The sequence below is a fragment of the Podarcis gaigeae genome, assembly GCF_964106915.1.
Source record: "Podarcis gaigeae genome assembly, chromosome: 17".
Lineage (NCBI taxonomy): Eukaryota > Metazoa > Chordata > Lepidosauria > Squamata > Lacertidae > Podarcis > Podarcis gaigeae.
Window position 1 is genome coordinate 7762823 of NC_139694.1, and position 823608 is coordinate 8586430.

The 823608-nt window shown below is 44.4% G+C and overlaps 21 protein-coding genes, 10 long non-coding RNA genes and 1 pseudogene across 52 annotated transcripts in view; 18 read left to right on the forward strand and 14 right to left on the reverse strand.

Moving 5' to 3' along the window:
* Positions 1 to 35138: 35138 nt before the first annotated feature.
* Positions 35139 to 49447, forward strand: XPA (XPA, DNA damage recognition and repair factor). 4 transcript variants are annotated; one of them, XM_083719685.1, is made up of 7 exons: positions 35139 to 35157; positions 41745 to 41905; positions 43301 to 43411; positions 44258 to 44363; positions 46490 to 46655; positions 48224 to 48341; positions 49079 to 49447. In XM_083719685.1, coding segments are annotated over exons 1-7 (813 nt in total). In that variant the 5' UTR covers positions 35139 to 35155; the 3' UTR covers positions 49228 to 49447. The 4 variants fall into 4 exon arrangements, with proteins under 4 accessions (XP_083575811.1, XP_083575810.1, XP_083575808.1 ...); XM_083719684.1 differs by lacking the exon at positions 35139 to 35157 and adding an exon at positions 39487 to 39553; XM_083719682.1 differs by lacking the exon at positions 35139 to 35157 and adding an exon at positions 39491 to 39614.
* A 2210-nt stretch (positions 49448 to 51657) lies between these two features.
* On the reverse strand, positions 51658 to 86728 carry NCBP1 (nuclear cap binding protein subunit 1). Of its 3 annotated transcripts, none has more exons than XM_083718817.1 (23): positions 86447 to 86728; positions 76497 to 76585; positions 76281 to 76381; positions 74954 to 75110; positions 74073 to 74180; positions 72656 to 72777; positions 71911 to 71980; positions 71079 to 71294; positions 68157 to 68254; positions 66573 to 66636; positions 65455 to 65565; positions 64679 to 64743; positions 63148 to 63210; positions 62672 to 62746; positions 61934 to 62037; positions 60680 to 60802; positions 60002 to 60104; positions 59214 to 59307; positions 57601 to 57704; positions 55969 to 56083; positions 54636 to 54779; positions 53476 to 53589; positions 51658 to 52350 (listed from the first exon to the last, which is right to left on the reverse strand). In XM_083718817.1, exons 1-23 carry the CDS (start codon positions 86478 to 86480, stop codon positions 52237 to 52239), a joined length of 2388 nt encoding a protein of 795 aa, XP_083574943.1. In that variant the 5' UTR covers positions 86481 to 86728; the 3' UTR covers positions 51658 to 52236. The 3 variants fall into 3 exon arrangements, with proteins under 3 accessions (XP_083574943.1, XP_083574944.1, XP_083574945.1); XM_083718818.1 differs by having other exon boundaries at positions 76252 to 76381; positions 86447 to 86687; XM_083718819.1 differs by lacking the exons at positions 76281 to 76381; positions 76497 to 76585; positions 86447 to 86728 and having other exon boundaries at positions 74073 to 74562; positions 74610 to 75110.
* A 4703-nt stretch (positions 86729 to 91431) lies between these two features.
* Positions 91432 to 108105, forward strand: TSTD2 (thiosulfate sulfurtransferase like domain containing 2). The gene is made up of 10 exons (XM_083719309.1): positions 91432 to 91574; positions 92956 to 93164; positions 94216 to 94547; positions 95638 to 95752; positions 98941 to 99066; positions 99907 to 100012; positions 101065 to 101183; positions 102243 to 102401; positions 104797 to 104935; positions 107511 to 108105. Exons 2-10 carry the CDS (start codon positions 92973 to 92975, stop codon positions 107738 to 107740), a joined length of 1518 nt encoding a protein of 505 aa, XP_083575435.1. The 5' UTR covers positions 91432 to 91574; positions 92956 to 92972; the 3' UTR covers positions 107741 to 108105.
* Positions 108106 to 110664: 2559 nt separating this feature from the next.
* TMOD1 (tropomodulin 1) lies at positions 110665 to 144568 on the reverse strand. Of its 7 annotated transcripts, none has more exons than XM_083719586.1 (11): positions 144259 to 144568; positions 135390 to 135563; positions 132630 to 132786; positions 125835 to 125954; positions 121361 to 121450; positions 119708 to 119835; positions 119001 to 119108; positions 118474 to 118617; positions 116541 to 116685; positions 114934 to 114992; positions 110665 to 111520 (listed from the first exon to the last, which is right to left on the reverse strand). In XM_083719586.1, the coding sequence occupies exons 2-11, from the start codon at positions 135507 to 135509 to the stop codon at positions 111518 to 111520; spliced, it is 1074 nt and encodes a 357-aa protein (XP_083575712.1). In that variant the 5' UTR covers positions 135510 to 135563; positions 144259 to 144568; the 3' UTR covers positions 110665 to 111517. The 7 variants fall into 7 exon arrangements, with proteins under 7 accessions (XP_083575712.1, XP_083575711.1, XP_083575713.1 ...); XM_083719585.1 differs by having other exon boundaries at positions 114928 to 114992; XM_083719587.1 differs by lacking the exon at positions 144259 to 144568 and adding an exon at positions 143809 to 144016.
* An 8207-nt stretch (positions 144569 to 152775) lies between these two features.
* Positions 152776 to 161011, forward strand: LOC310835156 (cystatin-F-like). Its single transcript, XM_083719950.1, has 4 exons — positions 152776 to 153217; positions 157002 to 157174; positions 157936 to 158058; positions 160847 to 161011. Exons 1-4 carry the CDS (start codon positions 153028 to 153030, stop codon positions 160922 to 160924), a joined length of 564 nt encoding a protein of 187 aa, XP_083576076.1. The 5' UTR covers positions 152776 to 153027; the 3' UTR covers positions 160925 to 161011.
* A 2360-nt stretch (positions 161012 to 163371) lies between these two features.
* Positions 163372 to 185353, forward strand: GSR (glutathione-disulfide reductase). Its single transcript, XM_083719305.1, has 13 exons — positions 163372 to 163753; positions 167127 to 167153; positions 170585 to 170673; positions 171208 to 171277; positions 172120 to 172267; positions 173559 to 173613; positions 176106 to 176205; positions 178927 to 179013; positions 180925 to 181086; positions 181669 to 181780; positions 183477 to 183608; positions 184627 to 184760; positions 185018 to 185353. Exons 1-13 carry the CDS (start codon positions 163523 to 163525, stop codon positions 185165 to 185167), a joined length of 1497 nt encoding a protein of 498 aa, XP_083575431.1. The 5' UTR covers positions 163372 to 163522; the 3' UTR covers positions 185168 to 185353.
* Positions 185354 to 185909: 556 nt separating this feature from the next.
* Positions 185910 to 196650, reverse strand: PPP2CB (protein phosphatase 2 catalytic subunit beta). The gene is made up of 7 exons (XM_083719680.1): positions 196215 to 196650; positions 193600 to 193809; positions 193277 to 193450; positions 191905 to 191994; positions 188817 to 188978; positions 187660 to 187778; positions 185910 to 186568 (listed from the first exon to the last, which is right to left on the reverse strand). The coding sequence occupies exons 1-7, from the start codon at positions 196314 to 196316 to the stop codon at positions 186496 to 186498; spliced, it is 930 nt and encodes a 309-aa protein (XP_083575806.1). The 5' UTR covers positions 196317 to 196650; the 3' UTR covers positions 185910 to 186495.
* Positions 196651 to 199393: 2743 nt separating this feature from the next.
* On the reverse strand, positions 199394 to 231640 carry TEX15 (testis expressed 15, meiosis and synapsis associated). The gene is made up of 9 exons (XM_083718107.1): positions 231430 to 231640; positions 224447 to 224582; positions 220670 to 220835; positions 219524 to 219770; positions 218527 to 218673; positions 214243 to 214405; positions 206765 to 212355; positions 203704 to 203768; positions 199394 to 200519 (listed from the first exon to the last, which is right to left on the reverse strand). The coding sequence occupies exons 1-9, from the start codon at positions 231601 to 231603 to the stop codon at positions 199403 to 199405; spliced, it is 7806 nt and encodes a 2601-aa protein (XP_083574233.1). The 5' UTR covers positions 231604 to 231640; the 3' UTR covers positions 199394 to 199402.
* Positions 231641 to 231791: 151 nt separating this feature from the next.
* On the forward strand, positions 231792 to 233188 carry LOC310835315. Its single transcript, XR_014559542.1, has 2 exons — positions 231792 to 231890; positions 232830 to 233188. It is a non-coding gene; the product is annotated as an uncharacterized lncRNA (long non-coding RNA).
* A 9499-nt stretch (positions 233189 to 242687) lies between these two features.
* Positions 242688 to 265582, reverse strand: PURG (purine rich element binding protein G). 2 transcript variants are annotated; one of them, XM_083719626.1, is made up of 3 exons: positions 265193 to 265582; positions 251523 to 263840; positions 242688 to 251485 (listed from the first exon to the last, which is right to left on the reverse strand). In XM_083719626.1, exon 2 carries the CDS (start codon positions 263825 to 263827, stop codon positions 262814 to 262816), a length of 1014 nt encoding a protein of 337 aa, XP_083575752.1. In that variant the 5' UTR covers positions 263828 to 263840; positions 265193 to 265582; the 3' UTR covers positions 242688 to 251485; positions 251523 to 262813. The 2 variants fall into 2 exon arrangements, with proteins under 2 accessions (XP_083575752.1, XP_083575753.1); XM_083719627.1 differs by having other exon boundaries at positions 251523 to 263713; positions 265193 to 265579.
* A 104-nt stretch (positions 265583 to 265686) lies between these two features.
* Positions 265687 to 330821, forward strand: WRN (WRN RecQ like helicase). Its single transcript, XM_083718369.1, has 35 exons — positions 265687 to 265811; positions 268094 to 268190; positions 268785 to 268900; positions 269343 to 269488; positions 271492 to 271640; positions 274023 to 274172; positions 275318 to 275390; positions 277939 to 278053; positions 278746 to 279139; positions 280577 to 280657; positions 283216 to 283348; positions 284143 to 284218; positions 285274 to 285341; positions 286844 to 286952; positions 288909 to 288977; positions 289923 to 290005; positions 294524 to 294630; positions 296038 to 296225; positions 296562 to 296736; positions 298177 to 298358; positions 300451 to 300552; positions 300853 to 300945; positions 304071 to 304212; positions 308250 to 308420; positions 308507 to 308601; positions 309602 to 309674; positions 311304 to 311377; positions 312985 to 313057; positions 313845 to 313957; positions 314568 to 314682; positions 316336 to 316467; positions 321463 to 321625; positions 323846 to 324069; positions 328110 to 328250; positions 330021 to 330821. The coding sequence occupies exons 2-35, from the start codon at positions 268128 to 268130 to the stop codon at positions 330138 to 330140; spliced, it is 4308 nt and encodes a 1435-aa protein (XP_083574495.1). The 5' UTR covers positions 265687 to 265811; positions 268094 to 268127; the 3' UTR covers positions 330141 to 330821.
* A 1994-nt stretch (positions 330822 to 332815) lies between these two features.
* On the forward strand, positions 332816 to 363784 carry GTF2E2 (general transcription factor IIE subunit 2). The gene is made up of 8 exons (XM_083719742.1): positions 332816 to 333045; positions 335626 to 335792; positions 349260 to 349351; positions 350930 to 351037; positions 352637 to 352819; positions 354591 to 354684; positions 362048 to 362163; positions 363258 to 363784. Exons 2-8 carry the CDS (start codon positions 335630 to 335632, stop codon positions 363372 to 363374), a joined length of 873 nt encoding a protein of 290 aa, XP_083575868.1. The 5' UTR covers positions 332816 to 333045; positions 335626 to 335629; the 3' UTR covers positions 363375 to 363784.
* On the reverse strand, positions 340727 to 346384 carry SMIM18 (small integral membrane protein 18). Its single transcript, XM_083719985.1, has 2 exons — positions 345554 to 346384; positions 340727 to 341349 (listed from the first exon to the last, which is right to left on the reverse strand). Exons 1-2 carry the CDS (start codon positions 345711 to 345713, stop codon positions 341018 to 341020), a joined length of 492 nt encoding a protein of 163 aa, XP_083576111.1. The 5' UTR covers positions 345714 to 346384; the 3' UTR covers positions 340727 to 341017.
* Positions 363785 to 364674: 890 nt separating the features above from the next.
* On the forward strand, positions 364675 to 366587 carry LOC310835403. Its single transcript, XR_014559641.1, has 2 exons — positions 364675 to 364789; positions 366416 to 366587. It is a non-coding gene; the product is annotated as an uncharacterized lncRNA (long non-coding RNA).
* Positions 366588 to 367151: 564 nt separating this feature from the next.
* RBPMS (RNA binding protein, mRNA processing factor) lies at positions 367152 to 442018 on the reverse strand (the record flags this gene model as incomplete). Its single annotated transcript, XM_083719809.1, is given in 10 exon segments — positions 367152 to 369595; positions 371368 to 371474; positions 376341 to 376410; positions 389591 to 389721; positions 395679 to 395832; positions 404720 to 404782; positions 405324 to 405362; positions 407677 to 407754; positions 441769 to 441892; positions 441894 to 442018. Coding segments are annotated over 8 exon segments (777 nt in total). The 3' UTR covers positions 367152 to 369595; positions 371368 to 371474; positions 376341 to 376347.
* On the forward strand, positions 406180 to 441887 carry LOC310835254. Its single transcript, XR_014559457.1, has 3 exons — positions 406180 to 406532; positions 406886 to 407750; positions 441765 to 441887. It is a non-coding gene; the product is annotated as an uncharacterized lncRNA (long non-coding RNA).
* Positions 442019 to 458213: 16195 nt separating the features above from the next.
* LOC310835130 (STING ER exit protein pseudogene) lies at positions 458214 to 459832 on the forward strand (annotated as a pseudogene). Its single transcript has one exon. The product of its transcript is annotated as an STING ER exit protein pseudogene (transcript).
* Positions 459833 to 466887: 7055 nt separating this feature from the next.
* Positions 466888 to 475900, reverse strand: DCTN6 (dynactin subunit 6). Its single transcript, XM_083719946.1, has 7 exons — positions 475624 to 475900; positions 474502 to 474566; positions 473108 to 473213; positions 471036 to 471124; positions 469696 to 469743; positions 468747 to 468889; positions 466888 to 467129 (listed from the first exon to the last, which is right to left on the reverse strand). The coding sequence occupies exons 1-7, from the start codon at positions 475665 to 475667 to the stop codon at positions 467031 to 467033; spliced, it is 594 nt and encodes a 197-aa protein (XP_083576072.1). The 5' UTR covers positions 475668 to 475900; the 3' UTR covers positions 466888 to 467030.
* A 2287-nt stretch (positions 475901 to 478187) lies between these two features.
* MBOAT4 (membrane bound ghrelin O-acyltransferase MBOAT4) lies at positions 478188 to 483410 on the forward strand (the record flags this gene model as incomplete). The annotated part of the gene is made up of 3 exons (XM_083720079.1): positions 478188 to 478315; positions 480591 to 480815; positions 482311 to 483410. The coding sequence occupies 3 exons, from the start codon at positions 478188 to 478190 to the stop codon at positions 483263 to 483265; spliced, it is 1308 nt and encodes a 435-aa protein (XP_083576205.1). The 3' UTR covers positions 483266 to 483410.
* A 6857-nt stretch (positions 483411 to 490267) lies between these two features.
* Positions 490268 to 609832, reverse strand: PRAG1 (PEAK1 related, kinase-activating pseudokinase 1). Of its 7 annotated transcripts, none has more exons than XM_083718379.1 (6): positions 609734 to 609832; positions 530596 to 531012; positions 522479 to 524301; positions 506449 to 506606; positions 500458 to 501197; positions 490268 to 491715 (listed from the first exon to the last, which is right to left on the reverse strand). In XM_083718379.1, the coding sequence occupies exons 2-6, from the start codon at positions 530929 to 530931 to the stop codon at positions 490708 to 490710; spliced, it is 4065 nt and encodes a 1354-aa protein (XP_083574505.1). In that variant the 5' UTR covers positions 530932 to 531012; positions 609734 to 609832; the 3' UTR covers positions 490268 to 490707. The 7 variants fall into 7 exon arrangements, with proteins under 7 accessions (XP_083574505.1, XP_083574502.1, XP_083574501.1 ...); XM_083718376.1 differs by lacking the exon at positions 609734 to 609832 and adding an exon at positions 572176 to 572444; XM_083718375.1 differs by lacking the exon at positions 609734 to 609832 and adding an exon at positions 543781 to 544044.
* Positions 605037 to 608138, forward strand: CLDN23 (claudin 23). The gene is made up of 2 exons (XM_083719829.1): positions 605037 to 605270; positions 606696 to 608138. Exon 2 carries the CDS (start codon positions 606697 to 606699, stop codon positions 607465 to 607467), a length of 771 nt encoding a protein of 256 aa, XP_083575955.1. The 5' UTR covers positions 605037 to 605270; position 606696; the 3' UTR covers positions 607468 to 608138.
* Positions 609833 to 611248: 1416 nt separating the features above from the next.
* LOC310834552 (low-density lipoprotein receptor-related protein 2-like) lies at positions 611249 to 659864 on the reverse strand. The gene is made up of 33 exons (XM_083718127.1): positions 659124 to 659864; positions 657951 to 658064; positions 656638 to 656757; positions 654514 to 654738; positions 652409 to 652522; positions 652190 to 652309; positions 650957 to 651082; positions 649837 to 650043; positions 647142 to 647310; positions 645157 to 645322; positions 643320 to 643542; positions 641605 to 641730; positions 640677 to 640904; positions 638272 to 638583; positions 637506 to 637715; positions 635051 to 635527; positions 634269 to 634484; positions 633159 to 633400; positions 632614 to 632740; positions 631404 to 631579; positions 629122 to 629308; positions 628105 to 628323; positions 626824 to 627004; positions 625229 to 625427; positions 623718 to 623882; positions 622372 to 622572; positions 619342 to 619885; positions 618321 to 618449; positions 616690 to 616797; positions 615229 to 615462; positions 613044 to 613551; positions 611704 to 611818; positions 611249 to 611325 (listed from the first exon to the last, which is right to left on the reverse strand). Exons 1-33 carry the CDS (start codon positions 659500 to 659502, stop codon positions 611281 to 611283), a joined length of 6912 nt encoding a protein of 2303 aa, XP_083574253.1. The 5' UTR covers positions 659503 to 659864; the 3' UTR covers positions 611249 to 611280.
* LOC310835258 lies at positions 655207 to 662844 on the forward strand. The gene is made up of 3 exons (XR_014559464.1): positions 655207 to 655317; positions 660328 to 660432; positions 662698 to 662844. It is a non-coding gene; the product is annotated as an uncharacterized lncRNA (long non-coding RNA).
* Positions 662845 to 689165: 26321 nt separating this feature from the next.
* LOC310834515 lies at positions 689166 to 691401 on the forward strand. The gene is made up of 2 exons (XR_014559272.1): positions 689166 to 689201; positions 690971 to 691401. It is a non-coding gene; the product is annotated as an uncharacterized lncRNA (long non-coding RNA).
* Positions 691402 to 694118: 2717 nt separating this feature from the next.
* MFHAS1 (multifunctional ROCO family signaling regulator 1) lies at positions 694119 to 748387 on the forward strand. Its single transcript, XM_083718548.1, has 4 exons — positions 694119 to 697766; positions 737412 to 737694; positions 739467 to 739873; positions 745308 to 748387. Exons 1-2 carry the CDS (start codon positions 694442 to 694444, stop codon positions 737540 to 737542), a joined length of 3456 nt encoding a protein of 1151 aa, XP_083574674.1. The 5' UTR covers positions 694119 to 694441; the 3' UTR covers positions 737543 to 737694; positions 739467 to 739873; positions 745308 to 748387.
* Positions 708696 to 711445, reverse strand: LOC310835261. The gene is made up of 2 exons (XR_014559468.1): positions 711010 to 711445; positions 708696 to 710892 (listed from the first exon to the last, which is right to left on the reverse strand). It is a non-coding gene; the product is annotated as an uncharacterized lncRNA (long non-coding RNA).
* Positions 712577 to 713922, reverse strand: LOC310835286. The gene is made up of 2 exons (XR_014559508.1): positions 713138 to 713922; positions 712577 to 713021 (listed from the first exon to the last, which is right to left on the reverse strand). It is a non-coding gene; the product is annotated as an uncharacterized lncRNA (long non-coding RNA).
* On the reverse strand, positions 714245 to 714935 carry LOC310835259. Its single transcript, XR_014559465.1, has 2 exons — positions 714797 to 714935; positions 714245 to 714680 (listed from the first exon to the last, which is right to left on the reverse strand). It is a non-coding gene; the product is annotated as an uncharacterized lncRNA (long non-coding RNA).
* A 4299-nt stretch (positions 748388 to 752686) lies between the features above and the next one.
* On the forward strand, positions 752687 to 756784 carry LOC310834541. Its single transcript, XR_014559299.1, has 3 exons — positions 752687 to 753320; positions 754039 to 754093; positions 756302 to 756784. It is a non-coding gene; the product is annotated as an uncharacterized lncRNA (long non-coding RNA).
* Positions 756785 to 757673: 889 nt separating this feature from the next.
* On the forward strand, positions 757674 to 768420 carry ERI1 (exoribonuclease 1). 3 transcript variants are annotated; one of them, XM_083717993.1, is made up of 7 exons: positions 757674 to 757989; positions 759952 to 760122; positions 761657 to 761867; positions 763316 to 763399; positions 764349 to 764458; positions 765417 to 765531; positions 767192 to 768420. In XM_083717993.1, exons 2-7 carry the CDS (start codon positions 759998 to 760000, stop codon positions 767429 to 767431), a joined length of 885 nt encoding a protein of 294 aa, XP_083574119.1. In that variant the 5' UTR covers positions 757674 to 757989; positions 759952 to 759997; the 3' UTR covers positions 767432 to 768420. The 3 variants fall into 3 exon arrangements, with proteins under 3 accessions (XP_083574119.1, XP_083574121.1, XP_083574120.1); XM_083717995.1 differs by lacking the exon at positions 757674 to 757989 and adding an exon at positions 758077 to 758211; XM_083717994.1 differs by lacking the exon at positions 757674 to 757989 and adding an exon at positions 759437 to 759567.
* A 24832-nt stretch (positions 768421 to 793252) lies between these two features.
* Positions 793253 to 795601, forward strand: LOC310834501. The gene is made up of 3 exons (XR_014559264.1): positions 793253 to 794380; positions 794725 to 794790; positions 795341 to 795601. It is a non-coding gene; the product is annotated as an uncharacterized lncRNA (long non-coding RNA).
* A 13517-nt stretch (positions 795602 to 809118) lies between these two features.
* The window catches only part of PPP1R3B (protein phosphatase 1 regulatory subunit 3B), a 15193-nt gene continuing 703 nt past the window's right edge, over positions 809119 to 823608 (reverse strand). Inside the window, exons 2-3 of the mRNA XM_083719719.1 lie at positions 822900 to 823000; positions 809119 to 813373 (exon numbers count right to left, since the gene is read on the reverse strand). Coding sequence (XP_083575845.1) covers positions 812482 to 813373; positions 822900 to 822904 — 897 coding nt within the window. The 5' untranslated portion in view covers positions 822905 to 823000 and the 3' untranslated portion in view covers positions 809119 to 812481. The remainder of the gene's footprint in view (positions 813374 to 822899; positions 823001 to 823608) is intronic.

Below are 823608 nucleotides of genomic sequence, written 5' to 3' on the forward strand. Positions count from 1 at the left end.
AGAAAGCAACCTAAACATGCTTTTGCAGTTCATGAAAACTATCCAGCAATATCAAGTTATAGGAAAACTGGCAATATTAACAGTAATCCTTCTAGTTGGTTAATTGGTTTGGCTAATCAGAGGCAGCTACAGGAGAGCTATGAGATTCAGGTGAGGGTCAGATGCCTTGTCAATCCCACCAGGTATATAAGAGGACGACCCGGCCTGCCCAGGCCTCCACATGAATAGGAGTTCACTTTTTGAATAATAAGAATTGTATGTCATGGTGGGGGGGGGGTGCATCAGGATTTTAGAGATGCTTAGGTGGGCAGGGCCAAAAAAGCCTAGGACATGCTGATCAGAAGGTCGGCGGTTTGAATCCCCGCGATGGGGTGAGCTCCCTTTGCTCGGTCCCTGCTCCTGCCAACCTAGCAGTTTGAAAGCACATCAAAGTGCAAGTAGTTAAATAGGCGGGAAGGTAAACGGGGTTTCCGTGCGCTGCTCTGGTTCGCCAGAAGCGGCTTAGTCAAGCTGGCCACATGACCCGGAAGCTGTACGCCGGCTCCCTCGGCCAGTAAAGCAAGATGAGTGCCGCAACCCCAGAGTCGGTCACAACTGGACCTAATGGTGAGGGGTCCCTTTACCTTTACCTTTATGGCAGGATGGCAGCAAGGACAGAATGGTGCGGACACACCAGCAGGAAAGGTGGCTTAGGTAACACCGTGACCTATGACATCCCTGGCAACTTTCAGTGCTGCCGCTGCCAGGAGGCTGTTTCTGGGGCGGTACCGCACCCCGCCAGCTTGCCTAGAAAGGAGGGCAAATGACCAGTCCATCTGGCCACAATGCTGGCCTAAAAGGGCCAATAACTATTTGACTGATGTCCTTTCTTACATCCTTGCAATATTTCTCTTTTCTTGCGCTATATTTTTTGACTTAGAGAGTTCGTGTCCCTGAGTGATCCCTGTCTCCCAGTGCAAAGTCAGGTTAAGTCATGGGCTTGAGACCTCACGAGATTTCAGTCACTGCAGAGAGACAGAACTTCTCAAGCGTGTTTACAACTGTCTCTGTCGCAACCGAGCACTCTGCTTTCTTAGCAGAGGCATTGCCTTCATCCTTTGAGGCTTACTGATTTTGCAAGAGACCAAAAGCTTCCTTCTTTCCATTCACCATCTCACCCACTGGGAATTTAGCATTCTTTTCTGGATGCCTTGCCTTTTGGAGAATGGAGTGCTGAAGTGGATTTGTTGGAGATGACTCATTTATTTATTTTATTCACAGCCCATGGCAAGTTTGGAAATGCTATCGTTTCCCAAATGGCAGATGCGTGGGGGTTGCTGGCCAGTTCCTTCTCTTCAAAAACCTGGCTTTTGCCACTTTGTCTTACGAAGGTTTGCCACGTGTACTTATATTGCACAGAACCTGCATATTCCAAAATACATTGATTTTGCTTCTGCGCAATGCTCATAAAGTTTGAAAATGGCTCGCCGTATGGATTCCATAGGGCGTGTTCATTCTGATAGTGCACAGCTGTGATTCCTGCTCCTGTTATTGCAGGTGAGATCAGTGGGGGAGGAAGGGGGACGCGGGACATGCGGTGCGCCCCGGGTGTCATCACTGGGGTGTGTGTGACAAAATGAGTTAAAAATAAAATAAAATTGGGCTCACGAAACTTTTTAGGAGTGACGCGGTGGCTTAGGCGCCTGCAGGTTCCACGCTGCCTAAAACGGCAGCGCCTGCCTACTGCCTCTCCCTCAGCCGCCCTATAACTGAGGGGGAGGCAACGGAGAGGCTCCAAGCTTTGGAGAGGCTCGCCCCGCCCCCACAGGCAGCTCACCCCACCCCCACGGGTGGATCGCCCCCCCCCCCAGCTGCAGGACAAGCCCCCACACCAGGCACCCGAGCGGCTAGCTACACCGCTGGGTGAGATTAAGTCTTAAAATTGTAGAGCTACAAGGGACTCCAATGGTCTAGTCCAGGGTAGGCAAACTAAAGCCCGGAGGCCGGATCTGGCCCAATCGCCTTCTCAATCCGGCCCGTGGATGGTCTGGGAATCAGCGTGTTTTTACACGAGTAGAATGTGTCCTTTTATTTAAAATGCATCTCTGGGTTATTTGTGAGGCATAGGAATTTGTTCATTTATATATTTTTTTCAAAATATAGTCTGGCCCCCGACAAGGTCTGAGGGACAGTGGACCGGCCCCCTGCTGAAAAAGTTTGCTGACCCCTGGTCTAGTCCAAACCCTTTGCAATGCAGGATTCTTTTGTAAACCCACAACCCAGAGATTAAGAGTTATATCTGGCTGCTTTTGCATTTCAGTTTTTGCAAAACAAACAAACAAGCGTCAACTTACGTAGTTTTTATTAAACGTGCTAGCCACATTGAACACCTGAAGAAAGTCTTTTAAGCATAGATTTTTATGCCTGCCAGCATCTATTCATAGAATTTGAAGTTGTTTTTATATATGGAACTGTTTTACATGTGTGGTTTTTTTTAATAAAAAATTGATGCTTTTAATTTTTTAATTTATAAAAATATTTGTCTATGCACTGTCGCACTGTGTCATAAAAATATATCAAAGCAGTTTACAACAGAGGTCAGCAACTATCCATGGCCGGTTCCATGGGGATTCCATGGTGTTTTTTTCGCGGTGCGGGCATCTTTTTTCCCCGCTGACATCCCCCCCACTGGGGCGGAACCTCCACCCTCCATCTTCCTCGTGCAGCCAATCGCCGGCCAATCGCCTGCTAAGGTTTGAGGCCCTGGCTAATGGGCGAGCAGCGGCTGCACGTGGCCAAGAGGAGGAAGGGGGCTGGGCTGAACTGGCCGAGAACATTTCCAGCAGCACCCTAGGTAGGCAGGGGGACAGGATGGGCTGCGGGAGAAAGAAGCCCCCTCTACCGTGTGTGCATGTGCATGCACTCCAGCCCACCAGGAGGTTTGTGGTGCGGAGAACTGGCCCACCCCCAAAACAGCTTGCCGACCCCTGGTTCAAGAAGAAGAAGAAAAAGAAGAAGAAGAAGAAGAAGAAGAAGAAGAAGAAGAAGAGGAGGAGGAGGAGGAGGAGGAGGAGGAGGAGGAGGAGGAGGAGGAGGAGTTTGGACTTGATATCCCACCTTTCACTCCCCTTAAGGAGTCTCAAAGTGGCTAACAATCTCCTTTCCCTTCCTCCCCATGTGTCCCCCCCTCCTCTTGGGAGCAGGGGGAGAGGAGGGGGGGGGACAGAGACTGTGATAAAACAAATACTTTTTTCTATTCTGCTATCTAATAAGGCAAAGCAGGTTGGTTACTGTTCTCTTACTTCAGGTAGTTTTCAACCTGGGACAAGATGCGGTAAATCTCAGCATCCTTCTTCTCATACAACTCCTTCCCCACCCAAGGTAAGGATGAGAGAAAAGCATACACATACCAGTCACAGCGTACCTGTGGCAAACAGAAATGATGATAGTGTTCAGGCGCATAAAAGGAACAAGCGCAAAGGGCTTGTATTCTGATATAATGCTTCAAGCACAAATCATCATCATCAAGAAGAAGAGGAGGAGGAGGAGGAGGGGTTTGGACTTGATATCCCGCCTTTCACTCCCCTTAAGGAGTCTCAAAGCAGCTAACAATCTCCTTTCCCTTCCTCCCCCACAGCAAACACTCTGTGAGGTGAGTGGGGCTGAGAGACTTCAGAGAAGTGTGACTAGCCCAAAGTCACCCAGCAGCTGCATGCGGATTAGCGGGGAAGCGAACCCGGTTCACCAGATTATGAGTCTACCGTTCTTAACCACTACACCATGCTGGCTTTATTATTTATTATTATTTACAACAATAAAAGTCACAAAATGATACAATCAAAACCAATCAAGAAAAGTTAAAAACAGACATTGATTAATAATGTGGAAGGACGTGTACTTAACTGCCTGCATATAGGTCTGGCAGAATAAACAAGTTTTCAGCAGGCATTCAAAAGTTGGCACAGAAGGTGCCAGTGATTTCTCAGTAAATTGCTTTGAGGTGTTTCATAGGCATACATTTAATAAATGGAAATAAATAAATTAAACAACTTAAAATCGAGATAAATATGTAAAACATTACCGAAATCTGCAATGCAATCTGCAGTGTTTCCTTATAATTGAAATTTTTATGCTGCAACATTGGGGGATACAGACAGCTGAACTTGGCGATCTGAGACATATTAAAATGCCCCATGGTTAAATGGCATTCTCCAGTATCTACAGAGGTTTTACAGAAAGGCTTTCCTTTTACAATAAATTGAAGTGAACATGCACGACATTCTCTCCCCTTTTCCTCAAAGGGCAGCGATATTTTATATTTTACAAAATAAAATTGCTTTCTGATCAAAGAAAAGAAAGGGTGGTTTATAAAATGGAGCTGTGTGCATTATTAATGGCAAACGTCCTTGCTTCAGGGTGAATGCCGGAAATGGAATATTGCGACTGCATCTGAAGAGCGCCACCTAATGGTACATAAAGTATAAACAATTGCGTGTGCTTTTAAAAATATATACCAGTAGATCAGGGGTCAGCAATCTTTTTCAGCCGTGGGCAGGTCCCTCAGACCATGTGGTGGGCTGGACTATATTTTTTGGGGGAAATAATGAACGAATTCCTATGCCCCACAAACAACCCAGAGATGCATTTTAAATAAAAGGACACATTCTACTCATGTAAAAACATGCCAATTCCTGGACCATCCATGGGCCGGATTGAGAAGGCGATTGGGCCGCATCCAGCCCCTGCGCCTTAGGTTGCCTACCCCTAATATAGATTATTCACTGGCTCCCAGTATGTTTCCAAGCACAATTCAAAGTGTTGGTGCTGACCTTTTTTTAAAAAAAAATATGTTTATTAGGTTTTTGCAAAAGAAAAGACACATAACAACCACAAATATAAAAAGAAACAAAACATACTCAAAAATACATATAAAACAGATCAGAACGACAGAATACAGAAAAATAAGATTCCACCCAACAAAATAAAAAACATAAAAACTCCAACTTTTAAAATCATACTTGATTAACTTTCTTTCTTGACAAAAAAAATCCTTCCAGTAGCACCTTAAAGACCAACTAAGTTTCTTTCTTGACTTCCTCATGCCTCCCTTTTTTGTGTTCCTCTTTACCCAATCAGATACAGCAAATCCTTACCCTCTTTCAAAACTCATTTCTAATTATTAGATTCATTCTATTTATGTCTCCAATCTTTCCTCCTTATACTTAAACACCTTTAAAATATTGTTTACTTTCGACATAATATACCTTTGGTCTTTCATTCTTTTCTGTTACATTTTAGCATACTTTTTTACACTATATCACTAATGCCATATTATTTTCATATCTAACATCATTTTAACATTCATAAACTTTGCAGTGTTTCTGCAGATAATCTTTAAACTTCTTCCAGTCTTCTTCCACTAACTCTTCTCCCAGGTCTCGGTGCTGACCTTGAAAGCCCTAAACGGCCTCGGTCCTGTATACCTGAAGGAGCGTCTCTTCCCCCATTATTCAGCCCAGACACTGAGGTCTAGCTCTGAGGGCCTTCTGCTGGTTCCCTCCCTGCAAGAAGTGAGGTTATAGGGAACCAGGCAAAGGGCCTTCTCGGTAGTGGCGCCCGCCCTGTGGAACACCCTCCCATCAGATGTCAAAGAGATAAACAACTGCATGAATTTTAGAAGACATCTGAAGGCAGTCCTGTATCGGGAAGTTTTTGCTGTTTGACATTTTATTATTTTTTATATTTTGCTGGAAGCTGCCCAGAGATGGACAGGGTATAAATACAACAACAACAACAACAACAACAACGTATTCTCACAAAGCAAAACATTTTATCAGTGGTGAGTGCATAAGAGCAACACACCTTGAAAGTGTTTGCATAATCGGCTTGTCTGTCAGACTGTCAAGTTGTAGCGTAGCAATGATGAGAGAAAGAATGACATCAACTGTTCATAATCAGTATGTTCATTTAAGTCATTGAGGGAGTGGCCTATATATGCAATTGGATGGGGTGGCAATGAGGTGCCCGGTTCCTGAGGTGCTAGGGCTGTATCATTTTAAAGTGGGGAGGGGTGTCATGAATGAATGGCCCCATACCCTCCAACATTTCTCCATTGAAAACAGGGACATTCTATTCAACAACAGCAACAACAACAACAACAATAATAATACCCCACCCATCTGACTGGGTTGCCCAAGCGACTCTGGATGGCATCCAACATATATAACCACATAATAAAACATTAAACATTTTTTTAAAAAGCCTTCCCTATACAGGGCTGCCTTCAGATGTCTTCTGAATGTTTTATAGATACAGTGGTTACCTTGGGTTAAGAACTTAATTCGTTCCGGAGGTCCGTTCTTAACCTGAAACTGTTCTTAACCTGAGGTACCACTTTAGCTAATGGGGCCTCCTGCCGCCGCCGCACGATTTCTGTTCTCATCCTGAGGTAAAGTTCTTAACTCGAGGTACTATTTGTGGGTTAGCGGAGTCTGTAACCTGAAGCGTCTGTAACCTGAGGTACCACTGTACTTATCTCCTTGGCTTGGGGGCTGCATAACTCCATACCCTCCAACATTTCTCAAATGAAAAGAGGGATGTCCTAAGGAAAAGTGGGATATTCCAGGATCAAATCTGAAACTGGGACAGCAAGGGCATTCTCCTGTCACGCAGAGTGTAAAATCGCCTGAACTGCACCAGTGTGCTGGTAGGTGGCATGAGAGGATGGTTAATCTGTGTGCCTTTTTCTCTTGCAGGTTCATGAGGGCTCACCGAGGATACATTGTTGGAGGACACCCCCCCCAAAAAAAAATTCTTAAATAGTTCCCACCCTGGTTCATTGTTTGGAGACAGCCTGGAGAGCTCAGTTGGTTAGAGCAGGTTTCCTCAGCCTTGGCCCTCCAGATGCTTTTGGCCTACAACTCCCATGATCCCCAGCTAGCAGAACCAGTGGTCAGGGATGCTGGGAATTGTAGTCTCAAAACATCTGGAGGGTCGAGGTTGAGGAAGACTGGGTTAGAGCATGGTGCTGATAATGCCAAGGTTGCTGGTTCGATCCCAGTATGGGACAACGGCATATTCCTGCATTGCAGGGGGTTGGACGAGAGTCCTTTCCAACACTACAATTCTATGGGTCTATGATTCCCTGAATTATGGTGCTGGAGGAGACTCTTGAGAGTCCCGTGGACTGCAAGAAGATCAACCCTATCCATTCTGAAGGAAATCAGCCCTGAGTGCTCACTGGAAGGACAGATCGTGAAGCTAAGGCTCCAATACTTTGGCCATCTCATGAGAAGAGAAGACTCCCTGGAAAAGACCCTGATGTTGGGAAAGATGGAGGGCACAAGGAGAAGGGGACAACAGAGGACGAGATGGTGGGATAGTGTTCTTGAAGCTACCAACATGAGTTTGACCAAACTGCGGGAGGCAGTGGGAGACAGGCGTGCCTGGGGGTCCATGGGGTCACAAAGAGTCGGACACGACTAAACAACAACAACATGATTCCCTGGGCTCCAACATCCCACTTTCTGTTGGCCCCATTGAGATTGGATGGATCTGGCTTCACACTAGGTTGCTGGCTACCTCACAACTGGGTCTTTCAAACACCTCAAACTTGTTTGTGAATCATCAAATTCACTGCAATGCACCTTGCTTTTTCACGGCTGCCCAACCTTGAATAGTCTGCCGCGTAATACGCTGGTTACTTCCTCCTCCCAATGCGCCCGGTGTCAAAGGAATCAAGAAAATATTTTTTAGTTGTCAAGGCATTTTGGAAGAAAGTAAAAAAAGCTCTTGGTAAACTGTAAATTCATTGGAGGATTATCCCCTCATAGATCAGAATATTGCCAGCGTTACTGAAAGATTCTTGGTAGGTTATGTGTAAAAATGGATCGACATCTGAGAGTTGTTTGCTGTGTGTGAGTCACATGTCATTTCTTTGACATCAATGAACAATGGAAGGAAATGTAGAAGAAGGGAGCCACCCACACAATAATGGCTCGTCTGGTCCACTGTAAGATTTCAAAGCATTCAAACATCATATTGGGTTTCCTTTGCATTTTGTGTCACACATGCTTGAAGACTAAGTGACTTTTCTGGTCTTCCATTTGCGTTATGAAGTCATTGGTATCAAAGGCGTTTATGTTGACAGCATATTTGGGCGCGATATTCCACACTTTAATTCTACCTTTTTTATTTTAGATTGTAGGCAGACCGTGTGCAATACATGAATCCCTCCATTTATTTGTATGTAATCTGGCTAAGCTAAAATGTGCAGAAGGCTGCTCCTTGATGTTTTCACTCTCTGTTAAAAGAATGTTCCCCTCCTATCAGCTTTTCAGGATAGGGTGGTGGCTACGGGCAGTAGCAAACAGATTTGCTGGGCACTTTTCTCCTCAACGCCCATTCAGAGTGAAGGCAATACTTGTTGCCCTCACTCTGAACTGGCTTCATGGTGTGAACATTGCTAAATGTGATTGGCTGTGTGGTGCCATGATGCTGGTTCTGTCATCCCTGACAGGCTGAGATCATGTTGCTAACAATGTTCTTCTCTCAGAGTGAAAAGCTGTGAGAAGAAAGGAAAAATACCAGACAAGAGCTGGGAGGGGCTGCTACCTTCTGTGAGTGGTAATGGGTTAAGAACTACCTTTAAGAGAGGACTCTGTATTCTACTTACTCTGTTCTTTTTTTTGTTTGTAGTTTTTGTTAATTTGCATTAGTTTTGCATATCTTATTGTAGCATGGAAAACCTTAATAAAAAGCCGACATGAACATTCTCCCAAGGCCTGCAGCCACGACAGTCAAAGGATGCAAACATTTTGAAGAACCTGTCTCCTGAAATGAGAGGCTGCTTGAGTTTGCTGGTTTCCTGCCTCTTCTTGTTATTCTTTGCATCCTCACCTGTCCTTCAAAGCCCTTACCTGTAACAACACTGCCATGGTCTGCCACACTCGGCACTCTGGGGCATTAAGTGCTTTTAAGTTGTAAGAAACGGTGGCATTGTACTTTCTGCTTCTCTTCAGTCAATCTCTACATGGCTGGGCTGAGACCTTCGCAGCCCTTAGGCAGCTAAGTGCCTTTCGTCTGCCTAGTCTGAGCACTTCAGGAGCAAAAGGATGTCATTAGATACACTGAGTGGTGAAGCTCTGAGAGTTCCCGGCTTTTTCAGCAGAGTTGCTTGTACAACAGAGCATGGAGTGCTTACTCTGCCTTTTGTCTCTACCTGTTTCTTAGGCCAAATTTTATGCTGTCTACCCATTTTGCTTTGCTGCAGCAGTCAAGGAGTCAATTTCATGCATGGCTCCCCATTTTCCCAACTAGTAGGAAGAACTATCAGCAAGTGCTTATCATGTTTCTGTTTTGTTGGCTGCATGGACACCATACATTTAAAGTACTCCCTCCCCCAAAATAAATAAATCCTGGGAGTTGATGATGATGATTTTGAGTTGTGGGGGGCAGACCCCCCCCCATCTCTACATTCAGCAAAGGGTCAGATTTTGAACAAACTCATAAGTTCATGAATTTAGCAAGGGCTCAAAATAACTCCCTTCCTTGTAAGGCCAGCTTGGTGATACCTTCTGGGGGCAGGAGTCAATGAAGACACAAAAAGCTTATAATGGTTGGTTGTTGGTTTTCCCCAATAAATTTTATTGCTTTTCATGTAAATCCAAGAACAATGGTTTGCTTGATAATGGGAGCCACCAACCAGGCAGAAGACCTGTGCATGGAGGGGGAGGTTGTCAGGGTAATGGAGGGAAGTGATGTCACCGCAGGAAAAAGGTGTCCCTTTGAATTGAGGGGCTTGGAGCAAGGGTTTTGGGGAAGGAGAAAGGAGGGGCCAGAACTTCGTTTGTGCTGGCTAGGAGAGGCTGCACCAACAGACCAGGAAAGATGGCTGGCTCCAGCTGCTCAGAACGCAAGCTTGCTGAAGCTATAGGAGGAAACTATAGGGTGCTATAGGAGCTATAGGAGGAAGCTATAGGGTGCAATGTTCTGCACTCTCTATCAAAGCCCAGGTTGCAAATACGTGTAAGATAAACCATATTTCTTGAATACACTAATCTCCACTGTGCCTCCTTCCAAAGGAACACAAACCCTAGTTAAGTGCCAAGACCTGGAATCTTGTTACTGCTCAGCGAAGATGGGGGTGACCTGTAGCAATATTTATTTGCGTTACAGAAACCTTCCCGCTAAATAAATTCACACTTGACTCAAAATTTTGGTTTGGTTTTTGGCAGAATTTAGGCCACAACTTTATTGATTACAGAAGGTGACTGGTTGCATAGGCTCTGGTTCGACTAGCTCCCTGCCATGGAGGGAGCGCTGACCCAGGGCACCAGCATAGGTCAGCCAAGGGTGAACACCTGGATAAGCGGAAAGCCAGGAACGTGCTAACTCCGCCACACAAATATCCCCCTGGACTCAGGAATGGGCACAACCCCCTCACAGGGTTTGACCAAACCATCGAGTCCCTGGATTCCTCTAACGGAATACCCTTCACATAGGGATGGTGAGAGCGTTCTCCCATTCCTATCACCTGAACCAGAGCCTATCCGCAACCTTACAAGTTGTGACGATTTGCTATGCAGCAGGCAAAACCCAGATGGCATCAGCCAATCAGCCAAGTGGGGGAAATTCCTGCTGTGCCCTGTCCCAATGACAGATGACACACGAGGGCATAGCAAGGTCAATTGCAAAATGCCCTAAATATAGGGAGAGGTGGGCGGGTGTTCCGAATGCACAAGCCGAAAGAGGAAGCTGTGGGTCATGTGCATGGGCATAAATAGGTCCAATGGACTGCGTTCCATTGGCCAGATTGTACCCAGCTTCAAGGGACCTACCAATCGGGTGTTGTGGCTGACCAATTGTACCCACCCACAACACAGTGTGTCGGTTTTCCAGGTCTCACCGCAATATGTGCCCTCTTTAAGGGAGGACCTGATATCCCACCTTGTCCCCAGATCGGGACTGAAGGCAGCTTACAGATAAAATAGTGCAGACCTTTGTAAAAGCCTCCTCCAGATGACCTATTTATTGAGCATTCATGTGTTCTCATGTTTGTGAGGCATTTGTATGTTTTCCTGTTGGTCAATTTCTTGTCCCACACTTTTTAAAACCACAAGGAAAGTTTCTTTTTAAAAGTGGATGTTTGGTGCTAAGGCCCTGGGATGCTTTAATCTCCTTTCATTGTGCAAACTTACATTTATGATATGCACTTGAATCCCAATAGGCCCAAGGAATTTGAGCTTTTCCTCTTTCCTTCTAGCCCTGAAGGAAAACCCCTTCTCTGAAGCTGGAGTTTGCACTGGGAGGAAATCCCCCATTGACCCACATTCTTGAGGCATCACAGCTTTCTCGCTGGCAAAGCATCTCTTCCTTGCACTGCCTGTACATGCCGGTCTGTGACTCCCCCTTCCCCTCTTTCGCTTACTTTCTCCCGGGTCTGTCTAAACAAGCATGGTGGGGAAGTCAATGTTGCTGATTTCTATGGGGAAAGCAATGGCTTCTCAGTTATGAGGAATTCGGCCGATGATTCATATTTGTTTTTGCAGGATTCTTCAAGCATTTTCTAGGAAAGGACGTGGACCTCAAAAAGCGACATTCTGCTCGTGTTCCAACCCAGAGTGTTTATTTACTTAGCTGAAGGCGGCTTTTCCCCTTAAAGGAAAGCCATGCCTCAATGCCAGCTCTTTCAAACGTGCAAAAACCACCTGCAATCAGAGAGAAAGTGTGAGAGAGGAGGTTTTCCATTCAGACAAAACCTGGACCTTTTACTGGGGCAACTGTTGTTGATGTTAAGACTGGGAAGGGGGTTGTTGCATCTTGGAGCTTGTCTGATCTTCAGAAGCCCCATTCAAAGTGTAGGGCGAGTGGGTGCTTTAAGAGGAATGCCAGCTGACTGGCAGTGCCAGAAGCCTTTCAGCCAAGCCCTGCCCTTCCCTGCCCCACACCTGACAACAGGTGTAGAACAGGTGGGTGTGGCTCAGCCAAAATGGCTTCACGGGCCAAATGGGAAATTCTGGCAGACCTAATTAGCCGTGTGGGCCAGAGACTCCTCGCCCCTATTCTATACCTGCGGTGCATTCCTAGAATCATAGATCACAGAATTGTTGGAAGGGACCACGAGGGTCATCTAGCCCAACCCTTCAATGCAGGAATCTTTTGCCCAAATTGGGGCTCAAACCCATGACCATGAGATGATTAATAATAATAATAATAATAATAATAATAATAATAATTTTTTATTTAAATACCGTCCTCCCCAGCTGAAGCCGGGCTCAGAGCAGCTAACAACAATAAAAGTAACACAGCATTCTAAAATCAATTCATTCTAAAATCAATTCAAAATCAAATTAATGGCAACCATTGGGCTAGCGTTCTGTGAAGAATTACCAAAGGAGGGAGTCAGGCTGTGCCTTGGCCAAAGGCCTGGTGGAACAGCTCTGTCTTGCAGGCCCTGCAGAAAGATGTCAAGTCCCACAGGGCCCTAATCTCTTGTGACAGAGTGTTCCACCAGATCGGGGCCACAGCTGAAAAAGCCCTGGCTCTGGTTGAGGCCAGCCTAACCTCCCTGTGGCCTGGGACCTTCAAGATGTTTTTGTTTGAAGACCGTAAGGTCCTCCGTGGGACATACCAGGAGAGACGGTCCCGTAGGTACAGGGGTCCTAGGAATCTCATGCTCTACCTACTGAACTATCCGGATTTTGTCGTACTAAAACTCCCATCATCCTTTGCCATTGGCTGTAGCGTCATGATTCCCTCTGAGAACTCTGGCCAGCAGTTGGAGGTGACTGAATGAGAGGAAGTGGGGGGGGGGATGAGACAACAGAGCAGCTAGATCTAGTGAGGCCGTGGGAGCCCCAAAGGCTGCTTTTTCTCTGTGGAGAACAAAGAGGGCTTTACCACTGAGCTCCAGCACTTCCCCTAAGTCAAGTTTCTTCGAGCCTTAAAAGCCTGGCTCCTCTGTTCCTGAACTTGTCCGTGACATGCCCGGCGTGACACATGACAAGGAAAACCACGTGCTTCTTTCTCAAACCTCCCTTCCAAAGGAAGAAAAAGGTATGTGAGCTCTGCGGAGAAATCCACTCCATTGTATCCCTGGGAGTCAGAAAGTTCATGCATTGTGGATCAGAGAAAGGGCGGGTGCACCTTGCAGGAAATGCACTGACAATGGTTAGTAAACACGGCTCTGTCCGTCAGAAAAGGGGAGCTCTAATGCTCCCATTATGCCAGGACAAAGAGGAGATGGCACAGAGGACTAGGACTGGCGCTCTCAGACTCCAAGAGTAAAACAATCTGACTCTCTCGGTTGCCTGGGTGTTCCTGTTCCATGACATCAGGACAAAGCACTTCGGTGAATAATCCTCCTAAAATACCTGTGGCGGACGGCATAGCCAATGAAGCACCCTCCTTCCCATCACTCTGAATGGGCTGGATAGGTTTCAAGACCTTGCCTTAATCCTTAGATACTGAACAGCCTCTCCTTGCCTGGCTGCTGCCAGGGAGATGAGAGTGAGGTGTGGCTCTGTTCACCGCCCACAGGTCCTCCTCATTGCCGTGGCTCGTGCAAAAGCCCCGTGGACACTTGGAGGGCACGCAGAGTTCACCCCACAGCAATCCAAGCAGTTCGAGGGATGGAAAATGTCTTCTCTCTCTCTTTTTCTTCAAATTTTTTAATTGATTTTCCAAAAAACGTTCAAACAAACAAAAATAAATCTCAGCTGTATTTAAACCAAACTTAGTAACATTGTTAAGTGACTTCCTCGTATCCCCCTGGTTGAATTTCGGTGTATATCATTTTAACAGTTTTCAAAACCAATATTCTTATAAAATTAACTTAATCACTTAACATCTTTTTTTCCCCTTTCCAGTTCAGCATTAAACATATTAATTCATCACATTACATATTTAAATCCTAAGCCTATCTGGTATTTGCAAGCTTCTCCAATTAATTTAACTTAACATATTTAACTAAGAAGTCCTTAAATTTCGTCCATTCTTCCTGGTAATCCTCCTCCTTCTGGTCACAGACTCTTCCAGTCAGGTCGGCTGGCTCCAAAAAAATCCATCATCTTTATCTGCCAATCTTCCATTGTTGGTACTTCTTGTGTTTTCCAATTCTTAGCTAATAAAATTCGAGCAGCAGTTGCGGCATACAAAAATAATTTAACATCTTTCTTGGGCAATTCCAAACCTATTATTCAAAGAAGAAAGGCTTCTGGTTTCTTGATAAAAGGGATGGAAAGTGTCTTCTCTACCATGCAAAAGTCCACCTAGGTCAGCCTTTGCCCAACCTGCCGCCCTCGAGATGTTTGGGACTACAACTCCCATCAGCGCCGGCACATCCTGCTCTCTGGGACTGATGGGAGTTGTAGTCCAACATGTCTGGAGGGCACCAGGCTGATCTAGATATTTAATCCAGTGGCATTTTATCCTTCCCAACATCTCTGCAGATCCTGGCCAGGTTCACCCCTCTCAGGGCTTTTTTCCAGCCGGAACTATCCGGAACTCTCAGATGGGCACTATTGCCATTATAAGAGAACAAGGGAGGCATTCATGGTGAGATCCAGCACCTCTTTTTCTAGAAAAATAGCACTGACCCCTCTCAGACGCCTTGTTTTGGGCTCTCTCTCTTCTCCTTATTTCTCTTCCTCAACCTGGGTACTTTTCAGACGTTTTGGACCACAACTCCCATTGCCCCAGTCAGCATGGCCCTGTTGCCTGGGGTTGTAGGAGTTATAGTCCAAAACACCTGGAAGGCCCCAGAATGGAGGAAACTTTCTTCCAGCCTCCCTTTCCTAGGCCTCTGATTCTTTTGCTTTTATTTCCCTAGGACCTTCTGTCTGCCCTTTACTTCTCTAAAGTCCGACCAGTTCATCCAGTGGCAGCTGTTGAGATGACAAGAGTTTAGCCAATAGCAATCGGAGATCTAAAGAAAGAACTCAGCCAATTGGTGTCAAAGGCATTCCTGATTGCTACCCCCTTTGTGACAGCTAGGCAGCTCAGCCAATCACTGTTACAGACCACATTGCCACCACAAAATCCAATAGTTAGTTATATTACGGCATCTCTTCCTTGAATCCTTTTGAAGTGATTTACACATTTTATTAATGCACAAAATTCATATAGGACCTGCCTCTTCCTGCACAAACTTCCAATTAACCAACAGCTGTTTAACTGAAAGAGTCCTTTATTGGTGACTATAGTGAACAACAACAACTTAGCACTTATTAAGTGCTCTTTCAATAGTCAGAGAGAACAACTTGCCTGGTGATTTCAGCTGTTAGGTTTGAGGCATGGACTATATAAGCTAAATTTTACTCTAAGTGCATATTTGAATTCCATACTTGGCAGGTGCTGGCTGGAGCTGATGGGAGTTATAGTGCAAAACACCTGGGCAACACCAGGTTGAGGAAAACAGCTCAAGGATCACAGGAGGTGGCAGCCAGAAGGATGGGGAAATCCAAGGGAGAAGGCCACCCAGAGGCTTACAGATGGGGCATGGCAACTAGCCTTCTCCAAATGCATCAACACTATCCCCCTTAGTTACTAGATAAGAGTCGGATTGGCTGTGCCCCAGGCGAATGAGCCATCAAGGGCATGGAAGTAAGAGGTACCATTATTCCCTGCCAGGCTCAGTCTTGGTGGAAAATGAATTTTATTCACTTGGGACTACAGTAGTATCCTCTGTAAAGACTGTGCACACACACAACACAACACAACACAACACAACACAACACAACACAACACAACACAACACAACACAACACAACACACACACATGGCTATACTCTTTAGATGCATTTATGCTGCAGATGTTATTTTGGAATATTACTTGTTTCTTTTTGAAAAGAGGCTGCATCCACATCATACATTTAAAGCATCTCCCCCCCAACCCTTGGGAACTGCAGTTTCTTAAGGGTGCTGGGAACTGTAGCTCTGTGATAGGTAAACTATAGTCCCTAGGATTCTGTTTGGCATGGAGTGCTTTAAATGTATCTTCTTCTTTGGCGATCACTTGTAGCTGAGTAAGATTGTCTTCCATGAACACAGTCTTAACAGTGAGTCCGTAAGTGACTGTGGAGGCCAGTTCTGGATCCACACGTCCTTCCACAGTGGGGACATCATAGTTTTCAGGTGGGAGTTGATCATGCTGAAGGTTTGCCAAATGTGCCTTCCTCTAAGCACATTCCTCCCTTTTGTCCTGAGTTTTAGCATCTTCAAAGTCCAGCCTTTGGTAAAGGCTGTTCTCCAATTGGAACGCTTGCAGGCCAGTGTTTCCCATTTACGCTACATTTTTTAAGATTGGCCTTGAGAGAGTCTTTAAACCTCTTTTAATGACCTCCAGCATTACACTTTCAGAATAGAGTAGTTGCTTTGGAAGACGATACACTGGTCAACAACAAATTTGTTGTCTGGGTTTTTTCAGTTAATTTAGGACGAATCTGATGCGCTGAATCCAAAAATCACATTGGTTTTGCTCAATCAGGTCAGGTTTTTGAGCTATGGCCACATGTCATTTTGTTACGTTTTTGTTCACATGTACGCTTATGTGGAGCATTTTAGAAGAAGTTGGTGGGAGTAAAATGCCATGTCGAATAATTGCTTTGATTGGAAATGATTATTTTAATGACAAGAAGTATTCAGGTCTGATAGTTCTGGGTGATTATGTCGAAAAGGTATCAGTTTGAAGTCATAAAACCTTGAAGTCTTCCATAAATTGGTGCGGCAAAGCATAAAGTTGCTTACCATGCTTATTTTGGTATTAAACTTGGTGACCAGGATAAAGCTTGGGTGCTACACATGGTGTGCAAGGCATGCACCGAGACTCTATGTGGGTGGACCAATGGTAAGAGGAGTCTGAACTTTGGAATTCCCATGGTTTGGAGGGAGCCGACAAACCATGTCACTGACTGCTACTTCTGCACTGTTGATGTGACTGGGATCAACAGAAAGAACTGGAGCAGCCTCAAGTATCCTGCTCTTCAATCAGCACATCGTCCTGTAGCTCATTGTGATGAAATTCCAGTGCCTATCTTCGGAGAACTTCCTGACATTAGTGACGAAGATGCCTCCAGTGTTGAAGGACATGAAGAAGAAGAAGTGGTTCTTGAAGATGAAGCTCCACATCCATTTTCCCAAAAGGAGTTGAATGATCTAGTTCGCGACCTCAGCTTGTCAAAGGACTCTGCCAAACTGTTGGCATCCAGATTGAAGGGAAAAGACCTCCTCTCTGACAGTGCTCACATCAGCTTCTTCTGCAACAGGCATCAAGAGTACCTCCGTTTTTTCTCGGAAGAGAAGGACTTGGTTTACTATGCAGATATTGCGCAGCTTCTGCTCAAGCTTGGAGTGCCACAGTACAAACCCAAAGATTGAAGACTGTTCATTGACAGCAGCAAGCAATCCCTGAAATGTGTTCTGCTACACAACGGCAACCAGTTTGCCTCTATACTCCTGGCTCACTCGACTACACTGAAGGAGAACTATGAAGCGGTGAAGTATGTGCTGGAGAAAATTGGTTATGATCAGCATAAGTGGTTTATTTGTGCTGACCTGAAGATGGTGAACTTTTTGTTGGGACAACAGTCTGGCTTCACCAAGTACCCATGTTTTCTGTGCATGTGGGATAGTAGGGACCGTGCTCAGCATTACACGAAGAAGGACTGGCCTGTGTGGGAGGAATTGGTGCCTTGCAAATAAAGAAACGTCATCAACGACTCTCTGGTGGACAGAGACAGAATACTCTTCCCACTGCTGCACATCAAGCTCGGCTTAATCAAGCAGTTCACCAAGGCTCTGGACAAGAATGGTGACTGCTTCACTTACTTGTGCCAGGCTTTTCCAGGATTGACCATGGAGAAGTTGAAAGCTGGCATCTTTGACGGTCCTCAGATCCGTCAGCTCAGCAGAGATCCAGAGTTCGGAAACTCAATGAACGAAGTGGAACTGGAAGCGTGGAAGGCATTTGTTCTGGTAGTGAAGAACTTTCTTGGCAACAATAAGGCCAGAAGCTACGCAGAACTTGTCAACAACATGCTGACTGCTTTCAGAAACCTGGGCTGCAACATGAGTGTCAAGATGCACTACCTATTTTCACATATGGACCGGTTTCCTGAGAACCTGGGTTCAATGAGTGACGAGCAGGGGGAGAGATTCCATCAGGACATGAAAGAGATGGAGACCAGGTATCAGGGTTGCTGGGACGCAGTCATGATGGCTGACTACTGTTGGACTCTGAAGCGAGACCTCCCTGCCGCTGAGCATTCCAGGAGTTCCAAGAAACGGAAGTTCAAGCCCTGAAGTTTGAAAAATGGTGAAGCAACATGCAATTTACGTGTACTTACCTTTATCAATGCCCACCATTCAGGTTACAGTAATCAATGTTTCTATCAGGTAATCAATATATATTGTTGGAAAAACATTTTTTTCTCTTAAAAACATATTTAGGATGATATGTATTGACAAAAAACAGCTGATAATGCCACAAAAATGTAATCGATTTTGTCACAAGTTCTGATTTTTTTCAAATCAACATAGCACAAAAACCTGACCTGATGGAGAGAAACAGATGCCATTTCCTGATTCAGCAGTGCAAAAATACCCTAAATCAATTGTAGAAATCTAGACAACATTCAAAAAGTAAAAAATTGTTGCCCAGTGATCAGGCATCTGAGCAACATGGCCAGTCCAACGAAGTTGATGTCGAAGAATCATTGCTTCGACACTGGCGATCTTTGCTTCTTCCAGTACACTGGCATTAGTTCGCCTGTCTTCCCAAGTGATGTGTCAATTTTTTCAGAGACATCGTTTATGGAATATTTCAAGGAGTTGGAGATGGCGTTTATAACTGGTCCATGTTTCACAAGCATACAGTAAGGCTGGCAGTACAATAGCTTTGTAAACAAGCATTTTGGTTTCCCTGCAAATGTCCTGGTCTTCAAACACTCTGCACTTCAATCTGGAGAGAGCTGCGCTTGCAGAGCTCAGGCAATGCTGGATTTCGGCATCAGTGTGTGGTATGTATACAGCCTCTGTTACTCAGAGTCAAAACTGTAGTGACAGAATAACTTGAGAGTGACAACCCAAACTTCCAGTAAATTCTAAAAGGTGTGCCGTATTTTTCGCCCTATAGGACGCACTTTCCCCCCTCCAAAAATGAAGGGGAAATGTGTGTGCGTCCTGTGGGGCGAGTGCAGGCTTTCGCTGAAGCCTGGAGAGCGAGAGGCATCGGTGCACACCGACCCCTCTCGCTCTCCAGGCTTCAGGAAGCTATCCGCAAGTCTTGCAAGCCCGGTGGGAGTTCCCGCGGGCTCGCAAGGCTTGCAGACAGCAGCCTGCAGCCTGAAGCACGGGGTGCCCTCCGGAGGGCGCCCCATGCTTCGCACAGGTGTCCGTAAGCCTTGCGAATAGCAGCCTGTTCTGGGGGCTGGGGTCGGCGGAAGCTCGGGCTTCCCCCACCCCAGCCCCGCGGCTGGGGGGGGGAATATATATTTTTTATTCATTCCCCCCCAAAAAAATGGTCCTAACAGAGGTGCGTCCTATCAGTCAGTGCGCCCAATAGGGTGAAAAATACGGTATTTTGCTATGATTCCTCATGGGTGTAAACTGACATCGCTCTAGACCAGGGGTCTGCAACCCGTGGCTCCGGAGCCGCATGTGGCTCTTTTACACCTTTGCCGCGGCTCCGGGGCGGATACTAGCGAGGGGAGGAGGCGCATTGTGCGCCCCGACACTCCCCACTGTGGCGGGCGCTGTACTGGCTGTGACGTCGCATGGGGGCGGTGCATGCGTTAGTCACGCACCGTCCCAACGTCACCTTCCCACCCGCCCGCTACATTATAAGGGGCATGTATGCTGGTCACTGCATTGAAAGGAGGCATGTACACTGGTCACTGTTTTGAAGGGGAGTGAAGAACACACACACACACAAAAAGGTAACTTGTTAATTTAACGTTTATTTCTATGAGGAGGAGTAATTCTGAGGGGTCAAACAAAGAAATAATAAAAAAGTGACAAAAAAGTTATTTTTATAATGACGAGTTTTGCGGCTCCCAGTTGTTGTTTTTCCTTTGGAAACGGGTCCAAGTGGCTCTTTTTGTCTTAAAGGTTGCAGACCCCTGCTCTAGACCTTTCTCTATAGGGAAAAGCCTATATACTTTGCATTGGAAATTAGTTCAGCTTTAAACTGGAAGTGCTCAATAAAGTCTGCAGTGGGTTTTGCCTCTATTTCTTTCTATATCTTTGTGCACAGCCTTTTTAGCGGGTGCCGTAACTCAGGATATATGAAATATACTCAGAGTCGAGAGTGGATTTCATGCTCTTCATTCAGCTCATAGTGGTGAGGAGGAATGGAAGTTCCCCCAGAATGTCTGCTTTATATACATTATTTACACAATGGGCCCCATGTGATTGGCTAATTCCGGGATTCACCTGTAGGCCAATCAGGTTGCGGATTCACTTCCACCTGGAGCTGGATTGGGTGGCTCCTGTGGACCAATCAGACTGCTGCATTCTGGACCCTATTGTTCTAGGACCAATCAGACTGCTGCATTCTGAATCCTACTGTTCTAGGACCAATCAGACTGCTGCATTCTGAATCCTACTGTTCTAGGACCAATCAGACTGCTGCATTCTGAATCCTATTCAACTCAGTACATAACACCATAACATCTCTTTTAAACCAGCAACAAAACTTCAAACATCTTAAGTGAGCTATTAACAGTTTCGTGCATGAATCAAGGTCTGAAAAACTGAGTAACCCAAAACATGTCCTGATCGTGTGACGGTTGTCTGGGGAACACTCCCTCCCGCTTGCTCGAAGAGAGGTTTTTGCAGTGACGCAAGTTTGTTGTGATTTCTGACTTTCAGTGCTGTATAAGCTATTCTGAATAGAATGGAATAGTCCTTTCAAATGCACATTAAGGGCTGTGGATTTTAACAGCCTTAAATTGTATTAAGTACAAATACAGGTATAAAGAACCCAAATACTCAACAAAGCCCACCGTAGTGAAATAGCACACTTTCAAAGAATAGCACTATAAACACAGTGGCTGTCTAAGAGCCTAGCAGCATATTACCATACCCTCCAACATGTTCCCATTAAAAATAGGAATGTCCTATTCAACAACAACAACAACAACAACAACTTTATTATTTATACCCTGCCCTATGACTTGGTTGACCCAGCCACTCTGGGTGACTTCCAACGTATATAAATACATTAGAAAACATTAAGCATTAAACAACTTTCCTATACAGGGCTGCCTCCAGGTGGCTTGGGGGTCAGATAACTCCATTTCTCTAATGGAAATAGGGGCATTCTAAGGAAAAGCAGGACATTCCATACCAAATCAGAAACTGGGGTGTCTTCTGTAAATCCAAGGCTATCCCTGGAATATAGGGACTGAAAATAGGGCTTGAAAACAAATTTCTTCCATCTGCTATGGAACAGCTGACTCCACTACCTAGTATTTTATCTAGAATTTCCGATTGGCCAAAGTGATTTACATTTACAAAGCAGGAGCGTGTTTTCTCAAGTTCCTTTAACTAGTGGCTAAGGGTGCAGCGATTCGCAAACCTGCACCCACGTGCTTCATTTTAGGCCATGTTTGCGGCGCAGTTGCCTGGTGTGCTCTGCAAGCTGAAATTACATTCCAAGGATTAAAAAATAAAATAAAACCAGTTTGATCAAATGCTTGTGAGAGAAGGCACTGTTCCGAACCACTGCACTTATTTGGAGTCAGTCAGACTTCACTAAGTACACAGAAATGTGTATCCTACATTTCAACAGCTGAAACAAGAGGGCTACAGAAAAATGTAGGCGCAGCCATTTCCCCCACAGTCCTCTCTAATTAGATCCTTCTCTCCCCCCGCCCCCCTCAGCCAAAAAAAGTCTCAGAGACAAGCCTATGTCTAATCTCTCTCCAACCAGTCAGTACATGCACTTATCAGGAACCTTGGATCTGGTGAGTTGCCACTTTCACACTTTTCCTTCTCTGGGTGTGCGATTAAATTAAACCTGCATTTGAATTTAGCAGCTATAGTTTTTTTATTAAACAACCCCGTCACTTCAAGCTTTTGCACTTAAGAAGACGGGCTTCATTAAAGGCATTAAAGGCAGCGGCAACTAAGGCCTTCGGGGTGGCTTATGAAATAAAAAAATTAAGGTCTCATATAATAAATGTTCATAAATGTACCCGTCAAACACGTACATAAATATATAAACCACCTGTTTGAAGCAGCACAGGAAAATAGCCCTGAAAACCATTTTGACTCCCAAACTGACCAAATGATTTCTCTGCAAAGTCAAGGAAAATTGAAAAGCCCCATTGTCTTTTCATTCCCAAATCCTTGTCTTCAGGGTATGTCTGTGTATGAATAGGGTGAGCATGTGAGCTGGCTCAGGAACTAAGTATTTATCATTACAAAAGACTGGCCAGGCTTCCCAGGGTATCCAATCAAGTAAGCATTAACAGGTAACCTGCCAGACAGGAGGTAAACAACGCACTCAGATTTCTGTTGTAGACCGCGCTTTCTGTGATGTAGGTATGATGTTTCTGGGGGTAGTCTTGGACTCCAGGGTGGGCAATTTAGAATGTCTATATAAGGGCAGGCACACCTTCGTTCAGGGTCCTCCTCCTTCTCCTGTATGTGAAGGGGGCACCCTGTTGCAACAGTTCAATAAAGATCAGGCTTACTAGCTGCTTTGCTTCTCAATATTCTCTGGTTGGCCTCTGTTCTTTTCTCTGACCGATGGAGTACCTGCAAAGGGGTCTTGTGTCCCCCATAAGGGAATAAGGGCAGATTTTCGTTTATTACACCTATGAAAAAGTGTATATCAAATCATAACTGGAAGCAAGTTAGACGAAGTTTGAGTGACCAAAGAATACCCTGTACCATATTTACACCAACCCTGCAAAGTTGATCAGTATTATTATCCCCACATCGTGCTTGGGGCTGGGGAGGTTAAGGATGAGAATGAATGACTTACTTAAGCCCCCTGGTGAGTTAATGGCAGAGACAAGCGTCAAAGGAAGGGGTCAGTGTCTTGCACTGTTTACTCAGACCTAAGTTCCACAGGTTAAACGACAGAGCCTAGGACTTGCCGATCAGAAGGTTAGCGGTTCGAATCCCCGTGACGGGGTGAGCTCCCATTGCTCGGTCCCTGCTCCTGCCAACCTAGCAGTTCGAAAGTACGTCAAAGTGTAACTAGATAAATAGGTACCGCTCTGGCGGGAAGGTAAACGGCGTTTCCATGTGCTGCTCTGGTTCGCCAGAAGCGGCTTAGTCATGCTGACCACATGACCCGGAAGCTGTACGCCGGCTCCCTCGGCCAATAAAGCGAGATGAGCGCCGCAACCCCAGAGTCGGCCATGACTGGACCTAATGGTCAGGGCTCCCTTTACCTGTAAGTTCCACTGAGGGAGCTTATCTCCAGGTAAGTGTGCATATGATATGTAGACACGATGGCATACCAGCTCTTTGCACCCCCTGGTTGCTAAGAAAATATTATTCTCTCTCATCCCTAAAGGCAGTGGCTTTCAAGCAGTGCGCCGTGGCACCCTGGGGTACCTTGAATGATGGCCGGGGGTGCCGCGGGAGGACAGGAGGAGAGAGGCCAAGAAGAAGAGGCGAGCATAGGAGCCAAATCCAGGGGGCCATGGGTGCTTGGGCACCCACAATCCTGAGAGTGAGTTGGCACCCATGGAGATGAGTCTGGCTGGTGAAGCATCACAGGTGTCTCCCCCTCCCCGTTGTCTCCCAGAACTGATGTGAACAGGGCGGAGGAGAGATTAGCGACACCCAGGAGCAGTCTCCAATTGTTGGGGGGAAGAAACCCTGGAGAGGAGTGGACTTAGACAGCTGTGGAGAGGTGGAGATCTCCAGTCTCTTTTTATATACAGTGGTACCTCAGGTTAATAACTTAATTCGTTCTGGAGGTCTGTTCTTAACCTGAAACTGTTCTTGTTCTTGTGTTTTAGTGTTTTGTTGGAAGCTGCACAGAGTGGCTGGGGAAACCCAGTCAAATGGGCAGGGTATAAATAATAAATTATTATTATTATTATTATTATTATTAATCTTAACCTGAAGCACCACTTTAGCTAATTGGGCCTCCTGCTGCCGCTGCGCCAATGTTGCACAATTTCTGTTCTCATCCTGAAGCAAAGTTCTTAACCCGAGATACTATTTCTGGGTTAGCGGAGTCTGTAACCTGAAGCATATGTAACCTGAAGCGTATGTAACCCGAGGTACCACTGTATATATATGTTTATTAGTTTTTTTAACATAACATTTTCAACATTAAACATACTTTTATACAATTTTTTTGATTTCCACCAATCACATCTGAAAATTTTCCAATCTTTTCACTTAATTTACATTTCTTACTTTCACTATTACATTTAAATATCATAACTAATGTCTCTCTTCTTTCTGTCCTTTGCAATATTCCATATATTTCTCCTTACAAAACTTCCTGTAGTCCTACTAGCGTAATTTGTTCATTATAGTTGCTCTTCAAATAGTTCATATATTTCTTCCAATCTTCTGTAAATCTCTGGTCCTGCAGGTTTCGAATCCTTCCTGTCATTTTTACTTGATATTATAAGTGAGGATATTGATAGGTAAAGGTAAAGGTACCCCTGCCCGTACGGGCCAGTCTTGGCAGACTCTGGGGTTGTGCGCCCATCTCACTTAAGAGGCCAGGGGCCAGCGCTGTCCGGAGACACTTCCGGGTCACGTGGCCAGCGTGACATCGCTGCTCTGGCGAGCCAGAGCCGCACACGGAAACGCCGTTTACCTTCCCGCTGGTAAGCGGTCCCTATTTATCTACTTGCACCCGGAGGTGCTTTCGAACTGCTAGGTTGGCAGGCGCTGGGACCGAGCAGCGGGAGCGCACCCCGCCGCAGGGATTCGAACCGCCGACCTTTCGATCGGCAAGTCCTAGGCGCTGAGGCTTTAACCCACAGCGCCACCTGCGTCCCAGCGGATATTAATAGACAGGATGTTAAATTGTTTTTATATGCAACAACAGCAGCAAGAGTATTGTTGGCCCAGAAATGGAAGCAAGAAGAAATACCGACGAAAGAAGGATGGCAGACAAAATGAATGGACTACGCAGAAAAGGATAAAGTGACAGGGAGATCTCCAGTCTCAGCATCCGCTTCATGGGGGAAAGACCTGCCAGAGATGAGCTACTGGGCTCATTAGGCCTAACACTCCTGTGCCGATTGTGTTTTGGCTAATAAAGAGTTAATTCCAACTTGCACCCTGGGATTTACTGCTGGCCATAGCTGCCAACTTACAGATTTGAAAATCAGGAACCAGCAGCCTCGAAAATAAGGGATCAGCAGCCAAAATAAGGGATTTTCCAAGCACAGGTATGTTCAACTTCTGAGCCAAAGGCAGAAAGCCCAGCCAGAAGCCAAACGAAACCTCAAGCGGTGGTTCCCACAGCGCAGCAACCCGGCAAAGGGGATGCAGCAAGGGAAACCACTGTCACCTCTCCGCTGGGAAGCGCTGAGCAATGGCGAGTCCCCAGGCAACACAGCCAATTTGATCGGCACAAGGCATGCAAGCTCCATCCCCCAGTCGTTCTTAGACTCCTTATTGGGTGAGCAACGCAGCCAAGCAACACAGTTGGAGCCGGCAGGGAGGGAGGGAGAGGAGCTGCTTCCTTTGAAACCCGGGAAATTTAAGGGACATCATCAATAAGGGACAGCAGCGGGACACGATGCTGGGATAAGGGACTTTCCCGCCAAATAAGGGACGGTTGACAGCTATGCTGCTGGCTCACTCCTGACACTGCGGCATCAGGGGCTGGTGCTGGGTGCATGTGTAGTCTTCTTTTGCGGTTGCCAAGTTGCACACCCCACCCCACCCTTTTGTCACCTGCTTTGCCGCAGTCACCAACCCAGTACCCTCCAGATGTTTCGGATAAACAGCTCCCATCAGTCTCCTGCCAGCCCTGGTTGGCAAAGGCTGCTTTACAGACTGATCAGATGATGAAGAGATGAGAGGGGGTGATTGTATTCCCATCGTTCGCCAGCCTTAAAGCCTCTCAGCTCACAAGCAGCAGAAGCCGTGGGCCCGATCAGCGCCACCTGCTGCTTTGCAGCAGCAACAACAACAACATTAAAATAAAAACGCCCCTTTGACTTGCTTCCACTTGGGGGTTGCTTGTGACTTATATGACCAATCTCATGGCTGGCACATTCCCACTAAATAGGAGTTTATTTGGCAACATTTGTGATTGTCTGGTGCGTTTGGTACCGACTTTAACCTTGCATTGCACTATGGAATGTATTTTCTACCACTCATTATGTTTTAAGCTTTCTGTGATTAGGATGGCTATTATTTTTCTAGCATGCAATTTTATTCTTCCTGCTTTTGTGGCTGTGATTGCTTCTAGCTTGATGTTTTGTTTGTGGGGGGGGGGGAGGGCGGAATTGTGTGGGGGGGGGTCAAAATAAAATAAAGATACCCAGACACAGCAGCCAATTGTGTGTAAGGAATAGAGGCTTCTAAAAATGACTTTGGAGGCCAGATATGGAATATGTGCCACTCCTGCTTTAAAACTATAATTCAGTCACCTTTGGAATAGTGGGTCCAGATGTGGCTACCCACCTAAAAAAGCTGGAAAAGGCACCAGAAAGGTAAATTATAACTATAAAGGCACTGGAATACATCTCTCTCTCTCTCTCTCTCTCTCTCTCTCTCTCTCTCTCTCTCTCTCACACACACACACACACACACACACGAGGATGCCTAAAACACTTGGAACACTTTAATTTAGAAAAACAGTTGATTAACGTGGCAATCCTATACCAGCCCCATTGAACTCAATGAAGTTTGCTTTTGATAAGATTTCTCTGTCTATATCTATACAGTGGCACCTTGGTTCTCAAACTTAATCTGTTCCGGAAGTCCGTTCCAAAACCAAAGCGTTCCAAAACCAAGGTGCGCTTTCCCACAGAAAGTAATGCAAAACGGATTAATCCAGACTTTTAAAAACAACCCCCAAAACAGCAATTTAACATGAATTTTACTCTCTAACAAGACCATTGATCCATAAAATGAAAGCAATAAACAATGTACTGCAGTCACACAATCAGTCAGTAGCTGAACTGGGTTCCACACAATCACAAAAACAAAACAAAAAGAGCCATAAAAACAAAAACGCAAAATAAATAGCAAAAACAGACAGACCTCAGCGTAACACTCAAAACGGAGCATGTTCAGCTTCTGAAAAAAGTTCGCAAACTGGAACACTTACTTCTGGTTTTGCAGTGTTTGAGTTTCAAGTTGTTTGAGTACCAAGGTGTTTGAGAAACAAGGTGCCACTGTACCTAAGATTGCACAGTAAGGGGGGAAATGTAGGGCAATGTTCAAAATCTTGAATGATGTAGAAAGAGCAGACACATTTCTCCCTTACCCATAGTACACAGAGTTGGGACCACCTAATTAAATGTGTCAGCACTAGGTTCAGATAAAAGAGAGCAAAAAGAAAGCCGTTCTCCACACAACTCATAATTACAGATTTCACGGCCACAAGGGATAGATAGCATTAGATAGCATCAAAACTGAATCGGACCAATTCATGGAGGCTTGGAGAGCCAAATGGAGGTCCCATATTCAAGGGCAGTATACCTTGAAGTAACAGCGGATGTTTCCATCCGGCCTGGTGTTTAAGCTTTGCAAAAATATCCAGCGGGCCCACAACTGGGAAAAGAATCGTGGATTTGATGGGTCTCTGGGCCAAGCCAACAGAGGGCTTGTTATGTCTCATTCACATCAATACATTTTCACCGTGTAACACAAAAGGAAACTTTTAATTTTCTTTTGGCCAAAGGATGTGCACTTCACTTTGCCTAACGTCCTGGGTGGTATAACACTGGCTTCTAGAGTTATGACTCATTGCGTTCTGGGCTCTGAAGATCAGGAAGGTTGCCTCCCTTTGCATGTTAAATTATGCTGGAGGACTCCCTGGTCCTGAATGGGGTAACTGTGCCTCTGAAGGACCAGGTGCACAGCCTGGGAGTCATTTTGGAGGCACAGGTCAATTCTGTGTCCAGGGCAGCTGTCTACCAGCTCCATCTGGTACACAGGCTGAGACCCTACCTGCCCGCAGACTGTCTTGCCAGAGTGGTGCATGCTCTGGTTATCTCCCTCTTGGACTACTGCAATGCGCACTATATGGGATTACCTTTGAAGGTGACCTGGAAACTGCAATTAATCCAGAATGCAGCAGCTAGACTGGTGACTGGGAGCGGCTGCCGAGACCACATAACACCGATCTTGAAAGATCTATACTGGCTCCCAGTATGTTTCCAAGCACAATTCAAAGTGTTGGTGCTGACCTTTAAAGCCCTAAACAGCCTCAGTCCAGTATACCTGAAGGAGCATCTCCACCCACATTGTTCTGCCCGGACACTGAGATCCAGCGCCGAGGGCCTTCTGGCGGTGCCCTCTCTGCAAGAAGCCAAGTTACAGGGAACCAGGCAGAGGGCCTTCTCGGTAGTGGCGCCCGCCCTGTGGAATGCCCTCCCGCCAGTTGTCAAAGAAATAAACAACTATCGGACTTTTAGAAGACATCTGAAGGCAGCCCTGTTTAGGGAAGCTTTTAACGTTTAATAAACTATTGTATTTTAATATTTTGTTGGAAGCTGCCCAGAGTGACTGGGGAAACCTAACCAGATGGGTGGGGTATAAATAATAAATTAGTAGTAGTAGTAGTAGTAGTATGCTAATTTTTAATATATTTATTTTTATGTATTCTCCTCCATTGTAACCTGGAAAAATGAATGAAAACAATCCAACACAACCATTGTCGTTAGGATGCACAGCACCTGAGGCAAAGCCAAAATGGTACCCTTTCCTTTGTTATTGACCTTCAGTTCCCGTAAGCCTCAGCTGGCATGGGAACATTGACCATCTCTGGAGAAGAGAGTCACAAAACCCTCAAGCTGCTGTTATTTTCACTTAGTAGTTCAGCAAAATCTTATAACAATTTGTGAATCCAGGGTGTATGGTGGACATACCACAAAAATGGGCACCATTTGGCATAAGATGCTTCTTTTGCAGAGAGGAGAAACTGAACTCTCTTCTCTGTACATATTCCCGGAAACCAAAGAGATAAGTAACTATACAACCTTTAGAAGACAGCCCTGTATAGGAAAGGTGGTTTTTGTTAAATGTTTATTATGTTTTTACATATGTTGGAAGCCACCCAGAGCAGCTGGGGTAATGGAGCAACACAGTCAGATGGGTGAGGCACCATTCTTCTTCTTCTTCTTCTTCTTCTTCTTCTTCTTCTTCTTCTTCTTCTTCTTCTTCTTCTTCTTCTTGCCGTCCTTATTTTCAACAGAAAAATGTTGGAGGGAATGAGGTAGTGATTGAAACAGGAATGCCTGACAACAGTAACACAATAGTAATAGACCATATTTTCTATTCAAGTCCTCCATAAAAGGTTGGCACTGAACTTCTAGGGTTGCTTTTCCTTGCCTCTGGTTTGAAAGCCACACAGAGGGGAACAGGAAAAGCTTCTGTTGTCATTAGCAGTCAATTCAGAATACATCATGTCCTCTGATCTGGCTTTAGTCAGCTCTATCCTTCTATTTGGTTATTAAGATAAAGCTCCGCATGACATAAATAGATAGACAGGTTCCTTTACTCCTCCTCCTGGTTGTTGGGTTTTTTTATTGTAGGTTCTAGCATTCCTTATTCTTTCACTGAAAGAGTCATGTTGGATCAGGGTCTGAGCCTTCTGAGATGGGTTAGGGATACATTATCAAAATTAGGCTGGCTCCAAGCGCAGCTCTTGCTTTACAAACGAGGCAAGCGGCTTATTATTTCTGGGCTTTCACTTGATCCAGCTGCAAAGACTCACAAATGACTTGAAGCAGACAGGCAGATTAATGTCACACAGTGATTCCCAAACTTTGCTCTGGGGCACATCAGTCGACTGTGAGAAGCACTGAAGTGGGCCTTGAAAAACGGAATCCTTGTTTTGAATGCGGCCACAGTGAACTTGCCCATCAGAATGGAGAGGCCTTGTGCAGCAGGTTGCTTATTATTATTATTATTATTATTATTATTATTATTATTATTATTTCATTTTATAAGGTAGATAAAAAACAGAGATCTCAATTATAACAATGGGCAAATTTTAAAAGATGAAAAACAAAACTATAAAATAGGCACGTAGAATGAGCAGTTGCACATGCATTAAAATAACAAAGTCCAAGTAAAGACTATCACATAAGTGTCCTTATTTTCCAGGGACAGCCCCAGATTTACAGAAGCCATCCCAGTTTCTGATTTGATCCCAGAATGTCCTGGTTTTCCTTAGGACATCCCTATTTTTATCAGAAAAAAATGTTGGGGCTATGGAATTATGCGACCCCCGAGCCAAGGAGATAAGTAACTATGCAACCTTTAGAAGACATCTGAAGGCAGCCCTGTATAGGGATTTTTTAAATGTTTAATGTTTTATTATGCTTTTATAGATGTTGGAAGCTGCCCAGAGTGACGGGGGTATAAATGAGGTATAAATAATACGTTGTTGTTGTTGTTGTTAAAAAGGATGTCCCTGTTTTCACCAGAGAAATGTTGGAGGTTATGCCAACTTTTTCAGATCCTCAGGTGCAGCATCAATCTCTTTCCCTCTGCTAATAGGTTAAAAAAAAAGTAAAGGATCCCTGGACAGTTAAGTCCAGTCAAAGGCGACTATGGAGTTGCGATGCTCATCTCACTTTCAGGCCGAGGGAGCTGGTGTTTGCCCACAGACAGCTTTCTGGGTCATGTGGCCAGCATGACTAAACTGCTTCTGGCATGACAGAACACCATGACGGAAACCAGAGCGCACGGAAACGCTGTTTACCTTCCCGCCACAGTGGCACCTACTTATCTCCTTGCACTGGTGTGCTTTCAAATTGCTAGGTTGGCAGGAGCTGGGACAAAGCAACAGGCTCTCACCCCATCGCAGGGGTTCGAACCGCCAACCTTCTGATCGCCAAGCTCAAAAGGCTCAGTGGTTTAGACCACAATGCCACCCGCGCCCCTTTTCCTCTGCTAATACTGGGGCAGTGATGTCATTCCACAGGAGAGAGGGAAGAAGTGTAGCTCATGGTACAGCAGATGGACACTAAAAAAATCTGAGGCGACACTCACAAAAGCGGAGTCCCTAACCACGCTGTTTTGTTATCGATGGGAAGGCTTGAGGAAATTAAGATTGTTCACAGACTTGGTGTTGTATCTTCTCGTGGCAGCAGCATGCTCAAGTTTTCTTGGCATGGCTGGTTTGAGATACCGGTAATATGGGATGCAGACTCTGTAGCAATACAACAGAGTCCTAAAAGACAGGGCCGGATGCGACAGTTTTGCTGTTTTTGAAGCACCTGTATGTTAACAAGAACTGTCTCCAGCATCTCATGTCAAGCTATGGAGAGTACTGATTCAAAGTAACACCTAAAATGTCCTTCCTAAAGAGAAAGGAACCAAGAAAATGTAGCAAAATCTGTAATTTAAATAACTTCATTTTGAATGGTCCACAGTCATAATTGTACTCTGTGTTTTTAATTTGAATTTTTTTATGTTACAGAAATATAAAATAAAAGCATGAGTGTTCTTGTTTTAAAAAAGAAAAGCACACTCCCATCTGTAATCCCCTTGACTATCAAGCAAAGGGAAGAGCAAGACACTGAGAGACTATAGGAATTGGACTACAATGGTACCTTGGCTTTCGAAAGTCTCCATTAATGAACATTTTGGTTTTCGAACGCTATAAACCCAGAACTAAATGCTTTGGTATTCAAACACGCCTCGGAAGTCGAACAATGCCAGGCAGTTTCTGTTGAGTGCAAGCCTAGCTGTTGGCTATTGAGTTTTCAGTTTTTGAACATTTCAGAACTTGAATGGTCTTCCGGAATGGATTACGGTAAAAAACTGAGGTACCTCTGTATTTCTCTTGCATAGAGGGTAGCATTTTGCTGTGAGATTTGGAAAATACATGCACGGATCTCTTTTGGTGTCAGAGTAAACTGAAGTAAATCCAGAAAAGAAGTGATGCTTCTGTCATTTGGGGAAAATGCTTTAAAATTGTTGTTGTTTATATTGTATCATAAGTAGCGTTTAAGCAAAAGGGGGGGAGAGAAATTATCTGCCCCCAGAAGCTTGCATTCTACATTTCAATAATGGAGGACAAAAAAGGGGTAGAGGAAGGAAGGAAAAGATAATAGTGACAAATTACTGAGCAGTATAGGATTGGAAGAGTTAAGTATAACAAGGGATGAGCAAATGCCAGGACCAACAGGGTAAAGTAAACACAGCCTGTCAAGTTATTAGTCACTTCACTGATATAATTATTGCGATCGTGCTCTTTTGTTTTCCACATGTGCTGAATTGATTTTGTTTAAAATAAAAGTTCTGCAATCAAATGCATACAACTTGCAGACCAATCATGTAGTCAATAACCTAGCTTTTCAAAGTCATGTAATTAAATGTTTCTCCTTTTGTACACACATGCTGCACCCTCTTTTGTGATGAAGTGCGTTGAAATCATGGCAGTCTCTGAGAGGACCACCCAGAGTCAAATGGAGGAATGCTTTCACACAACTGACAGCCTCTGGGCTGCTGTTTTTTCATGTTCCTTTCAATCTGTCATTCATAAAACAATAGATTCCTGTACTGGTGGCAAAGTTCAGTTTTCTGCTTATTCATGCTGTTGACAAAAAAAAAAAAAAAAACCCACCAAAACCCTACATCAAGATTAGGGGAGGGGCATTTTTCCAAGGAGTACATGAATGGGGTAAGATTAGCCAGCTACTAATTTATTTTCTGAAGTTAGCCCACAGCTGTACTCTTCAGAATTGCAAACAAAGGCCACACTTCAGCAAATCCACAAACTGCTAGTCAGTGTTTTGCACATGACGGTGTTGATATGTTGGAGAGGCCCAAAAGATGTTAGCAGATAATATGGCCTGTCGCTTTTCTCAGTTTCTGTAAGACCTCCCTCCTGGTCTTATTGGCTTAGCCCATACATTATCAGCGTGGTTCTGTTGATCCGCTGTTCTGTTGATACCACTGCATTGCTATCCCCTAATTTTATGTTTATATTAATTAAAGAAGTTAAGTGTATTCTTGTCTGCTAAGAGCAAGGGTGCTGAAATCTCTTTTTTTAATATAATATTTTTTTATTAATTTTGACATATAAATTATAAAATGTATCACAAAGCTTATCACTTATACAATCTTTTTGGACTTCCATCAGCACCTCTGATGATCCACCATTTTAACCACTTCTTATGCATTTCTTAACTTTATATTGCCTTTACATCTCTTAACTAATCATCCTCCCCCTTGTCCATTTTTATAATACTTCTAATAATACTCCTCACAAAACTTCTTGCAACCCTACAAACGTCATCTGTTCTTCACCATTACTTTTCAAATAGTCCGTAAATTTACTCCAGTCTTCCGTGAATTTCTGGTCTCGCCGGTTTTGAATCCTTCCTGTTAGTTTATATAATTCTGCATAGTCCATTAACTTCATCCTCCATTCTTCAATCGACGGTAACTCTTCTTGCTTCCAAGGGGTGTGGAAATCTCTGGTCCTCCAGTTGTAGTACAGCAACATCTGGAGCAGCAGAAATTCCTCATCCCTTGCAAAGAGCAGCAAGATAGTTCTGTGCTGATGGATAGCTGAGTTGGTTAGAACGTGGTCTGATGCCAAGGTTGTAGCTTCAATCCAACTGCATATTCCTGCATTGCAGGGGTTTGGACTAGATGATGTTCAGGGTTCCTTCCACCATTCCAACTATGATTCTATGAATAGTCTTTAGCTTATTCAGACTTGGGGCTTGTCTTTTATCAAAACTTGTACATAGTACCCACTTTTAAGATTTTTGCCACTGCATTTGCTTGTCTCTCCCCAACTTTTCTTTCTTTAAGAACACCGTAAAGAAAAGGAATGGGAGGTGATGCAGTTGACATACTTCACTGTAGACCACATCCCAACTCACAAACTGAAAACTTGTGTTCCAACTTGATCAGTTCCTCAGGAAAGGAGGAAGGAAGGAAGGAAGGAAGGAAGGAAGGAAGGAAGGAAGGAAGGAAGGAAGAAGGAAAGCTTCTGCTCAACTCAGAGCTACCTTCCAAAAGTTTCCTTTTGGAATATGGGATGTAATCCACTGGGAGCAGTCAAATACAACATTCCTTGTTTTGCTAGAGTGGACATGCAAAGGAATGTTTGGTCCAGCCAGTTAAAACTTCCTGTTCCTCCTGGTCTGGAGCATCCTTGCTTGCATGTGACTAGTGGGCGGGCCAGGAAAGTATTAGAACCCATTTCAATCTGGACAAGCCAGACTGAATTGCATTTGTCTTAAGACACTCACACGAATTTGCAACTAGTTTTCTGCTGTGTAAAGGGGAATGCACTCTGCTAAGTAAAGGAAGTTAGGAAGGATATTAATAAACAATATATCCTCTCCTGCCACCCTGAACATTCCCACATGGAACTGCCATTGTGGTATACATATGTGATTTCCGAAAGAAATGAGCTTAAAGTATAAGCTCATTTGGAAATCTAAAGATTTCATTCATACAGAATACTCTGAGAAATAAAGCCTGGAATTGATTAGAAGCCGCAGCATTCATTATGATGTTTGATGCCACTAAAAACAGAGAGAAATGGCTTATGCCCTTGGTCCTGATCTTGCGAAGAGTTGCTGTGTTCCATCGGTCTGGGTGTCTCTGCTGGACTGTACCATGGCCAACTGCAAGAGGGGACCAAATGTCTAAATGATCTCTCTTGCTAAAAATCAATAACACAAAACCTCCCACTGCGGATGTGTGCCTGGTCTACTCATACATCATGTCAGGGAGAAGGCCAAGATCCTGTGGATGTCAGCTCCTAGACCTTGGGATATAGATAAAGCGTGGAGTGGAGTTGCTGTTTTTTTTTAGCAGTTCAAATGCTGGAATGCCTGCATCTCAGTATCTGTGTGGCATTTTGTCACAATGCCCAAAGAGTTTTGGTCTAGGGAGACTGAAAGGCAATCTTTGGCAGCAGTGATTCGACTAGAAAATCACAGCTTTCTTACTTCCCGGATTACCAGCTGACAACGAGAGCGTGCTGAGTACTTTGGTGGCAGAACAGCAAGCACTGACGAGAGGGTTCATGTGTGTGATGGAGAGGGAGGGACCGGTACAAGTGAATCCCAGCTTTTACCTGACTCAACCTCCTGCCACTTTCTTGTCCAGAGATGTCGAAGCACCTCCCCTGATCTACTGGAAAGTGATTACGCTGGGATGTAAAACCCTGTTGAATAACAGTAATAATAATGACAAGCCACACAGTGGTGTTTTTTTCTTTAAAAAAAAAAGACACAAGGCATGTTCACATCCTGCCATGTCCTCCTGTCGTCTCCTGTGATAATAACAAAAATAACAAACTTGCATTAAGGTTGCCTGTCAGGGAAGAGTGCCAGTTTTTTTGCCCTTGAATATTTACACTTCAGTTTTACTCACATACCTCAGCTTTTCAGTTCTGGGGCAGGAGCTTTCAACACTTGACGTGCTTCCTTAATTGCCCATCTATCAGCCAAGTTCACAGACAATAGGTGGGAGATGATAAATGAAGCAGAAAGACAGCAGAAAGACTACAAAATGAGCCTTCCCACCAGGTGGCAAGCAAAACCAAAATATATTGGAATAGGCACCGTTTATTTATCTTATTAATTCAATTTCTAAGCCATCCTTCATCAACTGTGATCACAGGGCAGCCTTAAAACAATAACTTTCCATAAAATAACATGAAAGCAATAACTAAAAGTAAGTCATCTTAGCAATACCAGAAAACAGACCTCTATCAATCTATAGCTGGCCAGGTCAAATCAACTTCTTCCAAAATCCCAGGTGAAAAGGTACGGCTTCAACTGGCACCAAATTGACAGTGGTCCCAATTGTACCTCCAAAGGAAAGGAGTTCGATAAATTAGGTGCCACCACAGAGAAAGCCCTATCTCATGTCTTCACACACTGGCAGGACATCAAGAAGGGCTTCCCCTGCAGATCTTTATATATGTGGGCAGGCTGCTATAGGAAGAGATGCTATTTCAAGTATTTGGTTCCTAAGTCACTTAGGGCTTTGTAAGTTAACAATGAATTGGGCTCAAGTGCATACAAGGTGTGACCAGAATGTTCGGTGAATGGTCACAGAAATCGGACAGCGAGAAATATTTGAACACACATATCTTACAGGTCTTCAAAGTAGGCCACCTCTGATACAATGCAGCATTGACAATGTTCATAGAACTGTTGAAAACTTCTGGAGAAGTCCTCTTTTTGTACTGCTTTCAGTTCCCTCATCACAGCAGCAGCTTGGATGTGTGAAATGTTGGAAAATCTGTGCCCTTTCAGTGCATATTTCAGTTTTGGAAAAGAAAGAAATCCGGTGGGGCCAGATTGGGAGAATATGGAGGGTGGGACAACTCAGTAACCTTAGGAACAATTTCATGTGGAATATGCAATTCTTTCGCCATCCTTCAGATGGACAAACACCAATCCCGCATCAATAACTCACGAACTCTGTCGTCATTTGCCGCCGTTCTGCTCGTCAATGGTCTGCCAGACTGAGGGTCATCTTCAGTGGTTTGCCCCCCTTCACGGAAACACTTAAAACACTCATACACTGTCCTTCGAGTTACAACTTCATCTCTATACACAATTGTGAGCATTTCGTGGGTTTCTGATGTTGATTGTATGTTCGGAAATTCCTCGCTGTCCAATTTCTGTGACCATTCACCAAACTTTCTGCTAATATCTTGTAAAATGATCAGTACAGATCCTGCAGAATCCATGCTATATAACTCTGATGAGTAGAACCACTCAAAATTCTGCCAGATGCCAATTCTGAACTGCTGTTGTTATTAATTTAATTTTTTTTACCTCCCCTCCACACTTTCACAGAAATTTTAAAATGTTTTCTCTGTGCAAATGGCACATAAAATCTGACTAATAATTACTGAAACCCTGTATGGCAGGCCAAGTTATTATTATTAGTAGTAGTAATAGTACGAGGAGGAGTAGTAGTAGTACCTTGCCCATCTGACCAGGTTGCCCCAGCCACTCTGGGTGGCTTCCAATGTATATAAAAACATGACACATTATGTAATTACATAATTAATTCCAAAATAACTTAATCCACATATTGGTGATGCTGGGACTTTTAAGGCAATTTGCACTCTGAACCCAAAAACTGTAGTTGAAAACATGTTCCATTGACATCAATTAGACTAATTTCCAAATTACCTTTCTGGAAGCCAGAAAGCAATGCCATTATGTTGAATGGGGATAAATGAGTTTTCATTAAAAATCTGGATTATTTCAGTTCACACTGAACTGCTTGTTAGTATATGATCACCATTAAGGTCCATGAGTAACATTGTCTGATTACAAGCATTCATGTATTAGAATACTGTACTGATCTTATGACCCATTGCATTTGAATCCCTCTGTTTGGACCTTTTGAATTCAGTACTCTCAACTTCCAGTTTAGTCAAACAGTGTGTTTCCTCTCTCCTCACGTCAGGTCAAACAAGAACTCAGTGAAACTTACTCCCAACTAAATGGGCACAGGGTTGCAGTTTAAGGCTATTATACCATCAATTCTACATTTGTATGAAAACTGATGTACAAATCCACAATGCTTTTAGCGCACTCTGCTGTCAGTTGTCATGAGTGCCACACATTTGTTTTACCTTCCTTGCTCTAAGCTACTGAAGGTAAGGGGACCCTTTATATGTCCAGCTGTCCTTTGTCAACAACAAATTGTCGCTGTTTTTTGTGTTGAATATATGCTATATGATAATTTATGGACCTAATAGGTATCTAACACCATTTGCACACACAGAATGTAGGCATCCTATACAGTGGTACCTCGGGTTAAGAACTTAATTCGTTCTGGAGGTCCATTCTTAACCTGAAACTGTTCTTAACCTGAGGTACCACTTTAGCTAATGGGGCCTCCTGCTGCCGCCGCGCGATTTCTGTTCTCATCCAGAAGCAAAGTTCTTAACCCGAGGTACTATTTCTGGGTTAGCAGAGTCTGTAACCTGAAGCGTCTGTAACCCGAGGTACCACTGTGTATAGAAATGAGCAAACCAGTGATATTTTAGGGAGCAGGCTAGCAGGTGGGGCCCATTATTTACATCACGGGAGCCTAAACAACGCAAAATGCCGTTGCTGTATGTAGGTTTTATTTTATTTGGGTTTTTTTATCTTATATTTTGGAAATGTACATCCAGGTTTTTTTCCTTTAACTTTTTTTGGGGGCCCCCAAGAGAGTGGGGCCCTAAGCTATAGCTTGTTTAGCATATACATAAATCCAGCACTGTAAGGTGGCCATCCAACCTATGGACCATGTTGCATAGAATCATAGCATTGTTGACTTGGAAGGGATCCCAAGGGAAGGATCATCTAGTCCAGACATAGGCAAACTCGGCCCTCCAGATGTTTTGGGACTACAATTCCCATCATTCCTAGCTAACAGGACCAGTGGTCATGGATGATGGGAATTGTAGTCTCAAAACATCTGGAGGGCCGAGTTTGCCTATGCTTGATCTAGTCCGACCCCTCCATCCAATCTGAAACCATGCTTTGCAAAAAGTGCTAGTAGTTTTTACTGCCGCACCACCTTTTATTGGAGGCGGAGCCACAGTCTGCTCTTGATTGATACGGCTCTCATTTCTGCCTCAAAGTGTTGTTGTTTAGTCGTTTAGTCGTGTCCGACTCTTCATGACCCCATGGACCAGAGCACGCCAGGCACTCCTGTCTTCCACTGCCTCCCGCAGTTTGGTCAAACTCATGCTGGTAGCTTCAAGAACACTGTCCAGCCATCTCGTCCTCTGTCGTCCCCTTCTCCTTGTGCCCTCCATCTTTCCCAACATCAGGGTCTTTTCCAGGGAGTCTTCTCTTCTCATGAGGTGGCCAGAGTATTGGAGCCTCAGCTTCAGGATCTGTCCTTCCAGTGAGCACTCAGGGCTGATTTCCTTAAGAACGGAGAGGTTTGATCGTCTTGCAGTCCATGGGACTCTCAAGAGTCTCCTCCAGCACCAGAATTCAAAAGCATCAATTCTTCGGCGATCAGCCTTCTTTATGGTCCAGCTCTCACTTTCATACATCACTACTGGGAAAACCATAGCTTTTACTATACGGACCTTTGTTGGCAAAGTGGTGTCTCTGCTTTTTAAGATGCTGTCTAGGTTTGTCATTGCTTTTCTCCCAAGAAGCAGGCGTCTTTTGCATTAAAAAAAAAAAAAAAAACCACACACAAAACAGGCCTCTGAGTAGGAACGAGGAAGTGTCGTCTCTATGGGCGGCCGCCTCTATACTTTCGTACTTCTATAGTCACGGAAGTAGCCGAGCGCTTCTAAAGGAACGGCTTCCCTCCAGGAGCATGCGCACACGGCTTCAAGAAGCCAAGCCTTGTGTGGGCAGGTAAGGTTCCTTTTTCCGGGTCCTGTCGATGTCTTGGGCGCCTCTCACTTTTGCAGAAGGGCTGAAAGCGGCTGGCAGAGGCAAGTCCGCCTTTCCCCTGGAGCTTGATCGGGGCTGGAGTATTGTTTGTTGGGTTTTGTGGTTGTTTCTGCTGCTATTCATATTTTGCATCTTTTTTAAAAAAAAAATTAAAAATCTCATGCTTTTATTTTATTTTATTTTTTAACTCATTCTTTTATTTGATATTAATATTTTGTGCCTTTATTTCTTTTAACTACTTATTACGTGGCAGTTGCTCCATTTTGTGGACTTTTCGATGCGTTCTGCTTATTGTTTGTGACTGCTTTGCTTTTGTAATTGAGTAATTTTTTTCCCCCGTGCCGAAAGCTGCTTTGAGCATGGCCTGAATTATACGAATAAAATGATGATCTACCGGTTTGGTAAGCGCAAAACAAGCATTTGCTTTCAGATCTGCCTGTTAGAACAAATGCTAGGAAAGGTCTCGTTTCAAGGTGCAATCTCACACCCACTTCTACCTGAAAGTCCCACAGAATCAGGGTGGATTTGATTTAAAGCAAATCGATTTAAATGACGATTTAAATCACTAGTCAGTAAGACTTGATTTGAAATCATTTTATTTTTTTACAGAAAGGCATTCCTGCCGGTATAATCTTAATATTTACAACCAGATGAAGGCTTCATTTTTGGAACAATAACTTTTCAGAGTAGTTTTTACAGTTATAACAAAAACGACTGATTTGGTTATACTGTTAGAAATACATAGACAGATAATTATGAAATTATTGTGAGGTATAGTAAGTTAACTGCTTATATATGGACAACTTTTCTGCTGTACTTTATTGGAAGGAGAAAAATAATCATTTCCTTAATAACAATTTAAACAATTTATTTCACTAATACAATAACGTTCTAGCATATGTATCCATGTTTGTTAACTGATGTGGTTAAACATTAAAAAAAAAAACTTAGACTGATTTTCAGCAAACCTGAAAAACTTAAAACAAATCCTTATTTCCTGTACTATAATGTAACTTAAATAGAAAGCTATCTTTAGAAAAATATTTTCCACCAAAAGCATTTTATTTTTAAAATCCAATTTCAATTTTAAAAAATCAGTTTTTAAAAAATCATTGGTTTTTATCTACCCTGCACTGAATTCAGTTTCAGAAGTACGTAGCTATGCATAGAACTGTATTGTTGGTGACTAGGAAATTTTTTAGGGACGCGGGTGGCGCTGTAGGTTAAACCACAGAGCCTAGGACTTGCCGATCAGAAGGTCGGCGGTTCGAATCCCCGCAACGGGGTGAGCTCCTGTTGTTCGGTCCCTGCTCCTGCCAACCTAGCAGTTCGAAAGCACACCGGTGCAAGTAGATAAATAGGTACCGCTCCTGTGGGAAGGTAAACGGCATTTCCATGCGCTGCTCTGGTTCGCCAGAAGCGGCTTAGTCATGCTGGCCACATGACCCGGAAGCTGTACGCCGGCTCCCTCGGCCAATAAAGCGAGATGAGCGCCACAACCCCAGAGTCGGCCACGACTGGACTTAATGGTCAGGGGTCCCTTTACTTTACTTACTTAGGAAATTTATTGGTGCATGAGGCATTGAGGACTTTACCAGACACATGAAGTTGGCAGATGGTCCAGAATTATGGGACCAACACCTGCTGCCTATTCCCCTGGTTGGTAGCTAGCAATCCTTTTAGCTACTTTTATGATTCCACCTCCTTCCTTATCATTATTATCATCGGGGCTGTTTTTACAGCTGGAACTTGCTGCAATTCTGTTCCTGCACCTCTCAAGTGGGCGCCATTGCCATTATAAGAGAAGAAGGGAATGGATACAAAAGCTTATGGGTTATGCAGAAATGGCGAAACTTACTGAACAAATAAGAAATCAAGATAATGAACCTTTTATAAAAGAATGGAAATAGTTTATTGAATATTTACAGATAAATTGTAAACACAGAAAATTAGCAGGATTAATATAATAACTTTCAGTTTTATAAGAGTATATATTTACTTTAGATTATTAAACGAGCAAGCTAAATGGATATGGAGAAGATATTTAAAAAATGGTTTTAAGGAACTGCAGAAAGAGGAGGAAGTCAAATTTTGAAATGTTAAATTGACTGTAAAACTAATGAAATGTAGAAATTGAAAAAAAATAAAAATTAAAAAGAGACGAAGTTCATGGTGAGTTCCAGCACCACTTTTGATAGAAAAATCATTCTTATTTCAATTTAACCTTTCTAGGTTTCCGTCTCTGAATCCGGCCATGGAATCTTCTACTCCTGAAGGGGAGAAACCCGCACTCTCTGCCGCAATGAGGGCAAAGATAGAGCGGAATCGCCAGCGGGCACTGATGCTGAGGCAAGCAAGGCTGGCGACCAGGCCCTACCCTCCTACCGGCGAAGGTTTGCTTGGCACTGCAATGTAATACACGATGGACAGGTCCAGGTAGCTTGTGCAGGTTAGCCTCCAGCTGGTAAGAGAGGCATGTGGATAGGGAAGAGGGAAATCTTAGAATTTTGGAATGGGAAGGGACTCCCAAAGCTCATCTAGTCAAACCCCACCCCACCCGCAGTGGAGGGTTGATGTTGTGACCAAAGAGCAAATTCTCATGCTTTTCGATGTTGGGCTTGCCTCTGAAGCTTCTGTAGTCTGAGCCAGTTGTGCAATTTAGGGCAGTTCGTAAAAAACTTTAAGTAAAAAAAAAAGCCTGCTCCAAAGGTCTTATCTTACTACACTAGGGATTATATAGCTAGATCTGAAATTTCATGCATATCAGTTAATATCTTGACTCTGCTCCACTGAATTGAAATTTCAGCCTTCACGACATAGGAAAACGGCCAAGTAAACAGCTATTTTATTTAAATTTCAGGCCTTTGGAGCAGGCATTTAAAAAAAAAAAGTTTTTTATGAACCGCCCTGTCGTGCATATGGCTAGCAAAAGTATACAGGAAAGTAAAAGGCACATTACGATGGGAAGTTGTGGGTTTCCTTTGTGGCTATGTGGTGCTGAAGTCTGTGAGCTCCTGAAGGAGGCTAATATAGTGTTCCTTAAAAACATTCAGGCAAGAAGGGAAAGCCTTCAATCTGTAATTCTACAAAGCAGAAATCTTAGGTGGTTGCCACCAGCTTTGGAGTTATGGTCCAGGGATAGAAAATACCTGGGGTGATCCTTGATGTCGACGACCCAAATCCACTTAAAAGGAGACCTTTCAGAGACCTCTGGCCCATCTTCCTCGTTAGTTCTAGCAATCTGATCCTCCGCCTTCTTAAAAGTGAATGGGGATCTCTTAAATGTATAGAGAGCCAGTGTGGTATTGTCAGACTAGGATCTAGGATAGGTCTTTGGACTACAATTCCCATCATCCCTGACTACTGGTCCTGCTAGCTATGGATGATGGGAGCTGTAGTCCAAAAAAACCAACAACCTGTTGAATACCCAAGTTTGGGAAATCCTGATCCAGGAGACCAGGATTCAAACCCCAAATGACCTTGAAGCTTGGCCTTGGGTCAGTGACCAACCCTCAGCCTGACCTACCTCACAGGGTTGTTGTCAGGATAATATGGACAGAGGGAGAACCAAGTATGCCACCTTGGATGAAATATAGGATATAATAGGATATTAAAGCAATGCAATAATAATGTATTGGATTTCAATAGATACTCCTTTTTTTTGGCTTGTGGGCTGCTTCTTACCATTTGAGCAAGGTTAGACATGGCTGCCTCACCTACCAATATACTTTATTACATTAGTGTCAGGTACTGATTGCAAAGTTTATTTTTGTTGTTTGTCTCTGCAGGCAGTTCCAAAGTGAAAGCACCTCCAAAGATAATCGATACCGGGGGAGGATTCTTTCTTGAAGAGGAGGAGGAAGAGGAAAACAAAGCAGAGAAAGTTGTGCATCTCCCTGGTAAATATGGCAGTGAGGAAACGGCTGCTGTTGGTTATGCTTAGTTAGTGGAAGGTGCCATGGTAGGGGAAAATGGGAACTGAACCAAAAGAGAAATTCCTTGCTTGCAGAGACATAAAAATATTTGTCTGAAAGGCTGGTACAAACACACATTGCAATGTGTTCTTCTAAAAGACCTGATGAACATTACAGTGGTACCTTGGGTTACAGACGCTTCAGGTTACAGACGCCTCAGGTTACAGACTCTGTTAACCCAGAAGTAGTACCTTGGGTTAAGATCTTTGCTTCAGGTTGAGAACAGAAATCGTGCGGCGGCAGCGGGAGGCCCCATTACCTAAAGTGGTACCTCGGGTTAAGAACAGTTTCAGTTTAAGAACGGACCTCCAGAACAAATTAAGTACTTAACCCGAGGTACCACTGTATTGTGCATCAGTTCATAATTATCTAACAGTCTGGTCTCACAGGGCTGGGAATGTAAAGAATGTTAAAAGGAATATGAAGGCTGCATGCATAAATACTATATTTAGCTGCAGGACAGAGAGTCAGAAGCCCTTTTATTCTTCTTTCTTTCTTTCTCTCTCTCTCTCTCTCTCTCTCTCTCTCTCTCTCTCTCTCTTCAGGTTTTCCTTTTTCTTGTCTTTTCTCCTTTCTGCCTTTGTTCTTTTTTAGACTAAGTAGCTGTTTTGTATCAGTACATTATGAAAAGATGCTTTGTAATGGGTATTTTTTGTGTAGCTCTGAATAAATATCAATAAATAAATTTAAAATTAAAAAATATATTTTTGCTATCTTGAATGCACTTTAACAGCTTATGCCCTGTTGTTGTTTATTCTTTTTTTTAAACAGGGCCTGTGTTAGAATTTGATTACATTATTTGTGAAGAATGTGGTAAAGAATTCATGGATTCCTACCTCATGAACCACTTTGATCTAGCAACATGCGATAATTGCAGGTATATAGCAAATAAGGAAAGGGGGAAATAATGGTTTGTATGCAATGCTGTGGCCAGCAGGATTCTACTGACCTTTAGCACCCTGAATGGCTTTAGCCCTGTGTACCTGAAGGAGCATCTCCACCCCCATCATTCAGCCCGGACACTGAGATCCAGTACTGAGATCCATCTGGTGGTTCCCTAATTGCGAGGAGCAAAGCTACAGGGAACCAGGCAGAGGGCCTTCTTGGTGGTGGCGCCCGCCCTGTGGAACACCCTTCAGGTGTCAAGGAGATAAGTTACTATGCAACCTTTAGAAGACATCTGAAGGCAGCCTTGTATTGGAAAGCTTCTAATGTCTGATGTTTCACTGTGTTGTTTTGTATTCTGTTGTAAGCTACCCAGCGTGGCTGGGGAACCCAGTCAGATGGGCAGGGTGCAAGTATTATTATTATTATTATTACTGGCAAAGCGGCACTCACCTTTTCTCTCATTCTCCCCACAAAACTGCTCTAGAGCAGGTTTTCCCAAACTTGAGTCTCCAGCTGTCTTTGGACTACAACTCCCATCATCCCTAGCTAGCAGGGCCAGTGGTCAAGGATGATGGGAAGTGTAGTCCCCTAAAAGCTGGAGACCTGCTGGATCCTCCAACTCTCTGGAGCTGATTTGGAGAGTGCACAGAACAGCTAGAGGGGACAGAAAGTGGAAACTCCATTGCGCACATGGAAATATTTTGTGCCCGTGGAGCCACAGCTTGGGCAGTGGCTCAATGCCCTCAATATTTCATATTTTCTGTGCGTAGTTTTGTGTTGTAAAAATTATTCTTGTTTCAATATAAATGTTCTTTGATAAACTTCATTTCAGCAAAGTATGATGAAGTTTGTTAAAGGTCGTATGTTTCAGCTGAGCAAAAGGGCACCTGAATTTTCACGCTAACATGAGCTGTCTGTTGTAAAGGCGTGTACAGGATAGCCCTGTGAAGCACATGCTCAAGTCTTGCGTGGAATGAAATGGTATTTGAATGTAGCCCAATATTATGTATGTTTACTTGGATGGAATACACGCTATGCCCAGTGAAGACCATAATAATAATAATACAGTGGTACCTTGGTTTATGAACGTAATCTGTTCCGGAAGTCCGTTCTTAAACCAAAACATTCTTAAACCAAGGCATGCTTTCCCATAGCAGCGGGGGAATCCATTTACAAATCGAACACACTCAACAGGAAGCAGAACATGTTCTTATTCCAAGGCACCGTTCACAAACCAAAACACCTACTTCCGGATTTGCGGCGTTCTTAATCCATGTTGTTCACAAACTAAGCTGTTCTTAAACCAAAGTACCACTGTAATTAATAATAATAATAATAATAATAATAATAATAATAATAATAATTTATTACTTATACCCCGCCCATACCCTAATAAGTGGGATTAGGATTGTGTCCAAAATTGCTGAACTTTGCCTGGATCATTGCTGCTTCGGTGCAGTTACTGAGCAACTAGAACCGGGAATGCCTTTTAACCATGAGATGCAATTCATGGCTGGCTTAAGTTTTGTGGGCTGCAATTCTAGGCACACTTAAGACAATGAGCCACATTAAAACACAGTGGTACCTCGGGTTAAGTACTTAATTCGTTCCGGAGGTCCGTACTTAACCTGAAACTGTTCTTAACCTGAAGCACCACTTTAGCTACTGGGGCCTCCTGCTGCTGCCGCGCCGCCGGAGCACGATTTCTGTTCTCATCCTGAAGCAAAGTTCTTAACCTGAAGCAATATTTCTGGGTTAGTGGAGTCTGTAACCTGAAGCGTATGTAACCTGAAGTGTATGTAACCCGAGGTACCACTGTAGTAGGATTTACTTGCATGTGTTTATGCATAGGACCGATGGGAGAGGGCCATGGCTCAGTGAGAGAGACCACTTTTTGCTCTCAGAAGGTCTTGGGTTCCTGCCCCACCATTTCCTGGCTGAGCAGGGGAACCGCTTCTAGTCAATGTAAGCAATAAAGATCTCGTGGACCGGGGGACTAACTCTGTGTAACGCACCTTCCCATATGAGATTGCTGACGGACTGCTTTACAGCTCAGAAAATAGCAACTCATACATAATAACGGTCTTAGTTTCACTGAATGGGACCTTGTTTCAGAGATGTTGAAGAAAAGCATAAACTCATAACAAGGAGTGAAGCCAAGCAAGAATATCTTCTGAAAGACTGCGATTTAGACAAGAGAGAACCGGTGCTAAGATTTATCCTGAAGAAAAACCCTCATAATCCGCGATGGGGTGACATGAAACTTTACTTAAAGCTACAGGTACTGAGCTTTCTTCAATGATGTGTGATCTCTCTCTATAAAAAAACACCCAGTTTTTATTTGCAGTAGTGAAGACAAAAGTTAATTGGGTACCTGGCGGTGACAGAGCAGTGGTGGTTTCACCCACAACACACCGCCAGGTGAGTCTGCCCTCACGCTCTGGTCCTCAAACTGAGGGAAGAACAAGCTGTGAGGCGCTGGAGCTAATTCAGCTTGTTTTTCCCTTAGTGCCCAGGCACTGGGGGCAGAGGGAGTGTGGAGGAACAAAATGCATTGGCTCACTGGAGTGAAATTGCCAATTCTCCTGCCAAGGAGCTGAGGCAGTTTCACCCCAGCGCCTTGCGGGACTGGGCCCAACACAGCTCGTTCCTCACTTCACTTTTCAACATCACAGTGTTTGGCTGGTGATACATCACGATGTTGAAAAGCTGCTATCGCCAAGCCCTATTCTGAACACTGTGGGTTAAACCACAGAGCCTTGGGCTTGCCGATCAGAAGGTCGGCGGTTCGAATCCCCGCGACGGGGTGAGCTCCCGTTGCTCGTCCCTGCTCCTGCCCACCTAGCAGTTCGAAAGCACCTCAAAGTGCAAGTAGATAAATAGGTACCACTCCGGCGGGAAGGTAAATGGCGTTTCCATGCGCTGCTCTGGTTCACCAGAAGTGGCTTAGTCATGCTGGCCACATGACACGGAAGCTGTATGCCAGCTCCCTCGGCCAGTAAAGCAAGATGAGCGCTGGAACCCGAGTCGTCCACGACTGGACCTAATGGTCTCTGGTCCCTTTACCTATTCTGAACACTTATGTACATTCCTCAACATCCCTCCCTTTACATGCAGGAATCCCTTCTATACGTTAATTCAGAAGGGCAGCATTGTTATAAATGCCTTTGCTGGATACAGGTTATGTATCTAGTTTATTAAATCTCACACTACTTCTGTACCAACATGAATAAAATGAATGAGGTGGGTATCTGCATAGTTTTGTGTCCCATTTTTATAGTGAACTAGAGGAATTCCCTTGGAACAGATCCATGCAGGCTTGAGGCCTACACTTGAGGCCTCTGGGCGTAGACCACAGTGTGCTGCAAATGGAGATAAAACTCCGAGACCGGTTTTTTGTTTGTTCAAATGTCTTATTCTTATACGCAGAATTAGACAAGCTAACGGGGAGAACTCGGAACCGGCGAGACCAGAGATTTACCAAGGACTGGAATAAATTTACAGAGTATATTAAGAATATTTGTGAAGGTCAATTAACGTTTGTAGGTTTTCAAGAAGCTCTGTGATAATAATGGAAAGAAATATTGTTTTATAATAATTGTTAAGATTAATTTGGTTAAAAAAAACAAACAATATAGATGTAAGAAATGTGAATAACTGTGAAAACATGAAAATTTCCAGATAGACTGAAGGAAGTCTGAAAGTGGAAAGATTAGAATTGGATGTATAATTCAAATGGAATGTGTTTTTTTTTATTGTTAAATTTGAAAATTTTATAAATAATTTTTTTTTAAAAAAACAACAACTCTGAGACCGGTTTTTTGTTTGTTCAAATATCTTATTCTGCAGGTGATCAAGCGCTCTCTTGAAATCTGGGGTAGCGAAGAAGCGTTAGAAGAAGCGAAGGAAAGCAGACAAGACAACAGAGAGAAGATGAAACAAAAGAAGTTTGATAAGAAAGTTAAAGGTGAGTGTGAATTGAGCGTTCTCTTGACTACCCCAGCCCACAAACCTACCAGTTAAACAACAGGTGTCTTCATCTTCTAGCACACTGAACGGCTTACTGGGTACTTGTACAACGCGGGTGGCGCTGTCATCTAATCCACTGAGCCTCTTGGGCTTGCTGATCAGAAGGTCGGCAGTTTGAATCCCCGCAACGAAGTGAGCTCCCATTGCCCTGTCCCAGCTCCTGCCAACCTAGCAGTTTGAAAGCACACCAGTGGAAGTAGATAAATAGGTACCGCTGTGGCGGAAAGGTAAACAGCGTTTCCGTGCGCTCTGGTTCCCATCACAGTGTCCCGTTGAGCCAGAAGCTGTTTAGTCCTGCTGGCCATATGATCCGGAAAGCTATCTGTGGACAAATGCCAGCTCCCTCGGCCTGAAAGCAAGATGAGACCATACCCCAGCCACTTTAAGTCCAGGGGTCCTTTACCTTTTTACCTATGGTGGGGGGAGGGAGTTAGTCCCATCTATGGGATAGTTTCTCTGTAGTTTGGTCCTCTGAAATATTTCAGTTTGGTATAATTGTTTTGGAACTTCCAATGTTGGGAAGACTTCTGCAGTTTTCCTGCTCTTACAAATCCTGGACTACAATATACAAATCAGGGATCGTGGTTGAAAGCTGGAGCCATCTCCAGGACACCAAAGAAAAACGTGGGGGCTTCTGGTCTGCCTTGAATAATTTTCTTCTTTGTTTTGTATTAGAACTGCGCCGAGCTGTAAGGAGTAGCGTATGGAAAAAAGATACAAGCGTTCATCAACATGACTACGGAGATGAAGAAATGATAGATGAAGACCTATTCAAGAAAACCTGCACGACGTGTGGTCATGAATTAACATATGAAAAAATGTAGTATGTTCTTAGTGTTACATTAAAATGTACCTTTTGTAATATTTTTTAATCCAACGAACTAAGTGCTCAGCGACTTTTTTTACACGCAGCCTTCCTCATCCACAATTGAAATGCAATGTTAAAAATCTGAATTCATGGGAGAACTGTGCAGCCTGCTGAATCATGTGAGTATTGAATTGTATTGTGTATCACTGCTAATAAAATAAAATAAATGAAAACAATGGTATTCTCATCCCTTTTTTATCTTTCATTGCACCACATTATCTTCAGTAATTCCTGCTGGATATTTTAATAGTGTGATACAAAGTGTTAAGACTTCCACTGGGTGTATATCCCAATAGCATTTTGTTCACTTAGGACAAAAGATGCTATTGAAGTAATTTACTAGGGCTTGGTAATGCTCTACAAAAGTTGGAAGTACAGGAAGTGGCCCTCCTTAAATTATGCACGTGTATGGTTTCTAGTTTTGCTGGGTAGAGGAAAAGCCAGCGGACCTTAACCACGAGATCTTATTTAGCCAGCAGTCCTTAGCACACTTAAGTACATGTACCTTTCGTTAGTTAAAATGAAAGCTGAGAAGCAGCAGCTCAAGTGTGAATCCAGTGGCATCTCACATATGTACACAAAGCAGTGATTTTATGTCCACCACAGCAAGGGCTTTTAAGCCAAGACTATCTCAAGGCTTTTCAGTAAGAAACAACTGAAATGGTGAAGGCATTCAGTAACGAGGTGTGTAGAGAAACTGGATGCAAGTTAAGTGCTTGGGGAAATTAATCAGAGAAAAATGGTTCTGTGCAACAAGGAAAGGTAGGAACACCTAGCAACACTTGGGACTGCAGATACTGATGTACACTCCTGTGAGAATGCCTCAGGAGGCAAACCTCAGAGACAAGTTACATAATTTTGTTAGAAGATGACAAATTCATTCTGAATCCTTGTAAGATACCATCCGGATCCGGCAATCTTTTAGCTTTTTAATGCAGCCTAATACTTTGTTTCTTGTCTTAATTTGTCCGACTCCATTCCTGAGTTAGTCAAAGATTAGGGAAAAGCTAATTTAGACCCGTAATTTAGGACTGCTAAAATACTCTTTTCTAATATGAGATAGTAGCCTGTCCAGTCTTTACCATCACTCCCAAGTTTTGCCCATCCTTTATAGTTGTTCATGGCCAAGATGATATAGGTGAGAAATACAACAGTATCACTGAATTGCAGAATGTGAGGTCTTCGGAAAAACCACCAAGTCTTCACACAGTCCTTGGGCAGAGAAACAGGTTCATGGCATGTGGGAATACAGTTAAGCCCTATGGTGGATCTGGATAGGATGTTTCTCCCAGACCTAATGTGATGGCCTGGGATTCCGATTCAGAGGCTGAACCAGAGGAATCCCAGCCTGCACAGGAGTCCCCGCCTCCAGGGCCGGCTGAATTGGGGCAGGGCTTGGATTCTGAAGCACCTGCACCTGTGTTAGATCCTCAGGAGCAGGCACCAGGTGAATCCACTCTGGCTCCAGGAGTGGTTGAGGACTCAGTGCCTGCAGGTGAGTCTCCCCCGGGGCCCAGTAACCCTTTAGCCTCTCCTGATCTGCAGAGACTCAGGGCAGAGAGGCGAAGGGAACTGGTTGCTCCCAGGAGGAGTGCTCACCTTAAGGCCAAGAGAGTCGGGTCTCCTGGGGGCCGGGACCGCCCCTAGCCTCAGAATAGATAAAGGCTAGTCGGCCCGGTCCCAGGTTGTGGGAGCAACATCGTTGTTGAGTTCCTGTTCCTGCCCGGACCCAGACCTGACTCTCCAGTGCTGTTCCCCGCCTGGCTTCCTGTTTCGGACCTCGCCCCGCTCCTTGTGGACTGATTTCCAGGCTAGTGACTCAGGACTGGACTTTGACTACGCCTACGCTAACCTGCACCCCGGGATCAGCACACCTAAGAAGGGTGTGACCAAGATGTCTTGCGAAGCCATTTCTAACTCAGCACTTCACCCTGGCCAAATTCCTGAGCAAGCATGAGCATTTAGGACGATGCACAACATGCATCAATGCTTTATTATTATTATTATTTATTTTACAGCAGACCAGGCTGCTTTCTTCTTAACAAAGTGAGATGGTCTGGAGACAAGGTTCTTTCCTATCCAGCTCACAGTCAATTTGCTTTTTTTCAGAAAGTTACCCTGTAATGATGGCTGGAGCAGAACACATTCTGGAGCCTGGGCTGCCAACTTCTGCTAAGTAGGTGAACGCCACACCTTCCACTGTTACAAAGTCATAGGAGTCTTAGGCAAGTAACTGTCACTCAAACCCCATCCCACCCTCCATCAAGAACATATGTGAAACACTTAAGAAATCGTTATGTATTGTAGTTATTTCTTACAGGATGTTCGCGACCCAAATATAAGTTTCACCTATTCGTTGTGACCCAAAATAAGTACAATAGGCAGATTTAAAAAACATATTCTGATTGTATTTCAACCATGTTTCATACAACCATGAAAATTAATTTTGATAACAAACATATACTCTAGGCTACTCTGGAGGCTTGACCTGTTTAGCATTTCACGTGTCCTATGCTCCTGTCCCTCAGAGAGTTTAATCTTACTCATTGGGAAGCTGCTCTTCAGATTCACAAGCCTTGATGCTTGCTTCACATTATTAATAATGAGGGAATTCATTCTTATGTCAGGGCCAAGCAAAGGTAACCAATCCTATTTATTCCCTATTTTTATTTTTATACAAACAACAGAAGGGGACAAAACAAATGCCACGATGAAGCCAGCATTCAAACCATTTCAAAATTAGAAATCCACACATTATTCCATCCCAGTCACCTAGCAGTCGTAAAACAGAGTTAGGCCTCTACTGCTAAAAGAACTGCCCCGTTTGAGTGCCGAGTAGCTTATCTACGACAGCACGGCAAGCTTGTTTTCCAATTAAAAGCTTTCCTCCTCTTCCCTCATCAATTTTCCCATTTTCGTTTTAAAAAGGTGAAGTCAATTGAGTCCTGTACAAAAACGAAGTCTCTCAGGCCTGCAATGCACAGAACTGCTGAAATACAGCCAATATATGATGATCCAATTCTGCTGTGAAGAGAAGGTTCTCCAACGTCACCATGTACTGATGGATGATCTGGTGATGCTGCAGACAGAAAAGAGCCGTCTCAGTTATTCATTACTGGTCTCGGCAGGACATAGTGAGAGAAAGCACATTCCCCCCGCATTCACTCGGCAGCTGAGGAACACCAGAAACTTATTGTGAATGGATAAAATACACCGAGAATGTCGCCTGCAATTCCGGTCATTCCACTTAAAAAAAAAAAAAAAGAACCTGAGAAGAGCAGCCAGAGACAGGGAGAAGAATAGTATAAAAATGGTTGAAGGGCTGAACAGTCTTAATCATGGGTAGGCAAACTAAGACCCAGGTACTGGATCTGGCCCAATTACCTTCTAAATCTGGCCCGCGGACAGCGTGTTTTTACATGAGTAGAATGTGTCCTTTTATTTAAAATGCATCTCTGGGTTATTTGGTTTTTTATAATATTTTTTATTAATTTTAACATATAAATTATAAAATGTACCACCAAACTTATCACTTATACAATCTTTTTGGACTTCCATCAATCAGCCCTTCTGATGAGCCACCGTTTTAACCACTTCTTATGCATTTCTTAACTTTATATTGCCTTTACATCTCTTAACAAATCATCCTCCCCCTTGTCCATTTTTACAATACTTCTAATAATACTCCTCACAAAACTTCTTGCAACCCTACAAATCTCTGGGTTATTTGTGGGGCCTGCCTGGTGTTTTTACATGAGTAGAATGTGTGCTTTTATTTAAAATGCATCTCTGGGTTATTTGTGGGACATAGGAATTTGTTCATTCCCGCCCACCCTTCAAAATATAGTCCGGCCCCCCACCAAGGTCTGAGGGACAGTGTACTGGCCCCCTGCTGAAAAGGTTTGCTGACCCCTGGTCTTAATCATAAACGAAAGTGACAGGAACAATCAGTCGGTTTAAGACAAGCAAGATGTGCTTCTGTATAGAAAGAGTAAGTGAAACCTGCCTCAGGTTTATATTGGCCTCTAGCATCAACGATTTTGAAAAAGCCCATTTATATGGACTATCAGCCGAATATAGCCTCCTCCTGAACATTTACCTCAAGCAAGTCCTTGCGAATGCAGAATTATCATTTCTGTGAGACCACATTTCTATGCAATTTCTAGTTACCACATTCGTGACTTTGGTAAGGAATGAGACCTACCTGTAAGAAGATCTGCTGCAGCCTCTCTATACAGTTCTTGTACCAAGGTGTAATCACATCAATGCCTCCTGTTTCACATCGCACTAAGTGCTCCGTGAGGATCATAATGAAGCGCTGGAAAGGGCAATATTAGCAACATCTTTCAAATACAGGGAAGTCAACGTCCACAGACAAGACAAGAGAATGAGGACACATGAGAAATAGTATTTCTGAATTAAGGAATGGAAATTTCATGACAGAACAGCGCCACTTAGCACAGAATTCATTGCTAATTTCAAGAGATCTTTTCCCGGGTTCAACGAGCGTGAGAGCAGGCCAGCACAATAGTTTCACTTCTTGAAGCTGGTTGTGCAACAGCATCAGGGCTACAGCAATCTGTTGCTTAACCACAGCTATGAGACTATGCTGCCTTTCAGAGCTTATCCAGCACAAGCCATTCTGCTAGCACATGGGTAGGCAAACTAAGGTCCGGGGGCCGGATCCAGCCAAATCGCCTTCTCAATCTGGCCCGTGGACAGTCCAGGAATCAGCGCGTTTTTACATGAGTAGAATGTGCCTTTTTATTTAAAATGCATCTCTGGGTTATTTGTGGGGCATAGGAATATGTTCATTTTTATTTTTTCCCCAAAATATAGTCCGGCCCCCCGCAAGGTCTGAGGGACAGTGGACCGGCCCCCTGCTGAAAACGTTTGCTGACTCCTATGCTAGTACAACTAGCAGTACAGTTCAGGGACTTTAACTTAGCACTGCAATGAATTCCCCCTCAAGTTCCCAAATACTTGGAATTGCTTCCTCTACTTGAAACTTTTCATATCATTTATTTGGTTCCATTTATGAATCACTTCTCATAAAATACCTCAAGCAATTTCACACCAAAAACACCCACAGTAAAACTGGTTAACTTAAAGGGTTAAAATACACATTATAAAGTTTTGCAAAGATGAGGTTCATAGCTTCCCCAACACTCAACAGCCCATCTTCTATTACTGTACTTTTCCATCTATAAGACTAGGTTTTCTTTACTCTAAAATAAATTTTTAAAATGGGGGTCGTCTTCCCACATTTTCATAAATTTCAGTCCCCCAAAACAGGGGTCATGTTATACACGGAAAAATAGGGTAACTCATTTTCTAAAAGCCAATGAATATTTCTGCATTTACCTGGAATATTACAAGGAAGAGGTTTTTTTGTTCACTTTGAGCCGATTCAACTTTTTCTTGCAGGCGTTCTATCTGCTCTTCGAGGGGTCCATCTTCCCTGTCGCTACTTCGATCGTCGTCATCATCATCATCATCACTGTCTCGCTGGGGAGGAATAGTTAACATTTAACAGGGGGATCATAAGTGCTCCAAGACCAAAAGGTTAGCTAGGGCACACTCTGTTTCATTCCCTCTTTTAATTTATAGGGCCCTGTCCCACCAAAGTGCCGAAGGCTTCTCTCTTCCAGCTTGAAGTGAGCTACAGTCATGATTTTAGCATGCATCTATAGCATTCACTAAAAGAATAAATGCAACATGTAAGATATAGCAAAATAAAAAGGTGCTGCTGCATGTGTTGCCTGAAGCCATGAAATATTGTTCTACAGTAAAGATAAGTTGCCCCAGCCCAGGAAACCACTTGGGATTCCCAATATAAGCTGCTCTGGGGTTCTCAGGGAAAGAAGGGAGGTTGTCACAGTGGTACACAATACAATGAGAAACTCAACTCACTGCAAGCATTTCTGATCTCTGCATGTCCTATTAGATTCCCAGCATAATTTAGGCCAGTATTCACTGCACACTTATAACTATTGCACTGATGGAACAAGTGGTTTGGCTACTGCCGAATGCTGCAGCTGCAGAGGTGGCCAATGTCATCAGGAACATCGTGTGCAAGGCAGGGGGGGTCTGAGTCTTAACAAAAACAAAAGCTTGCACTGGCATCAATGGGAACTTCTCATGTAAGCCTCATAGCTAGACTAGGGTACAGCAATTTTAGTCAGGATTGCTGCTAGGAAGGAATGGGGTAAACCTCTTCTCCTTGTATGTGTTCCTGATGACAATCAGTCAATTGTGCCCGGGATTAAATAAAGAAAAAGCTCAGATGTAGCTGCTTGCTACACAATGAAAGTAACAGCCTAATTTGGTCCTTTGGTCTGCCAGACATAACACTCATAATCAACATATTACCTCAAGATGTGGCGATTGCTATTTGCTCGATGGCTTTTTAAAAAAGGGAATGGGCACATCCATGGAAGATAGGTCTACCAATGGCTATTTGCCAGGCTATCCCCCATTTTTCAGAGGCAATGTATCAGATGATGGAGACAAACACAGGATGACGTTTACAGAAGCCTCTGGCTGGCTGCTGCTGAAAACAGAGTGTTGGACTTTTACACAGTACAGCAATTCTTTCATTTTTATTGTTGGTGGAAAAGAGTTACAATACTGCTGTTTATACACATCTTTACGTCAAGTAACGTTTTTTCCACAGCCCTGGAAAATGGTTACCTACACGTTTGTGCTGTTTGGCTAATCTCGCTTTGGCCTCCTCTAGCTCCTTTTGGATCATCACCACGTGCTTGTTCATCTTACGGATTGTTGAGTGTAAGATTTCCCAGATATAAAACCTAGCAGAGAAAGAAACAGACGCTCTAGTTCATACAATATGCTTTGGCTCGTTTCAGTCATAATGCTAATGGACACATCGTATATGCTCTCGTGTAAGGCTGGCTATTAACTGCAGGATACAGGAGGCTGTGGATTAGGAATAAACAACCCGTACCATCAATGGATCTTCCCTACAATTCATTTTAAGGGGCATTTCATAAATGATGTCTTAGACGTGCAGTAAAACCTCGGTTGTCGAACATAATCTGTTCCGGAAGCCTGTTCGGCTTCCGAAATGTTCAACAACTGAAGTGCGGCTTCCGATTGGTTTCAGGAGCTTCCTGCACTCAAGCGGAAGCCGTGTTGGACGTCCAGCTTCCGAAAAATGGCTGAAAACTGGAGCATTTACTTCTGGGTTTTCGGCGTTTGGGATATGAGGTTTGACTGTACTGTAAACCACATCTCTTGAAGTATCAAGCATGAATGGAACAATTCTGTTTGCAACCTGGAGTGCATTGTACATGTACAGTGGTGCCCCGCAAGACGAACGCCTCGCAAGACGGAAAACCCGCTAGACGAAAGGGTTTTCCGTTTCGGAGGCGCCTCGCATAAGGAATTTCCCTATGGGGTTGCTTTGCAAGACGAAAAAATTTTGCGTCCCCCCGCGGGGTTTTTTCCGCTTTTTCCGCCCTTTTCTTAAGCCACTAAGTCGCTTATCAGCTGTTCCGCTGATAAGCCGCTTAACAGCTGATCGCTGGAAGCCGCTTGACAGCTGTAGCGCTAATCCGCTAAGCTGTCAATGGGCTTGCTTCGCAAGACGAAAAAACCGCTAGACGAAGAGAATTGCGGAATGAATTCTTTTTGTCTAGCGAGGCACCACTGTACATGAGAAAGAACCGGCACTGGCTGTGGCCTATTGTCATTCACACACTCTGGCAAATCCAGGTTTGTTGCAGCATAATGTGTGTGCATTGGGCCCAACGCACCAGGATTTTGCTCCCTGCCATAAACAGAAATGGTTGAATTACAAAAAAATCTGTAATTTCTTCGTGTGAGTTTTGAAAAGCTGAGTGAAAGACTGTTTACCCAACGCGAGTATTTTGAGAAAGTTAAAAGGTGATCTGCTGCCAGCATCATTCAAATCACAACCCAAACAATTAAAAAAGGGGGAGGGGTGGAAGAGGGCGATTTACATCTAGTTACCTAGTGCAGTGTTTTTCAACCACTGTTCCGCGGCACACTAGTGTGCCACGAGATGCTGCCTGGTGTGCCGTGGGAAAAATTGAAAAATTCGAAAGATTTAAAAATAAAGTATTTTATAATTTTTCACATTTCTGTTTACTTACTATTTCATAATAAAGTAATTATAAAATACTTTCTTTGTGTTCATTTGATTCCTATTCAAGAGAATTACTTTATATATAATCAATATAGGCACAGAGTTAAATTTTTTAACATTTTCTAATGGTGGTGTGCCTCGTGATTTTTTTCATGAAACAAGTGTGCCTTTGCCCAAAAAAGGTTGAAAAACACTGACCTAATGAAATCATGAGCCAGCTCTGGAGAGAAAATCCAGTTTGCTACTGCAGCACAATCCACAATCTGGGTGCGAATCATCTTATCCACCAGCACAGCAATCATCTGCGTGAAAAGGGAAGCAAAGGGTTTCTGGATCAGCTTATCAAAAGCAGGTGCTCATTTGCTACTGAGAAGAACAGATTAGGCAAAAGAAGGGCACACCCCTGTCTCTCCTGCTCAACCATCTTATAGTGGTGACAACTCAGGAAGCATAATCTCATGCTGCTCCCTAAATTTTTGAAAGCTATGGTACACTTTTTATTTCTGAAATTTAATTCAGAATAAAAAAAAAGGTTGCAAAACCAAAACCATGAGATGAGCTTACTCCCCTGTGCTTTGGTGCGAGTCAGAAAAGAGAGTTCAAGGTGCGTCACTTAAGAGAGAAGTCTCTGCATTGGGAGGCAATATATTAGCTGTGTTATCCCTGCTGCCTGCAATTTAAACCTAAAGGAAACTACACTCCAAGTAACAAAATAGTACCTTTAATTGTTAAATCTGCATGCAGGGTTTATTCCAGCTTAATTGCTATACAGAAACAGGAGTCTAGGGCACTTTGTCTAATTATTCAAAGACTGGGAATCATTGCTGCATGGGGTGATAATGAGCTATCATGAAGATTACAGGGAAAATACATGTGGAATGTTGTTTAATACTACAAAAAAGGTACAGTGGTACCTCTGGATGCGAATGGGATCCGTTCCAGAGTCCCGTTCACATCCTGAAGCGAAAGCAACCCACCTCTGCACATGGTGTCATTTTGACCGTCTGCGCATGTGCGAGCGGCGAAACCACATTCCGTTACTTCTGGGTCGCCGCAGAGCGCAACCCGAAAATACTCATCCCGAAGCTACTTCAACCCAAGGTATGACTGTATTACCGTACTGACCCGGCTATAAGCCGCATCCGCAAATAAGCAGCACCTTTAAAATTCATGGCATATTTGCGGGTGCGGCCTGCCTCCTGGCACTACCGCGCTGAATGGGGGACGGCCGGCGCTTTGTGCACTGCTCCCCAAGCCAGTGCTGGCGCTCGGCTCTGAATATAAGCCACACTAATTTTATACGTCATATACCTTATCTCAAACGCATCATCAATACATTCTAATGTACAATCAGTGCAGAGCCTGCAAGAGAAAGTGAACTGCAAAATGGGCAGCGGAAAGCGAAAGGCAACACTGAAATAATCTCCCACGGATTTAGGGCAGGCTTTCTCAAACTCGGCCCTCCAGAAGTTCTGATACTACAATTCCCATCATCCCTGACCACTGGGTCCTGCTAGCTAGGGATCAGAGGAGTTGTAGGCCAAAAACATCTGGAGGGCAGTGGCGGAGCTTGATGCTCCAGCACCGGGGGGGTGGGGGTGGAGAGCAGGTGGGGGCGGGGCGTGCTGCCTGCGGGGGCAGCCGCGCACTCCTCTTCCTCCGTGAGTGCTGGAGGGCCAAGGTTGAGGAAGCCTGATTTAGGGCCTGGTGTGCAGCAGACAAAATTTACACCAAAATCAATCGATGGAACTTAAAGGTACTTTTTGGATGAGTGGAAAAAGGAGGAAACCTATAAGTCCATTCACTCTCACCTGTGGATGATTCTTCCACACTTCATACGTAACTCTGAGCACATGCAACTTCCCTTCATCGCTTTCCGCCAGCGCTTTGAAGACTTCGCGGAATCTTATCAGAACAGGGAAAGATAGCAATGAAAGGCCGTTAAGGGGTAAAGTATATTGCCTGCTCTTTCACTGGCTGTGACCTGACATTCAAAAGCTGATTGCTGAACAAGGGCTACAGCTCACTTTGGACCTACAGCTGTTGAGTGGCAAGGCTGAGAGGGTGAGAAGAAAGCTAGATGATTCTGTGCCCTCCTTTTCGAGTCATATAGAGCAGAGTCTCTTTCAGAATGGGAGGAGGCAAGGACTCTGAGCTCTGACAGTCTCCCACAGGGATCCAACATGTGCTTGCTGTTGTCAACCAACAAGGTGATTTGGGGAAAACTCCATCTCATCTCAAGCATCTCCTCCGCAGCCCACCTGCTGGTTACAAGTAAAATAAGATAGGGCAGCAGTGATAGCTTGTCTGTAACCCGGAGTACCACACAAGGGCAGATAGTCCTGCTAACCAAGGGGCCCATAGGTTCAGCTGACTGATAGTATGATAAAAAAAGCAATATGCATCTCATCTCTCCCTACAAGTAAACAATAATGATAAATACTTTAATCGAAGGTTTTTGCAAAACTGTCTTGCAGTTTCTGCCTTGTGAATCAATTCCAGGCAGGCTCTTCTTAAAGTAAGAAACAATTCAAACTGGTTATATGAGCCAGTAGCAGTGTGTTATTGATAGCACTGGCAACTTTGTGGTTATACTTACCTTCCCAGAGCACTGAAGGAGTGACTGAATGACTTTGCGGCCAAATGCAGCAGTGTCTGCACAAACACCTCAATTTTTAAAGGATTAAAAGAGAAGCCTTCATCTGGGGGGAAAAGTTACATTTGAGTCAGTACTTCCAGTACAGTCTTTGATTCAGCACCCACATTTTTCTGCCTTTTTTTAATAAAAAAATTCTATGCCTATGTAACCAAAGGCAAGTACGATTGCTCTCTGTGTGTAACTAAGCCTAAGTGTGTGCACATGAAACCAAAGAGTAGCCATTTTCTTCCCCAATTTTTCTCTGCTTCTGTTTTCGTCTCTTGTGCCATTCTTTGTAAAGCACCAAATACAGATGTTGCTATATAAACAACAGCCATTGCGCAAAGCTAAACTGTTGTGTGTATGAGGCAGAGAGCGGATGACTGGTGGGGTCAGCTGTCCAATGAAAGGCAAAAATTCCATGGGAGGGTCATTCCATATCAAGTGATCCATCTTTTTTACCTCATGTCATCCAGTTTCCTTAATATTTTGTACACTTGTTGAACGATGGAAACTAAGTTTAAATCTATGCATTCAGAGAAGACGACGTTGCAAAGTAGCACTTCTACAGAACAAGGAAATAACCTTAAATACGGAAAGAACTAGGAGCACCTGACTACAGCTATCAGAAATTCTTACCATCATCATCATCCTGATTAGGGTTGGGCACATCCTTCAAAATAGTGAAAATCTCATCGTTGCTTGCTTTGTTTTTAATGGCGATGTTTAAGCAGAGCGCAACGTTGTATCCTGGAAGAGACTCTACAAATAAACAAAGAAGCAAAGTTACCTTTACATTTTTTTTAAAAAAAGCCCTATTTCCTCATAAAAGCCAAGACAGCAGAAACGCCATTCTTTGGAAGTCATCATCTTGCAGACTTCAAGGTCATGTAATGAGTAGAATGAACAACCAAGTCAAACTTCACCCTCCTTCTTTCTTTCTTCCACCAGCCTAGATGTTAAGTTTTAAAACTTGTTAAGAATGAACACACTGTTCATTCCAGAGTTGCCTGCACACTAATAGGCTGGCCTGGTTTTCTGCATGCCAGGCTCCTTGAACTCTTTTGAGGAGCTCCAAATATAAAAACTGGACTGCCATGCAGGAAACTGACAAATACAGTAGCACCTTGGGTTCACAAAAAGACCTTGGTAACTTCCAAATGCCGAAAACCTGGAAGTGTTTTCAAAAGTTTTTCGGAAGCTGAACGTCCGACGCGGCTTCTGCTTGCGTGCAAGAAGCTCCTGCAGCCAATTGGAAGCTGCGCCTTGGTTTTTGGACATTTGGAAGTCGAATGGACTTCTGGAATGGATTCAGTTTAAGAACCAAGGTACGACTGTACATCTTTAGGGGCACCTTCTGCTATCATATTGTTGAAGAAAAGCAGATGTGGACCTGGATTATAGATTAGGAGCTGCTTGTAGGCTGTTCTGGACCTTTTAGAGCAGCGGTTCTCAACCTGTGGGTCCCCAGATGTTGTTGGACTACAACTCCCATCATCCCTGAGATCTGGCTTTGCTAGCTGGGGGTGATGGGAGTTGTAGTTCAACAACATCTGGGGACCCACAGGTTGAGAAAGGCTGTTTTAGAGGAAGCTCAGGCTATTAGTATAACAAAACAAACAGGGCTAAAAAATTTCCTAGTTCTCTTGTAGCCCTTACAACATTCCATCCTTATTCTCATACTGCAGATGGAGGTTGTAGTTGCTTGCTCAAGAATGCCTGTTGAGTCTATGGCAGGGGCCAAATTTGAACCAGGACCCCTCCTCAATCCACAGCTCAGCCTCTTACCCACTAGACTACACCAGTTCCCCAAAGACAGATTCAGCAAGACTAGTCCAACTATTAAAAAATAGAAAGAAAACACTGCAGCAAGTGCATAACCCATATACATACTGTTGCTTTCATCTCCGTATTTGTAAATACATGCTGGATTTGCAGGAGTTAGGACTGAAAACGTAGCAGGAACAATATCCACTATTCGTTGGTGGTAGGAAAGCCTAGAAAAAAAAGATTTTGCATAAGATGAAGAAGTGATACTCTTATCATGATACAGGTCTATGGACAAAACCCAGCCAAGCATGAACCCTTACTCAGCCTCAGTGAATGCAGATTATAAATCTAGATATGGCAAAATCAAAGTCTATGCTTTACACTGAAACAGGAAAGGAATAGTCCAAAGTACAATTATGCCCCTTACACAGAAGTCAGCTCCACTGATCTGAATAGAAGTTACTTCCCAGTAACTATTTAGGATCATTTATTTGTACGCTCAATTGTTTTCCATTTAGTCAATTTTGTTTTTGTTGTTTGATCATTAGACATTACAAAACAAGGAATTAAACTGAGGAATCTAAACTTGGAGAGAGAATTAAAAAAATTAATTCAAAAGCACTATTTTTATTTACTGAATTTTCTCTCAGCAGAATACTTCCAATCATTCAGGTGATGTCTTAACTCATAATGAGTAAGTGCCCTATTCCTGGACAAACATACAAAGACTAAGCAAATACTATTGGTTTGAAGTGGGAGCTGATATTATTTCTTCCTCACTTTAGCAACTGCATTAAGTTGGAAAAATAGGCTATATCTATTAGAATACTACCCCTTCTGCAGTTCCGATGCCTCACTCACCTCATACATTTTTCCAAAACTTCTCTTACGAATTTAGGTCTGGGTTTGTCAAGGTCCTCAGAAAGACAATCTGACCTATCATTGGAACAAAATTGTGCAATTGCCATTACCCAGAGAAGCATATAAAGGCTTATTTGTCTAATATGCACTGATTTAGGAAGCTTCAATCTTCAATGTTGTGCTTCTTTGGCTGTCTGCATTGTCAGAGCCACTAGGAAGCAAATTCATACAGTACTGGGGGTTACAGTTTAAGGCAGCAAAGCTTACATAATTACACATAATGACATTTTAAACCACAGATACCTGTGGGCTATCTAGTCTTGCACAGAAATCATTGAAAATATATCACGTTTGTAATTTGACATTTGCAGAATTTAGCACCATTTGGATATTTCATAAGGAGATAATAAGAATCACTGAAAAATTACAAAAGTATATGTGAAAGCAATTGAGAAACTAACAAGAAATAAACTTACCAGTCTTCCCAGCTCCAACGGAATTGAAAATTATTCAAATGTTGCGAAAACCAATTAATGAACCTTCATGAAAAAAGAAGGAAACTTTCACTCCCAGAAGACCAAACCACAGCCATTCACAGTGACATTATTCACACTATATCCTAGCCATTACAAAGAATGCCACAACCCATTTTGTTGAAATGGATTCCTGGAAATACTGGTTATGAAGCGCAAGTAAATACAGAACTCTTAAAAAATTAAGATTAAGGTGCAGAATACCCAAAGCTGTCAGATAACTGGATCTTCTGCAAGTTCTAATTATCTTTGAAGTTAGTAAAACAAGCTAATTGTATAGTCATACCTCTTGTTGTGTTTGCTTCACATTGCGGTTTTTCAGGTTGTGAGCGCGGCAAACCCGGAAGTGTATACTTCCGAGTTTCGCCACGCGCGCATGGGCAGAAGCGCTCTAACGCGCTCAACGCTTGCGCAGAAGCACCGCTCTGCTTGCAGACTTTTTGGGGTGCGAACGGCACCCTGGAATGGATCTTGTCTACAACTAGAGGCACCACTGTAGTTCAGATATGGAAGCTTCAGATAATAGTTTTGTATGTAATACTCAAAGTGTATTTTCAGATGCTCCTGGCTCCTCTTCCAAGCCAAGATGTACTTGGCTATCCCCTCTCAACTAAGAAATGCTCTTTGATAATTACTGTGACCAGGAAACAACAGCTATACATTTATTCAGTTCAAATAAGCTGATGCCACAGAAACCCACCTGTAAGTAATCACACAGCTCAAAAATGGAGTTAACTTTTTATTAGTACAAAAACACGATCTGCACAGACTTTGTTGAGTTTCAGGCCTAGTGAGCAGAGCGGCTTGTTCCCTGCGGCCTTCCTCCATGAAAATTGCCAAGACTGAAAGTCCCTGCCTTCTCACAGCTATCTTAAGTCCCCTGCTCTCCAGTGCTTTCCCGAAGCAATCGGAGACGGCATCAGCATGCAGCCAATTTCTCCTCTGCCCTTCCATGCCTCTTCTGGTTCTGGGAGTTGGGGAGAGGGCAGCAGTGGCGTAGCATGGGTTGTCAGCACCCGGGGCAAGGCAAGTAATTTGCGCCCCCCTAACCCGTGGATTTGCGCCCCTAACCCCCAGATGTTGTGCCCGGTGCGGCCGGCCCCCCTGCACCCCCCACGCTACGCCACTGGAGGGCAGGCACCTATAACTCTTCACCAGCCTGACTCATCTCTGCCTCTTGGCCTCCCTCTTTCCACTCTCCTCCTCCTTCAGTTTCTGCCTGATTCTGGACTTCCCCCTGCCAGACTCTCCCAGCTCACTAAGCCCTGTTACCTCTTCAGCTTCCAACACCTCTTCCTCCCGGTCTTCTCCCTCTGACCACTCACCATTGTCCCCCCACCCCACCCCAGGTTCTGAGCCTTCTTCCCTTGCTTGATTCCTCCCACCATTCCTCTGCATCCAACCGCTCCATGACCTCTGATGAAACCTGCTTCACAAACTTCTTAGAAATCTAAAGGTAAGTGCACTTACTTACCTGTCTATGCAAGTAGTGTTCATTGTATCCAAGCGCATGTACAGCATTTCTGTGGCTTGTGCAAGCTGCAAGATTCCATTTAAGGAATAATATGGATGAACCTTCAACTCTCCCTTTGTTAAGAGAGAAACTGTGTGTGCCCAAACCTAGAGTTCTAGGCTACTGAATCAGACTCAAATCAAGTACAGTGGAACCTCAGTTCTCAAACGTCTCAGTTGACGAATATTTGGGAACCCAAACGCCGAAAACCTGAAGTAAACACTTCCGTTTTCGAACGCACCTTGGAAGTTGAATGACTTCCGCTACGTGTTTTTCAATTTTCTCAACTGAATTTGCTGACAGCCCTTTGCGCCTCAGTTGTTGAACGTTTTGGAAGTTGAGCGGTCTGCTGGATCAGATTACGTTCGACAACCGAGATTCCACTGTATCTTGGATTTAGACACTTTAAGAGGCAGGGCAATATTTTATTAGCCATGTAGAATTATTATAAATGTTATTTTAATTCATTCCCTGCCCTTCACCCATAGGCCTCAGGGCAGGCTACAACCATTACACTTCTGAGCAGCCTTCCTATTTTTGCCTGATGAATAAGATTGGCTACCAATGAAAACATTTTTAATCACAACTTTCATTTCAGCGATTACTCAAAATAACCTGCATCTGCAACCAACCGACTTCTAATACAACTGTGAACAGTAATACATAATGCATTAACATTTTTTCCTACAAAAAAAAATGTGCTAACTGATATCAGAGTTGTTGAGAAGAAAGGATACAACTTGGGGTAAGGAGCCGGGGTGAAGTTTGCAAAGTTCAATAAGGAGTGTTGTGTACATGACCTCAGTGTGTGGTGGAATAGGAAGCTGAAACAGCTCGGCAAAGATTACCTGGGGGGAAAACATGACACAGATACAATGAACTGTATACCTGTCTTATCTGAACTGATATCAGAAGGCATTATTAGTATTAAGTCTGGCAAGTGTTGGGGTATAGTGGTGAAATGACCCTTCTTATGCTCTAAGAACCACAACAGCAGCAATAACAATTCATTGATACGCTGCCCATCTGACTGGCTTGCCCCAGCCACTCGGGGAGGTTTCCAGCAAATTAAAACATCAAACACAGGAAAACATCAAACATTAAAAACTTCCCAACACAAGGCTGCCTTCAGATAGCTTCTAAAAGCCAGATAGTTGTTTATTTCCTTAACATCTGATGGTAGGATGCCACTACCGAGAAGGCCCTCTGCCTGGTTCCCAGTAGCCTCACTTCTCGCAGTGAGGGACCTGCCAGAAGGCCCTCGGAGCTGGACCTCTGTGTGTGGGCTGAACAATGGGGGTGGAGACGCTCCTTCAGGTATACTGGGCCGAGGCTATTTAGGGCTTTAAAGGTCAGCACCAACACTTTGCACAAATAAGCACAAACTTGCATATTTATTAAATTTATTTCCTGCCTTTCCTCCAAGGTCTAATGCCCCCATTTTATCCTCACCACTGCCCCGTGAGGCAAGTTTGGCTGAGTGAGAGGGACTGACCCCAAGGGCACCCAAATAAACTGGATGGCTGAGTTGGGGCTTGAAATTAGCCTTAGGTCAATTGCTCTAACCACTATCCTCAGCATTTATATATTCTATAAAATGCCCAACGTGGCTGGGGAAACCCAGCCAGATGGACAGGGTGTAAATAAAAGAACAACAATTTAGCCAGATATAGTTAATCAGTATTTAACATATTTATTTATAGATGAGGTTTGACGCAGATTCAACCTCCTTTTCTGCATAGTTGGGTGTGTTTTTTTGCAAATGAGTCTGGGTAAATTATAATAGCGTTTACAGCATAAGAAGTAAAGGCATTTTGAAAGAGGAAAGAGATAAATATGGTAAAGAGATGCATACCTCAACTATGTGGTAGTTCAGGGGGATCTTGTTATTTCCTGGGTAGCTCAGTAACTGAGCAGCACTAGAGGAAAAGGCAGACTCAGTGATTCAAAGAATGCAAATACATAAAAAGGTCAGTTAGGAAGCAAACTGAAGCCTTGCTAAAAAACAGACTGTCAGTTAAGTGCATGTGTATCAATTCACATGCAGCTGGCACTAAAGTGACAGTAAGACTCATAAGCATAGCCAAAGGACTATGCAAACTGAAGATGACTCCAAGTATCTGTATATATCTCCTCAAAACCCACCATAAGCTCTTGGTTGACTAGAATGAGAGATCCATGTGCCATTATAACAGAAACTGCAAGAATAGAGGTCTGGATGTTGAAAGCATTATTTTGTGAACTTCTTGTCAAGACACAATTTGATAAAGAGCATTTCGCGCCCAAGTAGACAGCAGCAATTCTCTAGGATGCTAAGTGTGTTCCTTTGCAGCTACCCAACTCTAAACTCATATCCCTCCTGGATACATCAGTGACTCACGCCATTTTTAAAGGTAAAGGTACCCCTGCCCATACGGGCCAGTCGTGTCCGACTCTGGGGTTGTGCGCCCATCTCACTTAAGAGGCGAGGGGCCAGCGTTGTCCGAAGACACTTCCGGGTCACGTGGCCAGTGTGACAAGCTGCATCTGGCGAGCCAGCGCAGCACACGGAAACGCCGTTTACCTTCCCACTGGTAAGCGGTCCCTATTTATCTACTTGCACCCGGGGGTGCTTTCGAACTGCTAGGTTGGCAGGCGCTGGGACTGAAAGATGGGAGCTCACCCCGCCACGGGGATTCGAACCGCCGAGCATGCGATCGGCAAGCCCTAGGTGCTGAGGTTTTACCCACAGCGCCACCCGCGTCCCTCACACCATTTTTACAGTTCCTCAATTCTACCTTTGCATTTGAAAGCAGTCAAAATTAGAGGGGCAGTTCTCCTTCCAGCCTAAATCTGAGGTGGCTCAAACAGGAGTAACCCCAAAAGTGTTTTGTCCTTCCAGGGGACTGTATCCCAGGAGGCCCTCTCTTCTCAGTTTGTTTTCTACAACCCACTTGGCAACTGGAAATTATATTTCAGGAGATATTTTATCCTGATCACTTTTCATTATGAAGAATTCCTTATAGGGTTTCATTTCAAAGTTTAAGACATTTGGGTTTTTGGTAGGTCACTGTTTGCCAGACAGGAAAGATACCTTTTCCCCCTTTATCAGATAATAGATCTTATTTTTATCAAAGGTTTTAATATACTGCACTTGTGAAAGGGCTGGCTTAGGCGGTGGCAAGAAGTTGTGTGGAGACACTGTGAAATATAACTTTTCCAGATCAGTGCAATTTGCAGAAATTTGATGCACATGTAGCTGAAGAGTTTGAGGTTTTCACAGCAGAAATTGGATGAAGAGGCAAGCTGCTTTTTAAATGAATTGGTGAATTGCAGCCACCCTTATCTCACGAGCAAATATGCTCTTTAGCCACACTCAGAAAACAGTGCTGTCGGGTAGGTAGAAAACAAAGGTCTTTTGATCTCCTAATGGTTGCCCTGCATGAAAAGTAACTCCTACCATGTCTTCCTTTCTTTCCAGTGTGATTTAATGATGCAGTGAAGATTTTCCTCTATCACAAATCTTTCAGCGGAATGACTGCCAGGCATAACAGGACCCTGTTGAAGGAATTAAGAAATGGCAGAAGTGATATAACATAAAAGTCCATTTTAAACAAAATAAATGACAAAGTTTGGCTGCATTACTGGCACTATAGCTTTGACAATAGTTATAATCCAATACAATTTATTCTTTCTAGGGGCTTTAACATTCGCAAGCAATTTCAAAATGCTAAAAACTATTTTTCCCCATAATAAATTTTGCTGCTGTTAAAAACAGGTCAGGATTCAAAGAACTGTGAAACAAGTTCCATGACCTCAAGGAAACTTTAGATCCTTTATTCTTTTTTGAGTAGCCCCCTATGGCCTACGAAAAGCAACTTTTGAAACAAATATATTTGTTTGTCATGAGCAGGTTGGGACAGGTTATGCCCTGAAGAAATCACTTGACTACCGGAAGCCTCTAGTGTTGGTCTACTACACAACTCTTTGTCTAAAACTGTCCAAGACAATACTTTGTACCCCCATTATAAAGTCTCTCTCTTAAAATCAGGGACTGCAATGAATTAAATGAACACACACACACACCCCGGATTTAAACTGTAGGCACACTTCATGCTTGCAAATAATTACCGTATTTTTTCCCTATATAACACGCAGATTTTTTCTCCTAAAAATTAAGGGGAAATGTCTATGCGTGTTATGGAGCGAATGTGTGGTCCCTGGAGCCAACTGGCCCGAGTGCATCACACATTTTCTTCGAGGGTCATCTTCGTTGCGGTCAGCAGAAGCCAGGAAAGTGCTTGCTAGGAGGTTTGGCCACTCTGCAGCCCGACTGCGTGTTTGCTAGTGTGTGTGCTTTGTGAGTGTGTGGTTGCCTGTGTGTTTGTTCGCTAGCGTGGGTGCTTGGAGGGAGTGAGAGAGTGACGGACTGCTGCATCTTCTCCTGCAATTTGCCTTTTAAAAAATTGGAAGCAGCGGGGCAGTAAAAACCACCTCCGAAGCCCCATTTTTCCCTTCTAAGGCTGCAGCTCGGCTTTGGGAGCCCTGAACCCCTGCCTTGTTCTTGAGGGATCTTTGAGGTTTTCCCTTTAGCTTTAACCCAGCCCCCTTATTTTACCAGTTTATCTTCATTCTCCGTCTGCTAAACTGATTGCAGGCAGCAAGAGAGAAAGCTGTTGCTTTCCTGCATTCTGCCTCAGGGTCTTACTGCCCACCCTCTTCTCTTTCGTTACGAGGGGAAAGCAGAGCGTCCTTCCTTCTAACTCCTCTCCGTGCTCCTGTGCTGCTGATGCTGCGTCTAGAGACTCGCAGGCAACATGCAGATTGGGGGGCGGGGGAGAGAGAGAGAGAGCGCGCGCGCTGGCTGGCTGGCTTGGGGAACTTTTGCCTTTCTTTCCTCCCTCCGGTAAAACCCCTCTCCTGCATTCTTAGCCAGCTGCTTCTCCGCACACCCCTCTCAGTGCTCCTTGTCCCTTCTATGTTTTTCCTTCCCTCCCCACTTAAAATGTGGTTACAAAGCACGGATCCACATGGATCCTCAGGATTTTTGCATTGGGTCACCCCAAATTCAACATCAGATCACATAGCAATGATCTGATGCAAAAACAGGTCTGCAATGGTGCAAAAACGTGGTTACAAAACACGGATCCACATGGATCCTCAGGATCTTTGCATTGGGTCACCCCAAATTCAACATCAGATCACATAGCAATGATCTGATGCAAAAACAGGGCTGCAATGGTGCAAAAACGTGGTTACAAAGCATGGATCCTCAGGATCTTTGCATTGGGTCACCCCAAATTCAACATCAGATCACATAGCATGTCCATGGCTACAGCCTGCACCAAAAAAATCACGCACCCACTGTTGCCTGGGGCTGCAATGGTGCAAAAACGTGGTTACAAAGCACAGATCCACATGGATTCTCAGGATTTTTGCATTGAGCTACCCCAAACTCACCGTCAAATCACATGTCTGTGGCCACAGCATGAAGCACAAAAATGATACATCCACTGTTTCATTCAGAATTTCTTTTCTTGCTTTCCTCCTCTAAAAACTATGTGCGTGTTATGGTCAGGTGCGTGTTATCGAGCGAAAAATACGGTAGTAATAATTTACTTGTACCCTGTCCAACTGAATGGGTTGCCGCAACCACTCTAGTTGGCTTCCAGCAGAATATAAAAGAACACAGCAAAACATCAGACATTAAAAGCTTCCCGATACAGGGCTACCTTCAGATGTCTACGGAAAGTTGATCTCTTTGACATCTGCTGGAAGGGCATTCCACAGGGCGGGCACAACTACCAAGAAGGCCCTCTGCCTGGTTCCCTGTAACTCCACTTCTCGAAATGAGGGAACCACTAGGCAGCCCTCAGGGAGCTGAATGATGGGGATGGAGATGTTCCGTCAGATATTCAGGGCTGAAGCCATTAAGGGCTTTAAAGATCAACACCAACACTCTGAATTGTGCTGGGAAATGCACTGGGAGCCAATGTAGACCCTTTAAGACCGGTTTCATATGGTCTCAGCGGCCACTCCCAGTCACCAGTCTAGTTGCCACGTTAGTTGTAGTTTCCGAGTCACCTTCAAAGGTAGCCCCACGTAGAGCACATTGCAGTAATCCAAGCAGGATTAATCTGGGGCAGGTAGGATCTCAACTGGCATACCAGAGGGAGCTGGACACAGAATTGACCTGCGCCTTCCATGGACAGCTGTGAGTCCAGAATGACCCCAAGGTTGTTCGCCTGGTTCTTTATTTACCCCATTCAGGACCAGGGAGCCCCCCACACCTGTCTGCCCCGTCCCCCAGAAACAGTGCTTCTGTCTTGTCGTGATTCAGCCTCAATCCGTTAACCACCATCCGTACGTACACGCAACTCACCTCGGGATCATCAGTGTAGTCAAACATTCTGAAGATAACTCTTGGCATTGGGTAAACGGAGTCTTCGGTGTGAGGTGGCGGAGTGAAGGGAGGCAGATTGTGCTGCAGTGCCTCGCAGAGGACGTTGTCAAAAGCGAGGTATGGCCTTGGGATGTGCCTTTCTTGCCAGCGGTCTTTCTTCAACTTCTGAACCTGAGCCCACAGGCAATCCAAATACTGGAAAACAAAAGTGCCCATCATGCAGGGAGACGCCCGCTGCCAACAGAATGGCATTTCTTCTTCCATCCACTCCACTGCCCGACTTGGAAGCCAACTCTCCATCCATCCCCGCAAACGTCCTTTTGCCCTCTGCTGCTGTTAGCGCCTCAGGAAGGAAAGCAGAGGTGGCTAGCCTGTGGGGCTTCAGAACTGGTTCGACTGTAACTCCCATCAGGCTCAGCCAACACAGGGGTGATGGGACTTGTAGTCTGGCAACATCTGGAGTGCCACGGTTTAGCCCCCACCCCCTTGATCTAAAGAACCACATAAGTAAGATGACTTGGATTTGAAAACAGCAGCCCACAGTGTCGCATGACAGTTTTCTTTTTTTAAAAAAACCGAGGACTTTATTTGAGGCCTACTGGGTGCCAACATTTCTTCTCGTTGCCAGATAAAAACATCTTTTTTATTTTTCCAGGGTTTATAATGTATTGATTTTTAAAATGCGCTCAATTGGTATCTTATCTTGAACTTGTAAACCACACTGCAAGCTCTACAAAGGACAATATATTTTAAATAAAATTATTCAGATATATGTGGCGACATGTACTCAAGACTCCTTGCCACGGTTTACCTCTTCTTGTGGATGTGGTTTATCAGCAGACCAAACTTGCAGCATTGGCACGTGAATCTTTTGACGCCGTCTGAAATAGAGTGAGAGGAGATATAAAAGTTACTCAGATAAGCAAGCATGAGGGGTGGGCTTGTTGCCAGAGTATGGTTAGGTATGCATTTTCAATTATCCAATTCCCAGCTCAGTTTTTTCCCCCCTTTTTCTTTTCTGTGTGAGTTTATGGGGCTTTTGAAAAGAAGGTCAAGTCAAGACCTACGAGCACACACTTTTAAAGTTACATGATAAGCATGACGACTTCAGCACAATTCAAAAAACAAAATCTAATAAAGTTCTAGGGCCTGGGTTCCCAAAGTGTGGTCCGTGAGCTTCATTCAGGTGGCCTATGACGCTTCTGTGGATTTGTTTTTGGGGACATGGTGGCATGGTACTGAACCCAGTTCCTAACCATCTGGGTTGCTTGTTACTGTTTTAAGTGTTTTGTCTGGGGTTCAGGAAGCAGAGATCCTGCTTCTTAGCTCTTTCGTCCTCTGAATCTTGGTGCAGTCTGATAATCTTCTGTCCCAGACTGGTTGGACATAAGGAGTGATGACAGTTGTAGTACTTTGCACAGTAATGTGTCCTGTGTTCCCCCCCCCCCCTTAGGGGCAGGGGGAGAGGAGGGCGGGGACAGAGACTGTGATAAAACAAATACTTTTTCTACTCTGCTATCTAATAAGGCAAAGCAGGTTGGTTACTGTTCTCTTACTTCAGGTAGTTTTCAACCTGGGACAAGATGCGGTCCATCTCAGCATCCTTCTTCTCATACAACTCCTTCCCCACCCAAGGTAACGATGAGAGAAAAGCATACACATACCAGTCACAGCGTACCTGTGGCAAACAAGTGATGATAATGTTCAGGCGCATAAAAGGAACAAGGGCAAGGGGCTTGTATTCCGATATAATGCTTCAAGCACAAATCATCATCAAGAAGAGGAGGAGGAGGAGTTTGGATTTGATATCCCGCCTTTAACTCCCCTTAAGGAGTCTCAAAGCAGCTAACAATCTCCTTTCCCTTCCTCCCCCACAACAAACACTCTGTGAGGTGAGTGAGGCTGAGAGACTTCAGAGAAGTGTGACTAGCCCAAGGTCACCCAGCAGCTGCATGTGGAGGAGCTGGGAAGTGAATCCGGTTCACCAGATTACGAGTCCGACGCTCTTAACCGCTACACCACGCAGGCTCTCTCAAACACAACAGGCCAATTTCCATAAACAGCTGTCTAAATATCTGTAACTAGACTACTAAACAAAGAGGGCAAATTCTCAAAAGTTGTTCATGCATCATACTGGTTGCATAAGCATTTATTTAAGTTCTACTTTAATTGGCCACATCTTTCCTCCAATTTTATTTAGGATGTACCCTCACTTTCCCTAGATCACCTAAGATCTTGCCAGTAGTTGGCAGAGATCACCCCACAAATCTAGATATTTTAAACACTGATTCTAAAACTATAACAATATGAAAACAGCTGCAGAAAAAACGCAGAAGATGAACAAGCCAAAGAACGGAAAGGCCATATAGCTCAGTGACAGAGCACATACCATAATGCTGTAGAGATGTCAGTGGGTGTGCGCAAGATGATCTAGCCTAGAAGTAAGCAATTGGTGGCCCCCCAACCCAAACCCAATTATTTGGTCTCCTAAGGCAAAGTTTAATATGAATAAACAGAGTTTCTGGTAAAGGCACTAGCAGGATGTTCTGGTGATAAGTGATGGGTTCTCTGATCACGTGTTTGTGTCCAGGCTTCCTAAAGGGTAAATTCCTATCCCTGACAATTTGACATTTCAGTGTCTGTTTTATTCAAGGAACTTCAAATCCCAAACCTGAATTAGGGTTGGCTCTAGCAGTTTAGAATTATAGATCCATCAAGAATCCTGATGGAAAGTTTCTGACTGTGTTGCAGCATTCTTTTTCTCAGGCTTCCTCAACCTCGGCCCTCCAGGTGTTTTGAGACTACAATTCCCAGCATCCCTGACCACTGGTTCTGCTAGCTAGGGATCATGGAAGTTGTAGGCCAAAAAGACATCAGGAGGGCCAAGGTTGAGGAAGCCTGCTTTTTCTTCTTCCAAAGGCAGGTATCTTAAAAGCAAAATCATCAATGGAACAAAAGAATGTCTTTGCTTACCTGAGGTACATCCTCCTCCTGAGTCACAGCAACGAAATTTTCAAACATGGCCACCATTGATGGGGCAGCTATTACATGACAATTCACAAGATCAGACAGAAAACGGATCTAGAGAAAGAGAAGGGGGAGCTGGGAGTTTACTTGTGGTGAGAATGGAATCTGCTTTGGGATCCTCCCTCAGCCGATAGAGAAAAGCAGGCTCTCCAAAAATCAGAGTCCCACTGTGACTGCACTACCACCTGCCCTAGGTGAGAGAGCAGGAGAGGAAGCACACGAGACCAAGGCCCAACCTTATCATCGGCTGGAATCCCTTAAAAAGGCAGCAGCAAGACAGAAAACGAAAAAGCTTCACCTGTGAGTTGTAAATTACAGTTGTACCTTGGATCCCAAACGCCTTGTGAGTCAAACGTTTTGGCTCCTGAACGCTGCAAACCCAGAAGGGAGTGTTCCGGTTTGTGAACGTTCTTTGGAAGCCAAATGTCTGACGTGGCTTCCGATTGGCTGCAGGAAGCTCCTGCAGCCAATCAGAAGCCGCGCCTTGGTTGTTGAACGTTTTCGGAAGTCGAACAGACTTCTGGAACAGATTCCGTTCGACAACCAAGGTACGACTGTATTAAAAAGACGCAGTGAATAAGAAAAAAATCTACCTGCTGGATCTTAATCCTTTGTGTGCCATCAGCGTAATGAGGATGCTCTCTGAACAAGCACTAAAATCACACAACATGCCATGCCACTAGCACTGCAGTAAAGCTACAAATAGATGGGCAAGCGTGGGTTCGGATGGGTGCATTGGGGAGAAAATGAGACTGAATTTTCCACAACTGCACCCTGCAAGATGAAAGGAAACTAAATAAAGGCTGTAAGATGCAAAAGGAACTTACTAATACCACAGCTTCATTATACATGTTGACTTTGAAACACTCTTTGAGTTGACGTATCATGGCTTCTACAAATTCTCCGCCAAAGTTGTAGTTCCTTGCGTTCAGCAGGCCGACTAAAGTAGTGTAAACCGTCAGCTTTACGGGTAACAAACGTGCACTGATTTTGTTTTTCCCATTAAGGAGGAGACACAAACACCAGGCATTAATTCAGATTGCAAACATTGGGTTATCATTCTTCGACATGGCAAATTCAAACCGTTAGGTGGGATACAGATATTTTTTGAACTCAAGAATCTATATCCTAGAACAAAGTGAGAAAAGGCTCTGCTTGGATTTGACTTATTTTTCAAACTCTCCTTGGAAAACTAGAATAAAATACATATAAATTATGCAACATGATCTACTGTGTTTTTTCCTCCTAGGGTGAAATTCAACATAGAACTAAGGAGATTATACCACAGCGCAAGTATTTCTGATTGCCCAGTGGAATGATCTCCCCACTCCTCTCCCTGAATATTATTTGGGGGGGGGGATCTCCCGACCCTCCAGAGCAGATTTGGGGGGAGGATGCTCCTTTGCAATATCAGGAGTCCTCGTGCCGTCTTCCGCTAGCAGAATGGGGCAGCTGAGTCCGGCCTTTAGTTCAGCTCCACTGTAGAGTAGCAGTGTCTCTCCTTGTACTGCAGGGCACTGGTTGAAAAGAACAGAAGAAACAGGAGGAAGAGCAGGAGGCAGAACTGAGGCAAAGTTCTTATACTTTCCTGGAGCGCCCTGAAATATCTCCCAGCAATCTGGAACTACAAAACATGCTTCAGTTGATTGCTGCAGTCAACAGACCAACTGTGGCATTTGAATTGTAGTGTATGTGGCTAAATGATCAGCAATAGCACTCCAGAAAGCACACACACACAAGGCAATACAGTGGAAAAAACACATACCAACACACTACTGCTCACCTCATCATTGCCACCCATTGCCAACAACCACCTCAAAATATTTGGCAAGTGGCGCACTTTTAATAAAAACCTGAGGTCCTTTTTCCCATTTCTGACCATGAACCGTACGCACATTTACTCAGAAAGGCTAGTCAATGATTATCAGCTCAAAAACTTTCTGCCTAAGGTAAACAGACTATTGGTTTTACTCAGTTTGTTCATTTCCTCCCTGAGATTTCCTCTCAGTTTCAACATCTAAGACAGAAAACATCTAGGACAGAAAATTAATGACAAACACACACACACAAATATACAATGTAACCTTATGTTTAAAAGCATTTAGTGTAGATAATACATTATCACCTGGATCCATAAATCTTTTGCATACATACACTGTACAAAGGATTCTTAGTATCTTGCTTTTGTAGTTTGGTAAATCTGCCTCCAAGACCCCAGCCAGGCCTTCCAAGTTACTCTCCAAAGAAGAAGTACTCTGAGAGGATTAGAAGAACAACAACTCTGTGTAAAGGTATTTGCACTGCAATACACAATTTAAAAGCTTCTGAAACCACACATGCAAAACAGTATAAAGCTGCAGCCCCTCATACCTTTTCTCCTACTCTGCATATTAAGGATTCCAGCCGCTCTTCAATTTCAGATGGCTCAGATGTTCTCCTCCTCTTGTGTGGCTGCCCTCCTGTATCAATGAGATAAAGCAGAGAAGAACTCAGCCCACAAGATTGTCCATGCTGATGATTCACTCTCAAAGGTGGCAACAGCCAGAGGCCATCAGTTAGGCGGTGAGCTGTTCATCTGGCCTTCCTCCATCTCTTGAGAAAGCCAGTCTTTTTGCACCTTTGGTCAGCAGAGAGAAGTCTGCTCAATCTACCAGGGCGGTGGCGGGGGGCGGGGGGGCTATATCAAGACCTGGGCCAATAGCGGTGGCACCCCTCCAGAGGCGAGCGACCTTAGGGAAAGGCAAGGGCCATAATATCATTTTCTCTGGGGATAGCCTTGCTCTAATTGTTTCAATCCTGTTTTAACGTGTGTTTTTAAATTTGGGGTTCTTGATGTTGTTTTTTAAATTAAAGGATGTAAAATCTGGCTGGGATGAGTGGAGCTGGGGGGAACCCAATCCTGGACGAGGGGAGGTATGGTGTGGGGTGGGCTAGGCCTGGTAAGGAGGAAAAGGACAGGCAGTTAGTGATTGTGCTGTGTGCCAACCCTCCCTCCAACCTGGGGAATTGTGATTGTCCTATCATCCAACCGTTGAGTCTGTGCCTGCTGCTGTTGAATGCCAGATTGGCTTTGAAGAAGGCCTCTCTCATCCATGATCTGATTGTGGATGAGGAGGCCGATTTCGTTTGCATCACTGAGACCTAAGTGAGCAGGCTGGAGTTGGTCTTACCCAGCTGTGCCCACCTGGGTATCAGGACACCATCAGGGCAGACTTGAGGGTCAGGGAGGGGGAGTTGCAATAGCCCAGATATTCCAACTCTCTGTTCAGACTCTCTGTCCAGTTGTGGGAGGGCCCAGAGTGCCTGTCCCTGATGTTGGCCAATTCTGGTTTACTGGCTGCCTTGATGCCCAACAGCCCCGCTGCCTGAGCTGACAGAGTTGGTCTCGGAGGCAGTGTTGAGGACTCCCAGACTGCTGTTGCTGGGGGTCATCCATGCCAAAACAGTTACGTCTGGGGTGGCTCAGGATTTCATGCCAGCCATGACAATCATGAAGCTGTCCCAATATGCCTTTGGCTCAACACATTTGGTAGGTCACACTATGGACTTTGTTTTCTCAAATAAGAAGGGAAAGGGTGATCCGAGAGTGGGGGATATTGACACCAGTCCTTTGTCATCATCATCAACCTTTTATTCGACCGTCAGTCAGAAAAAAGTACATTTGTCAATACACAGTTAAACATCCAGGAAGATTTTTGAGCTTAGCCAACACTAAAATGGGCTAAACAGATAGCCCCATATCAATACAGTCAATTATAGTCTTGTGACGCTTAAAAGCTAAAAAAAGAAATTTGGCCACCAAGGAAGGTATAGCTCTAGTGACATTATTCAGCAAGTGTAAAACCTGGTTTTCTCCGGATAGGAAGCTAAATTGACCAGATCACTTCTTGTTGAGATTTAGGCTCTCAGTGTCTTTACAGCTTGGAGACCTATAAGGATGGATGGATAAGGATGGCTGGACCTATGAGGCTGATGGATCCAACTGGATTCCAGATGGCCCTGGGGGATTTGCCAGCTGGTATGACTGGTGCTCCTGTTGAAGCCCTGGATGACTTGGGGGAAATCTGGATGGCTTGAGTCATTGAATTGACACACTCACCCGAGCGCTCTCTCCTGTTTTGTGGAGCCTACTTGGCTCCCCTGGTATACTCCAGAGCTTAAGGTGAGGAAACAAGCTGGGAGACAGCTAGAACGTGAGCGGGGGAAAAACTCTGGTCAAATGCAATCAAAGCTGGGTAAGGGCTTGTCCTTGAGCAGTGAAGGGAGCAAAGCGGCATACTTTGCTCCCTTCATTACAAAGCTTTTGCAAGCTGTGCAGGGCCTCTTACAGTCTGGCCTGAAGGAAGTGGCAAAACTGATGGTATCTCACTGTGACATGTTTGCTAAGCATTTTGAGAATAAAATCGCTTGCATCCACTGGAATACTGAATCCACTCAAGGAGTATCCAGAGCAGTGTTAGAAACTCAGATATGGAAGCTAGGTACCAAACTGCACCTTAAACCTAAGTTACTATCGCCACAACAGAATGTCTATTCGCCAGGGGGTTGGACCAGATGGGATCCTTTCCGGTGCTACAATTCTATGATCTCAGCTACATTGCTTTACTGCAGCTTGTTCTTACAACAATTCAATTGTCCCAGTATGCAAGAAAGAGAAACACACACAGTGGAAATGGAATCAACTATGGACCAAGCAGACGTTTTTAAACTGTGGCCTGTGACATTCATTTGGGTGGCCTGTGGACAGGCTGCAGCACAGTCAAATATATCTGTACTCAGCCCTGCACTTACTTTCCTTGCTGTGATGATAGAGAACTGCGTGTGAGTCAGCTGGCTCAATGGAGATGTCAGCTGCCAACCTGGCACCCAAAAATCTCCATGTAGTCGCACTCACACCAGTAGCAAAGACACACCTGGCGAATTTCAAACTTGGTCCATAGCACTGTCTGGTCCTGTTGTGTTGGATGAGTTTCAGTCAGTACAGCTTGAGGGCATGGACAAGGTACTTGGATCAGTCAAGGCAACTACTTGAACTCTGGACCCTTGGCTGATAAAACTACCAAAGAGGGGACAGCTGGCTGGGCCAAGGAGGTGATTAATGCCTCCTCCACAATGCCACTGAAAAGTCGCTTTCCTCCCTCCCCACTGTTCTGAGTGTCCCATGAGTGGAACTCCACCCACATGATGTTCCTGCTGGCAGAAAGAAATGAAGGATCCAAGCCATTATTTATAGAGCACCTGGAATTTTCTAGTTGCTGTCCTAAGATGAAAAGCATCCAACACGCTGCCCACAGGCTTACAACTTAATAGACACGATACAAAAGGAGGAAGATCAAACAGAACAAGCCAATTCAGACAAAAACTCTTTGCAGATATAAAATGTTTAATGCCTACGTGGAAAAGTTCAGGGAGAGGAGCAGCCAAAACAGCAGTTGTAGCTAAGCTGATGTGAGTGAGCCATGCTGCCTCTGACCCAGCCAGGAGGAAAGCAAGGCCAAAAAAAACCCCACCTCCTATTGAGAATATAGCAGGGCTCATTTTAAAGACTTGAAGGAAAGGAGAGTAAGCAATCAACCTTTTATTTCCAAAGGTAAAGGAGCTAAACAAGGCATGCAAAACAGAAATGCATGTATATGAACCAATCATTTTCCATCGCCAATCGGAAGTGAAAATGTTAGCTGTCAACATAGTTTTAGACTACCCCTCATTGTACTTGCATGTTGTTGTTTAGTCGTTTAGTTGTGTCCGACTCTTCGTGACCCCATGGACCAGAGCACGCCAGGCACTCCTGTCTTCCACTGCCTCCCGCAGTTTGGTCAAACTCATGTTCGTAGCTTCGAGAAGTACTATGTACTTGCATAGTAGTATTCAAATGACTTAATAGGTGTTGTTGTTGTTGTTTAGTCGTTTAGTCGTGTCCGACTCTTCGTGACCCCATGGACCAGAGAACGCCAGGCACCTCTGTCCTCCACTGCCTCCCGCAGTTTGCTCAAACTCATGCTGGTAACCTCGAAAACACTATCCAACCATCTCGTCCTCTGCCGTCCCCTTCTCCTTGTGCCCTCCATCTTTCCCAACATCAGGGTCTTCTCCAGGGAGTCTTCTCTTCTCATGAGGTGGCCAAAGTACTGGAGCCTCAGCTTCACAATCTGTCCTTCCAGTGAGCACTCAGGGTTGATTTCCTTCAGTATGGAGAGGTTTGATCTTCTTGCAGTCCATGGGACTCTCAAGAGTCTCCTCCAGCACCATAATTCAAAAGCATCAATTCTTCGGCGATCAGCCTTCTTTATGGTCCAGCTCTCACTTCCATACATCACTACTGGGAAAACCATAGCTTTAACTATACGAACCTTTGTTGGCAAGGTGATGTCTCTACTTCTCAAGATGCTGTCTAGGCCTGTCATTGCCCTTCTCCCAAGAAGCAGGCGTCTTTTAATTTCGTGGCTGCTGTCACCATCTGCAGTGATCATTGAGCCCAAGAAAGTAAAATCTCTCACTACCTCCATTTCTTCCCCTTCTATTTGCCAGGAGGTGATGGGACCAGTGGCCATGATCTTCGTTTTTTTGATGTTGAGCTTCAGGCCATATTTTGCGCTCTCCTCTTTCACCCTCATTAAAAGGTTCTTTAATTCCTCCTCACTTTCTGCCATCAAGGTTGTGTCATCTGCATATCTGAGGTTGTTGATATTTCTTCCGGCAATCTTAATTCCGGCTAGGGATTCATCCAGCCCAGCCTTTCGCATGATGAATTCTGCATATAAGTTAAATAAGCAGGGAGACAAAATACAGCCTTGTCGTACTCCTTTCCCAATTTTGAACCAATCAGTTGTTCCATATCCAGTTCTAACTGTAGCTTCTTGTCCCACATAGAGATTTCTCAGGAGACAGATGAGGTGATCTGGCACTCCCATTTCTTTAAGAACTTGCCATAGTTTGCCGTGGTCGACACAGTCAAAAGCTTTTGCATAGTCAATGAAGCAGAAGTAGATGTCTTTCTGGAACTCTCTAGCTTTCTCCATAATCCAGCGCATGTTTGCAATTTGGTCTCTGGTTCCTCTGCCTCTTCTAAATCCAGCTTGCACTTCTGGGAGTTCTCGGTCCACATACTGCTTGAGCCTTCCTTGTAGAATTTTAAGCATAACCTTGCTAGCGTGTGAAATGAGTGCAATTGTGCGGTAGTTGGAGCATTCTTTGGCACTGCCCTTCTTTGGGATTGGGATGTAGACTGATCTTCTCCAATCCTCTGGCCACTGCTGAGTTTTCCAAACTTGCTGGCATATTGAGTGTAGCACCTTAACAGCATCATCTTTTAAAATTTTAAATAGTTCAGCTGGAATGCCATCACTTCCACTGGCCTTGTTATTTGCAGTGCTTTCTAAGGCCCATTTGACTTCACTTTCCAGGATGTCTGGCTCAAGGTCAGCAACCACACTACCTGGGGTATACGAGACATCCATTTCTTTCTGGTATAATTCCTCTGTGTATTCTTGCCACCTCTTCTTGATGTCTTCTGCTTCTGTTAGGTCCTTTCCACTTTTGTCCTTTATTGTGGAAATCTTTGTACGAAATGTTCCTTTCATATCTCCAATTTTCTTGAACAGATCTCTGGTTCTTCCCATTCTATTGCTTTCCTCTATTTCTTTGCATTGCTCGTTTAAGAAGGTCTTCTTGTCTCTCCTTGCTATTCTTTGGAAATCTGCATTCAATTTCCTGTATCTTTCACCATCTCCCTCGCATTTTGCTTGCCTTCTCTCCCCCGCTATTTGTAAGGCCTCATTGGACAGCCACTTTGCTTTCTTGCATTTCCTTTTCATTGGGATGGTTTTCGTTGCTGCCTCCTGTATAATGTTACGAGCCTCCATCCATAGTTCTTCAGGCATTCTGTCCACCAAATCTAAATCCTTAAACCTGTTCCTCACTTCCACTGTGTATTCATAAGGGATTTGACTTAGATTGTATCTTACCGGCCCAGTGGTTTTTCCTACTTTCTTCAGTTTAAGCTTGAATTTTGCTATAAGAAGCTGATGATCTGAGCCACAGTCAGCTCCAGGTCTTGTTTTTGCTGACTGTATAGAGCTTCTCCATCTTTGGCTGCAGAGAATATAATCAATCTGATTTCGATGCTGCCCATCTGGTGATGTCCATGTGTAGAGTCGTCTCTTGTGTTGCTGGAAAAGCGTGTTTGTGATGACCAGCTTGTTCTCTTGACAGAACTCTATTAGCCTTTGCCCTGCTTCGTTTTGATCTCCAAGGCCAAACTTGCCAGTTGTTCCTTTTATCTCTTGACTCCCTACTTTAGCATTCCAATCCCCTATAATGAGAAGAACATCCTTATTTGGTGTCACTTCTATAAGGTCTTGTAAGTCTTCATAGAATTGGTCAATTTCAGTTTCTTCAGCACAAGTAGTTGGTGCATAAACTTGGATTACTGTGATGTTAAAAGGTCTGCCTTGGATTCGTATCGAGATCATTCTATCATTTTTGAGATTGCATCCCAGTACAGCTTTCACCACTCTTTTGTTGACTATGAGGGCCACTCCATTTCTTTTATGGGTTTCTTGCCCACAGTAGTAGATATGATGGTCATCCGAACTGAATTCACCCATTCCCGTCCATTTTAGTTCACTGATGCCCAGGATGTCAATATTTATTCTTGCCATCTCATTTTTGACCACCTCCAACTTACCCAGGTTCATGGTTCTTACATTCCAGGTTCCTATGCAATATTTTTCTTTACAGCATTGGACTTTCCTTTCGCTTCCAGGCATATCCGCAACTGAGCGTCCTTTCGGCTTTGGCCCAGCCGCTTCATCAGCTCTGGATCTACTTGTACTTGCCCTCCGCTCTTCCCCAGTAGCATGTTGGACGCCTTCCGACCTGAGGGGCTCATCTTCCAGCGTCATATCTTTTATATGCCTGTTGTCTTTGTCCATGGAGTTTTCTTGGCAGGGATACTGGAGTGGCTTGCCGGTTCCTCCTCCAGGTGGATCACGTTTGGTCAAAACTCTCCACTATGACCTGTTCATCTTGGGTGCCCTGCTCGGCATAGTTCATAGCTTCTCTGAGTTCTTCAAGCCCCTTCGCCACGGCAAGGCAGTGATCCATGAAGGGGCTTGATCCATGAAGGGGCAGTGATCACAATCCTAACCATGTCCTAATTAATTCAATGGCGCTTACTCCTAGACAAGCAAGGTTTGGATTTCAGTCTAGGTTTAAAGGTAAAGGTACCCCTGCCTGTACAGGCCAGTCGTGTCCGACTCTAGGGTTGTGCGCCCATCTCACTTAAGAGGCCGGGGGCCAGCGCTGTCCGGAGACACTTCCGGGTCACGTGGCCAGTGTGACGAAGCTGCTCTGGCGAGCCGGCACCAGCACAGCACACGGAAAGGGCGTTTACCTTCCCGCTATAAAGCAGTACCTATTTATCTACTTGCTCTTAAGGGTGCTTTCAAACTGCTAGGTGGGTAGGAGCTGGGACCGAAAGACGGGAGCTCACCCCGCCGCTGGGATTCGAACCGCCGACCATGCGATCGGCAAGCCCTAGGCGCTGAGGTTTTACCCACAGCGCCACCCGCGTCCCTGTTGTCTAGGTTTAAGTGACTCTTAAAGTGAATAGCAACAATCTTAACGGGTGACGCCGAAGAACAGCAAGAAACTGTTCCAGGAACAAAGCTTACCAGCATCTTTTAACAAGAAGATTAGTTAAGGGAAGGAAAGCTATCCAACAGACAGAGAAACATAATATTCTTATTTTGCTAACAAATTCTGAATCTAAAGGAAAAAACATTGAACAACACCAGAATAACCCTACATTAGGATGAAAGCCTCTAGAGCAGTTTCCCACCCAATTACCTTCCATAAATCCTTCCGTATTGACCTATCTATCATGGAGCCCCTGAGTATAGGAAATGTCTCTGGAGCACCTTCTAGGATATAGTTCAGCTTGAACTGGCCCTGAGGGAGGCCTGTTCCATACAACTACTGCATCCGTGCAGACTAACTGGGCCCAACACTGCAAGCAGCTTTGCACTTAGAGGGAAAAATAATAATGTAAAAGTTTGTTTGCCCTAATATTTTTGTGCAGGAAATGACGATAGGCTGTCTCCACAGACCAGGTTGAAATAATTTGTTCTAGACCAGGGGTCAGCAACCTTTTTCAGCAGTGGGCCGGTCCACAGTCCCTCAGGCCATGTGGTAGGCCGGACTACATTTTGGGGGGGGGGGGGAATTAAAAAATGAATGAATTCCTATGCCCCACAAATAACCCAGAGATGCATTTTAAACAAAAGGACACATTCTACTCATATAAAAACACGCTGATTCCCAGACCATCCGTGGGCCAGATTTAGAAAGCGATTGGGCTGGATCTGGCCCCCGGGCCTTAGTTTGCCTATCCATGAACTGAAGAATGCCTGACAAGTCTGACATATTGCAAAGGTGTTTTGAGCACCTCAGTTATTTTGCCAAATACCTTCTGCTTTCAGCTCTCAAAATTAAGAGTAAGACAAGAAAATAAGACACTCGTTTCAAAGCTCAACATTAAACTCCATTTCTTCCTTCTATGGAAACCCCACCACCAAATCCTATACTCATACAAAACTTCACAGCATTCCTTATACCACTCCTTCCTGCTCACACTGAATGAGGACAAGCCAAAGCTTATTGAACTGCTAATGGATTATCTTATTACTTAACAATGGTACCTTCTATGATATCTATGTTCCCACGACACAGAAGAGGAGGGAGCTGCTACTACACAATATGTGACATAGTGCTAGGACACCAATGAAACACAAATGGTAATTACAGTTAGTTTTCTTTTCTTCATAATACAACTTGATTAATCTTTACAGTGGTGCCTCGCAAGACGAAAAGAATCCGTTCAGCGATTCTCTTCGTCTAGCGGTTTTTTCGTCTTGAGAAGCAAGCCCATTGACAGCTTAGCGGATTAGCGCTATTAGCGGTTTAGCGGCTTTTAGCGATCAGCTGTTAAGCGGCTTAGCAGCTTAGGAAAAGGGGGGGGGGAACAGAAAAAAACCCACTGCGTCTTGCGAAGCAACCCCATAGGGAAATTCGTTTTGCGAAGCGCCTCCAAAACGGAAAACCCTTTCGTCTAGCGGGTTTTCCGTCTTGCGGGGCACCACTGTACTTGGTTGCCACTAAATTGTGCAAACTCTCTGCATAAAAAAGTACTTCGTTTAAGTCAGCAACCGATGGCATGGAAATCGTCTGTGAAGATAGTTTATTCATATTTGAAAATGGTCACTTTATTCTACAATCAGCAAACGATGAAAATGCACATGACCTGGGACAATGGGGTCTTGGCCCAGGGCTGGTACTGGGCAGCCACAACACTCCCAGCAATAGCCTAAATAGCATTTCCACCCATTAAACAAACCACACATCTACTGCACATCTACTGTCCTCCGAATCCCTTTTCGTCAAATATATCCATTAGTCTTCTTTCTTTGGCTGGAATTGTTCATCTGATAGAGCACAAGGCTCTTAATCTCAGGGTCCTGGGTTTCGAGACCCATGTTGGGCAAAATATTGCAGGCGCTTGGATCAGAGACCCTAGCCGTCTCTTCCAACTCTATGATTCTATGCTGCAACTATCTTTAGGGCTAACAACACATACTCATACCTTGGCTGGGGGGGCTCAGTCACAGTCTCCCCTAAATAAAATAAATCTACACCAGGGTTTCCCAAACTTGTGTCTCATGCTGTTTTTAGACTACAACTCCCATCATCCCTAACTAACAGGACCAGCGGTCAGGGATGATAAGTGTGGTCCAAAAGCAGTGGGACACCAAAGTTTGGGAAAACCCAGATCTCCACACCTCAGACATAACTGGGCTGGCCAAGTGCTGCTAACCAAAGCAGACATAATTGGGCTGATAAAGTGCTGCCTACCAGAGAAGACACAACTGGGCTGGCCAAGTGCTGCCAACCAGAGCAGACACAACTGGCCTGGCCAAGTGCTGCCAACCAGAACAGACATAACTGGGCTGGCCAAGTGCTGCCAGCCAGAGCAGACACAACTGGGCTTGGCATTGAGTACTGACAGAACTCAGTCTGTGGCGCCTTCCTGTGCAAGTTCAATTTAATAAAATAAATAAATTTAATGCGCACGGTGTTGTTGTTTTTTAAAAAAAGTTGGCGTGCAGGAAGGCGCGCGCCGAGGCTGCCGTTGTTCCCCGAAGCACGTGCCCCTGGGAGGGGGGTTGGGTGGGTCGCTCTCCCCCCTCCCCGGCGGGCCACCTGTGGGGCCAGGCGGAGGGAAGAAGCGGCCACCCCCGGACTCTCCCCGCCCGCCTTCTCACCATCGTTCTCGTCGCTGTGCCGCCTGCGCGACATGGCCCGGCTCCCGCCTCGCCAGCGGCGTCCAGGCGCGGGGAAGGCTCTCCCGAGGGCGTCCCGCGAGCTCGAAACCGCCGCTCTCTCGCCGGAGGCCTCGGCCGCCGCCGCCTCACAACGCCCGCCGAGAAACCGCGCGCGGAGAGCTCCGTCCTCCTCGCCTCCCTCCCTTCCGGTAGCCGCTCGCAGGCTTCTTCCGGTAGCCGCAGACTGTGGGCGAACCAGCTCAGCTCGGAGGTGAAGGGGGCGAGACAGGAAGCGAGCAGGAGCTCTTCCGGGGCAGCCAGGAGTAAGGGAAGGTCTGCAAAGTGAACGAACGAACGAAACGCGCAGAACCGGTTTTTTTATTTTTTATGCCAGCCTTCTTTGGACTCAAGTTCCATGTTTTCCTTCATATTGCAGTTTTCATTATTATTTTTATTTGGAGTCGTGTTTCATTTTTTTAATTCATATTGCAATTTTAATTAATTTTCTTTCGAATCGTTCAATTTTTTAATTCATATTGCAATTTAATTTTTCTTGGGAATCATGTTTGCTTTTTTAATTCATGTTGCAATTTTAATTATTATTTTTCTTGGGAATCGTGTTTCGTTTTTTTAAATTCGTACTGCAATTTTAATTATTATCTTTCTTTGGAATAATGTTTCATTTTTTAAATGCATATTTCAATTTGAATTATTATCTTTCTTTGGAATCGTATTTCATTTCTTAATTCATATTGCAATTTGAATTGTTATTTTCATGTGCAATCAGGTTTTATATTTTAATTCATATTACAATTTTAAGTATAATTTTTCTTGGAATCATGTTTCATTTAAAAACTATTATTTATAAATAATCCTTCACCCTGTGATGCAGCGGGTGGCGTTTTGCTGCTATTTGCTTTTTAAAGAAGGCAAACATTTCGGTGTAGGCTGCAAAATCAGAGCATACCTGCGAGGTGGAAACAGGCTCTAAATTCAGCAGCAGCTGTCTCCAGGTTTGGTCTTGAACTCAGACCAAGGCTGCACTCTTATCATGGAATCATGGAATTGGAAAGGACCCCGAGGGTCATCTAGTCCAACGCGCTGCAATGCAGAAATCTTTGGCCCAACATGGACCTCTAACCCACAACCCTGAGATGAAGAGTCTCATGCTTTACCAACTGAGGTATCTCTCACACAGTTACCTGGGAGCATCTCATTGAACTTTATAGGAAATGACACATTACTGTTCAAAAATTTTAAAAATCCCAGTGTGCTGTGGTCAAGGATCCGGGTCCAGGGTATGACTATGCAAATAAGAGTAGACTTGAGTGTCCCCATGTTTATGCCACTACAAATCATATACACACATCTCCAGGAAAATATCCTTTATGACGTGGCAGCGCCTGCTTTCACTTGTTTAATTTTTCCTTACTTTGTGTAATACCCAGCCCAATGAAGCTCGCTCACTATATTGTGGACATTTTGTTTGGGTCTAATACTGGTATTACTCAAGTGTGGATTTCAGAATTTTCTTTGGATTATGCACATTCAGTTTATAAAAAAGTAGACATGGTTAAGATATTGTGTAATATTGTGTCTGCTCTTTGTGTATTTTTTCTCTTGATTTGACACCATGTTACACACACTGCTTTTTTTCTATAAAAATAGGTGCCAGTATTCACCATGAAATTGTTACAGTAAGTGTCATACTTTTTAACAACAAAAAAGAGGTGCCAGTACTGTGTACCATTGAGTATCCCCTAAAAAAGGACACTCTCTCTCTCTCTCTCTCTCTCTCTCTCTCTCTGTATATATAACAAATTACCGAATGTTGAGAGTTTTTTGTTTTTTTTTTAAAGATAGACTATATTTTCACTTGTCACCTTTCTTGGGTTTGGTGAACTATTTCAAATATATTTGCTAATTAAAGATTTTAAAATCAAAACAATTTTAAAATAAATATATATTTATTCTTAAAGAGACAAGCAGAACAAAATTTAGTATTCAGGTGTTGACAAATTTAGCTTAAAATACACAGAAGATGACACCTGGAAAAAAAAAATCCATCAGGATTCTTTCATCCATTCATCTATACAAAATTTAAAGACGATATATGTGAACTGATAACCTCAAAATAACAATTAATGAAGACTCCACAATTGGTTTTTAAAAAGTCATTTGAAATACACTTTCTTTCATTTTCTATTAAACCATAACATTACAAAATAAACCATTTATTACACATTGGAAGCATAATTTGTTATTTGAAGTCTGTGGTTTGTTTCTCTAACATTTTGCTGCAGGTTCTGCTTAACGATATCAATATGGAAATACTCAGTAAAACTGGCCAAATCTATTATCAAATCTATTATCAGGCAAAATCCATCTCATAGGAAACTGGGAAAATATTCTTTTGAGGTGGAGTTTGCTCGATAACGAGCAAATTGCATTTCTCTGACCGGCTTCACACTACTCTGCTGTTAATTGAAAGTTTTACTGAGTTTCTGCGCATTGCAAAATGTCTGCATCATTTTAACAAGTGAGACCTGCAGCATTCCGATTGTTCCTATCTAATGGACAATCCTGATGTGTTTCTGTATTGTCTGTGATTGAGTGGAGACTGGCCAGTATTACCCACTCCCAAGAGGCCGGCAGCTGCAGCTACATGAGTTAAGCCTCTGCTCTGGGCTTCTCTCCTTCCAAGCAGACACCCCCAAGAACAGTAATTCATGCAGAATCATAGAATTGTAGATTTGGAAGGAACCCAAGGATCATCTAGTCCAACCCCCTGCTATGCAAGAGTATGCAGCTCAGGGCCAGATTTAGGTTTGATGAGGCCCTAAGCTACTGAAGGTAATGGGGCCCTTTATATGTCCAGCTGTCCTTTGTCAACAACAAATTGTTGCTGTTTTTTGTGTTGAATATATGCTATATGGTAATTTATGGACCTAATAGGTATCTAAAGCCATTTGCAGAAATCAAAAATACGTATTTTATCAAGGTAATTGATATAGAAATGAGCAAACAAGTGAAATTTTAGGGAGCAGGCGGGGCCCATTACTTACATCATAGGAGCCTACACAACACAAAACACTGTTGCTGTATGTAGGTTTTTTTTTTATCTTATATTTTGGAAATTTACATCCAGGTGTTTCCCCCCCCCCTTTAAATTTTTTGGGGGCCCCCAAGAGAGTGGGGCCCTAAGCTATATAGCTTGTTTGGGCTTTTCTGGCCAATGTAGGACCAGTCTGGATAGTTGGCCTTGGTGAAGATTTCACGTTTTCTTTCCCTCCAAACAGTTTTTGATCTGGGCTTCCACTGAAATGAGGCTGCATTTTAAGTAGTATTTTAATTTTGTTTTGAAGTTGTATTTTAATCAATTGTTTTTATACCTGATGTTAGCCGCCCTGCACCCGGTCTTGGCCGGGGAGGGAGGGGTGTAAATAAATAAATAAATAAATAAATAAAAATCTGGCACTGTCTGTCCCATACAGGGATCGAACCTGCAACCTTGGCATGATCAGCACCACACTCTAACCAACTGACAAGCACAGAGAGTGGGCACCTCTTACACATAAAACCTATTTTGGAGGAAGAGTGAAGGATGGCACTGCCTCCAATTTTCATTCAGTTTTGTTGTTGTTTTAAAGGAAAGGCTGCTTCTGCTATCAGAAATTTTGGAAATACTGGTTTCAGGTTCCAGAGATTTGCCTGTTAGGATGTCCTTACAGGCTGCTAGCCTTTTCCCCTTGCAGAGAGCGCGCCACCCCCACCCAGCTTTTGTCTCCTTTCCTCTTGCCATTGCAGGCTTGTTGTTGTTTAGTTGTGTCCGACTCTTTGTGACCCCATGGACCAGAGCATGCCAGGCACTCCTGTCTTCCACTGCCTCCCGCAGTTTGGTCAAACTCATGCTGGTAGCTTCGAGAACACTGTCCCACCATCTCATCCTCTGTCGTCCCCTTCTCCTTGTGCCCTCCATCTTTCCCAACATCAGGGTCTTTTCCAGGGAGTCTTCTCTTCTCATGAGGTGGCCAAAGTCTTGGAGTCTCAGCTTCAGGATTTGTCCTTCCAGTGAGCACTCAGGGCTGATTTCCTTACTCAGAAGGAATCCCCACTGATTTCTGTAGGGCTTATTCGCAGATAGGTCTTGAAAGACATTGTGTGTTTTAGAGGGTGCAATTTGCTTACCAAGCCCCAAAGTTGTTGTTGTTGTTGTTTAGTCGTTTACTCATATCCGACTCTTCATGACCCCATGGACCAGAGCACACCAGGCACTCCTGTCTTCCACTGCTTCCCGCAGTTAGTTTGTTTTTCCCCAAAAAGTTTTTATTGGTTTTCACAAACAAACACATAAAGCAAACAAACATAAATCACAACCTTATTAAAAATCACACTTATTAACATTGTTAAGTGACTTCCTCGCTTCCCCTTGGTTGGATTTCATCGCATGTCCTTCTAACGGTTTTCCAAATCACAGTTCTTAAAGTAATTTAACTTAAACATTAACCTCCTTAGATCTTTACATTATGAAATTAAACATATTAATTCATCACTTAAATACTGTAAAAGCCTAAGCCAATTAATCATCTGCAAGCTGTTTTCAGTTAGTTTAACTTAACATATTTAACTAAGTAATCATTAAATTTGATCCAATCTTCCTGATATTCCTCCTTCTGGTCGTGGACTCTTCTGGTTAGGTCGGCTAGCTCCGAAAAATCTGTCCTTCCAGCACTCAGGGCTGATTTCCTTCAGAATGGATCGGTTGGATCTTCTTGCAGTCCATGGGACTCTCAAGAGTCTCCTCCAGCACCATAATTCAAAAGCATCAATTCTTTGGCAATCAGCCTTCTTTATGGTCCAGCTCTCACTTCCATACATCACTACTGGGAAAAGCATAGCTTTAACTATACGGACCTTTCTTGCAAAAGGCTGTGAATTGCAAGGAGTCCCTCAAGTGCAGCTTTCCCAGGGAGGAGCCGGGGTGGAGGGTTGGGTGGGAGGGGAAAAAGACATGCTTTCCCTTAGCAGAGAGAGTCAGCAAATTCAGCTGCCTGCTCGGGAGGGGAAGGAGCCGCTTCAAAGAACAGCTGGATCAGAGATCTCCTGGGAACACAGGGAGCTTTGCAAGGTAAAAAGGGGCGATGGAGCAATAGCAGGAAGGAGGAGAGGAGCGCTGGGATGCAGCAAACAACAAGGCAGAAAGAGAATCCGGAAAGGAGTGGCTCATGATCGCTCCCATTGAATTCTGTGGGACACCATGTCAATGGGTTGCAGCAGTCTGGAGAGGGGGCAAAGCCTATTTAGCCAAGAAACGGGAGTCCAGCATCTGGCACAGATGATTTCTTTGAACTACTCGCTTTTGCTTCCTCTCATTCACACGACTGTGGAAAGAGCAAAGCACAAGTTTTGGAAGCAGCCGAACTTTTGGGGGGCAAATTCTGGCAGCCGACAAGCTCTCCCCCTTGCTTGCCGTAAACATGGGTATTTATCGCTCGCGGAATGATGCTTTAAAGCACTTCGATCTCGTGACACCTTTACAACAACCCTGTAAGGCAGTCTGGTATTCTTATGTGCTTATTGCAGGCGGGGGGAGGGCCGGATTCTGGGGGGTAGTGTCCTGCCACAGACGCCCACCCACCTCTGGAGAGATGGGCAAGCTGCTTCACAACACTAACTGTGGAACTGGCTCTCAACAAGAGGCAGGGATGGCCAGCAATTGGGATGGTTTTTAAAAAACAGAGAAATCCATGGCAAGTATAGCTATCAAAGTCTACTTGCCACAATGGCTATTTTGTACCTCCACCGTCATTTGGAATCACACTGTCCACAGAGCTTAAAAGGAAAGAGAGATCGCAGCATATTCCTCAGCTGCAAGGTGAAGTCTTGCCCCCTTCCCCCACGCTTCAGGTGGACTTTCTCTACCTTTTTATTTTATTTTTTTAAGTGCCACATGTTGCTTCCATCGTGAGCAAGGAGGCTATTTCAGACATTAGCCTGGAAAGGAATAGGAACGGGCTTGAAATGATTTGGACTGATCACAATGAGGATGCTTCCAGACTTAGACCCACTGCCCTAAAATATCATTACTGCCTTTGCTCTTTGCTTTCCACATTTTCATATCTTTTGCTCCACCTCTGCTTATATATAAAGTAAAGGTAAAGGGACCCCTGACCATTAGGTCCAGTCGTGGCCGACTCTGGGGTTGCGGCGCTCATTTCGCTTTACTGGCCAAGGGAGCCGGCGTACAGCTTCCGGGTCATGTGGCCAGCATGACTAAGCTGCTTCTGGCGAACCAGAGCAGTGCACGGAAACGCCGTTTACCTTCCCGCTGGAGCAGTACCTATTTATCTACTTGCATTTTGCTTTTGAACTGCTAGGTTGGCAGGAGCAGGGACCGAGCAACGGGAGCTCACCCCGTCGCGGGGATTTGAACTGCCGACCTTCTGATCAGCAAGTCCTAGGCTCTGTGGTTTAACTATATATTCCTCTTTTGGAATGATCTCTCTTAGGTCCTAGAGAAGAACTTATGCCCAGCTGCTGTGACGTAGCAATGACCTCTTCTTTGTCGCTACCTGATGGAGACAGTACCGCGGAATTTTGCATTTTAACATTTGCAGACCTGGAGCTGAAAGATCACGGACCTTCCCCACCCGAGGGCCACCTGAAAGCCGAATTAGATGCCAGGGCCCGAAAGAAGTATGCGTCCGCAAAGAAAAAGGTATTTGGTGTCTGGTTCACAGAGTTAGAACGTATGCAACCGCCTAGTGATGTGAACATTGTTGTGCAGATGGCAGCTTCTTGGTATTGGGCTTGAATGGGGTAACTGTGCCCCTGAAGGACCAGGTGCGCAGCCTGGGAGTCATTTTGGACTCACAACTGTCCATGGAGGTGCAGGTCAGTTCTGTGTCCAGGGCAGCTACTACCAGCTCCATCTGGTACGCAGGCTGAGACCCTACCTGCCCACAGACTGCCTTGCCGGAGTGGTGCATGCTCTGGTTATCTCCCTCTTGGACTACTACAATGCACTCTATGCGGGCTACCTTTGAAGGTGACTCGGAAACTGCAATTAATCCAGAATGTGGCAGCTAGACTGGCGACTGGCCACCGAGACAATAGAACACCGGTTCTGAAAGACCTACATTGGCTCCCAGGACGTTTCCGGTCACAATTCCAAGTGTTGGTGCTGACCTTTAAAGCCCTAAATGGCTTCAGCCCAGTATGCCTGAAGGAGCGTCTCCACCGCTCAGCCCAGACACTGAGGTCCAGCTCCGAGGGTCTTCTGGAGGTTCCCTTGCTGCGAGAAGCCAAGTTACAGGGAACCAGGCAGAGTGCCTTCTTGGTGGTGACGCCCACCCTATGGAATGCCCTCCCATCAGTTGTCAAGGAAATAAACAACTATCTGACTTTTAGAAGACATCTGAATGCAGACCTGTTTAGGGCAGTTTTTAATGTTTGATGTTTTATCGTGTTTTTAATATTCTGTTGAGAGCTGCCCAGTGTAGCTGGGGAAACCCAGCCAGATGGGCGGAGTATAAAGAATAAATTATTATTATTTAACCCCCCCCAACTTTCCCCGTATCAAATCTATTCTGAAGAGCGTTAGAGACCTAGGAGGAAGATTAAAGTAGGGTGCCAGCATGTTCAGAGAGTCAGTGCTGTTTGAGCGGGGGGGAAATGTGGTTCAAATGTGCATAGTGTGACCACAGTCTTTGCCTTCTCCAGTGGAAAGGTGGTCTGTGCCCAAAATTCTCCTTTTGTCTTTTTCGCAGGCTTTTGCTCTATTCGTCAAAGCCAAGGAAGTGGTCGCTGACACTTGCTGCCCTATGTCGACTTGCCAAAGGGCGATTTCCTGGAGGTGCTGCCAAGAAACTTTCAAAGACCTGACTGGCATTCACAGACATGTAGCGGCTCAGCATTTGGGCGATGTGGGGCAGCAGACATCCGTGATCCTGAAACAGATGGCAGGCAGTGTCAGTGTCACAAGTAGCCCTGTTTCGTCGGCAGATGAAACATCCAGGCCTAGCAGGCCCCTGTACAGAAGCCAAGAGATGTTCCAGAAGCTTCCAGACACAAGCCATATCGATATCAATGAAATGACAAGGTAAGAGGTTTTTTTGGGTTTTGTTGTTGTTGTTTTTTAACAGACACAAACAGCACCTGGGAATGCACAGTTCAGCAAATTTCAGTTTATCCTCTCCCCCACATCTTCAATTCAAATTTCCACCTTTCTACATCAGTTTGCAGTTTTTTAAAAATAAGGTCATCCGAATAATAATCATATTATTATTTATCCACCTGGCTGGGCTCCCCCAAATTTGTCAGCATTGTTAGTGTGCATTTCTCCTAATATGCTGTGCAATTTTGCCTAAAAATAGATGGCCCTGTGTCATGTATGATTGAGCTGAGATACCTGGATAGCAAGGGTTGCACTAATAATAATAATAATAATAATAATAATTTATTATTTATACCCCGCCCATCTGGCTGGGCTTCCCCAGCCACTCTGGGCGGTTCCCAACAAAATATTAAAATACCGTTATACATCAAACATTAAAAGCTTCCCTAAACAGGGCTGCCTTCAGATGTCTGAAGACACTAGACGACTTGCAGGGTCCCTACAATTCTATGATTCTACGGACACTTCTGCAAGCAATTTCCCCATATATAATCCATTTTTGTATGCTGTTTTCACTGACATATGTGAGTGTTTCCCTCGTTTTTGGTTGGCAAAATACACAGGAAAATTCAGTGAAATACAGAAGTCAAAGGACAGCTGCATGTTGGGTCATGTATTGGACGGAATCTAACGTTGAGCTGACGCAATTGTTCCGTCAGTGCAAGCGTTTCTGCTTCCGGGGGGACTGATCTCCCTTCCTCCCCCTGCCTACTGTTCCACGGGTTCTCCCGACACTCTAACATGGATTTGGGGGAGGCGTGGGGGGCCGCACAGTGGGGAGGTGATGGGAGAAAGCCCCATCCCACTAGCAGGGGTCTGGCCCTCTGTTTCGGGAAGTGCAAACGAAACCAGTTTTCTCCCCCAAGCCTTACTACTGACCCCGCACAGTTTCCATGTCTTTGTGCTGCAAAGCGGTTTATATATTTGGATAATAACTTTTCAGGTGTTATATGGCCATTGAGGAAGATGTAGTTTTTCTTACGTAAGCTTCCCCCTGCTCCCCCTTTGTTGTCAGTGACGGTGAGCCTGGCCAAGTTTTGCTGTACTATTGTTACTGTGAGGTGGCAGATCCCCAGGGACTCTGTGACTGGCAGAGGGCTTTGTGCCAACACCTGCATCTCACGGGCAAGGTAAGGAATTCAGCGCACTACATGGCGAAGAGTTGCAGCAGATTGGCTGTCCAGAGCTATCCCCACCAGCAGACCTGGCAGGCTAGGGGTGCCTCCCATATCAGGAATCTCCTATCTGTTATGGTCTAAACCACTGAGCCTCTTGGGCTTACTGATCAGAAGGTCGGTGGTTTAAATCCCCATAACAGGATGAGCTCCCTTTGCTCTGCCCCAGCTCCTGCCAACCTAGCGATTCGAAAGCACGCCAGTGCAAGTAGATAAATAGGTATCGCTGTGGCAGGAAGGTAAATGGCATTTCCATGCACTCTGGCTTCCGTCACAGTGTTCCAGAAGCGGTTTGAGAGCCAGTGTGGTGTAGTGGTTAAGAGCGGTAGACTCGTAATCTGGTGAACCGGGTTCAATTCCCCGCTCCTCCACCTGCAGCTGCTGGGTAACCTTGGGCTAATCACACTTCTCTGAAGTCTCTCAGCCCCACTCACCTCACAGAGTGTTTGTTGTGGGGGAGGAAGGGAAAGGAGAATGTTAGCCGCTTTGAGACTCCTTCACGTAGTGATAAAGCGGGATATCAAATCCAAACTCTTTAGTCATGCTGGCCACATGACCCGGAAAGCTGTCTGTGGACAAACGCTGGCTCCTTCGGCCTGAAAGCGAGATGAACCCCATAGTCGTCTTTGGGTGTAACCATCCAGAGGTCCTTTACCTTTACTGTTTACCTAGTGTAGGGCTGGGTGCAAATCATGATGCATTTGCAATGCAAAAATCATACTGCGAAGCCAGCTAATGCCTCTACATAGCTCCAACCTGATTTCAGACATTGTGATACACCAGTATATTGTGATGTTTAGCTGGTGATACTTCACGAAGCTGAAAACCAGCTCCATCCTTATTTCAGACATTGTGATATATCAGTATATTGCAATGTTTTGCGGGTGATACATCACAAAGTTGAAACCCAGATATCGCCCAATCCTGCTGTTCCCTTCTACATAAAAAAGTAAAGGGACCCCTGACCACTAGGTCCAGTCGTGACGAACTCTGGGGTTGTGGCGCTCATCTCGCTTTATTGGCCGAAGGAGCCGGCGTACAGCTTCCAGGTCATGTGGCCAGCATGACTAAGCCGCTTCTGACGAACCAGAGCAGCGCACGGAAACGCCGTTTACCTTCCCGCTGGAGCGGTACCTATTTATCTACTTGCACTTTGACGTGCTTTCGAACTGTTAAGTTGGCAGGAGCAGGGACTGAGCAATGGGAGCTCACCCCGTCGCAGGGATTCAAACCGCCGACCTTCTGATCGGCAAGTCCTAGGCTCTGTGGTTTAACCCACAGCGCCACCCGAGTCCCTCTTCCCTTCTACAGAGTTCCATCCTTATTTCAGACATCGTGATGTATTGGTGCAGCGCGACGCTTAGCTGGTGATATGTCTCAACACTGAAAACCAGATATCGCCCAGCGTCAGGCTTTGAGCACTCTGTTCCTTTAAAGCACCGTTGAAGCTCCTTCCCTTGCCCCTCAATGAATTCTGGGCACCGTAGTTTATTAAGGGTTGCTGGGAATTGTATCTCTTTGAGAGGGGAACTGTAATGCCCATAATTCTTTGAGGGGAAATAATGTGCTTTGAATGTGCATAGCTTGTCAGACTTCCTTCTTCTTCTTTGGCGATCACTCATTATAATAATAATAAATAATAAATTTTATTTATATCCCGCCCTCCCCAGCCGAAGCCGGGCTCAGGGCGGCTAACAACACTAAAGTAGTGCAACATTATAAAAACATTATAAAAATTAATTAAAATCAAAATCGATGGCAACCATAAACTAAAGTTTTGTAAAGATTGCCAAGGAGGGAGTCAGGCTGTGCCTTGGCCAAAGGCCTGGTGGAACAGCTCTGTCTTGCAGGCCCTGCAGAAAGATGTCAAATCTTGCAGGGCCCTGGTCTCTTGTGACAGAGCGTTCCACCAGGTTGGAGCCGCAGCCGAAAAAGCCCTGGCTCTGGTTGAGACCTTAATCATTGCTGAGTAAGATTGCCGTCCATGAACACAGTGAGTCCATAAGTGACTGTGGAGGCCAATTCTGGATCCACACACCCTTCCACAGTGGGGACATAGGTTTCTGGGTGGGAGTTGATCACGGTGAGGGTTTGCCAAGCGTGCCTTCCTCTTAACACGTTTCTCCCTCTCCTCCTGAGTTTGTGCGTCTTCAAAGCCCATGACACCTTTGGTAAAGTCTGTTCTCCAATTGGAGCACTCGCAGCAGCCAGTGTTTCCCAGTTGTCGGTGTTTATACTACATTTTTAAAAGATTTGCCTTGAGAGAGCCTTTAAACCTCTTATGGGACTAGGACCTGGTAGGACCTAGGGTTCAAATCCCCACTCAGCCACAAAGCTCACTGGTCTCTTAGCCTAACCTACCTCACAGGGTTGTTGTGAGGATAAAATTGGGAGGGAGGAGCCACACATGCCACCTTGAGCTCCTTGGAGGGATTGTGGGCTATAGATGCAATCATAAATAAATCACATTAGTTCCAATGATGAACTAATTTTCCTGAAATCCAATCCTTTGGAGAGTAAGTCCACCAAAGGCATTATACAACCTATAGTGGGTGGACATAGCAGACGACACAGAGATTTCTCCAAGTAGTTCTTTATAAGTAAGCTGGAACTGAACTGAACAGCAAACAGCTCAGCCGGCCTGCTTTTATAGGCAGCCGGCTGTCAACATTGTAACAACAACCGCCCAGGGTGTCCCGCCTAAGTTAACTTATGTGGACCTGAGTGAAAACTATATACACAATACCCCCTGGTGGCCAGGGTGAAAACATCAATACTGTACAAAACACAACCTGCGCTAGCTTTTTCCTTGCATTCCTTACATGCAGCTGTGTGCAATGTGTCGTTTGGGCTGGAAGGCCAAAATCCAACGCAGTGGCGTAGCGTGGGGGGTTCAGGGGGGCCGGCCGCACCGGGCGCAACATCTGGGGGGGGGCTCGCACTCGCAGCTCTCTGCCCCTACCTGGCTCCACGGGTTAGGGGGCGCAAATTACTTGCCTTGCCCCAGGTGCTGACAACCCACGCTACGCCACTGATCCAACGCATCCTTTCTTGGATGTAAGCCAATCAGTTGCACTTTACTCCTGGGTAGGCCTGAGTTTCGCATCTCGTCTCCTGTCCTTTCCTCCTTGGTTGGTTTCCAGGTGCGAATAGCTTCTGAAGGAATCAACGGAACCGTTGGTGGGAGCAAGATGGCTGCTATCCTTTACGTGGAGGCGATGCTGTCTCATCCCCTCTTTAAAGGCATTTTGACAAGGGAGGATTTCAAGGTGAGAGACCTGATCTGGTTGGCATGATGCGGAAACGCCCATTCTTGGTCCTATAGTCAGCATTTCTCGAAGTGCCCTTTCCTCTCCACTTCTAGGGTGGAAGGCAGAGAAGCCAGCAGTAGGCAGAGCTAGAGCAACCCCGAGTTGAATGCACTTCGGGTTGAGCACGTTCGAGTTGCGCTCCGCAGCAACCTGGAAGTAACGGAGTGTGTTACTTCCGGGGTTTGCTGCTTGCGCATGCGCAGATGCTCAAAATGACGTCATGTGCAGAAGCGGCGAAAAGCGACGCACGCAGACGTGCCATCGCTAGATACGTTTGCTTCTGGATGCGAACGGGGCTCCGGAACAGATCCCGTTCGTATCCAGAGGTACCACTGTAGCTGTTTATCTCTTTGACATCTGATGGGAGTGCGTTCCATAGGGCTACTGAGAAGGCCCTGCCTGGTTCCCTGTGGCTTTGCTTCTCACAATGAGGGAACCACCAGAAGGCCCTGGGCGCTTGACCTCAGCGTCCGGGCAGAACGATGATGCTACCTTCCCAGGTTGACAAGCCTCATCTCCTCATTTCCCTCTTCAGCAAGCACATAAACCACCTTATAGTAACAGTCTGGCAATAGCCTTCAGCTCCAGGGGGCAATAGAGAAACAATGCAGCCTGTTATCTAGGGATGGGGAACCTCAGGTGCTGCTGGACTACAACTCCCATCATCCCTGACCATGGAGCATATTGGCTGGGGCTGATGGGAGTTGGAGTCCAACGACGTCCCTGTCTCCACTTGACCTGCCTCCAACGTAGATCTCTTGGTACCTGTTTCTTGTTGGTTTTCTCCCTGCTCCTCAGACCAGCGCAGGAGGAGCCCACTGTTTCACAGACCTTCGGGTTGGCGTCTTTGAAGAAATTGTACCCATGGGAATCAACCCGCAGAAAGTCTCTTACAAAGAAACAGGTGTGGAGAATAATGATATAATAATAATTTATTATTTATACCCCGCCCATCTGGCTGAGTTCCCCCAGTGGCTCTGGGCAGCTCCCAACAGAATATTAAAAACACAATAAAAAAAATCAAACATTGATTTGATCTGGGTTCCCTAATCTGGGTTGCCTTCAGATGTCTAATCTGGGTTGCCTTCAGATGTCTTCTAAAAGTCAAATAGTTGTTTTATTTCTTTGACATCTGATGGGAGGGCGTTTCACAGGGTGGGCGCCACTACCAAGAAGGCTCTCTGCCTGGTTCCCTGCAACCTCACTTCTTGCAAAGAGGGAACCACCAGAAGGCCCTCAGAGCTGGACCTCAGTGTCTGGGCTGAACGATGGGGGTGGAGACACTCCTTCAGGTATACTGGGCTGAGGCCAACATCTCTTGGCTTTTAGAAGGACTGGGAATTCATGGGTAGGGGGCACCAAACACGGCGGGGAGGGGGGGGTTGGTGGGGCAGAGGACAGGGAGTCCAAATCAATGAAAGGCGGAGCCATAGCTAGGGATGGGCGGAGCCGACTGATTCTAATTTTGCCTTTATCCTCCTTCCTGCTGAGTTCTACTAAGACTAAGGTGGAAGTAGCTGACACCCCAGACCGGTTGTAAAAGCTAGAAGGCAGGTATGGGGCAGGCTCAGGTTGGTGGAGCCGAGCCCCATTTTCCTTAATGGACCAGCTGCATTGACTGAACACTGTAAAAGGAAATGGCCGCTGAATTGATGCCACAGCCTCTGTTTGCTTCCCCTTGCTCTGCCCTTGGAGAACCTGTTCTTCAGGACCTCTTCACCCAATTGCTACTGCAAAGGGAGACTTCAGGCAGTCCCAGTTCACGCACCCAAATTGTTGCTGCCGTATGGATTTGAAACACTTTAATGTTATACCGAAAGATGTCTCATCGGAAGGGGTTTCCTGTTTTGACACAGGGTTCCCCACACCCTTCCAAAGGGAGGAGAGGAATGCTGTTGGAGTCCGAATTCAAGTTTGTTTTGTATACCTTTGTAAGCCACTTTCAATTGTTTGTAGGGATCCGTCTGACTCCGAAGGAGTTTCATCTAGAAGTGGAGAAGTATCTCTCTCAGGGTAACAAAGGGCAGGCAGGCACCATTTTGCTGGACTGCAGGAACTTCTACGAAAGTAAAATAGTAGGTGGCTTTTGAGTTGGCTTTTATTTTCTTTCTTGGGGATTCGAAAGTCTGAAGCAGATTTTGCCTTTCTTTAATTTATATCCCACCCAGGGCAGCAAACAACATGTGATAAAACAGTAGAAAAGCATATTAAAAACAATTCCAAAACAGATGCAGCCTGGGGAAGGATTTCAGCTTAAAGCTTTGTTGACAGAGGAAGGTCATCATCAGGAGCTGCCAAAAAGACAACACTTCCTCCTTTCTTTTCCATCTGCTTTCTGCCATGTTTTAAAAATGATTTCATTTATAAGATTTATAGCCTGCCTGTGGGACACGGGTGGCGCTGTGGGTTAAACCACGGAGCCTAGGACTTGCCGATCAGAAGGTTGGCAGTTCGAATCCCCGCGACGGGGTGAGCTCCCGTTGCTCGGTCCCTGCTCCTGCCCACCTAGCAGTTCGAAAGCACGTCAAAGTGCAAGTAGATAAATAGGTACCGCTCCGGCGGGAAGGTAAACGGCGTTTCCGTGTGCTGCTCTGGTTCGCCAGAAGCGGCTTAGTCATGCTGGCCACATGACCCAGAAGCTGTACACCGGCTCCCTCGGCCAATAAAGCAAGATGGGCACCCCAACCCCAGAGGCGGCCACGACTGGACCTAATGGTCAGGGGTCCCTTTACCTTTACCTTAGCCTGCCTGTGGCACTTTCAGATAACCTGTTTATTGAGCATTCTTCATGCTTGCTTTGTAGGGTGGTTAGATGATGTGGCGTCAAGGCAAGTGCTACCCCACACTTCCCATTGCATTTCCCTGTCACTTTCCTTACCGCAAACATTCCGATCTTGGGGGGAAGGAGGTTTATTGTGCAATCCTTCCCAACTGCGTAGCCTGAATTTGCCTGTATGTGATTGAATCCCCACCCCGGAAATAGTGGCAGTCTGGAAGTGCCTCTTAATTCTCAATAGCAATAGGACACTGATGCAGAAACCCCACACGAGACTTCCTACTCTCCAGAAGTGTTTCAGTGGCCCCACTTTGCAAAACACTCAAGTTAAGCTGTATGCCTTTCTTGTGGCCCCCAGGGACATTTCCAAGGCTCTTTGGCTCCAGACATCAGGAAATTCAGCTACTTCCCCACCTATGTGGATGAGAACCTGGATCTTTTCAGGGGCAAGAGGATCCTGATGTATTGCACGGGAGGAATCCGTTGTGAGCGGGGCTCAGCCTACCTCAGGTCCAAGGTAAGCAGCTGCCTCAGGGGAAAGCACTCGGCCAAGAGAAGTTGTGTGTTTCAGAGGACGACTGGAGCAGTCAAATGTTCATAGCTTTGCTGGTTTGACATATAGGTCCACAAATTTAAGAAGGAAAAATGATGACAGCAGAACGATGACAGCACTGGGTAAACTTGAGTTCAGCACTTGAAATAATTATTAAGAAGGAATGGAAAGGGCATAGAGTTCATCTATTCTAAATGCTCTGATTAGAGCTAGATCATCTGTAGCAGCACCCTTAGCTGATGAGCCAATACAGTGGTACCTCGGGTTACATACGCTTCAGGTTCCATACGCTTCAGGTTACAGACTCCACTAACCCAGAAATATTACCTTGGGTTAAAAACTTTGCTTTGGGATGAGAACAGAAATTGTGCTCTGGCAGCACGGCAGCAGGAGGCCCCATTAGCTAAAGTGGTGCTTCTGGTTAAGAACAGTTTCAGGTTAAGAACAGACCCATAGCTGTCAAGCGTCCCTTATTTGGCGGGACAGTCCCTTATCCCAGCGCCATGTCCCACTGCTGTCCCTTATTGGTGAGGCTTCGTTTGGCTGCTGGCTGGGCTTTCTGCCTTTGGCTCAGAGGGGCTCAGAAGTTGAACATACCTGTGCCCGGAAAATCCCCTTATTTTGGAAGCTGATCGCTTATTTTCGAGGCTGCTGGTCCCTTATTTTAAAATCTGTAAGTTGGCAGATATGAACAGACCTCCAGAACAAATTAAGTTCTTAACCTGAGGTACCACTGTATAACTTAGAGGAGGCAAAGAATCTGCTGCAACATCTCTTCAAAACATTTAATTTCTTTCCTTATAGAAACAACCTCTTTCGAGTGCCACCAGAGGTAACTGCTGAAGCCATTAGCAGACATGAGAAGCCATCCTGTTATTTCCTGTGCTGTCTGTGTTTTGGCAAACCTTTCCCTAGAGACAAGGTCCTTTAAGGTTCAGAGATTAACGCTTGTCCTTTCAAGGCAGTTCACTGAGCTTAGAGGCAACAGATATTACACTTGAGGCACTGCCCTGATAACCGAAGCAAATGGTCTCCTGTCATTTCACAGTTACCTGGCACAGAATCCCATCTCGCTTGGCTTTTGCTTTAAAGAAACGCAAAGCTGGTTTCTCGCCCTCCTGTTTGGTGGAAATGCATTTCAAAATGGGCAGGGAGTGCCTGTAAAAAGCCTTTTCAGTCAAGGAACAGAGCTTCTGGGTTTTGGCTGGCAATTTCCTGGTTCCTCCCTCAGGAACATGGGTCATGTTTCCCTCAGTTTCCTATGTTGCAGCCCTGCTCCCTACATGACCAGCATTCTGAGTCGCTCAGGGCGTCTTCTTATGCATGTATAGAGCAGACTCCCCTGCACAGGGACACGGGTGGTGCTGTGGGTTAAACCACAGAGCCTAGGACTTGCCAATCAGAAGGTCGGCAGTTCAAATCCCGGCAATGGGGTGATCTCCCGTTGCTCGGTCCCTGCTCCTGCCAACCTAGCAGTTCAAAAGCATGTCAAAGTGCAAGTAGATAAATAGGTACCACTCCGGCAGGAAGGTAAACGGTGTTTCCGTGCGCTGCTCTGGTTCGCCAGAAGCGGCTTAGTCATGCTAGCCACATGACCTGGAAGCTCCCTCGGCCAATAAAGCAACGCAACCCCAGAGTTGGTCACGACTGGACCTAATTGTGAGGGGTCCCTTTACCTTTTACCCCATGCACAAGTTGTGAATGCGACAGCAGCAACAGTGGGAGCAGACACAGCAGGGGCACTTTGCTTATTATATACTCAGCACCGAGCAACACGTGAAGAGGGCTTAGGTGGAGGGCAAGGTAAGGTAAGGAGAGGGTGGCTCTGCGGTCTAAACCACTGAGCCTCTTGGGCTTGCCGATTGGAAGGTCAACGGTTCTAATCCCCGTGACAGGGTGAGCTCCCGTTGCTCTGTCCCAGCTCCTGCCAACCTAGCAGTTTGAAAGCACACCAGTGCAAGTAGATAAATAGGTACCGCTGCGGCGGGAAGGTAAATGGTGTTTCCTTGCGTTCTGGTTTCCGTCACCGTATTTCGTTCTGCCAGAAGCGGTTTAGTCATGCTGGCCACATGACCCGGAAAGCTGCCTGCGGACAAACACCAACTCCCTTGGACTAAAAGCAAGATGAGCGCCGCAACCCCATAGTCGCCTTTGACTGGACTTAACCGTCCAGGGGTCCTTTACCTTAACTACAGGGAGGGCCAGGACATTCAGTACAAGGATGTTCCCTCCCACTTCAGAAAATTAGCAGGTAGTGCAGGTAACAATAACCAAGTCAATTGTAGACTGGAGAGATGTCTTTGCCTGTGTGTCAGAAATTAATAATGACTCTTGGTGGTTTGGGGCTGTTCTGAAACAGGGTGTGTGCAAAGGCGTGTACCACCTCAAGGGTGGCATCCACAAGTACCTGGAAGAATTCCCAGATGGGTTCTACCGAGGGAAGCTCTTCGTCTTCGATGAACGTTATAGCATCTCCTCCAACGGCGATGTGATTTCAGGTAAGTGAGCCTCCTCTCCTGAGGGGCTTTTCTGACATTCAACCCTTTTTTCCTTTCCTAGGCTTATTTGTAAACTTTAGTCCAGGGATGGGAGTGTATGGGGTGTTAGGGGAGGGGTAGTAGCTCTGGTGGGGGACACACCATGCTCCTTCTGGGGTAGTTTGTCCACCTTTGGTTCCCACCCTGCACTCCACTCTTTTCTGTGGCTCCTGGAAGCTGTCAGAATGCAACAGCGTCCACACTCTGGGAATGGCTTTGACTGGGCGCCTAAACCTGGCGAGGGTTGTCAATGGGTCTCAAACCCTTGGTGAGTTAGGGACTTGTCCTATATGCGAAGACTGGCTCTGGCAGATTGAGCGGATGAGACCAATAGAGGTTACAACGGTCACGAAGGTAGTTTCTGCACATGCCGCAGAGGGAAGCAGAGTAGTTGTGGTTGGGGTTATTTTCATTGGGGTAAAACTGTAAATTATTATTATTATTATTATTATTATTATTATTATTATTATTATGTTTGTTTGTTTGTTTGTTTATTGGTTTATTGGTTTATTGGTTTATTTGTAGTCTGTATAAGATACAGTGGTACCTTGGGTTACAGACGCTTCAGGTTACAGACTCTGCTAAACCAGAAATAGTACCTCAGGTTAAGAACTTTGCTTCAGGATGAGAACAGAAATCGCACAGCAGCGGGAGGCCCCATTAGCCAAAGTGGTGCTTCAGGTTAAGAACAGTTTCAGGTTAAGAACGTACCTCCAGAACGAATTAAGTTCTTAACCCGAGGTACCGCTGTATTGTTTTTTAATGTTTGATGTTTTATTATGTTTATATATATCCTGTAAGCCGCCCACAGTGGCTGGGGAAATAATAATATTAATAATAATAATCCCTGTCTTGCTTTCTTAGATCCCCTGCCTCATTCCCTTGTACCCCCATCTCACCTCCTATCTTCCCTGGGCCCTTTTGCCTTTATCTGTCAGGGACTGGCAGGGCTCTGAGGAGGGGTGGAAGGGGTAGCGGTGCCAGAGGCTGATCTAGGGGAAGGGGACAGTGATTTATGGGGTTCTGTGCCCCCTGCAAGGCAGGAGCCAGAGCTGGAGGATGGGGAGGGGGTCTGAACAGTCAGAAATGGTGGAGGGAGGACAGGGCACACCAGGAGCTGAGGGAGAGATGGTGCCCGAAGCAAGGGTGCTGGCAGCATCCTCCCCTCTGCTGTTGCCCCCCAGGACCAGGAGGGGGCTTGAAAAAGCAGGTGCAGTAACATCTTCCATGTAGGAGAAGTCACAGGTTGCTTGTGCTGCGCCGTCAGACAAGAAAACTTAATTTTTGGGGGGTAGGCAGGGCCACCCGTTGCTCGGAGCACAGGCCCAGAGAGGGGAACCAGCTCGCTAAACACCAGAAGTGTATTGTGCGTGTTTGGTGCACCTCAAGAACTACTGTATGTTTGTGCTTTGTCAAGAAAGACTCAAACCACCTGCCATTCATCCTCCTTGGGCCAGATGCGCTTAGGACTCCATCTTGGATCTGAGCACCTCAGCCAATGGCTGCCCGAGATCTTGCTTCTCTGCGATATTAGGCAGGCCTAACCATGAATTTTTGGGATGTGCTGTGGGTTAAACCACAGAACTTGCCGATCAGAAGGTCGGCGGTTCGAATCCCCTCAACGGGGTGAGCTCCCGTTACTCGGTCCCTGCTCCTGCCCACCTAGCAGTTCGAAAGCACGTCAAAGTGCAAGTAGATAAATAGGTACCGCTCCGGTGGGAAGGTAATTGGTGTTTCCGTGCACTGCTCTGGTTCGCCAGAAGCGGCTTAGTCATGCTGGCCACATGACCCGGAATCTGTACGCCGGCTCCCTCGGCCAGTAAAGTGAGATGAGCGCCCCAACCCCAGAGTCGGCCACGACTGGACCTAATGCTCAGGGGTCCCTTTACCTTTACCTAACCATGAATTTAATGGTGCGTAAGGTTTAAGTGGGATTAGGATGGCAGCCTTGTCAATTTCTGCTGCAGAATAGAGCGGGGGGGAGAATTAAGGAGCACCTTTCCTTTTTGCATTGAGAGGCAGCTTTTGTTGAACGCAGTGCTTTTTTTCCTGGGGGGACGCAGGGCTACGCATACCCCTAAACATTTTGTGAATTGAATGGGAGAAGAAATGAATTTTTTATGAATCATCAGTTCCGTTGCTCTCCCCAATGGCAGCCTCATTTCCTTTCACGGTGTTTCCTGAGTCTCAGACGGGTGCGAGAGTACCCCTAAACATTTTTAAAGAAAAAAAAGCATTGTTTGAATGTTTATTGAGCAGAAGTTACAATGAAGGCAGGATAGAAAATTCATCTAGAGCAGGCTTCCTCAACCTCGGCCCCTCAGATGTTTTGAGACTACAATTCCCATCATCCCTGACCACTGGTCCTACTCGCTAGGGATCATGGGAGTTGTAGTCCAAAAACAGTGTAGGCCGAGGTTGAGGAAGCCTGATCTGAAGGGTCTGCCAGAGGACTTGGGGAGGGTGGGGTCAGCAGCAACCACAAATGACGGCTATTGGCCAGAGATTTAACCCCCTCTTCCCTCTCTTCCTCCAGCCTGCCGTTACTGCGGGATGCTCTGGGACCAGTATCGACTTTGCTCCACCCAGCCCTGCCGCCAGCTTGTCCTGGCATGCCCGCAGTGCCAGCTGAAAGGGTTCACAGCCTGCTGCCCCCTCTGCCAGAAGAAAGGCCTGGCGCTGGCTTCAGCTCCTTCCGGACTCTCCTTCAAGGAGGAGTGTGAGTGCACCGGCACACGGCGGCAGGTGCCGGTGGAGCGCATCTAACCAAGGACCCCACGTCCTTGGACATCTGCTTGGGGTGCCCGAATCCCAGCTCTCTCTTCAGGGGATTTGAGGCAAGCAGCTTTGCTGACCTCCGGTTTCAGGCAGTTAATCAGGGCTTCATGGCAACGCTATCGCAAGTCTCCAAACTAAATTAATGGTGCAAGCATGTACACACAACAGAACTCCCATGGTGCTACACAACCGTTTCCTTGTGTGAGATGATCGCCCCTTCCCTTCCAGCGGGATGCAGAGCGCTGACAGAAAGCATCACTGCTCTGCTTCTCTGAACCAGGGCAAGACGACAGAGCGACAAGGCACAGTGAGGTGTAAAGAGGATTTCCATTAAAGGAAAAGCACACCACCGACAGGTAGACTCTCATGTGCATGTGCATTGGGAGGCTACAGTGTGCTCTGGCTTCCAGCAAATGTGGGCCACCAGTGTGGCCAGTGTGCCCAGTAGAGAACCAGTGTGGTGTAGTGGTTAAGAGCGGTAGACTCGTAATCTGGTGAACTGGGTTCGCTTCCCTGCTCCTCCACATGCAGCTGCTGGGTGACCTTGAGCCAGTCACACTTCTCTGAAGTCTCTCATGCTCACTCACCTCACAGAGTGTTTGTTGGGGGGGGAGGAAGGGAAAGGAGAATGTTAGCCGCTTTGAGAGTCCTGAAGGGGAGTGATAAAGTGGGATATCAAATCCAAACTCTTTTTCTTCTTCTTCTTCTTCACCACCTATACATGCAGTGAGTTATGCGCTTGTAGGTATAGGCTGTGATCGGCTTGCAAGTTTCCCAGTCTTCCCTCCCAAAAGGTGAATTTTGGGTAGGAAACTGCGCTGGTTCCCAGTTTTTGTGGAATCTCCACTCCTGCCCAGGTAAGAGAACTGCATGGGCATCTGAAGAATCAAAATAATCAGAATTGTAGAGTTTGAAGGGATCTTAAGGACCTTCTAGTTCAACCCCCTACAATGCAAGAATCTCAACTAAAGCATCCATGACAAGATGGCCGCCCATCCTCGTCTTAGAAACTTCCAAGAAAGGAGAGTCCACCGTCTTCTGAGGGACTCCCTCCCACTGTCCAACGGCTCTCACTATCAGAAACTTTTTCCTGATGTTCAGTTGGAAACTCCTTTCTTGTAACTTGAAGCCACTGGTTCAAGTCCTGCCCTCCGGTGCAGGAGGAAAAAAAGCTTGCTGCATCTACCCTTTAGTTATTTGAATATGGCTATTTCACATCTCTCAAGTCTCCTCTTATTCTGGCTAAACAGACCCAACTCCCTCCTACAGTTCCTTGGAAGGCTTGGTTTCCAGATCCTTGATCATCTTTTAGATCAGTGATGGCCAAACTTGGCCCTCCAGCTGTTTTGCAACTACAACTCCCATCATCCCTAGCTCACAGGAACGGTGGCCAGGGATGATGGGAACTGTGGTTCCAAAACAGCTGGAGGGCCAAGTTTGGCCATCACTGTTTTAGATAGTAAAAGACATCAGAGACCACAGGTTTGCAAGAGGACTCAGAAAGGCGACTTAAAAGTTCCTTAAAATGCACATATAGAGGAGTAAAGGTGGTTAGCAGGTTCCAAAACAGGGGAGGCAAAACCTCTGTGAAGCAATTTGACATACTCCCCCAAATTCCGCCACTTCACTCTTATTTTCTGCGTTAATGGGTTGCAAACAGATTTTTTTTTCTCAGTAAGCAATTTACATGGAAATGAGCATGGAACTTCCACTATACAGTCGTTCCTTGAAAGTCGAACAGCCTAGTTCTCGAACGTTTTGGCTCCCAAACGATCGAAACCCGGAAGTGACTGTTCAGGAAGTGAGCTTCCTGCAGCCAATAAGAAGCCACGCTTTGGTTTTCAAACGTTTTGGAAATCGAACGGACTTCCAGAACTGATTCCGTTCGACTTCCAAGGTACGACTGTATTCCACTACGTTCTGGAAGTGGCTTTTACTTCATGTGAAAGCTCAAACATAATGTGGAAATTAACAGCTAAGGAAATAAGATAAACTCCTGTGTGGATACAGCTTAGGAGATGCAGAATTATGCAAGGGAACAGAAGTTATTATATTTGCATAACATGCACAGGTTGTAGAAATCGGCCTTTCTTGGAGTTTTTATTTGCTGGTGGAGCAAAATTCACACAACCTCGGCTTAAAAGCGGAGGCTGTTCGGAAATGCAGCAAAACTGACCCGTAGTTTGGTGCCCAGTGGCTTCCAGGAAGGGCAGTCTTAATCAAGATGCATCTCTGGCAACTGCCCAAAGTATAGACAGAACTGGTGGGAATATTGCAAATATACGTTTCTGCACAGTGCCTGTGCATCTAGTTGCAATTAGCACCTTCTTGCAAAAGGAGGCAGACCCCTCTGGACTCCTGGATCTGCAAGCAGGAGGAAAGAATTGAGATTTGTGATGCAGGGTTTAAAGAGCCTAACAAGTCGCTAATCAGATTCTTGATTCTTCTAGCAGGAATGGTCCAGTATCTATTTTCAACCGAGGTTGTTGTTATGAGTAATGGTTTATTAAGGGAAAATTTACAAGCAGTGGAACATTACAAGGCTGGCTGCAACGGACCAGGCAGTGCTGCAATGAACCTGCCATTCATTTTATTAAGTTCCACAGAGGGTGCTGTGCCATGTTTGAAAGGGCCCTGAGCCAATCTCTGCTCCTCAGAGCCTGATAGTGCCCTGAGCTTTTAAGGGCAGCATCAACCTCTGCCCCTCTTTCCTATTGATTTTTGGGGAATTCTTTGATGGGGCATATTGTGACACCGCCAAGGAGATTTTGCACCCAGGCAGGCAGCACCCTTCTCCTTTGGCAGAAGACCCATTTGATCCAAGGCAACAATAGCGAGGGCAGTTCTTGAAACAGAAGTGTGACAAATGAACAAAGCAGCCATTCAGAAGAATAAAGAGTCCAGACACTTCCTTGTGCTTATTAGAAGACATTTTTAAGAGAACAACATGTGCAATTTCACTGTTTTAAGGTCTTGGAGTCTTCAGCAAGAGAGAAACAACCAACACCCCAGTCGGCAGCTGTCTTCTTGTGACTATTGCTTGGGGGGGGGGGGAAAGAGTGGCCTTACATTCTTTCTGTTGGGTGGGTGTGTAGAGACTTATTAACAGATGCTTTATAAACGTAGGTTGCAATGCAGGGCTGTGGATATTAGGCGACTGCAATTCACAAGTCCTTAAAAAAATAACAATGCAAACTGGGTTGATAGAAATGCTGTCAAACTAGTAGCTTCTTTCTAATTCTTGGAGATTGTCAAAATAAAAATAAAAGTATTTTTTTAACCTTTCTGCTACATTTGCAGAGTAGCATTGCATCCTTTTGTTGTTGTGAACTACTCATGCATATCACACCACACACAAAAATTCCATACCAAAATTAAGCTACGGTCTCTATCAGCTGAAGCCATCTTTGTGCTATGATGTTATTTTGTCAGAATCCAAAATTAGCACCTTACTGTAAACAGGCTCAAACTGGGATTACTGAAACAAACAAACAAGAAGATGTCATTCTCCACACAATGCTAACACGGGTCTTTGCCTACAATCACTATTTCGTTTAAACCTTCAGTGCGCAAGGATGTCATATGAAGAAGAAGAAAAAAGCAGGCACCACAAATTCTCTGCACTGTTTGCTCCACACCAAAGCGTTGCAATCCAGTGCGAACATGAGACTTCGCAATCCAGTGCCATCGGCACAGCCAAGAGCTACACTCCGGTCCGGCACTTGGGAAAAATGGGCCCGTTCAGGTCCTCAAGCCGCCTCTTCCTCACTGGAAAAAAAGAAAGAAATACAGTTGAGGTAAAAGAGCTGCTATGTGCCTGTCCGGTTTGGGGACAGGGCGTTTCCAGAGATACTCTAAATCAGGCTTCCTCAGCCTCGGCCCTCCAGATGTTTTGAGACCACAATTCCCATCATCCCTGACCACTGGTCCTGCTAGCTAGGGATCATGGGAGCTGTAGGCCAAAAACATCTGGAGGGCCGAGGCTGAGGAAGCCTGTTCTAAATTCTCAAATATTTCTTTCACACAGAAGAATGTTTTGTGTGTAAAATCTGTGGTAATAAGCCCGCTAATCTCCTCTGGAAACAATCTAAACCAGGACGGCCATTTCGTAGTGACATCCATGCGAAGCCCTTTCTACACCACAAATTTATTTTGGCTCGAGACTGCCTTTCTCCATCGCTCAAGAATCCTAGGAATCTTAATTTGAGGAATTCTATTCGATACCCCACCACTGCCCCTTGTATTACAGTTCCAAGGAATGACCGCAAAGCCACATTCACTGTGCAATCCCATAAATCAGGGGTGGCCAGCTCCCAAGAGACTGCTCAGAGAGTTAAAAACAACCCCATTTTGGGGGGTTCAGGTCAAAGTTGTTCAGCTTTTTTTTAGGAAGGCTAGCCCTGTTGAACTTCTTTGGGGGGAGCCAGTGATCTGCCAGTGATCTACCACAGACATCCAGTGATCTACCTGTTGGACGTGCCTGCCATAAATGTTTAGTCAGGAATCTCTATGATAAACTTTGATGGCGGTTGTTCCCAGTTAAGTGTGGAGAAGATGGCAGCATAGTCTGGGTATGCCTCAACTGTTTTGCCTCCCAGCTGAGAAACCCTGGAAAGTTGTTCTATTCCGTGAAAGGACCAGGGGCTGGGGTCCAACACAGAACAGGCCTTGGGAGTCTTTGAGATGAAGTCTTGCTAGTTAAGCCATGTGCTATTACTGAATGCAAAAGGCACAGAAGACAGATATGTTGGTCTGAAAATGTAATGGGACAGCAGGAGTTTCTTTTGTTGCGTTGAGGCCTAAATCTGCACGCTTCCATTGCTGAGGGACATCTGAAGGAAGAACCAGTCACACGTATATCGCAGAGGGGTCAAAGCAGGTCTCTGCAAATACCTGTTAGCAGTTTTGTGTGACACGACAAGAGTTGGGGACTGTCAGGTGATACAGAACAAACGACAAAAATGAAGGCGGTCCTTTCTCAGGAACAGCCACAGAGTCCTCTTGTTGCCTAGGCTGGTGAACAAGCCTGACCTGGAAACTTTTTTGGCGGGTGCAGTGATCTGCTCTGGCCAACGACCAGTGTTGAGAGGCTTCCTTACTGGTTGGCCTATTCTCCCCGCAGATCCACACTTTGGCCAGAGCTAAACGGTGCTGCACAAGAATGAATTCTCACGTCAGGTCTTCAGGACCTGCTGCAAGTCCTGACCCTCCAGGACCTGGTTTTCTAACCAACTCCGTGCTTGCAACAGGGCAGAACTGTATTGCCAGAATTGGCTCTAAGGTGCATGGGCTTGAAGAGCTAGTTTCGGTATATCTAAGGCTGTGTAAGGATGACTGATTTTCCAAGGTTTGAAAACTGTATGGTGAAGCTATTTGGTACATGCACACATTCTCTCCCCTCTTCTCTGTTTTGCTCTGGTCATTGGCCAAACAGGCCTTCCTGTTTTATTTCCTTTAAAAAACACACCTCCCAAAGCTGTTAGAAAAGGGATGCTTGCAGGGTGAAAAATGCATTATTATTATTATTATTATTATTATTATTATTATTATTATTACCCCACCCATCTGGCTGGGTTTCCCTAGTCACTCTGCGTGGCTCCCAACAGAATTAATGATGGTAATAATGATACTAATAAACTGATAAAACATCAGACATTAAAAGCTTCCCTAAATAGGGCAGTCTTCATATGTCTTATAAAAGTCAGACAGTTTATTTCCTTGACATCTGATGGAAGGGCAGGTGCCACTACCGAGAAGGCCCTCTGCCTGGTTCCCTGTAACCTCACTTCTTGCAGTGAAGGAACCACCAGAAGACCCTCGGAGCTGGACCTCAATGGCCGGGCTGAACGATGGGGGTGGAGACACTCCTTCAAGTATACTGGGCCAAGGCCGTTTAAGGCTTTAAAGATCAGCACCAACACTTTGAATCATGCCCAGAAACATACTGGGAGCCAATGTAGGTCTTTCAGGACTGGTGTTATATGGTCTCGGCGGTCACTCTCAGTCACCAGTCTAGCTGTAGACGGTAATGTCTCCTCCTATCACTCTCAAGGCCCCTGAAAACATAATCTGTTCACTAGCATTCCAGTCCCCAGCAAATGTTGGCTCAATTGAATCTAGAACTGCTCTAAAGAAGGGAATCAGCGATACAGCTGCTTTTTAGTGGCTGAGATGGGTTGCTCTTAAAATAAGCACACTCATCTGTGGTGACATTTGTGTGTGTGGAGTTTCTTGCCCTTTTGGGCAGCATGTTTCCCATTGTTCTGCTGTGGGGAGTGCCAACGGAAATTGTATGGGCATACCCTTATTCATTAATCAATTGTTTGGGCATACCTTTATTCAGTAAGGGATGCAGGTGGTGCTGTGGGTTAAACCACAGAGCCTAGGACTTGCCAATCTGAAGATCAGCAGTTTGAATCCTCACGACGGGGTGAGCTCCTGTTGCTCAGTCCCTGCTCCTGCCAACCTAGCAGTTCAAAAGCACGTCAAAGTGCAAGTAGATAAATAGGTACCGCTCCGGCGGGAAGGAAAACGGCGTTTCCATGCACTGCTCTGGTTCGCCAGAAGTGGCTTAGTCGTGCTGGCCATATGACTCGGAAGCTGTATGCCGGCTCCCTCGGCCAATAAAGCGAGATGAGCGCCGCAACCCCAGAGTTGGCCACGACTGGACCTAATAGTCAGGGGTCCCTTTACCTTTATTCAATCCTTTGAACGTTTACTGCTTCTTTATATAAAAAGAGGAAGATATAAGCGTCTCTCACCTCATGAATGAATCCCTGTAAAAACACACACACTAAAAGTTCTCCCCCCCCCCAAAAAAAAATCACAGGCTACCCTTTGTTGATGTTCTACCTCTTAAACGTATTTGCTTCCAAAAGAGTTAGTTTTTAGTCATTCTGATAAATAAGACCGGGAAGAAGAAAAAGTTGAAAGAACAGGTCACATTCATGTTACAATGAAGGCAAGAGGCGGCTCTCTCCCCACACCCCACTCCCTGCAACAGGGCAGATGACGGTATTTCGAAAGAATAAAACATATCCATAGCAAAGCCATGACAGAAGCTGAAAAGAGACAGTAAAATCCAAATGGAGTCGCAGGAAGGCACTGCGAGTTGAAGCCCACGAACGAAAAAGAGTGATTGCCAAGAGGAAAGTGGGTGAGGGAAAAATCTATACTTATACATCTTCCAGTTCCGGGGCTGAGGTGTTATGCCAAAGGCCATCACATCGATGTATACGAGCTGCAAATAAGAACTGAGTCAGATATCTTTTGCACAGCTCCTGCCACCACGGAAGCAAACTCTGAGCGGTTCCAGGCCAAACTGACAACTGCTCTTCCCACAAATACTGGACTACAAAGCTTAGATTAGTAACAACTTTGTCCCACGTGAAGTTGGACTAATCTGTGCAATTGCACCAACTCAGCCAATGGTAACCATCTACCTGAAGCGCAATATAAAATGAATATTGCAATAGACAAGCTAACTTTTGCACAGCAGCTGCTTAACAAGGTTTGATCACCCACAATCACTGCTGAGGCCCTATGCTAGTCTTCAGGACCTCAAGACATCCCATTGTTCATAGAACAGAGATACGGAGGGCTTGTGAGCCCAGCATATGAAGTGTACATGCTTCGGGTGCAGATTCAGTTCCTGGCATCTTCCATTAAATGATCCCAGAGAACCAAGGAAGATTTCTGCTTGACACCCTGAAGAGCAGCTGTCACTCAAAGTAGACAATGCTGGGGCAGATGAATCAATGTTCTGCCTCAATATATGGCAGCCTGATATATGCATACAGGGCTGACCCCAATGTTTAGGGTGTGTTTTTCAATACTTTTGGCAACATCCTCCTCCCTCTTTCAAAATAATTCAGCAGTGCTTCAAGGGAGTCTGTTTATTCAGGATATGTGTTCCCCATTGGCTGGGATCAACCATGAGCAAGGAAAGAGGGGGGGAGGGTTAGAAAAATGGCACTGAAGCACCAGGAACTACGGGAAATGAGGGCGCCAAACAGAATTTGGAGCTCCCCTCTCCCCCAAAGAGAAGTTTGGAGGATGGTGATATGGGAGATGGTAATTTTGGTTGTGGACTCTCCAGTGGCGTAGCGTGCATTGTCAGCACCCGGGGCAAGGCAAGTAATTTGCGCCCCTAACCCCTAACCTGCCGCCGCTGCCAGCTTCTTGCTGCTGCCTGGGCTGGGCTGGTGTGGTTCTCTCCTGCGCTTAGCGCTGCGCTGGGCGGCCGCTGCACTGTCCCTCCCCCAGATAGTCCCTCTCTCTCTCTCTCTCCGCACCGCACGCCTGGCACCCACCCCCTCCACAGTGGGCGGCGACCCGGCGGCTCGGATCGGATTCGCACAGCCAGCACTGCAGTGAGAGAGAGTGAGTGAGCCAGGTAGGGGCAGAGAGCTGCGAGTGCGAGCGCGCCCCCCCAGATGTTGCGCCCGGTGCGGCCCGCCCCCCTGCACCCCCCACGCTACGCCACTGGGACTCCCCGGTGTTGACTTTGGTATATTCCTTTACTTCCAGGCATTCAACGGCATCTGAGGGGTTGAATATTAATTCTTGATCAGCACTTGTTGATTGTTATTGTGTTGGGATTACATGTTTTAGTACTGCTACAGATACGAGGAAAGCAACCTCTTCTGTCTGCTAAAGAGACAATATATCAGCGCTGCATTGGCCGGGGCAGAGGCCGGAATTTGTGCCACCTCTGGGCGCAACTGCTTTTACAGACCCAAGAAAATAAGACAAATGGGAGCCCCATCACTTGGGGAAAGCAACTCACCAAGGTCATTGTTGTTCATCATGGCATTGGATGCGCGAAGCCTGGGGCCTTGCTGAGTGAAATGATACCCAAACTTCAAGAGAGACTCATTCTTTTCTAACATACTCGCAATCTCCATTTCTACCTTGTTGCCCAGGGGCTGGCTCTTTATTTTAAAAAGGGAAAGGGAAAAGAGTTAGTACAGCAACCCACTTAGTTTTTACTTCCCCATCCACTCGATCTTGACTTTAGATCTGACTTCAGCTCCACAGGGGTGGCCAGTCCCATTTCTCTGCCTGAGGCAAAATGGGAAGGGGCTGTTTTTTGCAAGATACATGCCTCCCCCTGCCCATCACCTCGCTCACCGGGGTTCAGCAGCTGTGGCTTCCAGGTTCTGGCAATCTCATGGGGCTCTTGTGAGGTCTCGCCAGAACCCAGAAGCTGCTGCCACTGCTTTTCCACCCCTTGGGTTCTGTCAACTGAGGCAGGCTGCCTCAGTCTGCTTCTATTAAAGGTCACAGTCCATCACACTTTCACTGCGTGAGTATACTCATGTGTAGGCCCCTTGTTAGAAGCATTTATTCATTTAGCAGACAGGTCAGCCCTGCAGTTCTATGATTCTATCCTTGGAGGGGGGAACCTCTCATTGAAACCAGAACACTGAGCAAAACTACTTTTTTTTTTTAGACCTGCAGAACAGTGAAGACTTTTTTGCTGATGCAGCCAAAATGGACTTTGAATATATGGAGAACCCCAAGCATACTGAAATTAAGCCCAGCTCAGATTTCAAACTATGCCTGAAGAATAATTTCCTTAATAGGCCAACCAATTGCTATCTTTGTGGTTCAGAAGACAACGTGTGCTATATCCTGTATTGCTGTTTATACAGGTCACCTAGCAAATTCTTTTTAGAAGATCAGCCAGATGATTTCAAAATTAGGTGATTGCTGGTTGATATAGTGATGTTTTTCCCCTTATATCCACTAGCTGCAAGAAAGTCAGGGGCTACTTGCTTTGACCCAAAACAAGGTTGATGGTCAAAAGGATTTTAAATGATTCGTGGAATTACAGAATTTTAAGTTTTAATGATTTGCAGTTCTGAAAATTGATAAATGTATTGACTCACTCATGGATTGCCTTGTTTGTTTTCTGTGATTTATACTGCAACGGCCACTGGCTACAAATAATAAACATTTAACTGGCTGAATGGATCTACGCTCTCAGGCTGCATTTTATAACAGTAATAATTCAAGAAGTAAACTGCTTTGGTGAAGCATGAGAGAAGGCACAAGACAGACAGCTGAGCCAGTGCTTCAGTTACTGGAATGAAATGAATGCAAGTCATTTCAGTTGTAAAGCTGGGAGTTATTCTGGACTCTCATTTTACATTGGTGTGGCTCGCATTTATTGCTAAGTGATTCTTTAGCCTAACAATGGTATGTTTGAACTCAGCCTACCAGACTAACCATGGTTTGTTTCCTGCCAACAAACCAGAATGTGAAGCCATGGCTTATTGTTTGCTTACAAACCATGGTTTGTTCTAACCACGGTTTGGTGTCATATTTGAAGCCAAAAACCTTACTTAACCATGGTTTGCTCAGTCATACAACCCAGACACTTCAAAGGCACGAAGCAAGAGCATCTGAAAAGCAAACCAAAGCTTAGGAGAAATAAAACATGGTTTCTTTGCCGAGATGTGAGGTGGTTCGTGGTTTGTTGAACCAACCATGGTTAAAACAAACCATGGCTCAGCATTAAGTGCAAATGCAGCCATTAGGCCTGTCTTCACTGGATGAATTTGCCTCATCCCTCACCTGTGCATACAATCTACAAAATATGTGTCACTTATTTAATTCTCCCCATGCAACATTTCTGTTTCTCTTCTGAGCATAAAGCAGAACTTTTTATTTTGCGCTTCCTTGTATAACAGAACGGACACGGGTTTTTATATTACCTGGTTGTCAATTTTGAGCTCAATTAGCGTCGTGTTTTCCTGCAGTGCTTCTGCGAGCGCCAAAATTCCTGATCCAGAAATGAAATTTGATTCCACATTTAAGCTCTTCAATACACCGTTGACTTTTAGCATTTCTGCCAATGCCTTCCATAAATAATAATAAACAAAAGAAGTAATAAGATCATCCTCAATAACTAGAAAGCTTATTTTATTGTTGTAAGAACTTAAGATTCCTGCTGTTGTATCAGACCAAAGCAATAGCTTGTCAGGCCAGTGAAACAGGTATTCTGTGGTGCCTGGGATAGTTTCTGAGATTTTTCAATATTTGAGTGCAGACCCAAAAAGGCCAGGGCTTTGTACTTAACTCCATTTGCTGCCATAACCTTATTTCCAGTTTATGAAAGACATCTTTGACACAGGACTTGCATGTTGACACGTCTTCATCCAGCAGGCCGTCTTTAAATGAGACAGTCCCATTAAACACGTCCCCGAGAAGATTAGCTGAAAGTAATCTGCCTAATACTTACATAAGCGACAGGGTCATTGCTCCTGGTTCCTACTATGCTGAACTTTTTCACGTACGAGTTGTTCTTCAGAGCATCAGCATAGGCTTTTAAAGTTGGTATGGGAATGTCCTTCGAAAGAGAAACAAGCAGCCAATGGCAGTGTGTTCTGTTTTGTTGGGGGGGCATCATAACTACACACACTGAGGAAAACACAACATGATCAGTCCATTCTACTGTCTGTGTAGACCAGGCCTAAGCCAGTGATATGATCTGTAGGTATTTCTCCTACACAGGCTTCACTGTAATGCTCTTGCGGGTGGCACTGTGGTCTAAACCACTGAGCCTATTCAAATCCCTGCGATGGAGTGAGCTCCCATTGCTCTATCCCAGTTCCTGCCAACCTAGCAGTTCAAGAGCACACCAGTGCAATTAGATAAATAGGTACTGCTGCGGCGGGAAGGTAAACAGCATTTCCATACACTCTGGTTTCCGTCACAGTGTCCCATTGCACCAGAAGCGGTTTAGTCATGCTGGCCACATGACCCGGAAAGCTGTCTGTGGACAAACACCAGCTCCCTCGGCTTGAAAACGAGATGAGCGCCACAACCCCATAGTCGCCTTTGACTGGACTTAACTGACCAGGGGTCCTTTACTTTTTTACCTTTACCATAATGCTCTTGCAGAGCTTACATTCATTCCGCTATTTGATGAATGGAAGGAATTCCTACCTTTATATTATTGAGATTAACTTCTTCAAGGTCCGGGTCGTTGTTTTTCACTCTTTGCAAGGTTTCTTCTACGTCGGTTGCATTGGGCTCATCAGGAACCGGTTTATATTGCGTGGGCTTGATTATGCCTGCATGGGAAGGGGTAGTGTGACAAGGATAACAAATAAACAAAGAAAAGGCTTACAATCTCTCTTCCTCTGACCAGTTCCCCTAGTGTGACAAAGAAGCTAGTGCCCATCTCTCAGGACTCCAAATCTGAGCCCTGCAGCTTCTGATTCTGGGTAACCATACTGGTTTCGCCAGCTTTCATTTCATTTGGCGAATAAAAGAGGAAATCTGATTCCCTGATATTGGATCTACACAGAAATGGCACGGGATAGTTTTAGCACATAAACAGTGTAATGTGCTCACAGCAAGCTTCACTAAATGACCACGAAAGCATACTAAGTGCAGTTGGGGAGAAATGTTTTTCGATTCTGTCTTTGGTTATGCACAAGCAGGTATTTCTGAAAAGCTTTCAACTTTCCTCCTAAATCAAGGGTGGCTATCCTGCGCCGCTCCCAATATTGCTGCCTGTACTAGAATTTCTGCCATTCATGACTGCTGGCTGAGTCCACCACTGCCTTACATTACACTGCAGCACTAGCCTAGTACCTCCTTCAGTACCTCTTAGGGACGCGGGTGGCGCTGGGGGTTAAACCACACAGCCTAGGACTTGCTGATCAGAAGGTCGGCGGTTCGAATCCCCGCAATGACGGGGTAAGCTCCCGTTGCTCGGTCCCTGCTCCTGCCAACCTAGCAGTTCAAAAGCACGTCAAAGTGCAAGTAGATAAATAGGTACCGCTCCGGCGGGAAGGTAAACAGTGTTTCCGTGCGCTGCTCTGGTTCGCCAGAAGCAGCTTAGTCATGCTTGCCACATGATCTGGAAGCTGTACGCTGGCTCCCTCGGCCAATAAAGCGAGATGAGCGCCACAACCCCAGAGTCGGTCACGACTGGACCTAATGGTCAGGGGTCCCTTTCCCTTTACCTCTTCCTGTGCATTTTCACCCTGATTCGAATTCCAGCTGGGTCCCATACCCCCCGATACTGGTGAATGGTGGTGCCACCTTTATACCACTTAAAAGACAAATGGAACTAAGCAGCAAAGAAAGAAAGAAAAATCAAAACCTCAGAAGATGGGTCTTCCCTAAATGGAAAGAGAAGAATGTTTACTCAGCGTTAGACCTGCTGAAAGGGCAGGTGTGGGGAAACTTTGGCCCAGCAGATTTTGCTGAGCTACAACTCCCATTATCCCCAACCATTCACATACTCACTGGGGCTGATGGGAGTTGTAGTTCAGCAATACCTGAAGGGCCTAAGGGTCCCCACACTTGTGATAATAAGTCCTTCCCAGCCAGCAGACCTGATGATCCTTGGGCCACCCATTCTTTAGAGAGGAATTTGCTCTCTCATAAAAAAAAGCCTAGAAGTGGAACACTAGACAACGAATCCTCCTAGAAAGCCATGGAGAAGAACTTCCAAGGACAACGCCAAGAAAATACATTGGTGATGATTCACCTTAAGGATATACACTCATTCAACAAGTACCGGAAACATTATACCTATTGGCTTGGGTGTCCAGAATATGTCATGTGGCTGCAAATCTTACTTACTATCCAAACCTTCCTTGTTGACTATAGTCGTGCTTCCAAGTGCTTCGTAATATTGTTGGTTACTCATCAGGGTATGCATGCCAAGAATAGCTACATGAGAGAAGAGAGAAATAAAACAAAACAAGTTAAGCAAAACTCCTTTCTTGGGAAAGTGAGAATCTGGCCAAAATACATAGAAGGCAAGGGGGGAAATCACGAAACAGCAGAATTCAAGTCGATTATGTTGTTCACATTTTGGGTGGACTCGGAGGACAATGCAAGAAGATCCAATGCGCTGGGTGGGACTCAACATAATTTACATAAAAATTGTGAGAGGATACGATTCCATGTTTCTCAATAGTCACTTTGGTTGACCACAGATGATCTTTTACCATGCAGCAACTTACTGGTTCGCCTGTAATGCTAAACTGTGGTTTAGTGCTACATGCATGAGCTGGGACGAGTACAGTTGTGCCTTGGTTTTCAAACAGCTTTGTTCTCGAACGTTTCGGCTCCCGAATGCCGAAAACCCAGAAGTGTGTATTCCGGTTTGCAAACTATTTTTGGAAGCCGAACGTCTGATGGGGCTTCCGATTGGCTGCAGGAGCAATCAGAAGCTGCACTTTTGTTTTCAAACATTTTGGAAGTCAAACGGACTTCCAGAACGGATTCCGTTGGACTTCCAAGGTACGACTGTACAAGCAAAGTCTCAGGCTTGTATGCTTCCCCCTCTACTCCGCTTGCACAACTGGTTTCTGTAGCGTTTTACTCCTCTTTCCATGAATCCTGGTTTATCGCTTTCCATGAATCCTGGTTTATCCCTACATACAAACCAGAAATTGTGATTTAAAACAAAACTCTGGTCAGTTATGTTTATCCTGTTTGTTTATCCAGTTTTGTTTTACGTAGGGATAAACCAGGATTCATGGAAAGTGAAACTAAACTCTGCATTAGTCTTTTCCCCAGTCATGCAGAAGGTGCTGTGAGCCTGTGGCTTTGCTTGGGCTCATTCCAGCTTGTGCAAGTTGCACTAAACCTTAAGTGTTATACACAAATCAGCAAGTTGCTACTCGGTGAACAGTCGATCCTGCCAAGTGTTAAGGAGAGTTTTACTGCAATGGTTCAGAAATCGAGGGGAATTCGGGGGGAATCTGGGGGAAGCAGCAAAGGAAGGAGCAAAATTATCCCCCCCATTTGGCAAAATGTCATAAATGACTAGTCTGCCAAGCGGGTTGCATGCACACTGCAACAAATTACTGTTAGAGTAGCGACCCTTTGACTCTAGTTTGTCTGGGAGGTGTTCCACCTATAGAACTTGAAAAGGCCTGAAAAAAAATGTGTGTGAAGTTTTCCTGTTACTGTCAGAACAAAGAAGACTTGGACTTGGCTTGATTTCAGAGTTTGTCCATGTACAGTGGTACCCCGCAAGACGAATGCCTCGCAAGACAAAAAACCCGCTAGACGAAAGGGTTTTCCGTTTTGGAGGTGCTTCGCAAAACGAATTTCCTATGGGCTTGCTTCGCAAGACGAAAATGTCTTGCGAGTTTTTCCGACTTTTTTTCCCTCCCCCCCCTTTTCCTAAGCCGCTAAGCCGCTTATCCGATAAGCCGATAAGCCACTAAAAGCTGCTAAGCCGCTAATAGCGCTAATCCGCTAAGCCGTCAATGGGCTTGCTTCGCAAGACGAAAAAACTGCTAGACGAAGAGAATCGCGGAACGGATTCTTTTTGTCTTGCGAGGCACCACTGTAATTCACTCTATGACATGCACTCAGCAGCAGGCAGAAATACATTCAGTAACAGCTGGATCTCTCCTCCGGCAAATGATCTGGCAACATGCAACATCCTGTGTAGCCTTAAACCTGAGAGCAGCTTAGAATTTATCATTACCATGTCTGCAATCTGATCTCAACTGATTCATTCTATGAGTATTACATGTCAGTTAGTTGCATCTCCTCCTATACTGAAGACTTTGCTTCAGGAGAAAAAGGGAAAGGTCTCTTCAACAATAGGGCCTGCAACCTTCTCTCTTTTTTAAAACATTCATTTTAAAAAATATATGCTCAATTAGGGGAAGTTTCAAATGGCTGAAATAATTTTAAATAAACTAATCTGATAAGCCTGACTAAGGATACAATCCTAATTAGGCTTCCTAGGGAAATAAGCCCACTTGGCCTTAACTTCCAGATAAACATGCGCTGGAAATGTTAAACTTTATTGTAAGACATCCAGTTAGTAAGGTTCAGCCAAATTCATTTTCTTACCCACAGCCATCATTATTCAAGTACAGAAATTAAAAAGAAAGGAACACAGGCTTTAGCCCACAACTGTACAATCTTATCCGTGATATATATGCTACTCAAAGGCAGGAGGAAGCCAGCGTTATTTGCCCCCAAATGGATCGTGTACACATTTGCAGACATGTGGGACTGCCTTTTAGCAGATGATTACATAGGGCTTTTACAATGCACCATTCCCATCCTGCTTGCCGGAGTGTCAGTCACATGACAACAGGAGTGTCTTTGCCAAGTTTAAGCTGGTCCACCGACTGCTCCTAATCCTGAGGAGCCAAGAACAGGCCACAGGGACACACGCCTGAATTATTACAAGGCGCCCTGAACCTCTTGAGTCTTTGCAAGCTTCAAGCTGATTACCGTATTTTTCGCTCTATAAGACGCACCAGACCACAAGACGCACCTAGTTTTTGGAGGAGGAAAACAAGAAAAAAAATATTCTGAAATCTCAGAAGCCAGAACAGCAAGAGGGATTGCTACACAGTGAAAGCAGCAATCCCTCTTGCTGTTCTGGCTTCTGGGATAGCTGCGCAGCCTGCATTCGCTCCATAAGACGCACACACATTTCCCCTTACTTTTTAGGAGGGGAAAAGTGAGTCTTATAGAGCAAAAAATACAGTAGCTTGTCAATCTGCACCTGTGATTAAGAGAGCACCTAAGCAAATGGTAAGCTGTCTTATTATGGTAGTAGCCCTAACTGACAGTGTGGACAGGCAGCTTTTTGCAAATACAAAATGACCAAGCAGCAAAACCATTTTGGACAGCAGGGCAGAGCAGCAGGACCAAAGCATTCCTAAGCAGGGCCACGAGGCCACCAGCAAGGTTCTCTTACAGTCCCTCTGCGGCTTCTAGTGAGATGGATGATGTCATGGGAATATGGGAAGGAACAGACAGCAGGCTGGAAAAAACAAGACACAGTTTAAGGAGGAAGGAACGGGTTGGATTCAGTAAAAGAGCATGAAAATGAGATGAACAGAGGGGGAAAGAGGATTTTAGTTGAAACGAGCGAGTCGGGTGTTAATACGAACTCTAGGGAAATAAGCCAAGACAGTCTGCGCTAGGCAAGTGCTTTTCAGATACTGCTGGGCTCCAATTCCCATGAGAAACTGGGAAGGCCAATGAGAAACTGGGAAGGCCAATGAGAAACTGGGAAGGCCAATGAGAAACTGGGAAGGCCAATGAGAAATTGAAAGGCCAATGAGAAACTGGGTGTTGTAGTCCATCAACATTTGGAGAGCAAACAGGGTTAGAGGGTAAGACTGCATTAGCGCCTCAGCTTAGGTCCAAACTTGTCAAGGTTTCGGGAAAGCTATTCCTCCCCCGGCTGCAACAAGAGCAGAGAAAACAAGGGAGAGTCCTGTTTAATGAGTTTTATTCAATTCTAATAGCGAGAGCAAAAAGAACCCAACAAGGCTTAACAATGGTGTTGCTCCAAACGGGGCTCCACCTCCCTCCTTCCTAGCAGCATCGTTTTCCCTTACGGTGGCCACCCAGGGTCAAATGTCTCTGATTCCATTGTTCCTGAACGCCGAGTTCTGGGGGAAGGGGAATCAGAAATACTCTCCAGTGACAAAGTGTCAGCTGGCTGCCCTGCCACGGTCCCCCCCCTTCTTCTAACACTTCCCAATTCTTCTGTTCTCCTGTCTCTGAGCTGTGACTTCCCTCAAACCCCTGCTGTAAACCAATGGCCCCACCGGATTCCCACCCCCAAACTGAAATATGCACCGAAAGGGCACAGATTTTCCAACATTTCACACGTCCAAGCAGCTGCTGTGATGAGGGAACTGAAAGCAGTACGAAAAAGGACTTCTCCAGGAATTACCAAAGTTTCTATGTACGTTGTCAATGGTCCATTGTATCAGAGGGGGCCTACTTTGAAGGCCTGTAAAGTATGTATGTTCGAATATTTCTCGCTGTCTGATTCCTGTGACCATTCACCAAACTTTCCGGTCACACCTTGTATTTAAAAAACAAGTTCAAAATTGCCCTGTGGATGGGGAGAGATAACCTGTGAGATCGCATGAGTTGGTCATTCTGTGCTGTCCAGAGGCAGCTTTTGCTGGAAACTTACAGAACAGTCCCCCCAAAAAAACTCAAAACTGGAGGATGAAGCAGCACATACAGACTGTACGTAGTGAGGTGGCTTCCAAACCAGTAAGGATAATTACAAAGAAAGTCAAATGTAGGCAGTCTCGTGTCTTACCAGCAATATCACAGAGCTCAGCATCTGAGGCGTTGGCTAGTGCTTCCTCCAGTTCTGGCTCCAGAGTTACGCTTTCCAAAACAGGATCTATAGCTTTCTGCTTGGGGACCCAAATTTTTCCTGTAAATACAAAAAGGGCCATCAGCTTCGTGGCAATTACTTTAACGACAGGGATTTAAGTTTCCTCATCACAAACCCCTAGTAAACAGAATATGTAGCACCAAGAACAACAGCTACTGTGTCCCAACCCAAAGGTTAAAATTTGATCCTACCGACACGGATGCATGTATGTTTTGATTAAGCAAAAGTACATAAATTGACAGGATTTATAATCAGTGGATAGCAAAGGGTAGCAAGCAGTGCAGTATTTTCAGAGGGTGCTGTGGTCTAAGCCACTGAGCCTCTTGGGCTTGCTGATCAGAAGGTCGGCGGTTCGAATCCCCATGACCGGGTGAGCTCCTGTTGCTCTGTCCCAGCTCCTGCCAACCAAGCACTTTGAAAGTACGCCAGTGCAAGTAGATAAATAAGTACCGCTGTGGCAGGAAGGTAAATGGCATTTCCGTGTGCTCTGACTTCCATTACCATGTCCCGTTGCGCCAGAAGCAGTTTAGTCATGCTGGCCACATGACCCAAAAAGCTGTCTGTGGACAAACGCCAGCTCCCTCGGCCTGAAAGCGAGATGAGTGCCGCAACCCCATAGTTGCCTTTGACTGGTCTTAACCATCCAGGGGTCCTTGACTTTTTACCTATTTTCAGAGCAGAAGGTCTACTCTGGAAACACCCTCCTTGCATTCAGCCCCATTCTCCGAAAATACCTTTCCTCAAGGCTGAAGCGGAAAAGTCGGTCGTGCATGACTGGCTGCCCACCTCCTAGTGACGGCATTAAGGAACCTCTCTTACCTTCTGAGCAGTTTTGCGCTGAAAAATCTGTAAGGTGAACAAACTCATGAACTTTATGTGTTGCTTAAAAAAATTAAGGTACTCAACGCTGCGAGGAGGCAAAGTCTGACAGCTGTGCCAGCATTGGATTTGCTGGTATGCACATCTCTTGTTTCAGTTGCAAAGCTGAGAAGGAGCCAGGCTCATCCCCCAGGGATGTCTCAAGACATTTTGGTGCCTGAGGCAACGGACAGGACGGCGCTCCCTGGCTCCTGACCATTTCGTGTACGGAGCCTGACTAGGCTGACAGCTGAATCTTACTTCAACACTGGCAACAGGCTCTTCCACCAGACAGCAGGCTAGCTTATGGGGCGCAAGGCAAGCTTGTTAAGGGGGCTTTTGTTGTGTGAAGGCCGGCAGGGTAGGTACTGTTACTGCCACCCAACCACCTTCATCTGCCAAATAATCTGAGCACATCGCTCAGCCTTTCTCTCCCTGCTCACCCCACAAGCGAGGGACACTTTGTGTTTTCGCCAGATCTTCACTCAAACTCCAGAACCCTGGTTTTATCCTCTTCCCGTTTTGCTTATTATGTTTTTTTTTTTTTAAATTAATCATCTTTTTCAATACAAACAGCAACCACAAAAAACACAATAACACTAATAACACAATTTAACAATTCAGATGTGAGTACTGATATACCTATAACTACACCTTTTTAACAATATTTCCCCACCTCTCCTCCCCCTACTTCCCACCACTTTCCACCTTATCGCTTAAGTGTTCCTTCCAGATCTCTTCATATTTATCCATTCTTAATTTGCGTTGAAATGCAATTCGTTCGTATGTAACTAGTCTGTCCATATTGTCAATCCACGTGCTCAATGGGATCTCTTTGCAGCTCTTCCAATTCATCAAAACAAGTTTTTTTGCTTCTAATATGGCACGGTACATCCATTTTTTTTTATCTCTTGAAATCTCCCATGTTTCTGGTATATAATTTAGAATTAAATTCAAATCCCCTAAATAACAATTTCTTTTTATTACTCTTGATATGTATATCCTTACCTCGCACCAAAATGATCTTATTTTTGCTTATTATGCTAGCAGCCCATGGCTTTTCTCGCCTCACTTTCAAAACTTTAAACCTCCTACACTTGTAAAAAGTATCTGAAACTGGGGACGACTAAATCCCAATTAAGTCATTTGGAAAAAAGAAAGAAAGAGATGTTTGATAACTAATTTAATGTTAAAGAAAGTGGGTTAGCCAATACAGTGGTACCTCAGTTTTTGAACGTAATCCATTCCGGAAGACCATTTGAGTTCCGAAATGTTCAAAAACCAAGGCGCAAAGGGCGTTCGCAAATTTAATAGAGAAAATTGAGAAAGATAACATATACACTCAGCGGAAGCCGTTCGACTTCCAAGGCATGTTCGAAAATGGAAGCATTTACTTTCAGGTTTATGGCATTCGAGTTCTGAAATGTTCGTCAACAGAGGCGTTCAAAAACCGAGGTACCACTGTACTGTTTAGTAGGGCTTTTGGTAGTAACGATGGCATTCTGATATCAGATAGACAGGAGATATGTAATATTGTATATCTATTTTATTTATAAAAATAATTGTACACTGCAATTTTGTTTTGTTTTTTACAAAAACGAACAACAATACGATTTAAAAAATGACAAACCAATTATTAAAAAATTAAAAGGTCAGCAGCTGACTTTTACAAAGAATGTTTTTCTTAATTGTCTGCATAAGCCTGGCAGCACAGAATAGTTTTCAGCAAATGTTTGAAAGTTCGTTCAGAAGGCTCCTGCTTAATCTCTATCGGAAGAGCATTCCACAAGAGGGGGCCCATTATACCGAAGGCTCGGTTTCCTACTTATGTCAAATGAGCCTCACCAGTTCTGGGTCCAACTAGTGACCTCCTACAGATGTCCTTTCAGCAAAATCTTCAAAGTAAACACACACACAGGAGCAGGGACAAAGGGTTGAAAATAGTATAGAACAATCAACCACTACCATATTTTTTGCTCTATAAGACTCACTTTTTCCCTCCTAAAAAGTAAGGGGAAATGTGTGTGCGTCTTATGGAGCAAATGCAGGCTGCGCAGCTATCCCAGAAACCAGAACAGCAAGAGGGATCGCTGCTTTCGCTGTGCAGCGATCCCTCTTGCTGTTCTGGCTTCTGGGATTCAGAATATTTTTTTTCTTGTTTTCCTCCTCCAAAAACTAGGTGTGTCTTATGGTCTGGTCTGGTGCGTCTTATAGAGCGAACAATACAGTAAATTGTAAGGAAAAATACATAGATTACAAGGTGGTTTTGGTCAGAGGGGAAAAGTTTATCTATTTTTAATACCTGTTTAGTTATTTTTCCACTAAAAGGGGGGGAGAGAAGTTCAATAAACGTTCTATAAAAGCTGGATTTTGAAAGATCCACACCAAAATTTTAATAGTGAAAACACGAGCAGCCTGAAGAAAGGAAAAAAAACCAGGCACTTTTAAAGAAAACAATCTGGGAGACGCCTGTAAATGAGATAGCATACTCATTGCTCCAGGCATGGAATGTGACACTGGGGCTATTTTTGTCCTTGCTGCCCCTGCGACGCAGAATGGAGAGGAGAACAAAGACCACGCTATCCCAAAAGCCGCTCGAAGGCTGAGCGTGGCTAAATTTAGGCCTCACAAAAGAACCAACTGCTCCCTGGTTGCCCCTCGAGATCAAGAAAAAATAATTTTTGAAATCCTTTATGGTACTGCCCTGTCTAGTCACTTTAGATTTTAAAAAGCATATACAGTGGTACCTTGGGTGAAGTACTTAATTCGTTCCGGAGGTTCGTTCTTAACCTGAAACTGTTCTTAACCTCAGTGGCGTAGCGTGGGTTGTCAGCACCCGGGGCAAGGCAAGTAATTTGCGCCCCCTAACCCGTGGATTTGCGCCCCCTAACCCGTGGATTTGCGCCCCCTAACCCGCGGATTTGCGCCCCCAAACCCTAACCCCCAGATGTTGCGCCCGGTGCGACCGGCCCCCCCTGCACCCCCCACGCTACGCCACTGCTTAACCTGAAGCACCACTTTAGCTAATGGGGCCTCCCACTGCTGCCGCGCCGCCAGAGCATGATTTCTGTTCTTATCCTGAAGCAAAGTTCTTAACCTGAAGCACTATTTCTGGGTTAGTGGAGTCTGTAACCTGAAGCGTATGTAACCTGAAGCGTATGTAACCTGAGGTACCACTGTACTGAAGAAGAGAAAGGGTGGACTTTTACAGAGGCAAAGATCCGCATGCTCACTAACATCAGGCAATAGGAATTTTGACTTAAAATGTAACTTGGGGGGAAAATGCCACTGGTACAATCATTCCACTCCACTCCCCGGTCTCCATTTTATTGATCTTAGATATATTGCTAAGAAAATTTCCAAAGACTGATTTTGTGGTTCTGTGTTGTTCAGAGTGTAACCCCCCTTTTTTCTTTTGATATGTGTATTCCTGTTGTTTCATTGGTTATCGGATTTCCAACGTTTACCTGGGTTTAGTGCTCCCAAATGGCAGGTGACAGGCTGGCTGGGCTTCCAAGAGGAAATGAAGGAGGGGAGGAGAGATTATGGAGCGGGTTTAAAATTGAGAAAATGCTCGGTTTCCAGTAACGTTCAATGTGTGTCACTATATATTCCAAAATAAAAGGGCTGATGGGACAAACAGTGTGTGTTTGGCAACCACATACAGTGGTACCTCGGGTTACAGACACTTCAGGTTACATACGCTTCAGGTTACAGATTCCGCTAACCCAGAAATAGTACCTCGGGTTAAGAACTTTGCTTCAGGATGAGAACAGAAATCGCGCAGCGGCAGCGGGAGGCCCCATTAGATAAAGTGGTGCTTCAGGTTAAGAACAGTTTTAGGTTAAGAACGGACCTCCGGAACGAATTAAGTTCTTAACCCGGGGTACCACTGTAAAGGAAGAGTTGTCTTACTGGATCAAAACAAAAGCCCACCTAGTCCAGAGTTCAGGGAAGCTTGAAATATGGAATTTTGCTACCATGCATGTCTAATTAAAACATAAGAGCATTGCTGGATCAGACACAAGTTTCATCCTCTCCACCATCCCATTTACCACAATAGCCAAGGAGATGCCCTTGTATGAAGGCAGCTGTGCCTTCCCTGGACTCAGCCGTAACATGGACGTGTAATTCAGCTTATCCTGGCTACTCAACATTTATGGGATGCTGCCTTTTCACAGGAGTAGGGACTCCGACTAAAGAAAAATAAAAAGGTAAAGGACCCCTAGATGGTTAAGTCCAGTCAAAGGCAACTATGGGGTGTGGCTCTCATAGACAGCTTTCCGGGTCATGTGGCCAGCATGACTAAACCGCTTCTGGCGCAACGTGACAGAAACCAGAGCACATGGAAACGCCGTTTCCCTTCCCGCCGCAGCGGTACCTATTTATCTACTTGCACTGGTGTGCTTTCGAACTGCTAGGTTGGCAGGAGCTGGGATAAAGCAACGGGAGCTCACACTGTCGCGGGGATTAGAACCGCCAACCTTGTGATCAGCAAGCCCAAGAGGCTCTGTGGTTTAGACCACAGCGCCACCTGCACCCCCATGACTCCGACTACTGTGGGCCCATGTACATTTTATAATCCCTTCCTAGCAGCAGCGATCTGCAGCAAGTGATTGGCCAATTGTTTGTGAAGTGGAAATGCCAGCGGTGGCGTTGCCAGCGATGTGCCAAACAGGGCAAGGCCCTTTGAAATGCGACTCACCCCACACAGACCAGCCCCGTAGGGAAGGGCTTTCGACAGTCTCCACATGGAGAGCACAACATCTAAATCACCCCTCTGCCTCATGGCTTTCTCTCTCTCTCTCTCTCTCTCTCTCTCTCTCTCTCTCTCTCCCTTTCTCCCCGAGTGCAAGCAGAAGAATGGCTACATTCAGTGCTTTTTTTCTAAAAAGATATTTAGATGTACTCTCATTTTCCTACTCATATTGAAATACTGCCCCCCAATGAGGCCAAACTTAGATTCACAAAATGTTTAGGGGTATGCCTACCCCTGCGTTCCCCCCAGAAAAAAAAGCACTGGCCACATTCAAATGAAGGAAAGCTACTGCATATCAACTTAAGCAAGTTGTGCTTCCTTTTTTCTGGTTATTTGGCTATAACTTTTAATAGAATGCAGATAATTGAACAAACTTTGTTGCGTTACATTCTCCATTAAATTATCTTCCCACTGATATATAATTTTATGGTATTACTCCAAAAAGAAAGAGTGCTATGAGCCATCAAACCTCGGAAATACATTTCCCCCAAAAGGTTTCCACAGTTTTGGCCACTAGTGGATATAATCTTGGAGACGGGTTATGAATTTTCTGCATTCCTAAACCCAATACGAACGTCAATCTACATGCATCTCTCATGACACAGTGGCCTAAAACACACTTACGATTTAATGTGAGTGAGCAGCATGTGAGCAAGTCAAGAGTCTGGCTTGTCGTGCCGTTAGTGGCAACTAAGGTTTGTCCGTGGCTTAGCACTCGGGGTTTATTGGGTGGAAAGAAACCAGAAGCCAACATCTGGATAACATGGCATGCTGCACTCTGCTAACTTTTGTCCACAGTATGGCAGGAGCAGGGGAGGAGCGCTGCGAGAACTTTTGAGTAGTGTTCCCCAGCAGGCTGCACACTCACATGAAACCATGGTTTGCTTTAAGAACTATGGTTTAATGTGATGTGCGAACCAGGCCAAGTCAATGGGAAGTTGGCCTGAGCAACCATTAATGAAATGAATGGTATATGAAAAAGGAGATTTAACCTTCAACATCACCTTGATTCATTCAGTGGGGCTAACTGAAAATCCAGAGAAGACCTACCCCAAACTTGAGAAACACCCGGGCATAGTTACTTGACTGTCTCATACCTCTTTTCTCCCCTGTAAAAGGAACCAGATCTTCTCGGTCTTTAATCTCATTTGCCTGCTTCTCCAGATGGGCGAGTAGGTCATCTCTTTTAAAGGGGCCAGTGGGTGTTTTCTTCGTTTGATCTCTCTGTCTCATTCCTGCAGGCAATAATGCATTCTAGATTTCGGAGAAGGGGAGCGAAAACACACCATCACTTTTCAGACCATATTCTTAAATATAAGATACCGCTGAAACACCGCACACTGACTGTGCCCATCTGACTGTATCCACAGTGTGTAGGGAAGATGACCAGGTAAGTTCTTTTTAAAGAGGTAAGTGGAATCTGCAACAAAATGTTGCAGCGTGGAGTGATCCTCTCCAGGGTTCCAAACAGCCAGCCATGACCCTTTTCCAGAACATATCATTCCATTTCCCCCCCATCTTTACTGGTTTTGCATCTCCCACCATGAATGCCAGGCAGTTTCAGCCAGGGAGCCACACCATGGCTCCCAAAAACATAAAAATAAATATCTGTGAGTAAATCTGTTGCCACTGTTCTGACCTCTCAGTACAGAGGAACTGGAAGAAATGTCTGCGTGGCAAATACACCTCTTTGCACCTGCTGACTGGAACAGAGAGGGAGCCATCTTGCAGTGCTCCGTGTGTGTTTGTATGCAAATAAAGTAGATTAGCCAAAATGCTGAGTTGCTGAGGTCTGTTACGCAACTGCGCAAACTCTGCGGATCCCTAAATGTGCCGGTGTCTGTTGGTCGCTGTGATGTTCGGGCTGAAGAAAGCTTTTGAAGCTCCTGAACGATCGACCAGGAGGAGGAGAACATGGCAGTCGGGCATGTGTCTCTGCCAGGGTCCTACTCGAGTGTAGGCTGAGCTCCTGACATGTTTGCAGGTGGAAGGCTGATCCGTTTGGGGGGCCCTCAATATTGGAGGCGTTCAGCCGCCCGCCCACAGATATTGAGGGGGCTGAAGCCCCCTATGGACGGCACTCCTGCTGTCAGCAGAAGCCCTATAGAAGGGCTTCTGCAATGGGTCTCTGTCCCCCCTCTCATTCTGTCAGGTCCCCCGAACACTGGCTTGGGGGTGGGTGTGAGAACTCTCTGAAAAGTGTGTGAGGGGGAGGATCATTCCATCTCACAAGCCAAAACGCTTACATCGATGGAATGCTGAATTCCACCCACTGTGCATAATTTTGGGTTATCCCATCACGAATGTAGGAGGTCTACATTTCAACCCTACCGGAGAAATGGCTGTCTCTGGCACAAAAATCACTAATTCCTCTTCACAAATTTGGCTTCCGTGTGCGGCGAAAACAGCATGGAGACAGTGGACATTTTTGTGGTATTTACATATAGGCAAATATTCTTACTGTACGTGGGGAAGAAGGCGAGTGGAAACACGCAAAAGTAGCAACAGACTCCCCCTACCCAAAGAAAACAGCACACCTTTGCAGCTTAGTATGAAAGGTGTCTCTAAGAGAGAGTTTAGCACATGGGTAGGCAAACTAAGGCCCGGGGGCTGGATCCAGCCCAATCGCCTTCTAAATCCGGCCTGCAGACTGTCCGGGAATCAGCATGTTTTTATATGAGTGGAATGTATCCTTTTATTTAAAATGCATCTCTGGGTTATTTGTGGGGCATAGGAATTCGTTCATTTTTTCCCTTCAAAATATAGTCCAGCCCCCCACAAGGTCTGAGGGACAGTGGACTGGCCCCCTGATGAAAAAGTCTGCTGACCCCTGGTTTAGCAAAATACAAAAGAACCTTAGAGCCCCTCCAGATGTTCTTTTTCTTGTGCATTTCTGATGTTTTGTGCCAACAATGGCATTGGGCCAGTTATATGCGATCCCCCTTTCAATACTGTCTGCACCTCCAAATGTTTCGGAGTCAACATACAACTTTGCCCTGAAGCTTCCTGCTTAAATCTTGTAACTTTTTAATAGCACAAACATTTCAGTTTTTTTGTGTGCTGTGCTTCTCCAGATGGCAATGACGTAGTCACATTGGGGAAGCATCACAGAACAAACTACAGCCGTACCTTGGTTGTCAAACGCTTTGGTACTCGTCTGTTTTGGCTCCTGAACGCAGTTCCGGTTTGCGAAAGTTTTTTGGAAGCCAAACGTCCGAAGCGGCTCATGCAGCCAATCAGAAGCCACACCTTGGTTGTTGAACAGTTTCGGAAGTCGAAAAGACTTCTGGAACGCATTCTGTTCAACAGCCAAGGTACGACTGTACTGTACTTCCAATCTTCTCCTCGCAGGTGTACTGGAGGGAAAGAGGGAAAGGGGAGGCCAAGGCTCGTTCACGTAACATTTAAACCATGTCTCAGTTTCCCAGTAGCAATAGCAGATCATCAAAAGGAATTAAAGCAGCATCTTTTTAATCAGGAGTGACAGCCAAGGAAAAATCTAAACAAGATTCTATGACTCTATGATCTGAACCAAGGGGGCAATTCTAGTATTCCTGACACCACCAAACAGAGCGTGGCGCCGACATTTGCAGGCAAGAGTCTGCTTCAAATTAAGCAGACAGCGAAGGTGTAAGATTCCAAAATAGACTGTGTATCAAACCTGGCTCACGTCCAAGGAGAGTCGGGAGGGAAAGAGGGCGAAGGAAAGCCCAAGCAGATCCAAAGATGGTCTACCACTGCAAAGAGTAGCAGAAGGGTCCCCTATTTATTTATATTTCATTGCTTAGGATGCCCGACGTATATGTTTTCACACAATTCAATAAGTATCACATGACCTGTTCTTTAAAATCACTTACATCAGGGTCTAGGTCCACCAGTTCATCCTCTAACATCTTGATCTCTTCTTCTGTCAGCGCTCCAAGGATCTGATCTTCATCCAGATCTCGGTATTTCTCTAGTTCTTTTCGGTACGACATCCTGCAGAATTCTTGCTCTCAAGAGCTTCTCTCTAATATACAATCTGTATGTTTCTAATAGAGAAAGTACAAAATATAAGATGGAATTTAAACATTGTGCTACCATGTTCGTTCTATGACTGCAAGCCTTGAGTGGCCAATGGAACCATCTTACACCCACCCAAACACACCCACCCTGTCCCGAATTGTTCTAGTGGGTCTCCTTCCCCCCTTCCTCAGAGCCAATTTGGGGGGAAGTGTGGGGAGAGAAGGACTTGTTGCATTGACTCCCGCTAGCATAACTATTTAGCTGAATCCGGCCCATTTTTGGTTTCACAGTTGGTTCAGTTGCCAGAGCTCAACTCTACTAAAGAATTGAATCAAGAACAGATTGATGAACTTACAGTTATTAGTCCTGCACTGCAATTTTCAGTAGAGTTTGTTGTCGTTTGGCAATTTGTGGGGGAGGCAAAGATACCCCCAATGACTCTGGGATGGATGGGCAAAGTTTCCTGAAATTTAGGGATGTAGATGACTTTCTGTGCACTTAAATGAGAGTCTGAGAGTCTCTGTTGCTTTTCAGCTGCATCACACATCTTGGAATGCTCACAGAAATTATGTCCTACAATGTGGATTGCATGGGTACTCAAGGAAAACATGGTGCTGTTGGTAAACCACAGGACTACAACACTTTTTTAAGTGCAGAGAAACAGGGGAACCCTCACACCCACCTTGTAAAATTCTTTTTGTGCAGGTATTTTATTTTCAGTATAAACAGGACTCTGTTTTTGCACCTATCCACACACACCACTTTTAATTGTTCTCCAAGAGATGGAGGGGAGGAAAAAGGGAAACCGGGATATTCTGGGATCAAATAAAACCCTGGGATGGCTTCTGTGACTCTGGGGTTGCGGCGCTCATCTCGCTTTATTGGCCGAGGGAGCCGGCATACAGCTTCCGGGTCATGTGGCCAGCATGACTAAGCCGCTTCTGGTGAACCAGAGCAGCGCACGGAAACGCCGTTTACCTTCCCGCCGGAGCGGTACCTGTTTATCTACTTGCACTTTGACGTGCTTTCAAACTGCTAGGTTGGCAGGAGCAGGGACTGAGCAACGGGAGCTCACCCCGTCGCGGGGATTCGAACCGCCGACCTTCTGATCGGCAAGCCCTAGACTCTGTGGTTTAACCCACAACACCACCTGCATCCCATTAAAGGCCATAGATTGCTTCAATTAGCCAAAGGCCTGGGAGAAGAGAAATGTTTTTGCCTGGTGCTTAAAGATCTGTAATGAAGGTGCAAAGCAGGTCTCTCTAGCAGTGCAGGATCAACGTATAAGCTAAACAAGCTATAGCTTAGGGCCCCACTCTCTTGGGGGCCCCCAAAAAGTTTAAATGAATAAAACCTGGATGTACATTTCCAAAATACTGTATAAGATAAAAAACAAATAAAATAAAACCTACATACAGCAACAATGTTTTGTGTTGTGTAGGCTCCTATTTGTTCTGTGCAAATGGCTTTAGATACCTATTAGGTCCATAAATTACTATATAGTGTATATTCAACACAAAAAACAGTGACAGTTTGTTGTTGACAAAGGACAGCTGGCCATATAAAGGGCCCTATTACCTTCAGCAGCTTAGGGCCTCATCAAACCTAAATCCAGCCCTGCTCTCTAGGGACAATATTGCACAAGTGGAAAGCCAGTGACGGAAAGGCCTGGTCTCATGTTGCTATTCTCTAGACCTCTTGCAGAGGAGGCACATGAAGAAGCCATCTAAACTCAATTGGTGGTATTCAATTAAGTCATGGGTAGGCAAGCTAAGGCCCAGGGGCCGGATCCAGCCCAATTGCCTTCTGAATCCGGCCCGTCGACGGTCTGGGAATCTGTGTGTTTTTACTTGAGTAGAATGTGTGCTTTTATTTAAAATGCATCTCTGGGTTATTTGTGGGGCATAGGAATTCATTTCCCCCCCTCCAAAATATAGTCCGGCCCCCCACAAGGTCTGAGGGACAGTGGACTGGCCCACGGCTGAAAAAGGTTGCTGACCCCTGAATTAAGTGTTACTCAGAGTAGACCCATTGAAATAAATTAATATGACTAAGGTCGGTCCAGTAATTTCAAAAGGTCTACCTGGAGTAAAAATGAGCTTAATAAACGGTTCAGGACTGCAATACCTCAAGGACCGCCTCTTTCCATATGAACCTGCCCAGACCCTGAGATCATCTTCTGAGGCCCTCCTTCATGTGCCTTCTCCTTTAGAGGTCCGGAGGGTGGCAACACGAGAAGGGGCCTTCTCTGCAGTGGCCCCCTGCCTGTGGAATGCTCTCCCCAGGGAAGTTCGCTTGGTGCCTTCATTATACACTTTTAGACACCAGGCAAAAATGTTCCTTTTAAACCAGGCCTTTGGTTGATCCGATTTACATCCTATGCCCTTTTAAAATGTGGTTTTTTTGGGGGGGGGGGCTATTGGGTTGTTGTTTCTATTTTTTAGGTATTTTGTGGTTTTATATCTTGATTATATTCTGTGAACCACCCTGAGACCGCTGGGTATAGGGCAGTATATAAATTCAAAATATAATAATAAATAAATAGTAATAATAATACCACCCAATGTCATCATCACTAATCTAACTTAGCACTCATCTATCACTTGAGCGCTTGGTTGTATTGCTGAACTGTTCACATTCTTAAACATTCATTTATTCGAAACGTTTCTATCCTGCTTCTAAACCAGACGGAAAGGGGACACAATACTGCCAAAAATGCCAAGAATTTATTATTATCTGTTTTCAAAGACATTAATGCAGAATCCAAAGAATTCATAACATTTACACTGGTTGCAACCAGGCTGAATATTTTGCAACAGGGAAAAGCTACTGCTGACCTAAGTTTAGACCTCTGGTATAAAATATTATTGGTATAAAAATATACACTGCAGAAAAGTTAACTCTAATTCATTTCTTTAACGGTCAATCAAAACCAAACATCTTCCTTAGCATGGCATGACTTAATTTTTTTATATGCAGATAAAAGTGACTCTGTAAGAGGGAGGGTAGATAAAAATCAATGATTTTTTTAAAAAATCAAAAAATCATTTTTTAAAAATTATATCGGATTATTTTTTATTTAAATCAGATTTTTAATGTAAAATGCTTTTGGAAGAAAAATCTTTCTAAAGATAGTTTCTATTTCAGTTACATTATAGTCCAAAGGCTTTTCATCAGGAAACAAGGATTTGTTTTAGGTCTTCCATGTGTGCTAAAACTCAGTCTAAGGTTTTGGGTTGTTGTTTTTTTAAATTGTTTAACCACATCAGTTAACAAACATGGATACATATGCTATAATGTTATTGTTTTAGTTCAATAAATAGTTATTAAGGAAATGGTTATTTTTCTCCTTCCAATAAAGTACACCAGAAAAGCTTTCCAAATATAAACAGTTAATTTATTAATCATCGGTCTATGTATTTCTAATACTAGAACCAAATCAGTAATTTTTGATATAACTGTAAAAACTACTCTGAAAATTTATTATTCCAAAAAGGAAACCTTCATCGGGTTGTAAATATTAAGATGATACCAGCAAGAATGAGTCTTTCTGTAAAAAAATTTAAAAAATAAATCAAGTATTACTGACTAGTGAATTAAATCAAGTGTTACTGACTAGTGATTTAAATCGTGATTTAAATCGATTTGATTTAAATCAAATCCACCCTGGCTGCATCAGCCCAGCTTGTTCCTCCCTCTGCTTTTCAACATCGTGATCTATCACTACATCACGATGTTTGGCTGCTGATACGTCACAATTTTGAAAGGTTGGTTAAGGCCGATATCGCCCAGCCTTAATCCTAAACCTCTGCTGCCTTGCAGGTTATCTTCAGGAGAAGAAAAGGCTAATTTGGAATGGAGCCCCTACGATGGTTGGATGGCGCCTTGAAGGCCTGCTTCCAGCAACTCCTGCAGCCAAGCTGGTGCCAAAGGTTTTGCTCTGCTTTCTTTTGGACCACATCAGTGAGGCTGAGATGGAGGTCTTGTAATCTAGGCAGCCCAGGATCTCTAGACACGCTGCCCAAGCTTGCGCCCCAAGAAGGTCTTAGTTGACCAAAACGCCTTATATGTAGAAATGTAACACTCCATTGATTGAGGGCAGAAGCTTTCGAGCTTAAATGAGAAGAAAATAAAAGCATCCCAACAAATCCAAGAGGGCTGCTTTTAAACTGCCGGAATGTATGAAAAAAGAAAAGAAAAGAAAAGAAACAATTCCTTCTACTACTCAATTGTCCAAACCCCAGCATTGCCATTCCATAACACTGTGTAGCAAGTTTGATTTACAGGGCACTACACCGGCACATAAGTTCAGCAAAAACAAGTTGTAAGTTACAGAGCAATGATTTTTAAATGGTGCAAATATCTCATAAATCATCTGAGTCGCAGCTGTTTCAAATGCTTTCCCCCTTTCTCCCGGTTGGAACAAAACTGTACGACAAGCCAAAGAAAGGCTGAGACAAATAATGGCTTTGGAGAGAGCAGGAGGTGATTTGCCCAGAATATAAAAATAATAATAATAATTTATTATTTATACCCCGCCCATCTGGCTGAGTCTCCCCAGCCACTCTGGGCGGCTCCCAATCAAGTGTTAAAAACAATACAGCATTAAATATTAAAAACTTCCCTAAACAGGGCTGCCTTCAGATGTCTTTTAAAGATAAGATAGCTGCTTATTTCCTTGACATCTGATGGGAGGGCATTCCACAGAGCGGGTGCCACTACCGAGAAGGCCCTCTGTCTGGTTCCCTGTAACCTCACTTCTCGCAATGAGGGAACTGCCAGAAGGCCCTCGGCACTGGATCTCAGTGTCTGGGCTGAACGATGGGGGTGGAGACACTCCTTCAGGTATACAGGACCGAGGCCGAACTAGAAACACTGCTGTTCCTTGGGCACACACATGCAGTTATTTTGCCCCACCATTATCTCTGAGATCAAAGAGATTTGGTAAGATTTTAAACCCTGCCAAGACCTGATTGCCAGATGAGCACACACCAATGGTAACAATTGCTCCAAACCATTGTTCTGCATGTTCCAGTAACCTCCTATCAGGGCTACTGTAATGTGCTTTATATAGGGCTACTCTTGAAGATGGTTCTAGGCCAGGACTTTGTGAGCCTTGGCCAAAACAACCTCAATCTCCACCATCGGAATAGGTAGATAGGAAAGCTAGAAAACTTTTCTGCCAATACCTGAATGGACCATCATTGGGCCGCAGACCAGTTTGAAAATCTCTGCTCCAGGAAGCTCAGTGTTATCCTAAAAGGATCTTTTGTCTCTTACCCTGAACACCTTTCTTTATTATTATTTATTAATAGATGAAGGGAACCAACCAACCAGGGGGAAGGGGGAGCTTAAGTCTTGCCTGAAGCAAAAAAGAAAAGAAAACAAACTCTATAGTATCACCCACCCACGCAAGCAGGGATGGGGCAACCTGTAGCTTTCCAGAATAGAGTGGTGCCCCGCAAGACGAACGCCTCGCAAGACGGAAAACCCGCTAGACGAAAGGGTTTTCCATTTTGGAGGCGCTTCGCAAAACAAATTTCCCTATGGGCTTGCTTCGCAAGACGAAAATGTCTTGCGAGTTCCTGCGGTTTTTTCCTCCTTCCCCCCCCCTTTTCCTAAGCCGCTAAGCCGCTTATCAGCTGATCCGCTGATAAGCCGCTTAACAGCTGATCGCTAAAAGCCGCTAAACCGCTAATAGCGCTAATCCGCTAAGCTGTCAATGGGCTTGCTTCGCAAGACGAAAAAACCGCTATACGAAGAGCCTCACGGAACGGATTAATTTCGTCTTGCGAGGCACCACTGTATTGCTGGGCTCCCAACAGCATGGCTGGTACTCAAGGGGCTGGTGGGAGTTGTGGTCTAGCAACAATTGCATCTCGAGGTCTCCAAGCCACCCTCAAATAAAACACAATTCAGACAGAATTTTTGTTTAAGGATTTTGGCATAATTTTTTGGCCACAACTTTCTTGATTACAGAATGTGAGTGGTTGCTTAGGCATTGGTTCGCGACTATCTGTTCCCACCTAGAGGTAGGAACAGAACTGACATCTGCAAGCCTGCGAAAGTGAGTAAGGGAAAACATTTTGGGGAGACAATAGAGCTGGGCGCCAGGCCCTCACCTCTCCCCAAATGCTCCCAGGGGCTCTTGCTTGGCCCTAGCCCAGGACAGGGGTTCGGACAAGAGCATGGCAAGCCCCTGGATTCCTTTAACGGAATACCCTTGCAGCAGCAGCATTGGAGGGGCAGCCAACCATACCCCCTCCACCAACCAAATTTAACCAATGCCTAACCGCAACCTGGGACACAGGTGGCGCTGTGGGTTAAACCACAGAGCCTAGGGCTTGCCGATCAGAAGGTCGGCAGTTCGAATCCCCGCGACAGGATGAGCTCCCGATGCTCGGTCCCTGCTCCTGCCAACCTAGCAGTTCAAAAGCACGTCAAAGTGCAAGTAGATAAATAGGTACCACTCCAGCGGGAAGGTAAACGGTGTTTCATGCGCTGCTCTGGTTCACCAGAAGCGGCTTAGTCATGCTGGCCACATGACCCGGAAACACTATTGCAGAAGTGTTTTTTGGGACGTGGGTGGCGCTGTGGGTTAAACCACAGAGCCTAGGACTTGCTGATCAGAAGGTCGGCAGTTCGAATCCCCGCGACAGGGTGAGCTCCCGTTGCTCGGTCCCAGCTCCTGCCAACCTAGCAGTTCAAAAGCATGTCAAAGTGCAAGTAGATAAATAGGTACCGCTCCGGCGGAAAGGTAAACGGCATTTCCATGTGCTGCTCTGGTTCGCCAGAAGCGGCTTAGTCATGCTGGCCACATGACCCGGAAGCTGTACGCCGGCTCCCTCGGCCAATAAAGCGAGGTGAGCGCCGCAACCCCAGAGTTGGTCACGCCTGGACCTAATGGTCAGGGGTCCCTTTACCTTTACCTATTGCAAAAGTAACAAATTAGGCTGTTTTCTTCTGGTCAGCTGGCAGCTCTGGTTGTTACTGTCAACGAACAGGAGCACATCTGAGAAAACTGGCAACACTGGCCTGCCAACCATTTCACTGCGTAACATTCCCTCTTGCAGCATGGCAACCCACCCACTTCATGACTCACTGTCTTAGGTTATTGGGGAGTGCATAAATTAAAAAAAGGCAAAGAGAAACTGTCTCCAATCCTGGCATAAAGAACAGGAGGTTCTTCTCTTCCTGGGTCAGGAAAAATAAGATGAAAGTCCATCAAACAGCACAGTTTCCAAAACCAAGGATTGGCTGTCGCATCCAGAGGTGGTCAAAGCAACATATTTAACAGTACCAATGTAGCTGTATGGGCCCCAAGATGTGTACCTCACATGCATCACAAAGCCACATGGTTTCTGGGCACAACTAGCCTACTGCGCATAAACAAGATTTAAAAGCCTGAAACATGCTTCAAGACAAGTTGCTGGAAATTCAGCATGGTCCGTTGCTCATTTTGGGATGCCAAGCAGTTACAGGGTCCCCTCGCCCAAGTTCTCAAGCATGTTGTTACTGTACGTTAACAGACTATTATTGGCCAGCTTATTGTCAGGACGCTGAGATTTATTTAGAAGCGTCCCTTCTACACACACACACACACACACACACAGAGAGAGAGAAACTTTGCACTGAGTTGGGCAGAGGCACCAAAAGGGTTGCCAACAACTTTCCTCCTGGCCCTGCCTGCTCGTCTCTTGCAATGCCCAAAGCTTTTAAGGTGGCAAGGTCCACTGCCCATCCGCCCCACTTATCTCCCTGTCAGAAGAGGAATTGGGGAGGGGGGAAGAGAGTCACCTGCCTAGTTCTTTGGCACCAGGTTGCTTCCTGAAGAGGTCCAGGAAGAGTTTGGATAAAATGTCTGAAAGGAGACCATTCCAGACCCTCCAAGTGTCCCTATTTTCCAGGGACAGCCCCGGATTTACAGAATCTGATTTGATCCCAGAACGTCCCTATTTTCATGAGAGAAATGTCAGAGGGTATGGGGTTATGGGACCCCCAGACCAAGGAGATAAGAAATTATACTGGCTGGGGCAACCTACTAAGATAGGCAGGCAATTATTATTATTATTATTATTATTATTATTATTATTATTATTATTTGCCTGCCCATCTTACTAGGTTGCCTTAATAAGTTTTTATAAGTGCTGTAAGCTGTCCAGAGTGGCTGGGGGAACCCTGCCAGATGGGTGGACATAAATATAATAATAATAATAATAATAATAATAATAATAATAATAATAATATTGAATAGGACGTTCCTATTTTTACCGGAGAAATGTTGAAGGGTATTGTCATTCCAGGGTCCCACTTTCAGGCAGGCTTCCTCCGGGTGCGCGTCTCGCCCTGCCACACTCCAGCCAAACCTAGCCTACCCTGGTCTTGCCATTGCCATACACGCGTCAGTGGCCCCACTGCTTTCGCACGAGCCAAGGGGCTCCCGAATTCGAGGCGTTGGGGGGCGTCGCCTCCTCCCTCCCTCCCTCCCTCCCTCCACGCAACAGCGGCAGGGAGGGAGGGAGGACGACGACTCGGCTATTTATAGGCGCTCTGCTGCTGCGCCCGGCCGGTCCCCGGTGGTGACCGCGGCATGTTTTGGCCACATATGGCTTGGCGGGCTGCCGCCGGGTTTCTCGGACATAGGTGGGGTTCGGGGGGGTGTCCCAAGCCGGAGGAGACCCCCCCAGGCCTCCCCACACCCCACCCCGCCCGCTTCTGTACCTGCTGCCGCCTCCCAGGCCGTGGCCCTGCCGAGCGGTGCGCCAGGAAGACGCGCGCCGACTGCCGCCGAGACGCGCGCCGGGGACAGGCGCGCTCTTAAAGTTGCGCAGGAAAGGAGAGCCGGGGGGGGGGGCTCCTCCCGCCGCCTCTGTCAGTCATGCGGCCCAGAGGATGGCGGAAGGGGAAGGCCGCCCACCCCCACCGGCTGGCTGGCTGGCAGGCAAGATCCACCGAGGAAAGAAGGGTGGATCTTCTTCCCAGCCACCGGGGGTGGGAAAAGAGGCAAGGAGAGCCTGGAGAGGGCGATTCCACTGTGGATCGCTAGCGGGGAGGCGAGATCCGCCTCTTATACTGTTACCTGGGAGCATGGGCGTAGCTAGGATTTATGTCGGGGGGGGGGTGCAGGACACCCACCTGTCGTCATCCTCTGTCTAGCAGATTCGGAATAAAATGTCTCCACAAGTTGTTTTAAATATTCTTTTGACTCCAACGGCGCAGAAAAATCTGTCCAAACCACTCTACGGTTTCTGCTTTTAGTTAAGTGTTTTTATTTATTTGCTTGATTTAGATTTGCCCCCCCCCCACCTGTCATCATCCTCTGTCTAGCAGATTCGGAATGAACTGTCTCCACAAGTAGTTATTTAAAATGTTGTTTTGCCTCCAACGGCGCAGAAAAATCTGTCCAAACCACTCTACCATTTCTGCTTTTAGTTAAGTGCTTTGATTTGCTTGATTTAGATTTGCCGCCCTGCCTACGCCCATGCCTGAGGAGCTCCTAGGGGGCGATGTCCCCTTGCCCCCCCTAACTTATTTGAGGGAGGCAGCCCCCCCCCCCCATTGATGGACATTAGCATTCAAAAAGTGTGTGTATGCTGCGTCATGTGCTTAATTACGCGGGGATTACCTGCCCCACCCCCAAATGGCCCCCCTGCTGGGGAGGGTATACCCACCCACCCATCGAAGCTACAAATCGCCCCGGGTGCAACAGACCTCTATCTCTCTTCCCCGCCACTTTTAGGTGTGCACAGAATGGCAACCGCGTGGTCGAGCCTATCTATGCCGCAAACCGTAAGTGTGCAAAGGGGCGTTTAGAAAAACCGGGAGAAACGCACGTGGTTCCCGGAAGACAATAAAAACACCGAAGTGGCTATTTAACTCCTTGAAGGGAAAAAAAAACACAGCCGCGGAGTTTGTCGTTATCCGTGTAACCTCTAGGGGCGCCATTCCCCCCTTTTCCTTTATTTTTCTGCTCCTGCGGCTTTTAACTACATAAACATAAACTACATTAACTGAATAAACTACATAAACTACATTAACTGAATAAAATACTGTACAGTAAAGGGCTTCTGTAAAAGTGCAATCTGTTAGAACAACAACTCCTGTCGTTTGCAGACTGTCAGCACTTAGTCCCAATCTGCCACCCATCAAAACTTCACCAATTTTAATCAACCATTTGTTCTTCCTTACATCTGGGGTGTTGTTGATCCCATTGATCTGAGTGTATATATTTTTACTGGAAAAGGAAAATTATCAGTGAAGGCATGATTTTTAATCTGCAAATGAGTTATGTTTAATATCTGGTGGAAATATATAAGACTTTTTGTGGTGCAGTTGATCCCAGGTTTAGATTTATTTATTTATTCAACAGAGGGTTAAAGAAGTTTTGATAGTTACAGTATATTCCTAACATAGGGGAGCGGGTGCTGCTGTGGTCTAAACCACCGAGCCTCTTGGGCTTGCTGATCGGAAGGTAGCCGGTTCGAATCCCTGTGATGGAGTGAGCTCCTGTTGCTCTGTCCCAGCTCCTGCCAACCTAGCAATTCGAAAGCACACCAGTGCAAGTAGATAAATAGATACCGCTGTGGTGGGAAGGTAAACGGCGTTTCCATGCGCTCTGGTTTCCATCACGGTGTCCCGTTGCGCCAGTAGTGGTTTAGCAATGCTGGCCACATGACCTGGAAAGCTGTCTGTGGACAAACACCGGCTTCCTTAGTCTCATTAGACTTGAATGTCCAGGGGTCCTTTACCTTTTTTTAAACCTTATTCTTAACATACCCTCCAATGAATTATTTTCTCTAATCTCCCATCTTGTCTTCACAATCAGCCTATAATGTAAACTAAGTTGAGAGCAATTGGCCTAAGGTTACCTAGTGAGCTTCATGATTGAGCAGGGATTGAAGATGGGTTCCTCCCAGATCTCATCGACTTTACCACACGGATTCTCAAGAACAAAAATTAAAAAGCAAGCCGTGTCTAATATTTGCAACTGTTATTTAAATGCTACCTGCTTTGCTTGCTCCATGCAATTAAAATGTTAGAATTTCCAGAAAGATTATGATCACACTCTTCTTCTCCTTCTCCTTCTCCTTCTCCTTCTCCATCTCCTTCTCTTCTTCACTGGTGATCACTCGTAGCTGAGTAAGATTGTCTTCCAATTAACAACACCATCTAATAATAAATCAGGTTTTAAAATCCTGAGTCCTAGTGTGATCTTCCCAGAGCATCCCTGTGATCCATCATTGGCTCCAAGCAGAGGACAATTGACCTTTCGAGAGATGAAGAGATGAGGCAATCAGGGATGACTATGACAGGAGCGCAGGAAACGGAATCTGAAGCAGAAAATTGCTCTCACCGTATTACTAACACATCTAATTTGAGGACATCCTAGCACAATCAAATTCACACAGAGAGACATGCAGGAAAGGGATAGAAAACTGAGGAAGATCTGGTTGTTTGTGGGAAGACTTCCTGGGGCTCTGTGTGTGTGTGAGAGAGAGAAATGGACCCACAGGTCTGGCGAGGGGCCAGACCTGGTGATTAAGGCTTTGGTATTTTATAGTGCCCCAAACTGCACCCTGGGAGCCAGCAAGGCAGTGGCACTGGTGGAGGAAGGGGGGTGTTGAGTGCAGCATGCCCCGGGCGTCATCCCTGGGGAGGGGGGTGACATCACTGTTAGTTTCTGTTTGCCACTGAGCAGCTGCTTAAGAGTCACAGGACTCTGTTTACACTCCAGACACATTCTATACTGTTGGAAGTCTCATGGGAGACGGGACACGACGTTAGTGGTTTTCCTGTTCCTTTGTTGTGCAGTTGCTCTCTGCTCTCACAGAGAGAGGATGTAGTTTTCTTTGCTCTCTGCGGAGAAGATAATAAAACTCTTTAGCCATGTAGCTCATTTTACTCCGGAATCGCCCCCGACGATAATTTAATGACCTGAGCCTCTGATAAGGCTCCAAGGCATGTTCCCCCATTCAGCAGAGATTCCAGCAGCACGTGGAAGGATGAGATAATATGAGCTACATGGCTAAAGAGTTTTATTATCTTCTACGCAGGGAACGAAGAAAACTACATCCTCTCCCCACCCCCCTGAGATGCTCGCCGAGGGTGGCACCCCCCCGAGCCACGGGCAGCTAACCCCGCCCCCGGGTGCACAGCATGTGTGCCGCTCTGGGTGCTAGAGCAGATAGCTCTACCTCTGGACACTGGTCATTGAGAGAGAAGGATCCTTAGAGCGACAGAAACATGAGGAACATGATCCAGGATTTTTTACTGGCTATGGTGACTGGGGCTAGTGGGCTAGTGGGAGTCCAACAACATCTGGAGAGCCACAGGTTCCCTAGCTCTGCTATCACTGGTGGGGGAGACAGCACTGGTGGTCAAGGTGCTTAATCCAGACATGTAGCTATGCTTCTTGCGCATGCAGGCTTTTCACAGCATCCACACAGCATTGCTGGAATCAAAATGCCAGCCACTATCCTTCCCCCACCCCCAGCCATATACTGTATTTTTCGCTCTATAAGACGCACCAGACCACAAGACACACCTAGTTTTTGGAGGAGGGAAACAAGAAAAAAAATATTCTGAATCTCAGAAGTCAAATCAGTAAGAGGGATCGCTGTGCAGTGAAAGCAGCAATCCCTCTTGATGTTCTGGCTTCTGGGATAGCTGCACAGCCTGCATTCGCTCCATAAGACGCACACACATTTCCCCTTACCTTTTAGGAGGGAAAAAGTGAGTCTTATAGAGCAAAAAAACGGTAATCCAGATTTACATTTTGGGTGGGAAATTCGAAAAGTTACCAAAAATTGTGTCACCTGCCAATGATCATTTTGCAATATTCAGCCCCCACCTGGGAGAACCCCGAGACTGAGAGGTAGCAGAACCAGGTGCCTGCTCAGTGTCAACATGCTCATCATTAACAAAGGGCAGTCTGCATTGGCATTAGGATGTGGTTTAGGCATGTGGCTGTGAGAAAGTGTTTGCTTAGGAAGTGGCAACCACCTACTCAGTTAGAAAGGTGGGGCTGCAAAGGATTTCAGAGAAGTAAGAAGATATGATCTTCTGTTAGCCGAGGATTAGCCACAACTACTCATGCACTTAGTTCACTCCCTGTGCTGTTATTTAGCTTAGGCCGCAGTGTTTCCCAACCTTGGGTCTCCAGCTGCTTTTGGACTACAACTCCCATCATCCCTAGCTAGCAGTACCAGTGGTCAGGGATGGTGGGAAATGTAGTCTGAAAACAGCTAGAGACCAAAGGTTGGGAAACACTGACTTAGGGGTTATCTCCACTGTTCCCCGCCCCCCCCCGGTGCTAAAACCCGCTTTTCAGCAAGAATGCAAAAAGCATTTCTAAATCAATTACATGCCACTGTGCTGTGTAACGTGCGCTTGTAATTTCGAGGTTTTGGGGTTATCCCATTTCCCCCTGTCTCTTAACTCCTCCTCTGCGCCACTTCCATTCTCCACCAGGTCCCTGCATGCTAGACGCAAGGTAGCAAGCGTTTATATATATACTGGTACTTTTCAAATTTATACATTTCATTAATTTTACAATCATTTTAACATTTCAGAGTTTGACTTCCTTCCCCCTCTTTTACTGCAGTTCCTTCAATTAGTTTTTTAATATCTTCTGCATATCCAAATTCACTTAATTTGCTCAATTAATTATCGACTTTGAATCTAGGTAAAGGTAAAGGATCCCTGGACGGTTAAATACAGTCAAAAATGACTATAGGGTTGCAGCGCACATCTCGCTTTCAGGCTGAGGGAGCCGGCGTTTGTCCACAGACAGCTTTCCGGGTCATGTGGCCAGCATGACTGAACCACGTCTGGCGCAACGGAACACCGTGACGGAAACCAGAGAGCATGGAAACCGTGTTTACCCATCACAGCAGTACCTATTTATCTACTGGCACTGGCGTGCTTTTGAACTGCTAGGTTGGCAGGAGCTGGGACAGAGCAGCAGGAGCTCACCTCGTTGCAGGGATTCGAACCGCCAATCTTCTGGTCGGCAAGCCCAAGAAGCTCAGTGGTTTAGACCACAGCGCCACCTGCGTCTTAAATATATACTCTTATGAAACTGCAGGTTATTACAATAATCCTGCCAATGTTTTTATCTGTTTTCAATTTATCTGTAAATATTCAATAAACCATTTCCATTCTTTTATAAGAAATTTGTTATCTTGATTTCTTATTCTTCTGGTAAGTTTTGCCATTCCTGCATATTCCATAAGTTTTTATATCCATTCTCCCTTTTCTGCTTCTTTCCACTTTGGAGCAAGTAGCATTCTTGCTTCTGTAGTCGCATACATAAATAAATTTCTATACCGTTTAGGTAGTTCTGTACCTATAATTCCCAAAAGAAAAGCTTCGGGGTTCCTCCCCCCCAAAGGTTATTTTAAACATCCTTTTCAATTCATTATATATCATTTCCCAGTAAGCTTTAACCTTACTACATATGCAAGGTAGCAAGTGGTGCAGGCAGGAAGGAACACATTTACCTGAGAGGAAGCCCCTTTGACCTGCTTCTGAGTAGGCCGAGTTGTTGGCTGTGTTAGTCAGTAAGGACCACAGGGCAGATTTTCCTTTACTCACCTGAGAGGGGAGGAATGTTGTAAGAGAATGACAGACCCACCAGAAAAGTCACATAAGGTGCTATTGTCCCTTCTGAGACCGGTTCTCACAAGCTGGCAAAAGCTTCACCACTAGAAAGCAACCGGCACAGATCCACTGCTTCCCCAGAAGTGCATCTCCCTCCTCCTTTAGAGCAGCAATGGACAATGAGCGTACCACCTGCATGGGTTATAGAGCTGAGGCAGGATTGATGATCGCTGAATCGTATTGTTAGCTAGACATGGAAATGAAGTTTAGTCCAAATAGTAGCAGTCTTACAATGCCCCCAAAATATAGGGAAGAGGGAAGCAAGCAGAGCCCAGGTGTTTTCCTTATTTATTCTGGAAAGAGGGAGTGGGCTTCATGAAGGGTCCATGGGCAAGTTTTTTTAAAAATGAGCAACACAACTGTTGATCCGAAATACAATGGAATGCAAGAACAGCAAACAACTCCCATAGGTTTGGAACCACAGAGGGCCACAACACACAAAACAGATTTGGAAAATGTGGCTTTGGGGGAGCGTTGCAGAAGAGCCCAGAGCAAGAGTCAAGGATGGCCCTGAATCAAGTTTCTTAGAAAGGGTAATAGTGCCCCCTGGTGAATTGTGATTGCCTCAACTGAGCAAATAATGTTTTGGTTCACTTGTCCTGTAGGAGAGCCAGTGCAGCTTCAGAAAAATTGCCTGTATTCTTTGTAGAGGAGAGAGAGAAATGTAATAATAAGATAGATCATGGGAGTCACTCCACTCTTTCAAGATCAGCAGGAGAGCCTCTAGTAATATATGCATATTCATGCACAACTCACCATATTATTTGCATTTTTTGAACACATTACTTGGCTGGAGAATTTGGGGGGAAATGTGCACAGTAAAAGAAATTCACACAAAAATACTAATCATTTTTTTCAAGATGACTTTTTTAGAGAGAGAAAAAACAATTTGCAAAATGATGTGGAAATGTGGAGAACTTAAGAACATGAAAATGAGAGAGTGAGAGAAACAGAAATTGACAGATTTGCCCACCGCTAGTAGTGGTCTTATAGGAAAATTTACAATTGCTGAGTGGTATGTGAAAGCTGTGTCGTCTAGCAGTTCGAAAGCACCCTCGGGTGCAAGTAGATAAATAGGGACCGCTTTCTAGCGGGAAGGTAAACAGCGTTTCCGTGTGCAGCTCTGGCTCGCCAGAGCAGCGATGTCACACTGGCCCCGTGACCCGGAAGTGTCTTCGGACAGCGCTGGCCCCTGGCCTCTTGAGTGAGATGGGCGCACAACCCCAGAGTCTGGCAAGACTGGCCCGTACGGGCAGGGGTACCTTTACCTTTACCTTTTTATGTGATTATAATTCATGCTCAAAGCATGCACGGCTGTTGTTGTTGTTGTTTAGTCGTGTCTGACTCTTCGTGATCCCATGGACCAGAGCACGCCAGGCACTCCTGTCTTCCAGGAGAGCACGCCAGGCACAATGCAAACATTTGTAGGGACATTCCTCCAGACATTTGCCATGTGTCCATGAATGCCAGGAGGGGGGTCACTTAGCATGCACAGTATATGGGGGGGATATACACTCTTGTTGTTGTTTAGTCATTTAGTTGTGTCCGACTCTTTGTGACCCCATGGACCAGAGCACGCCAGGCACTCCTGTCTTCCACTGCCTCCCGCAGTTTGGTCAAACTCATGTTAGGAGCTTTGAGAGCACTGTCCAACCATCTCGTCCTCTGCTGTCCCCTTCTCCTTGTGCCCTCCATCTTTCCCAACATCAGGGTCTTTTCCAGGGAGTCTTCTCTTCTCATGAGGTGGCCAAAGTATTGGAGCCATGCACGGCTACAATGCACCTATGCCTTTTCTGGATGTGTGCATAATCCTTTCTTGGTGAGTGTCAAATCCCATGGCCTTTAGAAATCGACGCAAAGTGGGAGGAGCTCCTCAGGACTGGGATTTTGAGAAAAGAGGGATCTTGGGAGAGTTGAGTGTTATGTACTTAAGTTCTCACCCTGGGCCAGCAGGGGGATACTGTAGATAGTTTTCACTCAGGTCCGCATATGCAAATAATAAATTGAAAGTGACGGTCAGTGATTGGATAGTTACAGAAAGTTGTTACTGTTGCTTTGTAGTGGAGCTCTATATAAGCAGGTTGGCTGAACCGTTCAGTCAGTTCTGTTCTGGCCTGTGAATAAACAAGAGGTATTTGAAGAATCGCTGTGTCGTCTGATATGCTCACCCACAACTTAACATTGAGAACTCATAATTCCTTTGTATCTTTTGTGGCTGCCTCTCATTACAGTGAGGAACCTAGACAGAAGAATTCTCTGTTTCGAAACTGCTTTAATAATTTTGTGCATTTGGGACACAAATATTTCACATCCATGTTGACTCCAGTAAGGTCCGTGTTATGAATGCCATCTTGGATATTTCTGGCTTCCCACCCTTATCACAACACCACAGGACTAGAACCATGTTCTAGAACTATCTCCTTCGTTCTAGAAGCATTGGTGAATACCCGGAGCAGTGGAGTCTGCAGGGAGGGTTGTTGGCAGGGCAAAAGAGAAATGGGTATACTTGATCAGGGTCTGGCCTACACCCTTTTCTATTATCTAACACAGCACAACTTTTTGCATGACTTGAATGATTGAACTCCTCCTGATGTTCTTTCTGAATAGCCTCTTACTCCTTCTACCTGCTCATTTTGGATCTGAATTCCCTTTTAAAAACAGACAAACAAACAAACAAACAAACAAACAAACAAACCCTATTCTGCACTAAGTGCTAACATCACCCAGAGTTCTTCAAAAAGAAACTTGCTAATAGATTTTGCAAGGGCCAATGAGCGGGACAGGAGATAGTGATCGAGGCTTTTTTATACAGTATGCTCTTCTTGACCAATGAGAGTTCCTGAACAGACAGTGGAAAGCCCACTTCCTCTGCTAGGTGCAAAAAAGCAAGTGTTCGAGTCAAGCAGCCTTCGTCTCTTTGCTGATTACTCTAGGAAGGTAGAAATGGTGTCCATTGGGTGGAGGAAAATGTCTCTTCTTTGCTGCCTTCTTCTCTGCAATGTGGCCAGGACTTCAGCTGGTAAGATCAGAAAATAGCTTTAGTATTCTCCCATGGCATTTGCATTTGTGTGTGTGTACAATATTGGGTGTTTACACTCAATGCACTTAAAGCACATTTAAAATGCTGTACATGGCTTTCCCCTCAATAATCACAGGAACTTTAGTTTCTTAAGGGTGCTGGGAATTGCATCTCTGTGGTGGATAAGCTACAGTTCCCATGATTCCTTAGGGGAAGCCATGCACTTTAAATGTATGTTGTGTACGCAGCCATTATCAGTTGAGACCACTACTTTTTATTTAAGTCTAAGAAACAGGGTTGCACTGGGTGGAGAGTGTGTGAGATTGAATCAAGGACTGTAACACCCTTGTGAAAGAGAGGCTGTTGCAAGGTTTCCTAGTAGCAGTTACTGGTAGGCCAACTTTAGATTTTCCAGTGTTTTATTTGAAAACGGGATTACAGACGCCACCTGTTGCTTCTTTGCAAACCCTCTGAGACAGAGGTTCAGCACGCAGAACTCCCTTCCCAAGCCCATGACATCTCCATGCATGGAAAACTTCTCTTGCTAAATAGCTGGATGCCAGGTTCAAGATCTGAGCTGAAAACTTTAAGTGGGAGGGGGGCTATTGGTTTTTATTATGCATTTTGTGTTCTCTTTTTTTCATTTTTATGTTGTGAATTGCCCTGTGATCTTTGGATGAAGAGCAGCATACAAATTTTAATATTATTAATAATAATAATAATTAATGTTGAGGTTCTCTCTTTATTCAGACATTAATGCACAGAAAAAAACAGAGTCTCACAAAATGCCTGCTGTTAGATAAACTGAAATCTCTCTTTTTCCATTGTGGTTTATATTCTGAGTAGCGTAGAAGCTAAGGGTGTTTTTCCCCCCTCCCAATATTTGTTTAACACTGGTGTGTGTGGGGGTGTGTGTGTTGTTTTAGGTGTTTCTCAAGGCTATTTACTGTAAAATGAATATGCAGCTGTTTTCAACATTTCTGGAAGGAGCGGCACTGATGTATATGGAGCTGCATTTTTAATACTAGCAGTGGGATGCCAGCCAAAGGGTGGGAATATTTGAGAATTTGCTCAGCTTGGCGTTCAGAGTGAAAAAGAAAAGGGGGACAGAAAGAGAAGAGCATGGAAGAAGATGAACCTATTAACTAACTGCTGCTATCACAGTGACCACTGTGAATGAACACATCATTCATGTGCCATTCTCAGTTCCCCATAGGCATCCAGTTATCCAGTTGGCTTCAGTATGTTGTGAATGTGTGTGAAATTTCAAACCACTTCCCCTCTCACTCTTTACAATGTGCGTATAGCCTTCTCTGTTGGGAATGTGTGTGGAATTCGGAACCACTTCCTCTTTTGCTCTTCCTCTATTGCATTTCTGTCTATCCCTAACAGAGCTATACACACATTCTGAAGTGCGGTAGATTATTTATTTCATTCCATTTATGAAATGCTTTCTACAAGCAAATCTCAAATCAACGCAACAATAAAAGCATCAAGAATTTTAAAAAATTCAAGTCCAATGCACATACAGACTGGGATAAATGTCTCCACTTTGAGTGATTTGGACATACATTCACAGTGTGCAACATTCAGACACACTTGCTGAGTGAATAGCACAATGTAATTCTTAAGGAAACCAGCCCTGAGTGCTCACTGGAAGGACACCTCATGAGAAGAGAAGACTCCCTGGAAAAGACCCTGATGTTGGGAAAGATGGAGGGCACAAGGAGAAGGGGACAGCAGAGGACGAGATGGTTGGACAGTGTTCTCAAAGCTCCTAACATGAGTTTGACCAAACTGCAGGAGGCAGTGGAAGACAGGAGTGCCTGGCGTGCTCTGGTCCATGGGGTCACAAAGAGTCGGACACAACTAAATGACTAAACAACAACAAGAGTGTATATCCCCCCCATATACTGTGCATGCTAAGTGACCCCCCTCCTGGCATTCATGGACACATGGCAAATGTCTGGAGGAATGTCCCTACAAATGTTTGCATTGTGCACACAGATGCCAAGGGAGGGGCTGCTCAGCATGTGTGGTGTCATGTTTGAGGCTACTCAGTGTGTCCCTGCTTTTGTGTGCAGCTAGTTCACAGAACCTAGGACTTGCCGATCAGAAGGTCGGCGGTTCGAATCCCCGCTACAGGGTGAGCTCCCGTTGCTCAGTCCTAGCTCCTGTCCACCTAGCAGCTCAAAAGCACATCAAAGTGCAAGCAGATAAATAGGTACCGCTCTGGCGGAAGGTAAACGGCGTTTCCGTGCGCTGCTCTATTTCTCCAGAAGCGGCTTAGTCATGCTGGCCACATGACCCGGAAGCTGTACACCGGTTCCCTCGGCCTATAGAGTGAGATGAGCGCCGCAACTCCAGAGTCGTCCATGACTGGACCTAACGGGTCCCTTTACCTTTAATGCATGTATCACCTGATTTCTCTAGCCATGATAAATCTGTACTTGTAGTGATCACGTGGTTAATATGAACATATGAACCGGCCCGTACTGTTCAAGGGAGAGAAACTGCACAATTTTTACCATGCATTAATCCAGACAATTGCTTTTTTTCATCACACAGTTGCAAAACCAGGACTTTGTGGGTTGCACCCTGTGTCCATAAGCTACACACAGTCCTGCCAGAAACTTGACCTATTGTTTAAATGCACTGCCATATCAAGCTTTCCTTTGGGGGAAGTTTGCAGTTTTGACGCTCTCTTGTCGTGTCCTGTGAGTCAACTGCTGATTGCAGAGTAACGATAAACCACAGAGTGGGTTTCAACTGTGAGAGAAAGGAAGAAGCTGCTGGTGTCCCCTCATACGACATCAGCTTTGAAAGCTGTCGGTTTTTCAGTCTGAGTTCGCCAAACAGCAAGCTTCTTCAATAAAGTTGGAGGCACCAATAGGTAGATCTTGGTGTGTTGGGACTACAGATGGTGGCCATTTTCCAAGAGAGTTGTGTTTGAGACCCCTGCGAGCATCAGCAGAGAGCACTCTACCCCTGCTCTGACTCCTTTTCTGTCCACTTGTGGGGTCGGTGCAATGCACATGCGCACAGGCGCACATCAAACCAGCCATTGCCTGCACAGAGATACCTTGGGTTAAGAACTTAATTTGTTCTGGAGGTCCGTTCTTAACCTGAAACTGTTCTTAACCTGAGGTACCACTTTAGCTAATGGGGCCTCCTGCTGCTGCCGTGCCACCAGAGCACGATTTCTCTTCTCATCCTGAAGCAAAGTTCTTAACCCGAGGTACTATTTCTGGGTTAGTGGAGTCTGTCAACTGAAGGATCTGTAACCTGAAGCATCTGTAACCCGAGGGATCACTGTATTTCAAATGAATGGCAAGCTAACACCTTGGGCAAACCCACAAAGCCCTGTGTAGTTAAAAACAAAACAAGCAGCTCTGGGCCACATTTCTCTCACAAAACTATTTGCCTGGTTCCCAGGGGCTGACTCCAATTGTAATTTGTGTTGTGGTCAAATTTGCCATCTCTTTCATTCAAATGATGAATCATTATTATTAATTGTTATTAAATAGAGAAATCTGAAGCTGACAGATCTGTCCATTCCCGGTAGCCTCTCTAGCTTTTGGAGCCATCGGCCATTCTCCCAACTTGTGTGTCTTCTCTCTGCACAAATGACCAGTCTGACATGGAACTGCGACAAAAAAACAGTTCCTCTGCCGTGCCATCAATTGGCCTTGAGAACTTAGCTGATACGTCACAAGCTTATTTCCATGTGTCCGCTGGACAAAATTTCTAAATAACTATTCATTTGTGAATTTTTATTGTACAGGTAGCAAGAGGCATTTGCCTCATTCAGCCATAAAACCGGGATCTCCTATCGCTGTCAAGACCAACGACCCAGGAGTTCAGAGAGCTGCTAGGTTTGGTGTTTACAGATACAACAACAGTTCAAATGACATCTTTCTATTCAGAGAATTTCGCATAAACAAAGCCATGAGGCAGGTAAGGAAACTCCGGTTGTTATGGCAACAAATTCAGCAATGAAACAAAACCTGTCATTTTCTGGTGCCAATGCAATATTCCCGTAAGTCACCTCACACTCAGGTGGAAATATCACTGTAGTGCATCTGAAAGTCACACTGTTGAAGTGAGATATTACGACTTGCATCTTGGTTCAGCTGCTGCTCTTCTGATGGCTAAATAAGCCCTTCTGGAAGGTCTACATTTATCCTGCAGCCACAAAGAACACCATCTGGGCTGCCACCACCCTGAGCTTCTGTGGGCCCTCTTCTGTTGATCTTGACACCAGAGAAAGTTGATAGGGAAGGAGATGGTCTTTCAGGTATTTGTGGCCTGAGTTGTTAAGGGCTTTAATCACTAACATGGACCTCTTGAATTAGGCGCAGAAAAGAACTGGCTGCAACCAATGCAGCTGTTTTAAGAGGTTATATATGATCCAAATTGAACCCCAGCTAGTAACCTCACTGTTTCATTACCTTCTCCCAATGTTGTCTCTGGTCAAACAGGTTAAACAGGTTTTCGTCCTTCAAAACCAATAATCAGAGATAACAGTGGGATGAATAGAAAAGCAACAGGCACCGACATGCCATAGCAATATGCCTCCCACTCGAGTGGGGTGGAAATATAAGGCTTTTGAAAAAACGATTATCTTCCTTTCCTGCTCCCCCGGTATATAAGAAGTTCCCTCTGTCTCTCCAATTTGTCCTTGCTATGTGTGGTTTAGTGAAAATTGTTTTCTCTAGGTTGTGAGAGGGGTGAAATACAAAATTGATGTCGATATCTGCCGGACAGTATGCAGCAAAAGGATACATCCAGAGCCCGACTTGGACAGATGTGATTTCCAGATGAAAAAGACATTGAGACAAGTAAGATGGTTTCCTAATGGACTAATGTGGAACTTTACGGGGGACTGAGCTACATTAGTAAAGAAAAATCGTTTTAAATGTGTTAGAACGCTGTGACACCAGATGGCGCTGTGGAGTTCTGCCTTTTGGCAACGTGATTTCACATTACGAGGTTTACAACACATTTTCCTGAAATCCCCCCCTCATGTGTCTTGATTCAGCCAGGATCTGATGTGCTATCCATATTGCAGGGAGGCCAACTTGAATAAAATGGGGGGCGGGGAGGTAGGCCCTGCCCCACATAACTGAACACATGATGTGGCGCACCACATCATTTGAATGGCACTGCCCATCAACTTTGAGGGGCCTGGCCTCCTCAAATATTTTATTAGGGGAGCCAAAGGGACCTTGGCCCCTAGGAATGGACTCCTATGCATATTGGTATCTCTTCACTGGTGACGTAGCTAAGTCCATGAGTCTAGAAGTGCAAACATTATATTTAGAACTTAAATGTAGGTAAAATAAGCACGGTGACCAATATAAAATGAAAAAAAAAAAAACCCTGAAGGGCAGAAAGCTGGGGAAGGCTGGCTTATGTCATAACCAAATTTGCTGGTTTTTCAGATGCCCCGATAATTTGTTGTTTTTGCTGCTGCAATAAACTGACATACCTACTCCTGGGAGTGATAAATGGGGCAGTGGGGAGAACCTATTGTTCTCCAGATGTTGATGGACACAGATTCCCCATCCCAGTTATAATTCAATAAGTTGATAAGGGAAGCCACGTGTAAAAAAACCACTGTAGATTTCAAATTCTCTCTTCAGGAAACACTTTTCACATTGACTGGTCTGCTGCAGAACTCATACACATGGCAAAGAGGGCCAGAGAACATGCTTGGTTCATGCAGCACACGAGCCAAGGCGGTTGGATGTGTTTCATTGCATAAATGTATAGCATGCAAAATTCACGTTGGGGAGACAGCTGCGATTCTTACAAATTTTGTTACATATTGGGAGCCTTAATGTCCGAGAGCTTCGACATTACCTTCCACCTTCAAATCTGGGAGCTTTTTAAAAAATACAGTGGTACTTCGGAATTCGAACGGAATCCTTTCTGGAAGTCCGTTCAACTTCCAAACATTTGGAAACCAAGGCGCGGCTTCCAATTGGCTGCAGCCCATCAGAAGCCGTGCAGGCCACACCAGATGTTCAGGTTCCAAAGAATGTTTGCAAACCAGAATTCTCACTTCCAGGTTTGTAGCGTTTGGGGATCAAAATGTTCGACTCGCACGGCATTCACAAACCAAGATACGACTGTATCTTTCACACAATACCTTCGGTAATGTAAGAAGCACTGGGCAATGTGAGAGGAACCTATACTATGGCTCCTTCCCAGTGCTATTTTTTCCTAGAAAAAAGAGGTGCCAGAACTCTCTGGTTATTATAATGGCAATGGTGCCACTTGAGAGGTGCCAGAACTGAGTTCCAGCAAGTTCTGGCTTTAAAAAACCCTGCTCCGTCCTGTTTCTGCATTAGTTATTGTGATGGCCTGGGAATCCGATTCAGAGGCTGAACCGGAGGAATCCCAGCCTGCACAGGAGTCCCCGCCTCCAGGGCCGGCTGAGCTGGGGCAGGGCCTTGATTCTGAAGCGCCTACACCTGTGCCAGATCCTCAGGAGCAGGCACCAGGTGAATCCACTCTGGCTCTGGAGGTGGTTGAGGACTCAAGTGTCTACAGGTGAGTCTCCTCCTGGGTCCAGTAACCCTTCAGCCTCTCCTGAACTGCAGAGGCAAAGAGCAGAGGGGCGAAGGGAACTGGTTTCTCCCAGGAGGAGTGCTCGCCTTAAGGCCAGGAGAGGCGGGTCTCCTGGGGGCCGGGACCGTCCCTGGCCTCAGAGAGGATAAAGGCCAGTCAGCCCGGTCCCAGGTTGCGGGAGCAACGTCGTTGAAGAGCTGTTTTGGCCAGCATCCAGTCCTGTTCCCCCAGAGTTCCTGTCCTTGCCCGGCTTCTCGCTGTGGACCCTGCTTTGCCCGTGGAGGACTGTCTGCTGACCCTCAGCTCAGGTCCTGGACCTTGCCCCATGGTAACCTCCCCCCTGGACCAGCACAGTTATGTTGCGCCCAGGCCTGATATCAACACTAGACACCTTCTGGCACCTGCCCTGAGCCTCTACCCCCACCCACCAAGCAGTGAGCGGCTGCAAATGGCCATGATGAATTTCCCACAATGCTCTGGGGTGACTGTGTAGGAGAAAGTTGTACAAGGGCACTGTGGAAAATTTGAAATGGTTGCTGCTGGTGGTCAATCAGGGGCAGGCCCTACTGATGTAGGAGAACGAAGCCACAGAAGGCACTTTGTCAAAGGAGTGTGGCCTTCGTTGCTCCTGTGGCCTGGGACCTCTCCCTGTGCAACATGAGAAGTCGTGCAGTAGTGGCAACATCATGAGAGCAGGGAGAGACTCTTCCTTTGCTGACTCTTCCTTTCCCCACTAATATATGGAGCTTATCAGATAGCGAAAGCACTTCAAGAAAGACTGCCGTTTCATAAGCCAGAGCATTGCAAGAGGCCTCTGTCCGTTATCACGTTGGGCATGAGGCCAGAGTAGGGAGTTGCGCATGAATGTTGCAGGAGCTGCGGCCACATCTCCTTGCCTTGGGGTTGTCAAAGAGGAAGGTGGAATAACTGTGAGTTCCTTTTTGAAATACCTGGTCAGGATATTGAACAAGCCATCAGATACAGGTCAGCTTTCTAGATTTCGACATTGGGCTGATTTTAATATTCATTTTTCCCCTTTTCCCCCCTTCTCAGACATTCAGCTGCTATTTTGAAGTTTGGATCACCCCCTGGCTGCATCAAGTTGAAGTCCCAGTCTCCCTCTGTCAATAACCTCCCCCTTATACAGGCAATGGACTCTGTTTTTGTAAATGTTGTTCTGTGACAAAATCGTCAGTAAAGATGCTGGTCTGTAAAGAATTGTATGCGGTTTTATTGGGTTGTTGCTAATTAATTCTGCACCCCAGAGGTGAAGTGGGGCAAATGTTGGGGTGGGAGAGAAACTGCAAAATGGGTGGCATAACTGGAGGAAGTAGGTTCAGTGCGGCTAAAAGCAAATACACCAAAGAGGGCAGGGGTCAAGCAAAGGAATAAACAGGCAGCACACCAAGGAGATATAAGCAAGTGCTGTTAACCTTCCTGCCAGCGGCCTCTTCCTATTACAAGGGCTAATAGAAGACTGAAGGTTACATCACACACAAAATCTATTATACATGTGACGGGAGAAGACTTGTGTTTTTAAATGTGGTTCTGCCTCGTAACTCAATAAAAAAGATTTATATATAAAAAGAAAAAGAAATGTTGCAGGCAGGGCCAGATTGAGGTTTGATGAGACCCTAAGCTACTGAAGGTAATGGGGCTCTTTATATATCCTTTGTCAACAACAAATTGTCGCTGTTTTTTGAGTTGAATATATGCTATATGGTCATTTATGGACCCAATAGGTATCTCAAGCCATTTGCACATGTTGCCGTGCAACCAGTCCATGCAGAATGTAGGCACCCTATATGTAGAAATGAGCAAACCAGGGATATTTTAGGGAGTGTTGTAAACAAAAATTGCCCTTTATGGGGTATTCAAGAGCCCATATAGAGTCCTTACATAGGTTCCCTATTGGTAGAAGATAACAGAGGCCAACCAGAGAATATTGAGAAGCAAAGCAGCTAGTAAGCCTGATCTTTCTTGATCTGTTGCAACAGGGTGCTCCCCTCACCCGCAGGAGAGGAAGACGAACCCAGAAAAATGGTGCACAAGGCCTTATACTTTTGAAATTGCCATTTTGTAGATCAAGACCACCCCCAGAAACATCATACATACATCACAGAAGGGGTGTAACCTAAGACCACCCCCCAGATACATCATACCTACATCACAGAAAAGGCGGTCTAAAACAGAAATCTGAATGTTGTTTTTCTCTGTCGTTATCTCCTGTCTGGCAGGTTACTTGATTGGATTTCCTGGGGAGCCTGGCCAATCTTTTGTAACGATAAATACTTACCGGTAGTTCCTGGGCCAGGTCACAGGCTCACACCCTATTCATATCTTAAATGTGCCCTTAAGACAGGATTTGTGAGGAAAGAGACAATGGAAGGTTTCCCACTTTGACCTTGCAGAGAAAACATCTGCTCAGTTTAGGAATCAAAATGGTTCCAGGTCGGTCTTCCTGTGCTGATCTATGTACGTGCTTGGTTGGTACGCTTATGAACATTACCATATATCTAAGACCTCAAAGGGGACGCAGGTGGCGCTGTGGGTTAAAGCCTCAGTGCTTAGGACTTGCCGATCGAAAGGTCGGCGGTTCGAATCCCTGCGGCGGGGTGCGCTCCCGCTGCTCGGTCCCAGCGCCTGCCAACCTAGCAGTTCGAAAGCACCCCCAGGTGCAAGTAGATAAATAGGGACCGCTTACCAGCGGGAAGGTAAACGGCGTTTCTGTGTGCGGCTCTGGCTCACCAGAGCAGCGATGTCACGTTGGCCACGTGACCCGGAAGTGTCTCTGGACAGCGCTGGCCCCTGGCCTCTTGAGTGAGATGGGCGCACAACCCCAGAGTCTGTCAAGACTGGCCCGTACGGGCAGGGGTACCTTTACCTTTACCTTTTTAAGACCTCAAAATTCCTATCACAGAATATATGCTATATGGTCATTTATGGACCCAATAGGTATCTCAAGCCATTTGCACATGTTGCCGTGCAACCAGTCCATGCAGAATGTAGGCACCCTATATGTAAGGTAAAGGGACCCCTGACCATTAGGTCCAGTCGTGGCCGACTCTGGGGTTGCGGCGCTCACCTCGCTTTATTGGCCGAGGGAGCCGGCATACAGCTTCCGGGTCATGTGGCCGGCATGACTAAGCCGCTTCTGGCGAACCAGACCAGCGCACGGAAACGCCGTTTACCTTCCCGCCGGAGCGGTACCTATTTATCTACTTGCACTTTGACATGCTTTCGAACTGCTAGGTCGGTCGGCAGGAGCAGGGACCGAGCAACGGGAGCTCACCCCGTCACGGGAATTCGAACCACCGACCTTCTGATCGGCAAGCCGTAGGCTCTGTGGGTTAACCCACAGCGCCACCCACATCCCACCCTATATGTAGAAATGAGCAAACCAGTGATATTTTAGGGAGCAGGCTGGCTCAATGGAAACTACACAACACAAAACCCTGTTTTTTATCTTATATTTTGGAAATGTACATCCAGGTTTTTCCCCTTTAAATTTTTTTGGGGGAAGTGAGTGCGGCCCTAAGCTATAGCTTGTGTAGTTTATACGTAAATCCGTCAGGGCCCGCTTTCTCCCTCAGGGGCTCCTTCCCTGCCTGAGGCGGCCTAACCGAGGCGCTGCGACGCGTCTTGGCGCCTTCCAGCGCCGCGGCCTGGCCTGCCTGGCCCGCCTTCCCCGCCTGCCTCGCCTCGGTTAGGGGCAGGACAGGAGGCGGGATGCGGTGGCCGCGCCCGCGTTCTCCCCTGGCCGTGGCGGCCTTCCTCCTTCCTGCTAGTCGCGCTGCCGCCGCCGCCGCCGCCATGGCCCAGCTCCGCGCCTCCTCTTCGACGGCCTTCGACTACCTGGTGCTGGGAGGCGGCTCGGGCGGCCTGGCCAGCGCTCGACGGGCGGCGGAGCTCGGCGCTCGGGTGGCCGTGGTGGAGAGAGGGCGGCTCGGCGGCACCTGCGTGAGTCCCGGAGCGCTTAGGAAACTTGGCCGGGAGGAAACACGGCGCCCGGGGAGGTTGGGCGGCCCTCTGTGGCTTATGGTGGACTTGGGAGGCCTGCCTTGCAGCGGGTTGGACTAGATGACCCGGGGCCTCGGGGGGGGGGGTCCCTTCCAGCTCTGTGATTCCGTGAAACGCACTGCAAAGGGAGGCTGGGCGGCCGTCTGCCGTGTATAATCCAGCTGAAATTCTTGCATTGAAGCGGGTTGGACTAGATGACCCTTGGAGCCCCTTCCAATTTTATTATTCTGTGAAACGCACTGCAAAGGGAGGTTGGATGGCGGCCTGTTGTGTATGATCCAGCTGAGATGCTTGCATTGTAGTAGGGGGTTGGGCTAGATGACCCTTGGAGCCCCTTCCAGTTTTATTATTCTGTGAAACGCACTGCAAAGGGAGGTTGGATGGCTGCCTGCTGTGTATGATCCAGCTGAGATGCTTGCATTGTAGTAGGGGGTTGGGCTAGATGACCCTTGGAGCCCCTTCCAGTTTTATTATTCTGTGAAACGCACTGCAAAGGGAGGTTGGATGGCTGCCTGCTGTGTATGATCCAGCTGAGATGCTTGCATTGTAGTAGGGGGTTGGGCTAGATGACCCTTGGAGCCCCTTCCAGTTTTATTATTCTGTGAAACGCACTGCAAAGGGAGGTTGGATGGCGGCCTGTTGTGTATGATCTAGCTGAGATGCCTGCATTGTAGGGGGTTGGACTAGATGACCCTTGGAGCCCCTTCCAATTTTATTATTCTGTGAAACACACTGCAAAGGGAGGTTGGATGGCTGCCTGCCGTGTATGATCCAGCTGAGATTCTTGCATTGAAGCGGGTTGGGCTAGATGACCCTTGGAGTCCCTTCCAGCTCTACAAGCCTATGATTATATGAAGCTGAACAGTGGTCCCTCTAGTTCAGTGTTGTCAACACAGACTGACAATGGGCTCTGCAGGGTGTCTCCCAGCCCCTGCCTGGGGATTGAACCCTGGGACCTCCCTGGGTGCAAGTCAGGAGGGCATCTCTCAGGTGTTAATTGCCCCACGCCCCACACTTAAGGATGACCAGGAGCACAGGAAAGTTGTAATAAGAACATTAATCTGTTTTCTGTTTTTTATTTCCTTGTGCACACACACACACACACACACATGCATGCAGACACACACACACACTGAACTTGGAAAGAGGAACAGAGAAAATGTGTGCATGCATTTGACAGAGAGAGAAGGCCACTGTGTGTTATCTTTAGGTCTAGTTCTTTAGGCAGAAATTAGATTTTAGGATGTTCCATACGCTGCCCTCATGTGCCAGCCCTAGTAGCTTTACATTTCAAATGGCTCAGGGGAGAGGAAACAAAAAAACCCTGAAACTTTGAATTACTGAAAGAGTGTTTTCACTGTTTTCTGCATGCCAAGCATTATTTCCATGCCCCAAAATGTGGTACAATTCACAATGTTGTGTATCATCCTTGCAAAAGTATCACATGTCCATGGGCTTAGCTGGGGGGGGGGAGCTGCCCCCCCATCAAGTAAAACAATAGAAATACTTAACTAACTGATCAATCACGTTGGTTCTGCCCCTGCCCCCAAGTCCTGCCCCACCTAGCAAAAATCCTGGCTACGCCTGTGCGACATGTCAGTTGTTATGGTAGTGGTTAAAAAGTCCTGGGAAGACCAGGATTTAAATCTCCCCCTCAGCTATGAAGCTCACGGGTGGACTGTGGACCAATCTCTATCTCTCAGCCTAATCTACCTCACAGGGTTGTTGTGAGCATAAAATGGAGGGGGGAGAGTCATGTATCTTTTTAAAGCTTTGTTTTTATTAAATATTTTCTTGGGTTACAAAATTACACACAGTGTATCTGCTTTCAGTTCACAGAGTCCTTTCTACAGATCAGTTTATTTCCTTTTAGGAAAGACATGATATAATGTACCGTATTTTTCGCCCTATAGGGCGCACTGGCCCATAGGGCGCACCTCGGTTTTTTGGGGGAAATAAATACTGTAAATAAATATTCCCCAGCCCCCAGAACAGGCTGCTATGCGCAAGCCTTGCGAGCCCGGCGGCAACTCCCACCAGGCTCGCAAGTCTTGCAGACATCTGTGTGAAGCATGGGGTGCGCTCCGGAGGGCGCCCCGTGCTTCGGGCTGCAGGCTGCTGCCCGCAAGCCTTGCGGATAGCTTCCTGAAGCCTGGAGAGCGAGAGGGGTCGGTGCGCACCGATGCCTCTTGCTCTCCAGGCTTCAGCGAAAGCCTGCATTCGCCCCATAGGACGCACACACATTTCCCCTTCATTTTTGGAGGGGGGGGGAAGTGCGTCTTATAAGGCGAAAAATATGGTAATTTTTAATCATGTGTTTGTTGTCATCCTTTCTGGGTTCTTGATTTGTGAGGGCCAGGTTACACAGTTGTCCGTGATTCAGGGTACATTTTAACTTTCTTGTAATATTCCCAAGTTTCCCCATTTCTTTTTCCCAGTTGGAACGAATGGCTGCAACCATTTAATTATATGGAAGCAGGGCCTGTCGGGTGACACCACAAAACAGTGCGGTGCTAAACTTGCTCTCTTCCTCTGAGGTCCTCTTCTGTTGAAAATCAAGTAATTGAGAATCATGTCTTCTTTCTTTCTGCCCCATTCTGAGTTCTGTTTCTTGGTCACTCGACTGAATATAAGGAACCCATCATTGCATATCTGCTTTCAAGGAGCTTGCTACAGAATTTCAACAATGGAGGAGGCAACTGTTATATTTATAATTGCAATACCTCATATTTATTGTAGTCAAATCTTTGTTTCTGAAATGTATAGGCAACATTGTAACCAAAGCTTCGGAGGCAATTAACTCATACAAAGACATGTATGTAACATGTTATACAAGACAACAATAAAATCCAAATCTAAAATAGTTTTGTTAGTCAGCAATGGAATTCCATCTCATGCCGGAATCCAGTACTTCACATACATTATCTCAGTCACCCTTACAAGAGGGCAGGTCAAGTACCTTACAAGTAAGGTAGGTCACTTATAATCTCCATATTTATTAAATCCAGGTAAGGAAAATACTTCCTTCACACAGTCCATTGTTGAACTGTGGGATTTGCTACCTCAAAATGTAAGGATGCCCACCAGCTTAAATGGTTTTAAGAGGGGATTTGACAAATTTATGGAGAATAAAGATAGCAGTGCCTACCACTCATGTTGGCTGTATATTAGGGCAGTATGCCTCTGAACTACTGTAATAAATAAATAATAAAAAGCTATCCATAACAAATTATCTTGTAACCTGTTTGTGCATGTTTGCTAAATACTTGCTTAGTAGCGTTGGCGCTTGACACTGTTTATTTTTCGTTTTCAGGTGAACGTTGGATGTGTTCCTAAAAAGGTAAAAACAAACCGTTTAACGTGTCACTATCAGTTTGTTTTGTTTTATTTTTAAATTGTGTGAAGTGAAAACTCAGCGGCAGTAACAGCTAGAAATGGTTTTAAAATATTTTCTTAGGCTCTCTGCATGTGTCAGATTGCTACCCAAGGAGACTATTGTCTTCTAAATGCAGATGAACACAAGAAAATGGCCGGATCACTCAAAAAACACCTGCCTTTTTGCTTATGTGTGATTTTGTACGGGAGGGGTACTTGGCACAGTGTGGTCTGGCAAGCTTCTTCTCCTCTAAAAGGAACTGTTATCAGAGTGCTATTCTAACTCTCTCCCTGATGTTGATGATGCTGAAAGTGCTGGGATGCAGCTCAGTTGCATTAAGGCTGCTGGGTTTCCATGGGCAGAAAGTAGGTGGACAGAACCGCCAAGCCTCCTAGACTTGTCTTTCTGAATGAATCTGTGCTGACCTTTCCTCAGTTGCTATACTGATACTCTCAGGGTGTTTCTCCTTTTTCTTTGTCCCACCTTGGAGGAGGAGACATATAATAATAATAATAATAATAATAATAATAATAATAATAATAATAATAATTTATTATTTATACCCCGCCCATCTGGCTGGGCCTCCCCAGCCACTCTGGGCGGCTTCCATAAAAACCAAAAATACAGTAAAATATCACACGTTAAAAACTTCCCTGAACAGGGCTGCCTTAAGATGTCTTCTGAATGTCAGCTAGTTGTTTATTGCTTTGACATCTGCTGGAAGGGCGTTCCACAGGGTGGGCGCCACTACCGAGAAGGCCCTCTGCCTGGTTCCCTGTAGCTTTGCTTCTCGCAATGAGGGAACCGCCAGAAGGCCCTCGGCGCTGGACCTCAGCGTCTGGGCAGAATGATGGCGGAGGAGACGCTCCTTCAGGTATACTGGACCGAGGCCGTTTAGGGCTTTAAAGGTCAGCACCAACACTTTGAATTGTGCTCGGAAACATACTGGGAGCCAATGTAGGTCTTTCAAGACCGGTGTTATATGGTCTCGGCGGCCGCTCCCAGTCACCAGTCTAGCTGCCGCATTCTGGATTAGTTGTAGTTTCCGAGTCACCTTCAAAGGTAGCCCCACGTAGAGTGCATTGCAGTAGTCCAAGCGGGAGATAACCAGAGCATGCACCACTCTGGCGAGACAGTCCGCAGGCAGATAGGGTCTCAGCCTACGTACCAGATGGAGCTGGTAAACAGCTGCCCTGGACACAGATTTGACCTGTGCCTCCATGGACAGCTGTGAGTCCAAAATGACTCCCAGGCTGCGCACCTGGTCCTTCAGGGGCACAGTTACCCCATTCAGGACCAGGGAATCCTCCACACCTGCCCGCCTCCTGTCCCCCAGAAACAGTACTTCTGTCTTGTCAGGATTCAACCTCAATCTGTTAGCCGCCATCCATCCTCCAACCAATATTTTCTTTTGTTTGCCCTGTAGAAAGATAAAAGAACAAACATGGCTTTCTGCGTTTCCATCCTAGATTGTTTGAAGTATATTTCTTCCTATCCAACATGTATTTCCTATACAATCAAACCTCAGTTCCTGAAAGGCTCCATTTTGGAACGTTTTGGCTCCCAAACGTCGAAAACCTGGAAGTAAATGTTCCAATTTTCGAACGTTTTTCGGAAGCCATACATCCGCCATGGCTTCCGCTGGAGTGCAGGAAGCTCTTGCAACCAATCGGAAGCTGCACTTCATTTGTAAAACATTTTGGAAGCCAAATGGGCTTCCGGAACGGATTATGTTCAACAGCCGAGGTTTGACTGTAGTAAACTTAGCATTCTTATTTTCCATACTGAGTCTCAGTTTGGTTGCATTGAGGCTAAAGCGTACTCTTCAAAGCAGAGATTTCAGTGCACAGTTCAACTTTTGCTGATACATATACATATACAGTGGACGCTCGGGTTGTGAACGTGATCCGTGCGGGATGCACGTTCACAACCCGCAGCGTTTGCAACCCGCAGTGGCGCGTCTGCGCACACACAAGTTGTGATTCGGCGCTTCTGCGCATACGCAAAGCACGATTTAGCACTTCTGCACATGCGTGACTGCCAAAACCCGAAAGTAACCCGTTCCAGTACTTCTGGGTCCGTAACCCAAAAAAACACAACCTGAAGCAACTGTAACCTGAGGTATGACTGTATTATTTATTTAGTTTTTCGAATTAAAATTTTACAATCACAAACATACAGCATATAACATACAACATAAAGACAAGATTCCAGATAATAAACTAAATGCTATCAGATGGCTGGGGGGGGATGTTAGATGGCATGTAAAAGACACTCTGGGCCTTTACACTTCACTGGTTGTCCTACCAATGGTGAGGGTCCCAGAGGCTTGATGTCTGCTAGACTTAAGCCTTGTAGATCGCTCCAGGGCCCCTTCCTTGGGGGCTCCCCATCTATGTCAGGCGTGAGCTGTTGCAGAAAAAGAAAGAAAGAAAGAAAAACTGTATTTATACCCTTGGCCATTGTGACCTGGTGTGCTTTCGTATACACCGGGGGGGGGGGGGGAGAGAGCTATCGCTTCGCTTCTCCGCTGTCTAATTTAGGATTGCTGTTCTCCTGCTAAGTGCCTAATTTCCCAAGGCTCTTCTGGCTGATCCGGTTCTGAGGGGTTGAGAAGCCAACATTGCAATGTATGAAGCAAGCGTCCTTTATTGTTAGAAAGAAAACGTTGCTGGTTTTTCTCTTGCCTTCTCCGTGAACAGGCTCAAATATGAACTTAAGAAATTGCATTGGCGTGTTTTGATGGGAAGACAATCAAAATAGCCTGATGCAGTGATGCTCATTTGGGGAAAATAAAATGAAAAAGAAATCTTTGGATCATAATCGTTTAATAGAAAATTGAAGGCTGGTGTCTCCATCCACTGCAGACAGTGGATGCTTCCAAGTAGCCGCAGGGAGGCTGACAAATTGGAGCGTACCCTTTGCCTAGAGGCCATCCTTTTGACAAAGCAGGTAGAGTTGTAAATGGCAGGTTATGGGCTGTTGACTGAAAATACAGGTTTCGTGTCCCACTGCGTCTGGGAGTGAGTGAGAATCTTTCAGACTATTCTTGATTTAAAAAAAAGCTGGTAGTTACCAGGAGAGGAACTGCTTTAGAGAAAGACTGAGTGAATTTAAAATTGAATTTGTAAAGTATTTCGCATACTACAGAACATGCCTAGTGGGTTACGTTTATCATGGTGGTCTGCAAGTTGTGTGGGCCTGATATGTCTAAACCGCTGTCCCAATGTAAAATCCTTTAAGCATTATACCTCTCCCCCCCCCCCACAACATATCAAAATGTTTATTCACATTATCCTGCATTACTGTATACAATAAATAGCGGTGTTTGGTTTTTCATTTATTTTTAAATTAAACCCTGGATGTTCTCCCTGCACCCTCCCCTCCCCAAACAGGTGATGTGGAACACTGCTGTTCACTTTGAATTCATCCATGATCATGCAGATTATGGTTTTGAAGTATCCGATGTGAAGTTTAACTGGCGGTAAGTCAGGTTAAAATTCCTTTCTGTGGAAATAAATGTGCACCATCAGTCTAATGCGATGAGTGGGGTACAATCTACTAAGAGGTTCTGATATGCTTGCCCCACTGAATTGAGTGGAAGGTGTGCGAAATATTTAGAGCATCATTAATAGTAGCTGAATGTACCGCATTCATCAGATTTCCTCCAATCTACTATAAGGTATTTATATTCCTGTCCCATTGAAATGCATAAGGCTGTCTTTTGACAGCAAAGCAGCTCAGTCAATGGAGAAAAAAGTTTGAAGCTTTTAAAAACTGGCTCATCTTCTGGTTTTATTATGTTGGCTTTATAAACAGTTGGCTACTGGCTTTATAAACAGTTCTGCCTACCCAATATACCTGCATCTTGATTTTTTTGATGGGATGTAAATTCCTAAAGCAAATAATGAATGGGGATTTGAAAGGAGGGACAAGGTTAGGTGTTTTTTTTTTGAGCCACAGTTTTGCTAGTGCAAGAGAGAGATAATTTTGTCACACAAAACTTATTTTATTACAGAGTAATTAAGGAAAAGCGTGATGCTTATGTGAAACGACTGAATGATATCTATCAAAATAATTTGAACAAGGTTTGTAAATGTTCCTGTTTTGCACCTCAACCGATCGTTAAGCCTCTTTCCTCCAGCTGCTAACGCTGAGTTTCACAGTATAGAATCTAGAGGGCTCTGCTGGTTCATCAGCTTTACTCCTTTGAGACAACCATCCTTCGCTCTTGGAAATATATTCCTTTTAGTTTCAGAGCACAGCACTTTTGTAAAATCTCTCTCACCAATCCGGAAATCCTTTAGGATTTGCAGCCCCGCCTCTGAGAATGTCTTAGCCCTATCTACATTGCTAATATATGTTGATTTTATATGAATCTTTTTTTCTATCTGTCATAAGTTCTCTAAGTAACCCTGGGAAGTATAGATGGTATGCTGAAGGTACAAAGAATTATCTATTTGAGATCCTAATTCCGCTAGAGAAGTTTGGATAGAGGTAGTAATTAATTTAAGTCTGCATTGTAAACATGCCCTTAATTCTACCTGCTCTATCAGTATAGAACAGGCTTCCTCAACCTCAGCCCTCCAGATGTTTTGAGACTACAATTCCCATCATCCCTGACCACTGGTCCTGCTAGCTAGGGATCATGGGAGTTGTAGGCCAAAAACAGCTGGAGAGCCGAGGTTGAGGAAGCCTGGTATAGAGGTTTCTCTGAATTTATGACAAAATATATAGGAGAGCTTTGGATAACCCAGACTTGTTCAATTATTTAAATTCATGAGAGAATCAACAGATGAGAGAAATCGGCACACAAACCGGGTAGCGCTGTGACAACATAGGGAATAGCTAAAATGTCTTGTGGAATTCTTTATCTGGTCTTTGAATTGACGTATAGATTGACAGCTCATTTTCAACCTAATTTCATTAGTCCAATGTAGAAACTATTCGTGGTGATGCTTCGTTCACACCTGATGGCAAAGGCACGATTGAAGTGGATGGTAAAAAATACACAGCACCCCATATCCTGATTGCAACTGGTGGGCAGCCTTCAGTCCCCAGTGAAAGTGAGGTACCGGGTAAGTCATTTACATGCCACATTTTTTGCAGACACAACGGTTTCTCAAAGCACTTAAACTGTCAGAACACAGTATCCCAATAATAATAAGAATAACATAATGAAAATTATGATATCACTACAATGTAACGCTACAAATTCAGTGGTTGATAGTTCATTTATCATACATAAAAGTTTAAATGAGCATATAGTTCAGAAACAGAAATATCCAGTAACTTCACATCCAAAAATAGCCCCAAAGCTAATGACATTATCATCATTATTGCCCTGTTCCTAGGGCTGGGTGATGTATCGATATATTGTCCGAAACAAAAGTCTATATTGTGATATTGGGTTCATAATTTTTGACCTGGCAATATATTGTGACTCATGGTGTGTGTGCATGCGCTATACAAAAATCACAATGTGGGGAAAACCGTGAAGTCTGCCAATGCCTCTACACAGCTCCACCCTTATTTCACAGATTGTGATATATTGATATGTCATGATATTTTGCAAGGTTGAAAAACAGATATCACCCAGCCCTACTGTTCACCTCTACATAGTTCCATCCTTATTTCCGACATCGTGATACATCATTATATTGCGATATTTAGCTGGTGATACATCGTGATGTTGAAAACCAGATATCACCCAGCCCTTCTTGTTACCTCCCCCCATTTTATTCTAAAAGGCAAGAATCTCATCAAGATTTCTCTTGGGAGCAGCTCCCTTACGAAGGCTCCTTAGATGGAGGGTGAGCTAAAGCAAATGGAAATAGCTCTCTTTGTCCTGTGATTAGGAAAGATCTAAAAAAGCTGATATGACAGTTGAGCTTCTTGCTTCAAAAGATTAAGCAATAACTTGCTGTACTTTGTAATATTAATCCTTGGCAAACGCAGTTGCCCTCATCGCCTGTGCTGCTCGCTGTGTTTTGCTAATCTTTGGGGAATACATGCATTTTTCAGGAATGTTCCTCCTCTCCCCCTCTCCATGTTAATTATTAAGGGTCTTAAATGTACATGGAGTAATTTTTGAAAAGTCCGGCAACCCCTGCCCCAAGGAACTTGCAATTTCAGGATTGCTGCGGACATAATTGTGGGAGTGCATTCGCCACATTTTTCAGAAGTTTACTATCTTCGCCCCAGTTTAGGAGAAGCCTGTTTTTCCTGCTTGCAGTATTGAATTGTATTGTATGCAGCTGTTCTGCATTAGTGAATGAGCTGTAAGAAAAGTTGAATATTTGCATAGCTAAGATCTATTTATACGTAAGTGGACTTTGATATTCAGGGTAGTGTCTCATTGCTTTGCAGGGGCCAGCTTGGGAATTACTAGTGATGGATTTTTTGACCTTGAAGAGCTGCCCAAGTAAGTTGCCAATCTAGGGTGAACCTGTTCTCAGTTTCCACATCGTAATGGAGATTCTTTGAGAAATAGAGCATGCTGGCTGTGGGTTACTGTGCGATGGGCGGGGTGAGGTGGGGCTCACGTACATCCCTCAAATGTCTATAAATATCTTAAGTGCAGGGAAAAGGCTAGTGAGTTCCCTCATAGTGCTGTATTTACTGTTGCAAGTTGCAGAGTTGCTAAAGATGCCGCATATAGCATCTGGTCAGTCCTGATGCATATCAGGTGTTAGTCTAGAGCTAGAGCCTTTGTTCCTTTTGTTGCCTTAGAAAAATCTGCGGGCAAAATCCAGACAAATTAAAGCACTTGTAAACACAATTAGTTTTAATGCAAGAAGGCTTAAGTATGTGCCTGATAGTGCATTATATGCGTTGTCTCTTCAGAAGTAAGTCCTATTGAATTAAGTGAGGCTTGCTTCCATGAGGGAAGTAGGTAAAAGTTTGCACCCAGTCTTCCATTGAAAGCAATGGGGTTCACAAGTGTTTAACAGTGGCTGAGTTGCACCTAAAGGAGGTTTACCTTACTGGCTGGCGTTAAGGTAAAGGTAAAAGTACCCCTGCCTGTACGGGCCAGTCGTGTCCGACTCTAGGGTTGCGCACTCATCTCGCTTAAGAGGCCGGGAGTCAGCGCTGTCCGAAGACACTTCCGAGTCACGTGGCCAGTGTGACGAGGCTGCATCTGGCGAGCCAGCCTCAGCGCAGCACACAGAAACGCCGTTTACCTTCCCGCTATAAAGCAGTACCTATTTATCTACTTGCACTTAAGGGTGCTTTCGAACTGCTAGGTGGGCAGGAGCTGGGACCGAAAGACGGGAGCTCACCCCACCGCAGGGATTTGAACCGCCGACCATACGATCAGCAAGTCCTAGGCACTGAGGTTTTACCCACAGCACCACCCGTGTCCCACTGGCTGGCTTTATGTAGTACTAAAATTGGAGGTTGTAGAGTTCAGGCTCCTTCATGCAACAGCAGTTCTTTTCGACTGTCCCAATCCTGCTTTCTGGGTTGCAGCTCAGAATAGCAAGAATCAGCACAAAGTCTCATGTCTGTCTTGTAAATAGATGTTTGACACATTGGTTTGGGGAGATACGTGAAACCTATAAAATTCTTGTTTAGGAGCAGTTGAATATCAGTGCAAAACATTCCTCCTCATCCCTTCTAATGACTTGTTCGTTCACACACACACAGACACGGTTTGCTCTGTATTGGCATTGTTTGGGTTTTGAGGAAAGTTTAGCAGGCTTGTGGTGGTGTGGTTTGCAAATCAGTGCAGCAAAATGCTCAGTTTGAGTCATTAAGTTAATTAAAATTAACCAAACTTTCATATAATTTATAAAATTATAGTCATTTATAAAATGCACACAGCATGTAGCCAAACGTTTGCCAGTGCTTCTGCACTCATTGGCCAGAACTCTGGAAGATGGGAGGAAATTTACTTGCATCTGAACACGTGTAGTTGCCCAGATGTCTATAGGAAACCCACAGGTGAAACATGAGAGCTGTAGCCTTCTCCTGCTGTTATTCCCCAGCGACTGGTACCTAGAGGTATGTCTCTGATCCTGGAAGTAGCATATAGATTTCATGACTAGTAGCTATTGATAGCATAGTCCTCCCTCCATGCATTTGTCCAATTCCCTTTTAGGACCATCTAAGTGGATGACATAGGGACGCGGGTGGTGCTGTGTGTTAAACCACAGAGCATAGGGCTTGCCGATCAGAAGGTCGGCAGTTTGAATCCCCGCAACGGGGTGAGCTCCCGTTGCTCGGTCCCTGCTCCTGCCAACCTAGCAGTTCAAAAGCACGTCAAAGTGCAAGTAGATAAATAGGTACCGCTCCGGCGGGAAGGTAAATGGCGTTTCTGTGCGCTGCTTTGGTTCGCCAGAAGCGGCTTAGTCATGCTGGCCACATGACCCGGAAGCTGTACGCCGGCTCCCTCAGCCAGTAAAGCGAGATGAGCGCCGCAACCCCAGAGTTGGCCACGACTGGACTTAATGGTCCCTTTACCTTTACTTAAGGATGACTATCACTACATTTTGAGCAGCAGCTTCCATAGTTTTAACTGTCTGCTGAGTGAAGATCCTGACTGCCTGAGTAGAAGAAGAAGGAGAGTTTGGATTTGATATCCCGCTTTATCACTACCCTAAGGGATCTCAAAGTGGCTAACAATTTCATTTCCCTTCCTCCCCCACAACAAACACTCTGTGAGGTGAGTGGGGCTGAGAGACTTCAAAGAAGTGTGACTAGCCCAAGGTCACCCAGCAGCTGCATGTGGAGGAGCGGGGAATCGAACCCGGTTCACCAGATTACGAGTCTACTGCTCTTAACCACTACACCACACTGGCCCTGAGTACGAGGCACTCAGGCAAAGCATAGTTAAGGGTGCAGTAGAATATGATTCCAACAGGAACTTCGTAGGGTATGTGAGATATGGCTCAAAACCCATTATTCTTTCAGGCGCAGTGTTGTCGTCGGTGCTGGATACATAGCTGTGGAGATAGCTGGCATTCTTTCAGCCCTGGGTTCAAAGACGTCCTTACTGATACGTTATGGTGAGGTAAGGCACACTTATTCATTGTACTGACTGCTCTGCTGTATATTGGCCAATGCAATAAAAAGCAAGGCTAGGGCTCTGTTGTGCACGCTTTTAATTCCTTGCACTGATTGGCTGGGCAAGGAAGCACTCATCTGACAAGATGGACACGCGGGAAGACTGTGCCCAGAACTCTGAGTAAAAAGCCATTTAAAAATGAGCCAGAGAGTGATTTCTTTATACCTTCTTTTTTTTTAAAAAAAGTAATATTTATTTTGCTTTAAACATATAAAGATACATATAAACAACCAAAATTACAAAAGAAAAATCCTTAGTAATAATAATGGAAAAGGCTAAAAAAAAACCCTACAAAAAATATCAAATACATGGCATAGAACATAAGCCATTATGGGAAAGAAAAAAGAAAAAGGAAAGGAGAAGGAAGAAAAAAAGGGGGAGGGGAAAAATGAGACAAAACACAAGCGTCTACTGTACGCTTCCGTCAAGGTCGCAACAGATCATTATTCGTATCAATTCTCTCTATCTGCATTCCATAGAGTCCCTCATCTTGGTATCAGGGAACATTTCCCTATGCGGTATCATTCTAAACATAACCAGGTCTTTATTGATGAACCCTTATCCCCTAGATAATTATTTAAACATTCCCATTCTTCTTTCACCATTTTTTTAGGTTTATCTCTTATTGCATCTGTCAGCTTCGTGAGCTCCAAGGACTCGCACAATTTGACTACCCATTCATCTTTAGTGGGTGTATTTTTATCTTTCCAGCGTTTTGCCACTATAACCCTTGCTGCTGACATCACATACATAAATAACCTGGTTTTGTTTATACCTTCATTCCAATAAGCCAGTGTTTTTCAACCAGTGTCCTATGGCACGCAGGGGTGCCGTGGGCAACACTGGCCTCTGTCCCTCTTCCCTCCCTCCTCTGATGCCCTCTCACATCTCTGCCTCCCAAAGGCTCACACAGCTGTTTATTGCAGCAGCCCTGGCTACAAGCTACGCAGGTGAATGGTGCCTCTGGGGCTGGCTGGGGGGTGCTTCCCAGACCCCTGTGGGGCAGTATGAGGAGACACCTCTCTTTGAGGCAGGGGGGACAGCTCACAGATCAGGGGCAGCAGCTGTGGCTGCCAAGAGGACTTCCAAGGAGAGAAGAGAGGAAAGGAGGCTGAGGGAACACTCCACAAGGGAGGATGTTTGAAAAAGGACGAGAGGTTGCCAGCTCTGCAGGCAAGGGGTGACATAGCTGAGCTCCTGAGCCCCACAGGGGTGCCGCAGAAAGAATGCAGTTGGTCGAGGGAGCTGTGGACTCAAAAAGGTTGAAAACCTCTGCAAGAAGAGAGACTCTGATTTGCCAGCTGAGGGGAACCTCTCTAGCTTTTCTCCTCTCCCAAGGAGCTCCCTTGGTTCTCCAAAACCGCAAGCAGGACCCTTCCTTAAATCCCCGGCAGCCGGCTGCATGCAAACCTTCTCTTTCCATTGCTATGAGACATCCAGGACCTGTCTGCTGCAAGACATGGTATCTCTTAGCACTGGCTAATCCAGACCCTGTTACTTGAGTTTTCCAGCTGTTGCTCTGTCCAAGGCCTCAGGTGCAGCCTCTGTAGTCGACTCACTGGCTAGGATGCACTTTCCCATTGCGGTCAGGCTGCTCTGCTCTTCTGGTGTCAGTGCTGTGTAAAGTAGAGAGCTGCAAGTGCTTTTAATTCACAGCTGTCTTAGGGGATGAGGAAGAGGAATTCCCAATAAACCAGATCCAGGCCAGAAACCATCTTGGCTGTGAGATCTGGAAGACCTGCTCCCTGCCTTGCAGGCCTTTTCCCACCTGGTCTGGAGCCCGGACTGACTCCAGCTACAAAAGCTTATACCATTGAACAGCCTCTTGGGCTGGGGCATTATTTAGTGTGTTTTGTTGAGGGGGCTTGTTGCTATCAGTATTAATTTTTGTATCTTTATTTTAGATCTTACTATGATTTATGTGGAAATTGTTTAATTTGGTTGTATATTTTTGATGTTTTAATTATTGTTTATTACTACTTTTGTTGTTCATAATTATGTAATTTTAGAATGTTGGAAGCAACCTTGAACATGGTTTGAACTATGGAAAGGGGGCATACAAAAATATATATGTATATATGCCTTATTTTAAGTGGGGGAAGAGGTTTTAACTGATATGGATTGATTGATTGATTGATTGATTGATTGATTGATCAATTAATGCGCCACCCGTTCTCATTTCTTGTGAAATGCACCTGCATTGTAATCTGAAAAGCAGCAAACCTTTGCCCAGGTTCCTTCTGGACAAAGGCCTGAGTGCAATAAAACAAGAGGAAAAAATAATGCTTAAGTGTTTGTATAATGTTGCTGAATGTTCAATTCCCATTATGTCTTCAATAATCTGTACAACACCTCTGTAAAGTAGGCCAGTATTATTATTCACATGTTGAGGGTTTGGGGTGGAGAGGCTTAGAGAATTATGGTTTAGTGAGTTGCCCTTGCTAGGTTTACAGACTGGCGTTAGCCACTACTATTTATTAAATGTATTTATATATTGTTTTTCACGTGAACCTCAAAGCGGTTTACAGGAATTTCTTATAAAAATGCAGTGATATGGAAATTACAAGTGTTCAGAAACAGCTGTAACTGCTACACTAACTCTCTTGAATGAGTTATGTGGATATGCTGTGTGTCCTCACAGTCTTATTTAATGTTCTTCCTGGACAGGTGCTGAGAAACTTTGATTCAATGATCAGCTCAAACTGTACTCAGGAGCTGGAGCATGGTGGTGTAGAAGTCTGGAAACATTCTCAGGTATTATCTATGTACTGTATCACTTTCATCATCTCTGTGTGCCTATATTTAGGGGGGAGGAATGTTTTGTTATTTTTGTTTTAACTATTTACTTGTGTTTTCCCTTTGTATTTTATCCTGTATAGCGCCCTGAGATCTTGTGATGAAGTGTGGTGTATAAATCTAATTTAAAAATATAAAAAGTGCATTTTTATTGTTTTTGTGGGGCTGAATGATTCTATCGGGGCTAAGTATGCAGAGATGTTCCCATCTTTTATTGCTATGTTGTTTGTTTTAACAGATTAATACCTTTTATTAAGCACCAGTTTATTAAGCACCAGTGCTTTAATTTCTTCTAAGAGTGGTATTATTCTTAATAAGAGGAAGTTGCAAACATGTAACAAAATACTCCTCCACCCTCCTTTTTCTTCAACTTATTGCCCATGCTGCTTCTCTTATTGGTGTATTTATAGCTGCTTTTAATAGGGCTAGTAGCCAGATCATAAGCAGAAAAACAGAGCTCCTATTTATTGCACCTTGGTTGGTACATTTTGGGAAAGCTGCAGCTGTCCTTAAATCAAGGCGTGAGTACCAATACCAATCAGTCACACATTCTGTATGAAGAAAGGTTGAATTCTGCAACTTGCATTAATTATATGATTTGAAGGTGGCATCTGTCTGTCTCGGGAGACAATGAAGAGCGCCTCCTGGGGTGAAATCAAATTGCTGGAGAATCACAGCGCCTGCTGGGGCTGCAGAAACCAGAAACTCGTAGCTGCTGCTTCTCGCATTGTTTCTGCTGCAGTAGCAGCACCAAAGTGACCTCTCTGTGGCACAGGGGTCCTGGCCTCTCTCCCCTAAAAACAAACGAGACACTGTTCTGAAGACACAGACAGGCCCTGTCCAATGGCCTTACATATTAAATTTGATATAAAACTGGAAAAGGCCAAGAACAATTAGGGCAGGTTTTTCACATAACACTTTTTAAAAAAATCTATTTTGCATACTTTTCCCCATAGTACTTCTTTTGCATAATTTATTCTGCATGTTTGAAGCATAGGAGCAATGCATGACAGTCCAACCCCATCCTCCGATCACTGGAAAACATAATTGGCCATTGCTGCAAATTCTCAAGCTTCCAGCAGCCCTTCTTGTTTTTCTTCAAACGAAATTAAGAGATCCCAAGGATCTGTAATGGTGCAACATAACTGTGTTTTTCTCTACAGAATTGTGGCAGGCACGTAGCCATGCCTATAACTTGACATGTCAAATCTAATAAAGGTTTTTTTAAAAAAGATATTATAACAAATTGTGAAATAAATACAGTGGTGCCCCGCAAGACGAATGCCTCGCAAAACGAAAAACGCGCAAGACAAAAGGGTTTTCCAGTTTTTGCATCGCTTCGCTAGACGAATTTCCCTATGGGCTTGCTTTGCAAGACGAAACGTCTTGTGAGTTCTTGCAAGTTTTTTTCCTTTTTCTTAAAGCCGCTAAGCCGTTAATAGCCGCTAATAGCCGTGCTTCGCACGACGAAAAAACCGCAAGACAAAGAGACTCGCAGAATGGATTAATTTCGGCTTGCGAGGCACCACTGTACAGTGGTACTTACACGCACCTCTGGTTACGTGTCCTTTGGGATACGCATGCGGCAAACCCGGAAGTCTTTTTCTGAGTTTCGCCATGTGCACATGCGCAGAAACGCTCTACCGCACCACACACATGCGCAGAACAGGCACCTCCGGTTGCGAAAATCTTGGGATCAGACTAGAACTCCGGAATGGATTCCGTCCGCAACCGGAGGTACCACTGTAGAACAAATTTGAAGCAGGAAATCGAGTTGAGCCCTAAAATCCACCTTCCTTGCAGCTAGTCTTTTTGGTCATTGTACATACTGTTTTGCTCTTTGTCCTCAAGTCTCCTGTTTCTCAACAGGTCAAGTCGGTCACAAAGTCACCTTCAGGACTGCTGTCGGTAACTGTAACATCCTCTCCTCCAAGTCAGAAACCCACCTTTAAAACTATTGAGGATGTTGATTGTCTGTTATGGGCCATTGGTAGAAAGCCAAACACAGAGGGGCTAAATCTTGACCAGCAGGTGAGCAGGAATTATTTTATTTCTTTGAGACAATGTGGGATTTTGATACATTGCATATAGAATCTGGATTATATGATAGTTGGCTTCGTGTTGTGGTTATGAGTGGAGCTGCAGTGTTTAGTCAGTTAAAAACTCATTTTGTTCAGTTAGAAAGCTGTTCTGATTAGCCTATTAAAAAGAATGAATAGAAATACTTATAAAAAGAGCAGACCACCATATTAGGTAACAATTCCTCCACCCACCAGCAAATATTTTATGCGAACCTGCATTTTTTCATAGGATTATTGAGATAATACATGCAAAGCTCTGAACATAGTAAATGTCATTTAAATGTTATGGAAAAAATATCCCACATAGCTCCTGTCACTAAGCATACAGCTCATGCCTGACTCCTCTGAAATGGTTCCTTGTGTTTTGTGTGCTGAGGCTACGTGGGAAGAAAAAGGCCTGCCTTCCCTTATTCACATAATTTTTTTGAAAAGTTACACAGCTTAGAAATAAGAGATGAATCAGTGCTGTTTGTCTTGAATACTCTTTTCCCAGAATGTCGTGTTTGACTTAAACTACCCTTTCCATTTTTAGAATATTAAGGTAGATTCTATGGGTCATATTATTGTTGACGAGTTCCAAAATACCAGCAGAAAGGGGATCTACGCTGTTGGAGACGTATGTGGGAAAGCTCTTCTTACACCAGGTAACATTAGGATGCTATTTTGCTCAAAAGGCTTCTATAATGTTATGTGGGAACCTGTGCATGCTGCACCAGATAGCGTGGGAGAGGAGAACAGGGAGGAAGACGGGGAAGTAATCAAGTGGTTGCCTGGGGATCTTTTTCTGCTCATCAACTTTTGATCATAGTAAATCTACTGCATCAACAAGGTCTGGATGTGACCTCTTAGCATCTCCCATATCACTGATTTCTGAAACACTAGCAGAAAATTAAAGAATTGTGTGGCAATGTAACTTGTTAGAAGTCTATCAGGTTTGCCTTTAGATCTGCCACACCAAGTAAATAATACGTAAGCTTTATATTCCCCATCATATGGAGAATAATTAATGCAAATTCTGGAGATGAGATGAAGTTCTAGGCCAGGGCCAGGGAACCTTTGGCCCTCCAGTTGTTGGACTCCATCTCCCATCAGCCCTAGCCAGCATGGACAATGAGACTTGTAGTTCCGCAATGTCTGGAGGACCAAGTGTTCCCCATCCCTGGCAAATTAAAAACTCACAAATCACTGGGTCTGGTTGTTCAGGCATTTCAGCAGGTTCTTCAGGCATAAGAAGCATGGGGAATAGGGGTGATCAAGGAGACCTTTCATTAAAGTTCTTCAACATAGGCTCTTGAGTAGACGTAGCAATTGTGGGATAAGGCGAGATGCCCTCTTATGGATCAGTAACTGGTTAAAAATCAGGAAGCAAAGAGTAGGAATAAATGGGCAGTGCAATGGAGAGGTGTAAATACAGGCAGCTTCGTTTACGTGTGTTCAGTACATGTGCAATTGTGAATATGTGCATTGCGTTGAACCCAGAACTGACCTGGAAACGGCATAAAGACATCACTAATAGGGTGGGGACGGAAAGGGGTATTTCAATGGGTTTCAATTATATGCGATTTCACCAACATTCGCGGTGCCTCGGGACGTAACCCCTGTGTAAATGGGCGGCTGTCTGTAGTTCCTGGGGCGCAGGTGGCGCTGTGGGTTAAACCACAGAGCCTAGGACTTGCCAATCAGAAGGTTGGCAGTTCGAATCCCCACAATGTGGTGAGCTCCCGTTGCTCGGTCCCTGCTCCTGCCAACCTAGCAGTTCGAAAGCACGTCAAAGTGCAAGTAGATAAATAGGTACTGCTCCGGTGGGAAGGTAAACGGCGTTTCCGTGCACTGCTCTGGTTCGCCAGAAGCGGCTTAGTCATGCTGGCCACATGACCCGGAAGCTGTACGCCGGCTCCCTCAGCCAATAAAGCGAGATGAGCGCCGCAACCCCAGAGTCGGCCACAACTAGACCTAATGGTCAGGGGTCCCTTTACCTTTACTGTAGTTCCTCCATGCAGCTGCATCCACTGGATCACTTCATGTGCAAGCATGCTTGCACTGGAGCAGATACCACATTTTATCATTAAACAGCGTTTCCGTGCGCTGCTCTGGTTTGCCAAAGCGGCTTAGTCATGATGGCCACATGACCCAGGAGCTGTACATAAAGCGAGATGAGCGCCGCAACCCCAGAGTTGTTCACGACTGGACCTAATGGTGAGGGGTTCCTTTACCTTTATCCTACGCCACGTAAATGGGGGGGGGGCTGCCTGTACTGCATGCGTCCTTGGAGGAGAGTGGCAATGGACACTGTAGCCTGCTACTATGCCAGGTGACATGCCTAAATTTCATCCTTAACAGTTGCAATAGCTGCTGGAAGGAAACTGGCACACAGGATTTTTGAGAGGAAAGAAGATTCTAAACTTGACTACACCAACATTCCTACCGTGGTCTTCAGTCACCCACCTATTGGAACGGTAGGACTAACAGAAGGTAGGATCTTAGGCCTTGTTGTCTCACTTGTTCCTATAGCTCAGTGGGCAAAAGAATTGGCGCTGTAACCTTAAGCGTTTGTGACATGCGATACCATTTTATCCTTTGCTCTAGGGACATTTTCTGCCAGTGGCTTGGCAAGGCTATATAAAGAACAAAAGGTTGTGCCTACGTAAACACATTGCAGATGCTAACTAGAATTTAGAGACTGGCTGCAGAATTGTATGCTTCATCCCCTCTCCCATTGCCTATGGTGGAGGATCCTTCTGAACTTCAGTGCAGAAGACATTTTCTTAATTTGTTCAAAGCATAAAAAACTATATTAGTATGTAAAATTGGGACTTAAAACTCTGAAAGTGAAAGGTTAAGGAGTTGTGAGTTGCAAAATTGGCAGCCCAGGCCCTCTAAACCAGGATGGGGAACCTGAGGCCCTTCAGATATTGCATGGCCAGTGGTTAGGAATTATGGGAGCTGTTTGATTACAGGAGGGGGGTCACCAGTCTTTTTTTGGGCCAGTGGGCATGCCCTGCACATGGAGGAGGGGGTGGAACCTACACCAGCCACTGTGTATTTGCTGACAGAGAGATGCTCTTTGCAGATCTCATCTGTTCAAAACTGGAGGCGTGTCCATCTTGACTTCCACTGAAATGTTGCCATGTTGAGAGGTGGCTTCAATGTAGGAGATGCCAGCCAAGTGTGAATGGCAACTGAGTAGGAAAAAGTGTTGTGCATTGTGATATTTATGAATAACTATCGTAGGTGCTGTAGAAAGTATTGGTGGATGTCCTGACACATCCACCCCCCAGCCTACGACAGCTGGAGGGCTGCAGTTTCCCAATTCTTGCTTTATAACATCTGTATTTAGTCACATCAAATACTTTCAAAAACTTTAGCATAGCAATTCAGACACGTCTAGCCTGCCTTTTGGCTTTTAAAGCAAGGCAATTATTGCTGTGCTTTGTGGTTCCTCTTCCTTAGCTATGAGGGCTATATGCTTATTTTTGTCTTACTGTTTCAGAGGAAGCTAGAACTACATATGGAAGCGAGAATGTGAAAACCTATACAACTTCTTTTATCCCAATGTATCATGCTGTAACTAAAAGGAAAACGAAGTGTGTAATGAAACTGGTGTGTGCAACTAAACAGGAGAAGGTGAGCAAAACAGGGAAGAATAAAGATTCTGTGAGCAACTAGTCTGTTTATACTTATCTGGACACCACACATGGCTCTACTTTGTGCAGAACTGGCAAATGCAGCAGTATTGGAGAAGGAGAACACTGCAAATATAAGCCTATTTTTATTGATGAAGAAAGCTGGTTTGGAGAGTCAATGAGATGTCTGATTATAGTATTAAATCACCAATGCAAAACCAAACCCTTAATTAACATGTTTGTTTGTTTGTTTTTAAGGTGGTAGGCCTTCATATGCAAGGGTTAGGATGTGATGAAATGCTTCAAGGCTTTGCTGTGGCTGTCAAAATGGGAGCAACAAAAGCAGATTTTGACCAGACAGTGGCCATCCACCCAACATCTTCTGAAGAACTTGTTACACTTCGTTGATTTTTTTTAATAAGGTGCCTAGATATAATCTTCACAGAATCATGTTCTCCCCTCTAATTCAATACAAGATTAACTTGTCTTTTCTTACTGTAAATGAAACGTTTGCCCTTCTATCAACAAGCCCCCGGAAAATGCAGCACTGGAATAATAATACTCAAAGAATAAAGTTGCCTTAAATCATCTTAACATTGTGGGATGGAATTGTCATTCAATTCTTACAGAAGCTTTTAAAGTGATTATTTTGCAGTAAACTAAGTTGTGGAGGGAGAGTAAATTGTTAGGAGAAATGACAACTTGCAAAAGAACTAAGTTTATAAAAGGTACCAGCTATAAGGAAAAATTGGCATTGTCTTCACCCACATTTTGTTAAGTTAAATCTGTAATGTGAATTTGAGCTAATATAGTTTTACATAAATAGAACAAGTTAACATTTTGCTTCATTATGAGGGATATAGCTACTGTCTTATGCAGCATATCAAAATGTGAGTTCTAAATATTTAGTTGCAGATACTAGTTAGCATGAAGTAATAATATAATATAAACTAAAAAACTATTAGCTATTACCTTTATACTACTATGAAAGGAAGAGTGAGTGCAAACAGTCTCATGCTATGTTTGTGGCCCTGGTCCTACGTGTTTAGCTGCCAGATATTTAATGCCAAGAAGCAGTATTCCAACAACTGATAAATCCCCTATAATGAATGAGAAAGAGAAATTATTTCATTTCAGTGTACCCATCTGATTGGAGTAATGATCTGCAAGTTTATTTGCTCAAATACATCAAATAAGATGCAAGCACTTTGACAAATATACAGAAAAAAGGTAGGATCAACACAGAACAGTAATCTAGCTTAAATGGAGGGAAAGCTTATGACAACATACTCCCAAGAGGAACTTTCTTCTGCAGTTAAGTTACTTATGTCAATAAAATAGAGGGCGATAGGCGTAAGAAGGAAGTTAGTTTGTGCATTTTTCTTAAACTTCAAAATGTTAATACATGCCAGTTAAACACTACAACTAAAATTTACAAGTAAGCATGACAGGGAGATGAGTTTGTTAGTTACCTTTCCTCTTTGAATAGTCCAGAAGAAAACAATTACTATAGTTACAGCAGGCAAACTGGCTGTTGGACTGGCTGATAAAGGATTGATTAGTGCGTTGAAGTCCATCTGAAGTTGTGCTCAAAAGCTCATCATCCTCATTATGGCACAGTTTGGTCCATGAAGAGGCTTTATGCTGAGACAGACCTCAACTTATCACAAATTGTTGCTTTTCAAAAATTGCCAGGTGTACTACTACTGATCAAGGTCAGACTGAGGAAGAGGTGTTTATAGGAAGTAGTCTGGGGTACGCCGAGTAACATGAGGCTCTCCACGGCGAGGCGCTGGATCAAATTGGAGGCTGTTAAAAGGAAAAGGCTGATTAAGTGCTTTGTTGCATTAACTGCTGCATTTTTATTAATTAAATCCCATACCTGTCCTCTCCCCACTCTCATTTCCACAAGTTCCATTCTTAAGCTATTTTATTGCAGAATGTCAGGCCAATAAAGATCATTCAGGTTTGCCAAAACTGAAAATAGTATTTCAGCCAAGGGTTTAGGATTTCAAGAGGACAATGTTTGTGCTTGCTTGACTACGGTAGACAATTACCCATTTTTCACTAAATGGTATGCAACACTGAATCAAAAAAGGGAAATTGTATTTTTATTAACTGCAACAAACGTTATCAATATTTCAGTCATCATTTCCCATATTTTCACCCTCTATTAGGGCCTGAGCGGGGAGAAGTTCCGCTGAAATAAAAATGGACTCATTTAGCATAGCTTTAATCATGATTTGTTTAAAATTCTGTCCCTACATTGAAGGTGACTATTTTGTGGTGTAATTCCCAAATGAATGTGTCCTGTTCCTTGATTAGACGAGGTAGCAATTCAACTTGAGTGATGTTAAAAACAAAAGGCAGTATTCTTTAACATACAGTTTCAAAAATATTACTTATGTTTTAGCTATCATTTTCTGAACATTAAGGCCTAGTTTGCACATCACACTAAGCCTTGGAATGTGAGCAGTCCATCCCCCGCCCCGGCCTGCTACTGAACTAAGCCATAACTTCACATCACCCAAACTCTGGCTTGTGGTTTAGATCTCTGCAGCCTGACCACAAGCTTGCACCAAAGTTTGTCCTATGGGTTAGGGCTTGTAGCTTGTCCAGATGAGCTAATCCCCGAGCCCAGATTTCAACATGCTGAGCCAAGCTTTGTCCCGCTCAGTGCAGCAGCAAAACAACTGGAAAGGAGCAAAATGGCTGCAATCTCCTCTCCACGAGTCCACACATTTGTGCTAAACCGTAACTAGGCTTCCAGCATATGTAAACTAGAGTTCATACTGCAAAAGTGGTGTACTCTATAGAATTCATCAACACTTAACACAAGCCAGAGAACTTTACCCCTTGTAACCCCACCCACATTGTTAAAACAAGCTCGTGTTTCTTACAAGGAATATTTTAAAGTGTCATCTAGTTCCATGATAGCAGCCTGGTTCCCACAACGATAACAGTAATTGGGTGCACTGAAAATGGTGACCACATTCCGATCATGACACCAGTTGTAACCCTGCAGTGGGGGGGGGGGAGAAAATGCTTTCAGTTAAAAGTATCAACCAATTTCTTCTTAAAAAGGTGTAACTAGATTAAAAGGTGTAAGGCCAGTAATCCCATGACCCTTAGGAGGGAGAGCCAGGGGTCATAGGAAGCATCTAATTCCCTTCTCTGGCAGCACAAAGCAAACTTTGACGCTAAATTCCCCTTCCGCATAGCTGAAACTTCCACAACTCTTGCTCTACCCCAATCAGAGGTGATAGAGAGACATGCTGGGGATAGGCCAAAATACTTTGATCTAATGCCTTCCAAGTCCCACACCAGGGACTAAACTACAGCCCTGGAGCTGAAAACTTTATTCCTTTCTATCTCCCTTGCATTGGTCCCAATGGGAGGGAAATAGTTTAAATAAAAAGAAAAGGACGGAGTAATGTATGACTGCTCCTTTGTCCTCCCTTTCACAGTGCTGGCACAAGCCCAGCAGGACCATCTTTGACTCGCCCGCCCCACCACCTTAGGAATGCATCCTACCTTGCTTTATATATTTTCACTGGTACAAAACAAACTATTTCAGAGTCAGAGCAAACATGCTTTGCACTATCTCAATGAATACTCATTATGTTCAAATGCAAACACCAATTTCTACATCTTTAAACATTCTCTGTAACTCGTGGCGAATTATCAAACCCTAGCCACTAGCAAATTGGAAAATGTAGGGTGCTCACTTGAAACGTCCCCTTAAAATTAATTTAGTATGAACTAAAATCAGTCACAGAGACATTAATATTACAGGATTAACTGGCACACTGGCAAATAAAGTTAATTGAACCATATATTTGTGACACGTGTAAACATTTTTATTTACTCTGAATAGTGTTCTGATAATTCTTGATGAATACTATACTAATTTACACCTTCTAAGATACAGGACATTTTTGGTGCCTATTACATAGCATAAAAATTCAAGATGCTGAGACTATACAACCTTCTTTCCAAAAAAGACAGACTTTCATTTTTAAGCCTTAGGTGACTAGGTGCAACAGAGTAATTATACCTCCATTACAAGTTGGTGAGCACGAGACACCAATGTAAGCCCATTGGCATGGTTAAATGTTTCAGAGATGTCTTGACCAAATGTATAGCCTGCACCACGTGGAGAAATCCCCCAGCCACCACGATCATCTGGATCTGACCATAACAGATCACACATTGGGCCCTGTTCAAAAAAAATGGTACAATATGTTACATAAGGGGAGAAATATTGCAAAAGGTAATCTAAAAAGTGTTAAGCTCCTGGATCTCTTAAGTATAAGGCATATTCTATATAATAAGAACATTTTACAAAGAAATAGGAAAAGTGGTTTGTTACAGTCTTCAGGAATTTGAAAATGAAACCTATCTAGAGAAAACAAGTGTGAAAATCAGAGAACAGTATCAATAGAAAAAAATCACCCAACCCCCCTGTAAAAGTGATGAGAAACTTAGCAGATGAGTTTGGCAAACAAAGAGGTGTATGAAGTAAAAGCATCAAAACAAAATACATACATTCCAAGCCAAAAAGAAAAGTTAATACCAGAATCAATCAAACACAGATGGAGCAGAAGAACTAAAAGCAGGATAAAAAAAGTCATTAAATAGAAAAAAGCATACTAGGAAAAAACAGGAAAATATAAATGAACATCACCAGTATGTGAACTATTGTGCGTGTATCTGGCAAAAGATCAAGTTGAACAGAAAAGCCACAGTGCTGTTTAGAGAGAAAATTGGTAAAGAAAAAGTGTAATTTCAGTTGAAATGAAAACTAGGTTGAAAGGACCAGAGGCAGTAAAGGCACTGAGAAAAACTAAGGCAATTCCCCAAAGGAAGAACGGAAACCAGATGACAGCTAAACAAAGAAGGAAAATCCAAAAGAACAGCTGAGGGATGCCAGGATCCTGCAAGATCAGCTTTTGCATGCAAAGTACCTAGGCATAATTCCAGCTTCAAGCACACAAATGAAATGTTTTAGTTAAAGGGTCTACACCCATCCAATGTGAAAGCTATGCATAATCTCAGAACTGACTCATTTAGCAAACTTTGCATGACATCAGCATTAGTTTAAAATGCACCTTCTAACTATATAGCACTGTAGATGCACGTCTGTGTCTCTCTTAAACTACATAGTCATTGTGGTGCAAACAGAAGAAAAAAGCCATGATCTACCTTGCAGCTCAAACGAAACAGAGCTACAGAAATTTTATGCACTGTTTATAGTAAAACATTCTAAACCAAGTGTGTGCACCGGCATGCGGTAAACTTTCAAAGCCAGGTTACAGGCATAATCTCAACTTTCTAAAGTAATTAACACCACAATTTTCAATTCATGTATGGACATCCAAATTATTATTTACAAATGCCCAGAATAATTCAATTTATACAAGACAATAGCCCCATTCAGGCATCATGTCTACCAAGGTCCCTGCATGACTCTGTCTACTCCACCCACCCTCACTAAGGTCTGAATGAGCTTCTATCCTCACTTATTCAAGCACGTTTAGAATTCTCATTGAGATTTCCCTGCTTAACTTGGAAAAGCTGGGTGTGCCTGAGATGCTGGGGACTGGACCACATATCCTTGTGCTTCCTACGTATGTTGGAATGCGGATGCTAAATCCTGATGCAAAGTGCTTTTAGGAAAGGGGGAGCCAACTATAAACTTCTAGAGAAGATGTCAACCAGAACCAGGGCTTTTTCAGCCGTGGCCCCAATCTGGTGGAACGCTCTGTCACAAGAGACTAGGGCCCTGCGGGACTTGACATCTTTCCGCAGGGCCTGCAAGACAGAGCTGTTCCACCAGGCTTTTGGCCAAGCCACAGCCTGACCCCCTCCTGTGGTAATCCTCACAGAACTCTAGCCCAAAGGTTGGCATTAATTTGATTTAAACTGATTTTAGAATGAATTGATTTTAGAATGTTGTATTATTTTACTGTTGTTAGCCGCTCTGAGCCCGGCTTCGGCTGGGGAGGGCGGGATATAAATAAAATTTTATTATTACTATTATTATTATCTACAAATTCTCAACCTCTTCAAAGAGCTAGTCTTCCTCTTTTAAAACATATTTCAGCTGTAGCAATGTACTAGCCACTTTGTACAGTTACAGGAGAGCAACTCCAGTTGCTACAGAACTGTTGTTATCCAAGTGCATTCTGTGTTGACTAAAATCCAGTGCAAATGAATGAGTCATGTATCACTGCCATGAATGTACATAATAAACCATTTGGGAAACATCTGTGTTAAGAAGTATTGCAGATATGTGGTCCATGGCCTTCTCTGTGGTGGCGTCCTGACTATGAAATGCCTTCATCCTGGAAATAAATCAGGCCCCAATGCTTTTGACATTCCAACACCAGGCTGGGCATTTATGAATATTAGCCCACTGCTACATTTCACACTGTGAAATGTAATTTCCCATTTTTTTACCTGTTTTCATTTAAGTAACTAGATGTGTTATTATCCTTTTAAATATTGTCACCCACCCTGAGATATTTGAATTTAGGGAGAGTTGAAAAAATATTATTGGACCGAAGTATCTATACCACCAGTTCAGGGCTTGATATGACACCCAAGCTGTGCAGACATTTTGTTCTTACAGACCCTATTATGGTAAACTATGAAGTAGAAGTTCTGGTCTGTTCATTTTCCAGCCATCCAATTAAAGTCATACATTAAAAAATAGTACCGTAGAAGAATAACACTTGGTTTTTAAGATTGATCAGAGCTTGCAAAATTTTAAAAGGCATTTCCACACACACATGCAACAGGGAATGCCTCATAATGTACAATTTTATACATGTCTACTCAGAAGTAAGGCCCACAAAGGTCAACAGAACTTACTCAGGTACATAACTAGGACTGCATCCCATTTTTATAAAGACTAGAATGAAAAATAATTTTAAAGGATAAAGATCTGCAAATTAATTAAGGCAACCGACACATTTTTTAATCAATTAACTGATCAACTGCATGTTTCAACGCTTTTGTCTAGCTATTATATTTGCCTGATTCAGTTCAAAGATATGATACCATACCCTATTCTATATTTAATGTATATATTTGCCATTCAATGTATACTCTGAGTCACATTGCATTTTCATTGATATTACCTCATGTGGAACTTCCTGCAGACGATCAAGAGCTCTAATATGATCCAGTGTATCTATAGATGGGGAAAGACCTCCATGGAGACAAAATATCTGTAGAAGAATAAGAACCAGAATAAATGTATTATGTGCACTGCCAAGGGGTCGTACTCTTCATTCGCTTGAGGTATTTGTTGATACCAAGAACCAATTTTTATGCTACTGTTGCAACATGCACTTGACAATGAGCCTTGTGTGTTGCTTTCTTTCTCAGTTTTTGCACAAGGGGAGAACAGAAATTTCTACCCAAGATTAAAATCACCAGCTTGTGTGATCACCTGAAACAGGTTTTTCATCGGGCCACTTTAGATGCAACACTAAAACCATTGTTTAGGGTTACAATAATAACCTGCAGTGAGATTCAAACTTAAGGTTCCCCCCTCCCCCATCCTCTTCAGCTGCCAGGAGTTTAGAAGTTTTGCTTCTGCTCTAAACGCAGCTTGCATTAAAGCTATAATTAATCTTAACAGTGGTTTGTTGAAACAAGTCAACAAAAAGGCAGTTTATGAAGCTGCCTTGATTCAATTTACTATGGTTAATAATAATCACAACATATCAGCACTCACACGATCACTATTAACCATAGTTTGTCAGTAAACCCAAACAAGTTTCACAAAAGCAATCAATTTAGTAGCACAATGCTAAAAATGTGGCAAAATGCATTAACATCTAAGCCTGCATAATACAGAGCAAAGTGTAACAAAAACAATTTCTGCCTCTTCTGTGAAAATAGTTGATTTCATAGCATTTCAACAATCCCCTTCTATCTGCATCATCTAGAGGAGGGAAATAAAGGGTATCAAAATCCTAAGACTTTTTAAAGTTGCTCCTTTGTTCTAGAGTGAAGGGTCACTTCAACCAATAAAACTTTTGTTACATAAGCACTTCTATACGCAAGCCAAACTCATTTTAAATTCCAATTCAAATAGCACCAGAAAGCAATCCATTTTTTGCACAGTGAAAAGTTCTGTAGCTTACTTAATGGCTAATCTTTTTTTTTGTTGTTGTTCTAGGTCAACAAAAAGCATCAACATTTCTTAAACTAGAGTTTCTGAACTCCATACACAAGTATGTTTCACACTTCATAGTGTTATCTGCAAAATACAAACAATATGTATTTTACACCTAACAATTCAAATTGAGGACATAAAATTTAAAGTCATTAGTACAGTACTATTACCACCGAATATGAAGGCAAAACCACATATGGGATGGAATGCTGGGCTGTCACGAGTTCCCTTTCCCCTCCACACATCTGCATCATTCTTGGTAATGGTTTCCAGGTTTACTGAAGCCAAACTTTTTTATGAGTATCACTAAAATAATAGTATCATACCTGTCCATCAACTAGAGCTGTAAGTGGAAGATAGTCAAACAGATCTGTGAAATACTTCCAAACATTGGCATTTCCGTATTTCCGTAGACATTCATCATAGAAGCCATATACTTGTGTAATTTGCCTGCTTTCATGGTTGCCTCTCAGAATTGTAATGCGTTCTGGGTAGCGCACCTAGCCAGAAAGAACAAACACATGTTGTAATGATCCATCAGCTGGTATCACCATTATACTCCAGGTGGCATGGAGCTTATCTCATTGCAAAATGTTTACTAAGCATATTTTAATCTAAAACCACAGGAGTCCAAACCTACAAACCTTACCTTTAATGCCACAAGAAGAGTCACAGTTTCCACTGAGTAGTAGCCTCTGTCAACATAATCTCCCATGAAGAGATAGTTTGTGTCTGGTGATTTCCCGCCAATTCTAAAGAGCTCCATAAGGTCATGAAATTGACCATGGACATCTCCACAGACTGTAACAGGACAACGTACTTCCTGAACATTTGATTCTTTTGTAAGTATCTCTTTAGCCTAATATGAGAAAAAAACAACCAATCAGTTTTGAAACCAAAATATAGTTTTTTATGCAAATGTAAAGAAAAACTGCTGCAACAGAAGATCTAGTAACTGTCCTTAATCTCAGTGTTGAACTGAGTTCCTTGTTGAACTCAACAGGAAAGAGGATGGGGGCAAAATCAGAATCAACTGGCTCTGCCTGTAACTGGTTATGGCTCCACCCTATTGTTTGCCTCCCTGAAGTCTGCCCTACGAGTCCCAATGGGCACCAGTCACAACTGGCATAACGTTTAGGAATTTTCCAGGTGTTCAGGAACTACCTATTATCTCCCGTTTGCAAGTATCACCAATCAAACCCCAAACCCCTACCCCTATTTCAACAAATGCAAGGCCCTACAATGTTCAAAAAGCACTTGCTTGACACTTGAGGATGTGTTTATCAACTCCAGGAAAAACTGTATTGATAAGCAAAATCAATATTCTTAAAACTATTATCCTAGGTGCACCCCACTTCCAGACCTATCATTACTACCAGCAGCAAACATTATTAAGAAGTTAAAATATATGATCTACTATGGATTAAATAATATTAATCTCACTTCAATTCCATAAATCATGGAATATTTCATTTATGTATAAATTTTAGTGGTAAAAGTGCTAGAAATGTGGTCTTCTGGAAGCCATTGCTTCAATGCTTCTGCACTAATTTATGCATATTTCTGATTACATAAACATATTCAGCCCTGCATTTTTAAAAATTCTGATTTCAAAAGACATACCAATAAACTAAGATATTTAAAACTCAAGAAATAAGCACAAAACTATGGGATTCCTGTGGCTCCCTCTTGGCTGTAACTACATAACTTTCAAATTCACACTCCTGGTGGCTGGGCATCTATGTCCATAATGCTAAGTGTAATGGATGTTGAATGTTTAGTTGAAAAGCAGGGGTAGTTCTGTATCCAATTATACAGAGCACTGCAAGAATTTACATTATTGAAATATGTGGAAAGCACTTACAGCTGTTTTCCTAACAAAAAGAAAAATGTAAACATTATTTGTACTGTTTAGGCTGCAATCCTATACACACCTACATGGGAGTAATTCCCATTGAGCAGGCAAGTACAGGATCACACTGTTAACTCTATATTCTCATAGGCTAGCTAGAGCCATGAAAAAAGCCTTCTGTGAGGGAAGCTGTCCAAAACTTCTGAAAGAAGTCAAATTCAATCAGGCTTCTTTGTATTCAACCTTGTATGGGGAAGGAAAAGCAAGTAACCTAGTTCGGATAAAGAATCTAGAATGTTCCAAAATTTTCTGGATCCCGGTGTGCAAAACAGTAAGGATAACACCATCATTGGAGGTAAAGCATAGCTGTCAACTTTTCCTTTTTCTTGCGAGGAATCCTATTTGGAATAAGGGAATTTCCCTTTAAAAAAGGGAAACATTGACAGCTATGGAAGTAAAGGAATACACAGTACTGTGTCATAAAGCCATTTTTTCTTCTTCAAAGTGACAAAGCACTTTAACCAAGCGGTGCTATTTTGCACAACGCTCTAAAAAATGTCTGACACATACATTCAAAATGTAGTGACCACATAAGCACTGCATCATCCACTGGGTACTTGGGGTGATACAGTACTGTGGCTCATACCTGGATTATAACAGAACCCGCTCCTGTGGACGCCTACTCTGTGGGTCAGCATGCGTAAGAGTGGCAAAAGCAATCTCTTGCTGCAAGAAATCCGGTGCTGAGAGCATCCTGGATTTTTGTTTTGTTGTTGTTGGAAAAAACAACAATACAGTTGCGGTCATCTGTCTGTGGCCCCCACCCTTCACAACACTTCCATCTCCCCACGAGCGCGCAGGGAAGAGTAAATTGCAACGGAGGAGAGTGAATTGTAACGTTCCCTACAATCCCACAGTGCCCTTTGCCAGGAACACAGCAAGATTTCAAACCAGGCCCCAGGCACCAAGATCTTAACAGTGCTAAGAATGATGAGGATGGAGAGAAATTCGCAGGGAGCGGAGACAGCCACAGTCCAAATAAAAGGCAAAGCCTAGGTTTAAAGTATGACATTGATATACTCCACCAGCTTCATTCCACGACTGTCAGCTGTCAGCTTCGCTTTTAATCTAATTGCTATATGCAAATGTCTTTGGGGGGGGGGGGGGATTTTTACACAGCCGTAGGCAGCCCTTTCCAGAGAACTCTCTCCCCCTTTAGCCTTCTCAAAACTGTCTCCTTGGTTTCCCAGGACCCGTTTTGCTGGCAAAGGGAGAAGTCCAAACCTTTTGCCCGAGTCATATTCAGCTTTTCCCCCCTTCCCCCCTCTCTCTCTAGTGATCCTCTCAGATCTATGTACGGTTTTTATTTCGGTAAGATCCGGGCCGCCCGTCCCCCCTCACCCGCCACGCACCTTCTCGCAGAGGCTCCGCACTTGGCTCTCGCTCAACTGCTTGCACTCGTTGAGCTGCTCGATCCATTGGTCCAGCTCCTTGGTGAAGCTCTTGTCCTCCATTCTGGCCAGCCGCCCGCTCAGTTGTGGGAGAAGGGAGCAGCGCCGGGCGGCGTGGCCAGGGCGGCGTGGTCCAGGCTGGACCGGTCCAAAGGGAGGGAAAGAAGAAGGAGGAAGGAAGGAAGGAAGGGGGGAAAGGGAAAAAAAGACAAGCCAACGGTACTGAGGGGGGCAAAGAGAGAGGGGGAGGGGAGGGGGAGGCCCGGACCAACGGTCACAAGCCCAACGGCTCGCCTAGAGAGCGCGCGCGCAACACAGGCCCAAGCCTCACCCTCAAGTCCCTCACCCCCTCTCTCCCTCCGGCACCGTGTAATGGCGGCGGCGGCGGCGGCGCTGCGCACTTCCGCCTCACGTCGAGGCGCTTCCGGCGAAACGGGCCGGCCACAGCGCCACCTATAGCCCGGAGGGCAGAACGTGCCCTCTTAGCTCGCTTTTGCTCCGTTCGCGAGAGGAAAAGAAATCGAAATCTGAAGGCAGGGGCGGATCTACTATGAAACGAAGGAAATTTAAGATTCACGGCCCCTAATCCCCGAGGGCCCCCAGAAGCGGCTTTAGTGCACTTTTTTGGGGGGGGGGTCCTGGTTGACCCAGTTTGAGTCACACAACTCAAATTGGGGTTTGTTGTATTTCAATAATCCTGAAGTTTGAGTCAGGAGCACAGATGTTGTGAAGTGTGGCAGTACAGCAATTTTAAGCAAAATCTGAAATGTATTTTTTTAATTATTTTTCAACTGTGGTGATTTGACATGGAAGAACCCCATTGAAGATGACTATTCAGGCTTTGGGGTCCCAAAATTGTAGATCCGCCACAGCCTGAAGGGTGCAGTTTGGGGAAGGAGCCCACTACAAGCACCATTTTGCTTTCATCGTCCAGGGAACTGACAAATACTGTCAAGCTTGATTTTTAACAAGTTGGACTTCTTTATTTTTATGGTAGTGCCTCATATTTGAAATCCGTCTTCCTGTGTCCCAAGACTTCCCTGAAACCAACTCTGGAACATTCAGTGAATTTATTTACTTGGGCCTTTTAAATGTCTGGAAATTTTCAGTAGTGCCACGGTCTCTAATAATGTTCTATTATTTTAATGTGTGCTTTTTTTAAAGCACTGGTTTTAACTGTTTTAGGAGCTCCTTCAGCACCAAATGAGGTATACAGCTCAAGAGCAATTGTGCTGGCTGTGGGGTCTACACCAAAGTTAGGCAAATGCAAGGCAGCACATATCCCAGAAAAGGTGCAATCACTGCAAAAGATTGTTTGTTTGTTTGCTTGTTTAATTTATATACCACCCTTCATCAAAAGATCTCAAGGCGGTTCGCAGAATTAAACATCGGGTCCCACAGTGCCAACACTGATCTAATGTCATGCCCCAAACCATGAATACAGGCTGCAGTCTTCTGGATTTAAAAAAAAATTCCGTGGAATTAGCACAAGTCTCAGGATGAGATTTTAACAGCCCTAGTCTGGCTTTCTGTTACAGTGCTGAGTGCAGTTAACCTCTCCTTTCCACACAGATATGGCTGAACATTTTTCCTGAGGAATGCAGAGATGAACCCATGTCTCTTCCAAAAAGTGGTAGTAGTGCAAAGGAACTGCAAGTCCAGTGTAGCTACCAGTCCCAATCTTATCTGGGTTAATGTTATGACACAGCTGTTCATCAAAGTCCATGCTCACTAAAAAAAACATGTCTACTACAGTAAGCAACTACTCTAGAGAAATTATACCTCTGCTCACCCATTTTACCTGTTTTCACACAAGGATTGTGTCATTGTCAAAGTTCAGTGTGTGTATAAGAGTGCATTGTGCAATCACTTGTGAGATGCTTCACAGGAACAGAATCACAAATGAAATATCCCACTGAAATAAAATGTGACTAGTAAAATATTTCTATTATGCTTTACTAATTTCACCTGTACCCCAATTTAAATTGTGTAAAACTGTGCAGAATTGTGTTCCAGATAAACTGCCCAGTATTAAGTTATAAAGATTCAGATTTGGCTTTTTCTTAAGTTTTAATTTTGGTTGAAAAGGCAAGGCAACAGCCTTTAAGTTATTAATATCAAATTTAAGTAAGTATTTTAATCAAGTAAAAAAAGAAGGGACAAAAAATTTCTATGCAAATGATTCATGATTCAACCAAGAATAGAAAGAGGACTACTGTCAGGCAGCTAAAAATAAAGAAAAACAGGATTTGTACCTTTAACCGTTATAATGGATGTATTGGCCTTTGTTCCATATGTAACATCACAATCCTTTGCTCTGCTGTAAAGTGCAGCGACATCTATAATTACTTGCATAACATCCAAAGGGCAGATTCAGCAGTTATGACTCCACAGTACTGGCAATAAATAGTATGTGGGGCATCTATGGGTGTTTCATTTCTGGATGCTATGCTTACTATAACAGCACAAGTTTCTGCCTGAATTATAAATGATGAACCAGTACAGGACCAGTCTGTTAACTTTCAAATAAAGTTTATTTCCTTCAGGGCTTTAAAAAAAATTCTTAAACCACTCTCCTAGGGTACATTAGTCCAAGGTCTAGTTCAGGACTGCTTTTAAAGGAATGAAAGCTAAAAGAATACGATAAAATAACAGCTATGGTGTTCAACATGCCTCCAAGGGCTGGTTCACATGGGAAATGCCCCCCAGAACCATGCATGCATTGCGCTGGCTCCATATTACTTGCTGGACATGGTTGCTGATTCACAAAAAGATATTTTAAGCATCTGACTCATGTCAAATGTATCATGTTGATCTTACTAGATTTTTACTAGACACATACTAATGGGCAACTAAATGCCACTTTAAAAAAACACACATGCTCATTTTAAAAATTGCTTTAGTTCCTACTGTATGTATGTAGTTCCTATTATGTAGGTTTTGGTGTCCTCGGGTGTCTTCCCGTGTAAAAGTTGGGGTGTCTAGGCGACGTTTCGACGAGGTCTCACTCGTCATCTTCAGCCTGAAGATGACGAGTGAGACCTCGTCGAAACGTCGCCTAGACACCCCAACTTTTACACGGGAAGACACCCGAGGACACCAAAACCTGCATTCCTGTACCCGTGAAAATCTACGAAAGCAAATTCCTATTATGTAGTTCCTACATAATCTTCTGAGCCGTTATTGGAAGGATACGGAAAAGCAACTTGTGTCCAAGGCTGATTTTCTGTATACCATGATGGCTGTTGCCAATGGCTATATGGAAAGGCCACGGCAGAACTGAAATAACCATACATTGGATAGGTTTGGGCTAAGTTAAACCTTTGTGATTCTCCAACACTGAAATGACTAAAAGTCTGTGAACAAAACATACTAGACTCTGTGTTATACACTATGCTTGTAGTTGTGGACATGCCATGCGTCAGGGGATTCATTTCACAGGAATTTAATTCCTGGTATGTCTGAGTTACTGAGTGAGTATTGCAATGATTTTGATATAAGTACCAAGAGTAATAAGGGTAAACTGCACCATAAATATGCACAGGAGAACTCTGCAACTGAGAGGTTTCCTCAATATGTTCATTTTGATTTAAAGGTGAAAATTTAGTTTTGTTATTTTCACTGTACGATGGTTCCATCTGCAAATGCTCCAATTCCATGGCTTTATTTAGTTCTGTCATCACTGTGGAATCTAAATTATATGGGGTTGTGCAGTTGGGGGTCGCATTTTTTTCCTGTCCACATTCCCCTTCGTTTCGATCAGATTTTAGAGGTGAACTCAAAGCTGTGCTACATTCAGGCATTAAATGTGAAGCATCTCTCAGGACATCTGATTTTAAGTTATGGGGCTCATTTAGCGTATCCAACACAGAATTAACATCATCTCTAGTAGGAGAGTTTTCAGGAGATTGTTGTAATAACTCAACTGTCACTGAAGGTAAAGAAAGGCTTTCACCTCCCTTATTGTGGGATGCAATATATTCTTGGTCATGGTCTTTTGCATTCCAGCCGCTCTTGTTGAAATCTTTTAGATCTGCTAGATTCTGCTGACCAGCTAATGTGTTTGAACAAATGAACTTTGGTTCTGAGTCATTTGGTGAAGACTGAATGCTTTCACAGGGATAAGCAACTTTCAAATCTTTTAACTGTGCAGGTGAGATTGGTGTTGTCTCTCTCAAATTGCCAGGTGTTTTATTCCACATATTGTCTGTTGAAATGCTTAACTGTAGTTCTTTCTCTTTGGGGAAATTATATTTTCCACTCACTCTGCAAAACAAAAATCAAACTTTTTTGTGTGATTTTTGAAAAACAAGAATATCAAGGTTCTATTAGAATTCGGACCTGATCTGAATTTATTCAATGCACAAAAACATATATTGTTTATGTATTTATTTCTAAACATTTACTTGGTCCCTATTTGTATAATCTTGAAATATATTTTGTTTCAAAACTAACATTTCAAGGTGGAAACACAGCATCACTATTCTCCAGCTGTCTTAATTGTGAATAATGGAAAAGAAAAAGTGTGGGTAGCTAATCTTGTGGGTTACTAGATTCATCAAATGATCTGGGCATGGGTTATCATAAATAAAAACGTGTTAGCTTGATAAAAACATGGAAAAGCCAGCTGGCTCAAACCAATGGCCAATCTAGTCCAGCATCCTATGCACACAGTGGCCAATTAGAAGTCTGTGGGAAACCAGCAAGTAAGATTTGAGCATAAAAGCACTCTCCCCTCCTGGTATTCAGAAGGATTGCTGTCTCCAACTGTGGAGGCAAAGCTATCATGGCTAGTAGCCTTTCATAGCCCTCTTCTCCATGAATTTGTCTGATTCCCTTTTAAAACCAAACAATCTAGTAGCCATCACTGCCTCCTGTGGGAGTGAACATACTACATAGAGAATAAATGTCTTTGATCTGTCCTGAATTTTCAAACACAGAGCTTCAATAGATATCCACGAATTCTAGTGTTGTGTACAAGACAGAAAAACGTGTCTCTATCCAATTTCTCCATGCCGTAATTTTAAAAAACTTCCATCATATAACCTCTTACTCCCCTTTTCTCAAACTAAAAAGCCCAAATACTGAAGCCTTTCTTCATGGGGGAGTTGCTCCATCCCTTTGGTGATATGGATTGCACTTTTCTGAACCTTCCCCAACTCTACAATATGCTTTTTGAGGTGAGGTGGCCAGAATAGAACAGAACAGTACACAGTCCTCCAAAAGTGATCACACCATAGATTTGTATAATCAACATTATATCATATCATAATCATATTATCAGCAGTTTTAATTCCTTTCTTAATGATCCCTATCATAGAATTTAACTTTTTCGCTGCTGCTACATACTGGGTCAACCTCAAGTTCTTGTTCCTGATTTGTCACTGCCAGTGTAAATGTGAAATAAAGTGTCCCCCCGCCCAACATCTATCGCTTTACAATTGTTGTAATTTTACTGACCTTTCACTCAGTTTGGAGGGGTCTTTTTGGAGCTCTTCACAATATCTTTTTGTTTTAATGACCCTGAACAACTTACTCAAGGTGTGAGAGAAACATATTGGCCTACGTGTGCAGAATATTCAAATGTTATGTCCACTGCCCAAATGGGCAATCTTAATCCCTCAAAGGGTGTAGGGAATGTCTACCTCCAAATAAGGGAAACGTTTTAAAAGGCATTTAATAGATGGAATTTATAGAAGTAAAAAGCAAAAACAAGACAGGCTAAAGACCTCTCAAAAGTATGTTTCATCAACTTTAGATTTCGTGAAGATCTAATACTAGATCCAATACTGTTCAGACCACCTTCCCACAGACAACACAGGTTTCTTCCATACAAGAGCACATAAATCATGTTAATAGGAGAACAGAAACAAAAATGTGAATATTTTGCTTAAAATTCAAGTTATCTATCTGACTGTTCAAGAACGAAATTTCTTTCAAGAAAAACACATGAATCCTCAGAGATAAATAACGTTTTTTCAGGTTATGTTTTATGAAGAGATGACTTTTAAAGAACAAGGGAGGCTGTTTCTTGACCAGATCTATCTGATGATATTCAAATGAACAACTTGGCTGTATAAACGTGGATAACGGAGTTTATTTTAACCAAGGTCCACAAGGAATTTCACGTGAAAGGCTACTTCAGCAGCTGGTTAAAAAAATATGGCACATCAAAAATGCAGGGAAAAAGCAACCCATTTGTTCCATCAATACAAGACTTTTTACTGTGCAAAGGAACTTTCTTTTCTCTCAGTGTATAACCCCTAAATCTGTTCTGGCATTTCCCTCAACCCTTTGAAACAAATCTGCGATGGCACAGGGCTCATGTGGGGAGACAGTACGTACATGTACTGTCTGTAAGGCATGCATTAATCAGCTTTCCAATGCCAGGATGTCATATCAGCAACACAACTATTTTTGTGAATTGCCACTGTTAATAATTTAACTACCACTGTCTATACTCATCTGCATTTCATGTCCACCTCTCTGCTTACATTCTGTTCTAAATGTCTGTCAAATAACATTAATTAGAAGTCTTTTTAGATATGTGCACATTATATGCCAAATACTGTCTTCTAGAATCAGCCATTACAGTACCCTGCCACAGTAGAAGAGATGAGAAGCAGGGACTTTCCCTCAACCTCTGAAAGACCTGTCCCCGAACTGTTTCCATCCCAGCTGCTTTTTATTTTTAAAAAAGTACTATTTAACTTTAAGGTGCAGTATCTGAGTTTGCTTCGCTTCACCCCTCCTCTTCCCTATCCCATTTTCCTTTTGTGGTTGGTCTTTTAGATTTTAAGCCTGGGGACAATAACTGTCTTAGTTTAATTGTTTCTATGTAATCCACCCTGGTTGCCTTTCCAGTGGCATTTTGTTTTTTAAAATCATTTAAAAATCCTATGCCCTTTTAAAAGGTGAGGTTTGGGGGGGGCGCTTATTGGGTTGTTGCTTTTATTTTGATTATATATTTTGTGGTTTTATATTCTGGTTTTGTTCTGTGAAGTGCCCTGAGACCTTCGGATATAGGGCGGTTTATAAATTCAATAAATAAGTAATTTTTTATTGGGTTTTCAAAATACAAGTACAAACCAAAACAGAATAAAAAAATAAAATAATCTAAACATAAAAAGTATAACTCATAGAAATAAGGTAAACAGATGGAATTAAACAATCTAGCAATATAATCTAAAGGATAATTTCCAGAGTTCCATATATTGATTGATGGCTTAGAAAGCTGTTGTTGCAAGTGGTGATTACAAACATACGTGATATAGTTCCAGCTGATAGCATGAAAGGCATGGGAGCCTTTTTGGTTGAACAGTGCAATAGAAATCCTCTAAATAAAGTTCGAACACTGATTTGCAAAATTTGTATGAAAAGTTATGGAAGTAACACGTTTCAAATAGGTCCACTAGGCACTGGTATTTTGTTACTGTTTTACTATTTATACCTTAAATTCCTGCTAGTTTCTTCTTCGTTTATCTTTTCTGTGGTTGCCATCAGTGAATCAGCAATCTAATAAATTAAAATAGGAAAACAAACTGATGTAAGTGTATTATGCACATTAATTCTTTTAACCCTTTTCTGTAAGTTCTATAAAATTGTAAAAACAATGGGAAAGCATTTTGTGCTGTTGGACAAGACTTCAGATTGGATCCTGAGACTCTGTTCCCATCATTCCTTACCACTGGCCCTGCTAGATAGGGATGATGGGATTTGTAGTCCAAAAACAGCTGGAGACCCAAGTCTGGGAAACACAGTTATTGATTTTACAAATCACTTTGAGGGTTGTTTTCTTCTTTCTACAAGTGGTGTATTATTTTTATGAAACAACCAAAGAAATGACATTTCAGTTCTGCAAAACAAAACTTCTTAACTAGAAGTAATGATACCACTGATGTAAATTTCCTTGCTAATTCCAGTTGTGCATATATTCCCCTTCTTAGCCTTGCACATACACTATGTAAAAGAAGTAGTTTACTAACCCCCTCCCCCCCACACCTTATACTATATACAACATCAATTTCTCACATTGAATATAACTGATCCGAAAAAGGACTTTACGATCTGAAAACAGAGATGCATGTACTTTTATAACCCAAGAAAATCTTTAATAAAAGGGGGAGGAAAAACATTTCCCTTCTTAATAGTATCTTCAGATACAAGCGTTTAATTGTATATTAATCATACAGTTAAAGGCAGGAGGATTATTATTGGGGGGAAACCTCTTCAAACCTCCATAACTGCAATGGTATGTGGGCTAGTTTGTAACACCAGATTATTTTCTTATTTGGTTGTACAAAACCGTAATAATGTTCCTTATGGTGGCCTTACACAACATTGATCCAATGCTCTACTATCCAGATAAAAAAGATCCTTCCAGTACCACCTTAGTGACCAAGTTTGTTACTGGCATGAGCTTTCGTGTCCATGCACACGTCTACTACCCAGGTGAGCCTAGACCAAAACTTAGTCACTATGTGATTACTTTTTCTTTTTATGGTTATTGCTGTTTTCCCTTTCGTTATTTTTCTGAATGATGCCATGGCCTATGGCTAGCGTAATAAAAGTCTATGATGATGATGATGATGTTTATGGATTACGGTACTTTTAGACCGATTCAGACTAAATGTTTACAAAGGCTTGAGCTCTTTGAGACTGTTCTATTTAAACCCTCACAAAGACCTCAAATGCACTCAGAAAGATACAAAGGATGACTTGCATCACTCCAAGGGTCTAATAATACAGTGTTTCCCAACCGGTGTTCCGCGGCACAGTAGTGTGCCGCGAGACTTTGCCTGGTGTGCCGTGGGAGGGAGGCGGGCTCCATGTGCTTAGAGCAACAGGCTGCCGCCCCAAGCCTCGCGCGCCCGACGGGAGCTCCTGCCGGGCGCGCAGGGTTGCAGACACTCGCCCGAAGCACAGGGAGCCCTCCGTAGGGCTCCCTGTGCTTCGGGCAACAGGCTGCCGCCCCAAGCCTTGCGCGCCTGGCAGGAGCTCCTGCCGGGCGCGCAAGGCTTGCAGACACTCGCCCGAAGCACGGGGAGCCCTCCGTAGGGCTCCCTGTGCTTCGGGCAACAGGCTGCCGCCCCAAGCCTTGCCGCCTGGCAGGAGCTCCTGCCGGGCGCGCAGGGTTGCAGACACTCGCCCGAAGCACGGGGAGCCCTCCGTAGGGCTCCCTGTGCTTCGGGCAACAGGCTGCCGCCCCAAGCGGCATATAGTCAATATAGGCACAGAGTTAATTTTTTAAACATTTTCTAATGGTGGTGTGCCTCGAGATTTTTTTCATGAAACAAGTGTGCCTTTGCCCAAAAAAGGTTGGGAAACACTGTAATAATATACCTTGGGTTGGGCAGAACATGGAAAGCAGGCAGGCAGTAGAGGGCACTTTTGATACCTTAGCATAACATCTTTTCTCATGAAGAATGAGACTGCAGTAGTCCCAGTCCTTTGTGGGAAAAGATAATCCTGAGGATTGTTTGCCACTTCCTATATCCTTTCCATGCCCCAACAAGGAGTTTTGGTGTTGGGCGGTGGGGAAGGCTGGGACAGCCCTGCTCCCATCAATCCTACATTTTTGGCAAGCTCAGTTTGAATATTTGCAACATCCCTATTTGAAATAGTCGGTAATTTAATGTGCCCTTAATGTTCCTGGAATGCCACTAATACTATCCATCTTCCCATAAAAAGCTTAGTTAAGACATAAGTGGTCACTAGTCGCCACAATACAATTTCCAGCATCAGAGGCAGTGTTTATAAGCAATATTGCAAATGCTGGGCAATATACATACAGTGATACCTCGGGTTACATACGCTTCAGGTTACATACGCTTCAGGTTACAGACTCCGCTAACCCAGAAATAGTGCTTCAGGTTAAGAACTTTGCTTCAGGATGAGAACAGAAATCATGCTCCGGTGGCGCAGCAGCAGCGGGAGGCCCCATTAGCTAAAGTGGTGCTTCAGGTTAAGAACAGTTTCAGGTTAAGAACGGACCTCTGGAACGAATTAAGTACTTAACCCAAGGTACCACTGTACATTGTGACTAGTAGCCATGTGTAATGCTTGCAGTATTTTTGAAGAATTCTATCACCACATTTGTGAACAAAAATAATACATTAAATATATTTAGAACCAAATACAAGTATGTATCATTGTCACTATATCATTCTTTTAAAACAGAAGTGTTGAGCCAAGCATAGGTGCCGACTCCATGGGGCCTGAGGGGGCCCGAGCCCCCTCAAAAATTCGTTTGGGGGGGCTCTGCCCCCCCAATAATTTAAGAAAATTATTAGTTATATTATGCTTTGTAAAATCACAAAATTATGTTGGTATTTTTTATTTTCCTTGTTTGACGATAGTTACCTTTTAAAATACATTCAGTAATGAGTTAAAACAAAGCCACTCCCGATCTAGAGAGGGGGTGGGGTTGCGGGCTCTCGACCCATCAACAATGGCCCCCGCCCCCCCAATATTTTTTATAAGTCGGCGCCCCTGGAGCCAAGTGGTTTTACCTTTATCTTTTTTGTACGTGAGGGATCACTCGTCTCCTCAGATGAACTGGAACCATCTTCTGAAGCGATACTGGCAGGTCTTTTGTGTTGAGACTGGGAATCTGAGGCCTGGGAAGCTGGTGGGCCGCTGCTGCACATACTGTGTTTGGTGCTATATTCCTCAGTGGTATCCAGACCTTGTCTTTTCAACTCGCAAGATTTTCTCCAATTTTTAACCATTTGATATATAACCAGCGGCAAAGGTGACTTTTCCTGTTTAGAACAGATAAACTTCATATGCTCAATAGTCTTCATTATTTTCATAATGTGAGCCATTTTTCCTAAATCCTTCCTCTCACACATCATCAATTTGTCAAGAAGTGAAGAAAACTGATTGTAGTTGTATTCTAGTTCAGACACAGTACTTCCATAGTTTAAACTTATAGTATATGGTACCAAGTTGACGCACATAGAACTGAAGGACTTCGATGTTTGTAGCACGTTTTTAGTTTCTGAAAGTTCTTTAAGCTCCCTTGAGAAAAGATGAAGGGCATACGAGCAATTCAAATTTTTTGAGAAGCCATGAATAGCTTTCCACTCATTCTGAAGTTCAGAGATGGAAGAGTCTATAATTTCTATAAGGTTGCCTTTCCGGTAAGAGAAGGAAGCCATTTTTTCTTGACATCTTAAAAGTTCAGGTGTAAGTGATGTATCAAACCATAATAAACTTCGAAATCTTGGTTTATCTACTCTTCTTGCTATTGAGTTTTGGAGAAAAAGAACTGTTTCATATACCATTGTCATTTCAGCATACACTTCAACAGCTTCGGGTTTCAAAATGATAGGATTTATGCCACCATTTTTCAAGAATCCCAGCACATTTTCTTTTGTGATCAAAACACTGTCACTCTCTTCCTGCAAAATCTGAAAATACTGTTTCAACATTTCCATATGCTCTGTACATCTGCACAAGAGCTGTTGTAATCTCTCAGTATCTGAAGACTGCGCTTCACCTAATATTTCACCAATACAACCAATATCCTGGCGTACAATGAGGGACTTTGTAATACAATAATTTGCCTCTTGTTGCATGCTTGCCATTTCACAATTACTAGAGTCCACTGAAGATTTCTTGAAAGTCTGTTCTTCAACAGCACCGTTGAAGTTTCTTCTTCCAAAGTCCTCTATCATAAGCTGGTAAGTCTCATAGAGCTTAGATAGGTCAGCTTCATTTATTTTGATTGCTTGTCTTTCCTCGCCTTTAAAATCTCCATTTATAAACTTAACTTTTTCTGTCCAAGCAAGACTTTTAGCAGCATCAAAAAATATGTGCTCAAGTCCAAACAGTGATGCTTTTATATTCACATCTTCACAGGTTTTTATGAATTCTACTTTTGTAGCAATAATATCCATTATGACCCAAAGATGCTCTTCCTTTTCTGCCCTCAGATTAATGCCAGGAGTTTTAGATTTGCTTATTAAATCTACTGTGTTTTTTCTTGCATGTTCTAAGTCATCAAGAGTATCTCCAAAGTTAGCTCCACAAACATATGGGACAGAAAGGAAAAAATCAGAGAAATTGTAATTGCTTTTCATTGCTTGTTCACATTCCTCTATTTCTCGCCTCAACTTCAAGAAGGAATAGTAAGAATTATGTTCCCATCTTGTGTTATTAAAGGCATCCACTAATTGTTTGTGATGGGATTGTAACTCATTAAGAGCATTGTATTCTAGTCTTCTCTGAAAAGCAGGATAGAAATTTGATTGTTGTTGGTAACCTGACTCCCCACCAAACAACTCACTACACAGTGAATCATCATACCAAAGCAAGCTTCGGAAGGTTGGTACACCTTCTATAAGTCTCTTCTTATTTTCAATGAATTCAATGGTTTCCATTATAATCTGTAGTTCAATTAGGGATTCTATAGCAGAAGGTTTCAATTTATTAATAGTCTGCATCCTTCTTTCTGTACTCTCAAGTATCTCCCTCGAAACCAAGACATGTTCAGAAGAGCATTCCTGCTTTTTTTCAAAAGCTCTAACAAAGGAGGGAAGAACGCTTCTGCAAAATATAAGTTGTTCAAGTAATACATTCAAAGATGTGGTTTCATCTGCCTTTCTCAAGATCTCTGATATTTTAATGATAAAATCAAGGGATTTTTGTTCAAATCCTACTTCTGGATGTTTGATGTCATGACTGAGGTCTCTGCAGTTATTAAAAGGTTCATTTGAAAAACAGTTGTTTTCCAAGGACACAGGAGACAGTTCGTAATCATTGGATGAGGCTTTGGCACTCAAACTTATCTTTATTTGCGGTGCTGGGGCTATTTCCAGAGCTTCGTTTTCATCAGAAAAAACATTTTCCAGCCTTATGGAAATATTATCTGGTTTTAAAATGTTCACTTTTGCAGAAGATTCTAATGCCGCTTGAACTGGAGTGGCAAGTTTAATTGCAGTTGCCTTGATATCAGAGTCACAAGTCCTTTCATCTTTTCTTTTGTCTTCTTGATTGACACATGACTCCTTTTTCTCAACAGCTGTATTCAAATGTTTTGCACTATCTTTGCTTGTACATCTATTAACTTCAGAGCTGATGTCGTGCTCTGTGCTTACTATGCTGGTACTTACATTTTCTTGGGTATTATATCCAGAGATGACATTTAATTGAATCTTCTGCTCATTGCTCATAATGTGTTTGTCACTGCTTGGCTTTGTACTTTTCAATTCCATGGTATCTGAGCTAGTAGATTTCTCGGAGGCTGTTTGAAGTTTAGTTAGTTTTGCATTTCTCATGTTATCACAGCTACAAGGCATATCTGAAACGCAGCTAGATGAGGATCCACATTGTAGGACTTCACATGATTTTGATGATTCACTTGATTTTTTCCTTCCAGCTTTTGCTAATATTTTTAAAGATTTCTGAACCCTTCGATGTGCTTTTCTTAAGTGAAACATTGCTCCATCTATTTTTTGAGAAAGATGTTTGTTTTTACATAACAATGCTTGAGTGTTAAGAGTATTCAAAACATTCTTAATATACTCTTCAGACTGCACAAATGTTTCAACTTGTCCCTTGGACGATGAAGAAAATATATACTTCTCTTCTGAATTGTTCTGTTCTTTCCTTCTGTGATGTTTGGTATTTTTCTCCTGCAACCATTTCATATCCTTTTTATGTCCTGAACATTTCCCCATATCTGTCTTCATTCTGAAAGAGCTATGAGGGGAATTCAGCTTTGGCTGAATTATGTTGGTGATTGTAATCTGCAGGTCGGGACATACAAACAATTCAGGTTTTTCTTCCGAATCATTTTTATTCTCTTCCACAGAGGGCTTTCCAGAAACCTTTGTACTCTGACTAGGTTTTTCTAAGAGACTATCCCAATCCATACGCTCTTGTAAATAATGATACACATCCTTTTTCTCCCAATAGTTTCCATTTTTACATGGCTTCTGTGATGTGGAGATACATTTTTTACACTCTCCTAATGTATTTTCAAAGTCACTAACAATGTTCAGGTTCTGGTCATTGCATCTTACCTCTAAATCCTGTTCAAGTACTTCTAGACTATCATCTTCACAAGAGGAATTACTGTTCAACTCTTCATTTGAAAGACCTGAAATCTCAGACTGAGATTGAGGGTTTTTAAATTCTATATCCTTTATATTCTCCAAAGGTACAGGAACAGAGGTACTTATCACAGAGGCAGTGCAAGGTTTTTCTTGATAAGTCACCATGTCCGTACCTTTAGTTAGAAATGCTTGGTTATGTAGGTCTTCACATTTTTCTTTGCTATTGTTTATCAGCTTTGCTTCTGTTGTTGAGCCTCTACCTTGACCACTGAAGTTAAATTCAGAATCTGAGCTTTCTGAATCCAAAATTTCAGGCTTCCATGAAGTCTCCTTGACAGAATCTTCTTTTTCTGATGTTTCCTCTGCTGAACTTTCTGATGAGGAAGGCATCTGCATTGTAGGAGTATCTCTTTTACCTTTTTCTTCCAACTCGCTTGTGTATATTTGATCAAAATCACTGGTATTTGCTGTGGTGTCTGTTTTACAGTTCCTTTGTTCATCAACAAATATTCCTGAGGAAAGAAGACATTCTTTGCTATTTCTAAAAATATTTTTATCCAATGAAACTGACTCAGGAATACACACACTTTTCCCATTAAAATTTCTCATTACTGTGTCACTTCCACAGGAAGTTGGGGGTTGATGCACGAATCTCTCCCCGATAGAATTATCTTTTACTTTCTCTATAGTACAGTAGTCTTTTTCACCTACTGAGCTGTTTGCTACTTCACATGCTGTATATATTGGTTTATTAATGATTACAGGTGCTTCAATCTTATTGATTTTTTCAAATTCTGTCACCGCATGGCACCCATTTTGTTCAAAATTCTCTGCATCCATTTGATTCTCTATAGACTGTTCAGTGAGATCTTCATCCCAGACTTCTCCCATAACATTTTCAGAAATATGCAGTTTTTTACAAACTTCAGACTGTAATGTGTAATCTTGGAGACTACGACTGTTAGCACTATCATTCTGTTCTTCTTCTGATGAAGTAAAATTGTTTTGAGCACATTTTGTATCCAAATTGGTTGAGCAATGCATTTCAGAAATGTAAGCACCATCTTCTTGTAATTGGCTCTCCATTTCTCCTCCCATCTTATAATTGCCAAATGCTGCACTTTCTGGATTTTGGTCTGGAAATTTCCATTCATTAATCAATGTTTTAGAAGGATTTAGGTGTAATGAGGGCAATTTTGAATGTCTTGTTCCTTTTTCTCCTCTTACATCTTCCATAAGGGTTCTGTCTGAATTATTAGTTTTGCAGACCTTTGATTTTAAAGAACTATCACCTACATAGGTTTTCAAACAGTGATCTGTATCAGTATTCTGAGAACCCAAAATGTTTTTGTTGACACTACTTAACCCTTGCTCACCATTCACTGGGGAATCTTTATTTCTGTTTAACACAGATGGCAATATAGTCCCTTCCAAATTTTCTTCCAAATATGTTTTCTCCATATATTGCTTCTGACCAACTGCATTCTTGGAGTTAAGAAAATTATCAGTTACAGGATATGGCATGCTTAGAGTAGCAGATACTTTCATTTCCAAGTTATAGTCCAGCTCATTCTCACACTGTGAAGATTGCTTCTCCAAGATTGCTTCTCCATTTTGCTTCTGTAGGACTTGTTCCCTTTTTTTTAACCTTGGATCCTTAATCAGTTTTGAAGTAATTACAGTACTCGAGCCGCTATCACAGGCAGGAGAAACTTCAGGATGAGTTTTCAAAGAAGAGTTTTCAATATGGGCACTTCTAACATTTCTGCTGACATCCAGGTCAGGGGAACAATGAAGATTAATTTCATTTGTTTGTATATGTGGGGAATCCCACCTTCCAGTAGATTTGGGCTTCATTTGGGCTTCAACTATAGAGCTGTTCCAGTTCTGTAGGCCTCCAGAATATGAAGGAGATGCGTTATTTTCTGAGTTTACTGCACAACCTATCGTGGGCTTTCTGAAATGTTCATAGATGAGTTGGCTTTTGCCTATCCTTGTCACTCGTGTACAGTTTTCCAGTGGTAGTCTTCTTCCTCTTCCTGTAAATACAAGGAAACAGATTAAAGTATAGGGTTGTGAAAATATTTTTGACCAAACTGTGTGCAGTATCTTCAGGTTAAAATGTGGCAGTTCTGGGAGTGATGCTTCCTATGACATCAAAGAACAGTTGTGAAGTATTAGCTACTGAGCAACTGAAACTTAAGTAGACAAATTGATGTGCCTAACACTTCAACAAATCATTAATCTTCTTTTTAAAAAGAACAAACTGAACATTCACAACATTCTGTGAGGAAAAAGGTCAGTCTGGATGGAAAATAACTTTGCATAGACAGACTTTAAGGAAAGAACAGCTACACGGACAAGGAGAGAAGACGGAAAGAGAAGAAAGGGAGAAAAGCTAGAGCGCATCTGATATCAGGCATGGGAAAGGAACAACTGGAGTGCATTAAGAGTGCACTCACAATGATTCATCTGCAGCTATGGCTTGCATTCTGCCGTTTTAATTTGGCACCATATGCAAGTCATGCTGCTTTCACCAGAGATTTAAATAACATCGAATTCAAGCTGTGGTTGCAAAGGCACAACTGGGAGCATTTGCTGCCATGGCTTTACCAGTGCCATGCGTGGCAACATACATCAGTTTAGCGACGCATGGGTGTGGCCTGTAGAAAGCAGTGTTGCAAGCCAATTGGGGAGGCCTGACTAGCTTAATTATGCCAAAAGTTCCCCTCGGCTGGAATAGGCAGCAGGCTCATAAACAGGGAGGAATACCAGGAGGCAAAAATAAGGTGTATGTGGCGCTGTGGGGACGCGGGTGGCGCTGTGGGTTAAACCACTGAGCCTAGGACTTGCCGATCAGAAGGTCAGCGGTTCAAATCTCCACGACGCGGTGAGCTCCCGTTGCTCGGTCCCTGCTCCTGCCAACCTAGCAGTTCGAAAGCACGTCAAAGTGCAAGTAGGTAAATAGGTACTGCTCTGGCAGGAAGGTAAACGGCGTTTCTGTGCGCTGCTCTGGTTCGCCAGAAGCGGCTTAGTCACGCTGGCCAAATGACCCGGAAGCTGTACGCCGGCTCCCTCAGCCAATAAAGCGAGATGAACGCCGCAACTCCAGAGTTGGTCACGACTGGACCTAATAGTCTCAGGGGTCCCTTTACCTTTACCGTATGTATGTATGTATGTATTACTCAGAAGTAAGTTCCAATGGCTCTAATAGGAATTCCTCCCAAATAAGTGTACTTAGGATTGCTGCCTAAAGGAAAGAAATGCAAGAGAAGGCAGGTGAAAGCAATAAAAGGGGATTTTTAATTTTATTTTGAAGACCACTCTAGATCTAAGGACAGAAAAAGCTAAACCTTGTTGCCAGAAAGAGTACTAAGAAGGCAGGGGGAATTGGTAGAGAAACAGAATAGCTGAAGGACACAAGAAAAAAAAAGGCAATCTAAATAGACAAAGACTTGAGGAAACAGATGCATTCACATTAACCCATGGTTTGTCAAAGACTCGGTGTAGGCCAGTAGAGGGCATTATCTGTAGTGGGCCCTAAGCTGTGGAACTCCCTCCCCACGGAAGTGCATCTGGTTTCGGAGAATTCAGAAGACCCTTGCTTTTGACACTTGAAATATGTATGTTTTCAGGGCCCATCTTATTTTTATGGCTATTAGCTGTTTTGAATTGTTTTCAATATTGTATTTTAATGCTGTTACCTGCCCAGGGACCTTAGGGCAATAACAAACAAACAAACAAACAAACAAACAAGAGATGTTTCACAGGTGAGCAAAGCCCAGTGCCACTGTAGCATAGGGGAGCATCTAGAGTGGCTGAACAAAGCATGGTTAGGGTTAGGGTCATACAAAATGGGAGGGGGCGGAAACAGGCACGTGTATTAATTTAAGAATAAGAAATACACATTTATAAAATCAGCTTACCCACATGCTTAGGCAATTTTTGAGGTCTGCACTGCAAAGGTGTTGAAGCAGAGACAGTTGCATTTTTCTGATTAATGCGTTTTACATCTATTACTGCATATGGAAGGCATTGCCTAGGCTTCTCCACTGGCTTTGAATGTTCATTGTATTCATAAAAATATATCTGCAAATATGAAAAATATCACAAGAATATCACTTGCAGGATTAGTAAAAGTGCATCCTAGACAAAGACTGCTAAAATAACTTCAGGTTTTGGTTATATTTCAGCAAAATTTACTTGTAAAACATCCACTAGTTTAAAATATATCTCACCTTCCATTTATAACATCATACAAAACTAAAATTAAAGAAAAAATCTAATATCAAACACTATAGTTATTGTGGAAACATTCAAATATTTAATGTAAGAGCTTGAATTACTAGTTATTTTATTGCAATTTCAATATTTGATTATAAGCTCCCTTAAACTCTAAAAAGGAAAGGGTAGATTTTTTTTTTCATTTAATTTTTTTATTTATATAAACTTGTTCCCTGTCTTATTGAGAGCAGTCTTTGCAACTCAGCTGCACAGCCAACATTCCCGGCCTCTAACACAGAAGACATCTCTGTCTTCCTGTGCCAAAATTCCTGCAAGAACTCGGGAGCCTATCAGCAATAAAACTGGGCTTTCAGGCTCCCAAATTGACCTGAGTGAAGGTTTGGCCGTCAGGTCCGCTCTGGGGTTATAAAGGTAGGGCTTGCAATGCGCTCAGCACCAGAGCCTTCAGTTAGCACATAGGTGAAAAGCTGATTCTTCAGATACCAACTTCTTAAGCCTTGACAGGCTTAAATGGTCATAACCAGTACTTTGAATGGGTAAATGAAACAGACCAGTAGCCAGTAAAGATGATAGCAGTACTGTCATGTGCTTGTAATGCCCTAATACTAAAAGGAACATATTCTGCAGCAACTGAAACTTCTGAATCTCCTTCAAAGGCAGTCTCACATACAATGCATTATAGTAATCAAAATAGTAAGTCATACTGCTTCCCACAGCAGTTTCCTGACCTGCCCCCATCCCAGTTGTCAGTCCTGCCAGAAGCAAGAGGCCTGTGTGCACCTAGCACCATAAAGGAGTCCGACTAGATCAATTACAGAAGCATTATCCCTGTCTGTATGAACTCAAAACTATAAAGCAGGCATGTCCAACTCCCAAGAGACTGCAATCTACTCCCAGTATATATATAAAAAACTGGCAGTGATCTACCCACTGTCATTGGAGGGAGGAGCGTGCGTGGGGTGGGTGGATTGCCCAGAGTTGTTGAGCTTTTTGGGGGGAGGATTGCCGAGTTTATAAACTCCCCCCACCCCCGTAACTTTTTGTACATGATAAGGATCCTGCGATCTACTGGTTGGACATCCCTGCTATAAAGCAATTGCTACCAAAATCATGAAAAGCTATTGTAAAAGCAAGTTGGTTAGAATGAAATCAACCCCCAAGCTGTTACAATCATCACACAAAACTCTTTAGCCATATGCAGGCATCCACATCCCATGAGAGATGATGGACTGGCCCAAACTCATCCCCTTCCATTCTGGTATTTGCACATTGGATTTCAGTTACACAAACACACACACCCCTTCGTTATTCTTTTTACGACTTTTTATTTTCTGGTGTTTGGCAAGTTATTCACTGTTCAGACTCATGTGCTCAGATAAGGGTGACGATAAATGGGTGTTGATGCTCTGAGTCCCAGATTATCAACTGTTGACCTGGACATGTTTCCATCCCTTTGTTATATCTCCCACTTCTTCTGGCTATAGGTACTACTTGGTGAAAAGTCCCCAAACGGTCCTCCAAATCTCTTAGAAGGGTGTATTTTTATGTAGCTTATAGAGCAGAATTTTCTCTCATGTAGGTCTTGTATCCAGTTCTCTGTGTCTATTGTGACTTGGGCTTTCAATGTTGGGAGGGTTATTCATTTTGCTGTGAGCATGGCTCAGTGAAACCTGCCTTCCTGGCAGGTATGTAGCCAATTATTATGTTGGTGCCTCCTATTTAACACGGATTTGTCCAGAACCAAGTTAATTCTAGTCTGTACTTCTGTCCCAAAGGGTTTGATTACAGGGCAGAGATGCATTTGAAATAAAAGGAAAAATTCTACTCATGTAAAAACACGCTGATTCCCAGATCATCTGTGGGCCAGATTTAGAATGCGATTGGGCCAGATCTGGCCCCCGGGCCTTAGTTTGCCTACATATGGTTTACATCAACAGCAATGATCTGTGGGTGTTAGGTCCATGTATCCAAGGTGTGTTGGTGACCTGTAAGCCTGGAGGAATATTTTCTAAGTCTAATGTCATGGGTACCTGGTTTGACACAACACAGGTCCTTTCCCCACTGCGCAGTTATCAGACAGGCTTCTAATTCTTGGTTTCACTTATGTCTAATTGGCCTTAGGGTATTACATAATAATGTGTATAGGGACTTAATGAGTTTTCCTGAGGTGATGGTATGTGCTGTTTGCAAGAGATCTGGTGTGTCTGCTGCACTCAGGACATCGGGGCCAAATTTTGCTCATATACTTTATTATCTTTATTATATTATCTTTACTTTAGATCTTGTGATTTATGTGGAGGTTGTTCCACTTAGTTGTGCATTTTCTGATGTTAGCTCAATTGGTAGAATATGAGATGCTAAATCTTAGGGTTTTGAGTTAGAGTCCCCCATGGGCTTGAACTGTGAAAAGACGCCATACAAAAAAAATTATATATGTATGTTCTGTGAGAGATACTCACTCTGCCCATGCTTTTCTTAAGTCAAGATTTTTAGCTGTTATATGTAGATTGCGTCTGATGGCAAAGTGGGCCAATGGGTCAAAATGCATTTGGTTTGCTACTGCCACCCAGGCTTGTGCGATAGCAGCTATGATGGGGGTTTATGTTGCAGAGTTTCCCAGTTGCTTAGTCTAGTGCTGCCCAGCTGACTAAATATAGTTCTATCTGCCTACTGTGAGATAATCTGCTTCCTGTTGCCATTCTGGAACTTGTGCAATTAGATAATACCATTTTTTTGCTCTATAAGACTCACTTTTTCCCTCCTAAAAAGTAAGGGGAAATGTGTGTGCGTCTTATGGAGCGATTGCAGGCTGCACAGCTATCCCAGAAGCCAGAACAGCCTAAAGGTGTATAATGTAGGTGCTAGGCAAACCTCCCTGGGGAGAGAATTCCACAGACAGGGAGCCACTGCAAAAAAGGCCCGCTCTCATGTTGCCACCCTCTGGATCTCTTGTGGAGGCACATGAAGAAGGACCTCAAAAGATGATCTCAGGGTCTGGGTAGGTTCATATGGGAAGAGGCAGTCCTTGAAGTATTGTGGTCCTGGGGCATTTAAGGCTTTATAGGTCAAAACCAGCACTTTGAATAGGGCCCAGAAACTAATTAGTAGCCAGCGCAGTTGGACCAGGATCGGTGTAATCTACTTAAACCCTCTTGCTCAGGTGAGCAACCTGCTTTCGAATTCTGCACTAGCTAAAGTTTCCGAACTGTCTTCAGAGGCAAACCTACATGATTGTCATAAATTTGGGGAAAGAGTTCTGCGGGTCCACTGAAAAAAAGCAGTGTGCCACCTGCAAAAGGGCTATCTTATACTTAAATCTTCGAAGATGAGGGCGCTGTGGTTTGGGAGACATGCTATGGGTGGAAATGGGAAGTTGCACTCCCCCTAAAGCACCAAGTTTGCAGATTGGTAGTGTTTCTAGAGTTAACACTAGCAAGTGCAGACTGTGGTCAGGAGTGCTTTTTATCACCTTAAACTATGATGTGCTCTTTGTGGGTCTGCTTTGAAAATGGTTTCAAAACTTCCATGGCTGCAAAATGGTCAGGTCAGAGTCTGTGTTTTTTTCACATTTCAAATCCCATCACAATCCAATAGCAACAATAAATACCATTCCTTCCTTCTTCATCTGAATACCTCCTCCAGAGAGGGGACCTTCCCTGTCATGGGGTCTCAGTTATGGAGTGCCCTTTTCAGAGAAGATAGTTTGGTGTCAACATGTCTTTTGGGTGTTGGGCAAAGACTTTATTAAGGTGGGCGTTCCAGCATGTTTTACAAAACAGTTTTCTAGTTTTGCAGCAGCCTCTGATGATTGTACTGTTTTTAAGTTGTATTCTGCACTCATAATAATAAATTAATAATAGAATATAAAAATTAAAAATAAAAGAACAAAGTTTCAAGAATACAACAAGCATAATGAAATATGACATCTGATTAGGTCGCATGTGCAAAAGTTAAGGATTCCCTACCAAAGAACCAATGGCCTGGTCCTCCAATGAATCCTTAACTGAAGGATGACTTCTGGACATGTGGCAATCAAATTTTGGAGTTGGATCCAAAGCAACTTTCTTCTTGCCTTTAGGAGGCTGAATTTTTTTCACTTTTCCTAAGAGAACCTATCAGATTAAATAAAAGAAAACAGTTATTTTCAGTAAAATGCTCATATGATTGCATTCAGTTACCTAGTGGGACATCTTTTCCTATGAAGTATATGGAACAAAGTTTTTTTAAACACAGAAAAAAGTTCCACTCCCCTTAAGAGCATATAACTTTTTTTAAAAGTCAATGTAAAATAATGAACTGAGTTAATGAACATGAAAATAAAATATACACTACAGACAAATATCAAGAATGTACTCCTATATTCTGATTTCAGATGGAGGGTTTCTTTAAAAAAAAAAACAGTATGTGATTTTATCACTCACCCATAGAGGCTTCAGTATAAAAACTTAATAGCTGGAGTAGACATAACACTTGTCTAAATGCAAGATATTTAAATCCTGCATAGGAAATGAAAATATAAATTCTTAAGATTTTAGTAAAAATGTATATGAATCTGAGGTATACTAACCACTATTATCTGATGGTATTTCTGTGTTAGATTATGAATGAGGACTGTCTTTTCGCTCAGTTTGAAGATGGCCTGTAATTACCTCTTTGTTGTGACTGGAACACACTCAGTGCTTAACAAATCCAAACTGCTCCTCCCAACACCATCGTCTGACCCACGCATTGAGACTATAAAGCTGCACCTGTCTAGCTGGCCTTGCACATGGAGCCAGTAGCATTTCAGAGAACGGTCCCAACTTACAGCATCCTACCTAGCAACCTAAATTTGGCTTCTGCATACAAAAATGCATTATAGTCAGGGGAAAAAAATCATTGGGATAAAAGATTCAGACATAAAACAACGACTCCTCATGCTACACACTTGCCTAGCATTTACCATTTCTGTATAAAACTTACCCTGAAAATAATGATATTTTCTATTGGGATTGAGTGTTCAGATGCATAATTCAGAGCAACATCAATGTGTCTGAATAAATATATGCCAAGTTGAGGATTTCCAAGTTCCTTCATAATTTTTAGTTGTTCTTTCTTGGAATGACCAGTGTGCAGGCCATTCTGACAAATGTTTGAGACTTCCTTGTTAGAGACAAGTAAAAAGCTAGATGTTTCTTTATCTTGCCTTCCTGCTTCACGCAACTTAGTCCTAGCAATAAGAAATAACACATTATACACATTTCCAAATAATTATATACATTTCAGATAAATGCTTCTTCACTTTCTTAGATTATAAGCAATTTCATAATACTGGTGCATTTGATTTTCTTTATACCCACTTGCAAGAAAAGGTAACAATCTGGCCCTGACCACATTGCAAATGGATGGTTGCTTAATAGTTGATGGTTTTCTTTAGTACATTGTAATTGGCTGTTTTAGTATGATGGCTCTTCTACATGCCATGGATTGTTTTATATCCAAGAAAGAGAGTCTGGTCTGATGAGTAAAGCTGCTGCCTATCTCTAAAACTGAAAAAAAATGTAATACTGTTAATCTTGTTATTACAACCCATTGAACCATGTGAGTTTCAAGGAGGTGGATGATTCAGGATGAATGGGCATGTATTTCCTGCAGAATGGAGCTTAGCATATGTGGTTCAGGATGCGGGGGGTGTAACAAAAGGGAAGGCAGGTGGCCTAGAGAGTCACATCACGCAGTCCAAAGTGTATGGCTCAGGACTGGAGAAGGAATTGCCTAAGCCCATGGGACTAGGAGAAACCAGAACTAAACTTCAGCATCTGTGTTCAATTATGACTATGGATAGCTAGTTGTGTGTGTGTTTGATTTTTCTGATAGGGCTCCTATAGCTTTTGCACATGTAATGGACAAGCGTGTTGGATCTGGAATGGAGAAGACATGGGTTCAAACCCCAGCTATGAAGGGGCTCACTACGTGGGTTTGGGCAAGTCAATCTCTCTCTCTTTTTCATGTAATTGTTTTTAGAATACAGTGAGAAAACACCACATATAAACTTATTGGGAGTAAGGATGGAAGACAAATATGATAAAATAAAATGGATTAATTTCTCTTCATATAAGCACAATTCACCTCTTTGCGACAAACTCTTCTTCCAGATCTTTATTGTGAACCATTTTTATCTTATTGAACTGCCACAAAGACTCGAGGTTACATTCTTTGTCAAGGCAACTTTGAATCAGCCGTTGTTTAATCTCATTACTGTCTCTCTGATTATTGGAACACTCCGTTAGTAAACCTAAAAACAAATAAATAAAAAGTTTTAAGAAATCTATTAGAATTACAGTCATGGGGATTACTAAGCAACATTCTTGGCAACACAGTGATGGTCACAGGCAAAAGAATCTCCCAAAGAGATTACTGTCAAGTTACAAGGTTTAGTAAAAAATCTCAGGAGAGAAAATCTTGCTTAAATTAGGTCATGGAAATTAATTCATTGCCAGTTAAAGTAGTATCTATGTTATACAGGGGCACATGTGACACTGCTTGGTTGAACTGGTGTGGTGGCATGAAGCATCCTGCTGCTTAGGTACTAAGGAGTTTCCAATCCAGCTTCTGTAAGGAAAGGGAAGCTGCCAGTTTGGCTTGGATTAAAATTTGCACAGAGGCAGCAAAAGGACTGAGAAGTGGTCCTAGGATATAAAGAAACCACGGGGTTCCTATTTCCTCTCCTGGCCCCTCAATATACGTCTGTGTTTCCACCAATCTGTGGGATACAAGATGGAGAGGGTGGGATGGAAGGGTGGAGGGCGAGAACAAAACTTTAAAATAAAGAGATGAAGAAGGGGGGCAGCCAACCAGGAAAACACAGTGAAAAAACTTACTCAGATGATCTAGCAAACATGATGAAGGAAGGACTAGACAAAGGGACAATTTACACAAAACAACCACTCAAGCAAGCATTTCTCTCCACACACACAAAAACATGAAGACCTAACTGTCCCTCTGGAGAGGACGTTGCAAGTTGAAGACCCTGCCTTTCTCCAGTAGGGGGAGTCATCACTATTAGGAATGGCGTCCCCCTCTATGTGGTAAAAATAAACAAGAAAAGGAAGAGAAAGGAAACTCAGGCAAGAATGGTAATCAGAAAGCAAACTTTGAAGAAAATTTGCAGTGCATAAGAACAGGTGTTATGGAAGGGTGGGAGACAGACAGGAATTATAGGAAGGCTGGTCAACAGTTCAAAGAATATGGTTGCTTAGTCAGAGGAATTATGCTAGCTATGGCTTCTACTGTCATGGCAGCGTTGTGACCTTGCAAAAGTAAGGAAGCAAAAAGATGCAAAAACAGGGATATGGGATGTTCACATATTGATTTAAGCTAATTTGGCTGCAGGCTTTAAGTCAACCTTTATTTGAAAGAATACAAGTAGAAATTGAGAGAATTAAGATGGTTCATGTCCCTTTGTAAACCATTTTTCATGCATACCCCCAATTGTGGCAAGGAGTCTTCCTGTGAAAGCTTTCACCTTTGTTCTTGACAACTAACCTTTTAACATGCACATGTTATAAATACGTAAGTCAATTGTTTTGCATCATACAGTTTTTGCATATTTATTGAGGTATACAAGAGCCTCTTTACTTTTCTTGCTCTTAATTAATTTTTGCTACAACCAAGACTACAACCATGACCATGTTTACTCAGAAGTAAATATCAGTGAACTTCAGTGAGGCTTACTGCCAGGCAAATGGGATTAGGATTTAGCCTTAATCTGCTACATTTTATGAGTTTTCAAACTCATTTGAATGCATCATTTCATGCTGTTCTTTCCCTATGGAAAGAGGTCCCTTTGTCAAAGTAGAAAGAATCATCTGGCTCTGACTACCCATTACTGACCACCTTAACTTTCTGCTTTAAAAGTGACATTAAATTTAAAATTATCTTCCTTTCCCTCATCCTTCAGATTTTATTGACTTTTAACTGAACTACTAAATGAAATGTAGCTGATGCCTGGGTGACTGAAAGGAGATAGGATGGCAAGTTTATTATAGTGGCTGGGCTGGCAAAATCAAGGTAGCAAGAGCAGCTGCAATCCTAACCCCATTTACCTGGAAGTAAGCCCCTCTGAATACAATGGGACTATTAGACATGATTAAGTTTGCAACCATGGATAGCATTATGATGGTCAATTAGGCACTTCATTAACTTTGATTTTTAAGCCCTTTGTTGTTTTGCTGAAAAAGACTAACAGGGCATTCCCTGTAGAAATTAATTAAAATTGAAAAGCAATACACAGAGGTAACAAATTTGTAAATATCTGTTGGTGGTTGAGTTATGCATGTCTACGTGCTCTATAAAAGCTACATATGTTTCTGCGTTAGTAGATAAAATGGAACATAGACTTGTGCAAAATAAACCAACTGCAGTGGAAGAGAAAATATCAGATGAAAGTGCAGATAAATATTGGAACAGATTGAAGCATGTTTGTGCATCCCTAACGGGAGCAGCCCTTTTTCTCCGTACAATTACTCAGGAAGTGGTGGCACATCATAGTGGAGGACAATATTTAAAGAAGGTGGGAATCCTTGCAGGAAGAACTACAGTGGAACCTCTACTTACGGACGTAATCAGTTCCGGAGGTCCGTGTGTAAGTTGATCTGGGTCGCTGGTAGAAGCGCCGTTGTGCGCAGGTGCATTCGGCGGCAGCACACGTCTGCGCATGTGCAGATGGCGGCAGCCGCTTCTGTGTGTGCACAAACGGCAGAAGCCGCTTCCGCACGTGCATGAATCGCGGCAAACCCGGTATTTACTTCCGGGTTTGCTGCGGTCACAACTTGGATTGGGCCCAAGTAGAGCCGGTGGTAAGTAGAGGTTCTATTGTACTCAGAAGAATCTGACATCCTAGGCTCCTTGGGAGGAAGGGCAGGATTTAAATTTAATAATAATGATAATAGTATTAGCATCTGCCACTTCCCACAACTGGCAAGGATGCTTAAACACAAGTAAACCATTAAGATTCTCTTTGCAAAACAAAAAAAATTCCTTCCAGTAGCACCTTAAAGACCAACTAAGTCAGTTCTTGGTATGAGCTTTCGTGTGCATGCACACTTCTTCAGATACTGCACACTTCTTCAGATATCTGAAGAAGTGTGCATGCACACGAAAGCTCATACCAAGAACTGACTTAGTTGGTCTTTAAGGTGCTACTGGAAGGAATTTTTTTGTTTTGACTATGGCAGACCAACACGGCTACCTATCTGTAACCATTCTCTTTGCAAATGTGACTTAATTTTGAATCTGATACAGAATAATTTACAAAAAATAATAATTTGATTGATCCTTATTGAAAGATTATAATGAAGGTACATCTCTGTTGGAGTTCACAGAATAGTATTATTGAATAAAAAGGCTGAAGATGGGATGAACTAGAATTAAAAAACAACAACATTGAAAACAAGGATAAATCCAGCACAGGTAAAAGCTAAACCTAAAATTTGAAGGCCTGGCACAATAAAAAGGTTTGGATTTGTTGACTAGAACTGTAGTGACAAGGTCAAGCAACTCATTTTAGGATAACAATCCATAACGTTGGTGCTATGGCAGAAAACTCTGTCCTGTGGAACCAATAACTTTACTTCTTCCAGACAGGGATGCTACCACAGCCAATCATATGGGGAAACTCTTCAGAAGAGGGGAGAGACGAAAAGGCACAGGTAGTGTCAATTCCTATTATAAACATCAGAAACTGTCAGGATACAACTGACCTGGGAAAGTATACATTTCTGAAGTACGATGACATGAACTGTTTGAAAATGACAATTTCTATCACATTGTTTCTTTGCTTATTAAATTATGGCAGATCTATAACACATGATCAAAAATGAGTATTTTGTTATTTGTCTACTGTACCTTTATCGGGAGCTCTTTTAGGGATGGTAAATTTTTTCAAACAACTTTGATCTGGCAAAAATATACCCTTTGTATTTGACGTTTTGTTTTTCTGTATCACTTCCATCTTTGGTTCCTTTTCTATTTTGTCTTCAACCTGAATCAATAATGAATTGCAGAAACTGTTATTAAAACTGTAACTTGCTTTTTCTTACTCCCTCCCAGTCTCTTTTTCTTTTGTCCCATAAATCTTGAGCCTGAGAGCAGGGAGTGTCCTCACTGAAATTTGTACACCACTCTGGGAACTCTTGTAGACTGAAAAGTGATAAAAATGCCAGTAACAGTGGTAGTAGTAACATTTGCTTTCTACACAATTACTTTATTGTCTATAAATATCTTCCATCATTGCCCATTCCATTTCTATTTTTAATTCCTACTGCACCTGGATGTTCAAATTCCCTATTAACTCTGAAGCAAGAATGCCTCTTTTCCACCCCAAAAGTTTAATAATAAAAGAATGCATTTCAGTGTGGGCAAGTTAAGGCTCTCCCCCCATACCACTACGCTCAGTAACTGCCTACGGTAACTGCAATTAAATTGGGTTATCAGTTGTTACTTTTGTTTCGCAATGAAGAACATACAGCAACATATTTAAATGAGAGATGCAAGTAGAAATTTAAAATACGTGTAAGCATATTAAATTTAAGTATATGAAAAATTGCAACTGCTTTTATTCTTGCACTTTTATCTGAAGTATCACATTTCACAACTATGGTTTGTATCCTAAGTTCTACAGAGTAGACCCACTGAACTAAATGAACCTAAAAAGGTAAAAGGTAAAGGACCCCTGACAGTTAAGTCCAGTAGCAGATGACTCTGGGGCTGCAGCGCTCATCTTGCTTTACAGGCCGAGGGAGCCGGTGTTTGTCCACAGGCAGTTTTTCCGGGTCATGTGGTCAACATGACTAAACCACTTCTGGCGCAACGGAACACCAAAATCAGAGAAGTGCATGGAAACGCCATTTACCTTCCTGCTGGAGCGGTACCTATTTATCTACTTGCACTTTTCTTGGCGTGCATTCAAACTGCTAGGTTGGCTGGAACTTAGGTTAGTCTTATCAATTGATTTCAATGGGTATACTTGGACTGGTGTTGAATGCAACTCTATAAGGTAAAATAATCAACCAAATACTGTTATTAGTATTTCAGAAGCAATTCTGAGTGTTTTTTACAGCAGTAACTCTTGAGCTAAGGGAATGACTTATGGTGGGCTGTTATTTATGAACTAGGCACTAGAGGGAGATACAGTGCATGTTTCCCAGCCAAAACAATGGCATAGAAGTCTCCAACATTATTATTTTCATTCTCTACAAAATTGTATTCCAAGGACCATAAACTATTCATGGAGATCTATTAGCACCAAAGGCATCTCCAGCAATATGTAACATTTTGAATATCAATACAACTGCAGACAATTTACACAACCAGTATTTATCACAGTGATATGCAGTCTATGGGGGTGAGGGTCAAGAAAAGTGTGTGGGCACACTGAATTACTGAAGTTGGTTACAAGTTTTTAGTTCTTTGTTTCTCTGGAAGATCAAAATACAGGTCAACCAGTCAAAGTCTGTCCTTGAACCTCTAAAACAAGCATATCCATGATTGGATGACTATAGCTTTCAAGATCAATACTAATTTTCTCCAATCAAAACAGTTATATGACCATTACAAAAAATAATATTTGGGCAACCCCAAACACCCTAGAATCATAGAGTTGGAAGAGACCACAAGGGCCATCGAGTCCAACCCCCATGAGATGACACTGATTGACATATGACCAAAAACTTTTTGTGCAAGATACTGTAAAGGGCTTGGGTACATGCACTTATCAGTGCCTTCTGCTCAGTGTGGCACTGGCCAAGATTCAATGCCATCTTATAGATAAAGTTTTTCTGGAGGTGTGGGTGTATGATTTGTGATGGCCCAGAGATTATTTGTGGGATGCATACTATCAGTGAGCATTCCATAAAAACTAAGATCAAGAACACATGAAGAACCTTGTTGGATCATTTCACAGTACCAGTCCAGGAATCAATCATTCTGTTTCCAGAGTGGCCAATCTAATATCTATTCAGGCCGGCAGGATTGGGTGGGGAGAGATCTTCAGATGTGCTAAAGAAATAAATGGGACTCCTGCCTCCCCCAAACTCTTGCTGTGCTGCATAGTGCTACAGGGCTTCTAGACCCAACCCTGAACATTCAATAGCTAATAGGATACAGGCAAAGAGAGAATTCTGGAATTTTCCAGCTTCTTAGCATGCACCCAGCCAAATCCTAATTCTCACCCTCCAGGACACTGCAGTTTTCTTGACATGCTATTTTCCTAAACTCTGATTCAAAACCATCATTGAGTATGCAGATTAAGATCACCTGTAAGCATTTTGATATTTGATACTAAAAGGTCAGATTTAGCACACTGTGCTGAGAAACTACTAATAAAGTTTTCTACTTTCTGAATAGCATTAAAAAAATTATAGATCTGTGACAAAGAAGGTTTGTTTGGGAGTTTCTCCTAAAATGTACCCTTATGTTTAGAGGGCTATGAACTGTGCAATTAACATTGGGCACAAGGCATCTCAGAACAGCTATCACTTAAAGAAGAGTTGTTTCCTTCCCTGAATATTAAACATACAGAAATATTTTTACAGTAACAAATTTCTGAAATCAAGCTTAGTTTATTTTTTATGTTTCTAGGAAGAATATGCATTTCAATACAGAATAAAAAAGACAGACTAGTTACACCATAAAGTATGGCACAATACTAAACCATTGCCTATGTACCGATCTTACCAGACCTGCTAGAGCAAACAAAATTCTGATTTCTCTTTAAGAACTGCCAATCACAGTGTTCAGACTTTTTATATTTTTGACATGTCTGTTATGCTTTTGCTCTGTTCAATTATTTCCTCACACTGAGTTACCACAGTAGCAGCTGCTGATGTGGCAGCACTGTCCTGACCTCCAGTCTGCAGCTTACTGGGAGGAGAGGAGAGGAACAAGGTGGTAATATGGTGCAAATGCACCAGTGGAGTTCATCCAGCGTTCCTGCTGGTGCATGTGCTCAATACCAACCTCAGCTCTCTTCTCAATAAGCCACAACAATGCTGAAGATGAGAATTCACCACTCCTCCACCACATGCTACAACATTATAACGTTGAATACATTATAATATATAATACAGTAGAATATATAAAAATACTCTCTAGAATATACAATCTAACCAAAATCAGATTTAAAAACAGGATACACATTTCATAGATCATGTATAAATATAGTCATATCCATGTAGCTTGAAAATAGAAACTAATTCGATTTTTGACCTATCTCCTAGTAAAGAGAATCATGTTTCTGAAAGCCATGCAGAAGTGAGCAAGTCTGCCTTATTATCTACACAACATATTCAATTGCTTGTGCTGCATTTTGCAAATCTATTAATCTAGCTTGATGCGGTGTTCACTTTGATGCAATTAAGGACAGTTGACATATTCTATGTTTTGCCCCTAATAACTTTTCAGAAGTTTAATATTAAACTGCCTAAACACTTACAATGCAGCTCCTCCCGCAAAAGAATTCTCAGCACTATAGTTTACCCCTCACAGTTACAATTCAAAGCAACCATTAACAAACTATAATACCTAGAACTCTGAGAGGAAAAAAGTGTTTTGAATGTGATTTAAAGGTATAGCATGTTTGACTGGCAGAATCCGAGACCTGGGAGAGGAGACGGTAGAAGAAGACTGGAAGAAATTTAAGGCTTATCTACAAAAATATTGTAAATTGTATGAATGTTAAGCAGGATGCTAGATTATAAATAATTCGGCACCATTAAAACAGATGATGTGAATTATGAGGATAAGTTAAATTTAATTAGACAATGATGAGGTTAAACCAAATCTTTCAAGATATAAAGCAAATTCATTTAAAATGTGTGATGTAACATAGGAAAATTAGTTAGTAAGAATGTAAACAAGGTGATAAATTGCTGGATTAAATTTTTTATAACTGGGAACGCAGAAACGGGAGACGTGAGGAAGTCCAAAGATGACAAGAAAATGTGTAATGATATATATTATCGTGTTTTATTTATTTGTATTGTAATTAAAAACTCTTAATAAATATTTATTTAAAAAAAATAAAGGTATAGCATGTAGACACAAGATTCCCTTATGATATTACCCTAACAAATCACACAATTTAAAAGCTAGAAATTCTATAAAAGTGTAGAATTCTTAAACATAATCTCATTTATGTACTTTAATTCTTTTCTGGGTGGCAAGATAAAACATCCAAACATCAGCACTTGAAAATGCTAGAAACAAAACTGGTGTATTTTGTGTCTGTTAACTTTATAACATTTTCTACAGAATATTTGAACCAAGGGTATATTATGGTAATTATTATTCCTCCATTTGCTACACTAATTACCCCCCCCAACCCTTACTTTCAGGAGTGGCTGGACCGTTTTGAAATATCACAATTAAAATATGCAAGCTATGAAAACCAAAACCAAGCAGAGATATGTTGCTTAAAGATACCTTTCCAACCAATTATTTGGGAAGATTTTCGTTTCTTGGAAATGATTTTCAATACTTCCTTTCATGGGAAGATTTTCTTTTTAAAAAAAATCTGGATTGGAAGTTACTTAACTTTACAGCAAATGAAACACTACATCAACAATGAATCAAACCAAACTGTCATAATATAGTTTTTTAACCTTTTGAGAATATATTTGTCTATTATGCAAACAAACACAGACCATAACACAATGCTAGTTTAAAGTAAAAGTTTCTAAAAAGATCTAAAACTCAATCGAAGTAACTTCAGAAACCCCACTGATTGTTGATTTTCTTCTTAACATGTTCAGGGTTCATTTAAGTCTTGCATTTACTCTGTTTTAGCTATGAGATTCACCTTAATGAACAAGGACAAAGAGTGGGAACTTTGCATTTCTTCATTGTAATTTTAGAAAACCCAATAAAGCAGGTTTTTTTTTAAAGCAAGTAAAAACAATATCAATCAGCAACAAATTTCTGAAAATGCTTTACAGAGGTAAAGTAACTAGCTGGATACGTGAGAATAAACTATCATAGGCAGGAATAGGCTCACCTAGTGATCACTTTTACCTTATGAACTTCAGCGAATATATGCATGCTCTCAAGTTAAATAATCATTTTCAAAGTGTTACCAGAGGGGACAGCATTACAGCAAATTAGCCTGCAATCTTCAACCTCTTGCACTGAACTTAATTTTCAGTAAATTATGATGGCCCTACATACCCTTCCAAACAGTAGTGGGAGCAGTTCAGCAATAAAACAAGAAACAAACGGGGGGGGGGTGCACTGTGTAAATAACACATCACCAGTTAAGTTAGCCCTTAAAATCATTTAATCCCCTTAAATATATTTATCAAGGTAAAAGGGTAATTCCTCCCACTAATTTCAACATATATGTATGGGCAACATGTAGGTTTTAATTTGAGTGAACTGAGGTTGCTCAGAACCAAAGGCAAAGCATTTATTCTAGATTTAATAACATGGGTACCTAGATGGGTGTTTTTTAATTGTTACGATTGAAAAGGACCCAAAATGCACACTGGACTAACTACTTTCACATCAAATAGACAGACAGACAGACATACCAACCAACCAACCACACACACACACACACACACGTTCCAACTTTCAATTTCAGAACTGTATTTCTGCTTTCTAGAGATAGATGGCTTAAGTTTCACAACTTGTAACTACGAACTCCCACAGTAATACTCAGGAGCACCGTCCTTTATTCTTCCTTCACCCCCAGCCCTACCACTGATAAGAGACACGAAATCCAAAACCTGCTGCGCACATGGAACCTTTTCTTCACCACTATTCAAGAGTTGGAGCAAGAACCTAAATCTTACCACTACCAAATCTTACCACTACCAAACAAAAGTGAAGTGACAATAACAGCATTTACTTTATAACCTCAGCGAAGTCGAGAAACAAGAGGGCTTCGCGGGGATTGAGGAAATAAACAGGGTCCAGATCCACCCGGGAGGGGGGGGGGAAACCACTCTCACACGGGCGCAAATTTAAATGTGCCCAATTCGGTTCCGCAGCAGGGCATACAAGTAACCACTAACATAGACGGCACCCATATATATATATAATATATATATATATATATATATATATATATATATATATATATATATATATATATATATAAATAAAAAGGGTGCCGTCTATGTTAGTGGTCACGAATTTCGCAGCACCCTTTTACAGTGCTACCTCGGGTTAAGTAAATAATTCGTTCCGGAGGTCCGTACTTAACCTGAAACTGTTCTTAACCTGAAGCACCACTTTAGCTAATGGGGCCTCCCGCTGTTGCGCGATTTCTGTTCTCATCCTGAAGCAAAGTTCTTAACCCGAGGTACTATTTCTGGGTTAGCGGAGTCTGTAACCTGAAGCGTATGTAACCTGAGGTACCACTGTATATATAAAAGGGCGCTGCGAAATTCGTGGCCATGGGACTCGCGTCAACGGCTATTAGCCCGGGCAGTAAAATGGAACCTCCAGGTTCAGGAGCAGTTTGCAGGCGCCTTACCCCGTTGCTGAGCAACAAGAAACGTGAGGGGGTTTTCCTTCAAGCCCTTCTTGCCCTCGGCTATTAGAAACGGGACTCCGGGCCAGAGGGATCCACAAGTGCAAGCGTCGACCCACAGAAAACAACGGAGGTTAGCTAACCGTGAGCGACTTCGCCGTTGATTTCAACGGGTCACCCCGTCGAGTGCGAGGTTTCGCTCGGGTTGAGGGGCCAGCAGGAGACCCGCGGAGGGCCAGAGAGAGAGAGAGAGAGAGAGAGAGAGAGAGAGAGAAGCCGCAGGCGGGCGCCGAAGTGGGAAAGCCGCGCGAAGCCGTTAGCCGACCCCCGCGAAGCAACCTGTCGGCCGGTCACTCACTTTCTCGTCTCCGCAGCCGCCGTCCCTTTTCCCCGCTCCTTCGTCGCGTCCCGTCGGCTTCAAGCATCCCTCCGGCCTGCGCTTCGAATGCGAGCTTTTCAGGGCGCCGGCAACGCCGGCTGTCGCCACAGCGTGCCCGGCCTCGGTCCGCTGCTGCCGCGCCACAGCCACCATCGCGGCGGCCGGTGGACGAATGGAGAGCGCCGGCTCCTGCAGCGGACTTTATAAACTCCGCCCCCGCCACGTGCAGCGCGCGGTGCGAGGGAGGGGAGGAGCCAAGGGATGGAGGTTCTAGCGCTCCGAAATAACCGCTCTCCTATGCCCCGCCCTCCCCCGAAGCCAGTTGCAAGCATATTTTATTTTATTTTATTTTTCGCCTCCAAGGCGTAGAGCGAGCCCAAGGACGGTTGGTTTGACCAGCCATAATAAACCCCAACCACACTGAATAATGGCATAAACAAGTGAGGAAACTTCACCACAAACACACACTGTTCAAGCAGATTGGAAATTCCTGAGATTAGTACAGTTCAAGGCAGCACCTCAGAAGCCGTCGGATATTCTAGGACCTAGACAACACTTTCTGTCTCGTTTATTTTCAGTTCCAATATTTTAAAAGCCCCCCACCCCCATTCGTTCTTTCTCCCATTTCTTCCTCACAGATCTGTGGCTTGAAGCCTGTGCAATTGCAAAGTTCTTACGGAAGCTGAATTTCATGACAATTTGGAGACAGGTCAAAAAGAAGGGTAGAAAAATAACACAACTAGACACACCGCTTTGCCCTGGTTTTGAGATGCGTGTTTCCAGGACCCACGCTGTTTTTTTTTTATGTGCGTGATTGCATTTTGTAATCGCAAGTTGTTCCTAACGCTGTATTTTAAATGGTTGCAAACTTGGGGTCTGGGTTAAAGGACGGATCCTCCGCTTTTTAAAAAATAACTCATGGATCCTCCGCTTTTTAAAAAATAACTCCAACAAATCCGCAACCTTGCAACCCGCCCTGGGACCTCAGGGTGAATAGCGGGTTATTTCTGCACCAGGTTTCCCATCCCTACAGGTTTTGTGGTAACAGCAGACAAAAGCTTACAAGTTCACTCCTTAACATCAGGTAAAGCTAGTGTAGACGCCTAGCTGAAACCCTGGAAAGTTGCTGGCAGTCAGTGCAGACAATACTGAGCTTAGGTGGACTAATGGTCTGACTTTGTCCTGTATAAAGTCAGCTTCTGATTTTCCTATGTAACGGGCTGCCATATTTTAAAAAAACTACTAACCAGGACACCTCAAAAGTTGTTGAGCTTTTTATAGTAGAAGCGACAATACATTTTGAATTTTTGAGCTTTTTTTTGGCATTTCCGGCACAATTTAACCCTCTTTGATGGAGATTTATCCGATAAATATTCCAGGATGCCATTTTCAGAGGCGAATTCCAGGACATGTCATGGAAAATCAGGACTTATGGCAACCCTAGACTGTGTAAGGTCTAGGCTGCCTCATTCCTTGATGCAGGCCAGAATTTCGGAATGCTCTGGGAGAGGCATAGACAAGTCTGGCCCAAGACTTACAGAGAATCCTGTAATAAACTTTTAAACAAATCTCTTCACTTACTCTAAGCCTCAGTCCAGGTTCTTCATTTAAAAAAGCCCCAGGTTTCTGAGTACAATACTAATGTGCAGAAACCAGCAGAGGAAGCTATTTGTGATATGGAGAGTTTTCAATGGCACGGTAGAAATATCCGAGGCGTAAATAAATGCCAATTTATTTATTTCATTTTAATGGCTTTTTACTTAGGATTCTAGATGCAGTCTTGCTGAGGAAAAGAAAGTTCCAGCTAACTAGCCAAATTTGCCACCTTTATAGGCCCTCTATTGCTGGGGGGGGGGGGGGATTTGGCTCTCTCAGCCCTGACTGGCTAAAGGGGAAATCTACTCTCCTGCATCCAGGCTTGCTCTGTTTAAAAACTGATCTTTGAACTGGGTTTGGGATCCTCTTTGGATTAAGGATCATGTTTCTGCCATCATGTGCTGGATGCAGTTTGGTGGTGGGCTCTGTGGTGAATGCCGTTTGGTGGTTGCCCAGTTTTTAAAACTCTGTGCATTTATGTTTCACAGGGTGCGAAAAAAGGGCTTTGCATCTTTATACAATACAGTGGTACCTCGGGTTCAGTACTTAATTCGTTCCGGACGTCCGGACTTAACCTGAAACTGTTCTTAACCTGAAGCACCACTTTAGCTAATGGGGCCTCTTGCTGCCGCCACACTGCCGGAGCACGATTTCTGTTCTGATCCTGAAGCAAAGTTCTTAACCTGAAGCACTATTTCTGGGTTAGCGGAGTCTGTAACCTGAAGCGTATGTAACCCAAGGTACCACTGTATGCATGTGTGCTTGGGCCCAGGGTCTTTTGCCTCACCATCCCCACTACTCACTACTGACTCCCTGTTGCTACTCAGCTTCAAATATATATATATATATATATATATATATGCTTTCGTAGATTTTCACGGGTACAGGAATGCAGGTTTTGGTGTCCTCGGGTGTCTTCCCGTGTAAAAGTTGGGGTGTCTAGGCGACGTTTCGACGAGGTCTCACTCGTCATCTTCAGGCTGGTGCTTTCGGCTTCTTGTTACTGGAACAGAGCTCTGTTCCAGTAACAAGAAGCCGAAAGCACCAGCCTGAAGATGACGAGTGAGACCTCGTCGAAACGTCGCCTAGACACCCCAACTTTTACACGGGAAGACACCCGAGGACACCAAAACCTGCATATATATATATATATATGCAGGTTTTGGTGTCCTCGGGTGTCTTCCCGTGTAAAAGTTGGGGTGTCTAGGCGACGTTTCGACGAGGTCTCACTCGTCATCTTCAGGCTGGTGCTTTCGGCTTCTTGTTACTGGAACAGAGCGGGATCTCAATGTTTGAGTTCCTATAAATACTGTAGAGGGGGTGTGGTGTCTAGCCTCCAATGTTCTGGGCAGAGAGGAAGTTCCCAGGCTAGTGTGCCTTTTCTTCTTTTGTTCCTTAATTACTTGAGAGATACCTTGAGTGATTTCTTGAGTGATATCCTGAGTACCACTTAGGTGGGTCATTAGGTGTGGATTAGTTGCTAAAGTCTTTGTGTCTTGACCTCTTGAACTTTGTGAAGAGTTTTCCTGAGAAGATGGCTGTATTGCACTTAGTTGTGCTTTGGCTTGGCTTCGTGTATAGGGGCGAGCTGTGGTTTTGTGGCTTGTGTCAGCCAGATCTGTGTAGGGATTGCAGGGGGGTGCAGCATCCGGAGGTGCCACCATGGATTGGCTACTGGATGGTGTCAGTAATTCATCTGTGGAGAGGGTCTGGGTTTGGGTCTGGTGTGGTTGATTGGTGTTGGCGTTCTGTGTGCCTCTGGATCTGGTGTCAGTTTTTGTGGGGAGGGCTAATTTCCAGATGTCTGGCAAGCGGGATGTGTCGTCACGCTTGTTCATGTTGTGAGGGTGTTTCTCTATCTCAATGGCTTCCATGATTATTCTCTTGTGGTGATGTTCCGTGTTAAAGAGCAATTTGGAATCTGCAAAATTAATTTCGTGTCCTGTTTCTTTCATGTGTTGGAAAAGAGAGGAAGTTTCACAAAGTTCAAGAGGTCAAGACACAAAGACTTTAGCAACTAATCCACACCTAATGACCCACCTAAGTGGTACTCAGGATATCACTCAAGAAATCACTCAAGGTATCTCTCAAGTAATTAAGGAACAAAAGAAGAAAAGGCACACTAGCCTGGGAACTTCCTCTCTGCCCAGAACATTGGAGGCTAGACACCACACCCCCTCTACAGTATTTATAGGAACTCAAACATTGAGATCCCGCTCTGTTCCAGTAACAAGAAGCCGAAAGCACCAGCCTGAAGATGACGAGTGAGACCTCGTCGAAACGTCGCCTAGACACCCCAACTTTTACACGGGAAGACACCCGAGGACACCAAAACCTGCATTCCTGTACCCGTGAAAATCTACGAAAGCATATATATATATATATATATATATATGCTTTCGTATGTATGTATGTATGTAAAATGTCCCCCAATTCATTGAAAAAAATCTGGCAACCATAGGTTAATGACTTTTTGTCATTCTTCACAACTTCTATCCCAGGGGAGGCCCTGGCCTGGCATCTTCCCTTCAATACTCAAAATATTATCCAAATTCTACCATTTATTAATTCACCAACACTTGCTGTGATGGGTGCCCTTGCACACCCAAACTCCGACACCCCAGATATGTAATGCGCCTGAACAAAAGTGAGAGCATAACATGTGTTGGGAAAGCAATGCTGGAAGTTTGTCCACATGGGGATCCCTGCATGGGGAGCTGCTTTTACAACATTGGTCCAAATTGCTCACCCCCCCACCAATGGATTATGGCAATTCATTTTATGTGGGTCCACACATACGAGCATTGGGACGTGGGTGGTGCTGTGGGTTAAACCACAGGGCCTAGGATTTGCCGATCAGAAGGTCGGCGGTTCGAATCCCCGCGATCGGATGAGCTCCCATTGCTCGGTCCCTGCTCCTGCCAACCTAGCAGTTCAAAAGCACCTCAAAGTGCAAGTAGATAAATAGGTACCACTCCGGCAGGAAAGTAAACGGCGTTTCCGTTATCTGCTCTGGTTCGCCAGAAGCGGCTTAGTCATGCTGGCCACATGACCCAGAAGCTGCCTGCGGACAAACGCCGGCTCCCTCGGCCTATAGAGCGAGATGAGCGCACAACCCCAGAGTCGGCCACGACTAAACCTAATGGTCAGGGGTCCCTTTACCTTACACATACGAGCAGTAAAATTGGTATAAAATTTTGATAGAAAGGCCATATCCCCTGGGCCCACTGCTGATTATTATAAAAGGCATACTATTTTTAAAAAATAAATTGTTATTCCATCACTTTTTTTGGGGGGGGGGGTGATGTGTTTGTTTCCTTACTTGCTGCTATTGGCCTTGCTGCATATGCTTTGCCTATGCTTGGGACAGGATCTGGTCCCATTGCCCTACATTTGATAGCTGAATATTTATTGCTGTTATACACAGGAAACTTAGAATTATTTCACAACTTGATGGGCTGTAGAGAAATAGGAGTTATGGCACATACTTTGATTAGGAGCTTTTGAGAACTGAGGCAGCCTGTATCTGCAAACATCTTGGCTACAGCAAAATATGGCACAATGTTGGGGGCTAACTTTGAAGGAGTGATTTATTACCAGCATTTGTAAAATTTTGTTCTGAGGTTGGGAAAAACATCCAAAGAGTTATGAAAGGGAGCCACCAGTTGCCAAATGTTTCCATGGTTTCTGCTATTTTTATTTAATTAAATTTATATTACATTTCGTTTGCATACATCCATATACATTTTCCATCCATAATTCAGGCTTAGCCTAAGAATAAGCAAATACATAAGAGAAAACAAAATTTCATAACCACTTAATATATTTCCCACCATCCATAATCCCTATTTGTTGTGTTTAATTATCAAACCTTAAAAATTCTAAAATGTTATTTGACTTCCGCCTACTACTTCAGTGTGAGTCAATTTTTCATTTCCTTACCTGCCTTCTTTAAATGTTTCCACTTTCTTGGTATTAACTTTCTTGGTTATAATAGCTGTTTTGTCTTTTGCAAAAATTAATCAAAGCGTAATAAAGATTTAATTTGAGAACAATGTTTTTCTAGATAGTTTTTATAACACTCCCATTCCTTAAGAAACTTTTGGCTTGTTCTATTCCTAATTGTTTCTGTCTTTTTTAGCTAGCTGTATACAGGTATATTCAAATAACTTTACTTGCCATTCCTCCTTTTCCTTCTGCTGGAACTGGCCCACACTCAGCAGCCACTTTTTACCTCCTGCAAGTCACCTGACATCAGGAGATTAAACTTCAAAAGAAGGGTTATTGTTTAAGTGCTAGCTAATTGAAAGCAGCTGGGGTGGGGAGTGTACACCAGGACCTGCCTTAGTATAGAAGCCCTGCTGCTCTTTCCCTCCTGAGAGCAGAGCACAGAAAAAGTGAGGCGCTGACTTTGCAGCAGCTTGGCCCTTGCCTACCCTGCTGTCTCAGCCAGCAGGTGTTTGCATATTTTGTGCTACAATAGTTTGACCTGTGAAATGTCTGGTTGCAGATCAGAGTGTTTGTGCTGCTTATTAAAAGGTAAAGGGACCCCTGACCATTAGGTCCAGTCGTGGCCGACTCTGGGGTTGCAGCGCTCATCTCGCTTTATTGGCAGAGGGAGCCGGCGTACAGCTTCCGGGTCATGTGGCCAGCATGACTAAGCCACTTCTGGCGAACCAGAGCAGCACACGGAAACGCCGTTTACCTTCCCGCTGGAGCGGTACCTATTTATCTACTTGCACTTTGACGTGCTTTCGAACTGCTAGGTGGGCAGGAGCAGGGACCGAGCAATGGGAGCTCACCCCGTCACGGGGATTCGAACCACCAACCTTCTGATCGGCAAGTCCTAGGCTCTAGGGTTAACCGACAGTGCCATCCATGTCCCGTGCTGCTTATAGCCGGTGCTAAACATTTTCTGAATCTTTGTACTTTTGTCCATTTACTGTATTTTCCCTGATTTGAACTATAAAATGGTGGTTTTCTTGAGTCAAAAGGAGAGTACCCCTAAACAATTTTTTTTAAAGCACTGCTTATAGCTACAGTGGTACCTCGGGTTACATACGCTTAAGGTTACATATGCTTCAGGTTACAGACTCCGCTAACCCAGAAATAGTGCTTCAGGTTAAGAACTTTGCTTCAGGATGAGAACAGAAATCGTGCTCCAGCAGCGTGGCAGCAGCGGGAGGCTCCATTAGCTAAAGTGGTGCTTCAGGTTAAGAACAGTTTCAGGTTAAGTACGGACTTCCGGAACGAATTAAGTACTTAACCTGAGGTACCACTGTATTATTATTATTATTTATTGAGAACTTAAAAATGGAAAGCATAATGCTGGTAGCCAACAAAAGAGGTTTAAAGACCGTCTCAAGGAAAACCCATCTACTTATGGTGTGAATGGTGGTGCATGAATGCTCCTGGGTGGGCAGGTAGCAGGGAGAGGTTGAGATGCTGCCCCAATTCCAGTGGTGGTAGGCAGGGGAAGGCACTGCTGGAAGCCAGGGCTGACTACCATCTGGGGCAGAGACCTAGGTGTTGGGCCTCTGTTCCTTGTTCTAGTCCTCTCACTTCACTGGATGTCACTGGTAGTATATCTACTAAGCCCTCTGGTCTGGTGGTGCTGTTGCTGAATGCCAGATCAGTCTGTAAAAAAACAATGTTCACCCACAACTTGATTGTGGATAAGATGATTTGGCTTGCATTACCAATACTTGGGTGAGGGAGCTGGACGGGCATGTTCTTAGCCAGCTGTGCCCACCTGGGTTTTCTGTACTGCACCAGACTAGACTGGGAGGTTGAGGTTGGGGTGCAGCTATTGCCTATAAGAACACCATCTCCTTGACCAGGAAGTCTCTTGATCCTGGGATGGGCTTAGAGGGTCTGCACCTGGTCAGAGAGAATGAGGATGCTGCTGACCTATCAACTGCCCTGTTGCCTGGTAGTGTTAAGTTGTGGGTGAACATATCAGATGACACAGCGATTCTTCAAACAGCTCTTGTTTATTCACAGGCCAGAACAGAACTGAACTGAAGGGTTCAGCCAGCCTGCTTATATAGAGCTCTAGTACAACGTAACTGTAACAACTTTCTGTAACTATCCAATCACTGAACGTCACTTTCGATCCCTTATTTGCATATGTGGACCTGAACTATGTACGGTATCCCCCTGCTGGCTCAGGGTGAGAACTTCAGTACATAACAGGCAGCATCTCTGATTTGCTGGCCATGGTAGTCTCTGTGGTATTGTTGGAGGACCCTAAAACGAGAATTCTGGGTGACTTAAATATCCATGGGGAGGCTGCTGTCAGGCCAGCTTGAGACTTCATTTTCTCTACGACAACTATAGGTCATTATCAGATCTTCATTGGTCCAGCACCCCAGCATGGCACACCCTTGATGTAATATTTGCTCCAGGTGATATGAGAGAGTGCAATGCATTCCCTTGTTAGGTCAGACCAGTATCTGGTCAAGTTTGGACCAACAGGGACACTCCCCCCCGTAAGGGTGGGGCCCCCGTTTGGGTGGTTCACCATCAGAGACTGATGGAACTTGATGTCTTTTTAAATGCCTTAGGGGACTTGTTAGTGGAGAAAGCTGATGACCCCAGCAAAGCTCTGGTCTCAGTATTGAATGGCAAGGTGAAATGGGTGGCCGTCACAATTGTTCCTGAGCATTGTCTCTGGCATTTTGAAGCCAGAGACTTGAGGTAAAAGTCTTGCTCTGAAGCTCACCAACTGGTAAGAACACATAATCTTTCATGGGAATTGTAGTTTTGTTAAAGATCCTGGGGGACAACTACAGTTTCCAGCATTATTTTTCATGTGTGTGCATTTGTCATATGGTGTTTACAGAGTCCTCCCCAGTGAGGAACCCCCAAAACAGTCTCCAGCAGACATGGTTCTCCTCTGACTGTAGTTAGTTGCAAATGAAGATGCAGAATAGATTCAAAGAGCCAAGGAAAACCCACCTGTAAGTAGTATTTTTGTATATAGTTTTGACCCTATATTGGCCCGCAGCTTCTAATGTTCTTTCGATGTCAGTCATTCTTGAAAGAAAGCCTTCATATTATTTTTGGGTATGTAATGGTGGGTTTGGAAAGCATACTGACCTTGCCTTACCTTATCCATTTAATTTGCAGTTTCTTTCTGTAGCAGAATTTGGATTTTGTACTTGGGAGGTTTTTTTTGTTTCTAAGAACATTTCAGCTCCCTTTCCCTGGCTTATCATGTAGTTGCAGTAGATGCATGATAGAATGAGGCCAAAAGGGGAAGAAAAAAAAAGCAGTAGAAGCCAGAATCAGGATAAATGTTTCTTTCCTGACATTGAAAACAGACTAGTTATTTTCTGAAATCAGATTAAGTCTGTTAGTTATCGAATGTAGATGCTTTTTGTATACCTGTACTGTTTTTCTCTCCCTGCTGTAATGCTAGGGATTATGAATACAATAGAAGGCACCACTTTCTCTGAATGCTTAGCCTCTACATGTTAACCAAACATGTGCATAGTAGTGTATGCAAGTCGGCTCAGATCATGTGGTCCGCCATGACTGTACATAATGTTACACACACATTCAAAGCATGGAGGTGGGCCAATTTCCCCCCTTACATCACTGGGTCAAGTTGTGACGTGTCAGTCTGTGGGTGGGTACGCTTTTTATATCAGCCCAGATTCTGGTCCATCCATCTCTTTTGTTACATGATCAACAATATTGTTTGGTAAAGTTCTAGCTGGACTGCAGTTCGGAGACTGTGTGTTTGAAAGTATCCCACATATAATTTCTATGCAGCTTATATTAGGCAGGAGAACAAACAGAATTTCCTTTAGGTTTCAGGTAAAATGGCAGGAGGGTGTATGCATTTCAAGTGATGGAGGAGCAAGTGCCTAAGTAAAGTGCCAAATGTTTCCATGGCTTTCTGCCATTCTTCTCAGCAACCTCCTCCTGGCTGGTCATTGTTTCCTAGTCAGGCTTCAAAACTGGAAATGAAGCTCAGATATGAGAAAAATGGTCTGGGGGAAGGGGAGTTGAGGAGAAATAAGGACAGATCTATGTAATAATGGGTGGATGCAATTTCTGCCTACTTCTCCCAGGAGGCTGCTGTGACATTAATATGAGAAGGAACCACTAACTTTCCCAACCAATATGAATCTTTTTCCATATCCAACCAGTGTAATTTGGGATCACCCCACATGAAAGCCGTTCCCATGCTGCAGTAGTAATGTCTGAATTAGGCCTGTTACCCCTCCTTCCATAGGAGCTGGAGCATTTGACATCACAACTCAAAGGCTATAGATGGGCTACGGGTTAACTCAAACCTATGAATGTTGCATGAAGTCCTTCATTAATACTAGAAGATCAGTCTTGGAAATTTTTTTTTGCTCATCAACAATTAACAATTGTTAACAACAATTTGGTATGACAAACAATTAACAATTATGAGTCTATAACCCCTTACAGTCAGTTACTTCCATCTTCTGCTGCAGTTCAGCATTGTTGACTTACATGACATTTACCAGTATGGTTTTGGATCGTGAATAGCAGGTTCTAATGTGACTGTACAGTGGTACCTTGGTTTACAACCATAATCCGTTCCGGAGGTCCATTTGTAAACCAAAACAGGTTGTAACCCAAGGAGTGCTTTCACCAATGGGGCCTCCGAAAAAAAAATGGGTTGTAATCCCCCAAAATTGGGTTGTAATCCAAAAAAAGGTTGCAAACCGGGACATGCACTTCTGGGTTTGATGTGTTTGTAATCCAAAACATATGCAAACCAAGACGTATGCAAACCAAGGTACCATTGTACTTATGATTTCCTGAGAGCCAGTGTGGTGTAGTGGTTAAGAGCAGTAGACTCATAATCTGGTGAACCTGGTTCGTGTCTCCGCTCCTCCACATGCAGCTGCTGGGTGACCTTGGGCTAGTCACACTTCTTTGAAGTCTCTCAGCCCCACTCACCTCAGAGTCTTGTGGGGGAGGAAGGGAAAGGAGAATGTTAGCCGCTTTGAGACTCCTTAGGGTAGTGATAAAGCAGGATATCAAATCCAAGCTCTTCTTCTTCTTTTTCCTACTTAGTTAAAAATCACTAGTTTAGAAGACCAACTGCACTTTTTTCTTCATAAGGCACTAAGCTTCTGAGGAGTGGTGCTTCTAGTTTACTGGGGTATTATCGCTAAAATAAAACATTCTGGCAGCTCTTTGGAATAATCAAATGGATACAAAGAAGCAGGCTTTTAGGCTGTGAGATCCTCTCTTCTCATAGTTAAGATATACGTTTGTGCAAGCATTTGAGCTAAATATATAGCAACATCAGGGATATGTATACTTCTACAAATTTCAGTGAAGCTGATATATTCAATATTAGCTTAAAAACAGAATAAATGTGTAAGACTACACAAGTAAGCAATTTATTGTAAGACAGAACAAACAGTGGCAAACAACATGTAAATTCAGTTGATAATGGGGCAAATAGACTTGTCAAACTGACAAATATATAACTATATATATATCTATATATGAATATTCCTCCAAAAAGCAGCTCAGTATTTTTAAAAAATTATTCTAGCAAAAAATTTAGGAAATCCGGTATGACAAAGATGTTTGCAGTGGCAATGGAGGCATGAAACACTTTGGCTTTTTTTTTTTTTAAAAAAAAGTGATGAGTTTTCTTCCTTTGGGTACCTATCCAGGCACCTCATAAGGAGACATGTATAACTGGGCATCATTTTTTCATAAAGGAGTGTTTTTTTGTTTTTTGTTTTTTTTTACATATGATGCAGAATGTGGTGCTTTATTTCTGGACGGTACCAGTAGAAGACAACAGGTGGGGAGAAATGTATCTTTGAATGCTCCCCTGTATGAGTAAATAAAAAATATAATTTTTCTATAAAGGTAACTTCCTACATGTAGCATACAGCATGCCTCTCTCCATGGCGAGACAAGTTACCAGGGAGGTTTTTTTTACACGAGGTAGCATTAAAAAAAAAAAGCAACTTACCTTTTACCTCCTGTCTGAAATGGTACAGTGCAGAATTTAGTCTACATTACGGATGGCATATACTACTGTACTTTTAGAGGTGTTTTAAGTATTTCTGAAGTTAACTTGATGCCATAATATTTGCACCAGGGTTTGGACATTACCTCCTCTCTTTCCCCCTCACACAATCTAGGGATATTCTTCTCTGCCTCTTTGCTGAATCCACATTCACAATGCTTTGTGCTACCTACCCCACCCCCTTAATTACACTTGGAAACAGAGTTAGTTGTACAATAGTATGTCCAACTGATGGTCATTTAAACTTGGAGTCCAGAGTGGGTTAAAATTGGAATTGGGGGCAGATTTTATTCCAGAGCCGTAAGAGTTGTTTGGTTTTTAACGTGTTGCGATCTCCCTTATAGTATTTGAGATTTGAGTATTTGAGCAATTCTATTCATTTTATTTAAAAAGTAGTAAGTACACTGCTGGCAGACAAGGAATATTCACATCTCTTCAAAGTGTAGGTGAACTGTAAAAGAACAGAACTACAGTATTTTGATTTGCCAGGATTCTATAAATTGTAGAGCCTATATAACGATCACCAACAGGTCAATTCACGTCATCAGGCAATTCCCATAATTGTGTAAAATAAGATCATGTGGGAAATAGAATTATGCTTCCCCCTTCATAGATGTTTGAACACCACTACAGGTATGTGCAGCTTTTCACATAAATGGATATAGAGCAGCATTAAAGCATGTTGTTTGATGTGAAAATTAAGCTTTGCTCCATTTTTGCCTTCATTAAACCTCTAGAGACATGATTTTATTATTCATTAAACTCTCAACCTCTGAAAACTTTGGTTTGATTCACTTTTATCATCATTCCGCTTCTACTTGCAGGCACATTTTAAGATGTACACTTTATATGTACATCTAAAAATGTTACACGTGATTGCAGCAAATAAACATGTTATACAGGTACACTAGGCAAAGAGCCATGGTTGGTTTCAACTTCCTTTTAAGCGTTTATTCAGTCACATTTGACTATAATGTATGAAACAGCTTTATGGTTCATAATAAGCAGGATGATCAGAGCCAAAGGTTAGTGTTCTAGAATATATATGATCCGGCCTCAGTATAAGTGTTTTTTAAGAAGAAACTGTCTTACTCTTCTGGAATGATTGTGTGAATAAGAACATCTAATTTGATTTCCCCTGCCCACCCCCCTGAAAATACATAAGCAGGCTGAATATTCACCGGATTCAAACAGAGATGCAGGGATAAGCAGTCAACATGAAAAGGCTATTGCCTGGGTCAAATAGAAATCCATTTATAGGAGAAATGGGAGAGCTGCTTTTTGAAGAATCATCTGAAAACCCAATAAAAAGTACACACATATAAAACACCGGATTGTCAATGGTACTGTGAAACAATTCAAGTTTAAATCATGGTTGTTTTTTACTTTTACGAACGGATGAGACACTTTTCAACTTCAAGCTTTTTTTCTCCCCAGCATGTCAGCAGTTAGCATCCACAAAAGCACCATTAGATATGGAAGAGTTAGCACCACATAGTTTCAGGACCTAACTGCCCACATGCATTGCTGACAAACTTGGAACATGGAAATCTGTGTGGTACTTAGTACAGTCTTATTATAAACAATACAAGGCAATTTATGATTATTCATACAGTACAATACAGTCACTGATCAATGAACCTTTGAGTACAGTACATGACAAGTCACATCTGAACACCCCGTTAATACTAGAGTATGCTGAAGATTTTAGAAGCAAATCTTGAGTGTAACACAGGGAGTTTGCTGATAGGCTTACTTAGTCTGAATTTCAGGGTCAGGTATTTACATGGCCTCAAAAACCAAACTAATGAATCATTGTACGGGTAGCTGGAATCAGTGGCAAATGATTCAACTTTTTAAAAAATTCAAAGTGAGATAAACTATTAAGTGGTTTAAACTTAGAGCTCTCGGTACTCATTTTTAATCTAAGCTTCACTTCATCTTGTGTTTACCTTTAACAGTCCGATGTGAAGAAATGCTGTAGAATAATTAGAGAAATGCCTGGAAGCAGTAATCAGTCTATGAATAAACTTACAGTAGACCATGGGATAGTTTAAGATTTGGGTGCTACCAAGCTTTTAGCCCTGTACCCTGACAGAGCTAAAAACTGCTAACAGGGTGGAAATCTTTAGAATACTCCCTTTTTACAAATCTGCTCCCTGCACATAGCAGTGGCCTTGGAATGTAACAAGAGCCATAATGATTTTACCTCATTGACTATCATCACTAAGCCTCCTAGTTCCATTTTCTCCATACAAAGTTTTGACTCCATGCATCTCCCTGCTCCCTTTGATCCCAGGAACAACACCCGTCTTCTGATCTTGGACAGTTTTTAACTCTGTGCCTGCCATTGGTTTTGTACATATCTCTGCCATCCATGATGGCCATTTATATCTCATTTGATATGCCTGTTTTTCACTGCTAAAACCCTGCCACCACCTAAACACCCTTATCTCCTGTCTTCCCTTTAACATGGATTTTGAAGCCATTTCCTCTGTAAGATTTAAAGCAACTTGATTACTATTTCAATCTTACCTTGCCTTTTTGAATCCCTCTTCCTCTGAAGAGAGCCCCATAGTATCCATGTACATTTGGTTGTGATCTTTGTTTTCTGACTCCTGGCTGCTTAGTTTTGAGCTTGATGCTTTACAGCACATATTGCTCTACAAATAAGCCTTACTTTCCTGCTTCACATCTGATCCTGGTTTACTGACATCTCTCAGCAAAAATTCAGTGTCTTCTCAATCCCAGCCTAGTTAAAAAGCAGAGCTTTTTAATTACTTTATCACATTGATTAAAATGATGACCATATATATGGATTTGAATAGGTAATCGGAGCTCTCTCATCCTACATAATCCTTCAATGGAAGTGGATCACACATTCAAGCTGTGTGTCGTCATGTGCTGACTAGTTGAGAGTTCACCCACATATTCAGAAAATGCATGCAGTATAGTCCTGCCAGGACTGTGCTACTTCAGAAGACAAGGGACCACAAGACTTAAAGCTTCTCCATATTACAAACTCCTTGTCAGAAAAATCAGCATATCAGAAAAAGGCTGTGTTAGAACCATTTTTCTCTGTCATGCTAGCTTTCTAGAGCCATGCAGATTTTCTTTAAATGTGAGAGAATATTCAACCTTGCTCTGAAATGTGTCATTCAGTGTGTGTGTGTGTAGATCTATCCTAAGGCTTGTTTTGATTGCAGCACAACCAAAATAATTTGTATTCCTTCCTCTTCAAGCATCTCTCACTAAGATCCTTTACCTGTCCGTACTCAACACTTTGCTCTGGGAAAAATATACCCTCCTTCAATAAGCAGTGGCTCGTATTCAATATATCCATGTACTTGAATGCCTCCCTTTTCATTTTTGTAAGTACCTCAAGTGAATGGGACCCTGAGCCTTAATTCTTTCACCCAAACAAGAAACGATAGCAAAATACGGAATTTAATTGTTAGCCTGTTACTGTGTCCTGCTTGAGAGGTGTCTTCACAAGGGTACATTCTTCCTCATTTTCTGATGTTCTGCAATGCTTGTAATGAAATTAAGCAAATTTACTGGGACACCTAAATGTGGTGCTGTCTCAGGATAGATTTGCATATGCCCTTAATACTCAATTCCACTTTTCTTTTCTTTCTTTTTTTTGCTCCCCACTCCATGCATATAGACATACAAGCAAAGTGGTCATTTCTGGCCATTTCTTGTTGGCATGATCTCTCTCTGGGTTTTGCAGTACATCCCTTTCAAATCTGTACTTGCTTGATGGCAACTTTAAATGTTATCCTGTTAAAGGCATATGTGATTGCATCCTCAGCTAGGTGTTTAGGAGCTCAAACGAATTATCCCCAAGGTCTACTCTTTAATGGCCAACACTTATCTTTTAGAAAAGAGATCATGTAAAGAGACCCTGAACTTAAGTTGCTTTAAAAACATTTCTGGAACTGTGTAAGGTAACAGTATAAGTCAAGAGATAGAGAGGGTTTTGCACTTAAGATGATGTCTGCAGAGACCAGTCTTGTACATCAAGAAAAGCAAAAACCCTGAAATATACATGCAGGCATGATTACATGTTCCACACCTATGCCATTTTGTACCTCTAGTATAGTGAGAACAGGGCACATAGGAAAAAAAGTGCTAAGTTACAGTACATTTGCTTTTTAAATATATGTTAACAATAGAACAGCAAAACAGATTGTTTGAAAACAGAGTCGGTATCGTACAGTAAGTTCACATTTAATTCTTTACCATGTCTACAATTGTAACACATGCATTTTATTTCCATTATTTTTATTCCATTAGGACCAACATCCTTCAGAACAGTGATCTACCTTGAAAACAAATTTTCTAAGGAAATATTAAGCATCACATAAATTTAAGAAAATTCTTTTAAATTAGCATTACATGTACTCGTTTACATTTACAATTTTTCATGCCATGACTTTAACACACCTTTTGGTTAAGAATATCCTACTGAAGAATAGTACCATTGGGGAAGAATACACACACAGAGTAAACCGCTACCTGCTATGCACATGATTTTGAGTAACTTGACTGCTGTAATGCCATATTCTGATTATAGGTGCAGCTGCAAAATTACCGTTACACTTATGGAGGAATACTAAAATGATAATTAAAATGACTACACATGCTGTTGGAAAGAAAAACAAACCCACCACCGACTAAGGTTAAACACTGCCTGTGTGCCGTTACAATGTTTTTATCTTTTTTTTTAAAAAGCAGCTCATTATTCCTTAGAAATATTTTTACATGAACATCTTATCTTCAGGCTAAGAAAAGAACATTGGGAAAATAGAGGTCTAGTTGAAGGGGACCACCAGTTTTATAGTTTCTCTTCCCCTAAATCTGTATAAGTAAATATATATATATATATATATATATATATATATATATATATATATGCCTTGCAAACTGTTTAGCCTACTGTAGACACGATCCACAAAACTAGCCTGGCAAATTTGGATTAAATCTGGATTAAATCTGGATTAAAACTACAATGGATGGGATCCAAAGAGGGCCATACATGCACCTTTCTAGATGCAACCCCAGGCACAATATTGAGTGCAGCTCTGCATAGGCCCCCCAAACTCTGGGAATAGCTTTCTAAGGGAGCTGTAGCAGGCTGGCAGGACCGGGGGGGCAGGGGAGCAATACCATGCATGGTTCTTTGAATCCTACCCTTTATTTCTAATGCTTCAGCTATCTGTGGATCATATTGTAATATTTTATTGTATATTAGCTTAGAAAAGGGGACATTGCTAGCTTTTTAGTACATTTTACACAATTTTCCATTTGACTATAGAAGCTCTTTCACATAATTTTAATCACAACTAGCAAAGGGACTAAATAGACTGACTATTCTAATTAAATATATTTAGGTTAGGTCAGTGTAAAGAGTGACATTCATATAATATAATGCTCTGAATTAGGAATAGATCATTACATTTTAAGAGTTGATTAGACAGATATCACTGATGTGGCAGAATCAACATGACTGATATAGTCACTATATCGTAATAAAATCACGTGGGTTCCTAAAACTCATTCAGGATTACTACTGATATGAAAGTGGACTGTGCAAAATTCAATTAATTTATTAGTCGAGACTGGTAACACATCGCAGGGCACTTTAAGACTAAGGTCCCAATCAAGCTCTGTGTGTTCCTAATCAATATGCCTTCTGTTTGGACCTTCCTCATCCTTGAACAAACAATGGGTCCTGCCGACACTAATCATTTTATTAGGGCTGCATTTCTGGTTTTTCATGAGGAGAGAGTAACGGGAACTGTACATGCAGTCTTAACATCTGGACGCCACCATAAATAGTGCACTTAACAACTGTTTGTGTATAGTTTCTAATTCTCAGAGGCTAGCTTCAGTAATTGCATTGTGCCAGCTGAATGAGGGCACATGAGAACATTAAAGAGTATGAATATTTTGGGCTCTTTAGAAAGAATCACCCTAGGATTTATTGACTGATATCTAGTAAACAGTTGTATTCAGAAGAAGAAAAAATATTTGCACAAAATGGTTCAATTTTTTGTAAGCTGCCCAGGCCTTAAAAGTTAATTTATTTCCAAGTTCTTAAGGTATTTAGCAACATTAAGTAAAGCTGGAACAGCACATTTAAGGGTTTCATATAATGTAGAGCTAGCACGTTTGTTGATGGTAAGGATATAAATTAGACAATGCATATTTTTTTTTAAGGTCAGTTTCTTCTATAATTAGAACAAAGACCCTGCTGTTTTTATTTGTAACCAAGAGAAATTTAATGATTGTGTAGAAGCTTCCACCCAACCTTAGTAAACTTTCTGTAAGCTAAGAGCATTCCACAAATGCAATAGCATAACTAGTGGCAGTTTCTTCTAATGCACTGTAGTTCTACCTTGCTGGGAAAAAACTTGTTTTTTTCAAAAATACAATACAGTATAAGTTAAACTAATTTATAGAAACAGTACACAATTTTTTTCTAACTGCTTAAGCAATGCTTATGCACACAGTGAACTATAGCTGTGAGTGACTCTTGCCTATCCAAGGTAATTCCCCATGCTAAAAACTTCCATTACCAAACGTTATGTCTACAGAACTCTACATTTAAAACCACATTAATTACTTCATACTCTGTCAATATAATGCAAAGTTTAAAACACAAGCTCTTGTGCTGTTCTTACTTACAGTATTTAAAAAGTTTTGATGTTTTTGAAAGCCTTTGCTCCTTTGGGTGTACATATGCACATTTTTTGGGTTGGCTTTTTAAATCAGATTTGTCTAGATGTCAGCAATTTGGGACGGTTCCATTTACAGTTACAACATATAGTCTGGATCTCATCCCCCTTTTCAGCAGTTTATAATTTTTTAAAACATAAAATAAAATAAAAGTTAGGCACCAGGCAGTGGCCACATTCATGAAAATCTATTTTCATACAGCCATTACCCTTTGTTAAACATACACCCTGTAAAGACTACACAAATATGGGGGCAAAAAAAGTTTGAAACTCAGTGCTACTAGTATTTATAAAAGTGCGGTGCTCCATATAGTAAGAAGAAAAGTGACTACAAGTACTTAAAGTGCTAGCTTTGATCATGGTTTGGGTTAGTATCCCAAACCTAATTATACTGTCACATTACTTAAGAGAGTAAAGTAAGAGCGGAGAGCACAGGTGCTGCACATGCCATGGCAAATGTGCTCCACATTACAATTTGCTATGTTTAAAGAAATATGCAGTGCTATTGTCCAGGCTGCAACTATGTACAAACAACTTACATCGTATAATAGCTTTACATTATAATACAAGTCCATAGACTTAATCGGCAGAAGACAATTTGAAAAGCAAAAGTACCAATACTTCTTATGCCTCTTCCAGAACAAGTAGTTCTGAAGTGTCTGCTACCTGAAACCAGAAGTCTATCTGAAGTCTCCCTGAAGAGCCTGCCAAACATTAGCATGAGGCAAAGCTTGGCTTCATCCATGCTTCCACATGTGAGTTTTGCTTTATAAAGAACAGACTCACGGCTATACTTACATAATATCTCTCTACACATCAAGAGCAAAAAAGAAAAAGAAAGAACACTAATGGATTACTAACCATGTGTACTCAGACATAAGTCCTACTCAATTCAGTGGGTCTTACTGCCTGGTAACTTGGGTAAGGATTGCAGCCTTAGGTTAGGAATGCATTGTTAGTGAACTTGATGTTATTTTCATTCATACATTTTCTGTCTCCCATGCCACAAAGGCATGAGACTCCAAAATGCACAGAAAAAGAATCATGAAGCTATTTGAAGGCATCAGGGAGCCAAGCGCTGGCAATGAAATATTCTAAATATATCATGCTGTTAGCTTGAAGCTCCATGGTCTTATCGTTACATCTTTTGGGACACTGAAAACGGCATCCCACTCCATCATGGTACAACAGAGACAGGATAAGAAAAAGGAGAGCTGCTACTGGTTCCAGCACATTGAAGCCCACTAGAAACTATTTTCTTGGTGTGCTGAAAACATGCAGAATGGATCAGCCCTGACCTTGTAGTCCAGGTGAGCGGGGCACCCTTGAGAACCTTTCTAGCATTGCCTGGGATGCTAAGTTTATTGTTTTTGTGACTGAGTATAGTATGCCTATTACACATCTCAGTTATATTACACAAATCATGGTATATTCAGATCAAAGAGTGAAATGTGTAGTATGTAATATCTTGACTATAAAATGCCCAACCCTGAACATTCAATAAACCAACTCAGGAAGAGAAATTTAATACACCTATATAAGCCTTTAAAAACCAGAGAAAACTGCATCCTAAAGAGGGAACCTCCTGAACTTTTGGTGAAACATAACAATACTCAGCTTTGCATTTTAAAAATGCAGAAACTAACAGTTTTAGCTATCTGCACTTCTGGTGGTTATTAATGCAGAAATACATATCTTGCCTGTGGATGGTCATCCCATTAATGGGAGGTTTGCTCATACGATGATGTGTGAACAGGTCATCTGACATATAACATCTTAGATGGAAGTTCCCATCACTTTAGCAGTGCTTTTCAGTCAAAAATAATTTAAATAATGAAGGTGCATATGTGAACTAGTAGTAGTATAGCCTGAACATGCACCATTGGCTCACTACATCTCTTCTAAAATCTCTCTTAACTGTGAAGAGGGTCATAATTCTCCATACAACAGGATTGTAGTTTTGGTACTTCAGAAAAATACAAAGTGCTAACTTTGGCAGTTGTTGCTCTAACTAACCTGTTTTCTTTTAAAATTAAAAGTTTATATGCAAATAGCACCCTGCTCCTTAGCCAGCCAGTTCAATGGAAAACCAGAGGGGAGACTGTTCCATTTTTGTCTATCTCTGGGGTTTAAAAGGATAAATGTCAAGCAAATTGGATTCAATGAAAGTAATTCTAAGGCAATACTCACTAGGGTCAAAAATATTCTGTCCACAGACATACTTGAGGTCTGAACTGGAAGTGCCTAATTGGGGAAGAGATTGTGATTGTGAAAAAAGCAAATTAAATTTCAGGGATTAGGAAAAGGAATGAAAATAATTAAAGTATTGTAATACTTTCATACAACTCCATGGTAAAGCCACATTTGGAATCTTGTACAGTTCATTTTGCCTCACCTCAAAATCAATACCATAAACCTGGGGAACATATATTCCTAAGTGGAATTTACTTTTAGGTAAGTGGGGCTAGGAGTGATTGTAGCCTAATGAAGCAACCACTCCAGAACTGTATAATTCTACAATTAGGATTATGTATTTGGTCAAAATAAAATTAGAAATGGCAAAATGTTTCCTTCTGATAGTATATGGGGGGACGGACGGACAGAAAGTCCCTCCACCTACTTATACTTTACTATATAAAAATGACAGTGTCATGCAAGATCTTGATAAGGAGAGCTATTTGTTCTATTATCTTGTGGGAAAAGAAAAGACACAACTTGAAGTAGGATCAAAAATAAATAAATTGGGAAAGATTAAATATTTAGAAATGAGATTAGCTAGTCACCACTTGAAGGGAAATCTTTATTTGGAGGTTATATATTAAGCTTGTTAGAATATCTTCATAGGATAGCTGGACTCAATCACAAATTATTAGGTAAATAATGTTTTCTATTATAGCATAAAAGCTTAATATTTTAAAATGTGTAATGACATTGCACCATTACCTGCATGATACATCATTATTCTTTACTAATTGCCTAACAACTCATCACAGAATTTCTCCAATATCAAAGTGCTCTTCAAACACAAAGTGCGGCAATGAAAAGACAATAGGGATAGGCCAACACTATTTTTTTATTAGATTACCGTTTGCTTATCATTCATGTGAGCATAAGATATGCAAATCTAGAGTTTAAAAATCTAGAGTTTAAAACATGAAAATTCTTGACTAAACACACACACTTGACTGAAACAAAAACAAAATAAACTTCAAATTTTATATTTAAGTCCAAGCATATTTCGGGTTTCTTTTGTTATAAAAGCTAGTTGTTATATCCCTATGCAGATAAAACCTACCACGTGGGATTAAAGGATGGAGCTACATTATCAGCTCTACTTCCTGACTACCTTATGTGGGAATTACTACCTTATTCTATGCTGGTTCATTTTTGCATCTGATTGTTGCCAATCCTGGTAAATATGAAACTGGGGGTGGTCCTTCTCAGACGATTTCTGAAAAATTGGGAAAACGGTGGATTGCCTCAACGCCACTTACCTACTAATAGGTGAACTATACTTTCTAGACCACAACCAGCAGTCCTAAAACATGAGGGTTCTCTGAAATGGCCCAAGGAAATGAACATTGGGGAAGCCCTGACACATATGTGAATATTAATGGCATTTTAACCTAAGAGCCCAATTGAATTCAAATATTCAAAATATTTCAAAATATTTTATTGCACTTGGCTCAGTGCTAGATTAATGATATTAGCAACCTTTTCCAGCACTGCAGAAAGAAATGGAAAAAAGAGATCAGGACATAAGCAAGGAGAAAACAGCAAATATAGAATTAAAGAATCGGAGCCAGTATAACGGGCATATACTGGATGTGTGAAAGTGTAAAACCAGAGATAACATTCATTGATATTTCACTGCTTTGTCTGGCTGCTTTTTTTACTGGTATAGGACATCTACGTTCAGGTGCCTCATACCTATTTGTAGTAATAAAGAACAACTTGAGCACATGTATGCCCTCTCCATAGGTATCTATTTATAACTGATAGATCAGCAGTAGTTATATGTAATCTTTCTCAGCACTTTTCGGGTAGTTTGTTCCTCAGCTAAATTCATTTCAAATATCTGAAAGCTTGTTGATGTGTGAATGTACCGTATGTTAAAGGTGGTCACTTTCCCCCACACAACATACTCAGGGTTAGCACAGGGCTTTAGTTGGCAGAGAAGAACATACAGACTGTGAACTAGAGCATTTGAAAATACTGAAATGCTTATTTGGCTAAATCCAAGAATTCATCTGTCACCATTGAGAAAAATTTAAGAATTTTGCTATGTCCAGCAATGACATTATTTAATAGTACACATACATATGCATGTATACAGCTTTTCCACACACATTCTATAATAAATTCTTATGTAAAATAGAGACAACCATGCTTAGTAAAAATTCTGCTAGTTGTACAGTTCATATATTTCTACATGAAAGGCTGGTAAATACACCACCACCTTCATTTTTGCAAACAAGTTGCCAATGGAATTCCTTTTCACTCCTTATTCCACAGCTGATTGCTCTGCGCTAAAAAGTTAGCTCCTGTCATGTGCTAATTTTGAGGGAGGTGAAAATGTGCAGTTTTCAGATTTTTTCCCCTAGTAATCATTGTGCATTGATGTGTATATTAAACTTCAGCTATGTGTTGTAGAAGTATCTTAACGCTCTGAATACATAATACTGAGTGAACAACCAAAGCTCAAGCATCTTTTAATGTAGATTATTTCCATCAATCTAGGTCTAAATTAGAGACCCAAGGCCACAGCTGTGGTCAATCACTCATCACTTTTCCTTTAGAAAATCTCTACTTCCTTATGTTCCTGTGCTCCATTCTTGCTTCCATTTCTCTTTTCATAAAGCCATTGCTTCTCCTGTGCTTATAAGAGCCTTCTCTCTTCTTTCCCTACTCCCTGTGCATAACTTCACCAATTCCTTTTCTTTTGTCCTGCAGACATCCGCTCTAAAGGGTTCTCAATGTGGCACCTTGCTGACATCTTCTCTCCCATTCGCTGCTGCTTATCATTTTCCCTTAAAATAGCCTGTCTCAATATGCCTGCCCTTCTCCTTTACCCAGCCTCCTCTTTATCATTCCCTTCCTTTCTTCAGCAACCCTGACTCAAAGCTCCCTCTTTCTAAGGCCTCCTCTGCTGCTCAGTTTGCAATATGATCGCTGCTCAGCCTCTGCAACATCAGCACAGCTCAGCAAATTAGTGCCAGAGGCTTCATTGCTGCCACAAAAAACATTAGTACATTATAGTATTGATAGATTTATTCTGAACCAGAACCCTGTCTGCTCTAATGAGTATATGGGAAAAACTGAGGAAGCAGAAACCTGCATTCACTTCACAGCTCTACAGTTTTTTAAACTTTTGAAGCAGAGGGAAAGATGGGCAGAAAACTAATTAAGGGTTAGTATTTTTGCTTCCCAGTGAAGCTTCGGTTATCTTGCAATTGTGAGTTAGTATGAATTTACCATTTTAAATATCTTAAGTACATTTATTAAATTTTCAAGTGTTACAATAATAGAACAGTAACCCCGCCCCACTCACAGAGCAGTATCTTAACTCCATATTCTGCTCTTACTTTCTAAATCAAGGAATCCAGAATCACAGAAAACATGTACTGCAGAAATGGCACTAAATAAAGACCTGTTTGTTGTCCTGCCTTCTCCTATGCAAGCTCCTCCCTCTCCATGATGTGTTAACCAAAGTGGTGCTCTGTAAAACCAGGGTTTGAAGTGCTTTTGCAAACCTTAGCTAGCACAATGTAGGCTTCATCCTACAGCATGACTAGCAGCAATGCAGATTGAAATGACAACATAGTTAATGTAAACTATGAAAAGACGGGACGATTCATGCAAGGAGGGAGTACACAATGTGACAGCACACTCCTGATCTCAATACAGTCAGATCAGTAAAGTTATGGCTGCAGTGAGATTTTGATTGCTATCAATCATGTTACATTTGAAACATATGAATGCTATCTTAAGAGCTATATTTGTGTTTAAGCAAATCATTGAAAGTATGAGAAAAATAATAAATGAATCTATCAGATCTACAGACTTAAGATTCAGAGTGGCCCTGGAAGTAGTGTTAGCGTAAAAACCTACATGTGGGATTGCTCTCAAAATTAACATTGTTTTGCAAAACCACAGCAAAAAACCCACTCACATAAAAATCCTCAATGGCGGTAATGAAATAATTTCAAAAATAATGAAAGGATTGCAACTTTCATATACATACAGTATTAAGAAAATCTCCTGCACTTCCTTTACATGCAGATTCAAATGATGACTTGCGGACATTCACTAAAAAATGTGTTACTATGTCATCAAACTCTACTGAACCACTTGACGATTACCATACTCTATGTAAGTGGAAATTCCAAAACTGTTAAACTAGCTTGAATTGGTTTGTATATAATTCTCAGGAAAAGTTCAGCTGTAACAGATCTGTTCTAAATTATGTTTTGGATGACTGGGAATAAGTCCTCTGCTCATGCACTCTCTTATCTCACTAGTTAAGTCAAGAGTACAAAGAGAAACAACTACCTGGTTTGGGCAAGCTACATCATGCTGGAGCATCCAAACCAGAGGGCTATACTATGCACAAACCCACAATTAATGATAAAACCTCCAGCTGAAAACCAGAATTTTACTCTTCAAACTGATCATGAAAAGGGAGGATGGAGTGTAAAGAAGAGGTGGCTAACCTGTGGCCCCCCAGAAGTTGTTGGACTCCAACTTCCATCAGCCCCAGGCAGCATGGACAATAGCTGAGGGTGATGACCGTTGTAGTCCAACATCTACAGGGGCAAATATCCCTGCTATAAACCATTGTTGTTCAGGGATGAAAGGAGTTGTACACCAACAATGACTCTTTTTTGGTTTGGGCGATTGGAAACATGACATTTAAGCCAAGCTTATTTGTAACAGCAAAAAGTTTCTTAGAGAGAAGCCTACAGATTCTTCACCTAGCACAATATCAGACGGGCATTTTTCTAGCTTAAAAAACTGAAAATACCTAGGTATGGCATGTCACATGTTTTCATTCCAAATCAATCAAATAAAATATTTACTCCAGTTCTTTACTATTACAAAATGTATTTAGGAAATAAAAGTGATTCTGAAAACAATGAAATGGAAAAAGCAAATTTCATTTTGGACATTGCAACAAAGAAGATGATGAAAATGTGTTACATGCACATGCAAATGAATTTGAAGCAGTATGTTGCGATTATAAAGAGCTTAATTTAATCAAACTGCAGCTAATCTACAGCAAGAGCTAAATAATAAACTAAATATATTGCTACTACACAAATTGCTATAGTTTCAATTAACATGGTTATCAATAAATGATCATCAGTCCCTCCTGAACCTTGCTGGTTCTCTTCCCTATGGAGTTTTTAAGCCACTTTATTAAACAATTTAAAAATGCAGAAAATTTCACTAACAAGCATATAACGTTAAAAGCTCCTACCAATCTGCCTCCCAATAAAATATCATGGGTGAGAACAGGCACCCACTCATGCAGTGGGTCCCCCCCTCTCCTCCTCCATTAGCCCCTCTGTGTGCCCCTAAAACTTGTTCCATATGGTTGAAGGATCCTCTGGAACAGATTTAGGGGGCAGGCTGTGGGTGGAGAGGAGAGAAGAAAAACCAAAAGTCCTACTGCATGAGCAGCTTTTCATCGTGCAAATGGGTGTGTATCACTGATGTTGCCCCATGCGGATACAGTATTTTGGATCATTCTTAAATATCAGCACTATTTTGAGACTTGCAGTTCAACTATTACATGAAACACTATGGTATTCTTCCCTAAAGCTTTCCTCTACAGCTCCCATCAGTTCTAAGCAGCTAGGCCAGTGGTCAAGGATGACAGAAGCTGTAGCCCAAAAACACCTGGAGGGCATCAGGTTGAGGAAGGCTACACTATAGCATCCAATATTACACCTTCACTCTGCACTTTACAACCTCATCTTATATTTTAAGAAGCATTTTTGCTGCTATTTTTCTTTCACTCTACTGAGAGGCCTGCCTCTCTGTGTTGCATACCAAAATCCAATGTTTTTATTAAAAAAAAGTTTTATTTTGAAAATATGGGGTGACTCATAAATTAAACAGTTTGGTGAGCTAAACATTTACCTGAAATTTCTGTTTGTACAAAAGTTGATTCTTGGATCCTATTTTTAAATTCAGAAATTCAAATACAGGGATTTCAGGGTCAAAGCCTTTAATATATAATAATGGGCGATACGCAACCATCATTCTGAGACCAGACCAACTGAAATCAATAGGTCTACTTCGAGTTTGATTAACATTGGATATCAGCCAACATGCATATAGTAAAGATATAATCACTCCAAATATCTTATTAGATATATTAAGGGTGATATTCCAATTGTGTCTGACTGCTAGCAGAACAGAATTTCCTTTTCTCTCATACCTGGCAGACCCCCAGATATCCACCAAATCCTCTTCCAAGGGTTGGGAGAGGCTTTGGAGCAGATCTGAAGTGGGACTTGAGGGGGTGCAATAGGGAAGATAGGGGAAATTCTGCTTGTGCAACACTGGGTACCACCCTAAATCTTAGAACCGATTCACACTGTCCTTTTTTCCCTTTATGCAAGAGCTTACAAACTGCTCTGGGATATACACTTATGTGGGGAAATGTGCTGTAAACAAGTATTCCACAGATATAGTCAAGAGTGATTCATGTTGTGTTTGCTCGGGGAGAAAAGGTTTTGTTATGTCCAAAATAACCTAGCCTTGTTGGTTTATTATCTGAACATATATGTTACTTTCCCTCTTGTGAGTTCGGGCAGGCATCTAGATAAGGATGGGTAAGGTTCTACTATCATTGGCCTGTTCACAGTAATCTAAACCTAGGTTTAGCAATGTTAAAGAAGAGACTTTGTTCGTTTTGATGTGGAAGGGCATCCTGCTGATGAATGGAAGATGGAATGTGCTATAATTTGTGTGCAAACACAAAGCATGTGATTCTCATATTTTAACGATATGGTCCCCTTAAACAGGGCTTTTTTTCAGCCGGAACTCAGTTCTGGCACCTATTAGGTGGGCTTCATTGCCATTATAAGAGAACAAGGGAAGCGTTCATGGTGAGTTCTGGCACCATTTTTTTCTAGAAAAATAACACTGCCCATAACATATTAATTGCAAATTTAACTAAATTGAAAACGTTAAGAAAATTTCTTTGGAATACGATTGGAGAATTACCGTAGTCTATTTACCCGATACTTTTAAGCTACTACAACAGTAACACTACTCATGTGTGAGAGAAATGGACAGGGAGAAACTGGTCCTTAGAACAGCAGATTCTTAAGAAAAAATAAGTTTTAATATTGAGATACACATATGATGTCACTATGAAATAGTATCTCCATCTTCATTTCTAGTTTTTAAATCTGTCTGGTTTTGACACATTAGATATCTTTTATCCCACTCTTTTAAGTATAGGAATAAGGATGGTTTTTCTGCATCTTTTTTCATCAAACTTACTTGCTTTTCAGTTAGTGTAATGTGCTATAGATTTTCACAGAATTGGTGCAAAGTACAGCCATTTTAACTGTCCTGCGGAACTCACTTGTACAACTGTTTTGTGATAACAACTTTCTAGGTTTGTACTTCAGCAAAAGAGAGGCTACATTATATGAGATATAGCCAGCACACGTCACCTACTACCAACCTGCTGTAAACCACATAACATTTAGTCCCCAAAAAGGACTCTTGATGGAAGGAAGAGGAATTATGTGACAACACTGCAAAACTACAGATAGGACAAAGTTATTTAACCCACATCTGCAGCAGCTGCAGTAATAAGTTACTTAAAAATCTATTGAAGTATCTGAGTTTCAGAAATGTTGATTATTCAAATCCAGTGAGAAATGTACTCAATATTTCTGAAAAAAACAGGCCACTAATATTTTGAAATTAATTTCAAAGTGGTGCCTGTTCTACTCAATCATGCCAGTGTAATTTGATCTAATCCATAAAATAGATCACTGACAGACATATATGCAGAAAGCCATTTTTATACTGATTTAGAGTATAATATTGAAACACACTGTACCAGACCTGTAGCAGAAATGTGCTTCTATTATTTATAAAATATAAAGTGCATTATTATCAAAATCACAAAACTGACAGACTTTCTGTCTGGACCATAGTTTTAAAAGAGAGGTCAGGGCTTTACTGTAAAATTCTCTCATGAGAACAGATAATTCAAGAGGTACAAATTGATTTTATCCACCCGGCCCTCCTAGATTTGTTTTTGGCCACGCTTTTTAGTGCAAATAAGCTTGTGTTTTTCTCAAGTTTAAGGGACATGGCATTTTTGGGGTGCAAAGAATAGTTCTTTACATTATAACAGACCCTTCTGCAAACACTACATGTTATTGCCACTCTCCAAAGATGGGGATGTACTGCCAGGTGTAAAAAGAATCTATTTCCCAAATTACCATTTAAGCTCTGAGCTTTGTAAATTGACTATATAACCCTTGGATATGACAATATGAGAGAAGCAGTTGCTTCCAATGGATAAGCCAAAATCACTGTATACTGTATATAGTAGATGGCCACTTTACAGCTCATGTGTAGTCAGTCTCAGATGCTCACATGTGCATTTCATCAGTGCTTTTTTTCCTTAAAAAATGTTTAGGGGTACTCTCATTTTGACTCAAGAAAATCACCATTTTATAGTTTAAATTGGGGAAAATAAATACAGTAAATAGATGAAAGTACAAAGATTCACAAAATGTTTAGGGTTATGAGTCCCCCTGTGTTCCCCAAGAAAAAAAGCACTGCATTTAATTAAGGGCATATTTGATCTGAAGAAGACAACAACCTGCACCTGTAAACAGATGAAAACTGATTCTTGTTTAGTGAAATGGGGATACAGAAATCTGGAGTGGGGTTGAGTACAGAATCCATGGCAAAATCCAGAAAACAGGATTTAGATACAATGATGAAAAATTGCACATGCCAGTGTATAAACAAATATAAATTCTGACTGAAGTGTAAAGATACCACTTCACAGCTATTTCCTTTTTTAAAACAGGGAAAATGCCTTTTTTTTGACAACTAGTTAGACAATTTGTATACTTTTATCAATTAAAAGTTTATATGAAGAATGCAGGATATTTCAGTGAACCATATTTAACAGGATAGGATAAAGTTCCCATAAAATTCCAATAAAAATGTATTGGCTGATATAAGAATTAAACATGTTGCATACTGAGGGGGGAGGGGAAGTTCCTCATGGTGAGACGAGAGTTGTGAGAATGTGAGCATCAGGAGTTTCTACATTCATGGATCCTGTATTTTGGAATCCAACAATACTACCATTACTATAGGCATTGGGACGTGCAGCACCAAATCAGCAATATGGTAATTTAGGCTTAGACAACTCACTATAATTTGAAAACATCACAAACAGTACATAGAACTCTTTCATTCAGATGTCTAATTTCCACCCCCAGAACATCTCTTAGTATACTTTTATACTAAGATGAATGTATAACCTTTCAATGATATCATGGCCCAGTAGGCCACTACTAATTAAAATAACCAAATTGGAAATCTTAGTTTTAGGTTTGACATTACTCATTAATTGTTATTTCTGAAACTAGACCAAACACTGAATAGGTCCACTTTTTATATATTGGGAAACTCACCTAAAACAGTGAAATTAAAGTCCATACATCTTTCCCCCCTTCTCTGTCACAACTGTAACACACATTTCTAAAGTTCCTTTGGTGATTTTGGTGCAAGTTCACTTTTTTCTTTTCGTTATCAATAATCAACACAGAATTCTCCATTCATCATCTTGGTATTTTTAAAAAATCTTCTCATGATTGGAACTCTTGTCTCTAGATATCGCTCTACAGATCAAGATGTAACTCTACAGCATTAAGCTGGAGGATCATGGGTTAATGATTTAACAAAAGAAGAAGTGCAGATTGTGGCCTGCAATAATAATATAGATTTGAAATGCAAGATTTAAGGGAAGTGCTGATAGCTGTTATTGAATGCTTCAACTGCACCAGTGTGAAATCAGAGATCTGTTTTGTACCAGTTAAGTGATGCACCAAAATCTCTCAAAGCATTTTCATAAAGTATAAAGATAAAAACAACATTATTCTACTACTTTTCCACATCACATATTTAACCTCCTTCTTTTGAATTTTAATTCAACTGTAACCACCTACTAAATTCCCACATCACAGCAACTTGCTGGAGCCCCTTAACACCACAAATACAAAAATAGCTTTTGAAATGTTGCAACATTATTTAAATAAAACTCTCCTCACATGATGTAAGCAGTCCATACAAATGGATGATTCATGATAAACATTACTCTCAAACAATCAAACATGGGTTTATATTGTTGGGACACTTAAAATTAATAGGTTATCATAAAATTAGGTAACCATGAAATTACTGGCCAATACACTATAGAGGTTTGATCCCCCCCCTCCCCCATGCTTCCAAGATTTTTACCATAAAGTGACCAGCAGATAGTTATTCAAAGATACCTTTCCCAATACAAGTATTTAAAATTTAAAGATCAGTTTTGGTCATAAATGCTCTATGGTTAGTATTAGAAGACATTAATTAGATCTGCCTTACTTGTATCATGTTACACTGCAACACAAACCTGATACAGATTCTTTTAAAGGTCGTAATAAGAGATTTAGCACTATTATACACAAGTAGTCTTTGAAGACCATGAAATTATTGGAATTTTCAGAATCATTGGGTGGTTAACTATTCTGATAGAAATCACAGAGATATTACTGGGTATAATTTAATATGACAACCAAACCCTTGTAATATTTTATAGATTGGTGTTATCTAACAACAGGGAAGAACTTACAAAAAGAAAGGCATCTTCTTCCAACAACTACGCATCAGTATCTGTAGCCAATTTTCTATTTTGTTTCTTGGCCAGTTGAAATACATTCTAATCAAGACCCTCTTGTTCTTCACCACTGTCCCCTCTTGCATCCATTCTTTTCTCTTTATGGCCATTGTAAATTCTCCTCATCTCCTCTTCATACTTGATAAAGTTTTCCCCAAATCTTGTCCATGCTTTGTATGGGACAGTGATGGTGTTACGGTAGGGAGGCCTCACTTCACTTACCTTCAAAAAAATACCGTACCTGTTAGACCCCACATCAAAGTAGAACCTCTTGTTGTCTACCCTGAAGGAGGTCCCTTCTGGGAGTTCAGGAGGCTCATCACCTCCGCTCCTCCTTTCTTCTATGTCTCCTTCACCATACTCTTCAATGAGCTGGACCAAAGCATCCCTGAACTCAATCATCCCCTGTGCTGGAAGGACAATAGTTTGTTCCTGTCCCAAACTGTGACCAAAATATCCTATCATGCCTGGTCCTCTAATCAAGGTTTGTCTAATCCGTAAGAAACGTCCACGTTGGTTCTCCTTCAGGTCTAGGTAATACTTCCTATTGTCTCTTTCAATATACTCAGTTTTTAAGACGCTGTGAAGATGCTCTTCTGAGCCAACTGATGCTGGAGGTGATGGTGGGTGATGGTGTTGCCGTCTTCTTGAATCTTGTTCTTTGCCATTACCGTGATCATTCCGATGACTCTGGCTGCCTTTTAGGCCCAAATGGGCATAGTGCTCTATGAAATCTCCCAGACAATCCTTTAGTTCAGAAGCTACTGACAAGGAGAGAGTCAGCTTGCTTTTCCTGATATTGTCCTGCCTGCCTCTTCCTATCCAGACTTCTGCTATCTTCAGAAAGCGGCCTCGGGAACTCTGTTTCACATCCAAATAAAACCTCTTTTTTTGGATGTCCACTCTTTTGGAGGCCAGCTCCTGGATCTCCATGCAGCCCGCCTGAGAAGAGGAGGCAGGATAATGATACTGCTGCTGGGACTGGGAGTAAATGCTCCTGTGTAGGCCAGAGCCCCCCACACTCCTTCCTCCTCCTCCTCCTCTGCCTCTCTCCATCTTTAACAATCAACTGAAAACAACAAATATATGACAAAGATGCATAACACCATAGACATCCAGCATGCCTATTCTGCTTTCCCGGCAATAGCCTCTCTGTACATAATTAATTTCACTAGAAAGTTGCTCCAGTAACACTTCTCTCTTGCCTTTTATTCCAACCCACAGTACTGTGGGAGTGAGGGAGAGAGAAACAGAGCCCGTTCAACCCATAAGAGCTATGGCTGTTACAAGGGGCAGGGAGGGATTTGGAGCCTTTCCTGACAGGGATACATTGTGGTAAAAGCTTCACATGCAAAATTTCTGAAGGTTATTAATAATTTTAGAGAGAGCATAAATCTTAAAAGAGAAAAGCGGTGATGTAGGGCTGCCATCCCCCTGCCCACCTTCACTGGCCCTGCTTGTGCCTTAAATAGCTTCCCTGCATATAGAAACCTTCGCCAGCTTTTTCCTGGCGAAGGGACTATTATTTAGAAGACATCTGTTAGCAGCCCTGTATTGGGAAGTTTTTAATGTTTGACATTTTACTATGTTTTTTACATGTTTTGTAAGCCGTCCAGAGTGGCTGGGGGAAACCCAGCCAGATGGGACAGGTATTATTATTATTATTATTATTAATAATAATAATATATGATACAAAATCCTTCATTTTCTGAATTTCAGCATGTCAGGACTGGGATAGCTCAGTTGGCACAGCAGAGGCTCTGAATCTCAGGGTCAAGAGTTTCAGCGTGGTGGGTTTGAGCCCCACGTTGGGCAAAATATTCCTGCATCGCAGGATGGCGGGACTAGATGATCCTCGTTGTCCCTTCCAGCTCTATGATTCTAGGATACAGGATCAGGGCCATCAAAAAGAAAGAAAGAAAAGGTAACCCTATACCAGCGCCCCTCTTCTGAAATTTCTGCATGTGATGCTGCCGCCGCCGCCGCCGCCGTTCAAGGCACAAGGTAGCATGCATGCCCTTTGTTGGGGATGCAGGATAAGGGGAAGGGGAAACCCCTGGAATAAAGGCCTGCAAAAGGCAAAAAATAAAAATCTTGCCACCCTTCCCGATTACGGGCCTTCCCGCCACCACAAGCCTCTCTAACTGCTCGGCTGTCTCCCTCCCCCCCCCCCCGCCGCCCTCGGCAACAGCCTCCCAGGGTCAAAGCCAACCCCGCTTTTTTCTACCTGCGGGAGCAACCCCCACCCCTCCACCTGACACAGCAGGTGACTGTTCCCACGGACACCCCCTCATCTCCTCAGGCCGACAGACACGGCGCTCTCCGTGCTGTGGGGGGGGGGGATGGGGAGGGAAGGATCACCCGCCGCCATGACACGCAGGCGAGGCGGGCGAGGAGGGAGCCGGGCGAGGGGATACTTACTCCATCTCTTCAGCCGCTCCTCGCCTCCTTCCTTCCTTCCTTCCTCGCTCGCCAGCTAGCCAGTCAGCCGCCGCTGGCCCCCGCAGCGCTCGCCTTCCCCGCGCTGCCGCCCGCAGGGAGCCGGAGAGGAGCATCCCCGGCCGGGCAGGTCCTACCGCCCGCCCGGCTCGCCTCCCTTCGCCTCCCGCCGCCGCCTCAGGTTCGTTTCCTCCGCCGGGAAGCCCGGACGGAGCCCGCTCTCCGCGCCAGTGGACGGAAGGAGCAGGGCGACGAGCGGGGCGAGGGGCCCGGGGGTTCGTTCCCCGTCGCCAAAGCCTACCGGCCTCCTCTCCCGCCTCCCCTCACAGAACCGCAAACTACAAGACCCAGAATGCCGCGCGGGCGCCAGAGGCCGGCGGGCGCGGAAAGCGCGACGCGCATGCGTCTCACCTCATTTCACCTTCTAGAGTTGACAGCTGCGGAAAAGGGAGGGAGGGCGAAGGGATGGGCTGGAGAGGCGCGGTAAGCGACGTCATTCTGTTGCGACAGTAGCGTCGGCGGCTCGTGACGGCTATTTAGCGGGTCTGGCGGGAAAGGTTGCTAGGATGAGGGTGAGGATCCCAGGGAAGGTTTAGGTCAGGTGAGTTTTCCAACGCCGAGCCTTATTCGGACTGGCAATGTCTATTACTGGGTTGAATAAGGTTGTAGGTACACGCAAAAATTGATTGTGTAACTTCTGGGCTGCACTGGTTCCATACTCGCATAGTTACTTCAGTTTGCAATGTTGTTAGGCTGCACACCTATGCACTTACCTGGCATCAAGTTATATTTTATAAAACGGGAGGAGGGCTTACTTCTGGGGAAACGTGTATAATATTATATAATAATAATAATAATAATAATAATAATAATAATAATAATTTTATACCCCGCCCATTTGGCTGGGCTTCCCCAGCCACTCTGAGCGGCTTTCAACAAAATACTAAAATACGGTAATGCATCAGACATTAAAAGCTTCCCTAAACAGGGCTGTCTTCTGACTGTATTAGGCTGTAACATTACAAATATTCCTAAACACACTTTCTGTGGAATAAGTCCTTTTTACCTATCATATGCAGGGACGCGGGTGGCGCTGCAGGTTAAACCACAGAGCCTAGGGCTTGCTGATCAGAAGGTCAGCAGTTTGAATCCCTGCGATGGGGTGAGCTCCCGTTGCTCGGTCCCTGCTCCTGCCAACCTAGCAGTTTGAAACCCCAGAGTCGGCCATTATGGCCAACTATTGCCCAGTCTCAAATCTACCATTCTTGGGCAAGGTGATTGAGCGGGTGGTTGCTGAACAACTCCAAGCACGCCTGGAGGATGCGGACCATTTGGATCCCTTCCAGTCGGGATTCAGGCCTCACCATGGAACTGAAACTGCCTTGGTCATGCTGGTTGATGATCTCCGGCGGGCTAGGGACAAAGGTGAGAGCTGTTTCCTAGTTCTGCTGGATCTTTCAGCGGCCTTTGACACCACCATTATACGGTGGTTCCACTACTTTCTCCTGGGCCGTGTCCAGAAAGTGGTGGTGGGGGATGAGTGTTCTGACCCCTGGGCTCTCACTTGTGGGGTGCCTCAGGGTTCTGTCCTCTCCCCCATGCTTTTTAATATCTATATGAAGACGCTGGGAAAGATCATCAGGGGGTTTGGGCTGGGTATTCATCAGTATGCAGATAACACCCAGCTCTACCTCTCTTTTAAATCAGAACCAGTGAAGGCGGTGAAGGTCCTGTGTTGAGTGCCTGGAGGCGGTTGGAGGATGGATGGCGGCTAACAGATTGAGGCTGAATCCTGACAACACAGAAGTACTGTTTTGGGGGGACAGGGGGCGGGCGGGTGTGGTCCTGAATAGGGTAACTGTGCCCCTGAAGGACCGGGTGCACAGCCTGGGAGTCATTTTGGACTCACAGCTGTCCATGGAGGCGCAGGTTAATTCTGTGTCCGGGGTGGCTGTCCACCAGCTCCACCTGGTACGCAGGCTAACACCCTACCTGCTCGCAGACTGTCTCGCCAGAGTGGTGCATGCTCTAGTCATCTCCCACTTGGAGTACTGCAATGCACTCTACGTGGGGCTACCTTTGAAGGTGACCCGGAAACTGCAATTAATCCAGAATGCGGCAGCTAGACTGGCGACTGGGAGTGGCCACCAGGACCACATAACACCGGTCCTGAGAGATCTGCATTGGCTCCCAGTACGTTTCCGAGCACAATTCAAAGTGTTGGTGCTGACCTTTAAAGCTCTAAACTGCCTCGGTCCTGTATACCTGAAGGAGTGTCTCCACCCCCATCGTTCAGCCCGGACACTGAGATCCAGTGCCGAGGGCCTTCTGGCGGTTCCCTCATTGCGAGAAGTGAGGTTACAGGGAACCAGACAGAGGGCCTTCTCGGTAGTGGCACCCACCCTGTGGAACACCCTCCCTTCAGATGTGAAGGAAAAAAGCAGCTATCCTATCTTTAAAAGACATCTGAAGGCAGCCCTGTTTAGGGAAGTTTTTAATATTTAATGCTGTATTGTTTTTAACACTTGATTGGGAGCTGCCCAGAGTGGCTGGGGAAACTCAGCCAGATGGGTGGGGTATAAATAATAAGTAATTATAATATTATTATAACCTAACTGTGTCTACTTAGGAGTAAGTGTTATTAAATTAAATGGGTTTTATTCCCACATAAATAGGATTATGATTGCAATTTAACAGTTCCTCCTTTGAATATTTTACGGTTAAGCAATATATTTTCTTTATATTAATTACTTATGTGGAAAACCTACCGGTATATTCTGACTTTCCCCCAAATAACTGATTGGAATGGATTGACTTACGCCACACAAATCATTTCACAGTAGACTGAGCCAAGTTGCATACTTGTTATTTCTTCTATTCCAGTTAACATACAAATCCAAACAAATTTGATAGGAATATGGATTCTTCGTCAAATAAACTACCTCAGTGGATGACTGAACAGGCCAAAGGGGACAAAAAGGTAAGGAATGGGAATATGCTTGAGTCACACAAGAGAAGAAGAACGAAAAAAGCAGTAAAAAGTGGCAGACTCTGAAATGCAGCATTGGTTGTACTTTTGTGTGCAGTTTCTAATTAGCAAATCACATAGAATTTTTTCCGTTTCACGGAAAAAATGTAAAACTACTGCATTTCTTAGATTTATTATGTCCCAAATAGTGTTGATGTTAGCTTGATACCATTGCTCATGAGGACTGGGTGTTGTGATTGCATGACCTGAAAAGTATTCCAAAAGAACAGTCATCAGTGACTCTCCTTAAGGTTTGCAGGTTGAGTAGTGGATATTGAGTTGATGACATGGCATGTGGTGACATAGCAAATAATCTCTGTGTTGGAAGATGTATATGTTTTATATATGCGTGGGGCAAAGCAATTTCTTGGTATGCATTGGATCCATTAACTTCTCTAATTACCTATCGACAGAAATTGTTGTGATGCTTTTGTAACCTGGACAGGAAGGCAAGCGCACTGTGACCTGTGCCAGTATGATTGATCTGAAAAACCATTTCTTAAACGTCCTTTACAACAAGCTCTCTTTTGCATTTTTATGAACCAGAATAATCCAGTCCATCGGAGTGCCCTGGAAGACAACCTTCCCTTCTTAGAATTCCATGGTTCCGTTGCTTACAGCTATAATGCAAATGATTGTTCCTTACTCTCAGAGGATATTGCGTAAGAGACTGAAAGTTTAATTTAAACTGCTAACCCTATGGCATCTCATTTTTGTAAGCTAAAAAATAAATAAATTTATGTTCATTAGGAATAAGGGCCATTAATTGAAAGAGGTATGATGTCCTCAATATTTCTCTCTCTCTCTCTCTCACACACACACACACACACAATCAATCAATTAAAAAAATGAAGGACACCCCCCCCCCCCCGTGCAAAGATTTATACAGTCTTTCATGTCAAGTTAGTACTAACGATCTTTGCAAGTACTAGGTCTGGCACAGAACTGATAAAATAGTCATGCAGTATTTCTTGAAAGAGGAAAAGACAATAACAAATATTACCTGTGCAAATCTATGCCCTCTAGGTTTAGGAAGGCTTGCTTCTGAATAATCCTGCACAGGATTGCACTGTACTAATCCTGTTAATGCCTTTTATCTTCTAGTACAACCTTATCCTATGGAGCTGCATTAGGATTTGACATTGAATGGCCGCCATGCTACACTAAAGGGAAGGAGGGCAAAGTTGCTTTAATCCAACTCTGTGAATCTGAACAAAAGTGCTATTTGTTTCACATCTCTTCTATGTCAAGTCAGTACTGTGTAGTTAATCTCTCAACCAAACGTACTTGTTAAGTTGTCCTTTCATCTAAGCTGTAGCTCAGTTTGTTTGCTTTGTTGAACACTATTTTGTAAAGCAGCAAAACGCCTGCTCTCACAATAGCAGGACGTTTTGTACCCTGGCAATACAAACTCTGTAATCAAGAAAAGCTGGACTTGCTTAACTTATGTAATGTGAGAACCATCTTGGTGGATTTCAGTGTTCAGGGAGGTTCTGTAATCCTTCCCACAGTGGAATACCGGTCAGATATATAACTCTATATAACTGTACCATGCGGTTCTACTGCATATGTATAGTACAGACTCATGCTGAGTATTTTGCAGTTGTGGAGGGAGAGAAGTCCTCACTATGTCAAGTGTGATATCTACCTGAAGGGATCCTGATCTCCATGATGCCTAGTGTGATAATCTTTTCCGTTGTAGCAAATCTGATCAGATTTCTTTTCAGACAAAATATTGCTTTTATTGATGTGTAAACTGGAAAGTTCAGAGGTGTCAGTTTAGCACAACAATTTAAATTGCTTCATTCTGTTGAGGGATGAGAGAGTAGGATTCATAGTGCAGAAGGAAGTACAGTTGGAATTTATCATTTCACAGCATATCTCTGCCTGTAAAGTTCCACTACTTTTATCTCTCAGATCAAAAAGAAGCAATATCTAGAAACGGGCATTCAGTATTTTTCTGCTGTGTAGGAAAGACATGCTCAAATTTCCTGCTACTGCTTCTCTTGGTTTCCAGGGCCTTCCAGGTCCAAAGTGGTGGCAGAAAGAGAATATTATAGCAGCTACTTGTTGAGAGTGCTTTAAAAATCAATCCTTCCCAGGGACGTCTGGGAATTGTAGCTCTCTGGGGGAAATATGGGTATTGTAACTACTGTCTGAAGGACGCGGGTGGCGCTGTGGGTTAAACCACAGAGCCTAGGACTTGCCGATCAGAAGGTCGGCAGTTCGAATCCCCGCGACAGGGTGAGCTCCTGTTGCTCAGTCCCTGCTCCTGCCAATCTAGCAGTTCAAAAGCACGTCAAAGTGCAAGTAGATAAATAGGTACCGCTCTGGCAGGAAGGTAAACGGCGTTTCCGTGTGCTGCTCTGGTTCGCCAGAAGCGGCTTAGTCATGCTGGTCACATGACCTGGAAGCTGTACGCCGGCTCCCTCGGCCAATAAAGCAAGATGAGCGCCGCAACCCCAGAGTAGGTCACGACTGGACCTAACGGTCAGGGGTCCCTTTACCTTTTTAACTCCTCTCTGCACTCTTGACAAACTATATTTCCCATGTTTCTTTGGGTGACGCCATGAATGTATAAAGTGGTATCGTAGTGCTTTAAAAGTGGGTACTCGTGGGACCAAAGATTGTGGCTGTTCCTGAACCGGAAATTTTTTTGTTTTGGCTGCAGTTTTCTGTTCCTAGCAAGGGATTTTTGGGGAAACCAATTCCTCAGCTGCTGGTGTTTCTTCTCACTTAGGTCAGGTTGTTTGGGGAGGTGACACTGGTTTCTTCATGCTCATTTCTTTTGCTCCCACTGAGCCTGTGAACCAAAGCTCAGTGCTTCAGATTCAGTGCTATCCTTTATGTATCAATGCATACACAGTACTTCAACTCTGTAGCTAATATTCATGTCTCCTATCTGTTTCTGGGCTGAACCTAAGTTCTTTTGAATTTGTGAGCTGTATCTCTAGATCAGCTGGTGAATATGGTCAGAATTCTCTTGGGAGGAAGGGTGGGGTAAAAAAAAAATGTGATGAAATATTCTGTTGTTTATCCAGCACTTCTAGCTGAAAATATATATTTTTTGGTGGGTAGGTAATTTAATGTATAGCTGAGGTGGTGCAGCTGTGATAGAGACCAGAATAACATATAATTTACTTCTTTTTTAAAAAAAAAAAAGCATTGTGAGAAGCCTAAGGTTACATTAAATAGATAAGATATACATGCCTTAAGTGGTTATTTTTAAAATGTGCATACTTGATCTTTTCAGACTTTCCTTTGGCACTAAAAAAATTGCTTGAAAGTAACACTATTAAAAAAGTTGGGGTTGGTATCGAAGGGGATAAATGGAAGCTGATGCGTGATTTTGAAATCAAGTTGGAGAGCCTTGTGGACCTGGGTGACCTTGCTAATGAAAAGGTAATAATAACTCACTCTTTGTTATTAGAGTGGATACTCAGCAGAGAAGTTATAGAAAATCAGCTATGTAGGTGAGAAACCCTATGCTGTGTATTTAGACTAACATTGCTGGATGAATCTCCTGCAGCTAGTGATATCTTAAATTTTAAATGTAAAACACGGTAAAATGAAAATGGATATCCCATAATGAGATCCTTTTAGGATCAATGTTCATATTGTGCCAAATACTTTCTTCTCCTTCGCTTTTGCTTATTGGGCTGTATTTCCACTCTGCATTATATGAAACTTTGTGATTTTTAAAATAATAATAATAATAATACTGAGTAGCTGCTATGGTTGCTGGCCTCAGATCAGCCTAGTGCAAATAATTCATTTCCCAGACTATGAATCTATAGGAATTTAGAGAGGCTGAGAATGGTCCATCTCAGTAGCTAGAAATATCACTTTCCATAAATCTGGGATGAGCCTTCCTGCTTGTCACTTGAGTATTGTTTGGCCAGGGTTCATTGAATTCTCATGTAATGTGTTGGGTTTCTGGGACTCCCTGCTCAAAAGACACAAAACACAGGAACATAGGAAGCTGCCTTAAACTGAGTCAGACCAATGGCCCATTTAGCTTAGTATTGTCTACACTGACCGGCAGTAGTTCTCCAGGGCTTCCAGCAGAGATTTCTCCCAGCCCTACCTGGAAATGCCAGGGATTGGGCCTTCGGCATGCAAGGCAGAGGCTCTGTCACTGAGTTATGGCACACCGAGCCTTATGCGCTGAATATTTTCAGCTAATGATACAGAACTTTACTCTTTACTCTTACCTTTCCCACCCCGCCCTGGCCACAGTGATCCATGCAACGGTGACCTCCAGGCTTGACTACTGTAATTCGCTCTATGTGGGGCTGCCCTTGAAGCTGTCCCAGGAACTCCAGCGGGTACCGAATGCTGCAGCGAGGCTCCTCACGGGGTCTCTGCCATGGGAGCATATTCACCCAGTGCTTTTCAAGCTCCACTGGCTCCTGGTGGTGTACAGGGTCAGATTTAAGGTGCTGCTTTTGACCTTTAAAGCCCTTCACGGCCTAAGACCCTCGTACCTACGGGACCGCCTCTCCCGGTATCCCCCACGGAGAGCCTCAAGGTCCATAAATAGCAACACCCTAGTGGTCCTGGGCCCTAAGGAAGTTAGATTGGCTTCAGCCAGGGCCTTTTCAACACTGGCTCCGGCCTGGTGGAACGCTCTGCCTCATGAGACCAGGGCCCTGCAGGATCTGATTTCTTTCCGCAGGGCCTGTAAGACAGAGCTGTTCCGCCTGGCCTTTGGTTTGGAGCCAATTTGATTCCCTCCCCCTCTTTCTTTTTTCTTTTTCCTTTCTCCTCCTGTGATGAGGCTGCATTTTAATATTTTAATGTTTCAGTATTTTAATTGTTGTATTTTAATTGTGTTTTTAAGTTGTATTCATTCAACTTGTTTTTATTATTGCTTGTTAGCTGCCCTGAGCCTGGCCTTGGCTGGGGAGGGCGGGGTATAAATAAAAATTATTATTATTATTATTCAACTGATACATCTATTCATTGTGGCACACTGTCTTGCCAAATGCAAGGTGGTTCTTTTAAAAGAGATTCAGAAGCAGTAGAAAACACGAGTGAGAAGAAGGTTTTATTCCTAAAAAACAAGCCATATATACATACCAAGCATGCACTTCTATCTGCAACTTGGAAGCCCTCAAGATGTGGTAAAGTGACTCCCCCAGGTAGCCTCAGTTTGCACGGCCCTGCAGCCAATCAGCCCATGCACAAACGTCTGAAAAACTCTGCCCAAGCCATCTGATGTTATAGATAGCCGTCTCCTCCCAATGCCCCGCTTTCCAATAACAATTTCCAACATCACAGAAGGTTCCCAGCACTATCCTCCCAGACTGATTAAGGCGTATGTGGGGATTCACCTCCTCAACACTGATTAGGACATCAAAAACTGTTCTCACACCATCAAAAACTTAACAGCTGCGAGAGAGGACATCCAAAACTGTTCTCACACCATCAAAAGCTTAACAGCTGCGAGGAAGGGGGAAGGAACAGAGGCAGGGAGGGTAACCATGTTAGAATCACTAACTCCTTGATAAACATTTTGTCTTCTGGATGGATTTCCCATACACACACTTAATTGCAGCATGGCTCATCTTAAAGGTAGTTGATTAAAAGTTTCGTATCATGGAATTCTTTCACAGCCTGTTGCTCCGCTTAACCTGTGTTTTAAAATTTAGCTCCGAACGCATTTTGATCCTGTGATTCAGATTTATTCCATCTCTATCTGAAATATATCACTGTGCGCTTATTATCTGATGTAGCCTCAAAAATAGCTCGCGCTTAATGTTTGCCATTTATTTTGTTTAGCTCAAATGTAAAGAGATATGGAGCCTGAACAACCTTCTGAAGCATCTATTCCACAAACAGCTTTTGAAAGACAAATTGGTCCGTTGTGGTAACTGGAAGCAGTTTCCCCTTACAGAGGAGCAAAAGCTATACGCCGCCACCGATGCTTATGTATGTACTAAGAAGCTTATATTTTTCTAGGTGACGTCTGGCAGTATGCAATTTGCAAGCTTACTATGGCCTGGTTTGGATAATCAGCTTAATATGCCAAGATGTGGATGAGCCTTGTGTCTGAGTCCACAGCCCCTACCCTCTTACTTTCTCAGCGTCCCGTGAATTAACCCAGAACGCTACTGCCAGGCATAGTTTCCTGTTTGATCCTACCAAAGACACTTTCCCTTGGTAGCGCTGAAGTGATCTTATGTAGAGAGCAGCATCCTCTGTCTTCTATAAACCATATCCCAGAATTGCAAAGTCACATGGGGGATGTGGGGCTGAGTGTTGTTCCTTGATATTTGTTGGCACTGTAACATTTTGCTTTTAAAAAGTAGAAGCCCCTGATATGGGTGAGAATCAGTGGTTTTGGCCAATGTTACAGGCTCCCTCAATTCTCTGATTAAAAGAAGTGTTAAGCCACACAGAAGGTAGAGAGAGAGAGAATTTTTTGGAGGATATTGGGCTGCCAAAAGGAAACAGAAATGGCTTCTGATCCAATCTGGAAGCTTCTGGTCATAATTAACTTCATAGAATTCTGTATTAACCACGCATCGTTAATTTTGCATGAAGCTGCCTGCCAGTTAAGGGCATCATTCTTTCAGTATCCCTGTTGTCAGAGATCAGGCAGGTGGCATCTGTGGAAGGGGTTTTCTCCATGGTGGTGCCTTGACTTTGAATTGATCTCCCCAGGGCTCCTTGCCTAATGCTTAGACTAATGAATTCTAAGTGCCAGACCAAGACCTTATTTCCATGGGCTTTTAGTGACTAGTTACCTTTTTGCTGTCCGCTGAGAATTCCCACCCAGTCCCACTTTTTATTCAAACTGTATTAAGCTGTTTCCCCATTGTTTTATGGTTTTATAATTTTTAAAATTGTTCATTATGGTATGCATCCTTGAAAATTCTTGTTATGAGTTGGAACAGACTTTTTTTAAACAAATAAAATAGTTGTTGCACAGTATTAAAAGAATGTTCACTGTTAAGATGCTAATGAAAAATTTTTTTTTGAGAAAGATAGGTAGTTTTAAATTATATGGACTGAGAAAAAATGTTAAGCATTACCTTTTGCATTAAAAAGTTCTCTTTGTTCTTATTTTGTAGGCTAGCCTTCTCATTTACGAAAAACTGGTGAACATGAGTACTTCTAAGCAGATGCAAATTAGTGCAGAAAAAGGTGAGCTTCAATGTAAACCATAATGAGGTTCTACCCATCCCCACTTTCAACTTCTGTTGTCTTTCCTCTTTTCCTAAAATGCATTGGGCAATGTGATAGACACAGTTCATACTGTGTGTGTTATCAGAGCTGTGGGAAAATAGAGTGGGTATGGTCATATACTTGAATGAAGCCACAAACTACTTGGTATACATAACAATACCTTGCACACCTCAAAAGGTGTCCCTTTTAGATTGGAAAGATTGCTAGCATGACTTTCCCATGACTGTATTTTACAAAAAACATGGGGGATGGGGAGTCTTTTAAAAGGCATTGCATTTTTCTATACAATTGGAAGACTAGGGCGTACACTATGACCCTGTACAGTGGTACCTCAGGTTACATACGTTTCAGGTTACATACGCTTCAGGTTACAGACTCCGCTAACCCAGAAATAGTACCTCAGGTTAAGAACTTTACCTCAGGATGAGAACAGAAATCGTGTGGCGGCAGCAGGAGGCCCCAATAGCTAAAGTGGTACTTCAGGTTAAGAACAGTTTCAGGTTAAGAACGGACCTCCGGAACGAATTAAATACTTAACCTGAGGTACTACTGTCCATGGATGCATTCTACACACGTTTCCTTCAGATACCACAAATTCAGGCCATTTATACTTTACTGGTTGATTTCAGTGCTTTTATTTGGTTCCTCTGCCACGTGGATCCACAGATAATGAGGTGACGCTGATCAGAGTTTGCAGCACCACGGATAGCTCCAAGCGAGCAACTCTGTTTCCAACTAGCTGCTCTAGGTGACTAGCTTTGGTTAACTAGAAGGAGAAGTGAAAGCTTCTAAGCACCTCCTCATTTGCTAACCTGGAAGGAGGCTTGGATTGTCCACATTACACTAAGCCATGAGTTACTGTTTCAAACTTGGATCCCCGGCTGCTGTTGGACTACAAGTCCCATCATCTCTAGCTAGCAGAGAGGGCTTTTCCAATTAATGCTTTAAAACTGGGATGTCTAACTTGTCGACTGTGATTGACTGGTCGATCCCCGGATGATCGTGGTCAATCACGGGATCCCTGTTGATCGGTGGTAGTGATAAGCAATGGAGTGAAAGTCCCTGGCCGCCGTCGCTCTTGTCCTCTGTTGTGTCAAATGGGTGTTTTGCCGACGAATTAGAAAACAAAAGCAGTCACTACTGCTGCATTGTTGTTTTAGGTGAGCGATGTCTCCCTCCCCCCAATATAAAGCTAAACATGCTTTGCTCCCCCCCTAGAAAAAGGTAAACAACTTTGCCTTTGCCCCCCCCAAAGGTCAACAACTCAACAACTTTGGGTCCCCCACAAAAGGGGGAGTAGATTGCATTCTCTTGGGAGTTGGACGTGCCTGCTATAAAACACGTTGTGCCACCTCCCTCTCCCTGTTAAAATCCCTCTTAAATATATATGTGTGTTTACCAATTGGTTTTTATCGATACATCATTGATGTTCTTTTGGTTGTTATCCTATTCTTATGTTCGTATGTTGCACATACGAACATAAGAATAGGATAACAACCAAAAGAACATCAATGATGTATCGATAAATATTCTGGTATATATTCTGGTAAGTGCAGTTTGCAAATATTTAAATAAGTAAATATATATATGAGAATTCGGTTGCAAACTTGTGTACTTACCGGGGAATGCACTGCTGAAATCAGCAGAGCTTGTGTCTAAAATAAAAGTATACAGTGGTACCTCGGGTTAAGAACTTAATTCATTCCGGAGGTCCGTTCTTAACCTGAAACTGTTCTTAACCTGAAGCACCTTGGGCTTCAGGTTACAGACTCCGCTAACCCAGACATAGTACCTCGGGTTAAGCACTTTGCTTCAGGATGAGAACAGAAATCGTGCTCTGGTGGTGCAGCAGCAGCAGCAGGCCCCATTGACTAAAGTGGTGCTTCAGGTTAAGAACAGTTTCAGGTTAAGAACAGACCTCCAGAACGAATTAAGTACTTAACCCGAGGTAACTCTGTATTTTGCCTTCATCTTCCATCTTTAATGAAAAAAATTGCAGGGCACCAACACATTGAATTGGGTCCATGAAACAGGCTGGCAAGTAATGGACCCAGAACTGGACCCAGAACTGCATGTTGGATCAATTGCAGTTTCTGGGCATTCTTTGCAAGCGGCTACATGTAGGCAACATTGTAGTAACTCAACATAAAGGTTAACACTGCATTATTATTATTTATTAATAATTAGGACTTAGGTGGTAGACTCACTTCATAGCAAGGATATGGTGATTTAAGAATGACCAGAAAGATTTAAGCATGCATATGAAAGATGTTAGGAGAATTCTGTGCCTCTCTGAAAAAGCCCAGTGGAAGCCCATTTAACAGTAATCATTGCAATATCCCTTATTTTGTAAGCAGGCCTGAAATTTTAAGAGAAGTAAATTGCTATTAAAACAATGAATTTTACGTTGTTGTTGTTGTTTCAAAGCCAGGTAACTGGAAAAGAGCACATAGTGGTTGGTAAAAATAATATTCACATTGACCTTTCCTCCCCTAAAAACAAACAGATGGCGCCCTATTGGCAAGTGAAATGAAGAAGGAATTCGCATCTTTATTAGAGGAGATGGTGGATTTAGCAAATAATTTTCCTGGCACTTTTGGACAATCTACAAACGTTCAAAGGTTAGGTCTTGTTTGCTTTATCAGTTCAAATTAATGGTATTGTGTTCTTTCTCAGAACATTAACGAGACAAAACCATAGACAGGCCTTCTTTACTTGCGCCAGGACGTCTGTACTTGCACCATAGCTTTTGGGGCCTTACTGCATTTCCATTTACTCCTTAAAAAATCTTTTTAAGAATGTCGGGAGACCCCCTGAATGTATTTTATAGAGCATCAATAAATATTTCATGTGTTGTTGCCTTTTAAGGTGTGCTTGATTGCAGGACAAGTGTTTTTTAATTGTGGTACCCAGATTATAAGAGTTGTACCCCTGCCTCTTCTGAACTGTGAAAACATCTTAATTTTGTCTGACTTAGTCTGAGCTAAATTTCCATTCTCCTTTAGCTTGTTGATTACTTTTAGTGATCCCTTTTCCTTCTTGGTTTTAACTGTGTCTTTTAAGATCTATTTTTTAAATGTAATTGAATAACCTTTGTTTTTTTAATTGAAAGGTGCTTTGGAATATGTTTTTAAGGGCTAAAATGGGGGCAATAGATAACTGGATTGTACGTATGGTTTTCTGGATCCTACTAAGAAAGGGGAGTGCATTTAGATCAGACCAAGAATGCATCCAAGTTTGCTTTAACCCTCTTTGGATAAATCCATCAAGCCCATTTTGAAGCTTGCTCTGCCATTTTGACATTCTTTAATAGAGCTGCAGAAATTTTGGCTGCCATGTCAGAAAACTTCAAGGCTTTCAGAAGAGAGCTGCTTGTTGAGCCCGCATTCCGGATGGAGTTGGGAGATACTACAGATTCAGAAATGATCTGCAGTAATGAAGAAAAAACTGAAATGTCAGACTTGACTTCCAAGGTCACGTCTGAGTCAATCAATCATGTGGGTCACAAACTAGTCCAAAAGGAAGCCCTAATGGAAGATGAATCAGAAATTAATAAGGAAAAACACGTAGATGATGCTTCAGACAGTGGACCTAAAGTTGTGGAGCAAGAATGCTTAATGTCACTAGATATAACTGAATATGAACTTCAAATGTTGGAGCGTCAGGCTGAGGAGGAGCTGCTAAGTGAAATGGCTTGTATGTCTAAGGTGAGTCTATCTGGATAATGGTCTAAGAATAGTAGTACAGTGGAACCTCAGTTGTCGAACGCTTCAGAAGCCAAACAATTCAGAACCCGAATGTCGACAACCCGGAAGTGAATGCTTCTGTTTTTGAACGATTTTTGGAAGTCAAACAGCTTCCGAGCTGCGTTTCTCCAATTTTTTCAATGGATTTTGCTGACCGCAGTTGTGCCTCGGTTGTCGAATGGTCTTCCAGAACAGATTGCGTTCGACCACCGAGGTTCCACTGTAATGTTTAATCTATTAACAACCAGATATTTCTCCCAGATTTCAGTAGGGCTGCAACAACTGAAGCAGTATTGTATGAGAGGTGGGCGGGGTCTGCTTGCTTCTAGAAATCTGAGAAACCTCTGTTTTCTCCTGTGACAAAATATCGGACTTTTAAACCCCTCTCCTAACTCAGTAATAAGGCTCTGCATAACCCTTCTTGTGTTACAAGGGTCTCCAGCATTTTGGGGAGAAACTGCTGTGAGCATAAGCCACACATGACTATTATGGGGTGTGGTATAACACAAAGTGGCTGCTTTGGGGGAGGGCATAATGGCTATCACATCTAAATGAACAGAAAAAGAGACAGAACTACAAAAGAACTCAGAGTCGGTCACGACTGGACCTAATGGTCAGGGGTCCCTTTACCTTTACCTTACTGGTGGAGGTTAGTTGGAAAGCCAGTGCAGTTATCTCCCGCTTGGACTACTGCAATGTGCTCTACGTGGGGCTACCTTTGAAGGTGACCCAGAAACTACAATTAATCCAGAATGCGGCAGCTAGACTGGTGACTGGGGGCGGCAGCCGAGACCACATAACACCGGTCTTGAAAGACTTACATTGGCTCCCAGTACGTTTCCGAGCACAATTCAAAGTGTTGGCGCTGGCCTTTAAAGCCCTAAACGGCCTCAGTCCAGTATACCTGAAGGAGCGTCTCCACCCCCATTGTTCTGCCCGGACGCTGAGATCCAGCCCCGAGAGCCTTCTGGCGGTTCCCTCATCGCGAGAAGCAAAGCTACAGGGAACCAGGCAGAGGGCCTTCTCGGTAGTGGCGCCTGCCCTGTGGAACGCCCTCCCATCAGATGTCAAAGAGATAAACAACTACCTGACATTCTTAAGGCAGCCTGTTCAGGGAAGTTTTTAATGTGTGACATCTTAGTGTATTTTTGGTCTTTGTGGAAGCCGCCCAGAGTGGCTGGGAAACCCAGCCAGATGGGTGGGGTACAAATAAATTATTATTATTATTATTATTATTATTATTATTTATAAAATGGTACGGACATGCCCCTTGCCCCCCCACCTCAGTTGCCCTATCAATGGGGGGAAAGGCACAAACATCAGCTGCTGCCATGTTTGCTCACAGAGAGAAGCAATAGCAAAGTAGAAACTGCACTCACTTTGAAATGTTCCTTTTAGGAATCAAGCCATCTAGAGGATGAAGAGGATTCTCTTTGCACTATTGAAGATGATGATGAACTTGAAATGGAGATGCTTAAAGTAGGTGTTTGAAAATCTACTTATCAGTTGCTTTCAGAAAACATTTGATAATGTTTCTGTTAAATATCAGTTATAAGTACAGTGGTACCTCAGAAGTCGAACGGAGTCCGTTCCGGAAGTCCGTTTAACTTCCAAAACGTTCAGAAACCAAGGTACAGCTTCCGATTGGCTGCAGGAAGCAGTGGAAGCCGCGTCAGACGTTCGGATTCCAATGAACGTTTGCAAACCGGAAAATTCAGTGGCTGGGAACAGTATTTTACTGTGTGCACATTTTTGCTGCTTTTAATAAATGGGACACGGGTGGCACTGTGGGTTAAACAACAGAGACTAGGGCTTGCTGATCAGAAGGTTGGCGGTTCGAATCACCGCGACGGGGTGAGCTCCCGTTGCTCGGTCCCTGCTCCTGCCAACCTAGCGGTTTGAAAGCACGTCAAAGTGCAAGTAGATAAATAGGTACCGCTCCGGCAGGAAGGTAAATGGTGTTTCCGTGCGCTGCTCTGGTTCGCCAGAAGCGGCTTAGTCATGCTGGCCACATGACCCGGAAGCTGTACGCTGGCTCCCTCGGCCAATAAAGCGAGATGAGCGCCGCAACCCCAGAGTCAGTCATGACTGGACCTAATGGTCAGGGGTCCCTTTACCTTTTAATAAAGGCCCACGGAGGCATTGGCATTCTGATTAGAGAGGCAGAAAAGCAGCTATGTCGCCTAAATGAAAGTGAGAACGTAGCATGTTTTGGGGAACCGGTGCTGGAAGTGTGTCAAAGGTCCCTGCATGGGGAGCCACTTGTACAACAAGGTCTCAGTTGCTCGTGCTGCCCCCTCCCAGAGAGATTATGGTAATTCAGGGTTTACACGAACAGTAAAATACTGTTTATGAACAGTAAAATTCATGGAAAACTATGAGGGAAAGGTCCAACTCCACCCTGGTCCTGTTGTTGATGGATAAAAATTGTGTATTTTTTCTAGAGGGTTCTTCTACGTTAGTTTTTTTGTGTGGATGGGGTGGGAACTGCATTGCCAGGCTTTAACTTTCTGGCTGCTGGCTGCCTCACCTTGTATTCTTGGGATCATTGGATTCCAGTCAAGGCTCGATTTTGCTGAGTATCAATTACTGGAGTATCTAGGGGTTCTCCTGATCCTCCCTGAGCTAATTAGTTTATTTCTGGCTAGTTACCGTATTTTTCGCTCTATAAGACGCACCAGACCACAAGACGCACCTAGTTTTTGGAGGAGGAAAACAAGAAAAAAAATATTCTGAATCCCAGAAGCCAGAACAGCAAGAGGGATCGCTGCACAGCGAAAGCAGCAATCCCTCTTCCTGTTCTGGCTTCTGGGATAGCTGCGCAGCCTGCATTCGCTCCATAAGACGCACACACATTTCCCCTTACTTTTTAGGAGGGAAAAAATGAGTCTTATAGAGCAAAAAATACGGTAGATTTTAATTTTCAATTATTTATTTAAATACCCACCATACAGAGACGCTCTGAAGCTTGGTTATATTGAGATAAGGAAGCAAGGGTTGGAATGGGTTGTTAAGCATCCTTATCATGTATTTGGGTTGCTTGTCCGTTCATGGCATAACAGAGATAATTGTCTTGAATTTGGCTGGGAAAAGTTAGAAATCCCAGGGATGAGGCTTGAGCCTCTTCCATTTTCTCACGATGTCTGTTACAAAATAACGTCTGCTGACTTTTAAAAATAATAACTTACTTTTCTTTCAGCTGTCTGTTTTTCCCCGTGTATGAGCATGTTTTTGTAAATGTGTTGCTTTTTGGAATTAATAAGTTGTTTTTGAGAGAGAGGTTTTGTAAATAGAGAGAGAGAGAGAGAGAGAGAGAGAGAGCGCGCGCGCGCATGCTAGCTCTTGGTCATGTTCTTTGCCTGGTTGTATTTCCTCCACTGAAGAAGTTTGTATTTGGTATACAGTGGTACCTTGGGTTAAGTACTTAATTCGTTCCAGAGGTCCGTACTTAACCTGAAACTGTTCTTAACCTGAAGCACCACTTTAGCTAATGGGGCCTGCTGCTGCCACCGTGCCACCGGAGCCTGATTTCTGTTCTCATCCTGAAGCAAAGTTCTTAATCTGAAGCACTATTTCTGGGTGAGCGGAGTCTGTAACCTGAAGCGTATGTAACCTGAGGTACCACTGTAGTATGTTTGACTGGAGCCATTGAGAAAATGTTTGTCAAGCAAGAATAGACTTTTAATAACAGTAAATACTGGTGCAGTTTAGCGAAATGAAATGCTGCCTCTTCTCCTGTGCCTTAACAGCAACTGGATATGAAGAAATCAAGGAGCTGAAGCTTTTTCTTGATGGGCAGATAACGTGATAGAACTAATCGCAACTTTTCCCACCAGCCAAGTTTCTTTGTACTGGAATGTTATTTTTGCAGCCTAGAGTCATTCTATTCATAGGGTTTATGAGCTCATTAACTAAATTAAAAAAACAAACCAAACAGGTGCGATCAAATGTAACTTCACTCCAGCATCTTAGCTACCTCTGATTTATTTGCATCCTTTGATCTAAGAGTGTGTTAACTTGTCCAATCTCTTCTCCAGTCCTTAGAAGAAATAGACAAGCACAATAAAGATTTCACTGATTCGACCATGGATAAGTCCAAGAGGCAAAATGAACTCACTGTAGATGATAACGATGAAGATGAAGGCATTGAGGAAGAGGAGGAAAGTTGGGGTAAATAGTTTTTTTTAAAAAACAACAACCACTTTAAAAGTTTGTTTAAATATATCCAAAGAACCACCTATCTAGTTCTGCACTTCAAAGGGAACTTGTACAGTGGTGCCTTGCAAGACGAAAAGAATCCGTTCTGCGAGTCTCTTCGTCTTGCGGTTTTTTCGTCTTGCGAAGCAAGCCCATTAGCGGCTTAGCGGGCTTAGCGGATCAGCTGATAAGCGGCTTAGCAGATCAGCTGATAAGCGGCTTAGCGGATCAGCTGTTAAGCGGCTTAGCGGATCAGCTGATAAGCGGCTTAGCGGATCAGCTGATAAGCGGCTTAGCGGATCAGCTGATAAGCGGCTTAGCGGATCAGCTGATAAGCGGCTTAGCGGCTTGGGAAAAAGGGGGGGGGGAAGGAAACTCAGGAACTCGCAAGACATTTTCATCTTGCGAAGCAAGCCCATAGGAAATTCGTTTTGCGAAGCACCTCCAAAACGGAAAACCCTTTCGTCTAGCGGGTTTTCCGTCTTGCAAGGCATTCGTCTTGCGGGGCACCACTGTATTTCTCCAAAGAGAAGCTAAGACAAACCTCCAAGTTTCAAGAGCAATTTATAATAAAGCATGGGGAATCTGCTGTTTAGGGGTGGCGAGGAAACCAGAATTCTCCATGAGGATACCTACAATAGTTAGTTAGACCCCAGTCCCTATAAGAAGTTAAAATGGAGACCTAGCTACAAGAACTGCTTCTCATGACTTCACTAGATTTTGTACATTCTTTAGCTCTGAATCTTGTGTTTTCTGTGTTTTCAAAGATTCCTACTTGCCTAGACCCAACGATAAGCAAATTGCTTGCTTAAAGATGTATTTTGGACATGCAAATTTTAAACCGTAAGTTTTGTTGTTTTCCTTTCCTATACACAACAATAGGAAGGGATCTGTGCTTTGTATTTACCACATAAACATATATCCCTGTGACAGGTCCCTTGCCCCAGCTGTACTTCTGAATAGGGCTCACTATATGGGTTGCGACCAGCATGCATAGTGCAGTGATCTTTAAGCTGTGTTGCTTGGAACATATGGTGGGCTCTGCAATGATGAGATCAGTGCTGGTGAAGTGGACTCCCTGAAAACAGTGGGCAAGTTATCAGTCCCCCTGTGCAGTGCACAGGGCCAGGGGAGTGTCGTGTTAGGTGTCTTCTAGGGCACACTCATGGTGCAAATGAGATGTTAGTGGCTTGGCCAGTGGAACAGGAACCAATGGGATCATTTGGAGGTAGACATCTGGACTAGCTGCATGCATAGGCAGGCAGGGACAATGAGGAATTGACTTGTTGCAAAGGTGGCATGGCTGGCTGGATGTTTTCGTGATAGAAGGCAAAGGAAGGGAGATACCAAGGAGAACAATTCATTTAGCTCTGCTCTATTCCGAATTCCTTAGCTGGAATAGCTCAGTCAATAGAGCATAGAAGACTCGGCTTTCTGTAAAAAGAAACCTGTATGTTGCACATGGGGACGTGGGTGATGCTGTGGTTTAAACCACAGAGCTAGGACTTGCCAATCAGAAGGTTTGAATACCTGCGACGGGGTGAGCTCCTGTTGCTCGGTCCCTGCTCCTGCCAACCTAGCAGTTCGAAAGCACATCAAAGAGCAAGTAGATAAATAGGTACCGCTCTGGCAGGAAGGTAAATGGCGTTTCCGTGCGCTGGTCTGGTTCGCCAGAAGTGGCTTAGTCATGCTGGCCACGTGACCCGGAAGCTGTACGCCGGCTCCCTCGGCCAATAAAGTGAGATGAGTGCCGCAACCCCAGAGTTGGCCACAACTGGACCTAATGGTCAGGGGTCCCTTTACCTTTATGTTGCACATGAGAGAGTGAATGCTAAGTTGCTGAATAAGATTCAAATGAGAGTTGAACATTTTGTGTCATGTTTTTCCTTAACTTCAAGGGTCCAGTGGAAAGTGATCTCTTCGGTTTTGCAAGACAGAAGAGACAACCTTGTTGTCATGGCAACTGGTGAGCTGCATATATTTTTTCCACAGAGTGTTGTATGAGGGATAAACCCATGAAGATGACTTCCTGAGAGTGTTAGGGTGTAGTGATATGAGCGGTTGTTGCCCCACTGGGGGGATAAAATGCCAAGGATATCTTTGGGTTGGTAGTCTGTAAGCTTTTTAGATGCAATGGTTTGGAGTCTTAAGAACTGCAACTTTAAGGAAGCTCATGAACTTTGATGTTCTCTCCTACATCTGTTCGTTACTGCTCCATCTTTGAAAGGTCAGGAAGCCTTTGGTATGGCATGGTGGAAGTTCAAAGTACTTGTTTCGGGTCAATTTCCACTTCTTTCTACAACTTCCACATTTTCACACACACCCCCCTTTAGGAGAGTATCCAGTATTAAGACCAGAGTTTTCCAAACTGTGTTTTGCGACACGTTAGTGTGTCGGCTGCACTGTGTAGGTGTGTCACGCGAACGCTGCCTGTCTCCTCCCAGGGCTGGAAAGGGTTTAGTTTAACCTCCAGTTTGCAAATAAAACTGAATTACCATATTTTTCGCTCTATAGGATGCACTTTTTCCCTTCCAAAAATTAAGGGGAAATGTGTGTGCATCCTATGGAGCGAATGCAGGCTCCTTGTCTTCAATGATAGCAATGCAAAGCCTCCGAAGCGCAGAGGGAGTGCTCCCTCCATGCTCTGGAGGCTTCGCGTTGCTTTCGCTGAAAGCCTCCAGAGCGCAGCGGGAACTTGCGCTGCGCTCCAAAGGCTTTGGGTTCCTTTTGCTGAAGCCAGGAGAGCAAGACTCTCCTGTCTTCAGCAGAGAGGGAGAGCTGTGCAGTGCCCCTTCAGCAAAGCGGGAGGAGAAATGGAAGGGGCTCTCTTTCTCCCGCTTCGCTGAAGGGGCGCTGAGCAGAGAGGGGAAGGATTTTTTCCCCTTGTTCTTCCCCTCTAAAACAAGGTGCGTCCTATGGTCGGGTGCATCCTATAGAGCGAAAAATACGGTACTGTGTTGCGAAATGATGCATGTCTGAAAATTGTGTCACCAACACGAAAAGTTTGGAAAGCTCTGATTTAGACAAGATTAAGTTATTAGCTAACTAGGTAACATAGTGCCAGAATTGGTGTTAATATGCTCAGACCACTTTGTTCCTATCGGCATTCTTGCTGCCACATTATGCACCAGCTGTGTAGCCACATGTACATCTTATTCTATTATTCTGATCTAGAGGTCGCTGGAACATAGAGGACTGAAAGCTGGTTCATTAAATTCTGTGCCAGTTTTAGCCTTGCTGTGATTTTCTCTACATCTGTAAAATTTTAATTTGAAGTGTTGTAGAAGGTCCTTATTAGTACTGACATAGACATGAGGATAAACCCACTAATACGCTAATGTCATTAAATACATCTGTGTCTCTATAAAGACTGATAACAAACTAGGGAGATCGAGGAAAGGAAATGTTGTTTTCCAATGAGATTCCCTTATCATTCAAGATGTATTCATTCAATATATATTATTTCAGGATACGGGAAAAGTTTGTGCTTTCAGTTTCCACCAGTTTATACAAGAGGAATTGGAATAGTAATCTCTCCCCTTATTTCTTTGATGGAAGACCAAGTACTACAACTTGAGTAAGTCTAGGCCTGCCGTGAAGAAATGGGCTTGTCTTCATTTTATATATTGTGATTCTGTGTCTATATGATGAAAGCAGCCCTAAAAGGTAGCCTAAAACATATTTTAAACCAATAAATCGGAAGACCTGTTGTCTTTTCTCAGCCGCATCAAACTTTGAGGATATGTTTGGCTCTGGTTTTTTAAACTGTAATCCACAAAATGTCCAAACCTATCGAAAAAGTGTAGCGTAAAACAAATGTAGCACCTTTTCTCTCTTAGAGGTGCTTTTCTTTTCTTCATTGCAAAAGAGATGTTCCTGGGTCTATTTTTTTTTTAAAGCTTCTTTAATAAAAAGAAATGAACTATAACTGGTGTATCTGAAGAAGTGTGCATGCACACGAAAGCTCATACCAAGAACTGACTTAGTTGGTCTTTAAGGTGCTACTGGAAGGAATTTTTTTGTTTTGACTATGGCAGACCAACACGGCTACCTATCTGTATAAGATTTTATATTTCTGTAGCGGAGAATTTCATTTTCTAAGACATACGATGTCACAACCATGCATCGGATGTCCCAGAGAAGCATACCCTTAATGTAGTGTTGAACTGGAAATGTGCATGAGGAAATGTCCCAGCTTTATCTCCCACCCAACCACCAAAATCCCTTTTCGGATGCAACGTTGGAAGTTCAATTGTTCCTCTACATATACAGTGGTACCTCGGGTTACAGACACTTCAGGTTACAGACTCCACTAACCCAGAAATAGTACCTCGGGTTAAGAACTTTACCTCAGGATGAGAACAGAAATCACGCGGCGGCGGCAGGAGGCCCCATTAGCTAAAGTGGTACCTCAGGTTAAGAACAGTTTCAGGTTAAGAACGGATGTGGCGTTTGCCCTCCTGGGTAGGTGACATCATGCTGGGTCATAAGGAAGGGGTTAAATGATTGTGAAGTGATTGGCAAGTGGGAACCCAAGGGGAGGAGTTTGAGTTGGAGTTACTGTTCGGATACTGCCAGGGAGTCCAAAAGCCATCATGCCCCCACGCCGATGCCGGACGATCCGACGACCTCCCGTAGGAACGCAGTATCAGTCAATTAGCGACACAAAGCCTCAGAAACATCTGTCCACATTCCAAGGACTAGTGCACGCTCTATCAGCAGAGTTCGTACAGCGAAAGATGCACTCAGGAGAGCATATTTACAAGTTTATTCAGCGTTGGTCAGAACAAAGAAAAAACATGACTGCCTGCCTGGATGTCTGAGGCACAGAGAGAAACGAAAGCATAAACATCCTGTGAACAGGAAATACGCAGACTCTGTGACTCACAAAGCCTGCTCCCTTTTAAGGTGGAACGGAAATATCCTAACAGTTGAGGAGTCAGTCAGGTGTTAGAGAATAGAGAGGGAGGATAAGTGTGGCTTGGGATAGTTTGATGTGAGAGAATCTGTTAAGAGGAGTCAGATAGACAGTTGGGATAATCAGTTAGACGTTATTAGGAAGGTATAGGCCGGTAAAGAAACTAAGACTAAGAAACTGACAAGAAAAATTATCTGAAACCATAAACTTGTTAACGCTTATAAAATAAACTTGTTTATTTGGTTTGATGTTAACAACAGTCTGGACTCTGTGTGTACCCGAGAGAAACGGGTTGGTGGCCCCAGGGAAGCAATCACAGTGGTGGCACAGGGATCAATACACCGTCAAACGTCCGGGGACCCTGTGTGATCGCCACAACGGACTTCCAGAACAAATTAAGTTCTTAACCCGAGGTACCACTGTAATACTACTCTAGAAGGCAAAGTGATAGATGGGAAGTAAAAATGTAAAATGTATCTTATTTTTTATGGCAAATTAGTGAAAGCCCTGCTTAGAGAACAGCCACTGTGCAGTCAGACAGATTTTAACTGTTTATAGCCAATGGGTATTACAATCTAAATCATAAAAAAACTGTGGTGTTTTTTTTTTTTGTAGGATGTCAGGAATTCAAGCTTGCCTACTCGGATCAGCACAGTCAAAGAATGTCAGAGGGGAAATCAAAGCGTAAGCCTTGCCTTTTCTCCCCTTTTTTGGTGTGGTCAGGCAAATAAAGTGCCTCTTCTTAGGTAGAGTGCTAAAGTTGCTTTTAAAGAACTTTATAAGGTACAGTAAACATGAAACAGCAATTTCAAACATACTGTCAGGACTGCCGCTAGGTCCCAGCTCACAGAGGACCAACGCCCAGTGGATATTATATACAAAAGTCTTTATTGAAGTTTAGTTTCCATTTCCAAGCTCTGGGCGCGCAGGCCCACGTCTTAACGCTAGACCGGCTAAGTCCCTTCTGACTCACTGCTCCACCCACACCAGTTTAAGATTCTAGCCCGGCTCCACCTCTTGCGCTGCTCTTTCCTGCGTTGGGTCCTTCTGCCCTCTGGGGTTCCCTCCTTCCTGGACTCCTCTGACGCGGAGCCTCCTGAGTCTTGCCCCTCCCTCCGGCGGGCTTTAGGACCTGGCTCCCTTCCCGGGCTCCCCGCTGTGCCGCGCTCCTGTACATTTGAACTTGGCGCGCGCGCCCAGCCGGTGACTTTCCTTCTGACCGTTTCCCCGCTTCCTGATGTGGGTGTTGCCAAACCTGACTCCTCTCCTCCCTCTGGTGGTGAGGACACTGGTCCCGACTCCTGGGACTCCCCCTGCCCACTGCGCTCTGGTAGAGACGCTGGCCCTGATCTCCAGCTGCTGTTCAGGGACTCCCCGCTGGCCCCTCCCTCTTGAGGTTTCTCCCTTGGAATCTCCCTTGCTCTGGCCACCGGCGCTCCCTTCTGTGAGTCCTCCGATTCGCTAGAGAGGCTTGTGGAATAACTCTGGCCACTGTCACTGCCTGCGCCCCCCTCGTACTCCTCCTCCTCACTCTCCATTTGCTCCCCCTCCTGTGTCTCTCCTTCTGAACCCCTGACACATACGAAGGCTGAACTTGAGCTCACTGCTGTTTCCCCCTCTTTTTGCTAGGGGCCACTATAGAGTTGTCTACATTACCCCAGAGTTCTGTTCGGGGAACTTGCCATGGCTTGAGGAACTTGACAGAACAATTGGTAAGTGGGAATAGTTGATAGTGTATTAAAAAAATTCAGAAGAGATTGCTGCTCTTGGAATTGATAGGAGTTTTATCTACAGCGGTACCTCAGGTTACATACGCTTCAGGTTACAGACTCCGCTAACGCAGAAATAGTACCTTGGGTTAAGAACTTTGCTTCAGGATGAGGACAGAAATCGCCTGGCGGCGCAGCAGCAGCAGCAGCGAGAGACCCCATTAGCTAAAGTGGTGCTTCAGGTTAAGAACAGTTTCAGGTTAAGAACGGACCTCTGGAACAAATTAAGTACGTAACCATAGGTACCACCATATTGGAGTCTAGTTTCTTATAATACACCTATGAGTTTTCACAGAAATAACAACAACAAAAATGTGGTATCAAAAGAATGCTTTTTAGAATGCACATGGGCTCTGTAGGCTGAGTCAATTTTTCTGAAAAGGTGAATTATTATTATTATTATTTTATTATTACCCTGCCCATCTGGCTGGGTTGAAAAACTTCCCTAAACAGGGCTGCCTTCAGATGTCTTCTAAAAGTCAGATAGTTGTTTATTTCCTTGACATTTGATAGGAGGGCGTTCCACAGGGTGGGCGCCACTACCAAGAAGGCCCTCTTCCTGCTTCCCTGTAACCTCACTTCTCGCAGTGAGGGAACTGCCAGAAGCCCCTTGGAGGAGGACCTCAGTGTCTGAGCTGAATGATGGAGGTGGAGATCCTCCTTCAAGTATACTGGGTCAAAGCCATTTAGGACTTTAAAGGTCAGAACCATCACTTCGAATTGTGCTTGAAAACATACTGGGAGCCAATGTAGGTCTTTCAGGACCGGTGTTATATGGTCTTGGCCATATAACTCAAATGTCCAAATATGGCTGGTGACATCCGAAGAGGCCTTCCAGCCTCCAGCAATCATCATTCTAGTCCCCATCAAGGGGAAGGTCCATATGGAGCAGCTTCTTGCCCAGTTGTAAGGATAAGTAGGTTATATATGAAGATTTAGCAACTGGTTGTTTGGTGATTTTCGAGAGGTGGTCAAATACTGGGCCCCAAAAGCTTTCAATGTAAGGACATGGCCACCACATCTGGCGGATAAAGCACTACAGCCTCTCCACCTCAATGGCATAGTCATGTTCTTGTAACTCAGCTGAACCGATGTCAAGTTCCACCCATGAAGGATTTTTGAAGCAGTTGCACAAACCTAAGAAGAGGTTAAGAAGAGGAGGTTAAGGGGTGATATGATAGCCATGTTCAAATATATAAAAGGATGTCACATAGAGGAGGGAGAAAGGTTGTTTTCTGCTGCTCCAGAGAAGCGGACACAGAGCAATGGATCCAAACTACAAGAAAGAAGATTCCACCTAAACATTAGGAAGAACTTCCTGACAGTAAGAGCTGTTCGACAGCGGGATTTGCTGCCAAGGAGTGTGATGGACTCTCCTTCTTTGGAGGTCTTTAAGCAGAGGCTTGACAACCATATGTCAGGAGTGCTCTGATGGTGTTTCCTGCTTGGCAGGGGGTTGGACTCGATGGCCCTTGTGGTCTCTTCCAACTCTATGATTCTATGATTCTAAGACTGAGATGGTTTTAAATGGCGGCTGCCTCAGAATCATAGTGCACTAATCCCCCTATATTCCCCTCCCAGACTGTTTCAATCCTACCAAATTCCCATAGCATGTCATAGAGCAGTAAATTAATTCCCTGTGGCTGAACCAATGGAAGCGTTAGGTTTCAAAGGCTGTTAAAGACCTATCCACACTTTCCCTTTTGGCAATTGCCCTTGCAAAACTATGCAATTGAGCCAAAGATCCCTCTCGGCAGGGAAGGAGGTGATCAGATTTTCACATGACAGTGGTTTCCCATTTTGAAACAAGCCTCTTAGTCTTTTAATGCTCACCCACTTCCAACTTTAGAAATGAGCATATCTTTTCAGACACATGCAGTCTTGATGATTTAGAACTGTATAAAGGAATGGGAACAGATGTTTGCCCCAGCAGCTCCTAACCCTAAAGGTTGATAAAGGATTTTCCAGGGAGAGCATACCAGACAGGAGTGCCTGCCGTCGAGGAAATTGCTGGCTATTCTTCAGTGTATCATTTCAGCGTTATTAACAATTAAGGCACTGGTGTTGCCAGCAAACCGCACAGTATGACCTGAGACTGGGAATCCCCAGCCTCTCTACCTTTGATTTACTGTGTGTTACTCGTTGCCACCTCCCACTCCCACCCCCAGCCGTACTTTCTTATTCCAGTGGCAGAAATCTACCAACTATTTCTGCCATTGTCACAGAGAAGAGGAAGGATTGTCTATAGCCAAAGTCTGGAACAGAAAAGATCTTTGGGAGAACCATTACTACGAAACCTTAATCCCCTTCTTCAAGTCCTAAAAGGAGGGTCAATTTTTCTTCTTCTCATTTGGGGCTAAGTTGTTGATTGTAAGTACTCCAAAATACCTTGGGAAGAGAGCAAGGCCTTAGCTGATAAGGATATTTGGTCTTTCCAGCTGGTGTTGAGACTTGGTTAATTGCAGCTTTGCATAGTTAACTTCAAGGCCAGCTACTGTATGGAATCTGTGATGCCCCTGCTGGCATTCCTGCCTCAGGGTCAGATAAAAAGAGTAAGCTGTTTATCAGAGAAATGACTTATGGCATGTTCTTGGTTGTCCACCTGGGCTCCCCCAGTGTTTACATTGGCTCTGGTCCAGTCAGCCAAGGTTTCTGTTAATTGAAGTCCCTCTTGTCTGTGCTCTGTATTTCTTCGCTTCTGAGAATTGCCGTAAACTTAGTATGGGAAAGGATGTAGGAGTGCGAGGATAAGATAACTTTTTGTAGACCTTGACTTATGAGAGCATTGGGAAAGTTCAGTGGAGAGCACATTTTTCTTTTTCCCTTTCTCTTCTCCAAAATACCAACATAAGTTTGTAATTAGGTTGTAGGGTTTTATTTCTGCCAAGTGACAGCTGCTGCTTCTTTTTTAACTTTAGTAAAGAGGTGGCTAGCCTGTTGGACTAAGGGATGCGTGTGGCGCTGTAGGTTAAACCACAGAGCCTAGGACTTGCCGATCAGAAGGTCAGCAGTTCGAATCCCCGTGACGGGGTGAGCTCCCATTGCTCAGTCCCAGCTCCTGCCAACCTAGCAGTTTGAAAGCACATCAAAGTGCAAGTAGATAAATAGGTACTGCTCCGGCGGGAAGGTAAATGGCATTTCCGTGCGCTGCTCTGGTTCGCCAGAAGCGGCTCAGTCATGCTGGCCACATGACCCGGAAGCTGTACGCCGGCTCCCTCAACCAATAAAGCGAGATGAGCGTCGCAACCCCAGAGTCGGTCACAACTGGACCTAATGGTCAGGGGTCCCTTTACCTTTAACCCATTGGACTACCTGTTGGGAGTAGTTGGAGTTCAATGACATCTGGAGGTCCACAGGTTAATTTGAGGTTCCAATCAGCATTAAAGCTTACTAGAATAATTTTTGGCATAAATGTTAACTGGGTCGTCTAATCAGGGTTGAAGTTTGCTCATTAGCAACCCAGTTGCCCTACTGTAGACAAACAGAAATCTAGGCAGGAGTTTAAAGGCAGACACAGAGGTTTTATTATACTAATTCAACCAGATCCATGCCTTTCTGAACATCAGCTGGGCTACAAGTGCAGCTTTCTTCTGAGTAGACATCGGATCTGGAAGCCTCCTTGCAGCAGGGCAAGCACTTCTCTACTGGTTCATTGTCTTTCACGGGGTCCACCTTTGTCTTAGCTATACAGTGGTACCTTGGGTCACAAACACTTCGGGTTACAGACTCCACTAACCTGGAAGTAGTGCCTTGGGTTAAGAACTTTGCCCCAGGATAGAACAGAAACCAAGTGCCGGCAGTGCGGCAGCAGCGGGAGGCCCCATTAGCTAAAGTGCTGCTTCAGGTTAAGAATGGTTTCAGGGTAAGAACAGACCTCTGGAACGAATTAAGTACTTAACCCGAGGTACCACCGTAGAGGTCCAGGAAAGAATCTGATCCATGGGGCATGTAGAGGTTTGCGCCAGATGAAGTGTCTGTAAGACTGGATTACAGTGGTACCTCGGGTTACATACGCTTCAGGTTACAGACTCCGCTAACCCAGAAATATTACCTCAGGTTAAGAACTTTGCTTCAGGATGAGAACAGAAATCGTGCTCTTGCGGCGCAGCGGCAGCAGGAGGCCCCATTAGCTAAAGTGGTGCTTCAGGTTAAGAACAACTTCAGGTTAAGAACAGACCTCCGGAACGAATTAAGTACTTAACCCGAGGTACCACTGTAGTTGGGCTGCTTTAATGGGTTCTTTAGGTGTGTCAGGGCTTACTGCAGCATCCTAGGCCTCTTCCTCAGATGAGGTATACCCAGAGGTCTGGGTCACTCTGCCTTCTGACATCTAATAATTCAATGTAGATCACTTGCATAAGTGGTTAAATTTGCAAAATGTATATACCAATTGGCTCTGAAATCTATACTGTCGTAAGTGCTCTGTAACCACATAATCGGGCCTGTCTTAACTCATCTTAGGCATCACCCTGATAGCTGTTGATGAAGCTCACTGTATTTCTGAATGGGGACATGACTTCAGGAATTCTTTCAGGTCTTTGGGGTTGTTGAAGAAACATCTTCCTAAGGTACAGTATAGTCATTGCAAGAAATTTTTGTGATTTAATTTTTGTGAACATAGATCAACTTTAACAAAACAAATGTTTGATCTCTGTGCGCTGTGTATAGTTGTTGATCATTCCTTGTGTTTTCGTTTTGGATGGGCAACTTGCTACATCAGGCATAGGCAACCGTCCAGATGTTTTGGGACTACAATTCCCATCATCCCTGACCACTGGTCCTGTTAGCTAGGGATCATGGGAGTTGTAGGCCAAAAACATCTGGAGGGCCGAGGTTGCCTATGCCTGCACTACATACTCTTCCCTTTGTGATTACACATTAATGTGTATACTAGCATAGGCTCAATTCAGAATCATGCCAACCATTAATTATGCTGAAGATGGTTTGAACTTCCAGGTATATTAGCTTTGGTTATCTGCTCTTGTTTTCCAACTACTCGGCACTCTCAGAGGCCGAAGCACTATAAAAATGGAAGAGCAGTAATTGCCACAATCCCCTTTTGCCAATCTGTACTGTAATAAAGGTAAAGGGACCCCTGACCATTAGGTCCAGTCGTGGCCGACTCTGGGGTTGCGGCACTCATCTCGCTTTATTGGCCGAGGGAGCCGGCGTACAGCTTCCGGGTCATGTGGCCAGCATGACTAAGCCGCTTCTGGCAAACCAGAGCAGCGCACGGAAACACTGTTTACCTTCCCGCCGGAGCGGTACCTATTTATCTACTTGCACTCTGACGTGCTTTCGAACTGCTAGGTTGGCAGGAGCAGGGACCGAGCTCACCCCGTTGCGGGGATTCGAACCGCCGACCTTCTGATCAGCAAGTCCTAGGCTCTGTGTTTTAACCCACCGTGGTTTCAAACCTTGGCTCCTGATTCTGGTGTGCTGGCTGCCTGCAAACCATGGTTTGCCAAAACAGACAACAGACTAAATCCTAATTAACCCTGGGCTATAAGAAAAAATTAATGGTCTGCGGAAAGGGGAGCATATGATTCTGTAGCTCACTCCCAGTCTGGAGAGCATTACATGCACATGGACTCTTAAAGGTTGCCTTGCAACCTTTGGGGGGGATGAAGGGTAGTGGTGAGCGGAAGGCCAGAATATGGATCATGATAACCTGTGTGAATGTTCACTGTAACTGCAAATGTTGACATTGAAGGAGAAGGTGATGATGGAGATTTCCTAGATTCCTCCTAGAATTATTCTGGGAAACTTCATCTGACCCTACTGAAAACAATGTGCTTTATTCATGCATATATTTACACTTGCCACACCAATTAGAGTAAATCAAATCAAAGAGTGCCCGCTTATTCTTTATTCCTTAAATTTTGGATTATGGTATAAAAAGAGTTTAATGCTTTGATTTCTTTTTATCCATCACCTTTACATTTTCCAGATTTCTGCTTCTTTTTTCTTTTCAGGTTCCCATTGTTGCGTTAACTGCAACAGCAAGCCCTTCTGTCAGAGAGGACATCATAAACTGTCTGAACCTTAAGACTCCCCAGGTCACATGTACCAGCTTTGACCGGCCTAATTTATACTTAGAAGTAGTGCGGAAAACTGGAAATATCATCGCGGACATACAGCAGTTCCTTGTTAAAAAAGACAAGTTAGTGTGTTTTGTCCTTCCTTCACCCGCAAATTTTGTGTTCCAAGGTTGCCGCTGGAAAGAAACGTTTATAAATATGTATTTAAATTTATTTATTTTTTTAATAAAGGCTCTTCTACTCCAATAACACTTTCAACTTCTGAAATGTGTTGATAGTCCACAACAGTAGATCACTATTTTTCCCCAAGTTTATTATTAGATTAATAGAGCCAGTATTCAAGGAGAAAATCTACAAGAAAGATTTGTCACAAGGCTAACGTATTTTCTTTGTTCGCTCCTTGGCTATCCTAAAGATCTATGTCACACACAGTTGCTTTTTCTTCTTTAAATTCTTAGATTTAGTTATGAGTTTGAAGGTCCCGCTATTGTTTACTGCCCATCAAGGAAGACAACTGAACAGGTAGCTGCAGAGCTGACAAAATTAAACATTGTTTGTGGAACATACCACGCTGGCATGGGAGTCGCAGCAAGGCGAGACATCCACCACAAATTCATGAGAGATGAAATTCAGGTATGAAGGACATGCTGTTTGCTTGTCATAAGAAGCTCTATGGTTGTATTTTGTGGGATATACAGGGGGAAATTAGGAGGAAGCATCATAGTCGCTAAATATGTCCCAAGGTCCCACCTCCCAGATTCCTTTCAATCTCAGCAGCCACAATCCAGCATAAGTTAGCTTGGACTGTGTCCCAGTGACATTAATAAAATTTAAACTGGTTGCAAATAAGGTTGTGATTCCATGCACACTTAACCTTGAATTCAGCAGTACCTCTGACCAGTGCCGGAGGAACCCTTTCCGGCACCTGGGGCGGTACGCCCCGCCCGGTGACGCACACACAACATCCCTACGGAGGCCTCCCTGGGTGCCACTCGGGGGGGGGGGTGTTGACAAGATGGCCTCAGTATGGGTGCCACTCACACGAGTCGGCCATATGGGCTGCCGCTCGTGTGCGGTGGCCCGTACGGTCGCTGTGTGAGCGGCGCCCACACTGACTGCGTGCACCCTCGACTGCTCTACAGCTGGGGGGAGGCAGGGGCCATCTTCTCTCTCTCTCTCTCTCTCTCTCTCTCTCTCTCTCTCTCTCCCACACCCACACCCACACCCACACCCACACACCCACACACACACACCCCAGAGTGGCACCCAGGGCGGCGCACCCCCCACTTCGTAAGCCCCTGCCTCTGACTATACAGTAGTACCTTGGGTTAAGTACCTAATTCGTTCCGGAGGTCCATACTTAACCTGAAACTGTTCTTAACCTGAGGTATCACTTTAGCTAATGGGGCCTCCTGCTGCCGCTGTGCCGCCGGAGCCCAATTTCTGTTCTTATCCTGAAGCAAAGTTCTTAACCTGAAGCACTATTTCTAGGTTAGCGGAGTGTGTAACCTGAAGTGTATGTAACCTGAAGTGTATGTAACCCGAGGTACCACTGTATGTTCATAGGATTTGGCTGCATGGCTTGTTCTATTGCTTTCAACTGGACTTTCAGGTAGTACCTTTTACTGGGCTGTGCCCAATATAGCTCCATTCTGGCCACTTTGATTTCATTGCCTTTAATGAGTGCTTTGCAACTGGAGACATAGCCATAGTACAGTGGTACCTTGCAAGACGAATGCCTCGTAAGACGAAAAACTCGCAAGACGAAAGAGTTTTTCGTTTTTTGAGTTGCTTCGCAAGACGAATTTCCCTATGGGCTTGCTTCGCAAGACGAAAACATCTTGCAAGTTTGATTTTCAATGCATTCCTATGGGAATCCGTGCTTCGCAAGACGAAAAATTCGCAAGACGAAAAAACTTGCAGAATGAATTAATTTCGTCTTGCGAGGTACCACTGTATACTTTGTGTAGCTGGACACATTAAACTGTTGTAAGCACATTGAATTTTTTCCGTGGAATTTTTTTCATGCATATTAAAGTGGAGTTAAAAACTGATATGGTGGTTATTTTTCAGTGTATAGTAGCGACTGTAGCTTTTGGAATGGGCATCAATAAAGCCGACATCCGGACAATTATTCATTATGGAGCGCCAAAGGAAATGGAATCGTACTACCAGGAAATTGGAAGGGCTGGTCGTGATGGGCTTCCTGCCTCTTGCTATGTATTATGGACGCCAGCTGACATGAGTTTCAACAGGTAACCAATGCTACTGGCCTACCATATAGGCACAGTAGCATGGTAAAAGTGAGCCAGAGTGGGTTTGGGGATCATGGTTTCCTCTCTTCTCATGTACTTATAAGGAGGCGTTTGGAAGCTTTTGCTTCTGATTTCAGGGAACAACATTTTAACTTGCCAGCCCAGTCTTAAACTGTTATTGTTTAAAATGTTTGCTGGAGGAGACTCTTGAGAGTCCCATGGACTGCAAGAAGATCAAACCTCTCCATTCTTAAGAAAATCAGCCCTGAGTGCTCACTGGAAGGACAGATCCTGAAGCTGAGACTCCAATACTTTGGCCACCTCGTGAGAAGAGAAGACTCCCTGGAAAAGACCCTGATGCTGGGAAATACGGAGGGCATAAGGAGAAGGGGACGACAGAGGACGAGATGGCTGGACAGTGTTCTCGAAGCTACCAGCATGAGTTTGACCACACTGTGGGAGGCAGTGGAAGACAGGAGTGCCTGGCGTGCTCTGGTCCAGGGGGTCACGAAGAGTCGGACACGACTAAACGACTAAACAACAACAACAACATTTACCCATGGTTTGTCTTAACAAGCCAGTTTCATAACCCAGTGTTTGAATGTAACCTTTTTCAAACAAACCATAGTTAAGATCAACCACGGTTTGTTGGGTTTGGTCAACGCAAAAAGCTCCTGTTGGTTCAAACAATCTTTTATTGTAAATCTTTTTGGATGCCTCTGAGAGTGTGAAACTATATATAAATATAACAAAGAAAGAAAAAAAGGTAAAGGATCCCTGACAGTTAAGTCCAGTCGCAGACGACGGGTTGTGGCGCTCATCTCGCTTTATTGGCAGAGGGAGCCGGCATACAGCTTCCGGGTCACGTGGCCAGCATGACTAAGCCGCTTCTGGCGAAACCAGAGCAGCGCACAGAAACGCTGTTTACCTTCCCGCCGGAGCGGTACCTATTTATCTACTTGCACTTTTTTGGCGTGCTTTCAAGCTGCTAGGTTGGCAGGAGCTGGAACCGAGCAATGGGAGCTCACCCCGTCGCGGGGATTCGAACCGCCGACCTTCTGACCGGCAAGCCCAAGAGGCTCAGTGGTTTAGACCACAGTGCCACCCGTGCTAGCTAACTTTCAAGCAAAAGCTTCTGAACTCCTTCTGATGGGCACAGAAGAACATGGAGCATGCAAGAGCCCAAGGCTCACTGCATCTTGTTCTTGTTACTCTAAACTCTGGTTTAGTGTGATGTCAGAACATGACCATTGAGGTAGTCGGTGGAATTCAGTATAGCATTAAGTGGGATATGCACACGAGGAATGAGGTCTGCTGATCCCCCCCCCTTCATCCCTCACGTGTCCCCTAAACCTGTTCTGGGATTCACCCCCCAACCCCCAGAGCATATTTAGGGAGTGCGTGGGAGGAGGAGAGAGGGGAGTTCTGCTGGGCAAGTGGGCCTAGTTCCACACACACAACACATAGTTGAATCCCACCCAGTGTATGTGAAACACTTTATATGCTTGAGATGTGTTATAAAATTGTGACATCATTGTTTTTAATGTTACTTTGCCCAGTCAGACTGCAGTTTCTGTCTATGGTGTCAGTCTGTTTTATATAGACAGAATACAGTGGTACCTCAGGTTAAGTACTTAATTCGTTCCGGAGGTCCGTTCTCAACCTGAAACTGTTCTTAACCTGAAGCACCACTTTAGCTAATGGGGCCTCCAGCTGCTGCCGGAGCACGATTTCTGTTCTCATCCTGAACCAAAGTTCTTAACCTGAAGCACTATTTCTGGGTTAGCAGAGCCTGTAACCTGAAGCGTATGTAACCTGAAGCGTATGTAACCTGAGGTACCACTGTATCTGCATATAACTAGAGAAATCGTGACAGCATGGCAATATATGGATGATGACAATATGAAATTTCAGTGTGCATTTCCTCGCTCTTCATTTCTTGCTCTGTTTATAGCTATGACCGATTTATATTGCATGAAAAGTATGTGTGTAGGATGTTTGTGCAAATTTTATATTTTCTTGGAAGGTGACAGGGAGATAATGAACGTTTCATCTCTAATTTTCTTCTTCTCTCTCCCACTTTCTTTTTAAGACACCTACTCAGTGAGATACGTAATGATAAATTTCGCCTGTATAAACTGAAGATGATGGCAAAGATTGAGAAATACCTCAGCTTGAATAGCTGCAGAAGAAAGTACGTGTTATACTTTATATTTTAGCAAGTAACAATCAGGAGCTGTCAACACACCTCAATGAAAATCTTTCAAAGTTTTGAAAAGTGCCACTCACATTCTGGTACATTTTTGTATTTGCACCCTGAAGCTCATAATTTGAAAAAAAAAAATATATGCCCGTCTCAGGATGATTCAAGCAAGATAAATTAGCTCCCAGGTGAACCAATTAATGATGGTGATTTCTGCTCATTGTTTTCTTCAATGAATTTAACATGTAAATTCTTGTTCTTTTATTTAATTCCCAATGTTCTCTTGGGTAGAATCATTTTGTCACATTTCGAAGACAAACAACTCCGAAAGGCCTCATCGGGTATCATGGGAACAGAAAAATGTTGTGATAATTGCAGAACCAGGTAAATGTTCCTCCCAAAAGATTAAAGGTTTGGAACTGTCTTCCCACAGCTTATATGACAAGCAGCAATAAGTCTCTAATGGCTCTCTGTTAATGAAGTTTTCTTCAAATGTTGTTACTTTTAGGGTAAACGGTACAAGTTGCCATCCAGCAATTCCTAATCAAAAGCTGACTCGCAGGAATACGGCTTTAGTTTCAAATTTAAAATCCACCCTTAAAAAGCCAAGTAATAAAATTGAAAAGTTCTTCTTTGAATTTATGTCAGAGAACGACTGTGGGCGCTGAGCTCAAGTTGCGAAGGCAAATATTACCATGTTTTTGCTCTATAAGACTCACTTTTTCCCTCCTAAAAAGTAATGGGAAATGTGTGTGCGTCTTATGGAGCGAATGCAGGCTGCACAGCTATCCCAGAAGCCAGAACAGCAAGAGGGATTGCTGCTTTCGCTGCGCAGCAATCCCTCTCGCTGTTCTGGCTTCTGAGATTCAGAATATTTTTTTTCTTGTATTCCTCCTCCATCTCGTGGTCTGGTGCGTCTTATAGAGCGAAAAATACGGTAAATCTTATATCCTAAATTCCTTGACCTAACCAGGGCCTCTTCCATAGTTCATGGTTGGCCAGCCTGCACTGGCAAAGGCCACATCTGGACACTAGTCAGGTGGGCCTGAAGGCCTGGTAATATGACACAAAGACAGGCTTATACTGCTTCTTGTCCGTCCCCCCACACCCCGGCCTTCTGCCGCATGGCCTTAGACTAGAGGCACAACTGCCAGGGATCTTAGGAGAAGGAGCTATGTACTGTACTCTTGTGCACACCCAAGCATCACTAGCTCATACTTCGGACTTGATTTATGGCTGATGTACAATAAAGGTTGGGATGCGGGTGGCGCTGTGGGTTAAACCACAGAGCCTAGGACTTGCCGATCAGAAGGTCGGCAGTTCGAATCCCTGTGACGGGGTGAGCTCCCGTCGCTCAGTCCCTGCTCCTTCCAACCTAGCAGTTTGAAAGCACATCAAAGTGCAAGTAGATAAATAGGTACTGCTCCGGCGGGAAGGTAAACGGCGTTTCCGTGCGCTGCTCTGGTTCGCCAGAAGCGGCTTAGTCATGCTGGCCACATGACCCGGAAGCTGTACACCAGCTCCCTCGGCCAATAAAGCGAGATGAACGCCACAACCCCAGAGTTGGCCATGACTGGACCTAACTGCCAGGGGTCCCTTTATCTTTACCTTTACAATAAAAGGTTGGCCTCCCCTGCCTTGCTTCATGCCTGCGTTTTAATTGCTGTTCTTTCCCCACCCTCCCCAGCCATCCGTATTTATAGTGGAACCTCGGGTTGTGAACGTGATCTATGCCGGAGGCACGTTCGCAACCCACAGCGTTTGCAACCTGTTGTGCTGCGTCTGCCGTACTTCTGCGCATGTGCAAAGTGCGATTTAGTGGTTCTGTGTGAGCGCAGAAACCCGGAAGTAACCCGTTCCAGTACTTCCGGGTTCGGCGCAGTCCGTAACCCAAAAACGCCCAACCCGCAGCATTCGCAACCTGAGCTATGACTGTATAAATAAAATTGTCTAGAGTGGTACCTCGGGTTAAGTACCTAATTCATTCCGGAGGTCCGTTCTTAACCTGAAACTGTTCTTAACCTGAAGCACCACTTTAGCTAATGGGGCCTCCTGCTGCTGCCGTGCCACCAAAGCACGATTTCTGTTCTCATCCTGAAGCAAAGTTCTTAACCTGAAGCACTATTTCTGGCTTAGTGGAGTGTGTAACCTGAAGCGTATCTAACCTGAAGCCTATCTAACCCAAGGTACCACTGTAGTGGTGGAGAAGCTGCACAGAGAGTTGAACCTGTTTGTTTTGCTTTATTTGCTCGGTCATTTAGCTTGAACGGTAGGAATATTATAGTTTTAAGACACAATGCAAACGCTCTAAGGATTCGCATCATGGCAACAGATTGCCCGACCACATGATATTCTGTATCGTACCTTTTCTCACACAAGATCCAGTTCTTGCATGCCCCATTTTGGCAAGTACTTCCACCATCCCTAGAAATCTATGGACTTTACCTCCACCCAGCCCTGTTCTGCAGCAGAATCTGAAGCTTGCCTGGCCATGTGTTCTAAGGCGAGTTGTGGAGAAGGGATGGAAGTTCCTTGTGGAGCAAGGATGACAACGCCTCTGCTCACATCTCCATTGCTGTAGTGATTCCTCTTTTCAAACCCTGTTGGTTCACACCTGAGCCACAGACCTGAGCACTCGTGGCATGCGGGATGTGACGCTGATCATTCCTATGAGGTGATCGGCATTATGATTGGGGGGGGGTGCTTACATTCCAGGAACACAGCTTTATGTACAGAGGTGCTGCATCCATTTCGCTGAGTGCCAGTTAGCGGAGACATGGGAGATTGGGGAAAGCAAGGGCAAACCAGCAGTCAGGGATGATGGGAGTTGTAGTCCAGCAACAGCTGGGCACCCAAGTTTGAGAAACACTGCCTAGAGCAGGCTTCCTCAAACTTGGCCCTCCAGATGTTTTGAGACTACAATTTCCATCATGCCTGACCCCTGGTCCTGTTAACTAGGGATGATGGGAGTTGTAGGCCAAAAACATCTGGAGGGCTGAGTTTGAGGAAGCCTGGCCTAGAGCAAGAAGAAGAAGAAGAGTTTGGACTTGATATCCCGCCTTTCACTCCCCTTAAGGAGTCTCAAAGCGGTTAACATTCTCCTTTCCCTTCCTCCCCCACCAACAAACACTCTGTGAGGTGAGTGGGGCTGAGAGACTTCAGAGAAGTGTGACCAGCCCAAGGTCACCCAGCAGCTGCATGTGGAGGAGCGGGGAATCGAACCCGGTTCCCCAGATTACGAGTCCACCGCTCTTAACCACTAAACCACACTGGCAAGGGCGGTTAACTGGTGACTGGCCCGATATTGCTGGACTACAGTTCCCCTCATGCCTCACCATTGGCTGTACTGATGGGAGTTGCAGACCAGTGACATCTGGAGGGCCACAGGTTCCCCACCAGAATTTGCTCTTTCTGTGTGCTCTCATGGCACACACACGCACACACTTTTTGACCTCTGTTGTCGTTTTATACATATTACACAAACCTTATTTTTGTTCCTGTAGTTTTAGGAACATTCAACATACTCCTGTGGTCAATACAGAAGACAGTTTGCAGGATTTTGGCCGGCAAGCATACCAGTTGATGTCTGCAGTATGTGCCTTAAACGAGAGGTTTGGCATGGGTGTCCCAGTCCTGTTTCTCAGAGGATCTGTAAGTGTTACAGCTTATGGGGTGGTTTGTTAACAGCTCTTTAATCCTCTTGGCTGTCTGTATGTGTAGGAGGGAAGGAGGGAGAGGTCTTTTTCCTGTGCCTTCTGGTTCTCATTGAAGACTGTCCCAAACTTGAAGAAAAGGAAGCTCTGTTCTTTTGCACAGAAACTGAAAGGCTATGAATTTGTTTTTAAGAGACAGTGTGTAGACTTCTAATTGTTTGCTTATTACATCCAGATATCGCTTCAAACCTTTTGTTTTTAAGGAGCACCTAATGCAACAGGAGTTGGAAACAAATCTGTTAGAAACACATTCCTTGATAGAAATCTATAGGAAGAAAGGCCTGAATCTTAACTGGCTGATGTGCAGCACTTTGGGAGGAAAGACTTACCGTATTTTTCCGTGTATAAGACTAGGGTTTTTTCCCTTAAAAAACAATGTCCAAAATTTGGGGGCGTCTTAAACATGGATAGATCTTCCCCCATTTTTAAAAATCAGAGTCCCTAAAAATAGGGGGCGTTTTATACATGGGGTGCATCTTATAGACGGAAAAATTCAGTAATTTCTCGCTTTAAAGGTGATGCATTTGTGAAGTGCTCAACAATCCCTTATATGTGCTTTGCTGGGGACCGTGTTTCATGTAGGAGAGCTGCTTTTGTGCAGTGGTTAGAGCGTGAGTTGGGGGCCAAGAATTCCCTGGTTCAAATCTCAGCTGTAGGTGCCTAAAAGCAAGCCACGCTTTCTGCCTCAGCTTGCCCACCTGTAACTTCAATATAATAAGGGCCAGTTTATTTACAGCAGAATGAAGTGGTAAAGCTTTTCCTGGACTGAACTAGTTCAGGATGATAAATCCCTTCTGTGTGTTTTTTCTAAAAAGCATTTTATTGCTGAGAGTGGGGGTTTGGACACTAATTACAAACGACTGCAAGGGTGCTTTGGATCCTAGGTACAGTGGTGACCCGCAAGACGAATGCCTCACAAGGCGGAAAACCTGCTAGACGAAAGGGTTTTCCGTTTTGGAGGTGCTTCGCAAAACAAATTTCCTATGGGCTTGCTTCGCAAGACGAAAATGTCTTGCGAGTTCCTGCAGGGTTCCCCCCCCCCCGTTTTTCCCAAGCCGCTAAACCGCTTAACAGCTGATTCGCTAAGCCGCTTAACAGCTGATCCGCTAAGCCGCTTAACAGCTGATCCGTTAAGCCGCTTAACAGCTGATCCGCTAAGCCGCTTATCAGCTGATCCGCTAAGCCGCTAATAGCGCTAATCCGCTAAGCCGCTAATAGGGTTGCTTCGCAAGACGAAAAAACCGCAAGACGAAGAGACTCGTGGAACGGATTCTTTTCGTCTTGCGAGGCACCACTGTACATTTTATGTGGCCGGGGTGGGGGGAGTTGTGCTTCCAGTTGGGTTTATCTTGACACAAGAGTTAAGAGCATAAGTGGAGCCTGCTGGATCAGGCCAATGGTCCATATAGTCCAGCATCTTGTTCTTCCAGTAGCCAACAAGATTCCTGTGGGAAACGTGGAAGCAGAACCCACGCACAGCAACCTTCTCGCCCCTTGCAGTTTCCAGTGCTTAACTGTCTCTCCTTCTGCAACCTACTCAATCTGGAAGACCAGTCTTTCCCTCTGTAGGCTGCTGTTTTAGTTTTCTGTGGACTGCAAAAAGATCAGCAGCAAACCAGAAAATGCCTTAGGAGGGGCCCTCAAAAAATTATATGCAGTTAACATTTGTACACTGGGTTTAGAATGCATCAGAAAATTTCCCATCACTTGCACTAAGGGGCTTCTTTTATTGACTTCTTGCGACAGGTGTCTGTGTTCTCTAATTGTTCTTGATTATTTTCAGAGCTTGTTGTGAAAGCTGAATGTTAATTCTAATCAAGTTTTGTTCTGGTTGTAAAACTTCATGTAGTCATGCTGGCATTGTTTACCTTCTACAACATTCACCCATAGTTTATGAAGAGTTGTGTTATCCTCAGTTTTGTTCAGCCTAGTGAACTCTTTTGGTAACAATATGCACAGGTGTGCTCCTAGACAGGTTTCAGGTGGGTCACAAGAGAGATCAGATTTCACCTGTTGTTTGAAATTTGAGTCAGTCTTCCGTGGTGAACAAGTCCTCCTGGGAATCTTCAAATTAAGAAGTTGCCTTGAATGAAATCTTATACTACCCCTGTTAAAACAAAGAAAAGTACGGAACTTTAAAATATAGTGGCTGATGCTATTTTGATGCTTGTTAGACTTCAGCAATATATTTTTCTTGCATTTTAACCTCAAGATTGATTGTTTATTTAAGGGATCTATGGTTGACCCTTTCAGGGTCTCACAAAAAAGTTAGTTTAAAACATGGTAAAGATTAAAATATGAAATAAGGTCATGGGGAACAGCTTAATAGAAAAAAACAGCAACTAAAAACCACTAGACGCCTAAACAAACACGACAGACTTGAGCTGGCACTTAAAAATAATCCCTGTTGCTATCTCCTAACCAAGGCTGAAAATAAGAGTCTCAGACCCTGCGTTAAACGGAACTGAGCACAAATGTCAATGCAACAACACTGTATTCCTATAATTATGTTTGCAGTGTGGGTGAGATTTCATGCTCCAAAAGTGAGGAGGTGTGGGGAAGCATGTCTAATCTCATGCCGGTTTTGCATTTGTACCAGCCTCACGAACACCATGAGATAATCTCCAGCAAAAGTGCCTTACTGAAAAGTGTGACTTAGATTTTTCAGAAGAAGCCTATATACTTGTATTTGTTGAACATTCATCCCGATTCATTTGCACAACGGGAGGCTATGCAGCATCCGCGGCTTATTGATCATTGATTCTGATATGTTTACAGGGAGGTTATACAACAAGGTGTTAAGCAATGGTTATCCTGCTCTTTCCAGTGCATTTTCTTATTCCTTTACTTTCCTTACTGCAGAAAGTTCATTTTCCAGAAGTTATTCTGTTCAACAAGAACATTAAATCCACTTAAATTGCATGATCTGAATTTGTTGGCATGCGATTGAACCCCACCCACAAGATAGCAACAGTCTGGAAGTAGACATAGTAATCCTATAGTGAATCACCTGTTTTTCAATAAAAAAATGATATGTGTGGATGGAAATAAGCTTGCAGTCACATACAGTCTGACCAGGTGTTACTAGGTGTTTTTCCCACCCCAATACAATCCCAGGAGAATGGTTTCCTCCTGCGCAATGCAGCCATGCTGAAAAGAGCTGTCTTTACATAAGCAGAGCTGGGCAATATATCAATATATTGTCCCAAACCCGTTTGGAGTCCATATCGTGATGTTGGTTTCATAATTTTTGACCTGGCAATATATTGCAAATCAAGGTGTGTGCACGCATACATTATGCAGAAATCACAATGCAGGGAAAACCGTGAAGCAAGCCAACGCGTCTCTCATTTCCTGCAGCCCTTGTTAACTCTGCTGGCTCAGCTTTCTTCTGCCTCCTGCAGGGGCAGCAAATCACAAGAGCAGGTGCTGGCAAAAATCATGATACAGGAAAAACCATGAAGCCATCCAATTCTCTATCCTTATTTCGGACATTGCGATATATTGGTATAGCGCTATGTTTAGCTGGTGAGATATCTCAGTGTTGAAAACCAGATATCGGCCAGCCATTTATGTGAGCATCTTCTACTTGAGAACGATGTGAAGGTACCGTATTTTTCGCTCTATAAGACGCACCTGACCATAAGACGCACCTAGTTTTTGGAGGAGGAAAACAAGATAAAAAATATTCTGAATCTCAGAAGCCAGAACAACAAGAGGGATTGCTGCACAGCGAAATCACCGATCCCTCTTGCTGTTCTGGCTTCTGGGATAGCTGCGCAGCCTGCATTCGCTCCATAAGACGCACACACATTTCCCCTTACTTTTTAGGAGGGAAAAAGTGAGTCTTATAGAGCAAAAAATACAGTACTTCTGAAGTAGTGGTCCTCTGCAGGAACGGGAAGTCCAGGGAACCTCTGAAACAGTTCTTCAGATTTTAGCTATATTTCTGGCTTCTTCCTTTTTTAATTTCAGTATTCTGAACGCCTCCCAGAACAGTACCGAAGTCATCCTCTCTTCGGAAGTGGGAAGGACTGGCCAGAGAACTTGTGGAAGTCACTAGGCCGGCAACTGATCTTAGAGGGCTTTCTTACAGAGGTTTCTGGCCAACGCAAATTTACAACCAAGTGCAAGCTGACGCAGACGGTAAGTTTGCAACTAAAGAAGGTGCTCTATTAATTGATTGTCTTGGCAGCACCATATTGAGCCATAATTTGTTTTGTCTGTCTCAGGGTAAAGACTGGCTCTGTAAAGCAAGAAAGGAGTCAGGACAAAAGCTTCTGCTTCAGCCTAATGAGGAACTGAGCTTAAGGAAGTCTCCTTTAAGGTAACCATGGCCTGTCTAAGTACTGAAGTTAACAATGCTTATTTGTGTAAGTGCTTCCAGGCTGCCAAACATTAGGTCTGGATCATTTTGAAAGCTCACCTGTTGAAATGGTACATTGTTTTGTTTTGTTTTGTTTTTTTCATTAAAAAAATGGAAGCTTTTTCATAATACAATAAAAAAACTAATCTGAATGAAATAAGAAAGAGAGAGAGAGAGAGAGAGAGAGAGAGAGAGAAAGAAAGAAAGAAAGAAAGAAAGAAAGAAAGAAAGAAAGAAAGAAAGAAAATACAAAGTTTCTCTGGCTTTCAAATGTCACCACGATTTAAGGTTGCCATCTCCCACTTTAAACCTTTCTGTGCTTTCCAGTAGCACCTTAAAGACCAACTAAGTTAGTTCTTGGTATTAGCTTTCGTGTGCATGCACACTTCTTCAGATACCTTTCGTGTGTGCATGCACACGAAAGCTCATACCAAGAACTAACTTAGTTGGTCTTTAAGGTGCTACTGGAAGGAATTTTTTTGTTTTGACTATGGCAGACCAACACGGCTACCTATCTGTAACTGGAACTTTCTGTGCTGATTGTTCAAATTGAGTCCTCTGTTTGATATGACAGAATAAGGGCATGTGTCATTGTTTGTTTTGTTCAGGTTTGTATGGCAGGGGAAAGGTATTGCAATTGTCTTCTAGAATGTAAGGATTAACCTTACTATTAGACCAAAGCGGTGAAGAAAAAATATGGCAGGTTGGTGGCAGACAGGGAAAAGTGGTAAGATTTCATGGGATATGGTGATATACTACAGGAGTGCCGCAGTTTTCAGAGAGCTGAACTCCACTGCCTTAGAGATTGGCCTGAAAGTAAATAGAAGCTGCACTTTGAAATCATTCGCATTTGTGACTTTGCATTCTGCAAAAGTAATTTTTGAAGACTTGGCTGTGCATCTTGCTGTTGGAATGGTTTTTGCTATCAGGAAGGCTGAGATAATTTTCCTTCTCTTTCCAGCTATCAGTCGACCTCTTCAAACACCAGACATTCCTCCTATAGAACGTCACCTCAGTTGACAACAGAAAAGCAGGTCTGTATGGCAGAAACCAGCACTTTTTCATCGCTTCTTGCCTTCTAATCAAAGGCAGTGATCTGGTCAGGCTATCTGTCAGGCATAGCCAAACTGTTGCCTTCCAGTTGTTAATGGAACACAACTCCCATCATTCCTGATTACTGGCTATCTTGGCTGTGGCTAATGAGAACTGGAGTCTAACAACATTTGGAGAACTACAGGTTCAGCACACCTGCTATAGATGATAGGGTGGCAGGATCTAGCCTAACTGCCCGGTTCCTGGGCACATATTTCCTTGCTCTGGAGTTGCTGTACACATGATTGTACAGCGATGGGTGTTAGCTTGGCTAAAAGTGAGCTTGCATACCACTGTTAATTTTTCCTACTGATATGGAGCCCCATGAAATGTTGGGCATATTCTATGGTGACTTCTCAAGTTAGTGCAGCAGCTCTACAAAGCATGGTTCTCTGGCAGACAAAACACAGCTTTGTTGTTGTTGTTGAGTCGTTTAGTCGTGTCCAACTCTTCGTGACCCCCTGGACCAGAGCACGCCAGGCACTCCTGTCTTCCACTGCCTCCCGCAGTTTGGTCAAACTCATGCTGGTAGCTTCGAGAACACTGTCCAACCATCTTGTCCTCTGTCGTCCCCTTCTCCTTGTGCCCTCCATCTTTCCCAACATCAGGGTCTTTTCCAGGGAGTCTTCTCTTCTCATGAGGTGGCCAAAGTCTTGGAGCCTCAGCTTCAGGATCTGTCCTTCCAGTGAGCACTCAGGGCTGATTTCCTTCAGAATGGAGAGGTTTGATCTTCTTGCAGTCCATGGGACTCTCAAGAGTCTCCTCCAGCACCATAATTCAAAAGCATCAATTCTTTGGCGATCAGCCTTCTTTATGGTCCAGCTCTCACTTCCCTAACACATTCCATTCTCACTTCCAAAACACAGCTTAGGTAACTCTATGGTTTTGCTTAGCATGTTGTCTGAATCTGGGTGTGTGGTTTAACTCTTTCAGATAAGCCATGAGCTGCCACCAAGGTTTGTCCTTTGGTTTTTCAGCTTGTGGTTTGTGTGAGAGAGAAATGGGTTCGAAGGACATGCTAAGCTGCTGTGGCCTGTCTGAATGTTTGCACCAAATCATGGTTTCCCTTAGCAATATGCACAAATGAGATCTGTGTCTGCATTCCTTCTCTTATGAAAGGTGTTTCAAAAGGGACTTGGAAATGAAGCCTTAGAATTCTATATTGTTTTAAAGATTTCTTGGATACTGCAAAATTAAAAGATTTATTGATTGAATGAATAATGTTTATTCCATTAGTCCATAGACTATAACAGAATAAAGTAAGATACTAAGACTTTAATAAAAGAGTATTAGTCACAACTGAAATAAATACATAAGATATATACATAATAGACCTTAGGCAGGTGAAGTCAAGTAATCATGTCAGGATACATTTTATATTCTCCTGTCTTCAGATCTCCATGAGAGTTTACAGGAGTGGAATCTAAAATGTTTTTCTGAAACGAGATGCATTCCGTTAACACATTATCAAATTACTGATATTATTTTGAGTATTTTACTATAAATATTTATTCCAAGTAAATTTTTGCGTTTGTATTCATTTTCTGCTTTGGGATTTTGTATTCCTGAAGATGTCTTTGCATGAAAAGTTTTCGTATCGAGAAGCGAGTAAAGTCTCTAGAGAAAGTTCAACCTCAGCTAAAAGGTAATATTTCCAAAGTTTATCTACCTTATACCCCCCCCCCCTCTATCTTTTCAGATCTCCTTTTTCCATCTAGTCTTCCTATGGTCTCTTTAGAGAATGTTGGTCGGGTCAGCCGCTGTAAGTGGGACAATACAGTTACAAAAGCGCCTTTCTTTGTTGCTACAATTAGTAATGTCAATCATTTCAAGAGTTTTTGGTTCTTTAATCATCCACCCTTTAAATGATTAATTGATGACCAAATTACCACATTAGCCAAAGTACAATACAGATGCATTGGCGAAAGTCTGAAGGGTGTGTAAGACAACATACAGTTGAATAAGCAAAAACCCAATCGTTGTTAGATGGAAAATCAATATTTTTCTAGTTCCTATTACAGCAGCCTAACAGAACCAGCTTGGCCTAAAAACTCATCAACATGCAGGTCTGCAGGCAGTCATCATCACTGATTAAATAACTAAAACTTGATTAAATCTTCAGTTCTAATGAAAATACAGCCTTTTGTGCAATAGTTGTTTTAATCTAAGTGTGGGCACACTTTAGATTAGTGAGAGATTGTGTGTGTGTGTGTGAACTACAAAATCCACCAACTGCAGCCAGGTGCAAAATATGGGTAAAGAGGCCAGTTGCATACTGTACCACATGAACTGGGATTATCTGCACATACAAGATATGTTTTTTTAACCATATCTGAGTTACCACGTAACAGGGATTCTAACAGACTATTTTGAGGGTCGTGGAGCCTTTTGGTTGTTGCTATTGATAAGTGATTGGGAATCAGAAATGTGCAATCCACTGCAATTCAGCCGGCGACCTGCCTTTTGCCTGCGCTTTCATGTAGACTGCTGGGTGGGGTAATAGCTGCATAACCATAAAATACATAGATAGGCATGCAAGCCTGAACTGACACCAAAGTCAGGCTTATGGACATTCCTGCTCCTGTCCACATGTTCCACAAACACCCCCTCCCTTTGCTGCTAGTGGCAGCTGTGCTGGAGCTTTCTCGTCCATGGATGGCACAGTACAGTGGGTTCTGGATTCACTCACTGGTAAAACTTTCCAAGTAAGGCTGGGCAATATCTGGTTTTCAACATCACGATATATCACCAGCTAAACATTGCAACAGATTGATATCTCACGATGTGTGAAATAAGGATGGAGCTGTGCAAAGGCATTGGCTGCCTTCACGGTTTCTCCTGCATCGTGATTTTTGACAGCACCTGCTCTTGTGATTCTCTGCCCGCTGCATCAGGCGGGGGGAGCTGAGCTGGAAGAGTTAACAGGAGCTGCAGGAATCGAGAGAGGCATGGGCTGGCTTCACGGTTTCCCCCACATTGTGATTTTTGCCTAACACACACACACACACACACACACACACACACACACAACACACACACACCCTGATTCGCAGTATATTGCCACATCAGAAGTTATGAAACCGAGATCATCATATGGACTTCAAACCAGTTTGGGGCAATATATCAATATATCGCCTATCTCCAAGGATATTTCCCAGATATGTCAAGGAAAAGGTGCAGGGATTTTTGTGTCAGTTGCTGGATAGACAGGCTGAATTGAAGTCAGAACACTTGCCTCCTTTCTTTTGATAGTGCCACAGCGCAGTTGCCACTGCTTCCGACCCCTTCAGATTCTGCTGCATCTCTAAGAGAGAAGGAATTGCAGGTGAGTACGTCAACTGAAGTGATTCCTTATTTGAAGGTATGTTTACTGGGGCTGTCACCTGATTAAAGAAATCTTAGTGAATTAGTTTTATGAGTTGCAGATAATGATGAAGTTTCCTGGAGTGAAGATGTCCTCTCGTCTGATGTGCATCTGTCTTCAGCATTATATACATTTTGACGCCGGGTCGAGATGCAGCTTTTTGCACAAGCATTTAGGGGTGGAGAATGAGACCAGAATGCCCTTCCCATTGTAGTGTTGCCTTTTCTATTAATGTTTATGTATTACACGGCTAGGGACGCAGGTGGCGCTGTGGGTTAAACCACAGAGCCTAGGACTTGCCGATCAGAAGGTCGGCTGTTTGAATCCCTGCGATGAGGTGAGCTCCCGTTGCTTGGTCCCTGCTCCTGCCAACCTAGCAGTTTGAAAACACATCAAAGTGCAAGTAGATAAATAGGTACCGCTTCAGCGGGAAGGTAAACGGTGTTTCCGTGCGCTGCTCTGGTTCACCAGAAGCAGCTTAGTCATGCTGGCCACATGACCCGGAAGCTGTACACCAGCTTCCTTGGCCAATAAAGCGAGATGAGTGCCGCAACCCCAGAGTCGGTCACGACTGGATCTAATGGTCAGGGGTCCCTTTACCTTTACCTATCTTCACTTTCATGTTTATCTTCAGAGTCACATACCTTTTGGGTTTACTCACTCAGGACATACACATCCCCATTCATCCTCTGAGACCCTCATAGGCATCACAGTACAGCCTTCACATGTTGTCTTTTGCCTTTAATAGACAATGCTATATGGCAAGCTAGTGACAGCCCGTCAGAAACTGGCGAATGAGAAGGACATTCCTCCAGCCGTACTAGCAACAAATAAAGTGCTGGTTGATATGAGCGTGATAAGGTAAGCCTTTATTTTGGTTTGAATAAGAAGATAAACCTTGTCTGACGACCTAATAATTTATGCCAGCAAGACGAGTCTTTTCCAGGGAGGATGATATGATGGGCTGTCATTGCCCACTTTACAGTAGTCAGAGCTGAAGCGCTACAAAAACCAGCAGAATCTATTTGACCAGAGACCATAATAGGATAGGACACAGGGAGCAGGGAATGTGTGCACAAACCACAGCAGCCACACTTAAGATAATCTTTATGTAATATGCAAATAAAGTATTTACACATTCAATTGAGAGTTGTAAAGTTTTCCCGAGTCATCAAATGATGAACATGCATGTGCAAATCAACATAGAATATTGTTCATGACTTAGAAATGGCACTGGTCTAGAAGATTTCGTTACCTGTTTTAAAACCTGTCACCTGCTTGCACATTCTTACTCTCTTGAGGAAAACAGTCTTCAGAAATTTGTCAAGGTCTCTTACAGAAGCTAAATTGTTAGCAGTGATGGTAGTAGCTTGTAGGGTTTTATTTGTTAAAATCCAGACTTACCTGCATACACCTTATGTATCGAAGCTCACGGCATTAAATTACAGAACGTCTCCAATATTTCCTTCAGGCCTACAACTGTGGAAAACATTAAGAGAGTTGATGGCGTTTCGGAAGCGAAATCTACCATGCTGGCTCCTCTCCTGGTCACAATCAAGGAGTTCTGCCAGGCAAATGATTTACAGGTCAGATGTAATTGAATTAATGTACTGTACCTGGTTTCCCTCCCCTGCATTTATTTCCTCAGGGTTCAAAAGGGCTTTAAAAAGGATTGTTTTGACTTGTCAGCAGAAACCCACTGATGTCTCTGCCATGCAAATTTCTAGGGCAAGGGTAGGCCCATTGCAATGAATGGATTTGCGTCATCCACGGCTGGCTGACCTTGGACTCTCATCACCACACAATCAAGCGATTGGTGGGAGTTGGTGCTGCTGCTGGGGGCCTGAGAGTCATCATGACACTAATCTCTGCTTTTCAAAGTAGTGTATTTTCTCCCTTTTGTCCTGTCCCAGATGAATATAGAATGTGGAACAAGTCTATGCAGGCATTGCAGAGGCATAAAGGTAGCCATCAGCATTGCAGGATTATAGAACTGCTTAGCTCAAGGAGTCTCAAAAGTGACACTAAAAGTACCCTTTTCGTGATTATTATTTTTAAAATGTGAATATAGCCAATCCAGAGTGTAATATGGAAGATAGCTTCATAAAATTCTTTGAATCCTAGTCACTGTTTTGGGTTATCTGTAAAACATTGTCTAATCTGGAAAAATATAGTTACCGTATTTTTCCCTCTATAACACGCAGTTTTTTTCTCCTAAAAAGGAAGGGGAAATGTCTGTGCGTGTTATAGAGCGAATGTGTGGTCCCTGGAGCCGAAAAATCAGGCAAAAATCAAATTGCCAGGCGAAAATCAAATCGCGGCGCTTCACGGAGAAGGGAAAACTGAAAAGAGGAAGCGGCTGCTTTCCTGCATTCTGCCTCAGGGTCTTACTGCCCACCCTCCTCTGTTTCGTTGCTGTGTTTGCTGAAACGGAACAAAGAGCAGGGAAAGCCCCTCCCCTCCAGGCAAGCTCCGGTGCTGCTGGGGGAGAGGGAGAGAGAGGGGGGAAGGGAGAGAGAGGGGGGAGGGGGAGGGAGAGAGAGGGGGGAGGGGGAGGGAGGGAGGGAGGGAGGGAGAGAGAGAGAGAGAGAGAGAGAGAGAGAGAGAGAGAGAGAGAGATGGCTGGCTGGCTTGGGTGGGGGAAAACTTTTGCCTTTCTTTTCTCCAACCCGTTAAATCCCTCTCCTGCATTCTTAGCCAGCTGCTTCTCTGCACACCCCTCTAATGTCCCTTCTTTGTTTTTCCTTCGCTCCCCACTTAAAATGTGGTTACAAAGCATAGATCCACATGGATCCTCAGGATCTTTGCATTGGGTCACCCCAAATTCACCATCAGATCACATAGCATGTCCATGGCTACAGCCTGCCCCCCCAAAATCACGCACCCACAATTGCCTGGAGCTGCAATGGTGCAAAAACGTGGTTAAAAAGCATGGATCCACATGGATCATCAGGATCTTTGCATTGGGTCACCCCAAATTCACCATCAGATCACATGTCTGTGGCCACAGCATGAAGCCCAAAAATGATACATCCACTGTTTCATTCAGAATGTTTTTTCCCTTGTTTTCCTCCTCTAAAAACAATGTGCGTGTTATGGTCAGGTGCGTGTTATAGAGCGAAAAATACGGTAACTTTCCGACGGTGTTCAGCCATCAACATCATTGGCTTAGTTAGTGGCTTTCCCTTGAGGTTTTAGGATTTTTTAAAAATAATAAAAGCTTGCTTATTGTTGTATAGATTGATGTCTTCAAGAGTTCTGGATCCAGAGATCAGCCAGAAATAGATCTTCAGAAGGATGGTGGATGCAGCACTCTAACAGAATCGGAACGCACAACTTACACATTGTTTCAGGAAAAAAGCATGTCATTGGTAAGCTCTTGAACCTCCAGCTGTGTTTCATAGCTGCTCTGCTCTAGAGGATTATGATCTATTTCGGTTAATTTTTGTGAAATTGAAAGGTGTAAGACCGGCTGCTGCTGATGCATAGTGCAAGCCACAAGTGAGCTCTGTGGCTTGGGGAGAGCACTTACAGTGGTACAGTGGTGCCCCGCAAGACGAATGCCTCACAAGACGAAAAACCCGCAAGACGAAAGGGTTTTCCGTTTTTTGAGGCACTTCGCAAGACGAATTTCCCTATGGGCTTGCTTCGCAAGAAGAAAGCCCATAGGGAAATCTCCGGGGACCTCTTTTAAATGCTGGCGGTGGGGAGCAAAGCCTTTCCCCCCCCTCCGGCCTTCAGAAGAGGTCCAGGAAGGCCGGCGGGGGCCGAAAGGCTTTGCTCCCCAGCGCCAGCATTTTAAAAGCAGTCCGGGATAGCAGGGAAGCGCTTCCCGCTATCCTGGACGGCTTTTGAAGGCAGGCGGGGGGAGCAAAGACTTTTGCTCCCCCGCCAGCCTTAAGAAGAGGTCCAGGACCTCTTCTGAAGGCTGGCGGGGGGCAAAAGTCTTTGCTCCCCCCTGCCTGCCTTCCCGGGAGAGCGGAGAAACGCAGCGTGTTTCTCCTCTGTCCCGGACTGCTTTTGCAGGGGGGGAGCAAAGACTTTCCGCTCTCCCGGGAAGGCAGGCACGGGGGAGCAAAGACTTTTGCCCCCCGCCAGCCTTCAGAAGAGGTCCTGGACAAAGGTCTTTGTCCCCCCTGCCTGCCTTCCCGGGGGCTTTTAAGAGCGGACGGCTTTTGAAGGCAGGCGGAGGGGAGCAAAGACTTTCGCCCCCCGCCAGCCTTCAGAAGAGGTCCAGGACCTCTTCTGAAGGCTGGCGGGGGGCGAAAGTCTTTGTCCCCCCTGCCTGCCTTCCCGGGGGCTTTTAAATCGCCCCGGGACAGCGGAGAAGTCCTCCGCTGTCCCGGGGCGATTTTTAAATGCTGGCGGGCGGCAGCAAAGCCTTCGCTGCCGCCCGCCAGCATTTTAAAATGCTGTCCCGGGGTTTTTTAAAATGCTGGGGGTGGGAAGAAAAGCCCTTGTCCCCCCCCCAGCCTTCAGAAGAGGTCGGGGGACAGACTGTCCCGGACCTGGTCTGAAGGCAGTTTCCATAGGAACGCATTAATTGATTTTTAATGCATTCCTATGGGAAACCGTGCTTCGCAAGACGAAAAACTCGCAAGACGAAAAAACTTGCGGAACGAATTAATTTCGTCTTGCGAGGCACCACTGTACCTCTGGTTACGTACTTAATTCGTTCCGGAGGTCCGTTCTTAACCTGAAGCACCACTTTAGCTAATGGGGCCTCCCGCTGCTGCCGTGCCGCCGGAGCACGATTTCTGTTCTCATCCTGAAGCAAAGTTCTTAACCCGAGGTACTATTTCTGGGTTAGTGGAGTCTGTAACCTGAAGCGTATGTAACCTGAGGTACCACTGTATTTGGAACAGAGTGGCAGAATGTTAGGATTCAACAAGGTTTTAATTCTAAGCACTGCTTATCTGGATGTATAAGGCCTCTATATGCATTCCCTTAAACTGGAACTGTTTTCTTCATAGGGTGTCAGCTGTATGTAGCAGACCCATGCAACCTGCCCCACCAACATGGTTGTGATAAGTGCACATGTACCACAGCTACATAGGATCTAGATATAGGGAATTGGCTCCCACACATGGAGGGAGGGGCTGTTCCACCAAAGTCAGTGGAATGTAACTTTCTAAAAAACCAGGCTTATAATAGGATAGTCCTAGAATTGCCACATTTTTTTTTATGTGGGCAAAATATCTGTGCCTTTCATCACTTCCTAACAGGCAGAAATTAACTAGTGAAGCACTTCATCACACTAAAAGTGTGAAGCTTCACCAATTAATACTTTGCTCAACTTAAAGAAAGACACAGAGCCATAACAAACCCTAGGTTGTATGGCCAAAGTGCACCATTTAATGTTTGGCAAGTCTTGTTCAATGGTTGTAGCAGAAACAATAAAGTAGACTTAAAGGCTAACACGTTTATTGTGGCATAAGCTTTTCTGGTTTGGGGCAGCCTACAAAGTGGAGCATGGCCTACGAAAGCTCATTTTATTCAACAATTTCTATGCTACTTAACTAAAATTGTCTCTAAGGGGTGTCAAAATACATTTGGTAGTATGCTACTCTTGTTGTGTTTAATGTTCACTGCTGTTTCCTAAATGGGTTTGAAACCTATATTCTGTTAAAGCCACACCAAATGTTTATCTGCTTTGTTTTTGAAGTGGAGGGAAGCAATTGTTCCCCTAGTCCCACTAAATAATGTTATATTCTCCACTCTCTTTTTGTCATTTCTTTACTGCTCTGGTGTTGTTTTCTTCTCTACTGGTATTTTGCTGCCTTCTTCCTGGGAACAATCTTACACGTGCAATCCCAGCCAATTGGCAATCAGGCCACGAAGTTGGCGACATGATGCCGTGTGGCTGTGCAGATTTGGTTATGTGGCAACATTGCTGAGCATAAGTTAGAACATTTCTTCTAGGATCTGCATTGTTCTCATTTTATAGGGAAGAGCATACAGTGGTGCCTCGCAAGACGAAAATAATCCGTTCCGCGAGTCTATTCGTCTAGCGGTTTTTTCGTCTTGCGAAGCAACCCTATTAGCGGCTTAGCGGCTATTAAAGGCTTAGCGGCTTAGCGGCTAAAAGGCTATTAGCGGCTTAGAAAAAGGGGGGGGGAGCGAAAAAAATCGCAAGGCTCGCAAGACATTTTCGTCTTGCGAAGCAAGCCCATAGGGAAATTCGTCTTGCGAAGCGCATCGAAAAACGGAAAACCCTTTCGTCTAGCGGGTTTTTCGTCTTGCGAGGCATTCGCCTTGCGGGGCACCACTATATTTTCTTTTCAGAGTAACCTCTCTTGCCCATCCCCCAAAAAGTGCAGCATTTTTTTTATTAAAGATTTTCTTGTTTTACAGAAGTATGTGTAATTTTTTCTCTTATTTTTTCCATATAACATTTTTACAAATCCGTTTCATTTGTTGAGACATTAGGGGGAGAAAAAAAAGGGGTGGAGGAGGGGAAGATAGGTGGGGTTGGGGTTGGGTGGCAATGTTTCTATTATGCTTAATGTATGTAGGGTTTGGTGTCAGCGTTGCTCGTGCATGTTCTCTGCTGTTCACTTGTGTTCCTTTGGTGGCGAGAGAGGTTGGGGTTGGCCTAGGGTGTGGTTGTTTGTTTGTGATTGGCTATGGTGGTCTTTGTTTTCATGTGTGAGTGGGGTGGGTGGGTGAACAGCCATATGAGAAATATGTAAAATAACTAAGCAAGTATTAGACATCACCCCAGAATTGGCCCTACTAAACATCTTCCAAAACAACAATGCCCGTTTACACCACAAAGAACTCATAACCCACCTACTTTCAGCAGCCAGAAACACCATAACCAGACATTGGAGAGACCTGTCAGGAGTAAGCATGGACCAATGGTACCAAATAGTACGGGAAACAGCCCTACTAGAAAAATTAACCAATAAACTGAAACTGACACGGGGACAAACAGAAGAATACACCTTTACCCTGGTATGGCTCCCCTTTATCACATACAGCATATATGTTTAGCACCAACAGCATATAAATCAATATGGGATGCATTTTTCACCACTGCCGAAAATTGTCATTGAACATGACCTTCCCCCTACTTAGTCCTATACCTTATTTTGTTACACTTATTTGTCACAGAGTGCTGCTGTGCAATGATGCTGAGGGCTTGCTGCCTGCTCAACTCCCTCCTCCCAGGAGTGTTCCTTGTTAGATAGCCAACCAATTTAAAATGCCCAAGGACTAATTAACAAGGAGCAATAATACAATTAGTACTAGGTAATTTGATGCCTTGTATCAAATAACCATTGATTACAGGGTGCACCCTGGTGTCTCCTGTCTGGGAGAGTCAGCAAACATAACATACAGCCATCCTCTTTATGGGAAGAATATAATTGTCAAAGTGTAGATAGTTGGTGCATAAGCGGCTGCTTAGGGGGGTTCAGTACCGAAAAGTAGTGTTGTTTTTTTAACCTGAATCTAAATATATTCAGTAGTGCTATTACTAGTGTATAGTTTCACTTATAGCCCAAATAATTTTTCAACAGGCATCTACCCTCTAGAACAGTGATGGCCAAACTTGGCCCTCCAGTTGCTTTGGGACAACAACTCCCATCATCCCTAGCTAACAGGACATCTGGCCAGGGATGATGGGAATTGTAGTCCCCAAACAGCTGGAGGGCCAAGTTTGGCCATCACTGCTCTAGAATTACACAATTAAGTTCAACATTCAACCTTTTTTTTATATATATTCCAGCATTATTAGGTGCAAGCAACTTGTAATCTGCAGCCATCACTGGTAGCTAAGCAAATCTGGGGTTTTTCACATCCTGCCTGAATCTGTAAAAACACAAGCACAAAACATATCTGTATGGAGAGACCACAATACAGTCATACCTCGGGTTACAGACGCTTCGGGTTGCGCACTATGCCGAACCCGGTTACTTCCGGGTTTCGGCGCTTGTGCATGCGCAAAGGCACTAAATCACGCTTTGCACATGCCTCCCACACAGATCACGTTCGCAACCCGAGCGTCCACTGTATATATCTGGGTGTGGTGTGTTTGGCTTGGTGGGTCATTGGCCTGATATATTCAGTAGTGGTTAAAATCGTCATTGCGTTTTATAGCCCCCAAGAGCCTCATACACTTTCTTTGTTGCAGATATTATTAACAGACTTTTTAGGGTGCTAAGATGGCAGCCCTGTGTCAAGTTATCTTCCCTTTCCTACTCCCAAGCAAAGTATAGTGAAGCAAACCAGAAATTGCCAAAATACTATTTCTATTGATAAAGAACTATTTCTCTTTCTGGGGAAATGTATTTTCAGCTATAAAGTTTTGATGGCCAGACTTAATGTATCTCTTCTGATTGCTGTCTTTCTTGTATCCTCAGAGGAGTATAAGTGACCAACGGTCTTTGCCTCTTACTGTGGTTGGCACACATCTATCCCAAGCCTTGAAAGCTGGCTACCCAGTCAATTTACAACGTGCCGGTCTCACTCCTGAGATACAAGAGATGATCATGAAAGTCATCCAAAACCCTCCCATCAACTCAGGTGAAAAGTTCAGCCAAGCACTACAGCCTCTAATAAATGATATTCTTTAGATACGGACAAAATATGAGAGCTTCAGTACCTTTGAAAATGGCCCATTCCTGGGCAAAGATGAGCCTAATTAATTGTGATGTGAATAGGGCACCTCATAATGAAACTGCCAGTGTTTTATCAAAAAGAAAATGGTCCCATCTGCACAACTTTGCAAATTCAGAGAGAAGTAGAAAAGATAATAGCTTTTGTTTTCATTGGTGTTTCTGAGATGAATTTGTGAATGCTTATTAAGATAACCTACATTTATGAGGTTCTGGCTTTACAGAATTGGGGTTGGCATGTGCAAAAATGATTGGAAATCCCCATTATTCTACAGTGGTGCCCCGCAAGATGAATGCCTCGCAAGACGAAAAACCCGCTAGAGGAAAGGGTTTTCCGTTTTTTGAGGCGCTTCGCAAGACGAATTTCCCTATGGGCTTGCTTCGCAAGAAGAAAGCCCATAGGGAAATCTCCGGGGACCTCTTTTAAATGCTGGCGGTGGGGAGCAAAGCCTTTCCCCCCCCTCCGGCCTTCAGAAGAGGTCCAGGAAGGCCGGCGGGGGCCGAAAGGCTTTGCTCCCCACCGCCAGCATTTTAAAAGCGGTCCGGGATAGCAGGGAAGCGCTTCCCGCTATCCCGGATGGCTTTTGAAGGCAGGCGGGGGGGGAGCAAAGACTTTCGCCCCCCACCGGCCTTCAGAAGAGGTCCTGGACCTCTTCTGAAGGCCGGTGGGGGGCAAAAGTCTTTGCTCCCCCCTGCCTGCCTTCCCGGGAGAGCGGAGAAACGCAGCGCTTTCTCCGCTTTCCCGGACGGCTTTTGAAGGCAGGCGGCGGGGGGGAGCAAAGACTTTCGCTCCCCACCGGCCTTCAGAAGAGGTCCTGGACCTCTTCTGAAGGCTGGTGGGGGGCGAAAGTCTTTGCTCCCCCCCCCGCCTGCCTTCCCGGGGGCTTTAAAATTGCCCCGGGACAGCGGAGAAGTCCGCTGTCCGGGGCGATCTTAAAATGCTGGTGGGCGGCAGCGCTGCCGTCCGCCAGCATTGTAAAAAACCCCGGGACAGCGGAGAAGTCCTCTGCTGTCCCGGGGTTTTTTAAAATGCTGGGGGTGGGAAGAAAAGCCCTTGTCCCCCCCCCCCAGCCTTCAGAAGAGGTCGGGGGACAGACTGTCCCCGGACCTGGACTGAAGGCGGTTTCCTTAGGAACGCATTGATTGATTTTCAATGCATTCCTATGGGAAACCGTGCTTCGCAAGACGAAAAACTCGCAAGACGAAAAAACTTGCGGAACGAATTAATTTCGTCTTGCAAGGCACCACTGTATATTGTTTTATCCAAAGTTCAACTTTCCCTGGACCTTAAAAAAAAGTAATTTGCCTGCTCTGTATATAGAGCGTTCTTTTGGTTGTATCCAACTAAATTTTACCATTGACATTGGTGGACCTAAGTTGTTGTTGTTTAGTAGTTTAGTTGTGTCTGACTCTTCGTGACCCCCTGGACCAGAGCACGCCAGGCACTCCTGTCTTCCACTGCCTCCCGCAGTTTGGTCAAACTCATGCTGGTAGCTTTGAGAACACTGTCCAACCATCTCGTCCTCCCTCGTCCCCTTCTCCTTGTGCCCTCCATCTTTCCCAACATCAGGGTCTTTTCCAAGGAGTCTTCTCTTCTCATGAGGTGGTCCAAGTATTGGAGCCTCAGCTTCAGGATCTGTCCTTCCAGTGAGCACTCAGGGCTGATTTCCTTAAGAATGGATACGTTTGATCTTCTTGCAGTCCATGGGACTCTCAAGAGTCTCTTCCAGCACCATAATTCAAAAGCATCAATTCTTCAGTGATCAGCCTTCTTTATGGTCTAGCACTCACTTCCATACATCACTACTGGGAAAACCATAACTTTAACTGTATGGACCTTTATTGGCAAGGTGATGTCTCTGCTTTTTAAGATGCTGTCTAGGTTTGTCATTGGACCTAAGTTAGTCACGTCCATTAATTTTCATGGGAGGAATAGGACTCGATAGTTGAAACCCGCTGATGAGATTCATTCATTGCATCCCATCCAACAGATCTTTTCTGAGTATGACAGGCTTTGGATGCAAACCTAAATATGATTTTGTGGAAATTAAAGCAGTTCTTCACAGTGGGGTTTTTTCCCCTCTTACCAAATAATAATTATTGCATGGATGTTTTTCCCCTTTCCAAGATGTAACACAAATGAAAGCCATTAGAACACTAGTCCCTGCAGATATTGAACTGTATCTTATAAGAATGACCATTGCACTGCTGAAGAAAGGGCACAGAAGTCGGCAGCTGGGACAGCAGGACGATTCAGAAAAGCAAGGACCAGCTGGAGAACCTTCATGTCTACAGACCACGACAGTACCCTCACAGAAGGATGGGGAGAAAATTATGTGGATTAAAACAAAGGTTTGTAAACAAAGTTATACAAAGAAAGAGAGGAAGACACTGTCAAACTAATTATGCAAGAAAGAAAGAAAAAATGGTTTTGGGTCAGTAGTCTTTTGATTTATTTCCATTGTTCCTTTGCACCCAACTGTACTTGCAGTTGTTTCATTGCCTAGCAATGGACAAATCTGTTAATTTCAGTTCTGTTTCCCCATATCTTTGCAGCAATATGGGATGCTGCATGGCCTGGTGGGATGTTGCCCCTGGCTGTGGGGCATCTCCTGACGCTTTGCAGCCTGGCAGGAAGTTGCCCTGGGCCATGTGGCATTTCCTGATGCTGCATGGGCCAATACGGTCTTGCGGGTGATTGTCACAATGAGAGGAGGCCTGGTTGGCCTCCCTTAATGCAACAGTCATGCACGCAATGTGCGATGCATGTGTTGTCACACACACTGCATGGGTTACGTCAGGCCCCACCCTCCAGTGTCGGGCACAACTCTGTACCTGTGTCAGTCACAGTGGCCTTTGCAGGACACGGTAAGCCAAACCATGGCTTACCAGGACCTCCCTGCCCCCGCAAACTTGTAGTTAGCAGGGAGAAAGTTTAAGCACGAGCCTGGGTTTGGACAACATGTTTATTGTTGTTGTTTAGTCATTTAGTCATGTCTGACTCTTCGTGACCCCATGGATCAGAGCACGCCAGGCACTCCTGCCTTCCACTGCCTCCCGCAGTTTGGTCAAACTCATGCTGGTAGCTTCGAGAACAGTATCCAGCCATCTCGTCCTCTGTCGTTCTCCTTGTGCCATCCATCTTTCCCAGCATCAGGGTCTTTTCCAGGGAGTCTTCTCATGAGGTGGCCAAAGTCTTGGAGCCTCAGCTTCAGGATCTGTCCTTCCAGTGAGCACTCAGGGCTGATTTCCTTCAGAATGGATAGGTTGGATCTTCTTGCAGTCCATGGGACTCTCAAGAGTCTCCTCCAGCGCCAGAATTCAAAAGCATCCATTCTTCGGCGATCAGCCTTCTTTATGGTCCAGCTTTCACTTCCATACATCACTACTGGGAAAACCATAGCTTTAACTATACGGATCTTTGTTGGCAAGGTGATGTCTCTGCTTTTGAAGATGTTGTCTAGGTTTATCACTGCTTTTCTCCCAAGAAGCAGGCGTCTTTTAATTTTGTGGCTGCTGTAACCGTCTGCAGTGATCATGGAGCCCAAGAAAGTAAAATCTCTCACTGCCTCCATTTCTTCCCCTTCTATTTGCCAGGAGGTGATGGGACCAGTGGCATGTACAGCTTTGAAAGCCAAACCAGGTCCATGAAGCTCCCTTAGTTATTGGATAATATGTTCACAGCAGTCAGTCCCAGTTGTCTGGCTCCTGCATGTTGGAGGAAAAGTAGTTTCTGGGCACTTTATACAGACAGTCCCATATACATGCATTGCATGAGTCTGGATGTAACTAGAAGATGAGCACTTGTGGCCAGGTCCAGGGGCATGGCATGGGGGCGGGCGTTAGGGGGGCTGTGGTGCTGGGCGCCCAGTTTTTGAAGGGGCACGAACTAGGTGCCTCCACGCAGGTGATGGTTCGATCCAGTGCTCCTCTGCCTGCCAAGGACTGTGTTGGCCGGCCAGGCTGCTCCTTGCGCAGGTGGGCAGGCAGCTCAGCACATTGCTCTGGTGGGGGTGGGGCCACTCTGGTGGCATTGGCTGGGCTGGCACCCCCACACCTGGGACACATGCCACCCCGTCCAGTGCACATGTGTGCCCCCTTCCCGGCGTGCGCCCTGGGACGTCGGCAGCTGACACTATGTCACTGGCTAGGTCATCTCACTCCAAGAAGGGGCATAGAGGCCACCTTGAGCTGAAGCTAGTACAGGTACGTATAGGCAAACTCGGCCCTCCAGATGTTTTGGGACTACAACTCCCATCATCCCTAGCTAACAGGCCCGGTGGTCAGGGATGATGAGAGTTGTAGTCCGAAAAAAATCTGGAGGACCAAGTTTGTCTATGCTTGAGCTAGTAAGAGGCATCATGAGCTACTGATGTCGTCAAGCTGTGTGGTGGCCCTGCTGAAACACCACATCCTCGCAAAGCTGGCAGATGCAATAAGAGATAAACCTAAAAAAATGGTGAAAGAAGAATGGGAATGTTTAAATAATTATTTAGGGGACAAGGGCTCAGCAAGACCTGGCTATGTTTAGAATGATACCGCATAGAGAAATGTTCCCTGATACCAATATGAGGGATTCCTTTGGAATGCAGATAGGGATAATTGATAAGAATAATGATCTGTTGTGAGCTTGACGGAAGTGTACAATAGATGAGCTTTCCTGCTTTGGCTCATCTTCCTTTTTCTATTTTTCTTTTTTCTTTTCTTTTATCTTTCCCATAGTTGCTAATGTTCTGTGTCATGTACTTCGATATTTTTTGTAGCTTTTTTTCATTACTATTAAGGAATTTTCCTTTGTAATTTCGGTTGTCTATATTTATATGTACCTGTTTAAAGCAAAATAAAAGTTAAAAAAAAGAAAAGAAACACCACATCCTTGGATTGCCAGACTTGTCCACCAGCAGCTCTGGTGGTTCAGTTTGTTAGCCCTCACCCAAGCCCATCACTCACTTCCAAGTACAGTGGTACCTTGGGTTACAGAGGCTTCAGGTTACAGACTCCGCGAACCCAGAAATAGTACCTCAGGTTAAGAACTTTGCTTCAGGATGAGAACAGAAATTTCAGGGTATCCACTGCTTCACAAGGGTCTGAAGAGAGAGAGAGAGAGAGAGAGAGAGAGAGAGAGAGAGAAAGGGGGGGGGACTAATTGCCACCTGAGCTCTTAGAAAGGAAAATGTAATAATACTGTTTTCTTTTAGAAGCATGGCTCCACAGCTGCACCTAGTGGGAGCAAGGGAGAACTCCAGGCGAAAAGGGTACTTTGTACCATGGGGTGGGACAGGAGGGTTCATGCATGCAAACCAGGGTTGCATGAGCTTGGATAGTTCAGTTGGTTAGAGCGTGGTGCTGATAACACCAAGGTTGCAGGTTCAATTCCCGTATGGGACAGCAGCATATTCCTGCATTCCAGACTAGATGATTCTCAGAGTCCTTCCCAATTTGATGATTCTATGATGGGAGGACATGGAGGTTGATGGTAAAATCAGTGCAAAGCAGAGCTGCCGAATGGGATAGAGAAGCTGCTTTGGAAACAAGGTTGGAAATGTGAAAATAGGGTTGAGATGGTGAATGCATTGCATTGAGGAACCAATTTGGGTCAAAATTATGACGCAAAGGGACTGGAATGATCAGTTTTAAGGATTTCTTCTTCCTTTTGATGAGACCCTATTTTGCACTTTTTATCTGGTACATTTTAACAACAATTAAATTATACCAGTGTATTGATACACTTCTTGCTTTTCTTCAAGGAACTTACAGATTCTTCATTTTGGGGAATCACATCTGACATTATAATTTTGTATGGGATAGAATTCCAGGAAACCTAAGTATCCATAAAAAATCTCCATGTAATATAATCCTATTATTCTTTATGTGTCTGTTAACTGTTTTGAAATCCAACTGGAGTACAGCGCACGCACGCATGCACGCACACATGCAGACACCCCCCCCCTGCCCCGGGTTGATTTAATTTTATTTTTGTATTTTCTTTTCTCTCTCTTTTGGTTTCCCCTTTGATTCTTGTGTTCCATCCATGAATATATTTTCCCTGCGTAGAACAGCTTTCCCACAGGATTTGGTTGTCGGCTTTCTTTTTGGCAACTAATTGTTTTAGCATAGTTGAAGAAAGTGGAAAGCATTACAGTGTACATGGAGCTCATTGTTTAATGATAAGATGAAGCACCTGCGATGCAAGTTTTTGTTCCTTAAAAGCAATATCCAATCTTTCAGTAAACTATGAATGTTTGGTCATACAAATTACCAAATGAACAGTAGGAAGTGTTATGTGCACAACGTTATACTGTGACTGATTTTCATGTTAAATCATTTTCTATTTCGGTGTTTTCGTTCAGTAGCAAATGGAATGTTTGTCATGGTTTCTTTTTCTTTCAAAGGCAAAAAGCAATAATGAAGAGCAAATTCTTGGTGCTAAAACAAATGTCCAGAGCCATCAGAGCGCTATCAAATTGGCCTCATGGAATCAGACTTCACTCAATGCTGAGGAGGAAGATCTCTTTACTGATTCCCAGTCACAGGTAATGTGGTCAATATATCATTTTTACATTTGTAACTGCTGTGGTAAGAATTTACTTCTGCACCACATGTTTTTACCCAGGTGAGGGAACACCTTTAAATAAATTACAGAACCAAGAGAGTAACAGCAATCTGTGTCCTGTAGAGACCTGGTTTATTAAAACCGCACAAGGACTTGCTTGTCGTCTCTCCTCCTTCCCTGTGTAGCCCCTGTAGCTTGGCATCTTGTCCCCCACCCTGTTGAATGGATTTGTGGGTATAGCCTACAGCAATCTAGGAAGGCAGTCTTTCCCAAATTCTTTTTTAGCCAAATTCCTGGCTTTCCCCTGCCCTCAGGAGCTCAGAATTCAACGTTCCACCATTCCCTCTCACACAAAGGTGGAAGTGAGGAACCCAAACGAATGCAGATCCCAAACCATAGCTGAAATCATCATCATCTTTATTAATTCATTAAATTTGTATATCACCCTTCACCCAAAGATCCCAGGGCAGTTCACAATAGAAAAATATAAAATGCCAATACAGAATAAATAATAAAACAAAAACAAACCAATAACCCCTCTCCCACAGACACATTTAAAAAGCCATAGAATGTTAATCAGCTGAACACCTGGTGGAAGAGAAACGTTTTCGCCTGGTGCCTAAAGATATGTAATGAAGGCGCCAGGCAAGCCTCCCTGGGGAGAGCATTCCACAAATATGGAGCCACTGCAGAAAAGGCCTATTCTCGTGTTGCCACCCTCCAGACCTCTCACAGAGGACGCACGCAAAGAAGGGCCTCAGATGTTGATTGCAGGGTCCTGGTCAATGCATATGGGGAGAGGCAGTCCTTAATCATGCATAGATTTGATTAGGTTTCTGGAGAAAGTCGTGATGTAAAAATTGTGATATTTGATTGAAAATTAGATATTAAATATATAGATTTTGTTCTAACTGTCCCAAAATTATTTGCATTTAACCTTTTAGATCAGGGGTCGGCAGCCTAAGGCCCATGGACCACAAGCAGCCCTTGGGGGTCGTTTAACAGGCCCATGGACACCCCCCCCCCCGCACCTGCTTGGTTAGCTCCCGTGTACCGCGCTAAACTGGCACAGAGCAGAGTGAGGACCGCCTTCTGCGATGCTGGCTGGCTTCCCATTGGCTGCAGGAAGCTCCTGCAGCCAATGGGAAGCTGCGCACGCCTCCTCTGCGCTGGAAGGAGCGCCGGAAATAGCATTTGCACATGCATGCATGTGTGTGTGCACGCACACATTCCGGCCCACCGCGGCGTCTGCAGGACCGTAAACCGGCCCAAGCCACAAAAACTTTGCCGACCCCTGTTTTAGATAGAAAGCATTAGGCATGATTTTTGTGTGCCTGCATTTTGTGACTTGCATAGGCTGCATTCCATCTCCTTATCTGACCTCAAAGAGGTACAAATGACATGGCCAGCCAGAATATTTTGCTATGTCTGTTTTGATTTAGCACTGGGATGTTAATCCAGCACCTGTCCTTGAAGCTCTTTGACATGATTTGGGAACTGGAAAGTAAGATAGGAGATTGAAATGTCAGCAGCCCCTAGTGAAGGGCTGCCTGCCAAGGTAACAGAGGTTAAAGTGCAAAACCAAAAGTTGTGGGACACTCCAAGGAAATTGATAGAAGTGTGGGGTAACCTATCTTTATATCCACTTCAGCAGGCAGGCTGGTAGGAACACAGGCAGTTGACAGTATGTGTAAATAGCGGTATGCAATAATGAGGGGAGATGTGTTTGATTTCTTTTTTTCTTTTCTAGACATTGTCTCAGCCTTCAAAGAGGAAGTTACCAGAATGGATTGGGACTTCAGGAGAAACTGTTCCTGGTAAAACTCCCAAGAAATCTAAGGCTGGAGGAAGCAAAGGGCTCTTTGGTTGAACATGGAGATATCATAAAACTATGTTTAGATATAAAAACTGGATCAAAATTTTATACTTCATTCACTTTTCTTCATTCAGTCTGACTCAGTGAGGCATTTATGAACATCTCTTTTTCAAAATACAGAACACTGAGAGGAAAAACTCTGTTCATTTTTTTACCACACAAACCTATGACTGGATGGGATTAAAATTAGCTCCAATTATTGAGTTGGTTCATATGCCAGGCTTACCAGGTTCTAAACCTTGAGGTGAAGAAAACAGCAGTGGATTAAATCAGATTATACAGCGTTGCAAGGCTTGCATCTCTGTGTACCACTGAATATTGGCATGCGAAAGAGTTTCAGTAACTTTGGGGGAAAGAACACAGAGTACACTTCGAAGAACAGTTGAAGCCTGGGAACAGTGCATGTAGCACCCGTCTTCTCCAGCTGCCCTGTTAGTAATATCAGTAGGATTATTGCTGCATAAAATGGGCAAGCCCACGTTTTTTTACTTTGGTGATCATTTCTTTAAGGAAGGCAAAAAATGTAACCTAACAGCAGGATATTGTGGTGCATAACTAAGTGGTTGTCAGATTACTTTACCATTATGAATATTGTTAAATTTTTAATATATTATTTTCTATAATTGCCACTATTTTTGGCACTTTCTTATAAATAAATATTGTTTTGCATTAAAAGTTATTCTGTTTTGTCCAGTTATGAAGGTTGATGGCAAGAAGTAGACAGAAGTTTAATTATTTTTTTTTTTAATCCATGCTGAAGAATTACAGTGGTACCTCGGGTTACATACGCTTCAGGTTACATCCGCTTCAGGTTACACACTCCGCTAACCCAGAAATAGTGCTTCAGGTTAAGAACTTTGCTTCAGGATAAGAACAGAAATCTGGCTCTGGTGGCGCGGTGGCAGCAGGAGGCCCCATTAGCTAAAGTGGTGCTTTTGGTTATGTTGTAAATAAAAATATGCCCTTTTCCCTTATGGGGTATTCAAGAGCCCATATAGAGTCCTTACATAGGTTCCCTATTGGTAGGACAAAATAACAGAGGCCAACCAGAGAATATTGAGAAGCAAAGCAGCTAGTAAGCTTGATCTTTATTGATCTGTTGCAACAGGGTGCTCCCCTCACACGCAGGAGAGGAAGAGGACCCAGAACAATGGCCTGCAAGGCCTTATAAAGACTATTGAAATTGCCACCCTGTAGATTGCCACCACCGTGAGGGACGCAGGTGGCGCTGTGGGTTAAAGCCTCAGCGCCTAGGACTTGCCGATCGAAAGGTCGGCGGTTCGAATCCCTGCGGCGGGGTGCGCTCCCGCTGCTCGGTCCCAGCGCCTGCCAACCTAGCAGTTCAAAAGCACCTCCGGGTGCAAGTAGATAAATAGGGACCGCTTACCAGCGGGAAGGTAAACGGCGTTTCCGTGTGCGGCTCTGGCTCACCAGAGCAGCGATGTCACGCTGGCCACGTGACCCGGAAGTGTCTCCGGACAGCGCTGGCCCCTGGCCTCTTGAGTGAGATGGGCGCACAACCCCAGAGTCTGGCAAGACTGGCCCGTACGGGCAGGGGTACCTTTACCTTTACCTAGATCAAGACCACCCCCAGAAACTTTATGCATACATCACAGAAGGGGTGTAACCTAAGACCACCCCTCAGATACATCCCACCTACATCACAGAAATTTAAATGTTGTTTTTCTCTTGTCACAGTTTATCTCCTGTCGCTTTGTTTATTTCCTGTCTGGCAGGTTACTTGATTGGATTTCTTGGGGAGCCTGGGCAGTCTTGTAATGATAAGGCTCACACCCTTATTCAAACACAGATTAAGACAGGATTTGTGAAGGAAGAGACAATGGGGAAGCTTTTCCATTTTGACCATGCAGAGAAACATTTGCTCAGTTTAGGAATCAAGATGGTTCCGGGTTGGCTTTCCTGTGCTGATCTATGTACGTGTGGTTATGAACGTTGCCATATATCTAAGACCATAAAATTCGTATCACAGTTAAGAACAGTTTCAGGTTAAGTACGGACCTCCGGAACGAATTAAGTACTTAACCTGAGGTACCACTGTATAGGTATTTTTCTAATGAATTGCCACCTAAAATAATTTAACCCTTACTCATTAAGTACCAAAATCCACCACCCCTTCCTCTATGCACACACACCAAATTTGACTTTTTATCTCATTATTCACCAGAATTCATGGATACTTAATGTATTTGAAGTATTTAAATCTTAAGAGCCTAAAGAAACAGAATTTCTCTTCGTCTGACGCCTAAGTGACAATAAAAGGGTCTCCAGGCAATAAAGGGGTCTTTTTTTCTTTGGGGAGGAAGTTCCAAAATTTAGGAGCCACCAAAAGCTCTTTTTCCAGGTAATGTGCTTCATCAAACGTAGCCTTCCGAAGCCAGACGTTCTCCAAACACAAAAATGATAGCAGATTTGAATTCCTCACGCCCCCCAAACGTACTTTTAAGACCCCTGCAAAAATTAAGTTTCACCCCCCCAAGACCCGCCTTAATCCCACCCCCCACCTTGCATGCCAACCAATACGCTTTCTCTACTTTATCACCCAGTAATAGGAGTGGGGAGGGGGTAGAGGAACCCTTTTGCTCCGCGCATGCGCCTTTCAAACAATCCTCCCCGTTGCCGGAGCAACGTAGGGATGTACTTCCGGGTTCATATTTTTTTAAAAAAAACCGCATCGCTGCGGTGACGTCACGTCGCGCCTAGCGAGCAGGATGGGAAATGTCGGCAGAAGACCTGCGCGCTAGGAAGCTGAGCCAATAAGGAAGCAGCACGAGCCGCAGGGCTCAAGTTGGTTTCCCAAACCCGCCCCCCCCCCGCCACAAACACTCTACCCGTCTCCCGCCCACCCCACTCCCGCCGTTGGGGTAGTCTCGTGCGCGAGGTGAGTGGTTTGGCGCGCTCGCGCTCAGCGGCACCCCGGGATGGGATTGGCGGCTGCGACTCTGGTTTGCCTCGTGGGGGGCGGGCTCGGGAGAAAGAGAGGGGGCAGCCCGGCAGCCCACCTCCCCGGGCGGAGTCAGCAGGGCAGACCCCTTTCCTTCCAACCCCCCCTTGTGGAAGCGGGAATATTCCGGGCATGGGGAAGCGTGAGGCGGCGACCTGCGAGAGATATTTCCCTCAAAAGCGGGGCGAGGGGGGGAAACTTTTCCCTCAGCTTCCGCACGGCAACCGTATGTCGGGTTCGACTACTCAGGCTTCCCCCCAAAGGGACTCCATGGCAGTTTGAAGAAGCCGCTCCGAGCTCCCTCAGTTAAGAGGCCAGCCGCCCTGCGCGCGCCCCTCCTCACAACAGTTGAAGCTGTGGTTTTTGAACTGAGGGGCGGTTGTGAGGAGGGTCGCGCGCAGGGCGGCTGACCTCTTAACTGAGGGAGCTCGGAGCGGCTTCTTCAAACTGCCATGGAGTCCCTTTGGGGGGAAGCCTGAGTAGTCGAACCCGACATACGGTTGCCGTGCGGAAGCTGAGGAAAAGTGCCCCCCGCTTTTGAGGGAAATTTCTCTGCTTCAGAGGCACCGTCATCCGCCCCACAGGACTGTCGTTCCCTTCCTCGGGGAACCCTCAGGAACCTTGCTCTGTGGTCGCGCACAGGGGCTCCCTGACGATTTCTGCACGATTTCCAGGGTTCCTCAAGGATAAATACGACCAGCAGTTCCATAGGCACTCCATAGAGTAGGTGTGTGCCCCATATGTTTTCAAAACCCTTCGCAGAAATAGGAGTTGGGTAATGCTTAATGGGACGCAGGTGGCGCTGTGGGTTAAAGCCTCAGCGCCTAGGACTTGCCGATCGGAAGGTTGGCGGTTCGAATCCCTGCGACGGGGTGCGCTCCTGCTGCTCGGTCCCAGCGCCTGCCAACCTAGCAGTTCGAAAGCACCTCCGGGTGCAAGTAGATAAATAGGGACCGCTTACCAGCGGGAAGGTAAACGGCGTTTCCGTGTGCGGCTCTGGCTTGCCAGAGCAGCGATGTCACACTGGCCACGTGACCCGGAAGTGTCTCCGGACAGCGCTGGCCCCTGGCCTCTTGAGTGAGATGGGCGCACAACCCCAGAGTCTGTCAAGACTGGCCCGTACGGGCAGGGGTACCTTTACCTTTACCTTTAATGCTTAATACCCCTGTAACGTAGGCGGTGCTATTGCCTCACATTGCAAGAGGTCTCAGGCTGAGAGAATAATGGCCTGCAAGTCCTTTACCTCAGTTTCGGAGGCAACGGCTGCCTATGCAAATATTCCAGCGTGTTTCACTTGCTCACCTTAACTTTCTGGTGAAGTCCTCTGTATTTCCCAAGTGTAACTGTGGACTCCCGCCCGAGATGCTGCTCTGAATATTTTACCTGGTAACTCATCTTGGGATGAGGGGAAAGCTGACTTACAATTCTTCAGCTGCCCATTTCCCTTTGAACATAGAATAAAAACAGGGTGTTGCCTTGGAGCAGTCTTGGAAGGCTCCTAGTGGTCCTTCAGGGCTGAGCAAGACATAGTAAAAAGTTTTGTGCTTATGAACACACATTTGCCAGTTACCTAAAACTGTGGAACCCTCGTGACCAAGAATATTAGTGTATTATAATGGCTAAATATGTGATACAGGAAATCCACAATTCACATACTGCCTCTGCTGAAAACCTACTAGATGGTCTTGGGCAAGATGCTTTCTTCAGCCTTACATCTGCTGTTTGAAGATAATGCTTATGAGCTTTACGGCATGGATTTAAGCCAAGAAGTAGTGAAATAGTGCTCTGAGCAGCCGCTTTGAGCTGAGCATTCACCTTCCTGTGGTTCGTGAGGAAAACATAAGAAGATTTGGCTTCCATTTTCAATTAATTGTGATTGCATGCTATATCTGAACCAAGAACTATTGTTAGGGTTTCATATGGTTTAGGAGACTGAGCCAGGATCATGAAGCTTGGCTCCTAAAATATGCTTAACACAACCACAATTTATCTGTGTTCACACATAATAAGTAACCAAGATTAGTTGAAAATAGGAGCTAATGCTTTTGGAGGGAGAAGTGAACACACAGGCGGGAAGTTCACCCAGACGCTTCCCTGTAGTGTTAAACTATAATTTAGTTTTCTTTATTTACAGTACTTCTGCTTTATAACTCATAGAAACTTTCAAAGTGGCATACAAAATATTCCAACAATAAAAATCAAATTCAAGTGTGGTATTAGGAACAGAAATAATGTGGCAATCCCGTGGTACTATGATTATTCAGGGGGCGTTTTCTGCCCTCATTCTTAGTCTTCCATGGTGTTGCCCTTCAGCCTCTGCCTACTAGGCTACAGTTCCCACTGATGTCCTCTGAGGGAAATAGAGTGGGACTGACTAGCTAGATCTTGTTCAACCCATGGCAAAGACAACTCTTCCCATGTTAGCGGCTGACAATGTCTGAACGCAACTATTATGTATGATGTAAAGCTCTGTATAAATACAACACATTTTCACTAGTATTTCACTTTTTTTGACAGAATTATGGATCCAAGCTTGCTAAGAGAACGAGAACTTTTCAAAAAGCGAGCGCTCTGTACTCCGGCTGTAGAAAAACGTCCAGCACCCTCTTCTGATTCCTCATCTTCTAAGAAGAAGAAGACAAAGGTAGAGCAGGGTGGATCATCAAGCTCAAAACAGAATGCAGGTTTGTGGGTTCTGCTTTTGGAGTTTAAACAGAAACTCCTCTTCTTATGTCCTATCCTTCCAGGTCATTGAGCTTTATGTATACATAACGATTTGATTAACGTGTCACAATAAATCGCAGCTAAAATAATTGTGAATGTGCAGTGTGCTGGTATATGCTACTGAAATCTTGCATGTTTTATGCCTCACTACTGCTGCCGCACTGCCATACCCAGGTTTGTGGCTGATTTCTCTCCAAGCAAACCACAAGTGACAAGCCAGGAATAAACTTTGGTCTCCATTGGATTCTCAGTTCATGGAGAAAAGCAAACCATAAGCCCTAGGTTTGGACAAGCCAGACTATGGTTTGTTTCCTGGCAGGAGTAGGGGAGGAGTGAAATGCCTGCAGTTTTAGTAGCATTGACAAGCTCACTGTTCTTTTACATTAAACCATAGTTCAATTGTGGCTTAATGTTTTTAAGATGTTTTACCACTTGTTTTTTGCTGCCCTGGGCTTCTTTGGAAGAAAGAACAGGATATAAATTTAATTAATAAATAAATAACCAAGCAAACAAACAAAGAAATAAATAAATAGATAGATTATGTGCAAACCAGGGCACCTTGTATGTTTCTTTTAATAGTAGTTCTGTGGTGGGGGGGTCGGGAACAATTTAGATCAGTTAATGACTTGGGGATGGAGAAGTTGGACTATACCCCTTTTCTCAAAAAATACTACTACTAATAATAATAATTGACATAACAGAAATTGAACCAAGGGACTGTTTTTCTTGGTTTGTGGTGCTCCTTCAAGAGAGAAGTAATATTATCTGAACTTTCATGCAGCAGAGCTGTGTTGCTAAAGTGGTTCTAGCTCTCATGATAGTATTTTGTTAGTGTTTATAGTTTTTTTAATACAGGTTCCAGTCACACGAGTAAGGCTACTGTGTATTTCTACTCTTAAAAGAAAAAATTAAATCATCAGTTAAGACCCAGTATCCCATTTCTGGGCCTTTATGCTGTTAATTATGTTATATCATAGCCTAGAAATGTGAGAGATGGAATTAACCCTGGCTTATATTGAGATTTCTGTTTGAGTGGCAGGTTTTTTGCAGCTGGTGATAGGAGCCCATGCAGGCAAGATAGGAGCAGTGAGGTAAGGAGATTTGCTGAGCACTAGCAGCTGGACAAAGGAATAGAGTAACACTATGCTCTAATAAAGCAAGCCTCATCATTCGGCCAGTTCCTGTTGCATGATTGCCATTCCTTCTTTCCTCCAGACTTCCTTCCTCAAGTCAATGATCATACATTTTCAGGGCCAATACTAAGAATTGCAAAGTTGGTGCTGCTATTGATGTAGAGTTCTATCAGCCAGCTAACCATTTGTAACTTGCAGTGTTACACTTCTTATCTGAAGAAGTGTGCATGCACACGAAAGCTCATACCAAGAACTAATTTAGTTGGTCTTTAAGGTGCTACTGGAAAGAATTTTTTTTGTTTTGACTATGGCAGACCAACACGGCTACCTATCTGTAATTGCAGTGTTGAGTATTGCTTAGAATTCACTGAGACTTACTTGTGGTTAGGAAAAGACTGCTGTATCACTCACTCCATGGCAGAATCAGTTCAGTCGTTTCCTCCCCCCACCTCATTAAACCAGATTGCAGAACTAAATGTTACATGAGCCTGCTGCCAAGAATTGCTTGTCCTGTCATCACCATGCTGTGTTTCCATGCTCTGCATAATTGGATGGCAGCAACGGGACCTCATAGTGTAATGATGTCATGGCATCAAGTTGTACTGTGTGTTGTACAGATTTTGGTGGAGGTGGGAACCCAACTCAGGGCTACTTAGATTTGGTGCCAGACTACCTTTACTTGTAAGGCTTAAATCCTCTCAAAGTCAAGAGCAGGAAACAGTTCTGTTTTCATATTAACAGAGTTCCTTCCTTGCCTGACATCACATACTGTTGGGTTTTTCATGTTTTTTAACCAAGTTGTCAGCCCTACTGTGTAGATGCAGGGTTGACAAATATGCAATACAGTCGATAATCGCGCTGGTATGCTTTCAAACTCATGAATTGGCATAAGGCTAGCTTTCATGGTATAATGCTTTCATCAGATGCATGGAATGTTACCCTGGATTGCCAGAATATTTTTTATTTATATATATATATATATATATATATTTGCTTTCGTAGATTTTCACGGGTACAGGAATGCAGGTTTTGGTGTCCTCGGGTGTCTTCCCGTGTAAAAGTTGGGGTGTCTAGGCGACGTTTCGACGAGGTCTCACTCGTCATCTTCAGGCTGGTGCTTTCGGCTTCTTGTTACTGGAACAGAGCGGGATCTCAATGTTTGAGTTCCTATAAATACTGTAGAGGGGGTGTGGTGTCTAGCCTCCAATGTTCTGGGCAGAGAGGAAGTTCCCAGGCTAGTGTGCCTTTTCTTCTTTTGTTCCTTAATTACTTGAGAGATACCTTGAGTGATTTCTTGAGTGATATCCTGAGTACCACTTAGGTGGGTCATTAGGTGTGGATTAGTTGCTAAAGTCTTTGTGTCTTGACCTCTTGAACTTTGTGAAGAGTTTTCCTGAGAAGATGGCTGTATTGCACTTAGTTGTGCTTTGGCTTGGCTTCGTGTATAGGGGCGAGCTGTGGTTTTGTGGCTTGTGTCAGCCAGATCTGTGTAGGGATTGCAGGGGGGTGCAGCATCCGGAGGTGCCACCATGGATTGGCTACTGGATGGTGTCAGTAATTCATCTGTGGAGAGGGTCTGGGTTTGGGTCTGGTGTGGTTGATTGGTGTTGGCGTTCTGTGTGCCTCTGGATCTGGTGTCAGTTTTTGTGGGGAGGGCTAATTTCCAGATGTCTGGCAAGCGGGATGTGTCGTCACGCTTGTTCATGTTGTGAGGGTGTTTCTCTATCTCGATGGCTTCCATGATTATTCTCTTGTGGTGATGTTCCGTGTTAAAGAGCAATTTGGAATCTGCAAAATTAATTTCGTGTCCTGTTTCTTTCATGTGTTGGAAAAGAGAGGAAGTTTTTTCTTCTTTTTTGACAGCATTCTTGTGTTCTGCGATACGTGCATTTATTCGTCTGTTTGTTTGTCCAATGTACGTGGCTGGGCAGACTTTGCAGGGTATTTCATAGATCCCTTGGTTTTCCAACTGGATTTTATCCTTGGGGTTTCTGAGGATATTGGCTATTTTTTGGTTGGTGCAAAAGGCTGTTTTGATATTGTGTTTATGGAGGATTTTGCTAATTTTATCTGTAGTGCCCTTGATATAAGGAAGGAGGGCCATGCCATTGTTTTCTTCTGTGTCTTGGTTTTTGGGGGGTGTTTCTTTTTGGATTAGCTTCGTAATCCTGTTTTGCTGGTATCCATTGGCAATTAACACATTTGAGAGATTCTGTAACTCAGTTGTCAAGTGGTCTTTGTCAGCCAGGCGTTTGGTTCTGGAGATGAGAGTCTTGGCTACGGAGTTTATTTGTGCATCTGGAAATTAGCCCTCCCCACAAAAACTGACACCAGATCCAGAGGCACACAGAACGCCAACACCAATCAACCACACCAGACCCAAACCCAGACCCTCTCCACAGATGAATTACTGACACCATCCAGTAGCCAATCCATGGTGGCACCTCCGGATGCTGCACCCCCCTGCAATCCCTACACAGATCTGGCTGACACAAGCCACAAAACCACAGCTCGCCCCTATACACGAAGCCAAGCCAAAGCACAACTAAGTGCAATACAACCATCTTCTCAGGAAAACTCTTCACAAAGTTCAAGAGGTCAAGACACAAAGACTTTAGCAACTAATCCACACCTAATGACCCACCTAAGTGGTACTCAGGATATCACTCAAGAAATCACTCAAGGTATCTCTCAAGTAATTAAGGAACAAAAGAAGAAAAGGCACACTAGCCTGGGAACTTCCTCTCTGCCCAGAACATTGGAGGCTAGACACCACACCCCCTCTACAGTATTTATAGGAACTCAAACATTGAGATCCCGCTCCGTTCCAGTAACAAGAAGCCGAAAGCACCAGCCTGAAGATGACGAGTGAGACCTCGTCGAAACGTCGCCTAGACACCCCAACTTTTACACGGGAAGACACCCGAGGACACCAAAACCTGCATTCCTGTACCCGTGAAAATCTACGAAAGCATATATATATATATATATATATATATATTGTGGTGCCTAAAGAAAAACATGTTAGCAGTAAGGTCAGAGGAGATGGAATACAAAAAATGCCAACAGTAACTGCAGTAATGTTGATAAATGTTATTGAGTTGGTAAGTTACAGATTGTAATTAATTTACCAATGTAAGAATGACTTCTTGAATGGTCTCTACAATTATTTTACATACAGCTAAAATCTCATGTATTTTTCACTGTCAGTACTTAATGCATTTCATTTTTGACCTCCCTGCTAACATAATTTTCTCTCTCTGCACCAGGGACAGCTAACCAGCGGTTCTTCAGTTGTTGTTGTGTTCTCAACTCCCATCAGCCCCAGCCAACAAGGCCAATGGTCAGGGATGACATGAGTTGTAGGACAGCAACATCTGGACTCCCAAATGTTAGCCATTCCTATACTCATTCTCTGATGGAATGCTTATACCATAATGAATATGTGAAGAACTTGAAATACTTGAAATGTACTACATAAATGATAATAAAATTGTTGTTTGCTCATCTAATACCTTCAGATGTGCAGAATTCTAAAATGGTTCTGTGTTGCTATACTTCTTTTGGTTTGATAAGCTTTCAGACTATGACAAATACTTTAAAAATAGAATCAGTCTTACTGCTATTTTTTACTGTCTTCTGTTTTTATACACTTTACTTTGTCTTTTTATATGTTATTACTTGTTGCCTGCCCTGGGAAAGAAATATTGAATGACAATAATATTTATTTTTAAAATAAATAAATTAAGCAGTAGACATAATTGGTCAGATGAATAAAATTTTACTCCAATCTAGTCAACAGGTTTTCATTGTAAAAACAACAAAGAAACCATTTTTACATAAAATCCATTTTCACATAACACTGTGATTGATCATCCCAGTATTAAGCATTTTGTGAACTCTTCAAGTTTCTATCCACCAGTGAACAAAAAATGGTGCTTATGATATTTAAGGCTAAGCAGAATCTGACTTGCTTGGTCAAAAGTTGCAAGCAGCTTTATTATAATATTGAACATAGGTTTTGCTGCAGGTGCTAGCAAAACAGTCCATTGCTACACCACTTCTGTCTCACGTTTCCTGAAGCTGTCCATCATAGATCTAACAGGGTTTGGTTCATTCTCCAAGTCTTTCATAGTTTTGTTTTTCACACAGCAGCAGCAGTCAAGCAGCTCATATAAGAAAGCTAGCACCACCAAACATATTACAGTAAATATAAATATGACCAAAATTACAAAGCAGGCAGTGTTCCAGTTGTCATGGAAAGGATAAATCTTCTGCACTTGAAAACCAAGATATTGGTAGAGGGATGTAGTTTCATTCCAACGGCTATTGTTGAATGTTGCCATGTTGAGAGAGTCTTCCAAGTTCCGTCTCTGCACCAGCTCTGTGTGTTGAAATATACAAACAGGAAAGTTGTCAGACCTTGTGGGGGCCCGGACTGTATTTTGAAAAAAATTATGAATTCCTATGCCCCCCCACAAATAACCCAGAGATGCATTTTAAATAAAAGCACACATTCTACTCCTGTAAAAACACGCTGATTCCCGGACCATCCATGGGCTGGATTTAGAAGATGATTGGGCCAGATCTGGTCCCCGGGCCTTAGTTTGCCAACCCATGGCTTAGTGAGTGGGGTGATCGTACAAACGAAGGCTAAGCAAGGATGCAGACATAACATCCAAGCAAAGTTAGTAAGTCAACTTGTTAGCCAACAATAAACCATGGTTTTACATCACACTTTGTTGCGAGAAAACAAACTATAGTCAGTCTGCTGATCTAGGTTTGGATATTCAAACAAACCACACTTTGGCTAAATGAACCATGGTTTAGCATTATGTATAAACTAGCCATTGTACAGCTGGCAATTTACCTTTTTATTTCATCATGGTGTCATTCATTAGCAAGATCAAGAGTGAAGTCTGCTTGCTCCCTAGCCCTATAGCAGTCACAGAGAAAGCTTCTACTGTTGCTTATCCACAGGCAACTACAATAGTAGCAACGGTCACTGCCTAGGACTGCTCATTACTTCATCTTGTTTACTGAAGGAACCAAATAATTTATGACCTGCACAAGCGCTTTTAAAAACTAATTTTTTGTTTTTCAATAGTTGCTGTTCTTTCTGTTTTACTTTACCTTTAAAAAAACAACAACTGTAGGCTGACAATGTTTCAGGATGAAACTGAGAGAACTGATCAGTAAATTGTTCACATTTACACAAACTTTGTTGTTGATTAGTCGTTTAGTCGTGTCCGACTCTTCGTGACCCCATGGACCAGAGCAGTGTTTTTCAACCACTGTTCCGTGGCACACTAGTGTGCCGCGAGATGTTGCCTGGTGTGCCGTGGGAAAAATTTGATTCCTATTCAAGAGAATTACTTTATATATAGTCAATATAGGCACAGAGTTAATTTTTTTAACATTTTCTAATGGTGGTGTGCCTCGTGATTTTTTTCATGAAACAAGTGTGCCTTTGCCCAAAAAAGGTTGAAAAACACTGGACCAGAGCACACTAGGCACTTCTGTCTTCCACTGCCTCCCGCAGTTTGGTCAGACTCATGTTTGTAGCTTTGAAGACACTATCCAACCATCTTGTCCTCTGTTGTCCCCTTCTCCTTGTGCCCTCCATCTTTCCCAACATCAGGGTCTTTTCCAGGGAGTCTTCTCTTCTCTTCTCATGAGGTGGCCAAAGTATTGGAGCCTCAGCTTCAAGATCTGTCCTTCCAGTGAGCACTCAGGGCTGGATTTTTCTGCCTTGCGGGGGGGGGGGGGATTTGGGAAAATTGCCCCATCAGAAAAATCAACATAGAGAAAAGAGCCTGCTTATTAGTGCATGATGGAAGCACGGTCTTGGAATTATGAGCCACAGCTAGGCTCTTCTGTTTTAGAGGTGGCTAGACCTCACATGACATGGCATCATTGAGCAGCAGGCAGTGTTAGAAACTTGGATAGAAAAGCTAGGAGCCAAATGGCTTCTGAGCTGTGGGCTCCAAAACAGAACATCTGGCAGTCACTGATGGGGTGGGGTGGCAACACTTTTTATTTATTATTTTGATAAGCATGAACTAATACGCAATTCACACAAGTGACACATTGTTAAGATCGCATTTTTAGCATAAACTGTTAATACATGCTTAGACTGGTGGTTAGAATAAAAATATTGGTACCATACTTCAGTTTTCAAAACATTCTACTCTTTATTGTTAATCTCCTTATTGTCTGTCCTTATCATATACTTTGAGGCTTTAAAGCACATACATTTCAGTGATCCTTGAGTGTCAGCCAGGCACGAAAAACGGCACCCAGACTTTTTGAGGTGCTCACAAATAGAGAATCTTTAGGCACAAAATGTGCCGGGCATCCTGCTAATTTCGAACCCTGGCAGCTGGTAAAACTTGTCACAGAAAGATGGCTAGACTTGGCTATGGAGAGCTTCTGTCATTTCTTCCAAAGGCAGTTTTAGTGGAGACAAAAAGACAAAGCCCTTTTGGTAACGCACTACATAGACATAGGCAAGAGTCTTAACTAGTGAGAACAGCTTTCCTTTCTAGCTCTCCACTGGTACATAGATTGCCCAGCTGTGTGTTGAAAATATGAACATGAAAAGCTACAAGTATTGGGATTTATTGAATTTCCTGGAAAGAATTGCCATGAGCTTAATTTGGTCAATTTAATTTTGAAGCAGGACCTACAATGTGCTCCAGATTATCAAGAGCAGGGGAGAAGAGGAAGCAAAACACCCACAATAAAAAGAGCATTTGGATTCCTGTTGTACTTTGATCCTGTCAAATAACACAAGATACGGGAAAGCAAACAAAACACCTAAATTGCCCACAGTGCCTCTAGCAGGTGCTTGTGTCCAATGATGGTAGTAGAGTGCAGTGATAGAGATTGGGCCATGTTTTGAAGATTCCCGCTTAGCCACAACTGACACATAGCTACATAGGAGCCAACATTTTACTGCTGTAAATAGAGGCAATAGAGCTTGGGAAGTATATAAAATTATGAGCAAAATGCATGGCCTAAATTATTAGAAAAGCCAGATGAGTCCATAGGTCATAAAGGTATTGTTGCCTACTGATTGCTATTCTGTGAAAGGAATCCTATATATCTATTTAGCCTAAATATCAACAACCTGACATATTTTTGGGGTGTGTGATTAATGTATGAGGCTGTGTTTCATTTTAGATGAAAAAGCAGAGTGCAGTGGTTTAAAAAACTCATTGTAATCAGATTAATGATTGCTACTGGTGGTATTATGTTGTTATAAATTTGTACGAAGATTTAAAAACAACACATTTCAATAATATTTAGGGGAAGGGTGAAATAGAAATGTAACTATTTAAGAGAGCTTCAGACATGGCTATCAAGGGAGTGACTGCCTTTTACTTTTAAATATTACTTGTGCCAGGAGGATTAGCCCTGATAGAATGTGGTATAAAGACATGATGGTGCTTAGTAAATCAGTAAATGTATTACTGTCCAATACTGTTTGTTTTAAGAATGGGCATTTGTATTTACATGCTGACAATTATGCTTTGGAAGGGTTTGTTCTTTTACTACCTTGAGATTAAAATTTTGAAACAAAATGTTTGGTTTTACAGTAAGGTAAATATATATATGTATGTATGCACTTCATTGTGTGCCCACACAATCAAATGACAGTTAAATATTTCATGATTATTTGTATGTACTTTCTGCTTGACTTATTTTTACTTAGCCATATGGAAAGCAGTAAAAGCACATGACTTGCAAAGTAGGTTTTCTAGGTCGTGTTAAAGAAGTTCTGTAAGGAAACATACGACAACATTTTTTTAAGGACAGTCTCTGCAGTCTTATACCCACGTATCTGAGAGTAAGACCCATTAAACTCAGTGGGGCTTACATCTGAATAGACATGCATGGAATTGTAATGTTAAATGAACCAGTACAACATAAAACTTAACAGCTCATGTTTACTCTGAAGTCCCTCTGGTTTCAGTGGGGCTTACTCCCAAATTAGAGGATATAGGATTGCAGCCCAAAACAATAATCACTTCACACTTGAACTGGCAGAATCCCATTGAATATGTCAGTGATCCATCTCGGAAGAGGTACAATAGCTAAGTGCTAAGGGGTTAAGGATAGTCCAAGATTCCAGCTTAGTGGGTTTGGTTAATAGCATTTTTTGTGTGCAGTTTAGCGATAGTTTAAATCTGAGGACAAAAGAATCTTACTAGCACAGCCTTATTTCATATTTATTAACAGTAGCTTTTAGCAGGCAAAATTAGATTAATTAGTAGGTCACACGTCACCTCAAAGGGATTTTGATCACAGAATATTATCTGGGTGTGTTGGGCTCTCTCTGTAAGATGGATGGTCATCAATTCTTCATGAATGCACAGATGGTAAGATTCTCTATTAGCACAAGAGAAGCGTCTCTGCATTTAAGCAGCACATAATCCAGCTTTAGATGCAAGAGAAAGTAAACAGTTTGTATTTTTTTTAAAAAAAATGTAGATAGGGGTCTTGCATGCTTTGATTTATTTAAAAAAATCTGTTTTGCCGTCAGATAATAATTGTACAACAGTTTAAAAAAGGTATAAACCTACCTCTTTTTAGAAAGGATGCTGGAACAGTGCTGATCTGCTGTTTAATACAGCCTCGGGTACAGCTAAAATGGAGCTCTGCTGCTATTGGCTGAAGCAGAATGCAGCTGACAACTTCCTTTATGCTCATTTGCATCAGACCCCTACTCGAGGAGGAAATCATTCATAAATCTGAAATGTAGAGGGTATCAGTCTAGATCTTCTTCCCCTGCCTTGCCATTCCCCCAGAAGCTCCTTTAACCATTAAATATATTTATAAATAATGTGGCCTTTTGTGCTTTTCTTTGATCCGAGCAAGGCACTTATTGTGTTAATGCCTTCAGGTTTCTTTGCTCTTTTAATGACATACCAAGCTGTGCGAACCATCCATAACTAGTCAGAATCTTAATAGAAGAGAATTACTGCCTGTTCTAAATATTCATGTATTATATGTACACTCACACAGACACACCTTTTGTCTTTTCTGCTTTGTCAACCATTTATGGTAAAAGGCATTGAAATATTTGAAACTACAGCAGTAGTTTGTGAATTGCATCCGTAATATTTACGTTTTTCTTTTGTTGTTTTCTGACCCGTTTCTATAGCTGAAGTAGACAGGGAAGACCAAGTGATAGTTATGAGAATTACAATATGTTTTGAATTCTTTAAAATGTGTCCAAATTTGTTATTCTGTCTTTCTTTAAAATATTATAGGCTGTTTTTCTAGCATCTTAAGGCAGCTAGCAAAATACCAGAAATGATTATTAACAACAAAAAAGAAATAAGCCAAAAACAGAATAACCTCTGGAAAATTAGAAATTTAGGTTTTCGTTTCCCACAAAATATATCTGAAAATAATGCCAATGTTCTGTTTCAATGGATTCGTATTACCATTTAGGAAAGAAAACTGAATTTGTTATCTCTTTGACTGCTTGTATAAAAGTGATTAAAAAACCATCCTAAGTAGTTTTGGGTGTGCATTTTCCTTTACCTTTTCAGTAGGAGTACACCAATAAGAGAAACTATCAATTCCAGTTAAAACAATATTTCATTTTAATATAACTGACCTGAAGAAACGATTCTATGAATTGAAAACAGAGACGTTGTTAACTATGAAAATCCTTTAATAAATCCATTTTTTAAATTTTAAAAAAAGAGCAAAGCTAGGCCAATCTGAAATAAAGCAAAACAACAACAACAGCTTAATGGCTTGGGAATGGGGTTACTAAATTTGCTTTCAACTATACAAATACGTTCAAGAACTCTCTACCATCAGAAGTATGGTGAGGGGGCATGAGAAAATAGAATCTTCTTGGCTGTGGGAAGAGATTATGGAACCGTCTCCTTATAGAGGTATTCCTGACCCAATCACTGATTGCCTTTCCATAAGAACAGAAGACTGTTTCACTGTAGCATTCTTTTAATTAACTACTGCCTTTGTTATAATCAGTTCACATTATTTTAATAATTTACTGATGGTTTTGCTTGTAGTTTTGTTTTTATTGTATTTTACTATTATGAGATTCCTTGGGTGCAGTATCTAGAGAAAATCAGCCTGTGAATTGTTATACTGCATAATAACTGAGATAAATCTCAAATTTTCATTCATTGCCAGGAGTCTGATTTTTACCCTAAGTCAGTCTAAAATACATTTATCCAGTTCACTCAACCGCTTTGTTTGATACAGTAATTGCAGAGACTTTCCACTGGGTCAGATGTGGTAAAATTATTTTTAATTAATGGTCTTTTCTGGCACATGAATCCAGATAAGATTGCCACATGTTCAAAATTTCCCGGACACAGCTGGGATTTTGCCATCTGTAACAGCGCTCGGGCAGAAAAATCTTGAATGTCCAGGAAAATCTGGACGTATGCCAACCCATGTCAGAAGTGTTGTTTTTTTTTTGCAAATTTCCTTTAAAATAATTCCAAAACTAAATTTTTGTTTTATTTTACTTTTGTGTCTGGATTTTCACTTTTTGAAATATGGCAACTCTAGTTCAGCAAATGGGTTTGCTGTTGGAAACCCAGGCCCATGGACTTGTGGTACTAGAATGAATGTTAGTGGGAAGGATTTGAGAGAGCTGGCAACTTTTGAGAGCCTAAAGAATTCAGTGGCCTTTTCTTGCATGTGGGATCTAAAATATATGCTTATTTGGCTTGGTTAATGCTACAGAAATTGGGAGGCAGTTTAATTTCTATTTACTGTCTGTAAGACATGGGACAATTAGGGAGATTTTATTTATTACTGTATGTCATCTCATATCCTGCTATTTCTGGGTCTGGTGGACCCTCAGCTGCCTTCTAGACAGATAAAAGGTAAAGGGACCCCTGACCATTAGGTCCAGTCCTGGCTGCCTATGGGGTTGCGGCACTCATCTCGCTTTATTGGCCGAGGGAGCTGACGTACAGCTTCCGGGTCATGTGGCCAGCATGACTAATCTAGACAGATGGTTGTACCTAATAAAGTTGTTTGGTTAGTGCAAGGATTTCTACTTGCACAACAGGACTTCTTCTCTCGTCCTCCTGTCTCTCTCACCATCTGATCCAGGGGGTTGGGGAAATGAATTTCCCCTCCAAAAAGATGCAATAAACAATATATGAATCCAATCACATAAGGTAAAAAAGTAGCAGAAAAATACATTAAAAAGCAGTACAGTGGTACCTCGGGTTAAGTACTTAATTCGTTCCGGAGGCCCGTTCTTAAGCTGAAACTGTTCTTAACCTGAGGTACCACTTTAGCTAATGGGGCCTCCCGTTGCCGCCGCGCCGCCAGAGCATGATTTCTGCTCTCATCCTGAAGCAAAGTTCTTAACCCGAGGTACTATTTCTGGGTTAGCGGAGTCTGTAACCTGAAGCGTATGTAACCCAAGGTATCGCTGTATCAGAATACAGTATTCAAAAGCTATCCAGAATAGGTTTTCATTGCTTGTGGAGGCTATTCATTGGAAGACAATTCCTTAAGTGTGCTGCTGTGCTTGAAAAGGCCTGGTTTCTCATGCTCCCCTGCTTCATTTCTGAAGGCATGAGGACTCAGAAGAGGAATTGCTTGGGCAGGCACATGTGAGATAGGTAATGCTAATAAACACAATCAGATAATACAGTTTCAGCTCTTGTGATTTTATCTGTTATTAATTATCTTTCATGTGCTTCACCTAGAGACAGTTGTTTAGAAGACTATCAATAAAATATGGTAATAATTATTTACTAGTTGGTTGAAGCATTTATTGTCTCCAGTCCCCTTCACATGCAGTCAGCATGCCACTGAAGTTTCTGATAAATAACCATTTGGCCCTACCTATGTTACTGCTTCACCTTACATGCTTATTATCATTGTGGGATCACTCCATGGGAATATGTCTTCTGCAGAGCTTCATGTGCATGGAACCTCATTCATGCTGTGTGGAAGGCTTGAGGCTCATTGCTGGTAATCTGTAAATATCGTTAACACCAAGGCTGCCAAGTTTTGCAAAATTCCCAGTGTAACACAATTTGTAAAGAGATACTCCGCTTTAAAAATGTCACAAACAGTTTATTGATAAAGATTACTCCTATGATAATGAAATGTGCTTTGAAAATCTTTGTTTCTCCAAACATGTAATAAGTGCTGTTTCTGAAAACACTGTAACACATATGAAAACTGCTAGGTATTGCTCGTAGCTTTTTCTTTGTGGTTATGGTAACAGAAGGGTATATTTAGCCTAAATGAGAACATGTTTTTCCTTTGCAGATCACAGCAATGGATCTTTTAACTTGAAAGCCCTTTCTGGTGGATCTGGCTACAAGTTTGGAGTCCTTGCAAAAATAGTGAATTATATGAAGGTATAATCATTTTTTTCCAATTATTTAGAACAATAAAGTGTGCACCTTCTAGTATAATTTCCTTAATCTCAGCAGCAATATTAAATGTATGTGATAAGGAAAATGGCTAGATGCAAAAAAAATGGCATATCTATCTATCTATCTATCTATCTATCTATCTATCTTGCAGGCATCTCTGCTGCTTTTGGGGAGGATACTATTCTGTCTGCCAACTGAGGTCTATCGTTTCCTGCTTAATCCTTAAGAGTGGGAAATGGGAGTAGGGTATCAGCTAAGCTCTGCCTTGAAGGTTTCTGATTTAAGCACAAATATACCTAGCAGCACACAACAACCACAAGCTGATTGATTTCCACTGACAGTTGGTATCCTGGAAACCTTGTTTCCTGTGCGGAAATGACTATAGAAATTAAGAGGTGCAATTTTGTTTATAGGCCTCTCACAGACTATTTAAACCTCGGGTTAAAAGTGCTAGTTTTAATAGGGAATAAGTAGGCATAAGGGAAATGTGAGACAGTGAAGTAAGGATTTAGTCTTTTCTTCATTTGCATAGCAGTACACGACATATCTGTGACTAACCAAGAAGTAACTATATTTTTATGTAACCACAGACTTTAAAATATAAACTCTTGTGATTTCATTGTTTGCAGCAATGAGGTAAAAAGTATAAAAAGTATTATTGTGACTAACACCTGGCTTGGAATAATAATTTTGTACAAGTTAATTTTCACTGTAGTTACAGTAAGGACATTATTCATCTGAATTAATATATATACCTTAGTTCATACAATAAAAAATGGGTGAGAGGCTGTAGTCCAATGGCTTATTAGACCTGCTGGTCCAGTTGCAATTTTGTGGACAGAGTAAGATTACATTTATTGCATTTGGATCTGCTGGTGAAAGTGAATAGAGCTATGTCAAACTCTGCAGTTCTGTTCTCATTTGGTAGAAGGTCTAACTACATTGTGCAGTATGAGGTATTACTGCTTACATTGATTGGAGCTTCTTATCCCAATATGCACTTTGATAAGAGTTAACCAAACTCAGTTTTGACAGCCCTGCCCATGTTGCAAAGCAAGAGAGCTACTTGGTACAGGCTGGTTGGGGTAAGAGCCAAGCTGTAGATCAATATGCCCTTGATCTTGAGATTTCACCCACCTGTTTACCTAGATGCTGGTTTCCTTTCCTATGAGCATAGGTACCATTTCAAATTTTAGAAGGGCTATCAATAAAGATCCAAAACCTAGCAGCTGAATTCCTGTAATAGCAATGCAGTGTTGCTGAAATGCTGTTGTAACACATTTGTGATACAACACTGGCCTATTTGTTGGTACACAGCATTCTGAGCATTTATATGTTGATATTTTAAAAAATTAATGGATTTGATTGTAACACATGCAGAATAAGAATAAATACAGAGAGGTAAATTACTGGGGCTGAATCTGTGAATAGTGTCTCAGTTCTTTAACTAAAAGGAATTGCATTTCGTTGCTACCCAACTTCAGCACAGTTTATGTACTCTTAATGTTTTACTTAAAAAAATTAATAGCAACTCAAAGTAGTTGTGATTTCTTTCCCTAGACGCGGCACCAGCGTGGTGATACACACCCATTAACTCTGGAAGAAATATTGGATGAAACACAGCACTTAGATATTGGACTGAAGCAGAAACAATGGTTAATGAGTGAGGTAACGAAAGCAACTATTCAGACTTCTAAGATAAGGCCAGTTCAAATAAGCATTTTTATCAAATGTTAACTCATATTGTTGAGTGATCGTATGGTTGTAAGAAGCTGTCATACAGAGCTTTAATGAGCTATCAAAAGAGGCAAACTTACCAAGTTGTTAAATTACCATTTGGTAAATATTGGTTCAAGTTATTGTGAATATATTTTGTGTAATGTTTCCCCTAAAAACTTGATGTCTAAATGCTATCTAATGTGAATGCGTCACGTTAAAAAAGCTGTGGCACTCTTCAAAGCATATACATTTGTTCATATTGTGTGTATGCTAATTGTGGAATAGTTTTAATGCTGAGTGCTTTATAGTAATAAAAGCTTAAAAGATCTGCATTTATTTATTTAAATGTGGATTCTCAAATGTTACAATTGCAGGCATATTTTACTTTCACATACTCTAATAATATTTCCCTTTGGCTGTACAAGATGCCATCACTTTTAAACATTAATTAAATGGTTAGGAAAGTCTAAACATAATCTGTTCTTGGGGAAAAGAGCACCCTGAAGCCCCCAGTGTTCATAGAATCCATGACTAGACATGTGCTGGCAAAATAAAACTGCGGCTTGTTGCCATATAACACACCTCCACCCACATACTCTGAAACACCTGCCTTGCCCTATTGGTTCCAACAGAGTATGCAAGCTGTTCATCTTCATGCTCTTCTTCTAGCAGGGACATTCTGAGTGAACCAGGGTCTTCAGGGCACCATCAGTACTATTCAGTAGCAACTTGACTTGGCCAGAGTGGGCCTTGCTTTGGGCAGGGAAAATAGCTGGTGCTTGGAGGGGAGCTCTTACAGTCGGGCAAGAGACGTCAATTTCTCCTGGGACAATCACCAAGCACCTTCATCTCCCAGGCTTATGAGCACTTCAGCCATCCCTACCTGTGAGTGAGTTACCAAGATGCAGTTTTCTGAGAGACTCAACCATTTCAGCTTGACATATGAAACAAGGTGTGAAACGAACTGTTCTGGGGGTTCTCCCAACCCCCCCCCCAAGAGCCAATTTCATTGGGGTAGTGGTGAGAGGAGGAAACCCTGTGTACATGCTGAAGCCTTCACCCTGTGTGTGTTTTCCTAGTATATTTTAGAGTTTACAAGCAGACACAGTCCTACTCACCTCAAATTCATATTGTACAAATTCATATTGAGAAGCAGAGATACTGCAGAATAGCTTTCCTTCAAGAGGTCCTGGAAAGAGGCAAGGCCAGAGTGATGGCTCATTCAGAGACACACCGGGCAGCCTCCTGGGCAGGCACATAATTCTGCTTGATCTCTGCACTGACAGTGACTGAATATTCCAGTTGCTCGTGATGCCAAGACATCGTGCAATTTACGTAATCATTGGGTGGAAAGAGGCTGATCAGGTGAGTAATACAGGCATGCAACATGAAGTTCCTACTTTGGGCCTTTAATTTATTGTGGCTCTAATTTATTGTAGGCAGTATTTCCTGGTACATAATTTAGGAATTACTGTTTTAACAAAATGTATACAAAGCAAATACATGGCATCTTCTGTAAAAAGCTGAAAACATGTATTTATGTTACAGGCCCTTGTCAGCAATCCCAAAATAGATGTTATAGATGGAAAATATGCTTTCAAGCCTAAGTACAATTTGAAAGACAAAAAGGCCCTGCTTCGGCTTTTGGATAAACATGACCAGCGAGGGCTAGGAGGAATACTTCTAGAAGATATTGAAGAAGGACTGCCTAATGCACAGAAAGCCATAAAGGTAAGCAACACTCCCTAGTTTCATGTTAGGAATTCGTTTTTCTTATTCTACAAAAGCAAACTTGTTAATTGCTTTTACTTTTCAATAATATGCTACAGTTCAGAACAACTTGTGTGCACTATCTGGGCAAGGATCAATTTTTTTCCTGAGAAATGCTCAGAAGCTGCCTTGACAATCCCCCCCCCCCCCACTTGTTCTTTCAGCTCCCCTGAGTTCTTACAAACACTGCTTAAAGGAGAAGATGGAAGAAAGTAGCGTACACAGCACCATTTTTTCTTTTTAACCGAACTGGTGCAAAACATCCACCCTTCTTTTTGAACTGCAGAGTTCAAAGTACAGTTTGGCAATTCAATATGGACAGCTTCTGGTAGAATTTAAAATAAAAATAAAAATCAGGGGTCAACCCTCTGAATCATAGCCCTTGTCTTACTCATGCTAGCAAATCAGTATAAAAGGGCCTTTGCAGTATTGATTTGGGGGGGGGGGGGTTCAATGAGACTTACTCCCAGGTAAGTCTGTATAGGATTCCAACCTAAATATACCAGTTTTACAAATGAGGAACTGATGCTGACAGAGAGTGAGTTCCTTAGGTTCCTCATCAGTTCAACTTGTGGTTGAGAATGCTTTTGAATTCTGGACTTCCTTTTTAAGAACCATGTTAGTACTTTTAATGCTAAGCCAAAAGCTTAATACACACTCTTTTATTCACAAAACTACATTAAGTAACTGAATCACGGCAAAAGATTTTGGTATTTGTTTACATTACTGATTTAGACCATCTGCCATCTTAAAGACTCTGAACATCTTACAACACAACACCTAGAGGACCACCTAATAAATCACTTTTTTTCTGAAAATTCCATTAATATTAACACATTTAATTATTAATAAATTTGTATACCACCCTATCTCCAAAGATCACAGGGTGGTTCGCAGCATAAAAATACAACATGAGAACACAAAATACATAAAAAACTAACAAACGAATAACTGTCTCCCCCAACACATTTAAAAGGCCATAGATCCGCCAGAGGCCTGTTCCTTGAGAAATATTTTCGCCTGGCTCCTGAAGATATGCAATGAAAGTGCCAAGTGAGCCTTCTTGGGGAGAGCATTCCACAAATGGGGAGCCACTGTAGAAAAGGCCGGTTCTTGTGTTTCTACCCTCTGGACCTCTCATGGAGCATACCTTCAAACAGCTCTTACCCTAATGATAGGTGTTTTGAGAGCTGCCTGCAGTTATGTGTTCTCATGTGATCATTGGTGCTAGATTTTTACCTAACAGTGACATTCAGAGTGAAAAGCTGGCTTCCAGCAGCTTTCCAGAATATATATGATAGAGATGGGCTAATTCCCCTTCATAATTCATTGAATTAGTGACAGTTAGTTATTCCTCTTGCTTCTACAACCATAAGTCAACAAACCATAAGACACATTAGACTTTAGGATTATTCACCTTTCCCTTGTTTATAAAAGTGAACACTGTAGGGATAAATAATTTGTATCTTTCAAAAATCTGTTGTTATGTGAGTTACAAAATGTTTTGCCCATTCACAAAATGCTTGCAAATTTTGTTAATTGTTTATGTCATAGGCGAAATTAATGCAAGGATCCGTCTCATATTTATTCTAAATGAGTTCCAGTGTTGAGCCCATATCTCAACACTGGGCTCAACACCCATATCTCTTAACAGATTCAGTTGTTGAGGATCTCAAAAGTACTGGAATTATCAGTGCTTAAGTACACTTATGTTTCTGTGTTTACATTTGAGGCTTTAGGGGACCAGATCATCTTTGTTACACGTCCTGATAAGAAGAAAATTCTTTTCTACAATGATAAGAGCTGTCAGTTTACAGTGGATGAAGGTTGGTTTTCTAATTACAGCTATAAATATATGTATGTCTAGGGAAAGCATATTCTAGAAATGGGTTTAGAATAGTTTATTACTGGGCTGTAAGATATTTGGTCAAGCGGATGTTGCTAAACTACAACTTTCATTATCACGGACAAGTGGCCGTGTTGTCTGGGGCTGATGAGAGCTGGAGTTCACCAAACCTGATGCCGCACTCATGGTGTCAAATGTTAAAATGTCACTCGTGTGTCTCACTTCATCTGATGTTGTACAACTTGAACCTGAATGCTAATACATCTAATATTTAAATTCCAGAGCCTAAAATACTGAGCACACTCATCTTAGCAGTGTGCTGGATGTTGGAGACCCTTGAAAGCAGGTATAATGGTCTAGGGCAGGGTTTCCCAACCTTGGGTCTCCAGCTGTTTCTGGACTACAATTCCCATCATCACTGACCACTGATCCTTCTAGTTAAGGGTGATGGGAGTTGTAGTCCCAGGAGAGCCCAGGTTTGGAAACACAGTGGTGCCCCGCAAGACGAACGCCTTGCAAGACGGAAAACCCGCTAGACGAAAGGGTTTTCCGTTTTGGAGGACCTCGCAAAACAAATTTCCCTATGGGCTTGCTTCGCAAGACAAAAATGTCTTGCGAGTTCCTGCGGGTTTCCCCCCCTTTCCCCCCCCTTTTCCTAAGCCGCTATGCCGCTTATCTGCTGATCCGCTGATAAGCCGCTTAACAGCTGGTCGCTAAAAGCCGCTAAACCGCTAATAGCGCTAATCCACTAAGCTGTCAATGGGCTTGCTTCACAAGATGAAAAAACCGCTATACGAAGAGCCTCACGGAACGGATTAATTTCGTCTTGCGAGGCACCACTGCACTGCTCTAGGGCCTTTTAGGCTCCCTTGCATACAGCCACATAGTCCCCCTTATGAAAGGCAAACATGCAGGCAGAGATTCAGCTGGTACATGTAAACTTGTCAGTTTATTCATAGGAAATAATGAATCGAGAGGAGGCAAGTATGACCCATTACTTAAAAACTATATCCCGGGGGGGGGGGGACATAATCAAGAGATTTGAGCACCTTCTATGAGGAAAGCTAAAAGTGGTTGGGATTTTTTGTTAAGGCAATCTTAAGGGAGGACTACGGGAACAGGATTGCGCAGCCAGTATGTAATTAAACCTTGTTCTCCTGTCCATCAGCGGACATCACCAGTGATGCCACCTGGTGTGTGTGTGTGTGTGTGTGTGTGTGTGTGTGTGTGTGTGTGTGGATTGCAGGCCAAATTGGACCTCCTGGGAGAGGGGCAAGTTTTCAGATAACTGCTGGGAATATGCAGATGATAAGACTGTTCCCTAAATATAGGAGTGGTTGGTAGGCTTTTCATAAAGCCTCTTTCTCTCCTTCAAAAATTTATTTTAGAAGAATATGAGAGAAAATAATTTTAGATATGGCTAAGCTATGAATAAAGTGGGATTGTTCTGTTTTTTGAATGCTTTAGAGTAAGCAAAGAAGCCACCCAGCATATGTAGTAATGTACTATTTTTATGTACTGTTTGATGATGATGTCATTTTTGTCCATTATGTGCTGCGTTGTCATCACCATTATCATATTTTATTTATGAATTATCTAAATATAGTTGGTGTTGCACTTCTACCTGATGTTTAGTCTATTTAATCCCAATTCCTTTGCAATATGAGGTTTCAGTAATTTGAAACATGGTTGATTTTTAAGGCTTTATGTTTATTTTCAGATAACAAAATTGTAATTAATAGCTTAATGTTTAAATTTAATATCACATGATAGGATGAATGCATAGCTGTGTAAAATGTTTGTGAAAGGTTAGAGTCTTCATAATTTGATCTGTAGATGGCAGCATAATCTCACATTTGTAGTTTGCTTGCTCTGTTATGGAAATAATTGTGTATAAATTTTGTTTTGGAATCTGTCATGGTACATTAACAGTGTGTTTTTGTGACCTGTGATTTTATCATTTATCTGATTTTTTAAAGCTTAAACTCTGCTAAAAAGATGCTGTACTTAATTCTTTCTTTCAGATATGAATAGTCAGCAACGGCTATCATAGGATAACATATTACAAGCTTTATTTTAGAACAGTGGTTCCCAATTTGCTCAGTACTGTGGACCCCCTGTTTTTCAAAAGCCAAGCCATGAACCCCCTTCTTTTGAAAATATTTATATCTGTATAGTAGTTTTTGTTATGTGAGTGGTGTTGCGAACCCGCTGGGTGGGTTACACAGACCCCTTGGGGTTCATGGACCACCAATTGGGAACCACTGTTTTAGACCATTACAAAATATATATCAAGTTGGCATACCCAACTCTTAAATACTAGAGCTTCCTTGATATAATGCCACATGTGAATGATAACTTTGTAGTGAGCTATTCTCTCCTTATAGATAGGAGGGCGTATGGTTCTGGGAATCAGAAAATCAGGACTAATAAGCATTAGTATAACCATTAGTATAAGCATTAATAACCAGGAAATCCAGGACGCCCCATCATTTCAGGTATTGGCACTATTACAGTGGGTGTCTCCGGTTATATGGACTCTGTTCTGAAACCATATGCCATCAGTGCTCCCAGCTATGTACGTGACACCACAGATTTTCTGAGGAAAATACAATCTTTAAATAATCTTCCCAACAATACTATACTAGCTACTATGGATGTGGAATCTCTGTATACCAACATCCCACACAACGATGGTTTACAAGCTATAAGGAACACCATTTCAGATAAAACCACAGCGGACTTTGCCACCAAACTCTGCCAATTTGTCCTTACCCACAACAACTTCAAATTCGGTGATGACCTGTTCCTTCAGATCAGCGGCACAGCAATGGGCACCCGCATGGCCCCACAGTATGCCAACATCTTCATGGCAGATTTAGAACAACGTTTCCTAAACTCCTACCCACTCAAACCTCTCTTGTACCTGCGATACATTGACGATATTTTTATCATCTGGACACATGGTCAACAGACCCTGAACACCTTCCACCAGAAATTCAATGATTTTCACCCCACAATCAACCTAACTATGAATCAATCTATGCAAGAAATACATTTTTTGGACACTACTATAAAAATACAGGATGGGCACATAGACACCACCTTATACCGTAAACCAACTGACCGACAAACATATCTACATGCCTCTAGCTACCATCCCAAACATACCAAACAGTCCATTGTATATAGCCAGGCACTACGTTACAGCCGCATCTGTTCCAATTCTACAGACAGAGACTCTCACCTAAGAGATCTACAGCAAACCTTTTTAGAACTAAAATACCCAACAGATGAAGTTAGACAACAGATCAACAGAGCCAGACTGATACCCAGAGAGAACTTGCTGCAAGACAGACCCAAAAAAGAAAATAACAGAACACCTCTAGTCATCACATACAGCTCCCAAGTTAAAACAGTACAACGCATCATCAGAGATCTACAACCTCTCCTGGACAATGACAGTTCTCTTTCTCAAGCTCTGGGAGGAAGACCTTTCATTGCCTACAGACAGCCACCCAATCTTAAACAACTCCTAACCCACAATAATACTACAACCAGACCTAACACGGACACTGGCACCAGAGCCTGCAATAAACCCAGATGCCAACTTTGCTGCCACATACACCCGGACAACACCATTACTGGCCCCAACAACATCACACATACCATCTCGGGACTATTTAATTGCTCATCGTCTAACATTGTGTATGCCATCAAATGCCAACAGTGTCCTTCAGCTCTCTATATTGGACAAACAGGCCAGACCTTACGCCAAAGAATAAACGGACATAAATCGGACATCAGGAATCACAAGACAGAGAAACCAGTAGGAGAACACTTCAATCTCCCAGGACATTCTATACAAGATCTCAAAGTAGCTGTTTTACTACAAAGGAATTTCAGAAATAGACTGGAAAGAGAAGCTGCTGAATTACAACTTATCACCAAACTTAAAACCATGGAGAAACCTGGCCTGAACAAAGACCTTGGATTCTTATCTCATTATACATGACAAAGCCATTTTTCACCTTTTCACCCCTTGCTTCTTCCTGTAAGACCTATTGCAGTCGTTAAGAGTCGTCAACAGGCTCATCACAGCTATCTGCCAATCACCCATTCCCACCACCCTTCTGAGTAATACCCCTCCCCAACTTCTCACTATATAGAAGGGTCTGGAAACTTCTGTTTCAGTGTATCTGAAGAAGTGTGCATGCACACGAAAGCTCATACCAAGAACTGACTTAGTTGGTCTTTAAGGTGCTACTGGAAGGAATCTTTTTCGTTTTAAGCATTTTCTGAACAGCTGGGACTTTTCTCTAGATCTGCATGCATCTTCCTGGCTTTTTTAGGGAATGCAGGGCTTTCTCACAATTCCTTTTTTACTATTTCTGTTATTATTAGGGTTTTCATGTTACTAGAATAAAGCAGAACAATCCCTTATCCCTGCCCCCTCTACCCCCAGTTCTCCTCTGTTCCTCCCTCTGCTCTTGTTCTTTTCCAGTTACAACATTTTCATTTCTGATGTTCAGTTGTTTGGTGTTCGGGTTTACATTTTCAGGTAAGGATATGGGCCAATAAATGTCAGTGATGTTTGGGGTCCCAGATCAACAGTTGTTCAGTTAGAGAAGTTTCCATCCCTATGTTGTGCTCCCACTTCTTCAGGTTGTGAGTATTTTTCTGTGAAAGGTTCCAAAGCTGTGCTCCCAATTCTCTTGGAAACTAGACTTTTTATGTAGTTTATAGAGCAGCATTTTCTCACAGGCAGCTAGCTGTAGGAGAGGAGGTCTTGTATTCGGTTTTCCATATTTGGTGTGATCCAGCCTTTTCAGTGTTGGAGGGTTATGCATTTTGCTGCCTGTGTGACTTAGTGGAACCATCTTTTCTGTATTTTCAATACAGTGGTGCCTCGCTAGACGAAAAGAATTCGTTCCGCGATTCTCTTCGTCTAGCGGTTTTTTCGTCTTGCGAAGCAAGCCCATTGACAGCTTAGCAGATTAGTGCTAGAGCTGTCAAGCGGCTTCCAGCGATCAGCTGTTAAGCGGCTTATCAGTGGAACAGCTGATAAGCGGCTTAGCGGCTTAAGAAAAGGGCGAAAAAAGCGAAAAAACCCCACGGGGAGACGCAAGATTTTTTCATCTTGCGAAGCAACCCCATAGGGAAATTCGTTTTGCGAAGCGCCTCCAAAACAGAAAACCCTTTCGTCTAGCGGGTTTTTCGTCTTGCGAGGCGTTCATCTTGCGGGGCACCACTGTAATCCCCAGGTATGTAGCTAATTAGGATGTTGGTACCTTCTATTATCAGGAATGTGTCCAGGACCAAATTAATTCCATTCCCAGAAGAGTTTGATTATTGGGTAGCTCCATAGTTGGTGGGTTAGGTGGGCTGCTTACTTCTCCAGCAGTCATCCATGGGTGTAATGCCCTTGCGTTTAAGGCATGCCAGTGTTCAGTGGGCCTGGAGAAGTGTTTTTTGTTGTTGTTGGATTAATCTCAGTCCAATGTCATGGGTGAATAGGTTAATGCCACTGTACATAGGACTTTTTCCCACTGTGCAGGTGTTAGGTGGACTTCTATTTCTTTGTTCCGCTTGTGTCTAATTGGGTTAAGATTGAGGCTCAATGCGTTACATATTAATGTGTATAAGCACTTAATTGAGTTTTCTCAAATGTGAAGGTATTCTGTTTGCAGAAGATATGGTTGCACTCAGTGCATCTGGGACAGATTTTGCTTGAATTCTCAGAATTGCTAGGCGGCTGCAGGAGGAAGGTTATATTTTTGCAGAAGTGTCCCAAAGGTTTTTAATTCATTATTCCATGTTATGATCTGTGATCTGTCCTCTCCCAGATCAAGTTCACGTTTTATGGAAGTGCCTCTTTTTTTAGGCAAAGTTATTCAAGTGTTTTCAACAGTGCTGTATTTCTGAGTTGTAAGAGTTCTGTATTCTGGTAGGCTTGTTCCCTGTTTCTTTTTCAATGCCAAAAATACCAGTATTTCACTTCCTATATTACAAATGTCTCAGCAAACACAAGAATTGCATTTACTGTCTTAGCAGCTTGTGAGACCTTATACAGTGCATTGTTGAATTTCATTTTTATTATGCCAGGTCATGAGGTCATCCATCTCATCCCACATAATGCCCGTCTTTGTGTTTACAAACTGTTTGGGTGTGCAAAACCTACCACACTCCTCTCAGCCCAAGATTGCTGATCAAAATAATAAAAAAACAAGTGAAGAACTTGAAAATGTATTCATTTCAAATACTTTCTCTTCTACCTTTTCCTTATCAGTTTAAGATACTCTGTAAACTACTCGCACACTCCGTTCACATGTCTTGCGTTCACCTCAGTTACACAAACATTCACATACTGATTGGCTGATTCACCAGGCAGAGCTGCTGAGCTTGTGGCTGCTCCCCTTAGCTACTAACTTGATCACTAAGGGGATCTGTTGACAAGCACTATTGAAGTTAATTACCATGGAATGAAGGGAAGTGGAATTGTACCAGTCACAGCCTTGATAAAGGCATTCCAGGAAAGCACTTAAAACGATATATGGAGGCAGGTTGCATGCAGGTTATCAGACCATTGCTGCTCTTTGAAGCTTTGGGCCTCTTCTTCATTTTCTGTGACCCCATAGGCCAAGATAGCTTTTTGGTTTTAGAAGTGTGTTAAAAAAACAACACTAATGAGACTTGGATAGAAGCATGATGTATCTTTTGATTTGTTAATCACTTCCTTTAGGCTCAAACTAGTTGTTATAGGAAACGTGTGTCTGCTGCCAACCCGTCTCCCCCCAGCTGTACCTACGGAAGGAAAACACATGAGAACAATGCGTTCTGTCTCCACTTCACCTCATAGTGGGAGATGTGGAGGCACCAAATGCAATGACTTCACATCACTTATCTTTCACTTGAAGTTACTGAGAAGTCAGTGGGAGGAAATGCTGGTGCAGCAGCTGTCTAGTTTTAAGGCCATGTACATTAAAGAAAAACGTATGGTACCAATCATTAGAGTGTACTGAACTGATACTCACTAAGCATAAGTGCATATGCATTTCTTATAAGGAAAAAGAAATCCTGAAAAGGTTGGGAGACTTTTCTGAAAGCAGTTGTGCTGAAGTGACCCTCTAACCAGCTTCCAGGAGTGTTCATCATTGATCTTTCAATTCACTACTGTAATTTAAAACCTTATGGTTTGTCTGCCATGTCATTGACAGTCTGGCAAAGCAGTTTTTCACACTGCTTAAAACTGCAAGTTTTGCATTGTGAATGCAATGAGAAACATTTCCTGTTTGTTTATCCAGTGCCGTGTCTAATTAAGTATTCTTATTTTGGGATTTTAGAATTTCAGAAACTGTGGAGGAGTGTTCCTGTGGATTCCATGGATGAAGAGAAGATAGAAGAGTATCTGAAACGCCAGGGAATTTCTTCCATGCAGGAGGCTGGACCAAAGAAAATAGTAAGAAAATTTCCATTTTTCCATGCTTTGCTCTAGTGTTGAGTCTGTTAAGGAGAACTTAATCTGGACAGAATTAATGCTTTGTTACCCTTAAAATAATCAGGTTACAGGACAACGATCAGTATTTGTCTTGCAACTAATAAATGAGGCAGTTGTCTTCCTCTTCTTCTCCCCAGGCCTCTTTGCCCTTCTCCTACCATTAGGAATGCTTGCCTGAGATGTGGCAAATGGTTACAGCAATTTGATCCCTTTATGGACTCAGTAAAATTCATTCTTTTTGCATGGTGCCATGACTTTAGGATTAGGCTTGATTATAAGATTAGTGCTGGGAACTTTTCAAGGCTGTTCCTTATTTCACTATACCCGGGTCAAAATGTAGCATTTCTTTCATCCCTGTACAGAGTCCTCATTTTGTTCAAAATCATTTATTATGACAATGTTACCATGTACATACATGGAGGTTTAAAGGAGAAATAATGAAGGGAGTGTGTTCAAAAACTTGGAGCAAAGCACACACTTGTACCATCTATTAGCACACCTTCATGCATCCCCTCCCCTTCACACTTTTCCTTCAAATCATGGAGGTCTGAAGAAGTGCGGGGGATTTGAAGGCGCAGTCCCACTCGCCCACTAGCTGATGTATGACATCAGGGGTGGTGTGTGTGTGACTCCCCCAAAATGGCCTCCACAGCCAAATAGGGGGTAGCCTGGAGGGCCACGATTGGTCTGCAGTCCAGAAGTTCCCCACTCCTGCACTAAGTCATGGTTTAGCGTTGGTGTGTTTGTTTCTCAGGCAATCAGATTCATGGAGAATTGATATTTCAACTTCCGTTAGCCATGATAGGTAAAAAGAAAATGTCATGTTCAGTGATATTGTGTTTCTGGTCATCAGAAGCCAGGGCATCCATCAGAGATAAGTATTACTGTCATGCCCTGTTTGTGAGCTTCTTAGAGGTCGCCATCTGGCCACTGCTGGCAAGAGAGGATGCTGGGTTAGATAGGCCTTTGGTCTGATCCTGCAAGGCTGTTTGCAGAAAATGTTTTATTTTTAAAGAATACACAGGATTATGATTATTCCTTATTTTTCCTTTTAGGCTCCAATTCAAAGGAGAAAGAAGCCTGCTTCTCAGAAGAAACGGAGGTTCAAGACTCACAATGACCATTTGGCTGGAGTTTTGAAGGATTACTCTGATGTGGTTCCGGGCAAGTAGAGGACCTTCTGGAAGGAACAGTTGTGAGCTTTGATGCAGATGCTCAGTAGCTCTGAGGGACGAGTGTCCTGTGTATAATGTTAAGTGGTTCTACCCCCTCCCAGTCCTGCAGCAGCCGAGAAGAACCAGCTCTTGAGATAAAGGATGAACTGTTCATCTAGATTTATCTTATTGGCTAATATGAACTTGGATCAGAGCTGTTCACTGTCAATAGACCTCTGGTATTGGAGTTAAATATATTCAGCATGTAGTGCCAAGGTTCGTATTCACCATTTAAGTCTTCTTTGAATAATTTTTTTTGGGTTCTGTGGGTATTTTCTTTTATTCATCAAGGTTGACTTAGAGATAAAATGGAGTGTTTGTTTTATCTCTCAAGGAAACATCTTTATAATAAAATACTAGAAAGACAAGGCATTTCTTTTGGGGTATATTTCCTTGCCTGTTAACTGAACTACAATAAAAGCTGATGCTTTCTATCTCGTGGAAATAAAAATGAGAGGAGATGGAAGTGTTAGGATACAATTTAAAATGGTCCTCCATGTTCACAACGTATATTTTCATGGGTCATTCTCCTTATTTATTATTTCACAAAGACCCTGGAAACCTCCATTAATTTTTAGTACAGAGTTTCAATTGGTCACCTGTGCCAGCAGCTCCACTCAGATTATGGAGGGCAAGCAGTTTACTGGACTGAGTCATTTATACAGTTCAGCCTATGTTGGAAAGCTGCATCTCATATGCCAGGCAAAACCAATCCCCAAAATTATTTCGTCTAGAGCTTTTCCTGGTATATCCATGCTAATAGGTTTTTACATATTTTTATTTGTTTCCTACATTTATATCTTACATTTCCTCCAAGGAGCTCAGGGTGATTAATTACGGTTCTCCTTATCCTCATTATATCCACATAACAACCCTGCGAGGTAGGTTAGGCTAAGAGACTGACTGGGCGAAAATCACCTGGAGAGCTTCATGACTCAAGCTCCAGCCTCCTCCTCCCATCTTAACTGTACTGCAAAAAGAATGGGACATGGTGGCATTCTTTTTCTTTTTCTAAAAAAATCATTGATCCACCTCAGGACTCAAATAAAAACTGTGTGTACGGAAGGTGAGGAATCAGGTATTCTTGCCTTCTCTAGCAATTTTTTACACTCTTCAGAGAGCAGGCATCCTCCTGTTTTGACAACGAATATACTAATTTAATGAAAGTCTGTTCCTTAGCTCTGTATTATTTGCAGTTTAAAACTGAATTATTTCAGCGTAGTATTTTAAGACTTAGGATATTGTGTGTGACTTTCTCAGAAGAGCTTGGTCTCTTCTCTACCTAATCATCTGACCTACAGCAGTTATGGAGTGATCAGGAACATCTTGCCTGTTCTGTCTGTCGGCTGTGTGGGAAACAGAAATAAATGAAGGTAAGAGTATTTTGCTTAATCTTCCACCCTAATTTACATAATTAAAATGAATAAAGTGTGTGGGTCCCAATCTAGAAAACCTGCAAGACAGTGAGGCAAAGCCTGTCTGTTCTTGCAATGGTGTTTACAGTTGAGATTGAGGATAGTGCCACTGCCAGTTCTGACCTTAGATAAGGAATTGTCACTTGCAGTAATGCCTCTTCAAATGAACTTGCGGTAAAGGAGAGTCTTGTATCAGGCACGTATTCTTCGAGGTACAAAGGACCCAATCCATTTAGCTTTGAATGTTAAAAACTGGGCCTAGAGGTCTACAACCAATCATAGATTCAACTTGCTGTCTGTCCCTAGCCACCCTTAAAAGCTTGGGCATCACAAATTGAGAGTGTAATTTTGGAAGTTTATTGGGTCGGCAATACAAATACTGTATCTGTTTGATGCTGCTCTACAAATTGGTGTAACAAGGGTAATTTTATTTCCTCCCCTGATATTTATAACTATAGGCAAGGGGAGAGGGGGGAAAGGGAAAACAGAATAAAAAGGAAGTAGCAGCAGGATTTTGCATGGTTGCCTGAGAGAACTGACATGAAGTAGTTTGTAATGCATTTGATCTATAATTCATCACAATCCTTCCAGGCTTTTAGAGAACGGAGGAGAAAAAGGCAAGTGAGCTTAGACAAATTGTGTAAAGAATGCCCATTTGGCTTTCCCTGTCACTTTCTATAAGTGCAGGCAGATGGTGGTATGACACAGGGGAGTGGCAAGCTCTTGCTGCCTGCTGATGGAAAGGGATTCGAGGTTAGGGATAACCATGGAGATAGTGATGGCAGTGACATCCAATTACTTACAGCTGCGTGGCTCACACGGAGGTAGCTGCTAATATGCTGGATCGGATTCCTTGGTGTGCTGTTGCCTAGAGACTAGCAGCAGGCATATCCTTGGCTTGATTAAAAATAGGTGTTTTTCACCAACGGATGCCTTCAGTCAAGTTAGAATTCTTCTTTCTACTATTAGCAGGTTACCTCTTGGTTTCAGAAGCTAGAAATTGGAAGTTTTATTACAGTAACTATTATTAAGATGGGAAGAGAGAATTCACTCCTGAGAGAAGGAAGTGGCGTATGTGTAAGGAATGCTCATTCCTCAGCTAGCTCCCAGCCCCTTAAACTGCTTTAGGAGGGGAGCCTATGTAACATCTGCAACACATCAAGGGAGTGAAATAGGTGTGTTGGGAGGTGGGAGATGAGGTGGTTGACTTCAGCTATGCCAGCACAGCACCACTATTGACGTGTTCCAAGTTCCATTAGGCTGGCTTCCTGTATTTGTGACCCACCAAACTAAATGTGGCCTCCATTAAGTCTCACGGTTGAGAGATGTAAAATCAGACTAGTTCATGAGAGATTCAGGCACTGCTTCCTATTGATGATTCTGCAGTATAGTTTGACAGTGATACCCAGGCAGAAAGCTGTTGAGAGTGTTGAGTTGATAATATCATGCTGGTGCCCACCATGAATGAAAGGGGGTGAAAGGAAATTGTAGAGGTGAGCGATTTTTCTGCATAGGGGAGATAACTTACTACTTCATATATATACATATATTCAAGGAAGTAAGAGTTTAGCATTCCGTTCTCAGTTGCCAGATGACTATAGGAAACCCGTAAACAGGGCCTGAGTGCAACAACACCCTCCCCACCTGCAATTCCCAGTAATTGGTATCCAAGAGGCATACTGTGTCTGACACAGGATGTAGAACTCCACTATCGAGGGCATTACTCAGTTTAAAAATGCAACAAAAAAGCATAAAAGTAAAATATGAAGTAAAAATAAAACAGGCACTTAACTGCTTATTGAGAGAAATTTATGACAACAGACAAGTATCACTTGCTAAGATGAAGTGCTGGTGACAACTGTGATGCCAGTTTTGATATCTCATGGCACAGAACACTGTAACTGTACATGAAGATTAATAATGGAGACTCAAGCATTGCATGTGTGCATTGCAGCTCATTTCATCCAAAGTGGTGGTTCATAGAGCCCTGACAGGGTGTTTTCAGATATTAGAATACTGCCCTGTGATGATTCCTGCTTATTTAGCAGGTTTTGTGTGGCTTCATATATCTATTAGATGCCTATTCTGCACCCATTTGTTTCCATGAGCACCAGTTATCAATAGGATTTTCCATTTACCGTAAGTTATTCATTTCCCCCTGTACTATGAGCCATGCTCACTTCCCCCTTGTCTGTGGTGAACATTTCACCAATTTATTAACATGCAATGCAGTCCTGACATTTTTGCTGGAAATAATGTTTTCCTCAAACAGGTAATCAGATAAGGAGACACTGTAACAGAAGCCACTGTTATTTAGGCATAAGTTATAATCATTGTTTCTTTATTTTTAGAAAATTACAATAGAAAAGTACCTTTAACAACATTTTTTTTAAAAAACAAAACCATAAATTGGAAGCATCTTCTGTTTCTGCTATTGCCAATAGGAGGAGATATGGAAAAATCAAGTTTTTTGCTGACAAAGTCTGACACAATTCTGTTATTCAGCCACCCGCTGTCACATTTTAATTCTGTTCTCAAGTCTTCCATTTAGTTTTAAGAATAGGTTTTTACCTACCCCCTTTCCCCTGCAATTTTAAAGCCTCTGACTGCTTGACATTTGTCACTTGTATTTCCTGCAAAATACTGCATTCTCTTTAAGACAATGAAGTCATTTGTTCTCAGGAGAATTAACAATACTTGGGGAAGCCCATTTGGAAAGATTTAACCATATTAAAACAGTTTCCTTGTTTAGTCAGAACTACCAGTATTGTTATGGAAGTAACCGTATAGCTGTATCATGACTAGATTGCAAAGGAGGATGGGAAGCAAGAATCTGGCATATGGAGCATATCATTCAGGAAAGAAGGAAGCTCATCTGTTGGAAGTTTTGTCTTCTACACCAATAAATGATCCAGGGGCCCTGGCCTTCTCTCCACATCATCATGGTACTCAGAGGGACTGGTTCACATAATCATCTTTTGATGACAAGGTCAATTCTAATTTTTATTTTTTTTACTTCTCTGCCTTTTGTGAAGCAACTGTTTTTGTTACATCACTATAGACAGATATCCTGATTGACTGATTTACAGGCAGGTTGTCCAATGGTGCCTAAGTCATGTAACCAACTTCATTAACAGGTCAGAGGACAGCATACAAGCTGCATTTACTCAACCCACATTTCACACCTGAAAATGGTGGCATGAATCAGGATTGAGAAGGCAGATGACTAATCGAATCCATTGTGTCCACACCCCAGTTGACTGCACAAGAAATCCAAGTAGTTGCTCAGTAAGAGAGAGATGATCACATGCAAAATCAAGCTGGTACTCTCTCCCAATACCTCAAGGCATCCTGGCATTCATCTTGGCACTGGTGGAATAACACTTTATACAAAAGTAGGTACACAGGGGCTGCTGAATTCCTCTATCCCAGAAATGTCTGTGTATAGACAGAGGCCAGACATCAAACTAATAGAACAATGGCGCTGAGTTGGCTCTTTTTATGTGAGTTTCGCACAACCTGGCAGCCTTGCAGACACATGGAGGATGTTAGTGGCGACATTGGAAGGTCATCTGTTGTATCCAAGTTTGGCACTTCCTAGAAAATCTGTACAGAAGAAGAGCCTTAGATCTGGATCCAGTGACAGAGAAGGCCTTTGGTTTTCTGCATGCATATGGGATAATGGCATGAAATGAACTTAAGCTTTACTGCTCAGTGTTTCAGTCAGCTTCACAGACAGCAGCATTACCGGATAACCACCACCACCACCTTAGCAGAACCAATTCTTCCTGTACATGGAGCAAAGGCATGCAAATGTACCCTTATTTCTTTTTAAAACAAGTAGACTAGGAATGCTATGAACCTACTTTACAGAAGACATTTCCTCCGTGGCTCTGCCATTCAAGACTGGTTCCCATAGCCCAACTAGATGCTTTTCCTTCTGTCTTACCAAGGAATCCTACTGGTTACACAACGGCATGTTGGGAACTATGTGTCTGAATGAATACAGTATGCAGAGGCAGTCATTTTATTGTGATGACTGCACTTTTTCTAGCTGTTATAATTATGAAAATGGTCTTAGTGCACAGTAGAAAGCCGTAGAAAAAAAGCACATCTCCCCCATATAGTTTTATATCAAAATATGTGACCACAGATAAAATACAGCATAAACCAGCTGTCAGAACTGCCAGTATACTGTTCAGCACACGGTAATATATCCCAAAGTTACAAAGACATTTGCATATCTGATTGTCTTGCTTGATATAATTTGGCACAACTGGGAGAAGCACGTACCACAGGAATACTTCATATGTTCAACACACATCCTCTCAGGCTTCCCGTCAGGATAGCCAAAGAGTCAATACAATTTAACAATACACTTTTTAAAAATCTGAACAAGATTTAAAAACATGCCTTGAACATGCAGCTTAAAAGGACAGGGAAAGAGAAATTTCAATTACACGCATTCAAAAAGTCAAGAACGTAATCAGTGATCCACCCCAGCGTAAGATCTTTCTACTTAAAATGCTTAGTATAAAAATACTTGGTTCTCTTTGTTGCTTTGTTTGAAAATAACTTTTTCAAACCAGATGTTCAGCCATGCTTTTTAGAATTCGCACTCTTCCTTACAATTTTATACAGCATAGAAGAGGAAAACATTATTATTACTCAGTATTTTTACTTTACTTCTAAAAGAGCAGATGTGTGATAGAGGCTGTGGCAAAGTCTTGAAGGAATCCAACCTTGTGTGAGGTTTTTTCAAGCCTGTAAGAAAGGCAAGATGCATCAGTTAGAAAAAGGCAATCACAATCTTGGAATGATGAGAAAGTGGAAGAGTCTGTGGGTGCTCACGTATATATAGACACTTAGGCCTCTAGGCCAGGGGGTTTCAGGCACAAGGCACAGGGCCCCTCAATAAGAACATAGAGATCACCTTGCTGAAACAGATGCAGTGCTGACAATTAGGATACCCCTCCCCTCTATGGAATCTGCTAGTGGAGAAATTGACAGTTCTGTTCAAGACCTTCTCTTAAGAGCAGAACAGAACCCCTTTAGCACTCAAAGAATAATATGTGAGCACAGGGCAAACAGAATAGAAAGAATGTGAGGGTGGATTAAATTATGTACAGGAATTATTAAACTTGTGTCGTAAGACCCTCTGTTTGGATTTGCACACTGATTTCACTGTCAGAACAACCACGGTATGCATGGGCTCTGGAGGTGCCTCTTCCTGTGAATGCATTTCTCACTCCTTGGCAGTGAGAGAGGCATGCTTCTGCCCAATTCCAAAAGGAAAAGCAACACCAAGTGTTACTGCTGAGCTCAAGCCAATTGAATTAGCAAGCTGCTATCTCAAAGAAAGCTTCAGTGCGGCCAAATGCAAACAGAGCTCTTGGATGAACAAAAGCTTTGCCTTCTGAAGCTATGCTATATATCAGGGGTCGGCAAAGTTTTTGTGGCTTGGGCCGGTTCATGGTCCCACAGACGCTACGGCATAGCTGTCAACCATCCCTTATTTGGCGGGAAAGTCCCTTATCCCAGCACTGTGCCCCACTGCTATCCCTTATTGATGATGTCCCTTAAATATTCCAGGTTTCAAAGGAAGCAGCTCCTCTCCCTCCCTCCCTCCCTGCCAGTCAGGGAGGAGGGAGGCTCCAACTGTGTTGCTTGGTTGCGTTGCTCTCCCAATAAGGAGTCTAAGAACGAGCTTGCATGCCTTGTGCCGATCAAATCGGCCACGTTGCCTGGGGACTCGCCTTTGCTCGGCACTTCCCAGCGGAGAGGTGACGGTGGTTTTCCTTGCTGCATCCCATTTGCCAGGTTGCTGCGCTGTGGGAACCACCACTTGAGGCTTCGTTTGGCTGCTGGCTGGGCTTTCTGCTCTTGGCTTGGAGGGGCTCAGAAGTTGAACACACCCGTGCTTTGAAAATCCCTTATTTTGGCTGCTGATCCCTTATTTTTGAGGCTGCTGGTCCCTTATTTTCAAATCTGTAAGTTGACAGCTATGCGCTATGGTGGGCCGGAGTGTGCACGCACGCATGCGCAAACGCTATTTCTGGCATTCCTTCTGGCACAGAGGAGGCGTACGCAGCTTCCCATTGGCTGCAGGAACTTCCTGCAGCCAGTGGGAAGCTGGCCAGCATTGCAGAAGGCGGTCCCCACTCTGCTCTGTGCTGGTTTAGTGCAGCACGTGAGAGCCGACCGAGCGGGCAGCAGGGGTCCATGGAACAGTTAAACGACCCCCATGGGCCGCTTGTGGCCCATGGGCCTTAGGTTGCGAATCCCTGCTATATACTGATCACCCAGCAGCAGCCAACTGGTGGTTTTTCAGGGCAAGGTTATTTCCAGCTAGCACTGCCAGCTTGGTTATACGCCAGGGAAGATGCATATAAACAGCATTTATTCAGCAGAGTCTTTTGGCTCAAAGTCAAGATGATCCAAGATGAAAATGGAGGGTCTAAGGCTTTTGGCTGCACTGCTTAAACTGTTTGGCCGATCAAATTAAAGCGTATTTTCACAACCAGGTCTTCACTTACCCACCACACTGCAAATTTGAAGATGGAGGTAAGATACCAGTAGCGACTTAGGAAGAACACATTAATACCCACAAGACAGATTGTAGCCGCCATCACACACCTGGTACCTGCACAACAGAAACATTAATGCTTCTTTAGAATGAAATAGGTAATATGACAAGGACCATCTCTAAAGATGTTAAAAGGAGATATGAAATCATGTCTTCAAATTGCAAGAGAGTAGATGCACAACTGCGGGAGGCAGTGGAAGACAGAAGTGCCTGGCGTGCTCTGGTCCATAGGGGCACGAAGAGTCGGACACGACTAAACAACAAGATGCACAACACACAAAGAGTTACGTTACCAGAAATACTGCCACAATCATCATCTTAAAACTTTAGCATTGTATTCATCTGTGGGACAGTTGGTATTATTCCCCATAATGGCTACAAAGTTGGTACATTATAGGATTGTTTATTTATTTATTAAAATTAATAGCTGCTTGTCACCCAAAGCTCTCCAAGCGATTTACAATAAAGAAAAATACACAATACATAGCCAGGGCTTTTTTTTCAGGGGGAACTCACCAGAGCTCAGTTCTGGCACCTCCCAGGTGGGCACCATTGCCATTCTAAGAGAATGAGTGAGTTCTAGCACCTCTTTTTCTAGAAAAACAGCACTGCATAGGCCCTTAGATATAATTATATAAAATACATAGGGCCTTCTTTCCCAGTGAGTACACTGACTGGACAAATGACAGAGATTGGACACCTTAGCTTCTGTGTTTAATAGTGAAAACTGAAAATTGCCTCTATCTAGGAAAATCCATTTATAATAGTGCAGGAGACTGGAGAGAGTTCTCAGCACAACCGCAACATACAAATCTGCTAAACCACAACAGCTGTAGCCGAACTAATTAGACATCAAGAATATAAGCAGCGGTTTGCCCTGGATCCACTGTGCTTTGTGCATGAGGAATTATAATTTCAGGGTGAAAACCTACCGAGCCTTTACTCTTGACGACTTTCAAACAATGCTGACTGTACACTAGCAATACCACATTTGTCCCTTTGCTTCTTTTCCCTCCCTTGTTTTTTTCTTTTCTATGACAACCTCAGCAGTGTTCAATTTTTTCTAGCTTGAAAAGCCCCACTTTTGCAAATGACACAATAACAACAGTCCAGCTTAGGGACAGGGTTAGAATGCTCCTATGCAGCCAAAGCCACAAGCTGGACTCTCATCGAATCCTTCCTCCATCTGGTGTTCCCAGTTGCACAGTAGCTTTATTAACAATGTTTTCTTAAAATGCCCCATTTTTGCTGAAGTTTGACCTGTTTTGCAAAGGCCATGAGAAGCCTCCCTTCACCCAATCTGACCAGCACCCCAGCTCCAACACCCAAAACATTGTTTTAAATAAAAAGGATAGCTTGATACTTCTGAGAAGGTCACAAGCAACACACCATGGCTATTCCTCCTTTCTTCCCTCAGCATCTGGATTTTGGAAGTCTACCTCTGCACATCAAGGGACGGTCATTATATTTGGCTAGTATAGCCAATAAATTAACTAAAGGACAGGCTGTTCAATGGCTACTCTTTCCACTGAATGCCTTTTGGGTGAGATTATGGTGATTTATTTATATGCCAGTCACCTTTTTTATTTGTCTAAATGGTGTTTCCATGCGCTGCTCTGGTTCGCCAGAAGCGGCTTTGTCATGCTGGCCACATGAACCAGAAGCTGTCTGCGGACAAAACTCCATCTCCCTTGGCCTATAGAGTGAGATGAGCGCACAACCCCAGAGTCGTCTGAGACTGGACTTAATGGTCAGGGGTACCTTTACCTTTTTAAAGACAATTTACGAACATGCCGTAAAACACGGCTAAAAATCGTTTTAACAACAGCTAAAGGCAGATGTCCATTTTGCATGGTTTTTAAATCTAAAGCAGAGACCTTTTCATCCAAATGGATAAGCTTGTCAAAACAAAACAAGGTCTTCTACTGTTTCTGTAAAGTACAGGTTAAGTGTGCTCCTGTCACAGAACAAGGGCAACCCCACTGAAAGCCTTCCTTTCAGTTACTGTGCAGAAAGTTTCTGATATTTGGGGGACTTTGAGGAAAAACTCCCCTGCAGAACACAGTGACCTACTTGGTATGTAAGAGAAAAGGTAGTCTCAATCTTGAACTTGGTTCAGTAGCAGGATTGGCTGCTGGCAGTAGGTTTGCTCCCATAAGCAGCCTAACTGAAACTGCAGCCTCAAGGGTAGCCTCCCGCCCCCAAGAGCACTGCAGTAATCCAACTTTGAGGTTTCCAATAACAGACAACTATGGTCCAGCTGTCCTCCAGGAATGGCTGCATCTGCCTTACCAGGTGAAGCTGGTAAAATACACTCGTAGCCGCTGAGGACACCTGCGTCTCTAGTGTACTAATGCTACATGCAAGGGAACAAATTCTTATGGCCAGTGCATCATGTATACATGTTGAAACATGTTAATAATGCTTAGAGAGGCAGGTGCTTGACTTGTTACATCAGTCTCAGCACTTCTTAAAATAGAACCCTTTTGTCTTCTCTTATTGTTCACATAACATGCAAAATCATTGGAGGCGAACTCTTTCTTTCTTTCTTTCTTTCTTCGCTGAGGCTTTCCTATTGCAGCAGCCAGCTTGCAGCTGAGGGAACTGTTCCCAAATATGGCTGTGCGTGCATCTGGAAGGGGGAGAACAATCCACAAGGACTCAAGTCTCATTTTTGCATGCCTCCCTTGCTCACTCTGATACGCTGGTATGAAAACAACTCATTGGCTCCCTCTCTCTAGGGGGGAAAAAACCAACCACCACAATCCAATAATCCTAGATAAATTTGGGCTTTGGAAGATAAAATCACTATATTAGGGAAAGGCCATTTGCTGAGTTTATTCTTAAAGGAAAACAGCGGCACATTGTACTGCTAACCCCACACAATGAGGTTTGGGTTTTCAGATGTCAGAAGATTAAATGGATTTGTGAGTGCAGATATGAGACGAAATTTTGAAATTATTCAGCGTCACAGTACAATAGTTGGTATCTAAAGCAGGCACCTATTGTCCTGTGATGCTGAACAATGTCAAAGCTTTCTGGGGTGGCAGTTGGGTATGTATTTCTTGAGCTAATAAATCAGAATATAAGACAAGAAGTTTCACTGAACACTGCTTGCCATCCTCATCAAACCTTTATTGGCATCACATACTGCTTGCCCTTCGCTGCTCATATTCCCTTGAATGAACAGATTAACGAGTGTGTTGGGAGAAATGTATATTCTGCTGAGAATGTGTGACAATGAAGCCCAATAGGCATATAGCTAGTACTCTGGCTGAATGGACGATGTACTTAGGACATGCCCCAAAGTCCTCTGCAACACACAGTAAGACCCAGCTGATATGGAAAGTGTTCTCTGCCAATAGAAGGCCTGAAGAACACTGTTCTAGATCAACCAGAACTTTGGCGTATGAAGTGTTTCCTGAGGTTCTGGGATCAGCATTCTGTAAGGAAACAAATTTTGCAGTTCTCTCCCATCAGTTTCGGCCTCACTACTTTATGTCCTTGCTGGTTTAGTTTTCAAGTCATCCCAACTCTTTCACCCTCAAAACTCATGTCCTTTAATAACCCCACTGATTTACAGCTCTTCAACTTTGATGTGCAGCCAGTGAAGTTTTCATTAATTTTTAAGAACAGCAGATTTGTTTTCTTTGGCTGAAATGGGACGAAAAACAGGGAGGGAAGATTATTGGTCTATTGCTCTCTGCTGCTTTACAGAAAAGCAGGAGGAGACAGAGAGGCTGCATGTTGGTTGCTTTTATCTTCAGAGGGTCAAAGGAGTTTTTTGTGTTTTGGACACAAACCCAATGGAGTGTATTTTTACTCCTCACTCAGCTATCCAATCAGACTCTGGGGTCAGTCCCAGAGTCTTGAGGATCCCTCCCACATATCACAGGAGGAAAGTAACAAATAAATGCAGTGTGGTGTAGTGGTTAAGAGCAGTAGACTCGTAATCTGGTGAACCGGGTTCGCTTCCCTGCTCCTCCATATGCAGCTGCTGGGTGACCTTGGGCCAGCCACACTTCTCTGAAGTCTCTCAGCCCCACTCACCTCACAGAGTGTTTGTTGGGGGGGAGGAAGGGAAAGGAGAATGTTAGCTGCTTTGAGACTCCTTAGGTTAGTGATAAAGCAGGGTATCAAATCCAAACTCTTCTTCATCTACACTTAAGGTATTATTTATGCCCCTGAAAGAAACGGTAGAGGTGGGTGATGTGTGACTATGCAGACACTAATCGCTGCCACCCAAGGCAAGGGGAACATCGATTCAAAGTGCTGGATTTGACGTAGAACACCTTAAATGGCTCAGGACCACAATACCTCAAGGACCGCCTCTCTCCATGTGAACCTATCCAGCCCCTGATAGCATCTTCTGAGGCCCTTCTCTGTGCGCCTCCTCCTCCAGTGGTCTGGAGGGTGGCAACAGGAGAACAGGGCCTTCTCTGCAGTGGCTCCCCGCCTGTGGAATGCTCTCCCCAGGGAGGTTCGGCTGGCCCCTTCATTATACAGCTTTAGGAGCCAGGCAAAAATGTTCCTCTTCAAACAGGCCTTGGGCTGACTGACATCCTATACTCTTTTAAATGTGTTTGTGGGAGAAAGGTGTACAGAAAACGATAAAAGGGTTTGGTCAACAGCATGAACCAGCTCCCTTTCATCCTAAAAAAGTTGAATATTTTTTCTCAGAAAGGAGATTGCAGGGAGGAGGGGGGTGGCAGCAGCGGCATGGAGGGAGACTAACTGCAACCAGTACAGAAGGACTAATTTCAGGCCGAAGACTGCATGACAAGCAGAGAATGAAAGTAGCCACAAGCCTCCCACCGATCCATATGAGACAGAGGAAGTGAAGAAAACAAAAACAACACAGCGCTTGTGCTCCCTCTTGTGCTAATCTGGAGCATTTTCACAAGGTCTTTCTCGCCCACTTACACAGTATTCAGCAGAACTGACGGGACTTCCAGCCCTGAGAAGTAGCCTCTGAGGGAGGGAGCCAGCGCATCTGGAGAGAGAGAAAATCAAAACAAAAGTGAGAGACAAGACTTGGAAGGCATTTATAAGAGCAGCCCTCAGCCTCCTCGGATGCAGGACTCACCTTTGAATCTCAAGCAACCCGTTCTTGCATCTAAATTAATTTGAAATTTACATCCCACCTTCTTGCAGTTGCCCCAAGGCAGCTAAGCAAAGCTGGAAGGTTAACAAAAGAATACCATAACAACACTGGCCTTATGGATAAACTGACAGACCTAGTAAGGAGGAGGGAAGGATGAAGGAGAAGAGGAGCTAGTAGAGAGATGGAATTGTTTTATTTACTACTGGACTCTCCACTATGATAAAGAGAGATTAGAATGGCACCTGTTCATACGGAATACATGAATTCTGTAAGTTTTATACATCGTAAATCTGGAGACGGAAGAAGCACTGTACACGGCTGTTCTGTAATATATATTTTTTCACCCTTGTAATTATGTAAAGTCTTTGTTATCATTTATCCTTTTTTTAAGCATTTATTTTGTCTACAATTTTTGGTGTTATTCAATCGTGTCCGAGTGTCCTGAGGATGACTTTATAATTACATTTATTTATGTATATACATACATACATACATACCCCACCCATCTGGCTTTGTTTTCCAGGCTACTCAAAAGTTCATTTTGATGTCTCCACTGTTTGCTTTTGGCACTGCTACTTTATGTTTGTGTGTGTGTGTGTGTGTGTTTCCTTTTTATTTCTTACAATAAAAATAAGTGCGCACACACTATTGTAGCTTTAAAACTGAACAGATGAAATGAAGAGCAACCCAATACCAATAGAAGCTCAAGGGAAATGGCAGGTGTCTGTCCTGACATGACCCACTTTCGTACTGTGCCTCTTAGCTTGAGCCGCTTCCCCACAACCTGGTGCCCTCCAACGTTGTTGGGCAACAGCTCCCATCGTTCCTGACCATTGGCCATGCTGGCTGAGGCTGATGGGAGTTGGAGTCCAGCAACAACCGGAAGACACCAGGTTGAGGACGTCTGCTCTAGTGGGACCAGATGGAAGATCACTGGGCACACACAAGAACATGCCCCTCTTGACATTTTCTAGAATGGAGACAAAGATCACAGGTCCCCAAGTGCCACAGGAGAGTTCCTTATAAGTGTTCAAATCAAGATAGGGCACAACAGGCACCCACAGTTCCACTCATACAGCAAAATAGCTTTAAATTATTATAGGAGAATTTTTTCTACATTTTATATACAAAACCCCCAAAGAAAGATACAAAATTAATATAAATTGAAATAAGACGACACCAACTCTATTCCCAAGCCACACCACCCGTGGAAAGTTGTCAGGTTTTGCAGCAAAACACCTCTAGTCCCTGGGTCACTATCGGGAAATCGGAGCGGATTTGAGTGCTGAACTTATTGAGAGCTGTTATTTTTATTGATTATAGATTGGCAATTCTCTATTGTAGTTGATAAGTGTAAACTGATTATTATGTGCTGATGTTTACGGTTTTACTATTAGATTCTGGTGGATTGTTGAATGTTGCTTTGTTTGATATAAGCTGTTTAAAGTTATTGTGACTTTTTATATTGGATTAGATTGTTAGCATTAATGTTTTGCATTTTATTATGCTTTTATATGTGTTGGAATCCACCCCGAGTGGCTGAGGCAACCCAGCCAGATAGGCAGGGTATAAATAAAAATAAATAAAATTAAAATATTATTATTAATGAATTCAAAGCTATACTATTGTTTGGGTGCCTAATTCCAAACCCACCCATGGTGAAATCTTAGGTGCGCCTTCTATTCCCACTGGCTTCAACACTGGAATTCAATCTCAGAAGCGTGTAGGATTGCAACCTAAGACTTGTGCAGATGATTCTTTTCTTAAAGATATGGGTCATGTTCAAATGCAGTGGTGAAAGACAAGTGAACATTTAAACTATCTCTGTCTCTCATTTCAAACAAGCAAGCAAACAAACAAAGACTTCTGAGACAAAAGCATTACTTCACTGCAACAGCAATGCAATGTAACAAGCAAATGGAGCGGTCCTAGTTGCCGCTGCAACACAAAAATAGCAAAAGTCCACAAGGATCTGAAATGCTGTCAAAAATTCACACAACAAAGAGGGATTCATCTGGGCCCTAAAAACTGTAATGGCAGTGCCATGCAAACATGCCTAGGGAAAGAGTTCTGAACATGGTACCCCTTCTGCTCTGCTCCCACCCAACATACTTTTTTCTCTGGCAGCTACACCTCAGAGAAAGAACGCAAGGTAGTTTCCTCCACCAGCACCTACACCCCCCTCTCTCACACCTTTGTAATTACCATGAGTAAGTTCCATGATTTTTCTGCTTGATATGGCAAGGCAAGCGGCAGGCTAGTTTAGAAGAACAGCCACCTATTTACCTGAACATTGGTGTTGGCGTGGGAGGTCATGTACACAAGAGACATGGCGGGAAAAGGGGGCTTCTTTACACCTTGACGCAAACCGTATCCCTGAAGTCTCTGACCAAGAGGTTGTACAGAACCCAAGTAACTCCCATAATTCCTTGGGGCTATTCCCCACTACACCCAGGAACAGACCCACATGTACATTTGACAGGGAAGCGAGCCAATCCTGCGCGACACACAAGTCTTTTCAAAACATTTGCTTGTCTCGTTCATGCTTCAGAAGTCTTAAAGGCTATGCTTACTGGTGCGGCGTGCAAAGCAGTCCTGGCAGAAACTGCTACAGTGTCATGAACCACCAGCTGACACTTTTCCAACTCAGTTTCAATGAAGAAATGCAAAGGGAGGAAAAAACATTATGAGGAGGCCTTTACTTACAGAGTTTTCTGCCTCTAGGTCTGTTGGGCCAGTCAATACTGTACGATCTGTACATCTGACAGGGCTTGTCACCAACATAAAGGAATCCAATGAGAATTAAATGTGCCCATGTGAGTGAAGGGATAAAAATAGTTTTGAGGGGCAATGCATGCTTTTAGATGAAGCAGCAAGCACCATCCTTAATTAATCAAAGAGGCATCTCCTCGTGTGTACAAAAAAATGGTGAACAACTTTCCTAAAATGGTGTGTGGCTTTTTAAAAAAATTAAATACACTTACGTTTGCCTAGTTAATCAGGGAGCGTTGTTACTTGATCAAAAGTTTTAAAAATAGATTAATCTGCCTGATTAACAATATTACAAACCGAGTACTTGAGAGGCAGGGAGAGTGGGAGGAAAGGAGACAGAAGACATGGAACAAGTGTGAATTTGAATGCTCACTTTTCCTTAAACGCACCATTTGAATCCAACCCTGCAGTACAACTGGGGGGAAGCATCCCCAGCCAATGACCATCCAGCTTGTTTTAAATCTCAGGCAAGGAAGAGGTCTGCCCCCCTGACTTCTAAGAAGTTTCGATTTTTAGCTGCTCTTACCATCAGCAAGTTTCTCCTAATATTCAAGCCAAATTTACACCCTTGTAAGTTAGGGGACCCCTGACCATTAGATCCAGTTGTGACCAACTGTGGGGATGTGACGCTCATCTCGCTTTTCTGGCCGAGGGAGCCAGTGTACAGCTTCTGGGTCATGTGGCCAGCATGACTAAGCCGCTTCTGGCGATCCAGAGCAGCGCACGGAAACAGCGTTTACCTTCCCGCTGGAGCAGTACCTATTTATCTACTTGCACTTTGATGTGCGTTCAAACTGCTAGGTTGGCAGGAGCAGGGACTGAGCAACGGGACCTCAATCTGTTGCGGGGATTCGAACCGCCAACCTTCTGATCGGCAAGTCCTAGGCCCTGTGGTTTAACCCACAGCGCCACCCGCGCCCCATCCCTTGTAAGTTAAGCAACATTAAATCTAGTCTTTAATGAGTCTTTCTTCTATATGTAAGAGCCATTCAAGTATTTTGAAGAGTGCTATGACATCTCTCCTCAAGGCTTCTGTCCTTCAATCTTTCTGCACAGGACTGCTTTCCCACCAGCCATCTTCACTGCCCCCTTTGAAGTAACTCCAGTTTGTCTCCAAGTTTCATGCCAGGAATCGGATGCAGCAGTCCAGATAAGATTTGACTAGCGCACAATCAAATTGAACTATTACCTCTCATCACAGGGGTAGGGAAGCTTTTGGCTTTATCTCTTCCTCCCTTTCCCCTTGGGCCAATTTTGACACGAGGGCAGAACCACTCACCAGTCAATCATCTGACATCATAATGACATCAAGGGATGGGTCTGGTGTGTGAGTGGTACCATCCATCTGTCAGTGTTGGCCCACAGGAGTGGGGTAACGGCAGACAGTGACCAAGAAGGATTGAACTCCTCACACACTGGCTGATTTGTAGGGAGTTCAATACTGCTTCTTGCAGCATTTGGGTACTTGGGGAAACCTCTTGCATGTGCAAACTGAGGAGGATTGAATGAATTTTATTATTACGGTCACAGACCAGTTCCGGCTTACTCAGAATATCAGGAAAATCATAAAACACAACAGGAATATGTTGAATTGCAATTGGGTATAATAGAGACAATACAGATATAGCAGCAGTTAAAATATATATATTAAATCTTGATCACTAAAATAGAACCTAAAATTGTCATTTAAAATCTTAATCATTTTGAGGAGGATTGAACTCCCCACACATAAAAAAAATGGCAGTCTACCATTCTATCAAGGCCATTTTGAATTTTATTTTGGTTTTCTGACATCCACCTCTCCAACGTTAGCTGTTCGCATCCTTCTGTAATGGAAGATAATGGGGGGGGGGCGCCTCCAGGGAGGATGTTAATGCGCTGGAGAATCCGAGAGCCTGCTGTGGCTCCAAAGACCGGGAACTGGGAACTGCTGCCTCCCACACTGCTTTTGTTGTGTTAGGCGTCCCAAAGTACCCTTCCCCAGGGCACAAGCCTGGACAGAGTGTATGGAGGTCCTGGGCTGCCCAAACAACAAGAAAACAGGCAGCAACATTTTTACACGCATCCGATTGACCCATGGTCATCACTGTGGACCTGGAAGCGGCCCAAAAATGGGGCAGAAAGGGGTGGGGACTTACGCACAGTCCGCCAATGCATGGGATGATCTCAAATGCAACCCCTGCACAAATGGCGAGCTGCCTAGAGATTTGCTCAACTATTATGGCGCAAAAGGCCTGTCTTGCAAGAAAGACCCACATGGCACTGTGCAAGCTTGCCCTTACTCCCCTCTCGATTCCACCCACCCATCGATGGTACAGCCTGGTTTGTAGTGGACTATTCTTGTTCATATCCCACCACTCACCACAGTAATAACTAGCTGTGGCATCACTTGGTTTGTCAACAGATTCTACGGCAGAGGACCACATGGGTTTTGGGGGTTACCTGGTGCTCTGGTTGTGGGCTGCCAGCGCCTGCAACATTCAGGATACCAACCACTGCTAATCCAGGCACACTGGAAGGATCGGCACAACCAACACAGCCATTGCTGTGCCCAAATTTCTCCATAGAAAGCACCTCTTCTTTGAGTTTGTTGCTTCCATCTTACGCCAGATGTGCTTTCAAAGTGCTAAAGCAGATTAAGACATAGTGGCTTGCAGTGCCATGAGGCCAGCACAAAACACCTTTCTGGCACTTGGACTAACAACAGTACATGGCCTGCCCAATCTAACACCTACAAGCCATCTATCGCAGCCCAATTGCTCTTGAATGGGAACTTTGATGATCCTTGGGGTCCCTTCCAACACTACAATTTATGAATTGCATGACGCTCAGGGAGTCATTTCGGACAGAACAGCGAATATCTACATGTGATGACAATGTATGAAATGGCAACTGAAATGGCATCATGTGAAATGAGGTAGGTAGGGCTAAAAACAGGAAGAAAACAAAGCAGGAACATATCCAGTGTACTATTGGATATGTACTATTCCAGTTTTCCTGCCAACCTAGCAGTTCGAAAGCATGTCAAAGTGCAATTAGATAAATAGGTACCACTCTGGCGGGAAGGTAAACGGCATTTCCGTGCGCTGCTCTGGTTCGCCAGAAGCGGCTTAGTCATGCTGGCCACATGACCCGGAAGCTGTACACCGGCTCCCTCGGCCAATAAAGCAAGATGAGCACTGCAACCCCAGAGTCAGCCACAACTGGACCTTTACCTTTACTATTTTAACTTGTGCTGTGTCGACCTCTCTGAATTGCTGTCCTGTGCCCCTGCACTCACAGTGCCTAGTTTAACATGTTCCCCATTTAATTTTTCTTCAATTTTATCATCTTCATCCAAGGAGGGGGGAGTTTTGTTCTGAACCGGATTCTCCTCAGCTCCTGCCAGTGTTCTTCCCACCCCCAGCTCAGTTTAAAAGGGGTCCCTTTACCCTTACCTTTACCTTTATTCCAGTTTTACATCTATGAAGAAATCTCAGCAACTCCACAATATGTACATTTAGATCTACCAGCAAACATGCAAATGACACGATTACGTATTTCTGATTTGGACTTCACTGTGGATTCAATTTCATATCCAGGCCAGGTCTGAGCACTAAGGCAGTACAGGCTGTCAATACATCTTTTACTTGATGCATTAACAGCCCACCTTGGCTGGAAGACTGACAGCTGTGCTGCTAAGCCTCACCATTGCTACAGGCAAAACAAAACAAAATTCCTTCCAGTAGCACCTTAAAGACCAACTAAGTTAGTTCTTGGTATGAGCTTTCGTGTGCATGCACACTTCTTCAGATACACTGAAACAGAAGTCACCAGACCCTTCTAAATAGTGAGAAGGTGGGGAGGGGTATTACTCAGAAGGGTGGTGGGAATGGGTGATTGGCAGATAGCTGTGATGAGCCTGTTGACGACTCTTAACGACTGCAATAGGTCTTACAGGAAAAAGCATTGGCTATCTGTCAATCACCCATTCCCACCACCCTTCTGAGTAATACCCCTCCCCACCTTCTCACTATATAGAAGGGTCTGGTAACTTCTGTTTCAGTGTATCTGAAGAAGTGTGCATGCACACAAAAGCTCATACTTAGTTGGACTTTAAGGTGCTACTGGAAGGAATTTTTTTTGTTTTGACTATGGCAGACCAACACGGCTACCTATCTAACCATTGCTACAGGGTAAAGGTAAAATGTAAATGACACGCAGCTACCTGCAAAAATCCCAAGTGTTGGGGTAAGTGCATTAGGTGCTAAAACTGCTATCTACCCAGGAAGTCAGAAGTGTTATCTTCCAAAGCAATCCCAAGCTCCCATTGCGTGGCAAGTCCCCTCCCCCATGTGAAATGAAGACACTGGACACATTATTTAAGGTTAATGGGCATAAAAAGGCCACAACTTTATTGGTTGCAGAATTGAAAGGTATTGGCCTTAGGCATTGGCTCCTATCGACTACCCGGCATGGAGACCGGGAAGGGTTATCCACAAGCCGTGGGAGTCCTGTTGAAGTACGCCAACTAGGATCCCACAGGTGTCACCGCTGGGGGGCGTGCCGGAGGCCCTTACCTCCCTAGGTTTCAGACAAGGCAACACCTCCCGGAGTCCTCTACCGGACTACCCTTTTCATTGGGGGAAGGTGATGGCGCTTCCTTCCCCCCATTCATTTGCATAACAATTCAACCCCCTGCCTAACCGCCAATACCGTGAAAGTTGTGACGTTTGCTACGAGGTAGGCAAAAAACCCAAAAGGCTAGATTGGCGGGCAGGGTCAAAGGCATGCCCGGGGATTCCCTGTTCTCGCGGGGGCAAAAGGCCAGCCCCCGCGTGTGTGGGAGGGGTTAACCCGCAAGCCCCTCTCCTCCCTAAGCCCGGAAATGGCTTTCTCAGCACAGGCAGGAAACCACCCAGCTAGAATCTTTGTCGTCAGTGTGGGCCTGTTGTGGAGGAAGATCACAGTTCAAAGTACCCTAATATGGCCTGGCCTGTGGAAATCACAAGCACTAGAAACTGTACGCCTTGTCCCCTGAACGTTCAGAGCTCTTAGAAAGTGCAAGTTACGGATTAGTTTGTTTTGCTGCCTAGAGCAGTTCAACAGTTGTGCATTTAGGGATGGCGTGGGGTAAAGGAAGTTTACGCATGTAAAAGAATTAAGTGTGGAATGAAGAAGGCAGAAGGGAAAGAGTAAAAAGAGAGATTGGAAAGTGGTGGGCTTGAGAAGAGACAAATCCTTCAGTAATGGAATACTTCCAGGAGGAGGAAGAACAAACCAAACCTGATAAAGACAAGAAGTTTGCAGCAAGGCAATCCACAATAAACACTCACACACCCAGCTTTGCAATGCATGTTGACTCTGCAGCCCTTACAATGCAATGCAAGGGATCTGCAACACCTTACGGAAAGCCTTTTATTTTGAGGAAAGATGATGCCAAGAAGGACCTGCCCTTTTAAATTCCTCCCTGGCCGCCATTCCATCACTCCTCAGCTTGTGCCACAGGTCTCCCATTGTGTCCGCCTGAAAGTCTTGCGCTCTCGCCCATCCCCTCCTAGCGCAGCTGCCCCTCCCCGAAGATTTAATGGGCAAATCTTCCCGGGAAGCTCACTGCAGGGTTCTTCTAAACTTGCAGGATGTGCCAAGCTGCACGGGAGCACTCAAGCGTGCAGCAGTTCGGGCCAGACATGCTCCTCAGCGATTACCACCATCCATATTTAATTACTTTTCCCTCCCTTTGTTTGTTAATTTTTAACTAGAGTGCGCCGGCTCTCAGGGGCCATTAGCAGTCCCAGGCAGCAAGGTTCAGCGAGCAGAAAAAGTCCTTGTGACAGAACATACATTACTTGGCATTCTTGCCTCCCACTTTGCCAGAGAGGTGTGGAGCTTGGGGGGGTTATTTTCAGTCGTGCGCTCGCAGTCCGCCCCACTGCAGGTCGTGAATAAAAGATAGTGTTCCATTTGAAGCTTATTTCCCCTTTCCCTCCATGTCAGAAACTGTTTTCCTCAAGCTCTGGTTACGTTCTCATTTATTCTTTCCCCAAGTTTTCAGGCTGAAACTTTTATTCCCTTTTAAGAGGAAGAAAGCTGTGGCTTGGGCAAAGGTTTCATTTCCTCCAGAATGCCATCATACTCCCGTCTTCATGTTCAGTTGTGTGTATTACGTTAGCACAACCTGGCTGGAAAATTGCGGAGGAGAATACACACCATCCCCGCCTCCGCAAAGCTGGGACCATCCCTGAAAATGAGGGTTGTGAGACTTGCCCTGTGACTTCCAGCCCAGGCAGCTGACACAAGAACCTGACCTATCTAATGTGCCAGAAAAGAATAAGATATCTGCTTCTTGGTGTGTATATTGCAGGTTCGGGACCTGCCCTTTTGCACTCTTGTAGGATGAACTGGTTTAGCTACAGACCGTGGGCCAAGGACCACTCAGAGAACCCTAATGGCCTCCTAGGTGTCTGCCTATCCAGCAACGAAAGAGCCTCTCAAAAAATAAAAAGGGTACTTGCTACTTTTAACCAAGAAGAGAGACTCAGGCTTCAGAGTGGGGAAATTTTAGGAAAGGGACATTTTCAAGCATCTTGTCTTCCACTAGATTTTCAATTAAGGTAAGAAAATGTAGTGTTCTATGACAGGGATGTCCAACAGGTCGATCGTGATCTACTGGTAAAAAAGGCTCAACAACTTGGACCTGAACCCCCCAAAAGGGGGTAGATCACTGTCAGTTTCTAATTCTGTGAGGAGATCGCAGTCTCTTGGGAGTTGGCCACCCCTGTTCTAGGAGAAACAAGCAAAGCAGAATGATGGTGCCTAACTTCAAATAAGTTTGACTTCTGCTGTAAGATTCTTTTTTAACCACACACACACAACTGGTTAGCAATAGCTTCATGTGCCTTCAAAGCTAAGCCTAAATGCCCTAGTTCAGGATTACTGTTCCAGGGAAAGCTTCAGAAAACCCCTGGTCCCCACATGCCACTGTAACTAAGCCCAAGGCTTTGCCATTAGAATAAGACACATTCTTCCCCTTGTTAAGTCCTGTCTCCACTTTCCTCCCCTTCCTCTGTGGTTTCCTCATGACAAATTACAGATTGTCAACTATCTGGGTAGGGACCTGTCCTTTTGCACTCGTGTAGGATGAACTGGTTTAGCCACAGACAATGTTCATGGGAGACCAAAAAAAAAACTGCCAGAAGGCATTCCATTTGAAAGATTTAAAGTTGTATTATCTCCTTGTAATCTTTACAGGTGAGGCCAGAAATTATGCACATTGCAACATCAGTCAATCAATCATGGCATAAGCTAGCCTGGCCAAACCTTTATTCCTGTCTTTTAATAATGCACACTGCATACTTCTTTTCAAGAGCACTGAACAGCTTGCGCTGGCCTCCCAAGTCAGGCCACTTAAGTTTTAACAATGCTATACAGCACTGGGTGCATTCAGGCTGATTACCAGTGATGGACTTTAAGAAGAGATATGGCCTGGATTAAAGAAGCATCAGATGATATTATCATGCTTCACCATACAGAATGAGGTCAGGCTATCTTAACTATGGTCCATGTGGCCACAGAATTTACCAAGGTCCATGAATCCAGGCACTAAAGAAGATTAAGAGCTCTCATCAAGCTGTAAACACTAGGACTTGATCATAATTCCTGAGGCTGGAATAAACACAACACCTAGTCGGGATTTAGGGGATGAGATATTTACTTGAGGTTTCCTAAAGTTCTCTGTTTTAGAACCATATTTGATCTCTATGTGAAAACCTGCTCCATGCCCCCCCCAACCTAACCTAGTGGTTCAGTCCTCACTAAACTGTCCTAACATCCTCCTACTAGAATGTAAAACTACAGTCGTACCTTGGTTGTCAACCGCCTTGCGACTCGAATGTTTTGGCTCCCAAATGCCGCAAACCCGGAAGTGAGTGTTCTGGTTTGCGAACGTTCTTTGGAACCCAAACGTTGGACGTTGCTTCTGCAGCTTCTGATTGAGTGCAGGAAGCCTTGGTTTGCGAAAGTTTACAGAACTTGAATAGACTTCCGGAACAAGAACCAAAGTGGTACTGAAAATGGATCTCCTTACCGAGAAATGTTCAATTGACCCATATACCAACTCTAAAATATATCTGATCTTTGTGTTAATGCATCATGTGTTACATTATCCCACAGTCAGGTAGGTAGCCGTGCTGGTCTGACGCAGTCAAAATGAATTAAAAAATTGTCCAGTAGACCTTAGAGACCAACTAAGTTTGTTCTGGGTATAAGCTTTCGGGTGCATGCACACTTCTTCAGAATTTTCAGTTTACTTCTTAACATGTTTATTTCAGCATTTGCCGAAAGGGGGGGTTATGAGCTGCCCCCCAATAGCTGGAAAGCCATTCACCAGGTGGGAATTTAACAAAGTGTACATAAGATCCCTCAAAAGAATGTTACAAAGACTAGCTTGCCAAGAGGTTTTCCTTCCTAGATTTCTGACTGGGTGAAACCATGCAATAACATTCAAAGCTCTTGGCACAGAGATATATTTAAAAATGTATACTCTGCTTAATCAGCCCTGTCGGCCTCTTGAAGTGGCAATGAAATCATCACTTCAGTGAACACAGAACACCACATAGCAACAACAGAGCCTGAAACCAACCAAGCAGAACTGCAGAGAAACAAAAGCAACTTTTTCCTCCAACTCCGGAGAACCAAAAAGGGCCACCCAAACAGGAAGACCTTAACATGTTTCCTAAAAGCTGGGAAAGGGCAGTGTCAGCCGTGCAGGCCTCCCAAGGCAGACTCTAAATCTCACTGCCATCGCCCACACCTCCACTAACTAGGTTCACAAAGCAGTATCTCAGTTGCACATCTGTATGTTTCCCCATCATGTCTTAAGATATGCAGGCTATGCAAACCTCTGAAAATCCAGGCTCTTTAAGGCATTAGAAGGTCAGTACCGGCACTCTGAAATGGGCCAGATACTGAGAACCAATGCAGCTCTTTAATGGGTGTAATAATCTCCACTCCTGGACAAGAGCCTATTTTCTGCAGCTGTAACTTTCAGACATTTATCAAAAGGTTGCCCCCATAGAACACACTGCAATATCCAAGCCTGCAAGAACGCCCCATGACTTATTTCTTTAGCCACTAGAAAAGAGAACAGCTAGCCAACATGGAGCTGGAAAAAAGGCACTCCTTGCTGCCAATGACCTCTGAGTATCAAGTAACAAAAGCAGGATCAAAGGGAATAAGCTGTAAACCTGCTTTTCCTGACGGAGTGTGACCCGCATTGAAAAACAGCCTGAACGCTCCTTCCCAGCTCAACAGGCCTATTGTCAGCATCTCATATTATCTGGGTTAAGTGCTGCTTCATTAGCCCTTCTGTAGCCCAACATCATGTCCAAGCAACAATTCAGGATTTTCTCTGACTCGCTGGGAATGGACAACAATTCAGGCAACTGGATTACAAGTGGTCATACGCACATCGCAGTTAAGTTTTTGCTCGGTAACTTCGTTTTGCTACAGCTCAGAACGTGTATGAAGTACCGTATTTTTCGCTCTATAAGACCCACCAGACCACAAGACACACCTAGTTTTTGGAGGAGGAATACAAGAAAAAAAATATTCTGAATATCAGTAGCCAGAACACCGAGAGGGATCGCTGTGCAGTGAAAGCAGCAATCCCTCTTGCTGTTCTGGCTTCTGGGATAGCTGCGCAGCCTGCATTCGCTCCATAAGACGCACACACATTTCCCCTTACTTTTTAGGAGGGAAGAAGTGAGTCTTATAGAGCAAAAAATACGGTAACTGCTCACAATGCAAATTCCCCCATGTGACTTAAGAGGCCATGTGCATGTCCTCTGACAGACTTTTGTTCCATCTACCTCCCTTCTCTCTGGCTTTAGAAACACACGTGTACATAAACACGCTCTTGCACACCTTCCCCTTATCCGTTGTAAAGACAATTTAGCCTTGGAACCTTGAAGCAAACTGTGGCAAAGGCAAGCCTGGGAAGCAGAGTCCATATATACAAGGGGGTATATATGTGTGCAAAGACCCGGCAGGTATTTCTCGCTGCCTCGTGTGAACGGAAGTGAAATTACTCGAGGAGAGAAAGGTGTTCACGGTTCTATCAGGCAGTGGAGTGCTGTCAATTTTCCCTAAGTCCGTTCCCCAGTAGTCCCAAGGGGAATGCGTCAGCTTGATCGAGATGTGATCATTAATATCTCTCTGGGGTGCCTGTTAGCCAGACAGGTGTTAGTCGTTCGGGGTGCACTGGAGAGGATCAGGTGGTATAACGTGGGTGAAGGTGTGACTGATTGGTATAAATTACCTGGGCATGCAGTGAAGCAGGGTAGGTGAAAGCAGGCGGGGGTAGAGCAGGTGCTAACTCCGCTGGGTAGAGAGGGTACGGCGCCCACACTTCAGGGCTACTGGGGTAAAGTGCAGGCACTGTGAGCTCATCTGCAAGAGAAGAATAAGGAGAGTTCATGGTTATAAAAACAGCAAATGCAGGAAACAAAACGGCAAACGCAAGCAGAGCTCAAGGAGGCCCCTCCAACTCCCTCTGCCTTCTCCTTAGGAAATGGAATCAGAAGAGCAGGTACAAAAATTCTGCTCTGAGTTAGGGCGCCAAATTTTGCAACTTACGTTAAGGAACAGTGTTATTCTCCGAAAGGAAACTGGGTGGTTTGTCGGCTGGAGAAAGAAATGCAAGGCAGTCTACAGCTGTTGTTAAGAGGCGGAAAGTGAGCCCCTCAAAAGTATTCTGATGAAAGAATATAGACTCTGGGCGAATGAACTCTTATGGCTGTGGCACTTTGCATCCTGATCTAGATACACATCATAGTAAGCCATAGTTAACTGTTTACCGTGGTTGCCTTGGTGGCTCCCGCTTCGCGCTTCCCCTGGTGTGAGCCTAGGCAACAAACCACAGTAGCCTGTTACAGCTAAACCAGGGATCATAGCTTGCTTCAAACCACAATGTGAAACCAAGGTTGTTCTTGGCCTGCCAATCATAGTCAAGATTTGAACTCAGGACTTCCTAACTCAGAGGTTAGTCTCAGCTACCCCACTACATTTGTCTCCCCAATTAAAAACAATCCAGTCATCTTAAGAATGGGAGGGAGAGGGGGCACACAGAATGCCATTTTGCACAGAACAAAATAAAGAGTCTATATGATAATGAAGGTTTTCTTCTACCCTTTCACAGCAGTACAACAACATATCAGTGGTTCAGGTACCTCATTTAAGTTACAATACCAGCACATTCCTTCTCTTTCCTTTGCCCCCACTCATGAAGGCTCCTACCCAGTGCTTCCCCCTATCTCCACTAGTCACCCGTCCCTGAAGAGTTTAGACGAATCTAGGGCAGCCAGGATAACTACTCATAATTTCAGCTCCATCCTTGCTTTGCAAAAAGAAAGGTGCAATTATCCATTGACTGTTTGGGTTGCAGTTTCCTGTGCCTTTTCCAGATCACCTTTTGGGATAGGTCACCTGAAAAGCATACATTTCAAATGCAATCCTACCAAAATGGCAATTATCATACAGGCAGTTTTTATGCCTTGCACCGAACTTGGATTTTTCATAAGCGCCACCATGCCAGAGCTGAAATATCCACTGAGCCAACCACCGGGCGCCAAATACCTCTTTCCTGGTTGCCAGCTTAGACTTCACCATTCTGTATATGAAACATCCAAGAACCAAACGTTTCCATAACAGCAGAATCCACATGCCATGCTGGGCTGCATGAGTGCAGCTCCCTGTCTTCTCTGAGGACTTGTGAACAAGCTACCACTTTTCTTAATCTAGTGGGTAGTGATGAAAGATGCATCTCAATCTTAATCGGCTTTGTTTCAAAACGATTTGTGTGTGCCTCCTCCATGAGAGGTTTGGAGGGCGCCAACACGAGGTAGGGCCTTTTCTGCAGTGGCCCCCTGCATGTGGAATGCTCTCCCCAGGGAGGCTCACCTGGTGCCTTCATTATACACCTTTAGGCACCAGGCAAATACATTTCTCTTCTCCCAGGCCTTTGTCTAATTAAACAATCTATGGCCTGGGGTAAAAAGGTAAAGGGACCTCTGACCATTAGGTCCAGTCATGACTGACTCTGGGGTTGCAGCGCTCATCTCGTTTTATTAGCCGAGGGAGCCGGCGTACAACTTCCAGGTCATGTGACCAGCATGACTAAACCGCTTCTGGCGAACCAGAGCAGCGCACGGAAACGCCGTTTACCTTCCCACCAGAGCGGTACCTATTTATCTACTTGCACTTTGGCGTGCTTTCAAACTGCTAGGTTGGCAGGAGCAGGGACCAAGCAACGGGAGCTCACCCCGTCGCGGGATTCGAACCGCCTACGTTCTGATCAGCAAGTCCTAGGCTCTGTGGTTTAACCCACAGCGCCACCCACGTCCCCCATGGCCTGGGGTATGTGCATGTTATTATGGGTGGCATGGAAATTTAATAAATAATAATAATTATTTCTGAGGTTAGAAGAGGCTTGATCCATTTCTTCCAATACAGTGGAACTGGCCCAGCATCAACTCAACCTCTCTTTTTTTGCCCCCCTCCCACCACCAAACAAAGCCCCCTAAAACCAACTGCTGGTGCTACAACAGTCAGGGAGAAGTGGGTGGCTGATTGTCCCCTCACTCCCACTCAGGGACAGAAGAAGAGGATGTGATCCTCTGCTAGGACTGCTCCCCTCCCCAGCTGTTTTGACTACCCATGGGTAGAGTTGGCAACTATCAACCTTCTCCTCCTATCACGATTTGCTTTGCCCAAGTGCCCCTGAGCTTCCTTCCAGGTATGAGAGGAGGTGGGCAAAGCATCAGGGAAGGTTGGAATCTCACTGAAGGAGTCTTGAGCCACCCTCAGATTTAAAGAAATCCTCTTCTTCCACCCGCAAGACACCATGGCAGAGAACATCCAAGCAAAGCCCCAGTGGGAGCTGACAGCGATGCACTTTAATTACAGCAGAGATTAAGTGTTTGTCCTGTTGGTTTTTAAAAGCAAGATAAACAGTGAAAAGTTGGCAAGGGCTAATGCTCACAACCTTCCCTTCCGCCATTCATTCCTAAGCTTTGTGGTCATTCTCGAGCAGAGAGCAACAAGCCTATAAATACACGCAAGAGCTCCAGAACCTCCAGAAATATGTGAGCCAGGAGGAGTTTAGCAAGAATGCAAGACTAAGGGACGCTGCCATGTAACCTGGGCCCCTCTTTTCGGAAGCTGCTCTGCTGGAACTTGCAGAAAGGTCACTTGCAGCCACACATATCCTTCAGCTCCCTTTGCGCCTTTGGCATTTCATCCTCTCCCTGTTCTCTTCTCTCTGTTGACGTTTCGGTTGCAAACTCCTTGGGGTCAGGGACTATGAAGTGTCATGTGTTCCGATGGAATGCTATCATCATTGGGCGTCCCAGGGGCCATTTCCCAACATGTGAAATGTATAATGGGAAACAAAGGGTTGAGCCAGGCAAAACAACAAAAAGTCGCATTGGCTCAGCTACAAAACCACCCCTCCATGAGCAATATGACACATCCGGTGTAATAATGTCACACCACATGAATACTCTGGGAGATTGACAACTATTCTAAAGAGAGTTGAAGACAATCATTATTGTTATTGGTGTCTACACGTGTGTGTTGTTGTTTTTCTTCCTCATACCATTGTCTCCAGTAAGACTGATTTTTGCAGGTTCTTGAAGTATTAAAATGTACTGCAAACCTCTGTTGAACCAGGAACAATACTGGAGCTAGAAATGAACAAGCCTCCAAGCATACACAACATGAGTCAAAGTGTTACAGTGATGACCATTTGCTCAATCTTTGAGATATACAGGAGTGATCTGCATATCACATCAAACCATAGCCTAAAACAAACCAAGGTTTGATGCACGGGTAGGCAAACTAAGGCCCGGGCCCGGATCCGGCCCAATCGCCTTCTAAATCCAGCCCGCAGACAGTTCGGGAATCAGCGTGTTTTTATGTGAGTAGAATGTGTCCTTTTATTTAAAATGCATCTCTGGGTTATTTGTGGGGCATAGGAATTCGTTCATTATTATTTTTTCAAAATATAGTCCGGCCCCCCACAAGGTCTGAGGGACAGTGGACCGGCCCCCTGCTGAAAAAGTCTGCTGACCCCTGTAACCAAGCAGCTTCCCAGTGCACCCTCCACACAGGGCACGAAACAGGCCCGTCTGGAAGACATGTTGTCCAAGCCTGGGATCATAGTTTACTTCCTTGAAACATACCACAAGCAGTAACCAGTTTGCTTTGGGTTGTTCACATAAGCTCATTCACATTAAACCATGGTTTGCTGTAAACTACAGTTTAATGTGACATATTATACGGCCTAGGACCCTCATACCTACGGGACCGCCTCTCCTGGTATGTCCCACAGAGAAATTTACGGTCTGCAAATAAAAACATCCTAAAGATCCCAGGCCACAGAGAGGTTAGGCTGGCCTCAACTAGAGCCAGGGCCTTCTCGGCCACGGCTCCAATCTGGTAGAACGCTGTCACAAGAGACTAGGGCCCTGCGGGACCTGACATCTTTCCGCAGGGCCTGCAAGACAGAGCTGTTCCACCAGGCCTTTGGTCAGGGCGCAGCCTGACCCCCTCCTCTGGCAATCTGCACAGAATTTTGCTTGATGGTTGCCATTAATTTGATTTTAATTTGATTTTAATTAATTTTATAATGAATGTTTTTAGAATGTTGGACTATTTTGATTGTTGTTAGCCACCCTGAGCCCAGCTTCGGGTGGGATATAAATAAAATTTATTATTATTATTATTATTATTATTATTATTATTATTATTATTATTATATGAACTGCACCAGTCTTTTCCAAAATTGGGAATCCCAAATGTGTTCCGTTTCCTATGCTTATTCAAGCTACTTTTTCATGATTCTAGCAAACGTATAGAGAAAATAAAATACAAAATTATGTTACACATTTATGTTGCTTTTCCCACTCAGGCAGTTTTACCTTGCGCTCTCGAAAATGAGGACATCAGGTCTGTCACGTAGTCGTGACAGTTGTATTCCAGCAAAGAGCAAGCCAAGGCACAAATAGGATGACACACGTGATACGCACCGTGAGTTTATCTAATAGCAAATTTGGCAACCCCTACCTATCATAGCAGCAGCAAACTAGGGCCACCTCCAGAAAGTTAGATGTTTCTGAATAGATGGAGTGCTCCCAAGATATTCAGGAAATGACTCATGTGTAAATAAGGAGAAACAGCAGAATAGCCCAAAGCTTTTGACGCAGAATGGCTCAATGGGAACAACAGTATTCCATTCTCCTGGGGCCATTTTGTGGAAAACGGGAATGACACTGGTCTGCACTGAGTGCAACTCTGCTGCCGGTTGAAGTGGAAAAGTAGAAATAATAGGTTTCAGACAGAAAAGTTGCTTTGTATTTTGTTTTTTGCAATATGCACCAATTATTACTTTCACTAAATTCTCATTTGCCATTTGGTTACCCATTCACCAAATTTTAAGCCACACTCAGGCTTTGCCAGATGTTCCATAATTTAGTGTCCATCTGCCAACTTCACTGCTGCCCCAACTCCAGATCGTTCATGAACAAGTTAAATAGTGCCAGTTCATATGCTTGGGGGGGGGGGACCTCACTGCTTATTCCCCCCCCCCACTATGACAACTGTACATAAAATTCTGCCCTCTGCTTCCTATTATCAGTGACTTTGCGTTATGTGGACCTGCTCTCTTATTCCATGCCTGCCAGATGTCTTCAGGAGCCCATGGCAAGACACTTTTATCAAAAGCATTTTGGAAGTCCACCTTCCAGATCACCCCTATGGAGTCCTGATTTACAGCCTTGAGATCTGGCTAGGGGGAAAGCAACTTGGGAGAAGGGGAGTGGGAGCATTCTTTGGGGAGAAGGGGCTCAAAACTCACACACCTGCACACTCCTTTTGCTTTGCTTGAAATTTCCCCTGTCTCCACTTTATAGCTGCTTGGTGCAACCAACGTTCTAAGACAGAGACTGTTGCCACAGCGCCCTTAAAAATGCCCCCTAAATATTACAGATAAACATGCTGAAAATTCAGAGAAGTGCAGGGCCAGCACAGCCATTAGGCAGTGTGAGGCCGCTGCCTCGGGCGGCGGAAGTTCCCAAGAGTTCCCAGAATTGGCACCAATTGTGGGCAAGATCTCACTCAAAGTTGATTCCTATACCAGAGGTGGGCAGCACAGGCACTTCCTGTTTCGCCACAGGTGAAAACTGCAAAATCCAGAGAACTGCTACGCTCCAATCCACACATTAGTCCAGGAGGTGGAGATCAGGACAGGTCATATAGGAATTTGCAGACAAGTCGAGCATTCCTATCCAAGGTGCATACCACTGCTTGCTCTTTTATAGTGAAGCACAGACACACACTCACATACTTACATGGCTCCCTGGTAATGAACTGAGGTAAAGTGTTGGGGGTGGCAGGAGTGCTTGGATTTGGTGTCCCCACTAATTTGCTCTTGGCCATCTTCGTGTTGGCCTTGGCGAACTCTAGCCGGAGCGTCTGGGGAATTTCTGGGTCAAAGCGGATTCCCTTTTTGAAGAAAGAGAAAGAACGAGAGTTAGTTCTTCCTGCAGCGATATCCCGGCGGGCAAGTTGCACTGAAAGTAACGGACAAGACTTATCTGTAATAGAGAAACCTTTTGTAATAGATAAAAGACATAATGCGGCGGAAAAGGTGTGAGTAAAAACAATGTAGAGTGGAGGGAAGAAAGTCAGCTTATGAAACAATGCAACTGCTGTATTTTTCCAGCTACAAGACGCCCCCATGTATAAGACGCCCCCTATTTTGGGGGCCTCCGATTTAAGAAAATGGGGAGAGATGGCCCCCATGTATAAGACGCCCCCAAATTTTGGACATTATTTTTTAGGGGGGAAACCTAGTCTTATACACGGAAAAATACGGTATTTGATTTGAAGGTTATTGTGAAAATGTTTGAATAAAATATTATATGCAATTTTTTAAAAAAGTAACAGACAAGAATGCATATGGCATGAGAATACAATAGAAGCAGCATCATACAAAGCAAATAAATCCAGAAAGAGCAGCGTGGCATCAGGTCTGAGATCAGCACCAGGCATGACATAGCAGGACCCAGAAGTATTCCGGGAAAGTGGAAGCGGTGGGCAGCTTCAGCCGGCACGTCACTTCACAGTCTGCCCTAGTAAAAGAAGCTTTTTATATAAAAAAAGAACAAAATGTTCCTGGCCCACCACCTGATAAGTTTTACTGGGGTGTGTGTGTACCAGGGCACTTTGCCCAGGGCACCCTCAAACATGGTGCCAAGTCTGCATAACATCCTCCTGAGAAATGCAAACCCAAAGCCACTGCCTTAAATAGGCATTCGACAGAATGGGGTGGGATGATGCATTCAAAAGGCTCCGTAAGAGAAATTTCACCAGTGAAAATGATTCGGTTAAGAAGCAGCATTTCTTCAGTTTAACCCGCCACAATTCCAAGGAGAATTGTGATAAACTAATTCACAAGAAATTTACAGGCGTAGACGGCCTAGGAAACAAATCCATTACAAATCCATTAAGACGTGTTAGCCTATCAGAGATCAAGACCAACTTTTCTCCCTGTCTAAAAGGGTATACAAATGCAAATATATAAAGATCCATAATGAAGATGTGCAATATTTTCCTTTGGAGCCTTTCAATAAAATATTGGGGAAAGACACTTCTAGTCTTTTGAGGAAGTAGGTTTCAACAGGATAATGCTAATGATAATATTTATACCCCATTCATCTGGCTGAGTTTCCCCAGCCACTCTGAGCGGGGGATGACAACAATAATTCAATAATAATTTCATAAGTCTGTCCAATATCCTATAAGCATTGCTATCCTATACAGGCAACTCCAAACATTCTGAATGTTTATTAAAACTGGAGATGAACTAATTGTTTGTTTAGTGCATTGACAAAAAATATTAAGTGCACCTCCATACGGTGTGCCGTCCAGGATGGAATCAGAGCTGCAAGCTGCTCTCTGTATGACTGCCCCAAACATAAGACTCAGAAGGAAATGACACACCCTATGCTTTCCGAATTTTATTTTTGTTGGTCCTAGAAACAGGACACTACTGTCCGAACCTAATTTTTCTATGCATCACTACAACATTGCCAACAGAACGCTGCAACTTGGTGTGGGTGGATAAGACTGATGTCATGAATTCAACTAACAACAAGAGAAGTGGGAGAAGATAAACAAGGCCTATGAAAATGTGAATCTTTAGGGAGACGGACTCTAGGAAATTAAATATTGAGAGAAAACTTGTGGGATGAGGCGATAAATAAAGCTTGACATCTTCACTCTCATTTTTAATTAAAAGCACACACAATTATGTTAGCTGGGCTTGCAAATTCTTGAAATAAGCTACAGACATAAATAAAGAGTCCATTAAGGTTGTGAAGAAAAAACCAAGCAGCTGTAAGCTTTGGTGTTCCATTACGCTGAATGGAGGAAAAAAAGGCAGGAACAGTTCAGCCACCAAAGCTCAGTATGGAAATCCCATGTATCTGTACCCTAGATTCTGGAAACCTCTGAACCCTATCTGCCCATTGTAGTAATAGATAGTGAAGGGTCCCTGATGAATAAATCATAACTACAACAGTGAGGCAGAAGCTTAGTGTGATTTAAAATACAACCCCAAACCCAACTCCCATCAAAGGCATTTTTTTAATAGAGTACAGGATTCAATCATGTGATTTCCCCACTTGCAGGCATACAGGTCAGATACAGGTTTACCCGCCTGAAAGAGAACTAGCCCTACAATAATAGATTTGCGAGCTGACTGCCCTAGGAAGAGATGCTCCCAAAGTATTGTGCCAAGGAACGTAACATAGGGAGGAGCCATATCTCCATGGTAAAGCAATGCTTTGCATGCCAAGTTTGCAGGTTCATTCCTGGGCATCTCCAAGACCTCTACCACAGATAGATGCTCCCAGTCTGGAGTAAGCAGTGCTGGGGCTGTATGGACAGACAGTGACTCAATTCTGGGATTATGGCTGCCTACTAGCAGACAATGCATGTGAGGACCATGGGATGTGTAAGTCCAAGGACACAGCTCCTCCTTGCATGTGTACTGCTAAATGAGATTTCATGTTGGGTCTAAAACCCAATAACCCATCACCCATTAAAAAGACTACCCTGTTGGTACCCTCTAATTAGCTATAATGAGGCAACATCTAGCAACATATTGCTCAACTCTCTCTTGGCACTCAGCAAGGGGCAAAACTAGGCTTTATTTCACCTGGGTCAAAAACCCAGTTTGGCGCACACGCACTCATGTGCATTTGAGTACAAACACACATCAGCCGGGAGCCTCACACTGGGAGCCAGTGTGGTGTAGTGGTTAAGAGCTGTAGTCTCGTAATCTGGGGGACCGGGTTCTCGTCTCCGCTCCTCCACATGCAGCTGCTGGGTGACCTTGGGCTAGTCACACTTCTCTGAAGTCTCTCAGCCCCACTCACCTCACAGAGTGTTTGTTGTGGGTGAGGAAGGGAAAGGAGATTGTTAGCCGCTTTGAGACTCCTTCAGGTAGTGATAAAGCGGAATATCAAATCCAAACTCTTCTTCTTCTCAATGGCGCCCCTCTGGAGACTTCACCCGGGGCACTAGCTAATTAATTCTACAATACAGTTTAACATCAGCTTCAGCCTTTAAAAGTATTGAAAAGCAACATCAGGAGGGCAGAAATTGCGAATGAGAGAAGACACCACATTCCCCCTGGAACTGCCTCCCCACAGACAGAATTCCTTTCCTACAGACAGAGTTCCAGACGTTTACAACAAAACGTGGGCTTGAAATGTGTCCCATGTGGCAGTTTGGGATTAAAAGGTGGTCCTACTGTGCTCTGTTTAAGAATGACCCTGGGTCCTGCTTCTGAAAAGGTTCAAGGTGGCAGATGCCACAGAAAGAAGATGGCAACAAGTACAATCAAATTACATACATTAACGCATGGAATGGTCACCAATGGAGATCTGGGAGGGAGGAGTCCAGGGGCAACAGATCCCAAACCAGGCTGGAGAAGTGGGCGTCAATGCCTCACCTCTCAATCCAGTGGCTCTTAGCCCAGAGAGATGTGCTGATTTTCTAGAGAGTTCACCACAAGGAAACATTCATACATAACAGTGTGAAATGGTACAGTCCAAGGGAAAGTGTGGTTGCTTCTTGATTTGGCTGAATGTGGCAACCCTTCCGTCATGGAAAATATGCCTGAGCCAACTATGATGGAACATTAACTTTTCACAGTACAACTTCACCTTACCTCAAGATGCATTGTTCATGCCCAGTGAAGCTGTGAGGCTCACATGTGTTGTATTCTAGGACCAGTATTATTTTAATGCAAACTGAAGTACGTACCGTATTTTTTGCTCTGTAAGACTCACTTTTTCCCTCCTAAAAAGTAAGGGGAAATGTGTGTGCATCTTATGGAGCGAATGCAGGCTGCGCAGCTATCCCAGAAGCCAGAACAGCAAGAGGGATTGCTGCTTTCACTGCGCAGCGATCCCTCTTGCTGTTCTGGCTTCTGAGATTCAGAATATTTTTTTTTCTTGTTTTCCTTCTCCAAAAACTAGGTGTGTCTTGTGGTCTGGTGCGTCTTATAGAGTGAAAAATACGGTATCTGTTTTTTAGCAGGCCTTAAAACATGGGTGGGCAAATTAAGGCCCGGGGGCTGGATCTGGCCCAATCACCTTCTAAATCCGGTCCACAGACAGTCTGGGAACCAGTGTGTTTTTACATGAGTAGAATGTGTCCTTTTATTTAAAATGCATCTCTGGGTTATTTGTGGGGCATAGGAATCCATTCATTTTTATTTTTATTTTCAAAATACAGTCCAGCCCTCCACAAGGTCTGAGGGACAGTGGACCGGCCCCCTGCTGAAAAAGTTTGCTGACCCCTGCCTTAAAAGTTTCCCTGTTCACTTTAAACCAGGGGAAAAAACATTGCACCCAGAAACCAGCAAGTAAGAGTCAAGAAGCCTGACAAAAAATTACAAACCTAGACTCCCTGGGAGTCTGAGCCATTCAACAAAAAAAACATCAGTTTCTTGTTCCAAATTAAAGTTCCAACGTCCTTTTAAAACCTCAGAAGTTTAAATGACCTAATTTGTTTGGCAGCAAAAACTGGGGCCATAGGCTTTAGAGCAAGTCACATTCCTAAAACATCTTTAGTATCAGCACCATATAAGGCAGTCTGTATCCTGCTCTGCTTCACTCTTATCCCCGGAGATTAGCAGAGCCAAGAAGACATTGTACATAAAAAATGAAGACAGGAAAACAGACTAGGGAACCAGAGTACTTGCTGCATGCTTTTTATCCTAGTCTGAAAAACTGTTCCCTGCACTCAATATATTTTTGCTCTTGAGGGTCATCAATAATGAGGTTAACTCTATACACACAGAAAATAACTATATTTCCCGGCAGCTAACTCCCCTCCCACCCCACACAAGACAAAGAAACAGTACAGTGGTACCTCGGGTTAAGTACTTAATTCGTTCCGGAGGTCCATTCTTAACCTGAAACTGTTCTTAACCTGAAGCACCACTTCAGCTAATGGGGCCTCCTGCTGCCGCCGCGCCACCGGAGCACAATTTCTGTTCCCATCCTGAAGCAAAGTTCTTAACCTGAAGCACTATTTCTGGGTTAGCGGAGTCTGTAACCTGAAGCGTATGTAACCTGAAGCATATGTAACCTGAGGTACCACTGTACTTTAAAACGAACAAAAATCAGTGTCGGAGCGAAGGCATTCTACCCTTCAGAAATGCTTCTCCCCAGTAATAAGGTGTTGCTGGGGGTGATCAGTTTTGAGGGAAACTCATTCCTCATATGCTTGGAGACACTGCTTTATAATACTGCTTTCCTGAGTATTGGGCACAACTTAAGGATTGCCAATGTGTAGAGAGAACTCACATATGAGTTGTCATCACTTGACAGCAACGACACCAAGAGATTATCTTCACATCTGACACATCCGGCATGGATGGGTCGTTCCCCCCCCCCCCAAAGCACAGGGCAGCTACATTTTAGATATCTGTCTGCGTTCATCCATAACCTGATGTTGACAAGATCAATGAGCTGCATTGTTTCAACTCCATTACCAGGCAAAATTCCTACAAGGTAGCCTACGCAGGAACATTTAAAAGAATAACTTGGAGCAGTTTCACAAACCTAAAGCCATTTGCGCTTCTCACTCGGTGACCCTGAGCCGCAGAAAGCTTAGTCATGTATAAGATTTACTAAAATCAATGGGTCTGAAGTCAGTCACGTAGCAAAGACATCCCCCATCTTCTACTTATTTATACTAGCATTGGCATCCCATCCTCCTAGTCCATGGGTAGGCAAACTAAGGACCAGGGGCTGGATCCGGCCCAAAGGAGGATTATACAAGTTCATGAAGGATAGGGCCAACAATGGCTACAAACCCCAATGGCTATATATATCTAGTCCACCAGTTGCAAGAGACCCCAGGAGGGGAGAGTGCTGCTGCGTTTGGGTCCTGCTTGCAGTTCCCCATGGACATCTGGCCTGTGGTGGCCCCTGGTTGCTGGACTAGATGGGGCCCCTGGCCTGATCCAGCAGTCTTTCTCTATAATCTCAGTGCTCACGCCACTACTCAAGGCAACTAACAACTATTAAATTCAGAAATAAAACAATATAATATGCTTAAGACAGACGCAGGTACATCAGTTAAACAAAACCAAGAAATAAAAATCTGACCTATCAGAAAAAAGCTAGCCTAAACAAGCACAAAAATGACAGAGGGCCTGACAAACCTCACCAAGAAGAGTTCCACAATTTAGGTGTGGACACAGAGCAAGTTCCTTTTGATGCTTTTTTTCCTGGGGGTACTCAAGGATACACAGTACCAGCACCTTCTTTTCTAGAACAAAAGCACAGCTTTCTCTAGTCTCCATCAACTGAGCTTCCACTACAGTTGGGACGCCGAGAAGGGCTCCTCTATCAAACTTAAGAGCATGGGCCAGCTAGTAGTATACTTGTGTTGGTGAGCCCTCACCAGTGCTATTTTTCCAGAAAAAGAGGTGCCAGAACGCCTCCCTTGTTCTCTTATAATGGCAATGGCGCCACCTGAGAGGCGCTCAGAGTTCCTGTGAGTTCCAGCTGGAAAAAAAGCCCTGGTCGTCACCATGAATAGCCTGAGTGTCAGCCTGGGAGGAGGTGAGGTAGAAAATAGACAGGAAAGAGTGCATTGGACGAAGGGCCAGAGAGGCTGCAGAGAGACAGACATGGAGAGCCGTCATCAGAGGGAGTTGGTTGTACTAAAGAAAACAAGGCTCTCTCCTGTCACATTTTATCTTCACAAAGCCCTGTGAGGTAGGTTAGACTAGGAGAAGGTGACAGCCCAAGGTCACCTAGTGAGCTTCATGGCTGAGCAGGAAGCTGAACCCATGTCTAGGACCCAGGTCCTAGTCCAACACTCTTAACTGCTATAGCAGACTTGCAATAGAGATGGGCTGGGACTTCTTCTGCCTTGCAGAATGGTTTGCAACTATTTCACGAGTAGCAGAGGTAGAATTACGTAATAAAATAAAAGGAAATGCATGGAAGCTTACTTCGTTTGCATGCCGTATGCAGACTGAAAAGTTTGTGTTACTTCTGCACGCTATTTGTTTCTGTTCAATGCAGGAGGCATGCACCTTTAGTTATGCAAACCTGCAGACAGACTAATTCAGAGCCATCTGAAATCAAGATCGACATATCCCTGCCTGCTTACTCAGGTGGAGAATTCACTCTACAGGACTGCATGTTCAGTCAAAAGACTGTAAATTTCAGGCAAAATACCTCCAGGCAGTGTGTTTTTTTTCCCCAAGGGGTACTCAAGGGTACACCTTTTTGTTGTTGTTGTTAAAATTCCCATCCTTTTGTACCGAGAACTTTAAAAAAACCCTGTGTCTTTCCAACACATTTTAAAGGTACATTAAACTTGGCTGAACTTTGTTTGCACTCAACAATATCTGAGCAATCTCGCTGGCAGAACACAAAAGGGAACGTCTGCTCCACCTAATGCCACCTGAAGGAAGACTAAGGCGTTCAGAAAAATCACACAATAGCGTAATATTCTTGCTCCTCAACCCTAGTATAGAAGGGCTATTTTCTGCCCTGCATAATCCATGACTAATAATAGGAAAATTCCCCTTTACTATGATGGATAGAGGATGGTAACACAAAATGCAGGAAAGTTTCTACTTTCTTGCAAAATCCCTCTCACTGGGGATTAAGCTATTAAGTGAAAATACTAATGCAGTCGTGAAGCTGAGGCTCCAATACTTTGGCCACCTCATGAGAAGAGAAAACTCCCTAGAAAAGACCCTGATGTTGGGAAATATTGAGGGCACAAAGAGAAAGGGACAGAGGACGAGATGGTTGGACAGTGTTCTCGAAGCTACGAACATGAGTTTGACCAAACTGCGGGAGGCCGTGGAAGACAGGAGTGCCTGGCGTGCTCTGGTCCATGGAGTCAAGAAGAGTCAGACATGACTAAACGACTAAACAACAACAACAACTAATGCAATATTCTATTTCTCCCCATCTACACAGGTGAAACACAAACACTCAGGGATACTGCTCCCTCCTGTTTTTGGCAACGTAGTGTCTGAGGTGATGTTTCATCCCTTCTCAACTGTGGCTCACACTTGCAGCCTGCTTGCTTCATTCCACACAACGCAATGAGGCCTCTGAAAACTGAGGTGGCCCCTGTATGTACAGCACTTCCTCATTCTCTTGACCCTTTCTGGTTAAGACCTGGTTTCAGGACTAAGACAGATTTGGTCCTGTTGGTGGGTGGTTCTCAGTTATGGGAACCAGGCATTCAGCCTGTCCTAGGTGGAGCGCACTCTCCCTGGAAGAGCAGATATGTAGTCAGGGAGCCACTGAAAACCCAGGTGGCATCAATGGCAAGGATTGTCTATTTCCAGCTACAGGCAATTCGCCAGCTACAGCCAACTCTGCCATCTCAGCTAAGTCCAATCATTCTAACAACCGTGGTACAAATGTCCACATCCTTGATGGGCTTCCATCACCTAATTAAAACACATTGTGTCCTCCCAGTATTTGGAGGTCTTGGGTTAAGCTTGCTCTGGGTTTAAGGATTGCCTGCACTATTGTTGCTGTTGCTGTTAATTTTGGACGATTCCAGTTTTAAAACGTGGTGCGATTTTATTATGTCGGGAACTGCTTCGTAACAATACTCTGCACAGCTTTGCCTTGCGTTCTGTTTGTTGTCGTCCCCGTCTCTTAAATTCCTATGATCTGTTCTTCACATGAGTGAGCATTTAAGGATCCCCATCTGCAGTCTCAAGTGCTACACAGCCAGGAGAAGTTCCACCACACTATTCTGCTGCTACTGCAGCTTTGCTGTAACACAACCCAGAAGCTTTTCATATGGCACCAATACTCACATTCAAAGCATTCTTAGCAGCTTCTGCTTCTGAGCGACTGTCGAAACTAACAAAGCCCACAGGCTGGAAGAAAACGAGAAAAATCAAAGGTTGGGGGTGGGGAATTATTGTTGAAGGATGAATAAAGAACCCAGGGATAGGAATATTCACACTTCAGTGATAAAAAGTTACATACTGCTGCAGCTACTGTAATCCACTGAATTAAAAGATTAATCAAACTGAACATTGGTGATTATCAGTTTTAAGTGGTGAGCTTGGAAGTACAAGGTATAATTGCCTGTTTTTTATGGCTATTTTGTGTAAAAAGGAAATGAACACATTAAGGTTTAGTTTTCCTTCGGTTAAAAGGCAGACACTTTATTATCTTCAACCTGTTGGCAGTTCTATAACGTTACTGTATGATGCTTTCGAAAATCTTTGCTGAACTCCACATAAACCCAAATAATGTTTAATAGCCCACAAGACAGCCAAGGTGAATCTAGACTGAATACAATCAGGAGATTTATGGTGCTTGAAACTTCGTGCCAAACTTTCATACCATCTCCTGAGTTTAGAATTTCTCACGTTAACCATACACCGCTGACATTATGTGTATTAGGCTTACCTGCTTAGATGTGAGTTTAATAAGAGAGCCTTCATAACCCTGCAGGAAGAAATAAAAATTACAGTCTGGCCAAGATAAAATTTAAGATCAATGCTAGATAAATAAATGTGAATATATAAAAACAGGATACAGTACATTTTTCCCTGAGTAACTTGTTATTTGGCTATACTTAGAAACAGCAAACTTTAAGAGGAAGGTTTGTGGGAAAGATGCAAGATATTTCATTTGGCTCCAAGGCAGAAGTCTTATTAACAGTAAGAGCTGAACTCTCCTTCTCTATCCCAACTCCTAAAGATGGGCTTAACAGCATGGTTTTTAAGGGTGCTTATTCTTGCTGGAAATACATGTTGCCTACTGTTCTTGTTTGAGAGGGAAGAATTAAACAAAAATAGCAAGCCTGAAAACCTTTGCACACTTACTTAGAAGTAAGCCCTTTTGAGAGACCATCTTGGCTGTAAATCCTTGAAGACCTGCTCCTTGCCTTGCAGGCATTTTTCCAACTGGTCTGGGAGGGCAGGGCCCGGACTGACTCCTGCTACCAAAGCTGAGGCTGCTGAACAGACACTTTGGAGTCTATTTGGAGTTTTTTGCTGTTATTGATATTAATTTTTGTGGGTGAACATATCAGATGACACAGTGATTCTTCAACAGCTCTTGTTTATTCACAGGCCAAAACAGAACTGAACTGAAGCATTCAGCCAGCCTGCTTATATAGAGCTCGACTAGAACGTAACTGTAACAACTTTCTGTGACTATCCAATCACGTCACTTTCAATCCCTTATTTGCATATGTGGACCTGAGTAAAAACTACAGTATCCCCCTGCTGGCCCAGGGTGAGAACTTCAGTACATAACACTGCCTCTCCATTTTCAATTTCAGACACTAGTTATGGTAGTTCCTGCTCAAATTCGTTCTTGACCTGTTCGCTTCCAGGCCTGTTGAGCATGGCAGGCTTTTCCCCTTTTCTAAATGTGAGGTATGCTTCTTAGGCATGCAAACAGGTCTGACAGAAGGGTGGGGATAAGAGTAATAATGTCATAAAGCCACTGGTGGTTTTCTTAAAGCAGTGGGAATCAGGGCTATACTTCCATGCAAATTCTGCAGTGATGGGACATTTGCGGTACTCCCTGGAAGCAAAAATAATACTTATGGGGTGTTAAAATCATTACAGATTATGTCTATAAGACCCAGAAACTCAATCTATAAAGGTAAAGGGACCCCTGACCATTAGGTCCAGTCGTGGCCAACTCTGGGGTTGCAGCGCTCATCTCGCTTTATTGGCCGAGGGAGCCGGCGTACAGCTTCCAGGTCATGTGGCCAGCATGACTAAGCCGCTTCTAGCGAACCAGAGCAGCGCACGGAAACGCCATTTACCGTCCCACCGGAGCGGTACCTATTTATCTACTTGCACTCTGATGTGCTTTCGAACTGCTAGGTTGGCAGGAGCAGGGACCAAGCAATGGGAGCTCACCCCATCGCGGGAATTCAAACCGCTGATCTTCTGATCGGCAAGTCCTAGGCTCTGTGGTTTAACCCACAGCGCCATCCGCGCCCCTTCTAGTGAATCTATAGTCTAATTCATTTTCTGTCTGAAAATGGGACACGTGCACATCTTGACTTTGATACAGAGGGAAACATAAAAGTAGTTGTACCCCAAGACACGCCAACTGCTGGGAAGCAGAAGGTACTTCAGCAGTAGCTAGCCAGATTCAGTTTGCTATACACATAACGCCAAGACACTAATGTGTACTAAGGAAGTCTGGAGTTGGGACACTTTTACATCTAGTAGTTAAAACTTGGAAGATGGGGTTTATTTCCTAAGAGAAACCAGCACTGCAACAAAAAATAAACCACGCTGGGCTGTGGGAATTCTGTTGCTTGGACTGGGAGCTGGGGGACTTCCAAGGAGCAACTAGAAATACGCATGTACGCATGCAGGAAGCATACATAAGTGTGTTCATATTATTCCATGTTGCTCAGCCTTCTTATGAATCCTTACTCCAAATCCCTATCATCATTAGAGGTTAGCATTCACAACTTTAAACCCTGATCACACCAGCATGCTATTTATAATTACTCTGTTCATGGGCTCTTGGCCAACTTTCACTTCATGGGAAAGTCATTGCAGCCAAGTTTTTATTTGAAATAAGATATCATGATAGACTGAATCCCAACCTTTTTTCAAAATCCAGATACTGAGGAGCATCGTCTGAATTTCTGTCTGCTACTCCAGAAGAGGCAATTATGTATTATTGCGCTGATTTACCATTTATGACAAACAGGAAACGAACCACAAGTATTTACATTAATAAGGACACTGGCACTTCAGTTCCAAGTTCAATAGCAGGGTACCTTGAATGGTCTGAACAACAAATAGAGTTCCCGGGGCTTGATGTCCAGAGGCAGGCCGCTGACAAATAGCGTTCGTACCTTTAACAAAAACAAAAGTGAAAAGGGCACACGTCAAGAATATTAAGGCAACTTAACCTTTGGTTAAAAAAAAAGAAGAAGTTCCAAATAGTAGTTTATTCAACCTTTAAAGTCTGTTCACAAAAATTACTAACCTACCTGCCCAAACATATCTTGTTATCTGTATATGACAAAACAACAGGAAGTGTGTGGAAAGTGACCTAAACTCTTAATTTACAAAAGCTTCTGTTATGTACTGAGTTGAATTGGATCCAAACTGCAGCAGTCTGATTGGTCCTAGAACAATAGGATCCAAAATGCAGCAGTCTGATTGGTCCTAGAACAATAGGATCCAAAATGTAGCAGTCTGATTGGTCCTAGAACAATGCAGCAGTATGATTGGTCGGCAGGAGCCACCCAATCCAGCTCCAGATAGAAGTGAATCCACAACCTGATTGGCCTACAGGAGAAGTCCGGAATTAGCCAATCACGTGCAGCCCATGGTGTAAATAATGTATACAAAGCAGATACTTTGGGGGGACTTTCATTCCTCCTCACCACTATGAGCTGAATAAAGAGCATGAAATCACTTTGCGACTCTGTGTGCATTTCAGCTTCCCATCTCTGAGCACAAGGGATTCTTACTTACTGCACGTGACCTGGAAGGTCTAAGCTTTCCTTGTAAACACAAATATGAAAATGGCTTCAAAGTCATCAGATGGCAATGTTTCATTTCCCCAGCCCTGTTTGTTAATTTCAAACAATAACTTCTGCACATCCTTCAACATTAAAAAAACAAACCCAAGAGAATTACACTGATACTAAAGCAGTTTCTTCTGCACTGGAAAGAGAGTGCTGGTGGATCACAGCCATATTTTGCTGAAGTCATGACTTCAAGCTTCTCTCAACAATTATTTAGCCAGAAATAAATAAATGTTTACCCATTAAAGCAGCATTAACCCCCCACCCAGATTTAAACAGATTACTTAAAAGCTATCACCAAGTGTTGGCTTCCTTGCAGTTGCATATGAAGTAATGCAGACTTCTGCAAGTCCGGAAAATTTATACCCATAGCAATGTAAAATGCTCTACCAATGTCTATATCCGTGTGCAAAGTTACTTAATAATGCTATGCAAGAAGAAAATGTATGCTGCAATCATGTACTCTGTTTCAGAAACGGCCTTAGCTCAGAGTATCTTTGAGAACATCTCCCACAGAAACCTCCCTCTAGCCAAAGCACATCTGGGAGACCCTGTTCTGCATACAGCTTTTTATGATATCAGTTTATGGGCTCCTGAGATAGGACTCTTATTTGTGGTGCCAAGAACTGCTTCATGTCCTCTCCAGGGAGGCTTGCCAGGTTATCCTTCTTAGCACTCAGAGGTCTGGTGAAAATCTACCTATTCTATCAGGCTTTAAACATCTAAGTAACTTCGGGTCCATAAGCTTGTTAATGCATAAGCTGCTCCTTTCAAAATACGTTTTTCAGGCACAACTGAGCCAGAATCTCTTCATTCATGTCAGGCCCTAATGAACAGATTCCCATACACCAGTGTGGTCCCACATTTTCATTTCTCTCTCTCTCCCCCTACCGCATCTAACCTTGTTAAGTTCTTTTGGACTTACTTGCATCAGAGTTACCACATTTCCTCTGGCTTTGGAAATATCAAGAAAGCATTTTAAACTAGAATTTAATACGATGTTTCTTTTTTGGCTACACACAGGGCTTTTTTTCAGCGGGACCTCACCAGAGCTTAGCTCCGGCACCTCTCAGGTTGGTGCCATTCTAAGAGAACAAGGGAGAAGAAGAAGAAGAGTTTGGAATTGATATCCCGCTTTATCACTACCCGAAGGAGTCTCAAAGCAGCTAACATTCTCCTTTCCCTTCCTCCCCCACAACAAACACTCTGTGAGGTGAGTGGGGCTGAGAGACTTCAGAGAAGTGTGACTAGTCCAAGGTCACCCAGCAGCTGCATGTGGAGGAGCGGGGATGCGAACCCGGTTCACCAGATTACGAGCCCATCGCTCTTAACCACTACACCACACTGGCTTGTGGTGAGCTCCAGCACCTCCTAGAAAAATAGCAGCGGGTGGAAATCACCTTGAGTTCTATTTTTCTTTGCAAGGCTCCCATACGTTTTTATAGATAAATAATGAAAGCTTCCTATGCCAAGTCACAGCGTTTTGCAATGTTTCTACCCTATCACTCGCACAAAGGACCTGCTGTTGTTTAAGAAAGAAGCCGGCTGTCAAACGAGTCCTCTGTTTAGGGCTCTGTCATCAAAAAGTACTCCCAGCCTGTTTCCTGGTGTTATAATTTCCACGGGTTGCAACCAATGTTTTGAATCTACTGTACAATCTCCCTTAAGTTAGGAATGCAAGTTTATTCCAGACTCATAAAGGGCTGCTCAAATCTGACTATGCAAGATAAAAGTGCCCAACTGTTGTTTGTCCACCCCTATGCTTCACCAAACCAAACATTAATTTTCTGAAGCGTGCCAGAGGTCCTGAAGGATTAGGAAGGCACTGATCGGCACATTAGGCAGAATGTTTCAGCCTGGCTGGTACTGTTTCCCATTAAGAGATATGTGCTCGCTTCAGCTTCGTGAGGAAATCAGTACGAGTTTGCCCCAAAGCAATGAGCTGCTTTTGATTCAGCAAATATGAAATGAGTGCCCACTCAACAGCCTTCCACCCTATTTTTTTCACCTCTCATAGTAGGAAGAGGAGGAGAAGTTAACAGCTACTCTTTTTCTAATATGTTCCGGGGCAGAAAGAGACTCTACTGTCTACCCCAACCAATCAAAAGTTGGCCAAAGAAAGTTTCCTGACCAGGATAACGTAAAGGTAAAGGACCCCTGGACAGTTAAGTCCAGTCAAAGGTGATTATAGGGTGCGGCACTGATCTCGCTTTTCAGGCCGAGGGAGCCAGTGTTTGTCCACAGACAGCTTTCCGGGTCATGTGGCCAGCATAACTAAACCACTTCTGGCGCAATGAGACACCATGATTTGTGCCAGAGCACATGGAAACAGTTTACCTTCCCACTGCAGTGGTACCTATTTATCTACTTGCACTGGTATGCTTTCGAACTGCTAGGTTGGCAGAAACTGGGACAGAGCAATGGGAGCTCATCCCATCACGCTGATTTCAACCGCCAACCTTCAAATCGGCAAGCCCAAGAGGCTCAGTGGTTTAGACCACAGCACCACCCATGTCCCGCTGACCAGGATAACATAGACTCTGACCCCAACATCCCTCTCCCTCTCTCTCTCTCTCCAACATACACATAGCTCTCTAAACAGACATCACCAGCTGTCCTGAGACTCTGCCTTTTGCCAACTGTAAAGATAATCATTGAGGATTCAGTAGGACATAAAAGAGACCTCACAGAAAGGCACTTTGATGGCTAGAGGCAAAGGATTTTGTCATCCCAGACGATAGAGAGAATGCTGCTTGTGGTGTGTATGCTGTTACAAAAGTTGGGTGCCTCCCCCTCTCTCCGACGAGCGGTGGCAAGTGTCCAGGGGGTTCCAGGCACTCACCCAGGGTCTGTGTTCCTTTGCAGAATTGAGACATGGCAGAGACTGTTGTAGCTTTAAGAAACATGGTTTGTTCACCTATTTACACCTTCATTCTGCATGAAGGGAGTCCAGATCTTACAGCGTTTCAAGAGGGGATTGTACCCCACAGCACTGCAGTCACAGAGTCCAAGGCATCTCTCCCAGTCAGCTTTCAGCCAGCCTGCCCAAGATGGATCCCAGTCCTTCTTCTCCCCCCTTCTTCTTCCCAGAACACCTTGCTAAAAAAACTTCTCTTTTCCTGTCACCTCACACCCAGTTACCCTGGCAACCTTCCCAAACCCCAGCCTCTGTTCACACCTCGGGGCAAAGGGGGAGGACAGTTCTCTTGCAATGACAATGGCCCTGTATTGTTTCTTAATGGCCCTAGCTTGGCCAGGTCTTTTTGGCTAGCTCAGCAATTCCTCTGCAGCTCTTATTTCTCCCTTCACAACCCAAATAATCAAAATCACGCCTAATTTATATGACTTAGGGGGTCCCCCCAATCTATAACAATACTGTTTCCACTTTTGCCTCTGTGAAGATAGGTTTGGTAAGTATTTGTACATTCAGTCCTCCCCCCTTTAACACCTTGTTTGATCATCAGCAAGAGAAGATTGTCCCCCATCTCCTGCCTTATACAATTCCTTCATCAGGGTGAAATGCAAACAACAGACCAAAACAGGTTTGCTCAACAGAGGGAAGGCTCCTGACAGAAGGTGAGGACTTTTGTTTTCAGTTGGGTGCCTTTGTCTTCTCTCTTTTCTGTGCTAGTTAAGCGGGGTATTTACATTTAACTTGAGCCTACAGTTTCAGTCAGCGAACATACAGAGCACTTAAAACGAGCAACAAAGGGTCTTGATGTAATCATGGTCCAAATAGTAAGTGACCCAAGTTCTCTTCTCTGTAAATAAATTATACAGTGCAAAGGTGAAATTCAAGCTCCATTGCTCTTTAGAAGCAAAAGTCTAGCGGCGTGTTCAATGGAAGAACACCAAAGAGAGATGAGATCAGCAATTAATAGCCTTTTAGTCAAGGGGGTAGGGATGCACTCCCACACAGCTATACTTGTGTAAGCATTCTTATGTGCAGTAAGGATCCAGCCCTGCTGGCTCAAGTCAAGGAGCCATGTCATCCGGCATTCCATAGCCAACAAGAGCCACCCACGTGCTATCACAAAGTTTAAAATTAGGGCCCTCCATTATCGGCTCCCAGAACCTGGTCTTCAGGACTATGCAGTCTCCCTACACTGAGGCTCCATTAGTTATCATGAAGGATAATATTCATTGACAGACCTTTCCTCCATAAATTTGCCTTAAAATTACCCACCACTAAGCCCACCTGAAGGGACACAGGTGGCGCTGCGGTCTAAACCACAGAGCCTAGGGCTTGCCAATCAGAAGGTTGGCGGTTCGAATCCATGCAACGGGGTGAGCTCCCGTTGCTCAGTCCCTGCTCCTGCCAACCTAGCAGTTTGAAAGCACCTCAAAGTGCAAGTAGATAAATAGGTACCACTCCGGCGGGAAGGTAAAAGCCGTTTCCGTGCGCTGCTCTGGTTTGCCAGAAGCGGTTTAGTCATGCTTGCCACATGACTCAGAAGCTGTCTGTGGACAAACGCCAGCTATAGAGCGAGATGAGCATGCAACCCCAGGGGTACCTTTACCTTTAACTTTTTAAGCCCATCTCAGACTGTGGTTATCATGTCCGTAAGTTAATTACCCATCGTGTGAAGGAGCACATCACAGATAGGGCTATGCGATATATCGTCCAAAACCAGTTCGAAGTCCATATCACAGTATCTATCGGTTTCATAATTTTTGACCTGGCAATATACTGTGAATCATGATGCCTAGGTGTGTGCTATTCAAAAATCACGATGCGGTAAAAACCGTGAAGCCAGCCAATGCCTCTATATAGCTCCACCTTTATATAGCTGTATACCGTGATGTTTAGCTGGCGATATATCATGATGTTGAAAACCAGATATCGCCCAGCCCTAGTCACAGGTATGGTTCTGAAACAAGATCCATTTCTCCCACACTACAGACTGAATCAAGACACATGCTTCAGAAGTCTCCTTCTACATCCTAAAGTGTCCCTCACTTGAATTGGCCTATCTTTGCTATCCCAGAAACACACATTTCAAACTATAGCCAGAGGCAGGCCAGCAACTGAAACCCACCACATGAACTGTTTCCCCCCTTTCCCCAACTCCTTCCTGAGTGTTAAACACAGCAATGTTCCAGTGCTTGAGCCTGTCAGGATTCCTCGGTTTTGTGAAGGAGTACACAAGGAATTTCAAAGCCTTCTAAAAATAATACATTTTTTTCCTACGAGTGCATTTTTTCGTCCTTCACCCTCTACCCTCCCTCATCTCTTATTATTCTTTCTGGTATTAATGAGGTATTCTGGCCAAGGGCAAAGCTGCCCCCTAAATCTAGCTTTTCCAGACATGTGTTATTTTCTAGAAAGCAAAGTATAATGTTCCCTTGTCCTTAGATATCTGCCAGAAGTACAACAGAGACAGAAACAAAGACTTCAAATGCCTTTGGCTGTTTGCAATGACTTTTTTGTTATTATTATTTTTAAATAAAAAGACAAGTTCTTGTTTTCCAATAGATTTTCACTGAGAAACCTTTTGTCTGGCCTATTTTGTATAAAGTATGAGTTCAGACGTTGCCTAGGACCTTGTTCACTACAGCATCAAGCGGCCTCATATTCCACTTATTCAACTTTTTGACTCCACCAAATGTAATGTATTATACCGAAGAATAAAATTAAAATGAAGAACACATACAACTTGGCAGAGTAAGTTAATGTTAGTAAATAACATTGGTTTTGGAGGTTTATTAAGAGATTCTCTTCAGTTCAATGATTTACTCCAATTCAAAACAAGGCAGCTAATCTCTAAACCCTTGTCAATAATTAACAGCTGTCAGCAAGTCTAAATAACCCTACATGAGCAAACGGCTCAATGGCTTCCTCTTAGTTTGGTCCTCTTCAGAGGTATCTGATATACCCTTATCGCAATGGAGTCAAACATCTTAAGAGGTTATGTTCTGCTGACGTCCACACAAGAGTCAAATGAAAGCCAGCAAGTAGCTAGTTCCAATTATATAACTTTCCACATGCACAAGCCCCAGTACAGTGGTACCTTGGTTGTCGAACGGCTTGGCTCCTGAACAATTGGCTCCTGAATGCCACAACCCCAGAAGTAAGTGTTCCAGTTTGCGAACATTATACAGAACCAACGTATTTGTAGTCTAGATATGCATTGCATTTTTTTGCTTCTCCAGAATTACTGGGTACTGTTCTCTTCGTAAAGTCTAGTCAAAGGCATTACATGAGTATAACAGTAAGCTACAAAACTGCTTGAACTAGCTCCAGAGCAATCTTGGATAGCCACTACAACAGAGTCCTATACACAGAAGACTTCGTTCAAGCTCAGGTGAAGACATGACTCATTGGCCTGCCCCTTATATAGAGACTCAAGAGATTGCTTTCTGAAATCTTTGTTCACACAAGCAAGAGGGTACTAAGTTTGTCATGGCCTTTGGCTACAACAATAAACTTATGAGCAAAAAAGGAAAAAGGGCGCAAGAAAACTTGCACTAGCACATGGCAGAATCTGTCCCGCACACTGCCGGAATGAGCTGGTTGCAAAGATCTCCATTAAAGTTCACCAGGGGACAGTGGAAACAAACCCCTAGCATAGAGATTCCTGGGACTAAGAGAAGCTGGAGCCATGTAATCTCTTATAATTTCTTTGGCCAGGGACCAGAACTTTAGGACAAGATGTCAAAATCCCCATAAATGGAGAAAGGAGCCGATGCCAGCGCATCTGTATATCAGCACTAATCTGAGATGTTGAGTTTCCAAGGGTTATGAGCACAGGGCCAAGTCATTTTAACCTGCATTCCAAATCCACAAGCAGATACCCGACACTGTGACATGCAATGCCTGGGGCCTCTGTTTATTTGCAATATTTAGATGTGGCTTCTATTTCCACTGGTTCTCTATGGACATGAAAAGTTTTGTTTGCAAACATTTCCCTTAATGGCCTCTGCACAGTATTTGACAGAAAGCTTTGCGCTGCGAACTTCCCAAACTGAAAAGCAGCCAACTTTCTATATAAAAATAGAGAAAAAGCCTACTATAGACTCGGCATACTAGACACAGTTTGACACACCTGAAATCAGTGTGCAAGCAAAACATTAACCCTCCCTTCTGTTTAATGAATGCTTGCAGGACTGTCTTATAAAGAAAAGACCACAAAAATATTTCGTAGCGTGGCTGCCTATACATACCCATTTGTGACTCCAAAGTTATCTTTTCCCAGTTGCCTGCAGGAAATGTGCTAACATTCACGTCACAGATAAACTGCACAAGTGACTATTCACAAGCCATTTTTAAGAGACTCTTTGCCACTCTGCAAACATGCTCAAGCCATATGGCAGGGGCAACTGACATATATTTGTAGACTAAAACTTCCATCATTCTTGACCACCAGCTATGAAGGCAGGAGCTGATGGGAGCTGCGTTCCAACAACACCCCAAGGGCACTGTGTTGGGTACTTCAGGAACACAGCAACTCCAATGGTTGCTCTGACCAGGTGCTTGAAACACAGGCAAAAACATCTGCAGAAGAAAGGGAATGGAGGTTAAGCCAGAGGTCTCACTCTGCCCATTTAAAGCTCTACAGAATGTGTTTGGGTGGGATGGGGCAGAGTAGACAACTTACAACAACCCTATAAAGTGAGCCAGGACTATCATACAAAAGTGCAACACTGTGACCCTAAAGCAGGCATCCCCAACCTTCGGCCCTCCAGATGTTTTGGACTACAATTCCCATAATCCCTGACCACTGGTCCTGTTAGCTAGGGATCATGGGAGTTGTAGGCCAAAACATCTGGAGGGCCGTAGGTTGGGGATGCCTGCCCTAAAGGACCAGCTGTACAGCCTTGGAGTCATTTTGGACTCACAGCTGTCCGTGGAGGCACAGGTCAACTCTGTGTCCAGGGTGGCTGTCTACCAGCTCCATCTGGTTCATTGGCTGAGACCTTACCTGTCTGCACCCTGTCTCACCAGAGTGGTACATGTTCTAGTTATCTCCTGCGGGAATAAAAGGCAGAAGAGAAGAGGCATATACACCACCTTGAGCACCTTGGACGAAAGGGTGGCATGTAGATGTAAGAAAGAAAGTGTTCATTGAGCCAAGTGAGGCTGTGAATGCGGCGAACTGGTATCTGAATCAGAAATGGACCCAATAAGGAATGGAATGGAAAAGCAAATCCAGACAAGGCAGATAAAGTGTTGGTAGGTGATTTAGTGGACTGGAAAGGTGGTGTTCAACCTGTTCTGAAAGGACTTACACTCCCCCTAAAAGAATTAAGTTTGCAACTTGGGTACCAAATGGGCATCAATGGCACAAAGATCCTTCCACCAAGTGAGGTGCCCTCCAGATGAGTATTGGACTACAATATCCACTACCTTTGGCCATTGATCATGCTGTTGCAGATCCAGGAACACCTGGAGGACATGGCTACTCCTGATCTCCCCAGGATGATTTATGCTCTGGAAAAATCCATACTGGACTACTATAACATGTCCTCTTTTTACAACTGTGTTCTCTTTTCTTGCAGCTCTTCCCTGCACCCCTTTAGACATGCTCAAATGCTCTCCTTTATATTATAAGAACTCTGCACAGAGAGACCTGCAGCTAAACTACATCAGTTGCAACTGCCTGACAAATCTTTTAAAAACCATGAGCAGACTATGGAGAGCCTGATCGGAACTGAGGGTGTGATGAGAGTGGGATTAAGTCTTTATTCCCAGGCCATAGTGCCAGGGGAGGGGGGGGGAAATATCAAATACACACCCAAGTTGCTATTAGTCCTGAAAGGGAAAGTGCCACTGGGATGATTGGGAACTTTTCTGCCAGGTTTCTCCCCTACCACACGGTCTTGGTCAGGCCCTCCAGTGGCTGCTATTTATAGTTTTTAAAATAGAGTCACACAACTGACCCATTTAATGTCATATGCAGTTTGGCCCCTAGACTGTTGGCAGGAAGGTGTTAGGAGGAAGCAGCACTGTTGCTGCTGTGAATGTGTTAAGTCTTTGCAGGAAGCCATGCGAGCAATAAATCAGGTCAGGGTGGAAGTCACGCCTCTCCTCACAGGGTGCAGAGATAAAACAGAACCGCTGAGGCAAGGGCTTGAGGAGGAAAATCAGAAAGAGGAAAGCTGAGAGAAGCAGGAGGGGAATCATCAATATGCATTCCATCCCATGCTCAGAGTGAGGAGTTCAAGGGAACAGAGGCAAGAGCCTGCGAAAACAGTGTCCAAAGAAAGGTCAGAGGTGGAAAGGATGCCGATGGAGCCTTCACACTCTCAGCACATAAGAAGGCAACAAGAAACACAGGTATTTGAGGCAGAGTCCTAGTGGCAAGTCTGTAAGAAGAAATTGGTGTAAGCTAGGACTGGACGATAGGGACACAGGTGGCGCTGTGGGTTAAACCACAGAGCCTAGGACTTGCTGATCAGAAGGTCACGGTTCGAATCCCTGCGAAGGGGTGAGCTCCCATTGCTCGGTCCCTGCTCCTGCCAACCTAGCAGTTCGAAAGCACATCAAAGTGCAAGTAGATAAATAGGTACCGCTCCAGCGGGAAGGTAAACGGCGTTTCCACGAGCTGCTCTGGTTTGCCAGAAGCGGCTTAGTCATGCTGGCCACATAACCCGGAAGCTGTACGCCGGCTCCCTCGGCCAATAAAGCGAGATGAGCGCCACAACCCCAGAGTCGGTCACAACTGGACCTAATGGTCAGGGGTCCCTTTATCTTTACCTTAATGGAAGCCCAGCGGAAGGGTCCAGTGATGAAAAGGGGCTCAGAGACCTTGTAGCAATAGCTCCGCCCAGTATATTTTGAAATATCTATTGCTGCTCTGAGAAGCCTCTGGGTGAGGGGTGATGGATAAATATAGAGTGAATATAACAGGAGAGCTCTTAAGCTTAGCCTTCTGCCTGACCTGCTAGTTCTCCATGAGCAGGAAGATGTGTTTAGAGGCAGAAGTCGTTCAGACATAGAAACTGCGTGCTGCCTGCAGTCTGAAGCGATGAACCACACAATTGTGCTGACCATGCAGCTCGGCTCTAGAACATCTGTACCCTATTTCCAAACTGCAAAACATTGTCATGGTTTTCGATTAAAATTTCCAAGTGTCAAGACGAAAAGCCCTACAAGTGTATACTTTATTATGAAACTCAATAACCAAATTTAAATAATAACAATTAATAATGGGGAGAGGGGGAGAGATGAGCATGTTTGACCGTGAGATCACAGGTACCGAATGTAAGTGCTCTGAGAAGTGAGCTGAAAACAAGCCTCAAAGAGAACTGTCATCTCCTTAGCAATTATTCCTGTTTTCTTAAAAGTTGAATCTCAGGTCAGCCAACTTTCAAACCATAAAACAGTATTGCTCTTTTCGTCAAGTCAATGGTGAGCTGGGGCATGAGATGGGAGAGGGCATTCTACGCTTTTCTTCCCCCAAGGATCTTCTTATTTGGCTTCTATATTGAAAGAAAAGTTCTATTTTTAGTTCCTGAGATCAGGAGTATTGCACAAAAGGGAATACGAACGAACTATATAACTCCTCATTTAATAAAGGTCTCAATGCTTATTCTGGCAAAGCCACAGGCTGAAGCGAGCCTGTCTGTATTTCCTGAAGCCCTCAAGATACAGAAACACAACAATGGGAATCAGAGACGTGCAAGAAGCTCTTGCTAGCCATGAACAGATGAACGGTGGCCAAGAAGTGTTGTTCTATATATTAAAAATAGGTAATACAGCACAGTGATCGTGAACCAATAAGCATTTTAGAAGATAATAAAGAGATAAATAAGCGTTTTAAGGATAACTTTTTCTCCAACTCAGATTCTAGTAAACCAGAAGTACAGTGGTACCTCGGGTTACATACGCTTCAGGTTACAGACTCTGCTAACCTAGAAATAGTGCTTCAGGTTAAGAACTTTGCTTCAGGATGAGAACAGAAATCGTGCTCTGGCGGCACGGCAGCAGCAGGAGGCCCCATTAGCTAAAGTGGTGCTTCAGGTTAAGTACGGACCTCTGGAAAGAATTAGGTACTTAACCCGAGGTACCACTGTAAACACAAAAACCACAGCCTCTAGCCTGGAAGCCAGTTTCTCCTTTCCCACACTGGTGCAGACCTTTGCAGGGATTCAGCAGCAGAGAAAACATGGACCAAAGCTCCACAAGTCTATACCTATGCTTCTGCTTTTTCCAAAGAGATGCTGAAGCCATTTTAGGAAGAACCCATGGAGGGAGGTTAAGAGATCACGGAATAGCAATGTTCCCATAGGAAATAATGGAGATCATCAACTCGTTATGTGTTTGGAAAGTGGGACACATGTGTGACTCCATATGTAGAATGCGCATATGTTCACTGATAATGCAAATACATTAATAATAATAATAATAATAATAATAATAATAATAATAATTTGCCATCCTTCACCCTAAGATCCCAGGGCAGGTCGCAACACTTAAAACACAATGTTAAAAACAGAAACAACTTACAATCACAAAAAACATACACCGTTCTACTCCATAATCAGTCACAAATATATACTCTGCAGGGTATATTTGGCCTCAGTGCTAACTTTATTTTGCTCTCCCACATGTCAGGCAGATAAACTGATGTCTTGTCACAGGAGGGCATTACGCCAAATGCAAAAACAGTGAATAAAAAAACGGTGCATATGCATTTTTTTTTTTTTCAAAACAAGGTGCTTCAAACTCTTAAAAAGAGCACCCTTTGTGTAAAAGGGTTGTTGAAAGTGCAAGATATATATGGATAGCTTCTTGAACAGCAAAATTCAAAGCTTATTTTAAACTAAACAAAGAACTTTCCATTTTTTAAAAAAAAGAATTCTGGTTTGAAATGAGTTGGCATCTTGTTTTGAAAACACTGGGAAGAATTCAACCTTGTGTTACATCAGCACAAACATTTCAGCTCGCCAGAAGGGATTCTCCTGATCCCCAATCCAATTTTGGGGAGTGCAGGGAAAGCAGCAGGTGGAGAACAGGTTCCATCACACAAGGGGAAATTCTTCCGTCGAATCCCACCCATTTTGTTTACATACAGTCAGGTTCTTTTGCTCTTTTCTTTTTTTAATGCAGCCTGAGCCCAAATCTCCCCTTGCCATCTCACAAGAAGTGCAGCATCTATGGCAGGGGTCTGCAACCTTTAAGACAAAAAGAGCCACTTGGACCGAAGAAGAAAAAACTGGGAGCCGCAAAACCATTGCGACATTTAAAACAGTGGGGAGTGTCCCCACTGTCCCCACAATGCGCCTCCTCCTCTCGCTAGTATCCGCCCCAGAGCCGCGGCAAACAGTGGGGAGTGTCGGGGCACACAATACACCTCCTCCCCTCGCTAGTATCCGCCCCAGAGCCGTGGCAAAGGTGTAAAAGAGCCACATGCGGCTCCAGAGCCTTGGGTTGCTGACCCCTGATCTATGGGGCCAAGGCAGGAAGGAGACAGAAGAAACACTGGACTCCAGATTCCAGTCACTCAACCGAAAAGGAAGCAACATTTTCATGATGGGAAGAAACTCTAGGTAGGGTCAGAGGGAGGTGGCCCTAGAGACAAGAACATTTGTAAGCAAAATGGGGCAGCACTAACTGGGTCACAGATGCATACGACTCAAGGTTAGCAAGAAACCCACTGATGTGCGGAGTAAAAAACAGTTCTTGGCTATTCCGTTTTCCTTGAAATATTTGCCCAGTCCTTCTAGGGGCAGCAACTTATGTCAGGTAGATAATTGTAATATTTTTTGCTAGACACACATTGAAGCTTCTGCTAATAATCTGTCATTTATTTGCAAACCACAAGCTCAGAAATATGAGTCTCCTGCGGCTCGTAATGCTCATCTCAAATACAAGGCTAGGCATTACAGCCCTGGAAATACAGTTATACCTCTTGTTATGTTTGCTTCAGGTTAAATCTTTTCAGGTTGTGTCCCACGGTGACCCGGAAGTAATGGAACAGGTTACTTCCGGGTTTTGCCGCTCGCGCATGCACAGACACTCAAAATGACATCACACGCATGCGCAGAAGTGGTAAACCACGACCCGCACGAGCGCAGACACAGGTTGCGTTCTGCTCAGGTTGCGAACGGGGCTCTGGAACGGATCCCGTTCGCAACCAGAGGTACCACTGTACTTTCCTGATTCAGATTTTAATCCAAGCAACAGAACAGTTATCTACTAAGCCCTCTCTCACCCAGGCAGCCCATAAAACCATACCTCACACCCACCCCTCAATCCCCTCCACTGACCTGGTTGGTGTTCCACTAGCATGGGCATAAAGGAGGAAGGAAGGGTCAATCGCTTTTTCTCTTTCCTCCTTCCTCTGCTTCTGGTCACCAGTTCACTAGGCTACAAAGAACTGCTGGGAAATACCATTTTCTCAAGGGTGCTAGATCAACGTGAATCATTGGAGCCAGTTCTCAGAAGCTGAGGTCCCTTTGGCTGGTGTTAGAAACTCAGATACAGGGGTATCTCGGGTTAAATACACTTCAGGTTACATACACTTCAGGTTACAGACTCTGCTAACCCAGAAATATTACCTCAGGTTAAGAACTTTGCTTCAGGATGAGAACATAAATCGTGCAGCAGCGGTGCAGCGGCAGCAGGAGGCTCCATTAGCTAAAGTGGTGCTTCAGGTTAAGAACAGTTTCAGGTTAAGAACGGACCTCCGGAACGAATTAAGTTCTTAACCCGAGGTACCACTGTATATAAGGTAATTACCTAATGGTACCTTAAGCCTAGCTTACAGTCTCTACAACAGAATGTCTAGGCACCATTTTAATTTTTATTATTATTTATTAAAGAAAAAGCCTCAGAGTGGTTTGCAACACATTAAAACATCAAATAAAACAATCCAAAATAAAACATACAAGTTCCCTCACTGATTAGTCCAATGTGTGAACTGACTCCACAGAAGAACATTCTGGTCTGAGGAAATACAGAAGTTCTGCAATAGCTGATTTACACATGAAACTTATCACTTGATATTGCTATCACCACACGATGAATGTGCAAGCATTAATCATAGTTGCATTGGAACACAGTCAGATTTACACCTCAGGCTTCAGGAAGGTTCTGCGGCTGCAAGCACCCAGTCTCCTTGCTATCAGAGCTTTCCTCAGCACATTCCAAGTCAAAAATAAGCAACTACACTAGTGTCCTTGGCAAACATTTGACACCTGATTGACCCAACGAAAACTCCGTTCTCCCTAGCTACTCTGCAGTTTTCAGAAACCCAAGAGAATACCTGTTTTCAGTTTGCTGTACACATTCTTGTCAAGGATTTGCGAGTTCATCACTTTTAGAAGACTTGCAACACAGGGAGGAAGATATGGTTAAGAGGCCTCGCTTACTCAACATTCCCTAACGAAACTACTAAACTTAAAATATTCAGACTCATTGTGTGAGAGATTGCAATTCACCAAGTGCTTTTTATTAAAAAAAAATAACTCAGGGCCCACACATAAACAGAACTCTTCCTCACACACATGTTCAACAGAGTTTTCTTAATTTTCTATTAATAGGTTAAAAGGGTGATTACAAGGTACCACTAATTTGGGCTCTTGCTTCCTGATCCATAAAGGAAAACATGCTCCTTTTTTTGTATCTACTGCCCAGCAAGGAGGCTTTATATGGGAGAAGAGGCAAATAGTTGGTGTGGGGGGCAGCTACCATTCCCGTCCAACCTACGGCAGTGACACTGTGTTCCTGAAGAAACAAGCCTGGCGCCATTTTGAAAGAGGGACTCTCTTAATGTGTTCCTGCTTCTGTGCCACAGTACACTAGAGGCTTTGGGTTCTGGACGCCAGAATTAAACGCAAACACTCTAGTGAAAGTATTTGTGGATCTCTGGGGACTTCCATGGCTACAGCCTAAAAATAGTCACCATGTCACATTGGAATAGCGTTTCCAGAACACAGAACTTTAGAAATGGAATTTACTTGGCTTGTCACTTCATCAATATTAACTGTACCTGGTTTATTTCCTCTAAAGTGAATGACACAAGTTCTTATCTTCAAATGAAACGATGCCTAGCTATGTTTTCTTTCACTCCTCCTACATCACCTTTACCTCTCCCCTCCCATTTTTTCTCTTCCTTACAGCACCAGAGCTTTCCAAACAAGCATTGCAAAGGCAGTAACCACCTGGGACGCACAAATAGCGGTCCTGTAGACACGCCACTAAAACAAACTTATAAACACAAGCAGGAGGAAGTATTATGTCTAGAACATGACAGAAAATGTATGCTTGGGGTTTAAGGGAGTGAAAGATAAAAGTCTCCAAAATTTTAAAAGGAAATATTGGCAAGCAACATGGGTTTGCAATAATTTAAGACTGCAGTCTCCCTTCTCCTTGAGGAAAATGCAATTTTACCACAACAGCTAAACAACATACAACATACCAAAACAGCAGAGGCAAATAGCTCTCTGTGTGTCACTGCTTTTTTCAAGTAGGGTACATTCCGTCTCTCTTGGAAGAAGTCCACATAAAAACGAACTCCATTAATGGAGGGCTTGTACCTCCCCCCATTCTTGGTTTAGATTATCAGGCTCTGTTTATGGTTGCTGGAATCCCACAAGCCCACTTGAAGCAAACAAAAACTTTCAGCCAAGGACCTTAACAGGCCCTCCAACATAATGTCATCATCACAAGCCTCGTTTCTGGGTCTCTACCATATAGTCACCAAGGCTACAGATGTCTGGTACCCAAACAATCATCCAAGTTTTAAAAACAATTATCCCCAGTTCCTGCCTTTGTAGGGTTTGGAAAAATTTTAAGGGGGTGGGTGAGCGGGGAAATGTATTCTTAGCTTATTCAAGGACCGGGAAAGGGACAGGAAAAGGTCAAAAATCAGTTTCCATTTCCAACATATTAATTTCAATTTATAGAATTCAAAGGAGGTATCTTTTTTTAAAAAATGATATGGATATTCTGACATGTATTGATATGATTAGGCTGCTCTGAAGTTGAGTTTTACGGAACTATTTTATTGGTATGAGCTTTAAAATACATTTATCTTAATTGTCTGTTTAGTAATTATTGGATCCCTCTACAGCACATGCTGAAACCGTCTTCTTGACCATCTGACCCACTATTTGTCTCGTCCCCTCAATCCACTGGAGACTGTCTTCACACACAGGGGAAGTTCCTAGCGCATCGAGGGGTTGAGACCCATCGACTACCCTCACCTGGTTTAACCAGTCGGCAACACTCCATTGTCTCTCAAGACAGATGGGTACGAAAAAAAAAATGAAAAAGAGAAACCTCCACAGTCTTGGTAGATTTTTAAGAAGTCATCATGACACAACTGAAATACTACTGTAAGGGGCCAGATTTCAGACTACATTTAAGTCTCTTTTACATTTTTTTACATTTTTTTACATTTTTTTACATTTTACATTTAAGTCTCTTTTACATTTAAGGGGACGCAGGTGGCGCTGTGGGTTAAAGCCTCAGCGCCTAGGACTTGCCGATCGAAAGGTCGGCGGTTCGAATCCCTGCGGCGGGGTGCGCTCCCGCTGCTCGGTCCCAGCGCCTGCCAACCTAGCAGTTCGAAAGCACCTCCGGGTGCAAGTAGATAAATAGGGACCGCTTACCAGCGGGAAGGTAAACGGCGTTTCCGTGTGCGGCTCTGGCTCGCCAGAGCAGCAATGTCACGCTGGCCACGTGACCCGGAAGTGTCTCCGGACAGTGCTGGCCCCTGGCCTCTTAAGTGGGATGGGCGCACAACCCCAGAGTCTGGCAAGACTGGCCCATACGGGCAGGGGTACCTTTACCTTTACCTAAGTCTCTTTTTCAATACATGCACATGCCCCTCTACAAATTTAACTAGCCCCCATTCTATTTACAGTATTTGTCCACAAACCAAGGGGTGGGGGGAGAAAGTGGTAGATTAATAGCACAGTTCTATGCATGTCTAAGGGACTGGACGATAGGGACACAGGTGGCACTGTCGGTTAAACCACAGAGCCTAGGATTTGTCGATCAGAAGGTCGGCGGTTCAAATCCCCGTGACAGGGTGAGCTCCCGTTGCTCGGTCCCTGCTCCTGCCAACCTAGCAGTTCGAAAGCACCTCAAAGTGCAAGTAGATAAATAGGTACTGCTCTGGCAGGAAGATAAACTGCGTTTCCGTGCGCTGCTCTGGTTTGCCAGAAGCGGCTTTGTCATGCTGGCCACATGACCCGGAAGCTGAACGCTGGCTCCCTCAGCCAATAAAGCGAAATTAGTGCCACAACCCCAGAGTCGACCACGACTGGACCTAATGGACAGGGGTCCCTTTACCTTTATGCATGTCTGCTTAACAGTCAGTCAGTCCCAAGGAGTTCAATGGGGCCACCCTGCAATGTGGTATAGGTTTATAGACTTCCCCACCTGCCATTCTAGTTATCTATGATCATTTAAGCCAAAAGAAAGGCACTAGAAGGGCATTGCATGTCAGGAGCTAAATCCCAGGATGATAATCTTGGGTTTTTCCAGTTCTGGTCTAGCAGTGAAGTCTTGAGTGGCTGCATTAACAACAGCCAGAAACCAAGACACACATCTGTCCAGAAATAAGCACCTGTGTGCTCAAGTGTACACAGGATTGCACAGGGGCTGTATTAAGAACAAATCAAGAGAGGAAATATCCAAAAAGCAATGAAGGAGGCAAGGGTTTTTCCCTGCTGCACTCGAGTTGCTTCTCCAGAATATTTTCAGAATTTCCAGGAATTTTTTCTGTTCACTTTCTGTTTTTCTGTTCACTCTAAACAGGTTCAAGACATTGGGGGGGGGGGGGTTGAATGAATGAATGAATTAATTTATTACGGTCATAGACCAGAAAAAACAACAACGATAGTTTACAAGGGGAGTAATGGTGTCAATTAAAAATTGTAAAATTATACATAAAAGCAATACACATATGCGCACACACACACACACACACACACACACTACAATGTATGTATAGACTTAAAAAAAAAAAAATGAGGGGGCTTGTCCAGGGGTCAAGTCTTTTACTTTTTTACAGCTAATGCCCTCCGCTTGATCGCAGCCGCAGAAAATTTGGCCACTTTCACTGTTACTTCTGGGTTTTTATCTCCTAGTAGGATTTTCAGCCGCTGAGATTCAGATCGACCTGGAAATTTCTGAACGATAGGGGAAATAAACAGTGACCTGATATCCCCATAGAGGTCGCAGTGTAGCAACACATGTGAAGCCGTTTCCACCTCTTTCAGACCACATGGGCAGACTCGTTCAGCATAGGGTTTGCCCACGTATCTGCCCTTTAGTAAGGCAGATGGCAGTACATCAAATCTGGTAAGGGTAAACGCCCGCCTGTATTTTGCGATTTGTAAATCCAGCAAATATGGTGTTAGATTGAACCCTTTTCCATAATCTTGGATGGCTGGATATTTATCTATCTTGCTCATATGGTCCTGAAGCTCTACATCTCCTATTCGCTGGCTCACCATCCTTTTAGCCTTTTCAAAACCTGAGGCTATAAGTTCTTGTGGGGAAAGCCCCAGGCCCTTCAATTTTTCATAGAGCAACAATCTCCATTTAGACTGGAACGGGTCTAATAGAGTCAATGGAGCCACTCCCACTGGGAAAAATATGAGTTTTAGCCAGAAGTGAATCTTCAGGATCCATATCCTGGCATTGATAGGGAGTTGACCTACCTCCAGCCTAATGGCTGTGTTGGAAACACAGGTAGGTAACCCTAGTAGGGAGCGGTAAAATTTAGTTTGTACAGATTCCAGGGACTTGAGTTTTTGACAATTAAATATCTGGGTGCCATACATCAGTTGTGGAAGTATTTTTGCGACAAAGACCTGGGAGGCAGCAGGAACATATTGACCTCCTTTTCTATAGAAGAATCTTATGATAGCTCTGGAAGATCTTTGCGCATTTGCAATGGAATTCTTAATCTGATGGCACCAGGATCCCTTCTCATCAAAGATTATTTCAAGATATCTAAAGGATGTTACTTGCTCAATAGGTTGGTTATTAATTTTCCATTTATGTCGGAGTTTTCTCTTGGAGAACACCATAATTTTTGATTTAGTGTAATTTATTATTAGGTGTTCAGCTTCGCAATACTCTGTAAGAGCTCGTAAAAGTTTTCTTAGACCCACACAAGAGAAGGAAATAAGTGCCGCATCATCTGCGTACAAAAGGACTGGGATTGGTATATTATTTAGGTTTGGGGGATGAGTACTTGCATCCTCCATCTTTCTGACTAAGGAGTTTATGTAGAAATTAAATAGAATAGGGGCAAGAACACAGCCTTGCTTGACACCATGGAAACTTTGGATTTCCTTTGATAGGTTCCCATAACGGTCACATCTAACACGGATCCGAGTATTTTCATGTAGTCTACGGATAAGAAGCAAAAGACGTCTGTCGATGTTTGTGGCACTTAATTTTTCCCAAAGTCTGTGCCGGGGTATCAAATCGAAAGCTGATTTGAAATCTATAAAGGCTACATAGAGGGAGCCTCCTTTCTTTGAGGTGTATTTCTCCACTAGATGTTGCAATACCAGTCCTTGGTCTAAAGTTGATCTATGTGCCCTGAAACCAGCCTGGGCTTCCTTAAGGATGTGCTCCCATTCCAGCCAGTCCGCAAACTTTTCACGTAAGTGAGTTGCGTAAAGTTTGCTAATAATGCTTAAGAGACTGATTGGTCTGTAATTGGCTGGATCAAGTTTACAGCCTTTCTTGAATATGGGAACAATAATTGCCAATCCCCAGTCCTCTGGTATTATTGCTGTTTGATCTATGCTGGTGAATAGGGTGGCAAGGACTGGGGCCCACCAGTCAATATTGGCTTTGAGAAGCTCAGGGGAGATATTATCTGCTCCCGGGGCTTTTCTGTATTTGAGTGCCTGAATAAGCCTCCTGACCTCCGCAACCGACACCGGAGGCCACTCATCACCTGCCGCACACTGTGTTAGTGGCTGTGTCAAAGGCAGAGCTGAATATAATGATTGGAAAAATGCCTCCCAAGTCCCTGCAGGTATAGTATATTCCACTTCTGAGGAGGTAGATCGCACTCCATTCGCTACCATTCTCCAGAAGGTGGCCGAGTCTCTCTCTCTGGATGCATCTATTAGGCATTTCCATTCTCTTTTCTGTGCCAGGAGTTTTTTGTTTTTAATCAGGATTTTATAATTTCGTTTATCTTCAAACCAGACCGTGGGGAGTTGGGGTAAATTGGCAGATCTATAATTCTTGTATTTTTTCAGTAAATTTAGCTTCATGTCCTGGCATTCTTGATCAAACCAGGGTTTGGAGTTTTTATATACTGAGGATTGCCTATTTGACCCGTTCCTTTTTTCCTTCAGGGAATCTTGAAGGAGTGAAATTAACTCCTGAAATAAATTTATTTTTAATTCATGGCTTGAGGAAGTTATAAGGTTATCTCTCTTAGTGAGGAATTCCTTTGAGCATAGCCTACTTGATATTTCCTTATGCAGTTCATCTGTCCATCTAATACGAGAATATCTGAGCTCCAAAGCTGTAGGGCTCGAATATTCGATTTTCTCAGCGCAGGATAAATCCTTTCCCGCAACTACAAGTGCACTTAATGGCAGATGGTCACTGTCTAAGCGCTCCTCCACTTTGCATTCCAGAACTTTGTTTTGAAGATCATACGACACGATTATATAATCAATTGTGGAGGCGCCATTGTTAGATATAAATGTGAATTCTCCGACCTTCTCCCCCTCAGTACGGCCATTCAGTATAACCAAGTCCAACTTATTGACCAAGTGTAATAGGCATAAGCCAGCATAATTACAGCCTTTATCCTTTGAGATTCTAGCTGGTATTGAGTGGGCTTCCTCTATAATGGGGGCTGTTTCATGGAAATGGGGGGGGGGGTTTAATCTCCCATCTTCTGAACTTCCCCCTTCATGTTTTCCCTCTTGTTTTTGCTGTGGATTAGTGTACCTTCTTAGAACGTATGACAAGCCTTTGGAAACTTGGAGCTGTTTCAAGTGATAAATTTACTTTAGAAGCAAGAGATAAACTTATGTTACAAATACTTTTCCTAGCTGATTTTGTTTTAAAAATTAAAATACACGGAGTGAATGAACTTCCACTTAGAGAACACACAGCCACCTATTTTTTATTCATGGTGGTGGAGCGCCGTGGGATAAAATCCTATACATATCTGCTCAGAAGTAAGCTCCGTTGAGTTCATTGCCCCGATGATGTAAATGGGACTTACTCACAGGAAAGTGTAGGATTGCTGCCAAAGGGTGTGAGCCAGAAATCCTCCAGTTCAAATCTCACCTCAGCCATATCTCACTAGGCACTCTTAAGAGGCAAGCTACAGTTCATTTAGGCTCAGCTCCTCCTTCTCCAATACAGAGATTATACTCATTTTATACCGCATCATAACCTATTTACAGTATATTTATCACTAACCCAAAAGTTAAATGCTCAATGGCGAAACAGCCCCGTTTTAGAGCAGAAAAAGGATGAGGAGGTCTGACAGATACCCCTACTGGTCACCTTCCGTTAGGAACATCCTGTCGGAGTCTACTTCATATACAGCACTATCACTGAAGTAGTCATGGATCTTTTAACTGGTTTTTGATTACCAAAAACACTGGGTAGAATGAAACTGATTTAGATTAGATTATTTCAACAATGAAGTTTTCTTTTACTCTGTTTTGTAACTCTGAATACTATTGCGTGGCAAAAAAAGATACAAGTCCTTACTGAAGACATCTGAAGGCAGCCCTGTTTAGGGAAGCTTTTAATGTTTAATAGACTATTGTATTTTAATATTTTGTTGGAAGCCGCCCAGAGTGGCTGGGGAAACCCAGCCAGATGGGCGGGGTATAAATAAATAAATTATTATTATTATTATTACTACTACTACTACTACTACTACTACTACTACTACTATCTGCTGTTTTGCAGCTTGAAAATGTCACCCTGTGTAAACCATTAAATGTCTCTGATTTGGAATTCCTGGCCAATGGCTTTTTCCTCTACAACCATCCAAAGTAAATGAAAGCTTGAATACACATGGCAAGTGCAAAGCAAACTTTCAGATTTCTTTGGGTTCAGAGGGGAAGCTTACCTCTTATCTCTGGAATTTTGTTAACCTGCAACATTAGCCTATCATTCAACAGCAATACATACCATCTACAGAAGTAATCTAATGCCATCTAGAGCCCAGATTACTACCAACCAAGCCAGTTCATTTTTTTAATGAACTGAATAATAAACTTTTTTTTATTTTAAATTTTTATTTATATCCCACCCTCCCCGGCTTTTACCAGGCTCAGGGTGGCTAACATCAAATATTAACATTGATATAAAATCAAACAATAATTAAATCACCTCTTAAAAACAAGTCAGGATAAAAATAAAATCTGAATTAGATGGCCTTCTGCAGTATTTGGGTTGGGAACAGTAAATGCTCATCAGACCCAACTTTGTACACTGATCTTATATGGGCCTTCCATTATATGAACTCCTTCCATCTGCAGGTTTGGCCAAGAAAAGCGTCAACTCTTTCGAACATGGATGCAGAAGAAAAGCACACATGTGGAATCGTGTTTCCATAGCACCCCATAAGGTATAAATATAAAGTGCATGGCCCATCAAAGTAATTTTAAGGCATTAAAATAATTACAAACATAATAAATATGTTTTTCCCAAGAGTTAGCTGGGTATAAAGGTAAAGGTAAAGGGACAGGGACCCCTGACCATTAGGTCCAGTCATGACTGACTCTGGGGTTGCAGCGCTCATCTCCCTTATTGGCCGAGGGTGCCGGCGTACAGATTCCGGGTCTTGTGGCCAGCATGACTAAGCCACTTCTGGCGAACCAGAGCAGTGCACAGAAATGCCATTTACCTTCCCGCAGGAGCGGTACCTATTTATCTACTTGCACTTTGACGTGCTTTCAAACTGCTAGGTTGGCAGGAGCAGGGACCGAACAACGGGAGCTCACCCCGTCACGGGGATTCAAACTGCCGACCTTCTGATCGGCAAGTCCTAGGCTCTGTGGTTTAACCCACAGTGCCACCCGCATCCCTTAGCTGGGTATAGAGTTCCACAAAAAATAAAGCGTACAGTTTCCCAACTACACAGAAATTATCTCTTAAAGACCTAGAATTCACCAATTTGTCTAGGGTTGCCATATTTCAAAAAGTGAAAATCCAGACATTGTTTCTTATGGCCAAATCCCAGCTATGACCAGGAAATTCCGGATGCATGGCAACCCTAGATCTGTCATTAAAAATCCAGTCACAGGATTAACACATTACCATTGCAATAAAACACACGTTTCTGTATGATTTATTGGTTCCACAAGCAGAAGATTCTTACGGAGTTTTAAGTCACTGACATGCTTCTATTACTTCCTAGCTCTGAACATTCAGATCCGTAGCTCTGCCAAAACCAAAAAGTCATTAAGAACCATATTTTAAAATTATAGCTCTATTATGTAATAAAAAATAAAGCAGTCTGTTGGGTCTTTTAAGCTGGAGCTTTCAGCACTGCATAGACACACCAAGCTATATCTTGCAGCGAATAGCATTCTTGCTAGATTTTGAGCTGCTCCCATTCATTTCAATGTGCCTTGAGGAGCATATCTCACGAGACAGGTGCGTCAATTTTCCACCCTGTCTTCTCTGTAAGAGTATCCAAGACCTGAAACCCAAGGCAGCCACTTCACTTTACGTGGAGGTACAATGACACCCCTCATAGCCAATTCAAATGTACATACGAAGCTGCCTCATTCACATGTCACAGCAGCCCATCTTAACCATGGTGCCATCATGAAAATGCCTCTCTCCTGCTCCCTGAGCAGCTCAGATAAGCCGTTCTGCAGTTTGTCATATTGTCACTTCCTCGGGAGTACAGTGGTACCTCGGGTTAAGTACTTAATTCGTTCCGGAGGTCCGTTCTTAACCTGAAACTGTTCTTAACCTGAAGCACCCCTTTAGCTAATGGGGCCTCCTGCTGCTGTCGCGCCACCGGAGCCCGATTTCTGTTCTTATCCTGAAGCAAAGTTCTTAACCTGAAGCACTATTTCTGGATTAGCGGAGTCTGTAACCTGAAGCGTATGTAACCTGAAGCATATGTAAACCTAAGGTACCACTGTAAAAGTCCGCTGAACACAGTAGGGCTTGCTTCCCAACAGTCATATACAGAATCATGAAAACATCACTAAAGTGAAGCATTTTGGGTCTGAAAGTCTTAACTCCAAAGATCTCCATGCTATTTCCCTTACCAAAAAGTGGGCTCAACCAATATTTATCTCAGCTAAAGGTCTTACAAAAAATAATAACACTACTGACCTCCAGACATACTACTACGAGGGAAAAAACCACTAAAATCCACAATGCCAACAACCATGCTTTAAATGAACAATTAAGTCTGGTGGAGTAGGAATGCAATTTTCCCTCCTTTTACCATCCTTGTGCCCTATAATCCATATCTGGAACATATTTCAGATTGGTGCAACACTGCAAAAAAAGAAGCAGCATACAATATTTCTAGGCTTTGAAAAAAAGAAAACACTTCCCCAAATTGCCCACGCCTGATCTACGTTGGCAATTTTGGGCATGTTAATTGATGGGGTAGCGAGGACTGATACTTGTCTGACTTATCAAACTTTCTCCCATTCAGAGAGGCTTATAACTTGCCAGAGGCCTGCAGCAATTTTACAGGCCTATGCTGAAGTTATAAGAGGTTGTTGTTGTTTTTAGTGTTCAAACTCAGATGGATGACTTTCCATACATATTTCTCAGCTTTGAGAATATAGGAATCATGCAGGTCACGTTTACGCGTAACCACCATTGAAGAAATGAACTGATTTATATACATATAGTTTCAAAATTGTACAGGCACCATAACACAAACATATACCTCAGTTAAACAGATGACCAGTAAGTTGATATAATGTTGCCTGCTCCCTTCATCTTTGTAACAGCCCCTGTAACAGAACATAACTCAACCCATCCCCCTGCTTTGCATATTATTATTATTATTATTATTATTATTATTATTATTATCGACTCTTAACTTTCAAACCCAGCAGTCATTCCAATGAATTATAACATCTTATTTCAATGTCCCAAAACCAAAGCAGGTAAGATTCTGAGATGACTGGATTTTTTTATTTAAAATATCACCTATCTAGCACTCAACAGCAGATCCCTCAATGGAGTAGAAACCATTATCTGGTTTCGGAGATGTTCCATTTTGTTTCCAAGTTGATAGGCACTGTTATAGGGAATGATGGCATCTGATGGAAATGTGTTCCGCAGGGCGGGCACAACTACCAAGAAGGCCCTTTTCCTGGTTCTCTGTAACTTTATTTCTCACAGTGAGCAAAGTGCCAGAAGGCCCTCGGAACTGGACCTCCGTGTCAGGGCTGAACAATGTGGGTGGAGACGCTCCTTCAGGTACACAGGGCCTCAGCTGATGTGAAGGGAAAGTGAATTTGCTTGGTCCAGGTGAATGTGAGAGTTCTCTCACACAACCAAACCCAACACTAAGCAGGATCATCCCTCCCCACACACACACCTGTCAAATTTGGCCCACAAGGCAGACCCTGATAAGGATTTGGCCTATGGAGTCAAAAAGGCCCCTTAATCCTTCTATAACAGTATCCTTGAAGTTGAACATTAAGAGTCAGCGGAATGGTGTGCACCAAAATTAAAAAAAAACCTCCTCTCTTCCCCATACTAAACTTCTCCTGCTACTGAAAATTGCTGATGGTCTTAGACCACTTAATGATTCTTGAGCCTGCTACAGCGATTATAATGTGCTGTGCTAGAAGCTGTGTGACTTTCAATCGCATTTTTATTGCTTCCTTGATTTCTTACATTGTATGTATTTTACTGTACTGCAGTTTGAAATCCACAGAAGTCAAATGGTAAGTGTTCTTCACAGACATGCTGCAAGCCACCTGTGTGAAGCCACCACAGTTTGGGAAGTCCTGCCCTACTGTTCAAAAATAAAGCGCTCGGATTCAGGGGCTGTGAGCCAGCACCAATCCTGAGCTGTTTAGCACCAAGCAGCGCAGTTGTGGAAGATTTCAGGAGAGTAGGAAAAGGGGGAAATGTGTCCCTTGCCAGAAGCAAGGCTTCTGGAGCCTTGAACAAGACCACTAATGATGCAGATGGAACCTAACTCTATTTCCATCTGTCACCTTAGTCAAGTGAAGCTATGCGGTTTCTGAACTAGGGTTTGTATTTGGTGATGGGCTGGATGAAAGCCAATAAACTGACAATGAATCACGAGTAGGAGTAAGTGGTTCTCATGTCTGTGGAGTCAGGCAGGCAGCTTTTTCCAGATAGGGTTGTACTCACCTTAAAGGAAAAGGTACACTGTGTGCAGGTATTCCTGGATCCAGCATTGTCACCATTAACACAGGTGGCCTTAGTGGCACAGAGTGCTTTTTCCCAGAGCCGGCTGCTTTGCCAGCTGCAGTTGCTCCTTGACAGTGAACAGTTTGTTCACAGTGACCCACATTCTAGTAACCTCCCAAGAGAATTGCTGCAATGCACTGTACATGGGGCTGCCACTGAAGACCACCTGGAAGTGTTCAAATGGTGCAGCTGGGTGGAATCTTATCCCACTGATTCTATTCTCTTCCAAATCCAATTCAAAGTGCTGGCACCTGCATCTAAAGCCCGAAATGGCTTGGGATGAAAATACCCAAAGGAACACCTTTCCCTTATGCTAAGCTGACTGTAACTATGATGTCTTAAAAGGCTTTTCTCTGCATTTGAATGCTGCGGGTGAGCCCATGGTGAGGAATACAGCCTTTTTGGTGATGGCACCGGGAATGTGGAATGCCCTTCACTCACAGGTGCAATTAGTGCTGACATCATTCTAGCACCAGGTTTAAACTCAATTATTTGCCCAGGCATTTTAATGGCTGTTTAACCTGACCTGTTGCTTTTAACTGCTTTTGTGTACTTTGAATGGTGGGTTTTTATTGTTGTGTGTTTTTTAATTTATGTTTTGTATCCCATCTGGTATGTGAATAGATGAATGGAAGACTGTAAAAAAAATTTAATAACTACAGCAGTTAAATAAATATGGAAATGTATGTTCACAAAGATACTGTTGTTGAGCAATGAGCTGAAAAGAAGAAAAAGGCATCTAAAAGGGGAGGAAGAGTCTGGGAACAAGCTCTCATGAACAGAGTTTATTTCATCTGATGCATGAAGGATTATCCTCCTATGGCCCAGGGGAGAGAGTGTATACATACATATATACATACATACATACATACATGCATGCATATATTACAGAGGTATAAACAGAAAAACAGGGAGGTCAAACAGCTATGAAATGTGAATAGTACAGCTTGCAATAATTCTACGTAATATACTGTAAATACAGAAGGTAAATACCGTGACCTTTCACAACAGCATTAATTGGTGATAAACACAAATCATCCAGAACTTATCAAGAGGTTTGATTCTTTTTGTTTAAGCTTGATTCAAGACAACGGTTTCACGTCCCATGCACAGGTGTTAATTAACACAGCAGAGATAGGATGGTCGCATTATCATCACCATTTTAGCTTGCTATGAAATCCACATCTGGAACTCTGTAGGTCGTTGACTTTTTTAAAAAAGTGGATTGCCTACTTTGAAAAAAAAAGTCAACAAGACCTACAGAGAATGTGAAGGTCCAGAATGCAAATCCTACATTGACCTAGACTAGCTGTCTGAAATGTGCACTCACTTCATGCCAAAGCTTTCTGATCCAGCCAAAAAGATATGCATAATATGGGTCTCCATAGCTAGGTTCCTTACCGCACTGTGTAATAGTACATTACAGCGGTACCTTGGTTCTCAAACTTAATCCATTCTGGGAGTCCATTCGACTCCCAAAACCATTCGGAAACCAAGGCACAGCTTCCGATTGGCTGCAGGAGCCATAAGCCGTAGAAGCCGTGTCGGACATTCAGCTTCCGAAAAATGTTCGCAAACTGGAACATCACTTCCGGGTTTGTAGCATTCGGAAGCCGATTTGTTCGGGACCCAAGCTGTTCGAGTATCAAGGTACAACTGCATTCACAATTTGGATTCAATTAGATTGCTCATGCCTATGTGTAAACTATCTCCATAGCAGAGTTTTTCAAAGCCAAATCAAATACTGAAAACTACCACTGTTTATGAAACAATATAAATAGTAAGATGAAATATGAGCACACAATATTTTTAAAGCACATCAAATGCACATTTAAGGCACATGACTCCACCCCCCAAATAATCCTGGGAACTGTAGTCCCCCACCCCCCAGATCTACAATTCTAAGCACTATGTGTACTGGATGGGCTTACAATGTATAGTAAAGATCTGTCCTATGACACTCATATCTACACTTGCTAAAATTACAACTTCAGACACACCGAGACTGATATCTGGGGGGGGGGCTTAAGCACAGGCACTGACACACAAAAATCTTCTAAATTGCAGCTCAGAAAGGTAAAGTCACTTCAAACAGCAACAGAACTTGGAAATAACAAAAACTGATATGCCACCAAGAAAAGATACGGAAGATTAGCAATACCTGAAGAAGAATATACTTGAACGTTTGCCACCCAGCTCAGGGGAATGCCACTGTCATTTTTGCTCTATATCCAGCAACAACCAACTCACCATGCAGACTTACCATCTGGCAGACAACCGCACAGCAGTAAAAACCTATACCAGTAATTCAGAGGGTAACTCGTTTTTGATAAACAAAAAGACCATACTAGGTGGTAAATTACTATTGTATTGGCTCAGCATACCTAGATATCATCACAACAAGACCTGGTCCTTCCATCAGAAGGGAGTTCCGTTTGCACCGACGTGAGAAACAGTCCTTAACAGTGATGTTTCAGGCACCAACTATATACTACACAGTGGTTAGAAAACATCGCAATTTCTCCCTTTCTTAGAACACTTATTAGAAATGACTAGTCTCTTTTTCAGCTGCTAGAATAACTACAGGTCTCAGCCTTCTGCTCTATTTTAAATCGTAAGTTTTGATGAAAGGTTCTTACGGCGCCAATCCCCTATTCTCTCCTCAACATGCACTGTTCTGATTGCATGTCTGTTCTGGCAACTCTACACACAGTTTATCAGCCTAACTTCAAGACATGAACAAGACAGGTGCCAACTGTTAAGTTGTGGGTGAACATATCAGACGACACAGCGGTTCTTCAGACAGCTCTTGTTTATTCACAGGCCAGAACTGAACTGAACTGAATTGAAGGGTTCAGCCAGCCTGCTTATATAGAGCTCAACTACATGGCAACAGTAACAACTTTCTGTAACTATCCAATCACTGAACGTCACTTTCAATTCCTTATTTGCATATGCGGACCTGAGTGAAAACTATCTACAATATCCCCCTGCTGGCCCAGGGTGAGAACTTCAGTACATAACACCAACTACAGCCCTGAAGGTTCCTCAATTTGTTAAGCGATGCTGCAGGTTATGAGGGACATTTGGCTCGGCAAAGAGAGGTAGGATCTGGAGTTCGAAACCTGGGCTCACATCTTAACCATGAACTTACTGAGTTGTCCTTGGGGGGGAAATGCACCTCAGAGCATTTTTAGAAGAGATGAGGAAGATTTGCTAAACTTTTTGTTTACTTCAAAGCAGCCGCTCCTTATTGAGGAGGGTTCTTCATTTGATCAGGGCAATAGCTCCAGGGCAGTGGTTCCCGACGTGGGGCACACGCCCCACAGGGGTGCAATTTGATTTTTAGAGGGCGGATTTGGAAGCTTGTGTAGACCAAATTAATGGCCTTTTAGGCTTCCTCCACGTGAATAGGAGTTCACTTTTTGAGTAATAAGAATTATATGTCATGGGGGGGATCAGGATTTTAGAGATGCTTAGATGGGGCATAGCCCAAAAAAAAAAGGTTGGGAACCACTAGGGAAGATGTGTTTAACCCTTCAATTTAACCACACAGAGATGCTATTACCCTATGAGGGGAAAAGGAAGTCACAAATGGTCTTCCCCCACAATTTGGCTAATAGTTTGAGCGATGGGGTTTACATTGACAAAATGGTACTAAGAAAGCATTAAATACTACCAGTACCATTTCCCGGATCACACTAGGAACACATGCACCCTGTAAGTTTCTAAGTAAAGAAAAATAAAATGGGATATCCAATCACAGACCTCCCATGTAACATGTACTTTGGTCCTCCACTTCCATTCCCTGTATTTAGTGAAAGCAGCAATCCAACCTCAGGAAATAAACGAACTAAACTCTGCATAAAATATATATCAATAAATTAATGGTAGCAAATGTGTGCACCTTATTGCGTAGAAACTGTGGGATGATGGAAGAATGCAAACATATGAATGAAACAAGCTGGTGTGTACAAGTGAAGGATGAGATAATTAATGGAAATATGGTCCTTCATCAGCGCTACGTCCGATTTTCGCTTTCACCCACTTCCTTTTCCCACACTGCCCATTTACCACAGTCTGACATCAGAATGCTATTTCTCTACATACAAAGTTAAGTACAAGTGAATTTAAAACACTGAAGTATAAAACCCATGACTGATACAGTACACTGAACAGTTATCTGTTTCAGAAGCACTGCTAAGCTGCTGCACAGTTGCCATCAAACTTTAGGCTGAAAGCTCTTTGAGATAGGGACTTGTTCTTTGTTTGAGGCTTCTGCTGTAAAGTGGCACTGATGTCAGCACTACCTCCAAATGGTTTATCTATGGTAGCACAGATCTCTAGGAGATGTGAGGTTGCCAAGATTTAAGTCACGTTTATATAAACGAACCATAAACTGTAAGGTTGGAATAGGGTCAGAAGTTAATGTAATCCTCTGCCCATGCCCAACACTATTAGAAGGTCCTTAGAAAACTAATACCACCAAACAAATGGCAGACAGGTGATAGGTGAAGCAACAGAAGTGCCTCTGGACTCCCATGTTCTCCTTCCATCCTTAGCTTCCCATTCATTACTTATTTGCTGCCAATGGTGAAATGATAGGGACCAGGAAAATACTTAGGTAGTGCAGCACCAATAACTTCTTTCCCCCCAAACCCACTGAAAATGCTCTCCATTGGGACTTCAGGAGCCAAGCACGTCCCAAGGCTGACACCAGAAGCCAAAAGGACACACACAGCATCAAAGCCGTGTATGAATGCATTGTTACAATACCTCGTTGCACATCATCACAGGACAACAGGTTGCACCATAAATGTTTTCCGAGCCACCACCAGATTTCGCCGCTAACAAGATTATTAAATCATAAAAAATTCTTCCTTCAACTAAGGGGATAGGGCAATGAAGAGTCTCAACCACCAACCCCATTACTGTAACAAATATCACGGCTGCTATACAAGGCAAGCTTATGCCAAATTTAAGCACATTGCAGGAGTTCCCAAAAGGGAACTTCTACTAATACAAAATTTTCAAAGTTTGTTCAAACCATGCCTAAAATTAATTAATCAGTATAGTAACTAATGTTCATACATATACATATTTCATAGCGGTTTATGTTGCTGATCGCAAGCACTATCTGGTCAGTACTTGGCGGCAACCTGAAAAACAATGCAAACATTAGAATTTTCATTCTTACCTATATGGGCAAGTTACCACGTTAAAACAAACTGAACTGGTGCTTAGAAGCCTATATATAGTAATAGATGAAGAAACCTACATATTCGTGTTCCTATAAATATACGGTAATTCCCACAGATAGGCAGAATGAATACTTGATACAAGGAAATGTTTTTCTTTTAAGAAAATGTGTTTTGTTCCATGCAACCACCATTCATCCTTCTAGGATCTGTGAATCAGCAGCACTTCATAATAGGCTTGAAGAGTTAATCTGGGTAGTTTACTGCCTTAATTATTTCCCAAACAGGTTCCCAGCCTCAAGAGCATGGGTAGGATCTGGCCCAATCGCCTTCTAAATCCAGCCCACGGATGGTCCGGGAATCAGCATGTTTTTACATTAGTAGAATGTGTCCTTTTATTTAAAATGCATCTCTGGGTTATTTGTGGGGCATAGGAATTCATTCTCCCCACCCACCCCCCAAAAATATAGTCCGGCCCTCCACAAGGTTTGAGGGAGAGTGGACCCCTGATGAAAAGGTTTGCTGACCCCTGCTCAAGAGTAACCATCTTTCTTTATTTCAGAGCTGTGTAGCAAAACAACAACAGCACCGAAGAGTCTTATGGCACCTTAAAGACTAACAATATCATCCCAGCACTAAGGTTTTGTGGATTAGTCTACTTCAAGGAAAAGCAAAGTTTCCTCCAACAAAATGCCTAAGGTCCTACTACACTGAGTTTTGACTGTTTATCACCCTGCAAAAAAGACTGTGAACAGAAATGCTGTAGACGTTATAAATTCACAGGCTACCTATCCCATTCTAAGGTTGTAATATTCAAAACTCACACAGGGAGGTTTAAATTGAGTGTATAAGTGGGATGTGGTGGTTAAGACATAAAGCATGGCTTAGTACCTCAAACTTACAAGAACTCACAAGTATTTCAAGGAAATTACTTATGTTATGAGATATACAATCATATGAGATAGGCAACCCTACCTAGGAGTGTTTTCCACTGAACAGTATGGGCTTGCTTCTGAGTAAGCATATAGGGTTGAACCATAAACGGGCAACACAATACAGTACAACAATCTCGAACGATGGAAACCACTCGCACTGCTTTATTACTGAGTTAAACCATTTACCGATATTGCCAAACCGCATCGCCAACTTCATTTGCGTGTTTTGCCACGCTTTGCTTTTTTTTTGACTACGACCTTTCCCCAAGGTGGCTCTGAATTAAGATTTGCCCAAGTGCAAGTTCTCTGCATCTTAACTCATCGGGAAAGAATGCGCTCGATACGTTATCTATTAATCAGAGCGCCTGGCTTGCTTTTTTTTTTTTTAAAGGAGTACTCTGCTTTTAATGTGGGGAGTCGGGGGGCGACTCGGTTACAGGGAGAAAGCGCACGACCACGAGAGAGAAAAGGAAGGAGAAAACACAGTGTTCGCCTCCCATGTTCCCCCCCCCAACCATCCCATTTTCACCGTTCAAACTAAGGTCAAACTTAGTTGCTTCGGAGAACCTTCGGCGCGCCTTTCGTTTTCCAAGCGTTGCGCAACCTCTCCAAAGCGGACGGAGCGAACAGCTTCGGTGTCAATGCGTTTTAAGGGACGCGCTAGTGGTTGGGTGGCAGGGATGGGGGGGTGTCCGAAAAGCTCTACGGCTGCCCTACTTGGAAGCGCTCCCCCCTTCCCCCCAAACTTTTTCCAGGGCTCCCCGGACAAGCCCATGGCGCACGCCGCCCCTGCGCTCCGAAGCGAAAGCCCGGGAGGCAGCGCCTTTGGCCCGTCCGCCTCCCCTCCGGCAGGTACCTCTTCCTCCTGCAGGTTCGGCTCGGCGGGGCTGTGCTCCTGCTCGCCTTTGGCGCTGTTCATGGTTCCCTCCGCCGGTCCGGAGCGCCCTGGCCCGCCGCCGCCTCCTCCTCCTCCTCGCCTCTCCCGTCCGCGGCGCGTCTGGGCTGAGGTGTTGCTGCTGCGGGGCAGGCGAGCGCGCCAAGGCGAGGCGAAGAAGCAGCGGGGCTCTCGCCCTGGCCACCGGCAGCGGCAGCTGCTTCAGCAGCATGCAGGGCTTCCCGGACGGCGAGAGAGACCCCGAGCGAGACGCGTGAGGGGCGGGAAAGAGGCGGCGGCGGCGCGCGGCGGCTTCTTTTCCGTGCAAGGAAGTCGTGAGGGGAAGAGCCGCGAGCTCCTCGCCTGCCTGCGCGCCGGGCTCTGGTTGGCGGGGAAGGTGGCTCGCGCGCCTGGCGCCCACTCCCTGGGACGACGTGGGAGGGAGCGGCGGAGGAGGAGGAGGGGGGTGTTGGGGGTGTCGACTAATGGCGAGGGAGAGGAGAGGAAGCCCCCTCAGCAACCCTCCGGCCCCAGCACGTGAGGAGAGGCGGGTCAGAAAGCAAGGCGTCGAGGCTTGGGGAAGGAGGAGCTTCGCAGGGTGATGAGTCCCAAACCCAAGGGCAAATGACAACTGGTCGTGTGAACTTGCTTCGCCGTCGACTTGAAGGGGGACCCACGAGGGGCATCTAGTCCAGCCCCCTGCGACGCAGGAATCTTTCGCCCCTAGTGGGGCTCGAACCCAGGTTGTTGGCGTCCGTCTGTCTCTGGCGACAATGGAAGAGCGTGCGCCTTTGGGGGGGTGAAGTCAGACAGTTGGAAGAAGCCAACTCCTTGGGGTCGAGATCCCTGCAAACCACCACCCCCCATAAAATGTTTGAGGGGGCCACAGTTGGGATACAGTGGAACCTCAAATTGCGATTGTGATCCGTGCGGGAGGCACATTCGCAACCTGCCGCGCTGCGTCAGCGCACATGCGGGTTGCGATTTGGCGCTTCTGCGCATGCGCAAAACGTGATTTAGTGTTTCTGCGCATGCGCGAGCAGCGAAACCCAGAAGTAACCCGTTCCAGTATTTCCAGGTTTGGCGCAGTGCGCAACCCGAAATCGCATGACCTGAAGCGTCTGTAACCCGAGGTACCACTGTACTGAATACAGTTCTGTTTGCGTCACCTCCAAAAGGTTATTTGTACACTTGGGAAAAGGGCAGCCAAAATGATGAATGGGGTGGAGCAAACCCCCCCCCCCCATGAGAAAAGGCGACCGCCTTTGGGGCTTCCTGGTTTATAGAAAAAGCAAGTGAGAGTTGACAAGATAGAAGTTTAAAAAATCATGCATGTGAGGTTGAAAGTGGATAGAAAATGGTTTTCACCCTCAAAACACTGAAACTTGTAGAAGGTGAATTTTGGAAGATTTGGGACAGATAAAATTAAAGTACTTCACGCAGCACATTGTTAAAACTATGGAAGTTTCTTCCACAGGAGGCAGTGATGGATGACTTATAAGAGTATTACACGAATTCATGGAGAAAAATGCTATTGATGGCTACCAGCCACGTATAGTTAAAGCCATGGTTTTCCCAATAGTGATGTATGGAAGGGAGAGCTGGACCATAAAGAAGGCTGATCGCCGAAGAATGGATGCTTTTGAATTATGGTGGTGAGAGTCCCATGGACTGCAAGAAGATCAAACCTGGAGATGGAGATGGAGATTATGAAGGAAATCAGCCCTGAGTGCTCACTGGAAGGACAGATCCTGAAGCTGAGGCTCCAAGACTTTGGCCACCTCATGAGAAGAGAAGACTCCCTGGAAAAGACCCTGATGCTGGGAAAGATGGAGGGCACAAGGAGAAGGGGACGACAGAGGACGAAATGGTTGGACAGTGTTCTCGAAGCTACCAGCATGAGTCTGACCAAACTGCGGGAGGCAGTGGAAGACAGAAGTGCCTGGCGTGCTCTGGTCCATGGGGTCACGAAGAGTCGGACACGACTAAACAACTAAACAACAGCAACAATCAGTCCCTGGAAACTGCCAGAGGGGCGAGGGCTCTTGTGCATGGATCCTGCTTGTACATTTCCCACAGGCATCTGGGTGGCCACTGTGAAAACAGGGTGCTGGACTTGATGGGCCATTGGCCTGATCCAGCAGGTTCTTCTTACGCAGATGATGTTCCCTATTAATTATCATTACAAGCACAGATAAATAAATCAGCCCACCAGTTTGCATCAAATCCAAAAGTCATTAGATCTAGGAAGGCTGCACGCTGAGGCTGATCAACATGATACCTGCCTCATGTCACTAAAAATAAGTCTGAAGATCAGAAAGGATTTATAATGGTTCTAACATTTCTAAAGGCACAGCTCACTGCTGACAGTACAACACACCACACAAGTGGCTCCTTTGAAGCCGTTTCAATCTGTTGATTTAGTGTGTGAAGGAGGCTGCGTCTTCATATTCTTTGACTTTGACTTTTATTTTTATGACAGTAGTTGAAAGAACCACATCCCAGAAAATCACTAGAATATCTATGTTAATTTCAAACACACATACATGCCCCACAATATTTTGACATTATGGACCCAAAAGAGTGCTAAAATAATATATTTTAGGGTCAAACTAGAAGTGATATAAAAGGAATTTCCTTTTTTTTTTTCTTTTGCAAAACGCAGCCGAGGGGAAGGGCACAATCCAGACCTGGGCTTATGCTGTGAGGAGAGTTCTTAACCTTTCCTTCCATACTGTTTCCCCACTGAAACCCCAAGCTGTTCTTTTTCCCCCTTATTTGAAAAATAAATATGGGCAACACAAGTTTTCTCAGTAAGGGCAAAATAGCACTGCGTGGTTTGAGGGTGGGGAGAGACGCAAGGAAATTATGCAGAGGAGGGGAATCTTAGAGGCCTGCCGTCCTGTGCTTTGTACATATTTCAGATAAGGGTCCTTTATGGCAGACTTTTCAGAAAGGAAAAACAATGTGGGCATTCCAGTCACGGAACTTTTGCATCACATCCAGCTTGGTGTTTAGACTCTGTTTCGGAGCAGGAGGTCGGGGGGGGGGGGGAGGTGATCCTAGTTGTGGTAATGTAATATAGCAGGAGCAGGGAGACACACTAAGCAAATAACACACCACAGACTGTTTCTGCCAGGCATTACGAGGCCGACCATGTAAGAAGACAGCATCGTGTCTGTTTTTACAAATGAGTGGCTCTTGGATACTAGAGGTAACACAGTACCTATCAGCACTATGCTTCATTTTCTAGTACAGTGGTACCTCAGGTTAAGTACAGTGGTACCTCGGGTTACATACGCTTCAGGTTACAGACTCTGCTAACCCAGAAATAGTACCTTGGGTTAAGAACTTTGCTTCAGAATGAGAACGGAAATCTTGCGGCTGCAGTGGGAGGCCCCATTAGCTAAGGCGGTACCTCAGGTTAAGAACAGTTTCAGGTTAAGAACAGACCTCCACAACGAATTAAGTTCTTAACCTGAGGTACCACTGTACTTAATTCGTTCCAGAGGTCCGTTCTTAACCTGAAATAGTTCTTAACCTGAAGCACCACTTTAGCTAATGGGGCCTCCTGCTGCTGCCGTGCCGCCGGAGCACGATTTCTGTTCTCATCTTGAAGCAAAGTTCTTAACCTGAGGCAATATTTCTGGATTAGCGGACTCTGTAACCTAAAGCGTATGTAACCTGAAGCGTACGTAACCTGAGGTACCACTGGACTATCAATTAGGAATATTTGGTACCTTAGACCCAGGATGTGCAGCTTTTACTCTGCCAATGGCCACAGTGAAAGGAGGGCATAATTTGTTCTTTCTGCCACCGTCTTTTCTCTCTCTTTCTGCAACCCCTTCTCTGCCCTTACCCATCAGACAGCCAGGGGAGGAACAGATTGCCAGAGGTCTTAACTAAACAGCCTGCAAAAAGGCTTTTGACATTAGGCCGAAAGCCTCATGCAACCTAGTGCCACAGGTTATCAACCTCTGTCCTATACGGTGTGGTTTCCAATCTGTGTTCCAGGGAACCCTGGGTTTCTTTAGAGAACTTAATAATGTCTTTGTCGCTTAGGCCACTTCTGGCAGATGAATTTTGCTGAAAGACAGTTTGCCCACCGCTACCACCCATCCTTCCCTAAATATGCTGGTTTGTTTTTCTTTCTTTTTTTAACTTAGGTCCCATTCCCCCCCCCCCCGGAGAATAAAATTTCAAAACAGTTTACAGTGGTACCTAAGGTTAAGTACTTACCGTAATTCGTTCCGGAGGTCTGTACTTAACCCGAAACTGTTCTTAACCTGAAGTACCACTTTAGCTAATGGGGCCTCCAGCTGCTGCTGCGCCGCCAGAGCACGATTTCTGTTCTCATCCTGAAGCAAAGTTCTTAACCTGAAGCACTATTTCTGGGTTAGCGGAGTCTGTAACCTGAAGCGTATGTAACCCGAGGTACCACTGTACATCAATGAACTTGTACATGCAACAGAACAAAACCCACAAAAACACATTAAGCTGCTGAAAAATGCCAACATCATAAAAACCAAAATATTTCCAAATCAACAAAAACTGTGACTCATCAAACCCCCCAAAACCAAGTGAAGATGGAGAGAGAGAGAGAGAGAGAGAGAGAGAACCAATTTGTTCATAATTAGAAGAGGGCAGCAATCTTTGAACGTATTGGGATTATGTATTGGGAAGAGCCTTTTACCTCAAGAACACTGTCAGTGCACAACACACAGGGAGAGTGATTTTTTTCCAGAATAAGGTGGAAGTGGGCGGTGTCTGTTTGCTCCCTGTCCCCTGAAACACTAAGAATGATGGAGTCATCTGTCTATCAGTTTGTGCTTGATGGCTTTATGGGCCTGCTGTTCCTATTTTTCTGGCTATCCTTGGAGCACCGTGCATAAAGGGACAAGGTGCCAGACAGCATGAAGGGGGGAGGAAGGCATCTGATTCTACTTTTCTTTAGGAGAAACTGCTAACCTGCTAACCCTGTCAACCTGCACACAAATTTCTCTTCAGGGATGAGATGTGCCACACTGCAAAGCATTACAGAAATGTCATGGAATAGCCCATATATGGCAGTCAAGAACAAGAAAACGACTTGGAGTTTTCCTTAGCAGCTGTAAGGCAGCGTCTCTTTTTAGCTTTGCTTGACTTTTGCCAGTATTTATATAATCGCCAAACACTTGTCCAGTAAGTTATGGTATTTACCTTAAAAGAGCTGGGATCCTTCCCAGGCTCTGTCAGAACAAATCTCCTTGCAATCTACTTTCCTTCTCTCTCCCAGATAGCTGTTGGAGTAGGATCACCGTCCAGGTCTCCCCGAAATCACAGCTGTACTGAGAGCAACATACTGTGACAGTGGTACCTCGGGTTAAGTACTTAATTCGTTCCGGAGGTCCGTTCTTAACCAGAAACTGTTCTTAACCTGAAGCACCACTTTAGCTAATGGGGCCTCCTGCTGCTGCTGTGCTGCCGGAGCCCAATTTCTGTTCTTATCCTGAAGCAAAGTTCTTAACCTGAAGCACTATTTCTGGGTTAGCGGCGTCTGTAACCTGAAGCATATGTAACCCGAGGTACCACTGTATTAAGGTTGAAACTTAGAAAATATGTGAAACCACAGATATTTTAAAAGAAAACTCAATAAAAGTTGACAGCATGGTGGGACTTCATATATTTATGAATTTGTGGGGGGGAGGGAGTGTTCCTTCTAACCCCTGGTTCCAGCAAATGGTAAAACATAAGCCCAATGAGGTGATCGCCTGGGTGATGGGGCATTAAGAGAACAAAGGAAAGGGAGCTCTGTGCCAGATGAAAAATGGGTGGGGCATCTCCCTGAACTTAGAGATTGTCAGAAGGAAAGAACCTGAGTTGGGAGCTGAAATGCAGTGATATGGGCCAGAAGCAAAACAGCAAGCGGAAAGTGAGCCTTGCAGATCTCTGGTTGACTCCAAGGAATGTGGCTGTGGAAGAAACAAGAGCCTTTTGAGGTGTTAATGCTACTCAGTTGGTATAACTGTAGTTGGCCTCCCAAGACATATGAAAATGGACTTTGGAACTCTCTTCTTGGGAAAGTTAGACTGATTCTTTAGGTCTTTAGGAACTGACTGTTTTTAAGGAAAGGGCTGGTGCTGTGATATTTTTGTTGTTGCTGCTGCCGCCTGTATTTTTAATAGAATTAGAAGATACATAGTTTTAATGCTAATACAGTGGTACCTCAGGTTACATACGCTTCAGGTTACATATGCGTCAGGTTACAGACTCCGCTAACCCAGAAATAGTGCTTCAGGTTAAGAACTTTGCTTCAGGATGAGAACACAAATCGTGCTCCGGTGGCGCAGCGGCCCCATTAGCTAAAGAGGTGCTTCAGGTTAAGAATAGTTTCAGGTTAAGTACGGACCTCCGAACGAATTAAGTACTTAACCTGAGGTATCACTGTAGAATTAAAACTAGCAAACGCAAAAAAATAAAAAAGATAATTCCTTTTAAATTATCATATTTTCTATGTTTTTAGCTTTCACTACTTTTATCTGTGTTTTTTGTATTTTTATCTGTAAGCTTCCTTGTGAGTCCCAGTCTGAGGAAAAGGTGGGATATTTAAAAATATAACAGCAGCAACAGCAACAACAACAACAACAAATTCTGTGAGTCAGCCTCTTCTGGCAATGTCTCTGTGGATTTTTTGTGTTTTTTTTGCGAAGGATTATCACATGAAAGGGGATCTTCAGTCTTCTTATGTGTCTATGAGTTGGTGATGATGGATGGGCTCTTGAACAAGCAGTCTAATTTCAGGTTTCTAGCTACTTTAGCTGTCTAGCAAGTGCATTCAGACAAGCTGTGATGGAGAAGCTAGAAAGGCTTCTAAGTTTTGAAAGGGTTTTCTTTTTATCAGTGGGGGCTGGTGCAAATGGGGCACTGCCCCACCAACCTCAGCCTGTCCTAGACAGCCCCTACCTGCCTGCCTTATGAGTTACAGCCACTTAGGGCATGATTCTGCCTCTGCTTCTGCCTATTCTGGTTTCCTTGCCTTCTGCCGTATCCGTCCCATTGGACACCACGGTTTGTTGGTTTTAATAAAAATTCAGACTTAGGATGAAGGAGGGAGCGGATGTGGAGTTAAACATAAAGCAGGCCAAACTTCTGTTCAGTATGATTATACTGTTGAAGCGCTCCAGAGAGCCTATCCTACATAAGATGTAACATTTGCAGAGCAGTGGAACTGGTCTGCATGGGATTTCTGTTTGTTGAGTCCATACAGGCATTTTCCCCCTCCAGGATCAGATTGCACAAAATTAATTCTGCAAGTTTGTAACTAATGGTGGATCTGAGTAGCACAGATTGGCCAGCACCCATGTCACTATAAATATACCTATCGCCTGCTGGCAAAACTTAAAAATGATGTTCCCATCACTTTTTATTTGCATTTTGTTGCTTTTGTTTATTAATTTTAATAAGGGAGAATTAACATATAATTGTGTAATTGCCTTCTTCAATACATGCCCACTCAACTGCTTTGATATGCAGAATTGGCAGTATAGCAGGTGCCACAAAACACTTGTTCCACAATTGTGAGAAATCAACCTTTTAGTATGGCAGCACCTATATATACTTTGGAGTTTCCTGCCTATTAACATCATGCAGACATCTCTGCACTCTTCTCGTTGTCTGCTTAACACATTTCTGTGAAGGCAAGCCTATCTAGACAGGTAGATGTCGATGACTTCTTTTAGGCTTAATTTTAATTATTTTATAATATTTTAAATTGTTTAAAAATTTCTTTATTGGCATTTTTTAATTGTTCTTGTAAACTGTTTAGAGGTTTTATTTCAATCAAGAGGTATATAGGTTTCAATAAGATAAAATACTGTATAAGCAAAATAAAAAAATTCCTTCCAGTAGCACCTTAGAGTATAAGTAATAATAATAATAATAATAATAATAATAATAATAATAATAATTTATTATTTATACCCCGCCCATCTGGCTGGGCTTCCCTAGCCACTCTGGACGGCTTCCCCCCCCCCCAAAAAAAATTAAAATACTGTAATACATCAAACATTAAAAGCTTTCCTAAACAGGGCTGCCTTCAAATGTCTTCTAAAAGTCTGGTAGTTGTTGTTCTCTTTGACATCTGGTGGGAGGGCATTCCACAGGGCGGGTGCCACTACCAAGAAGGCCCTCTGCCTGGTTCCCTGTAACTTGGCTTCTCACAGTGAGGGAACCGCCAGAAGGCCCTCGGTGCTGGACCTCAGTGTCCGAGCTGAATGATGGGGGTGGAGACGCTCCTTCAGATATACTGGACCGAGGCCGTTTAGGGCTTTAAAGGTCAGCACCAACACTTTGAATTGTGCTCGGAAACGTACTGGGAGCCAATGTAGGTCTTTCAAGACCGGTGTTATATGGTCTCCTGGAAGTACAGGAGACAGGAACTCTTTCCCCCTTCGTCAGTGGCAGGAACAAGGGCCACAAAGAGCAGAACAGCTTAGCCTTAGCTATTGGACAGATAAAGAACTGCCACTTCCTCTCACTTTGCTAGAAACCATTCCTGCTCCAACTAACAGTTGCTCTGGGATTTCTGCTGTTGCCATCTGTCCGTCTCAAAAGAAAACGGGGTGTGACTCTGGAGGTGAAGTGAAACTGCTAAAGAATCACAGCGCCTGCCGTGGCTGCAGAGAACAGTAACTCGTAACCGCTGCCTCCTGCATTGTTTTTGCTGCATTAGCAGCAACAAAGTGACCTCTCTAGGGTGCAAGTCTGGGCAGTATGGAGGTCCTGGACTGCTCAGATGTCAAGACCCTGGGGTGCCGATAGTCAGGAGGTCCGCGGCCTGCGGGCAACACTGGCCTCTGTCCCTCTTTCCTTCCCTCCATCCTCTGATGCCCTCTCCCATCTCTGCCTCCCAAAGGCTCACACAGCTATTTATTGCAGCAGCCCTGGCTACAAGCTCCACAGGCGAATGGTGCCTCTGGGAAACGCCTCTTTTGGGGGCGGGGTGGGCAGCGCAGAGACCAGGGATGGAAGCTGCTGACCAAAGGACTCCCAAGGAGAGGGGAGAGGAGGCTGAGGGAACACTCCACAAGGAAGGGTGTTCAAAAAAGGGGTAAGAGGCTGCCTGCTCTGCAGGCAAGGGGTGACATAACTGGGCTCCTGAGCCCCACAGGGTGCTGCAGAAAGAATGTAGTTGGTTAAGGGAGCCATGGACTCAAAAAGGTTGAAAACCTCTGGTTTTAGGGACTCACTTCCAGATTTGTGTAGGTTATACCCCTTAGCCTTTTCTTCTTCTGAAGATCATAGAATCATAGAATCATAGAGTTGGAAGAGACCACAAGGGCCTTCGAGTCCAACCCCCTGCCAAGCAGGAAACACCATCAGAGCACTCCTGACATATGGTTGTCAAGCCTCTGCTTAAAGACCTCCAAAGAAGGAGACTCCACCACACTCTTTGGCAGCAAATTCCACTGTCGAACAGCTCTCAGGAAGTTCCTCCTAATGTTTAGGTGGAATCTTTTTTGAGGTTTAGAGGTTTTATTTCAATCAAGAGGTATATAGGTTTCAATAAGATAAAATACTGTATAAGCAAAATAAAAAAATTCCTTCCAGTAGCACCTTAGAGTATAAGTAATAATAATAATAATAATAATAATAATTTATTATTTATACCCCGCCCATCTGGCTGTGCTTCCCTAGCCACTCTGGGCGGCTTCCAAAATAAATAAATAAATAAAAAATACTGTAATACATCAAACATTAAAAGCTTCCCCAAACAGGGCAGCCTTCAGATGTCTTCTAAAAGTCTGGTAGTTGTTGTTCTCTTTGACATCTGGTGGGAGGGCGTTCCACAGGGCGGGTGCCACTACTGAGAAGGCCCTAAACAGTCCCACAAGGCCATGGTTACAGATTTTCCCCTAGGGTTTACTCCCAACTTAGCCTGGGATAGTACACACTTACTTAGAAGTGGTACAGTCAAACCTCGGTTGTCGAACATAATCCATTCCGGAAGCCCATTCAGCTTCCGAAATGTTAAACAACTGATGCGCAGCTTCTGATTGGTCGCAGGAGCTTCCTGCACTAAGGCGAAAGCTGCATTGGACGTTCAGCCTCTGAAAAACTTTCAGAAACCAGAGCATTTAGTTCCGGGTTTTCAGTGTTCAGAAGCCGAAACGTTAAAAAACGGAGGTGTTTGGGAGCCAAGGTTTGAGTGTATAGAAATACATAACTTCTATAACATGTACAGTGGTACCTTGGGTTAAGTACTTAATTCGTTCCGGAGGTCCGTTCTTAACCTGAAACTGTTCTTAACCTGAAGCACCCCTTTAGCCAATGGGGCCTCCTGCTGCCGCTGTGCCGCCGGAGCACAATTTATTTTCTTACCCTGAAGCAAAGTTCTTAACCTGAGGTACTATTTCTGGGTTAGTGGAGTCTATAACCTGAAGTGTATGTAACCTGAAGCGTATGTAACCCGAGGTACCACTGTATTTCTGGGTTAGCGGAGTCTGTAACCTGAAGCGTCTGCAACCCGAAGAGTCTGTAACCCGAGGTACCACTGTATTCCAAATCAGGGCAGTACAGATGTTTGAAGAGGAAACTAATTCAGCATGGGAGAGGAACATAATAATAGCCTGCAGGATCAGGCCAACGTCCCATTTGGTCCAGCATCTTGTTCTCACAGTAGCCAACCACATGACTGTGGGAAACCAGTAAGCAGAACATGAGCACAAGCAGAACATGAGCACTCTCCCCACGCCCGTGGTTTGCAGCAACCGGTGTTTGGAAGGAAAAGGCCCACAAGATGAACATGTCTGTGTCAGGGATGCACACATTTCCCCTGCATTGGAAAAAAGGGGTTTCATAAGTGCCCAAGAATGTCTCTCCTTCCATCTTCTAAACCAAGGGTAGGCAACCTAAGGCCCGGGGGCCAGATGCGGCCCAATCGCCTTCTAAATCTGGCCCACAGACGGTCCGGGAATCAGCGTGTTTTTACATGAGCAGAATGTGTCCTTTTATTTAAAATGCATCTCTGGGTTATTTGTGGGGCATAGGAATTTCTTCATAATTTTTTTTTCAAAATATAGTCCGGCCCCCCACAAGGTCTGAGGGACGGTGGACCGGCCCACAGCTGAAAAAGGTTGCTGACCCCTGTTCTAAACGCTTGAGAGTCTGCATTAATCCAACCAAACAAAAGCCAGGAAGCAAGTATAATCAAATGGATGTCCAAATTACTTGTTCTCTCTCTGTGTGTGTCACGCCCTCCCCCCCCCCAACCTTGGATGGTTGTTTTTCATTGTATTGTGACTGTGTGTGTGTGTGTGTGTGTGCGCGTGCGTGCGTGCATAGGAACTTGGATTGTGACATACAGAAACCTGAACTATTGCACCCCACCCCCCACCGCAACACTGTGTAGAAAAACATTAATTTGGCAGAACGGTCCATTTCCTTGAGAGAACGGCCAGTGGCCCGCCAGCAATCCCCCCCCCCCTTGTTATTCTAGCTACTGTAGTACTGTTCTCTTTCCAGTGGAGAATGGGCCTCCCGCTGGTATGTATAGAAGATAAACAATTGAGAAATTGAGCAGTTAATCAAAGCAGTTCTGAGGCACAGAGACCTTGGGGTGAGAACTTGGAGTATTGGAATCTGAAGAGCAAAGCTGCAAAGAACTGGGGGTAAACTTAAGGGTTTGCTCAGTTCCTGAACCCTGGGGGTAGAATGCTGGCTTAAGGGTGGTGCCGGAACAAATATGGGCTGAATCTGGCAGAATTTGCCAGTCATAATGGATGGGCATAGGGACGCGGGTGGCGCTGTGGGTAAAACCTCAGTGCCTAGGGCTTGCAGATCGTATGGTCAGCGGTTCGAATCCCCGCGGCGGGGTGAGCTCCCGTCTTTCGGTCCCAGCTCCTGCCCACCTAGCAGTTCGAAAGCACTCCTAAGTGCAAGTAGATAAATAGGTACCGCTTTATAGCGGGAAGGTAAACGGCGTTTCCGTGTGCTGCGCTGGTGCTGGCTCACCAGAGCAGCTTCGTCACGCTGGCCACGTGACCCGGAAGTGTCTCCGGACAGCGCTGGCCCCCGGCCTCTTAAGTGAGATGGGCGCACAACCCTAGAGTCGGACACGACTGGCCCGTACGGGCAGGGGTACCTTTACCTTTAATGGATGGGCATAGCCAGAGGGTGCAGCTTCCCCTTCCCCATAAATCAAGTAAATAAATAAAAATGCTTAAGTAACTGACCAATTGCATCGCTGATAACTCGGTTCTGACCCTCCCTAACATAAAGCCTGCCCCCCCCCACTCGATAAATCCTGGCTACTACGCCCAATGGAGCCTGGCAGAATCTGAAGTTTATTATCTTTTCAGACACCTATATTGGCTTACTGTACAAGGAATCACTTTGGGCCCTCGGCAAGCAATTCAGTAACTGAAGGGGGGGGGGGGACACACGTCCCAAAAAACACAGAGAGATTTTGAGGGAGGGGAAGCAGAGAGACAGAAAGGGGGGTGATAAATCGGGTCCTCCCTTAAAGAGGGCACGTATTGTGGTGAGAGCTGGAAACCGACACCCTGTGTTGTGGGTGGGTACAGTTTGTCAGCCACAACAACGGATTGGTAGGTCCCTCGTAGCTGGGTGCAATCTGGCCAATGGGATGCAGTCCAAACGGTTCGAGGGACCTATTTATACCCATGCAGAGCTTCCTCTTTCGGCACGTGCATTCGGAACACCTGCCCACCTCTCCCTACTTTTAGGGCTTTGCGCTTGACCTTGCTATGCCGTCGTGTGTCGTCTGTCATTGGGACAGGGGCACGGCAGGAATTTTCCCCACTTGGCTGATTGGCTGTTGCCATTTGGGTTTCACCTGCCACGTAGCAAATTGTCACAACTTGTAAGGTTGCGGATAGGCTCTGGTTCAGGTGATAGGGATGGGAGAACGCTCTTGCCATCCCTATGTGAAGGGTATTCCGTTAAAGGAATCCAGGGACTCAATGGTTTGGTCAATCCCTGGGAGGGGGTTGTGCCCATGCCTGAGTCCAGGGGGACATTTGGGTGGTGGAGATAACCTGTTCCCGGCTTTCCGCTTATCCAGGTGTTCACCCTTGACTGACCTATGCTGGTGCCCTGGGTCAGCGCTCCCTCCATGGCAGGGAACTAGTCGAACCAGAGCCTATGCAAACATTCACTTTCTGTAATCAATAAAGTTGTGGCCTAAATTCTGTGAAAAACCAAAATCTGAGTCAAGTGTGAATTTATTTAGTGGGGAGGTTTCTGGGTCTGAACATGCAAAGATGCAATCCTGCAAACTCCTCACACATTTCATTCTGGCTATAGTCACCATTGTATCTAGTTCCACCCACTCTAACAGTACACCACAATGACTTTAAGCGTGAAACCAGGTAAATAAATACACTATCAAATTACATACGGTAGTCATCAAGGCATAAATACAAATGCAATAATAAAATAAAGAAAAATTCTCAGTTATCCTTGTAACCCTTCACTGCGCTGGTTTCCATATAAGACTGATGTTGTTTTGTTACTGCAAAAGCAAATGAAGTCCTTTTTTCCCTGTTGTTGCTTTCCTATTACTATTGCCAAGCAAAAGCTCCATTTTCTGACTTGAGTACTGAAGTCCAGTTAACTAGTGAGCCTTGATATACAGTAAGCTTGCAACTTATGTGGGGGGTTAAGTTCCAGGGATCGTGCCTAAAGCAAATATCGCCTATAGGCAAAACACATTGGGTTCAATGGTGCATGGGGTTGTGAAAGTCATTTTTCCCAGAACGCTGCCCTTTTATTTATTTATTTGCCATGCGTGTAAAAGCTGAATACACACAAATGAGCGCAAGTTGCGATCTTACTGTATTGCAATGAAATAATAATAATTATGAATGAATGAATCGTTTTCGGTCACTGACCAGAGTGATAATAACAATTACCGGTATAATGAGAGAAGTATCCAGTTTCAGCTCACCACATCTTTAAAAAAAATAATAATCATGTAGCTAGAAGAAGTTTAGCAACAATCAGCTAAAATAATGACATGGCAGGGACATCCTGCAAAAAAATATTCATCCTATCAATGTTTCATTGTATTTTAATAGTTGCTTTTTCTATGTTTTTAGTGGTTCTTCTTTTTATCTGTAAGCCACCTTGGGTTCCATCAGCGTAAAAGGTGGGATTTTAGTTAGCTAGTTAGTTCAAGTCTTTGGAATCGTTTGGAGTAGGAAAAAATGCTAAAATTTGTGGACATGATAGAACTTTATTGAACTATGGCTAGTATGGGGAATGTAGACAATGTCACCCCATTTCTACTAGAACTGAAGATTAGCAATACATTTGGACTTGACATGAGAAAATATGTCTTTGTACAATCCATATTTCATTTAATAAAGCGTGTGCACGCACGTGCACACACACACAGAGGAACTTGTGTCATTCCATAAGGAGAAAAAGCCAAAATCAATAGCTTTAAGACAAATCAAAATGTGACAAAATAGTGAGCAAGCTTTCTCCAACAATGCTGTGAAACACTGCAATTACTAAATAAATAACTTACTACCTTTTTTCACTTGGTTTTTTTAATTTTATGTGGGCAGGGAAAGAGCACTGAGGCTCTGCAAGATATCCCAGCGAACACCAGATCAAGATGTTTTTTCCAATGTTATTAACCTGTATCTTATATGACGCATCAGAAACAGTGCCTCAAAAATCCCCTGATGCTCTCTAACGAAAATAGATAAACAGGTTTCTCTTCCTCTGTGGTTGGAGAACAGTCCCTCTATTGTTTGAGGATTCCTGAGGAGTTTTGACGCTTCTGCTGAACAAATTCCTTTCTCAAAAGTGAGGGGCCCTGGGGACTCCTCAGTTTAAGGCCGAAGGGACACCCTTAAAAAGTGCTCCAACTAGCAGAAGCTGCGTTGAGGCTCAAGGTGTCATTTTACTTTGGCGCCTGGGACTTTTGTCTCTACAGGCATCTTGTTCAAGAGCAACCCTTCTCCTTTTGAATGGCCCTGCTCTCTTGGCTGTCCTCACGCTCCACGGATTTAAGCCCAGTGTTGCCTTAATCCACAATTTCACAAATTGGCAGGCATAAGCAAGCATATTCACTTCTGTTGACTGAAGCATTTGCTTCCTCTGCTCCAGCAGACAGTAGCCACTCCACCACAGCCCTTTGGGGACCAGTTTCAGCGTAACTTCTGGATTTTCAGGCCCATTTACAACCTAACATTATATATATCCTGGGAATGATATATAAGTGAGAAGCTGAGTATTCTCTGTGTGAGAATACTCCTATTAAACCTAGTTATATTAATAGGAACTCCTATTAAGCCTGGTTATATTTGCAGAGCGTGTATTCCTTTAGCACAGGGGCTTCCTTGAGATGGCTGAAAATTATTGAGGCTCATCCGTTACAAAATGGTGGAGCCAGTTATAAAATGGAGGCAGAGCTTGGCACAAGCAGATGGCCATTAACAATATCACTTTCTACCAATATCTATTTTTTATTATAAATTTTTATTATTTTACATAAAAGTTATACACCATAAACATAACAGGGGACTGACAAAACCACCCAGAAACTCCAGCAGGTGCAGAATGCCGCGGTGAGACTCCTTATGGGGTCTTCACTGCGAGATCACATTCACCCGGTGCTATACCAGCTGCACTGGCTCCCGGTGGAGTATAGGATCAGGTTTAAGGTGCTGGTTTTAACCTTCAAAGCCCTATACGGCCTAGGATCCTCGTACCTACGGGACTGCCTCTCCTGGTATGCCCCACAGAGGAAGTTACGGTCTGCAAATAAAAACATCCTGAAGGTCCCAGGCCACAGAGAGGTTAGGCTGGCCTCAACTAGAGCCAGGGCTTTTTCGGTTGTGGCTCCAATCTGGTGGAACGCTCTGTCATAAGGGACTAGGGCCCTGCGGGACTTGACATCTTTCCGCAGGGCCGGCAAGACAGAGCTGTTCCACCAGGGCTTTGGCCAAAGCACAGTCTGACCCCCTCCTTCGGTAATCCTCATAGAACTCTAGCCCAACAGTTGCCATTAATTTGATTGGAATTAATTTTATAATGAAATGATTTTAGAATGTTTTATCGTTTTACTGTTGTTAGCCGCTCTGAGCCTGGCTTCGGCTGGGGAGGGCGGGATATAAATAAAATTTATTATTGTTATTATTATTATTATTATTAAGTGACTTCCTCGCTTCCCCTTGGTTGAATTTCATTGCATATCCTTTTAACGGTTTTCCAAATCACAGTTCTTATAAAATTTAAACATTAACATCCTTAGATCTTCACATTATGAAATTAAACATATTAATTCATCACTTAACTTAAATAAAATCCTAAGCCAATTAAGTATCTGCAAGCTGTTTTCAGTTACCGTAATTTAACTTAACATATTAAATTTAATAAGTATCAGGAAGATTGGATTAAATTTAATGATTGCTTGAAGTTAAATTAACTGAAAACAGCATGGACCCACCCCCTTTAAAGGAGAGGGAGGCGCTCCATCCAGCTGTGTGCTAAACCGCTGCGCGAAGCGCCTCCTCTGTGCGCCAGCGCGCGCCTTGCTGCAAGCGGCGCATCCCGGCAGCTCCGTCGGAAGCGCAAAGCGTGACGACATTTTGCATTTCTCCGTATATATCCGAGAAGGAGGGGCTTCTTCCTTCCTTCCTTCCTGGCCGGCTTGCCCCTCTTTGCGCCCGCCATGCCCAAAGTGGTGTCGCGCTCCTTGGCTTGCTCGGATACGCGCGACCGCGAGGAGTACGGCGAGGGCGAGAAGCCCCTGCACGTCTATTATTGCCTGTGCGGGCAGATGGTGCTGGTGCTGGACTGCGCGCTGGAGAAGCTGCCCCTGAGGCCCCGGGACCGGGCGCGCGTGATCGACGCCGCCAAGCACGTCTACAAGCTCTGCAACACCGAGGACGAGCCCGAGGGCGCCTATCTCCGCCGGGACGGAGGCGGCGTCGAGCGGCAGTGCCGGAAGAAGTGCGCGCGGTGCGGGCTGCTCCTCTTCTACCGCCACCAGCCCGACGCCGCGCCCGCCACCTTCGTGGTCAACGGCGCTCTGGTCCAGTTCGGGCAGGGCTGGGCCCAGAAGCAGCTGCAGCAGCCGCCGCCTCCTCCTCCCGAGAAAGTGATGGTGACCCGTCGGACGAAGGACATGGGCAAGTGCGGCTCGGTCACCGTCTCCACCGTCGACGAGGAGGAGGAGGAGATCCAAGCCAAGGAAGTGGCCGAGTCGTACGCGCAGAACGCGCGCGTGATCCAGAAGCAGCTGCGCAGGGAGGGCGCTTGCAAGAGGCGGCTGCAGGAAGAGGCCGAGCTGGGAGGCAAGAAGGCCAGAGGGAAAGGCACTCTGATCGACAAGCAGTTCAAATAAGAAACGACCAGCGAGAGGGATGCGTTGTTTCTTAGGGGGGAAAGGGTGGGGGGCACACACCACCATGGGCGTAGCCAAGGGGGGCCGTAAATCAATACAAATCTGAGGTTCTGCCCATCCCCCAACCAAAATCATGGACCCCACCCCTGTGTCCTTATTATTCAAATCCTCTTAGGGATATTGCCTTTCACTCTCGGGAGACTTGTGTGACCATGTGCCTTCTGAAACATTTTCCAGAATAATAATAATGATTATTATTATTATTATTATTATTTGCACTTCTAGGAAGCACCGCAACCTTAATTTCCTAGCAAAAGCAAAGCAACCTTCTCCCAAGAGTGAGCAGAGAGGCGTTAGTCTGCCTCTGTTGTGCTGAGTTACGTTTTTGTTTTTGTATCTTCAGGTGTATATAGAAATTACCGCGTTACTGGCAATATGTCAAGTTTGTATTGATGGGGTTAGAAGCAAAATGTACAGAAAAATAGATCTTTACTAAGTTATTTTTATGTGGTGTGTCATTTCCAACCCATCCCCCTCACCTTTGGCAAGAAGTTAAATTTCTTTGTTAAAGAAGTTAAATTTGCTTTGGAAGATGGGAGGGGGTTATTCTGGGGCTCCAAAGCAGTATTCCATCGATACTAAAAGCCTAACTACAGGTGGCGTTAAATGTGACTCAGCATCTTACATACAGGTTTGAAAAAATTCATGGTGAGGGGATCTAACCTTTTCCTCATGTGGTATTTGCTGGGGGGCGGGGCAATCCCTCTTCATCTAAGGAGTAGAATATAAAAGTAAGCTGCATCTCATTCATAGAGTATTCGGAAAAAGGATCCATCAAGACAACTGGATTTCTCCCTCAATAGAGAATATTGTACAGCAGTTCCAAAGGTCCAAAAAGTACACAAATTGCACACATAACCCCCCCAGAGATTTAACAAAGTAGGTTTGGGTGGGTCATTACAATATCACTTTTACATATTAGGCATCTTCCCCATAAGATCGGTGTTGTTTCAGAATTCTCCACTGCTGTGCAATGCTATATAGGTGCAATTTTTAATAAGCATTCCCTTATACATGTGGATACTAGTTTATTTATTTTTTAAGTGGATACTAGTTTATAAGGTTTAGATAGTCATTAATCATTCTACTTATTTGCCTATGTTTTTTCCAGTGACATTTTTGAAAAAGTTACAGATAGGTAGCCGTGTTGGTCTGCCATAGTCAAAACAAAAAAAATTCCTTCCAGTAGCACCTTAAAGACCAACTAAGTCAGTTCTTGGTATGAGCTTTCGTGTGCTCATAAGATTGCTGTAATTCACCTCCATATAATTTCCTGCGTGGAAAGATGGATTTTCTGGCTTAGAAAATCGTTCTTTAAAAAAGCTTTACAGGTTGTAAAGTAAACCCAGTGTGAAATCTGTGTTTGAGCCAATGCATATTGACATCTCAAGTCTATGGATGCACCAGGAAGCTTCTGAGTTTTGCCCCCTCCCCGCCCTACCCCCCCAAGAAATGATGAGAGTAGCTACTTCCCCCCCCCCTTTAATAGTAAGGTAAAGGTAAAGGGACCACTGACCATTAGGTCCAGTCGTGGCTGACTCTGGGGTTGCGGCACTCATCTCGCTTTATTGGCCGAAGGAGCCCGCGTACAGCTTCCAGGTCATGTGGCCAGCATGACTAAGCCGCTTCTGGCGAACCAGAGCAGCACACGGAAACACCGTTTACCTTCCTGCCATAGCGGTACCTATTTATCTACGTGCACTTTGATGTGCTTTCGAACTGCTAGGTTGGCAGGAGCTGGGACCGAGCAATGGGAGCTCACCCCGTCGCAGGGATTTGAACCACCGACTTTCTGATCTGCAAGTCCTAGGCTCTGTGATTTAACCCACAGCGCCACCCGCGTCCCTTCTCCTTTAATAGTACATAGAGCTAAAGAAGGAACTTGGAAGAGTGATGTTCTTTCCCATTTCTCCTTTCACTTCTGTGTGCTTTCCAAGAGAGTAATACAACTGAATTTTACACAGATCCCATGGAAAAAAGGAAATCTCTGTGCTGCAGTTTTTTCTGTCTCTCTTGGGAGGGGAAGGAGCCATAAATGACCAGAGGTGGTTGCATCCACATAGCACTCTCTTAAAAACCCCAAAAACCCACAGGCCTAAAAGGTGAGCAATCCCTGAACTCTGAGATTGCAGCCTCAAGTTTTCTCTTCCACATTCTACCTGGTCAAGCAGATTCTGTAGGTCTGAACAGCAGCCATGGGGGGTGGGGACTACAATGTGTGCAAGGCAGGCAACCCTGGAACTACCACTGTACCACCTTAAAAGAGTATTGTGTATACACAAGCTCAGCGGCTGCCTAAATATTTTGGTTCCCCTTCAAAGAAACATCTCTGGGGTGTTGCCACTGGTCTGTAGCTGTGTCCAGCTGTCTATTTGCTGATATTACTTGCTGTTCCCCCATCAGTTATCTTGACTTTTACCAGCCGGCTGCCAGAGCTCTGGTGTGTTTCGCATCACATGGACGGCTTGTCTGCCTGCCAATTAGGCTTTTCATCCCTGTGCTGTCTGGTGAGTTCCCCCCACTTTGAGTCGGCCTGATTTAGGACATCTAGGAGTTCTACTTATGGGATTGCTTTCCTTTACAAAAGAAAATTGGGCAGCTTTTAGGAGTCCCTGCGCCGGGTGCTACAGAGCAATAATCAGGGAGTGTTGGGGGTCAAATCAGGCCTACTGTCGGTCTCTCCTTCTTAAAACTGCTGGACGCAAGAGGAAACTGCCAGCCATCCAAGCCAGGATACTAAGCTCTGTATAGATCAGGGGTCAGCAAACGTTTTTATCAGGGGGCTGGTCCATTGTCCCTCAGACCTTGCGGGGAGCCGGACTATATTCTGAAAAATATACCGTATTTTTTGCTCTATAAGACTCACTTTTTCCCTCCTAAAAAGTAAGGGGAAATGTGTGTGCGTCTTATGGAGTGAATGCAGGCTGCACAGCTATCCCAGAAGCCAGAACAGCAAGAGGGTTCGCTGCTTTCACTGTGCAGCGATCCCTCTTGCTGTTCTGGCTTCTGAGATTCAGAATATTTTTTTTCTTGTTTTCCTCCAAAAACTAGGTGCGTCTTGTGGTCTGGTGCGTCTTATAGAGCGAAAAATACAGTAGATACCCTGCAAGCCGGTCCCACAGCTGCCTCCAGACCTGGAGAAGGAACGCACTCTGCGTCTCAGCGGTGTCCACTCACCAGCATTGTTGACAAGAAGCAGCCGCTCCATTGGCCCGTCTCCACAGAGCTCCCAGGCGGTGTGCACCACGCACTGCGGCCCGTTGCCCGAGGCCTGGTCAGCAGGCAGGCCACGAATGCGGAGCATTGGGCAGGTGGGGCGCAGCTCGCCCTCTAGCTGCTCCAGTACGGCCACTGAGCGCACCAGCAGCAGCAGCAGCGCTGAGCTGGGTGCCAGGTGCGGGGCCAGCAGGTGCGCCAAGCTCTGCCTGAAGCCCCGCGACGTGCCCGTCACAATGCCCATGGCGCAGCCCAGACCTGCCTCCCACCCGCTGGCCTCTCTGTCCATGGCCGTGCCGGGTTTACCTCAGCGCGCAGGTGGCAAGGCTTCAGATTGGCTGCAGGAACTTCCTGCAGCCAATCCGAAGCTGTGCCCGTGTCGCCACCCGCCCAGAAGCCGTGCCAGCGTTGCGGAAGTCAGTCCCCGCGCGGCAAGGCATCCGCAGTGCATGGGGACTGACCGAGCAGCGGCAGGGTCTGCGGGCCAGATTTACGAGCATGGGGGGGGCCACATCCAACCCCCAGGCCTTAGTTTGCCGACCCCTGGTATAGATGATTTAAAGCACACGCGATGCACATTCTTTCCCTCAAAAGGAATTCTGTTTAGGTTTGCTGGAAATTAAACTATCATATCCAGAATTCTTTGAGGGAAAGTGTGTTCTTTGAACTTGAATCAAGTGATCCTGGAGAGCCAATCCCATGTTTGTTCCTGCCTGCTGGTGATAAGATGCTTTGAGAGCTTCAAAACTGGAATGGACAATTAAATGGAGGATAGGTCTCTCAGTGGCTATTTGCCATGAGAGATGAATGGGTCTTCCATGTACAGTGGTGCCCCGCAAGACGAACACCTTGCAAGACGGAAAACCCGCTAGACGAAAGGGTTTTCCGTTTTGGAGGCGCTTCGCAAAACGAATTTCCCTATGGGCTTGCTTCGCAAGACGAAAATGTCTTGCGAGTTCCTGCGGGTTTCCCCCCCTTTCCCTAAGCCGCTAAGCCGCTTATCAGCTGATCTGCTGATAAGCCGCTTAACAGCTGATCTCTAAAAGCCGCTAAACCGCTAATAGCGCTAATCCGCTAAGCTGTCAATGGGCTTGCTTTGCAAGACGAAGAAACCGCTATACGAAGAGCCTCACGGAACAGATTAATTTCATCTTGCGAGGCACCACACTGTACAGAGGAAGTTTACTCAGTGCCAGGGACAAACGAGAAGAATACACAGTGTGCCTCATTTATGAAAACCTTTGGCCTTCCAGATTTTGCTGAACTCCTGTCAGACCTAGAAAGCATGAGCAATGGCCATGGATTATGGGAGCTGTGGTTCAGCAACTCTGTGCCCGTTTTCTACACATTTTCTCTCACATGCACACAAACATACATGAAGTGTTCCCTTCTCTCTTCACCATATACTGCACTACTGATGTAAATGCCCTGGGTTTGATGCAGACACACAAAAACATTTTAGTCTCAGAGTCAGGCAGAATTGGAACAACATAAGAAACTTTTAGTTCCTCTGGACCATTCGTACTGTTTGGTTTGACGGGCCTACTCCCTGGCAGTCCAGTTTCCTGTGCTTTCCTCAGCATTGTTTATAATATTTACCCATTTTCCCCTCAAATCTGGGGCCTCTTGGAGGTCAAGCTATTCCAGCTCCCTTATCACAGCAACGTTAACTCATTAGCCTTTCCTCTAATGACTTTTCACCATTGGAATGTGGGGAGGGAGACGTTGCTCTGCATTCATCTGATATCTTTGAAGCATCGAGCTTTAACATCTTAAGAAATCCTCACGATTAGCAGGCGTGTGTGTTATGAGAAAGATATGGAAACAACAAGGAGGAGGGAATGGCTAGCTATTGCTGTTTTGGTTAGATATATTTGGCTATGTCCTCAAAGAAAGTGAACAGGACACAAAGAACCACACAACTTGTTCTGTACATACAAGCACACAATGGGCATGTGCGTTTTAGATTGTATTGCTCCACCAACAGCCTTCTGCATCACAGAAGAACGCTAAGAGGACTGCTGAATCACATTCACACCAAGGCCTGGGGGCAGCAAGCCCTGCTTTGGGCAGGGATCAAGGGGCAGCCGATCCCACCAGGGATTGAACCTGCAACCTTGGCATTATCAGCACCATGCTTTAACGACCTGAGCTATCTGGGAAGCACTATAAGCTTTAAGTCAAAGGAAGCATGAGATAGTACGATATGCTGCTTTTTTATGCTGGATCGCTGGATGGTTTCTTTGGGGAACCAAAATGATGTCCTCTTGCGCCAGCTCCATGGCAGACCTTTATCCTGAAACATTGTTTTCCACTCATGGAACTCAGGTTACAGCACACATGGCATGATTGATCACATCTTCACTGACGGTCATCTCCTTTGGTTCTCCCGGTTATCTTCACAGCAACACTAAGCAGAGACAGAAACTTGCCTTGCTCAATGTCACCCAGTGTGTGTTACGGAACTCTTCACCCCAAATCCATCAAGTCTACCCACTAGGTCACACTCTCCAGCAATCACCCTTGCGTAAGAATAAGAGATACTTTTGGAACTCCCCAAGGGCAGAGTGCATATTTTGTATGTTAAAAAGTCCTAACGTTTGTGGAGGCATGTCAAGGTTGTTTCTAAGGGAGAATTAATCACAGGGGCAAGAGAGATTTGGATTAGAAAATAGTAAGGGAAGTCAAGGCTTCAGCCCCTTGTTTATACAGAGAAACATGTTCTCAATTTGCAACTCTATTTAATGAGCCTTAGGGGCAGCATGAGGATGGCAGAAGTTCACACACTTGAGGTGTTCTTGAGATCTTGGTTCCCAGTCCAGCTCTCTGTGCATGCAACTGCTAGCTGCCCTAGATGCAGTCGTGTATCGTATCACAGAACTGCCAAAAAGCACATCTAGGGAATTCCATGGAGCCGGAACAAGCACTCGCACCCACCATTGGAAGCAGGCCTTTGCACAGATTGGGACAGCTATGTTTAGAGGATGCTAATGAAGTTACCATCAGTCACAGAATATTTTTGTTTACAAAGCATTTTCAATCTGAGAGTCTATCTACTCATTGAGATCTTCAGCAAATGGTCCTCCATGAGGAGCTTCCATTCCGGAGGGAGAAACAGCTCGGGAATATTGCAGGTTTTTTGTTGTTTTGCCGGGCCTCATATATGCCTGCATGCATCTTTTCCATAATCGGAAAACCCATCTTGCTTCCTGGCACCCTAATTATGGCAGAACCTGGCAACTTCTGGGATTATTAGTTTGTGCTACGCTGATGGCCTCTGGACTAATAGAGTAGCCCCAGAGCATTGTAAAGTTGGAAGGGATCCCAGAGGGTAATCTAGTCCAACTCCCTGCAATGCAGGAATCACAGCTAAATAATCCCTGACAGGTGGCCATCCAACATCTGTTTAAAAACCTCCAGTGAATACAGAAATTAGGTATGGCTGTATTGGACAACTCTCACCCTAGGGAAAAAACCAAAGGGAAGGTACAATCCAGATAAATTTAAGAATACTTAAGTACAGTTGAAATCAGAGGGCCTTGCCCAAACACAATTAAGGGCTTAGTTCCTTTACAAGTTCCTTTACAGGTTTTAAGGATGCTTAACTTTCCCTGGATTACACGTTTTGAGCAACTGGGAAAAAAGATAACAGATTTATTGGGGGCTATGACTTAAGCTGATTAGGGTCACAGAGCACACCTGAACAGGTTAGTCATAATAAAGTCCCAGTCTTTTCAAGGAGCCTTACTCCTAAGGGTGTTTAGAATTTCACACTTAGGTGTAGGATTGTTCAGTAAGGTACAGATACTCTCTCAAACTGTCTAGAGTGCACACAAATGGCTCTGTGGATGGAGTGTGAGAGCGTATTATAAAGCCAAGGGGAGGCGATAACCAGTCACAGCTGGATTACTCAGGGCAGCTTTTGCCAATCTGGTGTCCGTCAGATGTTCTGGATTCCCAACTCCCATTAGTTCCTGCCAGCACAGCACTTAGGGACTCACTCTTGCACCATTTTCGTCTGAAAAGAGACACATCTTAGAGAAATGATGAGGAGCTCTAATACACTTGAGGTGCAATCCAGGCCAGGAATGAGGAACCCCTGGCTTACCTCCAGACATTGTTGAACTCCAGTTACCATCAGCCGCAGTCAGACTGGCCAACAGTTAGGGATGCTGGGAGCGGAAATCCAGCAACATCTGAAGAGTGGCCACAGGTTCCCCACTTCTGAGCAGGTAGTTATGAATTTGTAAGTTTCAGTGTGAGCATTAAGCATCTCCCACTGACTACAGTGGAACTTTTTAAAAGTGCATTGCTTTGCCTGAATTGTGCCTATGGCATTTAACGTGCCCCAATTCCACTGAAAATTATACCTCCTGTAATGCTAAAACATTTCACTCCTCCACTGAAACGCAAGTTTTTATCAGCTAAGAAGAAGACAACCGATTGAGGGGAATACACACACATTTCATTTTTCAACATTTTAATAAATAACATTAAGTTGCACAATGGAATGAACGAGCATGTAAGTTAAGTGAGTTAGTTCTTGCGAACACAAGAGTCCTGAAAGCACTGCAGTTCTGGTAAGCATGCTGGGAGAAGGGGGTCTTCAGCTCTTCACAGGAGTAGAAGTTGGTTTCATGGCTTTTTTAAGATGGTGATAGTTTGGCAGGATTTTCATTAGGAAGTCCAGCTGCAATGTTTGTGGCTAAAAAGAACAGCAGAGTGAAAAAATGGGGGGGGGGGGGAGAGAGACCAGATAGATGATAATACTGACAGTCTGAATTCATTTGCTTATGTTCTGATCTACCAGGGGAAATAATTCATGGGATAAAGAACCAAAGCATCTTTAAAGACAGCATAAAGGTAAAGGTAAAGGTACCCCTGCCCGTACGGGCCAGTCTTGACAGACTCTGGGGTTGTGCGCCCATCTCACTTAAGAGGCCAGGGGCCAGCGCTGTCCGGAGACACTTCCGGGTCACGTGGCCAGCGTGACAAAGCTGCATCTGGCGAGCCAGAGCCGCATACGGAAACGCCGTTTACCTTCCCGCTGGTAAGCGGTCCCTATTTATCTACTTGCACCCGGAGGTGCTTTCGAACTGCTAGGTTGGCAGGCGCTGGGACCGAGCAGCGGGAGCGCACCCCGCCGCAGGGATTCGAACCGCCGACCTTTCGATCGGCAAGTCCTAGGCACTGAGGCTTTAACCCACAGCGCCACCTGCGTCCCAAAAAGACAGCATAGGGGAAAGCAAATGGTCAATTAACCAGAAACTTCATTTCTATTTCTTATCCGCCCTCCTCCTGGGAGTCTCTCCTACTCCCCAGCCAAGCTGAGAAAGACAACAGGCTTTTTAATCCTGAGCGGGTCACTTGTAAGAGTCCATGATGCCTGGACCTTGATAAATCACAGTTTGCAATCGGCTAGAAAACCAGAATTAGAAACTGATTGCAAACTGTGGCTTATCAAGGTCCAGGCATCATGGACTCTTACAAGTGACCCACTCAGAGAGGATTAAAAAGTGTGTTTAGGGGAAGACACAAGATCTACCCACCCTGGAAGAATGGCAGATGAATGTGATGGACTACATGGAACTGGCGGAAATGACTGGCAGAATCCGAGACCAGGGAGAAGAGTCGGTGGAGGAAGATTGGAAGAAATTTAAAGACTATCTACAGAAACATTGTAAAATTAATGAATGTTAGAAGGATGTTGGAATGAAGTTATGTGGTTTTAGCAGAAATGGTATAAAGGTTTAGGAAAAAACAGACTGTAAATTGGTGAAAGGAGGGAAAGTTAAGTTACATTATATTAAGATAAATTACAGGACAAAAATTGGAAAAGATTTGCTGAAATAGTTAACCGAACTAGAATACAAAAAAGGGAGGTGTGAGGAGGTCAAAGAAACAAGCAAATGAAAAATAAGTTATGGGAAGATTTGCTGTGTTTTTTAATGGATTTTATTTTTCTGTTTTTTCTTCGTTCTTTTTCTTTTTTCCTTATTGTGATGTGTTGTTTTGTTTTTGTTTAATATGGTGTTTTTCTTTTTTCTTTTTGTAACCTTTAAAACTTTAATAATTTATTTTTTTTTAAGTGTGTTTAGGTTTGTGCCTGGTATCGTATGACATTCTCATTGACAAACCAGTTGCTCCACCGCCACTGGCCTTTGCACCATAGACACGGGAGTGGTGAGTTGATGGGAAAGGAAAGGAAAGAAGTGGCTCTCCGTACTGATAGACCAGACTGGGTTGGCAAAGTCATGCTGTTGGAAAGGGAGGAACAACTGGCGACATATCAGCAAAGATTGAACTCCTGTCATGCACCTACCTGGGGCCGCTCAGTCTGCACTCGCCGAAGACAATCAGCTCCATAGATGACAGTGTTTTCAGGGATGACTTCGTAGGTATTGACATTGCAACAGGCTCCAATGATGCAGCCACTCGTTAAGATCACGTTCCTACCCACAAATGCTGCAGAGACAAAAAATCCCACATTATGAAATGGCAAACAACCCACCTGGAATGAGCAACGTCATGAAGTCTAATCAGTGGTTTGTTCTTTAGCGCAGCATCTCACCTCTAGAAACAGAGAATCTCATCAACATAAGTCTACTCTCTGCTACTCCTCCGTAACATCCCTTTTTTTTCTTCTTGTTTCTAGAACTCAACTTGTTTGAGATATCGGCTGATATCAGATTTCGGCTGCAATCATGTGCAGTCTCACTTCTGAGTGCCACCAGCTCCACTGCTTATTTCCAAGTGTACACAACCCAGGGATGTGCAACTACACTCTGGTCTTAAATTGCCGCAGTCTGTACCATCAAGCATAGGGATGAGGAACCAGTGACCTTGCAGATGATGCTGGACTACATCTCCCATCATCCCTCACCATGCTGGCTAGGGCTCATGGGAGTTTTAATCCAGCAACATCTAGAGGGCCTGTGGTTACCCATGACTGCTCTAAGACAACATGGGGAAACTCAAAATTAAGAAAGTTTGCAAATGGATGAGGTGTGTGTGTGGGCACGCGCGCTGTTTCCAAAACTATGGCTTGGTCAAACTTTTTTTTTTTTAAAAAAGCAAAGCTGCAATTTTAAGCATGCTACTATGGACTTACAATATATTTATCAAAATTGGTTTTTCACATAAACCATTCCACTATTTTCAGATGTCGGAGTGGTCCTCAGAAGCATAGAGAATACGTAATACAATGCAAAAACTAGAAACAAAAAAAATAACCCCCAGTTATCGATTTCCCACTTAATCAACATACATACCTTTGGACTCAATTACATTGTTGTCTCCTATTTTCATTGCCTGGGAATCTGTAAGTTCACAGTTAAGAAGAGTACTTAGATATTTAGTTTGCATGCTCCCTTATCCTGGATTCCTCCTAATGCAGTCCTCTTTGGAGAATCCCCATGTTTTGAAAAGGCGTTCAGGACAAGTGGCCTGCTTCAGTAAAGTGTGATTTGAAAGCTCCTGGACCAGTGGCCTTTAGTTCAATCAAAAGCTGCCTATGGACCTTTGAGTGTGTGCTCAGAGGCTTTCCTCAATGCTCAGAGCAGCCAGCTCTGTGGTCCTAGGTTCTTCTGCTAGGCTCTTACAAACTGCCACAGAGAAGGAATGCACACTGAGTGGAATTCTCTCAGCAGAACAAGTAAAAGATCAGTGGGAAGTTCTTTGTAAGCAACCAATTAGCTGTTATGATTGTGAACGACCCTCTTGTTACAGCAAAGGTACTCCTACCACTGTTCTGCGGCTTCAACGGTTATAAGCTGTGTTAAAATTAGGCAGAAAAGGAAGGCGAAGATAGGCAGGAGATTAAACAAAACTCACAGCTTGTTGAACCAGAAGGCTGTCAACTAAGTTTAAAACACAGCCAATATGGGGAATATTACAGGTAAGGAAAGAACAAGGGAAATTGTAATGATATTTAATGTGATGTTTTGCATTGCTTTGCTTTGCTGGCCTTGTAGGAGGGTTGCTTTCGTTACCTGGTCCTCTGGATTGCATTTATTTAAGATTGCTCATTTGAGTTTGGAACACCAGCTGCAATGGTTGATCCCTTTAGACAAAAGAAAACAGAACTTTGAGGCCTTTTGTCCCAAGAGAGAGGTCACTGCTCACAATGCAGGGTTGTTGTTTTTCACATTAGGGAAACCAGCATGTGTTTACCATGTTTGTTGTGAATGCTGCAACGTGTTGAGCAGACACATCTATTTTGCCACACGTTCCCTGTGAAATGAAAGGCACAGCGAGCCCATGCAGCACATTTGTGTAGTGAAATAAATGCATGCAGTTCTTGTATTAAAATATCATTGAGGTTTACTACAAACACACCCACACCCCATCATTATTAGGAACAAAATGCCCATGGGTGGAAGTTGCTGGGAGCAAAAGAGATAAAAAGTGACTAACAACACCTGTGGAATCTGAGATAGGTCATTAAACTCAGACAATTCTCCCTTGTGAAAAGGGGTGTGTGTGTGTGTGTGTGTGTGTGTGTAATAAATCACTCCATCACAGAACTGGTTGTTTTCATTGCTAAAGCAGCACTGTCCTGTGCAGGCATACACTTTCTCACTTTAAAAAACACTGCTCTTTTGAAGGATACAACAGCCAACTTCAAAGACGTTGTTGGTGCCAATGATCATTGGTTTGGCTCCCACCTCCTCTGTATCAGGGGTAATGTTTTCAGGATAGCTGTAAAAGAATTGAAACATGCATTAACATCTGCAATGGACTACTGCAATGCGCTCTACGTGGGGCTACCTTTGAAGGTGACCCGGAAACTACAACTAATCCAGAATGCGGCAGCTAGACTGGTGACTGGGGGCGGCCGCTGAGATCATATAACACCTGTCTTGAAAGACCTACATTGGCTCCCAGTACGTTTCCAAGCACAATTCAAAGTGTTGGCGCTGGCCTTTAAAGCCCTAAACGGCCTCGGTCCAGTTTATCTGAGGGAGCGTCTCCACCCCCATTGTTCTACCTGGACACTGAGGTCCAGCACCGAGGGCCTTCTGGCAGTTCCCTCACTGCGAGAAGCCAAGTTACAGGGAACCAGGCAGAGGGCCTTCTCGGTAGTGGCACCTGCCCTGTGGAACGCCCTCCCACCAGATGTCAAAGAGAACAACAACTACCAGACTTTTAGAAGACATCTGAAGGCAGCCCTGTTTAGGGAAGCTTTCAATGTTTGATGTATTACAGTATTTTAATATTTTTTTGGAAGCCGCCCAGAGTGGCTGGGGAAGCTCAGCCAGTTGGGCGGGGTATAAATAAATTATTATTATTATTATTATTATTATTATTATTATTATTATTATTATTTCTACATCACAACAAAACCATGTCTTTGTCGAAAGATTGAGAACTGCCTTTATCTTTGGAAGCCATAGGGTTTGGACAGCTAAAACTTTGGCAATGGCGTTGGGCTGCTGCTTTTGATTCCCCACTCTACCCTATGCCCCAAAGGCAAGTCTGTTTCTTCTGGAATACCAGAACAGGTGTGAATTTGAAAGGAGGTTGCTGGGCAAAACATTCACCTTTCCATCTACATAGCAATTTAAATATATCTGGTGGAAAAACTAAATTGTGGGCAGTTTCCCAGAACATTTAGCTTTGAAGAATGGATACAGATGAGGAAAAGTCCTTCGGTATAGAAAGTACCTTGGATTCACCTTTTTCTAGGAGTTAGAAAGCTGATTGTTCAGACTGCAGAGCCAATGAAGACAGATGACTGTTGGCACAGTAGAGCAATATGCTCTGCCAGGCTAAAGAAGGCACCAGTAGTGCTGTGCAACTGGAGAATTCAGGAGATCAAACTATTTCCCATTTAATTTCTCTGCACTAAGAGAACACCACAAAATGCATATCAAAGTAGTGGGGTAAGGGGAATTTAAAAATACTGTGTGATCAAATTAAATGTGTATAACAGTGAACTACTGAAGGCATGCAAGGATTATAGGAAGCTTTGTTCTTTATGTTAGATGTCTTACACGTGCTTTCTTTAGTGGAATATCCCCTCCACAGTGGAACATAAAATAAAGCACAAGGATTCAACATGGAGATTCACTACCCTTCTGCAACAGTGCATTCATGAAGAAGCTTTGCATTTCTTTCCATTTTAACACTGAACTTACACTGTCCCAGCAAAACTGAGCCAATGAGAAGAGGCTATTTAGGAAGAGGCCAAGAAAACAAGCGCAAGGCAGGTGGCCTGGGAGATTTAAGTTTTAGTGGCTTTGGGTAGTACAATGCAGCTTTATATGTTGAATAAGACCAATGGTCCATTTAGCTCAGTACTATCTGCTCAGTCTGACAGCAGCTTTCCAAGAACTCAAGCAAGGAGGTGCCAAGACCTTTTTCACTGGCACAACCAAGGTGATAAGGGTAGGATCTTCTGCACACACAACATGTGGTCCACCACTGAGAGAAGCTGCAGGGGACAGAAAGCTATGATATGTATGCTCCGTAAGCTGCCCAGAGTGGCTGGGAAAACCCAGCCAGGTGAGCGGCATATAAATAATAAAATTATATTATTATTATTATTAGTATAGGGTAGACTGCATAACATTATGCTTGCATTTACATTTTAAAAATTAAGCTGGCTTTTGGCTGCATCCGCTAAGGCCTTCCCAAGGTACACCATTTTGGCCCAAGAAAAGTTCAACATTTCATACATACCCATTTATGATAATTGCCTGTTCTTCTATGAGGTTACCTTCCCCAATTACTATTGGTCCAGCTTCTGCAATGATCCGTGCTTTGGGGTGAATCACGGTCCTAGGCCCTGTAGGAAATACTCAAAAGTTTACTCCTGGTATAGCGGTTAGATATTTCTCCAACTACTTCATGAAAACAGAGGGTATGGGGCAGCAGTATCAATTTGTCTCAATACACGGTTACCATGGATGTACATGGAACCAATAAGAAATCTCAACCACCAGCTATATTCTCAAACAGTGGAAGGGACTATTGGAACACCACTGTGCTGGTCCTGTGGGCTAACCGAGAGGCGAGGTCCGAGTCCAGTCCGAGGTCGAAGGTGCAGTATGGAGGCAGTCCGTAAAAGTTGAAGCTGGATGCAGGGCAGGGAGTCGGGTGAGGTCAGGAGCTCCGGCAGGATAGCAGGACAGGGTTCAGACAGAAACTGACAACCAACGAAGTTGCTCCCTCAACGTGGGACTGAGGTGGGCTGGCTTTTATCTGCCCCCAGGCACCCGGCGGCCCCGATCCTCAGGTGACTCGCCTCTCCTGGCCTGGAGGCAAGCACTCCTCCTGCGGGAACTTAGTTCCCTCCGCCTCTCTGCCCTGAGCCTCTGCAGCTCAGGAGAAGCTGGAGGGTTACCGGACCCAGAGGCAACCTCAGCTTCCTCTGACGGGGCTGAGAGTGGAGCACCTGCAGGCAATAGGTTCTCCACCCCCTCAGGAGCCGGAGCAGACTCAGCTGGTGCCTGCACCTGAGGATCCAGCACAGGTGAGGACCCTTCAGGCTCATGCCCCAGCCTCGGCTCAGCTGGTTCTGGAGGCAGGGAATCCTGTGCAGGCTGGGATTCCTCAGGTTCAGCATCCGAATCTGAATCCCAGGCCATCACAACCACAAGCTTTTTACATTCTCAGCAAGAACACCACATAAATATGGAAGGTGTATTTCAGATCACAAACTATTTGCCCTCGTGGCCACCTGTACTTCTGATCGGCTCACTGGTTGTACTCACTGTTCATCGTTGCAAACTATGAGTGGAGAACCTGTGGCCCTCCACATATTATTTGACTACAACTCCCAGCATCCCTCAAATTTGGCCATGTTGTTCGGGGCTGATGGTAGTTGGGAGTCCAACAATTTCCACAGCAGGTTCCCCACCCACACTGTAAACAAACATTGATCTTGTTTGGATTATCTTCCCCTGCACAATCAAGGGATTGTCTTGTACTGAAGGCAATGCTGTTTTATATCATTAAGTAATATGTGAGAATTAAGAGACTATTTGTAGACTAGTATCTTAATCTGACAATAATTCAAATTAACCCTGGAGATTCTGGAAACTACAGTAACCACACAAATTACTTTCTCTTACCAATTGTCACATCACCTTTGATTTCACTCTCGACACAGACAACAGCTCCAGGAGCAATCTTTACACTGGAAAAGAGAACATCAACAAAAAACAACAACAGTGTTTTGCATCTCCCTTGGAAGCACATGTATATGAAAATATATCCAGAATATTTCAAGCAAGCTGAGACTCACTCAGTGGCTTTTAATTCCAGATTAGGAGAGCTGGGTGCTGTTACCCAGATGTAACGGGGTCAGTTACAGTGGCTCAAAATTTTCCTTGATGGGCAATTCAAAAAAGGGGTGCTAAGAGAATTTAGGCTTGACAGTTCATCTCAGGGTTCCACTGTGTCCCTCATGGAGGGGGCTACAAAAATTAAGAAACCTAATCAGGGTTCTAATAAAAAAACCAAAATGTTTCACAAGTCTGAAGTCTGGGACACAAACATTGAGACTGCTCCACCCCCCCCCCAAAGGAGGAAAGCATTTTTAAACAATGGAATTCTTATACATGTCTACTAAAAATACACCCAGTTGAGCTCCGTGGGGCTGACTTCTAAGGCAAGGGCACAGGACAGCAGCCCATGTGTAACTTTCATGTCTTAACTTTCTTTTCTCTGCAAGGCAAAGCAACAGGAGAGTGGGGTTGTTTTTGTTTTTATTAAAAAGATTCTCTCCCCCTGGTATAAAAAAGCAGCAGCCTGAATAAGCGGTAAAGCAAATGAATAAAAACTATGGAGAAAGAAGTTTTAAGCTGTAAAATTATCAGGCTAAGACCCCCTTTTCCCCCCTCACGGTCTTGATCTTTCATATCAGATGCGTGGAGTCTTAGCCTCACTTCACGGGTACGGGATCCGGTGGAGAGAAAAATGGATCTAGTGGCGCCAAAAGGCCATGAAACATATCGGGCAGCAGCAGCTGCGAGACATTTCTACGCAGAGCAAAAATGCATACAAGGTAAAAAGAGACTAATAAACGGGCAGCCGTGGCAAATGGCGAGAATAATGCTAAATTTAATTCTGCACCGGGCAAAGGAGAACTGGGACCTCCCGCCCACCTTCTTAGCCAAATTGCAGCCCTGCCATCCACCAGGCCGCCGCTAAGCCCACCACCAAAGAGACCCGACCAGCTCGAATCTGCTCACCTCTTCTGCGCCTTCTCCGCCATCTTGTCCGCCCTCTCATCCATTACTCGGCCGGCGGCGACGCAGCCCGCTGATACCAACGAGAAGGAAAGGAGTGGCGATCGTGGCCCTCGGGAATCGATTCCCCGCGCCTTGCGCTCGGGCCGGATGGGAGCGACGTAGCCAATGAGAACCCGCCCTGGAGCGTGTAACTCCTCCCCTCGTTCTGGGTTACCATTGATGCGCTTAATAGCGTGCGACGGCGTATTAACCTCTTAATACCCGCCACACAATGTTATATGTCTTGAATTTTTTCGTGTAAACAGACAAACATGGGAGCCAACATTTGTGTTAGTGCAGTACATATATATCATGCTCAAGTGGTGTGCTTGCTTCTCCCACAATGGTTCATGGAACAACAACAACAACAATTTATTACTTATTTTACTTACTTATAGTTTAATTTATTACTTATATTACTTCTAGTACTTGCTTATAGTATTTATTACCTGCCCATTTGGCTGGGCCTCCCCAGCCACTCTGGGTGGTTCCCAACAGAATATTAAAAACACAATAAACATCAAACATAAAAACTTCCCGAAACAGGGCTGCCTTCAGATGTCTTCTAAACATCAGATAGTTGTTTATTTCCTTGACATCTGATGGGAGGGTGTTTCACAGGGTTGGAGCCACCACTGAGAAGGCCCTCTGCCTGGTTTCCTGCAACCTCATTTCTCACAGTGAGGGAACTGCCAGAAGGCCCTCGGAGCTGGACCTCAGCGTCCGGGATGAACAATGGGAGTGGAGACACTCCTTCAGATATACTGGTCAGAGGCTGTTTAGGGCTTTAAATGTCAGCATCAACACTTTGAATTGTGCTTGGAAACGCACAATCATAGAATTGTGGAGTTGGAAGGGATCACGAGGATCGGCTCGTGTGCAAACAAAACCACTGCAATGCAGGACTCTTGCCCAGTGCAGGGCTCCAACCCATAAACCTGAGATTAAGATTATCCTCACAGTAACAGTGCGGGGTAGTTGAGGCAAGAGACAGCTTGAGGTCGCGCAATGGGTTTCATGGCCAAGGGGAGATTTCACCCTTAGCTGCCCTAGTTGGACTCTGACCCACACTTCTAACTGCTACAAGCCTCCCCAGTGTTGTGGTGGGATGAGGGGAGCAGCATGGGTTTGATTCCCGAGTCAGCTATGTCCAAATGACATGTATCTAAGTGTGCCATTGGGAATTTTCCAACAGGTGGCTCTGGGCAGGGCTGGCACATCCCGTTTTGCCACCAGAAGTACGTCAGGAAGGTGCTGCCCCACAACAGCCTCCCCTACCTGGGGAGTGCCCACGAAGCAGCAACAGTGACCATGAGATCTCGCAGAGTTCTCACAAGATTTTGTGAAGTGCGTAAGATCTCTTAAGATGTTGGTGCCATCTTGCTGCTTCTCCCCCAGTGGTGGTAGGGTGACCAAGGGTATTTGTGGAGGCACTGCCTCTTGGGCTTCTGCCACCCAAGGTGGCTGCCTCAGCCTGCCTTATGGGTGAGCTGGGAATGGATGGGAGTGATATTTACCAGGACTGTGGCATACAGAGAAGGGATGTGTTATGTAGTGAAGTTTCACCATGGGCCAGCAGGGGGATACTGTAGATAGTTTTCACTCAGGTCTGTAGATAGTTTTCACTCAGGTCCACGTTAGTTATTTTAGGCGGAAAACTCGGGGTTGTTGTTGCTACAATGTTGAATGAATGAATGAATGAATTTATTACGGTCATAGACCAGAAAAAACAACGATAGTTTACAAGGGGAGTAATGGTGTCAATTAAAAATTGTAAAATTATACATAAAAGCAATGTTGACAGCCAGCTGCCTATAAAAGCAGGCCAGCTGAGCTGTTTGCTGTTCAGTTCTGTCCAGCTTGCAAGTAAAGAGCTGCTCTGGAGAAATATGTTCAATTTTCCTTCTACTTTTTCATTTCTAGTGAAACTCACCACATGCCTCTTCTTAGCCATGGACCATCTGTGAGAAATATGGGACCTTGGAAACCTAACTATTGTACTGACCCTTATATCCACTACAATCCAATGTATCAAAACAATTTTCCATTCATGCCTACCACAGTTGTCATTTTTAATATTGACTTACTGTGTATTCTTCTGGTAATGTTTATGATGGATATTATAAGGGAAGGATAAGAACAACCGTTTATGTGTCTCTGATTCTTTGAAAGTATGGCAATTTTGTGTGTCATGGAGATGTTATCAGTTTGGTATGAGGCTCTTATCTTTGCTTCTACCTAATAATCAGTATTCAACAGGGCCTCATCAGGCGACAATCCGACTTCCGTGGCACAGCAGCTCAGTGAAAATGGCATTTGCACAAATAATATACCTCAATGGTATATTTTAGGCAGAATAACCCGTCTCCATAGTTATAAACTCTGATATGCTGACCTTCATTATCTGGGTGATTTCCATTATTAGCCTACTCCAATATAGGGAAAAGACAACAATGTTTGTTGAGACACTTCATTTAGGTGAGAAAGGACTGGAAGACAACCAGCAAAATAGCATTTTGAGAATGATGGTCTTCATGAACTGGGAAACCCCATTTTTCTTTCAAGCCACAGCTTTATACCAGCTAGGTGCTTTTCCATTTGCTATTTTGTTCCATTATCTCTGTGCCTCTGGGAATCTTTCTATAAATGCAAGGTAGGTATCATTATCTATTTTTTTTTTACTATTATTACTTTTTTTAAAAATGTTATATTTTTCTTGACTAATAAGCAGCAAACAAAGCAAGGTCTAAAACGAGAATTTAAAAGCCTACAATAGAAACAATAACTAAGAAATCTTTTTATAACATATACCGTATTTTTTGCTCTGTAAGACTCACTTTTTCCCTCCTAAAAAGTAAGGGGAAATGTGTGTGCTTCTTATGGAGCAAATGCAGGCTGCGCAGCTATCCCAGAAGCCAGAACAGCAAGAGGGATTGCTACTTTCACTGCGCAGTGATCCCTCTTGCTGTTCTGGCTTCTGAGATTTTTTTTCTTGTTTTTTTTCTTGTTTTCTGAATATTTTTTTTCTTGTTTTCCTCCTCCAAAAACTAGGTGCGTCTTGTGGTCTGGTACGTCTTATAGAGCAAAAAATACGGTACTTAAAAAGAAAGCCAATCAAAAAACAGCAGCTTCTAGAAAATAATAAGCTCAATGTATCAGGAACTAGGAAACACTTGAGAAAGAAAAAGTTTTGCATCTGTGGATAAGGAGGAGATTTGAAAAGTGGATTGGTAAGGAAAGGGCCAATCCAATTGTTTCCCAGAAAGTGAGATGCAAAAGAAAGTGCCACCAGCCATGATGTTAGTGGGGGGCTGAGTCTCATGTCATTTGTAGTGTGCCCTGGATTTTCTGCCCCTTTCCTCTTAAAAAAATAAAAATAAAACAATTTCCTGAAAAAAAATAAAATCTGAGGAAGCTTGGCACATAGCAAAACTGTGTAGGTGAGCTCCACCCATTTGCTACTGTAATTTCTCAGGAACATCTATACCTGTAAAGTATCACATGCTAATTTTATAGACATTTGTGTCATCTGTTGGTCTCCCAGGTCTTGTAAGTACCTAGCAACCACCTCTGGGTACCAAAATGGGAAGATATATTCTCCATGCCTGAATGGTTCTGTCCTTAGGAAAAGGGAACATACAAAAGAGGCCTTATCTGTGTGGTTGTTGTTGTTTAGTCGTTTAGTCAATTCTTCGGTGATCAGCCTTCTTTATGGTCCAGCTGTGTGGACAGCAGGCTATTGTATTTGCCAGAGGATGGGGAACCTGTGGCCTTCCAGATGTTGTTGGACTCCAACTCCCATCGGTCACAATTAGCATGGCCAAAGGTTGGGGATGTTGGGAGCAGTAGTCCAGCAACATCTGGAGGACTACAACTTTCCTATCTTTCTTATAGGAACAGTGTTATTTTTCTAGAAAAAGAGGTGCCGGAACTCACCACGAACACCTTCCTTTTTTCTCTTATAATGGCAATGGCGCCCACCTGAGAGGAGCTGGAACAGAGTTATGGCAAGTTCCAGCTGGAAAAAAGCCCTGTATAGGAATGTGTAGCACTTTAAAAGCAACAACTAGCTGGGAAGAAAATCAGTTACGACTGGAGCTCCCCGCCATCTTTCTTCCAATAGCATGCCACAGAATTCTCCACCAGTTGAAGCATTTGTACTGTCTTAAGAGGCAGTCCCCAGTAGTGATGTATGGAAGTGAGAGCTGGACCATAAAGAAGGCTGATCGCCAAATAATCGATGCTTTGGAATTATGGTGCTGGAGGAGACTCTTGAGAGTCCCATGGACTGCAAGAAGATCAAACCTATCCATTCTGAAGGAAATCAGCCCTGAGTGCTCACTGGAAGGACAGATCCTGAAGCTGAGGCTCCAATACTTTGGCCACCTCATGAGAAGAGAAGACTCCCTGGAAAAGACCCTGATGTTGTGAAAGATGAAGGAAACAAGGAGAAGGGGACGACAGAGGACGAGATGGTTGGATAGAGTTCTCGAAGCTACCAGCATGAGTTTGACCGAACTGTGGGAAGCAGTGGAAGACAGGAGTGCCTGGCGTGCTCTGGTCCAGGGGGTCACGAAGAGCCGGACACGACTAAATGACTAAAAAACAAGAGGCAGTCCTATGTGAACTGGGTGTGCGCTAATAATTTATGCTTATTTCTAACAGTGTACCAAATGGCATCTTTGGGTATCAATGCAGGTTGAACTAGTGTGATGACCTGGCTGATTTTTTGTTTGTTACCAAAGTGGTTGGTTGGGAACTAGATGTTACACAAGGAGCACAGATTCCCAGATCTTCCCAACACTGCCTTGCCACACTTCTCTTGCCACACTCCTGCCCTCCCGTCTGTTCACTTTCCTGCCAGGTGGGAAACTTCTTACCCTGAAAATTGCCACCATGACTTTGAAAACATGTCTGTTTATTTTTAGGTACACTTTCCTCCTGGTGGGTGGTTTCCTCCTGGCCTGGTCTGCTATGGGGTGCTATGCCCTGCTGCTGCTTATATCTGCCTTCTCCTCTCTTGCCGTAATCCATTCCGCTGGCCCACAGCAGGTCCACACATGGGCATTCTTCGTTCAGATGACCTGGCAAACACTGTGCCATCTTGGGCTGCATTACAAAGAATATTACCTACAAGAAGCTGCATGTATCAGGTAAAGATGTGCTCGCTCTAGTCTAGTGTATCGGTTGGTTGGTGGCGTTAGTCTTGGAGCAGTTTACTTTGCATTATTTCAGTACACATAGAAACAGTAGACAGACCAATTGGATTCAGAGTGTCCTTTCCTGGGTGTTATAACTGTTTTTCTTACTAATCTTATTGTCATTGAACTTTATGGGAATTATACACAGTATAAACAGGAGCAGTAGTGTAATACCTTTATTAAAGGTAAAGGTAAAGGGACCCCTGACCATTAGGTCCAGTCGTGACCGACTCTGGGGTTGCGGCGCTCATCTCACTTTGTTGGCTGAGGGAGCCTGCGTTCAGCTTCCGGGTCATGTGGCCAGCATGACTAAGCCGCTTTTGGCGAACCAGAGCAGCGCACGGAAACGCCGTTTACCTTCCCGCCGGAGCAGTACCTATTTATCTACTTGCACTTTGACGTGCTTTCGAACTGCTAGGTTGGCAGGAGCAGGGACCGAGCAATGGGAGCTCTTGGGGATTCAAACCGCCAACCTTCTGATCGGCAAGTTCTAGGCTCTGTGGTTTAACCTACAGTGCCACCCTAATAAAATACCTTTATTAGGACAAACTAAACTATCACTGAGCTTTTTGAGGAGGGATAGTCAACCTTTTTTATTTCCATGAGCACATTTGGACTTTTGAGTAAGTGATGTGTTGCCACTTCCCGGTTCAGGCTCCCCTGCAAAAAGAGACCCAAGGTGAGCAAGAATACACATACAAATTTTGCTCTTAAAAGGATCTGCGTAAAAGTCAGATCCTGAGCCATGAAAAGTATATAGGACTTAAAAGACAAGCTGGTAGCTTCAGCTCTATTTACTTTTGAAGGGATAAAATATAAACCGGACAGCCTGTTTTATTAGCCATTTCCTGTTGCCCATGGGATCCAGGGAATTGTAGTTCTGTGAGGCGGTTTGAGATATCTAACAAAGAATGTTCAGCACCCCCACCAAACTACAACTCCTGGCATTTTTTCGGATGCTTAAAATCTGATGCGACATAAGCTCTCTAACAGAATTGCCGAGACCTAAAACTGGGCAGCTCTTAAATGCAAATTGTGTGCTTTTCTGTCACTGAGCTGGGCTACGCGGGTGGCGCTGTGGGTTAAGCCACAGAACCTAGGGCTTGCTGATCAGAAGGTCGGTGGTTTGAATCCCCGTGAAGGGGTGAGCTCCCGTTGCTCGGTCCCTGCTCCCGCCAACCTAGCAGTTCAAAAGCACGTCAAAGTGCGAGTGGATAAATAGGTACCGCTCCGGCGGGAAGGTAAATGGCGTTTCTGTGCGCTGCTCTGGTTCGCCAGAAGCGGCTTAGTTGTGCTGGCCACATGACCTGGAAGCTGTACGCCGGCTCCCTCGGCCAATAAAGTGAGATGAGCGCCGCAACCCTAGAGTTGGCCACGACTGGACCTAACAGCCAGGGGTCCCTTTACCTTTTACCTGTCACTGAGCTAACCTTTTGCTCTGTTTCAGATTGCCCATTGCCCTTTCCGCCCTCATGCTGATGACCCAGAAAGTCACCTCACTGGCTTTGGATATCCATGAAAACAAAGTGAGGGTGGGCTTGCCATCTGAAGAGAGGAGATCGTTTTGCTGGCACCTGCTCCAAGCACTGCCACTGTGTACTTATCTACTGTGTTTCCCAACCCTGTTGGGAGGCCCTCTGTGTTCTTTCCGCAGATTTCAGGCATGGGTAAGGTATTCCAAGGCTTCGTTTTCTTCAGGTCTCCTCTGGGCTGCCACTCAAAAAGGCCTGGGGGCTCTGACTCTGGGCCTGTTGAACAATATCGTGAGGGGATACATTTCCGCTCTGGATGACCTAATCGACTGCACCCACTTTGAATGCGTTTATGTCGTGTGGACCTCAGCCCTGTCCTTCAGGCTAACTTACTACTCTCACTGGCTGCTTGACGAGTCCCTCTTCCTTGCTGCTGGTTTGGGGCTGGATCTTGGCCACCACCAATATTCAGCAGCTGCAGACAGAGTCGTCATGGACACAGACATTTGGACCCTGGAAACAACCAACACAATTGCTGGCTTTACCCGAACATGGAACAAGAGCACAGCCCAGTGGCTGAGGCGGCTCATATTCCAGCAGAGCAGTTCACATCCTCTCCTGGCCACCTTTGCCTTCTCAGCCTGGTGGCATGGCCTCCGCCCTGGCCAGGTCTTTGGGTTTCTGTGCTGGGCCGTTATGGTGGAAGCAGACTACCGCTTCCATCGCTTTTTGGGTTCTGTGGCAAAATCTCGGCTTCAGAGGCTGCTGTACCAAACTGTGACCTGGTGTCATACACAACTGGTGGTGGCGTACATTATGATTGCTGTTGAGATGAGGAGTGTCTCCATGCTTTGGCGGCTGTTGTCTTCGTACAATAGCTTCTTTCCATTAGTCTCTGTCACTGTGCTCCTCCTGTTAGTAAAGAAATGAGTGAGCAGCCCCACTGGTCCTCACTAGCTCATTTTGCATCCTTAGATGGAGGTGTGTAGACAGAAGCAGGATTTTATAAAAAGTTGCAGCAGCTTTTTCATCCAAGGTTCAAGGCCACCTTGTAAGGTGACTTGCATTGTTAACATACAGTACATACAAACTAGGTGAAGTCTTTCATCTTGCTCCTCCCATTGTGGTTGTCTTTCCCCTCCCCTTTTAATAAAGCCTGCACTTGTTTTTATTCACCCCCCCAGTCAATCTTTTCCCCTTACCTGCAAAAAAAGAGCAACAACACACAATGCCTTTTCAAAAACAGTTAAAACCACTCAGAAAACATAGATGATGATGATGATGATGATGATAATAATTTATTATTTATACCCTGCCCATCTGGCTGGGTTTCCCCAGCCACTATGGGCAGCTTCCAACAGAATATTAAAATACAATAGTCTATTAAACATTAAAAGCTTCCCTAAACAGGGCTGCCTTCAGATGTCATCTTAAAGTCTGGTAGTTGTTGTTCTCTTTGACATCTGGTGGGAGGGCGTTCCACAGGGCGGGTGCCACTACCGAGAAGGCCCTCTGCCTGGTTCCCTGACAATAAAGTATTTATGTTCACAAAGCAGCAACAGTACAGTCAAGCACTCTTGACCAGTTTTAAAATCTTGTATCTGTCTTCTCCCTGAGCATGCCCACCTAAGGACAGGGAATTTGTAGAGCTGGAAGGGACCACAAGAGTCATCTAGTCCATTCCAGTGCAATGCAGGAATATTTTGCCCATCGTGGGGCTTGAACCCACAACCCTTAGATTAAGAGTCTCATGCTCTACCAACCAAGCTTTGTCTCCAATTGCCTTGTTTTTGGTATGTGCTTTTGCCTGTTTTAGGGATTGCATCTGCCACAGGGAACATGCCTTTAAATCCCCCAAAATCCCAGGAGATAAAGCAGCTATTGCTTCCTCTCCCAAGTCCTGTGGTTGCTACATAATTGGACTCAGCGCGATGGTTCTGCAATGAAGCACATGCTTTGGATCTTACAAAATGAATGCAGTCTACAAAGACACTGCTTTGTGCTGTAACTGTGCTTGGCATCCTATTCCAGTACTAGCCCATCTTTCTAGCAGACCCCAGTACCTTGGTGCAGTTTTGCCTCTGGTCATTTGAGTAGACAGTGACATTGAGCAGAAGAACAGGCATGCCTCTATGCCATTGTTAAAGCCCATCAGTCCTCTTGCTGCTCCCTAGATATGCCCCAAACTCTCCGGGCTGTGGCACAGGCTAGCTGCCAAAGAATTCTTCCTTTGAAACCAGGCTGGCTGTACCTTCTAAGAATGTCACCAGGTGGCAGCAGAACCCAATGTTACTGCTACATGCTTGAGAGTTCCTTCTCTCCGAGCAAGTGGCAATGCGCCAAGTACGATGCATGGGAGGCAGCAAGAAATCTACAATTTATGTAGGGTTCCTCCTACCTCCCCCACTGTCTATACATGACAGCAGATCGCTTTGTAAAAGAATACTTTACCAACTCAATCTATGGCTGTGGTTACATTGCAGTTTATTCTAGCTCCAATGCTCTCCCCGCACTGGTGTTTGAAGCCAGTTAGCCACAATTTTTTAATGCATCCTGCAGTTTCTTGAGGAATACTCCTGTTTGATGCATTTCCCGTCAGAGCAGTTTCCATACGATTTGAAAACATAAGCCGCAGTTAAACTGAGATGTGTACAGCCACATGCTCATTGAATAGGAGTTTGTGAGGGGTAAGAGAACAAATCACATCATGTGCATTGGGTGAAATGCAGCAGAGGGAAAGTTTAAGCCACTAATATGCTTATAGCCTAGACGGGACTCTTGATCTGATAAAGGAGGGCAGCTCTGATTAGCCATGATAGCAAAAATAGAGATTTCACATTCAGAGAAGTTTACCTTTGAGTACCAGTTGCCATGGAGCAAACAATGGGATGGTGTGTTTGTTTATTTGTGTGTTTCTTCATGGCTTGTTTGTGAGCTTCCAGAGGCATCTGACTAGCTACTGCTGAAAGAGAATTCCAGCATAGATGGACCCTTAATCTCAACAAGCAACTGGCCAGAGGCGCACATTCAGAGAAGGTCCTATTATTGGTTATGCTGGGGCTATCTTTCACCAACAAAAGGTGGTTGCTGCATACACATGTATCATACAAGCAAGCACATGTCAGGCAGCAGTGTACACTTGTTGGCCGATCTGCATTTGCGGCTGTGCAATTTGTGGAACAGGACCAAAGTCACCCACCAGAAAATGTACTTACTAGCCAGCCAGGGTCTCTACAATGGATGGATGACGAACTCCCAGAAAGGGTTGTTTCCTACCATCCATCCGCCCACCCCTTCACGGGTAGATGAAGGAGGAGTGGGGAAAGCAGGTTAGTGGTGGTCAGGGCACATCCGAACTATCAGCTGTCATGGGACCTGTTCCTTGAAGTTCATAATTGGCATGGTTTTCCTCTAGCAAGTGCTGCCGCCACACAAATCTCATTTCTGCAGTCAGGCAATTTGGTCCATTTCAGTTCGCCTTTTAGCCTATAGGGCAAAGGTCTTGAAGGAGGATGTTGTGCAACTGCACAAACTTTGCCCAACTGGTCTGAGTGAGCACAATTTCCGTCTTTTTGTGTTGGATACAACTATTTTTATTTGAGAACAATACAACCCACCTGTTGCTAATTCCCTCTTGTCCAAAGTTATAAGAGCAAACACGGCTTGGCTGCCGGGCTCCCAGCTGTCACCAGGCTCAGTAAACTGTAACCCCATTGATTTCTTAACAGGGGTCTATTACATATTAATGCTCACCAGTTCTCGCCATATGTTGCTGGTGGCCAAACAGGAAGCCTTTCAGTTCTCTCTTGGTTGCATGTGGCCTGATTGCTCTGCAGGTCCTTTGTGGGCAGGATCCTGGCTCGGGAGGGTAAAACAAACTTGTTCTTAAGGCCTTTAACAGCAGCCCAACATTAATAAAGGTGTGATGAAGTTTTTCCCATCACTATTTCTGGTGCTATGTCAGAACAAACCGTTGCCTGCTTAGTACATTAGGCTTAAAAAGGTAAAGGGACCCCTGACCGTTAGGTCCAGTCGTGGCCGACTCTGGGGTTGCAGCGCTCACCTCGCTTTATTGGCCGAGGGAGCCGGCGTACAGCTTCCAGGTCATGTGGCCAGCATGACCAAGCCACTTCTGGTGAACCAGAGCAGCGCACGGAAATGCCATTTACCTTCCTGCCAGAGCGGTACCTATTTATCTACTTGCACTTTGACGTGCTTTCGAACTGCTAGGTTGGCAGGAGCAGGGACCGAGCAACGGGAGCTCACCCCGTTGTGGGGATTCGAACCGCCGACCTCCTGATCAGCAAGTCCTAGGCTCTGTGGTTTAACCCACAGCACCACTAGCATAAATGCACAGGATCTGGGTCAGTAAGTAACTGTCAAACTGACTTGCATAGAGCCACTGATCACCCCTCCAACCTACTGCAAACTGGTTGGTAAAAAAAAACATACCTTGAGTATGAAATTCATGCTGCCTCCTCCAACATGAATCATTGTTGAACGCACTGTAGATACAGTGGTACCTCGGGTTAAGAACTTAATTCGTTCTGGAGGTCCGTTCTTAACCTGAAACTGTTCTTAATCTGAGGTACCACTTTAGCTAATGGGGCCTCCTGCCGCCGCACGATTTCTGTTCTCATCCTGAAGCAAAGTTCTTAACCTGAGGCACTATTTCTGGGTTACCGGAGTCTGTAACCTGAAGCCTCCAGGTACCACTGTACATGAAGAAATTCTGGAGCTGAAACTCTCCCTCACACACCTGATTTCTACATCAATAAAAGCTGTACCTGTTTAATTTCTGAGTGCCAAGCTGTTGTTAAGCATTCAGAAGCAAGACTAGAAAAACAGTAAGGAAAGTTCTATTGAGAGGTATTGTTTATTTCAGGTTCTCAGTTCTCTCAGCTGATTGCGCCTCTCAATTTATCTTTGTTAATTTAATCAAATAGAAAGATGGATTGCTGAATGGTTACAGTGATGGTATAATTTATAATATAACTTGGGGTCAGCTATGGTTGCCCATGACCCAAATCTAGCCTCTGAAATACTATCTGGGCTTCTCAACTTCAACCCTCTAGGCAGAAGAGTTACAGATAAGTAGTATTATGGTGATGGGACCTCATAGCAAGCCTGCTGGGGAAGGGAATATCAGGATGTAGTCCAACAGGAAGGCTAGTCATCAGCCAGGGGTGAAAAGTCTCTTCTGCAAACCCTTCCAGTCCACTTATCTTGCCTGATCCCGGTGCTAAGTCCATCAAAAAACCACCTTGTTTTGGCTGCCAGATCCATATTCTATGGGAAATTGGGAAGGTGTCCAAACCAGTCCTGATATGACTAATAAACCAGATGTTGTGTTCTTATGCATGGCACAAAGCCTGTAATGTAAACTCTCAATTGTTCCTCTCCTTCCTCTGTAGACCATTTGGCTGGTAGGGTTTTAACGCTTCCTTGATTGCCTCAATGCAGGTTTCTTGAAGGAAAGGATGTTTACCAGATCGCAGGCCTTTACCCTAGAAAGTAAAACCTGCCACACTATTCACAATCCTCACAGTGGGAAAAACACATACTCACCTGACCTTTTGCCCATGATCAGATACATGCAGTTTCCAAAATGGAAAATAATCCCCATGAGAGGACAAGTTGCCTTATGAAGCAGTACTTATGAGCAGGCATAGGCAAACTCCGGCCCTCCAGATGTTTGGGACTACAATTCCCATCATCCCTAGCTAACAGGGTCAGTGGTCAGGGATGATGGGAATTGTAGTCTCAAACATCTGCAGGGCCGGAGTTTGCCTATGCCTGCTTATGAGTCTCCTGTAAATATTACACAAGAGTAGTGCATCTGGAGCAAGACAGCTGCTGGAGCCACTAAACCTTGCTGGGGGCCCTATACACCACCAAAGCTTATCAGCTTCTCCTAATAGCCATTTCAATGTGTGAGTATGCTGCTGCTCATTGTAAAGGTATCAAAATTCTTTTATGTTCTAGGAGTTTGATCTGGACAACTCAGTGATTATAATATTTTTTTTTACATAATGGTAGGGTACTGTAGGTTGCCAGTCCCTAGACCCTGGCAAACCACACGGAGGCAACTTTTGTTTCCTTTTTTTCTTTCAAGTTTTCTTATAAACAGTGCTTTTTCCAGCCGGAACTCGCTGGAACTCAGTTCCAGCACCTCTCAGGTGGGTGCCATTGCCATTAGAAGAGAACAAGGGCTGAGTTCTGGAACCTCTTTCCCTAGAAAAATATTTTAAAAATGGGTCTATCTGAATGTGAGAGATGAATGGAACCATTTCTTCTCTCTCCTTCAAGAAAATGCTCCACATTTTTCAGTATATGACATAGAGCAGTGTTTCCCAACCCTGGTTCTCCAGATGTTTTCAGACTACAATCCCCAGCATCCCTGACCACCGGTCTTGCTAGCTAGGGATGATGGGAGTTGTAGTCCAAAAACAGCTGAAGCTCCAAGGTTGGGAAACACTGATATAGAGTATGGGACAGAGTACCCATTCCTTCAGTGTAATGTGGTACAGAGCATGGTCTTTGCTATGACTGTTCAGGGCAGCTAACCAATTACAGGTCCATGGACACTGCAGTTATCATCCTTACGCCGTTTATCCATACAGTTCTTTAATGTAAACAGTAAGCTTCATTTAAGGGACGCGGGTGGCGCTGTGGGTTAAACCACAGAGCCTAGGACTTGCCGATCAGAAGGTCGGCAGTTCGAATCCCTGCAACGGGGTGAGCTCCCGTTCCTCGGTCCCAGTTCCTGCCAACCTAGCAGTTCGAAAGCATGTCAAAGTGCAAGTAGATAAATAGGTACCGCTCCGGTGGGAAGGTAAACTACATTTCCGTGCGCTGCTCTGGTTCGCTAGAAGCGGCTTAGTCATGCTGGCCACATGACCTGGAAGCTGTACGCCGGCTCCCTCAGCCAATAAAACGAGATGAGCGCCGCAACCCCAGAGTCAGTCACGACTGGACCTAATGGTCAGGGGTCCCTTTACCTTTTAAGCTTCCTTTATCTCCATTAATGCTTTGCTGCCCAAATGACTTTCACCTCCAAATCAATGCTTTCCCACACTTTCCCCTTCCTCAATCTGGATTTTCTCTTTTGAAGTACAGTGGTACCTTGGGTTACATACGCTCCAGGTTACATACCCTTCAGGTTACAGACTCCACTAACCCAGGAGTAGTACCTCGGGTTAAGAACTTTGCTTCAGGTTGAGAACAGAAATCGGGCTCGGGCGGCGCAGCAGCAGCGGGAGGCCCCATTAGCTAAAGTGGTGCTTCAGGTTAAGAAGAGTTTCAGGTTAAGAACGGACCTCCGGAACGAATTAAGTACTTAACCCGAGGTACCCCTGTATATATTTTATGAGAAAATCCAGATTGAGGGAGGGGGAAGTGTGGGAAGGCAGTGGTTTGAAGGGGAAAGTCATAAGGACAACTAAGAACTAACCCAGGTACAAGTAAACTCACCCCTCTCCACATTACATGGCAGTATGGATGAACTCACAGAGAGGGTTGAAGAGGAAAGGATTTGCTTTTGTTTTTAATGGGTGCAGGAAGAGATGCAGGAAATGCTCACTTCCCTGAAAATGAGAGAGCACACTTCCTTTTTGCTCAATTTATTTCTCTTCTTCAAGTTACCTTCCTTCTCTGTTTCTACATCTATGAGGCTGGTGATCCCTCTGGGCAGGGTAAAGTTGGAGCAGGGCTGGCAGGAAGGCTTGAGTGTGCAAAGCTGGATGGGTTTGGTGAGACATACAATACTTCCAGGCAGTCAAACATTATGGGATACGTGCTCCTCATGTGTGCATCCACACAGCACTGCTGCCATCAAAACACCGTACTCTTTTTCTCTGTCGCCAATGGCTTCTTTGCAGTATCTGAACAGCCTGTGTATAAAATTAAGCCGCCATCCGGAATCACGCAGAATGTTGCTGGGTTTTTTTTAATAGAAAATATATTAGGATATTTCACAGCGAATAAGCCTCTGCCCCAAGATTGAGCACATTCACTAGGAAAGCAAAACAACAACAAAATCTCACAAGAATGAAACCCTCCTCCCATTTAGGAAATACACATACCTTCTTCTTTTTTCTTTTTTTAATTTACCTCCAAGAGTAACCCAGGAAGCAATACACTTGGTGGTGGAATCCAGCAGTATTGTCTGTTTACAACACTCATAATGGTATTTATCCTGAAATGTACATAGGTTTTGATCTTTGCGTTGTGTTTGTACATGAAATACGGTCAGTTTCACGCAATTATCATTCCACAGACGGGACGGGAGGTGTGTGACATTTTCTGTTTAAGGAAGCGCTTAGTCCATTGCCCTTAGAACTAACGACGCCCTTTTCACACACTATGGAGAATCAAAGGAGCTGAAGGTGTTTCAGCGACTTGCAGAGAGAAGGTGGATCTGCGGCGGCTAAATACTGGCAGCACAGCCAGTCCTCCAGCTCAACGCTCCGCTCAGCGTCCACCGCCCTCTCGGCAAACTTCATCATGAGCAACGCCCGCTTCATGTCGATCCAGTTGCGAAGCGCTTCCTCGTGGTTAAGGGCCTGATCCGTCAAGTCTTTCCGGGGACCCCACAGCAGGCACTGCAGGATCTGCTTGGCCTCCACGATGCGGATACGTTTGATGGGGTCTGCTTCCAGCAGCAAGTGAGCCAGCTGCTGGAGCCCCCGAGAATAAATGGAGAGGTGCGGCAGCGGGGGAAGGTCGTCCTGGCTGTACTCCTGCTCCCGGAGGTGGGCTTTCACTTCGAAGGGGTTGGGCTGGTGCAAAAGCTCATAGATGAGGATGCCGGTTTGGAACTCGTCGAATTTTTTGTACTGGGAGGCAGAGACGATCTCCGGGGCCAAGCGAGCCTGGTTCTTTTTCGCTTTGGACTCGGCGGCGCCCGGCTTCTGCTTGGCTTTCAAAAAGTTGCTGATGATGAGCCGCGGCAGATGTTTGTCCTCTCTGCTTTTGCTGCAGCTGGGGGGAGGTCTGCAGTGGACCAGCAGCAAGTTCTCGAGGCAAAGGTCTCTGTGGATGACGCTGTACTCCTTGAGGTGTTCCAGCCCATTGCAGAGTTGCAGGAGAAGGAAACACACCCGCCGCTCATACAGTTCTGGCTTCGCTTTGTGGAAAGGGCCGGAACCCCTCACAAAGTCTGCAGCAGTCTGGTGCGGGACCTCGCGGGTGATGACAACCACGCAGTCTTGCTCGGTGGTGGCGCGGGAGGGGCCCTGGACGTCTGCGGAAGCATTTTTCAGCATGCTGGAGGGCACCGTGGCAACAAAATGGCCACAGTCCTGCTGGATGTTGAAGTGCACCGGGACGGAAGGGCTGCAGCAGGACGTTGCGGCTTTCGTGTCTTGAGTTTTACATATCTGTGAATGGAAAGCAGGAAAGGAACAGAAGCGAAGTGTATGGTCAGTTCCGTTTGGGATAGGGAAGGAGGTAAGGGAATAAAAAACTTGATTCAGGGAAATGTGAACCCACAAAAGCATCAGGGTCTGAATGTATGTAGGCACTGATCAGGCCACTATTGTTATTCGGATGGTGAGGATGACGATGACGATGATGATAATAATAATAATAATAATAATAATAATAATAATAATAATAATACAGTGGTACCTGGGGTTACATACGCTTCAGGTTACATACTCCACTAACCCAGAAATAGTGCTTCAGGTTAAGAACTTTGCTTCAGGATAAGAACAGAAATCGGGCTCCGGCAGCGCGGCGGCAGCAGGAGGTCCCATTAGCTAAAGTGGTGCTTCAGGTTAAGAACAGTTTCAGGTTAAGAATGGACCTCTGGAGTGAATTAAGTACTTAACCTGAGGTACCACTGTAATAATAATTACAATAAGTTGAGAATAAACATGGCCAATTATTATTGGTTCGCATCCAACTAAGGTTTCCTCAGCGCATGGGTGGAATTCAATGTGGTGCTAAGGAGATTGTGGGGTTCTCCTAACCCACCAAAATGGACCTGGAAGAGGCACAACAGGCAAATCTGGAGAGGAGATGGGGGAAAGTTGTGTTGCACTACATACAAGTCCTTGCACTGACTTCAGGTAATGGAAGCAGGTAGTTCAACGTGGGCCACTGACAGAAATTTCCATTTGTCCACTCTGAGTTTGACGACTGTTGGATACAACCTAATAATATCAATATTATCCTTTCGTTCCTCCCTAAAGGAGACCAGGGTAGCAAACAACTGCAACAACAAAATACAAACATTTAAAAATAAACCACAACATCTAGAAAGCACCATGTTGACTACTCCATCCTAAAGGCTTACCAAAGTCTCACTTCACCAAAACTGATATAATTTTCTTAAAAAATTATCTCTGCCAAAACTTGGATAAAAATTCAAAATAAAACATAAAAGGTAAAGGTAAAGGTAAAGGGACCCCTGACCATTAGGTCCAGTTGTGACTGACTCAGGGGTTGCGGCACTCATCTCGCTTTATTGGCCGAGGGAGCCGGCGTACAGCTTCCGGGTCATGTGGCCAGCATGACTAAGCCGCTTCTGGCAAACCAGAGCAGCACACGGAAACACTGTTTACCTTCCCGCCAGAGCGGTACCTATTTATCTACTTGCACTTTGAGGTGCTTTCGAACTGCTAGGTTGGCAGGAGCAGGGACCGAGCAACGGGAGCTCACCCCGTCATGGGGATTCGAACCGCTGACCTTCTGATCATCAAGCCCTAGGCTCTGTGGTTTAACCCACAGCGCCACCCGCGTCTCCTAAGCAACTTAGTGGTTCCACTGGGGCTCAAACCCAGGACCTTCTGCGTGTAAAGCAGAACATACACACGCACAAAAAACATATTAAGCAGCAGAGTAAGAAGCAATGGGGGTCCGGGAAAAGTTCAAAAACACCCAGATCTATAATAAAGGTAAAAATAACTTTAACAACTAGGGAAACTCCCCGAAGGAAGTCTTTATCTTAGTGTCTACAACTGAGTAACCAGACAACGTGAACTTAGAAACTGAGGGTGCATCTACACCTTTAGACGGTTGCACTGTTGTCATTTCAATTTTGCCTTCATGAGGCTGTAGCTAAAAGCTTAGTAATGGGGGATGGCTAAGGCACACCAAAGATGGGGACGAGGACCATTGTAACTCAGTGGAAAACAGCCAAACCCAAAATAAAAGCTGGCTGATACAGTTTCCTTAATTCTTCTAAAATTACTCTGCCCCCCCCCCCCACTTTCCAAGGGGTAAAGTCAAATGTCTTGCATCAAATCCTGGGCCACTTTTAAAGCCAACCAATTTATTATGTTATATATGAAGCAGAATCTAGGTCCACTTTTCGTTGCTCCTATTTTCTTAAGTTTAAATAAAACGAAGCAGCATGGTCCAAAACCTCCCAAAACTTTATTTATTCAATTTATTTATTTTGTACCCTTCACTCCAAATGGGTCAAGGGCAGGCTGCAAAAACGTCGCCAGCAAAACTGGTATGATTTGCAGTACAATAATAAAACGAAAGCCTCAAAGCACAGGGTTGGACGATCTCCAGGTGGAGCCTATTCAGCAAACCGTTGGCATACTCCTGAGCTGCATCTGTGGCGTGATGGGCACACAGCAACATGCCTGGCACACTGCAGCAAGTCCAGACATTATTCAGGGGCCTTCCTACTTCTCACTTGGAAGTATCCAGCAGAGGCAAATAGAAATAGAAATACCGTATTTTTTGCTCCATAAGACGCACCATTTTTTCGCCCCATAAGACGCACCTGACCATAAGACGCACCTAGTTTTTGGAGGAGGAAAACAAGAAAAAAAAAAATCCGAATCTCAAAAGCCAGAACAGCAAGAGGGATTGCTGTGCAGCAAAAGCAGCGAACCCTCTTGCTGTTCTGGCTTCTGGGATAGCTGTGCAGCCTGCATTCGCTCCATAAGACGCACACACATTTCCCCTTACGTTTTAGAAGGGAAAAAGTGAGTCTTATAGAGCAAAAAATACGGTACTTTATTGTCACTGTACCACTTGTTTACAGTGAGATCAAACGGGGCCCCCCACCCCTCCCACAATCTCTCAGTCCTTGTTACACTCTGTGTGTACGACCACCAACCCCGAAGATCAGCTGCAATGTTGCTGTCTTCCATTCAGCAGCCTCATGGCCCATGGGTAGAAACTGGTCTTTAACCTGTTGGTGCAGCTTATCATGCTTCTCTATCTCCTGGGCAGGAGATTAAAAGGGTGCTGGCAAGGGTGTGAGTCATCCCCGAGAATGTTCCTCGCTCTTCTGAGGCAACGGTCTCCTGCGATAACATCTAGCGGACTCAGGGGACAGCCCATGATATCCTGTGCTGTCTTCACCACCCTCTGTAGGGACTTTCTGTCCATGGCTGTCAAACCAGCGTACCACACCGTAATACAGTATGAGAGAACACTTTCTATTGTGGACCGATAGAAGGAAATCATCAGTTGCTGTCTAACATTGTTCTTTCACAAGACCCTAAGGAAATGAAATCTGTTGGGCCTTCCTAACCACCTGGGCTGTATTGACCTTCCAAGTAAGATCTTCACTAAGAGGGACTCCCAGGAATTTAAAGGAGAAGCCACTATTGGAAGCACAGATGGGCCAGGATAGCTCCGTCAGTAGAGCATGAGACTCTTAATCTCTCAGGGTTGTGGGTTCAAGACCCACACTGGGCAAAAAGATTCCTGGTCCCTTCAATTCTATGATTCATGTTGAACCCTCCATGAAAATATTATTTGTTTAGATGAGTAATAATATTTGTTTAGATTTGTTCGGTTAAGTATGTTTAGAAAATAATATTTGTTTAAATAAAACAAGGTATTGAGTCCAAAAGAGGTACAGAAGGATCCACAAATAATAACAGCAATTGATGTAAAGCGCCTTCCATTTAGAGACCAAGTTGTTTCTCTTGCTTCCTAATAGCATCAGTGGCTGGGAATGAGTCTAATGAAATCTCTGGACAGCAAATTCATTTTAAGTGGATTCCACATGGTAATATTATTCATTATTGGTTGTGAGGTGCTCTTGCCTGCTCTGAGACATTGATGGGCTCCTTTAGGCTATGCAGCACATTTCCCTGCTGCTATTGTTCTCCAGAGCTGCGCTGCTGTGTACAATCAGACTGTGTAGAATCCCGTTGGCGGTAATAGGATGGAAGCAGCCCAAAGGAGCGCAGGGACTGCAGCCTCTCTTTCCTACCTTATCCAAATGCACTGTGCAGAAGTAATAATCAAGTAACAAACAAGCAAACTAACCGAAGAGTCTGATCACGTGACTGAATTACAAGCATGTTTATAGGGCTACCACAGAGGAATATATTTTGAGAGCCAAACTAGACAATTGGCAGAAGAATGGGATTTGGAAACCTGAGTCTCCGCAGAGCATCTATAAAAGCTTTGGTTGGGGTGAGCAGAGAGAAAGGAGGGTGAAATTTGGAGGGGGAAAGTAGCAAGCGCTGCCATCCATTTCTCCCCCTTTGTTTTCTCTTCCAGGCCTTCCCACCCTCACCCACCCCCAACTACAGCACACATGCTGGGAAAGGAAAAAGGGAGAAGTAGTGATGCTTTGGAATTATGGTGCTGGAGGAGACTCTTGAGAGTCCCATGGACTGCAAGAAGATCAAACCTCTCCATTCTTAAGGAAATCAGTCCTGAGTGCTCACTGGAAGGACAGATTGTGAAGCTGAGGCTCCAATACTTTGGCCACCTCATGAGAAGAGAAGACTCCCTGGAAAAGACCCTGACGTTGGGAAAGATGGAGGGCACAAGGAGAAGGGGATGACAGAGGACAAGATGGTTGGATAGTGTTCTCGAAGCTACTAACATGAGTTTGACCAAACTGCGGGAGGCAGTGGAAGACAGGAGTGCCTGGCGTGCTCTGGTCCAGGGGGTCACGAAGAGTCGGACACGACTAAACGACAACAAGTGGGTGGGAGAAGGGTTAAGCAGCCCTCCCCTTGCTACTGTGCACCTTGAAATTGAGCTCCCTGCACCTCTTTTTACATCTTTGGTAGAGAGCCATATTCTTAAGACCCTGGTCTTCTGTTGAAGATAAAAGGAAGATTTTTTTTTTTTTTTTTGGAAAAGAGAATACTTTGGCTCCATTTCCCCCACAATTCATGCATATGAGTTGAAGCACTAGCAGGGTCTAGGGTTCTAAGGCATGACAGGAAGCTCATCTTAGCTCAAACTTTGAAACAGGCTTGTCGAAGCCTGACTTGAGGCAACAATCAGATCTGTAGCTTCTTTCATGTCTGCAGTCAGTGCAACAATATCACATTCACAGGGAAAGAAAAAGGAAAGGCACAAAAGCCCTGAAACCACTGTCTGTCAGAAATATTCCAGCGACGAAAATGAAAGCATTCCAAAAAGTTGCCTAGCTACATTTCCCCACTTAGAACTCGCACACACAGCAGCGGAGCTTGTATCTCAGTTCTTTGGCTCAGCTTTAGCATGCTACTGTCTGCCAGAGTCAGACAATAAAGGCGCATTTTGTAATGCAGGGACACACACGTGTGGTCTGCGACAAACACAAAACGAGGTTTGTCTCCTTCCCTCGCCATCACGCTCCCTCTGTAGCGTGCATCCACTGGGAGCCCAAACTGAGTGAAGTAAGCCGAGTGGCAGAAAGGAAGGCCTTTGTGAAATGGGCATCAACGCAGACGCCCCTGTGTGTGATGCATTGAAAATGAGCCCCGCAATTCACACAGGGGGGAGAAAAAGATGTTGGGACTAGAAATTATGCAGTTTCAGGCCCTCTTAAGGTCTAAGCCTCTAAGCCAAAATTAGACAGGCACATAACGTCATGATGCTTAGACACACACTCAAGACAATTTTATTCAAGAAGGCTTTACCACGCAGTGTGTGTGTGTGTGTGTTGCTAATGGAATTTAACGAAGATCATGGCCACTGGGCCCATCACCTCCTGGCAAATAGAAGGGGAAGAAATGGAGGCAGTGAGAGATTTTACTTCCTTGGGCTCCACTGCAGATGGTGACAGCAGTCATAAAATTAAAAGACGCCTGCTTCTTGGGAGAAAAGCAGTGACAAACCTAGACAGCATCTTAAAAAGCAGAGACAACACCTTGCCAACAAAGGCCTGTATAGTTAAAGCTATGGTTTTCCCAGTAGTGATGTATGGAAATGAGAGCTGGACCATAAAGAAGGCTGATCGCTGAAGAACTGATGCTTTTGAATTCTGGTGCTGGAGGAGACTCTTGAGAGTCCCGTGGACTGCAAGAAGATTAAACCTCTCCATTCTTAAGGAAATCAGCCCTGAGTGCTCACTGGAAGGACAGATCCTGAAGCTGAGGCTCCAATACTTTGGCCACCTCATGAGAAGAGAAGACTCCCCGGAAAAGACCCTGATGTTGGGAAAGTTTGAGAGCACAAGGAGAAGGGGACGACCGAGGACGAGATGGCTGGACGGTGTTCTTGAAGCTACCAGCATGAGTTTGACCAAACTGTGGGAGGCAGTGGAAGACAGGAGTGCCTGGCGTGCTCTGGTCCATGGGGTCATGAAGAGTTGGACACAACTAAACGACTAAACAACAACAACAATTTGTAAATGGGGTTCTATGGTTTTCTAGACTTTATAATATATAGTTTTATCATTTTAGAGCTTTGTAGATATATTTTATTGCTTTTAGAAAGTGTTTTGTGTGTGTTAAGAAGTAAAACCTGCACAAATCCAGAATGCAGTCGCTAAGACAGCTGGATGGGGCCCCGTATGCCTCATCCTGACAAAACCTGAGGCCAAGTTGGTGCCAAATGTATTTTTTTTTCCTGCTTTCCTTTTCACACGCTGGGCAGAATAATAGTTTGAGTTCCTCACTTGAAGCTTTATGAATTTATATATTGTAACATCATGAACGGAAATCATTAATTATGTAGCTGTTGACTATGGGATTATTATTATAACTGAAATGCAACTGAGATTAATTAAGATTACAGAACGCAGTGATGTAAGATCAGAAGTGCACCCAAACCATCATGTGGGGAGCCACTTTAACTAAAATGTATTAATTGGAAGTTGATTGGTATTTTGATAATTGTATAATTTGGGAAATCATTGTTATTGTTATAATTTGGCTTTTATTGGGGTATATTGGGAAACTAATTTAAAGATTTTATTAAAAAAGAAGAATCCACCACATTATGAAAAAAATGACTTGCAAAACTGTATACTAGCCAGAACGGCAAATTAAAAATTAGGAGAAATTTCCACTAAAACGCCAGCTGACGTATTTTCATGAGGATTTAAAAACAAACAAACAAACAAAACTGTAGATTGCTGCAGAAACATGGAGAACTTAATTTAAGACTGGGGGAAATGAGAAACCGAGGGAACTGAAATTGGCAGATCCTTCTGTCCTCACTCACAGAAAAGAAGGCCAGGGAAAAGGTGGCCATGCCTGTTCATTCTGTTGGGGTTCATGCAAGAGAGAAAAAAAACAATCCTGGGAATCATGACCTGTGCCTCTTTTTTCCGCAAGCGACATTAAGCAATTTAGAACTCCTTGGATTGCAGAGATATAAGACTTGCCCACTCTTGGCAGTACATCAATTGGAAATCTAGGTATGAAGACTTGCTCCCAGCCCTGCTCTGTTATACCTGCGCTGTGAGGGTTGCCACGGCAACCAGGCCCAGCTGTGCCCTTTATTGCAGCCTCTCATCAGCCCTGCTTGCGAAAAAAGGAGAATTGCTGCTGGCAGGCTAATCAACGGATTGTGTGTAAACTCTGTGCTCCCTCTGGTTCTTATTGGGCAACTCTTGGAGCTCGACTCTCGAGTGTTTGCTTGTTCTGACCAGAAACTTTGGACTCTGTTCTTTGATCTCTGGTATTTTTAGGCAATTCACCTGCCCTGTACCTGGGGTTTTGCTAGGTGCTATTTGCCACTGAATTTTTGCGTGAAAGAAATTTTGAAGCGAACCTGGCGGTTCCTTCTTAGACAAAGCATCCTATGAATTCCCGCAGAATACAATAATAATATCACAGAACTATAGAGTTGGAAGGACCCCATTGGATCATCTAGTCCAACCCCCTGCAACATATATATTTTTAAGCAGACCAGCAAAATCCTTGGTACGTGTGTTCCTAAATAGAACCAGTTTGACAGCAGATTCCCCTCTAAAGCAAAATTCAAGCATATTTCAAGTTTCCTTATCAGGCAACACACCTGAAAAATTCTGAAAGAACCCAGTGGTACCTTGGGTTATGAATTTAATTCATTCTGGAGGTCCATTCTTAACCTGAAAACAGTACTTAAACTGAGGCATGCTTTCGCTAATGGGGCCTTCCGCCACCACATGATTTCCGTTCTCATCCTGGGGCAAAGTTCTCAATCTGAGGTACTACTTCTGGAGTTTGTAACCTGAAGTGTTTGTAACCCGAAGTATTTGTAACCCGAGGTAAAAGTCCAGTCACAGGCGACTCTGGGGTTGCGGCGTTCATCTCGCTTTATTGGCCGAGGGAGCCGGTGTACAGCTCCCGGGTCATGTGGCCAGCATGACTAAGCCGCTTCTGGCGAACCAGAGCAGCGCACGGAAACGCCGTTTACCTTCCCGCTGGAGTGGTACCTATTTATCTACTTGCACTTTGATGTGCTTTCGAACTGCTAGGTTGGCAGGAGCAGGGACCGAGCAACGGGAGCTCACCCCGTCGTGGGGATTCAAACCGTCAACCTTCTGATTGGCAACCTGAGGTACCACTGTATGTATAGGGTGTGTGTCCCCCCATCCTTGTGAAGGTCATCAGATCATTCAAGTTCATGGCAGCCAGAGACCAGTGAAAATAATAATAATAATAATTTATTATTTATATCCTACCCATCTGGCTGGGTTTCCCCAGCCACTCTGGGCAGCTTCCAACAAAACACTAAAATACAATAACCTATTAAACATTAAAAGCTTCCCTAAACAGTGCTGTCTTGAGATGTTTTCTACAAGTTTGGTAGTTATTTTTCTCTTTGACATCTGGTGGGAGGGCGTTCCACAGGGCGGGTGCCACTACCGAGAAGGCCCTCTGCCTGGTTCCCTGTAACTTGGCTTCTCCTAGTGAGGGAACCACCAGAAAAGGCCAAAAGCACAAAGCAAGTAATGACAAAATAAGCATTTTGCAACGACATACCTTCACGGCATAGGTGCTTGACGGATCTTTGGAGCAGGTGGCACAATAATATATGGCGTCCCCTGAATCACAGCAAGGCTTGTTGCACGTCAGCTTGAAGAGGGACCAGTTGTTCTCGCTGAAATGCAGCTCGCTCTTCTGGTCGTGCATGAAACAGTCCTCACACTTAGAAACGAGGCGGCGCAAGGATTCTGCATACAGCCCACCCAGCTTGGCGTACACCCCCTCTTTGTTGTCAATATTGCTGAGGAGGTTGTGGAGCTGAAAGCTAGAACCTGAGGAAACCGTGGTGTTCATGCTGTTCTGGGAGGAGGAACGAGGCGGCAAGTTTTTGCTCTGGCTACAGCAGGCGCCGCCATTCTTAGCAGAACAGGGATATGGGGAATGGGACCCTCTGAAGGCTTTCTCCAGTGACTCAGAAGAAGAAAATGTCTGGCGGTTGATTCCCAAGGTGGAGCCAAACGGAGGCTCCTCGCGGATGCAGACGTTACTTTCCGACTGACTGAAGTTCAGTTTGGGGCTTGTGGGACCTGAAGCTCTAGCTGGGGAAGCCGGGCCCCAGTAAAAACCATCCGGCGAAGAAACAGCTCTGCTGACGGTTTTCTTTTGCGGCAGAGGAGGCGGCTGTAAAGGTTTGCAGTGCGGCCTGTCTTTGCTGGGACATGCAGGGAAATGAGTTGAAGGAAAGGTCGGCTTCCCGGTACGGGTGGGTGAACGAAGGCTCGTTTTGCACAACTGTCCTGAAACACATTGCAGACAATAAAGCAATTATAAGCCGGGGACTCCCACCAGCACGGATAAAAAAAGATGTTTTACAATGTGAGGCCTAGATCAAGTTCCATCTAAAAAGGTAAGCATGCCAGCCTAGGGTAATGAAACTTTGCACCCAGATTAGCCTAGGATCATTTGTAGCAGCCAAAACAAGAATGGCCTTTGTACATGGGGTCAAAGTCACGCCGGAGCATGATAAAATTATGAGACATTATATGTGTGTCTGTATGGCGGCATCCCAGCCTCCTGGGTCCTGTGCTGTGACGAGGAGGGAGAGGAGCCTGTGTTGATGAATGTCCGTCCCCATGGCAGCCCAGGACCCGGGGGGGGGGGATGGGGGGCTGCCGCAGTGTGTATGACTGGCGATACAGAAATCAGCATGAAATTATCCGGCTGACTGTTTGAGCTTCTGCCTTCATTAGTAACGCAAAGCGATTAGGTTCCAAAAAGGGCACAATGAATAAAAATGATGGTTTGTAGAGAGAATTCTGAGAAAGGTGGCATTTATCGCCAGGAAAAGTGTTCGGTGTGTGCAATAAAAATTAAAAGCCGATTTCAAAGCACATGTTTTAATTTTAACTATTAAGAAAAAAGCAATAGGGAGTTAAGCGTATATGTGTGCACCTGGGCGGAGTGTAGACTTGTGGAAATCAACAGGACTAAATTAGTTGATTAAATTAAGTCACATTGATTTCAGTGGGTTTACTCCTAGCATGTCTACACCTCTCTATATATTGAGAAGTTCTCTCTTGGTTTAGCATTTCATCATTTTCTGTATTTTCTGCATTTTATCTACCAGTGCCATGTAAATTCACATTTAGTTATGGGTTTCCCTTCTCCCTGCCGTTGTCACACAGGGCTATACTATCTGCTTTTGATACTCAAGTAATATTAGATCCTTTCTATAATTTACTGAATGGCTCCCTCCCAACTGCCTGCCTGCTCCTCACCCCAAAACCACTTTTAAAAGCTGTTTTTCTCCTCCGTGGAAGTCCATGTCTGGATGTGACCCCTGCCAGGAGACAGAGAGATTTTGGGTGGAAAAAGATGGGTTGGGGTTCTGCTTCACCTTGCCTTTATAGGGAATAGGCTGGAGATGGATTAAGTCCTGCCATCATCACCATGTCTAGTTTATCTTCAGGGAAAGTGACTGACACTGGAGGTCATTCAGCAAGTTTCAGAGCTGAGTCCCAGGTCTCCCCATTTCAAGTTTCCATCCACTGCACCACACGTGGCTCTGGTATTAAGCCACAACATGTTTAAAATAGGTGATCTGGTTGCATATGCCTACGTTAAAGGTAAAGGGACCCCTGGGATGCGGGTGGCGCTGTGGGTTAAACCACAGAACCTAGGACTTGCCAAAGGTCGGCAGTTCGAATCCCCGCGATGGGGTGAGCTCCCGTTGCTCGGTCCCTGCTCCTGCCAACCTAGCAGTTCGAAAGTACGTCCAAGTACAAGTAGATAAATAGGTACCGCTCCGGCGGGAAGGTAAACAGCGTTTTCGTGCACTGCTCTGGTTCGCCAGAAGCGGCTTAGTCATGCTGGCCACATGACCCGGAAGCTGAACGCAGGCTCCCTTGGCCAATAAAGCGAGATGAGCGCAGCAACCCCAGAGTCGGCCACGACTGGACCTAACGGTCAGGGGTCCCTTTACCTTTACCTTAAAGGTACCCCTGACCATTAGGTCCAGTTGTGGATGTCTCTGGGGTTGCGTGCTCATCTCGCATATCTATAGGCCGAGAGAGTCGACATTTGTCCGCAGACAGCTTCTAGGTCAAGTGGCCAGCATGACTAAGCCACTTCTGGTGAACCAGAGCAGCACACGGAAACGCCATTTACCTTCCTGCCGGAGCAGTACCTATTTATCTACTTGCACTTTGACGTACTTTCGAACTGCTAGGTTGGCAGGAGCAGGGACCGAGCAACGGGAGCTCACCCTGTCACGGGGATTCGAACCGCCGACCTTCTGATCGGCAAGCCCTATGCCCTGTGGTTTAACCCACAGCACCACCCGCATCCCTTATGCCTACATTAGCCATTTGTAAACTAAAGTAAGTGACTTTTGAAAAGCAGAAGTGACCAGGAGAACAGCTTCTCACAAACCTTTGCTTATGCCATGCATGACAAGGTTTGTTCTCCAGCTCTCCCAAAATGGTGAGTCTTATCATCTTGCCCACAAATCCTGCCAGACATGTTCCCTATATACTAGGGATGAACAGGCAAACAACCCTATCTGATTTCTACAAGCAAAATCGGGGCAGGAAGTGCAGTTCCTCTTAAGCATCCCCTTCTTTGTAGAACAGGGTGGAATAAGGTGACCTGTCTAACGGGAGCTTTCTTCCTTTTCTGGGCAGAGTGCCTTTATTTCTCCTGCTTTGCATGGAGCAGAGTCTTCCAGGCCGTGCAGGGGAAAGCAAGGCACTTTGCCCAAGAAGCACTGTTGCTAGCCATGTTGGTTCCTGGCAAAGCTATCTTGTTTCCAACCCCCCCCCCCAACCCCCTTCTGCAGGGTAGGGATGGGCAAATTTGTCCATTTCTTATTTTTCCAATCTTACGTTTAGCTCTCCACATTTTGGCACCTCTTTGCCAATTTTCTTTTTAAGTCCTCATGAGAATATGTCAGCAATTCAGTGTGCAATTTTGCCTAATACACCTCAATTTCTCCTAACGTAATACGTTTTTCCTATACATTATCTAGTTGGAGAATTTCATCAGGAAATTCAGAGAAGTGTGGGTTTTGAAGGACGGCTTGGCTGCAGTGCAAGTTTGGGAGATTTGCCATGAAATGTGAACTGAACCCAATTTCTTCCCCACCCACAGAACACACTGTGTCTCAATGCTAACCAATGCCATGGGCTGGCTGGGTGCAGAGGAATGGTGGGAGGCACCAGCTGGGGAACCCCCAAGGAAACCCCCAGGGGAAGAAGGCTCAGAGCCAGGGGGTTGGTGGTGGGATGACAATGAGTGGCCAGAGGGAGAAAAGAGAGCAGACTGGGAGGAGGTGGTGTTGGAAGCTGAAGAGGTAACAGGGTTGTCAGGGAACTGCCATTGGCTCAGAGGTGAGAGTGGGAAGGGCAGATGGATTACAGAGAGCCTCCAAAAATCTTGGGGAGCAGGACTTCCTCAGCGGAGGAAGGAAGCCCCGCCTCTAGTGGGGAAGAGTTGCAGGGCTCGGGGGATGCAAGGCAGCGCCAGGACACCTTGCCTGAGCAAAGCGGGGAGGAGGGAGGTCCCCCTTTACCCAAGCCTTCCTTGCGCAGTCGGCTTTCGTGCAGAGAGGGGAGGCGTCGGCTGGGGGTCAAGAGACTACTCTGCTGGGGAAAGTTTAAGGACCGCCCACTCCCAGATTCTGCTAGTGAGTGAGCAAGACATGGAATAGAGGCGTTCTGCATTGAAAGGTTTTTGCACCAATAATAAAGACCAGTGAGGGATCTTGCCTGATCGCTCTTGAGCAACCACACCGATAGCCGTAACAAGGGTTTACACGGTCTCCCAGAACATGTAGAGGAATGAAGAGAGCAGAGCAATGAGAGACTAGATGGAGCCCGAGTTTGCTTGGGAAGGACCTGGCAGAGGAGGAGTCTTAGGGAGCGGAGAGATCGTGAGAACCTTCAATCCTCACTGGGGCAAGACCTACTGAGAAGAGTTGCTATGATCACTAGGCCTGCGCTGTTTTGGTTTCTTGGAATAAAGAGTTAACTTCGCTGACACCGGGTGTTTTATTTCTAGTCTACTCCTGACACCACGGAGAAAGGGAAGCTCCCTCTTCTTCAGCCAGCAAATAAATGCTGTAGAAGAGAAGTCCTTTCTCTGCTACCAGGGCTTCCCTGGGTCCTTTTACGATCATCAAACCCACCCCAAATCGCTTGAGGGGTTTTGCGGTTTGAATGGAAAGGGGGAGGCAATTCATGTTTGGGTCGAAGAGTGGGATGTTTGTGCATCCCTAATTCCTCATTTTAAAAGCCATCAAGTTCTGGTACTGGCAACCTTAGCACTGAAGTGGGAAGTCCAAAGTGACTTTTATTACAATTACCTAAGCTCCGCAAGCTAAGCACAATGCAACCTGTATATCCCCGCTGTGAATGAACCTATCCAACTGAGTAAAGGAATGTTATTGGAAGGTGGAGTTAACATTGCATAGCGTTTCTGAAGACAACCTGGCTCTCTGTCACAGAACTGGGCACTGGCTGCCAAAGAGCAGTGAAGCTGGAACAGGGTAAATATTTAAGCAACATGGTAAGCTATGTGAGGACTCCGAGAATTTTTTTACTTGCTATTTTTTTCTTTACTTTGTAGCACCTTATTGTAGGCCAAGCCCAAGATATTTGAAAAGTTAGGACAATTCACATGCAGTGCATTATTATTATTATTATTATTATTATTATTATTATTATCCCTTTCCCAACACAGACGTACTCTTCTTCACTACTATGCAGCACTCAGGCAAAAAGATAGCGCAAGGGATGGCTACTGCCTTTCCTGTTGATCCTATGATTGATAGCTGGCCACCATGGCTAGCCCTTGCAGCGCAGCTTGTTGCCTGTAGAGGGCACAAGTCCTGCTCCTAATTTCGGTGACATCACAGGAAGTATGGTCCTCCAACTGCTCTGATACTTCATCATAAGAAATGCCAGACACCTTGAATTTAAGCTACATTCAGCCCACATATTTTCAAGTTCTACGACTGCTTTTGTAGTAATGACTTGTGCTGTCCTGTCATTCATTCAAAGGTTCCATTTGGTTTTGGGATAGTTTGGCACATTAGCAACAAAGCTGAATAAATGGGCATTCAAAACAGCAAAGTATCATGGATACTAAGGACCGCTTACACCCACCTGAAGGGTGAAAGGAAGAGACCATGTAAAGCTTCCCTGGGGAAGTGAAATTCTAAATGCAGCTTTACAGGGCCTGTTTATTGCCCACATTCACACAACACAGTAAACCATAGTTAATGGCTTGCTGCAAACTCACTTATATTATTAATCATGGTTTGTTTGAGTGAAATAAAGCATAGTCTCTCAGTCAGATATAACACAAAGACAGGGATTATAGCTTGTTGCTCCAGTTAGGGCAGCAAGGCAGGAGCCACCTCCATATTCACAGTAGGCCATTAATTATGGTTTCCTGTGATGTGCAAACTGGGTCACTATGTCACAATTTACAGAACGTGTTTCGTACATTAACCCCACAGCCCCACACTAACACACAACTTTTAGCTACCTCCATTGCCAAATGCATTTGTGTCCAAATTCAAACTGTCCGTGGAGCCAGCGGTGAAAGTGACGTGGATTCCCTGGAAAGCAGGACTGAGGTTTTCTGTAGAATCACTGCTCAGCTTCTCCAACTCAGAATTGCTTCTGTTCATTTTTAGAAAATGCCTAGAGATTAAATGTGGGAAATACATAATGAGAAAACAGCAATTTATACAAGAGTCACGTTGCATCAGATTTTGAAGAATGTGGCTATGTCTACACAATAACGCTTGTGATCCTGTTTTGATTTGTTCCTCTCTTATTTCTTTTGTTATATATATTGTTTTGAGGGTTTTTTGGTTTGCTTTTGTTTGTTTTTTGCATACATGCAGTGGCATTGCTACTTCTTACTGGGAGAGGTGGTAGAGAGATCAGTGCTGTGTGGACACAGGCAGGAGCACTGGATCAGCTCCCCGGTTTGCTCACACAGTGCAGACCCTCCAGCCACCTCACCACCAGTGTTAGAAACTCAGATATAGAAGCTAGGCGCCAAACGTCACCTTAAACCTAGGTTACGATCGCTGAAACGGAATGTCTATTCACCAGGGGGTTGGGTCATATGACCCTACAATTCTATGATCTCAACTACATTGCTTGACTGTGACTTGCTCTTGCAACACTTGTCCCAACATGCAAGAAGGAGAAACACACACAGTGGAAATGGAAATGGTATTTACTATGAACTAAGGCAGAGGCTGTTAAACTGTGGTTGCCAAACTGCGTTAAACTGTGGGGATGTGGGTGGCGCTGTGGTCTAAACCACAGAACCTAGGACAGAAGGTCGGCGGTTCGAATCCCCGCGATGGGGTGAGCTCCCGTTGTTCGGTCCCTGCTCTTGCCAACCTAGCAGTTCAAAAGCACGCCAAAGTGCAAGTAGATAAATAGGCGGGAAGGTAAACGGCATTTCCATGCGCTGCTCTGGTTCACCAGAAGCGGCTTAGTCATGCTGGCCACATGACCCGGAAGCTGTACGCCGGCTCCCTCGGCCAGTAAAGTGAGATGAGCGCCACAACCCCAGAATTGGCCACGACTGGACCTAATGGTCAAGGGTCCCTTTACCTTTAAGGCAGAGGTTGTTAAACTGTGGTTGCCAAACTTGAGCCCAGAAATCTCCATATACTCAGCACTGGACCCAGGCCAGCAGTAAAACGCACCTGGTTAATTTCTAACACTGCTTGCCGCTACCAGTTATTGGTGGAGATGTTGCTGTTGGGAGACCAGGAGCATGCCACCCTACCCACCCACCCCACTTCAGCCGCACCTACATGCATGAACAACACGAGGTAAGAGAGAGCGAGGCCAAGCAAATCAGAGAATGGTCTCAGCACACTGCTTGGTCAACTCGTTGGTATGGGATGGCTTGGGAGAAGTAAAACAGTTCATTTCTGAGCAGGCATACCAAGATACAATTACTGGTGACACGCTGGTGCTCTTCCTTCTAAATAAGCCTTTCCACAAGTCAATAAAAGCTGTCACTTCAAAGGTAACTACAGGACTCAAATGCAAGCTCAACAGGCTGCCTCAATGGCTGGGGACACTGTTCTTAGTGACGTCTGTCCAGCATTGCCAGGCATTCACCTTTGCATCCCTGACTATCGGCACTGTATTGCCGCAGTAGCACGTTTCTATACAGGCAACCTTTATTAATTTAATTCCATTTTTATATCCTGCCCTTTCCCCCAAAGGGCTCAAATTGATCTATGGAGCTAATCTTCCATCTGCAAAGGATTCCTCCATTTCTAGCTCAGGGGGTTTCTACATGCATGCAGAAGGCAAAACAATAGATTTGCTTTTGTTTTCTACACACAGTATATCTACAAGAAAGCAAGCGAAGCACTGCATTGAAAGCTCCTTTCCAAGGTACAATGTATTTTTGATTAAAAAGGAACAAACAAATGCCTACATGTCTTTATCTGTAGCTAAAGATCACAACAGAAGCTCACAAGGCTTATTTTCTTACCACGATTTACAATTTCATTTCCCCATTACGCCAACAATACAATGTTATTTTTCTGCATTATCTCTTTTCAGTTATTTAATGTTCTTTATAAAACAGCTTAGCCCCCAATCCCCAAGCACAATTTTGTAATTCCCTGTCATTTCAGTCAAACTTAACTTCCAAGCCGATATGCAGCCTTAAACTTGTCTGATATCCCTATAATAATATATATTACTAAACTGACTATAATTTTTACATTTCATTTCTATCTGACCCAATTTGTTTCCTTGGAAAAAAAACCTCATGCAATATATACACATGCATACGTATATACATATGTCCAATCATGTTTTGTGGATTGCTGGGTTTTTTTTGTGTGTGTGTGTGTGTGTTTTTTTGGAATGGCAGAAACCTGAAGGTTTCATTCTAATGCAGAGATGGAGAACCTTTGTCCCTCCAGGTGTTAGGAATCCAACTTCCATCAGCTCCCCGCCAGTGTGGTCAATGATCAGGCATGATGGGGGGTGCAGGCTAGAAACATCTGGAGGGTCACCCCAGTTCTAATGGTGTTAAGGTGAGCCAGACTACTCAGGATACTTCAGAGACCCTGCTCCATGTCCCTCCATCTTACAATGTCTGATGAGTGGATTATACAGAGCCTTCTGGGTCATGGCACCACAATTGTGGAACACCCTCCACTGACCTATCATTACTGGTCTTTGAGCAAGTTGGCTATTTTGGATGGCATTCGAAGGATAATGCAAGTGACTTCAGTACTATGTAGACTGTTGTGTTTTGCTGATGCTTTCTTTCTGCTTGGCTGTTTGCTTTTTTATATTTTTAGCAAGCTTGTGGTGGTTTTATATTTGTTTATATTGGATTTTGTTAGCTATCTTGGCTGTTGGTTAGGCAAGGAAGCATAGTTAAGTAAATAGTTTTTTTGTTTTTGAAGCAGACAACAGAAAACAAAAAATGTCTAATAGACAAACACAGAAAATTTTTGACACTTTTTTATATTCTATAATGAAACAGCCCCTTCATGTTGATATAACAGGCAAGAGACAGATAATTTAAACTTTCATATTTTTAATTCTTATCTCCAACATAGTCAGAGCTTAAGAAAAATATACAAAAAGACCCCACAGGAATTAACATTACAGAAGCCTCCTTTTATAGTTGCACCTCATATTATAAGCAATGATCCTTAATACAATTTCCTATTTTCCTCTAAACTGACCTCATTATCAAGCACATCTTAAGCTTCATTTAAGGGTTAGGATTAGAATCATAGAAACAGGGAATTTCAGAGTTGGAAGGTACCCCAAGGATCATCTAGTCCAACCCTCTGCAATGCAGGAATGCCAAATAAATCATAAATGACAAGGCACACATTTTCCCTATCCAATAACCTTTTCCATATCCAAGAGTCATTTAGGGCTTCTCTTTCTCTTTGTCTCTGACACACAATCTACACACAACATATTATCAATTCTGTAAGAAATTATTAGTTCCTGATTTTTCAGAAACGAATATAATAATGGATCAATCCAATGCAAGTTTTTCTTGGATGCCATTCCCAACCAGCTCAACAGGGCTTACTTCCAGGTAAGCAGGTCCAACTTGTCTCTTTCAAAATCCATGTTATCTATCCATGCTAATATCTATTTATTAAAATATGTGCATTGTGACTTTGCAATCTAATGATCTACAAAGCAACTAGCAAAATTATTAAAAATCATGATACCGATTTTTTAAAAAATACTTAAGAAAGCAAAAAAAAAACCAACAACACAAAAATAGTTGGAACACGCTAACCATAGGTAACACACCACCCCAGCAAATGGTTTAAAACCAGATCAGACTAACTTACCATCCCAGTAAATGGTGCAATACCAGATCGAACTTTTGTTCAGGAGGGTTTGACATCCTAACATCAACACTGGCAGAGAAACATAAGCATTCAGCGGCGCAATTTCGGAACTGGAGATCTTTTCAGAAGCTAGCTAGCTGCATTTGCAAAGTACAGCCCTGATTGTTGTGAAGTCATATATGCGAGGAGAGCTCTCTTTATTCCCACTGCCCTGGTGCCTTATACAAAATGCACTTTCTGAATAGGGGATAAAACAGAAACAGAAATCATCGCTGCTTGGGGAAGAGCCGCTCTTGGCCTTGCCTATTACTGCCACACCAGATAATAACCTCCAGCACTCTCCATAAAGTATAGTTTATTTCTGATCTAACATATAAATATACATGGCACTTTTCAGGGACACACACACACACACACACACAGGCAATCCCTGCTCAGGAGAGCTTTCCATCTGAAATTCCAACAGCAGAGATGAAAGTCAGGGAAGTAGGGAAGGGGGGGAGGAAGGAAGGAGAGGTACAGTATCTGTAATGCTAAATTACAAAATGAGGATAACTTTAAGAAAATGTGGCAATTGAGATTCATGCCATGAGCCCCACAGAGCTGTTGGGATCTGTGTTTGGGCTGGCAGTCTCTGATGCAGCAGGAGGAGAAAGGAATAGGTGGTTGGGGAATGAGACTAAATGATGAGGAACTGGGTCAAAGGGAGAGGGATCTGCCCCAACTTCAGCTGCTTTGGAGAGGGGAGCAGGGATGGTGGTTGTCATCCCTGACCTGAGGGAGGCTTTGAGCAGATGAAGGAGGAAGGCAGAAGCGACTGAACAGGAGGGTGCAGCCTTGTCACCTAAAACCAGAAGCCACCGTCATAGGAGCAGGCCCACCTACCCCAGAGGAGCACACAATCCTGCAAGGCAAGCAAGACTTGCAAGTGAGCACACCATGCCTAGTCTTTAAAAGCTTGGCGAGCAGGGTATGTAAAGTTTGTTGGGACATCTTCATTGCTTCTGTCCGAATCTGAGCTTCCTGCCCTGTTCTTGAACTCCTGCTAAGCCTGTACCATTTTTTGATCGAATACGAGAGTCTCAGTGGGTAGGACAGGGAAATACCACCCAAAGTGTCCTCAAAAGGTGAGAACAGAAGTCATGACAGATACAGAAGGTGACGGGAAGCTAAAGCAGGGATTGAAGGAGGTGCATCACCCGATCAGAGCAATGATAAGCAATGGGGTTTTTTTGGAGGGGGGGAATTTTGGACAGAGGTGAGAAGACTGAGAGATGATAAAGGACAGCCAGAGAAAAGAAGGTCACAGGAGTTCAAGGGTGAGACTTGAGGTAACAAGACGATGGATCAGTGTGTTCACCAGGTGGGCAGAGAGGGGGTGAAAACACAGGGATCATCTATTCTTTTTTTTCATACTGGAACTGAAAACGAGCAAAACATAATGATACTTCATGGGGATTTTTGCTAATAAACAGAGCGAATTTGCCAGCCAAGTCCAAAACTCCCAACTGTGTCTTGCCCAAATAAGAATCACAGGAATTCTTATCCAGTTTCCCAGGGCGTTACCCTTCCCTTTTCTTGTCTAAGAAATGAGCTGCTGAAAGACTCACCATTTTTTGTACTGGAAATCAAGTGGTGTAATTTTACTGGTATTGTTTTGCTTTAATGTACAGGTCTCAAACTGACCTTTTCTTTTCCATTTGTGATACAATTAAACAACCTGAACTTCTTTCGAGGAGTCTTGCAAAGTCGTGGACGCAGAAGTGCTTCTTTAGTGTTTGCCATCAAGGTGGCATTTCCACTGCCTACTCTGTGCTCCTAGGCTTTAGCTTAGAGCAAAGTGGCAGCAAGCATGGGAAGGCCAACCAGCATGACAAATTTCAAATTTTGTGCGAGATTATATTCTGCATGTTAGTATGACAGAAACACAAGGGAGTTGGCAGTGTGGCAAAATGCTTACCGTGATTCCAATAGTAGGACTACTCTCTGGAAAACAGCAAACCAAGAGTACTTCTGACACCTTAATACTAATTGAGCCATTTATCAAGTTACCTTTTAAAGATGTGAGTGTGCTCTTGAGGGAGATAATTGACACAGGCTTGGCTGTTTGGCCATTGATTTGACAGGGGTTGAATGGTTGTCCAAGCTCTACAACATGGATGCAGTGGTCTGCTTCAGTCATCATCCTAAACCGTGGTTTCCTTAACCACAAGTTGTTGCACAGATGATAACACAAGCCATAGCTTGTTTTGTTGTTGTTGTTGTTGCTCTAAGTGCTGTTCATTCTCCAACTGCTCATGCCTCTTGTCTTTGAGGTTTGGTGAGCTTTTGAGGTGCGGTGGTGAAGCAAACCATGAGTAAGGGTGCTGGGTTCACATGTAACACCAAGCCATGTCTTCAGATGGAGGTTTGTTGGTGGTAAGGTGCTGGGCAGAGTATCACTAGTAAGTCATGGTTTAATAAACCATGGTTTATTGTTATGTGTGAACCAAGCCAGTATGTGCACAAGAGAGCAGGCATCAAGGACTAGGTGAAGGGGGAGAAGAAACAGTTTTCCATGGTCCTCCTCCAGCTGAGCAGGGTTAATATGTGTTGAAATTTACCAGCCAAAATTTGGCTGCACACCTCTAACCTACTCTTAACACCAATTCATACAAAGAAGTTGGCATCCCTTTTCATTTATAGACAACATTTCCCTTTCTATACCTGGAAAAAAGGTTTTTGAAATGAAAAAGCTTGTACTTTTGTAACAACCAGTCCAATAAATATTGTATTACCAAGCTTGTAAAGTCAGAAGAATGCAATGAAACTTAACAGCACACTCCAGCCTTGGTCATACACTTGACTATAAAATCTCTTTCACCTCAAAAATGATCAAATCCTGTTCTCTGATGTCACATTCAGTTCAAGTGTGTAACATATTTAATGTACAGAAACCTAAATAAAAGATAGGGAGAAACTGATTTCTTCCCTTCCTGTATTTCACTATCCCCCAAAACCATTTGATCATTAAAAAAACTGGAACAACATGCATTTTGTTTGCACAGCTTGAGACAAAAGTTCCAGTCAAGTGTGGTTCTTGAAGCAAGTGGAGTTCTTGGCACTTTTGAGGTGAGCCAAGTGTACATTACTAAACGCTCCAAAGGTGCAATTCTATACCAGCCTACTCCTAAGTCGCAATGAATTCAGTTAGGCTTACTCTCAAGTAGGTCAGCAGCCCTCATTTGGATTCATAGCCTCCTCCACTCCCCACATTTCACTATCAACAAATGAAAGAAGTACATTTCCCCAGAAAATATGGAAAGTGTGCTAAAATTTTCCTTCTTCTGTTATAGTTTACAGTCACGAGCAATGCCAAATGCACAGCGCCTGAGGGTGTGCAGGAAAATTTGGAGGAGATGGGGTGCCAGGTTTGACACTTTTGCAGAACTTAGGTGGGGGAACTGGCATAATGATATTACTGTGCTTTCCAAAGTATATATGGCACTGCTTCTTCTCTGCTAACCAAGGCCAATGAATTAACACAAATGTGGACATTACTAGACCAAGGTATTTCTACATGTGAATACAGCAAAGATCCTTTTCAAAACAATAGAGCCTTATCTTTTTGTGGGGGCCTTATCTAAACTTCGGGACGTGGGTGGCGCTGTGGGTTAAACCACAGAGCCTAGGGCTTGCCGATCAGAAGGTCGGCGGTTCGAATCCCCGCAACAGGGTGAGCTCCTGTTGCTCGGTCCCGGCTCCTGCCAACCTAGCAGTTCGAAAGCATGCCGTGCAAGTAGATAAATAGGTACTGCTCCAGCGGGAAGGTAAATGGTGTTTCCGTGCTCTGCTCTGGTTCACCAGAAGTGGCTTAGTCATGCTGGCCACATGACCTGGAAGCTGTACGCCGGCTCCCTTGGCCAATAAAGCGAGATGAGCGCCGCAACCCCAGAGTCGGCCACAACTGGACCTAATGGTCAGGGGTCCCTTTACCCTTTAATCTAAACTTCTGTTGCTAATGACAGGGCATTTTCCATTGGGGTGGGGGATCCCCCTTTACTTCTAAGATTTTATCTTGTGTGATTTCCCCAAGAGAACTGAATAATTTATAAATTTCGTTTCTACCCATAATTTGCTCGGTATTAACAAAGCAAACCAGATAGGAAAGCAAAAATGAAAGACATATACATGTAATAAGACATCCCCAACACAGGGAGCTGTTATGCATGTGCACAATTCTACCACCTCTATTGAAGGAACTCTGAATTTTACCTTTGTACGGTAGGCTTAGTGTGATGGACTGACAGGACACTGACGGGAAAGCGGGCTGGACTCTGATTCGGGAGAGGGGGTCAGTGATTTGCGGGGAACTGTACCAGCCAGGAGGCTAGAGTCAGAGGCAGGAGAAGCTTCAGAAGAGCCAGGTGCTTCCCCACCCTCTCCTGCACCACTGTCTCCCAGAACCAGGAGGGGACTGAAAAGCGAAAAGCAGAGGAAGCTTCTATGCAGGCGTAGTCTCCGGCTGCATGTGTGCAGCCCGTCGGGGGAAGGTACATAAACTGGTGGAGGGCAAGAGGTCCCTGGTTGCTGCAACTGTGCCAGAGAGCATGGATCCGGGAATAGATGCTTAGAATCTAGATTAGTGTGCATAGGGATCCAGAACTGTGTTATCTTTGACAAGAGAGAGTTAACTATGTGCCATGTGCATTCTTTGGGTGGGAAACACCCTTGACAGCTAGCTTCTACACACACTCTCTCACACGCCTCTTCATCCACCGTTCAGGCAAGCAGGAGGCATTATCAGAGTTCAAGGACACATTACAGCCATGGTCATCTAAGGAGGGTGCAAAGCAGGGCTGCTAAGTTCCAGATGACTCACAGGAAGGCCTGGACAGCCATATTTGGCCTCTGGGCCTGAGGTTCCCCATCCATGAATTTGGGAGAACTGAATTTTGGGAGCTACCCTGGAGTTACTGCTCACTCTTCAGAATTGTGAGCAGGAGACCGACTGGAAGAGAACTTGGGCTTATATGATGTTTCCCCTGCCTCACCCTCACCATAAAATTCCATGTTTACCTGGACAAAGGCTGGGATCACCTTGAATCTGCAAGACTAAAACCTCTTTAAAGAGGGAAGAGCACAAGTTCAAGGCTGACCCCTATTTTAGGTAAACTGGTGGGGGAGAGAACATCTGAAAAAGCCATTTGAAGTTGAAAGAAACAAAGGACTTACAACACACAAGGAAATAAATGTACGCAGCCCAAACAAACCTATACCTGCACACATATATTTAGAGGTCCTACTGACTTACTCCCAAATTAAGTACACACTCATCTATAACCATATTCCTTAATTTAAGTTATAAACCTAATCTGAGTATGAATTTGGATCTAGAAGGTAGAAAAGCTGAAGATGTACATATTGCCAATCATTATTTTTGTTGTTCTACAGTTCCCTTTCCAAAGGGGTCGTGCTAAAAATAACTAAATGGTGGTCAATTACTTTCCATCTCTCACAGTGAACCTTTTCCTTCTTTAAGTGTTGCCTGCGGCATATTTCAGGGTAACGCACAAAGGCGGACCCTCCCTTTCCACCGCTTAACACAAAATGGGTGATTATCTTTTGCGGAGATTACTTGCTCGTGGACCATTCATCGAGACAAAGGTTCTCTCACAACATCCCTTCTCCCCCTCCATCGCAACCTAACAGTTTAGAAATTCAGAACGGTCATATCTAGAAATACAGGGCATAATTTAAATTTAATTTATTCATTCAACTGTTCACGGACTTCAGTTTGGAGACAGAAGATGCAACCTGGGAGCTTAAAAAATAAAAATGTAGCTCTCATGCAGGGGTTTTGGTTTGTGACAGAAGCAGCTCCCCAAATGTTGTTGGACTATAACTCCCAGCAGCCCCACTTAGCATCATGGCCAATGGTCAGGGATCATGGGAGTTGTAGTCCAACAACACCTGCAAGGTACCACATTGGCTACCCCTCCGTAGTTTCTTCTTTCTGTGAAAGTGAGTCAGTGCACAAGTGATGGGGCTGCCGCAGTGCACTGTGGCTCTGCCCCACCAGGAAAACCACTTCTGTCCCCTCTCCCCAATCTATAAAAAACAGAAATGGGAATTATTTGCAAACCTAAGTCCTTACGTGACACAACACCATTATCATCATCATGTGGAGCAAGGCTCTACCCTAAGACCAAAATGAAGGGGAAATGTCCTAGGTCCAGACCTTGTAGGACAGGACTTGAAGCTGGTGAGATCCTCTCTTTTTTTGTTCCTTTTATACTAGAACTTCAAGGCGCAAATTCCACTGAAATTGATGGTCTGACTCCTGAGTAGACGTGGCTTAGGGCTGTTGGTCTCCTTAGAAGCACTGAGAACTGAGCTGGTTCAATAAGAAGCTAAAAACAGCCAGGGTTTTTAACGGGTGTGAAGATCACAGCCCAATTTGAGATGCAAGTTAGACTCAAACGGTTGCGGACGAGTAGATGGCTGGTAAAATGGCTATATCTTTCATTATGACGGTTCGGGAGTAAGCCTCTCACAGAAACTAGTCTTGTCCAGGTGTGGAACGGAAGGGCATTTACAGATAAAAACCAATGCTCCTAACTCTCCTTGCATCAAGGCTTGTTCCAAAACAATTCAGAAGGTAAAAAAGGAATGGGTGACATGAGAGGCAAGAGACCATTGTGAATAATGGATCAGGGAGGCCCTTGTTTCAGTATTTGTGCTTCCCTGCTCATGACACCAGCACCGCACTGTGCCATGTATGGCAGGGCCAATGGAACTCCTCGCGCCAGGACGATGGCGCCAGCGCACGCTCTCTCTCGCGGCGGAGGACCCTGAGCCGCTGCTTCCCTCCCGAGCCGGGTGAGCATGAAACCCGGGAAATTTAAGGGACATCATCAATAAGGGACAGCAGCGGGACACGGCGCTGGGATAAGGGAGTTTCCCGCCAAATAAGGGATGGTTGACAGCTATGGTTGTAACAGCACAATGCTCCAAAAGGAGATCTGCAGGAGTGGAGGAGGAGGAGGCCAGCGGATGAGGAGGCGGCAGCAGACGGATCCGCCACCTCTCCCAGGGGAGTCCAGATCTCACCAGCGGCGTAGCGTGGGTTGTCGGCACCCGGGGCAAGGCAAGTAATTTGCGCCCCCAACCCAGGGCAAGGCAAGTAATTTGTCCCCCTAACCCCTAACCTGCCGCCGCTGCCAGCTTCTTCTTGCTGCTGCCTGGGCTGGGGTATTTACGGTAAGGTAGCCACGGCGGCGGCGGCGGGTCCGTGTCAGGTGATCTGAGGCGAGTTGCCGCTGGCGCTGCTGCCCAAACGAAATCGCTTGCCCGGAGGAGGAGGAGAGCAGAGAGGCGAGGAAAATGCAACATGGCCCAGCAGCTGCAGCAGCAGCAGCGGCGGCGGGGCTGTGAGGAGCGGCTGCCTGGCGCACCCTCCGCGGCGAGCGCTGAGAGCCGCTGCCTGCCGGACGCCTTCAGCCCGGACGTGCGCACAGCTGGTTGGTTCCGCGAGACATGGGGCTCTGCTACAGCCTGCGCCCGAGGCTCTTCGGCAACTCCGGAGGCGGCGAGCGCCCCCCCCGGATGTTGCGTCCGGTGCGTCCGCCCCCCCTGCACCCCCCACGCTACGCCACTGGATCTCATACCAAAGCAGTTTGCTCCACTCCGCTTTACCAAAAGGCTGGCTGCGCCGAGCTCACATAAAACCCACTCCTGGTTTCCTTCTAAACTTTCCTCATACCAGCAACCCAGGTGGAGAGGAGGAAGGAGAGCCTTTTCGTTGCTGTTGCTGTTAAATAGTTGGGAGTCGGAAACTCTGCAAAACCTACTGTAAATCACTCAAGAGATCTACCAGCAGATCCCAATATACCGTATTTTTCGCTCTATAGGACGCACCCGACCATAGGATGCACCTTGTTTTAGAGGGGGAGAACAAGAAAAAAAATTTCTCTCCCTCTCTGCACAGCACCCCTTCAGCGAAGTGGCCGGAGAAACGGAGCCCCTTCCATTTCTCCCCCCGCTTCGCTGAAGCAGTGCTGCGCAGAGAGGGGAAGCTGTGCAGCACCTCTCCAGCGAAGCAAAGCCAGGAGAGCAAGAGGAGTCGGTGTGCACTGACCCCTTTCGCTCTCCAGGCTTCAGCGAAAGAAACGCGAAGCCTCCGGAGCGCAGCGGGAGCGCTCCCACTGCACTTCGGAGGCTTTGCCTTGCTATCGCTGAAGTCATGGAGCCTGCATTCGCTCCATAAGACGCAAACACATTTCTCCTTAATTTTTGGAGGGGAAAAAGTGTGTCTTATAGAGTGAAAAATACGGTGCTTTCTTGACTTCCACTAGCGTAGAGTATGAAAGTTTAACACTACCATTCAACATGTCAACGAACTGGGAAGCCGATGCAGTTCTCTTGGCGTAAGAGCAAAGGCCTAGTCCTTGTTAGAAGCCTAATTCTGGGCTGGATGAACTTTCTGGATGCTATTCAAAATCAAACTCATGCAGAGTGCATGGCAGTAACCCAGCCCAGATCTTACTACCGCATGTGTTACAGTGGCCAGATACTTGATCCCTACAAACCCACAAGGGGAAGTTGAAATACAGATAGAAATCTGTACACATTAATGTGTCTGTCTTGGGTCTATGTACCGATGGACAGGGGAACTCCACTACGTGAATTCTACTATTATTCTCTCTCATGAGAATGGAGCCTCTGACCAAAGGGTGGTGCAGAATCCCAGAGGAATTCCCCACGGAAAACAAAGGACAAGCTCCATACAATCTCTGTGCAAGACAGCCATATTTCTCCAATTAATTGTTTCCAGTGGTTCCCATTTCTCTCTCCTAAGAACATTACCCCTTAACCACAGTCAATCTTTGACCTTCCAACTAGTCAAAGTCCTTTTGTTATGACTTCCTCTTTGCCGCTGGAGATAAAATAACCCAGCAGGGCAAGTGTTTAAAAGAGATTCACGTAGAGAAATATAATGAAGATCTTTCCAGAGCAAGTGAAGCCTTTTTCGACACACATCTGCTTTCACTGCCCCACCCCCGTCCTGCGTTTTTGCTTTCGTTGGAGGGAAAGAATCCCAGAGAAGTTACTGATTCATTGCTGAATCATTAGAAGCACCCGTTTTATCTATCAGCAATACAGTAAAAAAAAAAAAAAAAAAGTTTCAGAGCCCAAAACTGAGGCCTAACTCAAATACTACATTTGCAGAGCATCAGCCACCGAAGACCGGAAGACAGAAAAATGCTCTTAATAGTTTTCCATATGGTGCCTAAGAGAAGGGCTGCAATGGTCTGGGTAAAATTGGTAGAGGAAATTGGTAAGGTGCTAGAAGACAGATTACTATAAAGAAATGTTATGGCCCAGTATGTATGGGAAACCCTTCCTCAGGGGCAACCCAGTTTTATTCTATGATTCTATTTATTTTATGTTGGGCTACTGCATCTCCTTAAAGGTAAAGGTAAAGGGTCCATTAGGTCCAGTCGTGGCCGACTCTGGGGTTGCGGCGCTCATCTCGCTTTATTGGATGAAGGAGCCGGCGTACAGCTTATGTGGCCAGCATAACTAAGCCGCTTCTGGCGAACCAGAGCAGTGCACGGAAATGCAGTTTACCTTCCCGCCAGAGCGGTACCCATTTATCTAGTTGCACTGTGTGCTTTCGAACTGCTAGGTTGGCAGGAGCAGGGACCTAGCAACAGGAGCTCATCCCATCGTGGGGATTCGAACCACCGACCTTCTGATCGGCAAGCCCTAGGCTCTGTGGTTTAATCCACAGCGCCACCCGCATCTCCTTATTTCCTCCTATTTCCTAGCTCATGTGAAGTCCTTGATCTTCTGCTTATTGGTGTTACCCTCCATTTCCCCCTCTCAGATAAAATGGACAACGACGGGATTCCCAAACTGTGGTGCTGCACATTCATGGCATTAAATATTCATACTGATATTTAATTGTATTTTTATTGCTTTTATTTCTTACATTACAATTTGAGTTCTATGAAATGCAATATAGAAGAAATAAAAGCAGCAATAAAAATATGATTAAACTAATCCAGTACCCTCCAGCACAGTGCTTTTTGAGAACTACAACAGGTAAAAAAATAAAATAAGCAATATGACTAACCTGACCCAACAATGTCCCGTCCCCCCCATACAAATAAGCCACACTGCAACCAACTGAATGCAACCAACCAAACTCTGGATCCTCCAACCCCTCACAATGCCAATAAAGATAAATAAATATATAAATAAAGGACCTACTCATACCCCCATATCTCCCCCCCCCCAATTTCTTTTCCCCTTCTCCTCCCCTAGCTGTAAGATGTCTATGGCATTAGTGTCCCATACTGAACATTAATGAACTATGAATCGAAAGTGGAGATGCTATACAGTATGTACTTTCCCTTGTTTATTTCTTTACACAAGAAAATATTCAATAATTTTTTATTTTTTTTAAGGCAAAAATCATTAAGTGGTCTCCCAAAACCCTCAACAATTTTCAACTGATCAGTTGGGCAGGGGTTAGTTAGGGAACTGCTAGACGATACCATGTGGGAAATCACTTTACACAAACATGAATTCACACAAACGTGAAACGGCACTCAGGCTGTTCCCTACAACTGCATAAAAATTAAAATACAGAAACTGACCTCCTGGGTTTTCTTGCAGTGTTAAAGACTCCTTGGGAGACAGAGTATAGCCTTCTTATCAGGAGTTCTGCACATGTGAAGTTAGAAGTTCGTTTGAACTTTCCACAAGCAGCACTAGGAACTATTCTACATGTTACACCACAAAAGGCAGGAGACTGAGCAGGCAGAAATTCTCTTTTGGCAGCCCCTTACATAACTAGGATTGTCAGGGTACTTAGGCTGTGACAATGGAGCAGATTTAAGCCTGTTATATAGATAAGCCCTGTGTTAATCAGTAATTGTGGTGGTAGTACTTTGCTACACACACACACACCCCCCAAGCGATAATTTAGCACATACAGTCGTACCTTGGAAGTCGAACGGAATCCTTTCCGGAAGTCTGTTCAACTTCCAAAACATTCAGAAACCAAAGCACGGCTTCTGATTGGCTGCAGGAAGCTCCTGCAGCGGGATGTTCGGCTTCCAAAAATAGTTCGCAAACCGGAACAGTCACTTCCGGGTTTGCGACGTTCAGGAGCCAAAACATTCGAGAATTAAGCTGTTCGAAAACCAAGATACAACTGTATAGATACCAAAGCTCATTTATGTAATTTTTCCATTTAAATAATATTCCATCAGCTAGACAAATCCATATATATGAAATCCCATATATATGAAACATTCATATATTTGGAATTTCTGCTAAAGGACACATCTATGTTAGTTCCACCAGAGGACAGGATTTATGGGGAGGAGGAGGAAGGACAGAGAATTATCTCCTGGATTTTGTCACTTATCTCAACCTTATTGATCTTTGGCTACTGTCAGGGAACTGTCATTGGAACAGGGGTGGGAAACAGAGGGGCAGTTGTGTTACAGGGAAAATCTTGCCAAGCAGCTCCTCTTCCGGTGATGAGGAAAGCCCCAACTCCAGTGGGGAAGGGGTGAAAGGACCAGAGGATGCTGGTAGGAGCCTCAGCACCACTTCTGGCCAAGCCGGCCAGGAGGGAAGCACGCCCCTTCGGTTGCCCACCCTGCGCAGAAGTCTAAAGCGCAAAGAGGGAAGGAAAAGGATGGACGTAACGAGACTTTTATGTTAGGGGAGGTCCAGGAAACAAGGACTCCCAGATTCTGCTAGCGATTGAGGCAGACATGAACTTTGGGCTTCTGCACTGTAAATACTGTATTTTTTGCTCTATAAGACTCACTTTTTCCCTCCTAAAAGGTAAGGGGAAATGTGTGTGCGTCTTATGGAGCGAATGCAGGCTGCGCAGCTATCCCAGAAGCCAGAACAGCAAGAGGGATCACTGCTTTCACTGGGCAGCGATCCCTCTTGTTGTTCTGGCTTCTGAGATTCAGAATTTTTTTTTTCTTGTTTTCCTCCTCCAAAAACTAGGTGCGTCTTATGGCCTGGTGTGTCTTACAAAGTGAAAAATACAGTAGTTTTGAACCTAAATAAAACCTGTAAAAGACAGGTTGGAGTCCTGCCTGGTTACTCATGAGCAACCACCCTTGCCATCTGACAGCTACCAACAAGAATGCACACAAAACTTTTTTTCTGTACCTGGATTGTTTCTTTGGAGGTGGAGGTGGCGGTGCAAATTCCTCAATTCCATTCTTGTCTTTAGGGAACTCGAAGGCAAAAGATGCTGATTTGCTCATTCCTGCAATCTTGTTCTCCTGGACAGAGCGTTTCTCCCCCTGATGGCAATTAGAAATACTTGAGGGACTGCTTGCCCCGTTCTCCGTTTCTGTCTCTGGTGTGCTTTTCAAGAATCCCTGCTCTTCTTCCTCTTCTTCCTCTATTCTGCACTGTCTGCTCCAGGAGAGATTGTAGTATTTCTGCCTCCTCTCAGAGATCAAGGTTGCCGGACCCTTGTTCGACTCCTCTGGAGAGATTTTGTTTGTATGAGGGCATATGGACGATGCAGGCTCAAAGATTGTGCTATCTGCGCCGTTCTTTGGAAGGTCAAGACCCCGATTGCCGTCACTATCACAAGTTTCTGCCACAAAAGAACTTACAGACTGTGAGAAAGGCCTCTCTCCTCTAGGCGGGCTCCCTTTGGACAATTTTGGGGGAACAGCAGGAGTCTCACCTATCCCATATCTGCTAGTTGTTTGGGACTGAAGACCGGGATCATTTTCCACTGGGCTCATTTCACCGCTTGTTTGCGGCATTTCTCTGTATTCGAAGAAAGGGGGTGTTTTCCTAGCATCTGAATTAGAAGTGTGGCTAGGACTTGGCCACTGGACCCCCACAGCTGAGTCTGGACTGCTAAGAAAAATAGTCCGGTTGTCATCTTCTGTGTGGGCTGCCACAATCGTAATAGTCGCTGGTACCTGCGTGACAGATTCTTGGAACTCTCTTTCACAGTCCAAGTGGAGAGCCTTCCCTCTTCGGAGGCCATCTTGTTTATCTTTACAGGGGCTATAAGCCAAGGCATCACACCTTGCGTGCGTGTTGGCATTATTTAGCTGCGTCTTTTTCCTCTTCGTGCTCTCAGCATAGATAGGCTCATTTTGAGAGGCTGCTTCACAGGAAAGCTGTTGTTCTGCGGAACTGCTTGCATTTTCTATACGCCTGCCTACGGTCTGATCTGATTCTCTAACCGAAGAACAGCAATAATTTCCCTTGGGTGAAGAACAGGGGCCACTGCCAGTATCTGAGGGAAATACTAATGTGTCCGTTTCGGAACATAAGTGGTTGTATACATAACTGTGTGGCAGATGCTTCTCCCCCCTTTGAAAGTCTGAATTCAAGGTTCTGCTTTCCCCTTCACTGAAACTCACCTCTACGGACTCAGTTCTTGCATTTGTCACAGCCTCTGGCGCCTGAGGTTTTGAAATAGGTTTTTCATGCCACACCTCTTTGGTTTTGGTATTGTCAAACCCCTGGTGGACAGGAGCCTCTTTGCAACAGTCTGTGATGGAGCAATACTCCCCGCCTTCACTTTCTAAATCAGAAGAATTGAACATACCAGCTCTTTCTGAAAGTGATGCTTCCTCTCTTTGGTGGATGGGAGAGTATCCCACGGAGTCCACAGCAGAGCCAACACATCTGTCACTCAAAAAGGATGAATTGTGGCAGAAGCCCAGATATGGCAAGGATAACGTCTCCTTGCCGACCACTTCATTTCCATTCTCCTGTGCACCCATATCGTTCAGAAATGCCACATTACTGAAGGCGACATTTCTCTCTGCGCTGCTTTCAAGACTCGAGGAACCGGCCAAAGAAGGGCCTGGAGGACTGTGCAAAGTACGATCACTTGGAGTATTCTGAATGACAGGCTTCCTTATGATGTTGTTGCTGAATTTGTCAATACACAGTCTTTGTTCTTCTCCAGATTTCATCAAGGCAAGATTTCTGGGTGGCATTCTCTTGTTGACCTGCATTGATAAACAAAAATATTATATATATATGTCTGTAGAAGAAGAAGAGGAGTTTGGATTTGATATCTCGCCTTTCACTCCCCTTAAGGAGTCTCAAAGTGGCTAACAATCTCCCTTCCCTTCCTCCCCCACAACAAACACTCTGTGAGGTGAGTGGGGCTGAGAGACTTCAAAGAAGTGTGACTGGCCCAAGGTCACCCAGCAGCTTCAGGTGGAGGAGTGGGGAAGCGAACCCGGTTCCCCAGATTACGAGTCCACTGCTCTTCACCATTACACCACACTGGCTCTGTAATTTCTAACTTGAGATTTATAAAATTAGATCTATTAACAGAACAAATTAGATCTACTGACTTGGGTGGTCCTGCTGTGATACTAAACACTGAAGAGCAGAAAGCCAAAGCCCTCTGTCCAGGTATTCTAAAATTATCCTCATCTTGAAGCAAACAAGCCATGCACAGGTTTTCCATACTTTACTGTGCAAGCAGGTACAAGCAATTTGATGCAGGCCTAATTCAGGGGCGGAAAACCTCAGGCTCAGGGGCTTATTGTGGCCCCTTCTCTGGCCCATGGGACTCTTGGAAGTCCATGCTCTTCTCCCTAAGTTGCACCTCTCACTAGTTCTGCTCTGCACACTTCTCAGTGGCTTTTGCCCAGCTGGAACGTATCCTTGAACTAGGATATATTGTTTGGCTGGGTGGAAATATATGTGTGTCTGTGTGCGTTGTAAACCTCTGACTTTTGTGCGGCTGGAATAGAGCACTTTGCTTCTGGCTCCTACGCCCCACCTGCATGCAGCCCCCAAAAGGATGAGCAAGATAGGTGGACTCAAAACTTTTCCCCACCCCTGGCCTAAATTGTTCATTTGGAAAAATGAAACCAAGGGAGGCCTAAAGAGCCATGAGATCTACAGATAAATGGCAGTACAGAAATTTTAATAATAATAATAATACACATGACACTGACCAAGGTGGTAGACAAAGACAATATAATTCTGTTTTGCATCACTTTGTATGTGTGGATGACATATTATTGATGTAAAACAAAAACACAACACTCACACCCTGTCCATGCATGTCAGAGATCCTTTCTCCCTGGTGAGATAGTTCACTACACGCTGGGAGGTGTTGCTGTTTTAAATGTGGGTGCACATTCAAAAATATGTCCCTCTCTCGTCTATTCTCAGCCTATAATCTTATTCTGAATAATATAGGTGGAACTGTTCTGAGTCCAGTAAGGCCTGGTTCTTGCTAGGGTAGAAAACCCTCGCTTCAACTGATTAAATGCTCCTCTATACCAAAACAAGGGGCGCAGGTGGCGCTGTGGGTTAAACCACAGAGCCTAGGATTTGCCGATCAGAAGGTCAGCGGTTCGAATCCCCGTGACGGGGTGAACTCCCATTGCTCGGTCCCTGCTCCTGCCAACCTAGCAGTTTGAAAGCACCTCAAAGTGCAAGTAGATAAATAGGTACCACTCCGGCAGGAAGGTAAACGGCGTTTCCATGCACTGCTCTGGTTTTACCAGAAGCGGCTTAGTCAAGCTGGCCACATCAACCGGAAGCTGTACGCCGGCTCCCTCGGCCAGTAAAGCAAGATGAGCACTACAACCCCAGAGTTGGTCACGACTGGACCTAATGGTCTGGGGTCCCCTTACCTTTATACCAAAACAAAACAAAACAAAACAAAACAAAACAAAACAAAACAAAACAAAACAAAACAAAACAAAACACCCTCTAAGAGATGAGGTCCAGCCTTCTCCCTGAAAGGCCACTTTCCAATATGCAGGGAATTTATTTATTTAGTAAGTAAGTAAGTAGGTAAGCAAGCAGGACAGTTGACTCATGTGAACCCCTCCCATTTGCAATCTGCACTGTGCAGCCCACACACAGTTTTATCATCTCAGTGAGAACTCAGCCTAAAGTGCATGTACTTAAATGGGAAAATAAGAGTGGAGAAGAGAGGGAAATGTTCATTAACGTTAGCGATCAAACAAAAGCCACTCTGGCAAGGACATTCCCACCCACCCACCCCCAGTTCAGGGCAACTGATAATTTCCTCTCCCACTTGATGCTATAAAATAGAGCAGCTTTCTTGCGGCTCATATCTGTTATAAGCATTACAAAGGAGGAGGCGTTGTCCTCTGTGAACTGGCATCTGGTTTATTGAGAAGCAAAGTCACGGCAGTTCAAAAGCCGTGAGAGGATCCCTCCACATTAAGGGAAACCTGTGCGTTAGGAAGAACATCAAAGAGCCGTGTGGCGACTCTCTTCCCAAGAACGGCAGAAACAACAAGGGCTTGTGTCTGGAAAATAATTTTAAATGGTCACTTCTGAGTAGAAAAACGAGACATCCATTGTGCGTCAACACACCCAGCCACCCTTACAGACTGATCCAGAATGATGGTATGGCTGCAGTTCTGTGCACACTTGTCTGAAAGCAAGTCCCATTGACTCAACAGGACTTAATTCTGAGTAAATAATAATAATAATAATAATAATAATAATAATAATAATTTTTTATTTATACCCCGCCCTCCCCAGCCAAGGCCGGGCTCAGAGCACAGTGTCAACTTTTCAAAGTTATGGGCTTCTTTCTTGACTTTTTCTTTCTGGGCAAATATTGCAGTAAGGGCTTAACTACACATTGAGCTAAATGTGTAATGCACAGCATTGTCAACAGGATTCTGGCTCAATGGGAGTTTTTTGCCCACAAGGGATGCGGGTGGCGCAGTGGGTTAAACCACAGAGCCTAGGACTTGCCGATCAGAAGGTCAGTGGTTCGAATCTCCATGACACAGTGAGCTCCCGTTGCTCGGTCCCTGCTCCCGCCAACCTATCAGTTCGAAAGCACGTCAAAATGCAAGTAGATAAATAGGTACCACTCCGGTGGGAAGGTAAACGGCGTTTCCGTGCGCTGCTCTGGTTTGCCAGAAGCGGCTTAGTCATGCTGGCCACATGAACCGGGAGCTGTATTCCGGCTCCCTCGGCCAGTAAAGCAAGATGGGCACTGCAAACCCCAGAGTCGTCCGCGACTGGACCTAATGGTCAGGGGTCCCTTTACCTTTACTAATCGCCACATGGAGGAATATTCATGGGGATCGTTTCTGGGGAGGGAATAGTTAAAACTCTTCTCTCCACATGCGCCATTTCTAAGTGCTACTTGATTAATCTACTGATTAAAGCTGGAAGCCTCATTTTTAATCTGAATTTAACAGTGAAAAAAGTGCTGCACAGCTTTGAAGAGAGAAAAAGGGTGGCAAGTATTAACAGGCAACAATTTCATATCAAATATGATGAGTCCCTGCTTCCTGGAAAGATGAATTTTCCAATCAGATGCTCTGACAAAGAATGCCTGAGCTACTCATCCCAGAAGTTCAAAATTACAAAGTACGCCTTCGAAAACTTCAAATAGACTTTGTAATCACGGGATCTGAAAGCATAATACATGTAGGCTCCTGAATATATTTTTCTTTCCCCTTTCAAATGTGCAGCTTTGAGGCACATTCCATTTTCTCCTGGACAAAGAGGGCTAGAGTACTGCTTTTTAAAAATGAATCTAAAAAAAGATATCCAGAATCTCAGCAGCAGAAGCCCTTGAGCACAAAAGCCTTTCTTCTCTTCTCTCCACACTAACTGACATGATTCATTCATTCACTGCCTGCCTGAAAAGGCTTTCAGTGACACATGTAGGTAACTGAACGCTGAACTCTGCTTTAACTGATTTTGATGAAATTTTGCTCATTAAAAACCAAGCCCAATTAGAAACACCAGTACTTTCAAGTTAGTGCATGAAATAAATTGCTCATTCTGCCAACCTTTCTGGTCTTTTCTTTGCTTAATAAGTCTTATCTCCAGTTAAGAGTTGCTGGCAAATTTTGCCTAGAGCAAAATATCAAGGCTAATGCAGAAATGTCTGCTTCGGGGAAAGATCCAAGGCATTAAATAGGCAGCAAAAAAGGATATTTTTTTTAAATACCAGTGACAATTCTTGAGGCGTTGTGGTGTCAGCGGCTGTGTTCACACTTCTCTGCCTGAAATACTTCTTACAACACACTGTAGTTTAAGAAATGACAGTAAACTCTGTAGCATTATTTACAACCTTCCCTTCAGCGGGAGAAGAGGCAGAACAGTTCAAGGCAAATCCCAGGTGGAAGTACTGATTCACATTCCACTTCAATGTCTGTTTGTGGGAGACCAAGTTCGTTGAGATATCCTGCATCCTCCGTGTAGAGGACTGAGTTTAACAGAATCCCCTAGGTGGGATCCCCTAGGAACTAGCGGTGTACAAATGAGTCTATTTTCAGCCCATGCCACTTGTACATGTGTTCATTCATAAATCTGCCCTGTTTCTGTTTTTCAGTTCATGTTACCACTTCTAAATACATTTAATTAATTAATTTCTCTCTCTCTCAAAATACACATTTCAAAATACTTTACTCTTACATCTGAAAGTCCGTATAGTTAAAGCCATGGTTTTCACAGTAGTGATGTATGAAAGTGAGAGCTGGACCATAAAGAAGGCTGATCGCCGAAGAATTGATGCTTTTTAATTCTGGTGCTGGAGGAGACTCTTGAGAGTCCCATGGACTGCAAGAAGATCAAACCTCTCCATTCTGAAGGAAATCAGCCCTGAGTGCTCACTGGAAGGACAGATCCTGAAGCTGAAGCTCCAATACTTTGGCCAACTCATGAGAAGAGAAGACTCCCTGGAAAAGACCCTGATGTAGGGAAAGATTGAGGGCACAGGGAGAAGGGGACGACAGAGGACAAGATGGCTGGATAGTGTTCTCGAAGCTACAAACATGAGTCTGACCAAACTGCGGGAGGCAGTGGAAGACAGGAGTGTCTAGCGTGCTCTGGTCCAGGGGGTCACGAAGAGTCGGACACAACTAAACAACAACAACAAACATCTGAATATTGGGGAAGTATGGAAGTTGGTGCTTATTGAAGCTTTGCTACAAATCAGTTCCTATTGGAATGTGTAAAGCTCGAATTCCTCAAGTATCCACACCTGGGATGGCTTGAGAGCTCCCTATAGTGTAGCTGTCAAACTCCAAAAGCCCACTTACCAAAGAAAGTACTTCCTACCATTCTGGCAAGCTTAGCGTCCTGTGGGTTAGGATCCCTAGAAGTCACAAGAAGCAGTAGATCCTCTGACCACAAGCCCAGCACCTGATGTTTGGATTGTTGTGTAGTTAAGGGGTGAGGATATGGGGAGGGCTGGTCGATTCTTGGGTGCTCCACTCTCTACAGCAAGGCTGTTCCTTTTCACCTATCACCTATCTCAAGGAATGCTGGATTTGGGAGGCAGGCACTGCTGCATTTCCTGAGGGAATAAAGTCCAGGCTGAAGATGCCTGAGAGAAGTTGAATGACTCTCACGCGCACCTAGGCTCAGAAGGTTCTGATGCCTAGAAGAGGGCAAATGAAAACTTGCTCGTGTCACTCTGGGTAGCAGTGGGGCTCACCTGGATCCAAAGGATAACATGACAGCTGGGAAGGGTTTTGCATGAAAGTAAGTCAGGGGTGCAGAGGGACGTGGGTGGCGCTGTGGGTTAAACCATTGAGCCTAGGACTTGCCGATCAGAAGGTCGGCGGTTCAAATCCCCGCGACAGGGTGAGCTCCCGTTGCTCGGTCCCTGCTCCTGCCAACCTAGCAGTTCGAAAGCACGTCAAAGTGCAAATAGATAAATAGGTACCGCTCCGGCGGGAAGGTAAACGGCGTTTCTGTGCGCTGCTCTGGTTCGCCAGAAGAGTCTTAGTCATGCTGGCCACATGACCCAGAAGCTGTACGCCAGCTCCCTTGGCCAATAAAGCGAGATGAGCGCCGCAACCCCAGAGTCGGCCACGACTGGACCTAATGGTCAGGGGTCCCTTTACCTTAAGTCAGGGGTGGCTAACCTGTGGCCACTCAGATGTTGCAGGACTCCAACTCCAGCAACCCCAGACAGCAAGGCCAGAGACGGGACTGGGATTTGTAGACCAATAATATTTGGAGGTTCACAGGTGAGCTCACCCTGGAGGAAGCATGCAAAGCTTTCCAGCTTTCTCTGAAACCCAAGAGGATGTTGCCCACTAAGAACCTAGGAACACACCCAGAAATTCTGCAAGGGTTTCCTATCATACTGACAAGCAGTGGAATCTCAAGCCATTGACAACAGAACCTTCCTTTGCTAAATGAAGAAAAATTACAGGAATTGTGTCATAACAAATACCAGTACTGTTCTACGTCAAATACATTTTTTTTTACAACGGAAGAACCTTGTAAAATACACCATGCCCCTCGTTAATCATTACCTGTGGGATATTGGCACTCAGGTTCCCATCCGCCCACACATCGGCAACATCCGAGTTTATCATCGTCGGTTTCACGGCAATTGTTGGCTTGGAGTAAGGGAAGGAAACTACTCCGTCATCCTCCAGAGCCGTAGGCTCAGCTTTGGCTCTGGTTCCATTCAGATCCTGCAGGAGGCCACAGCTACCTCCCAGGTCCAGGGGCGGCACCTGCAGCTGGTGGAAGTGTCTGGGGCAGAAGCAGTTTTTGCAGGAGCCCGGCTTCCAGATGTGTTCCACAAAATCACTACACGCAGACATTTTCAATCCCACTTGCTTCACTTGGAGTGCCCTCTGCATCTTGTATGTTGAGCTTCGCTGCTCATTTTGCACTCCGTGTAGCGGCTCTTAGCAATTTGTCCTGTCGTGCAACTGAGCTATCTGGAAAGAAAGAACACATCGCTGCTATTAATTTTATACATGGAAATTTGAGGAAGCTCTTTCCACCATGCCACGCCTCTAAAACTTTCTGAATTTCTGCCCCTCCCCACCTTCACAAACTTAATTCTACTTTCTGGTGTGCCCCACCCCCTCAAAGAAAACCCCATAAGCAGCAGAGGAGAGTTTGCAAGTGCCTATTTGAATATGCCAGGCATCCTCCCCAACATGAACGTTCAAAGATGCCTGAGCACCTGTCATTAACACTATATGGGATTGAGGAAATGACAGCACCCACAGATGAAGTGTGGAGATGCCCTGAGGATATGGGGACATTTTTATACATCCTGCAGTTACACACAGGTTCGTGGATCTGGCTGGCCACTGTGAAAACAGGAAGCTGGACTAGAAGGGCCTTTGGTCTGTTTCAGTAGGGCTCATCTTGCAATGTGCAGATATAAAAAATAACTGTAGCATGAATGCTTCCCCGTTGGGTATTGTCACACACCCCTCCCTTGCCTGGCAACAGGACTCACCTGGCTGCTCTGGCCCTAAAACAGGAACTGAGCAATTCCTTCTTTTTGCTGCTGCTTGCAGAGTTCCCATACAGATAGCTCAGTTGGTAGAGCATGAGACTCATAATCTCAGGTCAAGGGTTCAAGCCCCATGTTGGGTGAAAGATTCCTGAACTGCAGGCGGATGGACTTGAGGATCCCCATAGTCCCGTCCAAATCTACAATTCTGTAGGACTCTTAACTGCTTCTTCTCTTGATACAGTGTCAGATAGTTCACTAAATTCCAGTAATAAGCCCTGCCCCACAGTCCCCCATGCAGATACCTGCACAGGTGTCTCAGCCTATGACATGAAAAACTGCATTATGCCTTAACTAGAATGGTTGTTTGCTTACATTGCTTTTTCACAACGTATATTTTACGTGGCACAATCCATTCACGTTAATCACTTTTAAGTCCTATTGAGTTCAGTGGGAGAACCATTAAGCACCCACACCAAAGGGTCATGCGGCACCTTAAAGACTAACAAATCCTCAGCATAAGCTTTCGCAGACCACAGTCCACCAGATGCATGGAACCTAAACTGGCATTCCTAACTTATGTGTATGGGTCTAAACAGTTTCCCACATTCCACCACACTCTACCATGATCAAGAAACAGGACTCAAGCATCTGCATACAGGAGTATGTTCTTTATTCATAATGGAAAACCCATTACTCAAAATTCTCAACGGAAAACCCAGGAATGGCACCCAGAGCTCTGCATGCATGGGAAACCCACTTTCCCTATGAAGCCTTTGGCCTAACCTTAGGCCAAAAAAGTACACATTACAGAGAACGTAAGGCTGCCACTAAAAACGGCAGCATTTTGTTGAGGTGTCCCACCTCCTCCCCCAATCACAGGCTGTAACTAGGTAAGAAATTATAGATACCAAGGAGAGAATTTACATAACATATGGCTCCTTTTTCTTGTAACACATAGTCGGGGCTGCCCCAAGACATGTTGCTACCTGAATCAAAAAGTAAGGTAGTACATATCTTGTTCTACGTACAAAAGCCAACCAGACTAGCAAGTGACTCTGACTACAACACCGGTGATGGGGCAGAGAGTGAACTTGAGAGCAGCAGGTGAGCTTAGGGGATACAGGGCAGACTGCACGGCACTTACAGCTTTGTCCATTCTCTGCCTCTCAGCATCTTCTGCCTGAAGTGGCCACCTCACTCTGCCTAACAGTAGAACTGGCCCTGCATAGCAGTTCCCTCAGTTTTCATGCCTGTTGCATCTTCTTTGCTTCTCACCTCTCCCAACAACAAATCTCAAGCTGGAAGACCCTTAGGGAATATTCCCAAAAAACAAGGAAAACAAGAACAGGTGTTTTGCTTCTCCTCTGAGATCACTGGGACCTCCAAGCGCTTGACTTTTTCTGGACTGTGTTCAAGGTGTTCAGGCTGGGTTTTTTTTTCACACATTCCACAGCTATGACCTTAACAATAAGTATCTAGAAATATACAATGCCTATTGTCCATCTGGAGATAAGTTTCATATATCTGGGGTATGAGATTCGTTCTATGACCTGGTCACACCGCCTTTGCAAATATAGTGGAAAAGTAAAGAGCACATAGGAATGGGTTGGGCAGCGGAAGAAATAGTTTCAGCATGAATCAAACAGGAACTTGACAAACATACGTATCACTGTCTGCCACAAAAAGAAGCCAATTTCTCTATGGCTTAAAAAACATTGAGCAGTAACCAGATATATCACTAATGAGCACTATGACTGCTCACAAAGACACACTGTGTGTTAATCTCAACCCAGGCCCTTCAAGTGTCCCTATTTTCCAAGAACAGTCCTGGATTGCAGAAGCTTTCCTGGTTTCTGATTTGATCCCGGAATGTCCCGTTTTCCCTTAGGACGTCCCTATTTTCATTGGAGAAATGTTGGAGGGTAATGAAATAGGCCATCTCCATGGCATTTTTTCCAGCCAGAACTCACTGGAACTCAGTCCCTGCACCTCTCAGGTGGGTACTGTTGCCATTCTAAGAGAACAAGAGAGGTGCTCATGGTGTGTTTCTGTGCATCTTTTTCTACAAAAATAGCACTGGATGTGTTAAGTTGTGGGTGAACATATCAGACAACACAGCGATTCTTCAAACAGCTCTTGTTTATTCACAGGCCAGAACTGAACTGAACTGAAGGGTTCAGCCAGCCTGCTTATATAGAGCTCCACTAGAATGCAACAGTAACCATTTTCTGTAACTATCCAATCACTGAACGTTACTTTCAATCCCTTATTTGCATATGTGGACCTGAGTGAAAACTATCTACAGTATCCCCCCTGCTGGCCCAGGGTGAGAACTTAAGTACATAACAAGATGTCCCTATTTTCATCGGAGGAATATTGGAGGGTATGTGAGCCCTGCTAGGCCTGGAAAAGCTCCATCAGGTAGCAAGGATGTGTGTGTTGTATGGCTATTTTTCCTGCTTCTTTCTTTCTGCCCGCTATCGGCCTTGGTCCGTGTGCTTTGCCCAAGCAAAGGACCACACTACAAAGCTAGCCTACAGCCCTAAGTTCAGTACGTATGAATTTACATGCTAAGGAACAAGCCTTCAGGAAATAATATGAATTACAAAATCAGTAAATTGATTTAACTCTGCTTCCAGTCTCCCCAAAGGGAGGAGAAAGTGGGATATGATATACATAGTAATAAATATGAGGGCAGCATAAGAAACAATTATTTTAAGATTTCATTTCACCATACAAATCCTTAAACTAGATAACAGCTACAGCAGCCCAGTGGTCAGGTCCACATGTCACTTTTAAACCATAGTTAAATTAAACTATGGTGTAAATGTAAATGCAAGCTTGTGTCCGCCGCCCCTGTTGCTGCCGATGGAAGGGACCTCTGAAAACAGAGTTGTGGTTTCCTTCTACCCAAATGAGTCATGTGCTGTAACCAAGATTTATTCTTCGCTTACGGCTTGTGGTTTGGTTGGTTGGAGGTAACAAATCAAAAGCCAAGCCATGGTTTACGTCCTGGCAGCACAAGAGGAATGAAGATCAGCTGCACATTCAGATTTACACCATTGTTGTTGTTGTTGAGTTGTTTAGTCGTGTCCGACTCTTCGTGACCCCCTGGACCAGAGCACGCCAGGCACTCCTGTCTTCCACTGCCTCCCACAGTTTGGTCAAACTCATGCTGGTAGCTTCGAGAACACTGTCCCACCATCTCATCCTCTGTCGTCCCCTTCTCCTTGTGCCCTCCATCTTTCCCAACATCAGAGTCTTTTCCGGGGAGTCTTCTCTTCTCATGAGGTGGCCAAAGTATTGGAGCCTCAGCTTCAGGATCTGTCCTTCCAGTGAGCACTCAGGGCTGATTTCCTTAAGAATGGAGAGGTTTGATCTTCTTGCAGTCCACGGGACTCTCAAGAGTCTCCTCCAGCACCATAATTCAAAAGCATGAATTCTTCGCCTTCTTTATGGCATGAATCAGCCTTCTTTATGGTCCAGCTCTCACTTCCATACACATCACTACTGGGAAAACCATAGCTTTAACTATATGGACCTTTGTTGGCAAGGTGGTGTCTCTGCTTTTTAAGATTTACACCATAGTTTAGTTTAACTATGGTTTAAAATGACATGAAAACATTTTATTATTTCCTTCCTATCCATCATTCTCAATTCAAGAAATCATTGCTTTATTTACCGTACACTGTGTGGAAAATGCTTATGTTACTTAAGCTGATTATCCAATTTACCATATGTTGGGTGTGTTTCAGTCACAATCCAGCAAATGGGAGGTATAGTCATTTGGTTGCAATTATTTTATGAGGAGCTCTAAAAATGTTCCATGTTTGCTTTTTCCAGAACCCCTCCCCCAAATTATGGCTTTTAGTTCACGGTACAGCAGTTAATTGTTTTAGATCCCTGAATGCCGCCGCCCCTAGAAGGATCAAAATTCTCTTTTCATTCTAGTAATTGGATCAGAAAGAAGAAGACAAAAGGATTATAATGGAAAATGTTAATTGCCCTCATTTTAAAAACTAGCCACACTGCTAATCAAAAAATCTGATGATGATTAATTGAAAAATGTATTGTTACTGAATGCACAAAGAAAGAGAAGGGGCAAGAAAGAAAAGAAAGGGTAATTAACATCTGTTTCAACTGAGCAATCAAACGACACAAGACAACTAAAGGATGGAGAGACAGGCAGACAGATAATTATCTATTTGGAATTAGTTCCACTCATTAGTACAATTATTCTGAAGTTAAGTGGCCTGAAGCTTGACGTCTCCAATATCTATTTGGAAATAGTTTTAAAATGTAGGCCCATCTTCTAATAATACTGCATAATTAGTTGCCAACTAGGGAGCTGAATTCCTTCCCAAGTCTTTGCCTTACGGGATACACAATATTTCCTTCTATATTAAGAAAATAACATACTGTATGAGTACCGCTGGATCAGTTGAAAGGCTCATCGAGTCTAGCACCACAATGGCCAACAAGATGCTCATGGGAAGAAATCTCATCAAGGTAACCGAGCACAGAAAAAACTGGTTCCATGTGACCAAAGGAAAAGCTTGATGTGCACAGCACTAATTGGCTGGAACTTGTGACGTCATGGAAAACCCAATCTCAAACAAAGGTGTGCTCTTCTAGGCCCACATTCCCAGACACTTGTGTCTCAGCAACACCTATGCTGCCTTGGTCATGTACGCAGAAAGGAGGATGGCGGGATCCCCAAGGACATGAAATGTGACATGAAGGCTGGCAATATTACATTAACCCAGCCGCATGGGAATCCATTGCAGACAATTGTGGTGCTTGGAGACAAGACAGTCAGGTCGTGGACTACTGCAGTGTGCTCTACGTGGGGCTACCTTTGAAGGTGACCCAGAAACTGCAATTAATCCAGAATGCGGCAGCTAGACTGGTAGCTGGGAGTGGCCGCCAGGACCACCTAACACCGGTCCTGAGAGATCTGCATTGGCTCCCAGTACGTTTCTGAGCACAATTCAAAGTGTTGGTGCTGACCTTTAAAGCCCTAAACAGCCTCGGCCCAGTATACCTGAAGGAGCGTCTCCACCCCCATCGTTCAGCCCGACACCGAGATCCAGCACCGAGGGCATTCTGGCAGTCCCCTCATTGTGAGAAGTGAGGTTACAGGGAACCAGACAGAGGGCCTTCTCGGTAGTGGCGCCCACCCTGTGGAATACCCTCCCTTCAGATGTGAAGGAAATAAGCAGCTATCCTATCTTTAAAAGACATCTGAAGGCAGCCCTGTTCAGGGAAGTTTTTAATATTTAATGCTGTACTGTTTTTAACACTTGATTGGGAGCTGCCTAGAGTGGCTAGGGAAACTCAGCCAGATGGGCAGGGTATAAATAATAAATTATTATTATTATTATTATTATTATTATTATTATTATTATCCACAGCCATGACCAGAGGAGGAATGGTCCCTGGGAAGACCACAGAGAGAAGCACCATAGTTCACGTTTAGCAGCAAAACCGGATGCCTTCATCCGCCCCAGCTACAATGAAACATGTCTCTCCTGTACTGGTCTCTACCAGGGGTAGGCAACCTAAGGCCTGTGGGCCGGATGCAGCCCAATCACCTTCTCAATCTGGCCCACAGATGGTCCAGGAATCAGCTTTTTTTTACATGAGTAGAATGTGTCCTTTTATTTAAAATGCATGTCTGGGTTATTTGTGGGGCCTGCCTGGTGTTTTAACATGAGTAAAATGTGTGCTGTTATTTAAAATATCTGGGTTATTTGTGGGGCACAGGAATTCATTCATTTTTTTCTTTTCAAAATATAGTCCAGCCCACCACATGATCTGAGGGCCGGTGTACCGGCCCATGGCTGAAAACGTTGGTCCCTGGTCTCTACAGTCATAAAGGTAAAGGTAAAGGGACCCCTGACCATTAGGTCCAGTCGTGACCGACTCTGGGGTTGCGGCGCTCATCTCGCTTTACTGGCCGAGGGAGCCGGAGTACAGCTTCCAGGTCATATGGCCAGCATGACTAAGCCGCTTCTGGCGAACCAGAGCAGTGCATGGAAACACCATTTACCTTCCCGCCGGAGGGGTACCTATTTATCTACTTGCACTATGAAGTGCTTTCGAACTGCTAAGTTGGCAGGAGCAGGGACAGAGCAACGGGAGCTCACCCTGTCGCGGGGATTCAAACCGCCAACCTTCTGATCAGCAAGTCCTAGGCTCTGTGGTTTAACCCTCAGCGCAACCCGCGTCCCTCTCTACAGTCATAGCAGGCGCTATAACTCTCCCATGTGGGGATTGAACCTGCAACCTTGGCGTTATCAGCACCACACTCTAACCAACTGAGCTATCCAGGTTCTGAAAGTTTTTTCTCTAGCCCACACTTTCAGAATCAAAATTTTGCTCTCAGCACGCCGGGCTTTTTTTATTGATAAGAAATACATTCGAAAACAAAAAGAAACAACTTCTGACAAATTGAATGCATTTGACTGGATATACAGCATTCATGGTCTGAGTAGCAATAAATCTGGCTTAGTAACTTGCTATTCAGCTGGTCACCTGTGGTGAGTAACAATTGCCCCCAGGCAAATAGGCAGGGAAGCTTCACAAAAGTTGGTTCCTTTTTCTGGTTGAGGCACAAATGACTAACATGGAGTGGGTGTGAGTGGGCTGGTAACAACTTTCGCTAGCATGTCATTTTGTGGATTTATTTCCAAGGCTGCAGTAAATCCTGTATTAAATGAATTTTTTTAACTGTCGGACGCAATAGAGTAAGAGAAATAGGATTAGAAGGGGAATTTTTCCTTAAATGGGCGTGTTTCTTGTGGGGGTCCTTGCAAAGTCAGCTACCTGTTTCCATTGTTGTAGAAGTGGACAATATAGAAGTTATGGCAAAGACAGCTGATGTTCAAAACTTGATGGATTGATAACCATCATTTGTTTACATTCTGTCTTGATCTTCCATTTGTTAACTTTCTGTAATTTCAGATAGGTAAAGGTAAAGGGACCCGTGACCATTAGGTCCAGTCGTGACCGACTCTGGGGTTGCGGTGCTCATCTCGCTTTATTGGCCAAGGGAACCGGCGTACAGCTTCCGGGTCATGTGGCCAGCATGACCAAGCCGCTTCTGGCGAACCAGAGCAGTGCACGGAAACGCCATTTACCTTCCCGCTGGAGCAGTACCTATTCATCTACTTGCACTTTGAGGTGCTTTCGAACTGCTAGGTTGGCAGGAGGAGGGACCGAGCATCGGGAGCTCACCCCGTCGCGGGGATTCGAACCGCCAGCCTTCTGATCGGCAAATTCTAGGCTCTGTGGTTTAACCCACAGTGCCACCCGTGTCCCAGATTATTATTATTATATTTTATTTGCACAATCACAATGAATTTCAGGAACCAAAATGCTTTTTCTGGGCAGCCTGAGGAGGAGCAGTGAACAACATTATAGTTCATTGTTGTAGCTTGTCTTCACTTCACCCCACTGCACTGCTCACAGCTGTGAAGAATCTTCCTTTGATACAAATGGTCCATGCCACCATTAAGAAAAAGAGGTAGATACAGTATAGGCCAATATAGAAGTGGGCTTTCCCTGGATAAAGTGACTTTTCTTCTTTAAGTTCTCTAAGTTCGTAACCTAGCTCAAGGTTATCGTCTGAACAAGTCAGATGTTTAACGGATAAGCAATCACAGTCCATTATTTGAAAAATAAGGCACTGGAGCTGTTTTGCCGAAAAATGACAACTATACATTTGGTTTTGGTGACTGTAACCTTGGTTTAAGGAGCCATTTGGTGTCCAGCTTTTATATCTGAGTTTCTAAGACTGCCCTCTGGCTATCCAACCCAGCTCCAGGAACTCATAAGCAGGGAATCCTCTAAACATCCTCAACTTTTAACCCTCAGATATACAGCACCTTTCTACATGGGTGGTGGATGGTTCCAATTAACTATGGCGGCAAATATTACAGACGATTGAAGAATGGAGAATGAAGTTAATGGACTATGAAGAACTAGATAAACTAACAGGAACGATTCGAAACCGGCGGGACCAGAAATTCACGGAAGACTTGAGTAAATTTACAGACGACTGGAAAAGTGTTTGTGAAGATCAGACGATGTTTGTAGGTTTGCAAGAAGTTTTGTGAGGAGTATTTTTGGAAGTATTGCAAAATTGGAGGAGGAGAAGAATGATTTGTTAAGAGATGTAAAGGCAATATAAAGTTAAGAAATGCATAAGAAGTGGTTAAAACGGTGGATCATCAGAGGTGCTGATGGAAGTCTAAAAAGATTGTATAAGTGATACGTTTTGTGGTACATTTTATAATTTATATGTTAAAATCAATAAAAATAAATAAAAAACTATAGCGGCAAATAACTACTCAGCACTTCAGCCTTCTATGCAACATTCACTATTGTATCACTTCTGTAGTAGCCACCCTGTTCAAAGTACCATTTCATTACAATTTTAACTTTTGGTATCATTCCTAATCCCATCAGCGATGAATCACTCTTGCAGGCCCAGTAAAAATATATACACTGATTTTCTATACTGACAGCTCAGATACTGATTGCTCCCTGCCCCTATCAGTGTTAATGTAACTTTTCCTGGCCGACTTACATTTTAACTGGCATCATCTTTGTGCCAAATCTGCATAATCAGGCTATTTTGGAGCTGGGAATATAATCAGATCTATGCTTTAAATGTAAATTTATGCTGAGCTTTAAAATATGGCTCATACAATGGGTAATATGCAAGGGAGATGCAAGTTACATTTTTGTTTCTTCAGTTTCATTAAAGCTTTCCTCCTTCAGAAATCCTCCAAATTGAGAGTCTATTCTAAGCCACCTACAAAACATACGGTATATTTATTAATAGCTATTATTCAAATACTGAAAAGTTGGCATGAAAACGAATGAAGTTTTGCAAAGTAAATGATCAGTCAATACCACAGGTTTGGCACTATATTAATGTGAGCACAAGAAGTTTTTTTGAACAAGACCCATTGAAATCAATGAGAGCTGCACAGATGTTTGTGGTTACTCTTGTGCAACTCCATAGATTTCAATGGGCCCAGTACAGGAAAACTTCCTAAAGGATGCTCCTCAAGTTTTCTCGCCCATGGTGAGAAAAGTCACACAGTTCTACCATTGCATACAATGAAAGACATTGTATGAAGCAACAACAGCTACATAAATCCTAAGAATCCTATGAATATCAAGCCAACACATTTTATTTCCAGGTATGTTACCAGAATACACCTTCAAGGAATGTCATTCAAGTTGGACGCATTTTTGTCACTGTAAATAATTTACAATTAGTGATCCCATGTATTATATTTTCAGCAATTATTATTATTAATTATTATTATTATTATCATCATCATCATTTTATACCCCACCCATCTGGCTGGGTTTCCCCAGCCACTCTGGGTGGCTTCCAACAAAATATTAAAATACAATAGTCCATCAAACATTAAAAGCTTCCCCAAACAGGGCTGCCTTCAGATGTCTTCTAAAAGTCTGGTAGTTGTTTTTCTCTTTGACATCTGGTGGGAGGGCGTTCCACAGGGCAGGTGCCACTACCGAGAAGGCCCTCTGCCTGCAGCAACATTTAAATTATTATTTATCACTGCAAGTAATAACTGCAATTATGTCCCACTGAAATCAACTAAGTCCCACTGATTTCAAAGAGGCTGAAGCAGGACCAACTTTATTTGGACCAGTTCCACAATGCAGGAAATTAGGAGTGCAGTTCTCTGTATGTCTTATCGCGAAATAAGTCCCCCTGTCTTCAGTGAGGATTGCCGTCTAAAGTCCAGAAGCAAGCTGCAGTCAATTATCCAGGTATCACCTGAATCCTAACACATTGGGGTAAAATCCGTCTTAAGCAAATATTCATGGGGGATTTAAGAACCTGCTGAGCTCTCCGTATCTTCCGGCATCTTTAGCTCCGTTGGTAAGAGCATGGTGCTAATAACGCCAAGGTTGCAGGTTCAACTCCCATTTGGGACAGCTGTATATTCCTGCGTTGCAGGGGGTTGGACGAGACAATCCTTAGGGTTCCTTCCAACCCTATGATTCTATGATATGGAATCAATGAAATCCAAGTGTACTTCAGCTTCACTTGGATCATGCCCAATGATCACAATCACAGGCTTGGGGGGGGAGGGTATTCCCTGGGATCACTGCACTGACTTCAAAACACTCTGGTGGAATCTAGTAAAGGTAAAGGGACCCCTGACCATTAGGTCCAGTCATGACCAACTCTGGGGTTGCACGCTCATCACGCTCTATAGGCCGAGGGAGCCGGCGTTTGTCTGCAGACAGCTTCCAGGTCATGTGGCCAGCATGACTAAGCCACATCTGGCGAACCAGAGCAGCACATGGAAACACTGTTTACCTTCCCACTGGAATGGTACCTATTTATCTACTTGCATTTTGATGCGCTTTCGAACTGCTAGGTGGGCAGGAGCAGGGACCGAGCAGCGGGAGCACACCCCGTCGTGGGGATTCGAACCACCGACCTTCTGATCAGCAAGTCCTAGGCTCTGTGGTTTAACCCAAAGCAAAAAACGTTGTGAAAATGCTTTAAAAAAAAAAAGTTTTGAAAAATATATTGAATTTGTCATAGCTCACCAGCGCCATCTAATGTCACATTTGTATAACGCACTTTACAACACACTTAAAATGTTTCATTTGCAGCTGTATAGCTGAGTTCTCTGTATAAGATCAGTAACACCAGATTTGCAGTTTGTGATTCCCCAGCCTAAATGCAGCCCGCTAGGCGTGCCCTGTCAAGTATTTGACCCTCCTCTCCCTTATTGCAGTCTCAGACAGGTTGCAATAACAGGTGTATCATGCCCCTACAGGAAATCCACGCACGGTGGGCTCTATTTGCCTTTCTGGGGCACACACTTAGTAAAGGCTTGACAAAACTTTAATAATATGGTTCTTTGGTAATTAATAAACACTTACAATGTTCGTACTCGCAGTTGTAAAATGTTAGGCTGACAAGCAGCAGTAGTTGAAGAGTCAAGGAAACTGGCAACTTTTAAAAGGGAACAGTGATCCAGCAACATGTACACCCAGAAATAAAACCCATTGGGTTCGATGGGACTTCCTTCCAGGGCACTGCGAGTCGGGTTGCAGTCTAAAAACACCAAGGGAAAGAAACCAACTTGTATATTCTGCAATCCTGCAACAAGCAGATGGGAAAGGATCAGGAACACTGCCAAGTTGAAAGAAATGTGGAATATGGTTATTGCACCATATCTAATTACAGTCTGGACTTTCACAGCTTTCCCGTAAAACCCTCTCTCGTCTTTTATACAGCTTATGAGGAATCTGGTTTTTAAAGCACAGGATATTGGAAAGATCAAGGTCCAGTCAGACGTCTGGGCAGCGCTACTAGAGCTTTTTTTCCCCCTTTGCTTTTTAGCAAGCCATGTGCTTCGGAGGAAATACGTTTGCCCCGCTCACCCAAGGAAAACCTCGCCCCTGGAACAGCCGAACCACGCCAACCTTGGAACGTTCCAGGGAACTTACTGGCAAGAAATGCCCGGCACTTTCTTCGGCCAACCATCTGCTCTGCCGGGCACGTTTCACGAAATGCACCGCACTGCATTCAGTTCAATGCAACCCCCTGGAAGCCTTTAACAAAAGGCTACCTTGCTTACTGTGGTTCGGCGCTCGCCACGTGAACCTCGGAAGAGAGTGAAACAGCTGCGGGGGTGGGGAACACGCAACACGTGTGTATAAGCGTCGCGGAGCAAAGCACCCACGCAAAATGCACGGAGAGAAAACCTCGAAGTCTTGCGCGACTCTTCCAGGAAAGCGGCGCGTCCGGGCGCAAGGAAGCGAGGGGCGCATGGCCTTTTCTGCTGGGCGAAGCGAGTCCCCGCTTCCCATGAGCTCTCTCGGCCTCGGATGAGAGCCCCCCCGAGGCCGATCACACACGCACACACACACAAACACACAAACACACACACCCAGGTTGCAGGGGAAAGTTTCTCGCGCTGCAAGCTCTCACGCAGCGCAAAAGGCGCAAAAGGAAGCAAGCGCGTCTACCTGCTTGCGAATCAATGAACAAACGTCACTTTGGGGAGCAGCGGCGCAGAGGAAACTCCGCTTCCCCCTTTTGCGGCGCCGCAACCCGGACCCCGCAGCTGCTGGGGCTGCAAACCCAGCAATGAATGGCAGAGGCGAGGAGGAGGAGGAGGAGGAGGAGGAGGAGGATGGCGGCGAGGAAGGAAACTCTTACCTCCCAGGCTCCCGGCTGCAGCGCCATCAAACCAAGCCTTCCTAGCGTGCCAAAGGGGGACCTCCCTTCTCCACCGGCTGAGCAAGGATCGCCGCCCGGGCAAAGCCGAGGGTGGGTGTGTTTTGTGCCAGCGAAGGAGGATTTCCCGGCTGCAGGGAGCAGCGGCAGCTCCTCTTCCTGCCGCAAAATCGCCCCTCCTCTCGCAGCCCGCCTCCCTCCCCCCTCCCCAAACATCCCGCTGCCCGGAGCAGGGAGAGACTTTTGCATGCAATGATATACATGCCGAGGGCCGCCTTCGCATTTCAGGAACTCGGACGGAGGCGCCTCGCTGCATTTCTGTTGCCATCGGAGCCTTTCCTTTTTTTACCCCCTGCCAGGGTCTCGGTTAATCCCCTCCTCTCCTTTCTCAGCATCGCCACAGGTGCTTCCCGACCTCTCTTCACACCCAATTCCCTTTTTCTTAAGTTTCACCCCGCAGGTGCACCACAGCAAGGTACAACACCCCCCACTATCATTCATTTTCTCCACCACACACACTTTCTGCAGCCCCTCTTTTCCCTTGCCCCCTTTGCACCCCCTTTTTAGATCCCTTTCCCCAGCGCACCCTGTAACCCCATAACTCATCCTGCTCTGCACCCTCCTTTCCCATTTCCCCCTCTTCAGCACTCCCCCCCCTTTCCTCCTTGCTCAGTTTGCAAGCAACAGAGCACAAGGGTTGCCTTCTCCCAGGAACTCTTAAATAGCACTGTGAGGAGATCTCAGGACCAAAGGAGACCTCTCCTTTTCTTAAAAATAATAGAATTGTAGAATTTGAGTTGAGTTGAAAGGGACCCTCAGGGTCATCCAGTCCAATCCCCTGCAAGGCAGGAATGTCAGCAAAAGCATCTCTGACAGACAAGGAAGGAGAGGCCCCAACCACCTGAGAGAAACTGTTCCACTGTTGTGAACAGTGATGTTAAGTCCAGATCTCCTTTCTTGTAATTTCAAGAAAATTGTAGCATCTTTAATCTAGATTGGGGCATTGAATTGGTTCCTATGCTCAGTGGTTTTCCTTTCTGAATACTGTCCCCCAGTTCAGAAACAGGGAAGATACCTGCCTTCACTGGTACTGCTAAGTACTTAAAAATCCAGTAAAAAGGCACATAAGGTGCAAATCTTCACATACCAATTTACAGACATATATACACAATTCTCAGGGACGCGGATGGCACTGTGGGTTAAACCACAGAGCCTAGGACTTGCCAATCAGAAGGTCGGCGGTTCGAATCCCCACGATGGGGTGAGCTCCCGTTGCTCAGTTCCTGCTCCTGCCAACCTAGCAGTTCGAAAGCACGTCAAAGTGCAAGTAGATAAATAGGTACCGCTCTGGCGGGAAGGTAAACGGCGTTTCCGTGCGCTGCTCTGGTTCGCCAGAAGCGGCTTAGTCATGCTGGCCACATGACCCGGAAGCTGTACGCCGGCTCCCTTGGCCAATAAAGCGAGGTGAGCGCCGCAACCCCAGAGTCGGCCACAACTGGACCTAATGGTCAGGGGTCCCTTTAACTTTATACACAAATCTAAGGGCTTCCTTCTGTCATTTCTACTTTGCGGTTTTCTGGCTTTCTCCCTCTGACTGAAGGGGCTTTTGGAAACCAGTCATCTCCCAGGGAGCGGTTTTCTCCAGGCGGGGGTGGAATCTTTAACATGCCCTTTGTTTTTCAAAAATAGTTATTCATATTTGTATCCCAGGAAAGGAGGAGGACGTGGGGAATTGGCAAAGGGAGGGGAACAGCACACCTGTTCCTTCCTGAAAAAGTGGTGACTCAGGAAAAACATTCCTCACAGGGTAGGAGCAGAGGGCAGGTGGGTGAGACAGCTTTGGCAAAGAAGCAGGAATGGACCACTTAGCCATTTTCTGTTCCGTCTCTCTACTGTACGCATTGTCCAACTCTGCTCTCTACTGTACGCATTGTCCAACTCTGCTCATCTGCTGCTACTGCCACTGGAGCCAGCAAGGCCTAGTGATCAGGCTGGGGCTGAGGTATCTTCGCTTCCCTTGCCTGGGCAACAGCTATTGACTCCTAGCCTCAGCAGGCCCTGTTGTTCCTGGTTGGATGGCTGCCCTGCAGGCGGTAATATGAAATCTTTCTCTGCCCTCCTGGCCAATTTCTCATTTCCATTTCTGGGGCACTGGATTTGTAGGCGGCCCATAAAGGTAAAGGGACCCCTGACCATTAGGTCCAGTCGTGACCGACTCTGGGGTTGCGGCGCTCATCTCACTCTATAGGCAGAGGGAGCATGACTAAGCCGCATCTGGCGAACCAGAGCATCGCACGGAAATGCCATTTACCTTTCCGCCAGAGTGGTACCTATTTATCTACTTGCACTTTTGATGTGCTTTCAAACTGCTAGGTTGGCAGGAGCAGGGACCGAGCAACGGGAGCTCACCCCGTTGCGGGGTTTCGAACAGCCGACCTTTTGATCGGCAAGTCCTGGGCTCTGTGGTTTAACCAACAGCGCCACCCATGTCCCATAAGGCGGCCCATAGCAACAGCCATTTCACCCCCATAAAAATTCAGTGCTCTGAAAACGACTTGCTCAGGGGCAAAGACTGCAAAACGGCAGGGCAGTATCGGCACAAAATGGATGCTGTTCTTCTCTCACACTTGACACCCACCATTCCTGCGGGTGTATCCAAGATATGACACAAAGCCCTGCCTTCCTCCCCATTCTCCATGGGAAATCAAATCATAAAATACAAAAGCACACAAACAGCTGACCCAAACACCATTTGAATCCAAAGTTGTCAATGACAACCTAGCATGTTGGTTTTTTCAGCATCCCTTTGTCAACTCTCCCTCCAATTGTCTACCTCCACCAATGCACACAGTGCTTCTCAAATTTGGGTCTCCAGATGTTGTTGTATTACAACTCTCATCATCCCTGACCGCTGGTCCTGTTAGCTAGGGATGATAGGAGTTGTAGTCCTACAACAGCTGGAGGGACCTAGCATTTCTTTCAAGAGTCCCCCCACCTTTTTTTTTAATACCACTGATGCAAATATAGCACTTTATTAAATCGAGGAATCTTTGCAGCCTTATATGAAAACATGCAGTTGCAAGGAAATCAATGTTTTGTCATTATTATTTAAAATTTCAATTGCAGCTGTAACTATGAACACCCTATAAACTGTTGTTGTTGTTGTTTAGTCATTTAGTCGTGTCCGCCTCTTCGTGACCCCATGGACCAGAGCACGCCAGGCACTCCTGTCTTCCACTGCCTCCCACAGTTTGGTCAAACACATGCTGGTAGCTTCGAGAAGACTGTCCAACCACCTCATCCTCTGTCGTCCCCTTCTCCTTGTGCCCTCCATCTTTCCCAACATCAGGGTCTTTTCCAGGGGGTCTTCTCTTCTCATGAGGTGGCCAAAGTCTTGGAGCCTCAGCTTCACGATCTGTCCTTTCAGTGAGCACTCAGGGCTGATTTCCTTCAGAATGGATCGGTTTGATCTTCTTGCAGTCCATGGGACTCTCAAGAGTCTCCTCCAGCACCATAACTCAAAAGCATTGATTCTTCGGCGATCAGCCTTCTTTATGGTCCAGCTCTCACTTCCATACATCACTACTGGGAAAACCATAGCTTTAACTATACGGACCTTTGTTGGCAAGGTGATGTCTCAGCTTTTTAAGATGCTGCCTAAGTATAAATCCATACCTTCTCCCTTTGGAGCAGTATCCTTCATTAGTTATCCTTGAAAACAGGCAGTACTGTAGTTTTCACAGTTAGAAATCAATGTCATTGTATGTATGTACTCACCCAGTTATTTCCCTAGAAATTTAGCAGGAAGGAAAGGGGCACATCAGCAGCAAGAGGAGAGAGTTTGCTTGTTTTAGCAAAACCTAAAAATAAAAATTTCTGATTCATATGCCGTTTTTCAGGGAGACGCAACAACCCCATGGGATCAGAGAACAGAATACCTTGTTTTTGTACTTTGTTATCTGGAAGGGCAAATTTTGGAAGCAATTGCAAATGAGTAAGATGAAAGAACAAGGTGGGGGAAAGTAAATGTGAATGTAGCTGCCAGCTGCCTCTTCAGACTACAGATTTAAATGAGTTTTGAGTGAGTTCAACAGGCTTTGCTTCAAACCAAGTACTCCTGGGTGGAGATAGGGGAGGGATTTGATTTTGTTTGTATTTTAAAGACTACCTATTTTGTACTCATCAAACCAATACGCGAATGGAACACAGCTATCCTATGAAATTCACGCTTCTCTGAATGTTGCGTTGCACTTCTTCAACCAATGCGTACACAGGGGAAATTTGTATCAGGGGGAATTGTGCATTAAAATGCACACATTAGTTCAAATAACATGAAAAAATTATATTAGAGAGAAGAGCTTGCAAAAATCTGCATGGGAGCCCAAACTGCATACAACATGTTAGGAGAAAGTTGCAATAAATTGCTGGTGAATTTTCATGACATTTTCTTTTTAAGTGCTGCAGAAAAATGGAGAACTGAATTTAAGACGGGAAAATTGAGAAACCGAAATGAACCAATTCATCCATGCCTCCTTCTAGGAACTGCTAGTGCACCATTACAAATAAAGTCGGTTAATGAAGTAATTAAAAGCTCTGTGAGCTCACAGTACCTACCCTTAGAGAAAGCAGCCCCCTGTTTCTTTGCATTCGCTGATCTGAGCTTGCCTCATTCCTGATACAGAGGTGTAGCAGAATTACCTGCCCTCCAAGGTGTCTCCCTTTGAGATGATGCATGAATCAGTTCTGTGAGCTTCCTTCCTTCTAGTTAGGGGGAATTGCACAAAATGGGGGCTTGCCCTAGAGTAATTCTCATTTTTGGAAGCTGTGGCTGGATGGTTACGTGGGAGCCGGTTGAAGTTAAATCTTTCGAAGACAGAGGTCCTTTGGCTGGGTCGGGACGATATGGGATTGGGGGGCCAACTCCCATCTCTTGCGGGGCGCAATTAGTGCCAGCGCTGTCCGTTACAAGTTTGGGTGTAATCTTCGACACCTCCCTTTCTATGGAGGCGCAGGCTGCAGCTATAACAAAGGCAGCATTTTTTCATCTCTGCCAAGCTAAGCAGTTGGTTCCTTACGTCTCTCACCCTGACCTAGGCACTGTGGTCCACGCGACGGTCACCTCCAGACTGGATTATTGTAACTTGTTCTACGTGCCCTTGAGACTGACCCAGAAACTCCAGCGGGTGCAGAATGCCGCGGCAAGACTCCTTACGGGGTCCTTGCCACGGGATCACATTCACCCAGTGCTATACCAGCTGCAGTGGCTCCCGGTAGAGTACAGGATCAGGTTTAAGGTGCTGGTTTTAACCTTTAAAGCCCTAAACGGCCTAGGACGCTCGTACCTATGGGACCTCCTTTCCTGGTATATCCCATGGAGGACCTTACGGTCTTCAAATAAAAACATCTTGGAGATCCTGGGCCACAGGGAGGTTAGGCTGGCCTCAACCAGAGCCAGGACTTCCACCAGACCTTTGGCCAAGGCACAGTCTGACCCCCCCCCCTTCTGTAATCCTCACAGAACTCTAACCCAATGGTTGCCATTAATTTGATTCTGAATTGATTTTAGAATGTATTTAAATTAATTGATTGTGTGATTTTATGTACGCTGTGCTATTTTTACTTGTTGTTAGCCTCTCTGAGCCCAGCTTTGGCCGGGGAGGGCAGGATACAAATAAATTATTGATATTATTATTATTATTATTATTATTATTATTATTATTATTATTATTATTATTATTTTGCACACTCTAAAAATGTAAAGCCTTTGGGGGAGTAGGAACGAAGTGTGCCTTCAATTTCACTCAAGGAAAATAAAAAGAATGTGACTCAGCTCTCGAAACTTTGGGAAACAGTGTTTTAGGGATATGTATCATCATGACACAGTTACAATTCCCGGAAATTTTTTGGGAGTGAGCCAAGAGTGTCAAGTGGTTCCAACCTGTTTATTTGTTGTGTAGGAGCTGGGACCTCTGGCAGAGTTCTCTGCCTCTTAACAAAGCTACCATTCCCCTGGCACTCTGGGTGAAGCCATGACAATTAAGCCCCACTAACTTCAAGAATCAATATTTGAAGTCTCTTTAATGTCCACCACTCCACACCACCCTTTATTCCAGTAGTACCTCGGATTACATACGCTTCAGGTTACAGATGCTTCAGGTTACAGACTCTGCTAACCCAGAAATAGTGCTTCAGGTTAAGAACTTTGCTTCAGGATGAGAACAGAAATCGTGCTCCGGCGGCGCGGCAGCAGCAGGAGGTCCCATTAGCTAAAGTGGTGCTTCAGGTTAAGAACAGTTTCAGGTTAAGAACGGACCTCTGGAACAAATTAAGTACTTAACCTGAAGTACCACTGTATTTGGCTTTTGTGACTGCCACTGATGGTGTAACAACGATGGCAAATCTTCCCCATCTCTCTCACTAAAAGGATGCTGAAACAGAAATATCACATCTTGCATTTTTGCCTTTCTTTAGTTCTCCAGAGAAATTGTTGAACCACTGGCCACAATAACACTACTGTGTCATTAAGACATGGGAATCTTTTATTTACTAGATTCCCAACAAAACCTTCCAATGGCTTCTGAATCTACTCCAACAAAGGTAATTCTCCAGTTACACGCTAGCTCAACAGTGGCCAATCAATTAATCACTCCAGCCTTTCTTTAACATCTGTGTGCAGAAAGCTTTATGAATATTAAATAGCTCATCTCCATGGAACCCTTTATCAAGACAGGGCAAAATAAATTGTATGGATTGAATCCCAACGTTGTTGTTGCTGAAGTACTTTCGTGACTTATACTATTAATATGAATAACAAATGGATTTTATGTCCTTCTTGGTGTATGTTGTTGTTAAGATATTACTCATTGCTTTTAACAAGTGTCTCAAAGCGACCTGCAGAGATTTATATATATATAAAAAAATAGGAACCAAAAGCTTGCTAAACAATTGCAAATTCTGAGGGAAAGCTGAGCTTCACAAACACCCCTTGTCCTCCGCCTAACCCTCAGTTCACTAAGCCATCAATCAGAAGCGGTGGGGTTTAATAAGCGTGTTGAACTTGTTTTTGAGTCCAAGCCGCTACTCAGTCATTGGAGTTCATTGGGTGATCTTGGTCAGCCTCACAGGTACCTCACAGGATTATTGTGACAATAAAAGGGATTGTTGGAATTATGGGTTGCTGGAATTTGGGCAGGCCTTCAGCATGGGACAGGGATGCGGGTGGTGCTGTGGTCTAAACCACAGAGCCTCTTGGGCTTGCCGATCAGAAGGTCGGCGGTTCAAATCTCCACGACGGGGTGAGCTCCCATTGCTCAGTCCCAGCTCCTGCCAACCTAGCAGTTTGAAAGCACATCAAAGTGCAAGTAGATAAATAGGTACCACTCTGGCGGGAAGGTAAACGCCGTTTCCGTGCGCTGCTCTGGTTCGCCAGAAGCGGCTTAGTCATGCTAGCCACATGACTCGGAAGTTGTAGGCCGGCTCCCTCGGCCAATAAAGCAAGATGAGCACCACAACCCCAGAGTCGGCCACGACTGGACTTAATGGTCAGGGGTCCCTTTACCTTTAATAAAGGTGTTACCCAAGTGTGGACTTCGGGGAGCTTTTCTAGAGACACTTCCATTTCCTGAGATCATGGATTTAGGCAGCTGTGGTCAAGCAGACCTCTTTCTCCATCCTCATCCCAACCCTGATTCTTTGCTATTTATTTGGGAAGTGGCTGGCTGCAGAAGGGGCTTGTCCACACACTGGCGGGCTGGCTATGGAACTCACTCTATCCAAGGTTTAGGTTGAGGGAGGAAGTTAAAGCCTTCTTATTTTGCCAAACCCATGGCACTGTTAAAATCACTGACTCAAAGCCACTTTTCTGCTGACTCTGCTGTGTTGGGTTTTAAATGATTCAGCTGCATTGTTATGACAATGTTCACATGATTTTTGCTGTAAACCACCTTAAGTAAAATGCTTTCTGTCTAGTGTGGTGCACTGGTTATAGTGTCAGATTTCGATGGGGGAAACCTGGGTTCAAATCCACCCACAACAACTCTGTCTCTCAGCCTAGCCTACTTTTCAAGAACAACAATTGTGGCACCTTAATGACGAACAATGTCAATATGGCATGTAAGATTCCATGGACCAAAGTCTACTTCATCAGGAGCATGATGTGAAGTCCTAAACTATCAGCAGTTTGTACCCAAGTGGTTGAGGGAACGGAGAAGATTGAGGTCGGAGGGAAAGATAATGTAAAAAATGAGCAGACGGCTATAGATACCTAAAATCAAAATGGTTACAGTGACAAGTGACTAACCAGTGCTGACAATAATACAAATATTGATAAGATAATGAACAAACCTGAGATTACACAAGACCAGGGTCTTTTCCCAGCCGGAAGTCAGATGGGCGCTAAGACTATTTTATTCTGAAGATAAAAGTGGGGCATGTATGCCACATTGATTTTGTTAGAGAAAATGCAAGGTGTTGTTTGCTGTTATTTACAGTGGTACCTCGGGTTACAGACGCTTCAGGTTACAGACGCTTCAGGTTACAGACTCCGCTAACCTGGAAGTAGTACCTCGGGTTAAGAACTTTGCTTCAGAATGAGAACAGAAATCGGGCAGTGGCGGCGCGGCGGCAGCGGGAGGCCCCATTAGCTAAAGTGGTACCTCAGGTTAAGAACAATTTCAGGTTAAGAACAGACCTCCAGAATGAATTATGTCCTTAACCCAAGATACCACTGTATTTGACTTGTTAGCCGAACGTTACCCAAAAGTCTTGAAGCAACCTACAATTAAGTGTGTGCGCACATGCACAAAAATGACACTTTTTATAATGTTACTATTACTGAATATATAACAGTACTGAATGAATATAATATAAATGTAGTATTACTGAATGAATAACGTCACTTGGTGTAACCCATCCATTCTAGGATTCAAAAGAGTTTTGATGGTGGCTGCTTTATCTTGAAAGGGGCTAAAAGGAAGCTGTCCCCCTTCTTCTTAATGCCTCAACAATCTCCACACAGATTCTTTCAAAGAATCGCCAAGCTGACCAGGAGCCAGATCTGGGCACTGGGGCAAAGACAGACCCCTGCTTTTACATACACACACCCCAGGGACAGTACTCGCTAAGAAATCCTTGGAGAATAGGTCTTTTGACCGAATGTGTAGATTTTGCTTTTGAAGGCTGTGGCGATGCCTGGAGAAGGGGACCACGGGCCTTGTGACAAGGCTGATTAACAAATGGGCTTTGTCCTGTGTCGCTACCAGGACACCTGCAGCTGCGCCAGCATGCCTCTCACAATAGGAGGGCTTTGTTAGAAGGCCGGCCTCCAAAGGATGGAGCAAAAGAGCATAAAAAGGGAAAGTCCCCCCCCCATTAAGTCACTGAGTCTCCCCCAAATAGAGCTGTGTCATATAAAAACTCTTGTCTTCGTGTGTTCACTTGGAAGGGCCTGGAGGGCTGGATCATAAACAGATGAGCCTTTTTGTGCTGCGTTTTCCCTTTTGGAAAAGAACTGGCCATTTTGCAAATCCCAATTATTGTCATTTGCTTCAGACAGCATTCCTGATCGCAGCTGGCAAAAAGCCCACAAACAGAATGGCACGGGACTGTTGCCTAGGATAAAATACGTCTTCAAAAATGAGGGGACAATGCTGCTTTTGTCTAGTGCTCAGTGACAATGGCAACTGGCTGCTTTCTGCTGCCGTTATTGGGTGTGTGTGATGCTCTGTGTAAATGTGCTTAGGTTGTAATGTATTTTTACTTACATGTGTGTTTTAAATTTGTTACTAGTGACTTGGAGCAATGCAGTGGCGTAGTGTGGGTTGTCAGCACCCGGGGCAAGGCAAGTAATTTGCACCCCCTAACCCATGGATTTGCACCCCCTAACCCGTGGATTTGCGCACCCTAACCCTAACCCCCAGATGTTGTGCCCGGTGCAGCCGGCCCCCCCTACACCCCCCATGCTACGCCACTGGAGCAATGGACAAGTTTGATACTATTTTTTAATCGTCGTGGTTTAGAAACCAAGATTCCAGAGTCCTCTAACAGAATTTAGCATAACATTTAATTATGTACCATTTATTATTTAATCATTTTAAAGAAATTAATGTTGCAGTCCTGTGCCATTTTCTTGCAGGGGAGGCAAGAAGCTGCACTGAGTTCAGTAGGACTTCCTTCCAGGTAAACATCAGATTGTCTTAATACAGTGTCTTGTCTGGGATGGGGCACCCCATGGCTTCACAATCTAGATTAACTTTCCTCAATGTGCTGGGCCTGGGGGTAAACCCGAGCAACGTGGTCCAGGTCCGGTCCTGAATCCAAGGATTCTGCAAGGTGTCAATCTGACAGAGCCAAGGCAGGTCACAAGGCAGGAAACCAGGCTAGGTCAGGCACAGGGTCACAGGCAGGTTCTAGCAAACAGCAATGTTGCTCCCCCAACCTGGGGCAGGGTCCGACAGCCTTTTATCTCTGTCGGGGTAATGGTCGGTCCTGATCCTCTGGTGACTCACCTCCCTGTCTCGCCCGAAGGAGAGCACTCCTCCTGCGAGTACTCAGGTCTCTCCTTCTCTCAGACCTTAGTCTCTGCAGCTCAGGAGATGTCGGTGGGTTACTAGACCTAGAGGCCACCTCAGCTTCTCCTGACACAACTGGTAGTGGAGCAGCTGTAAGTGATGGCCCAGCCAAAGGCAACGGGGTCATCCCCGCATCTGGAGCCAGGGCAGGCTTAGGCCCCTGACTCGGCCCAGCTGGTGCTTGTTGCAGGGGAACCTGTGCAGACCAGGGCTCTTCAGAATCAGGCCCCAGACTTGGTTCCGATGCCGCCTGAGGCAGAGGATCCGGTGCGGACTGAGACTCCTCTGGTTCCGAGTCCGAGTCCCAGGCCATCACATGCAACCTGGTGCCCACCAGACAGAGGCGCCAGCTTGCAAGGGCGATGGATGTGTGTGACATCATGCGCATGATGTCAGGATGTTGGGAGGAGCTGGGGATGGAGCCAAGCCATGGCTTCAATGGCCGGCAGCTCCTCTTCCATCTCCTCCTGGCTTCACCACAGGTGGGAGGCTGGTTTGACCCTCCTTCCCTCTGTGGCAGGAGGAGGAGCCGAAGGAGCCGACAACTGGAGCTGCGCCATGTTTGGCTCCGTGCTTCGCCTCTGAGCTTTTGGGGCATTGGGGACTCAGCCCCCACCCCAAAAATATTGGACTTGACCCCCAGGAGCTGGAGTTTCTGCCACCAGATGTTTTGGACAACACGTCTCATCAGCCCCAAACAGCATGGCTGTGCTTAGTGGGGCCGATAGGAGTTTTAGTCTAAAATATCTGGAGATCACTAGTGTGCTGGTCCTGGGGGGTTACCGTGCGGCGAGGGCCGAGTCCAGTCCGAGGTCGAGGGTGGGGTATGGAGGCCGTCCATCAAGGCTGAAGAGGGGTTCCAAGGCAGGGAGTCGGGTGAGGTCAGGAACACTGGCAGAGGAGCAGGACAGGGTGCTGGCCATAACAGGTTACCAACAATGTTGCTCCCGCAACCTGGGACTGGGGCTGACTGGCTTTTATCTGCCCCCAGGCATAGGGCGGCCCCGGTCCACAGGTGACTTGCCTCCCCTGGCCTGGAGGCAAGCACTCCTCCTGCAGGAACTTAGTTCCCTCCACCTCTCTGCCCTGAGCCTCTGCAGCTCAGGAGAGGCTGGAGGGTTACCGGACCCAGAGGCAACCTCACCTTCCTCTGATGGGGCTGAGAGTGGAGCACCTGCAGGCAATGGGTCCTCCATCACCTCAGGGGTCAGAGCAGCTTCAGCTGATGCCTGCACCTGAGGATCCAGCACAGGTGAGGACCCTTCAGGCTCAGGCTCCAGCCCCGGCTTAGCTGGTTCTGGAGGCAGAGAATCCTGTGCAGGCTGGGATTCCTCAGGTTCAGCCTCTGAGTCCGAATCCCAGGCCATCACAACTAGGTTGGGGAAGACTGGCCTTGGGCTGTATCCAAGTTACTACAGAGGCTGCTGGATTTCCTCCTGTGTTCTGGCTTCGCAAAGAGAGGAATCCTACCTTCTCGACTAGTAATCATTACACAGTAGGCCTGTTGAATAAATGGTTACTTAGGATGTGTGCACAGTTTACTTTTAAAGCGCATTAGAAGCAGCCAATGATGCCAGCCAATGATGCCAGCCAATTCCCCCCCTCAAAGAATTCTGGCCACTGCAATTTCTCCCTCGCAGGCAACCCTCAACAAACCATAGTGCCCACAATTCTTCGAGGGAAATGGTGTGCTCTGAATACGCGCTAAAGGCATAGTGTGTAGGCAGCTGTATGAGTTCAGACAATATTTTTGTCAGTACATGAAGGTAACTGAAGTTACAGGATCCAATTCTGGCATCATTGGCTGGTTTTATTTACTTTCGCGGATTAAGCATTCTTCCATTTATCCAGAACAAAGAACCATCAAGCACTTTTGTTGAGGACACATGACCGCAGATGCAGTAGAAATGTTTTTTTGGGTTTTTTTGTTCTTGGCCATCAACACCAAGACCAAGGGACAAGTATGTGTACCTACCTGGGTGGTGCTGATTATTTCAACAAAGATCTCTTTATTCGAGCCAGATTACTATAACCTGCCAGCAACAGAGGTTTGGGTTGTCAGATAAGCACTTCTGTGCCTCTTTGTGACATTGGTGCCACATTCTGGATCCTAATTACTTCCACTGCAAAGGCAAAGTACTAGACAACAATTTACTCTCCGGTAGTCAACTTAGGATTTTCAGTGAACATATAATTTTAGAAAAATACTTACTTGCATGTAAAATCGGATATTCAACACGAGGATTTTGTGGACCTCTCAAAAAGCAGAATTTAAATTGTGGGGTAGTAGCAGTGGATGAGGTTGTTGATCATAGCTGGGTGCTTAACTCTGTGAAAATCTGCAAAAGAGAATGTTGTAAGAGTAGCAGATTTCTCTGGTCCTCCTAAGGTCAGATTAATACACACTGTTTCCAAAGGCGAAGCAGAACAGAACATTTTAAACTACCAGGACATACAATATCTAAAACTAATACTGTATAAGATAATTCTTGTAAACTTAAACTTTACAAGAATAAAGTTTAAGATACTAACTGATGCGAAAGAAAGAGGGGGATTTGCCCTGCCAGACTTGAGGTTATATTATGAAGCTGCAGCCTTCTGCTGGTTGAAAAATTGGATTTTACTGGAAAACACTGATGTCCTAGATCTGGAAGGGTTTGACAATGCTTTTGGGTGGCATGCATATTTGTGGTATGACAAGGTTAAAGTGCACAAATTGTTTAAAAACCACATTGTCAGGAGAGCAATTTTAATGGTCTGGACAAAATATAAAGACTTATTGGAGAGTAAGACTCCGAGGTGGCTCTCGCTGGTGGAGGCCAAGGCACGTAAGAGACCTAATATGGAAGCCAATTGGCCTAAATATGGGGAAATCATTGAAAAGATTGGAGACAATTGGAGGTTGCAGAGCTTGGAAAAACTAAAAAACAAGGTGCGAGATTGGTTGCATTATGCACAAATTCAAGAGGTCTTCAAAGTAGATAAGAAGGTTGGATTCCAGGTGGAAAAATCGAAACTAGATACAGAATTGTTAGAACCAAAAAGTAAATTACTTTCGAGAATGTATAACCTGCTGCTTAAATGGAATACTCAGGATGAGACAGTCAAATCCGCCATGATAAAGTGGGCGCAGGATTTGGGGCATAACATTATGTTTGAAGACTGGGAAAGGTTATGGAACACCGGAATGAAATTTACGGCATGTAGTGCCTTGAAGGAAAACATTATGAAAATGATATACCGGTGGTACATGACCCCAGTCAAGCTTGCTAAGATATATCACCTGTCTGATAATAAATGCTGGAAATGTAAAGAGGCGGAAGGGACATTCTTTCACCTCTGGTGGACCTGCCCGAAAGTGAAGGCCTTCTGGGAAAATGATTCATAATGAACTAAAAAAGGTACTGAGATTTACCTTACCTAAGAAACCAGAGGCCTTCCTTCTGGGCATGGTGGACCGGAGAGTGTTTAAGAAGGACAGAACTTTTTTTATGTATGCTACTACAGCAGCAAGGATTCTGATTGCAAAATATTGGAAGACACAAGATTTACCCACACTGGAGGAATGGCACACGCAGTTGATGGACTATATGGAACTGGCCGAAATGACTGGCAGAATCCGAGACTTGGGAGAAGAAACATTCGAGGAAGATTGGAGAAAATTTAAAGACTATTTGCAAAAACATTATAAGTTGTATGAATGTTAAAAAACGCACCCTCTAGGAAATTCTAGTTTCAGTAATGTTAAATTAAAGAAATGGAAATTAAGGTACAAGGAGTCAGAGATAGAATAATGAAACAACTTTATTGTGTTAAAATGAAAATGTACATGATTTGGGTTATATTACATTTGAAATTGGGTAACATGATAAAAAAGAAGATATAATAAGTATTGAAACAAGTTAACAAATTGCAGACGTTATGCATCACAGAGAATGCAGGGTTGGGAGGACGTGGGGAAGTCCAACAGATTTGGAAAAAGGAGTAAGAAAAATTTGTAACCTTTCTTCTTTACTTTTGCAATACGTTCTTTATTCTTTTTTCTGTATTATATAAAACTAATAAAAAAAAATTATAAAAAAAAGATAATTCTTGTAAGATCATACCAAGAATCCATCTAGTCCATCATTTTCAGTTTCCAGCCGTGCTCCGGCAGATATCTTGGGCAGTTTGTAACAAGGATATGAAGGCAAAGGTTTTCCTCTGCTTGCCCCATGTGATTTTTAGAAGTACAGGGCTTTTGAACTTGGGATGTACAGATCAGTCTGTTTTCAGTCTGTGCCACATAAGTCCATTTGGTGATATTTTTGCATTAAGAACAAATGGCAGATTAATGGACCATATGGGAAATTGTATTTAACTACATGCTTAAATAAGGGACACGGGTGGTGCTGTGGGTTAAACCACAGAGTCTAGGACTTGCCAATCAGAAGGTCGGCAGTTTGAATCCCCATGACGGGGTGAGCTCCCATTGCTCGGTCCCTGCTCCTGCCAACCTAGCAGTTCCAAAGCACACAGTGCAAGTAGATAAATAGGTACCACTCCGGCGGGAAGGTAAACGGCGTTTCCGTGCGCTGCTCTGGTTGGCCAGAAGCGGCTTAGTCCTGCTGGCCAGATGACACGGAAGCTGTACGCCGGCTCCCTCAGGCAATAAAGCGAGATGAGCGCCGCAACCCCAGAGTCGGTCACGACTGGACCTAATGGTCAGGGGTCCCCTTTACCCTTACACGCTTAAATATGTATTTTATCACAAAATATGTTCTTAAATACTATTTTATGTTTCGGTGTATGCATTTCTAAATCTATTTTATCCTAAAATGCACATTTTAGTGCATTTTGGTACATCTTTTAGCTGAGAACTGTATTGCAAAATTTGCAGAAGAGCAAAATTCTAAGCCTAATTGCATTCCAGCCCATGTATAAATCTGGAAGGTGCTATATCAGGTCGCTTCTCTTTAAAATGTGGACCTAAGAAAATTCTTCTCAATCTGTATTCTGAACACAGATGTTCCCTTCAGCTCTCAAGGCTAATAACTGCAAATACATTTATCCCCCATTAATTTGCCTAATCCTTTTAAAACGGCGTCTAAACTAGAAGCCATCACCAACTTACTAATGAATTCCAGAAGTTCATTACGCATTGCATGAACCAATGCGTACGGTGCAGCCTCCTAATTAGATGTTGTAAATATTTCCACAAAATAGGGTGGTATCTCCTCCTCACATCTGCCATCGCATCCTTGTGTGGCTGGATTTGTCCTTAGGGGGCGAACATGCAGGGCACTGACAAGGCCTGTTGGAACTCTGTGCGATCAGATTCTAGCCCAGATAATACCCACTGTGGCTCTAAGTTGCAGTGGAAGATTTTGTACTGAAAGCTGTCTTTCCAGTAAGCTTATCTTGCTGTTCCTCCTTTTTGGGGAACTCCCTGTTAAGCTTTGAAGGAACCTCAGGCTTCCCCATACTCATTTTAAAGACCACCGTTGCTGAGGTAGAACTGTATATTTGTTTCCAGGGCAAAGCCGTATGTTACTTGTATATTGTTATTGATTTTTTGGGGGGGGACTCCCCTAAACCCTACAAATTAATAAATGGTAGGATTTGATTGTTTGGGGTGTGAAGGGAGAAATACAGACTGCAGAGGAATTCCTGGACTAGCCTATGTAAAATGACCTGGCCAAGCTAGGACCATTAAGAAACAAGACAAGGTGAGCCACTGGCAATGCAAGAGAACTGTCCTTCCTCCTTGCCCCGCGGTGTGAACAGAGACAGGGGTATTGGAAGGTTGCCCAGGGTAACTGGGTGTGGACAGGAAAAGAGAGTTTTTGAGCAAGATGTTGTGGGAAGAGGAAGAAAGACTGGGAGCCATCTTGGTCAGGCTGGCTGAAGGCAGGCTGGGAGACTCCATGGCTGCACTGCTGTGGGGGAGAAAGCCGCTCTTGATATTACCATGCTATAAGATCTGGACTCCCTCCATGCAGACTGAAGGTGTAAATGGTTAAATAAACCACATTTCTTAAAGCTACAACAGTCTCTGTCGCGTCTCAGTTCTCCAAAGGAACACAGACCCTGGGTGAGTGCCTGGAACCCCATGGGCTCTTGTTACCGCTCAGCAGAGAGAGGGGGAGGCAACTTTGGTAACAATATTAATATATGGATGATGTCGAGACTATGAACAGACCTCACTGCTGGTAAAAATACAGTGGCAGTAGCTGTATGGAAGCAGGAACTATGTCAATATTGAGTCATCTCATGCCACGCTGCTCCTAATTTAAGGAGACATCAACTGCTCTTGGCCTCTTCCTTCTGTATTAGAGCTTTGGAAATAGGAGGCACATCTCTCAGTATATAAATTAAGGGATGCTGGAGCCTTGAAAAGAGAGGCACAGCTTTTCAAAGGGAAACCTATTATTTCCCCCCCGCTCCATTCTTCTTCTGGGTCATCTGGGACCTTTCGCGCAAGGGCACCGTTCTGTTTATTTACATTTATGTTTAGATTTGCATCCTGCCTTTCCACAAAAGAGTCCTGTGGGTGGCTCACAACATAATACTATATAGTAATGCAATCAACATCAATCAAAATCAGAAACAGACGTGGCAAAGCAGAAGGACTGTATGCAAGAGCATTGTTCTAGTAGCCTGGGAAAATAAACAAAATGTTTTTCCAGCTAATATAAATGAATCGGTTTTGTAGCTCTTGTATATCCTACTCATGTCATGGGGACCACCACCAGGAAAAACTCAGTGGGTGGTGGCACCCAAAGAAGGGCATCATCTCTCAATATCTGCAGTCATTCCCCCCTTGTTCCTGATATAGATCTGCACTCAACTCTTCTTCCCTGCTGGGGAAGCGGGGTGCCATTTTGAGATTCACCTCAGGTGCCAAAATGTTTTGGGCCAGCCCTGTGTGAGTTATCTCTGAAACTACTGCCACCCTTTGACGTTTGTGGCCTGACAGCCCAATCCTCAGAAGTAAGCTTTACAGTGGTACCTCAGGTTAAGTACTTAATTCGTTCCGGAGGTCCGGACTTAACCTGAAACTGCTCTTAACCTGAAGCACCACTTTAGCTAATGAGGCTAAATGCTGCTGCTGCACCGCCAGAGCCCGATTTTTGTTCTTATCCTGAAGCAAAGTTCTTAACTTGAAGCACTATTTCTGGGTTAGGGTGTGTAACCTGAAGCGTATGTAACCTGAAGTGTATGTAACCCGAGGTACCACTGTATTAAGTTCAAAGAGACTTGCTCCCAAGAAAGTTGCAGAGCCTATTTTTGCACAGCTGAAATTGTCGGCATTCTTGCATTTATTTTTAAATGAATATCATCAAAGAAGGGAAGAAAACTGGTGCGGACGAGGCACGGAATGTAACCTCTTTCTTACTTGCGTGAGAAAGAAAGGTAGCTGCACAGATGAAGGAGATTCACAGGCAGAATCTTAATTCTCCCAAGTGAAAATGAATGGGTAAGGACTTGTTCAGTCTCTTGAAGAACTGAATCCATTTTGATTGCTTCAAATGAAGCTACAGGCCACATCAAAGTATTTTTGTATACTCTGCCCCCCCCCCGCCTGTGTTACATCAAGTCCCAGGTAGTAAAGCACTACTTGCCAAAAGGAACATTTGCAAGATGAGCGAATGACAAACAGGAGCTGTTAATCCAATTATATAAACAGTATTTATCACTCAAGCAACTGGCAATTTGAAACTTGCAGTGGATAGAAATATGCTGAGCTGGGAATCGTGACCTTGAAAACACACACACACACACACACACACACACACACACACACACACACACACATCCTGGAGAGAAGATGGTCCTTTGGAGACCTGTAACTTCACTCAAAAGGTACAGACCTCAACTACACACACCAATGCCCAGTACAATGTTTTAAATTTTACACTTAGGCCTCAGAGAACTCTCAAATGACTACAGTGGTATCTCAGGTTACATACACTTCAAGTTACAGACTCCGCTAACCCAGAAATAGTGCTTCAGGTTAAGAACTTTGCTTCAGGATGAGAACAGAAATTGTGCTCCGGCGGCGTGGTAGCAGCAGGAGGCCCCATTAGCTAAAGTGGTGCTTCAGGTTAAGAACAGTTTCAGGTTAAGTACGGATCTCCGGAATGAATTAAGTACTTAACCTGAGGTACCACTGTATTCTGTATTGGGAGGTTTGTGAGACTGTTATATAAATATACTCCCCCCCTTTTTTCTGCTTAATATGCACATCCAAAATACAGATTCCTCACTTCCTGTGGCCTCTGTATCATCTCAACACCAAAGGATGAAGGAAATGTAATGAGTGGGTTGGAATGATCAGACAGGATCCTCCTGGTGAGAAAATGTATTTAGGAAATTCCACAGGCTGGGACCAGATTGACATTCAGTAGGAATGGCAGCTAGCGCTATGTAACCACTATTCCTTCTGAAGATATGCTAACAACCTCAGCAACTCCGCACAGCAGGGCTGCTCATTAGCTACTTGAGCAAAAGGAGAGATTTGTAAATGGCTAAACAAAGAGGTATACACAAGGTGGTGGTAGCTCTCAGCTGTAACAACAACAAAGAGGCTTTTCCCTGTATAAACAAACAAAGCAACCCCCTTCCCTGTTGTGTGAGAGAAGCCTTAATTCATAGGTATAACACTGGGGTAACCACTGAAAAATAAGTAACCATTTGAGTACTGTCTGAGGTAACCGTGTATGCTTCACCCACAGTGGCCAATCTGTCATGAAAGAGCGTGTAAAATTTTATTTAGCACCTATGGTTCACATCATGAACCCACAAGCATGTGGGTTTCCAGAGAGGCGATGGTCACAACTTTCTTCCCCTCCCTGACCATTTTGCTGCACTGCAGTGGCGAAGCTGCATGCTCTGCTACCAGGGGTGGAGAGCAGGTGGGGGCGTGGCTGGTGGCCCCAGTGGGCGTGGTGGGCGCTCCCAGGGCATGGCCACCCGAGGGCATGGCGCATGTTCTGGGGGCGTGGTGCACTGCCTGTGGGTGTGGCACCCTACTGGAGTAGTGGTGCCGGGAGCGGTCCACTCCCTCCGCATTCCTGTTCCTCCGCCAGTGCTGTGAGAAACCATGGTTTGGTTTAGTGTGTCATCCAGATCCAGGCTCGTGCTTCAGCTGGCTCCAAAAGAAGGAGCTGTAACCAAGATTTAAGATCTGTATAGTTAAAGCTATGGTTTTCCCAGTAGTGATGTATGGAAGTGAGAGCTGGACCATAAAGAAGGCTGATTGCCGAAGAATTTATGCTTTTTAATTATGGTGCTGAGGAGACTCTTGAGAGTCCCATGGACTGCAAGAAGATCAAACCTCTCCATTCTTAAGGAAATCAGCCCTGAGTGCTCACTGGAAGGACAGATCCTGAAGCTGAAGCTCCAATACTTTGGCCACCTCATGAGAAGAGAAGACTCCCTGGAAAAGACCCTGATGTTGGGAGTGATTGAGGGCACAAGGAGAAGGGGACGACAGAGGACGAGATGGTTGGACAGTGTTCTCAAAGCTACCAGCATGAGTTTGACCAAACTGCGGGAGGCAGTGGAAGACAGGAGTGCCTGGAGTGCTCTGGTCCATGGGGTCACGAAGAGTCGGACACGACTAAACAACTAAACAACAACAACAACAAACCAAGGTTTGCCCCTGTGAGCAGACCTGAGGTAATCTGAGTTATTCATGATCTATCATTTCACCCTCAATATGCATTTACAAGAGAGATACAAAGGGAATTGTTATGGATTACTTCACTCTGGCTCCCACTTTTCCACATAAATGCGCTCAAAGAAGCGTGCGATACAGTAAAAATGCAAAAGAGGGGCTAAAATTTTCAAAAGCGTACAGAGCAGCTCTATTTGATCAGATCCCCAAGGAAGTACCTGTGATTCAAAATTATTACTCCTCTCCACTAATTACATTGCAATGGAATTTTGTGGTGGGGAAGGAACACTCTCACACCATGCATTGAAAGCGCTGTGATACAACTGTAAACAGCAATGAATTCTGGGAGATGTGGGGTTTTTTTTAAGGGTGCTACTATTTCCAGATGGGACGCAGGTGGCGCTGTGGGTTAAAGCCTCAGCGCCTAGGACTTGCCGATCGAAAGGTCGGCGGTTCGAATCCCTGCGGCGGGGTGTGCTCCCGCTGCTCGGTCCCAGCGCCTGCCAACCTAGCAGTTCGAAAGCACCTCCGGGTGCAAGTAGATAAATAGGGACCGCTTACCAGCAGGAAGGTAAACAGCGTTTCCGTGTGCGGCTCTGGCTTGCCAGGGCAGCGATGTCACGCTGGCCACGTGACCCGGAAGTGTCTTCAGACAGCGCTGGCCCCTGGCCTCTTAAGTGAGATGGGCGCACAACCCCAGAGTCTGTCAAGACTGGCCCGTACGGGCAGGGGTACCTTTACCTTTACCTTTACTATTTCCAGATAAGTTTAACAATCAATCCCTTTGCATGGGGAACTCTGAGAATTGTAGCCCTGTGAGGGGAATGGGGGATCTCCTAACAGCTTTAAGAGCAAAAGAGGGACCAAGAAAAGGACCCAAGATGCTCCTCTCTACATGGTTCTCCATGATGGGAGTGGTGGTGGGAATAGGCATCTGAAGAGAGCTAAGGAGGAAGCAGAACGGGACGGAAGGAACATGGCACACGGCCAGGAGCAGTAGTAGGCTGAAGTTCACATATTGATTTCAAATAACTAACCAGATCTTGGACTACAGTCCTCTGTTTTGTCTTTCTGAGGACAGAGGAATTAGCACAGAGATGCTATTCAGGACATGGCTTCAAGATTACCCAGCCGGCATTTCTATACACTGGAATTTCTGTTCAAGAGACATTTCCTTCCCTCCCCAACACACATTCCATTCCGTGTGATTCTCCTTAGAAGCGCTTTTTGATTAGACTTTGCTGGTAAAAAATTCATGTGGTCTGCTGCACAGGTGGGTATAGGAGAACATGGGTGCTTTTTATATCCAGTTGGCTTGTCTTCTTTGAAGAACACATCGCTGCTGCCTTAAGACCTTTTTTTTTTTTAAAGCACACAGCACAAAGACTTCAAAGAGAATATTTCCTCTTGATTCTCTTTGCTGTGGGGCAGTCAGATACAAGAAACACACACACACACAAATTCTCTCTCTCTCTCTCTCTCTCTCTCTCTCTCTCTCTCTCTCTCTGATTGTGGGCAGCTGACAGGAAGGACAAAAGCAGTTGTTTTCATCAAAATTCTTAGTCACACCATCCACATCATGACCCTAAGCTGGTCTGAAAGTAAGAAGCAAACAACCCTTTCATATAGTGAATAGGCCTTCTGAAATAACCTCACCTACATCTAAGGAATATCTTGAAGCTGATAGGAGTTGGTAGGACCCTGCTATCTATCTATCTATCTATCATCTATCTATATCTATATCTATATCTATATCTATATCTATATCTATATCTATATCTATATCTATATCTATATCTATATCTATATCTATCTATCATCTATCTATCTATCTATCTATCTATCTATCTATCTATCTATCTATCTCTATCTATCTATCTATCTATCTATCATCTATCTATCTATCTATCTATCTATCTATCTATCTATCTATCTATCTATCTATCTCTATCATCTCTATATCTATCTATCTATCTATCTATCTATCTATCTATCTATCTATCTATCTATCTATCTATCTATCTATCATCTATCATCTATCTATCTATCTATCTATCTATCTATCTATCATCTATCTATCTATCTATCTATCTCATCTCTATCTATCTATCTATCTATCTATCTATCTATCTATCATCTATCTATCATCTATCTATATCTATCTATCTATCTATCTATCTATCTATCTATCTATCTATCTATCTATCTATCATCTCCATCACTGGCTTTTCCTTTAAACATAGAATAAAAAATGAAGTATGTTTGTTCTTATATAATTGAGATAGTCTTCTTCTTTGGTGATCACTCGTAGCCAAGTAAGATTGTCTTCCATGAACACGGTCTTCACAGTGGGTCCATAAGTGACTGTGGAGGTCAATTCTGGATCCACACGTCCCTCCACAGTGGGGACATGGGTTTCCAGGTGGGAGTTGATCATGGTGATGGTTTGCCAAACGTGCCTTTCTCTTAGCACATTTCTCCTTTTCGTCCTGCGTTCTAGTGTCTTCAAAGCCCATGCTTCAAAGCCCATGCTGGCCTTATTTGGTAGATGTGGTGGGCAGCAGCAGTACTCTGATCAGTGAGCTGTTATTTTAATTTCCCAGACCCCACTGGGGGGGCTGTCATTTTAACTTTTCACAGTACAAAGTTTAACAAGGGCACTGTAGGAACCTCAAGATGTCACAGGTACTAGCCAATCAGGTGCTCATAACTCCTTCGTGGCCACCTTGTGCATAGCCAAGGAGGAGTGGTGGAGACCGCCTTCTCATCCTGAGCCTTCCAGGGAGGGAAAAGAGGAAGACAGTATAGATTTACAACAGGGGTTTGCAGGAGGTGACAGCTCACAGGCAGATGAGGGGAAAAGTTGGGAAATAATGGGAGAGGAGGAGCAGGCAGAGTTGGAGCAGCAGCTGGCTGCCATGTTGTCACTAGAAAGCATTCCAGACCCATCTCCCAGAACCTGGCAAGCCTCAAAAGTAGGAGAGCAAATGGCCACTCCATACACTCACCTGCACACACACACAGAACACACAGACACACACACACACAAAGAGGCAGGCAACCTCCCTCAGCCTTAGTTGATCTGTGCAAATCAGTCACGGTAGTGGAGTTATCGCTCTCAATCTCCGCTCATTAAGTGATCAATCTGATGGAGTCATCTGCCTCTCTCCATCAGGGTGCTGTCCTCTGCCTATACAGTGGTACTGTACCTTGGGTTAAGAACTTAATTTGTTCTGGAGGTCCATTCTTAACCTGAAACTGTTTTTAACCTGAGGTACTACGTTAGCTAATGGGGCCTCCCGCTGCTGCCGCGTGATTTCTGTTCTCATTCTGAGCTAAAGTTTTTAACCTGAGGTACTATTTCTGGGTTAGCGGAGTCTGTAACCTGAAGCGTCTGTAACCCGAGGTACCACTGTATCAGCATTGTGTCATTTTTCTTTCTTTCTTGACCCACCACCAAAGTGATTAGGGCCTTGGAGGGCCAGATAAATATGTTTGTCCCTCAGACCTTGTGGGGGGTCGGACTATATTTTGAAAAAGAAAAAGAAAAAAAAAAAGAACAAATTCCTATGCCCCACAAATAACCCAGAGATGCATTTTAAATAAAAGCACACATTCTACTCATGTAAAAACACGCTGATTCCCAGACTGTCCACAGGCCGGAATGAGAAGGCGATTGGGCTGGATCTGGCCCCCGGGCCTTAGTTTAGCTACCCATGGATGACACCCTCAAATTAGGGGTTAGCCTTGGACAAAGCATTATGTACCCATAATAAAATGCAATGCAATGCAATGCAATGCAATACAATACAATACAATACAATACAATACAATACAATACAATACAATACAATACAATATAATATAATATAATATAATATAATATAATATAATATAATATAATAAAATACACACTCTCTCTCATCTCTGTGTTCCGGGACATAAAGAATATAACCGAGACAGTCCTTACCAAGGCTCCAAATACTGCACAATAAATGTTAGCTTCCCTTTTCCTTTGTAAAAGATTGCAGATAACAACTTCCCCCAGAGAAATATGTTGGCATAGCCTGTCTAGGTTTGAAATAAAATGGTTCCCTCTGCTCACATCAAAATACACTGATTGCTGTGAGTGTTGTGGGCTGAAGGCTGTGCGGGGAGATATCTGTTGGCTGAAGTGTTCTGATTTAGGGCAGCACAGTTGTCCAATTTGGAAATGCATTCCACATTAAAGCAATCTGCAGTGCCCTCCATGGATTTAGGCTGCTTACACACACAGCATTTTATTTTAGAATCAATGGAGACTGAGTATTTTCCCTACACAGTCCATATACAGTGGTACCTCGGGTTAAGAACTTAATTCGTTCTGGAGGTCCGTTCTTAACCTGAAACTGTTCTTAACCTGAGGTACCACTTTAGCTAATGGGGCCTCCCGCCGTGGCTGTGCAATTTCTGTTCTCATCCTGAAGCAAAGTTCTTAAACCGATGTACTATTTCTGGGTTAGCGGAATCTGTAACCTGAAGCGTTTGTAAACCGAAGCACCTGTAACCTGAAGCGTCTGTAACCTGAGGTACCACTGCACAATCTAGATCTATCACATATATATATATTTGGCCCTGAAAAGTACTTCTTGAGAAAGTGATTTCATTCAAGAAATAAAAGCTCGTGGGAGGAGGTTGATTCTGCAGTGTGTCCATTTGAAAACGGAGGGAAGCAGGCGTAGGCAGTCCTGGCAGTGGTGTGTGTGTGTGTGTGTGTGTGTGTGTGTGTGTGTGTGACACTACACACCATCAGGCAGAATGGGAAAAGGTGCCATAAGATGCGTTAGATCTACGTCTCCAAAGGTGGAGACAGAGCTCTGACCTGAGACACACACACACACACACACACACACACACACACAAGACTGGATCCTCCTGCAACACTCGCATGGAAAGTATATAGTGTCTGGAGTGTTGAGCTTAGATCAAGACACAGTGGGTTCGAATTCCACAAAGCCCACTATGCAACCTTGGGCTTCTCGAAGCCTAACTTACCGTATTTTTTGCTCTATAAGATTTGTACTTGAATTGTGCTCAGAAACGTACTGGGAGCATTGCCTCCATTTTTTCCCTGTAGCACATTAAGAAGAAAGCACCACACCTGAGTACAATCGTGGCTCTTTCGTTTGCTTACAAGCTGGCTTGCGGGGGGGGGGGGGGAGATTTCTGTTTTCACAACAAACAAAGAATAGGAGCCAGCTGATTGCCAAAACAGATAAAGGGTTAGTGTCGTAAACTTGATGAATGCTGACCCTCAGGGTTCTGTGGCTTCAGTGGCAAATGGTGGGGGTTGGAGAGAAGCATATCTGATAACACAACACCCACACACCCAAACACCCTAGGAACGTTAACAGGCACACTTTAACGAGGCGTGTTCCTCCTGTTACAAATGATCCCATTTGTTCCGAGAAGATTGCCTCTCTGGTTCTTGTAACCTAGTGGGCCCAGCAGACCTTTGGGCAAGAATGCCACAGGAGGAGACATAGCCGGCCGTGGAGAGGCAGGGATCTTAATCTCAGCAATTGTTTCATGGGGGGAAAGCCTGACACTCCTGTGCCGATCCTGTTTTGCTAATACAGTGGTACCTCTGGATGCGAACGGGATCCATTCCGGAGCCCCGTTCGCATCCTGAGTAAAACGTAAGACACCACTGCGTGTCTGCGCTTGTGTGGGTCGCGTTTTGCCGCTTCCGCGCATGGCATCATTTTGAGTGCCTGCGCATGCGCGAGTGGCGAAACCCGGAAGTTACGCACTCCGTTACTTCCGGGTCGCCGCAGAGCCTAACTTGAAAATGCTCAACCTGAAGCACATCTAACCCAAGGTATGACTGTAAAGAGTTAACTTCAGCTTGCTAAGTGTGATTTACTGCTGGCTCGGTCAGTGCACAGGGGGAGGCGAGGGTGGAAAGTCCAGCTGCTCAAGTGGAAACCCTTTTGCATACCCTCCAACATTTCTCCAATGAAAACAGGGACATCCTATTCAATACCCTCCAACATTTCTCTGATGGAAATTTTGTTGTTTAGTCGTTTAGTCGTGTCCAACTCTTCGTGACCCCATGGACCAGAGCACACCAGGCACTCCTGTATTCCTGATGGAAATAGGGATGTCCTAAGAAAAAGTGGGACATTCCGGGATCAAATCAGAAACTGGAATGGCTTCTGTAAATCCGGGACTGTCCCTGGAAAATAGGGACCCTTGAAGAGTCTACTTTGCACGGCTTCTGCTGAGGGGACTCACTACCGGAGTGAGTAATTACTTCCCATAGTAATTATTTCTATATTTGCATCTATACAGATAAATTAGCATGTGTGCATTTTACACAAACCTGTGTCTCCTTTTGCTTTCTCTTCTGGCAATGCATAAAACGATATCATGCTAATTATTCTGACCCACCAAGCCCTTCACCTGCCTGAGGCGGCCCGTATTTCAAAACAGAGGCTGCAGTCTTCAACAGTCCCTTACTTGGGAGTAAGCTCCAGTGAACATGGTGGGACTTCCTTCAGTATGAAAACACACCTAGGATTGGGCTGCAAACATTGTCTGACTTCCACACACAAACATACGACAGGCTGAAGCTGCCACAAGCCGGCAAGAGCAGATTAAAAGGATGAGGGCAGGAACTTCAAGAATGAGAAAAATTTAACTGGGAGCCAGCCTTGATGGAAATAGCCTTCGTGGATATTGATAATAATGGCTAGAAAGTGACAAGTCACATTCTGCCCATTAATCCCTTTCGAACTGCAGCATTCGCCCCTCACCAAGGCTTTTCTTAAGGCATCGACTGTGGGAGAATTGTTGTTTGCGTAAGGCACAGAATAGTCTACTCACTACTTTATCAGAAACATTCTTAAGAGCTTTAATTAAATACGATAAGGCCAGAGGAAAAGCAAACACTTCCAGCCTATGTGTTTCCTAACAAAGGGGGGGAAATAAAGATAATGTGAGACCTCATGAGGGGAAATTCTCTGTGTGTTATTATTCACTGGAGGCAATATAGAGAAGAAATAAATATCCCCGTTGTTTGGTTGCTCAAATTAGTGTTGGGGTGTGTGTAAAATTGTCACGATAATCTCCAGGTGTGCTGTTAATAATTATTGTTTATAATTCTTATAGCTCCTTTAAAGGGGTGATACCCTCAATACTGGGATGCGGGTGGCACTGTGGGTTAAACCACAGAGCCTAGGACTTGCCGATCAGAAGGTCAGCGGTTCGAATCCCCGCAATGGGGTGAGCTCCCGTTGCTCGGTCCCTGCTCCTGCCAACCTAGCAGTTCGAAAGCACGTCAAAGTGCAAGTAGATAAATAGGTACCGCTCCGGCGGGAAGGTAAATGGCATTTCTGTGCGCTGCTCTGGTTCGCCAGAAGCGGCTTAGTCATGCTGGCCACATGACCCGGAAGCTGTACGCCGGCTCCCTCGGCTAATAAAGCGAGATGAGCGCCGCAACCCCAGAGTTGGTCACGACTGGACCTAAATGGTCAGGGGTCCCTTTACCTTTACCCTCAATACCACATGGCAGGAATTCTATATATGCAGTGGGAAGACTTGGGATTCCTTTCATAAATTTCCTCACCAAGTATGACGGCTGCTGCAGTCACCTTTGCCATTCCCATATAAGCCTGGAAACGTGTACAGCAGCCTTGGTTAACCAGGTGTCCTTCAAATGTTTTGGACTACAACTCCCATCAGTCTCAGCCAGCACTGCAACTCCCATCAGCCACAGCCAACACACAGGTAGTATGAAAACGCCTGAAGCCAAGAGACATCCCTGAGCTGGATGTACATGCGCCTGCGTATTGAGAGGTGATAAAAATGGTACCTCAGATTGGCTTCTCCTCCCCACCTCCATTACTGTTGTGACGAGAAATGAGGCCGGGGAGAGGCTGGCGCTGCAGCATAAAGGCTGCTGGACACGCCCCCTCCGTGGCACCTGGTTGGATGGCCACCGGGGGGGGGGGATTGAGTGCCAGCCAGGTGAGCTGGAGGCAGGGGGCAAACGCCCCCTGCTAGGAGCGGTGCTCGGGCTCCCGCCCACAACCACTCCCCTCTCTTTCAGGGAGGAGAGTCTTTAATGTTCTCTCTTCATGCCACTGGCTGCTAATGGCCACTTACCCAGTCTTAGGGTGGGCGGTGGTTGCAGCCCATCATGGCAGAACCCGAACTCAGGGAAGCAACGCTAGGCTAGGCACCAGTCATTGGTAAATCCTCAGGCCGGATGTCTGGAATGGTGGGGAGACCCTCATGCCTCTTCATAAGCCTGACCCATCTTTGCCTCTCGGCCTCCTTCCAACTCTCTGTTTTTATGATTCTTCTCCTGCTTCAGTTTCTGATTCTGGGCTGCTCTCTGCCACAGAGTCTCCCCGCTCACTAAGCCCTGACTCCTCCTCCTGCCAGTCTTCTCCCTCTGACCACTCCCCTCTGACCGTTTTGCAAAGGGGAGCTGAAGAACCTTGAAAATGACAAGAGGAGGCATCTGGAAATACAAGAATCCTCATAGACTCTAGAGCTGGAAGGCTGATAAGGGATCTTTTGCAACCTGTCACTCCCCCACACCCAACATTTAGATTAATATAAACGCACTGCTGTGAAACATTAACCCAAATTACCTTAATAAATCACAGAACAATGTCTGAAGCTTGACTCAGCCAGGCAGTCTTCGGCTCAGGGTATTTGACTTGAACTTTGCAGGGTTGCATTCCTATTGCTGGTTGTGTAGAAGTGTCAGTGGTGCTATTTGCAAGGTGCAGAGAATAAATGCAGCTTTTAATACTTTCCAATAGGCGCATCTGACTAGATATACAGGGGTGAAAAAAACAAACCCACACCAGCTGAAATGTCTCCTACAAAATAATTAAAATAGTATTTGTCATACTACTTTAGTATTTTTTTAGTACTCTAGTACTATTTTTTCAGTGACGCAGGTGGCGCTGTGGGTTAAACCAGTCTGGGTGCCGGAGCAGCTAGCTCCGCCTCTGCCTATTAGGACTTGTAGGACAGAAGACATGGAGACCAACAGTAGGTGGCGCTAGAGCCCCAAACAGGTAAAGCCAAACAAGGACTTCTTGCACCTTCCTGATCATTTGTGCTCCTCTGCTATTGGGGAAGTCAATTGGATCCCACATTCAATACCATTCACACCTGCAAACATTTTCAGGTAGTCCCACGGATTCACTTCCATGTCCTCCAGAAAAGTGCAGGGAGTCCGTGGATTTGGTCCTAAGGTCCTACGAGAGTTAGGATGCTAGGAGCATGCAGTTATATAGATTCTGCTCCCAATTAACTTGTGGAATTGGGCTTTTGTCATTGTAGATGAAAGCAGCAGCCTCCTGAATTAGCAGAAGAATTTATCCCTTTGCCACCTCTGTAGCTTCTTCTCTAGTTATTCCCTTGGTGCACGAATCAGAGGCAAATTTAGGGCAGCGCAACTGTGACATAGAGCACATACTGAACAGAAGACAAGAGGTGTGAGAAACACTGGATTTTGGCTTTGCAGGGGGCGCCGCTGAAATCTGAAAGGCCCAAGTCCACCCTGCATGAACTGACAAAGCTAGCAACCAGAAAATTGCAATTGTACGAGCCTGATCCTCTCTCTGACTCCCTCGAGGACATCTTGTGAACCAGACGATGCTATTGTGACTAATTCCTGCCTGAAGTGATGCATACTTTTTCGAATCCCAGCTGGTGACAGCTATGCTTGCAAAACTGAATACCAACTAATCGCTTTGTAAATCACCGAGGATAACGATAAAATATTTTTCAAAGCTGGATTTGTCTAGCAGAGGTCTTGTTTTGTTCTAGCCTTTCTTATCTAATTCTCCAGGGCAGTCTGCTACAAGTATGTGCTTTGCTCCTCGTTTCATCAAACGGCACGGTTCTTTCAGAATTTGCCTCAGCTGCTAATTTTGTTGACTGCATGTTGCAGCTTGGTGGGACTTTCTTGTAATGCCACTGAGGTATACCGGCAAGTCCTGACCAGCTTAGTATCAGTGATATTAACATGCCTCAGACGCCACTCTCTCACAACGGGCAAGATCCAGCCGGCATTAAACAATTATAAGATTGCTGCCCAATGATATTTCAGCACAGCACACCATGGTGTCGTGGTTAAAGCGTTGTACTAGAAGCAACGAGATCTAGGTTCAAATCCCACTCAGCTATGAAGCCCACTGAGTGATCTTGGTCCAATCTCTCAATATAATTTTCCTCACAGGCTTGTTGTGAGGAAAAATTGCATGGTGGAAGAATTACGTATGCCACCTTGAGTTATTTGGAGGAAAGGCAGTGTAATTAATAACTAAATAAGTGTAATAGTTGGGAATATAGTTGTACCGTACAGACGCTTCAGGTTACAGACGCTTCAGGTTACAGACTCCGCTAACCCAGAAATAGTACCTCAGGTTAAGAACTTTGCTTCAGAATGAGAACAGAAATTGTGCAGTGGCGGTGCAGCGGCAGCAGAAGGCCCCATTAGCTAAAGTGGTGCTTCAGGTTAAGAACTGTGTCAGGTTAAGAACGGACCTCCAGAACGAATTAAGTTCTTAACCTGAGGTACTACTGTAAGCCCTACTGAATTACGTACAGTATACAAATGAATTGTGCAAAATAAGATAACACCTAAAATGTTCATAATTGGTACAAGCTGCAGAATGTAGCTTTTCTTGTAGCAAAGTGATGGCTCTACAACTACAACTCCCATCCTCCATAACCATTGGCTGTGATGTGTGGTGTTGATGGGAACTGGAGTCCAACAACCACTGGAGGCCCACACATTGACCATTCCTGTTGTAGCAGAATATGGGATACATTTGGGCAGGATTTAGCACACCCAGAACTGCTTTGGAGATTTAACTTGGCTGGATCATGCCTTGGGTACGTTCACATTCATGCCTGTGCATGGAATCTGTGGAAATATTCACATCCATTTCAACTAAGTGTCTGTAAGGAGTGGCAGACCTCTGTAATGTATTGACTGATCTTCTTTTTGTATAGTTCCTTCTGCAAAAGTCTGTTGCCCTGTATTCTCTGTGTTATCAAGGGGGCATTTGATTCTGGCCAAACATATTGTTACAAAAGTTCCCCTCACCTCAAGAGTCCATGGGGTTCCAAGTACTCACCCAGGGTCTGTGGTCCCTTGGATTATTGAGACGCGGTGGAGACTGTCGTAGCTTTAAGAAGTAAGGTTTATTCACCTATTTACACCTTCTGTCTGTATGGAGGGAGTCTAGCATGGTCGTTTCAAGAGGGGCTTGTCCCCCACAGCAGTGCAGCCAGCCTTCAGCCAGCCTGCCCAAGATGGATCCTAATCTTCTTCTACCTTCTTCCCAGCAATCCTTGCTCAAGACTCCCTTTTCCTGTCATCTCAAACACACACACCCATCACCTTGGCAACATCTGTCTCCCCAGGCCAAAGGACTAGATGGCCCATCAACCTTTTTTGTTGTGTTAACAGATTTGCTCTTTGCAAGGCCAGCCAGGCTGGTAGCCAACCCAGGGATTGTACTGCAGATTGTACTTTCATCCATATCCCAATTAATCAAAATCCTACCATTTATTAAATTCTAGGGGGTTTTTAGGGGGGTGTTTCCCCACAAATCTATCATACCATGTAACTGGATTAGAATGTAAAGTTTTTAAAAGGATTTCTTTCAGAACAGCAAGGACTCTGTATGATGGAGACAGGTAACCTTTCTTGTTTGTATGGCCTGCAGGCTAATTCTTCTTCTGGCGACATATCAGTAGAAGGTGGAGCCCAAAATGGGTGTATGAAAGACACTATATATACTAGGCAAGAAGCCAGAATACATAGTCATAAGAGGTAAAGCTGTGCTTTCAGAAAAGAACGCCATTAAAAACCTGAGCACAAAGGAATGTATTTGAACAACCTGACCTACATTTGATGGAGGTGATGTCAGTTGGCACTTCCAGACTGCTTCCCTTCTGCGCAGGTCTCTCGCACATTAAGGCAGAGCCTGGTATACGCCCTTTGCGCAATAAGAGTGCATGCTCCTGAACCACTGCAAAGAAAGCGGGTACATTGGGATAAACAGCAAAGTAGTGAGGGATTTTACTTTCTTGGGCTCCATGATCAACGCAGATGGTGACAGCAGCCACGAAATTAAAAGACGCCTGCTTCTTGGGAGAAAAGCAATGACACACCTAGACAGCATCCTAAAAAGCAGAGACATCACCTTGCCAACAAAGATCCGTATAGTAAAAGCTATGGTTTTCCCAGTAGTGATGGAAGTGAGAGCTGGACCATAAAGAAGGCTGATTACCAAAGAATTGATGCTTTTGAATTATGGTGCTGGAGGAGACCCTTGAGAGTCCCATGGACTGCAAGACGATCAAACCTCTCCATTCTGAAGGAAATCAGTCCTGAGTGCTCACTGGAAGGACAGATCCTGAAGCTGAGGCTCCAAGACTTTGGCCACCTCATGAGAAGAGAAGACTCCCTGGAAAAGACCCTGATGTTGGGAAAGATGGAGGGCACAAGGAGAAGGGGACGACAGAGGACGAGATGGTTGGGCAGTGTTCTCAAAGCTACCAGAAGAGTCGGACACGACTAAACGACTAAACAACAACAAAGTACTCTTGCACAATACATCAGCTTCCAAAAAATAAATGGAAAACTACAGGGGAAAGTGCAAGAGAACCACCACTTAACAACATCATATAAACCTCACCAATTTTGCAAAAATCAATCAGGGTGACCACTCATTTGGAAGCAATCAATGTCTTTTTTATCTGCTGGAGCACAATTCAAAGTGTTGGTGCTGACCTTTAAAGCCCTAAACGGCCTCGGTCCAGTATACCTGAAGGAGCGTCTCCACCCCCATCATTCTACCCGGACACTGAGGTCCAGCACCGAGGGCCTTCTGGCGGTTCCCTCACTGCGAGAAGCCAAGTTACAGGGAACCAGGCAGAGGGCCTTCTCGGTGGTGGCACCCGCCCTGTGGAACGCCCTCCCACCAGATGTCAAAGAGAACAACAACTACCAGACTTTTAGAAGACACCTGAAGGCAGCCCTGTTTAGGGAAGCTTTTAATGTTTGATGCATTACTGTATTTTAATATTGTGTTGGAAGCCGCCCAGAGTGGCTGGGGAAGCCCAGTCAGATGGGCGGGGTATAAATTATTATTATTATTATTATTATTATTATTATTATTATTATTATTCGCTCCACTGTTTGAGAAAACCCCTTGATCCCGATTTCATTTCATTCTTGGTAAATTTACAAAAAGAGAAACACACAGCAATAAATAACTTTTAGAAAAGGGCAAGATTAGATGCAGACACAGAAAGCGTTTTTGTTTTAAATAAAAAAAAAAATCAAGACTCCTCGTGCTCCGCTCTACTCCCCCTTCCTTCTCACCCAGGGCAGCGGCCCTGTCTGCACCGCAAATCTGGCGCGTTGCAGGGCCTTGTCAGAGGCAGCCTTTCCTCCTCGCTCGGGCTGCAGTAGCGGCTACAAACTGCGCAAGGCAGGAGGCTGGCAGCAGCAGCCATGGAGAGGCTACGGGATGCTCTCTCACAGCTGCCACTGTTGTTGCTCGGGACAAGTGCCGGCTCATCCTCCTCCCCGAGCTCAGCAGTGGCAGCACCGGTGGAGGAAATAGAGACATTCCAGGATCAAGTCAGAAGCTAGGATGGTAATTCTGAGGCTGTCCCTGCAAAACAGGGACACTTAGAGGGTTTGAAGTGTGTGCACATACATACTGTTAGAATTCCTGCTCTATGATCGCAGTTATGGTGCTGTTGTCTTTCACATGACGGTATATGTTTTGACTCCACAGAGTGGGAAGTGACGGAGACAGGATGTTTGTGTTACTGTGTTCCGTGAAGTAGGACTATTGTCCTTTGTTCTTTCTCTCTTTGCTGTCTGATACTAGAGAGAGAGGGAGCCACCTTGCAGTGCTCCGTGTGTGTTTGTATGCAAATAAAGTAGATTAGCCAAAATGCTGAGTTGCTGAGGTCTGTCACAGGCATGATGCGCAAACTCTGCAGATGTGTCGTTTGGCATCGGTCGCTGTGATGTTCGGGCTGAAGAAAGCTTTTGAAGCTCCCGAACGATCGACCAGGAGGGAGGGAACATGCCAGTCGGGCATGTGTCTCTGCCAGGGTCCTACTTGAGTGTAGGCTGAACTCCTTACACATACTGTATGTCATTCCATCAGAAGCATTCACTTATACTGGAGAGGGGAAATAAAAGCACGTGAACTCCCTATGCCAGATGATCTCAGTTTCTTGATGAGGAAGAGCAAGTCTTTAATCTTAGCCTACTTTGCAACTGGGCTTCAGGTTTCTTGTTTGACTCTCAGTTCAGTAAAAAAAGAATTTTACCATGGCTCCTGTGTCCCTGTGAGTTGCTTCTTTCCGGCTACATGAATCACAATGCTTTAGTGTGATAGAGAGATGAAATGTTGAGAACTGGCTATTATCGTAGGGACCTGCTGCCACACAATAGCCCCTTTCAGTCTTTGCTTGCACAGAGAGGGAAAGTGAGTACAAAAGGGCTGTAGGGTTTGTGGTTTAAGCCCCACCGCCATCGCTGTAGCTGCTCAGTTAGGGAATAGGCTGTAGCTCAGGGGAAGAGTAGGGGCAGGGGTGGCGCTGTGGGTTAAACCACAGAGCCTAGGACTTGCCGATCAGAAGGTCGGCGGTTCGAATCCCCGCGATGGGGTGAGCTCCTGTTGCTCGGTCCCTGCTCCTGCCAACCTAGCAGTTTGAAAGCACATCAAAGTGCAAGTAGATAAATAGGTACCACTCCAGTGGGAAGGTAAACGGCGTTTCCATGCGCTGCTCTGGTTTGCCAGAAGCGGCTTAGTCATGCTGGCCACATGACCAGGAAGCTGTACGCCGGCTCCCTCGGCCAGTAAAGCGAGATGAGCGCCGCAAACCCAGAGTCGGCCACAACTGGACCTAATGGTCAGGGGTCCCTTTACCTTTTACAGGGGAAGGGTGTATATTTTGGATGCAGGAAGTCCCGAGTTCAAGCCCCACATCGCCCCAAAAACTCTTGGAGAGCTGTACCTGTCAGCACAGACAATGAGCCCTTCCAGACTGTGGTTTTTTTGAAGCTTCATTTTGCAACATATCCTTGGCCCAACGTTAGTGGATCCATGGTGGAAGGATCCTGGCCCATCCACACGTCCTTTTGCTGCGAAGGAGCACTCTTGCACGACAGCGCAACAAAAGAGGGACCAAAACGACAACAACCCTGGAACGTTTGTGGTACAAGATTTCAGCAGGAGGCAAGGCGACATACACGGATTAGAAAAGAAATATTATGCCCACCCTGAAACGTCTGCTGGTGCAAATGATATTGAAAGTGGGATTGCGTACAGCTGTCCTGATACTATCATGAACACAAACATCATGGATGCACATAAAAAGGATGCCTAGAGGCAGTACTTTTTTTCTGGGGGGACGCATAGTCCTAAACATTTTGTGAATGTAACCGGAGAAGAAACTAATTTTTTTAATTTAAAAAAATAGTTTATTCTCTAGCATGGTGAATCGTCAGTTCTGTTGCTACCCCCGATGGTGGCCTCATTTCTTGACACGGTGTTTCCTGAGTCTCAAACAGAAGCGAGCGTTTAATGTGTGAAGTAGGAGTTGGACTCGACCATGGTGATTGGTCAGTTTCGTTGTTACCACCTCTGATGGTGGCTTCCTTTCCTTTCCCAGTGTTTCTTGAGTCTCAGACGGAAGTGAGCATTTAATGTGTGAAGCAGTGTGGAATGTTCTTTGTACTTTTGTCCATTTACTGTTCCTGGTTTGAACTATAAAATGGTGATTTTCTTGAGTCAAAATGAAGGTACCCAAAACAATTTTTTTATAGAAAAACAAAACAAAACACTGCTTGGAGGTGCTCAGTATTGAGCTATATGGACCAGTGGTCTTTCTAATATTAGAATCAGAGAGAATGCTACCAGCATTCTCCTACAAGCGTGGGAGAAAAGGCATTCACAGTGAGAGGAAGAGGGCAATGGTCATGTCAGGGGATGGAACTGCAGCGACCTTGTGCTGTAGCTAGAAAGGAGCGGGACTTCTCAGCCCCAAAGCACTGCAATTCTGGCTTGTACAAAGGACTGATAAAAGCTCCATAAATCATTCCGCCCCATCTCTAACAGGCACATTCATAACCCTTCTGTTTTTTCTCAAGTCACTATTTCAACTATTTCAAAACCGAACTGGTGTCTGAATCACAGGTCAAAGGGTCATCTGGCCATTCTGGAGGGATACTTTCATTTTTCAACTATACAAAAGGGGATTTGGATAGGTTTCATTTTCCGGTAGGAAGGGATTGACTAAAGGAAAAGTTAATAATAATAAAAAGACCAACCCCAATCTGCAGTGTAAAGTCCCAGAAGGTGAAAACACCCAAATTATTACATTATTTTTGAAGGGAAGCACCACGGAAGTTTGGGTTAGAAGTTTAGAGACTGTTTCCAAGATTAACACTCCAATGCCATTCTTGTTTTAAAAGGGAGAGCCTGGTACACTATGAGCATTTCTGCCAGGCCTCAGTTTAGGTTGGGAGAACTGGCCATGTGTGGGTCTACTGTAGGGAAAGGGCTCACTGATGTGGCTAATGATTGCAAAGTGTCACTCCTCTGCTGATTTGAGTCCTACAGTCTCTGCATTTTAAGGTCCTATGCCAGCAATAACATTGGGATTAGGAAATGATTAGAAAAGAGTGTGGGTTTCACAATTACTGCCAAACCAGTTTTTGAAATATCACTTTTCCCGTCTGAGGATTAATGGTGGTTTATCGTGGCAATCCCTTAAAATGCCTATTTGTAAAGACGGTAACACACATCTCTATAGGTCGCTTGCTGCTGGTACCGGGATGGTTTTAAAGCAGTTTCTTTCGAATGACTGAGGTCACAAGAGTTACAAAGCAGCATAATTGAAAAGTCAAAGTTCTGAAGCACCCAAACATTACGAGCCACTTTTGCTAAAGCAGTCCCTCCTAAATTGTGACCTGGGGACATACCATGTGAGGAGCTGAAGAGTACCTTGCAAATAATGCCAAGGTTGCAAGTTCGATTCTTGTACAGTGGTACCTCAGGTTACATACACTTCAGGTTACAGACTCCGCTAACCCAGAAATAGTGCTTCAGGTTAAGAACTTTGCTTCAGGTTGAGAACAGAAATTGTGCTCCAGCGGCGCGGCAGTAGTAGGAGGCACCATTAGCTAAAGTGGTGCTTCAGGTTAAGAACAGTTTCAGGTTAAGTACGGACCTCCGGAACGAATTAAGTACTTAACCCGAGGTACCACTGTATGGATATTCCTCCATTGCAGGGGGTTGGACTACTAGATGAACTTCAGGGTCCCTTCCAACTCTACAATTCTAAGACAGAAGCATAGCTAGGCTTCCTTGTGCCCTTGGGAAGGAGCTGTATCTGCAACTCCAAAGCCGGAAGAGACCATGGACCATGAAGTGTAGGTGGGTCTCCCACAAGGCAAGACACAGTGATAACAGCAAAAACCTTTATTGAACTAACAGAACTTAACAACAGGGGGAAACAACTGCTTATATACACTTCTGAAGGTCTGGGCCACTCCCACTCCCAACATGATTGGTTATCTAAACTTCCAAGCTGCGAATCATAGCTCAGAGTTTAAGGGCCAATGGCAGAGGTCCAAATCCTGAAATGTTCTGTGATTGGATATCATGTATCGAATCAGAACACAGGGCTCAGAATCCTTAGTCCAGACTCAAGCTCAGGCAAACACAGACCACTGAGTACATAACAGACCAGAAGCTCAAAAAGATTCCCCTCTTTGCCACTGCCATTGAGGTCAGGTCTGCTCTGCTCTGCCTCCCCTCTTCCTCCTCCTTCATAGGTCCACCTGCCCATCTGCCTCCTTCCCTTCCTTTTCCCTGCCCCTGCAACCCTCACCTGCTCCCTCCATCTTTCATCCCTCAGAAACAGAAAGAAGATTCTGTCCCAACCAAGGAGGAGTGGCAGATCAAATTGATGGACTATGCCGAAATGGAACCATAAGAAACCAAGGAGAAATGTACTTTATTAAAGGATGGGGAAGATTTGTGGAATATCTGAAATGTTTTTGTACACATATAAATTCATTAGCAGGATTAACCTAAAACAAGGAGTCAAATGTAATATTAAAGAAAAATCAGGGAGTATTTAATATTTGGAATAACAGGGGAAATGCAATATTAAGAATTAATAATATAAGAAACTGCAAAAGGGGTGGGGGTGGGAGTCAAAATATATGTGTATTGGGAAAGTACTGGATCTGTATGTTTGAAAGTAAATTAAAACTGAATTATTATTATTATTATTTAAAGTCAGGAAACCTTTGGTATAGTACGTTGTTGTTGAAAAAAATTATCAACTTCAGCCCCAAAGCTCAATTGCGATGCTTAGTTTAAATATACTGGGTTAGGGAGCTGTCAATCTTCATGCGGTGACATCAACACCCTGCTCCTTTTGCATCACTTTTGATATCTCTGCCATCGTCACAGCTGATGATGACAGCACAGTCATCTTGGCACCAGTAAGGAAAGGAAGAAACAAACCTCGACTCCTCATGTTCTGCCTTTGCTTCAAGAATTGGGCTTCCCCTCTGCGCCTGCAATTAGTTAAGGAAAAGCAAGGTGCATAGTTGCTAGACGCGCATTAAGCGCATATCTAGTTTGGCCCCTGCCGGCGGAGAATGAGCCCTGCGGAACCCGGCGTCGCTTCCTATGGAGCAGGTATGTATAGGATTGCGCTGAGAGTCGCTCGGCTGCACCGTGCGGCTGCGGACTTGCACAGCAGGATCTTACCAATGGCCTTATGCGCAAAACAAGATGCTTCCCTCCCTCTGTGAAAGGTAAATCGCTCCTCCCTCCTCCCACCCCATTGCTCCCTTTATTTCCCCTCTCTTTGTTTCTTGCCTATATATATATATATATTCATTCTTAAACATTTCTCAGACTTAGCTCAGGAATGATCAGATGTCGGAAAGTGATTGAATTACCAGTTCACAGTCACTGCTCGGGCGGCTGACCCACTTGCATTCCTCCCCCTGCCATGGCTACAGCCTCCAGTAGTAGCATTTCCTCTTTTGTGCTTTTGTCTTTAAATAAGGCAGGAGCCGGTTTCTTCAGATACCGAAAACTTCAGCCCACTGATCAAAGTAGGAGCCAGAACATTCCTTGCATGTTCAGCAAGGGTGTTCTTGTGGGATGGCCCCAGGAGACCCAAGCCTTTTGCACTGGGCCTTTCCGTTTTCTAAACCTCCTTTGTTTTAACTTTGCGGTGCTCCCAGCTGCCCTGTAAGCCAAGTGTAGTGTTGCTGAGCCCACGGCCCTTCTTATATTTATAGAGGGCCCAATTCACATACAGCGGACGAAGCGTGGAAAATTCGGTCCTGAGAACAAAGAAAGTCCTGAGAACAAAGGCCAGGGCTTCTTTGTCCCCCCCCCCGCCCTCTGAAATTCCCCCTTAGAATTATAGAGCTGTACAGCTGGAAGGGACCCCAAGAGTCATCTAGTCTAACCCCTTGCAATGTAGAAATCTGAACTAGATCATACTGCAGCGCTTGCTTTACAGTGGTACCTCGGGTTACATACGCTTCAGGCTACATACGCTTCAGGTTACATATGCTTCAGGTTACAGATTCCACTAACCCAGAAATATTACCTCAGGTTAAGAACTTTGCTTCAGGATGAGAACAGAAATCGTGCTCCGGTGGAGCGGCAGCAGTGGGAGGCCCCATTAGCTAAAGTGGTGCTTCAGGTTAAGAACAGTTTCAGGTTAAGAACGGACCTCTGGAACGAATTAAGTACGTAACCTGGGGTACCACTGTATTTGGGTGCCCTTCACATTGAAAAACTGTCCTGGAATATAAAAGAAATGTGAGAGGCATTTCTGGACCCAGTTAGTGCCAGTGTTAAAAGCCCAGAATTAATTGGGATTCAAGTAGAGTCGTACAGTAGTACCTCTGGTTGTGAACGGGATCCATTCTGGAGACCCATTCGCAAGATGAAAAGAGTGCAACCCGCAGCAGCGCATCTGCACATGCTTCTGCGCATGACATCATTTTGCGCTTCTGCACATGTGCGAGCGGGAAACCTGGAAGTAACCCTTTCCAGTACTTCCGGGTCGCTGCGGGACGTAACCTGAAAGAACGTAACATGAAGCGGACGTAACATGAGGTATGACTATACCTTGAGTTACAAACGCCTCAGGTTACAAACGCTTCAGGTTACAAACTCCGCTAACCTGGAAGAGTTACCTCGAGTTGAGAAATTTGCCCCAGGATTAAAACGGAAATTGTGTGCTGGTGGTGCAACAGCCCCATTAGCGAAAGCACGCCTCTAGTTAAGAACAGTTTCAGGTTAAGAACGGACCTCCGGAACGAATTAAGCTCGTAACTAGAGGTACCACTGTATTTGTGTCAGAGGGTTGCTTCACTCAGGATCAAACCAATCCTGGCTTGCCTTGCATGTGGTACCAAATTTAAAAGCCACTGGACACAATCCCCTCATGTAGAGGAACAATCCGGGGCAGCCCAAAACCCACCTTTGCAGTCACAAAGTACCTGCCCCCCCAGCTATCATCATTTGGTGTGGGGCAGTTGAGTTCCACCTGAGAAAAAGGGTTTGTGGGCCAAATTAGGGCCCTTAGTGGGCCTGATTAGGCCTGCAGGCTGGAGGTTCCCCACCCCATGGTCCAAAAAATCATGTTGTTGTTGTTGTTTAGTCATTTAGTTGTGTCTGACTCTTCGTGACCGCATGGACCAGAGCACTCCAGGCACTTCTATCTTCCACTGCCTCCCGCAGTTTGGTCAAACTCATGCTGGTAGCTTCGAGAACACTGTCCCACCATTTTGTCCTCTGTCGTCCCCTTCTCCTTGTGCCCTCCATCTTTCCCAACATCAGGGTCTTTTCCAGGGAGTCTTCTCTTCTCATGAGGTGGCCAAAGTATTGGAGCCTCAGCTTCAGGATCTGTCCTTCCAGTGAGCACTCAGGGCTGATTTCCTTCAGAATGGAACCCACAACCCTGAGAGAGAGCCCTGTTTGTATCTGCGACTGGAGAGCCTGCCTTTCCTGGAGCAGGTCCTGGAGAGCTAATTCTGCATGTGGTTTGTACACCTGTCAAGTTCCATTCAGGGTGAGCATGTGTAGAGGTTGAGGGAAGAGGAATTTGGGGGCTCTCCCTCTTCCCCACTGTACACATTCAGCCTTCAGGCCCTGGCTCTGGATGCCCCCCCCCCCCCGTGAGAAACAAAATATTGGATTAAATGCAGCGTGACAGTGCTCACGCTGTATGTTGTCTCCCCCCGCTGTCGGATGCTTAGATTGGAAATGCTTTGGGGCAGAGATCTCCCTTTGTTGTTTCCGTTTCCCTGCAAGACACCATGCGCATTGATCGCGCTGTGTGATTAATAGGAACAAACTCTAGAGATGGTATATAGTCTTAAGGGTCTGGCAGGATTAATTGAGCCACAGGGGATGATTCTCTCTCGCTAAAGATGCCTGCCAATTATATTACCATTCTAAATGAGGGAGGCCTGCGCATTCCTCTAGGCATGCTGTGAACAGTGTGATGTTTGCTTAAGATCTGGATCAGGTGTGGCCATGTAATCTGCCCTGTGATTTGATCATGCTGCTTTTGGGGTCTTAGGTTCATTCTCCTTCATGACTGGGATGCCAGAGTAATGTACTGTTAATAATCCGCTGATCCAAATGAAGGCAAATTTAATGAGAGAGCGCTATAAGAAATGGTAGCTAAGGAAAAGGCGGAACAATTGGCACAAGATCTACAAATGTTCTCTGAAGTGCTCCCCACTCCCCAAATACATTATGCTCCTGTCCTTTTGACATTCCTAGGCCATTTCCTCCCAACGGTTTTTCTCTGGCAAAGAACCTCTAATTGCATTGCTTACGGCTCGATTACTTATTTCGTCCAAAAGATAGCATTTAGGAAAGGGCATTAACTAGGCCTGATGGCTTCTGTTTACATGTCATGCCACTGGAAAGCTCAGGTTCGTTTATCATCTTTCTCAACGGCTACGTCAACATGGGAGATTGGATGCTCAGGGTGGATTCATTAGGCTAATGATTACAGCAAACAACTTCTGAAGTGTCTCTTTAAGCTCCTCATCCCAGTCCTCCTTGGAGGAACTGTGGGGTATACATGTTGTAATAAATAATATAACAGAAGTCAGAGGCACAGCGAAACACACATCAGAACTTGCTTCTGAATGTGAACGCCATTTCTCTGCGTTACCTTGCTTTCATTAGGCTGTACATTGAAATGCATATCGAAACATCTCTCTCCACCTACATTCTAGTTGCAGCACAGAGATGCTTAAAAAACACACAACTAGAGATGGATTAGGGCTCCTAAGTTTATCACCTACATACTGCAATGCAGCCTCTATGTGTCTACCTATGTTAGTGTGCCTATACCAGTCAAAGTACCAGGTGGTGGCATTTACATGTGAATGAGCTGTCACAGGTAGAGTGCCTATAAAAAGGTAAAGGGACCGGCTCCCTCGCCCAGTAAAGTGAGATGAGCGCCGCAACCCCAGAGTCGGCCATGACTGGACCTAATGGTCAGGGGTCCCTTTACCTTTAAATGGACCAGAAGGTTAGCCTAGATGGCAGAGCAGGGGTACTGTGTCACGCTAACTCTTGCATCAAGCACCTACAGTGGCAACAAGACCGGTCCATAATATTTTGCTGCCTGGGGTGAATTATAAGATGCTACCTTTCCCCATTCCATGTACAAGGTCTGACTGGGCTGGCTGTTGCGTCTTACTTCAACACTGTAAATAGAGCCCATCACCTCCCACTGCACCTGAAGAGAGCAGGTTATCTTAAGGCGGCCCACATAGCTTAAGGCAGCTCTGCCGTCCAGCACCTCTCCACTGCCCCCCAGCTATCTGCCGCCTGAAGCAGTTGCCTCATTCTGTCTAATGGTAGGGCCAGCTCTGAGTTTAACATCATGTTGCAAAGCAACTTCTGTCTGGGAAACTTTTTGCAGACTTCGCATAACTGCCGAGACAAGTGCTTTATTATGCCTGCGCCATCTGCAACAGGCGTCTGAACAGAAGAATCCGACGGGTGGTGGTATTCATTTCAGAACAGAAGCACAGACCTGGTTTGAAGTTTACAGGGTGTGCTGCGAGCCATTTAATTAGGATAACATAGTCAGGCATCGCATTACCGCCTGCAGGATATAATTTTAAAATAAGGTATTTACTTGACATGCTGGAAAATTGACCCCTGGAAGGAAGCAGCATGTATGTGTCTACTATTAGAAAAAATGGCATTTGATTTCCTTTCATTCAGTTGATATGACACTATGGTCATTCACCATAGTCTCATATGTGGCAGATGAGTTAATTTTCAGACAGCTCCATTAATGCGTGGACAGTTTTAGTACAGAGTTGGTTGCTGGACTGTCACTGAGATGGTCTCATGTAGCATTTCCAAAAGTTCTGGCAGTGAGAAGAGTGTGCCATTGTCACACAATGCTTTGTTGTTGTTTAGTCGTTTAGTCGTGTCCAACTCTTTGTGACCCCATGGACCAGAGCACGCCATGCACTCCTGTCTTCCACTGCCTCCCGCAGTTTGGTCAAACTCATGCTGGTAGCTTCGAGAACACTATCCAACCATCTCGTCCTCTGTTGTCCCCTTCTCCTTCTGCCCTCCATCTTTCCCAACATCAGGGTCTTTTCCAGGGAGTCTTCTCTTCTCATGAGGTGCCCAAAGTATTGGAACCTCAGCTTCAGGATCTGTCCTTCCAGTGAGCACTCAGGGCTGATTTCCTTAAGAATGGATAGGTTTGATCTTCTTGCAGTCCATGGGACTCTCAAGCGTCTCCTCCAGCACCATAATTCAAAAGCATCAGTTCTTCAGCGATCAGCCTTCTTTATGGTCCAGCTCTCACTTCCATACATCACTACTGGGAAAACCATAGCTTTAACTACATGGACCTTTGTTGGCAAGGTGATGTCTCTGCTTTTTAAGATGCTGTCTAGGTTTGTCATCGCTTTTCTCCCAAGAAGCAGGCATCTTTTAAATTTGTGGCTAATGATAGGAATGGGCAAATTGGTCAGTATTGTTTCCTCTCAGTTTCTCATTTTCCTACTCTTGATTTTTGGACCATGACAGTATAAGGCCAGGTTATAGTTTGAGACACTTTCCAATTCCAGATTCCCCATAACACGTAGGGCCACAATCTACCCTACCAAATGTGATCCTGTGGCATAACTTGGTGCCCTGTCTGCAAAATGTCTAGTGGTGTTCTTTTGTGAACTGCTTTGAGAGAGCCTTGTAAAGTAGTACCATTTAAAAATAAGAAAAGAAACCAAGTAAATATTCTTCTTGACAAAGGGAGAGACTTGACTGTAGGTTGGTGGATTTCAAAACAAAGGTCACACAAGAACCTGTACTTCTCAATGGACAACTGGTAAGTGACACAGTAACAAACCTGTCAACATTTATCCAATGAAAATAGTGGTGTCCTATTTAATAATTTAGGGACGCTGGTGGCGCTGTGGGTTAAACCACAGAGCCTAGAACTTGCCGATCAGAAGGTCGGCAGTTCGGATCCCCGCCACGGGGTGAGCTCCCGTTGCTCAGTCCCTGCTCCTGCCAACCTAGCAGTTCGAAAGCACTTCAAAGTGCAAGTAGATAAATGGTCAGGGGTCCCTTTACCTTTACCTTTACCTTTACTATTTAATAATGATAATTTATTATTATTATTTATACCCCGCTGATCTGATTGGGTTGCTTCAGCCACCCAGGGCAGCTGGGATTAGGTTTTCAGTCTGTGTCTGCCTAGGAACTTAAATCACAGGGCTCTTGAATTTAAGTGGCCATCTCAGCTTTTGAGCTAGTGATTCTCACTCGGCATCACAGATACATCAATGAGCTCCTGATCCACAGCAAGTGGCCAGTTTCCAGCATGTCAGGCAAAATGAATGAAACTTGTCTTCCTACAATTGCTGAAACCCAAGCTTTCACATTCCTAACTAGATGCCAGTGTTTTGTTACCTCCCGTCCTCCGTCCCAATAACTTCCTTTTTATTTTAGGATTATAAATAGCAGGAATTCCTCTGTGTATTTTGGAGCAGCAGAGTTCTCAGCATGCATTTCCATAAATCCATAAAGCACGAATGCTGCAGAAATGCTGTTGTGGGGCGTGATCCCCCCCCTTTATTAGACATACTTTTGAGCCCGTAGGCTCCGTGCTCTACTCAGAAAAGCTGCATTTAGCATTCCATGTGCAATGATGGAGTATTTCTCTTCTTATCAAGGAAACAATTCCCCATATCTTTGGTGGAATGGCAGGAAGAAAAAATACCACAGTTTCCAATGTTTCACAGAGGGAAACGGACACACCTCTGTTCTCACCTCAAGGATTGCTGCCTGTGGTCATCTCCCATCCTACGCTATGCTACAATAATAATAATAATAATAATAATAATAATAATAATAATAATGTTGCCAGCCCATCTCACTGGGTGGCTCTGGGCAGCTTCCAACAAATTATAAAACCACAGCAAAACATCAAACATTAAAACTTCTCTACGCAGGGCTGCCTTCAGGTGTCTTCTAAAGTCAGATACAGTAGTACCTTGGGTTAAGTACTTAATTTCTGAACACAATTCAAAGTGTTGGTGCTGACCTTTAAAGCCCTAAGTGGCCTCTGCCCAGTATACCAGAAGGAGCATCTCCACCCCCATCATTCAGCCTGGACACTGAGGTCTAGCTCCAAGGGCCTTCGGCCGGTTCCCTCACTGCAAGAAGTGAAGTTACAGGGAATCAGGCAGAGGGCCTTCTTGAGAGTGGCACCCGCCTTGTGGAACGCCCTCTGATCAGATGTCCAGGAAATAAACAACTATCTGACTTTTAGAAGACATCTGAAGGCAGCCCTGTTTAGGGAAGCTTTTTAATGTTTGATGTTTTAATATTCTGTTGAGAGCTGCCCAGAGTGGCTGGGGAAACCCAGCCAGATGGGCAGGGTATAAATAACAACAACAACAACAACAACAACAACAACAACAATAATAATAATAATAATATAGCACTAAGATTACCCACAACTTGCTTCAGACCACAACTTGAGGTCCCCCACCACTTGCTTCAGATCAAATGATTTTAGTGCTAATGCCACAAATCTCTTAACTGCCACCACTGCACTGTGACAAAAGGAATCCCAGCACTTGATGTGTGCCTGTTCCCAGGGACAACAAGAGATGCATAAACAGGAACTGCAAGGTACAAATTGCTCAACAATCTCCACTGCCACAACACACAGCCAATCTTTCGAGGCGGGGAAACAGGAAGCCTGTGAAGAGATTGCCTGCAGGATACGGACTTGATATTATGAATTATGAGATGAGACAGAGGTGGGAACCCAGGTCATCTACAGAAGCTTGAGCTTTGCTGGCTCAGATGCATTTAAAGCACATCCAAAGCACATTTAAGGCACATGACAACCCCTAAAGAACGCTGGGAACTGTAGTTCCGCCACCACAAGGCTTTAATTCCCAGTGCCTTTAACAAACTGCTGTTGCCAGGTTTTTTTGGGGGAGGGGCTGGAGGGGAGTATGTCCTTTAAATGTGGATTGAGTGTGCTTTAGATTAAATGTATGGTGTGGACCTGCACTGTTAAAGAAGCCCAGTGGTTTTCTTCAGACAGCAGCCAACATGATGCCTCTGCAAAGTCACAAGTGAAGCAGCCTGCTCACATTTACCTCAGAGTATGATACTCAGAGGCATAGCTGCTTCTGAAAACAGAGGCTCCATTTGACTGTAGTGGCTATTGAAGACCTATCTTCCATATCTAATCCTCTTTAAAAAGCCACCTGAGTTTGTGTCTGTCACCACATTTAATTCTCTAAGTTGGTAATCCCCTGTTCAAAGAACTTCCTATTGGCTCAACCTAGTGCCCATTCATTTTACTGGGTGTCTTGCTACCTGACTAATTAGCATTATTAAATAGGGAGAATATTTTCCTTTGGTCACAATCCATTTAAAGCACAATCATAGCTTCCCTCAAAGAATCCTGGAAGCTGTTGTTTGTTGAGGATGCTGAGAAGTGTAGCTCTGCAATGGGGTTGCCTAAACACTCTCAGCACCCTAACAAACTACAGTTCCCAGGATCCTTTGAGGGAAGTAATATCTGTTAAAGTGGTATAGGACTGCTTTAAATGTTTAGTGTGGATGTGACCTCTGTTTACTTCCTTCACATGGATCTATCCTGCCCTTGACCTGAAATTGGCCAGGGAAGTCCTATTAGTTGTATCATCAACAAGAGTGATCCAGTTAACAGGAACCTGGAATAGGGCCTTCTCAGTTGTGGCCTCCTCACTTTTGAATCTGTTTCTCTCTCAAACAGGCTGCTGTGCTGAGTGGGTTGCAGTGACACCTGAAAACTTCCTTACTTCATCAATCCTTTGAGCATCAGTAGCAGATATTTGTGATTTACACTTAAACATTTACAAACTGCACTTTCTTAAGAAATATAACAAGGCAGTGTACAACATAAGGACACATGCTACAGTGCTACGATAACATCAGTAAAAACATCAATAACACATCAATAAATTGGTCAGTTAAAAAAATATCAAATGACAATGTTAATTTGTGTTGTTCTTCAGATAAGTACTACGAGAGAAATGGCTACGTACTGGTTTTAGTGATTTAATATTGAGTTAATTGACTCTATTTATCCTTTATGGCATGTGATGTTGTATCACCACCCTGTGACCTTAGGGCGAAGGGTGGGATATAAATTTTAATAATAAACAACGTTTATCAGATTTCTCCTTATCTGTTTCCCCCTCAAACTAGAAAGCCCACGGAGCACAGACCTGCAGATATTCTGCTTTAAGAACAACACACCACAACATTGCTGTAACCCAGAGTAACCTGCACTCAGAATCACTGATGAAGTCCTGTCAGCCATGGATTTCTGCTAGCCATGAGAAAGCACAAAGAATTAGGGAAGGACTGCCAGCCAGCGATATCGAAGCACGTGCACCATTTCTTAACCTTAGTCATGATCTTTGGCTCCCACATATGGTAGATGTAGAAAGGAAAGGGCGGGTATCTTATGTCGATTAATCACACACTAATTGTCCAAGAGAGTGCTGAACCTGAGCTTGAAGAAAACCACATTAAAGAGGGAAAAGGTGAAAGGGCCGAGAAAGGCAGCCAGCTTAATCCCAACTAATGTGGTTTCCGTCCTCTTGATTACGTCAAGGACTTCAAGGCCAGCTGTGGTGGCAACTGAAATATACTCGGAGTCGAGAGTGGATTTCATGCTCTTTATTCAGCTCGTAGTAGTGAGGAGGAATGGAAGTTCCCCCAGAATGTCTGCTTTATATACATTATTTACACAATGGGCCCCATGTGATTGGCTGATTCCGGGATTCGCCTGTAGGCCAATCAGGTTGCGGATTCACTTCCACCTGAAGCTGGATTGGATGGCTCCTGTGGACCAATCAGGCTGCTGCATTCTGGATCCTATTCAAGTCAGTACATAACAGCAACCATTTTGGAGAACCCCCTTCCAATTGAGTTTGATTATTCACCAGTATCATGGAAGAAAGCCTTCTGTAGGAAGGTGAGTCAGGCCACTGGTTTCTCTAGGCTGGTACTGTAGCCACTGACTAGCAAAGGCCCTTCAGGAATTCAGACAGGAAATCTCTCCCAGCCCTATGTGGAAATGCCTGAGATTGAACATTGCAACCTGCACCATGTTAGACTGGTGGCGGCGGCAGCTGAGGAGGAGCACCAACGAGAGGGAAGGAAGGAGGGAGGGAGAGAAAGTAGCTCCTTCTTTCTGTTGTCGCTCACACCAGGCCAGGCTCCTCGTCATCTGCACCAACAGTGATACTGTCTTTGGGGGACAGGAGGCAGGCAGGTGTGGAGGACTCCCTGGTCCTGAATTGGGTAACTGTGCCCCTGAAGGACTAGGTGCGCAGCCTGGGAGTCATTCTGGACTCACAGCTGTCCATGGAGGCGCAGGTCAATTTATCAGCTCCATCTGGTACGCAGGCTGAGAACCTCCCTGCCCACAGACTGTCTTGCCAGAGTGGTGCATGCTCTGGTTATCTCTCACTTGGACTACTGCTATGCGCTCTACGTGGGGCTACCTTTGAAGGTGACCCAGAAACTACAATTAATCCAGAATGCGGCAGCTAGACTGGTGACTGGGAGCGGCTGCCAAGACCATATAAGACCTGTCTTGAAAGACCTACACTGGCTCCCAGTACGTTTCCGAGCACAATTCAAAGTGTTGGTGCTGACCTTTAAAGCCCTAAACGGCCTCAGTCCAGTATACCTGAAGGAGCGTCTCCACCCCCATCATTCTACCCGGACACTGAGGTCCAGCACCGAGGGCCTTCTGGCGGCTCCCTCACTGCGAGAAGCCAAGTTACAGGGAACCAGGCAGAGGGCCTTCTCGGTAGTGGCGCCCGCCCTGTGGAACACTCTCCCACCAGATGTCAAAGAGAAAAATAACTACCAAACTTTTAGAAGATATCTAAAGGCAGCCCTGTGTAGGGAAGCTTTTAATGTTTAATAGGTTATTGTATTTTAGTGTTTTGTTGGAAGCCGCCCAGAGTGGCTGGGGAAACCCAGCCAGATGGGTGCGGTATGTATAAACAAACAAACAAACAAACAAACAAACAAACAAACAAAATAATAATTACAACCCCCATTTTGGGCCTTCCAAGCTCAAATATGGGAGAAAAGCTTTCAAGTCCAAATGGGATAGGGGGAACCTTTGTCCAAAAATAGAGCAATCCCATTTTCCTAGGGATGAGTGACAATCCTACATGGTGCACAGCACGTGGGAAAAGAGGAGGTGGTTAACCTCTGATCCTGTGCCTTCACCTGGGGATGCTACGTTGAAAGTTTTTTTTTTCTTTTTTTAAGTAAAATTGTATGCATTGTGGGGGCTGTAGGCTTGGCACAAAGACTGCCAGTTGCTGGCCTCGCCTCCTCTGACTGGTCTACCCCATAGCTGTTAACCTTTCATTTTTTTGCGGGAAATTCCCTTATTCCAGCGCCGTTTCCTGCTGCTATCCCGGATTGTTAGATATCCCGTAGACTGTCCGCGGGACAGGTGAGGCTGCTGATCCCTTATTTTCGAGGCTAAAAAAGGTAAAGGGACCCCTGACCATTAGGTCCAGTCGTGACCGACTCTGGGGCTGCGGCGCTCATCTCGCTTTATTGGCTGAGGGAGCCGGCATACAGCTTCCGGGTCATGTGGCCAGCATGACTAAGCCACTTCTGGCAAACCAGAGCAGCGCATGGAAACGCCATTTACCTTCCCGCTGGAGTGGTACCTATTTATCTACTTGCACTTTGACGTGCTTTCCAACTGCTAGGTTGGCAGGAGCTGGAACTGAGCAACGGGAGCTCACCCCGTCACGGGGATTCGAACCACCGACCTTCTGATCGGCAAGTCCTAGGCTCTGTGGTTTAACCCACAGCGCCACCCGCGTCCCTTTTCGAGGCTGCTGATCCCTTATTTTCAAATCTGAAAGTTGACAGCTATGGTCTATCCCGTTCAGCACCCCAGACTTCCTAAGCCCTCCTTAGGAGAACCAAGCCATCCAACAGTTCATTCCCTTGCCTGATATCCATCCACAAATAAAATCCCGCGGCCACAAATGTAGCTTATCTTGGCTTGAGCCAAAGCACTGAACTTCCCCGTCTGTTCCCTCTGCTCCTTTTGATTCTCCAGAGTTGGCAGGGCACCAGAAACAAATTGTTTGATTAGTATCGCTAGTAGTTCACTGAACAATTAATTTAACCAATACCAAAAACAAGCCACAAGGCTTTTGCTGCAGGCCACCAAGAAGTATTCACTGACTGGAAGAAATACGGCACCGTTCCAAAACGAGATCTCCGTCAGATCGTGTTTGGGCAGCCCCCTTGCTCTCCTGGGTTTGCCCATGATCTATGTGCCTATTAAATTTAATTTCCGTTTTCAATTCACCGTTGCTTTCTTTTCAAGAGCCACAGAGGAATGCTGCTTTTCCAGAACCAGAGGTCTGACAACTCCCCGCTTTTGTGAAAACAAAAAACGTGCAGGAATATACATGAGTCTGAGGACTAATCTGTGCTATACATTTAAAGTAGTATTATGCCAGTTGAAATAGCTATGGCTCCCCCCCAAGAATCATGGGAACTGTAGTTTGTTAAAGGTGCTGCAAGTTGTTGTTGTTGTTTAGTCGTTTAGTCGTGTCCGCCTCTTCGTGACCCCATGGACCAGAGCACGCCAGGCACTCCTGTCTTCCACTGCCTCCTGCAGTCTGGTCAAACTCATGCTGGTAGCTTCGAGAACACTGTCCAACCATCTCGTCCTCTATCGTCCCCTTCTCCTTGTGCCCTCAATCTTTCCCAACATCAGGGTCTTTTCCAGGGAGTCTTCTCTTTTCATGAGGTGGCCAAAGTATTGGAGCCTCAGCTTCACGATTTGTCCTTCCAGTGAGCACTCAGGGCTGATTTCCTTAAGAATGGATAGGTTGGATCTTCTTGCAGTCCATGGGACTCTCAAGAGTCTCCTCCAGCACCATAATTCAAAAGCATCAATTCTTCGACGATCAGCCTTCTTTATGGTCCAGCTCTCACTTCCATACACCACTACTGGGAAAACCATAGCTTTTACTATACGGACCTTTGTTGGCAAGGTGATGCCTCTACTTTTTAAGATGCTGTCTAGGTTTGTCATTGCTTTTCTCCCAAGGAGCAGGCATCTTTTAATTTCGTGTCTGCTGTCACCATCTGCAGTGATCATGGAGCCCAAGAAAGTAAAATCTCTCACTGCCTCCATTTCTTCCCCTGCTATTTGCCAGGAGGTGAATGGACCAGTGGCCATGATCTTCGTTTTTTTGATGTTGAGTTTCAGACCATATTTTGCGCTCTCCTCTTTCACCCTCAATAAAAGGTTCTTTAATTCCTCCTCACTTTCTGCCATCAAGGTTGTGTCATCTGCATATCTGAGGTTGTTGATATTTCTTCCGACAAATCTGCGAGTCGTTAGGAGATGCTAATTCCCTCACACAGGTGCAATTCTCAAAGTAGCTTAACAATCAAACCCTCTTCCCAGGGAATTATGGGAAATGTAGCTCTCTGAGTGGAATTGGGGTCTTCTCTGAGCAGCCTTAACAGACTACGGGATCCTTTGTGGGAAACCATTACTGTAAAAATGGCATGATACTGCTTTAGAAGTACTATACAGATGGGGCCTGAAACACGAATGCGAGGAAATACTTTGGGAAAAGGAACAGAAGAAGATACTCTATAGTGATTTTTTTAGCTTCGGGTGTTGTTGTTTTTAAAGGGTATACAAAGTAATGCAGGATAAAGTCTCTCAATTTCTATTAGAGATTAAATGGAACTTTCCTATTCAAAAGCAGTCTATCAGGCCGCGTGCACCTCAAAACAGTAAAATAATAATCATCATCTGCAGATCCCATGACAAGAAAAAACTGAAGCTGTGCCCTGAATAAATTATACAAACTAGCATTGTTTTTATAATATGGCATAATTCATGCAACTTCTGCTGGACTCAGGAATGGCAAGGAGTTGCAGAGGGCCTTAAGCTACTGAAGGTAATGGGGCCCTTTATATGCCCTTTGTCAACAACAAATTGTTGCTGTTTTTTGTGTTGAATTTATCCTGTATGGTAATTTATGGACCTAACAGGTATCTAAAGCCATTTGCACATAACAAAGTATGTATTTTATCAAAGTAATTGTTGAACTGAAATACAATTAAGAAGAAGCATAGTAATAGTGAAATTGGGAGAGGGGGCAAGAGAGTGGAGCCCTAAGCTATAGCTTGTTTAGCTTAGACAGTGGGCGCTCGGGTTGTGAACGTGATCCGTGCGGGAGGCACGTTCGCAACTCGCAGTGTCCGCAACCTGCAGTGCCGCGTTTGCGCACGCGCGGGTCACGATTTGGCGCTTCTGCGCATGTGCAAAGCGCAATTTAGTGTTTCTGCGCATGCGCTGAAACCCAGAAGTAACCCGTTCCTGTACTTCTGGGTTTCGGCGCGTCCGTAACCCGAAAATGCAACCTGAAGCATCTGTAACCCAAGCTTTGACTGTGTGTAACTCTGGCACTGCGCTCAGATACTCCCATCAGCCATGACTGTTGGCCATGATGGTTGGGCTGAGCTTTGCCTTGGCAGCTCAGTGAGTAGAGCATGAGACTCTTAGGGTTGTATGTGAAAGCCCCATGTTGGGCAAAAGATTCCTGCATGGCAGGGGGTTGGACTAGATGCCCCTTGTGGTCCCTTTTAACTCTACAATTCTCCAATTCTATGATGGGAGCTGGAGTACCGCCATGTTTAGAGGATGACAGCTGCGCTCCCTTTAGTGGCATTTGTGTCCTTGCTCAGACTGCATGCTTCCTTAGCAGTGGCGTAGCGTGGGGGGTGCAGGGGGGGCCGGCCGCACCGGGCGCAACATCTGGGGGGGGCGCGCTCGCAATCGCAGCTCTCTGCCCCTACTAAAATCCACGGGTTAGGGGGTGCAAATTACTTGCCTTGCCCCGGGTGCTGACAACCCACGCTACGCCACTGTTCCTTAGCTATGAGTGATTGCCAAAGAAGTTCCTGCATTGCAGGGGGCTAGACTAGAACAGTGTTTCCCAACCTTGTGCCTCCAGATGTTTTTGGCCTACAACTCCCATCATCCCTGACCACTGGTCTTGCTAGCTAGGGATGATGGGAGTTGTAGGCCAAAAACATCTGGAGGCACAAGGTTGGGAAACACTGGACTAGAAGACCTTTAGGAGTCCCTTCCAGCTCCACAATTCTGTGGTTCTGTGTATTTTAAAAATGGGGTATCAAAGTTTTTAGGGGGCAAACCAGGTTGGGATAGCTGGGATAGCAGGCTTGTTGGTTTTGAATGTCTTATGTAGATTTTCCCCCTCCAATTTTGTTGTTCTGTATGGGACAATGGCAATAAAGATATATTGTATCGTATCGGAGCAGGAAGAAGGGGCTGGTGTTTCCCAAGCAGGGAAACTGCTGGTGTTTTCCCCTAGGAAAGTTTGGCAACAACCAAGTACTTTCCTCCAGAAAGCTGAGTTGATCTCCCATCATAATAAAGGAACTTCACATCTGAAGTCTGAAAATACCCTCATTTGGGAAACCCTAGGGGAATACAATACTATTACTAGAGGAAGGAGAGGACAGAACAGCTTTTGTTCTCTTTCTGCTTATTTGCCTTGTTTCTAACTCCCTCCCAGCTCTCGACCTGATCTGTTCACCAGTAGTTGCTGCCCCTTGCTGGACAATGTGGAAACCTTAGTGAAAGTCTTAGATCTGGAAGGCTGGTACCCACCCACTGTTCATCTTTGAACATGTGCCCCAAATACAGTGTATGATGTGTGTAATTTCTCATATTGTACCCTGTTGGGTCAATAAGGATTCTAATCCCCAGGCTGTGGGGGGTGTAGAGGCCTGAGATATTGTCGTTCCACATTCTTTTGACTATCCCAAGGCAGAGGAAAGATTCAGAGGAGGCAATTTCTTGATGCGTCGGTTCATTCTGTGAGCCAGAAGGTCATGCCAGCTGCCCAAAATTCAGAGGGCTTGGGTAAAAGGAAGCTGGATTGGCTTTGAAGGAGGGAGGTGTGATTAAGCACTCTCTGAGGCTTTCCTCTTCTCCACCAGATAAACTAGATACAAGGTCTCAAGACACCTCCTGTAAGGATTAATGAATGGGGGAAACGGAACAAAAATGGACTGTGGATCAAGGAGTGAGGGAGACATTCAATTCAGTTCATGTTTGGAGGTGAACATACAAAACTTGCACTTTCTGAAACAGTGTGCAAAACTGAAGACAGCTATCCTTTGGACTTTGCACGTGTGTGTGTATACATATACATATACATATACATATACCAATACATAGGTAAAGGTAAAGGGACCCCTGACCATTAGGTCCAGTCGTGACCGACTCTGGGGTTGCGGCGCTCATCTCACTTTATTGGCCAAGGGAGCCGGCGTTTGTCCACAGACAGCTTCCAGGTCATGGGGCCAACATGACTAAGCTGCTTTTGGCAAATCAGAGCAGCACACAGAAACGCCGTTTACCTTCCCGCTGGAGTGGTACCTATTTATCTACTTGCACTTTGACATGCTTTCGAACTGCTAGTTTGGCAGGAGCAGGGACCGGGCAACGGGAGCTCACCCCATCACGGGGATTCGAACCGCCGACCTTCTGATCAGGAAGTCGTATACCAGCGTCCCTATACCAGTAACAGCATATACTGTACACACACACACACGCAGCGTGAGAGAGAGTGTGTGTGTGTGTGTGTATATATATATATGCAGGTTTTGGTGTCCTCGGGTGTCTTCCCGTGTAAAAGTTGGGGTGTCTAGGCGACGTTTCGACGAGGTCTCACTCGTCATCTTCAGGCTGGTGCTTTCGGCTTCTTGTTACTGGAACAGAGCGGGATCTCAATGTTTGAGTTCCTATAAATACTGTAGAGGGGGTGTGGTGTCTAGCCTCCAATGTTCTGGGCAGAGAGGAAGTTCCCAGGCTAGTGTGCCTTTTCTTCTTTTGTTCCTTAATTACTTGAGAGATACCTTGAGTGATTTCTTGAGTGATATCCTGAGTACCACTTAGGTGGGTCATTAGGTGTGGATTAGTTGCTAAAGTCTTTGTGTCTTGACCTCTTGAACTTTGTGAAGAGTTTTCCTGAGAAGATGGCTGTATTGCACTTAGTTGTGCTTTGGCTTGGCTTCGTGTATAGGGGCGAGCTGTGGTTTTGTGGCTTGTGTCAGCCAGATCTGTGTAGGGATTGCAGGGGGGTGCAGCATCCTTCCTTGACGTCCTAATCTACAAAAAACCTGATGGCTCCCTAGGACACACTATCTACCAGAAAAAAACACACACCAACCGCTACTTACATGCACAATCACACCACCACCCTGCACAAATAAACTCCGTAGCCAAGACTCTCATCTCCAGAACCAAACGCCTGGCTGACAAAGACCACTTGACAACTGAGTTACAGAATCTCTCAAATGTGTTAATTGCCAATGGATACCAGCAAAACAGGATTACGAAGCTAATCCAAAAGGAAACACCCCCCAAAAACCAAGACACAGAAGAAAACAATGGCATGGCCCTCCTTCCTTATATCAAGGGCACTACAGATAAAATTAGCAAAATCCTCCATAAACACAATATCAAAACAGCCTTTTGCACCAACCAAAAAATAGCCAATATCCTCAGAAACCCCAAGGATAAAATCCAGTTGGAAAACCAAGGGATCTATGAAATACCCTGCAAAGTCTGCCCAGCCACGTACATTGGACAAACAAACAGACGAATAAATGCACGTATCGCAGAACACAAGAATGCCGTCAAAAAAGAAGAAAAAACTTCCTCTCTTTTCCAACACATGAAAGAAACAGGACACGAAATTAATTTTGCAGATTCCAAATTGCTCTTTAACACGGAACATCACCACAAGAGAATAATCATGGAAGCCATCGAGATAGAGAAACACCCTCACAACATGAACAAGCGTGACGACACATCCCGCTTGCCAGACATCTGGAAATTAGCCCTCCCCACAAAAACTGACACCAGATCCAGAGGCACACAGAACGCCAACACCAATCAACCACACCAGACCCAAACCCAGACCCTCTCCACAGATGAATTACTGACACCATCCAGTAGCCAATCCATGGTGGCACCTCCGGATGCTGCACCCCCCTGCAATCCCTACACAGATCTGGCTGACACAAGCCACAAAACCACAGCTCGCCCCTATACACGAAGCCAAGCCAAAGCACAACTAAGTGCAATACAGCCATCTTCTCAGGAAAACTCTTCACAAAGTTCAAGAGGTCAAGACACAAAGACTTTAGCAACTAATCCACACCTAATGACCCACCTAAGTGGTACTCAGGATATCACTCAAGAAATCACTCAAGGTATCTCTCAAGTAATTAAGGAACAAAAGAAGAAAAGGCACACTAGCCTGGGAACTTCCTCTCTGCCCAGAACATTGGAGGCTAGACACCACACCCCCTCTACAGTATTTATAGGAACTCAAACATTGAGATCCCGCTCTGTTCCAGTAACAAGAAGCCGAAAGCACCAGCCTGAAGATGACGAGTGAGACCTCGTCGAAACGTCGCCTAGACACCCCAACTTTTACACGGGAAGACACCCGAGGACACCAAAACCTGCATTCCTGTACCCGTGAAAATCTACGAAAGCAAATATATATATATATATATATATATATATAACCAGGGAAATTTGTGCATAGAAATAAATATATTAGCGGAAATAACACAAAAATTTAGTGGAAATTGCTTGCAAGAAATGTGTACATGAATAACAATAATTTATTTATATGTAAAAGCTGCATATGTAATATGTGGTAGTAAAAACTGCATGTGCACATTAGTTTATCTGGATAAATTTGAACCAAAATGTTGATGACTTTTCGCAAGGATTTAAACTAAATAAATCACAAACTGCCCCGGAACGAAGAGAACTGAAACTGACAGGTCCTCCCATCCCAATTTAGAATAAGGTTTGGGGTGGGGGAATTGATTATTGTATTGGTAATGGATCAGCTAATTTAAGAACTGATTTGGGTGGTCTGTGTTGGAGGTGAAAAACTTTTGTTTCATGTGATGAGGTTGGGAAATTAATCCGCCTGCTCTCTGTGAAATGTAAACTCTAGTCATTACTTCTAGATGCGCAAAATTTAGTTATGTGCAAATTTTGTACAAATGTGTGCTTATGGACATGGGAATAGGAGAAACCCTAAGCAGAATGGCGGAATCTTAACTGACAGCTGTTAAAGGGGGTTTGATTTGTTTTTGCCTTGTCTTTGCCTACCCTCTAGTGGCCTCCGATGGGAGTGCAGCCATTCCAAGCCCTCAACAAGGCTCATCTTCACATTGTGTTTCTTCCCCCACCTTGACTGCCTCATACCCTCCAACATTTCTCCGATGAAAACAGGGACATCCTAAAGAAAAGCAGGACATTCTGGGCTCAAATAAGAAACCAGGACAGCTTCTGTAAATCCAGGACTGCCCCTGGAAAATAGGGAAACTTGGAGGGTCTGTTACCCCAGTTTGGCAAAAAAGGAAAAAGCACCCCTTTTCAGTTGTTGCCATTAAAATCTGGAGATCATTAGATTTACCCCCCCCCCCAAAGGGCTATATCACTCCCCTCTGAAGTTGGGATGCAAGAAATGTCCCGCAGTGTTAGCTGCACCAGCAAGCGACAGGTGGCTTCTGTTTCCATGCTCTAGGTCTTTTAGTGTCCTGGGAAAACCTGTGACAGACACAGCAAGTTCTGTCCCAATGGCTATGCATGCTCTGAATTTTTGAAATGCTCCTTGGATACCCTGAACTTAATGTAACTAATTGCTTCTGCAACAGATTTTAGGGACCGCCACTGGGTGAATTTGGATGGGTGGTAGTGGCGCTGTGGGTTAAAACCACTGAGCCTAGGGCTTGCCGATCAGAAGGTCGGCGGTTCGAATCCCTGCGACGGGGTGAGCTCCCGTTGCTCGGTCCCTGCTCCTGCCAACCTAGCAGTTCGAAAGCACATCAAGTGCAAGTAGATAAATAGGTACCACTCTGGCGGGAAGGTAAACGGCGTTTCCGTGCACTGCTCTGGTTCGTCAGTAGTGGCTTAGTCATGCTGGCCACGTAACCCGGAAGCTGTATGCCGGCTCCCTCGGCCAATAAAGCGAGATGAGCGCCGCAACCCCAGAGTCGGCCACGACTGGACCTAATGGTCAGGGGTCCCTTTACCTTAGTATCTTACACACTCTGACTCAAGGGAGGTCACAGTGAAGAGAAATATGAACAGGTCTACTTCCACCCTCGAGGGAGTTCCAGAATCTGCACAACATGCAGTGGTTTGACTGCTCAGTGGAGCAGGATATCGCCAACACGTCACTCCACAGTTGAAATGATTGCACTGGCTACCAGTTAGCTGCCGGGATAAGTTCAAGGTACTGATTCTGGCATATAAAGGCCAATACAGATTGGGACCGTGACACCTGAAATAACTTTAATAATCATTTTATTATTTGTTACCCCAGTCACTCTGCGTGGCTTCCAGCATATACAGAAACATAATAAAACTTCAAACATAAAAAACTCTCCTAAACAGGGCTGCCTTCAGATGTCTTCTAAAAGTCAGACAGTTGTTTATTTCCTTCACATCTGACATGCCATGGGGCAGGCACCATGAAGGTCCTCTGCCTGGTTTTTACCGAGAAGGCCCTCTGCCTGGTTCCCTATAGCTTCACTTCTCGCAGTGAGGGAACCACCAGAAGGCCCTCGGAGGTGAACCTCAGTGTCCTGGCTGGACGATGGGGATGGAGACGCTCCTTTGGGTATACTGGGATGAGGCTGTTTAGGGCTTTAAAGGTCAGCACCAACACTTTGAACTGTGCTCAGAAATGTCCTCGGAGTCAATGTAGGTCTTTCAGAACCGGTATTATATGGTCCCGGCAGCCGCTCCCAGTCACCAGCCTAGCTGCTGCATTCTGGATTAGTTGCGGTTTCTGAGTCACTTTCAAAGTGACACAGAGCATTTTGCAGTGGTCCAAGCGGGAAATAAGCGCCCCTTATATACCCAGAGGACGATTGCGCTCTGCAGGTGAAGGCTTCTTGTGGATATCATGTTAGGGGCCTTGTCTAAAGGTTTGCAGCCATCTAGAGTTACCCACTCACGGGGGGGGGGGGGGGGAGAGAACTTGGCCTGTTCTTGTGACTGCAATGGCAAAGAATGTGCAGAAATAGGCAGCAAGTAAAGCTATTGCTACTGACTTCAGATCCAGCTGCTCTTAAAGGCGCAGCTACATTGGCTAGTTGAAAACCAAATAAAACCCGAGAGAGAAACTGGTGGGATGAAGAAATCAAAGCACCTTAAAGGAATCTTATTCTTTGGCAATCACTCAGACGAGTAAGATTGGGGAGGACCCTGCTATCTATCTATCATCTATCATCTATCCATCTATCATCTATCTATCTATCTATCTATCTATCTATCTATCTATCTATCTATATCTATCTATCTATATCTATCTATCTATCTATCTATCTATCTATCTATCTATCTATCTATATCTATCTATCTCTATTATCTATCTCTATCTATCATCTATCTATATCCATTACTGGATTTTCCTTTAAAAATAGAATAAAAAATGAACCTAGAAGCATGTTTGTTCTTATATAATTGAGATAGTCTTCTTCTTTGGCAATCACTCGTAGCCAAGTAAGATTGTCTTCCATGAACACGGTCTTAACAGTAAGTCCGTAAGTGACTGTGGGGGCCAATTCTGGATCCACACATCCTTCCACAGTGGGGGCATAGGTTTCCGGGTGGGAGTTGATCACGGTGAGGGTTTGCCAAGCATGCCTTCCTCTTAGCACGTTTCTCCCTTTCATCCTGAGTTCGGGTGTCTTCAAAGTCCATGGTACAGGCTGTTCTCCAACTGGAACACTCGCAGGCCAGTGTTTCCCAGTTGTCTGTGTTTATACTACATTATACTACCTACACCAAATCACAAAGGACTTTGGTTTCTAACATGGCCACTGAGTTGTTTATGCAGCTCTTTTCAGTGTATTTGTCCTGTCCCAGGGCACTTCACGTTCCCCCCTCCCTTTCTCTCAAAGGTAATTAATTAAGAGCATCCAGATTGCTCCGTGTACACAGCCTCACCTGTGCCTCTCCGTGTTTTGCCATCCAGTTCCTAGAACCACCTTTCAAAAGATCTGCAGTCTCGATTCGTATGTGTTTATTGCTTTGGTGTGCTGTTACCTAAGCAATAAAAGCCAACCTTTATTCAGGACAATAAAAGTCACCGCCTTCATCCTTAAGCACGATCATCACACGGAAACAGGTGCGGCTCCAAAGTTGCTCAGAGCCAGCCCCACCTTCCTGAAGTCACTGACTTGGCATCAGCTGTAACGGCAACCCTTTCCTGATTCCGCGGTTCCACTTCTGTTTCCTCTCCCCTCCCTTTCTTCCCCATAAAATACTACCCAGAACAAGCTCAGCTGCAGCGCTAGCCTGGTTTCTCTGTACACACATAAGTTTCGGTCATACTAGCCAGTTTCTTTTAACCGTGCACACGGCAGGGAGAGAGCGAGCAACAGTTGCAGCAGGCGTTGTCTGCAGCAGGACAGGTAAACAGCTGCTTCTCCCTTGATATCTGTATCCAAGCCAGGGCTAAATACAGGGTTTTTGCAGGTGGGTGGGGAGAGGGAGGGACAGGCATCAGCTTAAACCTGGGATAAGGATAGATCCCACGAACCAGGAATCGTCTCCCACTGCCTGTGACCTTTTGGAGTGCTGTATGACAACAGTATCACTGCTTAGGCGATTAATAATTTGCTGGTTGGGTGGAGGGAGGACCAGGTGAGAGCGTGGACTTGAGGTCCTCTGGAGGCTGACCTGAGCAGAGGGATAAAAGCCCACTCCCTCTAGCCAAGGCAGGAAAAGTCTGAAGTTATTTTTTAAAGGACAAGATGTTCCTTTAAAACACTGGAATCCTGGGCTACAAAACAGCTCTTGGAAGGAACAGCTGGTCCCTTGGGACTTCTGCCTCTGTGGATCTGGGCCGCAGCTTCTCCAGCTGCGCTCTTCATGGGTTTCCTTGCAAGCTTAGTCGGGTCTCCCCCAAATGTAACTACTTTCCCGCTGTGAATCTTCCCTTTATTCTGTGTCCTGGGCAGCTGTCTACCAGTTCCATCGGGTACACTATCTGTGACTGTACCTGCCTGCACGCTGCCTTGCCAGAGTGGTACATGCTCTGGTTATCTCCTGCTTAGACTACCGCAATGCGTTCTATGTGGGGCTACCTTTGAAGGCGACCCAGAAACTACAGTTAATCCAGAATGCAATAGTTAGACTGGTTACTGGGAGTGGCCGCCGAGACCATATAAATGACACCGGTCCTGAAATACATTGGCTCCCAGTACAATTCCGAGCACAATTCAAAGTGTTGGTGCTGACTTTTAGAGCCCTAAATGACCTCGGCCCAGTATCCCTGAAGGAGTGTCTCTACCCCCATCGTTCAGCCCAGACACTGAGGTCCAGCTCCAAGGGCCTTCTGGTGGTTCCCTCACGCTGAGAAGTAAGGTTCCAGGCAGAGGGCCTTCTTGGTAGAGTGGCGCCTGCCCTCCCATCAGATATGAAGGAAATAAACAACTATCCGACTTTTAGAAGACATCTGAAGGCATCCCTGTTTAGGGAAGTTTTTAATGTTTGATGTTTTATCATGTTTTTAATATTCTGTTGGGAGCTACCCAGAGTGGCTGGGGAAACCCAGCCAGATGGGCAGGGTAAAAATAATAAATTATTATTATTATTATTATTATTATTATTATTATTATTATACGGCTGTAGATGCGTTCTGCTGCAGACTTTGTGTGGTATAAATGATACGATGCCTGGCTGGCACCACACAGCCAAGCAGAACGTATACTAGCCTGCCAAGCAGAACGTATACTAGCAGCCAAGCAGAACGTATACTGTTTTCTGAGAGCAGGTGGTTTTTCAGTCACCTGTCTGTACCCATAACAGCTTCTGTCTGCTGTCACCTGGCGCAGGATGCGGACGCCGACCGCCATGATCGTGGGCATCGTCCTGGGCCCCTGCGGCCTCGTCCTGAACCTGACCAGCACTCTGGCTCCCGCCTGGAGGGATGTGAGCCGCATCCCTGACCAAGCCTACGACATGATCCAGCACCAAGGCATCTGGGACATCTGCAACGAGTTTCAAAGCACCCAGAAGACTCAGTGCAACATCAAGGACACGCTGGGGTACTTCTCCCACCAGACTGTGCAAGTCGCCAAAGGGCTGATGCCATCCTCTGTGGCCGTCACGGTCCTGGGGTTGGTTGTGGCTTCGCTGGGCGTTCGCTGCTGGCAGGATGTGCCCCGGTACCTGCTGGCTGGGCTGGGCGGCCTGCTGCTCTTTGTTTCCGGGCTGCTTAGCCTGATCGCCGTCTCTTGGTACAATCACGACATCCAAAACCTTCCCATCATGGCCGGGAGTAGCCTAGGGGTGGGTTACTGCCTGGTGCTAGGCTACTTAGGGAGCTGCCTGGAGATAATTGGGGGCTTCTCCCTATCGCTCAGCTTTGCTCAGTGCTGCAAGGAGCGCAAGCTGAAGAAAGCAGCTCTGGATTACAGCTACCCACCCAGCAGTCAGAGGGTCCCAGCGACCACGGCTGCCATTTCTCCCTCCTTTGGCAACACAGAGCTCCAAATGGATTATTACAGGACTCCAACCCCCAGGTCTTACACCAACCCCCAGGACGTACTGGAAAGTGAACACCCCAGTAACTGGAGCAGGTTTCCCTGCGATTCTGATTTATAGCCCTAAGCCGGGACAGTCTTGCAAGGAACGAGCTGCAGAAAGATTCCTTCTGGAACTCTGCTCGGAAAACAAAGATACCCAGTGCAGAAAGTTTGCCTACAATTTTAATTCCGGCAAAGACCTTTTCCTACCTCTTTCGCTCGTGAATCCAGCAGGTGCCATAGCCCTAAACTGCTACAGATTCTGGTTCTACGCTTTTCTTTTCGCTTTCTCTCAGGTTAAACATTATATTAAGACAGCAATTAAATCACTCTTGCATGAGGAAGCGATAGGGAGTTTGAGCGGTCCTCTTCACTGTGCAATTTCGGGGATTGGGGAGGGGCTTGTAGGGCAGCAAGCACAATTGTTTTATTGCTTTAGCACACATTTACTTGAAGAGTGCCCCAGAGCTTTGTTAAGCAAATGGACAAGATGGTTTTTTGCACACTGGGTGAAAGCTGAAAATTCAGGACCCTGGAATATCCTGGAGTGGGGGCAGGGCTCCTCTGCAGCAACGGACCTGCTTTCATCCCCCTGCAACACCACCTTCTGTTTACTAAATTGGTAAGAGACCAGGAATCTATCATCCCTCAGGGTTTGACTGTACTCTCAAAGAGATGCCTTGTTTTCCTATTTACAGATGGATACATAAAAATGCAATATGCACGGAATAAAAGTTATATTTTGTATGGTGATTTATACGGCGTCACTAGCTGAATCTTGCCTTCGGAAAACGCACCTTACCCCTCAACTGTTTGATTCGCAGCACATTTAAAGCATCTCTTTACCCGCCCCCACCCCTCCACCAAATAATGTTGGGAACTAACTTAAGGGTGCCGATAATTGTAATTCTGTGAGGGATAAAGTACAATTCCCAGGATTCTTTGAGTGGGTGGGGAATGTGCTTTAAATTCATAGTGTGTAAATAGCCCAAGTCCTTCCTTTCTACATGCACTCATTTTCTTAAAACGGCCGCCTATCAGAATAAGCAACAGGTATTTGGTTGGAGTATGTGGAATGTTTTCCTAGGAGAGAGAAAACATGTTAGGAATGCATGATAGGGAATCGCAGGGAAACCTGCTCCAGTTAATGCATGGTGGTTTAGCACATCTGAGCTATGTGTCTTAGAGTGTATTAGAGATGTGGGTGGCACTGTGGTCTAAACCACTGAGCCTCTTGGGCTTGCCGATCAGAAGGTTGGTGGTTCAAAACCCCACGACGGGGTGAGCTCCCGTTGCTCTTTCCCAGTTCAAAAGCACGCCAGTGCAAGTAGATAAATAGGTACCACTGTGGCGGGAAGGTAAGTGGCGTTTCCGTGCGCTCTGGTTTCCGTCACAATGTCCCGTTGCACCAGAAGCGGTTTAGTCATGCTGGCCACATGACCCAGAAAGCTGTCTGTGGACAAACGCTGGCTCCCTTGGCCTGAAAGCAAGATGAGCACCACAATCCCATAGTAGCCTTTGACTGGACTTAACCACCCAGGGGTCCTTTACCTTTTCACCTTTTAGAGTGCACACGTTAATTGCCACTCCCCCCCAAAAAAAATAATAATAAAGGAAATCTTCATTAAGCGTGGTATTGAGAGTTCTGTTACAGAACCTCTACAAGTGGTACAACAGTATGGCTGTTCCTGAACCAGAACAGCTCGATTACATTAGCTCAGGCACTGATGCATTCATGGCTGGATTACTGCAATGCATGCTATGGGGGGCTTCCCTTACACTAGGATCGGGAAACTGCAACTGGAGCAGAATGAGGCCCAGTCAGTATACAACATCTCTACACTGGTGGCCTATTTCCTACCAAGTTCAAGGTATTATATATATTAGTATATAAGGCTCTTAGTTATATATTAACAGACCTTCCAAGTGTCCCTATTTTCCAGGGGCAGTTCTGAATTTACAGAACTTTTGTCGGTGCTTCAACAACAGATGGCAACAATTTTAGAAGCAGACCTGCTGGTGCCTTTAGGTCCGTGTTTCCTAAACTTGGGTCTCCAACTGTTTTTGGACTACAACTCTCATCGTACCTAGCTAGCAGGAATTGTAGGTGCATGTTTGGAGACAGAGCAGGGATCGCCTTAATTTATTCAGAGTTCATTTTCTGCAAGTGAGAAGAATCCCTGTTTTCCCCCTTCTCCTTTTTTCCTGTGACTGCCATGCAATGTGTTAATATTTTACCAGTTTATACACTATTTGCACAGCAGGCATAATATATTCACAAGGAATAAGCAGACTGTGCCCTGTTTCGTTTTTAAAGCATTTGGAAAAAAAAGCATTTAACTCACTGTTCGTACTTTCCCTCCAACTAGTAGGAAGAATGCTGGCTTAACAGTGCTTCCCAAAGACTGCCAATCTGTTTTTAGTTGCAAGTGAAGTGGAATCTCTGCTTTGACTTCTGGAACTCAAATAATGTCCTAGGGAAATGGGCAGTTCCCCTCCCGCTCCCCCAAATTTTCATTGGGGCAATTTTAATTTGGCTGGAGCATAGGGGAAAATATCTCCTCCTCTTGCTGCACTTCCAGACATGATCCCACCCCCCAACAACAATTTATTGGGAAGGAATAAATGTCTATGAAGGCAGTCCTCATGTGAAAAGGGAAGGATTACATCGATTGTAGAAATTAACACTAACAAGAGATGAAGTATAGAAAGGGGGATTTCTGGAGCAATCTATATAAGCCATAACCAGCCAAAACCCACAGAAGAGCTGTGCGACAGGTCACCTACATCTGGGGAAACTGTGCAACTGTTCCTCTGTGTCAAAAGTAGTCTGCTTTTTTTCTGAGCTCTGAAAAAAAAATGGAAAGCTCAATAGGAAAACTTGGGACGTCTCAGAATGCCTCCAGATAACCCTTTCATCCCAAGTCTTGTGCAATTATGAGGTTAGATTATATTTGATCTTCATTGACCATTTGGTCAGTTTTGTTTGTACTCAGGTTCTACAACCATGAACATTCATCCTGATTTGTGTTTTTTTTTTAAAAAAACCAATTCCAGAATTTTCAATGCAATGTCACTTTCCTAATGTCAGCAAGAAATTTTTAAAAGGATATGTGTTGGGCTAAGGCAGGGTTTCCCCAAACTTGGGTCCCCAACTGTTTTTTTTAGACTACAACTCCCATCATCCCTAGCTAGCAGGACAAGCTGTCAGGGATGATGGGAACTGTAGTCCCAACACAGCTGGAGACCCAAGTTTGGGAAACCCTGGGCTAAGGTGATAAAGGTAAAGGGTAAAGGGACCCCTGACCATTAGGTCCAGTCGTGGCCGACTCTGGGGTTGCGGCGCTCATCTCGCTTTACTGACCGAGGGAGCCGGCGTACAGGTTCCAGGTCATGTGGCCAGCATGACTAAGCCGCTTATGGCAAACCAGAGCAACACACGGAAACACCATTTACCATCCCGCCAGAGCGGTACCTATTTATCTACTTGCACTTTGACGTGCTTTCGAACTGCTAGGTTGGCAGGAGCAGGGACCGAGCAACAGGAGTTCACCCTGTCGCGGGGATTCGAACCGCTGACCTTCTGATCAGCAAGCCCTAGGCTCTGTGGTTTAACCCACAGCGCCACCCGTGTCCCTTGGGGTAAGGTGATAGAGCCCTTCAATTGTACAATGCTAAGATTCCTGGTGTGTGCTTGTCTCCCTCCTGCAAAACCCAGACTCTTGACCATGACATCATGCAAATGCCCCGAATAAAGTGCAAATATCCCACAGAAAATGCCCAGCGTGGAAACAGACATAGCATATCCCCACTATCATCCGGGTGATGCATTGGGGGGGGGGGGAAGAGATTACAAGACGTTTATCTACTATGAATCATTTATTTGTTTGCTTTACGAGTCTGTGCCCGTGCCTGTCTTCATTGGAGTCGACAATTCCTGCGGAGGATTGTAAAGCCACATTTTAGGACTCTCAGCATTTTCACCTGGACTATCAAAAGCAGTGGTATTACAAGCAGTTAAGTTCTTCAGGCAAGGAAGAACTGCAGACAGATTGCAAGAAGCTTTGCCAAGTAGGGGGTGCGCTTATTTCAGCCAACGTCCCTCCCTCTGTCCTGCCAGCATCTTAACCACTCACAAGCACAGCTCCTTTAGGCAGTGAGGTTTTTCTGACCCTGCTGTTGGCTTTGCCTTTCGCAATAGCCAGGCCAGGTTTAAAATCCCAAAGTAGGAACAACACTTGTTCCAAGAACACAGGAAGCATATACCAGTGCTCAGAACTGGAAGCTTAGGACAGGAATCTTAAGAAGCCCTCACCTGCTCGGGATCATAAGCTGCATTGATACAGGTTTCATCTTCAACGAAATTGTCTTCTTTGTCGCTGTCCTTTTGGTAGCTGGCCAGCGGTCCAGTTGATGATACACTTGAAGTCCTGTGGGAGGAGGAGATAAGACACACGTATTGACTGTGATGCAAATCCTAGGCTGGAACCCTTGTGCTAAGCTGCTAAGAGGCACAGTGATCTTGTAGAAACACCTGCACCACCAATTTGGAACCCAAACTACATGCATTAATGCAAATTGCAGTTGCAGCACATGCGTGCCAGAATCTTTCATGATTCTGCGAACAGGACTGCAACAGGCACAAGCAAGCCATTCAAATTTAGAAACAAAGCAGGCTGTGTCTGCACAAGCAAATTACTGCTGCCCATATATTGGGCTCGGCCAAAGTGAGCATCAGGGACGCAGGTGGCGCTGTGGGTTAAACCACAGAGACTAGAACTTGCCGATCAGAAGGTCAGTGGTTCGAATCCCTGCGACGGGGTGAGCTCCCGTTGCTCGGTCCCTGCTCCTGCCAACCTAGCAGTTCGAAAGCACGTCAAGTGCAAGTAGATAAATAGGTACCGCTCCAGCGGAAAGGTAAACGGCGTTTCCGTGCGCTGCTCTGGTTCACCAGAACATCACTTAGACATGTTGGCCACATGCACACCGGCTCCCTTGGCCAGAAAAGCGAGGTGACCGGCGCAACCCCAGAGTCGGTCACAACTGGACCTAACGGTCAGGGGTCCCTTTACTGTTACCTACGCTGCTAGATAATTGTGCATCTTGCAGTGAAGAGAGCTTTTGTGGATGTCACCTTTGAGTGATGGCCTACGAAGAGTGTATTTGGTGGGGCAGGGGGTATTTGGCTGCCAACAATAACTCGCTTATTACGGATTTAAAACTGAACTTATTTTTCTCTATGAGTTCCCCTTCAAAGAGACTAGGAAGAATATTGTGACGAAACGCCATTAATGTGGAATATCATAACTCTTAACGCTGGCACCGTTGATTGCTACCTACTGAGAACTGCCTACAGCTCTCCCATTCACCTTCTGCACCAGGCTTTCCCAAACTTGGCCCTCCAGCATGACTAAGCCGCTTCTGGCAATCCAGAGCAGCGCACAGAAATGCTGTTTACCTTCCCGCTGGAGCGGTACCTATTTATCTACTTGCACTGCATGCTTTCGAACTGCTAGGTTGGCAGGAGCAGGGACCAAGCAACGGGAGCTCACCCCGTCGCGGGGATTCGAACCGCCCACCTTCTGATCGGCAAGTCCTAGGCTCTGTGGTTTAACCCACAGCGCCACCCACGTAGAGAACGGCAAATAGCCTTACCTTTGCCGCATTCTTTGCTTCCTGAAGTAGACAAAGGTCCCTGCCGCTGCCATGGCCATTAGTAGGATGGAAATGATGCCCAGAACGAGCCCCGCTCTAGACTTCTCCTCCTCCTCTTCACAGTAGTCTCCACTATAGCCCAGTGAGCAGATGCATTTCACTGTATCGCCCTCCATAGTGCAGTCCCCTCTCCTGTTACAGGTCTCCCTACTGCAAGGCTGAGACTCCAGGCCACTTTTCACGATTCCCTGCACCAGAGAAGATTCTTTCCATTTCTTTTTGGGAGGTAATGTGGTCTTCTGGCTTCTGCTTGGCTCGAGTGCCCATCCTGCTGTTGCAGTAGTACTCCTTCTCGTGTATTTTTTTACTTGTGCAGTTCCATCCGTAGGCTTCTTGGTGATGGTTTTGGTGGGTGCCAGTGTGTTTTTCTTAACAAGAAAGGGTTTTGTTTTCAGCAGTGTGGAAGGTCGGTGTGTGGGCTGGGGTTTCTTCTTCAGAGTGTTGTTGCCTGCCAGCAGAAAAGCCATCAACACATTGCATTTGGGACACAGCAAGATCAGCCTAGGACCATATGACTGATCTGGTGGTTTAAGGATAGAAAATGTAGCTGCCTGCAAAGCTTACTTTCAGAGGTTATACTACCTCGGGTTAAGAACTTAATTCGTTCTGGAGGTCCGTTCTTAACCTGAAACTGTTCTTAACTTGAAGCACCACTTTAGCTAATGGGGCCTCCTGCTGCTGCCGCACCGCTGAAACCCTATTTCTGTTCTTATCCTGAAGCAAAGTTCTTAACCTGAAGCACTATTTCTGGGTTAGCGGAGTCTGTAACCTGAAGCGTACGTAACCTGAAGCATATGTAACCCGAGGTACCACTCTACTTGATTAAGGAGGTAGCTCACCTTTCCTTTTCTATAAAAATAATAAAACACAGATTCTCAAAGGTTTATCTCAAATTGTTTGATTTATCTGTTGACCAACTTAGCTACTTTGGCCAACAGTTTGGCTGTGGGTATATTCCAGTCTTCCTGCCAAAAGCACGTCAAAGTGCAAGTAGATAAATAGGTACCGTTCCAGCGGGAAGGTAAACGGCGTTTCCGTGCGCTGCTCTGGTTCGCCAGAAGCGGCTTAGTCATGCTGGCCACATGACCCGGAAGCTGTACGCCGGCTCCCTCGGCCAATAAAGCGAGATGAGCGCCGCAACCCCAGAGTCGGTCATGACTGGACCTAATGGTCAGGGGTCCCTTTACCTTTTTATATTCCAGTCTAGAATCTACACATTCTACAAATAGCACCATCACTGCTTCCCTGATAGAATACTGAAAATGTATTTCCAGTAAAGCATTGAGAATATAAACCAGTTCCTACCTCCTGCTCACCGAACATTGGAAGACAGCATGGCAAACTAGTTTTAAGTATGTAGCTTGGATTTCCCTTATGTTTTGCATAATCTTATGTTAGCTATAATCGTGCCTATGATAGCCTCATGGGCTATGGTGCAACTTCTCTGTACTAGCAAAGCAAAAGGAGCTCACCCCCGTTTTTGTGGATTCGAACTGCCGACCTTTCAATCAGCAGGCCCAAGAGGCTCAGTGGTTTAGACCACAGCTGGCCACATGGCCCAGAAAGCTGTCTGTGGACAAACGCCGGCTCCCTTGGCCTGAAGCGAGATGAGCGCCACACCCCATAGTCGCCTTTGACCGGACCTAACTGTCCAGGGGTCATTTACCTTTAACTTACTAGGAAAGAACAGTATTTCATTACATTTAAAGCTGTAGTTGTTGGGGTCTATGAAAAGGGAATGAGTTTCTGGTAAGGCAGAAGAGTTTGGATTTGGATTTGATATCCCGCTTTATCACTACCCGAAGGAGTCTCAAAGCAGCTAACATTCTCCTTTCCCTTCCTCCCTCACAACAAACACTCTGTGACGTGAGTGGGGCTGAGAGACTTCAGAGAAGTGTGACTAGCCCAGGGTCACCCAGCAGCTGCATGTGGAGGAGTGGGGAATCGGAACCTGGTTCACCAGATTACGAGTCTACCGCTCTTAACCACTATGAATCTAGCTGTCCAACCATTAGGAGTTCAGGCATTTTTAAGGGCCATTTAGCAAAGGAGAATTCCCCAAGGATCCATTTACTCACAACTCAACACAACACAACACATGCAGTTTCTCAGCTGGGTTACTCACAGTCTCTCTCATCTGATCCATCAGAGCAATCAATGCTGCCATCACAAACTTGCTCTTTTGCAATACATTTGCTGTTATCCTTGCAGGCTTGGAGCGGCTCTGAGCATCGTGGTTCGGTGCATCTAGTCCCATGCTCTAGAACGTACCCGGCGATGCACCTGCAACTTCTCCCTTGCGGAATCGGCAAGCAAATGTGGCTGCATCCACCATTCTTTTCCGAACAGCCATTGTGACCTAGAAGTAGCAAGAGAAAGATTTTTAACCGCTTTGGCTTCCCTGCTACTCTGACCCTCCTGTCAGCTTGGTTGCTGGTGCAATAAACCCTTGGTTGGTTTTTTTTTTTGGGGGGGGGGGTTATAAACAGGAATAATTTTATACAAGGAAGTATACCAAGTTCTCTCATGTCATATGTATATCACAAAAATAGCATAATAAATGTGGGAAAATATCTGCAACATCTGTTTCATTCTTAGTGGTCAATGTATGAGTTCTTGGTTTATGAATTGGTTTAAACAATTAGGAAGAAGGAGGAGGAGGAGGGGAAAAAGGGGGAAGAGGGGGAGTGGCGGGTGGGGTTGGCTGGTTATGCTTCTATTACTCTACTTAGTGGGTGGGGTGTCAGCGTTACTTATATGGGTTCTTACTACTCACTTGTTATATTTCCTTCATGGTGAGAGAGGTTGCAGGTGGCTTAAGGTGTGGTTGGTTGTCTTTGGTTGGCTGTAGTGTGAAATGTTTTTGTGTGAGAGCAGGGGGCAGGGGGCCCCTATTTTTGAATCAGGTTAGCCAGATTGATTTGCATGCTTTGGGGGGATTCTTGATGTTGTCTTGTTGGGCTCTGTATGTGATAAAGGGGAACCATACTGGGGTGAAGGCGTCTTCTTCTATTTGTCCCCGTGTCGGTTTATTGGTTAGTTTTTCTAAAACAAACCTGTGTTAAACCCTTCTGTTACCTGGTCCCCAGTTTAAGCAATCTAAAAAGGTAAAGGGACCCAGCGTACACCTTCCAGGTCATGTGGCCAGCATGACTAAGCTGCTTCTGGTGAACCAGAGCAGTGCACGGAAATACTGTTTACCTTCCCTCCAGAGTGGTACCTATTTATCTACTTGCACTTTGATGTGCTTTCGAACTGCTAGGTTGGCAGGAGCAGGGACTGAGCAACGGGAGCTCACCCCGTCATGGGGATTTGAACCGCCAACCTTCTGATCGGCAAGTCCTAGGCTCTGAGGTTTAACCCACAGCGCCACCCGCGACCCATTAAGCAAGCCTTAAAGATAGCGGGAGTTCTTCCAGAAGGCAAGCAGCTTGACAGATTCTAGTAAGGAAGAACTGGTGCCCCTATTTTTGTGTTAGGTTAAGAAGCCACCATTTTGAGTTATACCCCCCAAAGGGCCCCAGTTGACCAAGTAACTGTTCAAAAGAGACCCTGGTCACCCTTTTAAAACTTTAAAAATGTTTACCTTGTTGGTTGAGTTTGCTGTAGATCTTTATATCCACAAGTTTCTGCTCTTCTTTAAACCACCAGTTTTCCGAATCATCCAGTCTGCTGTGCCACACCTTTGTTGCACCTATTAAGACATAAAATAAGAGAAAAAAATTGGAGACACATTCTTTACAGTGACCTAGGGCATTACTGGTGTGTGTGTGTGTGTGTGTGTGTGTGAGAGAGAGAGAGAGAGAGAGAGAGAGAGAGAGAGAGAGAAACTATAAGGCATTAGAATTTCCCACCCCAATTCTCAACTAGCTAGAATCTGTTTATTTCTGAGCTAATTAGGTAAGTTATCTTCATGCACAGTGCACTGCATCAAGCCTCCCAAAGAATACCAACTGAATGTGTCCCATAAGCTTAGGAATAATGCCAAACACTCATCTGAACCCCCTAGAATGCCGATCATTTAAGACTTCTAGCTAGGATCAGTTCCTTGGCATCTGCCCCACTTAATTTTGTTGGCATGCCATGGACTTCTCAAGTCCAGGCAGGTGATCAAGCATCGCCATGTGCTACCATCTGCCACATCTACCCAGTGGCGTAAGGATGGGGGGGGGACAGGGGGCCGTGGCTCTGGGCACACAACCAGGCGCCCCTTACAACAGGCACCCTCATCGAGGCTGGAGCTGTGGGGAATCATAGAATCATAGAGTTGGAAGAGACCACAAGGGCCATCGAGTCCAACCCCCTGCCAAGCAGGAAACACCATCAGAGCACTCCTGACATATGGTTGCCAAGCCTCTGCTTAAAGACCTCCAAAGGAGGAGACTCCACCACACTCCTTGGCAGCAAATTCCACTGTCGAACAGCTCTTACTGTCAGGAAGTTCTTCCTAATGTTTAGGTGGAATCTTCTTTCTTGTAGTTTGGATCCATTGCTCCGTGTCCGCTTCTCTGGAGCAGCAGAAAACAACCTTTCTCCCTCCTCTATGTGACATCCTTTTATATATTTGAACATGGCTATCATATCACCCCTTAACCTCCTCTTCTCCAGGCTAAACATGCCCAGCTCCCTTAGCCGTTCCTCATAAGGCATCGTTTCCAGGCCTTTGACCATTTTGGTTGCCCTCCTCTGGACACGTTCCAGTTTGTCAGTGTCCTTCTTGAACTGTGGTGCCCAGAACTGGACACAGTACTCCAGGTGGGGAGACAAGCTGCGCCCAGGCCTAGCCTTTAGGGCTGGGGCACCGGCAGTACCTCCTCCTCCTCCTCGTGGCCAGCGAAATGACCCCCGTGTGCCCTGCCACTGGGCTGGCCGAGAGGAAGGAGGAAGAGGAAGGTAGGACAGCGCTGCTGGAGCCACGTGCATTGCCCAGAGTGCCTTGCTGCAGTGATAGGTAGCATGAGGTGCCACGGTGGTGCCCTCAGCTTCACTTTTTGTCTGCCTTATCTCTGCTACCAGGTTGGGACTAGTTCGCAAGGAGAGATTCCCTTGATTAGACGCTGGCCAGCAAAGGGACTGACCATTGCTCAGTCCACCAGAGGGGCACAACACTTGCCCCACCCCGGAGACCAGCAACCCATGCTACGTCCCTGCATCGACTCACACTTTATTTAAATATAATGTTTTGCTGGAATTCTGCAATTGTTGGAGCCTGCTTACCATTGCGTGCCGTTGTTGTCCAGACCATTATCCCCTCCCCAGCCGTGAAGAGTGTAAGGCCACGCAGCCCAGAACGAATGAGCCTGTGCTGAGTGCCGTCCACCCGAATGCTTTCCACAGTGCCTTTTGCTGGAAGAAAGGAAGTTAGAGGCTGAGCTGTGTAAGAGGAATATGCATGGGAACTACTCCTGTTGGTTCTTAGGAGCAAAAATATCATTGAGTTTCAAGCCACATTACATTAAAGACTGGCATCTGCAGAGAAGCATCTCATTCGCTGACTTCCATTCTCTAAACTTTCCATGATCTTGAAATATTTCGTCTTGAAAGCATTCCTAGCGGGAAGTCGCCAACACTTGTTACATTGATTAGATCTTGCTGGCCATGCCTATCTTGGACTTTTGATTCTCTGCAGGATACAGATACAGCTTAAACACTGACACCGTATCCGAACTGGATTTGAAAGCCAGCCCATTATAATAAATAAAAATAAAGGCAATAAAGTTAACAAAGGATCCATTTCCAGATCCCAAGATGGGTTATTTTGCAAGTTAGTTAGTGGTTCAGCCAGTCCAGAAAGCTGGCCAAGCCTTTCAACATGCCCCAAAGGAGGCTAAAGGTAAAGGGACCCCTGACCGTTACGCCCAATCGTGGCCGACTCTGGGGTTGCGGCGCTCATCTCGCTTTATTGGCCAAGGAAGCCGGCGTACAGCTTCCGGGTCACGTGGCCAGCATGGCTAAGCCGCTTCTGGAGAACCAGAGCAGCGCACGGAAGTGCCGTTTACCTTCCCGCTGGAGCGGTACCTACTTATCTACTTGCACTTTGACGTGCTTTTGAACTGCTAGGTGGGCAGGAGCAGGGACCGAGCAACAGGAGCTCACCCCGTTGCAGGGATTCAAACCGCCAACCTTCTGATCGGCAAGTCCTAGGCTCTGTGGTTTAACCCACAGCGCCACCCGCGTCCCTTAAAGGAGGCTAGCTGCGCCCAAATAATTATACCATTGTGGATGTTAGACTACTCACCTTGGTCAGCCCAGTAGACCTGGGTGCCATAATCTACTATTGTTAAACCCACTGGAGTCTGTGATGTCGCCCAGAGAACGTTCCTCCTGCTCCCATCCATGGAAGAACATTCTATTACGGGACCAAGGGCGCTGTGTTCGTTACCGGAGTCGACAAAGCACATAGCCGCAGTTGGGGGGTGCAGAACTACAGAAGTTGGATGGGACAGCCCATCGCTGATCAGAACAAGTGTGTATCTCCCATCTGAAGTTGCCACTTGGATTGATGGGTGCTTGCTGTCAATCCAGTAGATGTTGCCACTCAGCCAGTCAAGAGCTAGTGAGATCACGGTGCCCTTGACCGGCAGGACTTCCTTCAGTGCAACTCTCCCAGCGTCCTTCATAGCTAGGACCTTTATGACACCACCTTCAGACTCCGAGAAGTAAAGTGCATTGTCACGTACAGAGTAGTCTACTGCTGCCAAGTGGTTGACGCTTGTCATGGGGAGGGTGCTGTGGACAGGGGTCAGCTGCCCCGAAACGGAGCGCAGTTTCTTTAGGTAGACCTAGGATTTTAGGACAGCATTAGATACATTTATGTGGTTTTGGGAGGCAACAAGAGGGTGTTCCATTTGCAGCTTCAGCGGAGAAATTCTGCCAAGGAAACTGCAATGGTTCTAAGGGGTTACTCATGCGTAAGCAGGTGCCTATCTCCCCAGCTGGGTGCAAACACCTGGCTGGGCTGCCAAAGTGAACCTTTTCTGTCCGGACAGCCACTCACCCGTGGCTGACTCAGTCGCTGGCAGAATCTGTCAGTGGGCGTTTCTTAAACTTCTTCCAGCAAAGAAGCTCTTTGATGCCTAGTCTCCGCCTACCCTCTCTGCGCGAAAGCCTTCTGCGCAAGGAGGGTGTGGGCAACGGAGGACCCCTACTCTCCCCGCTGGTCCCAGGCAAGGAGTCATGGGACCACCTCGCTACTTCCCCCACCAGCCCCCCTTCTCCACTGGTGCTACACTGATTCTCTTCCCCAGAAGATGGGCTGCTCCTCCCGATCCCTAGACGATCTCTGGAATCCCTCTGGCTTTTGCGCCCCCTCTCCAGTACTGATGGCAGTTCCCGGACAGAAACCCTTCTCATATGACCTAAATCTACAGTGGTACCTTGGGTTAAGAACTTAATTTGTTCTGAAGGTCCATTCTTAACCTGAAACTGTTCTTAACCTGAGGTACCACTTTAGCTAATGGGGCCTCCCGATGCCGCCACGCGATTTCTGTTCTCATCCTGAAGCAAAGTTCTTAACCCAAGGTACTATTTCTGGGTTAGCGGAGTCTGTAACCTGAAGCGTCTGTAACCTGAAGCGTCTGTAACCTGAGGTACCACTGTACTGGTCTTTAGGGCCTTTTTCCCACAACTGGCAAAGATGAGCCTTCACGCAAGTCTAAAACAACTGTGTCTCTGCAACACAGTGAAGTAGAAGCTCTCCATCGAAGTGAGTTTCGTAAAAGTGTACAAGGGGCCTGACTGAGGCATCACAGTCTTCTTCACTTGCGAGAGAAAAGACAATGGACATTTCACAAGGGCAAGTGCTGCAGGGAAAGAGCTTCAGTAATGTGTGACCCTGAAGTTTTGGATCCCCTTCAAACTGGTGCCAAAGTTTTGTGCTATTTTTGTGCCACCCCCCAAACTGAGTAATTGATACTCCAACGAGGAGACAAAGGTATTCCCGTCCCCAACAAGCCAACATTGTGTGATTCACTCCAAACCGGTGCCAAATTTTGCAACCGTTTCAAACCTTTCTGCACTGCAAACCCTGCTCCCAAAATGAGGAATTGATACTAAAAATTGGGTTCCTAGTTAATGCCGCTGAAGTGAAATGCACTCAAGATCCCACATGGTCTGATTGACTCCAAGCAGTGTCAAATTCTCACAGTTGTTTTGCACCATTTCAGAGCACAAACCCCATGTTTTGCATTGCCCCCTAAAAAGCAGCACGGTAAATGCATTAAAATCGAGAAATATCTCTGCCCAGAGGCTGACAATGGCAGTTTGAGCGTTTCCGCTGCACCAAACAGCACAAAACTATTGCATAGTGACTGCTCTCCACATCAAACGGAGGGCACCCTTTGCATGCCAGCGCACAGCACCCCCAATCCTACGTGACTCCCGGCAAAGCGCTCCTGGACCACCTCCCCAAGTGCGGACCAGGTGAGCGTAGGGTCCGCTCTTTAAGCATAAAAGAGCCTACCTGGGAGCTCTCAGTCGGCTCCAGAGCTTCATCCTCTGAGAAGGTAAGACTAGGGCCACAGTCTGCTCTGGGGCCGGGTGGGAGCCATGTCTTTAACTCACTCCACCTGGCGGTGATCCCAGGGTTCCCCGTTAAAGGGGTTGCGTTGAGGGGAGTCACTGGCCATACGTTGAAAGGCTGTCAGTGCACTCCTCTGTGTTGCGGTGAAATAGTGGGCAGGCTCTCTGCTTAAACATACCGTATTTTTCGCTCTATAAGACGCACCCAATCATAAGACACACCTAGTTTTAGATGAGAACAGGAAAAACAATTCTCTCTCTCTGCGCAGCGCCCCTTCAATGAAGTGGCAGGAGAAACGGAGCCCCTTCCATTTATCCTCTAGCTTCGCTGAAGGGGTGCTGCACAGAGAGGAAAAGCTGTGCAGCGCCTCTCCAGCGAAGTGAAGCCAGGAGAACAAGAGGGATCGGTGCGCACTGACCCCTCTTGCTCTCCTGGCTTCAGCGAAAGCAACGCAAAGCCTCCGGAGTTAGTGGCACAGAACATCACAAAGCTAACACTTTGGTATCAGTCGAGAGGGGATCCAAAATTTTGAGGTCATGCTTTAATGCAGCTCACGGAAAGGGAGATGAGATACACAACATTTTTTGTCGAGCAGCCTTGTAAGAGCTCAATCTAGTCATGTTTACCCAGCAGGGGGGAAAATCCTTTCCTTTCCAAGCTTACCACAAAGGGGGAAAGGACCCCTTGGACTGGAAAACTACAACAAAATTCCCTGTTATTATGGCAAGAGGTCATTTGCAGCAATACCTGAGTAATAGAGGCTTGTGCAACCAGAAACATGAACGCCGTCTCCTTCAGAGGAACGCAGGTCTTTTCGTCGTTTGAAAGCACAAGTCCAGCTGGGCAGCGGCAGCTCCCTCTTTTGTTTGGGTTCAACAGGCACAAGTGGGAACAGCCATTTCCCGCACACGGGTTGGGGGCTCCCGGCTGAAGAACTTCATGCAAGATCTGCAAACGAATTTTGCCAGATGTTAAAAGCCTTGACCAAGATTGATGTTGTCAGGGCATCTCTGTGTGTAGCCTGAATCAAGACCATGCACTGCAACATACACTGTGCTGGTGGAAATCTGCAGTAAAGCCCGTCTGCATTGTGTGGGTGAGTTGGGGAAAGGAAAAGCATTTCCCATTTAATCTCAAGTTTGTGGGAGTTGTCATGAAGTGGGGGGAAAGGTACCTTCCGTCCTCCATTTGACAAAGGATGAGGCCCATGAGCCAGGTGTGCAACAGGTCAGTTTCCCTGGCAGTCTGGATTTAGTCTAAACCACAGAGCCTAGGGCTTGCTGATCAGAAGGTCGGCGGTTCGAATCCCCGCGACGGGGTGAGCTCCTGTTGCTCGGTCCCTGCTCCTGCCAACCTAGCAGTCCGAAAGCATGTCAAAGTGCAAGTAGATAAATAGGTACCACTCTGGTGGGAAGGTAAACGGCGTTTCCGTGTGCTGCTCTGGTTCGCCAGAAGTGGCTTAGTCATGCTGGCCACGTAACCCGGAAGCTGTATGCCGGCTCCCTCGGCCAATAAAGCGAGATGAGCGCCGCAACCCCAGAGTCGTCCGCGACAGGGCCTAATGGTCAGGAGTCCCTTTACCTTTACTCTGAATTTTTGAAACAGAAGAGCTTGCGTTGCTCCCCAGCTACTGAATAACTCTTTTAACAAACCGGGTCCTTCAGGCCTGAATTATTATTATTTCCAATACACTGTAAGGGCTTTGCCAAGCTAAGTGGAATGCATACAGCTTCTGTATGCAAGTGTGATTCACTTCAGCAGGCAAGTTTTTTTACTGATGGTTGGCAGCCTGAACCATATTCACACATGGGACTTCCCAAAATGAGTTAACACTAATTAGTGCAGCAGCTATACTCACAAGAATAGCGGCATTTGGCCTATACCTTGTTCCTAACCATGTTTTCCATTCTCCCAGCTTGCCTTGCAGCAAAACTGTTTGACTTGCTCAATATGATAGCGTGAGAGTTTTGTTCAGAGGGATGCTATGCAAACAAAGTCCCAGCAGAACCCAGTTTCAGTTATTCTTCAATGTTGGCAAGGAGATACACTCTTGGCTCAACCGACTGGTCCCTACAAAGAGTTAAAGGCAGTACCTTAAGTCCATATGGTTGCCCATGACGTTTGATAAGGACGGATCTATTCTTTCCAGTCCTTTTGTGTAGTCTCTGTACTGTCCTTGTTTTCAGCTCAGACCAATAAACGTAATCCTCAAAGACAGCCACTGCGAAGGGACTATGAATTTCAGTCAGCTCAAACACCTAGCAGAGGGGAAATGAAGTGTTGATGTCAAGATACTTATCCCTGTTTGACCTAGATCTTATGTTCAACAAAGATTTGGAAGTTTTTAAATGAGCATTGTTCCCTCATCATTTGTCTTTTTCACTTCTGGGTCAAATGCAAGATTTTGTATCCATATAGAATTCTATCAAGATTTACTGAGAGAAAAGATGGATTGTTACACTGAAAGCAGGAGCAGTTACCACTTTCAAAGGAAAAAAGAAGCCTCAGCTCTTGAATATATAAGCTTACCTGAGCTTCGTCCACAGCTGGAAGCAAGAATTTATTTGATATTAATTTAACTTGCATACTGCTTTATATTTCAAGAAATCTCTAAAGTGGGTTACGTCAACTGTACTACCGACACTTCTAAAGTACCACATTTAAGTAACGTAAGAAATAAATCTCTAAATACGCCTGAGTAAAATAAAAAACAAAGGTAAATCTTACACAAATCAAAAATACATCAATGTACAGTATAATTATATAGAGTTTAATCAATGAAATTTATCACAACAGATTATAGGCATACATATAGCTGACCCACAACAAAGTGGCAGTTAAATTTCAGGCTGGAAGTTGGAAAGAATATTGGAGTCAGATAAAAGGATGGTCTTTCTTTACTGATATTGTGAATGAACTTGAGTCAAGAACAAAGAAAGTGGATTTTAAAGCAGTATACCTACTTTGGGGGTCGCCCTATCTATCTATCTATCTATCTATCTATCTATCTATCTATCATCTATGGGACGCGGGTGGTGCTGTGGGTTAAACCACAGAGCCTAGGGCTTACTGATCAGAAGGTCAGCAGTTCGAATTCCCACGACGGGGTGAGCTCCTGTTGCTCGGTCCCTACTCCTACCAACCTAGCAGTTCGAAAGCACCTAAAAGTGCAAGTAGATAAATAGGTACCACTCCGGCGGGAAGGTAAACGGCGTTTCCGTGTGCTGCTCTGGTTCGCCAGAAGCGGCTTAGTCATGCTGGCCACATGACCTGGAAGCTGTACGCCGGCTCCCTCGGCCAATAAAGCGAGATGAGCGCCGCAACCCCAGTCGGTCATGACTGGACCTAATGGTCAGGGGTCCCTTTACCTTTACTATATGTGTGTGTGTGTGTGTGTGTGTGTGTGTGTGTGTGAGAGAGAGAGAGAGAGAGAGAGAGAGACAGAGACAGAGAGAGAGAGAGAGAAAGAAAGAAAGAAAGAAAGAAAGAAAGAAAGAAAGAGGAGAGATCACATGAATATTATAAAAAAGCATTTTTGCATACGATAACACATTTGGCAATCACTCCATCCACACTCCAGGTATGCTTATAAGGTCTGCGGTACCTTCATACCACTGCCATCCAAGTAGGCCGACCCAATATAGTGAAACTTGTCGTCAGACCAGAAGATTTTCCAGCTCAGGAGGTCAAGGGTTATGCTGGTGGGCCAGCCAAGCCCATCAAGTAGTACCGATCTGCTGCTTCCATCCATACCAGCTTGCTCTATTTTGGAGTCATCCCCTATTGCAGACCAATACATTAACCTAAGGAAGAGAAGGTGAAAGATAAGATACTTCTGCGGGGCAGAGAAATTGAATGGACTTCAGTTTTCACACACTACCGATATAATGCTTGTTGGAAAGAAAAGGTTCGCAAGCCTAAATTCCATTTTAGTCTGCACATTTTAATTGCCATTTTCTGCAATTGTCCCCTTTTGAGAATCATACATCTCTTATCGGAGCCAGAGCCCACTTTGAGCCAGGTCATGAATCCCTAAGACCAGAGCAGCTCAGATCAAAAATCCTGCAAATGGTAAGTGTGCATTGTCCTTTGCACATGAGTTGTCCCCTAGCACACTAGAATGAAAAGCTGGTCTTCCGTGCAGTTTAGAGTTCCAGACTCTTTCTTTTTAACCTGAATGGCTTATATGTATGGAACATCCCCAATAAGGAGTTGCCATCAGTCCCATTTTGTGGCAATCTTTTTTTTTAATGTTTTGATTGGTCAAGCTTGCCAAGCCTACTTGAAAAGTTTTTGTATGTGGTGGGCAGGCACAGCGATACAATGTGCACCTTTGCCCTTTTTTATTTTAAAGCTTAGGCTAGCCTTGAAAAGAAGCTAAGATCAAGAGCCAAGACTAGAATGGCAGACCAGCAACACTTCTCACAGTAATTAGAATGGCATGTGTGGCTTTTGGGCGGCCTGTATCTAGCACATGCAGCACACTACATAGTAGCTTGGTTCCCAAACGCCTTGGTACTCAAAACGCCTTGGTTCCCAAACGCTGAAAACTCAGAAGTAAATGTTCCAGTTATTGAACGTTTTTCAGAAGCCAGACGTCCAATGTGAGTGTCTGCTATTGTTTCCGAGGCGCCTGCACCAATCAGAAGCTGCACCTTGGTATTCGAACATTTCAGAAGTCAAACGGACCTCCAGAATGAATTAAGTTTCGCGCTTTTGTTTTTGCGATTTATTTTGTGTTTTTGAGGCTTTTCCGGGTTTTTTTTGTATGTGTGTGACTGTGTGGAACCCAGTTCAGCTACTGACTGATTGTGTGACTGCAGAAATGGCTAAAAGCCCCCCGTCTAAACAATGAGTATCAGCAGTGCAGGTAAGAAAAAAAAAATAATTTCTATCATCTAAAATACTGTCTTATTGATTTTATAGTGCAGTACATTGATTTTTGCTTTCATTTTGTGGATCGACGGTCTCGTTAGATAGTAAAATTCATGATAAATTGCTGTTTTAGGGGTTGTTTTTAAAAGTCTGGAACGGATTAATCCATTTTGCATTACTTTCTATGGGAAAGTGCACCTTGGTTTTGGAACGGACTTCCGGAACGGATTAAGTTTGAGAACCAAGGTACCGCTGTATTCCAGTTAGAAGCCCAACCTTCTTGGAAGCAATGTTCATAAAATACAGAGACTCTGAAAGTCTTACCCATCCAACGGGTGGAGTGCGAGTGACCGAGGCTGATCCAGGTAATCAAGAACCATAGTGTGCTCAGAAATTCCTCTCCATTTGCCATTTAGCTGCGTAGCCAAGATCTGTCCTGCCATCCCATCTGTCCAGTAAAGATTTCTTCCTACCCAGTCTACTGCTATGCAATCCGATTTGATTCCTGGAGTCATGGGAGGTGGGGGGGAGATAAAATGAGTGCACTCCACCGACACTTGGAGGTCAGGAACGTAACTCCCCATGCAAATTGGTCATTGCCTATATTTACTCTAGCAGGTGCCAAACTTGCTGTGTTAAAATCACCTAGGCTATTAGAAAAGACAGGTGTAGCTACCTGCAGTGACTTTCTGCAGCATTTCATGGATTGCACAATTTTCATTTCTGCTCCAAACCACCTTGCAAATACTGGTGGCCTGGACAAGCGGTTGCTCTGGAATTACCATATTTTTTGCTCTATAAGACTCACTTTTTCCCTCCTAAAAAGTAAGGGGAAATGTGTGTGCGTCTTATGGAGCGAATGCAGGCTGCGCAGCTATCACAGAAGCCAGAACAGCAAGAGGAACTGCTGCTTTCACTGCACAGTGATCCCTCTTGCTGTTCTGGCTTCTGAGATTCAGAATATTTTTTTTCTTGTTTTCCTCCTCCAAAAACTAGGTGTGTCTTGTGGTCTGGTGCGTCTTATAGAGCGAAAAATACAGTAGTCCAGAAAGCTTCTTCTGGAACAGGGTATTTGTGCCAGATTCAGTTTATTACGCAAGTAAGAAAGAGGTTACATTCCGTGCCTCGTCCGCACCAGTTTTCTTCCCTTCTTTGATGATATTCATTTAAAAATAAATGCAAGAATGCCGACAATTTCAGCTGTGCAAAAATAGGCTCTGCAACTTTCTTGGGAGCAAGTCTCTTTGAACTTAATACAGTGGTACCTCGGGTTACATATGTTTCAGGTTACATACGCTTCAGGTTGCAGACTCCGCTAACCCAGAAATAGTGCTTCAGGTAAAGAACTTGGCTTCAGGATGAGAACAGAAATCGTGCTCCGGCGGCACGGCGGCAGGAGGAGGTCCCATTAGCTAAAGTGGTGCTTCAGGTTAAGAACAGTTTCAGGTTAAGAACGGACCTCCGGAACGAATTAAGTACTTAACCCAAGGTACCACTGTATTTTACATTCAACAAGTAGGAAGTTTCATCAGAGACTTTCAGCAAACAAAGTTCAAAGTAGTTTGATCCCAAGTCAGATGCCCAAGCCTAAACCAAAAGACCCACCTTTAACTAGAGTCCCCCTTTCCTTGTTTCTCATGTTCATCCACTTAATGCTTTCTGCATTGAGGTCCATCCAGAAGATTTTCTGCTCCGCCAAGTCATAGTCAATAGAAAAGATAATAAAGTCCTTCTCAGTGGTCAATATAACATCTTCTTTCAGGCTCCTTAATCCATATAGGATCAAATTGAACTGAACTGCAACAAGCAACTTCGGCTCAGAGCCTGCAGGAAAGAGAAGTGGTTACACACTGAAGTTTTTTAAAGTTACTGCTGCACTTAACATTACTCCCCACATTTGTATTTGGGTGAAAAGTAATACATGGCAAGTTACGCCAGCTTTCTTTTCATTTGTTTGCAGCTTCAGTCTTTGCAAAGCAATGCTGCTTTTCGAAGCAGCAGAATTCTAGGTGCTAAGTCGGGAGTCCTTGCCCAACTAACAACTCTATTAGAGCTGCTCAGCAAGCTCCCTTCACTTTCCCAGCACCGTGCAGGACAATACAGAGGCTTAGTTTCTACAGCTTCCTAGCCCCAAGTCTGTGGGTGCATGTGCCTGAAGCCAAATTCTTTTATTCCACTTCAGGCAAGCTCAGCTCAAGCCACTGAACCACACAGACATATGCCTACCACAAGAGGCAAGCTCCACATTTACAGGGCCTTACCAACTACTTTAGGGACGCAGGTGGCGCTGTGGGTTAAACCACAGAGCCTAGGACTTGCCAATCAGAAGGTCGGCAGTTTGAATCCGCGCGATGGGGTGAGTGCCCGTTGCTCGGTCCCTGCTCCTGCCAACCTAGCAGTTTGAAAGCACATCAAGTGCAAGTAGGTAAGTAGGTACCGCTCCGGCGGGAAGGTAAACGGCATTTCCGTGCACTGCTCTGGTTCGCCAGAAGTGGCTTAGTCATGCTGGCCACACGACCCGGAAGCTGTACGCCAGCTCCCTCGGCCAATAAAGCGAGATGAGCGCCGCAACCCCAGAGTCGGCCACGACTGGACCTAATGATCAGGGGTCCCTTTACTTACCAACTACTTTGCAGGTGTGGCCATCTGGTTCCAGCAAGTAGCCAGGGTGGCAAGTGCACATATAGCTTCCCTCTGTGTTGACGCAAGTCTGGCTGCATTTCTCCTCCGACAGCTCTTTACATTCATTGATATCTTTGCAGGAGCGCCTGTCGCTCCTTAGCCGGAATCCTTCGTAGCAAGCACATTTCTGTAAGGAGAAGGTTACGTTTAATGAAACTTGGGTCTTCATGTTGCAGGCAAGCGGGTCGCTTTTATCATCTTCGTTCAGAGCTTTTATGCTGGAACGCTCATGTATGAAAAGTTGCTGCTGGAGAAAAGTGAAATGATCGTTGCTGCTCAAGACTGATTGGTTGCGGAAATGACTGGTAGAATCCGAGACCAGGGAGAAGAGTTGGTGGAAGAAGAGTGGAAGAAATTTAAAGACTATTTACAGAAACACTGCAAAATTATTGAATGTTAATGATGTTGGAATGAAATGAAGTGGTTTTAGCAATAAGGCAAAAGGAATATGTAAAAATGGATTGATATTAGATGAAAATTCGAAGTTATAATATGTGAAGATAAGAAATTAAGGGTAAACAAAGAGGGTATGGATTTGCTGAACTAATTATTAAATGGAATACAAAAAAGGGAGGTGTGAGGAAGTCATGAAAATAAGTAAATGAGTGGTAAGAAAATAGAAAGAGGGATTTACTTTTAACTGTTTTTACTTTTCTTTACTATTTTTACTTTTCTGGTTTTTGTATTTTCTGTACTCTTTTTTTACTATTTTTGTAACTTTTTTCTTGTTGAAAATTTAATAAATATTATTTTTAAAAAAATAAAAGACTGATTGGTTGCTTTCTGTGTTCCATTTCTTTCATGGAAAGAGCCTTAGCAAGCTTCGTCCTGGCAGAAGCAGCAGTCAGTTTAGAAGTCACTCAATGCAGAGCCCTGTGGAATGGGTTCTAATGGGCAGGAGAGGATGTATGGATTGCAATTCATCCCTCCAGACTCCCAGTGTGTGTGAGCTGAACAGGGTTTCAAAACCCCATCCTTGGCAGCAAAATTAAAAGGAGCTCTGAAGCAAGGTGGCTCGCCCTTTTGTACATCGCTTAATGAAGGAGAAGGTGACAGCTTCGGTCCAAAAATATCATTTACTTACTTATATTCTTGCATTGGTTCACAGCAATTGCAGCAGTAAAAACTGTGCAGGTGAAGTGCTTATGTTTATATTATAAAGTGCATAAGGTTCCTAAAGGTGGAGCAAGTAGAGGCATAGCTGCATCTAACGCCGGGCAAAGGAAGAGAGAGAGGGGGGAACAAGAAGTACCGTATTTTTTGCTCTATAAGACTCACTTTTTCCCTCCTAAAAAGTAAGGGGAAATGTGTCTTATGGAGCGAATGCAGGCTGCGCAGCTATCCCAGAAGTCAGAACAGCAAGAGGGATTGCTACTTTGACTGTGCAGCGATCCTTCTTGCTGTTCTGGCTTCTGAGATTCAGAATATTTTTTTTCTTGTTTTCCTCCTCCAAAAACTAGGTGCGTCTTATAGAGCGAAAAATACGGTACTATATGCTCCTCCCTCTCCAGGATACGAGGGTAAATGACATCATACAGTGCCCTGTCTACCAATTGTATTTCTATGGCCTGTGCATTTGCCAAGCAGCAATACAACTCTGAGCATCTTAAAAAGCAGAGACATCACCTTGCCAACAAAGGTCCGTATAGTTAAAGCTATGGTTTTCCCAGTAGTGATGTATGGAAGTGAGAGCTGGACCATAAAGAAGGCTGATCGCCAAAGAATTGATGCTTTTGAAATATGGTGCTGGAGGAGACTCTTGAGAATTCCATGGACTGCAAGAAGATCAAACCTATCCATTCTGAAGGAAATCAGCCCTGAGTGCTCACTGGAAGGACAGATCCTGAAGCTGAGGCTCCAATACTTTGGCCACCTCATGAGAAGAGAAGACTCCCTGGAAAAGACCCTGATGTTGGGAAAGATGGAGGGCACAAGGAGAAGGGGACGACAGAGGACGAGATGGTTGGACAGTGTTCTCGAAGCTACCAGCATGAGTTTGACCAAACTGCGGGAGGCAGTGGAAGACAGGAGTGCCTGGCGTGCTCTGGTCCATGGGGTCACAAAGAGTCGGACACGACTAAACAACAACAACAGTACAACTCTGTGGACGTAGCCCCTTCTCATGCTAACTAGAAAGAATATACATTGGTTAGGTTTGGCTGCTAATCTCCCACAAGCCCAAAGTGGTAGCATAGTCAACATCCAAGAAGAAGCAAACTTACAGGCCCGCTAGGAGACTTGTAGCAGATCTGGGAGCACGACCGCCGGCATGCAAGAGCACAATCCCTGCCTTCATCGGTCCCACCCTGACAGTCTGGTCTCCCATTGCACACCAGAGTGTAATTAATGCAGGTTTCACCACACTGGAATTCATAGCCCAGGCACTTCCTCGGCTTGCCTGTGTAACAGCAAGAAAAAAAGCCCTCAAAGTCTGTACCAGCATTAAAACACAGAGCAGAAATAAATGGGTCTTCAGAACTCTTAAGGGGCCAGGCTGTTACAGCAGTAAAACCTGCATGCCTTTTTACCAGTGGATTTTAAAGGCACTGAAGAAGAAGGGCATGCAACTGAGAGTTGAAGAGTTTGGTTTTCCAGTTGCTCATGAGTCTGGTGATAAAGGAAGGAACTGCAGGGGAGAGGGTGGTGAGGATTCAGCAGCACTCCCCCACCCCTTTAAAATTGCACCTCCAACCCCACTGGGGCAGATGTGGATTATTTTTTTTTTAAGGTCTGCTGCTATTGCATGTACTTTGGCTTCCATTTTGCTCATCTGCCAAGGGAATACCACACAGCAGGGTCAAATCCTGCTCATGTTCTTAAGAGCGAAATGGGTGGCAGTGAAGATTATTGCACTTGCATTGCTGATGAAATTACTGCAGGCTCATTAACAAGCTTGCAGGGATGCCTATTACAGCAGGTTTGGGGAACCAAATGTTGTACTATAAATGCCATCGTCCTGGGCCATGTTTGTTTTGGGCTGACAGGGGTTGTAGTTCAGCAACAACTGGAGAGCCAATGGTTCCTCACTCTTGTATTAGAAGTTCTGATCCCACTCTAGACCTAGCGCTGGGTGTTGCCATTTCTCCAAAAAGTGAAGAAGCTTTCTATGGAAAGTGCAGGTTGCTCCCTAACACAATGAAGCTGCAAGGCTGTCAAATCCACTCTTCCTTCTGCTATTCTAGACTAACCTCAAGGTGTTCACTTGAGGATTTCCCCCTCCATACTCGTTTCAATTTCTCCTTTACAGAACGTGATTTCTCTGCTGCTGAACAGCACAAGTAATTTCACCACCTAAGACTTTTAAAGGCAAGATATTTTTCTTGTGGCTCTTGAATGGGAGTGCCACATAAGTCCAAAGGGGAGAGCTGCTCAGTGGTAAAGACTTTAAGCACCAGCAAAAGCTCTTGCAAGGGAAACGCGAAGAGTACTTACAGGAAGTCTCATCACTCCTGTCTCTGCAGTCTGCCTGCCCATCACAGTACCATAGGTCCGGGATACACTCAGAACTTCTGCATTGCCACTGATTGTCACCGCACTTGTGCTCTGGCAAACTGCAGTCCTGCAAGGAGAAGGCATTCAAGCAAAAGGGAACACACACACACACACACACACACACACACATACACACACAATTTCTCCTTTGCAGTTTTCTTGTGCTGCAGGGATAACTACACAACCTAGAAATGGAGTTTGGAGCACTCAAAGGTACTTCATTTTGCAGGTGGCTGCTAAGAATTTGTGCTTGCTTAAAAAGCAACCTCTTTGTTGTCCATGCCCATCACAAATGCTGTAACTTTTGGACTACCCAGGTCCTGTAGGAAACGCATGCGCATGCTTGCATGTAATTGTTACTGCTTTAAAAGAAACGGAATAGCTGTCTTCTGCCCTTAATATATGTTTGTAACTGATCAGATCTTTATAAATAGCCGATTTGATGGCACTCTGCATTCGTTGCCAGTTTACACACACACACACACCTGTTCATCAGATTCATCTTTGCAGTCCTTATCGCCATCACAGAGCCATTCCTTGAGGATGCACTCTCCACTTTTAGGGCAATTGACTTCATCCGAATGGCAGAAATGTAGTTTTGGGGCTACTGGGCAGCCTACTTCATCTGAGCCATCCTTACAGTCCCGGTCTCCATCGCAGTGCAGGGAGTACGACACGCACTGGCCACTTCTGCATTGGAATTCCTGTTCAGTGCACTTTGCATGAACTGCAGGGACAGACAGCAGTGTTTATTGTTTCTAGAAAGCACCCAAGAGATTTCACTCATATAGGATTCATGAACAGTTGAATGCACTCTCCCCACAAGGATCAATGTGAAATATATTTAACACAGGCTACACAGAAATGCATCTGGGTCCACAAACCCTGTAAGAATTGACATATGATTCAGCAGTTTAAATTGTGTGAAGATATAATGACCCGCTATCATATGAATTAGTCCTTCGACTGTCATAGCTCCAGGAGATGCGGATATTTACATATCCCTTTGGCAAATAAGCCATGAGGCTACATATGGGTTCAGGTTTGATGCCGACTGCATATTTATGAATGGAACATCCTGATATTTCACACAACCAGGAACAGGAAAGTGCTGTCCTTGGTTGCAAATTGGCTGCTGCACCAACAGCTGTAACTGCACCGGCAAATGCAGAATGGGCTTTTGGGATGAAGAGATGCTACAAGCCTCAGGACATCTACTGGATTCAAGACCTAGCCCTCCAGCCCATTCTGAATTCATCACCCAATTATCCAAAACAGTTAGTAGTCCAAAGCCATTGGCTCCTGGTTCAAGAGTTAAGCATCATTTGAATTAAAAAGTTTCTAGCAAGTTCAGACAGTGCCACCAAAACTTTTGTTGCAAGCGACGATGCCACCCTGCAGGTTCAGGAACAAGGTTAAGATACCTTCCCAAAGGCAGCCTGTTAAGACACAGCAGGTGGCAGTGTTAGCTCAGGGCATGTGTCTTATGCTATGCTTTACCCAAGCTATAGTCAGGAACTTTTGTAGAAAGCTGGCAATTTGGAAGCCGAATGTCCCCATTTGGGCACCGCTCTGCCAACTGGGTATTTGCTCACCGCAGCCCTGTTCATCGGCGCTATCGTGGCAGTCAGGGCTCCCATCGCATAACCAACTCTCAGGCACACAGCGCATGTTGTTATCGCAGCGCAAGGCACACTCTGGAGTTGGCACCCAGCAGCTGGCTTCATCCGAGCCATCGGGACAATGTGGAATCCCATCGCAAAGGAACCTCTCACGAATGCATTTGTTTCCACTTAGACACTGGAAGCTTCCTTTTAGAAAGAAAGAGACATGAACAAGTTAAGTTCAATGGCCAGGCCTTTCTGTGGGACTGGAGAAAGCAAGCACATACTTCCTAGATTTAAAAAAAAGTTGACAAAATGATAGAGTAAGGTGGTCTATCATGAGGCCATTTTTGGCGGCTCTCAGCAACATCTGATGCCTTCCCAAAGCCAGGTAAACAACACTGGGCTTTGGAAAGGAGGCCTAAGTGCTCTGACAGGGTCCTTGAGTCCTTCTTCCTTCTTCCCAAAGGCTAGTAAGTGTTTTCCCAGCTATGGGAAGAAGGCTTTTGGCAGACAGTGAGAGGGCTGGAGAAGGCCCTCAAATTCTGCCCTTGCTCCCTTCCTTCCTCCCTAGTCAGCATGTCTAACAAGAGCCAATTTTTTAATAATTTAGGCAACTCTGTAGGCCTGCAAAGGTTTGACCTTAGCCCAATCAGCCACATTTGTCATGCTAGGTCCTTTGTCTCGATGGCGTAGGAGATGGTCCCTCCATTATTAAATTTCACCATCTGCAGTATTAAGCTATTCACACACAGCATGGAAGAACTTAGTACCTGGTTCACCACAAATGAGGGAACAGAAGTCTTCATCGGACCCATCCATACAGTCCTCATCTCCATCACAGACATATTCAAAGGGCACACACCCCTGCCCATCTAGGCAAGGAAGTTCAGCCCACCTACAGGGCACAGTTGTTAAGACAGTGGTATTGGTTGCATTTGGTACTGTTGTGGTCTTGGTGGTCTTGGGCGTTGTTGCCTTTGTGGTGGTCTTGGGTGTTGTTGCCCTTGTGGTGGTCTTGGGTGTTGTCGCCCTTGTGGTGGTCTTGGGTGTTGTCGCCCTTGTGGTGGTCTTGGGTGTTGTCGCCATTGTGGTGGTCTTGGGTGTTGTTGTGGGTGTAGTAGTCAGCACTGTTGTCCTTGACGCTGTAGTCTGCGCTGTTGGTCTTGCTGCTCCAGCTGAAGTAGTACCGTTAGTAGTTGGTGCAGCAGTGCTTATGAGAGCAGGCTTTGTAACAGGAACAGAACGCACTGCAATTAGAAAGTTAGCAATCAGTTCCAGTTTCTTCATACTCCTGTTCACATTGCACTGACAGTTTGTGTGTTTGATGGCCAACCTTTAATCTTTATAGGAAAACAGAGCACTTGAGAATAAGCGTTGCGGTCATCTTGTAGCTGCCAGACTGGTGACTGGGAGTGGCCCCTGGGACCATTTAACACCGGTCTTAAAGGATCTACATTGGCTCCCGGTACGTTTCAGAGCACAATTCAAAGTGTTGGTGCTGACCTTAAAAGCCCTAAACGGCCTTGATCCAATATACCTGAAGGAGCGTCTCCACCCCCATTGTTCAGCCCGGACACTGAGGTCCAGCTCCAAGGGCCTTCTGGCGGTTCCCTTACTGCGAGAAGGGAGGTTACAGGGAACCAGGCAGAGGGCCTTCTTGGTAGTGGTGCCCGCCTTGTGGAACACCCTCCCATCAGATGTCAAGGAAATAAACAACTACCTGGCTTTTAGAAGACAGCTGAAGCAGCCTTGTATAGGGAAGTTTTTAATTTTTGATGTCTTAAAGGTAAAGGGACCCCTGACCATTAGGTCCAGTTGTGGCCAACTCTGGGGTTGCGGCACTCATCTCGCTTTATTGGCCAAGGGAGCCGGCGTACAGCTTCCGGGTCAATTGGCCAGCATGACTAAGCCACTTCTGGTGAACCAGAGCAGTGCACAGAAATGCCGTTTAACCTTCCCGCCGGAGCGGTACCTATTTATCTACTTGCACTTTGACGTGCTTTCGAACTGCTAGGTTGGCAGGAGCAGGGACTGAGCAACGGGAGCTCACCCCGTCGTGGGGATTTGAACTGCCAACCTTCTGATCGGCAAGTCCTAGGCTCTGTGGTTTAACCCACAGTGCCACTCGCGTCCCTTGATGTCTTTACTGTGTTTTAATTTGTTGGAAGCTGCCCAGAGTGGCTGGGGTAACCCAGTCAGATAGGCATTATATAAATAATTATCATCTCATATTTTTTTTGGCAAGTGTGCCCCATCATCTAAAAGACAGTTGGCGCTCCTGCCTACTTTGTTAGATAGGCAGTCCTTTAGCAGTTAGAATTGTTTTGCCTCTAGTCTGTTGGATCTGCGTTGTGCTTCTGCCTGATCCCTTGCAGATGAGAAGCAGGAGTATAGGCCTAGTACATGTCATGGCAAGTCTTAGGACCCATTCAGGGTTGGGGAGCGCTTTTGGCCCAGCAAGCCAGATCCTTACCTCCACACCTGGCTAACTATGATAGGTGGTCAGGGATGATGGGAATTGTAGTGCAAAAACAGCTGGAGATCCTAGTTTGGGAAACACTGTGCTTGTGTGTGTGTGAGTGTGTGAGAGTGTGTGTGTGTGTGTGTGTGTGTGTGTGCGCGCTTGTGTGTGTGTGTGTGTGAGTGTGTGAGTGAGTGAGAGAGAGAGAATCACCTTGCAAAAATGGACCAAAGGTTTATCAGATAAGAATTTCTCTAGACTAGTAGTGCCTAGTCCTCTGTTGAATGAAGCTCACAAGCACAGCATGTAGCAGCATGCCCAGGACCGCAAATTCATTTCAAGGAAGAAACCCGACTCAGAGGTGATGGCCATGAATTAAGCAAGTTGAATTCCCAACTGTTTATAAAGCAAACAGTGGGTTTCTACAGCTGTTATAAGACCCCTCCTCCCCTGCACAATAGCATGGCCTTAATGATCAACAGCTGCAGGCACTATGGGAGATAGGAACTCTCATTCCCAGGCAACAATTGCAGTGAACAATGGTCCAAAACATTCAGCAACTGAACTTCCTACCGTAGCTTTAGAGGGCACTAACAGTAAGCCAAGAACTCATGCGCTGAAAAGGTGATGTAAACATGTAGACCAGCAAGCATTTTTCTGCAGCACATATTTCATAGGGACGATTGAACCACATGCTTTGGTAAGGCCCTCTGGCTGTTTAAATGCCCAGCATAGGAATTCACAATGGTGACAAGTCAGTTTACCTGTTCTCAAATTTGTGTCAAAGATCATCATTGCTTTCTGTACGTTGGCTACTTGCACAGCAGAGGGCACCCCTGATCTTCTGTTCCAGACCACAACGGTTGTTTTGTTGAATGTCACCAGGTAAGGTCCATACACAGCTGCCACGCCATGGGTCCAACTCTCTTTTATACTGTATGTCTTGCGTGTGATGAGGTTCAGCACCTTCAGCCCTACGAACAAGGAAACGCTTATTATTCCATCGCAACAAGAAACCAAAGTGTGCTGTATATTTACACAAGTCACAGCACAACTAGTTTCTAGAAAGTTGAATGGGACAGCCCAGCAACCTTAGCAAATAAGGGCTCAAGCCAATATTGTTTTTAAAAGTTTTTTTTTAAAAAAAGAAAACACACACCCATACCCTCAAAGCAGTTAGCAAGGAAATACAGTGGTACCTTGGGTGAAGTACTTAATTCATTCCAGAGGTCCGTTCTTAACTTGAAACTGTTCTTTACCTGAAGCACCACTTTAGCTAATGGGGCCTCCTGCTGCCACCACCCCGCCGGAACATGATTTCTGTTCTCATCCTGAAGCAAAGTTCTTAACCCGAGGTACTATTTCTGCGTTAGCAGAGTCTGTAACCTGAAGCGTATGTAACCTGAGGTACCACTGTATTGCCTGTTCTCAGACTAAAGAGTGGGAACTGCTATCAAAAGAGGGCTTTGCAGTGGCAATGTTTGTTTACTGCTGCACAGCTAGCATGAGAACCATCAACATGTAATTTACCATAGTCTTTGGAAGCCCAGAGGAGGCTACCCGAGCTTATGTCCAAGGCAACTGGAAGATCTTCTGTCCAGGCTTCCTTCCCCACTTCTTTGATACTGCTTCCATCAAGGTTCAGGCTCTGAATTGGTTTCCCACTTTCTAGCCAGTACAAGGATGCTCTCTTCCAGTCTAGGAACAGGTGCCAGATAGCAGCCTTCGCATGATAGAGAACCTTCGTCGTCATGCCAGCAAAACTAGTAACCTTAATTTCAGTTCTGCTACAGGTTAGCCAATATAGGTCCCCAGAAGTTATATCAACAGCCGCTTCACAGACTAGGGGGGAAAAGCAAATGTAAAAAATTAAGCTTCTCCTTCCAGTCTCAATGGAAGCCCAGCTCATCAAGGACGTCCACTTGCAAAACCAACTTCCATTTCCCCTCCCTCTTTCTCCCTGCACATCGTGAAATTGGCTCAGGGTGGGGGGGACCTTGGTTAGAGAAGTGCCCCAAAACATTAAGTGGTTTGTCCCACACGCTTTCTTGACCTTTCCCTGGCCGTTTGCCTATAGGCTTGTCCACACTTCCCCTAGTTCTGTGCCTAGAAAGCAAAGGGGTCTAAGCATTTTTGCCTTTGCGCTGCTGCTTTCCTCCCCCACAAAACCTGCTCTTTAGCGCTCAATCGGTGATTGACATTTGCTCAGGTTCAGTGGTAAACAGCAAGTCTTCTCAGGGGGAAGCGAAAGCATAAATGAGCCTTATGAAAGCATGATGGGTCGTTTTTTATTGTCCCAATCTGCTAACACGGCCTGGGGTAGTAATCACACCAATGGTAAAATTCTGTGCATTTCTGGGACAAATTATGTTGCAGGTGTTTCCTTTGTTTGTGGAAGAAAAATGGCAGGTGGTACCCGGCTGAAATTTGGGGGCATTGCACAGGTGTCAAATGTCCTGGGAGGATCACCTGGAGGTCTTCTGCTGTGTGAACTGCACAATGAAAAGTGCACCGGGGGTGGAGGTGGAGAGTTACTTGCCGCACAAAATAGGATGAGGGGTAATCTTTAGGGCTAAGCTACCAGCTGCAGAGGAGGATCAGTTCCTCCATCGGTTTTGCTTTTATCCTTTGCGTATTGCCACAAATTTAATCCACTGTCCTCGCTGCATCTGCCAAAGCTGCCATTGCTCTTTCGCAGCTCTTAGCTGAAACACTCCTTGCAGAGGGAAGGGTTGGGTTAAGGGCTAAGGGCTTTTCAAGTTACAGGAACATGGAAGCGAGCCCTGTGCTGCTGGGAAACTACCATATTTTTTGCTCTATAAGACTCACTTTTTCCCTCCTAAAAAGTAAGGGGAAATGTGTGTGTGTGTCTTATGGAGCGAATACAGGCTGCGCAGCTATCCCAGAAGCAAGAACAGCAAGAGGGATTGCTGCTTTCGCTGTGCAGTGATCCCTCTTGCTGTTCTGGCTTCTGAGTTTCAGAATAATTTTTTTCTTGTTTTCCTCCAAAAACTAGGTGTGTCTTATGGTCTGGTGCGTCTTATAGAGTGAAAAATACGGTATTTCCCAGACCTCTTGTACTCCCTCTTCCCACTGCAAGCCACCACAGCTAAAGCACAGATGCTGAACAGGTAAGGAAGCTTCCTTACTTCAGAAGGCATATCTTTCTACTGAAACATTTGTCATCATTGGTACTGCGAGCACTTAGATGCCCCTCTGGAGGTAGCTGTAAGGTTTCAGGCTGATGTGCACATATTTTCTGGCCTGTCTACAAATCCTTTTAAACGGGTGCAAAGCATGAGCTCTCCCATAGACAAAAGAGCCTTCTCCAACAGGCGAAGATTCCAAAGCTAGCTAAAGGTAGAAGTACTGCTTTCTACCGCATCCCTTTCCTCTTTGTGCAACACACTCCTAAGAAGCAGCAGAATAGTGACCTTGCTTGTTCTGCTATGGCACTATCTGTCAGATCTGTGTTTGAAGACTTACTGTACTCCTGTGCAAGGCCTCACTCGCTTTTATGGCCTTTTGCTTCGTCTCTTCCCTGTCCAGAGCACAGACCGTAGACTAGAGATCCTAAAGTTATGTTGAGTCAAGTAAGAAATTAGGGGTTACGGCACTGCAGCAGCTGGACCACATTGTGCCAAACACTGGACTGCTTACAGGAAGTGTATCCGTAAGATAATTATGCCATTAACTCTAGCTGCAAGGACTGAATCATGAAATGGGTGAAGAGGTAAACTGCTGTTCCCTTAGCATCCCGCACTGTCTGCATGTTGATGCTTTAGGGAGCAAATATAGTCTGGAGCAGACTGGAAACCAACCAAGTAAATTCTCTTCCAAACCCATTTCTTGTCTTGCCATCATCATTAGGAGTTTGTTTTAGAAGTCCATGCTTCATTTGCGTAGAAGCTCTACAGCAATGCACAGGAGCTCACCTGGCGAACCTGTAGGAATTATTAGTTTCGCTTTCGTCTCTTTAGTGAAGCGCATCAGTTCTCCTTTGTCATCAGTCCAGTAGATGAATCCCCTGCTCCAGTCCATGTCCTGGAAGTAGACGTTTTCTGGCCACTCCTGAATCACTTCATGCTGCTGCAACACTGTCCCCTTTGGGTCAACTTCCAGCTGGTAGATTTGCTTGTTAGTAGAATACAAGACATTCAGCACTGCAGGAAGAGTACAGGAATTGAGGAACAGGTCTTGCACAACTTGCTAGCCATCCCAGCTCAGTGTCACCGTATTATTCAACCCAAGTACTGCTCTTGCTATGACGAATAGAACAAGTTATGACTTCAGTAGTCACCTGGGCATCTTATAGGCTTGATACCTGCACCATCTGATTTTGGTGCTAGAGTAACAAGCTGATGCTCAAGTAGTCATGCTAGTTGCTCAGTCAGTTTAAAGCTATAGACGAGATGCTGGGAAAGCATATATTACCACAAGCATTCTGGCCAATTGGATTTTGCATTTCTATTAAAGCCAACTGAAGACAGACCTGCTTTAACTTTCTATGGCAGGAAGGCTGAAGTGGTCACCCAGCCTTCCCACGGCTCCAGAATGCAATGTTTCGTTTTCTTAAGTGTGTCAAAACATGGTGATGGACCAAAACAGGAGATTCAAAACAATCCTGTCTGAAACTGAGCTTCTGGGACTGTGTGACAGGTTTCTATCCAAATCATGGACACATCTCCATTCTAATCAACAGCTAGATAAAATTTAGCACCAGCAGTTTCTCATAAAAACCCCAGAATGCAATGTAGCATAAGCTTATCTGAACACTGGTGTTTAACCCACCCTACAAAGAGGGATTCTCAAAGTGGTTTGTGGAAGGATTTTCACTCCAGATTTAAAAGCGCACAAGCCTACCTGCGCATTGGTTTGAAGGCAGGAGGAAAGTGTCATCTGGACAGGCACACCTGTAGCCCTTGGGATGAGCAGGTGACAAAAGGCAGATATGGCTACACAATCCAGGTGAACAGGCAGCTGTGTTACCTAGTGACCAAGATGACAAGTTAGACCAAGAATGGGTCCATCCCTTCCTAGGTTGAATCCAGTAATTAAACTTAAGTTCCCATGTATGCACAGACCACATGTATTGCACACAAATGCTGAAGTTGATGCTAGCCACAGAATTCAGCAGTATGAGAAGATGGTTCTCATTTTCAGGCTCACCCCATCTACAGACCTTAGAACATGTATAAGACACCAAGGCAGCTATTTAGATAGCAAGAGCAAGCAGTTGTCTAAACCAGAGTTTTCCAAACTTGGGTCTCCAGCTGTTTTGGGACTACAGTTCCCATCATCCCTGACCACTGGTCCTGCTAGCTAGGGATGGTGGGAGTTGTAGTCCAAAAAACAGCTGGAGACCCTAGTTGGGGAAACCCTGGTCTAAATCATACTTGGAGCCACTTTGAGATCAAGCAGGTTGCACGCTGACAGAAGGAAGCAGGCTCCCCCAGGAAGATGCTGTCCAAATTAGGACTTGCCTACCCAAGCCTACCCTGAACATGTAGCACCAGCCAAATCCCTGACCACCTCACATTTACAGTGCAAGTGTCATTGCAACAAATGAATGTTTGAAAAGTGCCAGAACTCAAATAGCTAGAGGGCCAAATTGTCTATGCGGCAGATACATAGAAACCACGTCCACCATTTCACCAAGTCAACGCTCCTTGAGCCTGGGACAAGATCAACTGGACTTCAGTTTGTAGTTAGGTTTCAAATTAAAATGTGAAGTGCTAGATTTCTAAAGCTTTCAGAGAGAAGAGTTAACATTTAAAGGATGAAAAGCTACTGAAGACAATATGTTTTCTCTTAGATTTCCTTAGTAAGCACATTTCTTTCCCTTCCAAGGTGCAAGGATTCTTGACCAGAGGACAGACATCTACGTAGAGAGCAAGGGGGGGGGGCTATACTTCAAGGCCCATGGGCCTTCTAGCTCTAAAGAGATCTTAATATTTTGTGAAGAGTTGTTCAAGGCTGCATTGGGGACGCACTCCCTACACAGGGATAGGACTCCTTTATATTGGACACTTCTGCTTTCGTGTTAGGCACATAGAGGACCTTGTATGTGGAGGCTTAAGCATGTGCATGCTTACCTAGCTGCATGTTCTGCCGAACAGAGCTCTTGGAATGCTCCCAACTGGGAGATACTTCCAAGTCCAACTGGTGGCCATTACAGTAGTTATGGCTGTCAAGTTTCAGATTCTTGAGGAAGCAAAACTGAAGGTTGTAACAGGACAACTCTATGGCAGAATAGTACCATTGGGGTTTATAGCCTTTGGGTCACCTTAGGCACCCTTGGCCCAAGACAGGCCACTTGCCTCCTCCCCCAACCAGACATGTACCCAGCCCTCTACCAAGACAACAGTTGGTTTGTTAATATTAACTCTGCCTGGTCCTGGGTATAGGTATTTAAAGGCAACACACGTGAAAGTGAGGAAATGAAATAGCCATTCCTGCTACCAGACATGTCTTGCTCATAGCTACATAGCTAGAGAGATTTAAAAATTGTTTTGTTTTTTTAAATGCTTCCAATCCACCGTTCATAAAAAAAAAATGTTCTCGGGCGTTTTACTCACTTTGAGGCTGCAGTAGCTCATTCAGTACTGTGAACGAAGACACTGAAGAGTTCAGCAACACACCGACACCTGGGGAGGTGAGGGATGCAGACAGCAATTGCTCTTTGTCTGCCCAAATGATGGAATTCTCAAACACAGCAAGTCCTAGAGGGGTCTGTGCTTTCAGCAGCTTCTCTGGGAAAGTGTACCTGCCAGTGCCGTCGGCCTTGATAGTCTCTATGGACTGAAGAGCAGAAAAGCCAAGTCAGAATTCCCAAACCAGACGGAGGGGACTAGCACTCAAGCGCTTCAAGTGACAATTTTCTATGGCCTTCACCAGCTAATGAGCAGTTCACCTGAAGGTCTGGGGAGTACTGCTGCCCGCCCACCAGAACACCAAGCCAATTCAGAAGTGCTGGCATGGAACACACAAACACTCCTGTTGTTTACTGTGCTATTACCTTCCCATCGCCGCCACCGTGGGCTACATCATAGTGCAGACAGCTCAACTAGAGTCAAGGCAACCAAACAAGGTTCATGTCCCAGGTGTATACTAAAACTACTGTTTTACTGAGCAAAGCCTTCCTCCAGAGGTTATGTGCAGACACATGCCATATGTAATTGCACCACTGTGCATTTGCCCCCTCAAACCAAGGTTTTGTATTTTTCTTTGTGGACAGTCCTAAAACTACACTTCATTAAGAGATTCCTAGAGGGCTAAGGGCTCAAGTGGCTTCAGGGGCACCAAGTGGCTTCTGTCAACTTCAGCTGGTGGCCCAGCTGTGCCCCTATCTGGACAGGGAACACCTAGCAGTGGTTCTCAACCTGTGGCTCCCCAGATGTTGTTGGACTACAACTCCCATCATCCCTGAGCTCTGGCCTTGCTAGCTAGGGTGATGGGAGTTGTAGTTCAACAACATTTGGGGACCCACAGGTTGAGAAAGGCGGACCAGATTATGTTGCCTACACTCTGGTAACCTTTAGGTTAGATTACTGCAATGTGGGACTGCCTTTGAAGATCTGAACCTGGAGAAAAGTTGGACAGCTGGATTGCTAACCAATGCAAGACTGTCTGAACATATAAACACCAATTTTGGCTAACTGCACTAGCCTTGAATCCTGTTCGCAACTCCATTTGGCTATAGTGCTGTTAGGGTGTGAAACCTAAGACGCTGGCAAGTTAGCAATGTCATGTGACTTTAAGTAGTCAAGCTCGTTAAGTTGTTAAGTTGCTCAGTATATAAAGAGTGTTTGTTTTCTCTGCCTGCGGGGCGTGAAGCAAAAATGTCTGAAAGCTCCGGAGGTGTTTCTGTTATCTTTCTGCAATAAACCTGTCTTTGGAAAGACAGGCTTCCCTGTGTCGTTATTCCTTTGCTACTGAGACTCCGAAGCTTGTACTGCAACAAGAATCTCTGCACTGGACTTAATTAATGCTCTGCAAAGAGAACTGTTGCTGGTTGCGCAGCGGAAGCGTTTACTGGACCAGTACACAGACTCTCTTAAGTGCTTCCTCAACTAGTCCAAAAGGGACTACCTTCTCACATTTTAACAGGCTTGCTCTACTGTGCAAGGCTGCCCGCTCACTTAGAGCCACATTAGACATGACATGCATTGTATAGCTCTTTTTTTTTAAGTAAGTGGGTGGGGGGTTGGTACTGTGAGTTGTGAGTGCAGGGAAAGAGGACCTTCAAACCCTTGTCCTTCCCTTGCTCTGACTGGAACAGCACCAAACCCACCCGACTTTCCAGCATGGAAAAAAGCTTCTGTTGGTACCAGATGACAATGAAATGTTACATTCAAGATGCTACAGACTTGACATGGGCTTCTTTGTGAATTTCTGGTGCATCGAGTTTCATACCTTTTTATACGCACTGATCCAGTACAATCTACTAGTTATATGATCAAGAGTCAATCCAACGGGGTCTTCAGCGGTTACGGTTGCAAGTATGTGTCTGTCTGAACCATCCATCCCCGCAGCTTCGATCACAGTCCTGCCTCGTTCACGATTCACCCAATACATGTAGCTGCAATAAAGAGAGGTGATTAGAGGACTGCACCATGTTACTGGGTTACTCAGCACTGCAGGAGCAGCATCCAGTCTGATTGTTTTGGAACCAGCTACTCTTTGGCACGGGACGCAGGTGGCGCTGTGGGTTAAAGCCTCAGCGCCTAGGACTTGCCGATCGAAAGGTCGGCGGTTCGAATCCCTGCGGCGGGGTGCGCTCCCGCTGCTCGGTCCCAGCGCCTGCCAACCTAGCAGTTCGAAAGCACCTCCGGGTGCAAGTAGATAAATAGGGACCGCTTACCAGCGGGAAGGTAAACGGCGTTTCCGTGTGCGGCTCTGGCTCGCCAGAGCAGCAATGTCACGCTGGCCACGTGACCCGGAAGTGTCTCCGGACAGCGCTGGCCCCTGGCCTCTTGAGTGAGATGGGCGCACAACCCCAGAGTCTGTCAAGACTGGCCCGTACGGGCAGGGGTACCTTTACCTTTACCTTTTTACTCTTTGGCACGCTTAAGAGCAGAGCATGTCACACATCTCACTAATTCCACCCACAAGGAACATTTTCTTCCAAGTTAACACCTGAACAGATCCTGAAGTGCCTTGATACATCAGTGCTGTGGCTAAGCTTTCCAAGTTCCAGAATTCCTTTCTGCCACAGACTTATTCTGGCTACAGCCAGCTCATATACAGGACCTCAAGCTGGACCACGTTGTGTGTTTTCAGTGGGCAGTCGCGCAAGGCCTGCCTTTCATCACAGAAGTTGCAACACAAGGGACACAGGCTTGGGTGAGTGGGGATTACATGCAAGTACTCCTAGGAATTTGACTGGTAATTGTGTTGAGAGGGCAAGGGAGATCTTTATGCATGCCCAGAGGCATCTTTAAATAGATGCTCCAAAATATTCCAATTGAAGAACACCTTCATTCTCTGTACCTTGCATATAAATCCACTCAAGCCCTTAAAGCAGTGTTTCCCCAACTTGGGTTTCCAACAGCTTTTGGACTACCGTTCCCATCATCCCTGACCACCGGTCCTGCCAGCTAGGGATGATGGGAGTTGTAGTCCAAGAACAGCTGGAGACCCAGGTTGGGGAAACACAGTCCTAAACGCTCTGATCCTATTAAATTATCTAGGGGCAATTCTGCTACACTTCTGGAAGTGTCACTATAAACCATATCTCACCTTTGCCCATTTAGATTCAGTATTCAAAATGCCTTGGATACAAGCAAAACTTATTTGGGATCCACATAATCAACAGATTCCACCTAAACATTAGGAAGAAATTCCTGACAGTAAGAGCTGTTCGACAGTGGAATTTGCTGCCAAGGAGTGTGGTGGAGTCTCCTTCTTTGGAGGTCTTTAAGCAGAGGCTTGACAACCATATGTCAGGAGTGCTCTGATGGTGTTTCCTGCTTGGCAGGGGGTTGGACTCGATGGCCCTTGTGGTCTCTTCCAACTCTATGATTCTATGATTTATTGCATAGCCAAACTAAGAATGGAACATGTATAGACAGGGCATTAATTTGTTACCAGATTTTCTAGTTAACTCCACCACCACCCACCTCCATGTTTCTTCTACAGACACTCATTTTCCTACCCACAACATCCATTTGGGAAATCTGCTTCCTGGAGCTCTGTTGCTGACTTGGCTATGGTATGCCTACGGTAGAATAGGAAACTGCAGTACTGTACCTTAAGCGCTGCAGTGGGTCATCTAAAAGGAAGCTGCCTTTCAGATTTAATCCTTAAAATGCACCCATCCCTAGTAAAGCAATAGAGACTTCAAGCCAGGCTATTCCAGACGGATTCCAAGTCACGGCAGTGAAGCAAGGAATGTTTACCTTTTTTCTGGAAACGTAGTGAGTTGTTCTGGCAACACGTTCTTCTCCAGGATCTTCACGTAGCCTCTGCCATCACTCAAGCCAACAAAGATGGCGCCAGGGGCACTGCTGGCCCAATATAACTGCCCAGTGAACCAGTCTACAGATATACTGTTGACACTGCCAGCATCTAGGAGAGAAACATTTATAGAAGCTCAGTAGTTTCATAACCCTTACAGCGAGAGATCTTAAGACACGGCTAAAAAGGTAAAGGTACCCCTGCCCGTACAGGCCAGTCTTGACAGACTCTAGGGTTGTGCGCTCATCTCACTCTAGAGGTCAGGAGCCAGCGCTGTCCGCAGACACTTCCGGGTCAAGTGGCCAGCGTGACAAGCTGCATCTGGCGAGCCAGTGCAGCACACGGAACGCCGTTTACCTTCCCGCTGGTAAGCGGTCCCTATTTATCTACTTGCACCCGGAGGTGCTTTCGAACTGCTAGGTTGGCAGGCGCTGGGACCGAGCGACGGGAGCGCACCCCGCCGCGGGGATTCGAACCGCCGACCTTTTGATCGGCAAGTCCTAGGCGTTGAGGCTTTTACCCACAGCGCCACCCGCGTCCCGCAAGACTCGGCTACATTGGTCAAAAAAACCACGCTTTGAATGCATTTAGCATACAACACCAGATGGCGCTGGAGAGCAAAAAAAAAAATAATTTGCCATTTTACATAGCTGTTTTTTTTCCTTTTGTTATAAGGTTTTAATTTTAAATATTGTGCTTTTTCCCCATGTGTAGATCCATCACTGGAAAGCAACTTGTGAACTATCCAGCCAGCAGTGGCAGCCAGCAGAGATGCAGGTCTACTGTGGCTGCTGCTGCTTTCCTGCTGACTGAGAAAAGCTGCTCCACCCCAGTGCCAGGGGAAGGTAGTGTCGTGGTGCCTTGAAGTGAGGGCAATCAACTGCCCTGTTCTCCTTTACCATGAGGGAAGACAGCTCAGATCAGCAGCGTTATCAGCACAGATCATTGTGCGATATCCACAGTGCCTTGAAATCGGCTGTCCTCTCCCTCGAGCGAGAAGTATTAGATTGCTGTATATTGGCGGGTCAAAATCGTTATTGCTGTGTCATTTCAAAACTGATTTTGGCCAATAAAATCATACCTTGGTTCTTGAACAGAATGTGTTATGGGAGTCCATTTGACCAAACTTAACAAATCCCTGTGCTGCTTTTGTGCTGTATTTTAATTTGCCATGCCACTCCACTTAGGATTCCCATTTAACCCACTAATAGTTGAATATATTGCTTTCGCAGCCAATCCTGGTTTGGATTTACAAAAAATGTTGGGAGGTCAAACAGGAGTAAGCAACGATGATGCAAGGGTTTGTCTTGTCCACAAAAGGCAAACCCACCTAGATTGGTACTCCAAAGTAGAATGTAGCGTCCAACCAAGGAAGAATAGAGTCTACGCCACCATGTTTTCAGCTCAGAATATCTAGTCTTTTTACTTATGAGAACACATGCAAGGAATATTCTGTCCAGCTGCCAAGAAAATAAGCACCTGCTTTCAGTATTTAGGCCACTTATTAAAATTATGCTGTTATTTGTTACATTTACATTTAAACAGCAATTACTACTTATGCGCCTACGGCATGTGTTGCATGTTGTTCTGTCTTTCCGCACCTACTTTAAACCTCAGGCCAATTGATCAGCTGGTCAAAAGCTCACCCTTTTTCCAGTCCAGCACCACCCACTATATTACACCAGCTCTCGGTGTACTTTTAAAGTTCACCTCTACGGAGCAGCCTTGCTACAGGCTTCCAAGGACACAATGGGGTGCTGTAGTATTTGGCCAATGACTTAAGAGCTTTCTCTAGATATGCCTACGATTGAAGAATGGAGATGGAAATTAATGGATTACGCGGAACTGGACAGATTGACAGGGAGGATTCGCAACTGACGAAACCAAAGAGTCACTAAGGACTGGAGTAAATTTACAGAATATATTAAAAATATTTGTGATAATGATATAATGTTTGTAAGTTTTCAAGAAGCTCTGTAAGAAGATTTGGTAGAAATATTGTTTAAACAACATGGTAAGGTAAGATATATATAATGCAATATAAATTAAGAAATGTGAAGATCTGTGATAATTACGGAAAATTATCAGACATGTTGATGGAAGTCTAAAAGAAAATAAGATATGTGATGAGTTTTTGATGTTTAATGATGTTATGAATTTGTTTTTATTGGAAAATAAATAAAAATCATATTAGAAAAAAGAGCTTTCTCTAGATAAGGATGCAATTACTGCAAGTATATCAACAGCTTTGATATACAGCGCAGGTGGCGCTGTGGGTTAAAGCCTCAGCGCCTAGGACTTGCCGATCGAAAGGTCGGCGGTTCGAATCCCTGCGGCGGGGTGCGCTCCCGCTGCTCGGTCCCAGCGCCTGCCAACCTAGCAGTTCGAAAGCACCTCCGGGTGCAAGTAGATAAATAGGGACCGCTTACCAGCCGGAAGGTAAACGGCGTTTCCGTGTGCGGCTCTGGCTCGCCAGATGCAGCTTTGTCACGCTGGCCACGTGACCCGGAAGTGTCTCCGGACAGCGCTGGCCCCTGGCCTCTTGAGTGAGATGGGCGCACAACCCCAGAGTCTGTCAAGACTGGCCCGTACGGGCAGGGGTACCTTTACCTTTACCTTTTATATCAACAGCTTTACCTGGATAAAGAAGCATCTCATTTTTTCCTGGCACATAGATATGAAGCTTTCTTCCTTCATCAACCCAATAATAGGCTTTCCTTAACGAGTCGTAGGCAACAGAGCTGGGCGATGTCCTTACAGACATTAGAGTTTTCAGTTCATGAGTTTTTACATCCAGGACAGCAAGATCACGACCAACAGCCAGAAGCATTTTTGTAGCACCATCTGGAGGAGATTTTTCATTATTAGGCCTTGTCCCAGAATGCAATCCTGTTCCTTATTAGCTGTTGAGCTATAGAAAATCTAGCCAGTAAGAAGATATTCAAGCTACATCCAATAGCCTTATACTTACTAGAGTTGTCATTTATGGGAGACATGTGTTAAATATCTCTGCTTAGTAGCACTGCATGTACCCAAACTAAGACATGCAATCCTAACTTTTTGTTGCTTTTTGTATTCTAACCTCACAGATTGTCTGTTGAGAACATGCGGTTAACTTGCCCACAAGAGCTCAGTTCCCCTCCATTTGCCAGAAACCTGAGCATTGCCTCTACAAAAGAAATTACAAGTGTACCAACTTTTGCCAAGCTAGGCAGTCTTGTGCTTCCCATGTCTCCACCTGCCCGCAAATCAGCATTGAGAGCTGGAATTCATTGCAGCCACAGCAGCAAGAATCCCACTGGCCCAGAAATGGAAACAAGAGGAAATACCGACAATAGAAGAATGGAGACTGAAGCTGACTGACTATGCAGAATTGGACAGATTAACTGGGGAAAATTAGATATCTTCAAGACCAAAAGTTCATCGAGGACTGGGGGAAATTTGTTGAATATCTGAAAAGAACATGTGATGTGCAAACAACACTGGTGGGATTTCAAGAAGCACTGTGAAAGCAGAGATATATTGTTAAAAAGAAATAGGAGTGGAAGGGAAGTTTAATGGCAATGTAAACAGAGGAATGCGTAAACTGAGAAGTAATTATGGATGATTGTCAGAGAAGCCGAAGGAAGTCTGAAAAGAATCAAATTTGTGAAAATTTGACAGAATTGTATATTTGTGTTGGAAAATAATAAAAATTATTTATTAAAAAAGAGAGAGAGAGAGCTGGAATTCATGCTCCATGTAACTGAGGGCCTACCTGCAGTCCTACAAGTAGTTCCGTTGGAGAGCCAGTACCCATGGACACAATCACAGGTAAAAGAACCGACTGTGTTCTTGCACAACTGGCTACAGGGACCGTAAGCCATTGCACACTCATCAATATCTGCAAAGAACAAGCGGAGTCAGTGTAATGTACATAAGTTCCTGTAGTCTGGGAAGGGCTGCTATAGCCATGAAGTACTACTACCTTCTTAGAGCCTTGTATTTATTATTATGATCAATGCAATTTATTATATGATTACTATATATTTATTTAAACCACTTGCATTTATTTAAACCACTTTTTCACTTGCAGGACTCAAGGTGGCCTACGGATATGAACAAGTATCGCTAAAAACAGAAAAGCAGCCATTAAAAGCAATTTAACTACACACACACATACATAGAATCTGTTTGAAACATACAAATAATTACAACAGAAACAGCATGGTACCAGTCAATTCATTAATTCTTATTTTATTGTTGTTAGCCACCCTGAGCCCGGCTTCGGCTGGGGAGGGCGGGATATAAATATTATTATTATTATTATTATTATTGCCAATTCCCAAAAGCCTGTTGGAAAAAGTAGGTCTTCATCTGCTGGCGGAAGGACAACAAGGAGCCAGCCAGTCTGGCTTCTCTAGGGAGGGAGTCCAGAGTCTGGGAGCAGCCACCGAAAAGGCCCTCCCCCTCATCCCCAACCAAGCACACCTATGATGATGGCGGGACCAAGAGAAGGGCCTCTCCTGAACATCTCAAAACCTGGGCAGGTCCGTATGTGGGATTTTCTTCTTTCAGATGGTTTGGACCCCAGACATGTAGGACTTTATAGGTCAGAACTTTGAATCTGTGGCAACATCAAGGTCTATTTTGATGATAATCATCGATTTCCTTACCTGGACAGCTTGAGTGTCTTGGCATCCCAAGACCTCCTTGTAAAAAGCAGTATTCAAGCCAACTAGGAAGGCTCTTCTAGCAAACTGGTATTCAAGCTAGTGGGTTAGGACCAACTACTGAGAGTCGCAATCTGCTCTATGGCGTATTTCAAAAGCAGCACTATCACCATACAAAAAATGATTTTAAAAATCAGGTCCTCAAATGCGTATCTGGGATGAAAATGGGTCTTTGGTCAGAAAAGGTTGAAGATTGTTATAGTGTTATATCACAACTTGCAGTTTAGAGAACTTTCTCCAGTTCTAAATAGTGAGCGCCTGTTTTATTTTACATATACCTGCACAGTCTTGACCATTGGCCTGAAGATTCCAACCAGGACCACACGAACACCTCACACCCCAATGAGTCTCGGTGCACGTCTGCATGCAGCCTCCATTGCTCAGAGTGCAGTTCTTACCTAGATGCATAAAACAAGAGTTAAACAGAGCTGACACCCTCCAACAGCTGACTAGAAGACTCTTAATTATTTACTACACGAGTGTAAACAGTTAATTACCGCAGGTGCTAGGTTCATCGGTGCCATCTAAACAGTCTTTCACTTCGTTGCACATTAGAGATTCCATAATGCATTTCCCTTTATCACAATGGATCATTCCTTCTGGGCAGTAAGCTGTAAATCAGTTAGATTTATGCACAAGGTTAAATGTGTCAGCAACCAGTTCAAGACATCTAATGTATTGTGCGCCCTATTCCATTTCCTAGAGTATTTACACATTGCCTGAGTGTATCTACTACCATTGTAGTCCAGTTTGTTACACAGCCAATGGAAATAATAATATAATAATTTATTATTTATACCGCGCCCATCTGGCTGGGTTTCCCCAACCACTCTGGGCGGCTTCCAACAAAGTATTAAAATACAATAGTCTATTAAACATTAAAAGCTTCCCTAAACAGGGCTGCCTTCAGATGTCTTCTAAAAGTCTGGTAGTTGTTCTTCTCTTTGACATCTGGTGGGAGGGTGTTCCACAGGGCGGGTGCCACTACCGAGAAGGCCCTCTGCCTGGTTCCCTGCAACTTGGCTTCTCACAGCGAGGGAACTGCCAGAAGGCCCTTGGGCACTGGACCTGAGTTTCCGGGCAGAACGATGGGAGTGGAGATGCTCCTTCAGGTATGGTTTATAAGAAATGCTTTATAAGACAGGTTCAAGATACTGATTAAGCCTCTGAACAGTTTCAGAACTGGATATGTGAAGAGTGATGTTTTCATTTGGCCTTTTCTAAGACAAATCTGTCTGATACCAGCTCCAGATATTGGTATTGAAGACATGGTGTAATCAACTTTGCTAGAATATTAGGGTAGCACCCAATAAAATACATCTTAAATTAGCACTATACAAGTTTATGCATCTGAAAAAGTCTAATTCTGAAGAAAACAGCATCCTTAGTTTTCAAACACATGTTCACAGCAGCCAAAGTCTTAAGCTCAGTTTGGACAAGATGCAACCAGTTTTTAAAAATTAAAATATACCAGCATGGGCGTAGCCAAGGTGAGTCGGGGGGCAGCTGCCCCCCCCAATCAAAATAAAATAGAAATACTTAACTAAGCAATCACATTGGTTCTGCCCCCAACAGAAGTCCTGCCCTCCTTAACAAAAATCCTGGCTACACCCATATATACCAGCAGTGTGCTATGCAGCATCTTGTTGAACTGTGTTCCCTCATCTTCAACATACAGTAGCAGAAGACCTTAAACCAGCTCTGTCAAATACTTGCCAGCAAGTTTTTAAACCCCTAACAAAACTGAATCCTTTGTGGGGGGGGAGGGGAAGTTACTTGAAAACTTGCAGGTTTCAAATCTTGGGAAGCAGTTTTAGAAAAACTACTGCCCAAATAGTTTTGTACTTTTAAACAAACTTTATCCAAACCATCTACTGAAAGTTGCAGCCTGATAATCTCTTCCTGATATGTCTTCAGAGGGCAACTACATGAAGTCTCAAGCGCAATTTTTAAGATGCATTTTCACAACTGCATAGCTGTCAACTTACAGATTTGAAAATAAGGGACCAGCTGCCAAAATAAGGACCTGCAGCCTCACCTGTTCCAGGCACTCCAGTCTTCCTGTCCTCCTGCAGTCTGGTCAAACTCATGCTGGTAGCTTCGAGAACACTGTCCAACCAACTTTGTAACCAGAGGTTCAACTGAATAGAATCTGAATCACATGCACCACAAGGCCTATGCAACCTCAACTTAAGATGGCTCCCCAGCCTGGCTTTGCACTGCAAAGTTTGCAGCAGCATGTGCAACAAAATGGCGTCCAGCATTCAAAACCCCCCTCAGCTTGCATTAACTAGCCACACACAAGGCATGCAAGCTCCACCCCCCAGTCGTTCTTAGACTTCTTATTGGGGGAGCAACACAGCCAAGCAACACAGTTGGAGCCTCCCTCCTCCCTGGCCGGCAGGGAGGGAGGGAGAGGAGCTGCTTCCTTTGAAATTTAAGGGACATAATTTAAGGGACAATTAAGGGACATCCATCAATAAGGGACAGCAGCGGGACATGGCGCTGGAATAAGGGAATGTCCCTTCAAATAAGGGACACTTGACATCTATGCAACTCGATGGACACCTATATGCCTCTGAAAGGAGGCCAAGTGGCTTACCACAACCATCTTCATCCGAGCGGTCGCCGCAGTTGTCTATGCCATTGCACTTCCAGTCCTCCATAACGCACACCCTGTTCTTGCACTGCCACTGTCCAGCCAAGCAGTTTTTCGGGGGACAGTTTGCTTCATCAGAACCATCTTCACAATCTTTATGCTGATCACATACTTTCCAGGGATCAATGCATTGCTTATTTCCTCGACATGGAACTTTGTCTCCACAAACTGCAATGATATTGGAGCAACAGAATGAATGATTCGCCCTTCTAATCCTTCATTCATGTGGTCAACACCAAGCTCAATCCACTAGGAGGAAGCCTATGTGAAGGTCTAGGTTGGAAACTACCCCATCCTTCAACAGCAGACAAATGTTGTCTGTGTTAAGTTGTGGGTGAACATATCAGACGGCACAGCGATTCTTCAAACAGCTCTTGTTTATTTACAGGCCAGAACAGAACTGGACTGAAGGGTTCAGTCAGCCTGCTTATATAGAGCTCCAGTACAACGTAACTGTAACTATTTTCTAAAACTATCCAATCACTGAACATCACTTTCGATCCAATCCCTTATTTGCATAACTATCTACAGTATTCCCCTGCTGGCCCAGGGTGAGAACTTCAGTACATAACAGTCTGGAATACCATGCTTAAGTAATATGCATTGTGAGTGCATAAGAACTTGTGTTCAGTTCCCAGAACCTCCAGTTGAAGTCTACAGACTAAGAAAAGATCTCTCCACAAGACCTTGAGAGCAAGGGGAACTGGGTTATAGGTGGACCAAAGGCACCACATGTTCAAAGTTCAGGTAAGAAGAGTTTCTCAGAGACATGTGGAATATAAGACTGCTGAAGTGTTCATATGGAAGTTTTAGAGATGAGGACTTATTTTCTTGCTAGAGGACTCCTTGTCCCTCGCATGCAGGCAGCTTAACCCACCCTAAGTGCCGATACCGCCCTTTTGGATAAAAACAATTCTCTTTATTTGCCTTCACCTTGCCCCAGCGTTATAACATAATACACCTCATGTAGTTTCCAAAGGGCTTACCAGCTGCAATGAAGGGACAAAATATTCAACTGCCTTGAGATTCAGAAGCTGGTATTATTAGTAACTGGGAAAATAATTAGTAACTGGGAAAATAAGGCAGCCACCTCTTACTGCAGGAAAATCTAGGCTGAACACTGCAGAAAGTGCAGTGGTAGCTTGACTTTCAAACTTAATCCGTTCTGGAAGTCCATTCCAAAACCAAAGCGTTCCAAAACCAAGTTGCGCTTTCCAATAGAAAGTAATGCAAAATGGATTAATCCATTCCAGACTTTTAAAAACAACCCCTAAAACAGAAATTTAACATGAATTTTACTAGTCACAGGTAGGTAGCCGTGTTGGTCTGCCATAGTGAAAATAAAAAATAAAAAAGTTTGTTATTGGTATGAGCTTTCGTGTGCATGCACACTTCTTCAGAATTTTACTATCTAACGAGACCATTGATCCATAAAATGAAAGCAATAAATGTACTGCAGTCACACAATCAATCAAACAGTAGCTGAATTGGGTTCCACACAGTCACACAAAAAAAGCCACAAAAACGCAAAATAGCAAAAACAGACAGACCTCAGAGTAACACTCAAAATGGAAGTGTGGCACTCAAAATGAAGTATGCTTGGCTTCCGAAAAAAAGTTAGCAAACCGGAACACTTACTTCCGGGTTTGCAATGTTTGGGTTCCAAGTTTGTTGAGTACCAAGGTGTTTGAGAACCAAGGTACCACTGTACCAGCAGAAGCCCAGATGATAGTACTCCCTTCAGCATTTTGCCTTCCTACTAGGGATGAGGTTATTCCTTCCCTCATCTGTCAGCAGCTAAGAAGCAGGGCTCGGCTGAAAGACCAGCTCCATCCATGTTGAGAGCAAGGATTGCCCAGCCTCTCTTAGTGTAAGGGAAAATTTATATTGGACTTTAAGCTGGCCTCCGCTTCAACAACTTCTGCACTGGGGGTTGCCTACAGAAAACTCTTCATTCAGTCAAGAGATGAAGGAGATAAATGCAAGGGGCATCAGTTGCACTGCACCACAGAGAAAGCCAGAGAAGCAAAATACCAGGGAAATGTTGAAAAATGGTTTTGAACGTACCACAATTCTCTTCATCTGAGCCATCCATGCAATCACTGATGCCATCGCAAAGCCAAGTAGCAGAAACGCAGCTTCCATCTTTGCACTGCCATGCATTTGGATCACCACGACATCCTTCGCCTGAACGATAAAAGTTATTTAGCTTGATTTAACACTGCACTTAGCTGGAGGGGTTAGGTACTGTACTCTCCCTTTTAAAAAGAATGTTGCCTTTAGGGTAGTTGCCAAGGAGGACTTTAGTAGCCTGGGAAGTTGCTTTGAAATCAACACCCATCGCAAATATGCTACAGTAAGAGTTTAAAGGACTTGGCATGCGTAATAAAATTATTTCATGAAATTTATACACCATTTGATTAATGTTTTCAGAAAGCAGTTTACTAAAAAAAACATGGATACACAAGTTATCTTGGAAAGACATTAGCTTAACCATTGAAGTGACTAAGGAAAACACACAGTTTCAGCTGTAGGGCTACACAATGGCCTGTCCCAGGAAACAACATGAGCTATTAAGAGTCCATCTCAAAATGTTTATCAGAAGCCTTGGTATCCAACCTTGGCAGCCTCGGATTTAGGTTTGATGAGGCCCAAAGCTACTGAAGGTAATGGGGCTCTTTATATGTCCAGCTGTCCTTTGTCAACAACAAATTGTCACTGTTTTTTGTGTTGAATTTATGCTATATAGTAATTAATGAACCTAAAGGGACCACAGACCGTTAGGTCCAGTCGTGGCCAACTCTGGGGGTTGTGGCGCTCATCTCGCTTTATTGGCCGAGGAAGCCGGCAGACAGCTTCCGGGTCATGTGGCCAGCATGACTAAGCCGCTTCTGGCGAACCAGAGCAGCGCACGGAAACGCCGTTTACCTTCCCGCCGGAGCGGTACCTATTCATCTACTTGCACTTTGAGGTGCTTTCGAACTCCTAGGTTGGCAGAAGCAGGGACTGAGCAACGGGAGCTCACCCCGTTGCGGTGATTTGAACCGCCGACCTTCTGATCGGCAAGTCCTAGGCTCTGTGGTTTAACCCACAGTGCCACCCGCGTCCCATTAATGGACCTAATAGGTATCTAAAGCCACTTGCACATAACAAATAGGAGCCTACACAACACAAAACACTGTTGCTGTATGTAGGTTTTATTTTATTTGTTTTTTATCTTATATTTTGGAAATGTACATCCAGTTTTTTTCCCCTTTAATTTTTTTGGGGGGCCCCCAAGAGAGTGGGGCTATAGCTTGTTTAGCTTATACGTAAATCCGGCACTGAACCTTGGTCTCCCAAATGGACTCTCAGCCATTTGAAGGCTCTGAAAGGCTTACCACAATGCTCATCCGAACCATCAGGGCAGTCTTGCTCTCCATTACAAAGCCAGGTCAAAGGAATGCACTTATCTCCACAGACAGCTTGCTGAGAGATACTGCAAACGTTTCCATCTGTACTAGGCAAATAGCATATAGTCACATTCTGTCCTCTCCACCCTAACAACCCCCCCCCCCAAATCTGCTAGATTGAAGGGGGGGACCTCCAAAATGGGTTCATGGGGGAGGGGGCAGCACAGAGGAAGGAAACCCTATTGCACAGGAAAAAGCCCTTGTAGCAGCTGAACTCAATTTGACACCACCCATAATTATTTTATTTACAAGACTCTTTAAAAAGCCAACTTGTTTTTTAAAAAAAGCATGATAGTGTACAATAAAGTCATTCAAACATCACAAAATGAAGGATACAAAGCAAAATTCTGTTTATACACATGCTTTACTCATTTCATTTAGCCTCATTTCCCCTGTAAGTATCCCTTGAACTACCATGTGGTTTCATTTGTTTATTAAATTTATATCCCACTGGTCCTTCCAAAGAAGCCTAGAGTTGCAAACTAGAGAGATTAAAGACTACCGTGTAAAAAAACAAAAACCCGAAAGCAATACCAGCTTGAGAGAGAAGAGGCACATCATCCCCCCCCCCCCAAAAAAAAACCCCAGAGTCCTTTCTGTTGGGGATAATTCAGACTGAAATTCCACTACCACAAGGTGACAAAAAAAGGTTATTTATGTATGCTACTACTGTGCCAGTGTTTTGTTAGCATCAAAATGGAAAAGGAGGTCCCAACCAAAGAATGGCAACTTAAGTTGACAGAATATGCACAACTTGCAGAGGCAACACAGAATAAGAGAACAGTAAGAACATATGTTTAAAGAAGACTGGAAAACGTTTATTGAATATATGGGAAATAATTGTGTACAGCTGAAAACGCTGGCAGCGTCAAGATAAATTCAACAGTGTAAACAAGCTTTGATGGCTGCAACAATGGAATACCGAATGGAACAGTTTTTTGTAAAATATGCAGGGATTTGTGGTGCGTAAAATGAACCGTGGAAAGAGAAGGGAAGTCATTGGTATTTTAAGGATGTCAAATGAGTTTTTTAAATTGCAAAACAGAAAAATTATACATATATATCTAGCCCACGACCCCACTCCACCTGACCCACTCTCACCTTTGTTGGGGAGCAAACCCCACCCAGTCGCAGTAGCGAAGAGCAGCAGCAGCAGCGCAGCCTGGAGCGTAGCGCGCCCCATTACGCGCGGAAAAAGCGCGCAGGAGCAGCGCGAGAAACTAAGGCGAGCACAGAAAGAATAAAAGAGCGGGGGAAAGCAGTAGCGGAGTAGAAGCGCGGAGAAGCTTTTATCCCCCGCGCAAGAGTCCCACTGGGTGGGGGAGCGGCTGGGCGCGGCTCCGCATTTAGAAGTCCCGTTGCGAGGATCAGGCCCTTTACTCCTCAACCAAGCGCGGATGGAGTCGCGAGGCCCTAATCCTGACGCTCCTCCAAGCCAGGCACCATGTAGCTTGTTTGCAGCAAGACCCGATGACTGCATCCCTTACTAGGGAGTAAAGCGCCTACGTCGCAACAGGGCTTGCTCCCGAGTAAACGCAGGGTCTTCTTCGTGGTGGCTCCTCCTTTGTGGGAATTCTCTTCTCAGGAAGGCTCGCCTGAGACCAGCTTAGTGGGTCTTTAGGCGCCAGGCAAATCCCCCCCCCCTCTATTCTTTGGCCTTTAACTTTCTGTGGCCATTTTAGAAGTAGGCGGGATATTTTTCATTTTTTTCCTCTTGATGTCAATGTATCTGTGTTGTCTGTTTGGCTGGTTGTAAGTCAACTTGGGTTTGCCTTGGGCAAGATATAAAGTGACTAACTAGAAAAAGTTGTGCTAAAAGCCCCATCCAACTCAATCGCTTCTCTCTATCTGTAATAAAAGTATGTTATTACTGAAACCGAATTTGCTTTAGTTTTAATCTGGTTTATTAATCTGAAATTTTTAGTTTATTTAGTTTTGAATTGTAATTATGTACTGAATTTATTGGCTCCTGGGTTCATACGGAGGTAATTTTACTGAGGAAATGCTTATTAGGTTACATTCACAGGCGGGGAGGGGAGAGGGATTATAATTGCTGGTAATAGGCAGACATTTTTAACTGCCAAACCTTCTTCCGGGCATAGAGCTGCAATATAGTGCTAAGCTTCACCAGCTGAATTTCTGCCTGCTATTGCTGCTGCTAAATGCATACAGACCTTTGTTAGAAAAACAAATCTCTCATGCCCAATCATGTTGTGAAACTGGTAAACTGCAAGGGACATATTCCAGCCGCTTTGAAGAAGGCTTATGCTATGTTTTGATTGATAAATACGTGCTAATGTTTCAGGTGCTGAAAATATCATTTATAGCCTTATCTTCAGAAGATGAAAGACTCCCTCTGAAAAGGCCATTTTGAATGCCAGTGTACCAGAGATCCACAGCTAATTTAGTGGTGTGTTACGTAACTTTTGCTAAAAACAATACTATATTTGTTCTTATGAAACCACCATGAGCAAAACAGAAAAGAAAATTCGGTTCCAAGATAACTGTGATGTCAGGAGCAAGGTTATCCTTCATACCAGCAGTGGGAAAGAGTACTAACAGAATCCTGTCATCAGGAGTAAGTCCCACCAGGTAAATTGAAATTTTGCTCTTTAGGAAGTGCAGAGTACACCCACCTGTCTGTGATTAACTCAACAAGGCTGGCTTCTAATTTGGCATGTACAGAATTGCACTATTAATCTTTATTTTGAGGCAAAAGCTGCTAGCAGTTATGGATGCAGCTGTAACTATTATGAAACCCGCAAAACAGGTATGAGCCGCTGACTGTATTCACAATCTTGGACCCTGCTGTTTTAAAAAAGCAGATCAAGCTTTTCCCTGAAGACTTGTACATATTATGTGGCAAAGTACAATGTTGAGGGGGGTGGGGTTCCCTTCAGCAATATTAAATTGTATTGAAAATGTCAACAGGATTCAGCTGTTGCTCACCAGCAGGATCTTACCATGATAATATGCGATGGCTTTATTTTCAAAAGAAATTTGAGGTCATGTGGCATTTAAACTTAAAGACACTGCTTCTGTTTAGAAATGATTTCCATTTGATTTTACATGAACACATTTGTATTATGAAAATTAAAAATCATATTATAATAAAAGATTAACGATATTTCGCTAGGCTGCGTAGAATGGCGTTTGTTGGAGTCTAGTCGTTTTGCCAGTTTTAGAAGTCTGGTCTTTCTGGCTGGCAGCTGGCACGGCAGTTCCAAAACAAAGGAGAATGAAGCTTATGGTAAACCATCTCCGCCTCTGAATTATCTTTCCTGGGTCCTGTCCTTTAATAATAATAATAATAATTTTTATTTATACCCCGCCCTCCCCAGCCAAGGCTCAGGGCGGCTAACAAGCAATAATAAAAACAAGTTGAATGAATACAACTTAAAAACAAGATTAAAATATTGAAACATTAAAATATTAAAATGCAGCCTCATCGCAAGAGGAGAAAGGAAAAAGAAAGAGGGGGAGGGAATCAAATTGGCTCCAAGCCAAAGGCCAGGCAGAACAACTCTGTCTTACAGGCCCTGCAGAAAGAAATCAGATCCTGCAGGGCCCTGGTCTCATGAGGCAGAGCGTTCCACCAGGCCGGAGCCAGAGTTGAAAAGGCCCTGGCTCTGGTTGAGGCTAATCTAACTTCCTTGGGGCCCAGGACCACTAGGGTGTTGCTATTTATGGCCCTTGAGGCTCTCCGTGGGGCATACCGGGAGAGGCGGTCCCGGAGGTACGAGGGTCCTAGGCCGTGAAGGGCTTTAAAGGTCAAAAGCAGCACCTTAAATCTGACCCTGTATTCTGTGCTAAGAGGTGTCTGGGCTAGAACTAGAACATCATGTATCAGTACTGCTGCCCCACATGCAGGGCCAGCCCGAAGATGGAACCAAAGGATAAAATGGCACCCTCTCCCCATTCTATGAACAGGAGCCCGCTTGATTGGCAGCTGAATCTTAGTACACTGCTGGTGATGTCATAGCATTCTCTGCTGCACCAATGGCTTTGGACGCATTACACCTTTAAAGCACATTCATTCTTGCAAAGAATTGTGGGTACTGTGGCTTGTTAAGCATTCCTTGGAATTGTGAGTCTGTGAGGGGTAAACCACAGTGCCCAGAATTCTTTGAGGGAAAGAATGCACTTCTTACGCGCTTCCCATCGTCTTTGCATTCAGGGTCATCACTTGAGGGCAGCAGCATGGAGTGATTTTGCATGTATGGACAGGTTTTGCATGGATAGAATTTTGCATGGATAGGATATAACAGAATGCTTTCGGTATTTTAATATTTTTTTTTGGAAGCCGCCCAGAGTGGCTGGGGAAGCCCAGCCAGATGGGCGGGGTATAAATAATAATTAATAATCATCATCATCATCATCATCATCCAGCTGCCAGCCTGCCAATCAAGTGTATGGTGGGGTCCAGGCAGCGCTCCTACAAGTACATCCTGCAGACCCTTATCTTCCTGCTTTCATAAAGCATGTTCCCCACTAGGTGGCATCTTGGACCGAAAAAGCCCAACATCCGCTGGGGAATGGATTGGAAGTTCAGTTGAAGCCATCGTAAAGGCTTAGCTGTATTTAAAATTAGCCACGCTTCCTACTCTTGTTAATATTTGTGATGAAAGTGGAGTAAGAGTTTGTCCTTAAGGTCTCCTCCTCCATCTTCTTTCAGAGGTGTGGTTGCAAGACCTACCACCTGTGTCTCGGCCTACCTTTCTTGTTACCGTTCAGCTTGGTGCCATTTTAGCCATATGGTTTTTTTAATTGATATTTAGCTTGCAAGTTTCCACCTGTTTCCCCACCCCCATCTCCTTGAGAATTATTAAAATACCAGCACCATAGTGCCTTAGTACAAAATTTAAAAGTGATCGGGGGAGGGGTGGAATCACTATCACTGCCTTCCAGTTTTCTAGTCAGTGCCATTTTGTCACCGCATATTATTTTTTCCCCATTTTAAAACATTTTCTCTTACCGGTTTAAAGTTCAACCATAGTGCTTTAGCACAAATTTTTGAACGATTTTTAAATCGGATTTTAATAATGGTTCAAGTCAATTTTCTATTTCCTGCCTAGGTGACTATGTCACCAAGTCACTCCCACAGTTAGTTTGAATAAGCAGCAGAGAAATTTCACTGGGACCACATTCCCTGCCTAGTCTTTCCAAGGCAGCAGGTAATTTTAAAAAGACAGCAATCACAAAAAGCCTCTGCCTGCTCTTTAAAAGGCAGTAGAGTCTTATCTCCAACCTTAGTGCTGTGGGAATACAGTGCTAAGATGAGAAATAAGCCTGTTAGAATTCTGAATTCACTGATGATGGGTGACATCCACAGTCATAATAATAATAATAATAATTTTTATTTATACCAGAAGCAATATGCCTCTGACCAGTTGCTAGAATCTCAGGTAGGGAGAGTGCTGTTACGCTTGTCCTGCTTGCAGGCTTCCAGTGGGCATCCGGCTGACCATAGAACCATAGAATTATAGAGTTGGAAGGGACAACGAGGGTCATCTAATCCAGCCCCTTGCAATGCAGGAATCTTTTGGCCCAATGCGGTGCTCAAACCCACAGCCCTGAGATTAAGAGTCTTCCTGCTTTACTGACTGAACTACCCCAAGATGCTAGACTAGATGGGCCTTTGGCCTGATCCTGCAGATTCTTCTTAAGCTTTTAGGTGAATGACAGGTGAGTGGCCCTGCTCACCTGTCGAAAACGACTCATGGAAGGTGGGCTAGATCTGGATGCAACCCTCAGGCCAGATCCAGTTTCCCACCCATTGTGTGAATGGAACATAGCTGGCTTCCCGAAGTGTGGAAAGTCAACTGAAATGACTTAAGTAGCTTACAGTGGAAGAACAAGAGCAGCACCCCCCTGTTGCTGTGTTTGATTTGTCCTTAAATGCACTTATTGAACGCAGGCGGGACATAGACTAATTTGTGCAGGCACAAGCTACTGGCATTGCTACACTCCTGGGCTGCCTGCTGTATATGTAGCCTGAAACATCGCAGCAGATCAACATAAACAAAGATTTGGTAGGCATCCAAAGAACATCAATTAAATCTGAATGCGTGCCAGTTACGAAGAAGCGAAGCCTTAAAGTGCTCTCCAAAAACACAAGCCAGAATTAATGGAAGGAACAGAGCAAATCCAAACCACCAGATCTGCCAGCTGGGAGGAGTTAGGGGGAGAAAGTTCCTTGCTGCAGCAGGCAGCTGTGCCCCTACATGAACATAGCATTTCCCCTCTTGACAGAGCATGCGCATTACTGCCTGCTCCCACTCGGCTGTGTCTTCAGGCCCTGGCATGCTGGACAGCTCCCTGCCCTGGCTTGATACTGGGATCTGCCCAGGTGCTTTGGTGAAGCTGCCAACCATGGATGAGCATGAAAGGGATATGTCTTCTTCCCACCCCCTTTGCTCCACTGTTTGTCTGTGGGGCAAGCAGTCTTCCTGCCAAGTGGATATTCAAAGCATCTCAGTGGACCCATTGATCCCCTCTAGGGCTGAGAAGTCGCATTCCTGAGTGGGCATCTGCAATACCTGGGCTCCTGGACCTTGACATTCTTGTTGGGTTGTGACCTATGCATGGGAAGGAATGGTATGGAAAACAGTCACCCTAGTTCCCAAGAGTGATGGTGGTATGATGGGACAGTGGTGGTATGAAGGGGAAACCTTGGTGCTGGGGGCAGAAGCTGCCACAACCCCTGCAGGGCCCTCCCCTTGGCATCTTCCATGCCCAAACGTCATACCAGCAGGTGTGGTGTTGCCTGCTTTCTTCATGCCTGGTGTATCTTTGCTCATTGGCACCTTGCCTCCTACTTTGCGTCCCCTATCCTGACTGCTCGGCCGCTCCTTACCATATCTCTGTAGGTGCTTGCAAGTGCTTTATGGAGCATCTTTGGGGCTGTGGTCTTCTCCTCTCCCTGTTGTGGCTGCGTAATCGGTTCCGCCATGGCCATGAAATTTCATTTTCTTCTGTTTGCATTGACCTCTCTGATGTTGTGGGACGTGGGTGGCGCTGTAGGTTACACCACAGAGCCTAGGACTTGCCAATCAGAAGGTTGGCAGTTCGAATCCCTGCGACGGGGTGAGCTCTCATTGCTCGGTCCCTGCTCCTGCCAACCTAGCAGTTTGAAAGCACGTCAAAGTACAAGTAGATAAATAGGTACTGCTCCAGTGGGAAAGTAAACAGCGATTCCGTGCGCTGCTCTGGTTCGCCAGAAGCGGCTTAGTCATCCTGGCCACATGGCCCGGAAGCTGTACGCTGGCTCCCTCGGCCAATAAAGCGAGATGAGCGTCGCAACCCCAGAGTTGGTCACGACTGGACCTAATGGTCAGGGGCCCCTTTACCTCTGATGTTGTGCGTTAAGTGAGGGCAGGTGCCTACAGCCATGGTAAATTTTAATGATTTCTCTGCAGTCGAGGTGCTGCTGCCACGTGTGTTTGTGGTGCTGTTTGGGTTCCTGGCAGGTGTGTGTATTGTAGATGGCATGGCTATACATGCTGGGACCTGCATCTGGAGTGGCTGCCAGGGGCAGGGCTGCTATGGGGATGTGTTTCTTCTGTATGTCTTTGCTTGTTTTCTTTTTCCCAGCAACGGCTTCTCCCACCCCTTGCCATACAGGGTTTGGATGTGGTGGGATTTGCATGGGCATCTTGCCAACGCATTGATCTACTCCCTGGCAGATTTCCCCACTTGGGATTGCTCAGGCAGATACTAACTTGAAAACGGGAATCTGAGCAGAAGCTAAAGTAGAAAGTTCTTGTGTGGAACACTCCTAGAGTGCCGTTGTGAAAGGGCGCGTCTGAACGCTGACCTCTGTACAGTTATTCAGTAACTGTTCCAAGCAAGCTTGTTCATGTTATACTGATGTTATACCCACGCTTCAGTGACTTACACTGAGATGAGGTTGATGTAACAGAATTCCTGACTGAGATTTCTCGAGAAGCACGTTGATGTGATCTGGTTCTGGGAAGCTGCCCTGTCATCATTCCATCAGGGCCAACTGAGGTCGTGTAACATGAACTTTTGTATAACACAAGCGACAGGGGGCGTATTTTAGATTTAAGGGAAAGATGGGAAAGATATTTCAGCATGTTGAAAGGTCTGTGATTGTATTTATTCAACTTACCAATCCCCAAGCCCAGGCATTTCTACTCGGGTCACATTGATTTCCATGGAACTTAGTAAAGGTAAAGGGACCCCTGACCATTAGGTCCAGTCGTGACCGACTCTGGGGTTGCGGCGCTCATCTCACTTTACGGCTGGCATACAGCTTCTGGGTCATGTGGCCAGCGTGACTAAGCCGCTTCTGGCAAACCAGAGCAGCACACGGAAACGCCGTTTACTTCCCACCAGAGCGATACCTATTTATCTACTTGCGCTTTCACGTGCTTTTGAACTGCTAGGTTGGCAGGAGCAGGGACCGAGCAATAGGAGCCCACCCCGTCGCGGGGATTCGAACTGCTGACCTTCTGATTGGCAAGTCCTAGGATCTGTGGTTTAACCCACAGCGCCACCCGCGTCCATGGGACTTAGGTAAAGGTAAAGGTACCCCTGCCCGTACGGGCCAGTCTTGACAGACTCTGGGGTTGTGCGCCCATCTCACTCAAGAGGCCAGGGGCCAGCGCTGTCCGGAGACACTTCCGGGTCACGTGGCCAGTGTGACATCGCTGCTCTGGCGAGCCAGAGCCGCACACGGAAACGCCGTTTACCTTCCCGCTGGTAAGCGGTCCCTATTTATCTACTTGCACCCTGAGGTGCTTTCGAACTGCTAGGTTGGCAGGCGCTGGGACCGAGCAGCGGGAGCACACCCCGCCGCAGGGATTTGAACCGCCGACCTTTCGATCGGCAAGTCCTAGGTGCTGAGGCTTTAACCCACAGCGCCACCTGCGTCCCTCCATGGGACTTACTCCCAGCTAAATGGGTCAGATTGCAGCCCTAATCTCCATCTGATGGGGGAGAGAAGGCAGCTGCTTATCCTCCACAGTTTTCTCTGTTCTTCCCTACTCTCTTGTCCTGCCACTGTGGGTTAGATTGAAAAGCAGAGAGACACAAACATCCACTCAAGCTCTTGCCACGATTCTTGAGTTTTGTGATGTAGCCAGTGAAACCTTGTGGGTACACAGAGAACTGCTCAGTATTTTGCATTCTTAACACCTCCAGAGACTCACCACCACTTCCTCCTTTCCGTGTTGGGCATCCTGGAAGGTAAAGGAAATGCTAATGCACAGGTCAAAGGCCTGGAAACGATGCCTTATGAGGAACGGCTAAGGGAGCTGGGCATGTTTAGCCTGGAGAAGAGGAGGTTAAGGGGTGATATGATAGCCATGTTCAAATATATAAAAGGATGTCACATAGAGGAGGGAGAAAGGTTGTTTTCTGCTGCTCCAGAGAAGCGGACATGGAGCAATGGATCCAAACTACAAGAAAGAAGATTCCACCTAAACATTAGGAAGAACTTCCTGACAGTAAGAGCTGTTCGACAGTGGAATTTGCTGCCAAGGAGTGTGGTGGAGTCTCCTTCTTTGGAGGTCTTTAAGCAGAGGCTTGACAACCATATGTCAGGAGTGGTCTGATGGTGTTTCCTGCTTGGCAGGGGGTTGGACTCGATGGCCCTTGTGGTCTCTTCCAACTCTATGATTCTAGGTGGTGCAGAGTGCATTGGGCACTTTTTCCTTCATAGACTGGCCCAGGAAAGTTTGCATATGCGCTTCTGAGGAGGAATGTTCCTAGCCAGATATGGAAGCAGCTTTCCCTTTCAGACCAGGTAGACTTGGATTACAGAGTCTTCCCCAAAGGGGATTTCTAAGAGAGCATTTTTGCAAGAGAAGTTTTGGCTGTGCTCAAAAAACGAGCCCCATGCAATCAGTGATGTCTGTGGTCAGATAAAAGCCAAAAAAGGTTAGGACTCCTAGCACTTTAACAATGGTATAGAAGGGGGAGTTTCAGCAGGTGTAGTTTGTCAAACAAGGTACACCTGCTGAAAATTCCCATTTTGTTTTTTGTTTTTTTGTTTTTTTAAAAAACCCTGGCCCCTCTACTAGGAGATGGCCCATGGGCGAGACTTCCACTGAGCTCCAACAGCATCCAGAAATGTCATCTGTTGCTTGCAATGCCTGCAGGAGAGAGCAAGCTCTTAACTAGGAAACTGCAGCTGTGCTGCTGCTGTTACAAGAAGACAACTAAGGCAATGAGGAAGGAGGAGCTGCCTGAAAGCTGACTATTCTGTGATTCCACACAAGTTGATAATAGTACTGAGTGCAGAATTGTAGCAAGCTGTGAATCTCAGCTTTGTCTCCCTCTCCCCACCCCACAAAAATAATTAAGGAAAAGTAAGCATTATTTCCTATCCATTGTAGCTGTGCAAGTAGGCATCTCTGACATGCTTTGAAACCTATCAAAATATCAGAAGCAGAAACTGTGGATGAGTATCTTGCACGTTGCCCTAGGGTGGAGTTCTGGGTGGTGTACTTCCTCCCCCCCCCCCTTTGTTCTCCTCCTTGAGTAGGAGTAGAAGACCGCATCTGTAAATATACAGGCTAAAATTTTAACAATGCAGATCTTTTCCCTTTGTATAATTTATACACATTGCTATGTTTTGGTTTGCATGGGATTTTGTTTTGTCATGGGGCAGAATTTTAATGGGGAGTGGAACCCTTGGGGCTACTCAAAAGCTGAGTTTGCAAGTGAAGGAAATAGAGCAGTAGCAAGAGCTCACTCCAGCTGCAGGCCTATACACAAACTTACCTGGGGGTAAGTTCCATTGACTACAACTACCATCATCAGACTATAAGATCAACAGGTTGCCCATCTCTGCCCTAAACCATGCATTGTGCCTTGTCAGGTGTTTGATAACCCTCTTGATTTATTTTGTTTTGTAATCTCAAGCAGACTGCAAAAATAGATTTATTGTGTCGCTGATGGCCTGCCATATTAGAAGTGTGTTAGTCAGTTGGGTGGGTCACAAATTCTGCAGCGATCTGACCGTCTTTTTCTCTTGTGCATAGGATGACACAAGAAGTCTGGGAATGAAATAGTAACCCAGTTTGTACTCATTCCATTGGCCGAGCGATGACTTTGTTACCGTAATCCCTTGATTAAACTTGGCTCTGCACTGTAATCTTACGCCACAAACTTGGCTGGCTTCAGCTTTCTACATTTCTTCTGCATTCGGAGCCAGCTTAGTTCCTGGTACAGGCCTGCAATGATCTACAGTAATACTGGAGAGTTATATAATCATCTCAGAAATCTATATTGCATTTCCTTTGTGCCAGGGAAACTTTGGATGCTGATTGGTTGAGTCAGAGAGATGCTGAGGAATGTCCATTAACATTCCAAGTTCCAGCTTGATCAAGGAACAAAGCTTGACAGCAACAAAATGTTTCCAGCCTGGCTTCTGTGAGAAGGAATATATCAGTCTGAGTTGGATAAAAATTTAGCACATAGGCTCTGTAGATGGAGGATCTGCGAGGGTGGGTAGCTAAGCCCACTTCAGAGCTGAATAGGAGATGACCAGAAGTATGAAACCTGGTGGGCGAAAAGCACAGAGGTAGATGTATATGTTGAAATATACATTTTTTTAAAAACCAGAAGCATTTTTACTTGGTATTATAGGTCAGGACATTAATAGGCAAGATGTTAAATTGTTTTTATATGCAACAACTGCAGCAAGAGTATTGTTAGCCCAGAAATGGAAACAAGAAGAAATTCCGACGAAAGAAGAATGGCAGATGAAATTAATGGACTATGCAGAATTGGACAAAATGACAGGAAGGATTCGAAACCTGCAGGACCAGAGATTTACAGAAGACTGGAAGAAGTATATGTATTATTTTAAGAGCAACTGTAATCAACAAATGACACTAGTAAGGAGAAATATACGAAGTGTTGCAAAGTAGAAAAAGATAGAGATATTGGTTATGAGTTTGAAATGTAATAGGGAAGATAAGAAATGCATACTGAGAGATTACATTGGAAAATTTTCAGACAGGATTGATGGAAATTTGAATAAGATGTAAAAGTATGTTTAATTACTGTTGAAAATGATATGTTAAAAAAAAACCTAATAAAAATTATATTTTTAAAAAAGCACAGAGGTAGAGCAGTGGAAGGAGAGGAAGAGCAGGTGGTGTATATAAGAAATCTGAGGGAAGACCCTGAGTTTGAAACCTCCCAATACCCATTATATTACTTGAGAATGGCTTCTCTCTTGTTTTCGTCACATTCTGAAAATAGGAGTGTAATAATGCTTAGTAAACTCCTGATTGTGCAGGCACATGTAACATGTAAGGTACAGGTAAAGGGACCCCGGACCATTAGGTCCAGTTGTGACCGACTCTGGGGTTGCGGTAATCATCTCATTTTATTGGCTGAGGGAGCCGGCGTACAGCTTCTGGGTCATGTGGCCAGTATGACTGAGCCACCTCTGGCAAACCAGAGCAGCGCACGGAAACGCCGTTTACCTTCCCGCCAGAGCGGTACCTATTTATCTACTTGCACTTTGACGTGCTTTCAAACTGCTAGGTTGGCAGGAGCAGGGACTGAGCAACGGGAGCTCACCCCGTCGCGGGGATTCGAACCGCCGACCTTCTGATCGGCAAGTCCTAGGCTCTGTGGTTTAACCCACAGCGCCACCCACGTCTCCATGTAGTGCAAATAATTTTATTCATAGAAATCATTGGCTTAGTTCACACATGTAAACTGCCCTGTGAGTACCCCCTGCACACACAAAAATCTGGGTGCTATAGTTTAGCTTTCACAGAGCTACAATTTCTATCACCCTTAACAAATCGCAGTTCCCTGGACTTAGTGGGATGTGTGTGTCTGTGTGCTTTAAATGTTTGGTGTGTACACCACCATTAAACCAGAGCGTCCTGTAACTCTCCAACTCAAAATAAATTACCTTGCCACCTTTCCACTCAGCTGCTGAACTGAACACAGCTAAAGCCAATGCAATTCTGGGCTGCATCAATAGGAGTATAGCATCTAGATCAAGGGAAGTAATAGTGCCACTGTATTCTGCTCTGGTCAGACCTCACCTGGAGTACTGTGTCCAGTTCTGGGCACCACAGTTCAAGAAGGACACTGACAAACTGGAATGTGTCCAGAGGAGGGCAACCAAAATGGTCAAAGGCCTGGAAACGATGCCTTATGAGGAACGGGCATGTTTAGCCTGGAGAAGAGGAGATTAAGGGGTGATATGATAGCCATGTTCAAATATATAAAAGGATGTCACATAGAGGAGGGAGAAAGGTTGTTTTCTGCTGCTCCAGAGAAGCGGACACGGAGCAATGGATCCAAACTACAAGAAAGAAGATTCCACCTAAACATTAGGAAGAACTTCCTGACAGTAAGAGCTGTTCGACAGTGGAATTTGCTGCCAAGGAGTGTGGTGGAGTCTCCTTCTTTGGAGGTCTTTAAGCAGAGGTTTGACAACCATATGTCAGGAGTGCTCTGATGGTGTTTCCTGCTTGGCAGGGGGTTGGACTCGATGGCCCTTGTGGTCTCTTCCAACTCTGTGATTCTGTGAAGTTTTGCCTAACAATTTCAAACTGTATTATTTTAATTAGAAAGTCATTGTTCCTTGGCCTGACCTCAATAGTTACGGTCAACATTTCCCCCCTCTTATTTCAGGCTTCTAATATTGTTCAACTGCAACATGTTCTCTAACCTCAGTGTGCCGTTCGTTTTACCAAAGGCAAATTACACCCGATTCCTTCATTCGATTCTTCAGCTGGCTTCCCTTCTAGACTTTGCATTGTCCTTTTATCTTTTTCCAAGTTCTTTCCAATTTGTCAATGTCTGCCTTGAATTGAGGCATCACTGGAATTATGTTCAATAGTACAATGAAGCATTTATTACAGATATTGTTCTGTGTTTGGCTCGCTTCATCACTGTGAATGGGTGGTCAGGGCCTTTGACAAAAGAAATTTGATGCTTATTTAATGGGTCTAGATGCCCACCCGCCCTGTGGACAATTAACCTGATGGGTGGAGTCTTGGATGTGTGCACTGCTGGGCATGTGTGTGAGAAGCAGCAATTTTGCAAATTTAAATGGACAGAGGGGGAGAAGGAAAGAGGAGGAGGAGGAAGGAGAAGAGGTATGGGGACGTAGGAGGGAGGAAGAAGGGCTTCTAGCTGACTTAGCTGAAACTGCTAGTGTTGCATTTCTGAAGAGCTGTCTTTAGACCTTCAGCTCTGGGGAAATGGGGAATCCACAAGAAATTACAACATTAAACAGTATTTGGGATTTGGCCTATACATCATCCAAAGCCACTTAGAGTTCCCTGCATGGCTTTCTGTTTTGGGGTTTCACAAAAGCCTCAATACAAGTTGGTCAGCAGGTTTAGTCTTCGTGGAGCCCTTCGATTTTGGTCTCCCATCTGGCTGTGGACCAGAGGCTCCAAACTCACACTCCAGTGCCAAATCAGTCTCCGAAGCTGCACAAAGGGCCTCAAGACACAATTCCAGGATCAGATCTGATTTCCCACTGGCACACCACATATCCCCTTCATCTTTTTTTACTCTTGCTGTCCCTGGGCCAGCCTCCTTCCTGCCCTGCCCCAAACTGCAAATTCAAGTCCTGCCACAAGTCTTTGTTTGGGGGCACCTTCTTCAGGAACAGCTGGCCCACAATATCCCCTGGGTTCAGGAAATCTGACTGTGCAGGGAGGGTGGTAAGTGTGTCCAACCAAGCATTCTCAGAATCCCCCTTCAGACTTTCCTGCCCAATGCAGGAAGGTCAGCGTGGAGGAGGCAGGGGTGGCATGTGACATATGACCTCATAGGCCCTCCGCGGAAGTGAATTTAAAATGCTTAAAGAAGGCTAAAACCTCCCATTGAATTAGAATCATAGAATAAAATCTGTGTCCAGGGCAGCTGTTTACCAGCTCCATCTGGTACGTAGACTGAGACCCAATCTGCCTGCAGACTGCCTTGCCAGAGTGGTGCATGCTCTGGTTATCTCCCGCTTGGACTACTGCAATGCACTCTACGTGGGGCTCTCTTTGAAGGTCACCCGGAAACTGCAATTAATCCAGAATGCGGCAGCTAGACTGGTGACTGGGAGCAGCTGCCGAGACCACATAACACCGGTCCTGAGAGATCTGCATTGGCTCCCAGTACGTTTCCGAGCACAATTCAAAGTGTTGGTGCTGACATTGAAAGCCCTAAATGGCCTCGGTCCAGTATATCTGAAGGAGCCTCTCCACCCCCATCGTTCTACCCGGACACTGAGGTCCAGCTCCGAGGGCCTTCTGGCGGTTCCCTCACTGTGAGAAGCCAAGTTACAGGGAACCAGGCAGAGGGCCTTCTCAGTGGTGGCGCCCTCCCTGTGGAACGCCCTCCCACCAGATGTCAAAGAGAACAACAACTACCAGACTTTTAGAAGACATCTGAAGGCAGCCATGTTTAGGGAAGCTTTTTAATGTTTGATGTATTACAGTATGTTAATATTTTTTGGGGAAGCCTCCCAGAGTGGCTGGGGAAGCCCAGCCAGATGGGCAGGGTATAAATAATAAATAATAAATTATTATTATTATTATTATTATTATTATTATTATTATTATTATACCATAGAATTGTAGAGATGGAAGGGACCCCAAGGGTCATCTAGTCCAACTCCCTAAAATGCAGGAATCTAAACTAAAGCATCCATGAAAGGTGGCCCTCCAAACTCTGCTTTGCAGACAAGTATTTCTCCACTTGAGATTCTTATTGTTCTGCCTGAGGTACAGGCCTCTGAAATGTAGAGAGAATGGTGGAAGTGGTGAAGAAGTTTGGGAATGAGTCAGGGTACAGAAAGGAATGTGTCTCGCCCACCTCTCTCTTTCCTTTGCTCCTCGTTGAATAACACCCCACTCCGCTCCGCTCTGTGTTGTCACGGACACCATCTGGAGCTGAAAACCCACCCAGTTTGCAACAGGATTAAATAAATGCTTTAATTTTTATCTCTTTATTAAGTGTGCAGTGTTTTTAGCTTGCACTTATAAATGTTCCCTTCTCCCTTTGGCAATGGCGAAATACAAAACAGAGTGGGTCAACCGTGGATAGGGATGAATAAAGTAATCTCAAAGCTGTTTAATCTCATCTATAGACATCAGTCAAAACAGCTGGGCTCCCCTACCCCTCCAAACCTGGTGCTTTGGTTTTATTAGGCCATGCTGTATTTGTTTTTTTGCAAAGGATCAACACAACAGCCCTGAGGTCGTTTTACTGGTGGATCTGCAATTTCAGTGGCAAAACACATCACCAATTTTAGCAGTCCTTTGAAAGCCCGGGACAAAGTATAGATGGGAATAGCTTGGCTGAGCTCCATAATAATGAGATACTGCAAGAAATGAGATCACCAGTCCCAGTTTAGAAGGGAGTGAGCGTACACCACAACTCTATTGTCGCCCTTGGCATGTCGTGGGCTGGAAAAAAGAGAAGTGGTTTGGTGGGTGGGTTGTTGTTGTTGTTCTGGTTTTTTGAATAGGCCAAATGAGGTGGAGGGCAGGGGGTATCACAGCAGCAGGCACCGGCCCTGCTTGCTTGTTATTGGCCTTGGCTGTCTTACCTAGTTATAGTCTCCGAGTGCATCACAGACATTTCATTAGGAAAAGCCCCTCCCCAAACAAGCACGGCCCAGGCCATGAACTCCAGCAGTCACCGCATGGGCACATGCATTGGTCATGTGACTTGCCCTGGTGCTGTCCAGCCACTGCTGCATTACAGCGTTTGTTCAAGCAAGCAGCAAGCATGTAGCATTAGTAACTGCCCACATGACGCTGGATTTGTGCACTGGAAAAGGCTGACTTCTGAAAGCCTGCATATGCTGCGCAAAGTGAGCACATCTCTGTAAATTATTTTGCCTAGTTGATTCTGACAGAGGAAGGAGTGAGGTAGCCCCACACACTAATAATTTTCTGCAGCTTCTCCTTTGGCTGCTGCGGTTTTAGCAGATGTCACAAAGACACATCCTTCCAAGCATGGGTTTGCAACCTTGAGAGCCAGAAACTCTCTCTTTTTAAAAAGGAAAACAGCTTTCTAAAGTTGTCAGGTTCTAAAATCTGCTCTTTGTGTGATAGAGGGAGAGAAGGAAGGGGAAAGTGTACACTTAGAATTTTACTGTGAGACCCAGTTTGTTACTCAAAGTGGCTGAAACTGTGTTTCTGGAACTGGTACAGTGTGCATACATTCTTAAATCTCTGCAAATCTGATGCAGGATTAGCAGCTGTGCTATCCATTCGTAAGAGAGTACTTTTCCTCCACACACTATCCTCTGATTGCATATTTGCAAATTAAACAAAACAAAAGAAACCCTCCATGAATCTCTGCTGGAATCTCTCGCTACTTGGGAAACTAAGGCGTGGCTAATGTTTAATTGGAAATAACGTCCTCTGCTTTCAATGAGGCTGACTCCCAGTGAAACATGCATGGGATTTCAGGTTAGCACTTTGCCCTTCAGCTTGTTACTTGCTTGATTCTTCATTCATTGATTTCTGTGCAACTTAAGTCCAAGTATGCTTAGGACTGCAGCCTGAGAAGGGTAAAGAAGGGTAAGCAACCTGTGGATGCTTGTTGTTGTTCAGTCGTTTAGTTGTGTCTGACTCTTCGTGACCCCCTGGACCAGAGCACACCAGGCACTCCTGTCTTCCACTGCCTCCTGCAGTTTGGTCAAACTCCTGCTGGTAGCTTCGAGAACACTGTCCAACTATCTTGTCCTCTGTCATCCCCTTCTCTTTGTGCCCTCCATCTTCCCCAACATCAGGGTCTTTTCCAGGGAGTCTTCTCTTCTCATGAGGTGGCCAAAGTATTGGAGCCTCAACTTCAGGATCTCTCCTTCCAGTGAGCATTCAGGGCTGATTTCCTTAAGAATGGATGCGTTTGATCTTCTCGCAGTCCATGGGACTCTCAAGAGTCTCCTCCAGCACCATAATTCAAAAGCATCAATTCTTCAGCGATCAGCCTTCTTTATGGTCCAGCTCTCACTTCCATACATCACTACTGGGAAAACTACTGTGGATGCTAACATGGGTTTAATCCCACTGAACACAGTGAAACTTACTTCCAAGTAAACATACAATATATTGACTTGGATTGTTAAGCGAGGGCTTCTCCCATGTTGATGCAGCATCCGTCCAGGTTAAAGAGAACCACACAACGATATTGGCACACAAAAGGGGTGTGTGTTTGTGTGTTAGACTTTCAAACCTCAATAGCACCCCCCTCTCTTGCACACACACATGCATATAGCCATGGGGTGCAGGGGGGCAGTTGCATGTCAAGACCTTGCAGCCACCCCCTCGTCAGAAATAACTCACACAAGGACACGGATATTAGGTTTATGTTACTGGGCAAATTTTGGCCACAACTTTATTGAAATTACAGAATGTGAGCGGTATTGGCTGAGGCATTGATTGGACCTGACTATATCTGACTCCTGCCCATTGTGCAGGATGTCCAGTAAGGGTAAGCCGCCGGTAGAGGGAGCCCTGTCGATGTGAACCAACTCAAGCTCCCCCTGGTGTTTCCGTCGGGGTGGTGTCAAGTCCCTAGCCCCCAGCCGGGCTTCAGACTAGATCAACACCCCCGGATTCCTTTAACGGAATACCCTTAAGCATGGAGGGGCAGGTGATGGCCACACCTTCCCTCCCCTGTCACAAGGTCAAACAATGCCTAACCGCAACCCTAACAAAGTTGTGACGATTGCTACGAGGTAGGCGAAAACCAAGTGGCCAGTGCCAATTTGCCAAGTGGAAAAATTCCTACCAGGCCCCTCAGACAACCAAGGCCACCAACCGCAGTCCATAGCAAGGCCATTGCCTAACCTGCAAAATATGGAGGGAGGGCGGGTGATTGAGGAAGCGAGCCAAAGAGGAAGTCCTCTGGCTCTCTCCATTTAATAATAATAATAATAATAATAATAATAATAATAATAATAATAATAATTTATTATTTATACCCCGCCCATCTGGCTGGGCCTCCCCAGCCACTCTGGGCGGCTTCCATAAAAACCCAAAATACAGTAAAATATCACATAAATATCACATAAAATATCACATTTAAATGTGCCCCGGCCACACACACACACCCCAGCCAGCAGATTGGCTGGCCGGGCTCTGACGTGGCCGGGATCCCCCAGGCAATGGGGGACAAAGTCCCCCGCCCTCGGTGGGGAGTGGGTGGCCATGCTATCCACCGCAACTCCTCTCCACTGGGAAGTGGACCGGATCTGTCCCCCAAATCAAGTAAATAAATAAAAATACTTCACTAACTGACAAATCATGTCTCAGATAGCCCGTCCCACATAAATCTTGGCTACACCCATGCAAGCGCACATACAATACCGCATAACACTCTTCTTTGAGAGAACTGGTGGGATTTTTCAAGGGCATTTTGTGGTGTGGCATGTGGATCAGCTGTTTAAAAGGCAAAGAAAATTTCAAAAAAATCTCTCCAGGCATATCTAATCCAGTACACCCTGCGTAGCTGAAACAAAACAGCTGGTTTCAAGGTAGGAGAAGCTGCTAACGGTCTTTGTCAATTCGATTGACTGCCCTAGTGTGAAGTGAGCAACATCACTGATTTTTTTTATGGATGCTGTCCAGAAATTTGTCCTGCTCTTACCTGATTTCTTTTCAAACATGCAAATGCAATTTTGTGACAAGGTTGCTCACATCAACCATATAGTAAAGCACCTTCAAAGCCCTCCTCAGAGAATTCTGGGTAGTGTAGTTTCTGGGAATTGTCACTCTGCCCATTCTTTGAGATGGGAGAAGGGCTTTGAAGGGATAGTGTGTGCACAGCCTAAGTCCCATATGTTTATCGTAATTGGTTAAATGCGTTTGTGCAATCTGTGTGGTGAAATGTGCTGTTGAGATGGAATCCTTAATTGGAAGCTCTTAATTAAGCAAGCCGGAAGTAGAGCTGAAACATACCTACATGACAAATCTACACGAAAATTTGTCCACCCAAAAATTTGCAGGTGGAAACAGTATTGAAAATCAGATCCCTCATAACCATCCTGATACCATCATGAGGACAAATAATTGAATGTGCAATGGAAACAGTGGTACCTCAGGTTACATATGCTTCAGATTACAGACTCCGCTAACCCAGAAATAGTGCTTCAGGTTAAGAACTTTGCTTCAGGATGAGAACAGAAATCGTGCTCTGGCGGCGTGGTGCTAGGAGGCCCCATTAGCTAAAGTGGTGCTTCAGGTTAAGAACAGTTTCAGGTTAAGTATGGACCTCTGGAACAAATTAAGTACTTAATCCGAGGTACCGCTGTACATACTGTACCTTTTAAAGCACATTTTTCCTCTCAAAGAATTCTGGGGACGGTAGCTTGTTAAGGATTGCTGAAAATCATAACACTGAGGGATAAACTACAGTGCCCAGAATTCTTTAAGGGAAAGGTTGAGTTCTGATTGTGTTTCAAAGATACAATGTGTACACAGCCTCTTTTTCCATCCTTCGCATATCCTGCGAAACTTGAGAAATCTTTAGCAAGTGATAAATTCAGGAATGTATAAATCTAAGCAGCATTAGCCTTATTTGATCCTGGCTTTTAATCACCACTGACTTGTTTATATTTGCCAATAAAGCCTCTGAAAGTTTAATTTTATTCTCCTTTCAAGATATGGGATCCCATCACTGAAACTTTCCTCAAACCACACAGTTTGTAGTTCTCACTAGAACATGCCATTTGCAAAGCATGATGCTGCACTTATGAGTTGTTTTTGGCTTTCAGCTTTCATTTCAATATTTTATGGAATCAATTTGATATGATGCCAAATTCATTCTTGCTATAGGCTCATTAATACCATATTGACCCTGGGAAGAGTCTTCCAGTGTCTTCAAGTGCCAGAGATTGAGATTGCCCTGGAACAATTTGGAACTGGTTTGGCAAAGACCAGTAATGAGCACAGGGTAAAACTTGCCATTCATGGCGGTCTTGTGAAATAGCTTGCAGTGGATTGAACTGCCCGTGTCTGAATTCCCAAGTAAAGAACACTAAAGAGAAATGCAATAAGTATGGTAGACATGGACTGTAGCTGGCTTTTTCACATGAACTCGGGTGCACTTGCTCAAGTGCTCTCTTCCACGCAAATATTTATTAATACAGGAATCTTTCCACTGCTACATTCCGGCCATGATGGTTGTGATATATTTCTGAAGTTATTTTTACATTTCCATTCATTATAGTATGCTTGGGAAATTGTGTGCTTGTGTGTTTTAAGGGCACATCACAAAATTAAGACTCAGTAGTGGCTGGTGTGGTTGGTTGGGTGAGTGAACCGGTCTGCGAACGTTCTTTGGAACCAGAACATTTGACGGGGCTTCCATGGCTTCCAGTTGGCTGCAGGAGTTTCCTGCAGCCAATTGGAAGCTGCACTTTGGTTTCCAAACATTTTGGAAGTCGAACGGATTTCCGGAACGGATTCCAAAGGTCTGTATAGTTAAAGCCATGGTTTTCCCAGTAGTGATGTATGGAAGTGAGAGCTGGACCATAAAGAAGGCTGATCGCCGAAGAATTGATCCTTTTGAATTATGGTGCTGGAGGAGACTCTTGAGAGTCGCATGGGCTGCAAGAAGACCAAACCTCTCCATTCTGAAGGAAATCAGCCCTGAGTGCTCACTGGAAGGACAGATCCTCAAGCTGAGGATCCAATACTTTGGCCACCTCATGCGAAGAGAAGACTCCCTGGAAAAGGCCCTAATGTTGGGAAAGATGGAGGGTACAAGGAGAAGGGGACGACAGAGGACGAGATGGTTGGACAGTGTTCTCGAAGCTACCAGCATGAGTTTGACCAAACTGCGGGAGGCAGTGGAAGACAGGAGTGCCTGGCGTGCTCTGATCCATGGGGTCACAAAGAGTCGGACACGACTAAACTACTAAACAACAACAACAACATCATATGTTTTTGGAAACATTCACACACACACACCCTTCTTGCTCTGAGATCTTCATATGCTCCCCTGGTGGAGATACACTGCTGTAGGTGCCTGCCTGATCAGCTTGTATATGCAAAAAGCACTATGAGGATACTGCCATTACATAGCTCAGTTTCTACATAACACTGGAGGCTTCTGTTGCTGTTCTTTCTTTTTTAAAAGAGGCAATCAAGTTCTTGCGCAGTGTCCTAGATGGGTTGTCCACTCTAAGGCTTCCTTCCCTGGCAGGTACCATAACGCTCCAGTGCTTTCTCCTTACTAGGGGAACTGTCCCTATGAATTGCTGCTTCCTGACCATTTTCCTGATTCAGGAAATGGGAGCATAAAATAATATTTAATGGGTCCCCCCGTATGTTTAGTCCAAGTGCGTCTGTGCTCTCCGGAGAGCCGCTTCAGTTTTGTCCAGCAAGGGTTTGGCCAAACTGACAGAGGAAATCATTTATTGCTGCAGATATCTGTAGGCTGCAATTACAGAACTGCTTTCCGTTTTGCTTTTGCCGTGGCCAAAGTTTTTTTTTTTTCTTCCTCCAAGTTCCAAGAGCCAGTCACGGAATCCGGTTTAAACTCACCACCCAAGTGACCGATTAATCATATCTCAGCAGCAAGCGAAGTTATAACAGAATGCTTTTCAGGCAACACCCAGCTGAACTAGACTAAACCGGAGGAACTGTTTAAATATTAGCCATCAGTGGTGTTGCAAGCGGCAGTATGTCCAGAAATGCGTAGCGACTGCCTCTGGGCCAAACGTATATAGGAGTGAAGATTTATCTATCTGGAACACAGTGGTTTCTCTGTCAGGTCTCAGCTGGCCTCCCACTATGCGGCATATGCAGAATGTCACTTTAATTTCAGTCTGAAAACTGATCTCAAGAGTGGCTAAAGCTATAGGAAGGGCTATAGCTACAACTGTGGCATCAGTCAATCTTGGAGAGCATTTGACATCTAAGGCTGATGGCAGTTGTAGCAACTTAAGTACAGTGGTACCTTGCAAGACGAATGCCTCGTAAGACGAAAAACTCGCAAGACGAAAGAGTTTTTCGTTTTTTGAGTTGCTTCGCAAGACGAATTTCCCTATGGGCTTGCTTCGCAAGATGAAAACGTCTTGCAAGTTTGTTTCCTTTTTCTTAAAACCGCATTCCTATGGGAATCCGTGCTTCGCAAGACGAAAAATTCACAAGACGAAAAAACTCGCAGAACGAATTAATTTCGTCTTGCGAGGCACCACTGTACACTATTGAGTCTGAACCAGTGGCACAGTGTGGGGGGACCCATGGGCAGTTGCTCCTGGTGCAAAATTTTTAGGGGAGCAATATTTCAACACCCGGTGCTGCCTCAACACAGCTGCACACTGGGCTCCATTGAAAACGGCTTCTCCATGCAAACCAGGAAGTGACCTCTCCAGACAACAAAATTACTCTTCTTTTCTTATCTCTGCAGCTGCCATCTCCTGGGTGATGCAGATGCCGTTAGGCAGTTGAATGTGCATGCGTACTCTGTTTCCCTCACTCCTGCTCCCCTTCCCCGTGCAGCCCCAGTTGCTGGCAACCCATGCTACACCACTGATCTGAACACACGTTCAGCGCTCTGGAAGGATAGTTCAGAATGTGTGTACCGCTTTAAGCACACTTAAAATGTAATGCCTTCCTTTGCTCTTAGTTCAAAGGGGCAGTCAGATCACTCAGTAAGCCAAAGGTAATTCTTTATGGTGTCTTTGCATTCTGATTCTTTACATAAAAAGGGTTTACCTTCCCGCCGTAGCGGTGCCTATTTATCTACTTGCACTTGACGTGCTTTCGAACTGCTAGGTGGGCAGGAGCAGGGACCGAGCAACTGGAGCTCACCCCGTCACAGGGATTCGAACCGCCGACCTTCTGATCGATTAGTCCTAGGCTCTGTGGTTTAGACCACAGCGCCACCCACGTCCCTATTCTTTACATAGGACTCTTTACATAGGATTCTTTACATAGGACCCTAAGTATCTCCCCGCACACAAGTTTTTTCTCCTTTTAACAGGTGTTTGTTGGGAACTGAGCCCACCTTAACCTCGGCTGTGAGGTCGAGTTTTGCTCTCAGCTGCAATATCAAAGAAGCTCAGTGATGTCTCTGCTTGACATGAAGAAACTGAAACTGAGTTCCTTGAAGGAAGAGTTGGATAGAAATGTAATGAATACCTAAGACCAGGGGTCAGCAACCTAAGGCCCATGGGCCGGAAGCGACCTGCAGAGGTCATTTGACTGGCCCACGAGCCGCCCCCTGAACCAAGCCACCTGCCTTCACGCTGCACTAAATCAGTGCAGCGCAGGGACTCGCTTCTGCGGTGCCGGAAATCATGTCTGCGCACAGACGCTGAAAATCATGGTTACCGATCTGGCCCAGGCAAGATAAACCTTGCTGACCCTTGCCTAAGACCATAATCCTGTGCACACTCACTTGGGAAAAATGTCCCACTGAAATGAATAAACATTCATAGGATTGGCTGTAAGTCAACCTGGCTGTGAGAATCAACTTCTGCCTTTAGTCTCAGGGCTGGATTCACATGCAATAATCCTTTTTCAGTTGGCGTGGAATGTTTCTCAGCATGCCCTGGCCCTGGGCTACATCACTCCCCTCGCTTGGGCTTTAACGGTTATTTCCCAACTCAATGCATACTTGCAGCACTTAAAATAACTGCCAACTGAAACTCTTGCCTTAACTACACCTTAGTGTGTTTGAGAGAAAAGGCTCACTGCGCTACCACTACAGCCCCACTACAAGGAAACAAGGAAATTATGGTGTTAATTGGTTGAATGAACAAACAGTGCTGCTAAATATGCTGAGGGGGCAAGGAATAAATAGCCGCATATCTAGACTTACTGTTCTGATTATAATTGACTTTCTCATAGTACAGTGGTGGTTGTTGTTGTTGTTGTTGTTGTTGTTTAGTCGTGTCCGCCTCTTCGTGACCCCATGGACCAGAGCACACCAGGCACTTCTGTCTTCCACTGCCTCCCGCAGTTTGGTCAGACTCATCTTTGTAGCTTCGAGAACACTGTCCAACCATCTCGTCCTCTGTCGTCCCCTTCTCCTTGTGCCCTCCATCTTTCCCAACATCAGGGTCTTTTCCAGGGAGTCTTCTCTTCTCATGAGGTGGCCAAAGTATTGGAGCCTCAGCTTCACGATCTGTCCTTCTAGTGAGCACCCAGGGCTAATTTCCTTAAGAATGGACGCGTTTGATCTTCTTGCAGTCCATGGGACTCTCAAGAGTCTCCTCCAGCACCATAATTCAAAAGCATAAATTCTTCTGCAATCAGGTACCTCAGGTTAAGTACTTATTTCGTTCCAGAGGTCTGTTCTTAACCTGAAACTGTTCTTAACCTGAATCACTACTTTAGCTAATGGGGCCTCCCACTGCCACCGCACGATTTCTGTTCTTATCCTGAGGTAAAGTTCTTAACCCAAGGTACTATTTCTGGGTTAGCAAAGTCTGTAACCTGAAGCATATGTAACCTGAGGTACCACTGTATTGATTTGCAGAGGAGGCCCTATTGTGAGATAACTACCTCAAGTGGTGGAGTTTGGGCACCATAACAGGCATTGTTGGCAGATGACGACTTATGTTGTACTGGAAGACACACAGGTGAATGAACCTCTGATGTTGTGTTTTTGTGTGAATGTCTACTGCTCGTTACAATCTCCTTCCCTCGTGTGTGTATTTATACCTGCAACTCAGGGCAATAATTCATGCAGTTTGTTGCAATAGTAGTCACTAACCACCATTTATCAATGAATTGTATTGAAATTATTATTTAAATAATGCACAAGTTAATAAATCTACCGGTTGACTCAGCGCCTTCCATGCATATGGTGCTTTATTGAGAGGTGAAGCTGAGACTCCAAGACTTTGGCCACCTCATGAGAAGAGAAGACTCCCTGGAAAAGACCCTGATGTTGGGAAAGATGGAGGGCACAAGGAGAAGGGGACGACAGAGGACGAGATGGCTGGACAGTGTTCTTGAAGCTACCAGCATGAGTTTGACCAAACTGCGGGAGGCAGTGGAAGACAGAAGTGCCTGGCGTGCTCTGGTCCATGGGGTCATAAAGAGTCGGAAACGACTAAACAACAACAACAAGGTGTGTGTGTTTGTGTGGCCTGAGGAACTTCTGAGCTGAATTGCCACAGTGGGTGAAAACAGTAGGAAAGGAAATGGGGGGGGGGCAGGGAGTGAGATGGGATGAACAGGAAAAAATACAATTCAATCTGTACTTAAGTTGGGCATGAGGATGGAAGGATTTTTCTTATGGGCTTTGCTTTTGCTGCAGACAGCAAGAGAACAATGTGTTGCCCAGGCATTTCCCCAAGAATGTCTTCCATTCCTGTCTTCACGAAAAGGTGAACGCTTTGTGGTATTTATGTGTTCTGTGCAAGCGCTCACCTACTTTTGCGTTTCAGAGAGGTATGAATAATATATACACAACTGTCTCAGTTCAGCAGCACTCAGCAGACTCCCAAGGGGAAGGGGAGAAGAGAGGAAATCCTACCGTGTACTGCAGCAAACTGTTTGCTCATTAGGCAGGGAAAGAGAGGAGGGAGAGAGGAGGAGGGATAAAGAGATCCGTTTATTTCAGTGTGTGAGCCATTCATCGTAACAACTCTCGGGTGCATTTGCAAGCTCAGATCACACTGATGATTATTTGGGTTGGAGTTGTTACTGAGGCAGCCGTTCCCATGTCCCCCTGCCAAATCTGTCCTCACTCAGGATTGAAAGAGCTGTGCTAATTAAAACCACTCCCAACCTAGGGGCCGAGGTCTGTTCGGCCCACCTCCCAATGAAATATTTGAGGGGGCCGTCGCACCCTCCCAAGTTGATGGGGGTTGCCAGTCAAATGGTGTGCATGTGCAGTGTTATGTGATCAGTTACCTGGGCTCCCCAATATTTTATTCAAGTTGGCACCCCTGCTCCCAGCTGATGCTAGGAATAGGAAAAAAAATTATTTATTTATTTATTTATTTATTTATTTATTTATTTATTTATACCCCGCCCATCTGGCTGAGGTTCCCCAGCCACTCTGGGCGGCTCGCAATCAAGTGTTAAAAACAGAACAGCGTTAAATATTTAAAAACTTCCCTGAACAGGGCTGCCTTCGGATGTCTTTTAAAGATAGGATAGCTGCTTATTTCCTTCACATCTGAAGGGAGGGTGTTCCATAGGGTGGGCGCCACTACTGAGAAGGCCCTCTGTCTGGTTCCCTGTAACCTCACTTCTCGCAGTGAGGGAACCGCCAGAAGGCCCTTGGCACTGGATCTCAGTGTCGGGCTGAACGATGGGGGTGGAGACGCTCCTTCAGGTATACTGGGCCGAGGCCGTTTAGGGCTTTAAAGGTCAGCACCAACACTTTGAATTGTGCTTTGGAATTGTTTCTTTGTAGCCAGCCACAGCTTTCTTTCTTTCTTTCTTTCTTTCTTTCTTTCTTTCTTTTTCCCCCCCAACTGAAAGCAGATGGACACCATACCAAATTGGGCAGACGAGTTGCATAGATGCATTTGTTTTTGTCTTGAAAGTACCACAACATTCTCTGCGGTTTTTCTTCAACACAACTATGCCTCTGCATTTTGACTTCAAGACTACAGCCTGAAAATGTGTTGCTCCTTAGGGCTTGCTAAGGATTGCCCCAGTGGAGCGCCAGCCTTGCAGTGCAAATGAGTTGGCATAAGTGACCAGCCTACCATCTTGGTGATTTAAATATGCTGCATAAATGTCATATGAGCAAACCAAATGAATAAACTCAAGAGTTGTATCCAACTAAAGCCCCACCTGCACTGTACACTTAAAGTAGTATCATACCACTATAGTCAAGGGATGCGGGTGGCGCTGTGGGTTAAACCACAGAGCCTAGGACTTGCCGATCAGAAGGTCAGCAGTTCGAATCCCCATGACGGGGTAAGCTCCCATTGCTCTTTCCCTGCTCCTGCCAACCTAGCAGTTTGAAAGCACGTCAATGTGCAAGTAGATAAATAGGTACCGCTCTGGCGGGAAGGTAAACGGCGTTTCTGTGCGCTGCTCTGGTTCGCCAGAAGCGGCTTAGTCATGCTGGCCACATGACCCGGAAGCTGTACGTCGGCTCCCTCGGCCAATAAAGCAAGATGAGTGCCGCAACCCCAGAGTCGGTCACGACTGGACCTAATGGTCAGGGGTCCCTTTAACTTTACCATTATAGTCATGGCTTCCCTCAAGGAATCGTGGGAACTGTAGTTTGTCAAGGCTTCCAAGAGTTGTTGGCATCCTTCTGTCTCAAGAAACAATGGAGTGCACCTCCAGGGGTGAAGTCACACAGCTGCGCTAGCTGGATCGAAGTGATGCCCTCTCTATCATCTAGGTCATGGAAACACCAGGGCAAATAGCTCAGTCAGCTGAGCATGAGACTCTTAATCTCCGAGTTGTGGTTTTGAGCCTCACATTGGGCAAAAGATTCCTGACTTGCAGGGGGTTGGACTAGATGACCCTCAGGGTCCCTTCCAATTCTGCAATCCTAAAATTCTATTAATGATGCCATTGTGGCTACTCCTAGTGCAGGTCGTCTGCTGATGGGACTCATTAAGTCCCTCAAGGAATTCTGGGCACTCTACAGTGGTGCCTTCAGGTTACATATGCTTCAGGTTACAGACTCCGCTAACCCAGAAATATTACCTCAGGTTAAGAACTTTGCTTCAGGATGAGAACAGAAATCGTGCTCCGGCGGCGCAGCGGCAGCAGGAGGCCCCATTAGCTAAAGTGGTGCTTCAGGTTAAGAACAGTTTCAGGTTAAGAACGGACCTCCGGAACGAATTAAGTACTTAACCCGAGGTACCACTGTAGTTTGTTAAGGATTATAATCATAGAGTTGGAAGGGACCATAAGGGTCATCTAGTCCAACCGCTTGCAATGCAGGAATATTTTGCCCAACGTGGGGCTCGAACCCACCGCCTCGAGATTGAGAGTGGTGGGAATTGTTTTTGGAGGAATGTGTTTTGAACACCTTTAAATGTATAGTACAGTGAAAACACTCATTTCATTCCAAAATTGAAAGCTCATTGAAATCTCATTGCAGATTGATTTTTATTCCCCTGCAGTGTGTCCATTTGAAAACAGTTGTCGGCAGTCCTGTCAATTTGAGTGTGGGTGTGCATATCCACACCTGCCCAATAATGTTGTGAACTGGTGTACCGTATTTTTCGCTCTATAGGACGCACCCGACCATAGGATGCACCTTGTTTTAGAGGGGGAGAACAAGAAAAAAACATTCTTCCCCTCTCTGCTCAGCGCCCCTTCAGCAAAGCAACCGGAGAAACGGAGCCCCTTCCATTTCTCCTCCCGCTTGGCTGAAGGGGCGCTGCACATCTCTCCCTCTCTGCTGAAGCCAGGAGAGTCTTGCTCTCCCGGCTTCAGCGAAAGGAACCTGAAGCCTGCAGAGCACAGCGGAAACTCGCGCTGCGCTCCGCAGGCTTCAGGCGGCTATCCCTGAAGCCTGGAGGGCAAGAGGGGTCGGTGTGCACCGACCCCTATCGCTCTCCAGGCTTCAGCGAAAGCAACACGAAGCCTCCAGAGCGCGGAGGGAGTGCTCCCTCTGCACTTTGGAGGCTTCGCGTTGCTATCGCTGAAGCCAAGGAGCTTGCATTCGCTCCATAGGATGTACACACATTTCCCCTTAATTTTTGGAGGGGGAAAAGTGTGTCCTATAGAGCGAAAAATACGGTATATCAAGATTACAAGCACCACTTCATTTTTCGTTCACTTGGACCATGTGCAGGGAGGGAAATATGTGGATATCCTAAAGAAGAGGAGGGCTTTCAAACACATAACAAGTAGGCACATCCAACCTCATGAACAACAGGATCTAGAAACACTCTAAATTGAAAGCAGCATGTTGAGGATGAGCATGAATGATTCCGGATTGGGAAAATCTACATCTTTTGTGCTACAGATGGGTTAGGCTGCATACCCACCAAATCTGAATGGAAAAGCTGGGCTGTTGAAGGCCGTATGTCAGCAATGCTATACTTTACATTTTAAACCAATAGGCTAGGATGAAATGCAGAGGACAGTGTTCCTTAATAGTAGAACAGAAGAAGGCATTCTGATTGGTACGGCTTGTCATGTAGGGGAGAGAAAATCTGCACAGCTATTAAAAGGCACAGCTATTAAAAGGCACAGAAGTCAAGACAACTTTTTCTTGAGGTAACTCCTACCAAACAAGCAGGAGGCACCGTCTCGTGGCTTTAAAATGCATTCACTGGTCGAGTTCAAACCTTTTCCCAGTCAGCATAACCTGAACTGCAGTGATCTCTGAAAGCAAACGGAATGTCGATATAGGGCTTTGCTTTCAATCATCACTGCTAATTATGTTGAGGCCTTCAGTTCCAAGAAGGGGGACTAGCTTAAATTATATCTACCTTTTCATCACTTCTAAATCTGTTCCTTGAACCACTCAGGCATATTCTCTGAGAATATCGCTTGCTTGACTAAAATAAGAGTGCTTATGGGGACAGGCAGGAGAGACGGTTAGTCAATGGCGTCCTCCAAACCTTTCCCATCCACCAACCAGGTATTATATTTCAACAAAGCAATTTTCAAGGGAAAGACGGCCAGTATGCTACAAACAGGAGCAATGATTTAAAATTAACCACCACTTTCTTTCTTTTTAAGCCAACATTTTTAAAAACAAGCACCCAGTCTTCATTCATTGTGTCATAGAATGTTCTCTATACATAGGAGCGAGAAGCAACTGCTGTCCTTTCCAACTGTACCCCAGATTACAGCCCATTTGCTTTGCTCCATAGAATTCAATGGGGGCCACTGAGATCCAAGCCAGCCCCTCTTCCCATAGTCTTTCCCTTATTCTCCTGTGCAGGTCATGTTCCTGTAGTTTGTAATCCATGAGATTTGGGTGGATTTCAAATTCAGTTCCCTTGTATTTCCAGAATGTTTTAATTTGGAATGAAAATACTCATTTCCCATCAAAACCCTGAAGTGACCCCATGTCAAAAATAAAGACATTTGCACCCACTGTATAAATGCTGCAAGGGACTATTTTATGTGTTCTTATGACCAACAGGTGGTGGAAGGAGCGAGCCACATTCCAGTGAGTGAGCCTGTCACTGGCTATAGTACTGGTGTTAGCCCTCTCACTGGTCAGAGCTGAAGGAGTTAAGGGGCAGAGGGATTAGGAGAGGGAGGCTACGAAGATGAAACAGGTTTGAAAAGGCAACTGAAACCATCTTAGGTTAGATGCTTTTCAAAACTACTGGGAATTTTTTTTACAGTAAATGAAGGGATTTCACTCTGCTGAAATTCATCATTTACAATTGTAAAAAGGGACACAGGTAATTTTAACCTGTGATCTCTGCGGTGGTTGATTTCAAATACTGCACACATATATCTTAATCAGGTATCTGTCCCTAAAAAGTGTTAGGAGAGGCATTAAATTTCAAATTAAAAGGAAACTGAAGGAAAATAGAAGATCAAAGAAGACTTAATCCTAATAACACAGGGACAGTAAATGGTAGACAGATGATGGACCTTGAGAAAGTCCCCCAAAAAAGAGTTTAGCCAAGCAAAATTTAAACTGAAAACTCAGAAAAATACCAAGATGGAGATTTTAAAGAGAATCAAGAAAATCAAAAATACTTAAATGGAAAAGCCAAGAGAAAATGAAGATAAACCAAGGCAGCCAAGCAGCTTATATGGAGCGATTTTGGTCATTTAATATCTTTTTTTTGTAGAAGAGCTAAGCAAGTTCCAGGTGGTTGCCACTTGAGCTTCCAGCAAGAAGAACCTTATGCAGTCAGGACACAGTACAGATCCTTTCCTGTGTCACGGCCCAATGAGGTCTATCTGCTGGTGGGAAAACCCTTACTTATTCTTTTGCTCTATCTCTCTCTGTCTCTCTATCCCTCTCTATCTCTCTCTATCCCTCTCTCTCTCTCTCTGTATCCCACACTGCCGAAATAACAATTGGCTCCTTTTTTCTTAAGCCCAAGTATTAGCATGGGAGGGTGGTGACTTCAGTGACTGAGCTTGATTCTTAACTCCACCATTGCACCAAAGGACCATTTCACGCACCACCTTCAAGGTTTCCAGGACGGGGTTCAAGTCCCTGCGGTGTCCTCGCTAACTTCTAATGCAACCATCGGGCCCCTCTATTTTCCCCTATATCACTCAAATCCCAAAGTATTAGCATGGGAGTGTTTTTGTGTGGGGATTTCAATGAATAAGCTTGGTTCTGAACTCCGTCATGGCATCTAAGGACCAATTCAAGCAACCTTTGCCCTGTGCCTGCTTCTCTAATGATGCTCCCCTGATGCATCTCCAGGTGTGTCTAGAGAGGCTGGATCATGTGGGTGCTTCCTATCCTAGCATTCCCAGGTACTAAGGAGTACTACTCCCCTAGTACTTTTTTAAAGAGAGTCTAATTACACATCTATGTTTGTTTAGGAAGCAACATGCACACACACAAAAAATGTAGCCTATTTAAATTATGTGGGAAATGGACAAGGTCTCAATAACAGAGCAACTGGTACCACATGCACACATTAGCAGAACAAGCAGGTCAGTGTCCTCCTTTGGAGAAGACTTGTGACCATTTGAAGGGCTATCAGAAGGTTAGGATAAAGACAGGTGGCCGTTCTCTGTCTGATGACCTCTATTTGAATGGCTGTCCATTCCAAATCTGGGTTAAAAATAAAGGAAAGCAGGGGCCCTGGAACTGCCCATCAGAAGAAGGAAGCACCTTGGCAGAAGACTTAGCCCATGCACACAGACCCTGGTTCTCCCCACTACAGTGAGATGTATTGTATTCCTCTATAAAAATTGTAGGGTGGTATCTAACATTAGTCATACTCAAGAGTAAAATAATGCATCCAGCTCATTCATACTCAGACTCACCAAAACCAGCGGGTCTACTTTGTATTACTCAGTAGGGCAGTAATCATTTTTACATGTCTATCTATATATAGCATTTGCAAATTAGTCTCCTCTTTCTTTCTTTTTAAGCCATGTGTCAGTGGCCATTATAAGCAAAGAGGCCAATTTCTGCAATTCAGAGAATCTAAGGAAGCAACAAATGATGAAGGGACAACAAAGTTTAGTGAGCAGGAAGAACCTGTGGACGGAAGCAGTTCAGACTCCGAGGCTGAAGCAGAGGAGGGGCACCAAGACACTGTTGAAGAATCCAGGGAGTCTCCCTCTCCTGCTGCGACAAGCTCCCCTCCAGCCTTGTCTCCAAGAACGCACAGAATAATGAGGAGAGTGGAGCAGAGGCCAGAGATGCTCAGATGCTGTTTGAGACTGCTTGGGAGAGGAGGAGCCTTAGAAGGCAGGGACCTCAGTTCTGACAACTGCTCCACAGGGGCAAGACCTAATGGGAAGTGTCGCTGAGTTATATGTTCATTTCCTCAAATAAAAAGTTGGCTGAGCACTGACAACTGGCCTTGCTTCTTTGTGCTGACCTGCATCTGACTCCAGCCCTGGCAGCCCTGGCCCTTTGTTTTCCCCCTGATCATGGGAAGTGCAGTTTGACCCTAACTCTGCTTAGAAGGAAGTCCCAGTGATCTGGCCAGTGTGCTTTGGGGGCACAGCTATAACACAGTGGTGGAGAGTGTGTGTTGTATGGAGGAGGTCACAGATTTCCAGATATGGCTGCTGGAGGAAATCCTTAGAGAGACACTGTCAGTCATTGATACAAACCCAGATGGGAGCACTGGCCTAATTCAGTTATAAGGCAGCTTCCTTTGTTCCTATGCTTAGGGTTGCAGCCATGAAGCTCAATTCCACGGATGAATTTGTATACACAAGATGGCAGCTTTAGGCTTGCGGTCTAGGAGTAGCCACAGTGGCATCATCTATAGAATCATAGAGTTGCAGAGTTGGAAGGGACCCCGAGGGTCATCTGGTCCAACCCTCCTGCAATGCAGGAATCTCAGCAAAAACATCCATGACAGGTGACCATCCAACCTCTGCTTCCAAACCTCCAAGGAAGGAGAGTCCACCACCCTTTGAGAGAGTCTGTTCCACTGCCTAACAACTCTTACTGTCAGAAGGTTAGTCGGACAGGCCTCTATGACTGCTTGGGAGAGGAGGAGCCTTAGAAGGCAGGGACCTCAGTCCTGACAACTGCTCCACAGGGGCAAGACCTAATGGGAAGTGTTGCTGAGTTATATGTTCATTTCCTTTAATAAAAAGTCAACTGGGCACTGACAACTGGCCTTGCTTCTTTGTGCTGACCTGCATCTGACTCCAGCCCTGGCAGCCTGGCCCTTTGTCCCCCCACCCCGATCATGGGAAGTGCAGTTTGACCCTAACTTTACTTAGGCAGGAGAGATTATCGGTCAGGTCCCCGGGTGTCCTGGTAGTTGTCCACCATAAAGGAAAGCTGTAGCTCAGTGGGCAGAGCACATGCTTAGCATTTAGAAGGACCTGGGTTCAATTTCTGGCATCTCCAGGTACGGATGGGTCCAACTCACAATATACTTTGATATGATCACCTAATGAAAATCTTGGCATATTGCAGAGATGGCAAAATGGATGGCACTGTTAAAACATACAAATTTAGAATATTTTAAGGAAGACTGGAAACCCTTTCTAGTCTAAATAAAAGGTTATTATTTCCCCTATTGAAGGATCACAGCGGATCATCAGAGACATATCTCAACCTGAACTACGGTAACCTCACAAGGCTGCTGGGGTGAGGTAGAATGTGAGCTCCTTGGAGGAAGGGTTAGCGAAAGCGAAAGCGTAAAGTAAATAGACACCTGTGTGAACCTTGATCTCTAATAGTTAACTGCTATCTTTTCTTCCTCCACAAGGAAGTGGGAATAGAACCAAGTGAACTCAAGAAGCTTGGGTTGGGCAGTGTAGAGAGGGACAAGGAGGTGAGGCCATTGTCTTAACTGCAGTAGTGAGCCCATGTGGCTCTCATTTATTTCAGTAGTGCTGGTGTCGGGGACCTTTGGGCTGCCAGATGTTGCTGAACTTCAGTCCCCATCATCACTGGTCGCTGCACATACTGGGGCTGATGGGAGCTGTACTTCAGCAACACTAAGCAGGCCAAAGGTCCCCGCACATTGGCTTGTTCCTGAGTATTGTTCCTGAGAATTGCCCCCATGGATTGAACCAGTTCACAAACACACACAGAGAGAGGTATGGAGCGCTCCCCGAAATGAATTTAAAAGCTCTCAACTTCTACTATTTGGTTGGCTCTGCCTTGCATGTGTGAATGGGTGGCGCTGTGGGTTAAACCACAGAGCCTAGGAGTTGCCGATCAGAAGGTTGGCAGTTCGAATCCCTGTGACGGGGTGAGCTCCCGTTGCTCGGTCCCTGCTCCTGCCAACCTAGCAGTTCGAAAGCACGTCAAAGTGCAAGTAGATAAATAGGTACCGCTCTGGCGGGAAGGTAAACGGCGTTTCCGTGCGCTGCTCTGGTTCGCCAGAAGTGAATTAGTTATGCTAGCCACATGACCCGGAAGCTGTACGCCGGCTCCCTCGGTCAATAAAGCAAGATGAGCGCCGCAACCCCAGAGTCGGCCACGACTGGACCTAATGGGCAGGGGTCCCTTTACCTTTACCTTAATTATCATTATCTTCTTTACACAGATGGAACTTTCACATTGCAGCACACCAGTCCCCGGAACACCCTGGCTTCCTGCAGGTCTGAACCTTAGGTGACGTCAGGAATGCCAACTTGAATAAAATATGGGGGGGGGGAGGTAAGCCCCACCCCACCTAATCAATCATAGGACACGCAAGGGCATAGCCAGGGGAGAAGGGGGGCAGCTGCCCCCTTAAATCAATAAAAATACTTAACTGAGGTTCTGCACCCCACATAAAGCCTGCCCCCCAACATAAATCCTGATACACCATTTGAATGGCAGTGAGCATCAGCTGGGGGGCTGGCACCCCCCTCCAATATTTTATGGGGAGGCTAAGGGACCTTGGCCCCTCGGAGTTGCCTCCTTTGGGTGAGGACGCCGAGCCTCGTTCATGGAGGCGAGCCGGCAGCAAAGGGAAGCGAGGAAAAGCTGGCGCTCCAGGCTGGCGCGCCCTTTCCCCCTGCAAGGGCGGCTCCGACCAGGCGTGCACTGACGTGCCGAGGGGCGGCGCTGCTGTTGCCGCCGCTGCCGCCACGGGCACCTCCTCCAGTTTCCTCCCCTCAGTCCCGGTTCGGGAATCGGCCGGCGCCGCCTTGCTGGGAGCGGCCGCCCAGGAGAAAGGATGCTCCTCCGGGCGCGGCGGCGGAGGAAGAGGCGCGGCGGACGGGACATCCCTGCGGTCGCCAGCCTTGCCTAGTAGCGCAAGACGCGCGCAGCCTCCTCCATGGCGAAGCCCCGCGCTACGCTGCAGCGGCGAGGCCCGGCTTGCGGCGGGGAGCCCGGCGGCGGGGGCGGCGCTGGTGCCCGGGCCCATCTTTCCTCTCGCCTCGGTGCGCCCTAAGGACTGCGGCGGCGGCGGCGGCGGCGGCGGCGGCGCTATGGCCGAGACGGAGCGGCCGGAGGAAGCGGCCCGGCTGTGGCGAGACGCCGCCCTGCGCGCCGGCAAGCTGCGGAGCGACCTCGGGCAGCTGGAGCTGGGCTCCCGGGAGGAGAGCGGCCCGCAGGCAGAGCCGGAGCCCAAGTCCGCGCTGCTGCAACAGCAGCAGCCGCAGGAGCAGGAGCCGCCGTCGCCGCTGGAGACGCTGAACCTGAGCGGGCGCGGCCTGGAGGAGCTGCCCGAGGGCTTGTGCGCCGCCGTGGGCAGCAGCCTGAGCGTGCTCTCGATGCGCAGGAACCGGCTGGCGAGGCTGCCCTCGGCCGCCGCCCTGGGGCACCTGGCCCGCCTGGCCGAGCTCGACCTGAGCCACAACCGCCTGCGCTCCCTGCGCGACGACGGCCCGGCGCTGGCGCTCCTGCGCGGGCTGCGCAAGCTCAGCCTCAGCCACAACCAGCTGGGCGCCGGCGGCGACGGAGCGCTGCCCGACGCCTTGGGCGAGCTGCGGCAGCTGGAGGAGCTGGACTTGAGCTTCAACCGCCTCAGCCGCCTGCCCGGCGAGGCCCTGGCCCGCCTGCAGCAGCTGCGCGCTCTCGACGTGGACCACAACCAGCTCCCAGCCTTCCCTCCGGCGCTGCTGGCGCTGGGCTCCCTGGAGGAGCTGGACTGCTCCGGCAACCGGCACCTGCGGGCCCTGCCCGAGGGCATCGCGGCCCTGCGGCGCCTGAAGATCTTGTGGCTCAGCGGCACAGGCTTGGCTGCCCTGCCCGAAGGCTTGTGCCAGCTAGGAGCCCTGGAGAGCCTCATGCTGGACGGGAACCGCTTGAGAGGCCTGCCCGCAGGGTTTGGCGGCCTGCAGCGCCTCAAGATGCTGAACCTCTCCTCCAACCTGCTGGCCGACTTCCCCGCAGCTGTGCTGGCCTTGCCTGGCTTGGAAGAGCTGTACCTGAGCCGCAACCAACTCACCCTGCTGCCCGCTGGGCTGTGCCAGCTGGGCCAGCTGCGGACCCTGTGGCTGGACAACAACCGCATCCGCTACCTGCCCGACTCCATCGTCCAGCTGCATCACCTGGAGGAGCTGGTCCTGCAGGGCAACCAGATCGCCATCCTGCCCGAGGGATTTGGCCAGCTCAACCGCATCACCCTCTGGAAGATCAAAGACAACCCTCTGATTCAGCCACCCTATGAGGTCTGCATGAAGGGCATCCCTTACATCGCGGCCTACCAGCAGGAGCTGGCCCACTCCCAGCCTGCCCTCAAGCCCCGGCTCAAGCTGGTCCTGATGGGCCTGAAAAACGCAGGCAAGACGCTGCTGCGGAAGTGCCTCGTGGAGGACGAGGGACAAGGGCATGGAGAGCTGTCCTTCACTGCAGCCTGCAAGGACGCTGGGAGAGCTCGGGCCAAAGGGTGCTTCATGCAGACCCTAAGAGACCTGCCCCCTCAGCCTCTTTCCCCCAAAGCACAGCCACACCGTCGCCCCATTGTCGAGCAGCCAGAGGCTTCCCCTTTGCCAGCTTCGACCCTGAAATGTTCCCATTTGGGATGTATCTCCAGTGAGCAGTGGGACATGCTCTTCTACCCTTCCCCGAAAGCTGCTGGGCAGACCCAAATGGCATGTTTTGCTGCTGAGCGGCAGGACGATGCTCCGCTGGCCCCGTCACCAAAAATAAATGGGGAGGCGCACTTAGGATATTACCCTCCCCTACGGCCCATTATGTCCCCAGCTCCCTACGCAGCCGGGTTGCCAGGCAGCAGCAAAGGCATAGAGGTGACCGACTGGACTGCCGATGTGGAAAGGGGCCTGACTTTCATTGTGTACGAGCTGGCGGGAGACCCAAGTTACGACGTGATCCAGCCCTTCTTCCTCTCTCCCGGAGCCCTCTATGTGCTGGTAGTGAACCTGAGCACTTATGTGCCGCAGTGTTTTTATCCCTCCGTGGGGCACTTCCTTCACTGGCTGGGGGCAAAGGTGCCACATGCCGTGGTATGCATGGTTGGCACCCACGCTGACCTGTGCGCTGAACGGGAGGTGGAAGAGAAGTGCTTAGACATCCACCGCCAGATTTCCTGGCAGGAGAAGTGCGACTACGAGGGCCTCCAGAGTCTGGCCCAGCAGGTAGACGAAGCCCTGGGCCAGGATTTCGACCTGCGCTGCTCCAGCCCCCACGTCGCCTTCTATGGGGTGTCGGACAAGAACCTGCGGCGCAAGAAAGCTCAGTTCCAGTATTTGCTCAACCACCGGCCGCAAATCCTTTCCCCGGTGCTGCCTATCAGCTGCTGGGATTGCTGCCAGGTACGCCGCTTGCGAGAGAAGCTCCTTTCGGTAGCCGAGCATAGAGACATCTTTCCCAATTTGCACCGGGTGCTGCCAAGATCCTGGCAGGTGCTAGAGGAGCTGCACTTCCAACCACAGGCTCAGCAGCTGTGGCTCAGCTGGTGGGACTCGGCTCGGCTTGGCCTGCAGGCAGGGCTGACGGAGGACCGTCTCCAGAGCGCTCTTTCCTACTTGCACGAGAGCGGCAAGCTGCTCTACTTTGAGGAGCACCTCACCCTTCGGGAATACGTTTTCCACAACTTGCCCAGGCTCATTGACATCCTCAATGTCTTCTGCCAACGGGATGCCACGGTCTTGCTCCAGAAACTGCTTGGCAATGCCCACGTGGACGAGCTGAAGGCCACGCAGCTCCACCATTATGTGGAAGGCTTTTTGCTCCACGGGCTTCTCCCCGCCCATGTCATTCGCCTCCTCCTCAAACCCCACATCCAGAGCAGAGAGGACCTGCAGCTGATCCTGGAGCTGTTGGAGAAGATGGGTCTCTGCTACTGCGTCAACAAGCCCAAGTCCAAGCCCTTGAACGGGGCGACGGCATGGTACAAGTTCCCTTGCTATGTGAAGAACGAGATGCCCCACGCAGAGGCGTGGATCAATGGCTCCAACCTGGGTGGGCAGTCCTTTGTTGCTGAACAGCTGCAGATTGAGTACAGCTTCCCCTTCATCTTCCCACCGGGGCTCTTCGCCCGCTACAGCGTCCAGATCAACAGCCACGTGGTTCAGCGGTCTGATGGGAAATACCAGATCTATGCCTACAGGGGGAAGGTACCTGTCGTAGTAAGTTACAGACCTGCCAAAGGCACCCAGCAGCCAGATACTTTGTCTATCGCTAGTCATGCATCCTTACCAAATATATGGACCGCCTGGCAAGCCATAACCCCACTAGTGGAAGAACTGAATGTCTTGCTTCAAGAATGGCCAGGCCTGTACTATACTGTGCATGTCCTCTGTTCCAAGTGCCTTAAAAGAGGGTCGCCCCACCCACATACTTTCCCAGGTAAGAATATTTTAATGCTCAGGTGTTTCTTTTGTGTGCATGCGTGCGCTACTGGGTTACTATCGAGTGTGCGCATGTAATTGCCTCGTAAGCAGGTGGGTAGATAGGTGCAAGCTGTCTTTCTGCAGCCGCTTGCCGCTTTGCAAGATGATGCAGGTAATCTCACCTGGAAACCTGACTACTGCCAGGTGAGAGAGGTTACCCCAGGATAAGTTTGCTTACCTATTTGTGCTCCGTGTTCCATTCTGCCACGCAGCGAGGAATCTTTGCACTTCTCTGTTCCCCCCAGATTTCTGGCCAGGGTTGAAAATGTCAAATTCTCCCTCGGCGCTTGGCAGAACAATACAGGATTCACTTGCGCTTTGACGTAGGCGGTGAAATTCTTACTATGATGGTGCAAATAAGTCCATACAGACGATCAGAATACACCTCCAGCGAACTCTGTTGCCATGAAGCATATTAAAGGTAAAGGTAAAGGTACCCCTGCCCGTACGGGCCAGTCTTGCCAGACTCTGGGGTTGTGCGCCCATCTCACTCAAGAGGCCAGCGCTGTTCGGAGACACTTCCGGGTCACGTGGCCAGTGTGACATCGCTGCTCTGGCGAGCCAGAGCTGCACACGGAAACGCCGTTTACCTTCCCGCCAGTAAGCGGTCCCTATTTATCTACTTGCACCCGAGGGTGCTTTCGAACTGCTAGGTTGCCAGGCGCTGGGACCGAGCAACGGGAGCGCACCCCGCCGCGGGGATTCGAACCGCCGACCTTTCGATCGGCAAGCCCTAGGCGCTGAGGCTTTTACCCACAGCGCCACCCGCGTCCCTATGAAGCATATTAGTCATCCGTATTTTCCAGTCAAGTGATAAGTTGGTGTTTTGTGAACATGTGTGGTTAAAATGGCTGTCTGCATCTTGGCCGAATAACAGTGATACCTGGCGTATTTTTATAGCCTCACTTTGTCAGCAGCATGCACCCTTGTCCAGTGGCATAGCATGGGTTGTCAGCACCCGGGGCAAGGCAAGTAATTTGCGCCCCCTAACCAGTGGATTTGCACCCCCTAACCCTAACCCCCAGATGTTGCGCCTGGTGCGGCCGGCCCCCCCCCTGCACCCCCCACGCTACGCCACTGCCCTTGTCACAATTATGTCACTTGGCCAAAGGATTATCTGTTCCCACCCATTGCTGTGTTTAGCATCGTGAAAAAAATACCCCCTCTGCCTCCCTTTGTGCGGCTTTTGCATACGCTGATGTACAAAACAGCCAAATGAACTGATTTACTTCTGCTGGCTCCTGTACGTGTTTTCATAGAGAGTTCATGTTTGTTTCTTCATTAGATTCCGTATTCTGTTCTTCCTTCAGTCAGGTTGGCAACTTCCTGTGTGTGTGGCATGTGTGTGTTCACTCACATATGTTGAGGCTTTGAATCTTAACAAGCCTCCAGAAGCAACCATAGATTGCGGCCAGCCAAGTGTTTGGTATTCTCCCTGCCCGCCCACCACTCCCGCCCCTGCCTGCGACTAAATGCTGAGTATTGAAAAAAGCGGGGGGGGGGGGAGAGGACTTGGGAAAGCCACAATAGATGGTTGGTGGGCCTGTGCGTTGTGCAGTATGTGGATGTATTCTTAATACTTTGGAATACTTGCAAAGCAAATTGATTTAGGGGATGTGTTTCAATCGTTGGCTTTTAAGATTAAAAAAAAACCCCAAATAATATCTGATGTTAGAATTTTAGTCAAAATTGCCTGTAAGTGGAGAAAACGTTAGGTGGAGGTGATTGCTTTTTTTGGTTTACTGCATATGACATGTATTACTGCATATGACATGTATATTCATCCCCCTTTCCCCTCAAGTCTGGTAGGTTTCTGTGTTGTTTAAATACAAATGTTGACCAGAGGCAATATTGGGGGCGCCCTCTATGGGAAGCTGTGCCTCTCTCAAACCGCATCAGTTATCTTAAAGATAATGGGCCGGATCCAGCTATGTAGGTGTGCTCGTGGGAGCCAGGGCAACACATTCTGCTAGTGCAGGGCGGTCCAGCTTTTCATCCCAAGTGGGCCGCAAGAGTATGGAGCCAACGGGCTACACTTTGCCATGTCATGCTCCCCCCAACAAGGCCAGCTTCCCAAATAATAATAATAATAATAATAATTTATTATTTATACCCCGCCCATCTGGCTCGGCCTCCCCAGCCACTCTGGGCGGCTTCCATAGAAACCAAAAATACAGTAAAATATCACACGTTAAAAACTTCCCTGAACAGGGCTGCCTTAAGATGTCTTCTGAATGTCAGGTAGTTGTTTATCGCTTTGACATCTGCTGGAAGGGCGTTCCACAGGGTGGGCGCCACTACCGAGAAGGCCCTCTGCCTGGTTCCCTGTAGCTTTGATTCTCGCAATGAGGGAACCGCCAGAAGGCTCTCGGCGCTGGACCTCAGCGTCCGGGCAGAACGATGGGGGTGGAGACACTCCTTCTGGACCGAGGCCGTTTAGGGCTTTAAAGGTCAGCACCAACACTTTGAATTGTGCTCGGAAACGTACTGGGAGCCAATGCAGATCTCTCAGGACCGGTGTTATGTGGTCCTGGTGGCCGCTCCCAGTCACCAGTCTAGCTGCTGCATTCTGGATTAGTTGTAGTTTCCGAGTCACCTTCAAAGGTAGCCCCACGTAGAGTGCATTGCAGTAGTCCAAGCGGGAGATAACCAGAGCATGCACCACTCTGGCCAAACAGTCCGCAGTCTCTTACCCGGCTTTGGGAAGGTGGTACAAGGGGCATCAAATGTTGCCAAGAGCCGCCAAAAAGGCCTCGAAGGTTAAGTGTTGGATCACCTTGCCCTAGTGAAACAGAGCTCCCTCCAGCCCCTGGGTGCCATCCCAGATCGGCTCTTGGGTGTCTGGAGAACTCCTAGAACAGCATGGAGGACAGAGAGGGGAGATTGTTCTGTTGGGCAAGCTGAAATGTTTGCACTGGTGGAGCCATTAGAGGAGTACAACAACATGGAATTCCTCCTAAACTATTGTGCAGTCGTACGCCGGCAATCCTGAAAACTGTTCAGGTTTAGTCTCCTTTTAACTGTGTCCTAGCTTGCTTTATCCCCATAGAATTCAGAGGGAGCCACTGAAAAGACATTCAGGCCCTGTTTGGATAAACTTGTCCGGGGTTCTTTTTCCCCGCTATGACACTAGCCAGTGATGTGGAGCAGAAAATAACCCCAGCAGACTTCCATGGGAAAAATTCTATTTCATAAGTCAATTAGCAGCAGTGAATGGATGTCAGCTGATAATAGAATATTTGAAAATACAATATGTGAAACTTGACCATTTCAAAGTTTTCAGCTTTGTTTACTAAATGCAGGAAAAACAAGAAAAATAATAAATTAGTAGCAATGAATGGATATCAAATTAAAACACAATATTTGAAAATACAGTATTTGAAACTTGACACTTTCTTAGTTTTCAGTTTTGTTTCCTAAATGCAGGAAAAATAAACATGAACACACTATCTAGGGACATCTGAATTTTTTGGAGTGAAAACTGAAAATTTTATAGTGCACTTTGCCCTAGGAAAAGTCTCCCGATTCAAGCTTTTTTCCGGAAAGTTTGCATGACTGCAAATGACCTTTATGCAGAGAGGCAATTAAGGAAAAAAACGATGCACTGGTTTGCTGGAATGATTTCTTCCTTAATTATGAAAGCTACTTCCACTGTTGTGGTCCCCTCTGAGCCCCAGCAAAGAGTGACTCTGAGTCACTCACTGCAAGAGAGAGTTGCAAAATGACGGCCTCGCTCTCCTCCCCTAGTCTAGGTTTCAATTGTGGGAGCAGGCGAGGGGACAGCCAACACAAAGAGATTGTGGTTGCGGTGGTGACTCACAGCTTCTCTTCAGTGTGATAGCTGGAGACTTTCTGATGATGGTTTGTTTTGAATTCATTACTTGTGTGTAACCAGTTGATACTTTCCTGCTTTAGTAATGCAGACTTGAGTCAGAAAGGCCGGAAGAGTATTTTTGGCAGGAGGAGCATATGTTGGCATAAAATCAAATCAAACTTCTGACCTTAATAAGCAATGTGTTTATGGGACTTTTCTTTCAAGAAAGTACTTGGGAATGTACTTCATAAAGATGGAGGGAGGGGGGGATGAGTTAATTTCACTCTTATTCAAATGTGTGTTTTGGCTCGTTTGCGTTTTTCTTAGACTGTGGTTAGTTTTTGACCTGGCTTGCTGCTGCTGCTTCTACATACCTGGAAGGAAGTGCCAGTAGAAGTCATTTCAGAGGACTCAGTGGTCAGATTCATGACATAAAGCTTGCTCTTTCCTGCATCTGTTAATGCACTAGGCCCCTGTTGATTTGCAGGGTGAAGCTCATAGGTTAGAGTTTCTGCTGTCAACATAACAGGGTCAGTCAGGGTTGCCCATAGCAAATCTGATGCAGCAAGTTCTTTTATATTGTCTCCAAAAGGTGGGACTTCACAGTTTCCTCCATAACAGTCTTGTGATTCCGTGTGAGAGAGAGAGCAGCCAATGTCTGGTAGATTTTCTGTGCTTCTCAGTGCTTTTTTTCCCTGGCGGTATGCGCCGATACGCAATACCGGCACCTTTCTTCAACAGCTTAAAGTAGGAGAGCAATGACTAGTAAAGGTAAAGGGACCCCTGACCATTAGGTCTAGTCATGGCCGACTCTGGGGTTGCGACGCTCATCTCGCTTTATTGGCCAAGGGAGCCGGCGTACAGCTTCCGGGTCATGTGGCCAGCATGACTAAGCTGCTTCTGGCAAACCAGAGCAGCGCACGGAAACGCCATTTACCTTACCGCTGGAGCCTATTTACCGGTATCTGATACCTATTTATCCACTTGCACTTTGACGTGCTTTTGAACTGCTAGGTTGGGAGGAGCAGGGACCGAGCAACGGGAGCTCACCCCGTCGCGGGGATTCAAACCGCCGACCTTCTGATTGGTAAGTCCTAGGCTCTGTGGTTTAACCCGCGTCCCAGAGCAATGACTAGCGGCTGCAAAATCATATGCTGAAGCGTTACATACGCTTCAGGTTACAAACACTTCAGGTTACAGACTCCGCTAACCCAGAAATAGTACCTCGGGTTAAGAACTTGCTTCAGGATGAGAACAGAAATCGTGCTCCAGCGGCGCGGCAGCAGCGGGAGGCCCCATTAGCTAAAGTGGTGCTTCAGGTTAACAACAGACCTCCGGAACGAATTAAGTACTTAACCCAAGGTACCACTGTATTAACTGTGACAGAGACATCAGTGATAACAAGGGTCAATAACTGAGAAAACACAGTTAAGAATCCCTTCAGCCCAATGCTATGTTCCTGCCATTCTTAAATTTATAGTATCTTGTTAACCAAGCCAATCATCCCATAAAGAAAATGAGCATCTGTTTGTGAGCAAAGTTCATTATCCCTCTCTAAAGTGCTTTTTAAAAATGGGTGCCGCCTCCAATTTGGCTTTCTGTTGATAGATACAAAAATTGCATCCAGGCACTAATAATTCTGCAGATAACTGCTAAACAAGATTTTAGTTTTAAGTATACGCGAACTACTGAAAATGTGAACCACACTGCAATCATTCAAGGACAAGATGAGCCCTCTGATCCCAGAGGATACTGATTAAAGGCTCTGCTATTTTCAGGTCACCTTCATCATTGGATTAAAAACATACAGATGAAGCCATATTATGCCTAGTCAAACCACTGGACATCTAGCTCAGTGCTGTCGACATAGACTGGGAACAACTTCCCTCGGTTTCAGGCAGGAAACATTTCCTACCTTACCTGGAAATGCTGGAGGATTGAATCCTGGGGCTTTTAAAATGCAAAGTGCATGTTCTGCCAGTGAGCTAAAGCCCTTCCTCAAGGGTTACAGATTGCGGGGTCAGAGGAACTCCTTCCTGGGAAGAGATTGGTGAATTTCATATACCGTATTTTTCTCTCTATAGGACGCACTTTTTCCCCTCCAAAAATTAAGGGGAAATGTGTGTGCGTCCTATGGAGCGAATGCAGGCTCCTTGGCTTCAGCGATAGCAACACGAAGCCTCCGAAGCGCAGAGGGAGAGCTCCCCCTGCGCTCCGGGGCCTTCGGGCAGCTATCCGCAAGCCTTCGGAGTGCAGCAGGAGTTCCCCCTGCGCTCCGAAGACTTGCGGAAAGCGGCCTGAAGCCTGGAGAGCGAGAGGGGTCGGTGCACACCGATCCCTCTTGCTCTCCAGGCTTCGCTTCGCTGGAGAGGCGCTGCACAGTTTTCCCTCTCTGCGCAGCGCCCCTTCAGCGAAGCGGGAGGAGAAATGGAAGGGGTTCCGTTTCTCCTGCCGCTTCACTGAAGGGGCGCTGAACAGAGAGGGGGAGAATCCCCCTCCCTGTTCTCCCCCTCCTATTGTCCGGTGCATCCTATAGAGCGAAAAATACGGTATGTTTGATCCAGGCCTAAATAGTTCAGCTGGTGAGAGACCCTTTGTTTCATTCTGAATTTCTCACCTTGTTTGGAAATGTGTTCCCCTTTCCTTTTCAAAAGAAGGAAGAAAAAATACGTTTCAGTGCATGACTACATATTACTTATAGTTGGTTGTAGTGAAGCCCAGCGGTTAGTGCCAACCGTGGTTTACAAATCCACTTAAAGTCGTGGTTTCTGTTTCAGGTTTATGGTAGAACCATAGTTTATATTAAGGGTTGTGCTTGGATTGGTGACTTTAAACCTAGGTTAAGTCTGACAAGGGAAAGAGGCAAGGGAAATCACTTGGAAAAGAGCCTTGCATTTTCAAAGCTGGTGCTGCATTTAAAAACTGTTTTCTGGGGAGCCATTATTACGTGGCATTGGAGTGTTGCAGTATAGAAAACCCTAGAGCAGGGAGTGGCTAACAATGCTAGAAACTCAGATATAAAAGTTAGGCACCAAATGGCTCATTAAACCAGGGTTACAGCTGCCAAAACAGAATGCCTGGTTGCCATTTTGGGGCCAGACAGCTCAAAAGTCACATTTTTCAATATGCGTTATTGGTTCCCGAAATTTACTCTGTGCAGATAAAATATACCGTATTTTTTGCTCTATAGGACTCACTTTTCCCCTCCTAAAAAGTAAGGGGAAATATGTGTGCATCTTATGGAGCGAATGCAGGCTGCACAGCTATCCCAGAAGCCAGAACAGCAAGAGGGATCGCTGCTTTCACTGCGCAGCGATCCCTCTTGCTGTTCTGGCTTCTGAGATTCAGAATATTTTTTTCCTTGTATTCCCCTTCCAAAAACTAGATGCGTCTTGTGGTCTGGTGCGTATTATAGAGCGGAAAATACGGTAATTTTACAGGATGCATTGCTAGTATGTGAAAACAGTCGATCCAAGGATCTCCAGGCATGCACCTCCAGATGGTGACGTCATGTGCCATCCTGGTGAATGGGCATCTTCGCTTGGTCACAAGGGGCCAATAGCCAGCTGCAAAATGAATTTTGAACACTGGTGGCCCTCTAGTGTTGTTGAACTCTTATTTCCCACTATCCTTGATGTGTTAGCCATACTGGCTGGGGTTTATGGGAGATGGAGTCCAACAACCACAGGAGAACCACAAGTTAGTTAGCACTGCCCTATAGGAACAGTGTTACATGATAGGGTCACTGTGGGGAAAGCATATTCGCCAACTGGAATATTCGCCAATGGGACCAGGGGCAGGGTGTGTGTGTGGGTTTTAGGAAATGGTCAGAAAAATTATTTTGAGCACCCTGATTAAGAACGATCTTCTATGTTAAAAAGACCACCTAACTTAGCGTTTATTTAAGGCCTGAGCTTTTTATGTTGAACTTGGGGTTCCGGTTTTAGGTATGCCTTGTGAATTTAAGAACACCCAGACAGCGTGATGTGACAATAAAGGAGCATGCAGAAGATTACCGATGAGATAAGCACATTTCAGAGACTCTTTTGCATACCCCATTGAGGATTTGCATTGCTGTCTTTTTACAATTGTCTCATTGTGCCTCTGAATATATTCTAAAGAATCTAATGCATGCTGTCTGAGTCACAAATGTTGCAAAGAGTGCGGCTTCCAGGGTCTCCCCAGTCACCCGGATTATGGGAAGAGGAGTGGGTTAAGGAGTTAACTGATTGGTTAAGTGGTTTTTGAGAAAGTTCTGTAAAGTGTGGAATGGTTATTATAGTCCTAATCCCATTTAGTGACTAAGGGTAGGATTTAGGGTTTATGTTTCTTCCAGATTAATTAATTTGTGCTAAAGTCATGGAATCTTGTGAACACCCCTCTTGAAATAGGCAGATCGTTTTCTAGTGTATGCTTATGTGGTTTGGCTCTGTTGAGACTCTAATAAAATTTTCTGTAAACAATTCCCTGAATTTGTGTTGCTGTCCTATGCATGCTTGTTTGGTGATAAATCCTTCTGAAATCAGTGAAGTTATTTCTTGAGTAAACGTGAATGAGATCTGATTGTTAGGAAACTAGCTCATAAGGGAGAAAGGTTCTAGCCTAGCCTTCAACCTGAATTGTTTTTCTACATGCAAAAAAGGTTCCTGGGCAGGTATCAAAACAACATGCAGAGGTATCAAATGTGCAGGTTTGATGTGCAAAGTTACAGGATCGTTGAGAGATAGAGACATTATTGTCAACAGTTGTGATCGTTTCTGAATTAGAGCATTGTGCTCACAATTTGTTCAGATACAACAGCAATGGAGGGGTGGGGAGACAGCATTGGCCTTTACGAAGCTACTTTGTTTGTTCAACTTATGAGGAACTGCATGTTTAGGAGAAGCTACGTCTGTTTTCTCCCAAATGAAAGCAATCAATGAAGTTGTTCATACTATATAGCTCATCTCAATCTTCAGAACTCAAGAATCCAGCCATTGCATCAGAGAGCTGACTATGAAATACAAGAAACATATTCTTTGAAAGTGGAATGGAAGAGGCATGGTACGGCGGAAGAACTAAACCTCTCCAATGAGCCTCCATAATAGGCAAATACCACTATGAGTGAAAGGAGAAGAGGTCCAGTGGTACGAAGTGCCATGCAGATGGATGCTGAGGACTAAAAATATCAAGGAGAATGCTGGTCCTGTAATGTTAAAGATGCTGCTTTGAGATCTAAAGCTGACACTGAACTACTGTATACTGATAAGAAAATCTCTTAGTTTTCAAGAGTCTAATCTACATTCCAAATATCACATGGTACAGGGCTCTCAGAAACAGGTATGTCAAAATAATTGATCCTACACAAACTACAGTGCCATGAAGAAGACTAGATTAAAAGGTATTATAGCTTTTTAAAATGTTAAATTCAGTATTATTTTAGCATAATTTTCCCCAATTTGGAACATCAACTTCCATGTTTACTTTAAAGTGATAAACACAACACAATCCTGGAAGTCAGTCCAGTAGTGTTTAATCCCAAGTAAATGTGTTTAGGAATGCAGCCGTCACAGTGTTTTTTAAACCCAAGTTTTGATCTTTGAAAAAGTGTTTGTTTACATTTGTAAGGTTGCACACCACTCACTACCTGCCTCAAGTACTCTTGTAAGATTAATTCTTTGCAACTCAAAATCCCTGGTGGCCTTACTAGTAATGTTTGAGCCACTGGAAGACTTCCCCGGGAGCAATTCCAGATCCCTGTGTTCCCCCTGCTCTTAGGATTTTCTCAAGTGTTTTGCTTGTAGTATGGTATCAGTTAGAAGGAAATCATACTCCAGCCTTCCACTTTAAAACAAAAGACCCTAAATAAATTTGCAAATGCCGTCACATATTTGCAATACTTAATGAGCTCGCGTTTACATTTGTGCTCCCAAACATGTCTAGTAGGGAGAGTGTAACCAGCCTTGTGTGACAGAATAGCGTCTGTTCACGGTTGCTGGGTCAAGCAGTTGCATTGTTGATCATTTGTAAGTTTCAGCAGGAAGCTGGGAGACAGCATTTCCCCTGTTAATCCCTTCCCAACCAAAACTGCACTGGCTAGCTGTTACAGCTTAACTCTAGTGCACCTACCCCATCTTCAGTTGTTAAAAACATCTCGTTTTCCAATAACGTGAATGAGTCTGCACAAGTATCTGGCGTGTATGCTTCTCTTCATTAGCATGCCACTGGAAGAGATCAGAAAGACATGCTTTTGATTTCAAACTAACCACAGTTTCCTGGGACATCCACACTCGGAGATAACTGGTTTGACTGTAGTTAGTGAAATAAACCAGGAGCAAGCATGATTTTATGTGCTGTTTTTTGTTGTTCTCAAATCAACTTACTTAGAGTAGGGGACCAGGGTAATGCCATGTGTGTAGCATTGGTTGCCAACAATGCCCATATATGCCCAAAGAGGCCTTTCCGAATAAGTGTAGGAAAAACTTTCTGACTGTAAGGCAGTGGAACAGACTCTCTCAAAGGGTGGTGGGCTCTCCTTCCTTGGAGGTTTGAAGCAGAGGTTGGATGGTCGCCTGTCATGGATGTATTTTGAGATTCCTGCGTCGCAGGAGGGTGGGACTAGATGACCCTTGGGGTCCCTTCCAACTCTGCAATTCTATGGATGATGCCACTGTGGCTACTCCTAGACCGCAAGCCTAAGCTGCCATCTTGTGTATGCTTCCTTGGGAGGAAGCTCCACCCAATTCATCCGTGGAACTGAGCTTCATGGCTGCAACCCTAAGCATAGGAACAAAGGAAGCTGCCTTATAACTGAATAAGGTCAGTGCTCCCATGTAGCTTTGTATCAATGACTGACAGTGTCTTAGGATTTCCTCCAGCAGCCATATCTGGAAATCTGTGACCTCCTCCATACAACACACACACTCCACCACTGTGTTATAGCTGTGCCCCCAAAGCACACTGAGAGTTCCTTCTAAGCAGAGTTAGGGTCAAACTGCACTTCCCATGATCAGGGGGGAAAACGAAGGGCCAGGCTGCCAGGGCTGGAGTCAGATGCAGGTCAGCACAAAGAAGCAAGGCCAGTTGTCAGTGCTCAGTCAACTTTTTATTTGAGGAAATGAACACATAACTCAGTGACACTTCCCAGTAGGTCTTGCCCCTGTGGAGCAGTTGTCAGGACTGAGGTCCCTGCCTTCTGAGGCTCCTCCTCTCCCAAGCAGTCTCAAACAGCATCTGAGCATCTCTGGCCTCTGCTCCACTCTCCTCATTATTCTGTGTGTTCTTGGAGACAAGGCTGGAGGGGAGCTTGTCGCAGCAGGAGAGGGAGACTCCCTGGATTCTTCAGCAGTCTCTTGATGCCCCTCCTCTGCTTCAGCCTCGGAGTCTGAACTGCTTCCGTCCACAGGTTCTTCCTGCTCACTAAACTTTGTTGTCCCTTCATCATTTGTTGCTTCTTTAGATTCTCTGAATTGCAGAAATTGGCCTCTTTGCTTATAATGGCCACTGACACATGGCTTAAAAAGAAAGAAAGAGGAGACTAATTTGCAAATGCTGTATATAGATAGACATGTAAAAATGATTACTGCCCTACTGAGTAATACAAAGTAGACCCATTGGTTTTGGTGAGTCTGAGTATGAATGAGCTGGATGCATTATTTTACTCTTGAGTATGACTAATGTTAGATACCACCCTACAATTTTTATAGAGGAATACAATACATCTCACTGTAGTGGGGAGAACCAGGGTCTGTGTGCATGGGCTAAGTCTTCTGCCAAGGTGCTTCCTTCTTCTGATGGGCAGTTCCAGGGCCCCTGCTTTCCTTTATTTTTAACCCAGATTTGGAATGGACAGCCATTCAAATAGAGGTCATCAGACAGAGAACGGCCACCTGTCTTTATCCTAACCTTCTGATAGCCCTTCAAATGGACACATGTCTTCTCCAAAGGAGGACACTGACCTGCTTGTTCTGCTAATGTGTGCATGTGGTACCAGTTGCTCTGTCATTGAGACCTTGTCCATTTCCCACATAATTGAAATAGGCTGCATTTTTTGTGTATGTGCATGTTGCTTCCTAAACAAACATAGATGTGAAATTAGACTCTCTTTAAAAAAGTACTAGGGGAGTAGTACTCCTTAGTACCTGGGAATGCTAGGATAGGAAGCACCCACATGATCCAGCCTAACTAGACACACCTGGAGATGCATCAGGGGAGCATCATTAGAGAAGCAGGCACAGGGCAAAGGTTGCTTGAATTGGTCCTTAGATGCCATGACGGAGTTCAGAACCAAGCTTATTCATTGAAATCCCCACACAAAAACACTCCCATGCTGATACTTTGGGATTTGAGTGATATAGGGGAAAATAGAGGGGCATGATGGTTGCATTAGAAGTTAGCAAGGACACCGCAGGGACTTGAACCCCGTCCTGGAAACCTTGAAGGTGGTGCTTGAAATGGTCCTTTGGTGCAACGGTGGAGTTAAGAATCAAGCTCAGCCACTGAAGTCACCACCCTCCTATGCTAATACTTTGGCTTAAGAAAAAAGGAGCCAATCGTTATTTGGGCAGTGTGGGATAGAGAGGCATAGAGAGACAGAGAGAGATAGAGAGGGATAGAGTGAGTTAGCAGCTGCATTGGAAGTAAGCATGGACAACGCAGGGATTTGAACCCCGTCCTGAGAACCAGGAGCGCCGACCGCCAGTGTCTTTTGCTTTTTTTTTGAGCAATGCAACAAGGGGAAAAGCAAAACCTGAGAGAACATTCTGTGAATGTTCTCTCAGGAAAAAGAAAACCTTAAGAGTTATGAAGAAATCTGCTGCAAAGGGCTTCCACTTCTGACGAGTCAGGGACTGCAACCTGAAAGAGTCTTAGCAGAAAACAATGTTAGTGCAAAAAGTTGCAGATGGAACACGATAAGAGATTTCTTCCCTAGTAAACCAAGGGGTACTGACCTAAATATCCTTGAACAATGGAATACCATTTTGACTGCCATTTTTGCCTGAAGCTGGATGAGCCATTGATCTTTGTTGTTGTTGTTTAGTCATTTAGTTGTGTCCGACTCTTCGTGACCCCCTGGACCAGAGCACGCCAGGCACTCCTGTCTTCCACTGCCTCCCGCAGTTTGGTCAAACATGCTGGTAGCTTCCAGAACACTATCCAGCCATCTCGTCCTCTGTCGTCCCCTTCTCCTTGTGCCCTCCATCTTTCCCAACATCAGGGTCTTTTCCAGGGAGTCTTCTCTTCTCATGAGGTGGCCAAAGTATTGGAGCCTCAGCTTCAGGCCATTGATCTAGAGGGGCACAAAACTTTAAGACTTTAAAGTGTCTTAGCACAAGATAAAATTCAGACTTCAATCTCTGCCATTAAGCTTGGTATGTGGAAAGAGGCAAGATTGCTCAATGCTCACCATTTTGTTTGTCCATTTGACTTCATGTGTCTGGCAGTTCCTTCTGTTGGTCTGCGATCTAGAGTCCCTGGTTTATCTTACCAGCAGGTGAGCCTCATTGTGGTGACACGGAATAGGGCCTCTTCTGACAACTCTGTCACCGCAACCTGAAAGAGTCTCAGCACAATGAGTTGCAGACGGAACACAATAGAGATTTTCTCCCTAGCCAAGCAAGGGGGATTATGTCATCTTGTCGTTGCTGCTGGAAAGGCCAGTCCTTTCAGTACAGCTCCACTTGCAAGACACATTGGAGACATATTCCAGAGTTAAAGGCTCCATTTTAGGATGGGAATATACAGAAGAATCCTTTGTGGTAAAAAGTCGCAAACCGTCTTGCTGCAACTTTAAAACGAATGAGGAATCACAGAGTACCATTTTGACTAGATATTTCCTCCCTAGTCAACAGTGGCGTAGCGTGGGGGGTGCAGGGGGGCCGGCCGCACCGGGCGCAACATCTGGGGGTTAGGGTTAGGGGGCGCAAATCCACGAGTTAGGGGGCGCAAATTACTTGCCTTGCCCCGGGTGCTGACAACCCACGCTACGCCACTGCTAGTCAAGCAAGGGATACTCACCTAGATGTGATTCAGTCAAAGAGTGCCATTTTGACAGTCATTTTTTCAAGAAGCGGATGAAGAGATTAAAAAGGAGAGACCAGTACAAAAGCATTGCACTGAAAAAGATCACTGAGTTGTCTTCATCCAAAGACTAGTTAGTTTGTAAGGTAAACAAAACCTTAAGACTTTAAAGTGTCTTAGCACAAGAAATGCAGGTGGAAAAGAGATTTTCTCTCCAGATAAACACGAAATGCTCACCTAGAAGCCGCCACCTTTTGAAAAGTCAAAAGTATTAATAGTTATCTTCCTTCAACTGCAGAACTAATTTCCAGGTGTGAAGTTACTGGCAAAGGAAGCTGACTGCTAGACCTGGTTTTAAAATTGGCATTTTAAATGCATTACCTTCAGTGCTGGAGGAACCAAGTTTTTTTGTGTGGAGTCAACACTTTGTGTTGTCTGAGGTATGCAGCAATAAAATAAAATAAAATCTGAAAACCTTGGTTATTACTACCAGAGAGCCACGTTATGCATCAGGGATAATTTTGACCAGCCTGTTTCATAGTTGCCTTTTGAGCTCAATTTCCCATTTCTTTTCAAAATCTTGCCTGTTCTGCTGGAAAGGCTTAGTGGAGTTGATGTTCTAGTCTGCTTCCTCATTTGATCCTGGTTAGGCTGAGAGATAGAGCGCTTCATGGCAGAGTGAGAATTTGAACTCAAGTCTCCCAGGTCCTAATCCAGCACTCTAGCCACTCTCAGGAACTTCCTTCGGAGAAAGCACCTTCCCCCAGGATCCTGGACTTGCCATGTCCCTGAGCAGTCACTTTCCAGTCGCCATCAGCAGGTTCATCCTCAAAATGCTTTATTTGCCTTTTCAGCAAGTTTTAAACTTACCTGTCTTTCCCTCCTTCCAAGGCAACCTGAGCCCACATGAAATCAGAAGGAACGGCTTTGTGCTCTCCTTGTCTTCTCCCCCCCCCCCATGCACATTTCTAGCTTCAGCAACAAAAAACTCAAACTTTCCCTTCGTGAAATGACTTCTCTAGTTGCCTTTTAAAAGAAAAGCCTTCTATTTTTCCTACTCATTTTCGCTCTTCTTTAAGCGGACTTCATATCCATGTACCCTTTCATGTGCTCCTTCTTTTCATCCAAAGTCCCCTTAGTTTGAAGTTTCCTTCATCTTCATTTTCTCTTGGCTTTTCCAGTTAAGTATTTTCATTTTTCTTGATTCTCTTTAAAATCTCCATCTTGGTATTTTTCTCAGTTTTTGTTTGTAAAATACGTCCACCATGACTTCTGTGACTCTGTAGGAAGAGGTGGCTTCATCTGAGTGTTGTGGGTTCTTCAGACACAACTGTAAAGAGAGGGTGTCAATGAGATGCACCTGGAAGAGACTGGGGTCTTCAGCCCCTTTTCTCTCTCCTACAGAAACAGAGGAACAAAAACAGCAGGTTACCTAAAGTTACACAATCAAAGTGCAAGTTTCTCTCAATAATAACTGCAGGTTTTTACTTGATGTATCAAGAGCTCTTACTCACTTTGCATCTTGGGAGTTAACAAAACAGCTCTGCCTCAGACACAGTGAACTCTGCGACGTCTGTAAAGCAGAAGATCTGGAACAAAAGAAAGAGTGTTGTCCCACCCGCAAGTGTACCTCATTGTGGACGGACACAGGAAAAGGCCTTCTCTGCAGTGACATCTCGACAGTAGAAGTTCCCTTGGAAACAGGAATGGCGGCCACCTGGCGTCTTCAGTTCCCAGCTCATCTGAAAAGAATGACTGAATGACCAATGTTGCTAAGTGCAAGCTTCTTAGGAACTTGTATATTTTACGTATTATTACATCAGTAACCTACCTTTTCTCCAGTGAGTTCATGGCGGTGTGATCGTCCTTCTCCTGTGACCTGAAAAAGTCTTTGCACAAAGAGTTGCAGAAGGAAGACAATATACCGTATTTTTCGCTCAATAAGACGCACCCGACCATAGGACGCACCTAGTTCTAGAGGAGGAGGAGAACAAGAAAAAAAATGTTCTCTCTTTCTCTTCACAGCGCCTCTCCACCAAAGCGGCAGGAAATGGAAGGGGCTCCGTTTCTCCTGCCGCTTCGCTGAAGGGCCCTGCGTAGCTTTCCCTCTCTGCGCAGCTCCCCTTCAGCAAAAACCTTGGTTATTATCACCAGAGAGCCATGTTACGCATCAGGGGTAATATTGCCCAGCCTGTTCCATAGTTACCTTTTGAGCTCCATTTCCCATATCTTTTCGTAATCTTGCCGGTTGTGCTGGAAAGGCTTAGTGGAGTTGATGTTCTAGTCTGCTTCCTCATTTGATCTTGGTTAGGCTGTGAGATAGAGCTCTTCATGGCAAAGTGAGAATTTGAACTCTAGTCTCTCAGGTCCTAATCCAGCACTCTAGCCACTCTCAGGAACTTCCTTTGGAAAAAGCACTTTCCCCCAGGATCCTGGACTTGCCATGTCCCTGAGCAGTCACTCTCCAGTCGCCACCAGCAGGTTCATCCTCAAAATGCTTTATTTGCCTTTTCAGCAAGTTTTTAACTTACCTGTCTTTCCCTCCTTCCAAGGCAACCTGAGCCCACATGAAATCAGAAGAAACGGCTTTGTCCTCTCCTTGTCTTCTATGCTTCCCCCCCCCCCATGCACATTTCTAGCTTCAGCAACAAAAACCCCAACTTTCCCTTCGTGAAATGACTTCTCTAGTTGCCTTTTAAAAGAAAAGCCTTCTATTTTTCCTACTCATTTTCGCTCTTCTTTAAGCGGACTTCATATCCATGTACCCTTTCATGTGCTCCTTCTTTTCATCCCAAGTCTTCCTTCATCTTCATTTTCTCTTGGCTTTTCCAGTTAAGTATTTTCATTTTTCTTGATTCTCTTTAAAATCTCCATCTTGGTATTTTTCTCAGTTTTTGTTTGTTTGTTTGTAAAATACATCCACCATGACTTCTGTGACTCTGTAGGAAGAGGTGGCTTCATCTGAGTGTTGTGGGCTCTTCAGACACAACTGTAAAGAGAGGGTGTCAATGAGATGCACCTGGAAGAGACTGGGGTCTTCAGCCCCTTTTCTCTCTCCTACAGAAACAGAGGAACAAAAACAGCAGGTTACCTAAAGTTACACAATCAAAGTGCAAGTTTCTCTCAATAATAACTGCAGGTTTTTACTTGATGTATCAAGAGCTCTTACTCACTTTGCATCTTGGGAGTTAACAAAACAGCTCTGCCTCAGACACAGTGAACTCTGCGACGTCTGTAAAGCAGAAGATCTGGAACAAAAGAAAGAGTGTTGTCCCACCCGCAAGTGTACCTCATTGTGGACGGACACAGGAAAAGGCCTTCTCTGCAGTGACATCTCGACAGTAGAAGTTCCCTTGGAAACAGGAATGGCGGCCACCTGGCGTCTTCAGTTCCCAGCTCATCTGAAAAGAATGACTGAATGACCAATGTTGCTAAGTGCAAGCTTCTTAGGAACTTGTATATTTTACGTATTATTACATCAGTAACCTACCTTTTCTCCAGTGAGTTCATGGCGGTGTGATCGTCCTTCTCCTGTGACCTGAAAAAGTCTTTGCACAAAGAGTTGCAGAAGGAAGACAATATACCGTATTTTTCGCTCAATAAGACGCACCCGACCATAGGACGCACCTAGTTCTAGAGGAGGAGGAGAACAAGAAAAAAAATGTTCTTTCTTTCTCTGCACAGCGCCTCTCCACCAAAGCGGCAGGAAATGGAAGGGGCTCTGTTTATCCTGCCGCTTCGCTGAAGGGCCCTGCGCAGCTTTCCCTCTCTGCGCAGCTCCCCTTCAGCAAAAACCTTGGTTATTATCACCAGAGAGCCATGTTACACATCAGGGGTAATCTTGCCCGGCCTGTTCCATAGTTACCTTTTGAGTTCCATATCCCATTTCCTTTCAAAATCTTGCTGGTTCTGCTAGAAAGGCTTAGTGGAGTTGATGTTCTAGTCTGCTTCCTCATTGGATCCTCACAACAACCCTGTGAGGTAGGTTAGGCTGAGAGATAGAGCGCTTCATGGCAGAGTGAGGATTTGAACTCGAGTCTCCCAGGTCCTAATTCAGCACTCTAGCCACTCTCAGGAACTTCCTTCGGAGAAAGCACTTTCCCCCAGGATTCTGGACTTGCCATGTCCCTGAGCAGTCACTTTCCAGTCGCCACCAGCAGGTTCATCCTCAAAATGCTTTATTTGCCTTTTCAGCAAGTTTTAAACTTTCCTGTCTTTCTCTCCTTCCAAGGCAACCTGAGCCCACATGAAATCAGAACAAACGGTTTTGTCCTCGCCCTGTCTTCTTTTTTCCCCACCTGCACATTTCTAGCTTCAGCAATAAAACCACCAAATTTTCCCTTCGTGAAATGACTTCTCTAGTTGCCTTTTAAAAGAAAAGCCTTCTATTTTCCCTACTCATCTTCCCTATTCTTTACGCATACTTCATATCCATGTACCCTTTCATGTGCTCCTTCTTTTCATCCTAAGACTCATCAGTTTGAAAGGTAAATAAAACTTGATTTCCCCTCCTTCACATTCCTTCATTTATCTTCATTTTCTCTTGGTTTTTCCATTTTTAATTTTCTTGATGGATTTCTTGATCCATCTTGGCATTTTTCTGAGTTTTCCGTTTAAATTTTGCTTGGCTAAACTTGTTCTGGGGGGACTTCCTCAAGATCCATCATATGTCTACCATTTACTGTCCGTGTGTTATTAGGATTAAGTCTTCTTTGATCTTCTATTTTCCTTCAGTTTCCTTTTAGTTTAAAATTGAATGTCTCTCCTAACACTTTTTAGGGACAAGCGCCTGATTAAGATATATGCGCACAGTATTTATAATCAACCACGAAAGAGATCACAGGTTAAAATTACCCGTGTCCCTTTTGAAGTTGTAAATGATGAATTTCAGCAGAGTGAAATCCCTTCATTTACTCTATAAAAAATTCCCAATAGTTTTCAAAAGCAATCTAACTTAAGCTGGTTTCAGTTGCCTTTTCAAACCTGTTTCATCTTCCTAGCCTCCCTCTCCTAATCCCTCTGCCCCTTAACTCCTTCAGCTCTGACCAGTGAGAGGGCTAACACCAGTAGCAGAGCCAGGGACAGGCTCACTCACTAGAATGCGGCTCGCTCCCTCCACCACCTGTCATAATGACACATAAATAAGTCCCTTGCAGCATTAATACAGTGGGTACAAATGTCTTTATTTTCAACATGGGGTCACTTTGATGGGAAATGAGTATTTTCTTTCCAAATTAATACATTCTGGAAATACAAGGGAACTGAATTTGAAATCCACCCAAATCTCATGGATTACAAACTATAAGACCATGACCTGCACAGGAGAATAAGGGAAAGACTATGGGAAGAGGGGCTGGCTTGGATCTCAGTGGCCCCCATTGAATTCTATGGAGCAAAGCAAATGGGCTGTACAGTTGGAAAAGTAATCTGGGGTACAGTTGGAAAAGACAGCAGTTGCTTCTCACTCCTATGTATAGAGAACATTCTATGATAGAATGAATGAAGCCTGGGTGCTTGTTTTTTAAAAAAGTTGGCTTAAAAAGAAAGAAAGTGGTGGTTAATTTTAAATCATTGCTCCCATTTGTAGCATACTGACCGTCTTTCCCTTGAAAATTGCTTTGTTGAAATATAATACCTGGTTGGTGGAGGGGAAGGGTTTGGAGTGACTGAAATAGATGTACAGCTCCACTAATTACAGAAGAAATTTCATTTCACTCTGAAGATTAAAAACCTCAGTGTTTGATGCTTAAGAATGCCTTGTGTGGTTTAAAGTTAAGTGCTCTTTTCTCTCTTCTATCTCTGTCTTAACTTTAACCGCCATGACATGATTGCATAATTATTGTAACTTGCAAAACCGGATGAATCTTAGCACAATGTGTAAAGTTACTTTCCAGATAAACATCTCTGAAGTTGGACTGTTATTTTACAGGAAAGCAGTTAGAGGTGAAAGACCGTGTGAAATTGCTTTGGATATGGATTTTATCCTGCTGTAACCACAGTTGTGTAATGCATGACATCATTAATCTGGTTGCCATTGCCAGTAGATTTAAAATTCTCCTAATCAAATGCATTCATTTTAAAGGAATTTGCCTTGTTTGGTGCACTTATTTCTTGCATTGGGCAAGGAAAACATTGCCACTGAGAGAGAGCAGAAGGCTGATCTATAAGATGGTAAACTGGTATTTTCCTTTAACATTTTAGCCACCACTGGCCCATTTGAAAACGGGGGCTGACTGGCAGTATTCCAGATTAGACCACAATTGACTTGTCTAGCTTGATATCCTAACTACATATAATGTGACTGCAATGAAAGGTTTTTGCTTGAGATGATAGCTTCTTTGCATGACTTTTTAGTATTTCCTCTTTTAATACCTGACAGGAAAATATCAGTGACATGACAGATGATTTCTCACGGGGAGAAATGTTTCATTAGGGGTCCATCTGGTTCAGTGCTTATATTAGTGCACTCTGGGAGACTGCTAAGATTTGGAATACGGTGTTATTTTGCTCCGTTGTATGTGTAATTTTTATTTATTTATTTATTTTGCATGTGCAACAAATGTGTATCTTTCAAGGCCATGAACAAACATGCCTGAATCCAGATTCTTGTAGTCAGTTCTTGAAGCCTGAAGTGCAGAAGGCAAGAAGGTTCTGCTCAGTTGATCAGGCAAAGGTTGAGATGTGAAAGCCTGGAGGTAAAAATAAAATAAAATAAAGTACAAAGGTGCAGTTGCTTATTACCCATTTTTTCTCATTTCCCCCCCAGGCCTTCAAATCTCTAAGCAAGGGTAAGAGGCAGAATCACTTCAAATTCTAATTCTAGACTACCGCAATGTGCTGTATGCAGTATTGCCCTTGAAGTCCATATGTGGCTCTCCAGAATCTCTTTTCTGGCCCTCGGGACTCTTTTCAGGTGACACCCTGCCCTCATGCACAGTTCTTCCCAGGCCACACTCCTCACTAGACTGACTATTCATCCTTTTTCAATCGCTTTGCCTAGCTGGGATGTGTCCTTGAATCACTGTCATCATTGTCGTCGATTGTATAGGCTACTCAGAGCATAAAGCCGTTGAAACAGTAAAACAGGATAAAACAAGCTCTAAGAACAATAACATTGATTCGGGAACAATAAAACCATCCAACCAAACTCTAGAAAAAACACCCACTGATATTATAAACCGGCCAATAACTTGGACAGGAAGTCCTGGGTGAGCTTTTTTGGAGTGGATGTGCCGCCACCAATTTCAAAATAGTGGGATCTACCACTGTAATGATGCATTCACCACACCCCAAACCCACCCAAACATGCCCTGCTGGGTAGATTTTATTAACCATGAAGGACAGGGATCAAGGGAGCAACATGGTTAGATGCATCACCGCAAGCACTTTCTTATAATGCTACAGTGGTACCTCAGGTTAAGTACTTAATTCGTTCCGGAGGTCCGTTCTTAACCTGAAACTGTTCTTAACCTGAAGCACCCCTTTAGCTAATGGGGCCTCCTGCTGCTGTCGCGCCGCCGAAGCACAATTTCTGTTCTTATCCTGAAGCAAAGTTCTTAACCCAAGGTACTATTTCTGGGTTAGCGGAGTCTGTAACCTGAAGCGTATGTAACCTGAAGCGTATGTAATCCGAGGTACCACTGTACTTGCTTGGCTGGATGGAATATAAGAGGGGTGTGTGTGAGTCTGTGTAGAAAGTAGACTGTTGTACAAATGTACAGTTTTCCATTTGGTGCCCTGCTAACTTTTGCCCCTGGCCTTGCCCCCATGTTGACATGTGGTCCCCCGACATTTCACAGATGAGAGGACAAGCCCTCAGTCTGAAAGATGGTCTCCTGCCACTGCTTCAGTAGATTATAGGGTCTGTTCTGGCTATGATTTAAGACCGCAGGTTTTGACCTTGCAAGGACTTGAAGGAACTTGAATCGTTATAGCAAAGAAACCTCTCCTCTCCTTTCGTAGGCAGTATAAGGGGACCTTTTATACAGCGAATAAGAATCATGAGGCATATAAGTGTCCCTAGTGGCTGTTGCTCAGCTCTCAGTTCATTGTCTCTGGAAGTTAGCCAATATCTGAGCTTGGTATTTTCTGGAAATGATGCAATATGTTTTAATTATAGCATTGTAATATATAAACAGGGGGAAAAACAGTTTTTAGTTTCTTTTCTGTATTTCTTGTAGGTTAGTTCTTTTAATTGTACTGTGAAAACTTAAATTAAAATTTTTAAAAAATTCTACACAGAGAGACATATATATGAATGAAAAGATTGAAGACACTGGGATGTATAAATAATAGAATATGTATTTTAAATGTCATGTTTTTAGTATTCCAGAATGGTTGTTGCTGACACTGTCTCAGAGAGAGGAGAGAGAGTGACAAGGTAATAAATCTGAATAAATAGACCAAAATAGGTTAAAATAGTAGTCAGCGGTCATAATACTTTTAAAGCTCCACATGAGAGGCGATGCTTGGCATTTATATTTCTCTCTCTCTCTTTTTTTTTTTTTTTTTTTTTTTGCTGCTCAAAGCATTTCATATTGTCTTTCATATAGATTACTTTCATTTTAATGGGGCTTCGTGGGGCAGACTCTTAAATGCTTATTCAAATATAAAGGAACGAGGTTACCCTTACCAATAATACCACAATGATGAGAGGGCAGTAGTCATTTAAAAAACAAACAAGAAACCCTTGTATTACTATGCTCAGTTTTGTTCTCTCTAATGCCATTTTCTGAAATGCCTCCTATTACTTGCCACTTTTTCACTGTAAACTTCTAAATCGCTTTTAAATCTCAACTCCCCTTTTAGACCTACCCCAGTGCCTGTTGGTTTTATTTGGTGGGGAGACGAGAGCATTGACTGAAACTAAATGTGCAGGCCGGTGGCATTCAACTTAATGTGGAATGTTCAAGTCTACTGTGCTGTGTTACCTCTAAATTTTGCGGACTCATCTAAATAAAAGATTATGCACACACTCCTCCCTATTTTAAGATTCACTGATTTCTTGCTTGCTAGCATTTCTCTAAAAGCCCATCTGTGAAAGCCCAGGCAACACACTACATTTTCCGTCGACAGATGGAAGTGGAAATGCAATGACAAAAGTAATGTTGATCTCATTCCAATAAGTATCACTTTGGAAGACTTCCTACACAATTATTTTGGTTCTGTATACTTAAAACTGCCTTTATTTATGCCACTTCTCATACCCTGCCCATGTTTGAACAGCTCAGAAAGTGCCTTGCATGCGTGCAGCACCCCAGGTGGTCTCCCATCCGGGCAGCATATGGGACAAGTCCTGCTTAGCTTCAGCAATAGATTTCCATCGTGTGCCTTCTAAGCATTCTCTGGGAAGAAACACTCCCTTGCTGCTTACAAGGGTGGGGGGAATCAAAGCTCTTCCCCAACCATCAACATTCATTAGGAAGTCACAAATGTTTTTTTAAAAAGCAAAACATCCATTGCAGGCATATGGCATTATCTCCTACCACAATGTTTTGCTCGGTGCATGGGAAGAACCTCCATTCATCAAAGGAAAGTTACATTCAGAGATAAGGAGCTCCTTAAACACATGGAGAAAAACACTGGGTCCCACCCATGGAATCTGTCGTCTTTGCAATTGCATTAATTAATGTTAAGCTGCTCTTTATGATGAAACTGAAATGCCGTAGGTGACAAGCGCTACCTCTTTGCCTGCTCCGTCCCCATAATACATTCCTTTACAAAAACCATTCAAACATATGTAATGAGAAGCAGATTTCTTCTGTTGGGACTGCTATTAGCACTGTTGCTGTTTCAGAGAACTAGGGCAGTTTGGGGGCTGAGAGACTGAGTTGGGAGCCAGGAAATATCTGGTTCAGATTTCATTGAGTTGACCCCTAGACAAGCTCCTCTCTCTCAGTCACAGCCCCCTTTCTGTGGTCTAGAGATCAGACTTACCCCCATTGTAATGTTTACTAAAATACGTGAAGGAGAATTTGGAGCCGTGCAAAAGCACTGTTATAAATGTTTGATTTGGTTTGTTATATTTCTTTTTTTAAAAAAAGATATTTATTGAAGTTTCAAAAGTTATACAAAAAAAAAAAACAATAATAAAAAACAAAACGCAAACACAAAGAATAACAAATATAAAAAACAAAATACAAAACTAAAAACTATTTAAAAACAAGTAAAGTTTCATTCCCTTATTTTCTTATAACTTACTTCCCCGACCTCTTCATACCTCCCCTTTTTGTATTCCAATTTCTAATTATTAATTCAACAAATCCTCTCCCTTAATTTTCATATAATTTTCAACCTTTCTTTTCTTTTTACTTAATCATTACAGCTGAAAACCACTTTCTAAACCAACATCATTCTAACTTTCATTAATTTTGCAATATTTCCCAAGATAGTCCTTAAATTTCTTCCAATCTTCTTCCGCCGTCTCTCTTCCCTGGTTTGGTTTGTTATATTTCTATGCCACTTTCGTTCAAATGAATCCCTAAGCGGCTTACAAACAATAAATAACAGTAACGTGATAAAACATAATACAACAATGCCAAGTGTCATTAATTAAGATTGGCCCCCGTCTGTGAGCTAAGCTGATCTTGATTCCATATGAGAACAATGAAGAGGTTTAGAATGCAGCATGAATGTCACTAAATAATGATCTCAGGGCCAGTTGTAAGAAATAGCAAGCAGTGAGTAGTAAGGAATGAGATAGGTTTTAGGTTATGCTATGCTTCTAATAGGTTATGTTATATTCTGGATTATGTTATGTTCTAATAGATTATGTCTGAATAGGATGAGAGTGTTGGAGATACGTGCGAATGTGTATGTGAATCCGGTCTCGGGTGTTTGATTTTCGTTGTTGTGTATACTGTGTATATACGGACAATGACAATAAATTTATCTATCTATCTATCTATCTATTTTGTAAATAAGATGGTTTGAGTTTTGTGTCTCTCCTTGTGAGGCAGTGTGTGTTGCTCACATGTGGTGGGTTGAATACCCACAATAAGCAGCTGGTTTTCTCTTCTGTAATAATTATTCAAGACCGTATTCCATAGTTGGAGATTAGGCTGTTGGAATTAGTGCTCCTAGCATATTGAATACATTGAGAGCAAGAATCTGAAAATGGTGATCTGATAAGTTGTACGAGCATCTTTTTAGATTCTTACCTTCTCCTTCCTCACAGTATTATATTGTCAAAACAGATCTGTCACTTGATTCCACCATGAACATCTCACCTTATGTTTATTACTAGAAACAGTTGAGTAGTTTTTTTTAAAGAGAATTCAAAGTAATTTGAGAGAGGCATTGTTTCTCGTGGTGTCTATCAGAGGCAACATGAAACGTTCGTATCGAAACAGTTCAGAAACTTGCCAGACCTGATTACTAGAGGCAAAAGCAAGAGGAATATACATGCCATAAGCAGAACTCTTTCCTTCAAACTGTCTGGAGAAAAATGATGTTTGTCTTCAAAGCTGAGTAATAATAACCAAATGTGGATAAAATGAGCAGGTTTTGGTGTTTCTTTCTCAAAGGGAGGTTAGTCCAGACCCTTCATGCAAACTGGGAAATCTTCCATAAACTATAGCTTCATGTTTTCCCCCAAACAGGTTAATGGTTTCAGAAGTTGGTTGGGCAACTTGTGGCTTATTTGTCCACTTGCTTGTATGAAGGGAGAAGTGAAGGGACTGTTTGTGTGGCAAAAGCACTCGTACATATCTTGGCTTATTCAGATGAGATACGTTCATCTGAATGCAACCGGTGTTTAATGCAGATCTTTTCTGAGGCAAGCACAATGCTAAAATCTGCCTCCTATCCCTGGAAAGGTGGGGTCAGGGTTCATCCCTGTATTTGTAAGGTGCCATGCCTTGGTTTATTTATTTGTGATATTTATGTAGGCTGCCTAGTAGCATGATTCTCTGGGCACTTTGTGAACGTCAAATAATAAAATACAGTATTAAAAATCCCAGTCGTAAAACAGTAATTGCAGCGTGAAAAACTACCAGCACGTCCTGAGTTATGCCCAAATCCTTCCCTTCCATGCTCTTGTATTCCCTCTCATTTACAGGAAATATTACAGAGTTCTTATTATCCATTAGCTTCCTGAAGAAAGTGAAACGTAACCGCTGAGGCAGGTGTATGTTACCTATGCTTAAGTAACTGTTCTATTAAAGTTTAAAGATCTGTGTGTGAACTTTCAAGGCCTATTAGGAGTATCACTTGTTACCTCACAGGTGACTGAAGAGCAAGCTTTTTTCTGCACTCCCTCTCTCCCTTTCCGCTCCCACAATAAAGAGAGGTGGAAACAGTTGTGTACTTCACCCATAATTAATGAATGGTTTTTCATTATTGGGTATGTAGAGCGTTGCTGGTAATTGGAAGATTCAGGGCTCAGTTATTTTATTTTATTTGCTTCTCATTTTGCTTCAGGTGGCTAGAGATGGCAAGGAAGGGATTCAGATGTAGCCATTCTCAAACAGCGTACCAGACATTAATTCCTAGTTTCCAGTTGGGAGTGGGGTTTAGAATAATTCTGAATGAGCCTCCATACAAAACAATTTTAGCTTTCTGTGCAGGGGTTTGCGTGGGAGAGAACAGGTCTCTGCAAGTGGTACAGAACAGATACAGTCATACCTTGGCTCCCGAACGCCTTGGGAGTCGAATGTTCCAGCTCCTGAATGATTGAAAACCGGAAGCAAGTGTTCCAGTTGTCAAACGTTTTTTGGGAAGCTGAACATCCGGCACAGGTTCCCCTATTGTCCCTGGTGCACCTGTGCAATTGGAAACCAATTAGAAGCCGCTCTTTGGTTTCCAAACATTTTGGAAGTCAAACGGACTTCTGGAACGGATTCCGTTCGACTTCCGAAGTACAACTGTTCTGGTCTTACCTCCTCAGTGGAAACTATGCCGACTTTTCAGAGTACGATAGAACAGTGGCTCTTCAAACTCTGTTCTAGGGAATCCACGGATCCTTGGAGAGTTACCAAAGAGTTACCACTTTCAATGATAATTCCATCATCCAACTTGTAGTCTTTGAATTCAGTGCAGAGTACAAAACGACACAGAGATGGGACGGAGAGAGAATATACAGAGCTGCTCAATTAACTTGACTGTACAGAGAAAAGGGGGAGAGAGCACTTAACTCAATGAGAAATGTGAAAGGCCTTTAAGTGGCAATATTATTGCATCCATTTGGCCAGTCCTCTAACACTAATGCAGAAGTAGAGTGGTGCTTATTTCTGCAGCAGCATTGATTGCATTATGTATAGAGCAATCTTCCTTGTCGTAGTGCCTTCCATTTGTTTTGGATTACAGATCCCATCATCACTGACCATTAGCCATTCTGGCTAGGGCTGATGAGAGTTGCAGTCCAAAATATCTGATGGGCACCAGCTTGGTGTAGGCTGTTATAGAAAGTGCATGTGAGATAATTTTGAAAAACACTCCTGCCTATCATAATGTCTCTCTTCCCGGCCTCCCTAAGAATGCATCATTCATGTGCATTGCAAAATACTGCAACTGTCAGGGCCATGGCAGCCCTGAAATTTCATTTATCTGTCTAGAAAATGATTTATGAACTGCCCTTTGTTCTGAAACCACAGGCTGGAATTTGGGTTTGTGTGGGGGTTGGGCAATGACTTGCTAGTTTTCCAAGGTGGCTTTCAGATCCAGCATCCCCCATCTGCAGTCCGAAGCAGTTGTTGTTGTTTAGTCGTGTCTGACTCTTGTTACCCCCTGGACCAGAGCACGCCAGGCACTCCTGTCTTCCACTGCCTCCTGCAGTTTGGTCAAATTCATGTTAGTAGCTTCGAGAGCACTGTCCAACCATCTTGTCTTCTGTCACCTGAAGCAGTACTGTCTCATAAAAGTTGTGTAGCATGGTTGTGCTGCAGGTTAGATTGTGTCTCGTGTTATGAAAGGGTAGTTGGAGGAGAAAGCTGATCTACCATTCATATTCAGGGCTGCTGCTTCCGCTACCTTTAAAGACATGGGTGTGTTCATGCAAGTCCTCCCTTATGTCTGGAGAACTCATGAAAATGTCATCTGGGGCCTGCAATGCCAGTGTCACTCTCCGAGATAATGAGCTTTAGAACAATTTCTGGAGTCTTGGTGAGCACAGATCTTGGTAACAGTCTCTTGGTAACTGTGTGGCGTAGTCATGGATCCAGTGCTAATCATCACCTTGGTGATGGTTTTCACCTTGGATAACAGAGGTTGAAAGATTAGGAAGCAGAACTCAATTCCTACTGTAGTTGTGTCCTCCTTGACATCCAAGAGAAGAAAGGGAGACTTTGAAATGAATTCCTGGTTTAGTTTGTGGACAAGAGCCCCAGGTATGATGAATCTGTCTCACTCTTCTCCCCCACCCCTCCCCTTTGCCAGCACTGAACATCCCCTCTGTTCTTTTTTTAAATATAATTTTTATTAAGTTTTCCATATTTCATTACATTTCAGTATGAAAAATTTCAGTATTAAAAAATCAAAAAATTCATAGCCTAAAGCATTACTTAAATAAAGCATTGGCCTCCTTCCCTCCCTCTAACAGACTTCCATATCACTTTACATTCCTATATTCACTTTTTTACCTTATATAAATCTTTTAGCAATCACCTTCTTATAAGTAAATCAGCTCCTTAATTTCCCATTACCAAACATTTCAACTTAAACCTACAAATGTTTTCAACTGTTTACAATTTTCTTTCATATAAAGTATAAATTTGCCCCCAGTCCTTTTGAAGCAATGATCATCCCCACTGCCCAATGCCCCAAACATCCCCTGCCACACCCCTGTTCTTAGGTCACCTATAGTCTTGACTAAGATGCATAAATCCTTTAAAGGCTGGAAGTTCTTAGTACTACTTCAAGGAAAGCAAAATTAGCTCTTATAAAAGGGGGGCATAAAATGGCCTCTTTTCCCAAGGACATTAAATGATAAAAACAATTTTTAAATAGCTTCAAAATGGACTCTTCTGTTTATACTGCCTTTTTATGTGAGTGCTCGTTAGATAGATGTTTTACTGGCTGCATACAGGCAAGCAGCAGTGGTCAAAGTGGTGTGTTTGACGATGAGCAACCCATCCTTGATTTCTCTCAGAACCTATTTTCTCCCTGTGAGGTCCAGTGGGTCCTTCCACTTTTATTTTGCTTGGTCGCAGTCTCTCTCTCCTGTTGCACCTTTCCAGTTCATCTTCAGTGATAACATTACAGCTGGTGATGCAGTATGAAAGCGACTTTGGTCATAAGTGATGAATGTCTGACGATAACTTGCCATGACTTGCTGAAACTGGAAGGGGCAGCTGTGCCCCTGGACATAAACAGGTTCCCTGACACATTGATTTAGTTTCCAGATGTTACTTGTTTCAGTGATGCTGTAGCTAGATATAGCAAAGACAATCTGTGAGATTTGGCGGGGAAGAAGAGCTGCCTCTTTTCCTACAGTTCCTTTCAATGTTTTGCTCTACGCTGAACCAATCATATCTTTAGGCACAGTGAGGAGGGACCTGCTGCAGACAGATATTTTGGGGTAGCCTTTAAATGCCAACAAAACATTTATTTAGATTTTATTTTTTACCACTGTGGCAAAATGGTGCTTTGGAATTTCTGCCCTGGGTGCCAGAATGTCTTCTTGTTGTAGTGCAGCAAAGATTCCTTCTGGCCCGTGCATTCTCTGTAATTTACATATATATGTGTTAATTAGGGCAAGGCGGAAAGCTGACTTCTGAATAAATTACACCAAGTATGCATGCTTTTAGCATGTTGTTGTTTTGTCATTTAGTCATGTCCAACTCTTTGTGACCCCCTGGACCAGAGCACGCCAGCTTCAAGAACACTGTCCAACCATCTTGTCCTCTGTCGTCCCCTTCTCCTTGTGCCCTCCATCTTTCCCAACATCAGGGTCTATTCCAGGGAGTCTTCTCTTCTCATGAGGTGGCCAAAAGTATTGGAGCCTCAGCTTCACGACCTGTCCTTCCAGTGAGCACTCAGGGCTGATTTCCTTAAGAATGGATGCGTTTGATCTTCTTGCAGTCCATGGGACTCTCAAGAGTCTCCTCCAGCACCATAATTCAAAAGCATCAATTCTTCAGCAATCAGCCTTCTTAACTTATGCAAAATGGTAAAAGTTGTAGAATAATTCTTCTGCTGCTAGACATGAGGATGAGTAAGTAGTTTGGCAGGAGCAGTGAAGCCCCTGTTGCCCAAACTCACTTGAAATTTTCGTCAGCTGTAATCTGGTTTCACCTGGAGGCATATCTGTGCAGCCATAAAAGATAACTTTCAAAACAAATGAAAACCAAGATGCTCAGAGAGATGAGTTCTACTGCATCCAAGACTATGTTCTTGAATGGGCCCATGCACATTCCTGAAATGATCATTGTTTTAACCACATACTTGTCATCTGTAGCTTTGGGAACTTAAATTTGTGGGGAAAAGGTCATCTGAGGATTGAAAAGGGTGAGGCCAAGACTACAGAGGTCCCAAGGCAGGAAGAGGAGACCTAAACCTGGGACTGAAGGTAGAGTAGGAGGAGAGAAGAAACTGGAGCATTTTTTGTCTGCATTTCGGTAACGTTGGACAGCCTTTTGAGTCAAGATGGCAGCCCAATCTGTTCCAGATGTCACTGATTTGGACAGTGGAACTGGCCCTGATCACCTCGGTTCAACCCACCTAGAGAAATCCAGGATTGTCATGAGGCAAGGTGTCTGACACTGAGCAGTAATTGATCATACACTGAGGTAATATTCATGATGTAAAACAATATACCCCCCACCCCTGGCTTTCATCTGTCAGCGTAATTCCTTCAAACTGCATGGGGAGGTCAGCACCATCTTGAACTAATAAAAATAAAAATAAATTATTATTTGTACCCTGCCCATCTGACTGGGTTGCTTGCCCCAGACACTCTGGGCAGCTTCCAGCATCTAAAAACATATATTTAAATAGGTACACAATTATTAATAGCTTATGATCTTAGTAAAATTATTAACTGTGATTTGGGCACCTCTGAAGGAGGTTTTTTTAATTTTGGTTCACTTTTTGGGCCAGGGGAGGGTGCAGGAGGTAGAGGAGAGAAAAAGTCTCATTGCACTTGTGGAGTTCCTGTTGTATAAGTGGGTGGATAATATAATTGCATCTCTATCCTCTTTGCATTAATTTTATATTCCCCATAATTCATTTCTATCTTGTTTTCCACTCTCTGTACGGACATTCTTGCAGGACAGAAGCAGCTCAGCTGAAGAGTCTGATGACCTTGCTCAGTCATCAGCAATAAGTGCTTTCTAAATCAGTTACATAATACATTATCAACATTGGCAAAATTGCGTGGCCTGGCAATTACCTTAAGTCCAGCCTAGAGCTTTTCAAACAGCATTTTCCCTTGGGATAAGGCATTTTCGCATGCTGGGTTAAGTGGGTACAAGCAGTACGGTTTGAGGCAGCCGGATTGCCCTGCCTCTGTTTACTAGTTGTAAAATGTAATAATTTTGCAGTGCAATGTGTGTGTGGTGGAGAGGAGGGTCATAGTGGACAGTGTGCTTATGTGTGTAAGTTATAATTCCTGTACAGACACCTTATCTGCTGTATTATAACCAGCAACAGGCCCTTTACATTCCATACGCTTGAATCTCCACAAGTTAGTTGAAACAGCCCTCAGTATTGGCCACAGCCATGCAGTTCAGACACTCATTTTCTCAGTGCTCCATATACAGTGGTACCTCAGGTTACATACACTTCAGGTTACATATACTTCAGGTTACAGACTCCACTAACCCAGAAATAGTACCTCGGGTTAAGGACTTTGCTTCAGGATGAGAACAGAAATTGTGCTCTGGCGGCGCGGCGGCAGCAGGAGGCCCCATTAGCTAAAGTGGTGCTTCAGGTTAAGAACAGTTTCAGGTTAAGAACGGACCTCCGGAACGAATTAAGTACTTAACCCGAGGTACCACTGTAATGTGGTTAGCTTTAGTGTAGATATTCTGACCCACACCCAGAAAAGTCAATAGGGACTGAAATGTCTTTTAATATCATTGAGAAAGTACTGTGTCTGCGATGCTACAGAAGTCCTGTTTGTGGCAATGGATTTGCAATGAGCTCATTCACACTGGTAAGACAGGTATTGAATATGGATGTACGAACTGGCTCCCAAGAGGTCAATCACTGAAGTGGGTCACCCATTTTGTTTGTTTATAACTGGGTTTCCCAAGCTTTGGGGTTCATGGACCCCTTGATGAGTTGATAAAGTAATCCTTTACTCAGAATCTTAGGAATGCAAATGGAATAAAGTCTAGGAATATCAGCATATACCATATTTTCCTGTGTATAAGACGTCCCCTGTTTTGGGGGACTCCAAATTAAGAAAATGGGGGAAATTTGCCCCATTTATAAGACGTCCCCCCTTTTCTTAACATAATTTTAAAAGAAAAAAACTTACACTCAGAAAAGTACGGTAATCAACATTTAGTTGACATCACTAGGAATCATAAAATGTTAAAAAAGTGAAATACGGTAATAAAAAGTAAAAGTGTACCTGTGTACACAATTGTTTAGCAGCAAAGCAGAATGGTCTGATGCGGTTGTTTTGTGGAATCATCTTATGAAATACAGAGGTTCCTCGTTGAGAAGGAACTCTGTACATGCCTGAGGCTGATAATCTCTGATTATTATTTTTTGCAGTATACCTCGTAAACTTCTTACCCACCCCTCAGCCTTTGTCAGCCTCAGATCTTTAATCATTCCCTGCACAGTCCTATCAACCCCAAGGGATCAGTACTGACCGCTTTTAGGAAACCCTGACTTACTGTAATATTTCTTTCTGTCTCCCCTTTCTTACGAGAGGCACAGCAGTTTAAAAAGTCAATACAATTCCACGTGCAAAAATAAAAGCAGTAAAACAATTTGGCGTCCCAGTGTTGAAAGAGAAGGGGAAAAAATCAGCCTGTACCTCTGGGTTCTTGGGGTGTTTTGGTGGGTGGGTTAGAAGGAGGCTATTTCTTGGCAATAGAAAAGTTCCTTCACTTTCTGTATTATCTCTCATTTTTATGAAACGGCTTGCCTTCAGGAGCTGGGGTTTACAATTGTGTGTGACATGCCTCAGAAAGAATGTACTATCCAAACACAGACCGGTTGCAAAAGGTCTAGTCGATGAAAAAAGCTGGAGGGATATGTGTGTGTGTGTGTGTGTGTGTGTGTGTGTGTGTGTGCCACCTTCACTCTTTCCTGCCCTGTCCCCCTGCTTTCCCTTAATGCATTGAGAGGAAAAGAAGCCAAGAGTTCGTTCTGGCAATGTGACCTTTCTTGACTTTGATCTGCAGAACATTTCTAATTCCTCTTGGACTCCTCTGGGGCTTAATTCAGCAGAACAGGAAAATTGTTATTCCCCCCCCCCCCTTAAAGGACGAGTTTATATAATGCTTGGCACTGATTACTCGGGCATGTGGTAGGCTTGATAATGTGATTGGGGGAATGGTCCACAGAGAAACAAATAAGGGTGCTGCATGCTACTCAGAAATGTAATCATTGTGGTCGTCATCCCAGACGCCACTGCTGCTGAGGCTGTTATTAAACTCGTCTTAAATTGTCTGTGGCGTCCGCCACCAGAACATATCATCATCCTCGGCATATAAGTCACTGACATGTCCAGATTCCCAGTTGGGAGGAGTGGCAGGATGAAAATCAAATAAGCACACAAACTCTGGCCAAGGTGCCAAGTGTACTTTTCAGAATTGCAAGGGAAATAGAAGAAAAAATAATGCAAAAACTTGGCAGCAGGAGAAGAATCCGCACCCGTTCTCTCTGCATACCACAGATTGTATGTAACACTAATAGGTATAAACTATATTATGCCCAGGGACGCGGGTGGCGCTGTGGTCCAAAGCACTGAGCCTCTTGGGCTTGCCGATTGGAAGGTCGGCGGTTCGAATCCTCACAACAGGGTGAGCTCCCATTGCTCTGTCCCAGCTCCTGCCAACCTAGCAGTTCAAAAGCACATCAAAGTGCAAGTAGATAAATAGGTACCACTCCAGTGGGAAGGTAAACGGTGTTTCCATGCGCTGCTCTGGTTTCGCCAGAAGCAGTTTAGTCATGCTGGAAAAACTGTCTGCTGACAAATGTCGGCTCCCTTGGACAGTAAAGTGAGATGAGCGCCACAACCCCAGAGTCGTTTGCAACTGGACTTAACTGTCAGGGGTCGTTTATTAGGCACAATATAAAGGTAGGCAGGGTTATGAGTATTCCGTGCTGCAAATATAAAAATCCTGCAAATGAGAAATGGATTTCTGTGGTCTGTGCGAATTGGGAGTGGGAAAGCTATACCCCTCCAAATGTTGAGCTGCAACTCCCATCAGCCTCAGCCAGCATGAGGCAACATCTGGAATGCCACAGGTTCCTCGCCCCCAGTATAAATGATGCAGATTGGGCAGATTCGCACTATTGATTTTGCTTAATTTATTATGCATTCTAAAGCTTGTTTGCGGAAATGAATCAATATATTATTCTGCTTCTGCAAGTAGGGATGAGGGTGAGTCAATTACATTAACTACGGGAAATCTTGCTCAGAGAAACGGAGGATAATCACAAACCACCACCACCCTTTCATAAGACCATTTGTTATTCTCCAAGCTGTTAGTGGAGGAGTGTAGGGATATCGCGGAGTGGACAGTGAGGTCCGGAGGGAGACACTCTCCACCAGCAGGCAGCCACAGTCTGCCTGCACGCGTGATCTTGGGGTGCAGGGAAAAAACCCCCTCAGACAAGCCACGGCTGTCGGAACATCGTCCCCTATGTCTGACCTTTTGCGGTCTCAGCAGTCAGCGGTGTCCTGTCTGTAACCTTTTGTCCCTGAGACCTTTGTCTCCTTCGTCATACACTGTTCAAGGGGAAAATGACGCTGTGGAAAACAGGTGCCAAAATAGCTTTGTACCACCCCACGATCTCGGGATAGAAGATGTGTAAAGGTCACAGCCCAAAATGTATCTGCCTAGCTTGCATATTTGTCTCAATAAAAGGAGGCTCCACAGGAATGGCAGTAGCTCGCTTGCTTCAGACCACCTGTGCGCATCTCACATCATGATCAACACCTGTCTTGGGCCTTCACTTCAGAGGAGAATATCAGAAACTTGGGAGAGTGGGCTGGTAAATTAAATTTCACTTTTGGGAGGGAAGACATACGTTTCGACAAAGTGGCCAGGGGGTTGGGCAGCCATCTCCCCCACCCCAAAAATGCAATATCCTCACCTACCATTGTTCCCATTGTCCCACATTTTGGAAAGGAAGGCAGCCAAGTTGCTGAGTAGAGTCAATCAGCTGCTTGAAGCTGCAGTTTACTTTTCTTTTAATTAAGAGGGAGACAGAGCTCAGAGGACTCTTGATCATCTTGTCAAAACACAAGTCTCACCCCACCCAAAGTGATGTGACCTGCCCAACCCTGAGATTAATATGACCTTTGGAAAGGTTGTGTATGTGCATGCGTGCGCAATTACAGAATTGTAGAGTTGGAAGAGGGACCACTTTCAAGCATATCTTTACATTTGCAAGGACTGGGAATTTGGGGTGTTGTTTTTAATGAAAGCTGAGTGTCGCGAGAAGCCAAGTTTGCACCCAATACTATTTTTTGTGCTCCCTTTGCATTCCTGTGGGATCTTACCATCACACACACACAGCCCTGAACTCAGGCAACGTAGATGGAGACTTCAGTGGTTTTTAAAATTTCTGTCGGCTTGTAGCTTCTCTGGGCTTCTTTGCAAGGCCAGCTTAAGTCAGTAACATAAGCAAAAACAAACGAGAGGCTATAAATGCAGAAGGGGGAGAGCAAGCCAGAGCTCCCCAGTAGGAAAGACAGATAATAAGTTCCAGTAGTGACTGTTGCATGTGGGGAAAGTTGTGGCCACATACCATGTTAATATCTATGATGTGCCACAACTGTCTCCACCCGCTTCAAGTTTTCTTTTGAGCTTTGGTCTCAACTAGGGCCAGGGCCTTTTCAGTAGTGGCCCCGACTTGGTGGAACGCTCTGTCACACGAGACTAGGGCCTTGCGGGACTTGACATCTTTCCACAGGGTCTATTCCACCTGTCCTTTGGTTTGGACTCAGTCTGACCCTTATGTTTCCCTCCCCTCATGGTTTTGATCTATGGGCTACTTTTAAAATGAGGCTGCATTTTAAATTGTATTTTAACCTGTATTTTAAATTGTCCCCCCCCCCATTATGTTTTTATTGTAATTTTACTGGTGTTAGCCGCCCTGAGCCCGGCTCTGGCTGGGGAGGGCGGGGTATAAATAAATTATTATTATTATTATTATTATTATTATTATTATTATTATTATTCAGTGTGACAGGCTCCTTTAGGATTGCATGTGCTTGCTGTTTTAAAGACGAATGCTCGTTATTTAACTCTTTACCCTCTCCTATTCATGGGAACTCCAAAGTGCAGGCTGTGTCTACAACCTGTTAACGCTCATATTGCCTTGGATAAGCATATCCATTTTACGCGGGGCGGCGGGGGGCGGGCGGGAATTATTCAGAAGTGGCGAAATGCAATAACAAACCCTACGTAAAGCTAGTTATTGCTTCATGAAACAAAATGTCACAGTAGTCTCGACAAATTAGTAATTAACTACTGGAGGGTAAATTAGATGGAAGGATTTTCCATCCTTTGAAATCTTTAAATTGCTGTTTGCGTTCTTCAATTAAAAAGAAAAAAAAAAGTTTCCACAGCCTGGAAGTTGTGGGGCTGGATGCAGGAATTGCTGAGGAAGATGTTCTGGCCTGTTTAGCACAGGACATCAGAATTGTGTGAACAGCAACTTCCATCCTTTAAACTAAAGAACTCTGAATATTGCTGTCTTTATCGTTTTGTTTCCTTGGGGAATAAGGGAGGAGGATTTACCCCCCCTTCTCATAACAGTGCTATTTAATGCCATTGTGTCCCACCCTTCCTCAAACAAACGCAACACAGTGTACAGTGGTACCTCAGGTTAAGAACTTAATTCGTTCCGGAGGTCCATTCTTAACCTGAAGCACCACTTTAGCTAATGGGGCCTCCTGCTGCCGCCGCCCCACCGAAGCACAATTTCTGTTCTCATCCTGAACCAAAGTTCTTAACCCGAGGTAATATTTCTGGGTTAGCGGAGTCTGTAACCTCAAGCGTATGTAACCTGAAGTGTATGTAACCCGAGGTACCACTGTACATGGCATGTTCTCCCCCCCACCCACCCAACATCCCACTCCTCACTTACACCCATGACACTCTGTGATGTAAGTTAGCCAGAGAGACCTTGACTGGCCCAAAAGACATCAAGTGAGATTCATGGTCAAAGCTGGGATTTGAATTTGAGTCTCCCTCACTTGACGTCTGACACATTAATTTGTATTCTCTTCTCTCTTCATTGTATTCACCAATATGGTACTTCAGGTTGTAAGCTCCATAGGTCATAGAATCATTGTTGTTGTTTAGTCGTTTAGTCGTGTCCGACTCTTCGTGACCCCCTGGACCAGAGCACGCCAGGCACTCCTGTCTTCCACTGCCTCCCACAGTTTGGTCAAACTCATGCTGGTAGCTTCGAGAACACTGTCCCACCATCTCATCCTCTGTCATCCCCTTCTCCTTGTGCCCTCCATCTTTCCCAACATCAGGGTCTTTTCCAGGGAGTCTTCTCTTCTCATGAGGTGGCCAAAGTATTGGAGCCTCAGCTTCAGGATCTGTCCTTCCAGTGAGCACTCAGGGCTGATTTCCTTCAGAATGGAGAGGTTTGATCTTCTTGCAGTCCATGGGACTCTCAAGAGTCTCCTCCAGCACCAGAATTCAAAAGCATCAATTCTTCCGCGATCAGCCTTCTTTATGGTTCAAGTTTCACTTCCATACATCACTACTGGGAAAACCATAGCTTTAACTATACGGACCTTTGTTGGCAAGGTGATAGCTCTGCTTTTTAAGATGCTGTCAAGGTTTGTCATTGCTTTTCTCCCATAGAATCATAGAACTGTAGAATTGGAAGAGACCACAAGGGTCATCTTGTCCAACCCCCTGCAATGCAGGAAACGTTTGCCCCACATGGGACTCAAACTCATGACTGAGCTATTAGGTCATTATCCCTCTTTTTCTTTGCTAGCATTATTCTATAAAGTGCCATCTACCCTTGGAATCATTGTACACATACTGTATTCTCTTGTTATTATTAGCTGATCTAAATGTTGACTCATTATCAGCTAATAAGACTGATTGGCTACTGTATTTTTTATATAACATTGTTTGAAATACATTTGAAAGACTTGAAGAGTTGTGTGTTAATTCTCTCCTCTTCCTGTGCCCTCTGGAGCAGATTTTGAGGGTGTACAGGTAACAACAGTGTTGGATGCAACCCAGAGAAACTAAAGAGACTCCAGAGGAGAACTGATACAACAAAAGATTTGGAATGCATTAATGAGAGCCTGTAGTTATTGGGGGTATTTAGATCAAGACCTTGGATTATTAAATATCTAAAGGAGGGAGATGTCAGCATCTGGATACCAGGCCTACCTGGGCAAACCTACTCCTTAACAGTCACCTGTCTGCATTTACTCACCTATCCCGTTACCATAGTCTCTCTCATTTATTTTCCCCTCTTGTTATCTTCCCACACCGTTGAAAGGTGTTCAACAGCTCCTTAGAAACAGGCAACTGCCTTTTTTTATTTACTCTTTGTTTGCACTGAAGAAACAATAATTAGAGGAGGAGAAATGGTTGCAAGCCATTAGCACAGAAAGGTCTGGGCTGAAAATAGATAATTTCCTAGGGGAAATTACAAATGTCTGATCCCTAGAAGAATTTAGGGAAAGTGCTTGCATCCAAAGGCATGTGCAATTGCAGAGGGTCTCTGGAGGGCTTCTCTCGCTTTCCATGGCTCTCTTCCGACGCCGTTGAGAAGGAAGACTGAATTCAATGCACCCCTGCACTGGAACATACCTAGGCAGGGGTTTAAAGTGTGACTGTGTGTCTGGCTCTTACCAATTCTGCTCAGGGCAGGTATAGTTTAATTCATTTATTAAAGCCTTCATTGAGTCAGAGCCCATCTACTCCTAAGTCCTAATGGCAATCTCTCTTTTTCTCTGTAGCCTTTTTTCCATTAGACTCTGGGAGTGCATGCATTAAATGTTCAGATTCTAGATAAAGATCTCTAGAGTCCGTCTGTTTGGTGGTGCAGATGATTGGAGAGGGGAAGAGATGACAACTGCTTGCTTTTGGCTTGCTTATAATCCTTCAGATGTTCAGTTTGTCAATACGATAATTGTGTCGGGTGACATTTTTGCATTACGCTACTTCTCTTCAAAAGAGGGACGCGGGTGGCGCTGTGGGTTAAACCACAGAGCCTAGGACTTGCCGATCAGAAGGTCAGTGGTTTGAATCCCTGCGACGGGGTAAGCTCCCGTTGCTCGGTCCCTGCTCCTGCCAACCTAGCAGTTCGAAAGCACATCAAAGTGCAAGTAGATAAATAGGTACCGCTCCGGCGGGAAGGTAAACGGCGTTTCCGTGCGCTGCTCTGGTTTGCCAGAAGCGGCTTAGTCATGCTTGCCACATGACCCGGAAGATGTACGTCGGCTTCCTCGGCCAATAAAGCGAGATGAGCGCCGCAACCCCAGAGTCGGCCACGACTGGACCTAATGGTCAGGGGTCCCTTTACCTTTACCTTACTTCTCTTCAAGCAGTTAATGATCGCTTGAGTTGTGTTTTCCTTATCCATGCTTGGGAACTTACCTTTCTTGTGACTCGAAACCTGAAGCAAGATGTGTCGTGGTTGTCTTAACACCCTCTACCTTGTTTTCCGCAGGAGAATTGCTGAGTCAGCCCAGGCCAGAAGGAGTGACTGAGATCATCTGTCCGAAGAACGGTAACGAGCGAGTGAATGTGGCTCTGGTTTACCCCCCTACACCGACAGTGATCAGCCCTTGTTCCAAGTAACTTCTGGAAGACACCTGCCTTTGCCCCCATATAAGGACACACCAAACACCCCTTAATCGAACAAGCCCTTCCTAAGCATTTTTGGAAATGTACAGCCCAGAGATGTTTCTGATTACTGGTGGGACCTGGACAACACAGCTTGGGAAATAAAGGTACAGCTATGTGGTTTTCCTTTAGTGAATGTGAAAGTATTTGCAAGTGTTGGGTTTTTGTTTTTTTAGGCTACATTGCTATAGCAAAGCTGAATTTTGGTGGAGGGTGAGTATTTTACGAGGGTTCCTTGATTTGTTTATTTATGTTGCAGAATTTACACCTTAAAAGCTTCCGTTTGTCTGTGCTTTTGAAATCCGCTGTTTTGGGCAAACATCAACCACGGCAGAAAAAAAGCCTCACTAAGGAGCATCTCGCAGTTAGCGGCACATGGTTTATTTTTGAATGAGAACCAGCGCCCACACTGCTCTGCTGATATGTGCATGAAAGAACTTTGTCAGTAACACACAGAGTGGGCAAGTAGTGTCCAGTTTAGATTTGGGATTAAGCAAGTTGCAGTTCTGAAACCGTTTCAAAATATCCTCCAAAGCAAACGTAGGTTTGTTTGCTTCAGCTGCTCATTTATAATAAATGTTTGTTCAATCCCATAACGTACCAGGACTTATAAAACTATTAAAGCCGTTATTAAATAAATTATGAAGCCATTGTTAAGTAAATAATAAATTTGGTAATTGCCTAACACAGAGCTGTCTCTAGGTGACTTACATTCAGTTTTAACTGTCAATAAGTCCGAAGATCCTACTAGTGTCCTGTGTTTTCGATGCACCAACCCATAAAATCCTCCTAATAAAATTATCTATGAATTTAAAAAATAATGCTGCAACTTGATGGTTGATCATTATTCAAATTGCAACATTATGGAATGGCTTTGTGCATATTTAGATTTTAATAAGCTTAAGTAAGGTTGGGTTTTAATAAAATCAACCAATACATTGTCCTGTTATTCTCCACTGAGATTCACAGTAGATTTGCCTGTCAAATACATTTTGACACTAGCAACCTCGTACCTGGAATTGCTCAGGAATTTTAAGAAAGCAAAAAATCAGTACAGTTTTGAAAGGTCCAGTCCACAATCTTTATTCAAAATGGTGTCCAATTATATCCAAACAGGCAGAAATGTGCTCCTTGAGCTCAGGAACCATGATGCAAAATTTGGTTGGCAGTATCTAAAGGCATGGACGCGGGTGCCGCTGTGGGTAAAAGCCTCAGCGCCTAGGACTTGCCGATCGAAAGGTCAGCGGTTTGAATCCCCGCGGCGGGGTGAGCTCCCGTCGTGTGGTCCCAGCGCCTGCCAACCTAGCAGTTCGAAAGCACCCCCGGGTGCAAGTAGATAAATAGGGACCGCTTACTAGCAGGAAGGTAAACGGCGTTCCATGTGCTGCGCTGGCTCGCCAGATGCAGCTTGTCACACTGGCCACGTGACCCGGAAGTGTCTGCGGACAGCGCTGGCTCCCGGCCTATAGAGTGAGATGAGCGCACAACCCGTACGGGCAGGGGTACCTTTACCTTTTTATCTAAAGGCATGTCCAGATGCACAGCAAACAAACAGCTTTCCTAAATACTTTCCTAAAAACCTTCTTGTATAACCAGGCCTCTGTCCTTTAACTGTGGCCTTCTAGAAGTGGGTGAGATGTTTTTAATGTATTTCTCTTTCCTCTTGGTTTTTTAATGAATCTATGTAGGGTCTATTATCTGTCTGTCTGGTTGTAAGTCGCTTTGGGTTGCCCCGGGCTAGATAAAGCAACAAACAAAGTATTAGATGAAGATGCTAGACATGTACAGATGCAGGATAAGTTTATTATGGTACAGAGAAGGTGAATCCTTAGCACCATGAACCTTGAGACTTTCTGTTTTGTCTTCTTCAAACACGCAGATTAATGGGAGCAGGTGTGCCGAAAGGCTGTGCGCTGGGGTGGACACAACTCTGTAGCCTGCCTGAATTGATCCTTACCATCGGCAGGGGTTGGAGTGGTATGTTTCCAAGAACTTTGTCCAGAGGCTTATTGAAGCAAGAAACACAGCAAAGCATCCTTATCCTGTGCTGCTCTTGGAACTTTTATACACGACAGTCTGAAAACTCTGGGTGGTTTTAATTGCTTCGTAAGCACGGAAACGAGAGCATTGTTGACTGACGGCGATGCGCTGGGATTGAGAACTCTGTGGACCTGTATTGTGCACTTGTTTGGACCCATTGGTGAATGTAAGGTTGTTCTCGGTGTGGTCGCTCTTCAGCTGTCGCTGAAAGATATATCTGCTGAAAAGGCACTGCTGGTAACTTGGGTAAGTTTTGACTTTGTCATTGTGTTCTTCAGGGCTTACTCTGGGTTTGCAAGGGCAAGGCACCTGCAGTCGGCCTTTTCTGCAGGGAAGAGACCTGCCATTCTTGCAATGAAAATATCCTTAGTTTGTTTCTCTGCTAATCTCTTGATTGCCATTAAAGCAATATGAAAGATGGCTTAAGCAGTGGTGGTGTAGCGTGGGTTGCCACTGCCCGGGGCCACACAGAGTGGGCGGGGGAGGGAAGGAAATGGACAGAGTATGCATGCACATTCAACTGCCTAACAACGCCACCCAGGAGATTACAGCCACAGAGATAAGAAAAGAAGAGTCATTCCTGTTGTCTGGAGAGGTCACTTCCTGGTTCACACAGAGAAGCTGTTTTCAACAGAGCCCAGCAATGGAAGCACACAGCTGTACGGAGGCAGAAATTTTGCACCCCTAACAATTTTGCGCCTGGGACAACTGTCCCTCTGCCCCCCCCCCATGCCACTGGGTTTAAGGGTTGCACTTTGTTTCCAGGGCAAGTTTACATACAACATAGAAAGATCACTTGTTTATTTTTGTGTGTGAGCTCTTGGAGACAATAATTGCAGGTAGAAATTGTCACGTTACCACTGTCAACTCTAAACAGTACTTTTCAGTGGAAATAGTCCATTCACGATTTTAACTAAAGAGTCTTGTAAGAGTCCAGGTGATAATACGTGGATGTGTGAACGAGCCTGAGATAAAATATTTCGTCGGATAATGATTGGGGTCCAAAATAACCACAATATAACTGGCTCTGGCTTTTCAGTTAATTTTTCTCTCTAGTAATGTTACTGATTGCTGTGTTTTGCTCACAAGCTCTTGGTATTTCCTTGAGGAATACCTTTGGCTGGTCATAACATTTTAAAGGTAAAGGTAAAGGGACCCCTGACTATTAGGTCCAGTCGTGACTGATACTGGGGTTGTGGCGCTCATCTCGCTTTATTGGCCGAGGGAGCCGGCGTACAGCTTCTGGGTCATGTGGCCAGCATGACTAAGCCGCTTCTGGCGAACCAGAGCAGTGCACGGAAAAGCTGTTTACCTTACCGCTGGAGCAGTACCTATTTATCAACTTGCATTTTGATGTGCTTTTGAACTGCTAGGTTGGCAGGAGCAGGGACCGAGCACCGGGAGCTCACCCCATTGCGGGGATTCGAACCGCCGACCTTCTGATCAGCAAGTCCTAGGCTCTGTGGTTTAACCCACAGCGCCACCCATTCCTTGGCAAATTCTACAGTTAGGGATAACATTGATTATTATAGTAACTCTTTAAGTAGCAACAGAACAAAAAATCTGTTCCCAAATTAACCTTCCTTAGCAAAATTAAACAACTGTCTTTTGTTTTGATACTGTCATGGCTTGCTGCTTATTACAAATATATTACTGGTTGAGGTAAAAGGAAGAAAAGCATAGCCATTTCATTCCATAAAACAGCTCAATTTGGGGCACAGTTTGATTAATTTTTTCTCCTTTTTATTTCAAAATAGACAGAAAACCAACATATTGTTGAATGCCACATCCTCCATCTCTCAGATTCCAGCATTTTAGTTGTTTAATTGTCTGCCTTTTAATGACTGGCTGCTTAGGTCATCAGTTTAATAATAATACTATGTACAAAGGTAGGGTACAAAAATTAAAAACGAAAGGCAAGCCCTGCCCATAAACTTACAATCTAGTAAAAAGGTAAAGGGACCCCTGACCATTAGGTCCAGTCGTGGCCGACTCTGGGGTTGCGGCGCTCATCTCGCTTTACTTTGATGTACTTGCACTTTGACGTGCTTTTGAACTGCTAGGTTGGCAGGAGCAGGGACTGAGCAATGGGAGCTCACCCCGTCGCGGGGGTTCGAACCGCCGACCTTCTGATCGGCAAGTCCTAGGCTCTGTGGTTTAACCCACAGTGCCACCCACGTCCCTACAATCTAGTACATTTAACTAATTTTGTATACTACTGAAACTTCACTAAGTGCTTTTTGAGATAATGAAGTAAAAAAAAAAAAGTAGAATTAAAGAAGCAAAAGCTATTAAGTGTTGAGAAGTAAGAGCATCCGTATGACAGCAATGCCAAGAGCAAAATGACCTCTGCACAAAGCTCCTTATAGGCAGCCCCACCCATTTAAAATGTGCCGCCCCTTTCGCTTAAAATTGTCACCTACTAATTAAAGCATTTGTTGATTAAGTGGGTTGGATACAACTTTACAACCCTACATTTAATAATTCCTAATTATTATCTGAAAGTTAGACGCTTGCTTTATAACCAGTACAATTGAGGGCGGGGAAATGAATGCGGTGGAGAAAAATTCATGACTGTGTAATGAAATTGCTCACATGAAAGGAAAGCAAAAATGTCAGCTAAGTCTACTCAGCCTTTTTGTTCTGCGCTCGTGTGCAGATACATATCTGGCTAGTTTAGCTGCAAGCTTAGTTTGTCTTGTTAGCCTGGTATAGTTCTGGGGATCAGAAACCTTTGTTGTCTGCAGACAGAAGTGGATCTCTTTTGTCCTCGAGAATAATTTAAATGTTTCGTATATCCTGGCTTCGTTTGTGGGGAGGGTGGTGGAGCTGGCAGGTGAGATGGGGAGAAAATTCTCACTAATAAATGCTTGACATCAGTTCACCGAAACGCGCAACAAATGCAGATTTCACTGCTTCGTTTTGCTTGTTGAAGAATAACCGTGACCTTTCTCTAAGCGTGTACTTGCACATACTGATGAATCATGTGGTTCTCACCCATAACAATGGTAAAATTGCACCCTGCCCTTCGGCCTTTAAAAAGGTTCTACGGTAGATTAAAGTGCATATAAAATCACACGAACGTAATCGGCTAAATCCAATCAGATATAAAACCAACACACTAATATCACATAGCAGCAAGAAGAAGAAGAAAGTAATATTTGTATATAAATTGCATCCCTCCTTCCTTCATAAATTATTTGGAACAGAAATACTTACCGTATTTTTTGCTCTCTAAGACTCACTTTTTCCCTCCTAAAAAGTAAGGGGAAATGTGTGTGCGTCTTATGGAGCGAATGCAGGCTGCGCAGCTATCCCAGAAGCCAGAACAGCAAGAGGGATTGCTGCTTTCACTGCGCAGCGATCCCTCTTGCTGTTCTGGCTTCTGAGATTCAGAATATTTTTTTTCTTGTTTTCCTCCTCCAAAAACTAGGTGCGTCTTGTGGTCTGGTGCGTCTTATAGAGCGAAAAATACGGTGAATTGATTTCATTGAAGCAGAGGGAAATGGGTGACAGGAGAGCAAGGCTGGGGGATCTTTGGCCCACCAGATATTTGCTGAACTACAACTCCCATTAGTTCCAGCAAGCATGACAAATGGACGGGGAAGATGGGAGTTGTAGTTCATCAACATTTGGAGCACCACAGGCTTGCCATATCTGCTGATACATGACGGTTGGGTGGTCATCTGTCATGTGTGATCCAGTTGAGATTCCTTCATTGCAGGGGGTTGGACTAGATGACCCTTAGGACCCCTTCCAACTCTACGATCTGGTGAGCAGGAGTGGGGACAAATCTGTATCCCAGTTTGTGAGCTTCAGCTAGCCACAAACTACATGCTTCTTATTCAAGTACAGTGGTGCCCCGCAAGACGAACGCCTCGCAAGACGGAAAACCCGCTAGACGAAAGAGTTTTCCATTTTGGAGGCACTTCGCAAAACGAATTTCCCTATGGGCTTGCTTCGCAAGACGAAATGTCTTGCGAGTTCCTGTGGGTTTTTTCCCCTTCCCCCCCCCCCTTTTCCTAAGCCGCTAAGCCGCTTATCACCTGATCTGCTAAAAGCCGCTAAACCGCTAATAGCGCTAATCTGCTAATCTGTCAATGGGCTTGCTTCGCAAGACGAAAAAACCGCTATACGAAGAGCCTCACGGAACGGATTAATTTCGTCTTGCGAGGCACCACTGTATCTTCAACTGTATGAACAGTCTTTCCCCTGTTAAAAAACATGCTCTTGTCTTCAGTTTAATCTGAAGGGAACAATCTCTTCCTGCACAAATTATGTTTGCTTTGGAGGCGAATTTGAAGGCTGGCTTCCATCTGCTTGCTGTCTTCAATGTGTTGGAGGCAGCAGGGAGGGAGGGAGTTGAGTAAATCTCAGCAAGGCAGAGTTATAACACCACAAAATCTGGATAAGAAGGTCTGGATCAGGGATCAGCTGGATATTGATTATAAGCTCCTAAAAGCCCCTTGAGCTTCTTTGGAGAAAGGAAAAGGCTTGCTATGGAATGTAGGCTAGTTGCTCTGCAGACAAGAAGCGTTCTTCCTCCTGTTGGTTGGGTTCTGTTTGGCCGTCCTTTAGAGGCCTGGGGAGCAAACGATGACTTCTTCTCTTTTTGCTGCTTCGCTGAGAATAGTCTTTATTGGGCCCTCCGTCAGTTTTGGTCGGAACTTCCTTGAGTCAGCAACTCAGCACTAACAAGACTGCTGAGCTATGTGGAAATCCAGGAAACATTAGTTACCAAGATAGCAGAAACTAGATATGCGAGTGGTTTACTAAAGGACTTGGGTCATCCCAGGCCTGGCAGAGAATGCATCGCTATCTACCAGCAGCATGTGAGTTGCACTCCAGCTACTGATACAGGCGCAAACAGGCGGAAGAGTATTACAGGGCTTATTTTAAAACTCAAGATGGACAACCCTACGCACCCTTAGCTGAGACTGCAACTGGGATCTGTGAGCATTATCTGAGAATGCTAAAAACAAAAAAGTGGTTTTGGAGAGGTGTGTGTGTGTGTTTTGAATTGGTTTTACATCTCCTTAACACTGTTCTATAGAAACTGTAATGGGGTGTTTGCCTAAGTCTTCCTGGTAACTTCCCAAGTTTGAACAAATGGGGACATTAGCCTTGTCTGATGGATAGACCCCCTAATTTCTTTGAGAAGTATAATGTGAGAAGTTTTGCTCTTCAAAGGCAATGCTCTGCTTGTGCCAATCAGAGCCGTCTTTCCCATAGTGCTTAGTGGTGCGTTGCGCCAGGGTGTCGGCCTCTCAGGGGCGCCCCAGCAAGTGGGGGAGCTGTGCGGCTTTCCTGGCGGCCTCCCCTTTCCCTGCATGCCTGCCAGCTGTGCCCTGCCAACCATAAGGCTGGCGGGCGCGCAGTTTCCCTCCCAAGCCTTTGCAAGGATGGCTCTTCTCCCGAGGAGGCTTGGGAGGGGCGCAACTTAACTCCCAAGCCTCTGTGGGGATCACTCTCCCACAGCGGCATGGGGGAGAGTTGTGCCCCACCCCCCATGGCTGGCAGTGCGCAGCTACGGCCACCCCAACACTATCTGTGGTAATTTGGGGGCTCTGGGCACCCCAGCCCCACATCGGCTAAAGACAGCCCTAATGACAATTATGAATATGTGGAATATTTATGACTTGCTTCTTGTATATAAACTTCCTCTTGTTCTTTCTTTTAGTTTCCCCATAGGAAGAAATTAATAATTCTGTGGCTGTAATGTGCTGTGGAAAAGGACGCAAAATCAAAACTGGAAAATACCTCTTCAGATGGATGCTTTCCCAGGGACTGAGCATATAACTTAACCCCAGAAGTGAAATGGTTTTTGAAGTAATATATTAAGTTGCAGATGAATGGTGGACTAAAGGATTCATCACTCGACCCTCAGCCTCAGGATCATTCTCTAGCGATGAGCTGCTTGCCAACAGAGTAGGATGAAAAACTTCTCAGGGATTATGTTCAATGTGCAGTTTAAAAGCCGCAGCTGCCGTTGATGACAGCAGTATCGGGGGCACTCTGTTTCCAAGTCTGTCAAATGTGAAAGAAGATCACTGCTGAAGTTCACTGCTGTTCAGCAATTTGTTTGTGTGTAAGTTTTTTTAAGTGTTAATCTTTATTTTTCTAAGTTTTTAATTATCTATGCAGTTTAGAATTAATTTGACACTGGGTACAAAGGTCAGCGTGGAGATTGTGCTAAATCAGTTGCTGGGTTCTGGATGTGATGTCAAAACAATGCATGTAGGTCTCTATTGTTTAAACACCTGGTTTGTGTGCACACACACACACATCACGCACACACACACACACACACAAACACACAATCTTCAATTTCACCGCACTTTCATGGTAAAATCCACCTAAATAAACACTAGCACGGATTCTTCTGGGAATGCCTGTGCCTCCACACAACAGAAGCTGTACTTGAAAGAAGCAAATGTGGTTTTGAGTTTTCTCCCTCTTGTGAGTGGAACATGTCAACGTGGTGGAGAGGGGGAAGACAGCTTGAGTTAAACTTTATTTGTGGAGTATCCAGTTGAGTGGACAGCCGTGTAGTCAGCCAGGAATCCTTCATGCCTAAACAATGCCAAGAATAATTGACCAGGAAAAAAGAGGGAATAATTGAATTGAGGCAGAAATGATTGACAAGGAGCAAAGAGCAGCGTGGAGATGGACAACACACCTCAGTCCTCCAGCCACTTGGGAGCCTAGAGAAAGCAATTCAACTATTGGTGACAATGTGCCACAAAGGTTGGGCTTTATTGCTAGACCCTGTTTGCCTTCGGTGTATTGAAATTAAGCACTTGGAATACCAGCAGCTAAAATGCAGCTCATGTTGCAATGAAGTTGACCACCTCAGTTCCAGAATTTTCTTTTCTCGACTATGGATCACGCTGGCTTTTTTCATAATGTCCATCATGCTGGGGTGAGGATTGGTGGTAGTGTCCTACGAAATGTGGTTTGTTTTCAAAAGAATGTATTAGCCTGGGGCCCACTTTAAACATCGCCTGAGTTATGTATAGTTATGGCACTACACTTTAAGCCATTCTGATAATGGTAGCGCCTCATTAGAGCAGCATTTGTGCCACATTTGCTAGATTAGGAAACTGAATTATGACACCACCATCCAAACCTACAGCACATTCTACCTTCAGTGCATCGATGGAAGCTTTTGGTGTTACTGGAATGGTTCAGGAAAGCCATAGAGCAGAGGAAACCACAATACTCAAACCTCAAGATTATTCCCTTGTTTGAAGAATGCAGCCAACAATCTGTAATATCCACTCTTTACAAGTAAACATCACATTTTAAAAAATGTAGGGGCATTTTAACATGTAACTTTGAGGTGGATTTCCATGGGGAAATCATAAAAACAGCTGTTGAATTTTAAGTTTAGCTGAGGGAAAGATATACCTCATTTGAAAAGTGGTTGAAAAGGAGACATGAATCAACACATGTGTCTGGTGTTACGAGTGAGCTTTTGAATCCCAGTGGCTAATTTTTGTCGGTGTGCGTTGAAAGATGTTCCCCCCCACTTCAGAGTCACTCCATTCGACAACTGTTGTGTACAAGAAGGTTAACTGGGGGATTAACTGCAGTTTTCTGTTGTGTTTTGGGTCTTGTGGGCCATTTCAGGTCTAGTGTGAATTCAAGTGGAACATTCCCAGATCTTAATTACCTTAGCGCATCAGGGGCATGTGGTAAGGAGATGTTCACAAGCAGATTTCGGTGCCACATCACCTAGTAAAATAGTTTGGGCTTCAGAAATGTATTGTTTCGGTTTGCCTTAAGTAGGCTTGAGCAAAACTTGGTCATTCAGTGGGAAAGTGCCAAAACAGCAGTGCTTAACCAGGCTTCAGCACCACTGAATTTCTGGCAAATACTAGTTGAGATGAGTTTTCTAAGTGTACCTTCATTCTTCAGTGCAACTTTCTAAGTAGCTCTGACTTCTGTAAGGAGGAGCACAACTTGACATGAGTTTTCCCTCTCAAGGCCAAAATGAAGGGGTTTTTTGCACCTGTTAAAGTAGATCTTTGCCAGCAATGGGAGATTGACTCTTTGCTGATGTCAGCCTAAACATGGGTGGCGTTTAGTCAGTCTTGTTTTTCAGGCTATTTGCTAAAAATGCTCAGCAACATCGCACTGGAGCAGCAGAGGCGAAACCCTGCGGTTGTCTGATAACTTTTAAGAGCAAATATAATTTTTTTTAAAAAAATCATTTTTTGCTATGCAGGACATTTCAATACAGACACTGCAGCCAGACAAAAGATATTTTGGCTGGCGGAGTGTCTTGACAAGATCCTGTTGTGGTAGTATCGGCGGAAGACTTTTCTGGGAAGAGGGCGAGGTTTTGCTCTGTGAGGCACAAAAAAATCAATCAAGCTATTCCTCTTAAAACTGCTGGAGAATTGCCCTTGGAATCAGTCACGTTTTCTATTCCTAGGTTCCATGACAGGAAAAGCTGTTTCCTGGATATGCACCGCAGTGCTGCCAAAGAAAACGTGTGCTGTTTTTAATTCCTCAAAAGATTCTCTTCTCTTTGACCCATCTTTGATTCACTTCTGGAAGGCCAAAAAAGGGGGTGTTTGGTGTAACATGGGTGGTAATTGTTCAGCAAGGGGCATGGGGGGGCAGCTATATTTATAGCTTATCTGTTAATTCTCCATATTACAGCACAGACTTCTTTTTTACAAGAAAAAAGAAAAAAAGAAGAAAAAATATTCTCACCAAGACGAAAACCTGAGAATAAAAGTAATATTACAACTTGAGTTTTCTCTGACTATTTATTGACAGAACTGTAATTTGTATTTTTGCCTGTGCAGGCCACAAATAAATAAGTTGAAGCAGACTTCTTTTGCCCCACTTTCCAAATTTGCATTGCAAAATGTGAACAGCAGTACTTTTTATTTATTAAGGAAGGTTTACAGATGGCTTAATTGTAAAACTCTTAGGCAGTGTGCACAATAAAATTAGAATAAAATGACCAGTACCATAATACCTTTACTGGGGGATTAATTTAAAAGCCATAGTAGTTAGCAAGCTTTTGACTTCAAGCTGAACTCTTGTTTTGGCCGCACATTAACCAAAAGAAATGATGGCCATGATGCAAGTTTGCTGTTGGAATGCCTGAGGCGTTGTGGAGACTTACACTAGTTTAGGTTGTACTCTGTGCAGAAAGATCACAGACTGTGATTCGAGGACCCGATCCCCGCTTGGGGAATAAAGACACGTGGACACAGAATGTAAGGTTAATGGGTAAGGTAAAGGCCACAACTTTATTGATTACAGCATGTGAGAACGTATTGGCTTAGGCATTGGACCACGGAACATTAGACTCCACCCACTCGTAGAGGGGTGAGTCTGAGGAGGGGTTAACCACCAGTAGGGGAAACCTGTTGATGCTAATCCAACTATAGGCTCTCTTCCTGATGTCACTGAGGGTCGTGCCATGGCCCCCCGCGACACGGGCATCGGACAGGATCCACGACCGCCGGATTCCTTTAGCGGAATACCCAAAATTGTCAGGGAAGGCAATGGCCACACCTTGCCCCCTGAAACACCAACAACACATTCCAATGCCTAACCGCCAAATACCACAAAAGTTGTGACGGTAGCTACGAGGTAGGCGAAAAAAACCAAGAGGCCGGGCCAGTTTAGCCAATTGGAAAAAAATCCTACCAGGCCCCCTGGTTAAACAGGGCGACCAACCAGAGGTCCATAGCAAAGCCTCAGGAACAGCTAATCTAAAGGGAGTGGAGGGTGGGTGTCTCGGAGAAAATGTGTGTGCAATGGTGGGGGTGGCTGGCGCGGCTGCGTGTCAGCAGCAAGCCACGTCCCCGCCGAGCTTCCCTATTGGGTGCCCAACCGGGGAGGGGCGTTGCACACCAGCCCTGGAGTTGAAGCAGGGGGCGGAGCGCCCCCTGCATGACGCGGGAATCGTCTCCCGCTCACAACCCCTCCCCTCCTGGGAGGAGGAAAGGCTTTGCAGCACAAGTCTTGCCAGGGCAAAGAAGCAATGGCTGAAATTCCCTTTGAAAATACAAAAACCAGCAGTGATTCAGATGTCTCTCTAGGAAGACACATATGGAAAATGTAATTTTGTAGGAAGCGGTCGCTACTGAACTTAGATAGCTGCCCTTTAATTGCATTCTAGAGATCAAGGTTTTCCTTGTTGCCTACAGGAAGTGATGGGACAAATCCAGAACGGAAAAATTAATTTTGTGGAGGCAAACATCCACATTACAAAACGTGGTTTTCAAGAGACTTCCACCAGTAAATCTGAGGAGAAGGACTCCACTGGATAATGAGAGACAGTTTAGATTTTCCTGAAGTTGGATAAATGCCCTGCTACTACTGTTTTTGGCTTGCATAAATGTGAATCCAAATCGCAGTGCTGTTGCCTGCATCCCTTCCACGAGATTCCCAAATACCATCATATGCCCTCCAGATTTTTTGTGATCAGAGCCTTATGCAGACAACCCTGTCGGTTTGGACAGGAAAGATGGAATTAAATTCCCTACATTGCGGATCTACTACAAATTGATGAAAAACATGACCCCAAGCAATACTAACATAAATTTTTAAAAGAAGCATCTAGTGGGAAAGCTATTACATTTACGGGTTATAAATTGACGGTGAGATAAAAAACAAACAAGCAGGGTTTTTCTGCATTATACAGCAAAGTGTATAAAGTCGCTACACTCTTAACCTTTCTAAAACAAGCTTTTTGTGTTTTATGAACTGGTTATACCTTCGCACCTCAAGAGGAAATCTCTGATTCCACACCAGCCAATAACTGCTAAAATCTCTTCAGCTATTTGAGGTCATTTTAGCAAATGACATTGGCAATCATGGTTGCCTTGGCAAAGTAAAAACCTGTTGCTAGAGAAACCAGACATGTCATTGTTCACCTGGTTTTATCACTTCGTAATCTAGACTCCTGTCCATCAACGGCATTTTTATCACTGCTTATATTTTCCTCTCTCACTGCTTAAGGGGTTACCAGCTAGAACTGATGTTTCAAGAGAACAGACAAATTCATGGATGGGAAGGCTAACAATGGTTACCAGCCATGATGCCTATGTTCTGCCGCCTCTGTTAAATGCTGTTGCACTCAGGTCCTGACTTGCCAGAGGCATTTGGTTGACCCCATAAGAACAGAGTGCTGTACAATATAGGTCCATTTGTTGTTGTTTAGTCGTGTCCGACTCTTCGTGACCCCATAGACCAGAGCACGCCAGGCACTCCTGTCTTCCACTGCCTCCTGCAGTTTGGTCAAACTCATTCTGGTAGCTTCGAGAACACTGTCCAACCATCTCGTCCTCTGTCGTCCCCTTCTCCTTGTGCCCTCCATCTTTCCCAACATCAGGGTCTTTTCCAGGGAGTCTTCCCTTCTTATGAGGTGGCCAAAGTATTGGAGTCTCAGCTTCAGGATCTGTCCTTCCAGTGAGCACTCAGGGTTGATTTCCTTAAGAATGGAGAGGTTTGATCTTCTTGCAGTCCATGGGACTCTCCATGGGAGTCTCCTCCAGCACCAGAATTCAAAAGCATCCATTCTTTGGCGATCAGCCTTCTTTATGGTCCAGCTTTCACTTCCATGCATTACCTTGACCCAACTGCAAGGCTCTCTCCATGTTCTTATGAGAGTTCTGGGGCCCAATCAACAAATTTCTTGCTGGGCAGCAATTCCCCCCCCCCACAGCAAACCCACCCAGAAAAATTTCTGGCATTTTCCAGAAGGCCTGGAGGAACAGTTAAGACTGAGAGATGCTGCAGGCAGAGAAGGACTGAGCCTTGGCCACAAACCGTGAATCAGAAAGTCCCCATTTCTTCCATGACCTTCCTAGGTGACTTTAGGCAAGCCATTCCCCCTCAGCCCAACCCAAATTGCAAAAGCGCACAGTCGGCTTTTTGCTCAGATACTGGAAGGGAGTCAAGTTAGGAGGCAGGTGGTGCTTTTCTCCAAAGGAAAATAATTGGATTGCTCCAGTAAGCTTGCACATTAAGCACTGAAATAATTCTGCTCCTGAAGGAAAGGAGCACAGGGCAGTGCATTTAAATACCCTGCTGGGAATGTTTTGAGGAGGTTCTTAATACGTTCTACAAGGAAAAGAAAACATGAGATGACATGCACTTGCAGCATTTTTCTAACATTTCTGTCAGCCAAAACAGTTCTTGCCTTACTTTTTGCAGCAGGTATGCATATTCCGAGTTTGGCAGGACACTGATGTTAAGTTGTGGGTGGTCATATCAGACAACACAGCGATTCTTCAAACAGTTCTTGTTTATTCTCAGGCCACAACAGAACTGAACTGAAGGGTTCAGCCAGCCTGCTTATATAGAGCTCCACTAGAAGGCAACAGTAACCATTTTCTGTAACTAGCCAATCACTGAATGTCACTTTCAATTCCTTATTTGCATATGTGGACCTGAACTATCTACAGTATCCCGCTGCTGGCCCAGGGTGAGAACTTCAGTACATAACACCTGGCAACTAGACAGTGGCGGTAGTGGTGAAACAAATGGTTATTTCCCCTTGTCTTTTCAGGACAACTGACAGTTGTAGCAGTGTTGTTCCTAGAAGGGTGGGAAAAGCTGGTTCCCAGCAGCTGTGGGTTTTCCAGAGCCAGGATACATTCACATGCATATAGGTTACCTAAAACCTTCCATTCACCTACTGCTGTAAAAGTGGGTGGTGTAGTAAACATTTTCCAGCAGAAGCTTAATATCTTATCAGGTGATGGATGATTAGCCTTCTCCCTTTCCCACTGGCAAGTTTGGGAAAGGGGTTTATTCCAACACACAGTTCCCCTCGTGGGCACATCTGCCGCCTACATGCTACACAGAACAGGATTTGATTCTGCTTGCATTAACTGGCTCTAATAACTACTTGTGAAGGGAGATAGGATCTTCTACACAATGCCTGCAAGGGATCAAAGTGTTTAAAGAAATAAAATAAGGGCCGCTGGGTGGGGAGGGGAGGAGAGATGAGTTTGCCTATACTTGTTGCTATGGGCACCATTATCACTGGATTCCATTCCTTGTGTAATGTCAAGAATGTGCTTTATTTCTTAACTCGCGCTCCGCAATTACAAGCAAATGCAGAGACAGATTAGCCAATCAAAGAAGTGCTGTTATCTTCCTGATTTGCCACTGCCATGGACTGTTTTAGGAACGCACATGGGCAAATGTAACGAGGATTCCCATAGGACATTATCTCTTGAGAACGAAAAATAAAACGCAGGATTTCCTTCTGTGCAGTGAAGTTTAGAAGAGTTAAAATAACGGATTTAGCTTCCTTGGTAGCTGAAGCTTTTTGGACTGAAAAACGCTTGCGCTCTGTGTGTGTGTTGCTTGCAAGCGAGTCACTGTTTCCTTGGCTACCACAACAAACAAGGCCACAGGCAGGCACTGGAGCCAGAAGAAAGATAAACTCTAAACTCTACTTGGCAAATCCAACGTGTGCGGAAAGAGCAACAGGAACAAAAATTAGAAAACGTCAAGGTATTTGGTATGGACAGATCCAGCTGAGACATTTCTGTTTCTTTACCATCTCCAATGAGGAAACCATGCCTATTTCTTCAGGGGCTCAGGGACAGGTTGGATTTGGAGTCGACACATCCATTCAATGGCATCCCAAAAGAGATCAAACACTCTGTATGCCACTATCTTTCAAAGTCGACTCCTATCGCCAGAGGTAAGCGTCCGCTTGTTGTACCTGGGAAATATTTCGCCCCAGACTAAAATGGCACTTGATTAAAAAGTGCTTTGAAATGAGTGTCTTAATGAATAAGTTGCTGTCATTTGTCACTTACGAACCTCCTAAATATTTATAGGTGCTGTACGGAAATTAAAGGACAGAACAGTCCCTGCCTGCAGGCACTCAATCTAAAAGTCAAGGAGAGACTAGAGGAGACAAGAAGAGGGAGGAAAGAGGGAAGTAAACGAGTCCAGGCACTAATTATTGAAGTTACATCATCTCAGCAGTATCATCTGTCCTGGACATGTGGGCCTCCCTCTCTTTTAAGCACACACACAATCCAGCAGTCCTTACAAGTTTCCTGACGGATGGCTTCTCTTCAGTTTTGCAGTCTCAGAAAAACTGGCAGCTGGAACCCAGTGTACTTTCTGACAGGGAAGGGAGAAGGGCGTTTCTTGCATATGCTCCTTTTCTAGCCTACGGATGGGGGCCGTGTTGGTCTCCATATTGCCACAATGTTCTCCTTTGAGAGCCAGGCTGCCGTCTCTTGGTCCTCAGGTTGGTGGCAGAGCCTATGGTGCCCTTGCCTTCAGTTCAGAGTGGTGCCACACCAAGTTACCACTAGAATGTACAGAGCAAAACTAGGACAACGAGGCATTAAATGACATTGCAGGCTAAATGCAAAATCTGTGCTCCGTGTTCACGTTTTCTGCAGATACTTACGCTGCCACCCTGAAGCCAAAACAAGATGTTTCACTCAGGACTCAGAAGTAAGTGGCACTCTTTGAGAAGAAAAATGATTGGTTTAACATTTCCTTTGAAAACCTTTTATTATAAATGTTAAGAAGTACAGTAATGCATGAGCAATTCTCCATACCCGGAATGTGATGCATTGCTTGCCCTCTGGTGGCAAGAAGGGGGAAAATATTAGGAGCAGGAAGTGGCCTGAATATGCTCATTTTAAAATGTACTGTACATAAATTGTTTCAGACTCTCTTTGCATTCCACAGCCATTTCACCTATGTTTATACTTTCTCTGTTTAATATTTCATACACACATCAGCCAACTAAGGATAACACTTAATAAATCTGATGAAGCAAAGTGAACACACACACACAACACAGGCCAGTTTCTGATTTAAGATTACTGTTCTTGCTACCCATTGCTAGATTGTTGTTATCTAGTTAATGAAATACAAAGTGGGGATCCTCAGGCCCAGGAGCCAAAAGTGACACTCAAGATTATCCCTGGGCCATGCCCCATTTCCCCATACAGTGGTACCTCGGGTTACATACACTTCAGGTTACAGACTCCGCTAACCCAGAAATATTACCTCGGGTTGAGAACTTTGCTTCAGGATGAGAATAGAAATCGTGCTCCGGCGGCACGGCAGCAGCAGGAGGCCCCATTAGCTAAAATGGTGCTTCAGGTTAAGAACAGTTTCAGGTTAAGAACAGACATCCAGAACGAATTAAGTACTTAACCTGAGGTACCACTGTATCTAAATACCTTTTCTCCCCATAAGCCCCAGTCACCCACTACTGTACTTGTTAACCTGATTCTACGTCCTCCTTGGGTGCTTTTACCTGGCTGGAATGCGTCTTGTATGCATCCTATTAGCCTGGAGGATTTTTTTGGTGTGTGTGTTCATGCAAATATGCGTAAAAACCTCTGGCTTTTGCATGGCTAGAATTTATCTTCTCAGTTCTGTTGCCTCTGACCCCAGCCACCACTGGCAGAAGGTAACCCACAAGGGAATGTGACCTACTGAGCTGAAAAACACTCCCCACCGTGTTTTAGCTCCGCCTTACAATTCCTATTCTTTGCCCACTTTATCTTTTATTTACTATTTTATTATTATGTTGTACATTACTTTTGGGGGACAAATTGGCCCATGGTGACCTCACTGAAGGCTGCATCTCAAAGTTGATGTGGCAAAAACTTTCTTTTTATAGGACACATTTTGATGAGACAAGGTGGTGACACAAAAACCTTTTGTCATAGCACCCGCAGGAGCAGCCAGTAATGCATATTTAAATCTGAAAATGGGAGGATGTGTGGAACCTTGACTAATCAGAGAAAGCACCTCTTGAAATCACAGCAAAAAAAAAAATCTACATATTATTTTTAAAATTACAACATTTTGGAAGGCCCTTGGGGTATCACAAAAAACTGTCCCCATGGTATTACAGCAGGGGACCTATAGAATCAATCAATATCTTCAACCAACCAACCTGAAAGATCCTTTCAAATTAGGAAAAAGGACTTGCAGGCCACAAAACTCCAAGGGTGTCAGATACGGCTCACGTGCTGTGGCTTAGCCATTACATTTTAAAACACTCGTTTTCCTTAAGGTTTTTTTCCAACACAGGCACAAAGCCACAGCCTGCCTGTGGGAAACCACTTTCTCCAAAGCAGGGGTCAGCAAATTTTTCAGCAGGGGGCCGGTCCACTGTCCCTCAGACCTTGTGGGAGGCCAGACTGTATTGGGGGGTGGGGAATGAACAAATTCCTATGCCCCACAAATAACCCAGAGATTCATTCTAAACAAAAGCACACATTCTATTCTTTTAAAAACACCAGGCAGGCACCACAAATAACCCAGAGATGCATTTTAAATAAAAGGACACATTCTACTAAAAACACACTGATTCCCGGTCCGTCCACAGGCCGGATTTAGAAGGTGATTGGGCCAGATCCGGCCCCCGGGCCTTAGTTTGCCTACCCATGCTCCAAAGGGACTATCAAAAGGAGCATCATTGATATATTAGGAAAAATACCTACATTCACCCACTTATTCGAAGCAGCCTTCCAATTGCTAGAGGATGTTAATGTCCAGCAATGCAAAAATTCTTGGTTGATAAATATCAGCATGGTAACATGCATTCATTTAAATTTTATGGATCTGTTAAAGAGCAGATCAGTGGACACACTTATTTTCAAGGAAGTCATAACAAATTATGTAACTTCTCAACAGGTGAAGAGACAGGGCGAAAAAAATCATCCAGAATATGCAGCACTCCAAAGTGGAAACGGTTTAACCACTACAGCTACCAAAAGTACATTGCTTACCAGTGCAAAAACCGAAGACACAAGCTACAGAAGGAAAGATGACATTTCCAGATTCTCGCTTTGTACCCTACTATAATTATGAGAATATGATGAAACAGAACTATATTTGATATTACCACATTTATTAAAAATGGAGATAAAAAAAGCAGTGCCATACGTGGAAAGCTCTCCTAGGTAGCTATAGGTTTTCTGAAGTTTGTACACAAAAGATCAGCAATCCTCTTGTGTGGACAGCATGACAGTACTAGAGGAGTATTAACATGACGTAAGAAATGTAAACAAACAGTTCTGCTTGGTCTTCATACAGTGGACGCTCAGGTTGCGAACGTGATCCGTGCAGGAAGCACGTTCACAACCCACAGCGTTTTCAACCCGCAGCACCGCATCTGCGCACACACGGGTCACAAGTTGGCGTTTCTGTGCATGGTACTTCCGGGTTCGGTGCAGTGTGCAACATGAAAACACGTAACCTGAAGTGTCTGTAACTGTTACATACTGAGTTGAATAGGATCCAAAATGCAGCAGTCTGATTGGTCGTAGAACAATAGAATTCAGAATGCAGCAGTCTGATTGGTCCAATAACAATAGGATTCAGAATGCAGCAGTCTGATTGGTCCTAGAACAATGCAGCAGTATGATTGGTCCGCAGGAGCCACCCAATCCAGTGAATTCGCAACCTGATTGGCCTACAGGAGAATCCCGGAATTAGCCAATCACGTGCAGTACATTGTGTAAATAATGTATATAAAGCAGACATTCTGGGGGAACATTCATTCTTCCTCACTACTATGAGCTGAATAAAGAGCATGAAATCCACTCTTGATTCTGAGTATATTTCAGTAACCCGAGGTATGACTGTACTGGCTGTTATTAAGGATTTTGGGCACCAAGTTTTGGAGAGGAAGTAAAATTAATAAAGATATATTCGATGTATATATTTTAATGGGTATTTTCGTATAAATATTGGTTTTATTGATATTGTCATTGATACATTATTATTTTGCGCCCTGTGCGAGGGAACTGCCTGCAACCACCCTAAATCCGAGCCTGGACAGGGGGCGGGGCAAAGCGGGAGTCTGAGAGAAAGGCCACGCCCCCTGACGTCGAGGCGCATTGCCTAAACACTGAGAGCGGGAGTTCTCCACGTGACACTAGACGGGCCGCGGATTGGAGGAGGATATGCCAAACGGGCGCTTTCCGTTCTGAAATGGGCGGGAGGAAAAGAGAGGCGCAGCGCCGGACAAAGACGCGCGGCAGAGGCGGCGCGCACGCGCACTTCCCCCCTCCAGGCCCTCTCAGTCTTAAGAGTTGTTAAGATCAGGGGAGAGGGGCGTCCCTACCCTAGGCCCCGCCCACGCGTCAATCGTCAGGGCCAGGTGGGCGGAGCCGTGCGAGCAGAGGCTCTCCGGCCGGCTTGCGTCACTTACCCCGCCCCCTTTTGTGACGCTGCTGCTGCTTTTGATCTTCTGGCGCCCGCCCGCGCCACAGCGGAAGAGAAGAGAGCGGCGGAACGAGAACGTGCCGACGTCGCAGCAGCAGCAGCAGCCGCTAGCGCTAGAAGAGAACGGAGGAGTGACAGAAGCCGGCTTGCGGGTGAGCGTTGCCGCGGAGAGGCTTCAGAATGGGAATCCCCTCCCTCCTCGTCCCCCTCGGGGCGTCATTGGTCCAGCTCGCGCGCGGCGCCCGGCGAAAGTCACGTGAGGCGGCATTAGCCGTTTGAAGGAGGAATGGCGCTCGCGCGCGAGGGGGGGGGAGGGGAGGAGAACGGTCCTGTTTAACGGTCTCGAATCACCACCACCCCGGGCCAGACCTGTGGTGCTTCACATTATTATTATTATTATTATTATTATTATTATTATTATTATTATTATTATTATTATATTATTAGTATTAGTATTAGTATTAGTATTAGTATTATTATTAATTCTTCTCAGAGCGGTTCACAACATTAAAATGCCGTAGGAACCCCCCCCCCCCAAAATAGATAATAAAAACAAACCAATAACCCCATCCTACCACTCCCCCTGTAGCCTTATGAGGCTTTGGGAAAAATATTGCGCCTGGGAAAGGGAAGTGGGAGTCAACAGACACTCAAGGAATAGTTTCGGAGAAAAGGCTTTTATTTCTACCATCCATGAACTGGTAGAAGGAGCAAGTGTGATAAGTCACAAAAAGCATGCACGAAATTCACAGTCATGTGCACAAGCATATATACCCCTTTCCAGTTCCCTCCTCCTTTCTCCTCCCTCAGGAGTCCTCTGAGCATGAACAGAAAGCTGTCTTGGGACTATTGGGACTCTTTTTTTATAATAATTTTTTTATTAATTTTTTTCATAAAATCTCCAATCATACAGATTTCTGCATCGCATATTTTAACTTATTGAACCTCCCTCAACTCCTCTGACAATCATCCGTAGTTAAATTTCTATCTTCACATTCCTTAATTATAGTATTGCCTTTAAATTAACTGGACAAATGAGACAAATTAACTAGAAAAATTAGATTCCAAAGAGATCATAAGTTTCTAGAGGACTGGGGAAAATTCAGAGAATATTTGAAAACTGTATGTGAGGAACATACAACGCTAGTGTGTTTTAAAGAAGCTTTGTGAAAAAAATAAGGAATATTGCAAGAATGTAAATGAGGACAGAAAAAAGTTATTTTAAGGGACTATTGGGACTCTTGGCACCCTTCGCAGGAAAGGGGTTTCAGAGTGTTCAGATATGTTTCAATCTCTTGTTCTGGCATGGTTCCTGGACAGAAAACAAGTTGCAATGTGGTTCTTTAGCAAGGCCAGAAGGCATGAGAAAGGCCTGAGAAACAATGGACTGTTCTCTTCCTTTGTTACAATCTTTTTAGTTACAGCAAGCGGAATGTTTCTGATGCTTAGCTGCTGAGAAAATGATTTTGAGAAGCTTTGAGCCGGCTTTGGTGGGGGGTGACTTTGGGCCTAGGTGAGGTCACCTGTCTTCACCTTCCTTCATTCACACACAAGGCATAGTAACTCAAAGGGGATAGCATGGAAAGAAACCTTCCTTCACCACAACACATTTGAAAGGGTTGTGCTTCCATTAATACTCGGGAGAGCAGCACCGTTATGAAGTCCGCCAAAATGCCACAGCGTATCACGCAAGGTTTCGGGTTCTCCAGAGCTCCTCGTCAGGCTGGAGGGTAAACAAATATGTGGTGAAGGGGGTGGAGCAGTGTGCATGTTTATTGTAGACTCTGGTGCTGCTTGTGTGTGGCAAGGTGGGGTTTTTTGGTAGCACCGCCCCCCAAAAAATTTTTGTTGAATGGTCTCTTTATTTATTTTCCTTTTTTAAAAATTAATTTTCCAAAAGATTTTTTAAACAAACAAACATAAATCTCAGCCGTATTTAAACCAATCTTAGTAACATTGTTAAGTGACTTTCTCGTAAAAAGGTAAAAAGTGTTACTAGTTTATATATGGATCAGCAAATCAGCAGGAATGTGTTGAATAAAATACTTATTTTAAGCATTGGAAGTTGAAGTTGATTGATATAAACTTGATTGTTTTGTATCATTATCACATAGCCTTCCAGAGTAAGCGCCATTATATTATTGTCAAGAAAAGAAAACCATGTCTGGTTCAAGTGACTTCAGTGACCCAGTTTACAAAGAGATTTCTCTGACGAATGGACATATCAACAGAATGAGCCGAGATGAACTTAGAGCTAAACTTGCTGAATTCAAGCTTGACACCAGGTAAGCATTTGTCAGGTGTTTGTCTTTTTTGAGGATACATATGTATTTCTGATTTTATATGTAAATAATAATAATTTTATTATTCATATGACGTTCATCAGACTGGGTTGCCCTAGGCCTAGCCAATGTGGGTGGCTTCTAATAAAATACAGTCGGACCTCGGCTCCCGAACGCCTTGGGAGTCAAACGTTCTGGCTCCCAAACAATCGAAAACCGGAAGTGAGTGTTACGGTTTTCAAACGTTCTCTTGGAAGCCGAACATCTGACGGGGCTTCCTATTGGCTGTAGGAGCTTCCTGCAGCCAATCAGAGGCCGTGTTTTGGTTTCCGAACATTTCAGAAGTTGAATGGACTTCCAGAACGGATTCCATTCGACTTCCGAGGTACGACAGTATTTAAAAACAAAATACCAACCATTAAAAACTTCCCTGAGCAGGGCTGGAATGAGGCCGGTATGGTCGCCTGTTATGCATCCCTGTTCTTACAAGCTTTTTACAGCCTGAAGAGTAAGTGAAATTAGAGGGAAAGTTTGTCATTTGTTAGTTATTTAGAGTACATTATAAATGGAATGGAACTGAAGACTTGTGGAGAAACTGAGGATTTGATAGTTACATCTGCTACTGGTAATGTAATTTCTGAACACATGACTTGTTGCATAATTTGTAATTCCAAAGTTTGCAATATAAGTTATGTCTGTATATTCTTCAGTTATACAGCAAAAGGAAAATGTAAGAGTTCCATATAGCCTTTCTGAAAGGTTAACCTGGTAAGAAAAGGGAATTGAAGAGAGAATGACCACTAGGAAGAAACTCAATAGGATGGTTTGGATGTAATGATAAACAGTTTGCCGTTGTGTGCACAAGTCTCAGAATTACACGCTCCTCCGCTATACTACCCATGCTAGCTGAAGCTGATGGGAGCTGTAGTCCAAAGGATCTGGAGGGCACTAGGATGGGATTGGTGGTTTAGCATTATAGCCAAACCATAAATTGGCTACTGAGCTATGATTAGCTGAAATAAACTTCTTAGCTGTGTACATAATTGGTACTATTTCTGTTTTGCGATTAATTCCTGTTCTATCATCTATCACTGCAGCTTGCCTGGATATGCTTAAGCTTATATGAATCATGAATCAAATGATTATTATTTTTTTAAAGTGTTTCCATTTCACTGCTGACTTCCTATGTAAAGAACTGGGGTCTTTCCATTTTCTAAGACTTGCGATTTTTCTGATTCTTCTAGAGAGATTTTTGGACTTGCTTTAAGGTGGTTATTCCTTTCTCAAGAGAAGACTGCGCTGTAGGAGCAACTGCTTTGTGTGGCCTGTGGATCAGAACAGCTCATTGTAATTCCTTTTAGGCATTGGCATTTACAAGAAGCAGGGCTAAAGTTTGCAGAGGGAACCAACCAACAAATAGACCATGAGCTTTCTACACTTTGTATTCTACAAATACCATGGCATTTCTACACTCAGCGCTTTGCTGAATAAACCTTAGGTGATGGTCAAGCACTGATATATTTTTTTCCTTTGGCAGAGGAGTGAAAGATGTTTTGAAAAAGAGACTGAAAAACTACTATAAGAAAGAAAAGTTAATGCAAAACCAGACTATGAATGCAGATAATTACTACGATTACATCTGTGTTATTGACTTTGAAGCAACTTGTGAAGAAGGAAATCCTCCTGAATCTACACATGAAATCATTGAATTTCCTATTGTCTTGTTAAACACTCGGACATTAGAAATTGTAAGTGACCCTGTTTCTTCTTACTTTTTTAGGGGTAGCAAACATTAGATACAGTGTGTTTTGTAAAAGAGAATTTAGGCAATACAGTGGTACCTCTGGTTACAGAGGCCCGGCTGTATCCCGAAAAGTCCGTAACCGGGGGCGCCCTTCTGCACACGTGGCGCGGCGCAATTGAGCATTTCAGCACACACACAAGACGTGCAGATCACTTCTGCGTGTAGATCACTTCTGCGCGTGCTCGTGCAGCAAAACCTGGAAGTCTACACTTCCGAGTTTGCCACATTTGCAACCCGAAGATTACGTATCCGGAGGGATACCCTGAGGTACCACTGTATATCCTTTTCTTACAGATATTGTTTAACCTCTTAAAAAGAACTTTTAGTTTGTGTTCAGCTTTCAGTTTAAAAGCTTTTTTGCAGGAATTTAAAAGTAATCACATGTTTGTTCCTGCAACAAAGGTAACTAGAACCTTCAGAAGGAAAAGCAGTTTGGATAGGGGAAGAAGGTTTTTTTAGTGGAAAAGCAGCCAGCAAGAAAAATGTTACTACACTGCCACTCCTATATTAAAAACTGCAGCATCCCGGGGCTGCTTTTCATTTTGCAAAGATCTGTTGAGCTTCATTACACATATGTAACGTAAGTTTGCCCTCGATAGTGCAAAAAATCACATCTGTACAAGTGTTCAGTGGCTCTGAATGTGTGTCCATAGTTCTTTAACAGCTACTGTATGTTAAAAAGGTCTCAGCACTACATATCAGCCTGCAAAGATACCCAAAGTCATAGCTCTCAAGCATCTCTTATTTGGCGGGACAGTCCCTTATGCCAGCGCCATGTCCCAGGTTTCAAAGGAAGCAGCTCCTCTCCCTCCCTCCCTGCCAGCCAGGGAGGAGGGAGGCTCCAACTGTGTTGCTTGGCTGCGTTGCTCACCCAATACAAAGTCTAAGAACGACTGGGGTGTAGAGCTTGCATGCTTGTGCTGATCAAATCGGCTGCGTTGCCTGGGGACTCACCTTTGCTGAGCACTTCCCAGCGGAGAGGTGACAGTGGTTTTCCTTGAGGCTTTGTTTGGCTGCTGGCTGGGCTTTCTGCCTTTGGCTCGGAGGGGCTAAGAAGTTGAACATACTTGTGCTTGGAAAATCCCTTATTTTGGCTGCTGATCCCTTATTTTTGAGGCTGCTGGTCCCTTATTTTCAAATCTGTAAGTTGACAGCTGTGCCCAAAGTGGAGGCTATGAAAATGTCCCTGTCCATAAGAAAATGAGTGTCAGCTTTTCTCTTTCATAAAATTTTTGCCATTTCACTGCTTGTGTTCAAATGTAAAAAAGCTTGGATGTTGACTGCTTGCATGCTAGTTAATACCTTGATTATTACTCTTTTCTTCTAAAACATTATACATTTTCTGTGATTCTTTTGCATTGTTGCCAAGTGAACTATGCTTTGATATTATAGGAGGACACATTTCAACAGTATGTGAAACCAGAGATTAATCCTCAGCTTTCAGAATTCTGCATTAATTTGACAGGAATCTCTCAGGTAACATTCTCTGCAGCTGACCACAGTTATGAGTGTAAATGAAGCAAGTGCTTGTTAAAGAATAATAGTCTTGGCTCCTAGTTCCAAGCATATTTATTGGGTATGTTGATGATTAATTAAGTGTGCTTAGGACAACAATGTCCCCCTTCCTTTCCTCTTTCCAGATTAACATTTCTAAAATCAATATTTCAAGTACATTAGTTATGTGTCCATGATTTTCAGCCTGTGTTCTTGGGATTCCTAAAGCTCCTTTAGGTCCTTATCAGGGTTTTCTCAATAAGATTGTTGATGGAAGATAGGATTCCCCAAAAGGTAGCTTGAATGATATTGTATCATTCTGAATTTTCCCACACAATGTGCTGGAAACTGTCCCTGGATGGTGTTCAGAATATTCTAGACTGTGCTCCCAGTTTGAGTAGAGCAATTTTAACCATAGAGTGCAGCCTAGAATATGCCTTAAAGTAAGAGTTAATCAGCAGGTGTATAATGGTTTCTAGGCAGACAAACAGAGGTTTAAAAGAAAGTTAAAGAGCATTGTTCTGGGAGATAAAAAGGGAAATGTATTGCTCCAGCTATAAGCAGGTGTATTCAGATTGTGCTACTATTTTAAATTTTATGGGGATTATGTTGATGGATTGATTTAAAGTTTGTTTTTCCAGTATAAGTGTTAGGAATGCAGCTCCATCTAATGTTGTCAGTCTGTTGTGCAGGGAGTGGTTGAAAGTAGTTACTATCCACTGAATGCAATAGAAAACAATAACGTTTTTAGTTACGTTTTGTTTTTTGGAAATCTGTTGTATACTTTCCAACAAGCTTTTAAAGATTTATCTTATCCAAGTCCTAATTTGTGTTAATCTTGCTTTTTACAGTTTCTTGCACATTGGTTTTTTAGATCATATCTTGTGCAATATTTTTATTTTTGCTCATTGCTGTTGTTACATATTTTCAGGACCTTGTAGATAAAGCAGATGAATTTCCAAAGGTTCTGCAACATGCTGTGGACTGGATGAAACAGAAAGAACTGGGAAGCAAATATAGCTATTCCATATTAACTGATGGGTATGTATTCAGTTGCTTAAAAATAATATTTTTAACACTACAAAACCATTAAGTTCCAATCAAGAAACATATATTGTAAAAATTAAGCCAAATTGATAATCTTAACTCTGTGCTATTTTTTATGTTGCATCTTTGGAATTATTCAGGTAACAGAAGCTATTTTTCCATTTTTATCTGAATAGCATGTCATGATGAATAGTTCTATAAAAGGACTCCCAAACAAAGTTGAATTCAGTGGGGATAATATGTGTAACAATTTAAGCATGTTAGTATTCATATGTAAGTATTTAATCCAAGTGATTCTTACAGCTAGTGTGCTGGTCGCAACCATGTTCCATAATGTTTCTTTCCATATCCATATCCAGAATTATGTTACTACCCATAATTAGTATAGCAAAAAAAAAAAACCCTCTTCTGCATAAAAGTTGCAATTTTGCTATTTGTGTCCCATCTCTTTAATTCTAACAAGACTGATTCTATATAAAGTAATGTAAAACACCATTGCACAGTTACAAAAACAAAGTTAATTAATACAGTGACAGAAATTTTAAAAATCCAGCAGAGTCACATAAAACATCTGCGCATAAATTCAATTTTTATCTCACTGTTAAATTAAAAGATCAGGCAAATAGAACTGTTTTTACCTGGCCTCAAAACTCATTGGTTAAAAGGAGTTTTGCCAGTGCAAGGATTTATCCTTGTGCAGTGGAATACTCTCCCCCTCTCCTCCCCCTGCATACCCACTAAATCTTTTCTAGGGGTTTCCCCAACCTTCTATAAAAGGAAAGGGGAGAAGACCGGTTGCCACCTGACCAGCCTCTGAAGGTGCCCAGAAGATGACCTCCAAAATTCATGTAATCAGAGACACAAGGGACATCCTCATGTGTTGGTCCTATTAGCATGAAAGGGACACCTAACTCACTCTTAAGATACTATGCATATTTTTTCTTTTTTTAAGATCTTGGGATATGAGTAAATTTTTGAATATCCAGTGTCGCATTAGCCGTCTGAAATATCCTTCTTTTGCTAAGAAGTGGATCAATATTCGCAAATCCTATGGGAACTTCTACAAGGTTTGTGTCTCTGTCACTTGCATTGCCTGAAACTCAGTGCTAGGTATTTAAAATTTAAGTATACTGTAGACTTATATTATCAATATGATCTGACATACATAATTTCTTATTTAGAGAATTGAAGTTTGTTTAAAAGAGGGAGCATTCCTTGCAGGTTTTTTCTTTTTGTTTTCTCCGTTTCTGGATAATGCTGACTGTAGGGATAACTTTTGTTTCCTGTAATGATGATGATTTGTGTTTTCAATATTTATTTTTTCCTCTGCAAAAACAAAAATATGCCTTTTTCAGTAGTATAGCTAGGAAGCATTTTATGTTCTTAAGCTCTAAATGTAAGTTTATTACTTTCTCAGAAAATAAGTATTGCATATACAAATTTTCCCCCAAAAAACCCACATTTCTATCTCCATGGCTTCAAAATTTGTGGGAATGCATACATCAAGTCCTAGCTGGCTAGAACTTAGTTTAGTCAAAGCTCTGTTCTAGAGTTCCAGATGAGGTATAAAGAGAGAGAAGAAGAGAGAAGTGTGAGGAATGAAGAGGTCTCTGAAACAGTACACCCAGAATGGCTGGGGAAACTCAGCCAGATGGGCGGGGTATAAAGAATAAATTATTATTATTACCTATGATCCAGTCTGGTGAAGGGACAAGCTAGAAATGAGAAATACTGTATTGCTCAGCTTGCTATTTAAGATGGCGAGATCTTACTTGTGCACCATCTGGTGTTATCTTCTGTCCAGTGAGGAGACTGGTCCCCTTATCCTTCCTTCCTTTTTTTAATTTTCAAAAATATACATTTATACAACACTCTGTTTTTGTTCGTAACAAAAAAGAAAATGATAGCAACTGAAGCAAAGATACTTTGTATACCTCACAGTACACATGACACTATAATTTATGAAAAAATGAAAAAATAAAATAAAGAAGGAAAAGTAGTTGAGGTTTTAAAAAGACTTCCAAACATTCTTATTGTACGTTATCTATTAAATACACTTTTACCTCACAGTTACTTATTTCTTCTATTTTTTATCGTATTTCTATGTAAATTGTCAATTACCTTTATATACTACAAGGCTCAGTCTAAGTGTGCCAGGAGATTACCCTTTATACCATGGTTCTTCAAATATTCTTTAAATATTCTCCATTCCTTGTGGACTTTTTGTTTTGTTTGGCCCCTAACTCTTCCCGTCACCTTTGCTAGCTGGAAGTATTCTACCATTAATGTTTGCCAGTCTGCTATATTAGGTGTTTTAGTATTTTTCCAATTTCTTGCCACTAAAATTCTTGCCACCATTACCCCAATATACTTTTAAGTATATTGCCAACTGAAATAGAAAAATCAAAAAGACCATTGTTCATGTACCAATGCCCTTATTCTTGTTTTCTCCCATAAATTTTAAGGAAGTTAAAAACTTTTGACATCTTTTTATTACTTGCTCCCTGTAAATTGATGTTCACCTTGTGTGTTCATTTACAGGCTTTTTTCTGTTACATTGTTTTGGATTGTTTTAACATTGTATGCCACATGTAGCTTGTGGCATTAGGCAACTGAACAATTTAATAACAGCAACAACAACAATAATAATAATAATGTAGGTGGGTGTGTATATTGGTTCTCTTTCCTACCTCCTCCTACTTTAGTATCTTTCATTTCTTTTCTCAGGTTCCCAGAAGCCAAATTAGACTTTCAACCATGCTTGAAAAGCTGGGAATGGACTATGATGGTCGGCCTCACAGTGGGCTTGATGACTCTAAGAACATTGCGCGCATAGCAATTCGTATGCTTCAAGATGGTTGTGAGCTTCGGGTGAATGAAAGATTGCATGGTGGGCTGTTACTGACTGTCTCCTCCACTGTCCCAATAGAGGGAGCTCCTGTACCGCTAATGCCAAGTTTACGATAAAAATTAAACATTGAGTTACATTGCGTTGAGGACCATACCCAAGAACGCTAGGACTTCAAAAGACCTCCAAGGAGCTTAAAAACTGGTATCTGTTTCCCAGTTTAACAACTCACTGGAATATAAAATTTTTCACAAAACCACTGGTGTTAACGTTGGGTTGTTTTTATGGCCGCCTCGGTAGGTTGTGCTAGGTTTGGTATAAAATATCCAGGTAGTTAAGATGGCTTTCTGTAAAATGTAAAGTCAAAACTAGAAGCATAGAATTGAGTCCACAGGGGTAACACCGTTCTTTCCTCCTTCAGTATGAAATAGGCAATTGCAACACTGTTGAACAACACCATTGAATGTGCCGTATCTCTTTTCTTTTGTAGCATACAAGGGTCTGCTTGACTTTGTGAAACAGTGGCCAAATCGACTTTACCTTCTGCTCATATTTCATAACTTACCTGTTACTTTTTGCGAGTCTTGCTCCAGGAGAGGGAGATTCAGTTTTTAAGTTTGCCCGGCTTTAGCCCAACTAATAGCAATTTCATACAGTAATAACAAACATTTTTCTTTTTCGTATTCAGAAATGTTTAGGCCTTTAATTGGCCAAAATTAAGCACTTTTTAGACACCTTAAATTGTTGACTTTAGCATGTGCTTTATGCTCTCCCATTTAAATAAGTGGAACTAGAAAGGGTTTGATTTTGGCTGGAATATGTTTCTGTTTACTTTTCTTCCTTCCATTATGAATCAAATAGTTTGGTTTGATTATTCGACCACTCTACCTCTGTTGTAAAAGGATCAGTGGAGAAGCTTATTTCCACAATATTTTAATAAGATCTGGATTTGATGTGATTATTGCATAAGTTTATTTCTATGACCAAAGACAAACTCTTACATATATAACTATGCCAAGCAGTCTGCAAAGTGTATAAAGCTTTGTTTTGATGTTGACATAATAAATGCAAGTCAAGTTTCTATTGGTACATAAAATGTTACATAAAAGTGCACATCTTTTTTATCTTGTGTTGATGAGTGGATGCTTGTCTTTTGAACTTTCCTCCCCTTCTCAAGTAGCTCTGATTTACTTATATGCACGTTATTCTATTTTATCTTCAAAACAACCCAGAAAGAGTGTTTGAGTAGCTCAGATTTCATAAGGCTCTTCAGGGCTGAGCATGAATTCAAACCCAGATCTTCAGTTTCCAACACTTAGCCATTCCCCTGCACTGGGTTTTTGGTTCTACATGTAGATAAACTCACAATAATGTTTAACACTCTATGGTATTTATTTAATACTTCAAAAAAAAAAAAAAAGACCATCCAAAGCAATAAAATACAGTAAGCCTGCAACTTACATGGGGGTTACATTCCAGGGATAATGTCTAAAGCAAAGTTTGTGTGTAGTTAAAAAAAAATGGGTACAATGGCAGATGGGATTGCCAAAGTCTTTCCCTAGATGCCTGCTCCTTTCTGCCTGCTAGCTAGCGATTGATTGATTGATTGAATGATTGATTGATTGATTACCAAACACATAAAGCTGAATGTGCCCAAGTTAAACGTGCATAAATTGCAGGATTACTGTACGCCAAAACAAAAGATAATGCATATCCTGTACAAAATATTACTGGGCTATAACTATCTCATTGTGCAAAATATATAAAAGTTCTCAAATAAACTCTAAGCTAAATCATAGTCACAGTAATACCATAAATACTGTACTGTATTTTTCCGTGTTTAAGATGCTCCTGTACATAAGATGCCCCATATCGTGGGGGACTAAATTTAAAGAAAATGAGGGGAGCTGGCCCAAAGTTGATGAGCTTTTTAGGGTAATTGCATGCACGTCATCACCCCAGCAGGGCTGTTGCTGAGGGTTGGCAAAGTGGGCAGCCATTCCCTCCCATGCCACTGTGGGCGGGAAACGGGGTGCGGGCCGCCAACCAGCTGCCTGGCTGTGCGCAGATTCCCTTCCACACTGCTGCGGGAAACGCTCCCTAGAGTGCGCACCTCCCGCAGCGGCATGGGGTGGAGTTGCGCGCCCACCAACCTGCTGCCTAGCGGCATGCAGCTCCCTGCCCCCACTATCCGTGTATAGGATGACCCCAGTTTTTTGACATGATTTTTGAGTAAAAAAAACCTCATCTAATACACGGAAAAATATGGTACTCATCATCTGCTATGAATTCATAGACAACAGAGTCTTGTGGCACCTTAAAGACTAACCCATTTTATTATGGCATAAGCTGTCCTGGTTTGCAGTCCACTTCATGAGAGGCATATGTTACCCTGAATTGCAGATCAAATATGATAGCTAACACTGACACATTGGTAAGCCGATGAAATAAAAACCCATCTCAAGCCATCACACTACCAGCTATTGACTTTTGATGTTGATAAATTGATTCAAAGAAGCTTGTCTGCTATTGCTGCAGCTAATATTTCTTTTCACATTACAGTTTTAGCTCTGGAGGTCCGTTCTTAACCTAAAACTGTTCTTAACCTGAGGTACCACTTTAGCTAATGGGGCCTCCTGCTGCCGCCGCCATGCAATTTCTATTCTCATCCTGAAGTAAAGTTCTTAACCTGAAGTATGGACTGCAAGAAGATCAAACCTATCCATTCTTAAGGAAATCAGCCCTGAGTGCTCACTGGAAGGACAGATCCTGAAGCTGAGGCTCCAGTACTCTGGCCACCTCATGAAAAGAGAAGACTCCCTGGAAAAGACCCTGATGTTGGGAAAGATGGAGGGCACAAGGAGAAAGGGATGACAGAGGACGAGATGGTTGGACAGTGTTCCCGAAGCTACCAGCATGAGTTTGACCAAACTGCGGGAGGCACTGGAAGACAGGAGTGCCTGGCATGCTCTGGTCCATGGGGTCATGAAGAGTCGGACACGACTAAACGACTAAACAACAACAACAGCAACTATTTCTGGGTTAGCGGAGTCTGTAACCTGAAGCGTCTGTAACCCAAGGTACCACAGTACATTTCATGCCACAAAATGTGGTGATGCCCTCTAGGTTAAATGGCTTTTAATGGGAGAGATAGACAAATTGGCTATTAGGCATGAGAAGGGGGACCAGCAACAAAATATAGTGCAGTGTTCCTGTTTAGTGCCCCAGCCAGCCATTGCCCTCTTCCTGGCTTTCTGATTTCCCCTATCCCATCATTAGCCTCCCATTCCCACTAAGCAATGCACAGTCCTCATTAGGCTGTTGCTGGGATTTTTCCTACCAGGGTTTCTCCACCATTTCTTAAATACTTGATACCTCCCTCCTGTGCATGAATGGCATTGTTTTAGCTAGGATCAAACTCAGATAGTGAATTCATTAATATAGAGGATAGCTATTGCTTTTATGCACTGTTTGTGGTCTTAGAAGCATCTAGTTGGCCACTGTGGAATGCTAGACTAGACTTTTGAACTGCTCCAGCAAGACCCTTCTTATGTCCTTGTGTTCTTAAGTTTACAGTGTAGAGCCCCTGATGTTCCCTTGAACGTTCTTGCAGGAAGGGGACTTAATTTTTTTCAAGTGAAGCATGGCAACATACAGTGTTAAGGCAGGAGGAACAAGAGAATGGGACTGCCAACTGGGAATTATCAGACATTCCCAATAAATTATGTTCAGGGTAAGCACAGCGTTCTCAAACTTCGGTAAACAAGATAATAGACTGCCAATGTGGACACCTGCCTGCGGAAGGTTTATGGGATAAAGGCTAAAAAAAGAACTCTTGCCACAGGGTAGTCTTTATGTAATCTGTTGCAAAATTCTTATCTTTTGGGTTCTGATCCAGCCAAAGTTAAGCATTTAGGTCCCACTGGCTTCAGTGAATGAGGGCATCTAGAAGGACATAAAAATGCCTAACTTTGTTGGGACTGTGTCCTAAATTTTCAATAGAGTCTACAAACATGAGTCAATGGTCTCATTCACACTTCACTTAAAACCATGGTTTCAACTTAACTGTGGTTTCAAGGTGAATGCCCAGTGTGATAGTGCATGCTGCTGAAATTGCAGTCACTTTGTCCCCCCTCCACTCCTGCTGCTGCACTACAAGGAGCTGGCTTGGTTTGGTTTGGTTTAGTATTATGTCTGAGCCCAGGCTCATGGTTTGTCAAGAACAAACCATGGTTACTGGTTGTGGTTTATTACAAGCCCCATTTGGATGTAAAGCTAAGCCAACCCATGGCTTAGCTCACACTAGTGCGGTAGCACCAGGAGTGGCCACAGTTTTCTTCCTGTTCAGCAGCACAATACATAGTCACAATTAAGTCATAGTTGAACTTAACTGGTTGAAAGTGATAAGAAAACCAGGCCATTGAGTCACATCTCCAGGTCCAAGTAGCAGTCAACTGAACGCACATCCCCATTGAAATGGCAGTAGCCATGTCCGCTGATCTGATGCATCTGTGGATGCAAATGGAGATGTGTAACTGGCACCATTACCAGTGGCCCATGTCTGTAGCTTGAGCACGGCTTCTATTTCACTCTATTTTCTTTTAGTGGGACTGTTTAAAACACACTCCCTTTAAAGCTCTTTAAGAAGTGTGGTTGCTTTTATGCTTATTTTGTCTCTTACCTGATTTATTTACTTTACCACTGCAGTAGCAAAGTCCTAGCCAGGTTACTCAATAGCCAATGCAACGCAAACATTTCCACTGAATACCATGTTCTGACCTCTATTACAAAATTAATAAAGTATGATTCACCACTGCTAATTTTAACTGTGCTGCTTATTTGTTTTAAAGCATTCTAAACCACTTAATATTTTTAAAAACCTTGAAGCAGTATACAAAAATACAACATAAAAACAGTATAATAAAAACAGAGATACATCATAATAACCAGTGCGATGGCATTAGAAAAAAACAGATAAAAATCAAGAATTCAATAATAATATGGTCCAGTCTGATAGGCTGGGGAAGAATATGTCATTACAAGATGTCTGACACAATGCGTTGCAAATAGAAGGGCATTCCACAGTGCAATGAAACTGCCTGTTTTGGGTCATTGATATTCTGTAAGGTACAGTGCCACAAATAAAAAAATATACGTTATCTAGATCTAAATTGACTTTAACCAATCCAGGGAAGAGAACCTTAAATTACAGGAGCAAAACTGAAACCATTTCAGTGTTAGAAATTATTAGGAAAAGGGCTGAATATAAAACAGAAAGTATAATAAAGTCACTGTATTAGTTATGGTGCATATACATGGAGGGGCTAATTAATCAGAAGCAATGAGAGACAGATTATTGTTGATTTCCATATTTTCACACTCTGTATCTTCAGTGCTTCATTCTAGCCCAACCTGCTATCTGTCTGAGATCTGCCCAATCTGTCTGCACAGGAAACCCTCCCAGGAAACTTAAGATCTACACTGTAGCCACATGCACTGCACGTATATTTTTCTCACCATGTCTGCGGAAGAATGCTGCGGAACTCGTAAACTTGCCTAATGTATCATAACTCACTTGCTTACATGAAACAGTATTTGCAGTGTTAACGCCCATTTGCCCAACTGAGAGACGTAACAAATTAAAACGATGGCTGCAGCAGTACAGTGGCATTAATAGCATTGGAAAGCAATAAACACATTGATATCTGCATCAGCTTGGCAATTAAATGGCCATGCCACTTTGTCTAGGAAGTTTTCCTCCATGTCAGTTTGGAAGACTTTTTGTCTAGTGTCGAAGGATAATATCCTAATATCCTAGTCCTAGAAGGGAGCTGCCATTTAACTGAGTACCGGTAGCCTGCTAGGGGCTGCATGCCGCAGAACAGCCAGATGTCACACGATCCCAACCTTCCAGTGTTTAGTAAACAGACATGGCTACTGTAAGATTGTAGATTAATAGTAATGAGGAGATAGGAGGGAGGCAGGCAGTTGCCCAATGAATCCATAACTTAAATCTGGATTTGATTGCAGGTTGCCATCAGCCTTTTTCCATCCTTCCCTCAGCTAAAGGTCATTCACATGCATGCAAATGAGCTGACGAGCTGAAATCTGAGCTTGTCCTTGCCCTGCCAGTTTGGTGATCTGAAGGATGGCATGACCAGAAAGGGAAGAGTTAGGATGCCCCTGTTCCCCCCCTTTTTTTTAATGGGCTCCACTGAGAGGCTAGAGCTCACATGCTATGACTGTGGAAAGCTTGGCTTGGCATCGCCAATATCTTCACTGTCTCCCCAGTGTTGCCAAAGAGGCCTGGCGTGGCTCTAATAGGTTGACCGGGAAGCCGTGGTGGCAAGCTTCCAGTTGAAATCTGACAAATGCCTTAAGAAATTTTTCAGGTACCAGGCTGTCAGTCTGTCATACTTCAGCATCTCAGTCCACACATTATTTTATCTATAGAATGGTGTTATCAAGGAACATGCTGTCCTTAAAGAGGCCTACTTTTCACAGAGGCGTCAAGGCTGTAACAGGGTTGCTCTGCCTCAGATCAGAGATGGGAGGCTTCACAATTTAAATATTGTGCATATATAATAAATGAAATGAAATAAATTGCCTGCATATAATAAGAAACTGGCATAACAGGGCTGGGCTCAAACCTTCCTCCTTTACCCTTGTTTTCTGTGTGAATGGTTTTTATATTATTTTATGTCTGGAGAAGCATTCAACTATTTATTTATTTTATTAATGCATTTTAAACCCTAGCTTTCTTCCAGAGAATACATGGTGACATACATGGTTTTCCCCCTCTTCATATTTTCCTCACAACAACCCTGTGGCGTCAGTTAGGCTGAGTGTTGGTGAGATTCGCCACCTCAGGGAAAAGTAAGTTTGGGCAAAAGAAGACCATAATCGGGCAACACAGGATGCAAACCAAAACCATACCATGCCCACTTGGCTTACAAGAGAATAATAAATTATGCTATTCATTTAATGTTGCTGAAAAAAGAGCAGCAGGTCAAACGCATCTAAGCAAATGTGTATTTCGATTATTTTTTGCACAAGCATATTGGTCTGTATTGGTTCAAAATTGAGAAAGGAGTACACCAAGGCTGTATATTGTCTCCCTGCTTATTTAACTTATATGCAGAATTCATTATGCAAAAGGCTGGGCTGGATGAATCCCAAGCCGGAATTAAGATTGCTGGAAGAAATATCAACAACCTCAGATATGCATATGACACAACCTTGGTGGCAGAAAGTGAGGAGGAATTAAAGAACCTTTTAATGAGGGTGAAAGAGGAGAGCGCAAAATATGGTCTGAAGCTCAACATCAAAAAAACGAAGATCATGGCCACTGGTCCCATCACCTCCTGGCAAATAGAAGGGGAAGAAATGGAGGCAGTGAGAAATTTTACTTTCTTGGGCTCCATGATCACTGCAGATGGTGACAGGAGTCACGAAATTAAAAGACGCCTGCTTCTTTGGAGAAAGGCGATGACAAACCTAGACAGCATCTTAAAAAGCAGAGACATCACCTTGCCAACAAAGGTCCGTATAGTTAAAGCCATGGTTTCCCCAGTAGTGATGTATGGAAGTGAGAGCTGGACCATAAAGAAGGCAGATCGCCGAAGAATTGATGCTTTTGAATTATGGTGCTGGAGGAGACTCTTGAGAGTCCCATGGACTGCAAGAAGATCAAACCTCTCCGTTCTTAAGGAAATCAGCCCTGAGTGCTCACTGGAAGGACAGATCCTGAAGCTGAGGCTCCAAAATTTTGGCCACCTCATGAGAAGAGAAGACTCCCTGGAAAAGACCCTGATGTTGGGAAAGATGGAGGGCACAAGGAGAAGAGGACGACAGAGGACGAGATGGTTGGACAGTGTTCTCAAAGATACAAACATGAGTTTGACCAAACTGTGGGAGGCAGTGGAAGACAGGAGGGCCTGGCGTGCTCTGGTCCATGGGGTCACGAAGAGTCGGACACGACTAAACAACAACATTGGTCTGTAAACTCGTATATGTTCCAACAGGAATTCCATACCACCTATTTCATCAGTATTAACTAGTCATTTGCAAGTGTTTTTTTACTGTATTATTATTTCATAAATGTATATACTGCTTATTACCAAGGCAGGCGCTACCAAATACTATCTATATTGGGGGTCAGCAAACTTTTTCAGCAGTGGCCCAGTTCACTGTCCCTCAGACCTTGGCGGGGGGGACAGGCTATATTTGGGGGGGGGGGAGAACAAATTCCTATGCCCCACAAATAACCCAGAAATGCATTTTAAATAAAAGGACACATTCTACTCATGTAAAAACACGCTGATTCCCAGAACCGTCCGCAGACCAGATTTGGAAGGCGATTGGGCCGGATCTGGCCCCCAGGCCTTAGTTTGCCTACCCATGAACAATATCCACATATTCAAGCCAGAAAGCGGCAAAACTACAATAGCAAATCAAATCCCCCCAAAGCTAAACATAGCACATTTTAAAACCATCTTTGTAGCTCCAGGAGGGACACACAAAGAGGGAGAGTGCACCCACCTAGCCAGCCAGCGCAGCCAAATCAACCCTGGCGATCAATAGGTGTCATGGCCCAATTGCCCTCACAACAACCTTGGTTGCATAAGCAAAATATCTATGGTTGGTAAATCCATGTTTGATCTAGCAGGAGTTTCATACAAAAAGTTGCATCACTTTATTTCGTAAAAGTTCCTTTTTTAGCATGATTATAATGAGTAAATTTAGGATGTGATTCAGCCATCCCTACACATGTGGGCTACATCTGTGGAGGCAACAGATTGTTGCGCCTTCCTATTTCACAACTAGGCAGGGCAGTGTTGAGCCTTAGACACTGTCTTGTTCCCAGCCACCATGGACAACGCTTCCTCTTAAATCTTAGTGTACAAGCTACTGCCAGGAGGAATGTGATTAAGGCTGCATGCCTACACAAAGAGGAGCAGGCCTTTCGATAGCTGTATGGGAAACCTCCCGTTATGGGGCGTAGCTGAGCATATTGCAGTCTGCCCAGGACAGCAGCAGCTAAGGATTAAGGAAAGGGAATCAGAGAGATGACTAATATTGGGAACATAGGAGACTGTCTTGTACAGAGTCAGACCAATGATCCATCTAGTGCATGGGTAGTCAACCTTTTTATACCTACTGCCCACTAATGCATCTTTCTTGAGAGCCAGCGTGGTGTAGTGGTGAAGAGCGGTGGACTCGTAATCTGGTGAACCGGGTTCGCGTCTCGGCTCCTCCACATGCAGCTGCTGGGTGACCTTGGGCTCGTCACACTTCTCTGAAGTCTCTCAGCCCCACTCACCTCACAGAGTGTTTGTTGTGGGGGAGGACGGGAAAGGAGAATGTTAGCCGCTTTGAGACTCCTGAAGGGTAGTGATAAAGTGGGATATCAAATCCAAACTCCTCCTCTTCTTCTTCTTCTTCTTCTTCTTCTTCTTCTTCTTCTTCTTCTTCTTGATGGTAAAATTTCCTTACCGCCCACCAGTACTCGATGGAAGAAGGATTCAGCTTGTGCCGTAGAGCCCCCTACCGCCCACCTAGAATCCTGAAATGCACACTAGTGGGTGGTAGGGACCAGGTTGACAACCCCTGATCTAATGCAGCATTGTCTATATGCCATGGGTAGGCAACCTAAGGCCCGGGGCCGGATCTGGCCCAATCGCCTTCGAAACGGTTCCGGGAATCAGTGTGTTTTTACATGAATAGAATGTGTCCTTTTATTTAAAATGCATCTCTGGGTTATTTGTGGGGCATAGGAATTTGTTCATTATTATTTTTCAAAATACTGTATAGTCTGGCTCCCCACAAGGTCTGAGGGACAGTGGACTGGCCCCCTGCTGAAAAAGTTTGCTGACCCCTGGTCTATGCTAACTTCAGGCTTTGATGGAGATTTGTCAGTTACTCTCTGCTGTGTCAGCAGTTGGGATGCAGAAATAAGGGAGAACTCTGCCAGAGCCTCTGCTGCTGTTCATAGCTTGGAAACAACCCACTGAGCTGCATGATGGGGAGATGAAGGCCAGTACCCAGATTAGAAGTTACCAGGGACCAGACATAGTCCCTCGACTGCTGGCAGCCTCTCCTGGTGTGTTTGTTTGTTCCTGGGCTCCACAAGCACAATGCAGAACTATTTTATTACTGTAGAATATTTTTTAGGGGGGAGGGTTCAGTATTGGTTAACTTTTATGCCCCCTATCTTGTTTCTAGGGATTTTTTCCCGGCCTTCTCTGCTTCAATTCACCTCCTACTCTTCCATGACCTCCACTGCCCAGAGAAGGATTTAGGGGAGCATGTCTGGTTCGGTTGCACTGGTGCAGAGCCTTGGGGGTGCCCCTGGGGACTCTGCAACTATTATTTAGAATGGGGCGTGAGAGGCGGAGGGGCGCCACATTCTAACGTTGCACATGGTGCCACTGAAATATGACACCGCAAGATCCGCCACTCATGCCCCATTCTAAATCATAGTTTCCAGTATGGTGTAGTGGTTAAGAGCGGTAGACTCATAATCTGGTGAACCAGGTTTGCGTCTCCGCTCCTCCACATGCAGCTGCTGGGTGACCTTGGGCCAGTCACACTTCTTTGAAGTCTCTCAGCCCCACTCACCTCACAGAGTGTTTGTTGTTGGGGAGGAAGGGAAAGGAGAATGTTAGCTGCTTTTAGACTCCTTAAAGGTAAAAGGACCCCTGACCATTAGGTCCAGTCGTGGCCGACTCTGGGGTTGCGGTGCTCCTCTCGCTTTATTGGCCGAGGGAGCCGGCGTACAGCTTCCGGGTCATGTGGCCAGCATGACTAAGCCGCTTCTGGCGAACCAGAGCAGCGCACGGAAACACCGTTTACCTTCCCGCTGGAGCGGTACCTATTTATCTACTTGCACATGACGTGCTTTCGAACTGCTAGGTTGGCAGGAGCTGGGACCGAAAGACGGGAGCTCACCCCGCCGCAGGGATTTGAACTGCTGACCTTCTGATCAGCAAGTCCTAGGCTCTGTGGTTTAACCCACAGCGCCACCCGTGTCCCTTGAGATGCCTTAGGGTAGTGATAAAACGGGATATCAAATCCAAACTCTTCTTCTACACTGTCATCTCATCTTCTTCCTCCTCCATCATTTAGAATAACTTTCCCAGATGTTTTGGACAACAACTCACAACAGCCCCAGCCAGCATGGCTGTGCTGGGAGTTGTAGTACACAACATCTGGAAGGCAGCAGGTTGTAGAAGGCTGAGTTAAAACAGCCCACATGGTTCCATGGAGGGCAGCCCGCCCATGGCAGAGACATTATCATGCTTTGTCACACTTCCTTCTTCGAAAAGCACGGCGTCTAGACTTCATTCTCGACATCATTGTGATGCGAGTTTATTTAGGCCTCTCTCTGGATGAGAGGCTACAAAAGTGCAGATGAGAACTTTGCCAAATGAAAAGAGTTCCAGAGCTGCTGTTTGCTGTGCAGCAACAAGCCAAACGGGTTGCACGGTCCGCCTGCCTACGGTTTAGTTCTCTTCTGTTTGTTTTACAAAGCAGTGCCTGAGAATAGCTTTTGCTTCCAGGCCTTCCTTTTGTGTGCACGCTTCTGAATGTTTGCTTTTTGCCCTTGCAAAGATTAACTAAAATATGGTTTTTGCTTCTCATTGACAGAAGTGGCTCAACTTGGAGACTTAACAGTGCATATACAAGCATGTCTGCTTAGAGGTCAGCCCAAACAAACGGAGCTTACATCCAGGTAAATGGATATATATAGGTTTGCCGCCACAGTGCAGCAATAGATTTGGGGCATCGTTAGGTGGAGAGAGATCTGATCTACAAGCTCAGTTTAAATGAGACCTGTTGCCTCCCTTGTTCGCAGCCCTTTCAATTACAGCAGTGGGTTTATAAAACAGTAACAGAAATCCTTCAAGAGAGCTGGCTAATTCTGAGGAATTAATTGGCAATTCTAAATTTTACAAGATGCTATATAAAATAAATAAACTGCGCAAAGAAGGCTTTGCACTAGATGGGGAGAAAGGCTTGGGGGGAAATTATCTCAGAAAATATATGACAATATTTATGAACATACGGAATTAAATTATTAACCTGAAAATTATAAGCTATTAGTTTGCTGGCATTTTGTACCACAGAAGCTTAAGAAGGTTCAGTCTAATGTAGATGCATTTTACTACCTATGAAGTCATGCAGGGAAGGACATAAGAACATAGCCTTTCCCAGCCTAGCGTCTCCCAGATGTTTTGAACTACAACTCCCATGATCCCCAGCCACTGATCTTGCTGGCTGGAGCTGATGAGAGTTGTATTCCCAAGACATCTGAAGGATATCAAGCTGGAAAAAACTGATGATGGAACATGTGATGGCAATGTCCAAAAATACTAAGGATGTGTTTCAGAAACATATTATTGGTAAAATAAATGAAGGAAGCTGATACGGAAGGGGGGGGCATGTCTTCTTCACCTTCTTCTTCGCTACAATATATCCATTTGTTTCCAATTGTCAGTGTCAAAAGGGACTAAAATCTATAAAATTCATAGAAACTCAACGTGCCAACTTGCTCAATTTCTCTAGGACTCCATGACACCTCCCCTGTCCTCCATAATCCCTCAAGCAAGGTGTCAAGACCCTAATCCTGTCAAATCACTCTGCCAAGCCTTTCCTCCGGGCAATTCCGGGACATGGACCATTGTCTTCTCATCACCGGTACTCAGGATGTGCTTATCTGCGCATATCTCCAGCTCTGCATATTCCCCCCTCCCTCCTCCATATGTTAATCCTGTGTAACCCAACCTCTTCTTAGTGTATTCATGATGTAATCTGTGTAACCCAACCTCTTCTTAATGTATTCATGATGTAACTGGGATGTATTTTGCACTGTATTCTGGGACATGGAGGGAAGTTTTAAAAGTTCATGTCACCCCTTTCTCGCTGTTCAATCTGGCTTTGAACCTGTTGCACAATAAACTTGGATCTTCTGCAACTTGCTCCTGTCTCCGGCTGAGCTCATTTTCCTCCGCAGGGATCCGCGGACTTAGTCCGATGAGCTGGGTGGCAGAGCAGCCTCGCACCCAGATTTTACCGTAACATAAGCAGAATTACAGTCCCATTAAAGAACTGCGGGAGGCAGTGGAAGACAGGAGTGCCTGGCGTGCTCTGGTCCATGGGGTCACGAAGAGTCGGACACGACTAAACAACAACAACAACAAAGGAAGTAATTCTGGCATAGTTAAAAGAATCCAGCGGGAGATTGAAACAATATTTCACATAATCAAAGCAGCAAGTTGTCAAAAGCTCAACACTACCGTGGTACCTCGGGTTAAGTACTTAATTTGTTCCAGAGGTCTGTTCTTAACCTGAAACTGTTCTTAACCTGAAGCACCACTTTAGCTAATGGGGCCTCCTGCTGCCGCCACACCGCCGGAGCACGATTTCTGTTCTTATCCTGAAGCAAAGTTCTTAACCTTAAGCACTATTTCTGGGTTAGCAGAGTCTGTAACCTGAACTGTATGTAACCTGAAGCGTATGTAACCCGAGGTACCACTGTACTTTAAAAAGTCAATTTAAAAATAGGGAAGCAATGTTGGGTTTTTATCAGTTGCTTTAAAATGACGTATGAAATTAGATGAGGTCGGTTCAAGGATATTAAAAACTTGAACATATTGGAGCAGTAATGATTATATATGGTAATACTGACTTGTTGAAATGATTACTTCATGGTAAATTTTTATATTGCATATAATTGATTTTCTGCAAGGACGTGGTTGGGGCCATATTTTCAAATGAGCAAGGGCTCAAGAGCATGCAGCGTTACCACAAAAAATGTACTGTCTGTTCTGGCCAAACAGAACTGACATGAACATTAAATTGTAGGGCTAAACCACAGCTATTTAGCTTTTTTTCAGGAACGTTTTTCTGCAATCTGGAGGGGGAAAATATTCTCTCTTTGCAGTGCTAACACACCACTCTTGTGTTTGTTTGTTTGTTTGTTTGTTTGTTTGTTTGTTTGTTTATATTGCCCTTTCTCTCGTTTGACTTCATTTGCCCTCAGTGATGCAATCATATTGCCAAATCTTACTGGCTAAATAATGCAAGCCACTCTTCTTGCTAACTGCATGTTCCCTAATCACCTTAGGGCAGGAGAAGTCAATATGGTTCTTTCTAGATGTTGCTAGGAGTCCATCGCCCTCAGCCAAATGTAGCCAATGGACAAGGTAGGTGGAAGTTGTAGACCAACAATACTTGGAGCGCATCTGCTAAGGTAACCTGTGTGACTTACTGAAGCAGAGAAAGAAGCTGCAACCAAGGATAAAAAGTCCACCAAAGCAATTAAAAAAGATGTTCAAAGTGATTACCGTATTTTTCGCTCTATAGGACGCACCAGACCATAAGATGCACCTAGTTTTTGGAGGAGGAAAACAAGAAAAAAAAATATTCTGAATGTCAGAAGCCAGAACAGGAAGAGGGATTGCTGCGCAGTGAAAGCAGTGATCCCTCTTGCTGTTCTGGCTCCTGGGCTAGCTGCACAGCCTGCATTCGCTCCATAAAACGCACACACATTTCCCCTTACTTTTTAGGAGGGAAAAAGTGAGTCTTATAGAGCAAAAAATACAGTATACTAAAAACAAAACACCACTGAAGCTCTTATCTTAGGGAATATAGTGACAGAAGTTTTTTTTAAAAAAAATAATAATGATTGAGCTGTTTTATGTATGTAACAACATAACTCCCACCGGGCTCCCAAGGCTTGCGGATAGCTTCCTTAAGCCTGGAGAGCGAGAGGGGTCGGTGCGCACCGACCCCTCTGGCTCTCCAGGCTTCAGCGAAAGCCTGCATTCGCCCCATAGGACGCACACACATTTCCCCTTCATTTTTGGAGGGGAAAAAGTGCGTCCTATAGGGCGAAAAATACGGTATATAAAGATAAAACACTGTGGACTTTATTTTCAGATAAATCTTACTTTTTGAATGCCCTTCTTCAGCTTTATAATGGAACATATTCAGGGCAGATCTTGTTAAATTCTTAACCATTCATTTCATTTACCCGCCCCACCCCCCAATGTTTTATAATTCCCAGTATTTCAGCAGGGCCGGCGTATTATGATGACTAAGTTGCTGGGTTGTGGCCACTGAGGTCAAAGACACTGTCTTACTGGCCTATTATTAGAAGCCAGGTTCAGTAACTCTGCGGCCCCAGAGCACTGCTGACCTACCCTTTTAGAGATCCTGGATTCTTGAGGCAAAGCTTGCCAGCGTTCCGGAGGAAAGCAATGCTGTTTAATTATCCAAGCTGCAGAGTCATTAAACAGCGGTATAATAAGCGAGTCTGAGCTCTGCTTCTTTCGCAGTTTGTGAAGGCCCATTGTTGTTGCTGCCAAGTAAATACTTCTCTAGGGCATCCCCACAGGGTGACATTCAGCAGCGAGCCAGGTTACACGTGCTCTTGCATGTATTCTTCCTCTTCCTATTGGGAAGTGTGCAAGCACCAGGAGACTCAGAAGAGTGCCAGATCTTCCAAACTCATGGGAACTGCCACTGTCCCTTTTGTCATTTGGGGCTCAGCATTCATGGAATCATAGAATTTCCATTCATTAACGCAGGCGCTGAAGATTTTTAAGCCAAAGAGGTGTGGCATGAGCATGTGCCTAATCCTTTCAGGCCACCAAGCCAAATCCATCCTCCTGAGAAGTACTCAACCCACAGAAAAGTGGGGCACATGGTAAGTGTGATGACTATGGCAACAGGACAGGCTAGTAGTTAACTTCAGAAGATGGGTAGTATGGTCAACAATTTCCCATTCTCCCCTGAAAGTAGCCTTTCCTGCTAAACCTCTTGCTGGCCAGGGATACATTACTCTGGTTGGGAAATAATTTTATGAGTTCTGACCTCAGCCTTTTTCCTATAAGATGGTAAGGAATCTTTTTCAAATTAGGACCACATTACCTTCTGCCACAAAGGGACACGGGTGGCGCTGTGGGTTAAACCACAGAGCCTAGGATTTGCTGATCAGAAGGTTGGCGGTTCGAATCCCCGTGACGGGGTGAGCTCCCGTTGCTCAATCCCTGCTCCTGCCAACCTAGCAGTTCGAAAGCACATTAAAGTGCAAGTAGATAAATAGGTGCCACTCCGGCGGGAAGGTAAACAGCGTTTCCGTGTGCTGCTCTGGTTCACCAGAAGCGGCTTAGTCATGCTGGCCACATGACCAGGAAGCTGTACGCCGGCTCCCTCGGCCAGTAAAGCGAGATGAGCGCCGCAACCTCAGAGTCGTCCGCGACTGGACCTAATGATCAGGGGTCCCTTTACCTTTACCTTCTGCCACATGCTGATAGTGGGCTGGGCCAGAGGCAAAGATAGACAGGGCCACAAAGGTAAGTTTTACCTTTGTCCAGTAGGCCAGTTTCTACACAGATCCACACATGCCTCTCTAATCTTCAGACATGCAAGAGTCATGATCAAGGACACATTTTGGCCCAGTAAAGGTAGTCAAGGAGCAGAGCAGAGCAGAGCAGAGCAGAGCAGGGACATGGTGTAGCAGAAGAGGGGATGTAGCCTGGGGAAAGGCCAACAAGGGCCAGATAGAGAGCTATCTGGGAGCTGAAGTTTCCCATCCTGAGTAAACAACTAAGGCTACACTCTTCTACCCAGTGAGGAGGAACTCCCAGTGCCTGGAAGTAAGTCCCACTGAACTGAACAGGCCAATAGGTTTGCACCCTAAAGCTGCATTCTGATGTTCATGTGGGATTCTATTAAAGTCAGTGGGACTAACTTCTGAGGAAAAACACAAGGGATTGAGCTGCAGCTGCCAGAATGTTGCTGCAGTGAAGATGCTGGAAAAAAGACATTCACATGCAATGCTAAGCCGAACAATGGCTTAGCACAAATCAGCCAATGTGTGGATTCCCAGAGAGAAAATTGTGGCTGCTATAAATACTCCTCTCCCAGCACTACTCTTGCTGTGCTTCTCCAAGCAAACCCATGGTTTGGCTTAGTGTGACATGCACACCTGGTTTTGTGCTTTGTCTCACTCCAGAGAAACCTCAAGTTGTAACCAAGGTTTGTTCTTGGTTTATGACTTGTGGGAATTTGGGGGAGACAAACCATGAGCCCAGATTTTGATAGATTGGAATCGTAATGTCTCTGTCTGTACTTTTTAAAGCAAAGTACAAAATTAGAAAACAACTGGCCTGTTTAGGAGGTTTGTAGCAATCCTACCTTCTCTTCTGCCATTTAGTCATTTGTAATCTTCTTTCTCTGCCTATTGGCTATGGAGGCATTTCTTCATTCACACTTTTTTTCTTTTTACTCCTTTTAAGACTTAATAATGCATAAGAACGTTTACTGTCTTTAAATCTTCATAATTCCCGGGACCTGTCACATTCACTTTTGTTTCTGCTGGATGCAGAAGTGAAGAGGAAATCAATGAAGGGAATTAAGAAAAAGGATTACATGTATGGACAATGGGAGAAGTGAACGAGTTTGAGAACAGGAAGTCCTGTGCAATGGTGAGAGGAATGAGATGTGCCAGAAGAAAGCCAGAGACAAGATATTAGATACATTAAAACTTATCACCTTTCTCCTTGCTGTGGGTACTGATTAAGGGTGTGCTTCAAATTACAGCCAAAAGCACAAGCAACTGTCACTCAGGGTCCTTTAATCCATGGGTCACCTGCTAAAATGAAAGGGCTGCTGAGTGGCGCCAAGCGCTGCCCTTTGTGAAGGGACTTGGTTTCCTCGGCAGCTGAGCTATGTTGTCAAATAACAGACCGGCCGATGGCTGCTAATTTTCAATAGACCAAGTCTAAAATTGGTTTGTGACTTATTTGACGGCCCCTTGGCTGCACGAGGCGAAGGCCTCCTCTGACACGCTGCAAACCTGATGCAGTAGCAATAGAGTAAGATGGTTCATGAGTGCCAAACATCACATTTGGGATCCACGTGCTCACTGGATCAAGTGACCACATTGGAGTTAGACATGGTGGCCTCAGCTGCCTTCAGCGGGCTGGGCCTTCCAAACATGACAGGTCGAATTCTTGTCGTTACTGTACTATGAAATGATTTAGAACTGCGTGTGTCGCCTGAGGTAATAACGAAATAACGCTGAGTAATATAAAGATCATGTGCTGTGTTTTACTTCTGCTCATGGGAATGAAGAGAAAGAGAAAGGGAATAAAATGTAAAGTATTCCCACGGGGCTTTTTGGCTACAACAAATAGATTGCATTAGCAGAAACAGAATAGGCTTCCAGATATGGTCTGGTTTTTCTGTTCACTGCTGAAACAGATCAAGTCACCTGCTTTTTCTTACCAAAGTGGTTTGTACAGGGTGACTGGATGCCAGAGGACCAGTGCCAAATATTATTTTTCTGGCCCAATACAAACACTCCCCCAACCCCTGTGCCACCAAAAAGCTTTGAAAAATTGGAGGATTGATTTGTTTTCTAATGTTGCAAGCTGCCTGGTTTGTATTTATTACCAGACATGGCAATAGGACATGTACACATATTAAATGTGCACAAGAGACAGGTGCCCTTCAACTACTGTTTTTTCTCCCGGGGATTTTGTGTTAGGTTTTTTTTATGCATTCTGGAACCCAGAGGTCTAACTAATTTATTCACTTATATGCCAGCAGGACCTGTAAATTCTACTAGAAACATTTGTTCCCACTGTCTGTGAGATTTGTTGTTGTTGTTGTTGTTGTTGTTGTTGTTGTTGTTGTTGTTTTTTCCTCCCTCTGCTCAGTGTCACATCCTGTTGGCTTCTTCTGCCTAGGAATAGAAAATGCTGTTACGCTGGACTCTAGACTTGTGGCCTATCTAGCAGGCTCTTGTGTTCTTAATTTGGTTTCGGTGTTTTCCTCATGGTTATGGGCTTCTAGCCCAGAGCAGGCCAGGCCCACCCTGGAACTCAGAGCTAGAATAACGTATCCTCTCCCACGTTTTGGCCAGAGAGGGGTGGAGTTGTTGCTTCCCCTACCCTGACGCATTTTCTTCACTATAAAAGTTTCTGAGTCAGTCGCAAGTTAATATCTCATGACGCCAGCTGGAAAGCCTATACACTGAACAGCAGAGACAATGGGAGGAGTATAAAAACAGCTGAGAGGACAAAGTCGTGACTCACAAAAATTATAGTGAGGAACAACATTTACGTAACTTATTGTGTACCTATATGCGCATTGGCATTACTGCAAGAAAAGCCCTTCTGGATCCGACCACAGCAGTGCTGCGCAACACAGACGGGGGAGATTTTGAAAAGGCTCTTGATATGAGGAACCTAATTCTATTTGTACCACGGAAGCTGAAGAACGTTCAGTCTAATGTAGATGCATCTTACTGCCTATGAAGTCATGCAGGGAAAGACATAATAACACAGCCTTTCGTCTCCCAGATGTTTTGAATCACAACTCCTATGATCCCCAGCCACTGGAGCTGATGGGAGTTGTATTCAATCAAGTTGTATTGATATCAAGCTGGAAAAACTGATGATAGAACATATGATGGCAATGTCCAAAAATACTAAGAATGTGTTTCAGAGATATATTATTGGTAAAATAAATGAAGGAAGCAGAATTACAGCCCCATTAAAGAAGTAATTCTGGCATAGCTAAAAGAACACAGTGAGAGAATGAAACAACATTTCACGTTATCAAAGCAGCAAGTTGTCAAAAGCTCAACAGTACTTTAAAAAGTAGTACTATTTGTAATTACCGGTATATGTTTCAAATAATATGTTCTTTTCAAAAAGGTGAAGAAAGTCATTGGTGCTTTTGGTGGCAAATAAAGAATTATTGAAGATGGCCTGAATTTCGTAATGTCAACCAATGAGGACGGATAAAATACTAAATATGCTAAATTAAGCTTAAACACAGTAATTAAATATTTGATCCAAACTACAAATCCTGTTATCAGCCAGAGTCCTGTTTCAAATGTCAGAGTGGTAAAAAAAAAAAAAAGGTACAGTTTTCAAACCTATTTGCACATGCTTCTGAAAAAGCAGCTTGACCCCCAAGAATATTAGCATGGGAATCAGGTTTAAGAGAAGCCTGGCAGAGATCCAGTCTTGCTTTCTGGTCCAGCAGTTAAAACCGGCCTCCACCGCCACCCCTGTTCTGGAGTCACCGTAGGGGCAGCGCAGCAGTCATTTGGCTGCTGGATCAACAATGAATCTTTTCATTGGGAGTCCCAGAGCGGTGAGCCACCTCCACATTCAAGTTAATGAGAGTCTTTCAAGCCACATTTGGAATTACAATAAATAATGTCCCAAATTATGCTGACTAAGAGATACCATCACCAAGAATGTGCTCTCCACAGAGTGCAACAGCAAAAGAAGGTCATCTACTCTGGAAGGCGTCCATACCTCCAATTATAAATCTGGTCGACAATGAATATCGCCCTAATGTATTGACTATGTTAATGAACCCAGAGAGCTACAGACTGTATGGCTGTTCCTCTACAATGTTATTTGCACTAGGCACCAATATATATATATATATATTTAATGGTGCACTTGGCATATGAAGCCAGGAAGAGGCAACATCAAATTGGTGATGATAGAAAAGAATGAAGGCATGGGAAGAGAAGAGAAGAGAAGATCTGCCAAAAAAGCTGAAAAACATCTTCATGTATGCGACAACAACCGCGAGAGTTTTAATAGCACAAGGATGGAAGACTGAAGAAACCCCAACTAAAGAATCCTGGCAAGAAAAATTGATGGACCATGCAGAACTGGCAAAACTGACATACAAGCTACGGGACAAGGATAACTGTGACTTTAAAGATGAATGGGAACCCTTTACAAAGTATTTGAAGATGCAACTCTGAAGACGCAACAAAGCGAACTGGACTCCTTGGCTGGTTTTGAATAAACATTCACAAACTTTTTATTGATAATTATCAGCTAAATAGTTTGAGGATCTGTACAACTGTGTAACATGCAGAAAACAGCATTTTTAGAGAAATCAAAGACGAACTGAGGGAAGTCAGGGGGTGGGGTGGGGTGGATGGGTTTTGTGTGGGAGGGGGGAGGGAGGAAAAAGGGGGGGAAACAAGGATGATATGTTTTTGGATAATATGTCTTGTTATAATTTTGAATAAAAAAGTAATTAAAAAAGCAAAGCAAAGCAAAGAAATCTACTGAGTAAGAGAATGAGAAAAGAATCTTAGCTTTGGAAGCCACTAGGATAAATAATCCATTCTGAGGGGAAGCATGAAGGAGGAAATGTATGGCAAATGTCTGTGTGTGGCTAGTAAGGTAATAACCGTAGCCCTCATCAGAATGGTGTATCAAGGTCACCCAAAACTGCAGCAGGAACTATTGCTTAACGCAATCTGCACTGCAAGAAGAAACCAGTTAATGCAGTCTTAGCTTGTCTCTTGGGACTGATGGCTGCCAACCAGAGCTTGTGACGGCACACCACTCAGTAGCAGTGCCATTGTTGAGTCCCTGCGTATCACAGAAGTGATCTTCGTTGGATTACTGTGGTGAGGGAGGCCACAATCAATGCTTGGAGAAGTGCCACAGGTTCATTTGTACCTACTTAAGCATGTCAGAATGATACCTGTGAGGGGGCAGGTGTGGGAAAAACTGGGTCGCAGCAGCATTTCTATCCCTGGGAACTTTGATGGGGGGGGGGATGAGGCGAGAGCATGACTCTCTGTTTAGACACCACTCTGTGCTCATCTCTCTGATGACTCCTATTACTTATAACCTAGCTAGGCATAAACACTTTCTGAAAACTTAAAAAAGAAGATTTCTGTTAATAATGAACATTTATAGTATTCAGGTTTGAGGTGTGTGTGTGTGTCCCCTGCTGCCCCATGGATGATACTGAGGCAAGCAAAACGGTTCAAATTGCTTTAGTTTTCTCAGCCATCCTTACCACAGCCCTGTAAAATAGGCCAGTACTCTTATTGGTATGTTGCCAGAGTGGGGACATTTCTGAGGCATAGAAACGGCAAGCATGGCTAAAGCCTGCTGGTGAATTCAAGGCAGAGGTAAAATTTAAAGCAAGGCCTTCCCAGCCCATATATTAATCTTCACTTATATACCAGTGTTTGCAGGCCCACGTGCTAACCCTGTCCTTGGGGACTCCCCCCCACACACAAAGGAAGAGACCAGACAACAAGGTATGGGTTTGAATTGGCCACAACTTTATTGAATTCAGATTTCAGATGTAGTCAACCTGGCCTTGAAAGGTATCCTTCTCAACCCCACGAGGGGCTGAGGATGTGCAGGGAGACAGGTGCAGTGTGAGGGGACTGCAAAGCGTGAACTTACACAGCGTGCCCACACACAGCACCAGATTGGGAGTTTGACCTACTTGCCGCCACTCTAGGACCAGGGACTCCCACAAACACCCTTTAATGGGCCCTGCAAAAACGCCGCTGCATGGGGGTGCATGAGATGCCACCCCCCTTTCACTCAAAGATGGGCTAAAGGATACCTAGCAAGGCCCAAAACCGCCACCCGAGGCCCAGGGGCCTTGCCTACAACTGAACACAACCCTCCACAGCATAAGCGCCTGAAAATAAACTCCCTTTGGCCTGATCCTAGAAGAGAAGAAAGATGAGTGAGTCTTGGCCGGGGATCGGCCCCTAAAGGTATTCCCAGGCCACACCCCCACTGGCAGCCCATTGGCCCACCATGTGGGGGTGGGCCAAGCCTGCAGTTACCGGTACCTGGTGGATGCCGCCTGGCCAGGTGGCTCAGCCCGGGCTTGCAAATTCCACCCACCTGTTGGGAAGGGGTGAGTGGGCATTGTGTTTTCGCAGGGTATTGACACCTGAGGCATCCAACGTTTTCTGAAATAAAATTAGAGGCACACTTCACCAATGGCAAAACAAAACAAATTTCCTTCCAGTAGCACCTTAAAGACCAACTAAGTTATTTCTTGGTATGAGCTTTCGTGCGCATGCACACTTCTTCAGATACACTGAAACAGAAGCTGCTGAATTGCAACTTATCACCAAACTTAAAACCATGGAGAGACCTGGTCTGAACAAAGACCTTGGATTCTTATCTCATTATACATGACAAAGCCATTTTTCACCTTCTCACCCCTTGCTTTTTCCTGTAAGACCTATTGCAGTCGTTAAGAGTCGTCAACAGGCTCATCACAGCTATCTGCCAATCACCCATTCCCACCACCCTTCTGAGTAATACCCCTCCCCACCTTCTCACTACAGTGGTGCCCCGCAAGACGAAGGCCTCGCAAGACGAAAAACCCGCTAGACGAAAGGGTTTTCCGTTTTGGAGGCGCTTCGCAAAACGAATTTCCCTATGGGCTTGCTTCGCAAGAAGAAGCGAAGCCTTCGCTGCCGCCCACCAGCATTTTAAAAACCCCGGGACAGCGGAGGACTTCTCCGCTGTCTGGGGTGATCTTAAAATGCTGGCGGGCGGCAGCGCTGCTGCCCGCCAGCATTTTAAAATCGCTCCGGGAAGTCTCCACTGTCCCAGGGGCTTTTAAAATGCTGGGGGACGGCAGCGAAGGGTTCGCTGCCGCCCGCCAGCATTTTAAGACCGCCCCGGGACAGCGGAGAAGTCTCCGCTGTCCCGGGAAGGCAGGGGGGGGAGCAAAGACTTTCGCCCCCCACCGGCCTTCAGAAGAGGTCGGGGGACAGACTGTCCCCGGACCTGGTCTGAAGGCGGTTTCCATAGGAACGCATTAATTGATTTTTAATGCATTCCTATGGGAAACCGTGCTTCGCAAGACGAAAAACTCGCAAGACGAAAAGACTTGTGGAACGAATTAATTTAGTCTTGCGAGGCACCACTGTATATAGAAGGGTCTGGAAACTTCTGTTTCAGTGTATCTGAAGAAGTGTGCATGCACACGAAAGCTCATACCAAGAAATAACTTAGTTGGTCTTTAAGGTGCTACTGGAAGGAAATTTGTTTTGTTTTGACTATGGCAGACCAACACGGCTACCTATCTGTAACTTCACCAATGGGATTTACTTTTAGAGAGGCCCAGTGGTCAAGAATATGAACAGGACCATACCAGCTGGGTCACAGATTCCAGAGCTAGCAGCCACCCATTCTAGAACCAGGTCTAAAAACAAGCAGCCAACACTTAATCATCAATCTAGTCATACAAAAGATGGTGCCATTTATTCACTTGCATGACACCACAACATCCCCATTGCGGTGGTTTTTATTTTATGGTTGAAAAGATGCTGAAGGTAGCTCCAGCTTTGTTGCCTGAAAGACAAAATCCATCCCATTAAATTTAAGACACTGTTGAGTCTTGGTTGGGGATGAACACTTGCCTCTGTATTCCAAGTTGTTCATTTCCTTGGCCTTTGGTGTTCTGTAGCTTTCAATACACCTCAAGGAAATGAGAGCAATAAAGGAACGCCATAAACCTTCCAACAAGCTGCTAAGAATCAGGTGCTGGTGGGCTTCCTCCCCTCCCCTGAGATGACCTTTTGGTGGCCAGAGCACAGATGCCTCCCAGGAAGGACATCTTTATCACCCTCCCCCTTCCAAACCACCATCAACACACCATTGCAAAGGGAAATTTGCTCCTGCTGGGCAGTGGGGATGAATGGGCACCTGTACAAAGAAGGAAATCATGTGCTCATTCATGCATCAGCTGATGCTTTGATTTCCCTACCTGAGGACAAAAGGCTACATAGCTCGTAGGTTATGGAATGGACCCTGAAACTGACCTCAGAGACCCTTAACAAACTGCAGTGTCCAGAATCGATTGAGGGAAATAATATGTTTGAATGTCCTGTAAAGGTATAGGGTAAAGGTAAAGGTAAAGGTAAAGGGACCCCTGACCATTAGGTCCAGTCGTGACCAACTCTGGGGTTATATTAATGCTGCAAGGGACTTTTTTATTTGTCATTATGACAGGTGGTGGAAGGAGCGAGCCACATTCCAGTGAGTGAGCCTGTCCCTGGCTCTGCTACTGGTGTTGGCCCTCTCACTGGTCAAAGCTGAAGGAGTTAAGGGGCAGAGGGATTAGGAGAGAGACCCGGCTGGGAAAGAGAAAACAGGTTTGTAAACATAACTGAAACTTTAGGTTATTTTTTTTAAGTAAACAAAGGGATTTTACTCCACTGAAACATTACTGTTTACAACTTCAGAAAGAGGTACACATAATTTTCACCTGTGAGCTTATATATATATATATAATGTATCTGTCTAAAAAGTGTTAGGAGAGACAATAATTTTGAAATCAAACGGAAACAAAAAGAAACTAGAAGACCAAAGAAGAATTACAGTAATCCTAATCAAAGAGGGACAGTCAATTGCAGACAAAAGATGGACTTTGAGAAAGTCCCCAAAAGAAAGCTCAGCCAAGCAAAATCTAAACTTAAAAATTCAGAAAAATATCAAGATGAAGATTTTAAGGATAATCACTAAAACAAAAAACACCACATGACAACTAGAGAAGCCAAGAGAAAATGAAGGACTATGAAGGGTATAAATCACGTTTTGCTTACTTTTCAAACTAACTGTAAAAAGGAGCACATGAAAGCACATAGATGGGTATGAAGTTTGCTTGAAGCACAGTGAAAAATAGGTAGCGGAAATGGAAAGTTTTTCTTTTAAAAGGCAACTAGAGAAGCCATCTGATGTTAGGAAAAGAGTGAGGTTTTCATTGCTGAAGCTAGAAAAGCCAAGATTGGGAAGACTTTAGCACAGGAAAGACTTAGAAGCAAGAAATGTTGGTGGATCCAGGCTGATGAAGTGTAGCTGGTAACACAATAACTGAAAGCCCTCTGCAATGTTCTTAGTAATACTTTGATAATAAGTTTTTTACTGAAGCCAGAAATAGGAGAGATGAGAAGGGAGGGATTTTGGGAGCATACTGACTTCTTGTCTCTTGCTAGAAAGTCTGGAAAGTCCTTGTGTGGACTACCTTCCTGAGGTTATAATAACAATATTATAATAATTTATTATTTATACCCCGCCCATCTGGCTGGTTTTTTTTAAACAACGAGGCTCACCTGCAGGTAGGAGAAGACTTCTTCTTTTTTTCCAGCTCTTCTTTCCTTCACATTCCACCACTCAGTTGTCTTTTTTCAAGACAATGTTTTTTCTATTGGTCTCTCCTTTTTCCCATTTTATTTTCTGCTGGTCTCTTCACAGTACTCTCCAAAGATCCTGCAACACTCAAATGAAGCCAGCTCTTCCAGCAGAGTCCCGGAAGTCATGGTGGTAAGAAAGCTTTTTTAAAAAATATATATATCTCATTTTCTGTTCTGTCTGCAACTCATTGTGCTAAGATTCTTTCAGGTTGCGGTGACAGAATTGTCAGAGGAGGCCCTATTCTATGTCACCACAATGAGGCTCACCTGCAGGTAGGAGAAGATGTCTTCTTTTCTTCCAGCTCTTCTTTCCTTCAGACTTCCCAGAGTTCACTGTTCTTGAAGTGAGAGTCGCCTACACTTGGACAGTGCTGCTTTAGGTAAGTTCACATTGCACCACTCAGTTGTCTGTTTTCAAAACAATGTCTTTTGTATTGGTCTCTCCTTTTCCTCCTTTTCTTTTCTGCTGGTCTCTCCACAGGTCTTAACCTCTTAAGGTTTTCTTTTTCCTGAGAGAACATTCACAGAATGTTCTCTCAGGTTTTGCTTTTCCCCTTTTTGCATTGCTCAAAAAAAAAAAAGCAAAAGACGCTGGTGGTCGGCACTCCTGGTTCCCAGGACGGGGTTCAAATCCCTGCGGTGTCCATGCTTACTTCCAATGCAACTGCCATCTCTCTCTATTCCTCTCTGTCTCTCTATCCCTCTCTATACCTTTCTATCCCACACTGGCCAAATAAGAATTGGCTCCCTTTTTCTTAAGCCAAAGTGTTAGCATGGGAGGGTGGTGACTTCAGTGGCTGAGCTTGATTCTTAACTCCACCATTGCACCAAAGGACCATTTCAAGCGCCACCTTCCTGGCAATGTGCTGTTGCTGGGAAGATGCTCACTTGATGCATCGCTGGTTGTGTGTCTAGGTCGGCCGGATCAGGTGGCTGCTTCCCCTCCTAGCGTTCCCAGTCACTGGTGTGAGAAGTCTCTCTATGGATCTGGTCTGCCTGCATTCCAGACACTACTGGAGGAGCAATTCTCCCTGCAAAGGTAACAGACAAGGTGGCCTTATGGGGGAAACATGCTGTGGAGCTTGCTGTGTAGGGTGGTGTTTTTGTTTTTTAACAATTCATGATCAATAGCTTCCCAATCTTCCGTCAGTAAATGGTGGATCATGAAGCAAGGAGAATTGGGAGGAGACCTGGGTAAGGTGTGAGGCAGGTGCAGATGCAACTTTGATTACAGGTGTTCTGGCAACTTAGAAAGCTCAGTGTCTGTGTTTGCTTGCTTTCAAATTGGCAGATGCAACAAAACCATTGTCCAAGGCGGCCTCTGTTTCAAGGCCAGAATTGATTTGCATTCCCATAACTGTTACTCTCTTTCTATTTTTGCAGATCATGGTGCAAGACTGTAGATTGTTCCCCTTGCAAAGTTAAGCAACAGTGACACAATTATTTAAGGTAGGCAAATCTGATAGATAAAAATGGAGCAGCCAGAAATACTTTTGAAATCTGAAGGCTTGTTTGTTTTGTTGTTAAAAATAGTTCCTAACTGTTTCTTGTTCAGAAAATCAGGGTGTGTTTTTTTTGGGGGGGGGGGCAAGACTGCTATTGTACAGAGCACGGTGTGACATAAAACCAGCACATTTTCCGTGCTTTGCTTCTCTTCTGGAAGCTCAACAACTTCACAACCTTTTCTAGATGAAAAGGACTGCATAAAACCATTGTGGAGATGTGGGAGTAGGCCTCCCATAATCGTTGCTATCTCCTTCAAATACAGTAAATGTCTAAGCTCAGTCAATGGAACTAGGAATGGATGGGAAAGCATTAGAAATCAAGAAAAAAGTATTTTGCTGTGAGCAGCAAAGGATGGAGGGAAAATAAGTATCTTGAAAGACGGGTGTAAAGTCAACTTTTAAATTTGTGTTAAATTTGAATTAATTTGTTGTTATTTTGTGTTAAATTTGGAAAACTAATAAAAAAAACTAATAAAAACTGTTGGGGGTTGTAGGGAAAGACCTGCCAAAAAAGCTGAAAAACATCTTCATGTATGCGACAACATCCGTGAGAGTTCTAATAGCACAAGGATGGAAGTCTGAAGAAACCCCAACTAAAGAATCATGGAAAGAAAAATTGATGGACTATGCAGAACTGGCAAAACTGACATACAAGCTACGGGACAAGGATAACTGTGACTTTAAGGATGGATGGGAACCCTTTACAAAGTATCTGAAGACGCAACAAAGCGAACTGAACTCCTTGGCTGGTTTTGAATAAACATTCACAAACTTTTTATTGATAATTATCAGCTAAATAGTTTGAGGATCTATACAACTGTGTAACATGCAGAAAACACATTTTTAGAGAAATCAAAGACTGGAACTGAGGGAAGTCGGGGGGGGGTTGGGTGGGAGGGGGGAGGTAGGAAAAATGGGGGGGGGGAACAAGGATGATATGTTTTTGGATAATATGTTTTGTTATAATTTTGAATAATAATAAAAAACTAATAAAAATTAATTGGCAAAAAAGGAGGTAGTAATGGTTACCAACCTAAAAGAGTACACAGATTCGTGGAGGAGAGGGCATTGGATAGCTACTGGCCACAATGCCTCCACTCTGCCTTCACAGTTGGCAATGCCGCCTCGTTGTTGGCAGTTACTGTACAAAACTGTCAAAGCGGCATGGAGCTTTACAAAGCGATAACACATTTCCCCCCCATTTTTAAAAAAAATTAAATATTTTCTTGATTTACAGAAGTGTGTGTAATGTCTCTCGTATTTTTTCCATGTAACATTTTTACAAATCAGTTTCATTTGTTGAGACATTAGGAAGAAAAGGGGTGGAGGGGGGAAGATGGGGGGGTCGGGGGCGATGTTTCTATTTTTCTTAATGTACTTAGGGTTTGGTGTCAGCGTTACTCATGCAGGTTCTCTGCTGTTCACTTGTGTTCCTTTGGTGGTGAGAGAGGTTGGGATGGCCTACTGTGGTTGTTTGTTTGTGGTGGGCTGTGGTGATCTTTGTTTTCATGTGTGAGTGGGGTGGGTGAGTGTTTTGGATCAGGTTAGCCATATTGATTTGTATGCTGTTGATGGATTATTGTCATTGTCCTGTTGGGCTGTGTACGCGATAAAGGGGAGCCATACTGGGATGAAGGTGTCTTCTTCTGTTTGTCCCCGTGTCAGTTTCAGTTTATTGGTTAATTTTTCTAGTAGGGCTGTTTCCCGTACTATTTGGTACCATTGGTCCATGCTTACTCCTGACAGGTCTCTCCAGTGTCTGGCTATGGTGTTTCTGGCTGATGAGAGTAGGTGGGTTATGAGTTCTTTGTGGTGTAAGTGGGCATTGTTGTCTTGGAATAAACGATGACACGTGTAAAAAGAAAATCTCCTGATTTGCCACCGTTGTTTGCTTATAAGGAGCAAAGCATACAAGCAAGCGACTCTTATTTAAATTATGTGGAAAGTGAAAACGCCACGAATGCAAAAGGGCAAAGATCATGTACTGTTTACAAAAGAAAACAGGACAAGGAAGCTTCCTATCTGCCATTTCACAGTGCATATAGACTCCTCTCCTTCCTTCTCTTAGTTTACATAATCTGCAAGGAAGGAGTCTTGCAGTGCTGCCAAGAAGTCCATGGAAAAAGTTACATTGGTCACTCCCAGAGCAGCACGGGGTCCTGATAGTTCTCACCCGCCTCTACAGCCGCAAGACACATGGCAGCGTTTGCAAATGTTTGTCCTCATCTGACCCAGAAACCAAAACACAAGTGCATGGACAGGGAAGTGTCCCCTGGAGAGTAGGAAGGGGGTCGTTCTCTGTCCCTTCCAAGGACTCTGGAATGTCGCTGCTGCTTTAAACATACAGACATACAATTAAAGTTTGAGTGAATGTTCAGAAATAGGACTATGTCTCCCTGGGAGAATATTTCATATTTCTGAAATGTGAGGAGGAAAGTTGGCCGGGGTGGTGTGGGAATAACCAAAGGCACTAGTTATGTGTATAGATTCATAAGGTATAGGCAACTCCCAATTTACATTCCAAAGTGCCGTGTGTTTAAGTGAAGTACCGTATTTGTTGCTCTATAAGACTCACTTTTTCCCTCCTAAAAAGTAAGGGGAAATTTGTGTGCGTCTTATGGAGCGAATGCAGGCTGCGCAGCTATCCCAGAAGCCAGAACAGCAAGAGGGATTGCTGTTTTCACTGCGCAGTGATCCCTCTTGCTGTTCTGGCTTCTGAGATTCAGAATATTTTTTTTCTTGTTTTCCTCCTCCCAAAACTAGGTGCGTCTTGTGGTCTGGTGCGTCTTATAGAGCGAAAAATACGGGTAATTAATATTTGAAACACAGTTGAAAAAGCCTGTAAGCGCCCCACACCTTTCCTTGACATTTTTGTTACACTTCTTGGTTCGGCGCGATGCCTGTGTGTGTGGTTGCACACATATCAGTCGTGCCTGAAACGGATGCTGCCTGCATCTTGGAGGTGATCCAGACCAAACCCAGTTTAATCCAAGGTGTACTATACAAGATGCAACACCAGCATCACCTAACAGGTGGTCATCCAGCCTCTGTTTAAATGCATGCAGCAAAAGAAAGCATCCTGAGAACATAAGAATTTGCAGAGGTGTTAGATGCTGACAGGGTTTCCCTCAGCAACCGCACTGCAGAATTCTGCAGCTTCTGGATCAAGCCCAAGGGATGCCCCACTGCTGTGATACCAGTTTTGAAGTCACCAGTGTCTGAACTACTGGAGAAACATAGTAGTGGATAGAAATTGGAAAAAAGTGAGAGTAAAATGCTAAAATAGCCCATCTAATTTGTGTCACTATCTTGCTGGTCATGTGCAGCATGCAAATTACATTGTCTCATTTTGAAGGGTTTGATCTGTCCATCGTATTGAGAAGGTCCAGGTGGAGACCACATTTCATAGGCTGCATCCACGGGACCCTTCAGTCTGAAGCATGAGTGCTATGTCCTGCTAGACATGTGAGACGCTGACCCTGTGCATTTGGTGGAGTCAAAGTTTCCAGGGCAGCTGTGAGGTGAGGACATGCAAATCCATTTTTTTTTCTCTTTCTATAGAATGCCATAAACATTCTCCTTCGCAGGTTCCTTTACATGCAAAATGGAAATGTGTGGACTACCGGGAAAGCTCAGATGAGGGCAGACTTAACAGTCTGAGTACGTGACACTAAGATACTGCACTGCAGTTCTTCTGGCGGTTGCATAATGGAAATGTCAAGATTCATATCTGGTAGCTGATGACTGGGCAGCAGCAGTCTATTTGGATTTCGTGCCATTGTGACTTTAATATGCAGGGATGAAAGCACTCTTAGAAAACGAGGTGCTGGGACACACGATCCCCTGACCTTTCTCCTAATCTTTGGTGTATGATGGTGCAGGGACCTCCTGCTCTGAAGCCGCCTCAGACCATTAACTCCAGGGTTAGTAGTCACTGGGTACCTGCTGAGGCCCCACTGACCATCCCTAGAATCTTCTGGCCTTGTTACCATTGCCATGCCCTCCAACCTTTCTCCGATGAAAATAGGGACGTCCTATTAAATAACATGGTGTTGGAGGAGACTCTTGAGAGTCCCATGGACTGCAAGAAGATCAAACCGATCCATTCTGAAGGAAATCAGCCCTGAGTGCTCACTGGAAGGACAGATCCTGAAGCTGAGGCTCCAAGACTTTGGCCACCTCATGAGAAGAGAAAAGAAAAGACCCTGATGTTGGGAAAGATGGAGGGCACAAAGAGAAGGGGATGACAGAGGACGAGATGGTTGGACAGTGTTCTCAAAGCTACTAGCATGAGTTTGACCAAACTGCGGGAGGCAGTGGAAGACAGGAGTGCCTGGCGTCCTCTGGTCCATGGGGTCACGAAGAGTCGGGCACGACTAAACGACTAAACAACAACAACAACAACATTAAATAACAAGAAGAAGAAGGAGGAGGAGGAGGAGGGGAGGAAGAAGAGGGGGAGGAGGAGGAGGAAGAAGGGGAGGAGGAGGAGGAAGAAGAAGGGGGGAGGAGGAGGAGGAGGAAGAAGAAGGGGAGGAGGAGGAGGAGGAGGAAGAAGAAGAAGAAGAAGAAGAAGAAGAAGAAGAAGAAGAAGAAGAAGAAGAAGAAGAAATAATTTTATTCTTTATACCCCGCCCATCTGAGTGGGTTGCCCCAGCTGCTCTGGGCAGCTTCCAACATATATAAAAACATAATAAAACATTAAACATTAAAAAAACCCCTCAAGGACAACGTAGAGAAAGCAACTTTGATCTCAATCTCATTACTGCAAGTTACTTTTAGTCCTGGCTTCCTGCCACCATCATGTGAAGCTCAGCCATGCTGGCTGGCTCTCAATGAGATATTAATGGTTCCCAAAAGATGGGTGGGGAAGTACAACATCCTTTGCCAGATTTGGATTGTCAGTGAAGTGATAAAAGATGCCATCAAACATGTCAAGACATTTTTCACCTCACCCCGGAGCAGGAATTATGGGCTTGTTCTGCAATTACAGCCCACTGCAGGTTAGGTTTCTGTGCTGTGGTCTGGAGGGGAAGCTTCTCCTTCATAGCTGTCAACCTTCCCTTTTTTTGCAGGAAATTCCCTTATTCCAGCACTGTTTACCGCTGCTTCCTACTGCTATCCCGGATTGTTAGATACCCTCTAGACTGTCCTGGGACAGGTGAGGCTGCTGATCCCTTATTTTCAAATCTGAAAGTTGACAGCTACGCGGGAGCAGGCTCTGTGGCCTTTGCCGCACACACAGTTCTGTGATGCTAGGCTTTTGATTTCTAATCACAATTGTAATCTACCCTTGAGCTCAGGCAGCATATGGGGGTTTTCGTCTCCCCTGTCGTATCTTCACAACATCCTTGCGAGATAAAAATCCTCCAGTGTCCCTATTTTCCAGGGACGTCCCTGATTTAGAGAAGCCGTCCCAGTTTCTGATTTGAATGTCCCACTTTTGCTTAGGATGTCCCTATTTTAATTGGAGAAATGCTGGAGGGTATGTGATAATCCAACCCCCGAGCTGTCTGAAGGCAATCCTGCCTAGGGAAGCTTTTTTTTAATATTTAATGTTTTATTACGTTTTTATGTATGTTGGAAGCTGCCCAGAGTGGCTGCGGCAACCCAGTAAAATGTGTGGGGTATAAAACGTAAAATTATCATTATGAAATGAGACGTCTCTATTTTCACTGGAGAAATGTTGGAGGGTATGGAAGTAGCTTTCACTGAAAGTCAGTCACCGGAGCAAGGATCACCAAGCAAGCTTAATGTGTGGACTGGTATTTCACCCTGTGTTTTCTTTGTATAAATCTTAACACTTCCAGCATTTTATCATTCTTATCGTAATATGTTTTAGATGTTTTAAGACACTCACCATCTGCACTCACTTATCTCTATTTTTCTTTGCACTTTGGTGTAGTTCAGCCTGTCCCTTCAGGCAACAAACATTTCTTTACCACAGACCATTTACTCCTATTATATAAATTGTTAGCAGAAACAAAGTACGTGTGAGACAGGTGGCTCCTGCCGCCAGGGTAGGGGTACAGACCAAACACAAGTGGGGGTTGAAAAAAGCCACAGCTTTGTTGCCTACGGTGAAGTAAGCAGGCTTGGCATAACATTGGGGCCTGGATCTGTTTGCCCAAAAGACTTTGATACACATTCCAGCACACCTAGGTCTTCAGTTCTGTAGAGGAGTCAATCTGCACCATACATCTAAAACACATCCAAAAGCATATTTAAAGCACATGACATGACTACCCCCCCCCCCGGATTCTGGGAATTGTAATTTGTTGTGGGTACTGGGAATCATAGGATGTGGGTGACGCTGTGGTCTAAACCACTGAGCCTTGGGCTTGCCGATCAGAAGGTCGGCGATTCGGATCCCTGCGATGGGGTGAGCTCCCGTTGCTCGGTCCCTGCTCCTGCCAACCTAGCAGTTTGAAAGCACGTCAAAGTTCAAGTAGATAAATAGGTACCACTCTGGCGGGAAGGTAAACAGCATTTCCGTGTGCTGCTCTGGTTCGCCAGAAGTGGCTTAGTCATGCTGGCCACATGACCCGGAAGCCTTACACCGGCTCCCTCGGTCAATAATGCGAGATGAGCGCCGCAACCCCAGAGTCGGTCACGACTGGACTTAACAGTCAGGGGTCCCTTTACCTTTTACTGGGAGTCATAGGACTGTGAGAGGGAAACCTCAGTTTCCAGGATTCTTTGGGGGAAGTTGTGTGATTTAAATATCTATTGAATGCACTTTGAATGCATGCTGCCTCTCTTCATATTTGTGACTGGTGGGATGCGAAGGGTCCTTCTTGCTTTAGGGTTTCTACTATCCAGGGGTTTACAAAAATCCCAGTAGCTGTGTTTTCCCTTCCTTCCTTTGAAGTTTAAATAGAGAAAAACATTGCAGCCCCACAGAATACCAATAGGACAGCTAAGGCTGCAATCCTAACCCCACCTGCTTGGAAGTAAGCCCCATTGATTTTAATATGCTTATTTCTGAGTAGACTTTATTAGAATTGTACTGTAATTCCAGTATGACTACTTTCCCTGATCTGGGCGAAAATAATGATACTGGGTGCATTTGCAAGTATGACACCATTTAGTGCCTAAGGTACTTGATCACAGAGAATGGTCGTTGCCAGGAATTTTTACAGCTGTGCCACAGATCTGCTATATTCATTTATGTTTATATCTGACCTTTCTTACGAGGAGATATGGCAGCATGCCTGATCCTCTCCTGTTTTATCCTAGCAACAGCCCTGGCCGAAAGTCACCCAGTAAGCTTCATGGCTGAGTTCCAATTTGAACCAGGATCTACTGTGAAACTTAGCAATCCCCTCCCTTTTGCCAGTCATGACAATATCAACCTAGCCAGTTCTGTTCCTTCAGAGCAAATCTGTTGCACCGGGACTTCTTTTCTCAAAAATTACAAAAAATAGTATTTTTTGCACCATAACACTCACTTTTTTCCTCCTAGAAAGTAAGGGGAAATGTCTGTGCGTGTTATGGAGCGAATGCCTACGGATGGCGGGGGGATCTGCTGCAGTCGTGAGCAGAGGATCCATGGTTCCCCTTCCTTCCCTCCTCCGTGGCTCACTTTGAAACAGCAAAGCAGGAGAAAAGCCGCTGAGTGGGGAGGAGAGAGGGACAGAGAGCCTGCTTGCTTTAAAGGAGCAAAGCGGGAGAGGAGAGGAGCCTTCTCCTCTTAGACCCCTCTTCTGCATTATTAACAGCATCCTTCTCCACCCACCCCACATGTGTTCCTTGTCCCTTGAGTGCTTTTCCTTCCCTCCCCACTTAAAACGTGGTTACAAAGCATGGATCCACATGGATCCTCAGGATTTTTGCACTGGGTCACCCCAAATTCACCATCAGATCACATAGCATGTCCATGGCTACAGCTTGCACCAAAAAAATCACGCACCCACTGTTGCCTGGGGCCGCAGTGGTGCAAAAACGTGGTTTCAAAGCATGGATCCACATGGATCCTCAGGATTTTTACATTGGGCTACCTCAAACTCACCGTCAGATCAAATGTCTGTGGCCACAGCATGAACCACAAAAAACATACATCCACTGTTTCATTTAGAATATTTTTTTCTTGTTTTCCTCCTCTAAAAGCTATGTGTGTGTTATGGTCGGGTGCGTGTTATAGAGCGAAAAATACGGTATATGCACAAAAATCACAAAGCATAGCTTTTTAATAAAAAACTTCACCAGGGAGCTGTTACAGTCTGTTAATTCAGGACATATATATGCTACATTTCAAATGTGTAATGTATACAGTGATACCTCGCAAGACGAATGCCTCGCAAGACGAAAAACGCGCAAGACAAAAGGGTTTTTCGTTTTTTGAGTTGCTTCGCAAGACGATTTTCCCTATGGGCTTGCTTCGCAAGACAAAAACGTCTTGCGAGTTTGCTTCCTTTTTCTTAAAGCCGTTAATATAATACCCAGGGAATCCGCGCTCCGCAAGACGACAGAATCGCAATACGAAACAACTCGCGGAACGAATTAATTTCGTCTTGCGAGGCACCACTGTACTGCCTTTTTTCATACATGGAAGGAAATTTGTAGCATTTAAAGAGAATCTCCTCCCAGTGCAAATATCAGTGTTTTTAAGCTGCTAATGTAGCCTATGCAATATGTTGACAGCAGACAGATAGCCCAGATACCAGTGCCTTACTGAGGGAGGCAGAGGCTCTCAGCTTGGCATTGGTTCTATGCCTCACAGAGCGAAAAAAGCACATTTAGCTTCCACATTCCATTGGGGGAGGGGGGAGACCAGAGGCCTGTGACTCATATCGCTGTGGGCTGGGGTGTGTGAGGATTTCCACAATAATTTTTGAGCAGATCTGTTACGATCACTTGCTTCCCTTCAGAGGCAGGAGGATGGACTTAGAGATCCCCTCCCTCTTAGTTCCTTTCAGCTAGGGGTGGGAGGGTGTGCCCCCTAGGGGAGCGGGTGTCTTGTGGTCAAAGGAAGTGTGCCTTCAGGCAAGTGTTCTTAGAATCTCAACTCTCAATCATGGGAGAATTTCAACTGTAAGGGAAAGTGCCCCTTCATGGTTTAAATATGTGTTTGTGTGATGTGTGTGTGAATTGGCCATGGAGCACACCCTTCCTCCGAAGTCATGTTTCACCCTTCCCGCTTCATCCATATTTTTTTTAACGTATCTTTACATGTAGCGTAAGGGACACGGGTGGTGCTGTGGGTTAAACCACAGAGCCTAGGACTTGCTGATCGGAAGGTCGGCGGTTCGAATCCCCGCTCCTGTTGCTCAGTCCCAGCTCCTGCCAACCTAGCAGTTTGAAAGCACGTCAAAGTGCAAGTAGATAAACAAGGACCCCTGACCATTAGGTCCAGTCGTGGCCGACTCTGGGGTTGCGGTGCTCATCTCGCTTTATTGGCCGAGGAAGCCGGCGTACAGCTTCCAGGTCATGTGGCCAGCATGACTAAGCCGCTTCTGGCAAACCGGAGCAGTGCACTGAAATGCCATTTACCTTCCCGCCAGAGCGGTACCTATTTATCTACTTGCACTTTGACGTGCTTTCAAACTGCTAGGTTGGCAGGAGCAGGGACCGAGCAACGGGAGCTCCCCCCATCACGGGGATTCGAACCACTAACCTTCTGATTGGCAAGCCCTAGGCTCTGTGGTTTAACAGACAGTGCCACCCGTATCATATTACCGTACTTTAAACAGTCGTTCCCCCAAAGGATCCTGGGAAATGTAGCTGGTTAAGGGTTCTGTGTGTTGTCAGCAGACTGCTTCTGAGAGTGGCTTAATCAACCCTCTTCCCAGGGAGCTTTGGGGATTATAGCTGGTGTGCATGTGTGTGTCTCCTATCAACTCTCAGCACCCTTTTTATAGTCTCTATGCATTTTCAGTTGTAAATACAGATAAACTGTCTATTTCAAAAGAACCCCCTATTCCCCCCTCCGTCCTTCCTCCATCCATCCCATGTATAGATATCATTCACCCAGAGGTAAGTTATTTAACAAATCATGTGTCAATACAGTGGTACCTTGGGTTACATACGCTCCAGGTTACAGACTCTGCTAACCCAGAAATAGTGCTTCAGGTTAAGAACTTTGCTTCAGGATAAGAACAGAAATATTGGGCTCCGGCGGCACGGCAGCAGCAGGAGGCCCCATTAGCTAAAGTGGTGTTTCAGGTTAAGAACGAATTAAGTACTTAACCTGAGGTACCAGTATACTGAGAACAATTGTAGATGTTAAGTAATACCTAGTTCATTATTTCAGCAGGTTACTCAAGAAATTGCTAGAGGTCAATCGTGGCATCTTTGCCCCCCACAATGTTTCCTCAAAATAATCTTTGGTGTATTTTTAGAATCTGAAGCTGCTTAGATTGTTCTTCCATGAGCACTATGTTCCAGATCTTCTCACACCATTCCTCCAGTGTCAAATTAGCAACTGCCTTCCAATTTTGATCTACAACTTGTCTGGTGGCTATCATAAAAACCTTAAACAAATTTTTTTTCAAAAACGTTCACTAATACTAGCCTTTGATCACAGGGAACTTTTTGACCTGTAATAAGAGTTACTTTATGTATTTTTAAGCTCTAAAAACCTTGAACCTTCTTGCAGTTCCACCACTAATGGTAATAAGATCCTAGTCAGGGCTAGCCTGCCTGTGAGGTAACAATTCACCTGAATAAAAATGCTAACTTTATTGTCAATAAATATTATTATTATTATTATTATTATTATTATTATTATTATTATTAATCCAAAGACGGGAGAGCAAGAGTGGGATCAGGAGTAAGTGTCTGTACTCGAATAGCTGCAACTATGGAGAATATATTAAACCAAAAATACTATTAGCAGCAGACATTCCCACCACATGTGCAGGAATATACCTATTAAATAACAGCCCCTCCAGTGGGAGTGTATGGTTAACCCTAGAAAGATGAAGAGAAGTCCAATGCCACATACAAATGACTTTCAGTGAGGCTTCTGGCAGCCTAGCTCAAATTGTCCTTAGACGGGAGTTTGGAACAGATTTTGTCCCAGTCATACTCTTCAGTCTGGTGACCTAGGTCCTCTTCCCATACACTGAGATCGTGGGAGTTACTCATTAGATCATCTATGGTATTTTATTTATGGATGAGGCTACCCCCCTTAGATTCCATATTTGGATGTGTGCAGAGTGTCTCAAATGCTGTCAATGTCTTTCACCATTACAGACTAGCATCCTAGCATACGAGTGTAATTGAAGCAATTGAATTCAATTAGTTTGGACATTGTTTAATTGTTTTACCAGATAATCCATAGCAATCAGTTGTCCTCCTGGGAAAATACCTTTCAGTTTTATTATACCAGCCTTTGCCCATTATGGGAATTATTTATACTTGTCAGTAAAGTAAAACTGTGGGTGGTCTAGAATAGGAATGAGTGGCAAAAATGGAGGCCAATTATGTATGATTGTGTTTGCTTACCATTCATCCTTTGCTATGTGCTCCTTTCTTCTTTCCTTTTTTTGCCAACCTCAATGGGAACATTTAGATTGTAAATGCCCTGGTCCAATACTTTGGCTTTTGTTGTTGTTGTTGTTGCTTATAATATTCTGTAAAGTGCCATGTAAATTGATAGGATGTGCAAGCAGTACAACTAAACGTGTTGAGAAGGGGTGGGGCAGGGAAGACTTACTCGTTCTAGCTCTGAAATTCTAATCTTTTATCCTGGAGCAGAATCAAGCACTTATGCCTGAACACATTTATAAAAAGGTCCTTTTCAGTTCAGTTGTTTGCAGACCATCACTTTGAACAACTCCCTTTTAATCTTCCATACATGGAAAACTTACGTTTTGTTTCACAGCATTACCCTTTATCAGTTGAAGGCTGAATGTTATGTACTTGCTTACAAAATATGGTTTATTTCATTCATATTAAAATATCTGTTGTTGTTTAGTCATGTCCGACTCTTCGTGACACCATGGACCAGAGCACGCCAGGCACTCCTGTCTTCCACTGCCTCCTGCAGTTTGGTCAAACTCATGTTGGTAGCTTTGAGAACACTGTCCAACCATCTCGTCCTCTGTTGTCCCCTTCTCCTTGCGCCCTCCATCTTTCCCAACATCAGGGTCTTTTCCAGGGAGTCTTCTCTTCTCATGAGGTGGCCAAAGTCTTGGAGCCTCCGCTTCAGGATCTGCCCTTCCAGTGAGCACTCAGGGCTGATTTCCTTACTCAGAAGGAATCCCCACTGATTTCTGTAGGGCTTATTCGCAGATAGGTATTGAAAGACTTCAGAGACCAAGAATTGAATTATCCAGTAAATTGCTGAATTTGGGTTGAGCAAATACTGTCAAGTTTTTCTGGACAGTCTCTCATTCATCATGTGGATTCTATAATGTCCACAAGTAATTTGTTCTGTCTAGCTGCTTTTAAATTTAGTGTTAGTTTCTCTTTCATATAAATGATCAGTCACAGACACCTGCAGCCTTTTAAAGTGGATTCTGATTTCCTTGAACAAAATATTCCTACTGACACCAGTTACTCTTAAATCCTGTGCCCCAATCTAGTTAAAATTGCTCATTTAAGTGCTATTTAATGCCCTCAGAACAACTGGCTGCCTATAATCCCTGTTGCTTTCAATGGACTGAGGCTGTCATTCTAATGCATAGGTATGTGTGGGAAAGGAATTTTAGTTTGCATTTTAATGTAAAGCTGCTTAGCCTGTACTTCCGGAACCAATATGCAAACCAAAGCACAGCTATTCTTGCTGAACAAAAGATGCTAAAAAAATGCTTATTAGGGAAAATGCACACAGAAAAGTGTGTTAGTGTGAGTAACATATTAAAAATGCATTGCATTGAGGAAATTGCTTTCAAAGTATTAGGAGAAACATGCACAAAAGTGTGTACTAAATTTCACCTGGGTATGTTTTTGCAAGGTAGGGACGTAGGTGGCGCTGTGGATTAAACTAGAGAGCCTAGGACTTGCTGATCAGAAGATCGGTGGTTCGAATCCCTGCAACGGAGTGAGCTCCCATTGTTCGGTCCCAGCTCCTGCCCACCTAGCAGTTTGAAAGCACCTCAAAGTGCAAGTAGATAAATAGGTACCGCTCCGGTGGGAAGGTAAACGGCGTTTCCGTGCGCTGCTCTGGTTTGCCAAAGTGGCTTAGTCATGCTGGCCACATGACCCGGAAGCTGTACGCCGGCTCCCTCGGCCAATAAAGCGAGATGAGCGCCAGAACCCCAGTTGGTCACAACTGGATCTAATGGTCAGGGATCCATTTACCTTTACTAAGTTTTTGCAAACAGATGCAGAAATGGCATCAGCTTAAATACTGAGAAAGTGAGAAACAGATATTCATCCATGCCTACTAGAGAGTAAGATTAATTAAACCAGGAGTGCCCAAACTTTTTTCAAAGAGGGCCAGATTTGATGAAGTGAACATGCCTGAGGGCTGACCAAAATTGTTTTAGGATTGAAGTTTTTGAGCTATTTTTACGATTTTACCCCAAAGTTGTTGAGCTTCTTTTAGGATTTTACCCCGAGAGAGAGACTGCCACAGGGGCTGGATTAAACTGATTGGCGGGCCGGATTAGACCCCAGAAATGATCTTTGGGACATGCCTGATTTAAACACAGTGGGACTTACTTCTGAGTAAACAGGCATAGGATTGGAGCTACACAGTGCAATGTTGTGCATGTTGACTCAGAAGTCAGTCCTGCTGTGTCCAATGAAGTATGCACCCGAGTAACTGGGATTGCAGCTTAATTTTTTGAAGGTGAGAGAGAGCGCAATTGTTTATTAAAATTGTGGCCTCCAAAATTGGAGGGGCTTAGAAGTCCCATCTCCCCATTTCTTTGATACATTGCTTTTTATCCATGTGAAATCATGGTCCAGATGTGCATTTTCTAGCACAATCTGATTCCTTAATAATTCTCAACCTCTGTAACAAAGAGGACACCAGTTAGCACTAAGGTTGTGCAGCCATGAAGCAAGTGTTCTTAGACATGGCTGTGGCACTTCAAATAAAATCCAATGAAAGATCAACCATGGCTGTGATTCTATGTACTTACTTAGAAACAAGGCCCATTGCATAGAAGGCACAGATCTAACCAAGAGGCCAGGAGTTACCTATCCCTTCTTTAGGTACAACACACTCGTTTTACAACAGTGTGACTTTGCTCATCCTTAATTTGTCATCTGGCACAAGCCCTTTTTCTCTTCTTCCCAGGCAATTTTTTAGCCTCCAGATTTAATTCTTAGGTATGTTTTACCACCGAGCTCTCACTTCACAAAATGCAATGTCTCCTTGTAACATTTTCTTTTATTCAAGATAAAAACAAAAGCATTGTGATATTACAGACAGTACTACAGAAAACAAATCCATTGTGATTGTAAAGTGCATTTTTTTCAGTTGTGTACAAAATATTTAAAAACATGCAAGGCACTGAAGCATAAAACGGAGGATGACAATTCCTCAGTTACATTCATATTGGCAATTGGAACCAGGAAGCCAGGAAGATGACTTTAAAAACAAAATGGCGGGGGAAGAGTTGAAAGGAAAGGGGTTGTTTGGGAGAACCATTCCTAGTTTCCATTTCACAGTCTTGTCTCCAGCTGCTTGCCTGGCAAGTTACTTACAGACACCTTTAGCAGAGTCAGTAAAGTCCCCACCCATCTAGCTACACATATATAATATTATTTACAAGAATGTACTGTCCTGAAGTAGCTCCAAAGGAAGTAATTTAAGCCCTTGGGAGTTCAGCTTTATGGAAGAAATTGGATCCTAACTTTTCCAACAGTCTGATGGATTTATGTAGTGATCTTGCTGGAGCTCCTCAGTTCCAATACTTCTTCCCCATTTACTTGAGTCCTTGGTCCAGTTCCTACACATGGTCCCAGTATGTAGGTTTTACATGTAGTGGATCAAACAAGCAGGTCTTTAATCTGTAAACTTAGCTCATGACTGGAGGCCTGTAAGATTAAGCCTCACTCTTATACCCCAGCCTCATATAAAATCCAAATACTGGGGCAGTGTGTGACTCAGACCCCTGGGTAAAGTAGTCTTCAATCAAAGACTGGCGGATCTTCACAACTCTTTTCCACTTAATTCAAAACTGAACATCTAGGGACAGTTCTGGGAAACAACCTGTTTGTGATTTTGCTGGTTTTTCCATGGATGACATCTACTCAGAAGTAAAGTGCAAAAATAGCATTATTTTCCCATGAGGAATTTAAGTATCTGGTAGAAACTGTTCCGTAAAAGATGAAACCATTTAATACGGGCTCTTGTAATCTTACCAGTTGCAATCCTAAGGTTGTATTTTAACTATATTTCGCTCATTCATTACAGTTTTCATCGCTGGGAAATAAATCCTTTCCTTCTATCACTCTGTTAAAGCTATCGCAACCATAGCAGTGAGCTGGATCGCTTTTTCCGTAACCGAAGAGAATAAATGAAGACATTGGAGCAGATTCAGCCACTCTCACGTCACCCCAGAACATCCCAGTGCTATGGAAGCAGCTCCTTCAATTCTAGGTTAGTAATGGAGGAAGTGGGTTGGTGGCTAGATAAGAATCAACTCTTAGGAAGCCAGATTCAGACCAAGTTATCCTAGCAGATTATTTTCTACTCTTTGTGGGGGAGCAGATTTTGGGTTTTAAAAGCGCTAGCATCTGAGACCACCTGGTACTTAATGCTGACATTTTCAACATGAAGATGCTTATAAGCACAGTTCCAAGTAGGAATTCAGGTTCTGGCTATTAGTGGCACATTAATTAGGATCCTTTTCCATATTTAACAGCAAGCGGACATTCCAAGACAAAGTTCTTCTATTGTGTGCCAACCTAAAGCACACAGCATTGTATGGATGCATGTACTTTACAATTCAAGATGATCTGAGCAGTTTCATGCAACAGAATGCAAGAGGAACGAGTAGGGTTAGGTAGCCGGGCGCTTAGAAATCTGACCCAAGAGTCTTGCAATATTTCACCGGCAGATTATGGAGCTATAGCTCACGTAACAAAATTAACTTTCAGTCTGCCTTACTGTAACCCCATACTGGCGTAGAGCTGGCATAGCTCACGTTTGCTTCACGAATGAGCCGCAATACTCCACAGATTTGTTTGTCTCATGTGTTTGGGTTGAGAATTCACTTGCAGCAGTCGAAAGCTCTTGTGAGCTGGGCTTGCACAGTACAAAGAGTGGAGGGAAGCTAAATGGCTTTCTTTAGTGTTCAAGTCACAACGTAGGGGCTTGGATCTAACAGTCCCCAATGGACCAGGAAACATGGCTGTCTGCTGTAGCTATGTACTGTGAAGCTAGTGTGGAAATTAACAACCCAATCTTTCTTTCTTTGGCTTATAGAGAAGGCTCCACAGCCCTTGCTTGCTCCTGCCCTTCCTCCACTCTCCTTTCCTAGCCTACAGGAACATGCAAAACTGCTTCCTACTAGGTCAGGCCATTAGCTGCCTAGCTCTGTATGGTCAACACTGCCCAATATGGCCGTCCAGGGTTTCAATCATAGTCTCTCCATGTCCTACCCAGAAATGCTAGGGTTTAAACCTGGGATTTTCTGCACGGAGAGCACATGCTGTATCACCACCGATGTACAGTCTCTCCTGTGAGTGAGCAGTGGGGCAGGTATGTTGCACTGAACATAACGAATATTCCTCATACAAGTCGATAACCTTTATTTGATTTTGTCAGTAACACTCAATTTTATAAAATTAATGGGGACGGGGAAGTAGTAAAACAAAACAGTTATTTAACCAGACAACTATACCGGGCTCAAAAGAAATACATTTAAATAAAACGGTCATATGAAAAGTTATGTGTTCATAAAAAAATAGATATTTTTACTCTTTGCAGCCAACCCAAAGTAGTTGTTCAAGGCACATTAATAAGATCGCAGCCCCTCAACCTACGCTAACACACACATTTTGCTCAGGGGCTACGAGATTATAATATGAATGACCTCCCAGAGACTCTCCAGCCTCAGCCATTGTTGAGAAGAACTTAAAACATACTGTTCTCGTCAAAAAAAAGGCAGAACAGTGAGTAAGCACCCTGGTATCTTCCCACAAATGAAGGCATTTCCTAAAATGGAAGGGAGCAGAGTCATAATACAAGCTAAAATTACAGCCACTTCTATTTGAACGCCTTGGTCGCTTCCAGATCGGACAAAGTAGATAAGGGAAGATGCTAGCATAGCTCCCTCACAAGGCTGGATATTGTCTCCATAGTTCTTTGTCAAACATGGAATAGCTTTTTGGAGATGTATACCCCAGCAGGGTTCCATAGCTCAACAGGTGAAGCATAGGCACACATTTCTCTGTACGGCTTGCAATACTGTGGTGAACCTCAAAACATGTCAGCAGAACCGCTTGGACTGAAGCAGTGAAAGCTGAATGGGACTTGGGAGTCTTGGCAGCGTTAGTCTTAAGACAGCAAAGAGATCTCCCCTTTTCTAGCTGTTTAAATTCATTACATCCAGGATGATGCAAAGAGCACCTATTTTTAAAAACTATCTGCAGTCAGGAGTTTCGCAAGTCCTTCAGTTTCAGTTTCTGCCAACTCATGCGAGCCTCCTTTCTCAACTGTGCTCTTGCAGCAAACTCCCAGACGTTTGCTGAGCAGGATGTTTGCAAATACAGAGCCCAGATCTTTCATTCAGTAATAAGGCCCCCGTTTCTCATACCCTGAGTAGCTGGGCCATTCAGGAAACAGGCCGTAGGAACACCGGGGGCTTCCAAACTGGTCAAAGGCAATCCCAAAGCCAGGTCCGCCCTGCGGCTGAGAAATCTCCCGGGCAGATTTGAGTTCAGACCGGATGATCCTGTAGTTGAGGCCTTTGTTGCTGTCCCAGTATACCTTGCCATCACACTCATAACACACAGCAAACTCTATTCTTTCATGGGGTTGAACTCTTTCTGGCAAGCTGACCTCAAAGGAGAACGTGTCCTTATCCGAACCTGCATACGTGTCCTTAACATACTGGCATGGGTAGTCTGTGAATGTTTTCCAGGTGTCAAATGTCACCCGGATCTTCACAGCCTTCTCAAATGCAAGATTCCTGACTTTCACGGTGCCGATGATGGCTTTATCTTTCAGCATGCAGTTTTCAAGGCAGACGTAGTCGGCTTGGAGGCGATTCCGGAAGTCCAAATAATCTGCAGAAGGCTGTACGAAATCCAAGACAAAGTCGTCTCTGTCCACGGTCGTCAGGCCCACAATGTTGTCTATTAGTTCCGTGATATTAAATGGGATCTCCAACGGCTCGTCAAACTGGGAGAACACTTTAACGACCGTGAGAGACAAGCCCCTGCTGTCCGCAAAGGAAACCCTCTTCTTCACCCGGTTACTCTGCAGAGCTTTGACTTCCTCCCCCAGTTCATTTAGCTGGGTGTTGCTGTTCAAATGGATGCAAGGCCGCAAAGGCGTCTTCGGCTTCGGAGCAATTTTGCAGGCAAAACTCTCCCTTCGCAAGTAGGGCGTGCGAAGGTAGACCTGCATGGCTACATCCACTGCCATTGTGGGCTTGTGAGGAAAGGAGTCCAATATTCTGAAGAAGAAGAAGAAGAAGAAGAAAACAAAGACTGATCAATAATCAGAGGGCCATTTCACAACTCATGCAGCTACAAAACCCAGGTTTTATATGCAAGGACTCTCCTATTGGATCTGACTAGGCCTATTTAGTCCAGCATCATCATCAACCTTTATTACGGTCCAGAGACCCAACAAAGCAATACACAATTCATACAGCCTACCTCCAGGTTAAACAAGCATTTTGTTCAGAATATAGGGATCATTGGTTCTTGCAGCCACCGATAAAATGTTTGCCACTGCTAATGTTCTAGCATTTGTCCGGTCTTCCAATAGGAACCTGACGTAGTGAGCCTCTGATTTTCCCGGGAAAGGTACCAGCAAGGGTAATATTAGTTCAGCCCTGGCTTGCTCATAGGGAACTCCTCTCAACCTGCCATCCAACACTGCAGAAGGAAAGAAGTTTAGTCTGGCTTTGGTGAAAAGCCTTCGATAATTTGGTACTGTCAGGTTTTTAATGTAAGATGTTAACTTAAAGACATGCCCATATTGTACTCCTACTGCCAGCAGACTACAGACTGCGTGTGATCGAGATCGCAAGTAACTGTGTGCATTATCCCATAATCTTTGCTTTAACGTCTTTAGGGCGCCTTCATAACCCAGGTAATACAGTTGGAGGGGTGACAGACCAATAGAGGTGGCTTTTCTAGCCATGGTTTTATGCCATTTGCTAAAAAAAGCCACCTCTATTGGTCTGTTATAACCCAACTGGGTTATAAAAGTAAAGTAAAAGTACCCCTGCCAGTACGGGCCAGTCGTGCCCGCCTCTAGGGTTGTGTGCCCATCTCACTTAAGAGGCCGGGGGCCAGCGTTGTCCGCAGACACTTCCGGGTCACGTGGCCAGCGTGACAAACGGAAACGCTGTTTATCTTCCCGCTATAAAGCGGTACCTATTTATCTACTTGCACTTAAGGGTGCTTTCGAACTGCTAGGTAGGCAGGAGCTGGGACCGAAAGACGGGAGTTCACCCCGCCGCGGGGAATTGAACCGCTGACCATACGATCGGCAAGTCCTAGGCACTGAGGTTTTACCCACAGCGCCACCCGCGTCCCTTACCTGGGTTATGAAGGTGCCCTAAAGACGTGAAAGCAAAGATTATGGGATAATGCAGCATTCTGCTCCCACAGTGGCCAACCAAGTGCTTATGGGATAGCCACGAACAGGTTGTGACCACAATGGCATTCTCCCATATCAATACAGTATATGGTACTGTACTCCATCGTTTAACTATGAGCTGTTTAAAGTGATACTTCCTCTTAGGTGTCCTTAATCTCCCAAAATTCAGCTTAATTGGTTGACTCTAGCTTCTAGTTTTCAACGGCATTCCAGAACCAATCCCAGTTCTCCATGATACATCTTTGCAAAATATGTTTGCCACATTCACAATTTATATCTTTAGCTCGATGGCATTGCTTCAGGGTTGTGTATTTCGTTTTGATGGGAGATTTAGCCTAAAAAGTTCAAAAACCTTAAATAGAGTTTTAAAACGCCTGAATCCACAGCCCTCACATGCAGAGCAATCCAAAGCATGCTTATTCAGAAGAAAGTCCTACAAATTTCAATAAGTTTGCTCCAAGATACGTGCGCATAGGATGGTAGCCTTAGTCACCAAGTAAGTGATCTTGGCCAACATCCTTGGCACAGAGAAACAGAAATTCCACAACTGCCTCATGCAGATTTAAAATTATGCAACAAAAGAGGTATATGGGTTGCATAATGAAAAGCATTCCAATCTGAATACCTGCAAACCAACAGATTTTGACTGCTTTTGCAATCAGCTGGCTCGGATATATGTTCAGAAGAATGCAAATTATCAAACAGAGAAAACTGGTTTCAAAACACATTTCCTACATCACCCCCTGTGACAATTTAGAACTTTGTTTAAATTACAGTGGTACCTCGGTTTCCGAACCGGTTTTCAAACACCGAAAATCTGGAAGTAAATGCTTCCATTTCTGAATGCACTTTGGAAGTCGAACGGCTTCCGCTGAGTGTTCCTAAATTTTCTCAATTAAATTTGCACACCGCCCTTTGTGCCTCGGTTTTTGAACGTTTCAGAACTCGAACGGTCTTCCGGAACTGATTATGTTCGAAAACAGAGGTACCACTGTAATCAATTTGAATATTCTTTTTAAAATTTCAACCAAACCCTGTTGATGAAAAGTGTACTAATTTAACAACGATGCTCCTCCCATCATGTAGAAATATGCAGCATTTCCAGATGCAGTAATTCCAATGCAGAATTTCAACAGAGAAGATCCATAGTTGAGATTCCTGCTCCATCCTAACAGTCTTCTACTTCACATGAACACAATTATCAGCCCTCGTCCTTCTCTGCACCAGACAACCCCAGAAATATATAATAGTTTATATTTATTTTAAGCAGTCTAATGGAGGAACATATCTTCCTCTAAACAGTGTTTCCCAAACTTGGGTCTCCAGCTGTTTTTGGACTACAACTCCCATCATCCCTAGCTAGCAAGACCAGTGGTCAGGGGTGATGGGAACTGTAGTCCAAAACCAGCTGGAGGCCCAAGTTTGAGAAACACCAAGTCTCACTTGAAAGCATTCTCAAAAAGCAAACTCAGGGACACATTCATCACCATGCTCACCCAGGAACCCAGAAGTTGCTGGACGGAAACCACATTGCAATCTGAAATGCTGGTATCCCAACAAGGGCACAGATTGGTTCAGGCAGCTGAATGAAGTGCAACTTGTACACTGTCTCTAATAAAGCTTCTTTATGCAGCAAATTTGCCCCGCCCACGAGTACTGGAAACTTTCCTTGGAAGTGTAGAAACAGGAAGTGGCACGTTGATGAAGCAGCAGTGACAGACTCTATTGAATTCATTGCTGGAAAGGAAGCCGCAGCAGACGTGCAACCGGAACTAGCATTAGCAAGTTCGGTCAGCGGCCAAACCAGTATTGAGACATTTCAAGAATTTGAACTTCTTGTAACAGTTTGAAGAAATGGCCCAAATCCAAGAATGAATGACAAAAAAGGTTAAAAGAACCACCACAAACGTAAAGACAGACTGGAAAGTACAGTGGTACCTTGTATTACAGACGCTTCAGGTTACATATGCTTCAGGATACATACGCTTCAGGTTACAGACTCCGCTAACCCAGAAATAGTACCTCGGGTTAAGAACTTTGCTTCAGGATGAGAACAGAAATCGTGTTCTGGTGGCACGGCAGAAGCAGGCCCCATTAGCTAAAGTGGTGCTTCAGGTTAAGAACAGTTTCAGGTTAAGAACGGACCTCCGGAACGAATTAAGTACTTAACCCGAGGTACCACTGTAATGTATTTCCTGCTATGCATGCTACCACTTCCTAGGCCTAATTGAGTAATAAATTAGCTAGGTGATGCTTAGTGCAAAGTTTAACATTTGACCAGTTTCAAATATTCTGGACCTCAATTGAGTTTAAATCTTGGGTTGGAAGACTAGAATCTATGGCGCAGGAGCACCTATCCCCTATATTGCGACGCACTAGTCAGCTTTTCCTAACATGGTGCCCTCCATACCCTGCTGGAACCATAACTCCCATAATCCCTGACCACTGACCATGCTATTAGGGGCTGGTTGTTGTCATCCAGGATATCTGGAGGGCACAAAGTCAGGAAGGCTGAGCTATGGGTTTGGAATAAACTATCTCTAGGTTTCCATTCAGTTTATGCATGCACACCCACACACAAATTTTCTCAGTGACCAAGTTTCAGTGTTGCCAGCTTATAACAGAAAACACTGAAATAAGAAGGTAGTCGTCTAAAGCAGGGATGAGAAGTCTGTGACCCTCCAGATCAGTGTTTCCCAAACTTGGGTATCCACCTGTTTAGGGACTACAATTCCCATCATCCCTGACCACCGGGTCCTGCTAGCTAGGGATGATGGGAGATGTAGTCCGGCAACATCTGAAGGTCCACAGGCTTAATCACCATTCCTAGTCTAGAAACAAGGTACGGTACAGGTAAAATGGGAAGCAATGGGTGATAGCTTAAGCTGAACAAATTTAAGTTTCACAGTTAACCACAGAAGTCCCTGCATATTTCTTTTAACCACTTCTGCTAATTTATCATTCCAAATGGTGAGATTATTGCAAATAGGAAACTCCCCCCATATATGCAATTCTGACTAAAGTGCACACTGATTCAGCCAACAGATAAAATTATATCTGACAAACAAGAGACTACACCCATTTTGTGGATAAGCAAACCAATCTCTGTTTCTGCTCAGCCTTATACTGTCTAGATACCTTTCACAACTTGGTCTCTGAGTAAAGCCCATATATACCATAACATTGTGGAGCAAGGGTTACCTATACAACTACTGTGTATATTTCTTTGGGAAGCAATTTTCAAACAGCATTCTTGGGAACCTTAGAAACAAGAAGCTTCTCATTGAGAAGATGATTGACTAATGGCAGACAAGCTGCCTAAAGGCAACTTGCCTGCCACTACTCATGTTCTCCTGCAAGGTGGAGAAGATAGGGAGTGCTGGGTGGGTTTTGCGGTACATTTGATGCAGGGTAACATGAATACGCACCAGGGACATGGGTGGCGTTGTGGGTTAAACCACAGAGCCTAGGATTTGCCAATCAGAAGGTCAGCGGTTCGAATCCCCGCAACGAAGTGAGCTCCTGTTGCTCGGTCCCTGCTCCTGCTAGCGTAGCAGTTCGAAAGCACGTCAAAGTGCAAGTAGATAAATAGGTACCGCTCCGGCAGGAAGGTAAATGGTGTTTCCGTGCGCTGCTCTGGTTTGCCAGAAGCGGCTTAGTCATGCTGGCCACATGACCTGGAAGCTGTACGCCGGCTCCCTCGGCCAATAAAGCGACATGAGCGCCGCAACCCCAGAGTTGGCCACGACTGGACCTAACGGTCAGGGGTCCCTTTACCTTCACCTAACATGAATACTCAACACAAACAGCATGCTCTTCTCCAGAACATGATCCAGAATCCTCTGCAACATACAACAGATGCTCAAAGGTCCCTCAGCAGATATGCCAATGTGGAAATGGTTCTCTAAAGATAACCAAGTCTGACAGCCATCGTGTTCCGAAATTCCTATATGAAAATCCACTTGTCTGCACTTAACCCAAAGCATATCAAAATGGAAAGAACTACTCCAAGGAACTTCAACAGAGGGGGACTGTAACATGAAACTACTGAACTGCAATACATCAAACCATCTGAATGGGAAGAACTACTCAAGATAAAGGAATCGGATGACGCCATGGCCTTTGGCTTGTGCAATAAAAGTTTACGATGGTGATGATAAAGGAACTTTGCAAGGAGATTGCATCAAGAAGCTCAATCATTTGAACTGCCATTATTTATGGACTGAACATGATTTTTAGGACATTATTTATGTTAACTGGCTGTGCCAGCATGCCTGTGTAACCAGCAGCTGTTTTTTATGAATTACCAGCATTAAGTACATAATTATCACTGTGTGTCCTTTGCTGCATTTCATTCCCCACCCAAAAACTGCTAGGTACCCACTTCATGCATCTGATGAAGTGGACCACAATCCAGGGAAGCTTATGCAGTAATAAATGTGTTAAGTCTTTAAAGTGCCAAAAGACTCTTTGTTTGAGAGACAATGTGCCAGACCTGTTTCAGATACCTGTTATCAGCACAGCCAGGTATTGGCAGTTCTATTGTCATGCAGATAAGGTAAAGGTAAAGGTACCCCTGCCCGTACGGGCCAGTCTTGACAGACTCTGGGGTTGTGCGCCCATCTCACTCAAGAGGCCAGGGGCCAGCGCTGTCCGGAGACACTTCCAGGTCACGTGGCCAGCGTGACATCGCTGCTCTGGCGAGCCAGAGCTGCACACGGAAACGCCGTTTACCGCCAGTAAGCGGTCCCTATTTATCTACTTGCACCCGAGGGTGCTTTCGAACTGCTAGGTTGGCAGGCGCTGGGACCGAGCAGCGGGAGCGCACCCCGCCGCGGGGATTCGAACCGCCGACCTTTCGATCGGCAAGTCCTAGGCGCTGAGGCTTTAACCCACAGCGCCACCTGCGTCCCGCAGCGCCACCTGTGTCATGCAGATAGCCCCTGACAAAACACAAGTCAACCTTTATGGGACAATTCCTTCCTCACAACATTCCTTCCTCACAACACAACAGCATTTCCTGGTAGGTTTGAGCATGTCCTCTGCCTGAGATTCTGCAAAGCTGCTCCCACTGCCATATTCACCCAGTGCTTTTCCAGTACAGGGTCAGATTTAAGGTGCTGCTTTTGACCTTTAAAGCCCTTCACGGCCTAGGACCCTCGTACCTACGGGACCGCCTCTCCTGGTATGCCCCACAGAGAGCCTCAAGGGCCATAAATAGCAACATCCTGGGCCCCAAAGAAGTTAGATTAGCCTCAACCAGAGCCAGGGCCTTTTCAACACTGGCTCCGGCCTGGTGGAACGCTCTGCCTCATGAGACCAGGGCCCTGCAGGATCTGATTTCTTTCCGCAGGGCCTGTAAGACAGAGTTGTTCCGCCTGGCCTTTGGCTTGGAGCCAATTTGATTCCCTCCCTCTCTTTCTTTTTCCTTTCTCCTCCTGTGATGAGGCTGCATTTTAATATTTTAATGTTGTATTTTAATCTTGTTTTTAAGTTGTATTCATTCAATTTGTTTTTATTATTGCTTGTTAGCCGCCCTGAGCCCAGCCTTGGCTGGGGAGGGCGGGGTATAAATAAAAATTATTATTATTATTAAATACTTAGCTAGATGGATCCAGCTTCCTAAGAACTCATTACAGTTCTGACCAATTAGAAATCCTAAAAGACAGATTTTTTTGTTCAAAAAGTCATATGCTGCATGATTTCAGGAACCATGTGTCAAAATGAAACCCTCATTTAATGAATAAGATTGATGTCTAACGAGGAAGAAACACAACATCGGAAATTCCCTGTTTGGAATCTAGTTTGGCAGATGTTGGGGAAAGAGGTCAGTTTTGGCCTCTTGCCTATTTGCAAATTGATAATTATTATTTTTTTGCTGGAATTCATGTGTCATGCCCCAACTGCAGTTGCAAAGTTGGCTACTTTAAGAACAGGATGCTGGCCAAGATAGGCCTGATTTTCTTAAATACTCTCTCCAAACTAAGTCAGAGCTAGCATGCTAGTTTTGCATCTATTTCCCAATATGCCCAGTTTCACATCCTACTCATTAATAAGGCTAAGCAAATTGCTTTGTTACAAGTAGCTCCCAATGAAGCGTGAAGGTTTTGCTGCAATTCAAGCTTTGGAAGGATAAAGCCCTTGAGAGATTTCTGTGGAGAATCACAAGTACAAAGCTTCCTATGGGACCGTATTAGAGCTGAGTTTGCTGAGGTTTTCACACCTAAAGGATTTCAAAATCTGAAACCAAACATATTAGTCTGGGGTTCACTGTACGTCCAGGTTTCAAAACACAGGCACTTAAATATTTAAATATGGATTTTTATGTATACTGCCCTTAACTCCATTGAAGGAAAGGATATAAATGTATATAAAAAGAGAGGGTAGCACATTAGCATGGTCAGGTGTTTTTTTAATGACACTGAAATTAAGGCCATTTCTAGCAGCCCAAGTTTAGCAAAAATAATTCAGGATAGCACTTAAGAAGACTTTCAAAATGGACTTCACAAATTCAGTAAAAATAGATTAACCAATAGCTATCATTATATGGAATCAAAGAATTGTAGAATTGGAAGGGATACAGGGGGCCACCTAGTCCAAGCCCCTGCAACAGCTACATGAAACTGCTACATTCAGAGGCAGTATATATCTGAATAACAGATATTGCATAAAAAGACCAACAGGGAAAGTAGTTAACTGACTGAGAGTTTCCTAAGGCTGGCCACTGTTTAAAACACGAAACTAAACTAGATGGATCTTTGGCCTATCTAAGTAAGGCCATTTTTATATAATCTTATCACTGCTTCAAGCCATTAAAAAAATACAAAAAATATTAGCAGCTACTATGGAGCTTTGAACAATATTGGGAGAGCCAAAATCAGGTTCATTTGCTTTCATTCCTTTTTTGCCATTAATGAAATGACAGCAGACTTATTTCTCCATTTTAGAAAACTGTTTCCTAAATGACCTTAATCTGACCCAGCCACCAGACTTCTGCTTATTCTCACCTTCACCACTTACTGCAAATCCATTTGTCCATGTCCTTTATGATGCAGAAGCAACTGCTCGTTTTTCTATAACCTTAAAGACACAGGCACTGCAGGTTGCACAACAACTCCACACCTGCTGAAATTCCCTGTTCTACACAGCTATTGAAACTACAGGAGCCCCATTCCCTTTTTCATCTAGCCATCTTAGGTAGGATGTGGGTTTTGCTCCAGTCTCCTGGTGCACTCTTTTTATGTATGGGCATGATGAAGTCTTAGGGTCTATCTGTGCTCCATCAGAAACCCTCCAACACAGAGAACAAAAGCCACCCTCCTAGATATCTGAAACAAGAGCTTCTGAAACTGTAAAAGGTAAAGGGACCCCTGACCATTAGGTCCAGTCATGGCTGACTCTGGGGTTGTGGCACTCATCTCGCTTTATTGGCTGAGGGAGCCGGCGTACAGCTTCCGGGTCATGTGGCCAGGATGACTAAGCCGCTTCTGGCGAACCAGAGCAGCGCACGGAAACGCCGTTTACCTTCCTGCCGGAGCGGTACCTATTTATCTACTTGCACTTTTAGGTGCTTTCGAACTGCTAGGTTGGTAGGAGCAGGGACTGAGCAACGGGAGCTCACCCCGTTGCAGGGATTCAAACCTTCTGATCGGCAAGTCCCAGGCTCTGTGGTTTAACCCACAGCGCCACCCGCGTCCCATCATCCAAATGAGACATAAGCATACGACAGATGTGCAGCCTGATCCGATGTATGGTTACAAGGTAGAAATGTCCCACCATGCATAGGCTATCAATGGCTACTAAACACGATTGATTGCTATGTTCTACCTCCACTGTATAACAGTTATTTATTGAGAACTGCAAGTCAGGAGATTACTATTGCACTCATGTCCTGCTTGCAATCTTCTATCTGCCTTTGGTTGCACGGCTTGAGGGGAAGGTGCTGGTCATCGCTGGCCCTCTGGCCTGATCCAGCAGGATTCTTCTAATGCTTTTAGGATCTGCAGCCTCAAATTGGTACAATAACTGCTGCTTCTTCCCAGGGAACTGTACTTCTAGAAGTAGGGATTACCAAAGTTCTCAGCAGAGTAGAACCCTCAAAATTATTTGGGGGCAATTTATGACACATCCAAAACTGCTACCAATATTGTTCAATTCTATCCCTGACCCTGCAATGGCTTTTACAGTCTCCAATCCTAAACCCATTCAACCTGGAAGTATACCTGATTGAATTCAACAGGAGCCTGCTTACAGTAGACGCTACCAAATTGTGCTGTTAAGTGAGCTTAGAAAAGCAGGAAAATGGATACTGAAAAGGTTCCTCCTATGTGCAAATAAAATAATATAATGTAGTATTATGTTTTACATACCTCATAAGGACGAAGGTGGTTAGCTATAAAGATGCTGCAAGATGATCTAGGCTGGAGGTGCACCCAGATTTCACAAGGCACAGCAGCTATAGATTCATTGCCTGGAAACAGCAGGGCAAGGCAAGATTAGCAGAACTCCAAAACTAATGCCAGGCCCCACCCCTTCCTCCTCCTCCTCTACATTCATGCCAACAAGGCAACCACCTTCCAAGTTCTTACAGATATCAAATATATAAGCAGAGGCACCTCTATTCATATTCACACACACCCCTGAACACCTTCTTCACACAGAAGTGGATTCAGAGAGGAAATGTGTCTAGAGATTACAGGCTAAATTCCTAGGCAAACTTGAAAGCCTGGCGGAATTCAATAGGACTTTCTGAGCATAAAGTGTTGGAGGGCTTTCAATAATCTCAAAGCAGGGGACAAACGCCACCTCAAGTTGCTTGGATTCAGGCAAAAGCAGGCATTATAAAATATTGTAAGCCAATCTGCACCATTTATAAAACATTGTAAGCCAATCTGCACCATTTAAAAAAAGAAAAGCAACCTTTGCTACAGAAATTATCTCTGGCAGGTGCGCTTCTTCGAAGATAAACCATTCACAGCCCCGGTTTACATTTTAAAGGTCTTCTCAGGCATGACTCATGCGTCCTGATGGAGCAAGCTGTTGTCAGACCGGGTCATCTCTACCCTATAAGGGGAATCC

Bases quoted from the DNA above. Each gene is read 5' to 3' on its own strand.
- TEX15 (XM_083718107.1), bottom strand. From the start codon at position 231,603: ATGGTGGCTGTGGCGCGGCAGCAGCGGACCGAGGCCGGGCACGCTGTG. The intron at 220,836-224,446 runs GTACAGTAGACA...ATTTGTTTTTAG, and splicing joins TAAAAGAGCTCCCGATAAAG to GTTTACTAACGGAGTGTTCC. The intron at 200,520-203,703 runs GTATAAATAGTA...TTTGTTTTGCAG, and splicing joins GAAACTAGCAGGAATTTAAG to AGTGAGTGGAAAATATAATT.
- MFHAS1 (XM_083718548.1), top strand. From the start codon at position 694,442: ATGGCCGAGACGGAGCGGCCGGAGGAAGCGGCCCGGCTGTGGCGAGAC. The intron at 697,767-737,411 runs GTAAGAATATTT...TGTTTTCCGCAG, and splicing joins CCACCCACATACTTTCCCAG to GAGAATTGCTGAGTCAGCCC.
- PPP2CB (XM_083719680.1), bottom strand. From the start codon at position 196,316: ATGGAGGACAAGAGCTTCACCAAGGAGCTGGACCAATGGATCGAGCAG. The intron at 191,995-193,276 runs GTATGATACTAT...ATTCTTCTACAG, and splicing joins CAGCTCTAGTTGATGGACAG to ATATTTTGTCTCCATGGAGG. The intron at 186,569-187,659 runs GTAAGAAACACG...TCCTTTTAACAG, and splicing joins GACACTTTAAAATATTCCTT to CCTCCAATTTGATCCAGCGC.
- PURG (XM_083719626.1), bottom strand. From the start codon at position 263,827: ATGGAGAGAGGCAGAGGAGGAGGAGGAGGAAGGAGTGTGGGGGGCTCT.
- SMIM18 (XM_083719985.1), bottom strand. From the start codon at position 345,713: ATGATTTCCTCCTCGAGTAGGGGTCTGATGCAAATGAGCATAAAGGAA. The intron at 341,350-345,553 runs GTAGGTTTATAC...TTCAACACACAG, and splicing joins AGCATCCTTTCTAAAAAGAG to AGCTGGTGCAGAGACGGAAC.
- PRAG1 (XM_083718379.1), bottom strand. From the start codon at position 530,931: ATGCAGAGGGCACTCCAAGTGAAGCAAGTGGGATTGAAAATGTCTGCG. The intron at 506,607-522,478 runs GTACAGAAAAAA...TTTAATCTCTAG, and splicing joins CCTCCAAAGAAACAATCCAG to GCATTTTCTAAAAATGAACA. The intron at 501,198-506,448 runs GTAGCTAAAAGT...AATGTGTTTCAG, and splicing joins AAATGCATTTGGCAATGGAG to GACAGTTGTGCAAAACGAGC.
- ERI1 (XM_083717993.1), top strand. From the start codon at position 759,998: ATGTCTGGTTCAAGTGACTTCAGTGACCCAGTTTACAAAGAGATTTCT. The intron at 764,459-765,416 runs GTATGTATTCAG...TCTTTTTTTAAG, and splicing joins TATTCCATATTAACTGATGG to ATCTTGGGATATGAGTAAAT. The intron at 765,532-767,191 runs GTTTGTGTCTCT...TTCTTTTCTCAG, and splicing joins CCTATGGGAACTTCTACAAG to GTTCCCAGAAGCCAAATTAG.
- LOC310834552 (XM_083718127.1), bottom strand. From the start codon at position 659,502: ATGCAGTCATCGGGTCTTGCTGCAAACAAGCTACATGGTGCCTGGCTT. The intron at 647,311-649,836 runs GTAAAGCTGTTG...TTTCTCTCCTAG, and splicing joins TGAGATGCTTCTTTATCCAG to ATGCTGGCAGTGTCAACAGT. The intron at 622,573-623,717 runs GTACTGCCTTTA...ATTCGTTTGCAG, and splicing joins GGCAACCATATGGACTTAAG to ATCTTGCATGAAGTTCTTCA.
- LOC310835156 (XM_083719950.1), top strand. From the start codon at position 153,028: ATGAGAGTTCCTGAACAGACAGTGGAAAGCCCACTTCCTCTGCTAGGT. The intron at 157,175-157,935 runs GTAAGGAAACTC...TGTTTTCTCTAG, and splicing joins TAAACAAAGCCATGAGGCAG to GTTGTGAGAGGGGTGAAATA. The intron at 158,059-160,846 runs GTAAGATGGTTT...CCCCCTTCTCAG, and splicing joins TGAAAAAGACATTGAGACAA to ACATTCAGCTGCTATTTTGA.
- GTF2E2 (XM_083719742.1), top strand. From the start codon at position 335,630: ATGGATCCAAGCTTGCTAAGAGAACGAGAACTTTTCAAAAAGCGAGCG. The intron at 352,820-354,590 runs GTAAGCAACACT...TTTACATTTGAG, and splicing joins ATGCACAGAAAGCCATAAAG to GCTTTAGGGGACCAGATCAT. The intron at 354,685-362,047 runs GTTGGTTTTCTA...TTGGGATTTTAG, and splicing joins TCAGTTTACAGTGGATGAAG to AATTTCAGAAACTGTGGAGG.
- XPA (XM_083719682.1), top strand. From the start codon at position 39,502: ATGTCTTGGGCGCCTCTCACTTTTGCAGAAGGGCTGAAAGCGGCTGGC. The intron at 39,615-41,744 runs GTTGTTTCTGCT...TAACCTTTCTAG, and splicing joins ATTGTTTGTTGGGTTTTGTG to GTTTCCGTCTCTGAATCCGG. The intron at 44,364-46,489 runs GTATATAGCAAA...ACCTTGTTTCAG, and splicing joins GCAACATGCGATAATTGCAG to AGATGTTGAAGAAAAGCATA.
- CLDN23 (XM_083719829.1), top strand. From the start codon at position 606,697: ATGCGGACGCCGACCGCCATGATCGTGGGCATCGTCCTGGGCCCCTGC.
- TMOD1 (XM_083719581.1), bottom strand. From the start codon at position 135,509: ATGTCGTACCGAAAAGAACTAGAGAAATACCGAGATCTGGATGAAGAT. The intron at 132,787-135,389 runs GTAAGTGATTTT...TCCGAAATCTAG, and splicing joins TGGTGGACCTAGACCCTGAT to AATGCATTATTGCCTGCAGG. The intron at 119,836-121,360 runs GTAAGTAAGATT...CTTCCCATGCAG, and splicing joins CAACAAGGAAGGTTTGGATA to GCATAATCAAGCCCACGCAA.
- GSR (XM_083719305.1), top strand. From the start codon at position 163,523: ATGCGGTGGCCGCGCCCGCGTTCTCCCCTGGCCGTGGCGGCCTTCCTC. The intron at 173,614-176,105 runs GTAAGTTGCCAA...TTATTCTTTCAG, and splicing joins GACCTTGAAGAGCTGCCCAA to GCGCAGTGTTGTCGTCGGTG. The intron at 183,609-184,626 runs GTAGGATCTTAG...TTACTGTTTCAG, and splicing joins AACGGTAGGACTAACAGAAG to AGGAAGCTAGAACTACATAT.
- WRN (XM_083718369.1), top strand. From the start codon at position 268,128: ATGGATTCTTCGTCAAATAAACTACCTCAGTGGATGACTGAACAGGCC. The intron at 278,054-278,745 runs GTTAGGTCTTGT...ATTCTTTAATAG, and splicing joins CAATCTACAAACGTTCAAAG to AGCTGCAGAAATTTTGGCTG. The intron at 290,006-294,523 runs GTAAGTGGGAAT...AACTCATCTTAG, and splicing joins GGAACTTGACAGAACAATTG to GCATCACCCTGATAGCTGTT.
- TSTD2 (XM_083719309.1), top strand. From the start codon at position 92,973: ATGCCCAGCTGCTGTGACGTAGCAATGACCTCTTCTTTGTCGCTACCT. The intron at 93,165-94,215 runs GTATTTGGTGTC...TCTTTTTCGCAG, and splicing joins ATGCGTCCGCAAAGAAAAAG to GCTTTTGCTCTATTCGTCAA. The intron at 95,753-98,940 runs GTAAGGAATTCA...GTTGGTTTCCAG, and splicing joins ACCTGCATCTCACGGGCAAG to GTGCGAATAGCTTCTGAAGG.
- NCBP1 (XM_083718817.1), bottom strand. From the start codon at position 86,480: ATGTCGCGCAGGCGGCACAGCGACGAGAACGATG. The intron at 57,705-59,213 runs GTGAGAGTGAAT...CTTTTCACGCAG, and splicing joins TGTGGAAGAATCATCCACAG to ATGATTGCTGTGCTGGTGGA. The intron at 53,590-54,635 runs GTAAATGCAGAA...TGCCCTTTCCAG, and splicing joins TCTTCCTTGTAATATTCCAG to CGCTTCATTATGATCCTCAC.
- DCTN6 (XM_083719946.1), bottom strand. From the start codon at position 475,667: ATGGATGAGAGGGCGGACAAGATGGCGGAGAAGGCGCAGAAGAG. The intron at 468,890-469,695 runs GTATGTATGTTG...TTGTCTCTGCAG, and splicing joins CAATGTAATTGAGTCCAAAG to CATTTGTGGGTAGGAACGTG. The intron at 467,130-468,746 runs GTAGGTGCATGA...TGTTCTTTTTAG, and splicing joins TGCAGACTGAGCGGCCCCAG to CCACAAACATTGCAGCTGGA.